Raw genomic sequence first — 1,153,433 nt, forward strand, 5'->3', positions numbered from 1 at the left:
CGTGTAGAGCCAGAATCCTACATCTTGTCTGTCGGTCAGCACCAAGAATTTTGTAATCCGAGAGGGATGGCTTTTCCTCCTCCTGCCATCCACAAGGGCCACCGAGGGTCTGCCACCAGCTCTAGGGGAAGCTCCTTGGCGAGAGGCTTCCAGATTGGCAAGTCCTGGCTGGGCCCGAAGGGCAGGACTGCCGTCTTAGCTCCCTCCCGTTGTACAAATCAGAGAAATTGCACATTAAAGTCAGGAAGAAAGGAGGAAAAGAAGCAGCCATGAAGGAAGAGAGAGAGAGGAGAGAAGAGGAGAGGAGAGGAGAGGAGAGGAGAGGAGAGGAGAGGAGAGGAGAGGGGGAGGGAGAGAGCGAGAGCGAGAGCAGGAAGACGACTAGAAGAAGGCAGGTCTCTGAGAAAACCCAAGATAGGACAGAAGTGAGGCCATGAGGTGGCTCAAGGGAGCAAGAATAGAAGATTTTTTGGCTTTATTGAGAACAGTTTATGAAAGAAGAGAAAGACTAGAAGGTAGAGAGGAGCTCCCCCTTTGATGCCAAGGTTTTTGCTGGTGGAGATGGAGTACGGCCAGAAGGGCAGAGAGTCTGAGTTGGGGGTCAGGGGTCCTCATCTCTGCCAGGCCCTCACCCAGAGGATCCCTGTTTTCAGCACAATGACGCTAGGGAGACTTGAGTTTCTTAGTCCGTGAGGAGGTTCCATTCTCTGCCTTCACCACTCCATTTTCATGGTAACCTGGGGAATGGAGAGAGGAGACACACAGGGTTGCTGCTGACACTGAGGCAGGAAAATGGAGGCATTGAGGGTCGGGGTGTCTGATGGGTGGGGTCATGGCTTCCATGAGGAAGCGGGCTTTAGCCAATGGAAGCCGGCTGTAGACAGTCTGGGGCAGGTTGCTGCCTGTCCTAGTGTCTTTGATAAGTGTCTTTTGTTTCACAGGCTTAGTCTTTGACTATCTTTTGTGGAGGGCATCTATGGTGACTCACAGAAACCAAGGAACAGGCATCAGCCTACACTGCGATCTGAGCAATGCTGGCTTTAATCTCTTAGGTCCCCTAGTGTCCTCAATCCCTCAGCACCCCCAGAGGATTGGTCTCAGCAACAGGAATGGTGGTAACAAGGAGAAGAGAGGGAGAACAAGATATTGCAGGGACAAGGCCTGACCGCTGGGCAGCGGTCAAAGCCTTGAATCCCAGCACTCAGGAGGCAGAGGCAAGCGGATCTCTGAGTTCGAGGCCAGCCTGGTCTACAGAGCAACTTCGAGGTTAGCCAGGGCTATACAGAGGAACTCTGCCTCGAACAAAACAAAACAAAATGAAACAAAACAAAAACAAAAGAGGAAAATACCTCCACAGTTGTAGCAGCACAGAAACCTCTCCTCCTAACCTCTGTCTGTCCCTCAAGTCTTCCTCACACCTGACTGCTAGCAAACAAACACACACTGGGAAAATGCAGGTGAGTCAGAAAACAGGCTGGGCTGTTTAGATTAGATTTAGATAGATTAGAGCTGCTATGTCTGAGGAACCGTGAGCAAAGGGGGATCACTTAAGGATGCTCTGGAGCTGAAGGAAGAGTGTGTGGCCCACCCCTGCTGCTGCTCCCTAACATTCCGGAAGTGAGATGGGAGGCAGGGGTGGGCCGAGACCCAGAGCACAGGAGCAGGTGAGGACAGGGTGGCCACTCTGTAGCACAAGACATGGGTGACAGCAACAGCGGCAATAGCAGCAACACTTGGCTAGATGCCAGATGCTACCCCAAGGACGCGAAGACAAACTTCCTTCTAGGAGTCCCCACCCAGTGCTGCTTTGAATCAGTGGCTCCAGGCCCTGTTACAGGCGGCCTGCTCACACTGGGTCTCTGGCTCATGACCAATTCCACACTGGTCATCGTGCCCCAGGCCTGGGAGAGAAGTGTCTACAAAGGAAGGAACCAGCAGGACTGGTTTGTGGAGCACTTAAGCGCCAGGTCCCAACTCTCCTTCCCCCCAAGGCAGACAGACCCCAGCCACTCGCTCTCGGCCACAGGGTGGCACTCACCAGGTTCTCTCTTGAGGAGCCTGGCTGGAAGCCTGGGGACCGCAGAGACTCTGCGCTTGGCACTCTGTTCTTTCCAGTACTCCCGCCAGTGTCGCAGCTGGGAGTGGATGAAACGCCACATGAGCCAGGCCTGGGCCACACACACCAGCAGCAGCATGCCGAGCCTGGGGAGCACAGAAATGGATCTAAGGATGAAGTTCAGGTCTACAGCCTGCAGGAGGAGGCCGGAGGTGGGGGTGGGGGACCAGATCTCTGCACTCCCCACAGCCACCAGCACCAGGACGGGTGTATTCTTCCATCCATCTCCGCTCCAGCATACATGAGCAATGTGAGGTGAAGGCCCTGAGGTGATGGGCGGGCGCAATCCCACTGATCCTCCAGATCCACAGCTCTTCTCTCTCCCCCACGCGCACGGCCCATAATAAAGCCAATATAATCTATACGAGCATTGGTAACATTTGAACGAGCTAGAGTATGGGAGTGCCGAAATAATTTTCTTCTCCTATATCACATGTTGCCAGTGGGGCAAGCCTAGAGAGGTCACTCGCACTAGCTTTGTGGACCACAGAGCTGAAGCTTCGGAGCCCCGGGAGGGTGTCATGATCAACCTCGCCTGGATGAGAAATGCCCTGTGCGCCATGATGCGCTGAACAGGCGTGAGAGGCCTGCACTGCATTTGGACTGGGGTCCTTACTGTGGGCTGAGCGCACGAGAGAGCTGCAGAGTGAAGAACGGTGGACGGAAGCAGGAGGCTGGAGTCAACAGACTTGCCCCTAGATGTCACTACGTGGGAGGCTCAAGGGTCGCCTGCACCCTGACCTTCTTCGAAGACACCCCATGTTCAAGAGGTACAAGAGGAACCATGTTGCAGAGAGCCCTGATTACCACCCCAGCTCACCTGCAAGGCAAGGTGTTAAAGTTCCCTTTCTCGGGGTCAAACACCTGGTTTTCCACCCGAGCCAATCCGAAGCCAATGGTCAACACAGCGAGGGTGAAGATGAAGAGACGTGTGACCCCGAACACAGCAGCCCAGGCGTTAAACCTGCTCGAAGGGGTGGAAGGAGGAGGTCAGCTTTGGGGGCACCTTAAGGAACCCTCACCCCCCCCTCCGGACGCAACCCAGCGTGGGACAGGGGATCAAACGGGACCCAGGAAGGTAAGAGTTTCAGAAGTTCTAGAGCAGACATAAGGGTAGGGGGCTGGCTGCACTCAGGGAGGCAGCTGACACCCAGAGCGGGACCCCGCAACCATTCAGGTGGCACGATAGAGCCAGGCTCCACCCCAGGAGTCTGGACAGGTCGGCGTCCAGCAACCCTACTTACAGCCTCTCGTTGTTCTCGTCGGCAAAGTAGAAGAGCCGAGCCATGTGAAAGAGGGCCTCAGTGGAGTACTGCAGCAGGAGCAAGATCAGCCCCAGGCGGCTGAGGCTGGAGGGAAAGACACGCCTTACCTTCCGACCCGACACCCCAGAGCAGAGGCCATTGGCCTGTGGTGGCTCAGGCTGCTCTCTGTACCTGGGCTCTGCTCTCCATCCCGGGGGACAATGCCTTATCCTTTGTGACCGTTTAGCTCTCTGCTTTCCAGTAGTTTTCTCGTACTGACTCCCTCGACTTTCACCCGGTCAGCTGCACTGGCTTTTCCCCACAACGGACCTGATCCATACATGGCCCCTTCTATTGTCATGCTGCTGGGATCATGCACAGAAGGGAGGGCCTAGGACGATGTTGCTGAGCTTGGCGGGGAGGGGTGTACACATGTGAAGGTTTCCTGCTATCTCTGATTTTGCACTATCTGAGGAAGCAGGAGGCTCTCCCTGTGTGTGTGTGTGTGTGTGTGTGTGTGTGTGTGTGTGTGTGTGTGTGTGTGTGTAGCTCAACACCCCACTGCTGGGGAGCATAGTCACCATAACCTCGCTGCATGTGAGCTGTGAACATTCAACATCGGAGCACAGTTGGGACAGCTGCCCTGCCCCCACCTCCAGAGACAGAAAGCCAGAGCTTGTGAGTCCGTGGGCTCCAGCACACACGCTATTCACCCACGTCACTCAGACTCACGGGAAGCCTGTTGTGAGCTCCTTGGAAACGGGACTCCCCGGGACATCTCGTACCATAGCGAAGCTCTCAAAGGCTAGCGTATGCACAGTTTGGGTCCTACTCAGTACATGAAAATCTCAGAGAGTCCAGTTACCAAGCACAGCGCATTGGTCAAAATACTGTAAAACAGCCACTTGAGGCCTCATGCAGTTACTCTCCACACTCCTAGAACAACCGTACAGCTAACTGTTCTCTATTTTATTCCGAACCAAACAAACCAACTCTGAGGCCACAGTGCTCCAGCAGCATGTGGACATCATGTGGCAAGAGCCCAGTTTCTGGCTGGAAAGCCACCGTTCAAAGGACCGCTTCACTAGAAGCCTTCCTTGGCTCTGCCTCGGGTCGAGGTGGGTAACCTTCTGGGTTCTCGTGGCTGGTGGTTCACACCGTATCAAGAGTTTAACACACCAGTCTTTCTTACAACCATCATCCCTACCATTTGGAGAATGAATCATCGAGGTAGGAGAGTCCTCCACTAGCTTCTGTAATCCCACACGAGCAAAGGTACTCCCTTTAGAGACACGATCTCTGCTAAGTGCCTGCTAACTGAGCGATCATGTGGGCAGACACAGAGGCACACAGGGGCGAGGAAATGGGGCCAGCTCGGCCCTCACTCACTTCAAGAGGTACGCCCCAGCGATGTGGAGCAGGTACAGGCAAATGTACTGTAGCTGGCGGGGGATTTCTTCCTGGAAAAGAGATGGGCAGACCGTGAGCTTGCTCAGCCTCCAAATGAATATGCACAGAACTGAGGGGACATAGAAGGTTAGCAAGGAAGCTCTCCCTACTCCCACAGCCCCATGCCACACCAGAACCACACACACAGGGCTGGTAACAAGAAGGCTGAGGTGGTAGCTTCAAGCCTGGTGCCAGAAGGCAAGTCTGGGTTGGGAATGAAGACACAGGAACTGGGAAGAGGGCTTTCATACTACTCTGAGGAAAACAGACTGGGGATGTCGAGATTGCCTTGAGTCTAATATCTGATTAGAATTTTGCCAGTGGGGACACATCTTGTGGAGGAGTCAAGAGCCTGACAACACTCTCTTAGGCATCTGTGTGGCTCTCTGTCATCAAATACATCGTGCTTACAAAGAAAGGGAAGGGAGGACTCCCTGGGGACAGCAGGAGGGTTGAAGGGAAGAGAGGCCTCCAAAGGGGGTGGGGGAAGGGAACACTCACCTTCCGTACCTTCTGGAAATAGAGTTCAGGTAGCGCGTGCAGCCAGTACGCCAGCTGACCCAAGTAGAAAAACTTCACCTGGAAGCTGGAGATGAGGGAGTTCTTAGTGTGACCAGGAACCGCCCCAAGGGACTTGCTGAGATGTAAGGGAAGGGCTAAGCCAAGGCTGTGAGTGACCAGCAGGACCAGGAGAAAGGAAGGAGGGAGAGGTGGATGCAGAGATCACCACGCCCACAGTATCATGTAGAAGACCACTTAAAGGGTCACGGCATGTCCATTTGAGGAAGCGGTAGTGACCAAACATATCGTTTCAACTCAGAGAAAGAAAAGCTGAGGAGGAAGCTGATGATGGCACACCACGTGGACCGCTGACTACAACCACAGAAAGGCTCTAAGTTGTTCGGCTTCACACAATTTGCTACTGCTGCTCTGGGAGGCCTAAGGGACACAGGGATACAGGGTGGACTCAGGAAGGAGACAGGCCCAGGTCTTGGTTCCTGTCATGACAGGAACATGACAATGGAAGGGAAGATGGGCTATGAACTTAAAGGGTCTCCAATAAGACACAAATCTAGAGTCAGTGATGGACAGTTTGCATCTGTCCGATGCAGAATAGGTACCTCTGTAGAGCTAAAACAGACAATGCCCCGAGTAGAGACTCTCAAACACAGACCTACTGCCCGCAACCCCATGCCTTACGGGTTCAAGTCATAGCTTGGTCATCACTGGCTTTAGTGAGCCCCACAAATACTCACGAGAGGTACACATGCGGGTAATCTTCCCAGAGGCTTCTTGGGTTTGATAAATAGCCTTCCTGTGGTGGGTGAGAAGAAAAGGCACTTAAGCGATGTGGCCATGTGACCTGTTAGGGCCTTGACGGACCCAGAGATCAATGATGCCTGGCCTCCGTGGACTACAAAGAAGGACAAACAGCTTTTGCAAACAAAGGACCCCAGTGTGTTGGACTTGCATTGGCACTTGTCCAACTGTGGAGTGGCATGCCATGCTCTGGGGTCTGGCCACCGGTGTCTGAAGAGGGGTCTGACAGAAACAGCTTGTCAGTCTCTCGAAGGTTCCTCAGGCTCATGTGTCAAGTGAAATTCTAACTTACCAGAGTTATTGTTGGAAATAGATGTGTTTATGTGACAGTGTCTAGTGTGGTATCTGTCATGTACACACTCAGGAGTTGCTTCCATAATAAAGGATTAAATGCACAAGAAAAGCAACACCCAGTGGAGACTTAGGCTTTTCCCATCATTGTGCTGGTTAATAATGATGGTCAACTTCGCGGGTTCTAATTCAACCTATGTATGAGACAAATCTCTGCCCACCTAAGCATGCATGCTGAGTACTGTCCACAGTCCTGAAGCTACAACCCTGGGTTTCCAGGAGCACTCGAGCTAGGCGACCAAAGGGACATGGCCAGTCAAGGTACCTGTGTCAGTGTAGACACAGCAAGCTAGACTAGAAAGAAGAGGTTTCACCCCAACCCCTACCATCTCTGCTCACCCCCGCTCCCTCCCTCTCTCTTGCCTGGGTCGCACAGAGGTACTACTGGGCTCCAGGCACAGGGGGTGGGGGTGGGTGGGGGTGGTGTGTGGTAGCAGTGACCTTTGACACACCCACACCAGTGCTCTCTGTCTCATCCCGTTTATGTCATGCACATTTGTGCCTTGGTCGGGACTCTGCCCTTAGGCACAGCAACATCTAAAGAGCCACACTCAGTCTCTATTACAGAAACCCTGAAGGGTGAGCTAGCCCCTTCCTAGAGGAAGCAGCTATGCATTTAACATGAAGAGTGGTGCTTCCTAGTCTGGTGGTGGCAGCAGTAGTGGCAGCGTGTGTGTGTGTGTGTGTGTGTGTGTGTGTGTGTGTGTGTGTGTCTGTGTGTGTATTGCGGGGGAGCAGGGATGCATTTCTGTCAAAAAGATTGTCCAGGAGTCTCGGTGTCCCAAGGGCCCAAGGCCTGGATGGCTTGTGTGTTTAGACAGGAACTTCTAGATTGGCCTCTTCACTTAGGAGACAGAGAGGTCAGAACTTGGAAGCCAACAAGCCCAAAAAAACTTCTCAGAAAAATGCTGCCTGCTCACAAATGGCCAGTCCGCCGGGACTGGAGGAGGTGGAGTTAAGAGTCAGAGGAAAAGTGACTCATGCTCTGTGAGGAGCCCTTTCTAGCCCTGTCTAGGCAGCTGTCTGAAGGAGGATAAGGGAGGGCTGGGGCTGGCTGCCTCCCAGTTCAGGCATGCCAAGGCGCCTGAGTTCCAGGGTCGCATGTGACACAGCAAACACAGTAACCCCTTCCAGCCCAAACCATGGCCTCGACAGGTGGCTGGAGGTCGGGGGAAGGGGGTCCATGTGAAACACTTTGTTCTTTTCTGATTTTTGACATCTACCCATGCAAGGCCTCAGCGGGCTGGAGTAAATTCCTATTTTCCTAGCAACATTCTCTGTTCAAACAAGAACCGCAAAACTAACCGAATTTAGACATAACAAAGCCAGCTGCTACCTAGACTCCAATAGCCTCAGTGTCATTTGCCTATCAGAAACAAACAAACAAACAAACAAACAAACAAACAAACTCAGGCATTTCACAATCACTCCAAGGCAACTGTAGACAGCAACCAGTTCTGACTCTCGGTTTTCTGTTTCACTGACTACTGGATTTGGAGTTTTAAATAGGAAGTCAGACATCTGGTGAGTCGGGGGATAGTGCATGCAGGCCCTTGGCATCCTCAGTAAGTAGGGTGTTCGGTTCCTCTTCCTTCTCTAGTCCCTCTCTACTTTCCTCCTCTTGACATGCTTAGAAAATCCAACCTGACTCTCCAGCATTCTATTTGCATATAACCCGTGGAAAATATCTGTGTCAAATATTCAAGTAAAACTGGAATTTCTGGTAGGGAATTCGATGCAATTCTGGCTGTCTTTTAAAACTCTAACAGCCGCCAAAGCCTGATCATCTGTGATGTTTCTGAAAAATCAATTTATTACTAAAGAAATTGATGAAGGGCAGTGAGAGAGACCTAGCTTGTTCTTCCAGAGGATCTCAGTTTATTCTCAGCATCCATGCTAGGTGGCTCAAAACTCCTTTAACTGACACCCTCTTCTGCCCTCCATGGGCACCCACTTACATGTGTGTCACATATGCGTGTGCACGCACACATGAATAAAATAGACACAAATAAAAACAAACCTTTTTAAAAGGAAAGGAGAGGCATTCCAAAGCTTCTTCATCAGGCTAAGAGTTGATACTGAGTGCCTAGCATGTGCTAGGGACCGCACAAAGGGTACAGCATTGAGCCTGGTACTTGTTAGCAGGTATCTTGAGTCAGACACACATGAACCAGCAAGACACCAATGAGGCTCATAGTGTGGGAAATCCACATGGGGTGTTCGGAGGGAGTGACACTTGGGTGGACAGATGGCAGGAAAGGGCTCGCCATATGAATGATACTAGTGGACGGAGCAGTCGAGAGAGTGGAGTGGCCAGCAGAGCAGGAAGAGCAGAGGTGAACACAGAGTGCTGAGTCCCTGCTGATGTCATCAGCAAGGCTCCAGGGCCCAGGTCACACAAGCAAGGAAAACAATTTCACTGCAGCTGCGAGGGGAACTTATTTGAAGTAGGAGGACACATGATTTAGCCTAGGCTTTAAAGAGATCCATCTGGCTGAGCAGATAATGGGACGGGTGGAGGGAAGGCCTGGAATGGAAGCGGACTCCGGGCAAGGGAGACATTGGTAGTGTAGCAAAAGGCAGAGGGGCCTGGGTGCTCTATCCTTTCCACTGATGCCAGCTGGAGCCACATATGGAATTCCTTGTGCAACTGTTGGAAGAAAGGAGTATCCTTCACCCCTGCCAGAGATGCCAGGGCCATATGACCAACATCTGACCTATATGGGGGCACACAGGACTTGGGGAAACAATACAGACAGAAAGCTGTGTTGAGAATTTCAGAATCCAGGAGGCAGAACAGGCAGGCTTTGCTGACTTTGGGAGGTGAAGGAAAGAGAAGAAATCAGGATGGATCCCCATTGCCACAGAAACCGACAACTTGAAAACCAGGTGGTTTTACTTCTTTAACAAAACGACTTCTCAGATTCGTTGACGCCCTTCCTCCCATGCAGATGGTCTAGATAGAGGAGGTGACCGCAATTAAACCAAGAGCCTGAATGGCTCCCTGGTCTCCATGTCTTGCTGAACATGATGAGTGGGGGATGGGCTCTCCGCAAGATAAAAGGCCTGAGACTGTCCTCTCCAAGAAGATGCTGAGTCTGGTCTCTACTTGGCACAGCTGGGGTGGAATACTGGGGTGAGGGTGCAAGGGCTGAAGGGATTCAGAGAATAGGCAATTCATCCCCCCCCCCAAAAAACAGTCCAGTATCTTTAGTATTCTGAGGCCTTTTTTTGCCTCAAGCAGCTAAGACTTCCAAGAGGTAGGCATGGACTGAATGTTGGGAAGCTAAGGGAGCCCGAGATCCTAAAGTACACTGGGACAGTGTAGCTCTGCACTACAAGGGAGTGGCCCTGCTCCTGCAATGTAACTCTGTTCCCTTCAAGTGGAATGTAGAAGTCCCCTCATAGAGGACGGAAGTCTTTGGTCTCCCATTTAAAATTCCTAGCATGTTGCTCAGAAAAAGTGTTCTGAGATAAACTGATAACAGGGATAAAAGCAACATACAAAAAAGACATGTTGCTTCCTGCTCGGAGACTATGCCATTGGCATTCAGCTCTGAAGGCATTCAGTGTTCCTTCTTACAAAGGGAGGACCCATCTCTTGTCAGTGAGAGCAGAGGGGATGCACCAGAGCAGGGAAGAATCTGAGGTCAGATAGCTAATGTGGGACTTGGTTCTAGACAAGAGGTACTCCAGACGACGCTAACTAAACAGTAACACAGGCAGGGTCTCCTTACAGTGAACCCTGAACCACAATCTAGAGTCCTTGTCTGGGAGATGGATACATATACATATACATATACATATAATATATATCTTTAATGTGTAGATGGATAACATTGGCCTTTGCTAATTGGTTAGACTTGAAATATATCCCTAAAACTTGCGTGTTTATAGCTTGGTCCCTGGTGCGATGCTTAGGGTTCCAGCTTTAAAGAAGTGACTGGATCCTGTGGCATCAATTATGGATAATTTGGTGGAACTTTTGAGTGAACCTAGCTGAAGGAAGTAAGTCACTGGGACATGCCCTTCAATGGGGTACATTGACCCTGGTTCCTTCCTCTCTGTGTCTCTGCTTCCTGTCTACTACAAGGCAAGCTGCTTTGCTCAACATGTTCTATACAATGCTTTACTTTTTCTTGAGGTCAAAGCAATGGCCTTGGATTGAAATCATTAGCCGGCATAAATCTTTCCTTTCCGGTTGTTTGTATCAGGTTATTTTGTCATAGCAACACAAATACAGCCAGACTTCTGAGCCCAAGTCATGCTTCTACACTGTGGACACATTGGGAAAAATGAACTTGGGACCCTTATGTTAACATCAGGGGTATTGGGTGGGTGGGTGTGGCTCAGGGGAAGAGCAGGTACCTAGCATGTACAAAGTTCAGTACTGGGGGCAAAAATTACCTTGTGGGACAATGGTTGAAGACAGGGCTGGTAGAACAATACATAGGTTTGTGGATACCTGGGTAGAACTGTAACAAGTCCATCCTCAAGGGAGTATGGCTCTATTAAGTAGCATCTATGCTATTTCATCTAGCTGCTCTGAGTGCCAATTCTGAGATGGCTATTCCTGGCTCTTTCTCTTCCCTTTAAGCCTTTCAAAGTCATTTCATCAGCAAAGAAGAGACTGCTCGGTGGCTTACTCTTCATCCATCATGAGGACTACTCACCGTTGCCACCACATAGAGGCACCATGCCACTGAGCTGAGATGAAAGACAACCAGCTGTCCAGATTCATTGAACTTGCTGTGTTTGACCTTGGAGAGATGAAGGCGTTTGCTGATTTTCTAAAGAAGAAAGAAAACTTCACACATTAATACATTGAGCATACAGATACCTGGTAGATTACACGCTCCAGTGTCCCCTTTCTGAGACAGAGTTAGTAGGTTCAAACTCCTTAGAACCCAAGCTATTTAGCATAAGCCTACTATGTGCCCATAAGGTGCTGACTTTCAGGCAAGCAGTAGGTGTTAAGGCTGTTCGTTTCTTTGAAAAAAAAAATCTTTCGGTCAAGCTGTGTTTGATGGACCCCTTAGTATGTGCTCATGTTGTGATTCAGACAGCTCCTACCACCCTCTTCCACCACCTCACCCACTGCACCCCTCACCAAGTGTGAACTAAAGAACTTGGACAGAGAGGACAGAGGCAACGTGTGATGAAGGAGTCTAGCCTCTGGGATCAACTAGAGGATCTAAGTTAGGGGACAGAATGAATCAGAGCTATAGTTTCCCCCAAGGAAGAGGGTCACCATCGTAATGGATCCCCTGCTTCTGACATCAGCATCAAAACTGGTCACTTACGTCTAAGATGTACTCTTGAACCACAGCATGCAAGATGATGGTGATTAAGATGTAGAACAAGATGGTGGCCAGGTCCTTTGGGCCATAGTGGTAGTTCACTGTCTCGCTGTCTGTGGGGTAAAAAAAACAATCTTATCAGCATCCCCCAAGGCATGGAGACGCTATGAGACCCCAAAGGGAGACAGATGGGGAATACAGTGTATTCTCAAGTGGTCCTCATCTGCTTCTGCCCCAGCATCCTGCCTCACCTCTAGACTTGGTCCTTGGGAAGATCCCATGGGGAGGTCCACGGAGAACCAAACCCTTATCATCAAGTCTATGTGGTTCTAGATCCCCTCGGCAAAAGAGCACAGAGGACCGTCACTGCCTGGACAGGCGTCTTTGAGTAAATGACTAATCTCTCTGGGCCTCCCCTAGGTTCCGCCCTTTACTTCCTATGGCACTGTGAGGCATTTCTCTCTGTAAGGTCTCCTTCTGAACCTTGGGTTTCCACCTCTGAAGTAAGGATAGAGCTTCTGTGTCACAGAAAATACATGATGTTAAGTACTGTGGGATGACCCTGACAATCTGACTGAGTTTAAAACCACCATGGAAACATACTTCTGAGTCCACCTATGAAGGCGTTTCCAGAAATGTTTAACCAAATAGGGAAGGCCCTGCCTGACTGCAGAGGGTACCACCTCAAGACACTGAAGAAGAGAGAAGGTTGAACACTTCCCAACTGCAGATACAATGACAGTAACTGCCTCAGGCTCCTGTACTACAATCTCCCCACTGTGTAGACTGTAAACTCAAACTGGAGCCCAAGTAGACTTTTCTTTAACTTGACTTTGTCAGGTTTTTTGTTTGTTTGTTTTTGGCACTGCAATGAGAAAGGTAGCTAATGCAGCAAGAGTGTGGCATAGCATGTGTGTGTGTGTGTGTGTGTGTGTGTGTGTGTGTGTGTGTGTGTGTGTGTGTGTGTGTTATATTTGCTATTACTTGTGCTGCGAGGCTACTGTGAAGATTAAACAGAATGAAGTCTACCACACAGCATCTAAAATCACAGTAGGCCTCTAGCACATGGTGGGTTATTATATAATGATATTAAGTCAGGCAGAAGAATTGTTTTGTTTTTACAGACAGGGTCTTGCTATGTATACCTCTAACATGTGGCAATCCTCCTGCCTCTGCCTCCAGTCCCCAGCCCTGAGTCCCACTCAGCCATACAGGCTGGGAAAGAGACAGCTTACTGCCTTGTTCCAGTGAGCAGGCAACAGGGCTGGAGGAAGCTGGCTGGCACACGCTTGCTTGCCTGGGGCTCTGGCTCTGTCACTGCCCTCCCTAGCAGACTGCCCTTCCAGCTGTGCGGCTGAGCCTGAGTCACACACATGAGTCATCTCTGCTGGGAAGTATTTACCAGAAGGTAGGCCGGGGTCAGTTTGTTTCAGGGTGGCCAGAGAAAGAAGCAATGCTGAACTGGGTCACCGTGGGAGTTCCTGCTAACTTCAGCCACCTTGGACTGGGAGAATGTGATAGAGGGCAGTGTCTAGATTAGATCAAGAAGTAGAAACTTCACACTTTCCTTTTCCATCTCCCTCTGCCTCTCTACAAATACTCTGTGAGAGGCACTGGGCTAACAAGAAGTCTCTGCCCTGAGGAGGGGGTGCAAATCCAACTGGGGGTTGAGAAATGGAACAGTTACATTACAGACAGGCTCCACTTCCAAGAGGCAGGCAGAGGCTGCAGCAGGCAAGGATGGGCTGTGGCTAGGGTGCCAGAAAGACCTGGACATTATGGAAATCTGGGTACAGGCATGCATGCATGCATGTATACATACATATATGTATTCATATGTGCATACATACATACATACATTCAGACAGACAAACAGTTGTATGGGCATTCCAGGACAGGTGATCAAGGTTGGGGTGAATGACAGGGCTATCATGGATGGTCTATGTGTCACTAAAGTGTGTGGTCTTTATCCTCAGGGATGTGTAGAACCATCCAAGATCTTGAATTAAACAGCCAAGTGATGAAACTTGTATTATGAAAAATGTACTCAGCAGCAGTGAACAGGAACAGGCCTATAGGTAAGGACACTGTCAAAAAGCCACCCCAGGATCCAGCTGAGGAAGCACAGGCCCCAAAGCCAGGCAGGAGGTGCGACAGAAAGGTCTGAGAATCACTGGCAATGATGGAGGAGAATGAGGTGTTAAACCACCCAACAGGGGTAAGGGAAAGTGTGTATGTGTGTATTTGTGTGTGTGTGTGTGTGTGTGTATGTGTGTGTGTGTGAGAGAGAGAGAGAGAGAGAGACAGACAGACAGACAGACAGACAGACACTACCACCTGCAGGACTAGGTTCTATTTTCTGCCTTCATCATCAAAATCAACCTAAGGTAAAATGGGACCCACACTCAAACAAGTGAGAGCACGTTAAAAATTAATGAAATAAGTCCAGCCTAGAGATATATGCATGCTTGCAGTCTTAGGAAATGGTGTCTGACATTATTGAGCATCAAGGAAATGCATATCACGACCACCCCCCACTAGGATAGCTACCATTAAAAAAATATATTGCTAGGGAAGTGAAGAAATTGGAACCATGTGCTTCCTTGGTAGGAATATACATACTCAGTGTAGTCAGTACAAAAAAATCATATGGTAGTTCCTCAGAAAAACTAAAAAAGTAATTAGTATAGGTTCCAGCATTACTACTGTGGATACATTCAAAAGAATTCAAAGCGGGATTTCAGGGCTAGAGAGATGGCTCCATTGGCAATGTCTTTCTGGCTTAAGGACTTGAGTTCCGCCCTCAAAACCTACATGAAAAGCTGGGTGGGCGGCATGTGCCTGTAATCCTAGCAGCGGGGAAGTAGAAAAAGCCAGCTTTGTGGGACTGCTGGTCAGCCAATAAACCCACTTGGCAAGCTCCAGGCCAATAGGAGACTCTGCCTCATGCTCCTGAGGAATGGTATCAAAAGTTGATCTCTGACCCCAAGATGCATGGATACACCCACCCACCCACAAATATACACCCATCTACACACAAAGAAAACAACACGAGAAACACTGTACAAAATCATTTTCAGTGAATGAAAGGTAAATACAAAAGAAATGGAGTCCTGTTCAGACATGGGTTCCCCTCCTCCCAAGATCTCTTAATACAGATAAGCAAATACTCCCCAATGCAAAGAAATCAGAAATATTTATACATACACATGCAAAGTAGTATTCAAGATGGCAAAAGAAAAAAAAAGGTAGAGACAAGCGGAGGTGGCTCACACCTTTAAATCCTAGCACTCAGGAGGCAGAGGCAGGCTGATTTCTGAGTTCTAGGCCCGCCTAGTCTACAGAGAGAGTTCCAGGACAGCCCGGAGTACAGAGAAACCGAATCTCAAAAACAAATGAACAATCAAAGTACAGAGAACCCAAGTGTCCACTGGTGGATGGTCCAGTGGATGAATAGACAAAAAAAATGTGGAATGTACACACAGTGAAATATTTCTCAGCCTTCAAAGAAAAGAAAAACTGAACAGATGCTTGACAAAACATAAGAAATACTTGACAGTTTTTTACCAGTTCAGGCTCCTAGGTGAGATAAGAAGTGACAGACAAATGATAGTTTCAGATTATTTGAAATGGAGACTTGATTTTACCAGTTCAGGCACTGCCTGTTTACTTAAAAATAAAGCAAGATGAAAATGTGTTGTTTTCCCTAGGAATGACTGTCAAATGACGAATAAAGAAAGCTCAGGCTAGGGTCAGGGGTCAGGGGCCGCAGGGTGGGAGGCTTTATAGATCAGTGAGCTCTGTGGACTTCCTAAGGCAGCAGGAAGTCCCAGAAGACTTGCAGTCACAAGGGTGGCCAGGGGACAGCCATCAGCCACCACTGAGTCAGTCAGTGCCTGGGGGATCTCCAGATGGTGGGACAGAGTCAGGGGCCCTGCTCTAGGATAGGGACAGAACGGCAGGACAAGGCAGGATGAGTTGGCTCTGGGAACGAGTCTCGAACCCTTTTGTGTTTGTAGCCCTTGTTTGCCACCTCAGAATTCTTCAAGGAGAATCACGCTGTGTTCCAACTAACCCTTGGAACTGACTTAGGACATGGGCAACGCAAATGGTTGCAGGGATGTGGACATTTTTCAGGTCTCTAGAGCTTAAGCCCAGTCTCCGAATGCAACATCAACTCCACCATGTGGTCCTTAGCTTCGCCAGTGGCGATGCATCACTCCTTCGAGTCTTTCTCCTATTTCGAGGAGCACCATCACATCCAGATTCTCACAAGGTACACTGAGTCACGTGTCACAACCAGTACTCTCCTCGATATCTACCTCCTGTTTGATTGGAGGGGGAAAACAATAGTGCGGTTCCAATTTCCTATTGAGTTACAGGAACTGGAACTCTGCTCAAACAAAACTGACATGGGGTGTTTCAGAAAATATTTTAAAATCAGTCTCTCACTAACACATATAACATAACACAGTTTCTGGGGCTAGGGATGGCACCAGGGTTGAGAGGGCTGCTGCTCTTTGCAGGGACCCAAGTTCAGTTCCAGGCACCCACACGGTGGCTAATAACCATCTCTAAGTCCAGTTTCAGAGAATGCTCCCACCTGACCTGTGTAGGTAATGGGACACACGCGGCACACATATCCGCAGGCAAAAACCCCAAACGATAAATTTTTAAAAATCTTTAAAAAAAAACAATTGCTAAAAAAAAAAAAAAAATCACACGGGTTGGGCGGTGGTGGCACAGACCTTTAATCCCAGCAGAGGTTAGTGGATCTCTGAGCCTATCTGGTCTACAGAGTACATACCAGGACAACTAGGGCTACACAGAGAAACCCTGTCTCAAAACTAACCAAACAACCAAATAAACAAAAAGCAAACAAAAAATCACACTGCTTTTATTATTCGAGTGGGCCTTGTGGACCACTGTTTCCAGGAAGGACACAGTGTTGGTGGTGACTTGTAGGCTTTGTAATGTATTTAGGCTATTAAATCAATGAAGTAAATGGTCAGGAGTCATGGCAAAAATGTGTCCTGGGACCAGCATGCAAAGTGGTCCTGGCGTGTTAAGTGCAAACTCCCCATACAGAGGCCTGCCACGGGAAGCAGCCAAGGTTCTGTATTCCAACTGAGGAGTACGTTCTTAACTGGTTCTCTTCCCACATCACCGTCGCAGTCCATCTCTCACACGTCTACTTTGAAAAGGAACATGTTCACAAAGTTCATCATTATAAAGAGAAGCACACAGTTAAACAGGGATAAATGGAATGAGGAATGACTGACGGGCACCCTCCGTTTTAGGGGTCCAGGAGGGAGGAGTGGAGAATGGAGATCCGAGCATGTGCTCTCGGGATGGGGGTGGGAAAGATGACTGCTTCTCTCCAGCTGTGGCCACATGACAGGCACAGCAGCAATCCTTGCCTCTTTAAAAGCAAAGTGAGATCATACGGTTTTACAGTACTGGAGACTAATTCGAGGAGTTTAAAGACACTGCATGGGCCAATCCTAAGTAAGCCAAAGAAAACATATCTACAGGAAATCTCCAACCACAAGCCATCAGATTGTAACCCGTGGCCTGGCTGATCCCTGACCCCTTCCCAATACCAATACTCTATGAGTTTCTCTGCTGACTGCCAACTGTTTCCACATCATTTCAGATCTTTGCTATTATATATAAATCTGGAATACGGACTTGAAAAATTACAGTGAACAAAATCATGAGGCAAATGGGGCTGGGGATGTGGGTCAGTGGATGATGGGGCATCGACGGGGCATCAACTCTGCTGAAAGAAAGACAGAGGTACTGGGAAGGAGGGAGAGAGAGGAAGACAGACAGATGGACAGAGGGAGGAGGGAAGGGACAGATAAATAGACACACACAGAGAAAGGGAGGGGGAGGGGAAGGACACAGATTCAGACACACAGATATATACATAGAAAAACAAACACACACATACACACAAAGAGAAAGGGGGAGGGAGGGGAAGGCAGAGGAGGGATGGACAGATAGACACAGACACAAACACAAACACACACAGAATGAAGGTGAGAGAGACAAAGAGACAGAGGGAGACAGAGAGACAGGGGAGGGAAGGGAAGGAAGGGGTGGGACAGATAGACACAGAAAAAGGGAGGAGAGGGGAAGGGAGGAACATAGATACAGACACACAGACATACAGAAAGAGAGAGAGAGAGAGAGAGAGAGAGAGAGAGGGAGGGAGAGAGAGGAGGAGGGGAGAGAGACTCAGAGACAAATACAGATACACAGATACACACACACACACACACACACACACACACACACACACACACGCGGGGTGGGGGGGGGGATGACAATGCGACTATAAAAGAAAGGGAAAGGCATCAAATGACCACCTGGGGCAAATGTTTCAGTTCTCAGACAAAGGGTTCATCCTGCCAGAATGTAAAAAGCTCCCAGAACTTACATGAAAGGTTGGAAATTGTCAGAAAAGCAGGCAAAGTACATGAACAGACAGTTCCCAGAAACACAGGGAAACACAGGCAGCTCTTAGGCACTGAAAATGATGCCCCCCTTTACCCAGAGGAGAGCTGTAAATTAAAGCTACACCAAGATACCACTTCAGACCTGATCAGATGGGCAAGAACCCAAAGCCTAACAAAGTAGCCTTGCAGAGGCTTGGAGAGGTCTCAGTCTTCCACAGTACTGGTAGAAGTGCCAGAGGGTACCCTCGCCCTAGATGGTCATTTGGTCATGCCTGTTAGGTTACAAAGGCACTGACCCTTTGAGACAGCAATCTCAGTCCTGGGGACTCACCGTTAGGTAGTACTTGTCCCGTGGCAAACATGGCATATGCTCCCAGTTATGAACTAGAGCACTGTTCAAGAGGAAAACTGAACTGTTTTCATCTGCAGGGAACTGGTACACATGGATACACAGGTTGACTATCCTTAATACAGAAATCCAAAATCTGAAAAATCTCTGAAAGATCTCAAGTATGGATGGACAAGAAGACACATTTGGACAATGCATGCCTAAGCTTCCACGACAGGCTGCGGTTAAAATTTCAAGGACATGGGAAATACTGTACGGAATCACTTTCAGAGAATGAAAAGCAAACAGGAAACATAAAATGAAGTCTACTTCAGACATGGGTCCCCTCCTGAGATCTCTCAATGCACACATGCAATAATCCTCAATCCCAGGACATCGGAACTCTGAAGCACCATGGCCCCAAGCATTCCGGGTGAGTGAGGCTCAACTTGCAATGCATCAGGGTCACTCACAGAGTGGCAAAGGCTACACTCTGAGGTGTCTCTGCAAAGCAGCAAACAAGGTCTTTGATACAGGCCATGCATGAGAAAGTGGAACGCTCACTTCTGGAGTTGCTCTTAGCCACCATTCATCCATGATTCTCTGACTGAGTTGCCCAGTGGACTCACCACCTGGGAGGTAGAGGCAGCAGAGTCGGAGGAATTCAAGGCCTGCCTGAGACATGAGACCTTGTCACCACCCCATCCAGATATAAATAAGATCAGGTCAGTGAGACGGCTCAGGAGAGAAAGGTGAGAACTGATCTCTACATACACAACAAGGTACTCACTCCAGTAATCAATCATCAATCAATCAACCAATCATCAATCAATCAACCAACCAACCAATCAATCAATCAATCAACATCAGAGCTGATGAGACAGTGCAGAGGACGAGAGCATGCATTGCTCTTGTAAACACCCATGTTTGGTTCCCACACCCACATCAGCAGGCTCACAAACCACATGGAACTCCAGCTCCAGGGGATCCGACACCCTCTTCTGGATGTCCTGGGCCTCCGCACTCACATGTACATATACCCCTCATACCCCGCATAATTAAAAAATAAATGTAAAAAAAACCCCTAAAATAAAATAAAACTACCTTTTACCACAGAGCTCTAAGAATAAAATGGACGAGTAGCTTAAAAAGCTGCAAAGTGCTGTGCAAATAGAGGGGACTATCACTACTATTTCCCACAGAAACGAGATGCACAGGACTGTCCCACTTGTTTAGAATACACACCACAGCTGTCTACTGTCTACTGAGCATGTCTGGTAAATGACATCATTTACTCCCTGTGATCCCGAGTATTATTCCTGTTTACTGACTTGGCAGCTGTGGCTCAAGGACAGCAGGAACTGTCAAATGATCTGTAGCCCGAGTGGGCCACGAGCACAGAAGCCCGTGGCCAAACCCATCCTCTCCTAACTGGGCCTCTCTGCTGCCTGACTGCCCGTCCAATCCGGTGGTAGAGTACACTCCTTAAACCTTGAAGGCTTAAACCACTCCCTGAGATGGCAGGAGAGAGAAGAATCTAGAATACGCGGGGACACACACACACACACACACACACACACACACACAGCCTTCAGCAGGGTTCTGACCTCCCAACCTGGAAGATGGAAGACGGGGTAATTGACATTTTATTATAAGCATGAAGATGTTTTTCAGAGAGAGAGAGAGAGAACGCACATACACAGATACCTATACACATGGTTGTGGGTTAAATTGTGCTTCTCACCTACAAAAATTATGTGGAGCCCATAGTACCTCCCGGTAATATTTTATTTGGATAGGTTCTTGACAGGGGATAGAAGTTGAAAGGAGGCTATTAGGGTGGGGGCTCACTTTAATACGATCTGTACTCTTAAAAACCTGGGAAATATGGACACAGTGATGGACACGCAGGAGGAAGGTGGTAGCCGTGCACAAGCCAATGAGAAGAGCTCTTTCCCTGGCAGATATGGAGAAGCCATCACCGTTGACGTCAGAGATTCAGATCTCTCAGCCCCGGAATGTTGCTTGTAGTCCTTTGCACCCTGCAGCCTTAAGAAACATACTCTCCCTCTATGCACGGGTCCCAGAATGAAAGACATGGTGACAATTACCCAGGCCATCCAGCCTCTTACTGCATGTTTTGGGATTGCTTTTCTTCTATTTGATGGCGAGTTAAGAAGACAAAGGATTTTTTTTTATACCATAAAAAAAAAGTAGGAATTGTGAGAGAACACTAAAGAGTATTCAGGAATAGAAGCTTCTGAATTGCCTCCTTGAAGAACCAGCCCTTTCTCTAAGGCTGTAAACCTCTCTTCGAGAAAAACCTATGGAAGATTCCTAGATGTCAGGCCTGATCTCTATGCATCCAGTCTGGGGCTTCTTACGACACATCCTAACACGACACGCCATGCAGTCGGCAGCCATGCCACAGAACCCTTACCGGTGAGGGTCATGTGGACTTCAGAAGAAAAGTCGCTGAGAGTCAGGAGGAAACGTCGCTTCTTTGGAGTCACAAGACACAGCCCCAACAACAACCAAGTAGAGGTTTTCTTACAATTTTAAATGTAAAAATTTAAATCAGGGCTTTAACTCATGCAAAATCAGCAATTTCAAAAACCTGATAGTCTACGGACAGTAGAATTAGTTTCGTAAATACAGCTGACAAGGGGAGAAAAAAAAAATCCCTCTAGCTAGATAGCATAAGAAAAGACAAGAGGGTTCTTCTGATCCAAAGGTGGAGAGGTAAAGATCACAGAAGCAAAGCTGATTGATCTGTCAGGGGTCTGGGTCAGAGGGGTTATGGTGAGGAAGGACCCAGGAAAGTCCTGTTCCCAAGGATCTCAAAGCATCAAGCTGAGAGACAGCCTGGCAGCTCAGGGCCTGGCTAACTTAAGCCAGCAGAAATGCCACATTGAATAGCACAGAGCGGCAATTCTCAACCTGCCACGACCCTGTCCTAGGGGTCACATCAGATATCCTGCACATCAGATATTACATTATGACTCATGACTAGCAAAATTACAATTATAAAGTAGCAACAAAAGTAACTTGATGGTTGGGGGGGTCACCACAGGATGAGAAACTGTATGAAAGTGTCACAGCGTTAGGGAGGTTGAGAACCGCTGGTATAGACTCCCTGGGCTGTAAGCGGGGAATTGGATGGAATCAAGTGTCTTCTGGAAGATGACGCACCCAGATTTACGCGGACGCATTCAGTTTCTGAAGTGATACGAAGCTGAGTGCTTCTGATTCGCTCCATCTTGTGAACAGTTGTTCTGATTGTTAAATTTTAGTTACTGAAATGAAAATCAAGTCCAGACTTGATCATAATCCCTGGGAGGAGGCTTCCCATGGCTGACACAGTGGGGGACCTGCTTTAGTTCTCTCTTCATCCAGAGGGACCCTGAACCAAAAGTTGTCTTGGCAGCCACTTAGCACAAGGACAAAGCCAGCTAGCTCCCCGTTTCCCTAGTTGGCATCTTCGTGTGACAAATCTAGCCTTTCTATAGCTTTCTGGGTCCTAGTGCTGTCTGAGGTGCAGGCAGCCTAGCCTCTCTCTGCCCTTCCCGGTCATGCTTGAGAACATCAGTCAACTCTGTGGGCCCAGTTCCCCTCCTTGTAAAAGGACCAGGCTGGTCTCGGTCTCCCACAGCTGTAAGGGTCACCGGCCAGGCTGGAGTTTGCTCACTGTAAGTAGCTTCTACCTCCAGAGCCACTGCTGCCCACCTGTCTTTCCCCTTTTTGTTCTCCCCGGGATCATCTTATAAGAGGGACTCAATTTGATACGTGACGCCAATCTTTCAAATGTATGACAGAGGCAGGAAACAGTTCCCAAGCCCACAGGGGAGACAAGAGTCACTCTGCTACTCAACACAGCCATTTAAAACCATCCGTCTTAGGCTGTTTTCATGAGCAGTGTGTCTCATCCCAGAAGATGCTAGAAAACAATGGCCAAGCTATTCTGTAGGACCCTTTCCCAGGTTTTCCCCCTCTTCCGGTTGTAAGACACAAATACTAATGATCAAACCAACAGAAATGAACAGGATGAGAGGATGGCCCTATCACTTTAACCATTGCCTCCCCTGGAAGAGATCCCTCCACCCCAGCCTCCTTGTTCTCTGTGTAGAGCAGCAGGCAGGCCCTGGACCCTCAAAGATAGCAGGACTCCCCTTACACTTTTGGGGTTAGGGTTTCTACTGCTATGATGAAACACCATGGCCAAATGCAACTTTGGGAGTAAAGGGTTTATTTTGTTTATGCTTCTACATCATTGTTCATTATCAAAGAAAATCGGGCCAGGAACTCAAACAAAACAGGGACCGGGAGGCAGGAGCTGATACATTGGCCATGGAGGAGTGCTGCTTACTGGCCTGCTTTCCCACAGCACCCAGGACCAGCAGTCCAAGGGTGGCAGCACCTTAATGACCATCCCACATTAATCACCAATTAAGGAAATACCCTAAAAGCTTGCCTACGGCCCGATCTTATTAAAGCAATTTCTCAATTGATGTTCCCTCCTCTCAGATGACTCTAGCTTGTGTCAAGCTGACATAAAAGTATGTGCACATACACTGTAGCACAGATGTGTTCATGACTTCTGGGGAGCTCCAGCTCCACTGAAACTCAGATCCACTCAGTCATACTCCCCACCTCTCCCACCCCAGCCCCCACCAAATATTTATAGCGTCATGGTTTGAATGAGAATGGCCCCCATAGGCACACATATTTGAATGCTTGGTCCCCAGTTGGTGGAACTCTTTGGGAAGGACTAGGAGGTGTGGCCTTGCTGGAGGAGGTGTGCCACTGAAGGTGCAAAAGTCCATGCCATTCCCAGTTAGCCCTCTCTCTGCTACTGCTTCAGCACCTTGGATGCTAATCCTCTGAAACTGTGAGCAAGCCGCCAATAAACTTTCTTTTAGTTCCATTGGTCATTGTGTATCTTCACAGCAAAAGGAAAAGTTTGTAAGACAGGGGAAAAAATCAAATAAGGAAAGATAGAAATGAGTCACTACACTTAGTGGCTCTCCTCATCTTACCTTGGAGGGCACAGGAGCGTTTTAAAGGCTACCTCCTGCTTTTCACCTGCATAATTTACACCTGACTTATCCAACTTTATTGGGTTCAGAGTCCTGTTTTCACTGGGGATCTTGCTACAGGTGTGTGTTGCTATAGAAAGAGGCCTAAAAGCCTACCTTTCTCCCTCTTCTTTTCTTTTTTCTTTTTCTTGAGACAGGGTTTCTCTGTGTAGCTTGGCTGTCCTAGAACCCACGCTGGAGACCAAGCTGGCCTTGAACTCAGAGATCTGCCTGCCTCTGCTGATGTGTACTACCACCGCCCAGTGAAAACCTCTACATTTCAAATGAGTTCCTAGGTCATGCTAAAGGTCTTGACTTACAGAAAAATCTATGTTGCAAACATTTAAGGGCACTTTGGGTTGAAGCAATGACCATCAGTGCCCATTTGCAAAGGATCCATGCGCCCTAGATGGAAAAGTTTGCTAAGAACAGTTAGCAGTTCAAAAGCACAACCCAAATATCCATGTTAACAAGGCTGGGCCCTCTACAACAGAAAGCGGGGACAGCAGGTCAGGAGTCACCTACAGAAGAAACAATTCTTTTTCTACTACATATAGGACTGTTATAGTCTATATATCTCTGACCACGATGCCAGGCACTTTGTGGAATTTTAAATAGAAAGTCAAATGCAAAATATCTAATGAAGTATGACCAGGAAACAAAACAAAACAAAACAAAACAACCAACTGGTTTGAATATACTTGGTCCATGGAAAATGGCACTATTGTTGGAGGAAGTGTGTCACTGTTTAGGGTGGCTTTGCGCAAGCTCTCAGTGCTCAAGCCCCACCCAGTGTGGAACAGTCTCCTCCTGGCCTCCTGAGGAAGAGCGTTCTCCTGACTGCCTTCAGATCATAACGTAGAACCCTCAGCTCCTCCTGCACCGTGTCTGCCTGGATGCTGCCATGCTTCCTGCCATGATGATAATGGACTGAACCTCTGAAACTGTAAGCCAGCCCCAGTCAAATGTTGTCCTTTATAAGAGTTGCTTTGGTCATGATGTCTGTTCACAGCAATGAAACCCTAACTAATACACCCAGGTCATGGAGTTAAGTTTGAATTCCATATAAACAATGACTGACTTTGGCTGGGTGTGATGGCACATGTCTATAATCGCAACACCTGGAAGGCTGAAGTGAGAGGAATTTGGTGAGTTTGAGGCAGTCTGGACTATAGGGTGATCAAGCACCAGGCCAGCCAACGCTACCTAACAAGACCTCATTTCCTACAAAACGAAACCACTAGTGAATAATTTCCTATAATCATATTTAATGTATTAGTGTTCCATGCATTACTTGATATATATTATTTTAAACGTGTTTTTGTGAAACTCAAATGTACCTGGTCTTTTTTGTTTGCAACGTCTGGCAACCCAGACAGGATGCCAAGCTGAGGTAGTAAGAAGAGCTGGAATAGGTCTTAAAAGTGGAGGGATTTCCTTTTTGTTATTGCGGGCAACCTTAAGGTCAGCTTTTTGGATGCTGGCATGACAGGCCTTGCAGCCTATCCCAGTCACTGTTGTGGTCACCTCCATAGGAGCCCCATTGGTTCATCACAGCACAACAAAACCATCAATCTGCAACTAATTTACCTGGCTGCTGGAATGTAGTCTGGGGTAATTCGTGTCTTTCCTAGAATTCATACTTAGATATACTACCTCCAGGACCTTAGGATGTGACCTCATTTGAAAACAGGGTCTTTACTGGTGTAGTCCGTAAAGACACTGCCACAGTGGACTAGGGAACTCAGCAGAGACTGGCATGCACACGAAGGGAACAGCATGTCAAGCTGATGTGGAAAGAAGCCAGGAATAGATCTTCCTTCCCTCATACCTGCAGAGGCAGAGAGGCCCACAGTCCCGTGGATGTCAGATGGCAGGACTGCAAACTGAGAGAAGAAATGACTGATGCTAAGGTTACTAGGTTACTCAGGAGGAGACGGGTAGTGGTCCTGACCCTGGAGACAAGCGCAGCAGAGAAGACCAGTGAAGAGTCTCTTCAACATCTCAGATGCAGAGTTCCTTAAAACTGAAAACCCCAGTCAGGAAGGCCTAAGGACTTACAACTCCTCGGTAGATGTGAGAGCAGCTCACATTGATCAGGCAGATGCATGAGAGGCTGAGGAAGGAGTTGGTTAGAAGGGATGCCATGAGATCAAGGCCACCGCTCTACCAAAATCCAACTTTAAACACCGACTGGAGTGAGGTGCGCATTATAAAGAATTTTTAGAGGGCGGAGTTTAACTTCCAGTCCCAAGGAGATTTAAGGGGAAGGATTTAGAAATCATAAACCTTAACAAACCTGTTACTGTAAAATGGTCCCGCGAGAAGTTTGATTTCCTGCAGGCCTGGTAATCTGGCATTACCACACTGGGTTGATCACAGGCGCTCAAAACAAAATTAAGCAGGCTGCTTTGAGTCCATTGTCTCTCTTGCTTTTTGCTTGTCGTATTTCAAATAGCCCCAACTGGTAAGATTCCCACGAGAGATAGGAACTGAATGATACCTTATCTTCCCTTTCTAAAGTAACTGAAACCCCTCCGTCTTGCGGGCACTCTAGTGGACCTTCACCCAGCAGGGCACACACACACACATAGAGGAACTTTCCAGAGCAGGATTCAATAGTCGCATCCTAGAAGAGGCCAACCCCAGCGGCTCTGGGCTCACCAGCCGCACTCACCCACGGCCCCACGAATGTGGTTCTCAAGTGGGGGTTTCTCCAGCTACCCTTGCTGATCCCTCAGCCAGGATTGTGCTGTCCTCTCTGTGAGCTCCAACTCTACTATAAAGGCAGGTTTTTAGAAGGATTTGTCACCAGGCACTCGTGCCTGTGCGTGTGCCTGTGTGTATGTGTCTCTGTGCCTCTGTGTATGTGTGTGCGTGTGTGTGATGTTTTGTATATGCTTGGGCCAGGGAGTGGCACTGTTAAGAGGTGTGGCTTTGTTAGAGTAGTGTGTCTCTGTGGGTGTGGGCTTTAAGACCCTCACCCTAGCTGCCTGGAAGCAGTCTTCCACTAGCAGCCTTCAGATGAAGATGTAGAACTCTCACCTCTGTCTGCACCATGCCTGCCTGGACTCTGCCAGGCTCTCGCCTTGATGATAATGACTGAACCTCTGAACCTGATAGCCAGCCTCAATTAAATGTTGTCCTTATAAGAGCTGGATTGGTCATGGTGTGTGTTCACAACAGTAAAACCCTAACTAAGACAGTGTGTGTATGTTACACCTTCTCATAGCTCTCTTTATTTTCTTTACCACCCTAGTGCAATTACTATTATCTACTTATTATTCTACATCTTCCCCTTCAATTGTTTTACAACCAGGACCAGCATGCAAGAGACTCAGAAATATTTGTCTAGAGTGAGCAATTAACTAATTAAACCAATGAATGCATAAATCAAGCGGCACACTCCCAGGATTCACTGGGAAGTTCTTTATACCCGGCAGCTCTGACAGGGATCTAACCTGGAACACAGTCTATATTTCTCATCCTGACTGTAAGATAGATGGTTAAGGCATTTTTTGCTGCCCACATTTCTCCAAGAAGGAGTTAAAAGGATGCCTGAGGCCCATGCATGCTCAGTTTTATTACTCTTGTGTCTCTGTGGCAATATCTGACAGACACAACTTCAAAAGCCAGCTGTGTTGGTGCCTGCCTGTAACTCAACACCAGAGAGCCAGAGGCAGGAGGATGACCACAAGGTCAAGGCTTACTGTGTCTAGGGAGTTCCAGATCATTCAGGGCTACACAATGAAACCCTTTCTCAATTAATCCTCAGAGCGGGAGGCAGTCTTTGCCAACTACTTGTTAGACAAAGGATTAGTAGCTAAGGCCAATGAAGAACTAAAAAAACATAAACACCCCAACATCCAACCAGAAGTGGGCTCAGGAACTAAACAGACAGTTCTCAAAGAATCACCAAAGGAAAAAATGTTCGACAGCAAAGACATTCACATGGAAACTGTTTTGAGAGCCCATCTCATTCTTGTCAGAGTGGCTACCATCAAGAAAACAAACAAAAACACTTGCTGGCAAGGAGACAGGGAATGTTTTGGAGGATGTGTAAACCCAGACAGCCATTGTGGAGGGATACACCCAAAGGACTCTCTGTCAGCATCCCACACAGACACTGGCACATCCATGTAAAACTCCTGTGCTGAGAAATAGAACCGATCTGGATGCCCATGGCCAGAGGAGCGAGTAAAGTTAATGTGGAAATTTATCTAGCCATAAAAACAAATGAAACCAGGAACGATAAAATAGACAGAGCTGGAGATTATGCTAAATAAAAAACAAGCCAGCTTTGAAAAGACAAATACTATGTGTTTTGTCTCCTGCAAGGAATCTATATTTAAATTTACATACGTGTGTGTGTGGGGGTGTGTGTGCAGGTGAGTGTATGTTTGCATGTGTGTGTGTGTGTATGTATGTGTGTATGTGTGTGTGTGTGTATGTATGTGTGTATGTGTGTGTGTGTATGTATGTATGAGTGTATGTGTGTGCACGCACATGTGCATGTATGGAGGTTGTGTGTGTGTGTGTGCGCGCGCACATGTGCATGTATGGAGGTTGTGTGTGTGTGTGTGTGCGCGCGCACATGTGCATGTATGGAGGTTACAGAAGTGGAAAGAAGATAGTAACATAACACCCATTCCAGGAAAGCAACAGGAGTCTGTGGTGAGAAGAAAAAGGACCAAGAAAAGGACGACACAGAATGAGGAAGAGAGAATGAGCAAGAACAAGGAACAATGACCCAGCTGTATGACAATGCCAATGGAGCCCATCACAAGATAATTTTAAAGAATAATAATTAGGGCTGGAGAGGTAGCTCAGGGCTTGAAAACGTAGGTGGCTATTCCTGAGGACCCAGGTTAGGTGCTCAGCACCCACACGGCGGCTCACAACTGTGTCTGAAACGCCTCTTTCAGGAGATCCGATGCTGTCTCGCTTCTGAGGACACTGCCTAGCACACAGGCACACATTCAGGCAAAACACCCATATACATAAAACAACATCTTTTAATTAAGAGATACACACACACACACACACACACACACACACACACACACACTCTGCGGCAGGCAATGAGTCCACACCTGGGTGTCAGTTGTGTGATTTTATCATAAAGCCATGTTTCCTTCATTTTAGACTTTGTCACTCTGAGAAAAGATGTTGCCTTATTATAGTTCAATAGGGTTAATGGGATGACTAAACTAGCGTGTGACTTTCAGGAAAGAAGAAAGAGGAAAAACAAAATGCTCCCAACCAAGCTAGCTTCAGTAAGAGACCTCTTCCAGTGGAAGAGAGATAAAGGAGGAGAACAGGGGAGAGGAGGAACGGAAGGGGGGAAGGAGGGAAGGGTGGGTCACTTGCTCAATTATTATCACATGGGAAAGATCCGTCACACTGTAACATCAAAAGTTCTGCAAGTTATAAATCAGTTTCTAAAAATATTTACTTTTTAAAAATGTATTTATTTATTTATTTCACGTGAGTATACTGTAACTATCTTCAGACACACCAGAAGAGGTTATCAGATCTCATTACAGATGGTTGTGAGCCACCAACAATGTGGTTGCTGGGATTTGAACTCAGGACCTCTGGAGAGCAGTCAGTTGTCTTAACCACTGAGCCATCTCTCCAGCCCTCTAAAAATATTTTAACTAAAGTTTTTGCTGAGTGGTGGGGTCATCTGTGATTGTTATCCTCTTGATTATACTGGATACACTTTCTCTAAGAGTTATGTAATGCTTGTATAAATGTATTTTGGTGGGAAACATGTATTTAAATTGTAAACCCAGACCCAAGGGTTAATTAATGTGATTCGAAAGTGAGTGTGGTGACTCACCTGTACTCACAGCACTTGGAGACCTAAGCCAGAGGACTGCCTTGAGTTCAAGACTAGCCTGGCTTAATATTGTGTGAGACCCTAAAAAATCTAAACACACACACACACACACACACACACACACACACACACACACACATTCATATGCATACACACACATGCATATACACAAACATACACATACATACACATATTTGTCTATACATACATATACATACACATACACACATACATACATGCACACATGCATGCATACACATATACATACACACATATACATACACAGAAATACACATACATACATGCATACACACATGCATACACACATGCATGCATACACACATGCATACATACACACATACACAAATTTACATATACACCCAAATACATATATACACACACATATACATATACATATACATATACATATACATACATGCATGCATACACACATATATATACTCACATGCACAACCATACATATACATCCAAATACATATACACATACACACACACATACATACACACATATACTATATACACACATACACACACGCACATACATACATACACACACGCACCCCAATGCCTCTGAGGTAGCTATTGCAACAAATTCATAGAGAAAAGAGAATGGTGGTTGCTATAGGAAGTTGTTATGTAATGACTAAACGTTCTGTTCTGCAACATAAAAAGACTTCTTGATATGGAAAGTAGCACAATGTGACTGGACTTAATACAATCCTATTATGCAATTAAAACTGGATAAGGTAATACATTTGCAAGATACAACAGAAAATGCCCAGATAGTAGGGAGATGCCACTATGCCCAACTATTTTACCACATTTTAAAATGGAAATAATTTAAATCATTCACTTGTAAGTACAACAGATTCTATGCTCTTTCAAAACTGACAGATGACAGGAGGGAAAGAAGCCTGACTTTAATCTTGGACCACATGCACTGCCCACGGGTACTACGGTGTCACTGCAATGCACGTGTGTCTGCCATAGCATTTCCTGGTTCCCCAGGCTGAGAGACGCTCTCAAGCCTCTCTTCCCACAGCCAAAAATGTTCTTCCTCTCTTACCACAATCTCTCAGTTTGACTCTCCAAAAAAAGGAACTATATTATATATCCAGAAGCAAGGATTCCCTCAGCCTGGCTATATTTGCTATAGAAATATGCTCAGGCAAAATTCATGGCTATAATTCCATGGGCCACAGTCATACACTCACTTTCCCCACCCCCAAATCCTTGAAGTAGAGCCAGATGAAAGACCCTCATGGAAAAAGTGAAGAACATAAACCTCCTTCTCCCACATAGTGAAAGGAGAGCCAGGCTTGGCAAGCAGCCACCCCCCCCCCTTCCTCCATGGGGGGAACCTGGTATTTTGCAGCTGGAACCAAGTGACGCCTCGTTCCAAGACTGAGACCTCAGAAACCTAAGGCTGCAGAAATATGGCCCCGAAACTGAACCTGGCCAGCAGATGTACTGACTTCTTTCTGTTGATTTCCCTACGTGGCATTTACCAAAGTAGCTAACGACATTTAAGAGATGGGGTGTTTATATGTAAGAAACGTCTTCCGATGCTCTTGGGATAAAAATTATCTCAAGAGGTAACGGCCTCAGCTACTGTGCTGATGTGGCTCGATTATTTACTTGAATAGATTGAGAAATGCCTGGAGATTAGGCACATCAGGGCTCTGGTGCGTCCATCCCCGAGTCAGACCACGAGGACTCTGACCTAATCAAATAAGGAGTCCCTTCAAACCGTCGTAATGTGATGGGATCGCTGGGAAATTGCGAAGATGGCGGGGACTTGCCTAGAAGTAGTAGATTCCTGGGTATGTACCCTAGTAGGTACCGTGCTCTGCCCCCCTTCCTCTATTTACCCTTTTTCTGCTTCCTCCTCTGCCGCATGCGTCTGCCACCATGATGGCTGAAGTACACAGACCCAAGCATCCAAGATAAGAGGCCCCTGAAACTGGGAGCCCAAATAAACCTTTCATCCTTGAGGCTGTTTCTCTTAGGTTTTTGGTCACAGTGAGCTCTGCACTGGTGACCTGCTGGAAGCGAACAGCAGCTATCATTTTAGAATGGGCCCACTCTCTCCCTGCTCAGCTCCTGCTGGTCCTACCACTCCATGAGCTGGAGGCCCATATGTGGCTTGGAAGCTGCCAGGGAAGACCACGTGGTACTTGGAACCAGGGCTGTGAGGTTTTCTACAGGTTCTTGGAGATACTCGATGCAGGCCAGCTCGTAATGCAACACTTCCGGCCAGTGGCCTTCATGAGCTGGCCCCGGGTGAAGACTCAGTTTACTCCTAACTTCAACGGACTCAAAGTACAGAGCTCCCTCCCTGCCATGTTCCCATGCTTCGCTGAAGTACAACATCTAACCACTGTCCTCACCGGGAACCTTTAAAAAAAAGGCAGTGCCCTTGATCAGTGGTCATGGGCTTAACTTTCATTCCCGACAGAAATCAGCACCACCTGCTTTAGAGGAAGGGGCTAGAAGCACGCCTGGCATCCCATAAAGCAATACTTTTCTTCAGGTCCTAAGGTGGGAACAGAGGGCAGGAAGTGCCCAGCCACCTGACTTGGGGAGCATGCTGGAGCCCAAGGGAGAGGTACCGGAAAGGTCACAGCATAGAGAAAAACAGGACCAGGAGAGACAAAGAGCAGTGTTTTTCTTACCTGCTGTAGGCACACTCACGTTATACTGAGGTAAAATACATAGGAAGGCAATCTTGGCCGTGACCTGGAAAACAAAGAACAAAGGTTCCTGTTTACTTTCATGGCCTCATCAAAAAGAACGAGCCAGGCTGTTCCCCACCCTGGGGCCCATCCCTTCACACCTCAGACTCCCACTCCAGGATGCAGGGTTTTACCTACCCCGCAGTCAACACCAGTTTTGGGCCACCCCTCCCAGTACCTAGGCGGCAGAGAAAAGCAGTACTGGGCCCCAAATGATGGTTACACGGAATGAAGCAAGCTTTATTGACAGGCAGAACGATTTGTTCGCTCGTTCAGGTACTGACTCAGTTCTGGGCATGGGTTCCAAAGCCAGACTTCCTGGACATTTCAGTAGCCTGCACATATTGGACAGCAGCCTGAAGTTTTTAACTCGAGCTTCGGAAACAGTGGATTCTAGCTGTTATTTTCACACCTACCCTTCTATCAAAACAGAAAATGAGACCTCGCAAACCCCACAATACTGGTTTGGTTTTTGGGGTGTGTGTGTGTGTGTGTGTGTGTGTGTGTGTGTGTGTGTGTGTGTGTGTGTGTGTGTGCTATCTTTAGATGTCTGTGGTCCCCATCTGGATACTAATAGTCAAATCAGCTCTGAGACAGTTTCAAGCAGGGACAAGATGGCAACTGCAGAAACTGTCTAGGTTCGAGCGCTGACTCTGCTGGCTTCGTAACCATGGGGAAGTCATTTCACACCCTGACCTAAATCTCTTGTCTATAGAATCGTGGATACGTGCAGTGCCTCAGCTGTGTATTACTGACTGGCGTGGCACCCATCTCTCTAGTGGTGTTGTTTCAAATTCCAGAGATGTCCAGTCAGAACCAAGAAGCGTTCCGTGAGGCACGCACAAGGTCAGGCAAAGAAAATCACTTCCCTAGAGGCTCTGAAGACGCCCCTTCAGCCAGGGGTTATGGGTAATCTTCCAGACTTAGAGATCAGAGGTTGTATGCAGAGAGTGGGGCAGAGGAGGGAAAGATACACCAGACCATGGCCAAGTCAGTGTAGAAACAAGTGAAGGATGCCTTCTCTGAATATGACTGCCCTTAGCCTGTTCTATAGACTCAGCCCTCTCCTTTAACAGAGAAAAGATCTTGCTGTTACTCTGCAGTGAGGTATCATTTACTTATAGGCATCCATGTACACAGAGTCTTGTGTATCTGTGTTGACGCCTTACGCATGCTCTGTCACGTTTGTAAGGAAAGAACAAATAATGTCAGGTACGAGAAGGTCCTCCTCTCCATTCTCCAGCCCCTGAAACTGATTCCTTTGGTCCCTAAGACCGCGTTCTACATTCCTGACCCCCCACTTCCAGCCCAAATGCTTGCATTTTCCTTATAATGATGTGCTTGGCTCCAGTCTACCCATAGATCCTTCTTCCCCTACTACTCCCTATAACTTATCAACGTGTCTCTCTTATCCGCCATGCTGACACTGAACTGTGAACATTCTGCAAGGCCTTTCACTACTTCCACTGGTCACTCCTTTATAGGCAGGAAGCGAGCCAATACTGTACCATGTTGTGCTATCATTTCCTCACAGCAGGCCCTCACCTCCTAGGTGAAGACAGGGATCCCACTACCCTCTCGAATGGCTAACCCAGAAGAGGTAAGTGCTCAGGTGATTAAGACAAAGAATGAAATGTAGCTCACTTCCTTCAACCACAAGTCCCCAGTCTCCAGTGGGAACAGCATTCTGTCACCAAAGACCTTTTCCTTGGGATCCCTCAGGTCACTGAAACTCCAATCCCACCCTCTCCTGGCTTGTGATCACCTGAGTCGGGCTGCAGCAGGTGCTGGTCAGTGCCTCCAGCACCCACAGTCTTCTGCCGTGGGTCTCTAATGGGGTGAGCCCCCGGAGGGTGAGCCCTCTCAGTTGGCCAGCATCCATTTCCCAGAAGCATTGTAATTCTGTGTGTGGAGTACCCCTGTTCAACCATGCCTTCGACAGAGTCCCTGAAAGAACTTGAAATTTTTCTATATCTAGACCATACGCCCTAGGCAACTAAACGATACCCTTACTGTTGATCTGGCTCATCGGCATTTAGCCCAACTCCCAGAGCACTCTAACGTGCAGCCAAGTCTGGGAGCCATCACACTAAAAACAAACAGACAAGACAAGACGGATAGATAAAGCCCGGGGAGCAGGCATTTAGTATGTGAGTGACATACAGTTTTGCTCTAGCCCTGAATATACAGGCAATTTTCATCCATGGCAGTTCTGTGGAACCTTGCGAACACTAGAACACTGCACCCAAGAGAAATACAGAGTTGGGGTGCTGCAAGCCAGTCACATTTCACCAAGAGATCAACACGCAACCTTGCTTTCTGTGTGCTTCTAAAAGGCACCTCTGTTAACACACACTGTTGGTCATTTATACTAAACTCATGGTCAACAGGACTACTGTGGCTCATGTCCAAACGAGGCAACTGAAGGCATGGCTTCTCCCTAAGGCACGCTGCCTCCTTCTTAAGGTTACGAATATGGGTAGCACTTCAGCAGAATACTTAGGGGCCATCGTAAAGAACGAAATCCCCACAAACACCACAAAATGCAAAACCGTGTCCCTAAATAGACTGTAAAGGACGATTTGATAACAGTATGAGAGCTGAAACAGGGAGGCGGGCATGGCCTTGTTTCGCCTGAGCACGAGTTTCTGCACCTGTGAACTGTGAGGGAGCATGAGTGACAAGTATGAAAGTGGAGGTTACAAGTAATTTCTAGAAAAGGAAGCAGACTCACAAAGATGAAATCTACAATCACAACCAGTGATGGATGATGGTATCAGGGTAAACTTGAATGTCCGTTATACTGGGGTGTGTGTGTGTGTGTGTGTGTGTGTGTGTGTGTGTGTGTGTGTGTGTGTGTGTGTGTGTGTGTGTGTGTGTGTGTGTGTGTAGGCACGCACGTGGAGGTCAAAGGACAACTTACCAGAGTTGGGTCTTACCTTCCACCTTTATTTTGACTCAGTCTCTCTTGTTCCTGCTGCTACTGCACCAGTTTGCTCCTAGCTGGTTCTCCCATCTCCCCTTCTATCTCCGATTACAGACATGAGCCACCAATTCCCTAATTTACATTATGGGATTCAGGGATCAGACGTGGGCCATCGGGCACGTGTTTATACCTGCTGATGTCTCACTGGTCCTCAAGATTGTTTTTTTTATCAGTCCTACCGAGGTAAAGGCTGACACCACGAAATATCAGTTCTAGAAGGATCAGAACCTACTCGCCTTAATGAGCTTCTCCGCACAGTCTTCAGGGCTGACTGGGTAACGAATGCTCATCATGTGGACACACCCCCACAAGAGAGTTATCTGCTTGCCACCCTGTCACCTGCTCCCAGTTCTATCTCTGTACAACTGTTTTCTCTCACTGTGTCCACCCCAGCACTGCCCATGCGGTAGGTGTCTCATAAATACCCATCTGATGACCTCATCCTGTAAGCAGCTGTAGCATTCGGTAACCACAGATGAATGTCTAACACATGTTTTCTGAACATAAGTCCATGAGAGCAGAGTTTAAGCAAAACTACTAGAGTCCGGTATTTTTCCATACCTGCCCTCTGGATTGTGGCAGTAGAAACAAATTCTTTACCATGCTTGTGCCCATGGGACGGTACCCCGGATGTCAGTTCCCTGGCTTCGTAGGAAAAGGAGTTAAGCTCCAGTCACAGAGAGGCAGAGTGGCTTTCTATTCCCAGTGAGCATGAGCAGAACAGGCAATGATCAGCACAGGATTTTATGAGTTTGTTCAGAAACGACTTCAGCAGGCACACCGCACAGCACAAAACAGAATAACAGAATGCTACCAAGAATTAGAAGACCCAAACCAAGGACATCATGTGTCAAAGGCTTAGAGAGGAAGAATAGCGAATGAGGCTGACCCACAGAAGTGCATCCAAAGAAGTCCTCTGTATCATCACAAGCTGCACAGTCTAAGCTCTTTCCCAATCATTTAAAAGAGCAAAATGAGATCAGTTCCTACCACATCCATTAAAGAAAGGGGGCACAGAGGAGAAGAAATAGAAGAAAGGGGAGCAGAGAGATAACGGATAAGGAAGCAGTAGCAGCATTCGAGGCAAAGAGTAACCCCACTTGTCCCTCATAAAAACCACTGTGTGCTTTCAAAGGCCCTTCGGCACCCCAAATCTTCATTCCATTACTCTCTCCTGACCTGAGGTCAGGGACCAAATGACTAACAAGCCCCTCTGTGCAATGCTGGGTTCGTGTAGCACAGGGGCTGAGAAACAGAGGCCTATTAAAAATGTCACTCCAGTTATTTCTCGTCCCTCTAAGGCCGTTTATAGGAAACAATATTGAGTTTAATAGCATATTAAATGCCAAGCTCGGTGGGTGAAAGGTTAAAAGTGACAATGTGTTAATATACTCATGCAAAGGGAAAGCACTAAATTACATACGGGGCTCTCTCTCTCTCTCTCTCTTTCTCTCACTCTCACACACACACACACACACACACACACACACACACACACGGGTGGGGGGGAGACAGGGAGAGGACTCATTACAATTTTAATTAGAACGTGGTGTGAAACAAAGGCAGAGATGTTGTGTGTGCTCCCACAGCCATAACAAAACCAAAATCGTTCCACATGCCATGTTGCATTAGAGGTACATGGACCTGAGCTCTTGGTTGCAATGACACTAAGAATGCCAGAGAAATCGCTGCTTCTGTGAAGCATGCCAGATGTGGAGTCCTGACCTAGCTCTGCTGTGGACCAGTGTGCCCTTGGGGAGAGCTTGTCATCTCAGTGGACTCTTTTGCCCAGTGATAATAATAGGGGACAAATGATGCTATTGAATGCTTACTTGGTGTCGGGCATGGTTCAAGGCTCTCTATAAATGATCAGGTACAGTTTCTTCAATGGGCCTGTAAGGAAAGGAATGGCACTGTTCCACACAGGCATGACAATGACTGGGCCGTTGAGGTGGCTGAAATGGATGCCCATGAAGAACTCTGTCCAGCTCTCATACTTGAGCGCATTTGATCTTCTAGGCCCAACCACAGCCTTCCGGAAGGCTCTCTACCTTCAAGTTTAAAGCATGGTGCTGCTTCTACCTGTGAAAATGGATGTCTGGGTGTCATCCCTGCCCTACAGGCAAGAAGAGTAAAGTCCTTGGCCAGCCCCAGGCACTGGCACACCAGGGCTTCCAAATGCACAGTCCCTTTTCCTGAAAGTTGATGGCAGTCATCAAAGACAGAAGGGAAGAAGATGAAAGGGACCACATTGTTCCCCAGCGGGTGCTGGATCCTTCCTTCCCTTCAGCTAGTTCTGACTTGCTCTCCACCAGCACGTCAGCACAATGGCTCTTGCCGGGGGCTGCAGGGGTACACTATTCAAGGCTTGAGCACGAGGAAGTCCCCGTTGCAAAAAGACTGTGACCCGCTAGTGTCCTGCGGGAGGAACAGAGACACCGAGTAGAACAGGTCCCCCATCTGAAAGCACAGACACTCATTAATTGATATTAAAGCTGGCTAAACCTAGGGGGCCATCCTGCTGAGGTCAGGGAATTTGCCTCCTCCCCACACTCTGGCCCTGCTCACAGGAAACCAAATATCCAGGCAAGCTGTCCTGAAATTGGGTTCACATCTTTCTGCTCAGGTGGTAAATAAGAAAACCTCAGTCAGACAGGAAAACACTGGAAAGTTATACTCAACTGCCAAGGAAAAGATTTTTTTAAAAAAAAAGTTTTTAGCTTTCTTTTCTGGAGTTGGTGCCCCCAGCTTCTTGCTTCTTCAGGAGAACCTGATGAGACTACCACAGCCCGCATGCGCAGCAGGGCTCGCTGTCTGTGGGCCTGCAATTCCCCACCACTCAGCGGAAGACTGACCGCTGAGACTAACATGCTCTCTGCACACCTCTGTTCTGGGTGACCATTATGACATGAGTGCCCGAAACACAGGGGGCACGGTTCTGACAGTACCGTTTTTTTCTACGCGGCTCCTTGGCAACATGTGAAGATGTCTGGTTCCTTGTCTGAATGGCCTCCTTGATTCAAGAACAGGGCGAGGCCAAACGGACGGAGCCTACAGATTCTGAGAGCCAGTGACCATGACGCTCAACAGGGAAACCATCACCAGAGGTGGAAAGCTTGCTGTTGTAATGGCTACGATAGCATTAGGCTGCTCTGATTATATCCATCGTGCCAAAGTCTAAGTCATACAATCATAAAAAGGAGTTTATACCAGAGCGCAAGGGGAAATGTTTGGTTTCCGTAGCTTGCTGTATAGCCCAGGCTGGCCTCAGGGCCTCCTTACCACCCTCCTGCCTTGGCCTCTAGATTTCGGACATTAGAGAGATATGCCACCACTCCTGCCTTATGAAGAGCTTTTAGAGTGTTTTAATTTTTTTTTATTTTATGTAAGCACTTTGCCCACATGTATGTATGTGTACCGTGTGCGTGCCTGCAGCCTTGCGGAGACCAGAAGAGAACACCAGATCCTCTGGAACTGCAGAGACACATGGTTGTAAGCTACCATGTGGGTGTTGGGATCCAAACCTGGGTCTTCTGCAAGAGCAGGAGAGCTTTAACCACTGAGCCACCTGTCCACCCCTTTTAATATCTTTGAGAAGGGCTTTAAAAAAATATCTAGACAGCCCAAACTTGCTGGTTTACACCTGCTATTTAGAGTGCTATACATACACAGCACATAATCTTCAGAGAACTGTGTTTTTACACCGTCTCGTAACATTTTCAAGAGGTGCAATCCTTCTCTGAAAGTACACATGCTTTTGTATGCATGGTACATGCTTCCCCATGCTTACATATGCATGTAACAACAAGCAATGGAAAAAGAGGCCATAAATTTGCACAAGAACAAGGAGTGTTCAGAAAGAGGAAAGGAAGGGAGGGGAAGTATTGTAATTATATTATAATCCCTAAAATAAAAGTTTAAAAAAAAGAAAGTTAAAAGATAGGGATCTGGGGTCTGAAGAGCTGCCTCAGAGGTTAAGAGGATTTGTTGTTCTTTCAGAGGACCTGAGTTCAGTTCCCAGTACCCATTCATAACTGTCTGCAACTTTCGCTCTAGGGGATCTGCTGCCCTCTTCTGGTCTCCCGAGGCACAGACAGCCACATGCATACACACGTAAATAGGTAGATATTTAGGGTATGCTTTTCTTTCCTATTCTCTTCTTTTCTTGTTGAGACAAGAGCTCACTCTACAGCCCCTAGCAGACTTGGAACTTGCTATGTAGACCAGGCTGGCCTTGAACTCGCAGAGATCCACCTGCCTCTGCCTCCGGAGTCCTGGGATTAATGGTGTATGCTACCACAACCAGACAAATGGTCTTCACTGTCCTTTCTACCTAAACCTACGCCCAAAGCTTTCCCCCTTGTTTTGATATTATAACATATCTACAAAGCATCCCTCGTGGGAACTAAGAATTAAAAACAACAACAAAAAAAAAACCTGCTCATGGAAAAATAATTTTTTTGAGAATATCGTTTCTCTGAAACACGCATGAACACGTCAGGGATTAGGACACTGGCTGTGTGTGGATATAAGCAAAACATACATATTTGTCGAAACAAGTAATTTACTCTTCGTCGAAGTAAGATGCAGTATCGTCTTTACAGGGAATTTAAAACACAGACAGGAACTTTGAGGTGTAGAGTTGGGGGTGGTGAGCGATTTTTTTTTTAAGAGTCGAGATTAAGTAACAGTTTTAGACTTGATAACGAAAAGGAATCACATCACCAGCACATCGGTTTTATTTTAGCCGCAGCTTTAAAAATGTTTAGCATCTTGAGGATAGAGCACGGAGGGATAGGGAGGGGGTGACGAGAGTTTCAGGTGGGTGTGCGGGAGCCTGGCAGTCAGTGACTACTAGCAAGTGTTGTGACTGGATGCCTGGCAAAAGCACCCCAAGGAATGCCTGGCATTGCCTGGCATTTGAGGAGATAAAAGGGCAATTCACTTCACGGGGTCCACGGACTCAGCACAGCAGGGGCAGACAAAGGCCAAGGTGTGTTTGCTCTCTCACTTGCTTATTTACACCTTTCTAGGAAGACACGCGTGTCCTTGCTGATCTGCGGCCGCTTTCAGGAACTGTTTACCACCTGGGAGCCCCCCACTCAGCATGCTGACCCCTGAGTCTTGTCACCCGGATTGGAGCTTGCTAGGAAAATGAGCCTTGAGTTCACATAGTCAGAGTTAAGGGAAGGAGACTTGTGGGACGGGGAGGGCAGGAGGATACGATGACCTTCCAGCAGGGCCAAGGTCATTATCACAGGAAGCCTGAGGAATCCCCTAGATCAGCTGTTCTCAACCAGTTCCTCGAGTTCTGGTGACCCCCAACCATAAAATCATTCTCGTCGCTATTTCATAACTGTAATTTCGCTACAGTTATGAGTTATAATGTAAATATTTTTTTAGAGATAGGGGTTTGCCAAAGGGCTCATGGCCCACAGGTCTACAGAGAGGGTGTTTACTTTTACTGCGTTTAAATAGGAGGGGCTCTTCAAATGCTAAGCACACAGCTCTTCCGTGGAGGGTAAGAGCCGGTGAGAGAGAATAAGCAATGGGTGCACGGAGTTGGAAGACACAGTGGTCAGACTGGGAACGCTGACTTCCTGAGCCTTCTGAATCCACTTTGCATCCCACCGTGCATCCAGCACCAACAGAAGAAGCATCAGAACATCTGGGTGGGCATGAACCCTTTTCGCCTGAGTTTGAAAAGACCCATCCAGGACTGTCTTCATGAGGTTCATGAGGGTACCTTTCAGTTTAAGGGCGATTGTTTACACACACACACACACACACACACCCTTTAAACCAAAGCCATGAAGGTTAATGAGAAACATGTAGCGCTAGGACATCTCTGTTTGCAAATGGCAGACACTCATTATCACCTTCAAGGCACGGTGACTTACTACCTGTTCTCATGCTGTGAAGAGACGCCATGACCAAGGCCATTCTTATAAAACACTTAACCGAGGGCTGCTGCTTACACTGTCAGAGGTTTAGTCCATTATCATCGTGGCGGGAAGCATGGCAGGATGGTGCCGCAGATACCAGCTGAGAGCTATATGTTGATCTTCAGGCAGAGAGAAAAGAGAGGAGAGAAAAAGAGAGAGAGAGAGAGAGAGAGAGAGAGAGAGAGAGAGAGAGAGAGAGAGACAGAGACAGGGACAGAGAGAGACAGAGAGACAGGGACTGTGCCTGGTATGAGCTTTTGAAAACCCCAAATTCTACTAGTGGCACATGTTTCCCAACAAGGCCACCCTTGCTAATCCTTCTAATCCTTTCAAACAGTTCTGTTTCCTGCCGACTAAGCACTCAAACATATAAACCTACAGGGTCCATTCTTACTCAAACCACCACATACAGAAAGGAAACGACAACATGAAAGGCAAGATGGCCAGATGATGAATGGAAACACATCTGTAACACCAGAGGTGTGGCCTCAGGAAGACATGGCCCACGCTCACCCACAAGCCAGAGTCACCCTGCAGCCCCTAAAGTCAAGGTACAAAGTCCGAGCAAATGTCAATGTTAGGTTGAACCCTGCATTTCAGCTGGAGCCTTGTGGTTCACATTTATAATCCCGGTTCTTGATAGGTAGAGGCAAGAGGGTTGCTACAAGTTCAAGGCCAGCCTGGACACAATTTCAGGCCAACCTAAACTATGAAGTGAGACCCTGTTTCAACCCCACCTCGGAATTATAACTTTTCAAAGTGCCGTGCATTGTTACGGACCTCACTATGAAATTTCACTATCCAATTTGAATGAGATCTTTTAACTGACACTGGAAAAGGGGTGGGGCTATGACTACATTCTAGTACATGCAAAGGCTCTGGGTTCCAGCCTCTGTGCCACAGAACAACAAGAATGACAAAACCAATGTCTGCACAGACTTGGTGCCCTCTGGGCTCGTTCCCATCACAGCCCTCTGTGTCCCACCTAGCATGGCCGTGACTTCAAGTAGCAAGCAGAAAAACCAAACAACCGAGGGGGAGGACAGACTGCCTCTGAACATGACAAGGGGGTATCAGGCATTCCCACCCAGTTTTCAGTATGCAAACTCCCCCAAGCAAGGTCCAAAATGCCAGGCATCCTTCCCAGGCCCTAGTCAGAGTCAGAGTCATCTAACTCTATTCTAAACTGATTTAAGAAAGCTCGGGAACATGCAATCTATCCTATTCAGGAAAGGGGCGGGGGGGGAGCACAAGTAACAGACATGGGTGACGTGAAAGACTCAACGATATGTGGAATTAAGGCAAGAGAGCGATCACAAGTGCTGCTTGGGTCTGGTACAGAAAAGACACAGACACGTCATATAAATAAAGCACAGACATGGTGACAGTCACTGAGTGTGCTGTGGACAGAAGAGACACATGTCATAGTCGGAAAGGCCACAATGGTCCTAGAAGCCGAGACAGGACAAAGTTCTTAGCATTCCAGTGGCACCAGCAGCTGCTTCAGAAAGCATGGGTTAGCCCCGGATGACAGTGGAGCAACACGAGGCCGGGGCTCTTCCCGTGTTCTCCCGGGAGCTGAGACACTGCTTCCTCTCAGGATCGCAGGCTGAAGTTGAGGAGGGCTGAGGAGCTGGCACAGTGGGGAGGGTAGATGGGAGCTGGCTGCAGAGCGCCAAGGGCAGCAAACAAGGGTATAGGGAGAGACCTAAGCGTGTGCTGGGGAGGGGAAAGGCCCCCAAGAAGAAACACGCAGGGAGACGGAAAACCTGGGGGCTGTAGGGAAAACCTGGGAGTCTGAATTGCAGCAGGCAAGAGACGATCAGGGAGAACGCCGCTCCCAGAAACTTTCTGTCTCCTCAGAAAGAGCCTTCTGCAGTCTAGTCACCTCTCTACCTACACTAGACACAGGCAATGCTCAGTAAACCTTCCTGGGTAACAAACCGAGCTAAAGGGAACTAGGAGGATGGTGAGGGAGGGAAAAAACCCCGAGGCACCCCTTCCTGCTACCCTGACAAAGAGACGAAGGACTTTGGTCCGTTTGTTTTGGTTTGTTTCATGTTTTGTTACAAGCTCACACTCCATGGTCACTGTCATCAGCCCTGGCTTCACTTCCTCATGAGGATGAGAACTCACTCGCTCTGTTGTGAGGGTGCCTGAGAGTCTCAGGGCCAGGAGACCTGGTCTCCTATCAGTCCGTCTGTCTGTATAATCTCTTGACCAGGCTGATTGGTTTGGAATGGGAGCCAGCACATACACAGATAAACTCCAACTGTAAGCCACTACAGCCTCAGCCGCCTCCTCCTCCTCCTCCTCCTCCTCCTCCTCCTTCCTCCTCCTCCTCCTCCTTCTTCTTCTTCTTCCTTCCCCTCCCCTTCTCCTTCCCCCTCCTCCCCCTCCTCCCCCTCCTCCTCCTCCTCCTCCTCCTCCTCCAGAAGCAGCACAGGAACCTGTGGGGTACCTGGACTTAATCCCCCATGCTATCTGAGGATTGTACCCAGCACCTAATGACCCGGTGAGACTGTGATACAGGAAGAGTCAGCTTTAAAACTGGTGAAGATGGGTAAGCCAGGACGGGATAGGTGAAGGGAACTCTAAGGCGGACTGTGTCCATCCATCGTCCAAGTCTCAATATCTTTGTCGTGGAGGAGGGGTAGGAAATACCTGGTAGTCCTGTGGACTTGGAGGGGCCTTAGAGATTTCCCGGAAAGACTGTGGGAGGGATGAGCTGTCAGGAGTCTCCCTACCTAGCCTTGGGTAGGGAGAGGGAAGGGGATAATTAAGACAGCGTCACTACAGGTCTGAGAAAGCACAGGACGAGGCCTGAGTTCAGTTAAAGGTAGTGGTGGTGCCTAGTGTAGGCCAGCTTCAGTCCTCAGATGCCCTGTTTGTCCTGAACGCACCGGCTTAGAGTGGGAAAAAGAAAAGCAACACAGCCTCACGGTCCTTAGGCATTTACCTAAGGCATAGGACTTCCTTCCGCTACTGGGCTGATGCTACAATAGTGGGCAGGTGGTGGAGGGCAGAGTTCAATCTTTACAGCTTGCTGAGGAAGCTTGGGGACCTGAGTTTGAGCTTCCGAGTCACACAGAAACACCCAGCATAGTAACACACAGCCACAATGCAAGAGTTAAGGAAGTAGACAGGCGGCTCCTAGGGACTCACTGGCTGGCTGTCCTCAGTCAGTCAGTCAGTCAGTCAGCCTAGCTACTCAGGGAGTTGCAGGCCAGGGAGAGCCTCTGTCTCAAAAATACAGGGTGGATGATATCTGAGGAAGAAGGATACCCGAAGTGGTCTTCTGGTCTGCATGCATGCCACATGCGTGCACATGCGTGAGTACGAATGTACGAATGTACACACATACAGATATGCACACAAGCACTGGAGGAGGGAAAAAGAAAAGGACAGGAAACTGAATAGGAAAGAAAATTAGGGCTTCCAGGCCTCCAAATGGAACCAGTTTGTCTCCTGGTTCATGCAAAGGACACCACCCACCCCGGCACCTTACATATTCCAAAGCTTTGCCGCCCAGGATAACTCAAGGAGGGAGATGACCGCTTCCCGTCAAGGTAGAAGAGGCTATCTTGTAAAAAGTTTCAAATGCTTCCCACATACTCCACCAGTTAAACTACTTGTCTAATGGGTCAGTCCTGTCAAGAAAGGCTTTCCCTGGCCATGCATGGGGGTGCATGCCTTTTACCCCAGCATCAGGGAAGTAGAGAGACACAGACCTCTGCTAGTTGGAGGCCAGCCTGGTCTACATAGTAAGTTTCGCAGTAGACTGGGCTACACAGTAGACCCTGCCTCAATAAATAAACAAACAAGCAAACAGACCTATTTGTTTATTTATTTCTCAAAAGCTACTGGTTACTGTCTCAGTGATCAGACCCTCATGCAGGCTACCCTGAAAGCTCTTGTCCGTCCCAAGGCTACGTGCACAACACAGACTCCAGAGAAGGAAAGGGCTTTAAGTGGCACTTGAGTGTTATCTGAACTCACTGCGGGAGATGGGAGTAGAGGCATTTAATGTGCTGCCACTTTAAGAAGCAAGATTGCTTCTGTCCCAGCAGAAATCAAGGCAGTCAGTAGCTTCGAACAGATGTGTGATACTCTTTGGCTTGTTACAATCAGGAAAATGCCTCTCCAAAGAGCCTGCTGTCAGAGGACAGTATAGTGTTTCCTGCACCTCGTCTCTGTTGCCTCCCTTGGAGATGATGTTAACATTCTCAGAGGAGGCAAAGACGAATCGAAGTGCTCCCCAACCTGAACCCGGAGCTGGGCTTTGACAGGATAAAGTTGGATGTGCAAATGATTAAAGGCCATGGGCAGAGTCTCTGTCTTGACTGTACTACTGTTGTGAAAAGACACTATGACCACGGCAACTCTTATAAAAGAAGGCATTTAACTGAGGGCCGGCTTACAGTTTTAGAGGTTTAGTCCATTATCATCATGTCGGGGAGCACGGAAGCACACAGGCAGACATGGTGCTGAAGAATTAGCTGAGCGTTCTACATTCTGATCCCGAGAGAGAAACTAACATGACGTGGGCTTCTGAAAGCTCAAAGCCTACGGTCAGCAACTCGCTTCTTCCAAAAAAAAAGCCACACCTCCTAATCCTTCCCAAATAGTGCCATGCCCTGATGATGAGGCATTCAATTACATGAGCCTAGGGGGGCACATTCTTATTGAAACCACCACCACGGTATCCAGTTCTTGCCTACAGTCAGTCTTCTTCTGCCATCACAGGTACCTCCGGCTCCCTTCCATCTAAGCTCTGTAACAGCTATCTGCCACGCCGCCATGTTTTTATAGGATGTCTCCGCTCTTGAAGGATCTTCCACTCCTTATCTGTTTCCAGACTCAGTCAACAGGGCTTTCAATAACAATTCCTCAGTTACCGGAGGTTTCCTGATAGGGCCCTACTGATACAGCCAGTCTTCTCAAGTGAAACACCGACCGCCACGTGAGAGTAACGTGAGAGTAACGGAAGAAGTCAGTACTACTACGGGCATGTTGACACTAACACTGGACAAATGTCTTCCTGACACACATGCCTGTACAATAAGAGTCCAACGGCCATCCAAATGCCGAATGCTGATAACCAGCATCTGTCATGGTGTCCCAGAACAGAACACCCTGGACCCGGCTGCTCAGACTGCTCATGGTGACCCGCCAACGGGGCTGGCAGCCCCTGGACGCCTCGGGGGCTTTGCTGGGGACCAATGGAGATGAAGGATGCAGAGAGCTGAACTCAGCAAATCCCAGCTCCGGCTTAACAACTCAGCCACATAGCTTTTATTGCTATTTTAGAAAGACCACACCCATCCTGAGTAGGAACTGGCTATATACGGATGAATAATGTCTTGTAAATACTATCTGATCTGCCACAGCCAGGAGGCAAAGATCTCCATGTGCTCATATGCTACATAAGGGTTGCCGAGGGCGGGGCGAGGGGTTACCCAGAATCCCAGCCATTCACCTATCACAAAAGCCTTCTCTTATTCATCATGTTAGAGCGGGCCTGAAGTGGGGGTAAACAAGAGCCCGCTTGGCTCAGGGCTGTCTTTCACTTTGGTTCTTCGGGGGTGGGGTGAGACAGGGTCTCATGCTGTAGCTCAGGCTGGCCTGGAACTCACTGTATGTATAACTCAGGCCGGCCTCCTCTCTCGGTAGCCTTGGCCTGGCCGGGAGCATAGGCGTGAGCCGCCACACCCGCCGGGGTTGTCTTTCTACCTTTTCCTCCAGCTGAGTAGCTTGGGGGCACGTTGTCTGCCAAGCTTCCCGCCCGTGTAAACACTCTGGCACCAGCTGGGGTTTGGAATCCGCCGCCTCTGCCAGCTGGCGACCTGAAGATGGGTCAGATTAAAGGAATGCATAATGAAGGAGGGGGAGACAGAGGCTGTATTTACGCAGGCAGGCAGGGTCTGTGGGGGTAGACAAGGGCTGGCCAAGGAGCTGGAGAAGTAGAGACTATGAAGAGAAGAGGAAAGGGTCTCGATGTGCCCGAGCGCCCTGCCCCGCCCAGAATCCAAGGCTGTCGCCCTCTTCTATTTTTTGCCCTTTGAAAACAGACATCTGTGTCCCCGTCTCCGTCTCCTGCAGCATCTCCCAGATGAAATACACACAGCCCTTTGAAGAGTCTGCAGCTGGCCACATGGGGAGGCTCAGCGTGACCACACAACACGGACACTTTATCCCCTGCGATCCCAATTTGGGACCTGTAACACAGAAACCCAAGCCACGTGCTGACAAGCAGGGCCCCGGGCCACCAGCAGCTCCAACTGAGGCTGGGTGAGAGGGGAGAGCACTGAGAGCCAGCAGTCCCAGGCAGGCGTGCTCACTTCCAGTCCTGGAGACTTTGGCTCTCTTGGAGAGGCCCAGAGGGTGACCATCTAGAGAGGGTAGCCCAGTGGGCAGGATCAGCCAGCCATACCACACCACCCTCACTGTCCTGCAGATGCAGAGACGGGAAAGAAAGGTCGAAACTGTATATCCTTGTGGGCACTATGTGAACATACATGCTAGGGAGAGGCCACCTGCAACCATCTTAACCTCAAAAGGGCACACACAACACACACACACACACACACACACACACACACACACACACACACACACACACACACACACACACACACACACACATATACACACACACACACACACACACACACACACACACACACACACACACACACACACATATCCATTAGCAAGAGGAAGCAGGCAGCAAGAACACCTGTTCTCTGCAGCCTCTGGCCACTGTCCCTTCCTAGGCCAGATGTCCTTGTCTCTTAAGGACACTGTCTGGCATCTCTTTGCCTCTTGGATTCTTCTAGGGGCCTCTGGGACATACATGGCCCTCGAGGCTGGGGTCTAAGCCCCTGCTTTTCTCGTTCCATTGGCTGCCTCTACTCCAGTGATCTCCTAACTGAGTTTCCTAGCCCAGACCTCTCCTGAGCAATGGCCCAGCAACTCCCATAGGGCACAAGAGTGCTGGGATCCAGGAGGCAGCAATGCTGAAGCTCTTGCCCTGGCTGCTGTCTAGTTCTCTACCTTTCCCTCGAGCCCTGTTGGGTTTCCCCCCTTACTATATTTATTTAAGATTCTATTTTTATTTTCAGTGATGGGTAGGTGCTTGGGTGTAGAGGCATGGGGGTCCACTTGAATGCCGGTGCCCACCGAGGCCAGAGGCTTTGGATCCCCCATCGTTACAGTTACAGACAGTTGTGAGCCACCCAGCAGAGGTGCTGAGGAGGGAGCTCTGAGAGTCCTCTGCAGGAGCAATACAAGCTTGTGGCCACTGAGTCGTTTCCACAGACCTTCTTATACTGTTTTATTACACTAATTTCCCCTCTCGGGGTCATGGCAACAACCAGCAAATGATGCTAGATTAACTGCTCTCTGTACCTTCCTTCTGGGTCTATCCTTGACTATAATAACCCCGTACAGACTCGGTACCACTGCCCTGGGTATAGAAAGGATATTCTGATGCAATCGTTCCATGAAATGCTTTCCAGTGTCAGTGAATATGCTTGGTATAAACACAGGATAGGCATCAGTTCTAATTGTATAGCTCCGACACATCCCGCAGTGAGGGAAAAATGTTTAGGCCAGCCTATCCGTCCACAGAAGCTTTTTGTCAGGTTAAGCATCTTAATTATTTGTCAGTGATTCTCCGAGCATCTTTTCTTGCCTGGAACACGAGCTTGCTGCTGTCCTTTCCATTGGGTGTTCTGCCTTGGCTTTCTTGTGAGGGCTAGCCTTGGCCTCACCTCTGGAAGCCTTCTCCCCCACCCTGACCTCAGCTCCCATGGCCACCTCACCTCTTAAGTACTCGGGACCTGGAGAGATGACAGAGTGCAATGGCTTCATGCTGGAATTATACATCCAAACCCAACTCTGCCCTTACCATCTCTTAACTCAAGAGTCACTCAGCTTGGTTGGTGAAGACAGAGAGAATGCACTCACGGACAGAGCTGACAGGAGGATTAGCAGGGTTAGAACATCAAGTCCAGAATGGGTATAGCATTCAACAAGGAAAACAAACAAACAAACTTACTCCTGCCTCACTTTGTTCTTCTTCTTTTTTAGTGGGATATCACTCTGCATCCCAAGCAAGCCTGGAACTCACTACAGAGTTCAGGCAGGCCTTAAACTCACAGCAATCCCCCTGCCTCCTTCTCTTGTCCAATGGGATTATAAGGTGAACTACTGTGCCTGGCTTGGTTCTGCTTCTTAGAATCGCTGTTTTGTTTGTCACCTGTGGCTTTGGTCTTCCTTCTCCTGCCCTTGTGCCATACATTGGGTTTCACAAGAGAGCGGCTACGCAAACTCCACCCCCAGCTAGAGGGACCACAGAAAACAGTTTTCACTCACAGTGAACTGGGTGACCCACCCCCTCAAACATCTATCGGCAATGAACAAACTAATTATTCAGTCACTGTCGGGCTTGTTTTACACATACATACATACATACATACATACGTACATATATGTATGTACATAGTTATGTTTTAGAGTTAGTTATAGTTATGTGTGTGAGTGAGGATCAGAGGATTTATAAGGTCAGTTCTTTTCTTCTACCATGTGGGTTCCCAGGATCAAATCGTGTCACCAGTCTTGGTGGCAAGCGCCTTTACCTACTGAGGTGGAACCATCTTGCTGGCTCACAAGAGCTAGCCGCTTCCTGCACACATTATACACTTAATATCCAGAACCCGGAGGCTTCCCTTCTGGTTGGGGATGTCCCTCCGTTGGTGCAGGGCTCACCTAGCACTTGACGCCCTTAGTCAGCACCGCAGGAAACCAGCTGTGGTGGTGAAGACCTGTAACCCAGTTTCAGCCCTGTAGACGGAAGGATCGATGGTTCAAGACCAAACCCTGCCTCAACAATAACAACACAAAAGAACACAAATAACAATAACAACACAAAAGTTTCTTTCCACTCCTAGCCAATCTTGTTTTTTCTTGATGGTTTTTGAGTCCAAACATGCCCCACTAAACAGTTACGAGTCTCCATTTCCACCCTGGAGTCACTCTCCGGAACCCGCGGCAGGCAATCAAGAGCATCTTGTCTCTAAGGGCAAAGTGTGTTCCTCTTCTCGGCTGCCCTGCTGACCCTCGTCTCTCCCAACTCCCCGTATGCCAGCCCACCCCACCCTCATCCCACATACGTGTCCCCTTCTCCAAGTAAAGAGCTCTGCCGAGAACCCAGAACTTTGTCTTCTCTCTTAGCTAACTGAACCTCTTCCCGACTGCCAGGGCTGAAGTAGGAAATGTCTCCCACGGGCTCATGTACGGAACATCCCCCTGCCCCACAGGGTGGTGGCACTGCCTTTTTAAATTCTGGACACTTCAGAGGTGAGAAACTAACTAGGTGAAGATCACCAGGTTGTGTTCTGTCCACCATGAGGCAGATGGTCTCTGCCTCAAGCCCCTGCTGCCACAATGTTCCGCCTCGCAAACCCGGCCCAGGACCAACAGAGTCAAGGACCATGGGCCAAAGCTTATGGGACCAAAATAGATATGTCCCTCCTTAAGTGGTCTGGCTACCACGTCAATCACCAGTCATAAAAACTCACTGCATCCAGTGTGTGTGTGTGTGTGTGTGTGTGTGTGTGTGTGTGTGTGTGTGTGTGTGTGTGTGTGTATGCATGCGCATGTGTGTCCATGTGGGTGTGTGTGTCCGTGTGGGTATGTGTTGGTTGTTTCTTGAGTGTCTGTAGTGCTGGGGTCAGTCTCAAGAGCTCAACAACTGCCCAGGGCTATGTTCTACTATAAATTTCCGTGATACTATTTTGTTGATTACCATGCAGATATCTTTCTGGAAGAATAATGCACTAACCACCCCCACCCCCATGGACAAAGCCTCACTCTGTAGCCCTGGCTGGCCTGGAATCCACTTTGTAGACCAGGCTGGTCCCATCTCCTGGAGATCTGCCTGTCTCTGCTTTCCGGAGCTGTAGAGAGAATCTTTTATAGGCATCACCTGTTAATTAATAAAAGCCAGAGCCCAGTGAGCTAAGGCAGGAAACAGGAGGTAAGACATGGCCGGAGACAGAAGGGATTCTGGGATAGAGCCAAGCACTGGAAGGGTCGCCTGGGAAGATGTGACAAGATGGATGCATGGGACCTGAGCACAGGTAACCAGCCACGTGGCAGATGTAGGTTCAAACACATGGGTTATACTGAATTATAATCTAGTCAGAGAAGAGCCTAGCCATATGGCCAAGGTATTTTGTAAATACACTCTGAGTCTGAGTCTAATTTCTGGGAGCAAGGAGCTGGGAGGAAAAAAAGACCAAACTTTTACACTGAGCACTGTGCTGCCACAATCCACTGAAATCCACGCTTTAACAAAGAAGAAAAGGAAGGGGAGAAGAAGATGAGGAGGGGGAGGAGGAGGAGGGGAAAGAAAAGGGGAGGAGGAGGAGAAGAGGAGAAGGACAAGATGAGGAGGACAAGAGGAGGAGGAAGAGGAGGAGGAGGAAGAGGAGGAGGAGGAAGAAGAAGATTATTCTTAACAATGTGGCAGCCTATAATCTGGTTTTAAAAGAAACACACACACACACACACACACACACACACACGCACGCACAAAACAAACAAAAAACCAAAAAGCCCATGGGCCACATGCTAAGCTTCGGTTGATGACACTAGGTCCAGATTCCTGTCACTCATTATCAGTTGGTCTAACCAGTCCTTTACTAACAAGCTCTTGGGACAACCTCACTTTTAAGAATGTTAACATCTCTAAGTATTTGAACACACTATTGAGAAGGGAGCGGGAATCAGATTCAATCTGTGCATTTTTATTACAACCATGAAAAACCATAGTGTCCGGCCAATAGAACATAGAACTTAAACCATATGTAAAACTTGAGGAAATCTGCTTATAGAAGTCATGGTTTAAAAGCAAAAACAGTCCTTCAACAATAAGAATCTTGTAAAATGCAAAAATCTCTGGTATTTAAAATAAATAAGTTATGGTGGTCAGGTCGCGCTTCAGTATGAGGTATTTCAAGGATGTGATCCCATGTAATTCAACCCCAGTTTTCTTCCCAGTGGGAAAGACAGCAGGACAAAGGCACGTGAACCCTGAGAGAGGGAAACAGTGTCTCTGTGTGTGTGTGTGTGTGTGTGTGTGGTGTGTGTGTGTGTTGGGGAGGGGTAACTCTGAGGCATAAAGCATTTTCGGGAGGCATCCATTAATGGAACTCAAGTCCAGTGACTCAGCAGGAAAGGGGCTCACAGCCCACCAAACAGAAGCCCTTTCTACAGAGATGCTGGGGGCAAAAACGTGTCTGGAAGGAGCAGATACACCGGGAGGAACAGGCTGAGTGTAAACTATCTGCAAACGAGAACGTGCCTGGTGGTTGTGGTGCTCTGAATATGCTTGGCCCATGTGAACGGCTACAACTAGGAAGACTGGCCTTTTTGAAGTGGGTGTGGCCTTGTTAGAGGAAGTGCATCACTGTGGGCGTAGGTTTTGAGGGTTCCTAGTGCTCAAGCTCTTCTCCTGACTGCCTTTGGATCAAGATATAGAAATCTTGGCTCCTTCTCCCACACCCATGTTTCCCGCCATGATGATAATGGACTGACCAACTGAAACTGTAAGCCACCTCAATTAAATGTCATCCCTTCTAGGAGTTGCCTTGGTCATGGTGTCTGCTCACAGCAGTAAAACCCTAACTAAGACAGCAGTACAGCACCAAAAGCTCAGAACCCAGAAAGCTGAGGCAGGAAGAATGCTGTGAGTTTGAGGCCAGCCTGGGCTACACAGTGCCATGCCAACCAGGGCTACATAGCAAGACCCTGTCTCAAAAGAACATAGAGATGCAGAAAAATGACAGCTTAGTTATAGGGCCAATATTTATGAAATTAGTTATAGGCACCATGAACCACTCAGGGAATGAGACCTCAGTATGTATCAGGGTCTGTTAAAAACACTACACCCGTGTTCTGAGCTTGTTCTAAGAGGCAATACAAGTACTTTCAGCCCCTTTTACTGAGAAGAAAATGGGCCCAATTAAGTACCTTAGCCAAGCTGTCCTCTTACATGAGGAAAAGCAAGGGCTTTGGATTCAGTCAGCAGTGGCATCTCATATACATGCCCCTCCGCTCACCCCAACCCCACCTACCCCTAACCCTGACACAACACGGCAACACTGACTAGAGAGTCAAAGTGCATCTCCACAGGGAAAGCAATAGGGACTTGAGTCTGTCTCTTCCAAGGACTGAGCTTGCAGGGCAGGCCTCCTCAGTGACAGTCTCTTCTGCATGGGATACATACTGCATGTGATGCCACCATTGGTGTGAGGCCACTGTAGAAGAGCAAAAGCCAGGTGCTACCTGGAGCCCATCCTCTCTAAGGACTTTGCACGTGGCCCTTGTCACGTGTAAAGACTTGGGCCACATCACCATGGACGTTTTTCCAAGACGAATTGAGAAAAGGCACTTTATAATAATTACAGTAGTCACTCCTGGAGGAAGCTCGGCCTCCAAACTGAAAGACAGTATATTTAGTTTAAGCATCAAGGCTGAATTCAGGGCCAGGAAGCTATATTTGGGCAAACCGTTGATTTGGGGTTTGGTAACGTTCTGGTTTTGGCAGAGGTGTCCTTCTCCTGCCCTGCCCCCACCATAGGCCACATGGGCACAGCTACAGAGCAAAGTTCCAGACAAGCATGCAGGCTCCATCCACAGACTTGGTAACAGCTCCTGATACTACCCAGGGTCCCACACAGCACAAACTGCAATCCTCCAGACAATCTGTGTAGGCAGACAGACAGACAGCCTGAAGAAAGGCAGCCCCAAGTTCTGGTTGACGAGAGCTTGGTTCAGGTTGAGCCTCAGAAGCCCACCAAGGATCCAGCTCTTTATCCTGTGCTTGATCTCTCTGGCCAGGCTGGATTCTAATCCTGATTCTGACCCTAAACTGGCAGGAAGTATGTTCTATGTTCTATGTACCTGGGGTTTCCTTCTTGTACGCTGTGCAAAGGTTGTGTTTGTGTATTCAAGTGTTGGTGGCTGAACAGGCAGAGAGTGGGTACTGGCCAGATTTTGGTATTTTTATTCTTAAGGCTTATCACTTGCCTCGGTATTTTGTAAGAAAGAGCTGACAGCCAATAGCTAGGCAGGAAAGGAAAGGCGGGATGGCCGGGCTAAGAGAGGGATTCTGGGAGAAGGAGAGGCAGGAAGATTGGCCAGCGGTACACAGAGGGGATCAGATATACAGGGAGGGAGAGAGAGGTGAAGAAATAGTTAATGGAGGGTCATGGGCTAGCATAATAAAGTTAAGTGGGACAAGCTAGCTTGAAGGTAGCCTAAGCACTAATGGAAATGAGTAAGTCTCCGTGTCATTATTTAAACCACTGGTTGAGTCCAGAAAGTTCCGCTATACATGGTACTCCTCCTACCCCAGTTTCCCAACTGGTGGGATTACAGGTGTGCACCATCACACCCAGCAGGAAGTCTGTCTTCACTGTCTCCTAGGAGATGCTTGGTAAATGCCTAAGAAGCAAATGAGAACAGTTCTGGAGGCTGACTGGACCCTAGGACCATGTAAATATATCTCAGAACGGCCCAGGCAGCTCACTTTTTATTATCTGTAGTTCCCTACAATCTCTTTAAGAACATAATGTACACAGTAGGATCACAATGGAGAGAGAGGAGGAAAAATGGTTGCTTGAAAGACTTCTGGTATTGTAGGCTGAAGAATTTAGGATCTGGGAGGGGGCAATCAATTAAGTAACCGGTCAACAATGAATCGTGACCTACGGAAATGAAACGCCACAGGCAGACGGGTTCTCTCCCACGGGGTCCAATAAAACATACAGAAGGCCAGACCCCATAGCTCCAATCCACCAGAGAAGTCAGGCTCCCTAACTTACCCAAACTCTGATTTCCAGGCTCAACCCAGACCAGTGTTGGCTGACACTTTTGCGCACTGGGAGTTGAACACACGTGAGCAAGTGCCATTCGCTCAGCTCATTCAGGGCTCAGCAGCTGCTACAGAGAGGCCTTCCTTCCATAGAATGTGACATGTCAGAGACAGCACTCGCCACTTGAAGAGAGATGACCACGCAGGTCTGAGAAGAACCGTTTACCAGCTTAATAAAATGCGCATGTCTATCGTATCAGCGCTAGGAGGTCGAGGCAAGAGATTAGGAGCTCAAAGCCTCAGCTATATAGTTATGTATGAAGCCAGCCTGGGCTACATGAGACCCTGTCTCGAAAACAATCCACAGATTTATACGACACATGGATCTCTAAGAGGAGTGCCACATGCCTCTCTGACCAGAACCAACCAGCTCCCTATGGGCAGTTCTGGAAACTCCCAGGGAACAGGCTTGTAACGGAAACAACAGGTTTCTGGGGAAAATCCTTAGCTCAGTATGCCCTCCAATGTACAGAGTCATTCCCAAGGCAGAGCTGTAAGATATAGCCTACATCTTACATAGATGCCTAGTGCTTCAGATGTGGTTTTATTAGCACTTCTTTGTGTCTGTGAGAGAGAAGTGGGGGATGTGAAATCAACTCAACAGTTACACACATCTATTGGGGGAGAAAATTTTTAAAAAGAGAAACACATCATCGAAAGAGAAAAAGTCTCCTGTAAATAAAACCAATGTCGACAGTCTGTTTGGACCTTTCTTGGCTTTGCCTCTGCATACATAAACATAAGTTTCGTGTTAAAATGGGCTGATGCTACATGCTAATGTACAGCCAATATTTCCCACAGGCATGGTCCACACCAATACATAAGGCACGGCCGCATCATGTTTTTGAACAGCTCCAGTGTGCCCCTGCATGGCTATAGCCATAATTTACTAAGTGGTTCGACACAGATGGATATTTAGACGGCTTGAGATGAATGATGGTACCGGGACAAGATAAAAGTGTTTGTCAGCAAAGCGCAGTGTGCCTGGAAAGCAGTACACGGTGTCTGTGAACTCAGACATCTGCCTGTGAGTTACAGACGAGTGCCCCACAGTCCATCAAACATAACTTCAATAACTGCTGGGTGAAGGCAGGATAATGGGCAATATACAGTATTGGCCGGAGATAAAAAAAAAAAAAAAAAAAACCTGAATTAAAAGGACTGACTGCTCAATGTACTTTCAACCCTGGCTCCTTGCCCACATGGAAATTATTCACTGACCCAGCAAATTCGCTCGTAGGGGATACATTCAGGAGAACCGAACACATGCACTCTACATCAGTGCTTACCTAGGAGTGTTCAGAGACACCCGACAGATGGGTAAGCCACACATGCTATCTCCATACAGTGGAACGAGTCAGGCAGAAAGCGAACGAAATACTGATGCGTGCTACGGCGTGCATAGATCTCCAAAACGTTGTGCTAAATAAAAGCCAGGCCTGAAGGCCATATGTAGTATGATTGCATTTATATAAAATGCTCACAACAGGCAAGTCCAGAGACAGATGAGTGGTTCCTGGGGTGCTGACAGGGGAGGGAGGCAGCAAATGTTCTGAACTGTGATAACGCGAGCTGAGAAAAATTGGTCCCTGCTCTGAGAAACACTGACCTGTAAATATTAAAACGGGAAACTAACGCTCAGTTGGTATCGCGATTTAAAATGTAGGCAGAAGTTTCTGCAAAGGCATTTATCAACTAAGCACCAATCCTTCTTTACCGTCTATTACTGAATATGGGAATGAGAGGAACCCGGATGTTCAGTGCTCTGCCTCCTGTTACACGGAGACCGATGCAGCCTCCAGGAACTGCCAGTCAAGAGGAGGGGGTGAAGAGATGGCACCCAGGGAGGCTGTCATCTGAAGGGAGGCACGGGGAGCCTAGGAGCTGAGGAAGGAGTTACTCCACATCCCAGAAAAGGGGCGTGGAGCCCAAGGAAGAAGAAACAGCTGCAGTGGGAAGACTTTGTCCTGAGGAAAGGCTCTGAGTGAAGGGACAGAGCAAAAGAAACGACAGGAAGGTTGTTGTTGTAAAAATATAAAAATAAAAGAAGTATTGGTGTCTTTTACCTGCTAGGTCCAGCACCTCAGTGCCCCAAGATGTCTGCTGGACATCTGTGGCGGAATCACAACCCAGCTCCTCAGCGGCCCAGTATCTCCTGCCACCACACACTTTCCTACACTCAAACCCTCACATCAAAGAACACACAACACAATAACCTTTGACCCAATTGGTAAGATATAATTGCCCACTTAAACGTACAAAGCCCGGTACCCTCCATCCCTTGAGAACATTAATAACAACCTGTAAATACACAGAGCAGAATCTTAACATCACCTGCCATGGCTTCTCTGCCTCTCTCCTCCTCTTCCTTCAAACTTCCTTCCCACCCATCCTTCCTTCTCCTCCAATGACAGGCCTCCTTCTATCCTGTACCTGCCCCTCACCAGTACTTTACAAATTCAATGGGGAGGTTCTGGTGAAGTCACCTGAGTTCTGAGTAGGTGACGAGGCAACTGTCCTTGGGGCAGTGGAATTAGCATCAAAATACAGATAACTTCAGGGCAAACCACAACAGAAAATCTGCAAGAAATGTAATAGGAGGGGGATGGGGTGAGGTGGATGGAGGTGAGGTGGAGTGGGAGTCGGGGAGGGTGGTATGGAGATAGGGTCAGAGTAGGTACCATTCTTTTTGCTGTATATGACCACTAGTAGGTTTCCAGTGCTCCAGCGGGTGGCCCCCACCATGCCCATCTGGACAGCACGAACTGAACTTAGTGGGCTGTTTTTAAAAAGAGACGTTGGGAGGGGGACATACTGAGGGGGAACCTGGAGGGAGTCAGAGAAGGGAACTAGGGGTAGGTATTACATAGATGTATGGAATTCTCAAGAATAAAGAAAAAATACATTTCCAAAGGAGATCAGTAGGAAACATCCCCTTAATGGAAAGGCACGAAACAGTACGTTTTTTAAAAATTCAAGGTTATTGTTGTTGCTTTTGTTATGTGTACAGTGCTGTGCTAAAAGGGGAGAACACGGATGTAACCGCAAATAAGTTCAGTGTGGAAACTGGCAGAGCTTTTAGTATTAACCGCATATGATAGTGTATTGTCACGTAGCTAAGCGACCCATGTGTTTGAACAGGACCCATGTGTTTACTGAAAGGACAGAGGGAAATGTCAGCACCTCTCAAAACTACAAATACACTTTATCTCAACTGCCCCATCTCTGAGAAACAGCCTGTTAGAGGTTTCCACACAGGAGCAGAGTGAGGCATGTACCCAGATATTCCCTGCAGCGTCATTTATAAGGAGAGAAAGACAAGAAACAAGTCCATCGACAGGGAACCAAGAGAATGGACAGAGAGTCGCTGTGTACTGACAGGAAGTCCTCACAGACTTCTGGTTAAAAGGAAATCACTAGGTACCAATCTATTTAGATAATTGTGTCTTACTGTGTACCATAAAGGAGACAATACACATACTTACATATATGTCATAAATAGTGATACACTGATCGGTATCATTTTAATATTATTTTTATTATTACTACTTTATATATATACTACTTTATACGCTATCATTATATTATGTGTCTATCTGTCTGTCTGTCTGTCTGAGTGGTGTATATGTAAATCCATGCACCACAGCACCCTTGCTGAAGTCAAAGAACAGCCTTAAGAAGTCAGTTTTCTCCGTTGCCTTTACGTGGGTTCCAGGGATCAAACTGGGGTCATAAGACTTGTGCGGCAAGCGTCTTTACTCAGTGAGCCATCTTGCTGGCCCTGTATAACATTTGTATGGCTGCTCACATTGGCATAAATAAGGTCAACATGAAAACACCAAGAGTAGTTAAAATGGTTTCTGAGGGTGGAGGAGGGGAGACGGATGAAAACAGCTGCTGGGGGGTAGCGGGGGGACTGTTCAGGCGCTGGGGGCCGGGGGTACAGCTCTGGTTTTGAGTCACCAGGGCACTACCAAATGGTATCTCGCACAGCTTCCTCACCAACGCACCCTTCTCTTTGAAAGCGACGACTGCCAGTTCTCTGTGTCAGTCGTGGACAAGAGCTAGCATCTCTCCTGTGCTCGCAAGCACCTCGGCCTGGTAGCTTGAGAGCATGGAGAGAGGAGCTTGAAAAGCAAGCACAGGCAACAAACATGCTTTCCGGGACCACGTCAGTAAGTCCACATCCCTAGCAAGTGCGAAGACCTATGCTGGCCGACTGTTCATAACGTAGGTCACTCAGTCCGTTCCTCAGAAGTCTTATGGCTCCCTCTTGCCTAAGCAGACAGCTAGATCCAGGCTTTGGGTCAAGGGTCCTCACTGTCTGCATCTCCATTATGGTTGGCTCATCTTTCAGTACCACATCTGTCCTTAGTCTTTCCATTCAAACACACACTGAAAGGCAGGTGTGGTGCACATACCTGCAACCCCAGCATCAGGAGGCTGAGGGAGGAGGACCACGTGTTCAAGGCCAGCGTCCACCTCAAAGCGAGACCCTTTCTAAACAGGCACAAATATCCAAGTACACGCTTTGAGACTTTGGACACCCGTCGCTCCCCACTCTCTCTGGAACAAATCTGCCTCGCTGACGTGCTTCAGATAGACGTCCAAATAAACGTCTTTGCTGGGGGTTGGGGATTTAGCTCAGTGGTAGAGCGCTTGCCTAGGAAGCGCAAGGCCCTGGGTTCGGTCCCCAGCTCCAAAAAAAAGAACCAAAAAGAAAAATAAAATAAAATAAACGTCTTTGCTATCATTTTTAATTATAAACTATTGGGATAGAGCTCCTTCCATGACTGCTGCTGTACCTTATATACACAAAGCATCGACGACCCTGTCACCTCTCTGCCTCGTCCATTCATGTCTTATCTCCAGTTGTGAGTACTCTTGGCAGACAGCAGATGCTTGGTCTACACCTGGCTGACCCGGCAAGGAACAGACAGAAAAGACGGCTCAAAGAAAGAAGGAACTCCATCAGAGGACGGCTGGGCCAGGAGAGGCCTGTGCAGGGGTGTTTGGTAAGGTCTGAGGGAGAGCATTAAAGGACAGCCAAAAGCAGGAGATGAGGAGTGTGGGGAAAGGTGATAAAGACAGGGGGTGTCCAGGAAGCACAAGCAGACTGGCGTGCCATACAGGTCCGGACAGGGCAAGGCTGCTCAGGTGCACCCTGGGAGGAGGACCTCAGCTCTGACTGAGAACCACCGAGGTAGCTCTTAAAGAGAGGCTGCGTTAAGTCAGGACCCACTACTGCAGTGGTTCTCAACCCGTGGGCCTCAACCAGCCCTCTTGGAGATTGAATAATTTTTTTTCACAGGGGTCATAGCATATATCCTGCCAACCAGGCAATTGTATTTACATTACGATTCATAACAGTAGCAAAATGACAGATATGAAGTAGCAGCAAAAATAATGCTATGGTTGGGAGGAATCACCACAACGTGAGGAACCGTAGTAAGGGGGTTACAGCATTAGGGAGCCCGAGAACCAATGCCCTTCAGCGATTCATCCAAGGGATAATAAGCATCTTAAGGGAAGGTCAAGAGAGTTACAGGCGAGAAGGACTGGGAACTGTTCGGAAGGCAATGCCGAACGTCTCTGTGGTCACTGGGGATGAGGGAAAACGAGTGATGGGTTCTTGCTGTTACTCACCCTCCTGAAGACATGCATGGGGTCGGGAACTAAAATCCTGAGTGCTCCCCAGATAGCATTTGTAAGAAGACCCCAGCCTCATCTCAAAGCAGAAAAAAAAATTATGTGTTGATCCGCCCTTGGTATTCCCCAGAGCAATGCACACGAGAAGTGCAGCACACAGCGAGCGCTTACAGTCAGCGAGCGCTTACAGTCTTTCTGAACGAGTGCTACAAAATGCGGTCTACGTGTAAACCCTGTCCTCCATCCACACCCTGTCCCACTTCATCACCACCGTCTACAAACCCTTCCATAAAGGATATTCCCATCCCCCTGCCTCCACTGTTCTGATATAAGGCCACGGTTCTCTCTTTGTGGCTTCTTAGCTAAAAAGAATATAAAAGGGTAGAGGGAAAAGATGTTCTAATGTACGAGCACCTTCCTTTAAAAATTCACAGATGCTACATGCAAATCAGTAACTTCTTTGGGGGTCTGAAGAACGCTTGGGTGTTGGTCATGGAAAAGCAATACAAGTCGGTAAAACAGGGCAAGGAGATGAGGCAAGGTTTGGGGGGCAGGGGTGTGTGGCACGAAGGTGGGAAAGACACGGGATGTTCAGGAAGCAGCATCCCTGTACAATAGCAACCTGTATGGGTACAATCTCCAGATGGTAACTGACAGTTTTAATAGCACAAGCCCACCTCACGGGTGTCTTGCTACTATCCCAGGGCATGCAAAACACGCAGGAAAGACTACTGAGACTCCACATTAGTGAATGCTCAGAGGTGTGAGTCCCCTCTGCTTCTTACAACTTACTTCCAGGCCAGAAGTTGACACACAGAAAGATTTCCCAAGTGGGAGTTCTCACATGGACCAACCCCACAGCCGTCTGCCCAGACGCTACATCCCATCTCACCCTCCCTCCCTCTCTCCACTGTCTCCAGAGCAACCGCATCAAACCACTGTCCTCCTGAAAACTCTTCAGGTTCCTGATTACCTCCAGGATAAGAGCTCCACTCTGGGCATGACCTCCAAGGCCTCTGTGATGGAGCCCCGCCTTCCCTCCTGTACCCTCTTTCCCCTTTGTCCTACCTCCACAGCCAGCGGTACCATAACCTGTGTATTGATGTCTATATGCAGGTGAGGGCAGGCACGAGATAAGGCAAGGGCTGTGATTGGGCAGTGAAAAAGTAAGGCGGGCACAGAGTTGTGGAGAGAGAAGAGAGAGGAGGAGGGAAGACGAAGAACCAAGCTGGAGTCAGAGAAGGACGACCCAGATCTGTGTGGACTTAAATGGCCACAGGTAGCTATGAATATTTCATAAGGGATGGATTATGACAGGACAATTTGTCTTATCTAGGTGGGCAGCTTATATTGTTATCAATCGGTTGTGAGTTTGTTGTGTGGACGTTTTGTGGAGTGAGAATGCAGTGACATAAATCTGATAGATTATAAGCTTATTGAGTTTTGATTTTTAACGGGTCACCGGGGGTTGTGACTGTAACCACAGCCAGCAGATGCTGGGACTGTGAACAGAGCTCACCAGCAGAGAGTCGCAAGAGGGTGGCCGCTGCTGGGACCAGAGTAGCCAGTGGCGATTGCGACAGGTCCCGGAGAGTAGCTGGAGACGGCGTGGGATGGAAATTGGAAACTCAGCAGGTTGGGTTGAGACGCCTTGCTGATTGAGATGAAAATACTCCCCAGATGCCATGCGGCCCGCCGGAGCCGGCAACAGCGTGGGTTGGTGCATTTTGTTTTAACTATTTACCGCCACAATAACCCATCAGCTGAGCACACTGGTTCCACACTAGCCCCACCTTTCCTGGGGATGCACTGCCCCTCTGCCTAGGGCCTTCCATAGCCACTGTATTCCCCAGCGTTACTTAGGTAGGAATGTTTCCCTTACATTCTAAAGCACCCTCTCTGGGAGATGATCACACACATTCACCACCACTCCATGCTATGCAGAATACCAATATGGCAGCTCAGAATGAAAGCTCAGCCTCAAGTGACTGCCTGCTTCAGGTCTGCCTCCCTTCCAGCCGGGGAAAGGTAACATCTTTGTGTCTTTATACAATGTATCCTTTCCCTCTGCACTTTCCGCATCCACGAATGCTGGCTTTCTAAAAACCGGTGCTGGCCAGTTTTATGTCACCTTAAGGCAAGCTAGAATTACCAGAGAAAAGGGAGCCTCGATTTGAGAAAATGGCCCTGTCAGATTGGCCTGCAGGCACACCTTTGGTGCTTCTTCTTGGCTGATAATGTGGAAGGGCTCAGCCCATTGTAAGTGGTATCACCCCTGGGCTATTAGTCCTGAGGGATGTTTTAAAAGCAGGCTGTTGGAGCCATAAGGATCAAGCAGTAAGCAGCACTCCTCCAAGGGTCCCTTCATCAGTTCCTGCCTCCAGGTCTCTGCCTTGAGTTCTTGCCCTGACCTCCCCAGGTGATGGAGTACCAGCTACTAAGATGAAATACACCCTTTCCTCCCCAAGTTGCTTTTGGTCATGGTGTTTTTAATCACACAGCAGCAGAAATCCTGACCAAGGCAAACACCATTCAATCAGCATTGCGGGATGAGAGACCAGAACCAGCTCATTCCAGACTCCCCTCCCTGAGGCCAGTAACACTGGACAGGTTGCACCTGGCTACCAAACTGCTGAATGTTCAAGATGGGATCCGTCACCTGTCACCATCTGGCAAGCCATAACTGTCCGGCCTGCCGCAATTGCCACTGGGGCAACTCAGGGAAACCTGGCCACAAGGTGCCACCTCCTCCTCTCCTTTCTCAAGCTAGTTTGTCAACAAATGCGTCAGCTGCCTTCCCACAGATTTCAGCGCCTTGCTTAGAGTAGCTGTATTTGATGGAAGGGAGAAGGAACGGACAGAGAAAAGGACAGAGGGAGAGAAGGAAGAGGCCAGGTAGATGAGTAGTACTGAATTAGTACATTGCCCAGGCAGCATGACAGGAACTGCTTCCTTCACACTGTTGACAAGACGTGAGCATGACACCCAGACATGCTCAACTCTTTGTTTCTATGTTATGAAACTAGCACTTCCCGGAAGCTCCAGAAATGAATCATTCTGCACAGCTAACTTCCAATCGGACCGTTTCTAGGTTCCAAACGCTAATATTAGTTACTGTGGGTGTATAAAAATCTATGCTCAGACACAGGTTGGGAAGGATTCTAGGCTCTTTCTTGCTTCAGCACATGGAATGCAATTGCATATATGTAGTGAGATACCACGGGGATGGGACCCAGCTGCAAACATGAAACAATTGGCTAGATTCCACAATAGCCTGTGTTCGACACCCCCGGCCCGCCATAGTATCAACCAACAAACATATTCAGGTTAAGTGCAAGTAAGATGTGAACTGGACCTGGAGAGCAGGCCGGGTGTGGAGTTCTACCAGGGGTTTAAGGTCATCCTCAGCTCTGGCCTGCGTCCAGCTCTCACAAGTGGATTTCAGGCTAGCATAGACCAGAGTAAGATCCTACCCCAACCAAACCAACCAACCAACCAAACAAACAAACAAAAGCTCTCCTCCTTGTTGCATGGGATCCATTCGCAATATTGTGAGGAAGAAAGAGAGCCACAGATAGTCAGAGGAGGAAAGAAGAAGAAATGAAGGGGAAGTAAGAGCAGGAGAGGTCACTAGGTTGATTTGGGGATGGGGGAGGCAGAGTCACACACAGAGAGACACCCGTCTATCACTAAACATGAAAAATCGTTTTGTTTTTAAGGCTAAGGTCCCAGACTGCCCTCAGGGAGTTGAAGTGACAACACCTGATCTGGAAGAGCAAAGTACACAGGACCATAAGGCCAGGCAGGGACTAGGCTATATACTCTGTACTCCTCACGGGTCAACCCTGGAGAGGACAGTAGGGATCTGACAATGATTCCTTTATAATACAGATTTTTCTCATTCCCTGAGTTCTGCCACACTGATAATTAGATGCTAAGCCCAAACTTCCGTTCAGAGATGATTCCGACTCAAATCAAAAAATGAAATCAAGGGGTTGGGGATTTAGCTCAGTGGTAGAGCGCTTGCCTAGGAAGCGCAAGGTCCTGGGTTCGGTCCCCAGCTCCGAAAAAAAGAACCAAAAAAAAAAAAAAAATGAAATCAAAAGAGAAGATGAGGCTCTTAACCCAATGGAGGCACAATGGTGGCCAAGTTAAATGTCCCAGTCGGTATGGGCGGAGGCAGGCAGGTTCCTCCTTCTATCCCCCTCCTCTTCCTTCCTGGCAATTTAAGCTCTGTGTTCACCCACTGTTCTTGTACAGGTCCACCGGAAGTAGACAGCTCAGCTACAGGAAAGCCATGCCCCACCCACCCATGCCCATCCACTCACCCATCCACTCACCCATCCACTCACCCACCCACTCACCCCACCCCCCACAGAGCAAGCGTTAGCCGGAAGAACTGAAGGGTCTTCGTGGGAGGAATCACATCCCACCTTTCACTCTATTACACACATCCCTCCCTGCTGCCAGACATTACAAGGCACGGGCCCCCAATCCAACCCTGAGGAATTTTGCCCAAACTAAAGACAAAAACTGCCTACGAAAAAGGAAATAGATAAACCAGCCATCAAACATTCCTCCCCGGTTCCCCACCTGGCCTTCGCACTGCAGTTACGGGATCTATACAGACAAGTTACCCCTTGTCCGCTGAGGTCAAAAGTTGATCCGGCCCCGAGTACAAATTGAAAATATACTCTAAAGTATAGAAGTGTGGGGTAGGGAAAAGTTCAGTTCTGCTCCAAGCCCTGTGGAATTCGTCTCAGCCGGAAGTCGGGCATTGTGGAGCAGACCTCCGGGTTTCCTGTCAACTCTTAAGAACTGCTGGAGGGGGAAGGCCATTTTCCCAAGGACTAGATGTCCAAGAACCCCCAGACTGCTTTTAACACTAGCTGTGGCACCTTTAAACACAAGCCATGTGTAACACCCACTTCGTGAAGATCCCAGCATTACCTCAAGCACCAAGCAGAAGCCAGCATGTGCTGACTAACTGATGCCGTCCTCCCTCAGTGGAGCAGAGGTCAGCAGGGGCTGGGGAGACAGCAGTATGAAATCTGTCTACATAACTCACTGGGTTTCTCCCTCCCCGGTAGCCACAGATGTCTACCGGTGTGAGACACTCAACAGAAGTCCCTATAAAATGAAAATTCTTTTAAAAGTTTTCTGAGGAGAAAAAGAAGAAATACTCCCCGTGAGAGAACCTAACTTTATAGGATGTGACGAACCCAGTTCTGTGAAGAAGTTCTGTGGCACTGATACAGCGTCTTATTCCTGGAACGTCAGTAATTGGGAGGCTGAGACAGGAGGATGGCCTTGAGTTTAAGGTCAGCCAGGCTACTAGTGAGCCTGTCTCAAAAGCAAGCAAACAAACAAAAACAGCAGCCCAGGCATAGCCACGTACATACCTTTCATCACGCTTAGGAGGCAGAGACAGGCAGATCTGTCTGAGCTGGAGGCCAGCCTGCTCTACATAGCAAGTTCCAGGCTAGCCAAGACTACAGAGTGATGCTGTCCCAAAAATAAAACAAAGCAAAAACAAAAAAACAAAAATAACAAACAACAAACAACAACAACCACCACAAAACCCAAGAGCAGGAGGTGTTGTGTCAGGGGAAGAACACTTGCCTAGCGTGTGCAAAGCCCGGTTTCATTTCCAATCCTCAAAACGAAATTCTGAAGACACCACGTGACAGGAGATGCGTCAGTCAGTAACCTGCAGGGCACTCATGCATGAGGGCCTAAATTTGCGTCTCCAGCACCACATGGAGGCTGCTTACGGCGGCAAGTGTCTGGACCCTCAAGAAGCCGATCCTGTTGCTCCCCCGCCAGTCGGGCCAGCCAAGTCACTAAGCTGTGGGTTCAGGGAGAGACGCCGACTCGAAAAAATAAGGTGGAGAGTAACAGGAGAAGACCCCCAAATTGACTTCCGGCCTCCACCCTCATGCATACACATGTGCTCACACGGAACACACATACACCGACACACGCAGAGTCTGTGATGGCCGGAACTTTTGATGCCTGCTACCAGAAGTTCCTCAGCTGAAAACACATCCCCAGGGCAGTGACATCAGGAGGTTCTTTGGGGACTATGATTAATTCCAATTACAAAGCCCTCCTGAATGGGCTTGGTGCCCTTAAGGAAGAGACCCCAGAGATCAAGCACCCTTTCTGTTCCTCCTTCGTAAAGATACAGAGATGCTACTACAAGCCAGGAAAAGGACCCTCCCCCAAGACAAGGTCTCCCAGGGCCTTGGTCTTCGATTTACTCAGACTTTATAAAAAAGGGTCAAGGAATTGGTGCTTTCTAAATCCTCCCCCAACCAGACCTATGGGATTTTTGGTACTAGCCGCTACGCCCTGTCACAAAGCAGTCACATCCGTATGAGTGTCGTATGTGCTTGGTAAGATCTCCAGGCACGACCGTCAATCACTCTTTTCTTCTAAACCCTGACAGCCACAGCCAGGGTGCTAGCTCTGACTCTCATCCACACCTTTCTGTCCCTCTGTGGCACATGAGTTAGAGTCTAGGGCTTTGCACATGCTGGGTGAGCATTTTACCAACGAGCTCTACCACAGCCGGTCTTTTCACTTTGTAAAGCAGTATCTTACTACTATGCTGCTCGGGCTGGCTTTAAACTCTTAACATTCCTGACTCAGCCTCCTGAGTAGCCGGACTCACGGGCCAGTGTATCGGCTTGAAGATACCACACTGTGACCTTTTTGAGGACTGGGCCCTGGCCTTCTTCATCTCTGCCTTCCCTGAGTTCACACCTGAACAGCGCAGTCACTCTGCCTTCCCACGACTGATCACAGCGTTCTTACGCATCATACAGCACGTCCGAGACTTCCGCACAGAGCGGCGTTCAGAGACACTGTCCAGAGTTCAGGGCAGAGACAGGAAGATGCACCAGAGGTAGACTGGGTGTGGCTCCAGGTTTGTCAAACATTTATTCTAATTGTCTTGGGCAAATCTCTCCCGCCGCTTTGGGGGTGGGTCTTATCTTCCTCTTCTGCAAACGCAGTAGTAGATGATTTCTTAGGCTGCCCTCTAAAGTCACGAACTCATAAAGCGGAAAATGTGCCCTGGAGCTATGACCATAATGTTAACTCGATGATAAGGTCAGCGAGCAAACTACAACCAGTAACCCCCTTATCTCACACAGAGAATGGCAGGCGGTGACTTCAGTGGAGAATGAAGCTCCTGTCCTTTCAACTGTGTTCACAATGTGACAGATGAACACGTTCGGGTCGCTCTCTATAGTCTCCTGGAGGGAGATGGGATTTTCAGTGATCGTTCTGGGCGGGCGGAAAGGCTCCAGAGTGGAATGGCCCACAGACGTTACTTCCAGGTAGTAAACAGACCCGCTCAGACAAAGGAGACCTAAAGCCGCCCGTGGCTACGTTCCACAGACGCCCCGCTTGTGGGGGCATTAGAGCCGTGTTCTAAATGTGAAGCAGACAGTGCCGGCTTCTTATTTTGGCTCTCGCTCTAACGCCGGGTGGATGGTCACTGGCCAAATCTCTCCTCTACAAGCCAGGCTTCTGGATGGGTATGACAACCCCCATAAACCATCCCGATTACAGGGTGAGGCCAGTAAAACAGTTCACAGATGCAAAACGCTGCCAACTTCTCCAGACAAATGGAGGAAGACAGCAAGGGGCCACGTAGCAGCATCCCCTCCTAACCCTGGCCTCCGACAAACTCACCGGAGGACCCCAGAGGCCTTGGCACCCCCAACTCACAGTCTGGCTCCATTTACTCTCGGTTCAAAAGCCAGAAAAGCTACTCGAACATTCGCTATCCAGAAGAATCCCTTGCAAAGCCCTTTGAACCACACAGTTTGCCCACAGCACTAAAACACTAACCAGCTGTCTACGTTGGGTTGGGTTCTCCTCCACCGCTGGGCATCTGAGAAAGCAGAGGTAAATCAGGGCAAGGTAACACGGTACCTAAAGGATTAAAGGCCTGCCCATGAAACAAGGAGGTCTGTTCAGTAGCCCTACCCGTAGTTTCGATGCCCCCCGCCCCGCCCCGCCTTCCTTTAACCATTAGGTACCAATGGATACCAGATACACGGCACCACCGCCTAAGAAGGTTAAGAGATAGCATCGGTAAAGTTTCCCACCAAAGCGGGCTAACAGCGCACAGGCTGATTAGAGAGCATTTCTGTCCTGTGGGAATTCTAATCCACTCTTATCAGACCTCTGTGCTTCGTTGCTTTATCGGGGTGGGAATGAGAGGTAAATCGGCTATGCCACGGAATGATTTCTGGGGCCCCTGCCCACATCGAAGCGGATCAAAAAGGACTGCATGCCTGCCAGAGTGAAGCGTTCACCATAGCAACTCATGTTAGTCCACAAACAGTCTGGACTGGGGCGCTCTGCTGTGACCAGCCTGGCGAGCCAGCCTGGGAAACAAGCCACGGAGGGGCTCAGACAACAGGGCGAGCGAGCAGGAGAAGTGACACCTAGTTAGCTTCCGGGGCTGTTCCCTTGCTGTCTTTGCTGCCCCAGAGCGGTCGGTGGCAGCGCCAAGACCCTCTGCTACCCATCCCCCGTGTTCTAACAACACAGACATCTGAGAGGAGTGTGGCACAGAATCCTTGTGGCAACGGGGGATGAGGGAGCTCGACAACAGTCATTTGGACAGTAGACGGCTAGCGCCGGGGAATGTAGGAGAAAGGTACTCGTCTTAATGACGTCATCGCTGAATGACATACAACCAGGGCCCTCAAAGAGTGGAAGAACGCAGATCCTCAGGCCCAGTAAAGAAGCCAGGGGCAGAGGCATAAGGTCAGGAATTACAAAAGCTGACGAAGTAACATCCTCAGAAGTACATTAGAAATTAGTGGAAAAAAAAAAAACTGGCTGGCACCCACGGGCGTTTCTCTACGCTGTGTACGTGCGTCTATGAACACAGCAGAAGAATCTTTTTCACAGTGCATAAACTTATCTTTTCACTTAGCATCAGGAGACAGGACTGGCTGCCTGGTTGCAGGCTACGACAGGTACATCCAGGAGTATGTTAGGGTGCCGCAGGACTCTCGGTCCAAACACTTAGGACAATGCAATGGGCTCCCATTGTATATGCTGCAAATATTTCTTCCTGACGAGTCCGTCATGGGGTCAGGAACAGGGAAGGAAGTAGTTCCTAAAAAGAGCTATCTTCCACAGCTGCCTCAAAAACAATGTCCACAAAGCCCAAACCAGCCACCATCCTCAAATTCCTCTGGGTCCTGGACGCTTACGTCATTAGCATCCTCATGGCCTGTAGAAAAACTGAACACCAAACCTGCAAACGACCCTCAGAATCTCAGAAACAGTTCTCTGCAGCTGCAGAAACCGAAGGAGAAACTAGTTTCTGTCTCGAGATGACATTTTAAAGGTGATACAGGAATTGCCTCCTTTCCTCCCACCGGCCACCCCTCTTTCTTAAGTCTCCGTTCTTGCTAAATGAAAGAGCTTTCCTCTTCCCCTGCCTGTTGCAGTTGTTAACGTGGCACAAGGCACTGGGAGGCAGGAGGAAGAGGGAGGAGGGGGGATGGCTACTTGCAAATCTGACTTATCCACACATCCCAACTGGCCACCCACACCCTGTAGAACCACACTCCACCTAAGAAACTGCCGAGAAGAAAACCGAGCCCCTGTACCATCTCTTCCCCGAGAAGCAGGGTTAAGAAAGAGAAAGCTGGAAAAGAAGGAGGGGGGGAAATAAAGTTCCACATTCCTGACATTTTTTCAGCCAAGTGCAGTGGCTGCACAGAACAGCTCTATTCCAAACAGACATAAGACGGGACAAAACCTGGCTTGGGGGTGGAGAAGCCGTCCCCGCTTTGGAAATAAGATAACCCAAAACTAAACTAAAAGTGTGTCTGAGCACAGCTTGGGGGAACGGAGGCCAGACAGCCTTTCATGTGTGCCCAAAAGGAAGTGATCCCAAGGGAAGGAATTTGGCGTCAACATCTCCCTAAAGACAGAGCTGAAGCCTTGGGGATCCTGCAAGGGAAATCAAACCTGTGAGTGCTGCAGAGGTGACTAGCAGGGGAGAGGGGAGTATTGGCATGGGTAGGAAGGCTGTGGCTTGCTTGCTAGGGTGTGGGGAGGGTATAGGGAACAGCAGAGGCTAGGCAGGGACAAGAGTCACATTCTATGTGACAATACAGTTTTCCTGGTTCAGCTTCCCAAATGAAGGAATTCTACCCTGGCCCAAGACGCAAACTCAGGACCCTGATGACTTTTCTCCCTGTTCCCCCTACACTTTCTCCTTCCCACAATATGCCTACCTATAAACACACATACCACCACCACTACCACCACCACCACCATCACCACCCCTGCCAGCACTACCGCTGGGAAAATCCCAGAAATAATCGGTCAGTCCCTGCTAGGTTTGAGGTGCCTCCCGAACCCTTACTTTCCAGGATGCTCTCATTTAGTAATGATAGCAGAGTTCTGAGATAGTTGATCACACACACACACACACACACACACACACACACACACACACACACAGACACACACACACAATCTCTGTACAGTCAGTAGGTAAGAACGGACACACAGATGGAGTCTTTGATCCTGGAGATTCGAGGGAAAGCCCCCCTTCTTCCCAAACCAGCTCGGGCTGGTGAGTCCTCAAGGCAACTTCAGAAACATCCGCTCCGAAAGTTCCATAGGGCTAAAAGCACCACAGAAGAAGAAGATGAGACCGTGAAGAGGGAGGAGGTCCGTTGGCATCTCAACCAAGTCTGTCCTAAAAGCCCTAAGGTTAATCCTAAAGAAAAAGGAAAATGCCTTTTTCCCCCCTTCACCTTGGTCCTTTCTCTGCCACCAGGTACTAGGAATGACAATCCCAGCAAACTGTCAGTTTCTATGGACTGCCACTGATCTGAAGCAAAGCACTCCCCTCAGGCTAGAGATAGGGAACAAAACACGTGGGAGTACAAACTCTACGTGTCTCTTTTTGCACAACACCAAGACAGGTAAAGCCAGAACTCTCAGCAAAGGCTAGAGACACCACGGAGAGCCACGGGGTAAGCAGGAGGCTCTGGCCAGCTGCGGAGCACATGGCTATGAGGTTTATGATTGACACATGTGTCGTTCTGGCCCTATCCTCCAAGAACTGGAGCATGACCCTGAGAAGCCTCTTAGAATGGAGGACTGCATGTTGACATGAGGCAAATGCTAAGCGGGGCAGGTCCCCTGCCTTCTCATTAAGCCAATATGTTAAATAATAACAAGGGTCCAGGAGCAAGAAACAGATTGGCTCTTTGGTTGGAGGAATGGCTTTTGTTGCCGATAAAACCTCGCCTTTAATCTTTATGATCACATAAGGAAGACTGGTTTTAATGGTTTCTTCAATGATGGGGAAACTGAGGCTGTTGTCAGTCTTTAAGGAGACACTCTCTCTTCTCTACAACCTCAAGGGAATCGTGAAGGGAGAAGAGGAGAGTGAACTGACAGAATTTCCAAAAGTGTGGACACCAACCCCAATCCCAGCTTCTCTCCTGCAAACCAACCAGCCTGGCTGAGAGCAAGCATCCAGTTCAGACCTGGCTACCACAAGAACAGCCCAGCTAGCGGGCAGGTTCGTCAGCCAAATTAATAGGTCCTGGGTCGGTAACAGAAGGGAGACATGGGTAGATGCAGGGATGGACAGGTAAGTTTCAAATGGTATAGCTTCTTACTACCCTGTGGAATGCAGACCAAGAACCTCACACAGAAGACACAATAGGAGTCAGTGTTCTCAGGACCAGGAGACTCTGGCCAGAGCCATGGGACTGTCACATATGGTACTCGAGACAATATATACCATAGCAAACCCATACTCCAAGTTTCCTGGAGTCCTTCCCACTTTTCAATATCACCGTTTTGTCTCACTCTGTAGTAGGGACAATCAGCCCCCTTGGATTGTCCTCTTAGTGGTTTAAGCAGACAGCTCTGAGGCCTACGCCAGTACACCTCGGAACCTATGTTCCCATTCTGTTGCCACCCAACATCCCTGCAGTGACAAGAAAATCGCCTTTCACTTAAAAGCAGAGAGTTTCCCTGCTCTTTTCCTGGTTCCTGCAGGCAAAGCAGATGAGGCTCTGGGTTCAGTTCACACACGGATCTACAGGGGCAGTCCAAAGTGCCAAAAGATACCTTAAAACTAGCCCTGTAGGTCGTATTTAAAGAGAGGTTGGTCACAGAAGGTCTGCCTGGGATGCAGCCAGGGCCACATGTGGACACCTGGAGCAAGTTCCAGAGGTTGGGATAAACTCCCAGAAAGCCATAGGAGAGGGTTAGGGTCCCTTCCACTGGAAAAGCCTAGAAGATCTGGCGGCCCCCACTCGAGAGAAGGAAGATTGTGCAATTACGCGGGTCTAGGAGTTTCCCACATTGGCACCAGGACGCCAGAAAGGAAACCCCAATCGCAGAGCCAGGAAGGCAGCTCTGCAATTGGTTCGAGGCCAGGCATGGGTTTCTGAGATTCAGAGAGTTGCAGCATATGGTGGGTGCCCAAGGGGGCGACAGAGTATGGCACGGCCCGCACAGTGAGGAGTTAGGGGTGCTGTCTGGACTGTCCTAGGTCCAGGCCAGGGTGGATACAGAGCACAAAGCCAGAGGTGCAGATAACGTGTGGGACAGCCGAGCGCGCTCCAGCCCAGATGAGGTCCGGGAATCCCTGTCCCCGCCGCAGACCGTGGAAGTTGGGACCGCCAACCCCTGCAGCACCCCCTCCCAGCTTTACTCACCTCGAACATAAGCCCGATGAGGACACAGAGCACCAAGAAGAAGACGATGTCTGCATGGTTGTGGATGACGAACTCCTGGCTGAAGAGCGGGTAACTTTTCGTCCTCCTACGGAAAGCCATGGCAGCGGGCGTGCACCGCCTGCGGGGGCCCGAACCCTCGCTCAGCAGCTGCAGCGAAAACTTCTCTGGCCCGGCCCGGTCCGCCCGCCAGCCCCGCAGCCCAGCGCGGAACAACTTCGGGCCCCGCCCCCTTCCTCCTCCCGCCCCGCCCCCGCCTGCCGCCCGGAACCGCCCCTGGCCACAGCCCTCTCCCCGCAGCGGCTGCACAGGCGCGGGCCTCTGGCCACACCCCCTTCCTCCGTCCGTCCCGCCCCCAGGCCGCAAAGGCGCGCGCCTCGGGCCGCGCCCCCTTCCTCCGTCCGCCCCGCCCCCAAGCCCTTTGGCCAGCGTCACCGACCACGCCCCCTGGGCGAGCCGGGTGCGCTTAACCCTCGCGCCGCGCCCGCTACCCGGGCTTTGGGGTTCTGCCGGGGTACATTCCTCTGTAAACCTCACCAAGACCCGGCAATGGAAGCCCTGTCCTCCGGCTCCGGGAGGAAGCGGCTCCCGAGCTGCTGGACAGGAAGTGGGCCAGGATCCCACTCCTAGCACCCAGCTTCTTCCTCCGCAGGAAGGGCCCAGGGCGGGAAGCTTCGCGCTCGCCTGCGGACTGGCCCCAGCCCTGCACCGGACCTTAAGCGAATGCACGACTCCTCCGGTGTTTGAGGGGTTGCACAATGTGGGTTCAACCTCTCAGAACCTTCAGCAGCTCCCCAAAGGCCTACTTTGTAATGGCATGCAGGTACCCCACGTTTTGTTCCCTCATTTAAAAGGCCAGGTGTTACCCTGAATTAGTTTTTCAGGGCTCCCCCAGAATCCACTACAGTCAGTATTAATTGATCAGAAGTGAAAGAATAAATACTGAAGAAATAAGAAAGAAGGTTCTCATCCAACGTTTCCATTTAATATTAAGCTTCAAAACTACTTCCAGAAGGACAAAAGGTCTTTTAAAATAAATTATACTGGCAAATATTGGACTTAACCCTGCCAGTAATGAAGGAACAAATAATCATTTCTAAATGTACAGAAATGCAAAAATGAACAAAGGGCTGTTTAACTTCTATTTTTTTAAATTTAGTTTCACGGTTAGGAGTTTGCAAAAATAAATGGCAGTCTGAGGGTAATTGAAACTGAATGAAGTTCCTTAAAGAAATTTATCTCTTGCATTCTAAACTGTGCAATATTTAACAGGCAGCCCTAGGACTTCTAACTCCAGCGGGCACGGAACAGATTGGACTATATTGGACTAACCCTTGTTTAATGCCAAGCCCACACAGTGTATGTGTGTGTGTGTGTGTGTGTGTGTGTGTGTGTGTGTGTGTGTGTACGTGCCTGTGTACAGTTGATGTATAGGAAATGCACACACACTCATGCATTTTCACTCCAGTGACCTCCAGTGTCAGACCTCACCTTCCACCTCTTTGTTCCAAGGTCTCTCTTTGTTGATGTTTCCACTGGGTAGGCCATGCTACCTGCTTCTCTAGCTCCTCCCAACTCCCAGTAGAAACACCCCTGCCCTGTGGCCAACATTTACAGGGGTTCTGGGGATTCCATGCCAGGTCCTACCTAGTGCTCACACAGCATGGGCTATCACTCACTAAGCCGTCTTCCCAATCAAGACTCTTCTGAAATTCGGCCCTAGCCTTGTAAAGAACAAAAAGGTTACGAACTCGGGAGCACCTTGCCATTCAATATAGAAATGTTCTAATGGTCAACTTGCAGCTGTGCCAGTTAGTCTGTCTGGGCCCTGGGAAAATGAGTTCTTTAAAGGGACAACTGGAATGCTAGTATTTGAAAGGTTGCAACCTAACTGTCCCCCACGTTTCATGGTGATTTGTGGGAATTTCCTTTGGCTATGTAATGGTGTCAATCTAACTTTTAATCCTTGAAGCCCAAACCCGTGGGAAACAGACAATAAAAACCACCACCAACCCCCGTTTATAAATAAGACAGTCGGAATGACAGAGATGTTTTAGACATTGCTCTTCCTGCCCGCAGCCAGCTCTTCCCTTTGCAGAATAACTGATCAATCAGATGCAAGATTTTAATGGGGCATCGCATTGACAACCATAGAGAAAGAACCAAAAGCTTCCTCTAGCCATCACAACCACTTCTAAGTCCAGGTTGCCCAAGCCATCTTTAATACAAACAATGGGTTAAACATTTCCCAGTATTTGCAATGCACACACTTAATACTAGGAATTGACAGCATCCTGCATTTGGCAGGAATTTTGCAAGCCCATTCCCAACCCTTCTTATTCACCCCTCCATGGAGTCCTATAAAGTCTCATCTCAGAATTCTCCCCACCACTCCTCATCTTCATTATTCTACGTGTGACCCCCACAAATCCTCATGTCCTTCCCAAGTCGATTGTTATCTAGTTTATCAGTCATTTCATTTGGCGTACCCACGGGGCACCTACCATGTGGGAGACATAGCTAGTTCCCGGGAAGACATAACAATCCAAGGGTAGTGATTTTACATGTTTCTGGTCTAACTAATTCCTCTTCCCTTGAATGTGGGCTTGACTTAGTGGGGTTACTGCTCACACAAAATGGTGTAAGCGATATTCTGATTTTGATTCTGGTTTTTTTTTTTTTTTTTTTTTTCCTTCTTAACCTCTAATACTAGGTTCTAAAAGGTCTTTTTTTTTTTTTTTTTTTTTTTTTGGAGCTGGGGACCCGAACCCAGGGCCCTTGCGCCGCTAGGCAAGCGCTCTACCACTGAGCTAAATCCCCAACCCCTAAAAGGTCTTTCTAATTTGTCCTTCAGCCTATATCAGCCTCTCTGGGATAAGCCAGCTGCCATATTTTGTGACTACTCAAAAGATATACAGCAGAATTCACATGGCGATGTCTGAGACCTCTTGCCAGCCCAGCAGCCAACACTGACTTCATGCCTGCTAGGGAGCTACTTTGGAAGATTCTCCAACCCTCTGAGTCCCGTAGCTAGCATCTTAACTACAGCCTGTAAACCACCCTGAGTTAGAACCAGCCAGTCTAAGCCACTCCTAAATTCCTGACCCAACACAATGATAAGATAGTAAGAACTTGATATCTTAAGCCACTCGATCTTGCCAATTGTTCTGTAGCAACAGGTAATAAATACACATTATTGGAACTTGCAGTATTTTTCAGGAGATAAAGAATTACAGTTCAGTAGGATGGTCGTGACCTGAAATGATTTGAAATAGTGTAGAGACTCATTTTGATTGTGGTCTAGGAAAAGGGGAAATTTGGGCGGGGCCTTTGTCTGACACACATTTTACCAACAGAGAATGCAGGCTGCGCCCGTGTAGGGGTGCACATGTGTTATCTCAGTCTGGCGGCTGGAGCAGGAGGACTGAAGATTCAGGACCAGCCTGGACTACTTTGGTAGACTTTCAAAACAAATCAGGAGAGGGAGAGAGAAGAAAAGAGGGGAGGAAGGCAGGAAGGAGGGAGAGAGAGATATGCAGAAATGGGAAGATAATTTGGAGAGAGGTGGAACTGGATCTTTAAGATGTTTTGAGGACTATGCTAAGGATTGTAACTTTGTTCTGCAACAATGAGAAATTTTAAAATGCCTGAATCCCAGCAATGAAGAGGCTAAAGCAGGAAGACTTCTGTGAGTTTGAGACCAGGTTGGGTCCTACGCTAGACAGGGGTTACCGAAAAGTGAATCTAGCCCAAAACAAATAAATTGGTTTAAAAAGAAGGGAAAGTCTGGTCCAGATCAGGGACCCCAAAGTGGGTAGATATTCAGTTACCTCTGGAGAAGGAGGGAATGATAACCTCCCCCTTACATTTACACTGCATTTTGCAAGTGCCCTGTGAGCAAAGACAACAGTAATTGGCAGCCTCTTCCTACAGCTGCGCCAAGACATACGGATGACCAGGGGCCACATCATTAGTGAAAGGCTGAACCTGGACTCAGACACTGAAGACGGCCTCTCCGTGCCTAGTTCCAGGTGCTGAACCATACTGTTATTTGTGAAACGTGTCAGGTAAGCTCCAGGGATCCCACTGTGCCAACCCAGTGATGGCTGCCAACAATTTGACTGCATCATTGGTGATCTAATCACTGGGAATATCACAGAAGACGGGTATGGAAAGAGGTAAGTAAGAGTTGAGGTTGGGGAGTTGTGCAGAAAAAGACATCTTCCCGGTATGACATAGAGGTTGAAATCATGAATTCACCCCAGCCGTGGTTATCTGCACAAGACCTGAACAAGATTGGACCTATTAACATCTCACTATGATGGGAGAGGAAGCTATAAGACCTCAATCCTCCCCCAAGGGACCATTGACAACTAATAGTAGGTGAATGGGGGGAGGGTATCATTTTCTTCAATGATGTAGCCTTAGGTAAGCTGCCCTCGCTCCAGAAAATAAACTCCCACTGTGCTTGCAAGCAGCTCTTATTAAACCTAGAGGGCCACATGCAAAAAGAGGAATCAAAAGCAACAGAGGGCCTTATAGGGAAGAAGGGTTCCAGCAGGAGAGGAAAAGGGATAGGAGAGGAGACTTAAAGGTAAAAATGACTAAAATTCGTAGTATAAATGCACGGAAACAGTAAGACAAAAGTTATCTACACTGGACAAATTTTGCTTTCCATTAGGGACCTGATGGTTGCCAGTCCCTCGGTGCCTGTGTCTCTCAGCCCTTTGCCTAGAAGGTAAGCGTCCTTGGAGAGAGTTGTATTGCTTCCTTTACTAAGTTTCCATGCATCCGTCTCAAGACATTGGAAGTACCTTATGCTTACCTCTCGGGTAGCACTAAGCGCCCCTGCATTAGATGTACAAGCCTCTGGATTTCACACCACACTGGATGGTGTGACATTTGTAGGCTGGTATTATGGATATAAGTATCCCCCTCCAAAAGCGAAGGCTTGGCCCCCGGCTGCTGCTGTCATGTAGAAACGATTGGACCAGGAAGATGGTAGGCTTACTAGTAGGTTAGTCCACTGAAGAGTTCAAAGAACTGAAGTGGAAATTTTAGGTCTTTTTTTTTTTTTTTTTTTTTTGAGACTCGGTTGTGCCATATGTTTTTCTTTTTTTGGAGACTGTCTTTTGAGAGGATGCTTTTACTGAAGCAGACACATGGGAGGACGTTTTGCTAAGAACAGACATGTGGTGTTTTTCTGGAAACTGTCTGGAAAAGGGGCGTGTGATATTTGGCTAAAGCAGACGCTTGAGAGAACACATGACGTTTTAAAAGGGTATAACCCAACAGACAGCGCTGTGTGGGATTGGTACACCTTACCATTCCTTGCTACTCATCTTTGGGTTTTGCTGGTGCTGGTCTTCACTGACAATGCTTTGTGGAATTGGTTCCCCTTGCCACTCATTGCTGATCACCATTTGTAGGGACTTTATAGAGAGAAATGCCACCGATGAACTTCTGGTGGTGTTCCAGCGGCTTCTTGCCACTTCCTCTGATTCAACCATTGCTGATTTATGAGTGGGGTTTGCAGTAGACTGGGCTGCTGCTGCTGGTATCCTGATTCACTCCAAAGAACTATTTCTAAACAGGTTCACATCCTCCTTTACCCTATTAACCTTTCCTTTCTACTACCTCTGATGAGTGGTGGGCCAGAGGGGAGAGTAAAGCATTTAAAAACCCTTATTAAAAGTAGGTTTTAAAAAGTCTACAGAAGATATTAAGAGGAGAAGCAGAGGCAGGTGGATCTCTGTAAGTTTGAGACCAGCCTGGATTACAGAGGTAGTTCCAGAACAGCCAGGGCTACATAGGCAAACCCTGTTACAGAAAACAAATGGGGAAAAAAAAAGAGGTGGACACTAGTTGGAGAAATTACATCATCAGGGGCATGTCTTCTCCCTAGAGAACTCCTTCCTGCTTGCTTGTTTCCTCCTTGAAACGGCCATGAGATGAGCAGCTTGTCTTCACCATAGTCATCCGCCAAGATTTTCTGCCTCATCACGGTCTCAGGACACCAGGGAGCCTGCCAACCACCGGCTGAAATCCTAAACAAATCTTTCCTCCTTTGAGTTCACTCTTGTAGCAGAGAAAAGGGTGACAGGCCAAGGATGCCATCTTAGGTGGCTTCCATGTTGACACAGAGCCAGGATGAGAGTCCTGCATCTATACATTCAAGTGTCGAACTCAGGATCGAATGAGAGATGCTTCTGAAGTGGACTGTACAAAAACTTTCCACCGCTTCTAGATGTCTAAATGGAGCATAGTGTGCTTTTAGTATGTATGTATGTATGTATGTATGTATGTATGTATGTATGTGTGTATTTTTATTTATATTTTTAGACAAGGTCTCTTTGTATAGTCCTTTCTGTCCCAGAACTCACTGGTACAGAACAGGCTGGCCTCAATCTCACAGAGATGAACCTTCCTCTGCCTCCTGAGCGCTGGGATTAAAAGTGTTCTCTTCTGATGGCCCAGAGCATGCTTTTTTGTTGATGAAGATTTTCCATCAGTTGTCAGTACCTTTTAAGTTCCCCCCAAAAGAAGAAAATGTATTTCCTCTCATAATAATCAGTTAGGACTTAAGTTCATGCCCAAGAATAACTAATGCAGTAAAGATCAGAGTCTCACTGTTTGGTTTTTCATTTTGGAACATGATATTTGCTTCTGTCTCAGCTTTGTCCGCCATAGTTATGAATTAGCTGCAACAGCTCCAGGCATTCTGTCCATTGACAAAGGGTAACTCAAACAATCAGGCTCAAAATTCAGACAAGAAGGAAGCGGGGAGGGATTTGAGGAGTGCAGGGAAGTTACCCAGTAACCTCAGACTTCTCATTACCCATTGACAAGAATTACCTTCCAAATTCACTCCTAAAGCAAGCATTGGCACACTTGATTAAATCTCCAAGCAGGCATTCTCATAGGACCTTGGATGTCCAGATGTCCAGTAGGAGAACCACTCTGCAGGTCCTCCTACTCAAAGTAATACAACTTAGGGGAACCAGTGGTATAACAAAGGTGGTGGGAGCATTCATCTCCCAGGGTAACAAGGCTGGGTAGGTAGGTATTTTAAACAGTAGTAAGCCTCCAAGTGCAATGTAGCTCTTGAACTAACTTGCAATAGAAGAGGTGTTGTATTGGAAACACCAGAGAACCCCACGTTGAGTCTGTAGTTTGGATAATCATGCCGTATTAGTATCGGTTTTGATACAATGGCTGTGTAAATCTAAAGAAAGACACGAGAGCTCTCCATCTTGTTTTCCCAACTTTCCTGTAAAGCGAAAGCTGTACACACTACAACTGCTTTACAGTGAAGTGAGCTTTGGTCTGCTTTTGTTCTTACAGGAACTGCCTCTTATAACCACGTTAGTGATAACTGCAGTTCCTTCCCATCCCTCAACTAAGACCCCATGCATTACAAGCCATCCTCTCACCTTCAGAAAAAGGAAGACCCAGAAATATAAGAATCTGGAGAAGTGGCCGAGTACAGGACCCCCGCATTCTAGCATGACAACCCCAGCACTGACTGCATCCAGTTGCTGGCTCTCTCTTTGCAGAGAGACAACTGCTCTTGACAAATGAACTTCCTTGTCTAGCACAGCCTAGTGACTCAGTACCAGACTAAGGCATGGGAAGCAGCTCTCCCGGTGCTCTAGGGCTCTAACCACTGCACCTCATTTCCCCTTTCCAGATGAATACCAGGTGACTAATGACTGCTCAACGTTCGGATGGGAGAAGGGCTGCATCCCTTTAGAAAGGGAGGCAACTCTATTTAGAGATGAGGAAACCCACCGCCACCAGGAAAATACTAACATGCATCTGTGAAACTGGGCAACCAACTCCAGACACTGAGTTAGTTCTCCAAGAAAGAGATTGGGAACTTAAACCTGCCCAATAAACTGATTATCTTCAGTCATACATGAGGATAGTAAAGGAGAAAGTAGTGAATGATCACAGTTATGATGCAGCTGGATGGGCTGCTATGCTGAGGAGAAGTTGCTCAGTAAGAGGTCTTACAGCCTGCCACATCAGGCTTCTCTAATCCTTTAGACTTTGGGGACACTTAGATGACGTCTCGATTAAAGTTGAGCAGATCTTTTGTTACCAGTCCTCCACATCTAGTCCACCAAACCCCGCTCTCACCTTGCCTCTGCCCAATGCTAGGGAAATACTTAGTTGTGAATGATAAGGTATGGGTGCTGAGTGCAGACTGCTAGGGTCTGCTTTGCACTGACATCTTTTATAGTAATTAGTTACATTCATCCTGAGAGCCACTGGGTTAGTTACTGACTCCCTGCCCCATTCGTGGAAAGATGATAGATGAGTGAATAGATGAATAAGAGGATTTTATAGATGGAAGGGAAGATAGATGAAGATAGATGAATGGATGGATAGATAGATAGATAGATAGATAGATAGATAGATAGATAGGGAAGAGTAGATGGATGGGTGGATGGATAGTTGAGTGGATGGATGGATAGATAGATAGATAGATAGATAGATAGAGAAGAGTAGATGGATGGGTGGATGGATAGTGGATGGATAGATAGATAGATAGATAGATAGATAGATAGATAGATAGATAGATAGGGAAGAGTAGATGGATGGGTGGATGGATAGTTGAGTGGATGGATGGGTAGATAGATAGATAGATAGGGAAGAGTAGATGGATGGGTGGATGGATAGTTGAGTGGATGGATGGATAGATAGATAGATAGATAGATAGATAGATAGATAGATAGATAGGGAAGAGTAGATGGATGGGTGGATGGATAGTTGAGTGGATGGATAGATGAGTGGATGGATGGATGGATGATAAATGGATAGATGGATGATGGATGGATGGATGGGTGGATGGATGGATAGATGGGTAGTTGAATGGATAGATGAGTGGATGGTTGGATGGGTGGTGGATGGATGGATGAATGGGTGGTGGATGGATGGGTGGATGGATAGATGGGTGGTTGAATGGATAGATGAGTGGATGAATGAAGGATTGCTGGTGGGTAGGCAGATATTTGGATGGATACGTTGATTCAAGTTTGAGGCTACATAGTTAATTCTAGACCAGGCTGGGCTTCTGAGTGAGACCCTGTCTCAAAACAAATGAAACAAAAGGAAACCAAATACCAAAAGGCAAAAGAACAAAAACCCAAATGAAACTGGAACAACAACAGTAAAAACAACAAATAACAATAATAATTAATTAATTAATTTAGCATCTAGGAGATCCCAGTGATGGTAGAAACCATTCCTGGGTATTTAAAATGTTCAACCGGGCTGGAGAGGTGGCTCAGTCATTAAAGGCCAGGCTCACGTCTCAAAAAATCCCAGGAGACTTTTCTATCTGTTTTGTCTTGGTGGGAATTAGCAGGGCTGCTGCCTCTTAACTCTTTGTTGAGGAGGCTGAGCGTATGCCAGGCCCAGAGATTTCTCTGACTAGGATGGTGGATTCTCGTTGAGAAATAGGCAAGGCTCTTTCACGTAGGAATCAATGTTGGGAAGAAGGCAAAGATTCCCTTCATCGTGAATTTGGGCAGCCAGTCCCTGGTCTCAAAGACTTCCCAGCAGCCCCTGCTCCTGATTCTATGGGGTTTCCTCACTCTGTCCAGTGAATTTCTGCAAACTGAGCAGGGTACTGAGACACAGGAAGAAAAGAAATGAGGAAATCGGTGTGTCGGGTCTCATGTTTGTAACCCCAGCCTTCAGGAGGCTGAAGCAGGGGGACAGCGTTGAGAGTTGGGGGTAGGGGTTGGGGATTTAGCTCAGTGGTAGAGCGCTTGCCTAGCAAGCAGAAGGCCCTGGGTTCGGTCCCCAGCTCCGAAAAAAAGAAAAAAAAAGAAAAAAAAGAGAGTTGGGGCTAACCTGGGCTACATAATGAGATCCTTTGTCAAAATCACAAAAGAAAGAAAGATATAAGGAAGGAGTACAGAGTGCAGATGAGATGGGAGGAGAGAGAGAGAGCGCGCAAAGTGAAGCAGGAGGCAGGGAGTAGTACAGAGAGAAAAGACTGGGCAAAAGGTAAAGTTGAAAAGAGCAGGGGTCAGGAGAGATTGAAGAGCAGATGGTGTCCCCAGCACAGGACCTCTAGTGATGATATCATTATCTTGCCTGAGCAGATGTGCCAGGACTCTGGGCTACTCATTATCCTCAACGAAAACAGAACACGTTTCCATCATTTCCATCCTGGCGATGGTGACAGAAAGTGCACCTTGTGTCTGAGATATGATTTTTCCCCCTTTTAAAGAGTCCTGTGTGTACATAGAACTCAGGGCCTTGCGCATGCTCAGAGAGCGTTCTACTGCTTCCTCGATGGTTGAAATAGGCTTTCTTTTTCAATAGGACGTATCGATTTTTTTCAATCGGGGTTGGGGGGGGTAATGGAGATTGTATGTGTTTTCTTTTTGTTCTGTTTTTAATCTTGAAATCCTTTACTCTAAGGGTGTCCTGCTTTGGATCATATTGAGCCCCTTCCCCTGTTGCCTCTGGCTGGAGATGGCCAGCAATCATGGCTCCACTGTACCCTGTGCTAAGGGTTTCTGTGAACAGTCCCTCACAGCTCTCTCTGTTCCCCACACTCCAGCATTATTTACAATGCCCATACGCTCAATGCTCTTTTACATATGCTCTGACCTCAGTGTCCCTTTCTCTTAAAGACATCTAAAGTGTATACAGTTCAAGGGAAGAGCATAGGTATTCCCAGCAGAACAAGGCTTGGACAGCCTGTAGCCCGGAGAAGGGGATGGGCACCTTTTGCCTCTGAACCGCACCGTTTGCCCCTGAACTACAACCACGCAGTGTGCAAGCTCCCCATAGCAGACACCACCTTTTCCTGGGAAGGCAGCCAAGGCCTAGAGCCCCGGGTAGGAAATCCCCTGTGAGAGGCCCTTCCTGAGCCCCACAGAAAATGGTTCTTTTCATACTCTCTGAGTCTCCTTCCTTTATAGCTGTAAATGTCCACATCACATCCCCCTTCCTGGCTGTCTCCACCCAATTCACATGCCAAGTACCCCCACCCAGGCGCCTCGCAGCTCATAGATCCCCTTCTCCGTCCCTCCGCACTCAACTTGCCTGTTCCGCGCTCAGAAAGCCTCCTCCCTTCAGCCTTGCGGTGGTTATCTCTTCAGCAAGGATTTAATGCCTCTCTGGGCAGCCGTCTCCCATCTGCGGGGACTCCCCTAGGGTTGAGCGGGAAAGGATTTGTTGATGTTGTAAGAGAAAGGGTAGGTGGTGGAGACGTCTCTAACCTATAAATCTCAAAGTTCAACTCTCAGACATGTGAGTAGAAAGAGATGGCAGGAAGGAATCTCAACAGTGTCAGCCATTCTGTGTGGAGCGATGGCCAGTGGGCAGCAATTGCCCAAACCCTTCACATGCAATTTTAAATGTAGTCCTCAGCACAGACTGCCGTGAATAAGTATTCCAAGCACCTTTTGGGAAACCCAGGGGTACTAAGGAACTTACCCGAGGCACTAGGTTAGTGAGAAAACAGACTGAGAATTCCCCCCCAGTAACTGTGGTCCACAGTGTCTGCAATGCCCTCAGGTGACAGGAAACTGGATTCCAAGCCAGTTCTGACATTCTTCAAGCAAGTTACTTGAGTCCCACCCTTCTTTTCCCAAGCCTCCGTTTCCTCCATCAAAAAAGTAATGGGTAGAAGATCTCTTTTTCTTTTTCCAGAAGATGGAAAGACCTCCCATGCTCGTGGATTGGCAGGATTAACATAGCAAAAATGCCCATCTTCCTGAAAGCAATCTACAGATTCAATGCAATCCCCATTAAAATTCCAACTCAACTCTTCACAGAGTTAGAAAGAGCAATTTGCAAATTCATTTGGAACAACAACAACAACAACAACAACAACAAAAACCAAGGATAGGGAAAACTATTCTTAACAATAAAAGAACTTCTGGGGGAATCACCATCCCTGACCTCAAGCTGTATTACAGAGCAATCATGGTAAAAACTGCATGGTATTGCTACAGAGACAGACAGGTAGATCAATGGAATAGAATTGAAGACCCAGAAGACTCACATACCTATGGTCACTTGATCTTTGACAAAGGAACTAAAACCATCCAGTGAGAAAAAAGACAGCATTTTCAACAAATGGTGCTGGTTCAGTTGGAGGTCAGCATGTAGAAGAATGCAAATTGATCCATTCTTATTTCCTTGTACAAAGTACAAGTCCAAATGGATCAAGAACCACATAAAACCAGATACACTGAAACTAATAGAAGAGAAAGTAGGGAAGAGCTTCAAATACTTGGGCCCTGGGGGAAATGTTCTGAACAGAACATCAATGGTCTAAAATCAAGAATCGACAAATGAGACTTCATAAAATTGCAAAGCTTCTGCAAGGCAAAGAACACTGTCAATAGGAAAAAACGGCAACCAACAGATTAGGAAAAGATCTTTACCAATCCTACATCTGATAGAGGGCTAATATCTAATATATACAAAGAACTCAAGAAGCTAGACTCCAGAGAACCAAATAATCCTATTAAAAATGGGGTCCAGAGCTAAACAAAGAATTCTCAACTGAGGAATATCTAAAGAAATGTTCAGGGGCTGGAAAGATGGCTCAGTGGTTAAGAGCACTGATTGCTCATCCAGAGGTTCTGAGTTCAATTCCCAGCAACCACATGGTGGCTCACAACCAACTGTAATGGGATCTGATGCCCTCTTCTGGTGTGTCTGAAGACAGCTACAGTGTACTTATAATAAATAAATAAATAAATAAATAAATAAATAAATAAATAAATAAATGACATGTTCAACATCCTTAGTCATCAGGGAAATGCAAATCAGAACAACCCTGAGATTCTGCCTGACACCAATCAGAATGGCTAATATCAAAACCTCAGATGACAGTAAATTCTGGCAAAGATGTGGAGAAAGAGGAACACTCCTCCATTGTTGCTGAGATTGCAAACTGGTACAACCACTCTGGAAATCAGTCTGGTGGTTCCTCAGAAAATTGGACATAGTACTACCCGAGGACCCAGATATACCACTCCTGGGCATATACCCAAAAGATGCTCCAACATATAACGAGGATACATGCTCACTATGTTCATAGCAGCCTTATTTACAATAGTCAGAAGCTGGAAAGAACCCAGATGCTCTTCAACAGAGGAATGGATACAGAAAATGTGGTACATCTACATAATGGAGTATTACTTAGCTATCAAAAACAATGACTTCATAAAATTCATAGACAAATGGATGGAACTAGAAAATATCATCCTGAGTGAGGTAACCCAGTCACAAAAGAACACACATGGTATGTGCTTACTGCTAAGTAGATATTAGTCCAAAAGCTCGGAATACCAAAGATTCAATTCACAGACCATATGAATCTCAAGAAGAAGGAAGACCAAAATGTGGATGCTTCAGTCCTTCTTAGAAGGGGGAACAAAAATCCCCAACGGAGGAAATTCAGGGATAAAGAGTGGAACAGAGACTGAAAGAAAGGTCATCCAGAGACTACCCTACCTGGAGATCCATCCCCCATGCAGCCACCAAACCCAGTCACTATTTCTGATGCCAAGAAATGCTTGCTGACAGGAACCTGATAAGGATGTCTCCTAAGAGGCTCTGCCAGAGCCCTACTGATACTGATGAGGAGGCTTGCAGTTAGCCATCGGACTGAGCATGGGGCCTCCAATGAAGGAGTTAGAGAAAGGACTGAAGGAGCTGAGGGCTTTGCAACCCCATAGGAAGAGCAACAATGTCAACCAACCAGACCCCCCCAGAGCTCCCAGGGTCTAAACCACCAACCAAAGAATACACATGGAGGGACCCATGGCTCCAGCTGCATATGTAGCAGAGGATGGCATTGTCAGGCATCAATGGGAGGAGAAGCCCCTGGTGCTGTAAAGGCTCATTTCCTCAGTGTAGGGGAATGCCAGGGTGTTGAGGTGGGAGTAGGTAAGTGAGAGGGGGAGCATCCTCATAAGAGCAGGGGCAGGGGGGAAGGGAGAGGAGGGGACCAGGAAAGGGGATAACATTTGAAATGTAAATGCATAAAATACCAATAAAATATTTTAATTTAAAAAGAAAAGTAATGGGATTTGAAATGGTCCCCTGGAGTCTTCTCCGTAGCTATCTATGATGCTTTGTCCCAGTGTTAAAAGCAGGCACTCAAAATAATCTCTGATGTTTCTAGATTCGGGTCAACCATACGCAAAGCGACAAATGAAACAAATCGCTCTTTGGTTGTCCTTGGAGCTCCCCATCTGTGCAATGTTCCCTCTGTTCACATCAAGTTGTTGAGGCAGACCTGGTTGGCTCTTTCCACCCCATCAGTCTCAAGGCAGGTGCAATGAGGGGTTGCCCCTCAGCCACAGACAAAGTACACAGTGCCCTCCCCAGGAGGATGAGCAAATATGAGCTCCCAGATAAAAGCAAGCTACCCCCACAGTCAACACCAGCAGCTGAAGTTTAGAAAGGCCAGGCAAGGTCTTAATGCAGACAGGTTCCTAGAGTCACTCTCTAAAAACCTAAGGAAAACATCTTCTTAGTCACTGCAAAAGCAGAGGCCTGCAAGAGCCCAGCTGCAATTCAGTGTTCAAGGAGAAGTTGCTGCAGACATTGGAGAAAACACACAGCCTCCATCTGTGTAGGACAGTGATGAGAACGAAGTTGATGGAACTGCTGCTGTAGAAGTTAGGGACATAGAATCAGAGCTCTTGAGAACAAAGGAAGTCTAACCCTAAGAGCAACAGTGCTACTGTAAATGCTCTTACAAAATCAGAAGGGGAATGAGGAGATGGTTCAATGGTCAAGGGCACGCACTTCTCTTGTGGAAGACTGGAGTTCAGTTCCCAGCACTGACATCAGGGTCCCTATGATCACTCTTAACCCCAACTCCAGGAGCTCTGTCTGATCTCCTCAGGTACTTGCAAACATGCACACATATCCCCCACACACACACACACACACACACACACACACACACACACACACACACACACACACATCATTAGAAATAAAAATAAATTCAAAGACTTTTCCTCCCAAAAACCAATTGGGCTTGCTTGGAAATTTGTATTGTTTTTATCATTTTCAAGCTATAGATTCTTATTGGATGGTGCTTGGGGCTCACTGTAGAGAACATGTGTAGTAACTGGGCTTGATGCTTTGAACTGGAGGAGGAGAAGGCGGGCAGGAGAAGGGGGGAAGAGGGGAGAGGGGAGGGGAGGGAGGAAGCTTCTTTTGTTGAGTGTGTCTTCATACAGGGTAAAGGTAAATGTTCTGGCCAGTGCTATCCGAGTTGAACCCCAGGCTAGACACCTTGGTGAATGCCTGTCATTGTAGGCAGAGGTAGAAGATCATGCATTCAAGGCCAGCCTGATCTACACAGCCAGATCTTGTTTCAAAACAACAACAACATAAGCTAAAGGTAACCCAGCCATTGCTTCAGTCCACCCATGTTGGCCACAGATCTTTCAGCCTCGAATTAGATACAAGTCATAAATACTGTTTCAGGTTAATTGAGGTCTGGTAATTGCCGACGTTAGCATGATACTCCCCAGTGAGAGAGTCTTCAGTAACTGCCAGGGGCCTGCTGGAGGACGCCTGTACCCTGACTGTCAGGAACTTCATGCATGTGTCCCTTCTACCTTGGCCTCTGGCTTTCTGGAAAAGTGGTGAGCAGCTGGTTTCTAGAAATCCCGGCAGCATCGTAAGTATCCCAGCACTGGTGGGAAAAAAAAATCTGTATCATAGTTGATAGAGCACAAAATGCTTATTTTCCCTCCTTTTAGCCCGCTGCTTAGCACTGATGTTAAAACCGATGGTCTGCCATTGTTCGTTCTGCGGCAGTTTTGTTTTGTTCCTACGCATTATACCGTGTGTGGATGCGTGTGCCTTTGTATGTGTGCATGTTCCGCAGTGTAGGGGTCGGAAGGAAACCCTCAGAGTTGTGCTTCTCTGTCTCTGCCTGAATTCTGGGGATCCAACCCAGGTCCGCTGAGTTTGTGTGGCCGTGTTAGCAGCTCATTTTTTTCTTTCGTAATGTAGTAATATCATCTCTTACAGCTGAGGACATCTCATATTTAGTGAAACACAACACACAGCATTCTCTAGAGTCAAGGGTTAGCTGCTCAGTTGAAGGCCAGGCACGGCTAAGACCATTTGTAGAGACTTTTCCTCCTGGCATAAAGATAGCTCTCTGGCTTATGGGGCCTGCATTGAGACTTTCCTTAGTTGTAACCATGAGGGATGTTCAGAGTTTTTACCAATAATCAGAACCCAAGATACACAAATACGTCTGGCTTGTCTGTCCTGGACCTGCTGCCCCTCAGCCTGTCACTACAGTTAATATTGGCTGTCGATTTTTAGAGTATCTGCCCTCAACTATCTGATAGATAATTGATAGAATGTACACAGAATTGAACCAGTTTGGTCTAAACTGTATGTGGTTATACCATTATTGGCCTTGTATATTGCTCATAAATTGCTGTCTCAATAACCACTACAAATACACCATACGATAGACATTATTTTGTTAATAGTTTCACATCTCTGATGTTCAGCTTGGGTCTTGTCTAAAACCATGGCCCTGTTCCTTTCTGGGGATTCAAAAGAATTCTGTGGTTTCCTTGTTCTTGGGGTATGTGGCAGATTGTGGGTTTTTTTTTGAAGCCTGTTTCTTGGCTGGCTGTGAACTTGAGACCCTTCTGGGATGGTAGCAGCCTCTCTTAAGTCCTCCTTCACAGGCACTGTATCTCAGAATCAGTAGCACATTGTTATAATGCTGCCACTGTCCTCTTCCAGATGGGCTGCATACTTAGATAAGGCATATGGTAGGACAGCCTAGCTAGGTCCAGGGTCCCTCCTTAATCCAAAGTGCCTTCTGCTGGGTAAACTGAAACCACCATGGTTTGCAGGAGGCTAGAGTATGAATGTCTTTAAAGGTATTATTCTGTCTACTAGGATGTGTGGTCCATTCTGGCTAATGGTATTTGTCTTGGTTAGGGTTCCATTGCTGTGAGAAGACACCATGACCAAGGCAACTCTTCTAAAGGAAACATTTAATTGGGGCTGGCTTAGAGTTTCAAAGGTTCAGTCTATTATCATCCTGGTGGGAAGCATCCAGGCAGACATGGTACTGGCAGAGCAACTGAGAGTTCTACATCTAGATCCCGAAGCAGCCAGGAAGAGGGTCTCCTCTGCACTGGGTGGGGCTTGAGCATAGGATCTCAAAGCCTACCCCTATAGTGATGTACTTCCTCTGACAAAGTCACACCTCCTAAGGGTGCCACTTCCCGTGGGCCAAGCATATTCAAACCACCGCAGTGTGTAAAGGCAAATCAGCTGGAGACTGGAGAGAAACATCCCTCGATTACAGAGATGTTTGAATTTGCCTCAGGCTCTGCTTCAGATAATATGAGTTGTGACAGATACTGTATGACTACAGGGAGTCAACCACAGGAATGAAAGCTGACATACAGGGAACAGCATTGACCATATGGGAACGAAGAGTTTGGCCCTCCGGTGACCTCACTAGACCAAGCGGACCATCATTTCTAGACTCCTGTGAAATACTTAAATAGCCTTTGCTTATTAGTTAAATGTTTTAGTGCTTGTAGCTGACTTTCTCCTAGCAGGGATTCAATCCCTTCATTATTGGCCTATTCCATTAATGCTTTGATTAGCCACATCATCTGTTGCCTGCTTTACCTCAGTCTACTATGGCACCAATGTCACCATTCCTAAGTTTAACTAAGACTCCTAGTTCTTACTCTGGCTCCCTCTCTAATGGCTAAGTGAAGGCTCTGTATTTTCAGTTGTAGCTGGGATCTAACTGTGGATGCGCAGATGCCCCAATACCAGTCACACTGTCTGCCCATGCTATCCCCTGATTGAATGATTATGTATGAGCCCGCTGTCTGTCAGACACAAGTAGTTGTGCTATTGAATGCCTTTGCAGCTCCTCAGTTTCCTCAGCCCTGTCTGCTCCAGTCCCAGTTTTCCCTTCCTGTTCATCCTTCTCCCCCAGGGTTACATCCTATCTACTCTGCCCACTCCATGTTCCCGATATATCTTCACATCCGCATACATTCTCCTGCTATGTCGTTTCTGGTCCCTTAATCAGAGATGCTGTTAGCCATACAGATGTGATGATTCACATCTGTAATGCTAGCCCCCCAGGAAGCTAAAGCAGGATGACTGTGGCAAGTTTGAGGTCAGGATAGACCACAGAGTGAGGCCTTGGCTTTGAAAAGGAAAAATAGCCCTTTTGCAGCCTCAGGTCTTCACATGGTATCTTCATTGAAGGCTTTACCACCATTCCCCCTCTAGATCCCCACATCTCTCAGACCAGTGTTGAACGTCCAGTGTAGCAGAGGCTGACCAGGAGCTCCTGATTCTCTTTGCCTCCACCTCTGGATTACTGGAAATGTCTTGTGAGGAGGTAAATGTCTGTGAAATCCATAAGTAAGACTGGTAATATAGGTAGTAAAAGAATTAACTGGAACACAGGAGAATTTATTGAAATACACTAGAAGGAGACAGTAAATGGGTTTCTAGAGGGGAAATGGGCTGGGAGAGAATCGAAGGATTGATGTGTTTTGTTCTCTTCTGTTCTGTTTTATAACAGTTGGGAAGAAAGTTTCTTGGTTCTATCTTGCAGGCCACCGGTGCAGTAGCATCCATGTCTGGAAAGACAAGTGGGCATCTCATTCTATTCATAAGAAGTAATTTTACGGCTTGAGCTGTTTTTCTTGAGACTGACAGCATAGGTTCCTAGGAGTTAGGCTCCAGATGACTGCATAACTGCATAACTGCATTACTGCTTAACTGCATTACTGCTTAACAACTGGGAGCTGGAGGCCAGGCAGTCAATGGCCTGGTTGCTAAGGGTGAGAACTTAGCTTTTGCTTGTGGGTATTTGTGCACAATGGGGAGACACCACTGTTCCTCATTTGCAAGTGGTTAGAAACCAAGAGTTTACCAGTTCTGGTGACAAGGCTAGCAAGTGGCAGTATGAAGATGCTCAAGCAAGTCTCCTTTACCTCTCCTCTGTCCCTCGATCCTCTTTTGTAGCATTTTTTCAGGAAACTGTGCCCACCCTGAGGCTTGAAAGACTTGCTTTCCTTCCTGCACTGTAAGTACCCAAGGCGGGATTCTTTGTTCTCTTCTCCCGACCGTACTATGCTTGCCCATGCAGGCAGAAGGAAACCCTGGTTCACACATCCAAGTCCTATAGAGTAAGTGGTCCCCTCCTTCCTGACTTCAAGCTTATCAGAAGGAGAAAGACAGTGAGCATCGAGTCAGGAAAATATGTGAAATATGTAGTATTTCTACCATACAGATCCGACGCATTGAGCACCCTCCAAAGACATGGTGGATGTGATGAGTCAGGGTATTTATTACAGCTTATGATTTTATTATTTGTGTCTACAAGTGTTAGTGTGAGTGTGGGTGGGTGTGTGGGTGGGTGTGTCCCTCCACACGCCCATGCCTATGGTCCCAGGAGTGAAGAAGAGAGAGATCTCTGGGATCAGAGTTAACATTCATTTTCAGTTTTTCTGGTCTGGCTTGTTATGTGGGTGCTGGGATCTGAACTCTGGTCCTCATGATTGACAGCTGAGCCATCTCTCCGGTCTTTCTACAGCTGTTTAAAACGATTAAACATGTAAACCCTACGTATTTGCGTGTGAGAGAGTGTGTGCATACCTTAGATGTGCACACATAAGATGGTCAGAACGACTCTTGGGAGTGGGTTCTGTCTTTTCACAACACAGGTCTAGGTCTTTACTCGCACAGACATTTCATCGGCCATTGCTGTTTTAACCCCCTTTTAGCCCATTGTAATGCTATGTAAGTCAATCTTTTAATAGTTAATGTTCAATAATCTGTTTTCAAAGTTTCTGAGAATATAACAAGATTGGTGAACTGGTTTGAGCCAGCCTCGGGATGCCACTCGTAGAATCTAATATAATGTTTTGCTTTTTAATAGACATGGCACAGTGGGGAGGTGGGTACTGTAAAGAAAGTGGTGATCTTCTCGAAGGCTCTCCCACAGCTGGCAACCCGGGCTTGAGTTGTTTCTACTGTCTGAGGGCTGCTCGGCTCGATCCTTCCTACTTTACAAAAAACCAAATGAATAAAACGCACTTGAGGGTGGAGACCAAACAAAATAGCTAATGCCCACATTTTGGGCTGTGAATCCTGACCTCTGCCTAGGGTCAGGGTGGGGCTCTTCGTCTGCTTCCAGTTCCAAACTGAGCTCAGCTGTAATTGGGCTTGAGCAAGCGTCTCCTCTCCTCCCTTCTCAGCTCCCAGCCACGCCCACAAGATAACAGATTATTATTCTATTACATTCCAGAAAGCGCAGCCTCTCAGGAATTGGGATCCTCGAAAGAAACGAATAGTAAAAATGCAGAAATCCAAAAGCGCAAAGCCCTGGTGCACTTTGGCTGTCTTAACCTTTTGCTATGGAGGCTGTGCTGACCTCAATGGAAACTGGAGTGGGCCAGCTTGGCTTCGGGAGCGAGAGGGACAGCTGGTGAATCAGCTGTGTTGCGTTATAGTCTATTCTACTGTTGGCTCAAAGACTGTACCATATATGGACCCGAGGCTCAGGACTAGCAGGCCCTCTGATTCGCCCCAGGCTTCCTCTAAAATTGCGTCTTGGGATTAGGTCATTGTTCCCAGCCAAAGGGAGACCCCAGGAAGGTTGATGAGTATGAAGAAATGGAGATGATTTACAGTCTGGCAAAGGTGAGGAGGCAGTCAAGCTGTATTTGCAGATGAAGGGCTGAGCCTTGGAAAGCCGTGGGAGTGATTCTTTGCGGGAGTTTCAAAGGGGGAGCCGCAGACCCTTCCTCAGACTCCGGCCTGAGGTAGACTCAGATCAGGGTCAGAGTCGCTGAGCCAACTCCGTTGAACAAGACAAGGCAGCCTTTCTGGCTGTGGATGAGGGTGGTTCCAATGCTACTGAGGACACAGGGACCGTACTCACGGGATGGTCCAGGCTCTGGATTATTTTGAGGGTTCATTTATGTGGAGCACAGTTCCTTTCCTATCTCTTCAGGCAGGGTCAGGCTAGTGAGCCACGACTAGGACTGTAAGAACTAAGGAAAGAGATGGGGCAGGGGAGGGAGTGACAGGGTAATTAATTTGGAAAGTGCCTCCTAACAGATGCAGTACATTACATCCCATCTAAGAATGAATTATCTCTCTGTGTTAGTAGCTTAGTTACTTCCTCCCTCTCCCTCTCCTCCCTCTCCCTCTCCTCCCTCTCCCTCTCCTCCCTCTCCACCCCCCCCCTCTCCCCCCTCTCCCCCTTCCCCCCCTCCCCCCCCCCCCCCTCCTTCTTCTCCCTCTCTCTCTCCACCTCCTCCCCCTCCCCTCCCTCCTTCTTCTCCCTCTCCCTCTCCCTCTCCCTCTTCTTCTCCCTCTCCCTCTCGTTCTCTCACTCTCACTGCTCTTTCGCTCACTCTCCAGCTCTTCTCTTTCTCCATGCACTTCTTAATTGTGTTCCACACTCTGGAAGTGTTGAACGCTCTGCTGCACTGTGGAAAATGAATGGTTTGCTCTGCAAAACACAGGCCAAGCTGGAAAACATAGGTGGAGCAAAGAATCCAGACAGGAACCAGTACTGGGCAATCCCATTTATGTCAACTCAAAACCAGCCCAAACCAATCTGCGATGTTAAAGGTCAGGATAGAGCCTCCTTGGTTGGCCAGTGGTTGAAAGAGGCTGGGAGATACCAGGGGGTGGGGGGTGGGGCTGCTGATGTCCTCATTCTTTGTCTGGGCACCGCTTGCATTGATGTGGACACGCTGAATATCCACTGATGATCTGGGTCGTTCTGCAACTGTTCACATGAAGGAAGGAAGGCAAGGAATAGGGAAGGCAGGACAGGCAGGCAACCAGAACGTGGTCTTGTGCAATCGATATTTACAGGAAAAGTGAGTGCCTGTGTGCCAACCAAAACTACAGTCTGAAACTTGGTGAGGCACAGTGATACTTGATTCCTAACACTCATTGGTCATCTAGTCTAGCCTAATTGGTAAGTGACACTGAATTCGAGTGACCCTGTCTCCAATAATAAGATAGAGCAGAATAGTGCACCCACATGCGCATGTGCATACACCACACTACTATATATATACATACATATATACATATATAAGCATATACATATAAACATATACATATATACATACATATACTTACATATACATGTACATATTAAAATAAATGCCTGCTACACCGGGCTGCCGTGATCAACTGGATGGCTTTAAAAGTCTGTGTCACAGTTAGTTATGAGGGCTACTAGTGTAAGGTCACGATGTGTCGGCAAGACTCTGCCTGCTCTGGGGAGGCTGGGAAACTTGACTGGCTCTTGGTTTGAGTAGCTGTAGACACTTGCTGGCTCTCTATGCTGTCACCCTAGCGCATGGCTCTGCCTGAGTCTCCTCAGAAACCTCACCCAGAACATAACTGTGTCCAACCTTTTCCTTCTAAAAAGGACACCAGCCGTATCTGTGAGACCTCACTCCAGTGACTCCATTTTTTAACTCCATTACATTTGCAAAGGTTCCGCTTGCAAACAAGATCACATTCTGTGGCACCGGGGATTAAAAATCCATCACACCTTTTACCATAAGACTCAGAAGCCGCTAGCTGCTTAGACAAATGCCACAGGGTCATCTAGAGCAGTCCCCCAACTCCATGCCTTGTTTGCTAAGGATCCCAGCCGAAGACCAAACACCAAGAGGCTGACTGAGTGTGTAGTCACAATCTGTGGTGTGTACACAGTGTTCCCTACTCCCGGGCACAGTTGGAATCATTGCCGTATGCAAGGCTTCATAGTATCAGGAGTCAGACGGCAGGCTGTGGGCCAGACTGCCTGGCTTGGGCTTGGAAGGCCACTTCCATCTGGGACAAGCTGCTTGGTCCTCAACTGGTGGGTCTCAGTTTCTTCATACACAAAACTAGGATGTGGGGTGTGGTAAATGCACCAGTGCCAAAAGAGCCTTACAACGGGACCTGCAGCAAGGTTAACATTTAATGAATACCAGTCGCAACAGGAACCAAAGGCAGGCAGTGCCCGGGGCATTTTGTAGATGGGGAAACTGAGGTATGCGCAATGAAGTTACATTACATCTACAACTGAAATCCAAGAGCCTGCTGGGTCATCTTTCATTTCTTGCTGCCACTGTCATGCAATAAGAAGGACTCCACCGCTGTGTGCTGAGCACAGGGAATGGGGTCGGCACTGTGTTAAGTCGGCAAACAATGTCTCACTCAATCCTCAAAATATTGCATGAAGTAGTTAAAAAAAAAGCCATAGTTATCCTTACCATTATTAGTTTTTTGTTTGTTTTTGAGCAAAAATCTGGCTAGGTGTACACACACACACACACACACACACGCAGCAGTACATATATTTTTTTTCTCCCTAGAACTAGTGATTAAGTCAGAGGTTTGTGTGTTTGTCTGGGTATACCTGTGTGCGTTTAGCTGTCCGAGGAGGCCAGAAGAGGGTGTCAGATCACCTGAGCTGGAGTTGCAGACAGCTGTGCCCCTCTCCATATACTTTGGTATCCTGGAAGAATAGTAAACACTCTTAACTGCTGAGCTATTTCTATACTCTCTGTTATCCCCATTTTAAATAATCAGAAGGCAGGGCCAGCAACCATTCATTCGATGCCCTGAGCCCTAGTAAAGGCGAAAGGAGGAAATCTACTCTACAAAGTAGCCTTCTGATCTCCACACACATGCTGTGGCATGGGTGCCCACGTCGCACATCCTGAAAGCACACATACATGCACACAAACACACACACTTATGCACACACACATGCACATACACACATGCACACACACATATGCACACACACACATACTTCAAACATATTATATAGAAGGCAAAGTGGGTCGTTCTGCTAGTAATAGGCAACCAGAAGCTGAATGAAATCTTTACAGCCCCAGGGCCTGAAGGCTTCAACCATTTATTTTCACTGACCTCTATAATTAAAAAAAAAAAAAAAAAAGGCTATCCAGATATAAACAGCAGCGAGCTGCTAGGATAAACTGGGTGACATTTGTGAGCGCCTCAAGGTCAGAAAGCAGTCTTTGTTATCCACCCTTCATCTCTCCCTCTACATCAGGCACTAGACCCCCACAGGTGACCCATATGCTCCCATGGAGGGACCTTAAGAAGCCGGGTTCAGGAGAGGTAGACGCCAGGTGAGTGCTTGGTAGCCAAAGTCAAGGCCAGGACTGGGACCAGCAGGATTGGATGGAGCTGAAGAAACAGAAGTAGTAGATGCCAGAACTCAGAGGGGCTGAGCGTCTGGTCACACAGGCTTGTGATGACTGGAGAGTTTCAGGAAGAAAACAAACTCAAGGCGAGAAGGCTGGCACCCCCCAAAGGAGACGCGAGTGCCGCTCCTGCTAGGGCCTTGAGTGGCTGTCTGCTTTAAGATCACAGCATAGATCTGAGGGACACAGCCCGTTAGCAGGCATTGTCTGGGCCGTTCTGACTCTGACAAGCTCTCATGATCACACATGGTTGTGGCTGGCAGCCCAGACAGACACGACTGTTTTGGCTTCTGTCGTTTCTATTTTTCTGCTATCACCAGGCATGCACTCAAGGTCCTGAATCTGATTGGAAGTGGTGGCCAACCCAAGTGCCTGCTGGCGCCCCCTGGTGGAAGAGCAAAGGATAAAAAACACCATCTGGCCCAGGAAGGAAAAAAAAGATAAGGCCCAGGAAAGGGGGAGCTGCGTGGATCTTCCCAGCCGAGTTTAAAGAGCTATGCTGTGATTCTTCCTACTGTCCTCCATAGGTAAATGATTTACTGTGACTTAAGGGTCAGCAAACACAACAGCGCTGATCCTCAAATGGACTTTGATGATGGAGGCAGAAAGGTTTTTTTTTTTTTCAACCTTGGCTCCCTTTGGAGGCCCCACAGCCCTCAGGAGACTTAGAAGGTCATTCGTTCAGGGCTTTCCCAGAACTCAGGGCTGTGGCTTGAGCAGGAGGCGTTTAGCGTTTACTCCCACAGAGTTGGGATTTTTATTGCTAGGTCATCATCTAGGAGGTGTGAAAGCTATGTACAAATCTTGCAGAACAGTACTGCCTTCGGGAGGGCATCAGGACAGGAAGGGGCTCCAAGCGCCTAGCTTCTTCCACACAGGAAGCTTCTCCACACAGGAAGCATCAGGGATCTTGCAAAACCTAGATTTGTCATGAGTGGGTCTGGGTGGGACCTGAGGTCTTCCCAACACTCAGAAGGACCGGGCTGGAGCATAAACCTGCTGTCGGCCTAGGTCCCTTTCCTTACAGCTTTCTGACCTACGACTCAGGAAAAAACCCAAGAGCTGGGAACCTGCATTCCCTGGAAAGGGCCTACATGATCTCGAGCAACTGGGAAGGGGTGTCCCATGAGGAATGTTTACTTTGAAGGCCGGTAAGATGACTCAATGGGGGAAAGGGGCTTTTGCTAGCCAAGTCTGACCGCCTAAATTTAATTTCTCGAACCCACATGGTGGAGGGAGAGAACTGGCTCCTGAAGGCTGTTCTCGTGGAAACCGTGGCAACGCACGCACGCACGCACGCACGCACGCACGCATGCACGCACGCATCCCCAGTAAGTAAATAAATTTTAAAACAGCAAAACCAAAGAATGCTCACTGCTATTGCCTCCCCACCCCACTTCCCCAGGCAATTTTATCAAATAAGCACAGGTGATAATAATCTCAACTACTTTTTGTTTGGCTTCAAAATACAGTCGTAAAAATAGTTTTGACATCAATTATCAATGATTTCCTACTAGTTGCTAATTTCTCCATATTGCATAATAAAATTTAATATTTTCTCTTTCAGTCACTTTTCAGAGAAAGCTCAAAATGCTATAATGAGGTATTATATATAAATATAAAGTTTATAGAACATTAAAAAAAAAATAGTTTTGACAGGCAGGTGTGCACGAGAATAGTTTAAAGCAGGGCTAAAAAGCAACCGTAATGTCCCTTTGTGTAATCTTGTTCTTTAAATTTTTTACGGAGATTAATCTATATATCGTTTTTTAATTTCTCTTAAAGTGTGTACTTGGAACATCCTGTGCGGTTGATGTTTACCGGCCTGCCTTTTCCCTGGTGCTAGCTGACCCAGATGGGGTTTATAGCACGTAAGGGTTAAAACTGTAGACATGGGGCCTGAAAGGTCTGGGAGGATCAGTCTTCTGGTGCTGAGAAGAGGAAGCTGTAGTAAGTCTATTTGGCACTAAAGGGGGATAGAGAAGGCCAGTGAAGGGTACCCACTCTCTGCCTCTGGGTCGTGCTGACTGCTTGCTGACCAAAGGCCTGGTTTATTTTGGTTTCTTTGTCTGGGAGCATAACCAATTTCCATGAGTAGTTATCTGACATCTTGATGCACGTTTACAGATTGATGAGTAGATGATCCAAGTCAATGATCCATATACTTATAGATAGGAGAGGAAGGTCGGACAAGATGATGACAGTCGTGGAAACGAGACGTTCGTAACTCGGTTTCCCATTGCATGGGACTTTCTATAAATAAGACATCATTAATCTTTGGAAGTGCCTAGGTAGCATACCTTTGGGTAAACGTACTACTCTTTTATCAGATTTTAAGATTTTGTATACGGTACGTACTTAATTTTTTTTCTAGGAGAGCTGGCGGATGACACCCTGCTGAATGGGGTAGGGGTTGCTTCTTGGAGGTCTAACAGTGACCATGGGGGGTGGGGAGGGGTGGGGAGACTACTGCAATATGTATGCAGCTCTTTCTGCCCACGATCTTTCCTAGGCAGAAGGAGCGAGTACCTGGGCTTCTAGGCCTAGCTATAATTTTTTTCTAAAACGCCATCTCATTATGTAGCCCAGGCTGGCCCCAAACTTGCAAACCTTCTGCTTCAGCCTCCTGAGTGCTGAGATTACAGACATATGTCACCACGCCTAGCTCCCATTTTTGAATTCTTTTGAATTCTTTCCCCCCCACAGTAGTCTAAGCATACAGCACAGAGCAGTATTGGGACATCAACATTCCTACCGGGAGCAGTGAGATTTTTCAGGAGGTGTGGCTAAATAGAAACTCACACTTCCTTGTTAAGTATGCTAAAAAGAATACCAGAGAGATAAGGTTCGAGGTGGTTAAAACAGCAAAAGAGAAGGACTGGGAAATGGGCAACTCTGAAGGTAGCAAGATTCTGTTTAACTGAAGCATCTGCGACAGATTCAAGGACTTGATGTCTGATATTGAGGAAACGGGACTCAAGGAGAGTGACTTCCGGGTTCGCTTCACCCATGGGGGGGCGTGGGGAGGGGAGGGTGAAACCCGCCCTTGTGTCCCAACCTTGGCCACAGTGTCTGCTGAGTTCTTTCATATCCAATCAACCCTCCCCTTCCACACTTTGGCCTACTGAGGTAAATATGAGCAGCATGTGCTCCTCGCGTCCCCTGCCTTCATTCCGCTGGGATCCCTGTTCCCTCTAGCGCTTCGCTCCAAGGGTCCAGGATTCTCAAGGTTTCCTTTTATGGAAAAAAAAAAAGGACTAAATAACCGACCGTGGCCTAGAGTGTTAGTCTGCTTCCGCCCCCGGCCTAAGTATGACAGACATTTGTCCCCTAAGGCTAGATTCGCTTCAGCGCTAAGTTGCCTATGACGCTGAAGACATCACAGATGTCCCCTTAGCTCCAGCAGGCCCCCTTCTCCGCAGCTGTACCCTGGCTCTGTACCTTGGCATCTTCTCTCACCATCTCAACCAAAGTTACCAACCTTTGTCTTTAATTTAAAAAAAAGAAAAAGAAACAAAGTTGGAGTTTGTTCAGAATAGGGTTGTTGCCTGTCTGTTTGAGTAATTGATTGACTGATTGATTGTGAGACCAAACTGGCCTTAGACTTGCTACATAGCCCGTGATGGTCTTATACTCTGCAGTACTCAGTCTCGGCTTTTGTGAATAGTGGGATTATGGGCAGGCGTTCCCATAACTGTCTAAGGATAGCTTTGAGATTCTTTGAGAAAAGACCTCATGTAGCCCAGGGTAGCCTTGACCCAAACATGTAGTTGTGGGTGACATTTTGTTCTCCTGACTTCATTTCCTAAATTCTGAGATCACATTCATATGCCACTATACCTAACCAAAAATGATTTTAATGTAGACATTTTATTTTTGATTCATTCGTGTGTGTGTGTGCGCGCGCGTCCAAGGTAGCCAGAGGACAGCTTTGAACCTCTGGCACTGGACTTATGGGTGGTCCTGAGTCATTCATCTGGTTTCTGGAAACTGAACGCCAGTCCTCCAAAGAGCCGTTAAGTGCTCTGACCTGCTGAGCAAATCCCCAGCCACAGGTTTTAAACTTTTTTTTATCAGAGTATCTTCATTGTACATAAAAATAGTTTTCACAGAGACATCTTCATACCCTACAAGTATATACTTTGAGTACATACATGTAAACGATTTTAATTATTTATAGACACGAGAGAACATGTCATTCCTTCCTTACATCCTTCCTTACCTTTTTGTTTTATTTGCTTTTTTCTGAGACAAGGTTTCATCATGTAGCTTAGGCTAGCCTCAAACTTGCCGTGTAGCCCAGGCTAGTGCTATCTCAGCCTCCAGAATGCCAGGACTAAAGGCAAGCACTGCCACTCCTGGCAAAAACGTGTCTTTGTGAATCTGACTTATTTAGCTCTTTATATGAGGATCTCCAGTTGCACTCATTTTCCTGCAAACAACATAAATTTGTTCTTCTTCATGGCCGGTTGATACTCCATCATGAATATACACCGTTTCTTTATCCGTTCGTGTGTTGACAGACACCTAGGTGGATTCCATGGATATTCCATTATTGTGAATAATGTCGTAATAAACGTGGCTGTGCAAATGTCTCTGGTGGGTTAACCCAGATTCTTCTGGAATATATCTCTCCTGGAGTGGTACAGCTGGGTTCTGTGGTGATTCCATATTTAGTTCTTCAAGAAGCCTTACCGATTTCCATAGTGGACGGACTAGAAGCATATAGATTCTTTCCAGATCTATTTGCATAGTTATTTTACATGTATGAGTGTTTTCCTTGCATGTAAATATGTACACAGGTGTATATCCCTGGTATCGTGGAGGCCAGAAGAGAACGACAGATCCCCTGGAGTTAATGGTGGTTCTGAACCACCACGTGGGTACTGGGAAATGAACCCTGCGTCTCTGCAAGAGCAACGTGTGCTCTAAGCCACTGACCCATCATCTGTCTAGCTCCTGCACGAGGAACATATGATAATTGCCTTTGCGAGATGGCTCAGTGGGTAAGAGCACTCAATGTGCAGCCATGCAGACCCAATTGGAATTGCCAGTACCCACAGAAATACAAGATGTAGCTGTGGTTGTTACCTACAGTGCTACGGAGGGCAGAGACAAGATCACTGGCTGCCAGCCTAACTCCCAGTACAGTGACAGACCCTGTCTCAGGGGAGTGAGGAGGAGAATGATGGGGTAGGACACCTGATGCTCTCCTCTGGCCTCCACATGTTCATGTATGGATGTATGTAGATACACCTACAAGTACACATACGCCTCTTGATACACACCAGTTCTCAACAAACAGCGCTTGTTGCTTATTTCCTTCTTTAAAACAGGGTGTGTGTTTGTGTGTGTGTTTGTGTTGGATGTACGCCATTCACATGTGTGTGTTGCTGCACTTGTCTGTGAGAACACAAGTAGAGGCCAGAGGTTGACATCCAGATGTCTTTCCTCAATTGCTCTCACTGAATGTGAGGCTGGCCACTTTGGCTAGACTAGCTGCTCGGTCACCTCCAGGATCCCCCTGTTTCTATCTCCTGACACTGGGATTGCAGGCGTGACCTGTCTCACTTGCCTTTTGGTTCTGAGGAATACAAATTGAGGTCCTCCGGTTTGTGTGGCCAGCACCTTACTCACTGGAACATCGCCCTAGGCCTTCTTGGTGTTTTTAATGCTAGCCATTTTGACTGGAGTAAGACAGGTCTCAGTGTCATTTGTGTTCGAATTCTCTTGATGACCAAAGGTGTTGAATGTTATTTCATACATGTATTAGCTATTCACAGTTCATAGTTTCAGAATTACCTGTTGATTTCATTAACCCATTTATTGACTGCAGCTTCTTTCCTTCCTTCCTTCCTTTTTTCCTTCCTTCCTTCCTTCCTTCCTTCCTTCCTTCCTTTTTTCCTTCCTTCCTTCCTTCTTTCCTTTCGTTGGAGAGTTCCTCCCTTTTTTCCTATATCCTTTTTAGTTCTTCATATATTGCAGATGCCAGTTCTGATCAGATATGTAATACCTAGTTTGTTTGTTTTTTAATTCCATAGGCTGTCTCTTCAGCTATTGCTCCCTTTCATAATCGCTCCCTTTGTTGTGAGGAGGGTTTAGAAGATGGTGTAATCTCACCTGTCAATTCTTGCTTTTATATCCTGATTTGCCGCAGCCCTTATCAGAAAGGCCTTGCCTGTGCCTGTGTCCTGAAGTGTTCTTTGACCCAATTTGGATTGATTTTTGCACAGCCTGAGAGATAGAGACCTAGTTTCATGCTTTCTACATGTGGACTTACATCCATTTCCCCCAGCACCATTAGTTGAAGTGGCTGTCTTTTTATTTTCCATGTATGTTTTGGGCATCTTTGTCAAAAGTCAGGTAGCCCATACGGGCATAGGTTTATTCTCAATTTTTTTTAAAGATTTATTTATTATATATAAGTACACTGCAGCTGTCTTCAGACACACCAGAAGTGGGCATCAGATCTCATTACAGATGGTTGTGAGCCACCATGTGGTTGCTGGGATTTGAACTCAGGACCTCTGGAAGAGCAGTCAGTGCTCTTAACCGCTGAACCATCTCTACAACCCCTATTCTCAAATTCTTTATTCCACCGATGAGTGTGTCTGTTTATCTACCAGCCATGTGCTCAGGTGTGAGCTCTCCTTGTTACTAAAACTCTGCAGTATAACTTGTAACAATAAATTGTTTTTTTTTTTTCTTTTGCCAGGCATTGCTTTGGATATACCTGGTGTCCTTTGTGATTTTATCTGAATTTTGAGACTTTTTCTTATTTCTACAGTGAAAAGCACTGTAAGAGTATGTGTGCCTGCGTATGCACACACACACACACACACACACACACACACACACACGCCTGTAAACACACATAGAAGACAGGAGAAGACATCAGGTCTATAGCTTGATCTTTCTCTGCCTTATTCCTTGGAGACATGGTCTTGCTGAACTTGGAGCTAGGCTCCAAGTTCCTCCCAGTAATCCTCCTGCCTCCATCCTCCACTGTGCCGGGATTCACATGCCCAGCCTTTCACACCGGTTCTGTATATTCGAACTCAACTCATGTCCTCATGCATGTGACATAGGCATTCCTACTCACTACTATTTTTAAAGATTTAGTTTTATTAATTAAAAATCTCATCCATCTGTTTTTTGTATAGGTATCTATGTGTGGGTATGAATGGATATTCTATGTGAATAGGAGTGCAGAGTCCCGTGGAAGTCTGAGGCATCTGATCCCTCTGGAAATTGGAGTTAAAGTCAGTTATGAACCACCTGACGTGGATGCCAAGAACTGTACTTGGGCCTTCTGTACGAGAAATACAGTCTTAACTTCTGAGCCATCTCTGCAGCTCCTTAATATAACATTTTTGCCAATTCATTAAGAACCTTACACACACACACACACACACACACACACACACACCACACACACACACACACACACACACACACACAATTTGACGTTATTCTGCTATGGCTCCCTAGCATCTCCAGATCCAGATATAGATCCTCCCCCATTGTCTACCCCTCTCAACTCTATTTCTTCTTTTAAAAATATATACATGCGTTGATTATTTGAGAATGCCACTCAGTGTATTTTGACCATATTCACCTTCCCCACTGGAAGAAATTATCTTCCAGATCCACCCTCAACTCCCTACTCCCAGCCTACAGCATGTCCTCTTATTTGTATTATAACCTATTGTGTCTAATTCGTGTTGCCCATATACTCCTGGGTGTAAGACCACCACTGGAGTATTGTCAACCAACCAGGAGCTTCATCCTTTGAAAATCTGACCTTCTCTCACCTGAAAGCCATCAACTGCCCACAGCTCCCCCATCAGCAGTGGGGTTTGTGAATCCCTTTTCCCTCCATGGTAGAATGTTGAATGCCTTGATCTTGTGGAGGTAACCATTTGTGCTGTGAGGGTGTGAGTATAGCCATATTGTCAGGTCCAGATGACACTCTGGTCCTCCCTGATCTCTGGCTCTTGTAATAGTTCCACCCCACTTTCCACCATGGTTCTTGAGTCTTGTAGGGTTAGATATTCCATTTGTGAATGAGCACTCCAGGGACGCTCTCCATATTTTTGACAGTTGAGAGTTTCTGTGTGAACCACCATCTACTGCCCAAAGAAACTGCTCTAACGAAGTCTGAGTGCCGTACTAACATATGGATAGAGAGATGTCATTTAAAGAGAAAAATATTGCTAGTAGGTTCACCTATGGGGCACAAATAAGTTTTGTAATTTTGGTAAACATGTGGAATACCACAAAGGGTTTAGGGAGATAGTTATGTGGATAGAATGCTTGTCATGCAAGCATGAAGACAAGCCAGGCAGGCTTGGTGACTCACCTGCAAACCCAGAGATCAGGATGTGGAGACATGGGATTCCGCAGGTCAAGCTGGCTATTGAGAGGTGCCCAATTATGAGTTCTGTGTTCAAGAAGGGACCTTGGCTTCCATGAGAAGCAAAGGAGAAAGACACAAAATGTCGGTCTCTAGAATCCATATACATGTGCACCCCCCACATGTGAACCAATGTTTACCACTGCCCACAAATGGACCTAACCACAGGTACCCTGTGCTCACACACGTACAACAGACAATCTGGATGGGAATAGATGAGATAAAGGAGCTATTTGATGGAGTCCTGAAGATCTACTTTTAAAGAAAGGTGTGCTGGCTAGTTTTATGTTAATTGGACACAAGCTAGAGTCATTTGTGAAGAGAGAACACTCATTGAGAAAACGCCTCCATAAGCTTAGGCAAGTATGCAGTGCATTTTCTTAGTTAGTTATTGATGTAGGAGGGCCTCCACTGTGGGTGGTTCAATCCCTAGGCAGGTGGTCCTGAAGGATGACTACGAGCTATAAGAGGAAGTAAATCCTTTCCTCCTCACGTTGATTTTGGCTGTGGTGTTATCACAGCAATGGAAACCCAGACAGGAGAGCAGGAAGGATATGGTGGGTTGACCTAATGCTGTTTGTGTTCTGATGTTAATTTTGGGCTCCCAAGACTGGTTGCCTCAGAGACAAGAGAGTCCACACGTTGACACTAAGTGACCCTGTCTCCAAGTTATTTCTGATTGGTAAATAAAGATGCCAAGAGACATAGGTGGCATTGAGGTTTCAAGGACTTGGGGGTCAAAGGAGAAGCAAGAGGAAGAAGAGGGTGAAAGAGAGGAGGAATGAGCATCCACCATGGGTTAGAAGTTCAGAGAATGTAGCACTGAGGTCTGGCATATTGGAGTTTAGAGCAGTGCAAATAAAACACAGTAAGTAGTAAATTGGGGTTAAAGAGGGAAGGATCTATGCAAAGGTCCTGAGACAAGGGCATGCTGTATTTGTGAGAAGAGCTGTTGGAGTTTAGGGTGAGGCAATGGGAGGAGAAATAAGTGGGATCTTACAGCTTTCATTCAGGAATCTGATTGAGAACCAGAGACCAAGGAGAGACCTTTAAGAAGAGGCACAGAACATTTCTTGGGTCACCCTTTGCCTTCTCTGAGGTTTTCTCTCTATTCTGTAGACAATTGTAGGCTGTCATCATGTGGGGACAATACTGTTTCCTCCAGTGTCTCATGGTAGCATACTGAGTCATCATGCTGGGGACAGTACTGTCTCCTTCAGGTCCTATGGCAGTGTACTGACTGACCATGTTTGGATAATGCTGTCTTCTCCAGAATCCTTTGGTAGAATACTGAGTGATTATATTGGGACGATGCTGTCACCTTCAGGGTCCTCTGGTAACAAACTGAATGTGCTTTTTGGTCCAAGGACAGTTGAAAAGACTCTTCTTTTCATTAAGGGTTCCTGTTTTTTAGGAACTAACAGAAAAAGACATGAAATCCCAATCTATAAAAGTGAGAGAGAGAGGGGTGGGAGGAGGAGAGGGAGAGGGAGAGGGAGGGGGAGAGAGAGAGGGGGAGAGGGAGGGAGAGGGAGGGAGAGGGAGAGGAGAGGAGAGGGAAAGAGAGAACTATTATAATCCAAGAGGGTCACAAAAAGAGGAAGAAGCATCAGTACTTATTTAGCACATCCTCATGGTGCTCACCAAGGTCAAATATGCCTCTGCTATGTCCACTTTTCTTCCAATTACATATTCATTCAGTAGGACCGAATGTCAGCAAATACAGTCAGTCATCACAGAATTCTGTATGGTCACAGCTTAGCAAGAAGGAACTAACAGACGAACAGAACTGCAGTGCTGGGACTCCGAAATTGAAAGATCAAAGGCCACCACTTCATCCTCTGTAGAGAGCCCTAGTGGGAAGGAAGCATAACAGGTGGAATATGAAATGGCCTTTCTCCTGTCCAGTGGTTAGTGTTGAATACTGACAGCCTGTGAGGCACAAAGTAGACATGGAGAATCTAAAGGTGATTGAGATGGTCTGTATCCAAGGGGGGAGTTTGCGTGGGAGACTAGCTCACTGCACTGCAATGTAATACGCTACTACAGAAGATTGGTCAAGTCACAGTGGATTCGACTTTGCATCTGAAGCCACCCTGTTACTCCTCCCATTTTGAATGACGGTGTCAAAATGAGATTGTGGAAAATGTTCTCGCTGTGCTCACACAATTGCCCTGAACTCCATGCAAAAGACCACAGTTGGTATGTCAGTTGGTCTTCAATGTCAACTTGACATAAGCTAGCGTCATCTGAGATGAGTTAACTTCGACTGAGGAAAAAAATATCTTCATATGATCGGGCTCTGGCATTTTCTTAATTATTCACTAAGGTAGGAGGGTCTAGTCATTGTGGGTGGTGCTACTCCTAGGTTGATGGCCATCAGTTGGGTAAGAAACTAGGCTGAGCAAGCCATAAAGAGCCAACCAGTAAGCATCATTCCTCTGCGGCCTCTCCATCAGCTCCTGCCTCCAGATTCCTGTCCTGTTTGACTCTAAAATTGAAAGGAAGATCAAAGGTTGCCACTTCATCCTCTGTAAACAGCCCTGGTGGGGAGAAAATACAATAGGTGGAATATGGAGAGAGTTCTCCCTCCTTCCTCCGTATAAATGAGGGAAGGCACAGCCAGGTACTGGATTGTGTGAGAGTATTCGTCTCCTTTGCTAACCCAGAAATGACAAGAAACTGACAACCCAATACAAACTTCCTAGTATTGTGGTTGTATGAGAATCTGGGAGAGCAATTATCTTAGGGTTACTATTAGTGTGATGAAACACCATGACCAAAAGCAATTTAGGGAGGTTTTATATGGGAGGTTATTTTCCTTACATTTCTACATTACAGTTCTACTACTCGGCTGGTTGTCCTGTGTCCTACAAGAAAGCAGGCTGAGCCAGCCATAAAGAACACTGAGATCACGTATCTAGCAAGTTCTGTTGGTCCTTTGGGTCCTCTCTGATAAGCTATGACCATACAATTCAATGTGGAGTCCTATTTGCTGACACCAACCCTGCGATGATAAACTTAACAAGCTTGAAGCTGACAAACAGTTTGCTGAGAAGTTATAGAAAGAGTGTATTAGAACCTGCTGTTGTTCAGAAAAGTAAACGTCTTCAGACCATCTGCTGGCTTACGCAGGCCAGGCTGTTGGCTGCTCAGTTGCTCAGTCTCTTGGTAAGTCAGTTGGTATCTTTTTGCTCAGCCTTGGGGGAGGATAGAACAATAATGTCCCACGTCAAGCCGGACACTGTTCTCTTCTTCTCTTGGAGCCCCATCTCTGTCCTACAGACTCAGCTCACTCTTTGGTCTTTCATCACAGACCATAAAACACCCTTAGGGTGTTTTGTAACACCGTCTGTGCTCTGATAGTCATCCATACTGTTTCCCTTTCCGGGTGATGCACTCGGCTACCGGAGTGGACTGAGCCCCTCCTGAGTCCAAGCAACGCTTCTTTCATATTTCTCTTTAGTGTTTGCTCCCACTGCCAAACTACAGTGCAGTCTCACAGGAGGTGGATAGCCTATGTACACATTGTGTGTGTGTGTGTGTGTGTGTGTGTGTGTGTGTGTGTGTGTGTGTAAGAGTGAGTGGGGCCCACCAACCTTTGTTACAGAGAGTGACTTTGTGTGTGATTTGTTGGAAGCAGGGTAAGCAGATGTCTGGGTGGGCAGTACATGGTTCCCTGCTGTGAAACCCCCACAGACCCAAGGCTAAGCATGTCTGAAAGTTGATGCCTTGCACGGGCAGAAAGCTAACTCCCGTCAAACCTATATGAAAGGTTGTTACCATTCACCCCAACTTGGACTGCAGAGACCTCAGGCTATGCTGGACACACTTCATTTGGGGGAAATTTAATCTTTTTTTTTAAACACATTGTATTACTTTACTGAAGAGAGTTGTTTGTTTTTTGTTGTTGTTGTTGTTTTGAGAACGACAAACATGAGAACATGATTTTTTTTTCTTCTCGCTACAGGCATTTATTGAGATGGAAAGTGATTCTTCAGGCAAGATGAGTGCTTGAGCTTCTGGTTAGGTATACATCCAAAGTGTCGTAATGCTCACACTCGAAGGCAGACTTTATCCGCCTTCTAGACATGCTCTTAGTTGGTAGCCACCAGAGAACTCATTAATCCATTCAAGCTGGCATCAGATGAGCCACCGCTTCTCTGAGGATTTGTTTTTTAATGCAAGTGCTGCATTTTTAATTTAATGCATTTAATGCTGCACGTTTTTAGTCTTGGTAGGTGCTGAGCACTTGAACTCAGGAGAGAGTGATTTGGTCACCCATTCAAGAATTTTTCTCTGGCCCTTAAAGAAGTATATTACATATTCCTTCTTGGGCTTAAAGGAATTATGGCAATGAATTGTCTTTAGTCTACCCCTTCAGGGAAAATTATACCAATGGAGTATGGGTTTCTAGACTTACCTTTTCTCTTTGCTGGAATCTCTATCTGGCAAAAGAAGCTTTGAGGGTAGAGAGCACAAGTCAATGTCTTGTGCACACCAGGCAAGGATTCTGTCACTGAGCCACACCCCCAGTTCCCAGGAACCAGTTTTTAGCTGATACTTTGAGGTATCAGATAACCAAATTATGAGATAACCAAGTACGTCTTATTAAACCTTCCTTTCCAAAGCTTGTGCCATCTGTCCTCTTTTCTAAGGAAAACAAAATGGCGGCCGGCCTCACTAGTGGCGATCACTCACTATCAGTGATCGTTATGAGCATCCAGGATACGAGAGTCACTGTTCTGGTTACAGTGAATGGAATGAAGAATATGCGAGCTCGAGAAATGGCACAGTGTTAAGAGCATTGGCTGTCTGTCCATAGGAACCAAGTTCAAATCTCAGGACCTACACGGTGATTCACAACCACCTCTAACCCCAGTTCCGGACTTTCTTCTGACTCCATAGGCACTGTACACTCATGATACAATGGCTAGACACACATGCAGGCAAAACACTCATACATATAAAATAAAAATAGATGCATATTTTTTTAAAGAGAGAAGAATGTGTCTTGCTTTATGCCATTAGAAGCTTCCAAAGCTGAAGGATCACGTGACCCATCTCTCCTAGGGCTTTCCTCCCACAATAGAAGAGATGAACCTCAACCTTTCCCATGTAGGTTCTTATTCATTTTGTCTGTCAGGGACACTACTGCCTCCTTAATGTTCCTAAATAAGCATTCTCTTTGTTTATTTAGCTAAGCAACAGTGTCTTGCTGTGTAGTTCAGGTGGCCTTAAACTTGCTATGCAGCCTACGATGGCCTTAACGTGTGAGCTTTGACCTCCCAAGTACTGGCAAGATAGACACAAGCCACCATGCTCCCTGCTAAATAAATATTCCATGTGTGTTATTTTATGAACTTAATACACCCCATGGATTCAAGTCCATTTCATAATTTGGATGTCAAAGAGCTTCTAAAAACCTGGAAAGAAATGATTTACTGCTCTGATTTCTCACAAGTCCCTCCCCCCATTCTAAAATTTCTGTTTGGTTAAATTGGTCAGATCACACACTACAGTAACGGTGCATCCACTGTAATCCACTCTCTCATTCATACGGCCAAGAATGCAGCGGCTGCTTCTGTGTGGCCAGGCTGTGATGGGAGGCTTTCACACACACACACACACACACACACACACACACACACACACACACACAAAAACACGTATTGTTTAGTTGAGGATATGTCAAATGGATTGACCATAGCAATGCTGGAGGAGCCTTGATGGGAGTCACAGTATACCTAATTTAGCCTTGGAGAAGTTAAGAATGCAATCCAGAGGGGGAAGGGAGAAGGAGGGAGGGGGAGAGAGGGAGGGAGAGAGAGTGCGGGCTAGAGAATCAGTCAAAACACAATGAATGGACAATGGTGGACAGAAGTTTTAGCACAAGTTGAAAGTAGCCTGCACCTGACAAGAAAACTGTCTAATGGTCCTGTGAGATGAATTGGAGTAACTGAGAAGTTACGGTCAGAATGGAATTCAGGATATAACGTAACATATGTATGTGAGTGTGAAGTGTAAGGCAAACTCGAAGAAGGGAGATTAAGAGGCAGGCAAGGTCAGATAACCGGAGGTCTCACAAGCTGGCTAGGGCACAGCCGTACAGGTCTGGAGCATTCGGGCATCATGGTTAGATTGGATTGGGTTGGGGACAGCCTTACACTGTCTGCCTGTCTCATCGTCATGGCCGTGCCTGTCAATCTGTGCTGTTCTCGGTATTAACACAAACCTTTCCCTATCACGAAGCTCAAACCCCAGAATGCCTCTCTTTTAACTACCTCAGCACCCAGGCACCCGTTTGTATCCACTCATAACATGTGTGTATTTTCCCTGGCATCATTATGTAGTAACCACACACAGGTCTGTACGAATATTCAACTTGAGGCGTATGTCTTATATTTACAACAATGTCGTTAATTACTGCTGTTGTAACTCAGGCTAGGCTCAGACTGGTTATGTAGCTTAGGCTGAAATGGTACCTAACATAGCCCGTCGTAACCTTCAGAGTGCTGGGATTACAGGTGAGTGCCATCCACCTGCTGTGCACCCCACCTAGTTCCAGCCGTAGCCCAATAGAACATAGCTAAGACATAATGGATGGGTATGTTTTGATAAAAACTTCATAAAACTAGGCAGCTGCAGGTCAGCTTTGTCTCGAAGGATGTAGTTTGATGATCCATAAGTCACAGGGTCTGCAGAAACCAACATACAAGTGTTGAATTGAGATGCGACTGCACCCGCCTCATTCAAAGACTGATTGCTTGGGAGTATTAACACGAGAAGTTTTCCTCTCCGGGATTATTAATAATCTCTTTAAAACTAGTTGACCTATTACTCTGCATTCATCCTGAAAGTCTAAGAAATTCACTCGAACCGTACCTTGAGCCTCAGGCTTAGGTTTGAGAACATCAGAGCTCTTCAGTGAATACAGAGGCAAGCGGGTGAGCCGGTCATGTTTCTTTCATACTAGGCTCTCATCACAGAGACAGTATCCGCCCCCGCTCCATGGGTGCACGCTTATAATCACGTGCTAACACGTGGAGGCGTCATTACTCTTTCTCTGGCGCTTTGCTGCGTAGATATCTCTTTTGGGGGAGCTCTTGAATCTGCCTTCCATGAAGTTCTAGGAACTGGACACAGCCCTTCTGGCTTCCTGCAAGTGAAAACAAGTCCAGCGTTTGTTGTCACCCCCAGTACCTGGCTCCTGACGTTAACCTTGGACCTCTTCAGGGCTGCCTCTTCAGCCGTGTCTCTCTCAGCCCTGGCCGTGACCACTGACTTCATCTCTGAGAAGTGGCAGGCATTTAGCACTTTTCTCTTCCTCCCGGTCCTCACCAGAGCCTTCCTTACCATCCCTCTCGTGGCAACCTAGACAGTTTTCCAGCCTGAACCTCTGAACCCTCTTAGTCTCTCCTCGCTACCCAGAACCAAGGATGTTCCCACATTTTCAGGTATGTGTTATAGCTAACAGACTGGCTTCTCAGTACCAGTTTTGTGCCGTAGATGATTTAAAAAAAAAAAAATGAGACAGAATCTTGTTATATAGCCCTGGGAGGCCTTGAACTTGTGTCCTTTTGATTTCTACAGCCCAAATGTTAGCATTACTAGCACGTATTAGCATGCTCTGCTTTTCTTAGACTATTTTAGTATTGCTATAATAGAATGCACAAATCATGATGTTTAATAATAAAAAAAAGATGTATTTACTATTCGGAAGGCTGGGAGTACAGGGGTAACCAGCAAGGGAGAGAGGGGGGTGCAGAGAGAAGAGAAGGGAGAGGGAAAGGGGGGGGAAGGAGAGGGAAGGAGGGAGGGAGGGAGGGAGGGAGGGAGGGAGAAAGAGATCTGAATTAGATTTCTTGTTCAGCATCCACCCCCGTGATAACTAACCCACTCACTGGATAATGCCGTTCATCCACTGTGAGGAGGACAGAAGCCTCCGGATACAATCGCCCCCTTAAAAGGCCATATCTGACATCACTATTGTATTGGGGATTAACATTCAGACATGTGTACCATCGCACCATCCTGTAGTTTGAAAATGGAATCTACATGTGCAGTTCACCCTGGGATTCAAACCTAGAACTGTCTGACCCCAAATGATGGTAAGTTTAAGGTTCAGTTGAACTTTATTGACCACAGATATTTTATTTTATTAAAAAAAAAATTAAAGTGGAGTCTCACTGCGCAGGCTAGGCTGGTCTGAAATGTGCTGTATAGAGCCCAGGCTGGCTTCAAACGCCTTTCGATCCTCTCCACTTTTAGGTTTGTTTGTGCTGGAATTCGAGCCTGGCTTTGAGGATGCTGTGTAATCTCTTTTCCATCGTGTTTCCCTTATGCCCTGGTCTGTAGATTACGCTATACTTTGGCTAGAGTGGTTGGGCACGCAGCAAATATGAGGCACTGGATAAAGAAATGAGTAAAGAGGGTAGAGGACCTGGGTTCGATTCCCAGTACACACTTCTGGCTCACGACTGTCTGTAAATCCAGACCTAGGGGATCAAACACTCTTTTCTGGCCTCTAAGAGCACTAGGCAGGCATGAATGTGATGCACAGACACGCGGACAAACATCCATACACTTTTTTTTTTTTTTTAAAGAAATAAGCAAAAGGAACGCTACTCCGGGCAGTGGAGGAGGGGCACTCCGGGGCGACTGTACCACTGAGACATTGGCTAGCAGAATTTCAGCTATGCAGAGTCAGTAGGTCTAGTGTTTCTCGCTAACTTCATATCATACCCAGGCTTTGTGGTAATAACTGGTGGGCTGGAGAGAAATGCCTCCTGTCCCATGGTCCATTTGAGGCGCGTAATGAATGGCCCCTTACATAAGGCTCCCTTGTACAGTTTGACCAAGCGCACATTGCTAAGCCTCCAAAAACAGGACTCAGGCCCAGGTTTTAAAAACCACCACCAACCAACCTGTACCCACAAACAGTCGTTCATTTATCTCTGTAGGAACCGAGCGACTTCACAAACGTTCCAAGCCAAACGGAGCAGGATGAACAACAAACACCAGCAGCTCGCTCGCTTGCCCGCTAGATGTTTCCAGGAATCACCCTGCCCAGTAAAGAAAACAACGCCCAAAGTCTGCAAGTTAACCAGTTCAAGGCCACCAGTAAGAAGACTCTGCCTGGCGGGGATGGGGGCGGGGGTGGGGGTGTCAAGGTTATTTTACAATTTAAAAGTACATAAATTAATGAAAACCCCAGGCAATAAAGGAAAAGAAATCAGAATGTTCTGTTCCAACAGCGGCCATCCATTCTAGAGGCAAGGGTTGAATGGCAGCTGTGATGTTGTGTATGAGTGTCAAAAACCGGAAACCTAGATGTCCTCTGATTTGGGGGTAGGGTTCTTAAACTAGTGTGGTCATGCGATGGTACCCATGAGGGTTCACTTTCCTTGTTTCTGGTGGCGTATGATAAAAAAAATCAATGGCACAAAATTATACACACACACTCTTACGCACACACGCATACGCACACGCACACACACGCATACGCACACGCACATGCACACACCCTTACACTCGCCTGTATTCATCGGGAAATGCAGAGCATCTCTGTCTTTTCCGGGAGCAAACAGCCTGGATATGTGGATAATCGGTGATTCCTTCGGAAATGACAAAGTGGGACTGAGAACAGAGCAGGGGTTTCATGGTGGCTTCTAATAATGACTCCTACAAAGAGATAAATGTATACAACTGCTCTATAACTAATAGATTAGCGATGATTATCAAATAAATTAGATAAATATAACTTTTTGAAAAGAAGATATTCTGCTTAGTAATGGGAGAACCCTTTTAGATACTCTGCCAAATTCATGTTGGAAAGAAATATGTCTGTTGGTCTGTCTGTCTGTCTGTCTGTCTGTCTCCCTCCTTTTTTGGTGACCCCCTAGCCCTATACATGCTAAACATACCAAAGGACTTATATCCTTACTCCCCCAAAAAATATGTTAAAGAAGAAAAAATTAAAAATTTTGAATTGTAAATGTCTTATGCTATTAAATTGATAATGAATGAAATTTTGAAGATCTTATGAGGGCTTAGCCTTCTTGTTTCTGGTACAGCAGGAAAAAAAAATCAATGGCATAAAACTAAGTACACTTTGTATATATGATATATATATCACATATACATACATATATACATACATAAAACACACACACACACATGATTATTTAATTGACTTATTTTTCTTGAAACAGTGTCTTATGGAGAACAGGCTGGCCCACTATGTGCTCTGTAGCTCAGGCTGCTCTTGAATGTCTGATTCTTCTCTGACTGACTCCCAAATGCTGGGATTATAGGAATGCAACACCACACCCAGCCAGAAGATGTTGTCGTGGGCAAATATTTAATAAGCATAATGGAGCAGTAAAAAAACCTCCCCCAAATGAAGTAAAATTGAGAACTATCCAGTGTTTTGTTTTATTTTCCAATCTGAGAACACTTACTGATTAAAAAAAAAAAAAAGCGGTAATGGGGATAAACGTCTGTCAGTGTAGAAGACCTATGTGGTCAAATCTCAATTAAGAGAAGCACAAGGAAATTGAATTCATCGAGACAGTACGGACTTGGTTCCTTGGCGAGAAATGATGAACAAAACTTTCTGTGCTAATTACCAAGTCAGGAAATCCCAATGGAACTTCATCTTACTAATTTTGTTTACTTAATTGGAAGACACGATTCTGAGAGTTCAAAGAACAGGCTGATGAGAAAAATCAAGACACCTCTTGACTGGCTTTATTTCAAAAAACAGCATAGAGCTTCAAATTTCACGTTCTTACTTTGGACAGAAAAGTCAGATGCATTGGTGCAACAGAATAAAATATGTCCTGCAAATAAGTTTGTTTGTCTGTCTATTTATCTACTAATGAATTAGGAATATCACATTCCAGTGGTGAAAAGAGGAATAATATTTCCATTGCTATTTAAAAAAAAATCAGGAGGCATGATGACACAAGCCTGCGACACCTCAAAGAAGAGTCTGAATTTTGAGTTCAAGGCCAGCATGGACCAGTGAGTTCCGTGCTAATCTGAGCCGTATAATGAGGTGTTGTCTCAAAACAAACAAATAAACAGCCAACTGCTTACACAAAACCAACGAGGGGTAGATGTAATAGAAAGAGAATATGAGCAAAGTAGAATCATATGTATGTGTAAAAAATGTCATGTGGAAACCCATGATTTAGTATGGTAACGAAAACAATTAATAAAGATGTCACTAAAATAAAGATTAAATTTTTAGCATAGAGAGAAGTGGAGTGGGAGTGTCCTTTTTATGAGACACGGTTTCACTAGGTAGCACTGGTTGGCTTGGAACTCACAGTGCAGATCAAGTGACCTTAAACTCACAGCAATCTTCCTGCTTCTGTCTCCCAGGATTAAGGATGCTGCTTCCCCCCCACCCCCACTCCCCATGGCTGGAATCAAGTTTTTAAGGTTTTCAGGGTTGTAAGATTGCAGGGAGCGAAAGACACTGCCTGAGATTCTTGAAGCCCACATAGCTATGTGCAGGGCTCATGTGATGTGTGTGTGTGTGTGTGTGTGTGTGTGTGTGTGTGTGTGTGTGTGTGTGTGTACACTAGGATACAAAAAGTGTTTCTTCAACTTATATAACAGAGCAAATCACACAGCTTCTAATAATGACTTGCACAAAGAGATCACCTTCCTCTACCAAAAATGACTTCTGCAGCACTTCAAGCAAAGAGCAAATCTAATGGCTCCAGTACTCCCAGGGCGCCATTCCTCCCTCCTTCCCTTCCTCCCTTTCTTTCTTTCTCTCAGGTGACTCCACTCCAGATTCACAACTTCCTTATCTTCAACCCATCCAGCAGAATCCCCCAGCAGAATCCCCCACTTGACCTTTATAGTAACCAATCCTCCTGCCTCTAGACTTTCCTTGTGATTTTCAGGCCTCTTGCTTCTCAATAGAGCGCTCTCACTCTCTGTCTCTCTCACTCTCTGTCTCTCTCTCTCTCTGTCTCTCTCTCTCTGTCTCTCTCTCTCTTTCTCTCTCTCTCTGCTGGCATTCATACATCTTTTCTTTAAAAAAAAATTAATGTACAGGACACTGGAGAGATGGCTCAGTGGTTAAGGGCACTCACTGCTTTTTCAGAGGACCCAGGTTCAGTTCCCAGAATGCACATGGCAGCTCACAGCCACGTGTAACTCCAGTTTTAAGGCATCTGATACCCTCTTATGACCTTCAGAGGCATCAGGCACACATGAGGTATATACTTACATACATACAGGCAAAATACTCATGCACATAAAATTAAAAACAAAAATAAAACTTAAAACCCACACATTCAAAATAACAGGTTTCAGTATTCATCTTTATACACTTGTTACACACACACACACACACACACACACACACACACACACACACACACAATGTTATGTACTTTGTTCATATTCTTTCATCTCAAACTGTTAGTTTGATACAACCTAGAATAACCCAGGAAGAGAATCTCAGTGATGGAGTGTCTAGATCAGGGTGGGCTGTGGGCAGTTGCCTTGACTGCGTTTGTTGAGGGGAGAATGTCCGCCCACTGCAAGCAGCCACCATTCCCGGGGTTGAATCCTGTGCTGTAGAAGTGTAGACAGGGCTGAGCCTGAGTGAACATGCACGCATTCATCTCTCTCTGCTCTTGACTATGGATGTGATGTGACAAAATACATCAAGTTCCTGATGCAGTCTCTTCCCCCAAACCGTGAGCTCTGACCTGGAATTGTGAGATGCTGTAAATCTTTCTTCTTACTCTCTTCTTGTTGGGCTGTTTTTTTTTAAATCACAGCAACAGAAATAAAACTGAAAATATAAACCTTCCCCATGTTCTATATTTTCTTTTTTCTCTATCTGTCACCTCCCTGCCCTTGGAGCACAAGCTCTTCATGGGTACAGATCATGCTTATTTTGACTGTTCCGATACTCCCCGTGTCTGCGGCAGTGTGGATTTGCTAAGTGAATAGCTGGACATGTGAACGTTTGGTTTGAAGGTGAACTGTCCCCCATAGGCTCCTGTGTTTGGACACTCGGTCTCCAGCTGGGGGTGCTGCTTGAGAAGGTTGTGGAACCTTTAGGCAGTGGAACTTCACCAAACTTGGGTCACTAGAGGCAGGACTTGAGGCTTTACAAACTGGCCCAACTTCCGGTATGCTTTCTACTTCCTGTGTGTGAATGCAGTGTGACCAGACAACTTCCTGTTCATGCCATGCCTCGTGCGGCTCCTTCCAGGACTTTCCCACAGTGACGAAATGATGCCTTCAAACCATGAGCTAGGACAAACCCTTTCCTCCTTAACTAGCTCACTGTCAGACATTTGGTCCCAGCGGTAACAAGAGTAGTTAGTATAGTATAAATTAGAACGTTTAGTACAACAGAGAGGGGGGGAGGGAGGGGGGAGGAGAGGAGAGAGAGAGAGAGAGAGAGAGAGAGAGAGAGAGAGAGAGAGAGAGAGAGATTTAAGAGTGTATCAAGGTGAGGTGGCAGCTATTTCTAACCAATGGAATCCATGCCATTCCAGGAGCAGTGTACTATGGTCAGACTGGGGAGGAGCTTAGTGTAAACTGTGAAGTGGGGTCTGCTCTATTTCACCTGTGTTAGAGGAGAGGGGAATTCCCAACAAAGAAGTGAGCAGGTTAGCTGGTAGGTATTTATTTTGTACAACTAATTCTCCTTTGAGTTACAAAACATGTTAGTGCCTGTGCTGTTTTTTTTTTTATTGTTGTTGTTTTGTTTTGACAATTTAATACAAGTCTCAGGTCATCAGGGAGGAGGGAATCCATCCGATTTGCCTGTAGACAACGCTGCGAGGCATTACTATGGAAGGGCCCAGCCCTCTGTGGGTAGTGCCAGCCCTCAGCAGATGGTCCTGGGGTGTAGAAGAAAGCAAGCTGAGCAAGCCAATAAGTCACATTCCTCCAGGTGTCTGCTTTACTTCCTGCCTCCAGGTTCCTGCTTGAGTTCCTGTCTTGATTTTTTTCTTCATAATGGACTGTTATTAGGACATGTAAGCCAAATAAACTCTTTCAGCCCCAAGTTGCTTTTGATTATGGTGTTTTATCACAGAAGTAGAAAGCAAACTGGAATAGATCCTAATTCAAAAATGTAAAAATATGAGCAAACCATTCTATTTTTCAGTAACAAGTATGGAACACAGGGTGTGTCACATGCTAGGCAGGGACTCCATCATCTATTTCCTTGTTCCTGTAAAAAATGTTTTTTGAGATAGAGCTTCACCAAATTGCCCAAGCTGGCCTTGATTTCACTAGGCTTCCCAGAGTGGTTGTACAATACACTGAAAAATATGTTTAACTTCATTTACAGTACAAAAGAATTACATAAAATGACGATGTACCATAAACAGTATGGTACACATATAGCCAGAGAGAATAGTAGAACTGAATAGGGTCCAGAGGTGAGACCTCACATATAATGAGTCAAGTGAATTTTGACAAAAGTGTGTGTTTGAATGAGAATAGTCTTCATAGGCCCACATATTTCAATCAGCACTAAGTGGAACTGTTTGGGAAGGATCAGGAATTATGGCATCAGTGGAGTAGATGTATCACTAGAGGTGAGTTTTGAGGTCTCAAAAGATTCAAACCATTCCCAGTCTTTCTATCTCTCTGTGTCTCTGTCTCTCTGTCTTTCTGTGTATGTCTATCTGTCTCTCTCGTCTCAGTCTCTATGTCTTTGTTTTTTCTGTCTCTGTCTGTTTCTGTCTCTCTCTGTCTCTCTGTCTCTCTCTCTGTCTCTGTCTCTCTGTCTCTGTCTCTGTCTCTCTGTCTCTTCTGTCTCTCTGTCTCTGTCTCTCTCTGTCTCTGTCTCTCTGTCTCTGTCTCTCTGTCTTTGTCTCTGCCTCTCTCTGTCTCTGTCTCTGACTCTCTGTCTCTGTCTCTCTGTCTTTGTCTCTGTCTCTGACTCTCTGTCTCTCTGTCTCTGTCTCTGTCTCTCTGTCTCTGTCTCTCTCTCTCTGTCTCTGTCTCTAACTCTCTGTCTCTGTCTCCGTCTCTCTGTCTCTCTCTGTCTCTCTCTGACTCTCTGTCTCTGTCTCTATCTCTCTGTCTCTCTGTCTCTCTCTCTGTCTCTCTCTGTCTCTGACTCTCTGTCTCTGTCTCTCTCTCTCTGTCTCTGTCTCTCTCTCTTCCCTGTGTTTGCTTGTGTCTCAGGATGTGAGCTTTCAGTTACTATACCAGTACCATGCCTGCCCTGCTCCCCATCACGATGGTCATGGACTCTCACCCTCCATATCTGCAAAGTTCTTTTCATTTGTAAGTTGCCTTGGTCCTGGTGTTTTATCACAGGAGTAGAAAAAGTGTCTATGACAGGTAGCCAAGACCACAGTCTTGAAAAGTGCATGTGTGCAGGCAAAAGACTAAATTTAGATCCCATCCTTATGAATTACGTAAAAATTAACTAAAATTATACCCAGGATGCTCAAACAAGAGGACTTCTGGTTTGAGGCCAGAGTAGGTTACTCTCATATAGCCAATCCAAACATAAACAAATGTTTAGATATCATTATGAGATTATAAATTCACTTTAATTAGATTAATTATTTTATCCCTTCACTTTTTTTGGTGCTGGTACTGGGATAGAACTCAGGACCTGGCATATTCTAGCCAAGTGCTCTTCCACTGATCCAAACCTTTGGTTGTAATTTTTAAAGGTTTTTAAAGATTTTCAACACTAGTATTGTCAGCTCTAAAAGAGGGTCTACTCAGAGAGTCAAAGACCAAAAGCCCAAAGGACAAAACCCCAGGTAAACCCAATGAAAACAATTACCCAAACAACAAAAAGGAAATCATGGACACTTTCTGATCTACTGAGAAATAGCCTGGACTTGGAGCCCTCAGGATCTGTGCAGGCTCCATACAGCTATGCACAAGCATGACAGAGAGCGCAAGGAGTTCAAATCCCATTAAGGAACAGGAGCAGAGTGGTGGTTTGAGGAAGGTATCTGTCAGAAGAGTGCCACTTAACATGGGAGAGATAAAGAATATTTAGTCTTGGTTCACTTTGAAACAAAATAAAAGTCTCACACCGCTGGGGTGCCATAAATCAATTCCCAGGAAAAGCTCACACATCTAGGGACCTAGTCTTGGCATTGTAGCTTTTTGTGGTATTTGATGCTGTTTAAGGGATTGTAATTTTTGCAACCCACTGCATTAAATAAACTGTCAGCCTACCTTTGACCCCCAAAGTTGTCCAGAGAGATTAATAAGTGTGTTGAGGCAAATTGTCACAGTGATTAATCTGACTGGAGAAAAATAACACTTGAAGACCAAGATCATCCACAGAAGCCATAGAATTTGCTAGTGCCATCCATGTGGACTTCAAAATCCCGCTTTCTCCAGAATTAGCTGTTCAGGAAATGTGTTCTCCCATGCCTTCTACATGGTGATATCATTTCCAATATTTTCAAAGGATGCAATGTTCTCCTTAGCTACAGTGTCAACAGAACAGGCTGCAAAGCCTTTCTCTTTTATTTACTCCCAGGTCAAAGTTCACGGTGCTATGCCATGGTAACCTTGAGCTCTGGTTATTTAACACATGGCACTCAGAAGGTCCAAAGGTGGGGTGACAAGCACTTTAAGTGAGCAAAGGCCATTCCCTTCCCTCTAAGTGAAAAGGCAGGAACCACAACTGCCGGGTGTCTTTTAATCTCACGTCATCATTTGTTTAAATTAGAACTTAATTCCCAAAGAGGAAGTTGAAGCAAGCAGTTCGTCGTTTGCCAAAGGAAAGCAGAGTCATGCTCAGAGGAGGCTTGATAAACAAATTACTAGTTTTTATGTGGGTAGCCCTAAGGGTAATAATTCTCCCACTTATGTTGAATATTAAGACTCATTTTGTAAAATGATTTTGTAAACATCTCTTGTACAGGTTACTGGGAAACACCCTGTTTCTGCCTTGGTGCCAGAGTTACATACACATCTTTGTGGGTGTGAGCAGGGAACTTTTATGTATTGAAATGATGGTATTTATGGGCCATATAAATAGTGGCTTTCAAAATTATATTTAATGTGAGATGTTCCTGAAAGGGATTGAAATTACGCAGCATAACACTACCCTTAGCTGTATAGCTTTTCATTCATTCATTCCAGAAAGTATATCAGAACTGAAGGATACCAAACATTACTAATGATTCAATCCAAGTGACATGTGCAAGCTTCTTGCTTTTAATTCATTTCTGAGAGTCTTAGGATGAGTCTTGAAACTGTAGTCCTTCTCCTACCAGAGCCTCCTCAGTGCTAGTTATAGATATGTGCTACCATACCTGGCTTAGGACTCTTAGTCTTTGTACTAACTAGCTTTTGTGACTACTGTCTTATGTCAATTATATTATTGCTTAAATTGTGATGTTAGACACAACAGATTAATAAGCAATAAGTACAATCTACTAGGGTTGAATACTGGGGTAACATCCGTTTAATCTAAAACTATCCCAATAATAAGTAGCATTGATATAAGATGCTTTCCACTGGAGACATCTTGTTTATCCTCTATAAAGCAACCTGCTTTATAAACAGTCTCAATGCCATGCACTGTCCATATTAAATGGTGGTTTGAGGACACTAGACGATAAGGAGACTGGTATTCCCTGAAGGGAAACAGACTAATAAGCCGAACACAAAACGTGACTTTACCAGTGAATTTAAACATTAAGGGGGAGATAATATCAACCTTGCATACATTTTTATTGGAAAAAGTCATGAGATAATACTTAAGAGCTCATTTTAAGAGGTCAGGATTCCAGTCATATCAAAACTGTATAAGCACATTATAAAAAGTATATTAATGCCTCACACTGTCAAAAGGAATTTAGATGCAAAAATCTGGAATTTCTTACTAAGCTGTATTCAGCACTACAGAAAAAGACCAAGCTATCATAATTAGATAGGTTTATTACAGGATGGCTACATTGGCAGTACTTTAAATATGGACTGAGGTGAATTAAGGAGAGAAACATGATCCATATGGTTGTTTTAATGGATGTAAGAGAAACATCTGTCAAAATTCAAACAGCTTACGTGAAGAAGAGGAGGAGAGGAAGAGAAGGAGAAAGAAGAGGGAGGAGGAGGAGAGGAGGAGGAAGAGGAGGAGGAGGAGGAGGAGGAGGAGGAGGAGGAGGAGGAGGAGGAGGAGGAGGAGGAAGAAGAAGAAGAAGAAGAAGAAGAAGAAGAAGAAGAAGAAGAAGAAGAAGAAGAAGAAGAAGAAGAAGAAGAAGAAGAAGAAGAAGGAGGAGGAGAAGACACCATCATCTTCTTCTCAGTTGGATATTTCCGGTTTGTTTGGAGACTCGGTTGTGTCATTTGATGTTTTTCTGGAGACTCATATGAGAGGATGGATGTTTTGCTGAAGCAGACATGTGAGAGGATATTTTGTTTAGTACAGAGACGTGGTGTTTTTTTGAAAGCTGCAAGGAATAGAGTATGTGGTATTTTGCTGAAGCAAACATTTGAGAAAACATGTGATGTTTGGAAAATGTATAAGTTTTTCCCAACAGACAGGGGACAATGCTGTGGCATTGGCCCACCTTACCATTCTTTGCTGGTCTTCGCTGGGTTCTGTTGACCTGGTCCTCGCTGATGACACTGTTGCATCGGCTCTTCCCTTCTTCATTGATCATCATTTGTCATAATTTTGTTGAGAGAAACACATCAAAGAACTCCTCACGATATTCCGGCAGTTTCTTGATGCTTCTGCTTCCATGGGCTAAGGTCAATTGGCAGAGCCTAATGGTTCCTTCTGGATCGAACTTCCATTGCTGATTTGTGAATGGCGTCTGTGAATGGATGGAGCTACTGCTGCCGAATCATGGGAAAGGAACTGTTGATATCCTGACAATGAGGAATGGAATCGCCCAAAAGAACTATTTTTAAACAAGTCCACATCTCCCTTTTCTCTTACCTCTGGGGTTGTGGGATAGAAGGGAGGTTAAAGTGTTTAAAAATCCTTATTAAAGTAGGTTTTGAAAAATCTAGCCCTACAGTTATCATCCATCTTCTTCCCCCTCTTCTTCCTCCCCCTCTTCCTCCTCCTTCTCTTTCTCTTCCTCTACCTCCTCCTCTCTTCTTCTTCTTCTTGTTGTTCTTGTTCTTGTTGTTCTTGTTCTTGTTGTTCTTGTTCTTCTTCTTGTTCTTCTTCTTCTTGTTCTTGTTCTTCTTCTTCTTGTTCTTCTTGTTCTTGTTCTTGTTCTTCTTCTTCTTCTTCTTCTTCTTCCTCCTTCTCTCTCTCTCTCTCTCTCTCTCTCTCTCTCTCTCTCTCTCTCCACAGACTTTGTCCATTTGTCATGGGACCTCTGCCAAATGTCTATAGAAAACGTACTTAATGTTGCAATGTCAAGACACTTCCCCCTAAGATTAGGATCAAGGCAGGTACGACCTCTCCCAACATTTATATCACAGGTTTAGACACTGCCCTCAGAGGTGTCAAGGTTCTGTGAGTTAGCAGGATTTTGAGTGAAGGTTTGTGTGGATGTTACTTTTATTACCTGCCCTTTTATTGCTGAGTAGTACCCATTGTACAGATAGACATTATATTTTGTACACTCACTTGATGAAGGTAATTCGGTTTGTTCCTTGTTTAAACTATTGTGATCAGAAGTACAAAAACTGCTGATGTTAAAACTTGAAGGTATGTAAGGACACTTGTTAATAAGGAAAGGTGGGGTTGGGGATTTAGCTCAGTGGTAGAGCGCTTGCCTAGCAAGCGCACGGCCCTGGGTTTGGTCTTCAGCTCCGGAAAAAAAAAATTCCTTAAATAAGGAAAGGTGGTTTTGACCAGTAGGTAAAATGAAAATAACTTACAAAATAGGTAGTGCTGTTTGAACCTCTTTTTTTTTTTTTTTTTTTTTTGAGATAGGGTTTTGCTTTGTAGCCGGGCAGGATTTGAACTCAAGATCCTCCCACCTCAGCTTACTGAGTTCAGATTCCCAGAATCCAAGCAAAAAGCTGGACGTGGTGGTTCATGCCTATGATACCAATGCTGGAACAGAGACAGAAGGATCCATGGCCGGCCAATCTACTCAGTCATTGGTCTCCAGGTTCACTGGGGGGCACCTGTTCCCAAAAGTAAGATGGAAAGCGTTTGCATGACATACTGTCTCACGTTCACATGTGTATGCATGGATGAGGGCACCCTTACACGCACATGCACGTGCATGTCACATACACACATGCACACATGCACACACATATAACATACACCAGTTGGACAAGCATTACACAAAGGAAGATATGCAGAGGAGCACATTGAAAAGGTATTTAATATCACTAGTCATTAGAGAGATGCAAACTGAAGCCCCTACCACCATGGATAGCACCAAGAGTGAGGAAGCGTACAAAGCAATGAGACATACTATGCTGGTGTGAACAGATAATTGTGCAATGGAATCTGCTCAGGTTGATTCTCAGAAATGTGCGACTACACTGTGGCCCAACAAACACACTTCTAGAGATTTGCATAGGAGAAATGAAAATATTTGGGGCTGGAAATGTAGCTCAGTCCTGCAGTTCTAGAACAGTGGTAGGGTAGCGTGCACAAGTCCCTGATTACAATTCTTAACATGACACAAGATGAAATCTAAACACAGAATAGATTTGGACATACATGTTCATAGCTGTGTTGTTCATGATGAATACATCAGGAGGGAAAGAACACTTCAAAACTTTATTTAGCTGGGAGACTAGCTCACTAGGAACTGGCATGTTTAGCAAGCATGAGGCCCAGAGTCCAATCACACACACACACACACACACACACACACACACACACACATGCACGCACATGCACACGCAGATGTTTCCTCCTTACCATCCTTGGCCTCAATAAATTGAAATAAGTTGAACGTTCATTAGAAAAGAGTTAACACACACATGAGTACGTCTGCTCACAGGGACTCCATCCAAAAATAACAGAACCAAGAGTCCTAATGCATCTAACACCTGGATAGAACTCAATGCTATCCTGAGTGAGGGAAGTCATGCACAGAGGAGTATATGGTATGCGATTCCATATTTATGAGGATCTGGGCCAGGCAAAAATATATCATGGAAAAGATATCAGGAATGGGGGATACTAGTCAGGGAAATGGTCTAGGGTGAGACACAAAGGATATTTTAGGAGTTATAGGATAGAGCTCCTGCTATTTCACCAGTTTGTAGTCACCATGCCTATCTTTCAAGATGATGATGATGATGATGATGATGATGATGATGATGATGATGATGATGATGATGATGATGTGGTGAGATGTGGCCCCAAATGTATACTTGAGCCCCAGGAGGACAGGAGGGGGCATTGATTCCTTGGAACTGGACTTGCAGGTAGTTATGAGCCATCATGTTAGTGCTCGAGTTCAGATCTGGGTCCTCTGTGAGTACAGCAATCACTCTTAACTGCTGAACGATACCTCCAGCCCCGCACTGTGAATATGCTAATGACAAGTGTGATCACAGATGTGTGCAAGTGTTGAAACCTATTCACCTTGTTATTTCACTGGGTGTAAGTGATTTTAAATAGTAATGGGGAAAGTGAGAAAGAACTGAAATAGTAGTCTTTGTATTATACAGTATGTGTAACACATACAAAAATAGGACAAATACTAGAATGGGTACTCTGTACTGGCTGGTTTTGTGTGTCAACTTGACACAAGCTGGAGTTAGCACTGAAAAAGGAGCCTCAGTTGTGGAAATGTCTCCATGAGACCCAGCTGTAAGGCATTTTCTCAACTAGCAATCAAGGAGAGAGGGTACAGCCCATTGTGGGTGGTGCCTGCTCTGGGCTGGTAGTCTTGGGTTCTATAAGAGAGTAAGCTGAGCAAGCCAGGGGAAGCAAGCCAGTAAGTAACATCCCTCCATGGCCTCTGCATCAGCTCCTGCTTCCTGACCTGCTTGAGTTCCAGTCCTGACTTCTTTTAGTGATGAACAGCAATGTGGAAGTGTAAGCTGAATAAACCCTTTCCTCCCCAACTTGCTTTCTGGTCATGATGTTTTGTGCAGGAATAGAAACCCTGACTAAGAGATACTCCATCTTATTTGAGTAATCAGTTAATATCAGTTACTGGCTATAAATTACATGAGGGGCACGTCACGACTTGTTCCCATAATGCCTTGAGCCAAGCGTAGGTGTGTGTTTATAATGAAATGCTTAGCGGTCCCTCTCAGCAGTCGTTATGGTGTGGGAAAAGGTGCTCCTTTGTCTTCTCAGGGATGTCATAGTTTGACCTATGGAGGTCTACTGAGAAATCTTGGGCGATTTCAAATATCTTCAAGGCTTTGTCTTGTAGGGTACTTTCAGTCAATGCTGTCATTTAGAAGGGAATACTTTGCATTGTGCGTTGATGTCTTTATTTTAAAGTCAGCTTGATAGTTTTGCTATCCTACCAAAGGCTACAGAGATGGGTACTCCCAGACTGGCCTCCATCCCTGGTTTGGATGAGGAATCCATGGAAAGAATGAGGCAGATTATGGAGCAACCTATGGCATCTAAGAATTTACTGTGTGATCCCAATATATTTCTTTTTTCTGACTGTCCATTTCCATAGCAGCAGGCATAAGATCTTCCACCTGAGAGAGCCTTGCCATGTGCTAGAGTCTCAGACGATGGTACCTTCCCTTCCTTAACCCTTTGTTAGAAAGCGGGAAGGAAAAAAACATTGTGGTGGCTACCTAGCTTTATGTTAATTTGACAGAGCTAGATTCATTTGTGAAGAGAAAACCCTAAATTAAAAAAAAAAAAATGCGGATTGGGATTTAGCTCAGTGGTAGGCGCTTGCCTAGGAAGCGCAAGGCCCTAGGTTCGGTCCCCAGCTCGAAAAAAAAAAAAGAACAAAAAAAAAAAAAAAAAAAAAAAAAGCCTCCTGCGGTGGTTTGAATAGGTTCAGTCCCCATAAACTCATTTGTTAATGCATGGCCTGTGGGGAGTGGCTCTATTAGGAGGTGTGGCCTTGTTGCTTTAAGTAGTAGCCTTGTTACAGTAGGTGTGGCCTTGTTACAGTGGGTGTGGCCTTATTGGGGGTGGGTGTGGCCTTATTGGGGTGGGTGTGGCCTTGTTAGAGGAAGTGTGTCACTGTTGGGGTGGGCTTTGAGGTCTCCTATGCTCATGCTGTTCCACTTAGTGCAGAGGTTAGATAGTCTCCTCCTGGTTGCCTGCAGATCAAGATGTAGAACTCTCAGCTCCTTCTCCAGCACCATATCTTCCCGCATGCTGCCATGCTTCCTGCCATGATGATAATGGACTAAACTTCTGAACCTGTAAGCCAGCCCCAATTGAATGTTTTCCTTTATAAGAGTTGCCGTGGTCATGGCATCTCTTCACGTAGTGCAAACCCTAAGACATCCTCACAGATTGATCTATGGGCAAGTCTTTTGGGGTATTTTCCCGATTAACAATTGTTGTGGGGTGGTCCGTTTTATTGTGAGTGATGCCACTCCTTTGCTAGAGGTTCTGGGTGCCTAAGAAAACGGGCCAAGCAAACCTTGGAGAGTCAGTGAGCAGCATTCCTCCATGGCCTGCATCAACTTCTGCTTCCCTGATGCTTGATTGACTCTACTGGATGAGAGACCATGACCTATAAGATGAAATAAACCATTTCCTATAGAAGTTGCATTTGGCCATGGTGTTTTATTATAGCAATAGAAACCCTAACTAAGACAAATGCTGTTTCTCTTTCTCCATACCCAGACCTAAGTTACTCAGAAATCTGGATATTCTTTTTTTTTTTTTTAAGACATCTTTTTTTTTAGATTTATTTACTTCAGGTATGCAAGTACACTGTCTTCAGATACACCAGAAGAGGGCATCAGATCTCCACTACAGATGGTTGTGAGCCACCATGTGGTTGCTGGGAATTGAACTCAGGACCTTTGGAAGAGCAGTCAGTGCTCTTAACCACTGAGCCTTCTCTCCAGCCCCTGGATATTCTTTTTGGAAGCTATACACATCTTTCTGGACTGTTTCAGAGCGAGGTGGCAATGAGCAGGTGAAGGTGAGGTTGGGAGGAGTGGGAGGTTCCCATTTTCTAATTGCATTAGAGTAGTGGTTGTCAGCCTTCCTAATGCTGCAACCTTTCAATAAAATTCCTCATGTTGTGGTGACCCCAGCCATAAAATTTTTTTTATTGCTACTTCATAGCTAATTTTACTACCATTACAAATCTTAATGTAAATATTTGTATTTTTGCATGGTGTTAGGTGACTCTCGTGGAAGGTTTGTTCAACCCTCCAAAGGGATCACCACCCACAGGTTGTGAACTGCTGTGTTAGAGCATCATAAAGGTTTTATAACAGCAATTGTTGCAAATACTCGGATTGTCCTCCCTTTTTCCTCATTGAGTGAGTTCTCGCAACAAGTACTCTTACCTTCTGAACCATATCTGCCACCCTGTTTAAATTACATTGTTTAAAGTAAGACCATTCACAGGTTTAAAGAAGCCTGTTCACTTCTGCAGAGACACTTACTGTGTGTCTTCCACACTATGACCCTTGCCAGAGTTCAAACAGGTGGGATGGCTCAGTCTTGAGCTTTCGGCTTTCAAATTACATGTATCCTTTTTTTCTTGATAACACACCCAGCCTTAGTTATTTTGTTATGACAACAAAAATAGGTGAATATAGGATACATGGAGCCAAGGCTTAATAAACTTATGTCCTTGCTTGAACTTGTATAAAGAGCAAGGACAAAACTGAAGCCTTGAACCCTGGCCTTCTCATAGCTTTCTCGATAGACTGGCCATCACGTTTGGAATGACCAGTCAATTATTTCAATGAAGTGGTCCAGGAAAACAAGCCTGGATACTCTTGCCTCAAGTACAGTCTGTGATGAAGGGAAGTGGGAGATGCAAAAGCCAGACCTGAGAAGCTACACAGGAAAGTCCCAGCAATGTTTCTCAGGACGAAGTTCAGCATGACACCTGGGGGGTGGGGGGTGCCGTCTTTGAGTTGAATCTTTTTCTACGTCTCTCCTTCCATACTTCTATCTCATCTCTAAACTGAGAAAAACCAGTGAAGAGTGGAAAGTAGAGAAAAGCAGACATTCCATTTCTCGAGCATATCAAGAAGAATTTCATAAATGCACACATCAAACATCTCTATTCACCTCTGTCTTTAGATTAAAAACTAGGGTTCCAGAGACCGAGTGAAATGGTGGCTGCCAGCGGCTGGGGCTGTGGTGGTTAGAAGTAGGGTGATTGCCAAAGACTGCAGAGTTTCAGTGACGCAGGATGAACAATCTCTTCTGATTGATCCAGAATACGGCCTGGTGGCTGTGCTCAGTGGCATGGTCCATGCACTCTATACTGTCTGAGAGCAGATTTTAAATATGGTCACTGCAAAATAAAAAGATAGTGACTCTATGAAGCGATGAATATGTTAATTAGCTTAACAGGACCAATTACTTCACACTGTAAATATAGCCAAACATTTTACACCTTAAGAATATACCAAACTTTTGTTAGTTATATCTCAATAAATCTGGGGAAACGTATTCAATCCCTGTACTAACTTGAGACATTATAGCAATGTCTAATACAAATTCAGCAAAGCTCTTAGATTTATTAGGATTTTACTGCTCATACGAGTAAAATCATTTGAAATTAAATGATTCAAAGTCAGAAAAACACAGCACCATGCTCCAATGAACGCTTTCTCCCCCTTCCCCTGCCTCTCTGTGTGTGTGTCTGTCTCTGTCTCTCTGTCTCTCTGTCTCTCTGTCTTTGTCTCTGTCTCTGTCTCTGTCTCTCTCTCTCTCTCTCTCTCTCTCTGTGTGTGTGTGTGTGTGTGTGTGTGTGTGTGTGTATTCAGTGTTGACCATCCAATGCTTTCCTGATCAGAGACATTTTTAATAAGCTTTCCACAACATTGCAAACTTCCTGTTCTGAACTGTCCTTCCTCTCCTTAGGCTTGTCAGTACAGACAACAGGAGAGCTGACAAGCAGCAGAAAATTAGCTTGGCAGGGTGTATGTTTTTAAGACAGCAGACTCTAAAGGGAAGGAAGCCTTCATATTTCATATTTTCCCCTTTCTCTACAGCGTTTTTCTGTGGTGTGCCTACTGAAGGTAAGGCTTGCTTTTAAATGACAGGAGACTGTCTGGTTTAGGTTAGTTCTGTATCAGATTTAAAAACAAAGCAAAAACAAAACAAAACAAGACAAAAAAACCAAAATGCAAAAGACTCTAGAACCCACAATCTTTTTGAGCACCAACATGCTATCACTGTAGAAAATTCCACACCTGCTGTCTTTTCACAGGAAAGCACATTAGTAACATTGTATCAAGTTACCTTCAGGCTATGTGTGTTGGTTGCCTTTCTCCTACCATGAATTTTGGATAGGACATACACATTTTGCCAGGAAACATTTTCAGTGGCTACCACTGAATCGAACATTTAATACATGCTTATTTTCAAATAAGGGACATTTTAGGAGCCCCTTTGCTTCATTTTAGGTGAGACTACAAGAATAGGAAATATTTGGAAATAGTAGAAATTAATTCTTGTGAACTATGGTTCAAGTCTAAATTCAGAGTCCTTGAACGCACTGTTAATCCAGGAGCTGTTGACTGTTAAATAATCACATAGCTAATGGAGTCTACCAAACCCTGGGTCAGGCCTTCAGACTTGCTTTTTTCATAGTAGTGGGATGCACAGTAGGATTCTTTAAAAAAACACACACACACACACAATTTTCTTTATATCAGAACTTGGACACTGGACTTCTGAGTTTTCCAAGCATCTCAGTAAGTTCGAATGGATAATGGAAGCTGGCCCTTAGTGCCTTAAAATGAATGGACCTATTTCAGCACACAGGAAGCATTGGGACCCAGGCCGGATCAACACAAAGACTAATACTTGTAGGAATTAATTAGCTTATCAGGATTAACAGTCAATGAAGCCTTAGGACCTTTTGATCTTTTACTGCTTATATTCAATGACTGAAAGGCATGCTCACGACTGCAAGAAGACCATGTATTCACCTTGGATCGTGAAGACAATGACATCTCAGCAATGTCTTCTATTGGCTTGGAAATTATAGATAGGTGTTCATAAGAATTCAACATCCAGGCTCCTTGAGTTGAATGGTAGAGCAGAAGCCAGCGGCAAATGAATACCACAAAGAAAATAGTAGCCGTGCTCCCCACTGCGTGAGATTCACCAAGGCACAAGAGGCCAGGTAATTGGGTACCACTGTTCTAGGCTGTCAGCTTGAGGCATTGGACGGGTATCAGTTCCAGGATTACAGGTATACAAACCAATGAGCAATCAAGGGAGCAACAATATGGTTAATAAAAAGTTTGACTAGGAAAATAAATCTTCAACAGAATCCAACTTTCATTGTGAAAGTCTAGTGCCACAGGCCAGGTGGATTGTGGCTGTGTGTGTGTGTGTGTGTGTGTGTGTGTGTGTGTGTGTGTGTTGTACCAGGTAACTTTTGGATTGAATGACTCCCATGTCCTGCCTACCATTTTTCCTCTAAGGGTTCATCCTCTGTCCTCACAAATGACTGGTCTGCTGGTAAACATTTTGAACAAGCAAAACCTGTGGACATTTTAGAGGCCTGTTTGGTAATGTGAGAAGTATCTTGTGAGGAAAGGAAATGGAGACAAAAGCAGATGGAGAAAGGGAAACTTGAGGACTAAAACTTGCAGACAAATGACCTGGGCATACTTACAGAAGAATATATGGAGGGAGGGGCATGGGAGAGAGAGAGAGAGGAGGGAGAGAGGGAGAGACAAAAGACAGAGGTGGGCAGAGATGCCTAGAGAGAACAGTTTTTTTTTTTAAACTTCTCTGCCTCAGAGAAGGTTTGGAGGCAGTGAGAGACAGATAAGCTGAACACAGAGGGCAGCTTCAGGGGAAAGGAACAGGGTGGTATCGCCAGGTGGGCCTATGAAAAGCTCACAGGGAGTGCAATCCCTGACGTGGTTTGTCTAGGAGGTCAACCTTTGCCAGGGCTGCTGGAGAGTGTGGGCGTCGTCTTCTAAGTAGAAGCAGGATGCCTTCTACTCGTCCCGGTGCCTGCTCAGTCTGGAGGGAGTATCGGGAACTTGGCTTCTCTCCAGCACTTAGGCTCTGGGCACCTCACAGCGTTGCCAGGAACGGAAGCTGAGGTCCTTGAGGTGAGTGTGTGGGACTTCTTGGCCAGTCCCTATCCTTTCACCTCGTTCCCAGTGACAGCCTTGTCTGTCTGGCCGTCACCACCCTTCCCCTCCTTTCAGCCCCTGTGGTTTCTATGGAGTCGATGGGTCCTTGCCTCACCTCCCATGGCATCCTGGAAACAGTGATCGCTTCAGGGATAGGTACTTAGCTGAGGAAAGAAAGGTATGTGTGAATCAGTCTCACATGTGTGGGGTTGCTGGGGCTTCAGAGTTTGTCCTCAGATCCCTGCTTAAAGCATAGAGATGTGTTTGGCTGGACAGGAGCTGTATCTTGAATCCACGAAGAAATGGTAACGAAGGTGGCTCAGAGAACATCGGATAACGAAATGAGCAACTGGGCTTTTTTTCTGAACAGCTGCTTCAAAACTATCTTTACTTTTTATTATTATTATTATTATTATTATTATTATTATTATTATTATTACAAAAAGTCAATAGGTTATTTTAAAAAAATATTAAGTCACTTCAGACTGTATTCTCTATTGCCCATGCTAAAACCTACTTGGCAGAAACTCTTGGATATCACGTAACAACCAACTAGAAACAGGGTCTCACTACACAGCTCCGTCTGGCCTGGGGCTCTCTGTATAGACCAGGCTGTCTTCAAATTCACAGAGATTTACCTGCCTCTGCTTCATACGTGTTGGAATTAAAAGCACGCAGCATCATACCCAGCAGAAACAAGTATTTATTTTATTCATAAAAAAATATATGTATGGGTGTTTTCCTTGCATGTGCGACGACTATAACTGTAGTTCGAGCAACTTAACAGTGGCTGCTGCATCACTGGAGAAAACGATTCTCCTTCGACAACCATTAAGTACAGCCAGTAACTCCTCAAGAGTGGTGAAGCCTGATGATTCCTTCCCCATCTAGGACTTAATGATCACATCTGCAGCAGGCTCATGGGAGCAAACGCCATGTCGTGTCCAGATGACGGCACTCGACAGCATTCCTTCCAATCATCTGGCTCGTCCATTACCTCTTCTTTCTCTTCTGCTGTGTCCCCTGAGTCCTGAGGGGTCAGGGGCTGTGATACAAATGTACTGTTTAGGGCTGAACACTCAGTGGTCGCTTACGCGGAGCACCCTGACAAGTCAAGGGTCCGAGCATTAACGGCTGTGTACTCCTGTTGTTGTTAAAATATAATAATAAAAAGTATTGGTGTCTTTTACCCACTAAGTCTACACCTCGGTGCCCCATTATATCTTGGCGGAAACACAGCCCAGCCGCACACTTTCCTACACTCAAACCCTCACATAAAAGAACACACAACACAGTAATCTTAGATCCAATTGATAAGGTATAATTGCCCACTTAAACGTACAAAGCCCAGTACCATCCATCCCTTGAGAACATTAATAACAACCTGTAAATACACAGAGCAGAATCTTAACGTCACCTGCCATGGCTTCTCCCCTCTCTCCTTCTCCTCTTCCTCTCCTAGTCTCCTCCTCTTCCTTCAAACTTCTCTCCCGCCCATCCTTCCTTCTCCTCCAATGACAGGCCTCCTTCTATCCTGTACCTGCCCCTCACCAGTACTTTACAAATTCAATGGAGAGGTGGTTCTGGTGAAGTCACCTGAGTTCTGAGTCCTTGACTAGGCAGCTGTCCTTGGGACAGTGGAATTAGCATCAAAATACAGTAACTTCAGGGCAAACCACAACATATTCCAAACAGAAGCTTTGCTGGGTAAAGCTTCACACCATGTCCCGTCAGCAAAACAACTATTTAGCGAAGCAGTAGTCTGACTCCAACTTCTTATTGCTGTACCCCAATACCCTCTCTATTTCCTCCCCACTTAAGGTCACTTCCTCCCTTCATGATCCTTTTTCAACCTTCATAGCATCTCCTCATCCCTTTGTGCATGGACACACACACACACACACACACACACACAAAGTTTGTTTCATATATGAGGGATACTATGATATCTGCCTTTCCAAATCAGGCTAACTTCATTTAACGTCATGGTTTTTAATTGCGTCCATTTTCCTGCAAAGGTTATGGTTTCATTATTCTTTATAGCCACATAAAATTCCTCTCTCTCTCTCTCTCTCTCTCTCTCTCTCTCTCTGTGTGTGTGTGTGTGTGTTATGAGCATGTGTGCTTGTATGCATGGTTCCCTTATATATTCATCCACTGATGGACATCTAGGATGGATTTCATTTCTCTCCCAGTTGGGAGTAGTACGGCAGCAATAAACTGATGTGCTAGCATCTCTGTGATGTGTTGACTTCCACTCCCTCGCATAAATATCCAGGAGTGATATTTCTGGGTACAGCATATATCTATTTTTAAAACATGTATATGATTTCTGTGACTAAACAGATTCACCATTCCCATCAGCAGTGAATAGAGTTCCTCTTTTCCCACATTCTTACCAATATTTGCTTTCCTTCTTCTTAAGTTCTTCTCATCCTGACCACAGTTTCCTCTCTTCCCAGACCCTTCCCCTACCTACCCTTTCCCCAAATCCACTCCTCTTTGTTTTCCCTTCAGAAAAGGGAGCTGTCTCAGGGATATCAACCGAGTGTGGCATATCAGGTTGCAACAAGACTGGGCACATCCCCTTTTATTAAGGATGAATGGAGGCAAAGGTTCAAAAGAGTCAGAGACAGCCCTCACTCCCACAAGAACACCAAGTTACATATCTATAACATACATGCAGAGGACCTAGGTCAGACCCAAATATCAATTTTGATTGTCCGTTCTGTCTGTGTGAGGACCTATGAGCCCTGGTTAGTTGATTGTGTGGGTTTTCTTGTGCTGTCCTTGAGCCTTCTGGCTCCTACAATCCTTCCTCCCTCTCTACCGTAGGATCCCCTGAACTCTGCCTAATGTTCGTCTGTGGGTTTCTGCATCTGCTCCCATGAGTTGCTTGATAAAGCCTCTCTGATGATGACTGTGGCTATGAGTATAGCAGAGGATCATTAGGAATAACTTCATTGATAATAGAGGTCTTTAAAGAGGAAATGAATAAATCCCTTGAAGAAACCTTAAGGAAATCACAAACAATGAGAGGGAATGGATAAATTCCTCTTTTAAAAGCCAGAAAAAACAGACAAACAGGTGAAGGAAATGGGTGAATACAGAGGCCATCAAGAAAACACAAACTGAGGGAATCCTGGAGATAGAATAAATCTAGGTAAGTGAACAGGAGCTAGAGACGGAGGTATCCCCAACAGGATACAAGACGTGGAAGAGAGAGACTCAGGTGCAGAAGATGTGACGGTGAGAAGCCAGATCTTTTAAGTTCAGACTTCATTTTAGAGAACCTGACCTAAATCTGAACTCAGGTAAACTAACAGGATGGAACCTAACATTAGTTTCCAAGCTGCCCCCAAACTAAACCCGAGCCTAGCTCCAGTCTCTAGGCTAACAAGACCAGCGTCTCCAAGTTACATCCCCAACAAGACCAGCATCTCCAAGTTACATCCCCAACAAGACCAGCATCTCCAAGTTATTCCCTCCAACAAACCTGCACCCCCAGGTTACAAGCCTGCTCCCTGTCTAAGGACCACCAATGCATATGGGAGCAGAAACTAAGTTTATATATGACTCCTAGCACCAGCCAATTATGTTAAAGGCCACAGTAGCTTTCCAATTAGATACTTGCACACTTAGCTCCCCCCCCACACACACACACTTGCTGCTTACCATAAAGCTTTGTTCCAATAAATATTTGGGGCTCCCCCAACACCATCCTGCATGACAACAGTGTGCTGGGGTGGGGAAGGGTGAGTTAGCTTGAATGGAATAAAAACCATACTGTGAGTTGCAACATATTGGCTCCTGTCTGGGTTTTTTTTTTTTGGGGGGGGGGGATCACTATACTTCTCTGGCACTACAATAGAAGAAATTGATACATCAGTCAAAGAAAATGTTAACTATAAAAAATTCCTGACACAAAACATCCAGGAAGTCTGGAACACTCTGAAAAGTCTAAAGCTAAGAATAATAGGAAATGAAGGAGAAGAATCCCAGTTCTAAGGCCCAGGAAATAATTTCAACAAAATCATAAAAGAAAAATTTCCTAACTTTAAAAAAAAAAAAAAAGCTTAGGGAATACCAAATAGATTGGACCAAAAAAGAACCCCTACCCACATATAATCAAAATACTAAACATAGAGAATTAAAAAAAAAGACAGAACACTTTTAATAAAAAGCTGTGAGAAAAAAAAAAAGACCAAGGCAGACCTATTAGAATTACACCCAACTTTTCAATGGAGACTTTAAAAACAGACCTGGACAGATGTTCTGCAGACTCTGAGAGACCACAGATGCCAGCCCAGACTACTATACCCTACAAAACTTTCAATCACTATAGATGAAGAAAACAAGATATTTCTTAACAATGTAAAATATGAATAGTATCTGTCCACAAATCCAACCCTACAGAAGGCCCTAGAAGTAAAACTCCAACCTAAGGAGGTTAACTACACCCATGAAAACACAGAAAATAAATAAATAGTAAAAAGGAAAACACAGACCACCACCACCAACAGCAGCACCACCACCACCACCACCAAAATAACAGGACTTAGCAATCATTAGTTATTAATATCTCTCAATATCAATGGATTCTATTCCCCAATTTAAAAAAAAAACACAGTCTAACAGCATGTGAAAGGGGATCTAGTCTCTCTTACTACATACAAGAAACACACCTCAACATCAAAGATAGACATTACCTCACAGTAAAGATTGGAAAAATATTTTCTAAGCAAATGGACCAAGAAGCAAGCTGGTGTGGTCTAATATCTAACAGAATAGACTTCGATCCAAAACTAATAAAAAGGGACTGGGAAGGACACTTCATATTCAACAAAGGACTAGTTGATGTCATTATGCAGGTGAGGGCTGGCACAAGTTAGGTCAAGGCCATGATTGGACAGTAAAAATATAAGGTGGGGGATAAAGTTTTCGTCAGGCGTGAGAGAAGGAGAAGGAAGGGGAATCAGGATGGGGAGAAGGACGACACAGATACGGGTGGTCTTGAATTGCCAAGGTAGTTGGGATGGATTTCTGTGGGCAAATTCATCTTATCTAGGTGGGCAGTTTATATCCTTATCAATTGGTTGTGAGTTTATTGTGTGGATGTATTATGGATTGAAAATTTAACATATAAATCTGATTGTTGGGTTGCAGTTTGTTGAGTCTTGATTTTAACGGGCTGTTGGGAGTTTATACCATGACTATTAGAGGGTGTGTGTTGGGGATATAAACAGAGCAGCTTCAGAGACTTAGGAGAGGGTAGCCAGCACTGGGAATGGGGGTGGATGCTGGAAATGTGAACAGAGTCTACAGTAAGAGAGCCACGAGATAGATGGTCTTTGTTAGAAACTGGCGTAGCAGCAACCCTCCTAAATCAGAGAGTACTTGGGGGCAGCGTGGAACCCTGAAATAAATTAGCACTAGTTCCACTGGCCCATTGGAGCCGCAACTAGCACGAGCGCAACCAAAAGGGAGCCTCTCACATTAATGAGCGCTATGCAGACCGGGAGAGATTGCTCTTGCTGGTGGAAGATGAAGAGCTGTCCAAAGGTTAGCCACAAATTCTCAAGGGTCTAGAGACCCAAAAACTGAGACTGGCAGAAGCTATTGAAGAAACAGCAAGGATTTGCAAGGCCTGGCTCCCCAGAGGGTTCTCTGAATTGTGTTTTAAAAGCACTTGATTTATCCTGGAATGGTGGTGCAGGCGGGTAGTTCCAGTCCTCAGGAGGTTGAGACGGAAGTTCATGAGTTTGAAGGCAGTTTAGGATGTATGCTTATCCGCCCTCCCTCCCTCCCTCCGGTCCCCCTCCCCCCTCCTTGTGCTTGAATGTCCCTTGTTTCTTTATCTGGGAGAAAACTTTCTTAAAGCAATTTAGCTAAAGGCTTTGGTGAAAACATTTCAACTGGTTGCTAGGGTAACAGCAGGATGCTGGGACTCCAGGTGGACGCCCACCATCGCAGAAAACAATGTTTTTGGATGTTTCGCTCTCTTTTTCTTTATCTCTCATCTAATTTTCCTATACAGACTCTACCTGTACAATTATTTTAAGCTGAGATTTTTATTAATTTTTTTTTTGCAAAGAAAGGTAACTCAGAGTTCTTTTAGTAAAGATAAATTTAGAACTATAATCCTCCTCCCATGTTTTTCGAGTGGAAAAAAATATAGAGGAAATTTAAATCATGCAATCCATCCAAACAAACAAGTAAAAACAATAAACAAAAAACCAAAACAAACCAAACCAAAACAAGACAAAAAAACTACAGATAGGGTCATTCTCTTCCCCACCTGCTGAATTCAGCCGCAGAGGAAAGGGCGAACATTCTTAGTGAACAACCAGAAGCAAAGAAGGGCCAGGTCTTCTGAACCATAGTGGGCTACCGCGATGCCAGGATGGATTCAATGGCTAAACTAACCCCTTTCCAGTGAAAATGCTAACCGAACAAGTTGCACATTGCTGTAAAAGACCCGGAAGTATTGAAACAAATGCTACTGTGTTAGAGGTGCCTGGCTGCTTCCCTGGAGCTCCTTGGGGGCCTAAATTCGACTCATGGAATCGAATTTTAGTTTCTCCGTGTAGCTTCCAAGAGAAGAGAGAACACTCGGTATCGACACAAGTCACCTCTGCGATAAACCCAGACAGAACACACTATTCAAGAGGCTGCATTGTCCAGGGAAGCCAAAGGAACAGTGAAAGTCAGACTCAGACACAGCGGTGTCTGATGACTAAGGGTAGGAAGCTGATTGTTTGGAATCAGACAGAGTGGGGGAAGCCTCTTTAGAAGGGGTCACATCCCGACACGTTTAGAAGAGGGAGCACCCTGCTTGGCTCCGTGCCTTGTGCATTGACAGAGCCTCGGCGCAAAGACAACTGGATGTGGTTCTCAGAAGCTCAGGTTTCCTCCGTGTCAGGGATCCTGTTTAGCTCTGGATGAGAAATTTTGTCTTTATCTGCATCATTGTTCAAGCCTCCCCCCTCCCCCCAAATCAAAAGCGTAGGATCCCTTTGGGGTGTTTTATATCAGGGCTTAGCAGGCCCTTCTCCTCTCCGGGGAATCTCATGCACAGTGTTCCCATTGGTCCCTGCGGTCCACATCAAAGCCAGACTTGAGAATGAAAAGATGAGCTGTTGTCTATTTTGCGTTGGAGTCACTGGCTAAGTTTGGATGCAGTCACACATCAGAGCAATTTAGCACTGAGGAGGCAGAAATAAAAGAGCCCGCTGTTCAAGTTCTTGGGGCCTGCGGACTGCAAGCGGATCCAGTAATTCATGTGTGGACCACTGAGGCGATGCAGGAAGCGGCTTTTTGAAACGCGGTCCATCCTGATCGGGTGATAACTGAAAGCGAAAGAAAATGTTTTTGGTCGAGAAGTTTTGTCAATTTTGTTTTGGTTCGTTTTAACCCACAAATACGAAACGGGGGGTGGGGGGGACAGAGCTTAAGAAAGTGTAATCAAACTAGGGTGACCTAAATTTTTAGAGACGTAGAAACTTTTGGGGTTTAGGGCTGGGGAAATGGCTCAGGGGTTAAGAACAGTGGCTGCTCTTCTCGACAGGTCAAGTTTGACTCCCGGCACCCATGTGATGGATGGTTCACACACATCTGAAACTCCAGTTTTAGGGCATGCGATGCCCGCTTCCGGCCTCCATGGGTACCAGGCACAGGCAAAACACTTGCACATGTAATTTTTTTTTTTAAATTAAAATAGCAGCGCCAAGAAGATCAACTGTGAGGAGTTATGTCTCTGTGGTAATACTGAGTCAGACGATGTAACCTCATTTTTCTTTCCTGGTGTTTCTTTCCTCAGAAACACCAAGAGACTTCATGAAAAGTGAACTGTGGAAGATGGGCTGGAGAAAGACCAGAACTCAGTTAGTATCCTCAGGTGGCAATTGCCCCGTTTCCCACTCCAGGATGGCCTGGTTTGACCACCATGTGGCCCTTGGACATAGAAGTGGGCACTGTCAGGTACAGAGTAGGGGTGGGGAGGACAGTAGTTCAGATACAGGAGAGAGAGAGAAAGGTATGCTTTTTAATGGACGATAAAAACCTCTGGTCTAGTTGTCCTTACAACTAGATCTCTATAACAAAGAATCTGGTTCCCCTCCTCCTCCTTCTCTTCTTCCTCCTCCTCTTTTTCCAACTCCTGCTCCTGCCCTTCTTCCTCTTCCTCTCATCTTTATCCTTCAGCTTTTCCTCCTCCTCTTCCTTCTCCTCCTCCCTCTTTTCTTCCTCTGCCTCCTTCTTCCCTAATTCCCTCCAGTGGTGGCGAATGCTTTTAATCCCAGGACTTGGGAGGCAGAGGCAGGCAATCTATGAGTTCGAGGTCAGCCTAGACTACAGAGCAAGTTCCAGGGCAGTCAATCAGACCTATACAGAGAAACTCTGTCTCAAAAAACAAAAACAAAACAAAACAAAAACAACAACAAAAAACCCCAAATCAAACCAGAAAGAAAACACAAACAAACATAAACAAACAAAATCACCAGGAAAAGACTCCTCCTCCCCATTCTATGGGATATTTCTTCACTATGCACATCGCTTCCTTTGCTGTACAGAAACTTGTAAAATTTCATGCCGTCCCATTCTCCAGTTCTCGGAGTGGATCTCTACCCCCCTGAAGACCTTTTCAGGGAGCTCTGACCATACCTCCATCTTGAGAACCATCTTTCTTACGATTTTTTATCTAGCAGTTTCAGGGTTTGCAGGTCTATATTAAATTACTTGATACACCTTTATTTGAGTGCAGTGTGAGGGATACAGGTCTAGGTTAATTATTTATATGTGGATAGCCGCACTTTCTCAGGACCACTTGTTAAAAGAGGTTATCTTTTCTGCAATGCATGCTTTTTGGCATCGTTGTCAAATGAGGCGGTTGGAGTTATGTGGGTTTATTTCTGGGTCTCCTATTCCCTCAGTCAACAAGTCTTTTTAATGCCAGGACCATGTGATTTTTGTTACTGTGTCTCTGTAGTATAATTTGAGCTGAAGTTCTGTGATGCCTTCGGTGTTGTACCTTCTATTTAAGATGACGTTGGCTACTTGAGATCTTTTCTGTTTCTATATGTTTGACTTTTAAGTAAATCTTTGAGAAGTTTGTACATACAATGCATTTCGATCATACTCATTTACCACATCTCCTCCCAACTCCTTTCAGGCGTTCTCTCACTTCCCTATTGTTCACAACTTACAGTGAATAACCGATTGACTCCAGTTTGTGCTACTCATACGCTGACAGGTGGGCAGCCATCCACTGGAGTGAGGTAGGTCAACCCAGGGCAACACCCATAAAGAAAACGGACTCTACCTTCCTGGGAAGCCATCAACTCCCTGGACCCCTAAGCTCTTTGGTTGGGGATGGAGGTTCCTAAATGCCTGCTTTCCGCCATGTTGGAATGTTGTCGAGATTGATCCTGTACAGGCAACCATGGCTGCTGTGTGTTCGTGAGTACAGTGGTCTTTTCAGTCTCGTCTTTCCCTACCTCTGACCCTTACAGTCTTTCCATACCCTCGTCTGCGATGGTCCCAGAGCCTTTCCATATGAATCTGATGATTGCATTTTCTAGCTCTGTGAATAACGTCATTGGGATTTTATTGAGTATATAGATGATTTCCCCTAGTGTAGCCCTTTTCACAGCACTAATTAAGCTAATCCGGGAGCATGGGTAATCTTTCCATCTCTTGGCGTCCTCTTCAATATCTTAAAGTATCCATTGTCTAGGTTTTTCACCATGGTGGTTTATACCTTGGTATTAACTTTTAGATAGTATTTTAAATAGAATTTTTCCCTGATAATGATCCTCTCTCTCATCAGGTTCATTATTGGGAAACAAAAGCTATGGACTTTTGCAGGTTGATTTTGTTAGAAGTGTGTATCATGTCTAAGGACTTTTTGGTTGAGTCTTAAGGATCTTTTAAGTATAGCCTCATGCCATTTGCAGAAAGAAGTACTCTGATTTTTTTTTCTTGTACTGCTTTACTCTTTTCATCTCTTTTGTAATGCTTTAGCTAAGACTTTGAACACTCTCTTGAATAGAGTGCACTGAGAGCTGACATCCTTCCCTCACTCCCGATTTTAAGGAAACTTGAATGTGTAAAGAAGTCTCTTGGTATTATTTTTTTATAGGCACATGTGAATATACAAGTGTCATAATATAGAAGGATTAATTTAGAAAGTGCCTCTCATGCCTAGGTTGCTCTTCATGCCAATTAAATGGTAAAATCTGGAACTGGGAGCCAGGCATTAATTTCCAAAGTGATTCCCTTGAGGGCTGAGAATCATTGAATAAGGAAACACAGAACCAAGATGATTTTTGAGAAGATGAGCAAAAAGAAGAAAGAAGAAGGAAGAGAAGGAGGTGGGGAAGAGAAGGAGGGGAGGAGGAGAAGGAAGAGGGGGAGGGAAGGAGAAGGAAGAAGAGGAGGAAGAGGGGAGGAGAAGGAAGAGGAGAAGGAGGAAGAGGAAGAAGAAGAGGAAGAAGAAGAAGGAGGAGGAGGAAGAGGAGGAGGAGGAAGAGGAGGAGCACTTTTGTGAAAGGGAGCTACAAAGAACCATCCAATTATGATTTGGCCACATCCCCAGTTAATATGAGGGAGAAGCCATGGACATTCCTTGTTTATCTTCAGGTTCATTTGCACATGAGTTCAGGTGCTTTCAGAGTGCATAGATACACAGAGCATTGAGTTCAGTTAATGTCAACCAATGACAAGCAAGATGCACACAGAAATTACCTCTCAGCAACATCCAGAGCCTGCACAATCCAGGTGACTTGAACAGATGACTCAGGGGCAGGAATCCATGCTAAGCCCAGGTCATTTAGGAATACATTATGGATTCAGCTTGTGGCTGAATCAATCCACTGTGCTTCCAATTCCCAGTTCTGCAGAACCACTCCCATTTTGTTTCCACCAGTCACAGAGCCCTTCCCCCACCAGCACCCTTGCTAAACTTATTTATTCCATGTACCCAGTATGGGGTTCCAATATGTGGTCCAACTGGCTCATTGCCTGTTGGCTCCCTCTCAGACTTCAAGTTTCAATTACCATGATACACCTGCCCATGTCCCTTCCTCCACAGGCTGTGAATTGGCATCTGGTCCATGTCTGAGTCCTGTTCCAGAGCTCATAGAAATAAATACTCCTGTGAAAGAAACGGACCCTCAAAATCAGCAACTAGTCCGACCAACGTGTAGACACCGTGCTATGACTTTATTTGGTGAATTTTAGTGAAGAAGATCACAAGTACATGGGGATCAAATGTGGCAATGCATTATGGTACAATAGTTTTACATTTTAAAAGACGGAGACCTTTGCTGAACTCCGCAGAGTTAATAGTGCACTTTGAGGTTACTTAAGACTTCAGGGTGCTGTCCTACTGTGTACTCAGCCTGTTTGTTTAACATAGAACAGTGTAACAGTTGACACTGCCTGCCTTAGATTCGCAGTGTAATCATTGTTTACAACCCAAGCTGCAATGTATAGCTGTAATCTTGGTTTATGTGTTGCCCCATGTCAGACCTAGAGCAATGCATGAGTATTCTGGTAATCTTTTGCAGAAAGCAGCCAAGATAGAGGTTGAAAACCATCTTATATCCACCATAAATATTACGCACAACACACAGCTACTGCTTGATGGACAATGATATTTGTTATCTGGGTCTGCCGGGATCAGTTGGAGTCCGTGACGTAATCCTGTGTAAACCCGGTTGAAGAGTTCTGTAAGGAATCCCCTCCTTCCTTCTCCATGTGATGCTTACTGTGATGTTCAATGTGTACAGAGTAAAACACTTCGTTAAGAGCAGGTGCTCTCAAACAGACACACATTCACACAGTTCCAGACAGACACATTCACACAGATGGACAGACACTGGGACAGCCTCACAAGATAGCCTCAGGCAGGCACAGATTCAAACTCACAGAAGAGAGGGCAGAAGATGCAGGGAGCCTGAAGTACAGAAATAAAATCTAGATGATATCAACCCAAAGAGCTTTGATTTTGTTCCTTAATGCCTCACCAACACATTATTGGTAACTCAGAGTTTAATATTAATGTGTTCAAGCCAGCTGGATTTGATGCCTCCTACCCCATGAGGATTATTTAATGTGTCTAATCCATGCAATCAAACATTCAGAATGGAACAATTATCTCAGCCGCTTAGGATCAGAAATTACTTTCTGTTAGTGGTATGGAGGTTTCTCATGTAAAATGTTAAGCAGTCGCTACATTGAGTCAGCTATGACCCAGGCCTGATACTCCCTCTGCAGATCTTTTCCTTCTCTGGATTGCTAATGTGCAACTATCATTTCTTGGTTTGATTGACTCATTCATTTGGTGCCTCTCTTGCGTTATTAATCTTGGCAAACTCCATCTAAGATATCAAACACCTAGGGGACATATATAGCTGTATTACCAACAATAGCAAATACTGTGTATTTCTTACTGCATATTTCCTACTGTGCACTTCCTACAGTCAGTCACTCAGTGTTTTCCTTTTTAAGAAAGTGTGGCGCTACACACAACAAACTCGGGTGGAATGACCGCAGGGCCAGCACGTGCTCATCTGAAGCCTGTATTTGATGCTTCTGTATTTGACCTAAGGCAAGCCACTTGTTCCTTCTGCTATAAGATGGGGATGATAGTGGTACCTACTAGTGGGTGGCTATGAAGGAGACAGCTGATATCTATAAAATACTTAAAGTGGTGGCCAGCACGCAAAAGATGCTCATTATCATCAGTTGTTCCTATATCATTATTGTTGCCTTATTGGAATGGGCTCCGTCCTGAGAAAACCTTTATCTCTAGTGTTAGCATCGACGGTCCCACAACCTTGGCAGAAGTCCATTTTGAGTCAAGATGGCTGGCTGAGGACAGGTCAGGAAGACCCTGTTCCGGTTATTCTCCACTCCCCTACTTAAAAGTTCCGTCTTATATCCTGTAACAACATTTCAGGAAGTTATAGTCTTTAAATAAGATGTAGTGAAGAAATCACGCACCTTTTTTGTAGACTTCCAGAAAGGCTAAGGAGAATGCTCAATGACGCGCCGGCCTCTAGCGCCCTCTGCTGCCTCTCTGCAGAAAATACAACGGAACGAGAAAAGCATTATTTACCATGTTTGACTCTGGAGGTCCTAATAAAAATTCGATGCAAATATACTAAAACTTAAATTAAATTTATATTATTTTTACCTGTTCTCTCCAGTTTAACTTTTATCTCTTTGTTTTTTCCTTTGCAAAATTTGCTTTTTTCCCCCCTTCTTTATCGGGCATTTTTCGTGTCTTTCTGTTTTCCTTGATTTTTGGATGTTTTGTTTTGATTATTTAAAATTTTGTCCTACTCTTGTCTCTTTTTCAGTTTAGCAAAACCCAACGAGGCGTATGAAGTGTCAGATGACTGAGTCCAGGGGACAAGTGGCTGTCGGGGACATCTCTCCCCCTAACCAGGCTTTGTCTTCAGGCAAATTTAGAACAGGTACTTGAGGCAGCGAATGGGAGCTTCGCTGTATGTTGTGCAGACTGATTTGACCAGAGGGCTTTGGACTACCAGGGTTCACCTCGTCTGTGTCTATTAAATTCAACACAAAATGCCCCGGAAGCCAGAACCAAGCTGTCCTTGACTGGAGATGGCACCTTAGACTGCTGGGAGGGGTGGTGGAGTGGCTTTGTGGTGGGAGAACCACCCTGGTGAGCTATAGGTCGGGAACAGATGTCAGTAAGCAGCCCCCAATACTGACCCACCAGGAATCCACATGAAAAGACTAGGCTACCCACCTTCCAGGACTAATAATATCCCACCCGGGGCCAGAGAGTGGAGGTCCAACAGGCGATCGGCAGCAGAAACTGAGAGGACCAGAGGCATCTCAGAGCTGCAGGATTACCAGATGGAATTTGACATGATTCAGGAGCCTGGCTGAAGGGGCAGATGGAGAGACCCCGAGGAGCATCACTCCAACCCTCCCTCCATTTGCTCCTCCTACCTTTCCGTTGGGTGCTTGGTCCGTCTCGATCCCCAGACTCTGAGCTCAGAGCGACAGTTCTCAGAGCTACTTCCAGGATTCCCTGGCAAAGAAAGGGACCAGGGTAAACCTGTTTCTGTAAGAGGCTTTCCAGATTAACTTCCAGTGTGTCCCGGGCCATCACTGTGGAGAGGTTCTTTCCTTGCCCTCTGGAAATGAATGGGGTGAACTGGTCCTTGTCAGAAGGAGCTGCAGAACTTTATGAATATTGTTCAGAGGTAAATTCTTTGTGAACTTGCTTGCTAGCTTGCTGTCAGCTTGCCACAAGAGGGAGTCTTAATTGAGAAAATGCTTCTAGAAGATTGGGCTGTAGGCAAGTCTGTAGGGTTTTTTTCCTAATTCGTGATTGATTTGTGAGGGCCCAGCTAACTGTAGGTGGGACTATTCCTGGGCTGGGAGTCCTGGATGCTCTAAGAAAGCATGCTGAGCAAGCCATGGAGAGCAAGCCAGTAAACATTACTCCTCCATGGCTTCTCCATTAGCTCCTGCCTTTGGGTTTCTGTCCTGACTTCCCTCAGTGATAGACTGAGCTGGAATATTGGACAGAAAAGGACAAAAAAATTTTAATCAACCAAAGCTGAAGTGATTCCTGACTAAGCTGTCAAAGAGGATTTGGTGGAATATCCCAGAAAGAGGAAAGCAGTGTGGAGAAGGACCAAGATTGGATTGTCTGAGTGACAGATGTAGTCAAGTGTCCGTTAGGTCAAGTGGAGTTCAGGGACTTGTTCCTGCAGGGTATGTGGGCTTCAGTGTCCAGGAAGAGGGCAGTTGGCACTTAGTGTCTGTCCATATGCCTGTTTGCCGTCTACACTTACTACTTCCCGTGTGAGTCTTTAAAAGGCATTGAAGTCTGAGATAGGTATGTTAGGAGTAGTTGCACAGAAAGAACCCATTGTGTGCCTTTCATGGGACATGTGAAGGAAGTTCTTCTCATCCCAGATAGGATACTGGTGACAGAACAGAGAAGGGATCCTACAGAAGTTTAACTAGGTGAGCCAGTGCGTTTCCTGGGGTCACTTACAGGAACAGGAATGTCTTAGAGGCAGTTCCATCATCCCAAGTCTCTGTTCATGAAAAGTTGACTTTTTGGAACATTTTGTGACATACAGGCAATTCGACCTACTGGAGACTCTTCTCATTACAGAGGAGAGTCTTACGGTTTATATAACCTCGAGGAGGGGAGAATCTTTATGAATGTGGGAAGTCGCAGCGATTTCCTGAGAATCGTGAGTTCCTTACCAAGTGGCCTTGAGCATCCCTTTAGAACAACTGGTGCTCAACCTTCAGAATGCTGCAGTCCTTTTATACGGTTCCTCGTGTCGTAGTGACCCCCTAACCATAAAATTATTTTCATTGCTACTTCATAACTGTAATTTTGCTTCCGAATGAATCATAATATGAATGTCTGATATGCGGGATGTTTGACCTGTGACCCCCTGTGAAAGGGTCATTTGACCTCAAGGGGGTCTCAACCCCACAGGTTGAGAACCACTGCTTTAGAATGCCCTGCGTTTTAAGGAGCCTCCTCCACCCAGGAGGAAATATTCCAATTCAGAGGATTCTGTTAAACTACATTGATGTTAGTTAAAGATGAAGGGAGGGCAGTGAACTAGACTGTTGGGAGGGCGGCAATGGGGGGAGGGTGAGGAGGGGAACACCCATAAGGAAGGGGAGGGGGAGGGGGATGTTTGCCCGGAAACCGGGAAAGGGAATAACACTCGAAATGTATATAAGAAATATTCAAGTTAATAAAAAAAATAGAAAAAAAAAAAAAGATGAAGGGAGGGATTGAAGTCATCCACGATTATTTTATCAGGACATATCTGACTTCTAGTTGCCTTTAATGTTTGCTGATGAAATTAGGGCTCCAATGTTTGGTGGAGAATATATATATATATATATTATTTCTCAATGGATTTTTGTTCCTCTTATTAATAATGTAGTATCTTCTTTATCTCTTCCGACTTTGGCTTGACGTATACTTAGTGGTCATCAGAATAGCCATGCCCCCTTGGTTTTGGTGTCCATTCACTTGGCAGATTGTCTCCCCTTCTCTGGCTCTCCACCCATAGGTGTCTTTACCTGTGAGGTGTGTTTCTTGGAGACCATAGACGTTTGGATCTAGTTTTTAAAATCCAGTCCATCAGACTGGTGAGCCAAAGTCATTACATTTAAGGTTACTATGGAATGGTGATTTTATTGGGTATATTATTGTTTCTTCTTTTCCTTTACTAACTGTGCTAGGGCTTAGCTGATTTACTGTGTAGGGTACAACAGGGATCACACGGATTCTCCTTGACCACTCACTCTTACCCTTAATTCATTCTCTCCTACGCTCATGCGATCCAAACATTCTTCCTCTTCTTTGTGTAGCATCCCTGCAATTCTTTTCTGCAGTGCCTTCGTGGTGGCTATGAACCGACTTAGTTTGCCCCTGTTTATCAGTTTGTAAAATAGGTTTGCTGGCTTTGGCGGTTGGAAGTTGAGCCCGGGGAAGGTCCTCTTCTTATATATTTGCAAGTGTGTGATCCCCACACTGTACAGAGGTTTCTTTAAATAGTTTACATAACATGAGTACAATAGAAACGGAATGTACCTGTTTCCATCTTCTAAGATTTTAGTTGCTAGGTGAAAGAGATCTTGGAGCAGCTAGCCTGAGACACGTGCTCTTAGAAGGAAGATTACTTTCCCAGAGAGAAAGCTACGTATTCGGGTCCTAATGTTGAAACAATGAGGAACAAGAGGAAGGTTCTCATTTGATTTTGAGTAGGGAAAGAGTGCTGAAGAGGAGAGAGAGAGAGAGAGAGAGAGAGAGAGAGAGAGAGAGAGAGAGAGAGAGAGAGAGAGATAGGTTCAGCAAAAGAATGTCACAAGATTTAATCTACATATTAGATTCCTTTGTGTGTTGGGGGAAATTTGTTTATTCTCCCACTCTACAGAATCCTGGATTCCCAGACTTCCTCAATACCAGGACTACTGCTGTATAACAGAGGGCAGAAGGTTCGTCCTGTTTTCAGGCAAAACGTGAGGCACAATTTCATGTCGATTTAAGGTTCTTTTCTGGGAACTAATTCCCCTGGATACGCAAGACTCAAAATGCTTTCCAACGGTGGCGTTCTGTGCCATTCCTCCCAGACATCTACTGGCTATCCTGGTCTCACAGAGTAAAGCGGATCATGATGCTATGCCCACACCTGCCAAGGTAGTGAGCTGTAAGGGCACTTGGGTGGGCTTTATCAACTTTGACTCTGACTGTGGACATACTACTTCACCTCTTAGAACGCCAGCTTTCTCCGCTAAAAATAGTAACAGTTTATAGATAGCGTGCACGTTGTTTGGCTCCAAAGAGTTTCCACCAGGGTCCCTTGAAAGAAAAACTTCCCAGCTAGAGATCTTTCTTCCTTCTGTGATCCAGCTGATAATGCAACGGATAATGTACGTGCTGCAAGTGTCAGCCAGCCCAGTAGGGGGCAGCAAAATCCATTCTGGATTTAGGAGCAGCCATTCTCAGGGTCGGACTCTCTAGGCGTCTGAGCAATACCCACACTCCTGGGAGGGGCTCGATGAGGTGACTGCGCATGCGCACTGCGGGCTTAGCCCGGGCCCCTTCCCCGGGTTTGAGGGGATGAGCTGCAGCCTGGCAGTGCGGCTGCGTTGAGATTGCTTCCGGAATGAGGTGTTGCGCTTGCAAGTCGCTCTTTCCGCCCCCACCATAGTCTCTGGCTTAGGACAGCAGATGTATATATTCGTCCCACAGTGCTGACTTCCCTGTTGTCTTGCTAAGGTGCAGAAATAAAAGGGACTTTGCTGTCCCTCCCTGACCACAGACCAGGGTGTCAAGACTGTCCCCCACCCTCATGCCACCTGCGGACAATGTTCTGACTTTCTAATTCACAGACCTAACTCTCCTAGGCCTTCCACCTTCCTAGTGTCAGAGTCTTGGGGAAGGTTGCAGAGTGAGCTCATGAATTCCGATATTCCAATCTTGTCAGAATCATGCAGGCGTCGCTGGGGAATGTCTTTTGTGTCCAGGGACGACAAGGGAACATCATGGTTAAAGCCTCAGCATGTAAAATGCGCATGCAAAGTTAGAGCCATTAAAGACCTTGCCTAGTTTTCACAGTTCATCAGTAGTTGTATCAGTTTGCAGCCAGGTGCAGTCACTTCTCCCTCCCCTGCCTTAGGCTAGGACACAGGATCGGGAGTGGCTTTTAGTGTCAGCAGATGGTGGAATAAAATAAATCATCTTAACAGGAAACCTGACATTCACGTTTTGTGGTAGTGAACATTCCCAGCTCAGAAGGGAGAGGGAGCAGACAGGTGTGACGGAGAACTCGCTTCCCTGGCTCTAGTCTCTTCTCCACTTACAACCAGAGCAGTTTTTCAAAAATCACTCTGAATGGCGTTACCTTTCTTTAGATCCTTTGCCTAGCAGATGTTTGCATTGTGGTTCATAGCAGTAGCAAAGTTATAGTTATGAAGTAGCAACGAAAATAATGTTATAGCTGGAGGTCACCGCAACAAGAGGAACAGTATTAAAGGGTCCCACGCAGCATTAGGAAGGTTGTGATCGACTGCTTTAGAGTATTGGAGACCCTTGCGGTTGGAAACTCGACTACTCTTTGGAGTTCTTCTAACTGGCAGGACTTGCAGTTTCTAGGCCATGGCGCTCATACCTCTTTTAGTCTTCCGTCCTCTTTCAGTTTCTGCATTCTGGAACTCCGTCATCCCCTGTTTCTTTCAGAGAAGGGGTCTCATGTAGTCCATGCTGGCCTTGAACTCGCTCTAGCCATGGGCAGCCTGGAACTTGTGGTCCTCCTTTTTCTACTTCTCAAGTGCTGGGATTATAGGGCTGACACCACCATGTTTAGTTTTATGTGGTATTGGAGCTTGAACGTAGGGCTATGTGCACGCGAGATAAGCCTTCTTTCTGTCAACAGAAAGCTACATTCTTAGCCCTTCAGCCTCAACTTTTTGTCCCCTCCCCCACTTTTTTTTTCTTCTCTGTATTTCTACCATCCTTCTCTTATTGTCCTGACTGTTCCCTTGAACTGCTCCCAAGAACTTGAAACTGTCTTTTATTGTCCTGACTGCTTTCTCTTACCACAGTGGGAGGCAGCCACCCTTTGTCTCTTTACTGCTGTTGCTGCTCTTGCAACAAGTTAACTTGTCCCTCTCAAGGCTGTAATTAAAACTTGGAGCATTTCAGTTAGATTTCGCTTTGTCAAGGACCTGAGTTGTGTGGTTTCTGTGAATGTAATGCAGACTACAACAGTTGCTAAACTCAGTTTTGAGCTCAGCTAGAAGGCAATGCTTGTTTAAAACAAACAAACAAACAACAACAACAACAACAACAACAACAAAACAACAACCAGTTGGCGAACTGGAGTTCTTTCTTGCTATGATTACAAACAAGATGCAGAACTCCAAGTCAAATAGGGACTTAACAGTAAGTATCAATCCGAGTACGTCAGTATGTCTCAAACTTTGCACGGACCATATTTATACCAAAGTGTTGTTTCTCTGAAATATACATGAACACGAGTGTCTAGAATTTTATCTAATTTGTGTAGCAACTGTTGGCGTGCTTCCCTTTTCAGCCTGACCCTCAGGACCTCGCCTTCACGTAAGTTGTTGACCCTGATTAATGTGTTTTACCTGCAGCTGCTGTGGTAGTTTCTCAGTTTAGACGTTCCTTGAATTACTTGGACACTACTTATTTGATATCAGCTTCTGCCTCAGATTTTGAGCTACAGGGGCTGAGCTTTCATCTTTTGTGAGTTAAATCCCCATAGTTTTGAGAGAGCTTTGGGATCCTTCCCTTTCTCTGGGGCACTGGGCAGATGTTAAGCACCTTAAAGCCCTGGTAAAAATCAGTAATGCCGGTTAACAATACAGCCTTCAGGTTCTGACTGTAAGCACACTTGCTCCTGTTCATGCTCCTGGGAATAAGCAAAGTTCTTTTTGTGCCTTTTACACAAAAGAACTGTCAGCCTTCCAGCCAGCTAAAGTCCCTTTATCTTATTACTCTCATTTTGAATTCTCTCCAAATGTCTTGAGGAAACTGCATAAACATTGTAGCAACCATTTTCACCTAGGCCAGAGGGGAAGCACCTCCCCCTTGTGATCCAGCAGAAGGACTGCTGGGAGTCGGGGGGCGGGGGAGATATGGGATGGGCCAGTGCTGTGATTGGTCCAAATACAAACCTTTATTTGCATACAAGGCTTGCTGTGTTGTACAAACACCCGTCTGAACATATAAGTGGGCTGTTCAGTTCTCTTGGTGATTTATCAGGGAGATCTTCTCATGTGCTGTGTCCCCTTTGTTTTAAAGTATTAGGCTCAGTAAAAGGCTCCTCTTGAGTGGTCCGTTCCCATCTCTGTAGCATGGCTGAACTGTTAACATAAAGAAGCAGCCTAGGTATCAGATCAGCAGTGCAGTGGACATAGCAGAGCAGCTGTAGTTTCGATGGCCAAGCGTGGCAAGTGGATTGACACTGACAGTTTTGATACAATGAAGGGCTGCTCGTATTCATCTCAGACCTCAGCGGAAGTGCCCTGTCCTGTCTCTGGCCTTCGTGAAAATGGCTGCAGCCTATTCTAGGGCATCTAGAACTCACCAAGCTCATTTTGTGTACGGTGCTGATTTTCTACCATCTGGAGTGACCATAGCTGGAACACATCCTTCTCTCCAGTTGCTGAGGGTTTTTAGAGTGATGATAAAGTTCCTGAACCATCAGGGTTTCCAACGGCCATCTAGTGATGGGACTGCTTGATGATAGTTTCCCCACTCAAGGCTGCCCAGACAGAGGAGCGGGAGCACCTGTCATACAGCTTGCTTTAACAGTGCTCCACAGTGCTGAACTCTTTCCCTGTGTCCGGAGGAGCCGGGTGTTTATGCACATACCCATCTCTCTAGAACTAGGGAGCTATGACTGGCCTTTCAAAGCAGTTAGCCATACTACATCTACCTTAGTTCATTGTAACGTCTCAATAGCCCTAAAAAGTATACTAGAGACTACTTTCACAAGAGAATATTCCCGTCAGGTATTAGACAATCTACTGAGTTTATATACCCCTAAATGGAAGAGGTTCACTTTGTCCATGGCTCCCTTCCGATTATTAAGGGATGACACTCTTGCCCCAGTGGCTTTGGGCAGCTCAGGGAGATAGTTCTCTTAATTTGCTAGACTTTGTCACTGATAATATTTCTTCCTTTTCGGTGGTGCATGGAAACTGAATCTAGGGCCTTACAAATGCTAGATATATTGTGTATGTATGTATGTGTGTATGTGTGTATGTGTGTGAAGCATTATATACATATATATATGCAGCATAGTGCTATATATATATATGTAGTGCAGAGCAGAACTCTGTGTGTGTATGTGTGTGAAGCATTATATATATAATATACATGCATTATATATATGCAACATTATATATGTGTGTACAGTACTATATATATGTATATGTATATATGTAGTGCAGAACTCTGTGTGTGTGTATATGCAGCATTATATATGTCTGTGTATAGTACTATATATATGTATATGTATATATGTAGTGCAGAACAGTGTGTGTGTGTGTGTGTGTGTGTGTGTGTGTGTGTGTGTAGCACTATATACCCTAAATGCTTCATAAAAAGAGCTTCAGAATGGGTAGCTGTATCTCCCGGTCTCAGCTCTTGGGCCCCTGCTTTCAATGAGCCTTTTACTTGTATTATCATGATGTGATTAGTCATGCCAGGCGCTTTATACACGTTACGACAGGAGCTTTAAAAAGGTTATGCCAGGAGCTCTCGGTTTTCGGGCTCTGACTCTTTGCTGTGTTCCACCTTCCCCCGAGCAGGTGAGATAGATCAAAGGTTATTCAACTGCTTAGAGTAGGCTTGATCAAGCTGTGTGTTACCGTGTAGGATGAGCGAGTGAACATGTGCGTGCGCCCACATGGCTGTGAGTGAGGCTGAAGACCCTCCATGTACTCCTTTTCTGCCCTCCACCACCCCCCCGTCCCTTTCCATGTCCTTGAGGTCTGACACAAGCACTTTGAACCCCACTGTCTGTGAAAGTGATTGATTTGAAATAGAAGTGACTCCGAATCCCTCGGACTGCACTTCATTCGGGCGAGCCTCTTTGGAAACCCAATGTCTCCATCTGTAAGATAAAAATGCTAAAAGATGTCGTCTTATGTGATGTTTTCAGAGTGAAATGAAGACAGATCTATGAATACCCATTGTTTGTTTGATCATTCATTCGTTCATTCATTCCTTCATTCATTCACTCATCCAGTGAATGTTAAGTTGTTGCTTGTGTGCCGGGTACAAGGTAAGCAGGTGCTGTCGTATGATCAGATCTTCTACTGATGATGCTGATGGTGCTATGGTGCTGATGATGTACATTATGATAATCTCTGCAGCTATTATTAAAATCAAGTCATCTACACTATGAAGTAAAAGTATCCCATGAATGTAAATACACAGCGTAAATTATAACATTCATAACATTCATTTTATGTTGGCCAAAAGGATGCTTCCATGGGTAAAAGTGTTTGCTATCAAACCTGAAGACCTGATCTACACACACACACACACACACACACACACACACACACACACACACTAAATGTAAAAAAATCGTGTCCTGTTTTGTTATTATACCAAACAATTATCATACTTCTTTTCGTATTTATTATCTTCACAATACGTTTGACAATTATCTTTGACTGGTAGTTCTGCGTGTTGTTTATTTTTCTTATTCATGAATCTTAAGTAAGTATTACTCCTCCCCAGTTGTCCTGTAATTAACACTCATCTACTAAGAAAAGTCAAGGGAAATCTCAGAGGCACAGAGGTACTCCCCGAGGATGGAGTAGACTTGGCATCCAATAGGATCATCTTCACCGAAAGTGTCCATCTCTCCATCCCACTCTCCACCACAGACTTCTGCATGCTGACTGTGCCACAGTGCAGAGGATGGAAGCCAGAGTTGCCAAGATGCTGGTTCAATTGTCTTCACCTCATGACTATGTGAGTGTGCAGCGGTGTGTTTGCGTGTGTGGATGTGCACATGTGTGTGCAGGCAGAAGTCCAGTTGTCTTTCTTAGATCACTTCCCATCTTTAGTTTTGAAACTGAACCTGAAGCTCGTCCTTCTGCCAGCCTGACCCATGGGATTCAGGAGATCCCCTGTCTCTGCTATATGTACTTCCCAAGACTGATGCTATAAGCATGTACCACCGTGTTCCACTCTTTAAAAAAGACTTATTTATTATTTTATGTCTATACATACACACACACATGTATACACACACACACACACACACACACACACACACACACACACAGAATAGGGCCTCGGATCCCAAGGGACTACAGTCATAGACAGTTGTAAGATGACATATAGGTGCTGAGAATTGAACCCAGGACCTCCAGAAGAGCAGCTAGTGTTCTTAACTATGAGCTCCATGTTCCATTTTCTCCAGTGGATTCTGGGTATCTGAAACCTGGTCTTTGTGCTGTCGTGCCTGGTGCTTTATCAATTAAGCTATCTCCTCAGTCCCTCCAGCTGACTTTAGATCCCAGAAACAAACCTAAAGGATAAGGAAAGCAGACAGGAGGAGAAATGTATCCTCGCCTACACAAAAATGGTCCACTCCTGGGTCAAGGGGCCCACCGTGAACATGGAACAACTTCATTATGGGTGAACCCCCACTCATTATGTATAAAGAGAGCTGAAACATTGCCAATTTTAGGAAGTTGGAACAGGGAGAAACTGCAACAGGAGGTGAGTCCTTGGCATGTGTAAAATTCAGGAAAGGGCAGGTGATGTGGACACCATGTGGATCTGGGAAGGAAACTGGAGAGGTCCTTTTGGCTCACGTAGAGGAGATAGCAGACTCCCTGACTCTCCCTTCTTCATGACAGGGCCCTAGAGAGAGGTCCAGAAGTCCACACTTCCTTGGCAAGGCTGTAGAAGGAGGAGAATTGGGCTGAGACGGTTGGGGAGACATTGGTGCTCCAGCCTGACTGTGTATGTTCATGAGTTGATTTCCTGTATTCTCTAGGCGTTGACTACCTGGTTGGAAAGAGGCTGAGCAGGGCTGACATCCACGTGGTTGAACTTCTCTACCACATCGAGGAGCTCAGTGACAGGATTGTGGCTAACTTCCCTGCAATAGCTCAGTCCCTCAGAGGCAGTTTTCCTCTCCTAGCACAAATCTTACTTCAAGTGCTGTGGGGGCATATGGCATCTTGCCAAATCCAATCTTCATCCCCCCTCTCCCCTCCTCCTGCCCCTTAAACCTGCCCCCCCCCCACTACCAACTAGGAAATGTTCTTCCTGTTTCTGGATTGTGAAGAGAGTTCTACAGTGTTGGGAGCGATACCCTTAAAGTCCTCCATTATTGATGTTATTATTATGATTAGTTAAGTATGACTGGGTTCATGGAAAATCCCCAGCCAGCTGCAGAGGACTAATACAAATCTGGTGGTCAGGATGAATAATGATATGACAACGCTCTGACCTTGCTGAGAAATACATCTGACGTCAAGATGCCCAATGTGATGACCTGTAACCTTTCTGAGAAACCAACATCCTGCTGACCAATAGATATGACAAACCTGTGACCTTTCTGACATCCAGTTGACATCAGCTGATCACACAAATAACTGTGTCCTTGGCCTGCATAAATGTTTCACACTTCTCCTCTCCCTCTGTTACCCCTGTTATGGTATAAATTCAGCCTTGGGAAAAAATAAAATTGTTGCCTTGATCAGACTCTTGTCTTGGCATCCTTCTTCGCATCTCTTACAGGTACCCTCAGCCCCTTGTTGACACTACAGTATCAGGAAATTCAACATAGGTACTACCTCAACAAGTATAGTCTGGCTTGTATAATGAATGCCCTTTATCACAAAGACCTACGTCATTGCGCACTGAGTCTTATTTTAGCAGCTCCCTTTCCGTCTTCAGTCTCTTGATTCTGCTCCCATTAGCAGACATTGTATTTCTCTCAGCATGAGCACTGTCTTAGTCAGGGGTTCTCTAGAGTCACAGAACTTATGGGATGTCTCTCTATATTAAGGGAATTACTGGTATGACTTACAGCCTGCAGTCCTACTAACCCAACAATGAGCAACTGTGAATGGAAGGTTCCAGAATCTAGTAGTTGCTCAGTTCCATGAGGCTGGGTGTCTCAGCTGCTCTTCTGTATAAGGTGGAATCCTCAAGGTTCCAAAAGATGTGCTGGCGAGTAAGTGAAAAGGAGAAGAAAGAGGAAGAACCTTTCCTTCTTCCGATGTCCTTATGTAGGCCTCCAGTAGAACGTATGGCCCAGATTAAAGGTGTGCACCACCATGCCTGGACCTGAGCTATTCTTTACATGGAACCTGTTCTGTCCCAGGCTGGTCTTGAACTCAGAGATCTGCTTGCCTCTTTCTCCTGGGATTAAAGGCATATGCCACCTTACCTGGGCTTAAGCTTTTCATGGCCACCATGCCTCAAGATCTGGATTAAAAGTGTGTCATCCCATGTCAAGATTCGGATCAAAATCCTGTGTCTTCCAGCCTCAGGATCTAGATAACAGGTGTGCCCCCCTTTCTGGATTGTAGTTCATCCTGGATATAGTCAAGTTGATAACTGGGAATAGCCATCATGAGCATGTTCTCTGCCAACCTAGCAGTACCTGTCTTTCATCCCTCCCTGTGATGCATTCATGAAGACCTGACTCTGGCTTTCCTGCTCTATGTGTCATCATTCCAACTTGGCGCCTTGATTTCACTGGTGTGAGGGTTTCTCCATATTGGCATCTGACAGACATTTTCCTTCCTTTTCCTTTACACAAGGGATGAAGTCTATACACAAAGGGCAGGTATGAAGGTAGGGTTGACTGAAGCTACATGAAGTCTTCAGGGTGTTCTGGGAAGGAAGGGCTAGTCAGTCTTATTCCCACCTCTTCTTCCCTCTGCCATCTGTCCCCTGGGCTCTGCCCTCTTGTTGCTGAAGGGGGTTATTTGGGTTTTGTTAAGGAGTGGTTGGATTTCCTGGGACACACCAGTTTGGGCCTCACTTTGAGGTTTTATATTGTAGGCCCTGAGAACCAGAGTTGGCGCCCTCCCCAGAGTGAGGAAGTTCCTTCAGCCTGGCAGCCACAGGAAGCCTTTTGAGTATGAGAGACCTGTACAAGAGCTGAAGAGCTTCTTTGATGAGACCAGACAAGATCGCACATGGATTCCTCGTCTTCCAAATGTTCTGGCTGTGAAGTGCTCATGGCTGGTCCCAGTTGTCATGGAGCCAACAAAGGTTTCCAACCACTGCGAGTCCATCTTGTTAGACGTGAAACCATGTGGTCCCATGCAATAGCATGTATTGGCTTTTGAACAAGTTTGAAGTCATGATCACGTCCTAAGATGTCCCTTTGAATTCAAATAAGCCAGAGAGAGAGAGAGAGAGAAAGAGAGAGAGAGAGAGAGAGACAGAGAGACAGAGAGAGAGAGAGAGAAAGAGAGAGAGATGTTTAAACTAAGATCTATTAAAAAGTCTTGTTATTTATCACCTCTTATGAACCCTGTCAAAAAATTAAGCAGAATTTTTCATCTGACACTTTGACTGATACAAAAATCTCTTTTCTGATGTGCTTTCATAATTTTCTGAGTAACAACACCTTTTCGTAAAGAATCCTGTTCCTTCAAGTAATTTTGTCTTAATCACTCTTGCATTTACATCCTTATACCCAATGTCGAGCATCCACTGCTCCCTAGAGTCTGTCAATGATGAGTACCTCAGATGCACTCTCAGCCTCCTGAAGATTTTGATGGCTGCAGCGAGAGAAACAAAACCAAACAGGGTGATTCCAATTCATCCAGGCATTCCGCAAGTATCATGCACCAAAGGCGACTCTTGGCCATACAGCACAGACCTTGCACCTTAAGATAATAGAAAGTTAATCTCTCAGAGTTCTGAACAATGTGGGTTTCAGGTCGGTCTGAAGTGCTGCAGACTTTAGCTGAAGACTGTAAGGAAGGATCCTTCTTTACTTCTTCCCATCGCCTGCCAGGGGCCAGCCACACCAGGGTGGGTGTCTTTGGGTCGATACACTAAACCACATTCATGGTCATATGGTATTTAACTTGTGTGTTTGTGTGTACACATTTCCCCTGATAAGGACACCAGTAATCACATTTGGGAACTCCCCTATCAGGTATGACCTCAGCTTGATAACATCTGCAAGGGGTGGTCTTTCCAGATGACGTCACACCGGCAGGTGTCCTGAGTTAAGAAATATAACTCTGTAGGAGGTAGAATTTACCCAACAGCCCCATTCTAGGGAGGGCTCCTGGGTAGCATCTGTGAGGGTGCTAGCTACTGACTCGGAAGATGCTGTGCTAAGCTTTAGTGACTTAAAGCAACAAGCATTTACTACCTCTCCTGGCTTAAGAGAAGAAATGTATCGACCAAGAGACAGGACCCACAGTGTGTCTAATATTTTAGGAGCCAGTAATCCACTGAGAAGGCCTCTATTAGCTAGGGAGGAGGAAGTTAAGTTGAGTAAGAGTAGCTAAGGAGCTCTTCCTCTTGGTCCCATATTGAACTCAAGTTGGAAGAGGTGAGTCCGGTCTCAAAATGAGGGTCACAATCCAAAGGAACCAGAGCAGCTGAGGAAGCTGTTTATTGGTGGTCTGAGCTTCAAAACCACAGATGATAGCTTAAGAGAACATTTTGAGAAATGGGGCACACTTACAGACTGTGTGGTAATGAGAGATCCTCAAACAGAACATTCCAGAGGCTTTGGTTTTGTGACTACTCTTGTGTCGAGGAGGTGGATGCTGCAATGTGTGCTCGGCCACTCAAGGTTGATGGACGTGTGGTGGAACCAGAGAGAGCTGTTTCTAGAGAGGAGTCTGTAAAGCCTGGTGCCCATTTAACGGTGAAGAAGATTTTTGTTGGTGGTATTAAAGAGGATACAGAAGAATATAATCTGAGAGATACTTTGAAAAGTATGGCAAGATTGAAACCATAGAAGTTATGGAAGACAGGCAGAGTGGGAAAAAGAGAGGATTTACTTTTGTAACTTCTGATGATCATGACACAGTTGATAACATTGTTGTTCAGAAATACCACACTGTTAATGGGCGTAATTGTGAAGTGAAAAAGGCCCTTTCTAAACAAGAAATGCAGTCTCCTGGATCACAGAGAGGTCATGGAGGTGCATCTGGCAACTTTATGGGGCGTGGAGGAAACTTTGATGGAAGAGGAGGCTATGGTGGTGGAGGTGGTGGCAGCAGAGGCAGTTATGGAGGTGGTGATTGTGGATATCATGGATTTGGAATGATGGTGGCAACTATGGTGGTGGTCCTGGTTACAGTTGTAGAGGAGGTTATGGAGGTGGTGGACCAGGATATGGAAACCAAGGTGGTGGATATGGTGGTGGAGGAGGAGGATATGATGGTTACACTGAAGGAGGAAATTTTGGTGGAGGTAACTATGGTGGTGGTGGGGACTATAATGACTTTGGAAATTATAGTGGACAGCAACAATCTAATTATGAACTCATGAAGGGGGGCAGTTTTGGTGGAAGAAGCTCAGGCAGTCCCTGTGGTGGTGGCTATGGATATGGAGTTGAAGTGGTGGATACGGTAACAGAAGGTTTTAAAATAAAACAGAAACAAACGGCTATGGTTCTTAGCAGGAGAGAGAAGGGTTGTCAGGAAAGCTGGAGGTCACTTTGAGACAGTCGTCCCAAATGCATTAGAGGAACTGTAAAATGTGTCACAGAAGGAACGATGATCCACGGTCAGAAGTCACTGCGGTTTAAACAGGAAGCCCTTCTTGTTCAGGACGCCCACAGCCACAGTTTGCAAAAGTGCAGCTGTTGACTAATGCAATGAGTGTCAACTAGATGTACATCCCTGAGGTCTTTTATCTGTCTTTGTCTTTTTCTTTTCATTATATCAGGTATATTGCTCTGCAAATTGTGTTAGGGGTACCAGGAATAAAAAGCTAAGGAATTTTTGACTTAAAAAAAAAAAGAGTAGCTAAGGAATCTGAGGAGGAGCAGGAAACAGTGAAGTGGTGGAGATCCAAGGAGTCATGACAGTTCAACATGGGAGCTTGAAGTGTGAGTGTTGAAATGGGAGCCTAGAAGTCAATGGCGACGCCAAGAAGTGCAGCTTCTGTGGGGAAGAAGTCTCACTAGAAGAGAAAATAGAGCATGAGGAAGCTTCTAGAAGAGGTCAGTTCTAGAAGATTTTGGAGTCTTGCTCTAGCGCTTGGTTCTAGAAGATTTTGTCTAGAACAGAGCAAGTGTGCAATTGTGGACTTTATTTGAGATATAGAAGAGGGAAGAGAGGCTAAGAAGGCCAGACTGAATTTATTTAGGGAAGTCACCTACCACCTAAGATTGACTGAGGGCCTGTGGAAAGTGCGCCCCCTGGTGTTGAAGCATGGAGCCACAGTCACACTGACTTAAAATCCGAGCTTGCATGGTTTGTTGCAAAAAGAGAAATCCCTTTTCCTTTGGTTTTAAGTTTGTCTTAGAATAAACTGCCAGAGTCTGACAGATGGGAACAGAAAGGGAGAATCGAGAAGTTCTCGCTTCCTCTTATCACCTTCTAGTCTGTTCACTTCCATTCTGAGTCACCAAGGACTCCACTCTCTGTTCATAGAAAGGTCTTATAGTTTACCAACTCCATGTTTCATTTCGCTGTCATTGAACCACGGCAGCTTTGTGAATGGTGAAGAGAAAAGGAATCAGTGGAGGTGTCAGGATCCAGCCGTTCACCCATCCACTTGACAGATAACTTCGGCTCCTAGACTTGAGGGGTATTTGTAGAAACTCAACAAGGCACGTATAAGTTAAGGAAAATGCCAAGTCACCAGATGGCTCTGGTGATGATGTCCTACAGGTGGCATCGGTAGGTGATTCAGTATCAGGTCATGCTGGTGTGTTGCTACAATGGGCGTTGAAGATGGTGGAGAGGCAGAGTATGAAAATGTAAGAGTTGATGCTCTTTGAGTAGGTCTGGCAACCCTCCAAGGGGGCTGAGAGGTGTAAGCTCATCTGAGAGTTTGATAAGGAGTCATGTCTACGGCCATACCACCCTGAACGCGCCCGATCTTGTCTGTTTGATAAGGAGTCATGCCCCGTGCCCTCGGAACAGCTTCTCCTTGTTCCCTTGTAAGATCTCAGCAGCATGGATCCCACGTTGTCCCTTAGCCAAGAACACACACGGACGTGATCAGATAAACAGGAAGGGAACTGCCAAGTATCCCCAGGGCTTTTAGTTTTGGCTTCTGATGAATTATGCTAAATTAGCAATGCTAAAATTGCTTGTAGGAATAGAGAACAGCCCCTCTGCACAGAAACTTCTCAGAGAACCTCCCTTAAATAGCATGACGCTTAGCTATGGGACTAACCACTGCAAACGTGTGATCTGTCGAATTCCCCCCCCCCCCACTTCTTAAGAAAAGAAACAAACGGGGTTGGGGATTTAGCTCAGTGGTAGAGTGCTTGCCTGGAAAGCACAAGGCCCTGGGTTCGGTCCTCAGCTCCCCGGGGGGGGGGGGAAGGAAGAAAGAAAGAAAGAAAGAAGAAAAGAAAAAAACATTTCAAAGGACCTGGATGAAAAATAGAATCATCAATGAAGTGGGTTAAACACACACATACACACACACACACACACACACACACACACACACACACGCACACAAATTGAAGATTGGCAAGAAAAAGAGGAATTAGCAGTAACAGAGAGTGGGCGCCTCTTGAGCCACCAGAAAGATTATGATGGCTCCTCCTTTTGTATCTTCAGTCATCTGAGCAACTTTTTTTCCACTCGAAGATTAAGAACGGTGGATAATTCGTTTTTCTCTTTTCTTTTGTCAGGCGGCGAGGTTTGCGTGTTCCAGCACTTGCCCCTGCTGGAAATGAACAAAACTGTGCAGAGAGAGCAGCGACATCTCCAGGAAATAGACCCGCTATGTGAGAAGACACAGAGGAGAGAGCCCCGTGTGGTTTCTGCATCAACAGAAATATGGATACCACTGAGTTGAAGCATAGGCCAATGGAAGGCTGGGCTTGTACTAAAACACTAAGCTACCGAATATCGAGGTTCATTAGAAAGAAAAAGACTTGCAGTCAAATCTATAATGAGCGACGAACAAAGGGTAATGAATGTGTCAGTGTTTCTACAACAGAAAGTCCAGGGGGAAAAGGTCCAAAAAAGCTGATTCGCGAGGCTTAAAACATTCAAAGAAGAAGAGGAGGAAGAGGAGGAGGAGGGGGGAGGAGGAAGAGGAGGAGAAGGAGGAGGAAGAGAAAGAGAAGGAGGAGGAGGAGTTGTTCAGCCAAGGGACATAAGGTGGCAGCTCCTTGTGTGGACTGCCCCACCTCATGGATTATTAGAAGTACACACCTATGGGTGGCAGCTGCCTGAAATCCCTCCAATAGTCTGACACCCAGGTCGATTCAACATAGCCAAAGTTGGGGCTATCTCCCCAGTTCTCCGGAAATGGCATGTTGGGAAATAAAATCTCTCAGGGAACCAGGCAGTTTCTCAGAAAGTGCAACCTGGGAGTTATCAATAACACAGCCATTCCATTACTAACTAGGTATGTGAGATAGATTGATGAAAATACATCAGCAGTAATATTTGCATAAGATATTCACAGAAGAATCATTCATTATACTAAAATGGAACTGCCCTGAACACCCTTTGAGGGGTGAATGGAAGAGCAAACGGTGCTGTGGTGGTTTGAATGAAAATGGTTCATAGGCTGGTCTTGATGGAGTAGAGTGGGTGTGGTCTTGATGGAGTGGGTGTGGCCTTGATGGAGTGGGTGTGGTCTTGGTGGAGTGGGTATGGCCTTGATGGAGTGGGTGTGGCCTTGATGGAGTGGGTGTGGCCTTGATGGAGTGGGTGTGGCCTTGGTGGAGTGGGTGTGGCCTTGATGGAGTGCTTTGAGGTTTCAGACGCTTGAGGTAGGCCCAGCCACTCACTGTCTCTTCCTGCTGCCTGCCGTTCCAGATGTAGAGCTGTCAGGTTTCTCTCCAGGATCATGCCTGCCTATGTGCTGCCATGCTTCCCACCAGGCTGATAACGGGTTAGACCTCTAAACCTGTGAGCCAGCCCCAGTGAAATGCTCCCCTTTATGAGAGTTTTTATGGTCATAGTGTCTCTTCACAGCAAGAGAAAACCTAACAAGACAGATGCTGTAGCCAGACGGTGGATTATTATTTGGCCTGAAGGCTGAGTGAAGTTCTGACTTATTGTACACTTTGCTGAATCTTAAGATACTCTCTTACATGAAAACAGACACAAAATGCCACATAGTTTCTGATTCTCCTCCTGTGAGCCGCCCAAAGCAATCGCATCCTCAGAGACCGGAAGCAGAGAAGTGTTCGGGGAGGTGGGGACTAGAAAACAAGCACGCAGCTTTCCTCTCAGGGTGGCGGAAATATTCCGGAAGCAGAGAACGGTGACAGTTTCATGCTTTTGTGCATTGATTATACACCACAGATTTGTGCTCTTTAAAGAGCGATATTATAGGGCCGGAGAGATGGCTCAGTGGTTCCAGCGGACCCAAGTTTGGCTTCTGAGACCCACATCAGTCAGCTCACTTATAGTTCTAGTTCCAGAGGATCCGACATCCTCTTCTGGGTTCCGTGAGCACAGATATGCATGTGGTGCACAATACATACATGTGGGTACTCGCACATACGCATAGGAAAAATAAATAAATTTATAGTGTAAGAGGTGATATGGAAGAGTCCTCAAAAGGGCGCATGTGGCTAGAGATGGGTAACATCACACAGGCATCACATAGAGGCGAATCCTCTATGGCACACGGAAAATTATTGTAAGAAAAGTCCTGTGTGGGCTTAAGATGAAGGAGGGGAGGCCTTCCTGAGGTGGTGTTGCTATGCTGGGGACTTTGTTTGAGTCAGGTCTTCACTGTGCACGAGCTGTGCCTGTTTATGTGTATGGGTGCTTTGTCTGCACATATATCTGGGCACTGTGTGCATGCAGTGGCCGCAGAGGCGAGAAGAGGGCATCGGATACCAAGGAACTGGAGTCACTATGCCGGTGCTAGGGACTGAACCGAGGTCCTCCGAAGGAGCAGACGATGCTCTTAACGACTGAGCCATCTCTCCAGTTCCAGAGTCATGACGCTCATGCAGAGAACAGAGCAAAGACAACAAGCCCTAAGTGCCTTGTCAACATTTTGCCAGTAATGACTCTACAAATGCTTACCTCAGCTGTGGCTCTGACCATCATAATAATCTCCACACCTGGGAGTTGGCTAGGGACATAAAATATGGTTTTATGTTAGTCATCCTAGTGGATTTCTAAGGATTAACTCTACACAAAAAACCTCACATATGTCAGTGTTCCGTAACCGTGAACTCTCTTCCAAGGGTGCAAAGTCTGTGGGAGAGCGGTTGTTCTTGTCTCTGGGGATTAATATAGAGGCAAAGGATACAGCACGTTTGAGAGGTTTGATTGTTTTTCTGCCAATCTGACCATCTGACCGAAGATGCCAAGCTTCCTTTGATCAAAGGAAGAGTGGTTTGACATTTTCTTCTGCTTTTGAAACTGTCTGTGATGGCGTGAGCTGTTTCCAAGAAGTCAGTTCAGAAGACAGTGGGACAATGCTTGCTTCTCCACGAGGCATTAACTGCGTCGGTGAGTGTCACTGAATACTAGTGTCAACAGCCTGACACCTCAGCTTACAGAAGAAGACCATGGAGAACACTCGTTCTGTTTATGACTTATTTTTAAAGTTTCAGCAAAATCTCCAGTCTAGATCTTTAGATTGGACGGTACTTCCTGGCTGTGATTTGATGGGGGAGAGTTGATCATAGAGAGTCATGGAGACTCAGGACCCAGTCTAACGGTGTATCGTGCCGAATCCCAGGATTCTTCAGATGTTTAAGAGCCACAACCTTGTTGGTAAAAGACCAAGCAGGGCTTACATTAGCCTGGTTAAATTCTCTTCCACATTGAAGAGTAGGACCCTAGCCTTCTGGGTGTTCCTCACCACAGCAGCAGTTCTGTTTCCAGCCCTCAGAAAAGCAGCCCCATCTCTTCCGAATCCAATGTTTGGGCCCATGTTCTGGAAAGGTTGGAATAGCCAGTCTTTCCTGAGTAATTCTCTTCCCTGGTTAAGCCTGTGAACATTCCTCGAAGTACATCACAAGTTTTGCTTTCTAGCGCCTAGCATGTGATGGGAAGATAGAGAACAGAAGTGGGGCCTAGAGAAAGGCCTTTGGATTATTTTGAGTGTGGTCTTTAAAGAGATAATGGGACCTTAGTTTGTTTCTCTTCTGTTTTGTTTCTTGCTTTTAGGTACAGTTTTGTTTCATAGCAGGCTGTTACCACGGTATACCACCTCATGCCCCAAAAAGCAGAACGAACCCCTTAGTCTAAAAACCTTCAAAACTGTGAGTCAAAATTTGATTAACTGAGAGATTTTGTTATAATAGGGTAAATCTGATCGACAGTCTCTCCCTTTCTGGGCCTTCAATATAGGCTTTTATAATCTATACCCTGATTATATTTTATGTTTATGGCTGTTTTGTCTACACGTCTGTCCATATACTGCATGCATACAGTGCCTGCGGAGGTCATAAAGGGTATTGAATCCCCAGGAACTGTAGTTATGGATGTGAACCACCACATGGGTACTGGGAATTGAAGTTTGATCCTTTGGAAGAACATCCGTCTTTAGGGACTCCCTCTCCTCTCATTTCCGGGCCCTCTGTCTGAGATCTGTGTTCATTGGCTCATTTCTATGATATATATTTCAGAGAGGCCAAGAGAAAGAAAGATAACAAATGAGGGACGTCTTCAGCCATCTGTTCTCTCTGTTCATTTAGGAGAGAAGGAAGAGCAGCCCAGACCAAAAGCAAGGCTAGAAAGACATCATGGCTGAGGACATGACAAGGGAATGGGGCAACTAAGCTTCCCCTTAGCCAGTTATATATCTCTAAACCCGAGAGCCTACTCCTTGGAAGCCGTTGCTCGAATTCAGCATTGAGCTTGCCCCGTCTTGCCTCCAGGGAGAATAAGTTTTCAGCAACCCTTTTCGGGCAGCTGCCTGCACTTGCTCAGACAGGAACCTTTCTACCCTGTCCCTCAGGGCTTTCTGACATAACAATTTACTCCAGCTTCTCCAGTGTCCATTCCTTTTATTAACATGACAAAGGGCCTGAATAAGGCTCAGGGGTCCCACACCCACACCCACACCCTGTGTACCTCATGTCCACATGTGATGCTTAAATGCTTTGTATGGACCTTGTTTGAATCCTGATATGAATGATTTGGCTTTATAATTCTTAGGGACAAGCAAAAGAATATGAGCAGTGAGTAGTGGTTAAAATGAAGGGAGAATATATTTTTTGGTGTGGCTTTGTGTGTGGGTCATTTACATTTTAGGCTCAGGTAACCTATTAGATACTTTTCTTGTTTCTTGGGCACACAAAGGAGAAACAAAATAAGGGGTGGAGTTATGTAGTCTCAACTCACGGTTCAGTGGCCTCAGTTAGTCATGGTACAGAAGATGTGACAGCCACAGTGACATAGTTTGTGGCAATGGGAGCTTGCTGTGGGGTTTGGTGACAGCTTGGTGTGTAGGAATCAGAGAGTTCAGTCTAGAAGCAGGAGCAGGCTGTAACTTTCAAGTGTCTGCCCCAAAGCCAGAGTGTCACCACCTCCCCAGGCAGCACCATCAGCTGGGGACCAAGGACTCAAATATGGGAACTGGTGGGGGACTTTTCTCAGTCAAACTCTTAACAGGTGTTAAAACAGAGTAAGGCGATGTCTACAGTTGAATCCAGGGTTGGTGGGGAGGAAGACAGGGTATGCTTTAGTTTCATTGGTGGCTAGAACTCCAAACTGCTTGGTGGTCTTGACAGTTTAATTTGTGCACTCGGGTGAGAAAGGGGAAGTAAAACCCAACAAAAGAAACTGGTGTTCAGACAGCGGATCAACTGATGAGTTCGCAAAAGTAATTCTCGGATCCTGTAGTAATATCTCAGGAGATGACCTCTACCGGCTCTCTCAGAGAAACCTCTGTTGGGTCTCAAACCTGGGACAAAAGGCTAATGAAGATGCCTATTTAACATATCAAAGCAGACCTGGCCATAGTTGTTGAGTCCCTACCCATCACAAGGTATGGCTGGCATATCCAACCCCCTACCCTAAACTCCTCCAGCTCAGGGACTGGGCTTCCCTTCCCCAGGCTGACCTTCCCTATGTAATCCAGACATGTTGCTTACCTTTTGTCTATCCTTTGCTCTTCTGCCTGTCTCTTCCTCCCTCTTCCCTATCCTCATGGTCCTGCTCAGGGTCATGTCCACTCTGGACTCTCCGGGATGTCCCGGCCTCTGGCTGTGCTCTCCCACATATGTAACAATAAACTTTCTCCTCCATCATCCCTAGAAGCAGTCATGTCCTTTTTTGTTTGTTTGTTTTTCCTTTCATTCACTCTTCACCTGGGTTCTGCTCTTTTGTCACTTGTTGCTATTCATTTTCCCGAATACAAGCAACCAGGGATAGGGACAGAACTCAGTGGCACAAAACTTGCCTCGCATGTGCAAAGGCCTGGGCTCCATGCCCATCCCTGTAAGAAAAATAAAACAAGCACCAGGAAATCGAGCACGTCTCTACATTCCTTCCCTTAGAAGATTGCCTTGGCTCCAGGAAGGTTGGCGACAATTCTTTTTTGTTTCTGTTTGTATGTTCCCTACTTTATGGGCAGAGCTAAAATGAACCAAATGATCAAAACCAGAGCCAATATAAAATTAAAAAGCCCCCTTGATGTACTCTTAGTATGTCAAGTCAAGTCAATAAACAGTTGACTATTTGAAATTTGAGCAAATAACATCTTAAGGTACCTTCATTAGCATATGTTGTCTCATTTGTCAAACTCAAGTAATACGTCTTAAATTATGGGACCTGAGACATGACTGTAAGTTTTATTGATAACAACATAAAACCCATTTCTACCCATAACTTTGGGTCTACATGCATGTGAGTTTCATAGTAGATTTATAACATAATATAATTTACTTAGATATGTAAGCACTAAAAAAATATAAATTAGCTAGGTGTGGTGGTACACACTGTTAGTTTCGACAGTGACAGAGACAGGTAGATCTCTGTGGCCTGTGCCAGGCAAACCAGGCCTACATAACATAGTGAGACATTGTCTCATTGAAATACAATAAAGTGAAATAACCCTCTTTTAGGAGTATATGTAGTAATTAATCCAAATGACTTTGGTTCGTGTGACTTAACAAACCCTTGCTGAGAGAAAAATGCTAGTCTTAAAAAGAATTGGTAAGATAGACACTTCTTCACGACTGTTAGCATCTTCGGTTTGGTTTGCTCAACACGCAGCTTGTGTGGGCTCTGACAGACATGTTAATGTAAAAATCCTGCTGTTTCTATGATACTTTTGATGGTTGCTTGATTTGTCTATGAGCTAAAGCTCAGAGAGTGGCTACCAGGCTCCCCAAAGCCTTGTGTACTTACTCTGAGTTTATGTCTTTGTGTTTTAGGCCTCTGGATTCTAAGATCTGGGAAAGGGCTTGTGGCTAAACCTGGGACCCTCATTGTATCCCTATAGCTGGCCGTGAAAGAAGTGTTGGAGCCTACAAGTGCTATCTTCATCACTGTCTGGACTCTACTTGTTTATCTTGTGTGTGAATCCCAGACCAACAGGACCTTGCTATTCATAGCTGTATATGTCCATGTAGAAATGGTAAACTAATTCACGGAGCATACTAAAAAACTAAGGGTCCACCCCCATTTAAAAATGAAGAAACTAAGGTATGCTATAAAGAGACAAAGCAGACACTAGAATCAAAGGGTCAAATGGGAAGGAGGATTGGAGGGCAGGTAAAAGGAGGGAACACGGAGAGAGTCAATTAACACTAAAGGCCCTTTGAAAAGCCATAGGGAAACTTACTAAGGTAGATGTTCCTCAAAACATACATCTATAAAAGCAATTTAAATAGAGTCACCATATAGTGGGGAAGACAATGCCCCAACTAGACATCTTATGCCACCACATCAAACCTCCATGTCTAGGGACGGGTTACATCTTGTTGAGTCACATACCAAAGGGGTGTGATAGGCACTTCCCATCAAAGGTTACAGGTTTCCCAAACTCTTGGTTTTCCCCCATAACCTGATAATGAGACCCTACCTACCACTGAAGAAACAACTTAACTGGTGTCATCAAACATGAAGAGTTCGAGCTGGTGCTCAATTAGAAGCTTCACTTCTAGCATTCACGGTGCTGGAAGGTACTTTTCATATTACAGGAGGAGAAAATAATTGCCCACGTCACCCAGAAACGAACACTGCACCTACAATAGTGACCTGCCTGCAAGATATTCTGGAGTGAAAGGGACACAAATGTTCTGGGAACAACCCACAATTTGATAGTTAAATCCTACATGAGATGGAACCCACACCTGAGAATGCTGAAGTGGCCATGATAAGTCTAATCTTGGCCTAGAGGAAAAACTACTATTATTATTCTGCTAAAGGAGCATAGGAATAAAATGACTTCTTTTTTCAAAATCTTTATTAAATTATTTTATTTTATCTATTTTACATTTCAAAAGTTGACCCCCTTCCCGGTCAACTCTCCCTGAGTTCTTTACCCCACCCTCCTCCACCTCTAAGAGGGTGCTCCTCCACCCACCCACCCCCATCTCACCCCTATCAGCATCTCTCTTCCCTGGGGCAACAAGTTTCCACAGGATTAAGTACATCCTCTCCCACTGAAGCCATATAAGTCATACAAGGGGGTGCCATCCCCTTCAACTTTTTCAGTCCTTCCAACCTCAATCCAATGGTTGGCTGTAATTACCTGCATTCGTCTCAGTCACTTACTGGTCGAGCCTCTCCAAGGACAGCCATGTTAGACTCCTGTCTGCACGCACAATATGGTCTCAGTAATAGTGTCTTTGGTGGGCACACATGGAATAGATCCCAAGTTCGGCTGGTCACTGGGTGGCCTTTCTTTTGAGAACCCTGTAGACAGGATAAGATAACTTCTAATGACATAGTAACACACCCATAGAGGAGAACACCGCTCAGTTCTTATCAGAGAAGCTTCTTCTTATAGAAGATGGTAATTAAAGAAAGAGATCCACAACTGGGCAGTGTTCAGGGAATGAAAGACTTTAGAGCACCCAGCCGTACATGAGATGTCTTCATCAAACCCTCTTTTGAAGGCTCAGAGATCTATGTGGAGGAGAGGGCAGCAAGAATGTAAAAGCCAGAGAGTGGCCAGGGACTCCAAAGAAAGAGTATCTTCCGGACCCAAAGGACTGATAGGCACATGAACTCACGGAGAGGGAGACAGCATGGGAAGCACCTGAACGGATCCAAACCAGACATAATCCCAGCACTGAGAGGGAGAAGTGGACCCAAAGTCTTATCCTCAACCCAGAAGTTATTCACAACGGACGTCTGCTGGGAACGGGGAAAGTTGGCTTTCTTCAGTGAAGTGTCATTGGGTAAATCAACCTCACTCCAGGCCAAGCTCCATGCTCTGGGGTTGGTGGCCAACACAAAACGAACTGCAAGTTCTTTCCCTGTGTTTTTCGTTTTGTTTTTGATGTTTTTTTTCCCCTCCTTCTCATTGTCACTTTTTAGCTTGTTGGTCTGTTTTGATATTCTCTTTTTGATTTTTGTTGTTTTTCTTGTCAATGTTTGAGAGGTGGGGGCATGAATTTGGTTGAGCAGGGACGTGAGAAGGATCTGAAAGGCACTGAGACAGGGAAAATATGATTAAAATACAATGTATGAAAAAATATAAATAAATAAATAGACTAGAAGAGTCCCTGATTTTTTTTTTTTAGGAAGAAACGCAAACCCAAGAGACAAGTAGATCTCTGTGATCTGGAGACTAGTCTGGTCTACATACCTGTCTTCAACAAACAAACAAAGAAATACAAACACGACTAGAATTCAATTCAACATTACAGTGGTATGGATCGATGTTCCATGGGAATTTGGGGGGGGCATTCTAATACTGGACATAAAAATGACTCAGGAACATGTAAGAAGACAAGTAGAGAGTGTATCTGAGAAGGTGGCTGGGAACTATGCCATTTAGCAATAGCAATTTCACCATGCTTGGGCACTAGACAGACAGTAGAGAGAACAAGTCTGTTTGTAGACTCTGTGTCGATGTGAAGTGATTCTGCCAGTTCTCACGTGACTACTGCTGCGGTTAGCAGTGAGCTCTCATTGTAACTGTCCTTGGGTCCAGGGTCCAGGGTTTTTAGACAGGGAGCTAGGCTTAGTCAGTAAAGTGCTTGCTGTGGAAGCACAAGAACAGAGTTTAGATCCCCGGAACCCTTGTAAAAGTTGGGTGGTAAGTGGCTGTAATTACAGCCTGGTTGAAGGAGGGCTGGATAGAGCGAGAGTCCCCGGAGCATAGGCAAATTAGTCTAGGAGAGTCAGTGAGCAGCAAGTTCATGAAACCAAACCAAACCAAGAAAATGACCAAGGGCAATACTCAACATTCATCTCTGGCCTGCTTCTACACACACAGGTCTACACACACACACACACACACACACACACACACACACACACACACACACACACACACACACACACTCCAAAACAAAACACTGGAGGTGGAAAGGGATCCTAGCCCCATGCCTCTCTGGACTCTGTCCTGATTTCTATGGAATTCTCTTATCCTTGGTGTGCTTTGTCTCTGGTCTTTCCCCATCTGATTCCATTTCATGTACTCAGGCATCTAGTGCTTGCCACAGTTTCCACTGAACAGCTCTTCCTGTTCTCCCTCCACCTCCTAATCTCCCCTCCCAGAGTTTGTCGCTCCTCCCCCTCCCCCTCCCCTTAGCCTGAGAAGGTGCTCCCTCCACCCTGGGCATCCCCCTTCCCTGGCGCATCAAGTTTCTACAGCATTAGTCTCATCCTCTCCCACTAAAGCCAGACAAGGCGGTCCTCTGCTACATACATGCTGGAGGCCTTAGGTCAGCCTGTGTATGTACAGAGCAATTCAGGGAAGCTAGGTTGCGTAGATATGGTAGGTCCTCCAGAGTTCTCCAGTTGGTAAAATGTCTTCTACATACTAAGCACTCAGTAAATAATCGCTATTCTGAGAAAAGTAGTGGGTGCTATTTCTTTCTGTCCTTGGACTCATGAGTAAAACATCTCCTTTCTAGAGGTACCTCAAACACTTTCTCTTGGACAAATATGTAAGAATTCCTTTGCTTAATGCCTTAGACTGACTGGCCATATGATGTCATTCCAACTTAGAGTCTTTACTGAGAATGTCATCATGAGGACTACTGGCTCAGTCTCTAGAATGTTTCCCAACCTCAATCAGCTGGTCTATCACAATTATGAGCATCTCTGCCAAGAGAAGTTCCATTGTTTTTTTGCTCAGTTATCTACTCCTCCAAACTTCCCTGAAAAGAAAAGTCTATCTTGCCATCTCCTTTCCTCTCTGTAACTCCCTTAGGATGTGCAAAATTCTGTCATGACCCTACCCTTCCTCTTCTTTGCACTGCATGGTCCTACAGAGTAGATTAGCTCCTTGCTTCATAGTTTGGGATTTGATCAAGAGACTTAGCCAAGTGTCTCTTGACTCGCTATAGCTCTAGTGTGAGGTGCTGAAGAGCTGTCAATGTGTGCAGAAGGAAAAGAATAGAGGAAGGCAGAAGTGAAAGACAGGGTGAGGTGTATGGAGTTTCAGCCCCTCGTCTGAGTTTTAAAGATTTAGTTATGGGACTAAACATTGAAATCTCAGTAATTTATGACATTGATGTGTCCATTCCCATTTTGCCGATGAAGAAACTGGCATGCATTTTAAGCACCTCAGGCAATACTAATTAAGAAGCAACCAGGATGAATAAATTCATTAGGTTGAAACACCTTCTTCTTCTACTTCTTCTTCTTCTTCTTCTTCTTCTTCTTCTTCTTCTTCTTCTTCTTCTTCTTCTTCTTCTCCTCCTTCTTCTCCTTCTTCTTCTTCTTCTTCTTCTTCTTCTTGTTCTTCTTCTTCTTCTTGTTCTTCTTCTCCTTCTTCTTCTCCTTCTTCTTCTTCTTCTTCTTCTTCTTCTTCCCCAACCCCTCTTCTTCTTCTTCTTTTCTCCTCCTCCTCCACCTCCTCCTCCTTCTACTCCTTCTTCTTCCTCTTTTTCCTCTTTTCTCCTCCTCCTCCTTCCCCTTCTTCCTGTTATTCTAACTCTAAATTTCAGAATAGTGACTTTTCTCAATGAGCTATCTTTTTCTCTACATTTGATTCATAGGGATTTTCACACGTAGAGATATGAAATTTGGGATTTGCAGCTGAGCCAGTTAATATATGTAAAACAACTCATTTCCACGTATACAAGGAAGGCCATCGTGCTCAGACAGGCACCATCCCCCTCCTGCAGCCCTTTAGATCTGGCACCCTTGGTCCAGATACCTCAAGGTACCAATCACGTCCCAGATCTGTCACCTGGCCAAGCCTGTCTCTCATAGCTCACAAACCTCACAGTTTATCTTGAGACATGGGCATGGGACTTGACGTCTAGATGTGTGTATTGTTTCGATTTCTTCAAAGCGAACATAGGTTATGTCTCTGAAAAAAAAATAGTTTTCCAAGGAAAAATACAGTACAAAAAAGGAACCCTTCACTTAACTGTATGTTGTTATTGTTGTTGTTGCTGTTAAAATCCCCATGAAATATTGAATCTGCTATTGGCTTCAGAGAATATCACAATTAAACTACTAAGATTAACTTGGAAAGTAAAAATTGCCAGCAATTCCACCCTCCTGTTCACACTGTTTCTCCAGTCCAGGCTTGTCTTTGTGGGAGGGAGGAGAAGAATCCATACATAAAAAGAGAAAAGCTTGATCTGAACCACCCGCTACAGGAAGAGAGGATGAACCACCTTGCTTTTGAATTCTTTCCATCTGTTAGCGTGTGCAGACCTGTCTTTCTCTTCTTTTTATCGGTTATTTAATAAATAAGTCTATAGAGATATGCTTCATTGGTAGGGAGGAACAGAGTGCAGTCTTGTGGAAGAGGAGTACCTTTGTTTAGAGATCAAATTCCAAGTAAAAGCTTTCTTAGCCTTGTGCTTATGCCCTGTAAACTCGTTCTCTGAGACTCTAGCTGTCTCTCTGTCTCTCTGTCTCTGTCTCTGTCTCTGTCTCTGTCTCTGTCTCTGTCTCTGTCTCTGTCTCTGTCTCTGTCTCTCTCTCTCTCTCTCTCTCTCTCTCTCTGCTTCTCTGAGTTCTGTGTTGTAGCTGTCCAGAGGCTCAAGGTCAAACAGGACTCACTTGAAAGGAGGGCTGGAAATGAAAAGGGCAGGGGGCCAGAGACATGGAGCCAAGACAATGTTTTGATCAAGGCTAAAAGTTTAATAGTCAGCACAGTGTATATAAAGGGAGAGACCACAAACCCATCCCCAGTACAGTAATGTGGGGATAGCAACAGCACAGCAGTAAATCAGGTAAGTTTCCACATCTTCGCAGCTGGTTCATTCCAGCAAATCTTGGCTGCAGCTTGTTAACGCCAGCACACCAAAGCTCACAGCTGCAGCCAAGGCAGATGTTTCTGCTCAGGCGGATAAAGCCTTCACTCAAAGTCAGCTTCTGCCTTCCTTGGGCGTTTTCACAGTCTTCCTAGCCTGCCAGGCTGAGCAGGTCACCATTCCCCCTTTTCTATTTTTGAAGGCTGGCAGTACTAGTTGTAGGATAGGGACACAACCTTTCCTTGTTTTCTGTAGCCCCATCTAGGGCAAATGTTGGCCAGACGACCCTGTCTGTCTTAGGTTGGCTTACCCATGTAGGCTCTTACCCGTCATTGACTAACCGGCCTTCTATTGCACAGTCTTTCCCAGTCAGACCAGAGCCACGAAGAACATATCAAAGCTACGTGTGCACTTAGTGTATTTCTTCATAGCGATTGATAACCACCATGGTAAAGAGCTGGGCTTGCTGAAATTGATCCTGTATGAAGGCAACCAATCTGTTTAAGATACAAGGTTCAAAAGTTAAAAGTAGCAAAATAATGATCAGGGGTCCAAGTAAAGTTGAAGTCAAAGTTGTCAACCATGGGGATGTACTGAACCAAGACGCAAACCGTCCTTGATTCTGTTCTCTGCCTCTCTTCCTTTTGCTAGTCCTTCTCTAACTTTGGCCATGGAGTCTTTAACTACTCCAGAATGATCAATATAAAAGCAACATTCTTCATTCAGAGCTGCAATAAAATGTAGAAGCTCTGCTTTTTCTAAATTAATAACTTCTTGGTGTAATTTTAATAAGTCCAAAGATAAATTTGCATGTTTCCACCTCACAAGTGGAAAATGCACACTCTCCCAACTATATATAGTATCATTAAAAATTTTTGGTGTTACACAGATCCATTGACAATTAGTATGACATCTAAATCTAGTTTGTATTTTTAATCCCTGTATTTCTTCCCCCCAAGAAATTAACCACCTCAAGTAAGGCATCTAATTTCTGTTGCATTTTATTATCATTTATATCCTCCTGAGTATGCAATGCCATGGAAACATTTCTGGATAAAACATATACAGAATGAACTGTTTGAACACATTGGGATAGGGCAATGGTAGCTGTAGTAGCACTAGAGACTAAAGTAATCAAAGCTATAACACCTGCGATAATTAAAACAATCATGCTTGACCAACGTCCTTGTCAACTCTTCAATTACTAGTAAACCCTTGTCATTGAACCAATCTTCAGTAATATCTGCAGGAGCCATCACAAAAGCAGGTTAAATGAAATCATTGCAGAATGCTTAGAATGGGTTTTTAAAACACAAGTTAGTCACATCTAGAGTATTATTTTAAGAATGTAGAATAATGCTAATATTTCCTACTAATAGGACATATGGCATGCAAACACGTGGTGCAATAGGTTCTTTCATATAAGCTGGACTTGATCTTTCAGGCTGAGCACTCATATCGTTTAAGACAGCACCCAACTTCCATAGTATCCTTGTTGATAACCTGTGTGAGGCCACCAGAGTCCAGCAGACAAGGCTGCTGAGGGGAGGACAGGTAGAGATGGAGAGCCAGTAGCATAATTAGTCACACGAGCCACTCCCCTATAGTCTGAGCAGCCCAAAATCTTGAGGTCATATCTGTGGGGCTGATGAAGCACAGGCTTATTCCCCCCACGTCTTTTCCAGGGAATTGTGATATTTGTGCGTTCCCTCACCCCACAATTCGGGAAACGCTGCAGTGCCTGGTATCCCTCAGCCGCTAGGCCAGTGGGTAGAGTTACTCGAATGCTATTTAAGCGGTCTTCGTGTGAGTCGAGATCTTTTCTCTGCAATGTAGTACGAGATATTCTCAGACATCCAGTAGCGTTCCGATTTGAAAAGCATGTGGAGATACCAGTTCCAATCCTTAGTAAATAATTTCTCTACTAATAGTGAAATTTCCTCCATCAGGTGTATCCATCGACTTAGTGTTGTTTACCGTTACCACAACTTCTGGGCCTTCCCATACTGTTGGATGTAAAGGGGCGGAATCAAGGACCAGTACAGCTTCTCTGTCATCATGGTCGGGGCACTCTGCAAGCTCATGATCAGCATCATTCTGTGTCCCAGCATCAGCGTGTCTCACTCTGGCAGCGAGCATGCTCCTTCAGCATCCTGCAGAAAAAACACAAACATGCCTTCTTCCCCTTATTAATACCTGAGCGGGGCCATGCCATACGCCAGTAAGCACGTCCTTCCATTTCACCCAGGCATAAGTAGCATATGCCTGTAAGGGGACGTAGACACTCAAAGAGTTCCTTGGCATCCAAATTTTTAAATTTCAAAATAAAAAGAGCATGATTTAAGTAATTTTGTGGTATACAGAGATATAATTCCCCTTTTTTATTTTATGAAGATACTGTTTTAAGTTCCATGGGACAATACTTGGTCCTTGAGGGTAATAAAGAATCCCAGCGATATGGGTAATATTAAATTGTTAACAAAAGACCTCAAATGTTTGGCTGCAATAGCCAATTCCATTACCTGTCTTAACCTGATTTGGAACACCCACTGTGGACAAACCGATGTAGGCAAGGGCTAGTTTTATTTTTAGTTGCTTCTCCTGTTAAAGCACTTGCAGGTACAAAGCCTGAGAAGGTATCAATAGGCACGTGTACATATTTTAATTTTCCAAAATCAGAAATATGAGTGACATCCATTTGCCATAATTGATTAGATACGAGTCCTCGAGGATTAACACCATTATGTGGTAGAGGAAGAAATTGAAGACATTGAGGACAAGTCTTTACAATTTGAGGTGCATTCTCCAATTGTTGGCTCAAGCTATCGTCATTTTGATGACTTTAGGAATGAGATCATTTGGCTAATTGTTTCTGTGTAAACCCTATAATCGGCCTGGTATGCAAGTCTGCTGTAACATTGACCTCATTAAGGGGTTTGGGCAATCCGGTGCGAGCTCTTAAATGTCCTGTAAAGTAAGAAACAGTACATCCTCTTAAATTAGGTTGTATTTGCATAAATAATTGCATAATTTCAGAATTAGTAGTATCTAAAAAGAGGAACAATTTCAAGCAATTGTGAGCCACGAGCTATATATTGGCTATCAAATTTAATATATTGGTGTACAAATTAAAAGCTTGATTTTTCAACATTTCAAAAACAGTGGCTACAGCACCTAATTCAATTATTTGTGCTGAAGGAGGGGGAAGAGAATAAACATGTGATCCAATTGCATATGCTGCCTTCCCATTAGATGAGCCATCTGTAAATACAGTAAGTGCATTCTCTATCGGCCGCATGTAGAAATTTACAGGAAATACAAAAGCATAGACAGAGGCAAATTCTAACAAGTTGTCTTTTAGATGATTACCAAATTTGCCTAAAAAGTTTGGACATGCAATAAGTCAAATATCAGTATTCTGCAAAAACCAATTTCATTGCTGTTTGGAATAAGGAATAAATATTCCATCAGGTTATTTCCAAAAATATTTTCGTGTTTCTATCCTACAATTCTGTATTAACACAGCAACAGCTTCCTAATAAGGAGCTCAAACTTTACTTGGAGATGAAGAAATATGAATCCACATTAATGCTACCTTTTGCCAAAGAACTGTTGAGAAACAGCCAGCAATTGGTCCTAGTCTATATAATGTCTTTTTTGTTGGCCAATAGCTTCGTTTGCTTTCTGTAAAGCTATTTGTCCCTCATCGGTTAATTGTCCAGGGGAATTAGGACTTGCCTCCCCCTTGAGAAATATCAAACAGAGCCTACATCCTCCTGGGATGAGTTTAAGGTGAGCTCTTAGCCAATCAACACCTCCTAACAGTTTTTGAAAATCATTTAAAGTAAGTAAATTATCTTTCCTTATTTGAATTTTCTCTTCCACAAGTTGTTTAAGATATAACTGATGTCCCAAATATTGAAAAGGCGTTTGAATCTTTTCTGGAACAACAGCTAATCCCCAAGATTTCAAAGCTTGCTGTAAAAGTGTAAAGGCTTGTAGTAAAACTACTTCAGAGGAATCCGATAAAATAAATAAAATAATAATAAAAATAAAATAAAATATGTAATGAATAATATACACTGAAGGAGTCAATGTCCTGACCTCTTGTATTGAAAGCAGAAACAAATTTTTGACCTAATGTAGGGCCATTGGCCATTCCTTGAGGCAAAACTTTCCAGTGATATCACTTAATAAGTTCTTTCAAATTACAAGCAGACATGCTAAATGTAAACCTTTTATAATCATGAAGATGTAAAGGAATAGCATAAAAATGATCTCTTAGGGGGCTGGAGAGATAGCTCAGTGGTTAAGAGCACTGACTGCTCTTCCAGAGGTCCTGAGTTCAAATCCCAGCAACCACATGGTGGTTCACAACCATCTGTAATGAGATCTGATACCCTCTTCTGGTGTGTCTGAAGACAGCGACAGTGTACTTATACATAATAATAAATAAAATCTTTTAAAAAACTTTAAAAAATGATCTCTTAAATCTATTATAATTTTATACTTTTTTTGGAATGGCAGCTGGAGTAGGTAAGCCAGGTGGTAATGTTCCCATAAGTCCCTAGTTTCATGAACCTTTAATAAATCTCTGCTCGCCTGATTTTTTAATTACAAATAGGAGTGAGTTAAAAATCTTGAGCTTGTGATCAAATTGTAAACTGCAGGTAATGGAACATTGGCAGTTTAACTATAATTTCTGAGTTTATTTTGCAATATCAGAGCATAACCATAATTCTGGAAAGAAAACCCAATTTTCATCAATATAAGCCATCCATTCTCACTGAAATCAATACCAAGTCCATTACCTTCATGCTACAAAGTCTGTCTGCCAGTTCTTATATCTGAATGCGTGACAGTGCAGCTTTTAATACCTCATTAAGGAGACATTGTTTTAAATCCTATGTTTTGTAAGTCTGGTTTCTAGAATAGGAATTACATAAAATATTATCTCGATTTAGAGGTATCTTTAGAGACCTGTTTCCCTGGGCGGGCTCATGCCACGTGTTGTTACCAGTTTTAAGCTAACTTTCTGTTACCAATGTTACAAGCTTTTAATCATACCCAATAACTTATAAGCCAAAACTTTATAATCAAGACATGCAGAGCATAATCATACTTTTAAGGCCAGTCAGAACCAAGCATGAAGTGGCTACACACATTTACTCCTTTAAACCAGACAAAATTTTCTAACTCTTTCTAGGTATAATTTCAGGAGAGAAGCACCTTGTCCCCCGCTGAACTCAGTAAACACAATCACAGAGATTTTTCTAAGGAAAACAACCACCAGCTTCCTTCAGCTTCCTTACCACAGAAGCCCAGAAGCTGCTGGCCCCTTTAAGAATGGTTTATGTTCATTTTCCTTCTCTTTTGTCAAAGCGTCCAGGACAGGGGGGACAACTGCTTTTCTGAAACCCATTCTCTCTCTCATGTCTGGGATCTAAGTCATCATCTCCTTCCTCTGGGAATTCTGCCAGAGAAGGGAGAGGAGACACAGTGGCAGCCACTGATAGTTGCTTCCCAGTGCCCTGTTTTTTTTAATTTTCCCAATTCCTCCTTAGCTCATCTAATTAATTCTTTTTTTTTTTTTTTATTTTTTTGGAGACTCGTGGCGAAGGTCCAAAGCATCCCAGATTAAAGCACATACACAGAAATGTATCTACCATGATCTTTTCCAATCCCTGAACAGTGTAATGATCTGTTAAGGATATTCTAATTGTTTTTTCTGAGTTAGTATACTAACCATTCCCTGCTCCGGGAACCATGGTCAGGATGAGTGCACCGGGGCTAAAAAATGTTTCTGATGTCTGTTTTTCAAACCCTGTTCCTCTCGCTTGAAACAGCTCTTAGACTGAGAACTAACCGGTTCTTTGTGCTACCCTGCCCGGTTTCGCTGTTTCTCTTCTAGGTGAGTTAGGCGCTGGGTAAGCACCGCCCCAACCTATTGCACCCCCACTGCCCCGCCCCCAGTACAGTCCTTAATAGCCCATCGATCCGCGGATATAATTACTTACCCAGTACTCAGAATTACCCTTCGCTTTCTCTTTTTTCCTGTGGAGCTGCACCCAAAGCAGCATTTCTCAGCGGTTGCTCGCTCAGGTCCTGTTCCTCAGCCACCTGTAGCTGTCCAGCAGCTCAAGGTAGAGCGGAGCTCATCTGAAAGGAGGGTTGGAAAGGAAAGGGCAGGGGGCAAGAGAAACATGGAGCCAAGACCGCGTTCTTCTGATCAGGGCTCAAAGTTTAATAGTCAGCACAGTGTATATAAAGGGAGGAACCACAAAACCCATCCTCAGAACATTAATGGGGGGGGGGTAGCAACAGCACAGCAGTAAATCCTTTAAGTTTCAGTATCTTTGCAGCTGGTTCATTCAGGCACATCTTGGCTGCAGCTTAACTCCCGCACACCAAAGCTCACAGCTGCAGCCAAGGCAGATGTTTCACTCGAGGTTGACTTCTGCCTTTCGTAGGTGTTTTCACAGTCTCCCTAGCCTGCCAGGCTGAGGAGGTCACACTGTGTCTGTTTCTCTGTCTCTCTGTCTCTGCTTCTTTCTCTTTCTCTGTCTCTCTGTCTCTCTCTCTCTCTCTCTCTCTTTCCCTCTCTTCTTTGTCAGGAATATTTCAGCATGGCTGGGAAGCCTGTGCTTCATTACTTCAATGGAAGGGGAAGAATGGAGTCGGTCCGGTGGCTCCTGGCAGCAGCTGGAGTAGAGGTAAGTTTCCTGATAGAGTTGTTAGTGTTTGTTCTCAGGTCATTCCTTGAGCTGAGCACTTACTTGGTTAAAAGTCGTAGAAAACTTTATTCTTTCCAAACAAAATGTAGCTTTTGACAAATACTCTTTAAATGTTGGGCCGCTGGTGAGTTAGTTTTTTGAAATAGATGCTCAAGTCCTGTGGAGACCAATTATGGATGTTAAGTGCATTCAAAGATAGTGTAGATAGTATGCTATAATAATTAATAAGAAAAAGAAAGGTAAGGAGGAGGGGAAAGAAAGAAGAAAGGATAAGAAGGAAGGGGAATCGTTTTGTCTCAAAGCTTCAGCTAATTCTTATCACCCTAGCAAGAACATCATCTACTTGTAAATACTTAGTTTTTTATATTATTATTCGTGTGTATGGGGTGGTGGTGGGTGACACACATATCTGGAAGTCAGATGACAACTTCTGGGAGTTCTTTCCTTCTTCTGTCATGTGGATCCTTGGAAAGTGAGCATCTTGGAAGCCAGCACCTTTCCCCACTGGGCCACCTTGTTGGCCTCCTGATAATTTATTTAAAAGTACAGAACAACTCATAGGAAGAAGGCATAGCAGTACACACCTGCAAACTCTGAAATTAGGAGGAGGGGGCAAGGGGATGAAGAGTTTAGATCATTCTCTCTTACATTGCAAGTTCAAAGCCAACCTAGCCTACATGAGGTCTAATCTTTCCTCTAGGGCTTTCAGGGTATTAGGCCTTATATTGAGGTCCAGAAGTAGAGTAGAGGCCTTTGAGGTAATGTTCTGGCAGGAAACATGGCTGTATTTGAGGCATGCCAGTGCTGGGGAAAGCAAAGTGCTTATTGGGAACATCTAGTCTCTCAACTTTTAAGTGCATAATATTAATTAATGTGGTGATGCAGGCCTTTAACTCTAGGCTGGGGCAGGTGGATCTCTGTGTTCTGGGTCAGCCAGGGGTATATATAGACTTGGCCTCAAAACAGTAAGAAAGTGTGCATAATGGACTGGCAGGGTGGCTCAGCATGGAAAGGTGATGACGTGAGTTTGATTTCCAGGATCCACTTGATAGGAGAAAAGTAATTGACAACTTGTCTTTTAGCCTCCTCCCCACTGCAGTGGCACACATGTGTGCACACATGCATACAGTAACACGTAAGAGGGGAAAATGCACACCATGGTATAAATCGAGGACTGACAGGACTTTTTAGGATTGGTTTGCTATTTCATAGGAAGTGGTCACACTGGGGAAATGGAGGTCAAACTTGGCCTTTGAGCGGATGCTGTTACCAGGTGGTGGACGTGGGCTTGAGCAAAGATTAGTGCTGAGAAAAGGGCACGGTAGCTGTTGGTTGGTTCAAGCTGTCTAGCCATTGGTTAGGTGTGCATTTCAGTTAATGTTGCCAGGCATTAAAGGATGTCTTTAGGGAGGGCTGTCTTCTGGGCGTGGCCTTGGTTAATCCTCTCACTAGCATCATCTGCACTTAGGAGATGGGCAGGGAAGAGGATGGATGAGGGAAAGGCTGTGAGTGCCTCTGCGTCCAGAAGAGAGCTGTACCCAGGGGTCCCTATGTGCAACTTGGTAAAATACTTGTGTTCGTTGCGCACAGAGTTCATTTCTCGTCATCTGAATGTTACAGCTTAAAGGAGAGCACATGGTTAAAACTACAGCTAATGTTATGGTAGAGCTGACAAAAAGGGTTCCTCTTGAACATGGAACTGTTAGGTCATGTCTGGACAGTGTGAGGAAATTCATGTTGTTCGGCCGAGTGGAGGGGCAGAGAGATTCTTGGGGCAAAGCCTGCAACTGTGTGGAGACTGACACCCTGAGAGCCCCTGCCGTGGGTGCATCTCCCAGCTGCTCTATAGGAATACAGTTTTTGAGTGGCGACACCCCTTCTTCTACGTAGTGTGTAGACCTGATGATAAGCTTAGGAATGCTATGCTTAGCGTGGTCTGTTGCTTTGTGTTTCCTTGTGAGCTGAGCTCTGAGTGAATGCAGAATTTGCCAGTGTGTCTATCAAGAGGCCGGCCGCCATTTCTGTCTTCTATGTTGCCGAGGAAGACATGGGGAGGCATGGGGTTTTTAGTTGGTGAACATTCACAAAGTGTATAATCTCTGTTGTGGTTTGCCCTGGAGTTATCTGTATTTTGATGCTAATTCCACTGCCCCAAGGACAGCTGCCTAGTCAGAACTCAGGACTCAGGTGACTTCAGCAGAACCTTCTCCCCATTGAATTTGTAAAACACAGGTGAGGGGCAGGTACAGGCTAGAAGGAGGCCTGTCATTGGATGAGGAGGAAGGGTGGGTGGGAGAGAAGTTTGAAGGAAGAGGAGGAGACTGCAACGGAAAGGAGGACAGGAGAGGAGAGAAGCTGTGGCAGGACAATAAGGTGGGTGACATTAAGATTCCACGCTGAACTTTTACAGGTTGTTGCAAATGTTCTTAAGGGATGGATGGTACCGGTCTTTGTATGTTTAGGTAGGCAATTATATCTTACCAACTGCGTCAAAGATTATTGTGTTGTGTGTTCTTTTATGTGACGGTTTGAGTGTAGGAAAGTGTGTGGCGGCAGGAGACACTGGGCCGCCACAGAGTTGGGATGTGTTTCCGCCAAGATATCTAGCAGACATCTTGGGGCACCGCAGTATCAGATCTAGGGGGATAAAAGACAATGATAAACTTTTTTTATTTTTTTATATTTTTACAACAACAAATCTCAAAGAGCTAAGTGTATGTGCGTGTGCAGGATCTAGAAGGACACATCAAACTGAGCTGTTTGTGACTGGGTGACTTTGTTCTTGCCTTCTTGCGTTTTGTTTCCTGTAAAGCACACATTAAAAAAAAAATAAACGAAAGCTTCTTTTAAGAACCTAAAACAAAATAAAAATAATGGCACAAGGAATTTCCAAACTGCGTATCAAGGTAGTGACATGCATTAGTGCATGGGTGCATTAACGCAGATCAACCATGACAACGAGCGTACAGAAGAAAAGATGGGGGATGGCAATGGAGGGAGAACACATTAAAGTTCTGAAAAGAAATGTCTGGCTTGCCAAAGAAAGGAACACAAGTCAATTTAAAGCACTAGACAAACTTTAGAAACAAAGTGGAGGCAGTCGCTAAAGAAATGGATAAAGTTAAAGAGAAATCTTTACTCTGCATGGGGAATTACAGGAGAGTAACTTTAAGAGTAAGAAATTACCTGCTAAAGGCTCTCGAGCAGAGGTTCTCAACCTTCCTCATACAGCCCGTAAGACAGCTCCTCACAGGTGGTGACCCCCCAGCCATAAACTTATTTTGGTTACTAGTTCAGAACCTGTAATCTGGCTGTTGGATTTCAGAGTTCAAGTCACACTTGTCTTTGAGAATCAGAAATAAAGGTGACCTCCTGTTAATGTCTAGTGCATTGGGGGCCCTGGGTACGGTTGCAAATGACCAGGACACAGGCGATGCAGAGCAAAGGCAGAATCAACTGCATGCAGTTGCAAGCTTTATTAATCCTTATATAGATATGAATATGCATTACCTCAATTTCCATTTTGGCCAGATGCCATAAGATCATTATTCCCAGCATACCAGGAACAACTGAGGCAAGGCTAGACAAAGAAATAAGACTAAACAAAGGCTTCTTCTCAAAATAGTCATATAACAAATCACCCCTCTTCTTATATCAAAATATACTTGCCATAACCAAGAGAGGATGAGAACCGCTTCCACAGAAACAGCACACAGGAGAACATAGTTTAAGGCCAAATGAGAAAAGCATTTTCTTCTCAAGGGCGGCATTCCAGCCCCTACTTTCACCTGTCACCAGTCCTTACCTGACCCTGCCTGGGAGCTGCATCTCTAGGTTTCCACAACCTCCCACTTTAGTTTAACAGTCCAAGTACTCAGGAAGGCGGAGCAAGGAACCATGCCCTGGTATACATTAACTCCTGGCTTAACAGGAGATTAGGCCTTTAAATCCTTTTCAGTTTTCCTGTGCCATCAAGAGCAATAGCAATGATCCTGCTGAAAGCAGCATATTCTTACGTTCTTTGTCTCCTTCTACAGTTTGAGGAGGAACTTTTTGAAACCCGTGAAGAATTTGAGAAGTTACTCCAAGGTAAGAGAAAAATCCTGTTCACTCTCGGTGTTGCCCGAGACCAACTTGAGACGGGTCGCTTTCTTCTGCTCCTCTCTGTAATACACCAAGAGAACCGTGGAAGGTAGGTGGGCAGGAACTACTAGGATCCTAGTTCTATTGCACCGGAATCTTGCCGGTAGGGGGAGCCCACTCCCAACTTTCTGAGTTGTGATAATTATGACTCTCAATTTCCCCCTGACTTGAGGTGGTACTTTCTGGAGTACATATTTGAGACAAGGTTTCAGAACCTCGGCTACCGGAACCGCATCGTGTAGCTGAGCATGACCTTGAGTCTTCGTCCTTCCTACCCTCATCAGAATGTTGGGATTACCCCTGAATGCCACCACACACCGCTAATGTCTTTATATTGAATCTGCTCTGCTAGAGCAAGTTATGTGGTTCCGACTCCCTGTTAGATACTGAATGAGAACAGGAGACTAGCCCCACCCACCCAACTTGAAAGCTTGTGATTGGAAAAGCAGCGTAGGGTAAGCCTCACTGTTGCTTTAATGAGAGTCGGGGGAGAGGGAGAGACGGAGACAGAAACAGAGACAGAGAGAGAGACAGATAGAAACAGAGACAGAGTTCCTAATGAAAGGACCATAGCCATTCTGCATTCCTTATCTCCGTGTGATTTCTTGGTTGGTTTGCTTTGCTACAGAGCATCTTGGGAAAGTTGAAGAAAAAAGCCCCAAGTAAATAACTGTCGCCCAGATGAGAGCTCGCCTGTAGAGGTGTACACAGACCAAATTGCAAGAAAGATTTTGAATTCAGAGTGAGGGTCATTAGTCATGTGTGTCCTTTGGCAAACAATGGTGAGTAATAGAAAGATGTAATCAGTGCTATAGGACTTCAGGAAGCTACCAGAGGGATGACTGGTAGGTAAGAAGCCCAACTGGGCTCAGAATTACAGTTGAGGGTAAAAGGTGTCTGAATGAATGGCATAGCCATGGGGAAAGACACTGAGGAAGTAGAAAGGAAGAGACTGGTCTAAAGAAATGCTTTGTATCCAATATGTATCCAAATGTATCCACAATGTCCCAAATATCCAAACAATTGTTTTTAAAATGTCAAATATCATATTGTATGCTGTATATATTTTGTGGATAAATGCATACATATTTCTCCTGTTCATTTCTAAAATTGATAAGTGAGCCATGTGGTCCTATTTTTCTAGAGTCTTTAGAATGAAAGGAAATATAGTTACTTCTCTGAAGACCAATATATAATCTAGCTTACTTTTGTGTATTTCAAGGTGGAACCCTGATGTATGAACAAGTGCCCATGGTGGAAATCGATGGAATGAATTTGGTGCAGACCAGAGCCATCTTAAGATACGTAGCTGCAAAGTATGACTTGTATGGAAGGAACCAGGAAGAACAAGCCTGGTACTAGGACATTTTGTTGTTTAGAGCAAGAGCCAAAGCAAAACAAAACTGCCCTGAACCAGAACCACCAACATTTAGCATCATTAGAAGTCACATTCATAGTATATAGTTCTTGATAGATTGATAGAAAGCCTACTTTTGCTCGAGTGGAAGAATCTATTATAACAAGTGTTAAAGAAGAAAGTTAGCAATACTCTCTCTCTCTCTCTCTCTCTCTCTCTCTCTCTCTGACACACACACACACACACACACACACACACACACACACACATCTCATTCCACAACACTTACCTTTAGCAATAATTCATTCAGGAAATTGCTATAGTTTTGATTTTTTTCTAGCTGTATTTTTGGCTTTCATTAGTAGAAGGAGTTAGCTGTTTTCTCATGATGCCATGTTTGCCTCTATGAGATGGGAATGGAAGACACAAGTAAATCAGAAGAACACTGACTCATACATTTATTTTGGGGGAAAGGTTCACCTTACCCTGTAAACCCAAGACTGGAAGTGGTTATAGGAAACTGTGCATCAGATCTGTTTTAGGATTTTACTGCTGTGAGCAGACAGGACCAAGGCAACTCTTGTAACGACAACATTTAATTAGGACTGGTTTACAGAATCAGAGGTTCAGTCCGTTATCATCAAGGCGGGAACATGGCAGCATTCAGGCAGGCATGGTTCAGGAGGAGCTGAGAGTTCTGCATCTTCCTCTGGAGGCTGCTAGGAGAAATATGACTTCCAGGCAGCTAGGAGAAGGGTATTAAAGGCCACGACCACACCTACTCCCTCCAAGGAGGCCACACTTCCAAATAATGCCACTCCCTGGGCCAAGTACATACAAACAATCACACGGTCTCTGCTTATACCAGCTGCGTCCCTCAGCCTCCCAGACAAAATCTAAAACCACCCCAACCAGAACACCAACACTTAGCATCATTAGAAGCATGTGCTGAGCATGTATTAGGTCTGGCATGACGGGCGACCCTACCTCTAAACTCCAAGCTTGTCTCCTGAAAACTGAAAGCTGAAAACTCCTGTGTGGAGTTTGATAACGTGGTTGGGGAACGAAGTAGTCCACGAATGGTAGCTGAGGTGTATTTTAAATAAATCTGTCATGATATCGTTTAAAAATGCATTTTAAGACAAGTGCAAGAAAATTGATACAGTGCCAATTTTTAGAGTGATCTTACCTTAGCATTCACTGCAAGCCCCACCCCCTTATTTTAGTAGTTTTTGCTAAATCTCTTCCGACTGTATCCAAGGCAGAAGCTGTTTCGATAAAAGTAAAAAAGTGGTGGAACTGGTTCCTGTGTGTACCCTGGTGGTTGCTAGTTCTGGCCCCAGGGGTCCATTGGAACTGGCACTAATTTATCTCAGATTAGCATCTCTCCTGGCAGCTCTCTGTTAGCTGTGAACTCTCTGGTTCCAGCTACCCAGAAAAATCAAGACTCAGAAGTCCAACAGCAGCTGTCTGGCCTATGCCATGGACTCTGCCCACACTCCCAGCAACTGCCCCCTGGTAGTGAAGGTATAAACTCCCAACTACCCAGTAATATCAAGACTCAACAAACTGTAACCCAGCAATCAGATTCACATGTTAAAGTCTAAATCCACAATACATCCACACAATAAGCTCATAACCAATTGATAAGGATTTAAACCACCCACCTAGATAAGATAAATTTGCCTACAGAAATCCCTCCCAACTACCACCTGGATCTGGGTCATCCTTCTCTGTCTCCATCTGTATTCTTCCTCTCTTCTTCTTTCTCCCGCTTTACAAAAGCTTTGTCCCCGCCTTAGTTTTTTACTATCCAATCATGGCCTAGACCTAGTCTGTCTGCCTTCTCCTGCATAATGACATCAACCTACAAGAAGCATAAGAATTCAAGGCCATTTTCAGACACTAGGTACTACCTCAGGGTGAAGCTTCAAGGACCTGTTACTCAAAAAGATCAGAGATCCATTTTAGATCAGGATAGAGACATATCATGTGAAACCCCACGAGTTTCTTCACTGGGTCTTCATGTCCATTTTTCCATTCATTCTGACAGTGGCAAATAGGGCCTGGTGGAACAAACTCTGGACCCTTTAAAAATGACATTCCGAGTAGTTGGGAATCTTGGATCAAGGAGGAGAGGGGTTGAGATTGACTGAGGACCCTAGATCTCTCTTCAGTCACATGCACCTGAGGTGTGCTGTATTTAAACAGACAAATACCACAAATACCACATTTACACAGTGCACTACTTCACTGTTACTTTAAGACTCTCTGTGAGCATATTGCATCTTATTAATAGTGGTGCTTCATAATTAATATGAATGTACATGTTATTGCTCATACACTAATCTGGGAGGGGCAGGGTTTTGCTACATAGCCCAGGATCTCTCCTCCCCTCTGCCCCCTGAGCCTTCTGAGGACTGGGATTCCAGGCTTATATCACCACACTGGTTTCAGATTGAGCTTTGTTAATATCCTGAAGAACTGCTTGCTGATATAAATGCTTGACTGAAGTTCACAAGACAAAATCCTGTGGGGACCCTGATAACCAGGTGCATGAGATTAAGGCACTATGTAAAATGTATCACTGGTCCATACAATGTTCTTCTCTGTCTTGGTGGTTCTTGTACATGACCACCCTTTCCCTAGGATTGATATGTACGTAGAAGGCTTGAGGGACCTGAGTGACATGATCATGTACTTCCCACTCTCTCTGCCGGAAGAGAAGGAGATGAACCTGGAGTACATCCTCCAAAGAGCCACAACAAGATTCTTCCCGGTTTACGAGAAGGTGAGCCATGACCTTCAGCTCACATCAAAGAGAGAGGACGGCTAACGAAACAGAGCAGAACTTCTTCGGTGGACGAAAGATTGCAAAACTCTGTGAAAGCTTGACCGTCATCCCTCACTTGTAGGAAACAAGCCTGCTTGTCTTCCTTTCTCTGAGGTTTCCCCTTCCCTTTCTTTCTTTAGTTCCTCTCTCTCTTCCTCTCTTTTTCTCCTTCTTTCCTTCCTTCCTTCCCTTTCTTTTCCTTCCTTCCTTTTTCTTTCCTTTCTTCCCTCATTTTCCTTCTTCCCTCCCTATCTTCCTTTCTTTTCCCTTCCTTCCTTTTCCTTCCTTCATCCCATTCTCTTTCTCTCCTTCCTATCTTTCCTTTCCTATTTTTCCTTTCCTTTCCTTCCTTCCCTCCTTCCTTCCTTCCCTCTTTCCTTTTTCTTTCTCTTCTCCCTTCCCCTTCTCGTGTGTGTGTGTGTGAGTGTGTGTGTGAGTGTGTGTGAAAGTGTGTGTGAGTGCGTGTGATTATGTGTGAGTTTGTGTAAGTGTGTGTTTGAGTGTGTGTGTGTGTGTGTGTGTGTGTGTGTGTGTGTGTGTGTGAGTGTGTATGTGTGTGAGTGTGTGTGTGTGTGTGTGTGTGTAAGTGTGTGTGTGTGTGTGTGTGTGTGTGTGTGTGTGTGTGTGTGTGTGTGTGTGTGTGTGTGTGTGTGTGTGTGTGTGTGTGTGTGTGTGTGTGTGTGTGTGAGTGTGAGTGTGTGTGTGTGTGTTACATTTTGTGGCAGTGTTGGGGATAACACCCAGGCCTTCATTTAGCAACGCTATATCCTATAACACTGCTACTTCACCCTAGAATACCATGAAGTACGGAGGCTTCTCTCATGTCTGAAAGTAGTAACAACATCAAATTTTCTAGCAACATCAATAACAATGAGAATCATCTCTGCTGAGGGCTAAGAGTGGGGCCACATGCATTTTGTAAGCACTACCTTTTAATACTCATTAATTCCAAGAAAGAGGTGCTATTATTATTCCACTTACAGACAAGAAATTATAACTTAGAAGAACTTGGCCAATGGCATATAAAAGTCAACAATTGCATTCACAGCTCTACAAATATCGATCACCCATGCAAGTCTATAACAAAGAACATACAATTTTGGGGCTAGAATATATATTATTCTAGTCTATTCCATTTTTGCATCCATCAATTTTAAACCAACCTGACACATAATTTACAACTGTATTAGAAAAAAAACTTGTCGGGAAAAAATGGATTTGTGTCCCTCTGAGAACACTGTCCTTGTACACAGAGAACCTTCTTAAGACAGCACGCCTAAGGTAAGGGTCCACACACGGGTATCACTACAAGTGATGAAGAGCCACCAGACGAGGATGGTACATGACTTACAAGGGAGGCACAAGGATGCTCACTGAATGGTTTAAACTAAGAGAAAGCCCAGGAGACACAGGATGGGACTTAAGTTCACTTAAGTGACGCTAGCTGGAAGCAGAGAACAGCTCAACTACTAAGGTCTAACCTCTTAAAGATTTTCCACCGTACAGCACTTTGTATGTTGAGACCGGCCCTCACCTTCTGCTTCCTCCATCCCAACCACCGCGCAGGCCCTAAGAGACCACGGGCAAGATTTCCTTGTGGGCAATCGACTGAGCTGGGCTGATGTACAGCTCCTTGAAGTCATCTTAATGGCTGAAGAATGCCACGCCAGTGTTCTCTCGGGCTTCCCTCTGCTACAGGTAATGCTGTCTAACAGCTCCTGGGGACTTCAGAGAGAATGAACACGTGTTATTTATTTATTCCTTCACTCAGTCGCACTTTATTATTTAAGAAGTCACTTTCATCTTTATGCCACAACCTGTGCTAGAATATATAAGGATGCCACTAACTAGACACATCTAGTCCAGAAAACAGGGACACAGCCAGGTACCTTCCACATAATGTGCTAAGTTAAAGATATGGGAAAACAGGTAAGCGCCACCCAGACCACTCTCAGGGACTGGAGAGAGGCCTCTTGCTGGAATCGAATTTCTAGCACTGGGATGTGGCAGAACCTTAATAAAGCCGCTTCTTCAACTGGTGTGGTGGCGCGCATGCGCTGTTTCCTAAGACGAAGCCGCGGTGGTGTGTAACTTCAGTTGTAGTTCTGTAGACGCTGAGGCAGGAGAATCTTGGTTCAAAGCCAGAGTAGGCTATGCAGCAGGATCCCTTTCTCAAGAATAAAGAGTCGCTTTCTTCTCTGGGGGCAGGCACTTCAGACAGCATCACGGGACATAGCCCTTACTTAAGAACAACAGTGCTCACTGATGAAGCTTATCCTATGCCTCCCATTGCACCAAGAACCAAACACACTTAGCCATTCACTAATTCACCCCCAAAGTCAACAGAGAGGACTCGGGGAGTTAGGAAACTTCTACATTGTTTGTTGGTGCAAGGATTGGGACTCGAAATTAAATCTATCTGATTTACACAGCTGAACTCTCAAACATTAATCACTGCAAAACTTAAAATATTTGAGACTTATTACAATTCTGAAGCCACAATTTTTTTTCCAGTTTATACTACGGTGTAAACGAATTTAGAATTACTATTTGATTCACTACGGGTGTTTTTTTTTTTTTTTCAATGTTGCCTTTTTTATATTTTTGGAAAAAAAAATTCCTGATCATATAACTGGCTGGTTATTGTGCTTATTTTAAGTAGTGAAAGCCGGACGCATCTGATACCTGAGGGATGGCTACACACACGAGGACGCTTCCATTATATAAGTTTATGCAGCAACCCCCCGTAAAGCTGTCGTTCACACAACAACATGAAAAACACTAAGAAAATAAGCTTAAGAAATCGGTCTAGGAAGACCAAGAAAATAAGGACTCGCCTTACTGTGGCCCTTACTGTGATGCTCTGATGTTTGCTTTTATGGCTTGTACGTCAACAGCATCATGACAGGAATAGGTGCTTACACATGGAAGACGTTAGGATATAATTCTTACAGTGAGAAAAGTTGGTTATAGCTTATGGTTCTAGTTGCTAGCATTGTCAATAACACCCAACCTATTACCACTTGGCAATAATATACAATGTTAGCGCCGTCACCCTTCTTGCTTCTCGCAGTGTAGAATTCATATTTTATTATGTGTTTCCGTTAAAGTTTGCACACTCACACACTCACATACACACTTACACATACTCTCATACACACACACACTCATCTATACCACACACCTATACTCACACACTCAAACACACATACTCACATATGCATAGAAACATGCTCACACAGTGCACACACAACGTATGCACACCCGTACACAGCTTACACTCACACTCACACAGGAGTATAGGTCCTGGAAGAGGTCAGGACAGAGGTCACCTCCCCTTGAGCAGGAGTTACAGGTGATCGGTGAGTCACCTGATGCTGGTAACTGAACCTCCAGTCCTCTGGAAAGATGAGAAGCTCTCTTAACCACCAAGCTGTCTCTCCAGGGGACACAAATTTCTAGGTTCTTTTCTCATGTGTAACAGCATGGCTACTTTGTGTTTCTTTTGCTACATTCTCTTTTAATGGATCTTGGCTTTTACATTGTAGGATTTCAAGGTGAGAACCAGCCAAATCCCTACAATTAACAGATTCCTCCAACCTGGAAGCCAGAGGAAGCCTCCATTGGATGAGCAATCCATTGGCACGGCAAAGGACATATTCAAGTTTGAACAAGGCATGTTCCTTAAAAACATGAGCACTATAATAGCTGAGTATTAACAGTTACAGAGGCTAAGTTATAGTAGTAAATGTTAGTAATGTTAGTAGGTTAGCAATGTTAGAATGTTAGTAACGAAAATATTAAATGTGTAAAGAGATAAACTACTAAAAATGTATTCATAAACTAGAACAGCCAACTCCTGTTTGAAATAAGACGTGCCACCAAGACTGGATCCAGAAAACCCAAGGAGTCCTCTGCCTTCTGTACAGTCCTAGAATAAACTTGTATGTCGTAAGTGAAAGTCAAGGAGTTTTTGTTGCATTTGTGTGTGTGTGTGTGTGTGTGTGTGTGTGTGTGTGTACACCTGTGTTTGCTGTGGCACATGTATGGAGATCAGAGAACAACTCCCTGGGAACTGAACTCAGGTTATCAGGTTTACCATCAAGCAACCTTGGCTGCTGAACCATCATACTTACCATCAAAGGTTAAAAAACAAAACTCAACAATAATACACATTCACACACTCCTACACACACACACACACACACACACACACACACACACACACACACCATGATCTCTCACTTTCACTGCCTTGATGCAGCACAACTTCAAGCAGCTTCTCCATCACGGGGGTGTCCTACAGACACAGCAAGTGTTTCTACCATCAATCCCACAACTCACCTTGGCCTCAGGGTCAATCACGGTGGGAATAGAAGCCCTTGCCAACCTTGCCTGTTGCCAAGGAAGCAAACTACCTGCCATTTCCAGCCTGGCTGCTGGAAGCCATGTGCTTGACATTGCTGGGATCAGGAGGGATCTGTCTGTCTTTTTTAAAAAGGGGGATCACTGAAAGCACACTAATGACGTTGGGAAGGGTTTGCTATGTGAGTTAACTAATAGGTTTGCATTCTCCCTCCTTCAGTTCCTTATGGCTAAAAGGGTAACATCCTGCCTGCACTTACGAGCAGAGTAAGGACTCTTGCCTACCAGGCCAGGAGTTGGAGCTCTCCACCCCTTTCCATGTCAACAAAGGCCACAGTCTGAAGAACTTGAAACTATTAGTCTGGTACCATGGAGAGCAAGCTAGCCATTAACACCCCTCCCATACAGATGAGAAACTGAGTCCTCAAGAAAGGGACAGGTTTCCCAGAGACCATAGCAGACAGTAGAATAAAAGGCAGGGATCTCCAGATGGGCCATCTGGTCCCTAAACTGCCTTGGACATTTCAAGTTTCAACTATTCTTCAAATGGAGTGGTGACTTTACAGGGGCTTGGGAGACAGGGAGATGCTCCTGAGAGGCATGGAGATCTGGTGTCAACAGCCCTTCTTTGACATCCGTTTTACTAATAACCAACCTGTTCAGACCAACATGATCGAGTGACTTGATTTTCTAGAAAAGACACAGAAGTGACTTAGAATACGATGTATTTTATTTAAACACTGAGTACATCCTGTCAGGATGTTCATGTACTGAGAACAGAATTCCTTCAATGCAAACTCACTCCATCCCCAACAATGCAAATAGAACCCCTAATGTACAAAGTCACACACAGCTCATTCACACTCCCTGTGGTCCCCTCCAGAAGTCCCATCCTCTGACAGGTTGCAATTTAACTTAAACTTATCTGAGTGATAAGTGTTTGGAATTGTCAAAAGTGAAAAATATCCAGCCCCTAATTTCCATGTAAAAGAAGAAGACAAACCAAACGAGCACATAACAATTCTGGAAAGACCAGGATTAACAAATGGAAACATCTAAAACCTGTGCTTTAAGTTTCTGTAAAAAAAAAAAAAAAAAAAAGAGCCTGCTCTGCCAGGCCCAACAGCATGGTGGGAGTTTGGCTCTCTGCTTCTCTAGATGCGAAAGCAGCAGCAGGACCAGTCTCAGGATCATCATGAGGCTGAGTAAAAAGAAGAGGAAGAAAGAGGGGCAGGCACTCTGAGGGGCAGGAGTGCCATGTACTACCCTGTCATGTCCCTGTGCTGTGGGCTCTGAGGGCTCTGTCACAGCCCTCCTTAGAGGAAGGAGGGGGAACTCATTTTCCTGTGTCCCAATTTCCCAGAAGCAGCTTAAAAATATTCCATGAACAGCTGAGAGAAACCAGACCTGTTGTTCAGAAAGGCTCAGCTGAGGGCTGAAGGGAGAAAGGTCAGGGAGAAATGTAAGGTTTTAGAAGACACTGAAGAGCAGTAACTGGGAAGAACTGTCAGGGGTGCTGGAGAGCTGGCTCGGCGGTGAGGGGCGCTTGCTGCTCTTCCAGAGGACCAGAGTTCCGTCCCTGCACCCATGGAGCTGCTCATACCAACAAATGATGTGCAACTCAAGCTCTAAAGGGTCCCATCAACTCTTCTGGCCTCTGTAGGCATCTGCACACAGACACACACACACACACACACACAAACATACACACACACACACACCACACACCACATACCACCCACACACACACCACACACCCACACACAAACCACACACCCCACACACACCCCCCCCACCACACACCCCACACACCCCACCCACACACACCACCCCACACCCCACACCACACCACACACCCCACACCCCACATACACACATACACACCACACACACACACACCCACACACACACCACACACACCACACACACACCACACACACACCACACACACATCACACACACACACACACACACACACACACACACACACACACACCTTTTTAAAAGAGAAAAGAAAGCCAAGGAGTAGTGCAGTGGGGACACTTAGGACAATATCAGGAACTGGGTCCCCTCTTCATCATTCATGACTTTTGATCCTTCCCAGCATCAAAGCTCATCTTAGGTCAGGGACATAGCTGCACAGTTGTCTTTGGCGCCTCTCCACACAAATAAAGGTCACCACACTAGGTACATGCAGAGTCACTCTAGAAAATTCTCCAGCAACAAAAAAGCACAAAACCACTCAGGAGGCTATAATTCAGGACAAAATACGACTGATACCTGACGTATTTCCATCCTATCTTGTTTTTTTGTTGTTTTTGCTTTTTGTTTTTGCAACAGATATCTTTAAACATTGAGACAAACCATATTTGGTATATTTTGGTCCTGACATACTTTATGATGACATTATTAATTTCCATGCCTTTTAAAGCATTATACACAAATGCCTGCTCAGAATTCCATTAAATAGATAAAATATTTACACCTCTTTTCTGGTGACTTTCTACGCGGCCTTAGTTTTTCAGCTCATTATATTTCCTATTATCACCTTATTATATTTTGGATTAGAAACTCAGCCACAGTGAACATTAGGCTTTGCATACTTCTCTATTGGAATAATTTCTGGAAAACGAAAATGTGTACCAAAGTGAGGCGATGTTTGTGGCTTTCAGCACATGGGGGAGGGGTGGGCAGCTTCCAGAAGGAATTAGAAACATTTTCTCTGGATTTCATTTGTTAATATGTATTTAACTTTGTAGATAGAGTCACAGGATCTGGGCTGGGGACAGAGCTCAGTGGCAGACAGAGTGGTTGTCCGGCTTGTGCAAGGCCCTGGGTTCAGTCGTCAGCACTGAACAGTAACAGGTAACTAATATCTAGCTGTGGGAAGGAGAAGTGTTTCCTGTGGATTCATGAACTTGAACGCTTGCTCCCCAGCTGGTGGCCCTGTTTGGGGAGGTTATGGCACCCGCAGGAAGAGGAGCCTAGCTAGCAGAAGTATGTCTCAGAGGGGCAGACTTAATTACTTAAAAAAAAATCTATCTAAAGGAAGAAAGATTTGCACATTTGCTTTGGTTGATTTCAGAGGTCAGCCCAAGGCTGGTAGCTCTATATCTACCAGGCTGGGCTGAAACAAAGTATCAGGAATGTGAGATCCAGGAAATGTCTCTGCCTCAAAATAAGTATAACCCAGTGAGGATGGCAGTCAAGAGGCCACCTCTGTGAGATCAAATAAAGGAAAAGTGTCAGAATTGGGGGCTGGGTAAACTGTATTCTAAAGAGAACACAGAAGGGCTTCGAAGACCCACAAAAATGCTGATGGCTTCTTTCATGGCTCCACAACTGCCATTGAATTTAAAAGGTCCCCCACTTAGGACTAAGGCAGGACTAAGTGTGGGGCACAGTGTAGCTTGAACAGAAGGTATTTATTCTTGGTTATTGGGGCAAGATCAAGGACATGTGAAAGTCATTTGTGAAACTTGACGCTAGTACCACAGAGGAAGGCAGGAAGGGCTCTACACCATGCTCTTCACAACTGCATTTCTCATGCTTAATGAGGAACGCTTTGGAAGGGCAAACATGGCTTTCCTCTTTTTAGTACCCTCCTCCACATCTCTTCCTAAACACGTCCTGCCCCGCAATCTGTGGAGAATAGTATTCTGTGAAGACTTCTTACATAGCCCTAAACATTCACGTCCAGACTGTGATCCTGTCTTATAGATTTTCATTCTTCTCCCCGTCACCAGAAAGGCTGCAGAAGCCAGGCCATGTGTGACTGGGTCATAGTCTCTGCAAAAGGTCCATGGAGGTAATCGCATGAACTGTGAAGGTGAGCCTTCAAGATGTGGGAAACGTCAGGCACAGAGTGACGTGGGCCCAAGAGAGAAGTTACATGTGCTGTGGGTTGCAAGAGCTGATAAGGCAAGGCCGCCGAAGCTTATTATAGCCCAGATGAAGCCACCACAAGCTCCACATATCAGACATGGAGATGCCAGGTTCCGTGTTTCTGCTGCTGGCTTTCAGGATGGTTTTGGTCCAGTCACTCCTTGCTGTCCACCCCTGTTCTTCTCTTTGGTGATGAGAGTCTTTAGTCTGTGTGAAGACATTCTGTAAGTCTGTACTTCATTTTCTTATATTGATGGCGCTCACAGTTTAGAGATTGCACTGGGTCTTAGAGTGCTGATGTGTGTGTTGTGTAGGATCAGGTGTAGCGCAGACTGTCAAGCTTCCTGCACTGGAGCTGCTGGGGACATGAGCACAGACCCTACCTCCAGGGTTCCAGAGTCACTGGCTTTGGAGTAGGGCCTGAGGATCTGCTCTTCTAATCTCTCTCAAGCGGTGCTCATACAGGTCTGCGCCCCACACTTGGAAGAGCACTGTGCCCAGCACAAAGAAGGCTTAGCTGGGTAGCACACAAGCAAACAAAACCTCCAAAATGTTCTCTTTCCAACTCGAAATCAAGGTCCACTCGGGAGAAATTGTCACCCCCAGAGGAGCTCAGTGAACACTGGTGGGCTTCGGAAGAGCGGCACAGTGGAGGGCATTGGAGAAGTGGAGCCTCTGTGCTAAGCTTACTGATGGAAAGGACCTGGCTGGCACAAACTTGCTCTATCGGGCAAGTATAGCATACAATGTAGGTTGCTGCATGGCGTGTGTGTGTGTGTGTGTGTGTGTGATCTAAAACCTTGCTACTCAGAGTAACAACGTGAGAATTCAAGCTCAAACGCTTCCTTAGTCAGGATAAATGGCTTGATCCCAGAGCACTGCACTGACCCAGGACCTGTGCAATATGGGCTTGAGGAGAGCAGAGCTTCAGGCAGAATGAATTCCACTCCTGACTCTATTTCCTTTTAAGACCTCCTATGTGAAAGTAAATGTCCTAAGGGCTACAGGCATTTGCTACAAGTATCACTGTTCTATATCGTGGAAATATGTCACTTTTTAATAAACTGGATATACACAAAATGATTGCTAATTAATCCTATAATATTGGTATTCTTCCCTTATAACCTGCTTTGTTGCATACATGTACATTAATAATAGTTACAGTATTAGCACAGTGGTATGTGTTGCTTTTAAAAATGAGATATTTTGGTTCGCATTTGTAACTCAGCCCTTGGAAGGCTGAGGCAGAAAGGATTCCTGTGGCTTTGGGGCCAGCCTGGGCTACATAGTGAATTCCAGGCCAGCCTGGATTTCAGAGTAAATTCTATCTCAAAAAATGAAGCAAACGTTAACATGCATGCTCCTTCAACCCATCTTTTCCTGGTGAGCAGAGAAGTAAAGTAGCCATGTGGACCAGAAAGGAAAGAGTCAAGACTCCGTTTGCCTTTGTTGTATTTTAATATCTATTAAGTCACTTATTCTTTTTTTGGTTCTTTTTTTCGGAGCTGGGGACCGAACCCAGGGCCTTGCGCTTCCTAGGTAAGCGCTCTACCACTGAGCTAAATCCCCAGCCCCAAGTCACTTATTCTTAATTTTTTATAAATAAATCTCCCCAAGGCAGGATAGACCTGGAAGACCTGAGGCACTCTGAGTTTCTCTGGTTGTTAGGAACCAGGCTTAGGACCCAGTGAGAAAAACTCAGGATGTCCTGACTGATTAGTGGGCTGGACAGACGGACTGCTGACCTGCCTCTCCCTCCCACCATTTCTTCCCGTACTCCACCTATGGAAACACCCATTACCATAGAACCTGTCAGCTTTCCTCTGGGATCTGCAGTTCCCAAATGCTGTAGGATCGGAACCAGGAGTGAGAGTCAGGCAGCATGAAGAACTTCCTGTTTTCACTAGCCTCCAACTTCGTCTCACCATTTCCATTAGGGCAGCACACATCAGACCACAGTAGCACTACTATGTGTCTCCCGTCACTATACACAGTCCCATTACAGATAGCTTAAAATAATACTCATGTGTAACAACTTTGAAATTATGCTGGTAGACGGTCCAGGCCACTTACTCTTCGGGATGTTTATTAGCTGAGCTTCATTTGAAATCCTACATATTTTATTTCTGTATTTCTGCAGAATGGCAGAAGTGCTGAGGCCACACGGAATGGGTCTTGGTTGCTGTGGATCATAGGTAGACAGTCTGACAAGATGGCAAAGGTAGAAGGCTGCACTTCACCCCATCCTGGGCTCCACCCTTGGCTTCCACGAGAGCAGGCAGTAGCTAATGGCTAGAGCTCAGGGGACAAGCTCCCTCCACCTAAGAGCAATCTTGTTCCACATCGTGGAATGCCAAGGGCATATGTGGAGATGTTCTCTGGGTTCAGTTAGAATTACTGAAGCGGGGGGCACGTTGCAGCTGCTTCTATCTTCTGACACTTCCGTAGGAGAATCTCAGAGCACCAATTCTGAGCCGTATTTTTTTTTTTTTGCACTCTATAGAATACTGGTATTTGCTTGGTTAACCATAAAACAAAATATCAAAGAGACATACAGGTGAGGCCAGTACAACACAGGACCAAACTACTGTCTTTGGATTCTATTTTCTGCAATAACAGGGCATTATTTAACACATGACATCAAAAATTTTAAACACAACCTGAAAACTTCAGTGCTAAAAGAAATGTGTTCCTAATATTCAAGAAATCACTGAAGTAGATGTTTATTTTCAAGGGGTGATGAGAAAACCGAATGGCTGCACTGACTCACTGTATTGACAAGCACTTGGTCTCTGTTGTCTTTCCTGGCACTGCTGGCTGTGGCACGGTTCTGAGCCGTATCTTAACCCTGCTTCTGGGGCTGAGGGTGTGTCTTGGTGGAGGGGTGTTTAAGTGCTACAGACGTCCCAAGAGAGACTGTGCTCCAACTCTCAGCACCAACCAAACTACAACAAAGACCACACTCTAAATCCACTGTGAGATAAAAGGAACCATCATTCACCCAATTGTGTCATGGAAATAATAAAAGCGTTCCAAGAGGGTTCTTGTTTTATTTTGAGTAGAAAAGAGTTCTCACTGTGACAGGGGAGACAGAGAAAGGGGGAGAGGGAGAGGAAGAGGGAGAGGGAGAGGGAGAGGGAGAGGGAGAGGGAGGGGAGAGAGAGAGGGAGGGGGAGGGGAGGAGGGGAAGGGAAGGGGAGGGGGGGAGGGGAGGGAGAGAGAGGGGGGGCTAGGATGAGTGTGCAGAAGCAGGATGTGGGAAGGAGAACCCAAAGGCAAACTTCAGGATGGGACTGACTCCACAGCCTTATGTCTTGACGTCAGTGCTCCTGCGACTCGTCCAGGGTTTAATTCCCTAGGAGCAGAATAGTTCTCAAAAGTAGTCATATTACTTCTTCAAATCCTTGTGTGTGTAGAAAAGGATCATCAAACAAATGCCACATGTTTAATGTATATATTAGGCCCATGTGTCTTTGAGGGAATTCTATTAGTCCTCACCTCAGAGAATCCTGGAGCTTTCTTGAATACCTTGATTGCTGTTGTATAACAGAGGGCAGACGGTTCATCCTAATTACTATTTCCATCCTAGAAAGCAAAACTGGAGTCGCATGGGAATTTACCAAGAGACACAATTTCATGCCAATTTAAGGTTCGCTTCTGTGAACTGATTCCCCTGGCTTCGCAAGGCTCAAAATGCTTTCCAACTGTGGCGTTCTGTACCACACCTCCTAGACATCTAAACCTGGATAGCCTGATCTCACAGGGTAAATCAGGATCACGAGGGTTTGACCACATTTGTCTAGGTAGTGAAGTGTACGAGCACTCATGCTCTGAAACCAGATTAACTCGCTCTGACCCTGGAATCCTTACATTTGGGAACATCCCCATCTCTTTCCTAAAAGTCTTAAGGCTTAGGGGGATCCTACCTAGCTAAACCAAGGAGTCTTACTGCAAGCATCATCCTGGCCGAGAGAGGGCAGCAGACTCCAGCCCTGCGCTCCTTGGGCCATAGCAGCCTGGTGGAGAAGCGAGTTGACAGAGTCTTGGCCTCTGCTGGCCCAGACCTGCACCCCGCTCCCAGGCTGTGAACAGCAGAAGGGCAAGGGATCGAGGACTCCACCCCTCCCGAAACAGCTCCAGAGAGCACTTAGCTCTGTGTACATTCCTTCGGGTCGCAGCTAGGGAGTGCGCCTGCGCTGCACTGCTTCCGGATTGAGGGACGGCGCTTGCGCATCACCGCTTTTCCGCCTTCTCCAGCTGCTGCAAGGGCTCAAGGGTGCAGGTGAGCTGTGCATCCATCCCATACAAGAAACCTTTCATGCAAAGACATGAGTATCCGCTCTCTACTTCAATCTCTCAATCTTCGCAGCAGAAAACAATTCAGAGGAACCGGGGAAGAAAGGGTTGCATCTCCCTTCCTCAACCCCCCAAGAAATCTTTCCTGGCTCATCCAGCCAATTTCCTGAATTTCTGCCCTCTAAGCGGCCCTAAAGCTTGCACCTATTTTACTCTTTACCTTCGCGGAGGCGGGTGGTGGTGGGTAGGTAAGGCTCAAGCAGACTTGCTTGAAAAATGACTTTCATACCCACTTAGCTCCCAGGTGGGCAATTGTTTTATTTTTATGTGAAAATACTTTGTGTATATTTATTGACAGATCTCTTAGTGGGTGGAGAAGATTCTGGAAGACCTGGCACTGGACCTGACCCGGCAGGGCAGGGCAGGGCAGGGCAGGGCAGGGTTTTGTTATTCAGTTTTCTGTGCAGAGCAGTTAATAACTTTACTGCATTGCATCCGGGACATTTTCCACGGTTGTGTTAGCACCTAGAATGCTATCTGTTACATGGACATGCAGGACTTCCCTGTTCCAGCCACAGGGTTGAGGGTTGGGGGTGGGGAGCGAAGGACAAGTGTCCTTGTTTCCCAGAAGAAGCCAAAAAGGTAATTGTGTAAGTTTTGCCAGCAAGCACTTGTTGGGAATGGATTCGTTTTATCCTTCTTTAGAATTGTGGGGATCATGACAATGTAGCCAGGCCTGGTGGGGCAGTGGAGGGGAGCCTGGATAACCTCCACACAGGCTGTGTCTTTGAGGCACCAACACATTCACTTAGGGCAGTGCGATTGGAGCTGTGTGCAGGCCAGCAATGGATGAACTAGTGTGGGTTTGCCCTACATGAGCTTGGCTGGACGAGAGAAAGAATCTGTCAGGCAACACACCTCAAGCAGCTTTACCGGAAATTAAAGGGATTTATCCCTTATTAAGACAGGGTCTCATGAACAGTTGCAGGTTCAAGTGAACTCACTTTTCATACTTTAGGATAGCTTAGAAGAAAAAAATGAAGCCCCAAACAACTATCTAATGACGAATGATCCGTCTTACCAGCTTTGAATTTGTAATGACTTTAGACACCTCAGTCTATATTTCAAATATTATATGTCTTGTGTGTGAAACACACACACACACACACACACACACACACACACACACACACACACACACACTTGCTATTGCCCCAGGGCTCTGACTGAGAGAAAAACATCAAGACTCCCCCCCCCCCCTACATCTAGTGGTCCAAGGTAGAGACCAGTAGGGAGCCTTGCTTGAAACCCCCCAGGCCTGCCCACCTCCAGCCTGGGGACTCTCAAGGCTGAATCTCAACTTCATCCCCCTGCTTGCTTCATTGTCCCTTCTCGAGGGTGGGCACCCTCATCAACCACAGCTTCACTGTGGTCAGCTCCAGATCCATGTCTCCGTCTCCCTAATGGTGTCCACTACCACAGGTAGGAAACACTGAGTCTGACTGTAAGGCTTGCTCACTGACCTCGGGGTGAGAACCTCAGACTCCCCTTACAGCCTGATGTGAATGTAGGTGGTATTTCTGAGCAGACACTCTTTGCACAGCCCACGTATGATTCCGGTTTTAATGTGTGTCATTAATCTTTAACCATGTGTGCCTCTGTGTGGGTTTGTGCACATGCGCTTGCCCTCGGAGTTCTAAGGAGGTCATCAGATGCCCTGGTGTTAGAGTCCCAGGCAGTTGTGAGCTGGAACATGGGTGCTGGAACCAGGGCTCAGAGGCTTCACCAAGCTCTCCCAGTCCCCACCCCCTTTGCATTTCATTTCAGTTTATTTACAAACATGCCTCGCTCCCTAACTCCCAGAAGGCTTTGCACAGGATCGTTCATCTGCTTACAACACTGGCTTACTCTGCTTGTTCCTGCTTTCCCCAAGATCCCGGCTGGAACCCTGCCTCCCCTGGACATCATCCTTAGACTCCAGTGCCCCACAGATGCCTGTCCTCTGGGGCTCTTCGCCACCTGCTTCTCCCTGCCCGGTTGTACTGTAGACAAGCCTGGGTCTGCAACCTTTCCAAACTGCTTCCTACTGCCTTGCACAAGGGTAGTGCTCAGTGAACACTTGTTGAGTGGAAGGGGTTTAAATGTGCTTCATTGAGGTCCAGATGACAGATTTATTCTATGTCAGTTGTTTTCTTGGTGTGTGTGCTGAAGCACCAAATAACAGGGGAAGAATATTATTACCGCACAGTTAATAGTTGTCTTAAAATGTACTTTTACATTTAGTTGACATAATAATTATCCGTATTTATGAGGTAGAGTGTGGCATTTCAGTACCTTGTATTTAATATTTAATCAGCAGATTAGGGTGATTGGCATAGCCATTGCCTCAGACATTATTTTTTCCACCAGGGCCATCCAGCATCCTATATGCTAGCTACTGAAGAATGTAGTTGCCAACCACGGCTATCCCACTATGCTCTGGGGCATTAGACGTTGTTCCTCCTTACAGCAACACTGTGCACCCCTCAACTTCTCCCTCCTCCCATCATTTCCAGGTTTGGTAAGATTGTAGCTTCCACATATAAGGGAGACCACATGGGATTTGTCTTTGTGTGCTGGAGGAACTAATGTTTCCTGAAAGCGCAGTATATGCCAGGCACTATCCTGGTCCTCTGATTCACCTTGGAAGTAACCATGTGAGCTAGACATTTCTAGCATCCTTTTCTAAAAATGGAGAAACCGAACCACAGAGCAGTTGGGGAATGCACCTGGTTTTACCCAGCGAGTAAGCCTCAGTATCAGGGAGGCCGAGGTATGTAATATGGCGTCTTTCTACATAGTAGTAGGTGGGGCTTCCTGTGAGATGCTCATAGGGCAGAAGAGAGTGAGTGACAGGTGGGTGGAGCACTCTGGTTACAAGGTGTGGAGTGACTCAGCAGAAGAACCCGCCCTAGGGATCTCGAGCACAGCACTCACACTGCCTGTCCACCTTGTTCAACCCAGCTCCACAGTTCTCAGGGGCGGGACTGCACAGTGCGACTTCCCTGACTACGAATTCTTGGCTGCGTGTGGCTTGGACATTGCTTGCTTTCTCTGCACCTTAGTTTCCTCACCTGGGAAATACTTATGCTGACAGCACTGCCCTCATAAGGTTTGACTGGGTGCGTTGTGATTGACTGGGTGATACGGAATCGCGTGCTTGTAGCTCAGAATTGTCTTTCTCTTTAAAAACAAACAAACAAAAAAAAACCCTTTTCCAATTGTTTTTTTTTTAATTTATTTTAATTAGGTACTTCCTACTTCCAAAGATAGGGGTCTCACTGTGCAGCACAGGGCGGCCTTGTACTCAAGAGTGTAGTGTGTAGTTACTATGAGTTCCCACCCAGTACTCTGTGTTTGTGTGTGTGTGTGTGTGTGTGTGTGTGTGTGTGTGTGTGTGTGTGCGCGCGCGCGCTTCAGCACTAAGCTTACACGTTTCTTAGGTTTTTGATTTTTTTTTTAATCATAGCACATTTCTTGTTTAGTTTTCTGGGGACTTTTGTTTGGTGGAGAGTTGATCTTTCTTTTAATGTTTTGGGTTATTTTACCTGTGTGTATGTCTGTACACCAAGAGAGTGAGTGCCTGGTGCTCATATAGGCCAGAAGGGCACATCAGATCCAAGGGGGCTGGTGTTACAGACAGTCATGAGCTGCCGTGTGGGTTCTGGGAAGTGTACCTTAGTCCTCTGGAAGAGTGCTCTGTATTCTTAATTGTGTCTTCTAACATCATCATCGTCGTCGTCATCATCATCATCATCACTTCATCCGGTGTTCTGTCACCGATTTAAAAAAAAAAAGAAATCAGGTCTTACCTACACCTTATTTCCCTTGGTGCCACTTCCTGGGTACAGATGGAATCTAATGGGTTAGTTCATGCAAATGTAAGGAATCTTTAACTGTTGTCCCCCCCCCCACTTGTGTAATGTTCTCTATCCCCCCAGTCCCCCGCGCCTGGTTTTGGTGTTTATCTGTTTGTCTTACTCAATATCTTGACCGGCAAGGAACTTGGTATGTAGCGAGGTTAACCTTGAACTCCTGGAAAGCCTCCCGTGTGCTCAGATTACAGGCAGGAACTACCTACCACACCTGATTTACAGTAGACTCTGAGATCAGTTTAACACCTACCTTAATCTGAGTCAGTCTTCTTCTAAAGGAGAAACAACAAGAAAATTAAAGCAATGCCCGCAAGAGCCAGGGAGATAGTTCAGAAGTAGAGCTCCTGTCTAGTCAGTTATTGTGCAGGTAGAGATAATCCCTTGTGCACTGTGTAACAGCTTTCCCCTGTTAATCAAAGCTGATTGGCCGGAGAGCTGAGGCAGGATTAGAAGGTGGGACTTCCGGGAGTGAGGAATGCTGGGAGATTCACCCGGACCAGGGGAAGAAGATTACGTGAAACTGAGGATCATTTAACCTGCCATGCACGTGGCAGGACTTAGAATAGAATAAACTGATAACTAAGTTATGAGCTAGTTAGAGAGAGAACTGGCCCAAGCTGTAGGCCTAGGCATTTTTCACAACTATACTTAAGTCTCAGAATCATTTCGGGGAAATTTATGCATGGATCGGAAAGCCCACAGTTTTACATACACACGTACACACACACACACACACACACACACACACACACACACACACACACGTGTACAGGAAACATCACACACCGTTGCCATTTTTATATGTACTAACATTATTTTTTCCTATGGAAAAGCAGATGTAAAAATGGCAAATTATAAAAATGTGAAGATCCTGTAGTTATAAAGGTTATAGGCCCTAGGGGAGAACCTACCACTGTTCTGCTAACAAGACATAGTATTAAAATGATTCCTAATAGCATAGATTAGCACATCTTTGAACCCTTATCGCAGAAACGTATTGCGGTAGTCAGTAATTAACACAGAGATTCACAGCTAGTCAACAACCAGAGAATTCGCCTGAGGTGTCCCAGGATCTAAATGGCATGTGTGTCGTAGCCTTCCCCAAAAGGCTCAGGGATCATCTAGGAAGAAGGCGTAGAAAGACGTAAAGCCAGAGGTCATAGATGACCACAAGTAGTTGTTTTCCACACACAACAGGCACACTTGAACTCCCAGCCAATTTTACAGCATGCACAAGACCAGTGCAAACTGCAAGCGTAACTTGGAGAAGGGGAGTTGGACACAAAATCCTGTCCCTACCTGAAGATCTCTAAGTATTTGATCCATGCTGGGAGAGTGAGAGTCAGTGTCCCTTAAGGATGTGTCCCCTGGTAGGTTACCCCCCACTTCCCTGCACAAGAGAATTTTAACAACACAAGTTAGACTTTATGAGAGGGAGGAAGGGAGGAAGGAAGGCAGGGAGGGAGGGAGAGAGAGAGAGAGACAGAGAGAGAGAGACAAAGACACACAGAGAGAGAGAGAGAGAGAGAGAGAGAGAGAGAGAGAGAGAGAGTCAGTCCAGGAGAGCACAGAAAGATCTAGAAGGATGTAGATGGGGAGAATGGAGTATGTTAAAAATACATTATATGGAATGCTCAAAGAATTAACATCTTTAAAATAAACAATATAGAACTTGCCAATTAACAACTTCATAGTATCTACACTTTTCACTATTGGGGAACACAGGGATAAAAGGCCTGATGCTGCGACCCTGTCATAAGTTCCTTAAGTTGTGGCGAGCCCCCGACCATAAAATTATTTTCATTGCTACTTCATAACTGTGATTTTGCTATGAGTTGTAATGTAAGGACCTGATATGCTGATGATCTTAGGTGACCCCTGCGAACCTCCTTTCTTCGGTGGCCAAAGAAATCCCATAGATTTGTGGGATAGCTGTCATTGGTGTACACATTTGGTCTTCAAAACACTAGATAATACACCCCTTGCTTTTTCTTTAGACTTGCATCCTTATCAATGGACCTGATTGGTTTTGGTTATGCAGCCCTTGTGACAATTGGAAGTGTTTTGGGATATAAGCGGAGAGGTAAGCCAAAACATTCCTTTCCCTTTGTCCATCTCTACCTCCCTTCTTCCCTCACTCCCTTCCTTCCTGACACAGTGTCTCCTGTCGCTCAGGGTAGTCTAAAGCTTTCTTCTGCTCTCCCAAGTGCTGGGACTATAGGTGGACACCACCATATCCTGTGCAAATCCGTCAAAGGAACTGAATGGAAAGTTGGTGTCTGTGCTGGCGTGTGAGGAGGATCTGTGAGCAGAACAAGAAGCTAAAGATGTCTTAGCGGTGGCTGAGAACCAGCACACCCTGGGAGAGATTCGCAGAGAGAAGTTCTGTGGGGCCAGTCATGGCAGAGCATCCCAGACTAGCCTTCTGGGCTTTCACAAAACTAATGTCACCAGCAATTATGAATTGCATAATTAATTTAATTTCTTCAAGGCAATGTACTTCCTACACCTATTTACACAGAACTAAAACATTTTATTTACGGATATTTGATTATAAAAAAAAAAGAATGGGAAGTTAGAGTCTTTTCTGCTCCTGAGAATGATCTGTGTCATAATGTAGATATTAGAAATTTTACTGTTTTATAATAATTGATTTTATATATATATATATATATATATATGCAGGAAAATAAGAGTGGATCGCTCAGCTTTTGAAGGGCAAATGATAATTTTCTAACCCCACAAAATAATAAGGATATAAAGTACTTAATTACTTAGTTTTTACAGTTATAAATATTTAGACTTTTCAGAACCTCAAAGTCATACTTCTGTCGTTTTACATGTGGATTCTTTTTTATAATTAATTTTGTTTGTTCTTAGAATATAGTGAGTCCTAGCTGTCCTGGAACTCACTATGTAGAGCAGGTTAACCTTGAACTCACAGAGATCTGCCAGCCTCTGCCTCCTGAGTGCTGGGATTAAAGTTGTGTGCCATCATACCCAGCCTAAAAATTAAGAGCATTAAAAAAAATGATTTATAGGCAAGGGTAGATTGCTTGTGGAGTATTTTAGAGACATCACTGTAGACTATAGGCACTTTTGCATATAGTATTTTGCATATGGTGGATAGGATATTCTGAATATCTCTGTAAGTCCATTTGATCTGTGGTGGAGTTTAATCGGGTCCCTCTTTATAGTTTATCCTGGATTTCACCCTCTAAATCAGGCTGGCCTCAAACTCATAGAGATCCCCCTGCCTCAGTTTTCTGAGTGCTGGGATTAAAAATGTATGACATCACACCTATCCTAATGATGAGTGGGTGGTTGTTTTCTGACTGGTTGGGTTATTGTCTGATCCTTCTGACTCCCCTGATAGTATAGAGAGGGTTTGCTGGCCTGCTATTGGACAAGTAGAATCCTTCCTTGCTCTCCTGTATTCATCACCTACTATGAAGGTCACCCTTTGCTGTGCCTTTGCGAACAAGCCACCTTCTTCCTCTTCAGTCTACAACTGACAGATTCCACCCCCTTCTCTAGACTGCCTTTGAAGATCCCACCTGGTCCCTGTCCCCCAGGTCACAGAATGACAGACTTGAATTCTTCTCTATTGCTGTCTGTCTGACCGAAGAATAAGTGTCCCACCAAAACCTACAGCTAAACTAGGTTTGAGATTTGAGGGCACTGGGCTTTTTCTGGGGCTGCCTGACTTAGGTTCTGGGTGAGACTTCTGTTTCCCTTCACCCCTCCTGGGATGATTTGTCTAGAACTGTGATGGCTTGTCAGTTCTTTTCAGTGTGTCTCCTATCTTTTCCTCTGCACTTTGTGGGCATCTTGTCACCATCTTTATAAATTTCCCACAATCTTCCTCTCTGGTTTCCTTTAAGATATTCTGAGTTGTTATTTTTCCCTATTCTAACCCTTTTCCTTCTATTGTATTCGCATTATGTGATTCAAAGGATATATACTCCTCTCCTGCTCCTCTCTCTGTCTCTGACACTCTCTCTCTCTCTCTCTCTCTCTCTCTCTCTCTCTCTTCTTCTTCTTCTTCTTCTTCTTCTTCTTCTTCTTCTTCTTCCTTCCTCTTCTTCCTCCTCCTCCTCTTTCTTTCCTTCTTCTTCTTCTTCTTCTTCTTCTTCTTCTTCTTCTTCTTCTTCTTCTTCTTCTTCTTCTTCTTCTTCTTCTTTCTCCTCCTCCTCCTCCTCCTCCTCCTCCTCCTCCTCTTCCTCTTCCTCTTCCTCCTCCTCCTCCTCTTCCTTCTTCTTCTTCTTCTTCTTCTTCCTCTTCTTCTTTTCTTCTTCTTCTTCACTACTCTAAGCTGAGAGATGTTGTGGTTTGCCCTGGAGTTATCTGTATTTTGATGCTAATTCCGCTGCCTCAAGGATAGCTACCTAGTCACATACTCAGGACTCAGGTGACTTCCCCAGAACCTTCTCCCCACTGAATTTGTAAAATACAGTGGAGGGGCAGGTACAGGATAGAAGGAGGCCTGTCATTGGAGGAGAAGGAAGGATGGGCAGGGGAGAAGTTTGAAGGAAGAGGAGGAGACTGAAAGAGAACTAGAGGAGAGACAAGAGGGAGAGGGAGAGGGAGAGAAGCCATGGCAGGTGACGTAATATTCCATGCAGTACCTTTACAGGTGGTTATCAATGTTTTTAAGGGATGGATGTTACCGGGCTTTGTATATTTAGGGGGGCAATTATATCTTAGCAGTTGGGTCAAAGATTATTGTGTTCTGTGTTCTTTCAGGTGTAGATTTAAGTGTAATGGAGTGTGGGGTGGCTAGTCTGGGCTGCCACGGAGTTGGGATGTGTGTTTCTGGCAAGACAGCCAGCAGGTATCTTGGAGCTCTGTAGTGTGGGACCAAGTGGGGATAAAAGACCACCGTACTTTTTTATTTTTATATCTTTACAACAACAGAGAGAAGCTTCCTGTCTCACATGCTCCTACCTTCCTGATACCTGTCTCAGCTCAGGCCCAAAGCAATGGAAACACCCAGCCTTGGGCTGAAATGTCTGTCACTGAGCGAAGTAACTCTTTCTTCCTTTACATGGAATTTTAAGCTTTTATTTTTCCAACGTGACAGGAGACTAACTTCACAAAAGCTAAAACATCATTAACCCTGACAGAATTACTTTTGTCAAAGATGTGTCTGAATGTCTTCTATTGCAGAACTGAAAAGAATATCTGATTATTTCTGCCTTTTAAGTGGGTATGGATAGATTCTCCTTCCTTCCCCACTCCCTCTGTGTGTGTGTGTGTGTGTGTGTGTGTGTGTGTGTATGTGTGTATGTGTGTGTGTCCATCTGTCTGTCTATCATAGTGGAATATTCATCAGAGAAGATTGCTCGGACATGTGTTAGAGCCAGAAGTGTTTACTAGCCAGCCAGTGACTACACTGAGTGTCAGGATCCCATTGTAGCCTCAAGCCTTTCTCGGGGTGAACTTATAAACACAAAGTCCTCGTCCTGGGTTGACATAGTTCAGTTGAACAGTCAGCCAGAAGCAGAACTACAGAAGCTAAAAAGCAAGGTTAGTCCTTTTTGAGACTTTCCCAGAATAATACTCAACTTTGATGGGTTAGGCCTTTGTTTTCATTTTGACAGGTGCTCAGTTTTACAGCCCAGGTGGCACTTTCAAAATGGAGTCGGTTGTGTTAAGGTCTTCATGGCCTCTATGGCCTTGGGTCCTGTTACACTATGATTGTCTGTCTATACCCACATGCATGCATGGATGGCTACCGGTTGTGAGCCCAATTGCATAGCTGAATTCCCTATGGGTGTTTAAAATGTAGAAATACATTTACCTTCCACCCAGGAATTCTAATCTAAAAGATTTTAAATTAGTTGACTTCTCTAAAGCAAGGATTAGGTGCATACTATTTGCTGTGTGTCCATCATGCCTCTCTGCCCAGAGCACAGGAAGTTATTAGCATTTATCTAGGTGTGTTGGGTTGGGAGGCTTGACTGGACACAGGCTGCCTGTATCTTCTCCTCTCTCAGTGTAGTCCCCATTTTGTTTTTAACACTGATATCTTGAGGCTAGGAAATAATAACTTAAGATAGAGCCGATGCTTAACCTACACAGCACTTCTCTCCTTACACTTGTAAGGTAAAAATACTTATGGGACTCATTTCCTGTCATCACATCCCTCTAGGAAGAAGACCTTACCGAGGAGATTGGGGCTAGGGAGTGATGGAAGGAGAGGAGCAACTGAGGAAGGCGTCCTTTCTCTTTTTTAATCAATCATTTTATTCATTTGCATTTCAAATGATATCCCCCTTTCTGGTTACCCCTCCACCAGGCCCCCCTTCCCATCCCCCCTCTTCCCCATCCCCATTGCCTCTGTGACAGTGCCCCACTCACTCACCCACTCACACCTTACCCCTCTAGCATCCCCTAAACTAGGCCACCAAGTCTCCCTCCCCCCCACTGATGTCAGACGAGTCCGTCCTCTGCTACACAGGTATCTGCAGTCCTGGCTCCCTCCGTGTGGACTCTCAGTCTACGGGAGCTCTGGGTGCTGCAGTTAGTCCATACTGTTCTTCTTATGGGGTTGCAATCTCCTTCAGCTCAAGGACGGCTTTCTTACTCTACTACATGAGGCCTATCTCTGCAGTGCTGGGTGTTCATGCTCCTTTGCCTTGCATGAAATGACCTGTTAAGGGGTCCATGTACTTTGCCTTCATCCCATTATAGTGCCCAAGCAAGAAAATGCACCCATTAGACGCAAAATGATGGAATGAATCACATTCATTTTCGATGCGCTATTCTCTCTCTCTGTCTCTCTGTCTCTCTCTCTGTCACTCTGTCTCTGTCTGTCTGTCTGTCTGCCTGTTTCTCTTTCTCTCTCTCTCTCTCCCCCTCATACTTTTTTGGGGCAGGGTTTCTCTACAAAGCCCTAGCTGTCCTGGAATTCACTCTTTAAGCCAGGCTGACCTCGAACTCACAGAGATCCACCTGCCTCTGCCTTCTAAGTGCTGGGATTAAAGACGTGCACCACCACACCTGGCTACAGCTCTCTTTTCCCCTTCTTTGTTTTAAAAAGACTGATATTCATTATTTTTAATCGTGTGTATGTGAGGGCATGGACGCATCAGTGTAAGTGCCCAAGGAGGTCATGTAAGAGCTGTGCTCATTTTTAACTGCTCAGCCATCTTTCCAGCTCATGTAAAATCTCCCTCCCCCCTCTCTCTCTCCTCCCACAGGTGGAGTTCCGTCTCTGATTGCTGGGCTCTCTGTAGGCCTTTTGGCTGGCTATGGAGCCTACCGTGTCTCCAATGACAAACGGGATGTCAAAGTATCATTGTGTAAGTGAAATGTCATCCCCTAGTTACAGAGGATCCACCTGGATGATGCCCCCTTCATGAATGCTCTATACCAGGCTTACTAGAGAATGAACTGAGAAATTCAAGTGTCTGTAAGTCCGTGTCAAGTCTGAACATAACTCTTGTTCCTCTCTAGACAGAACTGGTAAGAAATAATAGTCCTCACAGCCTTCTTCTGCCTCATGTTTTTATAACACAGGATACTGAAAACTAAGTCAGAAAAGACATTGGGATTATGACCAGATTTTCCTGGGTGGACATTTAATATGTATTTTTCAAGTTGCTGTGAAAATACCTTTATATAGCCTTACATTGTCATCATGTTCAGGGCACAGAGAGCTTCTATGTAGAGCCATGCCTTAAGACTGTCTTAGAGACCAAAGCTGGCTTATCTCTACCTTCTTTTCTCCTGCCTTTACTAAGAGCATGCCTGTTGGTTATCTCCACCCGACCCCGAAGGTACTTGACTTTTAGTCTCTTGACTAGCAAGCATTGATAATGTGAGAAATTCTAATTCATGGAATTTGGGTTTCAGTTACAGCTTTCCTCCTGGCCACCATAATGGGTGTGAGATTTAAGAGGTCCAAGAAAGTAATGCCTGCTGGTCTAGTCGCAGGCTTAAGGTAAGAGCCATTCTGATCTATGCTTTCCTTTGCCAGCATTTCCGAGTGGTGGCCATCTATGGCAGTACCACCCTGAATATGCCCAGGCTTGCCAAAGCTCTGGCAGTTTTTGTGCAGAATTAATGTCCATGGGTCTATGTAGGATTAGTTGTCATTCCCCGCCCCCTGGACCCCTCTGAGTCTGCTCTGCCACAGGGGAAGTTTGACCTTGCTTGCCCATGCTAGCCTCCTCCTGGTGGGTGTCAGGGACACAGCTCCAGGAAGTGCCGGCCTGAACTCAGACACAGCGCATGTGACTCAGGAGTCTCCAGGGGAGGCTTTCGGGTTCTCAGGCTCTTGGGCATCCAGGTACAGCTGGGACGCTGAGGAAGAGCTGAGAACAGAATGGGTCCTGAGGGGCTAGATCTAGCCTGGAGTCGAGGGGGAAAGAAGGGGCCTCCAGCTGGTCCTGCGCGGAGAATAGTCCTTGGCTGGATGACAGCTCTCAGGTTTGAGCTTGGTGCCCCTGGGAGCACAGGGAGGCTTTCTTCAGGAGATTAGACATCAGCTCTGTAGGCAGGCAAAGGCCTTCTCTGTGGCTCCCCAAGGCAGATCCTGATGAAAAGAAGCAGTCCATGGTTTCAAGGCATTTATTGTCATGGCAGAAAGTGGATGAGAAAGCCATTCCCCGCTTCTCAGCGTGGGCCTGAGATTAAATACCTTTTGCAGGGAGGGGAGTCTGGGAAGGGAAATTCTTTGCCTTAGCCTCCAGACCTTTAGGTAGCTCATTATAATGGAGATCTATCTAGAGCCTATGTGACCTGTGGTCCCATCCTCTACCTGTGGAGGGGCTTGGGGCATTGCCCTTATGTGACTGATGGTCACAAATCTTTGGAGGGCTGCGGGCTAGTGATTGGCCTGGTTTCCTGGGAGTCAGGTGAAACGCCTACTGTCCAGTCCCTCTGGGCCAGTGGGGTTTCAAACCTCCTCAACCTGGAACCAGGGTCCCTTTCACTGTCCTACAGGTCCAGAGGAAAGGTTCACTTACTACTCTTGCAGAGGACCAGGCTTGGTCCCCAGGGATCTAACACTCTCTTTTGGCCTCTGTGAGTATTAGGAACTTCCGTATAAGCACACAGGCAAAACATTATTACACAAATAAAAATAACTAAATGTTTTTAAAAAGAATTAATTTCCTTGCTAGAGAAGTGGCCCAGCAGTCACGTTCCAATAGGAACTGGGTTTGGTTTCCAGAACGCACATCAGGGGCTCACAACCTGTACCTTCAGGTCCAGGGGATCTGGCAGTGTCTTCTGAACACTGCAGGCACCCACACTTGTACATATACATGTACACATACACACACACACACACACACACACACACACACACAGACAATGGTGTAATTATCATTTGAAAAGTCAAACAGTTATTATGATAAGTATTAGCATAACAGACTTAAGCCACCATGGATTCCGTCAGTCTTTGCTGTGACAATGCTTCTCTCTGGTGCACTTTCTAGTGTTCAATCAGATGTATGTATTTATCTTTATCAGAATAGACAGTTAAGTTCTCCTTCAGTTGATTCATCCACTAGTGCAGTAAATTCATTTAGGACCCTTTTAGAGAGTTGGACAGTGACAGTCTGAGTCATTAAATTTCAAAGGGAGATAAGTTTTTAAACATAAATAGCCTTACATTTTACTTTACTAGGATATAGCATATTCATTTTATTGATTTGTTTATTTGATTGTGTGTTCAGTGTATGTCTTAGGGTTTTCCTGCTGTGAGCAGACATCATGACCAAGGCAACTCTTATAAGGACAACATTTAACTGGGGCTAACTTACTGGTTCAGAGGTTCAGTCCATTATCATCAAGGCTGGAGCATGGCAGCATCCAGGCAGACGTGGGGCTGGAGGAGCTGAGAGTTCTACATCTTCATCTGAAGTCAGCTAGGAGAAGACTGGCTTCCAGGCAGCTAGGATGAGGGTCTTAAAGCCCACACCCACAGTGACACACTTCCTCCAAAAAGGCCACGCCCACTCCAACAAGGCCACACCTCCAAACAGTGCCACTCCCTGGGCCAAGCATAGTCCAATCAACGACCATGAGTTGATTTTCAATTCCTGTGATAGAATGCTCCAACAGGAAGCACAGTGGAGGACAAGATGGTTTACTCCAAGACTGTATTCTAGAGGGGATGCATCATATCATAGAAGACAAAGAGCACTGGGTGAGACAGGCTTGGGAGTCAGGAAACGGAGTGATCACACTCTGTCCACACAGAGAGAGTAACAAGATGGCTAAGCTATAACACCTCAGAGCCTGCCCCATACTGACCTACTTCTTCCAGCCAGATTCCACTTCCTATGGGTGTCAACACCTTTCCAAACATGGCCACCAGCTGGGGACCAAGTGTTCAAGTTCATGAGTCCATGGGGGAACACTTCTCCTTCCCACAGCTAGTTATTAGTTACCTGTTACTGTTCAGTGCTGACGACTAAACCCAGGGCCTTGCACAGGCCAGACAACCACTCTGCCACTGAGCTCCGTCCCCAGCCCAGATCCTGTGACTCTCTCTACAAAGTTAAATACATATTATCTAATGAAATCCACAGGAAATGTTTCTAATTCCTCCTGGAAGCTGCCCTCCTTGTGTGCCAAAAGGCACAAACATCTCCTCGCTTTGGGACACATTTTCCTTTTCCAGAAATTATTCCAATAGAGAAGTATGCAAAGCCTAATGTTCACTGTGGCTGTGTTTCTAATAGAAAATATAATAAGGTGATAATAAGAAATATAATGAGCTGGAAAACTAAAGCTGCCTAGAAAGTCACCAGAGGAGAAATATAAATATTTTTCCATTTAATGGAATATTGACCAGGCATTTGCATATCATGTTTTAAAAACTAGTTAGTGCCATTGGAAATTAATAATATCATAATAAAATAAGAACATGACCAAAATCCCAAATATAATTTGACCCAATGTTTAGAAGTGTCTGTGGCAAAAAACAAGATGGGAATACTTCAGGTATCAGTCGATTTTGTCCTGAATTATAGCCTCCTGAGTGGTTTTGTGCTTTTTTGTTGCTGGAGAATTTTCTAGAGTGGCTCTGCATTTACCTAGTGTGGTGACCTTTACTTGTATGGAGAGGCGCCAAAGACAACTGTGCAGCTCTGTCCCTGACCTAAGATGAGCTTTGATGCTGGGAAGGATCAAAAGTCATGAATGATGAAGAGGGGACCCAGTTCCTGATACTGTCCTAAGTGTCCCCAGTGCATTACTCCTTGGCTTTCTTTTCTCTTTTAAAAAGGTGTGGGGTTGGGGATTTAGCTCAGTGGTAGAGCACTTGCCTAGCAAGCACAAGGTCGTGGGTTCGGTCCCCAGCTCCAAAAAAAAGAATTAAAAAAAAAAAAAAAAGGTGTGTGTGCAGTTGCAAGCCTATGGGTGTGCGTGTGTGTTGTGTTGTGGTGTGGTGTGTGTGTGTGTGTGTGTGCATGTGCAGTGTGTGTGTGTGTGTGTGTGTGTGTGTGTGTGTGTGTGTGTGTGTGTGTGTGTGTGTGTGTGTGTGTGTGTGTGTGTGCAGATGCCTACAGAGGCCAGAAGAGTTGGTGGGACCCTTGGAGCTTGAGTTGCACATCATTTGTTGGTATGAGCAGCTCCATGGATGCAGGGACGGAACTCTGGTCCTCTGGAAGAGCAGCAAGCGCCCCTCACCGCCGAGCCAGCTCTCCAGCACCCATGATGGTTCTTCCCAGTTACTGCTCTTCAGTATCTTTTAAAACCTTACATTTCTCCCTGACCTTTCTCCCTTCAGCCCTCTCAGCTGAGCCTTTCCGAACAACAGGTCTGGTTTCTCTCAGCTGTTCATGGAATGTTTTTAAGCTGCTTCTGGGAGATTGGGACACAGGAAAATGAGTCCCCCCTCCTTCCTCTAAGGAGGGCTGTGACAGAGCCCTCAGAGCCCACAGCACAGGGACATGACAGGGTAGTACATGGCACTTCTGTCCCTCAGAGTGACTGCCCCTCTTTCCTCCTCTTCTTTTTACTCAGCCTCATGATGATCCTGAGACTTGTCCTGCTGCTGCTTTAGAATCCAGAGAAGAGGAGAGCCAAACTCCCACCATGCTGTTGGGCCTGGCAGAGCAGGCTCTTGCTTTAGAAAGATCAACTTAAATACATGGGAAATGTCTTCTATCGAAATGAAAATAATGTTGTCACCCTAATATTTAAGAATAATTGGCAATGTTTATTCGTTCCCCCTGCAACGCCTTTTTATTTAATGCACAGATTTTAGATGTTTCCATTTGTAAATCCCGGTCTTTCATGAATTGTGACATGCTCGTTTGCTTTGTCTCACTTTGTATCTGGAAATTGGGGGCTGGATATTTTCTGCTTTTGACAATCCCAGACACTTATGACTAAAATAAGTTAACTGCAACCTGTCAGACAATGGGACTCCTGGAGTGGACCACAGGGAGTGTGAATGAGCTGTGTGTGACTTTGTACATTAGGGGTTCTATTTGTATTGTTGGGGGCGGGGTGAGTTTGCATTGAAGGGATTCTGTTCTCAGTACATCAAATCCTGACCAAATGTAATCAGTGTTTAAATAAAATGCATCGTATTCTAAGTCATTTCTGTGTCTGTGTCTTTTCTAGAAACTCAGTCACTCATTCATGTTGGCCTTATTAGTTTGGTTATTAGTAAAATGGATGTCAAGGGAGGGCTGTTGACACCAGACCTCCATGCCTCTCAGGAGCATCTCCCTGTCTCCCAAACCCCTGTAAAGTCACCACTCCATTTGAAGAACTGTTGTAACTTGAAATGTCCAAGGCAGCTTAGGGACCAGGTAGCCCATCTGGAGATCCCTGCCTCTTTTCTACTGTTTGCTATGGTCTCTGGAAAATGTGTCCCATGCCTTCTTACCAAACACTAAACTGTGGAGTTCCACATTTAAAAATGTAGATTCTTAAAACATGGTCATACCCTTTTGATTTTAGAGCATCTTTCTGGTTATGTAGAAGTATATTTTATCAAAAAGTAATAATAAAACCACGCATCTGCAAACATGATCTGAAAGCAGTTTCGGGTTCCTGCACTGGGCTGGCACAAAACTTGGTCTGTCATCAGCCAAGCATGGGTTTGGGGAGGGGCTTTTAGCAAAGGGTGGCTGCTTGGGAAAGGGGCAGTGTTTGTCTTCAGTTGTCTATGAAATCCATAAAGATGAGCATAGCAGGTTCCAATGGGCAGCTCTAACCCTATGGGCACACTGCTAGTTAAAATCAGTGGGTCACAAAAGCAAACAGCATAAGTATGGAAATGGACTTGTAGGGCAGAGGGGCTGGGGAGATGATGGTGTGAGAGGAATGAGAGCAAGCACAATGCTCGACACACATGTATCGACTCTCAGAGAATGAAGAGAATCCAAACAAAAGAAACCGGACATTTACTTAAAGAACACAGCTCTGCAAATATAACTTTGCCAGGAAGTTTCTGGATGTCTTCTAAGCACAGTTTGTGCTTTGGGGTGTTACCTAAAAGTGTGGGGAGCTGTGTAACCATTTCTAGCTGAGTCCCATTAGCCCCCTTTTGGGTCTTTTCCAGCCACAAGCATCTTGGAGCCATTGGCGTTCATTGTCAGTTTCTTTGCTGTGTCCCTCTTTCCACACTGCTGAGACAGAGCATCAATCAGATCCCCTTGACTGGAATTAAAGAACACGTTTCTGTCCTTTACGAAGTCATTTATAGCAGTCCACATGGACACACTCACATGCATGACGCATGCAAAAATATAGTTTACAAAAAAAGAAAAGAAAGAAAGAAAATCCAGCAAAAGTATGTAAGGGCTTGCAAGATGGGTCGGCAGGATCACTGGCTGCTCTTCCACAGGATCCGGTACCCCCATGTGGATACAGTGGTCTGTATATTCAGTTCTGGGGAGTCTAACATCCTCTTCAGGTCTCTCTGGGCACCAAGCTCACATTGGTATACAGACCTACGTACAGGAGACTCCTACCCATAGAATAAAAATACTTTAAAAACTCGTTTTGTAGAGCTTCCTGCCTCTCTGACTGTAGTGTATGTTAGACATCAGTCCGAGGCACAAAGATCAGGATGCTCTGGCCTCTGGCACAGTCAGCGTGTGTTGTAAACAGAGAAAGGAAGCCACACAGAGCAAGCAGAGGACAGGAGAGGACCTTCTGTCACAAGGGAGGTGTGTTTTGTTTGAAGCTGGGTGGCTGGAGGCTGCCTTCTTCAAGCATAGGTTGCAATATCCATCAAGTTAGACTTCAGCTTTCTAAGTATGGGCAGTTCTTCAATGGAAACAAGTCATTCGAACAGACACGGCACCTTACCTGTGGGGAGGAGAGTCGCTCCCGTTGATGAAGAACAGAGATGAGAAGCCGCCTTCAGTCTCTCCTCGTCTCATTTTCTGTTGATCCAGCAAGCTCTCTGTTCACCTTTTCCCTAGTCATGACCAGGGCTTTGGACCCCCATCCTCTCACAGTATCCCACTGCATATTTATTTATTCTTTTTCTATTTCTCTACAATAGCTTAGTGAGTGTAAAAGCACAGTAGGTAATAAAACCTAGACTTTTTATTTTAAAGACAGGGTCTCACTCTGTAGCTCCAGGTGGCCCTGAGCCTCAAGGCATAGATCAGGCTGAATCCTGGACTTTGAAGTTAAATATGAGTTTGAGTTGTGAGCACAGCTCACACATCGGGCCAGTCACTACTTTCGTTCTTCTACGGTAGAATGCTGGCAAATCTGTGCAATTGACCAGTGACTGATTGACATTTAGCAGATGTTATCTTCATCCCATTCATCCGCACTGCTAGTAAGTGAATGCAAGCTCATCCTCTTTCCCTGAATCACAAAGCAAAAATACAACCCCGAGGGGCAGCACACAGATTTCCTGCCTGAGTAGGGAATTAGCAACTGGCCTTAGAATTTGAATCTTTGAACTGCATGAAGCCCAGTTTGAGGTCTACTTGGATTCCAATGTGGCTTAACAGCCAAAGTGCTCAATCAAGAGTGGCTGGTTCCTTATGTCTGCCATCAGGGGTAGCCTCTGGATCTTGGTTTTGGTCTCTGCGACTCTGAAATCTGCCCTTGTTTTAAGGCTTCACACTGGCCGTGAATTTCATGTCCATAAAGTAGACAGTGTGTAACAGTAGACTTTGTTTGCCTCTCTTTATACGGTTCCATTATCTACAAGATAGGGGTAGCAGCGACTATGGGTGTGCGTCATTTCAATTGTGATGAGCCTCATGATTGACAATGGTATTGTATGATTAGAGTGGAGATGAGTACTTTCGATGACTGATACAAGGCAGCCATTGTAAATCAAAATACAGCACTTTGGGCAGAGATTTGTGGTAATCTTAGTGTAAATAGATCCACCAAGCTTTCTATAAAATTATAGTATATGATCATGTACCACCCCTAACACATTTAATTTTATAGATGTGTTTTGATCTTATGTATGCTTGAGTGTTTTGCCTCCTTGTATGTCTCCGTGCCACATCTGTGGTTGGTGCCCACAGAGGCCACAAGAGGATATCAGATCCTCTGGAACTGGAGATTCAGTCATGGTGTGCCATGTGGGTGCTAGGCTCTGGACCTGTGTCTTCTGCAAGGGCAACTAATGTTTTTAACAGCCAAGCCATCTCTCTACTCCTCCAAATGAATTCTTAAAAGATAGATTTTTAAAATTTATGTCAATATGTCCAAATTATTATTCATGCCTCTGTGTGTGGCTATGTCTATGTGAGCGCTGGAACCTGCAGTGACTTGAGCCGTCAGATGCTTCTGGAGCTGGAGTCAGAGGTGGTTACAAGCTGCTGGGATCCAAACTCAGGTCCTCTGTGGGAGCAGAACTGTGCTCTGAACTGCTGAGCTGTATCTCCAGCCCCAGTTCCTACTATTGGGTAAAACAGTAAGCAACTGGCTTTGGTATATGGATCCGCTATATAATATATTGTTTGTTATTATTTAAAGTGTAATTTTTCTTGTAAAAATAAATAAAGCTAATTGTGGTGAGTTTGCTAGCAGGTGCCTCAGACATTTCAATTAATTATATCTCCATTGCTCATATCAAAAGGCCCTGTGCAATCTTGACCTCCTCAGCTTACCTTTCAGAAGTATACTCCATGATGTTTTTACCACGAGGAAAAGGAACATTTCTTAGCAGTTGTCTTGATCTTTAGAGATGCATTGCCGACATTCACTGGACCTCTACATAGACCAGTGAGAAACACAAGAAGCCATAGATGAGCATTGAGGGGCCTCATTAAGAGTTTTAAAATAAATATTGCTTCTTCATCACACTAATCGTCATACATCCGTTATTACCACAACCTCTCACCTGAGAACCTGCCAAGCACAGCCACATCTCATCCCACAGACACATGAGGCTTGTTTGATCACGTCTCAGAGGCTACTGATAGGTTCGTACCGAGGAAGGCATTTCAGAAATCCCTGAGGATCCACCACAGGGAAGACCAAGTGCTTCAGTAGAGTCCACACTGCTTAACCACCCTTCGGGACATGCATTTATGCCTGCATGGCTTGGCTCACTGATCCATGTCCTGATGCATGTGCAAGCAAGACGAGAGACGGTGGCTGCGGACAGGGCAGAATGAAGTGCACCTGGTCGCCCTTGGCTTTAGAGATGGACTCTGACTGGGACAACTTAAGTTAATCCTAAGAGTGACCCTATCCAATGCCTTTCACAATTATTGGAAAGGAATTTCTGAACAATGCTATATAAATGAAAAGAATAACATGTATGTGATCTACACATATTTATGTGGAGACCTTCCTTTGGGTTAGTACCGTGAAGGAGAGTGGATGAGAACGCAGATCCTTTCGGGATCTCACACCTGCACCCCAGGTCTGCCTTGGTCTTGCACTCTGTATCCAGCCCCTCTCCATCTCTCAGCCCAGGCTGTTACTGTGAGATCCACTGCTTTCTCTGCACAGACCCTTTGGCAAATGCTTTCCCCTCCTCAGTCCCTCAGCTTTATCTGTGAGAATTGGCCGTGATGGCTGTGATCAGACTGTAGGCACTCCTGTCTCAGCCCCGTGTGCATGGTTCAATCTTATTTCTGTGTTTCCATCTCGTCTACTCCCTGTGAGTTAGCGTCTGACACATGGGCCTCCCTTAGATGGTATCAGACCATAAATGAAAGAGTTGAATGCACAGGACAGAAACCAGAATGACTGGGAACGAACGTCTTTAAGGTATCTGTGTGGGTACTGGAGAGATGGCTCAGTGTAAGAGCACTGGCTGCTCTTTCAGAGGACTTGGGTTTGATTCCCAGCACCTGCATGGCGGTTCACAGCCATCCAAAACGCCAGTGTAAGATCTGATGACCTCTTCTGGCTTATGTGAGCACCAAGGGTACAGGCAGTGCCCAGAAATACTGCAGACAAAAATCCGTATATGTCTAACGATTGAGGGAAGACGTCTGACGAAATGGTGCTGAGCTCCGAGTTCTTTCTTCCCCAGCTCACCTGTTCACATCTCTGCTTCTATGGAGGTGCCTGCTGCCACACTGGAAGTTTTATACAGATTATTAAAGATGGACTCCCTACCGATTAAATACATCTGTCTCTAAAAAGCCTTTTAAAATTTAATTCATATTTATAATATCCTGGGATTTGGATATGGGCCTAACTTTGGGACGCGTGAGAAACTTAACGTACTATACAATAGAGTTAACAAAAACTGACAATTTATGACTCTGAACGATGGAATATTTCGGGTTTTTAAAAACACAATTCCTCTTTTGTACTTGGTAGAAATTACTGCAAACATTCTAAATCAATTTACTGGTACTATGGTTGTATTTTGTGCCCATTTATAGGGACTTGACATACACCAAAGGCCATGAGAGAAACACTTGAAACATAGAATATAAAAATAATTCAAGACACAATAATTGAGAAAATTAAATAGCGGAGGGTGGAAGAGTCTAACTGAATACAGAGCACATCGGAAGGTCTTTTGGTGAGAAGGTAAAATCCAAGACACCCATGTCGATGTGAAGTTCAAAGAAAACATCTCCTCTTAGTATCATTCCCTTAATATTTGTGACATATTAATAATCACTCTTTATCTTGTGGGGTCCACTTAAATCCAACATAAGTCAAATACCAGGTCAATGCAGTTGACAAAAATGTCATTGCAATCAAGCAATCCCAAAGAGCTGGGATACTGGGTGGGCTATAGCATTGTCCAATCATATCTTGATCTAAGGGATTGAGCAAGGGGGTTTCCATCCGTCAGCATTGGAGTTGATTCTTGGGTCTGGGCAGATGAACTTAGTTTGACCTTGCCAGCAAGTTGAAGTTGTCCTTGAGATGTCTGGACTCAGACAACCATTTCCTTACAACAGAAGCTCTTCAGCTATTGGGAAGTCCCCAGCTCCCCTTGGGCCTGGGACCTTGAATTTCGTTTTTTTTTCCTTAGGATTAAATGGTGTCTGAAAACAAACTGGTAGTACTTAGAATGAGGTTCTTTTGCTTGTCCCCGACAAGCTGGTCTGTTCTGTACCTTACCACCGGGTGGTCCAGTCAACAGAAATAGTCCCTGGTGCCATCAGCATGCTCTTTAGAGCACCTCCCTCCCAGCTTAGAAGCAGAGATGTCCCACTCGTTTTAGCCCTTGCCTGCCACCCATGAAACCTCATGGGGAGTTTCTTGGAAAAATCCATCCTCCTTGAGACTCAAAGAGTTAAATCTGTCTGAAACAGGTTCTTCCAGCTTTCTGTTGATATGGAGGAAGAAACACATTAACCAGCTGTTAAGCAACTCAGGCATGACTTCGCATTTTTTCCTTATCCCTTATGTAAATTCCTGGCCTCTGGACACTGTAGGAGCTGCTTTTCCCTTATTGGATTGTCTCCCCTTAACTGGGAAGGGCTCATTCAAATTTAATAAATAGCTTATAGAAGAGCAGAAACTCTTTCATACGCTGGAACTAGCTTTTCAGAGGGAACAGATTTTTAGCAAGGTAAGTACTAAATCAAATCTTTATCTCACACACACACACACACACACACACACACACACACACACACACGCACCCCTTAGATTCCTAGGAAATAATTTAGTGCAAGAAAACACCTATTTTATACTGACTAGGTATGCTGCATTCAGGACGGTCTAAAAATTGACCATTCCATTTCTGATGGATACATTGTTACAGAGATGTAAAAGGAAAGGATTTAGGAAATTTGGACATGAGAATTTAATGGGAAGAGAAAATTAACCTCATAAATAAACATTAGGAGGTAATAACCCTAGACAAACTGCAATTATGTCCAGGGAAGAGAAGCGTGGGACTTACCGTGTTGTAGCTCTGACGGGAGAGGTTTCCCCTATGGAAATGTTGCAGCTCTGATGGGAGAGGTTTCCCCTGTGGAGATGTTGCAGCTCTGAAGGGAAAGGCTTCTGGGCAGTTGGGAACCAAGTACCACAGAGACACAGTGCACAACAAACCTGGCACTGGAGATTTCCTGGGAGGGATAGGAGAAGGTGGCTGCCCCTGCAGGGTGAGAACTGAAGAGGAGAAAGGCTTGGACACGGCTTGTTTTGAGGGGGGAGTTTTTTAAGGTGGAAATTTCCAGGGTGAAGATCAGTAAGATTTCAAGTTCTGAGCTTGGAGCTTGAAACAAGCTCATGGATTGGCGGGAATTTTGAGCTCGGGAAGTGGTGGATTTCCATGTTCAAGGATTGGGTAGCTTTTGTCATCCAGAAGTGGGCTTATACCTTTTACCCTACATTCCCTGGTTTTTAATAATACTAATAGTAAAATGTAGTTAATAATAATTAATAATAATGCAGCCAGGTGGTAGGGAGGGGTGGTGCAACATTTTCATTAGACTACTTTCTGCTGATTGGGGGTGCCAAAGTTCTTGGGGGCAAACTTGATCTTCACTATCAGGGTGTAGTCCATAGTCACAGCCTCCAGCTCAGTAGATAGTGGCTAGTCATTGCATAATAACAACTGAATAAAGGTCTGGTTAGATGTCCTTCAGATCTCTTGTTGGAGAAATCTAGACAAGAAGTTTATAAGGCAAGGTGTCACTAGTAGGATTAAGAAAAGGAGGAAAAAGGGGTTAAGAAAGGCAGTATCCAGTTCCTTATTAAACTGTCAACGAAGCCATTGAGCGGTTTCTTAGTGTTTTTGGAGATCTGTCTGGAGCTGCCACATCTGATCCTTTACTATAACCAATTGGTTAACTCAAAAGCACATTCCTCCTTGAACAAGAGACAAAGGCCACCTCTCTGCTCTTAGTAAAAGGAATCCTTGCTGATGTTGTAGAACCATGGCGGCTAGCCAGTCTCTTTGGCCCTGGAGGATGAGGATGGTCTGAGTCACCCCCTGGAGGTCCTGAATGAACTGAGAGGAAAACTGATAATAGATAATAAGAAAAGTCTCATGATTTCCAGTGGCAATGCCAGAAGTTTTTTTCCAGGGCCACAAGAAGGAATAAGACCTGAACCACTCCTTTCTCATGCCGTGCCAGTATAAGCCCAGGGATGGGAACCGGCCAGGGTTCCTCTCCAGGAACCACTTATAATTGTGGGAAAAGAAACACCAGGGTACAAGCCCCAGACTACCCAGCCAAGGGTAGGTGGGGGGGGGTTCAGCAGTAAATATGAGTGCTTCAGAGAATCAAGGCTTGTGACCCTCCAGACACAGGGGCTGGGTGGTTATGCTCAGGGTGAGGGTATTACATAGTCTGAGGAATCCAATGTGTCCCAATGGAGTTAAAGCAGTTAGTGATACCAGAGCGAGAGGTATGGGGAAGGCAAGTGGTGGGAGTGAGATTTGGTTTAAAGCAAGGTGCAAAGACTGATAAGCGAGGCCACAAGTGGTGGCCATGGGTTTGACCCAGAAGGGACACACAACCAACATCCTTCAAAGTGGTCAGCCACCGTGTTATTCAGTAACTGATCTGCAATCGGGACAGCCAAGATTTGTCCCAGGGTATTTGTAGGACCAGTGTGGGTAACTTCTTTAAGTTTCTGACCACTTTTTACAGTAACATTCTTTTTGATCATAGAGAAAACAGGCATGAAAGAGAGATGGATAAGGGAGTTTTAAGGAACTGAATTTTGGCTTTTGATAGCCTGAAAGAACAATTCACCAACCTTGTTAGGAAGGACTGTTGGTTAGAGGGGAGGGCCTCTTGGAAAATAAGCATCTTTATGTAAAAGCTACCCATGACAGGTGCAGACAGAAGGCAGTGAGGAGAGAGCAAGTTTAGACATAAAAGATTTTTAGATCCGTTGTTTGTAGTGACAGAAGTTGCCACCACTGAAAGTTGACCCTGGCAGTTTGGGCCATTGAATTGTACCGAGGTCAAGCTATTTGTAGTGACTGAGGGAAGCTTTAATAAAAGTCCATGAGTCCATGGAGGAAGTGAAGAAGGGTCACAAAATGGACTGTGAGAAAGGGAGTGTCTATAAGTTCCAAGTGGGAGCTGAGAGACAGGAAGGGCTTACAGGAGGCAGGGAAACAGGGAGGGTTACAATAGCGGAAGGGATACAAAGTTTCTTACTAACTTGCCCAATTAGTAGAGCTCCTGGGGGTGTAGCAGGCTCCAGGAACCAGAGAGTGGAGACTTACTGAGTAGGTGAGACCCTTTATCCCTGGTCAGATCCAAAGTTTAGTAAGATGTTGTCCGGGCTAATTTGCAGAGATGGACTACAAAGGATATGACCTAAGTGTTTTATAAGCTTGGGTTTATGAAGAGACAAAGAGAATAAGTCACCAGGCTACAGCTTGACCAAATAGATGTGGGCTGAACCCTGGGGTAGAACCGGCTCGGTCTAAGTAGAGGCAAAGATATTTTGAGACAGTGGATCTAGAGGATTGGAAAAGAAGGTATCCTTGAGGTCTAAGATAGAAAAACGAGAGGTCCCTATAGGGATGGTGGGGAGGAACACATAAGACAGTACTCTCATGTCACTCATGCCTAAAAGACACCTGAGACCCCATGAAAATGAACTGAGTAAGATGAGAGCAAACAAGGCTTAAAGATAGGAAAAAAAATTGAGCTCTGGCAATAATGGACAGTGGAGGGAGGTAAGAGCCTCACTAGCCCCCAGACAGCATCTACAGCACTTACTGTAGTTGGCCTACTCCTTTGCTTTCTCCTCCCACTTTGCAACAAACTTACAGATTCATCAACCATAACTTAAAAGACAAGACATCAAGACATTCTCTCATCCTTTCTCTCTCTCTTCTCTCTCTCTCTCTCTCTCTCTCTCTCTCTCTCTCTCTCTCTCTCTCTCGTGTGTGTTTGAGGGAAGACCACACAGAGACAAACTCCCTGGAATGGAGAAAGAAAGCCTGAATATAGAGAATGGGAAATCTCTTTCCATTTCCTGTATCACTCAACAGTATTTGTAGAGATCCCGAATAATACTGAGACTTAGGATGTCATTAGGCAACATTTTGGATTGATTATCCAAGGGGTAGATTATCTAAGGCCAGATTCAATTGCAAAAGCAAATAAATATGGAGCCCTTCAGGTCGGATGCCACGTGATGGGGCTGAAGGTTTTCTAAAAGGAATCCCAAGGGGGAAATGAAAAGGTACGGAAGACACCGGTCCCATGGATGAGAGTGGGGAAGAAAAGTGTCACTGCAGCCTGTTTGCAGGCATCCCCAGGACCCAGGGAGGAGGGGAGGAAGACAGGAGCCTTTGAGTGGATCACCACTGCTTAGGGGTTTAGCCTCACTAAGCCTAAGCAGAGACTCATGCCTGGAACTAGGCTTTTGTGGAGGCCAGATGTGAGGACAAGCCTGAGAGAAGGGTCTGGAATGGTATCTAGAGGATCTGTGGGATTATTGCCAGCTCTGAAAGGGAGGCAGAAGAAGAGGGCAGGATGGGACACAATAGTCTGGTTGGACTTAAGGATTGTAGTTCCAGAGGTAGGGGAAGAAAAGGGTCAGGTAAAGGAGACCAGCCTTAGCTTTAACAATCATGCTGGGGGTACCCCTGGGGTTACCAGCAGAGTATCAGGTGCTAAAAATTACTTCCTCAGACTCAGGAAAGCTTTTATACCCAACCAAAGGGTCTTACTGGATTGCCTTTGGTGAATGGGGTGCCAAGTGATAAGTGAGCCAGGTGAGTGTGTTGTTGCAGGTAGACTGGCTTAGACCCCAAGGAGGAGTTGCAGGCACCAGGAAAGCCTGTCCGAAGTATAGCACATGTCCGTGTTACAGCCCTTAGGGAGAAGACTTTCCCAATGGAGTTGCTACAGCTCTGAGCGGGGAGGTCCCCCATGGAAGTGATATAGTTCTGAGGCGAAAGATTCCTCCTATAGGAATGTTGCGTTTTTGAAGGGAGTGGAGTGGCATCCTAGCAGTAGGGAACTAAGAAATGGTACAAAGTCACACTGCACATAAAACCTCACCCAAGAGAGTTATTGAGAGAGATGCAGGAGGGCGACTACCCCCCAACCCAGGATAGAAGCAGCAGGGAAGTGAGTAAGAGACAGATTTCATTTAGGGTTTCTTAGGGTTGGAATATTCCAGAGTGGGGATTGGTACAGTTGTAAGTTCTGTGAATGGTGCAAGCCCAGGGATTGATGGAACTTCGCCCTCCGGGACTGGCTATTTTTGTGCTCAGGGACTGGTGCATTTGATCACCTAGAAGAGGTTGAGACTGTTTACTCTACATTTGGGCTAGGGTTGCTTTTTGTATAGAAGAAACCAATGTGCAACTGTGGCTTGTGATGCTGCGACAAGACAAAGAGAATTAGACATGGGGAGCAAAACTGAGGTCCTCACCTCTGCTGGCTGACACTTAAGATTATGAATTATGTTTAGAGTCAAAGCATGTGTCTTGATCACTGACCTCTTTAAACTGTATTCTTTCTTATCAGTCTAAAAACTAGTACAATATGCCGTATAAACTACATACCAGTGGAAGATGCCTGATAAACTATGCACAATATAGTTTATAGGTGGTGGGGATCTTTGGATAAAAGTAAGCCTGACTAAACATATTGCCTAACCTTTAAGTCCTTTGGACAATTATAACGCCACTATGTTAATAGATCTATCTATCTATCTATCTATCTATCTATCTATCTATCTATCTATCTATCTATCTACCTATCTGCCCATAATTGGATACATGCAATTATTCCTTCCTTTTTCAGAAACGTAGAGCCTACAGTAACTGTAAAAAGTAACTGAGTTCATTAAGATATTTTCAATGCAGTCTATCATTATATTGTATTTCTGCTACCCTCTTGCCCTCTCTGTTCTGCTACTGTCCTTCCTTGCCCCAAATAGCCATCCTCCTCCCTCCATTTTTCTTTCTCTCTCTCTCCCTTCCCCTCTCTCCCTCCATCCCCCTTTCCCATCCCCCATCTGTCTAGTTAAATCTATACCAAAACTATCTTTAGGCAGTGACTCTGCAGTTTATTTCCTGTGCATTCTTTCCTTATATGTGCGAGGTATCCTGGCCACGTTCACCCCTCACTCCCGTCCTCTCTCCTTCCCACTCCATCTGCATCCCCTCTCAAAAGCATCACCCTCATAAGAAACCTACCAAGGCACTTCCACTCCCCACCCTGCAAGGGAAGGTACTCCCCTGCCTCATCTGCCATGAGCTGTCAATAGCTCTTCCATTAGGGGTGGATCACTGGAATTCCCTACCCCCAACACTAGAGTTTTAACTGGCTTGATTTTGTGCAGGCAACCTTGGCTGCATGGCTGAGTTCAAGTGTGCAGTAGCTATGTCAAGTCAAGAGGACTGCACTTTACTTGCAGCCTCCCTCCTCACTTTCCAGCTTGTAGGTTCTGTCTACCTGTTCTTCCATGATGCTCCCTGAACCATGAGTGGAGGGCAGGACCTTTTCTTAAAGAACTACAACTTTGCTTTATGCTGACCTATCCTGAAATTCTTCTCCGGGGCTTAAGTCCTAAAACTGCAGCTTTCACAGAATTGAGTCTTTGAATAGAACCCCACAAGTTGCTAAGGCTAGCACTGAGGAACCACACATTCCACTGCCTGCAACAATGTCATACAACTATGTAGGCTAAGAAAGTCCAAGCAGAGATTTACTGCTCTAGAAACAATTAATTCTAGATAGTAGGAGTGGTGGGTTTTCATCTCGTCTTTGTCACTGATCCAGTAGATCGTCAGCGACGTCGTCTCTGTAGGGTGCAAGATCTCCTAATAGAGCAGAAGAAAGACAGGGACAGAGTGGCCCAACCTCAGCCTCACTGTCTGTCAGTTGTTGTGACCTTTCCTGGGGAGACATGAACAAGTATCTACTCACCCCCAAAGAGGGCGTCATCGACAAATGAAAGAAAAAATGCCATCCACCTCTGGCTTGGTGAACCATGGACTTGATGGGGTTACTTATAGCAACCGGATCAAAGGCATTGGAAATGACTCAAAATCTGCCTCCTACAGACCCCTGACTGTAGAAAACTACACTGAAGAAAATCCCTTCTCAGAAAATGTTCCTATGGGGATGGAGGGGCCATTAGGTTTCCTTAGGTTTCATAGACTTACCTACTTAGTTTATTCCCTTTATGGGACTGTGTTTTAATTCAGAGGAAATAGCTACTCAACACTGCCCCCTTTTGACTTACCCTTTCTATGAAGGGCTACACGCTCCATTATAGGGTGTTGAGAGGGATTCCTGACCTTTACCATCCAAGAGTGTAAAGTTACCTCAGACTGGGGCAGCCCGATAGGTCTCCTCAAACTCAGCAGTGGGTAAGCAGCAGAAGCTCTGGCTCGGGAGCACTGAAGGACCCGAGTTCTCAGAACTATGGATAGGAGGGACAAACGGGGGAGCATTTGGCAGGTAGCTAGAACGCAGAGGTCATTAGATTGTGGAAGTCAACAGTGACACAGAACAAATGTTAGCACTGGGGGAATGGACCTATTATAAAAGAAAGACTGTGAAGTTTTCTGAAAGTCCAGATGTCAGAGTAACCAGGTCTAACAATTCATAGGAAGTGAGTTGGTGGAGAAGGATATTGAATAGACATTTTAGAGGAGCAGGCTGGCAAGATGCTACCCAAGTAATGTTTGGGTGAGATGTGGTCCTGATGTGACGGGAGGGAGGGAGACATCTCAGACTTCCAAAGTCTTCTGTACCTGGCAAGTAGCTGCCCATCCCAGTGCAAAACAGAGAGGTCCCCAATCTCTTAGCTCACCTGCCTTCTCTTATGATTCTTTTTGCTTGGTCATCTGAATCAGGATTCATGGATTGAGATTTCCAAAACACATATGTGAGGTTCCCGTTGAACACATTGTGCTCTGCCAGGTTTCCACAAGGCACATGGATGTCTTTAAACTCTAGAGAGAAAGAACCATGTTGGAAAATCATCCTTCCCTGGTACATCACGGTTTCTTCAGATATGATGGATGGCTGATGTGTTCATACACACACTAGTCTCCCAGGAACGGAGGCAATGGTGAACATGCTTGTGCGATGTCTCTGTTATGAGCGTTATGCCTATTGATTTATTGTGTTGTTCATTAGCTTCTGCAGGGAGGGTGCAACTTTCTACAGTGAGAAGGGAAAGGGAGACTCAGCTTTAGAAATCTATTGAGTTCATAGGTCTGTAAAAGTGGAAGGATTTAATCTGTGAGACTTCCTTCTACCTCTAAGGTGTCACCCTTAATCAGATGTTAAGATTCACCAGAAATAGAACTCCTTTAATTTACTACTTCAAGTCTTTATGGATTTGTTCATTTCAAAAGAAATCCATTTTTTCTAAACATGTTTTCTTCGTGTTCTTTTTGTGTGCTTGTATTCTGTTTTGTTATTATTTTGAAACATCTGGCTAATATTTAGCTCAAACTCTTATCCTCCTGCCTCCCCTCTCAGGTACTGGGATGGAAGTTGTGTCCCAACTCACTCAGCACAAGTGTTCTTAGTGGGACAAAGACAGCAACATTAATCTTCTCACACTGAGTTCCTAAAGCCTCACAGTAAAGCACTGAAAACCTTTGTCTTTTCTTTCCCTGAAGCCTCCCCAAACCTGCTAACAGAAAGGCATTCGTGCGTTAGATGCTCCCTCTAGTCCCTCTTCCAACACTGACTTGGCTGAAGGACTCTGGGAAATGGGCAGTAGGTGCTCAGGAGAGCAGCATGGCGCTCAGGAGAGCTCCAGGGCACTCAGGAGAGCTCCAGGGTGGAGTGGAGAAGCCCTGACCTGTGACTAGGACAAGGGCAATACTCTGAGAGCGGGAGTGTGTTGCTTCTCCCCGAACTCCCTGAAGACCTCTGTGAAGGAGCACCAACAGCTGGTGGTGACAGGACAGCTCCTCCTCAGACCTGGTTGTGGCTGAGGAACACGTGAGGTCTCATGAAATCATTCAGTTTCTTCTGGTTCTCATCCTCTGTTGACTCTGTGAGGCTGTGTGATTCCCTTTGTCCTGGTGGAGAATTAACCATTGGAAAGCTCTTGTATAGAGACTGGCGAATGTCCAAGTGAAGGGCATTATGATGAAATGCCATGTAACATGATCCTCTATAGATGCTAATCGGATTAGTGAGCAGATTTGAACCGCTTGACCCAGTGTTCCCAACAAGTATTCACCTGCTGCCACGTAAACTTTACTCTCGCTTCCTTCTTCTGAATCATCCCAGCTGATAAGAACATGCAATACTCACCCTCTACAGCTGTAAAATTAATGGGGTGATTATTTTTACAACAAATTTTATTACATAAAGTTTGGGGCTTAGGAGCTCTGCTTTTAAGGCAAACTATTTAGTTTGTTCTCTTAAATCCAAGTGTATGTACCTAAAAATATGCATCTATTGGTAAAGACAAGGATAGTGTTTCCAAGTGTACACCATCAAACACTCTTCAAGGGGATCTATTCTGTTCTATAACAGCTTTTTAGTGCTGTAGGGAGAAAAATGTGATTCCCCCAAGTCTAGCACTGGAGCAATCCCTGGGTGTTTAGTTTCTACCCACGACCTCACTGGTCCCATCTATCCCAGAAGCCATTGCTTTTTATTCTCTGTTTGTTTGCTGTGTCCTACCTCCAAGCAGCCTGAGATGGGATGCTGTCAAATTTCCTTACTGGACTCAGTCAAGACTTCCTATTTATTCACAATGACCAAACGAGCATACAGACTCGCTTATAACGGTACTTATAGCATACACACACTGAAACTAAACACTCACCAATCTGTTTAACTTTTTGTACTCTGGTACATCCTATCCTTTTTCTACTTCGTTAAAAAGTTGGATTTCATAGCCTACCTAGAGATTTCCATTCATATTTAAAAAAAAAAAATCTAATACCATATATCTTGATTAGGGTTTTACTGCTATGAGCAGATACCATGACCAAGGCAACTCTTATGAGGACATTATTTATTTAGAGCTGGCTTACAGGATCAGAGGCTCAGTTCATTATCAAGGTGGCGAGCATGGCCATGTCCAGGAAGGCGTGGTGTAGGAGGAGCTGAGAGTTCTACATCTTGTTCCACAGACAAACAGGGGAATACTGGTTTCTCATCTAGGAAAAGTGTCTTAAAGCCCATGGCTGAGCTGGAGAGATGGTTCAGTGTTTAAGAGCACTGGCTACTCTTCCAGAGGTCCTGAGTTCAAATCCCAGCAACCACACAGTGGCTCACAACCATCTGTAATGAGATCTGATGCCCTCTTCTGGTGTGTCTGAAGACAGCTACAGTGTACCTATGTATAATAAATAAATCTTAAAAAAAAAATAGCCCATGCCCACTTGACACACTTCCTTCAACAAGGCCACACCTACTCCAGCAAGGCCACACTTCCTAATAGTGCCATTCCCTGGGCCAACCATATTCAAGTCATCATACAGTAGTTAATAAAGCCCAGACTTGGTTTCAAATAGAAGAGTGAATGGTAGATCAGCAGTTTATTTTTGCATAGATTTCTCCAAAACCCATCTCCACAGCTGTACACTGAATTCAATTTTTAAGGGTTCCATCAAATGACTTTTTTTTTTTTTTTTTTTTTAGTTCTTTTTTTCGGAGCTGGGGACCGAACCCAGGGCCTTGCGCTTCCTAGGCAAGCGCTCTACCACTGAGCTAAATCCCCAACCCCAAATGACTTTTTTATTAGGAGAAAATGACGATAAACTGACGAGGATTCCCAGTGTGGTGGATGTGGAAAAACTTTAGCTTGGTGTCTGGTCCAAATTACATGTTTCCAAATCACAGAGGAGAGGCATCCCTTCCCATGTGATGGGATCCCAGTCAGACAAGAGAAGCTGCTTGTCCCAATTGTGCCTTTTGTAGAAACAGAGTAAGCTGCAGGAGGGGGCTGAGGAAGGAGTCAGAAGCAGTAGGCTCCTACTAGAGTCTTCAGGGACTGTCAGAGTCAGAGCAGGCAACTCCACGGTGACATTTACCAGAAGAGAGAAGGTGGAGGAAGGAAGAAGCTGAGAGGTCAGATCTAATCTGGAGTTGACTATGATGGGTGGCATAAGCCAGGAGAAACAGATAATCCACTCCTTAGGAGAGTTCTTTCTAAGCAGTATCCTGGTTCAGTTAGGAGTGGCCCAACCTGTTGGAATTGGGTCCATTTGTCCCCCTTTTTGTTTTTTCCATCACCAGATAAATTGAGGATTTGACTGCTCCAGGTGTGGTTAAGGGGGTGAATTTTATTTATTTATTTATTTTTTTTTCTTTTCTTTTTTTCGGAGCTGGGAACCGAACCCAGGGCCTTGTGCTTGCTAGGCAAGCGCTCTACCACTGAGCTAAATCCCCAACCCCAGTGAATTTTAGTTTTGACATAAGAGAGGATACTGGACAGAGTCCATAGCAAAGAGAGAACATAGTAGTCTGACAGAATGCAGTAGCCTGAACATGGCCACCAGACTGGATATGGCCATAAAAGAAGTAAGAATAGAGGAGGGTGAGGGTTGGAGGAGGGGAAGGGGGAGGGGGGATGAGGAGAGGAAAGAGGGGAGGGAGAGGGGAAGGGAGGGGGAGAAGGGGAAAGGAGGGGAGAGAGGGAGAGGGAGGTCGAGAGGGAGAGGAGCTTTGGAGAGCATATGGGGCTAGAAAAGGCAGACACAGAGAAGAAGATAACGAGAGCGTGGGCGAAAGAGGGAATATAACCAAAATAGCAGGGTTATAATGAAGACAAGTGGCTTGGGGTTGGGAGGTCCACGTGCTGGGAAAGTTTAGGGTTAAAGGCCAGAAGGGCTAGGCTGCTAACATGCACGTTGAAATGTGTAGTGGGTACTTGTGATACTGAGGGGAGGCCAGCATGGTTTTGGGTATGATATTAGGAACCACAGATAACTTTCTGTCTGTGGTAAGGGAAATGGCTCCTTTTGGTAGAGGGGAACCTGCTTCAGGCTTCCCAAGTTCCTGGGAAAGGCAGGCATTTGCCTAGCCACAGGAATTTGGGGAAATGGGTCCTCTTGGCGTTGCTCCTGTGTTCTGTAAAATGGATTCAGCAGCACTTCTTTTCCTTGATTCCACACTGAACTGTAGAAGCACGAAGTCTGTAAGTGTCTGCTCTCTGCTTTCGGTCAAATGCAGCTTAACAGCCAAAGGGCCGAACAGTGCCTGCTGCCGTGGCCATGGCTCTGTCAGCCGTGTCCTCTGGGTTTGATGTGCTCGCTTATGAGGGAACAGAGCCTTCTTGTCTTTGTTCCTCCCTCTGACTCTTCCTGTCCATCCCTGACTGCAGGGCAATTGTGCACACTGCATTAAACTTACTGATGTCCAGGTTCCTTAACTGAGCCATGGAGAAATAGGCAGTTCATGTGGCCAGGTGCATGTTAAAGGCAGTGTGTTAGAGGAGATCTGGGCCGGGGACGAGGCTCAGGAGTACAGGGCTCGCCTAGCCTGTGAAAAGCCCTGGGTTAGACCTTCACCAGGAGGGGGAGAGGGAGGGACCCGAGAGGAGGGGAAGGAAGAGAGAGACTGTAGTTTGCTGGCACTTTGTTTTCCTATAATGTCCCACACGTTACCATCCTCCACTGTGAACTCTGATCCTATGTTTTTTTAAGTCACATATTAACCGATGGAGACACTAACTGGTTTGGTGCAACCTGAGGGTGGCTCCTGATAGGTACCAATTTGGACCATGGAACAGAGTCCTGGGATGTCTCCGACCCTGCCCTAAAGAAGGCAGACACTTCCTTAGCAGCCGTTGTCCAGACCCTCGCAGGACAGACTGCTAGAACAGGCTGTGCTTCATCTCTGTTTAGAGAACTCAAGCAATTGCTGCCATGCCGGGGAAGCCAGTCCTTCACTACTTCGATGGCAGGGGGAGAATGGAGCCCATCCGGTGGCTCCTGGCTGCAGCTGGAGTAGAGGTAAGTTCTGCGTGAGTCATTTGAGTGGGACCTCGTTGTCAAACACTTTCCTCACACGAACTGACAAAGCGTCTTACTGAATGACCTAAGATAAAAAAGTGCCAACTCTTGATTCATAGATTTATCCTAATAGATTATGAATTGTTTTTGTCATCGATCATTAACATTAAAATATGGGCCGGGGAGATGGCTCAGCAGTTAAGAGCACTAGCTGCAATTCCAGAGGAACTGATTTCAATTCACACTACACACACACACACACACACACACACACACACACACACACACACACACAAACACACACACACACACACGCACATGCACACACATGCACACACACACAAATGCATGTGCAGAGAATAAATCTTCAAAACAACAAAATATGTGTAATTTATCAAAATGTATACACTCTATTTTAATGAAAATAATCTGTAAAAGACCAAAAAACAAAAATATTTGCCAATTGAGAAAAAGAATAGAAAATGAACACTGTCTATTTGACCTTAAGTTACCTTAGTTTTTATATGATCATATATTGTAGCTGTTTTTGCATATCTATATTTTATTTGCAGTTATTCATGTATGTTTATCCGTGTGTGCAGATGCATATATGTTTATGTTTACATGGGAAGGCACATGTGTAGAGGTGAGAGGGCAAACGGCAGTGTGACTTCTCAAGTACCAGCCAGACCAACCAGCTTTCATTTTAATGTGTATAAAGACAGGTTCTCTCACCAGCCTGGAGCTCACCGCACGAACAGCACGCACGCAGACATACACACAAACAGTGCACACCAAGCATGGCCAGGGAGCCTCAGCTTTGCACAGATCTCTGTGTCTCCTGCTCTGTGATTCCAAGCAGGTATGATCATATCCAGCTATTTCACATGGGATCTAGGGGTCAAACTTAGGTTACCCTGCATGTGAGGCAAGCATTTTTCCAAATGAGCTCTTTTTCCAGCCGAGTGTCCTATTGTTTCTCAGGAGAAACAATCTGAATTATTTAAGGATGAGCTAGTGAGTGGCAGAAGAGGTGAGGCCAAGGCAGTGGGGAATGGAGATGAATGAGAACAAAGGACAATCAGACACAAATGCACACACGCACATAGACACACACACAGACACACACACATAGACACACACAGACACACGTGAGTGCACACACACACACAAACAGCATGCACACACACACAGACACACACAGAGACACGCATACAAACAGTACACACACAGAGACATGCACACAAACAGTGCACACACAGAGACACGCACACAAACAGTGCACATACAGAGACACGCACACAAACAGTGCACACACACAGAGACACACACAAACAGCGCACACACAGGCACACACACAAACACACGCACGTGCGCGCGTGCACACATATACACACACACTCATATACACATGTCTGTGTGTCAATGTGTAATAAAACAAACCTCTTTATATATTGACTTAAAAAATTAAAAGATTAATAATAGACACAATAAATAACCCCCCCATAAAAAGGAAATGAAAGAGTTGAATACTTGAATACTTTTTTTTTAACTTTAAGATTTATTTTTGTAACTTTTGAAACAGAGAAAACAACACTCTCTTGGGGGAAAGATGAGGGTAGAGGAACAGGCCCTGGGTAGTGATCACAGCCCCTGGAGTTTGAGAGGCCGGCCTAGGAGAGCCACACGCACTGCCGCACAGCACAGGGGACAGCTACTGTCTGAGGCTCCGCAGACCCGTTCCTGCACCACACAAAGCTGCTATAGCTCCAAGTCCTAAAAACCCTCCAGCTCATCGTGAAACAAGTCCCACTCGTCCTCAAAGTCTGTCAGCTCGTCGTTCCCACCTGCAGCCAAAAGCATAAGCAACATCTCGCTCAGCTCAAAGGTGACAACCTCCTCTGGGTCGTGGTCAGAGGGGTTGTTCTCTCTCTCCTCAGTGAGCTCCCAGAAGTGGCTCCTTCGTTGGGCCTGGTATCTGCTTGATGTTCCCACTTTCTGTCTCTGTGGCTCCTCTCTACGGCCATCAGGGTACGCATGCTTGTAAAAACAGTTCCCTCCAAATGGGCAGCTCCCGCGCCCTTCGTCAAAATACCTGCACGCCGTGTTGCTCATGGCCTCCTTGTGTTTCTGAATGAGTTTCTGCTTCTCTTCTTTCTCTGCCACCCAATACTCACTTGGAATGACAAAGTTAGAAGTGATCCGGCATTCGGGGCAGGACTTTATGATCTTGCTGTCAAATTGTTTAGCACTTCTCCACGTGCGAATACACTTGAGACAGTAGGTGTGGTTGCAGTTGGAGAGGATCCCAAAGCAACGCTCGCTGGGGTTGGCTTTCTCATAGACCACATCCATGCAGATCCCACACACCATGTCCTTGCTGCGTTGAACAGCAAAAGAGAGCTCCATGTCCTTCTCATGGGCCTCAATGCACGATTTTATGTGCTGTGACCTCTGGGCAGCAACCATTGGGTGTAGGGCCAGCAGGCCACGCATGTCATAGGAGTCTCCGTGGAGATACACACAGTTTTCCCCATAGTGACACTCTCCCACTGCAGCATAGGGGCAAAGCTGCTTCTCTGTCTCCACGGTAGTTGGCTCCTTCTCTGACTCCTCCTTGGTCACTGAGCCCTGCAGGGTACTTCAGTGCAGGATGGGGCAGTACGGCCACAGTAGGGGTGTCCAGGGACGAACTCAATGGCATTCACCCAGTCCTCTGAACCCGCTGCTACAGTTGGAATGTTTGGGTTTCCTGACTCAGCTTCGCCTGGATTCATTTCAGCAAGTGATCCAACACCAGAAGGGAGACTTGAGGAAGCAGCAATGGAGGATGGCTTTGCACTCGGATCTGTGGCAGTCACTTCTTCCTGTTTCAGTGGCTTGCTGTGTTCGTATCTGCAGAGGTCTCCATAAACACAGTACCCTCTTTGAAAATACTTGCACACTACGCCATATGGACTGTCAGAGAGGTCATGAGAGCATCGACAGTTATCTCCTTCCTTACTCAAATACTTCTTAGCAATGAGGTTACATTAAATTTCACAGCACCCCTAGGGGGGGCTGGAGATCAATTTTAGGCCCAGCCTGTGCTGAAAACTGGAGGACTTAGAACACAGCATCGTACCTGGTACCTGGGGCGTGTGTGGCTCCTAAACAAAGGTCCTGTTTGCTCCAGGATGGGCTTGCCCTGGCGCATCCCAGCTTGGCAAGGAATCCTGGGGGTTTTAGACCCAGCAGAAGAACCTGGTTCGTCTTAGGCTGCTGGGAAAAGATTACTCACCCAGTCAAAAGTTGATCACATCAGGCAGAGAGAAAGATAGGGGGGAAAGGAGAGGTCCTCAGTCCCCACGTGGACTAGGGGCTTAACGTCTCCCTGGTCTTCCGCACCAAGATAATAGGTTTTCTCTGCCCACGAAATAAGCCAATTCAAGCCAAATTAAAAGTAAAAAAAAAAAAAAAAAAAAAAGCAGGTTATTTGCAGGGCAGCTCTCAGGTGGGTTCACCAATCCTGAGGAACAAGGCCCAGAAAATCACCATGCAGACAGGGAGATTGAGATGGGGGAGAGGAGAAAGCATGTGCCCAGGGAGGGAGGGAGGGACAGGGAAGGGGAGGGAAGGGTGAGGGAGGAAGAAGGAGGGGAGCAGGAGGGGAGGGGAAGGTCGAGGGAGGCCTCTGGGGAAGGGGAAGCCCCGCCCCTGGGCTGGAAAGTTCTGGGCAGAGGGTGGGATAACAGCTAAGCACAGGGATGCTGGGGGAACCTGGAGGCCAGGTCCACTTTGATATGTTAAATAGGAACCTCAGTCACCTTTCCAGGGTCTGAAACCCAACAGTTGTAACCACAGCTCCTTTCTTAAAGACGTCTGCTGTACACTTCCATCCATCAAGCTTAGTTCACCTGTGTACCAAACTTTAAAAAAACAAAAATCTTCTTTCATTCATATTATCTAGAGATAGGAGCCATTAGAGTGAAACACCCGGAGCATAATGAAATGAATTAATAAAGACTTCATTGTTCTTTCTGTTTTCTAGTTTGAAGAAAAGTTTCTGAAAACTCGGGATGACCTGGCCAGGTTAAGAAGTGGTAATACATAGATCTAAGTGTTCCTGGGGGTGTGGGGTGGGGTTCTGGTGGGAGGTATAAGCGTATAATTAGCTGTAATCATAAGACAGTACCTATGTCATGTTGTGGTTATTATTATTCTGTGGGGGGAGAACCACACCACCTCATTGCCTTTCAATATCTATTGGGGAGTTTCTCCCCCACTTCACGCCGTATTGTTCCCAGATAAAAGCTTTTATTATTATAAAAAGCCTTAAAGCACTAGAGCGGGGCAGATATCAACTCTCTATGCTATTGTGTCTACTCCCTCTGGTGATCCCTAAGATATCACTTTCCTTGTTCTGCCTGGGACCTACTTACCCCATCCATGGTACACATGTCCATGCATTTACCATCTACCTACCCCATGGCAGCTCCTTCCCTTTCCTCTCCCTTCCTTGTGGTCCCTCCCTCAGACCCCAAATCCTGGAACCTTTTGTTCCTCCCCTCTCTTCTGCCCAGTCCTGGCAGTAAGCATCTTTATTAACCAATCAGGGACAGCTTTCGAGGCAAGGTTTACATAGCATCATTTATACTTGAAGAGCTCTTGGGGAGGGGGTGTAACCAGATCTTGGGGGCCAGTACTTAGCATTTGAATACATAGCTGTACCAGACCAACTCCCTACACATAATTGTAGTGTTCCCTGATGAAAGGGCCGTAAATTGTAAGTCATGGGTCTTCTCTATGAGCAGATCTGAAAATCTCCCAGTTAAAGGAGCTGAAAAGCTCTTTGTAGTCTCTGAGAAACCATCCCCAGAGCCCCACGGGGGTCCCATCTCTGCTGTCACATGCTCAGTGGAGTCACCTCAGGTTCCCACAGTGCCCTCCACCCACATACAACTCACCTGATGCCAGGAGCAAATAGAAGTCAGTCACCTACCTTGAGTTCTAGCAGGTTTAACAAACTGATTTGCTAGTCGTACTGTGTTCGAGGATTAACAGAAAGATTGTGCTGGTTATGTGGAATACTACGAGAGGATAATGGGAGAAAGGGAGAAGGCCAATACCTATGGTGACAATCACTGGGCCTGTCCAGTACATACTGTCCCTTTGTGTTAGTGAAAAGCACACAGGAACCTACATAGAAGCAGATCCATGATCTTCTCATGATATTGTCTTTGGGGCTTTTTTATTTGTGATGGTACCAGATGACCATTGTCTTGTACCTCCCTCATCTTGTTCCTAAAATATATGTGAACATGAATTAAATACTCCATCCCACGCAACAGATACAGAATTAATATTCTGGATATGAAATAAAATAGGCTAAAACTTAGAAGATACAGCAGTTGCAGAAAATGCTATTTCATTAAAGATTTAGCAAGCTGTAAGTTGTTTTTAAAATGTCAGTGCATTCATGAAATAGTCTTTGTTTCAAGTGTTCTCTCTCTTTCTCCATAACACACACACACACACACACACACACACACACACACACACAGAGAGAGAGAGAGAGAGAGACAGACAGACAGACAGACAGACAGACAGACATTTTACTCTCCTTTTTCTTTCTTCATCCAATAGATGGGAGTTTGATGTTTGAACAAGTGCCCATGGTGGAGATTGACGGGATGAAGCTGGTGCAGACCAAAGCCATTCTCAACTACATTGCCACCAAATACAACCTCTATGGGAAGGACATGAAGGAGAGAGCCCTGTATGGTAGACTTTCTCTGGAAAAGATTTTATCCTCTCATAAGTGAACATAACCATGGCTAGGGATTCATGAACACAATGGTGTGTGTGCTTGGATGTGCACACACTGACATCTGTTAGGAGGAGTACCATAGAGTATCCATAGAGGAGTATGGGGTGGGGCTAGAGAAGTCTTGCTGTAGAATAGAAGATGTTGGAGTTCTCTTTCCAAAGGATTTGTTTAGTCTTTAGAAGAGATATTCTAGCCAATAACTTTGGATGAAGGCCAAGTCTTTGACTGACAATAAAGAGAGGGATCCAAAGAGCTGACCTTCTAGTTCTAGCCATTCCAAGACATATAATGCTAACCATGACCCCAGGTTTCCATTTAAATCTACATACAGTCAGCCTGCCTGGGGCTCATAGAGCCCCGTGCAGAGTTGCATGGCACTTTTCGAAGGGACTGAATGAAGGCCTTTGAAGTTGCCAAGACTAATCGTCAGGATCTCTCTATGATACAAGCACTCCATTCAAACTAAAGTCTTCTCTGATACTGTGCGTTATTTCTCAAAGGTTAAATACCGAGTCGGTCACCAATAACCTAGCAGTTTCTTTACTAGATAAATATATAAGTGAAATGAAAATACGTGCTCAGGAATGATTGCATGGGAATGTGCATAGATGCGTTCACTATGATGTTCAAAAATAATTAAGCCAAGGGTTAACCGAAGACTGGATGCAGAGGAGAACACTGCTTGCTATTCAGGTCATTCAAAGGGGAATGTTATTGGATGCAGTGGTGTTGCCTTTAATCCCTGAGCTCAGTGACCAAGGCAGGCAAACTGCTGTGAGTTTAAGGCCAGTCGGTCAACACAATGAATTATAGCCCAGCCAGAGCTTCATAGAGAGACTGCATATATTTTTAAAAATCCAAAAGGATTGCTAACCTGCATGTCTAAAGTCAGATTGCTACTGCAGGCTCCACAGATCAGAGGTAAACAATTTTACCGCTGCCCTTTGTCTCTTTTAAGTGTAAAAACCTCAGGTGGAAGAGCTTCAGCAGAACGCTTGTCTGTTTTTCAGCATCGACATGTATGCAGAAGGTGTGGCCGATCTGGAGTTGATGGTTCTCTATTACCCCCACATGCCCCCTGGGGAGAAAGAGGCGAGTCTTGCCAAGATCAAGGACAAAGCAAGGAACCGTTACTTCCCTGCCTATGAGAAGGTGAGTGAAAGCTCACTGACTGACCTTCTGCCCATTCAGAGAGTCTAGGGGTCCTCAGGGGACATCGGAGCAACTGAAGTTGCTATAACAGAAGTGCTAAGCCTGTTCAAACCTGTTATGAAGTATAACATGAAGACCCTCCGGGTTGGTGCCTGGCCAGACTTGTGCCTTGGTTCCTGGATGCTGGCCTTCTGTCTGTGTCTTCAATTGCAGATGGGGTGTGGGGGTCACGAGAGTCCCCTGTGTAGGGAGCAGGGATGCCATTCTCGAGCACTTCACCTATAGTTAATCTATTCCTCTCTCAAGGGTCCTACTCGCTAATGATGCTGTGGGCTGGGGTTCTTTGAATCTTGATTTGGGGGGCAGACAGAGATCCTCAGTCACAACACAGGAAGAAGGGAACAGCCTGGCTGTTCTTGGGCTGTTGGTCTTCACTTTCAGAACAGACTTCATTCCTGTTAACGAAACACCTAAACTTTGGAGGTGTTGTGTAAATGTAGAATGAGAAGAAACTTTGGGATACTTAGAGCAGAGAGAAATCGTTTCTTGTTTTTGCTTTTTTTTTTTTTTTCAAAAATTTTTGTTGGGCTGTGACCTACCCTAGAGTTTTTCTAAAAGATTTCACAGTCGCAATTAGAACTCGGACTCGTGAACATCCGAGCCACACTAGGGGCTGCACTTGATTAAACAGAATATCACCATCTTTTGACTCAAGAGCGTCACGGAGAAAGTAACGCGTCAGAAAATATTCTGCCCCTCATACATGGAGGCCCGTAACAGGGGGCCATCAGAAGACGATTGTTCCGTGTCAGGATGGATTTGAAGTATCTACAATAATGGCAGAGTCGTGGAAGGGAAGAGACAGGGAGGAGATGTAAAGGGGGAAAATTGCCAGGATTAGCAATGTTCCTCTCAGAATTAGAACAAAATAAAGTTACACAAAATAAAAGAATAAAGCTCTGTCTTTACGCATGTAGGTGTGTTTGTTGTATGTATACGTCTTCCTGAGAATTCCACTTGCAAACAAAGAGGCCATGTTTCAGAATCGAACTACCTAAGGCCAAAATGAACGTGAGGGAAATAATTCTAAGCATGCAATGGTGGCAGGAGCCTTTCGTGTAAAGGAAGAAGCTCTGACTTCACCTGCTTTCACCTCACTGCGTGCTTTCCCCTTTGACATCAGGATTTCAATAATGCTGGGTATTTTAGCCCATAGCACATTTTAATCTCCCACTTGCTTTGGATAAACACTTACTGTGTATTAGATCATTCCTTCCTTCATTAATTCAACAAATACTAATTCATTGCTCGTGTGTCAGGTCTAGGGTGTAGAGAAGAACATAAGTCATCATTTCCTCAGATTCTCACTCCTGGCCCTTGTGATTAGGCTGACAGATTAGGACGTCTCCCATGAAAAGACGCTCCCCATTCGTTACAGCTTGCCTTTATGACAAGCAGTGATTTACATCTATATACATATACTTAATCTAATACGTATTTTACAACATATTATCTTTAATTGGTAGTGCTACTGGAGTTTTTTCTTCATTCTTAAGACTTTAACATGGACGAACTATTTAGGCAAATATTACTTATTACCATGATTTTTTTTTTCTAAAAACTTTCATCCATCTAGAAAAGTTGAGCTAGGCATGGTGACACATGCCCGTGTCTGGCACTCAAGATATAGAAGGAGAAGGATCCGGACAAGGTTAAGTACATAGTGTGTTTGAGGCCAGTCTGTACTACATGAAAATCTGACTCGATAAATACATGCACGCACACATGCATGCATGCATGCATACATACATACATACAGAAAGTAAGTTAAAGAACACATGTACAGTGTTGACTTAACAACAAAATTGACATCCTGTGTGTCTAGTGGGTCCATTCCTCCCCTTTCTCTGCCCTTGTTCTGATAGTTATAGTACTTTTTTCTAGTATTTGAAAATTGATTGTAGACATGTATGCAGTTAACCCCCGATGCTTCAGCAGTGCTGAGGCTCCCATGATATAAAGAGTCTGAGTCAACGTTGCAGAGATGACAGCTCAGGCCTACTGTAGATGCCACAGACACGAGAGCACTGGGAAGCAGAACGAGGAGGAAGGTAGTCACTGAAACAGTCTATGTATGGGTGAAGGGTGCAAACCCACTTCCCACAAAGAGACTACAGAGTAGGGTGAGAGGCCACCCCCACAGGTCAGGGCTTCACCCTTTTAGGGTGCGTAGGAAGAAATAGTGCAACTGGAGCTAGGAGCCAGGCATGTCTCTAAGGTGTAGGGAAGGACAGGTGACACAGTGATGGACAGAGAGATCTGCTTCTTGATTTTATCATGAGCCAGAGCCTAGAGACAAGCATGGGGCCCCATGTGCACCTGACGAGGAAGCAAAGGGACGTTTGATATGAGAGGCTCAGGAAAACTCAAGGGGTCCCCATCTGATGTCCGTTGTCTTCAAGATCTAACTAACATCTTGAATTCCTCAGGTGTTGAAGAGCCATGGACAAGATTATCTCGTTGGCAACAAGCTGAGCAGGGCTGATGTTTCCCTGGTTGAACTTCTCTACCATGTGGAAGAGATGGACCCAGGTGTTGTGGACAACTTCCCTCTGCTAAAGGTACTCTGTTTCAAGCCCTTTGAAGACAGCCCATATCTTACCTCATGGAAAGCAATATTTTGACCATCAGGCTGATAGTGGTGCAACTTCAGTTACTTCCTGAGTTCCTAGCTCTGTCCTCCAGCCATACCTATAAAATTAAACTTTAGATGCTAGTTCATGTGATAGCTTGTCACATGAAGCAATCTGAGGTGGATGCTGTCTCAGAACACATACTCTGTCTTGTATAATGGAAGACCCAAGGGCCCCACTCTTTCTCTCCACACCCTATCCCACCTTGGATTTGATCCTGATTTCAATGGGATTCTCGTCCTTCCACACTGAACGTATCTGGGGAGGGCTTTTTCAAGCTTCTACATCAACAAACATTGTATTTGTGTAGTGGTGAGTATCTGCACTGAGCTCCTGGTGGGTGACCATGCTTCTAGCCACCCATCAGAATTCTCTGGATTCACGTATGAAAGATGCACGCACACATGCACACACACTCGCACACACGCACACACGTGTGCACATCACCTTAATTTTGATATGCCTTGACTAGCTCAATGGTTGGGCACTTCCAAACCTCCCTGTGGGTAGCACACACACCCGTCCAGTACTCCTTAGTTAACACTTTCTAAATTCAGCCATGAGAGGTGTATAGGATGGACCAGGCCATGACAGGGAAGCAGAGAGATCAGACTTAAAGACGTGCTGATATATAAATCAAGGAAGCAGCCCCAGGGGCCACTCCTCAGCTTGGGTCTAGGGCTGCAAAGATAAAGTATATATTTAGAAAGTGTTAACTAATTTTTTACTTTTGTTGACAACTTTTCATATTTCTCAATGAGAAAATCCATTTTCATCAAGTCCAAAGTCTTGATAGAAAATTTGCAAGAGCCCCAGACTATTTGATCTCCCTACATGGAGTTGTGTGGAGACCTTGAAGGGATGTTGGTTTGTATTATGACATAAAATGTGATGAGCCTGGTTGGGGACCCTGAGTACCACTGATTCTGAGATGTAGTAACCTTTGTCAGAATAGTACAGGAAAGAACAATTCAGAGACAGCAAGCAATACAAATAAACAATAAATCTGAGGCAATAAAAATACTTAAATCAAAAAAAAAAAGAGTTAACTAAGGAATACTAGAGGGGAATGTGTGCTAGTGGGGAATTTTGAAAGTGCCAAGCCTTTGAGCTTGTCAACACTATATATCAACACTAAGCCGACATGCGGGTCTTTCTTTCGAGAATCCAGAGAACTCTGGCTGGTGGCTAGAAGCATGATCACCCTCCAGGAGTTCAGATCTTAGTGCATATTAACTATTCACTGCTACATAGTTCTCTCTACAGAGGCCTCCTTTACAAACATATTTTCACAATCCAACAACTCCGTGTGTGTGTGTGTGTGTGTGTGTGTGTGTGTGTGTGTGAAAGAGAGATGAATGTGTTCATATGGGGGTGCATGCATGCACTTATGCATATGAGTGCCAGATATAGACATAGGATGTCTTCCTGGATCATTCTCTATCTCATTCATTCATTCACTCATTTGAGATATAGTATGTCACTGAGCCTGGAGCTCATCAATTCAGCTTGTCTGGCTGATCAATGGATTTCAGAGCTGTCTCTCTCCACCCTCTGCACCATAACATTGAAGCAGAAACACATACTACTCTCCTAGGTTATATGGGTTGGGGATCCAAACTCACACTATCATACTTGCAGAGCAAGCACTTTGTCCACTGAGCCATTCCTAGGCCCTCACGCTCTTTATGTGCCTTTGTTTTCTGTGGTCACGTGAATAAAACTTTTGTCTACCGGGCAAGTGCTGTACCACTGGGCTATACTACCAGTCCCTGGTACTCTCATTTTTCTTTCCCCGTGAAGGTTGATAGTGACTGGGATCCAGGTTTTCCTGTTCTATTTTCTACCACCATTTTTTTCTATTCGGGTCTATGTATCTGAGAAATAAGCTGTCCTTCCCCACAGTCTACAGAAGTGGTGAGTCTGCAGGATTAACGTCCAAAGAAGAAGATGGGAACAACTCTAAGTTACATTGGGACAAAGTCCATTTCCTTCCTCTCATCTTCATTGTCTCTGGGTGTCTGTCTCCAACCTCCACCCTGGTGCTGCTGATGGAGGGGCTCGGTTGGTCATTTGCCCAGCAGGGGCACAGGGCTGGGCAAACCATAACTCTTTCTTCAGCTGCTCTCTGAGGCTCGAATTTGTCTGTTGCAGGCCCTGAGAACCAGAATCAGCAACCTCCCCACAGTGAAGAAGTTTCTTCAGCCTGGCAGCCAGAGGAAACCTTTTGATGATGAGAAATGTGTAGAATCAGCGAAGAAGATCTTCAGTTAATTCAGTCAGCTATGGATACACTGTACCCACAAAGCCAGCCTAAGAAAGCTCTGCAACAATGAAATGTTTTGACTAAATGTTGACCCTACTTATTGGGAGGCTAACATGTTTTCTAAGGCTTCTGTGTTAATTCATATAGACATGACTCATGAGGAATTGCTGGGATGCCATCTAGTTGTAGTTAAAACCACAATCACGATCACTTCCTCGGATATTTTCTTAATGTTCAATAAAACAAAACAAGCTTCTTAGACTCTGGAGTATCCAAACATTGTCATGAAATAGCTGTCATATCCTTGTCAAACAGCGTCACGTAGAAACCCTCATGTCAAATTCTCTTATGCAAAAGTAATCTTTCCTTATGAAGAGTGTCCTTTCTAGTGAAATATACGCAGACGTGTGTGCACTCAAACTGTGAAGAACTGTTTTCCTTCAACTTATGAATGGTTTTCTTATTCAATTACTCCGTCAGTACATTTATGTCCAATATAGAGCAGTCATTCTTCCTGGGAGCTGCATGAATGATGAATGTGGCAGGGATAATCATTTACCCAGCCCCAGAGTCTGTGAATTTCTATAATAAAAGTAATAATAAAAACTTAGGTATTCGTAATACAAAACCAGACATTCTGTGTGTCCTGTCCCACAATGTATCATAAATGAATCTTAAAATAATATAAACTTATTCTCCCTCAGTTCTGGGGGAGCTGCGTGTCTGACATCTAAGTCTGAGATCTGCCAGGTTCCCTCTGGAGGCTTTGAGAAAGAATCCTTCTTAGCCTGGCGGCCAGTGATGCTGAAATACCTTGGTTTGTTGGTATAGCACCCAAAGCTTTACATCTGTGGATTGTCGAGATTACAGAGATTGTAGAGAAGACATTATCAGGAGTTACAGGTAAGGATGGAAGATTGTCTAAGACAGGATTCATCCTAAAATATTACGGAACAGTTAATTCCGGGAGCACACCTAGAGATACCTTTGCTAGACTCTGAATGTGAGAAATGGTGGTTACTTTTCTTTTTTCTGCTATGACAAAAAGCACATGAGAAAAGCTTCTTGCCATAGATAATATTAATCTCAATGGGGGGTTTCTAACCTGCCTTTGATCATTCAGTTCTCAGATAAAAGATACACAACTTTTACAAGTCTTAAGCAGCACTAGACCTGGGTGGAGAGCTACCCTCTAAAAATTTTAGTTTTTACCTCCCTATCAATAACCCTGAGTTATGACTTGCCATTTTCTGCATGGGCCTCTCTTACTCTGATTGGCCAGCCCACATAGCCAGTTTTTAAGATCCTTTACCTCATGGTGCACTCTCTCTCTCTCTCTCTCTCTCTCTCTCTCTCTCTCTCTCTCTCTCTCTCTCTCTCTTCTCCCCTTTTCCTCATGGTCTCCTGACTCTGAACCAAGATCAGGAACCAAAAGCCCACCTATCTCTCTTCTGCCCAGCTGTAGGCAATTTTATTCAACAGTCAGGGGTAACTCAGGGGCCAGGGTTCCATAGAGTCCCTTGGGTCTATGTGAGAATTCTCTCATCCTTGGGGGCAACCAGGCTTTGGGGATCAGTATTTAGTTAGCATTACAATACATAGTAAAAGACCAAACCTTAACAGTTTCTTACAGAATGAAGGGTTTATTTTGGCTTACACTTTAAGGGTACTAGGGTACAGTCCATAGCAATTCCCCAGGGTCCAACACATTCAGTTGTAACTAGTAGTAAATCACTATGCCTTATAATGGAGCCTTGGGCCAAAATTAAGTGTTTGTCAGTGTCATTTTGGTGTGACTCATGCAACAGTTAAATCGACTCCAGGGGCAAGAAAGGTTCCACTGAGTCCCTGCCCTCAATTACCCAAGAAGCAAGAGAAAAAGATATATATCCAAGGGGATAAGGACTCAGTCTCTAGAAGCTGGATTCATAGGCCACACCCTTCTTTCCCCATGCTCCCCAAAGTGAGACAACTTGCTAAATCCTACATTGATAGGTGATTTTTAAAATATTGTTCTTATTAATTCTTTGAGATTTCCATGTATTTTTTTTAACATACTCTTCCCCCAACTCATTCCAGATCATCTCCTACCAAACTACCTACTTCCCTACCAAGCCAATTTGTTGTTCTCTCTCCCCTCCCCTCCTCTCCTCTCTCTTCCCTCTCTTTCCCCCCCCCCCCGAAAGAGTACAATTTGTGTTACTAAAATACTGTTGAGTATAGGGTGTAGAGAGTGGCTGACCTGCCAGGGATCATATCTTTTCAACCCCACGTGGGTGGATAATGTGAGCTTGAGGCCACAGTGGTCTGCAAAATGAGTTCTAGTCCACCCAGCACTGCACAGTGAGACCCCCGGTGTGGGGGGTGGGAAGTACCTAACTAACTAAAATAAAATTTTAGAAACTAAACAAACCAATGGAAAAGGTTTATTTTGTTTTAAGAAACAGCAATAGGGTAATGATAAAGACAATTCTGAGCTATAAGCACGAGATTCTGTATCACCCAGTCAATCACCACGGAAACCTTGAGGGCAGTGCTGTCAGCATAAGTATTTCCCAGGTGAGGAAACTAAGGTGCAGAGAAAGCAAGCAATGTCCGAGTCACACACAGCCAAGAATTCGTAATCAGGGAAGTCGCACTGTGCAGTCCCGCCCCTGAGAACTGTGGAGCTGGGCTGAACAAGGTGGACAGGCAGTGTGAGTGCTGTGCTCCAGATCCCTAGGGCGGGTTCTTCTGCTGAGTCGCTCCACACCTTGTGACCAGAGTGCACCACCCACCTGTCACTCATTCTCTTCTGCCCTATGAGCATCTCACAGGAAGCCCCACCTACTACTATGTAGAAAGACGCCATATTACATACCTCGGCCTCCCTGATACCGAGGTTTAATCGCTGGGTCAAACCAGGTGCATTCCCCAACTGCTCTGTGGTTCGGTTTCTCCATTTTTAGAAAAGGACACTAGAAATGTCTAGCTCACATGGTTACTTCCAAGATGAATCAGAGGACCAGGATAGTGCCCGGCACGTACTGCGCCTTCAGGAAACATTAGTTCCTCCAGCACAGAAAGACAAATCCCGTGTGGTCTCGCTTATATGTGGAAGCTACAATCTTACCAAAGCGTGAAAATGATGGGAGGAGGGAGAAGTTGAGGGGTGCACAGTGTTGCTGTAAGGAGGAACAACGTCTAATGCCCCAGAGCATAGTGGGATAGCCGTGGTTGGCAACTACATTCTTCAGTAGCTAGCATATAGGATGCTGGATGGCCCCGGTGGAAAAAATAATGTCTGAGGCAATGGCTATGCCAATCACCCTAATCTACTGATTAAATATTAAATACAAGATACTGAAATGCCACACTCTACCTCATAAATACGGATAATTACTGTGTCAACTAAATGTAAAAGTGCATTTTAAGACAACTATTAACTGTGCGGTAATAATATTCTTCCCCTGTTATTTGGTGCTTCAGCACACACACCAAGAAAACAACTGACATAGAATAAATCTGTCATATGGACACTCAATGAAGCACATTTAAACCCCTTCCACTCCACAAGTATTCACTGAGCACTGTCTTTGTGCAAGGCAGTAGGAAGCAGTTTGGAAAGGTTGCAGACCAGGCTTGTCTACAGTAAAACAGGGCAGGGAGAAGCAGATGGTGAAGAGCCCCAGAGGACAGGCATCTGTGGGGCACTGGAGTCTAAGGATGATGTCCAGGGGAGGCAGGGTCCCAGCTGGGATCTTGGGGAAAGCAGGAACAAGCAGAGTAAGCCAGTGTTGTAAGCAGATGAACGATCCTGTGCAAAGCCTTCTGGGAGTTAGCGAGGGAGGCATGTTTGTAAATAAACTGAAATGAAATGCAAAGGGGGCGGGGACTGGGAGAGCTTGGTGAAGCCTCTGAGCCCTGGTTCCAGCACCCATGTTCCAGCTCACAACTGCCTGGGACTCTAACGCCAGGGCTTCTGATGACCTCCTTAGAACTCTGAGGGCAAGCGCATGTGCACAAACCCACACAGAGGCACACATGGTTAAAGATTAACGACACACATTAAAACCGGAATCATACGTGGGCTGTGCAAAGAGTGTCTGCTCAGAAATACCACCTGCACTCACATCAGGCTGTAAGGGGAGTCTGAGGTTCTCACCCCGAGGTCAGTGAAGGGGTCAGTGAGCAAGCCTTTCAGTCAGACTCAATGTTTCCTACCTGTGGTAGTGGACACCATTAGAGAGACAGAGACATGGATCTGGAGCTGACCACAGTGAAGCTGTGGTTGATGAGGGTGCCCACCCTCGAGAAAGGACAATGAAGCAAGCAGGGGGGATGAAGTTGAGATTCAGCCTTGAGAGTCCCCAGGCTGGAGGTGGGCAGGCCTGGGAGGTTTCAAGCAAGGCTCCCTACTGGTCTCTACCTTGGACCACTAGATGTAGGGGTGGGCAGTCTTGATGTTTTTCTCTCAGTCAGAGCCCTGGGGCAATAGCAAGTGTGTGTGTGTGTGTGTGTGTGTGTGTGTGTGTGTGTTTCTCACACACAAGACATATAATATTTGGAATATAGACTGAGGTGTCTAACAGTCATTACAAATTCAAAGCTGGTAAGACAGATCATTCGTCATTAGATAGTTGTTTGGGGCTTTGGTTTTTCTTCTAAGCTATCCTAAAGTATGAAAAGTGAGTTCACTTGAATCCCGCAACTGTTCATGAGACCCTGTCTTAATAAGGGATAAATCCCTTTAATTTCCGGTAAAGCTGCTTGAGGTGTGTTGCCTGACAGATTCTTTCTCTCGTCCAGCCAAGCTCATGTAGGGCAAACCCACACTAGTTCATCCATTGCTGGCCTGCACACAGCTCCAATCGCACTGCCCTAAGTGAATGTGTTGGTGCCTCAAAGACACAGCCTGTGTGGAGGTTATCCAGGCTCCCCTCCACTGCCCCACCAGGCCTGGCTACATTGTCAGGAACCCCACAATTCTAAAGAAGGATAAAACGAATCCATTTCCAATGAGTGCTCACTGAGAACATTTACACAAGTCAATTACCTTTCTGGCCTCTTCTAGAAGGCAAAGGACACTTGTCCTTCGTTCCTCAGCCCCAACCCTCAACCCTGAGGGTGTAAGACCTTGAAAGGAGTAGGCTGTGTCTGGAAGAGGGAAGCATCACTTGTTCCAGTGACAGACAGAGGCTAAGTGCTGATAACAGTGTTGGAAAATGTCCTGGGCGCAATGCAGCAAAATGATTTACTGCTTGGCATACAAAAGTGAATGAAAAATTCCTGTGCTGCCCTGTCCCAGGTCTTCCAGAATCTTCTCCGCCCAAGAAGAGATCTGTCGATAAATATACACAAAGTATTTTCACATAAAAATCATACGATTGCCTCCCTAGGAGCTAAGTGGGTATGAAAGCCATTTTTTGAAACAAGTCTGATTGAATCTTACCCACCACCATACCCCACCTCCTGGAAGGTAAGGGGTAAAATAGATGTGAGATTTAGAGTCCCCAAGAAGGCAGAAATTCAGGAACTAGGATGAATTGTTTTCTGCTGTGAAGATTGAGAGATTGAAGGAGAGGGTGGCTGCTCCTGTCTCTGCATGAAAGGTTTCTTGTATGGGATGGATGCACAGCTCACCTGCACCCTTGAGCCCTTGCAGCAGCTGGAGAAGGCGGGAAAAAGCAGCGATGCGCAAGCACAGTCCCTCACTCCACATGCTGTACTGCACAGGCGCACTTTCTAGCTGCGAACAGCCTTATGTGTATTCAGCCTAGTCTTCTCAGGAGGTGGTTCCTGAGACGTGGAGTCCTTGATCCCATGCCCTTCTGCTTTCCTCGGCCTAGGGTGCAGCTCTGGAAAGATGGAGCCAAGACCCTGTGAACTGGCTTCTCCACCAGGCTGTGTTGGCCCAGGGACCGCAAGGCTGGAGTCTGCTGCCCCCTTCCGGCCTGCATGATGCTTGCAGCGAGACTCCTTGGTTTAGCTAGACTCCCAATAAGCTGTAAGGATTTTAGGAAAGTAAACAACATACACACAGTTTACAAATTGTTTCCATTCTCAGTGGACATGGGGACATTCCAAAAGGTGAAGTAGTGTGACCACCGTCAGAATCCTAGTTGATCTGGTTTTAAAGCTGTGTGCCCTCACCATCTAGGTACACATGGGCATAGCATAGAGATCTTGCTCTTACCGTGTGCGATCAGGATACCCAAGTTTAGATGTCCAGGAGCTGTGGCACAGAACTCCAGAGTTGGGAAGCGTGTTTGAATCATGCCGTTCCAGAGAACCAGTTCCCAGAAATGAAACCTGAGTCAACAAACAAACAAACAAAAACCTGTGCCTCTTGGTAAATTCTCACACCCCTCCGTTTTTACCTTCTATGATGAAAATAGTAACTCAATAACTCGGACGAACTCTCTACAGAATAACAGCATCCCCCAACCCCCAAACACACACCCGGTAATTTGGGGAAGTAATTTGATTATATATTGAGAATTAGGAAATCTAAATTGGTCCCAGGGAATTAATGGGAGAGTTGCAGGAACACTGGCATCAAGACACAGGGTTGCAGAGTCATTTCTAGCCTGAAATTTGCCTATGAATCCTCCTGGCTCTCCGTCCCATATACATATAGCACACCCATCCCTGCCTTCTCTCTCCTCAGACTCATAGAACACGTTCCCTACTCAAAACAACCCCTTTGGAGCGGTTTATTGTTTCCACCACATGATTGGGTGGATCAGACCTCTGGTCATGATGATGTGGCGTCTTTGCTGTTGTTTGGTTGGCTGAGAATTTAAGCACAGCTTCTCTTGTGCACGCTGTAGGACTTAAACACTCCTCCTCTGAGACAGAGCCATCAGCCTCGGCCACTTGGTAAAGAACGGCTCAGAGTATATGCTCTGACGTTCTGCTACTAAAGTATCAGAAGATAGGTACGACCTTAACCTTAACACGTTCCCACTCAATGATTCTAACTGAACCCCGGAGAACGTCTCCCGGTAGGGCATTTGGGATTCCACACTGTCAGACATGTGGAACAGAATTGCTCCTAGACTTATCACCTGAGCTCAAGTCATCAGCTGCCACAGGTAGATGACAAGGGTGGGTCCCAGGATGAGGTTGCAGTGAAAGCTTCTACCTTTGCCAGCTTGTAGGGCTGTGGGATAGTTTGAATGAAAATGGCCCCTATATGCTCATAGAAGTGGCACTATTAGGAGGTGTCGCTTGGAGTGGGCTTTTGAGCTTGAGACACTCAAGCCATGCCCAACGTCACTCTTTCTGATGCCTGTACTTCCTAATGTATAATTCTCAGCTCACTTCCCAGGTGTCTGCCTTGGTGCCACCATATTCCCTGACATGATGGCAATAGGCTAAATCACTGAACCATAAGCCAACCCCGGTTAAATGTTTTTCTTTATAAGACCTGCTGTGGTCATGGTGTCTCTTCACAGAGATAGAAACCCTAACTAAGACAGGCTTTCTGTTCATACTCCATAGTAACAGAGACGCCCACTTCAATATGACCTCAGAGCATTGGCATGCCGGAGAAATACGTAAGATTTTAAAGGAAGCTCAGCTTATGAATATCCTATAGTGTAAGAGATCTGGGGTATGTATTCTAGTATAGTTTCAAAGCAATGTAGGTGTATTTTAAGCTATCTGTGATGGGACTGTGCATGGTGACGGGAGACACATAGTAGTGCTACTGTGGTCTGATGTGTGCTTCCCTAATGGAAATGGTGAGACGAAGCTGGAGGCTAGTGAAAACAGGAAGTTCTTCATGCTGCCTGACTCTCACTCCTGGTTCTGATCCTACAGCGTTTGGGAACTGCAGATCCCAGAGGAAAGCTGACAGGTTCTACGGTAATGGGTGTTTCCATAGGTGGAGTACGGGAAGAAATGGTGGGAGGGAGAGGCAGGTCAGCAGTCCGTCTGTCCAGCCCACTAATCAGTCAGGACAGCCTGAGTTATTCTCACTGGGTCCTAAGCCTCATTCTCAACCACCACTGAGAAACTCAGAGTGCCTCAGGTCTCCCAGGTCTACCCTGCTTTGGGAAGATTTATTTCTAAAGCGTCAAATCTCAGGGACTTATTGGCATTAAAGGACAACAAAAGCAAACAGTCTTGACTCTTTCCTTTCTCGTCCATATGGCAACTTCTGCTCACCAGGAAGAGAGGTGTTGAATAAGCATGTGTGTGTTACAGTGTACAGAATATCAATATTTACTTAATTTTTGAGACAGAATTTCACTCTGTAACCCACACTGACCTGGAATTCACTATGTAGCCCAGGCTGGCCCCAAACCCACAGGAATCCTTTCTGCCTCAGCCTTCCAAGGGCTGAGTGATAAATGTGAACCACCAAGTCTGAGTTATGACCTATTTTAAAATTACCATCTACTGCTCACTTCATGTTGTACATATTAATGCATATGTGTACAATTAAATGGGATATAAAGGGAAATGCCAATAGTTTAGGATTAATTAATAACCCTTTTCTGTATTCAGTTTTAAAACTGTGAAGTATTTCCAGGACACAGTATTTCATTTGGTGATGGTGGCACACACCTTTAGCCTCAGCACTTGGGAGGCGAAGGAGCTGGATCTGTGAGTTTGAGGCCACCCTTGTCTCTAGAGTGACTTCTAGGACAGCAAGGACTACACAGAAAAACCCTGTCTAAAAACCCGAAGGGGAAAAAAAGAACAATATTTTCATGGTTATTTTCAATGATATTTCTAACAACTGCCTGTAGCCCTTAGGACATTTACTTTCACATAGGAGGTCTTAAAGGGAATAGAGTCAGGAGTGGAATTCATTCTGCCTAAAGCTCTGCTCTCCTCAAGCCGGTGTTGCACAGGTCCTGGGTCAGTGCAGTGCTCAGGGATCAAGCCATTTACCCTGACTAAGGAAGTGTTTGAGCTCAAATACTCACTACTCTACCTCTGAGTAACAGCGAGGTTTTAGATCACACACACACACACACACACACACACACACACACACACACACACACACACACACACACACACCATGCAGCAACCTAAATTGTATCCCAGGCTTGCCCGATAGAGCAAGTTTGTGCCAGCCAGGTCCTTTCCATCAGTAAGCTTAGCACAGAGGCTCCACTTCTCCAATGCCCTTCACTGTGACGCTCTTCCAAAGCCCATTGGTGTTACCTCTCACCATTGTTCAGCGAGTTCCTCTAGGGGGTGACGATTTCTCCTGAGTGAACCTTGATTTCGAGTTTTAAGGAGAACATTTTGGAGGTTTTGTTTGCTTGTGTGCTACCCAGCTAAGCCTTCTTCACGTTGGGCTTAAATATACACAGTGATCTTCCAAGTGTGGGGCGCAGACCTGTATGAGAACCACTTGAGAGAGATTAGAAGAGCAGATCCTCAGGCCCTACTCCAAAGCCAGTGACTCTGGAACCCTGGAGGTAGGGTCAGTGCTCATGTCCCCAGCAGTTCTAGTGCAGGAAGCTTGACAGTCTGCGCTACACCTGATCCTACATAACACACACATCAGGACTCTAAGACCCAGTGCAATCTCTTAGCTGTGAACACCATCGATATAAGAAAATGAAGTACAGACTTACAGAATGTCTCGGCACAGGCTAAAGACTCTCATTACCAAAGAGAGGAACAGGGTGGACAGCAAGGAGTGACTGGACCAAAACCATCCTGAAAGCCAGCAGCAGAAACACGGAACCTGGCATCTCCATGTCTGGTATGTGGAGCTTGTGATGGCTTCATCTGGGCTATAATAAGCTTCGGTGGCCTTGCCTTATCAGCTCTTGTAACCCACAGCACATGTAACCTCTCTCTTGGGCCTGCGTCACTCTGTGCCTGACATTTCCCACGTCTTGAGGGCTCACCTTCACAGTTCATGCAGTTACCTCCATGGACTTTTTGCAGAGACTATGACCCAGTCACACATGGCCTGGCTTCTGCAGCCTTTCTGGTGACAGGGAGAGGGAATGAAAATCTATAAGACAGGATCACAGTCTGGACGTGAGTGTTTAGGGTTATGTAAGAAGTCTTCACAGAATACTATTCTCCACAGATTGTGGGGCAGGACGTGTTCAGGAACTAAATGAAGAGATGTGGAGGAGGGTCCTAAAAAGAGGAAAGCCGCGTTTGCTCTTCCAAAGCGTTCCTCATTAAGCATAAACCCAGGAGAAATGCAGTTGTGAACTGCATCGTGTAGAGCCCTTCCTGCCTTCCTCTGTGGTACTAGCGTCAAGTTTCACAAATGACTTTCACATGTCCTTGATCTTACCCTAATAACCAAAGAAATAAGTACCTTTTGCTCAAGCTGCATGTTTTTCATCCCTAGTCCCGGATCAGCCCTCAGTGGGGAACCTTTCAAATGGAGTGGCAGTTGTATAGCCTTGAAAGAGAAGCCAAGACACAGACAATAATCTGCTTCCCTCATCAAAATCCATCTGAAGTCCAGAGCTGTTGTGTCTGCTGCCCTTTAAGTCACAGTAAATCATTACCTATGAGAGACAGCAGGGAGACATACAGCACAGCTCTTTGAAGTCAGCTGGGAAGATGCCTACAGCCACAGATGCCTGTGTTTTCCTTACCTGGCCAGATGGTGTTTTTATCCTTTGCTCTTCCAACAGGGGGCGCCAACAGGCACTGGCAGGGATTATGAGTTGGCCACCATCTCCAATTACAGCTGAGATTCAGGGCCCTGAGTCTATGCCTGAGGATAGAGGAAAAAATAGAAACAACAGAAGCCTGAACAGTCCTGTCTGTCTGGTCTACCAGCCATAACCATGTGTGATCAGTCAGAACGGCCTAGGCAATGCCTGGTAAAGGGCCGTGTCCCTCAGACCTCCTCTGTATTCTTACAGCAGGCAGTGACCTGCAGCCCTCTCTGGAGCAGCACCCTTCTAGGACTTGCCAGCCATCACTCACTGGGTTTGCTTTGTTTCTGCAAATTGATGGCCATCACAAGGCTGTGTGACTAGACCTGCAGTAGATTCCTCTGGTATCTACAACCTCTGTCTTTCAGCACTATCAAAGCATTTGCTTTCTGGCATCAACTGCTTCAGTCTTTCAGCATTATCAAACAATTCTGGTGTCTGAAGCCCTGGCTTTGGTTAGCAAGGGCTCACATGGCCCCTATGTCTCCTAAGCCTGACTCCTTAAGTTCCGTCCACAGGAGCGAATGGATCACCTGTGGGTATAGTGACTGATGCAGAGGGAGAGATGAGGGATGGGTAACAAGGACAGCTTCCTTGTAGCAGTGAATAGTTAATCTGTTTTGAGCTCCCTCCTTGTGGGTGATCGAGCCTCTAGCCACCCGCCACAGCTCTCTGGATTCTTGAATGAAAGACACACATACACACACACCACACACACACACACACACACACACACACACACACACACACACACACACACACACACACACACACACACACACACACACACACACACACACACACACACACACACACACACACACACACACACACACACACACACACACACACACACACACACACCACACACACACACACACACACACACACACCACACACACACACACACACACACACACACACACACACACACCACACACACACACACACACACACACACACACACACACACACACACACACACACACACACACACACACACACACACACACACACACACACACACACACACACAGAGCTAATTTTGATATGCCTTACTTGCTCAATGGTTGGACACTTGTAAACATCCCCGGGGCTAGAACAGACTCTCCTCCGGTATTCCCCAGTTAACAACTTTTAAAAAACTCTATTTCCTTTTTGCTACCCCAGACCCAATCAGGAGAGTGGATACTACGGCTGCTTTCTCGGTTTCTTACATGTGGCTGGGCCTTTAAGTCTGTCCTCTTTGTTTCCCTGTTATAGTGAAGGAGTTAAAATAAAAACTTCATAAAAACTACAAAAGAACAGCAGATAAGGGGACAGGACAGAACGGGCCTGAGACATGCCCGGGCAAGCCTAAAAACAAGGTCAAGAGATTGTTCCAGGAACTAGCTAGCCACTACCAAACTCCCTGCTCTACAAATAAAGATACGCTCTCCTACATTGTGAACACTCCAGCCCGCACCTACTGCTTGCTGATGAGACCTTGTACCCATTTCCCTTGCTGATATATAAATCAACCAATCAAGTATAACCACGCTGAATCCCCTTGCCTTCCCCTATAAAAAGCCTTAAATTTCGAGTCTTGGGGTCGACTCCTCTGTCTCCTGTGTGAGATACGAGCCGTCCCAGAGCTCTGATAATAAACGGCCTCGTGTGCTTTACATCAAGAGCCGGTCTCTCGCGTTTCTTGGGGGAGTACAATCCCGCGACTGGAGTGGGGTCTCCCGAGAGGGGGTCCTACAATAGGAATTCTGTCCTTCTTCCCCCTCAGTCCCTTGCCTGTGCAATCTAAAAGTCATGCCTCTGTTTCCTTGCCCAGCCTCTGACTGTATGGAAATGCCATATTGCCAAGTAAAGCCAACCAGAGAAGGGACCTGGCCTTTAGAACCAACTCCCAACACTTCCTGACCTCGAGGGGCTCCCAAATGTCACCCAGTTTGTCCTGGTAGCTCGTCCACTGCTGTTTATAAAGTTGGGAAGCAGGTTTTTTTGCATTGCAGAGGTCACGGAGCATACATAGTCGATGCCTCAGGCTCTGGGAATGCAGAGACCTGTGTCCTGGTCCTCAGTGTCTGTCACAGAGCATCAAGTCTTTGCCTTCTGAATATTTTGTCCCCAAGTTTGTCTAAAATGGCAGTAAAGACAACTGCTAAGTGGAAAAGTACAGGTTTATCTGTTAACTTGAAAGCAGAGAACTAGTTTAAGGGCCTTACTTTGTCGGTTATGAGGAACAAATAAAGCACGGTGTGTTAAGGCCTTAGCACAGGGAGCATTTAGCCAGTGTCTCATAAGCAGTCGTGCTGTTTTTCTTATCACTTCATAACAACAGGCAGCGAGTCTTCCCAGGAAACCTGGCCTTCAGGTCTACATCTGACAGGAACTCTTCTTGCCAGCCTGGGTTTCCTCACTGTCAAATGCAGACAGCACTGTCGGGCCTATGGTGACATATTGAGGAACACTCATCCAATGGTAACTCTGTGGCAGGTGTTGTGAAATACAATGTATCAGCTGGCGGTACCTAGCAGGCCGAGCCTAAGGTGTCCCCCGAGAAATCACACAGTGCAAAAGACCTGGCATAAAGCGGGGAGGGAGGGAGGGCCTGGAGAAGGGGTAGAGACAGACACACTGGAGCAGAGCCATGAGTGCAAAGAAGTGGGGGACAGTGAAGGACAGAAAACAGGGCAGGAGGCAGGAGAGAGAGGTTGGCTAGGAACATGTGGGAGCAGAGAGAAAGAGAAAAAGGATGAAGGACAGAGTGCCTGCATTGGGGTTGCAAGCAGTCCTTTCTGTGTTTTATTTACTTACTTTTTTATCAGCTCACTGCCCCTCAGAGTCTAAACCACCAACCAAAGAGCACACATGGGCTGAACCTGGACCTCCCTACATATATGTAGCAGATGTGCAGCTTGGTTTTCAGGTGGGTCCCGAACAACTGTTGCTAGCAGTCTTCTTAAACACTACCCGGCCACACCTGGCAGGAATGGTGGCAGGTGATGACATAAGCTGTTGCTAGGTCCCTGAGAGGCGTCTGTTGGAATCACCTGTAAGCTAACATTAGGCGCTGTTGTAAGGTTTTTTTTTTTTTTTAAATACTAACTTATTTAACCCTTGCTTCATCCCAGCTTTGTGCAGGAGAGAACTGAGGCACAGGGATCAGGGGTTCAAAGGTTTCAGAGAAGTGATTTGAGAAAGTCATCTGGATGGATCATTGAGGAGTTAGGAGTTTACTCTAAAAAATACTATGGTCAGACAAACGGATAACAGTGAGGGGGGGGCTCTAAGGAGAGGAGAGAGTGGGAGGTCTGCCCGATACCCTTCTGACTATGTGTGCACATGCCCTTCTGACGATGTGTGTACATACCCTTCAGATGATGTGTGCACATACCCTTCTGACGATGTGTGCACATACCTTTCATATGTTGTGTGCCTGTACCTGCACTAAAAAGGAGGTGGTGGGAAACAGGATGTGTAGCCACCACTACCGTTGTCCATGAAAAGTCCCTTTGGCACCTAGAATTTCTTTAGCTAGGGGACTTACAGACAATTTCTCAGTGGAGAGTCTGTCTGTGTCCATAAAAGGGATCCTGCTGCAAGCGTTGCAGTCAGAATAGTAACTGGATCTAACATGACATCCCTACAAGGGTCAAGCCGCTACTAACACATAGAGCTGGAATTCTGAACCAGACAGATGCCTGGTATGCGGCTGGGGTTGCATGTGTTTAATCACAGAGCTAGGGTGGACAGAGGCAGGCAGATCTCTTTGAATCCAAGGTCGGCTTTGGCTCTGTACCAACTACCAATACAGTCCATATTGAGATCATGACATAAACAAACAAACAACAAGCAAGCAAGCAAACAAAATATCCACCCACCACCACCACAATCCCCGAACCAATTCATGTAGCCAGCCCTAGAGCTTGTGTTCTTGTCCTTTTTACTGGGAAGCCCCAAATAACTAAAAGATTCTGGCTGTGCCTGGAGACTGGGGGCACTGAATGACATCGGGAATCACTCCATGACAGATTGAGACTTCTTTCTTAGCCTCTTGCCATTGGTTCTCCAGCAGCTGTGGGACTGACTGGAGTAGCACGTCAGTCCTTCCTCAGTGACGGGATCCTGAGGTGGAGATGCCAGGGGATGAGAAATGTGCTCACGTCGGGGCAGCATGTATATTAAAATTGGAATACAAGACAGAGAAGATTATCATGGCCCCTGTGCAAGGATGACACGAAAATTTGTGAAGCGTTAAAAAAAAAAAAAAAAAAGCTGGGAGGAAGGGTGGAAGGCCTTGAAGAAGCTTTGTCTTATGCCCAGAAAACTTATTAATAAGTACAGCACTGCATCACTATTTCCAGGGGAGAAATGGGGCAGAGTCGGCAGGCTCCATTGTACAATGGGACGAAGTCCGGAAGTGGGAGGCCAAGCAAACAATGTTGCACAAAAGGAACCTGAGGAATCTCAAGGCCCATCCCAGCACACAGCAGCCTTGGGCTTGATAACTTCAGTCTCTTCAGGGACAAGCTAAGTTGATTCCATCAAGGCTGTCGGCTCAGCCCCAGATGACTCTTGCCAAGCTTGCTCCTGAGCAAGGACACAGAGCTAGGCTTCTTTGTCCTTTCCTCAAGGCCTCTGAGAAAGTCTTGGATGGGGTGGGCTAAGTGGATTTTGTTATTTATCCCATTTGATTGCTTTCCCCTCTTTCTGAACTTTCCCAAGCCACCCACAGTTCCTTGGGTTTCAGAAGCCACGACCTAACTGACGATCATCTTAAACAAAGGACTGAAACCAATGCCTGAGCACGGGAGAGCTGGTTGGCATCAAAAAAGCTCTCAGTGGCTAGGGTAATGATCAGCTAGACCAACACCACCAGAACCCTGTCTTGTAGAGCTCCAATCCTTGTCCCTGCAATGCTGAGACAGTTTGTAGATGGCTTTTAGGTCACCGGACCTCTGTGCTTTCTGATGTCACATCATGAATAAAGGTCCTTTCCCAGTCTCATGGCCCTTGTCCCAGTTCCTCAGGACAGGTGGCAGAGCCTAGAGCATTAGACTCCCTGATTTGGGAGTTTTTACCCTAACTTGATCTCAGAGGGAGAGCTGATAGCCTAGCTAGGGAAGTCACTCTGAGGGCACCAGAGACAGGGGTGGGTGTGTGGATAGGGACACAGACACATGAGAGGTGACTCTGAGTGATGAAGCACACAGAGTGTCACCTGGTGTGTGAGTCTGTAGCTGAATGCAGCGGGTCTGCATCATCATGGAGACTGAAGATGCCCAAGAGAAGCAAACAGACAAGAGAAAGATTCCTTCTCTGCTGGCGAGTGAGTAGCAGAATTATTTCCAAATTACCATCTTCCTCAGACCAAGGAAGTGTGGAGCTCTGATCCAAGCAGGCTTGTGCATCATCTCGTAAGAGAGCACATGAGGCATGGGCCATGCTCAACTCTTCAGCCCACTTAGAAGCACCGCCCTGAGCTGTCTGTTCCAGGCCTGCCAGTATGAAGTCAAACAGTCCTCTGAGGGGGCAGTGAGGATGATTTCAGGAAGAACTGGAAGAGGACTCAGAGACCTAAGGGGATGGTGCTGTCCTCTATGGAAGGCTTGCACACGGCGTGGCAGTAGTTCTGAGGCAAATGGTGCCCACTCGTCTGGGTCGCAGGCTGCCCGGGCCTTGCTCAGCTGGAAATAACTAGGCTCTTTCTTTGAGCCGCACATTTCATGTGCCTTGGAGAGAAATGGATGCCGAGGTCAGGGCAGCTGGAGAAGAGGAGGCCTGGAAATTGCGAACCATGATGTTGGAGTGTGGGGAGCTGAGAGCAGTGAGAAGTTGTTCAGAGGAACGAGCCCTCAGCACAGTACAGTGGAGCAATGGTTGCCAGCCAGCTCCAGGACAAGGTCAGGAGGACACGGTGCCTTATGGTTCAGTGTGATGTCAGGTGAAACTACAAGAGCACTGTGCTAATGTTCCAGACTAGCAAAAGGAAACAACCCTCTTCCTTACACAGACACACACACACACACATCACATCAGTGTAAAATCACACCTCAGGAACAGTATCTGCAACAATTTCTGATGAGACTGATAGAAACCTGTTTCATTTTTCTATGAGATACTGAGCAGATGTCAGTTCTCGCACATCTGCTCAGACCAGATACTGATAATGTTACCAGGGATGCTAAGCTGTAGATAGCATCTGTGCTTTATCTCTGCCAAGCCCCCATCTTGTCCAGACCTATCCCCCTTCTCTCTCTTCAATATGCCTTTTCCCCTTGTATTTTATTTCTTTCTCTCACCTTCACAAATACCTTTTTTCCCCCACACACCTAAGCCCTGTTTCTTTTACAGGAACCACATTGAAAAGGTGAGAGGTTGCTACAGAATTTCCAGGGGCAGCGTCCATCTTGTGAAGTCACTGTGAGCAGGAATCATGAGAAGGAAATATTTTTATCTGTCTCCACAATCCTAACGCATCCCATGCAAAAACTCTTCTCCTGCCCGTTAGCAGGAATCCACCATACGGGGGGAGTTCTGAATTCCTAATGGATGTATAAAGTTAATGAAATTTAATGTTGTCTCCTAAGCACAATGAATCCAAATGTGAGGTTGTATTTCACAGTCCCGAGGACACGCCTGTGGGTTTCTTAACCTCTCTCGATAGTTTTGTTTACCGTGTTTGTTTTGCTGTGCTGTACATTAGGGAATAGCTGGTGACTAAGGCACATGGATAGAAAGCTGTAGTCCTGCCTTTCAGGGTCTCAAACCCATGGCAAAACACCCTTGGACGAAAGCTTAACCGTTAAACGTTGCTCCTAGGCGAAACAACAACCTTCGGGCTCTTTCACCTTTTAAAGGATGTGTGGATTTTTTTCTTCTTGTGTTTTCTTCCTGATTCTCATCTTTCCAAATATCTTTCATGGGGAAAGATTTTCACCACATGTGGTTTTGAGACTGAAGCATATTTTGGAGATTGGAGCGACAGAGAAGGAAAGGGAGAGAGGGGGAGGGAGAGGGAGAGGGAGAGGGAGACGACTAGCAAAGCAGGCAAAGGGTTGGAGAAATGGCACGGTTGTTAAGAGTTGTTAAAAGTTATTGAGTGATCTCGAGGAGGACATGGTTTCAATTCCAGGCACCCACACAAGAGCTCACAATGATCTGTAACTCCAGACCAAGCTCCAAGGGGATCTGGCACCCCTCTCTGGCTTCTGTGAACACTGTGCCCATACATTGTACACACACACACACACACACACACACACACACACACACACACACACACACACAGGCCTTAAAGCCAAAAGAAAAAAAATGCATTTGATTATTGACAAGAGGTAGGGAGAGGCCTGTAAATTGGTGCACAGTCTGAGTAAGAAGAAACACCTTGAAATGGAACAGGGGCCTGAGAGCAGACATATGTGCAGTTAGCTCGGAGATGGAAGGAGTGTTAACTCCTTTATATTCGCACTGCACTTTGCAGGTCCCCTGTTGTGGTAAAAAAGAAAAAGCCGTGCAACCAGTTCCAGTGCATATCTGGATGGTGCTCTCTTGCTAGTTTCAGGTTCCTCTGTCCATAGGAAGTAGCACTTATTTATCTCAGTGGCTCCGTGCTGGCCCTCATGGTACTCTCTAACCCGGGCGGTCGGTGAGCCATTCCTGCATGGCACCTTGCCACACTGCTTTGCTTTCACTCCCAGTTCCCTTGGCCGGTTGTTACCATGCCAGGCATACACATCCCAATTCCATGGCAGGCTTGGTGCTGCTCTTGAATTCAATTACGTCGCCACATGAACGAACACACCACACAATAATCTCTGACCCAATCGATAAGATATAATTTTCCCATCTAGACAGCCCAAAATCCCGTACACACCCATCCCTTAAAAATATTCATTCAACCCGTGTCTATGCGCAGAGAAGAATCTTAACACCTGCCGCCATGCTCTCCCAGCTCCTCCTCTCGTTCCCCTCTCTCCTTCTAAAACCTCTGTTCCTGCCTCCATTCCTTCTCATCTAATGACAGGCCTTGCTTTATCTTGTCTGCCTTCCCCTGCATAATGACATCAACTTACGCCCTGTGAAGAAGGGAGGCAGCGATTGCCAGCTTCTTCCTGAAACTGTTCGGAGACACATGGATGACCAGGGGCCACATTATGAGTGGGTGGCTCAACCTGGACTCTGGAATGAGATGGCCACACTGCCAGCATTCATCTCTCTGTCTGCCTCCCAACGGCGTCTGGAATGTGAGTAACTGTTCGTATCCTTGACAGATCAGCTAAAGCTACTCTCACGACCATACCTTCCCTGCAGAGTGGACTGTACCCTCAAAGTGTAAGCCGAAAAAGAAACCTATTGTTCTCCAAGTCACTTTCCACAGGTGTTTTTGCCAGAGCAGAAGGAACATGGCTGTGTGAGCTCTCATTCAGTGTCCAGCAGCAGTATCTCTATTAGGGATAGAACCAGAAATAACTGCTCCCACCATTTCGTCCTAGAGAGGGTTTCAATCTTAGCCAGAATTCCTGTCAATGTTACCTCATCTTGAAAAATTGTCTCTATGGATGTACATACTGAATTGGGGTCATACTAAGGTGCCCATAATCTGATTACTATTCTATGGCAAGACACACACACACACACACACACACACACACACACACACACACACACAGCCATGCTACCATGGAGGTAGAGAGATTTGATCAACAGAGCAAGGGATTTCAGCATGACTGACTACCAAAAGGTACTAGAAGGGGCTAAGAGGAATCCTTTCTCGAAGCCTTCAGAAAGAACCTGGTGCTTCTAGGACTTTGATTTCAGACATATACCTCACCCAGAACTATGTGGACAATAAGCGTACATTATTTTAAGGCATAAGGTTTGGGGTACACTGTTCTAGAAGCCTTAGTAGTGGGACACACAGAATGTCCAAGTTTTTATTAGGAATACCCCGAGTTTTTCTTACTTTTGTGACAATAAATTCAGAGCTTCAGGGGCGGGGTAAATGACTATATCTGACATATACATCATTCATGCGGTCCCAAGAGAAATGATTGCTCTATATGGAACACAAATATATTGTTTGAGTGATTAATTTTACAGAAAGGTTAATTAGTTGAAGGAAAAAACTTCTTTACAGTGTAAGAGTACACATGTCTGTGTGTAGTCAGGAAGGGCACTCTCCCCACAGAAAGGTTATTTTTACCTAATAAAGAGTTTGACATGAAGATTTCTCCTCTGACAAGGACATTACAACTATTTCATGACGATGTTCGAATACTCCAGACTCTAAGAAGCTTGCGAAGTTTTTATTGAGATTCAAAGTAATATCCGAGGAAGTGATCATGATTTCAAATTTTAACTACAACCAAATAGCATCCCAGCAATTCCTCATGAGTCATGTCTATATGAATTAACACAGAAGCATTAGAAAACGTGTTGGCCTCCCAATAAGTAGGGTCAACATTTAGTCAAAATGCGCAATTGTTGCAAAGCTTTCGAAGGCTGGCTTTGTGAGTACAATGTATCCATAGCTGACTGAATTAACTGAAGATCTTAACTGCAGATTCTACACATTTCTCATCCTCTAACGGCTTCCTCTGGCTGCCAGGCTGAAGAAACTTCTTCACTGTGGGAAGGTTGCTGACTCTGGTTCTCAGGGCCTGCAACAGACAAATCCGAGCCTCAGAGAGCAGCTGAAGAAAGAGTTATGGTTTGCCCAGCCCTGTGCCCCTGCCGGGCAAATGACCAACTGAGCCCCTCCATCAGCAGCACCGGGGTGGAGGTTGGAGACAGACACCCAGAGACAATGAAGATGAGAGGAAGGAAATGGACTTTGCCCCAATGTAACTTAAAGATTCATTCTGTCTGAGTTGTTCCCGTCTTGTTTGGACGCTAATCCTGCAGACTCACCACTTCTCTCAGCACATAGATACATAGAAACACCCAAATAGGTAAAAATGATGATTTGGGATAATATCGTCAGAAATGGTAGTAGAAAGGAAACGGGAACACCTGGATCCAGTCACCACCGACCTTCACTGGGAAAGAAAAATGGGAGTAGCAGGGACTGGCAGTATAGCCCAGTGGTACAGCATTTTCTTGGTAGAAGCAAGGTTTACTCACGAGCACCACAGAAAAAAACAAAGGCACATAAAAAGAGCGTCCTCACGCCTAGGAATGGCTCAGTGGGCAAAGTGCCTGCTCTGCAAGCATGAGGGTGTGAGTTTGGATCCCCAACCCACATATAACCTAGGAGAGTAGTATATGTTTCTGCTTCAATGCTATGGTGCAGAGGGTGGAGAGAGACAGCTCTGAAATTCATCGATTAGTCAGCCTACCAGATCTGATGAGGACCAGGCTCAGTGACAGACTATATCTTAAATAATAAATAAATAAATAAATAAATAAATAAATAAATAAATAAATAAATAAATAAGAAAGAAAGAGAGAGAGAGAGAAAGGAAGGAAGGAAGAAAGAGGGATTGTGATCCAGGAAAGGAGGCTACTGTAGAAAAAAATACAATGTTCATTAATGCAGAAGCTTGAAAAAGATCTCTCCAGATATGTTCATTGTAGAAGCACAATGCTGTATCTTTAATAGAGAGAATCCCATTGAAATCAGGATCAAGTCCAAGGTGGGATAGGGTGTGGGGAGAGAGAGTGGAGACCTGGGGTCTTTCCATTATACAAGAGAGAATATGTGTCCTGAGAGAGTGTCCACCTCAGATTTCCTCATGTAACATGATTCTTTTCATGTCTTGGAACTAGAGTCTAAAATCTCATTTTGTAGGTGTGGCTGGAGGAGAGGGGTAGCAGGAAGAAACTGGGATGTTGTAGGTTGTCCTGATGCTGCTTGTATTCTGATGTTAATTCTGTTTCCTCAAGAGGTGTTACCTCGGTGAGCCATCCATCTCATACTCAGGTGATCTCATGTGAACCTTCTCCCCATTTTAACTGATCAGTAGGAGTCTATGATTGGGCAGTGGAAGGGAAAGGTGGGATTGGAGGTTTGGAGCGGGCAGGTAGTGAGGAAAAGAGGACAAGAGGGGAAGGAGAGAGGACTGAAGAGGAGGAGGAGGAAGCCATGATGGATCAGAACCATGTGGGCAGAAGAAACTTCCAGGAGCAAGGGTTATTACAGCTGGGGAATAAATTAGCATAGTGTTAGATCTGCCCACTCTAACTATGTAGTTTATAACTATGTAGTTTATAATTCTACACTATGTAGTGTAGAATTGTGTGTTTTTATATGGGTTTATTGGGGTTGGAAATAAGCAACACTGGGGCTTGCATCACTGCTAACCTTATGGTTAAAATATTGGATTCAATGACATAAGTAAGATATGGACTGTCCCATATGAAACAGAGTACCTTCAGCAGAGGGAAGTTGGCCAAAGCGCTGGGGTCCAGCTCTTCCACATGGTAGAGAACTTGAACTAGGTAAACATCAGCCCTGCTCAGCCTGTTGCCAACGAGATAATCTTGTCCATGGCTCTTCAACACCTGAGGAATTCAAGATGCTAGTTAGATCTTGGAGATAACTGGCATCAGACCTGGGGCCTCTTGAGTTTTCCTGAGCCTCATATCAAACGTCCCTTCGCTCCCTTGTCAGGTGCATATGAGGCATCGTGCTTGTCCCTAGGCCCTGGCTCATGATAAAATCACGAAACAGATCTCTGACAATCATTCTGTCACCTGTCCTTCCCTACATGTTGGAGACGTGCCAAACTCCTAGCTCCCACTGCACTACTTCGTCCTGACGACCCTAAAGGGGTGAAGCCCTGACATTTGGGGGTAATCCCTCACCGTACTCTGTAGTCTCTTTGCGGGAAGTGGCTTTGCTGCGTGACTGCACCTTTCACACATGCATAGACTGTTTCAGTGACTACCTTCCTCCTCGTTCTGCTTCCCAGTGCTCTCGTGTCTGTGGCATCTACAATAGGCCTGAGCTGTCATCTCTGCAACGTCAGACTCTATATTATGGGATCCTCAGCACTGCTGAAGCATCAGAGGGTTAACTGCATACATGTCTATAATTAATTTTCAAATGCTAGAAATTAAATACCATGGTTAGCTGGTGGGAAGAAGGGTGCATGGGCAGAGACGGGAGGAATGGATACGTACAACAAAGCCAGTACCACAGAATGCTGATTGTGGCATCAAATAGATGATACACAATGTGTTCTTTAAACTAACTTTGTTTCTTTCTGTCTGCCTTCCTCCCTCCCTCCCTCCCTCCTCCCTCCCTCCTCCCTCCCCTCTCGCCCTTTCTTCCTTCTTCTCCCTTCCTTCCTTCCTTCCTTCCTTCCTCCTTCTTCCTTCCTTCCTTCTTCCTTCCTTCCTTCCTTCCTTCCTTTCCTTCCTTCCTTCCTCCTTTCCTATTTTTGAATACAAGGTTTCATATAGCCCAGGTTGGCCTCAAGATCACTACATTTTAGCCTTGTTTTTGTGTAACAGAATCTTAGCAGAGCCATAGTATCTGGCATGAATTCTGAAGTGAAGGCACCTAGACTTTGAAGTGGCCTTTTGTAAATAGTCAGTGATTGTTATTTGAAATTTTACGAGGTTGCTCTTCTGAGGGATTCTTAGAGCCTTTGCATAAGTTAGTCCCTAGGACATAGATGGTAAACCAGGAACTCTCTCCCTCCCTATGTCTGAGAATGGCTTAGGTAATGGTTCCTTCAGACAACCCCTGGATCAGATAAGATGTTTTGGTATGTGGAACCTAAAAAGCCTCTTGTGTAACAAAAAGAGGCTCGGAGAAACAGGGTTCTGGTGTCAATTTATCTGAGAAACCTAGGTTCAATCCTGTAGTATCTCTCCCTCTCCTTCTCCACTTCCCCCTCCCCTTCCCTTCCCCCCTCTGCATTAATTGTCCTGTGTAACCCAAAATGCAGACAGTTTTAAGTAAGTAAGTCTCAAGTAAGTCGGACCCTTGAGATCCTACAGGTTAAGTGCTCATGAATGGCATCCGTGCTCCCAACAAGGGGACGTCAGAGACTTCCTGTACCACATCTTCAATTGAAGACAGATGACGGGCATCCATGAACTAAGGAACAAGTCTGGAACAAGTCTATGGTTTAACTCACACAGTGTTTGGCATTTTGTTGTAGCAACTTTGGCTGCTCAGGACTGTCCCCTGAGGACTCCTAGACCCTCTGAGCATGGGCAAGGTCAGTGAACTTCCTCTCACCTTTTCAAAGGCAGGAAAGTAACGGTTCCTTGCTTTGTCCTTGATTTTGGCAAGACTCGCCTCTTTCTCCCCAGGGGGAATGTAAGGGTAATGGAGAACTATTTCATCCAGATCCGCCACTCCTTCTGCATACATGTCGATGCTGAAAAACAGACAAGCATCTTGCTAAAGCTGTCCTGCCTCAGATTTTACTGCTAAAGGATGTAAAAGGTTGTGGTATATTCGTTCACCTCTGATAGTACCATGGAGCCAGTAATCGCAATCTGATTTTTATTTTCAGATTAGCAGTACTTTGAGATTTTTCAAAAAACAAACATATCTCTCTAGATAGCTCTGGCTGGCCTGTCATTTACTATGGTGACAGGTCTTTGTCACCAAGTTCAGGGATTAAAGGCAAATGCCACCACCTTAGTAATATTCCACTTTGAAAGACTTGACTGTCTAGGAAGCAATGTTCTCTGCATCCTCTCTTTAACATTTGGCTTTTTTTTTTACTTTTTTTTTTTTTACATTATAAATAGCTCATCTGTGTACATACCTGTACGATTATTCCTGAGCATGTATTTTCATTCCCCTTGTGCATTTCTCTATTAATGGAACTGCTAGTGACTTTGATGCTTAGCTTTTTGAGAAACAACTCATAGTTCCATGGAAAAATTTAGTTTGAATAGAGAGGTCCTATCACAGGAGAAAGGAGACCTCAGCATCTGTCTTGGCAGTTTCCACAAAAACCTTCATGCAACCCTAGCGTCTCTGCACTGGACTCTATGAGTCACAAGCAGCCTGGCTGTATATAGATTTAGATGGTGACCTGGAATCATGGCTGTGCCTTGTAATGGTCAGAACTAGAAGATAGACTCTTGGGTCCTCCTTCTCCTTACCCTCAGTCAAGGACTTGGCCTCTGTCCAAAGCTATTGGCTAAAATATCTCTTCTAAAGACTAAACAAATGGAAACAGGATTCCAACATCTCCTATTCAATAGCAACACTTCTCTAACCCTCATGTTCTTCATCTCCATGGTACTCCTCCTAACGGATGTCAGTGTGTGCACATCCAAGCACACAACCCCATTGTGTCCATGAATCCCTTGCCATGGTTATGTTCACTCAAGAGAGGATGAAATCTTTTCCAGAGAAAGTCACCGTACAGGGCTCTCTCCTTCATGTCCTTCCCATAGAGGTTGTATTTGGTGGCAATGTAGTTGAGAATGGCTCTGGTCTGCACCAGCTTCATCCCATCAATCTCCACCATGGGCACTTGCTGGAACATCAAACTCCCATCTATTGGATGAAGCAAAGAGAAAGGGAAAGGAAAATAATTTGTAAAATCTATGGTCAGATACATTTAAAACAAAACAGATTTGATGACTTGATAACTTTCAGCTAAATAGCATTTACATTTTTGTTTTCTGCATCTTCTGTGTCTTTTAAGATTCAGCCTATTACTTTACTGGTATTTTTATTTCATACCACGAACACTAATGCTGTTATCTGTTGACAGGATGTGATGGTGTGTTTATTTCATCTTCACGTATATTTTAGAAAGAAGTTGAAAGAGATATAGTTGTTCTGTCAACAGGTTCCTTTGTAATAAAAAAGAGAGTCCTCAAGTCTCTTGCTGTTCATAATATCAAGACAAGATCATGAATCTGCTTCTATGTGGGTTCCTGTGTGCTTTTCACTAACACAAAGGGACAGTATGTACTGGACAGGCCCAATGATCCTCACCATAGGTGTTGGCCTTCTCCCTTTCTCCCCTTATCCTCTCAGAGGATTCCACATAACCAGCATAATCTTTTTGTTAATCCTCGAACACAGTATGACTAGCAAATCAGTTTGTTAAACCTGCCAGAACTCAAGGTAGGTGACTGACTTCTATTTGCTCCTGGCATCCGGTGAGTTGTATGTGGGTGGAGGGCACTGTGGGAACTGAGCTGACTGCACTGAGCATGTGACAGCAGAGATGGGACCCCCGTGGGGCTCTGGGGATGGTTTCTCAGCGACTACAAAGAGCTTTTCAGCTCCTTTAACTGAGATTTTCAGATCTGCTCACAGAGACTTGTGGTTTACAATCTATCACCTTATCCATCAATGAACACAAGAATTAGGCAGGTTCTTTAATGTTTAAAGTTTCTACCAGAGACTACCCTCAGGAATGTTTAGATCTGTTTCTTACCATTCCTTAGCCTGGCCAGGTCATCTCGTGTTTTCAGAAATTGTTCTTCAAACTAGGAAACAGAAAGAGCAACCAAGTCTTTATTGGTTAATTTCACTTTTTCATTTTGAAGGCTCCTGTCCATAGGATATATGAAATAAGAAAGCTAATTTTAAACTTGTCAAGAACACAGGTAAGCTAGTCATAGCTAATGGGAACTTATAGTGGGTGTCTTATGGCCAGGAGCTGTCGTCACAACACATCGCTTCACCTTACTGTAGTTGACGTCATCTTTCCCAGGACTCTGCCTGTGCTGCCGAGTAAGTCATGACTTACAGGAATGCCAGTAGCAGGGAAATGCCGGTGTGTTCTTCTGGCTATGCATCTGTAATATTTCATCCGATCCCAAGGGGGATCATAAGGAACATTGTGTGTCTCCAGAATGGAATTTGGCATGAGCCTGTGTCTAATATCCTGCCACTAGGCTTCTGCTGTATTTAACAACACTTATCTCTTCAGGAGCCTTGCTTCAGTGAGCGAAGCACTTCCTGTTTGCTAAACTCTTTTTCTCTTGCAAGTAAAGTTGCCTTTCCTGGAAAATGGGGACACAATAATATAGAGTTCCTGATGTAAGAAAGCATTAATATCTCCGTACTATTTTTTTTGCCACTAATCTTTTGTCCTTCTGAATGTATTAGGTCCTTTACACCAACCATGCTACTGAGTCTCCTTGTGTCTCAGTACCCTAATCCATAGAATGCATTTATTTACAATGCCTGTTTTTGGTTGATTTCAAGACTAAATTGCTAAGGCGTGCAAGCCACCTTTAAAACCACCGGTTGTATAGTAAGTGCTCAGTAAGCGTGAGACACCATTAGGGTTTGTAAAAACTTTTTATTGATTCTTCCTGAACATCATATCAACTTCAATCCCATTCATCTCCCTATCCCTCCACATCCTCCATCCACCTTGGCAGTCTTCCCCACACAAAACAAACAAAAGAAAACAAATCCTTCCTGTGGAAGCTGTGTTGGGTCACAGTGGGTCTCACAGCTAATCCAAAAAGCTTTACTTGGAAATGTTGGTTGCAATGGGTCATTGGTCTAGTTCGAGGCCTCCGGCTTTTGCCACACTGTCACTACTGGATCCTCACGAGGATTCCCCTCAGAGATTCTGTTGTTGCTCTGTGTCATGGAGATCCTGATGCTTTGGTTCTGCAGAACTGGCCCCTTCTGAAGCTCCAGCAGTTCATAGGTGGGATAGATGTAACCTACTCTAAGTCCTGGATCTGGGCCTGAGTGGTGGTTGAGTTGTTCAGCCTGCCTACTTTCCCATACCCATGTCACCAGGGCTAGATCTCTTGATTTACACATGCAAGCGATAGAGCTAGCTATCGAGAAGAGGGACTGGCTCTCCAGTGCTCAGACCATTGGGGCCAACTCTCCTACACTCCTACGTCTCCTGTTCCCATGCCACCAAATGATCAACAAGGCACTGGGCCAGCACTCTGACCCTCATATCCTCGGGCTGGTTCATCTTAACCCATGCCACCAGGGCCAGGTCTACTATGCTGTCCTGGCTAGCTGTGGCCTGCTTTCCCAAGTGCAGTAGCCAGCAAGAGGTGGGGACATCATTAGGATTTCAAAAGATGGATGTAAACACAAAAAACACATCTCTCAACTCAAAGGAGATAAGAGAGAGTTTATTTTGGATCTACGTTGGATTGGCCACGGCCTGAGAACATGGGTTTTGATGACCCCAAGTTTTTTTTTGACCCCAAGTTTAATTGTTCCAATAGGGGATCAATTTTATGACAGAACAAAGAAGGCACATGTTAAAGGTATTTTTTAAAATATAGGCGTTGGAAACAATATAGAGGTGGGTTATAGCCATGTGGTAGAATGCTAACCATAGACCTCTGTGCTATCTGATAACATTTCAACTCTTAGGCTGGTGGTGAATCAGCATCAGCTTTTGTTAAGTAAATACATTCCACATTTTTCATCTGTTTATGAGACGTTAGATCTGACACAGAGGTGTACAAAGAATGAACCCAAAGGGGGCTCAAGGTTGTCCAAGATTAGCCTCTGGGTCTGTGGCAAGCCAAACTCTCCATAGTCTTAGTCAGTCTCTGCAGACTTAGCTTCTTTTCAGGAATTCTTGTCCCCAGGTACCTTTTGGCATCATCCCTTTTGTTTTTAAATATAGCTTAAACTATTCTCACATTGCTGAAAAAATGTACTTTGTCCTAGAACCATATCCGATCATTTACATGTTTTCCTGAAATGAGTCATTGTGCGTGTGATGTCTGCTGGGAGCAGGGCCTTGCATCTGCTACAACTCCAGTAGCCATGCATATCTCATAGAGAGAGAGGACAGGTGGATTGTATATAATAATACAAGTTGTTTTGTAGGCAGAACCCAAGGAAAGCCCATGGAACGAGTCATCAAGGCATGTGACTCCTGTGGTTGACATGTTTGCTTGCCCTCGTGGCTTTGTCTCATGTTAGCTGGGAGATGGTATAATCAGTCAGTTAACATGGGAAAGACTTCACTCCCTCATTTGTAAAGTTAGAGGAAGTGTACTCTTCTTTAAAGAATACTGGAAAGTTTTCAAAACACTCAGTACCTCACTTGCCCCACAGAGAGCAAATACCATTACATAATACCTTAGGGTTACTCTCCGTGACTATTTGACTTTTACAGAGCCATTGGTAGTGAAAATTCAGGACTTTGGGCTTATCGAGCATGCTCTGTGGATCAGTTTCTTGTGGTACTGTATGATTCCACTAGTGTATCACGCTCTAGAAGCAATAAGAGGTCGTATGATAACCCTTTGCCAAACACCTAGCCCAGGAAAATCATAAGGGGTAGAAAGTCGTTATCCCAGGAGGGTGGGCAAGGTCAGATGGGGCTGGGAGTGTGATGCTGATGGTGAGGAGGAGGATGGATGGGGAGAGAGTGGTCATCCTTTGGATACAGAAGTTCTGAGGCAGAGGTTCCAGGCCACTTGTTCCCAGCAGGCCCTTCAGTCATGCTGAGAGGCAGGAGAGGAAGCTGGCAACATGGCTTCTTGCTCTGTCTGTACTGACCTTCCTCTACCCAGAGGCATGGGAGTCTTGAAACACAAGGCTGTCATCTGGTTACCCGGGAAACCACACATTCATTTGTGTGAAGAAAACAATCTGGGATGCCTCGACACATTTTTTTTTTCTTTTTTCTTCATTGAATTTGGAACAGGATCGGGCCCCACAACAGATACATTCGCAGAGTAGATGTGAATGGGTGGTAACCTGAGGCTTTGGGAAACAGCTCGCCATGAAGCAAAGGCAGTAGAAACTCATGTGAGAGATAAGACCTCATATAGGGACAAGATCTCTCTGCAGTTTTCATGAGTTCTTTTCTCAGAAAAGTGGCCACCCATTTGTGGGATGCCTCTGCCTGGATTGAAATGTATTCCCTTGTAGAAAGCAGTACCCAGCTGGATCACAAAGATCCCACCAGATTACTGTGCAAAAAAGTATGAAAAAAATGCCTTTTAACCCCGTTTAAAAGAAAAAAAAACTTGATTCATTTTCATTCATACTGTGAATGAAAAATTCCTATAGAGAAGCTATAACTCACTGTGAACCAAAATCCTGTGGGAAAAGTCTGTCTGTCCAATAGACGTTATTGGGATGTCAATGCTCTGGAGAGTTGGAATTTATAGGTTCAGAGTCTAATTTCTTTATCTTGGGCTAGCTTTAGCCTTGTGGAAAAGCCATTCCTTGGTCCACTTTGTATCTGAACTAACATCTTACGATAATAAATAAAAACCTTTTAGAAGCTCTTGACACAGAACACCTTTGACAACAAATGCCCACCAATATATGTTAAACTTAGCTTGACATATTACCTTCTTTGTTCCGTAAAACTATAAAAACCTTTTATGTTGGAACATGGGTGTTGGGCGCAACATATGTCTGTGTTCCCTGGACCATGTTAACTCACAGTGCTTAGTTAGATAGAACAAGCTATCTCTTACTCCTTTTAAGAGGAGAGCTATGGTTATCACAGATACAATATGATGTCCAAAGGCAAGCATTCCATCAGTCTTTTATGGCCCTATACCTCCATGACCCAGAAAAAAAAATCCTGACTTCTCTAGCTAATATGAACGAACATGTTTCATGCTTAACAGGATTGGCATTGTCTCCTGTCCATCTCATCTGGTGTATGTATTTTCAGTGTGATTACATTCATTTCCTAAGAGTGTATGCTTCAGTCCTTTTATTGTTGACGTGTCTGGGGGTGGGTGAAAGTAATCAGAAACCTGTGAGGTTCCTCTTTGTCCCCCTCACTCTCAACAGTTGTCAAGACGTGGCAGCGGGGCTCTTTCTTGTAAGCCCATCCACATCTCTTTTCTCATCCCTTGAAGGAACTCTCAGATCCCATGCACGCATCCACCATCTATACCAACATTGGGTCAACCACACACCGTGCAAAGGTGCTGTCATAGCTTATAGCAGACTTGCAGAGCTATCCCTGCAAGGAGAACGTATAGGTTAAAAACGAGGCGGGAGGAGAGGAGCCACAGTGGAACATTGAGGAGCAGTGTCAGGAACATTCCTTTAAAGCTGACAACGTGGCTCTCAACGTGGAAGCATCATTCATTTGTAGAGAGAAATATCCATTTTCTGCTTTTAGGAATGTCAAACAGCTGGGTGTGGTGAGCATGGCTGTGATCCCACAGCTGGAGAAGCGGAGATATTTTCTGGCTAACTAACCTAGCATGCTTGGTAAGTTCCAGGCCAGTGAAAGAACTGGTCTTTAAGCAAAGCAAAACAAACAGAACAACAAAACAAAACAATCAGTGACTGGTACCTGAGAAATCAGATGAAATGTTATCCTCCGGCCTCCACAAATGTGCCTAACTACATACACTTACGCATCCTTACACCCGGATATATACGCAAATCATGAAACATAGAATCTGTGTAAAGGAAAACAACAACAATACACGAAAACACTAAACATTAAAGGCCCTTTAACATCCCCAAGAAGGTGATGTTCGTGTTTCTATTTTTTCTTTTAATGGCATAACTTTTAGGTTTAGCTTTTTAATTAAAGTTTAAATTTAAAGAAAGTATATAGTTTAGATAAATTACACTTCTTTTAGTTTGAGTTTTATTTTTTATTCTCTCTCCTTTTGTGTGTGTGTGTCTGTGTGTGTGTGTGTGTGTGTGTGTGTGTGTGTGTGTGTGTGTGTGTGTGTGTGTGTGTGTGTGTGTGTGTGTGTGTGTGAAATCAGTTCCTCTGGAATTGCAGCTAGTGTTCTTAACTGCTGAGCCATCTCCCGGCCCATATTTTAATGTTAATGATCGATGACAAAAACAATTCATAATCTATTAGGATAAATCTGTGAATCAAGAGTTGGCACTTTTTTATCTTAGGTCATTCAGTAAGACGCTTTGTCAGTTCGTGTGAGGAAAGTGTTTGACAACGAGGTCCCACTCAAATGACTCACGCAGAACTTACCTCTACTCCAGCTGCAGCCAGGAGCCACCGGATGGGCTCCATTCTCCCCCTGCCATCGAAGTAGTGAAGGACTGGCTTCCCCGGCATGGCAGCAATTGCTTGAGTTCTCTAAACAGAGATGAAGCACAGCCTGTTCTAGCAGTCTGTCCTGCGAGGGGGTCTGGACAACGGCTGCTAAAGAAGTGTCTGCCTTCTTTAGGGCAGGGTCGGAGACATCCCAGGACTCTGTTCCATGGTCCAAATTGGTACCTATCAGGAGCCACCCTCAGGTTGCACCAAACCAGTTTAGTGTCCCCATCGGTTAATATGTGACTTAAAAAAACATAGGATCAGAGTTCACAGTGGAGGATGGTAACATGTGGGACATTATAGGAAAACAAAGTGCCAGCAAACTACAGTCTCTCTCTTCCTTCCCCTCCTCTCATGTCCCTCCCTCTCCCCCTCCTGGTGAAGGTCTAACCCAGGGCTTTTCACAGGCTAGGCGAGCCCTGTACTCCTGAGCCTCATCCCCAGCCCAGATCTCCTCTAACACACTGCCTTTAGCACGCACATGGCCACATGAACTGCCTATTTCTCCATGGCTCAGTTAAGGAACCTGGACATCAGTAAGTTTAATGCAGTGTGCACAATTGCCCTGAAGTCAGGGATGGACAGGAAGAGTCAGAGGGAGGAACAAAGACAAGAAGGCTCTGTTCCCTCATAAGCGAGCACATCAAACCCAGAGGACACGGCTGACAGAGCGATGGCCACGGCAGCAGGCACTGTTCGGCCCTTTGGCTGTTAAGCTGCATTTGAGTAAGAACAGAGCGGACTTCAGAAGCTGTGCTTGACCACATGGAGAGAATATGCTAAGAATTACTCAGGTGTCCCTCAAAATAACCAAATTCTCCCCACAGACACAGAATCCTAACTTCTTGATTCTATGTCTGCTTCTGCATTTCAATGGTGCTCAGTTCATTTTACAGAATATAGATAGGACCAGGTTAAGGGTGTCCAGCTACGCCATGCTGAGTATTCTTGTTAGCTCATCTTCTCCTTATCCTAATTTTAAAACATCATCTGCTGGGACTATTAAATATTTTTTTAAGTGCACTGCTGGAAAGACAGAGGTTTCTGGAATAGCTTGCCCAAATGAAGCACTGTTCTGGTTTTAACTCATCCGTTTAAAATTTGAGTCTAGGATTTACTTCCTATGGTATTGGTTTTCAAAATGTGTGTGGAAATCTCTAGGAGGGCTATGAAGATCACCATTTTTTTTAATGGACTAGGAAAAAGATAAGAAGTACCAGAGTACAGAAAGGGTTAAATAGGTGACCGTGCTTTCAGTTCAGTGTGTACGCCATACAGATGAATAGATGTGTGTCCATATGCTCAATTAGTCATTGCTAAGAATTAGGAGATCCTGCATGAGTCCAGTGAGGAAATATGACAGCTCCCCATCTCAGGATGCTTGGAGGTAGCATACACACACACACACACACACACACACGCACACACACACAAACAAACAAAACTTAAATAAATTTTAAGAAGCAATGGCCCCCGGGACAGATGGGACCAATGAAGTCATGGATATAAAACTAAACTCAGGGGCATCACACTTTCCTTCTACAGATCCTAATAGCTGTTACAAATAGCTGTTGTCGTTGGAGAGCTTTTGATACTGTACAGTTGGAAACACTATCCTTGTCTTTACTAACATGTATTTTTTTAAGTATATGCACTTGGATTTAAAATAGCAAATTACTTTAAATACCTTCACTTAGAACATAGAGTTCCTGAGCCCCAAACTTTATGTTGTAAAATCTACAGTAATTATAATCGCTTCATTATTTTTATATCTTTTATTTATATTTCTATATTTTATATATATTATTTCATGTTCCTATTAGGTAGAACGATTGAGCAGGAGGAAGCGATAGTAAAGTTCGAGTGGCTGCAGGGAATCCTTGGGAACCCTGAGCCAAGCGGTTCAATTCTGCTCACTAAACCGATTAGCATCTATAGAGGATCACATTACATGACATTTCATCATAACGCCCTGCCCCTCACGCTATCACTCTGCAGTCTCCACACAAGAGCTTTCTAATGGTCAGTTCTCTGCCATGGCAAAGGGTATCACACAGCCGCACAGAGTCAACAGAGAATGAGAACCAGAGAGACTGAATGATTTCATGGGGTCTCACATGTTCCTCAGCCACATCCAGGTCCTGTCAGTAACCACCCTGGGGGGCAGCTGTTGGTGCTCCTTCACAGAGGGTTTCAGGGAGTTCGGGGAGAAGCAACACACTCCCGCTCTCAGAGTATTGCCCTTGTCCTAGTTACAGGTCAGGGCTTCTCCACTCCACCCTGGAGCCCTCCTGAGCTCCATGCTGCTCTCCTGAGCACCTACTGCCCATTTTCCCAGAGTCCTTCAGCCAAGTCAGTGTTGGAAGAGGGACTAGAGGGAGCATCTAACGCACGAATGCCTTTCTGTTAGCAGGTCTGGGGAGACTTCAGGGAAAGAAAAGACAGATAAAGGTTTTCAGTGCTTTACTGTGAAGCTTTAGGAGCTCAGTGTGAGAAGATTAATGTTGCTGTCTTTGTCCCACTAAGAAAACTTGTGCTGAGTGAGTTGGGACACGACTTCCATCCCAGTACCTGAGACGTCGAGGCAGGAGGATAAGAGTTTGAGCTAAATATTAACCAAATGTTTCAAAATAACAACAAAACACTACAAGCATACAAAAAGAACATGAAGAAAACATGTTTAGAAAAAATGGATTTCTTTTGAAATGAACAAATCCATAAAGGTTTGAAGTAGTAAATTAAAGGAGTTCTATTTCTGGTTAATCCTAACATCTGATTAAGGGTGACACCTTAGAGGTAGAAGGAAGTCTCACAGATTAAATCCTTCCACTTTTACAGACCTATGAACTCAATAGATTTCTAAATCTGAGTCTCCCTTTCCCTTCTCACTGTAGAAAGTTGCACCCTCCCTCCAGAAGCTAATGAACAACACAATAAATCAATAGGCATAACACTCATAACAGACATCGCACAAGCATGTTCACCATTGCCTCCGTTCCTGGGAGACTAGTGTGTGTATGAACACATCAGCCATCCATCATATCTGAAGAAACCGTGATGTACCAGCGAAGGATGATTTTCCAACATGGTCCTTTCTCTCTAGAGTTTAAAGACATCCATGTGCCTTGTGGAAACCTGGCAGAGCACAATGTGTTCAACGGTAACCTCACATATGTGTTTTGGAAACCTCAATCCATGAATCCTGATTCAGATGACCAAGCAAAAAGAACCATAAGAGAAGGCAGGTGAGCTAAGAGATTGGGGACCTCTCTGTTTTTCATTGGGATGGGGAGCTATTTGCCAAATACAGAAGACTTTGGAAGTCTGAGATGTCTCCCTCCCTCCCGTCACATCAGGACCACATCTCACCCAAACATTACTTGGGTAGCATCTTGCCAGCCTGCTCCTCTAAAATGTCTATTCAATATCCTTCTCCACCAACTCACTTCCTATGAATTGTTAGACCTGGTTACTCTGACATCTGGACTTTCAGAAAACTTCACAGTCTTTCTTTTATAATAGGTCCCTTTCCCCCAGTGCTAACATTTGTTCTGTGTCATTGTTGACTTCCACATTCTAATGACCTCTGCATTCTGGCTACCTGTCAAATGCTCCCATGTTTGCCCTCTCTGTTAATAATTCTGAAGTGTTAATCCTTGAGACGGCAGGTCCTCATTGATCGTCAGGACTTATTGCTTGCCGTCTACTGAGGTTGGGGAGACATATTGGGCTCCCACAGCCTGAAGGTAATGCACATGTGAAACACCACACTCTTTGGTGGTAGAGGTCAGGGGTCTGTCTCAACATTCTAAAACAGAGAGGGAGGAAGCCCTTCATAGATTGGGTAGCCAGGTAACAGGGGAAGTGTCCTGTAGTGATTTCCTCTGAACTAAAACAATCTTGGGAAAGGAAGGACTAGCCTTATAATTCTGAGAAAGCTAAGGTAACCTAAGAGACTTAGGAAGATCATAAAAGCTGTAAGATTTACAAGGCCCCTCCCCATGTTTACAAAAGCAGTGAACAAAAGCAGGAAATTTTCAATGAAGCTTCCTAGAAGCTAGACAGGACGGTCTAGGAGGCAGCTTTTGAGTCATTACCAATGCCTTTGATTCAGACGCACGCCTGTTAGTAACCTCAATCAAGGATTTAAATGTTAGGCAACGGGTTTAGGCCTGCTTACTTTTAATCCAAGAAGTTTCCCCATAACACTATATTGTATGTGGTTTATGAGGTCCATTGCACTGGTCTATGGTCTGATAGGACAGAATGCAGTCCAAAAAGCTTAATGATCAAAGCATGTGGTTAGACTATAAACATAACTCATTATGTTAGTCAAAATTTCAAGCAGCTAAGGAGAGGACCTTGATTTCTTTCCTCATCTTTTCATTTCTTTGTCCTTGTGGCTTGCCTCAGCCTCCCAATTCCCAATTGCACCCTGGTTTCTTCTGTAGAAAAAGCGACTCTAGCTTGAATCCCATGCTTCTTTTTCCTGGACATAATTCCAGGTTGTCTAGGCTGTTTCCTACTCTATTCTCACCTTATTAAGTCAGTTCGCTTCTGAGCATTAAATCCTTATACCATAATCTTCTAAATCCTTCCTTTTCAAATCTCTGCAACAATGTATCCAGCAAAAATGGAGTCAACAACTCTTAAACTGTCCCTGAGGGAGGTACACCAAGTCTGCATAACCCAAGTGTAAAAGAAATGTTTGCTTGTGCTAAAGTATTTTCTATGTACCTAAGGGGTGTGTGTGTATGTGTGTGTGTGTGTGTGTGTGTGTGTGTGTGTGTGTGTGTGTTAGGTAGAAAAATTGATTCGATCAGTACTTACCTTGTTAGAAAGCTGCTCCCTCTAAGTTTCACAACACATCAAGAGTCCCGGATGTTTTATAGCTCTTTACTGCATTTGACTAAGCCCTTCCCACTTAAGGGGAGACAGTCCAATAAGGGAAAAGCTGCTCCCACAGTGTCCAGTGGCCAGAAATTTCTATGAGAGATTAGAAGAAAAATGCAAAGTCATGCCTGAGTTGCTAAACAGTTGGTTAATGTGTTTCCCCTCCAATGCTGCCAGCAGAAAGCTGGCAGGAAGTCTTTCAACAAGTTTAACTCTTTGGAAGTCAGTGTAGATCCATTTTCCAGGAAAGTTCCCGTGAGGTTTCATAGGTGGCAGGCAAGGGCTAAAGAAAACGGGACATCTCTGTTTCTAAGCTGGGAGGTGCTATGAAGAGCATGCCACTAGGGAGTATTTCTGTTGCCTGGCCATGGTGGGGAACGTGCTTAGACTAAAAGGAGATGTTTTTCTTGAGCTTCACATCGACATGGGTGTCCTGGATTTTACCTTCTCACCAAAAGGCCTTCAGATGTGCTCTGTGTTCAGTTAGACAGTTACTATTAATTTTCTCAATTATTGTGTCTTGAATTATTTTCACATTTATGTTTCATTTTTAACGTAATATAACATGAGCATAATGTGTTCAATATGATTAATGAATTTCATACATGTCATGTCCCTGTAAAGGGGCCCAAAATATGTCCTTAGTGCCTACTCAGTAAATTAATGTACAACATTTTTTGACAGAAAGTGAAATAGTATTGAAAAATCCAACTTATCCATCATTTTCACCCATCAACTGCTGCTGCTTTTTGTCAACTATGCTGTATACTGTAGAGTAAGTTATCATGTGTCCCTTTTTTTTTTTCCCCGATGGCAGCACCGAGGTTTATTGGAGCATCCTAATACAGACGCTGAGGCTTGCCCATGGTGCTCTTGGTGTACAGAGCTCGGACGTTCTGCCAGATTTTCTTGAGTAAGGACACCAAGAAATTGACAGCCAGGTGGATGTTGTAGACCAGCTCGTCATCGGTCATCTTCACGTGGCCGACGGCAACAGCCAGACACAGCACCTTCTTCATCTGGAACTTGATTGTGGATTTCACCTCATCCACTTTGGCCACCTTGTTTTCATTGTGTGTCAGCAGGGAGGGGAACTTGCCCGCCTTGTTTAGGCCTGGGCCCAGGATACGTGGGATTTGCTTGATGAGAGACTCGGAGGCCAAAAAGGCATCGTACTTCTTGGCCAGCTTTTTGAGCAACTTCTTGTTCTTGTTAAGCTTCTTGAGTGCCTCGATCTCCATGTGGGGGATATCCACGGCCTTGGCTTCACCACAGTGCTGCTGGTCCCCCAGGACGCACATGGAGAACTTGGGGCGAGGGGTGGACTTAAGCCTGATGGTGCCTGAGAAGCGTTTGTCCTTCTGAGGGTCGTGGTTCTTCAGGCTGATCTGCGGCTCCACCGTCTCCAGACATTTGCGGTGCTTACGCTGGTTCCCGTGCAGGACTTCCCGCACCGCCTCGTAGAGGGTGTCGCGTGAAACTTTGCTGCTCATGGGTGTGGCTGTGGGAACCGGAAAAAAAGCCATGTGTCCCTTTCAAAATATACACCCATGTCCAAACCCCAGGATATTTTAAATATGAATTGAATTAGAAAAGGCTTTTTAGAGATATGTATTTAATTGGTAGGGAGTCCATCTTTAATAATCTGTATAAAACTTCCAGTGTGGCAGCAGGCACCTCCATAGAAGCAGAGATGTGAACAGGTGAGCTGGGGAAGAAAGAACTCGGAGCTCAGCACCATTTGGTCAGACGTCTTCCCTCAATCATTAGACATATACGGGTTTTTGTCTGCAGTATTTCTGGACACTGCCTGTACCCTTGGTGCTCACATAAGCCAGAAGAGGTCATCAGATCTTACACTGGCGTTTTGGATGGCTGTGAACTGCCATGCAGGTGCTGGGAATCAAACCCAAGTCCTCTGAAAGAGCAGCCAGTGCTCTTACACTAAACCATCTCTCCAGTACCCGCACAGATACCTTAGACATTCTTTCCCAGTCATTCTGGTTTCTGTCCTGTGCATTCAACTCTTTCATTTATGGTCTGATACCATCTAAGGGATGCCCATGTGTCAGACGCTAACTCACAGGGAGTAGACGAGATGGAAACACAGAAATAAGATTGAACCATGCACACGGGGCTGAGACAGGAGTGCCTACAGTCTGATCACAGCCATCACGGCCAATTCTCACAGATAAAGCTGAGGGACTGAGGAGGGGAAAGCATTTGCCAAAGGGTCTGTGCAGAGAAAGCAGTGGATCTCACAGTAACAGCCTGGGCTGAGAGATGGAGAGGGGCTGGATACAGAGTGCAAGACCAAGGCAGACCTCGGGTGCAGGTGTGAGATCCCGAAAGGATCTGCGTTCTCATCCACTCTCCTTCACGGTACTAACTCAAAGGAAGGTCTCCACATAAATATGTGTAGATCACATACTTGTTATTCTTTTCATTTATATAGCATTGTTCAGAATTTCCATTCTAATAATTGTGAAAGGCATTGGATAGGGTCACTCTTTGGACTAACTTAAGCTGTTCCAGTCAGAGCCCATCTCTAAAGCCAAGGGCGACCAGGTACACTCCATTCTGCCCTGTCCGCAGCCACTGTCTCTCGTCTTGCTTGCACAAGCATCAGGACATGGATCAGTGAGCCAAGCCATGCAGGTATAAATGCATGTCCTGAAGGGTGGTTAAGCAGTGTGGACTCTACTGAAGCACTTGGTCTTCCCTATGGTGGATCCTCAGGGATTTCTGAAATGCCTTCCTCAGTACAAACCTATTAGTAGCCTCTGAGACATGATCAAACAAGCCTCGTGTGTCTGTGGGATGAGTTGAGGCTGTGCTTGGCAGGTTCTTGGGTGAGAGGTTGCGGTAATAACTATCTATCTATCTATCTATCTATCTATCTATCTATCTATCATCTATGTATAGTATAAAATATCAGTCTTTTGGAATTCATTTGGAGGACTGGAGAGATGGCTCAGCTATTAAGACCATTAGTCGCTCTTGCAGAAGATACAGGTCCAGTGCCCTACCCCCACATGGCACCTCATGGCTTTCTGTATTATCAATCTCCCAGGCTTTGACATTCTTTTCTGTCTTCTGTGAGCACCAGAAACAGATGTGGCATCCAAACATAGCAGCAGGCAAAACATTCAAACACACATAAACTCAAAGCAAATCTTTAAAAATAAGTGTTAAGGGTCGTATATAATTGTATGCTCTATATTTTTATAGAAGGCTTGTTGCAACTGTTTACCCTAAACTTGTCACAAATCTGTGCCCAACGTGTTGTCGTTTGATTTACGATGGCTGCGTTGTATTAGGTCATCGAAAGCATTCAGCTCCGCTCTAATCATACAGTACCACTGTCAATCACAAGGCTCATCATGGGTTGAAATATTATCGGGTGCCCAGCTATACTTACTGCTACTTCTATTCTATAGCAAAAAACAAAGCCTGTCCTTACAGATTGGCCACTTATGGACCTGAAAATTCACGTCCATTGTGCAGGAGCAAAACAAAGGCAGATTTGGGAGTCACCAAGTCCCGGGGAATCAGAGGCTACCACTGACGTCAGGTTGAGGAGACAGCGTCCTTTCTTCAGCTCCTTGGCTGCTCAGCCACAGAGACATCAAAGTAAAACTTAGACTGAGTTCAATGTAGCTTGTAGTTCAGAGTTTCACATTCCAAGCCTAGTTGTTAATTCCCTGCTCAAGCTGGAAATCCGTGTGCTGCCCCCTGGAGGTTGTATTTGGCTTTGTGGTTTGGGAAAAGGGGGCGGGGGGGGGGCAGTGTTCTTGCAATCACTTACGAGTGTGGATGAATGGGAAGAAAACAACATTTGGTAGGTACCAGTCATACATTGGTCACACTCAGTAATTTGCCTTCATTTTACCCTAGAGGAATTGGTGAAGGTAGTGAATTGCCTAACTCTTGGACTGTGCTAGCTCTAACTATAATTGGAGAATGGTATTAATTGTTCAACTTCCATGTATATGTAGGCGTTCTTCCCTTATTGTTATTGAAGACCAGCTTTAGCCCGTGGTGGTCTGATAGGACGCATGGGATTATTTCTATCTTTCTGTATCTGTTGAGGCCTGTTTTATGACTGATTATATGGACAATTTTGGAGAAAGTACCATGAGGTGGTGAGAAGAATGTATATCCTTTTGTTTTAGGATAGAATGTTCTATAAATATCTGTTAAGTCCATTTGGTTCATGACTACTCTTTGTCTACGTCTCTGTTTAATTTCTGTTTCCATGATCTGTCCATTGATGAGAGTGGGGTATTGAAATCTCCTACTATTATTGTGTGAGGTGCAATGTGCGCTTTGAGCTTTAGTTAGGTTTCTTTTATGTAGGTAGGTGCCCTTGTATTTGGAGCATAGATATTTAGGATTGAGAGTTCATCTTGGTGGATTTTTCCTTTGATGAATATGAAGTGTCCTTCCTTATCTTTTTTGATGACTTTTGATTGAAAATTAATTTTATTCAATATTAGAATGGCTACTCCAACTTGCTTCTTCAGACCATTTGCTTGGAAAGTTGTTTTCCAGCCTTTTACTATGAGGTAGTATCTGTCTTTGTCTCTGAGGTGTGTTTCCTGTAGGCAGCAGAATGCTGGGTCCTCATTGCGTATCCAGTTTGTTAATCTGTGTCTTTTTATTGGGGAATTGAGTCCATTGATGTTGAGAGATATTAAGGAACAGTGATTGTTGCTTCCTGTTATATTCATATTTGGATGTGAGCATTTGGATATTATGTTTGTGTGCTTGTCTTCTCTTTGTTTTGTTGCAAGATGATTAATTTCTTGCTTTTTCTACGTTGTAGCTTGCCTCTTTATGTTGGACTTTACCATTTATTATCCTTTGTAGGGCTGGATTTATAGAAAGATATTATGTAAATTTGTTTTTTTCATGGAATATCTTGGTTTCTCCATCTATGTTAATTGAGAGTTTTGCTGGATACAGTAACCTGGGCTGGCATTTGTGTTCTCTTAGGGTCTGTATGACATCTGTCCAGGATCTTCTGGCTTTCATAGTCTCTGGTGCGAACTCTGGTGTAATTCTCATAGGTCTGCCTTTATATGTTACTTGACCTTTTTCCCTTACTGCTTTTAATATTCTTTCTTTGTTTTGTGCATTTGGTGTTTTGACTATTATGTGACGGCAGGAGTTTCTTTTCTTGTCCAATCAATTTGGAGTTCTGTAGGCTTCTTATATGTGTATGAGCATATATGTTCTTACTTATGTTCTTATATGTTCTTATATATATTCTTATATGTATCTTTCTTTAGGTTAGGGAAGTTTTCTTCTATGATTTTGTTAAAGTTATTTACTGGTCCTTTGAGCTGGGAATCTTCACTCTCTACTATACATACTATCCTTAGGTTTGATCTTCTCATTGTGTCCTGGATTTCCTGTATGTTTTGGGCCAGTAGCTTTTTCCCTTTTACATTATCTTTAACAGTTGTGTTGATAATTTCTATGGAATCTTCTGCTCCTGAGATTCTCTCTTCTATCTTTTGTATTCTGATGGTGATGCTTGAATCTACCGCTCCTTGTCTCTTCCTTTGGTTTTCTATATCCAGGGTTGTTTCCATGTGTTCTTTCTTGATTGCTTCTATTTCCATTTTTAATTCCTTCACCTGTTTGTTTGTGTTTTCCTGGAATTCTTTCAGGGATTTTTGTGATTCCTCTCTATAGGTTTCTACTTGTTTATTTATGTTTTCCTGCGTTTCTCTAAGGGAGTTCTTTATGTCCTTCTTGAAGTCCTCCATCATCATGATCAAATGTGATTTAAAATCTAGATCTTGCTTTTCGGGTGTGTTTGGATATTCAGTGTTTGCTTTGGTGGGAGAATTGTGCTCCGATGATGCCATGTAGTCTTGGTTTCTGTTGCTTGGGTTAATATGCTTGCCTCTCGCCATGAGGTTGTCTCTGGTGTTAACTTGTTCTGCTATTTCTGACAGTGGTTAGAGCGTCCTATAGGCCTGTGTGTCAGGAGTGCTGTAGACCTGTTTTCCTGCTTTTTTTTTTTCCAGCCAGTTATGGGAACAGAGTATTCTGCTTTCCGACGTATAGTCTTTCCTGTCTACTGGTCTTCAGCTGTTCCTGTGGGCATGTGTCCTGAGTACACCAGGCAGGTCACTTGGAGCAGAAAAGTTGGTCTTACCTCTGGTCCTGGGCCTGAAGTTGCTCCTAGGGTGCTGTTTTTCACCTCTCCGTGAGGGCAGCAACCAGAAGAGCCTGGTCCACCTTTCCTTGGGTCCCTGTGCACACGGGTCCCAGATGGCGCTAAGCGTTTTCCTCTAGAGTCAGAAATGTGGGCAGAGTGTAGTCTCTTCTGGCTTCCAAGGCATGGCTGCCCCTCTGAAGCTTTAGCTGTCCCTCCCATGAGATTTGGGTGCAGGGAGCTATTTGACTGGGTTCCTTCAGATCCAGGTGCAGTCTGGACCTCAGGGCACCTGCAGCTTGAGTGACCCTATCTTCCTTTTCCCAGAGGCCCTATGCAGTTTCCTCTTGAGCCAGGGATGTGGGCAAGGGTGGGCAGTACTGGCAGTCTCTCCTGTCCTGCAGTCTCAGGAGTGCCCACCTGTGTGGGCGATGAGCTCTCTCTCCCACAGGGTTTGGGATCAGGGAGCTCTATTTTCATTTTCATGTCCCTGTGCTGTGGGCTCTGAAGGCTCTGTCACAGCCCTCCTTAGAGGAAGGAGGGGGTACTCATTTTCCTGTGTCTCAATTTCCCAGAAGCAGCTTAAAAATATTCCATGAACAGCTGAGAGAAACCAGACCTGCTGTTTGGAAAGGCTCAGCTGAGGGCTGAAGGGAGAAAGGTCAGGGAGAAATGTAAGGTTTTAAAAGATACTGAAGAGGAGCAACTGGGAAGAACTGTCAGGGGTGCTGGAGAGCTGGCTCGGTGGTGAGGGGCACTTGCTGCTCTTCCAGAGGACCAGAGTTCCATTCCTACATCCATGGAGCTGCTCATACCAACAAATGATGTGCAACTCAAGCTCCAAGGGGTCTGTCCTCTGTAGGCACCTGCACACACACACATACACACACAACACACAACACAAACCACAGACATGTACACACCACACACACACACACACACACACACACACACACATCTTTTTAAAGAGAAAAGAAAGCCAAGGAGTAGTGCAGTGGGGACATTTAGGACAATATCAGGAATTGGGTCCCGTATTCATCATTCATGACTTTTGATCCTTCCCAGCATCAAAGCTCATCTTAGGTCAGGGACATAGCTGTACAGTTTTGGCACCTCTCCACACAAATAAAGGTCACCACACTAGGTAAATACAGAGTCACTCTAGGAAATTCTATGGCAATGAAAAAGCATAAAACCACTCAGGAGGCTGTATCCAGGGCAAAATACAACTGATACTTGAAGTATTACCATTTTTTTTTTTTTTTGCCACAGACACTTCTGAACATTGGGTCAAATTATATGTGGGGTTTTGGTCCTGTTCTTATTTTATTATGATATTATTCATTTCCAATGGCAGTAACTAGTTTTTAAAACATGATATGCAAATGCCTGGTCAATATTCCATTAAATGGAAAAAACATTTATATTTCTCCTCTGGTGACTTTCTAGGCAGCTTTAGTTTTCCAGCTCATTATATTTCCTATTATCACTGGAAAATGTGTCCCAAAGCGAGGCGATGTTTGTGGCTTTTGGCACACGGGGTCGGGGGAGGAGGGGCAGCTTCCAGGAGGTATTAGAAACATTTCCTCTGGATTTCATTTGTTAATATGTATTTAACTTCCTAGATAGAGTCACAGGATCTGGGCTGGGGACGGAGCTCGTGGCAGACAGAGTGGTTGTCCGGCTTGTGCAAGGCCCTGGGTTCAGTCGTCAGCACTGAACAGTAACAGGTAACTAATAACGAGCTGTGGGAAGGAGAAGTGTTCCCTCATGGACTCATGAACTTGAACGCTTGGTCCCCAGCTGGTGGCCATGTTTGGAAAGGTGTTGACACCCATAGGAATGAAATCTGGCTGAAGCAAGTAGGTCAGTATGGGGCAGGCTTTGAGGTGTTATAGCTTAGCCATCTTGTTACTCTCTCTGTGTGGACAGAATGTGATCACCCCATTTCCTGACTCCCAAGCCTGTCTCACCCAGTGCTGCTTTGTCTTCTGTGATATGATGCGTCCCCTCTAGAATACAGTCTTGGAGTACACCATCTTGTCCTCCACTGTGCTTCCTGTTGGAGCATTCTATCACAGGAATTGAAAATCAACTCATGGTGGTTGATTGGACTATGCTTGGCCCAGGGAGTGGCACTATTTGGAGGTGTGGCCTTGTTGGAGTGGGCGTGGCCTTTTTGGAGGAAATGTGTCACTGTGGGTGTGGGCTTTAAGACCCTCATCCTAGCTGCCTGGAAGCCAGTCTTCTCCTAGCTGACTTCAGATGAAGATGTAGACCTCTCAGCTCCTCCAGCCCCACGTCTGCCTGGATGCTGCCATGCTCCTGTCTTGATGATAATGGACTGAATTTCTGAACCAGTAAGATAGCCCCAGTTAAATGTTGTCCTTATAAGAGTTGCCTTGGTCATGATGTCTGCTCACAGCAGGAAAACCCTAAGACATACACTGTACACACAATCAAATAAATAAACAAATCAATAAAATGAATATGTTATATCCTAGTAAAGTAAAATGTAAGGTTATTTACTTTTAAAACCTTATCTCACTTTGAAATTCAATGACTCAGATTGTCACTGTACAACTCTCTAAAAGGGTCCTAAATGAATTTGCTATACCAGTGGACAAATCAACTGGAGGAGAACTTAATTTTCTATTCTGATAAAGATAAATACATACATCTGATTGAATACTGGAAAGTCCATCAGAGAGAAGCATTGTCACACCAAAGACTAACAGAATCCATGGTGGCTTAAGCCTGTTATGCTAATACTTATCATAATAACTGTTTGACTTTTCAAATGATAATTACACCATTGTCTGTGTGTGTGTGTGTGTGTGTGTGTGTGTGTGTGTGTACATGAATATGTACAAGTGTGGGTGCCTGCAGTGTTCAGAAGACACTGCCAGATCCCCTGGACCAGAAGGTACAGGTTGTGAGCCCCTGATGTGCGTTCTGGAAACCAAGCCCAGTTCCTATTGGAACATGACTGCTGGGCCACTTCTCCAGCAAGGAAATTAATTCCTTTTAAAAAACATTTAGTTATTTTTATTTGTGTACTAATATTTTGCCTGTGTGCTTATACAGAAGTTCCTAATACTCACAGAGGCCAAAAGAGAGCGTTAGACCCCTGGGGACCAAGCCTAGTCCTCTGCAAGAGTAGTAAGTGAACCTTTCCTCTGGACCTGTGGGACAGTGAAAGGGACCCTGGTTCCAGTTGAGGAGGTTTGAAACCCCAGTGGCCCAGAGGGACTGGACAGTAGGCGTTTCACCTGACTCCCAGGAAACCAGGCCAGTCACTAGCCCACGGCCCTCCATAGATTTGTGACCACCAGTTCATAAGGGCAATACCCCAAGCACTTTCACAGGTAGAGGATGGGACCACAGGTCACACAGGCTCAAGATAGATCTCCATTGTAATGAGATACCTAAAGGCCTGGAGGCTAAGGCAAAGAATTTCCCTTCCCAGACACTCCTCCCTGCAAAAGGTATTTAATCTCAGGCCCACACTGAGAAGTGGGGAATGGCTTTCTCATCCACTTTCTGCCATGAAAATAAATGCCTTGAAACCATGGACTGCTTCTTTTCATCAGGATCTGCCTTGGGGAGCCACAGAGAAGGCCTTTGCCTGCCTACAGAGCTGATGTCTAATCTCCTGAAGAAAGCCTCCCTGTGCTCCCAGGGGCACCAAGCCCAAGCCTAAGGGCTGCCCAGCCAAGGACTATCCTCCGCGCAGGACCAGCTGGAGGCCCCTTCTTTCCCCCTTCACTCCAGGCTAGATCTAGCCCCTCAGGACCCATTCTGTTCTCAGCTCTTCCGCAGCGTCCCAGCTGTACCTGGATGCCCAAGAGCCTGAGAACCCGAAAGCCTCCCCTGGAGACTCCTGAGTCACCTGCACTGTGTCTGAGTTCAGACCGGCACTTCCTGAAGCTGTGTCCCTGATGCCCACCAGGAGGAGGCTAGCATGGGCAAGCAAGGTCAAACTTCCCCTGTGGCCGAGCAGACTCAGAGGGGTCCAGGGGGCGGGGAATGACAACTAATCCTACATAGACCCATGAACATTAATTCTGCACAAAAACTGCCAGAGCTTTGGCAAGCCTGGGCATATTCAGGGTGGTACTGCCATAGATGGCCACCACTCGGAAATGCTGGCAAAGGAAAGCATAGATCAGAATGGCTCTTACCTTAAGCCTGCGACTAGACCAGCAGGCATTACTTTCTTGGACCTCTTAAATCTCACACCCATTATGGTGGCCAGGAAGACAGCTGTAACTGAAACCCAAATTCCATGAATTAGAATTTCTCACATTATCGATGCTTGCTAGTCAAGAGACTAAAACCAAGTACCTTGGGGGTCGGGTGGAGATAACCAACAGGCATGCTCTTAGTAAAGGCAGGAGAAAAGAAGGTAGAGGTAAGCCAGCTTTGGTCTCTAAGACAGTCTTAAGGCATGGCTCTACATAGAAGCTCTCTGTGCCCTGAACATGATGACGATGTAAGGCTATATAAAGGTATTTTCACAGCAACTTGAAAAATACATATTAAATGTCCACCCAGGAAAATCTGATCATAATCCCAATGCCTTTTATGACTTAGTTTTCAGTATCCTGTGTTATAAAAACATGAGGCAGAAGAAGACTGTGAGTACTATTATTTCTTACCAGTTCTGTCTAGAGAGGAACAAGAGTTATGTTCAGACTTGACACGGACTCACAGACACTTGACTTTGACAGTTCATTCTCTAGTAAGCCTGGTATAGAGCATTCATGAAGGGGGCGTCTTCCATGTGGATCCTCTGTAACTAGGGGATGACATTTCACTTACACAATGACACTTTGACATCCCGTTTGTCATTGGAGACACGGTAGGCTCCATAGCCAGCCAAAAGGCCTACAGAGAGCCCAGCAATCAGAGACGGAACTCCACCTGTGGGAGGAGAGAGAGAGGGGGGAGGGAGATTTTACATGAGCTGGAAAGATGGCTGAGCAGTTAAAAATGAGTACCGCTCTTGCATGGCCTCCTTGGGCACTTACACTGATGCATCCATGCCCACACATATACACAATTGAAAATAATGAATATCAGTCTTTTTAAAATAAAGAAGGGGAAAAGAGAGCTGTAGCCAGGTGTGGTGGCACAAGTATTTTACCAAGTTGCACATAGGGACTCCTGGGTACAGCTCTCTTCTGGACGCAGAGGCACTCACAGCCTTTCCCTCATCCATCCTCTTCCCTGCCCATCTCCTAAGTGCAGATGATGCTAGTGAGAGGATTAACCACGCTCACACCCAGAAGACAGCCCTCCCTAAAGACATCCTTTAAGCACTGGGACTTACCTCTAATGCCTGGCAACATTAACTGAAATGCACACCTAACCAATGGCTAGACAGCTTGAACCAACCAACAGCTACTGTGCCCTTTTCTCAGCACTAATCTTTGCCCAAGCCCACGTCCACCACCTGGTAACAGCATCTGCTCAAAGGCCAAGTTTGGCCTCCATTTCCCCAGTGTGACCACTTCCTATGAAATAGCAAACCAATCCTAAAAAGTCCTGTCAGTCCTCGATTTATACCATGGTGTGCATTTTCCCCTCTTACGTGTTACTGTATGCATGGGTGCACACATGTGTGCCACTGCAGCGGGGAGGAGGCTAAAAGACAAGTTGTGAGTTATTTTTCTCCTATCAAGCGGATCCTGGAAATCAAACTCACGTCACCACCTTTCCATGCTGAGCCACCCTGCCAGTCCATTATGCACACTTTCCTACTGTTTTGAGGCCAAGTCTATATATACCCCTGGCTGACCCAGAACACACAGATCCACCTGCCCCAGCCTAGAGTTAAAGGTCTGCATTACCACATTAATTAATATCATGCACTTAAAAGTCGAGAGACTAGATGTTCCCAATAAGCACTTTGCTTTCCCCAGCATGGGCATGTCTCAAATACAGCCGTGTTTCCTGCCAGAACATTACCTCAAAGGCCTCTACTCTACTTCTGGACCTCAATATAAGGCCTAATATGCTGAAAGCCCTAGAGGAAAGAATAGACCTCATGTACGCTAGGTTGGCTTTGAACTTGCAGTGTAAGAGAGAATGACCTAAACTCTTCATCCCCTTGCCCCCTCTTCCTTATTGCAGAGTTTGCAGGTGTGTACTGCTATGCCTTCTTCCTATGAGTTGTTCTGTACTTTTAAATAAATTATCAGGAGGCCAACAAGGTGGCCCAGTGGGGAAAGGTGCTGGCTTTCCAAGGATCCATATGACAAAAGAAGGAAAGAAGTCCCAGAAGTTGTCATCTGACCTCCAGATATGTGTGTCACATATCACCCCCCCCCACAAATAATAATATAAAAAACTAAGTGTTTACAAGTAGATGATGTTCTCGCTAGGGTGATAAGAATTAACTGAAGCTATGAGACCAAACGATTTCCCCTTCCTTCTTATCCTTTCTTCTTTCTTTCCCCTCCTCCTTACCTTTCCTTTTCTTATTAATTATTATAGCATACTATCTACACTATCTTTGAATGTACTTAATGTCCATAATTGATCTCCACAGGACTTGAGCATCTATTTCAAAAAACTAACTCACCATTTATTTAGCCCTACATTTAAAGAGTATTGTCAAAAGCTACATTTTGTTTGGAAAGAATACAAAGTTTTCTACGACTTTTAACCAAGTAAGTGCTCAGCTCAAGGAATGACCTGGGAACAAACACTAACAACTCCATCAGGCAACTTACCTCTACTCCAGCTGCTGCCAGGAGCCACCAGACTGACTCTATTCTTCCCCTTCCATTGAAGTAATGAAGCACAGGCTTCCCAGCCATGCTGAAATATTCCTGACAAAGAAGAGAGGGAAAGAGAGAGAGAGAGAGAGAGAGAGAGAGAGAGAGAGAGAGAGAGAGAATGAGAGAGAATGAAAGAGTGAGAGGGGGAGAGAGAGAGAGGAACAGAGACACAGACAGAGATAGAGATACAGACACAGACAGACAAAGAGAAAGAAGCAGAGACAGAGAGACAGAGAGACAGAGAGACAGACACAGTGTGACCTCCTCAACCTGGCAGGCTGAGGAGACTCTGAAAACACCCACGAAAGGCAGAAGCCAACCTCGAGTGAAACATCTGCCTTGCCTGCAGCTGTGAGCTTTGGTGTGCTGGAGTTTACAAGCTGCAGCCAAGATGTGCCTGAATGAACCAGCTGCAAAGATACTGAAACTTACAGGATTTACTGCTGTGCTGTTGCTACCCCCCCCCCCCAATTAATGTTCTGAGGATGGGTTTTGTGGTTCCTCCCTTTATATACGCTGTGCTGACTATTAAACTTTGAGCCCTGATCAGAAGAACTCGGTCTTGGCTCCATGTTTCTCTTGCCCCCTGCCCTTTCCTTTCCAGCCCTCCTTCCAGGTGAGCTCCGCTCTACCTTGAGCCGCTGGACAGCTACAGGTGGCAGCCAGACCTGAAAACGGAGGACCCGATGAGTAATTATATCAGCGGGTCATGGGCTAAGGACTGTACTGGGGGCGGGGTAGCAGGGGAGCAATAGGTTGGGGCGGTGCTTACCCAGTGCCTAACTCACCTAGAAGAGAAACAGCGAAATGGGGCAGGGTAGTACAAAGAACCGGTTAGTTCGCAGTCTAAGAGCTGCTTCAAGCAAGAAGAACAGGGTTTAAAAAACAGACATCGGAAACATTTTTAGCCCCAGTGCGCTATCCTGACCACGATTCCTGGAGCAGGGAATGGTTAGTATACTAACTCAGAAAAAACAATTAGAATATAGAACAGATCATTACACTGTTCATGGATCAGAAAAGGTCATGGTAAATACATTTCTGTGTGTGTGCTTTAATCCGGGATGCTTTGGACCTTCACCATGAGTCTCAAAAAAATGAAAGTATTAATTAGACGAGCTAAGGAGGAATTGGGGAAATTTAAAAAACAGGGCACTGGGAAGCAACTATCAGTAGCTGTCACTGTGCCTCCTCCCCCTTCTCTGGCAGAATCCCCAGAGGAAGGAGATGATGACTTAGATCCCAGACATGAGAGAGAGAGAGAATGGGTTTCAGAAAAGCAGTTGTCCCCCTGTCCTGGACGCTTTGACAGAAGAGAAGGAAAATGAACACAACTACTCTTAAACTGGGGGGCCAGCAGCTTCCCCTTCCACTGGTTCTATGAGGTGGGCTTCTATGGTAAGGAAGCTGGTTGCTTGGTGGTTGTTTTCTTCCAGAAAAATCTCTGTGATTGTGTTTACTGAGTTCAGTGGGGGACAAGGTGCTTCTCCCTTGAAATTACACCTCGAACTGACCTCTTACATACACTACAATCAGAGGCACGAAGTTTTTAAAGTATTTTTATTCTATGGGTAGGAGTCTCCTGTACGTAGGTCTGTATACCAATGGGAGCCTGGTGCCCAGAGAGACCTGAAGAGGATGTTAGACTCCCCAGAACCGAATATACAGACCACTGCATCCACATGGGGGTACCGCCTGTGTTAGAGCAGCCAGTGATCCTGCCACCCCATCTCCCAAGTCCTTACACAATACTTTTGCTGGGTTTTTTTTTTTTTGTAATCTGTACTTTATTTTTGTATGTGCCACGAATGTGAGTGTGTGCACGTGGACTGCTGTGAGGAGCTTCACACAGTTCTTTAATTCCAGTCAAGGGGATCTGATCGATGTTCTGTCTTAGTGTGGAAAGAGGAACAGAGGAAAGAAACTGACAATGAAACCAATGGCTCCAGGACACTTGTGGCTTGAACAGAAACACAAGGGGCTAATTGGACACAGCTAGAGTCCAATGGTTACATAATTTCCCACATTGTTACATAATGCCCCAAGGTACAAAGCGTGCTTAGAAAACATCCAGAAATTTCCTTCAAAAGGGACACTGTGCAGAGCTCCAGTTTTTTTCATGAATGCACAATTTCTTTTTTTTTTTTTTTAAATCAAATTCTTTCCTGTGGAGGCTCGATAAGGGTGCTCTCCCATCCACCCACCCACTCCCACCTTATTGCCCTGGCAATTCCCCTACACTGGGGCATCTTAACCACTGAGCCACCACCTCTCCAGCCCAACAGACCCAGTTTTGAGCCAGATTTGTGCAGGCAACTGCAACTGCCGTGAGATCGTGTTTGCAAGTGCAGTTTTTGATGAGCTGTATTTCTGTATAACCAAAGCAATTTCTAAAACCAAAAACGGGTCACTGTGTCGTAAGTATCTGCATTTCTAGATCATGGACTCACAGTTTAATTTTTTTTTTAAAGTCATAGAGCAGCATGTTTTACTTGTTTGTCTTGTAACTGGATATTCTGGGCACTGAACTGGAGGCTCTGTCCAGTGTTCTTTCTGGCCAAGGGGGTGGAAGAAAGTCCAGCAGAAGGCAGGGCAGAGTGAAGCTGATGCTAACAGGGAGGTGTGTGACTGTTAGGGACTGAAGCTCTGATACCAGCAGATTTCTGTTGTCAGTGACGAGGGGCCCCGTTCCAAAGGAAATGAAATAACACTCACTCTCATGATATTTTATCACAAAGTTCTTCATTAGACAGCACTTCCTCCTTCTTACTTTAAGAGGATTCCAAACCTGGGTCGTGATTTGGGGGGAAGTAAGTATGGCTTCCAGAAGCAATAGAAAACGAGACCAAGGGAGATTAACCCATAGGTCTCACCCATGTTCCTCCTTCAAACTCAGTACACAGGAGTGGCTGTCCTCTGCCTAGTCCCCGTAAGAACCGGTCCTTATATTCTGTTTATGGGGGAGTGTTCAAGGCTCAGAGCGACCTACTGACCTACACTCACACACTGAGTGTCAGGTATATGATTGTCCCTGGTTTCAGGTCAGCTCTCCACTCCTCCATGGAGCCCGCCTAGTCTTCTGGAAACCAACTCCTGATTTTTCCAGTCCGAATGCCTGAGCCAAGAACAGGTTGACATAGAAGGGACCCGAGCCAAGTACAGGCTGGTGTAGAAGGGGATGGGCGGACGTCCCATTCATCTTTATTCATTTGTCCCTGTTTATTATTGTTATTTTAAACTTAATCTTGAGACAGGATCTCACTACATAGCCCTGGTGGGCTAGGAATTCGCTACATAGGCCAAGCTATCCTTGAACTTAGAGAGATCCACTTACCTCTGCTTCTCCAATGCTGAGATTAAAGGGATATACTACTACTTCCTATACATTATGGGCCTATATGATGGGAGCAATAGTTAAGGGATTATTTTTCTAATTGGTTATTTTATTTATTTACCTTTTAAATGTTAATCCCCCTCCCAGTTTCCCCTCCAAAACTCCCTATCCCATCCCTTTTCCCCTGCTTCTACGAGGGTGCTCCCTCACCCACCCACCCACTCCTGCCTCAGCTCAAGCATTCCCTTACACTGGGGCACTAAGCCTCCACAGTACCAAGGGGTTCCCTTCCCATTGATGCCAGATAAGACCATCCTCTGCTACATATCCAACTGGAGCCATGGGTACCCCCATGCTACTCTTTGGTTGGTAGTTTAGTCCCTGGGAGCTTTGGGGGGTCTGGTTAGCTGTTACTGTTGTTCTTCCTATAGGGTTGCAAACTCCTTTAACTCTTTCAGTCATTGCCCTAACTTCTCCATTGGGCTTCCCGTGCTCAGTCTGATGGTTGGCAGCGTGCAGCCGCGACTCTTAGGGGACAGCTATACCAGGCTCCTGTCCTGAGTGAGGTAACCCAGTCATAAAAAAACACACATGGTATGGACTCACTGATAAGTGGATATTAGTCAAAAAAAAAAAAACCAAATAAAGAAACAGAAAACATAATACAACTCACAGACCATATGAAACCCAAGAAGAAGTAAAACCAAAGTGTTGATGCTTTGGTTCTACTCAGAAGAAGGAAGAAAATAATCTGGGAAGGAGAGAGAGAGAGAGAGAGAGAGAGAGAGAGAGAGAGAGAGAGAGAGAGAGAGATCTGGAGATCTGGGAGGGAGAAAGGAGGGGGAGGGAAAGGGGGCAGTTCAGATATGTGGAAGAGATGGGGAAGGAGAATAGGGGGTCAGGAATTTGAAAGGAGGTGTGTAGTAGTTGGGGAGGGAGAACTGGGGGTACCCACTAGAAAGTCTCAGATGCCAGGGACCCAAGAGGTTCCTAGAACCCAACAGGGAAGGTCATTGGCTGAAACACTTAACAAAGGGGAGATAAAACCTGTAGAGACCATATCCAGTGGATAGGTACAGTCCTCGGTTGGGGGATGGGGCCACTCAACCATCTCAAAAATATTAATCCAGTTCAGGGATTTTTATGGGAATAGAAAACTAGTACATTTCAGCTGGGGCTTTCTTTGTTGACCAAGAAAGTTGATTGAACTGAGGGCATGCGTCTTTCTGGATAAGATAATAGGCTTGTTTAGAAACCAGTGTGAGCTCTGCCAATTCTAGCTGGGAGTTTGAAGAATTCCATTTCCGAAGATGCGTTCAAAATTCCCAACTCTTAGCACAGAGATCTGTGTGAAGTTGGAGAAGTTAAGGAGGTTCAGATCTCTACATTATTTCTTGAAAACAAAGAGAAATAATTTTTCACTGAAGGACTCATGTTAGTGACAAGAGACCTAACAAGGGTCTCTGCTGCCCAGGACCCGAGCTCGGTAGTAAATGTACTTTTTTTTTTTTTTTTTCCGGAGCTGGGGACCAAACCCAGGGCCTTGTGCTTGCTAGGCAAGCGCTCTACCACTGAGCTAAATCCCCAACCCTCGTAAATCTACTTTTTACTCTTTTATGTCCCCTGTGAGTTGTGAGGGTTCAGAGGGCAAATATTCCAGGGTAAGTACACTGTGTTGCACACAGCATCATTGCTATTTTAAAACTTAGAATAGCAGTGCAAAATATATGAGGCCACACAAGCATATGGTTTTCTTCTTGAGAATGAATACAAAGAAACATTACATAATAGGTGATATTAGATCTATAAATCCTATTTATCAGAGACCCTTTTCAGTTTACATAGAATCAATATTAAAAAAAAAACAACCAATATAAAAAAGAAAACTTGGCCTACCCCAGTAAGCAGACATTAAAACACTAGGTATATAAATTTGGAGTTGGGGGTTGCAGGGAAGAGTCTTTGCAACAACTGATGTGTGTTGCAAAATGAAGCTTCATGGACCAAATTTCAGAGCAATACTGATCTGAGGCACAAGCATATTTAGAAGGTGTAATGGTTGTATATACTTTGCCCAGTGAGTAGCACTATTATAAGGTGTAACCTTATTGGAGTAGTTGTGTCACTATGGGGGTGGGCTTTAAGACTCTCATCCTAGCTGCCTGGAAGCCAGTCTTCTCCTATCAGCCTTCAGATGAAGATGTAGACCTCTCAGCTCCTCCTGCACCATGCCTGCCTGGATGCTGCCATGCTCCTGCCTTGATGATGAACTGAACCTCTGAACCTGTCAGTCCTAATTAAGTGATGTCCGTATAAGAGTTGCCTTAGTCATGGTGTCTGCTCACAGCAGTAAAACCTTAACTAGGACAGAAGGTGCTTCATGACAATAGTTCCCATCACTATACCTATGACCTCCACAATCATGACAACCTTTTATTTTTTCCTTGCCGTGGCCAGCCATGAATTCTCTTCAATAGAGTGGGCCTCAAATGCAGTTGGTTATGCCTATGACATACCATTACTGATGAGTGAGTATACCTTGCCTGGCACATCATATCGGTTGTGTAGCTTGCAGGGTCCACAGCTGGATCAAGCTTGGTGATGCCTTTTGTCCTGCTGGTCTACCTAGCACTTGCCAGCACCATGAAAGCTAGCCAGAAAGGAAAAAGCATCTATCTAGCTTCCACTTTGATTTCTCTATGTTCTACAGTCAAAGCTTGAGGTGTCTTCAGAACTGGTGTCTCGGCATCTAGTTCTAGCGGGCAACAAAGAGCTGTGGCAATAGGATTTATTGCCTTGGGGCCTCAGAATAAAGAAGGAGGTATCCTACTTTTGGCATTGGGAAATTATAATAACATATGGTTTCTGGGGCCAATATAGTTCACCTGCTCAGGGTACCTCCACTTAAACTCCAGCTCTTTAAAATTTTTAGACCATGTATTTTTAATCATTTTACAAAGCAGTCAGTTTCCATATAACTCTGGAATGTTGTGAACTGCTATAGAGAATACGACAGTCTGTACTGAACTTGTGAAAGGGCGTCTCTCTCTTGGACCTGCAGTTCAATAGGCTATTCTGATTGTGTTATAAAAACATTGGCTCATTTAAATATCCACCTCCCAATGAAGGAGGCAGAGCCCAATCAAGGACATGCCATTCCCACAGACTTCAGGGGATGGAAAATGCTCATGCTACATTAGGAGAGAGGTAGCCGGTATTTCCATAAAGCACTGGGCAGAAACATTCCTTCTCAAAATTTCTGGTCGGACTGAACTGAGAACGGGACCCCCGTTGAAGGACTCAGAGAAAGGTCTGGAAGAGCTTGAAGGGGCTCGAAGCCCCATATGAACAACAATGCCAACCAACCAGAGCTTCGAGGGACTAAGCCACTACCCAAAGAATATACATGGACTGACCCTGGGCTCCAACCTCATAGGTAGAAATGAATAGCCTAGTAAGAGCACCAGTGGAAGGGAAAACCCTTGGTCCTGCTAAGACTGAACCCCCAGTGAACGTGATTGTTGTGTGAGGGTGGTAATGGGGGAGGATGGAGAGGGGAACACCCATACAGAGGGGAGGGCGAGGGGTTGGGGGATGTTGGCCTGGAAACAGGGAAAGGGAATAACAATCGAAATGTAAATAAGAAATACTCAAGTTAATAAAAAAATTTTTTTTCTGGTCGGATGTCTTTGAAAATGATAGGAGAATGAATTTTTGAAGAAATTTCCCATGATGCTTTTTATGAGTGGGAAACCAGCAAGAGGAGACTAACAGTATATGGGAAGCTGATGCTCTGTGGTAACATTGTTCCTGTAAGATTGTATCTAAGTTCTACTGACTATGGCTATGATAAAATACCCTGAGGAAAGCAACCTTTAAGAGAGGTGTTTGTTCAGCTCCCAATTCTAGGCTACAGTCCATCACTGTGAGGAAGTCAAACAGGAGCTTGAAGCAGCTGGTCATTCACAGTCAGGAACAGAGACAGGAGGATTGCTCCTATGTTCACTACATTTTCTTAGCTCTTAAACACAGTCCTGAATCCAAACCTAGGGAATAACACACCCACAGTGGTCTGGATCTTCCTGCAACATCGACACAGGCAAGACATGTCTATACATGTCCACTGGCCCTGGCCAGCCTGATTTAGACAATCTCTAAAGGGACTGAGATTCCGTTCTCTGGTGAATCTAGATTGTGTTGAGTTGATGTTAAAACTAACCATTGTGGTTGGAGAAATGGCTCCGTATTTAAGAGCATTTGTTCTTGGAGAGGATCTGGGTTCAGTTCCCAGTATCCACATGGTAGCTCACAGGCATCTATAGCTCTAAATCTAGGTGATCTGATACCCTCTTCTGGCCTCTGAGTACTAGGAGCACACACAGTACATAAACATACATGTAGGTTTAACACCCACACACATAAGGTCAAAGTAAATAAATTATAAACAAACATACAAATAAAACCAAACTCTAACCATCTTAGATCACTAAATAAAACTGAAGGACTTCTGGGAAGACGCTAATAAAAACTAGACTTTTTATTATTAAAAATAAAGTAGTGTAGTGGTGCACAAGTTTAATCCCATCACTTGAGAAGCAGGGGTAGGTAGATCTCTGTGAGTTCCAGGTCAGCCTGGTCTATATGACATCCAGGGCTACACAGAAAGAAAGACCCCATCTCAAAAAAACATAACAACAAAATAAAGTTTTCTTGGCCAGGTAATATGTTGCACACCTTTAATGCTAGCACTCTAGAGGCAGAGATATGTTGAGGTACATTGTGTGAAGGGGTCTATATATATTCAACTGTTTCTTCTGTACTTCCAGAGAGCTAAATGCTGGCAGGATCTTGTTATTGTTATTTCTGTGGCCCATCACTAGTCTCATATTTTGTAAGTATTCATCTTTCCTACCTAGCCTAGAAGCAATATAGAATTGTATGCGACAGCCAATAGCTGAGCAGGAAGTGGAGGACAGAATGTGTATGTGTGAGAGAAGGGGGGGGCTGGGAGAAATGAGACCTGGAAGACGATACAGCAGATGCTGGGTGAACAGAGACCAAAGCGGAGCTGAGAGGTAGAGTTGGCCACGTACAGGCGTAGTGCCAGATTTAGTCAGGTTAAGCTAGATAGCTGGCTAGGAGACTGCCATAGCTAAAAGGCCTAAGCTTTAAAATATTAAAAAGCTCTGTGGCATTATTTATACCGCTGGCAGGTTGAAGAAGGTCTCACTGTAGAATTAGGCAGCTCTCTGTGAGTTTAAGGTCATTCTAGTCTAGACAGAAAGTTCCAGAACTGGAAAGATTACAGAATGAGATCCTGTCTCAAAAGAAATGAACAAATAAACAAACAAAACCCAAACTAAAAATGTTTATAAGAAGGAAAATTGTTATTTGGGGCACTAGTACATAAGTACAGCCATAATTCTGTATGCTTAAGAACATTAGGCGAAATTTCTAAACTTGCTTTTTCAATAGTTGAGATAACAGATGTTATAGGACTATAAAAACATATACTCCATATTTTTTACTAAATTTTTTTATTACAGGAAAGCATTACATCAGGCAATTAGAAAACCAACTCCACAGCATATCCATGATAACATAGTTTTCATTAAACCATATCATAGAAGCCCCTTATTTCATTAATATGCTCAAGTGAGAAAGCTCATTCTTGTCTCACAATGCTCAGGGTCAGCAGGTAGGTGTAATACTTGTTCCATGTCACATCATTAAAACTTGAAAATCTTCCTTGTTTTTTGTATACTTTTCTCATCAACAGGAGGCTGCCTTTGGCTGCCAGGCTGCAGAAACTTCTTTATGGTGGGCATGTCACTGATTCGGGTTTCAGAGCCTGCAGTTAAAAAAAAAAAAAAAAAAAAAAAAAAAGAACCCACAGCCTTGTGGAGGAACCCAAGGACAAAGGCAGCGTTCATCACAGCCTAGGATACCTGAGTTTCTCCACCATCTGGAGTGTGACAGTTACAGATAGGCATCTAGTGACAAAGAAAATAAGATGAAGAGGTAGAAAACAGCTCACTAGCACTTTATCTGAAGTTTATTTTTTAAGGCTTTACTAAGTTATAATCATCCTTATCCTCTCCCTTACATCTTAACCTAGTAGGTTCATGACTCTAGTAGAATGCAAGGAAGTAGAAAGTCTGTCATCAACTCAGAGGAGTACAAGGAAATGGAGCTGGAACTAAGTATAGGAAATATTGAATGGATAGTACCAATAAAATACAAAATATACTGTGTCATACGATAGGATAATTTCACAGGAGAAATTAAAGAAAGCAAACTAATACTTGGGGACTGAAGAATTCTGACTTGAATGAAGAATGTCATAAAAGATATCAGGAAGGAAATTGGTACATTTCTAGAATCAAAGGAAAATGAAAGCACAACTTAAGAGAACATTTGTGATATCGCCAAGCTTGTTTTAAGAGGAAAGATATTGAAACTAGTGCTTACATTAAAAAGTCACATAAATAACCTAATGATGCACCCCCAATGTCTTAAAAAAACAAAACAACAAGAGCAAGTCAATGTCAAAAGCAGTAGGAGACAAAAATATCAGAGAGAAGTGAATGAAATACAACTAAGAGAACGATAAATACATAGGCTTGGGATTGAGGTCAGTAGGTAGTGCTTATATAGCATGTACAAAGCTCCGGGTTCAATCCCCAACACTGAATACATGGACTACATGAGGACATAGCTGTAATTCAAGTACTTTGGAGGTAGGGGTAAGAGGATTGAAGGTTGAAAGTCATCTCTAGCTATACAGCGAGTTTGAGGCCAGTTGGAAATATTTAAAATCCTGTCCGCAAACAATAAAACCAACAAACAATCCGTAGACTCAACAAGTAAAGAGATGGTTTAGAAAAATGAATGCAATTGAAAAATTCTAACAAATCTAACCAAAAGAAAAGAAGACCCAGCCCTGGGATGGCCCCCAAACTCTCAGACTCTGTGGAAGAGCTCCCGTGCTGCCGGCACCCAGAGTTTCCACAAGGGCCAGTACGCTGAGACAGTACTCCCGCTACTGAATTCTACCAAGCCTTTAGAGATGACTGAACACTAATGCTTTCCAAACTGAATCAAGAAATAGAAATAAGAAACCTTACCACACTGATCCTATAAATTTAGTTAGTATCACACTTCTGTAATAGTTACTCTTCTTTGATGGATGTGATAACACACCACCATCAAGGACAACTTATAGAGGAAATGGTTTATTTTGGCTTATAGTTCCAAGAGGACAATAGTCTATCATGGTGTGAAGCATGAGCCACATGGCAGGCATGGTGGCAGAAACAGGAGTCTGAGAGCTTACATCTTGAACCTCAAGCATGAAGCAGAGGGAGCAAACCAGATGTGAGGGAGATTGTAAACGCCCCCAAGACCATTCCCCAATGATACACTTTCAACAGGAAGGCCACACCTCTTTAGCCTCCCCAAAGAGTGTCACCAACTGGGAACCAATTGTTCAGATATCTGAGCCTATGGGAGACATTCTCACTTAACCATTATGCCTGTAGTGAAACCAGATAAGGACAACACCAAAAACCAAATAAGCAAATGAATAAAGAAACAAATCATAATTCCTAAAGTGCAATTTCTTAATAAACACAGACACAGAAATTGTCAGTAAAAGTTGTACAACAAAGAATTTGGTGCAATGCCTCATGGCATTTTTGCTGAAACAGCCTACCAAGATGCCAGACAGCAAGTCTTAGGCTGACTAAGAGTCTGGAATGGGTTCACAGAAGGTGTTTGTAAAGTGTATGAAGAATCTCTGAAGGGAATGAATCCCAACTGCCCCTCCACACACAGTATATCAATCAGTTGTTTGATTTTATTGGTAACCTGGCAGATCTTAGCTGTCTTCTTTACTAAGTTGACATGGAGACATACCAGTCTCATAGCAGAGACCAGAGCAAAGACAGTATCTATGGGTCCTCCATTGGCAGGCCCAACAGACTGGGAAGTCGCTGAGCTGGAGGCATTAGGGGGCTGATGGAGAGGTGTGGATAGAATAGGTGCTAATGTGCTGTGTGATAATAATCCTGTTTCTACCTTGTTAACCTACCTAAAATCAAATATATGACATAAAATGTGAACTTTTTTGAATCTGAAGCTCCCATTGTCCTTTTGCTTCTCTTTCTTCCTTCCTTCCTTCCTTCCTTCCTTCCTTCCTTTCTTCCTTCCTTCCTTCCTTCCTTTTTTATTTAAGCATTTTTTGTGATAATTTAAAATAGAAAATGTTCTTTGGCACTTAAAGGCTCCAATCCTTGAAATGATTCACATTTTATAGAATTCCAGTGTGCTAAGCCTTTGGATGGGGTGGGCGTGGGGGATGACAAGGTTAGTGATGTCCTGCAGGAAAGTTTCAGTGGAAGAAAAAAAAAAGTTCTGCAATTGTGTTTTTCAAATATGTCAATTACAAATCTCATTTGCAAACACATTAGGATCATATACTATGTTTCATTCTGGAGATGCAAAGTCGGTTCAACACATACAAATCAAATAGTACAAAACATAATACAACAGTGTGGTATAGACACACATTGGAATTTTATTCATATATAAAGGATGAAATGATGACAATTGTGGGAGAATGAATGAAACTGGAGATCACTGTGTTAAGCAAACTAACTAGACTGAGGAAGACAAAGGTACGTTTCACTCACACATTAAAGCTTCCATGTGTCATATATAATCAACTTTTACACTGAGATAAAAACATTTCAAGACGTGTGTGTGTGTGTGTGTGTGTGTGTGTGTGTGTGTGTGTGTGTGTGTGTGTAGCTATACAGAGAGAAGCCAATGTTTGACAGCCAAAGGTAGGAGATCAGATGAAAAGAGACCAGCTCTCATGGACTCAGTGCAAGGACAAAGTTACACCTAGGAAGTTGAGCATCCCAAGGAGCAACAGAAATGTCAATGGAATAAGAGGATTGGGGCTGAAACGGGAAGGGAGAGGCTGGGTCCTTCTAGAGTAGCATCCACCTTAAGTTTCGCTACAGAACAAGATTATTGGAAAGCCCTAGGACAAGTACCTAGAACTTCATGTTTGAGGCCTAGGGATGAGTATGCAGACCTGAAGAAGACTGGAGATCAAACGCTACCAGCCCAAGCCCAATATGAAATTCCTAATGGGAAATGTGAGCCAGCTCACCTGCAGTAGAGGAAAGTTGGCTAAAATGTTGGTATCCAGTTCTTCCATGTTGTAGATCATTTCAACCAGGTGAATGTCAGCCTTGCTTAGCTTGTTCCCAACGAGGTAGTCCTGTCCATGACTCTCAAACACCTGGAGAATTCAAGGGAACACATACTAAACACACAGAGCTGTAGAGGGATTTTAATCCAGCAATATGGCTACTCAGGCAAGGGATCATATCCAAAGACCTCCCAGGACTATATCATCAGCCAGAATGCAGACATGCCCTGGATTACAGAATGATCTGACTGTAATACAGACATGCTCTTAGCACACACCTTTAATCCCAAACAATGTAGGTAAGGGTAGTTCGTAAAAGGAAGCAGCAATGTTTGAAAGTGACATCTAATTGAGGGCCAGACAAAATGATGAATCAGAGAAAGGTTTGACAGAATGAGTCAAAGATAGGATACACCCAACTCTCACTAGGACAGGAAAAAGAAGTGACTTAAGAGAGCAGTGCAAAAAAAAATCACACATGATATGCACTCACTGATAAGTGGATATTAGCCCTAAAGCTGGGAATACCCAAGATACAATTCACAAACCACATGAAGCTCAAGAAGGAAGACTAAAGTATGTATGCTCCTTAGAAGGGGGAACAAAAATACTCACAGGAATATGGAAATAAAGTATGGAGCAAAAAACTGAAGGAAAAGGGGTGGGGATTTAGCTCAGTGGTAGAGCGCTTGCCTAGCATGCGCAAGGCCCTGGGTTCGGTCCCCAGCTCAGAAAAAAAAAAAAAAAAAAAAAAACTGAAGGAAAGGCCATCCAGAGATTGTCCCACCTAGGGAATCCATCCCATATACAGACACCAAACCCAGACAATATTGCAGATGCCAAGAAATGCATGCTGACAGAAGCCTGATATAGCTGTCTCCTGAGAGGCTCTTCCAGAGCCTGACAAAAGAGAGGTGGATGCTTGCAGCTAACCATTGAAGTGAGAACAGGGTTCCCAGTTGAGGAGTTAGAAGTAGCTAAGGGGGTTTGCAACCCCATAAGAACAATATCAACCAACCAGACCACCCCTCAGAGCTCTCAGGGAATAAACTATCATCCCAAGATTACAGAAGGATGGACCTGTGGCTCCAGCTTCCTATGTAGCAGAGGATGGCCTTGTTGGGCATCAGTGGGAAGAGAGACCCTTGGTCCTGTGGGAAGGCTCGAGGGCCCAGTGTAGGGAAATGTTAGGGTGGGTGGGAGGGGTGGATGGATGGTAAACATATTGAGAGAGAGTAGAACAGAGAGAGAGAGAGAGAGAGAGAGAGAGAGAGAGAGAGAGAGGAGGCAGTTTTACCAGGACAGGTTGCAAGGTTGCAAGTAAAGACAGAGCAAGCCAGAGAATGAGAAGGAGCCAGAAGATTACAACAGATTTACAGAGGACAAAGAGGACAAGCAGAGCAATTCAGTCAGAAGCACAGAGAATCCAGTTTGAATCAGTCACCTTGGTGGGGAGGTTTGAGCCAGTCAGCCAGAGTTAAGAATAGAAAGGGTGAGCTTATTCAGCAGTAATCCTCCAAGGTAACAATTACGTCTGGTGAATAAAAGTTACTTTTACACAGAGCCAGGCTGAGGCCCCCGCTTCTTTCTGTTGAGATTTTAAGTCTCAGCACTGTCTTATGCATAGATTGGGGTTTGGGGGAAATTAGTAAATTAACAGGAGACTCGGAAGAATGTCGCCAATGCTCTTATGAGAGGATCTCGAGGGATCTTTAACTGGTTAGACACTGCTAGAAGGTGGCAAGTCATGAAAAGGAATCAGGCCTTCGACCATTAACTACATCTGCTACCACTTTGATCTCCTTTCCAGTCTCCAGAATTGTTAAAAATTAACATCTGTTGCACAACTCTCAAAGTCCGTGACATTTCACAAATAGTTAAGCACACTCTAGTACTAAGATATGCCTGATAGGGGTTCTCAACCTGTTGGTCACAACCCCTTTGGGGTGTCTGCATATCAGATATTCCCAATTATGATTTATAACAGTAGAAAAGTTGTAGTTATAAAGTAGCAACGAAATAAATGTATGGTTGGTCACCACAACATGAGGAGCTGTATTAAAGGGTTGCAGCATTAGGAAGGTTGAGAGCCACTGCTCTACACTCTTTTTCCAAGAGCGCCTGATAGGCCATCCCCTTTAAAGCCTGCTGTTTAGTATCCCAGGCTGTCTTCCTGTCTTAGCCTCCTGAGTCCTGGGATTACAGGTATATGTCACCACACCCACACTAATATCAACACTCTTAAAGTCCAAACAGCTTCCACCAACCTTTTCAAAGGCAGGAAAGTAACGGTTTGTCGCTTTCTCTTTCATCAGGGCGATATTTGCTTCTTTGACCCCAGGTGGGTCATACGGGTAGAGAATAAACATCTCATTCAAATCTGCCAACCCTTCCGAATACATATCGATACTGAAAGACAGTAACAACATAACTGTCAGATGCAGTGTGTCTGACAGTTCTTAATTTGAAAACCTTCGAGAATATTAGTAGACACCAGCCCTACCTCTTCCTGCTCCTTCCTCCAGTGAGGGCCTGGTATGTAATATGATTTCTATACTTACATACATACTTACATATTAACATTGGTTTCTTTGAGAAATCTACAAGGAACACATATATCTAACACTTTTGTTGTCCATGTGGCCAAATACAGATAGGAGTATTTTGGGGAGCGGTCCAGAGTCATTGTCAGGACAGAACTTTGTAGAACTAACATGTGTGCCACTGATACCACAGATAGGATTACCTCTTCTACTTTGGCTTGTGCTAAGAACAAACGGGGGGTGGGTATCAGCATTAAAAGCTGTTGAACGCTCACGAATTCCTGGAACAACTTAGATGCTTCTCTGTCCTGCTGCACAGCATAAACACATTTCTCTTAATGTCACAAATTTCAGTGATTTTACAGTTTCAAGATTTGCATGTGTCTTTTATTCATTTTATTGTCTGTAAAGGGTAACATGGGTCCAGGATAATATATCCAGGACTAGTTTCATCCCTAAGTATGGGGATACCCTGTGACTCTAGTGTAGGGTCTTGTGTGTCTGTTGGAAAGCAGTTGCTACGCATGCATTCCCTTGTGGGCTCTCAACTCCACTGCATTGCATGCTGTGTCTGGTTTTATACCAGCCTCAGACTAGTTTGGGTGCCATCGCTGTGTGGGACATTTCTAAGTCAGGTGTACTATAATACCTCCAACTTTGTTCTTTGTCGGGGGGCATTGATTCACATAATGCATCTTTTAATTGGCAAATTTAACCCATTCACATTCCAGGTTGTGAATGGTCATGAAACAGACATGCCCAATGTCTATTCATCTTTTCCTACTCGTGCTGCGTGTTCTTTTATCTCCTTCCACTTTTGTTTGCCCGTGTTTTAATGGCTTTCTAAGGAGACTCAGGTTGATTCCCTCCTCTTCCTCCTTTTTGGCTTTGGTCCATGTTTGCCCTGTACACTCACCTCTGCTTTCCAGGTGGAAGGTATCAATACCATGGCTTCCAATTTAAGACCTCCTAAACATGTGCACTGGGACCAAACCACTGGGGACCAACTCCTTTAGTTGTGTTTCATTCAGTTAGTCTAGAGTGTTCTGCGGCAGGTGACTTGACATGGCTTTCTTGTTTCCATGCTCTTTCATGCCGGACACGTTGTAATATGTGTAATACTGTCATATGATGCAATACTGTCATATTAGGTAATACAGTCATATTAGGTAATACTGTCAGTCTATATATGATATAATGCTGTTATATGACATAATACCAGCCATATGACATAATACTGTCAATGTGCCTCAGAGGTTAGTTCTGTTGAATTTATCCAGATCTTTTGAGCTTCACAGGATGAGAATTTTTCCTTCACCTTTGTTAAGCTGTGGAAAGGCATCGACAAATTGTCGCACTCACAGGTTTCTTTACTCCTTCCTGCCTCAACCCAGAACACTGATAGTGTGAAGGTTTACTCACTTAATCGTGTCCCATATGTATGGTGTTCAGTTTCAAAATCTGACTGGGAACTGGAAAGACAGTTCAGCAGTTAACAGCACTGGCTGCTCTTCCAGAGGACCTGGGTTTGATTCAAGTACCCACTTGGAAGCTCACAACTATATAATCTCAAGGGATCTGACATCTTTTTTAGCCTCTTGGGCCATGTGCACATCTGGTACACAGATAGACATGCAGGGAAAACACCCATACACATAAAAATAAATAATATTCTAAACTTCCTATTGTGATGCACTGAGGTCCTTGCCTATGCCTCTACGATTCTGTCAGGGCTCTCAACTATAGTTTTCAGTTACTACAATTTCTTAGTGCCAAGATTTCTGATCAGTTGTGTTTACAAGTCTCTCTTTATTTCTAAATGTCATCTAAATTATAAATTCTTTCTAAATCTGAGGCTTGGATTTTCTCTTTGTTTTGTGGATTTTTTTTGTTGCTGCTGCTGCTGCTGTTGTTGTTTTGAGACAGGATTTCTCTGCATAGCCTTGGTTATCCTGGAACTCGATTTGTAGACCAAACTGGCCTTGAACTCAGAGATCTGCCTGCCCCTGCCTCCTAAGTGCTGGAATTAAAGCCTTGTGCCACCAGGCATTGTGGATTGCATTTTCCTTTTGATAAATCTCATTAAAATTATTCTTTGAAATTCTTAGTCTTGTTGGTTCCCTTTTATTGGGAGTTTCTCTGGTGGCATTTTGTTTTTAATCTTGTTTCTACATGCTTCTAGTATCCCCATGTGGATATTGGTACACTCCTTCCACTTTTATGTAAGAGTGGCTTCCATAAACAAAGACTTTCTGCTGGTATCTTAAGTGATGGCTGGATCGACGGCATTGGTTTTTAAATGTTTAGTGGGTACTTCAGAGGTCAGGTATGCTGCCTAAATATTTCCGGCGATACAGGTGCTGCTTCTTAAATTTTATTCTGGCTTATATAGAGAGAAGTATGCAAGATGCTTCTAGTCAGCATTTTGCTGATTTCTCTAGCAGTTTGAATATTATAAGAGCTGCTATGTGCATTTCTGTACAAGAACAGAGGAGGGCATAATTTTGTTTCTCTAGGATAGACACCAGATTGTATCAATGATGAGTCATTGATATTTGATACTGGATTTGACTGTTTGGGGAATTGCTAATATGTCATACTTTAATTTTTGGAGTGTTATGTATGTGCATACAGGTGTATATTGGGTATATGTGCATGTGGATGCCAGAAGTCAATGCCACCTTAAAGAGACAGACTCTAATAAACTTGGAGCTCAAATGTTTCTGCTAGACTGTCTTCAAGTACCTAGAATCCCTGGATCTCTACCTCTGAGAGCTGGGGTTACTACTGCACCCAGCTTTCACATGGATGGTGGATGTCACACTCTAATCTGTATGATTGGAAAGAAAGTACTTTACTACTGAACTATCTCCCCTCCCAGAGTTTACGAAGTTTCAAAGTTTCAATGAAGCAGCTCTACCAAAATTGGGAGGCAACAGGCCAACCCTGGTAGCCCTGACTCAATCTGGCTGCTTTGTTTCTACATGACATAAACCAGGTGACCCTAGAATCTTAGGCACCTAGGTTCTACTAACCATTGCATTGGGCTAATGTACATAAATAGTAGTTTAATTTCCTCATCCTGAGCGTGGTCATTTATGGAAATTAAAAGTTGGCAGATGAAATCCTTCTACCACCACTCCTCCATTCCTAGACATTTCATCTTTGAGCATCCAGTATCTGAGAGCCTGAACATCTGGAAAAAAGTTCCACTTTTCTCCCCAGTTCAAAGCTGATAAGGATTATTAAACCTCTGTCCATGTGTTGTGTGTAAGAACATCAATATCTCTGGCTATCATCCCAGTCACCAGGATTCCCCCAAAGTCACTCATGGCTCATTTCTATAGCATTGAATCCAGTGTGAAGACCAAGGCAGGCCTGGTGGTCATGGCTGTTGTGGACTGCTGTTTGTATTTTGATGCTAATTCTGCTCCCTCAAGAGGGGTGCCCCCACAAGAAGTATAAGATCACTACTCAGGTGATTTCCGGTGAAATCTTAATTGGTCACATAATGGCGAGAGCCTGTGACTGGGTAGTAGAAGGTCAAGGCAGGGCTGGAAGTTTTAGAGACAGAGAGATGGAGGAAAAGGAAGACAAGATGGAGGGTGGAGGGAGAGGTGGATGGAGGAAGAAGAGGCAGAAGATGGAGCAGACCCACACAGCCTGAACGAGCCATAAATATCTAGGTATTTCATAGCTGGGCAGTAGAGTAGTGTGAAGCATATTTGTGTAATCTAGTCGTGCAGCTTGTAAATACATTAACTGAGTTGTGTGTTCTTTGCACAGGTATATTGGGGTTGGAGATTTACCAACATAAATCTGGCTGGTATAAAAATAAGTCTCTAGTGTTTTTCTTCAATGGGGCTGGAGGGAGCTGAGTGAGACCAGAGTGGTTGTTGGTGTTCTGTAGATCAAGAACCAGGGCAGAGAGCCACTTGGAGCTAGCTGTGGGGGGCTGGACGAGGCTGCCATTGCCAGTACCTAGCCAGAGAAAATGTGGGCTACTTTTAAAATTACACGATACAAATGACCCCTCCCATAGATGTGATTATTCACTGAAGGACTTAAATCCTTCCCATGATAACCACTGATAGAGAAACAGAAGTATACTGTACAGGGCTCTCTCCTTCATGTCCTTTCCATAGAGATTGTATTTGCTGGAAAAATAGTTCATAATGGCTCTGGTCTGCACCAGCTTCATCCCATCAACCTCCACCATGGGCACTTGCTGGAACATCAGAACTCCATCTTTTGAAAGAAGAGAAAAAAATTATAGGTCATATGTATAGGACGAAAAGTGCTCAGATGACTACAGATCCAATAGGATATAAGATTATTGCCTGGTAACTTTTGTAATTAAATACAGTTGTTTTATTTTAAACGCTTCCCATAGTTCTCCTCACCCCCTAGTCCTCAGTCATTAGCTTGCTAACACATTTCTGTCTTTATTCCCCATCCAGATTCATGTAAGGGAATTTCTTCATGTTGTCTTCTGTTCATAGCCATATTTAGGAAATTGGAAGAAAACAGAACAAGGTGACCAACTGATATCATGGTTGGTCTAGAGAAGAATTTCTATCTAGGGCTGTGTCTTCTTCTAATTAGAGTACCAGAGAGTAGGTGCAAGGAAGGCTTGAGTCCCTAGCCCTATAGCTGGTATTGTTCCTTTCTTTACTTCTCCACACTCTAGTGAGCTTTCAATACTTTAGGACCATTGCGCAATAGATCCTTAAGTGCTGCCAGGAATCACCTGGCCAAGCCACCAGACTGAAGAACTTCACAGGAGTGCTGGGTTTGTTTTTCCTCTTTCACCTTATGCAGTGGGCGAGTGGTGTGGGATCCTAAGCTGTCTCTAGCTCAAGAAAACTGTAGAAAGTACATGAAAACTAGGGGAAGACAAGAGATGTTTTATTAGCAAATACTCAGCAGCCTGGCCCTTTTGACCTTAAGAGAGTCTCAAGTTTGCTTAAAGAACCCTTCTTCTTTATAGGTTAACTACTCTATGCCTCTCTGGCATCCCCATGAACCACAATACGCACACACGCATGCACCTGACCCAGGGTTTAGCTCTTCTGGAAGATAACCCCACCAGGGATCTTCAGATAATTGGGCTTACCACTTCTTAACTTCTCCAAGTCTTCATTAGTGTGTATAAACTTCTCTTCATACTAGAAAGTAGAAACAGCAAAGGAGCTGTTAATTTTTCTTTAGCATGGTAGGTTTCTTAATTTGAATATATTCTCTTTGATACATGGTGTGAAGTAATACTTTGAAGTTTGGTAATATTTGCAACAACCTGCTTACTGCTGTTGGAAATTTTTATCTGACCTGTCAAGAAGAGAGCACAACTTACAGCATAGAGCTGCTCATCCTAAAGGTATTCTCCTTCCTACCTTCTTCCCCACCAAGAACTTGGGCAAATACACAATTAGGGAAGGATTTCACATAAAAGGAAAACTTGCAGTGTTCTGATTGTGAAGCTCTAAGATCTCAGGAGAGTCCTCACCTTCCAGAGAGATCATTGGGTCTGCAGTACAAGATATTACATGGAACAAAATGTCTCTGTTCTAGCTAGCTTTAGTTGTTACCTTGACACACCCCGTAGTTACCTCAACTAGGAGATCTCCTTGGTCAGATTGACCCAAGGACATGTTTGTGAGGAACCTTCTTCATTGTTAATTGATGTAGGAGGGTCCAGCCCACCCTGGGTGGTGTTATCCTTACACACCTGGGCCTAGACTACAAAAGGAAGTGAGCTAAGGAAGCCAGGAAAGCAAGCCAGTAAGCAGCATTGCTCCATGGTCTCTGCCAGAGTTCCCATCTCAGCTTCCTTCAATGATTAGCTTTAACATACAAGCTAAATAAACTCTTTACTTCCAAAACAAGTTTGGGGCAGAGTTTTACTTTTAAATATAAGTTTCAAATGATGTAGATAACATGAGTCCTGGTGTCATATAGCAGGGACAAACTCTTCTTAGCTAGAATTTCCTCTTCTGGAATATATGGAAATTCATGGTAGAATTCTCAGATGAAAGAAAGGTTATAGTTATATGTACACACAGTTCATATATGTATAAATTATGTGTGAGAGTGTTTTACCAGAATGTATGTCTGTGTGCTCTTGCATATCTGGTGTTTTCAGAGGCCAAAGGGGGACATTAGATTCTCTAGAATTTAAGATATTTAGAAAATTGTGAAATAGCTATAAACCACCATGTGGATGTTAGAAATCAGACATGGATCCTCTGGAAGAGCAGTTCTTCACAACTGGATAATCTCTCCAGCCCCTATTCAGTGTTTTAGCATAGAAACAGGAAGCAAACCATACTTTTACTATGTGGCTTCTGCTTAGTTTATAATTTACATCACTGCTGCGGTTGACATGAGTCATGGATGTCATATAGCAGAATATCAACTCTTCTTAGCTAGAATTTCCTCCCCTGAAATATATGGAACTTTATGGTAGAACTCTGTTTAAAGAAAGTTTCATAGTTCTAACAGAAAAGTAAGAACAAACTTTTATGATCTTGTGTGGTTGGTTCCATGTTTCCACAAAATATTTAACCAAGGTTGACAAGATGACTTACCTGTTAAAGGCATTTGCTGACATTTTGGACAACCTGAGTTTGATCCTCATAGCACATAAAGTAGCAGATACAACAAACTCCCATAAGTTATCCTCCTGCTTTTACCTGTGCATTTACAGCACATGTATATTCATACACATAAAAACACATTCACAAAATATAATTGTAAAAAAGGTATTAGACAAAAATTTAGGGTTCTGATGATTGTGAATGTTCACTGGAATGCTTTAATATTTACCTGACCTTTGAAATCCTTGCTAACTCTCTCTCAATATTTGAATCTATGTGTACAATTATATTGATCTATGTTTTGCTTTACTATGAGAAATAATTCATGAATCAATTCAAAACACAGAAATATTCAGAGGTGTGTGTGTGTGTGTGTGTGTGTGTGTGTGTGTGTGTGTGTGTGTGTGTGAAAACAGGTGAATACTGGTGACCATCTACTCTGCCCTTTATCTGCCTCTAGAGATTAAAGCTTATCCTGAGAGAAATCACTTTGGTAAGGTAGGCAGCCCCAAACAGGGCTGTCAGAAAATGGTCTGATGCTCCAAGCAGTTGACAGTATTTGCTACAGAGGAGACAATAAGTTTAGCCAGACATGGTAGCACTTGCCTATGCAGTGGCAGCATTCTGGAACTGAGGCAGGAAGATGACAAGTTCATGGCCAGCCTGGGATACATAGCAACACTAGTATAAAAACCCTCTCTTCATGAGCTAGAGAAATGACTCAGTGGTTAAGAGGATTGGCTGGATGTTCCTGGTCTAATTTATAGCACAGACTTGATGGTTCACAACTATCTTTAACACTGGTTCCAGTGGATCTGATGCTGTCTTCTGCCCTTCATAGGCACAAGGCATGCTTGTGGTTCAGACATACATGCAAGCAAAACATCCATGCAAATAAAGGCATTTGCTGGCATTTTGGACAACCTGAGTTTGATCCTCATAGCACATAAAGTAGTAGAATACAACAAACTCCCATACTAACTCAAATTAGTTTTTATGACATTTATCAAGCACACACCACAATACCCAAGTGAGCACTTCCTCAAATAAATCATGTATTTTTCAAAATGTAGAGTACAGGATGTGGCACACATAAAATTGGACAATAAGTAAATAATTCTAGTTGCAAAGGCTGTGCTGAGTTATTTGAACTCTAAGTAATTATAGAAATATTTTCATTCCTGGCATGCTTTGTAGAATGCTTGGTTGTAGATACACTGTCACATTGCATTAGACCATAGAGACAGTGAGGTGATGATTGTCACCAATTAGCTAAGTATCCATTCAGAAAACACATAGGGAATGAGGAGTTATTGGAAGAGGGTCACCAAGGCTGGATGGGGTTGGTGAGTCTGATGGCTATGGTAGGGATGATGGGATGCATGGGCATGTCATGATCAGTCTTGGGGTACAAAGACCAAGAAGGTCTGAGCAAGGGTCTGAGGGCTCAGTTCCCTCTCGAGTCTCCCTCAAAGGTGGTCAAGAGGAAGCTTTGATTCTGTCCATTGCTTCTACACTACACTTCTGTTTAGAACTCATTCCTTCAGGGGTTAAATCATAAGGCATCTGCATGATGGGAAAACATACTCTTCATAGAAAAGACACGAAGTGGATTGTGCTCATTTGTATCTGGGTACTGCTTTCTTTGAACCTGCAAAGGGTCAAGCTCAAGTTCCATGCATGCCAAGAGCAAGTGTGAAGTACAATCCTCAGGGACCGGTAAACAGCATCATAAGGCTGAGAGAACCCTTCCAGTCTCCCTCATAGGATACTGCCTTGCCCCTTAACCATTTTTCCCCAGCTTCTATCTAAGGGCAAAAATCTCTCAAGTCTGTCTAATTATCAAATATTGAGTATTTTGTCTCTAAATATTTCACTGTGTTCTCCATATCATAAGAACATTTTTAGAGGAGAAACTTCCAACTAATACCTTATCACATTTAAAACAATAAGAATTCATTAGTGCTATGAAATACTCAATACTTATATTTCTACTTCTAATATAAATGCAATGAATTATTTTTTCTTTTAAATTTTGTTTTAAATTTTAATGTAGAAAACATAAATATAAGAAAGCCATACACAAAAATTAATCAGACACAAAGACTATACATCCCAGTGAACTTAATAGTTGGAGTTATTTTTCATACTGTAAATCTCCATCCAAATATGGTGCACATATTGTGACTAGTGTCTCAAAGCTGTGTTGTCTGTGATGTATGAAGAAGATATTTTCAACCACTTATTATGATATCTATTCACGTGCATCTTTAAAAATGGTCATTTTAATTTAATGCATGAAATGACAAGGGTCACACTGTATGAGATTTGCAATCTTCCTGCCTAAATTCCTGGGATAATGAGTGTTATAGTTAGGGATTTACTGCTGTGAACAGACACCATGACCAAGACAACTCTCATAAAGGACCACATTTAATTGAAGCTGGCTTACAGGTTCATAGGTTCAGTCCATTATCAAGGCAGGAGCATGGCAGCATCGAGGCAGGCATGATACAGGAAGAGCTGAGAGTTTTATATCTTGTTAAAAAAAATAGGAGAAGACTGGCTCCCATGTGGTTAGGAGGAGGGTCTTATTGCTCAACCCCACAATAACACACTTCCTCCAACAAGGCCACACCTACTCCAATGAAGCCACACCTACTCCAATGAATGAGGCCACACTTACTCCAACAAGGCTACACCCCCAATAGTGCCACTTCCTTGGTCAAGCATATTCAAACCACCATGATAAGCTGCCTTAAGAAGCCCAAAACAGAATGCAATTGTTTAGAAGACTCTAAATAGGAAACAGCTCCTGGTGGATGTGAAGAAAGCATTTGACACTGTCAGTTTTAGATGAATCACCTCAAAACTTACCTCTACTCCAGCTGCAGCCAATAGCCACCGCACAGACTCCATTCTACCCCGGGCCTCATCATAATGAAATAAAGGCTTCTCTGCCATGGATGTTGCTCCTTAGATTCACTAAGTATAAATGAATGAATGAATGACAGTATGAATGAATGAACAGAAACTAAATGTACTTTAGGATTATAGATTATGGTTAATAATATAATACCCCAGAAGAACTATCTACATCTGTCCTTGGCAAGGCTGCTTGGAATCCCAGTCGGATCTTCTTGATCCAGATTCTCACCCTCTAAGGACCCCCATCCTGAAATTGTACCAAACCACTCCCACAACCCTAATGGCCCTGTCTTTGAGGACATAAACTGAACAGCCTAGCTCCTACAGTGGCAGATGACTAAGTACCTGCTAAACCTTGAAAACTTGAGACACTACTGACAGGAGGAAGGCACCAGAGCCTTCCTTGTCTCTCCTTGAAGCGCTCTGGCTCCTGTTTTTGCTTTGTTCAAGAGGCTCTAACTCAGCTTCAAGTTGCCTATAGTGTGAGAGCCTGCTGGCAGAAGTAGAACAGTACCTGGTGGTGGTGGGGGACATTGAAGAAGACACAGAGACAGAGATAATTTGGGGATGACTGTCAGTAAATACTGCAGCTCCAAATTTAATGAGTACAACCTTTTTATACTCCACAGTGATGTGGCAATCGAAACCACCAGCTATCAGAAACAATTGCTGAAATTTACACAGGATATTCATTCTTATCCAGAGCCCTCCTTGTTCCTTCATCCAAGGTCAAAAGAACATTCGGCTCCTTGTTTTGAGCTTCAAGTGTACTTCCTCCTAATGCTCCATGCATCAGCAGTCCAGAAAATCTGGCTGTCTGCAAAACAACCTGCTAGGCCAGCAGATCCTGACTTGCCCTGTCCCTGCCTAGCAGGCAAACTTCTACTCTGCTTCAGAAGCAGTCAAATGGCTCCTGACATCTCCCTCCTTTTTATTCTATACAAGCCAAAGCTGTCTCAGCTTTGGCGCAGAAAGACTGTGCCTTTCTTAGGTGTGTCTACAAGACATGTGGACCTTACCCGTCATCAGTACTTGAAGTGTAGCATTTATGCCCTGTCTTAGGCTGATTCACCTATGAGAGAATCTTTGACTACAAGCCTCCTCAGTGGGGGAATGTAACCCATTAGGTTACAGTCTTGAGCCACATACAATGGAAATCTCCACGGATGTTCAAAAAGGAACAGAAAGCACACGTAACCACATGTGATAACAGGAATAATTCTATAACCATTAGAGCAACCAAGGCAAGTACCGAAAAGGCCAAATGAATAAACAAAGACCAGGACGGCATGGTCTTTCTTAATTGCTCTAACCATTCAGAGCTAGCCTTTGTAGCATTGAATTGTAGGGGCTTGGTATCCTTTAGATGCAAAATTTCTAGATGCGATTGAATTAAGTCCAAGGAAACATCAGCATCATGCCAGATTCCTTTAAGATGCAAATGTACCTGGTCCCAATTTTGTAGACTTTCTTCATAGATTTTCAGGGTAATATAAATCCACTGATATTCTACATGACATTCTAAAGGTGATCTCACCTTCAGTCATTGAACTCCTAAATACTTTACTACTTCATATAATGCATTTAACTTTTGTTCTAGCTTACTATCTATATCGTCCTGTGTTCCCAAGGCGAAGGTAACATTCTTAGGCAAATCACTAACAAAATTAGCAGTTTGAACAGATTGAGACAAGGGTATGGCTGTTGTTGTAGACGTGGCTATAATAAATATTATATCAAAAAACCCCAGCAATAATTAATCCCATCATTCTCTTAGGCCTACTCAAAGCTATTTTCAAATCTCTTCCAACACTTGCAAGGCTCTTTTTGCATATCAAGGTCCTGAAACATTAACTGAAAGCATAACGAATGAAGGTTGATGAAAGGCTGTAACAGAAGTTTCTTGCACAATGTCAGATATGCAATTGGTCAAATTTTAGTCATAGTAAGTAACATCAAATCTGGACCCATTCATAGTGATGTTAATTTTCCCTACCAACAGAGCATATGGTGGGGCAACTCAGGCAAGTAATCTGAACCTAGGGCTCCATCTCTGTCGAGTAGCTGTGTTGGTTGGCTTAATCTCTCCCAGGACCATGGCAAGCTTCTAGAGAAGAGTCTGTTGGATGAAATACAGTGTCTGACTATCAATCCTGCTGATAGACCTCTTTCCCACACATTGGTGTCTCCTTGTATTCCATCCTGATCCCAGATCTGTCAACAATATATCTGCCTGAGCTGAACACATTCTACCAGTACAGCTTGTTAGTATAGCATATTCTCCACAGAATGGACTTATTGTTATCTCGGGTCTCCTTTTCACACGACAAAAATGACTGGGGTTTGGAGGAAAGTTGTGCGACACTAGAGAATGTGTCTCTATTTGGCAGCCTAATGCATACCATTTGTTCTCCCCCTGACAGGGTACATTTGACTACCTTGAGACATCCTGGTGAGATCCCATTCTTAACAAAGCAAACTGGCAACCCTATGCCATGACCAGTATACTCGAATCTTCCTTTTTCTTTTGCTATTTGTCCCATAGATGGCATTCCCAGCACACATGTATCGTTCAATTTCACCATGATCTCAGGACTTCCCAGATGGAACTTATTTAAGATCAGGGGGCCATGAACATAGGTTCAATATAGGTCTTCTTGAGCTGACATCAGGAAATGGCTCATCAACATCGGGGTGCTAGTCACTTGATTTTTCTACATGGCGAACCAAATGCTCCAGAAGTCACCTGGCACCTTTAGCATTCTGTGGGAGAACAAAATCATGCTCTCATCCACATATTAATAATGGATCAGGACTATGCTACCTGCCAGTAAGCAGGTCCTTCCATTTTACTTGGCATAAGTATGCTGAGTAGTAGGGTGCCATAGACTCTCAGCATCAGAGATGCCCTTTTCATCTGAGGTCAATAAAAAGTGCATGATCTAAACTATTTTGTGGTGAAGGAGTACACAACATCCCCCTATTTTTTGTAACTGTTTTTTAGAGCTTCATGGTCTCATTGCACAATTCCTTCTAATTGAGCTTTATATGGTCTGTGGGTTGTATCTTGGGTAATTCAAACTTTTGGGCTAATATCCACGTATCAGTGAGTGCATACCATGTGTGTTTTTCTGTGATTGGGTTACCTCACTCAGGATGATCTTTTTTAGTTCAATCCATTTGCCTATGAATTTCATGAAGTCATTGTTTTTGATAGCTGAATAGTATTCCATTGTGCAGATGTACCACATTTTGTGTATCCATTGCTCTGTTAAAGGGCATCTGGGTTCTTTCCAGCTTCTGGCTATTATAAATAAGGCTCTTCTGAACATAGTGGATCAATCTGTCTTTGTCGTATGTTGGAGCTTCTTTTGGGTATATGCCCAGGAGAGGTATAGCTGGGTCCTCAGGTAGTGCAATGTTCAACTTTCTGAGGACCCTCCAGACTGATTTCCAGAATGCTTGTACCACTTTGCAATCCCATCAACAATGGAGAAATATTCCTTTCTCCACATCCTCACCAGCATCTGCTGTCACCTGAGTTTTTGATCTTAGTGATTCTGACTGAAGTGAGGTGGAATCTCAGGGTTGTTTTGATTTGCATTTCTCTGATGACAAAGGATGTTGAACATTTCTTTAGGTACTTCTCAGCCTTTCTATATTCCTCAGATGAGAATTCTTTGTTTGGTTCTGTACTCCATTTTTAATAGGCTTATTTGGCTCTCTAGAACCTAACTTCTTGAGTTCTTTGTATATATTGAATATTAGCCCTCTATCAGATGTAGGATTGGTTAAAAAAAAACTTTTCTCAATCTGTTGGTTGCTGTTTTGTCCTAATGACAGTGTCCTTTGCCTTACAGAAGCTTTGCAGTTTTATGAGGCCCCATTTTCAATTCTTGATCTTAGAGTATAAGCCATTAATATTTTGTTCAGGTAATTTTTCCCAGTGCCCATGTGACCAAGGCTCTTCCTCAATTTTTCTTCTATTGGTTTGAGTGTATTTGGCTTCATGTGGAGGTCCTAGATCCACTTGGACTTAAGCTTTGTACAGAGTGATAAACATGGATAAATTTGCTTTCTTTCACATGCTGACCTCCAGTTGAATCAGCACCATTTGGTGAAAATGCTCTTTTTTCCATTGGATGATTTTAGTTCCATTGTCAAAGATCAAGTGAGTGGGTTCAATTTTGGATCTTCAATTCTATTCCACTGATCTACCTTCCTGTCTCTGTACCAATACCATACAGTTTTTATCACTATTACTCTGTAATACTGCTTGAGGTCAGAGATGGTGATTCCCCCAGAAGTTTTTTTTTAGTTTATCCTGTTTTGAATGGTTTTTGTTTTGTTTTGTTTTTTTTTTTGGTTATTCCAAATGAATTTGCAAATTGTTCTTTCTAACTCTATAAAGAACTGAGTTGGAATTTTGATGGGGATTGCATTAAATCTGTAGATAGTTTTTGGCAAAATTGTCATTTTTACTATATTAATCCTGCCACTCCATAAGCATAGGAGGTCTTTCCATATTCTGAGATCTTCTTCAATTTTTTCTTCAGAGACTTGGAAGTTCTTGTCATAAAGTTCTTTCACTTGCATGTTTAGAGTCACACTGAGGTATTTTATGTTATTTGGGACTATTGTGAAGGCTGTCACTTCCTTAATTTCTTTCTCAGCCTGTTTATCCTTTGAGTAAATGATGGCACCTAATTTGTTTGAGTAAATTTTATACCCAGCTACTTTGCTGAAGTTGTTTATCAGGCTTCGTATTTCTCTGTTGGAACTTTTGGAGACACTTAAGTATACTATCATATCATCTGTAAACAGTGATATTTTGACTTCTTCCTTTTCAGTTTGTATCCCTTTGACCTCCTTTCATTGTCTAATTGCTCTGGCTAGGACTTTGAGTACTATATTGAATAAGTAGGGAAAGAGTGGGCAGCCTTGTCCAGTCCCTGATTTTAGTGGGCTTACTTCAAGTCTCTCTCCCTTTCGTTTAATGTTAACTACTAGTTTGCTGTATATTGCTTTTATTATGCTTAGGTATGGGCCTTGGATTCCTGATCTTCCCAGGTCTTTTATAATAAAGGGGTAATGAATTGTGTTGTTAAATGCTTCCTCAGTATCTATTGAGATTGTCATGTAGTTTTTTCTTTGAGTCTGTTTATATAGCGGATTCCATTGATAGATTTTCACATATTAAAGCATCCCTGCATACCTGGGATGAAGCCTACTTGATCATGCTGTATTATCGTTTTGATGTGTTCTTGGATTCACCATGCGAGAATTTTATTGAGTATTTTTTCATTGATATTCATAAGGGAAATTGGTCTGAAATTCTCTTTCTTTGTTGGGTCTTTGTGTGGTTTAGGTATAAGTAAAATTGTGGCTTCCATCCTTGTGTTGGAGTTTTCCATCTATTATCTTTTATAGGGCTGGATTTGTAGAAAGATACTGTGCAAATGTGGTTTAATCATAAAAAATCTTGGTTTTTCCATCTATGTTAATTAAGAGTTTTGCTGGATATAGTAGCCTGGGCTGGCATTTGTGTTCTCTTAGGGTTTGTATGACATCTGTCCAGGATCTTCTGGCTTTCATAGTCTTTGATGAGAAGTCTGGTGCAATTCTGATAAGTCTGCCTTTATGTTTCGTGATCTTTTTCCCTTACTGCTTTTAATATTCCTTGTTTTGTGCATTTGATGTTTTGAGTACTATGGGACAGGAGGAATTTCTTTTCTGGTCCAATCTATTTGGAGTTCTGCAGGCTTCTTGTATGTTTATGGGCATCTCTTTCTTTAGGTTAGGGAAGTTTTCTTCTATAATTTTGTTGAAGATATTTACTGGCCCTTTAAGTTGGGAGTCTTTATGCTCTTCTATATCTATTACCTTTAGGTGATCTTCTCATTGTGTCCTGGACTTCCTGGATGTTTTGGGTTAGGATCTTTTTGTGTTTTGCAGTTTCTTTGACGGTTGTGTCAGTGTTTTCTATGGTATCTTTTGCCCCTGAGATTCTCTCTTCTATGTCTTGTATTTTGTTGGTGATACTTGCATCTATGACTCCTGATCTCTTCCCTAGGTTTTCTATCTCCAGGGTTGTCTCCCTTTGTACTTTCTTTATTGTTTTTATTTACATTTTAAAATCCTGGACAGTTTTGTTCAATTCCTTCACCTGTTTGGTTGTGTTTTTCCTGTAATTCTTCAAGGGATTTTTCTGTTTCCTCCTTAAGGACTTCAACTTGTTTACTTGTGTTGTCTTATATTTCTTTTTTTTTTTTAAAAAGATTTTATTTATCTTATATAAGTGAGTACCCTGTCACTCTCTTCAGACACACCAGAAGAGGGAATCAGATTGTGTTGCAGATGGTTTTGAGCCACCATGTGGTTGCTGGGAATTGAACTCAGGACCTCTGGAAGAGCAGTCAGTGCTCTTAACTGCTGAGCCATCTCTCCAGCCCCGTCTTATATTTCTTTAGGGGAGTTATTTATATCCTTCTTAAAGTCCTCCATCATCATCATAAAATGTGATTTTTAAATCCAAATCTTGCTTTTCTGGTGCGTTTGGATATCCAGTATTTGCTTTTGGTGGGACAACTGGGCTCTCATGATGCCAAGTAGTCTTGTTTTCTTTGCTTAGGTTCCTGTACTTGCCTCTTGCCATCAGGTTGTCTCTGGTGTTAGCTTGTCTTGCTGTCTCTGACAGTGGCTTGACAGTCCTGTAGGCCTGTGTTTCAGCACTCCTGTAGACCTGTTTTCTTTCAGCCAGATCTGGGAACAGAGAGCTCTGTTCTCAGGTATGTAGGTGCTCCTGGTGACTGGCTTTCAGCTCTCAGCACAGGCAGAAACCTGAAGGGTCCTGTTCCTGACTGCGCCTAGGTCTCCGTGCCCAGAGGGCACAGATGGCACTAGATGGTTTCATCTTGCATCAGGAATGTGGGCAGAAAGTAGTTGTCACCTCTGAGTTCTCAGGATTGTCTGCACTTCTGAGGGTCCAGCTCTCTCCCCTACGGGATTTGGGTGCTGGGAGCTGTCAGCTTGTTCCACCTTGTGCAGAGCCTGTCTAAAAGAAGCCATTAATTCTCTTTCAGAAGTAGGATCAGGATTACCTCACAAAGTACCAAAGAGAGGTTTTTAGCTCCCCTGTAGAAAGGTTCAAGTAAGATCTAAGCCAATTTATGTCTCCCATTAATTTTTGACATTTTCAATCCATCTTTCCTGATTCAGACTTTTTGAAGTACGATAACCTTGGGATACAATTTATGTATCAAATAAGAGTAAGGTGGTTCAGTCTGTACTTTTAGAGTGCTATTACTGAGCCCTATTCCTTCACGGCCTTCTGTCAATAAGCATAAGCTGCTAATAGCAGTCGTTCTTGTTTATTGGCTAAAAAATATGATCCATATAATGAATTATACAGACTTCAGGATGTGCTTGCCTAGCTTTAGTAACAGCTTCATGAAGTGGAAACTTAAGGGTTCTTTGGAAAGTCAGTTGTGTTGGATGGTATTTTGCTGGGGCAAACACGTGAAGGAACATTTTGCTGAAGTAGACACAGGTGAAAGATGTTCTGATAAAGCAAGCATGTGAAAGGACATGTGACGAAGGATTCTTTGATAATGACACACATGTAATGGTCCACCTTACAATGCATAGTTGAGTTCTATTTGTTGGGACTCTAAAGAATAGAGAAATACACCAAAAACCTTCTGGTGGTATGCTGAGGCTTCTTGCCACTTTTGTGGAATTGAGCTGATTGGCAGAGTAATGTCAACTGAGATAGACCCATGGGGGGAAATGTGAAGTTTGGAAGGAGGATAAATAGGAATCAACAGACTGTGAGAAGAGGCTTGGGGCTTGCTGGTACAGCTATCTGTGCAACGCTTGTTAATATCACATTTTTGCTGATTTTCACTTTGCTTAGAGGGGCACAGCTGAGAACTTCTCCTGGTGTCCCTGCTGTTCTGAATCCTTCCTGCTGACTTCTGCTGATTCAGAAGTCTCTGCTAGGTCATGTGACTGCTGCTGATCTGCATTGCTATCCTCACTCTACCAAAATGTACTGCTGGTATATTTATGAAGTGTTTGCAAGTCAATCAAGTCGCCTCTGACCTGTGAACTGAATTGCTGATATCCTGACAATACAGATTTGATTTGCTCTAAAGAATTGTTCTAAAAAGGTCCATATCCTGTCCCTGCCCCCATATCCTTTCTTTACCATTATCTCTGGTGGGTAGTGGGCTAAAAGTGAGGTTAAAACCTTTAAGAACCATCATTAAAAGTAGGCTTTGAAAAAACTTAAAGCTGTAACTTGGGCCACAAACTTTTGACATAGAGTAGGATTGTTTGCCATGTCTTGGGGTAAAACCTTACAGTGAAATCTTTTCATGGGTTCTTAAAATTTTATGGGGGGTGGGGCGCGTGCTAAAAGCAAATCTCTTCCAATGCTTTGGGGCAAGAGGTATAGTACAAAAACAGACCTTAAAATCCAATGCTAAAGGTATCTTTGGGTATGGCAGAAGGGGTAGGCAACCCTGCCTGCAGTGCTCCCATTAATCCATAATTTCATTAACTCTCTGGAGATCTTGCAACAGTCTTCATTTTTCTGGTTTCTTTTTAATCACACACACACACACACACAAAAGGAAGAATTCTAAGGTGGATTAGAGGACTCTATGTGTCTGCTACCAAGCTGTTCCAGTGCTAACTACTCTGTGGCTTTTCTTTTTCATTTATATGAGGCCAGTGATCCATCCATACAGGTTTCTCACTCTTCCAACTAATAGGATTGGCATGGAGCACAGGGTGGCCAGTAGCCTCTACCAAAACACCCTAACCCAGCTCTATGAGGTTTTTGAGTATGCATTACTGGCTCCTGGACTCCTTTCCCCTTAATTCCCGTCTTGGTTTGGCAAGAATCCTTGATCAAGCATCTATCTTGTAACTTCTTTGTTAGAACCCCTATTTTGCTCATTACATCCCACTTCCATAAATTAACTGGTAGGTCTGGTACAATGTATGATTGGAATTAACTTTCATGGTCCCTCCTCAGCCCTCCAGAATAAAATATCACTATTCTGTTCTGGACATTGACTGTAACCAATTTCTTGTTTTGGCTAAGCCTGAAGCCATTGATCTGCCATGAGCACTGAAACATCAGTCCCTGTGTCCAGTAGTCCCTGAAACTCTTTTCTATTAATTCTTCGCATGAGCTCTGGTCTCTGAGTCCCTATGGTTTGTACACAATAGGCATCTGAGGATCCCAAACCTGCATTTCCTCTTCTATCCATTTTTCTTTTTGCTGTATTCTTAGTTTGACCTTGAGGGAGTAATAATAACTGTGCCAAACATTGCCATGACTGAATAACTGAAATCCCAATAGGGGATTTTGATTTCTCCAATGTAATCATTATCAATAACACCTGGCCCCACCCTAATACCTCCTTCATGGTAATGCTACTTCTCCTAAGAAGCAGACCTATGGTACCTACCTGGTGGTAATGTACCATACACTCGTAGGGCTTGTATACCCATTTTAGGTGTTGATACTATGTAAGTGGAAGAAATGAGGTCCAGTCCTGTGCTGCCTGGGGTTGCTTGGAAGAGGTCCTGAATGGAATTCCTTGCTGGGAAATGAAGTTCTGTAGTACCCCATAACATTGCCTGGGGCTGCCCCCCCCGCCCCCCGAGGGAGAGCATTTCCTATAACATCTCTCTTGGACTTGCATTCTTTAACACAATGTTTTCCTCTCTTACATTTAGGACATAATTCTGGCTATTGGCTGTCCTGGGAAGAACATTAAGGCCCACTTCTGTTTTTATTGGGATACTGTTTGGCTTGATGTCCTATTTGCCCACTCCTGTAACAAATTCCAGAAGGACTGGCTACTCTACTTTTATTTGGTTTTCTTTGCTGAAACAATCCTCCTTTACTGTCTTGCCTTTTAGAGCAGTTGGCATAGCAACACCCAGGGTGTATGTAGGGCCTATGTCAGAATATAATCTGATATAATTTCCCTTTTTCCTAAAGGGCTGCAATGCTGCCTGACATACAGTATTACCATTCTCATAGGCAAGCTGCTTCACCAGTAATAGATCTTCCTTGGGATCTCCCATAAGTCTGAGTGCTATGTGCAACAACCTGGCCACAAACTTTTGGAACAACTCATCTGGACCCTACCTAATTTTAGATAAATTCTCAGTCTGTCTTCCTGTAGAAGGTAGCTTATATTGCCTTCTTGGCTTCAGTATTAACCTGGGTATAAACAGCTGGATTAAAATTTAACTGTTGAGCAGTCTCATGATATTGCCCCTCCCTGCTAGCATCTCAAATGTAATAGGTATCTGCTGTGCTCGATCGATCTCAACAGTATTTTGACATTGCTCAGCAAGTTCTGATCTCCATAATAAAAAAAATCTCCTCCTGACAAGCATGTCCTTGTCAATTGCTTCTAATTCCCAGGAGGGAGGGCCTCTGTGGTCAATGATTCTAGCATAGCCTGAGTAAATGGGGCTGTCAGCCCATACTGTGTGCAAACAGTTTTCAATTCCCTTAACTCTCTAAATGGGAGAGACTGATAAGCTCTGACTCTATCACCGTGAGGATCGATCTGCTCTACAACTGGAAATAGAAGATGAAATCTCAGAATCGTCTCCTCTCTTGGTAGCCTTTTTCAAGGTCACCTGTAAGAGGGATAAAAGCTTCCTCAGTCCAGAGGCTGTCTCCCAGATGGTGTCTGCACTACTGCTATGACCGGTGGCTCCACTCCTGGAGGGAGGTCCCAGTTCGGCTATGAGGGTTTGGGTTTTACTAGCTCTCAGCCTTGGAATCCAGTCTGAGGGTTCCAAGAACTCCTCTTGTGGTTGTTGAGCCTTTAACTGCTGCATTTGAATAGACAATGAAGGGAAAACCTTTTGCACTTGCTGCACTTCCTCTGTAACTAACCTATCCTTGGAAGAAATTTCCAGTTCCACCAAGGCAATAAGTGTTGAAGAACTCTCCTCCCTATGATATTTAGCGGTTTCTTCTTTTAGCTGCTCCCACATCTAGAGTTTCTTTCTCTTTCTTATAAGAAGGGAGGCAGCTCGAAAACTGGCTCAGTATATACAAGATTGATTGTAGGAGCAGATGGCTTAGTTTCACTTTCTCACTCCTTGGTCAATGTAACCCCAGATGGGGTTGATTCTCCAAAACCCACTTCTTCTCCTGTCAAGGATCTGAACCTCCCCTAGTCAAGGTTCAAAGACTAAAGGCACTATAGGCACTTTACCTGGTCCATGCACAATATAGTAGTCTTGAAGTCTTTTCCCAACCTTCTTCCAGGTCATTAAATTTACTGTACCTTCTTCACAAAATCTAAAAAATTCTGTAATTGCGGCTGCCTTACTTTAGCCCCAAGAGCATGAAACATATCCTCAAGCATTTTGCTGCATATAGGAAACACACCTCAGTGATAAAGAGAAACACTTCTTTAGAGTGAAAGTCTGGGAAAAGTAATTTCCAATCAAATATTTTCAAGAAAGAAGCAGGAGTGGCCATTGTAATATCAGATAAAATCGACTTTCAACCAAAAGTTATCAAAAAAGATAAGGCAGGATACTTCATACTCAACAAAGGAAAAATCAACCAAGATGAACTCTCAATATTGAATATCTATGCTACAAATGCAAGGGCACCTGCATTCATAAAAGAAACTTTATTTAAGCTCAAAGTACACATTGCACCAAACATAACAATAGGTGGAGATTTCAACACCCCACTCTCATCAATGGACAAATCATAGAAACATAAACTAAAAATAGATACAGTGAAATTAACAGAAGTTATGAACCAAATGGACTTAACAGATATCTATAGACCATTACATCCTAAAACAAAAGAATATACCTTCTTCTCAGCACCTCATGGTACCTTCTCCAAAACTGACCATATAATTGGTCAGAAAACAGGCCTCAGCACATACAAGAAGATAGAAATAATCCTATGCATCCTATCAGATCACCACAGACTAAGGCTGGTCTTCAGTAACAATAAAAACAGAAAGCCCACATACACATGGAAGCTGAACAATGCTCTATTCAATGATAACTTGGTCAAGGAAGAAAGAAAGAAGGAAATGAAAGACTTTTTAAATTTTAATGAAAATGAAGGCACAACATACCCAAACTTATGGGACACAAGGAAGCAGTGCTAAGAGGAAAATTCATAGTTCGGAGTCCCTCCAAAAAGAAACTAGAAAGAGCATACACTAGCAGCTTGACAGCACACATGAAAGCTCTAGAAGAAAATGAAGCAAATGCACCCAAGGAGTAGACAGCAGGAAATAATCAAACTTGGGGCTAAAATCAACCAAGTAGAAACTAAAGGAACTATACAAAGAATCAACAAAAAGCTGGTTCTTTGAGAAAAACAACAAGATAGATAAACCCTTAGCCAGACTAACCAGAGGACACAGAGACAGTATCCAAATTAACAATATCAGAAATGAAAATCGAGACATAACAACAGAATCTGAGGAATTCAAAATATCATCAGATCTTACTGCAAAAGCCTATATTAAACAAACCTGAAACATCTGGATGAAATGGACATTTTTTTTAAGACAGATATCAGCTACCAAAGTTAAACCAGGATCAGATAAGCCATCTAAACAGTCCCATAACTCCTAAAGAAATAGAAGCAGTCATTAAAAATCTCCCAACCAAAAAAAGCCCAGATGGGCTTAGTTCAGAATTCTATCAGACCTTCATAGAAGACCTAATACCAATACTCTCCAAACTATTCATCAAAATAGAAACAGACGGAACACTACCCAATTCCTTCTATGAAGCCACAATTACGCTCATATCTAAACCACACAAAGAGCCAACAAAGAAAGAGAACTTCAGACCAATTTCCCTTATGAATACTAATGCCAAAATACTCAATAATATTCTCCCAAACTGAATCCAAGAATACATCAAAAGAACAATCCATCAAGTAGGCTTCATCCTAGAGATACAGGGATGGTTCAATATATGGAAATCCATCAATTGAATCCACTATATAAACAAACTCAATGAAAAAAACACATGACCGGGGTTGGGGATTTAGCTCAGCGGTAGAGCGCTTGCCTAGCAAGCAAAAGGCCCTGGGTTCATTCCCCAGCTAAACACACACACACACACACACACACACACACACACACACACACACACACACACACGATCATCTCATTAGAAGCTGAGAAAGCATTTGACACAAGTAATTCATCACACTTCATGATAAAAGTCTTAGAGAGATCAGGATCGCAAAGCCCATACCTAAACACAGTAAAGGCAATATACAGCATACCAGTAGCCAACATTAAGCTAAATGGAGAGAAACTTGAAGCAATCCCACTAAAATCAGGAACTAGACAAGGATGCCCACTCTCTTCCTACCTATTCAGTATAGTACTTGGAAGTCCTAGCAAGAGCAATTAAACAACAAAAAGAGGTCAAAGGGATACAAATTGGAAAAGAAGTCAAAATATCACTATTTGCAGATGATATGATAGTATACTTAAGTGACTCCAAATATTCCACCAGAGATCTCCTACAGCTGATAAACAACTTCAGCAAAGTGGCTGGATATAAAATTAACTCAAACAAATCAGTAGCCTTCCTCTACACAAAAGAGAAACTAGCCAAGAAAGAAACACCCTTCATAATAGTCCCAAATAATATAAAATACCTCAGTGTGACTTTAACCAAGCAAGTGAAAGATCTGTATGATAAGAACTTCAAGTCTCTGAAGAAAGAAATTGAAGAAGATCTCAGAAGATGGAAAGATCTCCCATGCTCATGGATCGGAGGATTAATATGGTAAAAATTGCCATCTTGTTGAAAGCAGTCTACAGATTCAATGCAATCCCCATCAAAATCCCAAGTCAATTCTTCTCAGAGTTAAAAACAGCAATTTTCAAGTTCATTTGGAATAACAAAAAACCCAAGATAGCAAAAACTCTTCTCAACAATAAAAGAACTTCTGGGGGAATGACCATCCCTATCCTCAAGTTGTATTACAGAGCAATAGTGATAAAAACTGTATGGTTTTGTAGACAGGCAGGTAGATCGATGGAATAGAGTTGAAGACCCTGAAATGAAACCACACATCTATGGTCACTTGATCTTTGACAAAGGAGCTAAAACCATCCAGTGGAAGAAGACAGGATTTTCAACAAATGGTGCTGGTTCAACTGGTGGTCAGCATGTAGAATGCAAATCTATCCATTCTTATCGCCTTGTACAAAGCTCAAGTCCAAATGAATCAAGGACCTCCACATAAAAACAGATACACTGAAATAGAAGAAAAAGTGGGGAAGAGCCTTGAACACATGGGCACAGGTGAAAATTTCCTGAACAGAACACCAATGGCTTATGCTCTAAGATCAAGAATTGACCTCATAAAATTGCAAAGTTTCCGTAAGGGAAAGTATACTGTCATTAGGACAAAATGGCAACCAACAGGTTGGGCAAGATCTTTACCAACCCTACAACTGATAGAGGGCTAATATATACAAAGAACTCAAGAAATAAGACTCCAGAGAGTCAAATAACCCTATTAAAAATGGGGTATAGAGCTAAACAAAGAATTCTCAACTGAAGAATATTGAATGTCTGAGAAGCACCTAAAGAAATGTTCAATATCCTTAGTCATCAGGGGAATACAAATCAAAGCAACTCTGAGATTCCACATCACACCACCCAGAATGGATGAGATCAAAAACTCAGGTGACAGCAGGTGCTGGCGAGGATGTGGAGAAAGAGGAACACTCAACCATTGCTGGAGGGACTGCAAGCTGGTAAAACCACTTTGGAAATCAGTCTGGCAGTTCCTCAGAAAATTGGAAATAGTTCTACCTGAGGACCCAGCTATATAACTCCTGGGCATATACCCAAAAAGATTTTCCAACATAGAACAAAGACACATCCTTCAATATGTTCATAGTAGCCTTATTTATAATAGCCAGAAGCTGGAAAGAACCCAGATGCCCTTCAAAAGAGGAATGGATACAGAAAATGTGGTACATTTACACAATGGAATACTACTCAGCTATTAAAAACAATGACTACATGAAATTCATAGGCAAATGGAATGAACTAGAAAATATCATCCTTAGTGAGGTAACCCAATCAACAAAAATCACACACGGTATGCAGTCACTGATAAGTAGATATTAGCCTGAAAACTCAGAATGCCCAAGATACAATTCACAGACCACATGAAGCTCAAGAAGAAAGAAGACCAAAGTGTGGATACTTAAGTCCTTCTTAGAAGGGGGAACAAAAATACTCAGAAGAGGAAACATGGAGACAAAGTGTGGGACAGAGACTGAAGGAAAGGCCATCCAGAGACTGCCCCACCTAGGGATTCATCCCATATACAGATACCAAATTCAGACAATACTGCGGATGCCAAGAATTACATGCTGACAAGAGCCTGATATAGCTGTCTCCTGAGAGGCTCCACCAGAACCTGATAAATACAGAGGCAGATGCTCACAGTCAACCACTGAACCAAGAATGGGGTCCCCAAAGGAGGAATTAGAGAAAGGACTGCAGGGGTTTGCAACCCCATAAGAACAACAACAATATAAACCAACCTGACCCCACAGAGTTCCCAGGGACTAAACCACCATTCCAAGAGTACACAGGGATGGACCCATGGCTCCAGTCGCATATGTAACAGAGGATGACCTTGTTGGGCATCAATGAGAGGAGAGGTCCTTGGTCCTGTCAAAGCTCGATGCCCCAGTGTAGGGGAATGTCAGAGCAGGGAGGTGGGAGGGAGTGGGTGGGTCAGGGTGGGAGCACCCTCATAGAAGCAAGGGGGAATAGGGGATTTCTGGAGGGGATACAGGGAAAGGGAATAACATTTGAAATGTAAATAAGAAAATATCCATTAAAAGAAAAAAGTCACAAAAACAAAAACAAACAAAAAATCCTGCCCTATATACCCACAAAAGAAAAAAGTCTAAAGGAAGCAGGGCATAGTGCTGCGTTCATTTAATCCCAGCACTCATGATGCAGAGGCATGTGGATCTCTGTGAGTTTGAGGCCATCCTGGTCTGTAGAGTGAGTACCAGTATAGTCAGAGCTACATAGTGAGAGTCTCAAAAGCAAAAAAACAAACTGAAACATTTTTTTAACCTATCACCCAATGCTGACAGCTGGTAGAGAAGGACACACCAACCTAGTCTGTTTTCTGCACTGGACAGTTTTACATCTCGTCCTGACCATGGGCCTGTGCGAGGACACACGAGAAAGCACAATGTGTCCTAAGTGGTGGTAGTTCATGGGTCAGGAGTTCTTGTCCCTTCAGTCAATCACATCAGACCTGGAAGACATCTGTCAGCCTGAACACAAAGTGCTTGCCTTTTCTTTGAAGTGGGATCCTACCTACGGGGTTAGAGTCATGCAGCTGTTTTCTTACACCCCAGAACTCAGGCTTCTTATCCGTAGTTTATTACTACTCCCTCCATAGCTAGTACAATAGCTTGCAAAGCTTGAGAGATGGCTCTGCTATTAAGAACCCCTGAGTCGGATTCCTAGCACCCTTTATCAGATGGCTCACAACTGCTCGCAATTACAGGTCCCAAAAGCAACCTCTTCTGGACTCTCTGGGCACCCGTACACATACATGAATGTTTCTACACACAGACACTGACACAGACATGTAGTTATACGCATCATGCTCTCCATTCATTTCAATGTTCCCCCAACAGACACCATGGGTTCTTTGAATTCTGGTTTGCCCTCTACAACTCTAAATAACAGTGTGATTTTTTTTAAAGACAAGGTCTCTCTGAGAGTCTGAGATTTTCCTACGCAAATCATTGTTACATTCTTCCTTCTATTGGCAGTGACTCCAAGCCAACACTGCCTCCACGTGGTGGGTTCTGTGCCTACTGAGATCTGCTCCATTTAGTGAATTTCCCTCAAGACTCCCTAGGTACTGAACCGCGGGGGATCTGAGGAACTCTGGATTTGAAGCTAGTCCTGGCATTCGAACTAGTTTCTCCCTGCTCATCCTATTCCGTGTTTACAGCCTGCAAAGGCAACTTGCTTCCCAGCCCCCACACAAACGGATCCTCCAGGAATTCAACATAGCCTTTTAGTGTGTCAGGTTCTGCATTATTTATCCCACAGCCCAGGATAGCACATGGCTCTGTAGCAAGAGGCAGCCATTTCTTACAACATTCCCTCGACAGGAAGAACGGACTTAATCCAATAGTAAGCTAGGGCCACGCTAGTACAGTGATGGTCTTCTTTAATACTTGGCTGTTTAAACACAATCACTTCAAATGACTGCAGTCTCCAGGGGCTGGACAGGTGGCTCCACAGTTCAGAGTGCATGCTGTTCCTACAGAGGACCAAAGTTTACTAACTCCAGAGCCAGAGAATCCAGCACCCAGCACCCTCTTCTGTCTTCTGGTCTCTATCAAAACACACACACACACACACACACACACACACACACACACACACACACACACACACACACGGGAGAGGGGTGTGGGGTGGAAACAAATCTATTTTTTGCTGGGAACGCTGAGGGGAATATTAACTCAGGAATTTGCAAGTTGTCTGCTGGAGTGGGAATGTGGCATCTCAAGAGAAGAGCATTAATTGCTCTTATGGTTGCCAAAGTAGAAAATCTAGGTCTTTACTATCCTAAATTCAAATATATATTTATATTTTATTGCCCTTTTGAGAATTTAAAATTAAACCCTGCTCATCTTTGGCCTTCTCAGTATTGAAGTAGCAGGAAGAGGAAGGAGGAGGAAGACACAGTAAGAGAAAGAGAACCCAGGGAAGTGAACAAGTCCATCTGGAAGAGAGGAGAAGGAGGAGGAGGAGGAGGAGGAGATAAAGTAGAGGCAGATGAGAAATGGTTTAGCTGGTAAAAGTACTTGTCCTGGAAGCCCAAAGACCAGCATTTCACCCTTAGATCCTGTGTTGGTGTTAGACCTGAGGGAATGTCTGATTAAAGCAAGATGTATTTAGGAGTGCACAAGGGACTGGCCACAAACTGCCTCCCCCTAAGCTGAGGTTTCAGAGACAAATCCATCACAGGCTTTTGAGTTCCCTTTTATGGGGAAGGGTTAGGGTTAATAGAAAACAGCCTTGGAATTAATTAGCCATGAGCACCTGGATAGAAGAGTTGGGGGACTCAGGGTTCAAGGCTGCCTGTGACCTAGATAAGTGCACGAATACATCACTTGGAAGGAGTGTCATCACCAACCACCCAAAGTAGTCCTCTGACCACATATGTGAGATGGCTCATGGGAGCTCGCACTTACACACATCGTAATAAACACACAAAAATAATATAATATAAAAGTACAAAGTCTGACAAGTCCAACAATGTGATCTAGTAATAAAGAAACAGAAGCGCAGCATATGTAGTAAGCATATGTAGTAAGCAACTGAACGGACTACAGCCTAGTCAACAGACTAGCCAATTGATTACAGCCTGGCTAGTTAATTGTTTATAAATAATCGTTGTTTTTTTTTTTTTTTAATTTAATTTAACCTTTTACTTATTCACTTCAAATCGTGCTCACTGCTACCCTCCCAGTCACCCTCTCCCACAATTCTTCCCCCATTCTCCTTCCCTCCCCTTCTCTGAGCAGGATGAGGCCTCTCAGGGTGTGAGATATATATTCCACACCAAGTCTCTGCTAGACTGGGTGCTTCCCCTCCCACAGAGGCCACGTTGTTGTTTGATCAGTAGCTAACTTGACCATTGAACAAACACTTCATGTGAACTCAACACGAAGTCCAGATTTAGATTCTGCCTGGCAGGCATACACTTCACTTTGAGAATGCACAGGATAAGCTTGCACTTTCAGATAGCTAGTGACCCCTGTTTCATCAACTGTGATGATTTGTATAAGCTCAGCCCAGAGTGGCACTGTTAGAAGGTGTGGCCCTGTTGGAATAGGTGTGCCACTGTGGGTGTGGGCTATAAGACCCTCATCCTACATGTCTCGAAGCCTGTATTCTGCTAGCAGCCTTCAAATAAAGATGTAGATCTGTCAGTCCTCCTGCACCATGCCTGCCTGGATGCTGCCACGCTCCTGCCTTGATGATAATGAACTGAACTGCTGAACCTGTAAGCCAAATGTTGTCCTTAGAAGAGTTGCCTTGGTCATGGTATCTAGTCACAACAGTAAAACCCTAACCAAGACATCAACCAATCAAATTCTCTGCCCTTGACTCAAATTCTCTGCCCCAGATCCTTAATTCCTGGCTATTATTTTTCTTTCAAAAACCAACAAAGGAAGTCTAGAGAGATGGCTACACAGAGTACTTGCAGCTCTTGCAGAGGACCTGAGTTTGAATCTTAGCACCTACATAGTGAGGCATGTATCCCACAAAACACCTCAAACTCCAGCTTGGAGGTACCTGACTTCTTCTGGGCCCCCACCCAAAGCCACACGCACCCCTCAGATGGAAACAAATACAATAAATCGTTTAAAAAAAGCAATGAAAATGCACATGGGGAGGGTAGTGATTTGTGTGAAATGCTATGCTCTTTTCACGTGATGAGACCAGAAGTAGGTTAAGATATATATAGGTTAGGGTTTGAAGACATCGGTTACCCAGCTCCCCAACTTCTTAAGCCATGAAGCAAGGGTTAATCCATTTTTACTGAAAGTCTCCGAAATCCTAGGAACTGTGGACTTTTCTAAACCTGGCTAGCTTATGAGGAGAAACCCCACCCCCAAATGAAACTGAAAGCAAGTTTCACAGAAAAGCAAACCCCAAGCTTAGGTGGAAATTTTTGATGGTTAGAAGCCTCCAGGGCTTTATCTTCCTCATCCATCTCCTAGGCCTGCTTCTTGGGGCTTCTTTTTGCCACCTTCTCAGCAGGACATGGTGCCCACAGCCCTTCATCAAACAAAAGGAGGAACAGAAGAAACTCCAGGAGCTAAAAGCCAAGGCGGAGGAGAAGGGCCCCTGGCCACAGGTGGAATGAAGAAATCTGGCAAAAAGTAAGCTGTTCCTCACAGCTGAGGTGATGGGGACCCTCCTCTTCCATTTAACATCTGGATTCCCTGCCATGACATCGTTGCCACCGAATAGCTAGAATGAAGTGTTATCCTGGAGCCTGTTGTACATTGTAATAAACTTTGGTAAAAAAGAGTAAAGTGAATAATAATGCAGCGGCTCGTTGTCTCTAGTGTTCAGCAATTCCTACCTCAGCTGTGAACTGAAAGTGAACCCAGTCTGGAATCCTGCCAGAACCTACTGTCCCGTCTTCTGTACAGCTTTGAATTAAACCAACTCATTTAAAAGCCAAAAAAAAAAGAAAAGAAAAGAAAGAAGGAAAAAAGAAGGAAGGAAGGAGAGAAAGAAAAAGAAAGAAAGAAAGAAAGAAAGAAAGAAAGAAAGAAAGGAAGAAAGAAGGAAAGAAAGAAAAAAGAAGCCTTCTGGGCATGCATTGCCAAGCACAACACTGGCTCTGGTGCTAGTGAATTCACAGCAGGGGCACAGCCAGCACAGAGTCTGCCTCCCCCGCCCCCACCACTGAGTTTGTCTACCTTGTCATAGGAGGAGCCATGCACCCACGCAGGGCACTGGATCACCAAACCAAACCAAAAACAAACAAACAAACCCGGAAAGTGGGGTGGAAACAGTGGGAAGAAATGACGGAGCCGGATTATATACACGTATGAATTACCAAAGAATAAATTAACTAAACATTTTCTAATTTTAAAGGGGGAGGGGGATGCCCCCTCCCCCGCTTCCTCACCTCTCCCCTCTATGAGAAGGAAAAGAAAGGATTGCGGCTCTGATGTCTGAGAGGTAAGAAGCAGGAGGAGGATGAGGTCGGATGTCTGCGGGGAGGCAGCTGGAGGGTCTCTAACTTTGCAACCAGTGTTCGGAAAGGCTGTTAAGTGTTCCGGATTCCGTTCGCAGCTTCCAGCGAGCCTGGTTGTCAGAAAGACTAAGGCTTCACTCCAGCGTGCCTGTAGCCAATTCTTGTAAGGAGCTCCCAGTAATCTAAGGGCCGCTAATAACAAGACAATTTCTCAAACTGTTAAACTCTCATTTCCTCATTTTCTACATTCTTCCTTTTAATGGGTCTGAAAAACCGTTTATCAAACAAACAGGGTAAAGGGCTTCTGCTATGTTCTCTAGGTACACGCACAAGAAAATACAGCGTGAGTATAAACACTCCTGCTGAGGACCTGGAGATGAACAGTACTTTTCTAAGCTTCTAAAAGGTAGCATATATAGTGTCTCTGCCAGTACTCACCTCTCTTTGCTCCCAAGGCAGGATAGAGCCACAAGTGTATTTGTTTATTCCTTAGAGTGGGCTCCTTCCAGGGGAAGAGGGAGGAGTCGCGAAAGGGACAAGCCACACCCACAGTGTTCAGGGACGGGGAGGTCTCAGCTCTGAATTAAAAGGAAAGGTGTTTAGCCATTCTAATTAATATTAGAATATTAATATTTTGCCTTTCAAGACTGATCATAAAATGTTACAGATAGTATTTGAAAGTACCACAGACAACATTTTGTTCTCAGTTTAACTCTGCCTGCGGGTGGCCACTGGGCTCCGGACCAAAGAGTTTTTCCAGCATGGTGAATGGCCTTCAGGGACAAAGGAAGATACAAAATTTCCACTCCGAAATTAGCACTGTAAGCCAAGAAGCCACGATACAAGGGCAGTTTTATTCCACGACGGGATGGATTTGCAAGTAACACTGGCTTGGTTTGGAAAGCCACTTAAGCCAACAACATTAATGAGAACTGAGGGGTTTGTAAGAAAGGATGTTAGCACAACTGCTTCTCATTCTTTGGGGTAATGGTAGCCAGGAATTGGACAAATCAGGGTGGTCATGTACTTACTGAATCCATGCTAGAATCCAGGTTAAAAGACAAAATGAGCTATCTGTCCATTTCCGAACCTGGGCATTTTTGCCAGCTTGTGCAAACACGGATAATTCACTGGCAGTGTGATGTTTGTGCAAGAATTTATTGCCTGTATAAAACTCTTTAGAGGGAAAGGGGGTAAAAAAAATAAAAAACTAATAAAACTCTTTAGAAAAAAAAACTTTCCCACCATTTTGCATCTATTTTGCATCTATTTACATTTTACGTTATCAATTCAGTATTTGGAATTTCCGGATGCTCTAAGTAAATCACAGTACCCCGGAAAGATTCATTCCCCAAGATTCATGTCCCACAGAGGAGGGGGAGATAGGAGGGTTCCAGAAGGCTGCAGAACATAAGGATTTAGGACAGACAGATGATAGATGAATGGTAAAAGGAGAGATAGAGAGATAGAGAGATAGAGAGATAGACAGCTGAACTAGAGTAGGGGGCAGCTGGAAGAGGGGTGTCTGTTGGATAAATCAGTCCCTCAGAGGGATGCCTCATCTTTTCTATGGTTCAAATACTGTTTTTCCCCCTACCAGGTTGGAGTGAGTTCTCAATGAGATACTCTCAATGAGATACCATTTCAGTATCTCATGAAATCTGCAGATATTAAACTATGGGTATATTGGGATTTGCTATTGTTGCTGGGTATTTTTTTCCAGGAATACACTGTGAAACACTGTCTTACTAAAGGCTTATTTTATTTTTTATTGCTGATGATTTAACCCAGCTACTTGAGCACTTTAAGTGCATACTCTGCTCATTTCCAGATCAAGAGCTCCCTCCCCCTCCTTCCCCTCCCTCCTTCTCCATCCCACCCCTACACACACACACACACACACACACACACACACACACAGAGGAAATCAATAACCTAAAGAGGATTTAGCAGTTAGAGGCACTCGCTAGTAAACCCAATGACCTAAGTTCAAGTTCCAAGACCTACAAGGTGGAGAGAAAACTACCCTTTGTCCTCTGACTTCTTGTACATGCCACAGTATGTCAGTGTGTTCTCCCCACCAACACCCCACCCACCCAAGAACTGTAGCTTTAAGGAAAGAGAAGACGGGATGGAGAGCTGGCACACTGATTAAGAACACTGGCTGTTCTTCCAGGGTTCAATTCCCAGCAGCGGTATGGACGCTCACAACTGTCTATGAATCCAGGTCCAGAGGATCTGACACCCTCATGTCAACTGTACGTGTAGGCCAAATACCAATGTACATAAAATGAAGTAAAAAAGTTACAAAAGAAAGAAAAGAAGGAAAGAAAAGAAAAGGGGAAGGGGGTCATTTTCCCCTGAATTATACCTGAAAAGATAGAAAGGTTTAGCAGGGAGGACACAGGAACACCTGCATCAGGAGAGGGTATTCTAGAGTCTGTAAGTACACATCTCAGTAGGACAGAGCTATTGGTCCCTTAGCGTTGTCTTCTGGTATATCAAGTTTCTTGATATTTTTCCGCTCAGGTGATGTGATCCATTTGGCTAAGTCTGTTTTGTTTTGTTTGGAGACAGGGTTTCTCTGGGTAGCCCTGGCTATCCTGGAACACACTCTGTAGACTAGGCTGGCCTCCAACTGGGAGACCCACCTGCTCCTGCATCCCCAAGAGCCTGCAGATCCCTGGTGCATTTGACATGTGCTACATCCAGCCACAGACGTCTAATAGTAGCTGTCTCGTACCGAGCGAGGCAGAACACCTGGGGGATTCAGCCCTCTGGGGGACTGAATCTAGGGGCTTACTTATACTAGTCAAGAGCTACACTCTAGCCCTTACATATATATCGTAATCGGGTTCTTTGTTGTTTAATATTTTGTTTCTGAGCGAGTGTTTAGAAATTAAAGTAATACAAACTTTTTTCTTTGATTTTATACAATAAAATAAAATATTGGTCACCCATAGCTTTTTTTTTTTTTTAAGAAAGTTGGGGGCTGGAGAGATGTCTCAGCAGTTAAGGCCACTGGCTGCTCTCCTCAAGGACCTTGGTTTGATTCCCAGCACCCACATGGCAGCTCACAAATACCTGTAATTCCAATACCAGGACATCCAATGCCCTCTTCTGGCTTCCTGGAGCACTGTAGCATGGGGTACACAGACACACTCAGGCAAAACACCCATGTGCATACTGTAGTGTTAGTATCTTAATAGACCCCTGCATGGAGTTGCTGCCCACCTCAATGGCTTATGTTCCTGGAAGACACACACACACACACACACACACACACACACACACACACACACGGCCTTTATATTTCAATATGACTTAAGCAGCGCACTCTCTGGGCAGCTGCCTAACCTCCATGCTGCTAGAATCCCCTTCCTTACTGATAACTCGGTAATTCTCAATTACTACTTACTAATTTCTATGTTCCATGTTGGCTGCTCATGACCCAATTGAGCAGCTCTCTGGGTCACACTTTCTTGATCCATAGCCCAGGGTGCTCTCCTTGCTTTTCTATCCCATGGTGGCTCTTGTCTCTGAGCTGCACAATCCTAAGTCATGTCCTCTCTCTCCTTCCCTCCTGCTTCCCAGCAGTCCCGAGGCCCCAAGGCCCCAAGCCTGGGAACCCTAAATCCTGCCCCAGATATTGGCTGCTGGTCTCTCTCTTTCTCTCCAGTTAGAACTAACTGGCGGGGGGGCGGGTTCTCAGAAGCTTTTTCACAGACCCTCTCATGCTAACCATTTTGGGAAACCCAAATTAGCATTAGGAGACAAGCAGCTACAGCATACAATGCAAATAAATCTTACGAAAAGCAACGTTTGATAAAACTAGCTATCAAAATAAGATGTATGTAAAAGAAGACAAAAACTAAGTGTGCTTTAAACTTCAAGTACCAGGAAACTCGGTCAAACTGGTCGTACAAGAGGTCCAAGCACAATTCGTCAAGGGCTCAAGTTCTATCTCTTCCTGTCTTCTCCCTCTTCAGTCTGGTAACATGATACTCCGAGCTGCTGCCCAAATCATATTCAAACATTGGCTTTTTCTGGTGCTGGGGCAGGACTCAGAACAGCCACAAGTCTAGCGCCTTAATACCAGACCTTGGTCTTTTGGAACAGTCTTACTATATGTCCTAAATTCCCTCCATAGCTGACCCCGCTGCAGGGATCTCTCTGGAGTAAGCCCCTCCGATACCAGCAAGAGGGGAAGAGTAGATATGTCACCTGCGTCCAAAGCCAGGAGAGTTCATGAAAGGCCTTAATACTGGCTCTAGGGACTCAAGCGTCTAATTGTATTTTCTCTTTATTTTTAAAACCGAACCGCGACGCCGGTGGGACAAGAAAGCAGGATTTTGCAGAGCCTGTGTTTGGCAAGTTGTTAACAGAAAGGACTCATTGTTTTTTTGTTCCTGGTTGTTCTGTGCCGGGTAGCAAGTGAAGTCATTGTTGGCGAATAAGCTGCAGTGCTGAAATGGAGTGCAGGCTGTGAAAATTGGTGTTGCTAGCTTTTCCGCAGCCGGGAATCTGGACTGTGAGTCTCTTGGAAGAGACTAAGTCCGAGGCAAAACAAGCTTCCTTCTTTAGGGAAGGGGTTGTTTGGAACCAGCATTTAAGGTTTATATCTGAATATAATGATATTTAGAACCCAACATTTTCAGATAACGAAGCTAATGACCTCGAGCAGATACCTCAATCAAGAGACCAAGCAAGCAAGATGTTTTTAAAACCTCTTTAAAACAGCATCGCACTTCTTAGCGTGCTTTGCTGCCCTCTAGAGGCCAACCAAAGTTTCAAGATGGGTTCAGAAATCTTCACCTTCCCACACACAGCACTGCTCTGGCTTCCTAAGAAATGCAAAACGCCACGTGGTTTTTATTAGCGTCCAGCTACTGTTTTGCTTCATTTTATCTTGTTCTGACACAGGGTCTTGCTCGTATTGTTCAGGATGACACCTATATCATAATTTAGCTTAGGCTAGCAGTATTAAATGAACCTGGGATGGATCTGTAACGCCCAAAATTAACCTATAAGACTCACCCGCCCAAGGACCAGGTAACAATCTGGAATGCTGGGAGTTGTAGTTCAGTTTTTGGAAACTAGCAAAGGCTCAAGGGAAAATACTGTAGCCGGTAGGGTTGTAGGATAAACTCCTTATAAACATATGACTGGGGCCATTCCAGCCCCAGGGAAATTCCTTGACCAAAGTCCATTTCTTGGTCAGTATTTAATATTTAATAAAGCTTGCTTTAAAATTGACCCAAAAATGGTAGAACTGGTTTTTCTCTGGTGAATCTCAAGATTAACAGATCCTCTTGCCTCTGCCTCTGGAACACTGGGTGTTAGCATTCTGCCTAAGGTCATTTAGGAAAAACAGGAAAACCCATCCCAATTTTTAGAATGACTTACAAAGGCTTTATTGCAATTCAGTAATATGGACCCTGAAAACCTGGAAGGTAAGCAACTTCTGATGACCTATTTCTTTTCCCAGAGCACCCCAACATAAAAGACAAACTTAAAAAGCTAAAGAGAGGGCCTCTCACTCTATAGGCGGAAGTTTTGGTACTGGTCTTTAAAGTGTACCATAGAAGGGATGAGAAGGCTTGAAGACTGAAGTACCATCTGCTGGCAAAGGCTGTCCGACCAGCCTCAGCCACTGCCCTGGACTCCTGGTCTTCTAAGGATAAGGGACCGACCACCAGGCTCCTGCTACAAATGTGGTCAACAAGGTCATTGGGCGATGGCTTGCCCTAACTTCCGCAAGCCAAGGGGCCATGTCCTAGGTGCCATCAAGGGGGAACATTGAGCTGTTGATTGTCCTCGTGTTGTATAGGACAGGGGGACATCATGTCCAGATAACCCTCCAGTGGATCTCCTAGGTTTGGCTATGGATGAGTGAAGGGGCCTGAGTTCCCTGGACCTGACCACTGCCATCACCAGCAGGGAGCCCCAGGTAACCATCATGGTATGTGGGCAGCCCATCTCCTTCTTCCTGGACACTGGGAACACTTACTTGGTCCTAACAGAGTTTTGGGGACCCACTTCTCTCTCTCTTGTTACCCTATTGTTGGAGTAGGGCAGCAACCTTACCTTCCTCACCAAACTCCACTGCTGAGCTGTATTTTTAGGGGTGTACCTCTCACCCATTACTTTTTGGTTGTGCCAACATGCCTGATCCCCTTATTGGGAAGGGATCTTCTAGCTAAGTGGGGAGTCTCTATTTCTAGCAAATTGTCTTCTAGGAATTCTTGCTGAGACTTATAGTTTCCTGAAGATTAATCTGTTACTATTTTTTCTAATAAAGATGCAGTCGGGGACATAATTCTGAGTCTTGGTTTGGCAGTTTAGGCTCTGATCTCTTAGATTATTAATGGTATTAGTAGGTTATTAAGAGTAAATGTTTATGGTGGGGCCCTGGTGCTCTATGACTCTCATTCTAGGACTGAGGAGGCACAGGGAGGGGGAATCTTTGTGAGTTTGAGACAATTTTGGCTTACATAATGAGATCCAAGGGATCATATGACACCCAAGCAGAAGGAAAATAGGTTTTCAAATAATGAGCTGCATCACATTCAAGCCCTGTCTCGTACTGTGGGCAGTCACGGTCTCTTTAGATGCTTCATTATCTCTTTTTGAGTAAGAAGGCCTCTTGGACCCTGACTCTGTGCTGCAGTGGCTATCAATCGACAAGAAACTTTGGTCATTTGATTCTGATGGTGAAAGAATAAAGATTTTTAAACTATCCCCCACTGTCCCTGCTGTGAGGGCCAGTACACGTCACAAAAGAATAACATCACAGGTTATGGGGAAGTAGTCCAGCCATAGACCATCCGGCCTCGATAAGGCCTGGCTGAATATAAGCCATATGGCCTCATTACCAGTCCTGAGGAAAAAGAGTTGGGGTCAGCTCGCCCCAGAGGCAGGGTGGCCTGGAGTTGGACTGAGACTAAGCTAGATCATGTGGCCAATGTAAACAAACTAGTAAAATTGCTTTGCTTTGTGTAACTGTTGCCAACTACCTATGTAGTTTTCCTTATAAATACCTTCCCCTAATTGGGCTCGGGGTGGACTCCTCTGTCTCCTGTGTGAGATAAGTGTTGTCCCCAGAGCTCTGGTTTCTCAAATACACCTTTTGTTCATTACATCAAGACCAATTTCTCGTAAGTTCTTGGGGGTTGCGTCGTCTCAAGATTTGAGTGGGGGTCTTCCCCACCCCGCTGGTCTTTCAATAGCAGTGTGTGTTATGAACAGTCAGGACCCTTTTCAGGCTCCCCAGAAAGATGAGCTGAGGTGGATCTCAGGTGATCAGGTTCTGTCAGGATACCAGCCTCTTGCAGCTGTGATGTGGTGAACCTCACAGAATTCCTTACATGCACAGAGGGTAGCAGTCTCTGAGTTTAGAGAAAAAGAGTCTGAGTTTGGCAGATTAATAAGGGAACTGGAGAGGAGTTGGGTATGAATTTGTTTTTGTTTTCAGACAGGGCACCCCTATGCAATTTTGGTTGTCCTGAGGCTATGAGGACCAGGCTGGACTTGAACTCACAGAGGTCTGTCACCCTCTGCCCCCTGGGTGCTGGGATTAAAGTTGTGAGCCACCATACTTGGCCACTAAAGCAAGAATTTAAAAGTTTTGTTATCATTGCAACTTTACCTAGACACTGTTTCACACTGCTGGGAACTCCTGTGATCTTACAGAGTAGATCAAAACCACGTGGTCAAAAAGCCCGAGAACGATCCTGGCTGTAGTAGCAACTACAATTAGGGGACACCTGGCATCCAGACCGCAACCTACTTCCCAGCAGGGTGTCGCACTCCCCTGAAGACTGGGTAACTGTCATGGAGGACTCCCAGTCAGATATCAGCATCGAGCTCCCTCTGAGTCAGGAGACATTTTCAGGCTTATGGAAACTACTTCCTCCAGAAGATATTCTGTCCACCGCCTGTAGTGTCACCTAATTCCATGGAAGATCTGTTCCTGTCCCAGGATGTTGCAGAGTTGTTAGAAGACCCAGAGGAAGCCCAAGTGTCAGCTCCTGCAGCACAGGACCCTGGAACTGAGGCCACTGCACCAGTCACTCCGTGGCCCCTGTCATCTTGCGCCCGTACCAAGGCAACTATGGCTTCCGCCTGGGCTTCCTGCAGTCAGAGACAGCCAAGTCTGCTATGTGCACTCCCCTTCCCTCGATAAGCTATTCTGCCAGCTGGCGAAGACATGCCCTGTGCAGTTCTGGGTCAGCTTCACACCTCCAGCTGGTACCCGTGTCCATGGCATGGCCGTCTACAAGAAGTCACAATATACTACTAAGGTCGTGAGACGCTGCCCCCACCATGAGCGTTGCTCTGATGGTGATGGCCTGGCTCTTCCCCAGCATCTTATCCGGGTGGAAGGAAACCTGTATGCTGAGTATCTGGACGACAGGCACAGTGTGGGGGTACCGTATGAGCCACCTGAGGTCAGCCCCGACTATACCACCATCCACGACAAGTACATGTGTAATAGCTCCTGCATGGGCGGCATGAACCGCCGGCCCAACTTTACCATCATCACATTGGAAGACTCCAGTGGGAGGCTTCTGGGACCGGAAGTTTGAGGTTCATGTTTGTCCCGGTCCAGGGAGAGACCATCCGATGGAGGAAGAAAATTTCCGCAAAAAGGATGAACATTGCCCTGAGCTGCCCTCGGGGAGTGCTAAGAGAGCACTGCCCACCAGCACAAGCTCCCTTCCCCAACAAAGAAAAAACCACTTGATGGAGAACATTCCACCCTTAAGATCAGAGAAAGAACTGGAAGAGCTTGAAGGAGCTCGAGACCCCATATGTACAGCAATGCCAACCAACCAGAGTTTCCAGGGACTAAGCCACTACCCAAAGACTATACATGGACTGACCCTGGACTCTGACCTCGTAGGTTGCAATGAATATCCTAGTAAGAGCACCAGTGGAAGGGGGAAGCCCTGGTCCTGCTAAGACTGAACCCCAGTGAACTAGACTGTTGGGGAGAGGGCAGCAATGGGGGGGGGTGGGAGGAACACCCATAAGGAAGGGGGGAAGGGGGGATGTTTGCCCGGAAACCGGGAAAGGGAATAACACTCGAAATGTATATAAGAAATACTCAAGTTAATAAAAAAAAAAATTAAAAAAATTAAAAAAAAAAAAAAAAAAAAAGATCCACGGGCGTGAGCGCTTCCGAGACCTGAGTGAGGCCTTGGAATTAAAGGATGCCCTAGCAGCAGAGGAGTCAGGAGACAGCAGGGCTCACTCCCGCCTCCAACCTAGAACCTTCCAAACCTTGATCAAGAAGGAAAGCCCAACTGCTAGCTCCCATCACTTCATCCCTCTCCTTTTCTGTCCTCCGATAGCTACCTGAAGACAAAGAGGGGAGGCAGTCTACTTACCGCCATTAAAAAAAAAAAAAAAAAATCAAGGAAGTGGGGCATGACTCAGACTGATAGCCTTGCATCCTGTCCCCATCATCAACCTCTCCCTCTCCTTTCTTGCCATTTTATGACTTTATGGCTTGTTATGACGTGGGACAAAACAATGCTGGTCCCTTCCACTGCTTTTTTTTTTACCTTGTAGATAGGGCTCAGCCCCCTCTATGAGTGCTGGTTCCAGGCCCAGATTGGGGAATGGGTGGGTAAGTTGCCAGGTCTCTGCTGGCCCAGCTGAATTCTATCCAGCCACTTGTTGGACCCTGGCACGTAAAATGAAATTTCACCCTCCCCCACATACCCTCTAAGATTCTATCTTGGGCCCTCATAGGATCTGTATCCTCCAGGACCCATTTTTCCTTCCACTCTGCAAGGCTGGTCTGCATTTATCCATCCCCCACCCTGTCTCCCTCTTTTTTTAAAACCCTTTTTAATATATCAATTTCTTATTTTACAATAAAATTTTGTTATCAAAAAAAAAAAATCCTGAGAGCTCACTATGGATGCCTTGGATCAAAAAGGGAACTTTGACAGAAAAAGGAGAGCAAGAGAGAAAGAGAGAAAGAAAGGAAGGAAGGAAGGAAGGAAGGAAGAGAAAAAAGCTAAAGAAAGGCTAAAGAAATAAAACCATAAGAACTAACAGCTGTAGGCTGATAAGAAAACGTGGATCTTTTCCTCTTAAATGTAAATAACTCTTCAAAGACCGGTGTGGTGGTTCACACCTTTAATCCCAGCACAAGGGAGGCAGAAGCAGGTGGATCTCTGAGTTTGAAGCCTGCCTTGTCTACACAGTGAGGTCCAGGACAGCCAGGGCTATACGGGGAAATCCTGCCCCAATAAACAAACAAACAAAAAAAAAAACCAAACAAAACAAAATTTCCTGGAGAGCAGAATGGAGAGGCACACATCTAGAATCCTAGTTCTGAGGAGATTGAGACAGAAATGTGAAGAATTAAGTTCTAGTCTGTGCTATCTAAAGAGATCCAGACCAGCCTGAGCCACTGAGAACCCCACCTCCAGCTGATGAAACAAAGGAGCAAAGAAAAACCACAAGCCCCCCCCCGTGACATATTTATAGTGAGTCAAGATCATAAGAACTGTTCAAAATTAAATAGGGAGGACAACCTGAAACATCACGATCACAAGGGGGTCTGGGAAAGACTTTAGAACTAAGGGGTCTGGGTTCCAGACTGGCACCAAACCAAAAAAAACCCCACAAAAACAAACAAACAAAAAAAAAAAAAAAAGAAAAGAAACAAAACAAAACAAAAGCAAAAACCAACCAAACAAAAAAACATAGTTTCTTATTGCTAGGCGCCTCAGTAAGTTGACAATTACCTGTAGTCAGGAAGGAAGCAGGCAAACCTGAGTATAATCTGGTTACTTAGTGAAACCTTAATTAAAGCAAAAGGAACAAACAAGCCAGCAATCAAACAAAAACCCCAAATCACATGAATTTCCGAAATTGCCAAGTGGCACCTGAGGCAACTGTATCCTGCCTCCCTGAGGCACTGAAATGACACAATGAAGCCAGTTTTCCTTTGGGTGCACTCCTGTGGTCCCTAGCTCCCTGTCAGTTCCTGTCAAGGAGGAGGAGCGTGTTGGGTGTGGTGGCACACACGTTTAATCTCAGCACCTGGAGGGATCAAGGCATCCTGGGCTACTTAGAGAGTTTCTGGTCAGCCTGGGTTACAAGGAGATCCTGTCTTAAGGGAGAGAAAAAGGTGAGAGACTAATCCTGGGCCTTCCTATTCCAACTCACCCATCCCTCACCATATATATATATATATATATGACTGGAACTGCCTTTGCACCAAGCCACCAGCTGCCTGGAATTGCTCTGTTGTAAAGTCAGGAGGAGCCTACATGAGACAGGAATGAGCGACCCACACGGGAAGGCATGGTGGAATATACCCTACTACTTTTACAGCCCACTAATGTTTTACATGGAAGAGGACCTGGAGGAATACATATTTGGTAAGTGGCTATCACCTTCATCTTACTATCCTTCCATCACCTGTCTACCTTAGGCTCCAACCTTCAAGGCCACCTGTGCTGGTGTTTCACATGTGCTATTACCTCTTCTGTGAATAGGCCCCGAGGATGAATACCTTCGCCGCATGGAGGTCCACAGCAACACCCTCATTCAGCTGGAAAGGGGATTCACAGCCTCAGGCCAAACGCGGGTCTCCGTAGTGGGACCGTTTCAGGCAAGGCTGTGGGTGATGAACATGATCAGAAAAGTGGGGAGTCAGAACACTTTCGATCAGACCACAGGTAGGCATCCTTGACAGGATTGTGGTGGAGGCCTTGGTGCCTCTTTGTTTTAAGATTTATTTATGTGGGAGTCCTCTAGCTGCATGTACTGCTGCCCACCAGAAGAGGGCGTCTGATCTCATGAGCCAAGAGGTTGCTGGGAATTGAAGTTCAGACTTCGGGAAGAGGTCCAGGGCTTTGATGCCTCTTTAGGAATAGCCTGTATAGCACGGTACATCCTGAAGGGCCTCTCAGTTATCTGGTAAACCAGATTTTACCCGGAGAGCAGGAAAGACAGAGAGAGCAAAAACTCATACAGGTTTATGGGATGAAGTCAGTGAGGTAGTGGGAAGGTATGAATGGATGGATTACTCGGAGTGGGGTATATGGGGGAGGGACCTGAGGTGGGTGACTTCTTCCCCTTCAATATCCTCCAGAAAGTCTTGTTCCCTTTACAATCCCTTTTCAGGCAAGATAATGCTACTACGGATCCGGAGTCAGCCTCTGTCGGAGCAAGACCTGAAATTTGATCCAGAATCAGGGAGCAGTCTTTGGTTTCCAGATTGAGGGGTGGGACTTCTATGGAAGCTACTCATCACTTGAGGTTTCCTGTGGTAGTAGTTTGGTGGTTTAGGGGTTCTGTTAGAATTCTTTGTGTTCACAATTTCACAGATCTCCTTCGGTAACTGTTTTGGGGGAAGCAGCAGGTTGGGGAGGGGGAGAGGTTCTTCATCAGCCTTTGAAAAGCACAGAAAAAAATGGTTAAGGAAGTTTGAATTGAAGAACCATACCAGCACTCTCAAGCAGTGTGAGGTGTAAAATTACACACTTCTAGGTGTAAGATTCTGGCAAAGATCTCTAATAAAACATGTTGCAAATGCCTTTGACCTGGGTCTCTTTTGTCTTCACTAATCCAACCTAGTAATGGAATTTCCATGCAAGGCAGTCAGTCTCCAAGGTCTGGGCAGGTTACATAGTCTCTTAAGAGCTACAATCTGGGAGGTGGGAGTGGAAACAAGATATGAACTGCTTCTCTCACATCAAAAGCTGCTTAGGCTGGGTTACACCGGTACTGTCTGGTGAAGCAAGTTGTATTTAAAAACACAGGCAGTACTGGCTAGAGTGCTGCCCCTCCCCCAGTCCTTCCAGCCACTTAAGGGTTTAAGAGAACAGCTCCTCATTCCTTTCGAGGTTTCTTATTGGGAAGGGTTAGGGTTGAATAGAATATAGCCATAGAGATACAGAATTGGCTGTTAGCACCTGGGCAGAAGAGTGGAGGACTCAGGGCTCAAGGCTGCCTGTGGACATGGAGTCATCACCTGTGTTTGGGAGGTTAGCAAGGCAAAGGGGTGGTGGGTGTACATCATGGGCCTACAAGTTTAGCATAAGCTGAAAAATCATGGTTTATAGGATGCAGTAGGCTCAGGAAACAAACTTATTCTTGTAAGGTATGGAGACCTAAGGACAATGAATGACATGCGGGTCCTGTTTTGGTCTCTTGGCTGCTCTCTGAGTGAAAACATTGTTTCTGCCAAGAATGTCTCAGGAGACTTAAGGTTATCCACCTGCCAATGAGAGGAGAGAGAAGTGGATGCAGACATGTTTGAAGTGGGCAGGGAGGCCACCTGGCTGAGCCTGACCTTGAGTCTCTGGCACTGTCCCCTGAAACCTGACGTCGGGGGAGGGCTTAACTGTTTTCTGGGATCCACGAGTAAGTTGACTGTCAAGAGTACTGGAATTACGGGGGTTGGGGATTTAGCTCAGTGGTAGAGGGCTTGCCTAGCAAGCGCAAGGCCCTGGGTTCGGTCCCCAGCTCCAAAAAAAGAACCAAAAAAAAAAAAAAAAATACTGGAACTTCTTAAACATATTCTCTTCAGAGGGTTCTTCAGTCACTTGTCTTATCAGGACACCATTTCTCTAGTCTAGGAGAGGGGACACTGTCCTGAGCAGAGTATGACCACAGGGGAGTATCCTGATGATACTTAGTGATGATTGACTTAGACTGGTCTGAAGCTACCAACATAGGAACTTGGTCAGTAATTAAAGAATTTGACTAGTTTCAGAATAGAAACTGAACATGACCCATTCCATTTTTTTGTTTTCTGGTTTCTTTCTGTCTTTGAAATGTTAAGACAATGATCTATTTATTTTTATTTTACTTCTGTTGGTGGCTTGCCTGCATATATACCTATGTGGGGATGTCAGATTCCCCGGAACTGGACTTAGACAGTTGTGAGCTACTATATGGGTGTTAGCAATTAAACCTGGATCCTCTGGAAGAGAAGCCAGTGGTCCTAATGGCTGAGCCATCTCTACAGTTCCCCAACTCTTTTTTTTTTTTTTTTTTGAGACAGGGTCTCACTATGAAGCAGGGCCTATCCATGAACTCAGTATGTAGTCTAGATATCAGCCTGCCTCTGTCTCTCAAGTGCTGGAATTAAAGGCATGTATCACCACACATAAATGAGCCTAGTAAGAACAGTGTTTGTAGGGTGGGTCTGGTCTACTCTTCTAGACTCAGTTGGGAATGAGCATGGTTTTGACCAATCTGATGGCATACCATGATATCAATACTTCAGGAATCATGCATTTGACCTGCATCAGTTTAATGAGGTGTTGGAAAAAATACATGTTTTCTGTATTTGGGAGACGGGCTTCCTGTCTCCTTCCTGTGTCCCCTTGTAATTAGTGAAACGAGTTGATCCTCTGACCACCATCTTGTGGACACTAAGGAGATCCTGTGCACACTGAGCAGTGTGCCCATGAAAGGGTCTGCTGGACCGAGGGTGACAGAGCCTGACAGCTTGATGACAAAGTCAAGGAGTTGGTCCTTTCTCCAAGTCAAGATAGGACAGGCCATCGTGTTGCCCTGCCCATGGCTGTTGCAGTCTGTATTTCTTTCTTTTCAGCCGGTTTCTTCCACCAGATACCAATGGATCTGCACGGGGCCCTTATCATAAGTGCTTTGAGGAAGTGCTAATAGGTTGCATATGCTGCATGGAACTGTGCTGTCAATAACCACAAAGTCTTTCTTCTGCTCCTTCTGCTTCTCATCTTCACCCTTTCTTGGACTGGGTAGGATCTCACTGCATTATCTAGGCTGGACTTGGGCTTAAACTCATGAGTTTCCTGCCTCAGTTTCCCAAGTGCTTGTTTTACTCGTAGAAGGCACATCTCCTGGTCAGACTATATTCTTATCCCAGTGACGAGGATGACGACACCCTACCTGAGAACAGGATGTGTGGTGTCATGTGATAAGCAGAAGAAAGGATGGATGCCTTTTTATACATGAACCCTAAAATGAAGCTTGAGAAACTTAACTTTTCCAACTGTAGCATCTGTTGAAGTTATTCTGAGCTGAGGGCAGGATGCTGAGGCCTGCTGTGGTCGTGGGGCTGCTTACGGAGTAGAACCTCCTAGGGTTGCAGATACATCTCCTCATGTGCTTCATTCCCTACTTGGAACAATGCAAGGACTCCGAGGACAAATTCAGTTCTGTGAGTGACTTAGCTTTCAGAATCAGTCTCCCCTGGTCCGAAAGGCTTCTGAACTTAGGGGTGGGAAGGAGATAGAAACTCAAGAAAGGGTGCAGGGGAAACGTCTTCCTCTGCTCAGTGAGAGCTACAGTTCTGATGGTTCCAAGGAACAGGGCATGATGGTGGGGGAATCTGCCTGCAATCCCAGCACTCTTAAAGCTGAGGCAGGAGGATCTCTTTCTGTCTGTCTCTGTCTCTGTCCGTCTCTGCCTCTCTCTCTCTCTCTCTCTCTCTCTCTCTCTCTCTCTCTCTCTCTCTCTCTTTCTCTCTCTCTCTCCTCACCTCCTTTTGATATAGAGTTTCTATGTGTAGCCCTGGCTGTACTTTAACTCTCTATGTAGACCAGGCTATCCCCGAACTTGAGATCTTCCTACCTCTGCCGTCTAAATGCCAGGATTAAAGGCATGAGCCCAAACAGGGTCTTGATTTCTTTTTTGCTGTTGGTTTGTTTGTTTCTGGAGACAGGATTTCTTCCTTTAGTAACCTGGTTGTCCTGGAGCTTGCTCTGTGGACCAGACTGGTTTCAAACTCAGAGATCCACCTGCCTCTGCCTCCTAAGAGATGGGATTAAAAGTGAGCAAGATCCACCTAGGCCTGGATCTTGATTTCTTGACCAGCCTCCCAACCATAGCCAAACTTTGTCTCAACAAACCCCAAATAGCTTGTGTTGTTCTGCGTGCTTGGAACAGCAGAATAAGGGAAGTTGAGCCCAAAGGATCAACTAAAACCTGAGATCAACATAGGTACAGACCCTGTGTCAAAGCAGCCCCCTAGTACTGAAGCAAGCTTTCCAAATCAACACTAATAATAATACATCTAGGGAAGGCAACCTAGAGTTTGTCTCTTTGGAGATCCTATAAACCTAAGGGAATGCTCCATGGTGGGTATAGAAAACTGCTTGACCTCTGTTATGTCAAGATCTTTATTTTATTACTTAAGGCTCCATCTACGACATTATTGGACAGTCAGGACAGTTTTTGGGAGTGGGCTAAAAGGAAAGCCAACAAACTTACAGAATAGATTTGGGGACATGATTTTTGAAATGATTTTGTTTTTGAAATGTCTGCTCTTGTCCTTGAGTTTTGTTCAAAGAACCATTTGTTTCTCTAGTAATGAGCAGAATGGTATTTGACCACGGCATGGTGTTCAGTGAGCAACGCATCCCCTGGCAGATGATTTGATAGCTCGGTATGCATCGAAACGCTTGAAAGCCACCAACAGTAGGTGGCAGCAGGAGGTGTTCTGGTGACTAACCACAGTAGCATGCACTGAATACTGCAAAAATAAAATAAAATTAAACTAAATTAAAGGAGAGGAGATCCACTCGCCTCTGCTCCTAATACTTGAGTCAAAGACATGCTCCATCTACCTGGCCTGTCGAAGATGATTTTTTTACAAATGATTTTCAAGACAGGGCTTATCTATGTAGCCCTGGCTGTCCTAGAACTCAGTCTGTAGACTTTAAGCCTGGCCTTGAGATCCACCTTCCTCTGCCTCTAGAGTGCTGGGATTGCAGGCATATGCTACCACTGCCCAGGGAAGATGAGCATTTAAAAAATGATTCATATTTCTTATGTGTGGGCTAAAGAACAATTCTCTAGAGTTGTATTCAATGTTAAAGAGTCAAGTCTTTTGACGGTGAGGGTCACTCTCAGCATGAGAGATCCAACTGAAACCCATGAAAGGAAGGGCATTATTGACATTTCTAGCTTTTTTTTTTTCTTTTTTTTTAAGGAGCTGGGGACTGAACCCACTGAGCTAAATCCCCAACCCCATTTCTAGCTTCTTAGAGAGTTCCCAACTCTGAGATTAGAGGGCCTCTGCAGGTAGAGCGGAAGGGCCTCAGAGTTCAGTGCAGGCACTAGATCAGCTATCAGTGAATAATTTAAGAAATTAATTCTATCGCGCCCCACCCTATCTTGGGACTGTTGCATGCTAACGGTGTAGGAGTTTTTTGGATAGGACATAAGGTGTGACTGCTCCCTCCTCAGGGACGGCCTCTGTGTTCCTATACCGAGTGCTGAACTTGTATGTCTCTGGTCCAAAAAAGACTTATTAGTGGGGGGTGGGGGTAGGGAGGTGGGGTGTGGAAGTGGGAGTGTGTAGGGGGGTTGGGGAGTGGGTTGGGGGTGGTAGGGTGGGTTGGGGGGGTGGTGATGGTGTGGGGGAGTAGAGGCAGTGTGTGTCGGTGGCGGGGAAGGGGTTGGAATGAAGTATGAACAATGGTAACAAAATTCCCAAAGAGTTTGTAGTGCTTAAGCAAAACCTTGGAGGACAGGTGGCTTACTTTTTTATACTGAACACAAAAATGTTGCTTGAAAGGCTGAAGGAAGCACACCTTTAATCCTAGCCCTCAGGAGGGCAGGAAGATCTCTGTGAGTCCTAGGACAGGCATAGCTACCTAAAGATAATCTGTCTCCAAATAAGATAAAGCAAACGGAAAAAGAAAATACAAACAAACCAAAGGGATTAAAGCTAAGGAGCAAAGAAACGATCCTGGTTAAGGTGGTTACCTAAATTGTATCTGGTAAATCTACACACTAAAAAAAATAAGTAACTTGGGGCTGGAGAGTGGATCAGTGTTTAAGAGCACTGGCTACTCTTCCAAAGGACCCGGGTTCAATTCCCAGCACATACATGGCTGCTCACAACTGCCTGTAGCTCCAGTTCCAGGGGATCTGACACCTTCATACAGACAGAATGCATGAGAAACACCAATATACATAAAATTAAAGTTAAAAAAGAGAAGAGAAGAAGAAAGAGAACAGTAATTGCCAGAGGTGACCAAGTATCAGAAATGGTACACCATAAGCAGTCATCTTCAAAACGTTATTTCAAATATCCCTGTACCCAGGCACTGAAATTACTTAGACCATTCAGATTCTGAGACCTGCATTGCAGCCTGGACAAGAATGTTGATTTCCTAATGGTTGGTGTGAAACTTCATTGAAGGAGAAAAATACCTTTTTGGGGAACTCTCCAGGATGGCCTTGGATTCAGAGAGGCCTGCCTGCCTCTTTCTCCAGAAGGCTAGGATTAAAGGTGTAACATCACTGACTTTATTTCCTTCATTTTTCAGATTAGGACATGATGACATTTAACCCTTTCCCTTCTCTCCAAAACCTCTTATAACCCGTCCCTTATCTTTTTTGAATTCATGGCCTTTTGTCCTTAACTGTCCTTAAATAAAGAAATTATATTACATATATACATATAGTATATATATAGTAGATATAAGTATTACACACATATATATGTATACACACACACACACACACATGTATATTCCCAAAATAGGAATGTCTGTTTTTCCACTCTAACACGAAAAGCCCTAAAATGTGAAATTATCAAATAAAAAACAAATGCCACCCCCCTGTTGGAGCTAGGGATGCAGACTAGACATACAATCACTGATCTCATACAAAGGCAGTAAGGGTGCTGGCTTGGTGGCACAGGCCTTTAATCCCAGCACTAGGGAGGCAGATGAGGGTAGATTTCTTGCCTGTTTTACATAGGAAGTTCTAGGACAGCCAGAGCTATGTAGAGAGGCTCTAATCTAAAACAAACCCAAAACAACAATAAACAAGCAAACAGAGGTAGGACCAACCCAGGACCCTGCTGCTCCTGTCAATTTATTATCCCTGGTCTACTCTTTTAGACCATGCTCAGTAGAGTTCCTCAAGGATCTTTGATGATTACGTAGGAGAAAGCTTGAATTTCTGGACACTAAAGATTATCTTGCATGACTAAGCCACGAGCTGATTGGTTGGATTAACTGGAGAAACTTCAGGCGTGGGTCCTTGGCTCTAGGGTGGATCAAGGACTGGGTTTTGGGAGTGGGTATATATAATCCAGGGCCTGAGCCCTCCTTCATATCATTCTGCAGTCAGTTGCCTGGACTTGCCTTGTGTTGAAGTCGGGGAATATCTGAGCTGGAAATGGATGCTGCCAACGAGAATAGCTGGTGGATGATCCCTGAAAACTTTGAGTCTCCATTCGTGTTCTTCATAGATGAGGACCAGGAGCAGCACATATTTGGTAGGTGACTTTTGCCTACACCTTGTTTCTCTCATGATTTCCATCCTTTCCCTTTTCCCCAAATGTCTGTCCTAGGTTCTCAGCTGTTGTGTGACATTATTTCCGGGGAGGTGTGAGCAAATGGATACTCACCCCAAATGGAGACTCAGCCCCCCAACCCCTAAAATCTACCAACCAAAAAAAAAGGTGGGGGGAACAAACAAAGACAGAGCAGTAAGGAAATTATAAACCCTCAGTAGGAATGTGTGGACCAATGAGGTCTTTTGGGTGTACCCATAGCAACAGAAGAGACAGCTGCATCCTTAGTCCACTGCAGGTCTCTAAAGCTGGAGACTTGGAGCTTACTGTCCAAGCCTGCACACAGCTCAGCGGGTTGGAGGGTGTTCTTGCCCAGTGGCTTGGTTGGTCTGAACCTCTTCAGGCAACTCAGTTCATCGTTGCTTTTCTGGGACCCCGGGGACTGGGTTTCTTAGCAGCTCAGTCTGAGCGTGATTTCTGACAGTCTTTACTGCTCACATATGTTTCTGTTTTGTCTTGCTTTTTTGAGACACTGTGGACTCTTTCTCTGGATAGCCCTGGCTGTCCTGGCACTGGCTCTGTAAACTCAGATCTTCCTGTCTCTGCCTCCTGTGTGCTGGCATTAAAGGCCCACGCCACCATTACCCAGTTTGCTTGCATAATCTTGGGGGAGGTGAGAGTAGTGAATGCAGTCAGTTTTGAGGGATTTCCAGAAGTCCGTTTGCTTCTGTCCTAAGGGGATTTCATGCAGGATGGAATGTTTAACTGCCCCTGTTCTAGAACATTTATTTTTGTTTTTTGCTTTTGTTTGTTTGGTTTGATTGAGGAGTTGTCTCTCTGTGTAGCCCTGGCTGGTCTGGTACTATCTACGTAGAGCAGGCTGACCTTGAAGTTAAAAGGATCTGCCTGCCTCTGCCCTTTGAGTGCTAGGATTAAAAGAGGGCACCACAGTGAGTGGTCCAGCCTATATTATGTCTTAATATCCTGTGTCTTGAAGGCTTCACTCCAAACAGAAGCTTTTAGTCTTAGAGGTAACTGCTACACAGTACCACCCTCATCGCCGATCCCTGTCCATACAGCAAATACTGGTGGCTTATATATCCTGCTGTCATTTGTTCTGTGCACAGGCCATGGTGACGAATACCTCAGATGCATTGAGGAACACAGCAACACCTTCATTCAACTGGAGAGATGGTTCACACCTTCAGGCCAGACTCGAGTCACAATGGTGGGACCATTCAGAGCAAAGCATTGGTTGGTGGATATGATTTGGAACCTGTGTAACCAGGAAGCTTGCCACAGGGCCCGAGGTAGGTGCTCTTGGCTGAAATGGGGTGGAAGGGGGATAATTAGCTGTCCTGTCATAGTTTTCTGCCATCGTAAATGGTCACTGAGCCTCCCAAGAGTGTCATTGTCCAAATTTTTCCTCCTCGAAATCCATTCAAAGGGAAACAGGTTTAAGCCTTTTTTTATTGCGCGAAGCACTTAAGCACTTGGGCAGTATGAGCAAGTAACCTAGCAAAACATGGGCTTGGCTGATGTCTCCCACTACCCTCTTTCCAAGGGAGTCTTGGTCCCATGTCTTGAGACTCCATTTACCACTGGTTTGTTTCTTCCCCAGGCCAAGAGATGTTGGATCTTGTCCGGGAGCAGCCTCTGACCAGAGCTCACTTGGATGCCTCCCTCACACTGCAGGCACGTGACTGGTGACTGGGGCCTGTTCTTCATATCAAGGATTTAGTCACCACCTGGGACTGATCTACCCTGGGAAACAAGGATGTGACAGTTTTGACCAGCCTTTAAGATAAACTAAAGGGACCTGGCATGGTGCACTATCCTGAGGGAAGACTCAGGTGCAAGTATCTGAGGGACATCTCCCAAGCATAAGGCTTTTCTGTAATGGCAAATGTGCAATAAAACAATGCCTTGCATGTGTTAATCTCTCCTTGTCTCTCCTGTCCAATCCAGTATCTCTTTGCAAGTTGTGTCCCTAGGTCTGGGCAGACTACACTGTCTCCCAGGAACCTAGCCCAATGGGAAAGGGCCAGAAACAAGATACAAACGGCTTGCCTTATTTTCATATGCTGAAAACACAGGTTCTGCAGACCAACCTTCTCAGAAGGCTTGAGAGTCTCTTATCTTGAAAAGAAGAGTAGGAAAGAGTTGAGCGTGGAGTCTAGATGGAGATGTATGCTTGCTTGGAAGTAGGCAGGGGTGGTCAGCACACTGAGCTGGGCTTAAAAAAAGAAAAGAAGAAAAGAAAAAGAAAAATGGAGCAGCCTCTGTTATTCCTGACTTCAACCATTTTGGGGGTGGACCCGGAAAGTGGTTTTGGGGATCCAGGAATAAATTAGTGATGAGGGTTTCCTAATTCCGTTCAGAATAGCACTATGCCTACAGTGATCTCTACCCAACATTCTAGCACTTTCTTCTATCAGTCTTACGCCTATTGTCCCCAGCAGTTTACGACTCCACTTCGTCAAGCTGGGAGAGAGGCTTCATGTGTGGGACCAGAATGAAATGGGAGAAATTTCAGAAAATGATTGAACTTGGTGCATCCTTTCGAGCTAGTCACGTTGGTTTTTAAAACACTGCCAACTGCTGACCAGAGACTAGATCAGTTTCACAGTAGAAAGACACTTGGCAGTCTGACTGCAAGAAGAGAGCAACCTGTCTACTCTCAAAGAGGAATATCATTTATTTTTTATTTTGGTAATTCTTCCTTTTAGCGGATTCATGATTAAATTAGTGACACAATTTTCCTAATTCTGTTCAGAATAAGAAGAGGGACAACAGCTGGCTATTTAGGAGTGCGTGCGTGCGTGCGTGCGTGCGTGCGTGCGTGCGTGTGCGTGCGTGCGTGCGCGCGCTCGCGCACGTGCGCAAGCATGTGTAAGAACAGTTAATGAAAAAAGAGGCCATATATTTGAAAGAGATCATGGACGGCTTTATGAGAGGGTTTGGGGAGATGGAAGGGATAAAACAATATGTATATATTATCATCTTAAAAAGTAAAAGAAATGGAACCCGGCATAGTAGTGTACCTTTAACCCTAACACTGGGGAGGCAGAGGCAGGCTGATCTCTAAGTTTGAAGCCGGCCTGGAAAGTTCCCAACAAGCCAGGGCTACACACAAGGCAAGTTAAAGGGATCCGCCTGCCTCTGCCCCGTGAATGCTACGATTAAAGGAGGGGTCTGCAATGACTAATACAACCTATTTTATCTATTTCTTAGCATTCTATGTCTTTAGAGCTTGACTCAAAACAGAAGCTCCCTCCCCACCTCCCAGCCCTCCCTCCTCCCACAAAAAAAAAAAAATAAATAAAAAATAAAAGAAGCATTAAAGTTGTTTCCCCCCCCCCCTGGTGAAGTTTCACACCAACCATTGGCAAATCAACTTTCCTTGGGGCTGCAAGGCAGGTCTCTAATTTCTAGTCTGAATTGTTTGTGCCATGTCAGTGTGTTATGTTTGTTAGTCCCTGAGGGCAGGGCAGAGATGGCCTGGTAATACTGCATCTTTTTCTGATGCTTGGACATCTCTGGCAAGATACCGAATTCTCGGTGAATAGGTTTTATGATCTCCAAAAGAGCAACGAGTATAGAAACTACCTCGGGCAGTTTTATTTTTTTCTTCCTCTTATACTTTTCTTGTAATGAGACAGGAACTGTATGTAGCCCTGGCCGACCTGGAAATCTCAGGGGTCTGCCTGCCTCTCCCTTCTGAGTGCTGGAATTAAAGGCAGGCAGCCCTGCCCCAGCGGCCCTCTTACTGCCTTTCTCAAGATCAGTGTTTGTGGCTGGGTCTTCCCTACATCCCTAAGTCTGTTGATTGAGGCCTCAGCCCATCAGACGGCGTACTGCGCTGAGAATTTACTGCTGGTTTCATTAGGTACCAGGAAGCGTTTTTATTCATTTGGGAAGAGAGGGTCGTATCTCCTCCCTGTGTTAGAATTAAAGATGTTATGCCAGTTCACCGGCAGTTGTCACGTGGACCGTAAGAGGAGGCTCCGACCGTATCCACGTGGCAGGGGACAGGAGAGGCCGGAAGAACTCGGGAGCGTGGTGATGGAGTGGCTCGGAGGACACCTTGCCTTTATCTCTAGCTTTGTGAGACAGGCTTAGAAGTTCCTAAGTTTGATTGCTGCTTTTCATTTTCTGAGACAGGGATTTGTTTGCGTGGCTCTGGCTGTCCTGGAACTCACTCAGTTGACCAGGCTGGCCTCTAACTCAGAGACCCTCCTTCCTCTGCCTCCTAAGGGCCAGGATTAAGAAGTGTGCATCGTCTCCCTTGGCTTCACTAGTATTTTCTTAAACACGGTATCCCTGTTCTTTCAGCGAAGGTGTTAGTATATTTTATGTCAAATGGTCCGTTACTTTGGTAATATATGAACAGGGGATGTATTGGGATAATATTGGGCAGTTTTTTTGGGTTTTTTGTTTGTTTTTCGAAATAGTATATACATTTTTACTAGGAGCTTATGATAGGGTTCCAGTTTGCTTTAATAAAGACCATGACCAAAAGCAAAACACATATATCAAAAGAGTAAGTTAAAAAAAACCTCAATAATTTAGAATTAGATGAGTTGTAAGGAGTCTAATGGTATCAGACTTGAAGCACTTGAAACCAGGGATAGAGTACTGCCACTACAAGTCAGCAAACCTCATCCCTCCGTTTTGTTTTTTTATAACTAGTGGTTAAGACAGAATTTTCATTTTAAGTGGTAGGTTGGAGGTACTGCTAAAGTAGTTCCAGAGATGTTTAGAAGCAGTTTTTAAATTTCTTTAGTTTTTTTAAAAAAAAAATGTGTATAGGTGTTTTGCCATCATGCCCAGTGTGGGCCCAGTCCTCACAGGGGCCAGAAAGTGATGTTTGATCTTAGAGTTGGAATTTCAGATGACTGTGAATTGCCCTGTGCATGGTAGGAATTGAATCTGGATCCTCTGCAAGGGCAGCCAGTGCTATGTATGTGTATTTGTTTTGAGCTGGGGTCTCATTGTGTGGCCTTGGCTGGCCTATAACTTGCTATGTAGACCTGGGTGGCCTCAAGCTGACAGACATCTGCCTCCCTGGTGCAGGGATTAAAGGTGTGTCACCACACCCAGCCTAGCCAGTGCTTCTAACTCCTGGAGCCATCTCTCCAAGCCACTAGAAGCAGTCTTATCTCAAATGACGACAGAGCAACCTTGGCCCTCATGGTTAGTGTGACGGTTAGTGTCTTCACTTTGACAGGAATCACCAATGAAGTCAAGCCTCTAGGTACGTCGGTGAGAGACCCGTCTTTGAGGAATTATGCTGATTATCTTAAATGAGGCAAAAATATCTATAAAGAAATGGGTTGCACTGCTCTCTAGACTCAGGTTCAGGGCTGAATAAGAAGGGTAAAGCTAGCTAAGTTGAAGATTTGCTGCTTTCAACCTTCATGATTTTGGATGTGACTTGACCAGCCACTTCGGGCGTCCGCCATCTTGAGTTCTCTGCCATGGTGAACTGTCACTGAAGGCAAACCCTTAAGTTGCTTTTGGCAGGCTGTTTGTATGACAGCAATAGTAGACCCTACACAGTTTTGCTTTCAGAACAGAAGTTTTGAAAGTCTGTAGTTGAGAAACACTCTTCTCTACCAACATTAAAGCCATGGGCTTTAAAGGAAGGAGCTTCCTTCAAGTAGCACCTCATTCTGCTTCCCCTTGTCTAAAGTGTTAGGACCTAGGTAAAAATATTTTTTTATATTTTTTTAGACCTAGATGGAATGTTAAGGTCTAGGTAAATGTGAAGGCCTAGGTTACTGTTACCTGGCTGGCCTGCTATTATAAGGAAACTTTCTCATATGTTTCTGCTGTTACTAGGAAGCTTTCTAATGCCAAGATTGATTACATATTCTGTTAGGTTCTGTGCCCTTGGGAACCAATCTTGATAGAAGTCAATAGAACTGTTTTGTATAGTTACCCACAATAAGCTTGGATTCAAACCAACCACCCCACAGCACTTCCTATACCTGTGTATAAACTTTTATGGTATTTGCCTTTATAAGTTGCCCCTGGGATGGACCCCCAACTTCATCAATATAAGAAACTCTTTGGAATATGACTTCCACTGTGAGAAGTGGTCTAGCAAGGTTTAAGTCCCCAAGACCTCCCTGTGAACTCCTACTTGGTGGAGACATGTATGTGGGTAACCGGTATCCTAGTTGACGAGTTAAGACATGAATGTTAGACAAGTCCCATCCTGGTAGACAAGTTAGGGCATGAATATTAGACAAGGCAAGTTCCCTGACACAGCTGAACACCCCAACCAATAGGAGCAGGAAAAGTTTACAACAAAGACATGTTCCTAAGGGAATCCCCCTATCCCTGAATCCTGATTGGTGAAATAACTTGGCACAGATGTTTGTGGATTTTGGGCTTCAAAACCCTGTAGGATCTTAACTCAGGGTTCAGTTCCTGAATCTGGACCATGGCCCTGGTTTACCAGTCTTGGGGTATATGTTTAATAAACTGTCCCTGTCTGACTGAGGTGTTCTTGTGGCTTGTGAGTCGAATATCGAATCCCAACAAAAAGATGTCTCCCTAAGGATTTTATGCCTCTGTATTCAGAAATTGCAAGATTCTGAATTTCCTTGAAAACAGTTGAACTAATGATACTAGCCTCTTGGCACAGAGTTGCCAATAGTTAAAGGTAATGGGAGTCTTTACGCTTACTAGTATTTTTGTTGTAGTTGTTGGGTTTTTGTTTGTTTGTGTGTGGACCGAGACCACTATTTAGCTAGAATTAGCTAGAACTGCAGGCATGAGCCACCATGGCTGATTTTAGTAGAGGCTCTTATTCTTATGTTTTTGTTTTTGTTTTTTTTTTTAAGATTTATTTGTTCTTAAATTTTATGTGTATATTCCTCCTTGAGTTTATGTTTGACAAATATGTGTAGTGCCCTTGGAGGCCAAAAGAATGTGTCAGATTCTCTGGAACGAGAGATACAGCAGGTTGCGAGTTGCTCAGTGGTGGGCACTCGGGGGTGATGCTGGGTTCCCCGTAGGAGCAGTTAGTACTCCAGTAGCTTCGGCCTCTGTAATGGAGTCTCTCATGGAGCAAAGGACACTGTCCCTTTGAGGTTGAAACATTTTCCTGGTAAGGCAGAGCTGGGTGTGTGCACCCATGTAGTTCTGGGTATCTATATGACACTCCTTTAGCAAACCCATTTGTTATACTGGCTGGGTATCTCTAAGGCTGAAGCCCCAAAGCTAATCAAATCCAGAAGCTTCGTAATGCTGACATGAACACCATACATAGGAAATTTCATGGCACAAATTATTAAAAAGAGTATATAAATGTCACAGTAGAGTAACGCCTAGCATTTGTATGGATTTACATTTTGAGTGTATGTGACATAACGAATTTCGTCTTTAGACCTGGATCCCATCTCTAAAGTATATTATGCATTTTTTCAAACATCCCACCATCCACATTGGTCTGTAATCTAAAGGACTTCTGTTTCAGGAAACGTAGGTAAGGGCTATACAAAACTGCACTTCCGCGGAAGAACCAACCACAGGGACTGGTGTCTGAGTTGTGATGATTCGTAACAAATGAGGTTTTGCTTGTTCTGGGGTTCACATGGTCAGGCCCCTGAGTTAAATCCTCAGCAATGGGAAAGAAATTATAGTTTTCCCAATTTTATCCTGGAGAACACATGCAGCTCTCCTATGTTCCCCAAATGCAACGGCTTCTTTACCACCACCATAGACACAGTTGGCTACAGAATTGCAGTTGGTGTACAGTCGAGTTACTTGGGTCAGTCAGCCAGTTCCAGAGGACTCTACCAATGGAGCTCATTGCGGACATTTCAAACAGATCCAACCGGTTCATTCCAGATAAAAGCAGCCACACTAGCTGTTTGTAGACACTTTTTTTTTTAATTGTTTTAGTTTAAAACAAATCATCTCGGTAAAAGGGCAAAGGAAATTACATTTTGACGATAGCTTGAAATAGGTACGGCGTTCCTGATTTAGTCGTTTTTTTCAGGAAACAGACGACTGCATTGTTTTCGTACATGACTTTTGGAACTGCTCGGTTAAATGCACATAATTATATTAAATTAAATTTTTCCTTACAAAAACACAACCATGTCATTTAAGGCAAAAAAAAAAAATCGGGTTCTGGGGAATTAGCATTTATGATATTTCCTTGATCTGACTGGATGCTCTGCTTGCCTGGGTTTTGTCACTCTTTATAGTTTTGCTCTGGAAATGGGTAGGATATTTAGTTTGTGCCTCAAGTCCTCTGTTAGGCTTGTTTGATTTTCATATTAGGAACCTTCCAGGAGACAAAGCAAAACAGAACAAAGCCAAAAGGCTGGGCCAATGGCACGTCAGAAAGGCACCTGAGAACCCGTTAAGTTCCTAGAAAACCCAATAAAGCTCTTAAATTAAATGAACTTGCCATCTACAGATATCGATTTGGTTCAACAAAATGCAAACATTTAGATTAGACACGGCAAGAAATGTTGCGGATAACCTTCCGCATGGGACGATTGCTGTTATCAATGAGTCCCACCAACCCTGTGCAGTGGCCGGAGGCAGACGGACTTGAGCCGAGAAAGCACAGGGATACTCAGTGAGCTCAGCTAAACCGTGCTCCCCCTAACCCCCTACTCTTTGGGGTGGAGCAATGGGCCTCTGCTAAGTGCAAATAGGAGACTCCCCCTCTATTCCCCCAGAGCATAGACAGACCCCTAAAATGAACATACCCAAAACCTACCAACATCCAGGAGTTTTTGTGCTAGAATAAAACAGACACAAAGTGGTCATGGCTTCAATATCCAGACATTAGTCTCAATGTCGTTTTTCACATTTCTCTATGCTTAAGACCGTAGGGGACACGTTTAGGCTTTCTCTCTGAGTCTTCAGACTTTAGCTATGTTAGATGAACTGTACTGTGCTTGAGGCCCGAGGATGCCTAAGAAGGGATTCCCTGATACATTCACAATCCTTGCTGCCAGTGGGGTTCTACCTGAGACGGTGCTGTCTGGAAGCTGTCAGCTCCCTCCTCTTCCTCGGCCAGTATTTGGAGTGAGCCTTGTTCAGTGCCGGGCAGGTATCTCTGGCTTTTGTTCAGCGGGGAGGGGTGTGCTGCGTGTATACACACAAGTGCGTGCAGTGTCCTTTGGAGGGTGCATCATTCGGGTTGGTTGGAGACATAGGTAAATAAGAAATCGTACTAATAATTGAGTAGCATTGTTTGTAAAATGAAAATAATAGCTTGAGGAACATTTCAATGGAGTGTAAAATTCAGACTTTATAGGTGTTCTCATAGGTCAGAAGATACTGAACGTCACACTCTAAGAGACTGTATTAGAGTCCAAGAAGGTCTTTGTTTGTCTGTTTTTAGATTTTGTTTTTTGTTTGTTTTGTTGAGACAGAGTCTCTCTGTCACCCTGGGTGGCCTGGAACACACCTTATAGTCCAGGTTGGCCTTGAACTCACAAAGATCCACCGGACTTTGCCTCTCAAAGGATTAGAAGTGTGCATGCATCCTTGAGGGGTGAGAGAGAGGAAGACTTTTTCTTTTTCTTGTTTCTTTTTTAAACATTTTGGCCGTTTGCCAAAAATGACAATGTTACTTAAAGGATGGGAAACACATCTGAGGAAGAGAGAATTGGTTTGCTTGAGGCTGGAGGCTGGTTAAAGCCTGGTGAAGTTCTAAAGCAAAACTGTGGTGTTGGGGGAAAGAAAAGTAAGGGCAGATTTTTCAGGGACAACATTCTCTTGAGGAAGAGGCATGGGAAGGGCTGGTGGGTTTGGAGGTTCCCTTCCTTTGATCAGCCAACCACCTGATATCCCTAGATTCTGCTCATTTGGCCTGGACGCTAAAGAGGTTGAAAAGGTTCTTCCCCAGACCCCCAGTATTACAAAAAAAAAAAAAAAAAACAAAAACAAAAACAAAAACAAAAAAACCCAAAAACCCTTCTTTCAGGAATCCTTTAGTTAAAGCTTAGACAATTTAAATGGCAGTTATAAGTCTTTCCTTAGCGGACCCACCCCCTTTTCCTCGACACAGTCTTGCTGTATGATCCAGGCTAGCCTTGAACTCATGATCCTCTGTCTCGGGCTCACCATCTCTGTGACTACAGGTGTGGGGCTGAATTCTAACAAGCAGCCAGTACTGCTTGCCTTTTGGGAAATATGTTTGTAATAAATAACTTTTCATTCGTTTCTTTTTCCACCATAGTACCTAACTAAGGAGTTTTGATCTGCAGACCCCATCCAGTGCTCTCTGGTTTGTAGTTATAAATGTTCATAACCTGGAAACTGAGCCCATACTTTCACATTTGGGATAAGATTGTTGGGAAGAATAGAAAAATGTTCGCTATAGTATAAAAGTAAGGGAGTTTGATTTTAGCCTTTCATATGCAAAATGTGCTACATAATACCAAAAGACACTCAGGGCATATTAAAATAAATAGCTTGCAAAATCCTCTGTTATACAAGAATAAGGGATGTTAAGGTAGTTGGGTTCCCTAGCAATATTTATTTTTCTAAGGAAACCTAGTTATTTCATTTTGGCTCCTCTCCTCCTTGCCCATCGGGGTGGGGAGGCAACTTCCTTTAACGTCACCCACTTGTGGCAACTGTGGATTCTTTCCAAGTTGTTTTTCCCCACCCTCAAGTGGGTAACCACTTCCCCAGGACCCTACTTGTGTGTCCACTGAATGGGAATTGCTAGTCACCCTGGCCATTTGAGAAGACAGGATGGGCAAACCTGTGGTTGTATCCTGACAGGGAGACCAGCCCAGTTGCACACAGGCTGTTAAATCCACCAGCATTTCACACGCTTGTAAAGAGGTTGACCATTTACAGAGCTGACTCCTCCAGTAGAGGCTATGTTGTCATGAAGTGGTTAGATGCCAAAGGAAGAGGGACACTCCTCCCCCACTGGCCCCCAATAATATTATTTGGCCATACTCTAACCGGAAAACATTCTCAGCATAAAGGACAACATGAAAACAATGTGCAAATTTGCTTGCCACAGCGCTAAGTCACCAGAAGCACACAGATTGACATTCAAATTACATTGATGAAATGACTTAGGAGGAATGGGTTGGCAAAGGTCTCTTGAAATAAGCAGCCATTTCGGTTGTATTCCAAATTCTGCTTTACTTGTGTTATTAGCAGCTGTTGATAGCCATTGTGTCTAAAACATACATTATGGCCTAATTTTGAAAATGTACTTTGTATCTAGTCATAAAGCAGAAATGCCTGAAATTTGAAGGTGTTTACTCTCACAATTTCAAAATACAGCGTCAACTCTTGCAATTGAACTAATATCCCGACATCTTCACACACCCCATAGCATCAGCAGCGACTGTTGGCTTGGGATTTTAGACTCAAGGTACGTTATTAAATGCATGGGTTAATGTCGATGTACCTTGGAATTTCTGCCACCCCTAAACATGCATTTTCATGCAATTAAAAGATAACGGGCGTATACATGGCCTTTCATGTTCTTCCTGACTCTTGCGCGATTTTTTAACTTTTTAGAAGGGCTTTCAGAGTAGTTCATGCAGTGATATGTATGGCTAAAAGAACAGCTACGCTTAGAAAGGAAACAAAGAACTTAGTTCAGTTTGACGTGAGGCAAACTGAGGGCATCCGTACTGTCTCCCGTCTTACAAATGTTCTGAGATGACCGTGACCTTCCAGTCCTTAGAGAATCTGATGAGAAAGCAGTTTCCCCGGCAGGCGGTGGGGTGCCGTCAAAAGTATCCGTTTCTGTCTCCTCGGCACCGACCTCCTCATCAGTTATAAACAATTTGGATTCTCTCCACTTGGGATAAAAATCTTGGCTGCCTCGAGAGCCGCTTGACTCGCTGCCCGAAAACTGTAAGTTCAGTTCCTCTGTCGATCTGATCAGGTTTTGTACAGACAGAGATTTGCCCAAGTCCTTGGGCACCATGGGGCGGACGGACAACAGAGTTTCCCCTCCCATGTCAAAACTTTTCCTCAGGGCACGGTCCTTGGTCAGGTTTGACTGGGCGAACTGAACGTTTTCCTTGGAGGCAACAAGGCAGGTGGTGACGTCAGAAATACTCTCGTGTACGCCAGGGGTGTTGGACAGCAGGGGTTCCGGCCTGGATAGATGCTTGATGGCTGAGAGAGGAGGTGGGATCTGTAAAGTTGTTGGGGCTGCTGGCTTGGGCGCGGCGCTTATTTGGTTTGCAAGGTTATTGGTGGCCACCACGGAGGAGCCGTCGTTTTGACTCATTGGCACCTGTGTAGCTTGGCTGTGCATAGTAGGGCTAAGCGCGTAGAAAGTCTGGGCACTGAACTCATTTGGCGTTAGGATGAACTGCAGGCCTCTTGAGATGTTGGCACTGGCTGACCTGCTTAAGCAGCCACTGTTTTGCGCGGAGCTCGACAGGTCTTTGCTCTCCACGGGACTTTGATAGTCAGAGGTCTGTTCACATTCAAAGGGCGGGATTTGGAAGGACGTCAGAGTGAGGGCCGAGGCAGAGCCTTTCCGGAGGACCTGCTGGTAGATATCCAGCAAGCAGTCCAGCTTGGATTCAATGGATTGTACCTGGAAGTGGAGAGAATGGTTATACACCAGCCCACGCTAGTATGAAGAACTGACTTGACTACTGGTGCTGAAAAAGGTGAAATAAGATTGCATTGATACAGGCTGGGAAGATGGCTCAGTGGTTAAGAGCACTGTGCTCTTCCAGAGGTCCTGAGTTCAAATCCCAGCAACCACATGGTGGCTCACAACCATCTGTAATGGGATCTGATGCCCTCTTCTGGTGTGTCTGAAGACAGCTACAGTGTACTCATATAAAATAAATAAATCTTAAAAAAAAAAAAGATTGCATTGATAGGCTGAAGAGATGGCTCACTGGTTAAGGGCACTGACTGCTCTTCCAGAGGTCCTGAGTTCAATTCCCAGCAACCACATTGTGGCTTACAACCATCTGTAACGGAATCTGATGCCCTCTTCTGGTGTGTCTGTGGATGGCTATAGTGTACTCATATTAAGAGTAAGTATATAATAAATCTTTTTAAAAATTGTATTGACAAAGTAATATAAATACTATGAAGGCCACTCCAGTTCTAAATCTATGAAGAGTCACACTCACTCGCTAGTTGTGACAGGGCACTTGAGAGGCAGAAACAGGAAAGTCTCTAAGTGTTCAAAACCTGCCTGGTCTATGTAGTGACTCCCAGCCAGGGCTACATAGTGAGACCTTGTCCCCTAAGCCCCGAAATAAATATGATAAATGCTTTCAAACGGATTCCATTGAGAAGACTCTTGGAGAAGATGTGGCCTCAGGGTTAACGGATAACCAATGTTTGCCACAATTATGGTGAGACTGTTAAATCTTGTCTCAAATTAAGGTAACTAGAGGAGATACCATGAAACATAAAACACAGCTGACAGATTTTTGCTGTCTTACCGCTGACATTCTACAGTTGCTTCCCGATAAATATTAATCGACAAGATGAAAGTTTCTTTTCCTTCAGTGGAGACACGAAGGTGTTTTAAAGAACACCGTCTTTGCATAACGCAATTAAATATTCTCCATTTCATTCTTACAACTTATACTGACCATTAGGATTGACTCTAGGAGGCCAGGCATGGTGCATACACCTTTAATCCCAGCACTGGGGAGGCAGAGGCAGGTGAATCTCTGTGAGTTCAAGGCCAGCCTGGTCTACAAATGACAGCCAGAGCTCTGTAGAATGACTGTCTCAAAAACAAACAAACAAACAAACAAACAAACAAACAAATAAAGAAACAGAACCAGACAAGATTAACTTTAGGAGCTGGAGAGATAGCTCAGGCTAAGGGCACTTATAGGGACCAGGGTGTGATTCCCAGCACCCACAGCACCACACTCCATCCCCAACTCCAGTTCTAGGAGATCCAGCAGCCTCTTCTGACCTCCTTGGGCACTAAAGTTCGGGCACAGACATACATGCAGGCAAAACACTCACGCACCTAAAATAAACGTTAAAATGATCAGCATGAATCTTAACAGTTAAGTTCCATATGCTCGGCTCTGATTAATGAGCCCCAGCTGAGAGTGAGCGAGTGGGGTTGAGCCCTACCTGTTTTTCAACCTTCACAACGCGGCCCAGCATGCTGAGGTCATCCGTCGTCGTCTCGTGTTCTGCCGTTATTTTCTCTCGGCTCTTTTTATCTGATGTGATTTGTCCTTTTCCAAGAATTTGATCAACGCTGCCAGGCAAAGAAGATATCTGTTTATAGGCGCTGAATAATGTGTGTGTGTGTGTGTGTGTGTGTGTGTGTCTGTGTGTCTGTGTGTCTGTGTGTGTCTGTGTCTGTGTGTGTGTGTCTGTCTGCCGGTACCTTTGGAAGTGTCAGATTCTCTGGGAGCTGGAGTTACAGGCAGTTGTGAACCACCTGACATGGGTGCTCTCTGGACGAGCAGCAAGTGTTCTTAGTTAAGACACCTCTCCAGCCCCTGATGATTTTTCTTAACACAGCGTCACATATGATTACTTGATGAAGGGAGTCACTTAGGAAGGAAGGTCTAGAGGAAAACTGTCCGGGCAAAATAACTCATCTCCACCTTGGAGCAGTCAGTTTTGAGTTCTACCGTAAAAGCCATGTGACCATAATTCTGATAATTATACACTGATAGAACAGATTCAATGAGGACTTGTTTGATACCTGATATGTGGGTGATAAGCAGGTTAAGTGTTCTACTGCACTGCCATGTTAGCGTATCATTAATATTGACTGGTTAGTCAGTGCCAAGGTCACTACGTTACAAACTACACTGACTAGTCAATGGCCAGGTTAACCCTGTGAGGCACCACTGACATTGTCTCCATTTCCCAGAAGATATGTGGAGGCCGTCAGAGTGTGACATACCTACATGAAAAGAAGAATTCAATCATGTTAAAAGGCAACCACCCTGTTGCCTACCAAAAATGAATCAGAAATACAGAATTAAGAGGTTTTGCGTATCGTAGGAAACACCAAATAGTTTCCATACCCATTGCTTACCGTGTTTGAAGGCTTTTAATTCTACATAGCATGTCCAGATGACCAGCAGAGTATTGCTCAATGACATCCTTTACATCATATGGGCGTAATGTTTCCTTAAACTTCCGCTTTGCAACATGAAACTTCATGATTCTGTATCAATACATATTGGATATTATTTTCCCCAACTTTGTCAAAATAAGTTACTATATGTTTTTTAGAAAATATAAAAAAAAAATCTCATAGTGGTAAAGATCTATAACCCCATTTACTCTGGAGCCAAGGCAGAAAGATTGCAAGTTCAAAACTTGCCTGGGCTACATGGCCAGCTTGGAAAACTTAGCGACATCCTGTCTCAGGACAAAAATGGGTCAAAGATACAACTCAGTAGTAGGAGACTTGCTTAGCATATGTAACACCCTAGGTTTTTGTAAAATATATATATATATATATATATATGAAACTCTGGAAGCAAAAATCACATATCAAATTATTTAATGGTCCTATAGCAATGCAATATAAAAGGGTTAAAGAGAGCATTGTTAAGAATATTTCATCTGAGACATACCTTTGGCATAGCAAGACACACTAAAAAAAGAAACTAAACATCAAGTGTTATATCTGTTTAATACCCATTGGAATCTCCAGTTAAAACTATAGTTGAATGCAATTCTTCGTGACCACAGACATTCAAGATACCGTAAGATCGAGCGACAATATCTCTCGAAAATTTGAGGGAAGCATTTGATCTGAACTTCACATGCACTCACATGCACGCGTGTACACACACACTGAGACAAACAAACATACACACATACCCTTCTCACTCAAGTAAGCCTTCCTCCACAGAGTATTTGTCCAAGTAGTCTTTTATGAAATTTCATCTTCCCCCTCCCTCCCCTTCTCCCTCCCTCCCTCCTTCCTTCCCTTTCTCCCCCTCCCTCTCTTTCTTTTTATTTTTCTTTCTTGAGGTATATATACCTCAAGATATATATATATATATATATGCCACAGAACACACGTGGAGTTGGACAACAACCTGGAGAAGTCCATCCTCTCTTCCAATCCTGTGGAAGCCCAGGGATCAAATTTAGGTTGTCAGGCGAAGTTGCAAGCATTTTTTTCCTGTTCCTTGTATGTATCTTTGAGATGCAAGTGTGTTGCAAATCTCAAAGTAATGCTTTGAAATTTGTAAAAAAAAAAAAAAAAAAAAAAAACTCCCGTAAACTGTTTCTGCCTATAGTTTTGAATTAGCTAGCCATTTTGTTTCTTTTCAAGCACAGTTATCAACGGAACTTGGATATAAGCATGCTGTAAAGGGTAAGAGTTCATTCATTACAAGGCTTCCGTTAACTTGAGCCCCAGATTGGAAAGCTGTATTTCACCAGTCACTTTGGTGATGCTACCAAGTAGCTCCTTTGGTTTGGTAATTAGTTACTGCAACAGTGTCATAAAGTGGGTTTAAAGGCAAAGGAGCGTGGCATTTTAATTAATCTGTGCAGCCTCATTGCTGGTAAATGTTAAACCTGATGGTGTTTTTTCAACCATTAAATAGTTCACTGATTCCTATTATAGCAGTCATGGATTCCAAACAGCGAGCTGGTCTCTGTTCTAAAGACTAACATTTATCATCCTTCGGTTAAAAGTGGAAAGATTAGACTTTAAAGAGAAAATATCCATTATCTATCTGAAGTGATAGGTTATTTGACTAAATCCAAGTTGTTTAGTAGTTTAAAAACACCAAACTCTATCTTCTAATTGTATCTTTAACCTCCCACTAATTATATCCTAATTACTGTTGAATCACTCATCCACAACATCCTAACTCTTAACCATATTTTTCAACGCCAATCTCCTTATTTAGGAAAGGGATTTTGTGTTTGTTTCTTCTTTTCCTCCTCCTTTTCTTCCTCCTTTTCTTCCTCTTCCTCCTTTTATCTTTTTCTATTTTTTAAATTTTTGTCCTTCTTGTTCTTTTTTATTTCATGACACAGTTTCTCTGTAAAAGCCTTGGCTGTCCTAGAACTCGTTTTGTAGACCAGGCTGGCCTTGAACTCACAAAGATCAATATGCCCTCTGCCTCCAGAGTGCTGTTATTAAAGGCGTGCTCCACCATACTCAGCAATGTGTTTATCTGTTTGTTTTCTTAAAGCCATTTAGGAAAAAATTTTCAGCAGAAAGTAGAGGAAGTCTGGGTGGGGCTGGGAAAACTTGGTTTTGAAAGGCCTGAGTCTAGATCCCTACTATTCACGTATGATCTCAGACACAGCTGGGGCTCCAGGTTCAATCAATGGAGAGATATCAAATGTCAATCTCTGGCCTCTACCTGCACATGCACCTCTATGTACCCACCCACATAAACATGTATGCACACACTTGTATGCATAGTGCATTATGCCTTAGCTTCAACAGGACTGGGAGAGATATTCCTTTCTGCTTTATACATCTTAGAGTGACTTCCTCACCTCCCCCAAATAAGTAGCCAGTCCATAGCAAAGCACGATCCCACCCAGTTCTTCCTGGCTCCCATCTTAAACCCTCATCTCCCATGTTGACAATGAGAAGATGCTGGGGTCCCGGGTGGGGCTGGGTTCAGCAGCATGTTTCCGCTGCCTGCAGCCTGCCCACAGTGGCCTCTTGTGTCTGCCTAGAAGTAGATACCTTTTAAACTGAATTACTTTTTTTTTTTTGTCTTAATGAGGACCTCCCTTTATTTAATCAATAAAGCAATGCACTAGTTACAGATGCCATTTATTTCATGTTGCATGTTGCCGTTTCTACTTTTTAACTACATACCACAGCACGCACAGTACATCATTTTAGGATCATCAAAACCATAGGAAAGAAAATATGACTAGCATCTAAATCAAACTTGTGGCTAAGCACTGAGGTGCCTCTCTATTCATTGCAACCAAGTCAGGAGTTGAAGGCCAGGGTGGGCAACATAGCAAGATCCTGCTAGAAACAGCAAGGCAACAACAATAACCTTAGGTTTTATTTCTGGGACACTACTATACACATTTTGGAAGCAACCTATACCAAGTTTGCTCTAAGGAAGACGAGGTATGAGTGATGCCCCTTTTCTATATCAGAATTGTCTTCTCAGTTCTTTAGGGACAGACATTTTCATAGTCAAAGTCAGAGGTAGAGAGAGGAAAGCGAATGAGGAGTAGGAGAGCCTGAGAAAGCATCTCTGAGGATGTCTTGCTATCCTTGTTCCTGTGGCATTTCATCCTTTCTCTGGTGATGACTGGGAAATTCCAAACCTGGATGTGAGCATTCCGTATGATCCCCAGGATGCTCAGCTGGGCGGTACGGGTACAAAGTTGGACACGACATAGATAGCTCTTGCCCTCTTCGATGGCTCTCTAATGGTCATGGCTTTCTGGATGCCTTGCACCGTGCTAAGCAGTTTATCTGCATCACACCCATTCGAAAGTAACAATTTTCCACTTTCCTCTTGGAGTCAGGGGAAAGGAAGAGTTTAAGTAACCCACTCCAAGGCCATTCACCTCTTAAGTGGTAAGTTATTGCTGGTGCCAGGGATCACAGTCTACCAATCCAGAGAGCTCCCTCACAGGGAGGATTGGAGCCAAGAGGCTTCAAAGCTGCGAGGCAGATGGTCGAGGCTAGTCACGTGACCTCTGGCATGCGTACCAGTGAGTCTAAAGCAACACTCACCATGTTGTCCATATTCATCTCTGTCTTTCTTCCCCAAGGGACCCGTACTGGCAATTTACTCTGCTCTCAAAAAGTTTTCCTCTTTCCCTGCCGATTGTAATATTTTCTTTTTGAATGAATGTCGGGGTTCTCTGCTTATTTATATCCTGGTTCAGTATACATACATTACTCTTGACGTAGTCTCTCGTTTTACTTTGTACTTTGGAGTGTATTATCTCCCAGAGGGCAGAGAGTGGACCCGTTACCAAGGGGGAAGAAATGAAGCTCCTGGCTTAATAATTCTAAACCTCAGGAAGAAATGAGATTGTTGAAAATTAAGGAAATATTTATTTTTGGCCTTTCAAGAAAGGTTTTCTCGGCAACCCTGCCTGTCCTGAAACTCACTCTGTAGAGCAAGCTGACCTTGAACTCACAGAGATCTACTTACCTTTGCCTCCTGAGTGCTGGGATTAAAGGCATGTGCCACCATGTCTGCCTTGAGAGAAGTGTCTTAAGAGAAGCCATTCAACTATGAATTTGAAATGTTTTTTAATTATTCCTTTACTCGCCTCTCTAAGACCATTGTATTTAAGATACAGAGATGACTTCTAGCTATAAAAATAAGCAAAGTAAGAGAGATCTGGGGTCTGGGAAGTCCCGGGTTAGCAGGTAGAGGGTAAAAGTTCATTTTGTGTCTTGGGCCAGCCTGGGAATTCTGTCTTCGCTCTCCCGACATAGGTAGGCATAAATATGGAGAAACTGAAGAACCCAGATGAAGGGCAAGAAGGAATTCTAGGTGAAAGGGCATAGGCTGAAAGTTGTGTATCCTAAAGGTCCAATGGTTTCTGCCTGAAAGACAAACTCCTGGAGAAGACAGACAACCCGGTGACACTGAATTTGCACCCAACAAACTTTGGGTTAGAGTTTTGACCTAGCTGTCATTCCTGACCCCTGCTTTAGATAGGAACTAGGAGGAAAGGGCCAAGAAACCAGGAACAAACGAAAGGCTATAAACCGGCTGGTCAAGGAGGTCAAAGACTTTGGGGGCCTCTGCCATGTTTACAAAAGAAGTGGTGATAGCTTGTGCAATGCCTGGGGAAAAAAGGAATTATTTTGGACATTGCACCAGGGTAAAAATTAAGGCCTTTAAAATATATTTAATAATTAGGGTGATGATAGTATTAGACTGTACTTCTTAATATACTTGGAGAGAGGTGTATAATTATTTTGCAGATAAGGACCCATACAGAGAGAGGCCAAGTCACTTGGCTCATGTTTAAGGAACTATCTATCAACCATGGGATAGGAAATGAGTCAGTTTGACTCCAGAGTTAAGCCCTTAATTATTACAGTCTCCTATTGCCTTAATATCTTGGTACTTTGATGTACTAGAGCCCTTTCCACTCACACGTGCCTGACACATAACACGCTCAATAAACCTTTGCCAAGTGAATGGCCCGGTCTTATGGCACTTCCTGGCTGGCCTTTGGGGTCCCCTAAATGAAAGGCTGAGAAGTCAGTTACACTCAGAGAATTCTCTTCTTCACGTGAGTGAGTCGCATGTATTACAGGGTTAATGCAACAGGCGAGAGCTAAGGATTCCTCGGTCAATCTCTTTGGATGCTCTTGGTAATCAAGAGGAGTGGAGAAATCTGATCCTGTTGAACAAAGCTGAGGTGCTGCAGTCACACCACTAGAGGGCGCAAAAGATTCACCGCAGACTGAATAGGCACCTCTTCCAGAAACTGGAGAAGCCTGCTCCCACATTTTCTGAGAAGTAAGGAACTACAGCTAAGTTAAACCTCGGGCAGAATATATCTATAAATACAAACACATGTGTGCTTCTGAGGCTCTAAGGAAACGTAGGTGCATTTGTTGTGTTGCCACGAGTTATAAAATCTCACAAGAGTCTCCTTCCAGTATCTCTAAATCGGGGTGAAGACATGAATATGTAGACAGAATAATGGGAAAACAGAAGCAGCAGTGACTACAACAGATGGATGGCCCGGCCAGCAGCCAAACCAAGTGCAGGGCAGAGAGGGCCCAGCTGACTGTGAACTGAAGAGGCGTTTGATTGACTGTGAAGACAGCACTATTTCCCAAGCTTGGCTGCTCTTTGGAATCACCCGGGGAGCTTGGGGCCCTGACTCTAATTCTGATTTAATTGGTCTGGGATATGACCCAGAGAGTTTTGATTTTCTTTCTCCTCTTATTTTGAGACAGAGTTTCACCATGAATTGCCCATGCTGGATTTAGATTCTGAGATTCAAGTGGTCTGAGTACCTGGGAAAACAGGCTGTAGCTACCAGACTAAGACACATCGATACACACATATGTACAAACACACATATACACGCACAAACACACACATTTCCTTTGTAGTGCTATAGACTGAACCCAGGGCTTTATGAATGCTAGAAAAGTGTGTTTTGTGGTTTTGTTTTTTCTTAGCCACAGAGATTTAATGGTGGCACTCTTGGTCTTGTTTGCCTGCTTTTGTGATAGGAAACAGTTCATTTCATCTGATAGTCCACCACTGAAGGAAGCCTGTGTAAGACACAAGCCCCTTCAGCCAAAGCACTTTCAGACTAGTAAGACAGCTGACAAATGGACAGAAGGCAGCACAGGTCAAGATGAGAGCATAGGAAAGGAGTGTTCAGCTGGACTGGAAAAAATGCTAGTCCACAATTTCTGGATGTGACAGCCTGTCACAGGCCCTGCATACCCATCTCTAAGGCATCTGATAGTATATTCCCCTGTCTCTAAAGTGCATGTGTGGTCCCTCTCTGGACAGTCTTTCTTCCTACTTTGTCTTGGTTTCTTGGCATCCTATGCTCAGCTGTTCTGGATTTCACAGCCTTTCTTCTCAGTTTGGAAAACTCTATTTTCTGATGTTTGAGTTGCCATCAAATGCAGCCTCTGTATACCTTTAAAATCAAAGGGTCCAGGGTGTGGTGGTATATGCCTGTAGGCAGATGGATCTCCGTGAGTTCAAGGTCAGCCTGGTCTACAAAGTGAGTTCCAGGATAGTCAGGGCTACAGAGTGAAACCCTGTATAAATAAATAAATAAATAAATAAATAAATAAATAAATAAATATCAAGGGCCCTTCCTGGGGTGGTGATGCTTATTATTGAGTGACATGGAGATGCTGGATTGACAAATAACCCAAGCCTACCCCAAACTCTCAATTTTCAGACCTTAACTCAAGTGTGGTAGCATTCATGGAGCATACTGAATAGGCAACCAGATCTACATGATTTGGAAATTTGTGTCCCTCTTGTAAGTATGTGCTGTTACTCATTATGGTATTTAGTGATATTGTTTTCCTGTTAATATACGGACATAATTCAGCAATGTATGCTTTTATTTGTAGGCTAAGTATTTTTTGAAGCCTTGGAGAGTTTAGATGCCCCGACTCTTTCTGTCTGTCTTTCTGTCTGTCTTTCTTTCTCTTTCTTTTTAGCTTTTTTAAAAATGCATTTTATGTATGTAAATAATTTGGCAGAATGTATGCATGTGTACTTGGTGTATGCCTGGTGTCTGTGGGAGGTTAGGAGAGGGCACCAGATCCCCTGGAAGTGGAGTTACGGAGAGTTATGAGCTACCACGTAGCTGCTGGGGACTGAACATGGGTCTTCTGTAAGAGCAACAGATGCTCTTCACCACTGAGTCATCTCCAAGCCCAATTTCTTTCTTTTTTTTTTTTTTTAAGATTTATTCATTTTATTATATATAAGTACACTGTAGCTGTCTTCAGATACACCAGAAGAGGGCATCGGATCTCTTTACAGATGGTTGTGAACCACCATGTGGTTGCTGGGAATTGAACTCAGGACCTCTGGAAGAGCAGTCAGTGCTCTTAACCATTGAGCCATCTCTCCAGCCCCCCAAGCCCCATTTCTTAGTAGAGATATTTAAATTGGCTTCACTTGTATACAGCGTGTCTAGTTTTCTCACTAGAGGTTGTGGCGATTTAAGTATGCTTGGTCCATGGGATGTGGCACTATTAGGCCTTGTTAGAGGACATATGTCACTATAGGATTGGGATTTGGAGGTCTCATCTATGTGTGCAAGTCTGGCCAGTGGATCCAGAGTTTCTCCCTGGCTGCCTGTGGACCAGGATGTAGAACTCTCTTCTCCTTCAGCACCATGTCTGTCTGCCTGGATGCTGCCATGCTTTCTGCCATGGTGATAATGGACTAAACCTCTGAAACTGTAAGCCAGCCCCAGTTCATATTTTCCTTTCAGTGGGAGAGGATACACTTAGTCCTGCAGAGACTTGATGTGTTAGGGTAGGGGGGATACACAGGGCTCTTCTCAGAGAAGGATTGGGGGATGGGGGAGGGATTGTATGAGGGAGGTAATGGGAGGGGGCTGATAATGATCAGGATGTAAATTAAGAGTTGCCTTGGTCATGGTGTCTCTTCACAGTAATGAAACCTTAACTACTGCACAGGTATACCAGTTGGCTGGCTTAGAACATGTTTCTGTGTCTGTCAAAAGAGCCTCCCCCCCTTTATTTTGAGAGAGCTCTGTGTATTTCTTGATATCCTGAAACTCACTAGGTACACCAGAGATCTGCCTACCTCTGCCTCCTGAGCACTGGGATTAAAGGCAAGTGCCATCATGCCTGGCCTAAATTATTATTGTTCTCTAGCTGAATGACTACAGAGGACGTTCTGAAAGCTTGGTGAATTTTCTTACTAAGAAAGGTAGTAAAACTGAAGTAGAATCTTGCAGTTTCAAGTAAGTCTATAAATAGTTAACTTGCCTCATAGGGTCTGCTTAACCTTGGTATGGTATCTAAATACAGGGATTTTGTTTTTCTAGGAGAACAAAATTCTGCGTAAACTTTAAAAGCATGGAAGGACTATGCAAAAAGTGCTCATACACTCTGTTGTTCTTAAATCATTTTGTTCCAGCAACACAAACAGACTCGGTTTAAATTATAAATAAATAAAAGGTTAAAAAAACCCAAACATCTCTGCATGCCATCACCCTGTGCCTCCTATAGGAACAGTAGTTTAATTCGGCCTCAATGAAAATCTGGCCACAAGTCATTATCTTCCAAGCAAAACCAAAGAATATCCTAGGGAATACATTAGCTGATTTTAAAAAACATGTGCTAAGTGATCCTTACAACATTCTTCTGGCGGCTCCCTGCCCTTAACTGTAGCACGGCTGTCAAGAATGTCTTAATAGTGACTGGGAAACAAAGAACCATTACCTCTGTTAAAACAAGGAGGAAAATAAGACATCAGCAAGATAAACAGCTCGTGATGACTGAACAGCTTTGTAGACTTAAAAACAACAGCAACAAGCACAACCAGCAAGCACAGCCTCCTCCCTGTGGAGTATTTGTGTCTGAAGTACAAAGCGAGGCTTCAGAAGGACCCAGGGTTTAGACTGCATTAGAGGAAGGGGCAGAGAGAATGGTCCCACGTGTGCATCTCCGCACAGGTTGTACAGAAAGAAGACTGGAAGGCTCTGTCCTGTAATCTAGGGTGACAGTGGGGTCTGATTTGCATATCCACCTCAGAGGGTTTGACAGGCCGTTGTGGGCTCTTCTGTGGCTGATCTGATGCGAGCTATTTTAGAGCAGCTGAGTCTTTGCTAGTCACAAAGAATTTCTTGACACCCGTGTTCATCCTAGACTCAGAGATCCCAATATTTAAAAAGAGTTTGAAAAAGTGCTCTGCTGGCTCTCTGACTTCAAACCCTTTCCTCTAACCTGATTTCCCTCTCCCCTCTGGGGGCTTAACCCTGGTGGACTTTCCAAGGACCTTTTAACTCAATCTCTCTGAGCTCTGCATTTAGCACATTTGACCTCTGACTCCTGCTCAAGCCGGTTCCTCCACGTTCCTTCTACTACAACCTCCATCTGTCTGTCCACTTGGAGTTACTCCCTTTTTTGCTTTGTGGCTCCCTGAATGCTTTCAAGCATTGGAATCTGTGTAGACCATTTTATACTTCCTGGGATGAGACATCAGTAAGACAATTATTGCTTTGCTAATGGTTACCATGTTGGTCTCCATTCCATTTTTTTATTTTTCTTTTACTGAGCCACAGACCCAGAAAGAAAGATTCAGTCTGCTGCTGAACACTGCTGGCACTCTAATTCAATAGTTGCTTCTCTTAAGCCAAGTACACTGTGATGGCTTATGTATGCTTAAGGGAGTGGCACTATTAGAAGGTGTGGCCTTGTTGGATTGGTGTGTCACTGTGGATGTGGGCTTTAAGACCCTCATCCCAGCTCCCTGGAAGCCAGTCTTCTGCTAGATACCTTCAGATGAAGATGTAGAACTCTAAGTTCCTCCTGTACCATGCTGCCAGGTTCCTGCCTTGATGATACTGGACTGAACCTTTGAACCTGTAAGCCAGCCCCAATTAAATGTTGTCTTTTATGAGCTATGTCTTGGCCATGGTGTCTGTTCACAGCAGTAAGACCCTAACTAAGACACACCATTCTCAGTTCCTCCTACTTTCTCCCATCATGCTTCCCTATGTTCTGTAACTTGTTTTCTTTTGTTTTAAGACACTGTCTAACCATATAGCCCTGATTGGCTCTGAAGTGGCTTTTTTAAGTGCTAGAATTCCTCAGTTTGTATACTAAATTTGACAAGTACTAAGATTCACATGCGTGATATGGGGCATGTGTGTAAGGAAGCCAGAGGTTGGAGTTGGGTATGCTCCTTGATCTTGCTACATTATTTACTGAGGCAAGGTCCCTGCTTGAGCTCCAGGTTCAGTGATCCAGCTGGTGTAATTAGCAGGTGTGTCCTGAGTTGTGTCGCTTGTGTTTGCCCCTTGAGCCCAAGGACTATAGGTGGATTGTCACTCCTGCCTGGCTTTTAATATGGGTGCCTGTTTTTTAATGTGCTGTGATGCTAATTTATATATATAATATATATAATATAACATATAATATTATATATTATATTATATATAAATCATTATATACTATATATTATACACATATATATTATATATTACACACACATATATATGTATGTATACACACACACACACATATATATATATATTATATATATATATATATATATGCATCATAGGATCTTTTCAAACTTTGGAATAAAGCACCCATCAGATTAACTTGCTCCTGTATTTAAGGACTCCTCACATTTCCTATTCTTTCAGATAGCTCAGGCTCCATCCTCAGTTTTAATGTACTTTCCTGGTTTGCTCCCCTCTACTGACACATACCCTTTCTAATGCCACTTCTGCTTCTGCATTTTCCCACAGTTGCAGCTCATCCATCCCCTTAAATAACCTCACTGGTACCTACAGATCAATTGGCTTTCTTTGTTCCACCCTTCTCTGAATGCCATGTCCTGCAGACCTGTTGATTTGTGCAAGCTCCAACTATCTTGCCTGGCATCATGATTGCCTGCATTTTTCTCACTGGCCCTCATGACTGTAAGCAGGGATCTGTCCCCCTTGTTAATGTTTATCTCTGTGTCTGGGGCATGGTAGTAACTCAGCTCATTTTTAGAGTGTAAATACAAACTCCCTGGGAAGAAGTGCAGAGTCTGTAGTTAGACTTCCTCAAAAGAGAAGAGAAAGAAGCTACTGGTGACCCTAAGCTCTGCTTCTTCTTTCTCTTCTCCCTCTCCTTCTTCTTCTGCTCTTCTCCCAGTCCTCCTTCCCCTTGTTTCCCTCCACCAGGTAACCCGGATTGGTACCGAATTTGCTACTTTCCTTCTTTAGCCTCTGTGGTGGAGTTTCAGGCAACCACACCTAACTTTATACTTCTTTAGAAGTACCTGAGTGTGTGTGTGTGTGTGTGTGTGTGTGTGTGTGTGTGTGTGTGTGTGTGTGTGTGTGTATTACCCTGAGCAGGAAGGGAGGGGACTTCTGATTAGGTTTAAAAAAAAAAACCTTTCAATTTGAGTAATTTAGCAATGTAGATAATTGATCAAGAACTTCAGAGGAGTCGTAGTCCACCTTTGGGAAGGGATTCAAAGCTGCAAGTATTTTGGGAACTACAAGCATGCCTTAGCAAAGGGAAAGAAACGTTTCTCTCATGTGACGTGTCATGGAAGCAGGTGGAGAGGGAAGGGTCTGCAGTTTGCTCTCAGGGTGGAGGAGGGGCAGTGGAAAAGGCACGTTGCAAGGCACTCAGGAGCCCAATCAACTCAAGGCCTACTCATTAGCACTGGGCCAGGGCTTACTGAAAGCAGGCACAGGTCTCGGCGGTTGCAAATATTACTGCATTTAGTCTTCTCCACAGCTCTGCTAGGACAAGACTCACTAACCCCATGAGAGGCACGGGACTGGATATAGGATTTCCTGTTCCTTTAAATTTCCCGAGCAGCCAGCCTGGTAGGGTAATGATACTGGAGAGATGGTCAAGTATGGATGTTCAGCTAAGGAATTCTCTGAGGGGCTAAGGATGTAGTTCAGTGGTAGAGTGCTTGTCTGGTTAGGCACATGGTCTTGGGCTGCAGTCTCACTACTGCAAACCAATATACAAAAAAGAGTTTTTTTTTTTTTCCGGTCTCCTGTCTTGATTTTTATTATTTCACTTGATTCTTTAAACAGCTGGCCTGGCTCGGGATATAAAAGGTCACCTGTGGGGAAATGTAACAGGCAAGGCGATTCTCGCATATCAATATTAGGAGAAATTAGGAACATAATGAAATTGGTAGCTTCTCCTGTAGTCTTTTCACAAGGGCGAGCATTTGGATTGGCTTTAATTATCTTCCGTAGAAAGATATGCTGCGCAGTCGTCTCGTTCAGATTTTTGCTTTTGTGGTCCTGGGGATCAATTCCAGGGAATTCGCATGTGCTAGGCGGGCGCTCTGCCACCGGGATAATTATGTGGAAAAGACACACACTTTTTGCATATATAAAACAAGCTTACGCACAAACGGTGGTCACTGAGGATCTCATTAAGAGTCACTCTCATCCTAGATGTAGTAATTCTATGACAACCGCAACAGTAGTGAGGGAGAGCATGTTCCCCAAATGCATGATTCCTTAAACAATACTCTCACATTGCCTGGGTGTGCATCTCTGAGCAGTAGCCTAGCCCAGTGCAAGTGCAAGCAAACGAGATATGCAATTTCTTTTGCATTTTAACAGGATATCACTCCAAGATTTTAAAATAAGCATCCAGTCCCACTGATAAGACTGTCAAACATTTGTTAAAACAAATATAAACCATATATTCATTTTGTGTGTGTGTGTGTGTGTGTGTGTGTGTGTGTGTGTGTGTTTGTTTAAAAAGTGAGTATGATCGTTCTCAGTGTGGGTATGAATACACGTGCAGGGGCCCATGGAGGCCATAAGAGTGCATTAGATCTCTGGGAACTGGCCTTAGAACCAGTCGTGCGCCATTTAATTCGGGTGTTCTTAACCACAGAGCCATGTCACCAGGCCCCAATTCGTACTTCTATAGTGATCGCAATCCCAACGCAAGCACGGAATATAACTGTCCCTCGACTTCAGAGGTTCCCGAATGGTCAGATTCTCTGCATTTTGGAAGACAATGTCAAGGTAATCTATTTATAGTTTTTTCCTTTTTGTTTCTCTTTCTTTGACATTTAATAAATCAATCATATAAAATAACTGGTTCCATTATGATATTTCCAAACACGTATACAATTGACTCTGATAATATTCACTGTTCATAAAGATCTCATGGACCCTTCCTCCTCTTCTCGAAATGGTCTCCTATAAACTTCACGTATCTCTGGAGAATGTAGTTTCTGCACAGGAGAGGAAGCATAGCACAGCGGTCCTTCGTAGGGTCTGTCTGGTGTCTTCACCTGAGATGCCATCCAGGTCATGTCCATGGTGTTTCATTTCTCCTTTACGACTGAAACGAATTCTGCACTATATACATCCCACAGTTTCCTGACCCATCAAGGTGTTTCATGGCCATCCGGACTGATTCACAACTTGGCTGTTGTGGGTTGTGTGTGGGCGAGGTTTTTCAAACAGTGATCGGAAAACAGGTATCTTACCATGATATGGTCAAAGGCACGAGGGCTGAATGCTGTGTAGCTTGTCAATAAGCTTACTGCTCCATTAACCTTATCTATTTAGAAATGAGTTTTCATAGATATGTGAAAGCGGCAGTTTGAACTGAGTAATTAATAAGGTATAGATTGCGTCCTCAAAGTAAGTAAAAATCTCCACTCTTAGAAGTAAAAAAGCACTTGTGTGGGAGTGTGAACCTTTCCATGAAATATTTAGGGAAAAGTCTGTGCTAACCTGACTGTAAAAAGGGACATTGAATGGCTGGGGATGTGTCGCTCGATGGTAGGACATTTACCTAGTGATTCTAGTGCTGCAGTATAACAGCAGCAACAACAACCTTGACATCCAAGTTTATATGCAGTGATTAAGAGGTAAGATCCTCTAGTAAAATATAAGAGAAGTGTATTGTTTCCTGAGACATTGGGAGACATTTAATAAAATACTAATAACCAAACCTAAGAACTGGTTCTTGCTATTTGTAAATGTAATATTATTTTCATCTTTCACCTCTGTGGTGGGATGCAGATTTTTAATTCCTTGGTTTAATTTGAACTTGTCTTTTTATTTTTATTTTTTGCTTTATTTATTTATTTATTTATTTATTTATTTACTTACTTACTTATTTTTGAGACAGGATTTCTCTGTGTAACAGCCCTGCCTGCCCTGGAACTCTCTGTGTAAACCAGGCTGGCCTCAAACTCAGAGTTCTGCCCAGCTCTGCCTCCTGAGTGCTGGGATTAAAGATGTGTGCCACCACCTCCCACTCTGAACTTGTCTTTTAGGAAAAACTAAGAGTTTCTGGGGTACAAAAGAGGGTTTATATTAAATATTCTAACAACCATAACACCAAGGACAATGTCAAAGCAAAGTTGTTTAGAGACGGATAATGGTTAATGCAAAGCTCAGAGTTAGCAATAAATACATAAAACACTATTTCAGGTGAGTTGTAAGATGTGAATATGTTTGACAGACTTCTTACCTGATTTTTAACTTATTAATGCAATTAATACTTCACCAAAAAAAGCACCTTCATGTAAGATTTAGGGACACACATGTGCAGGTTTCTTTGCAGAACAAGTAGTATTGAATGGTCTTTGAATTATGTCTTACAAAATGGTTTTATTTTAAATGGTGTATGTGTGTGTGTGTGTGTGTATGTGTGTATGCGTGTGTGTATATATGTGTGTGTGTATGTGTGTGTGTATGTGTGTGTGTGTGTGTGTGTGTGTATGCGTGTGTGAGAGCCGTGCTATGGAGTCCAGAGGAGAGTGTCAGATCCACTGGAGCTGGAGTTACAGGCCGTTGTAGTCACCTGATGCGCTATGAAGTGAGCCTGGGTTCTGTGTGAGTGGTGTATGCCCTTGACCGCTAAGCATTTCCTCGGCTTCTGAACTGTGCATGCTTAAGCTACATGCTTCATGGATGAATAATTTCATGCTTATGTTAAACTCTAATGTAGTGCCTTTTAACGTCTTGCAGTAACTATTACTTTAAACGGAACTTAGGAATGATTTCAACGACTCCAGGCAGAATCGGAATACAAGGGAGAAAGATATTCCCCAGTTATCCTCACTAAGAGCCTCAAAATACACACAGTACACACACACACAGACACACACACACAGAGACACACACACACACAGACACACACACAGACACACACACACACACAGACACACAGACACACACACACAGACAGACACACACAGACACACACACACACAGAGACACACACACACAGACACACACACACACACACACACACACACACACACACACACACACACACACACACACACACACACACACAGAGTAGATACCTAAATCATGACTTAGCACCAAGGAGACAGCTTAGTACGTAAGAACGTTTGCTACCCACGCAGAGTTCAGGTTCCAGCACCTAAGCCAGGTGTTTCTGTACCTGTCAATGGCCGCAGAAGCAGGAGATAGGTTGAAGACAAAGACAGAACTGCTGGGGTCTGCTGACCAAACATTCTAATGAAAACAGGATGAGCTCCAGGTTTAATAAGAGACCCTGTCTCACAGTAGTGACAGAGCAGGACATATGACATCTTCCTCTGGCTTTTGTACATGGACAGCGGTGTGCACAGATCCCCTCTACGTCATACAGTTACATACAAACCACCCCCACGTACAAAGAAGAACCAAGCTAGGTGTGAAGGCAAACACTTGAAATGCCAGAGTTAGGGAGGTAGAGGCAGGAGGATCAGGTGTTTAAGAGTAGCCTCAGCTACATAGTATGTTTGCATTTGTGACCAGCCTGAGCTACATGAGACCTTGTCCTAAAAACAAAAATCAAAACCAACCAACCAAACAAACAAAAAACCCAAACAAACCAAATCCAAACAAAAATACAAAACCCCAGGTTGGAGAGATGGCTCAGCGGATAAGAACATTGGCTGCTCTTCCACAGGTCTTGAGTTCAATTCTCAGCAACCACACAGCGGCTGGCTCCATAATGGGAGCCGATGCCCTCTTCCGGCAAGCAAGCAAGCAAGCATACATGCTCATATACATAAAAAATACAGAAGTGAGTTTTAAAAAATACAAAATCCTGACCAAACAGTCCACAGAGGAAGGATGGGGGTGGGGGTGGGGTGGGGAGGGATTGAGAAAGAGTTCCGAAAAACAAGGGAATTCTGCAAAAGACTTTACAAGCGTCAGCCGATTTCAGGAAGGGCCAAGTAAATCTGAAACCATTGCTAAAGTGCTTAAGGCAGCAGAATAGAGTCCCATTCTCCTTCTTGCAGCCCACGATCCTTTTATTACAAGGTGTGAAGCAGAAGGGAGAGCTTCGGAAGGTCTGTGGAAATGCCGCAAACTGTATTAAGGATGACGTTGGCCGAGCCTGATCTGCTTCTACTAGATAAGACTTAATGCACTCGTTGCAAGTCAGATGGCTTTGTGGACTGAACTCTCTTACTATTATGTTAGGACTGTGATAGAAACAGTCAATGCATGTAAAGAATCTGAAGGTGGCTTACCATGCAGTACTATTGAGTTCCGCTTCCTGTGATGACAGAATGTTGCTTTTTCTTGGGGGTGGGGGGACCCAATATGGTTGTCACTAGCTATGCGTGCCCATGGCCACTAAACATTTGAAGTGCGTATTGTGTAACTAGAGCCAACTGGGCAACCTGAACTTTAAATTGTCGTCTATTTTAAATAATTCAAATTTAAATAGCATTTTAAAAAAGTAGTTACAGCATTGGACAGTGCATTTCTAGATCCTTATTATCCCCCTTTGAAATTAAAAAAAAAAAATCGCATGTGTTGTTTTAGTCAGGGTTTCTATTCTTGTACAAAACATCTCGGCCAAGAGGCAAGTTGGGGAGGAAAGGGTTTATTCAGCTTACACTTCCACATTGCTGTTCATCACCGAAGGAAGTCAGGACTGGAACTCAAGCAGGTCAGGAAGCAGGAGCTGATGCAGAGGCCATGGAGGAGTGTTGCTTACTAGCTTGCTTCCCCTGGCTTGCTCACCTTGCTGTCTTATAGAACCAAAGACTACCAGCCCAGGGACGGCACCACCCACAATGGGCCCTCCCACCCTTGATCACTAATTGAGAAAATGCCTTACAGCTGGGTCTCATGGAGGCATTTCCTAAGGGAGGCTCCTTTCTCTGTGATAACTCCAGCTTGTGTCAAGTTGACACAAAACCAGCCAGTACACGTGCATAGGTGCCTTCGTGTTTTTCTGTGCCATACATAGTGCCTTGTGCCTGAGGAGGCTAGAAGAGAGCATTGGATTCACTGGAATTGACATGCAGTGAGCAGCTATGTGGGTACTGGGGATGAAACAGGTCCTCTGGAAGAGCAGCTAGTGCGCCCCCCCTTTTTGTGGCGTTTACCCTCAGACTCACAATCTCCCTTTCTGAAGCCTGGGATTACAGGCGTGTCTTATTTTGCCTCTTTGAAATGTCACTTAGGACTTCTAGGTTGTCCATGGATATATGGTGACTATATAACTGGTTGCTCAAATTGGTACCCAATGAGAAAGTCTGGTGGTGCTTTCTACAGTTACAATGTGATGTGGGGCATAACCTATAACCATCCGGGCCCAATAGGAAACCTCCATTTGTGTAGGGCAATTGACCTTTACTGCATTTAGTTTTGACTGGGGATACAGATCATTTAAGCATCTTTGGAAAGCACATGCATTTCCATAACATTACGGTTTCCTTTACCACCCATTCACTGGTAACTGGTAACAACATTTACTGGCATTTACTGGTAACTAATTTCTGCTCGCCCAGTATTTCCCAATGAATCACAAAGGCACATCTAACATCATGCTAAATGACCAATTCAGACAATAAGCAAACAATTAATTGTCCTGATATGAGCAGGCATTCTTAGCTCTTTGCCATTGTAGAGGACCAGATTAAGAGTCCCTGTGTATGAACAATTACTGTTTAGAATGGAAAAAGTCACACTGCACAGTACCTCAGGCTTCCCATGGTCAGAGCTCAGCCTTAATTCAAGTAGCCTAGAGGGTTTTCCCTTTTGCTACAAAATATGGAACATATATTATTGAATAAAAGGCATAAAATAATTTAAAAAAACCCAGTTGCATCAATAAACCAAATGTCCCTAAAGCAAATATAACACAGTATCCTAGCTCTTATGGGAATTTCTCTGGTGTTGCTTAGCTTTCCAAATCCCACCAACCTTTTCTAACATATCTCATGTTGCATGTGGTACAGTTCCTTATGAAGAAAACAAAACATACCAGTGAGTTAAAAAGCATTCCAGTGAACAGACCAAGGGGAAATAGTTATTCCAGGAAACTTAACCTGGTGGGGGCAAATTACCCCAAATAGCCCCACTGGTAAATCAAAGAATCGGAGACAAGTCAGACGCACATGGTTTTGTTCACAGGTTCTACCCACCTGATGGCTCGGATGACAGTTTTGAGTGGTGGGGTGAGGTCCTCCACGGACACGTCACACTGGCATCCTTTCTCATCGTATACGTCATCAATTCCAAGGGCTGTGTCAGCTGCAAGAGAAAGACACAACTTAACACCACCGGTTTCTGGTTAGGACATTGTGTGTCTCACCTAGGATAGGTGGGGCCACCTGCAGACTGAGCATGTAACCAACTGGTGAGCTATAAGCCGTTTGTGTTGCCAAATCTTAGCCTTGTCCTATAAACTCATCCACATCTTCGGTGGTGACAAACATGTGTCCTTCGCTCATGATTTTCGCCCTGGTCCTTGGAAGCTAATAGCTCTTATTTAAATTGCAGCTGTTTGGAGCCAAGGAAACTGTCTTTGGACTCTTAAATTCACTAGTCTGCCCATACAGAGCTCAAATCCCTCGACGCTGACCTCATTAGCCCTGTTGCTGAACCGGTTACTGAAGCAGCAAACCGGGGAAGGCTGACTACTTATTGCTTGCTCGCCTGGCGGTGGTGGGGTCGTTGAGAGTGCTTCCTTAAGCAGATACAGTCCACGCTGAGAGGGGCTGGTTTGCGTATGAAAATCAGTTCTGTGTAAACCAATCAGGTTAACTTTCTGTCTAATTGTAGCATTTAGGAATGTGTACAGATCCCTGGCTTTTCACGGTGTTGGGGTAAGGCACAGAAAACTCTGAAACTTCTCCAAGGACGCATGAAAACTAAAGGGATAGAATCAGAGCTGTTCATCTACAAACCAACCTCTTCTGGCCTCTTCTCATGTGGCCCTTTTGCCTGCCCTCTTGGTCTCTGGCTTCCCTTCTGTATTACTATTCCTTTCATGTGGTTATGTGCATGTCCTGCACTGACAGAAGATCCAGCTTGGGGCTGTCTAGTTATCTTGGCTGTGTGCCGAGGTACTTTATATCCTAAAGGAGCTCTGGATGTGTATGAGGGAGCTTCTAGGAAGAGGACACAAGGGGAAGGGGACATAGTTAGACAGGTAATACATGTAGACTAGCTGACAGGCAGAGCTAAGACCAACATCTTGTGAGATGCACAGATACTCTCCTCAGAGACACTCTCAGTTAACACTCTTCGGGGCTTCCAGTATAGAATTTTTGGGTGCATCTGATAGCCTTCTTCGAAATTGAGGCACGTGACTGCCTCTAATCTGAACTCTAGTGAGAGGTATTATGCTTCAGAAAACCGGGTGTTGCTGTAAAATTATAAAAAAGGCACTGTCTTTTACCCCCTCTAGATCTGGCACCGCAGTGCCCCAAGATACCTGGTAGACATCTTGCCAGAAACACACATCCCACCTCCGTGGCGGCCCAGTGTCTCTGCTGCCACACTCCCTTAAACTTAAATCACTACATGAAAGAACACACAGTACAATAACCTCTGATCCAATTGATAGACATCTTGCCCACCTAAACACAAAAGCCCCATACACATCCACATCTATAACAACCTGTAAACACCAGGTTTCCTTTATGTGAGTACACTGTCGCTGTCCTCAACAACACCAGAAGAGGACTTTGGATCCCATTACAGATGGTTGTGAGCCACCATGTGGTTGCTGGGAATTGAACTCAGGACCTCTGGAAGAGCAGTCAGTGCTCTTAACCGCTGAGCCATCTTTCCAGCCCCGGACAGAGTGGAATCTTAACATCAACCTCCATGTTCTCTCTGCCCCTTCTCTCCAGTCTCCTTCCCTTCCCTCAAACTTTTCTCCCATCCATCCTTCTTTCTTGTCCAATGACAGGCCTCGTTCTACTCTGTACCCACCCTCACCTGTAGGACATCCTACAACCGGGGACACTGGAGAGGGCACAGGGAGGGCAGTATTATGTATAACAATATAGCAATATTGATGACCTCTTGAAAAGGTAGCCCAATTTTTACATTCAGCAGCATGAGACGCAGGATCATTTGTTTGTAAATAAAAATGTTATTGTTTGAGAAAATTTTTTTGGTCAAGTGTGGTCTCCTATTCCTTCTCTCCCAGTTTTTCCTTGAGCCACTATTCTGCCCCTCCCCCAACTTCATGTTGTGTTTCCCCATTGAGTCCTCTCCCAGTGAGGCCAGAACGCATGTGAGTATAATAGGCCGGCTCCCAAACGATCACATGACAGTCATCTCCTAGGTAACCGCTGTACTTCCTCGACCCCAGCCTAGATGTCAAGAAGCCATGTGGTCCAACTACCTTGGTAGGAGGAAGTCTAGACTGCAAATGGAGCTGTATTTATATTCAGATGTGTCTTACTATTTTATAACTTTAATATTCAGGCGCAAATTGAACAATCATTTATGTTTGTAGATTACATTTATTTAGTGTGTATGCGTGTGTGCACGTACATGTATGTACGTGTGACAACATGTATGTGAAGTCTAGAGGACAACCTGTGGAAGTTGCTTCTTTCCTTCTCCTACGAGGGTATGGGGGATCACACTCAGGAGCTGAGTTTAGCCGTAAGCAATCTTTATTGGCTTAGCTACCTCACCAGCCCTGAGTTCTGCTCTTTTGGTAGGTATCGTTAGAACAAAGAAATACCATACATATCTCTGTTGGTGCATGCGGAACTAGGGAGCTGAATTAGAGTTTATTCTCATCCTTATTCCAAAGGCCCCCCAAAATGGGAAAGACAACATCATTTCACTGCATCCGTGTAGGATGATGTCATTATGCAGCAAGGCGGGTCCAGGATAAGGCGAAGCCTATCATTGGATGAGAAGGAGGGGTAGGTGGGGAAAAGTCTAGAAAGGAGGGGGGAGGACAAGGAGCCAAGAAAACGAAGATGGAGACGGCAAGGGCAAGGGCGGGTAAGTGGGAGGCGGCAAGGGCGGGTGGAGGAGGGGAGGAGGAGGAGGAGGAGGAGGAGGAGGGAGGAGGAGGAGGAGGAGGAGGAGGAGGGGGGGGAGGAGGGAGGAGGAGGAGGGGTGGAGGAGGAGGAGGGGGGAGGAGGAGGAGGAGGAGGCAAGAAAGGAAGATGGAGACGGAGGAGGAGGAGGAGGAAGAGGAAGAGAAGGAGGAAGAGGAGGAGGAAGAGGAGGAGGAGGAGGAGGAAGAGGAGGAGGAGGAGGAGGAGGAGGGAGGAGGGGAGGAGGGAGGAGGAGGAGGAGGGGAGGAGGAGGAGGAGGAGCCAAGAAAAGGAAGATGGAGACGGAGGAGGAGGAGGAGAGGAAGAGAAGGAGGAAGAGGAGGAGGAAGAGGAGGAGGAGGAAGAGGAGGAGGAGGATTATTCCGATCCAGGTGGTCTAGGTTGGTTTTATCTTGTCTAGGTGGGCCATTTTATCTTTATTAATTGGCAGTGAATTTATTCTGTGGATGTATTATAGATTGAGGATTTAATTATGAATCTGATTGTTGGGTTACAGTTGGTTGGGTCACGATTTCACTGGGTAGTTGGGAGTTTATATCGGGGGGGGGGTGGGAGTATGGGCAGAGTCCGTGGCAGGGAGGCAATAGGCCAGCCACTACTGGATTTCTGGAACCATGATGTTTCCAGGTAGCTGGAATCACAGAGTTTGAGGCTAGCAGAGAGCTGCTGGGAGAGATACTAATCTCAGATAAATTAGCGTTAGTTCAAATGGCCGGCAGGAGCCAGGACTAGTGAGCCAGGGTACTCTCGGGAACCGGTTCCGCCGCTTTTAAAATTTTTACCCTCAGCACATTTGTATCTTGGGACATCAAGTTTCTTTCTAGTAAAGTTAATAATTCGTTAAAACTCTGTTCCCTAACAGCTTAGAACACTCTACGACTACTGAGCAGCTGGGAATGGGTAATCGTCAATGGAGGCTGGATCTGTGCTCTCCCCTCACAGGCCAGGTTGTGAAATTTCAGTAGATTTTTTTTTTAGGAACATGCAGTATCAGTCACCTAAGGTTCTCCAAAGGCCTTCTGGCTTTGGACAATCTTCCCACCGTGTGCTGCTCATCCTTGGCACAGAAAAAGAAGTATAAAATACAGCTCTTTGTGTGTGTGTGTGTGTGTGTGTGTGTGTGTGTGTGTGATGCTTTTCTGCTTTTACTTTTCTCCTTAACTTTCCTTCCCTTCTCTTCCCTCCTTCCCTCCCTCCCTCCCTCCCTCCCTCCCTCCGTCCCTCCCTCCCTCCTTCTCCCTCCCTTCCTTCCTTCTCACTTTCTTTTGGTATTCTTTTTGCTTTTTGTTTTGGTGGACCAGGACCTTGATCACGCCAGGCACTCTCTGCCTCTGAACTGCATCCTTAGTCCTGTCTCTTATCAATAATCAATATTCTGCAGTTGTTATTCTCCATTTAGAGTTAGAAAAAAATCAAAAACAAACATTTGAAAAAAAAAAAAAAAGCTCACGGGGCAGTGGTACTGCACACCTTTAGTTCTAGCATTTGGTAGGCAGAGGCAGGCCTCTGTGAGTTCGAGGCCAGCCTAGATGCAGAGTGAATTCCAGAACAGCCAGAAAAATGCTGTCTGCAAAAACCAAAAATAAAACCAAACCGAAACCACTCATTAAAATTGTTACCTTTTGTAGTGTTTGGTGAGGATCAGTTTGTCTTTAGGGAATAAAGGAAGAAGATGCCAAAGAAGGAATTCTGGAAACGTATCAAAAATCACCATTTTTTTTTTTCTCTCATGAAAATCTAATAAGAAGACGTAGGTAGGTGTTTATGGAAGGGCAGGTAGCTTCTAGTCCTTTCTCTTAGTAAGCTGCCTTTTGAGATTCAGTCCCTCTTAGCAATTTTGAGGTTGTCTAGTTGGTTTCAGTCTTGGCTGCATTTTAGAACATGTTAGATTCACCCGAGGAGCAGGGAACAAAATAGCTAACTCCCAGGGTACCCTAGGATCAACACGGGAGCTGAAAGAAGAAGCCAGGCAGCAGAAATGGTACACGGGCTGGCCATAGAGCAGTTGCCTTCATGCTGGAGGCCTTGATTTTAATTCAGTATACCCATACCACCACCGGAAATAGGCATCAGAGAAGGCACAACTGTTTTTCAGATTGTAGAGAAATCCGAGTGTAGCCAGCAGCAAGAGGAACTGTCGTGGTTGGGCTATTGACAGGGACTCTCTGAGCCACAGCTGCTGGAGAGGGTGTTTTTAATGATTCTCTGTTCACTGTGTGTGTGTGTGTGTGTGTGTGTGTGTGTGTGTGTGTGTGTGTGTGTGCACGTCTTTTGCTCTGGATATGTTTTTCAGAGTTGCAATATGAGACAAGTGCTTCACAAGACAACAGAAAAGGTCCACACCTACAAAGCAAAGCCTCAGATGAATTGGTGCTAAGAAGGCTTTGAGCTAACGAAACACTAATTGTTGTGCGATTCAGCTTGAAGGTGGCAGCCTCCAGTGCAATTCCAGCTACCATCTCATGTTCCTGCCTAACCTGACTCCTAAAGGGTTCATATTCTCTCTTATAAAGTAGCAACTGCTGTTCCACCCACAGGAAGTGTAGATCTTCACAGAACCGCATCAGATACATTGTCAGGAACCTAGCAGAACACATTCTTTTCTTTCTGTGGCAGAAGAAGATAGGTTTGGGGAAGTGGAGGAATTATACCGGAGGGAGTCATAGCTTTGATCATGAAGACAGAAAGTGAGTGCCCATAGTAGGTAAATCATAATAATACCAGAAATATTTCAACGGGAAAGTCTGACAATTCAAGCAATATTCATGTGACTTCTAGGCTTAGGACATTTAATTGTGATATCTATATAAATGGGCAGATAAATTATTCAACAGGTGACTTGGACTGGGGATGCATATTCTACAGTGGCTAGCAAGCACACGGTTCTGAGTTTGATTCTCCAGATATATATATCAAAGGAGATATATATATATCCAAAAGCAACTAGTAATAATACTAACCTTAAAAAAGTGCTAACCATTTATTACAAATACAAATCCACAAATTAAAGCTGTAGACGTTTACCTATGTCATTTGTACCAGTAACTAGTAATGACAAAACTCAGATGGATTTAGTACCAAACACAAGTTGGAACACATTTTTTATGGCTACTAAGACTTAAAATTAGGTCGGGGAAGATGGCAACACAGTTGTGAGGGGCTGAGTGCGAATCTCAGGAACTCATACAGAAGCCCAGAGCTCCTACTGAGAGGTGGGAGGTAGAGACAGGAGAATTCCTAGAAGCCACCGTGTCGGATGGCTTGGCACACGCAGTAGAAGAGTACCCTACCCAAACAGTTTGATTTGGGAAACCTGCAAAATACAAACATTTATCTGACTATCACACTCAGGAGAGTTAACTGTGGTATTCATATAAATGGGCAGAGAAAGCACTTTATAGAGATGACTTGGGCTAGGGATATATAGTTCAATGGAACAGAGTGGCAAGGTCCAAGAACAAGAGACTGTCTTCAACAAAGTGCAGGGCAAAGGATGACCCCTGTGGCTGTGCTCTGACTTCTACAAACACAGGTGCCACTTTGGAGTGTGTGGATTCACATTCATGAACACACACAAACACACACCACACACCACACACCACACACACACACACACCACACACACACACACACACCACACACATACACATACCACACACACATACACACACACACACACACACACCACATACACACACACACACACACACACACACACACACACACACACACACACACACACACAACACACACACACACAAACAAACACACACACACACAACCACACACACACACAACACACACACACACACCACACACACACACACACACACCCCACACACCACACACACATACACACACACATACCACACACACACACACACACACACATACACACACACACACACACACACACACACACACACACAAACACACACACACACACACACACACACACACACACACATACCACACACACACCACACACACACACACACACACCACAACACCACACACACACACACACACCACACACACCACACACCACACACACCACACACACACACCCCACACACACCACACACACACACACCACAGACACCACAAACACCACACACAAACACACACACACACACACACACACACACACACACACACACACACACACACACACACACACACACACACACACACACACACACACACACACACACACACCACACATTAAAACAAAATCAGCAATATTATAGATCTTAGTGCAGGGAAGCTTTCGTTGTGTTATAAAAGGAAGAAACTTAATGTAGTAAGGTTTATGATATTGCAGCCTATTGTAAATAGTTACAAAAGTGCAGTGTTCCAAAGTCAGACGCTGACCATTGTCCTAAATTATAGCAGTGTACTAGGAAGCTGTGTTAGTAGCCAGGACACAGATGAGCAGTAAGGCCAGCTGTTTACGATGACGTGGAAACATTTTAAGAGGTGTGACCAGGTCGTAACAGAGAGCTAAGCACCCATGTGGATTACGGACAACGAGATGTGAACAGGAGAAAAGGAGGAGAGAATATGGAAATGAAGTTAATTATACTAGGGTAGGGTATTCTAAATTGTATGTATATTCTTATCAGTCCCTCAAGGATGTTTTTTCCTAACCCTTAGAATTGACTTTTTGGGGGAAAGGAAAGTTAGAGAATGAACTACGACTTCTTTAATAACATATAGGTTCTGACATACAGACTATTCAAAAAAAAAAAAAAAAAAGAAAAGAAGAATTGGCATGAAGGAAAGAATTTTTTCCCCCAAGATTCAAAACTTCAAAGTAACCAGGATTGTGGTACATTTCTTACAGTGTGAGTGTGAGAGATCCCAGTGCACGTATAGAGATGAGACATACAAAAGCCATCTGTCATTGGGCCACAGGGAACACACGTTGGAATAGCCATCATAAGTGGCAGTGACAACCAATTTGTTACATTCTGTCATGAGTCACGACGCATTCTCCAAAGGTTCCTTCCTTTGCTGCTTATTGGATTAAAGTTGTTCTGTTACCCACTAGCACCTCACAGCACCTTAAATATCTTCCTATATTTAGAAGGTTCGTCTTAGACACAGGCTAAGCCAAGGACGATTTCTTTGATCCGAGTAGAGTTTAGAGTAACATATTGGGCCCTGGAGCAGTAACACAATCCCATTTCTCTATGTCCTTGGCTTGGCCCGTTTTCAGTCCTGTGCTTGCTGCTGCTAAGTTACCAACAGATTGACTGAGTCCCTCAGGCACAAACAAAATAACCAACCCAGGAAACAGGTAATGTAATTTTTGGCCCAGACTTACCTCTTTTCAAATACTTATTTTTAACTCTACCTTTCTTCCATAATAACACTAACCCAAGCTTGTTAAAGTTTATCCTTTATCGATTTTGCTCTTTGACTGACCACATAATATTGCTATGCTTCAGCGAGGTACAACAGGATGCTTTTTGGTCTCCGTTATTGAGCCAGTGTCTTGTTATGTTTTTTTTTTTAAAGATTTATTTATTTATTTAGCATATGAGTACACTGTAGCTGTCTTCGGACACACCAGAAGAGGGCATCGGATCCCATTACAGATGGTTGTGAGCCACCATGTGGTTGCTGGGATTTGAACTCAGGACCTCTGGAAGAGCAGTCAGTGCTCTTAACCACTGAGCCATCTCTCCAGCCCGTCTTGTTATGTTTCGTGCATATATCTGAATTTTTGATCTTCTTGCCCCAACCTCCATGATGCTGGCATGTAGCTATATATACCACAGCTAGCATAATATGATTTTGTAATCACGAACATGCTGGAACACAATCAAACCGGAGTATTCAGCATCAAGACCTGAAGCTTTGCACTTCTCTTCCTTCCTTTTTCTTCTTTCTTTCTTCCTTTCACTTTGTTCTTTCTCTTCTTTTCTTCCTTACTTCCTTTCTCTTCTTTCTCTCTTTCTTTTTCTTTTCTTCCTTCCTTCCTTTCTGTTCTTCCTTCCTTCCTTCTTTCCTTTCTTTCTTTTTCTTCCTTCCTTCCTTTCTCTTTCTTTCTTCATTCCTTCGTTCCTTCATTCCTTCGTTCCTTTTTTTCTTTCTTTTGTGGCAGGCTTCTCTGGGTAGCTCTTACTGTCTTTGAACTGAGATCCACCTACATCTGCCTTCTGAGTGCTGGTATTAAAGGCGTATGACACCACTGTCCAGCTTACATTTCTTTTCTTCCTAGAACTGTTTTTTTTTTTTAATTAACTACTGATTACCATCAGTATACCAAAGAATAAAAGTATACCTAATTTAATTAATCGGTGCTTGGTAAAATGATAATATGCACTACATCACAATGCTAAGCCTAACTGTCAAGGTGGCGGCACTTTGATGCTTCACAGAGAAGTTAGGGCATGATGAAAATTAGAGCTCAGTTTGGGTTCATCTATTTGGATGGTAAAAGATGATTTTGTAGGTATATCGGCAGGGTATGATGTTGAAAAATTCATCTATTTGCTTAGAAATAATATTATAGTAAATATATATAACCAGAAGGGAAAGAATGGGTGGATTTGATTAAAAATTTATATACATGTACAGAATTCTTAAATGAAAAAGAAAAAAGAAAAGAAAGGAGGGGAGTGCATTTGAATTAATGACCGAAAGGAAATGATGTCATGAGTTGGTGAGATAGGCCAGTGGGTTCAAGTGCTTGGTGCCAAGCTCAATGACCTGGGTTCAATTCCTGGAACGCACATGGTAGAAAGTGAGAATGACTCTTACAAGTTGCCCTCTGATCTTTACACACACGCCACGGCATCTGTGTAATGCCCTCCATACAAACACAGGAATAGATGTGATGGAAATGTAAATAAATGCCTGAAAGTAAATGATACCCACCAAATTCCACATCAGAGCTCTCTCTCTCTCTCTCTGACTCTTTCTCTCTCTGACTCTCTCTCTTTCTCTCTCTCTCTCTCTTTCTTTCTTTCTTTCTTTTGTTTTGCTTTGAGACAGAGTACCTCTGTATATCAGTCCCCGCTGTTCTGGAACTTGCTTTGCAGACTGGGTTGGCCTTTAAAGAGATTCACCCACCTGTGTTTCCCAGGCATGTGCCACTGTGCCAAGTCTCACAACAGATTTCTCTGAGGACTAATTTTTTAAAACACTGGTTTGTGAAAACATTTCAAAACATTAAATTAAATGTTCATTGTGCTGAGTAATTTGGAGACAGTCTAAGTTCTGTGCTCTGTACAAATTAAAGGTTTTATGCTTTCCCAGAGGTGAAGTTCAATATTCGAGTTTTCTTAGCAGAAAGTATACATTCATAATATAAACAGAACTTACAGTATTACTGCTTGCAGAACACCTATCTTTCCATCTTCCTCCCTCCCTCTGTCCCTCTCTTTTTTCTTTCCTTTCTTAGAGTATGTCTCATATATTCTCCTATGTCCTTGAACTTGCTATTGTGGCTGAGTATGACCTTAACTGTCTCATCTCTTGCTTTTATCTCTCCAATGAGTACTAGGATTAAAGGCATGAGTTACAGTGTCTGGGTTATTGATGCTAGGGATGGAACAGGGCTTCCTGTGTGCTAAGAAGTACTGAGCTACATCCCCAGCCTCCACAAACTTTTCTAGCAAAAAAAAAAAAAAAAAAGGCAGACTTGGATGTCCAAATGTAAAATTTTTTTTTATGTGTCAAGTTGTAGCAATTGTTCTTGCTACCTGATAAAGAAAAAAGAAAAAGAAAGAAAGGAAATAAACGACAGCAGTAATTCAGCAAAACTACCCGGAAAGTAACTATTCTAGATTTCAAACAACAGAGAGTACACTGTTGGGAAACACTGAAGACCAACCCAAAACACAGCACCGTGAGCAGCAGGAGTGACAGCTGACTCAGCAGTCAGGGCAGCCGTGGAAAGTCGGTGTCGGATATGCCGGTCTATCTCAGCCATAGCTGTCCATCACAGGCTGTAAGAGCTGCCTCACGTCCACGTCAATATGTTTATTCTTGAATTTTCAGGTCACAGAGAATTATTTAAGAGCATTTCCCCCCTCCACTTCAGGAGTAATCTTTAAAACCTGGAAGCCTAGACACTCCAGATTTGGCTATAGCTCCCATTTAAATAGAACTTGAAGTTCACGTTTAAGCAGTAAGTCAGATATAATTTTGCATGTCAACAGGTAGATTTTATGTAAGACTTGCACTTAACACTTATGTCCCATCCAGAAGAATATAATTCTTATTTAATTTATAATTTCTTGGTTATCCAGGAAATGGGAAGTAGCATCAACATCTCATTAGTAAGCAGTTCCAGCTCTGGTTTCTGTAGATGTGTCAAAAATATCCATCTTGTTAGGGACCAACACAGTACACCCACTGATCATATTACAATATGAGCATACCTGGGTGAAGGGGAAGTCCATCTGGCCTTATCTTGTCTTCCAGTAGTTACACCACATTCTCTACCCTTTGTTTGTAATGATCCTCCATTGTCACTTACTGTAGGCGTGAATAAATAGCAACTCTAATACTTCACAATTCCATACACTTCTCCAGCATTTTTACAGAAGTATATCAAATCCTATACAGACACTTCCAGCAATACAGTTAGAAGAAGGTGCAACATGGTTAAGTTCCCAAATCACTGATGCTGCCCTGTACTTTGTACCAAGAGTTCCTCTCATAGTCCATGTGGAATTTCATGTAGGGATCAGCTCTGGCTCATCATTGGTTCTAACCATTTCGCTGTAATCCTTGGGTTATAGTTCCTTAATAGTAACCATATCCACCAGATCATGCACTAAATCACCAGAACTCATTCTGTCCCATCTAGCGTTAGCTCACTACCTGTTAGAGACTAACATCTCTCCATCTTTCCTTCTTGCATTTTCAATTAAATCATGAAGTATACAAAAAAAATTTTGGTCCAAAACCTTTGAGGCAAATCTTATTAAAATTTGGCATATTCCCTCTAATCACATTTCTTCTGCATCAACTGATGCTTTCTGTCAAAGTCAATTTCTTAGCAGATTGAAATTAAACATCTCTGGTTGCTATGTAAGAGAAATTTATTCTGAGAGCTTTTGCTTTGTCTTATTGTTTTATGGTCTTTCCATCCCATGCTCTAGGTATACCAGATGACTCATTTCCACCAGGTGCTATGTAGGCATCCTATGGATATATTCTTCAAAGTGTGCTGTCCACACACCCGAATCATCATTTTTTTCTTTCTTTCTTTCTTACTTGGCTGGTAATTTCTGCATACTTAATTTCCAGTGGGAGGATTGTAAAGTGCATAGATTTCCAACAAGGGCAGGGAACACTCAAATGGGGGTGAACCTCAGAATAAGCAGAAGAAACTGTTTAAGGTTCAGCATGCACGCAACTTGTGCCACTTGGAGAACTGTAGTTGTGTCTGGCATTCTAGCAGTTATTTTTATTGTCAATGATCCTAAGCAGACAGCATGAGGGATGGAGAGAATCTGCTGCAAGTTCCGAGCCTCAGATACAGATCTGCAGTGGCAAGCCTTGCAGGTGCATGCTGCCCCTCAGAAATACACTGGGGAATCCAAGGAATGGATTAACCTCTTCTTCCTTTACTGGGTACACATATTTCTTGCTGGGTGTTGTTTCTCTTTGTATTGTGTAGTTTTTGGGTGAACCAAGGACCTAGTCTTTATCAGGTAAGTGCTCCATCACTGAACTACACCCTTAGTGTAATGATTTCTACATCGCATTGTTTTTGATTGCTTAGAAGCCCTTTTAATTAATATATAGCGAACTCTATCACAGCAGGACTTTGTCTTCTTATCCATGTAGCTGATTTCTCAACATTATTCTTATGGTTTCATCATCTATTGTGCCTATCTATCTATCTATCTATCTATCTATCTATCTATCTACCTACCTACCTACCTACCTATTCATCTATTCATGTATGTATGTATGTATGTATGCATGCATGCATTCATGCATCTATCTGTCTGTCTATCATCTTCCTAACTACCTAACTACTTATCTACCATCTACTTATTTACATTCATGATTAAGTAAAACCCAAAACTCTGCTATGAGAGTAAATAGTTTATATGCTGAGTTAGGAAACTATATTATTGAGTTTCTATAGAGTAAGAAAGTGACAAGGAAGCATTTGCTGCAACTGTGAATATATATCCCTAAAATGTAAAGATGATAGGACAAAAAACAAACAAACCACACTATTGAAAAAGAAGAGAAATTATTTTATTTGAAAATAAGTCCAATCATTCTTATATACAGAATATATTACTTTCAAAATCAATAACTATTTGAGTTTTTAAAGAATAACTTTAATTAAAGTTCTGCCTTCAACATTTTGAACAGGTATTTGCCTTTTCGTATATGCATATACTTGTCCAAAGCAGATACACTGTACTTGGCAAATGTAAGCACAATGGCAAACTACAGATGCGTGCAGTTCGTATGACTTAACGTATGTGTTGCCTATTTTATATTTCAGTGTTATAAACCTTAGTGCTATTAATTTTAGTGCTATATTCTTAATAAGAAAGAAATCTTAGAACTCAGGATAAATAGCCCAGTACCCAAGACAATACAACGAAGCAACACATTTAAATATAAGAGAAAGTGAAGTTTACATTTCTTTCCCCAAAAAGAAATCTAGACTTTTACGTGAATGCCCCTCTCCAATCTGCAAAGGGGTTTTTATATGAAGGAAAAATATGATTAGCAGCTGGCTAGACTAATTATTTGTTAACTTGTTCTATAGTACTTTTCAGATATTTTGACTTCTATCCATAAAAAGAAATGCATTTAATATTGTGTTCTCACACACACACAGACACACACATACCCACATATACACATACACATGCACACACACACACACACACACACACACACACAGAGAGAGAGAGAGAGAGAGAGAGAGAGAGAGAGATGCATATACACATCAGTAAGATAAGATGACAGAATGATTATACATATCTAGTCTTGTTCTTTCTGAAAACTCACAAAGACACAGTGATGAGATAATTTAAAAAGATAAACTATAAAAAGAGAGAATATGAGAAAAGGCAGCAGAAACCCAACTTTGGAGGTGGGAAGCAGATGGACAAGTTAGGTAACTAAGTAGCTGACACCAGAAAGAAAACTCTGTATCAGCCAGCAACAGGATAAATGGAGGGGCCAAGATTTACACTTCAGAGAACTCAAGACTGTCAGGACTTGGCAGCACTGGGCTCTTCTAGATGCAAGAACAAATGGGAACTTGTTAAGATGAGAAATACCGAATATAATCTGCACCGCACTTGGCCTCACAGTCCTCTCTGCATTCTCTTACTCTGCCCTCACCCCTGGATATGATCAGCTGTTTTACGTTTCTATTTCTTTGACTTCACAGCAATGATGGGTGGACTTTAATCTGGAGCTCTGAGCTGAAAAAAAAAACCCTGTCTACCCTAAGTTTCATGTGTCAGAATATTTTAAACATAGCAGCTGCAGATGAAACTAAAACACTGTTGTAGCAAGGACAGCAAACTCTATACCCATTGTGTAGGGGCTTGGATAAGTAAGTGCACTCTGGCAAAAATACGCTAAAGATACTAATTTAAAGAACAGGCTACATTTTGATACATTAAAATGCTTGTAATCTGTATTAGAAGCATGGGAGGGTCTTGCTAAGGAAACAAAGAGTAAACCCTGCTAAACTGTCATTGGCAAGAAGAAAACATAATGCTCATCCTGACTGGGGAAATAGAGACACATAAATGTCATCAGAATCCTGTGGGTAGGCTAGGAGAGGTAAGAAAGAACTCCATCATACTTCCTTATAAAGAGCTCACATTATTTGACCTTTTCTTTACCTTACTGTTTTCTTTTACTTATTTCTAAGAATTTGAGAGCCCCGTCAATTCATTGCTCACAACATAGTATTTTGGGGATATGTCACACTATTGGGTGGTTAAGTTTGGCTAATTTAACAAATTGTTAGACCACTGGGGATAACCCTGCAGACAGGAGTGGCCACACCTTTCATCCTATCTGTTCTTTTTTTTTTTTTTTATCTTTATTAACTTGAGTATTTCTTATTTACATTTCGATTATTATTGCCCTTCATGGTTTCCAGGCCAACATCCCCCTAACCTCTCCCTTCCCCTTCTATGTAGGTATTCCCCTCCCCATCCTCCCCCTGTTACCGCCCTCAGCCCAACATTCCCGTTCACTGGGGGTCCAGTCTTGGCAGGACCAAGGGCTTCCCCTTCCACTGGTGCTCTTACTAGGCTATTCATTGCTACCTATGTGGTTGGAGCCCAGGGTCAGTCCATGTACAGTCTTTGGGTAGTGGCTTAGTCCCTTAGTCTGGTTGCTTGGCATTGTTGTTCATATGGGGTCTCGAGCCCCTTCAAGCTCTTCCAGTCCTTTCTCTGATTCCTTCAACAGGGGTCCCGTTCTCAGTTCAGTGGTTTGTTGCTGGCATTCGCCTCTGTATTTGCTGTATTCTGGCTGTGTCTCTCAGGAGAGATCTACATCCAGTTCCTGTCGGCCTGCTTCTTTGCTTCATCCATCTTATCTAGTTTGGTGGCTGTATATGTATGGGCCACATGTGGGGCAGGCTCTGAATGGGCGTTCCTTCAGCCTCTGTTCTAAACTTTGCCTCTCTATTCCCTGCCAAGGGTATTCTTGTTCCCCTTTTAAAGAAGGAGTGAAGCATTCACATTTTGATCATCCGTCTTGAGTTTCATGTGTTCTGTGCATCTAGGGCAATTCAAGCATTTGGGCTGATAGCCACTTATCAATGAGTGCATACCATGTGTGTTTTTCTGTGATTGGGTTACCTCACTCGGGATGATATTTTCCAGATCCTATCTGTTCTTAAACTGCTAATCTCCTACCTAGGATACCTAGGTGCTAACCTAGGATAGTACAATAAGATGGCCTCCCAGAATTAACTGCCTGCATCCCATCCAGTACCTTCATTAAGCTCCTAAGCATGGAGACCCCGCCCCTCTGAGTTCAGAGGTCGCTTCCCTCTAGTTCTGCAGGTTGCTGCTGGCTCTCTGATTCCATCTTCTCCTGCGTGTCAGATGACCTAAAACTCATCTCAGCCACGTCTCGCCAGCTACAAAACCTGGAACGAAATTTGAATGGAGGTGTGTGGCAGTGGGGGATGTGGAACTGGCGGTAGCCACTAGGAAGTCCCAGATGCCAGGGACCCCAAGGGTACTTGAAATACCCGATAAAGCGGAGATAGACCCTGCAGAGACCATATCCAGTGGGTGGGCATGGCCCCGTTTGAGGGATGGGGGCCACGTACCCATCTCAAAAATATTAATCCAGAATTGCTCCTGTCAGAAGGAAATTCAGGGGAAAAGAGTGGAGCAGAGACTGAAGGAAAGGCCACCCAGAGACTGCCCCACTTGGGGATCCATCCTATATGCAGACACCAAACCCAGACACTATAACTGATGTCAAGAAGTGCTTGCAGACAGGAGCCTAGTTTAGCTGTCCCCTGAGAGGCTCTGCTAGAGTCTAACCAATACAGATTCAGATGCTCACAGCCAAACATCCGACTGAGCATGGGGACCTGAATAGAGGAGTTGGGGAAGGACTGAAGGAGCTGAAGAGGTTTGAAACCCCAAAGGAAGAACAACACTATCAACCTACCAGACCTGCCAGAGCTCCCAGGGACTAAACCACCAACCAAAGAGTACACAGAGGGCCCCATCGCGCCAGCTGCATAAGTAGCAAAGGATGGCCTTGTCTGGCATCAATGGGAGGGGAGAAATTGGTTCCTGTGAAGGCTCCATGCCCCAGAGTAGGGGAATGCCAGGGTGGTGAGGTGGGAGTGGGTGGATGAATGGGGGAGCACCCTCACAGAAGCAGAGGGATGGGGGAGGGCATTAGGGGGTTTGTGAAGGGGAAACTGGGAAAAGGGGGATAACATTTGAAATGAAAATAGATAAAATAACCAAAAACACCAAAAACCAAAACCGAAAAACAAAACCACCGAAAACCAAAAACCAAACCAACCAAATAAACTAAACCAAAACCTGGAAAGACTCTGTCATTTAAAACACCAGCATAGTATCATTCTGTGGCGAGAGCACATAATGTCCAATTTTCCTATGGCTGGATACTCAGGCTGTTTTGATCATTGGCTATTGTGACTAATGCTGTAACAGACAGAGGAGTCAGGTAACTTCCCGCATACTGACTGCATTTCCCAGCCTTCTATTCTTAATTAGAAATATTTATTTATTTACTTATTTAGTTATTGTGTTAGAATGCTTGCCCACTTGTGTGCACCGCCTGTCTGTCTGGAACCTGTGCAGGAGGGCAGGAGCTGCTCTAGATCTAGACTAACAGATGGCCCAGAGCTGCCACGTGGATGCTGCAAACTGGACCTGGGTCCTCTGCAAGAACAGTGAGTGCTCCTATGGCTGTGGTAATTTATATCGCCACCACAGCGTTGTATGTTTTTCTTTACTTTCTGGACAATACCTGCCATCTTTTGTCCTCTTGGTAACAGCCATGCTGACTGGAGAGAGGGTGCTACCTGACAGTGGTTCTGATTTGCATTTCATTGATTAGTAGTGATGCTATTTCTTATCGTGTTTGTTCTCAGGCTGGCTAATTAGCAACATTCAGAATTACTAATTTACACTAATGAGTGTAAGTACTAATTTACACGAACCTATTATGTAAGATGCTGCTGCACTTGGGTGCTTTCTTTTAAAGATCAAAGATGCCATTTGTGAATAATTCATGCATCCTCAGCACCTTAAATTATGTTAATTATGATATGAGTCTTCTCTAGGATTCTCTATTAAAGATTGTCAATTAACTTCACTGGCTAGCAGAAATGCTGGCATGATTTCATGGAATAGTTCTTGACACTTAATTAAGGGAGTCTCTTTGCTTTGAGTGATGATATGAAGCACTAGAGAGTTTTCAAAAACAATTAATGTAGTGTGTATTGCTGATCACAGCATGACAATAGCTTAGCCACCGCCAATAAGGGAAAAGGGGAAAAGTGAGAAAAAGTATTTTTCTTTAAAACTGTACTTTATTTTTTAAATATACTTTTGACACATCTTTAAAAATTATTTCAGGGACTTTAGAGATGGTCAGACAGTTAAGAGCTCTTGTTGCTCTTCCAGAGGACCACAGTTTGGGTTCCTTCACCCACGATGGGTGGCTTAACCTACCTCAACTCTAGTGCCAGGGCATGCAATGACCTTTGTAGTATCTTCAGGCACTAACTGCACATGCATACAAACACAAACAAACAAGTATAAATCTTTAAAACAATTATTGAAACTTAACCAAGTCAGGAGTTCCATTAAGAAGTTAAAAACACATGAAGCTCAAGAAGAAGGAAGACCAAAGTGCGGATGCTTCAGAGCTTCTTAGAAGGGGAAACAAAAATACTCAAAGGAGGAAATATGGAGACAAAGTATAGAGCAGAGACTGAAGGAAAGGCCATCCAGAAACTGCCCCACTTGGGAAATCCATCCCATATACAGACACCAAACCCAGACAATATTGTGGGTGCCAAGAAGTGCATGCTGACAGGAAGGAGCCTGATAGAGCTGTCTCCTGAGAGGCTCTGCCAGAGCTTGACAAATACAGAGGCAGATGCTTGGAGCCAACCATTGAACAGAGAATGGGGTCCCCAATGGAGGAGTTTGAGAAAGGACTAAAGGAACTGAAAGGGTTTTCAACCCCATAAGAACAACAACAATATCAACCAACCAGATCCCCCAGAGCTCCCAGGAACTAAACCACCATCTCAAGAGAACACAGTGATGGACCTGTGGCTCCACACACATACGTAGCAGAGGATGGCCTTGTTGGGCATCTATGGGAGGAGAGGCCCTTGGTCCTGTCAAGGCTTGATGCCCCAGTGTAGGGGAATGTCAGGGTAGGGAGGTGGGAGGGAGTGGAAGGGTGGGTAAGGGAGCACCCTCATGGGTGGGAGGGATATTGGGGTTTCTAGAGGGGAAACTGGGAAAGAGAATAACATTTCAAATGTAAATTTAAAAAATCTAATAAAAGAAAAATAAAAGAAGTTAAAACCCCCTCCGATTCCTATCTCCTGTACTCATTGGCACTCAGTGACCTAGTAGAGATAGTTTTGATAATACAGCCTTTGTCTCAGAGGTATATTGCATTTGTCTGTGGTCCCCAAAGACAGTTTTTAATCGATAGATTTAGTTAATTGGATCCTAAGTAATACTTAATCAGTTACTTGTTCATGACCTGCTGATTATTCACTCATTTAGACTAAATATTTTCTTTCTGGCAATATTTACTTAGTTATTATTTTGTGAGACAAGGTCTCATGTAGCTCAGGCTCGCCTTGAACTCCATCAAGGGAGATGACCTTGAACTTTTGATTCTCTTGCCTCCCCCTCCTGAGTGCAAGATTACAAGCATGCAACACCACACCTGTGCAATGCTGGGGGATCGAACCTATGGCTCATGCCTGCTAGGCAAGCGTTCTGCCAACTGAGCTGCATCCTCAGCCTCCAAATATATATATATATATATATATATATATATATATATATATGTGTGTGTGTGTGTATACATATATGTATATATATGTATATATATATATAAATTAGATATATATATTTATCTATATATAATTATATATAATTTTTAACTATGTATAATTAGAAATAGATATTTCTAAGTAGCTGTTATGTGCTATACATTATGCTGTCATATTGTGAGGCAAGGCCTCTCTCCCAGAGCAATTATCTATGCCGTCTTTGATAAACCCAATGACTCCTGAGATGTAGTCATGGCACACGATGCAATCAGGACAGCGCCATTCTTTCTGTCTTTCTATGAATTATTCAGTGTGAGGACCTTAAACCTTCATTTTCCCATGACAGGAACTTCATCAAGTACTGGAGGAAGGAAAAAGGAAGATGTTCAAATTAATAATACTAAAACTTCAATTCTTCAACATCAATGCAGAAATTGGTACTAGGCGATTATTAAATAATGACTATTCAACTTTTGAGGACCTATACTGTGCTTGGCATTGATCAGTAATTTTTCATATATTCTAATTTATTAATATTCAATAACCTGTTAAACTTGTATGATCCTATACCTGGATCCTTGGAGCAAGAAAGAAAGATGGGGAGGAGAGAGGCAGGAGTGAGAGAGGAAGTTAGGGAGGGAGAGAGCTAGAGATGGAGAGACTCTGAACACAGAATGAGTTTGTCAGTTGTCTCATCTTATTTAATCTAGTTCGGGTACTAGGGTTAAAGAGAGTTTTATTTGGCTCCAAAATCGTGATCCTAGTCACTGTATGTAATTAATAAATTTTCATAAAAAGTTCGCAGAACCCACCTTCACCATCTTCTTCTCCATAAGTCTTTCCAATGAAAAGCAAAAGCATAAATCTTACAGCTTCTGAAACATTTTTGTTTATACATACAAAAATCATTTTTTTATATATAGTCTACTAGCAGATAAGCAAGGGATTTGTAACGAAAACATGGTGCAAGATTGCATCCAATAGAACAAATACTGAGGCAATTCTGGCCAAGTCAAGTGACAAACTAGATTCAGATCTCAGGGACAGTCACTGCTCCACACTGGATAGCATGGCCTCACGGGGCCTCATAACCGAAGTGAGATTAGGAGAGGCATTATCCTTTTATATGTAAACCTTCTGGAATGCATCCGAATTAAGCTGAGATGACTTAGAAGACCTTATTTTATCCCATCTCTAAGGGATAGGATTTGTTTCCTTTGAACCATGTTTAGGGATCCCCAACTTTACTACAAGACACTAGGTTTTATAATAGTGGCCCAAACTACAGGTTGTAAATCTACACCTACTTCCTCATATCAAATACGGCAGCAAACTCTCAACATGGACAACACAGTGACCACTTGAACAGAATCTCCTTCCTAAGAACCTCTTGCTATCATGTGACCCCAGCCCGCCCAGCAGAAGGCGAGAGAGCTTGCAGGTCAGAGGTGAGTAATCTCACTGGCGGCTTCTTCTCGGCCTTCAGTCAACCTAGCAGGACCACCACAGACAATGAAGGTGTCCAGCCAAGATCCAAAGAACTGCCTAACAGAATCGGAGGCTAAATAAATGGCTGCTGTTTTCAATCACGAACCTGAGAGAGGTTACTTATGGCAGATAGACAGCGGGTGCAGAAGCATGTAGATACCTACTCAGGACATTTTTCAACCCAAATGCAAAAGAGGGCAATACAAGTTTGAAATAACCTGGGCCATGGCAAGTCACCAAGTCCAGCAGAAGGGTGTGGCATACTTCCTTATTAATGGGGTTTTAAAGGTTTTTGGGTGCAAATGGTGACTTGTAACTGGGAGACAATGATCTTCTGAGGCCTCATAATCTTTGCTGCCTGTGAACAGTGGTTAGGCACAGTGCATGCGATGAAGGAGAGCTCTGGCGGGAAGAAGGACTTGGGAAGGCTGGGTGTTAACTACAAACTAAAGGGAATGTGGGGCAATGTAAGACAGTAGCAGGCTGCCACAGACCCATAAAGCAGGGACCAAGTAGCTTGTCTTCTTTCTCTGCCAGCCGCCTTTTGCAGATAAAGGACCCTGGACTCTATCTGACCCTTTCTTTCTTTCTTTCTTTCCTTACCAAGTAGAACACACCACGAGCACTATTAAATATAATTTCAAAATTGTGTCATATTGGTTTCTTTTTGTGCAGCAGGCGACTAAGTGTGCCTTTGAAGAAAATAATTGAGATATACAGATGAAAAAAGAAGGAAAAAAAATCTCCATGAGCCGAAATGTATTTCTCCTAAATATGGGCTAAATTCTGTGATTTGGGTGATGGTTAAGTTTGCGATTATTTTGTGCAAATCTCAGGGGTGACACGGGTTATTTTTATCAAGTAAGGTATCAGTGAAGAAGATACCTTTGTTCATCCCTGTGCAAATCAGGTCTATAATAACTGGGGTGGGGGGCAGTAGTAAAACTTACACAGAGTCACGTGTTTTCACAGCCTCTTACTCTGAACTCCAGGAAAAAGCCAGCCTTGAGCATTTTTAATACCTTTCTTGGATTCGAATCTACCAAGTGAGGGTTTATTTCAATTTTATGATGACCCACTGTGTGCACCCATATATGCTTCACAATGATACCACGGGACACTTCAGATAATTTTCAGAACATGAAGAACCATCTCCAGCCCTGGAGAAAAGTTAGAAACAGTGTGATTAGTGAGAGGAAAGAAAGAAATGAGACAAAAAAAAAAGGAAAAAGAAAAGAAAAAAAAGGTGTCAAAGGAACATGAAGCCCAGGTGATGATAATTTATCTTTAGCATCCTTTAGCCAATCCTTCCTTCCCTCCTCTGTTCCTCAGTATGCCTAATGGATAAGGATGTTACTTCCCATCAGGATAGCCGAGCAGGTTTTAGAAACTCAGGCTTAGAACGTTCCTTAAAGGATGTCTGATTGATCTCCTTTAGGGTCTAGAAGCCCCCTGCTGCAGATCTTCCAGGTTTGGCTTGAATGTGTCCACTTGTGGAAACCACTCTATTAACACGGGGTGTTTAAACGGCTGGGGTTAGGCTTTTATTATATTGGACTAAAAACTGCATTTCTTATCTCTTGGTTCTGATTCTGCTCTTTGAAGTGACCAAGAATATGTCCGACACCCCGTGATAGGGTTGAAAAGAGGCTAGGCATTGCACAAGAAAGTGTCCGAGCCTGCATGTCAGAAACATGGGTAGGCAAAGGATGGGCTGATTTCCTTTCCACATTTTATTTTATTTATTTTTGTTCCACTAATAGTATGATACAGTTTTTGATAATATTACTTTTGAAAAGTTGTGTTGAATAGAATATAATTATGTAGCTATATAATCAAGGTGTGATTTAACACACACTATCTATCTATCTATCTATCTATCTATCTATCTATCTATCTATCTATCTATCTGAAATAGGAAGGGATTGGTGAGACCCTGATTATGCTAACTGTCACAAACTCAAACACTCTCAAAGACAAGTAGGTAATGGAAATACTGTAATGTCAAAGAGAACTAGATATTAAAGGTTCACGTCAAAGACAAGGCAATGGTAGAACTATGTAGCTCCAAGCAAAACAGATTGCAAGAAATGCGTGGCATCTGCCTCTTACATAGTTACCAATAACCTTCAACTCTTGGTGTTTCTCTCTTGCATGGCCTGTGTGATCATTAGCATATGGTAGAAAAGATACCTGTCACCTGAGATGAGCCGTGAAACACTGTAGATTCTGACTGGCATATTCTGTCTTGTGGACGGACACTCAACCTATGGAGTAGACAATGGGGCACATACCTGAGTGAACTCTCGGGATGTCTTTTATTTATTTATTTATTTATTTATTTATTTATTTATTTATTTATTTATTTATTTATTTATTTTTGCCTTGAAATGACAGCATCTCTTGCCAGGTTCTAGACTGTAGCCTCGTTAGAGCAGGAGCAACAGTAACCAGCTGAGTTGCTCCCAGGTTACCAACCGTAGAAAATCTGAACATTATGAGTGTGCGGGTCTTAAAGTACTATGTCAGGAATTCGCTGCAACGGGTGAATGACAGCGTTCTGACTCATTTTGACATCCTACGGCACAGTGCGCAGGCACATTGTACAGTGTCTCAAAATAGATGGCTCTTGTTTACGAATTCCGATTTCTTGATAAAATCTGAGTCTACAAAAGTCACAAGTTAGGTTTAAGTTATACCCAGAAGTCATGTGGCAGCATGGAGTCTTCTGGAAGCAAGGCTGTAGAACCCATATGTAGTGCAGGTAGGGAAGTGTATTTCCCGCTGATAAGAGCAATTTCCCTTATCATGGTAGGGAGATGACAAACACGGAGGCGGAACCTCCCGCTGTTGGACAGAAATCATGTTTGATAATACACAGAGAGCTTGGGCTAGGTTAGAAATCCAGGTAGAACTTCCGTCCAGTTAAAGTAGAGAAACATTTCTGCTGTAGAAATGGGTGCTTCGTGAAAACTAACAAAAAATGGTGGGCTTTGACTTATGAATATTTGTGTCCCCAAGACAATGGTGTCAAAAGGCTAAATCTAATGGGGTCTCAACACTAGACAAAGAGGTGCAGGCAGCCAAGAAGTGCTGAGAGCAAGAGAAGGAATGGTCTCCATGGAAGAGCCCACAGATTGTTTGTCTAATACCAAGAGATCAGCTCTGAAATCATATATGTACAAGTAAAACTTTACATGGATTGAGCACACTGTGTTCATATGTACATTCATATGTATATGTATGTGACATATATGTGTGTATGTGTACATATATTCCTAAGCATATAAATATATGTGATATATAAACAATTAAATAAATGGAGGCTAAGAATTTGAGAGAGCAAAGAAGTACATGGAAAGGGTTAGAAGAGGAAAGGGACACAATGATGTAATCATATTTTAATTCAAAAGAGGTGAAGTCTTTGAGAGGTGAATAGACCTTCAGGGCACAGTCTCCATGAGTGGAATTGAGGTTCTTATCAAGCAGACCTAGGAGGTTGCTTGCCTTTCTGTCATGGGGAAGTGGGATCTTATCACCATGGCAACATGATGAATTTAGTCTTTTAGCCTCCAGAACAGTGAGAAATAAATATTTACTATCTATAAGCTATCTAGTTCCAGGTATAATGGTTATAGCACTCAAACTGTTTAAGATATAACCCTTCTCAGGAATACGATGCTATTACTTGGAGTCTGTAGCCAGACACACTGGACCAGATCATGGGAGGCAAAAGCAGTGTAGAAGACACAGAAGAAGAACAGGGAATGTATGTGATTAAGAATGCAGGCAAGAGAAGAGAAAAAAAAAAAAAAAAGAAACAGACACCTAAGGGACAAAACTGAAACAATGTCAAGTCATTTTGACTAATAATGGTGGAGGACTGAAAGTGTCTCTTAGAAGCCTGAATGTCCTTTGTAGACTTCTCCATAGTCACAATAACAGTTAAGCTGAGTAGGAAATAGGTATATGAAGTATAATTTTCCAGATTTTAGATTTGGACGCCCTAACCAAATCCTTTGTTTTTGGTTGTTGTTGTTAATGCAGACCCTCAGCTTTCATTATAGACATGGGTAAAATCCTCAGTCAGAATCACAAGCTAGACACCCATGACAATCAGCTACATAGAAGTTCTATTGGGGGATCTCCATAGGAAATAATTATTTCAGAGATGGGTATGGTGGTCTCTGCCATTAATCAGAGAGGCAGGCAGATCTCTGTGAGTTCAGAGCCAGCCTAGAGTACACAATGAGTTCCTGGGCAGCCAGAGTTACATATTTACAGATGTTTTAAAACATCATGAAATAATTGTACCAAAATGCAGAGCTGTAATCGGTTAATTTCACAGAATGACAAGCAGTACCATCTGCACTAGAATATTATAATCAAGATCAGCACAAAGTTGGGTCATCATTATAGAAAGTCACGGAAAATGTAACCTGCAGCTCAGTTGTTGACATTTTGTGGAAACACCAGAATGTCAGTGCGGGGAGTCTGAGAAAAACACAAACAAAAGAAAGTGCTACTGGAAAACTAGTGTAGAAAGCAGAGTGACCTTGAAGTCCATGTGCATGCAAGTAGTCACAGGTAAAATGATGAGATTGTGTGATTTCTACTGCTTGGAGGAAAAATTCCCCCCAGCTAGTACAGGTTGAGCATGTAGAATAGACTCCTTTCAGAGGGATTTGAGGGTTTTGGCACTTTGCATAGGAGATTTGTACTGCTGTGTTTGGGTTTTTCATTGCGAGGTCCTGTGCATGCTAGGTAAGTGCTCACAACCGAGATATACCTCTGACATTTCCACGATTCTTTTAGGTATGACCCAGCTAATCATAATTGGCAATGTCGAAAGGACAAAATATCCCCAGGGTTGCTAGTGGGGTGGAGAGGAAGTCAGCTGAGTCAGCTTCTCAGTGGTGGTGGAGAGAGTAAACACAGTGAGGGGGTGCACAGTTGATATTCTTATTATTCATTCAACTCACTTTTGCTGTTTAGAGACAGGACCTTATCTCATGCTGGTCTCTGATTGGCAATCTTCCTGTGTCTCTCTCTCCAGTACACAGATTACAAATGCCCTCATGTCTCTCCACTAACTTATGTTTTTTTCTAGTCTCTCCTTTGCCCACTTGCCCCTTTCAAATTCAAGGAGTTAGGATAGTTTGTGCTTTCTGTCTCACAAAAAGCCCCTAACAGAAGATAACAGAAGGGCACCCCTCTGTTCTATATCTGGCTCTTGTGTTAAACCAAAGCCAAAGTCAAGAGAGTCACCATTCTGTGACAGAGAATAGCTGCATGCCCATCTTCGCTGCTGCTCTATTTATGAGAGTTAGGCAATGGAATTAGCCCATATGTTCATCAACTGCTGAATGGATGGTGGAAATTCAGTAATACACACAGTGGTAGTTTATGCATGTGTAAAAAGAGTGAAATTGTAAAATTTGAAATGGTGGTTAGAATATGCTTAGCCTAGGGAGTGGCATTATTTGGAGGTGTGGTCTTGTTGGAGTAGGTGTGGCCTTGGTGGAGGAAGGGCGTCACTGTGGGTGGGGGCTTTGAGAGCTTCCTCCTAGCTGCCTGAGGATGCGAGTCTTCTAGGGGCCTTCAGATGAAGATGTAGAACTCTCAGCTCCTCTAGCACCATGCCTGGCTGGATGCTGCCATGCTCCCATCTTGATGAAAATTGAACCTCTGAACCTGTAAGCCAGCCCCAATAAATGTTGTCCTTAGAAGATTGCCTTGGTTGTGGTGTCTGTTCACAGCAGCAAAACCCCAAGACAAATTGATAGAATTGGAAAAGATACTGAATGAGGTAATTCTGGCCCAGAGAGACCAGCACTGTATTCTCTCTCACATGTGGGTCCTAGCTTCGGAGGTTTAGATTTCTGGGTTTAAGGTAAGGGACTGTTTGTGGAGGTGGGAAAGCAAGAAAGGAGTCAAGGGATGGGGGAGGCCTTCGGAGGGGAAGAGCATAAAAGACAAGGTCTATGACAGTGGAGGGGAGGGAATGATAGGTGTGAAAAACTGTAAATAAAGATGGATCCGGAGAATGAGGAAAGGGTGGGAGTGGAACAGAGGGATAACAAGAACAAAGAATGTACGAAAGAGCCATATGGAAGCCTCCTACTTTATATGCTAACTAAAAAAGTAGTATGAAAAAAAAAAGAGCTTTGAACAAAAGTACGCTACAGGGGTGGAAAACATTGCTTCTGAAATTCATGAGTTTTTAAACTAAAAGCTCAATGTCAAGTTAAGGACACCTCTTTTATGAGTTGTTGGCTAGACATGTCCCAGAACCTCTCAAAACAGCCCAGGCTATTGCGATGAGTTCTCTTAACTGCCTTCCAGAATTAGATGGTAAGATCCTACTGCTGAAGACACCACACGCGTTGGTTAGAGGACGGAGAAATCAAGCTGGAAGCTCCCTGCCTGTTGGCTAGTATTCCCAGTGCTGGAAGCTGGTATCTAGGCTGCTGGATGAGAAAATGCATCCTCAGTTTCCGGGCACGGATGCTTACAGGGGCCATTACTAGTGTTTTATTTATTTATGCTCTTGGTGATGGTGGTGGCAAAAGAAAGCAGCAGGAGTTATTGTTGGTAATTAATTGCTTTCTGATCGAAAGAAATTGTGGTGGAACCTACTGCTGTTGTTTTGACTAATGACATTCTATAAAAATTTCTTCTAAATCAAAAAACCCTCACCCATAATTGTTCCTGTCTGAAAGAACTGCACGGACAAAAATGGAGAAGAGCCTGAGGAAAAGAAGGTCCAGTGACAAGCCCAAAGTGTGAGCAAGCTCAAGGGGAGGTCCTAAGGCCTGACACTGTTACTGAGGCTATGGAGTGCTCACAAAAAGGGACCTATCATGACTGCCCTCCGAAAGACCCAAGCAGCTGAAAGAGTCAGATGCAGATATTTGCACCCAACCAATGGACAGAAGCTGCTGACCTCTGTGGTTGAATTAGGGAAAAGTCTGAAGCTGAGGAGGAGGGTGACCCTGTAGGAGGACCAGCAGTCTCAGTTAACCTAGATCCCTGAGATCTCTCAGACACTGGATCACCATCCAGGCAGCTTATACCAGCTGATATGAGATACTGGACACATATACAGCAGAGGACTGACTGGTCTGGGTTCAGTCAGAGAAGATGCATATAACCCTCAAGAGACTGGAGGCCCCATGGAGGTCTGGTGGGGTGGGGGTAGAGCAGTGGGTGGACATCTTCATGGAGACAAGGGGGGTGGGGAGGTATAAGATGTGGAACAGTCAGAGGGTGGACTGGGAGGGGAATAAAATCTGAAGTAAAAAAATAAGATTAAATAGAATTTAAAAAAAAATAACCTTAGACCAGAGGGCAGAGATATTCTCTGTCTCTGTCTCTGTCTTTCTCTCTGTCTTTCTCTCTCTCTCTGAAGGGTAACCCAGAGACTTACAGCTGGTCAATGTGCTGAGAATAAGGGGCTGATGTGTGTTCATATGTAAATATCATCTTCTCCAAGACCTAGGGGATATTGAAGAGGAAGGACTGGAAAGAACCCAAGAGACAGATGATGGGATGGGAGCAATGCCAGGGAAACCACCATCTAGACATGACATAGCCACTGAAATCACAAACACAGAGCACCCATGCTTATTCACATAGGTTCTGTACTTGACTGGGCTCTTCAACACTCTACCATGGACAGGGCCACCATCAAAGAGTCCCCATCCCTTCCTGAGGAATTACTGGCAATTAGTGATTGCCATGGGGAGAAAGTGGATTCTCTTCAGTTTTGTCCACCACTGAGTTGCCTAATCTTAAGAAAATTAACCCCTAGATATGCTATGTAAGCAGTTTTAAATAGATTTTATTGGCTTATATTTTTATACATTTATGGCTCAAAATATATTTATGTGGCTCAAAAAATCATGAAAGTGACAAAGGAGCTAATGGGGCAGAAGAAAGTGTTCAGAGATAGAAAGAAGGGGCCTTAATTGCATAATGGAAGGTATATGTAATCATAACATTATATATATATATATATAAAATATATGTAAAACTTATATATATATAAAACTTAATTAAGAGGACTAGTCATTGAGATGAACAAAATATACATGAGCAGAATACATAGGATAAAATCATTTTTCTCACCTGAAGTTAAAGACATTTTCTGGACTAAGTTAGAAGTTACTTTATGCTGCTTTTCCAATATCCAATCCTTCGACCCTGAGCTTCAGCTATAATGTGTATGATCTCAGGTAGCTCCCCTCCCACTGGATCATACACAGTAGGAAAGTCTGATCTCAAATCGAGCTACTAACTCATGGCTGCCAATACTGGCCCTACTCTCTTGAATTGTAAAACTTTTACAAAGTAAGTTGTGAATGGATAAGCTATAGCACTTTTTAGAAGGAATGCAGATATAAGGTGGCTTTTAAAAAGAAAACTGTCTTTAGAAATCTTGCAAATTGCTTGGAACTCTTTTGTCCATTTTGCTCCTACCCTGAAGAAGTGAAGATATCTATGGGCAAAATCAAATGAGAGGTCATGACCCAGCCACAGGGTGGGAGAGAGTCACCAGAGGCAGTTCTAGGGATGGTAAGGGCTGGACATTGGTATTACAACATATTCAGATGAAAGGATTGAAAACTAAGGCTTTGAAGTGTACAGTGGTTTGTAACCCCACCCTCAGTGACAAAGAGCTGTATCCATCCCTGAAGAAAACTGTGAAATCTGAAATCTTGGATCAATAAAAACCTAATCTATGGCTCACCGACTGCCATGGATTTACTTGCCACTGGGACTGAGAATTCTGAAGCTCCATTTAAATACTTGGCACCCACAGACTCATCCTTCAAGCAAGGAGTTCTGGAGACAGATCCACCTATGCAGTTCTCACTGCTGTTGTTTGGTTTGTGTTTATAGGAAAAATCACCAACCACTCAGGGTGTATGAACTCGGTAGTCTTGGGAGCATCAAAGAGAGCATAAATAATTAGCTGAAAAAAAGTAAGGAAGAAGGTACAGGATGTAAAAGAGAGATTGAATAAAGATATAGAATCACTGGAAAATTAAGCAAGAACTTTTGGAGCAAATATCTCAACACGTTGAACAACTCAGTAGGAAGCCTCATCAACAGCATATAGAAGAGCCCACAGGCTGCAAAGGTAAGTGTGGCCAGCAGAGGCTCCTGTTATACAAGAAGGGAAGCTTCCAAGGGAAAGAGTTCTGGCAGACATATGACACTTGACTGTTGATTCAGCAGCAGCTTAAATAGACCGCCTTCACGGAGCCTCTGGGGACTTGCTTTTGGAAGTCAGCCCTGGATGTCAGCTTCATAGATCATTAAAATACATTATATTAACAAAACAAATCCAAACAAGGACTTAGTCCTAACAGGAACTCAAGAACTATGAAAAAAATCAAGGCAATACAATTTACTCAAAACCTCACAGTACTACTATAACAGATTCCAATGGAAGTGAGGTAGATAAAATCCCAAAGATTAAGAAAGTACAATTATAATGGTGCTCAACCTAATCAAAAAGCATTTGAATAAATGCTTAAATTAATTCAAAGATTGCATAAATGAACAGCCGAATGAAGTAGAAGATACTTTCTTTCACAAGAAGGATTGAACAAGGAGGTAGAAACACTGAAAAAAATTAAACGAAAAACTTTTGGAGCAAATATCTCAAGAAGCTGAACAACTCAGGAGAAAGCCTCACCAACAGACTAGATGAAACCGATAGAATACCACGGTGTGAAGATAAGGTAGACGAACTAGAAAATTCATGCAACACTAAAGAAAGAAACAAAATATGGGTAGAACATGCAAGATTCTGGGACAGCATTAAAAGTCAAGGCTTACCAAGAATAGAGCACGAAGAAGTGTAAACTAAAGGCATGTAAAATATATTCAACAATATTGATAAAATTTTCTTAAACTTTGTCCCTAGAAGGCATTTAGAACACCAAACAGATGAAAGAAAGGACACTTCTCACACCATATTATATTTAAAACACTTTATATATATTATATTTATAATATATAAAACTTTATATATTAAATTTATATATTTTATATATTAACATATTATATTTGAAACACTAAGCACACAGAGCGAAGACTACTGAAGCTATAAGAGAAGTGTCTACTCTTATGATATAAAGTCATTACATTAATAGCAGGTGTCTCAGCAGGAAGTCTAAAATCTGTGAGGGTGTAGAATGGTGTATCGAGCACTGAAAGAAAGCAACTGCCAACCCAGATTATCATACCCAGCAAAACTGTCCTTGAAGGAAAAATACTTTTCCATGATGAACACAAACTATGGGAATTCATGATCCACTGATGGCAGCATCACATCTATGAAGAGGATATAACAAGTAAAACCATATATGTCCTGAACATTAGCACAACCAATTTTGTAAAGCAAACACTACAGGGCATAAAGGCATGAATCGACTTCTGCAAATTCAAAATGGATGACCGTAGTCTGATTCATAGGCATTGAGATTTAAAATATTAACAAAGAGAGAGAATCTTCTCCACAAAAGAGGCCCCTAAGAGGTTATCTAATCCCAAATGGTCAGCACTAAGTCCATACACATATGAACAACACTAAATAGACTCAGCAGGTTGTATTTACATACACACACACACACACACACACACACACACAAATATAACAATAATAAAGATGAAGGTCATGAATTTTAGAGGGGATGGGGAGTTGGAGATGAAGAGGAAACCTGGGAAATCATCATGTAACTACAGCACTTACGCATTAAATTATCAACAATAACAAGGACAAATGAATATCAGCTAAATGACCCTATGGATCACAGGCATCTACAGAACATCTGCATCTATAGAATAGACTATGTAAAAGAAAACACATTTTCTTAGCAGCTTCTAGAACCTTCGCCACTATAGACTACCGTTCTTTGATTTAATGACATAAAGCAAGTCTTTTTTAAAAAAATTAAAAAGATTTACTTATTTCATTTATATGAGTACACTGTCGCTGTCTTCAGACACACCAGAAGAGGACATCAGATCTTATTTCATATGGTTGTGAGCTACCATGTGGTTGCTGGGAATTGAACTCAGGACCTCTGGAAGAGCAGTTAGTGTTCTTAACCCCTGAGCCATCTCTCCAGCCCCCATAAAGCAAGCCTTATAAACAATAAAATGAGAAACAAAAAGTTGTATATTCTATTTTATCACAAGAGGAGATCTAGCAATTAACTGCAAGGGAATGAGCAGAAAATAGATGTTAAAGATATTGAACAGTACATTGATACTTAGTGGGCCATGTAAAATCCTGGAGTCAGACGAAGATGAAAACACAGTATTTCAGAACCCATATCATGAAAGTAGCCCTGAGAGGGGAAATTATTGTTATTTTTTCTTTTTTTTTTCTCCTGGAGCTGAGGATTGAACCCAGGGCCTTTCGCTGCTAGGCAAGTGCTCTACCACTGAGCTAAATCCCCAACCGAGAGGGGGAATTATAACTTTAAGCATATTTTAAAAATCAGAGAGCTCCTAAACAGATAACCTAACACGTATCTCTAGGACTTTCAGAAACAACACCAAACCGAATTCCAGATTAGCAGAAAAAGAAGTAATGAAGGTCGGGTCAGGCTGCACCCTCCCACCCCATTCTAACCCCAGCAAACAGCAAGCAGAGAGCACTAAGGCTATTGAAAACATTGCATCCTTGAGAAATGGCTGGAAGGTGAAGCGTTTTCCAGAAAAGGTTACTGCTGTCCATCCCACGGGATAGAAACGTCTGTGGTGAAAAACAGAAGCTGAGAGCTCATCTGTGAAGAGAAAGTTCAGCCTCTCTGTCTGCCTCAGCTTCCCTGTTTGCTTTCTGCTGGATTTTGTAAGCTGCTCTTGTTCTCTCGGGTTACCCAGTCATCTCTGCTCAATGCTATAAACTGACCTGAAAACATTTCATTATCTGTTGTTCCTGTTTATCCACTACTTGCTGCTTGTTTCTCTCCCCACCCCACCTCTTTTGTTTGCTGTGTAATAAACCCATCCATTTGAAACTACAAGCACGGGTATTGTAGATTTGTCTCTGTCCAGAATGCACATTTTCTCTCATAGGCACAGTCTAGATTTAATGATACAGATATATGACCCAGAAGGAGAACTATCTGGGAAAATGAAGGCGATTAGTGGCAGTTGAAGGTGGCAGGGAATGTATAGAAGTTATGCAGAGTACATGCTATACTTGCACGGAGATGTCTTTCTCTGCTTTAAAGAATTATCTATTTAGCTGGGTGTTGTAGCACATACCTTTAATCCCAGTGCAAAGGAAACAGGCAGGTGGATCTCTATGAGTTCAAGGGAAGCCTGGTGTGCACGTAATGAGTTCCAGGTAAGCTAGACCACAAGATGGTGAGACTCTATCTCAAAATGTTAATTAATTAATTAACAAATCAATTCATATTAAGTGTGTATGTGTCTAGGTGTATGCATATATACAATATACACACAGTGCATGAAGCTTAAAGAGGGTCTCAGATCCTCTGGAACTAGAGTTAGGGATGGTTGTGAGTCACCATGTGGATACTGAGAACAGAACCTGGGTCTTCTGCAAAAGCTCTTAAGCAATGAGTCTTTTCTCCAGGGTACCCCTCCTTCCCTTCCTCCCTCTTTTGAGATAGGGTCTCGAGATCTCATGTAGTCCAGCCTGGTCTCTAACACATTGCATAGCTGAGGCTAGCTTTGAAAATCTGATTTCCCTGCTGGGATCACACAAGAATACCACCATATCAGTTAATGAGAATTTCTTGCACAACACATCACTCTGTACAACAAAAGAACGCAAAAGAAACATTTTTAAAAAAGGAATAATAACAATTTTCTCATTCCAAACTCCTTTACAATGGTATAATATAAATCACCTTATCTTTTAAGGTATTCTGATATGCTTGATTTGTATACAACCAAATGTACACATGATGATATGTTACCCAAGGAGTGATAGGAACATGAAGAGAAGAGAGGAGAGATATCAGTCATGGCAGGAACAAATAGACAATACTCAAGGGAACCCAACATTTAGAAGGTATTCAATCTTTGATTCCTTTCTTCTTGCGTCTAGACAGTATCAGTCTTTCACAAACATCTGGTGATGGTCAAATACCTTCCCTGGCAGTCAGCAGTATCCTGAGTATTGCACAACAGGATAGCATTTTGTATTTTCCCCTTAAGCAGAAGCCATGCTTAGGCATGTTAAAACATGCATGCTGGCTTGTGTCTGAGGTGGCTGGAACTTCGAGAAAGAGACGATGGGATGGTGACAAAGAAACGTGACTTAGTGGCATGGGTAATCTGGACAGAAGGGACATAGAAGAATGAAAGCAAGGACCAGCTAAGAGTGGAAACAGAAAAGGGTTGCACAAAGGAAAGGACAGTTAGCACACCTACCTGGAGCCCACGTTAGCTATGTGTGTACGTGAAAACTGTGACATAGGATTGGCTGGTCACATGCTACAGTGCTGTGCCTTATACATGCTAGGTCTCAGGTTAGCTATTTGTTTTTAAGCCTTCATTTTCTACTCAGCTATCAAAAACAATGATTTTATGAAATTCATAGACAAATGGATGGAACTGGAAAATAACATCTTGAGTGAGGTAACCCAATCACAGAAAAACACACATGGTATGCACTCATTGATAAGTGGATATTAGCCCAAATGCTTGAATTACTCTAGATGCACAGAACCCATGAAACTCAAGAAGGATGACCAAAATGTGAATGCTTCACTCCTTCTTTAAAAGGGGAACAAGAATACCCTTGGCAGGGAACAGGGAGGCAAAGTTTAGAATAGAGGCTGAAGGAACACCCATTCAGAGCCTGCCCCACAGGTGGCCCATACATATACAGCCACCAAACTAGATAAGATGGATAAAGCAAAGAAGTGCAGGCTGACAGGAACCGGATGTAGATCTCTCCTGAGAGACACAGTCAGAATACAGCAAATACAGAGGCGAATGCCAGCAGCAAACCACTGAACTGAGAATGGGACCCCTGTTGAAGGAATCAGAGAAAGGACTGGAAGAGCTTAAAGGGGCTCGAGACCCCATATGAACATCAATGCCAAGCAACCAGAGCTTCCAGGGACTAAGCCACTACCCAAAGACTATACATGGACTGACCCTGGGCTCCAACCACATAGGTAGCAATGAATATCCTAGTAAGAGCACCAGTGGAAGGGGAAGCCCTTGGTCCTGCCAAGACTGAACCCCCAGTGAACGTGGTTGTTGGGGGGAGAGTGGTAATGGAGGAGGATGGGGAGGGGAACACCCATAAAGAAGGGGAGGGGGAGGGGTTAGGGGGATGTTGGCCTGGAAACCCGGAAAGGGAATAACAATTGAAATGTAAATAAGAAATACCCAAGTTAATAAAGATGGAGAAAAAAAGAAAGAAAGAAAGAAAAAAAGAAGAAATGTTTACTATGTCATGACACAGGGATGCTACTGCATCCTGTTAGAACAATATGTCACAGAAGATTTGACAGATGTTACCTCTCTCATTGTAATCTTATAGTCTCGTGATAAAGCCATTTTTATGGCTACCTGAGCTCTACAATTATATGGAGGCACGAATGCTATTATAACTATTAAAGTGGGGGCATTTCTGTCAGTTATCATAGGCTTGCATAGATTAAGAGGTACCATCCAAGTAATCGTGATTAAAATATATTTACTACAATAATATATAGTAAATATTCTTAGAATTGATTTTCCTCTGCCATTTGTACATTTCTAGCTTCAATATTTGCCAGCTACTCGCCACTTCTTTTCCTTTCCTTTCTTTTTTCTTTTTCTTTTGAGATAGGGTTTCTTGTGTAGCTCCGGTTATCCTGGAACTTCCTCTGTAGACCTGGCTGTCCTCGAACTCGGAGATCTGCCTGGCTCTGTCTCTCCAGTGCTGAAATTAAAGGTGTGCACCACCACAACCCCCTGGAGTGGCTTTCTTAAGTATTATGTGTTAGTCTTATGACGACCATAACAAAGAAAACCAAGTGGATATTTCATTAGCTCGCACAGGAGTCATTGCATTACACCCGAGTCAGCAGGAAATGTTCACACTCAGAGATTAGCCGTGAACTCTTTGTTTTTGGTTTATAGCCGATATTCAGAGAAGGCTGATTTTTTTTACATGTAGGTTTTAGTTATTAAGTCACAGGCATATCTGGATTCCCATTATTCTTCCTTCTGTTCACGCCAGCTCCTTGAGGATGCTAATGGGTAATGAAACGTGAAGAAGCGGCGGAAAAAGGCTCCAGAAGCGAACACATGACTGGACCTGGGAAAAGTCAGCTCTAGCATTATTACGTATTATATTCCATGGGCAATAAGTGGATTTTAGACAGACTCCTAACCTGGAGAGACTGAAGATAATGTATACATGTAATTGAAGGCCACATTTACTTGATAGCTACTTTATTAATTTTTTTTTCTGTAAAAAAATGTACTTGAAAATTTCCAAGACCCAATTTCAAGCTAAATCATAAGTAAAGACTCTTGGCTATCGGATTAAATGAGGAGTCAGGAGCTACCATCTCCTGCCGGTGAGGAGCGCTCAGAGCTACTTCAACAGGGCAGCAATCAGTCCTGCCTTCACTTGGGGAGTTCAGAATCAATTGAGAAGGGGCTCGGGCAGGGCAAAGCAATTCTTTTCTGAGCAAACAGAATTGCACTTGTATGAAATGATCTAGCAAGTGTATGGCATGAGACCTTTCCAATCTGTGATTTGGTAAAGAGTAGGTCTTTTAAAAAAATTTTTTTTAAAAAAAATATCTGACTTCTGAGAGAGATACCTTTGGGGAAACAGAAAATGCTAGGATAGGTAGTGCCGATTCTAATAAGTCTTAGAAATTCCCTTTCCTTCAGGATAAGCAGCACAACATAGAATTCATTTTCTATGTTCTTCAAAACCTGGTTTCTATTAACATATAGTTAAATGTGCTCAGCCAACCATAACGACCTCACAGCAAGGAGACAAAGAAAAGTTTAAAACTTCATGTTCTCAGAATAAGGGCCCATAGCAATGTGTAATAATTATGTGCTTGGTATAGCGTCTGCCCGGGGTCAGAGTGGAAGGCAGGTAAATCCCTCAGCCAGACAGGGAACCTGTTATACAAGCAGGAGATCTGACACGGGCTGAACTGTGTCTGCCCTTCCCAATTCGTGTGTGGAAATCCTTACATTCAGCCACTCCTCTAGATGCTACTGTATTTGGAGACAGGGTATTTAAAGAAGTGATTAATTTAATAATGAAGTTATTAAGGTAGGTCTAAATCGAATATGATTCATGTTCCATATCAAAAAAAAAAGTACACATACAGCTAGAGAAAAACAGATTATGTGAAGACAGAAGGACCATAAAGAAAGATGCTCTTAGTAGAAATCACCTTTCCTGACACTTTTGGCTGAGACTTATAGCCCCGGATATCGAGACAGTTAATTTCTGTTGTTTAAATTCTCCAGTGGGAGGTGCTTCGTTATAACAACCCAATCCAAGCTGTATATTCTGCTGTTAAGTATCCTTGGGAGATCCATGTATGCAGTGAGTGAAGGGTCGCCCACTGCAGATACCAGATACTCCTCTCACTTCTCTGAAAGGATCATCTTTAAGTGAGATATTTGGTACCCAAAAGTTCAAGGGCTGTTAGAGTAGGAGGAAGAGAGAGAGAGAGATGGTGTATGGAAGGGATCATTTTTTTTTTTTTTAATCTACCAAAAGTCCTGCTTGGGTTTCTTATTACAACAGGGTTGCATGTTCATCGTAACAGGTACTGAGAAATACAGGTGAAGAAGATGTGGAAGTGATGAATTTATGATCTCATTTGTTTCCCAGAGTTTTCCACATGAACACACAAATCTGTGTACACAGCACCTGTAATATACATGTAAGGGTACATATCTGCCGGAGTTATGATAGGGTCTTGCCGTGTAGGTTAGACTGTCCTTGAATCCATGACTTCCTACCTCAGCTTCCTAAGTATTCAGATTACAGGCATACATCATGCTGTCTGGCCTGTGATCAGTCCCCTTTCATATCAGTAAGAATCATTTTCAACGTGTGATACTGGTTCATGCATCTGGAGAGGGAGCTGGTAGGTGGATGCGACTAATGTTTGGCATCTGCTATGGTTTTGCTATCTCTTTGCCAAACCATCTTGCAGAAAGGGTGCATCCATTTTTACTAGTGAGTCTTTTTCAAGACGCAACAGAAAGCCTGTTACCAGGGTCTCTGGATGCAACTACCCCAAAGGTATCTGGGAATTTCCTCCTAGGATGCAAAGTATGGATACAAGAGGACACTGAGAATCTGTGCTAGCAGTGACTCGGGATGCTTCAAGTGGATAGATGAGGCGTACAGGACAGCGGAGGACAAGGCACGGAGGACAAGGCGCTTCCCAGCTTAGCAGAGCAACAGGTGAAGGCATAGCAGGATCGGCATAGCTGGATCGGCATGTCCTTGCCTCTGAGCTGGGAGCCATCATGTCTGCCAGGTGGGGCCGTGTCAGGTCAGCATCTAAGAGTCTATTTGGGGAACGTGACACCAGGAGGGGCACGGAGAGCGAAGAAGTGTGAAGGAAGGACGCGTGCTGCTCACTTGAGAGTGGATGGGAGGTCCCTGAGGACCTCTGAGGAAGCTGGGAGGGGCTGTCAGTCCGAGGTTCCAGAGGTTCACCACAGGGACCTATAATCACGGCAGCCATGACCTCTGCTTGTTCCTCCTGTCCCTGGAGCTTTAAGGGCCTGGGAAAACACAGGTTATGCTAGGAAACGAGCGTATAAGGCTTGGTGACCTTTGCAGTTCGTACGCGTTAATGGAAGAGGCTAGTCGATTCTGGCGCTTTGCCCAGTGTGAGGGATCCCAAGGCAGGGCACACTCAAAAGAAAAACTGAGATAATTTTTAAATAAAAAAAGAGAGAGTATTTCATAAACATGAAAATTATGCGTCAGTCAATAAAAGGTTGGCAAGAGACCTTGTGCCACGTGGGGCGGTAGAGGAAATAGGTTAATTTCTCTTGGGAGAGAGTTTCATTCATCTTTAGAAGGCTGCAGAGCTTTGCACAGGAGAGCTTTAAGACAAAGAGCAGTCTCTGAGTGTATGGTAGATGGATTGTGGGACAAGGGGGAAGAGCATTTTCCTTGGGCCCAGAAGGGTACCAATCTCACATTTCAGGATATTCACAAGGTGCGCGCTAGTCTTTCTACTTTGGGGCTTGGCTGGCCACACACAGCAGGAGGTCATGGTGAACTTGAAATAAATGTAGTATAGGTAAGAGGGAAGACTTGACAAAAGGGTTCCCTCCTCCTCCTCCTCCCCCCCTCCTCCCTCCCTCCCCCTCCCTCCCTCCCTCCCTGTGTCTCTTTATCCTTTTTTTTAAATAAAAAAAAGTGTCACCAGTCATGAATACCAGGGTTTTGCCCATGATAAACCCTAACCTTGTTCTCTATTTCCAGACACTTGCCTTCTCAGAGCTATACATTCAGCTGCCCAAGTTGTTTCTCAAAACTAACGCGTGTTTTGTACATCCGACCAGAGTATCAAATAAATTTCCAGGAAGAATAAACAATTTCTTTCCCTGGGGATGCTTCCACCTGGCAGCTTCAGTGGTACCACAGAGAACCAATCATTTCATAATCGCGCAGCATATCCGGCTAAAAACAGTGGCGAACACCGGGCTTACCGTCTATCACCGTCTTCGGCTGGGAACTCTTGAGGCGCAGTGAGGGCCTGAAGCGGGTTCGGTCGTTGAAGCTCCAGCTCTTTTGCACTTTGGTGGGGCTGCCCTCAGCAGTGATGTCAGTGCTTGGGGATCTCCGGTCACCTACCGATGCTTGTCTGCTCTTAATGCTCTGGCCTCTCGGGCTAGCCATGCGCACTCGCTCCTTAAAGCTCAGCTTCTGACTGTGGGAAACAGAGCCACGGTTATTCCATCGCAACAAGCTGCTTTCATTCCGCAGGGGTGAATACTTGGATGAAATTGCATGAGGCCATTTACATTCAATAGGCAAGGGCGTGTTCAGCAAGTAGGAGCATAGACATAGATTTTTTTTTTCTATCAAAAAAAAAAAAAAAAAAAGAAAGAAACTTTATTTAACCATGGTGTTTTTTGAGATCATTCTCACTCTTACAAGTATATGCATGCTCCTTGGATTTATGCGGGAAGGGAAAAGACCAGGTAGAGCACTTTTTTACCCGACTTCATTAAAGGTAACCCAAAAGGAGTTTGGCATTCACTTTAAAAACTGTTGGGTGGTTGCGGCTTTCCCCTCCATTGTTGAGTTCCTTTTGCTTGTGTGTTTGGGAGATCTTTGGAATCCCTAAGTATTTCTATAGGTAGACAGGGATGATGTACCTACATCCAGCATGCACTGTGTATCCCAGGCAAGATGATGATACCCACAAATTCATGCAATCTCAAAGCAACTGACAGCACGGCACACATGTATTAAACACATGACACTTGACATGATGTTCTTTATTCTTGGGAAAAAGAAACTACACGGGGGTTGGGATGGGGGCAGCCTCGACATGTAATGAATGAGGTGACTGACAGAAAGAGAGGCAGTGTTCGCTAATGCAATTTCCTGCTAGGAAACAAGCTATTGATTTGCCGTGGCAGCTACTAGTAAAATCACATTTGTTTAAACATTCTGTTCCCTGATACTAGGGTAGGATCAAGCTGCCGTGGGATGATTAAGGTTGTATTAACAACAAACTCCAAATGCGTCTTTACCCTTTCGTGGTTAAGATGTGTGTCTTTTGTGATGTGGTAGGGGAGCAGGTAGGGATTATGGAGACAATGGAGACATGGGATGCAGAGGTCTCTGACTCATGTGAAGACAGGACTAACACAGATATATCTATATCTAATCTATATCTATATCTATATCTATATCTATCTTATATAGGAATCAAATGAACTGTGGAGAGTGTTGCCTGCCCCAACATTTGTTTCTTGTTTCACTTACAAAGCACCGTGCTATTCATTAGAAAGCAACACACAGTTATCAATGTGAAGGGCCCAGTGCTCTTCAGGGACTGAAGAAAAAGGGGGCAATGGATCTGAGGGTGAGTCGCTTAGCACAGCTCGTGTGAGTCATGCTTCAGCCTTCGTGGGGGGTGGAGGCAGCGTGCTCAGAGGACTGTCTGAGACCGAGTGAAGGTCTCGTCTTTTCCACTTACCGCAGTGTCCACGGTCCCCAGCTGCAGATGCCAACAGCAAATGCGTTTAGTGGGTGCGTGTTTGGTAGCTAACAAGAGGTAGTGACATTTGTCTTTCCACGCCTAGTTACTCAACATTCTGCCGCTCTAAAGAGGTACCGTGTCTGAGGCGAAGTTGTGTACATGGAAACAAATCGAATCGTGAACAATGGTGGCCTGAGAGTCTGGTTAGCACTAAAGGAGTTGACCATGCAGCTGACACCTCCTGTCCCCAAATGCAGACACAGCCACTTCCAGCACAACCAGCTGAAGGCACATGCAGGCTGGGCAGTTTTGTGGTGAGGTCACGTGAGTTCAAGAGTTCTGTCCAACCGTCCCATCAGTCACAGGGTTTATCTCGACAAATGTATGATTAAATGATAGATTACATTAAACAACAGCAAGAGAAAACAGTTCAAGAGCACACAGTATTATATTCAGACTAGGTCCTCCACACCACCCCAAACCCTTAAATTACTAAGAGAAACCTGTCAAAGAGATAGGTGAAGAATGTCTACTTTCGCTTAAAGAGATATTGATCATAAAAGTTTCCAATCTTTAAAACGTTTCAGTGTGTCTTCACCATTTAAATTTAAATTTTTGATGATCCAGTTCGGCAAACATGTGTCTGCTTCTGAACCTTTATTTTGATACATGGCTGGCTCGAGTAGACACAGCCATCGCCCCAAGTATTCTCACTATGTTTGACCTCGTCTCTTACCGTACTGGAATTAATGCTAGTTACATAAAAGGCTGATGATTAAGTGCTAGAAAACTGTATCTCTTTCCTATCCCAACTGAATGAATAGGAAACGGGTAAAAAACAAAAATAAAAACAAAACAAAACAAAAAAACCCATCACAATGAAATTAATATAGATTCTATTTTATTCTCTTTTTAAAGAATTACATTTTTTAAAAAAGCTTAAAAATTTCTAAAGTAAAACTTCAGATTTCCCCTGATTTATTTATGTTGAGAAGGTATTTAAGAATCACCCCCTGTGACATTTCATTACCTCATTATCTCTATGAATCGGTGAAACATTCTTTAAATCTACACACACTAAAAATTGATACGTTAATTCTAGGCTAATTCTATGTTAATTTCCTTCTTGGTTTTCTTTTAAATTTATTTTCTTTTGCGTATATGGACGCTTTGTCTGTCTGTATACCCTGTGCATGGCTGGGGCTCAGAGGCCAGTAAAGGACACAAGATACCCTGGTAATGGAATTATAAATAGTTGTGAGCCACCAGATGGATACTAGGAATCTAACCTGGGTACTGAGGAAGAATAGCCAATGGCCTTAACTGGCAGGCCATCTCCCTCCCCAACCCTTCCTCTTTAGCATCTTTAAACTATAAAGAGATTTGCTAATGTCCTTTTTTCCTTTTTAAATCCAAGCAATGTATGGTAGATTATGACTCATGCCTTTAATCCCGGCACTCGGGAGGCAGAGGCAGGCAGATCTCTGAGATCAAGGCCAGCTCATTTACACAGCAAGTTCCAGGCCAACTGGAGTTGTAAAGGGCAATGCTGTCTCAAAGGCCCAAGCCAAACTAGACCAAACCAAGCCAAAACCTAAAGTAAATTCAATAGATGACATGTTAAAACAGAGAAAATGTGATGTTTTCTTTTCGCTTTTGACATGAGAGTATGGAAGTTTAGAGCAACATCTTAACACGCAATGAGTTTTTCTCAAGGAAAAGTTCTGTTTGCGTGCCCTCTAATGGAAAGTTTTCTTTTATTGGTTTTCCTGCTTCGTCTCCCCTTTGGAAATCAACAGAGCATCTTGATTAGATGTCTAGTAAACTGATTAGGTGGCTGTTATCGAAACCACCCATCAATTAAAATTATAGACACTTCACCAGGACATAAACGTTTCCATTACTTTCTTGTTTTTTTTTTTTTTTTTTTGCTTTTTGTTTTTGACATTTAAAACATGACTTTTGAGGAGGATTTTTCTGTCACAGCACTTTTTTAAGAAAGCTCGCCAAGGATGATCCCCAGGAGAACAAGTAAGTCTCTCTCTGGAGAAAGTAACCAAAAGGTCACAGTGGTCATTGATTGGAGCCTCTTAGTACGCAATTCCATGTTCCCAGCTGAGCACCATGCCCAGGGGAGCCTGCAGAACTGCTCTGCAAGGGAATTCATCCTTCTCTGGAAGCAGCTGTCCAAATCACTCTCGTGGCCCGGCATGCACTCAACTGTTAGATGCGCCCTGCCAGGGAATCTTGCGGCATCCTAACTCCGCAGTAATCCACCAGGGCTTACTCTGCCGCTGCTATTGTTATACACAATTAGTGTTTTAGCCCTTCATAGGATAAGCACCCTACAAACTGTCGCCTCAGGCACAATATGGCAACCCAGCCATTAACAAACCAGCGCGTGCAACAGCTTAGCAGTTGAGCAGCCACCAGGAGGCGCCAACAGGCTGACCGCCAGTACTATGCCTGCTTTTGATTTTATGTATTGATTTCGTCCCAGTGATGGAGTTCCGGAAGCAGGCAACAAGCAACAAGGAAAGTTACAAGCGCGCTGAGGACGTCATTCAAGATGTCCCTAGGAGAGTGAGTCTATGAACGGGGCCCAGGTGTCGTGGCGGCGTAACCTGGTCATGCACCTGAGGTTAGTTGGCATTCTCAAATCTCATGTCAACAGCTGGGATGCTGGGTACCTCTGCTTCCGTGAGGTGTACATTCTGAAGAACTTCTGCTTATTACTACAGAACTTACTAGGAGTGAGGGAGATAGAGCAGTGTATTATTAAGCATTTCTCCACCAGCGTGGTGCTGAGGGCTTTCTTTTTCTAAAGACAAGCCATTTGACTTGACGTTGTATGAGTAGATAGAATACATAAGCAGCAGGCTCTCTGCCGTTCAATTGTGCTGCCCGAGATTGCTCTTACGGTTAGGCTGTAACAGTTAGATTACAAGTAAGCATTACAAATGATGGGAATACGTGCCAGGGTCTGTTTCATACGAAACAGGAATAATAATGTTGCAGAGTAGGGCAACTTCTGTCATGAATATCCATGAATATAGGATAAGTAATGGGGAGCCAAAATTTCAGGAAATTTAAGAATGAATATTTCCACAAATCAATTAACCAGATAACAGTAGCTTTGAAGATAAGCACACACACACACACACACACACACACACACAAAACACACACGCACACACACACGATTTGCGTGGAGCTGAAGTTATAGTTAGTGTGTAGGTAAACAGGTGTCAGGTTGAATACCTGTTCAAAAGTAAACAGGAGAAAGGACTCTAGATCCGTAGTTTATAAAGATGAAAACAATTGCGTAATTACTAAGTCCTTGGCTGTGTATAAAAGAGCAAACCCTTTCCTTCTATAAATAACACAAATGGATGGAAAGATTCTTTTTAATATGAATATGTGAGGAGGAAAATCAAGTCTAGTCTCACTGAGTTTAGCCTAACAATACATGCAGATCATTCACTATCCATGGAAGAAAAAAAAAAGTAGTAAAAAACAAAACAAACTAAAAGCAGAAGAAACATTAAGAACACACAGTCTCTTCCACAAGCGTTCTCGACTTCTTTCCCAAGAGCCACACAATTGGATGAGAACACACTGGAGTGGTTTGGACAAAGCACTTAACAGACCACAGTATAATGCCCTAAGAAACCTGTGCCTTAACACATGTGACGTGCATCTTAAATCAGCCTCACTGGTGCCTGCCTATCTTAGATAGTTGGCTGTCTAGAGGCAGTGTTAGGGGTGCTTTGTAGATAAAAAATATGGCTGTGTAACTGAAGCAGGCACACAGTATGCCATTGCTCACAGGAAGACAGAAAGGAGGCAGTGAGATTCACAATTAATTCCCCAGTCTCGGTGGGTACCATCTGCTCTTGTCTGAATAAAAACTTAGGCAGGAAGAAACGAAACCTTCTTATATCAATGCAATGGCTTGCTGGGCACTCTCTGATGACCTAGTCCAGGGGGAAGGGAGGAAAGATAGGACTTCTAGGTCAAAATACTGAGGTAGGGTAACCAGACGGGTTCCCATGTAAACTCTTCTCTGAGAATGACAATGTACTCCCTTGAGAGGAGGACTGTCCCACTTAAAAATGAGCTGGAAGTGTTACTTAAGGGAGACTTAATTAGAAGAGCATCAATAAACACATCAACACATGTTTTCGATTCGAACTATCCCAATGGGAAGATAGGGCAAGGAAGAGCATCATAATAATGCTTAGCAAGATGGAATTATGGTCTAAGTGGAGGGGGTTCCTGACCCTGTATTCAAAGTAGCCAAAGAAACATTATTTTCATCATTATCCAGTTGAGCAATAGCTATATATAAACAAACAAACAAACAAACAAACAAAATTCTCTTCAATCTTTGTGTTTGCAGTTTTGAATTAAAACGTAAGTATCCATCACAGTGTTTCTTAGCCTGGGGTGTAATAAATGTTGTTTAAAGTGTATCTCAACTTCACAGAAAGTCAAACTTTTCTTTGTAACAAGAACACCCCAAAGCAGAGAGCGTAATTAATCAAGGGTGGCGTGTGTTTGACCTCTGTTCATTTACATCCTGTGGTGTCATCTGTGGACAGGGCTTTCCTCAGCGGTGGGGCTGGCTGCCTGTTAGAAAGGTGCTGCCTGAAGTGTTGAGCTCATCTGGGGTTTTTAACAGAAGGAAAGACCCAGAGGGAGGACTTAGGAGATTCCAGACTCAATCAGCCCCTACTGGGGCTGACACTTGTCTGCTCTGTTTATCTAAACCACATCAATAACCAAATGACTGACCACAAAGTCAGCGAAAAGGCTCTGCAGTTGGGTATTACCCATTAATCCATTCATTTGAAATGAGGTCAAGCATTAATTAACATTATTCCGAACTCACAACTGCTCTTCTCCAAGAGAGAGCTTCATTATAAACACATTTTCTGTGGTGGATATTTTGCTTCAGTAAGGACAGATTGATTACTTCTTATGAGGGTGGTGTTGTCATTGCCATAACGATAGTCTTTCTGCATTCATTATTGCAATATTATAAATTCTCTTGTCTGTGGAGCACATGGGAGAAGGCAAGGCAATAAATACAAAGGGAGTTTCAATGCATATCATTTTTTTATAGCATGTGTCAATTTAAAAAGGAAAAAAAAAGCTTCAAGCTTATTTCCTATAGTTCTTGTGGTATCTTGTCTTTAATGATTTATTTTTGACTATATGTATATGTGTGTGTAGTTGCGGGCATGTGAGCTACTTTAGTGCAGTGACTAAAGAGGCCAGAAAAGAATGTGGAGGATCCCTTGGAGCTGCAGTTACAGATGTGAGCCCCCTGACATGGATGCTTGCATATGAATGTGCGTCCTCTTTGGAGTGGTATGTGCTTGTAAGTGCTGAGCTAATCTGGTCTTCTTGTTGGTTGTGTTTTCCAAAAACATACTTGGAGTTGGGGAAATGTTATTCTTCCAATCAAGAATAATTTATTAAGCACATTTTTTGTTATTACTTTACATGAGAGATGCAATAAATAATCGGGGAGTGGGTCCCCTAACAATAGGAGCAGGGGACGGTCTCTGACTCTGATACCTGCCATTGGATCCCCTTCATCTAGCTGGACTGACTGGTCTGGTCAGGCCTCAGTGGGAGAGGATGTGCTTAGTCCTGCTTATACTTGATGTCCCAGAGCAGGTAGGTACCAAAGTGGGGCTTCCCCTTCTCTGAGAAGGAGAGGGAGTAACAGGGGGGGACTTGTGAGTGTGAGACTGGGAGGAGAGGGGGAGAGGGGCTGCTACCAGGATGTAAAGTGAATAAGTAAATAAATTAACTAGGGGTGCGGGGATAGGAAGCTTGAGAAATTGAGTGGTGCTATATACGACTGGTTTCAAGGTTGTTTTTGCCAAATGTTCAATGCATGCAGAGAAGCAAAGAATTTCACCATGTCGTTCTTCGAGTCATGGGCCTGGTTGGGTGGCTCTGCACATATCAAATCTACAAGTGAATCTTTACCAACCTTACTCACAGGTCTGTTGAATAGATTTTAACATTTTAGAGAGACGTGATAGCTTTTCTGATATACTAACCTTGGGAAATGTGTCTTCTGCTTTTGTTATTACTGACCCAAGGTGACCATGGTCTTGGGAGTGCCAAAGAGGCCATATTTATTCAAGCATCTGTACATGACCTATAATTTCCTCTTTGGCTATCAGTTTCATTTTGGAGGATGAAACTAAGAAAAGTAACCCTCTCCACAAGTTATTCTGCAACCCGTGCTATTAGACTCTGAAGAAAATTACCCTCTGGGTAAACTGTAGATAGATCTTTACGAGACAACGCCTTTTAAATATCACTAAGAGTAAATTTGACTCTTAGATGTCTATGCAAAGATGGGGCTTGGTCCAAAGACTAAATTTCTTCTTGGTTAGAAATCTCCCTTGAAAGAACAACTCATTGGGTCGCTAATACTTTCTGTAATCATCACTCATGAAAATCCAGCATCTTTTGCTTTAAGTCTTTTCCTTCTGACTTAAGAGAGGGTCCTGAACACACTGCTCATCTGTACAGAGAACTTGAGGCAGTGTCTCATACTGTGCCAAGCACCTGCCAACATGGTCATCTTGGCCTGGAAATTCTTTTTAAAGTATAAATGGCTAACATAGTCTTGTTACTCCAGAGGAAGTTTCAGAACCAGTCAAGCACAGTATAGATATTTTACAGTTGGTGTCATCCTAGACCCTCGCTAGAAGCTGGCTCAGGGCATGAGAACACCTTGTTTTCTCTTTACTGAAGCAAATGGTAGTGACAGGGAAAAATATTAACATTTCCCCTTTCTTGTTGCTTCTGTCTGTTACCATTTATATTTCACTGTAGGGATCTACAGACTTTCTTTTCAGTCTTTGCTCCCCAGTCAAGACCCTTCCTGGTACTTTTTAGTTATTACTCTTGGCTTCTATTCCCTTTGGATCTTTCTAGGCAGAGCAGCCATGAGGCATCTGGGGAAATCTGAGGTGGTCTTCTTCCTGAAGATGAGCTCTCCTCTGTGGAACTGATAACCCAAGTAAACTATATTGTTCCCTGGGCTGGAGATATCCCACACAGGTGGTTTTTGCCTCTTGTCTTTAGTGTACTTCTTGCCAAATTAAAAAAAAATAAGAGAAAAATTTCTCATCTCAAGAAAAGCACCTAAATAGATGAAAGTCTATCCTAGACTACTGCCCATTCTTTCTCCTATTAGGCTTTTAGATAATTCCATTTGCATATTTGGGAAGGACTTCTGTTTGGGACAGTGGCAGACAAGAATAATCAAAGGCCTTGTTTATTTTGCCCCTGAATGTTCCAGGCCTTACAGATTGTTAAAAGGCACTGAGTGGGTTACGATAAAAAAAAATGCTTCTATTCCCAAGGAGGGAAAAAAGAATCGATAAAACCCAGTAAACTGTGCAGGCAATCTTGTGAAAGGTCACTTTTAATCATCTTGCATTTGTTGATCGATTTTACTCATGAGGCACATTTAAAACACCAGTTAGGCATCTGATTTACAAACAAACATGTAGCAGAAGAGAGATCACAAACCTGCTTGCTGCCTCCCCTTGATCTTTCCTGGAGGTGCGTGTAGACAGAAGAGAAATGATGATAAGCCAGTGAGTACATTTATAGCATTGGATAATGGCCCAGATGGGAGACAGGGTAATCAGGTCCCTTTAAGTAACCCCCTTTAAAGTACAGTCCATAGAAGCAATGCTATTTATAATAACTGCGTACACCTTTCAAACATATGTTCTTTGTAGCAGATCTGAGACAGCACAACATTACTTGGCAAGTCCAGAACTGCTCCCACACAGCAGAATACCACACACTGTTTGGTTAAGAAACTATGGTTCTGGTTGAAGAAGCTTTTGGCAAAAGGCTCCTGGAGTGTTGCTGATTCCAATATGGCTGCAGTCCCCATATCTTCGGCAGACTTTGGGGAACAAGCCCCAGAGGCACGAATCGAATCTGTGACTGTCGTTCAGTCACTTACTGAGGTAGAATTTTTTCCTCTTATATGAAGAATGAATTTCCTTGCAGTGAATAAGGTGCACAGAAAAATCTATCTGAGCTCTTACAGCCCACTGTTGGGTGACAATTGTAATCATTCATTAGGGCGTGGTGTAAGGGAGTTCCTCTGCAAATGAATTGTGGGCTTGGACAAGGTGTTTTCTTGCGTGTCTCAGTGTTAGAGCGAAACGCGAAGGCGTTAAATCAGATAGCGTCTACATTGTGACTTCTCACAGTACCCCTTAACATCTCTGCAGCTTGATAATTCCCCACAACTTTTTAAAATATCCAAATTGTTCTTTGAAATGCCATATTTCCCTGGGTCTCACCCTTTGTCTAGCATAGCCTTCCCTCATTTTGAGAAGAAAAAAAAAAACAGGGAAATACTTTCCTCTATAAATCCCCCTCTCATTAAAACAAAGCTATGAGATAGAGGTGGCTGAAATGACTCATGTACAGTGTCCTTAAGAGAAAAACCATGACCTGGAAAGGGAAAGAAACTTCTCCTTTATAACCTTGGAAAGTGTGAAGAGGGTTCAGGGTGCCAGCTCTCTCTGCATCTCCCAGACTCAAAGAGTTGTTTCTTACAGCTGTCTTTCAGCCTACTCTTTGATATGAGCTTGTGGAGTGAGATCAACTAAACACATCCCCAGAACTGTGGGGGAACCAGAGCACTGGTCTAGTGTTATTTAGCGACAATAATGTCATTGTTAGCAGTGGTGATGGTCAAGTTGACACCATAGCCCCCGCGATGAGTCCTAAGTTGCTTTCCTGTCTACTTTTCTCTTTAAAGCTGAGGTAGGTTTCACAATATTTGTTTTGACTGTCTAGTTCCTGAGCCATGAGACTAGCTTATTCTGGATTTCCCTGACTGCTTGTTGCTTAGTCTTAGAAACACAACCTTGTGCCCAGTAAGTGTTCAGTGAGCACTTGCAGAATGGCTACACGTTCTGAGTGGATTCTCTCTCTCTCTCTCTCTCTCTCTCTCTCTCTCTCTCTCTCTCTCTCTCAGAGTCACTGCAATCTGAATGCTGAGGAGAAACCTACCATGCAGATGTAAAGCAGTTTCAGTCTTTTGCATCGCACCAAGTTCCATTCAGAAAGCTAGTTAATTTCAAGTAAAACCGTCCTATAACTTATTGTAAATTATTCTTCTCATAAAAACAAACTTGACTGAAGTAGGTTTTCTTTTTAAAGCAAAGGTTCTGAACGTGGCTTCAGGGAGTCTGAGAGTATATTAAAATTCTGATTGTGTGTGCCTGTGTGTCTATATGTGCATGCAGTGGATATCATTCTCGGGAAAAGGGTGGGCACAATTTCTGTCACATTTCACTGGTTTATTAAAAAATGACAATAATAACTGCAATGATTATCAACCACAAGAACAAGGCAGCATCTCAGGGGTGATTTGTGTCAGGACAACCAGGTTCCATGCATGGTACCAGGGACTGCTGTGTCCTTTGGGATGAGTCACTGCTTTTCAGTTAGTGAGACTGAAACAGAAGGTTGTGGGGAGAAGTGAGGGAAGGCATGTCTGATGGGCTCAAGGGAACAGGGTGGAGGCAGCTGTTTGAATCAATCCTCTTCGCCTGTACCCCCACTTAACACAGGGAAGAGGAGAGGAGTAGAATATGAGCAACATTCTTCATGAGGCACTTAGAGAAACTGACTCATTATGACATTTTTTCAGACCTCAGAATGACTTTTAATCCACAACCGTAGTTAAGTGGGAAGGCAGATAGTCACATGTAATAGACCACTGCTATGTCACTTGAGACCCTCTATTAGTTTTACAAATAGTCTTCCTTCTTTATATATATCCAGAAAGTTTCTCAGAGAACTATGATGTGTACTCACGTGTGTGTGTGTGTGTGTGTGTGTGTGTGTGTGAGAGAGAGAGAGAGAGAGAGAGAGAGAGAGAGAGAGAGAGAGAGAGATTCCAAGCAATCTCCCTGTAAAATTAGGCGATGTGTCAAGTGATCCTTGTTTCTCAAGACCTGTTGCTTCATAAGAAGAGACATTAGGAAACTACCACATCTCTGTATAACTCATATTCGTTAAGAGTTTGGTCATGGCCTTTGGTGTTAAGGAACGCTGCCAAGGCCACGTGGTTTTATGGTTGAGTTGCTATTAAATAGTTGAAATACCTTTTAAAAGCAGCAGAGAGAATAAAACAAGTTCCAGAGTGAGATTTTCTACACACGGATGGCTTGTTTAACAAACTAGAAGAGACTCAAGTCCAGCCCCAGCTGTCCCACTGATACCTACTTGGTAGGGCTGCAGGTGTGCAAGGCCTTCAGATGTGGCTTCCAGGTTGCGATGGAGACCGACTTCTCATCAGCTGCATAGCTACGCCAGACACACTGCACGCAGCACACAGGAGCACAAGAAAGAGCAGGAAACAGAGTGGACAGAAAAGGACAATTATTTAGTTACTATACGTTAAGGATCTTTTCCTCCTTAAGTGTAGCCCTGATACATGTCCAGAGGAAGAAGCAGACACACAGGCTACTTTGGCATTTTTGATGAGTCGTTACACACAGTCTGTCACATCAGAACAGCTTTTCAAAACAAAAGTGTTCGACAATAAGACAAGACAAATTTGGAAATGGCAAAGGGAAAATGATGTATTATCTGATACAAAATCAGGGATGATTAACGGGTAACATGCATACTAATGTTCTAGATACTGGTTCAACTGTCTGATCATAAGTGTGCATTTCAGAGGGTGCTGTATAGTTGCCTTATCTGACAGGACAGAGGCAAAGAAATCTCTATAAAACCAGTGAAGTAATAAACCAACAACCTTTAGAATGTGGTGGTGATTTAATTAATGGACTCCGTGAGTTGAATTACACAACACTTCTAAGGTTAAACCTGCTCAGAGGAGAAGGGGATGGGAGATGGGGGAAGGATTGTGGGAGGGGGTGACTGGGAAGAGGGTAGTGCCTGGGATGTAAAGTGAATAAGTAATAAAATAAAATTAAATTAAAAAAATGGTAGCAATCACAAAAACTTGTCTGAAACAAGATACAGGGAAAATATTCTCTCAGATGATAATTGAAAAGGTATGCAAGGAGTTAATATTATCATCCAAGAAGATGTTCATACGCCTTTGATGTAAGACATTGGCTTGTCTACATTACATAATCATTCCTGGCATATAAAATGGTGTGATCCTTACAACTGTGGTATGAATTAAGAGCCATGTTTTGTAGATGAGACAAGGAATGTCAGGTAAAGAGCTTCCATCAAGGTTGGGAAGGTTGAGACAGTGTCTTTAGTTGATGGGTTCTTGGTCCGAACCCACAACCTCCACTGGAGAGGTTTCCCGATTGCCCAATGACTGTGCTTGGAAGAACTTCTGATCTGTGCATTGAGAAATCACTTGCACTTACTTTCCTATGCTGAGTATGGTAAATTCATTTATTTTGAGCCTGCAAATAACTCAAAATAAAAGTCTGAGCATTTGCTCCCATTTCTTCAGAGAACCCCTGTGCTGTGGTCTTCGTTTCTTAGAGCAAACTCATCTAAATGGGTCACATCCCTACTGTATGACCAAAAGTCACTATTTTGAAACACAGTGAAAGAAAAAGCGTTCTAAGTACAGTCTATTTTCGAAGACTATCATTGAGTTGAACAACAATTAAAAAATTGCAATAATGATTTTGAGAAACTGCCAGGCAATATTAATAAATTTAAATGTATGAATACGTGATGATGCAGATACCTGTCCTCAGGTAGCCACAATAGGTGTGCTTAAATATATTCACCAAAAGGGATGCAATACATTTTGGCTATTTAACTACAGCTGGAAATTCCCACACACCTATCAATTGTAGTGTAAATAGAAGTCTTGTAGTACGGTCACATGGTGCAATGTGTCTACATAGTAGCAGCTCATTGTAACTGTGCTTGACAGTGCGGATGGGCTTTCTATGAGTAATGCCATGTGTTATAAACAGGACACAGAAGAGCATTTTCTATCAAGTTGGGAAAATTGGAAAATACTCTGTCCTGCCAACAGGTAGCAAAGCAGTTTCCCCTGGTGGGATAGTGAGGAAGAGAAGATACTCAAGAAGCCATATTTTGTTTATCTGAGTGCCAGTTAATCGAGGCTGTTCAGTTCTTTTAGGAAATGGACTCATCGTTACCTGCACTTTATACTTCAGTGAGATATTCAGGAAGTGAGATGAAAAATTAGAAAGAGATACAGTAGAACCCAAGGGATTACATTTTCTTTTCTTTTCTTTCTTAATTCTTTTTTTTCAAGCAGGATTCTTTGCCTGAATGTTTACCTACATGGCTTGTGTTGATTTAATGAATACATCTGTGGAAATTTGCGCTAAGCATCTCAACATCTTACAGACAATTGCCATCTCACTGTCTTGAAATTTTAGTGTTTGGGGTTGTTGACATAAAGTTTTTGGGGGTGACTAAAATAACCAACGAAACACAGACATCTTGCTATTATTAGCAAGTTTGCTTGTTGGAGACAGAGTCTCACCATTGCACCACAAGCTGTCCTTGAATGTGTGGCGATTGCCAGAGTCAGTCTCCTAAGTGCTGAGGTTACAGGGTAGACTTACTAACGTTGTTTCTGTGGTAGTGAGGCCCAACGATCCTCAGCTGATGGGAAAATTTAGTTGCCTATTTTAATTAAATGGTTTCCATAGAGGTGTGGTGCATATATGAGATCAGGATTCTGAAAGACTTTTGTACAACTAGATATAACGGATAATGTGAGTCCATTTAGATTTAGTGGGTAAAAATACCCCCACTACAATACACCAAAAAAGGGACAGGGTGGGGTCAGATATAACCTGTTAAATGTCATAAACCACTGGGGGAATAGAAAAATTAAAGGCTTACTTTTACAATATGACCTAGTTTCTTGATCTTTGTCTATCAAATTGAGCTTAATGGCAAGTTCTTGGTTCCATGTTCTCTTGTAAAAGAAGTCTTGTAAGTGAGACACAGAGAAGGGCCAGGGGACATCTATTCCAGAGCTGAGATTAGTTAACGATCAACATGGAGATAGAGTGTCAGTTGTACTACTGCTGTGTTTGTTTTATTATGTCTTTTTTTTTTAGGGATTACAATTATGGCATTTCCCCTTTCCTTTCCTTCCTTCCCTTCCTTCCCTTCCTTCCTTCCTTCCCTTCCCTTCCTTCCTTCCCCTTCCCTTCCCCTTCCTTCCCCTTCCTTCCCTTCCCCTTCCCCTTCCTTCCCTTCCCTTCCCTTTCCCTTTTCCTCTGTCCATATCTTTCACACACCCTTCCTTGGTCTCTTTGAAATCCATGGCCTCTTCTTTCATTAATTGTTGTTACACAAATAAATGAATATGTATGCATATACATATGCATCTATGTATGTATAATACATGTGTATATATACACATATTCATATGTATATGTGCATGTATATATGTATACACATAAAGGTGTGTATGTGTATTATGTAGACATGTATATGATGTGTATGTATATACATATATTTCCTCTTTTTATTAATCATTTTATTTGTTTAAATTTCAAATGATATCCCCCTTCCTGGTTTTCCCTCCACAAACCTCCATCTCATTCCCCCTCCCCATGCATCTGTAGACACCAAACCCTAACACTCTTGCTGATGCCAAGAAGTGCTTGCTGACAGAAGCCTGGCATGGCTGTTCCCTGAGAGGTTCTACCAGCACCTGACTAAGACAGATGCAGATACTCATAGCCAACCATCAGATGAGCCTGGGGACTCCAATGGAAGAGCTAGGGGGAAGGACTGAAGGAGCTGAAGGGGATTGCAACCCCATAGGAAGAACGTATTTCCTAAATAGAGCCTGCTCAGTCTGTATATGCTACTCGTATGTGTGCTTTCCACATAATCCTGTATTCTCAGTAACTTCCTCTTGCCCTTGAGTTCCACTAATTGCTTCTAGCCATTGAAATTCAAGTCCCCATTCATATGCCCCAGTACCCGATGTTCCTGTATTTAAAGTCCAAATCACAGAGTATAAAATAAAATAGTCCCCTTCAGGGTTCCCTGTGGATCCAAATGAACCAATTCCATAGCATGTGTAGCTGTGAAGGACAAGTTAATAGAACACAAATGAAAACCAAACTTATGTTTACTGGGCGATTGTGGTAGCGTAGGCAGGCAAACAAATCCGAACTTTGGTCTAGGGTTGAAAGTACAAAGCCTACACAGCTCTCTACGTGGGAGTATTCAGTTTGTATTGTTTAGACCAGGACAAGTATCAGTCCTTTGACTCTTTCTAAAAACAGTCCGGAAAATTTCAGCTGACCAAAGGTAGACTAGCACTGAACTTACATTTTCAAAGTGCTGTTTTAAAATATCAGTCAGTCCTGAAAGAGTGAGCGTGTCACCCAGCAATCACTTCTCTGTTCATGCTTTTCAGTTCATGTATAATTTCTATTTTAGTAATGGATGCACTAAATAACACTTTGCGTTATGACATCTTCATGCATGCATATTAAGTGTTTGGCTCATGCTCGGCTTTCCAGGATGCTCTTTTGTTCCCTCTCGCCCATCCCACAACTCCTGTTTTCTCCTTAATGGTCCTTTTAATTTCTTTATATTCATGATATACATATATTTATCGATTCATTTATTTAAATATAGGCTCTGCTTGCAGTATGGCTTATTGTGCTTAGCTGGAGGATTTCTAGTCACATCTATTTTTCTACAAATGATATAATTTTGATTTTCATGGCTGAACAAACCACTGTGTGCATACATATGTGTGTATGTACATATATGTACATATATCATAGATCACATTTTCCCTATTCATTCATCTGTTGATGGGTACTAGAATGACTCTTTATCTTGGCTATTTTAAATAGTGCTGCAACAAACACAGATGTGTGCAAACATCTCTGTGGTGCATTGATTTAGATTCCTTCTGATATATATTCATGGGTGGATCAATGGATCATTTGCTAGTTCTCCTTTCTCCTTTTGAGAATCCTTCCTTTTAAGATCTATGCTTCAAAACCACTGAACTGAGAATGGGACCCCTGTTGAAGGAATCAGAGAAAGGACTGAAAGAGCTTGAAGGGGCTTGAGACCCCATATGAACAACAATGCCAACCAACCAGAGCTTCCAGGGACTAAGCCACTACCCAAAGACTATACATGGACTGACCCTGGGCTCCAACCTCATAGGTATCAATGAATAGCCTAGTAAGAGCACCAGTGGAAGGGGAAGCCCTTGGTCCTGCCAAGACTGAACCCCCAGTGAACGTGATTGTTGGGGGGAGGGTGGTAATGGGGGGAGGATGGGGAGGGAAGGGGTCAGGGGGATGTTGGCCCAGAAACCGGGAAAGGGAATAACAATCGAAATATAAATAAGAAGTACTCAAGTTAATAAAGAAAAAAAAAGATCTATGCTCCAATTTCAATGTTAGGTGGTATTAACCAATTTTCAATTAAGGAAGGCAAATAAAATAGCCTACTCAAGTCTCATCTTCACTTTCTTTCATCCTGCCAACTTTTTTATATCTCAGCTTTTAGTTATTAGTGCTTACATTCTTATAACCATGCCGTCACTGTTTCTAGTTTGCCAATGTAAAAAAATGTCAGTGTACTTCAGTTTTGTGTATGTGTATGTTGAGCCAGGGAGTATCTAGTATGACAAACTATTAAATGCTATAACTACTTTTTCTTTCCTATTTATGTATGCATGCATTATATATATATATATATGTTGATTTATTTGCAGTTATCGTCTTTCTTTTCCTTTTTTGATTTTCTCTTATTAATTATTATAAAGTTATGGCATTCCCGATCTTTCCCAAAGAAACAGAACATCCCTGGGATCATGGAATCTCTCAGTCCCACACTTCCATTTGCTCTACCCTTTCAGTACTGCCCATTAGCCCACTCAGCCCCTGGTCACTCTGCTGGTACCTCTCCACCTCATTTGTGAAGATGCTCCATTAGATCACATGTAGGCAAGTGTACAGGGCATTTTCTTGATTAATGATTGCTATGGAAGTGTCCAGCCCACTGTAGGCAATGCCGTCTCTGAGCTGGTCCTGGGAGGCCTAAGAAAGCAGGCTGGGTGAGCCTAAGAAAGCAGGCTGGGTGAGCTAAGGGGAACAGTCCAGTAGTTGGCATCCATCCTGCCTCTGCTTCAGTACTCGACCCCAGGTTCCTGTCCTGCCTTGCCTAGATGGTAGACTCTGACAGGGACATGACAGTCAAATAAAACCTTTCTTCCCCAAGTTACTTTTGGTCATGGTGCTCTATCACAGCAAAAGAAAGCAAACTAGGGCAGTAGGTAAATTTTGGAGTTCTTGAATGCTTCTTAACATCTTTGTACTGTCCTCATACTCCATGAATGGTTTGGCTTGGTATAGAATGGAAAGTTGCAAGTACCTTTTCTTCCTAATCAGTTTGTTTTCATGAGTTCTAAGTGTTGAGTTTCTAGTGAAATATCCAGTGTCCGTTGATTTTTTTTTTAAGATTTATTTATTTATTTCATTTATGTGGGTACACTGTCACTGTCTTCAGACACATCAGAACAGGACATCGAATGCCCATTACAGATGGTTGTGAGCCACCCTGTGGTTACTGGGAATTGAGCTCAGGACCTCTGGAAGAGCAATCAGTGCTCTTCACCACTGAGTCATCTCTTCAGCCTGTCTATTGCTTCTTTAGCCTTTGGCTATGCTCAGCTCAGAAAACATACAAGAGGCATGATTTGTGCAAGCATTCTGATGTCTCTCTGTGGTAATCTTAGTAGGAGGGCTTTGGTTCATAATGCAGGCATTTTTGGGTCATTTATGGCGGCTACTCCTGCCCTCCAGTTCTAGAGAGTCATAGTACACTATTTCCATGGTAAAAGCCCTCTCGTTAATTTCTCTGGACTCTGGTTGAGATATCTGTGATAGTTAGGTCTTGCACTTCAAAACAAACAAACAAACAAACAAACAAGTCCTTCTTCTGAATTATTTTCTCTTTCTTTCTTTCTTTCTTTCTTTCTTTCTTTCTTTCTTTCTTTCTTTCTTTCCTTTCTATTTTACTTCCCAAGATGCTGTTACAACCTGGTATTTCCTTCTATTTTCTTTTCTGCTTTCTTACTTTTCCATCTATCCCATCTCTGAATCTGCTCTCTGTGACTGAAGCATGAGGGACGGTGCATCAACTTGTATGACCCAGGCTGTGCATACTGATTAGCTGCTTTTCTTTATGGTGGCTGAGGGACCAATCAAGTTATTTCACCAGATAAAATTAAAGCATAAATATGTAGCTTGCTTTCTTTGGGATTTGATTGCTTCTTAAGGGAGACAGGATAATCTTCCAGTCCACCTTCTCACTGGTCTGTCAGGGCTGGTTTTACAGAAGTTCAGTGAATTGTTGATTTTGCTGTTAGCATTACTCTACACTGAACTGGTACAATGTCTCCAGAATCAGTTTTTATTATGAATCGCTCATACATTTGTTGATGTCTACCCAAAAGTTCAGTAACGCCTGTGGAGGGCACCATGTTGAATTTTGAGTCCTAACCCTGATTGGTTCCAAGACGCAGCAATTTTGAAGAAGTGGGGGCAGAAAGAGTGAGATACCAACTAACACAGGTAGGTATCTCAACCAGAGGATTGGGAAGACACTGTGAAATGTCCTCAGGACATGACATGACCACTACACTTATGACCTCACAGCAGCAACATATGATTATATGGAGAAGACCAAACCACTTAAAAATTCCAGCAGGCAATCCTATCCATTTTCTTTGGGTGGATGGTGCCATGATCCCACTGGATGACCCAATGCTCGGGTAGATATGGGTATCACTTACTGGACTTAGAGGGTTGTAGAAAACCCAGATGAGAGGGAGATGTATTGGAGGGGGGAAGCAGGAGCAGAAAGAAGGAAGTTGGGGTAGATCCAATCAAGGTACTTTGTATACATGTATGAAAATTTCCAAAATTGGATTTGGACTCAAAAAGCCAGGATTTAGGTTTTGGCCAGAGTCCCGGACCAGCGGAGGATCCCTGCCTTCAGCAGTTCTCTGCTCTCAGGCCCCCTGGAGGGGAGTTCTCGCCGCCTGGTCGGGCGGACACTCCTGAGGCAGCAGAGCGGAGGAGACCACCAACGCTGCCCACCCCTGCCCACATCCCTGGCCCAGGAGGAAACTGTATACGGCCTCTGGGTACACGTAGAGGAGGGCCCAGGAGCAGCAGGTCCACTGCGTCTGAGACACCGCACCTGAAGGGACCAACCGGATAAACAGTTCTCTGCACCCAAATCCCGTGGGAGGGAGAGCTAAACCTTCAGAGAGGCAGACACGCCTGGGAAACCAGAAGAGACTGCACGCTGCACACAGTTCTGATCCCAGAGGAAAACAAAAGCTATCTGGAACCTGGTGCACGGAACCTCCCGGAAAAGCGGCACATCTTCCTGGTTGCTGAGGCGAAAGGAGAGCTCATAGGCAACACCCCGAGAGCAAACTTGAGCCTGGGGACCACAGGTAAGACAAACTTTTCTGCTACAAACAACTTGCCTGGTGAACTCAAGACACAGGCTCACAGGAACAGCTGAAGACCTGTAGAGAGGAAAAACTACACTCCCGAAAGCAGAACACTCTGTCCCCATAACTGGCTGAAAGAAAACAGGAAAACAGGTCTACAGCACTCCTGAAACACAGGCTTATAAGACAGTCTAGCCACTGTCAGAAATAGCAGAACAAAGTAACACTAGAGATAATCTGATGGCGAGAGGCAAGCACAGGAACCCAAGCAACAGAAACCAAGACTACATGGCATCATCGGAGCCCAATTCTCCCACCAAAGCAAACACGGAATATCCAAACACACCAGAAAAGCAAGATCTAGTTTCAAAATCTTATTTGATCATGATGTTGGAGGACTTCAAGAAAGACATGAAGAACTCCCTTAGAGAAACACAGGAAAACATAAATAAACAAGTAGAAGCCTACAAGAGAGAGGAATCATAAAAAACTCCTAAAAAGAATTCCAGGAAAATATAAATAAACAAGTAGAAGCCCATAGAGAGGAGTCACAAAAATCCTAAAAGAATTCAGGAAAACATAAATAAACAAGTAGAAGTCCATAGAGAGGAGTCACAAAAAATCCTGAAAGAATTCCAGGAAAACACAATCAAACAGTTGAAGGAATTAAAATGGAAATAGAAGCAATCAAGAAAGAACACATGGAAACAACCTGGATATAGAAAACCAAAAGAAGAGACAAGGAGCTGTAGATACAAACTTCACCAACAGAATACAAAGAGATGGAGAGAGAATCTCAGGAGCAGAAGATTCCATAGAAATCATTGACTCAACTGTCAAAGATAATGTAAAGCGGAAAAAGCTACTGGTCCAAAACATACAGGAAATCCAGGACTCAATGAGAAGATCAAACCTAAGGATAATAGGTATAGAAGAGAGTGAAGACTCCCAGCTCAAAGGACCAGTAAATATCTTCAACAAAATCATAGAAGAAAACTTCCTAACCTAAAAAAGAGATACCCATAGGCATACAAGAAGCCTACAGAACTCCAAATAGATTGGACCAGAAAAGAAACACCTCCGTCACATAATAGTCAAAACACCAAACGCACAAAATAAAGAAAAGAATATTAAAAGCAGTAAGGGAAAAAGGTCAAGTAACATATAAAGGTAGACCTATCAGAATCACACCAGACTTTCGCCAAAAACTATGAAGGCCAGAAGATCCTGGACTGATGTTATACAGACCATAAGAGAACACAAATGCCAGCCCAGGTTACTGTATCCTGCAAAACTCTCAATTAACATAGATGGAGAAACCAAGATATTCCATGACAAAACCAAATTTACACAATATCTTTCTACAAATCCAGCACTACAAAGGATAATAAATGGTAAAGCCCAACATAAGGAGGCAAGCTATACCCTAGAAGAAGCAAGAAACTAATTGTCTTGGCAACAAAACAAAGAGAAGAAAAGCACACAAACATAACCTCACATCCAAATATGAATACAACAGGAAGCAACAATCACTATTCCTTAATATCTCTCAAAATCAATGGCCTCAACTCCCCAATAAAAAGACATAGATTAACAAACTGGATATGCAACGAGGACCCTGCATTCTGCTGCCTACAGGAAACACACCTCAGAGACAAAGACAGACACTACCTCAGAGTGAAAGGCTGGAAAACAACTTTCCAAGCAAATGGTCAGAAGAAGCAAGCTGGAGTTGCCATTCTAATATCAGATAAAATCAATTTTCAACTAAAAGTCATCAAAAAAGATAAGGAAGGACACTTCATATTCATTAAAGGAAAAATACACCAAGATGAACTCTCAATCCTAAATATCTATGCCCCAAATACAAGGGCACCTACATACGTAAAAGAAACCTTACTAAAGCTCAAAACACACATTACACCTCACACAATAATAGTAGGAGATTTCAACACCCCACTCTCATCAATGGACAGATCATGGAAACAGAAATTAAACAGAGACGTAGAAAGACTAAGAGAAGTCATGAGCCAAATGGACTTAACAGATATTTATAGAACATTCTATCCTAAAGCAAAAGGATATACCTTCTTCTCAGCTCCTCATGGTACTTTCTCCAAAATTGACCATATAATTGGTCAAAAAACGGGCCTCAACAGGTACAGAAAGATAGAAATAATCCCATGCGTGCTATCAGACTACCACGGCCTAAAACTGGTCTTCAATAACAATAAGGGAAGAATGCCCACATATACGTGGAAATTGAACAATGCTCTACTCAATGATAACCTTGTCAAGGAAGAAATAAAGAAAGAAATTAAAAACTTCTTAGAATTTAATGAAAATGAAGGTACAACAAACCCAAACTTATGGGACACGATGAAAGCTTTGCTAAGAGGAAAACTCATAGCGCTGAGTGCCTGTAGAAAGAAACAGGAGAGAGCATATATCAGCAGCTTGACAGCACACCTAAAAGCTCTAGAACAAAAAGAAGCAAATACACCCAGGAGGAGTAGAAGGCAGGAAATAATCAAACTCAGAGCCGAAATCAACCAAGTAGAAACAAAAAGGACCATAGAAAGAATCAACAGAACCAAAAGTTGGTTCTTTGAGAAAATCAACAAGATAGATAAACCCTTAGCCAGACTAACGAGAGGACACAGAGAGTGTGTCCAAATTAACAAAATCAGAAATGAAAAGGGAGACATAACTACAGATTCAGAGGAAATTCAAAAAATCATCAGATCTTACTATAAAAGCCTATATTCAACAAAACTTGAAAATCTGCAGGAAATGGACAATTTCCTAGACAGATACCAGGTAACGAAGTTAAATCAGGAACAGATAAACCAGTTAAACAACCCCATAACTCCTAAGGAAATAGAAGAAGTCATTAAAGGTCTCCCAACCAAAAAGAGCCCAGGTCCAGACGGGTTTAGTGCAGAATTCTATCAGACCTTCATAGAAGACCTCATACCAATATTATCCAAACTATTCCACAAAATTGAAACAGATGGAGCACTACCAATTCCTTCTATGAAGCCACAATTACTCTTATACCTAAACCACACAAAGACCCAACAAAGAAAGAGAACTTCAGACCAATTTCCCTTATGAATATCGATGCAAAAATACTCAATAAAATTCTGGCAAACCTAATCCAAGAGCACATCAAAACAATCATCCACCATGATCAAGTAGGTTCATCCCAGGCATGCAGGGATGGTTTAATATCTGGAAAACCATCAACGTGATCCATTATATAAACAAACTGAAAGAACAAAACCACATGATCATTTCATTAGATGCTGAGAAAGCATTTGACAAAAAAATTCAACACCCCTTCATGATAAAAGTCCTGGAAAGAATAGGAATTCAAGGCCCATACCTAAACATAGTAAAAGCCATATACAACAAACCAGTTGCTAACATTAAACTAAAGTGAGAGAAACTTGAAGCAATCCCACTTAAATCAGGGACTAGACAAGGCTGCCCACTCTCTCCCTACTTATTCAATATAGTTCTTGAAGTTCTAGCCAGAGCAATCAGACAACAAAAGGAGATCAAAGGGATACAGATCGGAAAAGAAGAAGTCAAAATATCACTATTTGCAGATGATATGATAGTATATTTAAGTGATGCCAAAAGTTCCACCAGAGAACTACTAAAGCTGATAAACAACTTCAGCAAAGTGGCTGGGTATAAAATTAACTCAAATAAATCAGTAGCCTTCCTCTACACAAAAGAGAAACAAGCCGAGAAAGAAATTAGGGAAATGACACCCTTCATAATAGATCCAAATAATATAAAGTACCTCGGTGTGACTTTAACCAAGCAAGGGAAAGATCTGTACAATAAGAACTTCAAGACTCTGAAGAAAGAAATTGAAGAAGATCTCAGAAGATGGAAAGATCTCCCATGCTCATGGATTGGCAGGATTAATATAGTAAAATGGCCATTCACCAAAAAGCGATCTACAGATTCAATGCAATCCCATCAAAATACCAATCCAATTCTTCAAAGAGTTAGACAGAACAATTTGCAAATTCATCTGGAATAACAAAAAACCCAGGATAGCTAAAACTATCCTCAACAATAAAAGGACTTCAGGGGGAATCACTATCCCAGAACTCAAGCAGTATTACAGAGCAATAGTGATAAAAAACTGCATGGTATTGGTACAGAGACAGACAGATAGACCAATGGAACAGAATTGAAGACCCAGAAATGAACCACACACCTATGGGCACTTGATTTTTTGACAAAGGAGCCAAAACCATCAATGGAAAAAAGATAGCATTTTCAGCAAATGGTGCTGGTTCAACTGGAGGTCAGCATATGTAGAAGAATGCAGATCGATCCATGCTTATCACCCTGTACAAAGCTTAAGTCCAAGTGGATCAAGGACCTCCACATCAAACCAGACACACTCAAACTAATAGAAGAAAAACTAGGGAAGCATTTGGAACACATGGGCACTGGAAAAAATTTCCTGAACAAAACACCAATGGCTTATGCTCTAAGATCAAGAATCGACAAATGGGATCTCATAAAACTGCAAAGCTTCTGTAAGGCAAAGGACACTGTGGTTAGGACAAAACGGCAACCAACAGATTGGGAAAAGATCTTTACCAATCCTACAACAGATAGAGGGCTTATATCCAAAATATACAAAGAACTCAAGAAGTTAGACAGCAGGCAGACAAATAACCCTATTAAAAAATGGGGTTCAGAGCTTAACAAAGAATTCACAGCTGAGGAATGCCGAATGGCTGAGAAACACCTAAAGAAATGTTCAACATCGTTAGTCATAAGGGAAATGCAAATCAAAAAACCCTGAGTTTCTACCACACACCAGTCCAAATGGCTAAAATCAAAAACTCTGGTGATAGCAGATGGTGGTGAGGATGTGGAGGAAGAGGAAAACTCCTCCATTGTTGGTGGGATTGCAGACTGGTACAACCATTCTGGAATTCAGTCTGGAGGTTCCTCAGAAAATTGGACATTGAACTACCTGAAGTCCCAGCTATACCTCTCTTGGACATATATCCAAAAGATGCCCCAACATATAAAAAAAGACACGTGCTCCACTATGTTCATCGTGAGCCTTATTTATAATAGCCAGAAGCTGGAAAGAACCCAGATGCCCTTCAACAGAGGAATGGATACAGAAAATGTGGTACATCTACACAATGGAATATTACTCAGCTATCAAAAACAATGACTTTATGAAATTAGAGGCAAATGGTTGGAACTGGAAACTATCATCCTGAGTGAGCTAACCCAATCACAGAAAGACATACATGGTATGTACTCATTGATAAGTGGCTATTAGCCCAAATGCTTGAATTACCCTAGATGCCTAGAACAAATGAAACTCAAGACGGATGATCAAAATGTGAATGCAGATCGCTCCTGAGAGACACAGCCAGAATACAGCAAATACAGAGGCGTATGCCAGCAGGAAACCACTGAACTGAGAACAGGACCCTGTTGAAGGAATCAGAGAAAGAACTGGAAGAGCTTGAAGGAGCCTAAAGGACCCCATATGTACAGCAATGCCAACCAACCAGAGCTTCCAGGGACTAAGCCACTACCCAAAGACTATACATGGACTGACCCTGGACTCTGACCTCGAGGTAGCAATGAATATCCTAGTAAGAGCACCAATGGAAGGGGAAGCCCTGGGTCCTGCTAAGACTGAACCCCAGTGAACTAGACTGTTGGGGGAGAGGGCAGCAATGGGGGAGGGTTGGGAGGGGAACACCCATAAGGAAGGGGAGGGGAGGGGATGTTTGCCGGAAACCGGGAAAGGGAATAACACTCGAAATGTATATAAGAAATACTCAAGTTAATAATAATAAAAAAAAAAAAAAAAAAAGCCAGGATTTAGACCTAGCTCTGAGTAGGTTGTCTTGATGATCAAATGGAATAATGTGCTGGAAGCACTCTGCAAACTAAAAAAGACTTGGCAAGTCTTAGGCATTATTAATAAAACTTGTGACATTTGGGCAGGTATTTGGAATGTTACTGAGAGCTGATGTCTTTTCCCAGACTGCTCCACTTGAAAAGTTAATTTAAATGAATCCGGCAAAGATATTGACACAGCTAAATTTGCTTTGAGCTTCTAGGATTTTAAACAGGTTTCTTTTTCCTTCCCCCTCTAAATCCTCGAGATGCTGGTTAATTTAGTTCTTTCACAACCAAATGACAAGGCAATTTTAACATCTCACTTGCCGCCATGGTGGCAAGAGTGTGGTTCAGACTTAAGACAATGATATTGCCTTTGGCCTTTATGCTTTCTATATTCAGCCAGGTTTACGGGGTAAGAAATGAAAGGATCAGCAGACGAAGCTTGCTTTTCAACCTGCTCTCGTCTTCAAATATTCACATCTCAATTAAAAAATAGATTTCTACAATATCTAACTAAAACCCCCGGATTCTGTTCAAAGACCACATAAGGGAGATGCAATGATCAAATAAATATCATGTTATTCTTAAGCAGCTTAATTGAATAATTTCATCAGAATGAGTGGGCAGCCACTTCCTAAATTAGCAAATTCAATTTGTGGTTCCTGAAACTAAAGCATAGATTTTTTTTTAAGGAATTCTTAAACATTTGAAGTCTTACGGTTTATGCTCAAACAATGCGGGGTTTTAAGTAAAATTAATGATTTCGATTCATCATTACTTTCATTTTTACAAATTCCCTTCCTAGTCACAAAATATGTTGTATAATCAAGTTGTGTAAAATGGAGCTCAAGGGCCCTGAGCTAAACCGTTCTGTTGACACGCACACCTACTGTGGGTTATCTTGCCTTGGCGACAGGCCTATATGTTCCACTTCTCTAAGGGTTTGCTTCAGGGAAACCAGTTTGTTTTGAAGTTCAGTTGGAAACTATTCCTCATGAGTCAGTAATTGATAAGGACAAAACCAATGAGCCATTGTCCCTGCTTTGAATCTTGGAGATACGGCCTAGGCACCATAGCAGCTGACAGCCACTTAAAGGTGCTGAACACTTGACATGTGTTAGTCTCACCATAGGATTCAGTTTTCTAATCTTTCATTCGCTTAGCTTTAAATGGTGATGTGGAGCTCGTGGTTACTGTGTTGACAGCATGGCTCTGGATTGTCACCGTTGATGTGCACACGAGACTTTTTGCAAGGCTTTGCTTTCCAATAGAACCGCTCAAAACCTAGGAGATTTAATATCTGGGAGATGGTTTATTGGTTCAATGCATTAATAGGGCTTGTTGCTCAGGGGAATTCTGGGATCCCCTTGAAAAAATTGCATGCTCACAGATTGGAGAAGTATTCTAGGGCAAAGGAAAATTGAGGAAGAAGAGAAAAATAAAAACAAAAACCAAAAAGCTGTAGGTATCTGAAAAGCACATGCACTTCAGTATAGAGTGCTCACAGATGCAAAGTGGTGAGTACCCTATCTACTACAGTGTATGCTCTGACACTATGCTGACTGTGGTTTGGTTTCAGACTTTTAAATCCTGGAGATTTGACCCAGGGCCTTATATAGGCTACAGAAGCTCTTGACATTGAACTACCTTCCCAGCTCCTGTCGAAAAAGGGTAAGCCTCTATTATCTTGGGGACTTTTTCTTCAAGAAAGCATTTTTTACTCATTCATTAGTGATCTTTTAAGAACAGTTTGGTTTATTGATTTTCATGTGTATGTGTGTTTTGTTTGCAGGTATATCTGTGTACCATGTGTGTGCCTGGTACCTGCAGAGGCCAGAGGAAGCTAGAACTACAGGTAGACATGAACTATCATGGGGCTGCTAGGAATCAAACCAGGGTCCTCTGGAATAACAGCCAGCATTCTTTACTGCTCAGCCATATTTCCTACCGTGATTTATTTATCTTTTGACTTGCTTTTGTTCTATTTTGAGACAGGTTTTCTCTGTGAAGTCCTGGCTGTCCTGGAACTCATTATATAGACAGAGCTGGCCTTGAACTCACAAAGATCTGCCTGCTTCTGGGTCCTGGGATTAAAAGCATGTTGGCCTTTATTTATTTTTTTAAATGCTTGCAAATATAGTGACAGTCAATGGTTTGCCTTGGAATTCATGTCCAATGGTTCATCTCTTGCAAACAGATGTAAAATAACACTATGTTTGAAACTAGTGTCCTTATTTAGTCTCTAGATATAAATTTCCTTCAGGATATAAAGAAGCTACAGTTTCCTTTTTAGCATCATTTCTGTGGGATGTACTGCATGCCAGAGACACAGGCAAAAGGTATGGAACAGGTCATAGTGGATGCAACTGAGTTTAGCCAATCAAACCTGAGATCTAAATTAAAGCAATGTGCTTGCTGTATTGGCTTAGGGTTTTATTGCTGCGAACAGATACCATGACCAAGGCGACTCTTAAAAGGACAATATTTAATTGGAGTTGGCTTACAGGCTTAGAGATTCACTTTATTATTATCAAGGTGGGAGCACGGCAGCATCCAGGTAGGCATGGTGCAAGAGAAGCTGAGGGTTTTACATCTTCATCAGAAGGCTGCTAAGAGAATATGGCTTCCAGGCGCCTAGGATGAGGGCCTTAAAGCCCATATCCATAGCGACACACCTACTCGAACAGGGTCACACCTTCTAATAGTGCCACTCCCTGGGCTGAGCGTATACAAACCATCACACATATCTCCATGGAAACAGTTCCCCTAGTGTTTCATATATACATCCCAGCATCCCCAGGTTCAAGCCTTAGAGGTTCAGCTACTTGTCGGGCAGGGAGATAACTTTAGGTTGTAGGACTGTTACGTTCTTTGCACAACAATAACAGAAGAAACAAAAGTGAACGGCAAAAAAAAGAGACATATTTTAGAAAAATGTTAACACAAGTCCCGAGCTGTTGAAAAAAAATGAAATACTAACACAAAACCTATGTATTAAACACTAGCTTCAAACAATATACTTATTATGTAATATTCTCAAACACTGATGCACTTCAGGCCTTCTCCCTGCATAGCATTAAAAGCAAGTCTACAGACACCAAGCTTCAACATTCTAAACACGTGTGTTCTTCACAACAGTAATACATAACGGGCTAGAGACAGTCACAGGATGCCAGGGATGATACTGTACCCTGCACCATCAGTTAATGACCAATTATGCCTCGTACAGTGATTCATAAAATGCATGAGGTCCTTCCAGGAGTGACAGGACTGATGACCTCTACACAGCGTTGGCAGTGCTGGTTAATGACTCAATCACGCATAGGCCATTATCCGGAAAACATGCTTTGTTGTTGTTGTTTGGGAAAGGGACAACACCTGCCCAAATTCAAGACGGTTCATTAAAGTTGGACTTTTTTTTTTTTCTTTTAGGACGAAATAGTAAATAGCCCTCGGATGCGATGAAGCACAGTGATTGGAAAACGACACGAGAAGCAGTTCTGGAGGCAGATGTTGCCGTCTGCCCACTATGCTGACAGGTACCTGGATGAGGTTGGCAGCTGGGTTCCTTCTTTTCTCAAAATGCTTCTGGCGGTGCTGTTCCTGTACTTTTAAGGCAAAACCTGAGCCCAGAATGCCCTGGAACAATACAAAATAGCAGTGTTTTAAAGGACAAATGTGTCAAACACCTCTACAATGAATTGAAAAGAAAAAGAGACAAACAACGGAGTGTAATCTGTTGATAATCAATGTATCGCTTATAAAAACAAAACCCACTATTTATCTCTGTTACAATATTGCCAGGTACCATCATAGTTAGAGAAAGAAATGATCATTAAATTCAAGCAAGTGGTCTTAAATGATAGGACTTAGGGACATGAACTCTGCTTTGGACTGGGCTGGGTTTTGAATTTGGGAGACTTGAAGTCTTGCTCTTGTAGGCATCGGGTTACTTTTAACACCGATGAGACTCTGTGGTTGTACATTATCCTTTGCGAACAGAATCTGGAAAGACATTGGGTGGAGTGGCTGGGTTTAGATCTAATCCAGTTGTAACCATTAGAGAGAGGCTCTCGGGTTTGAAGTTGGAGATTGGGCCTGTCTATATGAAAATAAAATACAAACAACTCCACCCCAACCCCCACCCCCAAACAATAACAACAAAACCAAGAGCATGACTCACTGACAAACCCATCCCTGTTCCCTCAGTCTTAACCTGGCCCTTGCAGCATGCCTTACCTGTTCTGGTTTTGGCTTGTCTATTTGGAATGCAGTGTTAATAAAGATTAATATTCCCTCCTTCATTGTTTGGTTTGTCCTTTGGAAGGTTTTAGTTTAAATTGTGTGTGTATGTTTATGCATGTATGTGACCAGGGATTCCTGTCAGATCTCTGGGGACTGGAGGCAAGGGTGGTCGAATGCTGCTCAATGTGGGTGCCGGGAACTGAACCCAGGGTTTCTTCTGTAGGAGTGATGTGCACGTGCCTACTGAGGAGCTCTAGTCCTGGATGCTTTGTTGCAGCTGCTAGTTTGATTTCCTTTTGCTTATCATCTTCAGCTGCAAAAATTCTGGTTCTCTGAGGCTTACTTTTCTTGAAATCAAGATGCCTTTTGTCTCAACCTTGGGTTCACATTCAGAGCTTGCTAAATTCAGTCTCTGGGCTTTGCCTACGTTCTTGACTTCATTAGTATGATGCTGGGAGCTCCAGTGCTTTCAAGTCTGTGGATTTCACTTGCTACCTATAAATTATTTGCCTTTTATTAAACTTCAAGGAGTCTAACCCTTAGGTTAGAGTTGGGTATCTTCTTAGCACTAAGTCAGTATCTTCTGCAGGCAAGAAATGTCCAACCCTCGTTAAGATAGCTCTTGGAGAAGTGGTGGGTTTTAAAAAGGTATTTTATTTTATTTTATCTAAGTCTCAGCCATGTGACAACTTGACTAAGATATTTTTGGGCTCTAGATAGCCCCTGACCCTCCATCTTATCTTGAGATTTCACAATTCTGAGCACATTGGTGACAGACAATAGGTAGTGCAGCCATGTTTAAAATACAGAATTATAAGATAATACCATTTGCTACTAGTGTGTACCGTCCTTCTTGAGTATTAATTAGGACGAATGGCTGTGTCCTGAAATGAGCAGTTAAACCATGAGTTCTGTTTTCCCTCTCTTTCAGTGCAGGTCTTGTACTGTCCACTATGTCTACCTCACACAGGCTATGATTACATAAGCTAAGCTTTGTAAAACCTGCCTTGTCTGATCTGGTTTGTAGATTTAAATAATATTTCCCCACTTGGAGTCACAAATACTCTCCACTTCCAAATCCAGATCAACTCTAGTCATTTGAAACTGTTGTTTGTTTGTTTGTTGAATGAGACTATTTGGGAAAGGTCAGCTGATTTTTCTTCTAACTTTATTTCCCATTAAGTATAAACATGTAGGAGAGAACACACAATAGCTTTATAATATATGTCTTTATTTGTGATTTTTTTTAAGTATTACTATATTTGACCACAAATCAGACTTATAAAATAAACATTGGGTTAAAAGCAAGAGCTATCATTTGAGCACTAAATATATAAATGCGTTTTTTAAATCTATTATTATTATTATATTTGCTAATATTTTTAATTATTTCAGATAATAGCTAACATGTATTTGTGCAATGGTTAATATTTCAAATCAAACAGAACTACTTGTTGCATTGAACTTAAGCCAGTTGGATATCTAAAAGGGATTCAATGTCTAAAAATCCCAATTACTTCATAATAATAGCAATTTATAGCTAGGGGATCCAGCAGGAGGAATAAGCAAGAATGGCTTGTGAGGCTGCTATAGGCAAGGTCTGTTTAGCCTGCAGGAGCTCAGTAGCCTAGGACTGGCGGGAGCCGGAGGAGGTAATCTACACTGGCTTTTGGAACAAGTGGCCTGTTGACCGTGTGAGGTTCAACAGAGTTCTTCTGTTATCAAGGTAAGATAGGACACCATGGCCACTGAGTTTTCTGGGTTGTGGGAACCCCAAAGAGGAAAGGCTCACAATCCTCTTCTACCTTTCTGTGTGAGTTTGAGTAAGAATGGCCCACATGTGCTTATATATTTGAATGCTTTAGTCATTAGGGATTGACACTATTTTAGAAGGATTAGGAGGTGTAGCCTTGCTGGAGGACGTGTGTCACTGGGGTGGGCTTTGAGCATTAAACAGCCCATGGCAAGCCCAGATTCTCTTTCTGCTTGTGGATCAAGATGTAGCTCTCAGCTACCGATCCAGTGACACACTTGCCCCTATGCCCCCTGCCATGATGATCATAGTGGACTGAGCCCCTGAAACTGTAAGCCAATGTCTCATTAAATGTTTTCTTTTATAAGAGTTGCCATGGTCATAGGGTCTCTTCATAGTAATAGAACAGTGACTAAGACAGAATTTGGTACCTAGGTAGTGAGATATTGTTCTGGGACTGTGCAAGGACTCTGGAACTCTGGGCTAGAAAAGCCAGTGAGTGTTCATGAAAAGCTCAGTGGTCTGTTTTGTAGGAGCTTAGAAAACAAGAATGTTGAGAGCAATGCAGAAGATGATGGGGGCCTGGCTCGTGAAGTTTCAGAGGGAAGCAAAGACTCTCCAAGGCCTTTTGTGGAAGATCTGTGGTTTCTAGTCAGCTGGGGCTGTGGAATCAACTGTGATTAGGAAGAGACCAGTGTTACTGAGGTGAAGTCTTCTGGGAAGTGTTTCCCAGAGTCAGCAAGCACACAGAAAGCTGTGTTCCAGAGGCAGCCAAGGGTGTACCTCCTACTGGCAACTCAGGTAGTACTGGTTTTGAAGGCATGAAGGGATCAAGGAGAGCAGCTGAAGCTTGGTACTGTGTGGCAAGGACCGGGAACTTAAAGAGAGCCCAAGAAAGGCTACTGTTTGGTCAAAGTGCAGTCCGGTTGTGGCAAAGACCTCAGCACTATGGGGATGGCCAATAGTATGGGATGACTATGAGGAACGTCAGCAGCTGTGGGGTGCAGCCTGTGGGAGGGGGCCTAGAAGACAAGCTGTATGTGCTTCAGGGGGCAGAGCTGGAGAAGTGACCTAAGTCCCCTGGAGAAGCTCAGGAGCTCATGGATCCCAGACATTGGTTATTGAGCTATTTACATAGTTGGAGTTTGGTTTAACCTTGTTCAGATTTTGACTAGGACCCTCTTGAAGTAAAGTATAAGAAAGTATTTCATTTATTTTTCGATTTTTATAGGAGCTTTCAGTTGAAGGACTTTGGGTTTTAGCCAAGACTTTAGGCCTTTGTTTTCTTTAAGAGACTGAAGTTTTAAGGCGTTGAATTTGCAAAACTGAGGGGCTTTTGAGTTTGAAAGTATTTTATATCGTGATATCAATATTAATGTGTAATCTTTGAGAACAACAAGAAAGGCAACATGGCTTATCAGTGATTTGTTTGTGTGGCAGCAAGAGGTCAACTGTGCTGAATAGTTGTTTTTGTGGACTTGACACAAGCTAAATTCATTTGAGAGGAGGGAACTTCAGTTAATTATGCTTCCACAATATGGGGTTGTAGGGAAGCCTGTAGGGCATTTTCTTAATTAGTGATTGATGGGGAGGTCCCAGTGCATTACAGGTGGTGCCATCCCTTGGCTAATAGTCCCAGGCTCTACATAAGGAAGAAGAGTGAGCAAGCCAGGGGGAGCAAGCAGGTAAGCAGCATCCCTCCACAGCCCCTGCATCAGCTCTGGCCTATAGGTTCCTGCCTTGCTTGAGTTCCTGCCCCCACTGCTTTTGAGGATGAACTGTTATATAGAATTATATGTGTGAAATAAATAAACCCTTTGCTCCCCAAGTTGCTTTTGGCCATGGTGTTCCACCACAGCAAGAGTAACTGACGAAGATACTCTCTCAGCAAAATGCTGACTCATTCTCCATAATTTCAATCAGGCAGCCCTGCTGCTGGCTGGCAGGGGCAGAGGACAAAATGACAGGTCAGCACCTAGAGTGAGATCACAGTGAAAGGATGCACAGGAGAGGCCTCCTCCCTTGACACTGTCAGGAACGGGTGTGATTAGTGCAAGCACATTCTATGAATTTCTAACATAGGTTAATTTAATTTGTATATAAAATGGCAATCGCTTTATTGCAAACACTCACACGGACGACTACTTAGTCTCTGGCCTGTAACCTAACACAACAACGTAGCTTAACCTCCCGGTAAATGACTCAGAGTTTCATTATAGGATCCTTGCTTTGCACTGTGGGAGATCCTGACCCTGACTCTGACCGACCCAGAGTCTTCATATACTTTGAACAATTATCTCTGCTCACTTACTGCAGAGTTTCATTTCCTGCCCTTGCTGCTAGTTTTCCAACATCTCTTCCTGGGCAGTGTCTTTTCTGCTGGCCTCTACTGTCTATTTTAACAGTTCATTTATTGCTGTGTCCTCAGGGTAAATATAAACATAAAACAGCAGGTATTTTGTGGCAGTACTCTTGGAGGCGGGGGGCAAGACTGAATTTTATTATTTCCAAAGATGTATTTTTCTGTAGGGAATCTAATGATCGAGTCTTTCTCTGTTCTTTTCTGGGTTGCTGGGACAGCCATCAAAGATGATTTTGGGCTGGATGTGGTGGCTCTGTAGCCTGGTCAAGATAGCCCAGGCTACACAGAGAATGTCCATCTTAACAACAGAAAGAATTTACTTTGAATGTGGGAGATTCTACACCCCTGTCGGTCTTAAATTATTTGGAAACATATATTTTTATAATCTTATAAATTAAGGAGCGTTTTCCTTTCTTTTTCTTTCTTTCTTTCTTATTTATTTATTTTTTTTTAAGATTTCATAGTAACCATGTGCATAGTCTGTGCAGTCTCCTGCCATGGTTTTGAGTGGTATGAACCTGAACCAGCTGGCCCGTGGAAAGTTGGGACCTGAGTGTGGGAAAGGCAGGAGTGTCCTCTGAGGTCATTTACTGTCAAAGGACAAGCACTGTGATCTAATGTCTGTGGCACTGAAAATCCCCATGTGACCTCGGTGTGCTCCGCTTTCTCTGGCGTTTGCTCTCAGGTTTCAGTTTGACAGAGGTTTGCACATGGCATTGCCTGCTGCCTGGAACAAGGAGGACACTGTTTTTCTTAGGCACACCTGTTGTGGCTGACCCTCAGTCCTTACTGTTGGCTCCCTGATGCCCAGCTCCACCTCAGCTGGAGAGGCCAAAAAATGATGTCCGGAGGGAAGAGGCAAATGGTAATGTTATGCCCAACTGCCTTTAAAGAAACAAGAGGCTAAAATTACCAGAAAGTCAAGCCTCGTCCTTTGAAGAGAAACTAATCAGGAGCCCAGAGGGAGATGAATGTGTTCTCCATTCTGACAAAATGCAGAAACTGCTCATTAAGGAAAAAAAAATCAATGGCTGTGACACTTGTATAAATCATCTGACACATTTACAACACTTAAGGTCAGATGCTTCTCACTCAAGTGTTTGGGAAGAGGAAGGAACTCCTGTGTTCATCTATCTTTCTGTTTGTGTACGTTATAAGCCAAATTGCAGTAATTAGCTTAAATGAAGCTATCTTTAAATCTTTATAAACACTTAGGATGGATTAGTGGCATGTTGACGAAAACAATCTGAATTATTTGTTTATACTTCTAGCCAGTATTGGAGACTCAGGATCCTATTTTACACATGATGTACCTGGATAGACTTAGAGAAAGTCAATGTTTATTAGAATAATAGTATTGGTCAATGAAATAGATTCATTCCTCAGAACACCAACGTGCGAGGAGGGCTCCCTCCTATAAATGTTGGGGACCCCATTGAAGTGGCTTTATCGTTGAGAAGATACTCACAGCAGGAAGTGCAAAGAAAGAAATACCAAGAAGGGCGAAGCCTGCAGAGAGCAATCTTCCCAGCCAAGTTAGGGGTGTTTTGTCTCCATAGCCAATGGTTGTCAGTGTAATCTAGAAACAAAGTCAACAGAACATCCAGCTTAAGTACTTGAGAAGGAAGTTAGGACCCAGGAGCGGGAGACAAAACAGTATCTCCCCTAAATCATGATGCAAGAAGTCTTGTTGGCACATTCTCTTCCTGTGCTTTAACTTTCCGTGACGCAGAACAGAACTTCTCTTTGTTTAAGGGAAGGAATAACCTGCATATTTTGTCCTCCCTTGCAATACAGTCTCCAGCTTGTCCATGTGTACTCAAAGGCAAGTTATTTGGAGAAGAAGATCATCATCCCTGATATGGAAGAGATAGCACCATGGATTTATAAGCCGGTACCCCAAACGATGATTTATTCAACAAGACTGTGTATACGTTTTATGATTTACAGTGGAACAGAAAGGAAAGGGATATAGTTCTTGTCCTGAGATAATTATGACAGGAAGGGAGGCATGACATGGGCAACCAATTAAAACAAGGGAGAGAGCCATACAGGAATTCTAATGTGTGCGAGTGCAAGTCCAAGTCGAGTGTATGCGAGAGAGAGAGAGAGAGAGAGAGAGAGAGAGGGGGGGAGGGGAGGGGAGGAGAGGGAGAGAGAGAGGGGGAGAGGAGGGGGAGAGAGAGAGAGAATGAAGGAACAGTTTGACAGTTACCAGCATGGGAGAGATGGGGGCGTTTACCTGGGGATTGCTACCCTATCGAAAGCTTTCAAAGGTGTGCCATCCTTCCTGTTAACAGGCAGAAATGATAAAGGGGATCTCCAGGGAGTGGACTCATGAAGTGAAAAGGAATAGGGCAGGCTTTGGGAAGTATAAGCTCTTCAGCTATAAGCAAAGTAGATTTGAGAAAGAGCAGTGGCTTCTCGCATTCATTTTATTAATGCTTTAAAATTCTTTCAGTATAATTCCTTAAGCTGTTGGTTAATTTATCTTTAACTTTTATTTTATCTTTGGCAACTATTGCAAATGCCATTGGCTTGGCTTCTCTCTCTCTCTCTCTCTCTCTCTCTCTCTCATTCCTTCCTCCCTCCCTCCCTCCCTCCCTCCCTTCCTCCCTCCCATTTTCTCTCTCTTTCCTCCCTCCCTCCTTCTCTTTCCTTTCTGTTTGCTTGTCTGTCTGTCTCTTTTTCCATCTTTCTTTTTCTTTCCCTCTTCCCCTCTTTTCTCTCTCTTCCCTCCCTCTCTTCCGACCTCTCTCCCCTCTTCCTTCCTGCCTTTCTTCCTCGCCCCCATGCCCCTCTCTCCAGTCTTCCCATGTAGCCCTGGCTGTCCTAGAACTCACTGTTCCCACCAGGACGGTCTTCGATTTATAGAGAGAAGCTTGCTTTTGCCTCCTGAATGCTGGGTTTAAAAGGGTGTGCCACAATCTCCAGCCTGAATTAGTTTATTTGTTCAAACAAGTGTGTGTGTGTGTGTGTGAGTGTGTGTGTGTGTGTGTGTGTGTGTGTGTTTAAATATATGCGATTGAATGCAGTCTCAACAGAGGTCAGAGGCTATGGTTCCCTTCCAGGCTAGCATCATGGGTAGTCACCTGTTGTGGATGCTCTTACTCTGGAAGAGCAATAAACTCTCTTAGCCATTGACCACCACTCCAACAATTTTCTGAATATAATGAAGTTATCTGAAATAAACTGAGCATGGAAAGACGAATATCATGGGCGTTTTCCTTTTCAAAATTCTTTCTTTTAGTTTTGAGATTATAATATGATGATGTCATTTCCCCTTCCTTTTTCTCCCTCCAAACTCTCCTACGAACACCTCTTTGCTCTTTTGGAAATGTATAGCTATCTTTATATTAATTGTTGATACATACATATGTTTATGTCCTCATGCATACACACACACACACACACACACACACACACACACACACACACACACATACACATACACACACTCCTAAGTACCTGCTCAATCTGTATAAAGTTACTTGTATTTATGATTCCAGGGCTGACCATTTGGTACTGGATAACCAATTGTGTGCTCTTCCCTGTGGAAGACTATTTCTCCTGTCTCAGCATTCCTTTGTTGCCCTCAGTTCTTTCTGTAGGATTGACACTTCCTGGGCTTTCTCCTACCAATTTGTCATATCTATTTTTGTCCTCGTTCAGTGGTCATGTTGGTGAGACTGAATGGGCGTAGCTCCCGACATTCTTAGGTTACACAATCTCACAGCAAACTCTTTGTTGCTTTGGCTCTTACAACCTTTATACACCTCTTCTGCAATATTCCCCGTGAAACCCCTGGTATATTCCCTCCCATTATAGTTAAGAACTCCATTATCCATCCAGTTGCTCATATCAGAAGCCGTAGGCTCATCCTAATTATTCTTCGTTATCTCTCCCTTCATTGGCCCTGTCTGAAAATCCCATGGATTCTGTGGAAGATGCTACAAATCCCACCTTCTGTCACCATGGCCACCTGTTAGGCCAAGTCGCTACACTAGTTCCTACTTGCTCTGTGCTTGCCTTTTCCTCGGGCCCTTCCCCTGAAGACCTGAGGAATGGCATTTTCTCACTCCCCTCTAATAAAAAAAATCAATGGTTATCTGTTTGTTTTTCTGAACCACAGTTCACTCAATCTGTTCTCTTCGGAGAGGATCATGATCTCACATTTGCTTGGAGTACTTTAGCCATCCTGCCACTCCAGTCCCCCAGACAAGTTAGAATCTTGTTGACATAGGCAAGCCCAGGTAGCCTTTTGATCATGTTGTCCCATCGGCAAAATTCTTCTTTACCAAATCTTCTTAGGGATCAGTACTGACTTTTATCTCTCAAATATTCTTTCATGGAGGAAGACTTGTCCATCTCATCCACAATAGAGTTTCTTGTTACTGTATATATAAGTTCCTTCCTTCCTTCCTTCCTTCCTTCCTTCCTTCCTTCCTTTTTTCCTTCTTTAATTTTTTATTTCCTTCTTACTTTATTTTCTATTTTCCTCCATTCTGTGATAGGGTTTTGTTCCACAGCTATCTGGTTATCTTCAAATTTGCAATCTTTCTGTCTTTATGTCCCAAGTGATGGGATTACAGATACACCCAGAAGTCTGTGCCCCTTGTTTTATGATCCACTTGTAACAAGTGTGAGTAATCTGACAACATTTATAGCAAGTACTAGATTCATACCAAAAGGAGTACAGATGACCTGTATTTCCCAACATCTAGCATGGTGCTGGCTGCTGATAATGGAGAACTAAGTATTTAGAAAATAATTAAAAGAACCTTTAAAGTTTATTGGTGAGAAATTGTTTGAGAAACACAGGACAGAAAACTCTGTGAACCTCTAGCTTGAGGGGAGGCTTCCGAGGATGGGCTTGTTCAGGGTTGAGGAAGGGTAAAACTGAAGAGGGGAAGGACAATGGCTTTATGATGGGTTAGGCCATCCGAGGAGGCAGAGGAAAAGGAATCATGAAGATTCTTGCAGGTGTTAGCTTTGGCAGGATGAACAGACAAACTCTCCTGCAGGAGATAATGTGGGCACAGTATGAGTGGGGATGGGAACTGGGAGGCCGCTGACAATGTCTCTAATCACCCTGAAGAACTTGGAGACTTTTGAGGAGAACCAGAGGCCCAGGGGAGGGGGAAATGCTCAGGGCAGTGGGAGTGTGGGAGAATGTCAGGTGCAAGTCAGCAAGAGGCCTGTGGGTGGGAGAGCACATCCAGGGCTGCAGAGGAAAGCATGCTGACACCCAGTAGCCCAGGGAGTCTAACCCCAGACACATCAGTATGAGACTCTCAAATATATTTCTCAATACTACCAAACCCAAAGTTTTGTTTTAATTTTGTTGTGTTTTAAGCAACCATTGTTTTTCTGCCAAACTGCTTAATCTTTTTGCAATAATTTATTAATAATAACCCACTCAGGGAACATTTCCTGGCTTTGTCATGAAGGAAAATGTGACATTTCATGGTTGTTTTGTAAAACAAAAAGTTATAGCTCGGATTCTCAGGGAATACAGTTCAATGTACTGTGTCTAAATCTGTAGAATGGAACACAGCACAGTGACTGTATTGTGTTTTATACTGGTAATTTTTTTCTCCCATGAATGGTAATGACATGGAGATAGAATATCCTAATTTCAAAGAAATTGGCTCAACTTCCCTTGGATTTTGGTGAAGAGTTGGGCCACTTGTGAGCCTGTGATTCAGACTTTTAAAAGGACCACATCTAGAGAACCTCCACTGGTGGAACTAGTTACCTGGGTCAGTCCATATAGTCTTTTGGTAGTGGATCCCCTTTCTTGTCATTGTTGACAAATTACTTCCTTTCTCTGAATTCAAAGAATCTCTGCTGAATTTCTTGTATTTGGATGCTTAGCGACCTACTTTTTGCTTCATCCATCTTTCTAAGGTATATATGAGTAGGCTCTGAAGATGGATCTTGCAAGGGTATTCTTGTTCCTTTTAAAGGGAGGCCAGTTCTTTCCCTTTGCATCAGGAAAGGATTTGGTTACAATTTCTATCAATGAGTGCATACCATTATGTCTTTTCTGTGATTTCACCAGGATGTTTTGTTCCCAAGGGTAATATTCCATTGTAGATATCACCTTTCCATTCCTCTGTAGATTTAAATGAAATGATGGGTCTCATACTGTGAACAGGAAGACAGTGCTATGTGAAATAGTGAAGTCTTATGAAAGCAGAAGGGGAGATTCCGGGGAAGAAGAAAGAGTATAGAGGTAGCACAGGGATAAATGGAGGGGGGATGTGATCACATAACATTATACATATTTATGAAAATATCCTAATGAAACACACCTTTTCACACAACATATTCCAGTAAAGAAAGGAAATAAAACTATGAAGTTTCTAAGGTGCACTTGACCAGATTAGTTTTCTCTAGGATTTCATATTTCTGATTGATGCAGCTACCACAATTCTGACAAGGGTCGGTCGATACATTCTCTAAAGCTAACATTACATAGACCTGCATTGGTATTCCCTGAATTCTTAGACTTTCAAGTGAAACTGTCGTCTAAGTACCAACAGGTTTATCTGGAACAGCACAACTGTACATTGTGGACAGTTAATCTCTGTTGTCAACTCAACTAGACCTAGAATCACCTAGGAGATTGTGTGACACACGGCTGGGTTATATCTTTGATATCATTTTGTAAAGGTCACCTGACGGGGGAGAGCCATCCTGAATGTGAATGGCATCACTCTCTTGGACCAAGAAAGATGAGGGGGGAAAGTTGATAACGGAGAATTTTTCTTTTTCTGCTTTGGCTTTGTGACGGAGTGAATTGCCCTGCTTCCATGTTGGCCATGAAATAAGCAGGTCTTCTCTGCCACATACTCCCTTTGCCATGATGTTCTCTTCAAGACCTTTGGGTCATGTGACCATGGGACGAGTGTCCTATGACTCAAATCCTTCCTCCCCTTAGGCTGTTCAGTTACAGACAAGTGAACTGTAACTAGCATATTTCGTGGCTGCTGAAAGGCCACACTGGTGGTAGTTAGCTCACTCTTTGCCAACAGAAGCTGTCTTGATACTTCGCATCCTAGACTTATGCTAAACCATTAAACATATTTGCCCTCTAGAAACCTCTCATTTTTGTCTGAGTATAGAAATGATTACTTTCATGTAGGTTCAGTGTCATAGAAATGAAAGTTCCCACAGACATCAGCTTTCGGTGCATTTAGGGAGAATTCTAGAGTCTATTTTGGAGATCCTAGACCGGCTGCATAGGGGATTGTCAGAGGCTTTGAGGAAGTTGCAGTTGGACTTCAGAGTTGAACTGGGTGATGGGGACAATTGACGTCTTTTTTGGAAAATATTTCTTATGTCTCTAAGATCCCAGCAGTATTCTGATGGTCCAGTGAGGTAAGATGACTTATTTATTGTGCTGCATATTTTCCATATTTCCAACCACTGTCACACACACAGAGCATCTGAGCAACTCTCAGTCATAAGGGCAGATGGTGACTATTAATTACAGCGTTCCATTAATGTAGTGATTTGAGAAACTTGGACTTCTAAAGAGCATTGATTCTTTTTGGAAAAACTAAATCTAATGGTAGAGTGATGCTATGACAGAAACAATAAATAAGGCACCTCTTTTCAATGCCAGTCTCTTTAGAACAGGAATCAACAACAGATAAATAATGTAGTTCCTCCCTTGCAGATACCCCCAGTGACCCCCTGAGTTGTGTAATTCGTTGTCAGATCTTTATGTGCACAGGACATTAGGGCACAAGGGTTGAGCACAGTGATGATGGAGCTGGAATCAGATCCAACGTCTCTGTTCATCTTGGCTGAGTCATGAGGGTGCTTCATAGCTGCACACAGGCTGGGTGGGTGTGGATGACAGGGATTACTGGGTGGGTCCAGGATGATACAGAGCATTAAAGTGTGGTTACTTAATGGGTTCTGCTTGTACTAAGACATTTTGGATAATTCCTGAGTCAAGGCATTTCATTCTTTTCTATTACATCCAATGTTAGAAGTGAATCATAATATATTCGAGTTTTGCTTTGCACATACCAAATATAAAGGAATGAGTTGAACTTTAGTGCAGCATAATCAATGGAAAATAAGTCTTATGAAAGATTCCTGTTACTCTTTGTGTATGATACTGAATTAATGAATGATAATACACACAACCTGATGGCCTTCTCCTTTTTCCCCTTAATTGGGGAAAAATACAGGGATTTTCTCATATGGGAAATACTCTTTCTCTGAGTTATCTTCTCAGTTTCAGAGAAGGCTTCTTAACTGAAAGTTCTATGACAGCTAGTTTCCTACTTAGAAGTTTCATAAACAGCACAACATCTCAAAACTAAATTATATTATATAATTTGCAAAATACATATAATATTTCATTGCTCTCCAAATCACAGAGATACACTCAGTTTCTAACATTCTTTGTGAAGAATTGGGATTTTACTTCATATTTTTATTTGCATATTTTATTTGCATAAACCTCACCCATAATGCATCAAATTTTGATGTTTTATAAGTTATGTTTAAGAAATATTTATTTTATGCATGTAATTTTTGTCTGTCTGTCTATCTGTCTGTCTATGCACTATATGTGTGCCTGGTATCTACAGATGACAGAAGAAGATATCAGATCCCCTGGATTTACAGAAGGTTAGGAGTTATATTGTAGATCCTAGGAATTAAACCCAGGTCCTCTGCAAGAACAAGTGCTCTAAACCAGTTATTCCTCCCAAGTTGTGTGTGTGTGTGTGTGTGTGTGTGTGTGTGTGTGTGTGTGTATCATGAACTCAAGTCTCATGGAATGATTTAAATACAGAGAGTTCCTAGATTTGTAGGATTTTTCCTTCAACAGAGTTGGGTGTTAACACTTGCTTTCATAGTACTAATATTTTAGTAGTTTGCATTTTTGCTTCTAGAAAACATTATATTCCATTCTCATAAACCATCCATCTGTCTGTACCATGTACAATTAGTGTGCTGGCTAGCAAACTAGAGTTATCAGAATGTAGGGACCCTCAGTTGGGATAATACATGTATAAGATTGGGCTGCAGGGCAACCTGTAGAGCATTTTCTTAAGCGGGAGAGTCTGGTCTATTACAGGTGGTGCTACTTCTGGACTTGTGGTCCTGGGTTCTATAAGAATGAAGGCTGAATTCAGGCCTGATCTCGCTAAGACTTTTAACAGGAAGGGATATTGGATTTTGTCAAAGGCTTTTTCAGCATCTAATGAGATGATCATGTGATCTTTTTCCCTTTCAGTTCGTTTATATAGTAGATTACATTGATGGGCTTTTCATGTATTGAACCATCCCTGTATCCCTGGGATGAAGCCTACTTGATTGTGGTGAATGACAGCTTTAACATGTTCTTGGATTTGGTTTGCAAGCATTTTATTGAGTATTTGCATTGATATTCATTGGTCTGATGTCCCTTCCCTATTGGGTCTTTGTGTGGTTTAGATATCAGAATAACTGTGTCTTCATAGAATGAATTAGGCAGTGTTCCTTCTGTTTCTATTTTGGAGAGTAGTTTGAGGAATATTGATATTACCTCTTCCTGTAGGGTCTGGTAGAATTCTGCACTAAAACCATCTGGCCCTGGGCTTTTATTTGGTTGGGAAGTTTTTAATGACTGCTTCTACTTCCTTAGGGGTTATAGGACTATTTAGAAAGTTTATTTGACCATGACTTAACTTTGGTATATGGTATCTGTCTAGAAAATTATTCATTTCATCTAGATTTTCCAGTTTTGTTGAGTATAGGCTTTTGTAGCAAGATCTGATGATTTTTAAAATTTCCTCAGGTTTTGTTGTTATGTCTCCCTTTTCATTTCTGATTTTGTTAATTTGGATATTGTTTCTATGCCCTTTAGTTTGCCTAAGGGTTTGTTTATCTTGTTGATTTTCTCAAAGAACCAGCTCTTGGTTTTGTTGATTCTTTGTATCATTTTATTTGTTTGTAATTGGTTGATTTCAGCCCTGATTTTGATTATTTCCTGCCTTCTACTCCTCTTTGGTATACTTGCTTCTCCATTTCCTAGAACTTTCATATATACTTTTAAATTGCTGAAATGAGAACTTTCTAATTTCTTTATGGAGGCACTTAGTGCTCTGACCTAGGTTAGAGGGGAGGTGTGTATGTGTGGGGGGTATGGAAGTAGTAGAGGGAGGGGAAGCTGTGGTTGGGGTGCATTGAATGAGAGAAGACAGAGTGCATGGCTTGGGAGGGATCAGCTTGGTGGCACTCGTCCATAATCCTGGTACCTAGGAGGTTGAGGGAGGAAGATTGTGAACTCTAGGCTGGTCTGGGTTACTTAGTAAAAACCTGTCTCAGAATACCAACGGACTAGTGACATAGTTCTGTGTAAACTTGATGACTTGAGTCTGATGTGAAGATGCTACATTCAAAAGGCAGATGCATTAATTCATGTCTGTTATCCCAGCATCCTTCCTATGGAATGATGGAGCTGGAGATGGGAGAATCACCTGGAAGCTCATAGCCTGCTAGCCTAGGGTACACAGTGGTAGGAACAAAATTGACCCTATCTCAACAAAGTGGATGAAGAGAACCAACTTCTGACAATTGTCTTCTAATCACACATGTGTGGCATGTGCATGTTTGCATCTAAAGACATGTACCATACACAGACCTGATAATAAGTTAGATGACAACTACAAAAGCAACAAATAACAATAAAACAAAACAAAGGAAAGTAACAACAACATAAACAAGGATGGAAGATGCTATGGTCACATTTCCACACTGATTAAGCTAGAGATTTTTTTCTTTCAAGTTGATTAATTCCATTATAAAAATTGGAGGGTTTTTTTTTCTCTCTTTCCTTCAGGGAAGAAATCAACAAATGTTCTAAGATTACGAAGATACAACTAGCAATACTAGATTTTGACTAATGCATTCATGTGAGCAAGTTAAAAATAGGCTGTTTGTATTCAACAGCATGGCATAATTTCACCAAAAATGAGGGTCTTTGAAGACGGACAATTCTACTTCACTATCAGTAAAACACTTATTCCCCCTTCCCTTCCTTTCCTCCCCTCCCCTCCCTTTTCCTCCCTTTCCCTTCTCTTTTGCATAAACAGCTGATTTCAGAGAGTGTGTGGTCCTTGAATCTATAGTCAGCTTTGATACGTGAACTGTTGACTCAGAATAGTTTTCTCTGGTTCAAAGATCAGAATGTGCTGCAGTGGGTGGCATTATATAATTTGGATTCTTCTATGGCAGTTTCCTTGGGATATTATCATTCATAGTGTTTTTTTTTAGGCTTGAGGTCAAATACATAATAATAGTAATGGTTGATAATTTCTTAGTGTTTGACAGACCAGCTCCATGCCCCAATCTCATTCCATGCTCATAGCATAGCTGTATTTTGTCAATATGACTATCTTTATTGTAATACAGGGAATGGTTGCTTAACACCAATCTCCATGGACTAGAGAGATGGGTTCAGTGGGTAAGAGAGACCAATGCAGAAGCATGAAAACCTGAGCTCACCCCACCCCCACCCCGGAACCTATGTAAACGGCTGACTGCAGATATGCACACCTGTACCCCCATCACGACTTCCTGACTACTAGCCTATCTGTAGCTTCAGTGAGTGATCCTATCTGTGTCAAAAAGATGAAATGGTGGGTGGAAGGGCGGAACCCCTGGTGCCCTCCTCTAGCTTCCTCATGGATATATGTTCCCATTCCAGTACACATGTCCACTCACATACACTTCAGGTAAAAAACCAGTATTAATGCTTCAGCAAATCACAATGTTGGGCCTAGAACTCGTGTCTCTCGAGTGTATTTCTTCTCTTTTTAAAACAGCTTATGTCAATGCCTACTGAATAATGCTATCAAAAACAAATGTCCAGACACAGGTACGGGGTGACATTATTAAAAGACCAGGCTTCTTAATGAAGAATTTCCTAAAGAGCCTGGAGAGCTGTGCACTTCACAAACACATGCTGCTAAGGTAACAGACTCGGAGGTGCTTATAATGGGGTTTGGGGTGGGTGGCTGGGTTGTGTGGGTGTTCAGTAGCTGAGAATGCTCTTGAATCATTAGGAGATGCTACGTTGATTCTCTTGGGCTAAATAAAGCTTTAGGTAAAGCACTGACAGTAAAAAACAATCATTTACTTTAACCACATGTACTGGTACTAATTTAGAAAATGATGCTTTGTACAACAATGCAGAAAACACTGTTACTGGTGAATCCAGAGTTAAGAGGCCCGATTCTCTGAAGGGCAACTGGTTGCTATCAAGGACAATGGTATCCTTGTTCATTTCTCAAGTATCTTACTTACACATAGATTTAGGATGTGAAACACATTGCACACATAATATACTAGATCGCACATAGAAGCCATCTAAGCAACTTGCTTTGTGAATGTTCCTGGCTGATATAAATTTTTCTGTGTGTCTGAAGTAATCCCTTCAAGGACATGGTCTCGAATGGAATCTGTATTCAGATGTCATCCTATCTGTCATTAGAGGGAGTCCTTTTCTCTGCTATTATATATATTTAAAAAAGTTGCACTAGCTTTATTACAAGGAGAACGGTAAATAGAAAAATGGTGGTTTTCAAGCAGGTCATTATTAAAAAAAAACTATGTCAGGAAAACGAGATCTTAAAGTATTTCAGAATAAATCTAAAGTGATTCAGAAGGCAAAAAAAAATAATAGGAAAGGGGGAAATAACAGAAAATAACTTCAGAAAATCCTTTTCTCAAATTATTTCTGAATAATTCGAGGTGGCTGGACAAGAAGGAAATAGTGCTAGGATAATTGAAGAAATAGTAGCACATGGACTTCTGGGTAACACCCAGACCTTGAACTCCAGAAGCAAGGAGCACATGCACTTCGCTTGTTCTTTCCCTCCACTGCCTGCCAGGACACCCATATCCTGCCCTAGTTAACAATGTACAACCCAGACATCTTCTCCTGGTAACTCCCAATGCCCAAGCCCCCTTCTCTGTCTACACTGTGTGTCTGCAATAAAAGAATATGGTTCTCTTTTGTTCTGTTGTTCTGTCACACACTTCTATTTAACACCCTTCACATCAATGTCCACACTCCAAACAGCTTCCATCCATGTCTGTGAACTTGCTGTGGTCTTGGTACCAGATCTTGAGTATCTGTTATCACACACAGTGAGGTGGGCACATAGCTTTGTTCCTCAGCATAGAATCCTGTTCAGGTGTCAAAATTGTACATTGGCATTGACCACTGTTGACTACACTCCTGTGTCCCCCTAAATATTGATGTCTGGGACAGCTCTCCCTATCTTAAAGCAAGGACCTTTATTTTTGATTCCTGGAATTTACTGGGGAACTGTATTTGTAGATGAGACACAAATTGAATTTTGGTATTAAATGCTGATACTTTGGACTCTTACGAAAGAGATAAAGCCTACTACTAAGAACACTCCAGTTTAGGGTGGTCTTGTTTTCCCCACTGAATTTAGATACTTCAGAGTTATTGAGGACCCCATCATATGCAACACAGACAATTTCATTTAAACGTGATGTAAACAAACTTTCCGCAAAGGTCTTTAGTGACATATTATAAAGTGGTACACCAATCTAAATTTACTTAACGCTCAGATCTAGTGTATGCTGCTTTTGTAATGAATAGAAATAATAATCCCTCTTATCTGCTTTTCATGTTTTTTTTTAAAGCTTCAGATAATTCCATTAATGAGTCAGCCAATATAAACAAAACTGCTTTAAGAGTCACAAGCCCTTATTTTCATTCCTAGAAGCTTGGCGTGCTGAAAGCTCCTTTTATTTATTTATTTCTACTTTGATGTTGAGCCTAGTGTTTTCTTTTTTTTTTTTCCTTTTTTTTTTTTAAAATGGAAACATAATTAGGGCCATTCAGAAACCTGTAAAGTACAGGTTAAACAGCAGTCAAAACAGCCTTCTTGAAGTGGAAATCATTGAAAATACGTTGCTTCTCCCTGCAAATTGCAGAGATGACCTTTGAAAGCCTGCTTTGCGTGTCGCTCTGGAGAGAAGCTAGCTGGTGACTAAGCAAGAGTATATTAAGAGTTTCCCACACACAGTTTAACACACAACACAGCAATTTGTATTGGTTACAAGAAGAAAAAGAAAAAGGATGGAAAGAGAGATAAAAAAAAATTGCTTAATTCTCCAGCAACTGCATCTCAAAGGGGGAAAGGTGGCCCTGACTAGCTCCATCAGTTGAAATGTATTTGAACTATGCAAGAGAAGCAAACACTATGCTTGGATTCAGACTGCTGCAAACAGGCTGGGGTGTGCGTTGCCTTCCCTCGATTGCACGAAAACCCACCCACTTCCTCAGGTCACACCATTTCTATATATTAGAGATATTTCAAGAATGTCGGGTCTCTTTCCAATCTCCATCTTTCTCCTTTCAAAATGCCCAGGGTTTCTTGTGTGTAGGGAGGAAGAGTTGGAAATGAAACCTTTTTTTTTAATTGCTAAATTGACAGTGTGAGTTAACATATAAAGCAATGAGTTTTATTTTGACCCTTTCTCTTGTTATATAGCACTTCTCATACATGTATGTCTTGATATTTTGTTCTCATGCATGCATGTCATTGTATTATTTTGTTCTGATTCATCCCTCTCCCATATTCCTTTGGCACCCCAACCGTGTTGCTTTTTTCTCCTGATTATATTTCTCCCTACAAAAAGCCTCCCTTTCTGCCCCTGTGTCGCATGGGTTTCATTACCCTCTCTTTTTTCCGTACCACATGCGTCAATCTCTTTCTCCTCTCCCATGATACCCTATCTGTTTCATGGGGCTAAGGGTGCACGAACATCTGGCTTATTTCACTGTGACTATGACGATCTCCATTTGCAACCACTTTCCTATGAATGTCACCTACATTTTCCTTTGTGACAGAAAAAAAAGCTTTCCAGAATTCTTTGCTTTTATGGGACTATGGGTGCATGTGAATGTGTGCACATACAACCACACACACTCGTTTATATCTAGACTCCTCATCTTAGAGGAAACATGCACATCCAGTTCTATATGGTTCTATTGCCTAGGCACTATGAACAGTGTAACAGTAAACATGTGAGAGCTTGTGTCCCATGGCGTGCTGACTTAGAGTCCCTCGTGAATATACCCGGTGGTGATAGAGCCCTTTTAAGTTTGTTTGAAGAAATTCCACAATGATTCATTCCCACAGTGACTATCCACTATGCCTTCCCACCAACAGTGTGTATGTTTTCTTCTTTCTCCCTATCTGCACTAGCATTTACTGTCACGTATTTCCTTGACAGAAGCCATTCTGACTGAGGTGGAAAAAAATCCCCAGTTTCCTCTATGGCTAAGTTTTGAGTATTTTTTTTTCAAGTATCTGTTGGCTATTTGCCTTATTTCTTTTTGCCTGTCAAGTTCATTAGCCCATTTACTGACTGGATGGAATTTTGGTGTTGAAGTTTTACAGTTTATATGTTTTAGATACTTATTTTTTGACTGATGTGCACTCAGCAAAGATGTTTTTCCTCCCATTGTGTAGCTTGTTTTTTTTTAATATAATAGACTACACTCTCACTAACAGCACAATCTTGAAGACATGCATTCAATGTGTTTAAAAGCTCTAATTTTTATTTATTTAATGACTACCATACAATCAGAAATATATTAAGTTCTGCCTGGTTTAGTCCTGACAAATTTTCATTCTCTCTTACAGGAGTTCTGGCCACATAAACAGGTTTTAGATGAGCAGTGGATTATTAGACAACACTAACTCAAGTCTGTGCTCCTCAAAAGGCAAACACAAACCCAGCAGCATCTGAGACGGTCATGGGTTAAAATGGTGGCACGTTCATAGTTGGGCAAAAAAGCTGGCTAGTGCTCTAGAGTGATTTTATAAGTGAATTTTCCTCTGCAGACTAAAAAGAGTGGAAACATTTTACACAAATGGGAAAAGGGCTCTTGAGGGAGAATGGAGAGAGGAGAATAGGGAAGAAAATGGAGGGAGGGTAAGGGAGAATAGCAGAATACAAGTGATCTGAGAGAGGAAATAATAAAACGGGAGATTTTTAGGGAAGCGAGAGGAAAAAGAAGGAGAAGGAGATGTGTAAAATACCAATAAGGACTCTGAAAAAGCTTCAGTGAATCATACTATTTACCTATGAAAACCCCCGTAACACATCTAATTCCATGTATAAATATAAACACGTAGTTATAGCGAACCTTCGTCATCTGGGATCAGCATCTTCCCTCCAAGTGCCAAAGATCACATGACAAAAACCTCAATATGGACATGAGAAAGCTGTCCTTTTAGTTGTTTTGTCCTAGAGATACAACCTATCACTGGTGCCCTTGATTAACTCCCCAAAGGTAGAAGTTAAGTCCCTATTGCTGAAGACACCATGACCTTCAGAATCACGACACTGAAACTCCTGAGCTGGAACTGACTTGAACGCCTCCTCCCTGATGTCTAGATTTCTTGGTATCAGAAGGCACCATACGAGCTTCCACAAGAAGGAAGCAACCAATCGTCCTATCCAACTATGATGCCCGAGAACCACATCTACAGGACAATGAGTCACAGTAACTCTGTGGCCACAGGAGCAGTATGCGTATCTTGGTAGTAAATAACAGCAATTCTCTAATTGGACCTGCGTTCTGCTAATCAAGAGGATTAATCACTTCTGGTATTGGAAACCTAGCTAACTATTCAGTGTTAGTGGAGCCATTGTAGGAGAATCTATAGCTAATAATTAAGTAAGTCAAACTAGCCCCTAGCAACAATGTAAATTTAATTACTTATACCCGCAGATAAGTATAACCTTGACTTCTCATCAAGGAAATTTCTCTTCACCGCAGTGTCTACTACAGAAAACTACAGCCAATCAGAATGAAATGTTGTAGAGCCTGGTCCCAGAGGATACATCTACAAAACACTCTTGTGTCCACGATTGCAGAAGAGGTGGTAATAAGATGGTCAGAACTGGAGGATCAGGAGTTGGCTGTGAGAGTGTGTCTCCTAGTAATATCAGAAGCTACACCCATAAACTGTCATTAACACAACTGTCCAAACGTGAGCTGAGCAAGGACAATACCAGAGGACAAAGGGGATGGGGAAAAGTCCATGAGACCTCAACCCTATGCAAAGAACTGAAGGCAACTAAAGAAATCTGGGAATGGAAGCGGTGGTCTTCCCTACAGAAGAGCAGACCAAATGGTTGTCTAGTGCCAAACGGTCAGCCCTGAAGACCTACATACAATAACATTATATGCATGGTGCAAGTAATATTTAGGAATATATGTGTAAATATGTGCAATAACAACTATTAAATAAAAGAAGCCGTGAATTCGAAGGAGAACGGAGAGGGCTATAGGAGAGGGTTTGGAGGGAGAAAATGGAAGAGAGTAATGTTGGAATTATATTCTCAAGAATAAAATGAAAATATCTTACACAATTACAAATTTTGTGTGTTTCCATATAACTCCCCATTAAAACACTGTAAACATATAAAATAAAAAGAACTATAATTCTTATATTGTATAAGTTATTCCCATATCCTGTAAATTCTTTTTAGGGAGCAAGTTCCAAATGGCCATTTTATAAATTCTTCACCATGCATTGAGAACTTTTGCCTGAAAGGAAAAATGCATTATTCACAGTACACCCTTTCCAGACTATTGCATTCTGTGTCTTTGTGACTTTCTGAGCTATTTTACAACTGGGTAAATTGAAGATAACACATAGCAATGCAAAAAAAATAATTTTTGCCGTATATGTGCAAATAAATTTTGTATAGTGGATGTTCACTGATCTGTTTCCTATATCACGAAAGCAGACAGATTTCCCTCTATTTGTCCTTACGTTTTAATATCCTGACATTTAGGAATTCCTTCTGGGCTCTGTTCATTATTTTGAACTGTCTGTCACACATGACTGATGAATTATTTAAATGAATTAAATATAATAGGCAGCATGCATTTAATTTTTAATTTTCTCTCCTGGCTGTCCTGGAACTTGCTCTGTAGACCAGGCTGGCTTCAAACTCAGAGCTCTTCCTGCTTCTGCCTCCCTAGTGCTGGGATTAAAGGTGTGCAGCACCACTGCCCAGTTGTTTTCTATTTGTACAACAACTGTTACTTTTTGCTTTTACCTTGCTTGAAAAATATTTGTAACAGTGTAAAGTGGCATTGTGAATGGGAAATATTGTATGATCGCTGCTCTGCTAGCTCAGATGTTCCTCCCAGCATTCTCGTCTTCATTGATCGATCCATTTAATTATTCTCTCTTTGTCTCAGCTGCCTTTCCAACTTTTTTGTTTCTGTTATTTTTTTTAAAGTGTGGTGCTATTTAGCCCCCTAACTGACTTTAGACTCGTGATCCTTCTACCTCAGTGTTAAGACTTCTGGCCTGTACCTCCACACACTCCTTCCTTTCACTCTTTCGACAATTAAAACCCCTCTTTTCTTTCTTTCTTTTTTTTTCTGGAGAGACAAATCATGTCATGAATTGTCTGTTTTGGTTTATAAAGTTAAAACAAATAATCCTGCTAACATTTTGTATTTTCAAAATGGTAATTTTTACTTAGGAAACAGCCAAGCCCTCAAAAAATATAAATGATAATTTAGGTGTTAAGTTTAACTTTGTTTGCCCCAAAAGGCAGGGAAACTCCTCAGACCTCTTACAAATACCATATATTTCCATATTCACCCCTTTAGGAAGTTAATTTTTCATTGAGACCATTTGCTATGTTATATTCAGGGAGACATTCCGTAATAGCTAGTAGATAAAAACAAATTTTTATACTTACTGTGCCCCACCAGAGAGCATCCGCATATGTTGAAAACTCTTTATTGGCATCTTTTTCCACAAGATAGACAAGGAAAGATGAAAAAATAAGAACCAGAAATCCAATGTACCAGGCTGTGATTAATTCCTAGGTATAAAAGGGATTAAAAGATTTTAGAGGCGACGGTATTCTTTGACAGAGGAAACATGAACTCTAGGTATGATTCAATCATGTTACTACTTCTAGGAAATATACGAAGGTTTTAAAATAACGCATTACGTATCAGGGCTTCAAATGGCTTAAGCTACAATCTGTAGCAATAATGTTTATTAAACCTGATCGCAATCAACAGAACATTTCAAACTTTTTCCTATACAATGCAGAAAGAGCAGTTTTACCTTGCTGTGAGCGTAAACCACGGAGCCCAGCAACTTCCAGGTCCCTCCCCTTCTGTCCATGCGCACCATACGCAGGATCTGTAGGAACCGGAGACTTCTGAGCGCTGACGTGGCGAAAATATTACCCTGAGTTTTTGCAGAAACAACTGCTATTGAAGCGATAAGAACAATGGTATCTGAAAGAAACAGGTTGAGACATCCTTAAGTCACACGAGTAATATATTTTATATCCCAAAACAATATTTCTGAAATGTTCATGTGGGTCAGTTTGAGTAAACTTACACTCCGTTTCGCCTACCAGGACGTACGTAGTAGCAGGGAGTCTATTGACTGCAGAGCTAAAAGGCCCAGAACATGACCTACCTGTCACTTTAGCTCTGGTCCCTTGACCACTGTGCACTTTTACCTGTACAATTTTAAATCACATAAGCTTCAATAGATTGACAGCAGCCTCCAGGGAATTCAGTGTCTTGGGAAGCTGCAAGGCTATGAAGTTTTCTTTCAAGCAATTCTTCTTTCATTAACTGCCTCGACTGCGGCAGGAGGCTCCCAACTAGCCCCCAACACTCTGGCTCCCTGGTTAATGGGACAGAGAAGTCAGATTCTATGCCCTGATAAAATGTCCTTGCTTGGTACCATAATGACTCTTGCTAGTTTTGCCAAACAATATCGTATCCTCTTTTACCCAACTATTCTCTTGTGTTGTGGAGTCCACAGTTGTGCTTACTGCTTAACGAAAGTCTCCAGTAATCTGAAAGCTCTAGATGTTCTGAAAGATCAGTATGTTCTTTGAACTCGGCTGCCAGTTCGGTGAAAGTTTCGTACACAAATCAAATATGTCTATAACAATACAGTATGCAATCATGCACCATGTACTTTGTGTGGAAATGGATACTTAATGTTTGATGTTTCTGGCATTTGACTTTAAAAAAAAATCAGTTCTTTTTGTAAAAGAGAAAAGACAAAAAACCAGAAAAGAGAAATTGTAAAATAGGAACACCGCCTTGGAGGTCCCGTGGATCTGTGTCTTGCTTCAACAGTGTTTGAATGGAACAGACGAGGGGACTCCCATTTTATTAGCTTGCAGCCGCCTTACAAGTCTCTCCAGTCGCAGCCTCTGGGACCATCTTCTCATCGACTTCGGCTCCTAGGACCAGCCAGCACCGTCTGGAGGTTAGTCCCATACTCCGGATCAGCCATGACCTCTCAGATTCATCAGAATTATTTCACCGAAGTGGAAACTGCCACGAACCGTTTGGTCAATTTAAACTTGCAGGCTTCCTACACCTACCTCTCTCTGGGCTTCTTTTTTGATCAGGATGACGTGGCTTTGGAGGGCCTAGGCCACTTCTTTCGCAAATTGGCTAAGGAGAAGTGCGAGGGCACCGAGCCTCTCCTCAAGTTGCAGAACGATCGCGGGGGCCATGCACTCTTCCGGGATATGCAGAAGCCATCTCAAGATGAGTGGGGTAAAACCCTGGAGGCCATGGAAGCTGCCTTGGCCCTGAAGAAGAACGTGAACCAGGTCCTCTTGCATCCCCTGGGTTCTGCCAGCACAGATCCTCATCTCTGTGTCTTCTTGGGGAAGCCACTTCCTGGATAAAGAGGTGAAGTTCATCAAGAAGATGGGCAACCACCTGACCAACCTCCGTAGGGTGGCAGGGCCACAACCAGCATAGTCAGGTGTGCACCATGCACCTCTGGGCGAGTATCTCTTTGAGCGCCTCACTTTCAAGCAGGACTAGGAGGCCTTCTGAGCGAAGCCGCCTTAGGACCTCTACCTGGATGAACCTCTAAAACCACTGGGCAGCTTTGTAACCACTCTGGAGCCTCTCCCAAGTCTTGGACCAAGTACAATAAAGCTTTTTGAAACAGGAAAAAAAAAAAAAGAAATTGTAAAATAGAAAAGACAAAAGAGGACATAATCACTCAAAATTAAATCCATACATGGTAGGAAGAGGGTTTTGAGGTCTTAAGAACAAAGAGAAAAAGAATGGCATCCTTTGGCAATGTTAGGGTTCACTTCTCTTCAAGTCAAATTTCCTTCCTGCTTCAAGTAGGCTGTGCACGAGTGGGCTTCCACACGCCAAGGCTGAGTTCTGTTCCGAGGGTCTAAGGTATAGCACTTGACATGTGTCTTTGATTCTCAGGAATGACAGATGTATAAATGTACCTTCTTCATTCAGATTTTCCTTCCCAATGGTGAGACCTCCTTGGGTAAACTGCCAGAGTATGTCTGAGTCACTCTGCTGGTGGCCCTCTTAGATCCTGGGTCCGAGAGAAAGGATCAGTGATTGACAGCACAAGGATGAGGCAGGGGACATTTGTGGTCAGACCTAGACTCTACCTTGTGATGAGGTACCAGAAGGCCTCAAATGTATCCTTTCCTGCTGCTGAGAAGGTACCAAATGTTGCTGCAGACACCGAAGACATTTTAGGTGAGTATAATCCATCTGGAAATGTGTGATCTAATCTCATTTGAGCTGGCATATGCATCAATTAGTGTAGGCTAGAGAAGCATATGAAAATTTGCCTAGGTTATCACCATTAATTAGCTGTAGGGAGGTAGGCAATCAGGTGATATTAAATACAGGGAATTTTTATTTTCCAAATTCTAAATTTTCATAATGTTGGGGTTTTCTTATACACAAATATATAAACTAAAATAAACAATTAAAAAATGTGATATGCACACAAAAATCATGGTTTTCACCATTTGGAGATAACTTACTGTGATAACTATGACTTCGAAGAGACACCGATTTTATGAGCCCGGTAGATATTTTTTGCTTTTATTTTATTGTATTCCTGCATATTACCAACTTCATACTTCTTTATGTTCTGAAGCAGTCAAAACACTGGAAAGAATATCTAACTAACTAAAATAACTACCATGCATGGTATTTCTATAATTTTTACACTGTATCATTTAAGTGTGTGTGTATCTTTGTAAGTGTGTGTGTGTGTGTGTGTGTGTGTGTGCACGTGAGTACAGATACCACAGAGATTAGCAGGTATTTGAGACCCAGGAGTTAGATTTACACGAAGTTGTAAACCATCACCTACCTTGGCTGAGGGGAACTATATCCTGGCTCTCTGTGAAGTAATATGCTACCTTAACTTCTGCACTCTCTCTAGACCCCAGTCTTATTTCTGACATGTGTGCTTGTCCACAAAGGCCACAAGAGGACAAGAGAAACCTTGGAACTAGAGTAATAAATGTTTGCGAGCTACCACGTGGGTGCTGGGAACTGAGCCCGGGTTCTCTGCAAGAGCAGCCAGTGCTCTTAGCCACCAAGCCCTTTCTCCAGCCCCACAAACTTGTCTTGAGTGTTAGGAAACTTATTAATTAGAAATTCTATGGATTTCATTTCCGGGATGAAGACAGGTGTGGAATAAATGCATTGTATGGTTTGTTTGTTTTTTTTTTTTTAAATCGATTTGTCAATCTTTTAGACAAATACCTCCAAAAGTATGCTATGAATTTAGCACATTACAGAAAAGCTAGAGAAAGTAAAAGGAACACTGCTAGTTTGAAGAAAATTTAAAATTAGTCACACGGTGATTCATAATCTAAATGTCTAAAGTCAGGAAATATGCAAAGGTAACTGCAGATTGGATTTAATATCCTCATTGTAATTCTGATCAGAAGAGGAAACTAGAAGTCAGGAAAATGAGCAGTCAAATGACACAGAACTAACTTTCTCTCTCTCTCTCTCTCTCTCTCTCTCTCTCTCTCTCTCCTTTCTTTCTTTCTCTCTTTCTTTCTTTCTTTCTTTCTTTCTTTCTTTCTTTCTTTCTTTCTTTCTTTCTTTCTTAGAACACACTCTTTTTTTTTCTCCTTTAATCAGCACCACCTACAGTATTTGCTAGGGTCCTGTGGAATTTAGGAGTAATTTTTCTTCATATGTTTATTATGTTTCTTGTTAGTTAATTTAGCTTATAGAATGGAGGTTCCATAGACTTGAATCACTGGGTTTTGTTTTTTGTTTTTTTTTTTATTTTCCTTCTTTTATGTAGCCGAAGGACTTTTTGAAAATAAAAATCTCCTAAGTACCTCTGACAGTAAATGCAGTGTAAAACTTACAGAAAAAAACCTCAGATTAAAAACAAAAATGCCTAAAAGTAGCTTCTATACTGTATCTCGTTAAGAACTACAGTGCAGGGCTGGCGAATCAGCTCAGCAAGTAAATGTACTTGCTCCCAAGCCTGATGACGTGAATTTGATCTCCATAACCGGCATAGTGGCAGGACTGACTACCACAGTCGTTTTCTGACATTAATACAGTGCTGAAGTGAGTCCTCCTAATAAATAATAAATAAAGCAATAAAAAAAAACCCCAAGTGAACTTCACTACTGTGTAGGCTAATCAAAATATATAATTTAAAAAACAATAGTTGAACACAGATGGACAATGGACAATGGTTCTGCAGAATTGGGCATATATCCTTAACCAGGAAGTTATTGGTTAGGGAACACCCAAAGGTCTTTGAAACAGCACAAGATATTGCCGTTGCCCTTGGCTGCTCATCGTAGCTGGATGTTAGGACACTATTGCAGAAGACATGATATACTTTGGTGTCAGGACATGGAGAAAGCAAATAGGAACTAATCTGAAAACCTCTTTACTTATGACTGACTCTCACAGGGCTGGAACATGTTATGTAGGTCACTGGGGGAGAACCCTTTAGAGTAAGATACTAACTTTCCAGGCATGTGCCACTGGTGCAATAGTAGACCAAAGGGTGTGTAGTAACCAACTTTTTGTAGATTGGATTTGAGGCCTGCTCTACAGGAAGGAATTTGTGTCTGGTACCATAAACTTAGCCAAAGGCTTAGGAGGTCATAGACCTTAAAGAGGAACCCACCATTGCTATTTTAGCAAATGACATGTTGTTATACAATTGTCTAAACATTTAAGTTTACGTTCACGCACTAGTGGATTCCCCATTCTTTTCTAGGGAATATTCTCTTTTCTAGTCCTTTTTAATTCAGACATTCATAATTGGTCAGAGCGTCAGAATATGTGACTCTTAGTACTCAGCCCCCAAGTGGGACACCTAGAACAGCAACAAGGGTCAGAGAACAGCACAAAAGAAGCGATAGAAAAAAAAATAAATAAATGAGCCGGAAGCTAGGAGGAGTGCTGTGAAGCCCTGTGTTTTAGACAAGACATGGCCGCTGGATTCACAAGCGCTCTGGGGCTGTAGCTACCAGTCCATGATCAGTTAACAAGAAGAACTAACCGGAGTCCATTATTTAGTGACTACAAGAAAGGAGAGGACAAAAGGGACAGGGGGATACACGGAGGTGCCTGGGGAGAGTGGGATTGAAGAATTGGGAGATCTGGGTAGAGTGAACCTGATTTGAGGGTACCTATGATCAAGATTCAATGTCTCAATGTATGAAGAGATGAAACATGAATATAAGATACTCTGTTATGAATACAAGGACATATTTTGAAACATTGGAGCTTTGCATTTCCTGAAGACACTCCATTTCAGTATAGGTAAGAGCAATAGGGAGCCCCTGCGGCTGAGTGATTCATTGGGCATAGTTATTAGGAAGTATTCAGATTTATTTGTTTATTGGTTTATGCATTTAGCAGTAACCCAGGGTCAAAATTAAATCGGTCGTCCCCCAGGGTCACTTGTAGGTTTGCAGAGACATATTTGATTGTCACAGATGAGAGGAAGTTGCTATTGATATCTAGTGGTCAGAAGCAGTATTTCTTTTTGATTTTTCAAAAATTTTATTTATTTTTTTACTTACTCACTTTACATCCCGCTCACTGCGTCCTCCCAGTGACCCCCTCCCATAATCCTTCCCCTATCTTCTCTCCCCTTCTCCTCTGAGCAGGTGGGGGCCCCCTGGTTATCCCCCCACCCTCACACTTCAAGTCTTTGTGAATCTAGGTACTTCTTTTTTTTTTTTTTTTCTTATTAACCTGAATATTTCTTTATACATTTCGAAAGTGTTATTCCTTTCCCTGTTTCCGGGCAACATCCCTCCCTCCTCCCTTCCTTATGGGTGTTCCTCCTCACCCTCCCCCATTGCCGCCCTCCCCCAACAGTCTAGTTCACTGGGGGTTCAGTCTTAGCAGGACCCAGGGCTTCTTCCACTGGTGCTCTTACTAGGACATTCATTGCTACCTATGAGGTCAGAGTCCAGGGTCAGTTCATGTATAGTCTTTAGGTAGTGGCTTAGTCCCTGGAAGCTCTGGTTGCTTGGCATTGTTGTATATATGGGGTCTCGAGCCCCTTCAAGCTCTTCCAGTTCTTTCTCTGATTCCTTCAACGGGGGTCCTATTCTCAGTTCAGTAGTTTGCTGCTGGCATTCGGGCCTATGTATTTGTTGTATTCTGGCTGTGTCTCCCCAGGAGAGATCTACACATTCTGCACTTCTTTTGCTTCATCCATCTTGTCTAATTGGGTGGCTGTATATATATGGGCCACATGTGGGCAGGCTCTGAATGGGTGTCTTCAGTCTCTGTTTTAATCTTTTGCCTCTCTTCCCTGCTAAGGGTATTCTTGTTCCCCTTTTAAAGAAGGAGTGAAGCATTCACATTTTGATCATCCGTCTGGAGTTTCATTTGTTCTAGGCATCTAGGGTAATTCAAGCATTTGGGCCAATAGCCACGTATCAATGAGTGCATACCATGTATGTCTTTCTGTGATTGGGTTAGCTCACTCAGGATGATATTTTCCAGTTCCAACCATTTGCCTACGAATTTCATAAAGTTGTTGTTTTTGATAGCTGAGTAATATTCCATTGTGTAGATGTACCACATTTTCTGTATCCATTCCTCGGTTGAAGGGCATCTGGGTTCTTTCCAGCTTCTGGCTATTATAAATAAGGCTGCGATGAACATAGTGGAGCACGTGTCTTTTTTATATGTTGGGCATCTTTTGGGTATATGCCCAAGAGAGGTATAGCTGGATCCTCAGGCAGTTAATGTCCAATTTTCTGAGGAACCTCCAGACTGATTTCCAGAATGGTTGTACCAGTCTGCAACCCCACCAACAATGGAGGAGTGTTCCTCTTTCTCCGCAGCCTCGCCCAGCATTTGCTGTCACCTGAGTTTTTGATCTTACCATTCTCACTGGTGTGAGGTGAAATCTCAGGGTTGTTTTTGATTTGCATTTCCTGATGACTAAAGATGTTGAACATTTCTTTAGGTGTTTCTCAGCTATTCGGCATTCCTCAGCTGTGAATTCTTTGTTTAGCTCTGAACCCCATTTTTTAATAGGGTTGTTGTCTCCCTGCGGTCTAACTTTTGAGTTCTTTGTATATTTTGGATATAAGGCCTCATATCTGTTGTAGGATTGGTAAAGATCTTTTTCCCAATCTGTTGGTTGCCGCTTGTCCTAACCCCAGTGTAGGTACTTCTTTTCTTTTAAAATTGTTTTATTATTTATTGGGAGGCCGCACCACAGCACATGTGTGAATATCAGAGGACAACTTGTGGTAGTCATTTCTTCTGCGATGTTACCTGTTGCACATGAGGACGCCAGAGGAAAACCTGTACCAGTCGTTCTGTACTACTATGAGGGTTCTGGAGAATCAGTCAAGCTGCCAGGAATGGCAATAAGCACTTTACCCACTGAGATATCTCTTTTAGCTATGAACATATAAATATATTTTAAGTGCCATTTTGGGCATAGTTGAGAGTGACATTTTTGGGCATAAGAAGCAATTTTTTTTTTTTTTTTTTTTTTTTGCTAAATGTCCTTTAATATCTAATGTGGTCCAATGAACAAAGAATGACTTAGCCCCAAATGTCAATAGTCCTGAGGTTAAGGAATCCTGATTGTGTGTGTGTGTGTGTGTGTGTGTGTGTGTGTGTTTTACTATATCTAATCATTTGAGCCACTCTGTGAACAAATTGAGAAACTGAAGATCGTAGCAGTCAATAACCGAGGCTCAACCTCTGTAAGCAGCGTAGCCAGTGCTGAGGCTGCGTAAGGACTGTGCTATATCAGTCTTTGGCTGAGAAAGTCTGGCTAGGATGGTGATGGGGGAGAGAAAAGCGAAAAGTTATGAAAATAAGGTGTATAATGAAACAAGAATAAGTTGTTATGACTCAAAGCCTTGAGGGAAGGCAGAGTGCAGGAAGGGGAACAGACAGACATAAAATGATGCTAAGAACAGAAGCTCTTTTTATGAGTGTATCAAGGGGAAAACGGGGCTAAAGAAAGACATAGAAAAGCTAAGAAATAAAGAGCTTAAAGACCGTACGAAAAAAGAAAACCTGTGGGTCTAATGCTTACTTCTTCCCAAGGAAATATATCTGAATACCTTGGGAAATGTTGAAAGATCACGGAGTGATTCTAAGCAGCCGGGAGAAATAGAAAACAAAGACCAATACTGTATTGTGGAGGACGTTCACAGTGTGCTGAATAGAGGAGGCTCATGATGTACTGAGTCATTTAGATTTATCAGTGATTTTTCTTTTTTGAGGTTTGTGGAAACTGGAAATGATCTGAACACATTAAAATCCATAATGATATTTAAGACACGCTGGAGTTTATCAGATTCTTCTAACTTAGCTCCAGTATTGTATAGTCAGCAAAATCAATATGAATGGATCGTTACAGGTGGAGTTTAAAGGAGATTAGTCGTTGCGAGCTCTTATTAGAAGGCAGATTCACATGCAAAGGCACCGGGTCGTAGACCCCACGGCTGGGTTAAAGCAAGGACAGTTATACGTCTGTACTGGACACGCTTTGCTTTCTGCCACGATTGCCCTACATACATGATGCATCTGATTGGACTCAGCTCAGTGGGAAGAACTGAATTATAAGGACCGAGAAGAGCATGTCCAGACACTTCAACACTAGTGATCGTAAGGAGAGAAACATTTTAGAAGCAACACACAGGACAGCCATGGCTGGAGCCCTGCACATGCTGAACATGCGAGGCAAAATTCTTTCTAGATTCTTAGACGATCTTCAGAAATTCTCAGAAAGCGTCTCCTAACACCATGCCTGTCTTCCTTGTACTTAAAATTCTTTGCATTTCATTGTTTTTGAAAAGGCCAATAACCCCAAATTGGAGTGATTTTAGTGAAATAGATGTTTTAAAGTTTTACACACACACACACACACACACACACACACACACACACACACAATCAAAATACCATAAGTATGTGGAAGAAAACAATGAATTTATTTATCTATCAATTAATAAGGTTTTGACTCACTTACAGTCGTGTTAGTAAAATGATGAAATCAGTGTATATCTATGGATCTATTTTTATTTTAAAAAATATTTCTTTTATTTTTTGAGATCATTATATAGTTATATAATTTTCCCACTCATTTCTTGTCTCCAAACCTGCCCATGGATCTCTCTTTCATCTCTTCAAATTCATGGAATCTTTTTCCATTAACTGTTATTCATAGCTACTTATATGAATATATGGATATATGGATATGAAATATATATATGTGTATATATATATTTCCTGAATATATAAATATCACCTGCTCAGCCTACTTATATTATGTTTTTAGGGATGTTCATTTGCAGGTTTCTTTTAAAGAATTTTTTCTAGATAGAGAATTGCAACTACACGTTCTGGATTTTGACTGATGTCAGGGTACACACAAAATGATGCCACTGACTCTCATGAACGGCATTGGAAAGCAATCATTTCTTTCTCTTCGCTAGTAAAGCACAGCATTATTCCTAACAATAATAGTAGTGGATTAGATGCTGTGGTGAGTATGTTATAAACATGACTAAACTGCTCTAAGATTTCCGCACGTAGCCCTGTATAGTATAAATCATTACCAATTGTATGTGTGTGCGTGTGTGTTCCACAGATTCCTTGGGTTCACATTATTTGGAGTTATCTAGAATGACTCTGTCCATTTTCCCTTATTTTGTTTTGGCTACTCTGTGTGCTTAGTCAGAGATCACTGTTGATCAGGATTGTCTGTGTAACGGCCCAGCACAGGTAATAGCTTCAACATAGAAAGCTATCCTTGCCAAGACGGTGCCCACTCTGGGGTTCCCTTTACCTTCAGCCCTTCTGAATGAGATGATGTGACCACTCTTAGGTGACAGGAAGTGAGTGGACATATTTATCATGTTTAGGCTGCACACACACACACACACACACACACACACACACACACACACAGCTTCCTCTTTCCCTGTGCATCAGCTTCATGTCGTGATGGCTTCATGTTCTGAGAAGCCATGTGTAGCAGCTTTTGTCAGCCTCAATAACCGTGTAGAGTAGAAAAATCCCTGATCGCATTTGCTCTCAATGGGAAGCACCTTCATTAAACAAGGAGAACATTAACTTCTACTTTAAGTTACTGTAACAAGGGGATTTGGATGTTGTAATAATAAGCATTATTCAACTACTTTTGTGAAACCAAAATTAGAAAATGCAGTTCTTTATTAAGAATGGATTAATGGAAAATAATATGGTACTTCCTTTTTAGGAAGTGCAGGGTAAGGAAGTAGGATCAAGGATATGGTGCCTGTCTGGGTTCTAACCCTGGATGTGCCTCTTGTTACCTGGAATTCCTGGGTGAAGTTGCTGAATCTCTCTGTGGCTCATTTTGTTCATAAAATAAAGATCCAAAAGTCTCTATGTCATGGGGACCTTACATTACACATGGGAATGTGTAATAAATAGCTAATTTATTATTGCTGTCAGTATTGCCTAGATATCAATCAACAACAAGATCCATGATCATGTTTTAAAAGACGAGATAAACTTATTCCAATTATCCTTATGTTGGAGAATTAATTTCACAGCAGAATATGTAGGATGATTCCGACTTGCTTCACAAAGGGATCTTGTGATCTTATAGTATAAATGCAAACAAATGTTCTTATGTATTTGTGTGTGTGTGTGTGTGTGTGTGTGTGTGTGTGTGTGTGTGTGCTTTTATCTATGTTTGTTTCCATCTCAGTGGTTATTGTCTTTGGGCAGAAGCGTGTGTAAAACTGAGGGTGTGTATGTATCCAGTAGTTTCTAGAGCAAGCACGTATGGACAGCTCTTGTATTGAAAAAAACAAGTTATGGTTCAGGTAGGTTAGTACATTAACCAAGGTAATTTGTTTAGTCAGAGGTAAGGAAAGTGAAGGAAATGGGCAACATTTATTGAGTACCTCTGATATATGAGCCTGTGAGGTGAGCTTAGTTTAAAGATTCTACTTCATTACTTCTCTATAATTGTTCTCCAAGGAGGCCCAGAGGCCTACCAATGTGGAGTTACCAGTTCTGCCCCTTGCTAGCTGTGTGGCCTCAGGTCTATTAATCTTGTGGAGTCGTAGAGTCCTGGAACTCAGGAATAGACTCACTTTTCTCCAAGGCTTGTGGCAGGATTAAGTGAGATAAGACACATTAAGCCCTTCGCCTGCCTTCGTGTGCTTGGAGACATGATGACTTCTTAATCTCAAAGAATAAAAATGTCAAACATATGTCTGCATCCTTAACACTTTTATAGATCAAGGATTGATATTAAACAAGTTTAGGGATCACATCCAAGTCATTTAGTTAGTTAGTGGAGGCAGGAATCAAACTCATGGCTCTCTGATCCCAGCTTGCATCCTACTCCAGGCTTCCCTTTGGCAACAGAGAGAAGAATGTCTGGAAACAGCCATGCAGGCAGTCACTAAGTCTTACATGACTTCTAAAACGTATTAAGGAAGATGTCAACTTAAAATGGTTTCCATAAGGATAAAATTTTGTCAAAACCCTTATATTTAATGCATATATATTTTAGGTAGGACAATAAAATATGACCCAGTTGTTAGCATGCCTTATCTGCAAGTGTCCATTTCTGAATGAGTTTGCCATTTATTACTGACATACAGATAGTATGTAGCACAAATATTATTGCCAACATAGCAAGGAAAGGAGAGACTGAAATTTCGTGGTTCCATTGGATTTGCCCGTGTTTGCTAATTCTAACCTGTACGAAGAAACAGCGAGGTAAGATACAGGGACATAATCAACCCAACTATGCCCGGTGTAAGGTTCAGTTCTGCACTGGACTTAGGGCCCTTCTAATATCTCAGGTCTGGTTCCCTATCATCAAGAAGAGATGAGTTAAACCAGAAACAAAGATCCCAATTCTGAATTTCTAGAATTCTACAGGATGGTAGACACGGTTGAGTTATGAGACACCAGCAAAAAAGTTTGGGAAATGATCTTTTCCTAATTTTTCTCACCCATTTGGTTTTTTGGGGATCGATGGAAACACAAACAGCTGATGTACTTAAGATGCGCTCCTGTGTACAATTTACACATTCCTTTGACAAGATCTTTTGTAGTAATAATGGAAGTACCCGGAAGAGAACATCCCCTCTAGCCCTTCTAGAGCTTATGTTGAGCAGGGCGGGCCTGACAGCAAGCCAATCACGGGGCATCATGTAAGTAGCAAAGATCTGGAGAAATACAATGCAGACAGCGAATGGGACCATAAAGGAACACGTGGCTATGGCTGAAGTGTCACGGTCTGGGAAATTGTCTTCCAGGAGGTGCCTTGAAGTAGGAGGTGGGATGGGGTAGCTGTGACCTTGTTTCAAGAGAAAATGCTGTGGGTCTAAGACTGAGGCGGAAATAGCCAGCACCTGTGTCTAACGTTGGAGATAAAGAGATACGGTTGTAAATTGAATTCAGTGAGCGCTGGGTTTGGATAGCAGCCTCGGAAGGCTTTTGAATATCAGATCTGTATTTTATAACCTTTTTGTTATACTAATTACTTTGTTGTTGTTGTTGTTGTTGTTGTTAATGTTAACATTGAACCCAGCTTGGGCATAAACTAGGTGGCTAGTTAAGGAGTCCTGCATGTTCTAGGAAGAGAGTGAGGTCAGCTTTATACAAGTGAGGGCGAAGTGGAGAAGCAAGCAGGGGGAGCTGAGCTGGGAATGAGGCTGGAGAAGCCCAGACTTGCTCAAGTTCCCACTGTGAAATAAATGAGGCCCAGGCTGCAGTCCGGGTTCTGAGTTGGACAGTAGGGTGAGTGAGGTGTCATTTATTGAGAAATGCTGGGACTGGAGAGGAAGACAGGAGTGCTGTTTAAGGGACCAAATTAGGACTTTCATTTGAACCTTGTTAAATTTGGCATGCCTACTAGACAACTGGTATACCCCATATGAGGGCAGAGGGCAAGAGAGAAGTCAGGGCTGCAGATACAAGCAACCTCTTGTTTGTTTATGCTATAGGAGTAATTTCCCTTACTGTCAGCAATCTATCAGAACTATTGTTTCAGGTTGGAGAGATGGCTCAGTGGGTAAGAGCATTGTCTGCTCTTCCAGAGGTCCGTGGTTCAATTCCCAGTACCCACATCTGTCTTCAAATCCAATCTCTGGGGATCCAGCACTCATCCAGATATACATGGAGGCAAAACACCAGTGCACACAAAATAAAAATATGATTTGTGGAAAACTCTTACTTCAAAGTATGATCATAAATGATTAATTTCAGATGTAGGTCATAGATTGGAAGATGTAAGCAAGCTCTGTTTCTTTGTTAACACAGCAGAGAAGTGTTTGTTCCCCCTGAGAGTCACCATGATGTAAGAATGGAGGTGAACAAAATCTATTTAAGGCCTAGGAAGCATCTTGAGTAAATTACCTGAGTATATTTCCATCAGTATTCAATATCAATATGGTTAAAAAAAAATCACAAGTATCTTGGGTGATTAAGAATGTGGGTTAGAGTTTTCTGTTAGCAGAAAAATTTTTTTACAGTTTTTCCAGTTTTCTTCTAGCACGTATTTTCATAAACATCAAACGTCAAAACTGGAGCCAGTTTCAGTTCCCAAACAGAGCCCCAAATAGTATTTGACTACAGACTGGAACCTGAGAGTTGGTTCCCAACCAAGGAGAGGATTAATATTGAAACTTCTACTGGAAATCCCCTGACCTCTGAAGATGAAATTCAGCGCTCTGTGTCTCACGCTGGGTCAGAACTCGAGCGAACGCTTATTCGCCGACAGGTAACGATATCTTTACAGTTTCAAATTCACAGTCTGCAAACACCAGAGCCGCCCTTCTTTCTCATACCTACATCCAGCACACAGACGTTCTGACCTGGCTCATGGTCAGGTTTATTGCTGTTGGGATGTATTGTTCTTTTTTTTTTTTCTTTCTTTGAGAAACTTGATCCTTGCTTTCAGATGACTTGCGGTTATGATTAATCAACACCTACTACTAAAAGGTTTCGAAAGCTCTTTGACCAGACTGGGCTATTTGGCTTTTGCAGGGATGCTGCAATTTGAGCTTAAATATCACCAAGCAAAGGAAACCTATTGGTGGCAATTTATTCTACGTTTCATCTTTGGGAAATTGAGAATTACCCGGATCACCTGCCTCTCAATCTTTTCCAATGCACCATTTCTTATTTTAGAAATATGAAACGGATACAGTCTAGGCACTTGGCTAATCCTTGGGGATAAACACTGGGGTGTGGAAATGGAGTTTTCTTCCTGCTGCGGAGAATGAAGGGAAAGGGCTTTAAGGAAATAAATTAGAGTAAATACAAGCCACAGATAAATGCCTGGCACTCATTGTTACCTTGAAAGCCCATTCCCTCCCACTTGGAGATAAACACAGGCTATATCGGTCCACGCGTGGTTTTAGTGATATCATTAACCAGACATATTGTGCTTTATTATCTGTTATAGCCCCATCTTTATAAAATTTCTCCCAAACATTGCCCTCTTTTTAAAAAGTTTTAGAACTTCTCAATCTTGTATTTGTTTCTCTGTACCGCTGCTTACGATCCATATAAATCTGCGTATGTTTTTAATCTGCGCTTAAAAAAGAACCTCTGTGCCCCAGAGAGAGGCTTGTATAAGCTGATGCAGTAAGTTCTTTCTGAGAGAGACTTAGAATTCATAGGGCCTGGCGATTGAAGTTGCACCTAGACTGTAACAATCACAAAAAATGCCAAAGCTATACGCAGAACCCTGTTTGGGACACACTTTCTCCTCAGTATCAATTCCTTTCAGGTCAGGAACTCTCTGTAAAGCCATACTTCTGTTAAAGTGTGTGAGTGTGTGTCTGCGGTGGTGGTGGGTGCGCGCGGGGGGGGGGAGCCCTAAAGCTTATTAGAAACAGGTGCCCCTATAATCTAGGATTCCCCTCTAAAGAGGCTGAAGATGGCCTCAGAGAGTTCCAACCACACAGGAGCTGCAGGCTCCTTGTAACTAGATATGGAAAAGCACTGAGGAGAAATATTTAGAAAATAGTTTCAGATGTGCGCATTCTAACAGAAAATACTCAGGGAAACCGCAGAAACTCGATAGGAGAAGGATTCTGAAGGCACAGGATGGCAGAATGTCCTAAGGATTAGCTACAGCACTTTGATGTCCAAATTCCTAGCACAGATTTGGAGTCTGTGGTGGGAGCTAACAGCAAATATTTGAAATGTTTTGTAAAAGGCAGGAGTAAAAAAGAAAAATAAAAAAGAGATTAAAAGAAAAATAGCAAAACAAAACCAACCCCCCCCCCAAAAAAAAACCCAAAACCTGGACAGTATAGGATTGAAACTGCTAGGAGAAAAATGCAAATGCTTTTCATTCTTTTAAAAGGGGGAACAAGAATACCCTTGGCAGGGGAATAGGAGGCAAAGTTTAGAACAGAGGCAGAAGGAACACCCATTCAGAGCCTGCCCCACATGTGGCCCATACATATACAGCCACCAAACTAGATAAGATGGATGAAGCAAAAGAAGTGCAGGCCGACAGGAACGGATGTAGATCTCTCTGAGAGAGACACTCCCAGAATACAGCAAATACATAGGCGAATGCCAGCAGCAAACCACTGAACTGAGAATGGGACCCCCATTGAAGGAATCAGAGAAAGGACTGAAAGAGCTTGAAGGGGCTTGAGACCCCATATGAACAACAATGCCAACCAACCAGAGCTTCCAGGGACTAAGCCACTACCCAAAGACTATACATGGACTGTCCCTGGGCTCCAACCTCATAGGTAGCAATGAATAGCCTAGTAAGAGCACCAGTGGAATGGGAAGCCCTTGGTCCTGCCAAGACTGAACCCCCAGTGACCGTGATTGTTGGGGGGAGGGTGGTAATGGGGGGAGGATGGGGAGTGGAACAACCATAGAGAAGGAGAGGGGGAGGGGTTAGGGGGATGTTGGCCTGGAAACCAGGAAAGGGAATAACAATCGAAATGTAAATATGAAATACCCAAGTTAATAAAGATGGAGAAAAAAAAAAAACTGCTAGGAGAAGAATCCAAAATTATAGAATCTTTAAAAACAAGTGCTTCAGTAAACGGAATAATCACATTCGCATGGCCAAACTAGAGAAAGTTCCAGGAGGTGAAGGTGCCATTTTTTCTCTCTTGCATTGCACAGTCACATGGAATATGTCGGTAGCAACAGGCATGCGTGAAGCATCATGCATGTATGACTGTGTCACCATGGTGGGCAGGGCCGATGTCCTCCAGTGGATGCCCAGTAGCTGACAGCTGGCATTTCAATTCAGTAAGTACATATTGAATTTGACTTGAAGCCTCTAGGATGTGGTTTAGGGCTAGGTATGTACATACGTTAGGGCCAGTTTACACAGAGACATGCTGCCTACACTCACAAGGACAAAGTGAGAGTTGGTTGAAGAGACTACGGAGTGTAATGATATTTATCGATGAACAAGAGATTCCTGGAAAACTTTTCAGGGCCAGTTAACCTGGTTAAGACTCCATGGATCCCTCCCAGGTTCCATCAGGGTAAACTATAATCCACCAATTAGTTTGAAAGACATTCCACTAAAGACACTTCTTTAGCTACTGCACCCGCCATCCCTGAAGCAACTGTATCTAATGGTCTCCAGGTTCCAAAAAAATGACGAGATTGTTTCCTACCCCCTCCCTTTCATAAAGCAAAGTTTATTCTTATTTTGCATCCATGAACTCTCAAATCTAGGGATACAGTATCGGTGAGAGTTTGCAGAGAAATAATAAAACATACTCAAGGAGGTCTTACTGTATAAGCATTGAAAACTTTGTTCTATTTATGTTGACAGACCTGGGGCTGACGGGAGGGTGCTCTGAACCCGCCATGCTCATAATTTATCAAGTCAGCTACTGCTTAGACGCCAGGCAGCCAACAATGCTCTTCATACCTGTCGTCTGATTTTTTTCCTTCAACTTCTCCTGGAAGTTCTTTGAGAAGTCTGAAATTCCAAGTTTAAAATTCGTTTCACATCATGAAGGCCAGACTAAAGCACACCACAAAACACCTTTTAGAATATGGTTTAAGAGACGTAGAGGTGCTATTATATGTGTCTTTAGCTTCAAAATGAGAGCATTTGCATAAGGATCCTATGGTAAGTTATCCTTTGCCTTGCCCACGGTCATGGCAAAGTGCCCACAGTGTAAGTTCTGTGCCGCCATGCTTTCTGTGGACCAGTCTGCCACTGCTGGGCTGCAGGACATAGAAAATAACAGTTGGCATTTAGAGTGTTCTTGCTGTGATCCAAAGAGCTGTGCTTGTTATTCTGCCTGTGGATGGTTATATATCTATATCTATATCTATCTATATCTATATCTATAATCTCAATGTCTTTATGATGTAAAGAGGTACGCGATGAGAAATTTTGCCTCTCCCAGTCAATCTTTCCTTGTGCAATGTCTTCAGATGAACTTTTTTACTCTCCTTCACTTCAAAATCTCTTCTCACTTCTCAAAATTCAGACACAAAGCAACATAAATGCTTATTTTTTACCCTTTCTTACACAAATACCAGCCCATTACACATTGTGCCATGTCCTTTACGTTTCGTTTAATACAGACTTGGCAGTACAGACAGACATCAACTGTGTTTTACCATGCGGACATCCCCTAGTTGATTTAGCTAAAGCTTAGTGGTGAAAATATTATTCAGAAGCTCGGTTCGTGGGTGAAGAATAGATGCTTATGCTATTTAAACGATTATGGATTTCTTTTCCTAAGCCATACTAGTTAGCAATCCCATGGTGTGTGTAGACTTGATTCAGCCACGTGGAATAAACAGAGATCCACTGAAACAGTGTCTGGTGGAACTGAAGGTTCCTGTCATTCTGGTAGCTAAGAGACTAGGACCGTGTGCAGTGTCAGAATACAGCTTCAAATACAGAAGCGAATGTTTTCTTGAAGAATCAGAGTGAACTGGAAGGCTTGAAGTGTGTTTAAGGGACTAAGCCACTACCTAAGACTATACATGGACTGACCCTGGACTCTGACCTCATTTCAGAATATCCTGGAAGAGCACCAGTGGAGGGCCCCTGGGTTCATCTCTTCCAATTGGGGAGGGAACACCCATATAAGGGGAGGGGGGGGAGGGATGTTCATCCTTTATTTTGTACTGAGATGTACTGAGATGCTAGATTTCCTTTGACTTCTGTGTTCCTTCTGACTTAAGGGCATCAGATTTTGTTTTAGATCGGAGGTGTACGTATTTTTCTAGGTGTTTCCTACAGTTGCTTTTATTTTCGCTTCACGTGTCATGTAACAATCTTGGTTACTTTTGTCTGTATTTGTAATCATGGTTAGGAAGTGAATAAAAAGTAAATTATTAAAAAAAAGACAGGCTTCTGAACTTTCAAGGTCATAGAGATTCTTATATCTGCTTCTCACTTTTTATTCTCCCTGTCTGTTTTACATCTTGACTTACTTGGAATTTATCTTAAGTAAGACAGACATGGATCTAACATGACCTTTTCCTACATGAGCAGCTGGTTGCTCCATCATGGAAAAAATATCTCAGTAAATCAAAAAATCCATGAATCTGATCACCCACTGATGTTTTACTGAGGGGGGAAAAACCTTTCTGGTTGGTTGTGATAAAAAAGCCACTGGGAAAAGTAAGGGAGATTTTGAAGAAGTGGCAGTCTTCAGTGTAAGACAGGGTTATCTGTTGCAGTAAAAATAAAAGAGCAGTGAAACTGGTAATAGCTAAGTAATAAACCAAATGAGTTTCTAAAATGAATAAAAAATGTGGTATATCCATACCACAGGATATATTATTCAGAGGTAAAACAGATGAATTATTGAGGGCAGGTGCCCTCATTTTGAGTGAAGAAAAATGAGTTTCTAGAGCTTGCTATTGTATGAGTACAGTGCTAATTTCTCAGGGAGTAAGAAATCGAAAGTGAGCGAGCACTGACTTGTGGATCACAGAGGTTATGATCTGCGGGAAGGAGTGACTCTAAAAGCTCAACACTCGGGGCTGCAGGCCATGTTTCTGTTGACTGGTGGAAAGATTCTGAGTCTTGATCGTAATGGTACACAACTCTGTCCGTATGATAAAAAAGTATAGCGACATACATATACAAAGCAGTGTGTGTAAAAACTAGTGAACTCTGAATAGGGTCAGATAACAGTAGGCACTCATGTTGTTTTTTTGTTGGGGGAAGCCAGAGAGAGGGTACATTCTAACATGGAGATTTGTAAGAAGGATTCAAAAATTTATTTCTGTGTAGGTTTTGGGGGAAAAAGCCAGATTGTAGACTAAGTGTTTAGAGAAAGAATTACCTTTATTTTGATACTTATAAGCATTCACTTTTTGACTTTACTTAATGTCTTCAAGGAGAAAGAGGAGGGAGATTTAGGGATAAGACTAAAGCCTCATTATATATTTTATTAATTTGACCCCACGCTGCACATACATGGCACAAGGGATAATGAAGTGTCAAGTCAGGACTTGAGCATATGCCTTGTCCCCAGCTCTTTGATATATGGTGTATTAAAGCTCCTAATCGGAGTCCCAGTTTCTTATGCCATAAAGTGTGGATCAAGTCCCTATTCACTTTAGTACACTTTTTTTTTTTTTTTTTTTTTTTTTAGGAATTACACAGAACAACTTTCATCCATGATTTATGAGTTAAAACCATGAAGTTTTATCCTTGTTGATGTAATACCAGGCAGCTCAGTCACTAATCTTTTATTATGTTCAGTTTCAAGGGAATATTTTCTATATAAGTTCAACTCCTATGGTACTCTCCCTTCTCTAATGTAGATGCAGCAAAAACGAAACCAATAGACTAGTGTATGTAATGTGTTTATATTTAGAGGAAAAAGATCATCAGAAACAAAAATGAGGAAGCTCACTCGTTTGAAAGTTGAGCAGTTGAGCATACATGCACTTTTCCTCTTGTGATGTGAACATTTCTGTAACTTTTTATTATTTTATTTTTACTTATTTATATTTATATATTATTTTCATTATGAACTTTATGTGTATGGTTGTTTTGCCTTCGTGTATGTCTATATACCACATGCATACCTGATACCTGCTCTAACCAGAAGAGGGAGAGTGTCAGATTCCCAGGAACTACATTTACAGAGGCTGTGGGCTGCCATGTAGGTGCTGGAATAGAATTTGGGTCCTTTAGAAGAGCAGCCAGTACTCTTAACTCCTGAGCCGTCTTTTCAGCCCATTTTCCTTTAAAGTCTCTCTCTCTCTCTCTCTGTGTGTGTGTGTGTGTGTGTGTGTGTGTGTGTGTGTGTGTGTGTGTGTGTGTGTGTGTGTGTGTGTGTGTGTGTATTTGTGTCTGATTCCTTGGAGCTGGCATTATAGACAGTTGTATTACAGACAGTTGTGAGACCCCAAGACCCCACATGAGTGCTATAAATGGGACTTAGGTTTCCTGCAGGAGCAGAAAGTGCTCTTAACCACTGAGACATTTTTCTAGCTCCCATGCTTGTCTTTCCTTGATTTACATCTAAATTATTTGAAATGAAAAATATGATTATGCCATTTCCCCTTTCCCTTTCTTCCCTCCAACTTCTCCTTAGAGTATACCGCTCCCCTACTCTCTCTCTTTCAAATCCCAAGATCTCTGGCATCTGTTTCTTTAACTGTCAATATGTGTATTTTTGTGTGATACACACACACACACTTTTGTAGGTGTGAGTGTTTTGCCTGTATGCATGTCTATATACAACATGCTGTGTGTGTGTGTGTGTGTGTGTGTGTGTGTGTGTGTGTGTGTGTGTGTGTGTAGTCCATATAAAGGTACTTGCATTCAGGGCTGGCCACTTTGTATTGGATGGCTAATTGGAGGGATCTTGTCTGAAGATGTCTCTCACTCCCAGAATTCTGTGGTTGCCTATAGTTCTTGTCTGTGGTTGGAACTCCACGAGATTTCCCTCTTTGCATTCAGCGTGTCTATTGGTATTGCCCTTGCTCAGTGCTTATTTAGGCAGCCATGTTCATGTGGCTTCATGGGTATAGCTTCCCTGCTTTTTCTTGGAGAAAGTGTCATAAAGGACACTTTATTTTGATCCTGCCCAGCCCCGACTAATCCATTTATAGCACAACTGCATGTTTACGTTTTTAATCATATTCACAAGGAGGAGCATTCTGGGACATTTTCAAGCACAAACTTTACTTATGTTTCAGGGTGAGAAAAATTAAGAAGTTCTTCCCAGTGCTAACCAGTGGGGATAAAATTGCTAGTGTTGAAACCTTCTAGGACAGGCTGAAAACCTGGACCCCCAAAGAAAGCCACTAATCTATGTAACATAATCTCCCACTAATCCATTAATGAATTCTTTGCCCTGCTCCTTCCTTATTCTTCCATGTGTAGATTAAACGGATTACACTGTAATTAAATTCTACTCTCACAAAAGGCAGTGTTGCAGAGCTCGAGCTTTTGGGAAACCAGTTTTCTCTTCCTAGTTTCAGTGATGACTTACAGTTGAGGACAAAGCACCCCTGCTCCAGGGCGTCTCATTTTTTCCACCTATAGAGTGAGATAAACAATGTCTCAGAGGGATATAGTTCTGCTTTTTCAGCTCCGTATTCTAATAGGGCTCCAGATTTCTTTATAGAAGGGTTCTCTTTGCAGAAGTAGAGGTATATTTATATTGTTGTGATTCTTAATAGACACAAAAGCTTAAAATCGAATTGTAAATGCCTCCTACTAGATAGTGCATTATCCACGTTCCTAAATACTGCAATCAGCTGTGCCCCAAGTCTCTCTGTGATATTTATTAAAAATTTAAGGAAACACACTGCAAAGACATACCACAGAACATTTTCAAAGCCACGTGTAGCGGTCTAACTGCAGGGCTTCCACTGAAGTTAATGGGACTCATACTGGTAAATTCGAAGCACCACTTTGAAAATTTACCCCATAGTGACAGTTTAATGTTTATTATTGATCGTAAGTTCCAGATAACATCTTGGAGCAAAAGGGACTACTTCTCAAAGGAAATAAATATTCTTTAATGAAAGAGATCTGCATTTGCAGTCGCCATAATGAATGAGTCTAGGGCACCGTCATCTGGAATGAAAGCTCCCAGGAATTTCTTGTTAGTTGCAGTTGCCAAGGAGGCTGTAAAAAGTTTCCATCACATCACAATTTCAGTTGCACATAGAAAACAATACATTTCCTTTTTAAAGTAGAAATTGCACGTTTGCAAGGGCAAGGCCATACATACGTGGAAAAGTTGTGGGTTGCTACTTTATAAATTATTCCCCTATATATATGTTACGGATAAAACGTTCTAGTACGCATAGATGACTAAAAGACCCCAGTCAAACTTCTAGACATCTTTCACCCAGACATTTATATTAGTTCTGAAAGTTTTCAGGTTCTTTGAAACTGTCCATATTTCAACCTTCCTAATGCTTCAACCCTTAAATATAGTTGTTCCTCATGTCATGGTGACCAGCAACCATAAAATTATTTCCTTCTACTTCAGGACTGTAATATTGTCACTGTTATGAATCAGAATATAAGTCTATAATGTGCAGGATATCTGATACGTGACCCCCGTGTGGGTTGAGACCCAGAGGTTGAGAACTGCTGCTCTAAAGGTTGTGACTTCTGCCCCATTCCTACCATCTTTTCTTCCTACTGTCCTTACTGTCCTTGACTTACAGCCACAACACACAGTGCCTCTTGCCCAAGTCAAGCTCATAAGATCTGAGGAAACTTTTCAAATATTCTTCCTTGGATTGGAAAGGTATGTGCCCAAATACTTTCAAGACTGACTCCTTCTAAAAAATATTATGATAGGCTCAGTATTCTACTACTTGGATTTTCTTGGGCTGCACAATCGAAAATATCTCTCCTCCATTCTCTATGTTTCTATTCTCATCATTCAGAGCTCTGCTTGGTGTGTGTGTGTGTGTGTGTGTGTGTGTGTGTGTGTGTGTGTGTATCCCCCCCCCAGATGACTACGTTTCAAACCTGAGATGATCTTGGCACCTTTGTCTTAGAGAGTGAATCATGACAGTTTATATCCTTCTTCCCAGAACTCTTCAATGTCCTTTTGGCTTTCCCCATTCTAAGGACATATGGGACTGCTCTCTTACAAGTAGGGACTACTTTTATGAGTATTTGCGTCTTTTGCATTCAGAGTGTGCCTGGCACATAAGAATTCTGTCTTTGAATTATTTTTTTTCTTATCTAGCAGGAGCTAGGAAGAATAATATAAAAAGATATCACTGGGGACTACTAAATTTTGTTGAAGAAATGAGGACAGTCTCAGTTTTTCATTTCCTTCTAAGAATACTTTTAGTATCGTGAAATAATAGCCTTTTATCCTTCCTTTTCAGTCAAGTGCATATCACATTAGCACCTAAGTGACTACCATACTGTTAGTGAACAGCTGGAAGCATTTCTGGGAGGGAGACGACTTTTACAGTTTGCAAAAATATTTTTTACAAAAAAAAAAAAAAAAAAAAAAAAAAAACCCTACTAACTTCCAATTTGAAAATCCCAGGAACCCTTAGAACGACATTCTATAAGAGATTAAGAAGTAGCTACTAGGCATAGCAGTCTGTTTATTCCTTAGTTTCTCCTTCAAGTTAGAATGCAGCAATAGATATAATTGTTAAAAATAAAGCAAATGTTGCTATTAATGTTCTCGAATAAACTCTGGCGTTTTGAATTTCCTATGCCAGAAGACATCAGTTGGTGCCAACGGTCAAAGTTCAATCAAGTTTAATCTTAAATTGTCAGGAAACAATGAGCAAGGGGTTATATTTTTTCTACAGTAAAATCATTGGAAAGGAATCTTATTTTTTATTTTTGTTTTCTTACCTTCTTTCTAACTTGTTATCAGTTTGTTAAGTACTATCTTACTTCTTCATGTTTAGAATGGCGTGTTAGTGGCTGGAAAGAAGGCTCAGTATTTAAGAGCATCCAGGTTTGGTTTCCAGACTCACACGGTAGTGTCTCACAACTATCGATAACTCCAGTTCCAGGGGATTCAGTGCCCTTTTCTAGTTTCCACAGGCATCAGACATACATGTGGTACACAGACATATAGGCAGGCAAAAATACACATACACATAAAGTAAGATAGCAGTAAAAAATTAAAAAGCATATTATAATACTCGAGTAGAATTAGTAATATAATACTTATAAGGTTCTTGAGGCAATTGGTAGCATGTAGCAGTCCTCAGTAAATAATGCTACGAGAAAGATAATGGAACACTTTTAATAGTATTTGATTAAATAGGTTTGAACTGTCCCCAGTTGACCACAGGAAGAATCTGTGTTACGGAAGGACATGAACATGTCGTTGAGAAAAGAGGCAGAAGAATGCGGGACTGTTAGGCAAGAGCCTGTGAGAAAAGTTTCCACTAAAGGGGATTAAAAAGCTTTGAAGGTACTGAAAATGACACGGGTCAAGAACAGGTCTATTCCAGTAAAAGGTGGGGATGGCAGAGAAGCAGAAGAGAAAAAAAAAATCTTCAGTTTGCAAGCCAGTGGCAGTTCAGAGTCTCTGTTCTAACTTGTGAATGCATCGACAACTTGACTTGCCTTATAACATGGTGAAATCACAGATGTATTTTAATAGCCTTTGCCATGTGGTTGATCTAATAAAGTCTTCTATTTTTCTTTTAGCCAAGTAAGAAGCTGGCCGTGTTTTCTATAAAACAACCAAACCAAACCACCACCACCAACAATAACAACAGTAGTAGTAGTAGCAGCAGCAGCAGCAGCAGCAGCAACAACAACAACATCAACAACAACAACAACAACAACAAAATACTTGCTGGCACTCTCTCAAGAAGCAGTTACTACAGATGAAAGACAGACATGCTTGGTTTGCAGGAAACATCTGAGCTGTGGTTAACCCTCTTCGTTCTCTGCTGGAAGTAGCACAGGAAACTGTTAAAACAGTGATAGGAAATCAACCTACATTTAACATCAACTATAGATACAAGATTATTAGCAGGCTGGCATTTTCTGCTGCACTGAGACATGCTTGAAGACTGAAGAAAAAAAATATAGCCCTGTTATGACTGGTTTTAAAAAGTAGTCACCCAGGAATCCAAAAATAGCCACCATTTGAAGTTGAGACTGCCTGACACATCAGGTTCATTACTGTGATCTAAGTACCAGCCTTTGATGCTATTTGCAATTCTCCAGTAGGCCATTAAGAAAAGCTGGATAAAAAAGAATGGCTGTGATACAAGTCTGGGCGGTGCTTCAAGCATCTCCCTACTCATGTTATGGAAGGAGGCACTCATTTTGGGATATAGAAAATTCATAAGGAAGCCAACCCAGGTAGTTACTACAAATTTGCTTCATCGGAGGCAGGACTGTAGGGATTGGCCAAAGCTGTAGGAAGGTTTTCAGAGCCGAGTGTTAGAAGTGGATCTAGTTGAACATGTAGGGATAAGGAAGGGTTTTACAGTTCTAGATATAATCTTACCAATTTTCAAATGAAGCCATCAAAACTGAGCAAAATATTTAAAACAGTGATAAAAGGAAAGATCTGATTTTCTAAAAATGCAGTTGTTTTTCCTAGAATGTTAAATATTTACAATATGTTTTCCAAACACAAGTGTACAATGTACGCTTTCTTTAATTAATTGAGGGTTGGTGGTTCAGAAAGAGGAATGAATGCCAGTCTCTAGAATCAGCTTATGGGACCTCTCCCAAATAATATCCCAATGGTAAATAAGGATTAGTACTATGTAAGGTCTGAGCGTGGTCATAGCTTCTGTTTGCTTCCAATGGGAAGTGTCCTCACTGTGGTGTGTTTTAGTTGGCTTTGAATTGCTCTGAAAAACACTGACCACAAACAACTTGGAGAATAAAGGGTTTGCTTTGTATTATAACTCCCAGCTCACAATCCATCACTGAGGGACTCAAAGCAGGCACAGAGGTAAGAATCAGGGAAGAACTATGCTTTCTAGCTTGCTTTCTTACTCAGTCTTAGCTTGCTTTCCTATATAGGCCAGGTCCACCCGCTCAGGGGTAGCATCTTCTACAGTGGGCTGGGCCTCGTGTATCAAACATTGGTTAAGATAATGCCCTACAGACTGCCATAGGTCAACCTGATTGAGGTGATCCCCAATAGACACTGTCAGCTAACATGGCTGTGTCACGGTGTTAGCTAAAGCTATGTGTGCCTAGAGGAAACATTTCCCACTTACAAGGCATAACAGGAGAGCTGCCATCCTTTGCACATTCTATTCTTAAATGTTCAAGATTTCAAAGCAAATATTTGGCATATTCGGAGTTCCCAATCTTTCAAACATATGAAGTATTAATAAGTCTTGGTGTATGTCAGAGTCTTTCATGCTCAAAACACACATCACAGAGAGATGAGAAAGGCGCGATATCTCCTTTTGCATTTAGTAGTGTAGATTTGGTTGAACAAGGGGACCATTGGCCTGACATCATCATTCTTAGCAGTTTACACAGCATTTTCATGGACCCCCAAAGAGATCTAGGAAGGGTCTCAACGATAATGGGGTATAGCTTTTGCCATCAGTAGGTGACATTTGATTTCTCTGTGTGGATAAATTCAGGGATCTAATACCCATAAGCCACATTTCACTATTACGTCAACTAGGTTGAAACACAGCTGTCACATAGACATTAAACAAAATACTGAAAGCCATGCAAAATTACCTTTACTGCAAGTAGATATTTGATCTATGCTGTAATGGATAGTTACATTATGTATTTATCCGTGCCAACTTACAAAGCTGTTAGTTTTCTAGCTGTAAAATGCCCACTTAAACAAAAGTCCCCCAAAAGTTAACAAAAACTGAATTATGCAGACATTAAGTGTACAAGGTCACTATTGATAGGCAAGTAAGATGATGGAGAACAGAAGATTACTTTCTGAGAAAGACCTCCAAAGGTCTGAAGCAGACACAGAAAGATTAAAAGGCTACTGTGTGTTGATGCATCCATGGCTGGAAAGAGTTACCAAGACGCAGTAAGCATTTGGGAAAGAAATTTCTTTCTAACTTGAAGAGCAGAAATACATGGGCATTGCCTTTGGAACTGGAACACAACAACTTTTAATTGATTTTAAGATCTGGATTGGAACATTCTTGCAGTCATCCATGAACTGACCTTAAACTGTAAAAGTTGAGTGAATCTTGGCCAACCACCTGCCTTGTGAGTTGTTCTCTTTGGGTTTTTCATGGCACAGAGAGCCCTCTTTGGCAAGTAGTTTCCCATCAAGTGATCATCTGTCCTAACTTTGTTTGAGTAAAGAATTCAGAGTGAGAAAGATGCCCTCTTGAGGGGCAGGCATCAAATGTTTAATGCCTTGCTTTCCTCCATGCCTCAGCATGATGGTTTTGTAGATGAGAGAAGTTGGTATTTGTAGTGCCTGTAGAGAGGGGAACTCTACTCCTGAAAAGCACTCTGCTTTTCTCTCACCATAGGGAGCAAGATGAAGGGGTGAGATCAAGGAGATTACTCAACAATTCCTCACTCCCCAAACAAGAGGGTAAACTATCCTGTAAATTAAACCCGACTCTCAGCTTGGAAATAATTGGCGTGAACCTCACTAAGAACTTCCAGCATTTTGGATCTGAATGGTTGCCTAGCAAGTGAGAAGGGCAAAAGGGCAGGAAAAGCAAATTTAGCTGTCTAATAATAGCTTTGATATGCAGAGTTTTCAGTTTTATGATATGATGTTAAATAGTGTTACTGAGAGATGCCAAGTCTCAACTCCACAGGACTCTATAACACTTTCATCAGGAGACATCATTTCAAATGTTCTCTCAATAGAATCGAGTCCCTCCTAGAAGTACAGAAGCCAGGGGCAACACAGAAACACACTATTGGTTTTGGAGCTATAGGGTAGGGACAGGAGAAATCCTAAATGGAGTGTAGAGCTCATAGTTAGATTTAAAGTTTCCAGAGCATAAGGCACACTTGTGCTATCATTGTATGCTAAAGGGTAGAAATAATGCATTGATGACCATTTGAATCATTTGAAGATAACCTGGTGGCATATTGCCAAGCTAATCAGCAGAGGCACACATGCACATACATGCACATACATGCACACACACACACACACACACACACACACACACACACACACACACACACACACACACACACAGAGGGCAGGGGAGAGAGAGAGAACACAGTCCATAGTAAGTAGTTCCTTGATATTCCCTTCTAATATCTGCTGAATGTTGTAAAGCAAGAGAGAGAGAGAAAAATGCAGTACCATCAATCCCGGACTTTGATACTCACCTATAACACAGAAAGGCTTTCGAGCAAACCTCAGTCTCCCTTGCCATCCTCTATAACGACAACAGCAACCTGCAGACCAGATTCGAATGATGAACTCCAAGCCAAAGACAACGATCATCACGAACTCCTAAGATATCAGAACAGACGTGTCAGAGAGAAGCATTGTAGAGTAACAACTAAGACGCTGTGTGAATATTTCTTCGCCTTTAGGGCCTGTGCTTGGCACATCTGGTTGATGTGTAAAGAACATCTCTTCTCCACAAAACCAGTGTGAAGATCACTGAAGCCTCCTTTTTTTCTGAGTCTTGTCTTCTATTGTGGGATGTGTGCTTCCTCAAGTCTCTATCAGCATGAAAGTGTCAGCTTTAATAGGAAACATGCAGGTCGAGTAGGAATGTTTTCTCACTAGGGATATGTAGTGTAGCTAGCTTTAACTGCTTGGTAACATGAAATAAAAATCAAGCCAAGAAATACAATGGCAAGCCCTGTAGACATAGAGCTTCATGGTGTTGTGAGGAATGGCATAATCCCTAAACCTTTAAGAGTTGTCTCTGCCGGAGCATGACAAATACAGAGGCAGATGCTTGCAGCCAACTATTGAACAAAAACGGGTCCCCATTGGAGGTGTTAGAGAAATGATTGAAGGAGCCGAAAGAGTTTGCAACCCCAGAAGAACAACAATACCAACCAACCAGAGCTTCCAGGGACTAAACCATCATCCTAAGAGCACACATGGACAGACCCATGGCTCCAGCTGCATATGTAGCAGAGGATGGCCTTGTTGGGCACCAATGGGAGGAGAAACCCTTGGTTCTGCCAAGGCTGGATCCCCCCTGTGTAGAGAATGTCAGGACTGGGAGGTGGGAAGGGGTGGGGGGGTGGGTGGGTGGGTGGAGAACAACCTTATAGAAGCAGGGGTAGGGGGGATGGGATAGGGGTATTATGGATGGGAAATGGGGAAAGAGGATAACATTTGAAATGTAAGTAAAAAAAATAATCCAATTAAAAAAATAAAGAGTTGGTCTCAGAGGATACAAAGTAAGTTTCAGGAGTATTCAGCCTTTTGTTACAGTGTCAGACTCCCCTTAAGTCACAGGCAGTTTCAGAAGAATAACTATGCGCGTGACACATGCATCTGATGTCTGTCAGAAGGGAGACCTAGAATCCTCCAGATCCGAAGCTTGTTAATTATCATGCTGCCCTTTGGCAATGGCTGCCTGGAGAACAACACCCGTGCCAGCAAAATGACTTGGAGATTATTTAGGAAGACTTGTGAGTTAACCCCGGGGAAAGACCAATGATAGCAGCTTTTAAACAGTCAGTCACTGAATGAAGAAGGCAAAGGGAATTCACAAAAGAAAATAATTCTGGAATAACACTTGCAAAGTCATTTGTCCTTATAGGAACAGCCCCCCCCCTTATTAAAATTGGCTTGTTTTGAAAAAAGGCAACTACCTTTCTTGTTTGAAGCCAAGGATTGTTCTTATTTATAGAACAGATGAGGCATAGTACTCAACTTTACTATAAGGGATGGATTACAAAATTAACTCATGGTTTTTATATAAGCTGCCTAATATCACAGATGCATAGACTGTAGAAATATCAAAGTCCCAACCCACTTTTCATTAAGGTCAAGTTGTTACCAAACTCATGAAAACTAGACTTTTGTATATGCTTTATGAAAACATGTCTTTAGAGCATGTATGATATACTCTGCATTTGACATGCCTCACAGAGGCATAGCATTCCATTCTCCTATTATTCTGCATTAAGGAATCCACAAGGATGTCTCACAATGATGGATGAGTCTCCCATAGCGTTATTACTCAGTATTATTAAAACACAAAAATGAAACCAACCAACCAACCAAACAAACAAACAAAGAAAAAAGCCCAGACAACAACAAAAACCCTAAAATAAGTAAACCCTGCAGATCATCACTGTCGATCATGTATGACCATAGACTTGGTCATCTGTGCATAGTCATTTTTTTCCTCTGTGTAGCACTGACTGTCCTGGAACTGGTTCTGTAAACCAGTCTGGTCTCGAACTCACAGAAATTCACCAGTCTCTGCTTCTGGTCAATCTCCTTTAATCTCCCCAAAGGATTAAAGATGTGCACCACTGCAGCCCAGCACATCATGTTCTCAGTAGCACATTGTTGAACACACACAAACCATGCTCTAGAATAAAAAGCCCATTGAGCTAAATCTGTGCACAACAAAGTTCATTAGCAGACCCCACCATTACTCTTTCACTGGACTTTTATTTCTGTCAGGAAGTTTGGTACTCCAGTTGTCAGAGATTATATTGTGGAGGATACTTTCCCCACAAATCTTGATGTGTGGACTCATCCCACAAACACAGCCATATAATGATGCTTATGTCTCAGACAAACAGATAACACCAACAGATATAAGAACATTGTTCTTAAGAAGAGAAATGCTCAAGTCACTACCCCATTTCTATGCTGTAGTGAAGCAGGATAACATAACGTATTTCTACAAGGCCTTTATTTAATTCCCATTGCTCAGGAATATGGCCGTATGCTTTATGGTTTTGTTTTATTTTTAAACGATATTATGGGGAAATGCCAGCATGCCTACTTTGTGAAGCAGAAGCAAAAACTGGTAGAACTGAAATGAGAACAAAGAAATCCGTAATTATATTTGGGGACATCACCAGCCTCTTTTCTCAGAAGCAGTAGAACAGAACCAGTGGGCAGAAAGTCAGCAAGTCTAATGAATATGTGAATAAGGGAATGAAATGGAATCTAGATAGAGATTTGCATCTCCCATGACCACAACAGAATATGCATTTTTTATGTTAAAAAACATCTTGATGTCATTCTCTTGTTCATTTAAAACAGTTGAAGACAGAGCACTTCGTTCTAAGCTATCAGCAAACTTCAGCTTTGAAAAGATTAAAATTGCTTGGATTGTGTTGTCAAGTTATAAGGGAATTTTTTATAAATCAATAGTAAAAGGATAAGCAAAGTCTTAAAAACATGGAAGAGAATTAAAATATACTTTTACATATTTTATTAAAGTAAAATCTCAATGAAAATTATCAAGTATAAATAACTTAAAGAGAATGAAAACACAACCTATCAAAACGTACATGTAAACCACAGCAGTGAATAGAACAGAAGAATAAAATTGTCCCAAAGAATGCAAATACATATATACATATATATATATTACAAGAAAGTAATAAAATAATAATAATAAACTAAACAAAATTAATGAAACAAAAAACAAAAAGCTGATTCTATGAAAAAAATCAAATAAAACTAAGGTCTTTTGTAGGCTGATAGAAAGCACCCATCTCAAGAATGTTATAGAGGATGTCACATAGACATGGTGGCTGTGAGATATCAATAAGGAGTCTCTGTGGATGTAGCTTCTGACAGTAATGGGACACAATCTCACAGCAAACACCCTTATCCTCTGGCTTTCCACCCCTTCTTATACAGAGATGTTACCCAGTGTTAGGAGTGGAAGTGTTCTGCAGATGTATATGTAAAACATGAGACCCATGACTCTACATTTTGATTGGCTGTGGTGTTCTGTAGTGGTCTCCATCTATTATAAAGAAAAGTTTTCTTGATGAGCAGAAAGGTTACACTTCTTCGTGGGTATAAAGACAAATATTTAGAATCTAGTTAGAAATCATTCTGGTTTAGTAAAGTAGTGGTTGTACATTCTTCTCCCAGATCTCTGACTTCGTTAGCAAAAGGGATGACTCCATGACAGGCTTCAAATTGGCAATCCAGGAGACTAGGCCTAAGAACTGGGCAAGTTCAGGCAAGCCCAGCCAAGTCAGTTACTAGAAAAAAAACCCAGGCTCCAGCCCCCATGCCCTGGTAATGATTCTGGAGTGCCTAGAGATGAAGCTCACCTATCCTGGAGTTCCTCAGCAAGTTCCAGTCCCCAAGCCCCAATAATGGAATGTCCCTAGAGATGGACCAAGGTATAGGTCACCCTCAGAATCCCCTAATGTTCTTTAACTCAGGCCTGGGAGCTCTTTTGGTTTTCTCTCTATTCTGGTAATGGGAGAGCCCAGGATGCTGGACTTCTGCAGAGTAAAATACTCTTTGAACTTACATACTATATGAGTCTGTGGTATCGTTCTTGGCAAATCATAGACCCTTACACTAGCACTGAGTAATTACCTAGCTTTCCAGTACTGGACATGATTTCCTTCTTGCTGAGAGAGTCTTTAGTTCAGTAGAGAGCCGTTGGTTATTGCCAAGGTATGTGTGCCATTACTGGACCCTTAGGATGATAATGCTATGGTAGTCATTGTGTAGTTTATAGACACCGAACGTCTAACCAACCCTATTGGCTAAACAGGAACTGAAAAACGATGAGGAAAAGCACAAAAGGCCTCAATGCTACATAAAGAACTACAGGTAACAAAGGGATGCTAAGAGTAGGAAGAATACTTTCTCAGGGAGAGCATACCAATTTGTTTTCTAGGACCAAATGATCAACCCTGAAAACATGCATAGTAAGTCTCAGTAAGTCTGAGCATATTTAAACACACACACACACACACATACACACACATGTACAAGTATGCATGTAACAACAATTAATGAGAAATGAAGGCATGAATTTGAAAAAGGAGCAAATAAGGAACGATGGGAGAGTTTGGAGAGGGAAATAGGTGGAGACAATGATGTAGTTATAATTTGAAAAAGTAAGAGAAGCAATTAGAATGATAAAAAAGAAGAAGAGCTAGAGGAAGGACTGAAGGAGCTGAAGGGGATTGCAACCCCATAGGAAGAACAACAACCAGAGCTGCCAGGGACTAAACCACCAACCACAGAATACTCATGGAGGGATTCATAGCTTTAGATACACGTGTAGCAGAGGATGGCCTCATCTGGCATCAATGGGAGGGGAGGCCCTTGGTCCTGTGGAGGGTTGATGCCCTAGCATAGATGAACGCTAGAGCAGTGAGGCAGGAGTGGATGAGTGGGTGGAGGAGCACCCTCCAAGAGACAAAGGGAAGGGGGGGATGGGATGGGGGGCTTGTGGAAGGGAAACTGGGAAGGGGGATGTCATTTGAAATGTAAAAGAATAAAATGACTAATAAAAAATAAAAACCATAAAGAGATGCTAGGAATAACGGCAAGCATGATAAATTTGACAGCTCAGAAAATTAAAAAGAAGCCATGACAACACACCAAAGAATAATCTGAAGAGTTCTATAATCTATAAAAGATTGAATCCACAATTTAAAAACATTTTGAAAAAGCCATGTGTAGGCCAAGCAATTTTGATAATGAAACCAACCAAATAGATGGAGAAGAGTCATGTCTGTTCCATACAATGTTTTTACAGACTACAGAAAACAACAAAAGTTCCATTTCCCCCCTCCAACTTCACAGAATTTCTTCCAGAAAATACAGAGCATTCCTAATTCTTTTTTCCCTATTGAGACGAGTTCTTTGTGGATAAGCCATGTTGGCTTGCAGCATATTGTGGATCCCAGGCTGCCTTTAAATTTGTGATGCCTGCTATTCTATCTCCTGAGTGCTGGGGCCAGAGGCATGTGTCACCAGATGCCCTACACCTAATTCACATTTTAAGGAAATGATTTTTGTCTTGCTATGGGGTTCAGACTGACCTTGAATTCCTGTGCTAAAGCCATTTTCCGGCCATCTCTTTTGGGAAAGCTTAGGCTACAGGCATTCAAACTATGCATGGCTAAAGTTAATTGAAAAAATAAACTAAAATTATGATCGAATATCTCATATCATTTTATATTATTTTATAATATTTTATATCATTTAGATATAAAAATACAATAAAATATCAGCAAACTAAACCTGTTAGTATATCAAAAAATATGCCAAGCAGGATTTATTTAAGGTATGTAAATTTAGTTCAGCATTTGAATCCAAGTCACAGAATGCATTACTGTATCAGTAAACCAAAGAAGATAAAAGGTCACATAAATATATCAATCAGTTCAGGAAAAGCCTTTGGCATCTATCTATTCCTTATAAAATTTTCAGCAATTTAGAGAGGGTGATTAATATTATCAAGTCAATAAATATTATCTACAAACCCCCTACAGTTAACATATTTAATAGTGAAAAACTGAATGCTATTTTCTAAAATCAGAGTGAAGCAAGATGTCTACATTTATCCTTCTAATTAAACATTTTACTATACATTGTAATGATTGGAATGAAGCAAGTGAAGTCAATAAAAAGATCCAGCTTAGAAAGCCAACTAGAAATGGTTTGTACTATCACAGTACATGACGGTCTGCAACATGTCAAGGAGTCTCTAGATACAGTCTATGTTTTGTTTTGTTTTTTGTTTGTTTAGAAAATCCACTACACAAAAAAGTCAATTACATTGCACGAAATCCTGACATGTACAATGAGCATGTTGCAATCCAAATTCACAGTATAATATCATTTACAGCCATTTCAAATAAAAATAACATTTAGACACCTACTTAGTAGAACACATATAGCTTATATATCATGAAGAATATAAAACTACTAATGAAAGAAATAAGAGAAGGGTCAGTTAAGTAGATAAAGACCACATTTGTTAAGCAGAGTAGCTACTATAAAGGAGTCCTGTGCAAATCTCAGAAAACCTTTCTGGGGATGCACAGTTTTTTCAGTGGTATGCAGAGTCACTTGCCTTTGAAATTTTAATGCAGTTTGGCAAAGATAAACAAAATTGCTCTCCAGAACTTTAAAGTCTATTCTATGGTTCCAGTGACCATGACTGTGTGGTATTTGCAGAAGGACTGACATACAGAGCAGTGGGTAAGTTAGAAGATCTTGGCTATAGAACCATGTAGAGATGCTCTACTGATCTTTAGTAACGGTATAAAAGCGAATCAGTGTAGGAAGAACAATGTCTCAACAGTCATAGTAATAGACAGGAAGGAAAGACAGAAGGAAAAAAGAAGGACAGAAAGAGAGAAGTGTAAGCAGGGAGAGGGGTAGAGTAAGTAGGTAAGGTGAGGAGGGGAAAAGGAAAGGAAAGGAAGGAAGCAGGAATCCCAAGTGTATATATAACCTCACAGGTTACACTGAAATCAGTGATAAGGAATCCGTGCATAAGCCAGGAGCAGTTGCATACAACTTCAATCCCAGCACTTGGGAGACAGAGGCAGGCAGATCTCTGTGAGTTCAAGGCCAGCTTAGTCTACAAAGGTAGTTTCAAACTAGCCAGAGCTACATAGTGAGACCCTGTCTCAAAAGGTCAGGGGACATAAATATTCAAACCATAAAACTTACAGGGAAAAACATACCCATGCAGAAGCTCAAGCCAAACAAATCCCCAGCACTAAAGAAGGAAGGTAAGGAACGTGGACATAAATTCCTACCAAGCAACAAGCTTTTTGCAATTGATAGCTGATGAGGGAGGCAAATCAGGTATCTTCAGGGGAGTGATACTGGGTATCTTAACCCCTCTCTAGGATAAGGCCCCATGCACCCGAGTAGCTGGTCAACACAAGCCTGACTCCGTGTTTTGTTTTGTTTCTGTCTGTCTTTAAGAAAGAACATGAAGCTGGGTGATTAAGGAGGTGGGGGAGGACCTGGGAGGACTTTGGGAAGGGGACAGATTATCATCAAAATACATTTCATGATGTTCTTAAATAATAAATAAACCAGAAATATAATAGACATTTTTTATATGTTTGGACCAAGAGAAATGTTATTAGTCTTGAAATTAAGAACATAAATACTAGAAGCAAACTTATATTCTGTCAAAACTGAAACTTTGGTTGGATACAGCTTAGGCCAGAAAACAAAAAGATAAGTTACAGACTAGAAGAGAATATTTGTAAACCATAAATCTGGTAAGGAAGCAGTATTTAGAAGACATAAAAAATAAAAATATGAAAAATTAATAATATTAAGTAAAAAATTTAATTACAATATTGGCAAAAGATATTATTGAATCATTAAGATATTAAAATATATGTTGATGTATATGCATAGAGTATATATATGTATATACATACAGCACACACACACATATATACATATATATATATACATATATATACATATGAGAAGAAACAAATGACAAGGACACACTTGAAATAATATTCACATTATTACCCCACCAGGGAAAGTAAAACCTCAATAAGAACCACATTGCACAGCATTCAGTATTGTTAAAGTAAAAAGAAATAGTTAGCCATAGCAGAAAACACTGAGGAATCTGGGTCAGGGGAGTCACACAGTATGGGTGAAGGTACTAAATAGGGCCTCCAGAATGCATATTGGAAAGTTCTTACTGAAGTAACATAGGATTGATATACAGCAACTATTGTGTTCTTGGGCTAAAGAAATACAAAAGCTCAGTCATGAGTGATGGCAGCAGGTTTACTTGTGACTGAAGACAGACAGTAAGGACATTAAAGTAATGTCACCGTAAGGACATTAAAGAAGCTATCTTGGTGTAGCCTCACCAATGAATACTAGTCAACAACGAGCCAACTGATACACACAATTGGAAAAAAAATCACTAGAGAATTCTAGCAGGTTACATACCATTATCCCATCTTATATTCATTTCATTTTTTTTTTCTTTTCGTTTTTTCGGAGCTGGGGACCGAAGCCAGGGCCTTGGGCATGCTAGGCAAGCTCTCTACCACTGAGCTAAATCCCCAACCCCCTCATTTTTAAAATAAAAGGAGTGTAGAAATGGAGATTGGTGTTGCTCAGTTGGGTTGCTGGGAAGGGGTGGGTGAAGCAAAGGAGGGGAAGTTCTGTTATAAAAGGGCCTGAGTTCAGTCATCAGAACATGGAGAGAGAGAGAGAGAGAGAGAGAGAGAGAGAGAGAGAGAGAGAGAGAGAGAGAGAGAGAGAGCTAAAAGGGGGAGGGGACAAATGAGCTGTGTTTGCTGTTACATGATTCTAAGCCCAACGCTGGGAACACAGAGACAGGGGCTTGCTGGTCTACCGTCCTAATCTAGTGCATCCTAGGCCAGTAAGAGACTACATCTCAAAACAAAACAAAACAAAGCAAAACAAATCAACACACAAACAGAGGAATGACAACCAGGGTAACCTCCTGTCCTCCAGATATGTGTATATACAGTGGCACTTACGAAACTGCACACACACACACACACACACACACACACACACACACACACACACACACACATGGGCAGTCTCAGAGAGCCTCAAGTTGATGGAAATGATTGGAACCTAGGTCGTTGCCATAAATACACAAGCCCACAAGCCTCCACTTGTGTACATACAAACAATGTCAAACTAGAGAAACCTGAATAAGACCCAAGAATTCTATCAACCCTTTTGTCTTAGTTGTGATATTATATGGCAGTTTTTTCCTTTGGGGAAATGGGGCAAAGTGGACGTCTACGGTTCCTTACAGCTACACGGAGCCTATGATATCTAGATGAAATGATCAGTGAAAATAAGTCACTGCCAGTGATCAAACTCTGGGGTAGTCTTGGAAGAAGGAATGTGTTTCTCATGCCCAGTTGGCTAGGACTTAGCATCACCATGTCCTGGCAATGCACTCTCTAGGTCAACCTCTATGTAGGGTCTTCACGTGTTATTTTCAAAGGAGTTGAAGCTCTGTTTGGTTGAAATGATCCAAATGACTTCAAATGGTCACCCAGAATAATTGAAGTTCGAGACAATTCTTTAACAGCTGTGAGACAGACCCTCCCACCTTCCTGTCTGATCTTAGGTTAAATCAGTTTTCACTTGTCTGAACTATATTGTCCACCACTTATTTAAATAATATTTAAACGACTGTGTGTAGGTTTGCCGATAATATTCAAAGTACTTGATCTCCTTGGAGAAAAGGTTGAGGTAAAAATTGATGTGACTAATCCTGGAACTATCCTTCTCTACTGAAGCAACTAGCAGGTTGACTTTTGACAGTCTTCTACAGAGCCACAGACAACGCTAAATATTTTTATTATCCGTCTCGAAGGAGTTTTCCTGTTTCACCATTGTTCAGCATATTCTTTTGAGGGTAGCACTCTTAGTTTCCTTAAATAAGAAGGGGCCAGTTAGAAGCTTCAGTAGATAAAGGCATTTGCTACCAAGCTAGACAACATGAGTTCAATCCATAGGACCTACATGGTGAAGGGAGAGAAATGACTATTGCTAATTCTCAAATGATTTCTACTTATGTGCCCTAGGCACAGATACGATCAACTCTCCCCACCTATCTCCATACAAATAACCAACCAGCTAACTTCATTTTAAAACGAGCAAAGAAATGTGTATAAAAATCTAGAAACCTAAGAGGCATGAAGCAGCGAGTCTTAAATTCTGTCTAATGGTCTTTGAGACTGTATCATTAAGCCTCCTTCCCAGATAACGAGGAAGCCTAGCCGGGTGGTATCTTTTCATTGAATAAGATGACTTTTTTTCTGTATATTGCTTGATATCTACTGTCTATTCATGAAGTTAGTCTGTTTACAAGTTATTCTTAAAATAGTTTTAGGTGCAGATTTATTTATTTATTTATTTTTGGTATAAATTCAGGATTCCGAAAGGCACATGCTGTAGTTTTCTCACTAACTAACAGCATTGCTAATTAAAACAGTGACCTATATCTAATTTACAAGCTGTCTGCTGCGACTATTAGTTACTTTTGTCTTGTTTTTCTGCTGTCAAATAGCTCTGTGTGTGTGTGTGTGTGTGTGTGTGTGTGTGTGTGTGTGTGTGTAGATGAACTGTCAATGTTACAAACCTCCTGACATTTACACTAGTTCTTAAAGAGCTGTGGCTAATTAAACACACAAAATGTAACTATTGCTTCTATTCAGAATATTACCCTCATCAATTCTCAGCCACTTCCATTCAGTTTTTGTGTGTGCATATATTTAAAGCAGTACAAAGCTAGTGAGCCAGCATGCCTTGTCACATAATCCCTGAAGGAAAATAATTTGTGACATAAATGGTAAAGAATAGCATTAGTTGGAAGGATTACTGGTTATAGTCATTGTAACATGGAAAATTCCACCAGAATAATACACAGTGAAAGGGTGACATAAAGAAATGGAAATGGCCCTTTGCTTACACTGGAATATGAAAATAATGAACAAAAAAAATTTCTTGAATTCATGCCTCTTTGGAGTGTAGGAAAAATATTTTTAAAAGCATGTCTTCTAGGGCTGGAGAGATGGCTCAGTAGTTAGGAACACAAGCTACTCTTCTAGAGAACCTGGGCACAATTTCTAGCACATCTGTAACTTAATTAAAGGGGATCTGACACCCTCTTCTGGCTTCTACAGGCACTGCACACACATTATCCATTGCCCTCCAAGCCAGCAGAACACCTCTACACATAAAATAATTTAAAAATAATTAAAAAGTAAATATGCCTATGGAATGATCCTCAGAGCTCATCGCATACCGTTAAAACTTAGTTTTCAAATGTCTCCTTATTTGGAGACACAAATTATTATATCAACAATTAGTGTATCCGAGGAGAATTAGAGAAGCAAGGTTTTACAGAATAGAACAATTCTTTCTAGATAGAAGACAAATGGAAGCTTTCAAATCAGGCCCATGTGGTGGAGGTGGTGGTGAGCAGACAACGGAACTTTCCAAAAGTGCTTAGCCTGTGGGAGGTGGTGTGTGGATGAGGACACAGCAGTCGAGTGGGGGTACAGATGGAGAAGGTAGAAAGAGGTGCGAAGGGGGCATCTATGCTTCCAGCCTTGGAACACGAATGCTTCAGAGAGTTTTAAAATGTTCAACTGAGCTGCCTCATTGGTCGAAAGGTGTGGAAAACCACAGGTAAACTTTCAAGTAGAGTGAGAAAAATATAGCGTTTGTCAATCATCTCTCTTTGGGGGTAATTAAATCTTAACATTTCTCTAAACATATTTTAGCCTTTCAATCTTTTCCCTTTCTGAAATCTGTCTCCTCTGGAAAGGAAAGTATGGAACCATGTCTATAAGACAGATTTTATGTCAGTTCTCTAGAGGGGAAAGTGAGAGAATTTTTTCTTGTCATGTTCAGCATGTTTAAGACATAGTTCCAAAATGTCTTGAGCTTTGGAGCAAACACAAATTCAAGATGGCACTAGGATAGTTCTTGAAGGCCAAACAGAAGGAGCCTCTATTTATTTTAGTCTCACTGAAGGCCCAGGCTGTCTTACTGGACTGGGAACTTGGAGTTGATGGCATTGTTGGTAGAACAAGGAAACAGTAGGCATAGGCCTTAGAGAACATGGCTTTCAGAGAGGAAAAAGACAATGTAGTGTTAGAGACAGACAGAAATAACATACTGTATGACTGTCTTAGTTAAGGTTCCTTGCTCTGAAGAGATACCATGACCACAGCAACTCTTATAAAAGACAACATTTAATTGGAATTGGCTTACAGTTTGAATGTTTAGTCCATTATAGTCATGGTGGGAAACATGGAGGCATGCAGGCAGATATGGCACTAGAGAAGGAGCTGAGAGTTCTACATCATGAACTATAGGCAACATAAGGAGACTGTGTCTCACACTGGGCATAGCTTGAGCATATAAGATCTCAAAGACCACCTCCACAGTGACATACTTCTTCTAATAAGGCCACACATACTCTAACAAGACCTTTCCTCCTAATTGTGCCACTATCTATATGTCAAGTATTCAATCAAATGAGTCTATAAGGGCTATACTTAATTCAAACCACTGCAATGATCTTTATAAATCCCATGCCCTAAGATTCATTGTAGAACTTCATTACATCAGCAGGAGAAGAAACCTTCATGAATTCTCCAATAACCTGACCTTCCTACTAAATTTTCTATAAATTAGCAGCCATTTTGATTCAAAGTCTGTTTGCTTAGCTCATCTTTTATTCATGGTTATTTTTCCCTTATCAACACCAAAAATTACACATGTTCACCGATCCCTATAGAATGTGCTGCTGTTGTTAAGAAACTTCAGGCAAATGCTATATTCCTTGGTAAATTTTAGAGATAAGAAAACACATTCTTCTCTCTGTTCAGGCTACATGCACACCTATGAGCACAAAAGCTTTCAGAACTTCTGTGATAGGAAACAGCCAGTTAGACTCATGCAGACAAACAGAACAGGCAAAAATCGAAGAAAGCATCTCTATAGGGAGAAAGGGGGCTGGAGAAACAGCTCAACGTGTGAAGTGCTTGATGGACCAGAGTGAAGACTTGAGAATAGAGCCTGAGCAACCACATACAAAGCGGGGACATCAGTGTTCATTTGCAAACCCATTGCTTAGGGGAGGGTAGAGGCAGGCAGATCATGGAGACTCACTGGCCAGCTAGTCTAGTGAAAGTGGGGAGTTCTGGGTTCAGAGAGAGATGCTTTCAAAACTTAAGGTGGATTTAATGAAGACATCCCGTTTAGCACTGAGTGTTCCAACATCTTTCCCTCTCAGCACAGTGTGCCATTGTGGGTCTCTGTGTTCGTTCACATATAATGTAAGAGAAATCATCTCTAATGGTGGTTGAGGGACACATGTCACTATGTGCATAGCAGAATATCATTAGGAGTCATTTTATTGCTATATTCTTTAGCAGATCAATAGTATTTAGTTTTTCCCTATACCCATGACCCCTCAAGTCTCAGGTTCTTAAACAGTGTGAGACTTGGGTTATGTCTCATGGAGTGGGCCTTAAGTTCAAGTCGGCCGGTGGTCGGTTAGATATTTTCATGTTTGTTCTACTATTGAATCCATAGATCATGCTAACGGGCCACCATTGTAGATTGATTATAGGGTTTGTAGCTGGTTGGTGGTTACCCTTCTTTGGTAGCAATGTAGTACCATGAGCACTAATCAATAGGGTTGGAGGTTCTAGTTAGGCATCAACTCTGTTTTCCTGTGTTCAATGAAATACATGAAAACCCCTCCTCCGAGGGCTCAGGGAGCTATGATGAAGAAGAGATAGAAAGAGTGTAAGAGGCAGGGAAGATGCACGACTCCAAGGAAAAAAGCATCTTCCAAACATAACAAGACTGAAAAACACGAACGCATAAAACTGTGGTAGCATGCAGAAGGCCTGCCCAGGCTCAAGCCAGGGAGGGCCCCAGCACTGAGATGGGAAAGCAGACATGGGCTCCCACTCCTAACCAAGAAGATAGCTCGAAATGTTATTGTTTGCAAGGAAACAAATAGTTTTCTCTAATGATGCCTCACTGGGTATGTTAACGAGTATGCAAATGAACTCAATGGCATCTTTGCAGACATTTTGCCTGATATTACTTTGTTTGGCCATTTTTTTCTTGCCGATCTTTTGCTTATGTATTAGCTCGCTCATGTATTAGGGTTTCTGATTTTGTGTTATCAGTTTTTCTTGTGTGTGCGTTTCTTGTGCTTTTTCTTTGAGTTTATGTGTGTGTGTGTGTGTGTGTGTGTGTGTGTGTGTGTGTTTGCTTGCTTGCCTGCTTGTTTTTTAAAGAGAGAGAGAAAGGGCATCAAGTAGGGTGAATAAGGAGGTGTAGAGGATCGGAAAGGAGTTGAAGGAGGAGAAACTACGATCAGAATATAGTGTATACTTTTTTTTTCACACAAAACCAATGGTGACGAGAGGCTAAAGAGGACTTCTGAGGTAAAGCTCTGGCTTCCACACATGTATGCATGCATGAACGAGTGCAAACACACACAGACGAACACACATATATAACACAAACACTCTCTCTACCTCTCATTCTCTCACATGATTTAAAAATATTTTAAAAAGAAAAACCTACATCTACAGGCGTTCTACAAATCAACCAGACCCACAAATACAAAGTACAATTGGCTTTCAGTGCAATCTTTAGTAAATTTAAAAAAAAGTTAACTATTCTCAAAGTACATACATCAATGTCATGGTAACAATATTCCATTAATAACATTTCCTAAGTGAGGGAACATTTGAAGTTTTCTATCACTCTGAACATCTAGATGACAAAGAAGTTTTCAATATATGTGCATTTATTTTTCTAGCTTAAATTCTATTATCTATGTAACTATTCATAGTCTATCCTTTATGAAATCTGTCACCGTTCTGAGATATTTACTTATATTTCTAATTGTTTCAAGTCATCCATCAAAATCATTCAAGACCAGTCATGCTATAAATCAAGTCGACTCTTCAGCTGAGCATGAGAAACGCCTTGGTTGCAGCTACTCCTGAGCTAATTTAATGTTTTCTTCTGCCTGTCGTTTGTCTGAACCACTATACAACAGATGGAGGGTAAATGTCACTGTACCTACTGGCTCAAGAAAAATGGAGCTGAGGACTACAAGCAAGAAGCTCTCTGGGAATTTTTCAAGTGGTTTGGAATGCCAACTTTTAGTGTCCCTAAATATCCCATCCTGAATGACAAACCTATATCCGTACAGCAAAGCCTTCTTGCATCCACTATTGATTTTTTTTCCATTCTTTTTTCTGAGCTTCACTTTCTGTCCACCATTTGTCTTTCTACAGTTTCCTCCTAGAAGAGAAAGTGCCTTATCTTGTCAGGTCTACTCTTCACGTAGAGATGGCTTCTTCTATAGAGATGTCATAACTTTTCTTTGTCCGTAAGAGTATTTGGAACCATATTACTATCAAATCTCACATCACCAACATCTCTTTTATAAGCAAGCCACTGCTGTTCAAGCCACTCCGATGGGCTACAGCCTCCAACCATAGGATGGATTGCTATCATTTGGATGGATTTCAAAAACTCACTCATGGGAGGAAGAAACTCAGATGTCAAAGAAACTTGAAACCCTTCCCTCCTCCTCCTTCTTTTTGTTGTAGGTTTATTCCTACCAAGCAACGCGACTCTGGATTTATAATTATACACAATAAGACTGATATACAATGCTAACCCATAAATCATTCTGAACACAATTAATGATCCCAGCTATGGAAACAGAGGCTTCTCCACTTGTGGGCTTTATGGGCCCTTTAACAGGAAGTAGGTTCTGGACAAAAATAACTGTCTGCCCAAAAGTAAGGGTCTGCCCTAGAAAAGAATGCACTAGAGGGAGAAAGCACACTTCCTCTCATTCCCTGGGCAGCACAGAATGCCTGAATAGATGTAAAGTAATACAGCAGTGTCAGGTTGACCTTTTGTAAAATCTAGACAAAAGGAATCCTGGAGCAAAGTGTATTGGAAATAAATTTACAATCTGGTTAAAATGAGTGGGGCAGGGCCTGACGGAAGGGGGAGGCCAGGAGTGTTGTTCTGGTAGAAAAGGGAGAAGGGATCTATAAGGCTGCCTTCTCCTCTTGAAGCAAGGACGGACAATTCCTGTGGTTAAGAAGGAAACAATTATCTCTCTTGCTTGTACCCCCTTGTTTACCTCAGGCTTGTTTTTGAAGCATCTATGGAGGAAACTATCTAGACCTCCTATGGGTAATCTGCAGATGCAGCTGGGTCCCACCTAATGTCTGTTCATAACAGAAGCTTAAGACTCCCTGTGTTGTTGTGAGAAAGAGTGTGAGCTTCTGTATTGTTTGAATCTCCCCTTTTTTATTTTTAAGCTAATTTATGGATTTACCTTACATCCTGATCACACTCCCCTCCCAGTCCTCTCTTACAAGCCCCTCTCCCCTACCTGCCCCTCCTCTTTTCCTCTGAGAAGGGGGGAAAGCTCCCCTGGAAGTCACCTGACCTTGGCACATTAGGTCACTGCAGGACTAGGCATCTCCTTTCCCACTGAGTCAGACAAAGAGGCCCAGTTAAGGGAAGGGGATCTATAGGCAAGTAACAAATTCAGGGATAGCCCTCACTCCAGTTGTTGGGGGAGCCCCAGGAAGACCAAGCTACATATCTGCTACATATGCATAGAGGCCTAGGCCCAGCCTATGCTTCCTCTTTGGTTGGTAGTTTAGTCTCTTGGAGATCCCAAAGGTCCAGGTAGTTGACTCTGTTGGTCTTTTTGTAGAGTCCCTATCCTCCTCAGGTCCCTCAGTCTTTACCCTAATTCTTCCTTAAGACTCCCTGAGTTCCATCTAAAGTTTGGCTCTGAGTCTCTACATCTGTTTCCGTCAGCTGCTGGGTGGAGCTCCTCAGGACAGTTATGCTAGGCTCCTCTCTGCAAGCATAGTAGAGTATCCTTAATAGTGTCAGGGATTAGTTCTTGACGATGATATGGGTCTCAAGTTGGGCCAGCCATTGGTTGGCCATTCCTACCGTCTCTGCTCCATCTTTGTTCCTGCACATCTTGTAGGCAGGAAACATTTTGGGTTGAAGGTTTTGTGGGTGTGTCGCTGTCCTTATCCCTCCACTGGAAGTCCTGCCTAGCTACAGGAGATGACCACTTCAGGCTCCATATTCCCTAGTGCTAGAAGTCTCAGCTAGAGTCACTTCCCTCCCCCATCCCATGTCTCCAGTGCATATCCTAGAGATCCTTCCTCCTGCCTGCCTATTTCCAACTTTTTCCCCTCTGCTCTCCCTAAACCTGAACACCCCCCCACCTGTCTTACTCCTTATCCCCTCTCCTACCAGGTTCCCTCCCTCCATCCACCTCTGATGTCTATTTTATTTCCCCCTCTGAGAAAGATTTAAGCATCCTTTCTTGGGCCCTCCTTGTTATTTGGCTTCTTTGGGTCTATGGACTGTATCACGGTTAGCTCATCTCTTGAAAGACAGGGAACAGCGTTTTAAGCAAGCTACAACCAAAGGAGAAATGATACTTACGAGTACCTAAAGACTAGCTTCATATATCCAAGACTGATCTCATCATACAAACGGCTTTTGCTCTGGAAAGCTCCCTTTTGGATTTGTTTCATTACATCACCCTGCTTTTATTTTTTGCATGGCAAACATGGGTTCAATGGAAACTTATCTTTTTCAGGCACACAGATTCAACTCATTACTTTCATTCAGACTCCACTACTTCAGAATTGAACTCCACCAGCATTTGAACAAGACTTATTTTTGAATCACGAATAAAAAGAGGATTTGCCAGACAAATTTAGAACAGTTATGAGAGGAAGGGGTGGGGGGAGGGCTTAGCATATTTAAGAGGAACCGCTTTTCAAGATGCTAAATAGCCCTTACTTGCATTTAAACAATTAATGGAATAATTGTAACCAAGCCGGCTTGTTAATTAAAGAAAACCCAGCAGGACATTTATTTGGCAACAGTTTGTTAGCAGAGATTTCCTAAGTATCAGTGCAATGGTACTGGTAAGAGGTAGGCATCCTCCCCCATTCAGATCACTCCCTCCAAGCATCTTAAATGTTTCCCAAGCACCGAGGTTATTATTCTAGTAAGATACAGCTATGTGGAAGAAAGTGAATGGTAAATATCTATTGGTCTGTCCCATAGATGGCTCTAAGAATCCTATGATCTGTAGCAGTGACTCCCAACCTAGCATAGCCATGACTACCCAGAGAAGAAGGGAGGGGGATCTGTCTCTAGGTAAGCCAAAGGGGCTTGAGATTTCCCATTCTCATGGATCTGCAGAATTAACATAGTAAAAATGGTCATCTTACCACAAGCAATCTACAGATTCAATGCAATCCCTATAAGAATTCCAACTCAATTCTTCACAGAGATGGAAAGAGCAATTCTCAAATTCATCTGGAATAACAAAAATTCCATGATAGCAAAAACTATTCTCAACAATAAGAGAACTTCTGGGGGGGGGATGACCATCCCTGACCTCAAGCTATACTACAGAGCAATAGTGATAAAAACCACATGGTATTGGTACAGAGACAGGCAGGTAGATCAATGGAATAGAATTTGAAGACCCAGAATTAAACCCACACAACTATGGTCTCCTCATCTTTGACAAAGAAGCCAAAACCATCCAGTGGGGAAAAGACAGCATTTTCAACAAATGGTGCTGGTTCAACTGGAGGTCAGCATGTAGAAGAATGCAAATTGATCCATTCTTATCACCTCGTACAAAGCTTAAGTCCAAGTGGATCAAGGACCTCCACATAAAACCAGATACACTCAAACTAATAGAAGAGAAAGTGGGAAAGAGCTGGAACACATTGACAAATGGAACACATTGACAACATTTCCTGAACAGAATATCAATGGCTTAGGCACTAAGATCACTATAGACAAATGGGATCTCATAAAATTGAAAAGGTTCTGTAAGGCAAAGGACACTGTCAACAGGACAAAATGGTGTCCTCATTCTTAAAATACAGTTTAACTGAAGCCTCCTTTTCACACACAAAGTACATAAAATTTAATTTTAATAAATTTAATAAAAATTAAATAGCATTGTTACCAGAGATTAAATAAGGTCGTTGCCTGTTTAACTAGTTTAACATTTGTATGAAGCTCAAAGCAATGTCTAACATGTAGAAATCACATTATATAGACTTAATAAGATATATTTAAAATTCATCCATTAAATATTTCTTGAATACTTTCTGTGTGCCAGATACTTTTCTAGACTTTGGATATAGATACAGAACTAGAAGAATCCCTGATCAAGATGTGTCCAGTCAGGAAAGCAGGAAATGGATACTGGGAGTCAGGGGCTACAGAGAACTATGAAATAGGGGAGAAGACTGTGAGGAGATGGTGGATTTTCAACTTCTTACTGGAACTTCACAGTGAGTGTTTCCAAGCAGATACAAAGGTGCCAGGGCAGTTCACTGACTGAAGAGGATGCTTAGCTCTGAATGAGCAAGGAACAGGGGACTGATCTGGAAGAAAGAGTCTAAATGGAGGGATGGGGTAGTTGGGGATGAGAAACAGCTGCTGTGGGCTCTTAGGTATCCGAACAGACTCTGACTCTTACTGAGGGGTCTGAAGAGTGGGTTTCCTGGTGTTGGCCGTCAGCATTTTTGATGAAGTTAGGAAGTCCCTTCAAGAAGAAACAGGTGCCCACAGATGATCCAGTGAGCATCCAGTGGAAGCTGGGAGAGGATTCATCTGTATATTTCTTTGGAGCAGGAGAATAAAAATGAGAATCTAAGCTGAGAATAAGGCATTCCCTATGCATTCTAAAACAAGAATCTTGAAAATACAATATCATATTGTCATTAAATGCTTTCCTATGATTATCAGAACCTTTGGAATAGAACCCTGCTCCCTACCAAGAGCCAACCGGCAGTCTCATTCTTCAACATAATCCTCAACAAATGATTTCCCCAGAGTGACTTTGATGAGATGAGAGAGGATGTTAGACTTGATAGTGTTCTAATTAGCTTCACTCTTGCTATGACAGAACATTGGCCACAAGCAACTTAGGTCAGAAAAGAGTTTACTTGGTTTATAGGTTACAGTCCATCACTGAGGGAAGCCAAGGCAGGAACTCTGTGCAGCAACTTGGAGGCAGGAACGGAGGCAAAGGCCATGAGGACCACTGCTTACTGGCTGGCTTTTAAAAACCATCCTGGATCGCTTTCCCTGGAGCGGTACCACCTCTACTCCCCCACTTCAATAATTAATCAAGAAAATTCCCCCCATGGGCACACGCATGGGCCAATCTGATGGAGGCCATTCTTCAAATGCAGCTCCGTCTTCCCAGGTGACTCTGGTTTGTGTCAAGTTGACAGATAGTGTTTATTGGAAGCAAAGAAATGAGAAATGGCTCACATTGATCTTTATGTATGTCTGAGATGAACTTAAATCAAAATTGAGAAAATGTGAAGAATTAAAAAAAAAAAAAAAACACGGTTGATTTGAAGCTTTACAACCTGTGTGCATCCTACTCTGCCACCTTGATTCTTGAAGGAAGCCTACAGCATCAACCATGTGGCAACAGTTTTAGTAACTCTGCTCTTTTTTTTTTCCTCTTCCAAATATGGTTCAGAAGGTTTGAGAGCCAACCCTTGGCGAGTGAGGGTTTAACCGTTTTTCATTTTGACTAGCAGCTGAACCAGATTTTAGGAGGAGAACGTTGAGTTTTATCTTACTGTCTGATTTTGAGCAGCATATAAAGAAGCAGTTGTAAAATGAGACTATCAATGAGATCGAGTAGGAAATAATTGCATCTCGGTGAAACATTCAAGCATTTTCAAGATACAAAAATGGTGCCACATAATTAATAAGTTACTGAACTCGTTATTTGTTGAGGAGGGTTTCAAGAAAACTATGCTGTGGGCAGTGATGCTGCCTAGAGTGTGCTCACCACCCACCAGCAAGGCCCTGATTCACTTAGGCTGTTTGCTTTGTTGGAAAGTAAATCCATGTGGATAAAGTCCTAGCTCATCTCAATGGGGAGTGGCTTATCACTGCGGTGGTTAAAAAATGTGATCATATAAGGTTTGGAAAGTTGGGCAGTTGACAGAGCTAAAATGAACTCTGGTTCTGACTACAGTTAAATTACACAAAAACGTTATTTACCCCTCTAGTACTCGTTGTTACTGAGTCAAGAGGGGATAACTCCCCCATCTCAGGAATTTATTTCTTCTTGGAGACGTTATATCACCACTCTCTTTTGCTTTCCTGCCCTAAAATGAAATCCCAAACCCTGAATATATTTTTAACTCTAGCAATCACTCAATGACTTAGCAAGGTGGTTCACAAGCATGGGGTCAAGCAAGACCTTCCATTTATTTCTCTGGTAACTTTGTCATCTGCTCATTCTGTCTTCAAGGAGGCACTGTCTTGGGTCAGTGACTGCATTACTACAGTAGTACCAGCTGCTCAGATAGACGGACTTATTTTTGCTAGTTCACAACAGCTTAGGTGAGTGGTTCTGAAGAGGGCAGGATGTTGCACACTGTGGATTAGAGTCTTGTGGGAAGGAAAAATGACTCTTCCAGAGGAAGATGCTAGATTGCTGAAAAGCCACTGATCCCACATGAGTTGGGTATTTATGTAGATAAAAGTGACTCAGTCTTTTGGATTCCATTTCCTGAATCATTCCGTCTCTTGGTTCTGCAAGAAAATGGATAGGCAGAGGTAAAGTTTCATGGCTTTGGATCTTGACTTAGGCAAAACGAGAGGTTTCACTGAGCTATTGTACAAATTTGGCTTTTAAAATACTATTTTCAGTGAGTCTTCAGGACAGGAATAAACCATAGCTCCTTCAAAGGAAAAAGGGCCCGTTCCCAATGTTGCTTCTGTCATGCAGGGCCATGAGTTTTAAATGAGGGCTGTGTAGAAGCTGATATTCTAGAACATCCAGTGTCAGGGCTGAATAAAGGGAATGTAGGTTTTAAATTATATTCTAGGTTTGAGATCAAATGTGTGAAGACTAAAGGTAATAGGAGAGATGTTGGAAAATGAGTTTCTGAACATGCCCAAGACCCCATGTTCTCAGTCTTAGCAGGTTGGAAGGTCTGAGATGCTCACCTCTGGTCTCTCATCTCAAAAGACCCTACTACTGGCTTGACCTCAGAGCAGTCTGCTGATTTTGTCCTTTCCCCACCATCTTCTTTGCCTTATTCAAGATGCTCTGACATAAGCCCGGGCATTGCAGCAGCCTTCTTATATCTGCCTTCCAGTGGTCCTTCACTATTTCACTTCTCCTCCGGAAAGGAGTCAGAATTATCACACTCAAAATAAAATTTGACCAGCTTATGATACTACTTAAAGAGCTCCTATTGATGCCTGTCGTTGCCAGTTCAACTCCGAAGACTTCTCCAAGGGGAATATGTTCTAAGTCTCCTGGGTGATGCCTAAGACTTCAGATAGCATGAAATCTTCTGCACACCGTGTTTTCCTAGCCACAGCTGTAAGATAAAGATACGTTTATAAATGAAACACAATAAAAATTAAAAGCTAATAAATTAGGACAGCATTCTGTGATAAAACTTATAGAAATCCTCTAGTCTCAACTTCCTTTTAAAAAACGTCTTGTTCTATACTTACTTTTCTTTCTATTTCAGTGTGCATTTAATTCTATTTTCAGAAAGGATGAATTACAATGAGTGGGATAGTGAGCTCGACATATAACCTTTCTTTTCTTATTAAATTGGGAATATTCACCTTTCTAGTTATGGGAAGTATTTTTACAGTTTCTTTTTGACATATACACATTTCCCGCAACATTATTCTTTTGTTTTAGGGACACAATTAAACAAAATAGGGGTTAACTGACTAAACGTCCTATAATACCAAGGTAGTAGATCTTCGCTCAGGAGGGAGGCAAGATTACTTATGGGAGGGTAGCACATACAGAGCGGATACCTGTGAACAAATGACACATGACTCATGACACAGGGGTCAGTGGGACAGGAGGAGGTTTTATCATAGACTCAGAATGGTACACACTATAAAATTCAGAAGGCATACGTCATAGTTTCAGATGCAGTTGAGCACAAATAACAAAAGCCACAGAAACAGAGGAACTACTCTACTTAAACAACTCAATTCAAAGCACGGTTACAACATTCCTCTGAGTTTTTTTTTTTTTTCAACTACTACTTCCCTAAGCTTTAGCCAGCCTAACCTTAACCTTTGTCTTGCAGAGCTAGTTTAAATGTCACTACCACCTGTGGAAGTTTTTTTCCAATCCCCTCGTAGAGACTGAATCATTTCCTCTGTTTTAATCAAGTGCCCTTTTTATCCCATCATCTTCATGAATCATGGAACTTCTAATTCCCCTTACTTTTGGCTCTCTCATTTAATGAAATCAGTCATGAATAAAATCAAGGGTGAAATGGAACACCGAGTCTAGAATGGAGTTGAGACTCAAGAAAGCTCAAATGCACGCCTAAAAATGTGTACGTGTTAAACCCAATGAAGTTGCCATGAGATCGGAGATCTTAGTTTCTTTAGGTTCTGCTGATCTCAAATGGTATTATAGGAAGTTATTTGGATCTCTCTCTCTCTCTCTCTCCCTCTCTCTCTCCCTCTCTCTCTCTCTCTTTCTCTCTCTCGATATCATTACTGAATGATTCTGTCATTGCTACAAGATTTTAAATTATATTAGGATTTAATGAGTGCAGTAAATATTGTTTTCTGACCCTATCCATTTTTGCTCGTGACTGCAGAGTCAAAATATACTATTATTCTTCAAGGTTAATGAAGCTTTGATATTTGATGATACTACTAGTGATAATAATGTAAACACATAATTAGCTCAGGTTCAGACATGAAATGAAACTCAAAAGAAAACGAGAAAGAGTTACAAAGGGGCAAAAATTAACAAAGAATCATTTTATTTTACATTTCGGAAGCTAGGTTCTATAATACTTAATTATACCAGCCTTTATATATGCCTTCCAAAATTAGCGAGAATTTGTGTTGGAATTCAATGGTGTTTCAATTACAAGATTAATTGGAACCAGAGTATTTTATTGTATTCAGGAAGGCCTGGGCCTGTACACTAATTATTTAAAAGCTTGACACTAGTACAGGGAAGCAAACCTGGATCTAGTCATCCATTTCATGTAGTTGAGAGTTTTATCTCAGATTTCTTTTGTTCCAGCCACTGAGTCCTTACTTTGTTCTGGGCATAGAGAAAATAAAGCTATAAATAAAACAAAGATAAACTCTTGGGAAGCTTAGACTCCAGATGTCAGAAGCCAATATTGAGAAAGCAGTGACAAAAGAGCAAGCACAAAAAAGCAAACGGTGACAGATGCCATACAGACAAAGTAGAGGTACATACTGATTTGTTTTCAGGTGGAATGGTCAGATCACTTCGCTCTCACACATTTACCCACATACTCTCCACAAGCAAGTCACTGTGGTATTCGCGAGGGCATACGTAGACTGCTTACATACAGTTCCTGTTCTTACAGAGCTCGAAGGCTGAGTAGGAGCAAAACATGCCTGGGAACCACCACCTACTATTGTAAACCATCTATGGCTACAGATCATGCTGAGCTATGCTGAAAAGCACAGCGACTCTTACGGAGTTAGTTGGAGAAATGTTTTGAGAAGAGAAGCTAGGAGCTAAGAATTTGGAAATGAACAGGTAGCAAAGCATTGCGGTGGAACAGAGCTTTGTGTTGGCATTTGATATCATCTAAAGGCACATAGGCACGCAGCACACAAGGAAATGAATGGCTGGCTATTGCTGGAGTTGCATGGGACTGAGGATGTGTGTGTGTTTGTGTACATCTGTGCAAAGTATACACCAGTACTATTTGGGCTTCTGGAGCAAAGTGGTACAGAATTAGCCTAGAGATGTAGGAAAGGTATGGCCATTGGAAGACTGGATTTGGCAAGTGAAAGATTGATGTCTTCTAATTCTGGAAGCTATATGGAATTATACTTCAGGTTAAAAACAGGAAAAGATAAACTACCCCTAAAAACATGTTAAAATACTTGGAGATGAATTGTAAAAACAAATTAAATCATTATATCAGTTTTATAATTTTTTTGAGAATTTACTGATTTTTATTATATATATGTATGTATGTATATGTATATGTATATATGTATTGCCTGAGTGTGTGTCTGTGTGCTATGTATATGTAGTACCTGAAGAAGCCGGAAAGAGGTATCACATTCCCCTAAGACTGGCATTTCTCATGGTTGTGAACTGTCATGTGGGTCCTGGGAAATGAACTCAGGTCCACTGGAAGAGAAATGAATGTTCTTAACTTTTGAACCATGTCTCTAGCCCCATATTACATTTCAAATTAAAATATAATCTATTTGGTTTATAATAAAACTTTACATTTCTTTACTGACTTTGGTAATACATAATATATATTTATATATTTATATATATATTTAAAGATTTATTTATTTTATTTATAGATGGTTGCAAGCCACCATGTGGTTGCTGGGATTTGAACTCAGGACCTCTGGAAGAGAAGTCAGTGCTCTTAACCACTGAGCCATCTCTCCAGCCCCATAATATATTTTTTTAAAGATTGGGACTGATACCTTCTGTTTCTCAGACTGAGCTCTAGAGTCTGGAATAAATGATGCTTTCGCTCTGCCTTAAAGTTGTTTCGATTACAGGTGTGGGCCACGATGATGCTAACATAACCTTTTTTTAATATTACCAGCCAGGCAGTGGTGGTACACACTTTCAATCCCAGCACTCAGAGGGCAGAGGCCAGTAGACCTCTGAGTTCAAGTACAGTCTGGTCTACATAGTGAGTTCCAGGATAGCCAGGGCTATGCAGAGAAGCACTGTCTCAAAACAAAACAAACAAAAATGCAAAGATCATAGGATTCATTATGCCATTTCACATGCATATCCTATGCACTGTGCTCACATCCATACCCAGTATTTATTTTGGTTTCCCTCAATGGTCATCTTTCTATTCTTCAGGTCTTTTGTAATACTGAATGATAGAGTTATTGCTAGAGTTCATTTCAGGCTAGCTTCTGGCAAGACAGCACTTAAACTGTCAGGGCAGATCTTTTAGGTATGAAGAATGAGAGACAAAGTATGATCAAAGCAAACGCTATAAGAATAAAAGTATGGCAACATTTACATAAGAACAAGAGTCTTACTTGTACATACCCAGGATAAGCGTCTCGAGTCTTGACGTGAAAGGAAAAATTGTGCAGAACTGTAAAGTTGGTTTAATTTATTGTTATTTTGAAAATACCTTCTTGTCATATGAAAAGATAATGTTTGATAATGTACACATTATTTGAAATGATGCAGAAAGATAAACTCTCCTGTCATATACATATATATATATGTATATATGAAACCTAAATATTATGTATCTAGATTCTGCTTATAAGAGAAAGCATGTAGCATACTATGTCTTAGTTTCTTATTTTGTTTGACATGATGGTTTCCAGTTCTATTCATTTTCTTCAAGTGACATGATTATGTTCTTTATGGATGAATAAAATTATAACACATGGGCATTCATAATTTTATTCAATGGATAATGTATTTTTAATCTAAGTATGTAAATTTCCCCTTCATTAAAATTTAGACTTATTTAAAATACTAATTTTATTTTTATACATTTTTAATGACAATAAAATTACATCACTTTTTCTTTTCTCCCTCTAACCCCTCCCTGAATTCCCGCTCAAATTGATGGCCTCTTTTCCTTGACTATTACCATTACATATACATATATGTATATTGAAATTTGAATTTTGACAACCTGGTTCATGTGAAAACTTTAGCACAGCTTGATGAAGGGAAACTTATAAATTTAATGATGATTAATAGTATTTCAAACTGTGATCTCATCTGATAGAGACTTCTCCTTTATATGTGACATCACAACTTGGCATTGCTTTTTATTTGTTTTCACTCTGAAAGAACGAAGTGAAGCAGGACTAGCGTATGTGTGTAAACTAAGAAGACTAACACACAGCTATACGCATCGTTAAAAAGCCTGGATAGGTAAGATTTCGCCATCAAAAGAACAGGATAGTGATAAAAACAGAACTAGAGTAAAGGATTCCAAATGGACTGAACTCTGAAGCCAGAACTCCAATAAAAGACACATGAACTTTTTAAAAGCTATGTTCAGTTTTGAACTCTGTAGCCATCACACAGTACATAAAATACGTAATGACATATTTTATCCCTGGTAATAAAAGCACCAGGACATTTTTTTAAAGAAGATATGACCAAACTCTTACAATGTAATGTTGCAGAAATGCTGGCCATCACTTCTGACAAGGTGAAGAGAGTTTAATGGGGTTGTTTATCAGGAAGTGGGCAGGCCAAGTGAAGGAGCTATGGAGCACTGCATCTTAAGTCACAAGAAGAAAGAGGGGTATTTGTTTGGCACAAAGGATGAATATTTCCAATTTGTCTTCCAGTGTTCATGACTTCTGTACAGTGGCTATAGAGGATTGAATCATAAGTAACTTCCAGGATTAAGCAAATATCCAAAAACAAAGTAGTGGACAAGCACAGTATTGCATTTGGGTGGGGCAGGTACTTTATGATCAATTTATAAATTGTGAAAAAAGTCACCCCTAGTTTCTGTGCTACATTGACACCATTTTCCTATTTACAACTTCTGTAAGATGGTGTGGTGGTTTGAATACAATTGGCCCTCACGGGCTCATAGAGAGTAGCAGTATTTGAAAGGATTAGCATTTGTGGCCTTGTCGGAGTAGGTATGGCTTTGTTGGAGGAATGTGTTACTGCTGATGGCTTTGACATCAGGAGCTCAAGCCAGGCCCAGTGGCTCACTTGCTGTTCTTGCTGTAGAACTCTCAACTACCTGTCCAGAACCATATCTGCCTGCTTGCTGCCATGCTTCTGAGCGTGATAATAATGGACTAAATCTCGGAACTGTAAGCCAGCCCCAATGAAATGTTTTCTTTTATAAGGGTTGCTGTGATCATGATGTCTCTTCACAGCAATAGATCATTGACTAAGACAGCGGTAGATATACTCTTTGCTAATATTGCAGACTTTCTACCTGGTTTAACTAGAAAATGCTTTTAAGAACACCAAAGGTGGGGCAGGTTGATAGATACTTTGTGTGGAAAAGTGCTTTGCTACACAGCATGAAGATGTGAGTTTGAGCCCCAGAACCCATGGTAAAAGAGTAAAAAGCTAGGCATGGTGGTTCACATGTATAATCCCAGTACTGGAACATGAAGGGTGCAGACTCTCCAGTGTTTGCTTGCTAGTTAACGAACAAATTTGATGAGCTAATGGTTAGGTGGGAGACCCTGCCTCAAAAAAACCAAACCCAGTCTGGTATTGGTACAACAGTGGAGCAGAATAGAAGATCCAGATCTATGTCTGTGCAGCTATGGTCATTTGAGTTTTACAAGGATGCCAACACATACTTATTGGAGAAAAAGAGACCATTTTGAACAAATTTGGGATATTTATGTGTAGAAGAAAAGAACGAGATCCTTGTATCTCACTCTACACAAAAAAACCAATACCAAAAGGATCGAGTACCTTGCGTGGAAGTTTGAACCTGATGAAGGAAAAGTTGGAAGAACACTTTAAGATATGGGCGCACATAATGGATTATTGAATATGACTCCAGTCTTTCAGGAGATCATTCCCAAACTGATAGACAAATTTTACTTCGTGAAATTAAAAATATCTGTACAACAAAGGAAACGTTAGATTAAGTGACAACAGACTACAGATTGGATTCTTTTCCAGTTATTTTTTTTTTCATCTGAGAGAACATTAATGTATACGAACACCCAAAGAGTTAAAAAGAAACTAAACAGAGAGAAGGCAACCCAGTAAAAGTGGGCTGCAGAATGGTTCAGAGTTCTCAAGAGAAGAAATACGAGTGGCTAGTAAACAGTTTTAGAAGTGTTCAATCTCTTCAGCCATCATGGAGAAAAAAAATTAAAACCACGATGAGATCCCATCTCAACCCAGTCAAAATGGATGTCATCAAGAAAATGTAGGATGACCAATACTGGCAGGAATGTGGGGAAAGAGGAACCCTCATTGACTGTTGGTGGTAGTGTAAACTGGTGAACCCACCATGAAAATCAATATGGAGGATTATCAAAAAGCCCTAAAAACTGGACTACTCCACGACCACTGCTGGGGGATACCCTGGAGACTGTATACCTACGACAGTAATCCTTGGACATCTATGTGTGCATTGCTGCTCACTGCACCATGGCTAGGGAATAGAGTCAGCCTAGATGTCCAATTTATGTTTGGATAATGAAAATGGGGTGCATGTGTATACAAACATATACATATACATATACAAACACACAAATGAATTTTTCCTGCCATAAATACAATGAAATTATGAAATCTACAGGTAAAGAAATAGAACAAAATATTATTTAAAATGAGATAATCTAATCCATCTCAGAAAAGCATTTCATACTCTTTCTCTCATACTTGGATCCTAGCTTCTAATTTTTTCTGTAAGTGTGTAGAGACCAAGGTGCTGTAAGGTGGCCACGAGAGGGGAGCAAAGAGACTTTAGAGGGGAGAAAACAGTAGAAAGCACATTCTATTAAAGCTCATATAAGAAGGGGACTATTGGAAGTAGAACTTTTAAGTGAGGATGGGGGCCATGAGATGAGGGAGAGGAAGAGGTGAGGACTAATCTAACTAGGATATATAAAAGAGTCATAAGGAAACCTACTACTTTATAATTCAAAAAATTAACAGTAGTAGACAGACTGTTGGCTAATATTGCATATTCCTCACATGGTTTAACTAGAAAAAATATTAATTAAACTAATCAATAAATTAGCTAATTAAAAATAAAACAATTAGAGAAAGGACTGAAAGAGCTGAAGGAGGTTGCAACCCCATATGAACAACAATGCCAACCAACCAGAGCTCCCAGGGACTAAACCACTATCCAAAGACTATACATGGACTGACCCATGGCTCTAACTGCATAGGTAGCAGAGGATGGCCTTATTGGGCACCAATGGAAGGAGAAGCCCTTGGTCCTGCCAAGGCTGGAGCCCCCAGTGTAGGGGAATGTTGGTGGGGGGAAGAAGGGGAGTGGATGCGGAGGAAAAACACCCTTATAGAAGAAGGGGGGGTGATTGGATAGGGAGCTTATCTCTGGGAAACTGGGAACGGGAATAACATTTGAAATGTAAATAAAAATATCTAATAAAAGAAAAATAAAACAATAAAATAGTTTTGAGCAGATTTATACTGCATGTGTAGATAAAGAAGGTCTCTGAAGCCACAGTCATTATGTCAGAACTGCGGTTCTGGGCATGGGCTATCCTATTATGAGCTATTGGTCAGGGAGTAGTATTCCAAGATCTACCAATCAGAGCATGCAACTGCTCTTAGGGGACCACTGGAACTATATGGTATGGATTTTATTATTGAAGACATAACACACTTTGGTTACAGTATAGCAACTTAAGCTGAAATTGATCTTCCTTAGTGAAGCCAGTTTTCCTAGTGCTGGAACATCCTGTGCTGGGGAGAAAGTCATCAATCCTCTTATTCAGCTCTGGACTCTACATGCTACCCTGTAGTTGTAAGTATTAAAAATATTTACACAAACCCTCACTAGCTGGCATCATCAAGCCATATGGCACTAGCAGGGTATAGTCATCTTATCAGCAGCCAGTTCTAGGGCACCACACCACGCTATCCCTGGCTATCCTCGGGTCCCAGCCCTCCTGGCTCTTTGCCAGGAACTCTGCTCACAGTCCCAACAACTGCCCCCTGTGGTTATTGTCACAATTTCCACTAGCCTGACAAAATCAAAGCTCATTAGCTTGTAATTTATCAACAGATTTATATCTTAAATTCTCATTTCACAAAATATCCACACAATAAAGCCACAACCAATTGATAATGATATAAACTGCCCACCTAGAAAAGATAAATTGACCTATAAAGATCCATATCTTAAGAAATATTCATATCTACCTGTGGCCATTTAAGGTCACACAGACATGGTTGTCCTTCTCTGTCTCCTTCTTGGTTCTTCTCCTCTTCTCCTCTCCTTCTCTTCCCTTCAAAACTCTGTGCCGGCCTTACTTTTCCACTGCCCAATCATAGGCATTGCCTTAACTTGTGCCAACCCTCACCTCCATATAGAGAACAATCTACACTACCCTACCATTCCATCAGGCAAGATGTATCTACTGGTACAACAGTGACACGGTTATTATGGTGGCAACCAACTATTTTATTTGAGATACATTCTGTGTGAGAAAATTCATGTCTGGTACTATAAACTCAGTCAAAAGTCTGTCACCTTGAAGGTCATAGACCATAGTAGGAATGCTACTATAATTTTTCTAAATAAACATGGTTTGTATACCAAGTTGGATACTATATATGTTTATACCCGTAGATTAGTAGTGCCATCAACTTTTGCCAGAAGCTCATTTTTTGCAGAATGTGACAGTTACAGCAAAGATTTGTGAGTACTCAAAGTGCTGAGATCAAGGGACTATTGAATGCTTGGCCCCAGTAAGATTCTATATAATCCGCTCCAAGGCACAGGGAACATTGGGGAAGAGGGGACAGAAGGAATAAAAGATTTGGAGGATGGGGAAAAGTGTTGTAGAGCTCTGCTTTCTTGACTCGGCATGTGTTATGCTCATGAACTCATTATGTCTGTGTTTATTTTCACAAGACTTGCACAAGGTTGGGTGCATTAACTGTCCATCATGGATGGGGAAAAGATGCTTTTCTTACCTCTTTCTGAACTCACTATTCCAGCTAGCAGTTGTTAGGGGTGTGGTTAATGATGAGAAACATTACACAGCTAACGGTTGCTGATGAAGTGGGGGATATTTATTTAAGTGATATAGCTACTAATAATTTGCTCATGCTATAATAAATATTCATGATTAGCAGCAGCTGTAATTAAACACATTGGGTCCCACAATTATGCAATCAACCAATCAATCAACCAACCAAACAACTAATCACTCAAACAAACAGACAGACAGATATACTAAAAGTAGAAGGAAGACTGGATGAGGAAGGGGAGTGGGGAACAAAAAGGGGTAATTGGGTGAATATGATAAAATACTTTATATACATATACAAAACTGCCTTAATAAAATTCATTGTTATATATAATTAAGATATGTTAATAAAAGAAAAAAAGAAAAGGGGTAAAAGCAACATAAATAAGATGGTGGAACAGAAGAATGAAGTCCAAAATTTATCTTTGACCTTCACATAAAATCAAAGGAACATACTTTTACACACACACACACACACACACACACACACACACACACACACACACACACACACTTTCAGCCTGGAACTCTTCAAGGTTCTTATCTAGATTCTAACCCTGACTCCTTACCTTGTCACACAACCTATTCTCCTCAATCAATATACATCTGTCATTCATTCATTGCCTAGCTATAACGTCTGGGCTTCCAAGTCACCCCTGTTGTGAGACCCAGGCCAAGACAAAATAGTAGGTCAGCTTGATGAAAGAAACATATGAGTTGACCAGCCAGAAAACCTTTTGGAGTTATGAATGTGCAGTTAATTCATAGGTTCTCCAATCATTATAACACTTAAGAATGGGAATGCTCAATAGGTATTAGACCCTGAATTAGTTAAGATTTTATTGCTGTGAAGAGATACCATGACCATGACAACTCTTATAAAGAGAAACATTTAACTGGGGCTACCTTATAGTTTCAAAGGTTTAGTCATGGTGGGGAACTTGGCTGCATGAAGGCAATCATTGTACTAGAGAAGAAATTGAGTGTTCTACAGCTTGATGGCAGGCAGCAGAAGGCAACTGTGTGTCATACTGAGCATAGCTTGACCTCAAAAACCTCAAAGCCTGCTTCTAAAGTGACATACTGTCTTAGGGTCTTATTGCTGTGAACAGGCACCATGACCATTGTCAGTTGTATAAGGGATAACATTTAATTGGGGCTGGCTTACAGGTTCAGAGGTTCAGTCCATTATCATCAAGGTGGGAGCACGGCAGCATTGCAGCATCGAGGCAGGCATGGTGCAGGAGGAGCTGAGTTCTACATCTTCACCCGAAGGAAGCCAGGAACAGACTGAGCATCCTCAGGCAGCTAGGAGGAGGGTCTCCAAGCCCACCCCCACAGTGACACACTTCCTCCAACAAGGCTACACCTTCTAATAGTGCCTCTCCTTGGGTTAAACATATGCAAAACATCACACATACTATCTTCAACTAGGCCACACAGCCTGAAACAAGGCCATATTTCCTAATAGTGACACTCCATATGACCCAAATCTTCAAACACATGAGGCTATGAGGGTCATACCTATTCAAACCACTACAGTCCCCACTAATTTATGCTAGAGTGCCTCTTTCGCTTGAAGTTAGATTGGATGTTGACTTGTACTTGATTCTAGCTTATTTTCAAAATTATGTCTGGGAGAGCAGGTTACGGGAATATAAATCAGAGTCTTCCCTCCTACTTTGCAGCATTCGGGGTAGTGCTCACACTTTCCACCCCACAGTCTCCCTCAAAGGAAATTTCTAGAATTTCCACTTCGTTGTGAAGGCTCTTTTTCCAGGAGGGATTTGCAGGTTTTCCTAGGTCTTTGAGATGTTACCATCCTGAATTGTCACAGGAAAGTCAAGGCTGGAGGCCTGGGCCACTTGCAGGGTGTCGTTTCCGGTCTCCATTTTACCAGGAAGGCTTTCTGGATTCACTGAGAGTTACAGACCCAGAGGAAACCAGGTCTGCATTGTTTCCATTGAACCGAGACTGATGTTGGTTGTCATGGTGCCATTTATAGCTTGGGTATTTTTTTCTCTAGTTTACTTTGCGGCTGCTTGTTGCAGCTCCTCTCCTTAACTGAGATTCTAATAGATTTCTACACGGGGAAAGGTGAGATTTTGTTCCTTTGTTTGTTTACATATTGATTTTACATAGCATGAAAACAAAATGTGATATCCTAACATGGTGACTAGTATCAGATTAGAAATGGTTTTCCATGGTTTCAATGTGATCTTTTGAAGAAAAATGATGAAGCAGAAATATTTCCTCATGTAGATTTGCGTATGGGGGGGTTTAAAAGATGATCTCATTGCCTACATTTTATCAGTCAGTCTATCAATTCACAATGTTGAGCTTCTTTAGGATTTGACAGAGCCAAGTGTTACTGTGCATAGTAACGAGCTACGGATAGTAATTCTTCCACGCTAGTTCAATGTCTTAATTATATTTGGGGTTTCTCATCCCAGCATAGAAGTTGGCATATAGGAGATACTTAACATGTTAGAATCACAACAGCAGTCAGTTAAGTAACAAGACCTGGAGAAGCTAGTGGGAGATTAATAGGTAGGAACTAGGAAAATACCTAACTATCCGTAGCAATCTACAGGATCAAAGATCACCTAGGAAATCTAATGTTAGTTCCATAGTGAGAGGGTAGGTCTAAACCAGAAAGCTAATGAGGAAAGAGACACAGATAAAATAAATGTTGGGCAGGAGACAAGTATCTGAAAGCTGGGTAGTAACCAAAGGGGTAAGGTACCCTAGGTCTGAAGAGAAAATCCCTTAGAGAGAGAGAGAGAGAGAGAGAGAGAGAGAGAGAGAGAGAGAGAGAGAGAGAGAGAGAATTTTATACAAGACTTAGTGTTTTATTGTGACTTCTAAACTGCATAACTTCTTCAGCGCACTTGTTCCCTTGGGTACACACTCTCTCTAACTGAGTTTAGGTCGACATTATTTTCCAGTGAATGACTTCAAAGGTGTTCTAAATAGTTTACATTCCATGATGTGCAGGCCCAGTCCATTCTTAGGCAAAACCTACATCTTGAGCCATATCCATGGCACTATGATTATTTCAGCATGCATTTAAAATTTGGCCATCTTTGTTTGTAATTTGCTTGCAAGTATCACTGTATTAAATGTCCCCAACTCAGCTCTGTATTCAACTCTCAAGAAATGTACCATTTCAGAAGGGACCAGGTGCATCCTTTTCTCCACGTCTCTGTCCCCACCTTGTTTTATTTCCCTGCTGTCTTTTCTCTTTTTTTATCCTATCTCAGCGAGTATATTCCTGCCTGGGTCTTTTATGCTCCAAACTCCATCTGCCTACAATGGTTTTTCTTCCAATATTGCTGTGGCGTTTGCCACTTGCTCCATTTTAACTCCCTGATAAAAATGTTAGATTCTCAGTAGAGCTCTCTAAACATTAAATAAGTAAACTATTGAATCATGTCTTTGTTTTCTTTGTCAATTTATTTGCACACATATCATCTATCTATTGTCTGTCTATCTGTCTGTTTATCTATCTATCTATCTATCTATCTATCTATCTATCTATCTATCTCTATATTTATCTGTCTATATGTCTATCTATCTATCTACCTGTCTGTCTATCTATCTATCTATCTATCTATCTATCTATCTATCTATCTATCTATCTATCTATCTATCTATCTCTATATTTATCTGTCTATATGTCTGTCTATCTATCTACCTGTCTGTCTATATATCTCTATCATCTATCTATCTATCTATCTATCTATCTATCTATCTATCTATCTATCTATCTATCTATCAATGGCCTTACTATGCTGGCCTGAATTTAGTATGTAGATGAGACTTTCTCAAACTCAGAGTTCAGCCAGCCTACCTCTGCCTCCTTAATTCTGGGATTAAAAGTGTATGCTACCACATATGGCTTCTAATTCTTAAATATTTTAAAGAAATTTTTACGTGTATGAGTGTATTTCCTGCATGCATGCATGTTCACTATGTGTGTGCCTATTGTCTACTGAGGCTAGAAGAGGGCATCTGATTTCTTGGAACTAGAGTTATAGATGGCTTTGAGATGTCGTGTGGATGATGGGAAACAAACCTGGAGTTCTCTGCAAGAACAGCAAGTGCTTTTAATTATCAAGCCATCTTTTCAACCTAGACTATTCTGAAACTACCAATTTATGTTTTTTTTCTCACTGTACATTTTCCCAACAAAAACTGGGCACTCCATGAAGGATATTGTGACTTGTTTTGTTCATTGTAACCCCTCCCCCAACTTCTTAAAAGAGGAACTTGAGGTAGAAAGATGGCTCAGGGGTTGGGGATTTAGCTCAGTGGTAGAGCGCTTGCCTAGCAAGCACAAGACCCTGGGTTCGGTCCCCAGCTCCAAAAAAAAAAAAAAAAAAAAAAAAAAAAAAAAAGAAAGATGGCTCAGTGGTTAAGAGCACTGGTTGCTCTTCTAGTCTTTAGGTTTGATTTCCAGCATCCACATGTCAGTTTACAATCTTCTACAATTCCAGATAAGGGAGATATGACCTCCGCTGAAGGAACTTTCCTGCATGTGATCCCGTACAAACAAAATACCCACACAAGTAAAATGAAAGGAAGAGAGAAAGCCTTGTCCATTTATCTTAAAGTTTATAGACTTGTTGGATAAGTGGATAAATGAATAATGAAGGTGTCTCTGAGAAGATGGTGGTAAGGAAAGCCAGAGAAAAGGATGGATGTTATTGGTGTTGGATTTTGGTGTTTTCTAAGACCCTGTAGAATTACCCAATTAAGTGTTTCTGTCAGCCAAAGCTTCAACAGACAGTGCTTGTCTACCACAAAATCTACCTTTGTGGAACTAAGCATTTGCATGGATTAGTAGTTCTCACCTTTTCAACCTTCCTAATGCTGTGACCCTTTAATACAGTTCCTCATGTTGTGGTGCTTCCCCAGCCATAAAATTATTTTGTTGCTACTTCATAATTATTAATTTTGCCATTGTTATAAATCACAATATAAATATCTGATATGTTACCCCAAAGGGATCACAGGTTGAAAAATGCTGGCATAGACTATCGACTGTCAGAGCTCATTGAAAATGCTAATAGTGTTTGCTGGGCCATATTCCATATAAGTTTAGTGAAATGTCTGGTCGTTTAGTTAGATATTAATACTTATATCAGCAATGTAGAAAGTTCTTTCTTAACAGTCTTCCAGGCATGGCCTCATTTGCTTGAACTCAACAACTTTTCCTTCTAGTATCTGAAATGCCTTTCACAGGGAAGCTTACTTACTCTATTATTATCTCTCAGTGATGGTCCCGTGTAGGTGTTTAAACACTCCTGCCTTTTCAGTCATCAGCAGATTGATGAGAGCCATTAGTCTCCATGAATCATTCTCAGGCTTACTTTCAGTTTCCTCGATGAAAGGAGAGCTCAGGAAAATAATTGCAGTTTTCAGTGTTCATTGGGATATTCTGGGAGCTTTCTTCAGTAAATTACAGGGACGCAAGGAAACTCAGAAAGCATCAGTCATTTTTCCATGTGTAGTTGCTTAGCATCTCACAGTCTGTCACTCTGTTACAATGACATGATTTATACCCTTGAATGGATTCCTATCCTTACACTCTGTTATCTTCTCTCACAATGATTAGTACCAGAAGGTTTAATGCAAAGAATAAGGGAATCTCACTGAGGTCCATACACTTTCACGTGCAAACCCTTTCGTATTGCAAGGCCTGGCCAATGTATTTGTGGCTATTCTGTCGGGTGGCAAATAGCCAAAGTCATCTCCAATTCTTCACTACTATGGTGCACAGTAGATAGTTACAACACAAGTAAAGAACACGTGCTTCCACAATTACAAAGGAAACAGATAACACGGATTAATTATATTGTTATCAGCTTTTCAAAGGGCCTCTTCTTTTTATAAAGAGATTCGCTACAGATTTTTTTAAATAGCAAGTGTTACTAGTATGTTAAATTAGATCTGCCTAATTTGGATTTTACGCATTTCAGGAATTAAAGTTCTATGCAAAAAAAAAAAAAAAAAGGACAAAAACAATCAAAACCAAACCCATGTCAGCTTTTGCTACGTAAACTGTAAGCAGCAAATACGCACAGTTTCTATCTTCGTGAGGTTCATTATGATGCTTGGGACAATCTGGACATTTCACCTTTTGTGTAGTGTACATCTGGATGGTTCTCATAGTCTGTATAAATCAGCATGACTGTAACTGAGAAAACACACCAGGCTGGTCTCTGATATCTTACTGAGACTGATACTGGCCTCCCTCATTTTAGAATTGACCATTACCAATTTAAAAAAATGTGGCAATACCATGTCACTTTCACTTTCATTCAGTTGAAGAGGTTGTCTTCCTCTTCAACTGAAAGAGGTTGTGATCAAAAATGTTTATTTACAAGTCTCATAGTTTAAAATGAATCTAGAAGTCAGGACATTGCCCAAAAGGTTAGAAATATTTCAAATATTATTGTTCTCAAGAAGAGAGGAAATGAATGCGTACAACCTAGGTTAGCCAAATAAACAACAGAAGACGGTGCTTTACAGCATAGTGTGACCTGGAAATAGTTTTACTTCTATGGCCTAATACCAAGTGAGTTGTGGCTAGATGCTGAAACTGTATCCCTTATGACTTCGATGGATCAGGTGATCAATGGCAAAATAGTTTGTTAGGATTCTTGCTATGAAGTAATGCAAACTGACTTAACCATTTGTGATAATTTTGTACGTGGCCATATTTACGAGAAAGTAAACTCACTGAGAAAAGGGAAACATTTGAAGAGTAACACTTGACTTATGGCACCACAAAGAGACCTTGGATATTAAGCTCCACTAGGCTGTGGCAAACACACTGGTTAGTCTGGAAGAAGGAAGAAGAGGAGAGTCAGGTGGGTACTTGAAGACAGCAGGCATCTACTTGGTGGCTTTTAGTTGGCAAAATCTGGGTTGAAGTCATGGCTCTGTTTTGCACTTGGCATTTATTTAGCACCATTTATTAGTCACATGACTAATTTACCAAATGCTAAAACTGAGAAGAGACTTCCACTGCAAAATATTTTTCTTTTTCGTTTAAATAAGGAATCAAGAACCAAGTGAACAGTATTGAAATGCTGGTTTTGATTTCAGGTCTCTTGAAATAAACATAAATTTTAATTAACCTTGAAATTCAGGCTAGGCACACACACACACACACACACTGATATATACATATACATATATATACATACACACACATACACACACACACACATATATATACACACACACACAGACACACACACAGACATACACACACGAATACTCATTTAATTATTTTTGTATAATATACTTCTCCTCCCCCAATTCCTCACAGATTCTACTCACTCCTTACTCATCCAGCTTCATGTTCTTTTTCTCAGCCTCTAAATAGTAATAGTAACCACAACAATAAAAAGAAACAAATGACAACAATAATAAATAAACCCCCAAACCAAGGAAAACAAAACAAACAAAATAAAATCAAACTAAGCAAGTCCTATCCCCAGCCCTGTAGCAGATCACCTAAAGGGGCATATCATTCCTCTCTGACTTCATTCCCTTGAGTTCCTCCAAACTTCATGGCAGATCTAGATTTCCTCTTGCCTGTAAATCATTTAAGCCCCCACCTCTTGCCCATCCCTATTCATTTGCTCCAGATACCAATACCTACAAAAATCAATCTACCCAGGATCTCAATAGTCATACATGGCAGGGACTCAGAGGCACTCACTACCATAGCCAACACATGTTCCTAAGATCCAGGGAGGGTAACAGAAGATAGAGAATGGAGCATCACTCAACAAAGACCAGATGGAAACACCCAGAATTACAATTATTCCAAACATAAATGTCTAGACATCAGCATAAAACACAATCAATACAAACTAGGAAATTATATCTCCACCAGAATTCATTGGTCCACTACAGAAAAATCACGACCACCACCACCACCACCACCACCACCACCACCACCACCACCACAACCAACATAACAACAAAAATACCAGGAATAAACAAATCCTACTTATTGAAAATTCTCAATATTAAGGGCCTCAATTCTGCAATAAAACACACATCCTAACAGATTGGATTTGAAAGCAGGATCCATCCTTTCCTTATATCCAAGAAACACACCTTAACACCAAGGATAAACATGACCTTTGAGAAAAAGGATAGAAACAGCTATTCCCTGGAAATGGACCCAAGGAAAAAAGGTATGGTAGTCATTTTAATATATGATGAAAATAGACTTCAAACCAAAACTCTTCAAATCACAAGAGATAGGGAACAACTGCATAGTCATCAAAGGAAAACTCCACCAAGAGGGCAAAAGAATTGTAAACATTTATGCACCAAACATAAGGGCACCCAAATTCATAAAAGAAAACCAACTACAGCTAAAATTATATATTGACTCCCACACAGCAGTAGTGAGAAACTTCCATACCCCTCTCTCTTCAATAGACAGGCCTTCTAGGCAAAATATAATGGAAAAATGCTGGTACTAAATTATGTCACAAATAAAATAGACCTAGCAGGTATTTACAGAACATTTCACCCAAACACAAAAGAATATACCTTCTCAGCACCTCATAGGATTTTTTTTGAAAACTGAACATGTATTTAGACCCAAAGCAAGTCTCAACAGATACAAGAAAATTGAAATAACATTTTGCATCCCAAATAATGATCATGGAATAAAGTTGGACATCAACAATAAGAGAAACAACAGAATGTTTACAAACTCTTGAAATGGAACAACTACTGAATGAAAGATGAGACAAGACAGAAATTAAGAAAGAAAAACATTTTAGAGTTGAATGAAAATGAAAGCACAACATATCTAAACCTACGGGCTATAATGAAGGTAGTTCTAAGCAGCAAAGTCATAGCATGAAGAGCTTACATTAAAAAAAAAAGAACAGATATCATATTAGTAATTTACCAGCATACCTGAAAGCTCTACCACAAGAAAAGAAATCAAACCCGAAAGTAATAGTCATCAAGAAATAATTAAACTCAGGGCCGAAATCAATAAACTAGAAACAAACAACAACAAAATAATACAAAGAATCCATGAGATAAAGAGTTGATTTTTTGGGAAAATCAATAAAACTGATAAGCCCTTGTTGGAAGACCCTGCTATTAAGGTCACAGTCCCCCATACTCAGATAAGCTCTCTGAGCTAAGAGCAAAATGGAGGATTCCCTTTCTCAAAGAGGCTTCCTCTTTGCCTGTTCTTATATGGAGAGTGTCTCTAAGTACAGGTGTCTGACTTATCTTGCACAAAGTTTCCTGTTAGCTCTTCCTGATATAGATGTATGATAATTAGGCACTGTGTTATGACCAATCAGCCCTTTCTGCCTGTAACTCCACAAAAACCTCTGAGAAAAAATCATGTAGCCTATAGCCACATTACAGGTTCAACTTCCTCTGTCTAGACAAGAACCTACAGTGCAGGTTCCTGGAATTCCTCTTCATGTAAATGAAGCATTCCTAGGCCTCCATCCTAGACCATAAATTTACCCATCTTAGAAATCCCTATAATCTCCCCAAGATCTAAATAGCCCTTGCTTATCCCAAATAAAGTTGGGTTTCACTGAAGGTGATCCTAGAAGCTAATTCATTGGTACTCATGGTTGTCCAAATCTGCCCCACTCACTTCTGCTCCCTTTGTCCTTTTAGGTTGGTGAGCAACAATTCCATAGAAGGGAGGACCTCAAGCTCTTAGACAAGTTAAAAAGAAGACAGAATATTCAAATTAATAATATAGAGATCAAAAGGGGCTGGTGTACCAAAAGACACTGAGGAAATAGAGAGGATCAAAATGACATTCGTTAGCATCCCATAATCCACCCAATCAGAAAACCTAAAAGAAATAGATACATTTCTTAATATATACCACCAACTAAAGTGCAATCAAGATGAGGTAAGCAATTTAAACAAACCTATAACATCTAGTGAAATAGTAGCAGTAATTAAAAGTTTCCCCACCATATAAAGCTCTAGGCCAGATGGATTCGGTGCAGAATTCTATCAGGTTTTCAAAGAAGAATTAACACCAATATTCCACAAATTATTCTACAAAATAGAAACAGAAAGAACATTGCAGAATTCTTTTTCCAAGGCCATAATTACCCTAATACCTAAATCACACAAAGACACAACAAGGAAAGCAAATTATAGAGCAATTTCCCTTATGAATATGGATGCAGAAACTCAATAAATAACTTGCAAACTGAAATGAAGAACACATCAAAAAGATCATCCACCACGATTAAGTAGGCTTCATCCCAGAGACACAGGGATGCTTCAATACATATAAACTGATACATGCAATCCATCATAGAAACAGACGAAAGAAGAAGGAGGGGGAAGAGGAGGAGGGAGAAGAGGAGGAGGGGGAGGAGGTGGAGGAGGAGGAGGATGACAACAACACATGATCATTTCATTAAATACATAAAAGGCCTGTGACGAAATCCAACATCTCTTTATAGTAAAAAGTCCTAGAAAGACTAGGGATACAAGGGACATTCCTTGATATAATAAAGGTTATATGTAGCAAGCCTACTACCAACATCAACCTAACTGGAGAGAAACTTGAAGCATTTCCAACCCAGGAATTCCCAAAGTTGTCCACTCTGTCCACTTGTACTTGAAGGCTTTATTAGAGTGGTTAGATTATTGAAGAAGACAATTGATGGAGACTAAATAAGAAGGAAGCCAATGTATATTTATTTGTAGACAGTTTGTTTATATGTATAAATGACCCTACAAACTCTATAAAACATTCTATAGCTGATAAACATTTTTAGGAAAGTGTCGGAATACAAACCTAACACAAGAAATCCTATGCATAAATGAGAAACGTAGTGAGAAATCAGAGAAAATTACCTTCCACAATAGCCTCAAAATTATTTTGGGGTAACTCTAACTAAGCAAGTGAAATACTTGTATAGTAAAAACATTAGGACGTTGAAGAATAAAATTGAAGAAGATATTAGAAGACTCTTAGTGATCAGAGAAAGACAAATCAAAACTACCCTACACCGATCAGAATGGCTAAGATCAAAACTTCAGATGACAGCACGTGTTGTTGAGGATGTGGAGAAAGAGGAACAATGGAAGCATTGATAGTTGGATTGCAAACTGGTACAGCCACTCTGGAAATCAATCTGGAGGTTCATCAGAAAATTGGAAATAGATCTTTCTGAAGATCCAGCTATATTACTCTTGGGCATAAACCCAAAAGATGCCCCACCAGGTCACAGGGCTACCTGTTTCAGCCAGAAGCTGGAAGCAACCAGATGTCCCACAACAGAAGAATGGATACAAAAAATGTGGTTCATTTAAACAATGGAATACTACTCAGCTATTAAAAACACAGACATCCTGAGTCTTTTTTCAGGCAAATGGATAGAACTAGAAAATATCATCCTGAGTGAGGTAACTCAGACCCAAAAGGGCAGACATGGTATGTTCTCACTAATAAATGGATATTAGACCAAAAAAGTACAGAATACTAAAGATACAATCCACAGAACTCAAAAGGATCAATAAGCTGAAGGGCCCAAGTGAGGGCACCTTAATCCCACTTGGGAGGGAGAAGAAAGCAATCATAGGGGTGAGGGGGACCTGGGTGGGAAAGGAGACAGGGAAGGCCTGAGGGGAACATTATCAGGTATTGGGTGGGAGAAAAGGACTGAAGCCCTGCGGGCCAGAAGAAAGAATGGAAAGAGGTAACCTTGGGAGGTAGGAGGTGCAGGGAACCCTCTAGAATGTACCAGAGACCTGGGTGAGAGATTATCAGGACTCAAAGGGAACATTTCACCTTAGATGAAATGCCCTACAGTGGGGAGAGGGAACTTCTAGAGTCCACCTCCAGTAGAAAGACAGGGCATCAAGTGAGGGATGGGGTTGCTATCCCACAGTCCAAACTCTGACCCATAATTGTCCCTGTCTGAAAGAACTGCAGGAACAAAAATGGAGAAAAGCCTGAGGAAAAGGAGGTCCAGCGACAGGCCCAAAGTGGGATCCAGCTCAAGGGGAGGCCCGAAGGCCTGAAATTATTATTGAGGCTATGGAGTGCTCACAAAAAGGGACCTATTATGACTGCCCCCTGAAAGACCGTACAAATAGCTGAGACACATACAGATATTTACACCCAACCAATGGACAGAAGCTGGTGACCCCTGTGGTTGAGTTAGAGAAAAGCTGGAAGAAGCTGAGGAGGAGGGTAACCCTACAGCAGGACCAGCAGTCTCAATTAAGGTGGACCCTTGCGATCTCTTAGACACTGAACCACCAACCAGGCAGAATACCCAGGCTGAGATGAGGCCCCCAACACATACACAGCAAAGGACTGCAGGATCTGGGTTCAGTCAGAGAAGATGCTCCTAACCTTCAAGAGCCTGGAGGCCCCATGGAGTGGGGAGGTCTGGTGGGGTGGGGGTTTGGGAGTGGGGGGTGGAGACATCCTTGTGGAGACAGGGGATGGGGAGGAGGTATGGGATGGGAGGTAGAGGTCGGAGGAGGTGGATGAAATCTGTAGTATAAAAGAAAAATGATAAAATAAAATAAAAATAAAAAAGAGAAGAAAACCAACTACCCCCAGCTAAAAACAGCTACAGATCTAAACAGAGAGTGCTCAGAAGATGGAACACAAGTGGCTGCAAACCAAAGAAATCTTCAATATCAGGGAAATACAAATAAAAACTACGCTGAAATCTACATTTTATACCTTTCAGAATGGCCGAGATGAATAAAACTAGCAACAGCTCACACTATGGAGAATGTGGGGTAAGGCAGACACGCATCTATTGTTTGAGGGAGTGTGATGTTGTACAGCCGTTATGGAAATCAGTCTGGTGGGTCCTTGGAAGGTATGATTAGGGCTGGAGAGATGGTTCAGTGGTTAAGAGCACTGGATGCTCTTCCAAAGGACCATGAGTTCAATTCCTAGCAACCATATGGTGGCTCACAACCATCTGTAATTGGATCTGATGCTCTTTCTGGTGTGTTAAGGACAGTGTGGTCATATGCATAAACCATAAAAAAAAGGTATGACTAGATCTACCTCAAGATCCACTAATACTAGTCTTGGGAATATATCCAATGGTTTCTATATCCTAGTTCACAGACACTTGTTCAATCATGTCCATTGCTGCTAGAACAGCTAGAGATTAGAAACTGCCTAGATGTCTGTCAAAAGACAAAAGTATAAAGTAGTATAGTACATTTTGTAGTGAAGCATTATGCAGGTGTTAAAAGGTGAAAGAAATCATGAAATTTGCAGGTAAATAGATGGAGCTTGAAAAAATTCACCTGAATGAGGTAACTCAGACTGCAGAAGACAATATAGTATGTATTCATATACATGTGGATGCTACCTATCAAGTATTTGATAGGCAGGAAAAAATTCACATAACTCTGTTAGCATAAGGGACTGGGGTGAGGGGAGGATTTCTTTAGGAAAGGCAAATAGAGTTGATGGTCACGGATAGTGGGGAGGGAATCGGTGGTTGTTTTAGTTAGGGTCTTATTGCTGTGAACAGACACCATGACCAGCATGAGTTTTATAAAGGACAATATTTAATTGGGGCTGGCTTACAGATTCAGAGGTTCAGTCCATTATCATCACGGCGGGAGCATGGCAGCATCCAGGCAGGCATGGTGCAGGAGGAGCTGAGTTCTACATCTTCACTCAAAGAAAGCCAGTAACTAACTCAGCATCCTCAGGGGGCTAGGGGGAGGGTCTCCAAGCCCACCCTTACAGTGACACACTTCCTCCAACAAGGTCACACGGTCTAATAGTGCCACTCCCTGGGCTAAGCATATGCAAACCATCACAGTGGTGGAGGATTGAATGAGGAGGAAGAGAGAAGGTGTAAGTTGGGAATATAGGGAGAAAGGTTAAAAGCAAGGACCATTTGAGGAATTGTATGGAACCCTATTGCAGTAGAAGCCTCTTAAAACACATGTAAGAAAACATATATGAAAGAAAGATAAATGGAATCACTAAATAATGGGGTGACAAAGCCCCAAGGAGACATCTCTGACTATCAAATAAAACTCTCAGTGGCAGGATTTGGTTACATGCGATTGATTTGTTGGTGAAAAAGGCCCATGGAAATTCCCAAAGAACTCAGGTTATTAGCAAGGGTATAAGTTGCTCTCCAAAAAATCTTGGTAAGTTCCCATTGCTGTAGATGACATTTACACAACTAAAGAACATAAAGAAATTGAGCTGGTGTGTATCTAGAGTCTTCATAACTACTGACTAGTGTTTATGATATTGCACAATAGCAGAGGAGAAAGGTAAATGCTGACCCAGCTGCAAAACCTTTGATATTCAGTGGTGACCTGCCTGCAAATGCTCTAGTGTAATAGTGGCACTAAAGGTGTGGGAGTAACCATCCACTCTCTGATGAGATTCAAGGCTTACTCCATGAGATTGAACCCATGCCCAGTACTGCTTGGATAATCGAAAACTCGAGACTGAACCTAGAGGACAACCAAATATCATTGTTAGGTCAAAGGGATGTAGTAATAAAATGACTCCAAGTGTCTTGCTTAGTTATCACCAGAGATGCTTCCTCTTGCATTATATAGGACCAAATGCAGAGACCCACAGCTGGACCTCAGAACACTCATTTCTTTTTTTCCCCTCCATCTTATTAACTTGGTTATTTCTTATTTACATTTCAATTGTTAGTCCCTTTCCCGGTTTCCAGGCCAACATCCCCCTAATCCCTCCCTTTCCCCTTCTCTCCCCTCCCCATCCTCCCCCCATTACCGCCCTCCCCGCAACAATCCCATTCACTGGGGGTTCAGTCTTAGCAGGACCCAGGGCTTCCCCTTCCACTGGTGTTCTTACTAGGATATTCATTGCTACCTACGAGGTCGGAGCCCAGGGTCAGTCCATGTATAGTCTTTGGGTAGTGGCTTAGTCCCTGGAAGCTCTGGTTGCTTGGCATTGTTGTTCATATGGGGTCTCGAGCCCCTTCAGCTCTTCCAGTTCTTTCTCTGATTCCTTCAACGGGGGTCCCGTTCTCAGTTCAGTGGTTTGCTGCTGGCATTCGCCTATGTATTTGCTGTATTCTGGCTGTGTCTCTCAGGAGAGATCTACATCCACTTCCTGTCGGCCTGCACTTCTTTGCTTCATCCATCTTATGTAGTTTGGTGGGAACACTCATTTCTAAAGGGGATGTCTCCATCAAATCCCTCCTCTTAGGGCACAGGGAACCTCATGAAAGAGGACGTGGAGAGACTACGTGAGTGAGAGGGAATGGAGAACCCTAAGGAAACACGGCTTTCTAACCACAGCAGGACCCATGCACACACACAGAGACTATCGTAGCATGCACAGGGCCTTCACTCATCTATGCCATATGAAGTCCCATATGACTTCTGAAAGGCTAAGTGGAAACGATTCCCCATCCCTGGCCCAGAAGTTATTTCCAATTTATAACTGCTTGCAAAAGAAAACCGTCTTCTCTCAGTGGGTTAACAAACCACCCTTAAGGGCAGGTTCCATGCCTAGCGCGGTCGACACAAAACGAACTCAGTGCTGTGTTATTTCTTGGTGCTTTTTTGACCTCATAATGCTTTGCCTGGGATTTATTTACTTACTTACTTATTGACCTTACAGATCTTTTGCTGACATATTATGGCTTTGTGTTTTTATGGTATTTATGTCTCTGTGTCTATTTGTTTTCCTTTGGTTCTTTTTTTTCCTGTTTATTTGTTCATTTTGTCCTATCAAAGTTTGTTTTTATTTCTTTATAATATTTATTCATCTTTAATAATTAAGGTGCCTGTTTGTTTTCTAATGAGAGAGAACAGAAATCTGCATGTGGATTTTGGTGGGTGGGTTAGGGAGGAAGTGACAAATTCTGGGTGAATAGAAATCTTGAGGGGAAAAAAAATCCCTATTTTCACCAAACAAACAAACAAACAAACAAACTCAACAACCAATCAATCAACAACCAAACCAACAAACAAATAAGAAGCCAAAACATCCCAAAACAAAACAAAACAGAACACAGACGAAATATAAAGAACAACAAGATAAAAATGCTAATATAAAATGAAAAGCTTAATGGGAGAGCATGGAGTCCATCTGTGTTCAATAACTATTCCTGGACATGGCACCTGGCCTGGGATAGAGTTGACACTAGTGACTGATTGGCTCTTTCACAAGTATCAGTTACAAGTATCTTCTTGGTTAGGGTTGGGCCTTTGCCCTTCTCGGTGCAGGGTGTGTGTGTGCGTGTGTGTGTTGTGATGTGAAGCTGTGTAGGTCTTGTGCATGCTGTCATAATCTCTGTGTATTCATACACGAGTCAGTCCAGCTGTGAACAGACAGATGTTGAGCGGAGAGTTTTCAGAGTCGTGAGCATGTCATGGCATCTGACACAGCAATAAAAGCTACAATAGCGCGGGCCACATGCTTAGCATGTACCAGGAAGCTGCTTCCAGTTACACGAATCTATTTGTGTACAAATCTACAATAACTCACCGGGAGATGCGCCAAAAATACTTGTTTTCTATTTTAAAATTTTAATATTTTTAAAAATGCAGTGTACGGCTCTCCTATACTCATCTCCCTGTTAAGTCTTCCTTATGGATGAAAGAAACAACGATTATGATAGTTGCTGACTTTCCAAGAATTTTCTCTGCTGGGTCCAGCTCTAAGCATTTCAATTTATCTAATGTCCATAGCAGGGACATAAGATTAGAGTGTATACATAATATATATCTGCTGTTTCTCAATTTTGTTAAGATCCCTCCCTCCTCTTTTGATATTGGCAAAGCATATAATAATGGCAGGTACAGTGTCTGAAGTTTGAGAAAAGGATTGGAAATTTATAAAAGTCTGGTTTACACATTACACACAAGGCTAGCTTTGGCTAAATTGTAAGACCCTGTTAAACAGGGCTTATTAAATTTGTTGATGTTTTCAAATAACAGACGTTTATTTTTTCCCCCTCTCCATTTCAGTTATCTGTTCTTATCTTTCTCACAGTTTAGGTTTGGTTTGTTCTTTTTTTCTTCTTTGATAAACTGTGAAATTGGATTGCTGATGTAAGGTCTCTGTTGTTTCTAAATGTGTTTACAGATATATGCATTGTTTTAAATTAATTACCCTACAACTACTAATTTACCTAACCCGCATAATCACGAACAACAATCTGTAAACATAAGCCTTTAGGTTCACAGATAAGTGTAGTCTTCATAGTCCCCCAAGGAAACTTCTCTTCGCAACAGATGGAGAGCACTACGGAAAACCACAACCAATCAAAATGCTGAGCTTTGCAGCCCAGTTCCAATGGGGACAGCGCCAAATCGCGCTCACACTCAATGCTCCAGGAACACTGAGAAAGAGGTAGGGGTAAGACTGTCAAAGGATCAGGGAGTTTGCTCTGAGATTGTGTCTCTGAGTAATATCAGAAGCTACACCCATAAAGTCTCACCAACGTGACCATGCAAATGGGAGCTTAGAAAGGATGACACCAAAGAGCATGGCAAACTGGACGATGAAAAACCCACGGAGCCACAACCCTCCTATAGGCAACCGAGGATAGCTGGGAGCAGGAGAGAGGTGGTCTTCTCCAGGGAAGAGCACAGCAACTGGGTGTCCAGTGCTGAATGGTTAGCCTTGAGAAAACATATACAAATTGAATTATATGAACCGAACAGGTTATATCTATTAATACGTATATATTATTAATACATATATTATTAATACACATTATATACGTATATACATATGCACACATGCACACAGTAGCAAATTGAAGGGGAGTGGGGGCCAGTATATGGGAGGGTTTGGAGTGAGAAAAGGGAATGAAGAAATGTAATTAAATTATAAAGAAGAAAAGGAAAAGAAGGGAATTCTAGGTTAAATAAATGTAGTCTATGTTTGTATTTCAGATTATTTCCTTAAAATAAATTCCCTAGAATTGAAAAAATATCATAATTCTTTGAGAGTTTCATACCGATCTTCTCCCCCCCCCCATTTTAATCCACCAAGACCAATTTTTGCTGTCCAAATATTCTTGGATGCATTGTCTTCTGATGGACCATGGTCAATTTACCAACTCTTAGAGAAAACCATCTCCCCCTTTCCCAGTAGCTGACATTGTCCAAAGCTTTGCAGCTATGGGTGGATGCCCACCTCCCATCTCCATGCTGCTTGTACCATTTCCTATGCACTGTCATAACCACTGTGAATTGGTATGCGCGGTAATCCTGCTGTGTCCAAGAGAGATGGCCTCCTTGTAGTCATCCACCCCTCAGGCTCTTTACCTTTTCTGCCCTTTATAATACAATGATTCCTGAGCCTTGGGGAGGAGGGAGTGTGGTACATATATGCTCCTGCTTCTTAACCTTGCTTTCTCTATGCCTTATGAATATTAATAAGTTTTGTTTTATTTCATTCATGTCTATAATCTCTTCCTTACCCTACTAGTTACTTATGAGTGCATTTTTTATTTTCCACCAATGGGCAAACATTTGTGTTGCTTCGTAAATTTGTTTTAAAATTCATCCCATCATGGAATGATATGTTTTTTTCCCCTCTAATATCTGTCTTTTAAAAACGTACTGAAATTTAATATATTGATCATGAAGAATGTCCTGTATCTTGAGAAAAACGTGTATGCTTGCTCTTGAGTAGAGCATTCTGTCTACACCTGTTGGATGTAGTTGGTTTATTGCTGCACCTCATGTTTCTTTATTCCTCGTCTTCCTAGTTACAAAAAGTGGGGTGTTCACATCTTCCAATTCCCAGCTAATTTGTTTCTCCAATGTTACACATTTTTTTGCTTTATGTATTTGGTAGTCAGTTATTAGCTACATGGTTTTTAATTTTACACTTATTTCTTTGTTATATGAACCCTTTATATGATGAAAATTTCTATTTTTATGATGGAACTTTGAACCTTTCTATAATGTCCTTCTCTCTTAAAAGACTTTTCTATCTTGCTTTGAAGTATATTTTGCCTATTATATTTAGTACATCTATGTCTGTTCTCTTTCAGTTACCATTTCCACGTTATATTTTTGATCCTTTTATTATTGAAATTTTTGTGTCTTTGATCTAAAGTGAGTCTCTTGTAGATAGTACTTGTTGAAAGAAAATCTCTACTTCAAACCACTGTATTTTGCCTAGAAACTTTGTTCCATTTATATTTAAACAGGTTAGTGTTTAGTGGACGTCTACCTTTTCCACATCATTCTTTATTTTTTACGGGTCCCTCATTTTCTACATCATTTTCTCCTTTAGTATTTCAATACTTTTTATTTGGTGGTGAAATGTTTAAACCCTTTTTCTATTTCCTCTTGTGTACATTTTATAGCTTTTTTTGTGGTTGTCTCAGGAACACGCTCACATTGTTTGGCTAATCTGATTTTATAGCAACATAGCTTCAATGATATACAAAGCTCTGACCCTTCAGAGCTCTGTTTCTGCACCTTCTAGTTGCTGATATCACAAGGTCACAATTACATTCATAAAGAAAGTACCTCAAATCCAGAAAAAATAAAGCCTAACAGATCTTTAAATTCCACCAGAAGTCACCTCAGCTGGGCACATCACCCTAAGGGAACGAGATATAACAGGCACAGCTGATACCTTTTCCCTCCTGATCTCTGACCAGAAGCAGCAATTGGAAATCAGAACAAGATCCTTGACATTTGGATAAAATCATATTTACCCAACCTGTCTCCTGTAAACAGGGTGTATTGTACTTCTAGAACACAGGGATAGCTATCTGCAATGGACTGGGCTTAGTGGGTATACAGTGCTCACTGCGCTAAATGCTGAAAATAAAATTAATTACAACTAACTGTCTAAAACTTTTCCTAGAATTTGTAAGCATCCAACAGATTCCAGATTTCAAAAAAGAAGTCAATAAGATAGTGCTTTTGTAGCCATTGGCAAAGGATGGTGGCCCAGTACTGGTGATTCTTATTAATTTTTCCCCAAATCTTATTTACTGAGCAGATGTTGGTATAGAATTAATTTCCCAAACTACACAAAAAAAGAAAGAAAAACAACAACAACTGTTGTTGTAAAAATATAAAAATAAAAAGAGTAATGGTGTCTTTTACCCCACTGGGTCTATACCTCGGTGCCCAAGATATCTGCTAGATATCTTGGCGGAAACACATCCCAGCTGCACACTTTCTTACACTCAAACCCTCACATAAAAGAACACACAACACAGTGATCTTTGACCCAATTGGTAAGATATAATTGCCCACTTAAACATACAAAGCCCGGTACCATCCATCCCTTGAGAACATTAATAACAACCTGTAAATATACAGAGCCGAATCTTAACATCATCTGCCATCTTGTCCTGCCACGGCTTCTCCCCTCTCTCTGTCTCCTCTTCTCCCTCCCCTAGTCTCCTCCTCTTCCTTTAAACTTCTCTCCCGCCCATCCTTCCTTCTCCTCCAATGACAGGCTTCCTTCTATCCTGTACCTGCCCCTCACCAGTACTTTACAAATTCAATGGAGATGGTTCTAGTGAAGTCACCTGAGTTCTGAGTCCTGGACTAGGCAGCTGTCCTTGGGGCAGTGGAATTAGCATCAAAATACAGATAACTTCAGGGCAAACCACAACAAACAACAACAACAACAACAACAAAACCAACAAAGACTGAAGTAAAATTTACCAAGTGGTGCCTGTTTGCAGACATCTACATAAAACATATTGAAGGAACCAGGTAAATATCATTTTACCCAATAGAAAGAGGAGTAAAATCAACAAAGCATTAGCTCAGTTTGGAATGTAGGCAAGCTTATGGATCTTAGTTTTATACTAACACTCGAAGTGCAATTATGGATGACAGTGCTGGAACGCCCTCTTTGGGCTATAGGATGAAGAACTAGAGTCATCTTCACGGGGCCCTACTCCATAGGCAAGAGAATATCCACATAATGACTGGAATGCACTACACTCACTGGTGATCTCAAAGAACAATGAGACAGAAAGGAGAACACTCAGACAACTCTCAGAGGTTTGTTTCCGGGTAGATTTGTCAGCATTGTGTATGCTTTTTCCCTCATATATGGGAGTCGGTTATTTACATGGGGGTTACAGAAAATACCTTACCATAATGAACATTCTTTCAAGGCAACTGTAAAGTTATAACAAATCATACAGAATGATACATTATTTATACATCATTATGAATATTCCTCTAGTCTTGTGCTTGTACACCAAATGTGTGCAGCAAAAATTAAAGTCTTACATCATTTGGGCATGGCGGCCTGGACCTACAATCTGAGCTACTCGCTGTCTGAAGCAGCAGAATTGTTTGAGCCAGTACAAAGTTAGACCCTGTCAGATAAAATGGGTAATTTACTGAAAACATTTGTTTATATTTTGATAGCCCTTCTTATGACTATTTGGATAATAACATTTTAGATATTCTTTATGTTGGCAGCGAAAACCAAGCAACCAAGCGATAAAACCGGTCAGCTAGAATTGATTTCTTTGAATTCAGTTTGATTATGTGGTCACAGGGCAGTCTTTGAAATCTGATTAATCAGTACAAACATACATGAAAAAGGATAGCAAGAGATTTTGTAAATCATTCAGTGTTCTCATATTTCCTAATAGCCTATAATTGGATGCCTATGATATCTATCAATCTTCTATCTATCTATCTATCTATCTATCTATCTATCTATCTATCTATCATTTATCATCATTATCTACCATTTATCATCTATGTTTCTACCTACCATCTATCTATCACTATAATTGAATGTCTATGATATATAATAAATATAATGTATATGCTGTTAACTCATTGTGAAAACATTAAAATATGCATGTCTTTTCAACTTGTCAGTTCCCAATCAAGAAAGAAAAAGAAACACAATTGTTTAATTTTACTTGCGCTTTAAAGATAAAATAAAGGATGCTGGAGACTGCACTGAATGTTAGGTTTACACATAGCCTCCCTACAGGCCTCTAGAACACTCTTTAGCTTTAAAATGGACATCCTGAAATGTACCTCTATAGCCCCCAAATAGGAAAATTAACAAACTGAACACCATATAACAGTACCCTTCTGAAATGTCTGTCTGCAGCATGAGATCACTGCTCAAAATGAAGGCTCACATGCAGAAACACTTTGTTTTGCTCAGCTAAGTCTGAAGATGTTCAAGACTGACAAGGTCAGGGCTGGGAGCATAGCTAGCAGTAGAGCACCTGCCTAGCATGTACGATGCCTCAAGTCCATCAAAATGATTAACAATGTCAACTTCCCTATTTGCAAAACCATATCCTACTTGCTAAACATCAGTTACTCATGAGACAACATGCTTGAAAAGTCAGGATCTGAATTACTCTGGGGTTTGCAAAGGCTGAGCTTCTGTACCTTTCATGGGTTTCTTTATGCTTCAGATTATTTTTTCTAAACATGTACACACTCATTCAGTTGATCAAGTTTTTTCCTATAATCTATTCCAAGGTCTGAAGGCCATATTTACATTTTTTAACTACAATTCAGCTTCTGTGTGGACCTGATGCCAGCCGAGCCTTAGATCTCAGGCTTCAAACATCATTTGTAAGAAGCCGAGGGGTGGACCAAGCTAAAAGCCCACTTGCTCCCGACATGGAAAGTGTGCAAATGGAACAACCCCCCAGTGTGCTCTTCCTTGCTCTGCTCTCTCCCTTGGTTTGGAAAGTGAGGTCATAACATTAGCAGTATACCGCTGAGCACAATGTGTGTGGAGGCAAATTGGAGTAGATTCATCCCTGATTCAAAAAGGAATCCTCTGTAACGTTAAGACTGAGAGACCTGGTGCTGCCTTAGCATCATCAAGCAAAAATTAGCCATGTGGAAGCACAGGCCAGGAGATCATCTGCCTCCTCTCCTCTTACAGGAGTTGGGGTTTTTCCTTTCCCATCTCGATGACACAGCACCTTTGCAAATTAAATGATTGTTGGATACAATCAGTCTCTGTGACTTCACAGAAACTGCCTCACTCTACCTCCCTTCCTCCAGGCTTCACAGAGTTGGGCTCCTCCACATCATTCGCACAGCCCCGAGACGGTCAAGTCTACTAATTTTGGACTAAGCAAGCCAGGTTAAAATGGACATAAATGAACCAAACTTTCAATCAGATGTGATTGGAGTGTTCGGCGCTCTGGATTCATTGTCATCGAAACGACGAGAGCTTAAAAGGTTCAGAATAACCCAGACTAACATTTTTCTTGGGGTCTTTTTCCATTTTAAAGAGAACTGGGTAATTCTGTGTGTCTGAAGACTGACAGCTTAATGGAAACAGAGAAATCTGCACTTTCTCACCAGGTAACTGCATTACCAACAAACAGTTGAACGGAGCATAAAGACCCTTCTGTTTTCGTACGAGTTACCACATTCATACAGGTTTTTAGCCAATTATATTAGCTACTGCTAAATTCAGTTATTGGAAAGCGCTTTCTACCCTGTAGCTTTTTTTTTTAACAACAATGAGAAATCATGTGCATACTGACTTTTGATATAGTCATTTATTAGCAGAAAGCAAAAAAAAAAAAAAAGCCGCCATTATGACCTTCTTCTCATGATATACCTGTAGGACATGATATTGCTGTCTAATAGCATCCTTAATTTTTCTGTATGGCTCTCTCATGTTTTTCTATCAGTTACACTGGCAGCAAAATACTTCAGCAATCTTTGACGATTTTCTGTTTTGTAGTAACAATCCTTCTGGATCAATGACAGTATAAATGCATAGCATCAATATTATACGCATTTGGTATCTTACATGAACTTTATGCACATCCGAATACTTATAAGATATATAACTATATATACTTCACTTACCAGAATTAAGAGGCAACTTGAAGCCAACTTTGTGTGCTCAGGGATGGTAGAAAACACTGACAAAATCAAGCAACCAAACACAAGGAGAAAACTGCAAAATAACAGAAGAAGAGAAGTTTGATGAGAACCGTGCAGAATCATCCCAAAACAAATAAAGCACCAGATGCACTTGAACACGTTTGAGTTAAATGATTACTGAGTGCTTTAAATATCAGAGTGCAGTATGATGTTTCGTACAAATGGGGATCTTCTTGCAACTTAACTCATGAAGGCATGGTTGTAGGTGTTGATTCCTGTGGGTGTGTGTGTGTGTGTGTGTGTGTGTGTGTGTGTGTGTGTGTGTGTGTGTGTGTGTTGTGTGGTACTGCATTTAAATGTTAACACTTAGGAACCTGTGAATACATATCTCCCAAAAGGAACCCTAAGCAAGACTGAATTGTGGTTTTGCTCTCCTATCTGAGAATGCAGACTCTCTTTTCAAGAAGCCGAAAATCCCATTTGTCAAGTCTGTAAAGTATCAGGCATTGAATGTTATGATTGCTAAGCGCCCATTGTTGGAGTATGATAGTGCTTACAGATTCTAATTTATATTTTTATATTAATAGGAAGACCAGGGAAATATGAATTTTCTCTGCCACCTGTGCACTTTTCAGCTCTACAGTCAAAGTGATAGAGGAAAGTGATAGAGGAAAGGGCTTGAAGTTCTCTCCACTCATATTTTAATGACGGAGATTAGAAGTAATGAACAAGGATTTTCTATTAATCACTCTAATGAGGTTTCTGAAAATACGAGATTTCTAAGATTGAGGAAGGGGTAGGAATGAGTGATGAGCTCCCAAGGAAAATCTCAAATAAAAGGCAAGTCTGTCCAAACCTAAAGCTGAATTTCAAGCTATCAAAACAAATTGCGCAAAGTGCCATCGACTAGATCTCTCCATTACTGACATCCAGCAAGTTCATTATATAAAGCCTTCCCTATTACAGAGGAATTAAACTCCGCTTCCTTGTGGCTTGCACCAAGACTCAAATCCATTTACCATGCAAGACTCACAGTGCCCTGACATTCTAGCCAAGGACTGGCTAACTGTGGCCTGAGCGACAAGTCTGCCTCCTTATGCTTCTTTAAAGATTGTTGAGATGTTTATGTATAAGTATTTTATTGAAAATAAACTGTTCTCTCATACAGCACAACCCAACAACTGTTTTCCTTCCCTCCTCCTCCCAGCTTCCTCACACCTCCCTTTAACCCAGACCCACTCTCCCTTCATTTCTAAAAGAGCAGGACTCCAGGAGTCAACAACCAAACGTGACTAAGCAAAAGCCAAAGACTTCATACAAAGGTTAGACAAGGCAACCCAAAGGAGGGAAAAAGTCCTAAGAGTAGACAAAATGGTCAGAGATACACCCACCCCCACAGTTAGGAGCCCCACAATAGCTCCAAGGTAACAGTTGTAACACACACAGAAGACCTGGTGTAGAGCCCTCTGGCCAGGTGCATGCCACTTCAGTCTCTGTGAGCCCATATGAGCCCTGCTTAGTTGATTCCGTGGGCCATGTTCTCCCGGTATCCTCCATCCCCTTGGAACTGTACAAGTTTTTCACTCCCTTGTCCCTGGGTTTTATTATTTCAAATTCTTACTCTTCCCCTTTAACACCTCCTGTGTTGGTCCCTATCCTTCTCAAATCTATGACCTTTCCCTACATTAATATATAGGATCTATATTATATGTATATAGGATATATAATATGTATATGTATAAATATGTAAAACCCACTGCATCCATTTGAGTGTTGCTCATATGTATATGTGTTTAGGACAGACAACTTGGGATTGAATATCCTATCAGAGTGTTAACCCCTAGAGAAAGTGGATTTCCCCTGTCTCAGCAGCCACGGGTTGCCTATAGTTTTTCATAGAGGGGCAGGACTTGTTAAACACTGACGTGTTGACTGGTGTTTCAAAGTTTTCATTCTACCACAGTGAGGCAAACCATATCAATCACAGGTCAGAAAACATTCTCTAAGGGACCAAGTAGCAAATATTTCAATCAGTCATGTTATTCTGACTATCATAACTGTGTGGCTTTACACTTGTAATGTGAAAGCTGCTATGGACAACAGACCGGTAACAATAAAACTTTATTTACAAAAATAACTGTTAGTGCCATATTTGCCATAGAACCTTTGTACTCAAGACTCTGAGGACACTGTGGAGGAGGACAGAAAGATTGTGAAAGCCAGAGTACCAGAATACCTGGTGACTGGATAATGTCTTCTAGACCTGACAGGCGTGCTGTATTCATGGAATCTTAACAACACAGTTCCCTAAACAATACCCGAAAAACGTGTCAGTCAACATACCAGTGTTTCTGAAGGCCCACCTCTACACGAAAGCAATAGGCAGTCAGTGGTTGCTAATGGAGGGGAAACCCAGTCTCTCTAGGAGTTAATTCTCCAACAGGGATAGATTATCCAATGCAAAATGAAAATGAGGGGCCAGCTGTTTAAAAGTATTTAAATTTAATGAGGAAGACAACATGAAAGTATGAAACATAGTAGGACACTCTTAAGTGTGGGTCTCCATGAGAACACAGGGATTGCATGTCCATGGGGCTGAGCCTGGGGTTAAAGGAGCCTTCCTGGTGAAAAAAACAACCGTCAGTCCTGAAGGTATAAATGAAGCTTGGGAGAAGAATGGCTGGGGTAAAGGAATACTCTAGTGCGAGGACGGTATGAATAGGGATGAGACGCAATGATGAATAGGGATGTGTGTTCAGATTCCACTAATTCATCGGTAAGATGGGGTTGGTCAACACCTGCAAGCTCATGTGAGATGGGGAAGAGTCGAGGGGGCAGGTCCTGTAATTCCATGTCTCTGTACAGCAGTTATCTCAGTTCAGCAGAAAGTTTATATTGAGTCTCTCAGTATTGAAGACCATATCAAGACTTCAAAGTTCATTGATCAACTAAGGGGTCTCTCCATAGAGGAATTGTATACGCAGGGAAATGGACAAGGGCAACACACAGGGTGGTAATGAAAGGCAGAGGAAGACGAGCACTTCCTGTTTGAGATGATCTGCAAGAGGGATGTTCCAGCATGAAACATTTACTAGGGAAATATATCCCAGAAGGAAGTACAACATAAGAAGGGTGCAAAGAAGGGAGAGGAGAGGTTTCTAAGGCGGATTCCGTATTTAGTTCAGTAGCTGTGAAAGATCTTGTAAGAGTATTGATGTCCTTAGGATTTTGAATAGCATCCACCTCACCGCAGCACAGCTTCAGACTCCTGACCCCGTGCTTAGCCATAGTCTGTGCTACAACTCCATCAATTTCAGTCCCATGAAGCAGGGGGAAAACAGTTTGCCCCATAGTATCTTTTTGGAAATTAAAAACAAGTAGGGGCAGTAGTGGAACGCTCTCTGTCTGGGTGTCTTGATCCAGGTCCATAGGCTTCTGAGGGGACTATGCACAGGACTTACGGCAGTTTGAACATGGGTAGGGAAAAGACTGATTTTTTGTTTTTACTAATATGGAATTAACAGCACCTTTCCAATTGGCTTTTTAGAAATTACAGATATTTTCATTTTGTAGCATAACTAGAAAAATCATAATTGTTTCATCTTGAATAACGATTTTTGTAATCATTATTTCCAGGTTATGGCAATTGTTAGACTTTGGCTAGGGGCTATTTTTAATACATTAATAATAGCTATACAATACATTAATAATATAAATAACACAATAAAATAATAATTAATATAGTGTGATAATATCAATAATTATTAATAATAAATTTATAATAAAACAATATCTTGCCATATGACAAGCATGTTTGAAACTCTAATCCTTGCATTTTGACCCAATTTTATCTTTTGTAATTATATGTATTTCATGTATTTAAAAACATTCTGACAAATGACTTATAGGCTTTGTTTGCCTACTGATGTAACCGTGATGTAGCCATACACAAAATTAAAATGCTAACGGGGGGTGACGGGTTATGAAGGTAGGGCTGTGAACTGGAAGCCATCCATGACTTACCAAAGAAACCTTATCAAGATCAACTTAAAACTATCATGGGATAAACATATCCCTTCAAAATAATTCCATAACAGCTTTTGGCCCATATTTTATCTGAAACATTTCTATTTTGTTATCCAATTTTTTTTTTATCCCAAGCTTCTCATTTGGAAGGCACTGATTATTTTAAGATGAGAAGAGTATTTATGAGGAAGTAAATATTACCAGTCTCAAGGCTGCTCTGTTTAGCCAAGAAAAGTACCATCAACTTTTTATGTTCGTTAATTAAGAATCAATTTCTGGGATGTAATTTAGCAAGAAGGCTGAGCTGAGAAACACAAGTTCTTGTTTGAACAAATGATGCCCTGATTCCAAAGCATGTTCTCTCAGAGCAGGTGCACTTAGCTGGAATTAAAATGACGTGCAAATATAGCACCCAGAAAAGCTCAGCTGACGCTATGCCAAAGGAACCTGAGCAAATTACATTATTATTCTTCTCACACGCACACATGCATGTGCACACATGTGAATACACACACACTCACACATTCATGTATCAACAGGCATACGCACACATGCACATACACACATATGTACACATGCACACATGCACAAAGAGGCACATATGCACGTACCTAAGCATACACACACACACACACACACACACACACACACACACACACACACACACACACACACGTACACCTACCCATTCACAAACAGCTGTGTACGTTGTGGTGAAGAAACAAGACCCAGAATGGATATCTGATGGGGAAATTTCACAGAGCTTCTGCAAGGAAGTTTTGCTGGTGTTGACACAAATACACGCCTCTCCCCAGAATGCAATCTGTTGCAAGTATTTTGGTGGACTGGCAGTTTTATTGAGAAGCATTCGGATGAGAGATCATTGAATCTTACACGGTATGAGATAATGGGATTAAAAGAAAGCACTCTAATGAGAGTCACGGAAACACTTAAATACAGACCTTAGGAACCATTACATAAAAAACAATTAACCACAGTGATGCTGCTTCATAAAATTTTAAGTATTGCCGTGATGAGGAGGGCATTTTAGTATATTGTATGGAAGACGTTTTGTGATGTCTAAAGCATGCATGCTGGCATTGATGACTTTACATGATCCCCTTTGCACATGCACTAATTAGCACGAGAAGTTGAAGTAGTCTAATGAATCGAAGCCTTATGACCAGATCGACAGGACGAAGGCTCATGTTTGTCTGTCTTTATATAAACTTAGTGCTCTGTGAAGGGTCCTTGGTACATCGTTTTCCCATATGATCAGAAGGTTCTTTGAGCGAGTCTCTCTTTTCCCAAAGTGGTTATCTTTATGCATCCCTGAAAGATATTTGTTCAGTCTCTCCTCGAATCCTTCCAGGGTCCTGAACCTTTATGCTCATCAGCCCTGTTACAAACAGCTCTACTCTTGGGAAACTGCTTCCTCGGTGGACTCAACTCCATAGAACCATAGAAACTTTGCCATTGGTTCCTTCAGGCTCACAACTAGAGAAGGCATGCACTCCCACCTCTCCGGTTCACCAAACACTAAAGAACAGCTTTACTCTGGTTTCCCCAGAGGTCTTCGGACTGAATGTGGGGCTCCTTGTTGTGCACTGTTCATAGGAAACAATGTTCCGATCTCGCACTCCTCCTCAGTGTGCCTTAAATATACCCACTGTGTATCCCTCCATGTGAGACTGACATTGTGTGACCCTCCAATGTAAGCTACAGATCTGGCATTCAGTTACCAACATGAAATAGCTCCAGTTCTTGCCAGGAAACTCAACTTCAGATTTTCCATTCCCCAGATAAGAGCAAAACTACTGGTTTCAAAATGCCCGTATTAAGGACACTCCAGTTCCTGCCCCTTTGCTACCAAGTCACAGAACCTGGAGTGAACACTATTTATTGCCCTCTACCCTGAGTGTACACTCGCACTGGTCCCTAATGTAATTACATTTCACTAAACTATGTTTGATTTTCTGCTCTTTCCTTGAAAAAAAAATAATGAGCATTCACCCAACATGCTATGTTCTGAGAATTTCTCAGCATTTTACATTGTGTTGGTTCCTTGAGGCGTCCCATAAGACGTTCTTGCCAGTATTTTATTGCAAAAGACATCTATATTGCTGCTAGAGAAAACAATGGTGAAGTTTTGGTATGAGACAGAGATCTATGAATATGTTTGTATCATCGCCTCGACTGCTAGGATGTTCAGATATGAAACTGAATTTTATGCTAATAATGGCCTATGCAATTATTAACGAGGATGCACACGCTCACAGACGCTCTTCCTTTCCGATTTCTGTCTACTCTCCTCCTATCAATACCCGATCTTCCTGCCTGCAGTGTACCTGTCTCAAATGTTTAGAGACTCTGTACCAGACTCTGCAAACTCAGACACGGTTTGTGCTCATAGTTTCTGTTTCAAGAGGAAGACAAACCTTTCTTTGTTTTTAACTCATCACCCATCTACATCTGTGTGTGTGTGTGTGTGTGTGTGTGTGTGTGTGTGTGCGCGCGCGTGTGTGCTTCATCAATATCCTTAACTGTTTTCTGTATGAATCAGGCTAAGCTCAGCCGAATGACTAAGGGTGTGAGTAATGAAGATGTAATTTCATCTGTCTTCACTCTTTTGAAATAAGACTTTAGCAGCTTATAGTTTCCTTCTGTTAGAGCCAAGTACAGCCCCCTGGGTCTCAAACCTGAATTAAATTAGATGAAGAGACTTTGCTCATTCAGATTCGAAAGTTCTCCCATTTGTTATTTTATATATCATTATGTTATTCTCAATCCATTTATCCATTGGATGAACTGCCAACTCCCTTTTCTTTGCATCTCTCTATGCCTGACACTGTCTTCTGGAATTTTCTCTCAATGCTGTGTTTGTCTCTGGGGACCCTTCGGTCCTGTCATCCTGTCTAACTTTCTCTTTCTATTCCTTAAGCACATTATAGAGCACATTTGACGACTTTGCTGAAATCGAGACATTTTCTCTCCTCCACGGCTCTGCGGCAGCAAGCTGCTAACCCTATCCAACTGAAAAATAAGCGTAATTTAATGTTCTTGCTCTTGGCAAATTTGTGTTACTTTCTAGCAATCACAGTTACTCTTCTGAATTTATTATAAGTCAGTGCTTAATACTCTATCTGAAGCATTTCTAGGAATTGCTGCTGAACTGATCAGCATGCAGAGTAAAACCCCACTTGGTTTTTCTTATTTGTTTTCTGATGATCAGAATTTTTTCCTCTCTCTGACCACTTGGAGCCCATTACATTTTTATGGATTAATAATTAAAGTCACTCATTATCATCTACAAATCTTCAACACCTTAGAGCAAAAACAAAACCAAAAACAACAACAACAACAACAACAACAACAAAAAACCCTTGGGCCAGAAATATGAATGCACATACAGTCAACATTTATTTATTTATTTTTAGATGTATTTTTATTTTTTTATTGGGTAGTTTTTTATTTACATTTCCCAGTTTCCTACCGATAAACCCCCTACCCCATCACCCCTCCTCTTTCTTGTATGAGGGTATTCCCCCTCCCCAACCACTCACCCCTTCCAGCCTTCCCATCCTGACATTCCCCTACACCGGGGGCGGGGGGAGGATTTTATATTTTTGTTGTATTTTAATCACGTTTTTTTCAAACTGCTCATGTTTGAAAACATCATGATGTTATAGATGGAACAAAGGGCCAGGTTAGAATTTGGAGAGCTTAATTTTTCTGTGTGATCATAAAAATGATGACAGGCAGTACTAGGGATATTTTCCTCCATTTTTATTATTTTCTTCCTCAGAAAAGACCACATATGCTAATCTAAAGAGTTGTTTAAAATATCATTAAAAGAAAAGCTTCCCCCACCTCATTACTTTGAATCTATTCTCTCTCTCTCTCTCTCTCTCTCTCTCTCTCTCTGTGTCCATTTGAGTAGAGATGTCCTTGGAGGCTAGAGGCATCAGATCCTACAATTTTAATCACCGATTTAATGCTTCAGTCCCTCAAAGCTTTATTTTTGAGGGAGGTAGATGTTGTCTTGTTTCTCTAGCTCATAGTTTATATGAGGTTACGTGGTTAAGATCACCTCCTGTTCTTCTAGAGGACCTGAGTTCAGTTCCCAGCACATACCTTGGATAACTTACAAGAACCTGTAACTAGCACCATATCTGATACTTTCTCCTGGGTTTCTTGGCCACCTTACCCCCAACATACACACAAATAAAAATAAATCTTAAAAATCGAAATTATAATTGTGTGTGTGTGTGTGTTTAAGCAAAAGAACTTTTGTTCTTTCCATATTTTAAAAAAGCAAGCTGGAATCAGGCTGCATGGTACACATCTTTAGTCCTAGCATTCAGGAGGCAGAGGCAGGTGGATTTCTGAGTTTGAGGGCAGGGTAGTCTGCAGAACAAGTTCCATTATAGCCAGGGGTAGCCCTATCTTCAAAAAAGGAAAAACAATCCAACATCTACTAATACCAGCAGTGACTGTGGCAGGGCATAATGGCTCAGCCTGGCCATCTCAGCTACTGAGAGAGCCAAAGAAGGTGGATCAGGCTTTAAGGAGTGTATATCCAGCCTTAGAAGGCTATCTCAAAATAATAATGATAATATTGAGATAAAGACCTGAAGATACAGCTTTGCTGGGGGCACGTGGTAGCAGGAATATGGCCCCGGGTTTAATTCCCAGTACTGTAAAAAGCCATAGCAAACAAAGCAGCCTTGAGAGAGATGACTCACGCTCACAATCTCAACCCTCAAATGCAGAAGGGGAGAGGCTGACATCCTGGATTACACAGTAAATGTTTTCCTTAAAAAAAAAAGGAAGGAAGGAAAGAAAAGCAAAGGAAAACTGAGTGTGTTAGCTGAGTGTGTTATATTGGTTTCTTTCTGTATTCTTTCTTCTTACGCTGCCCTACAGGTCTCTGTTCAGCCTTTCACACCACTTTTATTAGGATTTCAAAATGGCTTCCCTCTGTTCCTCTTCTGTGTTCCAGTTCTGTTCTCCTCTGGTCTCCTTATTAAAAGGAACGTGACCTTCGCAAGAGCAAGACCTCGACTGGGAAAATGGACACTGGCCTCAAGGTTTGTCTTGTTTCTTGGTGTCACATATCTGAACTTGAAGATACTTGGATTGCACAGACGGAACAGATTTTGAGTCATCAAAACGAAATTGATTAGGACTGTCAGGATGGCACAGCAGAAAAAGGTGCTTGCTACCCAACACCCCAAGCCTGATGACCCAAGTTCAATCTCGGCAACCTACATAAAGATAACAGGAGAGAGAAGACTCTGCCAGGTTGCCCACTGCCCTTCAGGTGCACACACAATATGATCACATACTATGTACATCTGTAACATGTATGATTTGCTTCTGTGTAGTTGTCTTTTGGGCTTAGATTAATGAAAAATATATGTATGTAAATTTGTTTTATATAAAAGCAATATAAAATTATGTTGAAGATCTCATCTTTTTGCCTCCTTTTAATTTTTAAAATTTAGCATGCGAAGTAATGCATTTCATGATGGCATTTTCACACATACGTGTCATACTTTATTCATGTCCCTGTCACTCCCTTCTGCTGTTCAACTTTGTCTCAGCTAACAGTCCTGAAAGCTTTCATGGTACATGCATTATTTCTTTCTCTCTCACTCTCTTGCTGTCTGCCCTCCTTTAAGTTCTCATTCTTCTCTCATGGTATCCTTTCTACTTTTGTGTTCACAATGGCAAACACACACGCACGCGTACACACACACACACACACACACACACACACACACACACCTATATTCCTTAATCAAGATGAAATGTGGCATTTGTCTTTCTGTCTTATTTCATTTAGCATCATGCCTTCTAGCTGCATTCATTTCCCTGCAGGTGTGATGACGTCAATTATGTTTTGGGATGGACAAAATTGCACTGTGCTCATGTTCTACACTTTCTTTCCTTCCTCCTAGATGGACACCTAGACTGATTCCATTTATCGTGAACAGTGCAGCAGTAAACACAATAAGCGATTCTCTCTGGGGTATACTGTTAAGTCCTTTAGGTATCCTTCCCAAATAGCTGGGGTATATGGTAGCTCTGTGTTTTGCTTTTGAAAAGCCAGCATGCTGATTTCCTCATTGGCTGTACTCATCTTCATCCCAAACAGCTGTGTACAAAGACTTTTCCCCCACCATACAATTATGACAACAAACATTGATTACCAATGTTTGTTGTCATAAGCTTACTCGTGAACACACATTCTACTCTGGGTGAGATAGAATATTAAAGATGTTTTAACTTGTGTTTTTCAATAGCTGAAGGTCTACTTATTGGACATAATGGCTTGTGTTTCTTCATTTTAAAGCTGTTCAGCCCATTTGCTTACCTATTAATTGGATTTTTTTTTCTGAAGGATTTTCATATGGTCCAGCCATCAAACACATGTCTTGTATATAATCGCCGAGGACATCTTCCCACTCTGTTTCTTACCTGTGCCCATCATTTTGTTTGCTGTGAAAAAACTTTTAATCCCACTTGTAAATTCTGTAGATCACACCCTGCACTTTTGGTCTTTTCCAGAAAATCCCTGCCCGTGTCCATCTCTGTGAGCATTCTACTTAAGATTTCCCTTGACAATTTCAAAGCACCAGGTCTCATATTTAGTTCTCTGATGCCTTTTTAATTGATTCTGTGCACGGTGAGAGATATGGATCTAGTTTCACTTTTCAACATGTGGATATACAGTTTTCCCAGCACCATTAGTTAAAGAGGCCGTCTTTTCTCCATTTTATGTTTCTCATTCTTTTGGTTAAAAAAAAAGGTGACTCTAGGTGTGTATGTATTCCTGGGTCCTTTGTTCTAGATCACTTTTCTGTTTGTCTGACTATGTTAAGTCACGTAATGTTTGTGTGACCATGGCTACTCAGTATCATTTGAAAGCATGAATTGTGTGATTCCCTCCAAAATTGCTTTTTGTTCTAAGGCACAGGTTCTCAACCCATTGGTCACTATAATATACATGTTAGATACCCTGCATATCAGACATTTACTTTATGTTTCATAACAGTAGCAAAATTATACTTGTGAAGTATTAACAACAATCATTTTATGGTCAGGGTCACCGCAATATGGGGAACTCTATTAAAGGGTTACTGCCTCAGGACGGTTTAGAACTACTGTAAGGATTGCTGGGGTCTTTTTGTTTCCATATGGATTTATGTATTGCTTTTCCTAGTTAATGTGATGAAAAATATTGGTTTTTGGATGGAGATTGCATTAAGTCTATAGATGACATTCAGTAAGTTAGTTATATTTTTACAATATTAATCCTATACATTCATCAGCATTGGGGAGAGAGCTTTCCCTCTTCTATTGTCTTCTTTAACTACTTCTGTCTCTTAAAAATTCCTTCTACATCCTTGGTAAGCCCGATCTGCGGGTGTTTTTACAGCTATTATGAGAAGGATGGGATATCATGCTTTGATCATTGTTTTTTAAAATTAATTATTAGTTAATTTTTTTGTGTATAGCTATTTTGTCTGCCTGCATGCTTGTGCACCAAATATATGTCTAATGTCTGTAGACACCAGAAGATGGCATTTGATTCCTTGGAGCTAGAGTTACAGACAGATGTGAACTACTGTGGGTCCTGGGAATCAACCCAGGTCCTGTAGGTGAACAGCCAGTGCTGTTACATACTGCTCTGTCTCTGTCCAGCCCCAACAGCTGTTTCTTTAAAAAGACCCATCCTCCTGGGTAGAACAGGAATGTTAATGGCTTCATTGTAATGTCTGAGTATAATTTCTAGGCATAGTCTTTCTTAATAGGACAAGGCAACAATACTCTCTTAAAGGGCCTGAGGACTGCAATTTAGAAATAAATCAACTAGGGCATTGTCTTTGCAAGCCGTTTCTGTGTCTTTTCTAGGAAAATTAATAGAACTCAAAATTCAGAGTTTGTTGTTCTGAGAACATTCCTTGCTACTGTCATGCATTCAAGGCATGAAAGACAGCCCCTAACCTGTTTGTGTTTCTTTGTGAGCCTGTTGTATTTTCCTCTTCTCCATCTGGAAGCACCTGTTTGCTTGTTTTGGTTTCTCTGCTAGCCTCGGCAAGAATAGGAATCTTGTGTCTGTTGTTTATCTCTCCATTTTTGTTATGCAGAACAGGTTGTGGTACAGGTATTAATCAACTGATTTACTCATGTAAGTTGTATCTATTCATCAGAGGCTTGTATGTACTCTGGATGTTCTCCATCTTAAAGCTATAGCGACAATAGTGAATCAAGCCATCAAATTCTCTACCTTTATAGGACGTATATTGTATTCGGAAAGGTGGGCAATAAGTGATGTAAACACATAAACCGTGTTCTGTGTCAGAGAGTGACAGCTGACAAACATGACACACAAACACAATATAGAAGGCAGATGGATAAGGAAGCAGGGAGAGAACATTTGAACAGAATGGACTAGTGCCATCTCACTGACAAGGCGCCATTTGATAAATCTTGAAACATGAATTCCATTATCCATGAAGACAAAGAATTGACCACTTTGGAGCACAGCCCCTGCAGGTCTTCTAGAGCTTGCTCCCAAACAGACTCTGTTTTATTTCTTCTTCTTTTTTATGATAATACTTTGCTTTACGATTTATGTTGGATTGATAAAGATGGCTTAGTGAGTGAGAACACTTGCAGTACAGGACATGAGGACCATGCTTGTGTCCTTAGCACACACAAAGCTGAGTGTGGCTGCACAAGTCTATAGCTCTAGTGACTGATGGTGGATCATCTACTTTTCTGACCAGAAAGACTAGTTAGAAACAACAACAACAACAACAACAACAACAACAACAGCAACAGCAACAACATCAACAATCAAAGCCCAAACTGGGAGATCCAATTTCATTGCTAGATCCTGACTCAGTAATAAGACAGACACATTAGATGAGGGTTATTTTGACCTCCTCTGGTCTCATGTGCGCACACATAGATGCATACATAACACACACACACACACACACACACACACACACACACACACACACAATATGAAATAATGAAACCAAAACCAAAAGGCTTATGGCTCTCTTGTTATATCCCTTCTTGTCTTTCCTTTGCTTCTAAGATCAGCATGAGAACAATTAGCTCTTCAGATTTCCCACTTTAGACTTTCTAGAAGACCCCTCTCCTTTTTCTTCTCTGTAAGATGGCATCTGTAACATAATAGAGTTGACATAAGGAGTCTTCATGCTTCTGAATGCCGCTTCACCCACCCACGTGTCAGCAAATCTCATGTCAACTTATCCTCAACCCCCTCCACACATCCGCACTTCCTCTTCCAGGGAACTGATTGAGAACAGGAAGTGAAGGAGCCAGAGGTCAAAGGGCACAGGGAATCATTAAAAACAAAGTATAATGGCACAGATGCGTGAAAACGACATGACTTGGTGTGCTGATCTGAAAATTAATAACAAAATGATGAATGTAAATGTATCCAGAAACACCAAGCTGATAATCTTTGTTCTGACATAGCTGCTAAACTGAATTAAAAACTCCCCTTGCCACATAATCTCTCCATGGGTCCACTAGCACGGATGAGAATTATGACAATGAATTAAATGATTCTTTTGCCATCTGAAATCTCTCTTTATAAAGTGATATATTTAAGAGTGCAAAAATATGAAACAGTACAGAATAGCATGCAGCAAGATCTCAAGTTTTCAAGCTATTTCACTCAGAGAACCTACTTGCAGACTGGTAATGTGAGAGCTGGGCTAGAATCATATGAAGAACTGTTTGCGGTTGATTCATTACAATGGTATCTCCATAGATGTTGGGTTTGGTGAACTAGAACTCAGTGATCAGCCCTGATGATGCCAGTTCCTCTGAGACTGGGTTCCCTTAAAAAAATTCCTGAAGCACTAAGAAATACATTAGCTTCAGTTGATATTGTGTAAATTATCATACAATACACAATGAGAAAGGGGCCATCTCAGAACAATGTACCAATCATTGTCACGGATGAAATTTGCAAGGTGATAAAGACTTTGGCAAAGTCCATGGGAACAATGCCCATTAAAGTTAGAGACTACTCCAACTAGGGATCCAACCCATTTGGAGACACCAAACCCAGACACCATCATTGATACCAAGAAGTGCTTGCTGGGAGGAACCTGGTATAGCTGTCTGAGAGGCTCTGCCAGCACCTAATACAAAAATACAGATGTTCACAGCCATCCACTGGACTGAGCCCAGGGATCCCAATAGAAGAGTTAGGAGAAGGACTGAAGGAACTGAAGGGGGCTGCAACCCCATAGAAAGAACAACGATATTAAGTGGACCCTCTCATCCCCCACGGCCCCAGGGACTGAACCACCAACTGAAGAGTATATATGGGTGGGCCCAGGGCTCCAGCAACATATGTAGCAGAGGATGGCCTTAGCTGGCATCAGTGAGAGGGGAGGCCCTTGGTCCTGGGAGGCTTGATTTCCCAGCATAGGGGGTACTAGAGGGGTGAGGTGGGGAGTGAGCGGGTGGGTAGGGGAGCACCCTCTTAGAGGCAAAGGGGAGGGGGGATTGGATGGGAGTTTGTAGAGGGAAGACAAGGGAGGAGGACAACATTTGAAATGTAAATAAATAAAATGACCAATAAAAAAGTTATATTCTTAAGACGTTAATGTCAATGGGAAAGCAATGTTGTGGAATGTAATCTAGTGTAGTTAGTTCTAATATAAATTTATATAGATTCAGATTTCCATGCTTTGTTTTGAAGGGTCTATTCATGACTAAATTGAGGGATAGTACACATTTAGACAGTCCTTCAAAGATGTTTGTTTGACCATGGCTGTCTGGATGGAATAATTTTTCCATAAAATTAAGTGTCAGGCAATCAAAATCACTGCAATTTCCAATTATATCTTATTACTTGAAAACAAAAAATAGAATTTCTGAAGCATATTTATTCACTTATTGTGGAAGATAAAAGTAAGAGGTAATAAAGACACATTTAAATTTTTTTGTCTGTAAACCAAAAGCTATTTTAAAGTACTATTCTTAATAATAAGAAATACGAATTTGATTGCTTTCAATGGGGGAGAGCCATATATAGCACTTACTTTAAAACATTTTTTTCCCCTTGAAAGGTTTTCTGAGAACATTTACACTCTGTGGGGAAAATCTCAGTGGGCTCTGTGTCACACATATATACAAGAGGCTCTATCTTGCAAGATGAACATCTTTTAAAACTGTCAAAGAGTCAGGATTGGAAGACAAATCTAACCAACTGAAACTGTGGCCTGAGGCGTGGAGACTTCCTACTGCTTTCCTCTTAACTTCTTCAGTCTATATAAATAAAGTAATAAAGTGCCTAAAACAGAAGAAAATAGAAGCTCGTTGAGTAAAGTAGTCTTGGCAGTAGACTTTATGATGTGGTATAGCATTAGGAAAAAATAAACCCAGCAGACAATTGTCTCCAGAGAGTAATGACCATAAACTCTGGATCTGCTACGCATGTAAGTATCTGCCCACGGAACACAGAAGATAAACAATGCTCTTGGGGCTGACACACACTGACCCTTCTTACTCTTGGTGACCAGAGTTGAAAGGAAACTGAAAGGTAATCTCAGCGTGTACAGAGTCATTGAGGTAGTTTAGAGATCAGACAAGTTGGCAAGCAGTGACAGACACCAGACAGCACTCACTTCCTCCCTCCAACAATATATTTATAGTTTTAAAAACTGTACACACTCTTCCAGGGACTGGTAACTAAGCAAAATGGTGTGTTTTCTTTCTGAGGCTGCTGTGTGGATAGATAGACATTAAGAATACCTTTTCCTCACACAGTTTTGTATCACCCAAATATTAGAGGTGCTGTCATTATGTAGGTAGACATGCATTGCACGGTCAAAGGGGAGACAAACACAAGGCCATCTCTCGTGTTTAACCTACCAGTGAGAGCTTGAGAGAGATTTTTACTTAAGGGTTGTTTGTGTTTCCTATGGTGGATGTAGATGATGTAAGACACAAAGTTCAGTGTGGATGGGTATTTGGTCTAAAACTCTGTTTTCTCGGTCACTCATTTATCTCTATTTTCTAAGATTTATTTTTATTATTTCGAACTCTGTGTGTGTGTGTGTGTGTGTGTGTGTGTGTGTGTGTGTGCATGTGTGTACAGTTGTCAGTTGAGTTGAGAAGAGGATGTTGAGGTTGTCTGGTGCTAGAATTATGGTAGTTGTATGCAGCCTAACATGGGAGCTGAGAGCCTCTCTTTATTTTTATTTTTATTCCATGAGCATATGAGGGAGTGCCTGTATGGGTGTATGTGTATCTTGTGCTTGCCTGGTGCCCTCGAGGGTCTGAAGAGGGTGCTGGATCCCTTGGAACGGAGGCTACAGATGCTATGAACTAAACCTTAGTCCTCTGCAAAAGCAGCAAGTCCTCTTTACCACTGAAATACCTCCCTATTTGCCTCCTTTCCCCACCATCGGAAAATAAACCTCAGAAATAAACTTCTCTACTTAGAAATTCAGTTGTTTGGGATGCTCTGCTGCTTTGCTTGAATTTTGACAGCAGTAGCAAGAAGGCCCTGCTGCTGAAAGTCAGATAGTTTCCAACCCTGGGATCTTCCCAATGCACAGAGCTGTCAGGAGCCCAGAAGCATCACCTGCACACTCCAGGGGGGAAGGCGTCGTTTTCTGCCTCGTATCAGAGAATCTAGGCTATGCTTTTCTACTTATTATCGTTTGCAAGAAAGGAAGGGAAGGTAGTTTTACAGCAAAGGTGACAAGCATCTTTTTTTCTCTCTCTAAAGGACCAGAGAGTAAATACTTTAGGCACTGGAGCCATGTGGCCTCTCCTCTAGATAACTGGTGCTACAGTTCGAGTGCCAAAGCAGCCATGGGCTGTAAATGAATGGATATGTGTTTCAATAAAACTTTATTTGAAAAAAAAAAAAAAAAAAAAAAAAAAAAAAAAAGCTGATGGTGAAGATCTGGTCCACAAGCTATAGATTGTTGACTTTGGCTTTAGTCTGAATGCTGTGAAGTTCTACCCTTACCAGAGGAGCAATCGGTATGTTCTGGGACAGGGGAGTTTATTTTCTTTAAGGATGTGGCCCTTGGTACATCCACTGTAGTGCAATGGAAGGCCTTACGAGGAATAGGCACAAATAGACTTCCTGGGTTTAAAATCAAAGCAGAAGGCCTACAGTTGGGCAGATAGAGACGTGATGAGTTGCCTCGGGAGTGAACATAATTCAAACACATTGTATACAGTTCTCAATTTGTTAAAAGGTCAACATTGTGATTGTACTCTGCTCTGACCATACGATGGCAATTCTGCTCCATAATTCATTCATTTCCCTTTCCCCTAAGCCCTTCTGAGGAAAAAAATCCTTCATCTGGACACTTTCATAATGAAATGTACGGTAGATGTAAAGAAGAATAGGATGAAAATATAAGAAAATTTCTGCGTTCTCCACCCTTTAAATGTAAATTTGACAGAAAAGAAACAGATGTAAACAAATGGAACTGAATCCTCTGAAATTTTTTTAATTGGAATTATTTTTGAATATTTTATTAGCACTTCGTGAATTTTATGCAGTGTATTTTGATAACATTCACCCCTTCTCTCCAACTCTTCCCAAAGCCACCTTCGTGTCCTGGCCCACGCAACTTTCTGATCTTTGTTTTTTAATCCTTCAAGACAACGTGTTCTGCCCAAATCTTCCTATATTTGTATCTTCCGCCGGAGAATGTCAGCATCAGCAGAGAGACTGTATTCTTAGAGAAAACTTCCCCCTCCTCACCCAGCAGCTGACATTTCCTACAGCTACACTGTTTGGGATGGGGTTACATGCTAAGCTCTTAATAGGTCGCAACTGTAAGAACTGGGAAGAAGGTGGTTCACTCTCTCTATTGCTCCTGCTTTGTCATGTGCAGAAAATGAGCGTCAGCTGATCCGAAGGGCGTTTGATCTTTGTCTCCTCTGTTTAATGTTGCCTGGTGGAAACCGTAATTGGAACAAGAAGCCATAGGAGATTAAGCAGGCACTATTATCTGTAATGGATGTCAGGCAATGTGGGTCTGACTGCAAAAGTCTAAGCTTAAGGAGTTCTCCAGAGTTCTCCAGAGCGTGTCACCATGAAGTTTTGGGAAATAAAATCAACTTTTTCTCCAGTTTCAGAACAACTTCCCCTAAGAGTTTGAGTCTTTTAAAAAGCTTTTTCACAAAACTCTTAACCATGGTGAGAAAAATAAAAAAGGAACAATCCATACACAAATGTTTGTATGTATGTAGATACGTGAAGTTTTTTAAGCATCTCCGAGAACAACTCTCAGAAACATTGTCTTTGAGAATGATTCACAGCATCTCTAAAAATGTAGCCTTGGTGCAAAGGAATTTTTTTTTTAACAAATCTTATTTTCTTTAAAGGGGGTTGGTTTCTACCCTCCCAAAAATTGAGAGGAAGGTGCAGAGATTTCTCATGACCTTGAAGTTCAAATTTTCATTTTATTGAGTATTATAAAAACTTATGCTATAAATTTTCTTTTTACTAGTTAGAGATGTATGCCCTCCAATATGATGTGAATGTACTATGGGCAACAGTAATGTATGCCTGGAAAAATATAAACTAAAAAATCTACATTATGTGTGGTGTCCTATTTGGGGCATCAGTGGATGAATGGAAAAATAGATAAGTGGAAGGTTTGACTTTTCAGAGTACTACTTCTTCAGATTTATTTTGCAAGCTAAGTTTATTTGGTAGAACTAGCATTAGGTCGGGCATTAGAAGGCGTAGAATCTGGTTCAGCTGCTTCCTAGCTTAAAATTCTTGGACCAGTGTTTTAATCCCTTTCAAGTTCAATTTCTTCCTCAGTACCTATGAAGTCTAGTTCTTGTAATGTGTATAGGATTTGATTATGTTTGAGAAGGAATGAGAGTACCATGTAAATATGTCATATTTCGGCCAGAGAATTACAAAGTTCTTGAGAGCAGGCTTGTATCTTACGCCTCCAAATTTAAGAAAATTCCATTGATTAGGTACCAGATATGTATATTCTTCACCACGGTTGTTCTGAGAGACATTTCTCAAAGATTGTTTGTTGAATTATACCAGCTAAATTTTAAATGGCAAACACTTATTCACCTGTTTTCCAGAAAACAGAAAATGCAAGTCATTGCAAGATTGTGCCTATTTCTAAATTGTATTTTTTGAAAGGAAGACTATAAACTGACTTCTGTGCGTGGTAGATTTCTTCAGACTGATGACGATCCACAAAGAAAAAGGGAGTAATAATGTTAGGGTTAGAGACTTCGTTACCAGTAGCCAGAAAGGCAGCAAAGCCATTGACACTAACAGAAAGTCAACAAGACCCTTATTTATACTAAGCCTATGTCCTCAAAACTCATTAGAAATACTTAGTGCCTGCTCTAATAGGTAATTCTCCTATTTTGAGCAATTGGACTTAGCATTACTTGAAAACGTACATGGAAAACTACTTTGCAATTTTCTTTATCAGTGTGTATGTGCTGTCATATGTGCATATGTAATATACATGAGACAATACAATATTAAACAGTTACATGTGATATTTTAGATTCTTCACTCATGAACTTGATAGTTATTTAATCCCGCCTTCACCATGAGTGTGTGTGTGTGTGTGTGTGTGTGTGTGTGTGTACATCTTATGATAAGGAAAGAAACAAAAATTTGTAATTATACAGGCTTGAATCATAGAAGAGAATTCAAACCAATAATTCATGCAAGCTTGAAACTTCTCTCACATATTGATAATCAGAGACTGTCATTGGAACCTATTTACTATAGAAACCTTAATTTCTTGAATCATATAGATACTTTAAATAACGTTAAAAAAAGAGGTATTTTATCAGGATAGGTAGTAGGAAAAGGGCAAGAGCACGTGACATATTCTTCATGTGTGGAACTGAACTCAACACAGCAACTTCCCTTGCCCTTTAAGTTCTAGCATATGAGAATTTGTCACCAGGGAATGGACAACTAAACATGTGAATGGCCTGCCTACTAATACCTAGAATGGTAGACCAGAAGGATATTCAAGCAGAGGAGTCACAAGGGGAAGTCTGACTTAAGTTTCAATTGTGACAGGACTCTCCAAAGACAGAAGACTCTTCACACAAGGGAGGAGGGTAGGTTACCTATCTAAGGCGTGAGCTAAATAAACCATGAGGTTCAGCTATACAAAGCTACCACTCTCAACAGCCTGAACCAATTGCATTTCAGCAGTTACTTACCATCCAACTTTACATGCTACTTAGGTGTTAGGGTGACTCCTTGCTATACATAAATGACCAGTGTTTATATCCAGCATAAGGTTTGTGCAGAACTTCCCAGGCTCAAAGAATAGCTTCTCCAAGGGGTGAGGAAAAAAAGCATTCTTTTTAAGCTGTTGTTTTAACAAAATATATCTCTATGGACTAGAGGGCAATCATCTTGGTCACTTTCAACCAGGTTAATTTCAGTGCTGGAGAGATGGCTCAGTAATAAAGAGCATTTGCTACGCTTGCAAAGGATCCAGGTTTAGTTCCTAGCAACTCCATGGTGGTCGCCAACTATTTAAGTCTAGTCACAAAAGTTTTGACACATGTGGCTTCTTCTACTGACATTGCATACACACACACACACACACACACACACACACACCCCACCACCACCACCACCACCACCACCACCACCCAGAATTAAAACCAGTAAACCTTTTTAAAATGTATATTTTTCATTTTGGCACAAAAAGCTTAGCAACTATCCAGGATAGTTAAAATATGGTTAAAAATAAGTATTTCAAAACTAAGGTGAGAAGAGTAAACATAAATAACGATCCTTCTTACTGAAAGCAAAGAGCAGTTCGGAAACCCCAGTTGGCTATTTTTAGGTTCCACTTCAAAGCCTCCTGTCAGGTATGTGATCATCACATGCCAATTGGGTGAGTGGCCAAAGGGACACATCTCAGCGAGGCCACGTTGTTTATTCTCATCCCAGCGGCCCTGCTGTACTTGAGACAGGAGTAAACAACAGGTGCTGCTCAGATTTATAGCGTGGGTTGATCTTCGTCCTTCAATTTATTTTTGGCTACGTTAGCACCTCTCGTCATTTTTGCAAATATTGCACCCATCTTTATGTGTGATTATAGAAGCCAAAATTTTTTTTCTACAGATACCATGACTCAACCTCGAAGGTAAATGCTAATGAGTTTCAGGAAAAATTTACCAATTATCAGAAGCGGCTCTGATGGTCCTCAAACAAGCATTGAACATTAATAGTACAGAGATGTACGACTTTGTCCAGGTCCCTAGAATTCAGTGCCTGTGATTTTCCCTTGCCCATCTAACTAGCCAAGATCAGCAATTTAGGAGCTGTAATCCCAGCCTCTTCCTCTATGTCCAGTGTTCTGCTTACAGTTGGCTGTACTTCCAATTTAAATGCGTGACCTCCTTGGAATTTGTTTTCTTCTCATCAGCTCAGATCATAAACCTCGCTCTGCTCTACAAGTTTGCAGATAGAACTCGTTCTCAAATATTGATAAACTGTCACACATGACTCCTGATTCTGCATTTCCTAAACCCACCTCCTATCCCATGGAGATGTTTAGTGTCCAATTGCCATTATTGCTCACTACTGGAGGTAATTGCCCAGGAAGGATTATGAAATCTCTGAAAAAAGTTGAAGGCTGGGGCCGGCACTTCTGCTGAGCCTGATGACCCCAGTTTCATTCCTGGGATCCTCAAGGTGGAAATTGTTGACTCTGACCTCCATGGCAGGCATACACACACACACACACACACACACACACACACACACACATACATGCATACACACACATGCACACACACACACACACCATGCACAGTAAATAAATGTTAAAAACTAAAAAAAAATATGTTGAAGTCATTGTTCACTAAAATCTTTATGGGGTAACGAATGTATTAGTCCTAGAGAAGGTTATGAAATTGAGGGGTGGTGCATAAAATTCTAAGAGCAATGCCATTACATCTCTAGCAGTTCGTTTCCTTTGTATGAAGGGAGTCTAATGGAAAGCTTTATAACTGTAGGCATTTTATTCTGTCATAGCTGACAGGAGTAACATTAAAATTTTGCTCCATTTAATAAAACGTACAGTAGGAGAAATGGCTTATCCTAGGCATATCTTTGCCTTATGCATCTTCCCCTGAGTTCTGTAAGACAAAAAAAAAAAAATAAAGAAAGGAATCAGATCTCATTCACTCATTAATTTCTCCAGTTTCCTTTCAAAATAGCAAGGTTCCAAGGCATAATGTAGGCTTTTTGTTGAAATCAACCGTCAATGCCCATACCAGTTACTGAGTTTCAGGGGATGTGCAGGGCTTCTGTGCACAGCGTGGAGAAGACTTCTCTCAATGTATTTCTCAATGTTCATGTCTTATAGTGCCTTCATCCCTGTCTCAAAATCCAGTTATGGGTTTCAAATTGGACTCCAGTCAATTTTCTGTTTTTTTAAATGGAAGTTTAGCTTGGTTGTAAATATTTGACAGTTGTCCAACATGTAAAGAAGTGGCATCCTTCGAAAATATTCCTCTTGGTTGCATGATTATTAGGCAAAATAAAGTTCCTCACTTTAGGCTAATGTGGACTATCTGACTTCTGTTTATCAAGCATGTCTGGTGTAACAAAGAAGGAAATAAATATATTTATGAGACTACAGGAGACTTCAGTTGGGTTTGCATTGGGCAATCATAGCAGGACAAAACATGGCGCCTCCAGTTGGCTGGGTGAAACGGTGATGCATTGCTAAACAGTGGCCTTCCTTCTCCGCTGAGCATGTGGCCCTGGGCAGACTCCTAACATCCTTTCATCTGGCACAATTTTGTGTAGAAGTAAGAGGTTGACCTGTAGAAGATCCAACCCACTTCTAGAAAAATTTGAATATGTTTATTATTCCACATGGTGTTATTTTTTTCCAGATACACAAAAACTACTCATTACTCTGTTTTACCAAACAGCAAGAACAGACATTAACCTGTTTGATCTCAGGCGTTGTGCTTCAGTTTTGCTGAGCATAAAACTATGGCTATGAATCTTTTCTAAGCAATACTTAAACAGATATTACTAAACATACTAAATTAAACCTTAACAGTAGCCTGATTGTAGAAGTTGAAAACCAAAGCATCTGACCCTATGCAGACTGTGGGGTCACTTTTCTCTTGTAAATGGGTGGATCAGTAGGGTTGGTGGACAATGCCACAATAAAATCATCTGCTGTCATATTCCCAACCAGCCACAAAGGTTCATGATGAAATACTGGGAGACTAGCTTCTATGAAATTATCAAGCAGAACATTAATTTGCTTATCATTATGGGCAGTAGTGACCTTTTGCATTTCTGTAAAGTAGTGAGTTACCAAATATAATCTATGTTCAAAGCGCAAAATCCCCCAAGATTTGGTTAGTTTGATCAACTGATCGAGGCATGGCCTTCTTTTAACTGTTCTCCTGTGTGGTGAAATCTTGTTTAATGCATCTATTGTGTCATTAATGCTGACATCACAGCCAACAGCAAGTACCAATAACTCACACCTGAAAGCACTTTGCCCATACACATATGCTTTCTTCCTGAAGCTCATTACAATGAAATGATCAACAGATGCTCAAGAATGAGAAAAGCCAGAGAAGAGTCTGGAAAGGAATCCTCTCTCTCTCTCTCTCTCTCTCTCTCTCTCTCTCTCTCCCTCCCTCCCCCTCTCTCTCCCCCCTCCTTCCTTCCTTCTCTCTCTCTCCCTTCTCTCCCTCCCTCCCTCCTTCTCTCTCTCTCTCTCCCTTCTCTCCCTCCCCCCTTGCCCCCCTCTCTCTCTGTCATATCTCACAAATTAATTGTCTCACGAGTCAATTTTCCTGAGTTAACCCATTTGTCTGCATGGAACCCAGAAATAACGAGGTGCTATTGTAGAAACCAGGAGTTTAAAATAATACCTCACTATAAACACAGAGTAATAAAAATCAATACTTATAATTCATGTTTAAATAACATCTTTCCATGCCTTAGAGCATATTATTGTTAGATAAAGGTTTGCTTTAACACCAATAAATAAACAGGAGGGACAACCCGGGGAACTTTAAAAGCTGCAGGAACCTGAGAGTAATGAAGCTTGTTCCAAATATTGACCGACACCGGTCTTTCAACCACATCCTTATTATACGCCACAGATAATTGCAAAGGTCACCAAGAGGAATAAAATGAGCAAATAATGATGCCATCATTCTTAATGATTCATAGTTTACCGTTGAAAGCCTGTCAGTATGTAATATCAATCCCAGAGTCCACAGCACTCCCAGGCTTGAGATGTATTGTAAAAGTAGCCAGTGTAACATCATTGTGACAAATTAAAATGATCATTCATAAATGATGCAAAATTGTGGGAATTCAAGTGGATCGCTGAAACTTACCACGATGGGCTTGACAATACATACACTCTCCTTCCCATGTGACAAACGAAGGTTCTTGCTGACAGCTACACTAGTCTACACAAAGCTTTCCAATTCAGTCTTTAAAATGCATGTGTCCCATTAACTAAGAGCTATTTGGTAAGACAATATTTCTTCCAGATTTAGGCATTTTGTATTAGAAATACAGGTTTCTTATGCAGTTAAGAAGACAGGTTACAAAATAACATAACAATAAATTTAATTTCAATAAGTCTAAATTTTGTGGTGTGGAAATATAGAGAAGAAATTAAACTATTTAAATCATATTTTTACCCAGGCTTTAAAACAGAATTTCCTGAAATCTAAGATCCCTATGTGATGCCCAAGTATTTCATTGGTCATCTTCTTCCTTCATGCCACTGAGTAACTTCAGGAAGATTAGCAATTGGAAGCAAAGGACATCTCTAAACAATTTTCCTTTGATTTGAAGCAGGTTTAATGTTATGTCCTTTCTACCAAGGGAAATTAACTCCAAAATATTTGCAAATAATTTCAGTCAAACTCAATCAGCTCCAGAATGTGTTTTTCTTTTATGAATATCTGAATTAACCTAGATGCTTAGATATGTCTCTTTTATAGTGTTGTCTGCTCCCCACCCTTTGGTGATAAAATACACCTACAAAGGAGAAAGGAACTATTTTGAATTGCAGTTCATGGCAAAGTCAAGGTGATGAGTCTTAAAGTCATATTGCTTCCACAGTCTGAAAATGATGCACATTGTCGTTTGTTTCCTTTTTTTTCTTTTTCTTTTTTTCCCATTTATACAATCTAGGATCCCATTTAGGGAATGACACCACCCAAGGTGAGCAGGTCTTCCCGTTTCACTTAACATAGTCAAGATACACTCCCACAGATATAACCAGAAGTCCTTTTTTCAGATGATTCCAGATTTTATCGATTTGCTTTGAGTTTACGAGTCACAGTATCTTAGTTACTTTTCTGTTGCTATGATAAAATACTCTGACTTGTGCACCCTAAGGGAGGAAAGGTTTGGGTTACAGTTCCTCGGAGAAATGGTCCATCATGGAAGGGGAGCCAGCCATGGCAACAGGAGGAAAAGGCAGCATCAGGAAGCTAGCTGGTCACACTGTACCCACACCGGAAACAGCATGAATAGGAGGTTAGAACTAGCTATAAAAATCTTACTCAACTTATTCCACTGATTCCATGATCCCACCTGTTAAGTGGGATCATGTTCAAACACTTGAGCTTATGGGAGTCATTTCACATTCAACCTCTACCAAAGAGCATGCAGAATAATTTGTAAAAGTTGTAACTTGTTGGAAACACACACACACACACACACACACACACACACACACACACACACACACACACATTAGAAAGAGGTAAAAGAACCTTATCACTTTTGAGGAAAAGAGAACCAATAACATCTTCAAAATATGTCTACATGAGGAACTTCTGGCAACAAAGATTTTCGAATATGGAACATTGGATGAGTGCTTTGCAAGAGGGACACTGAATGGGCCAAAGAGGCAGTCAGATTGGCTCCATTCTAGAGCTATTTCCAAAGTCATATCATCAGATGCTGCAGCTGAATCTTGGTTGGTTCACTCAGCTCTCCCTTTTCTCTCCCATCTCATAGTCTACGCACTGCTCCCAAGTCCCTCCTTTTCAGTTCACCTTTCCCAACTAGCAAACCTCACTCACCACGGACTCAGAACCTGATGATTTCATTGTCTTTTAGGCTTATGACACATAATCTAGACATAGAATTTCCATTTTCCTCTGTCAACAGCTGCTGTCTGCTCTCAGAGTTCTATAAGTTGGTCTCATCGAACCCAGAGGGTAATTTCTAGTCAAGACCTGGAACACTATTCTTTCATGTAGGCCATCTGAAAGCCGATTAACTATGCTGGCTAGTCCTCTGTTCTGTTTTACTTGGAAGCCATTCGCGTGGCACACCTGTCACCTTGCACAGACTCATGTGTAGTTGGAAGTGGGAGTCTGCACTGTTACCTAACTTCATTGGTATTGTTGCTGCTTGAGGCTAGATGGCATCATGTTTTCTAGCCTAGGCTAAGACTGTCTTCTGGTGTTTTGCTTTCCGGACTGCAAAATTCCATCAGCTTCATAGGCTAATTATTCATTCAATGCAGTAATTCTTAAACTGCCTTAGAATGACATTTTGAAAATAAAGCAATGCACATGGTAGAACAGAAATGGAATATGGAGGAAAACACCTGATAGCTATCTATTAAAAAAGTCAAGAAAATGAGTGATGGGAGAAATTATATATAAGAAAAATATAGTAATATAGGCACACATGTATTACTTTAGCACTCAGTCCAACAACAATTGGGACAATTTATTAACTAAGTTTCTTTTTGACATTTTCATAGAAGTATGAACTATATTTTAGCTATTCTTATTTTTGTCTCATCAGCCTCTCCTTATTCCTGCAAACACCTCTCCTACATTCAGAGTTTCAGTTTTCTTTTGTAACCAACATAGTTTAATTAAGGCTTTCTATGTGAATTAACAACTGGAGCATGGCTTTCTTCCTTTCTTTCTTTCTCTTTTTCTTTCTTTCTCTCCTTTTTTTCCTTGATTTGACTTAAGGCCCACTCCATGAGATAGAACCCTGACATTGCTTGGGTGACCAAGAACAAGAGACTTGATATCCTAGAGGTCTAGGGTAAAATCAAATACTACTTGTCTAAAAGAAAAATGCAACAATAAAAACAACTCTTTATACTCCTGAATCAATACCTTATTCAGCTATCATCAGAAAGGCTTCCTCTTTTAGCAGATGTAAATAAATACAGTCACAGTTGGACATTATGCAGAGAGAGAGAGAGAGAGAGAGAGAGAGAGAGAGAGAGAGAGAGAGAGAGAGATGGGGGAGCTCTAAATGACATTTCTCTATCATATCTCTCCCCTCAGAGCTCAGAGAAGCTTGTGGCAAAAGAGGCAGAAAAAATGCGGGAGCCAAAGAAGATATAGGACCAAGTCCTTTAAATCTACTGAGCAATGATTATGTGAACTGACAGAGAGTAAAGCAGTAAGTACAGGGCTTGCATGGGTCTGCCCCCAGGTCCTCTGCATACCTTCTGTAGCTCTCAGTTCGGTGCTTTTATGAGACTCCTGAATGTGTGAGCGAGTGGCTCTGTGATTCTTGTGTCTTTCCTTGGCACTTCTTCCCTTCTCTTGGATTGCCTTATTAAACTTCGATGTGAGGATTTTTTATTTTGCTATATTTTATTTTGTTATGTTTTGTTGTTATCTCTTAAAGGGTTTTTTTTTCTTTTTGAGAGACAGAGTGAATTTGGATAGAAGTTGAGGTGCGGAGGAATTAGAGTGATAAAGTAGAGAGAGGGGAAATGGTGCATAAGAAGAGAATCTTTTTTTAGTAAAAGGGAAAAAGAAAATATAATTATCGTTTTTATAAATGACATCAGGAATAATATAAAGGACTTTTAACTGCTGCTAGAACTTGATCCTTGTGCTACTGATAATTGAGTTGAATGTCTGTGTGGTCCCTTGGACTCTTTCACCCATGCTCAGTCTCATGTTTCCCATTACCAAACAGACACAGATGTGGTGCCCGTGCCAACAGAAGCAACATGTGACCAACTTTTACAGTGGTAACCCCAACCAGTCTCAGATGGATCTCAGTGCACACAAGGTAGTCAAAGTAGTAGGAGTGAAACATTCTTCCCCACACAGATCCCTGCTCACATGTTTTCAAAGACCCTTCCTAGCACAAAAATCATTCTATATATCTGTTTTGGAGTGTTAGATGAAAAGCCTTCTTGCTGCAGGTTTAGTTAAAAATTAAACACACTCAGGATACTTTCAGTAGTTCTGTGCTCTGGGATGCCATTTCTGTAATTAGATTTGAATTGTACTATGAATCCCTAGACCCTCAAGCTTATAAATAAACTTTTATTCTCCAAAACAACTTCAGTTTGAGTTTGCCCTGAAGCAAATTTAAAAAAATACTACAGAATTCATCATTTTGTATCATGAACTCTAAAATGAAAAGCTATGATTTATTCATATTTTCATTTACAGGGGAGAAGTTGTGTTTTCTTTAACATGTCTGGATCTCAGGGATACCAGCACATTGTATAACTAAAGGAATATTGTTCATTACTTATTAGATTCAGGTATGCTATACTAAGCCATGAGTCGAAGACTATGTTCACAGAATCCATAATTGTGAGAGCATGATCTAGGCAGGGAGATGTGGATTGAATGTCTCTCCAGAAAACTCATGTATTATAAACAAAATTCCCTAAAAGTCTGGAAACCCAAGACTTCAAACAGAAGCTACATTCCTTCAAGAGTTCCCTGGAGCTCTCTCACTCCAGTAGCTGAAGTGAATTTCCCTTTTCTTGCACAAATGTGAAGGTGCTAATTTGATGCATATAAATGGACTAGTGACTATGAAACAGCAAGAGGGGGGCAGGGCAGGAAAGCCACCGGCAAATTCCCCAAGCAGAGCATCTCATAGTCCCCGTTCTCACTTGCAGAATTATTGTTGTCCAGGTCCAGCCTGAGAGCTCAGTACATTTAATTTTGCCGACAGATACATGTTCTGCCTCGTAGCAAGAATAGAGTTTGCTAAATTCATTTTGTCTTGTGGAGAGACATATGACTTAAAGTTTACATTTTCAAAAAGATGAGTGAAGAATACTGGCCGGTGGGTACCACCTTTGGGTTATCTTTAAATGTAACTCGGAATTGCATAGGAGAAAAGACCGGATAAACACTTTCTAAAACCTCCTCTTAGCTATAAATGAATAACTCATATGTGGAATTTCATGAAGATTTTCTTCTGTTTTTGTTAATAATGTGGGTCCTAGATGAGGAATGGGAGTGTAAACATTTCTGTGAAATGTAACACTAATGGTTGATTACCACATGTTTTCCTGTTTTCAGATAATGGGTTGCACTTTGGGAAAGTAAGAGAGCTTGTTCTTGTGGTGCCAATTAGGGCAATTCTCCCATAATGACACTGGAATTGTTACCTGATTCTTGACCCGAGTGTAGGGCCTGTGTAACATCAGTCAAACACATACTTACTAAGCTAGTCATGTATATGAGCACATATGGGCTTCGCATTTTGTTGGACTTTAATATACCTCCTTAAAACAATCTCAGTTCCTGACCATATTGTTCAATTAGATAGGCAGTTTGGGGCTTTAATTGATTACAGTCAGAAAATTTAAAATGAGAACCTAGATAGTGAGTGTGTTTTTCATAAAGGAAATTTGTTGTTGTTTTTCTTGTTGCTGTTGTTGTTTTTGTTTATAGATATGATACCAGAAAGTATACAGTGGTTTTCTGGAGCCAGACTGGCAGTATTAAACTTCACATAAAACTTGTTAAAGGGCATTTATATATCATACACAATAATTGGTTTATATGTCTAACTCAATGCTATAAATCAGATATTTAGGTATGCCCTTGGTACCATTATTCCATCAAGTCAAACACTCAGCTGGCCAACTTGTACATTTAGGGCATGGGGCGGCTATAGATTTGACTACTTCTGGCAACTGTTTTCTATTATAGCCAGCTGTTCTCTTGTAATGGGTAATTTGAAACCACACGAAGGGAATTTCACCACGTATCAGCGTTTGGCTGTCAGGATCGCATTGGCTAACATTCGGATGCTTGTTAACTTTTCACAAAAGTAAAACCTAAAAACCAAAACTATAACAGAAGTTGAGTATCTATCGCGTGTCAGGTCCTCACTGTAGTCAGATCCAAGGAGTCATGAGTTCACGAGACAGAACTCATCATGAGAAGTCTGCTGTTATAAGGTAGCCATGTCTTAGGAAAGGACTGTGTAATTTCATTTTTTTCATAATTTGTGTGACAGCATATTTAAGAGTGATAGCTGGAAAATAGAAATGAAAAGGGAGGTGAAATTGAGAATGAAAATCTTTTCCTGGGAAGTCCCTTACGTAGTCATCCTTTCCCTCAAGTTTTCTGGGACTAAGGCCAGGTTTGTGATTAAATCCAGTCCATGAATAAGTGGTCACCAAGGAAAGAGACACTTAAAGAATGACCTTTAAGGCTGAGGAGATGACTCAATGCTTAAGAGTACACTCTACTCTTGTAGGTGACCCCAGTTAAGTTCACGGCACCTACAATGAATAGCTCACAACTGACTACAACTCCAGCTTCAGGGGGATCCAACACCTCTGCCCTCCACATATGCATATACCCATAGATATGCATTGACCCACACATATAATTAAAATATAAATACAAATTTAAAAATTTGAAAAAAAATGACCTTCTCTAGCCCCTAGCACTATGGATCAGGATGGACAGAGCCTTTAAGAATATCTTTATTAACATTCCAATGGCCACAATCAGCAGTTTGGGATAGAAGGGCAGGAAAAGCCTGGCGACTAGCTGTTCTTCACTGGGGCTGTGTATTTTTAGAATCATTGTGGATCAAAGGATGCTAATTAGTGCTCAAGCTCAAGCCCAGGCTTTAGCCAGAGAGGAAAGAAAGCTGCTCTCACTTTTAGGAGGGTCCAGCTATGGATATTGCGTAAGAGCTTCAGATATGTACACAGCAAAGATGAGAACTTATCAGCAGATCTCCCTTCACGTATCTACACCTTAGAGAATGGAGATTCACAATGCTCCCCGACACGCTTACACATCAGAACTGAGCATTTAGTGAGAGTCTGGTTCAAAAATGCAATGGACCTTAATATCCAATTTTCTGAACAGCTACTTGTATGCTGACTTTTGAGGAACCTCTGCGAAGTCTACAGGAGACTCTTTTGCATATTGAGAATGGCTGACATAAGTCAGCTGCTTTCTGAAAAACTTCTGACAAAGTTCATCTTGGTGGGAAGGGACAAGGTGACAATCTCAGGAGGGCTGTCTGAAGTCATCTTTCCTGCCTTCGACCATGAGATCTTGTGATATGTTGAAAACATTGGGTTTATACAAAACACACCAGGCCAAGGAAAAAGCCAACTGGACAAAGGAGCTTAAAAAAACTGCGACTGAAAATTTGACCTCAAATCTTGAATACAACGGCTTTAGTTTTTGTTTTTATGTTTTTAAAGTTATACTTACTATTTCATGGCAAGAGGGAGGGGTGGCCATTTCATCTAGAATATCGAGCATGCTCATCCAGCACACTGCCACCATGTCACTTCCTATCGCTAAACTTCCAATCTTTGGAAGGTTATTTACCTATAAAGGAGAATTAGGTGTCAAAGGTAATACAATATGAAGTTGCAGAAGGATTTTTTGGCCCTGGTCTGACCATTTTCTAATAACTGACACATTGTGCGGCTTTGAGAAGACTTTATTTCAATGTAAGATGAAGATGTTACCCACCAGGCTCTTGCCAGGAGTATAAGAAACAATAAATCTAATAAAGATCAATGTAAAGGACTGGACGCATCTAGCCTGAAGCATGTGCTGACGATTCCTTAGTTTTTACCTTCCTTGTAGTTGAAAGCAACAGAAGAGTTTTTGTTCAACATTGACACAGGATTACAGGCTAAGGAATTCATGTTTTAAAAAATTGGGCTTGCTCAATTTTGAGAATTACTTTTGTATAGTCATTCATTAATTCATTTGGAAAATCATAACCTCATAAGACCTAATTCCATTGTTCCTGTGGAACATCACAATGCTTCTACAGCACAAAGTGCAGCCTAATTCAGCTTCAAGACTGTTAATCTATAAAACAGAATTCAAGGGCAGGGTCTGAAGACTTTTTAGACCACTCGACAGTTCTTAAGTAACACAACTAATTTAAGGTGGATTAAATCAACCAAAGCACACGTTCTACTTTGTAATACTAGAGACGTGAAGCTAGGCCCCACATTTAGTTAAAATAGATTCGAACGAACTTGCACCTTGACAGTACTCAAAGCAATTAAGAATGATTTAAAAGGCAAAGGAACAAAATTAACAGAGATGAAGTACAACAAAGTAATCCGGTTGTTTGATTTTTATTTTTAATATAATCAAAGGTCTGTATTTGAGTTTTTTGTATTAGCCTTAAGAGGAATAAACTGAGCGATTCAAAAGAAGGCTTTTGGATGATTTATTCATGTTTCGCCGTGTTTATGTCTCCTATTTAAATTCAAATTTCATCGATTTGACTGCACAACGATAAGAATGGCCTAGCAGGTTCACTTGAGGAAGGACAGATGTGAGTGACTGTGCTAACTGCTAAAATAAAGGGATGAAAAATCGTGGAACAACTGCCTTCGAGAACAGTCTAAACTAACGCTTAATCTGCCTTTACTCTCTGCCAAATTTCCATGATGCTACCGACTTAACTGCCTTTGAAGAACTCTGCCAGGAGACATCTCCTATCTAGAGGAGCAAAACAAAGGGAGAGCTTTTCCATGAGCTAATAACAAATCTGAAGCTAACAGAATCCAGATGAAAGGGGCAGTCGCGGCTAACAAGCCAGGTGAGCGGTGCAGGGAGCTGGCGCACAGGCACAACGGGCTTTCCTCTCCCGATTCCGCCTCACTCAGTATTAAGCCTTGTCCTTTTTTTCCTCAAGTATCTTGTGCTCATTTTAAACAGATGTCAGACACAATTTTATCACACAGATAGAACAAGCCATTTAATCCACTCGCTGAGCCAAGTGTGTCTGGGGGAGTGCTGAACACTCAGAAGAGAACAATCTGGGGCTCTATCCCTCTCTGAACTCAAATTCCTCCCATCCTCAAGGATAGGTTGATGCTTTTATAATCAATGAGAGAGGTTACCAAGAGGGATTTTTTTTTCAACACATTCATGGGTTCACACACTCACAGACGTCTTGAGATATCTGAGAGTAAAAATATACACTGAGTTAATTCCTTAGACACAAATGTAGCTGCGTTAATGAACCTTCCTTAAGTGGGTACACGCGAATGCTCTCTCCGCTTTCTCCAACTGTTGTTCTGCTACATTATTTTGGAGCAAGTTCTCTCATTATTTTGCATTGATGTCCATCTCAATAAGCCTTTGGCACTTTCTTCTCCTTCTTCCTCTACCTCAGTCTTCCCCCAAACCCCACTATGTCTCACTTCTTCTCTAATGAAAACTAAAGTCATATAGGTTTGCATGTGACATATTCAAGTTCATACACTCATGGGACAGTAGCATTGGGGTGTAGGTAGAGCTGGACCTTGGCTTGTCTGGGTGAATCTTATACTGTGACACTAAAGAACCTAGATGAAATACCTGAAGAAGAATTTCCACGTGTCTGGTTTTACTTGGTTGCATTGTGATGTACGACAGAAAACCCATGGAAAGATTGCCAAGGAGATGGAACTGAGCTGACGAAGGCCTTTCGATGAATCAGTTTTGCTACTGATCTTTGATGGTGGATGATTAATAATTATAAAGCAACTTAAGCAGCTTAGACAGGAAGACAGAAGAACGAGTCTTGATTTTGTTAGGTGTGGACAACACATCTTCAAACTTTAAAAGTCACCATGTTAAACATGTTAAAACATGTATATATTGAGGTCTCATTCCACCCAAATAATCTACACTACTACTGTCTCTTTAGGTAACTGAAAAGGTGAGAGTTTCCTATACATTTATTAACCAGATTCCAACAGTGAGTATGTTTTAGTTACAAGAGAGAAAAGCACGGAAGAAATTTAAGGAGTTGATCAGAATTGGAGGGTTGTGTCCTAAGAGAAACCGTCTCAGTCATTAAAAATACAGGAAGATAGGTAGCTTAGTTCAACAGATTTAAGAAAAATTGCATTTCTGTTGCATTGAAACACTTTCTAATTTGTTGATGTCATTTACTACAATGTGTGAAAAGTGGCTACAAAAATGTACATCACTTCGATCTGAATTATTTTGGATACATATTGTTAATACCTCCACCCCACCCCCACCCAGAACGTAGAATGAATTTCTAGCTCTTCTTTTCAGGGCTGGAATGGTCTTATGATTCACAGATTGCCAACTGAAATTGTTATTCATAAGAAAAAAATCCTGGTTTACTATTATTTGGCTGTAAGCCAGGCTTGAAGTCCACTTGGGAAAATATCAGTTTCTTATATTCTCATTAACTATGCCTCATGAACCATCCATTCTTCAGTCACTTGTATATCTGGAGCTTAACACTGTATGAAATGTCCACTGACAACCTGAGTACTGAGTAGATAGATGCTGGAATCCAACAGTTGGCTACTGAGGTGTCTCCAAGAGTCTTTACTGCATTCTATAACACACCAGTGGGTCTTTAAAACATACAATTCAGCAAGAAAACAGATTCCTGTTTTCTGGAATTTAAAATCTAGATATGGCATACAGATTTATGACTTCTGACTTAAACCAACAAAGCTGAACTATTTAAATATAAATAAACTAAGTTTAAATCAAACTTTCCTCCTCAGAATACTTTTGGTAATGTGCTAAAAGAAGGAATAGATGGAAGGAAAGGTCCTGGAAAAATCATTGAGAACTTGGCTAATCAGAGAAGATACAGGAAGAAGCAGAGATTATAGCTTAAATATAGATTATATATATATACATATATATACACATACACACACACACATATATATATATATTACATCAGATATATATTATATCAGATTATAGCTGAGAAGGAAGTAGTTTTAATGAAAGGGACAGATTTCAAGAAGGTACTACCTTATGACTTGATATTGACTCTCCCATTATCTAAACTGATTTAAGGAGGAGATAATTTACAAAGTAGGTGTAGGTTTAAAATACAGCACTGATTTAGTAGAAATGTTTCCTGATATATCCCGACTTATGAAAGTTACCACACTAACCTAAAAACTTTTTAATTTAGAAAACATGTTTTCAGAGACTTTCACAATCTGCCTCTTTGTTGCTGTGGTCTAACAGGAGGCATTCTGAGTTATGTATAGTAAGGCAGTAAATAACACAAGATCATGAACTGTGTCTGGCATGTCTAATAAAATTTATTTTCAGTGGTGTAAAAAGTGAAGCACACCCAAAAGGAAAACAGAAACACATGTTCATAGAATGAAAAGTCGTTGACCCAAGAGCAGAGGGGAAGTGCTGGGTGCCTATGCTTACTTTGTGTGTATGGGCAGATGTAAGTCATTGAGCTTTGAACTTGACTTACTTGTCTGCGACATCAATTATCTTTTATTAATTCAAAGACATCTTACTAATTTCTCTGAATGTTTCTGTTCAGATTTCAGCCCACACTTCAGCTTACAAACTTTGCATGACCAATTCCCACATGTGCAGAAATCACCTTTAAGTAATGATTTCCCCGTGACAGGCACAGATTTAGACCTTTCATATATAACTAGAATTCATAGAAAGCTAAATGACTCATTCTATTTGTTGCGGCGCGGACTGCATTTCCACACAGCTCCTTCTATCTGCACTTAACAAACTTGGGAAGAAGTTGAAGTTTGAAAATGACAATCGCTATTACCGTTTCCAGGTGAAGATTGGCATTGGAATTTTTTAAGGCTTAGACTTTGCTCTTTATTTTACATACACAATATTAATTTCTAAATATGTACGTTTTATTGAAATTTTCTATGTGAAGTGGCTGTGGATTACAATAAAGTATAAAATACCCACAATATTTACTAAAAAAATAGAATGCATTCAAAACTGACAGGCTACATGTATTAACTGAGGGTTCATTAGTTGATTAACATGCTAAAATCAGAAGCCTGTGTTCAGGGGAAAGATGGTCTGGAAAGAATAAGAAACTTACAAATTCTTATGAATATGGGAATATTTACCATGTTCAGGTAGTGACACTAATGGTCTGTTTGTTTGTTTGTTTGTTTTGGTGGGAAGCTATCAGAAACAAGGCTAAAAGCTTTCAGGCAACCAGTGAAAATTCTCAGATCTCAGGAGTAATGATACAGAAAGCTAGCAGAGGAGGTTCTGATGTCTTAGGACCAGAGAGGTAATCTAAGCATTAATAGAAACTTGATTCACAGATAGAGTTCAGAAAGATACCTTTGCACGGTTAGTCCTATGGCATCACAATAGGAAAGAAACAGTTGCTATTTGAGATGTCCTCACTTTGTGGCAATAGCCCTCCTCCGGGTTCTGAAGTCCTACCTTTAGAGATCAAGATTGTCCAACGTAGACCACTTGTAGTCGACTACCCCGTCTTTGGTATTCACACCTACAGAACTGTGGCTTCACTATTCTCATGACAGATGCCACCAATGTCCCAGGACAGGGCATTTTAGTCATCTCTATCACCAGGTGAACAACAGGAAGCAAGGGTCTAAGAGCAGCTGGCTCATGCCTCTCCAGGTGAGGAGACAGCTGAAGGGCTCAGCTGAACACTGGTTCCTGTGACTCATGAGTGGAGACCATACACTTGGATCCTCACAACCAGTAGAGTGGCCTTTCACCGGGTGACAATCATCAGTGAAGACTTCCTGCCTGAGTTTCAGACAGTTTAACCTTTCTACTCCTTTAAGCACTAGCCATAACAATCCCTTTCGGTGACTGCAAACAGGGCCCGAACTCTGAGCAAGTGACTTAGGTTAGACCACTGGTAACAGACTATCTCAATCAATCAATGAATTAAGATTTTCTGGGACCATCATGCCATAAGAAAGGATACCAAATTAAAAAAACACAAGAATAAAAGTTCTTGAGAGCATTGTTCTTGATTTTTTTCTTAGCTATTTCTAACTTTTGGTGGTGTGGCTTAACAGGATCTTTGCTGAAAAAGTATTCAAGAGGTTGTTTTGTGATAATTCATAACCAATTATGCTCCTGAAAGAAACAAATGCAAATTTCTTGCATCTGTCTTGGGATTTTGAAAAAGGTAGAGAGATTTAATTAAGAAAAAAAAAAACAAAGACAAAAGGTTGCTCAAGAGAGTTTTCAATAAAAAAAAAATGAAAGGGTCTGTTAGGTTAAAAAAAGAACCTCTGATCTTTCTTCATGATTAAATATTGCAGTCAAATGGTAACCGATAAAAATGTAAGAATTGAAAAGGCAGAATTAGAAGAGAAACATTTCTATTGCAAAGATGATGGAAATAATATTTCCTTTTTGTCGAGATGTTTGCATTTCATGGCATAAAAATGCCAAAAATCGAACGGGATAACTTACTAATTTGTGACATATGTGAAAATGAGGGCAATAAAAGTACATTTGAGGCACCATCAATATTGTTAACGTGCTCCAAAAAGTTTATAGTAAAACACCTTAGTGTATACATATGAAACATTGATTCAGAAAACTATCACAGTGATTGACAAGGATATGTTATACCTTATTTCATGGAAATGGGAGAGACAAGAAAATACACAGATGTGCACAGCAGTTCTTGCCCATCACTATATCTGGGAGCCTGGTTTCCACATGGTAGATCTATATGTCGTGTTCACTTTACACAGCAGTTGGAAATTCTATTGTCATACGTAATTCTGTTTCACAGTCTTTGGTTCTAGAGCAGGAGAACAAAGTTCTGTAGTGATTCCAAGACAGGAAGTCATTTTCCTTCATTCATATTTCTTATGTGATGGCCCAGGAGGGGACATATTCAGTGACAGAGAGAAGTAATGCTAACTTTAAGCCAGAGCTTACCTTCCAGCCTTGAATGCCATCAAAAGGGTCACTCATCTTGCAGCTAAGTTTCTATCAGTTGTAATGGGTTAAAAAAATAAACATTTCCCCCTGCCTCCCCCTCCCTGAATGAATGTTAGTGAACATGAACATTGCCAATCAAAAAAAAATGCTACATTGAGTTTTGAGTTAATAACAGTACTCATCAGAAGACATCAGGAAGGAGTTTGTAAAAGTAAATTGTTGAGGAAATAGAGGCTTTGTGATCGTATGTGTGCTTTTGTTGGTTATTTGAAGTCATATGTGTATAACAGACCTCTTACTCCTTTAGAATTTCCAGTAGAAACTGTTGCTAACACTATTAATCATATAAAAATATTTATTTCCACAATCAAGCTCTTTCAGACTTTCCTTCATTTTATTTAAAGTAAAACAAATGGTTTTATTATTACTATCAACAAGGAACCTTCTTCTCGGATAAGTCATCTAAATGCTGAATTAAAAACACAAGGATAAAGTTAATAAGTCAGAAGAAAAGATAGGAAAATTTACGACGTCCATTGGACTCAAGCAAAGGCAGATAATATAAAATCAGGTTCTATTTGCTTTTCTAATGTTTCTTTTTTAATATACACCTCGAGAGGGAAAATTCATGTCCTTTAACACGAAAAGCAGAAGAACTGTTCGTTCCTTAAGATGAAGATGCCAAACTGCAATCAAATCACTTATGTGCTAATCAGGAAAGATACTCAGTGCTCACTTTTCTGGGGAGTCAGCCAGCAGGCTCAGAACAAGTTGTTCTCATGACGCTTAGCTGTGCAAGTAGGGAATGACAGACGACTGGAGTCTGAAAGCCAGTGGGGCTCAAAAAAGCTCATCTGAAGCCAGCGCATTCTTTATTGTTGTTGCTCTTTCGATGCCAGGACAACAAGGAACACTCATTTGTTTGTTTGTTTGGTTTGGTTTTGGTTCCTGGGAGAGAGTGTCACTCTTTCTTTCAGGTAGGCTAATGGCAGTCCTCTTAAACCCCATGGATCTTTATGTCTGGCAAATTCAAGGAACTTTTAAGCAGTCTTGTCATATATTTGAGATATTGCTCAAGTGCAGTTCAGCAACTGTTTTAAAATGAAGTATTCGAATACCATGAAATTTGACCCTAGGTTGGTTGGGGAAATTGATAATTGCCTTTCAAAAACGGATGTGGCACTGTGATAATTAAATTCTTTTCGTGTTCTGGGAAAACCCCTATATAGTCATACAGTGGGAAAACCCCATTGGGTGAGTGGACTTCTAAGACTTTCATGAAATTATTTTCAATGATGTCCATATTTTCACTCTATTTAAGTTATATAAAATTCAAAGTTCTGGTTACAGATTTCTATTATATAGCAAAGGGAACTACAACCTTTGTTTATGTCTTTGCATAATTTGAAAATAGATGGTATATACTCTTGGGCTTCAATCATTCCATTATATACTAGTCAGAACAACTGTGGTTGTTGTTTACGATGCTGTATACACTAAGGGATATAGGTATAGGCTAGGAGGACTAATATAAATCACCTTTTGTTGTTGTTGAAGCAATACTGTCTCCAGATCTGGAATGATTACTTACATATATTAGAACCTTCTAGTAACAGAGAGAAACTCCTAACATTCCAGTTGCTCTTTATTAATAATTCACCAGTGACCTTTAGGTATTCCAAATTGGGAAATTAGAGCCTGTTCCATGCCTCTCCACTAGTTAAAGTGACTACCGAGCAATCCTGGAATCATGCTTACACTTCAAGTCTACCCATTAAAGCTTTCTCTTCTAGTAAGCATAAGTTGTAGTAAATATTTTTTTTTTGCTGATATATCCAAACCTTCCCTCATAAGGATTGCCTGGTCAGAAGTTAATCATGTGGAACAGAGTTCTTTCCATGTGTGACATTTTAGGGTGACTACATGCCAAATGAAATGTGTGTATTCCAACAAGGAAAGTTGGAAAGTTTTCTCCTACAGAAATTGTCATTTAAGTTTTATCAACGAAAACATACAGATGGTCCTGTCACCTCACTAACAAGAGTTGTGATTTCTATATCAGGTCAATGGATACTATGATGCTAGTCAGCCAGGAACATAAGTAAAGTGGTCCACCTTTAGATAGTGACAGATCAAAGTCAAATCAGAGCTTGGAAACTCGCCCTTTGAGAAGACTGTTGGGCTTGAAGTTGGGAGGGTCACAGAAACTACCATGGAACTTGCCCACATCTTCAGTTACAAGAGGAGGTCGGGAGCAGGGCATTCTCTACGTTCATGTCTTAGTGAAAAGCATCTTTGAAATATTAATATTCCTATTAATATTAATATTTCTATGAATGATTTTAACATTTCTGTGAACATTCTTTTTTTTATAGTCAGATATAATTAACAGTAAGATCAAACATGACCAATCAACAAGTCCTTTACAACTTTCTCAATGAGACATAACAGATGATATGTAAAGAAGAAATAATGTACATCTGATTTCTTAGAAGAAATAGCTAAATTCATAGTTGTACCGATTTGCACATACAGATAGGCACAGTTGTACATATCTGCAGGCTCTGGCACTTTCTCTGCTCTCCTGCATATTAAATGCAAAGACTTTCCCTCTCGCTACAGAAAACACAGTACTTGAATAATAGTTAATGGCTCATGACTTATTAAATGAACAGTATGTCTTGCAACACAGCTATATTTTCCAGTCCAAATCGTGATGTGTTAGAAATTGTATTGTGCAATAAACGTTATGTTTATGATGATGATAACTTTAAATGGCGTATGTGAATAAAGTGAATGGGGAGAAGCACGATTCTCATCTATACCAATTATTTTATTCTACTTAATAGGATCATTATGTATTTTGTACAAAATGTAGCACTTTATCTGACAGGTGTAATTGATATTCATGTTGTTTCAAGAGGCTCTAAATTCAGTGTACTTTTTGTATTTCATGAATATATAGAGATGCTTCCCCGGCTAATATTAAGGTGATGTGTAGCAATAGGGCACATAAAAGGCCATTCAGAATCCTTTCTTCTTGGGCAGCTACAGTCTCATTACCAACTGTATAACCTTTGCTGGTGTAGAATACTGTGGCTTCTCGATTAGGTCATAGCCTTTGGCTCTGTTGTCTCAGTGAACTTGGGCCAGTTTTGGTGCTTTCCTGAATCGCTATTTTCATGTAGCTGAATTGAGGTTGATATGAGAATTATGTGAGATTGGACATATTCCATTCTCATATTTACAGATTAAAATAGGGTAAGTTTGTTTATGATCAGTGCATGTAAGTGCCCTTACTTCTCTTATCTCAGAAAGGCAGCAGAATAAAGAAGGCTTAGTATTCTTCATTCTGTGCTTAGATCAGTATAGTCATGCAAAATCTAAAAATTCATATAAATCGCATTTCTCCTTATAAGTATCTATAGAAGTTTCACCAGTCCATTAAAAAAATCAAAAGAAACAAAGACTTACATTTCCAAATTTTAGGGTACAATGTATTTTTGTAAAACCATTTCCCTTGAGATACTAAGAGACAGTTGATGAAGGAATCTTAAGTACTGTTGTAATAAACTGGTTTCCCTTGTAATCAGAGGACATGATCTGATCTGAATAACCTCTGTGAAGAGTCTTCCGTATGATATTGGTAATAACAGCACCTGGAGCTGGTTTTGGAAAGAATGAATGTAAGAAAACAATATGAAGAGTTGAGTTATGTTCTCACAAGTGAGAAGTCTCCATTTGTATTTTGTATCTTTGATGGTTTTGTTCCAAGCAATAATGAGGAAGATTGGCTTGTGAAACACTCTCCTGGGTACCCATGGAGGACAACATACTGATAAAACACATCCTTTCTGTATGGGCTTTACTCATAGATGCAGATCTGAAAGGTCTTAGACTACCCTTGCTTTGTCTCTTAACTGCTGGCCTGAGGGAACCATAGCAGCAGTAGGAAGGTTCTTCGGAGACCGGTAGTTCTCTTAAGTATATGAAAAATAGCCAGTAACAGAGAAGACTGACTCTATGGCAATATACCAAGTTTTGTTAATGGAATAGTTTGGTTCTTAAATATATTTTATTATTAAGAAATAATGTAATAATAAGCATTTTCAATAATAAATAATGTAATTATTGATAAACAACAAAACAACTATAAATAACCATTAATAAATGATAATTAACATTTTAAAACAATAAAATATCAAAAATAAAAAATACATATTAATGAATAACAGTTATTAAATTATTACTAAATAATAATGTACTGATAACAATTTAAAAACAATTTAAAAAGAAAGAATGTATTTTATCAGTTCATTCATCTATCCATTAATTAATTAATTAATTAATTAATTAATTAATGTATTAATGTTCGTCTGTGCAGACACTCATCCAGTGGTGTGAGTGTGACAGTAGAGGACAGCTAGTAAAAGTTCCTTCTTTCAGAATGTGGGTCTCCAGGATGAAACCTGCTGAGCCATCTCACTAATCAAATATTCCCATTTTCATTTTGATTCCATTTCCCCAGCCTTAAGGTTAAGATATAAATGAAGTTAATGACAAAATGACTCACTGTGCATTTATGCTGTGATGGGCAGAACCTTGCCTATCTTCTCTGTTGAAGGTCCTAGAGAAAGTCTTGAAATAATACCAGGCACGTAGAAAGTTCTTAGAAAGAAAATTATATTGGAAAATTCCCCAAGACAATAAAATAGAGTAAAATATTTAATATGGTTTTATAAACCACAAGGTAGTAAATGTTTATTGAATATTTAATGGACCCACACAGTGGTTTAACAAGTAAGTCCAATGTTTTGCAATATGATGATTTCAACTACAAAGCTCATGCTTAACAACCACACAGTCGATTCTTTTTTTAATTGCAGAGACCTTATAATTTTTAAGGAAGTTTGTGATTTTACGCTTGGCCACATTCATATCCGTTCTGGACACAGGCGGCCTATAGGCCACAGGTTTGAGATACTTGAGAGAAGACTCTAGAGAAAATCCCATGAAATGTCAGTTTTATACTGATGTGCACATTAGGTACCACAGTATAGAGGTTGAAGACACGGAGGCTCTGATGGTGAGATGCTTGGAAAAGTTGTTTAAATTCTTGTTTCTGTCATCTCCATATCTGCAAAAGGACTGATGACATGGGCTACCTAAACGGTTGTGGAGATTAATCATGTGGTGCGATCGTTCCTAGTGATTATCAATCCGCTGCATTGTGAAATCACCCAGGACACTGCGCATGTCTGTGAGGAATAATCCTGTTCAGCCTAATTAAAGTGGGAATCTCTACCTTCCCAGGGGATAGTGCCACTCCCTGTACTTGGGTCCTAGACGGAAAAAAAAAGGGGGTGGGGGAAAGCGAGCTGAGCCTAAGTGATCATCTTTCTCCGCTTCCAAACTGTGAAGAAACCATGTTCACAGCTGCCAGAGCCATGATGGAGTGTATGCTCACCTTGGAGCCATAAAACACATCCTTTCTCCCTTACATTGTTCCTATCAGAGTGTTTTATCACAGCAACAGGAAGAGCAAGATGCAACGTGGGGTCCTAGAACAGTACCAAGAATATCTATCAACTCCCTTTCTTCCTCTCTCTCCCCCTCTCCCTTCCCCTCCCTTTTCCTTTCCCTCTCTCCCTTTCCCTCTTTAAAAGAAATGTTCTCAAGAGCTTAGCTTTCACAGAACAGGCATAGAGCATATATGTGTGTGTGTGTGTGTGTGTGTGTGTGTGTGTGTATTACGTATGTATGATCTATGTACCTATGTATTATCTATCATCTATCTTCTTCCTCTTTCTCCCCTCTTCCCTCTTCTTCTTCATCATTAGCACCCTGATAGCACCATCATACTTATTCTACATGTGAGAAACTTGTTATGCAGAGAAGTGGCTTTTTTTTTAGAGCACATGGCCTCTTATTATTGAAATTGAGGTTGGAATCTAGGTTGTCTAAATTTGAAAATTGTATTCTTAACCTTTAGGGTGTTTAACTCTGAAATGTATGTGCTGGATTGTTTTCAATTTACTCTCACTAATAAAGTGTTCGTACAATTTATTTTTATCAAAATAATTTGATACTCCTCTACTAGAATATCATGGGAAAGATTTCTAGTGAATAAGTACAGGTGTTTCTGTGGTTTATTAATAAAAATATGCTATTATTAACCCAGATGCCTGATTAATTTTAAGAGCCAATGTGATAGAAAATGATTGCTATTTTCTGTAATTTAGTCTTCAAAAAGTGTTAGTAACTAAAAATAGACCTCATTTCAGTGAGACCAAGTTTACAATTATCTGACACGAATCCATTCTTTATTCTCAACTCTCCAGCTGAGCTGATGGAGCATCAGTGAGCGCTACAATCTAGAATGCATTCATTCAGAGTCTACAGTATACTGGCAAGGTCAATGACACCCTGTATCATCGACGTGCTTTCAAAAGCAACAGGTCAGTGCTTTTGAAAGATGGTTGAACCACATGTTTAATTTTAAAAAGCACCATGAGAAAAATGACAGACACTATCAGAGTAGACTGTATTTCAATATTATGGTGAAATTATGTTTATTTTAATGTAAATTTTCCTCATTTATTCACTGGTATGGTTTTGTAAAAATAAAATGTTCCTCTGAACTAAGTGTCTGCCCTCTGAGCAGTTCTGTCTACGTGACCTGGGCTCGTTTTGAAGTCACTGAGCTGAGGCTAACTCAAACTTGTGATCCTACTGCCGCAGCTTTTTAAAAGTTATGAATATCGCCATATGCCATCGCGTCTCATGCTTCCGAGTTTTAAATTTGTAAATTGAAGTACTCTCTAATATTTACCTAATCAATACACGAGGTAGGAAGTGACAGGCTGGAAGTTCAAAAAGCTTATTTCCAATTATTCAACAATGCTTTTTCTTTTATGATCGGCCAAATAGGTCAGCACATACTTGTAGACAGCAGCCATTCCTTGACAACTAAGACTACCAGCAGCAGGGCATTCACACGGCTTAAAAGACCTGAATTTCTGTTTTAAAGCTCACTTATACTTTGGAGGCTCAAGTTCTGTACTCGAATTTCTCCCAAATAATTTGAAAAGTTAGAAAGCAATTATCAGTCTGAAAGAATTTCTCCGCAACTGAAATTATGGGTTCTTTAACTGTTTTACCTGTCAATCTCTTAAAAATATTTTTTATCTGGGAAATATATTTTTAAGCTTATTTCAGGCATCGCCCTGACATCTACAGAGCTGAGGTGTCACAGATGATTTGCCTTTGAGTTTTAAGACTAATCCTACAATGCTTGAGGAATGTCTCATTACCTATGGAGGTAGTCAATGATAATTACATTAATGCAATTTATAAAGAGTAACACCAATGGTTTTAATTTTAATAATTTATGTCAAGTAAAGAATAACCTTTATACAATTTTAAACTACATAATACATTTAAGTGCTAGAAAATACACCTGGATTTTGAACAAGGTAAGTGTCCTAAGATACTGGTTGGAATCGGCTCTCTCTGTGGCTAAGGAAGTCTTTATTACATATCAGTGAATTTTCTCCAATTTGCCAATTAAGAGGCTCACCATTTTTATTTACCTCCCTGACTGCTAATCACATCCTTATAAGGTAGCTCTGCGGCCAGGTCCTGTGTGTCAGCTGTTGTTTTTGAGGTGAAGAAAAGTTCTCGTGAGCCCAGCAAGACTTTGCCAACCCTCACCATTTGAAGAGCCAGGTGTTCCAGACACAGTGCCTTTCAAAATAAGGCTCTGTTGACTCAGGCTGTTTACCTAGGTCTGTGGTCATTAGTGAGACCATCTGATAAAGACCGTTCTTGTCCCTTATTAGATTAGAGGAGAGTTGGAGTCCTAGTTGCTTGTTTTCTGGTTTTATTCCTAAAGTTCAGAATACTTAACCCGGGCAAAGAAATTGCTATCCATTAATTGAAACAGGAAAGAGGTAGCTGAGATTATAGTTCAATGACAGAGAATGCTTAGCATACACAAGGCTCGGGTGTGACACATATACACATATGTGTGTGCACATTAAAAATTGGGTAGCATGACACTACCTTAGCCTAGGTGCTTTAAGAGCATCTCATTTTGGACTCATAGCAATCTTCTGAAACAAGGATTTTTAAATTACTAACGATTAAGACTGGGGCCCAAAGCCAATGCTCGTTAGAGTATATTACATCTTCTTGATTGATATAGACATTATTTTTCATGGTGGTCACCACGAGGAGGTTCAATGTACAGACAGCTCACAAGTGACCAAACGGTACCCTTTCTTTTTCTTTGCCAAAGTAAGTCATGGCGATAGTACACGTGAAAGTCACGATGCAAACCCCGGTCCATGCTGATCCATTACTTTATATTTTTTCTTCTTACGGCAGACAGATTACTGAGCAATGAAGTTAAGTGATTTGTGCAAATCTTCTTTCCTATTCTGACCCACACAGTTTTCTTGGCACGTGCACTAATGCCTTCTCTATTACTTATGGGAATATTGACTGACAGTTTCCCGGTCACATCTACCCCTCCCCCCCATCCCAGTGGTCCAAGAACCATTCCAGTAGTAGCTGGATATGACTTATGTAGCTTCCACTGAGGTGTGAGCTAGGGAGAAACGCTGCAGTCCAATGAAATTCAGGCCAGCTTGGGTGACATTATCCTGTATATGAAAATGAATATCAGAGCTAGGCAAAAGTTGCTGGTTAAAAACCTTAATGATTTGACTAAAATGGTAATAACCATTTCAAAACTGCATAACTAATTCATATAGTTAAAAAAGGCTTCCTCTGCTTCAGAGAGTCAAATTATTAAGTGGGGGAGAGGAGGAAGGAAGTGGTCAGATTTGTTTCTACTGTTTTTTGTTTTTTTTTTTTTGTTTTGTTTTGTTTTTGTTTTTCTTATTCTGTGAAGCACAGGGCTGAATTATGGGTGAGATTCAGAGTATCCAAGAATGGTCAAGCTTATGGAGGCTTTGAAGGCAGTGAATTCAACACTCTTGTGCTATAAAAGACAAAATTAGAGACCTGGGAGGCAGTTTTAAAAACATGAGTATTTCTTTCTAACCTTAAAGTGACTCAGAATGATACCCTGGAGGATAACATTCCTTCATGTCCCGTTTTCCCATTTAGTCACAAAGTTCAGAGAACTAGCCAAAAATGACTGTTCCTGTTTATCTCCCTGCTCATCTTCTATGGGAGTAAACATAAGAAAAAATGTCAGCCTCTCTCCTGGCGTGGCCTCCTGGATGCCGTAGATACAGAGAGGCTCAGCAGAATAGGCAAGCATTCGGTCCATGCAGTTTACATGTGATTACGTATGGCAGTCTGTGTATATGTATACATGATCTATGCAGATCTCATTGCATAGGTTTAGATAAGCTTCAAATAAACCAAGTCTGGTGACTATGTGTTGGGTGAGTGAGAGGATGTCTAATGAAACCACTGTGTAGGTTGTATGGATCTCTGCATTTGAGAAGTAAGGATCAAGTTGAAAATTTATAATATTTAAAACAGGATTTTTTCCCTTCATCTTTATTAACTTGGGTATTTCTTATTTACATTTCAATTGTTATTCCCTTTCTCGGTTTCCAGGCCAACATCCCCCTAATCCCTCCTCCTCCCCTTCTATATGGGTGCTCCCCTCCCCATCCTCCCCCCATTACTGCCCTCCCCACAACAATCACATTCACTTGGGGTTCATCCTTGGCAGGACCAAGGTCTTCCCCTTCCACTGGTGCTCTTACTAGGCTATTCAATGCTACCTATGAGGTTGGAGCCCAGGGTCAGTCCATGTATAGTCTTTGGGTAGTGGCTTAGTCCCTGGAAGCTCTGGTTGCTTGGCATTGTTGTTCATATGGGGTCTTGAGCCCCTTCAAGTTCTTCCAGTCCTTTCTCTGATTCCTTCAATGGGGGTCCCATTCTCAGTTCATTAAAACATGTTCTGACATGTGGGTACTTAGCGGGGAGAAGTCTCTCCAAGGCGGGCCCCATCTGCAGCTTGATAAGATAGTTTAGGTGATTGAGTTAGGTAGGATTTAGAGTAGGATTAGTATTAAAATTTTAAGAAAGTTTGGAAGCGCTGCACTCCTCCTTTGAACTCAGAGTCAAGGCATCATTTATATCACCCCAGAGCAACGGTGAAATGTCTACCCCAGGGAGAAAGCTGAACTAGATTCACAGATGAGAAACACGGCTGATGGCTATGTGGACTCCTTTTGTCTTGTTTGCTGTGATCTTCTGGGAGCCTAGCCAGTTTGTGTCTCTGAGGGTCTGGGTTCTAAAGGACTAAGGAGCCGTAGCTCCACTCTTCTTTCTCGGTCCAGATTCTGCCTGCTCTCCAAACAGCACTGGGAACTCTGCGATGCTCAGTAAACATCAAACTGACAATAATGGAAATATTTTCTAGACATGTCAAGACCTCTACCTTAAAATACAGACACAAATGCCAAGGTTTTTTGTGGATGTTAATGAGATTTTGGAGATTTTAAATATTGTGTGTATCTAGAGAGCACGGAATGTGCTCTAGGTTCTAGAAACAGTATTGCTAGCGCTAGCATGGTTTCAACACTTACTTTGAAAATAATCATTCAACTTTTTGAACTGCTAGCCAGAACCATTTATGTTTCTTCAGAATATTTAAGCAAGTTTTGGTTTATATGTTGACTTTCATTCATTCACTACAAGTTTCTTAAGGGCAAGGATGATGCCTTATTTTTTTTTTTTTATGTTTTATGGAAGCACAGTTATTGTTGTGTAGCGATTTCCCTTGAGACGAAACTGTCTATATTGGGGGAAGTGTTCATAGTCAGCATGTTAAAACGGAGGGAAATGACAGAATGTGAAATATTCTAACCTTCTGAGAAGCTCTTGAAGTTCAAAAGGATTCAACAGCCTTAGGAATTCCTTGTAATGGACAAGATTCACCAGGCTCTTCCTTCCATATACAAACTGTCCCCAGCTTTTAGGAGTGGTCACCCATGCTGGGGTGGTGCATTTGAGAGATGAAGCTCCCCTTGAGTCATTTCTGATCCTATAATCTCTCATGTATAATAACTCCTCCCCGGGAGTTAGCTCAGTATAATTCATCAGTTCATAAGTTGGATTTTGGTGATATTATTTGGTTTGTCATTGGTTCCCTGTCTCGAGTGAGTTTGTTTACATCTCTCAGGCATACTGTCACATGGGTACTAATTTGATAAAATTTGTCTTTCTTAAATGTATGATCCTATGTTAGCTAATTTATGTTACTATGCAACAATTGTTATGATCTCAGTTTATGTAATTTCTATCAGGCCAATCAGAAATCATATCACTTGGCTTCATGTAAATATTTGTTTCAGCCCCATTTGATTTCAGAAAATCCTCAGAAATGGGTGGGTACTCAAAATCTTACACAACCAATGTCATAAAAAATATAATAATTGGATATTAGAAATGCAGCATTTTCTACTCCTGAAATTTAATTGTTTACATATCTTGCATGTTCTCACCCAGCATCATTTAGTTTCACTAGAAAACCTGTGGAGGTCAGGTTAGCATATGCTTTCTGAAAGTATAAAGTAGACCAGGACGGGGGAAAATGCATGCACACATTTCCTGCTGACTTGTGAATGGGAAATTTGTTCTGTTTAACTGCAAAGTCAGTTTGACTCAATTATAGTCAAATTAAGGTGATAAAATATAAAGAAAATGTGAGATCTACATAAACACATGTGAAGTAAGAACACAGAATCAGATAAAAACATATTCGACTGGGTATTTACGTGTGGTGTAGATATGTGGGTAGGTTATGCAAATACTTTGGAGGTCAGAGGTTGACCTTGGATGCCTTCTCAATGGGTTTCACCTTCTTTTGTGAGACAAGGTCTCTGTGTTTACTTAGCTCTCACTTATTAGATGAGGCTCACTGGTCAGTGAACTCTAGGAGTCCAACTGTGCTCATTTTCCCCAGAGCTGAAGTTAAAGATGGGCTTGAAATTATCTTTTGTAATGGGCGTTGGAGATTTGAACTTGGGTCTTCACGCTTACATCACAGGTGCATTACTATCCGAGCCAGCTTGCCAGCCAGTCCTTAATGAAATTTTTATTTCTATTCTATAGGAAAATAAAATATTCTTATTTTAAAATGAATTTCACAGTAGTGCTAGAGAGATGGCTCAGCAATTAGGAGCGCTGGCTACACTTGTAGAGGACCTGGGTTAAGTTTGCAGCACACAAAATAGTAGCTCACAGCCATCCATAACTCTAGCGCCAGGGGTCTGATGTCCTGTTCTCTCCTCTGTGGTTACCAGGGATGCACATACTGTGCAGTATAGATCCCTATACAGATACAGTTTCATAAATGAGGTGTACACGCAAATGAATAATTTAGTAACAAAAAATCCAGAGTTTTCTAAATGAGAGTTTTTCTGAGTTGTTTGAGAAATTTGAGAGCATTTAGCTTCCTGAGTATCCCACTGTGTTTCTGTCTGTCTGTCTGTCTGTCTGTCTGTCTGTCTGTCTCTTTGTTTAATCATCCTTCATTTGGAGCAAGGATGAAGTGTATACTATTAGGCATAACAAAGTGATAGGAATCAACGATTACTAAATGAGGCACAAGAGAAAAAGCTTACGTTTTACCGAAACATTCTCTAACTTGTTTGTTATTTCTATTTTGATAATGTGTGATACGTTATATGGGCCTTTGATTTGGGGGTAGAAATAGTCGTAGTTTCCCTTTTAAAAAGTTATTCTTGTTTGCTCAGTCATATAACAGTTTTTTACCTTGTCTCTGGGTGGATTCTAACTGGCGTGAGCAAAGGTTTTCAGTTTCTTTTGTGGAACAAGCTTCTATTGCAGCTAAATTTGTACTGTATTTACAGAACATCACCTAGTACCTTCAAGTCCTGTTCCCTGTGTAGGTCCCAAACTTGAGGGGAGAGTGACTGGTGAAGAATCTCAGAGTCTCTGTGTACCACAAGAGATAGTTCTTCTTTATGGAGTATTACTTATAAATTACTGCAATAAAGCTTTACCCTATTTCTTTATAATCCTAGTATGCATGCACAACTCATCAATGAATTTTTTTTTTTTTTTATGAGCACGCTGTTAGTTTTGTGTCCTCAGCTCCCTTGGGACTCTTACAAACCTAGTTGCAGTTTCAGCTGCTGTTCTAACACAATTATGCAAAATACACGACAAAACTACTTGGAAATTACAGACGCCAGCATCACATGAACAAGCGCACATTCATCTGATGCTAATGATGAGACTCAGACAGAAGATTTGGAAATTGGAAGCCATCAAGTTCAAAGATGAGGAAGCCACGGATGAAACAGAAGGACACATGGGTACCAAGGTGGAAAAAAAAAGAGGGGCAGAAACTGTTGACAAGAGACAAGAATTTTGGTATATAACTCATATTTTTATGAATTAAATAGGTTTATCAATTAAAAATCAGATAGAAGATAGGCTTGTACCCCGGTAATACAATACATGCTTAGTATGCATTCTAGTTTCTCTGAAAAGATACTTTGATCAAAAGCAGCTTGAAGAGGACAGTGTTTCTTACATCTCACACTTCCAGTTTACCGTCCATTATGAAGGATGTCAGGGCAGGAACGTAAACAGGAACTTGAACGGAACGAAGGGAGAAATCTGTTTGCTGGCTCACTCTCTGCTCCACTCAAATGCTTGTGCTTAACTAGATTTTTTACACAGTTCAGGACCATCTGTCTGGGGTCCTGCTGCAAACAGTCGTCTAGGCCCTCTTACATGGATTAGCAATCAAGATAATGCCTAAAAGACATGCCCACTTATCTAGACAATTCTTCTGTTAAGGTCTCTCTTCCTTGCTGACTCTATGTTGTATCAAGTTGAACAGTATTTGTACATACATGAATTCAATTCCTATTACCCTAAAACCCAGGGCATGTTAATATATATATTAAGAATTGAAAAAAATGTTGTAAGAGGTTAAAAAATGATCAACTTCTAAGTTCAAAACTTTACATGTAGTTTATTTTTCACACAACATCTAATCTTGAATTTTGTTTCTTACTTTATTTTGGGAAACAACTCATGTAAATTTGCATAAATTTTGGTCAAGCTTTCATTAAATTTCTCAGTAAGTTTCCAATGAAAACCCAGGATAAATCAGATGAGCTTTTTGGCCCCATGGGACCTATTGTTAATGACATGTTCGGCGACACAAATGAGACTGAGGGACGGGAAAAATAGTTGCCAAGGGGACCCTTAGGCAAGACAATCCAGGAAAGCTTCTCATGGTGGAGAATCTCCATAGAGACCTGACCTGAGAAGATGGAGAAAAGCAGAGTATGAAGGGCCTTCCGTGTGATTAGTATGCACAGAAGCTCAATCAAGTTCAGCGTACATGAGGAGGAGAGAAATAAAGGAGGCTGGGGATTAGTGAGGGAGAGAGGCAAGTAACGGAAAGCAAGGGAACAATCTGGGACAAGATCATCTCCCCAGGACCTGATAAGGAGCTGAGACCTTACCTTCTAAAGAAAGTCAAGCTAGATTAAGACAAGATGGAGCCACAGTTTGATTCATGTTTCTAGAGTGACTTTGGATGTTGTTTGGAGGAAGAACACTAAGGAGTGTTATGGTTTGGGTATAAAGAGTTCAAGGTTTATGCGTTTGAACAGTTTGTCCTTAGTCTGGAGTGTGTTGCTTGGGAGGAGGTTGTGACACCTTTGAGTAGCTGCAGGAAGAAACCTTGATCTATATAGCTTACCATACTGTGAACACTGTGTCTTCTTCCTGGTCTCCCGAGGTGTGAGGAAGTCACCACATATGTTCCTGCCACCATTCCTTCCACGCTATGGACAAAACTCTCAAAACATGAGCAGGAATGGACTGGTCCTCCCTTAACCTGGCTTCTGGCTGGATATTTGATCCCAATGATAAGAAAAGCCACTAATATACAGGGCAAGCTCCAAAAGTAGCTACTTGCTCAATCCAAGTAGGAAAAGAATGTGTGTGATAATTAGGGAAAGTGGTCAGATATATAGCAGGGGGTGGCATTGACCAGCATCAATGGGAGGAGAAGCCCTTGGTCCCATGAAGGCTCGATTCCCCCAGTGTAGGGGATGCCAGGGTGTTGAGGTGGGAATGGGTGGGTGGGAGTGAACGGGAGCATCCTCATAGAAGCAGGGGAAGGGTGATGGGAGAGGGGGGAAAGAATTTGAATTTACATTTGAAACATAAAGACATACAATATTCCAAAACAGGGAAAACATTTATAAAATTAAATTTAAAAAAAGACAGTGGCATTAGAGAAACAAGCTGACTGAAACTATTTCAGAAGGAGATGACATTATTTGCTGATGGAGTGGGAAGGCCCGGAAATGAAGAGTCCGGAGGTTGCAATGAGTGTATTCTCTATGAGCAACTGAGTGGAAAGAACCAGTTGCTGACTTGGGGATTGTGGAAGACGTGCATTTGAACTACACTAAGAGACATTTGGGCCACGCTGTTTCAGGAGTTCTTAGACAAGTAACTGGAAATCACAAAGCCTCCATTACCCAGAGGGATCAAGACCATGAGTATGCACAGGGGTATTGTCAGTATAAACATGAGACGTAAAAGACAGAGTCAAAACATCAAGTGAGACTATTTAGGAACAATATGAGAATAAACTTGGTGCTCCATCTTGGCTCAACCTGAAGTGTAAAGTAGGTTAGACAGAAGAAGTGTGCATGGAGTCTGAGAAGCCTCCTACCACCAGAGGGGAAAAGAACATGCAGCCTTTGAATACAAGAGGGAAGCCTTAAGGAGATTGAAGGTGGGCATGGTGAGGCAAATGTATAATCCTGGCACTCAAGAGACGGATGCAGAATCACAACTTTAAGGAAGGGCTGGGCTACAGAACTTTGAGCGTCTGAACAGGGTAGAAGAGCTGCCACTGTATAGATTTTGAATTTGATAAAAGCAGAGCCAAGTTCAGTGAATAGTAGTTAAGAAAAGAAAGAGTAACACTATGAGACATTTTGCTTATGAAAATGACAAGAGGACTAGGCATCAGCAGAATGGAGGTGGGGATAGAACAAAGTATGTGCCTTTATTTTTTTTTTTTTTTCTGGAGCTGGGGACCGAACCCAGGGCCTTGCTCTTGCTAGGCAAGCGTTCTACCACTGAGCTAAATCTCCAACCCCAAGTATGTGCCTTTAATAAGAACTACCGGACCATGTTTGCCAAGGCTGAGGAGAATGTTGCAGTTACAAGCAAACAGCTACTTACGCAAAAGAGACTCAGTGCCTGGCCCTATGTATCCGGAATTCTGCTTGCAGGGGAGCCCTGAGACTGATGGGCACAAATTTAAAGAAAGACCAGCTAGCATGGTTGTGAGAGGTCCTCAGAGATGACTTTAGTTTCTCAAGCAGAAGATGGCCAATATATGGGTTTACTCAGGGCTGGTGTTTTGATGAAGCCAGCAGTGACAGGGTGAAAGTCCATGAAATTAACACTAGATACAAGGAGAAAATGAACATAAGAGGGAGGTGATGGGGAAAGTGTCAGAATCACTGGGTTGGAGGTTCTACTGAGCTCAAGACTTCCTGGGACTGAGAGAGTGCCAAAGTACACGTGGCAAGAGAATAAAAGTGATTCTTAAAAATCAAGTGTGTTAGAACTGTGGTTGGTTCGTAGAGTGAAGAGAAAGAGTTGAGTCATGGAGATCATGAAAAGCCAGACAAAAGAATAGTTTGTGATCAGGTGGAGTGCTAGGGTCCTTCCGCAGAGCATCAGCTCCTGTAAACATGAGCTGTAAACATGAAACATGTAAGGGGGAAATTTTGACATTACATGGTTTCTGAAAATGTATATTAGTTCTCTAAATGATATATCTCTGAAGAAAACTGTCTCTTCCTCCCCAGCAGCCATCCTCCCCCAAGAGTTCAGTCCCTATTAGGAAGAAGTGTATAAATGTCACTGCTTTAAAGAAAATAACAGGTTGAAATTAAGGGAAACCAACTCATTTGTACATCGTATTTTTGAAGTGCAGTGGTTATTTTTATAATCTCAAGACATAGGAAGACATAATGATCCCCGTATTAGAGCTAATTTGAAATAATCTAGCAGAATTACATCTCCCTGATGAATGCCAGGAAATCATTAATTGGCACTCACAATATAGACTGATCTAACTCAAGTTGATCAGAAACAATGAAGCAATCTCCAGGAAGAGAAGGGTTTCCTTTGCCATCACCCCTCCCAGCCTCCCTCTGCTACCTTCAGCAAAGCTGTCAGGGACACTCTGTAAGAATTACGGACAGAATCCTGCCAGAAACAAAGGTGTAAACCTTCAAGAGCTGACCGAGTCTAGGCTGATGAAGAGAGAAGACCCTGGGGAGTAACAGCATATCATGGCTTCCTTGGATGCTTGTCTTAGCCACTGTTCTATTGATAATGAGACACAATGATCAATCAAGTCTTATAAAAGAAAACCTTTAATTGGCACCTAGTTACACTCTCAGAGTTTTAATCTGTTATTATCATGGTGCTATGCATGGGAGCATTCACAGCTCTGACACAGTAGCGGAGAGCTACACACTTATCTGCAGGTGTGTGAATGAGTGAGTGGGCGAGCAAGGGAGAGCATCTAGTATGAGGATTTCGAAAACTCAAAGCCCATCCCAGGGACACATTCCTCCATCAAGGCCACACCTACTCTAAAAAGGCCATGCTTCTCAATTGCTCTTTCTCAAATAGTGTGATTCCCTTATGCCTAAGGATTCAAATATTTGAGTCTATGGTGGCTATCCTTATTCAAACCATCACAATGCTCAACTAAGTTTTCCTAAACCTCCAGGTAAAATACTAATGCCATGAAAACCTTTAAGTTAAAATGCCTAAGGTAATGATGAGTGTCCAGAATGCTTTCATATATGAGCATCTGAAAAGGATGTTTATTACAAAAAATTATATTGCGTCATTAAAATTGTAAAGATTTTCTGCCTGCTCCTTTGTTCCTATAAACAATTGTGATACCAAATTTCTTCATACTCAGACATATTTAAAGCAATATGACTATTTTATGTTTTATCTAAGTCATAGCCATATGAGAGACTTATCATTCTTTGTTGAGGGGACAAGGTTATCCATTAATTGTTTATGTGAACTTTCAAAAGGCACTTCCAGGCATTTTCATGACAGTTTTAGAGTAAAAGGAGAAGCAGAGAAGTTGCTAATAATACAAGCAGAACACAGAGATGAAGAGTTCTTTGAAGCAATAAGAACATAAAATGATTTATAAGAAACCCTCCAACTTTATAAGATATGTAATTCATACTAACACAGTATAGATATTCTTTAACATGGCTGAATACAATGTGGGAGAGGGCATACAAGTATCATAGCTGCCAGGGTTCTGAAAATTTAAAGTGCCATTATCTTAGAGACATATTCAAGTGTTGTAAAAGACCAACTCTAAGATGTGATAAAAAACAGGGTTTTCTTACTGTATTTATTATTTCTTTTTATTTTTGAGATTATAATAGCATTGTTCTTTCTTCACTCTCCTCACTCCTAACCCTCCTACATAGCTTCTTCTTCTCTTTCAAGTTCATTTTTTCATCAATTGCTCTTTCATAGATATATACATATATAACTAAATTAAATTGGCTTAGTGTGTACAATGTTTTTTGTAAAGTGAAAATTTGGTAAGCATTAATATATAACTTTATTCTCATTGTATGATACATGTGTATGACTTTTTCTTTCCTTCTCTTTCTTTCTTTCCTTTTTTCTTTTTGCTCCTAAGCGAAATGTTTCATTTAATGTAAATACCATTCTAATTTAAATACCATGTCTTTTCTACCTTTAACAGAGGAGCTCTCTCACTCTCTCTCTGTCTCAGTAGATAATAGCCTTTGGAGAGAACCGCGTTCAGTGTTTTCATTACTAAGGCCATATAATCTCTCCCCACAGCTCAGCCAAGTGCTGAGGATTGCAGAAGCTTGCTGAGAGATCTGTGCCCAGCTTTGGGGGAAGGAAATCTGCACAGTTCTTTGTACATTTTTACGATCTGCCTGTCTCCTATCAGCCTTATATCTATAAAATCCGGCCTTGGACTCGGATGTACAGATTGCCTAGAGAAGTCCCAAGGGTCCGGAGGGTATAATCCTCTTTGTAAGGGTTTTGGGAGCCAAGTTCCAGAGAGTTTAGCCAAGATGTGTTTTCTTTCTCCTCCTCTTCCTGCTTTCAGTCTGGCATACTTCACATCCCATCACAGGGGACCACAGCCTGGAAACTGTCATGATGGCTCTCCAGAGAGGGCACCTTCCATTTTATTAGCTTTGGGGAGGTCTAGGTACTTGGTTATGGAAAGTTAGGAATGGAAAATGAAGGAGTCTAACTATCCCTTTAACAAATCTACATGAAACTTTCTGTTAGAACCTCCGTTTACTTTTGCATCTGTGGCCACCAATTCTAAGTCCCTTGATGTGTAACATAAATCTATTTGTCCCTGGCTTTCCCAGCTGCTGACTTAGGATTTAACTTTCGAGGTTCTGCTAAGTCAGTCGCCATTTGTCCACTCACTTTCCAGTGATGTTTTGTGTTCCCTTTTATTTTCTTGTGTCCTGGAGATTTAAGATCTTGAAAATGCTACCGTCATTTTATTTGGTCTTAGATGGGGATCAGAGACTTAAGCAAGTGTTCCTACTGCCATATTTAACAAGACATCATGAGGTTTTATTATTAACAAAAGTGACTCAAAGAGTATTTAAGAAAATATGTGTTTTCAGATATGGTGAGTATGAAAATTCAACTAATAGTAATTTACTATCGCACTAAACTATGCTATAGACCAATGGATTGCAGACTAATATACTGTAGATGAATATACTCCAGATTCAGGGTGACAAACTGGTGTGATAAAAGAAAATCTAGTAATCTTTACGTTAGTGTAGGGAGGAGGTGACACCCTGGGTGTGTGTTGTTACCATGGACAGAGTCTTGTCAAGGATCCCAAAGTCTCAGCCCCATGGGAGTGGCAAAACCCAGGTCAAGCTCAGATGTCTCGCAAAGCCTTCTTCATGCACAAGTGAGAACATTAATAGCATATGTTACACTTGACCACTGTAGCTTTCTCCCACTGAATGCTGATGGCCTGAAGACGATTCCTCTACAGAGATAGATCCGACTGAGACTAGCTAAACCTATCCCCTTGGTCCAGGTGTATATAAAACCCTGCCTCCTTATACATCTGTATGTAATAACCTCATCTCCTTCTTCAGCTATATGCAATAACCCTGGCTCTCGCTTCAACTGTATGTAATAAACACACCAAGCTTCTGGGCTGTGGGCTGGGACCTCTCCATTCTAACTTTTCTGCACATGCATCTGTTTGTCTGTCTGGTCTTTTTTCATTCCCTTGCTGCCCCAGCTAGGCCAATCACAGAAACCATGCAGGATACACAAGTTAGCCTACAGTGTCATGGTTTCCATCAAGGCATTTATATACATACATGTCAGATTCTGTTTGAGTTTGTCTCTTCTCCTCTTCTTTCTCCATAGCTGTCCTTTCTCTGGCTTGTACCCTCTATTACCCTAAATGGTCCCCATTTCTGTTTCATAGGGCATCTATTCTATTCATCCCTCATAAAAGAATTCGAAATGTAAACTTTAGTTTTAATAGAAGATAGGTTCTATTATTTTAAAAATGTCATGTGTCTATATAAATTATCTCCTCATATACAAACTTTAGAAGCTAACCAGCATGGACCATAAAAGACATTAAGACTGACAGTCGTTTTATTTCTATCTGATGATATGACAGCACAGGTCAACTGAGCTACAAGATACTACGGTCAACAACAACCTAGCTGCCTACCGAGGGCACGGGCTAGCAAGCCGATACGAGCTTAATTGTCTCTGTTACACACATCAGAATGACTAAATTATAGGAAGGGCACACTCAATGAATCCCAGGTGTCTTCTCTGATGGACTAAAATGTGGGGCAACACGATACAAAAGTTTAACTTCAACCCATCATCCAAGGGTTGATTCATTCATTCATTTATTGCCTTCAATCACTTCCACAGCTGGTGTGGATATTTAATAGGTTTCAAATGAACAGAGGCCAAAATACCCTGAATTAATTAACTTAGGAAAGAAATTAATGTAACCCACATATGCAAGGATGTACAAGACTGTTATCGTGTAATAGCGCATATGGTTAATTAACATTCACCATAAATTAGATCTGTTTAACCTTATTTCAAGGTGCTTTGGCACAGGTCTTTTTTCTGGAACTGTCCATATGTCTAAACGGAGGTGATTAGCTGCATTATATTAATGTTCTCCAAATCATCAAAAGCCTTCTCATTTATAACTTGGTTAACAGCAAGCATGCTTTACATGTTCCGTGTGTATTCAAGATGATTTACAAGTCAAGATTGCCTACCATGCTGGGAAGCCAAAGAGAGGTTCGTAATGTATTTTATATTTGACCCAAAATGTTTCCTTCTAAGTTTTCACTTAACTCCCTCCCTGCCAGTTCTTCCTCCTAGATGGTTTTGTTTTATGAACATATTTCAGTAATTTTGTTGAGGCCATCATCTTGTCAGCCACTATGTTATGAAAGACCTCACCAGTTAATATCAAATGTAGCAACTATGTATTAATCTTCTTTTTTACACAAGGAATGCTGAGCAACTCTATACACTGCTTTTGAACATTACTCCTTTGACATGGTTTAAGAATATTTTTACAATGATTATTCATAGAATGAGATAAATATAAATGGGGCCAGGCATAGTGGCACATGCCTTTAATTCCAGCACTTAAGATGCAGAGGTAGTGACAGAGGGGCAGAGGGGCAGAGGGGCAGAGGGCAGAGGGGCAGAGGGGCAGAGGGGCAGAGGGGCAGAGGGGCAGAGGGGCAGAGGGGCAGAGGGGCAGAGGGACAGAGGGGCAGAGGGGCAGAGGGGCAGAGGGGCAGAGGGGCAGAGGGGCAGAGGGGCAGAGGGTAGAGAAAGAGTCAGGGGTACGTTGATCTCTGTGAGTCCAGGCCAACAGAGCCACATAGTATTAACCCATCTCAACAAACAAACAAACAAACAAGTAATAAAGAAAAATAATACACCATCAAAGGAAGAGAACACAAATAGTTACTGGTTACTGTGACTCAATGTCAAATTTCACACAAAAATACCTTATAGTTATAACCAAAAAAAAAAAAGTTAGCGACATTATATGAGTTTCAGGTTAACAGAAGGATGTCCTTATCCTTGCTGCTTCCTGTCACAAGACTGTTTCTATAACACCATCTGCCAATGTTTCCATCATACATGCTGCTTATTGTCAATGGTCATACTTAAAATTTATATTCCTCTTAAGTGCTCTTGCGTACACGAACATTGGGTGTGTATGCCTTTAAATTCTGTGTGTGTGTGTGTGTGTGTGTGTGTGTGTGTGCGTGAGAGAGATCAAGCAGAGAGAGAGAGAGAGAGAGAGAGAGAGATGAGAGAGAGAATGATGGAGATGTGTGTGTGTGTGTGTGTGTGTGTGTGTTGTGTGTAAAATAACAACCTCTGATTCTCCAATATTACTCCTCCCTTCTACTTTGTTTGAGACAGGATCTTTGTTGTTTTCTACTGCATACAGCAGGTCACATGGCCCACAGTTTCCAAAGGTTCTCCTGTCACTGCTTCTCATCTGACTGTGAGAGCATTGACATTGCAGATGTCCCGCCATACCTGGTTTTATGTAGGGTTTTGGGATTCAGACTTAGGTTCCCACCCTTGTACAACAGGCCCTTTCCCCATTGAATTAACTCCCCAGCCAAAACATCTTGAAATTTTTAGGTATTTCATGTTCTTGTCTTTGGCCCATTTCCTCTATAATTTTCAATTTCCGGCATAACCTAATCTATTCTATGATTCCAATTGACACAATTCCAGCATTATAAATCCACAACTTTACAGTTTAAAAAAAAACCACATGAAACACACGGAATTTGTCTGTAATTCCAAAATACATGGTTCTTAACTGATGTATTCAGGATCTTAGGGACCACAAGATTACGTGTTTCATGCCTAGAGGATAAGAACATAGTTGTCAGTGTCATATATATGTCTTGATGGGAATGGCCAGAACATGACCATTTGATCTTAGTCCACTGCCCTTTTATTTTATTGTTCTTTGGCCAACTGTTGCAGGATTTCAAATACATTCCTCAACAACACCAACTGTGATGCCCAACGCTGCTCACCTCATTCAACTGCCCACATACAGAAGAGGCCTCAATTCCAACATTCCTCCTTTTCACATCAGCCTCCTCAATGCTGTGAGAGTGTGGGTGTTGCAGCCTCTAGTTGGGGTCTAGGGTAAGGTGAGGGAGGCTTCGCTGTCCTAACAGTACAAGTGCCCGTGTTTGCTGGAATATTACATGACACCAAATAGAGGATCGGAACAAAGTAGTGAACCTCAGAATGGGAGTGGAATGGGGTGGTAGCTGCTTCCCTTGCCTTTATGGGAGTCCCATCAGGTGCTGGGAGACTGGCACCTGCCCATAATCCCAGTAGGAGAGTTGGCTCTTCCAGCGCTCCTGTCAATTTCCTATTGTTTCAAAGACTGTATAAAAGTGCTTGGTGCTGCAGAATACAGTAGATCTGCACCCTGGTGCTGGGCTCCAAAGTCCAAGAGATTCATTACTTCACTTTCCTCAACCCCTTCTGGGTCCTGATTCCCATACGAGAGGTTAGGAGACTTATATATAGTTTCATGACTAGGGATAAAGCTTCCATTCTAAATAAACATTAAGTGATTACAAGTTTACATTTTAGTTATGGACCTGATTAAGCACAACTTCTTTGTCATAACAGCCTACATTCCAGGCTGTGACTCCAGAATGAGGGCCTAACTCTAGGATGTTTTGTCTTTGTCAGTCTTTAAATACAAGTACCAAGATTCACTTATCGTCACTACTCCAGTACATTGCAAAATGTCAAACACAGAACATTTAATTTGTGTTGGATGACTGGGTAAAATATTAGTGAATGAAAAATTAAAAGCGTAATGACATCCACAGATTAGGGAACAATGTTGTATATATAAGCAATTTATTCTAATATCTACTGACCACAGCATTTAGACTATGTGTTCTTCACATACAACACATAGGTACAGATACAACAACATAAAGCTTTCGCCATCGTAATGTCTTTGTATATCTTTCTTTTTGCTTAAATTGGGGTAGATGAAAGTAAAACGAACAGTGTCCATGCCCTCATAGATATGAAGGTTCTGGGACCGTCTGTTTACATTTTCTCACATAATAATTAAAGGCAATTTTCTTCTGAATTTTTATGAGAGATGAGAGTGTTTAAAAGGTTAATTGAAAATTGTTTAGCTCTAAGATCCTCCTTATGATGAAATGATTTAAGTACAAATGTAGCCCCAGGGTAATGAAGATGCATATAATGAGGAATTTTCAAGCTGTGCCTTCATCTCCAGGATTCCTCAGGGATTTTTGTAGTGGGTTACTTCTATTGCCTACAGTCTATGTGTTTGAATGCTGGGGCATATTTTAAGAATATCTTTTTTTTCTTTTCTTAATTGAATGAGCACCCAAAATATTTCTCTAATACAACTGGCTAAATTACAGAAAATTAAACTAAAGAGAAGCATTAAAAACTTCAGTTGGATAGAAGAGGATAAGATTAATGAGATGAACATTCAGATGCCTACTCTACTCACCCATTTGCTGATAAGCAAGACAACATTTTGTTCTTTGAGCACTCCTCAAGCAGTAGAGTCTTTTAAAAACACAATTTTCCTACTTTTTCTTCTTTAACAAAGCCAGTTTTACTTCTTGGACTAGCTTTTTCAAAGTCAAGTTATTTTCCTTCCTCTACTGCTTCTATGCCTCAGGGACAGCTATGGTATCAATGAATTCCGTGTAATGGTGAGCAACACCTGGAGGTCTGGGACTAGAAGAGTCAGTTGTGGCAATAACCACTTGTATTGGTCATATAAAACAGCTGAAAAGTAATATTAATATGCCTCGATAAAAAACCGAGCAGTTCAATGCAGTCTCAGGGAAATTGGCTAATGAAAACAGTGACATAGACAGCATTAAAGGAAAATATAAACTAGCTGAACAGGTATCCATGTACATCGGCCAGACCTTTCTACCCGTTATATATCCAGTTTTCATGTCTGCAGATTAGAATCATCTCTCTGAGACACTAAACTTATTGAAGCCATGCTAGGCTCGCACTAGTATTAACTTTAATATTTTTTGCTCATACAGATCTCTGAGATCGCCAAGACAGAAGGACATGTGACAAAAATGAATCACCATAAAAGTGATGACTTGCATCTCTGATCTGTAGTATAAACACATCAGTTTCCCAAAATGAGATCTGAACAAGTCATATTTTTGAGAAAAAAAAAGAAACTTTTAAGTGTGTCATAGTTGAAATATTTGAGAAGCTCAGTGGGAATTAGTCCAGGGATATTTGCCACATATTAAAACTACAGAATTCTGGTTGTAAAAGTTTTAGCATTTCCAAATGGCTAAAAAAGAACTACCAAGTACCACTAAAATGACCATAAATCTTCCTCCTAGGGGACCTAAGTTAGCCAACTTTATAAAATATAATTCCTTATGTCAATGTTTTGGGAGACTTTCATTTTCTACCTTTTAAACAAAGCCTATGAGCCTCCACTCTCCCCAAAAGAGTATCAAGTATCAAGAATGATCTACTCAACCTAAAAGACAGGACATCACCATGGTACCAAGAAACCTGGACTACTTCATGTCTCCCTATATGTCTCTAATGGAAACAGAAAAGTCATTACATTAACATATTATATGGAGGAGACTTTGACCATTCAACATTATAGGCCTTTATTCCCCACAAGGAATCAGATGGGAAGTTCTAAAGAACAATGAAATTGTTCGCGCTTCTTAGTTACTGCTCAGAGTTTTCTCATGTAAGTTGAGTCCTTGGGAGCCATTAGCTATTATTGCTTAAATTACCACCGATGCGATTAGAAATAAGGATTACACAGCATATCACTTACTAGAAATAAGAGTCAAATACTAGAGAGAAAGAGAGGCAAGTGGGAAGAAATGATGTCTCAGCAAAGACTGGGCAGATGTTTCCCATAAACAATGTATGCATGTTCTTTTTAATATACTGTAGCTTTTCATGATCTGATAATTTCTTGCAGCTGTAATATTAATTAATCTTTTCCAGTAGGTTCTATATCCCAAACCAATCAAATTCTGTGGGGCAGAGAAATTTATCATCTTCTCTGACAGTATGTGAGATGAAGGGGGTTGGATCTTTTAAGGCAAAGTAGCCTACTAGGAGACAGTCTTTGGTCTCAACATCTACTTCCTCGCACCCAGAGAATAACTCCTGTACCTACCACTTGCTTGGATGCAGCCTGTTCCAGCTATTTTGCTATTCAACACACATTCTAAGGTCTGCGACTGAGGCAGTGAATATTCTTTACACAACGTCAATGGACTACGATGCTAACCGTACTGTAACGCTGGCCTCTTGTAACATTTGATAGAAGAAGCAAAGTATTTGCTTACCGAGTCCCACCTACCATTTTCTAAAGAACCTTGCCTGTATTTCTTTCAGATTCCCGGGAGGTCTAAGCAAACGTCTCCCTTCTGTTCTACAGATCAAGACTCATCCACCATGTCTGGCTTCATATTTAAAGAAGGTCATGCTCTTTTCTCTCCCACCCCTTGACTCATGAGTTTTAATTGTATCCATGGAATTATTTGTGTCTATTGCTTTAGACCTCTTAGTATATTGTGAGACAGGCACTGATACCAGATTGTTTAGAAGATTCTTGGAAGGGCAACTGGCCCAGAGTGGATGCTCAGTGAGTTGGTGAACACATCCATGCTATTTTATAGCTAATTTGATAATATTGGCCTCTTTGAGATACAGTTTCAAGGTACAGAGTTGAGGTGATATACACAGTGTTTAATTAAGCAATTTGAATTCTAGAAAGCTGTTTTGACTTTTAAAAAAAAATATAAATATCTTTACTGCCCTGACAGATTTGAAGTGAAGTGCTTATTTGGAAGCTGCTCTCTATTTGCAAAACACTGACACAGCACACTGTCCCCTTCTCACCCACTCATAGGATGTGACACATGACCAATCTCTTCTGGAATGTCTGTCATACTTATTAGTGCATGTTTCTAAGACTTAAGGGCTTAAGTTTTATTGAAATATAATATTAACAGTGTGTCTATCCTTTTTATTTTTATGTTGTAGAATAACAAAATTTTCATAGTTTTTAAATCCTAGTAAGGGTTTTTAGGAAATAGCTAATATGTTGATTCAGAGAATAATATTCTTAAGATGACACAAAGAGAAGATCCTTGAAGAATAAGAATCTTCATGTCTTTTATCCTGCGAATACATATTTCTGAGATATTATTCTCACGTCTTGCCTAGTCTGGTCTTGAACTTCGGGTTCAAAGAAGTCACCCTCCTCATCTTCCCAACTGCTGGGATTATAGACATGTGCCCCCATGCTCAGCCTACACATGAATAATTTTTCAGGGAATAAAAATAATTTGAAACAATAAATGAGATATATAGAGAGATAGAGAGATAGATGGATGGATAGATAGATAGATAGATAGATGCTGTCAGGGACCTTGTGCTACATTTCTCCTTATTACACTTAGTTATATGGGCAATCATCCTGGGTTTAGCATTGAGTTCCATATTTAAGAAACCCAATGAGTTGTGCAGAAGTCAGAATGACAGTTGCTCACCCTTCACAGAGAGGTCACGAGTCTAAAGACTTGTTTAATGGGTGTCAGGAGAACAAGTGAAGAGATAGATACTATATGTCTTTGAGATGGGAAGATGAGGCTCTGTCACTTGAAGCCTTTAAGACTGACATATGGATGGAGATATAGCATGGAAGACAATTTGGCTGTAAAACTGACCGGGTATGAGAAGATTCATAAGTCAAACTACGGATGGTTTCATTGAGGAAGGCATATTTAACTCAATACTTTAAAGTGAAGACACCCAAATGGAGTTTTGATGACTGCAAATTTGAGGTTATTTAAAAAAATACTGACTTGATAGTTATGATATTAATTTCCATTCAGAAACAAATCTATTTCAGTTTCATAATTCCTTTATTAACTCAATATTTTATTTCAAAATCTGTGCTTTAAGCTCAAAAAGTTAAAAGTACTGTCATGACTTCACTTCTCAGCAACATTGTATGTTATGAAAATGATTTGTGGAACTCAGATGAGCAAGTTATGAGGTATAATTATTAGCAGAGGATGAGCTATAATAAGACTTTATATTAATGATTCTTTCAGATGAAGAAATTAGAGTGGAAAGCAGTGTAAAAATCTCCCAAGTTGATTGTTAATCATACTACTCATAAAGTATCAGCAAAATGTTCTCATTTAGTAAATTCTGACTGATTTTTTTTTCAACGTTTCTCAGGTGCATCTTGACCTGAGAAGTAAAACATGGTATTCAAAATTTAAAAGTCTGTATTTATAGTTCACTTTCATCAAAAAGTATATAGCTAAAACACTTCGATGTCAAGAAAACAAATAACTGAATATAAAATCAAAAGGTGATTCAAACAGACAGACATTTCTCAGAAGATAACAAACTCTTGGAGAGGAAATGTAAATTGAAACCACAGTGACATAGCTAGAATAGCTATTATCAAGAGATACTACATACTGATAAGAAAGTGAGGACAAGTCAACTGTCATTTCCTGTTGATGAAATATAAGCAAGGGCATTTGGCTGGCATGGGAAATAGAAGGATAACTTGTCATACAAGAAGACAGAACCATCATGTCCAACAGTTGTAACTCTTAATTTACAACCAAACTTTCAGAAGTCCATACGTCAAAGAAATAATTTCATTCCAATGATCACTGTAGCAGTATTCACAAGAGTCAAGATATGGCATCAATTGGAGTGCCCATCAACAAGCCATCAGATGCAGGTATAGGAAAATATATAGGAAAATATTCAGGCTAGGCAGCAAGTTCAATCAGTAAAGCGCTTGCTCCAGGTGTACAACCCTGCGTTTAGTTCTTAACATTCATATAAAATGCCAGACACTGAAGAGTTAGGGACAGCAGATCTCTGGGGCTAGCAGGGGAAAAATGTCGGTCTTTCCCACCTATGAACCATGCAGTCATGACTGGCCTGGCAAGTTGTTTCCAATGATGCGATAGTGGCTGAACGCTATAAAGCCTGATCCATAAGATACACTCCATGCATAGTACCTTTAATTGTGCTAAAAACCCATGGTTGGCTAGATCCCAGAAGAAATACTAGTACTAGCATTTTGCTAAAGGTACACAGTAATGAATTTTCCTAAGGTCTTATCTTTATGCCAATAAATTAATCATCTGTCAACTTTCACAAGAGGAGCCTCTTTTGCAGTAGATTAACACAGACCAAGAACTGATGAATATGCAGAATAAAATACTGAAGAATGTTCAGTTCTAAGTGGGACTTTCTTTGTTACACCCCTTTCTCCCAAAGCTCAGGGATTGGTGCAGAAGAGAGGGCAGAAAGTTTGTGAGGTCAGGAGGGAATAGATCCTGGTAGTCAAGCAGTATTTGGTTAACAGGACAGCATAGTTGCAGACATGAACTTACAATGGCTGGGACTGCATGCAAAATTTTTTGCACAAGATAAAGCCAATGAAATTCCCAACATGGGAAGGGGATGGAGATAATGAAACCCAGCTTCTAGATGAGGAACTATTAGCAGTTGATACCTACTGGGAAGAGACCACTTTTCTTCAGGGAGGCGGGCTCTGAGAGGGTACCAAAGCTTCATTAGATAATTCTATTCTCAGGTACATATCACCAGCACTAAGTGAACTCAGTGTGCATTAAATTTAAAGAAATATATAGATATATAGATGACTGATAGATGATAGATGATAGGTATATACAAGATATTTGATAGAATAATATATATATTATATTATATTATATTATATTATATTATATTAGATATGACACACACATGAAAATGGAATGAAAGGGTGGGTGGGATAGGGAATGGAGTGAATTGGATCTAAACCTTATATACGTGTTTGGATATTACATAAAATAGTTTTCAGAAGCATTTCAAGTTGAAGGAGTTGTAGGTCTTAAACTTTATTTTGCATTTTAAATCGATTTAACTCTGTGACATTAGACTCACAAAGCCAACCTAGACCTTGGTGAAGTAATTCAATTCAGTTTTGATTTGACTCATTGGAAAAATTTTCTATCAAATTGCCTTAACTCAGAAGTCTCTAGGACAGAAGATGAGGGAAGGAATTCTGAGTCCTTATAAATCTTAAATAGTTTATCTCATTGAATTCTTACAACCCAGTGAAGTCAAGCTCTTTTAAAATATAAATTTAATACATTTTGGATAATTTCATGCATGAGTATTTTCCCCATTTTACATAGGAGGACCTAGAAGTTCAGAGATCATTTTTCACAGGCAAGATTATATATAAATTAGTAACAAAACAAGGAACATGACTTTTCAGAAATACTCTGTTAGCATTTTCATTCTCCCTATGCATAGCTCCCTGGTGAACTTAGTCATTCTAACTTGTGCATTTATATTTTTGCCATTTATGTATATTGTCCGACAACGAAGAGTTTCTGGTCCTTTTCTAATTAAATACTACTACTAATTAAATACTACTATTGAGTTGATAGGAATACTATTTATTCCTATCAACTCAAATGACATTGTTACAGTGATACACACACACACACACACACACATGCACATGCACACATACATGCACACACACATACACACATACATAATGCATATTATGTATCCATATTCACAAATTTACATATTTCTCTGTATGAACATGCATATCTCCCCTGATGCTACACATCCTCTGTCTGTAACCTGGCTCTATTTACTTGGACTTGTACCTTTTCTTTTGTTGCCTTCCATCTTCAAACCAAAGTTAATCATTTGGTTAGGCTTGGGATCACCACAATTCTCTAAAGTGGCATCACTGTGGTTTTCCAGGTTTCACATGTTCCGATAAATATTTTTCAACTGACTTTAGATATAGTCTTTAGGAAAATTATGTAAGGTGAAGCTCAATTTAAAATAGAGCTGGAGCCTACTCCTACTAAAGCCAGATAAGAGTAAGTAGAAGCAAGCATCTTGATTCACTAGTCAAATGAAATGGCAGATTAATCTATATTTTAGTGCTTAGCAACATCCTTCATTCTTATGAATCACAGGAAATATACACAGAAAAAAATTGCTGAGACTTTTTGAAGGTAAAAAACTAATGAAACTGATTGCATGCGAAAGCAGAACCATTAGCCTTCTTCTAGGCACAATTATAGAACACAGAGAAAGAAAAGTGTGTCAAACATTTTCTTCCCAGAAATAAATGTCAGAAAAATGTGAAAGGTTAGCATTTCCCAGTCCTGGAATAACACCTGAATAGTGGAAGAATTCTGGAGTAGCATTATTGATCTCCCTATTTAAAATAAAGCACCTATGGGAGAAAACAAGGGACCTGGATAATGCCTCTGATTGTAAAGTTCAGGATTCTTTTCAGTGAATGATGCCTCTTTATCTGAATGCAATTTTTCCTTTGCCATTCATTTTGCAGTATCATTAAATGACATAGAGTGCAAGGATCCTTAAGCAGTACATAGGACCCCAGAGTTGTAGGGCTTCCCCCAAACCCTGACCTGCACTGAAGACTACATTCAGTGCTCAGTACACTACGTTGCACCCTCAGCCATGAATCTCACAGCTTAATTTAGCAGCTCTTGAGGGAGAGCTGCTCCTTCTCATCCTATTGATTTCTGTGACTCCATGGGATTGTTTATGCTAGAGAAAGGAATGTGGGGTGGTCACCGCTGCTCAAGCCTTTGAAGTTATGATTAGAGACTTTCCCATACATTCCATTTTCTTCTCTTCTCTAGAGCTGGGTTTCCTTCAAATCTATTAAACTCTGGGAAGAATGAAATTTGACTCGTAGAAAGACTTTTCTTTCATGATCTTGAGACATGATCACAAAACAGTGTCCTTCCTGTTCAGCAATTTTGAACACATGGCCAAATAAAATAGCAGTAAAATAAAATCTCTCTGTTCTGGGCTCTATGCTACCCAAAGTCCAGCCAGAGAATATTAAAGCACAAAACGCTGCAACAAACACAGATGTTCTTGGAAACAAGATCTAAATTTGAATACATCCACACTAGCAGAAATAAAGGATTCTGGTAGCTCTTCATGTGCGCATGTTCAGTGTAGATCTTTAAGAAGAGAAAATACTGTGACCATGTTCTCAAGATATGCTACCTCCTCGTGGAGCACTGTGACACAGGACACATGGTTTGGAAGTTTTAATCTGTTTCAGTGGTTCTAATTTGGGTACAAGTTGGTCTTCAATGGACACCTGGACCTTCTCTAAGAACATCTAACAATGACTGGAGACATTGTTGATTGTCGGAATTCACAAATCAGTGTGTAGAGGATGCTACTGGGACTCCAAATGCTCAGGACAGTCCCCACCATAAGGACAAGTGTCAACAGTGTCAGTAAGGAGAGATTGTCTTCCAGCTTATAGTTACTTGACAGATGAGGTAAGAAGATGGCAGTGTAGGGGTTGGGGATTTAGCTCAGTGGTAGAGCGCTTTGCCTAGGGCGGCAAGGCCCTGGGTTCAGTCCCCAGCTCCGAAAAAAAAAAAAAAAAAAAAAAAAAAGAAGATGGCAATGGCTTCCTAGTAAGCATCCTTTCCCAGGTAAAACACGTTTTGAAAACAGATTTTCCAGTCTCCCAGGATCTATACTAGATTAAGCTTTCTCAAAGTCCTTGCTGTCCCAGTTTAACAAAACAAAACAAAACAAAACAAAACAACAAAAAGCTTTATAAAAACTTCATTTACTCTCATTCTGGTCACTCCTTGAAGCATATTTCAAATTTTCAACATATAGCAAAAGGGTAAAAGACGTATTGGCATTTCCTCTAGCCTCATGCTTTCTCAAGATGTATTGAGTCTAAGTCAATTTCAAGGATTTGGTAAGAGACAGCAGTAGCAGGGGTACCCTGCTTCATAGGGAGATCCAACTGTAGGGCTATCCCCTTCATCCCTCTCACCTGCACCAGCTCTTCAGTGTTCTGCACTCCCTTACGGCTTCCTTGCTTCTCTTCTGAGAATGGAAGCTAATTTTCTCTTTTTTATATTCCCTCCCACTCCTTCCTTCCTTCCTCTCTCCCTCCTTTCCTCCCTCCCTCCCTCCTTCCCTCCCTCCCTCTCTCCCTTTCTCCCTCCCTGCTTGCCTACCTTTCTCCTTTCTCTCCTCTCTGCTCATCTTCCTTTCTCACTTCCCTCTCCCCTCTCCCCCACTCTTCTTTATCTTTCTTTCCCACTATTTTCCTTCTTATATTGCCTCAAGCTATGAAACTGAGGCTGGCCTCAAACTTCCAACCCTCTTGTGTCACCGTGCTGAGTGCTTTGATTACAGACGCACGCCATTGTATCTAGATTAGAAGAATTCTTTCTATGAATATCACAATGTTAATGCCTGGTCAGGAAACATGCTTATGTTGCAGGAGGAGAACAAGGAAATGAAGACCCAAATGGAAGTATTAAGCACCTAAGGGATATTTCAGAACAACATAATCTCCCTAGGGTATCTTGTAAGTGACTGTAGAGCTGAGATTTTCAATACTTGAGGAAGACTGATAGGTGTTTTCATCAGTGAGAAGCATCATAACTACTGGGAGAAATGGTCCAGAAAGTCTAGGGCTTTTACTCACTGAACAACACTGGAACATTTTTTTCCTGCCTCTTATTGGTTGCTAGTTTTCCTTACCCAAGACTTCTCTCAGTTCATCTTGAAATAGTAATTCCCACTGACAATTTACCTGGGAAAGGCATCCCACAAAGGTGCAGTGGAAGGTCCTTGCACAAAATAACTCTGCTTTCCAGCTCCCCTGACTTACACTGGAACATTCAATGCCAAAGAGAAAATCCCATCATCAGGATATGGTGTGGCTACATACTTTTTTCATGCCCCAGAATCCCACTGTGATTCTATGTTTTTGTTTTGTTTCTCTGGCAATAGAAAGGAATGCATGGCAGTCAACACTCAATACTTTGAGGTTATAATCAGGAACTTTCCCTAATCCCTGCTCTGTAATAGTCATTGTTAATAATTAGTAAGGTCAACAAGTTTGGTAAGTAAAAGAAAACTCTCTAAGTTAAATAGCTGAAGAAGGCTACAGTTATTTTAAATCTGCAAATCACCCACAGGTGAGATGTGAAAATAAACTCATTTCCACTTCAGTGGAAGTGAGAACAGGAAAGATGTCTCCCCTCTTTAGATTAGGGAAGAACTATTGTTAAGATTGATGGGCAGAATAATCACACTGCAGGCACGCATGCCCTTGCTGTCTGGTGCTATTTGGGAAACAGGGCATCGACAAAAGTATTAGTGAGAAGGAGTCACCTCATTGGAATTCTCCTCTTCATCATCTGTGCAAACCCAGCTCCTCCCAGCACACTTCAGTTTTCTTCCAATCTATTCCCCCCACCCCCTGAGATGCCTAAGAGTGTACGTGTTGATATCAGAGGCATTCCAAGTATTTTAAGACAGTGATGCTATCTTGTAGTTACTACAGTATAGCTATGTAATATTCAGGGTGAAACCTGAATCCTTTTTGCTTCAGTTGAGGAATTAATACTTGTTATTAACGCTGTGCAAACAATAACGTGGCTGGGAAAAAGACATAAAACGAGGAATTGCTACCACAGAAACCACCATGGATTCTGCTCTGCCAGTGCTGTTCTCGGAGTTGTGTAAAAGAGCTCAGCTTTAATAATTTAACATTAAAGAATGAATTTTTCTCCAAAAGACCAATTCTATAGTGATGACTCAATTCCCCGAGATTGTCTACCTGGGATTAAAGCCAAAACCACCTCATATCCTCCTCCTAGGGAGGATTCAATTAGCAGATCCAAGTGGGGGCTCTGTTTGCGCTACACCCTCCCTGTGAATTTGGAGACAGTGCGAGCGCAGTGGTACAGAATATGCTCTTTTGCGGGGCTGATGCATCGCATGGATCTTACATTTCAAGACAGATTTATTTTTATGTGTGAATATTCAAAGGCAGGATCTTATATAAATGGTTACGTAAGGTTAGACATGAAAACACATGTACAGTAATGAACTTGTCATTTTTTTTTGGTAATAGATGCAGATTTTTAAAACAATTATAGAAAAGACTTTTATTTTTAATACTGGTCTCTTTAAATTTTTAAATATTTGATCTACTTTTCAGAATTTCATATATACTTACATTATTTACTCACTCTTCCTAACTCCTCCTTGTGTTCTTCTACCCCGGGTCTTCCTAAACTAATAGCCTGTAATTATTAATTATTATTGTTACATATAAATGTTTATAGACATACCCTGTTGATGTGTGTATGTGTGGAGAGAGGAATGCTTGGTGTCAGATAAACTATCAGGGATTTGTCCCTAGGAAGATCAAGTTTCCCATTCTCAACAGTTACTAGTTCATTAAGGGTGCAGATTCTAGAGAACATTAATACCTGGGCATTATACCCATGTGTGTGTGTGTGTGTGTGTGTGTGTGTGTGTGTGTGTGTGTGTGTGTGTGAGAGAGAGAGAGAGAGAGAGAGAGAGAGAGAGACAGACAGACAGATAGACAGACAGAGACAGAAAGCATGCATGTGAGAGAATGCATGCATGTTCATGTCTGAGAAGGAGAACGTGTGTGAGACAATGCATGTATGTGTGTCTGAGAAAGAGAGATCACTGACAAAGGTCTGTTGTACTTTAAGTCTTCAGATTTGTAGCATAAACTTTTCTTATCAAAAAAGATTGTTTTTCTAAAATGTAATTTCTCAGGACAAAACTCCATTATTTTTGGAAGTTGTGCATGATGTGCATATGGATGGTGATTCAAATCAAACTATTTGATTAATTTTGCTGATTTTTTAAAAGAAGTGAAAACAGTTGGCCTTTTTAAAATTCAGAGACGAGATTCAATACTTATTCAAACTTTTCTAAAATAGGAGGCAAAACACCCTGAAAACCAGGACATATCTTAAGCACCAAATTATATACTCCTTATATTTAGAATAGACACCTTTGTATCTAATAAGTTTGACTAACCTAAATATATCTTGTTGCCAAATGTGGCCAATTTTCCTTGGTTTTCTTCTGTGAAGGAGAACAACCATCACAACATATTTTCTTTCTCTTTTGCTAAAAACAAATTATTAAGTTGTTCCTTTCAACATCTCCTCTTTTGGTTACGTAATCTGAAGCCTTTTACCTTTGTAAATTAATAGGTTCTGTTATTTGATTCTTGTTTCGTTCTTGTGTCTTTCTGCTATATCTGATTTCAAAATGTAGAACAATGAAAAAGGAAGAATTTTCTAGTGCCAGGAGAGGCAAGAGAGCCAGAAACGGAGTTGATTTGAGTTTTGTGTGCTTTCTTAGACTAGGAGACGTTCTGAGCATCATTCTCCCAAAGGCTCTGTCCTCCTCAGACTCTGTATTAGACAGAGTTAGTACTGCTGTGGTGAAACTCCATGACCAAAAGCAAATTGGAGATCAAAAGCTTATTACTTAATGCTTCCACATAATAGCCCACCACTGAAGCCAGGATCAGATCTCAAACAGGGCAGGAACCTAAAGTTAGGAGCTGATGCATAGACCATGAAGGGGTGCTGCTTACTGGCTTGCTCCTTGTGGCTTGCTAAGCCTGCTTTCTTCTAGAATCTATGGCTACCAACCCAGGAGTTGCCCTGCCCACCTGGAGCTTCCCACGTCAATCACTAATTTAAAAAATGTCCTGCCTACAGCCTAATGTCTTGCCTAGAGCCTAATCTTATGGAGGCATTTTCCAACTCTCAGATGACTCTAGCCTGTATCAAGCTGCCATGAAGTTGGCCAACATGAAAACACATGCCCTCCAAGGTACTTAGCTTGAGCCTAGACTGGGAGTCGTCAACATGGTGGTTTGTCCAGGGCTACTCACTCTTAGCTGCAGAGCATTACCACTCCTAATTAGTTTAGTACCACCAATTCCCAAGTTTCTTCTTGGGAAAGAAATTCAAGTTTGTTCTTTGTATCTGTAAGGCTTGATGCTTGTTTAGCATAGTTCGAAAATTGGTCTTAAATAGGGACGAGGGAGCCCAACGGGAGGAAGATGTGTCAGGAAGTACATGGTCCTTCAGTGCATGAAAGTGTCACGGAAGAGACTGTGGTCATCCTCAAGGTCTGGAGTGGATGCCCTCTCTTGGACCTAAAAATGTACCCCTGACACATCCCTTCCAGGAACAAAAAAATGATGTGTTCACAGGCTGGAAGTCACCTTGCTTCCTTTTCCATCCCTGGTGACACAGACAGTGGATCTACTTCAGCCTTTCCGTAGTGCCTCAGTTATTCTATTTTAGCAAATTCCTTGTGATTCTCTTGACTGGCTTGAATAAAGACAGCAACTTTTGTCAAATGTCCTCTGGATATGTCAGGGTTTCCACTCCAAATTGCTGAGCCTAAATGGGTATACCTTCTAGTCACTGGCCTTCAAGTACATGGATTCAAAATACAACACATAGACATCTACAAAACTAAAATGGCAGAAGACATCCTCAGCTTGTTTTCTGTAGTACAACACACACCAGGCAGGTCCTAGGATGTCACACTCTATTAGCATCCCTTCACAAGACCTTTGTTTCCAGAACTGCTTTCTTCATACCAATGGGAAGAAGCATTCGTAGCTCACAGACATGAGGAGAAAATCAAACAAGTGAGTTTGTTAAGGTCTCCTGGTGACTACTTTGGATCACCCCCTTCTTCATCTGATCACCTCTTTCCACGACTGTTGCTTGTCTGTCAGGCAAAACCCGTAAAACCATTCACTGTTTTCTTGAAATGGGTTTTCAAACCATGGAAATTTAGATAAATTTGTCTGCTCATCTCTTGTTATGAGCAACACCAGCTATGAACCTCAGATAGGAAGGAAAGAAATCTGCTTTTTCTTACATCGCTTAAGATGTGGATGTGTTCTATGTGACAACCTATAGACATTATTTAACTTTTGGTGAAGAAATCATGTAAGAAAAAAAAAAACTACCAAAAATCAAGGAGAGACTTAGGAGTGGGTTATTGCTTTTTATAAGAATAGCATTTGCAAGTGCTGGGAAAACAACTCTTTCCACGTATAAGACATCAAAATCCATTATCTTATCTAATCATATACTGTGTGATTTTTCTGTGGGTGCAAATATCACATGCTATAGCTCAGAGTCTTCCGGAGATTCTCAGGACACAGTACAAATCCCCGAGGAAGATCTGCGATCTCGTGGTATTAATGTCACTTTTAAAGCCCTATAATGAGCTGCTTGCCCCGGATTTTTACTTTTTGTCTTAATTCGTGCAATTTCTGTAGTCTTACAAGGAACGGATTATGAGTTTCCTAGGATTGCTGACCGTCAGCAATGCCACTGAGTAATAACTTACCAAATCCTATGTGTGATGAGAAAACAGAAACTATCATATCTTAATAGATCTCTTGCCAGCCTGCATGACTCCACCAAGTAATACAGTGAGGATTTGCAATCCTGCCAACATGTGGGATGCTAATGCTATTGACTATGGAGTAGCATGCTGGATAGTTTTAGGTCAATTTGACACAAGTGAAGTCATCTGAGAAGGGGGAACCTCGACTGAAAAAAGTACTTTCATAAGATTGGGTTGAGGGCATTCTTTTTTTTTTAGTCACAAATACATAAGTCATTTAATGTATTAAAATCATCATAAAATAATTGCTCATAAAATTATCCCATGAAGAGTTTAATATAAAGAGATGCTGAAATGAACCTCACTTAGTCAACCATATATGATTTTTTGAGTAGCCAGAACCCTGGCATCATTACCAGAAAGATTTTCCTATGGATATATAAAATCTGGTTAATTTTACAAATTGCATGCATTCTACATGACATTGTTATCTCATCTCATAACAATAGTTTAGAAAATATATTATCTATTATCAATGAGCTAATATTGAATGACACGTTTATTGTCGTAATAGAAAAATTAGCCCACCTCAAAATACTGACAAAGTATACAGATATCATAGGAAGCAACACCCAGCAGCCATGCAAAATAAAGCACATATAAGCTAGTCCTAAATCAATTTCTAAACAATTTCCTCTTCAAATTTGCAGAAAAAGAAACAGTTTGGAAGTTTTTTGAGTATTTTACAAAGAGCATATTTCGACAATTCAGTTACTGTTTAAATGTAAGGTATTATTTTTTGGTTAGACATGCTAACATATGCATTTCTCTCTTATTACCATTTCACACATACTTATCTTGCCCAGATTCTGAATGTAGCTATGGTTGTGTCCCCTATAAGTATCATTATGTGAAGAAAATTTAGCACAAGGGTATTTGATGAACATGTGTATTCATTATTTCCTATGTATCATAGCTTCAGCAAAATATCACATCTATTACATACCAACATCATTCATATATATATATATATATATATATATATATATATAGGCAATAATCCAACTTGTAGAAAGAAAACTTAATGTGCATTATTTAGTTTTATTTTGATAAACATAAAGCTTTTATATGTTTTCATTTTCAGCTATCCCCATTAAAATTGAATAAAATTTAATTTCTTCAATCTATTTCTGGTGAAAATTCTTAGCAACAGTATCAGCCAACCAGACCCTGCAGAGCTCCCAGGAACCAAACCACCAACCAAAGAGTATACATGGAGCAACCCATGGCTAGAGAAGCAGAGAACGGCCCTATGGGGCATCAGCAGGACAAAAGACAGCTCCTTGCCCCAGTGCAGGGGAACACCAGGGCAGTGAGGTGGGAGCAGCAGGGCAGGGGAGCACCCTCACAGAAGCAGGGGGAGGGGAAGGGAATAGGTGGCCTGAGGGAAGCCAGGAAAGGGGGCAACATCAGAAATGCAAATAAACAAAACATCCAATAGAAACAGTTTTTCGCCAACACAATTTTTTTTAGCCTAAGAGAACTTTTATATTGCATCTCTAAATAACATTGTTTTAAGTAAATAAACTGTACTTTTATGCATTTATTATCCCTCTGATTTTTTTTAAACAATAAAGTCAGATGCTCACAGCTCCTGTAACTAGATTTGAGACACTCTTATCGTTAATTATTGATGGACAAAAAGGGTCCAGCTCACTATGAACGGTACCACTTCCGGGCTGTTAGTCCTAGGTTCTATAAGAAAGCAGGCTGAGCAAGTCATGATGAGTAAGTCAGTCGAGCACTCCCCCATCCTCTGCATCCACTCCTGGGTCCAGGCTCGAGGTCCTGTCCTGCCTTCCTTCAATGATGAGCAGGGATATAAATGGGTAGGACAAACAATTACTTTCATCCTCCACTTGCCTTTTGGACACGGTGTTTCATAGCAGCAATAGAGACCCTAACTAAGGCAGGCATACGCCGCAGCCGCTCACCTATTCTGGAGCTCCAACTTCTTCCGCTCTTGGTTGTTACTAATTAGAATGTTCACATATTTGAAGCTTACAGGGAAGACTGAGGGCAAACATGCTCACCGAGAACTGGGAGAATTGAAAAAGCCTCCCAAGGAACGTGCCAGCCTCCCAGACATGAAAACCACCAGCAAAACTGCCAGCTTAGAAGTCAGGGAATGATTGTTTTGAAACTGCACAATATCTTTAAGGAAAGTGAGAAAAATGAACCATCCACTTGACAAGCAACACTAGAACTATTTCTTTGCTCTGGATGAGCATACTGCATAAATACACTTAGTGTCTGAGAACTACACTGGACTCTTAATCCTAATTCATTCCATCCGAGGCAGACATCATACAGGCTCTACAATCCCTCTCCCTGAATTTCTTAAGTATCAAAATGGATCACAGTTATCACACAACATCAATTTCTCTATCGCTTCTTATTTGTCAGGCACTTGGAAGCGTTGGTCTTACTGACAATTTGGCCCATCGCCATTTGTGTAAGTTAGTTCGTGTTACTGTGATAAAGTGCTAATGGCCGAGCAGTTTACAAAAACAAATGTTTTTGTAATATTCTCAGTTCCGAAGGCTTCGTGTCTGACACGTGACTTCTGTCTTGTGGATGCAGACTTCTGACGATAGTTTAATCATGGCAAAATAGCTATATTTAAATCTCTCACTTCTGCTGAAGACCCAAACCCATTAATGAAGCCTCCATTAAAGTGGCCCAATCATATCCTAGAAGCCACTGCTCAGAACACTATGATGCTGTGAGGTAGAAGAGTGAAATTTGCATGGTCACAATCATTCCGCCTGTTGCATAGCTATCTCTCCATCCTTCACTTTATGACTTGGGGGCGGGGGTTGTCTAAAAATGTAAGTTTCATCTTATCATTCTCCCCCTTTACAGGACGTAAATGAAAACCCACATCCCACAGACAGAGATCCGGTTTTTGACAGAGGTCAACAAAACACATTGGACAAAACGGTACCATCTTCAACAAATCCTGCTGGTTAAATCAGATCAGATAACAAAAATTCAACTTCAAATGTATCAAGCACCCAAGCCCAAGACTGGATACACCGAGGCAAAAGTAGGAAATAGCTTTGTGCTTAGAGACACAAGACAGGACTTTCTCAACAGTACTGTGGTAGAGCAGACCATAATTAAAAAAAAATGATTAAGACTTCATGAAACCAAAATGCTGTGCACTGTAAAAAATACATCATTCCAATGAAAGGGAGCACACAGAATGGAAGTGGGGGCGGGCAGAGACAACTTCACCAGCTAGAGATTCATCTTATGCCAGGTCTCATACTAGTCAAAGGCCTAAATTAAAAAAAAAAGGATGACAGATGTCAATGGCGTGAACGTAGGGAAGAGAAACACTCACGGGTGGTGGGAGTCTGAACTGGTAGAGTCACGTTGGAAACCAATGTGGATGCTACTGATAATTCTAGCAATAGATGGTCTAGCTATACTACTCTGGGGGCATGTCCCCTATAGACTACATTCTACTACAGAGATAGTTGGTCACCCATGTTCACTGCTGATCTGCTCATGATGGCCAGGGAATGGGAATCCCCCAGACGTCCATCAATGGGCGGATGCATATCAAAGTGTGCTACATTCATACAATGGGATAATAGAGCTGAAGAGAAATGGGGAGTTCCTGGGTTGTTGTTTTAAACGTTTGTTGCTAGTGGTCGAGCCAGCATACTTTAGTGAATATCCACGCCCCACCCTCAAGAGTAGATAGGCATACCGAGTGGACTCCATAGGCTTATAGAACTGGAACACAAATTAATGGCTGTTGGTAGAGTTGAAGGCAGAGATGACTATATTCAAAAATAATGAATGACATTCTGAAAGATGGAGAAATATTTCTAAAATCACACACAGTCACAGGTTTACTTTCTTTTTAAGTTGATATACGTGTATTCATTTAGAAATCTTCCAAGCATTCTCTCAGGTTATCTCTGTTTCAAAGTTAATTTTGTAAAGCAAGGAAGACAAGGGACAGTCATGACGGGCATGGAGATCCTCCTGGCTTATGTGTGGATATTGGTTCTCTCGGTCTTTGGGTTTGCATTAGAGTGGTTGAAGCATACCCTGGAGACCCAGGCTGAGATGTCACACTGTCACTCTCCAGAAGCCCCACCCACAAATGCAGACGCTATTTTATTTCATAATTCTTTTCCATTGAGAAAAGGCTTTGAGCGCAACTCTCTAATCATTGCCTTCTTCCTCTGCCGAAACTGTCTCTGTTATTATTTTTATTTCCAAATCCCACTACCTTTCTCTTCTCTGCCCCAGAGCTGTTTTCTGTACAGGATGCTGTTTTTGTCTATTTCCTACAACTATGAAATGCTCTTACCTGTAACTTTCTCCTCACGCCTACATTTGCTTCTTTCAAGTGATTTAAAATTCAAATAAGTTTCTATAGCTTGCTTCTTAAACTTCGTTTTTTAAAAAGAAATATTTTTTGAGAATTTTGTATATGAGTACTAGATTTACATAATTTCAACCTTTCCTTCTTCCCTCTCTGACTCCTCCCACGTTATCTATTCCCTCATGAATTTGTAAATTATCATTTTATAGCTGTTATTTACATAAATGTTGTATATGTATATGTATTATATGAGTATATATAATATACTGAGTCTTCCAGTCAGTGCTGCTTGTGTTTAGAGACGACACTTGGTATTTGATAACTTGCCAGCGTGGTTGAGAAAACCCCTTCTCTCAGTCACCATCGACTGCCTTAGCTCTTCATCTAGCTTTATTTTCTGTTTGAAAACTTCTCTATTGAAATATTATTTCCATGTGAAAATATAATATCTAGGTGAAAATTTAAACTAATACACAGATGTTCACACAGTGAGATCAGTTATAGAGTTTTTCTGTTTTACATACCAATTTTTAAAAGATGATCAACTTACATGCATGCATTTCTAATTTTAGAGAAGGGAGCAGGTTTGGGAATATAGATGCATTTCCCCCCCCACACCCGACTTCTAAAAAGAGATTGCTGAATATTGGTGTAGAACCCAGGTGGTATATTTAAATCAGTAGACATCTTTAATTTTTAAAAGGAAGGCATAAATACTTGTAAGAATTTCTTCAAATCATTTGATTTGCTTTCTGGCCACCAAATGAAATAATCCTGAATGTTTTCCCATATCATTTTATAGAACTCTGCCTGTATAATATAAAATCATTTTCTCTATTCTATGGCTCTGTTCCTCTTGAATTATTCACTGTGGCTTGCTGTCTCTTTAAGTTCCAAACAGGTTTCTTTAATTTTAGAAAGTCCATATGTTTAGCTTATGTGGGTAACTTTCTGGAGAGATAGTTTAAATGGATATGAAAAATCTGCCTGCAGATAAAATATACTTTCTGATGCTTTTTAATGTTTTGGGGGATCATAGACATACAAACTGCAAATTCTTGATGGTGGAAATGTTGAACTAATGCTCGCACTTCACGAAGGCTCTGTGGAACAAACTGTCTTTGCCTGTTAACACATTTCTATTAATACTGCTTGTTCAGATTTTGCTGTGCAGTGCTTGGGAATACATTGCTTGAATGGCAATGTACTCAGCCAGAGAATTAAACATTAGCTTAGGGAAATTAGAAAGTTGGGATGGTCAGGTTGACACCGTGCTGAGATGAGTTCAGGAGTTTGTCCTCGTGTCTTGGCTTAGATTCTAACCTGTCTCTGTGCAGTGCTATTTGCCTGTGCATCTGAGGCCAGAACAGAAGACCTCCTTTCCCACGATAAGATTCAAACTACACTCAGGACAATTGCTAACTAACTCCATGGCAAAGAGTTTTCAAGGCATATGTCCCTGGAAAAGCAAAGTCGAAAACAATTTAAGAAATGTCCTTAAAAATGTATACTTTAGCAATGTTAATACATTTTATTTTTTATTGGTTATTTTATTTATTTATAGTTCAAATATTGTCCCCATTTCCTTCCAGGTCTCCTCTCTGCAAACTCCCCATCCCACCCTCCATCCCTCTTTGCCTTTACCCACCTACTGACGCTCTAGCATCCCCTGCCCCATGCTGGGGCATCAAGCCCTTACAGGACTATGGACCTTCCCTCCCATTGATGCCAGATAAGGCCATCCTCTGCTACATATGTAGCTGGAGCGATGGACCCATCCATGAATACTCAAAATTCTGCCAGGGTTCTGATGATTACTTGTCATAGTGCCTTGCATGTTCCAATCACTGAGGACAGAAAAGCCTACACCTCCACTGGTGTCACAGCATAAGACTGGTTAGTTATGATTCACACAGAAAGGCCCCAATAAGCCTGTTTTCTCTTAATGTCATTTTGGAACATTGCATGCTTTAAATGATGTCATTCTCTTAAAAAAACAAAAGCACATACAACTTGTTTTTTATGAACGTTTATGATATGATTGCTAAGAACTCTCAACCAGCCTACTTGAAGATGAAATTTGGTCAGTAGTAAAACACCTTCATGTATTCTAAACTGTTTTGAAAATTTATTTCAATCAAGTTATAAAATAATGATGTATAATTTCATGAGAAAGATAAAATGGAGGGTCAGATGACAACAGAGGTGATCTAGAAGGAAGGCCATGCAGATCATTATACTTACAGTTGAGAAATCCCATCATTAGTTGAAAATCAAAGAGTTAATAAATTGCAGTGGCTTAAGGACCTAGATAGGTATAACAAAAAGTACCCTGAATCCTTTATCTTACAGTATTCTCAGGAATACAATGTGTGTTGTCTCTAGGTGTAAATAAAAATCATCTCAAAAATTCTAAAACACGTGGGAAATCAATCTGAGGATCGACATGTACAAGCATACAAAAATAATAGAGTAAAAGTAATAAGACTCAAAGTTTCTATGTGACCCAAAGGAATACAGTAAAATCTAAAAGGTGCAGCAGTCCTTTGGAATGAATATTACAAACTCAATAACATGAGGAAAACCATAGCCTACGTGACTTCAAATACCTGAGAACTGACAATAATACAATTGTAGATGCTACAAAGATGGGGAGATGATGTCTAAATATGTTTGACCTGCCTAATAATCAGAAGAAAATAAATTAAGGAAAATACAGTGTTTTCTTATTAAGACAACAGAGCTTTGGAAAAATAAAAATATTGCAGGACACAGGAAGTATTACAAGCAGAAAAGATGCATCATTCCATGCATATAATTATGCATCATAATTACAATATTAATCAGTGTTCATACTATTATTAATCTAGTGTGAGGAGATGATCCAAGGAAAGGAAACCCTGGGCCTTGGCTAACAATCATTGCAAGAGGAATCGTGGAAAATGGAGGAAGCCTGAGTACATGTGTGCTGTTGATATGAGCCCGACCATGTCAAATCTCCGGTGCTTCTGACCTATGATAATTAGGAAGGTCTTCCATGGGTTAGGCTCGTGTGCGTGTGCGTGTGTGTGTATGTGTGTGTGTGTGTGTGTGTGTGTGTGTGTGTGTGTGTGTGTGTGTGTGTGTGTAGGGCAAAGGCTCCCTCTTGTATGAGTGTGAATTCTGATCCTGCATACAGAAGCCATCAACCACGTCTTCCTCCTCCAGGACAACTACAATCTGAGACTGCCCCCCTACAGAGACCACCTATAGATCTTAGCCAGGTCTGTCTCTATGCTCAGCTCTATGCCATAAACCCATCTATTTATTCTCTCTCTATAGTAATTCCAGCTTCCTGGTCCAGATGTACAAATTAAATACGCAGTTGGTACTATCCATTAGAGATCATGCAACCCACCCGATCCCAGCTTTTCTTGGTGTGTCCATTTCTCCACCACTCAGTTAGGTCAATTCTCTAAAGCAATTCGCAGCATGGCAAAAAATATAATAATCTGAGATGTACCAAGTAATGATAAGGGTAGCTGGGAAACTGTGGTTCGTATACAAATGGGAAGGTTATGAGATCATTAAAATAATTTTGGGAATATAGAATATAAGCACAAAGTGCTATGGCAAAAGGGGAAATACAAATCAGAACAATAGATTATCTACACATTAATGTTTCAAAGATATTTATACATTTCCTTCATGGAAGTGTGCAGACATTTCCTTAATGTGCCTTTACTCATAAAATACTAAATATCCGGGGAGAATGTTCAACCCCTGTGCTCTGCAGCCAGGGTAGGGCTCACAGCTTAGGTAGTGTTGATGGGGTAAGCATAGTTTTATTTGAGAATGAAAGGCATTATCCATTGCATGATGAAAATATGTCAAAGAAAGTTCAATTGCTCCTTCCCCAAGAGTCTAGGCTCAGGTAGGCGTATCTTGCTCTCACCTGTCATACTTCCCCTTCTATTAGCCTTTTGTTTTTCTGTTTCTGTTCTTTGTTCTGTCCCCACTGAGTGTTCAGTGACCTTGGTTCCTAAGTCTTAATTGTTTATCAATCTACCATGTGTTCTCGTAGTTGAGAGGAAAAGAAATTAGCGGATCCGAGAGTCATTTCCTGTGTTTCACAGTGGCCCACACACATCTCACCCTGTACATCTCTCTCACTGTCATCATCCTAATATGTTCTGATTTCTAGCAGGAGCCTTCTTCTTTCTCTGCTTTGGTTGAGATGATAACCTGATAGGACTAGACGATGGTCCTTAAGAAGTTAATGAAAAAACTAGACGATGGTCCTTAAGAAGTTAATGAAAAAACAATAGTAGTACTCAGGATTCCCTGTTAAAAGCATGTCAGAAGGGACTACTTTCTCAATGATCCTGCAATGATCAAACTTTATTTCAATGTAAAAGATTTGAAATGAGACTCAGGTGTGAGCGTTTGATAGACAGTTGTGTAAGACACCATATGGTAATAATGGTATGCATGGTGCAGGATGTTCCTGAGCATCACATTTTACAATGTAGAGACATTAAGGAGCTCTGGGTTCACTAAATTTAAGTCATAATTTGCTATCCAAACTAAAACGCCAAGGGCATTATTAAAAAATTATATGGTGTTTTTAATAATAGGGTTACTGAAAATTAGAACAAGGCAATTTGGAAAGCCTTTCCCTCCATATAGTATGTATTTGTTAAGAATGTAGATGCTGGATTCTCTGCCCTGTTTCTCTGCCCTTACAGCCTGGAATCTGCCTGCTGGACAGCTCCTTCACTCTTTATCACTTGGGGTTTGAGAACCACCATTGTAACAGGATTTTAAAGAAAAATCTAAGTAATCAGTTGTAATGCGGTTTAGTAATCTTTCTTTGTGAAAGTTACTCTTCTCGATTCTGGGGGCAAAATGCTTGACAACAACAATTTCAGGGAAGAGAGGTTTATTTGAACTCATAGTTTCAAGAGGGAGACAGGGAAACTGGGCCTTTCCTGTGGGGTGGAAGCATGTGGAGTGAACTGTTATAGCACAGAGTGTCAGGTAACAGGCAGGGCACTGGCTCTGCAGACAATGGAAACCTTGTCTAGCTGCATGCCCATGGTCCTACCTCTGCCAGCAAGGCTCCATGTTCCAAAAGGTTCCACAACCTCCCAAATCATCATCAACAACTGACATCCAAGTGATCAATCACATAATCCTGTGAGGGAAAGATTTCACACTGAAAACCTATCATATCCTCCAAATATTTAATAGTGACCACCATCAAATTGGCTGGCTGGCTAAGCAGTCACTATGATATGATTAAGGTACAGTTTACAAATTTGAAAACCTCTCTTCTTTCCCTTACCCCCTCTGAGATTTCGAGTAATGCTCCATACTCAACAATTGATAGCTAACTTATAAACTCGCTTCAAATACTGTTAAATAAATATGAAGTCATTGTTCTGAGGTGTTTGCCAGGGCAGGCACAGGACATTTCGGTTACCTCGTTACCTCTTTCACAAACTCTCATTGGTTATATTATCGTAATTATAGATAATCTCATTGTAATTTAACAGTCTTGTTTATAAGCTATTAAATTTGAATTAGGGAACATTATTTTAAAACTCGAATTTGTTTTTATGCAATATCCTCCAGTTTTGAATTTGTTCAAAATACCCAGGAATTATCTCATTGTATTTTCTAGTATGAGCTTGCTTTGTTTCTTCCTTCCTTCCTTCCTTCCTTCCTTCCTTCCTTCCTTCCTTCCTTCCCTCCCTCCCTCCCTCCCTCCCTCCCTCCCTCCTTCCTTCCTTCCTTCTTTTCTCCCTGTCCTTCCTTCTCCTCTCTGTCTCTGTCACTCTCTCTTTCTCTTTTCTCTTTATTTTTTGTTTTGGAAGCAGTGTCTCATTATGTAGCGCTGGCTGGCCTTGATCTCACAGAGAGTCTCCTGCTCTGGTCTCTCGAGTGCTGGCATTAAAAGCATGTGCCTTTATTGCTAGCTCTCATTAGATTTTTTTTCAGAGTGGATGTGAGCAGTTTTGAAATGTAGCACCTTATAGACTTTTTGAGAATTAACATAATTTATTTGAGGTATATGATAAAAGCCTCTAAAACTCCTCTAATCTTTAAAAAGACTAACAGTTCCACCATACATAACGAATCATTAAGAAACTACATTAAATGTTTTGTGGATAGGTTATTAAAAAAATCCTCAGTGGTTGAATAATATGTAAATTGGGTTCATTATACAGTGCATGGTAATGAATAATTCAAAGCCTTAGTAATATTTCTCCCAACCCTGGTGCTTCTTGGTTGTGGATCTTCTTAAAGAACCCACGCAAGGTTGAGGCCATAGTTCAGAGGTAGAGTGTTTGTCTAGCAAGTATAATGCTCTGCGTTCATTCCCAGTGCAAAACATCATCAATAATAAAAACAACCACACAGTTGCCCCCTGCATCTTTCCTCTTGAAATGTTATATTGAATTTTGTCCTCCTTGCTGGTACTTTAAACTGGTGATCCAATTCACTGTGCAGTTTTGTTCAAAGCGCGAGTCCGTGGGATGGAGTTCAAGTCCAATGAACATTTAAACCAGCTGTGGAGTTTTGTGTAAATGAGCTGCTATTGGATCAAAATTTAGGACAGTGGGACACCTCTAAGTATGCTTGCATGTGCTTGCCTTCCTGTGTGTGCATTCATGTGCATATGTGTGCACTCATGCACGTATGTGTGTGTGCTTGTATCTGTGCTTGCATTTGCATGTATATGTGTGCATATGTGTGCATGTATGTATGCATACATGCATGTATGTGTGTATGTGTGTGCATGTGTGTTCTCTTCAGCATCTCCAGGTAACAACTAATGTTTACTATTCCCTTTCATTCAAAAGAAATCATGGGACTACAAGATGGCTCAGTGGGTAAAGGCATTTTCCATCAAAGGTCACAATCTGAATGCTAAACCCTGAACCCAAAATTTAGACTGACTCCTATTACATGGCTTTTGATCAAGTGTATACTGTGGCACAGGTATGGGTACATACAGAAAAATATATTTTTAAATGAAATTTCTATTTGAAAAAAAAAGCCTACAACTAGGTTAGTAACCTATCATTTTAGAGTATTGATTTTACTTTCTGGGGAAGATTTAAGATAAATCCATGTCTGACCACATCATAAATATATGACAATGTAGTTTATTCTCTCTGATAGCAATTGATTCTCATAGGGTTAAAAATATTTAGATAATCAAATTGAGGTAACCAAGGAAAATATCCTCATTTCCCCTTTTTATTATATAAAAGAGAATCTATTCAAGCAATATCCTTTCTACCATTTTGTTATGCTAGTTTTTCCACTCAAACAATCCTAACAGTCACTACGGGGAATTACAAACATATTCAACCTTATCCCAGAAGAATTGTCAAGGAAAACAAAAGCTGGAGGGCAATTCATTTTCATCACCTTTTAATATCTGATTTACGAAGTAATTTGTCCTGCAGCTTTTCTCGCTTTTAGAATTAAAACAAAACATGAGCTACAGCTACAACCTTTTAGAAAAATACACACATCATTTCTAACAAAGATGTTATGACCTTCTGTCGAAGCTCAATGCCACTCACGCTGCTGTACAAGGGCCAAATTCATGCAGAGGTAAAGGTGACAGCCATTGGTTGAACTCAAGCTGAGAAATGGAGGAACTTTCAGGCACTAGAGAGTTTTGTTTTTTGTCTTCATGGTTGTTTCCCAGATATCGTTTTTCTTTTTGAAACAGGGTCTCACTAAGATATAGCCTTGGCTGGTTGCCTAGCCTGGAACATGCTATGTAGACCAGGATGGCCTTCAAGTCAAAGAGATTAGTTTGCCTTTGCTTCAAAGTACTGGAATTAAAAGTGTGTGTCACCATGCCTGCCCCGGGTTACTTCCTTAAAAGGCCCCATGTGACAGGTACAGTGAATATATTCTGCTTCCTGGCAAGCATTGAAGGTAAAAAATGTAAGTGTCAGAATAATTGCTCTGACTCATGTGAGTCAAGTAGAGGTGCAGGTGTTAAGGGGGCCATGGTAGACACTGTTTGTAGAAGGACTGTTACAGAATGTTTTCAGCTATATTGAGAATATGAAACTCTGAACAAAATTATTTTCAACCTACAGGTCAAACAGACTCTTAAAATGTTTTTCTTCCCAAGTGAGAGTCGTTCACAAAAATACTCAATAATCATATGATTGGATCAACAGAAAACGTGAGGGTGTTTGCTTTAAGAGCTGGAGTCCAGGATCAGATCTGCATGGGCCAAATCTGAATGCGGCCAATTTAGAGTTGAGGAAGCTACATGGTTAGGGTTCCGGGGTGACACATGAAGGTGAACTCTCTCTAGTGGTGTTTCATTAGGCACGGGCTCGGTGCAGCAATGATATTTTTATTTGACTTTCCTAATCACTCTGCCTGGAGAATAGTCAATGCTTCATTAAAAATGCATTAAATAAGTAAACAACTGTGGAGTGTCCATTCACCTCACTGAGCCACCATGAAATGTTTGCCTGGGTCCTGAGGCAGGCAGAATAGGGAAGACCTTGACAACCTAGATATCCACTTGGTTTGGTCTATGCACACATCTCCCTTCTAACAGTGTCCTTGGCAACCTAGGAACCTCAACTACATTTTGAATGAATTATGTACACATACACCTCTCTTCTAAGGATCTAGAAGGACCACCCACTGCACAGCATACTACACCCCAAAGGATGAAGTAACTTTCTCATCTCCCACTAAACACCCACGAGAGTTTCTATTCAAATACATTCACGGATCAATCTGCATATGGAAATGAGGGGACTGGACTGGTCTAGATTGGTTTGGGGTGTACAGGTAACAAGACAAATGTTGTCCTCTGAGTGAACTTTTAAGGAGAATCGCTCATTGATTATTTTATACCTGTGTATAATTGGGTGTATGTACGATCAGATACACTGTAGGAAAGGCTACACAATGCAAATCCATGAATCACAATAAAAGTGTGACACCAACTGTACTCTCCTTCCCCTAAATCTCATAAATTGACACCCTGAAACAGTCCCCAGGGCCCCAGGGGACTCTCAGCCAGCGATTCCACTGTCTCTCTTGTCAACAAATCCCATCTGTGCAGTCTTGCTTTGCTTGTGTTGTAAAGTTTCCGTGGCATTGTGTAATCTTTGTGTACCTCTCTAGCCCCAGTTCTTTGAATGAGACACCAGAACCTGGAAAGACCTAGTCCAAACACTGGCTGCTGGTAACAGAAGCAAGAGCAGTGCAGAGAAAAATGTGAAATCTATCATTATCATAGGAAGAAAAATGACCTCCAAAAATACACTTTACCTAGAGTGGACCAGAAAAAAAATTACACAGGGGAAAGCACTGTTTTATAAGGCAGAGTCAAAGTTTACCTAGGAAAGAAACAACTGCAGCATTTAATTTAATTTAAATTTGGGCTTCTAGCACGGGGAGGGTAAATGCCAAGATTTTCTGTCAGGTTCTTTTACAAAATAGGTTTTCTAAATTCTTGATGATTCTTACTCTCTTTCTACTGCAGACAGCCAGGTTACCTAGCCAGTTACAGAGTCCCACTAACTTGATGTGCTAGCCCTCCATTCTTCATCCTGACAGACTTACTTTCCAAAGGAAAAGAGTCTAGATTTGTCACATTTTTAGGCACAGAGTGCTGACCCATCCACCTCGAATACAGCGGAGAGCACAGAAGTGTGCAGGAGTTTTACGTCCCCTCTCCCAGCTTGTGCCCTAGTTGCGTTGCTTTCCCAGTCTTCCTAACATTAAAAAGACTAATTATACCAGAGCCTCTTGGCCTGTTCTGCTTGCCCTGTGCTGAGAGAACTCTTTTACATACTTCATTGTTCAGTTGTGGACATGAGCAAGAATGGCTAATTGTATTCAGTATGGGAAGTATTGCGGTAGGTAAATGGGAAATGTGTAGGTCAATGCCTGCCCTTTCCCCTGGGAGAGCCAGACGTGACTGTATTTCCCGTTATAACTTTGCAGGACTGCATTCATATGGCTCCATTTCATAATGCAATCATGACTGTCGATCAATTGAAGTTTTTCCTGGGCACCAGGCTTTCTTTTTTCTTAAACAGAAAGAGAATCCAAACTGAGTTATAATTCAGAGTAGATAAAGGTTCAAAATCTAGATAAGATACAATATAGGGTTCGCTACAGGGTTTTTTCCCCCTAAAAGTGGATACTATACAACGTAGAGTTTATTACAAAAATTGCTGTGATCCAAGTAGAGTGGCAGTCTGCAAATTGGTTTTGATTTGAAAAAAAGTCCTGGATTCATGTTGAATTATAGTTCCTCATGATCTAGACTATGATGGGGAGAGGAAACCTTCCTCTCACAGAAGATTAGAGTTTCACTCTTTCATATCTAGCTTAAATTTTCCACATTTAAATTTATAAGAGAGTCACATCTGTCGTTAGGCCAATGGTCTAGTCTCGGCTACAGGTGATTTGCCTGTGTGAATGTTTATCACCACCGTGAGTATACAGTGCTTCTCTTCACAACTAGAGAAGTCCTGTTCTTTTTTTTTTTTTTTTTTATTTATTTTTTTATTATTAACTTGAGTATTTCTTATATACATTTCGAGTGTTATTCCCTTTCCCGGTTTCCGGGCAAACATCCCCTCCCCCCCCCCCTTCCTTATGGGTGTTCCCCTCCCCCCCCTCCCCCCATTGCTGCCCTCTCCCCAACAGTCTAGTTCACTAGGGGTTCAGTCTTAGCAGGACCCAGGGCTTCCCCTTCCACTGGTGCTCTTACTAGGATATTCATTGCAACCTACGAGGTCAGAGTCCAGGGTCAGTCCATGTATAGTCTTTGGGTAGTGGCTTAGTCCCTGGAAGCTCTGGTTGGTTGGCATTGTTGTACATATGGGGTCTCGAGCTCCTTCAAGCTCGAGAAGTCCTGTTCTTATGTTGGAGAGCTTTAATCTAAAGACAGAGCAGCCAACTTGAGCCAACTACCCGGCTGAGCTTAATTTACACTAGAGCTAGTGGACAGCAGAAGCATCTGTGTTCTAGGTTCTCCAACAGGTAACTTAGAGCTTAAATAGGAAGGGGTGGGATTAATCTTACCAAGCACAGGTTCTGGACTGGTGGTTTACAACCTTCCTAATTCTGTAATCCATGAACATCGTCCCTCTCGTTGTGGTGAACCCCAGCTATGAAGTTATTTTTACTGCTATTGTTATAAGTCTTAATATAAATATCTGTGTTTTCCTGATGGTCTTAGGTGACCTCTCTTTTGACCCTCAGGCTGAAAATCACCGTTCTAGATTTTGTCCCTATCATGGGAACAAAACAAAACAAAACAAAACAAAACAGGAATGACTTTCAAGTGTACATAAGGGGATCATACTGATGGAGACGAGATTCAACCTTTTAGAAGGAAGTTCCTTCAGGTTATGGATGTTAGAGACCTCAAGACTGTGTTCTTCATATTGTTTTGCTTTCTGTGATGGATGCAAATGTCATTTTTTATCACTCCTCGATAGGGCACATTAAATATACTTGGAAGAAATATTAGGGTAGACCCTTACGTGAAGATTAGGCTCATTGTGTAATACGAAAAGTGAACTATACACAATAAAAATAATGGTTACTTTAAATTAATGATAAGCTATAGTACACATAGTGTTGTGAGAAAAACAATAATTACTACTGATCTGAGATTTTTAAAATATCCGAGAGTCTTAATGCAAATGTGTGTGAGAGTCATTTGCAAATGTGCGAACATCCAATTATTTTTGAGTTTAAAGATGAATGGGCACTAACAGGCAGAAAATTCTAGAATGATTTTGCGTGATAGTAGAAGTGGCACTCTTCTGTTTTAAAATTAAGCCTCTAGAACATTAGTTTTTAAATATATTTCCTTATCACGGTAAGGATTATAAAAAGGTGGTGGGGCTACATCTTCTGTGGGTTGAGGGTACTAAATTCAAGGTGTAAGTCACGTCATTTTTGAAGTAGTCACTGCATAACTGCGGATTATATAGGTTTTAGGATTTATGAAAATGATAATTTTAGTCACATGTGTTTTTGTCAATTATCTTAACTTGCCACCATTTAAAGCCATTTTATCCTGCAGTATGGGAATGTCAGTAATCAGGAACCCGGAATCTTGGGAAACAGGTTTTTCAGGCATGAAGTTTCCGTTATATAAATAACCTCACTCAAATTTCTACAGTTTTCTACAATAACCGATTTTATACTTTTGAATGTGTTCATCCAAGTGTTTAGACGACTCGTGAAGTATATCACTAAATAATCTTACATGTTCTGATAATTTTCAACATTGCTTCGCCAACTGCATTACTGAAATCAATTTAACTCGAACACGACCTGGGTTACAGCTCTCATAAACCTATTAAACAAGAGAATAAGTTATGTCTGGTATGATTTATTATTGGGGAGTCCATGTAGGATCTGACGGGCTCTGGCTTCACATGTTCATTTATTAAATGGTTCTCTTATAACCTCTGATTTTCATGAAATGAATCTTGCTCTATCTTTAAATTCCCTAAAATAAAATCAGCCCTCACATCTTTTACATTGTCTAAAATTCTTCTCATAGGCTAGAAAATAGTTTATTAAGGCCATTAAGAGCTTTGCAGCTATAAGGATTGAATTCATTCTATTCTCACTCCTGGTATTCCCTTTGGAGATCCACGGATTCTCTCTCAAGGGCCAGATGTCTTGTCAATCTTAATGTTTATCATTCTTTCTAGAGTGTTTTCATATGATCTGTTTTTTTAAGCTTACCCTGTAATGCCCAGTTTACTTTTACATAAGCTAGGATGTCTGCTTATCAGATAATTTCTGAAATACAAAGCTGCTTACATCAAGAAGGAGAACCGAGGCAAAAACGTTCTCATGCTGCTGTGTGCCAGTATTCCATCCACTTGGATGGTACAAGTGATGTCATATTCCTGAACCCTGGGCATAGCTACTCATGGGGGAAACAGCCACAATTCTCTGGGTTATAGGGGTTTTTGTAATAACTCTTTCCAATGTAACTAATAACCCCCAACATCCCCAATACCCACCAAAACAGTTTTGCGAGACGGAATTGACATAAATGTGAACAATTCTGTGTACACTCTCAGTTACCTAAAACAAGATTTAGAGATCAATGTATAGTACTAAGGGCCAGCCATATAATTATTACACAGCTAAAAATAAGGGAAGAACTCCCATCTAATGCTGAGTATTTTCACAACAAAATAGTCTCAAGCCAACAAAAAGGAACACAAGAAAAAAATCTGAAAGGCAAAGCATATATATATATAATAATCATTGAGTAGACACAGGCTCGAATTCCCTAAAATGTATACATGTACCCATTAACAAGACATAGTTGGTGTTCTAAGGCAGAGAATGCCCTGATTGTTGACTGTTGGGAAGTGGGTTGTCTCTTGGGAAGGTGGGTACATCCCCTGCACCATACTAGGTAAATGCTACCTTCTGGACCCTCCCTGTTCATTAATGTTTGCTTCTGTTAAGGATTTGTCCTGAGCACATCAACAAGAAGTCTTGGAGATCTTTGGAAATCATAAAACTGGAGGTCATGTATAGTACTTGGCATGTGTTAGATGTTTAATGAACATCGGTTTCTCTTTCCTACTATGACCTGGGTCTTTTCTTGGTGAAACTCCTTTATTTTATACTTTCAGTAGCTAGAGATGGAACATGGAGGAGGGGTTCAATGCATATCTCAGGTGTTTTCTACAAAAAAAAATCTTCTACAGATATTATACGTGTTTAAGTTAGATCCTGGCAATTCTCTGCTTAGAGCCTTCCAGTAGTTTCCAAAGCCCCAAAATCTTCTCTAATATACTGTTCTCTATGAATAGCTCTGACAGCTGTTTCTGTCCTTATTTTCTTCCTGCCACTGTGACATTACTGGCATTTCTTGAGACTCTAGGCCCTGTCACCATCACCGTCCAGAAACTTGGTCCTCTTTGCTGCTTCTCCCTAGGTACCTATTCCTTCAATTCTTACCTATTCCATTTCACCACTACTTTAAGTTCAAGTTCAAACATTTCTTTGGAAGTTCTCCCTATCACCTATTTAACATACAATGGGAATTCTGCAATTCACTTACCATATTTTATTTTTATCTAATTACCATTGATCATCCTATATGATTTACTTATATGCTGTCTTTATTGTAAACATTTTCTTTACATATACAAACATACAGGTAGACTAAAGCTGTCTTTCTTACACATACACACATATACACAGATATAGAGATAGAGAGTGAGAGAGAAAATAGAGATTCTGTGAAGACAAAGGCCTTTTTACTTGCGCCTACTGCTTTAGCACCAAAGTCGACAAAAGAATACTTACAAGTTGCATTTTTCTCAATGCACATTAAATAAACACACAGAGGAAAAGGATATTAGGATACCCAGAAAGAAACTATGTCAGGAAAGTAAAACACTCCTATACCTGGCTAAATGACTGATATTAACCAAAACAAAGAGAGGTAAAGATTTGTTTCTGGACCCTCCTGAGAGCATTAAAACCTACATCATGGGGACTGAGATGACTAGCTTCACTAGTTTCCTGTTACCATATCCAAACTCTGAGACCAGAAACATGAATGGTTCATCATAGACCGCACCTGTACTGCTAAGCTCCTGTCTCAGCAGGAATAGAGTGCAAGCTCAACACTGACTGTGCCCAGCATCACAGGACATACCCATTGGTATTCACAAGTTCCATATTTAATTTCCTTTAAATAAAAAAGTAAAAACTTAGTGAAAACATTTTCAGTGAATTGTTACTTCCTTAATAAAGTCTACCAAAACGTCTACTTTACTTTAATATTATGTACTAATTTTTTAGCCAACAGATACCATTCAAGCAGGGTGTGGTCTCAGATATTGCTAATCCTAGGATGTGGATCTCTGTGAGTTCAAAGGCAGCCCAGGCTACAGAATGTGCTTCAAGCAATCTAAGGTTATATGGTGAGTATTGTAATATTATCACACACACACACACACACACACACACACGTTTGCAATACTATTTATACTTCTCTCTTGTATAAATTAGTGATTCATGTAAACATGGTCTAAATTGAAGTAGTCTGCACATTTAAGGAACTGAAAATTTTAACTATTAAAATCCTATGATTTCTTATCACTCTGAGTTGTACTGATGGCATAACTGTTTTCACAAATACTTTATTTTCTTCACATGTTAATCTTCAAATCTACTTTGTGTTTAATGCTGGTGTAACCTGTTAAACATGATGAAACATAGGCTGAGACAAGTGACTTATATGGGGGAAGAGAAGTCTAATAGTGACAATGAAGAGATGGATAGGGCTTAATGTTTTAATATATAAATTATCTCTTTAGAATGAATTGCGTAATGGGATCTTATCCTTCCAGACTTAACATATTGACAACCTGAGAGATTTCTTTGGATACATCAAAAGAAAAGTAAGGAGACATCCATGAAGAAAGACCCAATCATGAGGTCGAGGTTATACCTTGGATTGAAAGGTGACAGGTTTCAATCACAAGCTTTTGGTGAAAGAAGCTAGACGTCAACTCTATTAGATGCATTGTAGTTTGTGTGTGTGTGTGTGTGTGTGTGTGTGTGTGTGTGTGTGTGTGTGTGTTCATGCGCATACATGTGGTATAAAGGCCAGGGGAGAATATTATTTGAACATATCCCTTATCACCATATTCCCTTGAGGGAGAACCAGACCCTCACTGAACCTGTACTTACGGTGGCAGGCTTCATGCTCCTGTGAGCTTGTCTCCAGCTCTCAGATCTCTAGAGTTACATGTTTTTACTTGAAGGCTGGGGATTTGATTTCAGGCCCTTATGCTTGATAGATTACACCAGATGGGCCTCCGTTCCAGCCCATGTATGCATGTTTTATTTGAGTTACGTCTTCAAATTTAACTCAAACATTTAGTAGAAGTGGAGGTTAATACATATTGGTAAACTCGCCATTTAAATTCTTACAACAAAGACATTGTGCATGTCCTGAGGATATTGATCTGTTAACACACTGTGACATATAAGAATAGTAACTATACTTATGCACTCATTGATAAGTGGCTATTAGCCCAAATGCTTGAATTACCCTAGATGCCTAGAACAAATGAAACTCAAGACGGATGATCAAAATGTGAATGCTTCACTCCTTCTTTAAAGGGGAACAAGAATACCCTTGGCAGGGGAATAGAGAGGCAAAGATTAAAACAGAGACAGAAGGAACACCCATTCAGAGCCTGCCCCACATGTGGCCCATACATATACAGCCATCCAATTAGACAAGATGGATGAAGCAAAGAAGTGCAGGCCGATAGGAGCCGGATGTAGATCCTCCTGAGAGACACAGCCAGAATACAGCAAACACAGAGGCGTATGCCAGCAGCAAACCACTGAACTGAGAATAGGACCCCCGTTGAAGGAATCAGAGAAAAGAACTGGAAGAGCTTGAAGGGGCTCGAGACCCCATATGTACAACAATGCCAAGCAACCAGAGCTTCCAGGGACTAAGCCACTACCTAAAGACTATACATGGACTGACCCTGGACTCTGACCTCATAGGTAGCAATGAATATCCTAGTAAGAGCACCAGTGGAAGGGGAAGCCCTGGGTCCTGCCAAGACTGAACCCCCAGTGGACTAGATTGTTGGGGGGAGGGTGGCAAGGGGGGGAGGATGGGGAGGGGAACACCCATAAAGAAGGGGAGGGGGAGGGGGATGTTTGCCCGGAAACCGGGAAAGGAAATAACACTCGAAATGTATATAAGAAATACTCAAGTTAATAAAAAAAAAAAAAAGAATAGTAACTATAGAATGTGTAGCTACGCTTGGTTTTGCTGAACAGTGCTACGTGTACTTTATTCACCCCAACGTGCTTCTGTGACATTTAAAGCCATCTTTCATTTTCCTTCATCTTCCTTATTTTGGACCCAGGCATTTGCCTTTTGGTTCCCTCTACCTCCTCTTTTCCAGAAGTCAGGCAGCCTCCTCTCTTCTTCCTCTTCTGCACTATCTGCTGCATGATGAACTGGAGCAAGGGCCTCTCTCTGCAGGCAGCAATGGGCACTTTCCTGAACCCTGCAGCATCTGTGCACGCACAGAGCTCTCAATGACATTATCTTTTCCTTACTGCCAGTGTTATATTCTGAGAGTTCTTGCTAGCAGAATCAGCTCCCTTCTAAGTGTTAATTATTTCAAGCGTGTTCCCTCTTTCTCCCCACTTCTCCTATAGCTTCTGTCTCCCCTCCTCTCTCTACACCTCTTCTTTCTTTTCTTAAAAGCTATAAAAGTTGGGCTTTGAATTTGCAGGAGGAGGCTATAGAACCCAACAATGGATGCTTCAGGGACTTCTTAATAGAGCCTGAGCCCAACAAAAAGTTCTCTTATCGGGATTCTTCACCTTATAACTAACACTTTGTGTTACAAAGACAATATGCTCAGGAAAAACACTCCGTTCGTTTGAGAACAGGAAGCATCATCAGCCCTTGACAGAAATGGTACCATAAGTAAATGGACAAAAACCATCAAACGAGAAATTGTCTTGCCCAAGATTTTGAGACGTACAGAGCTGAGGAGCTGTTCCTACAATCAACAGCTCTCATCAGGGCTATGAAAACTTGACACACCTGAAGGGTAGAGAAAGAAGGTGGCTGAGGATAAGGCCTGCAACTGTGGTGAATCTTCCAAAAGAAAGGTTTATTGATGGATCTTAGGCCTATGATTAATTACAGAGCAACAGTCACATGAGTCATAGCTCATTAGTCACATGGAAACTCCACCTAAACCCAGTGGAAAATACAATGAGATATATAGGTAGGTCTGTTTCCCACATAAAATAATATAGTTTGCTTCTCATGCTAAAGAAAAATGAGCTTCTGTAGAGATATATGTACTGGTGTCAAGCCTTCCTTGACTCAGTGGAAAGGTATCTCTCACAAGCAACCTCTGCCAAGTGAAATGCAGAGAGAGAAAGAGAGAGAGAGAGACTGGCCATCCCCAGAGCAGATGGTGCCCTAAGAAAACAGCAATATTTAGAAACCAGCACAATGACCCTACAATCCTTAAACATGAATTAACATACTGATGGTTAGAAGAGCTAATGCCTATTAAAGACAAGTAAAACAAATGGATCATAAATTCTAAACATTTATTCTAACTTTCTTGCTGTGCTCAATGTTGGTGTCTTGAGTTTTTCTTGAGTACGTTACCTACTAAGGGGGTCCTTGGATCTTATTCCATTTCATTTGGGACATTTTTTGTGCATTTAAATAACAATGATGCAATTTAGAATACATTTTGAAATTAAGGGACGATAAAATTGGTATTCCCAGGAATATACGAAATTTTTAAATTTTAAATTATTATTTTAAACATATTTTTAACAATATCCACACTCCATTATTGGGATACCAAGCACTCATGTTTAAAGATTAAAATAAACTCTTTTGTGGTGCATACAAAGAGCTACCTCCTACAGAAATGTTCAAACAATGAGAAACATGGTTTAAAATTCAGGTCTCTAAAAAAGGTGACAACAGGCATTTATAAAATTGCATAGGGACACCGCCCAGTTAAAGAGGTGCTTTGCATTGGGAAATATATATTAAGAGACCATTCAAAGGATTTACACAGTGTACTATATATGTGAAGTCATTGTTACGAATTATTTATTTTTTGTTATGAATTATTTAACTGACTTTTTTGTTACTAAATGTTATACTATGTGCATATATACATTTGCTTACATATCTATGTATAAGAGAGGATTCAATGCCCTTTTCTGCATTTTTGGAACTTCACCTAGGACTAGTTTGTCTGTGTTCTTAACTTTTTTATTACTGCATTTTTAAATCATGTTTTTTTTCTCCTAGAGACAGAATCCAGGGCTTTGTGAATGCACAATACAAACTCTGGGCCATGGCCTCAGCTCTCTAGGCCTTTGAAAGAGAGCATTCATTGGACTAGAGAAATGGATCATAATTAAAAGACTTGTATATGAGTCTGGTTCAGTTCCCAGCACCCACTTGGCAGGTCCAGTTCCCCAGGATCTGATGTCCTCTTCTGGCTTCTGGGGCCTCTGGTTATTATGCCTGTGGTCAGGATGCACATATGGAAACAAACACTTATGTGTGTATGTGCATAGAATGTATACATTTTCTTAATTCATGTCCACACTCTACTGTGCATTACTACATTTATGTAAAGAACTCTTAGAAGGACTCACACTCACTTTACCCATGATGCTTTTGGATATTGAGGTTAAAATTGTGAGTTTAAATAGATCTGTCATAATAGTGGCATTTTAAAGTTTAACTTAGGCTATTTTGTCTTTTGAGGTGGAAATTATGATTTATAATATTATAAAATATTATTTAATGGTATATATTTTTTCTGTTTAATTTTTTAAAAGTCAAGTACATGGAAAGCTGCCAGAGAAACATGTTCCCATCTATCTTTTTAAGTCAAACTGTGCTTGCCCTGAGATATAAGACATTGTAGAAAATGATGTTATTAGGGCTGTGTATTGGCCCAAGAGTTTCCATTTTATACACAGCCTTTGACTCCATTTTGAGAAAAAGTGTAGAAGAATTACTCTGTACTTTGATGGGCATATCAAGAACACTCCAAAGCCACAGATCGATAAAGGAGCTATTAGTGTAAGTAAAAAGGGTGTTACCACATAAATTTATCAATGTAATCTATGATCTTATGAGCACACGAGTGTGTTAAAAATCACATCAGGGAAACAAGGCCTGAGAAAGTTTCCTAATACACCAGACAGAGGAACAAATGTAACTCCCTTATCTGGACCCAATACAGAGAACATCTAACACAACATGGTGACTTCCGCTGACCAGTCATATGACAGTACCACATGTGTATAAAGTGACTAACAAGCGGTCAACTCCTGAATGTCCTATGAACTTCAGCTCCACTTAACTCTCACCATAGACACAGCAGACTTGGTTCCCACTGTTGAAATAGGCTACTCAAATTGTCATATCCTCAAGTGCATGTAGGCCTGTAGGAACCTGGTCCTACCATTTGCCTAAACAGCCTCTGTGGTCCGGTGAGTTGCTTCTGCAGTTTAACTCAGTGCTGAAGCAGGGCTCAACTCTAACCCAGCAGAGGTTACCTCTGCAGCAGGAGCAGCCTCCTGGGTACAAAGCCAGCAGGGTTATTTATCTTACTCTTGTAGAGACTCTGTTTGCATCCATATTAGCTTTTAGGCTTCTGGAGTTGAGGCCTCTTTTAAACTGTGTAAACTTTGCTAAGACATCTTTAATTCTTTTTAGCAAATGGAAGGCACTGAGCACATTCGGTGTAATGTATGCGTGTAATATGTGATCTGAGACTTAATATTAATAGTTAGGATTGGAGAAAAGGAACCCTCATTTGCCTCTGTTGGGTATCAAGGAAATTGAGACTACTCGGCAAATTGCTGCCAAGGAAACTAATCTAACAGCTGATTATATTATTATTCAACAAATTTTGGCATTGTGGAAGGACACAAATCTATTTATGTCTAACAGCATTCTCATAACACCATTATTTACTTCTTCTGACAGAGACTACACAAAAAATATGAAAGTTTACTTGACTTACAGAATGGCCAACTAGAAGGAATATCAGTAGGGAGCCTACTTATATACTGTTAAACCATTTTAAATATAGTTTTACCTACATGACTTGCAACTGAAATTATAGTTGATCACACCCTTGTTTGTCTGCTTTAGAACATGGAAACATCTTTGAAGATAGGTTGTTTCAGGTTTCTTAGACTGTCCCCCACCCCCATTTAGTATACCAATGATACTTATGACATGAATAAATCCAAAGAATCATGGATTTCTATTCCATAATCAGAAAACTATTTAAGCAAGAAGTAAAATGTACTTAAAATTATTTATATTTCAGTCGAAGTCCATTATTTGCATGTTGTTATTTTCTTAAGTTGGGCATTGCTATCTGGTCCTGGTTGGCCCTCAGTTCTGGAGCACAGTGGTCCTACCTCCGCATCCCAAAACAAAAGTTACAGGGAAACACCACCAAATCCCGTTCATTATCTCTATTTTGGTCCGAGAACAGAAAAAGTGGCAGATGGTTTACTGATGAGGATTCAAAGGAGCACTTCTCTGTTGGTTCCCATATCTATCCGCTACCCACTCTATGACCATGAGTAGGTTATAAGAAATCTACAAGGTTCACTTTTTTCATCCCTAAAATGGTGGTAAACCCCCTTATATGATTTCCCCAGGCGCAGTTCCCAAGTGCAGCAAAACTCAAGGAATATTGGCTGTTACCATTATGACTACCACCAGTAGCAGCTACAACAGCAGTCGCATCTGGTTAGATAGTCAATCACTCTGTTCAATTATAATCATATCAATGCATTAATTGTCATCTGTTCAACGAACTCGGATCAACCCAACAACTCATTTTCCCCCCTGTTCTTGCCATTTTTCCCTCTGGAGATGTTGAATTCTACCATTTACCACTGCTCTGGAGACTCTAATCCCAGAAGTAAGAAAAGAAATACCATTTTAGAAAGGAGAAGGAATGGGCTGACATAGTAGATTAACTTGTTATGCTATAGTCAATAACCAGCATAATGCAAGCATCAGGAAAATTCATAATGCAATTCAGGAAGGCTGTGGGATTTTGGGCAAAAAAAATATAAAAATTAGCATAGTGTGTGTATGGTAGCAACAGCCAAATATAAAATAATATAAAGAGACATAGCTCAGAGCCTCAGCAAATCCCTTAAGTTTCCTAGACATAAGTAAAATACAGACATGCAAGTATTTATGATCTTAGCTGCTGTTCACAGGTAGCCAAATTGAGTGGAAAAATAGGACACATAAGATAGCTGGAGAGTACATAATAATGACCCCAACCCTCAAGTCAAGAGCTTGCTCTTGAGGCCAAGCTAAGCTACATAGTAAGTTTCAGGGGTACTTGGGAGGGTTTGAGTGAAGGAGAAAGGGAAATGATGTAATTGCATTGCAATCTCGAAAATAAAAAAGAAAACTCAAAAGAAAGCAAAAAAGAAAGAAACTGAACAAGACAAAATGGCAGATGGTGAATACTTTCTGCTATAGTTGGGGTGCTTGTGTCCTTCCTTTCAGGCCTCCTCTCTTTGAACTCCTAAGCCCCAAGAAGTTGCTCTTTGGAAAATGATTAGTTAACTGGAGTGAAGTTGCATAATGGGATTGGTGACTTTATAAAAGAATCCTGAGATAGAAATCTTACTTTTTCCAATAATTAAGAGGAAGGTGAGAAGTAAGAGGAGGAGGAGGAGGAGGAGGAGGAGGAGGAGGAGAAAGTAAGAGAACATTTATTATGATCAGACTTGACAAAACACAAAACATTGTACAATATCAAGTGTTGTTATGCATATGTAGCAGAGAATAGCCTTGTCGGGGCATCAGTGGAAGAGGAAGCCCTTGGTCTTGCCAAGGTTGGACCCCCAGGCCAGTGGAATATGGGGGGGCAGTAAGGGGAATGGTTGGGGGGAATACCTGTATGGGGGAGGGGGAAAGGGAGGGGATGAGGGGATTATGGACAGGAAACTGGGAAAGGGAATAACACTTGAAATGTAAGTAAAGAAATATATCTAATTAAAAAATTCTTTGAAAAAGTGAGAAGAAATGTTAGAGCTCATATGCTTCTTGTGGGAATGCAAGCTTTCAACCCATTTGGAAACACGCTTTGTCAATGTCCAGCATAGAACTTATTATAACACAATAACCATTCTTCCAGATTTAGACTACAGAGAAATTCTAGCACTCAACAACAGCACTGTCTCCAAAAGTCAAGGCATTAAAAAAAAAGGGAAAATCTTGAAAGCGTATTGTTCACTAAAACGATGGCAAAATTATAATAAATATGAAGAAAGAGGAGGTTCACTTGCAGCTGAGGCACTTGCAGAGTCTAAGTGGAACGTAGCTTATTTTGCAAAAGTTAGATAATCTTATAACTTTATCACATCATTCAATATGACAGCTTAAAATGCCATATTCAGACTGGCAAAAGAATGTGAGAAGGGAGAAGAGATGAGGAAAGACATTTTATATTATATTAGAAGTCTGACATACTTTTAATAGAAGTGAAGTTACAGGTAAAATTGTAAGAAACTTATCTGGGACTTTCCAGTGTGTTCCCCCTCCCAACCCCTGTGCCCGAGCCCCCACTACATATTTCTATTCATTCTCCTGGCCCTGTGGACTTCTCTCCTTCATCACCCCATCCCTGATTCTGCCCCCCTTTCCTTCTCCTATCTCCCACCCAAGTCCCTCCTTCCCTCTGCCTCCCATGATTTTGTTTTCCCTTCTAAGTGGGATTCAAGCACCACACCTTGGCCTTCCTTCCTGTTAATCTTTGTATGGCCTGTGAGTTGTAGCGTGGGTATTCTAAGCTTTTGTGCTAGTATCCACTTATCAGTGAGTACATACAATGTATGTTCTTTTGGGTCTGGGTTACCTCACTCAGGATTTCGCCCATTTATTTGCCTGCAAAATTCATGAAATCCTTGTTTTGAATAACTGAGTAGTATTCCACTGTGCAAATGTACCCCACTTTCTGTATCCATTTTTCTGTTGAGGGACATGTGGGTTGTTTCCAGATTCTGGCTGCTATGAACCTAAAAGTCCCTGATGCCAGAGATATGAGTCCAATGGGGATGACATTAGCCAAAATGCCCAATACCAAGGAGATAGGACCTGTAGAGACCACCTTTAGTAGATAGACATGGCTAGCAGTTGAGGATGGGGCCACCCACCCATCTCAAAAATTTTAACCCAGAACTGTTCCTGTCTAAAGGAAATGCAGGGACAAAAAATGGAACAAAGACTGAAGGAAAGGCCATCCAGAGAGTGCCCCACCTTGGGATCTATCTTATCAGCAGACACAAAACCTTGTCACTATTGCTGATATCAAGATGTGCTTGCACACAGGTGCCAGGTATGGCTGTCCTTTGAGGAGCTCTGCCAGTATCTGAATAAGACAGATGCACATACTCAAAGACAACCACTAGACTGAACCTGGGAACCCCAGTGGAAGAGTTAGGGGAAGGATTGAGTGAGCTGAAGGGGATTGAAACCCCATAGGACGAATAAGAATATCAACTAACCGGATCCCCAGAGCTCCCAGAGACTTAGCCACCTACCAAATAGCATACATGGACTGGTCTGTGACCCCTGCTACATATGTAGTAGATGACTGCCTTATGTGGCATCAATGGGAAAGGATGCGCTTGGTCCTCTGGAGGTCTGATGCACCGGAGAAGGGGGATGTTAGAGGGATGAGCAGGGTGTGCATGGGTGGGTGCAGAGTATCCCCTTAGAGGGAAAGGGGAGGGCAGGTTTGGAGGGGAGTGTGTGGAAAGTAGACCAGGAAGGGGAACAATACTCGAAATGTAAATAAATCAACAGAAGAATGGAAACAGAAAATGTGGTACATTTACACAATGGAGTACTGCTCAGCTACTAAAAAACAATGACTACATGAAATTCATAGGCAAATGGATGGAACTAGAATATTATCCTGAGTGAGGTAACTCAGTCACAAAAGAACACATATGATATGCACTCACACTGATAAGTGGATATTAGCCCAAAAGCTCAGAATACCCAAGAAACAATTCACAGATCATATGAAGCTCAAGAAGAAGGAAGATCAAAATGTGGATGCTTCATCCTTTCTTAGACATGGGAGGAAATACAGACAAAGAGTAGAGCAGGGACTGAAGGAAAGGCCACCAAGAGACTGCCCCACCAGGTGATCCAGTCCATATGCAGCCACCAAACCCAGTCACTATTGCTGATGCCAACAAGTGCTTGCTGATAGGAGCCTGATATGGATGTCTCCTGAGAGGCTCTGCCAGAGTCTTACTGATACAGATGAGGGTGCTTGTAGCTAACCATTGGACTGAGCACAGAGACCCCAATGAAGGAGTTAGAGACAGGACTAAAGGAGCTGAAGGGCTTTGCAACCCCATAGGAAGAGCAACAATATCAACCAACCAGACCCCCAGAGCTCCCAGGGACTAAACCACCAACCAAAGAGTACACATGGAGGGACCCATGACTCCAGCCGCATATGTAGCAGAGGGTGACATTGTCTGACATCCATAGGAGGAGAAACCTTTGGTCCTGTGAAAGCAATGTCAGGGTGTTGAGGTGGGAGTGGGTGGTGGGAGCAGGAACACCTTCATGGAAGCAGGGGTAGGGGGAAGGGAGAGGGAGGAAAGTGGATAACATTTGAAATTTAAATACATAAAATATGCAACAAATTTAAAAAATAATTAATGAAAAATGAAATGTATTATATGGATTTCAAAATGTGTCTCTCCCAGCTATATTGAGTTATACAGAGAAACAGGACCCTACCTATAGTTCTCTCAATTAACAATCAGATGTGTACCCTTTCTGTTTAGTTTTTTAACTCTGTATTCTAAGGATCCAGCACTCTTGGGGAGAAATAAATCCTCTACCATGATGCTAGAAAATAGGGCTGTATTTGAAGGAATAGTTACCAGCAAGAAGAATGATGTCTTAGGACTGTGCTAGAACAGGGACCGCCTGAGGCAACATAAGCTTTCTGAGCTGATAACATAGCACCCCAAAAGAAAATAATGATCCAGTCAAAAGCATGAGTCTAAAAATGTTACTCAAAATAGATGCTCACAGCTACAATGGCATTTATGGAGTTTACTGGTGACTTCAGAAAAATATATTATGAACTTAAAACTAAATATATTGTGTTTTAATTACATTTGTTGCATTAAGAAAAAATAAGGTGATTAAAAAAAATCTAAGGAGGAAGCCAAGGTCATTATTGTGTAGGCAATGTCAAGAAGAAAATGGCAAATCATGACAAATAAGACATATTCATAGGGGGCTGGAGGGATGACTCAGAGGTTAAAAGCCCTTGTTACTCTTGTAGAAGACATGGGTTCGGTTCCCAGCTCCGATGTGACTCATGAGTGTCTGTAACTACAATGGCGTAGATCTGAATTCCTCCACGCTCTCCCAACTGCCACAAGCACCAGGTACACATGTGTTATGATGCATACATGCAGGCAAAGCATACACGTTAAGGAAACCATTTATACAGAGCAAAAATATACATATACATACATGCATGCCTATGTATATATATATATATATATTCATACGTACATTGGGAGAAGCCACAGGATAGGCCATGAAAACCCTCCCCAAAGGCCAGCTGATTTTCTCATGCACACTCCCATCCCTATGATCTAAGTCAGCCATGTCCCTTATTTCAGTCAAATCTCTGGATAACACTCTAATTCTATAAACACACAGATATCGTAATTCTGTAAAGTGTAAGGTTTATTTTGAAGCAGCTTGTGTGGTGGTCGTTTGCTTCCCTGGGAAGCATTGTGGCACTCGGTGGCAGAAAAATGAGAGCGATGACAGAGCCAAGGCAGGGATGCTCGCTGTTAAAGAGCCTGCATTCAGTGAAAGCTTAGGGATGATCTGTAGTCATGTCATTAATTTCTGTTCATTCTGTTTTGAAAGAGAGACATTTAAAGGACTCTGACATAAGATATTGTCCCCCAATACAAAGGAACATTTAACTCTGTTTAGAGACTCTTGTAGATGACGACTGTATTTACATCGTTACCACCCTCCGTTTCCCCCCTTCCCCGCCCCGACTCCTCTTCTGTCTCTCCCACTCCTTCTCCAACTCATGCCCTCTTCTTTAATTATGGTCACATAGATATATGTGTCTGTATGTTTATATAAGTACCGCCTTCTGAGTCAGTTTGGTGTTGCTCAAACGTCTTTGTGTTCAGAGCTGACCACTTGGCCCTGGATAACTTATCAGGGCCCATTCCCGGGGAGTAATGACTCTTCTCGGCAGCATTAACTGCCTGCAGCTCTTCATTACACAATGCAACTTTTAAATCAATGTTAAAATGCTCCAGGCAATACAATTCATTAGCGCTATTCATTTAGATTGGCTGTGCAGAAGACACTGTTTGAGAGCTGGGAAGATTTTGTTGTCCTTGTGTGAATTAAAAAGGCCGCCCCTTAGGTATTTGAGTCGTTAGAGCCAGCTATATAAAATTTTTGATTTTAAGAGAGATTGCTAATTTTTTAAGTATTTTAAATCATGGGTGACATTGATATACTAAATAATTCAAACATTACTCAAGAAACATTAAAATTTGCTTAATTTATAAATTTTCTAGTTTTGAACAACAATATATTTGATCTATTTTTAAATAGTTTGGAACGCAGAATTTAAAATATAAACCTAATTGAATAGGATTCATATTTAAAGACCAACTACTACTATTTTCTATACAGAACAATCATGAACCTCCCCAAGGCATGAGAAGGACGAAACCCATAGGTCACATGACAGAGCAAGTAACAGAAACTAATTTATGCTGTTTAGAGAAGAAGCACATCAGCACAGATGATTCATAAATATGTGTGTAATAATAGACATAGTAGTGAAGTTCAAAAGAAGTAAACAGGAGAGAAGTAAACATAAGACTTAACATTTCACCTGAAATATTTCCCTTGTCAAAAAGTTCTCAATTGCACCAAAAAGTTTGTGGGTGATAAGCACATAGATGACTATAGTATTATTCATTATATTTTTATCATAATCAATTGATATCTCTCTCATGAAACTGCTTAAATAAATATCCTTGCAGAACCCAAGAGACCAATAGAAACAGTGAATTGGACCTAACTCAGATATTCTCAACTTAGCTTAGCTGTGAATTTGATTGCTGAGCAATTAAAATCATATGACCATAATTTTCCTTTAGCAGAAAAACAACCTAAGGATGGAGATGCTATGATGCCTCATATATGATGTCTGATGATCAGACAGGGTGACAACTTGACATTCATGGCATTTCTTCCAGTGAAAGGGACAAAGTGAAGTGATTTGGGGGAAGACAGTGGCTGGACCATGGTGCTCTAAGAAAACTTGAAAGTAATCTGTCAAATTCAGAAGTGAAAACTCCAATATGGACAAAAATCTTCACCTTGCAAACCTAAGGGAAATGAAATTAATGATTTTATTCATGGAGAGAACAGGAACGACACTGAAGTACTACAGCCAAAAGCAATATGGTCAGGGTGTATTGCGTGCAGGCGTGGAAATATCCACCTGTGCACAATTAATATCTGCCTGCAAAACATAGAGGAAAAGACATCGTGAGGGGGAGGGTGTCCTTTTCTTGTCATATAAACCAGCACACTGTTTGACAGCTGCTGTAAGTGCACACGTAGCTATGATCACAAAAAATGGTTGAGGAAAGGCAAGATAAACTTCTAAAATATATCATGTTACTGAATAAAATACTAGGCTAAATTAATAGTGGTGGCAGAATAATAATATATAAATGATATATACACACACACACACACACACACACACACACACACACACACACACACACACACACACACACACACACACACACACACACACATATATATATATATATATATATATATATATATATATATATATATATAAAAACCAAGGCTTTGTGGCCATTGCTGACTTTACTCTGCTTCATCAGAAATGGGCTCTCTTCCATGGAGTTTAGACCTATATCACATTAACCAATTCACCCATAAAACATGGTCCTCAATGTCTTTGGGAGTACTTATAAAGGCAAAATTCAACTCTATCCAAGACTTTCTATCAGTGCCGACAATACCCCATGAGATTCCCAGGGAATTCCAAAACCTGATCCCCCCAATAGTTTTATTTTTAAAATGGAACCAAAATGAACGGGCATGGCAGCATTTACAGGAGGTTGCATAGGGCGTGCATACCCCCTGTTTTGTAGGAACTCGATTTTCCATTTTGTGTATATGTAGTCAATTCACCTTTTCTGGTAATGTTTTAAATCCAGATACTTCAGAGGAATGCGATGCTGTAAAGCATGTGGGAGGGTTTGCATCCTGCTCACTGGTGGGCTAGACTTGGGTTCCTCTGCACAGCGATAAAAAGGAGGCTCACACACTGGAGCTCTGTGAGACAAAGGTGGTGTGGCCACTCAGTAATGCTATTACTCATCTAACCCAAGGCTGACTGCTTGGCTTCCTTCCCACGGAATTACTCCCTATTAGACTTGAGAATGCACAGAAGTTTTTGGTTTGATTCTGGTAATTCCATCATTTGAGAAGAAAATCAGTTTCCTAAGAAAGTGATCATCTGTGCAATTATTAAAGCACTCAGAATTCATACTTGGTAGTCTGACAAGCTCACTAAAGTATTTCTCACTATATCTACAAGTTTCTGCCCTACTGACTCTAAGGTATTCAGTATACTTTTATTCTTCTGCAGAGATAAGTGAAGTCACTTCATCTAGTTTTCCTCAATATCTAAGTAACACAATGTCTCTCGACCTTTACCAGTTTGGTATTAGGATTCATAATTTTTCCCTAGGAAAGAGAAAAACATAATATTCTTTTATTTTCTGTGAAGAATACCGTGAGATGAATTTTTGGTATTATTAGGATATTTGTCCTTATGTATTGGGGAAACATTCTCATTTTAAATTATAAATCATGATTATAATGTGGATAGGATTATATTAATCAGAATTAATATAAAAATACAAGATCATTTGAATCCAGGTTTATTTTCATGCAATAAATAACTTTCATCCCAAAACTGACTTTAAGTTTTATATATTTTTAAGCTCTATTCATTATTGGTTATACTCTCTTTTAATAACTCTTAGTATCAACAAAATTATAAATTATGTGTATATACATGTAAATACAGATATATAAAAACACATCTATACATAGACACATATTTACATATATACATATACAGACATATATACATATATAAGCACAATTGCACACACATTCACACAAAGCTGCTTATATATGAGGAGGTAAGGAAAGAGTGGAAAAATTTGTATGTGTGCCTCTTTGATTGTTATTTTAGCATGCGTGTTATCTGAGGGACCTGAGCCCATCCTATTACTTAGAAAGCAGAGAGAGAGAGAGAGAGAGAGAGAGAGAGAGAGAGAGAGAGAGAGAGAGAGAGGGAGAGAGAATTTCTTGAATATTTTTAATGTAGTAAAATATTATTCCTTTTGAGAGTTGCTGTAAATGTAACTGAATGCTAAGAAAGCTACTAATACGATTAAGGAGAAAGGATGGGTAGGCTCTCCTAAGCCAGTTAAAACCAGGGTGCTGGCCACTCCACTCAGTAATAAATCATGTCTGCAATCTGGAAGCAGAAAGACCATGTAAGCATTTCTATCATTTCCTGCTCATAAAAGCTTGGATTTTTGAAGAGAACAAATGCAATCTCACGCAGACTGAACAGTTAACTTCAGAACTGGTTTGCCTAGCAGAAAACTGAGGCTTTGGCTTGCTTTGTTGTGAAATCTAGGGCACGATTACAGCAGGTGCAACATAATTAGTTCTAAATGATATTATTTTTTAATCTGAATAAAGGAAAAACATACCTTGCAAGCTCTGATAAGAGAGTATGACTAAAACTTTAAACTTGGATATCACTGGAAATTAGCTTTCATAATATAAGAACAGAAGAGAAAAGAGTGAATAGGAACATTATATGAGTATAATCTGGTTATTGAGAATGAAAATTAGATCTACTCTACTGGAAAGAATGTGAGTGTACGTTGATTCTACAAAAGTAAGTATATAGATACTTGAGTGAGTTCATGAGAATTTTCTGTGTGTTAGCCCCGGCTTGTCTTCAGTAACTCGGCCCCAGCTGCTATGTTATTACCAGTTGTCAAATGTGAATCATCTAGGCATTAAAAGGTCCCTGCCATCATAGACTGCTCTCTTGCTCCCTTATGCTATCTCTCTGTCTCTCTCTGTCTCTGTCTCTGTCTCTCTGTCTCTCTCTCTGTCTCTCTCTCTGTCTCTCTCTGCCTTTCTCTGTCTCTCTCTCTGTCTCTCTCTCTCTCTCTCTCTGTCTCTCTCTGTCTCTCTCTGTCTCTCTCTGTCTCTCTCTCTCTCTCTCTCTCTCTCTCTCTCTCTCTCTCTCTCTCTCTCTCTCTCTCTCTCTCTCTCTCTCATATCCTTGCACCAAGATGGCTTTCCCTCGATAAATCCCTTGCATAAGGTGTGTTGCGTAGTATAATCTCTGTGGTTTACCTTGCCTGCACCCTGTCATGGTGCTCTGCCACATTAATCTTAGCTGTGAATTTCTGTTTCTGGAAGCTTTAAACACAAACTCATCTACATCTAAATCTGTTCCAGGAGAAGGGATCTCTTGTCAGGCTAGGGATTATACGTAAACACTGTCATAACTCACTTTTACATGAAAATGATTCAACATAAAACCAATGGATCAATGTCAAGGTCGTGTGTCTTCAATTTCATCACAGACTGTACAATCTGAATATGGATGGAGACAGTAATAATGAGGAAAAATTTAGTTAGGGTTACTGGAATGTAGATCCCCTCACATTTACTCACAAATTAGAGGGGGGATATCGTAAAGGAGCTGCATTGGCCTAGGTGAAAGTCTTGGATTTATTCATTGCCAGTTGTCACTTACACATGTAACTATGCAGAAAGGCAAAACATATGAGTGTAGTGGAATTTTTGAGGCGATGGAATAACATACTGCCTAAGAAGATCCCTCTGGCGTGCATCAATGTTTCAAGCATCATCCATGATTACAACTTGAGGGCAGACATTACCCACAGATTTCTGTGAGATAAGACAGAAAATGTCCATATATGCAGTGTATTCAATTCACCCATTTTAAACTGATAATTCGCCTTCTGTGCTCTCTCTCGACAAATGTCAGTTTGAAATGCAAATAACTGTGAGTGACATTAATATAGAAATTACCCATGAATCTGTTTCAACTTCAAGCAAGAAGTAAATTTTAAAACGTGAACACTTAACTTAGAGGTAGGCTAATTACATATCCCAGCAGGGCATGACTCAGACATGTTCAGAAGACTTCTTTTAGGAGGAAGAGGAGATGGTACAAAGTATGTGGTTGATCAAGTAAGTGTGACACTCAAATTCTTTCTAATGTTATTCATTTATCATCTGTCTATCTAGTCATCTAACCACCCTTCTAGTCCGATAGATTTCGACTCATCAAACTTCCCTTGTGCACTGTGAAGACTGAGGACACTGCACGCCATTCTCCTTTTTCCCTGGATGATGAGGCTTGTGGGTATTTTGTTGTCCTTTGAGTCTGTTTGATGGGTAAGAGTTTCTCACCCTGCAGTGGGAAGCCATCTAGTTCCTAGAGATTATGCATGTATCTCTTCAAAGCTCTAGTTATATTACATATAGATTAATGTCTGGCCAATCCTAGATTTTTCCAGGTAAGGAATATTATTGGGCTCCTACTCAGAGGATTGGGACAGGAAGTGGAGAGAAGTCACATAGAGAATTAAAAGAAACATGACAGTTTCTTTGGCTTCACTCTAGATTTCAATGTCCAAATTGAGAGAACTAACAAGGCACTTTTGAGTTTTCATTTGGGTTAAATATTGTTCTTTTTGGATGAACACGGCAAACAGAATTTAGAATATCTTTGCACCATTTCCCTACTTCCTACCATAAGAGCTCTGTACTGAAGTAAAATAAACCTTTAATTTGAGTGAGTTGCTATTTCTTTACTAATTGATTCTAAACACTTTTATTTATCAAATTCTAATCATGAGGAAATTGGCAGCCATATCATAATAGCATTTATTATATAAATATGTACATACATTCCAAAGGGTGGAGCATTGTAGGAAGCACGGTTTAGATTAAGCATGGGAGAAACAAGGACTGTCAACCTCAGGGGTCGATTTTCTTCAGAGGCAGTTGATGAATGATTTTCACTTCGAATGCTGGAGTGAAATGGACATTCTGGTGAGCCTTCATGATCTATTAGAGGCCAGCCTCTACCTGAATACCCCATAACATCCTGAGAATTGTTCAGGGCAGTATTCTGAACTTTGACTCTCAGTGATTAGAACACATCTCTATAAAAGGCCCCATAGACGTTGCATCCTCCATCAATAGAGACTATGCTCATCACAGATCCCTACACTAGGGCCTTGCTCTGAGCCCTGTTTCTCAGCCAATAGAATCCATTATTAGTGTAAAGATCACAGGTGTTTTGCTACGTCACAAGGGAATTTCCGTGCCGCCAGCCCTGAAGCTTTGTAGTGAGAATTGATACATGGAGACTTCCCTCCCAAAACTCTACTATGTTTAAATGTGTGAGTAAACCTGGAGGTCAATCCCTGAAGGCTATGACCCAGTGCCTGCAAAGATGGTACTGTCTTGAGTGTCATTATTTACCTTTCTTAGATTGTGTCTTCCCACATCCTCCCTGCCACTGGTCATGATGCTTGTAGAGGTCTCTGACAGAAAATGACAGAAAAAATGGCCAGGAGGTGGTGGTGCATGCCATAAGTCACAGCACTCAGGAGGCAGAGGCAGGTGGGTCTCTGTGATTTCAAGGGCAGCCTGATCCACAGATTGAGTTCTAGGACAGCCAAAACTACAGGGAAGAATCCTGTCTCAACCCCCATCCCTCCCATGCACACAAAGAAATAACAGGGTAAGGGGGGAGACAACAATATTGCATTTGTTTCTCAGAATCCACTACTGAGTTTTCAGAATCAGAATGTTGTACGATGAACTATAAAAAAAGGTGGATTGTAAGTGAAAGATCTAACACAAATTTAAATGATTCCTTCTTCGAAACCAAATTGAAAGTTAAGAAGCTAGTCCTGTCTTGTTTCTATAGATTCCTTTCTACATAATGTAGATAGTCATTTTTTGTGCTGGTTGTGTGACTGGGACTGGTTTCACAATATTATTCATGCTAAACATGCACTCTTACATCACAGAGCAATGTCACTGTTGTTGTAGGCCAGCTGTGACCAGGCCGTGAAGCCTTGTGATCTTTCTGTCTTTGTCTCTTGTGCCCTATAGATGCTTGTTAATTTGACACAGGCATCATTTCGAAAGAGGGAAACTCAACTGAAAAAAAAAAAAAAGCCTCCACCAGATTGCCCTGGGGGCAAATCTGTGGTGCTTTTTTTTTTTTTTTTTTAAATTAGCAATTGATATGGAAGGTCCAGCCCAGTGTGTGTAGTTCCAATCCCAAAAGGGTGGTCCTGAGTCCTATAATAAAGGGGCTGAACAAGTCATGAAGAACAAACTAGTAAGCAGCACTCCTCCATGGCCTCTGCTTCAGTTCCTGCCTCCCCTTTCCTGCCTCGACTTCTCTCAGTGATTGTGTGTGCTTTTGGAGTTGTGAGATGAAGTAAACCCTTTCTTCCCCAAGTTGCTTTGGATGAGGAGCTTTTAGTACAGCAATGGGAGCCTAGCGTAGGTAGCTCCAAAGTAGCTCTGATTATAGGTGTGAGTAATCAATCTAGGGAAAGGATGTTAGTTGTTTTGGAAAAATCCGGCTAATGTTCAGGAGGCAGGCCAAAATGCCCGGGTTGGGAGAGAAACGATGCCCCTGAGAGGGAGAGGAACTGCATAAAAATCACACCGGATAATCCAAATTTGGGTCGCTGTGCAGGTTACCAGTATAAAACATGATCTATTTATTATATGTATGTGTCTGCTTGAGTGTATATTAATTCTCCCTCCCCCCTCTCTCTCCCTCTCCCCCTCTCTCTGTATGTATATATGATGTATGTATGTATGTATGTATGTATGTATGTATGTATGTATGTATGTGTGAATAGGTGTCTGAGGAGGTCAGAAAGACTTTGGATCCCCCAGAATTAGAACTAAGAGTAGTTGTCAGCCTCCAGATATGGTGGCAGGAAACTGCACTCAGGTTTTCTGGAAGAACATTAAGTGTCTTAATTATTAATCTACCTCTCCAGATCACCAACCCAGCCACAAAACATTTGACCAATCATCTGTCCTGCTTGCAAAATGAACAGAAGCAATGATGTCACAGCACTTGTGGGCGTGGCCATCAATGTATGGTTTGAATTGAGGACCACTTTGTAAAAGGGAGCTCATGCCTGATACTACCTAGATAATATTCAAAAAGCAGAGACTGGGTAGCCCAGAGAACTAGAGTAGAAACAAATAGAACTGATAAAAAAAAATCAAGGAATTGATTCCTCATGATATTCTGTTATATTCATAGATTGGTGCCTTGTCCAGTTTTCATCAGAAAGGCTTCCTCTGGATGCAGATGGAAATGGATACGGCGACCCACAGCCAGACATTATGCAAAGAGAGAGTCTAAATTGGAGATCTCCATTGGGTTTTGTCCCTCAGAGGTCAAGAATTTCCATGGGAGAAAGGGAGGAATGATTGTAGGAGTCAGAGAAGATTGGGGAGATTCCTGAATCAGCCCACTGAGCCAACTAAGCAGGGAGAATATGGTCTCACAGAGACTGAGTGGGCAAACACCGGGCCTGTATGTGTCTGCACCACATCCTCTGCATACATATTGTGGCTGTTAGCTCGGTGTTTTTATAGGACACTCTACTGTGAAAACAGATTTGTCTCTGATCCTTTTGCCCACTCTTATGACTCTTACTTCTGGGTTGTCTTATGCAGGTTCTGTGTGAGGGCTTTTGCCTTGCTTTATTGTGTTTTGTTTTGTCATGTTTGGTTGTTGTGTCTTGGTGCGAGGAGAAGAGACAAGGGTGGGGGAGATCTGGGGAGAGGGAAGATTGGGAGGAACTGAGAGGAATGAAGGGAGGGGAACCTGTGGTTAGGATGTATTGTAGAAGAGAAGAATCTATTTTCAATAAAAAAAAGAGTTTGAAAAAGAAAGAGGAAACATGACTGTGGCAAAGACAGTGCTCTCAAATGGCTATTGTTTCCTTAAAAGGAAACAATAACACAAAAACTGAAACATCAAGGAGCCATTTTTGTGGCAAATCATATTTACCTAAAACTTGATTTTGAAAAGTCTACATAAAATGCATGTGTCTAGTAGTCATGATGAAGACATCAACAAGAAATTGTTCATTTTACAACATTTGCTATGAGCAAAAGATAAATCTACCTAGCTATATATTATATTAAAAGGGCATTCAATGAAATATTTTTTTACAGCAATAGGATTATGATAAATTAGTTTTGAAAAAGAGTCATCGCCTTAACAATTTGGGTGAACTCTTTTCAGGGTAATGAATTTACTGAGGGCTTTTTTCCCCCCTTAGATAATAAAAACTCCAGCTCATAATTATTAAGACACAAAACAGTCACCCAAACTTTTGGATTACTTTTCCTGATGACATTCAAGCTACAAGAAATCTCCAAGTATCAAAGAACATCATGTAATGATTTTACCATGACTTCAAAGTTCACCATATTAGAATCATCAAAATGAATTTTAATGTCAAAGCCGGGACTTTGGAAATAGTGTTATCCTGTATAGGAGGAACCTTGATAGGCACATTTTGATGGCGTGGACTTTCCAATGCCACAATTTTGTCTAGAGGACAGTTTGATAAACCCTGAGCATAAACCATTAGATCGGAGACTTCTGAAATACTAAGTACTTTAAACAAACGCCACCTGTATTTTCTGCCTGGCCTTTGTCATCAGATCTCTGGCTTGTGCACTGATGGGAAGTTTCACTGCAGATTTGCCCTGACAAAGAACCTTACTCACTGAGGAACAATACAAGAGAACAGCTTTTTTCCTGGCACTCCTCACTCAAAAGTACCACCCTCTAAAATAGTTTTCTAAAAATTTTTACCTCTTGAAGTGACTGAATGTCAAAAAGACTGTGTCAAAATGTTCCATCTTTATAAATGTTATGCTTGGGAAAGACGAGCCATGGAGCCTACCGAAGAAAAGCACTCCTGTACTTATCTGAAGGAAATAGAAAGAGGGGGTTGTGTGATAAGGGGATGACTTGGAACATCTATGTAAGAGTACACAGTCAGGCTGTCTGTGGGCTGGAAAATATCTAAAGGGGCATTTATTCAAAACGTCACCCTTTAATTTGAGAAATCCACATGCCACCTGGGTCCCTGTTGTCACAAAGCTGTTGTTTCTTCATGGGAGTCATAGATTCTTCACCTGTGGCATCATTTTGGCCCAAGCTCAAGTGCCAAGGCTGAAGATAACAGAAATTATGGTTTTACCTTGATCTAATCCTTGCCTGCCTGTTGCTGCTGCTGCTTCTGCTTCTGCTGCTGCTTCTTCTTCCTCCTCCTCCTCTTCTTCTTCTCCTTCTTCTTCTCCTTCTTCTTCCTTCTTTCCTCCTCCTCCTCCTCCTCCTCCTCCCTCTCCTTCTTCCTCTCCTCCTTCTCCTTCTTCCTCTCCTCCTCCTCCCTCTTCCTCCCCCTCTTCTCCTTCTTCCTCCTCTCCTCCTTCTTCTTCCTCTCCTCCTCCTTCCTCTTCCTCTTCTTCTTCTTATTCCTCTTCCTCCTCCTTCTTCCTCTTCTTCTCCTTCTTCTTCCTTCTTTCCTCCTCCTCCTCCTCCTCCACCTCCTCCCCCTCCTCTTTCTTCTTCTATTAGAGACTTAAGTTCTGACCAGACATTGACTGTTCCATGTCCCATCATGTTCTATCCTCACAGCTCTTTCTGAAGCCTATTTAGGAAGTAGGTCTCTCTCTCCTTCCCATCCTCAGGGCTTCATTTTCTTAGGTAACCTTCCTGCCTCCTGGAATTCTCTCTGCTACAGGTGAACATTCATTTGGCTGAATGTAAGCTCTGTCTGTTTCTGCATTTCCCAAGACTGTGTGGCTTTACCTTGGCTTGATTCTTCCTGATGTCAGCTTCAATGTTGGGATTACCTGCTCCCTCTCAAAATATTCACTAAATGCACCCCTTCACACTCCCAAGTCTACCTCTCAAGCAAGGCCCACTGTCAGCTTCAAGTGTTAGAATCCTAGTTCAGCCTCACCTACTGTAATAAAGTCTGGATGAGAATGAAATTCCCCTTAAAAGATAATTTACTACTGGAGAATCTGAGGTGCGGCAGTCCGATATGCTTTGAAGAAGTAATCTTATCACAGAAAAATGGATAACAAATACTTTCTTATTATGTAAACTTGAAGTCAAGCAGTATGCCATACACATGATGCTTTTTACAAATGAGGAAAAGGAAACCCCCTGAAAATAGAGCATTTTCTAAACATAGCCCAACCCCGACTAAAGAGTGGAACATAGAAGCATTATAAACATTCAGCCCTTTTATCTCCTTGGCTAGATGTCCTTGAGCAAGACATTTCTGTTTAACTTGACTTCAGCCACAGACTACTTCTTTCCTGGTTCTTCTTAGAATATTAAAGAAGAGTTCTATACAAGATTTCCTTAATTATTTGGTAACAATCACACTACAGTAACTTTTCTTTGGGCTGAATATCAAGTGCCGCTTTAAATTCTCTTTACAAGTTATTTCTAAATCTCTCACCTTCCAATTGATTGGAAAATGCATTTATCTGTTTTTGTGTCTGTCATCTATTAATCTCTATCATCTATTCATATACCAACTATCATATATAAAGCACTATAATATATCTCTCATCTATCATCCACCCATCATCTATTGCCTATTAGTTATCTATCCATCCATCATCTATCTATCTATTATTTATCTATCTATCATCTATCATCTTCAGGCAATCCATTTTCTTCTTCTTCATCATCTTCAATCTCTTCAAATGTGGAAAGGGAAGAAGACATTTGTCTCATTTGGATAGTTTGTTCTACAGCATTCTGAGTTCTCTACAAAGTACCATTTATCTGCAGAAAACTGTCACAGACTGCCAAGAGACATTATGAAATATAACTATCAAGTGCTCTAGACCAAATTTCCATCACACAAAACAAATCCAAGTTGTGATTTCTTCTTATGCTTTATTTTTCAGGATGAATATAAAGAAAGTTGTGAGTGATTTTAGGAAGGTAAAAGCTAAGCTTTTTATGTCAGATTTATTTAATTAACGTTCAACAACTTATATCCTTCTGTTAGCCAAATGTTTATACATATAATTTCAAACTAAATTCCTTCAAATCTATGTGCACATCTGCATTTTTCATTCAGTTCTTGAAGTTATGCACAATCCCTCTCTGTATTGCTGTCATGGTATCAGAGTTTAATGAATTAGAATAATTTCATAAAAGCTAGACTGAAAAAATTTCCATATATTTTAGAAGCAAATAATTTGAGCCCATGTAGACATAGAGGTGGTAACAAAATCAAGAAGCTTATGTAGTTTTCTTATTACGGAATTAAGGTTTTCTAATTATGTCTGGAGAAGTTGTGAGGATATTGACAATAGAAGATATGGAATTCGGCATCCTTAGGTAGTGTTGTTAGAGCATGGTGAAGCCTGGTGTTTGAACTGCTTCTTGCTTTGAATTATAAACTGTTGACAACGGGGGTACATGGCAAGAATGATCCAAGCTAAAAGACCTGACAAATCTGATTTGGAGAAGACATACATAAACGCATACAAAACACATCTGTGTCTTCTCTTTGGGTGCTTTTCTTCCTTATTTCTTCCTTCATTTTATTTTAAATAATACTAAGATCCCACGGAGCAGGAATAAGAAAAAGCCTGAAGCCAAGAGGGTAGAAAAACTAGAGTGAGCATGGTGGAGAAAAAATTTTAGAGAAGCATAAAGAACTTGGAAATATCAAAATTTCAGAATCAGTCTCTTGACTGTCATATGATGTGACCTCTGGCCAAGTTCTAGAATTTATCCCATTTTTAGTAGTAACATTTATAAAATGATCTTAATAATAGCCTTTTGAAGTATTATTAAAACAACTGGGTTATTTTACATAAAGCTTTCAATATATATATACAGGTTTTGTGGTCTTAGAAGCTCAACCCAGACCTAGTGACTCAGTTTGTCTTCCTGCCTATGGATCCTGCTGTAGAACTCTCAGCTACCTTTCAGCACCATGGCTGCCTACATGCCACCATGTATTAATAGTGGCTGAAATCTCTGAACTGTAAGTCAGCCCAATTAATGTCTTCCTTTACAAGAATTGCTGTGGTCTGCTGTCTCTCCATAGCAATAAAACCCTAAGTAGGACACTTGGGTTGGCTTTGTTATTGTTTATTGTTTCAATTTAAATTGATATGCGTTGACACAGAGTAATGAATACAGCAGCCCTTTATTGAAAAAATAATATTACTATTAACCTTCCTTCCTTCAGAATTCTAGGGACGAAAACATGCTCCACTCACTGGTGGAGTCTTCTAGGACATTCAGTACACATGCTCAAAAACATTATTAGTAATCTCCAGTTGTTAGCTGAAAACTATGTAACCAGAAACCATGTAAATGATCCACCCTGATTTCAACACATGGTTGGCCTTGGGCTTGGGCTTTTATTACATATCTCCAGCTGGTGTCTGAGGAGTGCTGGGTTTTGGGAAAGGAAAACATCCTGTTCAAGATCATTTATGATCAAAGGACTCATCATAGGGATTACTAGCCTGTTAAAGAGATAATACACTCAATTTTACAGAGCCTAGTGGCAACAAGACCATTATGTAGTCCCGAGATAAACCCAATATTATGTAGAGGATTCCTAGTTGTATTTAGTAGCTTTCTTATGGTGGATGAAGATTGTATCACTGAGGTACTTTGCATATTAGCACTAAGTATTTTGTCCAAGCCTGCTTTCCAACATGCTATGATGAATTTTAGATCTGTCTATACATGAATGACAGTGGAACAATAAAATTCAGCAAAGATACAGGACATAATGGTGTGTAGAGAATTTGATATTCAGATCTGGGGTATTTAGAATGTAGGCACTGATTCCTACAGATTTTGAGCACCGTGGAAAATTACATTAGCTTTTAGTTTCACATCTGCATATTCAAGGCCGGGGTTAGAGTTATGCATTATTACAGCTCCAAAGATATAGTAAGGATCAATGGAGGGACAGGGCTCTTCTAATACAGGCTACCAAAGTCAAAAGGTTTGTAACAAGTTTATAATGGTCAAAGGCCACAAATTATGTCCCATAGTTCTTAAAATAGCAGAAATATTATTTATCGATGAATAATAATGTTCCAATATTGACCCAGAATTGAAGAGCCCTGCATCACTATTTGGATTCTATTTTTTCCTTTTCTTTTCTTGTAACACATAGTAAATGTCTGAAACAATATTCCTCAAAGGTTACAAGAGTAAATGAGTAAGTGCAAATAATTAAGAACTCAGCTGAGATTTGATACTTGTTCTTGACCTGAAATTAAATCATGTATTGTTGTTACTATTGATAGAAACTAGCTATCCAAATAACCCTGCAGGACTCCATGACATCAAATCCAGCCAAGTTTTCACTACTGTTAAGACGTAACTATTTACTAAATGTTATTCTGTGAGACTATCAGGTTATTTTGCAAGTGACCAAACCAATATAATAGAGAAAGACAGAAGGTAGGTAGTAAGGATGGAAGGAATGAAAAAGAATAGAAACTCAGAACGAAGGACAAAAACTTTAAGTGAGGTCATACTGGCCCAGATTTTTGTAGTGAGTTTATGGTGTTCATCAGTAAAGAGTTTGAGACTTTGGAGTTGATGTTAAATTAGTAAGATCACTGGTTAGCACTTAATGATTTGTTATATGTATGTCTTTAGGTAGTTCTGTGTCTGAGTAATACCGATATACCATTATTACTTTGCTGATTATAATTGGAAAACTAACAGCTTAGAAGATGAGAAATTTTTGGTTGTGAGCCTAGCCTTCAATGGCTGAGCCATCTCTCCAACCTGGTTAAGAGCACTGACTGCTCTTCCAGTGGTCCTGAGTTCAAATTCCAGCAACCACATGGTGGCTCACAACCATGTGTAATGAGATTTGATACCCTCTTCTAGCTGTCTGAAGACAACTACAGCGATGATAATATATATATATATATATATATATATATATATATATATATATATATATATATATATATTAACACGGGGAAGATGAGAAATGAGAAATGGCTGGAAGTAGTGTTTCCAGGACACACAGTCAAGGCACTCATGAGTAGAAATAGGAGTATAAAAGAATGGGCAAGGAAAAAAAAATAAGTCTATAGATAAGATGGAATCAGGAAAAAGCGAGGTTGAGGTATGAGAATTTCTACAGAGGCAGAAGATGGGGACACAGCTTTGCTATGTGGACACTGAGTACCAGCAGAGAAGAGGTGAAGGTTCTCTGCCAACGCTGCATGAAGAATAACATCTTTCCAGGAAGCAGCCATTATTCCCTTAGTAGGATCTGTAGATGTTTAAACACTAGTTTAGCACCGTAATGTCCATTTTCTACACACTCTACCTATTTGTGTAATACCAATTTAAATATTCAGCATTTTCGGTTGTATCATCTTTCTGTTAGCACTGTCAACCGTAAAGGTATTTTTGAATGGATAAAGTACTGCAACAAGAATCATTTTTAAAATAAATGTTTGCTATGGAAATACATACATCAGGAGAGCAATGGTGCTCTGCTTTATTTGAGGGCAGGAAATTACCCTTTCTTATTTGGATCCACTTATTCGCCCTTACCTACCATGAGCTATTTTAAAAAATGGTTTTCATTATTTTTGAGAATGGCCGTGGAGATGGTTTTCATAGCAGCTACATTTCCTTTCTCTGAGCCCTCTGGAATATTTTCAGTAAAATACATTATGTTTAATGAAAAAAAGAAGTATTATAAAATCATATGCAAAAACAGAAATCTAAAAACATTAATTTTGAGAGCATATTATTACAAAAAAAAAGAAAGAAAAGAAAAGCAACTGGGTTAAAGAAATATTTCCAAACTTGACGTCATTTTTTTTTTTGTCATCAGGAATTTTTTACTTTCTGAAAAACCAGATTTCTTTGATTCACTTTGTATTCTGCTACATGCTCATAAGGACTAACATTATAGGGGTCTTGAAAGACTATCAACTCTCACTTTCCCATGGCTATAAGTTTAGACATATAAACAAGGAAATAACTGATTTTTCTTAGATGCTTAGTCTCATACATTTCCTATCTTGCCACTGAGCACACGCAAGCACTGTGACTTGCTAAGCTATATATCATCTGTCCCTTGTAGAACCGTCTATACAAGCAACATCAACAGAGCCAATTAGTCTGTTGTAGCCAGCTTCCATTTGTGAGTCTATATTCTCCAGAAAAACAATGCCATTTTTTCCTGTACTGTTGATGTTCCTATAAATATCTTTGCAAAGGTGTTTGGCTTAGAGAAAAAACAGAGAGAAATAGTGTGGTTAAATCTATAAAACACATTGTTCTATTTTTCTTTTAGGCCTGAGCCCAATGAGATACCAGCAAGAACCTCTTGATTATCAAACATCATAATGATTTTTTAAGACCTAATCTCAGTAATGTTTTCAAAGTCTTTGAAAGCCACTTTCTGAGAAATTTGGAAAGTAAGGGAAAGAGCAAAGGGGAGGGTAGGGGAGGGAAGATAGGGAAGGAAAACCATGATGATGTAGTTTGGAAAGGAATGGCCCCATAAGCTCATATATTTGAATGCTCAGGGAGTGGCATTAGGAAGTTTGGCCTTGTGGAATAGGTACAGTCTTGTTAGATTAGGCATGGCCTTGTTGGAGGAAGTGTGTCACTAGGGGTGGGCTTTAAGGTTTTAAACGCTCAAGGCAGGCCCATGATCTCACTCTCTCTCTTTGTCGTCTGCAGGTCCAGATGTAGAACTCTCATCTCCTTCTGCAGCACCAAGTCTACCTGTGTGTAACCATGCTCCCTGCCCTGATGACAATGAACTAAATCTCTCAACTATAAGAGAAACCTATAATTGAAATGTTTTCCTTTTTAAGAGTTGCTGAGAACTGGAGAGATGGCTCAGTGGTTAAGAGCACTGGCTGCTCTTCCAGAGGTCCTGAGTTCAATTCCTAGCAACCACATGGTGGCTCACGACCATCTGTAATGGGACCTGATGCCCCCTTTTGGTGTGTCTGAAAAATGTCTACCATGTACTCGTATAAATAAAATAAATAAATCTTAAAAAAAAAGAGTTGCTGAGGTCATGGTGATTCTTCACAGTAATAGATCATGAGAATGGCAATGAGAATCCTAAGAAGACAGAAGATCTTGCTGTGGTCTCTCTCCATTCATTATTATTCCTTAAGTAAACTGAAAAAGTTGACTCAACTTTTTTCTTAAATGCAGCAGTTGGGAGTCTACGGCCTTCCTTCTGCCTCCTTCCTACTCCTCAACAGAGCAGTCCTAGCTGGTGACTGGGCCTCTGATCAGCCCACTTACAGCTGATTGGACAAGATGACAATGGATTCTCTTTCCAAGGGATTCAGGATTGAGGAATAGGATAAGGGTCCATTATATGCCTTGGGAAGGAAAAGGTTTGACGGTAGACATAGAGTGTGATACAGACATAGCATCCATTCCAGACAGAATTACATGCCAGCCAGAGACATATCAGGGCTATGAATCTAAGAGTGGACTAACAAACTATGTTTCTGCAGAAGGAAGGAAACTGACAGTAAACAGACTGGAAACAAAATGCAGGAGACCCCACGAAAGAAGAAAAGTTTCTTCAGTTGAGGTGAGGGAATTGCTCCACCTGGAAGTTTGGCATGGACCGTGGATTACTAGGTGTGGATGTGGAATCAAGTTGAAAGCCTCACAGCATAGGTGAGGACTCTTATGCTCTCCTAGTTCATTTTCACACCCTTTTCACAATCAAATGGCTTCCTACAGACATCTCTAAGATAGCAGGAGGAATCTTAAATTGATTTGTAAGGAAGGCTTTTTACAAAAACACCTTTTAATTAGGGACATTATGGACCATGGAAGAATTTCATAAAAGGAAATTAATTGAAAGCCTGTCTGCTCATGGGACTTGGATCGCGACACAAGACCAATTGGCTAAATCCACACACATCTCACTGGTTCCCTTATTTCAGTTTGTTCTCAGCCAACTGGGAGTTTATCTGTGTTTGAGAGTCTCCTCTAAGCGGTCCGTGAAGTTTATTTTTTGGGTTTGGAATTCAATGCTTGGTCTGCACAGCTACAGGCTCCTGTGTTTGCCTTGAGTCATTATGAATAAAGAGGAAAATTCTGCGGGACTCATGCTGTTCCTTCCTTTGGCTGGATTTCTCCATTCTGGTCAAGTCTTTGAAGGGTATCAAACAGCCTGGCAGGAAGGATTTAATCCTATCATCCTGGGAATGTAGGAGACTGAATTGCAAACCTCTAGCTTCCCTCTAGAGATGTGAGCTCTTCAACCCAATATCCACAGGGCTCTTCAGATAAAGCTTCTAAGTGTGTATCAATACTAATCTGTAGGACATGAACCAAAAATACAGCCAAAATGTGATCAAAAGGAAAACTATTCAAGGCACTTCCCTCCCCCAACACACACACACACACACACACACACACACACAAACACACACACACAGAGAGAGAGAGAGAGAGAGAGACAGAGACAGAGAGAGAGAGACAGAGAGAGAGACAGAGAGAGAGACAGAGAGAGAGACAGAGAGAGACAGACAGACAGAGACAGACAGACAAACAGACAGACAGACAGACAGACAGACAGACAAAAATCAGGACAATGATGGGCCAGAAAAATGATACAAAACAAAATAGAACTGCGCATCTCCAGAATTAAATTCAATCATTAAATGTATGAAATATAACATTTCTGAAAGATTCACTGTTCCAAGACCAACTATGTTATTACATCAAAAATATTGCTTAGTTAGAGTTCTAACAGTAGGAAGTACATAAATTGACTATCTTAAAGTCATTTGACCTTGGTCAGTTTAAGAGATCAAGTTTTGGGCGCTATGCTAAGTGCTTTCTGTGAACTCTTGTATCTCTCCAAAGGGCTCCTCTGCTCTTCTCTTTATTTAAGTCTTTCATTCATTATTATTGTACTGGTGATTGTGCAGATGAGTAATCTTAAGCTTAGAAAAGGTTAAGCAAGAGAGACAAACTTGCGCTGTACAGTGAAGCCAGACCTCAGACTCTCAGACCCAAAGCTTTAAGGGGATTTTCTCTGAGAGAGCCCAAGTATTTAGCAAAAGTCTTACCAAAATGATGGCTTAGAGCCTCAGCAGGACTGAAGAATTGACTCCCTTGTAGGTAAGATGTCAGGAAAGGACAAAATTAGTCAGAATAAAAATGGGAGCATGGCTGATGTCACTGGGATTGTGACAAGGAGAATACGGAGTCTCACAGCATTTGTATTTGTATCTCTATGCCTGAAGAGATCTCTTTACCGCGCCTTCCTCCTTTTGAAGAGATCATTCGCTCATCACCTTTGAGGTCCAGATACTTCTCTACAACTCTCCCTCTTTTCTTTTAGAACCTCAAACAAACCCTACACTACAGCAGCGTGAACCTGAGTTTTAGCTGTCAATCAGTGATGATTACGTTCTAAGTGAGAGACACAGTGTCCCTTCTAGGTAATCACCTCTCTGAAATCGTGGAAACTTCAATCTTAAGAGTGAGAAACGTTATCTCCCAGTAGCCACTGTCACCCTAAGAACTGGAAAAAGACAAAGGCAGTATGTGGTGCTTTGATTTTCCTACACAGGTGCACATAAAGTTCTGTTTACTAATGATTATGTTGAAGGCCTGCGGGTTTTGTGTAATATTTAAAAACTGTTTAATATTAGATTAGAAGCTACTGCTACATTGCCATAGAAGTGTAGGTTTATCCATAAACCCCACAAATGCTAGTTTTATTTAAGCAAAGCCTCTACTTATTTTAAGGCCTCTTACACGGGGAAAATACCAATAATTTCATACTGATGTCAGAGACACCAACACTGGCAAGATTTGATCAACAGTATTGAACAATTCTGTGGAAATAAGAAGAAGAGGAAAGTGGGTCACTGGTGTGGGCAAGGGTCTGTTTTGATAAGAACTCTAGAGCTCAAAAAATAAAATACCAGATAAACTCGATGTCAAACTATCTAGGATTTCACAGTAAATCCTTAGAGCGGCGGGCTAAAGATAACTTCATCAGACAAAAGCTTGTTATCTAAAATAATAAGGAATCCATAACTTCGCTAGCAGAAATGCAAGTATCATGAGTAAAGAAATGGGTAATAGATCTTTCTGGGTATTTTTCAGAGAAAACATACACAGGATCAAAATGTATACATATGTATTATTCAGCAACACCACAAACCAAAGCTACAACAAGATAGCAGACTGGCATTTATGAAAGTAACGCTAGCCATATGAAGAGCGAGATCCTGTTATTTGTGGGAATGGGGATGGAATGGGAGTTAATTATTTTTAAATGAGAAAAACCAATGGGTAGGTAATGAAGTTCCACATTATCTCATTCATGCAGGCAATCTACAAACACTGATCTCATGGAAGCAGGGAGTAGAATAGTGTTTAGCACAAGCCTGAGAGGTTTGCTTGGATTGCGATATTGGAAAGTCAGGCAATTGGTAAGAGGTTCTGGTGTGCTGTCTTTCAATAGAAAGATATATACAGCAATCGTGTGCTTTATAATTCAGAAAGCTTGAAGACCTTTGAGAGTCTCCAACATCAAATGTTGATAAGTCAGAAGAGGGATATGTTAACCAGCTTGAAACATTACACAGTGTTTTTAATATATATGTAGGTTAAAATAAATTTAATCAACAGCAAACAATTATCGGTAGTTAGAAAGAAAACCACTTAAGCTGAGAAATACTAGAGAAATTATCTCTCATTACAAAGACATAAAGATAAGACTTTTAGATCAGAAATTGACAAATGGTCAAATGAAAAGCTAAAAAATATGGAGGAAATAATTAAACATTATTTTCAATCACTTCTATGTATTAATGCAAAATTAATTAAACCATTTTTGCTGTTCATATTTGAAAAACAGAATTCTTTCAATTAATAGAAGATTTTCATTTCTTGACAAGATTTTTTCCTCATATTTCTCACTATAAAATATGAAGGCATCATATTTTAAATAAGTTTATCCTTCATCACCATAGGAATATTTTAATACAATTTCATTACAATATAGGAATTAGGCGCTTTTAATGAGAGAACATATATGTTTGAGTACCACTCTACACAATTATAGGCATTGTTTATGCTTAACATATCATAAACAGGCCTAATCACAGCAAAGTTGGGGGATGAGAAAATTACTTTTATTTTGAGAGTTAGACACAGAAAACTAGTATTGGGACATCTGTCTGCCTCAAACCCAGCCTTTCCCAGTGAAAACACTGCAAACAAACAAACAAAATAAAACAAAACAAAACAAAAACCAAAATACTTTCTAGAACTAAGAAGTCTAGAAACTTGGCACAATTCTAGTAACCATAGATCTTCCTCATATTTTATCATATTAACACTCTTTCAGTGTTTGAACATGGTTCTCAAATTTTTGTTACCTGTGTAGTCTCATGTAACCACCATCAAATTCAGGATACAGAACTAGAGGGCAACTCAAAGAGGAAGAAGTATTTGGGCAGTTGAGATGATCTATGAAAGAAGGCTTTTCTAAGAGAGGCAAGCAATCGGAGCATAGAGTCCATACATGTTAAAAGATAACAGTGGGGAAAATGTGAGGGAATGAAAGGCAATGTAATAAAAGTACAAAAATAAATACTGAACAAAATGAAAAATTATTTTTGAAGTTAACGGTTTTTATCATGCTAGGAGTAAATATATAAATACATGAAAGTGGCACGTTCTATACTAAGGGAAGGGTCAAACTCTGGCTCCCAAATTTACCTGTCATAGAATCTGTCTTTCTTCTTGAAAGAAAATGAGACAGATCAGAGAGGCAGGAGCTCCAGATTTCCTCTTGCAGCTACACAAGGCTTCTGAGAGGACACTTAGAGAAATGGCTGGGCTTGGTTGGGGTTTAGAGAAACTAATGATGGGAATGACCATGCTCAACATGCTTGATGAAACCCATCATGGTGTACAGAAATTTAGATAAAGTCATATGAACATAGATGTGCATATGAAAAAGGATGCAAGTAGCATAAACAACCCCTACTCAGATAGAAGCCATAGATGATAAGTCTTTACAGGGATGTAAAACATCATACATTTTTTTCTTGATGCTAAAAATATTCATGTCTGTGTTGGAGGCAGTTTTCACTTCCAATCTGCTTGCTCTTCCCCCACAGAGCCCACCTCTTGCTGCCGAGGTTGAACTTGCTTTGTTACTGTGTTTTATGGTAGAGGAACATGTATGTGCAATCCTTGTCACCCTGATGGACCCTGAAGGGAATCATGCCAGAAACTCTTCCAAGATAGAAGGCTGTATGACCCATTCTCCCTGCTACAGATGCTTTGTGAGGACAAGGGCCTTGAATCTGCTGTTACCATTTTGTAACTATGAAGGGAAGCCAAGAGAAAACACAGTCGCAGAACCATAGTTTTATCATTGAACTTACCGTTTATCCTGTTTCTGGGTTTCCAGTTATGATAAAAATAAATGCCATTTTAAATTCAATTTGTCTTATATTTTGTGACTGGAAACAAATGTCCTGACTGATCTAGATAATGGGGACACAGGAATGTAGTAGCTATGTACTTGATGTATTCCCAGCACTATAAATAATAATAAAAGAACCAAGAATCTTCTATACATGAAAGAGAAGTGATCATAAGCAGAGAATGACCATGATGTGTCAATTTTACTGCAGAGACAAAAAAAAATCTAAGGAAAAGATCTCAGTATTGTTTAGAGCATTAAGAGTCCCAGACTGGTCTTGAATGTCCTACATGTATGAGAATGACTTTGAAATCCTAATCCTTTCCACCCCAGTCCCCCAAATGCTGGGATCACAGTCTTATGTCTCTGTGCCCAGTGCACTCAATGCTGGAAACTGAACTCAGAACATTGCACATGCTAGGCAGGAACTCTACAAACTGAGCTATTTAAAAATCCTTAGACTTCAAAGCTGTATTTTTAAATTGGTTATTTTATTTATTTACATTTCAAATGTTATCCCTCTTCCCAGTTTCCCCTTCACAAGGTCCCTGTCCTCTCCTCCCTCTCCGCTACCTCTATGAGGTTGCGCGCCCACCCTCCCACACATTCCTGCTTCAGTGGTCTAGCTTTCCCCTATCCTGGGTCATCACTCCTCCACAGGACCAAGGGGCTCCCTTTGAATAACAAAGAATCTGTGGTTGGAGAGCTATTGGTCTTGGGGATAGATATGGGTATACCAGGGAATAATAAAAAAGAAAAGTGCACACATTTATTCATATGTAGGTATCTCCTCTAAATTGAAACACTCCATCCCCAAGTTCAGATCTTAAGACTCAGGACGTTCATGAAGTTATAAAAGGCCCTCACTGAGGCTGTGTAAGCAGGACGCAACTATTGAGAAGCCTCTTCTGTTGGACCTGTCTGTCAGTTACACAGGGACCTCTAGGAAGGGAGGTCATGTACATAGCTAGGATGGTCTTCACATTGATACAAACTGTATCAACATACCTATGAGGCACGTATGCTCTTGTAGTTAACACCCACTCATGCTCCTGTCAATAACACCAATCCAAACTTAGGCTATATTTAGTTTTATGATTATGAATGATGCTGTAGGTTTATATAACATATACATATATATAAAACATTTTTATAAACACATATATCATATATGTGTATATGTATATAGAATAAAGCACGAGATTTTGTAAATATAAACAAAAGTGCTAAGTTTGGATGAACTATAGTAATTTTTCCAGTAATTCATTCTAAAGGTTTGTTTGTGCTTCATTGAAGACAGAGACTGTTCAAATCCAGAAAGGATGATTTAAGACCATTAACCTCAGAAAGATCTTTTAATGGGGAAACAAACCATGGTTAATGGACATGATGTACTCAATGGCTACCGTTTATTTAATAAGCATGGAGATCTCCGTGATCTACACATATTTTAAAAGAAGTCTTTGAAATTTTAAGTGGCCCAAGTTTTTCAAGTGTTTTCTCTATATTTACTAATAATTTTTCAGTGAAAATTAAAACTCTGTAGCATGAGAGATTTAGAATTCTTTTATTTTAGTTTATTTTCTATATATCATTCGTCTGTCTATAACTGTCCAAATGCTGCTTTCGTCAATGACTTCCCTCGATCCATTTAAACTCTTACTCTTTGTTTCTCTAATCCACATCTTGTTTCACAATTAACTGTCTTTCTGACTGCTGAGAATGTACTTCTGTGACGTAGCATTCTGGGAGCATTTATTTTCTCATGTAGAGGTTGCTGTGGGTTGCTGTCTATAGACAGGTGAGGGCAGGCACAAGACAAGGCAGGAGCTTGGGATTGGGCAGTGAAAAAGGAAGGTGGGCTGAGCATTTTAGAGACTGGACACAGAGAGGGAGGAAGAAAGATGGACGGAGAGAAAGATGATCCAGATTCTGCATGGCTTCAAACAGCCACAGGCAACAATGACTATCTTGTAAGGGATGGATAATTACAGGACAATTTGTCTTCTCTAGGTGGGCAATTGGTATCAATATCGAACTCTGAGGTCATTGTGTGGACGTTCTGTGGGGCGAGATTTACTGATATAAATCTGATTTATAAATCAAGCCTCTAGAGTTTTGATTTTGCAGGTTTACAGGGATTAGTGACTGCTAACCAGAGGGGCCAGATGGCTGGTAATGTGAGCAGAGTCCTCGGCAACAGAGCAGCTAGATGAGTGGTTGATACATGGGGCTGGCCATGGGAGCCGCGAGACCGCTGGGGCCAGAGAGTAGCCAGAGCTAGCGTGTTATGGTGCTATTATTATTATCATTATCATTATCATTATTATTATTATTTCACACTAGAGCTTGCTGTCTAGGAATTCAGTAAATCCTTGTTGAATAAATCAGTAGTCATATGTGCATCCTCCAGTTGTAATGAATACCCTGTGAGAGTACACTCAATGCAATTTACCTTTGTTCCTTGTCCTGCAGGCGTGGGGTACTACAAGGAAGTAGTAACAACCAGACCTAATGGTGTACCACACACTGAGCCAATCCCCTTCGCTTCTGTTCACAAGTCAGTGTTCAGGCTCAAGAAACCATTGTGTTCACTAACCCTGACTTGTGAATAAGCAACAAACATAAACAATTTTGCTGGCACAAGGATTGTATACAGCTGAAGGCCCTTTAGATTTATTCTTAATCCGAAAGCCAGGTCTGTGGTGAAATATAGGAAAGGCTTCATGCTGTAAACTGGCAGTGCTTGTCTGTAGAAGATGATTAGATAGAAGGACACTGGTACTCTTTGCTTTGGTTAAGGACTGCCAGTGCAACTAAGTCGTAAACCATAGAAACCATGGGACGTGATCAATGATCAGTGGGAAAAGTTAAAAATTTGTAAAGATCTTAGGATAAAACATATAAGATAATCTCATTATTTATAAAAATGGAATAAAAATCTGAATGTAATATTGCAATTTAAAACATTAAAAACTTTAGGAATAAAAGTATGCTTTTTTTGAACCTCATATGGTCTGTGAATTGTATCTTCGGTATTCTGAGCTTTTGGGCTAAGGAAGGCTAAAATGTAGATGCTTCAGTCCTTCTTCGAAGGGGGAACAAAATACGCATGGGAGGAATTACAGGGGCAAAGAGTGGAGCAGGGACTGAAGGAAAGGTCACCCAGAGACTGTCCCACCTGGGGATCCATTCCATATGCAGTCACCAAACCCAGGCACTATTGCTGATGCCAAGAAGTGCTTGCTGACAGAAGCCTGATATGGATGTCTCCTGAGAGGCTTTGCCAGAGCCCTACTGATACAGATAATGATGCTGGCGGCTAACCTTTGGAATGAGCACAGGGACCCCAATGGAGGTGTTAGAGACAGGACTGAAGGTGAAGGGATTTGCAAGCCCATAGAAAGAACAACAATATCAACCCACGAGACCCCTCAGACCTCCCAGGACTAAACCATCAATCAAAGAGCACACATGCAGTGACCCATGGCTCCATCCCCATATGTAGCAGAGGATGGCATTGTCTGGCATCAAAGAGAGGAGAAGTGCTTGGTCCTATGAAGGCTCAAGGCCCTAGTGTAGGGGAATGTCAGGGTGTTGATGTGTGAGAGGGAGGGTAGGAGGGGGGGCATGCTCACAGAAGCATGGAGAGGGTGGATGGGAGATGGGGGATCTGGGAAAGGGGTTAACATTTAAAATGTAAATACATAAACTATCCAATAAAAACGGTATAAAAGAAGTGTGCTTTTCTTCTGACTGCACATATGAATATAAGCCTTTGGGGGGGGAGGCTGGGGGCTTGGCTTATTTCACTTAACACAATGTCCTGATTCGATTCTAGAACAGTTGTATATGTTAATCTATAAATCACACTGAACCCCCTAAAGTATGCATAGTTATTTGTTGTTGCAAAATAACAAAATAGAAAAGAAAAAAAAAACAGAGAGAAGAGTTTTACGAAAACTTGGCTCCTTCTGATCATAAAATTTACTGTTGGAAGGAATATCTGTGCACATCTTGTCCTGCACACTAAGAGTGGCTTTGGACCCAGAGCATTTCCTTACTGAGCCATGAAGAGCCCTCATAGCCAGTACTGGTGCTGCCGCCTTATGAGGGAGTGTCTTTCCTTGTCCCAAACTTGATGCATATTCCTTTGATCTACATAAGCGTGTGTGCCTATGCCTGTCAGGCATGCCATGAGTTTTCTGCACTTCACATTCTTAAAGGAGGTGTTCAGGTAAGGTTCACAGTCTGTTTACTGTAGCATGTGCTACTAAACTGGCATGGTGGACAAAGAAATGCTCGAGTCTCCTGGCTAAGCAACCCTCATAAGTTTAGAGTCTGTGCGTTCTCTCTTCTCTATTGCTGTAAGTTCTCCAATGGTTGGGCCTGCTGCTATTTGTCTTCATGAACCACTCACTGATCTCTGGAAGCAGGTTCTGCTTTCTGAACTTGACCATAATGTCTGGCCACCTAGTGAAAAAGGAAACACGGTATGGAGGCTTTGCAATGGCTGGGGAGTCTTTGTAAGTTTGGAATAGCTTCCACATTTCCCTGTGCCCTTTATGGCTTGAATTACCTCCAAGTGTTCTTTGAATGTGAATGGCTCTGTGTGTGTGTGTGTGTGTGTGTGTGTGTGTGTGTGTGTGTGTGTGTGTGAGAGAGAGAGAGAGAGAGAGAGAGAGAGAGAGAGAGAGAGAGAGAGAGAGAGAGAGAGAATCATCTTCTTCAACACGGCTCTTCAACATGGCTCTTTCTCATATGTCAATGTGTCAATACGCTAATGGGTTCTCTCACCAATTTCATTGTTCCTCATTCCTCACATCTCATAAATAGCCACATATTCACTCCTGCTGCTATCTACTTTTACCCTTAAATCCACTTATGTTTCATTCAAACTTCATCTCCAATAGTATTAATTTTTTTTGGTTCTTTGCATCATTTATGTTTTGGTTGAATCAGCCACCTTTTATTTCTTCTGACATCGGTTTTATATTTTAAAACTTTATAAAAGAATGACCAACCACAATAAGCTCTGTTGTGATTTTTATTCTTCTGATAATACCCGGAATGACTGCATGAAGTTGGAACTAATTTCCACAGAAGCATGAATGGGGGCACAGAGAGATCTGTTGCTTCACTGCAAAGGTCTCTGCAGTCACTGGGCAGCAGGGTAGCGCCTGCGGTTGGAGGTGTGAAACTTAACTTCTTTCCTCATACTGCTATGAAAGCCCTCCTTAGAGCAGTCAGCTTTATCGTGTTCTAAGGTTTACCACAGGGAGACAAGGAGATATCAGAACAATGTTTCCTTGCTGTCTGCATGGGAACTGAATAACAGATTAGCATCTCTGTTAACCATATAAGAAGGTAACTATCGAAAGAATGTTGGTAATGGAACAGATGATGCTAATTTATTGTCTACACTGTAATCAGAACTAGCTAGCAAAGGCCTTGAGACAATCCATGATTTATAGAATTAATGAAAGCTAATACATGGTAGGAACAGGAATTTGAACCCATATTTTGGGGCCTCTTTTAATTTAACTGATTGGAAATTAAGATTATGAATAAGTATATATAAATCATACAATATATTCATATGAACATATAGTAATATAATCATATGAATGTATGCTATTAATATAATATATGAAATATATAACATCATGTTATATATATATATATATATATATTATAACTGTATAAAGTAAGGCTTATCTATAGCATAGCACATTTATTTTAAAACTTGTATGAGGGACTGGAGAGACAGCCCATCCATTAAGAGCACTAATTGTTATTCTAGAGGACCTGGGTTAAGTTTTCAGCACCCAAACACTGGTTCCTAACCCTGTATAATTCCAGTTCCATGGAATCCAACACACTCTTCTGACCACCATGGGAAACAGGCATGCAAGTGGTGCACAGGCATACATGTAGGCAAAACTCTCATACATAGAAAATGAATAAATCTCCAGGAAAGAACTTCTCTGACAAATCTTTGCAATGTCAGTCAATCTAAAGTGAGAGATTGGTTAGGAAGGAAAGAACAGTACCCAATCGGTCTTATTAATTATTTCTCTGTCAGTTGTTGAGTATAAACAGGTTATTTATTGATCATATGCATGCTTTTTTTTTTTGCTTGGTATCAGTGGGTGATGGTTCCAGGGTCCCCCTTCCCAATGAATACCCAAGCCTGCAGATACTCAAGTGTCTTATAGAAAATGACATATTGGCATACAAGCTCCATCTTTAACACTAGGTTTACTATATAATTCTTTAATACTTTAAGCCATCTCTCAATTTAGTAGAATACTGAACACAATGTGAAGGCCGTATAAATAGAGCAGTGCGGTACTATTTAGAGAGTAATGAGAGGAAGCCTCTCATCATAAGCCCAGACACATTGTTTTAGCTCCGATCTGCAGTTGGTTGAATTCAAGGATGCAGAATTTATGGATATAGAGAGTAACTGCCTGTACTGACAAATCTGAAGCAACATTTTTATTTAAGATTTTTTTTTTTTAGAAAATGGGCCGTTAGCTAAAATCTAATTTGAAATCTCATCTGTACCAGAGGGTAAAATCGGCATGGTGGATTTTATGTCTCAGCTGGTAGCACTCATTATTTCTATCACTTAATATGTTTCTGACTCATAAACTGCTCACTTCCAAGCCCTTGGTTTCCATTATAATTCTTTCTCCCCCAAGTCCAACATTAGCAAAAATTTCATCAAGTGCCTTTCCAAATGACATCGAGCCATGTGAACACCATTTTCGTGGTATCTTGTCAGAATACCAGAAAATAATCTACCAAGTGAAATAAAATGTTTGTATTTTAGACTGTCAGTCACCAAACATAATGGACTAAGTTGTAGACAATTAAGACTTAAAGGTTCGTTTATATATACACATGCATACACAGTAACAGACAGAAACATCAACTACCTTTCTGCATTTCCATTACTATTTTAACTCGCTTTTAGTAAACAGGAGTAATTAGCTCATTGGACAATTTAAAGGTGAGGATTAAATTAAATCAGTTTTCTTCATCTACAAAAATAAAGGTTAAAATTTGAAATAGTTTTAATTAATCCTACTTAAAATGTTAGAATTGGTTACAAAGAATACTGTGGTTTTCAGTGGCATTGTTTTTTATCTTGTTTTAAATGTATGAACTTAAATTGATAATCTGGGAATGCTTAGTGAGAACATAATAACTCTGTACTGGGTAAGGTTTGATGCTCTTTCTCTTCCAATGTGGGATAATTGATATGGAACAATATCTATTGATGAGTGAGTACTTTATAGCACTTCTTGTTCCTCGGAATGAGAGAAGAATATGATTATCTATGGCACAAAATGTCAATATCAAGAGCCATTTGCTCAGTGAGGCCAGGGACACTGAAAATGATAATTATCTTTTTCTACACAAGGCCATATAATTATAATAGGAAAACTGAGAGTCCATAAATGAAATTTCTCAAGTGGCATGATGGAATTAATCCTTCTGCTCTAAGCAGTCATATGCCATGGTGTGATGTGTGTGAGTGTGTGAGTGTGTGTGTGTGTGTGTGTGTGTGTGAGTGTGTGTGTGTAAGTGTGTGTGAGTGTGTGTGAGTGTGTATGAGTGTGTGAGTGTGTGTCTGTGTGCGTCTCTGTGTGTGTGAGTGTGTGTGTGTGCGTGAGTGTGTGAGTGAGTGTATGAGTGTGTGTGTCTGAGTGTGTGTGTGTGTGCATGCACATGCATATGAGCATGTGTATATGGAGGGAGAGAAGGATAGAGAGAGAGAGGAAGAGAGGAATAGAAGGAGAGAAGAAGAGACTATTGCCACTTCTTAGCAAACATTTTGGATGACCTTTTTCAGGTTTTAACATAAAAAAAATCAAACGAAAAATATAGCCTCAAATGTAAATATGTAAATCTTTTAATCCATGTTCATTCATAGTCTTATTAAATAATGAATGACATATTTCTTTTAGATGTTTCAATTGTGGAGAACAACTGTGGCAGAATTAAACAGTAATAAAGATATTTTTTATACAAGTCAATACATATTAAAAGGTATCTTTCCATCAAGTAAAGTTACCCTAGATAATTTTATGGCTAGTTCATTCTAGAGCTGTTTGGGAAAAGAATGCATTAAAGAATTTCACATATAATGCTAATTTGAAAATCCAATGAAAGAGGATATTAGAGAAATAAATTTCTTTACATTCCAACACTCCCCACTTCATTTACTCTGTTACATTACTGAGGAAGCATGCTTGATGACAAAAGTAAAGACTGATTTCAGAGGTGCTAAAAGGCTACAAATTTTAAGAAAGTATAGGAGAGGGAAATTACAAGGACTCTGGTTTGTTTAGAAAACACTCTGTGCTTAAATACTATTCTCACCTTGTGGATGCCTACAATCATTACATGAAAATCCCCATAGATTACCACAACACAAACACACTCACACACACACACACACACACACACACACACACACACACACGATGGTAACAACTTGTGATTACAAAATCTTGTAGCTTTTTATAGACTGTAGACTTGCAGAGCTGATTAGATTATAAAATATTTTTTCTGTTCTTATTTTGGCCCAACTTTATCAGAAGGAGAATGGTCAATTGATATAAACATTAAACAGAATTAAATATTCATACAATAGTTCAGTTAGAGCAAAAAAGTGTGTACTGGTAAATGTTTACTCATTGACTCTTGAGAAGTCAATCTTTTATGGAAGCTGTTGAAATCTTTGGTGCAAATCCATCCTCCATACCTGATATTGAACTCACAGTGGGATGCTCCTGCATGTGAAATGCAGAAGAAAGTTCACTGATTTTCAATATCCCTACAATGTGATGTAATACATAATTTTGAAAATGTGAACAACGAACATTAGAAACTGCTGTGTTTTATTTCTTGTTATTTATTTAACTGATTTCGCGTAGTGCATATTTTAAATGTATACAATTAACAACTGATCCGCAAACCTGAAAATTCAACATTTCTGATAGGCTGGTTGAAGCTACATCTAGTCCACCATTCAAATATGTCAACTTTTATGTTTTACAAATATACAGAATAGATCCTCCTTATACATTCTTTAATTTTTGTTTGCATTCTCTTAATTTTAATATCTACACTTAATTTTAAATTTGTAAGAAGGTAATTGATTTGTTAGAAGAAAAATAAGACACAGAAAAAGTAGTTTATTATCTATTAATTTGTATATACATGTAGTAAAATAATTCCATCTCTGTGTACCTATTTTTGATCCATCTACCTAATATGGTGAAATACATCCACATTCATCAACATACCAGTAAAAGGATATTCTAGAAAATTTCTCTCAATATGTTTTAGACAAATAATCCTATAAAACTTAAGCTTATAGAGATAATTATGGTCTTGTTAATAAGAACAGTCACTTGAAGTACTATGGTCCTAAAGTCTTGGAAGCATGACCCTAATTTTATGCAAAGGATCAAAGATACGCTTGTAGAAATGAAATCAACTCAATCTGTATTTAATACACATAAAATAGATGTATTTGTATGTATATAAATTATGTATAAGATGAAATAACTTGGAATCCACTTTAGATATATTTTGCATGTGATATTCAGATTTTTCCTTCAGGAGGTAATCTTCACAGTAAGTTTTAGGATTATAGAAATGTAGTCCTTAATATTGGGCATAGTTCTTTGCCCAGAGAACATGAAGTATTTTGAATGGGTTGACCAGTAGGCAGCGTCTTGCTCCCTGGCAGCTTTGTTAACTTGTTTCCAGATTAATGGTGGGGACAGGATGACTGCCAGATGCCAATTAATACTGCTAACTGTCATCACACATTACAAAAGCCACAAAATTGTACTTTACAGAAAGTGCCACTGAACTAACAATTTCAGATATATGTTGACAAGTTTAATGGTAGAAGTTTTCATCAGGATGTGCTATGTGTACACTAAAACTTCCCAGTGATTTGCTGTCTAATGAACTACATTTTGAAAAGCCTTTAACAATGGTGCCCTTAAACTGATAATACATTGTCTTAATGTGTTGGCTTGCTAAATTGTTTTGGGATTCAATAGGACTTTAGAAATTATCCCCTTAAATTATTTATGAGATAGCTTCTAAGCAGTCAATCACTTTGAGGTTTTGAATATCTTTTGCATGATTTTTTTTCCTGAGTACAAAGAGTATCTGTTAGGCAAAAAGCAGGATTCTTTATTATTTTTTCTTTAATGTATAATGTATCACAAAGATTTGAGGTCTTCCATTCAAAAGGATTGAAAAGGGATTAGGAGACCTTAGTCCATGCTTTAGCAAAATATAATTTGATTTTCATATCCTTATCTTCCATGGGCTGTGAGTCAGTGTATATATATTAATAAAAGAAGTAGCAACTGTCACTGAATAACACAGCCTCTGGCCAATAGCACCCAACCAGGAAAACACAGATTGTTAGCAAAGCACGACTCTGCCTGCTGCCTGGAGTGGTTGCATTCTTCTATGTTTATATAATACCTCCATCTGAGAATTCCCCATACTTCACAAACACTTGCTTGTCAACTTTCACAGAATCTCCAGGAACTAGATAAGTGTGAAAAATTATTATTCCCACAGGAGAATTGAGGGCAAGAGTCGTGCAGAGATGTCTTTGGTGGGACTCAAAATGAACTTGACAGAGTGGTTCTGCTGCACATCTAGTAGGCTCTCAATAAATAGCATTTAATGGACTGGACTCAGAGTCTGGACTATCACCTCTCAGTTCTGTCTCTCTCATGCATAGAAAGCACCTGGAGCGACTCTGAACACATGTTATTATAGGGTCGTTCCAACTGAGCAAGTCATGCTGGAAATGTAAACTACTCGAGTTCCAAGCAAAAGCCAGACATTGACTCATTTCATTCGGGGTGGACAGGAGCTCGGCTAGCCTGGGTTTGGCTGTTCCGACAGTACCTCAGACTCATATCCCTCACCCGATGACAAACCTCCTAACAAACCACATAGATTTCTAAATAAATATTTTCTTTCTTGGATTAGAAACAGAGACTGTCCAATCTCCTCCATTGAAATCATAAACTGATGACATGTGCAAGATGGCAGGATCATAAATGAACTCATAGGAACTACAGTTAATCTGTGGAACCATCTTTGCATAATGAGTGTTCAGCCTTGAGTAGAAAATCATGATTGCACTCCTTCCTTTAGGACTCGAGCATCTATGTAAATAGGGGGCAGAAAGATTGTAAGAGCCGGAGATGGTGGACAACTCCAAGGAGATAGCATCTTCCGGGTACAAGAAAATCTTAGGCACATATGAACTCATAGACACTCTGACAGAATCTATAGGACCTGCACAGGTTCAAACCAGACAAAATCCCAGCACTGATAAGGGGAAGTGGACATAAATCCCATCCCCAAACAAGCAGCTATTTCAATTGATAACTGCTAAAAAAGAAAAGGGAAAAATCAGTTTTCTCCATATGAATGCCACTGGGTATATCAACCACATTCTAGGGCAGGCCTCAGGTCCTGGAGTAGGTGAAGAACACAATTCAGACTCTGTATTTTGGGGATTTGTGGTGTGTGTGTGTGTGTTTGTGTGTGCATATGTATGCATGCACATGCATGTACAGGAATGTGCATGTGTGTAGTAGTAAAGGAGGAGCTGGAGAGGGAAACTAATATGACGAAAGTATATTATATGAAATTCTCAAAGAATAAGTAAAAATATTAAAAATGAATAGGGTTGATCTAAAACATGCTTTTGAATGTTAGGGTGCTTAAGATTTGTTTCTTAATGTTTGATCTAAATTCTGAGAGGTTGAAGGTGCACCGGGTGTTTGTAGTTTGCTGGAAGGAAATTCTCCCTGGAATAGAAAGAAGGGGTGGGTTCCTGAGTAGGGACTGAAAGTATGATCAGAACACACATTGAAAGATGTGAAAAGCATTCCTTTCCCTCCATATGTGGATGAATGCAGGAGAAAAAGCACAAAAGCAAAACTGTACCAAGTTCTGACTCACTAGGGCTTCCTAGTCCTCATGCCTTGTCCACACCCTTCACAGTTTGTATAGTGGGTGTGCGGGGTCTTGCCACAAAGTCAGTTTTTCGCATGCTAACATGAATCCTCAAGACACAAGTGTATGACTCACTTGCATATTCCGATCTGCTTAAGAATAATGCCATTACAAGATTTGAAATACCTGTCTTTATTCACCCATGACCTTTAATAACACTGATCAATGTTTTGGTCATTCTTCATTTACTTAAATTACTCATGATCACTTTGGAAACTCATGTATCAGCTTAAATTTCGAATTCCTCTCTATATTGGGTTAGTCAAACTGATCTAAACCTGAATCTTGTCTTTCTTAATCTCTCTCTCTCTCTCTCTCTCTCTCTCTCTCTCTCTCCTTCTCTCTCTCTCCCTCCCTCCCTCCCTCCCTCTCTCCCTCTCTTACCATTTTACAGGTAAACCTAATTAGACATTGTTTAACTTGTATTAAATTCCTAAAGGCTAAAATGATATTTACTAGTAATTATTCATTTGGGTTAAATATAATTTAAGGTTAAAGAATATTTGACATTCAAAGCCATGCCGGAATATCCAGTCTTTATTCCAAAATATACAAAAAAATCTTTAATTTTAATCTTGTTAATTAAATACATTTGTTAACAATGAATCAAACACAGTCGATGTCAGTATCTACAGACATTTATTCTTATCAATGGCAGGAGACCATATCAATATAAAATGGCTGAACTGAGAGTTTAATAGGAAGATTCTGTATTAGTAAGCTACAGCTGGTCTTTCATGAGCTCAGCAAATATCACAGCTCTGGTATCCTTGCCTCCTCTGGGATATGGATTTCACTACTTCAATATATTTCCTGTGGAAATGGATGGTTTTCCATCGTAACTTGTTTGTCCTGGCTTTTCTGGATGGAGTTATAATTTCAAAATTCAAGGTTCTACTAAGCTATTCCCAGCCTGGGGGATAGCAGGTATAATTTGAAGCTCTATACAGGTTCCACCTCTAAGGAAATTCCTGATACCCTTTGCAAGTTGTAGGCCTGGCTTAGAGTGCACGTCACCTTCTATTGGGTCCACTGCAAGGGTTTCTTTCTCCTGTCTGGTGGAAGGAAGGTCACAGAGAGAAAGCAAGCTTTCCTGGGCATCAGAACTCTTCACCAAAATTTTCATTGTAAGTTGCATATATTAATGATTAGTCATGAGCATAACGACCTTGTTCTTCTAGCTGGCAATTCCCAGAATGCAAGCATAGAACAAGAAGTTAGTTCCTCAGGAAGTGGCGAGTTTGGGTCATCAGCTTTTTAGAAGAAGAAACAGTTGGAGGATAAACACCAAAGTTTTGGCTTTTAAGTTATGCCGAAGGACAATATGCAAGGAAACTCTTTCCTCTTCCTCTCTAGGGCACCACTGTTGGTCATCTTTTTCTCATCACCACAGCCACTAAAGATCATGGGAAAACAAGGAATGATTTCCAAAGGGTTTCATCTTACTCCATTTAGGATAACTTCAGTGGTCATACTCCTTACCATCTCCCTTTCTCCACTATTCCAATCATCCATCACCTCTATTTCCCAGCACAGACTACAGAGCACAGCAAACAGTTACAAAAATCAACCGTAAAAGAGAAGAGTAAGCCCCAGTTAAGGTTGTCCTAAACAGCCCATTTATCTGATTAGTGAACTATGAATATAAACATTAATGCCTCCACTACTCAATGTCGTTTTGAGACTATTCAAACTGAATGACAACTGCATCTTTTGAATTCAAACAGCTGACTCACTTCTGGTCTTTGGGGGTTGATTTTGAATATGTTAGTTGCTGAATGTAGTGTAGAGACAAACCAGAGGAAGAAGGGAGATAATCAAATGTGGAGAACTTCTTCTATGTTGCTGTTTTCAAGACTGTAGTAGGACTTTGAAGGCAGGAGCCTAGGTTTTATTTTATGACTGTGGTTCATCAAATTGTTCTAAAATTAGTTCCCAAGAGTAGCCCCAGAACTGTTGTAAAAATAGCAGTGACATGTAGACTCATTAAGAACCAGAACGTCCCAAGGTGGCCTAATCTGAAACCTGAAGGAAAGAAAGTTGTCTATGAATCTCCACGTGAGAAGTGAGTACACACACAATCATAAATGAGTAAGTGAATGAAAAATAAATGTCAAAAAATTAAAAAGAGCCCAGCATAGAGGCTCGTCCCTGTAATCCAAACAGTTGGGAGGTAGAAGATCGTCATAAATTGGAAGCTAGGGCTGGCTCAGCCGTTAAAGGTTAGACTCGCAAACAAAATAAATCTAAGGCTATCCAGGACTACTACACAATTACAAGACAATTCTGGTCTACAGAAAGAGGGCCTGTCTCAGAAACCATAACAAAAACAAACACACAGACAAGTCCAGTTACCAAACTATTTAATACAGTGTTGATGTTATCTGAAGGCCTCCAGTCACAATGGCTGGGTAGAAAGTAGTTTATTTTATTTTGTATTGTCTACAGGTCACACCAGTCTCCTCACCTAAACAGAGTTGGTTCAGTATTAGTGATGGGCACTTGGTGGGTAAATTCATTCATTAATGCTACCCAGAGTAAGCAATCCAAAATTTCTGGCCATCAACAGAGTTTTCCTTATAGCATATTCTGACACTCATTCAGACACCCAAATTTCTGGGATGAGATTAAATGCAATAAGAAGACAGCAGATGACGTTAGTGATAACAAAAGAATACCATTTTAATCTGAGGATGATAAACTGCATGAATATAAAATACTCTTTATATATTCAGAGCTTTCTCTTAGTAATTACATCAATGATCACAACATGACTTGTTATGGCAACTCAATGATTATTCATTTAAATACGTTTATGATGCTTGCACTGAACGTCTTCATTAGGTTAACTGATACTTTGAAAAGGAAGTTGTTTACCTTTTAACTATGAAAAGCAGATTTTCTTTCTAGAACAGTAACTAGACACCGGGCTGAATAGGAACCCTTAGTATAATATTTCCTAATCGTTGTATTACAAATGTTGACCCATGACATTGAGCAGCTTTGAAATCAAGTTAGAGATGAGGTGGTTTTCAAATAAAATTGAGACCTCTACTAGAATTTCTAATAGGTGAATTCCATGGTGGGAATGCACATTTGACCCAAGGATATGGAACATTCTTGGAGTCCCCTAGCGTAAGACTCTGGAGGCTTCCTAACTCTGGGCAGAGTTTGCAACCAATCATTTCACTTCCACATGATACATATTCTCTGAATTTACTCTTTGCATATGAAATGCACACCTGAATTTCTCATCATGTGGACACTATGAGAGGTAGGCTTCTCCCTGTGGAGATGCTGATACATAGGAAAGCCTTCCTCTGGGGCTTTCCAAGCAAGAGTTTCCATTAAAGATTGATCCCACCAAAGGTCTGATTTCCCAGTTACTGTGGCATTTACAATTATAGTTTCTTGGTCTTAAATCCTTAATTAGGAGCTTTTGGAAAGTTTTGTGTCAGGCTAAAAATATTTCTAATGTACACTTTTGCTTACTCAAAGCTGCATGGAGCTGTAATTTACAAAAGAAACTTGTTTCTTTAATTGTTGTGTCAGTCAGCAAAAGCACAAGGAGCGGGCACAGAATAATCCTCTTATATTTAGCTGCACCAGTGGCCATGAAATGTCACAACCTTCATGGAATTTCAGAGAAAGTTAGGGATGCCGTGTCAATGAACATGATTAGTATATGATTTGATCTATTTTTAAAATTACATTATTATGCATGGTTTTCCCTGTCCATTAGGATAATTTTGCTTACATGAAAATTTAAAAGATAAGCTCATTAGTTGATTCCTTCATTTTTTTTATTGTAGTCATTCCGTAAACTACATTAATAGAAAATGTAGATTAGCACATAGCCTAAGTTGTAGAGGATTATTTTCCCACAATGTTACTATTTTTATGCTGCCTTCAGTCATGGAAGAGTGTTTCTTTATAGAACAGATCACAGAGAGAATAATCTAAAGCGAAGTGCACATTTTCCGATGACTCATGTATTTACCAAGTGTGATGAGAGGAAAGATGGGGAACAAAGAACAACGAGCAAATTAGAGGGAACAATGTCTCTTCAGCATTCTCTTGCTCTTCCACATCTATAATGTGGAAGTTTCGTTCCTGCTAGATGAGCTCATCCCTCGCAATATTGTGTCGCCATGAGAAGGTACAGATGCAGGGTGGAGAGATAAATATTTGTGCGATATAACCCAGTCTCATGACATCTGTCAGGATGGTGGATACACTACTTAACATCTCTGAGCATCACATTTCTCCTCTGGAAAATGAGAACCATGATAATTGTGTCATAGGCTCTGTGGTTGCACAAATGAGCCCAGTGCATGAGCATCAATGTTCCTGCTGTCACTGTTGCTGCCTAGATTGATAGAGAGAGGGGATGCTCTCAAACTATTAAATAAAGACAAGGCAACCAAGGATGAACAGGGGGCACCTGACAATGAAAGAAAAGTGTTTCTCTCCCTTCCTGGGAGTACATTGGAATTAAAAAACCAAGTCCACATGTTATATCAACTTTCAGATGGTTTTACTCAGAGCAAAAACTTCCCCACCAGAAAAATTTATATTCTTGTCTCAGGAATCATTGTCCTGGAGTGATATTTAACAGTCATTCTATTCCTGAGTTAACTTAACTCCATTTTTTTTTACAATGTATGTATAGTAATTAAGAGGCAATATGATACCAATCAGGGCCACCACAACAACCAAGATCCACCATCACCAATGATTGAAAAGTAATTTTACATTATCGTGCTTTTGCTATATCTTTTTATGCTGAATTAGATTGGAATAATAACACCTCTTCAATGTCCCAGCGTAACTTCAGTGATGTACAGAACTAATCTGTCACAGGCAACTAATAAACATGTGAATTCAACATCTGTTAAGAAACAAGTACTGGGAGGCGGTGGTGGTGCACATCTTTAATCCCAGCCCTCAGGAGGCAGAGACCATCTGGACCTCTGAGTTTGAGGCCAGCCTGGTCTACATAGTAAGTTAGTACAGGACAGCAAGGATACACAGAGAAACACTGTCTCAAAAAACAGACAAACCAACCCACAAACAATAACAACAAAAGAAAAAGCTCAGTATTAGAATGTAGTGTTCAGATTGAGCTATATTTAAATGACAAAAGGTTTACTTTAGTATACATATTAATATTAAAGAATAAGCAAGTAAAAATATAAAACTACAACTATTACAAAGTAAGTTTTAGTTTTATAACTTTCTACACTTAATAGAAACTAATGGCTATTTTTTCATCAAAATTATATGTGATGTGAAGAAACATTGCATGATAATTATTGAAATCAAATTTATTTTAACTGATACATAAAACTAAACTTACATCTGTCTGTATACAGACAAATACATATATACATACACATACACACACATATATATCATTTTATATATATAAAATGATAAATGATATCTCAATGTTCTCAATGCATATGTCCAGGATATAATGTTTAAATCATATTGAAACATTTCTCTCTCCAAATAGCCATCATTGTAAGATAAACTCTTTCAAAGCAAGAATGTATTACATATGTGAAAAATAGAGTAAGCCATTGCTATTTATATTTACTGTATTGTAGACTAGTAAATATGAATTTCCTATTCTTCCTATGGAACTGTAACTAAGTAACCACTTGTTACATACAGCACCCACCATCGCTCATTTACCCAGGCTTTGGTAATGACATTTTTGCATTCCACATGAGTAGTATCGTGCAGAACTTTCATGAGCCTGGCTTACCTCACATAGCACAGGGAATCCTAGATGCAATCATGGTGTAGCCAATGATAGAATTTCATTCTTTTCTTATGGGTATTTCACTGTGCATATACACACTATTCTTTCTTCATTTGTAAGCAAAGGGTCAGTTAGACTTTTCCTACCGTGACTTGAACTTCTCCAAACTCAAAAATTGTAGATGAGGAAGAGTGAACACAAAGAATGAATATATAAATCTAAAAGCATGGCTTCCAATATTCTAAACAAAGCAAAGGCCCCTATAGACAGCTAAACTGTATCATTTACATGTCATGGAATAGAGAAGATAGAGCACCCATGAAACCATCACGAGGAAGCTGATAGTGTGGGATACAACCAGATTCTGAAGTCTCTTTCAGACTAGGTGGAAACTGTAACTCAGCAGGGGAGGTTATAATAGTAATAGTGTTGGTTTTTGTTGAATGTTACAAGGAAGGAGTTTGAGGTCAAATATATAGATTATGGTGACACACATATACATGTGTGTATGTATATATGTACATACATATATATGTGTGTATGCATGTGTGTACATGAATATATGTGTATGAGTATATTATATATGCACATATGATATATAGGTATACATGTATGTATATGCATACATGTATATATACATATATATGTGTACATGCATCTCTCTCTATATATATATGTATATACATATGTATGTGTTTGTATATTCACATAAATAAGGCAGGGAATTTCAAATGTTCTACAAAAATAAGCATGCAAGGAATCAAATATGTTACTGTTGATTTTAAAGTCTTTTTCTAGGGTAGACATATATCAAAATTCCATATTGTACTCTGTAAATCAGGGCACTTACAGTTTGTTAATAGAAATAAACAAAAAAACATGGGCAAGAAAATAAGAGCAAACTAAATGGTGATTTCAGTTGCCAAGAAGTATAGAAGAGATTAATGCAGCTTAGTGAAACCAAAGTTAATTACCCATTACTGTCAAACAGAACATCATTTTAAACAATGTAATAGAAACCAGTCTCCCAACACTCAGGAGATAATTCAAATTTTTTGACAGGAGCCCAGGAAAACATGACCTATTTTTCGAGGAAAATAGTAGCTGCCAGCATTAAAATGACCCAAATATTGGAAGTATAAGATAAAAATTTTTAATCAATTTGGAATACACTCAGAATGATCGGTACATATATACATATCTTTATAGCTGTCAGGTTTTTTGTCTCAAATCCAGGATCCATGTTTAAACAGGAAGCCCACTGTGGGCCTAAGATGACTTCAGTCCTTTAAGCTAGAGTTGGCTACATGCTCTCCTTGCCTGCACACTATGCATAGTTCCCGGGGCAAATGGAGGAGAGGTGGTACAGCTTGCCCTGCTGAGCATCCGCAGCAAGAATTATAATAATGCACTTTTCGCACTAACGGCTTCTCGTTGGTTCTCCTGTTAAGTCTAGAACCTGCCCTAGAAGACTAAAATCTCAAAGTCTATTTGAGTCCCAAAGCCACTCTGCAAATCCTTAGCTGTGAATATGGCTGCAAAGTGGATTCTCCTCTCTACTATGTGTGGCAAGAATCCAAGTGCCTTTACCTAGTCTCAAACTTACAAGCACATGTTCTGTCTTTATGTCAGGGACACTTGGGTTCTCAGAGAGAGAGAGAGAGAGAGAGAGAGAGAGAGAGAGAGAGAGAGAGAGAGAGAGACAGAGAGAGAGACAGAGAGAGAGACAGAGAGACAGAGAGACAGAGAGACAGAGAGACAGAGACAGACAGAGACAGACAGAGAGACAGACAGAGACAGAGACAGAGAGACAGAGACAGAGACAGACAGAGAGAGAAACAGAGAGAGAGAGAGAGAATCGATAACACAGGGCTTTTAAGTCCACCCTTTCTGCTAAGAACTTTGCATGTGGATGGGGAACTGCTGGTATTACTAAAGGACTGGTGGACCCAATCCAGATGACATGTATGACAGCATTTATAAAGAGAATATCAGCCATATAGAGCGATGCAGACTTAAATTTTCTCACAGGTTTCTCATCTGTTTTTAAATGCTCGGATTTCTTCTAGGTTTCTAATGCAAGGCATGTAGAAAGATTGAAAAGATGAAAATGAAAGCAATATAATTTATAAGCACTCGTGTTAAGTTATTGTTATTTAATTATGCTGTTCGTGTACTGGATATGAAGAAATTGGGTAAATGAGACTCCGTAATTCTACCAAATATCCCTTATTATCTTTTCTGTGACTAACACGTAAACAACACAGTTCAGTAACAATACCTTCACAGCTTCACTTGATAATATTTTCATGGAATACAGAGGACAATTTTGTAAATTACTTTGATGAGGCTGTTTTAGCATACTCCAGAAAATACAGGGGGATTAATCTGAAATGGGTTAGCAAGAGAAGGGACAATATTAGATGATGATGCTCTAGTCAGAGAGTAGGTGATCAGGAGTATTGTCTGCAGAAAATGATAAAAGAGCAAGTGAATGACTTGGCAAATAACTTATCAATTAACTTGAATACATACACATACACACACATAATCAGTTTTGTATTTAGTAATATTAATTAAATCAATTCAAACTGTGTTGTGCACTACACACACACACACACACACACACACATATATGAAGAACAGATACAATGACTTCTTGTGTTTATCTTTCTGTCTTTTTGTGTATTTCCTGTGTATCCTGTGTGCAAAATCATGAGTATTTTCATATGAATGAGGACATATCTATTTTTTCAGTGGATGAACACCAGAAGCCATGTCTATTGAGCTCAAGGTTGGCGCTGGGAATCTTTTCCAATCATCCTTCCAATATTTTTCCTGAACCATACTCTCTCAACCAAATCCAGAGCTTGCCAAATAGTGTGACTAGCCAGCTTGCTCCTGAGGGTCACCTATTTCTACCTTCTGAGGCTAGGTTACATATGGGTTGCCAAACATATGTGTCATTTCTGTGAGTTGTAAGAATTCAAGCTCCATTCTTCATGCTTACCAGGCAAGAACTTTAACATCTACGCATTTTTCCAGCTTTCCTAGTGATGCTTATTATTAAGATTGAAAAGATCAGGTATTTCAGTTATGAAAAGAAATGATCTACCAAAGGAAATTCATAAGAAAAAATTATTATTCATTTCCATATTCTACATGACTTGCAGAAAATATAACATATAATATTTATAAAAAGAATGACAAAATCAAACCTTATTTCCAAATGAGTTTGTTATTTATTGTTAGCTACACATTGCCAAGATTCATCCAAACAGGCAAAATACAGTGTGATTGTTGGGAGGAGGGTGGTAATAGGGGGAGGATGGGGAGGGGAAGCCCATCTAGAAGGGGAGGAGGAGGGGCTAGGGGGATGTTGGCTGGGAAAAACTGGGAAGGGGAATAACAATCGAAATGTAAATAGGAAATACTCAAGTTAATAAGGATAAAAAAAATTAAAAAAAGCTACAGTGTGGAAACAGCAAAAGACAAAGCCAGTGGTTAAGAGTAAACACTTGCCACTTCTATAGGACCTGAGCTTGATTCCCAGAACTCATGTGCGGTGGCTCACAACCTGTCTGTATTTAAATTCCAAGGGTTCCAAATCTTTATTCTGGCCTCTAGGGGAACCCACATAGCTATATGGAATACACTCATACAGGCAGACACATATACAAATAATTGAAAGTAAATCTTAAAGAACCATCCACTGTATCTTCAAAGTCTCAGTATTCCCCTTAGAAACTAAACAGGTTATCAGGTATAGACCATTATGTCAGATAATGCGAGCAGCCGGATACTATAAGATATCTAATCATTTTCATCAACACCAATATTTATGATGCCAGACTTGTAAGCTTCCTCTAGTTTTGGCTAGTGTATACCAGTGTGCTCTGCTGGAAAATCTTTGACAATCAGATCCAAGAAGAATAAATATGCTGATTCACAATATTTACCAATTTCTGGGCATAAATTGTTCTATCTACAGATGATTTCAAATTACCATTGCAGTAGGGTCACTGACCCTGGAATTGGGAAGACACTGTATCACAGACAAGGCACATGTAAATAACCTGGATAACTAAAGTCAAGAAGGAGAGCCAAGGATCAAGACATGATGGGATTTAAATATTTATCACCCTTGTATATAATTTTAATTCTAAATTCAGTAATTTCTAATGATAGACAAGGAATTAGCTCACTCATATCTCCAATACTCAACATTAGAGTATTCAACTCTTGTGAAGTGATTATCAGCATAACCCCTCTGACTCTCAACACAGTATTACCTAGAAAGGTTTGGCCTATGAATTTGAGAATGGACAATGACACTCTCAGGTAATGACTGGTCAAATTATTTAACTGCACTGGGACCCAGTGTTATAATCAATATAATTATGTCTAACTACTATAACTCTTTCAAATATTAAGTATAAACTATATTTAATGTGCTACATGTTTGGAATACAACCTAATTCTCAATGAAAAACATACACCACCAGTTTGTGTTAGTCATTCACTCTGTTCCATTACAAATTGTCACTGCTACAACACAAAGTCAGTGTCAATAGTATTGCTCCTATTTTGGGGCCTAATAATTATAAACTTTTGGTCAAATTTGTTTCCTGGATTTTTTGAGGTAATCTGTCACTAAAACTGAAAAGAACAAATGGTTTCAAGTCTCAACCAGTATAATTGATAAAACATTTAATTACCTGGATAATAAGGTAGAAGTGATTGCCCATATTCTGGACAATATCTATAGCAAGAATAAGTAAGGATTTCCAGGCTGTGTTCAGGCTACAAAGGGAAGAGAGTGTATCTGTTTGTATGTATGTATGTATGTATGTATGTATGTATGTATGTATGTATGTGTGTGTGTATGTATGCATGCATGCATATATGTATGTGTGTATGTATGTATATGTTTATGTGTGTATGAATATATATTGTCCCATCAATCAAATATTTATCATCATCATTTATCATTTGTTCATTTCTATTATCTATTCTACTTACCTATCATCTACTCTCTCTTTCCCTCTCCCTCTCTCTCCGTCTGCCATCTGTTGACATAGCCACTATGATTAGAGTTGATAAATGATTACATACAACGCACACAATTAATTAGAGTTTGTTTACCTTGTACGAAGAAAATACTGTATATACAATAAGTGGATAGCCAACACTGCACCATATGGAAACAAACAGAATTGCGACTAAAATCGGGATTAGATGAGGATGCCAGTTCTTACTTCTCTTACTCAAAGCAGTGTGAAAAGTCTTAGATGTAGCAAGCGGACAACAGAAAGGCATAAAAAGAATAAAAATAGGAAAGGAAGATAAGCTATTTCTGTTTATAGATGACATTCTTTTACACTTAAAAGACCCTATATATTTTACTAGAAATTGTTTTATTTAATAAACTCCGTAAAATGTCAGGACAGAAAATCATTTTTGGAAAAAAAAACTTGCAGTCTCTAAAATACAACAATGCTGAACTTGCACAAAATTAATTAGCAAAAATATTTCGTTTGTAGTGACCCCAGAAATGAAAGTAAAGGATATAGGATTAAACATCACGAAAGAAATGAGGAAGTTCTACAGTGATAACTCAGGAGGTTGTATCGGGAGATCAAAGACACCAGAGGATGGAAAGGAATCCAGTGCTCCTGGACTGACAGAGCTCTAGCATGGAAATGGCTATACGAAATTGATGGTAAAGAAAGGAAGTAAATGTCACCACTGGGACGTAGTCTTCAGTTTGAGAATGTCATACATTTGGGATAGATGTTGACTAAATGTGGTGACTACTTGAAAACATACAAGATGTGCTGCAGAAACCAGGCTAGACAATTAAGCTTATGCAGACGGGGCGTGTTGGGGGGACAGGGTGGATGGAAAATCATATAAAGTAACAAGAACTTGGAATCGAGGGGAAATCCTTCTTGGCTAGTTCCTTGGATTCCATTTTAGAGCAACACAAAAGCAATCTTAGAATACCGTTATTGACATGTGTTAATCGAGATCATTTGTGGATATTAAGGACAGACTGGATTTTTGCATTCTTTTCTTCCAAGTGGCCTAAAAGTTCTTTTTCCACACATAAAGAACAAGAGCAGAAGGATCCCACAATAAATGGCTAATTATAGAGTTTCCTTGAGTGACTTGGGCAGGATTGTTTTGTGCCTACATCTGACTAGTAGGCATCTCCGTAGTGTGAAATCTATTTGATGGAAAGCACATGACTACAGCTGGACTTTCTCCATTCAGGGGGCTCAAATCACAGATGTTTCTCAAGTATGTAAGCATTTTCCAAGAGTACCAGCGAGGTGCTCTGTTGAAAGTTTTAAGGCAAACAAAAAGATTTCTTCCAGGTAGGCACAAACTCCAGAGTCAAACGAATGTCCACATCATTCAATACTGAGGTTCTTTCAGGAATTAGAATAAGAATTCCTTTTGAGCACTACAGGCCCTGGCAAATCGCCCTAATTTTAGAGTGCTCTGCAGTCTGTTAAATTCTTTTCTGCTCTGAGCCCCATTTAACAAAATGCTTTCCGTTTCCAAAAGCTTAATAAATACAAAGTGTAATATAACACACACTCCAACCCCCCAAATCCAATGTTCCTGTCCTGTCAGTTTGCTTCTTAGGCTGTCATTTTGTTTTCTAAAAGAACGACAAGACTTTTGATAAATTTGAGGGTTTTTTTTCCTTCTGCCCTAGACTATTCCTATAAATTCCTCATTGGATGCAGCTGCAATTCACAATCCATTTCTAGTGTTGCATAATGCTATTTTATCATACTTATATAAACAGGATAATTTTACATATTTAATTTGTGCTTTGCTTTTGATTTCTGTTTTGCTTTGATGTTTGTTGATGTTGACGAACATAGATAAACCCTTATTTAAAATTGCAACGGATAGTTATTCTGTTGTATAAATAGAGCACAATATATTTTATGCTTTTCTGTGGATATTTACATTTTTCCTATATGAATGCCAAAATAGGTGGTGATTTTTAAAATGGTTGTTAATACCTAATAAAAATTAATCCCAATAAAATTAAGAGACAACCAAGCAAAAACCCCCAAGAATATAATTTTATTACATAGCAACTTAAGTGTATATTTAAATTCTATCAATAATTTCAATATAGGGACACACACACTGCACACCTATATATGGTAAAAAGTAATGAAATTGATTTTTTTTTTAAAATACAAGTGACTTCTAAGCTCTGAAAAATAAAAAGATAATGCCACATTTGTTGTTTTTATTGAGTATTTACTAAGTTCCAGATCCCAGCTATAATTTTTACAACTAGTCTGTTAATCATAGTTTGTACCATAAATATAGAAGGCAAAGATAATCACTGTGTTGTTTCTTACACCATGTGTTTAGTCCATAAAGGCCTCATGGAAATTTTAATATGGGCCCATTGCCACACTCACTTTGTAGATTAAGAAGTTGAAAAAGTGATGCTATGACCAATGCCAAGTCTATCTGACATGGTAATCTGGGCAGAATGGTCCAGACTCTCCTCTTTGAGCTCTGGACAGAACTGCTGCTGTCAGTTAGATAAGTGCAGGGGCTTGTGGGAAGGTTCGTCAATATTTTGACTCCTTACTCTTACTTACAGTTCCAATTTTATCATAATTGATGAAGCATCTCTTCCAAAAGGTCATAGAATATAACCTAATTTTCAAGCGAGAAAGTCTAGGAATTTCCACAATGGAGTATAGTCAGATCCATGCCCAGGTGACTCAAAGCTACAGTTGCTGAAAAAGCCCACAGGCAGGGAATATATACTCACTACCTATCATATACATCTGGTCTGTGGATACCTTTATAGACACACAACCAAGTATAAGCTTGCTCGTACTTGAATCCCAATGGCTTTCACTCTATATAATATGTGTCCCACTTATTTGAAAAAGAAGATGAGGGCTTGCTTGGTCCATAAAGATGTTTTAATGCACCATTCTTCTTAAGATCAATAGGTTTTCATTGATAGGAATATGTGAGAGAAGTTTTGTGTGTGTGTGTGTGTGTGTGTGTGTGTGTGTGTGTGTGTGTGTGTGTAAAATGGTTAAGAGAGAGTTATAAAGTGTATTAGGAAAGCTTGCTGGGTTTTGATAGGACTTCTTTTTAGTTCTTATAGAGCACAGGCACACTTGGGAGACGATGTGTGTCAGATCACACATAATATTGAAGGGATTTCATCAGGCACTGTACACGTTAGAGCACATCATTCCTGGTCATGGAAGGCTGCTTGTGAACAACAAGGGGTTTAGAGGTGTTCCTGGCATCACTCCACAGAATACCAGGGCACCACGCCCCTCTCTCATATTTGTGATAGAATACTCTTTGTTGGCAGCTTTTCATGTAGAGGGTCATTCAAAACTATGACACCTAAAAATTAAGATTCTGTTCTCTTCTTATGCATGCCTACACCAATCTCCAGCTATAGCTCACTGATTATTATTTCACTACACAGCTCTTTTATTTTCCCTTTGTGCCAGAATCTGTTCCAAGCCCCGATCTGGTCATTTCTGATATGTCTCAGATATATATTTATAGTCAACTTATTACCTGTAGGGTAGAGATTTCTCTCATTTTCTACTGCCACGAAAGTACACATTGTCCTATTTGATTTTGGAATTGACCCCTGTGCTTGGCTATATTTGACACCTCCTGCCCTGTTTGACCCTCCCAGCATCATCCTGTAGGTTCTGTTAGTATTTTCTCAGCCTTACATCTTCCATGACAGGCCTCCGTCGTCATCTCATTAAACCTCACGTGGATCCTCATAATACAGGAACTCTGATATCAAGCTCCTGCAGAGACATCATTAACAGCCTCTTTACCTAGATAGGGACAAGGTACACACAGAGCTAAGGTCCCTCTGACTATACTTGCTAATATCTACGATCTATTCAAACACATTCCTTCCTTCTTTGCCACTGTTGTCTTAGAGAAACTGTCCTTCATATGGACTTCAAATTTTCTCTATTTTCCAACATCTGCTCACTTCATCACAAAAATATTTTTTAAAAACAAAGCAAACCATTTTTCCTGTTGTCTTTTCCTTTATGTACTGAGGCTGTACTTCCACTGACTAATCTCATTAACAACTCAGGTGGTACTTTCCTTCGTACACGCAACTATCGGTGGTGTTTTAATCCAAGAGCTTTCTTTCTCTGCAAACACCTATGGGACACAGAGAATTGAAAAATCAGTACAGCAGAGTCCTAGCTATGTGTAAGCCGAGTCTAAATTAACTTCCATGGTTCATGTTATTTAGCACACATAGAATGCATTCAGGAAATATGTATATTGAATTAATGAAGAACAAAACAGAGAAAAACGTTTACTTTTGCTAAGCCAATATTGGTTCTTTCACACAGAGTAAGGTCCAAAAATGCCTATGCCAAAATTATCTCCTCAGTGTATGTATTTCTATATGTGACTACATTTTAGAAAACAAACGTCAGGACTAGACAGAGTCTAGCAGCACTGGTTGCTCTTGAAGAGGACCTGTGTTTGTTTTCTAGCACTCACAAAGAGGCTCACAGCTGGGAATGAAATTCATGAATCCAATGGCATCTTCTGGTCTCTATGGGCTCCTACATGCATGTGGGATACATGAACTCACACAAACATATGCATACACTTAAAAATAAAGCAAATGTCAGCAAATTTAAAATAGGGAGTTGATAAGAGCCCCTCCCCCGCCTCTCTGTGTGTTTGTGTTTCTGTGTGTGTATGTATGTGCATGCACATATATACATATATTCATCATATATACATATATGTATTCATCATGTCTACTAGTATGTCTACTAGTGTTGAAGCTCTCCATGTCTTATATAAGAAGCCATATTGTTGAGACATCATGACTAAAGAGTACTAAAGAGTCATTTCTCAGAGACATCTACACCTCAGAGACAAACTTCTCAGAAAACAACCATAAGGTTGAGCAAAACATAGCTGTATGTATCTATATTATTACACGTGTGTGCGTGAGCACACACACACACACACACACACGATTTTTTATACTAACAAGAATATGTCCAGATAACATGTAGTATATCATACACACATACATATATCATATATATGTATATATAGAATGTGTGTGTTACTATGTTACTCAGTGTATCCAGAATTGTGTGTGCTACATAAATGCATTCATTGTTATGGACTTAATGAAAAGCAGGAGCATTTTTTGAAAAAAAAATGCTACCAAGAACACTAAGAAAATAGTACCAAATATAAACATGCTTTCCTTTAAGCAGAAATAGAAAGAAAATAAATGGAATTCTTCAGTGAGAAGTATAGCTTCTTGCATTCAATTCGTCATTTCTTACAGTTTTTTTTTTCTTTTTTAGGATTTCTTCTGTGAAAAGACTGATAGAGAGGCTCTGGCTTTCACTATTTCTAATCTACAAAAATGTCTGTCATTTCTAAATTTAGCTCATTATAATTATCTGGTTTTCCCCAAGGCATTAGCAAGGCTAATAGGGGGGTCTGATGACTAATCTCACAGGAAGAATAACTGATGACTAAAGTATTCCTAATGGTACATATGTGTGCACGTGCCTTTTAATGGGCAGGAAAGACTAAGCTAGCCTCTTTCTCTTGCAAGCTTACAGTTTTGCTTTATTCTGTAAGTTGGTGTGCGAGAAAATTCTCCCGCGCTGAAGCATTTGTCACGGATTCCTGAGAGAAAGTGAAGGAAGGAAAGGGCCTCAGATTCCGAGTGGCCTTTGGGGAGTGCAAACCCTTTCTGGCAGAACACCTAAGGTTGACCTCAACAAGATAGCTGTGATAAGGCAACTCAGCTGCTCTTCTAGACTCCAAATAACTCTGGCTTGCTGACTTGCCTGGTCTAAGCCTTCATTGGAAACTAAAGCTTGAATGCTACCCAATGTACGATGACTGATTTCATTCCTTCAATATTTATTCCTTTAAAAAAAAGTGTCTCATGTATTAGAATGAATAGATAGCAGGATTGACCCTAACGTGTGTTCCAGGTTTAATAACAGTGGACAAATGACATTATCCCCCAAGTGCCAAGCAATCAAGTAACCCACTCCTAAATTCAGCTTATTCAAGACCCTCCAGATTAGCCATGTTATAAGGTATTAATAGCTATTACCCAAGGTCAGACTTCAACTGAGTAGAGCTGTCAAGATTTTCCATGCAAGAATCTTCCCCCTCACCAATAATAGGGAGAGCTCTCTCCGATAGCAACCAGCTGACTCATCTTGCATTAGTAGTCTGTAGTCTGGGCTTCATCTTCCTGCATTCTGCCAAGGTCACGCTTGCAGCTGCTGGGGGGACTTGCAACAAATAAAGGACAATCCTTATTCTCAAAGATCTTTTCAATTTAGTTTACAGAGCTGGACAACCACTATATATGATATAGATAGTATATCTGAGAGTAGTAAGAGCTGTGGGGAATTAAAAAAATAACCAAACGAGAGCTGAGAATTCTGCACATGGTGGATTAGCATCATTATCTTTGGCAGATTAGAGTTTGAAAAGTGGGAAGCAGACTAAAAGGGTGGGATGTTTGAAGGAGGAATGTAAGAAGAGGTGGATTTATTTTCTGGCTAGCAGAGTGAACATATAGAAGGGTTCCGTCATATGTAGGCTACACTAGGCAAGCATGCATTGTTGATTTTAGTTTTTTCCCTAGCTCATGTCTATGACAAAGTTTGTCTGGCAGCTACAGGCTTAGAGGGAACAGGCTTAAGGCTTTTGACACTGTGTCGACAGAGGAAGATTGTGGTCTCTCTAGACTACTTATTGTGAAGATCAAGGGAAAAGTGGCTATGAAGTTGCTTTGAAAACTATAAAAAGGTCTACATGCTGGGAAGGTGTTATTACTGCACAACTATGGTAGAAAGAAGTGAGGGGCTTTTTCCTGTTTCCAAACATTACCAAATATGTTATAAAGATAAGACAGTAGGGGAAGGGAAAAAGGGAGGACCTACAATCACATATCATATTTATCAAGCTATTAGCTAATAACAACCAGATAAAGGGAAACCCTTTGATCCCTCTCTAGTTTGCTTGAAAGGGCATCCGTCTTCTGAGCGTATATTGCTCCATAGTCTGAGATGGCAATGTACAGGATCAATTCCTGATGGGTGGTAAAAATATTGATTTTATCCAAATAAGTAAATGTGTACGTTGAAAACTAGGTTAGCAACCAGAGCTTCCAAGGACTAAACCACTACTCAAAGACTAGACATGGACTGACCCAGGGCTCCAACTGCATATGTAGCAGAGAATAGCCTTGTTGGGGCACCAATGGAAGGGGAATCCATTGGTCCTGCCAAGGTTGGACCCCCAGTGCAGTGGAATGTGGGGGGGGTAAGGGGAGTGAATGGGGGAACACCCTTATGGGTGAGGGGGAGGTGATGGGAGGGCTTATGGACAAGAAACTGGAAAAGGAAATAACATTTGAAATGTAAACAAAGAAATATATCCAATAAAAAAAGAAAACTAGGTTAGTATATTCAGACTTGTAAATGACTTGAGCAAAATATTGGAAACTGCCAAGCAAAGGGATAGGGAGGGAGAGAGACAGAGAGACAGAGGAGACAGAGAGACTGATAAAAAGTATTTTTAGTTTTTGAAAATTTTGTTTTATTTTGACAATCATATTCAGATGCTGAGAAGACAAACTATTGCAAGGTTTCCATTTTGGCCTTTGCTATTGATCTGTAGTTGAAAAAAATTCTTAAGAATAAGTATTACACATGAAATTTACTTAAAAGTCAATTTATAATGGATCTCATTATATTACCTAGCAAGTCTCAAACTTATAAACTCAAATGAGCATTTTGGAACCATAGGTGTATGCCAAAAATTGAGTGTTTGGCTATAAAAACTGACAATTTTATAATTAATTTAATTATTTTAAAAGGCAAGGTAATTGTCTAAAAACAATATGGAAGTCTAGGTATAGTTTCCATCTCAGTAGAATACAGTACAGGTATCCTAGATAAAAACAAAAATTTCATAAGAGAACAATAAAGACAGTAACTATTAATAAACATAATTTGGAGACATTAAAACAGAATTAACACAGATTCATTAAAATGATTTCTATGTTTGGTTATTACATTATGCGGCATTACATCAGTGCACTGGTTAAAATATATCAAAATGGTTGTTTCGAAGCTTGTCAATTGTGTGTAAAATGCATGCTCATGTGCTGTCCTCATAACCTACACATTCTACCCACTTGTGTTTGGTTTATGCAGTTAGTAAAGCACTTTTCCTATTCAAGCATTTGTTATTTTGAGTCCCTAAGCTGGCACGTAGTCTGGAATATAAAGTATAACCTTCAGTGTACCGTCGATGCCAGACTTAGAGAAGTGTTATCCATCTGGTCTATGAGAAATGAACTGGGTCAAGGACTCCAGGAAATCTAGCACCTGCTGACAACAGGTAGGGTTTCCTTTGGACAGCTGTTACTGGCTCCTGCATAACATGACCAAGTGTTTCTGTCCAAATATCAATGTGAAAGCAAGACAGGAAGGAAGGAAGGAAGGAAGGAAGAAAGGAAGGAAGGAAGAAACAAAGAAACAAAGAAACAAAGATTGATTTAGAAGGGAAATTGTCACTGGGTATAAGTTTTTAGAAATGTGACAATTCTGTATTTGACAATTCTGTATGTGACAATTCTATATATGAGGATTCTGGATTTTTTTCCTTTCTTTTATTGGATATTTTCTTTTATTACATTTTAAATGTTATCCCCTTTCCTAGTTTTTCCTCCAGAAACTCCCCTCCCCCTCCCCCTGCTTCTATGAGGATACTCCCCCACCTACTCCCTCCTGCCTCTCTGCCCTGGCATTCCCCTATACTAGGGCATCAAGCATTCATAGGACAAACGGCTTCTCCTCCCATAAAATATACATTAGCAGCCTGACAGCACACCTGTAAGCTCTGGAACAAAAAGAAGCAAATACACTCAAGAGGAGTAGAAGGCAGGAAATAATCACACTCAGGGCTGAAATCAACCAAGTAGAAATAAAAAGAACTATACAAAGAATCAACAAAACCAAGATCTGGTTCTTTGAGAAAATCAACAAGATAGATAAACCCTTAACCAGACTAATCAATGGGCATGAAGACAGTATCCAAATTAACAAAATCAGAAATGAAAAGGGAAACATAACAGAATATGAGGAAATTCAAAAAATCATTAGGTCTTAGTATAACAGCTTATACTCAACAAAACTGGAAAATCTGGATGAAATGGATAATTATCTAAACAGGTACCAGGTACCAAAGTTAAATCAGGAGCAGATAAACTGTCACAAAACCCCTATAGAAATAGAAGCAGTCATTAAAAGTTCCAAAAAAAAAAAAAAAAAAAAGCCTAGGACGAGATGAGTTGAGTGCAGAATTCTATCAGACATTCAAAGAAGACCTAATACCAATACTATCCAAACTATTCCACAAAATAGAAACAGATGGAGCACTACCCAATTCCTTCTATGAAGCCACAATTATGCTTATACTGAAACCACACAAAGACCCAACAAAGAAAGAGAACTTCAGACCAATTTCCCTTAGGAATATCAACGCAAAAATACTCAATGAAATTCTCGCAAACAGAATCCAAGAACACATCAAAACGATCATCCATCAGGAATTTAAATATAACACTATTGGCCATAATATAAGCTTTATTTGAGCTTAAAATTGAGTCTGTGTCCAGGTTTTATGTAGCACACCTGTTGCTAATGCATCCAGGAGGCTGGAATAAGATAATCCTGAGTTCACTGGATAAAGTGAGTTCAGGGCTAGCCTGAGCTACAGAGCCTCATAACAGCAAAAACACCAACTAAAGTTTTTTTTTTTTAATCTTCATTCGAGTATGACCATGCCAATTCTTAATTCAGTATATGACAATGTATACATGCTCAGATTAATAATTATGTTTGGTGACATGGTTAGAATAGCTATCCCCATCCATGATGTTGTTTTACATTGCAATGACCTTCAGAGAAATGGTTAAGTCAGTTATCATGAGATGATGATATTATTCTGAATACTCATGGTAGACCCAATGTTATCATAGCGATCCAATAAAAAGGAAGCAGGGGGTCAGAGAAGATTTAATAGGCAGCACGAAGGTTGGTGATACTGGGTTACAAGTCAAAGAATGAAGTACCAAAGGAGTTAGAATGAAGGAGAGGAGATGGGTAACCTCCAAGAGCTCTCAGGGGAGTTAAACTTTGCCTAGGTCTTGGTTTTACCTTTGTGTGACCTAGTTTGGATTTCTGCCCTCAGAAACTACTCTCAGCATTTGAGTTTGAGGCAATTTGTTTCCAGAGAAATTGGAAACTAAACCATAGGGTCTATATATTGATATGTTGTCCCAGGCTTCCCTAGTACTATATGCTAAGTAATAACAGAAAACATTAACAAGTCTGTTGAAGCAAAGAAAACAAAGTAAACTACCATAATAAGAAGGCATGATTTAGAGAAGGATCCTGGAAACATCTCTCCCATTGCCATGTTATTCTTTTCAAACCTGGTTGCCAAGGTGTGGACCACTCATGTGAATGTGTAAAGCAGGCACTCAAGGGAAGGCGACTGGCAATGATGGCCATGAAACATATATATCACTCACCGACTTTTATTAGGAAATACATCCGAGCTGTTAATTACAAAGACCATTTGTTTCTAGCGGTGAGCTTGTAGAAATGCGATCATCGAAATGGCCAAGCATTTGAGCAGGATTCAACCAGGGCAATGACAACATTCCACAGGTTTAGTGAAATGGGGTTCCAGATAGTGAGGCCTGGCTGTTGTATCCAGAGCCAGTCATTTCAGAGATTTAAGATTCCCTAGCCAAGGAAGGGTATCTCCAAGAGAGAGATTTTTGAAACCTTCTTTAAGAGAAACAAGGAGGGTGGCATTTGACAGGAAATGTCAAAGGGGAGAAGAGAAGAACTTAGTAACTACTCTTCTAAGATCTGCAATTCGGAAGCCTAAAGGATGTGGGCTCCATTCAGGGAATGTGCACAGGGGTGAAACCAGACAGGGCTTCTTATTCCTGGCTTATTAAACAAAGAGGAACATAACAAGGATGCTGAAGAGAGAAAACAAACCATAAGAATGACTCAGTTAAAAGCCCCCGGTAGAGTGATATGACAAGAACAAACGCTGGGCATAAAACACGAAGGCAACAAGGATTGAGATCTCAAAAAAATGAAAGAGAAGAAAAATATGAGATAGTAAGAAATTGGTATTGTCAATGTTTGAAGGATAGTCATGCTGTGGAGACTATGGTTACACGGCATGGGACTCATGACTCCCCTGCCTCAGTGTCTCAAGAGCTGAAATACCAGGTTTGTGCTACTCTGCCGGGCTTTTAGGTACTGCTTTAATAACAGCTGGAAAGGAGGAGTGGGTTGCGAGATGTGTGGGGATTTATCAGATGCAGAGAAACCTCTAATATGTTTTCCAAACTCCTTTGAAACCTTCTGAGGGTCCACCCTGCAATAAACACTATTCGAAAGGAGAGATGAATGACAGTGGCATTTCAGTCAAGATAGAATATTGAGCTCACAATGTCTTCCACAGTGACAGAATGGAGCATGTGAAACTCAATGAAAGGCAATTCGGGAGGCAGACAAGTAAATTTGCCTCTCATTTATATGCATGCTCAGTTGAGCACAGGGAGGAGGAGAATGCCTCTCGGTGTTGAAACGAGAGAGAGAGAGAGAGAGAGAGAGAGAGAGAGAGAGTGTTGAAACAGAGAGAGAGAGAGAGAGAGAGAGAGAGAGAGAGAGAGAGAGAGAGAGAGAGAGAGAGAGAGAGAGAGAGAGAAGAAAAGAGAGATATCTGAAAGAGAGAGGGGGAGACACATCTATGTAAGGGGGAGGGCGGGGGAGAGGGTGGGGTGGATAGAGATATATCTAGAGAGAGAGAGAGATAGAGAGAGAGAGAGAGAGAGAGAGAGAGAGAGAGAGAGAGAGAGAGAGAGAGGAATCAACCAGGGGCGGCCTTCTCTAGACCTTGCTCAGAATGGATTCAGCAGAGAGATTCCAGTGGATAGATTTTGAAACTCGGTAAGAAGTAGCTTTGTTGACCACATTTCCAGTTGCTTAGAAAACCACTAAAATTGGATTACAATGGGGAATATCAATACCTTTTATAAACTACTGCTACCATGTTTGGCATTGCTTCTGGGTTCAGTCTCTTCGTCCCAAGATTCTCACATCTTCACTCTTCCCGGAGCCTCTGAGGCACTTGGTCTGTGAAGGTCTTGGATAGTTTCCTATCTCTCTCTTTCCAATCTTATCATAACACATGGCCATTATATGTTCTTAGCATTTCTTTCCCTTCAAGTCCAGCTGAAAGCGCAATGTGAAGAATTATAAATGACTCATGAAACAAGCCAGTAAACGCAAGATGAACATATAAAACCCAATTTGGAAAACAACGATTCCAATAATGTTTCCATAAAACTTCAAATTCATAAACATTACGTCTAGTGTGGCCTGAAGGCTCAATTGGGGCCAAATGGGGCCTCTCCAGAGAGAGAAGATACTTTTTGTTGATATCTCAGGGGCGGCCTAACTATTTTTCTGTAAGTCTCTTCTAGATTTGATACCAGAAAGAGACAGAAAAAAATTTAGCTTGCCATTTTGCCTGGCTTCCTATAGGACTCCCACTTCCCTGTTGTAAATGTATTTTACTCTCGAGATTATAGAAAAATGAAATATTTAGCTCCATGCCTTATAAAAAAACGTTCTAAATTCTTATATGAAAACTCAACCTATTTTATGCAGGTAAACTCGAACTTACAAAATTGCTAAGAGAATTGGTTGGAGTGTGTAGAGATGAGTAGGTTTCTCAGATTACTTAATGGTGCAGTCGATAAACTTCTCCAGCTTGGCACGGTAACTAACTTGTGTTTTGGGTTCACATCATAGATCAACTCTCAGACTAAATGCCCGGTTTTGGGGTGATATAACCACTTTGTTCTTATATTTGAACCAATATCTGGTTAATTATAATAGTGTATGGTACTCAAATGGGACAAATACTTCCTGCCTGGTCAACCTAGACTTCTATATACCACCTTATCAAAAGTTGGCAGGTATCCACAAAGGAAAATGCATATCCAGGGATGGTTATCATATCAGAAAGTGAAAGCACATGCCCCCAACTGGCAGTTACTAGCACACAGTGACCCAAAGTCCCAGGTATAAAGAGCAACTCAGGAAAACGGGGAAACAGAAGAAGCCTTAACAATGGGATCTGCGATTGGCAGAGGAAGAAAAGATAATTACATCAGAGACTGTACAGAAGGGCTTGGGGACAGGAACCAAGCATAAGCCATGCTTGCAAACTCAGAAATGGGGAGAATGCCAGAGGTGGCAGGACTATGATGCAGCGTTGTTAGGTCAGCCTGACATTCGAAGGATGTTACCTTACATCAAAGTCAGCATTACCTTGGTGATATCAGAGAAATGGATCAAGGTCTCATTAAGACGTACTCCTCATTCTCTCAGTGCATAAAACGAGGAGTGAGAAGGAATTCTCCTGACACCTCCCCATCACATTAAGACCAGGAATCAGGTACGAAGATCTCACTGGCCTCAGAAATGCAGAAAAATATTTCTGATATTATCTAGGCCCTATGTATTTAATCTCCAATTTATCAGTTGGAGATTATTATAAAAGTTTATTATTATATCAGTTTATTATAAAACCTAATAAAAGTTTCTGTATCTTCATGCGCAAAAAGGACATACGTGGGACTTCACCTTGGTAATAAACCATATTCAAGTGCTATAAAATAACATTATAACTATTATTATCAGAACTAGTAGATATGACGGAAAGGTATCTTCTAACTTTTCATCCAATTGAAAAGTGGTTTGGCATGCGTAAGCAGAAGGAAGATGGCAGGTCCTTCTACAACAAGCAAACAGGAAGCTTAAGTTATTGCTTCAGAGGAGCCGAAGGGCCACTGGAGCAAAAGACCAGAAGGCAAAAGATGAGAGGTAAGAAGATATATATATCTTCTATATATATATATATATCTTCTATATATATATATATATAGAAAGCTTTATGTTACAATAAAATGTATGTGAGTCATGCAGAACAGCATGGTTTCCCTTCAACTATTGATATTTTCATGCACATTATGCTGATTATAAGAAGGGTTATCGCTGGGTGGATATTAGCTCCCCGCAAATCCTTCACTTTACTTACTCTGCAGCTTTGTGACTTAAGAAATAATGAGGTTCAGGAGGACGAAGAACCTTCCCCTAGTAAAGACTATTTGCACAGGCGCTAGCTCTTTTTAGAGCTCGTATCATCTCTAAATTAGCTCCAGCTGGAGAAATGCTACAGAAAACTACAAATGGAAACCCATTTAAACAACCATTACGTATTTATTTATTAATTAAATATTTAAATATATTTAAAATATAAAGTGCTTACAATATGAAATACAAAATAGAAAATGTTTCTAAATGAAATTTGAGTGAAACGTGTACTTTCTTTTTTTTTTTTTTTTTTTTTTTTTTTTTTATTAACTTGAATATTTCTTATATACATTTCGAGTGTTATTCCCTTTCCGGTTTCCGGGCAAACATCCCCTCCCCCCCCCCTTCCTTATGGGTGTTCCGCCTCCCCACCTCCCCCCATTGCCGCCTCCCCCCAACAGTCTAGTTCACTGGGGGTTCAGTCTTAGCAGGACCCAGGGCTTCCCCTTCCACTGGTGCTCTTACTAGGATATTCATTGCTACCTATGAGGTCAGAGTCCAGGGTCAGTCCATGTATAGTCTTTAGGTAATGGCTTAGTCCCTGGAAGCTCTGGTTGCTTGGCATTGTTGTACATATGGGGTCTCGAGCCCCTTAAGAAACGTGTACTTTCAAAGGCAGGGTCTTACTATGACTTTGACCTGGAAATCGTGATTTTCCCTATGTCAGCCATTCTACTTTGCCTTGGAGATTTTGAAGATTCAACTAAGATAAGTCTTTATTAATTACTAACTAGTCCTATTACAAACAAAATCCTTGCAGGTATCTTTATACTCAAGATTTTATATATAAAATATCTGCTCATGAATAAGGCTTGTGGTTATCTACATGCAATTTTATCTTTCCATAAAATATCAAATGTGAAACATGCCTGTGAACATGAGTCGTGGTTCATTACTAATAGCAGTGCTTATGTAACTTTCAAAAATTGTGTAGTAATTTCTCACAAGATCAGGGGTTTCATCTTGCAGTCATGAGAGCAAAACCACTACAGAACGATTTTCAAAAAATATCCTTTCCCAACACTTTCTACATGTAACATGTTCATTTTGTGTGACAAACATGGCTTCTTAAAATTGTGAGAATGTCCTAAAGGCTCTTGCAACAATTTAATCATAAATGTTAATAAAAAGTTAAATGTTAATAATAAAATTAATTAAATGAAAAATGTATGATTTTATAGAAAACATAAGTTAATTTTTTAAAAACTATGCTAAAATTGACATGTGATTTTGTCACGAAATTTTCTTTTTATCAATCAAACATCTTGTCACATTTAATACAAGCTTAAACAAATGATGCGTACTCAAAAATATTTTTGAATTCTGGAGTGGAAAATGGTTGTATGTAAGCTTCCTTCAAGCTGTTTAGAGGTTTTTCCTTTATTATTAAATGAATATAAAGCTGTGAAATCGATGGCAGCTTAGTGAGTGTGCCTTCTGTGCCATGACTACCTACCTGCTTCATTTGTAAGTATTCAGTAAACTGGGTTCCTTGATGCCACGGGCCTCTGTTTCCTCATGCATAAAACCTGGAGTCTGCCAGAGCACATCTTCAATTCCTGTTCTGTGATGTATTTCCTGAACCCTTTCTTATATTTTGGGTTTTGAGCCTAGCCTTTAACTGCTGAGCCATCTCTCTAGCCCTTCCTTAAAGTTCTTAATTTTGACATATTTTCTGAAGCACAGCTCCTACTTTAAAAGTGCATCTTCGATTGTCTGTGTGTTAGTTCTGTAATGTTAGGTTTCCGTAATACCTTGAGAATTAAATTATGACTAGTAGATCTTAAAATAGATATTTCATTTAGATACTCAAGGAACAAATAAAATCTTAAAACTTTTATTTATTTACTTTAGTGCATGTGTGTGCACATGTGTGTGCCCACCCACGTGAGTGGGCATGTATGTGTGCGTGTGTGTGTGTGTGTGTGTGTGTGTGTGTGTGTGTGTGTGTGTGTGAGTGCTTGTATATCTGCATGTGAGTGAGGGAGTAAGACACAGAGGGATATGCCTACATCCATGTAGAAGCAAAAGGACAACTTTATGGAGTTGATTCTTTCTTTCCACCATGTTAGTTTCTAGAAAACTCAGGCTGATGGGCTTTGTTGCAAATGCTTTGAACCACTGAACCATTTCTCTGGTCCCGTGATGAATTTTTAAAAAACAATTGTGCTATTTTTCAGTTTGATAAAGTAAGTAGCAAGATACCTTTTCATCATTTATTAGTTGTGATAATAGTACAATCAAAACATTGTATAACATTTAAATACATATATATATGTATTTAATATAATAATATATATATTCCTGTATATGGAAACACAGATACTTTTCTTCTGTAGCTCTGAGGCCCATGAGATGTTTGTAACTAATTCCCATTGGTATTGGTATTGTGTAAGGGAGGTGTTGGGAAAATTCTTTTTCACTCCTCTCTGAATGCACTATGAGAGTAGAATTTTAGGGGTAAATCTTACAGAGACCATACTTGGTTCTTTTCTTTGATATTATCCAGACAATGATGACAGAGGTATAAGGTAATTTATCCTTGGAAAGTCAGGCCAACTTCACAAAGCTACATCATAAAAGGACTTATGACCCTTGGGCTTCTCTGGAAAACTGTCTCTGGGCTGTTTGGAGACCATGCAGACAGCTACAGCAGGCTGGAGTGTAATAGGTTTTACAAAGCTGGGACAATGCAGTTTTGTCCTTGCTACCATGTTTGCTTGTTTGCTTAGGTTGCTCCCATGTCTTGTTCCTGTGTTTCAGCTTATTCCCTTGGCATGCACTGGAACCTCTCTTGCCATTTACAGGTCTCTTGAAAGACCCCGGTTCTTATCATGGAACCTAAAACTCATTGTTTCCTTAAACTGCAAAGTGAAGTTGTTCACTTTCAAGGGAACTTTACAATTAAGATAATTCTTTCTCATTCCTTTTGCTACCCAACACGATGATTAAAATGTCTCCTAGCCTTCACCTCTCTTTGCTCACACCGTGTTCCCTCTGTAATCTATTACAGCATGTCTTTGATTCTTGATCCTGTTCTGGTCTCAGCAAAGGTCACACATTTCATTTTACTCTCCAAATTTGGCATCTCTCCTCAGGTTCCAAGTGTATTTGTGACAGTGAAGGTCTTGCATTCTATCCTTTTTAACGGTCTCTCCCCTCTCCCCCAATGCCACACAACAGCACATTGGTCTCCTCATCTCTGCATGTTCATTGTGTGCTCTTGGTTTGTAAGTGAGATATTCAAGGAAATGACCTTAACCCTCAGTCATCAAAGACTTCCCCTTGCAGTGATTCTAAGGCTTTAGTCATCTCCTGTGTGTGAGCGCTCTCTCCACCGAAAGGCTCCCAGGAATTCTGATACTGCAGATCCTGCCAACACTTTCAACTTAATACGTCCCTAGTTAAACTCCACATCTTCCGGTCAATCCAACCCTTCTCTCTTGGCCATGTGGCTGTGTTAATGACACCAGAATGAGGCATATCAATTTTGTCTCTTGGACTAGATTTCCAATTTCTCAGCTCATTGCCAAATGGTTCAACATTCCCATTAATAGCATCCATCATTAAACTCGCCGATCCATTTTAATTATTGTGTCCTCACGAAGCTTGACTCAAATAGCTGATCAGCTTTTCAATGTCTTCTCACCACTGCCCTTTTATCAAACTAAACTGTGTGCTACGTTTCCTAAACTTCTTGAATAGTCCTACACCACATCCCTTGCTTGATTCTTCTCTGCCCACGAAGCCGAAGAAGTCTGAGACTGTCTGTCCCTTCATGTCTTTTCCCTACTTTATTGCCACATCAAATTGTACATCTCTCCTGTGGTGTTTAATAAAAATGTGCTTTTAATCTTTATACTATTTGCTCACTTTGATCTGTTCCAGGGAGAATAAAACATGCACATGCCAGGTGTATGTTGGGCTGTCTTAGGTTATATAGTCCCACAATCATGCCCTTTGTCATCTGACAGGCTCTGTAGGCTCCTTGAGAAACAAAAGCATGTCAAGGGCAGGTGAGATGGCTCAGTGGGCAAATGTGCTAGGCACGGAATCCAGAGCACATGAGTTTGAATCCTGGACCCCATATAAAAAAGCCAGATGCAGCACTGTGTGTGTGTGTGTGTGTGTGTGTGTGTGTGTGTGTGTGTGTGTGTGTGTGTGTGTGTAATCCAAGGACCCTAGCATATGTTAAGAGGCAGAGAAAGGAGAATCACCCGAGTCTTGGGGGAAGCTGGGTGTCAGATACAGACCCTCAAGAGAGACTCTGCCTCAAAACAAAATGGAAGGAGAGAACTGATCCACAAAAATTATCCTCTGACCTTCACAGCCTACTTTGGCATGTGTATGAATTTATACACACACACACACACACACACACACACACACACACTGTCACTGATGATGATAATGATTTGTATATTTGTTTAATTTTTTTTGTATTGAAACTCCAGACATTGCATGAGTTTTAAAATGCAAGACACAAAACTGAATCCATTACTTCCTGCCAATGGTCCACTTCTCTCCCTTTCCCCAACACTTCCCTGACAGATATTTGATTTTGTTTCCTGAATTCATTTGAAAAGTCCCTGTGTGCAAATTGATGTGAAATTATGAACATTACACTAAATTGATTCCTACTTTAAAAACTCCAATTAAGGGTTCTATTCTGTCAAATCTCCTTCCACCTAAAACTCAAAAGTAAGAACATTCTTCTTGAAAAAGGACATACAGAAAAACAACTGAGAAAATGTTCCTCTCCTTAAAGTCACCATGAGATGCACTGCTGAGGGTCCTATCTGCTCTGAGAAGACAAAAGGTGGAAGTGACACCCAGGTGCTCACATGCACCACACAACTGAAGCATTAGGTTTAAACTAAAATTGATAAAAAAAAAAAGAATGAATAAGGTAATGAAGATGAGGCAGACACTAATGGTGAGTGTAAGGAAGCAAGTGATAAAAAAAATTAGAATTTAATGTCATGCCCCTGGTTCCAAAAGTGAACATAACACAAAAATACAATGGCTGCCCGTATCAGGAATTGCTCCTTCCAGATGTGGGCTAGGGTACTTCAAGAGGCAGTAATGTTCGGAGGTACTTGTGAAGTGGATAATAGCTTGTAACCCTTCATTTACAGATGAAGACATGGGAGCAGAGAGCTCGAGTGAGCTCCCTAAGTGAGCGACTTAATTAGCAGGTGATGCAGTAAACACCTGCATGTGGCAAATGCACCTTCACTCTTCACTCAAGATTTGCAGCGAGCTGCAGCCGATGCAATCCCTCGCGGCTCAGAAGAAACATGCTCCTCACCGGTGCTCTCTTCCTGTGGAGGGCAGCATTACCCACCTCCAGGGGTGATGCCTCTGTGTTTCGCACCTGGAAGCTTGGTCCCTTTTCAGCAGGTCTAGCTGGTCTGTAATTGCAGACCATTTTCTGTCCTGTGAGCCCAATGTTTTGTTTCCTGTCTGTGGATGCACATCAGCATGCTGGAGTGGGCCTCCGTGCTGGCCCTGTCCTTCTTCTGACAGAACCTGGTCTGCTTACATTCCTGCTCTGACTAACTTCCTAGTTCTCCAGGTAGCGTTGGCCCAGAGCAGCACAGTGCAGAGAACAAACTCCAATAGCCCTCACTAGCCCACTGATTGCTCTGAAATGCCTGTGCCAAGAACTACAGCAATTTAAATATAGACCTTTATTTTAAAATGTAGTACACGGGACATATCTGTCCTGAGATGAGAGAAAGTAAGATGTATTCATGAGCAGAAGCTAAAAAGGAGATTTACTTGGAAAACTATAGTTATTTTTTCTATCCCCAGCATGCTAATAAACTGGAATGAAACCCAGTGTGCTTGAATGGCTGTTACCAAATCTAATTATATCCAAGTGGGCGTCAAAACACTTGTTTTTCTTAGTTGGCCTCACATATTTTCACGGTGTGACCTCCGCAACTGGTAGAATCCTGGATGCAAGACTCTGGAAAGAGGCTATTTTGAAAGAAAGTCCATTTTGTTTAAGATACCCACTTCTCAGGATGTTCCTTCTCACCATATGCATCCAGTAAAAACACATACAGTGGGCTGCAAAATAATGTGACTGAAACTCTATGTGGCACCGTACCTGGGTAGATCTCTTGGGAAGAGGTTAAAAATGCAAATATAAAAATCATCTTTCACCATGAATCCTAGGAATCACCTTAGGAATAGTCTCAAAATAGCACGTGGTATATTGTAACATAACATTAAATATATTCTAAGTAGATTAGAAACCACCCATGCAAATGTACATTTATTCCATTTAAATAAAAAGTGATTCCCATTTCGGAGTTTCTTCTTTGTCCTGGTAATTCTCCTAACAGTAGGTACTGGGCAATCTCAGCTTCCTGGTTACCATGTAATTTGTTCTATTTTGTTCCATAAGCCCTTAACATCTACCTTACCCTTAGGAACAAATCTTGGCTCATTCATTGTGCTGCTTCCTTTGGATTTGAAGTAGAACACGCCTTTGAAGCTGGTTCGATCAAACTGGATCTGTGTTAACATTTCTGAGCAGTGAGGGTTCTCAGACAAAAGGCCCTCCTTCTCAGCCATATTTTATGAGAACCAAAGCAAGCAGACCCTTGTCCACGGTTTGTTTGCTAAGCTCATGGGAAGACATAGCAGTTCACCATTAAATTAATTCAACAATAAATCCTTTTTGGTATGATATATATTATTTTCCCCATAGACTCCTTGTTCAATACAACTTCATTTGAGGGTCAAGATTTTAGTATTTACAATGGGTGCAGCACTGGCTTAGGCATTCCTGATGTTTTAGAATGAGCGATGCATAGAGCCGAGCATGCACAGGCTCTAAATCTCCTGTGGCAGACAGGATCATCCTTAAACAACTCTTACACACGCTGGCCCCACCATGGGTCATGCAATGAGGCATGCAGAGCTAAATCTTAGCACAAGTCTTAAAAAAAAACTACTGGAAGAAAATAGAACTATTTTTTTTCAGTAGGAAAGACATGCTTGCTTATGTGATTTATAAATCATTTATCTATAGCGAGAAAAATCAGTTATGATCCATCCCAATGACAAGATGCAAAGAGCAGGAGCAGCAGATGACATCAAATGAACCTTCATGATGATCTGCACCTTCATCTCCAGAAGTCAGACTTCATAAGACGGGCTCTGATACAGAAAGCACAGAGAATGTTCTCCTGGGAGAGGCGGAAGGCATAATTCCTTCTGTCATGATTCTCTGTATCTGATGTATCTGTTTCAGAAATGACTATCAACTGGCTTTTCCCAGTCTAGGGAATAACAGATGCCACTGTGACCTCAGGCAGCGTATTTGGCACCCAGGCTGACTCCCGTGGCCCCAGCTTCCCTGGCAGTTTGGAGCCCTCTGAAGTGTCTTTGCTTGGGTAATGATGTCACAAGCCATGCTATCATGCATGGAATGTGAGGAGAGATTCGCGATCTTATTTTTATATCACTAGATCATTTTCACTGAAAACTTGGAACAGCCAAGAGAACCAGACACAGTATTCTTATCGTCTCAGCCGACACGAAATGGTAGCATGCTGTTTCAGAAAAATAACTGATTAAAAGCTATCAGCTCCTCATACTTGGAGTTGTGGAAGGCACTTTGACCACTATATGTCAACATGGAAAACATGTTTACGCTCCTGATAGCTTTGTTGTTCTCTCTTCCATTTTAACCTCAAAGTTATGACTAAGCATGTCCAAAGAGGCAGTTTATTTTTATAGTCATGCTTAGAGGGAGCCAAAATGGCACCCAAAAGATTTTCCCCTCTAATTGCTTGCAGTCATAATTCGTGATGATGACATCATAGTTGCATGGGGGTGTTTTCAAAAACAAGCACTTCCTTTTTCATAGCCACACACCACAGAAGAGACAGAAGACTGCTCTCTATAGACATGTGTTTTGAAACTCTCAGTATAACACTGTAAGAAACAGACTATTTTTTTTTTGTCAGAGACTCAAATTTTCAATTTCTGGTTCTTTAATCTCTAAAGGAAAACAATCCTGCCTGTGAGAGCAAAATACAGTAGAATATGCATTCTTTATTTTTAAACATGTACTTGCTTTAATTAGGTGCATACACAAGTGTCTGTGTGTTGGTGTGGCCATGTTAGTGTAGGTGCTTATGGAGATCGGAAGGTTCTGGATCCCTGAAGCTGAAATTATAGTCTATTGTGAGTGGCTATGCATGGGTGCCATGAACTGAGCTTAGGTCCCCTGTAAAAGTAACATATGCTATTTCCTCCCGAGCCATTTCAAAGACCCCCATATAGCTATGCACTCTACGTAACAGGATGACTTTGCTTCTCCCCACTTCCTCCTGAAAGGATTTCTTTTCTCCATCGGTTAGAGAATATGAATGGGAACATGGGCAATGTCCTACAGTGAATTGCAAGCTTTACCCAATGATTCAGAAAGCTCCTTGATGTTAAACATAATGTTAAACGTGCTTAATCATCAGGGACATGCAAATGGTAACTACTTTGAAATTTCATCTTGTACCCATCAGAATGACTAAGATCAATAAAACAAGTGACAGTTCACACTGGTGAAGATGTCGAACGCAGGGAACAGTCATCCCTTGCTCCTGGGAGTGCAAACTTGTAGAGCCATTTTGGAAGTCAATGTGGCTGTTCCTCAGGAATACAGGAATCCATTTACTTAAATATCCAAAAATACCTTTGATGATATATACTCAAAAAACACTTAATCCTACACCAGAGACACTAGCTCAACTATGTTCACTGTGGCTTTATTAATAAAAGAATAGAATTAGAAGCAACAATTAGAAACAACTTAGGTATCCCCCACTAGAAGCATAGCAAAAGAAACTGTGGTATTGTTTTACTTTGGTTTACTATTGCTATGATGTAACAACATGACCAAGAGCAAGGTATGGAGGAAAGCATGGTTTTGGCTTACACTTTCACATCCTAGTCCGTCATTTGAATGAAGCCAGGACAGGAACTCAAGTAGAGCAGTATCCTTGAGTCAGTAGCTGATGGAGAGGCATGGAGGGGGTGACGCTTACTGGCTCGCTCATCAAGGCTTGCTCAGTCTGCTTTCTCATAAAACCCAGGTTCACCACCCCAACCAATGGATCAAAGGTGGATCTTCCCATCCCAAAAGATATGAATTAAACCTTATTTTCTCACCTCAAATCTGGTTGAGAAGTGAGTCCTCCCACTTCAAATGATTTAATTAGGAAAAAAATAATCCCTCACAGGTGGGCTCAGGCATTTAGGTTTTAGTAATTCCAGAGGCAGTGAAGTTGACAACCAAGAATAGCCACCACAGGTACATTTTCACAGTAGGATATTACTCAGTCATTAAAAAAACGAAATCATGAAATTCCCTGGTAAATGAATAGAATTAGAAAAAAATCATCTTGAGGGAGATAACTCAGACCCCAAAAGAGATGTATGATACATTTTTTACTTATAGATGGATATTAGCTATGAAGTCAATGATAAACAAGTTTGGTAGAGAATATGGGACTGGAGGCACCATGAGGGGAAACATAGATTTCCCTAATGAAGGGAAATAGAATAGATGGTTAGAGATAGATGGGGGACTGGTATAAGGGTTCAAATGGAAAAGGGCGGGGAGGAGGGGATTTAAGGGAGGGAATACAAGGACCAAGGAGAGAATACAGGGAAGAATGGCTAAAATTAAGGGCCATTTGAGAGATAGTATGGAAACCTAATACAGTAGAAGCTTCCTAAAATATATACATACATGAAAATGATCTAAATGAAATCAATAATGTGGCAGACAGAGCTGCAACTGAACATCTCTTATCACCAAATGGATCTTCCAGTACCGGGAATGGTTACACATAACTGAGTTGTTGGCCAAAGCTGCCCACTGAACATCCCTCCCCCCTTCTCCCCAAAAAAACCCCAGGCTGTTGCCATGACTATTGTTTGCTGTCCACAAACTGCAAGGTCTCACTGCCGAAAACAACACCCACGCAACTCATTGAACATGGAGAAGTTGAGCTGGTAAATACAAAAGGCCTTTACCGGGACAATCTCAGCATCTTTGGAAGAGGAAGGTGCTTTGCATGCTACCAAAGGGAAAAAAAATGGAAATGCCAACCCAACCATAAATGCCTTGATCTTAAATGCTATCCTGCCTGCAGCATATGTTAATGCAATGGCACGAAGGTAGCGGGAGTAACCAACTATCATCGGATTTCACTTAAGGCCCACTTTATGTGATGGAATCCATACCTGACACTGTGTGGGTGACCAACAACCTGAGACTATATAGCCCAGGGACCTAGAGTAAAACCAAGTATTACTGTTCTGAAAACAAACAAACAACCCCCAAAATAAGGTAGGGATAACATGACTTCTAGTGACGTTCTGCTATACTCAGAGATCAGTGCCTTGCTCAGCCATCATCAGAGATGCTTCCTCCTGCAGCAGATGGGAACAAACACAGACATTATGAAGAGAATGCGAGACCTTGGCATGCTCAGCCCTCAATGAGATGCCTTTATGAAATCTCTCTTCTCAGGCTCAGGGAGAATTCTGTAGAAGAGGCCAAAAGAGTATAAATGGCAGATGCGATGGGAGACAGCAAGAAAACAAGATCCTCTAAATCAACATATTCAACACACATATAAACTCAGAGACTTAGGCAAAATACACAGAGACTTAGACAAAATTCTAAGCCCTGCATCGGGCTTCACCAGTTCCCCAACTGGTCCTAGAGCTGAAAATAAAGTGGGTACATGCTACATTCCTAGGCCGAAAGCCATATCAAACTGATATCCACTTGGAAATGAAACTTTAGTTTCCTCCCAGGGAATCTCTTTGAGGAAAGAAATTACTCTTAAGGTTAGGCTGCAAGTCATGTTCAGCAGTAAATGGTCAACAAAAAATGAACTCAATGGCATCTTTGGAAAACAACCAAAATAACAAGAAGAAAATAAAGAATTCATTGTTAAGGGGTATTTTATTTCTAGGAGTCTGGAAAGGAACAATCTGCTCTTTCAGTCATAGAGAAATGACAAACATTCGATGGAGTGGCAGCTTTGGTCTGGGAGCTAATTTAACTGGAACAAAGTTTAATGACATGTTAGCTTGATCGCTATATGTAGTAAACATTTACTGCCCATGGCATATAATGAAACCATTGGGTCAGACCTTTTATCGGAGGCTGTTTCCTAATCATTCAGAGTCGTTAACAGTCACAACAGAGGCAAACAGGAATGGTGACATGGGCCTCTAAAAATACTGCTTATTGGCAACTGCTTTCTGGAAGAAGTATTTTGTGTTCATTGGAACCATTAGCATGTGAGTGAAATTTTCCAGCAGTTCACAAAAATACTGGGACTACATCAAGAGCACATCTGAGAAGTTTAGAAAAGCTAGAAGTAGGAGACATTAGCCGGCAGCATATCTCGGCTATCTGGTCAGAGTGGCTGTCGCTAAATGCTTGTTGTCCTGGCGTAATTAGAATAAACTGCAGAGAAGACTGTGTGTGACATTTCCATCAAATACAGTTGCTACTCAGCCCCTTCCGATTATTGTTTTTACACATGTTCTTCTGTGTACAAGGTTTCGCCATGTCAACATGGATATGACTCAGAAAATGTGGTGGCACGTTGACAGTCATTTTTCACACACCACCTGGTTTGGGAAAGGTTGCTTGCAAGTGCCAGGGCACCAGGCATAAAAATAATAAAATAAAATAATCAAAAGGGCCTTTCATTTTCTCCAACTTGAAATCAATTTATTTTAAATAGGTACAGCGAGGAAGACAGGATGGAAAACATAAGGAATGAGGGTAAATTTATGGATAATTAAAAGGTAATAGGCTTTGGTAATGGCATCGCTTCATGTGGGGACATGGACTCTTAAAGGTATGCTTTGATTTGCTTGGTGCAATGCATTGACACATATTACTGAAGGAAGACATCAATTTTATGAGGATCCTCTCTAATTTTTTCCCAAAGGAGAACTACGTTTGGGGCATGTACTTGGTCACCTGAGGTGAAAATTGAGCTCTAACACTTCTTCCTTATGTATTGCTACACACTTTTGAATTTGCTCCATCTATCACTTCCTCTGCTATTGGCTTCACTGACAAGATCTTTCAAATTGTACCCTGTCCCTGCCAACCCCCCACACTGCTGCCAGTAAACACATGTATTGTTCCCTGTGTCTCCAGCCACATCTTCTGTGGTAATGACAACATCCTCCGCATAAAGTCTGAGTTCTTTAATAGTACGAGTTTCCTTGTTCTATATTTCTACACATTCTTCATACTACATTTTCACCACTGGCCTCCTAGACTTTGTTCGCTCAGTCTATGGACTTTCCAACTTGAACTCGCCTTTGCTTAGAACATTTTGCAATCCTATGGCCTACTCTCTAGAACAGGTCTTCCCTACTCATTTATTCTCGTATTAAGTATCACTCCTATAGGGGTGATGTTGATGAGAACCCCCGAGAACAAACAGCGTTAGTTTGTCTCACCAAGACATGTGAAAATGCTAGGTAACAATGACTCAGAGATTTCTAAGTTGTGAAGCCTCATCATTACATCGGCTCACTATTTCTGAGTTGGGCTGTGCTCTGAATATCTACTCGATAGGAACCACCAGGCCGGTTGTGATGTTTCCCACGCATCAGACCCCCCCCCCCAGAATGGTGATTCAAGGAAGACAGAGAAGAAAGCCCATGAAAAGCTCAAGTCTTGTGAAGTCAACAACTCCTTAGGGAGAGGAGACTCTTCAAGAGAGCTGCCTGCAATTTGTACACGGAGCTTCAAGGACGTAGCTTTAATGAGTTCCCATGGGTGCTGTGATGGGTGCAGTGATGTAGATGCTCAAGTTACTGATGTTCTTGTAAGTAATACAGATATATTTATTTATTCACTGAGGTAGACTTGAGGGCAATCATAGTTTTATCTCTTTGATTACACAGTCCTGTTTGAATACTGTTTGTTGACATCTCCCCAGTAAGAGTTGTGCGAAATGATAAAGGAAGGTTTGTTTATTTTTAACTCTGTAAGTTCAAGACTCCAAGCTATGTTGCTACTGTACTTGTAGCGAAATAATCATAGATGTGCTCTGCATCTCCCACGATTTGAACTTGGCCTGTACCTTTAGTTCTGATTTAGTATTCCTCTTTGCCCAAATCAGTCTCTTTCTTTGCACGATGAACCCTCCCTGGAAGTCCATCTGGAACATTTAGGAGGTAAGAGCAGCACGTGCAGATGATTAATATGCATGAATGAAGACTACAGAAGAAAAGGGACACTGTTTGTCTTGCTCTGTAAGGCTCTTAGAAACGCCACTGATCATTAATATGAAGCAAAGGAACTAAGAACCAAAATGACAAGCAATAACAGTGCTATTTGTCATCATGCCAGATTAAGTTCGTCTAGATTCTGAGTGCCTATATCCATCAATATAATCATGCAATTTGCGAATGCTAATCATTGGTATTTAGCCATTAATTGATGCTTCTTTTAATATTAATGCTCCCACACTGAATCACAGCTAAATTTTACATTACAAAGGAATGCTTATCTGAAATCTTTCACGTATAAAGTCTTCAGTTATATTATTACTTGAAAACTTACCTCCTCTATATTGCACAGATCTCAAAGTTAAGTCATTAATAAAAGTGGTGACAGTATAAATTTGATGTAAGTTGCAGCAAAACTTTGAATATTAAATTTTACAATATGCAGGGAATTTGGTTTATGAGTCAGTAATTCCTCTTTGAAGTCTGTCCTAAGGAAATAACCTAAGGTATAAAAATACACATATGGTCACAGAGATGTAAAGTGATTTCAGCACAGAGACACACGCCATTTAAATAACTATAATTGTGAGAAACTAGAATAAATCAAACTGTGAGGTATTAGTGAATTTCCACATGATGGATCATTACCAGTAATTAAGAATAAGACTTGCCAATTATATGAAATACTGAAGATAAATGATAATGTTTCAAAGTCAAGTGAGAATCAAGAAACCACACATCATGACTAAAAATGGGAAAACCTATCCATTGAAAATATCAGCAAGAAATAAATTTACACATTAGAAGTCACAGTGTTTATGGAGGCTACTGGAAACTCCCTATCTCATACTTGCCTTATCTTCTGAATTTTGCTTAATAGCCCCATGGCTTTTGTAGTCAATAAGACATACAAGGAAATAAACATGTCTCTGAGGGCATTGCTTAGAGTCTAAGCCTTAGATTATATCTGGACTTTTCCTCATGGAATACACATCTGGCAATTTTATGCACCTTACTTCCTGAGACAACTAGCTTTATGAATATCGTCTGGAATGTGGCTCTATTTCCTTTTTAAGAAATTAAGAGGCTTGCCTGTGTTATCCCCATAGATTTATGGCATTATCCTTTGTCCATTTTAATCTCCCTCATCCTACCACTCTCTCCCAACACTTCCTCACTCTCGATTCCTTCCATCTTCTCTACAATCCTTACCTTCTGTTTTAATGCCATGCAGACTATGTCTTCTCCGTTCAAATGTCTTTCTCCTCTCTCACAGTCCTCTTTCTCCTGTTCTTCCTATACCCGCCCCACCCCACTCCCTCAAATGCAAGTCGAGTGTCTACATATGAGAAAAAATGTGTGTGTGTTTCTGAGTCTGGATTATTGCCCTTAACATAATAACATCCAGTTGTATTCATTTTCCTTCATATATCACAATGAAATTGTTATGTGTATTAATGGAACCTCATTGTGCTTATGTACTACATTTTCTTTACGTACTTATTGGTTGGTTAACATTTATGATGATTCCATTTTGTAGCTATTGTGCAAGGTGCAGGAGTAAAAATCGCTGGTGTTATGTCTGTGATCATATTTGGATTCCTGTATGTATGTAGTCAGGAATGGTAAAGCTACATCATTCAGTACATCCAATTTGGGTAATTCTATTTTCAGTGTTTTTGAGGAATCTGCACATTGATGTGCATAATAGCTATCCCACATTCCCTTCACCAGCTTTAAATATGGATGTGGCTATCCCACATCGTCAACAGCATTTGTCTCACTAGTTTTCTTGTTGATATCCATTCTGATTGGAATGAGAATATATGCTGTTCTAGTTTCCATATGCCTGATGACCAAACATGTTGGACTCACTTTCAAATGTTTATTGGCCACTTGTATTTCTTATTTAGTGAAACACTAAAAACATCAGTCAGAACATTCCATTTCATGTTAATAAATACAATTAGTAATTAATGTCATATGATGGGGACTCCTGTTGATACCAAGTAAGCAAGAATATACTCATACAGACTAAATAAAGAGTGGACTTATTTGCTGGTATGGACATTAATGAGTGATGACAGAACTACACCAGCAAAGAAATAGATAAAGTCAAAACCCAAGATGTGCCGATGGGCTAGACTCTACTTCCATTCTGTTTTTCCTGTATGTTTCTGTCTCTGGGAAGAAATAAAAGATATTTCTTCAAAAACAAGAAGAATAAGGTCATGGACATATGACTTAAAACAAGTTAGCTTATGCTTAGGAGACTAACTTTTCTAATGCTTCTTTTTCTTCTTCTAAAACAAAATTCAAATTGTTCACTAAAGGTTGCTGTATTTCTATCTTTCACAAACAAAAACAAATGTAAGAATAAAGAATCTTTTCTCCAAAGAGCTCTGAAGAGCCACTTCTGGAAAATAAAAAATTCACATACTCACTGCACTAAATACTTAGTTGAAAAATTAGCAAAGTGACAAGTTGAAAGATCAACAAGGTGAAGAGTCCCTGATGGGCAGCACTCCACAGTGATGATACTCTTTGAACACACTCTAAGAATAATGCTATCTTTCCTTAAAAGTTTCCACCAAATTAAAGCATTCCCTCTACGTTGTGGTTCAGAATTTAAAGGAGAAAATTTTATGAGACTAATACATAGTACAAATCCAATGTCTGCAAGGAATAAAGTGGTACTGGCACCTAGGAGAAGGCTCTCTTGTATCAACCCTCTGTTTATGACTTAGAGCATTAATTATAAAGGTCTTACAAAAGGATCCCAGAAGTTAAGGCCTTAGAAAATACACTCATCAGTGAATCCTCTACGGTGTACATTCATCTCCCTTAGTCCTTGGGAAGTACATATAACTTTTAGGACTTTGCAAGGAGGAAATATGGAAGCTTTCCCCAAGTATCTGTGATTAGTTTAAATCTTTCCTGAATCTAGTACATAGATTTTTATTAGCACAAGTTAAAACCATAAACTTGGTTGCTGAAATAAAAGAAGAACAAAGAGGCAAGATTTCTTGAAAGCGAAAACAGTGTTAGGAGACTGGGTTTCTCTTTCGTACACGAGGGACAGAACTGAGTCAAATCGCTAATTTTATCACATTAAGTTCAGGTTTGTTTATTTCTTGGTAGAAAACTGTGTGGGTGAGATAAAAGTGCTGCCAGTATTTTGCTGCATGGAGGAAGACAGGTCAAATAATACTTCATTAGGAAGTGTATCTTTACTCCTAGAAGCTCAAACTGTAACTCAGAGAGCACAACATGGGTGGGCGATAGGGTAGTTTCTCTCTAATAATTATTTATTAGTCTGGTCATTAAGAGAACAGGAAAAAATGTGCAAAGGCAAACTATTAATAACCAGCATTTGTATACTGTGCTCTGCTTTAATCAGAATTTCAAAGCCCCACAGAAATCCAGTAATTAGAACACTAAATGACATGAAGTAAAATTTTAAAGAATACCTGTGTCTTAGGAATCATTTACATGGTTACAGCTCTACGTCTTTGTTCCACCATCTGGAAAGACGTTATGAGGTTGCTGAGACGAGAAAATACATTCAGGAGTCTTAGGTTGATTCATGGAACATGCTCTGTGACATTTGGTTATCTATTTCTTTCAATATCAGGACTCTGGGGCAGTTTCCAAGTTAAGGAGGACTGTGCCAATAGCCACTTGATGTTCCACCCTCATGGAAGCTTCGAGCTGTAGTTCCTATTCACCGGCCAAATAATCAATAGATTGCTGTGTAGATGTGGTTAACATAGGTCACCACAGCATGTTGAGTGAAGGAGGTTACCTTGATCAAGAAGGTAGGCCTCGCCCAACCAGCTGACAACCCTAAAGACCAAATCTGAGGGTTACCTCATGAATTCTGAACCACCATTTTCTGTTTGAAAGTCTGCAGCCTGCTACATTTTTCTGGGGATTTCAGAGTCATTTGCCTCCACGAATCTGCATGCTGAGACCCTGAGACTAATCTCACTCTCTCTTCCTTGATTTGACTGTGGCTTTCTGTTTGTTTATTCCTATCTCTCCTCTTTCTACATATGATAAATACCATATCAATCCCACAACTCTGGAGACTACTAAATTACAGAACTTCCTTTCCAACTTATTATATGATTCTATGTCAATTTTAAGACATATCCCATAATTATATGTTATTTATATGGTTCTGAAAATATGTTTACATGCATGAAAATTTAAAAATACAATATAAAGAACCTACATTAAATATGCACCAAAGATATGTGTGTGTAAAGATGGTATTGAAAACAGGTTATAATAGATATAAATTGTTTTTAAAATTAAAAATGAAAAGAAATTTTTGTGGAATAGCCACCTGAATTGAGGGATTGAATAGTCTCTCATGTGTAGGTATTTGTTTTCATAAACTGTGTAAAATATTTTAGTGGGTCTAGGTGAAAGCTCTCACTTGAAACTAAAACACCAGCTTAGAGGACATTTCAAAGATGAAGTATAAGACGGTTGGGGACAATGTTAGGACAATCAGCAGGGGTACATACAGGTGGATTCTCATACACATTTTTCTTTGTGAAGCACAGTCCTTTCTAAAACCTTATCTCAATTTCCGTGATGATTCCTTTTTGCAGAATAAGTAGAGCATTTCATTTTCAAACCATTTACCAGCTATCATGAAATACTTTATAACGGTCCTTATAATTTTAAGTATTTCATAATGTATCTCTGCTGCTCTGTACTATTCATTTATAAAGGTCTCTCTCTCTCTCTCTCTCTCTCTCTCTCTCTGTGTGTGTGTGTGTGTGTGTGTGTGAGAGAGAGAGAGAGAGAGAGAGAGAGAGAGAGAGAGAGAAAGAGAGAGAGAGAGCTATGAGGGTTATAATGGTTGGTCAGTGAACCCCAGTGATCTTCCTGTCTCCCCCCACCAACTCAGTGCTTATACATAGGTGTATTTGTCTATCCCAGTTTTGTCCACATATGTATTGGGGATCCAAGCTCAATCATGTTCTCACACTTGCATGACAAGGAAATAGTTGACTGAGCTACCTTCCCAACTTCAATCTATAATAATTTCTAAACTATCATTTTTGAGTTCATTATTTTTTACCCGAGGATAGATGTCTTTTTATTTCTTAAATACCTACCTCTTACACAATATTTATTAAATGTCATGGAGTGGCACCTATAGTCTGTATCAGCAGAGAGTTAGACGGTCCTTCCTAGCATCATCGATTGATTCCCAATCGCTTAACTGACAATGGCAGCATTCACATATGCACGGGAAAGCATTAAGTCTCAGATAGGGTCTCTCTAGAAATGGCTCTAATTCCTGTAGCTTCTATGAAAGTTACACTGTTCTTGAGTATACACCATACCAAGTTTGTATAGAACAGGCTATACATGGACCCAGCCCTTTTAGGAATGACAAGTTCTGTTACAGTTGTTGCTTATCATTTTAGAAATGAAGCCTTAAGGCCAAGATGCTCAGTGGTGGGTCCATTCATTTGTTTCACTCAGTGACTGGCTTTGTTGCCTACATGTGACAGCACTAAACTCTCAGGCACTCAACTTTTGATTAGTGGTAACTAATACTAAAAATAGATGTTCTAATGTTAATAATAAAGAATTAGTGGGTTTTAAACTTGTAAGGAGTATTTTGACTGAATATTTTATATCATATATTGAATTTTTCTTGCCCCCAATCTAACTGCCAAATCATTCCTCTGTAACTATAACAAGCATCTGACAGATAAGTTTTATTCTGACCCAGTGTTTTAAATGTTCTAGTCAAAGACTGGGTAAACCCTCAGCTTTTGCCTCTGGTAAAGGAGGAATATGTATTCCTTGTTGCCTTATAGGCAAGAAACTTAACAGAAAGAGAAAGGCAATCTACTATTGTCTTTGAACACATACTTCCCCAGGAGGACCTAACACAAGACCTTAATGCTTAAAGACCTACTATCTGTCTCCCACTTCTGCTGTCCTGGAGACCAAACTTGTAATATATTGGCCTTGACAGCAGTCCATATCCACACTATAGCATGAAACAGAATTTGAGCCTCATTTTCTTGTTATTCATTTATATCATCAGCGCCCATTGCGGATAATGCAAAAAGTCACCATGCTAGAAAAATCAAATCTTGCTTCCTAACATGAAAGCCATCACAATTCACAGTGTTAAAACCATCATTGTACTAGATAATATCAATATGAAAACACAAATTTATTTGGCCGCACTCTGATAGTTCGTTAGAAGGGAACTATTTGGAATGAGACAACGTGGAATGCACAACTGCCTTGACCTTGGCATCCGCTGTACCACAGTCTGAACCAAATGCACTCAGGAAGGAAAAGAAGGTCCTGTAGACATCGATTGTTAAGGGGACTATAATAGATAGCATTTTTAGATTTTAAGATGTTGATGCGCCAGGCATGGTGGCTCAGACTTAGAGTAACAGCATTGAGAGGGTTGAGACAGACGTACTTAGGAGAGTTTGAGGCTACCTACTGAGTCCACAGATTAGTTTAGGTTACAGTGTAAGACCTGACTTTTAAAAACACACACACACACACACACACACACACACACACACACACACACACACACACACACGCATGTATGTATACCCATAAATATGCACACTTTTAAAATGGTATACTTTGTAGTGAGTATAGGTTCTGACGTAATATTCTGTACTGAGTACCGTAATTAAAAAACAAATACATTAGAGATAAACTTCAGATTCATAAGAATCCATTTCCATGAACGTTTCTGAGGCTATCATAATTATCTGATTCCTTAAGGAAATCAGCATTAACAACTCTAGCAAACCAAAGAGGCCATGAGTTCACAGAAATTGCAAAGTAACATCTGCTTTCTGCGGTGCGTGTTCTTCCTTAAGTTAAGCCTCGTCTGCCTGGGAATAATCTCATTAGATTCAATGAACAGATTCACCATTCTCTCTATTTGCCCTTTAATCCTATTACAGTATCTATCTGTATTTCAATTGTTGACCTTTGGAAGTTTAAAAATCAGTATTTCTTATAAAATTTAATAATCTGGTCTTAAATATGGCTAAGACCTCTAGTTACCTTGCTTCCTTAAATAAGCTTTTGTGGGTCAGTGAAATCAGCATCATCCTGTAATTCCTAGTCATCAGGCAAATGAAGAGTCTGGTGGCCAGCCCAGGGCAGCGTACTGTACAGTGTACTCATGGGGTTGAGGAGCAGCCTCCTGTATTTACATAGAGCCTGTCAGTCTTACAAGTCTCCCTTGTCTCCATGACAGCTATACTGCCAAGGTCTCAGACTCAGATTCAGGCTGCCCTAGGGCACGCCCAGAGATCGAGTGCTACTTTTGGCTGTAGTGTCACCAGCCTCATGAGCTGAAACAACACACACACACACACACACACACACACACACACACACACACACACACACACACAGGTCTCTCCAGGCCTGAGATCTTATCTGACTTCCAGGATTACAGTCACATAATCTTCAAACGTGTGTCAAAACTGGCGATAAGAAAGCTTCTTATATAAATACCTATCTTGCAAGACACCAGTAGTTACTTCAGAACACATTTAATAGTTGAAAACACCTTTCATAGATTATATTGAAAAAGAAATAGATTACGGTAAGTACCTGCAATTGTTTATGTGCTCCTATGGTTAAGAAACGGCTCTTTTCTGGAAACAGAGGTTATATTTATCAGCAGTAATTAGGAAAAATCTTGGCATTAGGAATCAACATATAGGATTGAAAGAGAGAAAGCAGAATTAATTTTTAACATATACTTTATGATAGCCAGACACTGAGAAGCAGAAATTTAATAAATGATAACGTAAAAATAAATGATAGGATTTTTCCTATTTTATATGAATTTTGGTAATAATGTCTCTCATCCAAGCTAAGGTGCGATTTCTAAAATACTTTGCAGATACATCCTGAATGATTTTTAATAAAATTTGGATTCATATTTCACACTACTCTCCTCACATGGTTGTTGTAACCCAAGCAGCTCTTGCTATCAGCAAGTCTTAATTGAGAAGTGAGCTGACTCTCCCGAAACACTGAAAGTGATATTCAACGACATCATTTACAGAGTCTCTTTTGCCCCTAAAGAACTGCCATGCCCAAATTATGGAGCCTTAAACAGGAGTAGGATTATTATGTTGGTGCCTAGTCAACCATCAGGGAGGTTTCACTCTCTGTGATGTGAGCACAGGGAAGATATGAGGCAGAGCTTGGGAACCCTGCAGAAATGGGGGAGGAAAGATTTTAGGAGCCAAAGGGTCAAGGACACCAGGAGGAGAATCAACTAAGCAGGGCTCATAAAATCTGAAATGAAAAGCAAAAAGCATGAACCCTGGCTGGGTCTGACCTAAGTCCTATGAATAAGTTATCGTTGTGTAGCTTGGTCATCCACTTTTGGAACTCCACAGTAGGAGTCAGGGCTGTCCCTGACTCTTTTGCCTGTATTTTGGATCTTTTTCATCTTACTGGATTGTCTTGTCCAGCCTTCGCATGAGGGTTTGTGCCTAGACTTATTGTAACTTGCTATGCCATGTTTAATTAATATCCGTGGGAGTTCTGCTCTTTTCTGAAGGGAAATTGAAGAGGAATGATCTGGGGGAGAGGGGGCAGGTAAGGGATAAAGGAGTGGGGAGATGGGAAACAGCAGTCAGGAGTTCATGTATGAGAGAATAATAATCATTAAAAACTGAAGTGGAATTAGTTTGAAGTGACTGTGATATAGTAAAACTTTCCCAATATCTGGGTGAGGCCATCAGCCATCGGTGCCTACAGAATCTGATCTTGAGTGCTTTTGGTTCAGGCTGTGGTGCTGCTGATACTGAAGTCCTACATCTTCCCTATCACCTTAAAGCCCATGGTCTCAGTCATACCAAAGAACACCATCTATTCCTGCAAAACAGGGCGCTCTCTACCACCACCACTAAGGGATTGTGACCCGGATCCATTCAAGAAACAGCAAAATAAAATTAAATAAATAAAAATAAAACAGAAAACATCTCTGTGCTTTTCTTAGATTCACTATAATGAAATAAGGACGTTTAGCCGTGGCACTTTGTGAACAGCACACGGAGATTACTCTACAACGTAGAATGAATACAGAGAAAGCAGAGAGAAGGCTATGAGGTTAAGATGACAAAACAAAAGTTTCAGCTTCCAAAAATCTAGTTATGCCTGCAGCAAGCAAAATGTACAGAGTTTCCAATTAGATCAATGAACATGGTCTCTTTTGATAAGATATTTGTAATCAGCATGTGAGGGTGCATGCATGTGTGTATTTGTACATCTGTGGGGGCAGTGTATGGTTGGAGGTGTAGGGTCAGAAGGCAACTTTTCATTTTTTTTATTTTTTTTAAATTTTTCATTAGATATATTTCTTTACTTACATTTCAAACGTTATTCCCCTTCCTGGTTTCCTGTCCATAAACCCGCATTCCCTCCCTTCCCCTTCCCCCACATGGGTATTACCCCATACATCCCACTTACCGCACCCCCCCCACATTCCCCTGCACTGGGGGTCCAACCTTGGCAGGACCAAGGGCTTCCCCTTCCACTGATGCCCCAACAAGGCTATTCTCTGCTACATATGCAGTTGGAGCCCTGGGTCAGTCCATGTATAGTCTTTCAGTAGTGGTTCAGTCCCTGGAAGCTCTGGTTGGTTGGCATTGTTGTTTCTATGGAGTTGCAAGCTCCTTCAACTCTTTCAGTACTTCCTCTAATTTCACCCAAGGGGGTCCTGTTCTCAGTTCGGTGGTTTGCTGCTAGCATTGACCTCTGTATTGGACATGCTCTGGATGTGTCTCTCAGGAGAGATCTATATCCGTCCCTTTCCGCATGCATGTTTTAGCTTCATCAATCTTATCTATATGGGCCACATGTGGGGCAGGCTCTGAATGACCATTACTTGAGTTGCTGCTCTTTCTCCTCCTATCATACAGGTCCTGGGGATTGAACTCGTGTCTTCAGGCTTGCCAGTGGGCAGTTTTTTCCATCTGAGCCACCTCTCTGCCAACTTATTCCATTCCTTGATTAAAGCTGTCTTTTTATGTTTTGAAACTTACTACCAATTTTTGCTATCAAGGGGCTTTATGATCTCAGTAATCTTCGAATTTATTGCGATGACTGCAAAAATGCTATCATTTCAATGTGTGCATCTTCCCTTTCGAACTTAGTCTCTCCTCCTTGTTCAGGTCTTTCCTACCCTATTAATACTCTGCCAACTAAGAGATAAAATGCCAAGTCACACATTCCTCATTAAATACGAATCTCTAGCTGTACCTGGCCATTCTCAGAGGAAGGCAATCTGCCACTTACCAAACTTACAATGGTTTGAGATTGCCATGACTGAAATGTAATCGGGAAAATTATCTTTAGTGCTCAATATTCCCAAGGCAATGCTGATCTATGAAAGGGCCTCTTTTGCCAGGTTTTAAAACCTGAACCCCTTAATAATGTACTAGTTAGGAATAGTGGTATATTTTATTTCATATAGACATCCTTTAAGAGACATTTTTGTAAATGTGTTATTGTATTGCCAGTTTTAGCTTTGACTTCTTCTTGCCTCTAGTTTATCTGAGAAATTTTAATTTTGTGTCCTTTTCAAATGCCTGAGACTTGGCTCAGTGAAGATACCATGTTTTGAAACAACTCCATATCTAAAAGTGGGGGTAAACATATGCACAGCATTTCAACGTTCATTTATCACTTGCAAATGTGTCCCAAAAAGCTATGAATAGGAAGCACGTGCACGCCAATGTGCACTGAGATTCATATGCATATAAATTCCTATATGCATCTACTATGATTTTTTTCAGATTTCATTATGATACATTTTTTTTGTGAAATTTTCATTAGCTACCCTAATTTGGGCATCCCAGCAATGCCAAGAGATTCATCTGCTCATCTCCTCTTTTTGTCTCTACTCACCAAGTGTCAAGCACCAACTTGGAATGTGGCACTACAGGGTCGCAATATTCAAATCATTTCCTAGCGACATGCACACAAATGAGGACAGGCATCTGAAATGCTGGGCACAGGGCCTGACACACAACTTCCCGGAATGAAGCCGATTTCCTTATCCCTTTTCCCTTCCCTTCCTCTTTGGAGAGATGATAGATTTTAGAACTATTCCCTGTCTCACAAAATTCTTCCTTAAAAATTCTTGTTTTGTAATTTCCTTATGGTAGAGTAAAAATAAACCAAGACACACGATATGGCAGTTCATGTTCTTTTGTCTCAAACCATAATTTACCCCCGCCCCGGTACATAAAAGAAAAAAGTATGAGGAAAAATATTAGGAAAGTAATTCATTGTAATAATGTATTCCAGACAGTAAATGTTTGGACAGGGTACTCCTGTTGAGAAGATGTAATTGAATTGTTGGGTGGTAGAGCATAGATACAGAATCCTCTCAACTGCAGCTGCTGCAAATGTTTAATAATGTGGGCATGTTTTATTGGCAACTCAAATACCACAAGCTGTGCTGCCATCGATAGATGGCATTTTTTTTTAAACGTCAAAAATCTCTCAGTAAAGTTTTGAGCAGGAGTAACCACCATACTCGTTGAAATCTTGCAAAATTCATATTTGAACTGTACTTATTTGCAAAATGAAAATGAGTTTGGGCTCTGAGCTCTGTACATTTATCTTTTAACTACATAAAAACCCAGTGAAGAATTCCACATGTATTGCAGATAGCTGACCTCTACCTGGGAACTATGGCTACCTAGAGAGCCCTAGCCCACTTACAAACATTCTCTGAAGCAAAGAAGATGCCCATATTCATTGAGCCTATCTTTAATAAATGGCATAGCTTATTTTGGCTTACATATCATGGATCTAGTCCATCCTGGAATGGAAGCCAGGGTCACACTAGATGGAAACAGCTGGTCACATTGTGTTCGGAGTCAAGGAGCAAAAGGACAAATGTTTGCATTCAACTCATTCTGGCTTTTTCATTCAGTCTAGCACATCAGCCCATGCAATGAAACCACTTGTATTGAGGATGAGTCTTTCCATCTCAATACATTACTCATTCAATTCCAAGCCACATAATTAGGCATGATAAAGTCATTACAGGATCTTGTTAGAAACATATTTCTGGCTTGCCTCTCTTCTACAGTGTGCGTGTTATAGTAAAGTCTTCATAAGCTTCCCTATATTTATATGTATAGGATCTCAGTTATCAATTCTGAAATGGTCTTGATATAGAGACATTAATTAATCACATGTTTATTTGGGGACAATGTAAAAAGGTTTCTTTATTGATATCATTGGAACCCTGCAGCTATGGTCTCCTGGTTATTATACAATAGCAGCAAGTTTTAAGGCATATAAAACATCAGAGGCATATCGGATGGATATACAGTCTCAAATTCCATCAAATAACTCCAAAATAACATGATAAATGAATGCCCCATCACTGACATGCTCATGGTTTTTGACTATGCTATAAATCCATTTTAGGGATTACATGTCTTTGAAGGTTCTGTTTTCATTCTAGAACTGCTTTAATTATGAGACATTTAGAAAATTATTGACTCCAAAATATTTGCACAAGAGGAGATCTCTAGATGTGTGTACTGTCCTTTAAGATGCAGAAAAATGACATGGTAAGATTTTTTTCTCCTAGCAAGACAGAAAGAACATAGGAGGCACCTTGAGCTTGTAAATTGGTATTTTAGAAGTTACATGAAATGTGGTGAACAGATCCAAAGGGATGTAGTAAAGGAATTACTATCGAAAGATACCAGGGTGGAGGTATTTAAAAAAGGAGCAAAAATATTTTAAATTTTTGCAATTTAAAAGAAAGAAGTTTTCTATATACTTGAAGAGTCACTAATGGGTCATAGATATACTGAACAGTTTGATTTGCCACCATGACCAAAAAGAATGCTTAAAATATTTAATCTTCATGATGCCTAAATTTATGAGCCTCCATGTAGATAGTTATGTGTATTATCTTGCCATGAAAAAATGATCCCTTATCTTTATATAGTTCCAGTGGGAGTTACTGATCTCAAAATAGATCATTTGTAAACAGCAAAACCCACTAACCAATCATAAGCCGGTTCATTTGAAAGAGCATTTTAGACCAAAAATCACATGATTTCTTTCCATATATCATTATTTTTCATCTTTCCCAAAGTGAGACGTGAATGGTTAGGATGAAGGTACTGAATGGATGAGAGAGTTAGAGAAGAGCATCCTTCAAACATTAAGAATATATAGCCATCTTTCATTTAGATAGTAGTCTAGCTCTGTGTATGTGTGTCTGGAAGAGAGAGGGAGGGAAGAGACAGAGAGAGACAGTGAGAAAGACACACAGACACAGACACACACAGAGAAATACAGTCACAGACACAGACACACACTGAGAAAAACAGTCACAGACACATAGAGAAGCACACATACATACACACACACACATACACATGAGAGAGAGAAAGAGAGAGAGAGAGAAAGAGAGAGAGAGGGAGAGAGAGAGAGAGAGAGAGAGAGAGAGAGAGAGAGAGAGAGAGAGATTCCATTCATGCACTAAACTGCTGCCTTGAGCATTTATATAAGCCACTCCCTGCCCCTTATTCCTCTATGACCTTGTCCTGGGACAGCCTATTTTAACTTCAGAACTCACTTCAAATATCTTTTTTTTTCTACAAATCCTTCCTCACGTGTCTTAGTTAGGATTTTACTTCTGTGAACAGATGTCATGACCAATGCAATTCTTATAAAGGACAACATTTAACTGGGGGCTGGCTTACATGTCAGAGGTTCAGTCCAGTATCAAGGCGAGAACATGGCAGCATCCAGGAAGGCATGGTGCAGGAGGAGCTAAGAGTTCTACATCTTCATCTGAAGGCTGCTAGTAGAACACTGACATCCAGGCAGCTAGGCTGAGGGTCTTAAAAGTCCACAGCCACAGTGATACACCTACTCTAACAGGGCCACATCTCCTAATAGTACTTTCCCCTGGCTGAGCATAGGCAAACCATCACACTCAAGTATCCATGGGGAGAGCCAGTGTCACCCATTAGTGACTGTGTTGCACGCTCAGTTACTTTATGAGATGAAACACTGTTCATTTTCTTCTGAGAATGACATGAGTTCTTATTTACCAAGTTGTTGACTGTTTTCTGACAGAATCCCTTTTACAATGGTAATGGCTGGAATGTATTAGGTTTGTGCCTATCTTGCCAATCATTCTTACACTGGATTTGTAATAGCCTATTTCTGTCACAGAAGATGCTCAAGATTACAACTCACTAAACAGGAGGAAAATCATGCCTGGCATTAGAAATCCACCCAACCACGTAAAGTTCGTGAGGTCATGGATCTCAGAGGATCCAATTAACTAAATCACCAATTTACTAAACCAAACTAATTACTAAATGTATTCTATATGTCTGTCTTTATACTCATTGATAAGTGTAGCTCTTGTACATCATCAAATAAACTTTTCTTTTAGGAGCTGGAGAGATGGCTCATTTTACAAAAACTGGCTATTATTCCAAAGGGCCTGAGTTGGAACCCCAGTGCCCACACGGCAGTGTCCAGTTGTTTGTAATGAGAGTTTCAGTCCCTGTTCTGGCCTTCACAGGTAAACATGCACACAAAATGCCCATATACATACAATCAAGAAATTAAAAAATAACTTCTCTTTCCCCCCAAGAAAAGCACCATTACAGAAGATCACAACTTGGCAAAATCTAGAAAATCACTTTCCATAGAGTGCACAACCCAAATTCATAATCTATACCACAGATCCTACATCCTGGGCTCATGGACTATTGTGAAAGGGGGGAAGAAAGATTGTCCAAACAGAAGACAAGGATATCTGCTGTGAGACTTTGTCTTCTAGAAAGAGCAGGAAATCTTCATCCCTGACATCTTCAACAAAATGGCTGCCTAGGTAAGATGTGAAGAAGTACAATACCAGTAGACATGCTAACATGAAAGGGAAGCCTCTCATGGAGCCCTGAACTCATATATCACAACAGAGTGAGCAGTTGTATTTCTCTTTATCCATGTACGTGTGTGTGTGTGTGTGTGTGTGTGTGTGTGTGTGTGTGTAAATAATGAAGAAAAAGAGGCCATGAATTACAAAGTATGGATGGAGGAGGAGGCATAAATGTTGACGGAGGCACAAAAAGGAAAAAGAGAAATGACATGATTATATTTTACTAAAATATTGTTGGTTTCTTTTTTTTTTTTGGTTCTTTTTTTTTTTTTTTTTCGGAGCTGGGGACCGAACCCAGGGCCTTGGCGCTTCCTAGGCAAGCACTCTACCACTGAGCTAAATCCCCAACCCCTAAAATATTGTTTTTAAAAAACACAAATTATTAACTAAGTATGGTGGCATATGCCAATACCCCTATATGCTTAGGAAACTGAGCAGGGTTCATTTGATCTTCTCAAATAGACAGAGAAACATAGGAAAATGCCATGTCAAGAAACAAACCAAAACCCCAAACAACAACTAGTAGTCATGTATTTACTGTGCACAAAGCTTTTAAAGCAAAAAAAAAAAAAAGAGAGAGAGAAAATATGATTCTTATTTTTAAGAGAAGAAAAGTAGGAGTTGTCTTCATGTGATATGTGATTTCAGAGGAATAGAGACTTGCAAACCTTTTCTTTCTCATAAAATAAAAAATAATTTACAGGTAGAGTCTTAGGGAACAAGTCATTAATTACTACAATATTAAGTTCTAATGTAAGATAAGAAGAAAGACATTAAAACTAGTCATTTAGCTTGGTCATTTATAGTTCCAGAGTAAAGATAAAATTAAATTTAACTTCCTGAAATGTATTTGTATATTTAAAAATCCATCATTGACTTGAAAGAAAAAGATTTAGTGGATGAAATACCTTCAATTTAATTCCTTTGATGCAAAATTTTTATTCGTTATTTTTATGTTTAGTGCTTTGTGCTAAATGATTGAAGCTTTTCTGAGTAGAAAAATATTATGAAACTTATTTTCTATATTTATTCTATGGTTCTACTTGATGTTTAGCTGATTTAGTTATTAACTTCATATGCATTGCATTCTGGACCCTGTAGTACCAAAGAATGTATCTCGTTCTTGCTTGCTCTCCCTCCCTCTCTCCTTCCTTTTTTCCATCTCTCCCTGGTCTCCCTTTCTCCTGCTCTCCAACCCTCTCCCCTTCTCTCTTATTCTTCTTCCCTCCTCCTCTTCCTTCCTTCCCCCTTGGGGTTAAATTTAGTACCACATTCTTAGAACTATACTCACACTGAGCTCTAATCCCAAGCTTCGTATCTCTTATTTACTCAGAAAAGCTTTCTTCTCTATAGAAGGTTATACTGTAGCCACTGCCATTCCACAGACTCCAGAAGACAAATGTTAAGAAATAACATAAAATTTCTGAGCACATTTTTAAGGCACCAACAGTAACTTTTTAAAATGTTATTGCTTAAATCAACATTTTAATGGAGTTGGGACTTGTATGCAAGCTATGGCAAACATTTATCTTGACAAGCTGAGTCTTGTGCTAATTCGATCTGGCCACCCCAGGATACTCTCACCTCAGTACTATTCTATTTTCTTGCTTTGGGTCCCATCCAAACCCTTATAAAACGGTCCTTTGTGAGATGTAAGTTCATTCAGATCATCACTGCTATCCAAGGGATCATTACCATTCAGCTTCCAAATAGCTTAACAAAATAAAACAGCCCCTCCCTGGGCCTACCACTCTATGACTGTGTCTCAAAATAGGCCTGTAGCCTGGATGTTTCACTACCAGGTTCAGCCTGTGATCATTGTAATTTACCTTCAGTTTCCTATATAAACAAACAGTGTTAACTAAATTACTAAACAAAATAAATTGAGGTGTCTATTCCTTCAAGAAAAAATCACAAAAAGGTAATAGATTTTGAATAAATACGAGAGTGTAATTTCAGTGTAGAAAATGATACGGTTTTTGGATCATTTTCTGAGTGACTCTCACCAACTATGTGAGATAATACAAGTTTATGTCTTTATATATACTCTCCCCTACTAACCAAAAGGAAAATCGGGATATAACTGTTAAAAGAAAGAGTAAGCAGTGGGGTCATTAATGCAAGAAATGAGCACTGATAATTTTTAATAATTGGAAAATATTCAACGATATACAGCTGTATATGAAGCTAAATTAAAGTGATCCATTACTATAGAAAAATAGAAATAGTAATATCTACTTAACCTACCTAATACATAAATATGCTCAATGAATTCAATTAAAATTAAACATGTATTTATGTCCTCAATCACTGATATTTTATTATGCTCATATATTTACTTAATGTAAGCAACATTCATTTACAGAAGTTTTATATGCATCGAGACTATAGTGCCTTAAATTTCTGGTCAGTTTTAGCCTGGAACACTGGTCCAGGCATAGCAACCTTGGTTCTGGTTCCAGTTCCTCTTAGGAGAATAGGACTAATTCTGTCACTACCAGGTTCACTTCGTGCTGATGCTGAACACAAAAGGAAAGATAGACAAGTACTCCCAGACTCGGCCACACATCTGTGCACTCCAATAGACCAAAGCATGTCATGCTTTGGGTCTGTGTTCAGAGATGATGGCCTCAAGAAAAACTTAGCATCAACTGCTCAGAATGCTAGATAATTCTAACGTGAAGATAAGGTCCAAAAGTTCTGATAGCAATGACTATCCTGGAATCAACAAATAATTGAATACAACATTTTTTTTTTAAAGATGGCTCATGATTTTTATAAGCACGTAGATTCTGAAAACTCCATTAACATGATGCAATTTCCTATGACAAAACTTGAAAAAAAATGAATTTCAGTTGTCTACTGAAACAAATATGACCCACCAAATCAATGGGTTTATGTGGCTCTTCTAATTATAAAGAAAAATCAGTTGTAAAATTTTGTTCTAGGATTCTTTTAAACATATGTACCATATGTATACAAATAATTTACCAATTAATGTTCATTCATATATTTTTAGCTCTGTTATTTAATGACCAGTTAGGGTTGTCAAACACTTCCCTAGACAGAAGAACAGCTTTTCCTAGCTGTTAGCCCACTTTTATTTTAATTTCCAGTCAACCCATCCAACAGACACACAAAGTGGCTGAAGGCATGGAAGGCTGGAGAATCAGTGATAACTAAGGAAAGTAAAGATTAGATTTTCTAAAGCGGAGGCACTGCAGTAACCCAGACATATTTGGAGCAACCGGAAAACAAAGAAGAAAGAAAGGAAAATCAGATTAGTCTTAAGAAAGTTTAAAAACATCATTGACTCAGAAAAAAAATCATGTTGGAGCCATAGAGAATGGCCCCCAGGCTGATAAGCTAGGATTAACTCCAGAGGAGTGTGTCAATTCATAGAGGAGCTGGCTACCTTTGGAAGCATGGGAAGACCAAGGTCGCAGAGATAAACAAAACCGGGACTGAGCTGACTCAGAAGAACATGTCTTGGCAAGTGGGCTTGTGGCCTCTGTGCTGACAGGTTCAGGTTGAGGATGGAGACTCTGGTTACTTTCTTCTCTCCATCATGCCCTAGAACATGCATTCCATATGAGCTCTGTTGACTTTGGTGCCCTGTATAGATTAGCTACAGTATTAGAATCTTCTTGTTATTAATACTCATGTTTAAATCTCAGCAAAGACGTATAGTTACTTCTGTGCAGGTGTGGACATTGTAATGCTCTAAATCTCAAGAGACTTACAGAACATGAGGTTGGCAAACAATTCAGAAGTTGGCAAGATAAGCCAACACCGTGGGTTTAGAGGGACATAATTGTGTGGGTTACAACAACTCCACTTCTCTATTGTCATACAAAAGCATCTTTAGAGCATATTTAAATGAATATGATAAGGCTTTATGGACAATGACATTCTAATATAGTTCATTTTTTCTCTATTACAAACTTTTTTCTTTTTATTTCATCTATTTAAAATGTTAAGAATTAATTTCAGCTTTCATTTCTACAAAACAAAAACAAACAAACAAGGAAAGGATGGGGATGGTCAGGGTTTATTATACAGTAGAAAAAAAATTAAACCTCTATCTATAGAAATGCATCCAATACACAACCCTCGAGGCATGAGTCAACACAGATGGAATGGAAATTTCACCTTTACACACATAATTCCACCAGCAGGAGCTAGGATCGTGTAGTATAGCAACTGTATGACTAATTTTTGAGATTTATTTTTATGTTATGTGTATGAGGATTTTGCTTATGAGCGTGTCTTTATACCATGGTTGCACCTGGTGCTCATGGAAGTCAGAAGACAGTGCTAGATTCCCTGGAATTGGAGTTACACAGGATTCTAAACTGCTATGTTGGTTCTGACAACTGTTCTCAAGTCCTCTGCAAGAGTATCCAGTATAGTATAATAACTAGCCATCTCTTCAGCCCATCCTTTAAGACATTGAGTGAATCAAATTCTCTATACCCAGATGGCTGAGTTCTAGAGTCTGAAAAAAAAATGGAATCACTAAGACTAAAGTTTCCCATCTACTACAGATTTGTCTAGGAAACAACTGTCTCTCCTCAGATAAAACAGCATCTGTCAGGACCTCATTAAACTCTCTTTATTTTACATGCATTAGACATGATCAACATGTCTGTAAGCCTTCTAAGATGGTAGGCATTCATCACATTTAACTAATGAGTACTCAAGATGTATTGATCCAAACTGAATGTATAAATTTCACAGAGAAGGATAAAGACTCAGTTATGAAGAAAATGTAAGAAATATAACTAATAATAGCAAATGCAAAATAATGCTGTCAAAAGAATAATAATTTAGGTACAGTGGATGAAAAAACATACTATTAAAGGTGATTTTAGAAATTTACCCATTTCTGTCTTTTTAAACTTTATTTTGATTTTCGATATCCATTTTTTTTTTACCATGAACTATGTTTAGGCTTGTTTTGAAGTAGCAGTTCTCTTAGCTCAGCCTTCCTAGTACTGAGACCACAAGGATGAAACACTATGCCTGCCCTCTTTTTGCCACTGGTATATGTGAGTTGGGGTGGAGGGGTTGTGTGTTTGTGTATGTGTTGGCGGGGGGGGGAGTGAAAGTACACATGCATGAATCCAGATGTGGGAATCAGACATTTGTGTTAGGTTGTTTCTGCAATGACTTTTTGGCCTACATTTTGAGACAGAGTCTGTCACTGAACCTGGAGCTCATTAATTTGATAGAGTGTTGGCCAGTGAACCTCAGGAATCCTCATGTCTCGGCCTCCCCAGTGTTAGGGATAGAGATATCCCTCTATGCCTTGCCTTTTCTATCTTTGCCTGGATGCTAAAGATCTGAACTCTGATCCTCATTCTTGCATTGAAAACATTTTGGCAACTGAGCCAGTCTCCAGCCATTCTTTTTCGCCACTTTCAAAAATAGAAAACTAAAAATTGCCCACAGGACTTGCATTCTATTTGTCTTGGCAACATGGCTACAGAAGGCAGAGGTTGAAAGGCTCTAAATGAAGGTTTACAGCAGGACTTAGGTTCTTGGTAAGCACTGAAGCGGGGACTACTTTGGTGAAGGCACACAGTTGTGTACAAGAAGGCATACAAGAGGGGCAGCATTCTTAACACACATAGGGACATGACTTGTGCTTATGCTTGAATTGAAAGATGCTGAAGAGCAGCAGACAAAGAAAACAGTTTCTGCAGTGTTCTTCCTCTTTGCCAGCGGTCCAGAAGTGTTTTCAGACATGACCTCAGCTCCACATTATAAGTCTTTGTCATGGAGCCTTCTCAGCAGAGCAGGGACACTCAGGTATAGTTCTCCTTTTTCATTGTCCTGCCGAGCCAATATTTCCTATATTAAATAAAATAGTCTTAGGCTATATGTTCTTTGCTACTATAAGAGTGTAACAGTTTTACAACCCAGAGAATGAAGTAAGATAACCTAAGGTCTTTTGGTATTAGTCAATGCCTTGATAGTCATTATCTTTTTATTGTTCTTTTTTACTTTGTATGCCTTTATGGGATTATTATGGCAATTGAATACAAGTACATACTTTGTGTATTGGAAATGCACCCATAATTAATATAATCATTCTTGTAGTCCATCTTGAGCTGAATTAGAGAGAAGAAAGCCAGAAGCAATTCCTACCCTCTGTCCTTTTGGTGCCCATTACTGAGTGCTTTTCTGGACTATCCCAACTTGCTTTTCCTGTTGTCAGTGGCTACTAGTCTACTCTGTCTTATAAAGCTGACCTTGTTCTTTCCACAAATGATTTTCTTTATCACCATTGGCTGATGTTGCTAGCTACTTATATAGCTCTTGATCATTTCGTTACTCAGCTTTGCATTGGTGTTCCAATTTATGGTCTGCCTTTGATTGTTCAATAAAATGAATCCACTGTGGTTTCCTCAAACAGCTCTGAGTACCACTTTTTTCTCTTTTGAATCAGCCTCTATCCAGAAGAGGGAAAAACAGAAAAGAGTTCCAGGATGGCTCATGTTGGGACATGTACAGGAGCTCCTGGAAGAAAATATTTTGCTATAAAAGGACGAGGCTTTGCCATGAGCCACTAGGTCCCATTGCCACGTGAGTGGGATAGAGTTTGAGGTGGAAGACGAGATGCTATATTGAATCCATGAGGAAAAACAAAAGAAAACAAAGCATGAGGACAATAGGCTATGGATGACGGGCCAGGAAGAGCTTCAGTCCTGGGTGTTACTTGGGGCTGCTTTTCTACTATCTGCAGTGAATACAACCCTAAGCAAAACAGTAATTGTTTTTATGATAAAATATTTCTTCCTGCAAGTATTTCATAACTGGGCCTCCCTTGCATCTTTCCCTCAAACGTCTTTATTCCTGTTACCTTTTCTTTTGCAAGACATTGCTCGTCAGATTCAAACTTATCAGGCAAGATAGCACTCCTCTCTCTTTCCTCTGACATTTCAACTGTGTTCTTCTTTAAAGGAGGAACATCCATCAGAAAACACTATTAAGGGTGGGCCCACACCCTTTACCGAACTCAGGTAGGATGAGACTGAGAAGGAACTCACCAGAGGAGCTATGGCATCAGGAGAGGGATGCAGCAGCTATGTATGCATTTGCTCCTCTCTGAGGTGATCTAGGACATGCTTCAGCTCTTTGTGTGCTACGCAGTCTATTTTGTTCTGTGTAAACCCACACAAGCTTTGTAATCATGTGACATCACAAGCAAAACTTTCTCCCTAAAGGTTAGAGGAAGAAACCTGCAGTCCACAAGCAGCCAAGTCAACAGAGGGATGCTGAGGATGGCCAGAAAAAGCACGGAGTCATAGGAATTCAGGAAAGAAAGATGCCTTTATTCCCCAGAGCTGGTTATGCAGAATGTTTTAATGTAACCAGGTGATACTGAGACGTGTTGATCTGGCCAATTCTCCACACTTCTTTCAACACCTTGATAACCTCTGCTTCCTTTCAAGTTCTTCATGTGGAAATAAACACATACTGAGGATATTTGGGGGCAGTGTAGACCTCTTTTGCCTTCTATAAGAAGCCACATAGGATCACATGTGGAAAGAACAGGCCAGGACACATCTCATTGCCATGGGACCGGGTATTTGTGTCTTGCATACTTCAGTTTTGTAAAGTGGGTTTTTCCTAGTGTGACATTGCACTACAGCATTGCTACACTATATTGTGATATTCACGGTATTCACAGAGGCATAAATACAGGAGTCTAGACATGTATACCCTGTTTCAAATGGTCTGCTTCAAGTGGTGCTTGAAAATTCAGAACATTTTTTCTGAAACTATTATTCACTTATAATGTTTTACTTTTGTTTTTAATGAGGTGCATAATATGCCTGTCCTTTCCCTCTGACTTGTGTGTGTGTGTGTCTCTCTGTGTGTGTGTGTGTGTGTGTGTGTGTTCATGTATAAATTGTATATAGGTATGTGTACCCATGAACACACATGTGAAAGCCAGAGGAGGATATCTGGTGTCTTCCTCGACTCTGTTCCCCAATATTTATATTTCAGGTGTCTACTGTCATGATCCGCGTTTACACTGAGTGCAGAGGACTTGAACTTAGTTCTTTATCCTTACACAGAAAATGCTATTCCCCACTGACCTATCCCACCACCTCCATTTGTCTGTCAATATTTAAAAAATAAAATATAATTGCATTTCCTCTGCTTCCCGTTCTTCCCTCCAAGCTCCTATTCATATCCCTCCCCACCTTGCTCTCCTTCAAATTTCTCTCCCTCCCTCCCTCCCTCTCTCTCTCTCCCTCTCTCTCTCTCTCTCTCTCTCTCTCTCTCTCTCTTTCTCATACACACACACACACATACACATACATACATGCATAGACACAGATACATACACACACACACGTACATACATGCACAGATACAGATACATACACACACACACGTACATACATGCACAGATACAGATACACACACACACACACACACACACACACCACACTTAAATTTGTAAATATAACTAGTCGTTGTAAAGATACGCTCTAGAAATGCTCAGTTTATAGACACCTCTCTCTCCATTGTCTGTACAATACCTGGAGGGAATACATACCATTGAGATTTCACATTTCATCTCCCATTGGTAACTACACACTGCCTGAAGTACCTTTAACATTGTACCCTTTGATTGCAAACACACTTTAAAAGTATTTCTTTATTTTGATATTATAACATGATTACATAATTCTCCCCCCCCCACACACACACATACCCTTTCTCAGCTATAACCTACTCCGTCTATACAATGTTTTTTTTTTTTGTCTCCTAGGAAATGTCAGACACTGCACCATAAAATCTCTCAAACATGACTAAACATGAGCTAAACACGACGAACATGCCAAAGTGGACTGGAGGACGATCCCGAGGCCTCAACCGTACACACGAAACTACAGGCAGCTAGGAGTGCTGAGCATAGGAGTAATGCTCTTCCCTAGGGACGTGCACACCGATAGATTATGCAATACCAAATGGTCAGCCCTGGAAACATGCGTACAAAGACTGACTACTTCGAAGGCAATTCTTCTTCAACAGTAGCCTGAATGCTGCCCCTAGGTCCTCCCTGGTCTCTGCTGCTGCTTCTTTAACAAGGAACCACTAAGTTCAACTACCTATGTGTTTTATCCATTGTTCCTTCATTTCAACATTCATTCCTTTTGGTTTCTGGTTACATAGACTGCACTAACTGATTCATTCATTGATCGATCCTTAGATTAACAATAGCAATCCTACTTGGCTTTGTAGTTACTGGAATAATCTAAGCACATGAGTATCTATTATCAAAGACAGATAATGGGCCAGTAAATACATTAAAGGTATATCAAATTCCAAGGATTGCACTAACCTTAAGTGGTTGAAAGAGGGACAGAAAAGTTTCTGGAGAGGAGTCAATTCAGTAGAAATGTGATTTCAAAACTCCTCACTGGTAAGCCTAAAATTCACAACTGTGTCATACACCATTAATTCATTAAGCAAAGGCAAGGTTCTCACAGGAGTGAATTTTCAAAGGGAAGGGGATCGGGCTTTGGGATCATGTAGTTTGGTTGAGTAGAACAGGATGATGCTTCGTTTATTTGCACTCTCAAAATGCACAGAATGCAGGACATTTTAAGGTACTGCTGGAGCAGGTATAGGGGAGCAGCTCTTGGTAGAAGTTCTTAGTTCACAAGGCTGTTGCTTTACTCTCTGGATGTACCCGGAAGGCCCTGTGGCATGTGTGTACACATGCACACCTGTGTAGAGTAGTCTCTATGTATGATGAATCTGAATGGGCAGTTTCTAGAAAATGTCAAATAACCTTTATGATACTCATCAGTGACAAACAATAAAGAGAACGATTTCAGGGGAACTTGAGAAGATGTGACATATGTGCTTTGTCGTCAATAAGAGGTTGAAAAGCAGAAAGACAAAAGGGTTAGAGTTTACCCCAGTCACCATGTTTTTCTTGAAATTTAAAGGATCTTAGCTTTTGTTTTCTTTTCCTGTATAAATTGCACTTGGCTAGCTCTGAAATTCTACAATTCTATATTTGTGAAGATGCAAGGTTTCAAAGAAGATGTGCAGACTCATTGTGCTGGATGGCTTGCACAGCTTACTAATATACTTTGCAAGCAACTTCTGGTATTTCCCTTCTTGAGAGACTCTGCCAGTTCTGGGCTGGTGCTAAAGGCAAGCCTGAAGCAGGCTTGGGCACTCTTCTCATACTTTCTGCAAGTAGGAAAGTTATCTGTTTGTGAAGCAAGTCTTAGATTCACATTTCTTCCAGAGTGGTATTTAAAGGTTATAATGCAAAAAACAAGTTACTCGAAAGATTCAAAGTGTAGACAATAATATCAATATGTAGTTGAAAGCAAGATATTCCCTGGGGAAATCCAAATGAGATTTGCATACCAGGCAAAGAAGAGAAGAAGGGAATAAGTATAGAAACATGGGCTTGTCAAATCATCAACAATAAATCATCTCAAATATACATGCTTCTTTATATGTAATTATAAAGATATATGAATGTATTTTAACTGGAAAATGGCTTGAATTTATATTTTCTAAGTTGTTGTAACAAATCTCTACAAAGTTAGAATCCCCCCCCCCAAAAAAAATGGGTCCAGTGAAACTACTCAGTTGGCAAAATACTTGTGCAAACATGGGGAGCTGAATTTGAATCCCCAGAAATTACAGGCACAAATGCATGTGAGTGTTATTCTTAACACTCCTATGGCAAGATGTGAGGGGGAGTTAAAAATGTAGTATGAACAATTTAAGCTTAGCCCCGACTAGCTTACAAAACAAATGAGACTCAAACTACGGGTATTTTATTTGGCTTTGACAATTACAGGGGGTCGTCCCCAATCTGCTCCTTTAACTGCATGCCCAACTGCCTCTACAGCTTTGTACCTCAAACACTTGCTGTTACTCCTGGCCATATGTTCATGGTTTCTCTCCCCTCCTGGCGGCTTCCTCCTATTTCCTTCTGTCTCTCCTCTAACCAGGTCACTCCTAACCCACCTACTTCTAATCCCTCTAGTAATTGGCCCATTTCATTTAACCAATAGTTTTAAATCTAGAAACGAGGTTTGCACAACAAACCTTGAGAAATCACTCAGAGGCCTAGACCTTCAGGTACAGAATTTAGCATTACAATACACAGCAGCACACCAAACCTCAACAATGTGGGCCAGCTCACTTGGCTTAAACAGTGGCAAACAAGCAAACAAGCAAACAAACAAACAAACAAAAAGACATCTTCTCTCATACAAGGTGGAAGGAAAGGTTGTTTATCAAAATTATACTTCCTTCATAACATTTATGTGATTAAATTGCTGAATCTATGAACATTACTTGTGTGTTGCCCGTCTAAGAGTGACAAATTATAATTATTAGGTTCCTCGTTCCGAAATCCATCCTGCTAATTACTGACAGGGCCATATTTCAAAAACTCAATTCTGATGTCATTCTGTCCTTTGAGAACTTACACTCCTCTGGTTGATTATTAGATAAAGTAATTTCTCAGTAGATAGAATGCCTCTTAATTTTCCGATTCCACAGCCTGCCAGCTCATTCCACTCTCACTGTGCCTCAGATGCCATTGATCCAAGAAGCGCTGCCTCTCATGCTTTGTGGTCCTTCCATATATAGCACATACAATGCTGACATGGTCTGACTCCTGCTCATCCCATGGATATCAACTCAGTGGTAATCAGTGCTCAGCTGTCAACTCAATGAGAGGGAGTCCCGAAGCCTTAGCAACAGTGAGGAACTCCCCACTGTTCTGATTTTTGAACATTCCAATCCCGTGCTGCCATATATGCCTCAAGTGCCTTAGAAGTTCCACAATGATAGGGAAACCATCTTAGCAATGCCTAAAGTTCCTATTCCTTGAGGGAAAAACCCTATTTAGGGTTTCATTGCTCTAAAGAGATACCACGACCACAGCAACTCTTATAAAGGACAACATTTAATTGGGGCTAGCTTACAGGTTCACAGGTCTAGTCCATTATAATCATGGCAGGAAGCATGGCTACATCCAGACATAGTGCTGGGGAAGGAGTCAAAAGTTCTACAACTTGATCCACAGGCAGCAGAAGTAGACAGCCACACCGGACATAGCTTGAGCATAAGAGACCTCAAAACCTGCCTCCCGTGACACACTTCCTCCTTCAAGGCCACACCTACTCCAACAAGGTCCCACCTCCTGATGATGCCACTCCCCATGGGCCAACCATTCACACACATGAGTCTGTGGGGGCCATTCCCATTCAAATGACCACAGTATTTAACAGTGTGTGTTTTGAAGTTATGTTTCAGACCTGTGCTCTGCCTTTTAACCTGTAGTACAACCTTGGAGAAGCTACTTAACCCATACATTGAAGTCACACGATGATTGTCAACCTATTAGGACTGATGTGCTGTTTGTAGTTTATACTGAATATCCATTTTTAAAGATTTAAGTATCAAGTCACAACTAGAAACAAAATCACCAAAGCCTGAGATTATTGCTGCCTCAAATTAAGAGTCATTCGGTCTGTTTGTTGTTTGCCTTCCTAACGCCTGTGTCTGGCTTCCTTAGTCCTCATCCAGATATTGCTTGACTAGGAGTGTAATTCATCTCGTTCACAGATTACCTTCCTTCCTAGTAGAGTAAAATATGAAGAGCTGAACTACTATCAACACCTAGATACTCTACTCATCTGTATAAAATGCACGCTCCCTTTCTGTCTGTCTGTCTGTCTGTCTGTCTGTCTGCTGTCTGTCTCCACATTCAAATAAACTGCCAGCAAAACTTGCTTTCATACCCATCTATGTGGGCTGCAACTCTTTTTGGTTTTGAAGCAAGTAATCTCCTCCACCTGTTGGATGGCACCCCGGCTTGCACAGGCATCTGCCCTCAATCATCTTTCCCCAGGACTCTGCACCATTCCGCTCGCTCATCAACATCTGCTTCCCACCCAGCATCTTTCCCTGTGGCCTACAAAGGGGCTAAACAACTCATTTGTGTCAGATAGCAAATTAGTCTCTTTTTGCTCTGCCTCTAGACAATTTTCTTTCTTTGCTCCTTCAAGTTTCTGCCAACCCTTCGAAGGAAAGTCTAGAAAAGCAGAGTCTACTTATCACTAAGGTATATCAGTCAACCCACCTTGGTGCAATTGAGGGCAATGACTGCTAAATTAAGCCCCAGTAAGGTCACCTATGGCTTCCCCAGTATTCAATTTAATAGATATTTTAATGTTCCCTCCTCCTCTATATGTTCTTTATTGATCACATAAATCTTGTGACCTAAAAGCTTTCTAAATGTCTGTTTTGTGGTAAGACTCCTCTCTTCCAGCTTTTCTAGTAGATTTTCAAATATTGTGTTGACCTTTGTTTCTATTTTCTTTTGTAGAGATCCAATTAATGAATGTAAATTATATGTATCTGTAATGTGTGGTGTGATGCTTGGTCTATGAGTATACTGTACACATGATAACCAGTGAGTGCTTATTTATATGTCAAACGAACTTGAGGATTGACTTTCATAGAAATTCATAGGCACGCTGTCAACTCTAATCATCAATATCCCCTCTTTCACAGGCATCAAAATCTTTCAGTTGTTGGAACCTAATACAGGTGTTGGGGTAGAGGTCTGAGCCTTAGAGGGTGTATTTAAATTTTAGGGAGGAGTTTCTGGAGTCTTGAAGCAGTGCAAAGTGCACTGGACGTAGTTTGTCTCAGGTCAACCATGGGAATGATCTTTCTGGGTAATATGTGTATAGGGCCAGACGTTATTTTGGTCATAGGATAAGATAGGATAACCATGAGGATTTTGTTGGTGGTTGCTTTCTCTGGTCTTTTGTGGAACACTGTTTCACTTGCTGGCAGACAGAGCCATAGGCTGGGGTGGACCAGGGCTAATGTACACTCCTAGATATCTGAAATTCCATGGAACTGTCAGACTCTACCCAGTGCATTTGCCCACCTGCCCCACTCAACGGTCATCCAATTAGTGATCATTTTTCTTACATACATCTTGGATTAACTTCCTCTACTCCATGTTTACCGCCAATCATCTTATCTACCTCCTTAACTGTACTCTTGTAGGGATTTCTCTGACACTTCCAAAATTAAAGCATGGAAATTCGGGATGCTAAGTGGTATACAGTCAAGCCTCTGTAGAAACACACCATTTTCAGGTTAATATATCCGCTCTCCCAATATCACAGCATTCTGCAGCAATACCAACGAGCAGCGGGATGCCTAGAGAATACATTAGCAATTTACCTTTTCTACCTTTGACCTGTATGATCAACTCTGCTGGGAATAGCCATCTACCCCTTGTTTATTCAAATGTTTTAAGTTCTTGCCCCTTTCCACGGGATCTTGTGATGCCTACAATGGATCACGTGACCTATCGGTATCTTAATGTCTATGGTGTCCTGTACTCAGTTTTCTGGCTTGCTTTTCCTCTTCATCCATCCGTGTCCTCTTCCTGTTCCAATCTCCCATTGAAGAAGGATAAAGTTTTGCTCACTGTCACGTGTTTAGGACCCATCCCAGTTCTTGAAGTATCATAAATGCTTGTTCAACCAAATCCCACAAATTTATTATGACCTTGGGCAAGTCCCAAACTTCCTGGCACTCAGACATCTCATAGAAAGTTAAGGAGCTGAACTAATCCCTTAAATGTCCCTTTCGGTTCCAACATTCCATGAGGTTTCTATTATGTTTGTTGAAAGCGTGTAATGGAGTGTAAATTAATTTTTAATAGACCGTAATTACTAACAAAACATTCTTCATTTCATCACTCAGCCCTTTGCATGAAGTGTTACATACAAAAAGTTGAATTGAAAATATCTGTGAGTAACGAATAACTCACACAGCTGCCATCTTACCGTGCCGGAGTAAACACAGGTAATTCACTTTTATACTTTAATCACCAAAGATCTTTTCAAAGTCGCTGAGAAGGCAAATAATAAATCCAGCATTCCAAGGGCACGTTGGGTTGTGAAAGCTAGCCATTGCACCCGATCTTTATATTAAAGTCGCAGGCCAAACTTCTCAGTTAAGCATAACTCAACACTTAGTGTAAATGCTATTTTTAATTGGGACTCTTAGAGTAATCTTGCATTATACAAAGAGGTTGCAAAGTTGTCACAAAGAATTTAGTATTAACCTTGTCACAAACTTCTACCGTTTTTAGTATTTTACATGGTGCATTTGCCTTAACTAATGAGCCAGTATTTAGACAGTATGACTGACATCTAAACTTTATCCAGATGTTTTATTTTAGCCTCCTGTTCCAGGATGCCAAATGAACCACACCACATTTAAGTGACGGACAGTCTCTCGAGAGTTTCTCAGTTCTCAGGTCCTCTTTGTTTTGGTTGCCTTAGCAGTTTTCAATGGTGCTGAGTAAACAATCTTGTAGAATGTCATTTCATTTGAATGTGTGTGTCTGTGCATGTGCGCGTATGTGTGTGCATCTGTGTGCATGGACATGTGCGTGTGTGTGTCTATGTGTGTGTGTGTCTATGTGATGTAATCTTGTGACTAGTCTGGGGCTTTGGATTTGGGAGCAAAAAAAAAAAATAAACAGATGTAAATAGTCCCATCAAGGTTGCTCATAAGCAACAGATCATTTATGTAATTTATAATCGTGGATTATTTTTGGAGCAGCAAATTTACATCAAAGCATACGAAAGTAACACAGAACAAGGATGGTAAGAGGAAGCCAAGGGTACATAACACTATTGTCCAGTTGTTAAGTTAATTATCTTCAATTAAGCCTCTGCATAGCAAATAATAAGTGCAGTAAAATACTCATAGAAACAGTGTTATATGTTCCATTCAGTAATTCCCACAAGCTAAACAAGCATTAATCCAGTGTCAAGTTCAATGTATAGAATATACTGAGCACCTAGGATAGGCTTTACAGATGAAGCGCCAGAATATGGCGACTATGCCTTTCCAATTACATTTCCATATACACATCCAAAAATTGATATTTGTCATGTCTTGCTAGACAAGTAGAAAAAATGGCTTGCCATTTTTGCATACTTTCAGGGGCTGAAGAGATGGTTTGGTGGTTTGAGATCTTCAGATGCTTGTCTAGAGGACATGGCCTTTAATTCTTAGCATCCACATAGAGCCTTACAACTGTCTGTAACTCCAGTCTCGAATGATCTAATCTCCTTTTCTGGCCTTCTCTGGCCCCAGGCACATACATGATACATACACACATATGCCAAAACAGACTAAAACAAAAACCATACATATTTAAAACCAAATAAAAATTTAAAAATTAAAAAAATTTCTACTTTCTGATATAAGGAAGTGCTTCAAACTAATCGAGATTAAAATTCAATATTCTTTAAACTAGTGAATACTTTGTAAAGAATTTATTTCTATGTTCACATGTTAATATGTTGGCACCGGTAATATGTTGAATATTGTGCTTTGTTAAGTGAAACATTAACAAGAATAGAAAAATTAACATGGGTGATCTATGATACTAACATGGCAGACATTTTTGGCAATTTACTTCAATCTTAAAATTTTTCTGGTTGTAAATTCCTGATAACCATTTTGATGCAGCTCTAGCAGGTGCTGGGACATTATGCATTCAATAAAAGACAAGTCACTTGGGACATTGCATGGTTTTAGGAAAAATCTCTCTTTGCACATTTCTCAATGGTTTCCACTCAGACTAAACTGTTAGGGGCCTCCTGGAAGCTAGATTTCAGTGAAGTCTTGCTAAAAGTGATATGCCGCTGACCAAACGAGTAACACTCTGTAGGTGGAACAGAGTAGTGACACTGTAAACACCACTCCCAGAAGCCCACCGATGTGTAGTAGAATTTGGGATTCATGCTAAACGATTTGCTTGGGGCACAGCACTTTCTCTGCATCACCACATGTGAGTCTAGCAACTCGCGGTGGGGCGGGGGGAGGCCAGTGGGAACGCCATTCTGTTTAAGTAAACCCGTGTTAAATGATCAAAGGACTCAGGCAAGTCTTCAAGATGCAATTTCCGGTTCTGGGAAGCCATTTATGTTTTATCAGCATAAAAAAAAAAGCTTTAGCTGTTTAATTTATAAAAGCAAGTGACAATTTACAACTAAGTATACAGAAATGTTATAAGGTGGCATACTCTTTTGAAGTTTTACTCATTACTGCATTTAGCAATAAGTCCTTCCTCGTTACCATTAAAAACAAATGCTGTTGTAGTCAATTTCATTTGGCTGATTTAAGTTCAGGCCTTTGCTGCAATTACTGTATAATCTCCTGCATGAATTTGTTAGGAACAGTGAATATGTTTTACCTAAAACATATAAAACATTTTTTTAAAAAATCACAATACACATGACTCACCAATTTATGGCCAAATTAGGTAGTAAAACCTATCTTACAGAATCACGAATAAAGATATTGACTGAGCTAATGAAAATTTGCATAATGAGTTCTTCATAATAATCTGCAAAATAAGTTCTTATTTTAAGGCATAAGATTTTAACTTCAGTAGTATTATGAACCACTTTAGAATTCATGGAAAATTGTAGGATATCTTCCTAGAAAAATGAATAAACACATATTTCTTTTGTGTGAAGTAGTTCAGGGATCCTCAGAATACATAGACACTCCTTCCATAGAATCCATCATATGCACAGAGGACCCTTGGTGTACTCCTACTGTGCTGAACTCACAGGAATTATTAAATCCGTTCACTATCAGAATTACAAATCTAGTTGTAAGGATTCCTGAAAACAAGATCCTGTACAGGAACTGCTTTGCCATCTGAAACAAATTTTTATTCTATGCATTTACAACACTCAACATGGCTATAGTTAGGCAATATAACATACCTTTCATCTCACGTTCTCTCTCTCTCTCTCTCTGTCTCTGTCTCTCTCTGTCTCTCTGTCTCTCTCTGTCTCTGTCTCTGTCTCTCTCTCTCTCTCTCTCTCTCTCTCTCCCCTCTGTGTGTGTGTGTGTGTGTGCGCATCTAAATACAAAACATCTGCATCGTCTTTAAGCATCAGAGGAATAAAAGTTAGAACAACAGTATGGTAGCAATTCTTACCTAAGGAATGACAAGACTGTAAAAGATAAGAAATTACAACTGTGAATAAGAGTGAGAGGAGTCTCTGCTAGCTCTGAGCCTCCTAGCACCAGGGTAATATGGAGACTGAAGTGGTCACATCCTGTAGCCAGGCAGGAATTCTAGTGGGGGAAGGGGAACATCAACCTACTCACAAAATCTTTGACCTAACACTTACTCCTGCCTATAAGACACACAGGGCTAAAGATGGAGCAGAGTTTGAAGGAACAGCCAACCAATGACTGGCCCAACTTGAGACCCTTCCCATGGGAGAGAGGCATCCCCTGACACTATTAATGCTCTGCTCTGCTTTTACTCCGGAGCCTAGCATAACTTTCAGAGAGGCTTCACCCTGCGGCTGATGTAAACAGGTGCAGACACACACAGCCAAACACCAGGCAGAGTTTGAGGCATATTGTGAGAGAGTGGGGGACAGCATTGAGTGGGTCAGAGGGTCAAGAACATCACAAGAAGTCCTACAGAATCAACTGACCTGGGTCCATGGGTGCTCACAGGGACTGAGCCACCAACCACAGAGCATGTGAGGGCTGGACCTAGGCGTCCTACCCATTCGTAATCGATGTACAGCTTGCTCATCATGTGGGTCTCCTAAATATTGGAATGGGAGGTGTCTCTGACTCCATTGCCTGCCATTGGATATCCTTCTGCTAGCTAGACTGCCTGGTTGGCCCTCAGTGGGTGCATGTAGCCCTGCTGAGACTTGATATCCCAGGGCAGAATGGTACCCAAGGAGGTGCTTCCCCTGCTCTGAGGGGAAAGGGAGGAGGGAGAGATTTGTGGGGTTGGGACTGGCAGGAGAGGAGTTAGAGGGGCTGCAACCAAGATGTAAAGTGAATAAATATGTAAAATTTTTGAAAAAAAAAACTCTAAAAAAAAAAGAATAAGGTAATTGTGTTGATGATAATGTAGAAACCATGTTGAATTAGTAAAAGATCAAGGTTAAATATCCTCCGTTTTCTAAGTCCCACATCTATTTATTTATTGACTTGTTTTAGTTATCTCTTAAACATTTCAAACTTACACATTATGTATCTCGGTCATATTATCCCTTACTCCTTCCAGTTCTCTCCCAGATCATTGATCACATCTCCCTCCAAATTTCATGACTTCTGTGTTCATTTGTTTGTTTGAACAAGTTAAATTAGTGCTACCTATGTGAGGATGGGCTCTTGGTCACACAGAAAAAGAAAGATATTTGATACCATTATTCATTAAAGAAGAACAAGCACTATATCTCCCTTGGAGAAAGTTCTGAATCTATTCCTTTACTTTTTATATTGTTTTTTGTTTCCTTCATTGTTTAAAAGTAAGAATTCTTTATATAAATAAATGTGTGTGTGTGTGTGTGTGTGTGTGTGTGTGTGTGTGTGTGTATGAACAAATATCAGATACATAATTTGCAAGTATTTTTCCATTCATGGAATATCTTTTAAATTTTATCTTGAAATACATTTTAAAAATTTTAATTAGAATTCATTTTATCTTTTTTCTCCTTTTACTCATGCTTATTGTATCATACCTAAAACTTTTTTTTAACATCTAGAGTCATTTTTTTTACCTATAATTTTTTTCTGAGAACATTCTAACACATAGCTTATGATTCACTTTTTTTTTTTTAAAGAATTCACCTTTAGGTATTTTCATGTGGCGTGATATAAGGGTTGAACTGCCTTCTTTTGCTTGTCTATTGCTATCCAGTGTCCTAATACCACTACCCCATGTCTTCCCCTATTGACTCTACGTAACCGTTACTGCAGACCCAATGTCCCTACCCAAGCCTAAACAGAACCTTCCCAGTCATCTCATCACCAGCTCCTCACCCTTCTTTCCCACTCAGTGACTGACACAAATTGTCCACTCAGTGGTGAACGCATATATTTATCTTTGACTTTCTTTGCTGGTCCATCAGCAGGTTCTTATTTTGTTTTCTGTGCCTTCAGATTCAATCATTCTCTTCCTCTCCTAGTCTCTACCCACTTCATTTTCAGGGGGATTGCAGACAGTTGTATACCTTGATTCCTATCTGTGTGTTCAATAATCCAAACTGAAAACTGTGTTTTCTTCTGTCTCTACAACCTCTAATAGATACTGCAGCTTGCATCTCCAAAAGGTGATATTTGAGTCTCAATTCTTCCTTGCTGCAGACTATACTCATCCCTCTTTCGACGGCTCTTTGGATCATGTAGTTTCTCAGGATAAAATCCTGGGAAATATTTTATCTCCCTAGTGTCACTCTAATATCCAATGTCTTAGCAAGCACCACAGGCTTTGCCTCCATATCAAATTCAATTCTTAGCACCTTCATGGCTAAGGTAGCCCAGCCCTTACTGTCTCCTGCTTGCCTTACTCAGAGGGTCTTCCAGCGATTCTCTTTTATTATATCATATGTCTACTTCACACGTACTGTCTTTCTTTACACACTATTGTTAAGACACATCAGATGCAACTCACTTTCTTAACTAAAATTCTTAATGCAGTTTCATAACATTTACAACCTAATTCAAATTCCTTAACACGACCTTCTTAAGCCACAGTCTAGCCCCATCTGGCCTTTAGAGTTTGATCTTTGCCTCCTACTAAACTTGTTATTTCTTTCCTGAGGCCTTGTGGATATCCCTGTACCCAAGCTCTTACCCAAAGCACTATTATGCTGATTCCTCATTGATACTTAAATCAGGGATGATCCCTGACCAGCCTACCTAAACCTAGTTCCAGCTTATCTAAATGTAGTTCCAGCACTCTTTGTTCCTCTCAATCAACTCTGACAACCACTGAATAAAATCTACAGAGGGACCTTTGATTCTTGGTTCTTGATGAATGTTGAATACCAGTTTGGGTACATAGTAATTCATTAGCAAATACATATGAAATGAAGGCACGAAGGGCTGAATGCCTATATTTCTACCAACCTATTTCAAGCCACTGTGGTATCTCACCTAAACGAGTCAATTACCCACTAAGCCAGTCTGGTTCGCATTCTTGACCCCTACAGTCAGACTAATTTCATGGAGTAGAATCCATGTTTTATATACACCAATAGAAGTCATTTTCCTTTGTAACATTTCACAGGGGCAACTGGTTACGCTTGTCAGATAAATCTAGAGCTTAATGTGGTGTGGCAAAATAGGAACTACCTCTTACGCTTCTGGCAATATCTTAGCTTATCCTTCCCTTTTAACCACTATATTTGAACTTCTGCTGAACCTTCAGAATGCCCTGTTCTCTCTTGTGCTCGGGTCTGATTTTGCGGTAGCACATGTATGTGTCTGGTCCCTCTGCATGGAATAGTCTTATTGCAATGTTGAAAGAATAGCTTGTTTCTGCTGACTGACACTCAAGCTTAAGTACAAAGAGACTTTAAAGACCACCCAGTGCCAAGTACACAGTGCCCTTTCTGGCAAATGACTATTTTGTGTCCCTGCATTGCATACGTCTTGATCTAACATGTTTAATTATTCATGACTTTATGCATCCTCCCACATGTCACATGCTCTCCAGTTATACTTTATTTTAAATAAGTACATATTTCATATAAGTTCACAGCTTCCATGTCAGTTGGCACTACAGGAAACTGTGTGTGTGTTGCATCCAATGGTTATTATTTTTTTCTCCTTATGATTCCAGACATTAATTTATAACCAATAGGTTAAAGAAATATATGCTGATTAAAAACCCCAGAGTTTTTCTTTATTTTCTTGTTTATTTTCCCTTTTCTTACTCCAAAATGAGTACATTTTATGTTGGGACTAATTTTTCAAATAAACCAGTAGACTGCTTCTCTGTAATTAAAAATCACATGTTGACAACATTTCTTAGAGTTCTGAGTATGACCTTGGAAAATAAAGTCATTCAGAGGACTTGCTTAGGTTTCTTTCCTCTCTCTCTCTCAGGCAGTTATTACCAAAATAAAAAAAAATAGAAGATTTTCCACCCCTACAATTAGAGTTTACAGTTGTTTTATAAGAGAGCTCTGGGTTTGCTCAAAAATACTTGTTTTCATTAATATGTTTATTAGGAGAGAAACAAAAGTGAAAAGAGATTAAGTAATGTTCCCAGGGGATAAAGCATAAGGAAATTCTGGAGTCAGAACCAGGGTTGTTTTTTTTTTTTTTTTTTTTTTTTCTTTTTTGTTTTCTCTTATTTGTCATATTCTGGTCATAACAGCACGTGATCCTGAAGGCAAGACTTGGGAAACATGGAACCTCAAAATCATCTATCCATTCACTTTCCTCTTCCTAGGCTTCCCTTTTTGTACTTGCCACACCTAAAGGAGAACAGAGGAGAGATACAAGGAGGAGGAATAGAGAAAAGACATTAGCTGGAGCTCTTCTCTCTGACAGAGCCACTGACCGGAAGCCAGCATCTATCTACTCAGAGAAGGCTTTGTTTCGGGTCTAAAGCATCTACAGGGGGTTGCACTCCAAACATTCAAAGAATATGCAAGGCAGTACAAGGCACCAAACACTGCCAGCCACTCACACTTTGAACCCTTATTTAAAAGAAAAAAATGTATTGTGAACGTCGAGATGGGTCACATTTGGGAAAGGAGAGGAGATGAGTATATGTGTGGGAGAAAGAAGAAAAAAATAGGTTCTTGAACCTACAATTTTACCTCCCACTCTGGTTCTTTCAAATGTCTACACAGATAGCATTTATAATAACTCATCCCCTGGGGCCAACACTGCCTGTGAGGCTATCAAACCTCTTCAACAAATAATTAATATAAGGTCTGCTAGTCCTGCCCTATGGGCTACGGAAGACACACACTCAGGGTCTAGGGCACTATTATGCTTCAGAGAAATATATGAGATGCGTGTTTATGTGACCACAGACTGTTCTGGTTGTAGTAGAAAAGGAAAATATTACATTGTTCATAGTTCATAATTAAAGTCTACCTCTTACTTTGCTTCTTCTTTTGTTATTTTAATAGATTTCCCCTATAGCCTACTTAGCCTTAAGCTCGTAATGCAACAAAGTAATATTGGCCTTGGGCTCCTGATCCTCTGGCTCGTCCTCCCAAGTGCTGTGAGCACAGCTATACCCTGACAGACATGGTGGAAATCCTTCCATTTCAGGAACGGATTTTTATGATGTTTTAAAGAAACAGACCTCTTTCTGGATAATAAAGTAACAATTCAATTGTGTAGGCTTCTGTGTGTGTTTTCACTGTGTTACTAAAGTGGCTCGGTGTGGCTCAATTTCCTAGCTATTCTTGGGAACATGAAACTAAACATTTAGAAGAGATTCAAATAACGATGATAAGCCAATTTTGTACAAAATATAAGAGGAAAATTTAACTAAGACGCACAAATGTAATTTAGTTAAATAATCTGTAAGACACCGCAATATATTTAAACAGTATCAAACGGCATATAACATTATTCAATTATTCATGAGACGGGATCGTGCACTTCTTGCTTAGATAATCGCTGAAATTCTTCTAATACAGAGGAAACACTGCCCGGAAACGTCAGTTCCGCCTCCATGGTACAATCTTTTGGTCCTGATATTTATTTTTCTGGTTTTTAGATATTTATTTGTGCATTTATGATTTATGTATTTGTGTGCTTATTTATTTGTTTGCTCGTGGATTTATATGTGTATATCTGTTTTAGCTGCATGCATGGATAGGGTACACATTCACGCCTTGTGCTCCTAGTGACATAAGAAGGCGTCAAATCCCCTGAAAGTGGGGTTAGAGACAGACATGAGGCAACATGGAGGTTCTGGGAACCAAACGTAGGTCCTCTGACAAGCTGCAAATGCTCTTAATTTTGTGCCATCTCTCCAGCCACTGCTGCTGATATTTTTCAAGATGCTTCGTTGCCAAGCTCTTTTGGACCCCGTGAACCCCGAGGCATCAGTGTGAGACGACAATTTGACATCGTATTTAGACTTGCACTGTTTTCAGTCAAAAGTCTGATGGAACAATTCTCCAGTCCAAGCTCTCCAAAGCCGGAGCGAGAAGAACGGCAAGAACCTTAGCCACCTAGGAAGACCTTGTCTGAAAAACAAACAGGAACAGAGCCAGCCGAGGAAACAACTTAAAAGATTGTTTAGGTGTGCGCATGCGTGCTCGTCCGTACACGGAGGTGGGGTGATAATCCCGGTGTCATCCCGGAGCTGCTTTTCACCTTGTTTGACAAATAAGTTCTCTCACTGGAACAAAGCTCACCAAGTAGTTTAGTTCATCCCTCTAGTGAGTGTTCAGGATCCACCCGTCTCTGCCTCCCTAGTGCTGGGATTACAATCAGGCACCATCCCCACTACAAGTGTACTTTGTTCAAGGGTCCCAGAGATCAAACTCGGGGACTCATCCTCATAACAAGCACGTTACCAGCAGACCTCTTTCCCCAGCTGTAAAAATATTCCTTCAAAGAAAAGTCTAGGTCATCTGAACAGTCTGTGAACAAAGTGGGTTTCAAACTTGGGTCTGCCAACATCTAAAACCTGATGTTTTAAAGCCCATCAGTGTGTGTGTGTAGCACATACATGCACGCGCATGCACGCGCACAAACTCCTTCCCTCCCTCTCTCCTTCCCTCCCTCCCTCCCTCCCCCTCCCTCTCCCTCCCTCCCCCCCTCTCTCTCTGTGTATATTTTTGAGTGGGTACTACGTGCAAGTCAGAGGAAAATCTTGCCTTCTACCCCGTTATTTTCTGATCTTCACAGCTACATGAACCAGACTAGCTGACTTGTGAGCCTCCAGAGATTTGTCCTCTCTTTGCCTCCTGTCTTGCTGTATATAAACACCGAAATCACAAACATGAACACTCGTGCTGGCTTTTATGTGAACTGGGGATTCGAACTTGGGTCGTCATGTTTTCACACAATTATTTTACCCACTAAAGTATCTATTAGATCTATTTTTAGATTTATAAGAATTAACAAGTAGACGGAGAACTAGATTCCCCTAACACAGCTGTAGCATCAAGTCATATATGGGATCCCATAATCTATCCTCCATGGTCCTTATTGAGAAAACAAAGAAACAAACAGAATTTTTGAAAAGAAATTTTAAAATACAACTTGGAAACATGGGGTTTTCTTTCTACAAGTTTGTTTCTGGCCATTGGTACAGATGATTTGGAATAAGGAAGTAGCACAGTGGCATATTATTATTATTATTATTATTATTATTATTATTATTTGAGCTGTCATGTATTAGAGTTTTGTAACTCAATTTTTTTTAAAGATGTAGATGCTATAAAACGAAAAAAAACATGTTGTGGTTGCTGTCGCAAAATTAGTTTTTGGAATTATGAGTAAAATAACACTAACTGTGCGAGGAAATGAAATTTAAAAAATGAAGAATATTCATTATCCTTTAATTATAGAATTACAAAATTATGACTACAACCTTCCAAGCTGACTATGAACAGGATGATTAGATCTGACCCATATGGAAGACTTTGCAGGTTATTCAAAAGCACATTGATGTGGTAATCATTATTTATAATGTATCTTAGAAAACACATTTCTAGTAAGAATACGCATGGGCAAGAAATGAGAGAATGAATACTTTATTTTTTAAATTATCGTCCTTAAATCAGCTTAATTACGTACTAAAACTATTTGCAAAGTGAATAGCAACTTTAATCTATTCTTCACTGAACTGAGAACAGGACCCCGTTGAAGGAATCAGAGAAAGAACTGGAAGAGCTTGAAGGAGCTCGAGACCCCATATGTACAGCAATGCCAACCAACCAGAGCTTCCAGGGACTAAGCCACTACCCAAAGACTATACATGGACTGACCCTGGACTCTGACCTCATAGGTAGCAATGAATAGCCTAGTAAGAGCACCAGTGGAAGGGGGAAGCCCTGGGTCCCTAAGACTGAACCCCAGTGAACTAGACTGTTGGGGAGAGGGCAGCAACGGGGGGAGGGCTGGGAGGGGAACACCCATAAGGAGGGGAGGGGGGAGGGGGATGTTTGCCCGGAAACCAGGAAAGGGAATAACACTCGAAATGTATATAAGAAATACTCAAGTTAATAATAATAATAAAAAAAAAGTTAAAAATTCTTATCCCTGTATTTGTGAAATCACAATTAGAATATTCTCAAAGATCCAAAAGTCTTCACATACAGCAGGGATTACTTTAGTTCTTAATGAAGTTTTTTGAAACTTTCACCTGTAATTTAAAGTAATGAAAATTAGATTCAAAAGCAAACGTCACACAGCTAATTCCAGGCAGACCTTATACCTTTTAATTCTCTTAGCTCCCAAGGACTTACTAAATGCGTCCACAAGAGACACTACCCTCAAAAGGAAAAATGCGAAGACAAGTGACACGCATGGCAGACAAAGATGCAGGACTGATCGTATGAAAAGCAAAAATTTAGCTGCGGACCAAAGTCAACCAACGGCGCAAACATGCGGCATGAAGCAAGGCACCGTGGGCTCCTCTTCCACAGCTCCCCCGGAAGAGCTTTTGAAGTACACACAGATGGCTGATAAGCACAGTGCCTTTGTGGTTTGCTCTATACATTTCTATATTAGAAAAATTGGGCAGGAAGCATTTGACCAATAGGGCTTGGGAAAAATTTAACACCTGCCCCTTGTAGTCCTTAGGGTTTCCATGGGAATTCTGTCTATATTACCTTTGGCAGGGGATGGTGGCTATTTTTAGAGCTTCTGAAAGTAACTAAAAATGCCTTTCACTTTTATCCCAAAGCTGAACTGAATCCGTGTATCACCCCCATACCCTCATCGACATACTGAGAGACCAACTGTATTTGGCTTTGCATGGGTTCGGTTCAAAAGGACAAGCTGAGTCAACAACTCCTTTCCCACATTGTTCGGGTGCTGATAGGACTGTCCTTTTAATTAGCTGTAATTGTTCTTAAAACTTTACCCAGGAGGCCTTGCGACACTGTCTCCTAGACATAATTGTGGAATGCTAATGGATCCCTTCCCCTAGAGCCATTCCCGGTACTTCCTGAATTGGTGGACTTGGTTTATTAATGAAAGTTAGAGACTTTCAGGCAAAGCCCAGCAGTCGCACAGCGCCGTCATTGAGAGAAATCATGTCACTGGAAAAGCAGCTGCTTTCTCCATTTTATGAACTCATTCACTCAAGAGTTCCGTGCTATACTGGGGGCAGAAGTGCTGAGTGGTTCTGTATGTTCTGCTCAGTAATACCTGTACTTTTTGTCCAATTTCTTCTTGTTTCCTCTCATTATATGCCGTAGATTCTTCACTTTAGAACAAGGAATAGGGAGGCTAGAGAAGTCCTGTATATGTGAAGTATTATTCTTCTGTCTTTGTACGAGTAGACAATTATTCTACTACTTTTAAGTAATTAGCTATTTTAGTTTGACTGAAATGTTTAAGGTTTAAATATCATTGATTTTAAATATGATCTCCGGTTACGTCCAGTTATCCGGTTTCTCTTCTGGAGGACATCCATCTCTTAAGCAGTAGATGAGTAACACAGTAACAACTATATTTTCATTGAAACCATGGTATTTTACAAACGCAGGAGCGATGGGCTGGGATTATACCGTGTAAACCAGAAAGCAAGGGTATGTATACATCGATGCATACATTCATGTGGTCTGGGAAGCTGATGCCTCTCCTAGACACCGATGTTCTGGAGTATTCTACATGATCCATATTGGAACCTGAATTTAAAAACCATTTAAAGAGGCAGATGTAGTATGAAGCTGAGTTAATAATATGCAATCCTCCTTAGCCATAGCCAACCCCAACTTGAATTGAACATTCCCTTTCCCACCAAAATAATCGTTTAATGTTAATGTGGATGACAGAGAGACAGAGAGCATTGGAAATAAAAAACAAAACAAAACAAAACAAAACAAAAAAAAACCCAACTGATTTCCTAAAATATATAGGGCCATAGTCTCTGCAGTTAGACCTTGTCCCTTTAGTTTTGTGGAAGAATGTCTGCACGGAGGTCATTTCTCTCCTAAGGTGAGAGCACACAGCTAGAGGCGTTTCTCATTAACGAGTGTCTGGTTGCACAAACAAGGTTCTAATTTGAAATAGGAAAAAAAAATGTGGTGTCTATATTCTATTGTGGTTTTAGGGTGTCTTGTTTAATATAACATTCTCAAAAGCCAAAGGTCTCTTCTCTGTCCTTTCCAGTTTAAATGAACTTGCTCATAATTATTCATTGATATTTCTGTCTTTTTGCTTGATTTTAATTTTCATATCTTACTGATAGTAGCTTCAGATCAAGCAAATTAGAAGAAATGCTAGATCAGAGATGACCCCGACATAACCCAACATGCCTTCTTACTATAGACATAAGGTTATTATATTTTCATGAAAACAATGCATGTATAAGTAAATAAATAACACAATATGGAACATAAATAACTGGGCAGTCAAAGGTTAGTCCAGGTACTGACTATAAAAAAATAAAGGAACTGTAAACCATCATCGGTAATAAAATTAGTTTTAAAAGTAACAAATTGCATTAAACAAAACATAAGATTGCATAGTATCAAGTTAGCTTTTTACTCATAATGTAAAGAGTTTAAAAAGTGAAAAGATAGAAGTGCAATACAGTACATGGAATAAAATAAAGTCAAAACCCATGTGATTATCTTATTAAATACAGAGAAAGAACTCAGTAAAGTTAAACACTGCTTTATGGTAGAAGTCTTGAAAATTGAAATACAGACAGATCATACAAGAGCATGATAAAACCTTTGCATGACAAACCGACAGCCAATAAAATACGGAGGGAGAAAACCCTTAATGTTTACAAATAGGAGAGAAGAACATCTACTCCCCCCAACCCCTACTCAACATAATAGGAACTTTAGCTAGATCAACTAAAGAGAATGAAATAAATGCAGAAAGAGAGAAAAGAAGCAATCTAATTTATTCCCATTTACAGATTATATGATTCTCTACTTAGAAAAACTAAAAGACTATTTAAACTGGTAGATGAATTCATCAAGGTAGCAAGAAACAAAGTCAACATCATAATCACATAAACTTTTTCAAGGTTGTCTACTCTGCATTGACAACCCAGACGATCACTCATCCTTGGGAGAGTCTAATTCTCCTCTCAGAAGCCAGAATATTTTGGCTAGAGGTGGCATCCTGTAATTCTATCTTCCTTATGTTCACTGTGCTGGCATACATGCTCTCTCTCTCTCTCTCTCTCTCTCTCTCTCTCTCTCTCTCTCTCTCTCTCTCTCTCTCTCTCTCTCTCTCTCTCTCTCTCCCTCCCACACACGTACACACTCACAGAGTCACACACTATGGTTAGTAAGGTATAAGAAGCTTCTGTTTGTTCTTAGAAATATTAAAGTGTTAGACCCCTTTGTGCAGCCTCTATCATCCCATCCCATACACGAACTTGCCCTCTCCTCTTCCAGGGTCTAACCCGCTTTATTGATGTGCCATATGACTTTAATCTCAGGATGGAGGAGGCACAGGCAAATGGATCTTTATGAGTTCCAGGTCAAACAGAGTAAAGGATGTAGTGCACCCTTTCTAAACAAATGAAGACATCATTTAAAAAAATAAAGCAAGTATTGTTTTTCTAAGTACTCAATTTCCTCATAAAAACATATTCTACAAGTAAAATAATAAATGGATATACACAAAATGTGCATATATTTTTCTAAGATGCCTTCAGTACACACTGACTGATGGTGATATGTTTGTGTTTTCCTAGGGCGCTTCTCTTGGAAAACTATATAGTATTCTTCCCAGTTGTTACAATATGATGCAATTAATTTTTTTTACAAGGGCTGACTTGCAATCTTGTCACATAAAAAACTCCATTTCAGTTCTTTCTTTTATCCCATCCCATTTCTTTTCATGTAACTAGGGGGAGTGTAATGTCCAGAAATATGTTTAGAATATAAGTTGATCAATTAGTTGAAATTATTTGAAAAGGTCAAGTTTTGAAAAGTAAACAGAAGACAAATGCCATTAGTTTTGTGGAACATCACTCAAAAAAGGATCTTGTAACCTTAAATAATTCGCTTAATAGAAATTTTATTAGAATATAAGTAAGATCAAATCACTGGGTATCCTGGTTAGCTTTGTTACCAATTTTACACATCTGGAATCTGAATCCAGATTGGCCCATGGGGCATTGTCTTGAGTGCTAATGACTTAGAAAGGTCCAGCCTACTATGCTAATGAGATCCCTGATAGGTGGTCCTAGGCCATATAAGAAGGGTAGTTGACCTGACCCTGGAAACAGTAACCAGTAACTGGTAAGTGATATTCCCCCAAGGTCCTGCCTTGGGTTCCTTGGCTTTGCTCCATGACCCTTTTGCTGCATGACCCTTTTCCTGCATGACCCTTTTGCTGCATGGCCCCTTTGCCCCCAAGTTGCTTTTGGTCAGTGTTTTATCATAGCAACAGAAAAGCATTGGATTAGTACAAAATCGCTGACTTAACTCTATTATTTTTGACCACCTACTACGTTCTACTGCAATACGTCGCCACTACCTCCACTCAGTTTTACCCCTTGAATCACTTCAGATATGAATTTCTAGTGTGATGTGAGCTTTGCAACACAACATCTATTCTTTCTACATCGTACACCATACCTTTCGAGCCTTCTCAAAAACAACTCCAGTTTATGGTTTGATTTATTTCCTTAAATATTAGTTTTCTTGTTGTAAACCTAAATCATACCCGATGGTCCACTACCTAACTTAACTTGCACATTTTTAAAATACAGGCCTCAGATTGTTTGATATTTTCTCCCTGAAGTTGCCTTCTATGAAAACCATTACCTTTTCCTAAAAATCTGAATCAGAATCAAAGGCTATTTTTAGTGCTCTCTCCCTATTTCACTCTCCCCCTTCCCCTCCCCTCTCCTCCTCCTCCCCCTTTTCTCCTCCCCCTTACCCCCTCCCATACCACCTTTTGAATAACCTTTGTCAAATTAAAGCTTTTTTTTTTTCCGGAGCTGGGGACCGAACCCAGGGCCTTGTGCTTGCTAGGCAAGCACTCTACCACTGAGCTAAATCCCCAACCCCTAAAGCTAATTTTTGACATGCAAATACAAGCATCTTAGCCAGGAACCATCTCTTTGCCATATTTTATACCCTATTACTACTGCAACTTACACGAAAATCTCAAATAGTATTTGGGGTCAACTGGCAGAAGTACAAGATAATTTCTTTTTACGTTATATAAAAGGATGAAATATACTATATACATGTTGAAGGGATGGCATTAGAAGTCTTGGATGGGGTTGGAGGAGTGGCTCAGCAGTTAAAGACATGTTCTTGTGTTCTTGTTTTTAACTTTTAACTTGCTTTTAAGGACACATGTTCTATACCTAGCCCTTATATCGTGGCTTGTCTGTAACTCTAGTTCCAGGATACTGACACCCTCTTCTGACCTCCACAAGACATGCGTATTACATACATACACACACACACACACACACACACACACACACACACACACACAAACTCACACACATATGCAAATATTCATGTGCATATTTTTAAAGTCTTAAATAGTTAAAGCCCTTTGAGCACATGGGGTGACATCCTTAAATGCCTATGGTGTTATATGCTATAAGCCCATTAAAGAAATGGACTTTAAAAGCACCATATTTTGGCGATTATTACAAAATTAACTTACTTTTCAAAAGAGCTCAATATTAGAATGATCATCATTTTTATACCACAGTCTTTTTTTCCTCAATATACTCCCATTTGGCTTTGTGACTTACTAAATTAATTCATTCCTGAGGGCATTGATAAGTCACTAAATGTTTTCTTGGCTAAGTAAACTTTTAAATAGCCCTGTGGCTCAGAAATCTATTATTTCGAATTTTAATTGTTTTAATCCTAACAGTACATCTCTAAATGATGTTGATATTGCCTTCTAGAAACCTTTTATTGTGATCTGATCCCACAGGTCATTTCTTCACGCTGGATAGACATGTTAAACTCATTTTGACTTACGAATACTCTTAGGAAATGAACCAAGTTTCCCATAGACCATACTGTGCCAGGCTCTTGGTGTCTGTCACTTAAGTCTGTGAATTTACAAAAGGTGCCTGAAATTTGCTCTGTGTCATTTTGGAAGCCATTTGGAACAGAAAAATACAAAAGCTAAAACTTTGTAAAATGTAAGGCTCATGTCTTTTGCATTCGAAAACTATAAGCAATGAATGGACACTGAGGTTTGGTTTCTGCTTGTCAGTGGTTCCCCCCCACTCCCAAGGTGAGGTCATTTAATTGTAATATGGCCCATGGATGTTATGTAATTCCATGACAAGTTACATTGTTTGTATCGTACTTTTCACTATGATAAGGCTATGAAAAGGAAAGACAGATACTGAAACCTCATCTTAAAAAGCCACCCCAAGGTGATGGCATAAATAGAAATAAAGATTTTTTTTTTAGAACATTGTCAGTGAGTCCTTAAGGCATGATTATTTCCCACGTGGGCTATTTGTGTCTTTTTCCATTCACCTACCTGTGGTTGGTTGGATCATTTCCCTGCATGTTCTCTGTGAGTAAGAGAGCAGGGCATGTCAGGAAAAATAAAGTGTTATGAAGTTCAAATCCTTCCTTTTGACTACTCCTAAGTAACTGCAGGATGCAGTTCAGGATGGGATTTAACTGCAGGTGTTACCTAAGTTGAACTGTAACAAATATTATATTAGTTTGTCTAAATTATTCCATGACTGGGGCAGCTGAGGAGTAAGAAACTAGTCAAAGGCTTCTAAAGCCCATTTCTTAGAGGGACTAATTCCTCCCCTCAACCAAAAACACAAACAGTTAAAAGAATTTTATAAACAGGTGACTTTAAATAAGTAATAAACATCCCTTTCTAACTGGTTGGATGAATTAACGTTCTGTCTGCAGAACCTCAGTATGAATACCAGAGGGGACGGCACTGTTAAAGGACAATTCCTATGTCGGTGAGAATTCCTTGGGTAGTTTATTGAAATATCTCTCAATCATAAGATCCTATAATGGTTAGGAAGAGTGAAGAGAAATATGGGAAGGAAAAAAGTAAATATGTAATTTAGAGTTTGGTCAGGATCCAAGAGTTAACTCCCTTTATTGAGGAAAGTTGAGTCATGGGCAAACCACAGGTGGTCAGGGAGTGGGTGAACCGAGACACATCTGTTTCCCATTAAGGCAGCCTGAGCCATTCTAAGCCTTCACTTTTTCTGAATGAAATACATTCATGTGTGAGCATGTCAGAGCCATTGCGGGAAAAACACTCTCAATTTCCCTGGCACGACATCCAGTTATGATGGGTCTAAATGCAGGACAGGGCCTTTTTGCCCCGTATGAGGAAGAGTTCTCCTGGTAAACACATGGGGCTAACAAAGACTGGGTTTTGTTATACTTGGTACCCTCAGTATCAAAACAAAAACAAAAACAAAAACAAAAAGCAGAAAAGTAATTTTTTTTTACAAGGTTTAGGAACAACAGCCTGATTTAATGAGATTTTCCACCCAAAGTCACGATTACATTTTATATACGTTTTACATGTTATGTATGTACGTATTACATACATTGTAGTATGAATGACAGAAAGCAGCGAGAAAGTCCTTAACCAGCAGGAAAGAAGGTATCAGCACTTAGATTCACCTCCCAGTAGGACTGCTGTTCTTCATGTCCCAGGTGCTTCCCAAATTCCAATACTGGAACCGTAGGTGAGAACTTATGCCCTGATCCACGGGTGGGAGGCACAGAGAGCTTTGGCCCGGGCCTGGCATGGACTTTTGAAACCTCAAAACCCACGTCCAGTGACACACCTTCACATCCAACAATACCCTAACTCCTAATCCTTCCCCAGATAGTCCACCAACTGGGAACCAAACAGTTAATATACAAGCCTGTGGGGGCAGGTCTCACTCAATCCACTACAGGCTATATGCTAAAAAAGATAGGATTTTCTAATGTATGGTACATTATTCCAAATAAACCTTGGTGTGCAAATTCTTGAGGTGTAAAGTCTCACTGAACTCCAGCTTGCAAGAACTGGTCCTTTCTCTTAATCTGTCCTTTGCATAAAGGATTTAAGGATCTGTGAAAATCATCCTTCACCTATTGAAATACTCTGTAGATGATGCCCCAAAGAGTTCTCATGTAAGACAGCTTTCCTAGAACATTTTAAAGGCAGTTCGCAGGTATAGGAATTATTTTAAGAAGGATATGAATAGTGAGAGGTCGTGTTCCGTGGGGCTAATTAGGCTGTAACACCATTGCAAACCACAGTAAGGTGAGAGGATGTTGCTGAGTCTTGACTCATCATCTGCTGCTTTCGGTGCATTATCCTTAATGTCATTTTTCTAATGTTTCCCTGTTTCCCGTAGCCAAAATTATATTAGGATTATCTTAAAGAAAAAGATGGTACCCTGAAATCTGCCTCAGGTTCGAAAACAACAACCCTTTATCTGTATGTAACCGGTGGGGCTGTTAAAAGGAAAAAAATGAAAACAAAAACAACAACAACAACAAAACCCCAATATCTCAGTTGTCTTGGCTAAACGTGCTCCAGCCCTTGTTTGTTTGTTTGTTTGGTTGGTTTGGTATTTTTGTTTGTTTCGTTTTACCATGGCTTTAGGTTTAGTTCAGTGACAACAGCCATTAGTATCTGTCAGCAGATCCCTGACGCGGGAGGGAGATAATGACTCACCCTTGGTCACCAGCATGTCTGTTCTGGCACATTTGAAAGGCCTCCAAAGCCCTGAGAACAAAGGTAATGCCTGACAAGTTTTGTTAAGAAAGTCGTGAGAGAGGGAAAGGCTGACGCAGGAACCAGGTTTCAGGGCAAACAATCAGCACTTCGAACTTGCATATTGAGTGGCAATTAGAAGTCTAGAGGAGAGTACAGAGAGATTATCTTTTATACTTGGGGGTTTACGGAGTGTCTCTGAGAGTGTTTTCATAGAGTCCCACCTATGGATGATAGAGAATGACAGAAATTTAAATATGCCATTGCTAAGTATGGAACTATATCCCCTAAGAAGATAGATGCTTAATTCCTAACTCCATGTATCTGTGAATATGAACATGCTTTGAAAATTGACAAGAGACTATTCTGGGCCTCAGTGGTCCCTAAATTCAGTAACTACTGTCCTTATAAGGAGAGAGGGATTTATAGTCAGGAATGTAGGCTCAGTTGCAAAACAGCCTGATAAGAGGCAGAAGAGAGAGTAACAAGGTTAAAAAATAAATAGAAGTCACAAATTTCTAGGTGCCATCAGAAGCTTGTACGTGTGCATGTGTATGTGCCTTTGTGTGTGTGTGTGTGTGTGTGTGTGTGTGTGTGTGTGTGTGTGTGAGAGAGAGAGAGAGAGAGAGAGAGAGAGAGAGAGAGAGAGAGAGAGAGAGAGCTCATTCCTGTGGACTCCAAAGGAAATAGGACTTTGTTATTCGTTATTCATCTTGATTTCAAATCTCTGTCCTCTAGGGCTAAGAAGAACATTTGGCAATTGCTGGCTTCCCAAGGAAAGTTACTTTTCTCTGGGGATGTGGTCTCTGGTAGGTTGTTGTCGGCCCAGCGGGTGATTGACAACTGATTTCCCTATAGTCAACATTAACTGGACTCGGAAGCAATTAAAAGACATTGTATATGTGCATGGAACTTTCAAAGGCTAAAGAAAAGTATAGAAAGAACGCACATCACTGTAAAACTCCTATAGATACAGGCTAAGAATAGGGGAAGCTGGGCAGAGTTACGAGAACTCGAGTAGAGATCTTAGACCCGACCGCTACCATTTATAAATGAAATCGTGCATAACCCCAGGTGCTTTCTAGAAATACTAAGTACTGTGAAAGGTACACACTCACTCGATTTAAATAGTTAGCATGCAGTCAGTCTGACAGTATAGCAATAGATAATGCTAGAGAGCCCAATTCAAGCAATTTATTCATTGGGGGCAACGCAAGAAGTACAAAGGAGACAACAATTTCTTAATTGATATTTTTAATTTTAAAGTGAAGTTGCACACATAAAAACAGAATATTGTTTCCAAAATTTCCTTTGCGGCTGGACTCCTAAATGGCAAAGCACTAAGAAAGACAGAAAAGAACAGAAAAGCTGTGTCATTAGATTAAAAGGTCCTAACATTTTAGAAAAGCCTAGATCAAAATTTCTATGCTGAATTCTACTTTTCTATATAGTAGTCATTTCTTCTAGATAAATCTATATTCCTTTCCTTCTTTAATGTCGTACTTTGTTTTTTGTTTGGCTTTTAAAGATTGATTTGCCCTTTGATATATTTTGGGACAAGGCATCGAGTGTAGTTCAGTGTGGCCGCAAATGCATTAAGTACCAAAAGATACCTCTGAGACCTTGATCCTTTTTCCTCTACCTCCCCAGTGCTGAAACTGCACACATGTATTTCCACTGCTGGCTTCCAATGTGGTCATTCACACACATGTTCCACACTTTTTCCAGCACTGGGATTCTGCGGTAAGTTTACTGTCTGTGTCTTCCTTTTCCTACTCCCCCTCCCCCTCCCCTTCTCTTCCTCCCCTTCCTCCTCCACCTCCTCTTCCCTCCTCATCTCTCCTTCCTCCTTCCCCTCTCTCTTCCTCTTCTTCCAGACTTTCTATGTCATTTCTCTACAGTGCTATCTCTAGCTTTTACTCTCCCTTCCGTCTTGTGTTTTGTGTTAAGAACATAATGGAGCATACAAAGTGTGAACTTGGTTCTGGTACCATCTTTTTTAAATGGGAAACATCTCATCTTCTCAAAGTACGGCTTTAAACATCTTCCATTTACAGTAGACAGTTGTTAATGCTTCTTTCTACCAATGCAAGGGAAAGGTCATTTCCTCACTAAGTTAATCTCCGGATGAGTGTATTAGCTTTCCGTTTAAATACTCCTGAGCTTAAGACACAGGTCACTTCTCCTTCCCTCCCAGCCTCTTGGCTGAAGGGCACTTCCCCACGGGATTTGAACACGGCTGTGGTATTGACTTTGGGTCATGAATTGTGAGTTCAGTTACAGGCATCATTTTGGCGCCACTTGATTTGGATACCTGCGTGTGATCTGTCAGCATCTCTCCTCAGCTTGGACAAAACAGAAGTACTGGCTAACGTGAGGTTTCCATTTGATGGAGTGCAGGGATCACCAAGAGCATAGCTCCTGTAAACAAGGAGACAAGTTTCCTCATGCAGGGGACATCTGCAGCCACTAAGACTTGGGCTTTTGCTCCCATGACTGCAGAGAAACTGAGCCTACTGTGAAAGTTTTAGTAATAAATATTTATATCACGTCCAATATTTGATTTTTATGTCATTTAATATGTTCGGTATGCTAGGGAGAGCTCACATTGAGGTCATCAGCTCACCAAAAAGAGGGGAAAGTCAGTGGGAAAAGACCCCCTTCCTTGGGAAGCTGGCATATCAAAAGCTGAGTCTGGGTCCAACACTTTACTAGATTTCATGTAACAGAAACAAAGTAAATTTGGGCACAGTCCTGGTTGGGAGCACAGGATGAAAAGGACTTCTGTTTATTAGTCCACAAGCTCGTTTGGTTATCACTAACGATATTAATAAAATGAGGTTGACAAATTGCCCTTACATTGGGGTTCAATTAATTGTATTACAAAATGAAAATAACTTCGTATTTGTCATAATCTCATTTTAAAAATAAAATTATGAAGCCGCACAGTAGTGTTGCTTTAAATCAACCAAAATTCTATTAAAATAATTAAATTAAAGTTTTATGATTAAAGTATAAAAATATTTAATCAACCTCATTATTTAAGCCATAAAATATTTTATTATTTGGGTCCAATAATATTTACACTCATTAAAAGTATTGAATAATAGTGTAGTTATTTGTAAGAATTTTATTTATAAGATTAAACTTTTATTCGTAACCCAAACTTTGGTCTTTCTATTGTCTAAGTATTTAATGACTATAGTCACATTACCTGAGGGGCACATGGTATGTTAAAGCTTCTTTTTAAGTGGTTAAAATGAATAAAGGATTATGAAGAATGTTGGGCAAAATCTAAGCCATGAAGATATATCCTTTTGCTTGGGTCCCCTCTTAAAGGGGGCATTTTACATACTTCATTTTTTTTAATTTGATGTTTTCCAGATTTTTATGAGTTACAATATAGTGTGGATGAAAATAGGCAGATGTTCACACTCCTATGCCTGAAAATATCAGAGTGGACATGGGGCAAACTTGACTGCTGTATCTCACTGAGTTCCTTAAGCTCCTGTCTGCATTCGTCTGTCACTCTGAGGGAAAATTCCAATTCAAGGGCACAGCCTCAAAGACCACCGCCAGTGTTCCTTTCTAAATGTTTCCACAGGAGTTCAACCCGACTCAGCTCATTAGAAACGCTGGCGTTTGAATGAAAATATCACTGAGGTCAGGCGAATCTTTTATTGTACTCTCCCTGAAACATATTCATGTATTAGTATTGAAGATATGTATGGGTATCACGTTTAGATACCAACTACCCGTATCCCTTCAGCACAGCGTAGTTTGAGCTCCATGGTTATTTACATCAGACACTAAGATGAGAGCTTATCTCCTGTAGATTAGCTGCTATGAATAGCGACAGAAAGAGCAACAGAGGAAGAGACGTCGGTAGGCGTGAGCAGATTAGCCAGCACTCTTAGGACCCTTAGGAACTTTTCAACAGTGATTCATGACCAAAAAAAATAAAATGACTCTGGCAATTTTAGAATTCCACAGCTTCAAAATGCAAATTACAATAAGGGAGCCTGAAAGCTACGTCTCACAAGGTCTCTACCACAGCTCCATCCCTTGGAAGGTTCTCTGTCCTTTTGCCCTAAAACAACCATTCGAGAAGACGTGAGATACAGGCACAAAGCTCATCCCTATGTCGACCTGCAACTGCTTCCCTACTGTACAAAAGGAGAGAACCAGTGGAGGGTCAATATGGGGCGGGGAGATGGTGAGTAAGGAAGGGAAACAGGGGTTGCTGGTGTTAGATCTAACTCAGTGAAAGATCACTTGCCTAGTGTGGGAGTGACCCTGGCTGCAGTCACCTGCACCTCAAAACCAAACTGATTGCTAAATCTCCTAACAGGAGATCATATATTCTAGGGTTTGGGGCTTAATGAAATTGTTTTCTCTGTTCTACCCACTATATAGTTTCTGCTTTTCCATAATACTTTCTTTAAGAGGACAGAGACTAATTTTAGCAAGGAAAGATTTACATTAATCTTAGGATATGTCTCTGTGGCAGGTAAGGTACAGAAGAGTTGGGGTCTAGTGGAGACCAGGGGCATCCAATTCACCAGATTGTTGCTGTGGGTGCTGGGAATCAAAGTTGGAGCCTCTGGGGAAGTAGTGAGCTTTTACCCCTCGAACTATTTCTCCAGTCCCATTTTTTTTCTCCATAGAGATCTAAAGGTATTCCTGAAGAGTTCTACAATTTCTACTTTAGATGAAAGGCATGAATTCAAATTCTTATATTGGGGGCTTACTTATTCATCTAAGACAGTGGTTCTCCGCCTTCCTAATGCTGTGACCCTTTAAATACAGTTCCTTATGCTGTGGTGACCCCCAACCATAAAATTATTTCATTGCTACTTCATAACTGTATAATAATTTTGCTACTGTTGTGAGTAGTAATGTAAATATTTGATATGCAGCCCCTGTGTGTGTGGGGGTGGGTCATGACCCACAGGTTGAGAACCACTTATGTACAGTACATTTTTCCTGTTCTAATGCACCAAATCTGAATTACTTGGGGATTTAGAAAAAACAGACTCCCATCTCTTCTAATGTAGCATAGGAATAAAAACACTTCTGTGTATACCTAAGTCATGTTAGCATTGAGAATCGTTGTTAGAACACATCTTTGTATCTATTTCATTTCAGACGGAAGAGTGCCATTGACTTCCTGATTTCTTAGAGGCTGTCTACCGAAGGCAGTAGAATATGAAGGGACACCAGCCATTGAACTAGAGCACAATATTTCACCAGTTGTGCTTTATTTTTAGTAAGGGCAGAGGAAAGGAAACACTATGTGATCAGATGTGACACTTTTAGACTTAACCGTGGAACTCTTTCTAAGAGCACTTTTTTTAGCCAATGTAGGATGCAAACTGAATCCTGCTGAGTTTCTGTTCATTGCCTAGACAGATTTGTACTGGAGTATCAAACTGATTATATCGTAAATACTGTTTGGGAGTTTCTCGGTTTTCTATTGTTGTTTGGTTGATGTTGTTTTTTTTTTTTTTTTTCTTTTCTTTTTGAGACAGAGTTTCTCTGTGTAACAGCTCTGGGTGTCCTAAAATTCACTCTGTAGAGGAGGCTGGCTTGAAACTCACAAAGATCTGCTTGCCTCTACCTTCACAGTGCTGGAATTAAAGGCATGTGCCACCACTGCTGGATGGAATTGGAAATTTTGTCATAGCCCAAATTCTTAAAACAATGCACACATCTGTCACAGAAGTCCAGGTGCACAACAATTACGCCACCATCAGAAACACAGTGAAAATAGTGTTAAGTGTTAGCAGGGAGCCAGGGCCAAGAGCACCCAGCTGCCTAAGGCTTGGGCATGAAATGAAAATCAAGCTTGACATATCCTATTTATTTTCCTGATAATTCTGGAAAAGGTCTTCATCCACCTTCTGATCCTCTTCTCAGAATTCTCCTCACTACGCGCTGGGTAATACGTCTTCTGGGTGAGTCTGTGTCTCTTAAGCATTTTCCTCATCTGACATCTCCCAGAGTAGTCTATAAATGTCACCAGATGGCCGTGTGGTCTTGATCGTTCCTTTAGAGTCTCACTGCAGCTTTACTGTTCTGTAGCCGCCATTGTCAACTTGAGAGCCTCTGAAGACTGTGTTGTAAATCTTCCAACACCATGGCTTCCCATGGTCGACTGAGAATTTCCAGTTACGAATGCGGACGGCTCTCCCAACACACATTGATCCAGAAGCCACGTTGAGTTGCTTTCTTCTCAGAAGGATTTAGGCATGGCGTGGGATCCCAACACTTTCTTCCTGAAACTGCTTCAGGACTCCATCATCTGTTCCCTGAGAGCATGTCCTTATACTAACCTCCGATGTCCTACACTTGAAGTGGAAAATAGGAGATGTCCACGCAACATTTTTGAACCTAGAGTTGTTGGAAAATTAGAGCAACTATGGGTAAACATCCCTAGTCAGAGAAGGTATTAAAAACCTACTGAGATGGTAATGGTATTGATTTCAATTAACTGAGACCCTGAGGAAAAATCCATATGTCTCATATAGATGCAAGTTATACACACACTACGAGCTAACACACTTACATTGCTTGTTGCCACTAAATGATTTATTACTTAGCCATAGATAACTAATAGAATAGCCTATGCTTAGAGCAGGGTAAGTATCCTTAAATTATATATGTTAATTTTATTTTCTCACTTTATGGATGTGTGCTATTTAAAGCAGACTCTGAATGATAACAGTTCTTGGGACCATAAAATAGCAAAAATCTGCTGTGAGAATTAATAGCTCTGTGCCCTGGTTCCTCGGCTCACCGAGCACACCATCTGCAGCTCTCCTGACTTCTCTGATAGAGAAACAAATTACTCAGGGTAGCCACGGTCTCCTTTAAATGGTGCGTGTACAGGTGGCATCTGTGTTATCACCTTTAAGAAAGATTAGGTTTAAAATAAAACGCAGAGAAGCAGCAAACATCCAGAGTTCCCTTTGTGAAATGAAAGGCTTTGAGAAGGCATATAAACAAAGCAAAATGAGAGGACGTTAGTACAAAAGCCCCTGATAGAATGGCATGGGGCAAACATTAAGTCACCCCTCCCCCTATCTTACTGACTCAACCCTCACAAAATGTGACAACCTTTTCAGACATAAGATGATGTATCAAAACTGTTAGTTTTCCATAAAGAAATGTATTTCTATATACACAACAATTATACTCTGTCCGTAATTCTCATAAAACCTCAGTTGCTTTAAAATTATTTAAGGATAGCTGGGGAGATAGACCAATCAGTGAAGTGTTTGCTTTGCAAGTCTGAGGGCCAGCCTTTGATACCTAACCCATGTAAAGTGGGGTGGGGGTGGGGGTGTCACTCGTAATCCCTAGCAGAGCTAGGTTCCTGGGCCAAGAGTTTAGTCTGTTTATAAAGATTTAGGCCAGTGTAAGAACCAGTCTCTAAAACGAAGGTAGATAGCATCTAAATTTGACCTCTGGCTTTCACTCGAATATATACCCACACGTGCTTCCACTCGCAAAAGTACAGAAATAAACATATAAAGTATTATTTAAAGAGCAATGTACATTAATTGGGATAATAAAGTTGACAAGAAAGTCTAGAGTTTCTATGCACCCTCTACTGCATCTTCCCCTAAAAAGACTGCTCACCGAAAGGGAACATTCAATGTAATTGATGAACCTGCATTATTCTCCGACATCCACAGTTTACATTATAGTTAGCTCTCCACGTGAAGGTCTATTGTCTTCCTAAATGGACAGTACCATGTCTTCAGCATTGGAGCATGAAACCCAGTGGCTTCATTGGCAGAATCCTTTGCACTGTGCTAAGCATGCTTCTTGCTCCCCAGTTGCTGGGACCACAGCACTTTCTGTCTCTACAGTTTTGCCATTTCTAAAATGCCACATAGTTTGCATCCTAAAATGCATAGCTTTACAGATCACTGCCCCTCATTTATCAAGGTGCACTCAGGATCCCTCTGTGTCTTCTCTGAAATTAATAGCTAATATGGTGGGGGTTAAATTTTTATCTGGCTATAGTATAGTCTAATAATTCATCGTTTCCCATCAGTCTATGGCATTAATTCTTTGTAAAAATATTATACTACCATTTAGGTTCCTATTACTAAGGAAAGTAACATAGTAAATCAATACATGATAGAAAATGAAAATTAAGAAAAATAAGGTGGTCCAAGGACTGTGAGAATGCAAAGGTTTACAAAGTTATCACACATTTCAGGGTTATGTTGAAAACCATTAATAATGAATATCTAATTGAAAATCCAAAGGAGAATGTTTTAATGTTTATAGTCCCATGAAGAATAAAGTTATTTTACAACTGCAATGGCAATGGTCTGGATTTGATAGGGAACTCTCTGAGAATACCTTCTTGAGAGTAGCCCAGCCACAGAGACCCCTGGGACTGTTTTGAAACTGTAGGGCTGGTCATCAATTTCTCAAGTGTGTTCTTGGTAACAAACTGTTTTCTCCTCAATGGTCGCCTTCTCCAACATGTTTCATCCAGACCACAGATCTTACATTCTATATTCTGTCTTTCATTTCTGCCTGTCGGACAGTCTATCTGTCCCTTTTCTTGGCTTACCTCCTCTAAATAAAACTGAGAAATGTTTTCCTGAAACAATACTGAGCTATACTTACTGTAAAACTTTCAACTGTGATAAAAAGTGCTGGTAGGTTTTAACTGGCAACTTGATACACCCAAGAATCACTTGGTAAGAAAATATCTTCTTTCTTTTATTTATTTTTAAATTTAAATATAATTACATAATTTTCCTTTTCCCTTTCTTCTAACTCTTCTCATGGGCCCCTAACCCTTGCTCCCTCTCAAAATCATGGTCTTTTCTTATTTTGCTTTTTCACTCACACACACACACACACACACACACACACACACACACACACACACATGCACAGATGTGTACGTATATGTACATGTATGTTCAGGGATGCCGACTTGCAATTGGACAAACAATTACGTAGCATATCACTGGCGAGGAGTCTTTCTCCTGCTCTCAGCATTCTCGAGTTGATTCTTCTTTGTCTATGAATATGGCCTTTTGAGATTTCCCCTTTCCATGTTAGCATGTCTGTTGATTTCCCAGAAGATTTCCTGGTCTTTGATACAATCTTTCTGCCTTGTCTAACATGACTTTCCCTGAGTCTTAGGTTCAGGAGTTGTTCTCTGATCACCCATTCTCTGTATTTTGAGCAGCTGTGGTTTCCTTTAGTGGATCCCTTTCTGTTGCAAAGTAAAGTTTCTTTGATGAAGCCTGAGGGGCTCCACTTATCTGGTTGATTCCTGGCACAAGATGTGCTAGACTTGGCTGGCCTGAGAGGCCCTGCTTCAAGAACCTTAATGAGAAATTATGCACACCAGATTGGACTTTGGGCTTGTCTATTGAGGACTGTCTACTTAAGGGCTATCAGACTACATCGCCCATTGTGGGCAATACTATTCCCCAAGCAGGAATTCCCTAAAAGTATAGAAGAAATGAAGGCAGATAAGAGTAAGGAGGCAGGCTAGGAATAATGTGTTTATTCCCTCTTTTCTTTTGGCTATGGATGTGACCCGAGTTCCCGTCTTGAGTTCCCGGAAATGATGAACTATGACCTTGAATTATAGACCAAATAAAACTTTTTCCACAAAGTTGCCTTTTGTTGTATTATTTTATAAGAGCAGTAGAAATGAAATTAGAGCTCAGGGTCACTATGAAGGTGCTTTCCTGAGCATTTAAATATGTCCTAAAAGGAAACATTCTGAAAAAACTAAACTAGTTAAAAACAAACCAGCAAAAAGAAACAAATGTCTATCTGCCAGTGCTCTATACAGAGGCTAATCCTCCAAAATGAAGGGAAACTCCCAACATAGAAAACATCCCAAAGTTCACCCAGGGCTCTGTCTGCGTATTGCAGGTTGTGGTTCTTCTCAAGGAGAAAAAAGCCCCCTGTATCTTCTAGAAAGAAGTCACAGATCTGGCTTTGTGTCCCTTTGCTGTCAAAGATAGTGCTGTCCCTGACTGCAGACCACACCCACCATACTGTCCGAGTGATCTCCTTATTTTATATTACAGATTTCAATAGTACTAAGTAAGAAACTTAAAAAGTATGACTAACGGAACCTTTACTAATGAGATATTATTTTCTTTAACACCCAGCATACCACTTTAAAAACTCTCTACTGTACACATATTTCTCATCACATCAACTGAAAATGATTTTTAAAGGGCTTAAGCCATTAATCCTGGTTATAAGAAGATCACACGTTCAAGGCTTGCTTAAACTAGAATAAGTTCATGGTTAGCCTATGTAATTTAATAAGACAGGGTATCAAGATGAAAAAACTACATTTAGAAAGAATAATGAATACAGCTTACTGGTAAAGGATCTTGTCAGCAAACACCAAAGTGTGTGTTCTGTATGAAGTACAGAGAAAAATCCAAACAGGAAACAGAAACAGTAACAATCCTCTCACATTTACATGTTGACTATTTAGACAGTTCCTTAAATCTTTATCTACACAGGAAATATAACTTATATTATCATAATTCTACAGTTTTTCTTAAATTCTACTCATAAGCAGAATCTCAGAACCATTCTGAGTAACCAGATTAATCATGCATTTGATAATGTAATACCCATTGCTACGATTCCTTAGTGAATTAAGTCCTTGGTATTGACATTTAGATTGCTTCTGTATTCAGTGCTATAACTTCGTTAGCATTCTCTTTATAAGAAGTGTCTTTTTTTTTTCTGTTTTTGAATTCTTTTCTTGGCATACATCCCTGGGAATAAAAGATAAGCATCAAAAATGACTAGATATTTTCAGGATTTTGTAGGCATGGGCAAAAAATATAAAATAAAATAAACCCTTAATGTCACAAATCTTACATTAAAATTCTCAACTGGTAAATGAATCTTTTTACTGAATATGTATAAGTAAGCTTCAAACTATAACTTTCATGCTTTTAAAAAAATTGCTGAGGAAGAAAAAGAAAAAATATCAGAAGTTTTTGATGTTGCCACATGAGGTATATGCACGTTGACATTCAAGGTCCATGTTATTTTTAAATTACTTAGCTCAAATAGAAAACATTCTTCAGTATAAGCAATGTTTCCAGGTGTTATTTAGATGGCTGTGAATAATGCAAGATTTCTACGTCCTTATTTTTCAAAGCATCTGAAACACTAGATTGATAAAGAAGAAATATGATTTAATTTGCTTTATAAACATATAACTAAATAGCCACCAGCAATAAGTTGAATTCTAAATCTAAAGGACAGACCAACTCTGGCATGCTTAAAATTCACTAATTATAATTTTGGGGGTGAATATATATAACTTTACCTTTTAAATCACATGTGCATGAGTGTGTGTCTGTGTGTGAGTGTGCAAATGCACATGCATGATCATGTCCATGGAAGTGCATGTGCCACAGAGCTCCTGTGGAGACAAGTGGACAGCTTGGGGTGGTTTTTCCTTTCTAAATTGTGGGTCTCAGGGATCAAGCTCAGGTTGTCAGGCTTGGCTGCAGCTTGCTCAGCCCTTTCTCTAAATAGTTTAATTTTGGAGATATATATAATATATATATATATATTTAAAATGTCCAACATATGAGTAGAACCTTATTCTCCAACAATAGTTTTTTAAGAGAAACACAGGAAAACCTTTTATTGTTATACAATATCTTAAATGAAATTTTAGAAATATTTATTTCTAAACATTCACAGTGAACATGATAATTTCAGTGCATTTCTTAAAACAAATGGTGATTGTTACCCTGAATTCTGCCAAAATAAAGTACTCATCTCTATGGTCCTTGTCTCCATCATGCCCTGCTCAGTAAAACTGCTAGAACCATGATACAGACAGGCTTCATTTCCACAGCAACTACAGACCATAATATGGTGTTTGTTCTCTTCGACAATGGATGGTCAGGCTCTTCAAGAATGAGTCTTAGAGCTTGGATTTTGTCCCCTGATTCCTCTTGGACATTTAGTTGTTCAACAGTCCACGTGAAGCCACCTGACTCCCCTCTGATCTGTATGACCTTTGTTTTGTGTTGGTAAAGAAAGCGCATACACTAGGCTGTAGAATATTTATATAGAATAGCTGTGTTAACATTTTCATGATATTAAAATAACCGTGAACATAAAAGACTGGAATACAGAATCATAGAATCAGAGTTCAGTTAGATTCCAAAATGTCTTGGATTTTTACATCTGAGGAACTCAAATCAAAAAAACTATCTGTTGAAACCGGGCAATCTTAAGTTTTAAATTAAATCGTGAAATAATCTGACTCTGCCCAAAGTTATTAATAGTCCATAATGTTAAAGCTGCAGTGATATCCATTTATTTTGCTAGGCTCTATTTGAAGTAACAGAGCGTATGCCTTTTAGGCAGAATGTTAGCCCATAAATCAATGCAACTAATGCTAATACCACTAGGTAGCAAAACAGAGGTCCCAAAGTCATCACATACCTAAAAGGTCGAATATCTAAGTCAAAAAAGATTATCTAGAATTTTAATGCTTGATAAAAAATTTGCATATTAAACTAGGTTGGAGTTCATTGTTATATTACCAATAGATGGAAGGATGCCAGGGAGCTTGTGCGTTTCAAGCTGGTCTACACTGTACAAAATTCTGTGTCCACACCACACAATATGAATTAACGAAGGTAAGAGTAGAACGGTGTACGGAGCAAGACGGGAGATGGGACAGGAGAAGAAGATAACGGTTATGGGAAGAAATATATTTGCATGGATATTTCCTTTGTTCCCCATGTTCTAAAAATATAAAGTCTATGTTAAGCAAATAAGAAAATATTTTAGATACGAGTAAGTTATGCTAATCTTTCATTACACTCCTGTGAAGTGAGCCTACGGCAGAGCCGTCTGCAACAGCCTGGGAATGACCGAAAGGCCATTTCTCTGACTCTAACTGGAGAGAAATCACTGCCATGTGAAAATCTGATGCCATCAGCCCTGCCCTCCAGCTCGCTGTCCTCATTGTGACTACCAGTCACCTTTAATTAGAAAGTCTAATTTCCTTCCTGTTTCTCGGGATAAATGTTTGCATGTTAAATTTGCTTTGCTTTATCATTGACTGTGTGCACCACTGTATTTTCAAAACCAACCATGTCCTGCTGTCTTCCCTTTATACCCACTTGGGGAAGGGAAAACTAATCCTGAGAGAAATCTATCAGTTCTCTCCTCCTCCCTCTACCTGTCCTGCAGAGCATTACTAGAGAAAATGACACAATCACATGAAAAACTAACACTCTATGGTTTCTAGTCTCATAGGCTACAGAACTGCCCCCTCATTTGTCCCTGCCAATTCTCTCCTGGGACTGACGGTCACTAACTTTCTAGCTTTCTATGTGATTACTACACATAGCTCCCCCTCTTGGTTCCTCCCTTATATAAAAAGATCTGTTTCCCATGGTTCAAGACAAATCTTTCCCATGTGCATGGGGCTGCGGGGTGGTCCCTATTGCTGATGACACTATGTACTTTGGACAGAAGATCCAGAGGACCAAGGCTGGATCGGACCTAAAATGTTTCCTCCCTGATGACTAGATTTCATGGTACCAGACAGCACTATAAAGGCTTCTAAAGAAGGGAAGCAACCAGTCAATATTCCTGCCCTGCCATGATATTAACAACTAGCAGGCATGGTAGCTCTCAGGGTACAATACTGTCACATACATTTTGGCTGGAACCAAGAGCTGTCGAGGGAATTAATGCCCACTCGAAAGGGGGGAAATAACCGTTGGTTTCAAGAAACCTAGTGAGCTACCCAGAGCTTAGGAAAGTCATGGAGTTTTGGAGGAGAACTTATAATTCTCTTATGTTGAAGTGTCAGAAGTTTCTTCAATATCCTCTTTCTCCTCCATTTTTCCCATCTGTGGCTCTTTCTTGTCAAATTTAAACTTACCCAATCTGCTTACATTTTAAAAGGATGTATATGAAATCTCACTTTTCTCTAATCCAAGAAATGCCACTGCTTTAAAGCATTTTATAGAGATTCATATTTTGACTCAGTGTAAGTTCTTGCCACCAAAGCTAACCTGCATTAGTTCCAATAGTTTTCCAGTGGCAGAATTCCACAGGTGTATTGATTTTCCCTCATTTGGTATTTATAGTATTTAAAAGACCACTAAAGTCTCACGTCACTTTTCTGCACACATTCCTGATTTCATCACACTCATTGAAAGCAGCATAGTTTATTCATATTTAATTCATTTCACAGTCCTGGTCTGCTTTTTTTTTTTTTCCCCTAGGATTCCAATCCTTCTCTAGACCCATGTGAATGTCTAACTAGCACCCAAAACTAGTCTCCTATGATACCCAATTGTCCCTAAAAAAAAATCCTCTTGGTAAGCAATCCATTCCATTCAGTTGTCCAGGACACACGTTGGGGGTGTCTTGCTGCTTCGTTTGCCCAGCTCCCTCACTTCTAGATTCAATGCACCATAAGCCCTGAAGATTCTTCTTCTTAAGGACCTGTCATTCCCAACTGAGTGCACTGTTTAACACATCGTCATTTTTTATCTAGACTAGGTAAACTACCTTGGCACTCCCTTTGTTTGGATCCTGTTTGTCCCTACTTATTTTGATTTCCCTGTGGGAGGATCCTCTGACATGTGAAGCTGAGCACATCACTTTCTGTTTCTACTTCTATAATCAGGGACAATATAAATTTTAATTAGTTTGGCACTGAGGTCCCCATGGTCTAGCTTCATGCCATTCTCGTTTCTTCAGTCATCCCTAGCTGACAAAGGACAGAAAGCTAGTGACGCTATACAATGAACGTTTGCTCTTTCCTTTCTCAGATTTCAGATGTGCTCAGGCTGGGCTGAGTATTTACTTCCTATTAGCTCTCCCTTCTAGTCAACCATATAAACAACCATATTTGTGGTTTGTGTGTGTGTGTGTGTGTGTGTGTGTGTGTGTGTATGTGTGTGTGTGTGTGTGTAAGTACATATGAATTGTGTGTGGTTTATGCATGCATGTGTGTTGAGATTTGTATGCCCATGTATACTGAGCACAGAGGAAGATGCCTAATGCCCTGTGGTATCAGTCTCCATCTTCTTCCCATGAGAGAGGGTCTTTGTATTTCAGGAAAGCCAGAAAGACTTACTGGCCTCCCTTTCCCTGACCCCACTACTGCTGTGATTACAACAGAGCACACAACTTTGCTAAGCTTCTACATGGATGATGGGAATTGTGCAGCACTCTTATCCACTGAGCAATCTTTCCAGCTCCCAAAGCACTCCAATCTTACCCTGTAGCCGGAACTTGATGGCTCCGCTCAGTTCTCACCTTGTATTTCCAATCCTCCACCTAGGCCTCCTCAAGTGCCTCTTGTATGTGTCCCATCTCACCTTCTGCATAGCCCTGGGAAAACACCTCTCACCCTAGGCTACAAGCACTTCTTATCAGTCAGGCTCCCACATTAGACTGCACACTACTCAAGGCAAGGATTAGGTCTTAATCCTCTTTGTGAGGTCTGTAAAATTGTACACTTTGGGGATTATGTTTTGAATACTGGCTGAGTTTCCTGGATCCTGAAGAAGAAAAGAGAGCATGTGATTTAATTAACCTAGTTCAGTTCACACACATTGAATTAATGGATGAATGAATGAATGAATGAATGAATGAATGAGTGAATGAATGAGTGAGTGAATGAATGCATGGACAGAAGGAAGTTGAAATGAATAAAGAAAAGTAAGTCACTCTCAGAAGCAGAGAGCATAGCTCATTACCAGAAGATGAGAATCAGGTGGAGATGGAGAGGACGTTAATCAAAGATTGCAGAGTAATGGTTACATTGAAGAATGACTGTTAATGATCTATTGCTGGACATGGTCACCATAGTTTAAAAACACTGTATATTTCAAAGCTGCTAAATAATATTTCTTAAAGTTTCTATCATAGGAGATAAATGAATGAGGTGAGTTACATTTGTTGGATCTTTCTGAAATACATATTGAGATCGAAGTAACACATCAAACCTCATACACATGCATAATTACTGTTTGTCAATTAGAAATGCATTGATTTTTAGTTGCCCAGGGGAGCTGTAATACAGTAACTTTCGCCATGAAGCCACTAGGTTTCATGGGGCCCATAATCAGAGGGACAGATGGAAAGACGGTGCAACTGTCTTGGCTGCATCTGTCACAGACGAATCTTCAACTTTGCAATTTACAGCTGCACCAGCAAATGTGGTGTACACTAGCCACACCCCAACCAACTCATAAAGAGACAGATAATTCCAGGATGTCCACTAGGTTATCTACTCCACAATCATATTGTGGAGACAGTGAACTAATATAACAATCAAGGGACACGAAGAAGTACTGAAGAATAAGTCTCCTGTAAGGAATCCCAACTTTTTTCAGAAGAAGATGTTGGAATTCACACACACACACACACACACACACACACACACACACACACACACACAGAGAGAGAGAGAGAGAGAGAGAGAGAGAGAGAGAGAGAGAGAGAGGTTTAAAGAAATCTAGAAAAAAATATGAAAGCAGAAACCAAGTGAGCACTCAGAAAACAATGGGGAAGTGTATCTTCTCAAAGGAAGGGGCACTGGGTACTTTACTACCACCATTGAACTTGACTGTGCAAAAAAGTTTGAATCCTAAGAACGATAGATCAATAACACAAAGTAAATCTCATGTACAAGCTAAAAATCGTTACCCTCACAGATGGGCTTGACATTTTCTGCTCGTTTTATTTTCCCACAGATTGTGTTCAAGAGGAAGAATAGAAATCTATAGCCCACAAGATTAAAAAAATATTCTCTGCAAAGTTTCTGTATAGGCATAGCATACCATTCATCATTCCTGTGCCCACAGGATCACAAAAAGACTTTCCTTGCTGTGTTGTTCAGGGCACATGCTGCATCAATAGAAAGTTAAAGTTAGATATGTGTTCTATGTTGAGAAAATAGCACTACAACCAAGGAGTCATTATTTTTGCTACAGTAGTTAAACAACTGTCATATATATGTGTGTGTTAGTCAGGTTTCTATTCCTGCACAAGCATCATGACTAAGAAGCAAGTTGGGGAGGAAAGGGTTTATTCAGCTTACACTTCCATACTGTTGTTCATCACAAAGGAAGTCAGGACTAGAACTCAAGCAGGTCAGGAGGCAAGAGCTGATGCAGAGGCCATGGAGGGATGTTACTTACTGGCTTGCTTCCCCTGGCTTGCTCAGCTTGCTTTCTTATAGAACCCAAGACTACCAGCCCAGGGATGACACCACCCACAAGGGGCTCTTCCCAATTGATCACTAATCGAGAAAATGCTTACAGCTGGGTCTCATGGAGGCATTTCCTCAAGGGAGGCTCCTTTCTCTGTGGTAACTCCAGCTTGTGTCAAGTTGACACACAAAACCAGCCAATGTGTGCCTTTGTGTATAGATACTTATATGCAATGGCACAAGGTGGAGGTCAACAGACACCTTCTGGTGTCAGCCCAGGCTTCCCACCATTTTTTTGTCAGTATCGTTTGTTCAGGGCTAGTTAGTTGATGAGTTTCCTGGGCTTCTCCTTTCTCTTCCCCTCATTTTTCCTCAGGCACTAATATGTCTAACTTCATGTAGATTTGGGGACTTCAAAGACAGGACCTGATGGTTGTACGGCAAGTACCTTACCCACTGAGACCTGTTCTCAGCTCGAAAGTATCTTATTGTTCAAAGAACATAACTCTCCAGCATCATTTAATCATTTAAATGAATAACGTAATTTTCACAAACACAGCTTACAGGTTAAGATCTTATTTTTCTCTCCTCCTTTATTTTGCATCTTCTCTATCATGTTTCTTAACTACAGATTAGCACTGAAGGGAGTTTGAACTTTTCTTGTACCTAGTCAATAACATTCTATAATCTATATTTCATCTAACATAATTTTCTAATAACATCTTATTTCTCCTTTAGTCACCCTTGAATTAATAGTCACCTTTGATGTGAATTTTAAATGATGTCCTGGTTGTTTAGAATGTTAAAATGACAGAAAAAACTTTTTGCATGTGGCAATATTGATAAATACACTTTATTTATGTGATGTAATCCTTCTGTAACCTTAAAGGATCATTTTTTTTTACTATTAAGTAGACTACTTTCACCATATTTCAGCTTTTACTTAGGTCCTCCCACATGAACCTTTTTATGTGCAATGAATCCATTCATGATGAATATAAATGACTTCAGAAGTAAAGCAATTTAGGACACCATGCTGACAGCATTATGGCTGAAATATATTTGTTTTAGCCATATAATGAACTGTCTAAGAGATATATCATTGACTTTCTAGGCTATTATCCTGTAAAATTCAAATATCTTAATCCTAAAAGAAAGCCATATGAAGATTTTAAATAATAGGTTAGAAATAGTTGGCAAATATAATGGCTTCTTTATACTTTTATTTGACTAATAATTGAATATATTTATGCACATAAGTATTTAATGCACTCAAATTTCATAATGACTAAATCAAGATAATTAACATATCACCTTACATAAACATTTCTGGCTACATTTAAATTCTATTCTTTGAACACTTTCAAAACATAATGTGTTACTTTTATTATAGCAACTGTTCAATGAGGCAATGATTAAATAAAATCATTTAATTGGGCTTACAGTTTCAGAGGATTAACGTCCATGTTGGCAGGGTGAATGCATGGTGGATTGGCTGAGATCTCAAGATTTCACATCTCAAACCCCAAACAGGAGACAGAGAGTACAGTGGCAATGGACCAAGTGTTTTGAGATTTTAATCCTTGCTCCCACTAACACATTTCCTTTAAGGCCAAACATTGTATGTTTCCCAAACTTTTCTATCCACTGAGGACCTTGTACTCTAACATGTGAGCTTGGGTCCATCCTCGTTTAGACTAGCACAAAGACAGTAATCTTTTTTTTTTTTTTTGCTTAAAAACAAACGAATGAATGAATGAATGAATGAATGAATGAATGAATGAATGAATACCAACAGTGTCAATTAATCTGGACTGCTGGGAGCTCCCAGAGACCAAGCCATCAACCAAAGAGCATACATGGGCTGGTACAAGTTGCCCAACGCATGTAACAGAAGGTTGCCGCATCTGGCCTCAGAGGGAGAGGATGACCCTTACCCTACAGAGACTTGATGCACTAGGATGGGGAGATACTGGGATGTGGGAACTTCCCTCTCAGAGACCAAGGGAAGCAAGGGGAGACCAGGGGAGGCAACATTAGGGACATAAACAAAGAGATGTACCAAGGGCTGGATTCTTAGGCATCATTATATTATTTCTATGTCTTATAAATGCTAGCTTGATTTTCCCTCCCATATTTCTAATGGCAAAATGTAGTCCTTACCATTAATTTTCCTAATATTCTTGAATTGTATTACACTGTTCATTTTACATGCTTTAAGTAGAAGTGACTAATTCCACATACATCTAAGATAGATGTAAAACAACAGAGGAAACATGCAAACATCTATAGAGATGAAAGGCTTGCTCATAAGTCTGAGTTTCTAAGTAAGAAGGCATGTCAGACGAAATTCGATTACATAAAAATTACATTACCATGCTACTAGACAAAGGAAGTGCAGGGATGTAGCAGCCCTTAATTTTAGCATACAAGCTCATGAACTCTCATTTGAAAAATGAATTCAAATTAGCTGTGATAGGAATGCTCTCATCTGGACTAAAATAGCATGAAGGGTTGTAAGGAAAGGTAATGATTAATATACAAGTATTGAATCACAGATTTTTTTCTTTGAGAAAAAAAAGTTCCAATATATTTAAAACACCTAAAATACCAAACTAGTCATACAGCTGTCTGACGTGAAATAGAAGAGAGAAGAGAAGAGAAGGAAAGGGAAAGGAAGGGAAAGGAAGGGAAGGGAAGAGGAAGAGGAAGAATTTAGATATAGTCTGGGCTTCGTAAAGGTTTTGTGTAGTATGAACAATGCTCTAATAGCATACACTGAAAGCCTACAGGACTAATATTCTATAGCACTCGATAACAAAGATTGGCATTAAATAAAATGTTCATAACTTATTTGTTTCTATTTCTTATATCATTGCCCTATATAAAGTAATAGGTTTATTACTTATATATTTCATATGTAGGAATAATAACTAGAAAAGCAAATGCCTCAAAATATGTGTGCTGAATTTATACTATATTGTACTGTTGATAAGACTTCTTTAAAAGTTAAATATCATCTTAATTCTATAATCTCCCAACTCACCCATACGTCTGCATATCATTTATCTATGACTTGTCGGTCTATGTACCTATCTGTCTATACTGCAGACAAACCTAACCTTCAAAAATGCTAGGAAAGTGAGTTACCAATGAGCTATGCTCCTAGTCTAATCAGTACCACTTTAAAAATGAAGGAAGAAACATGTTTTCTTCTCTTTTCAAGTGGCCAGTAAATTGGGAAGCCAGAATTGAGGGTCTGCTTAAGAATTAGTATCTGTTCACTACTGCACTTTGCTGTTACAATTTTATCATTATTTCTGCTGTTAAAATAATGACTACACTTGCTTTCATGAACTAAATAGGGAATAGGAAACAAATATATTTTGAATATAAACATCAGCTTTTGAGTGGCTGCCTAGAAGAATATTCACTTACGCTAATATAAATCATTCATTAGAGTAGGGTCTTGACTATGTTTTGGTGGTCACCATGGTTATTTATTTATTTATTTATTTATTTATTTATTTATTTATTTATGCAAAGCCTGTGTAAATTTCACAGCCCAAAAAGGTTGGCCCAGGGAAGGACAATGTGTCAAATCTGAGGAAATTTAAGAAGCTTCTCTCAAGCTCTAATGCACAATTTAAACCCAGGAGTTCTGATTTCTGAGAGGTTTTTCCACTTCCCTGCTCATGGGGTAGAGCTTTACATTCTTGAATTCCAAACCTGTGTTACAGCTCCTGATTGCCTCTGTACTTCAGAGAAAGGGAAATCACTGTTGTGCGCTAGCCAGGGAAGGTTTTCGACAAAAAGAGGACTTATTGGAAAGTGTGCTAATGAGTACACAGGAGAACTAAAGGCGAGAAGATGTAGTAGATGGAAAAAACCACAGGAGCTCAGAGATGAGGAAGTGTTAAGACTGGCTCCGGAAAATGCCGGAACCAGCAGGGCAGTATGGAATGGTGAAGAGCATTGGCTTCCTGCAGTAAGAAGTCATTGTGTAGTAGTTGGCTTGGAACAATACGTAACTCTTACATCATACTTCGGAAGCACAGAGGTCCCAATCAGTCTCACTGTGCAAGTTAAACGTGCTAGAAGAGCCAGGTCTTCTGGAAGCCTTAATGGTTTCAAAGGGAGCGTCCTTCCCTGCTTCTGCATCTGGATGGCAGGTGCTTGCCTTCCTTCAGAACTCCTTCTCTGCATCCCTTCGGTCTCTTTTGCACCAGTTCTCATCCTGTCTCTCTCAAATATGGGTGCTTGTGAATGTGCTGGGTCCACTGAGATAATCTGGGATGAAATGCAAGTGTCACTGCAATGTCCTTTTGTAATGAGATACAGCATATTCCCTGATATTGAGGTCCAGGATTTGCAAATGGAATGAGACAGTCTCTGTCTATCACCAACAAGGACCTGTAAATTCACACTACTCATTGGAGATTAGAGAAAGCTAGTAGAGGTTATTCATGTAGGGAAACACCATAATTCACGTAATATATTAGGTACACTAACCTAGTGTTTGATAAATGATTCCTCTCTAGCAATAGTTCTCAAAATTAGCACTTGTAAAGGTTAGATTTGGGGTATTATAAAATGAGCTCCCAAGATCATTTATTGCTGGAGATTTTCATTAGTGATTCCTTTACAGAGCCCAGAAATCATCATTTTAACATAATTCCTACAGAAGAGCTCCAAGATCATCATTTGAGAAAGACTAGGATATGTGTTTTTATGGACTAATGTATCTATAAATTCTATCACAAAGCCATGATAATTACAATAGGAGCTAATATTCTAATCATAAAGATAAGTTATTATTTTGATGAAGGAGAAAGAGAGATGTGACAGCTGGGCATCCCATTTACTAGTGCTGTCCTAAGCACTACATAGCAGTAGTAATTCATTTAGATTCATGGTCATAATAACCTTACATGTGTAGCTTGATAAACCAATGTTAGGGGTCAAAAGTTCAGAGGACTTCACAGATTTACCCATATCATAAAACTAGAAAAAGTCAAAACTCATGCTTGGTTATTGTCCTTCTGGTTTATAAGTCCATACATTGTCTACTCTGGTTTTTCAGCAAGATGGAAATCCATGTGAGATTAGCTATTCTATTTATAAAATTTCATTGTAAAATTAACAATTATTCATTAGCTATACCTGCTCATAGTTTCCAATGGCATTCAATTACTTTTACTTGTCATTATTTTACCTACATGCATGTATACCAAATATGCACGTGGTGCCCACAGAGGCTAGGCAAGAGCATCAGATTCACTAGGACTAGAGTTTCAGTCATTTCTGAGCCACCATATGGATGCTGGGATTTGGACCCAGAAGAGCTGCTAATGATAGTAACCTCTGAGCCAGCTCTCCATTAGGTACCCCTGATATTTTTAATAAGAATTAAGTGAAAGCAATACCCAAGATCCAGGAAATGGGGTTGCCATCTCTCTGGATTGTCTCTGGACCCTGAGCAGATCTCTTAATCTCTGTGTTCAGTTTGCTGTCTGCCTATAAGACCAAATAAACAAATCCCCAAACTCCTACACATGTAGAAAATTTTAAGGACCTATTTGTTTTTATGTTGTATGTGTGGTCGTTTTGCCTGTATGCATCTCTGCCCTGTGTGCATGCAGTAGGGGTGGAAGTTAGAAGAAGATATCAAAATCCTCTGGGACCAGAGTTGCAGATGTTTGTGAGCTGCCATGGGAGTGCTGGCAACTGGTCCTTTGCAAAAGTACTTTTAACAACTGTGTCATCCCTCCAGCCTGCCGGGCGAGACGTTTTATGAATACAGTAATTATGAATCACATGGAATATGCTCACCTTACACTAATAGAATCAAAGCGTCACCACGGAAGGAATTCTACACAGTGGCAGAAACTCTTAGGGTTGAAGAATAGCTAGAGTTAGTAAAGGAAGTCCAGAAAGTCAAGAATCTATGGGAGTAGGACACAAAGAACACACCCTTATCCATGATCCATTCCATGGAGTCAATGAGATAAATAGCACCGTGTAGCTGAGAGACAAAATAAGCACAATGTTTTTTTTTAAGAATGAAAAGAATATAATAGATTTAGAAATGTAGGGGAAGAGAAGTCGTTGCCTGTGAGTCTAACTTTTATTTTTGAGACGATCTGATCAGTGAAATATGGTCATCCATTGTGAAGCAGCAAACACAGCAGAAGGTAAAGCAAGCTGTGAGCTCACAGAAATGCAAAGCACTGGTAAAGATAGTAACGTTAAAGAAAGAAAAGAAGGAAGGAACAGAGGGAGGAGGAATGGATGGAGGAAGGGAGGGGGGAGAGAAGGAAGGAAGGAAGAAGAAGGAAGAAAGGGAAGAAGGAAGGAAGGAAGGAAGGAAGGAAGATGGATGGACAGAAGGGCTTACTTATAGGCACAGTGTCTGAAGCTCTCCATTAACTGTCAATGCATCAAAATAGCAAGGGTCACTCCTACTTCGAGCACTGATAGATGGGCTTTGGACCATGACTCTAGCAATGACTCTGCCTTAAAGGATTTACATATCAGGTACCAGAAGGTACATGATTCTTGCCAAGTCCTTCATTGGTCTAGACATGTTGATAGTCTCTGGTTTTATGGTGTCAGTCCAGGAGACTCGGTTTAGAGTGAGTACTCAAGGGGAGATCAGGATATTGCCATTGACACTTGAGTGTCCTGAGGAAGCTGAGAGTAGCACTGTCCTATCCAACCCGTGAAGAGCTCTTTGGGGATAGGACGGAGTTACTAGGGAGGCACAGGAGGATTGAGTGAGGACTGTGCAAGGGACCATTGCACCATCACTGCCAAGAATAGATGTGGTGTGCATAGAGAAGAATCTTTGAGCGTGAAGCCAATGAATTATTATTTTCAGAAGAATGCAAGAGCAGACCATGGCTCTGTGAACATGGTTTTGCCCTATCCGAGCTAGGGCCTTGTAGATCCTCATAAAACACACTTCCGTTTACCTCTAGTGCCAGTTCTTTTAATACTTACACTTTGAAGCAGGGTATCATTAAGTGTTGCCTGGGCTGTCCTTGAAACTTACTCTGCCTCTCAGCATAGCCCAGAACTCATGAGCCTCCCAGATCTCCATCCACACAGTTGGGATTACAGGCTTCAGCCATCAGAAACAGATAATACAAGTGGTGGGGCATGTCTAGTATTTAAATACAGCGCCACCTCTATCTTTTTCTACACTGGACAGGGATATTTTTTCAAAATACTTTCCATGGTGAAGACAGAAAAACTCTTCTACAAGAAAGGCTGTAGGGGGTCTAAAGATCTGGGTGGCAATTTCCTTGTGCTATGTCAGGGCAAGCTTAGAATCCTGTTCCATCTAGACAGCCCGCTCTACGAAAGAACAATTGTGTCCTTGCTGTTGTTACTGTCGTTGTTGCTTTACCTATCCTAGCAAGTATTAGATTGTCGTTCAGTGAGCAAATGCGACTCACTGATCCCAACAGCACCTTCACTTCCCCCATCTTCAACACTTTACATTCACGAGTGAACCATTTATTGAACTATTTTCAGGGGAACAGGAAAGAGCTAGCACACGTCCATATTCCAATTCCAAAGGAGCAGCTGATACAACCTGAGCGTATCCAAAACAAAGCCCAAAAGGAAACTGAGATGGGGGATTCAGAAACGACTGATATTTTTAGTCTTTCCCCATTCTAGGTACCACAAACAAGTGAAAGGATGCCTGGTAAGCCCGTAAGAGGCAACAGAAGGAAAGAGTCCTCAGGACCTGGCTTACCTCCCGAATCCGCAAGTGAAGGCAAGATATAAGGGAAGCCAGATGCTTCTTAATGCCACCAACTGCTGACGCAAACTGGCAAGCGGAGCATGGAGGCCAGCAAAGGACGGGGCACATGCTTCTGAGAGGATTAACTACTGTCGTCCTCTCAGAGATCTGCTCCAAGTACACTCTTACCCGGTCAGGGGATCTCAGAGCATTTGGCTGAAGCAAGCATCGGCTGAAGTCAAGGCAACCTCAGTTTCTCTGAAGAGCCATTCAAGACCATCATTTTTTTTTAAAAAAAAAAAAAAAACAGTGTAAGGTAAAGAAGAGAAGGTTCTTTATGCCTTTTCCTCAAAGTCACTTTGAAAAAATAAGGGGACTCGATGTATGCTACCCTATGCATGCTTCTAGGTCATAGCATGGCATATATACATATGTTGAGTATATTTGTATTACACACACACACACACACACACACACACACACACACACACACACACACACACACACACACACAGAGCAACAGTTTGCAAAATGACACTGGGTTAGGAGCAGCCATGTGAGGAGAAGACTCTGAGGTAGGTTTGGAAATACTGTTGATACCAAGAATACTGAAAACCCAAAAGATGCAACATATAAAAAAGACACGTGTCTCCACTATGTTCATCGCATTTTATTTATAATAGCCAGAAGCTGGAAAGAACCCAGATGCCCTTCAACCGAGGAATGGATACAGAAAATGTGTACATCTACACAATGGAATATTACTCAGCTATCAAAAAACAACGACTTTATGAAATTAAGAGGCAAATGGTTGAATGGAAAATATCATTCTAGGAGCTAACCTAATCACAGAAAGACATACATGGTATGCACTCACTGATAAGTGGCTATTAGCCCAAATGCTTGAATTACCCTAGTGGCCTAGAACAAATGAAACTCAAGACGGATGATCAAAATGTGAAGGCTTCACTCCTTCTTTAAAAGGGGAACAAGAATACCCTTGGCAGGGAAGAGAGAGGCAAAGATTAAAACAGAGACTGAGGGAACACCCATTCAGAGCTGGCCCCACATGTGGCCCATACATATAGAGCCACCCAATTAGACAAGATGGATGAAGCAAAGAAGTGCAGACACAGGAGCCGGATGTAGATCGAACCTGAGAGACACAGCCAGAATACAGCAAATACAGAGGCGAATGCCAGCAGCAAACCACTGAACTGAGAACGGGACCCCGTTGAAGGAATCAGAGAATGAACTGGAAGAGCAGAAGGGCTTGAGACTCCATATGTACAACAATGCCAAGCAACCAGAGCTTCCAGGGACTAAGCCACTACCTAAAGACTATACATGGACTGACCCTGGACTCTGACCTCATAGGTAGCAATGAATATCCTAGTAAGAGCACCAGTGGCAGGAGAAGCACTGCGTCCTGCTAAGACTGAACCCCCCAGTGAACTAGACTGTCGGGGGGTGGGCGGCAATGGGGGGAGGGTGGGAGGGAACACCCATAAGGAAGGGGGGGAGGGAAGGGATGTTTGCCAAATGTACATAAGAAATACTCAAGTTAATAAAAAAAAAAAAAAAAGAATACTGAAAAACTTGAGTAAATATTATGTAAAACCTTGACCTTTTTCTTTCCTTTCCTTTTCTTTTCTTTTCTTTTCTTTTCTTTTCTTTTCTTTTCCGGAGCTGGGGACCGAACCCAGGGCCTTGTGCTTGCTAGGCCAGCACTCTACCACTGAGCTAAATCCCCAACCCAACCTTGACCTTTTATAAAGGAAATAAGGCACTGGAGAAATGGTTCCGTGATTAAGAGCACCGTCTTTCTTGCTGAGAACCAAAATTTCATTCCCAGCACCCACAGAAGGGGACTCACAGCCATCTGTAACACTAGTCCCAGAGAATCCAAAGCCCTCATCTGATCTCTGCAAGAACTCACTGCATAGGCACTATGAACAGACATACACACACGGACACGGGTAAAAATACATTAAAAATACATATAAAATAAATGAAAAATATATTTAAAAGAGAAACTTTGAAAGGATTTCAAGCACCTTCTTAGTATTATAATCTTTTTCATCCATTTATGGTCATCGATTCATGAGTACACAAGCCCAATTTCATTCAATAATTTTTTTTATTACTGTGATCTGGTTGGTTGAGAAACAAGTCTGTAGGTAGATTCCTAGGAAGGAGTTCTTAGCTAGTGGCTTCAACAATGTCTACTACATTTTAAATTATGCTTAAGGCTAGAACAAGAGCCAAGGTCCCCCAAATGTGGCCTGTATTAAAGGTTATTTTCCCACTAAAAATTTCTCCACCAATACTTGCATAAACTAGTTCCTAATAGTGTTCAACATCTGAAGACATTCCCTGTTATGTACTCTTTGGTGATCTCTGTGGTCAGGGATTGCTTTTATGTTGGTTGTTTATGTGTTTAGTAAAAGGACTGTAGCATAACTGTCCTTTCCCAATGTTCTACCCAGTATTCGATGGAAACAGGTAACAGAGACCCACAGCCAAACATTAGATGGAGTTCGGCCAGTCTTGTGGAAGAGTTGTCGGGAGGACTGAGGTACCTAAAGAGTAAAGAGACTCCACAAGAGGACCAACAGAGTCAACTAATCTGGACTCTTGCGGGCTCCCAGAGACTAGACCACCAGTCAGAGAGTGGGCATGGGCTGGACTGAGGCCTCCCACACATATGTAGCATGTGAGCGGCTTGGTTCCAGGTGGGTCCCCCAACAACTGGAACCTCTATTGTCCCTGACTCTTTGCCTGGCTTGTGGATCCCATTTTCCTAGCTGGGCCACCTGGTCTGGCCTCAGTGAAAATGGATGTTCCTAGTCCTGCAATGACTTGGTATTCAAGTGTGTGGGGGACCCCGGACACCAAGGGAGGGTCCCACTTCTCAGAGAAGAAAGAGACGGGAAATGGGGAAAGGCTCTGCGTGAGGGGATCCAGGGAGCAGAGAGGGGGGCTAATATTGTGATATAAACTGAATGAATAAATAATAAATCTTTAAAAGTTAAAAAAATAAAGAGCATTAGGTGTTCGGCTTTCCGTCTTCCTGGATGTGGTCAGCCTGGATAACCAATGCTCCTGTTCTGTGTGTATCATCTTCTGAAGTTCAACATACGTCACCGGGGCTTCACTACACAGGGATCATTACTTATGTATCGGCGCCATAGTGAAAAACGGCACTCGCACCTCTAGTATCTGTGAAAACCACTGTCATGCCGCCCTCCAAGGAGAATAAGAATTCTGTGAGATGAATGTTGTGTTTTTAGCTCCCCGGCACCAACTCCCTAGAGTGTTCCTTGGTGAGTAGTAACTGCTTAATAAATATCAGGAGCGATCAACTGTGCAAATGAATTTATATTTCTGCTTTAACATGGCAAAGGGGCGAGAATGGCTGAAGCAGATCCAGAGGTTCAGCTGTCAGTCTGTGAAGAAGCCCTGCGGTAGACCGGGGGCTGATTTTTCCCAAAATGCATTCTCTTCCCTTGTCTCATCACAGTTGAGTACTGCTCTCCCGTGTCAGGGAATTGAAACCCGTGGCTTTCTAGCATCTATGATCCTCTCCACAGACAACAATTAAAACACCTAGAGATTACACCAGGGAGGAAGATACACCTGGTGCTACCGGTGACATGGCACCGTGAGAATAAATGGAACCTGTGGCTACAGACAATGAGACTGTGGATGCCAGAATTGATTTAAAAAAAAAGTTTTAGCAATTAAACAGAAAAAAGAAAGCCCTAAAACACTGCTTTTATGAGACAACAAAACCCAGTTGACTATTTCACTGAATACGCTTCTTAAAACTCAAAAGTAAAAGTAAATGTCCCCTCGAGGCTGAAAGAGCTTTGTGTGCTGTTTCTGGAGAACATTCAAAACTATACGAATCACACGACCATACCTGTGACACTCTACACATCCAGATAATTGGTTTCTTTGTTAAATAGTGTTTTCCTTAAACCTATCTGAGGTTATGCATTTTCTCGTAAGTTGCTAATTAAGTACATAATAATCGTATTTTAATTTCCTTCACTGTTATGCTGCTCCATTGCTTTTCCATAAACTCAAAAGACGAGTATTATTAGGAAACCTGCAAGGAAATAGAGCCTTTTAACACTATAAATCACCAAGGTAAGCAATAACTTGTGGGCTAAAATGGCATGAAATATCCTGGGAATTCTCATGTGGTTCATAATTTGTTTGAACTCCAGACTGTGTGTATGAACACGCATATATATATATACAAATATATATATATATATATATACAAACATATAAGTATTTGTCTTGATAATATAGATACATAAATATATGCAGTGTGTCTGGGGCTGAGGATTGAACCTATGACCTCGTGGGTACCAGACAAGCATCCCAACTTAGCTATATTCCAAGCCCAGGATACTTTTGATTAATAGCAGTGTCATTGAAAAACCTGGAAAATGTATTAGCATTGCCAAGGTCAAGCTAAATGTATCCTGTCTAATTTAAGTGTGCATGTTCTTGGATCTCAGTGTCATACTTGCTCTCTAGGAAAACGTCCTAAAAGGAGAACACTATTTCGTGAACTTGTCCTAGTGTAAGAATCGTGAGATATCCCAAGAGAATCTTATGCACTCCTGGTTGCAAGTTCTTAAATGTGTGTGTGATATTCTAAAGCTAAAAACAAGCCATCCAGAATAATAATGTACTTAATAGGAAAATACAGTGGGAAAAACTCCCTTGTAATGGCCTATAGAAAAGGAAATTCTAACCTTTTTGATCTCTTTTTTTCCTTATTCCATTTGGTTACTTTCCACACACACAGTTTTTTTTTCCCTATCATTTCCTTTAAACATAAGGTCTCTCTTCCAAAGAGATAAATGTAGACTGCTATTTAATTTATTTGTTGTCAAGTCCCATTTAGTATGATATTGATGTTTCAACATCAACCTCGTGTCCCTTCAAAGGATATTTCCTTTATTAGCTGGTGCTGATAGAATTATTGTTAAGTTATTGGAAACATGGTTCACATGGGCTTCAAGCAGGTGCTCTTCGGTACGTGTATAAGGTCAAAGATCAGAAAAGGTATGTAAAGTCTTTGCACTGCTAGTCTTAAAGGGAAGAACACGGGTTCCTTGTTTTCTCTAACCTGTTACGAATCTTCTCCCATTGCAGAACTACAACTTCTCTGTATGAAAGCTGTTTTCCTCCAAACATAAAAACAAAACAGAACACCCACAAACTTTACCACGGAACTTAATCTGTGCTATATATAAATATCATGTTTATGGATACAAACTCTTATAGGAAAAAGTAAAACCACCATCTCATCATATCTACCGTCTTTTGAACACAACTACAGATCTTGCTGTGTAGAAATAAGTGACACTCATATGTAACCACAGAAAATTATACTATAAGTGTTCATCACAATCTTTCAGATTTCATAAGAAAAATGACAAATGGCAAGTAAAAATTATGATTATGTTAGGATATTCCTATTTTGTGAAGTAAATATCTTGTAAGAACCTACCTAGTTACAATTCTTGTTAAGTGTTTCAATGTATTCAATTACTGGTTAATATCTTTAAAATATCATAGAGCAAAACCAAATATTACATTAAAGGGGTTTTATAAGTTAACCATCAGCATTTTTATTTATAGGCATGTATACTTCAGAGTAAATTTTAAGTTCAACCTTTAAGTCTTAGTGGGGGGTCAAGAATTCTCAGTGTGATGCAGAGGCTGGACCTGATGGTAACAAAGTTTAGAAATGGTTCTTTCCTCTAATTCCTCTCTTTTCATCTCGGGCTTCAGCATATTGTCTAAATCTCTCCTACAAGGGGCATTGTTGTCATCATCAAGAAGCAAATAGTTTACTAAGATTCACATGAGACACCATAACTGCTCGGCAGGCACCATTTATTAGGCCCAAGGGATTCCTTGGGGAATTCGGGACAAGTCAAATCCTTTTTGAACTGTGAACACACCCAAGCACATGGCCATTAAGATTGTGACAAACAGCGCTTGGATATCTGCATGCACCTTCAGAGTTCATCCTTCTGGCCCTTTGATGACCTGCCTGGAATGACTACTGTAGAGATAAATCAAATTTGTACTTACGTCAAGAAATGATCATGGTAAAAAAATACTATAAGTACTTCATTGTAGGAGAAAACACATTTAACTATTGAATTTACCTCCCCACCCCCCAGAAAAAGACAACTATTTAAAAAAAAATAAGGCACAGATATTGTTGGGTAATTTTAGAACTCATCAAAAATGTCATCCTGATTTTTTAAAAAAAAAATCACTGCTGACAGAGACTATCTTTTCCCTCTTTGAAACATTTTATTTTTGCTTCCCTACTTCCTTATTATCTCCTGTTGGAAAACTGTTTCTAGCATTAATTTGTTTATTCTAAATTTGATGGCAAAAATCCATCAGAATTATTGCCCAGACTCCCTGGTGCCCAAGAATATGATTCTCGGGATATTAAGGAGGGAAATCGAGTTTTTACTATTTTTGAACTGCCTTGACATTAGCACTTATCATTTAGAAACTGCTGGGAATTGGCCAGCCTAGGAAGTTCTGATATGCGGCAGCTGACAGTTAAACTCCGAGTGGTGTGGTCATTACTGGCAGCACAGTAGCTCTCAAACAATGCCCAAGGCAACCACGATCCGTGCTTCTGATGGGAAGATATTTCCGCATCCTTTTGAAAGCCACATGGTACTAAGCACAAAGAACACCAGCAATTGCTCCTGAGCTAAAAGCAGTGAAGAAGGGGAACACAGAGTGTTTAATGACATTACAGGAGAGAAGCTCAGAGGACATTTGTCTCAGTTTGGTGAAGGGCTCACGTCCATTCTGGGTCCTAATGCAGTTTTATTGAGGTAAATGTATCCACTGGCTCTGCTTTTCTGAAAGGAAAGACACCCTCTGTAGGATCAAGGTATTCATTTCCTAGGCCTGAAATAGACACAGGAAGGAACTTGCTTGTGATCAATGAAGACATCAATTAATTATTATCCCATTGGGACAAGCCAAGGCTGACAATATGATATATTGTCTAGAGAAAAGAATACCAGAAGACACATGAAGGGGAAAGTACTTGCAGCCAAGCCTGATGACCTAAGTTGGATCCTTGGGGCTCACATAATAGGACAAAACTAGCTCTGTAAGTTTTCCATTGACTTCCATGTATATGGCCTGCTCTTCTCCCCCACATATGCACCAAAAAAAAAAAAAATAGAAAAACACAATTAAAAAAATTAGATCAGGGAAGAGGGTATCGTGGAGGAAAGATAAAAAATACACCTGGAAGAGGAGAATTAATAGCATTTGGTAGATATGAGAATAACATGTTTTGTACCTCTTTTTTAAAAAAGGATTTATTTTATGATGCATATTCTATCTGCATGTACACCTGCATGCCAGAAGATGGCATCAGGATACAATATAGATGGTTGTGAGCTACCGTGTGGTTGCTGGGAATTGAAATCAGGACTTCAGGAAGAACAGCCAGAACCCCTAACTTCTTTACCATCTTTACCTTGAGAAAACCATTTCACTTTCACATGGAACCTCCAGTGTGGGTCTGAGACTCATGAGAAGTCAGAAGTACAACCGTGCAAGACACTGGCTTGGATTTCAGATGTGTGTTCTTAGGAACTGCATCACCAACTAAATTGTAAACCCGACCAACATTCTGTATTCATTTCCTGCCATCAGACTTCAAATATCAATCCATTTAGCTCATTCTATAAATACTGCCAAACATTTACATGATGCCAAACATGATTTGGGACCTACTGACACAGTAAACAGGAGTGACAGTATTCTAGTTCCCAAGAAGACGCTCTCTCAAAGGCAAATCGAGCAAAGCCAAATAAGTCATAAACATATAATAAGATAACAAGTACGTTAAGCATGTGCTGAAGCAAAATAAGGCAATGGGAAAGAGGAAAAACTATTCCTTACACCAAATATTTATGGTACGGTTGGAAATTAAACCAAGGACTAATTAATGACTTTTCTCCAAGTCTATCCACTGAAGATAATAATAGCTAAAAGCCTAGTGGGTTATCTGTCACAAGGAAGAGTTCATTCAAATCAGATGGACTGGCAGTACTTTGGGGTAAACATCTTCAGTCTCTAGGTTGAGAGCTCTAACCCCAATATAGTTGTAAGAGAGCCATTGTTTATGTCTTCAGAACAGTCCCCCAGTGGACTCACATGGGGATCTGCTATAAGGCAGAGAATCTGTATGAGAATAGCTAGGTTATTTATTACCCATGATATTTGAAACTATTTAAGATCTTTACCTTAACTTGGTATTTTAAATGAGGTTAGCTTTTTAAAGAAAAGTATGCAAGTGGTAACATAAAAATAATTTTTACTATTGAGCAATATCTTATAATTCATCATGAGCTTCTGTGGGAAAGTTAATAAAGCCTTTGAGAAAATAAAGAGAAACACATAGTAATATAGTCTAACAAAGTTCTTACAAAAGAATTTGTTTTTTTAATTATTTATTCAACTATATTTCAAATGATATCCCCTTTCCCACTTACCCCTCCACAAATCTCCCATCCTATCCCCCTTCTCCCCCTTCCCCCACAAAAGAGTTCTTATAAAAACAAAATGGTAGTAATTTCACTCCAAAGGGACATGTTACATATTTATCTTTAATTCGTATGAATCTTTGTTTGCATTTATGTGCATGATATCTGTGCTGGTGACAGCAAAGGGGGTCACGTTGCCTGAAACTAAAGATTTAGCCAGTTGTGAGTTGCCATTGGATGCTAAAAAAAAAGGAACCCAGGTCCCCTACAAGAGTAGCAACTACTCTTAACTGCTGAGCTTTCTACTTCTCCAGTATCCCAGAAAGGATATTTTAAGTGAAATTGTCAGAAAAAAATATTGGTTGTCTAAATGTATTCATTATGGATACATTTTTCAACTGTCACTGAAGTCATAATAATACAAAGAATAATTGCATAATTATATATGTGCTTATGCTGGTAATGTGTCAGAAGTATGCTTTCAAATGTAGCTTCAACAGATTGTTATCTAACGTAAGTCTCAGACAGAAAACAATTATAACTAATTTAACTGAAAGTCTGACACAGAGATGAACAGATCCAAGTAATTTTTCCCCACGTGGAGAGATTTAATGAGAGAAGAAGAGAAGAGAGGAAAGGCCGGCCATGAGCACTTGTAGGGAAGGGGGTGGGGGTAGAGAGAAGGGACAGGGAAGAGAGGAAGAACAGGGAAGAGAAGAGAACAGAGGGGTAGATCCAAGTATTTTAATGCCCATCTTGTGGTAGAGATTCAGAACTATTCATTCATGTTGTTGTCTGGATATATTACTTACACCAAACACCAATTCTCCTTTCTTGAACTTCTCTTTCCGTGGGCTTCCAAATCTGAGACTGTTCTGTCTTATTCCTTTTTTCTGACATTCTTTTTGCTGTTCCTCTGTGAGCTTATTTCCTTCCACAAAACTAATAAATATTGCCATTCCTCCAGAGTTCATTTTATACCAGTTTCTCTTTTCATGCTAAACTTTAATTTTTATTGGTGGTCCTCTTGTTCATTCATTCGCTCATTCATTCATTCATTCATTCATTCATTCATTCATTCATTCAGAATTATACTGGGGGCCTTCTCCATGTCAGCAATATGCTGTGGATTTGGAATACATCCTTGAATCAGTAATAAAACTCCTGCACACAGAGAACTTGCTCTATAGCAGACTGTGCTTGCCATCTACTTCTGAATTCCAAGTTCTTATAGCCTACTCCATTTGTCCTCTGATTCACCCATATATTGTCTACTTCAAAGTTTCAGAAGTATCTTAAATTTCACTTGTCTCAAAACAAAAAAGGTCATGTTGGAGGTAACATTATAAATGCAGTGTCCTCCATTTTAAGAATGGCATCAGATTTTCTCTGATAAAACCACAAATGTGAAAACTGTCCTCACTGTGTCAACTTCAACTATAAATACCAATCTACTTTGCTCCATTCCATCATCCTGTCTACACTGCCTTTAACAGAGTTCACCTCTGTTAGAACTCTAGAGGAGTTCATTTTGTTCCTAGGCTTTCCCTACTCCAATAGACCATAACCAGATGTTATGTAAATCTGATCTTTACAACAATGACAGTAGCATTTGGTGGATTGGTAATATTCTTGCAACTTATAGTTGTTTGGTAGTAGTTATAGAACAAATAACAAATGAATCTTTAGCAGAGCCCTCCTGACATGGCACAATTTGACCTTTGGCCACCTCTTTCATCTCTCCAAAACCCAGTCAAGTTTGTGCTTCCATCAACGGACCTTCTTTCAGAGTCTCACACACACTAAGAGTTCCAAACACGCCAATCACCCATTCTAGAGATTTGCAAACAGTTCTGGGCTGCTACTCTTATGGTAGCTAACTCACATATAAACTTCAAAGATCACCTCCTCGGAAAGCCCATTTTTGGTCTGCTATTGATGTGCTAACTGAAAAGCAAAGTTTGTGTGGCTGTAACTACAGACATTTGTGTTCTCCCGTGTTGGTGGCCTGCAATTCCAGACCAAGATGTTAGCTTGAACTGGTCTCTTATGGAACCTCTTTCTTTTGCAGGTAGCTACCTCCTCACTGTGTGAATCTCTTTGAGTCTCTTCTTCTTTGACCCCAACCAACTTTTTCTCTGTAAAAAGCCTTATCTCCAAATACAGTTATACTAGAAAGTAAATTAATTTTGCACTTCGGAGTATACAATTCTGTCTGTAAAACAATCTTCCCATTTGGGTTGGACTCCCTGTCACATACTTTTTTTTGAATACCTTACTTGCTACAACACATTTTGTAATTTGTGGTAAGGAATAAAGCCTGGCTTCATCCCTCCTTCTGTTCTCAAGCATTCCTTTCCTCTGGCTAAAACCCTAATGCGTCCAAAGTTTTCAACTCTAGATTTCTCTCACATGACAAGACATGACCCATCTCTACTCAATATTCTGTTTAAATACCAACTTATACAGTACTTCTTCATTACTGGCTCTAAACACATCACCCTAAATCAAAAAAAACTTTAGATGTCCCTTAGTAGTTGTAGATTTTCTTAGCACCAATTGCCTTATTTAATCATGCTTCTTTGCTTATACTCTTATCCAACCATAGAATGTGTCATGGTCTCAGGCATTGCATGTCTAGTATATACTCAGAATACAAAGCACTCAGTAGATATATTTGAATAAATTAGCAAGTGTATTTTTTTGTGTTTTGTAATACTACTCTTAGGGAGACATGAACAAATGTTTATTCACAGCAGATAGGAAAAGAAGAAAAGATATATGGATACCACCAAAGTCCAGAACTAGTAAATGTTGCTTGAATTAGTCATAGGAATATGTGTAAGTAGTTACTACAGGAACAGAAGCTACTCAAAGACAGCTGCATCTTGAAAAGATCACTCCACTCTTAGTGAGAGCTCATGAAATCAGATATTTGAATTAACTCTGTTACCTGAATATAGCTGAACAGGTTGGAGACTGTTCTTTCCAGATAACTAATTTGTTTGAGCCTGATCCAGGCAGCTTAATGGGTCCCTACAGCTTCCAATCAATTTAGTTAGTAAACTCTGCTTCTTCCAGACAGTTTAGCATCTCTGGATGTATGCCTCTCAGCATTTCTTAGTGCTTACACATGCTTGAGCAGGGAGGTGGGCCTACTAAATCTGGTCAGTTTCAGTGACTTTCTGAACCTCTTGAGTTGTTTACTTTTTGGACTAAAGAGACTTTTCTAGAGGGTGAAATGTTTTATCTCTCTTTTGAACATCTTTATCCCAAAGAGCTTCCTCCAAAATGGAGACTTTAAACCTTTAAATTAAGTAATATACAATAATTTGCATAGCTATTTGATTATTAGCTATTTGTATCAGCAGAGTGTAACATCCCAGGTACAGATGAACATCTTTTATGGTCACCAATAACCAATTCAGAGACCTAGTTGTCAGTATGTCAACTATTTTATTCTTATAAAATAAAAGCAGAATGATTTTATTAAGGCAAAAATATTTTGAAGTGATTTTTCTAATCATGAACAGGAGCTGTGCCTTTTTTCCTCTGGCTTTTTCATAATTGATATCAGTTAGCACATGGCTACACCCTTCAGATTAATCCCGTCTTTTCTGGGCCAAATCTCTGTTAGAGACCATAAAACTGCCATTGGAATGAAAATGAAAATTATAGGAGAAAAAAATAATACAGCACATTCATTCTAGAGTTACCTCCTCAAGTGTAATCTCAGATTATTATTCATTAGAATGCTACTTCAGTATGAATGAATAGGGTAACTTGACCAAATTATTTTAATGTTTTATACAGATAAAGTAGCTGTGTTAAAAGCAAGACAAAGATTACAGAGAACCCAGCATTATCAGGAAAATGAGTATGTTTTCCCTGTGTATTTTATTTTAGATTCACTAAAAAGAAAGACGATATATTTTCATGATTTATTGTTTGGAAGCATAAAAGGGTTGATGTAATTTTATTGAAATTTTATGTGTAATGTTTTAAAACTTTACAGAATTGAGTTGGTTCTCTTCTAAAATATCATGATAAAAATCTGAATACTTGTTGTGAAGTGTGTGAGCCAAGGATTGTCTACTCTTTTATTTCCTCATCTAGAGAAACTTTGAAAGCAAAGTATTTGGTTATCAACAACAAATGTATTGTTTTCCCTTACTGTGAAGGAAAAATGTGAATTATTTAAGATCTTTAAGAATTTTTCAAAATCTCCCTAATACAGTAGAAGCTTCCTGAAATATATGTATATATGAAGGTGCTTTAAATGAAATTTACAAACAACAAGGAAGATGGAGCCTCAAGTGGCCATCTATTGCCACCAAATGAAGCTTTCGGTAGTGGGAATACAGTACATCTAATCGAACCATTGCCCACTGGTGACCCATGGAAACCCCCAAACAATCCCAGATATTGCCAAGGCTATTAGTCGCTCTCACAAACTGAGAAGAAGGCCCTACTACTGAAGAAAACACCCACACAACTCATTGAACAAGGAGACGTTGAATTGGTGCCTACCTAGAGACTCTACTTCTAGAAACTAGCATTCATGGTACTGAAAGATACTATGCTGTGTGCTACTGAACAAGAAAAGTAAACACCAGAAATAGATAGATAGAGAGATAGATAGATAGATAGATAGATAGATAGATAGATAGATAGATAGAAAGAAAGAAGTCTCCTTTTTGTCCTAGAGTTATTTTTTTAATTCTTCTCTGTCCTGCCTCTTTCCATTTTTATATTTTAATATAAATAAATTGTGTCTTCATATAAGCAGCTACTTCATGAAAATTCTGCCATTTAGCTGTAATTAAAATGTAAGCATTGACAAGCATTAAGAAACACTTCAGTAAACAAACAAAGACAGCAAAGCACTGAGGCGGGAGCTTGCGTGCGTAAGAGACACCAAGCACAGCCTGACTGAAGACAGACAGTAAGCTGGAGATAAGCCTCAGTGGTTAGTTTCAAAGTGAAGACTTGTCAGTGGGGAAGAGAAACAAAAGCCAGGGCTCTGTTGGAGGTGATGCTGAGGTGGTTTCAGTTTTCCTCACAGACACTTCCTGAGCTCCTAGATGAGCAGGGGGTAGGAATGTCTGAAGATCTCTAGGTCTGAAGAGAAAGAGACTGAGGGGAGTCTCTTGGGACCTAAAAGGGCCAGGTCAGGGTCAGAATACTGAACATGAAGAAGGATTTTATGAATACCTAGATGTCAGCGGTAGGCCATGAATTCTTACTCCCTTCATCCAAACACATCATGGAATCAAGATGGTTGGGTTTTATTTATTGTAATTATTTTAGATTGCTTTTTTATTTCTTTTTTTTTCTTATTTTTATACACTCCAGATTTTATTCCCCTCCCGGTCCACCCTCAGACTGTTCCACACCCCATACCTCCTCCCCATCCCTCCTTTCTCCAGTGTCTGAGAGATCTCAGGTGTCCAGGTTAATTGAGACTGCTCGTCCGATGTTTTCGATTCAATGTTTATTAAGACCTGTCTCTGTTAAACAATTAAGCCAGAGAACATAAAAGCTGAAATTGAGCTTGTCCTCTTTCTTAAATTTACTACTACCAAGTTAATGTATAATTTAAATTCCAAGATAATCAAAAATCACGAAAGAGACGTTTTTATGCATTTTTATCTCAGCTTTATTTTTCACAAAAGGTATTCATTGGTGGTTTTTAGTATTTTCATTTTCATTCCAGTTAAGAGTTGAATCTTCATTTTGCTTCCTACTTAATCTAAACATAAATTATCATACCACTTAAAATTCTGCCATAAATAAACACACACACACACACACACACACACACACACACACACACACTCACTAAAAATCTGCAAGTCGTTGCCTCAAAGTAAGGAAGCAGTCGTCATAAATAGGACACTTCTATTACCAAGATGCACTGAAATCGAATTATAATCATTTACTAAGGATTACCTATCCATTCATTCATCCATTCATACAGAGACATGTCTTGCTATACTGTCCAGGCCAGCCTTGAACTTGCTGAGTAGCAAGACAAGTATGGAACTAATTATCTTCCTGCCTCTGCCTCCCCACATGCTAGGATTCGAGAAGCGCATCACCATGCCTGGGTATTTATTAGAGAATTTATCATAATACTTCTGTAATGGGATTGAAAAATCTTGCGAGATTCAAAATTTTTACACGTAGTCATGGAAAGTTAGCAGATGGATCTATGAATATGGATGCAAATGTAAAGCTCCTTTAATGATGTAGCTAATTGCCATTCTCCGTGGGAAAACCAGATGTGTGCATATCTCAATGGGAGTGCGCATGTGCATTCTTTGCTAGTCAGTGAGAGCTTACACAACACAACACACACACACACACGCACCCACGCACGCACGCACGCGCGCGCCTTTGTATGTCTACATCAACTAATGTGCTTGATATAAAAGACAAGAAGCTGTGCTAGGGTAATGGCGGCTCGGAGTGTGTGACCATCTAATGACTGGTCTAATAGGAGACCCATACCACGAGAGGGAGCTCCTGCCTGACACTGCCTTGATGGTCAAGAATCGGAAGTTCGATGACCCAGAGACCTAGGGTAGAACCAAAGACAACCGGCAAAACAAAACAAAACAAAAAAACAAATGAAACTATTTCTAATGATAGTCTTCTGCGATACTTGTAGCTCAGAGCCTACCCCAGTTGTCATCAGTCAGGCTTGTTCCAGCAATTGATGGCAGCAGATATAGAGTCCTAGAACCAAACATCAGGCAGAGCTCTGGGAACCCCACAGAAGAAGGGGAGGAAGGATTGGAGGATCCGGGGGTAGAAGACAACAGAAGAACATGGTCCCCAGAATCAAGGAACCAGGGCTCAAAGAGACTCACAGAGACTGAAGCAATCATGGAGCCTGCGTGGGTTTGTGATAGGTCCTCTGTGTGTACTTCGTGTTTGCTTAGCTTGGGGTTTCTATAGGATTACTAAAAGGGGGAATTTATCTCTGACTCTTTGGCCTGCTTTTGGGACCCTTTTCCTCCTATTTCTTGCCTCATCCTGACTTGGTATGAAGGTTTGTTTGTACCTGACACCTTGTGCTGTGTTCTGTTGATATTCGTGGGAGGTTTGCTCTTTTCTGAAGGGAAATGGACAAGGAGCAGTGGATCTGAGGAAGAAGAGGAGGAGTGGGCGGGCTGGGAGGAAAAGAGGGAGAGGAGGATGTGATCAGGATGTATTGTATGAAAGAAGAAAATAAACAAATTCCCTGAGACTACGCTCTCTCATTTACTTAAATTTTAGAAAAGGAATCTGAGCAGGAAAAGAATAATGTTGAAATGGTTACAGACTTCAAACCATAAATTGATTTTGGAAGGGTGAGTTACTTGTGGTTGCATGTGTGCTTACATTTTTTAAGTTGTAAATAGAGGCATCCAGAAGCCTATATTGGAACATATTTAATGAATCCTCTAGAAGCCCCAACAAGGCTAATAAGGTAACTATCCCAATAAGTCTACTATTCCCTCACACAAATTTATTTCCATTGCATTTATTCAGTGGCCGGTCTTTTTTCCTCTCAGACACTGCAGATAACAGTTAGTTAATTATTATTCAACTCTCCAGTCTGGGTCTTGCACCTCAGCATGTAAGCAAGGGAAAGCACAAGGAAATTTCAAATAGGCTCTGCTATTAATATGGATAGCTCTTTTAAATTTCAGTTGCAGGGTGTGGGGAGGGATGGCTCAGTGGTTAAGAGGTACTGACTCAGCAGAGGACTGGGGTTCAATTTAGTTACCCAAATCAGGTGGCTTACAGCTGCCAGTAACTCCAGTTCCAGGCAATCAGATGCTCTCTGGACTCTGAAGCCACCTGCACACAATTTAAAGTGCACGTTAATTTAAAGTAATAAAGTATTTTTGATTTTATTTCCATCATTAAAATAGTTTTAATAAGTTTGTTCAAACCATTTCAACTGATAAAAAAAGTTTCACTTCAACTTCATAATTTTTATTCTAGGTATATCGATGCATCTGTTTTTATAAAAAATAATAACGTCTACACTGGCAATGGTCAATGTGTTTCAGATTTGAAATATTCAATAATGGTTTTGGTGGTGTTGGACTTGAAAACACTGCCTTATGCGTACAAAAGAAAGCACTCTCCCAACTGAGAAATATTCCTAGCCAAATAATTATTTGGAAAGCAGAAAATATAACTACACTATGAATGACATTTTTAATTAAATTAAATTTTATAATGTTTGATATTTCCGATTTCTGCTGCCTCATTAAAACAAAATTGCAAAGTTTAATTGTCCAAGTTTTTCATAGACCAAACATTTCCAAAATACTAACTTCCAAAAATTATGTAAGCATAATTTCTTATTTTAATAGTTTTATATTTTATTTAGTTTTCACATATAATTTAATCTTTTTAGTAAGACAGAAACACCAGAAAGAATTTTTTTAAAAAGAGCTTACATTATAAAAGACTTATTTTATTTCAGTGAAATTGGGCCTGTCAACATTGTAACAATATAACAAATTACTTCCCAGATTGAAGTAATTAAAGTACAAAATATGAAAGATCTTTTGTGTTAAAATTTAGATCTAATAATTGCTTTGAATTTGTTCCAGCCTTATATTTTAAAGAGACTACAAAAATCTTATAAGAAATCGCACTTTACAAATTTTACTTCATACTGCCTGTGTTTTATTTAAAAACATACTTTGACAGCAAAGCCTTCACGTGTATTTTAAGAACAGTTACATGAAAAACTTCGGTTCCTTAATTTCATCTATTTAAACTTTCTAACTGCACAGAGAGAACAATGTCCTGCTGGGGGAGCAGCGAGGGTTTCTTTTTCTCTGTGCAGGCAATTCTACCCTCTGTCCTGGCAAAAGCCACATTTCCTGTTCATACTGAATGAACACCGAGAAAGGTAGCACACGGCTTCAGTATGAAATGGATTGTTGACAGACCCACGGTGCATTCTCCCATCAGGGTATGCGTCAGCAACAGTTAGCTTCTAGACAGTCATAAATAAGTGGTTATCAGAGACACCCCCCACTCCAGGATACACCGAGATCATCGCTCTACCACCCTATGTGTTTGACGAGCTCTATGAATGTGAACTGGACAACATACCAACCAACCAACCAACCAACCACCACCACCACCAACAACAACAATAACAACAACAAACTCACCCCACATAGCTATCCATTAGGTAACAAAGACAGAAGGTCGGTAAAGGCAGAAATCACTGGGAAAACAATGAATAGTTGAGTTCATATTCAGAGAGACACCAAGAGAAACTCAAGCATCAAAAAATCTAAAGGTAGACAAAGGTACTGTGGAAGCAGTGGATCCCCTCCATAGTTACACACTGAACTCATAATAAAACTTGAAACTGTAATATCTTTCCTAGAAATCACTTGAGCTGTAATGCAACAGCATGGTAATCTTTTAAATGTAGTTACTGATGGGGAATTGGGAGACAAAGAGAGACAGCAGGTTTTCTGTTTACCACCAAATCAAAGAAAGGATCTAAGCAAAGAGGGAACATTATATTTAGTGTAATAGAAATAACACCATTTTTTTTTGCTGACAATTATTTTTCAAAGAAACTAAAATTGCATTTTCAAAAGGAGTAACAAGAGGAACAGAAAATTTAAGCTCTTAAGATTTTCTACTTTTATTAGGAAGGAGTCAATAATAAGGTTATTATTTGTGTATTACAATGTATATGTGATTTTGTTTTAGAAAAGCTGTTAATGCATCTATACTAATGCAAGAAATCTATTAATATAAAGTCCAAAGCTTGTTATTGAGCACTTCTTGGATCCATTCCTCCCACCTTCTCAAGAGAAAGTTAGAAAAGCAGTTCAGCTCATGAAGAACATGTATACTCTGAACGTAGGCCTTAAAGACTTAAGCAATGAACTTTCAAATACTGTGATATTTATACATAGTTTAGAAAATATTTAATTTAATAGTCTAATATAACTCAATGAACATAGAAATATATACTTGAACATCTATTATTACCCCTATGAAAACAAAATATAGAACGACTGTCTTAGTTACTTTTCTATTGCTGAGATAAGACAGTATGGCCCCGGGGAAGTGTATAGAAGGAAGGATTTGCTTTGGGCTCATGGCTCCTGAGCTCAGTTCATCACCATCACGGGGGTACAGCGTGGAAAAATATAGAAGTGGCAGATGAAGCTGGAAGCTGAGAGCTGAGGGTTACACCTAGAATTCCAAACAGGAAGCAGAGAGGGCTAACTGGGAATGACACGTGGCTTCTGAAATCTCAAAGTCCACCTCCAGTGACACGTCTCCATAAGGCCACACCTTCCCCAAACAGGACCACCAGCCGAGGGCCAAGCATTTAAATGCCACAGGCTATAACAGACATTCATCATTCAGACTACCACCATAACCTTCTGAACCACCGAATTAGGAATAATACTTAAACTATGTCTGAGGCTGTCCAGATCAGCTGTGGAATAGAAACATTTCAACTGCATTCCATGCACGCAAGTGTGCACGTATGTGCTGGCACGTGTGTGACAGTGAGGGACACTTGCAAGAATCAGCACTTTCTTTCCAGCAAATGGATCCCAGAGATTGAACTCAGATTTTCAGGGTTTGGGGCACATACCATCAAGTGCTAAGAAATCTCAGGAAATTCATCCTCATCGTTGGTAACTGCTTCTTTGAAGGGTCAGTTACACGCTCTCTCTTTAGTTGAAAATTAAAACACACACAGAATTGGATAAATGGAAACACGTTCTAAAACAGCTACACAAATCAATGAGAGTCTGAAACTGTTGGCACAGGCGGGCACCATCTAAATCACCCTTGTGGCGAGATGAATTGTTTGCAAAGCCTCCTTCGTAACAATTTAAGTCTACCTGAGGCACATTGTTCTGGCCAAATAAAATATTTTTCAAGAAATGGCTTAACAAGCTAATTTCAGCCTGGATGGTTTTGTTGGATGGGTAAGACCCTGCTCTCAGTTCTAAAAGGAACCATAGCAATCAACTGAGAGAGACAGATATTTAACAGACAACTCCAGAATAATAAAAAAAAAAGTACCATGATCAAGGGAATCCATGAACATAAAACAGGGCCATCCAACAAACATCAAAGGGGGTTACATGGATGCTGAGTTTACAAGAAGAAATTAGGACGAAAGGGGACAAGAGTGGGAAAAGAAGACGGGGGAAGGGCAAGAGAATGGAACAGTCGGAGAGTGACACCCACTGCTGCCCTTGATCTCTGCCCCAGTTAGAGGCTGTCCTCTGGGCTGGTTGTAGGGAACCAGTTCAGGACTCTAGCAGGAAGGACATACCAGATCTGAATCCTAAGACCCTTTCTGTAGCTGAGAGAAGGGTCAGATGAGCTGGAGCAATCCAGGGAGGAGGTGGTTTGAATGGAAGAAAAGTTGAAAATGGCTTGAGGCTGGTCAGTAAAAAGGAAAGGAGGAAGATGGATAAAATGCATTAAAATTGAGTCCAAGCTGCTGCGAGAGCACTGAGCTTAGGACTATAATGGACATCAAGGATCTCTCATCCCCCAGATCCAAGAGGCGAAACTAGGCCACAAATGTGGAGGCCATGGGAGAAAAACACCAGGGCTTATCTGATGCTGGGCAGTCCTTAGGCTGCCTCCAAGAATTTCCACAGAGTGGCTCCAAACAAGAGAAGTTTTGTTCCTTGAAATGTGAAGACATATCTCTCTGTACCTCAGCCAAGGCTATAGATTGCATCATCTCAAGGTTTAATGTTTTTATCAGTTTTTTTTTAATGCTCTTCCTTAAACCTTTCATATGCTCCTCAAGAAAAAGGGGGAGAAAAACACAAAAGAAAAAAAAAGAGAACAGAAAAAAGCAGAAGGCACTCTGTTTCTTTAACCTTGGGCAGCAACTCAAGAATGTCTACTTTTATTTCCCTTGAGCCCCATGAATCCGCAATCATACTTGGCTCCTACCTCTTATCTAGGCAACCCTTCATTGCTAAATAGATTTTAGAACTTTATCTTTTTCAGCTTCACTTTCATGATGCATTTCTGTTGAAGCCATTTGTCTGTGAATGGTAACTTTCCTCTGAAGAAATAATGCAGGGCAATATGTACAAAGATCTTTAGCGCGCACGCGCACACCCCCCCCACACACACACACACACGCACGCACGCACACACATTTGCCTCAGATTTCTTTCTTCTATAATCCTAATTTGCTAGCAGATTAAAAAAGATTTAGGTGAATAGTCTAAGAAATAATGATGTAATGATACGGAGTTTATCTGCTGTGTCAAAAGCCACGCCGTAATGTGTTGAGTTGCTTTTCTCTGTTTGCCCAAGCCTAGGATAATTTCAAGCTGTAGCATTTGCAGTTCTGTTTGCAAAACTATCAGTTTTACCAGGAATTTGCTACCAGTATTTTATTTGCAAAGGTGGTAATATATTTGGTTCTTGAAACAAAGAGGCTTCGTCTTAAGGTATATTCCAGAGATGAAGCTAAGTGGGTTGATTTCTGAAGGCCTGAAGTTAGGGTAAAAGGTGCAGATGTGTTCTACAAACATCGGTTACATTTTGGAAAGCAGTTGGTCAGAAACCTTAATACTCAAGCACAATTCACAAACCACATGAAGCTCAAGAAGAAGGAAGACAGAAATGTGGATGCTTCAGACTTTCTTAGAATGGGCAACAAAATACTCACAGGAGGAAATATGGAGACAAAGTGTGGAGCAGAGACTCAAGGAAAGGCCATCCAGGGACCTACGTGGGGGTCTACCCCATATACAACCACCAAACCCAGACACTATTGCTGATACCAAGAAGTGCATGCTGACAGGAGCCTGATATGGATGTCTCCTGAGAGGCTCTACCAGAGCCTTTCTGAGGATGGTTGCAGCTAACCACTGAACTGAGAATGGGGTCCTCAGTTGAGGAGTTAGAGAAAGGACTGAAAGAGCTGAAGGTTTGCAACCCCATAGGAAGAACAACAATATCAACCAAACAGACCCCCTAGAGCTAGGGATGGACTCCAACCGCATATGTAGCAGAGGATGGCCTTGTCTGGCATCAATGGGAGGAGAGGCCCTTGGTCCTATCAAGGCTTGATGCCCCAGTGTAGGGGAATGTTAGGGCGGGGAGGTGAGAGGGAGCTAGTGGGAGGGAGTGGGTGGGTATGTGAGGGAGCACCCTCCTAGAAGCAGGGGAAGGGGGGATTGGATAGTGGGTTTCTGGAGGGGAAACCTGGAAAGGGGATAACATTTAAAATGTAAATTAAAAAAATATCCAATAAAATAAAAAATATTATTTAAGCTGGGTGGTTGTAGCAGGCAGTTCTCTGTGAATTCAAGGCCTACCTGGTCTTTAGAGTGGGTTCCAGTACAGTTAGAGCTACACAGAGAAACCCGATCTCAAAAAGCCAATAGGCAATAGAAACTATTTTAAGGTTTCTCTCCCACTGAAGTGACCTAGTGAGGATAGCCACTGCTCTTGCGTTTCTCCATAAATCTGAGTGTTCCCCATGTCACTGACTGGAAATACTACCGATATGTTTAAAAGATTGCCTATACTGTGTAAGCAATTACCTCCTCGCTGATCCAGTAGAACTCACTATAAACAGACACGTCCGTCTAGTTACAGGACTGCAGACTTACCTCCATTGCTTGAAAACTTCATTGTACACCCAGGCACAGATGAAGTAAAGTTTCAAAATGTTACTGATGGGTCAGCATCTGATTGGTCATTGTCTTGGTATTTTATTCAGTTGCATATGTCTGACAATATTTTTTAAAGCTGAGGGAACTGGTTGGATGTTTATTCTCTGAAGGTATTTTTAAGATAGAGGCTTCACCATAGCCTGTAAACTTGGCACATGATGTAGTTTGTTTTTTTCTCCATCTTTATTAACTTGGGTATTTCTTATTTACATTTCGATTTTTATTCCCCTTCCCAGTTTCCAGGCCAACATCCCCCTAACCCCTCCACCTCCCCTTCTATATGGGTGTTCCGCTCCCCATCCTCCTCCCGTTACCGCCCTCCCCCCAACAATCACATTCACTGGGGATTCAGTCTTAGCAGGACCAAGGGCTTCCCCTTCCACGGGTGCTCTTACTAGGCTATTCATTGCTACCTATGAGGTTGGAGCCCAGGGTCAGTCCATGTATAGTCTTTAGGTAGTGGCTTAGTCCCTGGGAGCTCTGGTTGGTTGGCATTGTTGTACATATGGGGTCTCGAGCCCCTTCAAGCTATTCCAGTCCTTTCTAAGATTCCTTCAACTGGGGTGGGGGGGCATTCTCAGTTCAGTGGTTTGCTGCTGGCATTTGCCTCTGTATTTGCTGTATTCTGGCTGTGTCTCTCAGGAGCGATCTACATCCGGCTCCTGTCGGTCTGCACTTCTTTGCTTCATCCATCTTGTCTAATTGGGTGGCTGTATATGTATGGGCCACATGTGGGGCAGGCTCTGAATGGGTGTCCCTTCAGTCTCTGTTTTAATCTTTGCCTCTCTATTCCCTGCCAAGGGTATTCTTGTTCCCCTTTTAAAGAAGGAGTGAAGCATTCGGATTTTGGTCATCCTTCTTGAGTTTCACGTGTTCTGTGCATCTAGGGTAATTCGAGCATTTGGGCTAATATCCACTTATCAATTGATGTAGTTTTTAATACTTTTTGTTGCGTTTGAAAAATCTTCTGTATTGCAAAATGGTCTCATACAAAATACTAAGTAGTAGAACTTGTATAACTTACAGTCGTATAATTAAAAATATCAAACAGTAAAAAAAAAACATTGGAATTTATGTGATTTTTAGTTCATCTACATTAAAAATTGGGCTCCCAGGTTTGTTAAGTGTTGTTGGACACGGGAGCTTTAATTAAAGCTTCCTTTTTAGCTTAAGAGCTTATTTCACAAATAGTGTTTTCTACAAAGTGTGTGAAATTGTAATTTATTCCTCCCTTAGCAAGTCATTCTTATAACTAAAGCTGGGAGAAATTCTCCTTCCTAATGTCTTCATTAAAGTCCTACCTGGAAATATTGCTGCTATCACTGCTTATTAGAAATTAAATTAGCAAACAGTCATGTGACCAAATCGTGTGAGCTGAAAGAAAGAGCAGTCTGTCTCTGGACTTGTAGAATACCTAACAGTTCTAGACTAAGCTTTGCTTTTTACCCATCTATTGAAATGGGAGGGGTAGGAACTCTGCCGAGGGTTAGCTGAGGTGTGGCTTGGGAACACTTTGATGCCTCCCAACCTGGCATCTGTGATGGGCAGCATGGATTCCCTCTCCTGGGCATGGACCTCGTTTATTTACCCATATATTTTCTTTGTTTTTTTTTTTGTTGTTGTTGTTGCTTTTTTTTTAGTTCTTGAGAATTATTTTGCAGAGTGTAGGAGAAAATAGAAATTCAGTAAGTTCAATAATTTAAATATTGTATTGATGATGCCCTCTAAGGTGTTTTTGTATATACATGTATATATGTATTTTTATATATTTTTTTGTATATATATTTTATATATTTTTATATATTTTATATTGTATATATATTTTATATATTTTTTGTATATATATTTTGTATATATATTTTTGTATTTTATATTTAAATTTTTCAATATATATTTATATTTATATTTAAATATATATTTAAAATTTTCATGTTAGTTCTGTATTTGTACCCTTTATACCCCTCTGGTCTCTGTTTTGTATGATCTTCCCAGAGAAGTTGCTGCCACTCTCTCCTCCTCCCTTTCCTTCTCAGAGAAGCATACAGGTTTGCAGGGACCTGAGGGAATGTCCTTTCTTAAAGCATCTGCCTGGTTTCAATTTACACATAAGTCCTTTTTTTCAAGTATCTAGGAGTCTCTTTATTTTTGCATTTTGTCATTTAGTTATCAGTTCCGATAGTGTGTGAGCTTCAAAATAATTTTTTTTTTTTGGTCCTAGAAAGAAAGGCTGCATATGAATTCCAGGAGGCTTGCATCACTGCTCTCACGAGGACTCTGCTAGTGGCTGTCCTCTGATGTGCAGCTCTTAGCATCACCTAACTTAGCAGGTTGAGTTACACCCACAACAGAAAGACTGTTATGCAGGGTGCACCCTCCGGTCTCTACCAGAGGACACGCCCTGGGGCCTCAAGTCTCCGAGGATTTTGTGTGTCAAGATGAGTTCTACGCTTTAATATTGAACTGTGATGCATACGACCAGTGGCGACAACCCAGAAACTGGCACTGTTGCCCAACTGCAAAGTACCTGACCTCACATACTGCCCTTAAAGTAAACACTGATGCTTTAAAGCTGCTAAGGAAGGGGGGCGGCTCAGATTTGAATGAATGAGACAGAGTCAAATCGTTGAATACACTTGAGCTAGAACAATGACTTAATGAATGTCTGTCTCATAGTGTACTATGCAAAAAAAATACTCAATATTAAAACAACAACAACAACAACAACAAAATCAGGCTTAGTGGATTAAAGCATGGACTTGATACCTGAGTTCATTTCCTGAGACACAGAGAGAGGGAGGAAAGAACCAACTCTCACCAGATCCTCTGATCTCCATAGGTATGTAATTGCACACGCAAACACATGCAAACACACACACACACACTCATACACACATACACACTCACATATGTACTCATTCACATACACACAACCTGATGCACACACAAAGTCACATACACAATCTTTCACACACATATACACGCTCACATACCCACACACACTCAAACACACACACACACTCATTGCCCCGCAAACACACATATATCATCTTAACATTCCAGATTTTTTTAAATATTCATTTACTATGTATGTATGCGTGCACATGCTCGCAACCACACTTGTGCGTGTTATAACAACGTAGATCTAAGAGTGAGATCTAAGAGACTTCATTTGGAAATGATTTTATTTGTTAAGTGAAAACCTAACAACTTTTATATATTTGGTTGTGAGCCTAGCCTTTAACGGCTGAGCCATCTCTCCAGCCCTAACAACTTTTAAGATTTCGGGTAATCATCGTTTCTGGAACCGTCACAATCCGAACTAGACTACCGTATCACTGAGATAGCAGATTTGCTTTAGAAACTGTGCATCACATTTTCTGCATTTCGTGTGCCTGTGTTCGTGTTTGTATGCACCTGCACATGCCACAGTGCACTGGTAGGTGCCGGGTAAAGGTTGAGGTGGTTCATTTTCTTCTTCCACTGCATGAGTTTCTGGGATCAAATTCGGGCCCCGAGGCTGGGTGGAAGGAAACCGTTGTGGTTGAGACATTTTAAATGCTTCAAACAGCTGGGTTTCCCACTGTCCATTTACTTAGAACCCACCAAAGGCTGCCTCAACTGCTGTAGAGCTCATTGGATCCCACTTGCTTCTCAAACAAGCCCCTGAGACACATGAAAAAGGAGTAAAGCACGATCATAGCCAAGCCATAAGCTGCGATGCTTGGAAGGAAGAAGTCCTACAGTGCAGACTCGATACACAATACCATTTTATACACAGAAGCTTAATTCAGCAATGTAAGTGATGGATGGTGTTTCAAAGTAAGAGTACTTTAAGCCTGATCCAGCAAATTTGATTAATTTTTCAAATGAATCAAAGTTCAGATTAGTCATTTCATTTCGACATTCAAACAAATTAAGTGACCAGGAATAAGAACTGCCTCGTTAAAAGATTCTCAGATGAACTAAAAACTCGTACAGCTATAAATTCTTCTGATCAGCAGGGCTGGTGTCCTTGGTCCTCCAGTTGTGCCGTTTACACACTCCACGGTGAAGGGAGGGACTTGGCAGTCTTCCAATTGCTGCGTTAGCGATAGCTAAGTGGAGTGACGTAACATTCACAGTAAGGCAGTTGTTTGGATTTAATCAGTAATCTCTGGAAGTCAAGACAAGAGGAACGAGAGATCTCTGGTCACCTTGAAGGCAGGGATTGCTTTAGTCCTCAGTGGTCACAGAAGCAAGCTTTATATCTCTACTGGTTTACCTTCAACCACCACTGACATCATGGTCAGTCATTACGTATTTGGACCTGATCTAAGGTTCAAATCACTGGATAAATAGGATTCCTTTGCTTCTTCTTCTACAAAACCTCCTTCTGTGCATGAGTGCACTCATACACCTCTGGGTTGGGTTTGTGTGTGTGTGTGTGTGTGTGTGTGTGTGTGTGTGTGTGTGTTCATGTCTGTGTATCTGTCTTTGTTTGCATGTTTCAGACATATATGAGCAGATACATCTACACATGTGTATCAACACTGGAATAACATACAGTGTCATTCCCTGTGTACCATAAACCTTTTTCTGGGACTAGCCTGATGCTTTTGAAGTAGGCTAGACTTGCTGGTCCACAGATGCGAGGGATTCACTTCTTTCTTTTTCCTAAGCACTGAGATTTCAAGTGTGCGCCAACATACTTAGATGTCTGCCTTTTCAAAAACTGGGCTTTGGGAATTAAACTCAGGTCCTCTACCAACTGCACCTCAGCCTTAAAAATTATTTGAAGCCAGCATTAGATCCTCTCTTATTTGTGACCTTAGTGGTGGATCTAGATTTCCAAGCATTCACCTATCACCCATGTTATCTCTAGTTTTTCTAAGACATCATCCTTAACAAGTTTTAACCAAATATTGATTACAGGGATACTTCTGGAATGTTCGCTAAAATGTCAATCAGCTCTCTGTTTTATTCATCCTGTTATTGTTTACTTTACTTGGCCCTTTTAATCATAAAAATTTCAAAAAGACAAGTGTATTTTAGAATTACCATTGAATACATATTCCCTCTTTCCTATATACAGACTCATCTACATGTTCAGTTGGTACCTGAAGAATAGTCTAACTGTGACCTATTGAAATATTGGCCTTAGAAAAACGAAAGATTGAATTTTCCTTTGAAGACTAACAATAACTTTTAAGTGCAAAATAATTTACAAAGATCAAGGCACCAACCTTCCATACGTGTTTTGTTTTTAATCAAGATCCTTTTTGTTATATATAATATCTATTTATGGGGTACAACATGTTGTCTTGATATAATGTTGAGTAATATAATAGCTAAGCTAATTAACATCTCTACTTATAAATTATCTTTCAGTAAAGCTCAAGGGAAACTTCTTGTAAGACAACACAACAGATAAAAAGTCATGGGCTAATAAAATGTTCAGACTTGAACATCAGGGTAAGACTTCTTTAACTGTAGTCATGTTTTACACTTTTTAAATGGTTTGTCTTTCTTCCCCATTTCCTTCCACATGTGTTTTACAGCCAAACCTGTGGAATTCTATACCATACCTCCCTTCTTCAAAAATTTGAAACCAAAATTCATATTGTATTATTTTGACCACTTTCTATTGTTTTCTTTGTAAATTGTTCATAAAAGTGACTCTCTTGAAATAAATTAAGAATTCTTTGCTATTTTCACAGAAACCACTTGACTAAAGACATGATGCATCCTGGGTTACCAACTTCTGTAACTATTTACACATTGCTTACCCACTCCTGTTTTCCACTTGCCTCTTTCTCAGTTCGTTTGGTAGCCAGAACTACTGTAAATGAGAAACTGGTAAGATCTGTGGTAGAGAAGGCAGTATGAAAGACCAGTTAGGGCAACACCCTATAAAGAACTGTAGAATCACTACTCTTAGAGATGCCACTTCACAAGGAAAAGATTGAGTAATGGTTCTTAGCAGAATTAAGTGATATAACAAAGTCCTAGTCAAACATGGCAGTGTATAATCAGGATCACAGCTGCTGGAAGACTGGACAAGAGCTCCTAAGCTCCTGAATTTGAGACTAGCCACAGTTACATAGCAAAATTCTGATAGAAACAAACACTGCCCATGAAAGTACAAACTGTTTCTTGGCATTGATAATCTCTTTATTAGTCGATCATCAGACGTCATAATGGTAAATAGTAACTTGGTATTCTCACCATTAACAAAGCTTATCCCCACTACTGTAGTGTGATATTGGGGCATCGGTCATTGCTGAATGTGAACCTTCCATTGTGTGGGCCTATCTTTGTCCTGTAAACCTGCTCTTGAAAGATTAAAACAATACTTTTACATTTGGAGTTATAATTGAGATCCCGTGGGTATCCCTGGAGAAATCTACTTCTAGGTATAAATCTAATATTTTCCAATTTTAGAAAAATCCCCGGTCTATCCTGTTTCTAAGTCGCTGTTTTAATATGCCAGCTTTTCCTGAAGTAGAGACCCTTTAGATAACATTGAAGTCAGGAAAGGGCTTCTTTAATTGTGATCCTCTAAAAATAGCACAACTAGTTGTCACCCATTGTCAAAGAAAATGGAAAAACTACTGTGAAATGATCTTGCCAATTTATCAGCTGTGCTCCTGCTGGAGAAATCTTCTATTACTTTTGCAATTTGCTCATGTACTTAAAACAGAAATCAATTATATGAAATGTATGGTTTCTAAGGCATAAGAAGACATACTTCTGTTTATAAATTACCCAACATTCAATTTTTTCTGCACTTAGATTTTTTACCAAGGATAGTTTGTGGTATTTTCACGTTTCTTTCCTAATACTTACGTCACTTACATTTCTACCGTACTTCTTTGGTTCAAGTGCTATTTCATCTGTTGTTAGGACTATACCATTTATTTCACTGATGATGGGCCATAGATTTTTTTTTCATGTTTTTCCATTTAAAAAAATCGTATTCTACAACCCTGTATGCATCCTTTTGTCCAGGTCAAACCTTTTAAAAATTAAACAGGGAGATATGACTGTTGTCTCATAAATTCCCATCTCTTCAAGTTTACCTAAGCAGAATGCTGACTAAATAGTTGTATCCGTTTAACCCTTACCAGCAATTTGAAAGACCATGTATTCCTGTCAAAGGAAAGGAAACTAAAACTGTTTGTATCAGTAGGTAAATATCCCCATACTCTTTTTAAATAAAATTGGTGTGTATATAAATACAGATTGCATTCTACATATCAGAATGAAAATTCACATGTAGTTGAAATTCAAAATGTATAGTGAGGAGACATCAATTTCAACATTGTGACATTCAGAGAAGGAAGAAGGAGGAACAGAATAGGGATGTGGGGCGGTAGAAATACCTGTAAATAATTTTTTTTTGCAAAGAAAATCTGAAGGAAACATGACATTACCATTTCATTTTATGTAAGGAAAAAGATACAAGTATATTGTTTACTGTAATTCAGTTTCGAAAAGTACTACACGAAATACCTTCGAGTTTCTATGCAAATTAGTTTTGACATATTGTGAAAGCCATAAGGTAGATAAGTGCAGTTCCCAGTGACTGCAGATGTGTTCAGCCCGCACTCTCATTTGCTCTCTGTCACAGGATGATGAGTTCTGGTAACACACATCCTCCCCCGGGGAGCCCAGGTTGCTCTGTGAATACTCACAACCGTTTTTGAGGTAGCTCAGTCACACAGCTCTCTGTTTTAGAGAGGTGGAATTAGACTCAGCAAGAGTCATCAACTGGCCAACCAGCAGTTACAGAGTAGATAATAAGAGCCCAGTCAGTACTAGAATCCAAAACTTCTTCCTCAGCCAGTGTTTTTGGAACCTTTGCCCACAAACCTGTCTCCTCTCAGCCCCTGAGAGAAAAGATAGACACATAAAGAGGATGTGTGTTACTTTGTCAAGCCTTTACATCAAAACAACAGACTGTGACAGCCATTTAGCCACTGAATCTCCAAAAGTTCTGCCAGGTTGTGAAGTATGGCCCTAGCAGACTGGATACTGTCTCACTGAGTGCCACACATCACAAGCACAGATGTTACACTATGTCTGGTGTACCACTTCTCAGAGATGATGGGATACAAAGTATCTCCAGGAAAAGCACCTGTGCCTTACACAATCAAATACTCACGGAATTACTCACTTATCTTCAGCAGCTTGGCTAATTCAACAATGGACTGTGAGCTAGCGTTGTCACTGTTTTGGCATGGTAGAAGGAAACTATACAGTGGTATAATGGCCCTAAAAAATAAACTAAGCCGAACTTTAATTTAATCAAAGTTCTCCCAAAATCATTGAGAAGATGAGAGAGACAGGGGTGGGGGGAGAGACAAAGAGAGAGGGGAACAGAGAGATAGAGAGAGAAGAAAGAGAGTTTCTGACATCATCAGGACCTGCAGAATCTGAAGTTAAGTTCTTCCTTTATTTCAACAATTCTTTTAAAACAGAAAACCAAGGCTGAAAGCACTTGTTATCTAAGCCCAGAGACCAGAGTTTGGATTCTTAGTACCCATGTAAATGCCAGGTGCGTGTAGTAGACTAACTCAGTGCTCAGTGCTGAGACAAGGAATACTTAGTATAATATGTCCACACACACTAGCTCAAAAAGTAAGTTCTAGATTCAGTGAAAAGGCCTGCCTTAGTATATAAGATAGACAGTAAGAAAGGAAGACACTCCACTCCAACCCAGAACTTTTCATATGTATGAATTTACACAGCTCCATGTACACCTTTTCCCCAAAACAAAAGAACATGAATACATGCACACATATCATACATGCATGCAAAAAACTGAAAATGCTGAGAACCAATTATGAGATTAAATATTGAGTTGAGAAGGACAGAAAGAAACCTCTTGGAAACAGTGAATAGAAGTGACTTTTTCCAAGTTAAGTCAGTGAGATGCTAATTTGACTACATCTTCTTATTGCCTGATAATTAGAATTCGGAATAAGCAATTAAAACGTCGAGCACTGCAGAATAATTTAGGCAACCACTTGTTCTATGGTGACACAACTTACATGTCAGTTAACAGTTCTGTAATTCTATGACAAGGACTTCTTTTGCCAAGGCGTGGATAGTTGAGGTATTTTGCTGGTGTTGTGTTGTGTTTTTGGAATATTTCCCTCTTTTTCTCTCCAGAAAGAAAAATGTTGTTTTGTTGTTCCATTAGTTCCCCTCTCTTGTCTGCAAAGGAATCACTTGCCCTAAAATTACCAGGGTTATTTTCCCCATCAAACATCTAAGACATTTCAAGGGAGTCCAAACAGTGCAGACATGGGGCCAATGTGCGTCTCCAGTTCCCATCTGACTTCACCCACAGGCAACAGTCGTCTGCACTCCACACTTAGGCACACTAGCCTGCTGTCTTCTAACTCTCCAAAGTCATGGTCAGGCACATCCCTGCTTCCTCATCTCACTCACAAGTCTCTGAGGACTCGGCCACCCTTTTCCTTATTTTACATTAGATTCCATTGGATTCATGTCATTCATTCCTGTGCTCTAATTATCATTTTAAGTTATTAGTCCATGTATTTATATATCTAAGATAAATATCCTTCTTTCAACTTTTCTTTAAGTTAAAATAGATTTCGCAAATCATATATCGTGTTTACAGTTTCCCCTCCAACAACTCCTTCCAGATCCTCTCCACCTTTTCTTCCATCCAAATCCACATCTCCTCCCCCTCCATTTTTTCATTATTTCTATCCCAATCAGTATCTTTCTTTTCTAAAAAATGATCTAGACTGTTCTTTGATTGGGAAGGTAGCAGTGGTTTTTGAGACTTAAGATATAATATTCAGCTCTCGTAGTGTTCCATACAAATAATTACACACAGATTCTTTATATACTTTTCTAATCTCATAAAATTCCACACTGCATCACAATAACACCTCGCTAGCTCTCTTCAATTCTTTCTATCTGGAAGATTTGCCAAATTGCTAGAATCAAGTACGTCAAGACAATGTTTGATAAGCGCCTTTCACACTGTTGAGGGTAAAAGTTTTCATTTACAGCTAAGAAACCCCTGGAAAGTCTGGAATACAGAACTGATACTTCTTGTAGAAGTCAATTGTGCCAATAGTCATGGAGGTCTTTCTATTTTCATACAGGTGGTCACGTTCTACAATCTCTCAGGCAGGAAAACGAGTCTTTCCCAGATGAACTATTTACCTCAAGACATTTTCACTGATAGGGACTTTGGTAACGGAGGAAGTGACATGACTTTACACATGAACACATTACATCTTTTCTGTTCTCACAACATCCTTATAGACAGGAAGAACGCTTGTCAATAGAGGAACTGACAATAAAGGGATCAAGACTGCACCCTACAGTAGCATCAATGCCCCCAGACAAAATGAAAATAAAGGCTTATTTGCTTTGAAATCCTGTAGTCATAGAAATGGCGAGAGTAAGATACTACAATTAGGCCAAAGAAATTATGAATTTAACACAATTCATGAGACCAATACACTCGAGCACAAACTGAAATGTGCTCAGAGAGGGCTGAGACTATCAAGTGGCATATAAAGCAATTGTAACAGCGTAGAGTATTTCTACTTGCAAATCCAAGCTCCGAAATTTCTCCCTATGCAATTGTCTCAGAATTTCACTTCCATTACTTTTTCAAAATCCTTTAAGAACTAAAGACATAATAAATTCATGCTATCAGGGACAGGCTTGCACAGTAAACAGTGTTGGTCTTCTGGGTATCACACATGGAAGTATAGTGTGCCCAGGAGACTAGAAAACTCGTGCAAACCAGGTAGTTACCAAAAATGTACAGCGAGTAATTTATTTTCTTATATCCACATCTCTGATATTCCTGCTTCTGTCCCTTCTCAGATATTTCCCATTTATATGCTTTACTTCTCTACAATTTAGCTCTTTATTTAGCTCACAAAGTAGGTATTATACTAAGGAGGCAGAGTATTCATCTTTTGGCATCAGTGTAGTTGCCCATAGCAACTACCACTTGAAGGAAAAATCTTATTTTCCTCTGGGAACTCAAAGTAGGGCTAAGGGGTCAACTGCAGGGCAATTGTGTGAGGTAGGTCTTAAACTGGAAAATTGCTCAATGTAAGACCTCCTTTTATTTGGATCATTCCAGCGACACTGGGTGTTTTGTTCGCAAATATTTCATAAATCACAGGGTTTATAAATTGGTTTCTAAATGATACTCATAAAAATAGAACTGTGCATCCCGACTTTGAATCTCATTGTTAAGGCTGTGAGGATGAGCTACAATTGACACACTCTGCAGTAAACAGAGAGACAGTTACAGAGAATAATACTCCTTTGAAGTATATTATGCCAAGTACTCTGAAATTGGAGCTCCACTTGAAGTTGCTGTTTTCCAAGGGTATTTCTGTTTATTCCTGAGATTTCATACTTCTACGCAATGAAATGATCCTATCTCCTTCCCCATTTCTTTCCTCCGTCTCTCACCGTATAAGCCACCACATGTTGCTCTATGATCTTCGTGTCCTCTTCTACTTTTGATGAGCTACTAAATATAAGCCATGCTGTTCATGTGTGCACTGCTGTGGAGCCACCCATGAGACCATAGAAACCCACCAATGGCCACACCCTCAAAAACCTAATAATTCTCTCCCCACAGAAGCCATAACTGCCATTAGCTCCTCATTAAGGGGTGAGGCCCGGAGAGCTCCTCCCCTATTTACACTGGAATATTGGCAGGTTTCATCTGGGACAGGTCTCATGAAGGTAACCTTCCTAGTTGTGAATTTATGAGTACCAGGCACAGCGTGTTCAAATGATAGCCTTTCTCTGCATTCTGCACCATCCTGTGGGTTTTAAATTGCTTTTGCTTTCTCCTCTGTCATCTTCACTGGGCCTTGGCAGGGTAAAGAGAGGGTTAAAGATGTCTCACTTGGGGCTGATCAATACTCCTTCCTGCTGGTTAGCTTTCATAGTGCCAGAAGGTGCATGCGGATTTCTGGGGGAGACAAAACAGCAATGGGCATACCCATGCTTGACTCTATATGCTACAATACTCATATGCCAGGCAAAACGTGCCTACTCATGCAATAATGGCAAGACTGTTATGGAGGTACCAACTGCTTTCTGATCAGATTTGAAGCCTGCTTTGCAAGAAAGTTCCATGCCAGGAACGATAATCCCAGCTCATGACAGGGAGTGTCAGTACACCTAGGGTAGACCCACTATTGCTATTTCACTAAATGGCTACTCTGTTAAATTGTCTCTGAAATGTTTAGGATTTTACTCACAGGCCTGGTGTGTTCTCAACCTTAATTAGGAAGCTTCCTTTTCAAGTGGGTAGCAGTCAAAGCAGAGATCTGTAGCTAGCCAAAGTGCCAAGAGTAAGAATTTTCCTTTGAGTCCAAGCTTCTTAAGAACAGAAGCTATGCAGCAAGGGAAGGGTTCTATTCTCTAAGAAGAACTTAATCAAATGACTAAGGATCTAATAAGGAATTTATTTCTGGAAAATCTGATAAATAACAATTATTAATGAAAATTAGATCAAATAAATGACACATGTCATTTTTATTATAAGCTATTTAAAGGCAACTTATATCCACTTTGCACAGTGTTCTGATTAATGTTTAATATGTACCATATACATTACTGTGAATTCTGAGAAGAATGGAAGATCCTGATAATAATCACCTATGAATGATGTGTCTTAAGTTTTCCAAAACATTATGCTACAAGCATTCCTCAGTAACAGATCCCAGGAGCTCAGAAACTCTGTGTGTGCTTGGGAAAATAGATATGAACATCAAAGGAATCGTTTATGTTGACATTCACAGGCATCGTTTATGTTGATACTCACAGCTTTGCTTCTTTCACTCCAAAAAAAATTTTTTTTATAGGAAGATGCTGCTAAGGTTGGAGTCTGGAATCTGGTTCATGTCTTGGACACCTGTACTCCATCTGGAGGGCCTATTTTTGGAGACTGTGAAATCTTTAGAATGCAGTGCCTAACTGGTGGAAGCAGGCCTCAGGGGAGATGGGTCTTTGAAGGCATTATTTGTCTCCAGACTTAGCATCTCCACTTCCTGGCCAACAGTGATGTGAGAATCCTTGCTAGACATTCTTCCCACCATGCTCTCCCCTCCATAGTAGAGTAAGATCCTCCTGAAAACTTGAGCCAATGATTATTTCTCTTCTTAGGCTACTTCTTTTGGGTACTATGAATGCAGGAATGTCAAAGCAACTCATACGGATGCCAACCATTTGGTGACGCCAACACTTTCCATGCTTGAAGCCAATACAATGATGCGTGGCAAGAAATTTTATCAAAACGTTATTTATCATCAAATAGGGCTTCCTTTCAAAACCATGAAACATAGTAAGGAAGAAAAGGCAAATAGAAGAATGGGAACCCAATCTCAGAAAATCAGGGGCCACTTCAAAATTCAAATGAGATTGATAGAAGTTGACTCACGGTTAGCTGAGCATTTATGGTCACCCATTCTCAGAAGTTTGACCGGGTATGAGTCTCTATATTGACTCTAGCCCTCTATAGAAAAGCTTCTGTGACAAAATGACGGCAGCCTTAGCATATGTGGGTTCAAACATAAACATTTAGGATGCAGTTTGACAACAGGAGTAGTTAGCAAAATGCCAGTAGGTATTCCCTCATAAAGCTAGATCTACCCGCTCTGCTTATGGTCTTTTGACTAGTATTATAGTACTGGACATAGAATGCCAACTGTGGAACAGACCTTGAGTCCAAGGCTCAGGGAACATCACGGAAGAAAGGTTAGAAAAAACGGAAGAGCTGCAGGGTAGATAAGAACTGTGAATGGCTTTCTTTTGGATACAGCATGGCTGCTGTACACATCAACTTGCAGCGGCTAGAGCTGACCGCACAAGACCCATGTAAGATCAGGGCAGTCCAAAGATCCACATCCTAGGCTGAGGAATTATTGGATGGCTGCCAATAAGGCAAGTCACTTTTCCTTGGGAATATAGCTGCTTGTACCTTCCCCGTGTCCCAGTGGATGCTGTCTTCAATTTTTATTTAAATCCCAATTCTTAGATACCATAAAGTATCTTGCTTCTGAAACTTGTTTCCCAGAACGTGTTAAAAGCTGGCATGGGTTCATGATGGGGGTAGTTTATCCTTGGCTAGCATGCTGCTATGAACCCCTCCCTCATCTTTCTGCAGCCAGGTGACCTTCTGAGTTAATGATCTCTCACCCAGTTGCCTCTTGGGCATGTTTATGGGAGATGGAATGGCTTGTAGTAATTGCCTGTCTGTGACTATGGAAGTCTTTTTGTTTTGTTTTTGAGACTTTGCATTGTTCTTCCTGTGCAAAGGCAAGCTCTCTCCAAAGGGGATTGGATTCGTGACTGAAGGTCTGCTATGCACTGATTCCAGTCACCTTTCTCACTCACTGTTCTGACTGCTAACACATTTGGAAATGCAGAAGGAGCTCACAGCTTTACTCAAGCTGGTGGCTCCGGAGGGCAATCACTAAATGTTCTAAATAAATAAATGTATACTCAGACAAACAATAAGTAAATTAAGCTCAAAACTGAGAGAACTTTTAATGCGAAAGATTGGGTAGTGATGTAAGGCAGCACTTTTATTGCTCAAAACCCTTTTTAAAAGACTCTTTTCCCACTAAACCTATTTACTTTTGTATGTATTTTATTTCAGAATGAAATATTTCTTTGGGAAATGGTTTTATTGATTTTGTAATTTAGAGCAACTTGATTACAATGTGAAAATAGACTACTACAACCCCATACTGATTCAAACTAATGTTTTAGGATTATCAGCATTTTTACAGCACTATAAAATTAAGAGAAGTTCATTAGATAAATATAATAAATATTAGCTATAGATAACCACAATATAATTTTTATGCAATAAAACATTAAATGCTCCCCTGGAACCCTATTATACTTTGTTTTACTTCACCATGTTCTGTCTATCCCTGAGATAAGTTATCCATAAATTTCAATTGGGTGTGGTGGCACATGCCTATGACCAGGTTCTTAGGGAGGCTGAGGTTAGAAGACTGCAAAATCAAGGATAGTTTACGCTGCATGATATGGAGACCTCAACCTCAAATGTTCAGCCACATTGCTGGAAAATAATCAGTCTTTGCAAACTTGATGACAGACACAGTTGGCTATGGTGAGCCACAGTTTGTGTGCTCGTCCCCCAAAACTCATGGTTACTTGTCACATAGAATTTCATGCTAGCTCAGACATTATATACACGATTCTTTGACCAGCATCTGCATGCCCCACATCCCCCAAACATTGTAAGAATCAGCAAGTAAGAGAAGAAGACAGAAGTCAGTGTCTAGATCTAGTATAGCCTAGCAAAGGGAAGAGAAAAAGAACTCCCAAGAGCTGATTTGAGACAGGGTGTCTCTATGTAGTCCTGGCTGTCCTAGAATTTGGTATGTCAGACATATTGGCCTTGAGCTCACAGATATCCACCTGCCTTTTCTTCCCATGTGCTAGCATTAAAAGCATGTGCTACTATGCCTAGCCTCAAGAGACTGATTTGATTTTAAAAAATACCAGGCTTGCCTCGGCCCAGCTTTGCTCTGAGGGGATGTGCTGGATCTTACTGCATAATGTTGTACCATGTTTGGTTGACCAATGTTGGAGAGACCTTCTCTTCTTTGAAAGGATATGGAGAAACAGTGGATCTGGGGGAGGGGGGAGGTATGGAGTAGGGCCTGGGAAGAGGTGGGATGTAGTAAAAGAAAAATAAAGAAAAAGAAAACCAAAACAAAACCATGTCACCAAGGGAGTACTGAAGGACTATGATGTGCAAAAGAAGATGCCCTGCAGAGTATTGCAGATAGCTTAAATAAAGTCTAAACTCCTTTGAAAATAAACAGATGAAGAAAGCGAGGTAGCATGCGTTTGCACCCTTTAAAAAATGATCAAGTAAAAAGTTACGGTTTTGCAAATTCAAGTTTATATGGGCTCTCAGGGAGAGAATGTTTCTTTTCTCCTTCCAGGAAAAACACAAATAAAGTGTGCACTTCTCCAACATCCGTAAGACATGGTACTTACGAGATAAACAGAAATAAGATTCTGGTAAGGATTACATCCATAATTTGCCTAGCACTCAGTCTAAATGGATGATGTCCTTACATTTTATCTCCTCGAGACAGCCTTCCTTGCCAGTCCAAATTGGATGGCCTTCCTTTGAACTTCTGGAGATTCTAGGAATGGGGCTGCCACGTGTAATATCACTGTTAATGTTTCTGTGTCGCCACTACACTCTATGCTCCTTGAAGACAAGACTTATCTTTCCACGGTTTGCTTCTCTTAATGCCAGGACTGTGCTTGGATATGGCAGATACTCAGAAAGTGTTTCCTGAGTGGACCAAATGGAAATATAAGGCTTCCATTCAAGGCTTCCCATCCAGGCAACAGACGTCAACATAGTCTGAACAGAGAGCAGTGTTAGCGAAGCTACATAGGCACTCAGTGTTACAATAGAAGCTTAATGTCCCTACGTCTCCTGACTGCTTGAGATAACTCGTTTTGACTATTTAAATGAATCTGTAGATCAAGCAAATTAAATAAAAGGGCCAAATGATTAACAGGACTAGAATATACCTTATTCTGGTAATTACAACATACACATGTATGCATATACATGTATGTACGCACAAACTGATATTAATTACTCAAATGCAATAAATAATTCAGCACGCTATCATATAGAATCATGTTGTTTTAGCCTTTTCTTGATCTTAAGAGACTTGCTTTCTTTTATTTGATAGATCTGCCTTTTTTTCCTAAAGGTATCAACACAGGCTAACTGTGTAATAAATATTAAAAGGATAGAAAAAGCAATAAAATAAAAACAAAATAGTGGGTCCTATCACATAATGCATTTGATAAAAATTGAAACGTGCCAATGACTTTAAGACAAGGAAAAAGCCAAGAATGTTCTAAAAAGAAGATGAGAAAAATATTTTATAACCTTAGCCTGTAGATAGCACAGAAAAAATATTTTTAGCGCAACATAAAAGTAATTATTTTAAATAATCGAAACATAGATTATGAGCTTGGAAAACTACTTAAAGTCTATGCAAAGGACTAGCTTTCTTTTTTCTTTTTTTTTTTTTCTGAGGACCGAACCCAGGGCCTTGCGCTTGCTAGGCAAGCGCTCTACCACTGAGCTAAATCCCCAACCCCAGGTCTAGCTTTTTATACATAAGCACCCCCAACAAAATATGAGAAAAAAATCACCAGTCCAGAAGACAGTGAGCAAAGACAATCATGACCACCTACCTATTTCCTGAGAAATAAATTGTTGACATTTACTAATCTCGTGAGTTAGTTTTAAATCTCACATATTAATAATGAGACACTAACTTCAGGGACTGGACAGATGTCTCAGTAGTTAAGAGAACTGACTGCTGTCCTGGGATACCCTGCTTCAATTCCCAGCATTCATATGGTCGCTCTCAACTCCCTCTAACACCAGTCCCAGGGGATCTGCCATGCCCTTCTGGACTCCACTCTCTGTTAGGTATTGCACAGCCATACATAGAAGTGAAAGTCCCGTACACATGGAACTAAATGGTTTTGAAAAGGTAATATCATGATGAAGGGACATCCCAAAACTTAATAACTCACTTTGCTGGCAAGGTTCAAAGCTTTATCCTTACATAGGAAGTATTTATGACAAACCGTAGGATAATACTCTGCTGACACAGTGGACAGAGTAAAAGTTTGGTGTCCACTTTATGTTCCTGTATTGAAGCCTTTGATATTACAATATTAAGGAGTAAGGGCCTTGAGAAGCAGTTGGGTTTATTTATTACTTGTGGGTGTGTCTTTGCTATGTAAGTGCTTGCATGTGTCTCTGAAATGCACATGCTCATGAATGGAGGACCGAAGTTTATTTTGGGTGTCTTCCTTAAATCCCTTTCTACTTAATTCACTGAGCAAGGTCTCTCACTGCACTGGCAGTTCACCAGCCCATCTAATCTAGGTAGCTGCAGGCCCTTCTTTGGGACTTCATATTGCTGGAAATACAAGCAGTACCTCAGCGTCCCAGCTCTGATGGAGGTTTGGAGAATTTGAATTCCCTTCCTTACGTGGGATGGGCTTCAACTACTGAGTCATCTCGCCAGTCTTTGATTAGGTTCAGATGTAGTCATGAAGGCAGAGACCCTGTAGTAAGACTTAGTGGTCTTGGAAGAAGAAATACCAGGGCTCAGTCTCTGAGGATGCATGGAGAAGAGACTGTGTGAATGTAACTGAGCTCGTAGTCCTGAGCTATGACAGGAGTATCAACTAGATTTTGGACTGCTTTGTTTCTGGAACTCTGAGAAGTAAGATACAGGCAGTTACCCTCTGCATCTATGTGGATACAAGGACAATGCCTACTATCTAAGCATTTGTATTAAAACATGACAGGCAATAAGCAAACAATAGAAGTCTAGTTAAGTAAATCAATACACATCAGTTTACTTGAAGGCAATTCTGTAGGGAATTTCCTCGATTACTGATTGATGTGGGAGGGCCCAGCCCCTGTGGTGTTGTTATCTCTGGACAGGTAGTCCCCAGGGTTCCATAAGAAAGCAGCTTGGTATTTTGTGGGACTCATAACAGCAGGGACTATTTCTGGTGCTTTTGTCTGCTTTGGGGAACCTTGTCCTTTTACTAGGTTGCTTCGTCCAGCCTTAATATGAGGGGAGGTACCTAATCTTGCTGCAATTTGATATACTTTGTTTGGTTGATATCCTTTGGAGGCCTGCCCTTTTCTGAAAGAAACTGAGGAGGAATAGATGGAAAGGGGAGGAGATATGGAAGAGGAGCTGAGAGAAAAAGAAACTGCAGTTGGGGTATAGTATATGATGAATAAATTAACAAAAAGAGAAAGGAAAAGACATAGCAAAAAAGAAGGACGGAAGGAAGGAAGGAAGGAGGGAAGGAAAGAAGGGCAGAAGCAGGGTGAACATACTATAAGGAGAAAGCCATCAATCATCATTCCTCCCTGATTGCTGCTTCATTCAGTTCCTGCGTCCAGGATCCTGACCTAACTCCCTTCACGTTGGATTATAGACTGCAAACTGAAACAAAACCTTTCTGTCCTAGGTTGCTCTTGGTCTTGGTTCTCACCACTGCCAAGAGAAAGAAAAGTAATAGTTATGTTGCTCCCTTTGTAAATTTGCATAAATCCCTATGATAACTGAGTTCTAATGATAAGGAACCCCATGCCTGGAGGCACCTGTCCGAGGCTAGACCATCAGTAACAATGAGACAGGACACACTATCACCTAATACACAAACCTGGGGCTGTGTCTGTTGAGGAGGTTGTGGATGGAGTTCAAGTGAGAAGCCTCATCTTAAAGGTGGGCAGTGATTCTATGGGACAGTGTCTGGGACTAATAATAATTATTTAAAAAAAAAGCAGAAGTGCATGGAATACCAGTATTTATGACTTTCTACCTTCTGATTTTGGATATATTATGATCAGCTGTCTCAAGCTTTGGCTGTCATGCTCTGCCCTTTTGCTTACCATGAGACTGTGAGCCAAAAGTCCCCCTCCAGTCCTTCGGTGGCTTTTCTCAGGCATTTACGTTTTCTGCCACAACAATGAGAAAAGCAACTAATGTGCTAGTATACTTGGCACACATATCATTTTCCCAACTAAAATCGGATCTTCAACTGAACAATGCATGATTCAGTTGAAACTACTTATGCTAAGGAGGAACAACAAACTGAGACTCAGGAAGAAAACATTACATGGGAACCCCATACTTGGGATCTGTATGTTATTTTTTATTGGATACTTTTTTATTTATATTTCAAATGTTATCCCCTTTCCTGGTTTCCGGTCCATAAACCCCCTATCCCATTCCCTCCCCCTTCTTTTATGAGGGTGTTCCCCAACCCAACCACTCACCCCTTTCTGCATCCCCCGCCCTTATACTCCCCTACACTGGGTGGGGGAGATCCAGCCTTGGAGGATCAAGGCCTTCTCCGCACGTTGATGCCCAACAAGGCCATCCTCCGCTACATATGCATCTGGAGCCATGGGTCTGTCCATGTGTACTCTTTGGATGGTGGTGTAGACCCTGGGAGCTTTGGTTGGCTGGTATTGCTGTTCTTATGGGGTTACAAGCCCCTTCGGCTCCTTCAAACCTTTCTCTCACTCCTCCAATGGGGACCCCATTCTCAGTTCAATGGTTGGCAGCAAGCATTCGCCTTGGTATTTGGGTATTTGTCATGGTCTGGCAGAGCCTCTCAGGAGACAGCTATATCAGGCTCCTATCAGCACGCACTTCTTGGCATCAGCAATATTGTTTGGGTTCGGTGACTGTATATATATGGGTTGGATCCGCAGGTGGGGCAGGCTCTAGATGACAATTCCTTCAGTCTCTGCTCCAAGCTTTGTCTCAGTATTTCCTCCTTTGAATATTTTTGCTCCCCCTTCTAAGAAGGACTGAAGCATCTGCACTTTGGTCTTCCTTCTTCTTGAGCTTCATGTGGTCTGTGGATTGTATCTTGGTTAATTTGAGCTTTGGGGCTAATATCCACTTATTAGTGAGTCCATACCATATGTGGATTTTTGTAATTGGGTTACCTCATTCAAGATAATATATTCTAGTTCCATTCCTTTGCCTATGGATTTCAGGAAGTCATTAGTTTTAATAGCTGAGTAGTACTCCATGGTGTAAATGTACCACTTTCTCTACATCCATTCCTCTGTTGAGGAACATCTGGGTTCTTTCCAGCTTCTGGCTATTATAAATAAGGCTGCTATGAACATAGTGGAACGTGTGTCCTTGATATATATTGGAGCATCTTTTGGGTATATTCCCAGGAGCTGGGTCCAATTTTCTGAGGAATGTACAAATCTATTTCCAGAGTGGTTGTTCCAGCTTGCAATCCCACCAATAATGGAGAAGTATTTCTCTTTCTTCACATTCTTGCCAGCATCTGTTGTCACCTAGGTTTTTTATCTTAGCTATTCTGACTGGTGTGAAGTGGAATCTCAGGGTTGTTTTGATTTGCATTTCCCTGATGACTAGGGATGTTTTACATTTCTTTAGGTGCTTCTCAGCCATTCGATATTCCCCAGTTGAGAATTCTTTGTTTAGCTCTGTACCCCATTTTTAATAGGGTTATTTGGTTCTCTATTGTCCAACTTCTTGAGTTATTTGTATATAATGGATATTAGCCCTCTATCAGATGTAGGATTGGCAAAGGTATTTTCCCAACCTGTTGGTTGCCGTTTTGTCCTAACAACAGTGTCCTTTGCCTTACAGAAGCTTTTCAATTTTATGAAGTCCCATTTGTCAATTCTTGATCTTAGAGTATAAGCCATTGGTGTTCTGCTCAGGAAATTTTTCACAGTGCCCATGTGTTTGAAGCTCTTCCCTACTTTTTCTTTTATTAGTTTGAGTGTATCTGGTTTTATGTGGAAGTTCTTAACCCACTTGGAATTGAGCTTTGTACGAGGTGGGGGTGGTAAGAATGAATCTATTTGTATTATTCTACATGCTGACCTCCAGTTGAACCAGCACCACTTGTTGAAAATGCTATCTTTTTTTCACTGGATGATTTTAGCTCCTTTGTCAAAGATCAAGTGACCATAGGTGTGTGGATTCATTACTGGGTCTTCCATTCTATTCCATAGATCTACATGCCTGTCTCTGTACCTATACCATGCAGTTTTTATCACTATTGCTCTGTAATACAGCTTGAGGTCAGGGATGGTGATTCTCCCAGAAGTTCTTTTATTGTTGAGGATAGTTTTTGCTATCCTGGTTTTTTTTATTTTTCACTCCAAATGAATTTGCAAGTTGAGTTAGAATTTTGATGGGGATTGCACTGAATCTGTAGATTGCTTTTGGCATGATGGCCATTTTTACAATATTAATCCTGTCCATCTATGAGCATGGGAGATCTTTCTATCTTCTCAGATCTTCTTCAATTTCTTTCTTCAGAGACCTGAAGTTCTTGTCATACAGTGGGCCTGTACTTTAAATAAACTTATTTAAATACAGACTAAAGACTTTGCCCGAATGTTCCAGAACTGAACACAATGTACAAAAGGCAAGACACTCATTTCCATATCTACTCTGCTCAACTCAAATTTATTGCCTATTTCTCTTTATTTTTTCTGTGTTTATTGAATGTGCTTGCTTATTTGGTGCCCAGTGTATTAACAAATAATACAGAAAGAAGGCCCATGTTGCTGTCAGGAAATGCAGACCAGTCTAGAGAAGGAACAGAACAAATGCTTAGAAGGTTTCTGTTAAAGCTTGAGTGTGAGATGTTAAGACTGTTTAAAAAGAGGATAATTCATTTTTGTGAGTATATACAATGCCTCTCATGGTAGACGGAGTTTTCCAGGAAAATGTTAAGTAACACACTGGAAAGAAATAAGCTTTTCCAGTGAAGCCCCTTTCTCTCCTAGCTAGACACACCTTGATAAGTGAGTAAGTAGTTAGGGTCTTGTCCATCACTAATCACTGATGGTGGTGAAGTATTGGATGAGGTTGCCTATAAAGCAAACTCAAGCTCCAGTGCCTAGGAGAGTATGGTGGATTGAAATGGACCAATAGACCCATAAGGAATGGCACAATTAGGAAGTGTGGCCTTGTTGGAGTTGGTGTGGCTCTTCTGAAGAAAGTGTGTCACTGGAGATGGGCTTTGAGGTGGCAAATGCTCAACCCAAGCCCAACATCTCATGGTATTCCTTCTGCCTGCTGATTCAGATGTAGAACTCTCAGCTCCCTCTCTCCAGCACTGTGTCTGCCTACATGTCACCATGCTCCTCATCATGTTAATACTGGACTAAAATCTGAACTGTAAGCCAACTTCAATTAATTTTTTTCCTATAAAACTCACCATGGTCATGGTATCTCTTCACAGCAATAGAAACCCTAACTCTGAGAGAAGGAGGATCATCAACAACTAAGGGCCATGGTGGCTGTGGCCAGTAACAGCACAATCACAAGATGGAAATTCATAGTGTGCTTCTTATGAATTTAGTGGTCATACCATGTGTTAGCAGGCACGGAGGCACACATACGGACAGACTATGGAAAGACCTACACTCTGACACTGACTATGCAGGTAACTATATCCTAAATATTGGTTTCAATACTAGAAAAAAATAATGCCAAAACCACCTGTCTAATATGCAGAACTCTTCTTGAGGAGATAAAAGGCGATTGATATGGAGATGTAAAAGAAGGACTTGTGAACTGTGAAACAGTGACATTCCAAACACTGCAGCACAAGCACGGCAGCTGGTGAGCAGCTTCACAAATGGCATCCTAGAGAACAGCCCAACACACGCACTGATCACGTGCATCCAGAGTGCGTTGCCTGTTCCACTACAGGGACCAGCAATGGCTGGGACTGAGTATAGATTTCCCACTTCCCTGACAAGAAGTGTCTGAAAATGGCAGATTCTAGGTGCCTCAGAAAGTCTGGAGGCCAAAGAGTTTGGCCTCAGCCTTTGATAACACTTAAAAGACCAGTTTTCACACTTCTTTTCATTTTTATTTAATGGATGTGAATAATTACTCTTGATTTCTCTAGTTACAAAACTGGTTTAAAGATGAGTGGTGGGACATATTATAGAATTAAAATGCAGAGAGAGAGAGAGAGAGAGAGAGAGAGAGAGAGAGAGAGAGAGAGAAGCAATTCCAGTATAGTATCCTGCATCTGTTTTGCCTCTTAGTCAAGCCAAGTAATTGGTAACTGAGAGTGGTCGTGATAGGGCAGTGTGAACTACAGAGCAGGCAGTAGTTCAGACATCATCTGCTTTCTGTGAAGAAAGATGAAAGCATCCTGGGCCTGAGAGTTAGTGTTAAAAGCATAAACAGAACAGGTCACCTTCCACAATGCCTTCACCATCACCACCCTTGGGCTTAGACTGACTAATGATACATTGGACATTGGACATCATAAGCATCTCTTCTATCCAATATTCTGTGCTAATGGCGAAACATGAGCTAGGAGAACTCACCTATGTATGGTGTGTACTTTAAGAATACTTTAAGAGCCAGGGTAATGGGGGTGGCCAGACATATGAGGAGCTATGACAGTGTAGCAAAAGGTATCTAGAGGCAAGAGCACCCTAATGAGTGCCTGTCTGCACATGGCAGACAAAGGAAAAAGAGTGTGACTCTGGGAAAAGAGACAAGGAATAGTAGAAATTAGGGAAACCACAAATATCTAGCATTGATTCAAAGTGGGATGGGGAGCGGGGTGGAGTATGAGTCTTATTATATGAAAGAAGAGAAGAGAAGGAAGAAATTTAGAAAATTATCATGAGCAGAAAGTTCTAGAATAACATGGCTTCAGGTACAGGCAATAGTAATCAGGGAATTAGACTAGATATCATAAAATAGGTTATATCTTAAGAATATGTACTGAAGATTAGTCCTAAAAAGCACTACCATTAAAATATAACTATTATGCTGGCTCAAGTAACTATGAGAGGAATTTCTGATGCTTTTAAGGTTGCAGATGAGCGATATGGTTTTATAGTGCGTTTTTGATATAAGTAATGATGCACTTGAAGTTCTTTTCCTTAAAGACTTAAAAACCAAGGGAATATAAATGGTCTAGCTAAAGGTATCTTATAGGCTCAAATCTTTTTAAAATTGTTTTATTTATTTGCATTCCAAATGTTGCCCCTCTTCCGTGTCCACCCTCCAAGAGTTCTTCATGCCTGCCCTTTGCCCAACCAACACTTCCCACCTTACCTCCCCCAAGCATACCCCTTCCCTAGCACATCATGTCTCTACAGGATTAGGTGCATCCTCTCCTACTGAGGCCAGACAAGGTAGTCCTCTGCAATGTATGTGCCAGGGGCCACAGATCAGCCCATGTATGCTCTTTGGTTTGTGGCCGAGTCTCTGGGAGCTCTCAGAGGTCCTGGTTAGTTGATACTGTTGGTCTTCCTATAGGGTTGCCATCCCCTTCAGCTCCTTCAATTGTTCCCCTACTCTTCCATAGATGTCTCCGATCTCAGTCCAATGGTTGGTTGTAAGTATCTGTCTCAGTCTGCTGCTGGTAGAGCCTCTCAGAGGACAGCCATGCTAGACTCCTGTTTGCAAGCACAATATGGCATCAGTAATAGTGTAAGGGTTTGGTGCCCGCCCATGTCATGGATCTCAAGTTGGGCCTGTCACTGGACTATCCTTCAATCTCTGTGTGCTCAAATATTAATGAACCCCAGGACTTTTTCCATTCTCCTTAGAAATGAATACTCTTTAAGGCTCAAAACAACCAAGAATCAAGATCAGGGACTATCTCAAAACTCCTCAAAGAAAAAATAAAATGTAGAATGATCCTAGATTCTCTTAAATGAGCATTTAAAGAATAGAAAGTGATGCTTATTAAGTCATTCCCATTAAAAATGCTATTAGTTGGGGCTGGAGAGATGGATCAGTGGTTAAGAGTAATAGTTATTCTTTCAAAGGACCTGAATTTAACTCCCAAAACTCATATATATGATAGCTCAAAACCATCTGTAAAGCCCCAGAGAATCTGATATCCTCTTCTATTCTCTGCAGACATTACACACATATGGTGCAGAGACTCACATATGAGCAAAACACCCATGACATTTAAATGAAATTGATATTATGTGTAAGGAATATCCTATGATCATAGCATGGTGAAAATAAGCCCCAATGATAAGCTTGAAAAGGACAAACTTACATAGCAAAAGCAGTGTTCATGTTGTGGGTGGAGGTTGGGTATCTATCATCTAGGCTGCTGGAACTAGTATCTACAGTTTCGAGATCAACTATCTGCTACCCTCTGTGCCTGGTTCAAAGAGGGAGACAATGTTTAGGTGTTTAAATTCCAATTATCTTTCTCACAAAGAGAAACACGTCTCACTTCATTGACGGTTCCTTTCTGTTAAGTAATGCTAATAAAACATACGTTGGAGAATTATAAAGTTAAATGTAGACACAGTGTCTAGAAAACAGTATGTACTAGCTGGTTTTGTCTGTCAACTTGACACAAGTTGGACTCATTAGAGAGGAAGGAGCCTCAGCTGAGGAAATGCCTCCATGAGATACAGTTATAAGGCATTTTCTTAACTGGTGAGCAATGAGGGATAGCCCATCTCATGGTGGGTAATGCCAACTCTGAGCTGGTGGTCTTGGGTTCTATGAGAAGGCAGGCTGAGCAAGCCATGGGATCAAGTCAATATGAAGCACCCCTCCATGATTTCTGCATCAGCTCCTGCCTTCAGGTTCCAGTCCTGCTTGAGTGCCTGTCCTGAGTTCCACTAGTGATGGATATGGAAGCTGAATAAACCCTTTCCTCCCCAATTAGCTCTTTGGTCAGGGTGCTTTGTTGAAGCATAGAAACCCTAAGACAGGGCAATTGCTCAATGGACAGCAGCTCCAGTTAGCACGTCAACTAAACCTTCTTCACACATTAAACACTCAGGTCACTGAACATGCGATGTGGGTCACAGAAGTGTGCTAACAGGACAGAGGAGGTTTTCACACCAGTTCACCCTTTTTCATGTTCAAGTTCTGGAGTCAGTACGGAAGTAGTGAGAGTTACGTTGGACTTGCAGCAACTGTTCTCCATTCTGTTTGTCGCTACTTGTTAAATAGCTACTTAGATCACAAAAGTCACTGCAAACTAAAATGCATGCTTCTCTGTCTTAAAGCAGGGGCGATTCCACCAAAGACAATGAAAACCTCTCGGGTAACGTATACTTTTGGTTTCATAAAACTCCATTGATTGTTTCCAGATTTAATGTGGCACATAGTAGTGGAAAGAGGCACTTCCTTTTATAGCTTTAGGAATGTAGATTGTTTTCCTGTGAGTGGCTGTTCTACACAAGAGATTTTTATTGTCAAATGTTGGACAAACTTGCTCAGCCATTTCATTGAGGAAAGACAGCTTGTAGAATTCTGTTGCCTGAACTACCGAGGTCAGGTTCTCTCCTGTCTGAAAGTATGGTCCTCTCGTCAGATACGATTTTGTGTACTATGAAAAGGAAATAAGGAGTCTTCACTATTGCCACTCTACCTCCCCTGGAAGCTAGCATGAATTACATTCTACATTCACAATTTTATTATGAATCAAACAGACTGGTTCAAATATCCAGTCTGGATACATAAACTTAATGGATACATAAGCTACAGCACATCAGCATAATGAAATAGCACTTAGCAGGAGAGCAGAATTGGGCAGATACATTCTGTGGCATAGATAACATGTAATATGAGAATAATAAACAACATGAAAAACAAAAATTATACAGCAATTCTATTTCTGCTAACAGAAAGAATAGAAAAATATGCCTAGGGGGAAGGTAGATTGGAAGTGATACCGAGGGTGGTATTTGGGGATGGGGGAGGAGGTGAGCAATGGGCACAGGCTTTTGATGAGGGGTGTTTAAAAACACTTTAGAATTACATAATGGTAAGGACTGCACTTCCAAGTAAAAACAAAAACCCACTGAATTTGATATTTTTATGTTTGTGTATACACATTCCTGTGGGTAGGTAGGCTTCTCCATCTTCCTCTATCATTCATTAACGTAATTTTCGAGACAGATCCTTTCTCACTGAACCCTGAACTCACTGATTGCCTAGATTTGCTAGCCAGCAAACCTCAGAAGTATCTGCCTCCCCATACGAGAATTAGAGGCTGATGGGACAGACAGGACCTAAGGTGTCCCGTTTTTTTCACATGGGTGCTGGGGCCTCAGCTCCACACCTGTGTGCAGCGTTCCTTTCCCATGGGTTCTATCAGTTCTACAGCTAAAAAAAGATTAGGGGTGTGTGTGTGTGTGTGTGTGTGTGTGTGTGTGTGTGTGTGTGTGTGTCAGAAAGAGAGAGAGAGAGAGACAGAGAGAGAGAGAGACAGAGACAGAGACAGAGACAGAGACAGAAAGACAGAGACAGAGAGAGACAGAGAGAGAATTATATCTCAGGCTTCTAACCTGGAAAGTCCTTGCCTGTCACCACCAACATTTTCCCAAACAAATATTCCCCTGGGGCTTACATTCTGTGTGAGGTTCAGTGACTTTCTAACTGACACCACATTAGCAAAACAAAGTTGAAAATCCTTATATGCAAATCTGTTTGGTTTTCAAAGTCTTATAAACAAAATTCCCTGCCAATTTTTAATTCTGAAAAAAAAGAAAAGGAAAAAGAAATGCCTTGGATGAGTTTCGCTGTATTAGCTCTTCCAAAGGGATCAAAGACATGCTTCATGGTTTCTGTTTTTCTCTTTGTTTTTTAGAATAAAATGGGATTCACTAAGAATGATATTGTGTGACTTCTGGAAACAGCAGCAGTTCAAATGTGGAACACATCCAAAGTGGGAAATAAAGTACTTAATTAAGCACATTAATTTAAAAAAATCTTGCAAATTAAATGTTGTCGTGATAACGTCTTAACTACTTATTAGAACATTTTACACATTTGGTGAGAAGAGACCAATTTTATACTTCTGTCCTCTTGCAACTTTGATTAATGAAATTTTTCAGAAAGAAAAAAGAATTGTGTAATTAATAAAATACACATATGGCCACCATTCATTTGGTTTTTTTACCATCGTGTATTAATCAGGATGTAATTAATGACAGGGTATACCTAGTAATCCTGAATAATATGTGTATCAATGTGGCAACTCAAAGACCAAGCCTTGATTCAAACTTTCTGAGTCCTGATTTTCCCATTTATGCCCTTGAAAAATATTCTTGATCTTTGTAGCCTTCATCGCCTGCATCTTTAAAATGAAGATAACAATATGTGACATTTAAAATGTCAACACTGGCCACTTTGTTGACCTGGACCATTGATATCATCATCATCACCACCACCTCCTCCACCACCATAAGGCCACCTTTGACTTGCCTAATCCCATGTCATTGCATCATTTGTTACCCCAGTGACTTTCTTTACAGAGTCTACAGATTTGAGATGGAAGCAAGGTCACAAAGCTGCTCAATGCCAGGGTTGGGGATTTAGCTCAGTGGTAGAGCGTTTGACTAGCAAGCAAGGCCCTGGGTTCGGTCCCCATCTCCGAAAAAAAAAAAAAAAAAAAAAAAAAAAAAAAAAAAAAAAACAAAACAAAAAAAAAAAGCTGCTCAGTGCCACAGTGAGATACTGTTTTTTTAACCCCTTTGCTATGAAAATTCAGATTTCAGGAAACCATTCATCCTTTTTACTAACATTTTTACTGACAAGCCTATAACCTCAAACTTAGGTCTTTTTTTCCATAAACAAAGCCAAATATAATATCTCATTCATCTGATTATAAGCAAAGTAGCTATAATCTGAGCTGTGCTGTGTCACAAACAATAACAACTATAATTACTAGCCACTCAGAAAAAAAAAGTCACCCTCGGGATCCACGTGGTCTCTCTCAGTATAATGAGACATGAAAGGAAGCAAACGAGCCTCCCTTCCACCTTCCATGTCACTCTCTAGATCACAGTTCAGTAGCATTAGCTCAGTTCTAAAGGTGATTCCTACTTACAAAAGGTATTTGTCTCGTAGAACAAATTTATCCCTCGACTCCCTCGTAGCTGTCACAGATACAAACGAAAGCCACAGCTTACCTTATCTAGATCTCCCCTTCTGAGATATACTGTGTGCAGAATTAAAATCAATGCGACAAGTCTTAACATAAGCGTGATGTCAGAGCCAGAGTGATTATCCTCTGAGACAGGAGGCACGGACCTCATCCAGATGTTTAAGCAAAGATGGTGTTCATAGCCATGGTACTTTCTCCTTACGAAAAAAAAAATTCTAATGCAAGCATTCCCACTGCTAAGGAGCAACAGTTTTCTGGCCTCTACCTACCTCCATCACCATTCCTCAAGACAATATATTGGGAAAGGAGCTTTTGGGTCACAGCTCTGCAAGGCCTAGACTGTACTGCCTCCCTTGTATATGTCTGGCTTGAATGACAGAGTACTGACTTGCCTGGCCACAATTTACATAGGATTCAGGCTATTGCTATCCTCACAATCTAGCGGGTTGTACATTTGATCATGCCAACCAGCTGGGATAGACCTATTGTTAAGAGAGGCAAAGTTAATTCGAATCCCATTTTATGATGTAGTTTGATTTGGTGGACCAAGGAAGTACCAAATTTGCTATAGAAATTCAAACACAGAAAAACAGACACACACAGAAACACACACACACACACACACACACACACACACACACACACACTGTATCCCTACTGATACAAAAAACCAAAACCCTGAATATACAAATATCATGCACAAAAGCAACTGAGCCCTAAAGAGGTATATATTTTCTGTCCTGTAAAAACACTTCTTTGTATATGGGACTACTCAGATCTCTTAACACTTGGCCCTACATTATTCTACAGCAGGCTTTTGAGAGAAAAACCCAATGAAAAAACCCAGATGTTTTAATTCCATTTCTATATAGAGTTTAAAAATATGAATATTTTTATAAAGAATCAGAAGAAATTAGCCTGAAGATAGGCCCAGATTCTAAAGATAATGTCCAAATGCTAGAAAGAAGCAAAACTAAGATACAATAACAAATACATAACAATATACATTTAAGTTAGATGCCCTGAGGGATGTAGATGATTTGCCTAGCATTTGTGAGGCCATGAGTTCAATCCCCAGCACTGCTGAAAATAAAGAAAGAGAGAGAGACAGAGAGAGAGAGAGAGAGAGAGAGAGAGAGAGAGTAAAAGAAACTTTATGCATATTACTTAATACCAAAAACACTATATCTAAATGGAAAAGAACTACACTATAAATCAATAAATTTGATAACTACTAGAGCATTCTTTTCCACCAGTCCTGTACAGAAATGACTACTATCTCTTAACTCATTGAGAGTTTCAAGTGGTTCACTCCAAGATTCACTTAGAAACCAATTAGAGATAGAAAAACTAGGTGTGACCATGCATATCTACAGGTCCATCACTACGGAGGCTGGGGCAGGAGGAGCTGGGCTTCAAGACCCACCTGGGCGATCTGTCTCAAAACTGCCACCATAACCCCAAGAGCCCCAGAGACGCGGACATAAACCAGCTTCTTGGTAGACTCTATAACATGAATTCATCACCTTGCCCCTGTTAGGCATAGGAACATCCTGACTGCATTTATGTTACGGTGAGGTGCTTTAAGATGGGACGGCTCTTGGACTGTTTTATGGCCGTGAAAGGCAGTATTTCAAAGATACTGCGGGATAGGAGAGAGAAAACTTTCTGCTCTTCTGCATGTTGATCTCCACACACTTCTATGCCGTCTCACATTCCAAGAGCTGTCCTGGTTTCAAGATAAGACGAGAGACTAACCAGCTGCCTCTGTGGAATGGATATGACATGCTCAACAGATCATGTGAGATTCATCGCCCGATCCTTCAAAAGTCAAAAGGCCTGCGTTCACGTTAAAAAAAAAAAAGTAGATCCCATGACAGCCCTGCTGAAGACACGCTTCTCTGGATTTACTCAAACAGGTAGAAGTACTGTAGCTTCAATCAGTTAAGAGGCTACGACATGATATGCAGTAGAAACAACTAAAAGCCCATCCAGGGATACTAGGTAATATCCGGTGATTTACTCCCTTAACTCTAGAAAGGATCAATATTTCTAAGCCACTGCTCCTATCTGATGAAAGCCCCTAAAATTTCTTCAAAAGATTAATAGTGCAAAGCTCTAGGAGTATAAATCCCAAAGACTTGGCTCTAAAGAACTCGGAGTGAACAAGGAAGGCAAATACCACCGAGCCCTGGGTTCACAGGGGGTCATTCTGAAAAATGATGACACATCCTTCAGAGAGTCGGTATGAGAAGCATGTCAGGAGAGCTGAGTTATTATCACTGCCCGTTCTCTCTCCCCTCCCGTCACTTGGCCTCAGCCTCCGATGGCGAGATGGCTAAGCTCAAAAAGCTGCTGTTTGTCAGAGTAATAAGCGAGACTCCAGACCTCAGGGCCAAAAGTGAAAACTGGAAATCTATAACCCATTGACAAATAGCAGGTCCCACAATAGAATTCAAAAAGCACAGGGACTGAATGTAAAGATCATTGCAGTTCCAGAATAAATTAACAGAGACTGTGTGTTTTTCCCCCTGAGGATTAAGCTTCTTCCGTCAACAGGTAACAATTTCGTATTTAAAACAAAAACATCCCATGGATGAGAAATAGAATTACCCTGATAGTTTAATGTTAGACCACGAGTAAGCCTTATATGGTCTAAGACTGTTTTAGACACTCAGTTCTGAAAATCAAGTAGCCCCTGAGTGCCAATATATAATGTATCTAGGAAAACATGAACAGGGATTTTAAAAGACTTGTTCATTTCGTTGTCTCATAAAAACATAAGCGAAGTCTATCCTGCCACTGTCACATGCTCACACACATTTACTCACTGAGTAACAGAGCATGAAGAGCTATTCTATGAAGCTAGCTAGCACAGAAGTAGCTGAGAGCAGAACCTTCCTGTGAATAGTAAAAGACGCATCTCAATTCCTAAGGCCAAACTTCCTCAGAACCCCCACTAAACATCCTTTGAATCAGGCCTCTAATCCAATTACCTAAAGCGTTCAATCATACGCAAAATTTGGGGAACTTGAAAAATAATTTGTTCTCCAAAACTAAAACCTTGGAAGATACAGAGAGGAATCCCAATGGATGGATAGAAAAATTGATAAATAGATAGACATGAGGGTAAACAGGCAAGTCGGGCGAAATATTTTTCTTACTTTGCTTAAAATTTTGTTGTGTTGTATCATTTAGAATGTCTCTTTCATCTTTAAGTCTTTAAGGTAGAAGTGTAGCTGATAAAAATCATACTGCCATAAAATAAAACAGTGAGGCTTCCATGATTTAGTGCAGTAAACCATACTACAACTGTCTGCAACTCTAAGAGTAATAACCTCACGCAGAAGTTATTGCTGGAGAATGTTTACTCCAATTTAACCCCAATAAAGCAGAATTGTTAGTATCACCATAGTCTAGAAAATAATATTTCCAGGGTCTACTCTGGGACCCCACTCAACGTATTGAACTAAAGGGAAGGCATTTTAAGATAGTAGATCTGAGCCTAGAGAATGACCAATTGACTAAGCTTCTGATTTAAGAAATACTTTCTCTTAGCCATTCTTCCTGGGCTCAGATGAAATCTCAAAAAAAATAGTTTCAATTTGCATGTCCTAAAGCATGAAGTCTCAGACCCAGCTGAGAAGCCCTTGGCAACTGACAGCCACTAGATCAGTTTTCTTTAGGGATGTGGCCTCTGAGAGCAGCCCATGCTCCAGCTGATAGTCCTGTACCAATGCACGCAGGCTGCCCTAAGTGAACTCAGCGAACTTAGCTTTGTTTTATTTTTATTTTTTAGAGTATAAGAAAGTGGGAGGAGAAACAGAGAAGGTACTAAAAGGGACAGACTAGGAAGTGGATTTAATTAAAACACATTGTAAGCATGTATGGCATTCTCAATAAGTTTTTTTTTTTTTTAAAAAAAAAATAGAGATAAAGGATAATGTTGTCCAGCTTCCAAAATCTAAAGAATTGGCCCTGTGTGCCCTTTACTAAAACAGAAATTACCCATAACAACAATACCAACCAACCAGAGCTCCCAGGGACTAAACCACTACCCAAAGAGTACACATGGACAGACCCATGGCTCCAGCTGCATAGGTAGCAGAGGATGGCCTTGTTGGGCACCAATGGCAGAGAAGCCCTTGGTCCTGACAAGGCTGGACCCCCACCCCCGCAGTGTAGGGGAATGTCAGGGCAGGGAGGCAGGAAGGGGGGTGGTTGGGGAAGGGGAACACCCTTATAGAAGAAGGAGGGGAGTGGGATAGGGGGCTTATGGATGGGAAACCGGGAAAGGGAATAACATTTGAAATGTAAATAAAAAAGTTTTCTGGAAAAAAAGAAAAAAGAAATTCCCTACAGCTTGGTCTCCTCTCTCCTCTGACCACTCTATCTTCTGCTGCATAGGCATCCGCATCCTAGCCTGCATCCTTGGTCTGTGTCCATCTAAATCATTCTAAATGACCCTGAAAAGACTATTCTATTTACTCTCCTCATCAAGTAATAGTGCTTTCAATATTTCAAAGTGATAACTAGAGACTGGCAAGATGGCTGGTTAGAAAAAGGCACTTGCCACAACCCCTGGTGACTGGAGTTCAATCCTCAGGACCCACATAGTGGAAGGAGAGACCTGTCTCTCACAAGTTGTCCCTTAACATAAGCATGCTGTGGCATATACATACACACTCATGTAAAATAAATAAATATATACATACATACATGCATACATACATAAATAAATGTAATTTTGAAACTCAAAATAATAGATTGATTTTCAAGGAAGGAAGCAGACACACAATCACTCGTATTCAAGATATGGCTTTTCCACTGATTGTTTTCTTTTCCACAGGTCAACAATAACAATCGGAAAAATGGGTTTCCTTCCGCCCACTGTGGTACCCTACATCCACATATCTTCCTGTATCCATAGTATGCAAAGCTAAGAGAGAGCTTTGCTTCTGTTCAGTGAGAGGCCCGAATCCAGCAAGAGTAGCTTAATTGCTCCCAGACACAAGGATATCTGCCACAGTCGGCTATTCTACAACCTCCCCAGAAGCACATTCTACTTTGAAGTGCCTTCCATCCACTATTGGAAAGTTTTTTTGTTTAATTAGCTTAGATCGGATATGCTGACCTTTCCCTCTCTATTCATGTTTTTAACTCTCTCCAGTGCTAGTAGACAATTATCAGATTACCCATTGGCCATCTCTTCCTCATACATAATCACTACAGATCATTTAACCTTTCATGAAGGCTTTTGGTCATGCCTATAAATTTTTATGTGCCACTGACCTCTCCATACTTATTAGCCTTAATCATGAAAGTCGAAAGTAACAAATATTAGAAAGTAATCATACCGTGGTGATGGCATGGTTAGCAAAATAATTGTGATATTTTTAAAAATCGTCTTGGAGGGGCATTGTTTCTGATTCTGATGAACCTCTAAGGTAAGTTTGAAAAGGACAAACCTCTTGGTTATCTGAAATGAGTAAAAATAAGGCCCCAAGGGTTTATTTTTCAAAGAACTACAGCTAGAGAGTGCTAAAGACTAAACTTCAACTTCTTTCATAAGAACTCATATTTTAGGTTTATTTTAGTTTATGTGTATGAGTGTTTTGCCTGCAGGTGTGTCTGTGTATCGTGAGCATCCTGAAACTGGAGCAGAACACAGTTGTCAGTCACCATGGGGCACTCGGAAACGAACCTGAAGTCCTGAGTCCTTTGTAAGAACAACAAGTGCCAACTACTGAGCCATCTTACCAGCCTCGGAACTTTGATACTTTTATTTCTAAACCTATTAGGCTGCCTAAGTGTGTCTGGGAGACAATCTCAGTAGCCCTCTTTGGCTCTTTCTCTCTTCAGTTTTAAAAAGATTTGATAATGTATGTACATGAAATATAAACTTCCTGGCCGGGTATGTATGTCTCATCATAGACAAGTAATCCCTGCCAAAGATCTGCATGTTCATGTACTCTGCCATCAAGAACTAGGTTATAATCATAGTTGTTGTCATGGTTACTCTTTTTATAGTTCTCATATACTTTATGTATAAAGGTGAAATTATCACCTGTTTTACAATATCAATACCGCGTCGAGTATTAGTACAAAACTTAAACCCAAGAGCCATCATGATTTTAAAGTGGCAAATAAAAATTACAGTTACTGTCAACTCTTCGGAAAGCAAGACTCAAAGGCGAACACACAGAAGGATGAGGTTTTAGGTGGAAGCTGATGAAGCTGTCGGAAACTGAGTATTCCTAATTACTGAGACATGATCTGAATGATGCCGACACGCACGCATATGAGAAACCCTTTTGGAGATTCTGCCAAGGTGCACATCGGAACTCAAGAAGCACCCACTGTGGACTTCCTAGGAAACGGTGAAGGTCCCTATTTCCTTACCCCCTCATGAACGAGTCATGTAATGGTGCCGTATGGACTTCATGTTTGCATCCTTCTCAAATTTGTTGATGGACTCCCCAAACCCGTGACTGTATCTAGAGATAAATGTGGGGACCTAAAGACACAGAAATGAGTCCTTTATCCAAAGGAGAAGTGAGATTGCATATGCTGCTTCCCTGGCATTTGAATACACAAAGTGAAGTTGGGTGTCTGCACGCCAGGAAGACTGCCAGGAACTATACTGGCTGGCTAGAGTGTAAATGAAGTTCGAATTATACCAAGATGGTGAAGCCCTGGTAAAATAAGATTGGTGTCTTCAGGAGAAGAGATGATAGAAAGCTTATGTGCACTTTCCTGACTATTCATAAAAAGCTTCCGATCAGAAGCTAGCCATCTATATGCATCTTCAAGAGGCCAGTTTGGCCAACACCTTAACCTGGGTGCTTCAGGACGGTAAGAAACGAGAAACTAAATTGTTATATTTAACTCATTCTACCTATTGTGATATGTATAGCACCCTTAGCCAATTAAGATAGCCATTGATAAATAACATGGTATAATTAAGATACCTTTCCTTTTCAAGTATTCTAAAGACTATGATTTTCCTTATGTCAATATTTCTGATTGGAATGCCTCTTCTCTGTAGAAGTTCTATCTACTGGGGCTGGAAAGAGAGCTCAGTGGGTAAGACAGATGCTACTCTTGCAGAGGACCTGGATCTGGCTGTTGGTAGCTACATCCGATGTCGCACAACTACGTTTAAGTTCAGCTCCAGGTGAATCTGACATCTTTGGCCTCCACCAGCGCTCACCTGCACGTGCCCACACACAGAGACACATAATTAAAAATAATAATAAACACCTGATAAAAGTTCTACCTACTCTTCATATTCCCACATTATGCTTTTGCTTTGGAGATAAGGTCTCTCTGTGTATCCTTAGCATCCTAATTTCCACTATGTAAAAGTGTCTAACCTCAGACCCATGAGCATCTGTTTGCCTCTGCCTCCTAAGGGCTGGGATTAAAGGCGTGGGCCACCACGCCCAGTTGACAGAAAGCTTTCCTAAATCTACTATCCTGTCCAGTTAAGAAACACCTGGAAACACTTGTATTTATACACATATGTACACACACACACACACATACATACACGGGTTTCGGGTGAGGAAAGAGAATCCATGTCTGCTTTTGATCTGAATCTTCTATCTAATTTATCTTACTTTCTCAGACAAAACCATAAGTGGTTTGGGCACAGAAGGTGTGTTCACTCATCACTAGTATCCTCTGCATTACTCACAAATATTTCATGCTCTGTCATTGCGCTTAGTTAATGCAACGGAACACTATTGACATGAACATCCACTTCCCTTCATAAATGAACGTGGTTTTAAAAGTATTTCCCTTTGGCTTCTTATCTTCTGTATTTGTAATAATTCTCTGACAACTTTGTGGAACATATTTTGAACATATTTACCCTCAACCCATAACTTCTTTAACTTCATGGTTTTAATTCAATCAAGAATTACAGAAAATTATTTAAGAAATTATAGGATAGGCTGCTGTGCATAAGATTATAGATTATTTCTTCATGGCTTTCATCTTAAGGTCGATCTCTAGTAGGCCATATAGTATCCACCAAGTCAGTGAAACAACTAGCCCTGAGGTGGACTTTCATTTGAACTTCGCAGATATTTTATTAAGGCCTCGCACTTCTCCAGAATACGCTTCCACATTGTGTTCCTCCCCGCAGTGGATGACAGCTTCTCAGGCGTCCATGTCCCAAATCTCCACCCAGCAGTGCTTCGTGCCACTGTAGATGGGCATACGTTTCATGCCATGTACATATGCATGCTTCATGCATTAATATAAAGTCTAGCCACCACAAATGAAAATATGCAACATTAGTCTTCCTGGTGCTTAACTTAATAAGGTAATCCCTGGTTGCATACAGTTCTCTGCAAAGACATAAAGTTCGGCCACTATAACCATCAGTATGAAGGTTTCTCAGAAAATGAAAAGTGAATTGACCAACCTATACCACTGCCGTATATTCACCTATGTGGTACTTATACATAATATTTTAATGCATAAAGAAGAACAAATATAATCTTGCTTATATGTAAAGACATTTTATGTTTCAAAGTATAAAGGAGCCTCATCAGACATCTTAAGATTAAGGACTTCTGCACGCACAAAAAGTGCAAACATATCTGTGTACCTGCTCCCATTATACGTCCAAAGCTGATCCCATTTATAGAAGCTCTGGCTTAGAATTGTTTGTGTCTGGTTATAGAATCTCAGAGAAAAGCATTAAATACCAAGGAAATTCATACAGCCAATCACAGATTAGAATTTATTCCAGTCATGTCTAGTTGGCCGATGATTGAAAAGCTAACATGTTCATAAAGTGACTCTGAGTAAAATTCGAATGTTAATGAGGAAGTCTCTCTGTGATATAAACAGTGATCTGGCCACCTGAGAATAGCGCGGGCAGGACAACCAGTGTATGTTACATCTTTTCATGTACGCTGTAATAGTATCACGCAGGAAGCACTTGATTTATGCCTTATGATTATAAACAAATAACAATTTGAAAACATGAACTATCCATGAAAAAAAAAGCTTCTAATTGTATAGAAAGGAACAATACAGCTTGACAGTGTCAGTGGAAATTCATTTGCTTTTGATGACTTCGTATGCATCCCATTGGGGAAAGTGCTTTCTTATGGACCTGTTAATCTGCTACTGGAGAATTCACAAAGAGCTACTCAGGAGTTTAAAGAGATAGTGTTGATTCTCCTTCTTCAAATCCTTGAGAAGCCTTGGGCGGCTATAAATGTAGACAGTGAGAAATTTAGAGCTCAGTCGTTTTGAGACTTGCTTCTATGTAAATGCATTTTCATCCCAAATCATAGCCTTAAAACAGCAACTTTTAATCATTATAGCAATCGATACATACAAACACCACGTTGTAGAAAGAGGAATCATTTTTATTTATGAGTGAGATAAGGTTGAATCCTAGCCAAGGATGTATTGTGTTCTACAAATAATAATAGTGACTTTACTCTAAAGTATGTTTGCTTGGCAGAGACTTGATGTATGTGTGTGTGTGTGTGTGTGTGTGTGTGTGTGTGTGTGTGTGTGTGTGTGTTTTGACACGGGGGGTCCCACCCTCTCAGAAGAGAAGGGGAGATGAGATGGGGGAGGGGGTGTTGAGAGTGGGAAGTGTTTAGGATATAAATAAATGTAATTTTTAAAAGGATATTTGCTTATAGTAAATAATTTGGCACCTATCTAAGGAGATACCTTGCTGCAAAGGACTTCTCATTTTCAGCTGTCTGGCATAGAACATTTGTAAGATTACTGACCTGCAGTGGTCCTTCAAATAATGGGTGTTGTACAACTGAAAGCCACGGAACTTAAGATTCATTCACTTTATGATAAATTTGCTCTTATATATGCTCTCAAACAAACCTGCGCATCATGCTATTTTCCTCCCACAGAGGCTGTCTTCTGCGAATCCCAAAGTGTCGTAAACAAGGCCAACATGTTGGCTTCTCTTCTGCCAGATACCTGGAGTGCTCTATGGAGACAAATCTGAAATCACATGCCGTGTGTTATAAGGCTTCTTCTCGCAGGCCTCGCACTATGCACCCGATCATGACTGCTACGTGAAATGTCCCTGTCACTGCTCTCTGCAATGCACGGCAATATGCTCCATGCTCCTTCAGTCATTCTATCAGTGCTCCCTTGGGCCTTGCAGCGATGGCGATTAATTAATTCTTTTTTGTATTCCATTGCTGTGTTATTCTGAAATTCTGTAAAGCAGAACCCACGAGGTTGCTTAGTTCTTGGGACCTCTAGGAGGTATCCCAAGAACGGATTTTAGACATGAGAATCCTCACTGAACTATGACATTAAAAAAAATTGATGAGCTGTTTCATTATGCTGATTCTAAGTATATTTAGGAGAGTCTAGAAAAACCCTAATATCAGGCAATTTGGACGGAGTGGAATTAGTCATTCAGCAATGCTATCTGAAGGCACCATGGACTTGCTAAGAATGTTCCTAGTCTTCTGTACTGTACTTTCTGTGTGGAAATCAGTGGCACCTCCATGTCTGGAGCAACCACTACGGGGGTTTCCATCGCAGGAAGGAAGAGTAGAGAGTCTGAGGTGGGAAATGGAGATCTCGACAGATCAATGTGGTCTTAGCACACAGTATCCTCATTTATACTCAGAATATAAAATATTTCCCAGCTACTGACCCAAGAGGACGTCTTTTAAGAAGAGAATTATGCTAAATATCAAGTGTGATTACATTTACAATTTATCGTGCCTCACATCCTCGATAAAGTTTAATGAATGGAACTTTAAGCTCCCTTGGAAACTCGACCACTTTAATGAGCAGGCGCCTGCTAGCCACACTCGGAGCTTCCTGGGGACCTTTAAAATAGCTCATCTTTGAAGCTTTTTAAAGAGCAACCCAAGACTCAGTGGTATTACTCCCCATGCCTTTATAACATTCAGAAATAGTTAAGACAACTGAAGGAGATCATAACACTTCCAGGTTTCGGCTGTCAAAACCAACTCTCGCCATTCCTCTGTTACTAATAGCTAGGGTGCTTTATGTAAACACGAAGAATGGCAGGGACAAGCACAAAGCAATCTTTGAAAGATGACGGGGCAGCCAGAAAGTCAATTGTCCTCACGCTGCCTTTACTGAATGACAGACATCAGGACCTCACTTTAAAGATGATAGAATAATTTACTTTTAGGTGTATAAGACATGGTCTAAGTATTTAATCACTTAGATGCTTCTCTTGGATTTTTTGAAAATGTTAATTAACAGTTAATTTCCATCTTCTCCTCACGAGCACAGAATAACGTCTGCCTATTACCTGCTCCGTATTTGCTTTCCAGTCAATGGAAACATTCCACGGGTGCACATCACAGCTACACCACTGAGAAAGTAAATAAAAACAAGTGTGATAAAAACAGCTTATAAGGGCTGGAAAGAGGGCTTGGCAGTTAAGAGAACCAGTTCTTTCAGAGGACTCAAGGTCGTTTTCCAGCACCTATCTAGGTTATACCCATCTGTAACCTCAGTTCGTGGGGACCGAGGGGGGAGATCCAAGATCCTCATCTGGCTCCACGGGTGCTATAGACATATGTGTATGCAGACATGCATGCAACACCCGTAACAGGTTAAATAATGAACTATATTTTTAAATTTTATTTAATCCTTTTTCTTTACACTCCAGCTTTTATCCCCTTCCTGGTCTACCCTCTGACTGTTCTCCATCCCATAACTCCTACCCACCCTCCTGTCTCCATAAGAATGTTCCCACCCCACCCACCCCACCAGACTTCTAAACTCCCTGGGGCCTCCAGTCGCTTGAGGATTAGGTGCATCTTCTATGACTGAATCCAGAAGTGGTAGTCCTCTGTTGTATATGTGTTGGGTACGTCGTATCAACTGGCGTATGCTGCCTGACTGGTGGCCTAGTGTCTGAGAGATCTCAGGGTCCAGGTTAGTTGAGACTGCTGGTCCTCCTACAGGGTTGCTCTCCTCCTCAGCTTCTTCCAGCTTTTCCCTAATTCAACCACAGGGGTCAGCAGCTTCTGTCCATTGGTTGGGTGAACACATCTGCATCTGACTCTTTGAGCTGCTTATTGGGTCTTTCAGAGCGCAGTCGTGATAGGATTTGTAAATATCACACTGCACATAGTGTGTTCAGATTCTATTACTTTTGTTTTATTGAGTGAATAACTACTTTTATGCCTCATGCATTAACCACTAAAATACTAACCACTGTACTCTCCTGATCAGAAAATTGATGATTCTCAGGTGAGCTAAAAGGCAGCCTATAAACATACTGAAAAGAAGTGCGTGTGGGGGCGGGGGACTGATTCCTAGAAGAGCAGACGACAGTGCATGAGGAGAAAATTAAAAATGATTGTATAGAGACTTCCAAGGCAGAACAAAAGATAAAACACTGAATGAGGAAAGATGAGAACCCAGGAGCCCGGTGGCTCCTTTACCACAGATACTTTGAATACTGCATCCCCTTATGTATTCAGTTCTGTCATGCCTAGAAATCAAAAACAACTTGAAGGCAGTTCAGTTCTCTATCTCAAAGAGATTCTGGCCCAGAATACTTTGAATACTGCAAATCCCTAAATATGTATTACAGGAAGACATGGTTCTGTCCTTTTTAATATAAATAAACTGTCCGTTTGAAATCTTTAGCAGCAGGTTAAATCTCTCTATGTATAATGATAACCTTCATGTTTAGACATGACGATCAAGAATACTTGGAAAAGAAGAGATGTATTAGACCTAGTTAGTGAATGAAATTTATATTCATTTAAATTCATGAAAAATTAAGATGTACTTTGAATATTTTACGACTCATGAAAACCATTCTATATATTTTCATTAGCACGTTTTATTATATGCTGATATTTAGGTGATGATAACTTTGCTTACAGACTTTAATTAGATAATATGTCATAACTGCTCTCATCTGAGTAAAATCTTTACCGACAATTACATTCATTTTAGCTCTTGCTAATTTTCATGAAGAGTAGAATTTATGAGTGTAATTTTCTGGAATCCACATTTGTTACTAAGATGTATTTCTCAATTGAATGAACAATAATTTCACACACAATTATGATTTAAGAGTCAAAATAAAGCATTGATAGTGTAATTTTATTCAGAACTCATGTATAAGATGAACAGTAAATCTTAAGCACTGGCATCTCCTGGAGTCTAAGGTACATCTTGGGTCAACAATGTCAATTGAGTCACCTGACTGTGAGTGAGGTGCTAAGTACTTTCGTGACAGGATACTAAGAAATTTCATCTCAGAGTAACACTCAAAATGTAGTACATGCCATAAAAAACAACACATGAATCAATAAATCAATGTGTCTACAGCCAGTGATCTCCAGTGAAGAAATACATAGATTAGAGCCAGGACAATCTCTTCAGTGAACAGAGCCTGGAAAGTTGAATATACACATGCAGAAGGAGTAAACTGGGCCCTTACTTTAACATATTAACAAGTCGACTCAAAATGTGACAAAGACCTAAGGGTAAAACCTAAAACAATGACCCTAGTGGAAGAAAACACTTCATGACATTGGTATAGACAGAAAACTTTTTGACTAGATCTCTCTCTCCCTGAATATAAAGAATAGAGAAATAAAAGTTTATAAAGTTTACAAATGGGAGCCACGCTAGCAAGCGCTGCATAGTAAGTGAAACATTCAACAGAAAAGAATGGCCTCTAGAGTAGGAAAAATATTTTACAAACTACTTTCTTTTAACAAAAGATGAACATATATAATGTGGACATATATAATACATAAGAAACAGTAAGACTTAAAGAGCAAAACCAAACAAAAAGCCTACACGATATGTCTTAGTTACTTCTCTATTGTTGTAGGGAAAACACCACATAGTTTATAAAAGAAAGTGTTTAATTGGGCTTACAGTTTCAAGGGGTTAGCATCCATGATGTCAGAGCAAAGTCACTGGAGTAGGAAGAGCTAAGAGCTTATATCTTGACCCATAAGCAAAAGGCAGGTTTTAAAACAGGCCAATTAGCTGCATAGATGTGGTATTGACTGGATACAGAGAGCATTTGTCAGAAAGGAACTTGCTAATTCAAGTTCAAACTTTCTCATGGGGGATGCTTGGATTTTAGCTCCAAAATTCTTATGTTGACAATTACCCATATGAGGATACTAAGAGAAGTGGTGTTTTAGGAGGTCATTATTCCTTAGTGAACATCCCTTAGGAATGGGATAGTGCTGGAGATTCAGACAAGCAGTAAAACATTTGATCAGTATGCTCGAGGGTCTTGTGCAATTGTCAGCACCAAGAAGGAAATGATATCAATCCTTGGAGAAGAGGCTAGTTGTTGTGTGACTCCTCCTTAATCTCAGTGTGAGGATATAGCATCTGTCCCCTCAAGAACACCACTTTAACTGGAAGAGCTTGAAGGGGCTCAAGACCCCATATGAACAACAATGCTAACCAACCAGAGCCTCCAGGGACTAAACCACTATCCAAAGACTATACATGGACTGACCCTGGGCTCCAACCTCATAGGTAGCAATGAATAGCCTAGTAAGAGCACCAGTGGAAGGGGAAGCCCTTGGTCCTGCCAAGACTGAACACCTAGTGAACGTGATTGTTGAGGGGAGGGTGGTAATGGGGGGAGGATGGGGAGGGGAAGCCCATATAGAAGGGGAGGGGGAGGAGCTAGGGGGATGTTGGCCCGGAAACCGGGAAGGGGAATAACAATCGAAATGTAAATAAGAAATACTCAAGTTAATAAAGATTAAAAAATAAAAAATAAAAAAAGAACACCACCTTAACACAGACAGAAGTTAATACAGAAACCCAGAGCTATTAGATCTTAGATTTAATTAGATCTGGATCTTAGATTTCCTAACTTTCAGCATGTGAAGGAAATATTTCCATATTTATACATTATCCATCCTATTATCGTGTTATGGTGGTAGGGATACTCTAAGACTGGAGCATCTCTTTGCCTGTTTTCCCCTTGCTATTTTTATGTTTGTGAGTGTCAGGGAGGATGAAGTTTATATGTGGTAAGGAACTTAGTAGGGGGACCATTATATACAAGTATACATTTGGAATACAGAAAGCAGGAATTTAGGTTCATACACGTTCAAAAAGAGAATAATCAAGAATCCTTGGAGATTGGATATAGGGTACATAACTTAATGCCAGCACTGGGTAAAGGCAGGCAGACATTAATGAGTTCAAGTCTAGCTTGATCTAAAATAGTGAGTTCCAGAAATGTCAGAACTACAAAGAGAGACCATTTTATCAAAACAACAAGAGAATTCTTGGGGATTTTAACTAAGTTCTTGGATAAACAAGAGGCAAACAGTCATTAAGAATTTAAAGAAAATTGCCATTGATTAAGTTATAGTATATGGATATGCATATTTTAAAGGAAGCTACTTAAATGCACAGGTAGCCCTTAAGATTAACTATCCCCCAAATGGGGTTTCTCAAAATCTTAAACTATCTGTATAAATGCCTAGCATATAGCACTTAGAAGTGTATATATTTCAGTCAGTAAAACCACAGACTACTATGAATACTCACGCTGTGAGAGAGTCTTCTATTAAATGTGATGCATATCTGTAATACAGGAAGTGGCCGACCCTCCAGAAGGAGAGCAGTTTAGTTCACAGATCTCAACTGTTGGTCCAGGACATACTAATCATTGCTTCGTTGCCTGAGTCAAGGATAGAAATAGCTCTCTTAATCTCTCAAATCAGCATGCAGCTAGATATACTACAGCCTTTATTCATTCATCCAGTGAGCCAGCCACTTGACACTGGGAATATGAATGAAAGAACAGGGCCTGAGGAGATGGGCCAAAGGTTAAGAGCAATGCTGCTCTTTCAGAGGACCCAGGGAGTTCAATTCACAGCACCCAGGCAGCAATGCATAACTGTCTGTAACTCCTGCCCCAGGCGATAAGATTCCTTCTCTGGACCTATGCAGGTACTACATGTGTGTAATACACAGACTCCTGCAGGCATAACAGCCATGCATATAGAAAAAAAATCAATGAATAAAAAAATCTGAGCCCAGAGAAATAGGCAGAAAATGACAAAAACTGTAAAGGGGGAATTAAGTACTTGTTCTACTATAAATCTCCCTAGTCACCGAGGAAGTAAGAAATCCAGCAAATGCTGGGTGTGTGGATTGCCTGGAAGAAAGGACCCATTGGAAGGAATCTAAGAAAGACATCACTTGACTGGGACTGAGGAATATATACTGTGTGCTATGAGAGAAAGAATACAGCAACATCCAGTCATGAATGGACTTTTCTCTGCATCTTCAGCCCTCAAGCCTGCTCGACCTATTCTTATTTTTAAAACAAAACTGTCTTCAACTGCAGAATTTTCCATTTAAATGGACAAAAATACATGTTTCTCCGCTTTAGATCCAACTTTATCTTCAAAGGTCAATCCTCAGACACCTGCTCTTTCCACACGGACTTCAGGAAATGTCGCTTGCAACACCCTCACTTCTGAGCGAAGAGGAAAGGATTTGAAGACTTCTAAGAAAGTGTCCTGAAACCCGACTTTCAGGTTTGGGGAAGCCCAGAGTACAGCTGTGATTCATTTGCATCTTAGTTATTAATTAAAATGGAAGCACCGGGAGAAGTTTGGCGACCACCTGCACGTTGATGTGACGGACCTGTGTTAAACTGGGAGCACATTCCCAAATAAGAGGCTGAAAGTGTAATAATAACTGGAAGGGAGTAGATACGGACACATTCACAAATGTGCACCACTTTGTAGGCCACCTTAAAATGGTAATATTGCATGAAGTATACAGACTGAAGGAAAAAATGGAATGTTTAAGAAGCATCATCCATACATCGGCTATGAATTGCAGTGTGCAGGCTTCAATATGAAGAGTTTTTATAGTCCTGGAACATCCCGGACTTCTAGTTAGCGTCCTGGGTGTCTCCCAGGAATCGCCGAAGCCAACCAGAATTGTTTCTTCCCTTAGGCCTGAACCGTCCATGGGGAAAATACTAAAATCCTCAGAAGTAATACAACTAACACATTTAGAGAGAAAATGTTGTCATGCTCAAGTCTATTTCACTGATTAAAAAAGAAAAGACCTTATTTATTAACCAGGTGAATTAATCAGGAAGATGATTTTTAAAGAAATTAAGCAAAAACTGTATAACCTATAATTCTCTTAAACATTAACCATCATAAGCCCTAGCATATCCTCAATGCATTGGTGGGGGAATGGTGAGGTTCAGACCAAACTGTGTGAGACCAGAAATATGAGACCTGCAGTGCATGCGCATTTGTGTGCTGGAGAAAGTTTCCTGAAATATAACCTAGAGAAGTTGGCTTTGTGGCTATTTACTAGATCCACACACGTAGGATTCTAAATCTAGTTTTAATTAGGCCAAAGGAAGGAAAAACCAAGGCTAGAAATGGTCAGTCAACAATTCTTATTTCATGATTATTGAGTTTATTATAACTAAGGGCATTTGATATTAAAATACTATCATGGGTTAATAGGGCGCCAACAGTAGTTGCAATGTTTTGAGTTCAGAGAGCCTTTCTGTTTAAAGAGTATGAGAGTCATCCTCACGGAGAACTCTCAGACATACCTGTTGCTCCTGAAAGAACGCCGAGAAATGATGCATTTGAGGCCCCGAACCCAGAGGGTAACAATGCAATGTACAAGGTGCAATGACTGAGGACAGAGTTGTCTTCCTATTTAAGATACCTCTTAAATAGCTTGATAACCAGTTGATAACACATGCTGCCATCCATGCGCGATTCTCTTTCTCCACTGTCCCCAAGATAGGAATCATAGCCGTAGCCATTCTGGTGGCCTGACAAATCTGAGCAGACGCTATGAATACACAAGAGTAGAGCTCTACAGCTGAGCTGGCCAGCGCCAAATCACACTGCAGCTCAATCTGCCAATTACCAACGGGCGAAATATGGAAATGTGATACACAGACGTGAGCCCTAGGTCTATGGAACATTCCCGGACATTTGCATTTTTGGAAGACGGGGTAGATAGATTCTTTCCCTGTCATTCCATCTTGATTCATACTTTGTTAAACTACCGACTAGAACGGTAGGTTCCCAGCCAGTTTCCACAAGTCCAATTTATCTTCTTTCTAGAATACACCCCACACGGGCGCAGTCTCGCGATTCTAAATTACTGTCCCCCTACCGAAACCTCGTCATCATTCTTCATTTCCCTCTAAAGCAATCGGAATTTTCTCAGCATAGCACACACAGGGCAGACATCCACACTTCACTCCATGCCCTACTCTCCTAACATTCCCTCCAGTTGGGAGGCTAACTACTTCCTAACAGCATTAACTAAGCTTCTATCTGTCTGCACACCAAGATGACCTCATTCTCCCATTCTCCCTCCCACTCCTCATTCCCCTGATCCTACTTTCTCCACAAGCCTTTCCTTGCCCTATCAATCACATGCACACCTTTCCCTCTCCCTCTCTCTCTCTCTCTCTCTCTCTCTCTCTCTCTCTCTCTCTTTCTTCACACACCTTCGACCTTTGAAATTGTCTCATAGCGATAACATGCCATTTTGCTGTTTACGTAATTGTGCCCATGCATCCAAGCATTTGGAGATTGTAAACACGTGATTTTCAGAACCCAACATGTGACAAAGTAAAAAAAAAAGAAGAGAGACCAAAAATGACAGCCAAGATATAACTGTATATTTGAACCAAACCTAGCGGTATATGAGGTGACAGTGGGAGGCTGGATTTTGAGTGGTAGTGTTTGAAAGCCCGTTGCAGCTTATGTGTAGGCATTCCTTCCATATTTTCCCTTTTGTTCACAGAGAGCCAACAAAGAAGGAACCCAGTTTTTCTTTTCCTTAAAATTAAAACAGATTCTGTCTACTAAATATAACGAGAACAAAAAGAAACTCAGCATTGCTTCTCAAACATGCTAGAAATTATGACAAAGAAAACCTACAGACCTGTGCATTTTTAATACCCCCTCATGACCAATTAATATCTAGAGAAAATGATTATTTACATTATTCATTGAATCATCACTTCTATACCTTTCGTAAAAAAAATAACATACTAGGAAAGTAGGTGCACGCAATGATTTTGATGCAGAGCTCTAATAAATAAATATAGGTAGCCAATAATCTGCTTTTACCTTTGCTCTCTGGAGGATTCTAATCTCTAAACCACACATTCAGTTCCTATTTTTTTCTCAACTGCTGCAATTGTTTGACATGCTCCTTAGGCCTGATGTACCATGCTCTTGACATTCCTTAAGCCTTCTGTGTCGGTGTCTTGCTTTCTTTTCTGCAATTCTTGATGCTTCATACAAGAGATAGGCTGGATGACTTACTTACCTCCCTCCTCTGTTGCTTACCTGAATCTGGAACATAGTTGGCCCACAATGAAAATAAACATAGACATTCGATTTCAATCCACAAAACAACCTCGGCACATCTCCACTACAGTGACTCTGTCACTGCAAGTTCAAGGTAACCCAAACACTTCCAAACTTTCCCACCAACCTGAACCCCTACTTTTACCTCTATTCTTATATCACATGATCTCAAATACCGTTCAGTTATTCCCAGGTATTTTCTTTCTGTTCACACCTGTCTAAATATTAATTGTCCTCGGGGCTGAAGAAATAACTACAGAGTTAAGAAGATTTGCTGGTCCTACAGAGCACCCAAGTTCTAGTCTCATTTCCCACACTCACATCGCTTAACGTGCATGTGGTACACGTAAATTCAGACAGGCACAGACATGTGTTTAATTACTTAAATATCGATTAGTATTATTTGGTCATGAGAGCCTCATTCTAAGCTATGTTTATATCATGAACTCAGATACAATAAGTAGTGGTCACTGGATGCTTGTCACGTGCCAGAGACTGCACTAAATTCTATATGAATTATTTGTATCGAGTTTCAAAGTGTTTCAGTGTGAAGACGACTGAATTACTTTTTACTTTATAAAGCAACAGGAGTCTTCCAAATATTTATCGACTCCATGGATAAAGAATTGTATATGAAATAACCTGATGTTCAAATTTACGTTTTTAGCCATACAATCAAGTATATAATATCTATACATTGACTTTATTCTATAATAATTTCTGTATGGAAATATGTAGAAATAGATGCTTTGGAGAACAACTAAAATATAAATACTTTGGGAATCAGAATGTCTAGCAAGAGAACACACTGTTTTATACGCACATTAAGCGATGTGGTTTTTTTTTTTTTTATATTTTCACTTTCAAAATAAAATGCTATATTGCTAGGCATAGTATTCAGGGAACTGACCCCAATGAAATAATTTGAAATACTTATTTTTACTAACTAATTGTCAAACTGTAAAATAATGTAGTTGCTAAAAGGTCACCAAAATATGTTTTAAAAAATTAGAAAGGGTTTCTTCTTTTGGATGTCATCCTCTATCCCCTCCTCCCTGACTAGTAATGAGAGAAAATTCACCTTTAAGATATAAATTTCACGTTTAGAATTAAAGATAAAATTCCAAGTGGTGAAAATTATAGGTAGTGAGGAAAAAAATCTATTTGCCAAAGATGGATCCTTACAAGAAAAAAAAGGCAATACTAAAGTAGAATGGGGTGAGGGAACCATCCAGCGTTTCTAAGACAAGCAGAAAATGCCTTGCTTCACTGATTCTGACAGCCCGCAGGCTGGTTATGAAACATCACACCCAGGCTAAGACATGGGAGATTCAGAAAATGTGGCAGCTGAAACACAGAAATGAAAACCCAAGGGACACATCTCTCTTTTTACAGAAAGATAGAGCCACTGTAGTGGAATAGACAAACTACAGTAAGCAACAGCTACTGTGGTGCCCATTTCCATGGATACCTGTGCTTCACTGTAAATAAAAACAACAGCTGATACTGACAACATATCTGACATTTTGTGGACCACATAGGGGGATGAGAGCACAGGAGGAGCCACAGAATCCTCAGTCCACTCAAATAAGGAAACTAAGACATGATTTCTCTCCTTCCTGAGAATTTTTTAATTGTGGGTGCTAGAGCTTGAGTCAGCCACCTGGGACACAAGCACCATTGGCAAATGGGGCTTCTCACCAGTCCCCTGGTTCAGAATTACACTCTGGTAAATCATGAGGCTAAACTGAATCCTTTTTTCAAGTAGACCTTTCTCCTCCAGAGCGGCACCAGCTCTGTCTTCAGGGCTAACCTCACATAGGAACACAGCCCATTGGATGTTAGCAAATGTAGCTGCCACCTGCAAACTCCCAGGACAAAAGGAGCCATGGACAGCAACATTGTATCAGCAAATCTGAAAGATCCAGGAGAACTCCAGTTGGATAGGATAAGGACCGTACAAAGGGGACTTGTGTCTAATCAGAGATTTCTCTACTTTAGGTGATTACCATGAAACAATACTGACTTTTTGGGAAAGGTGAGGCAGTGAGGGGGAGGAGCAGAGGAGACGTGAGGAAGGCGAGGCAGAGCTAGGGAAAGAAAGATAAGAGTGGGACTGGAAGTTGGAGCGAATGAGTCAGAGGAATTAATCTCCCACTTGTCTAAAGAAGCACATAATCAAAACTTCACCTTCAGAAACACATAACTAAAAAAACGACACAAAGCTACAGAGCTCCCCCACACCGCTACTGTGTCAAGGGCTTTCAAAGTTACCTACGCATTCCAGAAAGTTGGGTTTTCTTCTAATGTTGCAGAAATTGTTTGACGTGCGTCTTAATGCACATACCATATGGTTGTGTTTGCACATGGGACCTCATGAAAAATAAAAAAGATTTGACTGTGAGCATATACATTGAGACAAAGGGGGAGGTGCTTAGGGAGATGGAAGGAACTTAGAAAATGTTGCTTACCCCACGCACCCCATAAGAAAAGAAATGGTGTATTTCATGTAATTCATGAATAAAATATAATTGGGCTTTTACATCAGCACTATAAATGTTCTTATTGAGTGTAAGTTTTTAAAATGTTATTGCATTATAAAATTTAATGGAAAAATTTTTTCATTCCCTTAAAAGTAAACTCAAATGCCACAGACATTTCCCCAAAATTCCAGCTGTCTGCGTGGCCGGCTTGCGCCTCCAGAACGGTTTTATTTTTCCTCCATTGGTAGTTCGAAGGTGTACTCTGATATGCAACACCACTTCAAAGGGGTTAACAGAACCTAGACTTTTTCCAGTGGATTAAACAGTTTATTTCCACATAATCAAAGTACACACTGCAAAATTAGTGTTTTAACTGGAAGATTTTTATTACTAGTTACTTACCAACTGTCATCTTAATGAAAGAATAGACTTCTGAACCAAACAAGACTTAGTACAACAATTTAATAAGTAAATTAATGAGTGCATGGATGTGAAGTTTTAGAAAGTCCACACGTAGATGGAAATCTAAATTCCAATTTATAATAAAGTCCAAGTGTATTTCTAGTAAAAATATTTTTACATTCTACCACACCCTGTATATTACATTTTTCTTAGTATGTTGTTTTTTCCACTGAAGCAGTCATAGATCAAGTTTATGACTTTCTAAACACAGATCTATCCATCACTCTGGGCTATCTGTTCAAGAATGTCTTCATCTCTCTTTGCATCCATTCGTCCAGCCATTCTTCCATTCATTCCCTTCAACTAGACAAGCATAAATTTTGTACTTGCCAACTGTTTGGGCTTGTGTTTTTACATGCTAGAGAATAGAGAGGAATGGAGTATTTCCTTGTTTGGAGATTCTATAGGACAGATTAAAAGTTAATGGAGTAATTACAGTGCATTAAGGAACAGCTACATCAAACAGATGAACAGGTATGATAATGAGACTGAGAGAGCAGAAATCTACCAACTTCCTTCAACTCCATACAGAAAGTAAAAGTTACAACTCACGAGTGCATTTGATCAGCTCACGTGCTCTCAAACTAGCTGTCTGCTGTCTTCCCTCGTGTCCCATAGGACTAGTTTCCACACATCTCATTTTCATGGCATCGCTAAGGCCATGATGCACTGTATACATGCCAAGGTTTCTCCCTTGTGACCAAAGCTACTTGAGGACAAGAACTAGTAGTTTCTTATCACTGACTGTCACCAAGTGCCTGTATGTTTATATAATATATGTTTATATATATGTACATATATATATATATATATATATATATAATCTTGTCCTTCATTTAGGTTTCCACGTGGGCAATGAACTCGATGTATTGAAATGTTTGAAAATAAATAGTAACCGTACTAGATAAATAGTCTCTTAATGGTCCTTAGTCTTTACATACTACAGCAGAGCAACTATTTATACAATAGTAGCATTCTATTGATATTATAAGTAATTGAATGGTGGCTTATACTGAAGGATGTATGTAGGTTAAATACAAATACCATGAAATGTAACAACCAAGGCAGAAACTAACTTCCAGTAGACACAGAGAGACAACAAGACTTATAAATGAACACTTTGCACTGATCCATTTGGCTATGGTCTCTGGGATGCAGAGACCCGCTGTCCTCCAACTTCTAAGATGCTGCTCTTTTTTCTTCCTTCCTACAAAGGGAAGAATTTAAAGTATGTTTTCTTCAAAGTGGCTTTTCCCCCAGAGGTGACTGCATTCATTTAACCTCCTGGCAGAGAAAAACTATAGTGTCAAGATGCTTAGGCCAGTTTGAAAGTATCCTGGAATTTCTGGTTTTCTTTCCGTAGGTCTTACACAGCTATACAAACAAGGGCCTGATCTGAAAGTCACCTTGAAAACATATTTTTAAGGGACTGACAGCACTTTTTGTTTTTGTTTTGTTTTCGCATTTCACTTGCCCAAGCAAGTGTTTCCAAACTGTGTCACAATTATACTTCTTCATATTAACTGTTTGAAAATAGGTATCCATGAGTTGTCATTTTTATACGTGCAATCTAGTCGGCCAGAGAAGAAATGGTTAAGATAAAATTATTAGATTGTGAATTACACATTGAATGATAAAATGCAGAATACATGATGAGAAAGAAGTAAAGAAAAAAACCTTAGTTTTTATTTTATGTAGTATATTTTATTGCCTGATTAGACCAAAAATCTGCATCTGTACATTTATGTGTGATACATAATGAAAAATTAATTTTAATATTTTGATTTTACTATCTTAATATATATAATTAAGATATATATGTATATATACACATATAAAAAGCACAACATTTGCAATGGGTCTGTATTAGCTGTACCTGGTTGCCAGTCAATGCAGTATTTATTCATCCAGCGAAGCAACCTCCTGGAATCTCATGCCTACTTGCCACTTTTTAAATGACAAGTGTGAAGTTCACGGTGTATGTGACCTTACACTAAGCCTTCATTCCTTACTCACAGTCCACACCGGTCAGGGCTCAATGCCAAGAATTTACTTGTCATCTGACTGAGTTTCTTTTTCTCACACAAACTGCCTCCGGTAAGTCACATCGACCTAAATAGTTTTGCACACAGGTAACAGAACTGGTTGATGGATTTTTCTATGGTCATTTTTATTCCTTAAATATGAAGGAAGCATTGGGGCAGGGAAGGGGGGGATATAAGCCAAGCAACGGCTGACTGTATAGTTTGCTCATATGTGCTCCAAGATTAATGTTTTTTAACAGTGTCTAAATCAATAAGAGTATAAAGACTCCTTGAGGCACACCAATACTTCACTGGGTCTGCAGGACCCATGACTGAGTATATCCACAGGCATTACCCAAGTAACTGCCTGTATTGGGGATTCAACCAACTTCCTGTAAGGCGATGTGGTTTATTCATGTGGTCCTCAACTAGGGTTTCTTGGATTTCATGTTATCTGAACTCTTAGAAATGTATACAACCATGCATGTGTGCACATGTGAGCATGTTTGTTTAAGGGCACAGTTCATAGTTTTATTTTGCATTTGCATTCTGTGAAGGGCTATGAATGAAATCCTTTGCAGATCTAGCCCTTAATGCACTCTTAAGTATTCATGACCAGCATGCCACTCATTTTCAGCATTGCCCATCTGCTGCTCATCTGTAAGCAGAACAAGATCAGTGGTCAATCACAGACAACTCCAAATATCATTCATTTGTCTGGTCAAAAGAAGCCATGCTTTGATTATACCGAAAACTCATTTTGCTCAGAGAAAGTCCTGCCTTGAATCTATTTAAAAAAACTCATTTTTCTCAGGTGACTAATATAATTCAGCACACATGAAAAACATGGGAATTTCAGAAATAGAACAGAGTATTACTATCTTCAGTCTCTATACATGCATATTCCGTCCTTTCCTTTTTCCCTCTTCAGAAATGTTTCGAACTGAAGAAGGGCTTGAGAATAATAAAATGAATAGCCACATATGCGGCCCCCCATACACAAACACTCATTTTGTTGTTATTTTCTCAGTCTTGGGTTAATTTTATTTCTAAAAAATGATTACATTTAGGTTCAGTTGAACTACCACCTATGTGTTCCCAATTCCATGCCCCAAAGATATCCTTGTAGATACCGATTATCAGTCTAAATATTGAAAATTTTGCAAATAGACAAGACTACATCCGCTTTCACAGTTCCTGCCTCCAATGCTATCCTTGTGGATACCAATGATGAATTCTACATACTAAAAGATATTTTACAAACATGTACATATCTGTGAGTATCATTTGCATACTTTCGAATACTAGTCTTTTCCACACTGTAAAATAGCATTCCCCCATTTTTGTTGTTAAAGGTAAGAGTGTTGTTTAGTCCAGACTGGGACTAAACCCTAGATTTTCTTGCCTTGGCTTCGTTAGAGCTGAGATTATGACCATGTGTTAGACATGCATATCTGCCTGCGCTCATTTAGTTTTGGTTCAGTGTCAAGTTTCAGAGGTATTACTATTGGTTAAGTAGTTCTAGTTAACCCCTTTCTACCACTACCTGGCATCTATGGTAGGAGACTGTCTATGTTTACCTGTTATTCTCTCTGTGAGCTCTGTTCTAAGAACAATGGTGTTGCCGTGAACAATCTTAAGTAGGAAGGTCTCATGGGTCACCTACTGAAGCCCCATGAACACACGCTCCTACCAACAGTGATGAGCTGTAACCTTCTGTTCTCCTCATAAATAGTCCTATAGCTTTTTCCAGAAGCCTCAGCCACTACAGCATGATGTCCATGGTGGCTGCTATGCTTACATCACACCTCTTGATTGTCATGGGTTTTCCTAGGTGGTAGTTGTTGTGCCTGTCTCAACTTCCTTACGATGCCATTTATGTTCCCTGAATGGAGATGTTTGTCACATACACATTCACAGGTTTTATATATTAAGTAGTCTTTAGTATTTAACAAGTAAACAAAGAAAGCAAGGTTTCAGTGGCAATTAATTACATCAAGTGTGACATAACTGCAGTCAATACTCCATTGAAGGTTTCTGTCAGCACTACTCTTTTCCAGGACACTGAATGGTATATTTTTTTAAATCCATAATGGTATGTTAGTGTTTACTAACGACACTGAGATCAAGTGCCAGAGAGTTACTCCCACAGGAACTTAAAAATAAAGCAAATTAATTGGCCACCTTACGGACACATAAGTATCTCTGTGTCTGTAGGTGGACTATGCTAATATGTATCAATTTGTATTTCTTTCTTTTGATCACAAAGAAGAGCTTCTTGGTTCCTACAGATGGAGAGGGGTGCTTGTAAGCACACATGGGATATACAGCAGTCAGTAAACCAGAAAGATTAGTAAGGACGCCATTTGGTCTCTGAGCCCCAGACTCTGCCCCAGCTCTCTCTCTCTTACTCATCTTAAGCCATGGTTCTCTTTTTACTCTAGGTCGGTTCTATTTCCCTACTGTCTCTTACTTTCCTTTTCTTCTTCATTTATACTTCCTCGTTCCTTACAACTCTCCCCACATTCACATTCCCTTTAAACAGCAATATCTTCCCTATTCCGTCCATAGTGGCATTCACCGGACATGTCTCCATTGTCACTTGCCCACAGGACAAGGACACTGAATAGAAGGCACTAGGCCATGTAGCAAACATTTTCAGCGTTTTGGACTTGAGATCACTGTTGGAATTATTCAACTATGTGCTTATAGTATGAGAACATCATGGACAATACAAAAATAGATGTGAATTACTGGTGTTCCAGTAAAATTTATTTGCAGTGGCCTCCAGAGCTACAAGACTTCATTTCAGCACTGTTGTTCTGTGTGAATCTTTACTAAGACACCCTCTGCTGATGGTTTTATTTTGCTTACAGTTCTTCCTACAGGATAAAAACAAGGCCGTTAGGGCTTTGATGATTCTGACGAATTTGAGGGGTTTATGTGGCCAGTAACTAAGATGAACCCCTACCAATGTGACAAAGGCATGAGTACCTTCTACTTTAGTACTCACAGATATGTCTGAAAAATGGTGTATAATTGGGACAACATGCCTAGGTTGAGCACTTGTTTTGGAACAATAATGCTACCTTATAAAGAAGCAACTAACATTAAACTAATTTTGAGAACTCTGTCCTAGTTCAAAAACATCCCAAATTCCAGCACCCCTAGACTGGTAGAGCATATGCCATCTATACACAGCTTCTCATCAGAAAAGGTCCCTTTCATGTTCCTGGATAATCTGCACATAAAATCAGCAGTTGATATATATATATATATATATATATATATATATATATATATATATATGTGTGTGTGTGTGTGTGTGTGTATGTGTATATATGTGTGTGTATGTATAAATGTATATATATATATATGTATATATTTTCTCACACACACACACACACACACACACACACACACACACACACACACACACACACACACCAAGGGATATGCACATGCCTTTCCCAAAAAAAAAATCCCTATGGTTCTTCAGACATGAGATCACCAGTAACTACAAGCTGTTCCACTTGAACACAACTGTCATGTTCAGTGAGGGAAATAAACATTTTAGAACTTTTACTATTTTTATTTTTAGAGGTACATATATTTATGAAACTTATCCTTAAAATAAACTCACCATTTGTTGCTGAAGTTATTCATACGAACCTTGTTTGTGTTTTGAAATGAAGGGGTGTTTTTCACACATTTCGATTGTATATGTGTACATGCATACAAACATATGTAGAAGACAGTGTTCGCTATATTTAAGAGGAGCTAGAAGGATGTATTACTGTTAGAAATCCAAGTACACAGCATACTGAACTATCAGACAGTCTACAGGAGACACTAACACTAATTTTTCTAATCTGTAATTAAATATTGACCTATCTTATCTGCAGTTTTTAATCCACCATCAACTTACTCTTAACTTTCGTTTAACCAAGAGCACAGCATATCACAGAAGTTAACGGGAGGAAAGTGAAAATAACTACATTAATTGGGGCAGGGTATGTGTGAGTATTTTAGGGAAGCCAGAAATACTTTCTCTTCAGACTTTCTTTCAATAAAAGAAAATAGCAGTGCAGTATATGCAGGAAGGAAATACGATACAAAAGTGAAATGTGTCCTCTGTTTGCTGAAATAACATGTTAAAAATGGCAAGATTTCAAAAATATTCCAAGAAAACAATCATGCTAAGCCAGAAATGGATGTGTTTCATTATGAATATCCTGGGGAAGATGGTATCCAACAGCTCTTGGTGGCACCGATAGTGAAGTCAGCGGAAACTAGTCTAAAAAACTAACCATTCCTCTGCTGCTATGGGGTGAAAGCAGCAAGCCCAGACACTGGAGGTCTAACTGAAGAGAACCTCCACACCACCGTCCATGCTTCCCTTTGTAGTTATAGAGTCAGTGGTACTGCTTGTTTCCTAGTTATGATTTTTAATTCTGACAGCCGGGTAGAAGAGTTTAAACGAGGGTATTGCAAAGCTGAAGTCCCCTCAGTTCATGGACGCTTGAGTTCTAGAAGACAAGAGAACTTCCATAGGAATTACTTCTATAAGAACTCATGCTCTCAGAGTCATGTCGCTGATCATTCTAGCATGGCCTTCATCGGTAAAATTATACCAATGTCTTTCCAAGAATTCCAATGGGGAAATCACTGTGGTAAGTTTGGTTCAGTTACAACTCTGTCCCTAGCACAGAAAATGCACAGGGCTTCCTCTAAGAATGGGTAAGGGAGCTGGTGAGAATCAGAAAGACAGGAGAGTGAATAAGAAGGTATTTGTGATGCACACATTCTTCTGAAGTACAGAATAGAAGCACATGCAGTATATGCATGCACTGCTAATCCTCGATATTCACAGATTCAGTATTTAAACACTCATTTGCAAACCAGAAAACCAATAAGACAGAATATATATATATGAGAGAAAGACACACACACACAGAGAAACAGTGAGACAGAGAGAGACAGAGAGACACAGAGAGAGAGACAGAGGCAAACAGAGAGACAGACAGATAGACAGAAAGAAACAGACAGAGAGACAGAGACAGAGAGAGACAGACAGACAGAGGAGAGACAGAGAGGAGAGAGAGAAAATCATTAATTATTAATTATCTAGTGATTTCTTGTAATATCTTCCAACACTGCTACCTCATTTTTTCTTTTCTATTTAAATTTGTTTTAATCTTTTACTTACTTCAAACATGTATTTATCATAATTTCTATTCTCTGTCTCTTTTTTTGCCATCTTGTTCATTTCAATTACTCCGATTTCCCTTTTTAGGGCAGACTTTGCATACACTATTTTTATGCATTTGGGAAGCCTTAGCACTGCTTGGAGAAATTCAAGGTTTAGCTTTACCCGGCTGCTTCCTAATCTGCGATACTCCTTCCTCTCTTCGCCCATATAGTTGTCGGTTTCGCGGCCTAATCGGTCTCTTCTTTCTCGTTCCCAAGGCAGCGTCTGGTGCCTTATCTCAAGCTCCTCAGTACTGCTTGGCACTTATCAGCTCCCTCTCCTCTCTGATTGCGAATTTCTGTTTCCACCAGGTTTTCCTACTGGCAAAGTTTCTGCATTGCCCCCTTCCCTGACGTCTGCACTCCAGTTACACACTGTACTGCAGGAGGCAGCGTACTCCTGGGTGTCTTAGGAAGTGCTGGTTTCTGTGCTTATGCATAACCTCCTTGCTCTGTTTTCATCTCCTTTGTCCAGGACATTGAGTGCATTCCCTGTGAGACTGGTTGTCCCCCCAACACAAAGGGCTGAAGATGCTACTGGCTCCTGGATGTCTGACTTTTCTACTGGTCTCTGGCCACCCCTCATTTATCCTGGCTTTCCACGTCACTGCCTCTTTTCACATGTTTACGCGTACAACAGTTCTTCTTTGTAATACTTTACCTGTCTTGAAGTTATGTGAGATTTGTCCTCCTATGGATACTGTATGACTATAGTTTTGTGGTTTTGTTTTGTTTCATTTTGTTTCCCCCTATCTTATCATCTCCCAAAATGCCAGCTTTCTCTCCCTCTACCCAGCACCATTACTATCTCTTCCTTTGACATACATGTCTACACTGCAGAGCTTAAAGGAGCCCCCTGTACACCCCGCCTCCGTGTAACAATGAACAACCTGATTGGACCTTGGGATGGTCACAGGTGGTGGGAATCCTGAGCACTTGGATGATGTCAATCATTTTCCTTGCAAACAAGTTCTCGTTTATCCTCTGAGACCTCCATTCTCCCCTTCTTCACATCCACAGATGTAGCACTCCTGTTGACCCCTGATTGTACTGTGTGGCCTCACCACAGGTCAGATGCTACTCTGTCGAAACTAACTTCATGGCTTTGCATGTGGCCTCTGAAGCAAACGTAACAAGACACAACAGATGACTATGAAGAGGTCTTGCAAATATTCAATGCCGTGGTTTGGAAATCTAGATTAAGACTGCAGCATTGAAAGAGAATTAGAACCAACAAGAAACAAGAAGAGGAAAAGAAAAAAAAAGAGATGAGTATTTGCTTCACTCCTTTATGGACAGAAAAAGAAAGTCTATGATGTCCTTGATGACATGGTAAACTGTGTTACCTATCCTTTCATTAAAAGGACATTGTCTGTTCTTCAGCATACTGCGATAGTTTCTTGACTCCTCTTGTCTATAGGTGTCTAGGTTACCTCACCCAATGTCAACTATAAATGTGTTTTTATTATCTGCTTTCAGCTCCGAAGCCATAACTCCATACCCAGGAGCTCTGGGAATCAGCTCCAGCAGCGTGACCCAACTTGTTTAAAAACAGGAATTTGTGAAGTAACTCATCAAGACCAACGCTGGCTGCAAAAAAACAGGGAAGCCTGTAAGGAAAGTTTTCTTGATAGAGACGCTGGGAAAGCTGCACTTCCATTCTCAGTGGAGTGACTTACAACGTTCTTCAAACAGGAGAGAAGGCAAAGCTATTCTTGGTCATAGTCATACCAAACTGGTGGCCTGAATCCCTTCAGAAGTCAACAGGATCAACATAACCACAACAACTGAATGCTTTTCTCCTACTGTCGATGTTACTTTACCTTTAGGTCTACAGGGTCACCTGAGCATAAGAACGAAACGCCTCCGTGTTACCTACAGTGGCTGAGTTCAGTGGGAGGACTGTAAGACTTCTCATTGTTCTGACCCGGTGCTGGGTCCGAACCTAATGATGCAGCCTAGCTGTAAGATGATGTCATTATGTAGCAAGGCAGGTCCAGGATAAGGCATAGCCTATCATTGGATGAGAAGGAAGGGTAGGCGGGGAAAAATCTAGACAGGAGGGAGGAGTAAGAGGAGCCAGGAGAAACAAGACAGAGAAAACAGAGCAGGATGATCCAGATCCAGGTGGACTGGATTGATTTTGTCTTGTCTGGGTGAGCAGAATTTAACATGTAAATCTAATTGTTAAATTAAAATGTTCTGGAACTTTGATTTACCAAGCTAAAGAGGACAGTGTGTGAAGCAAATGGCGGAGAGGCAGTTGGAGCGTGTGGATCTGGTTCTGTTGACCGCGAGGAGTAAGAACACGCAAGGGCTGGCAGAACAAGGTGTGTGTGTGCTTGTGCGTATGTGTGCGTGTGCGGTGTGCGCCAGGCTTAATAACTACCCCCTAGGGCACCTGGGGGACCACACGGAGAGGGTGGCTAAAAGGGAGCCAGTTGGGAGAGGGCGGCTTGCATACCGTATGGTAGAGTAGCAGCTGGAGCGAGTGGATCTGGCACGCGGGAACTGATAGAAAACGCCCCTTTTTAAGATTTATTTATTTACTTCTTATATATAAGTACCCTGTAGTTGTCTTCAGATGCACCAGAACTCATTACAGATGGTTGCGAGCCACCATGTGGTTGCTGGGAATTGAACTCAGGACCTTTGGAAGAGCAGTCAGTGCTCCTAACCACTGAGCCATCTCTCCAGCCAAACGCTCCTTTTTAATTTTTACCACAACACCTAGCTTTCTTCTGAAGACTTCCATTTGATGTCCCTTACCGGTCAAACCACAGCCTCTAAACCAAGTTACATTTCGTCTCTCAACTTGTCAGCACGTGCACGAATAAGAAGAGTAACTTCTGAGCTGAGAAGCACATCCTGAAGGAGCTAAATGGGCTCTTTCCACGAGGGTCATTATTATTACTCTTCTATTTCTGTGCCCTATGTATTTGGTGAACCGAAATAGAATCACATAAAGTTATCATTCTACCTCAGAGGCTCTCCTATCATAAACAAGCTTTTCTGAGGTGCATGCTAGCCTCCCAGTTATAAGAAAAGTGCAGATTTCTGGAGCCAGATTATAGACGTTCTTCTTGAAAACAGACACTCCTGGTAACTAGGATGATGTATGCAGTCGATATCTTTAAGTTAAACACTACTTACCAATGTGCAGTCTGTTTCCCTTCATCATGCTCTTGGTCTATTCCACTCCCCATTTCTTCTTCTACCCTTAATTACTGGAATTCTCCAGGTATCCACCAAGGCTTCAAAACCTTCTCTTCACTGCCTTCCTTGTGATTTTTATCCCCAGTACTTTAAAGCAGCATCCACACACGAATGTAAACACACTCTCAGAAAACCCACCAGCACTAAAAGCTCAGTATCTCTAAAGTTAAACTCGTGTTTGTCATCCCCACCCCCACAACCTGTTGCGGCGTCACCTGAAGTCCTGATGGCCCCACTATCTATCTAATGGCCTAACTCGATGACCAGAAATAAGTCCATCTCTATCTTTCCCATTTGATAATTCATAAATACAATTCCACTCCAGTGCTGTATTTTTCTCTTTTCTTACATTATCCCACCAATCTGCATCCTAATTCAATACCAGTCTCCAAGCTGGTCATCTCTGCCCTTGCTCTCCCTCTGGTCATCTGCTATAGAGGGGAACACCTTAGATGAGAGCTAACTTCATGTGGAGGTGCAGACTTGTAACCGAGGACTTGGGAAGCAGAAGCAATTGGATTACAACTTGTGAGCCAGCCTGGTCTTCATAGAGAGGTAGAGGCCAATCTGAACTATATCAGAAAATGCCATTACAAAAGACAGACAGATGGACGGATGGATGGATGGATGGATGGATGGATGGATGGATGGAAAGAATGAAGGAAGGAAGACAGGCAGGCTGGGAGGGAAAGATGGGAAAGAAAGGAAGGAAGGAAGGAAGGAATGAAAGAAAGAGAAAATGGGAGATCATTATTGACTGCCTTAGTTCTATCTGTTTCAAAGACTGCCCAGTAAGTATAGATAAAATCCTAGAATTTTATAATGGAAAGACAGCCTTCTACCACACTATTCCTAATTTTATTTACCGTTTTAAAAGCAGTCACCACACTAACTGGAAGCATACATATTTTAAATATACACATGCACACGGCTCTCGCCTAATCCTGCATTCTTGATGTATCCTGTTTCTATTTCACAGATTAAGAAAGCTGGCACTGAAGGCAACTTACTCACAGCCATCAAATCGCCAGGAGTAAAGCTAAGGTTGGATTTGAACCTAATCATTTCCTCCTATGAGACATCTTTAAGATCGTATTATCCGCTTTGTGAAGTGACTAGCCGTGAGCACATCACCTTCTGTATACAGTGGCTTTTAGTTAGATGAGAAAACTAGATCCAGGGCTCCAGACAAGGAACTGTGAACTCTAACAGTACAGTCATCAAAGATCGACCTGCCACGGGGTAAAGAGGAAGCAGTCTAGAATGGCCTCCCAAGTATCATAAAGAGAATAATGCCCGGTATGGCTGTGTTTGCAAGAGGCGTATCTTTTCGTGTACAGTGAAAATCAATTAGCTATAAAATTATCAGCCAATCTTGACATAACTGAATGAATTTAAGGGTTTTTTTATCTGGATCATGGACAGGCACATCTTCCAACTTAACGCGGCTGCGGCTAGTCAATGTTTGGGCTTCCAGTCGTCCCGCACCACTGGGCTGGGGGTAAAACATGCTCTGCTGGCGTTTTCTTCTGCCAAAATAGCCATTTGCAATTAAAAATTAATATTGGCATTACTTCTCTGCAAGCAATTATCAAAAGGCTTCTGGCCATCTTCCTTGTTTACAGTGAGTCTTGCACCCTGGCTTTATTTTGTTTTGAAATCCTGTTCTCAATTTCCTTGTTTCTTTTATGCCACACTAGTCTTGACGTTGATATGTCAACAGTTTTAACATTTTAAATTGGATTATGGACCTCAAGTAAAAAAAATATTTACTTATATTTTAAAAAAATAGACTAATTTGCCACATTATATTTTGCATTGCTATATTAGCTGAATATAAAGCAGATTAAGTCGAGCCTCGCTGCACATAAGGGAAAATAAGTAATTTTTGATGAACGCATTTTAAATAAATTGCAGGCATGGGTTTCTATAGATACAGACTTTTAATTTGGAGCAGAATTCTCATGCAAATAGTGAACAATTAATTCAGTCTAACGGCATCAGATACAGAACTTCACCGGAAACTAGAATAGTCTGGACATATGGAATGTTGGTAAATGAACTAAGATGCACACAGACCACAGCTGTGCGACACAGAGAATCCTGGGTGTTGAGGACTCGGGACGAAGGTTGTAATTTTAAGGGTAGTGTGCACAAGGAGCGGAGAGAGGCCATGAAACGGGTTCCTTCTCCAATCAGAGGAGCGAAGTGTTAAATTTTGGAAAAGTGACTTTAGCTATGCTGTGTTACTTAAGGAGTAGGGTGTAGCCATGAATTAGGAGGTAATCATCCAGCTCAGACATGAGGAGGAGGGGCGATTAAGATGCCGGAAGGCTTTGTATTCCAGAGACTTTGTTCCTTCTGGGATGGTATTTTAGACTCGTTCTGTTCCATCACCTCATTGAGTCACAGACACTGGTAAAAATGCTGGAAATCAAGCAATCACCTTCTGGGATACTTCAAGCATCTGCAAGAGAATTGCAAGGATGTGTCATCTCTTTCCTCTTTGTCTTACCTGAGGCATCTGCACGGGGGACTTCCAAATAACACTACGTCCTCCTCACTCATTGAGGTGGCATTTAACAAGGCTCTATTAGATACACAAACTAAATTAAGATTCAGAATTATGTAGACTTTCTGTATGGGAAGTTTTCCCTCATACTGAAGGGCTGGGGCAAGGTGGCAACACAGCCAAGATGGATGAAGGACTGTTGTAATAGCAATCCCAGAACTCAATGAAAGTTAAGACAAGTGGTACCTACATCATCCTTGTCAACTGCCTGGAGCGTGCCTAAGAAGTCACTTTTGTACTGTAGTTTGAAGAAACAATGAAAGTCGGAAGTATGTGTTAAAAGTCATGGTACCCTAAGAGGGAAAAAATTCAATGGCATAGCAGGAGGAAAGGTATATCCACAAAACATAGGACAGAGCAACCCAGCAAGGGATGGAGTCTTGGGGAGGTGGCTGTAATTAAGCCAGAAGGATGACAGGAGAGTCTTGTGAACTCTCCCAGGGGACCTGGAGCCTAAATTTGTATTGCTTTTAGCCACACGTCCATACACTAAGATCCTACAAACCTGTGTCATTCCACATAGGCTTCAGCAACAGAGGTCTTATTCTTCAGGAACATCGTTCAAAAAAAAAAAAATCTAATGGAGTCTCATCCAGTTCTCTAGCCTTTGGATTGCTCTATTATTCTGGGTCTTTCTGCAAATTTCCACTCATCTACTCTCTTTGCTTCCTTTTGGGGTTCCCAGCCCATTTCACCATTTTTTAAAGCATTGATTGAATTACTACAAACTGATAAAGGATTCAAATCTAGGGGTAGGATCGAGACATTTATATCAGACTCAGGATTTCTAAATGAATTTATTCTTTCAATGTATTTCCTTGAGTGACTTCTGTGTTCTTGAAAGCATTGTCGTTGCTAACCTGAAGCCCATGAAACCACGAGGGCTGACTCCATGTTCCTAATTCTTACAATCATTACCTGGCTGACTAAGAACATCCGAGACCCGGCTTGAGCAAATCTGAACTCTTTACGTTTCTGTGAGCTTGAGTCCTATGCTGCCATCATCTATGGATCAGATATTTAATTACATTATTTATTACTAAACAACAGTTCTACCTCCAAAACCACAGGTCAGATTTATCCTCACACACCCACCAGATGGATGAAAAAAACAACTAATTCCTTACCTTTACTGTTTTTATTTGAAAAAAGGAGTGTGGAGTACTCATTCCTGAATGGGTCCTGTATATCGTACCTCTCTCCTTACCCGCCAAAGCTCTGGAACAGGTGTACAAGCCACAGATCAGGAAGAACTACTATAAATTAGCATCTTCTAAACAGGACATGGACTTATATCAGGTGTGATTGCCTGTGCAGGATCAAACCAGTTTACAGTCCCATGGATGGGCTAATAATGCCCCTCCCCCAACTACAAAGTTATTTTCAGCTGATGACTGGTAGGGGAGGAAAAGTCTTCTTTAAGCGCGTGACCCCTCTTTGGGTTGTGAATGCCCTGTGGATAGCCCTACACCCAGGACACAGGCAATGTAAAGAAACAAGATATGAAGGTAGGGTAGGGTAGTGGAGGGCGTTAGGGAAGAGTTGGAGGGGGAAATGATCTAAATACACTGTACCAAAGTCTCTAAGAATGAATCCTAGAAGAAAGAGAAACATTTCTGATCAAACCTCTCTTTTTATCCCCACAGTGACTACCTTGGCTCCTTGGGCAATCGTCTCCCACTTTCTCCAGAGCAACCCAAGGCAGGTAGAGAGCCAAGAGGCATTTGCTGTGTGAACTTAAAAGATTTAAAAAAGAAAATGCTCAGAATGAATCGAAATGCTGAAACACTCTCCCCACCTAATTACACACCGTGCCAACTCCGTTTAAAGTCCCTTCCCCATTTCACTTTCCAAGTTAAGATGTGCTCTCTTCGCCTGTTCTCTCTTCGACATTCATTCAGCCTACATCCTACAGGGTAAAGACAGACTCGGCCTACACGGTTCCATATCCATTTCCTTCGTCAAAGCTACGAAAAATCAGGTGCAAGCCCCCCACCCCTTTTCCTGAAGTTAGCTTTATCCTGCAATGAGTTTAAAGTACTCACACTTACTACACAGTTGTGACCTCACACTTTCGCTAAAGCTATTTTCTCTGTCACGATTGCTCATTTCCCCCTCCCCCCTGAAAATGGACTACTTGATCGGCTAAACTCAGCCCAGGTCTCGCTTCCCCTTTAAAGGCTGCTTGCTGTCTTCTCTGCCCTGGGCGGCAGCATCATGATCATCATCATCATCATCGTCGTCGTCGTCATCATCATCATCATCACCACTTTTGCATTAATTTATTTTGCAACTTATTTCCTCTGTCACAGGCCTGAGAGCATCACCCCACCCTTGCTGAAAATGCTTAAAAGTCACCTAAATGCTCGCCCCTCCTTGAAATCAGAGGCCTTTGCCTCATCAATTTGAAAATCAGCGTAGACCTCAGACACCCAGATAGGTGTGAATGGATAAATCTATACGTGATGTAATCGTGCCTGGCTTTTATTAATAAAACTCGTGTCAGAGTGGCAGCTACAGGGTTGTAAACAGGAGAAAGATGACCAGGCAGCAGAGAAGAGGTTCTGAGAAACAGAGAGGCACCAAGGAAGCAGCAAAGGACAGCGAAAGATATATTTGTAAGAAGATTTCAAAGCAAGTGAACAAAATCCAATGGTCATTTGTATGGTCAGTAGTAGCTAGTTTAATAATAATGATAATGATGCTGGTGGTGATGATGGTGATGATGATGATGGTGATGGTGGTGATGATGATGGTGATGTGAGGGCGGTGATGATGATGGTGGTGATGGTGGTGATGATGATGATGATGATGACGACTCCCAGCCTCCCAGCTCCCTAGTTCGGGTGGTTAGAATACTCTAGTTTAAAGTATTTATGAATTCTCATTCACAGGACTAAAAGAGACCGAGATACACTTAGGGCAACGTGATGGGGTTACATGGATATATCTTCATTGATACATCTCACGGGCGAGTCCTCAGGACTGACAGAATTTGCTACACCAATGCGCATTTACATTAGGAATCCTATCATGAGCTCCTCTACAACTCCCATAATTCTTCCAAATTTTCCCCAAAGAAGGGCAATTTTAAAGGAGCAAACAACTCAGAGAAATCATGTCTTATTTTAAGAGCTCATCTGGCTAATCGTATCACAGCTGAAGACAGCACACGCTGCCTCCCCGGGGACTCTAAAGAAGTAGGAAGCGCCTGGATCTCCCGAGGCCCACAAAACTCTGAGGAAGAAATCACTTGAAGCAGGTCACCTCTGTTCTCGCCAGCATTCCTACCAGTAGGCTGGGGTTACACACTCACCAGATCACATTTTAGACCATTAAAATATCACTATCATAATTATCTTTACACATTTTAACAGAATATTCTCTTGACCTGGAGCATACTGTTAAGCATACTTCTCTCGTTTCTTGGCCGTGGAAATACAGGGCTAACCAAGTAAATTCATCCCTGAACGGCCGCATTAATCACAGTGTACTTGTTCTTGGCAAGGAGCTTAATACCCTACAAAAACTGTTATTAAAGTAAGATTCGAGGATTCCCAGGCTGGCAGGGCATTAGTTAGTTACACCTCTCTAGAAATTATTTCCTTATAGTTTCCTGTAATGGTCTTATTAGACTTGCAGCTCAAAGCAACCTTGCTTTATTAATTTAATGTGTAAGTTCCGGCTATTCAAATCCTCATTTAAGATCGTAAGTAGTGATTACCCCAGTCCTCCCCCCTCCCCCGCCCTCAGGGCTCTGCCATGGTTAAGTCCCATCCTTCCAGAACCTGACTCTGTCCATTCTGACTTTGTGCTAATATGGATCCACCATCACTATGTAGTTTCAACTGCTCCTACCCTGTGGCCCTCAAGGTTCTTCACAACATTTACGAACTTTACATCAGCAACACTGGGTTGACAAGCGCACAATTTGTGTTCTATCCCCCACTGAACTCACTACTGATAAAACTGGTTAGCAGGAAAATAGGTAAACTAGAAACCAATAAATAAATAAATAAATAAATAAATAAATAAATAAATAAAATTTAAAAATTGCCCAAATGTTACACCAGAAACCCATAACAACCGGCTTAACAATCAGGCATCAAAAAGAGAATGCTGCATTCTGAGAAATTTTCACTCCTGCTTGTAAACAATGCTTAGGAGACATCCGTCTGTGCAACGGTGGAGGTTATGTCAAACTCCCTCCGAACCCATAACATGTACTTTCTATTACATCATATTGAAAGCTCACAGCCGTGAATATTTTGAGCATGCTCTAAAAATACCATCATCCATACTGTGTATGTTTACAGCAAATTATGCCTCAGCACTTCTTTTTAAAAGTGTATGGCATATTCTAACAGGTCAAAATCATTTAAGTCATTAAGTGCTAAATTAATCGGCTATCAACCCAAGGAGATGAGCTTAACAAGTGTCAGGGGTGTTTATCCTTAATTTCATCCAAATACTTGTGCCTCTTCCATCAGCAAATGATAGACCTTATATTTTTGACTGTAATGACGCTAGACAGAACACAACATTCCCTGTGTGTGCCTTGCAAACCTATGAAGCTGGCCCGAATAGTTCACCTAATCCTTCGTGTTCACAGCAATCTGGAACTGTAAAAATTTCCAGACACTGGGGCCCCAGAGTGCAGACTCCACCAGTTTCCTGAGTTCTACCTGGTGACATTTCAGGTTCACCTATTTATAAAGGCAGCTCCTTCTCTCCTGATATTATGATTTCTTTTTTTTTTTTTTTTAAGTTTCCTGGGTTGGTGCCAATTCTTCATTCCACATGAGGGAGAAGTATAGGACGGCATGCCTCATTTCTGAAAGATTTTGTTTTTGTCTCTTCCAAACATACCTTAACTAGGAAACAAGGAATCAATCAGTTATGTGCCTGCAACTTTCTCTGAAGGTCTTCTAAGGCTAATATGTTTGTATTTCATCTTAACATAAAGAAGGAGGGGGTGGAGGGGGGCAAGAAGAAGAGGGTTCCTTTAAAAAGATTAAATAACTCGGGGTGTTAAGGCATAAAAATGACCGTAAGTCGTCGTCGTCCAGATACACCTAACTCTAACAGGAGATTGAATGAATGGACGTCGGGAAAAACAGTAGTAAACTTTAAAGCCACCGAAAGCTTTTTAATGCCTAAGGGAAAAATAAACATTTGCTTCCAATCATTTTCTCATTAAGCATTCTCGCATTCTCTGCTCGAAGGTGAGAGCTTACTACACACACACACACACACACACACACACACACACACACACACACAGACACTTTGTCTCAGCGCCATAAGTGCCAACTAAACCCACTGCTTAATCCAGGTCACTCACAGCTGGCCCCTGTGCACTTCTGTTATAGCACCTCTGGCCATGTTCCTGACCCCCCCTCCCCCCAGGTTCTCCACTTGTAGCTGGAGCTGCCTGCAGTCGAGCTTGAATAGCCTGCCAGACTCTGACCACCTCTATGTGGCAATGACTACTACGTGCACTGACAGATTTTCCGTTGGTGACAGCTGTGATGGTGGCCAGGCGTGTTTCCGGGCGCGCTTACAACCTAGTCTCTCCACCACGTAGCAGCTTCCTCTGCTTGACCCCAGAGCTGACTGTGGACCCACTCTTAACCTTCTCCTCTCCACTCCATGCCACCCCGCCATGCCCTCCCAATCTTTCCAATATACTCTCCAGCCTCAGGTTGGTGGACAACCTCCCGGAGCGTTTCCCAGCTCCTGGGCGCCCCACTCAGTTAAGTTTCCGTATATCAGGACCTAATCTCTCCCGATTATCTGAGTCCCCTAAGTCTAGCTTCTGCCTTCAATCACCCAGGTACCTGGAACTGACCCGCAGTCCCCTGGGTGCTCTGGGGCAAAACGGTTCAATCTGAACCAGAACGAGAGGTGGCACGAGAGAGCTGGAGGGCTCCAGAGGGCGGATGGCAAACACGTGCAAAGAAATTAAAATTAAAAAAAAAACCCACCACGTGTGTGTAGCTCTGTGTGTGTGCGCGCGCGCGTTTCCAAGCCTAGGGTCAGGGCGCGGGCGCCAAGTGCGCCCCGGGGCTCCAGGGACAGGGGGCTCCCCATCAGAGGGCATGGCTAGGGCCGCACGGGGGTCGGGGGTGGGGGCGCGGGTACTCACACGAACGCGTGGTAGACGAACGCCCAGCCGCGGGGTCTCTCCAGCACGTTGTACAGATAGTTCTGCACCCTCCGGTACTTGACGTTGCGCCGACAGCTCTGGCTGCTGGTGTAGGAGAGCGGCTTCCCCAGCAGGCTCATCCGGGCCCCCTGCTTGCCCCGGCGGCTCTCTCTCAAGCCGCCGCCGCCTCCGCCGAGCGCCGCCGCGCGGGTGCCGAGCAGCAGCAGGCCGTCGCCCCTGGCGGCCGCCGAGTTCAGCAGCACCCTGCCGCGGCCGGACTCCACATCCTTCATGCCGCTGCCCGGGCGCCCCCCACCCGCCGCCGCCGCCGCGCCGCTCCTCACCCAGAGCCCGGCGGCACCGCCCTCCTCTCCTCCCGCGTGGTGGCGGGGCATGGCATCACCACGGGCACCGCGAGGGGGGCGCCGGCGCCTGCGGCGGGGGCAGCGGCTTCATGTGCGCGGGCAGGTCTGCAGGAGGAAGCCCGCAGCCGACGGGGCGCCCTGGGGGGCGGGCAAGCCGAGGGTCTGGGCTCCGGGCGGGGGCGGCGGGGTGTGCGGAGCAGGCCCCGGGAAGGTCCGGATTTCTGCCGCTTCCAATTCCAAATCCGGACCTGTTGGGGGCGTCACTTTGTGAGGTGTCCCTCGCTTTCCTTTAGTCCGGTGGCTGCCACTCCCTCCTCCCCGCGGAGTGTCGCCACACCGGACCGAGGGTGTGCGGGATGCCCCGAGGCACGCTCGCACGCGTGCACACCCAGCTGGCTTCGAGTCTGTCTGTCCCCTGCACCCCCGCAGAGCACCAGCCTGATCCCAAGTCGGTCTCCCAGGCTGAGTTTGGCTCGGTTCTTCCTGGAGCTCGGAGGGTTAAGTCCTCCTGGTGCCTCGAGAACAAACTGGACGAGCGGGTCTCTGGGCTTCTCCCGCGGCTACGCCGCGCCAGGTCTTGCCATCCTTGGGCGATGGGTGCGGGCAAGAGAGGTTCTGTCCTGCCCTCCAGGTGCTGGCTAGCCTAGGAGCGAGCCAACCGGGCTACGCTTGGGGCAGTGGCGCTTGGGTTCCCGCGCTGGGGACCAGTCCACCGCAGTTCAATGGACACACCCGGAGAGCGCCAGGCAGGGACCCAGCAGCTTCCCGAGACTCAATCCAGCCTGCAGGCTGTGACTTTCCATCCAAGCCTCAGACAGCAAGCCCGCGAGTCGCAGAACATCCTTCCCATCCCCAAGGGTGGGGTGTGGGGAGGGCGTAAAACTCCAAAGTAGCTCCTTTGCGGTGAGGGAGCTCCTCCTGACAGAGAAGCCTGGGAAAATGAACCCACTTCCCTCCTTCAAGAAATTTCCATTTAAGTGGGAGAAAGTCATAAAACTGCTTTAAGTCTACGCCGCGACGGTGGCGTCCCCAGTGAGTTAGAGAAGGATCGTAGAGGGTGGCGAGCCCAGGACCTGCCTCTCAGACAGGATGCTGTAACTTACAATGTTTAGAGACGGCGGTGAGGGGAACCACTGACTGGATCTCCTACCACCTCTGGCAGATGGGCTCCCCAAAGCCAGCGCTCTTGGCTAAGAGTGAGATTATGGTGCTGCTGGCTCAGAACTCTGCCTTTCAAAAACATTGTTAGCAATTAAACAACAGATTCAGCGTTGGGGAAACTGAGAGGACGCCAGGATTGGGAACTACTTCCAAGAGAGCTGCCTTCCTCCCAAACATTTAAAAAAAAAAATCACCAAGTTCAACTGAACTGTGCTTTCAATACAAAGCCAAGGTAGACAGTAGCAAAGTGGCATCCGTGTGCCTTTTCCCCCCATTTCCATGAATATCAACCAACACTAAGGCAAAAATCTTGGTTGCCTCACCCCTAGCAGATAATACTCTACCAACACCCCCGCCCACCCCGTGCATACACCCACGCCCACAGACAGCTGCTCTCTACAGTCAGAGTGTCAGCTAAAAGTTTTACTTTTATTTTTATCGTTATTGTTTTGTGAAGACCTCTCCCTGGTCCTTACTCAGCATGACCTTGCTTTCTTTAAAGCCTCTGGGCAGAAGGCACTACTAACCCCTAGCGCTGTGCAGCTGGCAGCGGTACCACGTGACTGAGAGCCAAGCACCAACACCCAGAGTCACTCCTGCCTTCCCCTAATACACTTCACACCCACACACCGTGGAGGTGCTAGAGAGATTGCTCCGTGCCCTGCTATTCAAGGCAGATGCAGAGAGAAAAAGAGAGAGCGCGTCCTGGAATAAGCTCTCCAATCCAAGAGCGTGGAGACCCCTGGCTGAAGGCGGGGCGAATTTGGCGCAGCTATATTTAGATTCCCCGTGGAGTTTCTGTGCAGGGACTTTCAGGGTGAAAGATGTAGAGACTTAAAATGACTCGTGCGCACGCTGTCGACGTGAGAAAAAAAAATCCCAGCTTTTCTGAAAATAAGAAAACGAAAAGGCCACTTCCCCTTTAAACGAAGCTGTTTTCTTGGCTGCAAACTTCTACTGTGATTAGATCACCTTTGCCTCACTCAGGGGCTGGGCCACACACACGGGCAGGAAATCTCTTTAAGGCACGACACAAGGCCATGTTTCCCCTCCAGAAAGGCCCAGGAAGTCAGCTGCTTAATGTCCAAAGGATGGTTTCCTAGGGTGCAGGAATAGTACCAGGGAAGCTGTGATGTCTATTTCGAAAATGTCAATAAACCCAGGCAGGAGGATGGCAAGGACAGTTGTAACTAGTAAGGGTTATAGAGGTCGAAGACGTTTGTAACTCTCTTTTCTGAGTGTCATCCACTTAATCACAAAGCCAGAGAAGGGGGCTTGTCTGTGTATCCACAGACAAGATAGGCCACTAGGAACCCAGCATCCTGGCTTCCAGCTGGAGTACCCATTCTGCAGCTTCAAGTAAATGGACCGAACAGCACCGGGCAGAACTGTATCTACAGCACCCAGCACCGCCGACTGTTCTAGGTGTGAACCCTAGTGGATCATCCTGCTCATCCATCCCCCGGAAAGAAAGACTAAGACTGAGTTCCGACCTGTTCCTGCGCCTCGATCTGTGCCAAGCTTTCATTGCTACCCAGTAACTTCCCTAGATAGACAAAAGTCAACTTTGAGGGAAAGAAAGTGTTTATAATTAAGTTTTTATTGTTGTTGCCGTTCCTTTGAATACAGGTGTTGCTAGGAAACTGCCTTTTATTTCTTTTGCTGAAATATCAGTAGGCATAGTGAGCCATGCATGAAATAATGTAACGTTATTTCATGAATATATAATTACACTAAAATATTATGAAAGGGTAATAGTAAAGGTACACGACAATTCCATTTATTTATTTATTTATTTATTTATTCACTTATTTATTTATTTATTTTGCTTTTGTGCGACAGGATCTCACCCTGTAGCCCAGTTACATATTTAGCTGAGGCTAGCCTCTAGCTTGTAATTATTTCCCTGCTTGTGTCCTGAGTAAAAAGGCCTATTCAAAGGATCCCCTTAACTAATCTAGAACACATGAGTTGATTGGCCGGCCCTCATCCCTTAAGATGCTCTTGCTTTAGCCTGGCAACGGTGGCACACGCCTTTAGTCCTACCACTCAGGAAGCAGAGGCGGACTGATCTACAAAGCAAGTTCCAGGTCAGCTAGGGCTACACAGAGAAACCCTGTCTCAAAAAAAAGGGAAGTAACTGTCCTTTCAACTATTCCATTGTGATGCCTGCTTGAAACATATGGCCTTGGAAACTAAATTCCCTCAAGTCTATATAGATATGATTTTAGTTGAATATGGTTACTAGAAAATAATTTATTTCAAGGTATTTTCTGTCCTGCTATATGTTCTTGCTGAACTGTACTCTGGAATCACACCGTTAGAAATGCCACCTATAGGCTAAAGACGCACACATGTTGTAGCACCTACAAAGGGACACTAAATAAAGTCAAAGGTTAGCATCACCATAGCACTCTTCCTTTCCTTGTTCAGGGCCATGTATTTTACTGTTCGTTTTAGCCCTCCCAACACAGTGTAGACTCACAGTCAAGCTCATGTGTACTGTTCTGATGAGCTCGTATGATGTCAGAGGTACTGTACAGGGATACAGATACACTTTGCTCCTGTATGAGCCACCTGGGCTAATCGGAGCAGCAATGATAATACAAGTTGCAAAACTTGGAATGGTAAGAATATTTGCTAACATAGAATAATGGAACTCCTTGCTTGCTCAGTGACTTGCACCAAGTCTTGGCGTGAGGGCAGAAGCCTCTGCCCTCCTGAATAGGAATGCCCTTTAAACTATACAATCCAAGTCTTTACCTTTTATTCTCTTCGTAGTAATCCACTGTCGAGTCAGTAAGCATAGCAGTTGTACTGTATTTAATATGTATCTATCATTATAACCATTGGCTCAAAACTTATTTTCTCATATTAAAAATAGCAGTATGGTGGGCCAAAGTATTCCTTTTTTTAATGCAGAATAAATAATTTCTAAGAGATACGACACAAACCTCTTAAGGTGTTTCTCCAACGAGCTAAGGCAAGGGAACCTAGCACAATATCCAAGACCATCTGAGGGTGGCCAGACTGCTAGGGGTTCTGGTCATTGGAATCTGAGACCTAAAATGCATTGTTGATGAGAAATGGTCCACAGGAAAGCAGCCTGACCTGAGGGCACAGGCACAGAAAGAATGTAGGAGGTATGAACTGAAGTTCCGAGAAAGAGGCCACACCTGTGCTAAACATTCTACAAGGCCAATGGACTGATTGGAAGGCCTCTGATGGTGGAGCTTCGATGCTGTGGATCTACTGGGCTGCCTTCAGCCTCTTGGTTGTCATTTCTCGCTCACCTCTGCGTTTGACCTAACTCCCGTTGGTCTATCAGATAAAATCTTTTTTAGCTTTCACCAACCCAAAGGCAAAAAATGTCGTCAGATGATACATGAGTCCTGTAGCCAACATGGTCGTGCTTTGCTTATAGTACCATAGATGTAGTTTTTAAATGCTTTAATTTATAGTTTTTCCTGTCCCGTACCTATAAAACGCTATTCCTAAAGCTGTTACTACACTGGAGCATGGCGTTTAGGGGTCACCTGAGTCTGTGTTCTCAGGCCATGGTCTCTCATATTTGGCTCCAGAATATAGTAGGCCTCTTTCCCTTTGCGGTGAGCACTGTTATACTTCAACAGCATGTATGTGGCTGTCAGAAGGGGGTTGGTAAGGAGCTGGGGCACAGGGCTTCAATAGATCTCCCTGTTCCCAGGCCAACAGCTACCTTTTTTTTTTCCTAAGAAAAATATTGTCCTGATCAGAATTTCCAAAGTAAAATAATTGTATTTACTATGTGTTCAGTGTGCTAACACTGGTTTAAATAATTATTTCATTTGCTTTTAACAGTAACCTCATAAGTATGTGTTTTTTAAAACAGAATTCAGGCTATATTTAAAAAGAAGAAATAGCTTCAGTAGGCATATTTTTCTGTGAAAATAAAGAGTCTCCTTATGTAGATATTTTTATTAAAAAGTTTAAAGCAGCCCCAAGTCTCATGGTATTAATGTTTTGACATTGTATTTATAGTTTGATCCTTTCCTTAACGCTAGCTTCAGTTTCATTCATGAAGCTCTACTGATTTAGCCTACTCTAGCAGGTTACTATGCCAGTCTTATCTCTTAGATAGTGTTTAAAAGCTTCTTCTGAAAGGTAACTTTAGTGGAATCATTACATTCTCCCAAGATCCATATAGCTACAAATAGTGAAATTGATACAGAAGTGAAAAATCTCCTGAGAGCTAGTGTACCGGAAAATTCTGTTATAATTCTATGCCCCCTAGTGGTACTGCCATTTTACCATTAGTCTTCAACGGGGATTTATAAGGATGCATTGCTTATGAAGCTCCTACCATGCATTTATTCCTTCTGTAGGCAGTCTCTAATCAGAATGTGCCTTCGCAGCTGGAAGAGCACACAGGTAAGAATAGAAATAGTCCTGTTTCTTAGCATGTTCAAATCAGACAGGAAGGATGGATAAATTAAGTCACTACAAGGTAGTGAGGAGTTGAGAAAAGGTTGTGCAGAATGCAATCCAAGATGCTGAGGATTTCCTGAACAATGCAATAGATGGGAAGGCGTTGAAGAAGAAGCAGACTGTGCTGAACATGAGAGCAGCATCTTCAAAGAGAAAACGCTGGACGAAACAGCCCTCACCATGCTTTCAGCATGACAAGTAGTTGGATGGCACTGCAGCTGGGCTGCTTTGGAGACAAAGCTGTGTGAAGGAGGCAGAAGAACTACCTACCCCAGGAACTCCACAGCCTAGGGACCAAACAAAGACTGGCACTGTATCCTGAAGGACGGAGAGCCACCAGAGACTATTGAGCAAGAAACCTTTGCCTAATTCCACTTCCAGAACAGCACTCAGTACAAACTGAGAACCTACCAGAGATGCTCCTTGTTCCAAGGCAGAGGAATCGAAGATGATTACCTAGAAAAACACATACAAATTCTACTGTCCTCACAGATTAGTGCTTTATGCAGTCATTCCCAAAGAGGCTTCCTCCTGCAGCGGATGGAGACAGATGTGGAGATCCACAGCCAGACATTACACACAGGGAGACTCCTTGACATCTCACCACTATTCTTCAGGGAGGAATTAAATACTCATGTTTTCGTGACGCTCCTCCATGCATCTATTCCTTCTGCATGCAATCACCCGTCAACGGGTGTCTTACTAGTTGGAGTAATATAAAAATGAAAATAGAAATAGTCCTGCTTCCTAGTGTGTCCAAATCAAATAGGGAAGATGAATAAATGAGTTCTAATGGGTGGATAAAAAAGTTCTAAGAGGGATGTGTCCATCAAATACCTCCCCCTTGGAACTCAAGGAAACCCGTGGAGGAGGAGAGAGGAAGCATATAGGACTATAAGAGCCAAGGGAGTGGAGAGCAAGGCTCCTATAAACTCAGAGAGGTTAAATCAGAGAAAGCACAGGGGTGACACAGGCCTGCACCAGGTCCTTCACATACATATTATATCTTTCAGCTTAGTGGGTTTTTTAAAAGTTTTTTATTGGATATTTTTTATTTACATTTCAAATGTTATCCCCTTTCCCAGTTTCCTGCCCATAAACTCCCTAATCCATCCCCTCTCCCCCTTCTTCTGTGAGGGTGTTCCCCCACTTAACCACTCACCCCTTTCTGCCTCCCCGCCCTGACATTTCCCTACACTGGGGGGTCAAGCTTTGGCAGGACCTAGGGCTTCTCCTCTCATGGGTGCCCAACAAAGCCATTCTCTGCTACACATGCAGCTGGAGCCATGGATCTTCTATCCATGTGTACTCTTTGGATGGTGGTTTAGTCCCTGGGAGCTCTAGTTGGTTGGCATTGTTGTTCTTATGGGGCTGCAAGCCCCTTCAGCTCTTTCAATTCTTTCTCTAACTCCTCCAATGGGGACCCCATTCTCAGTTCAATGGTTGGCTGCTAGCATCTGCTTCTGTATTTGTCATGATCTGGCAGAGCCTCTCAGGAGACAGTTATACCAGGCTCCTGTCAGCATGCACTTCTTGGCATCAGCAATAGTGTCTGGGTTTCGTGGCTGTATGTATATGGGCTGGGTCCTCAGGTGGGGCAGGCTCTGTAGCTAGTGGAGGAGCAGCTGCATTGCAGCTTAGTGTTTTAGGGATCCCCGAATGTGTGACTGAGCAGGTCTCTGGTTCTTGTCCTTCCTCTTGGGGTTCTCTTTCTTCTGGAGGCTTGGCTTGCTCAGCCTTGAAGTGTTAGTCTTTATTCTATTTTATTAGATTTTTATTTTGGCATTTGTTATCTCTCAGACGCCTGCTATTTTTTAATGAGGGACAGAAAAGGATTCGATGGAGAGGGGAGGTGGGGAGGAACTAGGAGGCACAGAGGGTGGGGACACTGTAATCAGCATATATTATATAAGAAAAAAATCTATTTTAACTAAAAGGAGAAAAGTCAAAAAATAAAGAGAGAGAGAGTGAGCGAGATAGTGTGATGGTTTGTATATATTTGGGCTAGGGAGTGGCACTATTAGGAAGTGTAGCCTTGTTGAAATAAGTGTGTCACTGTGGGCGTGGGCTTTAATACCCTAGTCCTAGCTGCTTGGAAGTGAGTCTTCTCTTAGAGGCAGATGAAGAGCTAGCACTCTCAGCTCCTCCTGTACCATGTCTGCCTGGATGCTGCCATGATCCTGTCTTGATGATAATGGACTGAACCTCTGAATCTGTAAGCCAGCCCCAGTTAAGTGTTGTCCTTTATAAAACTGACTTTGGTCATGGTGTCTGTTCACAGCAATAAAACCCTAACTAAGACAGAGGAGGGAGGGAGGAACACGCACACATGCATGCACGCACACACCAGAAAAGAAAAAGCCTGAAAAACAAGAGCACTTAGGATGAACAGAAGGAACAGAAGATCTCAGAAGATGGAAAGATCTCCCATGCTCATGGATTGGCAGGATTAATATAGTAAAAATGGCCATTCTACCAAAAGCGATGTACAGATTCAATGCAATCCCCATCAAAATACCAATCCAATTCTTCAAAGAGTTAGACAGAACAATTTGCAAATTCATCTGGAATAACAAAAAAAACCCAGGATAGCTAAAACTATCCTCAACAATAAAAGGTCTTCAGGGGGAATCACTATCCCTGAACTCAAGCAGTATTACAGAGCAATAGTGATAAAAACTGCATGGTATTGGTACAGAGACAGACAGATAGACCAATGGAACAGAACTGAACACCCAGAAATGAACCACACACCTATGGGCACTTGATTTTTGACAAAGGAGCCAAAAAACCATCCAATGGAAAAAAAGATAGCATTTTCAGCAAATGGTGCTGGTTCAACTGGAGGTCAACATGTAGAAGAATGCAGATCGATCCATGCTTATCACCCTGTACAAAGCTTAAGTCCAAGTGGATAAAGGACCTTCACATCAAACCAGATACACTCAAACTAATAGAAGAAAAACTAGGGAAGCATTTGGAACACATGGGCACTGGAAAAAATTTCCTGAACAAAACACCAATGGCTTATGCTTTAAGATCAAGAATCGACAAATGGGATCTCATAAAACTGCAAAGCTTCTGTAAGGCAAAGGACACTGTGGTTAGGGACAAAACGACAACCAACAGATTGGGAAAAGATCTTTACCAATCCTACAACAGATAGAGGGCTTATATCCAAAATATACAAAGAACTCAAGAAGTTAGACGCAGGGAGACAAATAACCCTATTAAAAAATGGGGTTCAGAGCTAAACAAAGAATTCACAGCTGAGGAATACCGAATGGCGAGAAACACCTAAAGAAATGTTCAACATCGTTAGTCATAAGGAAATGCAAATCAAAACAACCCTGAGATTTCACCTCACACCAGTGAGAATGACTAAGATCAAAAACTCAGGTGACAGCAAATGCTGGCGAGGATGTGGAGAAAGGGGAACACTCCTCCATTGTTGGTGGGATTGCAGACTGGTACAACCATTCTGGAAATCAGTCTGGAGGTTCCTCAGAAAATTGGACATTGAACTGCCTGAGGATCCAGCTATACCTCTCCTGGGCATATACCCAAAAGATGCCCCAACATATAAAAAAGACACGTGCTCCACTATGTTCATCGCAGCCTTATTTATAATAGCCAGAAGCTGGAAAGAACCCAGATGCCCTTCAACAGAGGAATGGATACAGAAAATGTGGTACATCTACACAATGGAATATTACTCAGCTATCAAAAAACAATGACTTTATGAAATTAAGTAGGCAAATGGTTGGAACTGGAAAATATCATCTTGAGTGAGCTAACCCAATCACAGAAAGACATACATGGTATGTACTCATTGATAAGTGGCTATTAGCCCAAATGCTCGAATTACCCTAGATGCCTAGAACAAATGAAACTCAAGACGGATGATCAAAAAGTGAATGCATATCGCTCCTGAGAGACACAGCCAGAATACAGCAAATACAGAGGCGTATGCCAGCAGGAAACCACTGAACTGAGAACAGGACCCCCGTTGAAGGAATCAGAGAAAGAACTGGAAGAGCTTGAAGGAGCTCGAGACCCCATATGTACAGCAATGCCAACCAAACAGAGCTTCCAGGGACTAAGCCACTACCCAAAGACTATACATGGACTGACCCTGGACTCTGACCTCATAGGTAGCAATGAATATCCTAGTAAGAGCACCAGTGGAAGGGGAAGCCCTGGGTCCTGCTAAGACTGAACCCCCAGTGAACTAGACTTTGGGGGAGGGCGGCAATGGGGGAGGTGGGGAGGGGAACACCCATAAGGAAGGGAGGGGAGGGATGTTTGCCCGAAACCGGGAAAGGAATAACACTCGAAATGTATATAAGAAATACTCAAGTTAATAATAAAAAAAAATATATAAAAAAAATGCAAAAAAAAAAAAAACTAAGCAACTACCGAGGAGAGGAGCACTCTACTGTGAGTACCAGAAAAGGAATCTCAAGGGGAAAAGATCAGAAAAAGATCAGACAAGGTAGGTATTTTCAGCTTATCAATAAAGGCATCATTTCATTTTCTTATAGAATTATACTAAAAGAGAAGTGCCTAATGAATAAAGTAAGATATTTTATTTGGATTTGTTGGTAATGAAAGCTGAGCCAATATTCAAATCTTTCAGGAGAAAATAAACATATAAGAAGAAAGGAATAGCACAGATCTGATCCTTATGAATTCCACACTGGTGCTATTAAAACCTAGAGAAGAAAGTGAAACAGGCTTGAAGTTGAAGTTTCTGGAGGGTCAATCAAAAGCATATTCTATCATTTATATATGAGTTGACATATAAAACAGTAGTAACAGAAAGTCTGTTTAATTACGTTTGAACATTACCAAAGTCAAAAAACAAAACAAAACAAACAAAAACCCCAAAAACCTCTCTTTGCTGAGGTTCTGAATAAATTTCCTACCTTTTATACTCATGAATCAGCTACAAAATAACCAGAATAGCCCATTAGTGTCAAAAGGAAGATACCAATGAGGGACAGAGGAGACAACCTTGATAATATGGCCACCCTGAGATTCTTAGTACTTTGGCTTAGATATCCCAGATTGTGGCAAGGGTTAGGATGAAGATCCTGGGGAGGAGCCCCTGAACTTTGTTGGAATCTTGTTATTCAAAATAGTTCATTGGAATAAGAAGCAACTGTCCTCAGGAAGACCAGGAAAATGAGATAACAAGCTGTATTTCTCACCCTGGAGGAAAAGTTCGATGAATCACAGTGTGAGGACCATAAACTAGAGTATCATTGCACGTATTTGAAAGATTTCTATTTTGCTTTTGTGGGCTGTTTTGTGTGTGAGTCTGAGGACTAATGATGAAAGAGAGGGGGAAGATTGTAATTGTTCAAGGGGAGAGGATATTTCTGTTGTTATTCTGTCTGGAGGATAGTCTACAACAGTCATGGTTTGGCCATGGAATAATTGAGTTTATTAAGTACATAATGTCTTAGTTTTATGTTGCTTGTATAATATTATGACAAAAAGCAACTTGAGGAAGAAGGGTTTACTTTAGCCTGTTATAGCCTTTCATGGAGGAAAATGACGGTGGAGATACAAGAAAGAAACCCAGAGGCAGAAACTAAAGCAGAGACCACACAGGAATATTGTTTACTGCCTTGCCTTACTGGCATGCTCGGCTAGGTTTTTCATATACTCAGGACCACTTGCCACAACACAGCATGATCCACAGTGGGCTGTGACCTCTTATATCCATTAGTAGATATGAAAATGCCCACAGACAAGGCTATAGGCCAATCTGATCCAGGTAGTTCTTCAATTGAAGCTACCTTCTACCAAGTGACACTAGGTTAGGATGGCAGTTGAAACTATGACATACAGCAAGCCAAAGTTAAAGAATAAATAGCAGGAAGCAGGCAGGTAGATAGGTAGATAGATAGGTGGAAGGATGGCTAGATAGACAGACAGACAGATAGATAGATAGATAGATAGATAGATAGATAGATAGGTGATAGATATAAATGGATATTAGATAGATAAATAGATACATAGATATGCATACATAGGTAAATATGAATATATTAGATAGGAAGATGTATATGGCAAACATAAATGATTATAGGTAAGTAGATGGCTAGATAGATAGATAGATAGATAGATAGATAGATAGATAGATAGATAGATAGCATCTAATTGAGTGTCCAAAACATGCATCAGACATCAACTGGGAACTTCTTGCTATTAAGGTAGTTAGTTTCTTCTTGATACAGAGACTCCAGAGCAGAGCAGACACTCTATCAGGTGAGGCTTCCACACAAGAGAACAAAGAGCGACTGGCAGAGATAGCATCAAACCCAGTTGACACATAGCAGCAAATAACTAGGATAGGGGCAGGCAGCTGGAGTTGCCAGTTGAGCTTTCTCTCCAGAGATGAGCTTCCCATGACTGAACTTCAGCTTTTTCTCCTCACTGTAGGCACTTTGGAGTCATGGGATTAAAAACAAGACACCTCTATTGGAGATGGTTCACCTTCTAGCTGTTCTCAGTGGTGCGGTTGGGTTTTGTTTGTTTCTTTTCTTTTCTTTCGTTCACTCCGGAGGAGATTTGGCCTCTTCCCGCTTCTACAGCAGGCCTTTCAGTGATCTCAAATGGCTCATGGCACTTTACCTGAGAATGAACACCAAATGTGTTACAGAAGGATAACTAACTAACTAACTAACTAACTAACTAACTAACTAACTAACTAAGCGAAGAGGAAGCTGGGAGATGCAACACCCAATATTATTTCAATATTATTTGACACAATGAGAACTGAAGGGAAGTGGATGACAAAATTACATCAATATACTCAGAAACTGAAGATGGCAAAAATTGCATATAGCAACAAATTATGTATATATATATATATATTTACACACACACGCACACACGCACACACACACACATATATATATTTACACACATACATATATATTTACACACACACATATATATATATTTACACACACATATATATATATATTTACACACACACACACATATATATATATATATATATATCATCCTGGTCCTTGAATATCAGTCCTTCCGTTCTTCCATGTATAAATGGGAGTATACATATCACAGAGTCTGTGTGTCAGATGAGTCCATTTTCATTGAACCAGCAGCAAAATTCTGACTTGCAGCTAATGTTCAATAAATGTTAACTACAACTCCCAATACTCATGAGTGTCTAAGACCTTAAGTTCAATCTGTAATCTGGGTAGTTGCTGCCTCTTTTTCCAAAAAAAAAATGCCTTCTATAATTGTTACTATTTGTCTTGAATTGAGCAGTCACTGAAGGTGAGAAACATAAGCCTTTCAATTCGAGTGTTATGGTCAAACTGAAGATAAATTAGAGGTGAAACTTTAAAAGCAGATGGTTGTGAAGTTTCAAAGCACAGATGACAACAGCTACAACTGAATTTACCATGCTGTAAATTCACAGAAGGATAATTTACTGAAGGTCACCTGGATAGGACAGAACAAACCTTGACTGTATATATACTTCTGATGACAATGTTCAAATAACAACCCGTTTACTAAAATGTATGTAAAATTGTCGATGTGTTAGCGGTAGGTGTTGACTTTACTACTCTGGGCTGCCTCAGTTTATTTTTCTAAAACTTTCTGAGGTTTGAGAATACACAGATCTGAGTTTCCTGAAATCCTCAGGGAAGAGGTTTTTAGGTATATTAATAAATTTGCATATAATTTCTTAGATTCAGATGCTTGAGAACAATTAATGAAGTCTGGGTTTAAGGGTTGTAGATGGAGCTTAGTTCCACAGTAGTGGTCTGCATACCTCACATGCACGGGCATACACACACACACACACACACACACACACACACACACACACATACACACACACATACATACACTCACATACACACACACATACACACACACACATACACATAAACACATACACATAAACACATACACACACACACATACACGATGGACACACGGACACAGGGATGTGCACACATGCATCTTATTTTCACTGATACATAAAAACACAAAATTGTATAACTTAATTGGGGAACCATATGATAGTTACATTCATACATACATGCATACATTGTTCAATCAAGTTTAACAAATCTGTCCCTAAAGCTATCTACTTTTTTTGTTTACTTATTTTTATTGTTTGAGGACTGCATACATGTGTACACTGTGTATTGATCAAATCCACCCCTCAATCTTGCCCCAACAATCTCTTCTCTATTTTTCTCCCACATTTACCTTGTGTTTTGTTTTTAAACCCATGGAGTCCACTTAGGGATGCTTGCACGGTCATAGTTGTAGAAACATCGTCTGGAGCATCATCATGATCCATTCTGTCTACCAGGCTGGGGTCTTAGCTGGTTTTATCATGTATAGGTAGGTCTTGGGCATGTAGCACAGTTCAGCCCCACCATGATTAGCAAATAATTCCACTGCAGGTGGCTAGTACCTCTGGCCCCCACAAACTTTTAATCTCCTCACTTGCAATGATTTTCTTTTAGAACAGAGTCAAAGTTCTTCTATTGCTTTTTGAAATATGACAAAATCCCTACCTATATTCAAACATACATATGTCTGTGTATGATCATCTATACTGGAAGGTACCATCATTCTGTAGTCCAGCTTCAAGTTAGTATCCATTTATTAACATTTTCCCATTCTCCTATCTCCCTCTCTGCCCACAATCAGGCAATACGCATTCTTCTCTCACCTGCTATGTACTTATAAACTACATAAGAATGAAACTGTGTAATAATGGTCATATCTTCAGCAAGCAGTGGTGATGTGATGTCTTTTCCAAGTGGATTTGGTTTCTCTTGCCTCGTATAATTTAATGTTATGCGATACCTAATACTGCTTTATTTTTACCAAGTAGAATTATCTCCAGTTTCTTTCATGTTGTCATAAATAACATGATCTCATGCTTCATCAGGCATATATGTACCACAGGTCTGTTTTAGTTTAAATCCACTCACAAGTTAAAGGGCACGCAGGCTGTTTTCATGTATTGACTAAAGCCAGTGATAATCAAATGAGCACAATGCAGCTATCTCTTCAAAGTATGTCCATTCCATAACTGGTAGCAGTATGGGATGAAAAAAGAGTTTGTACCTGCAGTTCTAGGTTGGTCTAGAGGCTCCAGTTTGAAAGGTAGTTCTGGGGTAGTTGGGCAATTTAGGGCTGGTGGGTGGTACACACCTTTAATCCCAGGATTTGGGAGGCAGAAGCAAGTTCATTTCTGTGAGCAGGGCTATACAGTGAGACCTTGTCTGAGTGAAAGAAGAGAGGAGAGAGGGGAGGGAGGGAGGGTGAGAGAGAGAGAGAGAGAGAGAGAGAGAGAGAGAGAGTAGCTAACCCCAAAATTATGTGAGGCTAGACGCCAATCAGTGAATTGAAAAAAGGCACAATTCTTACCTGTGTCAGAATAAAAATCAAGTGTGTTTGCTTTTCCATTTTAGTGGGCATCATAACCTCATGATCAAGAATCAAGAGTCATTTTTTTTTTTTTGCCTTGATGAGACTCTTTGATTAGAGTAGTACTCTCTTTCTTTGTAAACTGACTTTTTTTTTAACACAGTGAAGCTGGAGGTTTCTTTCTCTTGGAGGTCTCACAGATGTAAAAGACATCCTTAAAAAGTCTCTCTCTCTCTCTCTCTCTCTCTCTCTCTCTCTCTCTCTCTCTCTCTCTGCTTAATGGATGTTGCCTGCCTGCATGTGTGTGTATGGTATGCATGACTGTCACCCCGTGAAAGGCATAGAAGGGCATTAAATTCCCTGGAAGTGGAGTTACAGATGGTTGTGTTCTGCCATTGCTTGAAATTGTACCAAGGATCTCTAGAAGAGCAGCCAGTGTTCTTAACCTATGACCCAAATCTCCATCCCCATAGTTGGAATACTCAGATAGTGTGACGGGTACGTCTAGGTTAGCCTGGGGTACACAGTAAGTTCTAGTACTTAATGCTAGGCTAGCCTGACTTATAGAGTGAGACTCGGCCCTTAAAAATCAAACCAGAAGATTAATATACACATTATTCCTATTTTAACATATTATTGCTTCCTTAGGAATTTCATACAGTAAGTCCTGATCACACTCACTTCCCATTTCTCCCAGGCTCACCCTGTCACTCCTGTGCCCTGCGCAAAGAAAGGGGGAAAAAAGAAAAAGTAATCACACAAGTCCAATTTGTGTTGCCCATATACTCATGGGAGCATGGCCAGACTCCCAGGGGCCAGTCCCTTAAAGATAATTGAGTCCTTCCTCACCACCCCACCCCTGAGAGAAGCCATCAATTGTGAAGAGTTATACTTCAGCATCAATTTCACAATTTATAAGGGCTCTCTTTAATAGCTTCCTGTCTAGACAGTTTCTTTGTGTGTGGGGGGGGTGGGGGGTAGGTGTAGGGCTGCCTTCACTGAAGCCTCCAATGGCTCTCATTCTCAATTATGAGCTTGTGGTCATTGATGGCACTGAAAAAAAAAAAGCATCCTTACCCATAACAGCACTGACCATGGGCTTCCACATGGCCTCTGGTAAGAACATAGGCCTTGGACATGCACATGCCCTCCAGTGGTACTACGGAACATGAACATCAGCATGGCCTGCAGTGGTAGCACAGACCATGCCTTATCCACATTGAATGTCGCCTTTAGTTTATTATAATGTTGAAAGGCTTTAAAATATTTTAGATAAGATTTCGATGTGTAACACGGAACAATAAAAAGGATTGTTTAAAATGGGACAACCAATCAGTATGTTTTATAAACATCATTCATCCTCAGCTAGTGCCCATGCTAGCACTGACCTGGGACCCTAGAAGATATTGTAATGTCAAAGAGTGGCCTCTTCACTTCTTCAACAGGGATATTTTGTGAGCCTTAAGAACAAATACTGATCAGACTCTTACTTTGATGCCAATTTGAGATACACCATCTCTTATAGATACTGTCTTAAAAAAAAACCTCCATTCCTATGTTATGTGTGACTTAAGAGTTTTATTAAACTGACAGTAATGGCGGTTTATTTAAGTCATCAGCACATTACAGTATATAACAATGTTCTTCATGCCAGTGGTCCTCCTTTGCCTTGGAAGATGAAATCAAGTTGGAAAACAGCAAAAGGACAGGGACCACTTAGTAACTTTTAACTGAATAATATTTACTAAATAAATATTCCTACTGCTATCACACAGCTTGCTTTTAGGCTGTCTTTGCTTGATCATAGATATGTTTTGCATAGGTGACTCTGTTAATGCTTATTCAATGTTTGACTTACAGATATCTGTCTTCACCTAAAGCCTCTAAGTACATTTTATATTACTTTCCTTTTTCTTTACTCTGGATGTTTCTCCTATTATGAAAGGATTCCTAGCCCCTTAACACAATGGGCACTCAATATTTTGCTTTGGAAAAAAATTAAGACATGCGCTGTTTTGTCTTCTGCTAACAATTCTACTGGAAAATCTAGAGGCTTTTCCATGGCAAGACTTAAAATTCCAACTCTACTCAAAATGAGAGCATAACTGAACACATTGTTTAGTTTTTATTTTTAATTTAATTTTTAATTTTGGAGACAACCAACAGTGTCTAGTAGGTGAACTAAATTATATAGCACATACAAGGTGTTTTGGACCATGGAGGCATTCTAAAAATGTTAAGAAACACTTAAAGGTGCCTTTCTAGTTTTGTTTGGGGTAATAATATAGCAATAAAATTAGGAAACACAAGTATCTGAAATGATTATCTATATGTTCATTTTTCTCATAAGTGATAGTGATTAATGAAAAAATTCAGTACTATGAAGTCATGCCATTTATCATGTTCATTGTAGTCCTAAAACTAAAGTAAGTATTAAAGTGGATTTGCACAAATATTTATAAATGTGACCGTAAATAAACTCAGTCTTTTTATCATACGTTATAATTTTTTTAAGTTTCTGCCCTGAGTTCTCCCTCCACAGTCCTTCCCTGCTGCTAATACACAACTTCCATCTCTTTAGCCCATTTATTCAATGTCAAGGTTGGGATGAAGGTTAGATCACTCTCATCTGAAGGAGGAATTCTAAAATGTATCTTCATTTAAAGGTTAACTCTTCTTGGAAAAACTGAGTCATAGTATCCTATACACTTTCTTCAGTTTTCTTCTCAGTGCATGAGGTAGACATGTGTATACCTCCCACTTTTAAGACATGAAAATACAGCTAGAACTGTAAAGTGATTGTTCTGTCTTAAGCAATCAATAATGGGAAAACAGAGGCAAGAACCATAGCTTACTTAAAGAATGCTGTTCTTCACCATGAATGCATAACGACCTCTCAAATTGGGAAAGTGCTTAGGAGCAGTGGGTTATCTGCTTAGGATATTTTACTAAAAGCCACATGGAGGAGGGCAAGGAAAAGAACATTATGGAAAAGTCTCATGAATACTGATCGCTCGCTTTGGCTATGAAACAGGAGGATGAATAAATACACTCAAATTTCAACATGAACATGTTATATAATCTCAGGATGGGAGCTGCAGTTTTGTCTAATTAATGTATTCTAATAATTTTTTTTTCTTTTTCTTTTTCTTTTTTTCGGAGCTGGGGACTGAACCCAGGGCCTTGTGCTTGCTAGGCAAGTGCTCTACCGCTGAGCTAAATCCCCAACCCCTAATAAGTTTTTTAAAAAGAGGAGAGGAAGAAAATATCAGCTCTTCTTAAAGCATGGGGCTGAAGCTGACATCCCTGGATCTCTGGGTCCGATAAGGTGCAGATGCCTTCACCCTGGAGATTATGAGAATGAGTAGATTGTTAAGAATGCATTGGGGTTGGAGAGAAGACCCAGAAGTTTAGAGCGTTTGCTGTTCTTGCAGAGAACAAAAGTTACACAGAGTCTCTGCACCTGCAAACTAACTCATAACTGTCTTAAGTACAGGTCCAGTGGCTCTGCACTTTCTTCTGGCCCCAATTAGAACCAGGGCATACATGGTGTGCAAACATACGTGCAGGCAAAATTCTCATACATATAAATAAAACAGAATTAAAAACAAAACCATAATGTGTTCATTTACCAAGAGCCCTCAGAAGACTTTTTTGAGTGAGCTCCATTTGTTATAAGCAAAGAGGTCAGGTCAGGCAAGCAAGCTTGAAGATCTGAGAAGCTGTGAAGACCTCCCATTTCCTGTTTACAGCTCTGCATTCTTCAACAGTGATCATCAATGCACATGGTCATAACTTGGCTGTTGTAACTCCAGACACTATGTTTAGTGTCTAGGCAGTATCACCATCATGGCAGGGATAAAGGAGATACTCTAGAGACACTTGTTTCCTTTCCTCTGGTTATTAGAATATTGAGACAATGGACTCCAAGAAGTTGGGGTTCCTTCAGAAGTCGCATGCTGTGAGAAGGAAATGGTTGAGTGTCTAATTCTATCCAGAGGGGAAGTTTAGGTCTTGAAATAGATTTCACAGACTTCTGACGATTTGTCAGACTCCTTTAGAGACAATGCCGGTGTTCAAACAATGATGGTAGGCACCTTAACTAGGACCTTTTAGCTAGGTATATCTGATGTCTACTATTATCTAGATCTAAACATCATGTCAAGACCCAGAAATAGGCAGGGGTGTTTCACTGAACTTTGTTCCTCTTTCCAGTGTAACCACATTGGATAAATATCTTGTTTTCCCTTTTCCCTGTCACTTGTATATTTAAATGGCTTGTTGAAGGCAGGAAGCCAAGACTAGCCTGTTAGAGCTGCCAGGGTTAAGACTCTGACCCTAAGAATTCTGGTAACAGTGGAAATAATAGAAAAATGTACTTCATCCTTTATTTAGAAAAAGTGTTTTCCCTTTGACTGAACTGTCACATGGTCGCCATAAATGTTTATACGGTAAGGAGAGCAAATCATTTTAGTACAACACACCGGGAAATAATTGAAATCTATTTTATTAAAGGAAATAGGGAAAAATTAACAATGTCTACCATAGTTCATTCATTTAACAACTCAACATCTGTAAAAGTCTCTAAATACACAGATGGGACAGAACCCTCTGTTAATGCTATGAATATACTTAAGTAACACTCAAGTGGGGAAATTTCTGGATAAGGGTCATTGTTCCTTGTTGGCTCTAAATGTGAATCATGAACAGGCCAGTAACCTTAAAATAAATGTGCTGGGCTTCAGAGATAACTTAGTGTCTAAGAGCCCATGCTATACTTGCTCAGGACCCAAGTTCAGCTCCCAGAAGCTATATTAAGCTGCTCACAACTACCTGTACCTCCAATTCAATGGGGATTCAGTGTTTCTGGCCTCTGAGGACACACTTCCATTCACATACCTCAAAACCAGACATAACACACATCCAGAGATGTTATACACATAAGACAATAGACGGCTACAGGGGGACTTCACATTTGTAGCCAGTTTCTCTTGATGCAAACTTGGAAGCTCAAAAGTCTGTTGTCAGCCGTAATTACTGTGGATAGTCTATTAGTTTCTAATGAATTCTGTGTGCTACACACCGCAGGAAGAAGCTCTGTTTATAGCATTACTCCTTAGGACAAAAGGAATGCCACTTTTCTATCAACTCTCCAGCCCTCTGGCTATACTTTGGTCAATATTTTGAAGCAGGATCCAATAATGAATATCTTTACTGTGATCTTTGACAGCAAGCAACCTGCGCTATTGACTAAGAATTCCTGCTAGAATTGCTTCAGAAAAACACAGTGAGTTTGATCTATATTCCTAGAAATATTAAGTGATAGCTGGTTATTACCAGGTTCTATTTGAGCCTCTAATGATGGAGGCTTGCTTAATATTCAAGTCCATCATTATAGACCTCCCCACCACAGCTATGTACATAGCTCCCTTCAAGAAGCTGTAAGAGGAGGGGCAGTCTCTGGATGGCCTTTCCTTCAGTTCCTGCTCCACTCTCTGTCCCTGCATTTCCTCCCTTGAGTATTTTGTTCTCCCTTCTAAGAAGGACTGAAGCATCTACATTTTGGTCTTCCTTCTTCTTGGCTTCATATGGTCTGTGAATTGTTTCTTGGGTATTCTGAGCATTTGGGTTAATACCCACTTGTCATTGAGTGCATGCCATGTGTGTTATTTTGTGACTGGGCTATATCACTCAGGATGATGCTTTCTAGTTCCATCCATTTGCCTAAGAATTTCAGGTAGTCATTGTTTTTAATAGCTGAGTGGTACTTTATTGTGTAAATGTACCACATTTTCTGTATCCATTCTTCTGTTGAAGGGCATCTGGGTTCTTTCCAGCTTGTGGCTATTATAAATAAGGCTGCTATGAACATAGTGGAGCATGTGTCCTTATTACATGTTGGAGCATCTTTTCGGTGTATGCCCAGAAGTGGTATAACTGGGTCCATTCTTGATCTTAAAGCATATGCCATTGGTGTTCTGTTCAGGAAAATTTCCCCTGTGCCCATGTGTTTGAGGTTCTTTCCACTTTCTCTTCTATTAGTTTCAGTGTTTCTGGTTTTATGTGGAAGTCTTTGATCCACTTGGACTTGAGCTTTGTACAAGGAGATAAGAATTGGTTGATTTTTATTATTCTACATGCTGACCTCCAGTTGAACCAGCACCATTTGTTGAAAATGCTGTCTTTTTTCCATTGGATATTTTTAGTTCATTTGTCAAAGATCAAGTGACCATAGCTGTGTGGGTTCATTTCTGGGTCTTCATTCTATTGCATTGATCTACCTTGCTATCTCTGTACCAATACCATTCAGTTTTTACCATGATTGCTCTGTAATACAGCTTGAGGTCAGGGATGGTGATTCCCCCAGAAGTTCTTTTATTGTTGAGAATAGCTTTTCCTATTTTTTTATTCCAAATGAATTTGCAAATTGCTCTTTCTAACTCTAAGAAGAATTGAATTGAAATTTTGATGGAGATTGCATTGAATCAGTAGATTGCTTATGGCAAGATGGCCATTTTTACTATATCCATCTCATATGCAGCCACCAAACCCAGCCACTATTGCTGATGCCAAGAAGTGTGTGCTGACAGGAGCCTGATATGGATGTCTTGTGAGAGACTAGGCCAATGTCTTACTGATACAGATGAGGATGCTTGCAGCTGACCATTTGACTGAGCACTGGGACCCCAATTGAGGAGTTGTAGAAAGGACTGAAGGAGCTGAAGGAGTTTGCCACCTCATAGGAAGAACAGCAATATCAACCAACCAGACACCCCAGAGCTCCCAGGGACTACACCACCAACCAATAAGTACACATGAAGGGACCCATGGCTCCAGGCGCATATGTAGCAGAGGATAACATTGTCTGGCATCAGTAGGAGGAGAAGCCCTTTGTCCTTGAAGGCTTGTTTCTTCAGTGTAGGGGAATGCCAGGGCATTGAGGTAGGAGTGGGAGTGGGAGCATCTTCATAGAAGCAAGAGGGAAGGTAAAGGTAAAGGCAAGAGGGGGGAAAGGGGATAACATTTGAAATGTAAATATATATAATATCCAATAAAATAAATACAATGAACAAAAAGGAGCAGTAAGAGGAACAGGGCATTTGCTGTGAGATTGTGTGTCCTAAAAATGTCAGAGAAGTTATAGTCATGAAATCTCATCAACATGACTGCCTATCCAAGACCTGAGCAATGATGACACCAATGGTTATGCTAACAACAGACAATAAATGAAGAAGTGAATAAGGAGCGCTGAATGCAGGAGGTAAGTGTGACAATTGGATATCCAATACCAAGTGGCCATGCTTCAGATCATATACGTACTGGTAACCTTATATTCACAAGTACACATAGTTATAATTGTGTGTGAGAATTAAAGGGAAGGGCCATGAATTTGAGAGAGAGCAGGGTCAGGGTGTATGGGAGAGACTGGAGGAGGAAATGCTGTAATTGCATTCTAATTTTTAATAAGTATTAACTTTTTTAAAAAAAAAGCACTACTCTCTCATTCTGATGCAGACTAGTAATCCTGGTTTAACCTGAGATTTCGTTGTTTTATGAATTTTGTAAGTAATAAAAGGTTTTCTATCCCCATCCAGCTTCAAGGAAATGAGGCTGAGACTGTGATTGATTTATTAAACTTTGTGCAACAGTCATATAATTTTCTAGTGTCTAGAATGGCTACTTCTCCAACTGTGCTTCCCAAATACTTGTTGTTTGAGTCTTCTCAGGTTATTTAGCCTCCAACAATCTGTCCTGGGTGCCATTTTACTCAGGCATATGCTTTTGCTCTATCATGGTTAATGGAGATTTCTTTCTTTCTCCCTCTCCTTCCTCCTCTGTGTGCCTTTCCTATTTCCCTCTGCTCCCCTTCTCCCTCATGGTCCCTACTTGCAACCCAGCCAGGTCACCTAAGAAGCCCTGCTTCTGGCTGTCACCAGATTTATATAACCAATGTTTTCAAACTGGGGAGTAGAAGTAAGGGAGGGGGATTCCAGAGGGGAAATTAGGAAATGTAAATAAGGAAAATAGCCAATAAAACATATAAAAAGTGTTTATTTAGGAAATATTGGATTGCACACATTACTGGCAAGGCGGTTGGGCAGCCTAGTCAAATACTAAGTATTTAAGACCAACACACTGAACCTTGCAAAATAGATCTGATAATATTGATGCCACAGTTAAGATCAGTATTTGCTGCAACTGTTCTTTACTGTACTGCAATTGTTTTCAACATCATGGTGCTTTAGCTAGCAAATAGCCTTAAAACTAATGCAACTTCACAAAGCCAATTACCTCAGCAGAAAAATGGAGAGTGAGTTTGGCCTTCTTCCTTACATTTCTCCTTTCCAAACCTAATTCTTAAAGAGAAAATTTCTTGTGTTTTTTTTTTCCCATGCCTTTACCTGTATGATCCCACAGTGTTAAAGGAGAAAATTCTTCAAACTCTCAAATGATGAGTCAGGCTACAACATCCACGTCCTTTTTAGATTGAAGCAAATTGTAAGGTTTCTAGCTTCACACATTGTGGATTCTGAGGTTTCAAGGAAGAATCAGCTGGAGAGATGACTCAGCAATTCAGAGCGCTTGCTGCTGCTAGTCCAAAGGAGTTTGGTACCCAGGACTCCTATTTGTTCACTAGAATTACCTACAATAGGGCCTCTTCAGGTCTCTGTGGGCATCTGCACACAAACAGTGTGTGTGTTCACACTCACATGCACACCATACTCTCACACATGTGCATATCACACACACACACACACACACACACACACACACACACACACACACCTCAAAAATCTCAAAGCAGAATCACACCCACTATCAGTAGTCTCTTGGAATCACAATCAAATGACTAAAGGAAAAAATGACAGGTACATGAATAAATTACATTTACTAATGGAGTTATACCTGGATAATGCCAGATTAGTATCGTTGGTGTTCCGTACACTGAATACGGTGGTATCCATCCATGAGGTACTGCAGAGCCATTAAATGTTCTCCAGTTTTCTTAGTCATTCTGCTGCCTGTCTACTTCAGGCTGAGCCAAAACTCAATTCTTTTTATTATATTTTAAAATATATCATAGTGACAATAAAATCTCAGATTTTTGAAAGTCGGGTACTTACTTAAAATTCCATATACATTTTAGCCTTTAACAAATGGATCATTGCCATTATTTAAATATGGATAATCTACTTCCAGATGACTGTCTGTGGTGAAATATTTCCAACAAACAAATGCTCTCTAATCCAAAGTTGACAACACACTCAAAATAGCAAATACATGGACTGAGTGGTGGATGCACAGGTATTTCTTTTTAACTGCTCCTCCTTGTAGATTCATGGTGACAGCCAAACATAAATTTATTCCTCACATAGTACATTGAGATGGTGTTGTGTATTATCACTGAATAGAAACATAGAATACAAGTGAATGTAACTTCAAAAATAAGCAGGCAAATAAAAACCACCCCAAAATTAAGCAAAAAAAAAGTTTCTTTTTTTTTAAAAAAAAATTATTATATATTTCTTTACTTACATTTCAAACGTTATTCCCCTTCCCGGTTTCCTGTCCATAAACCCCATTCCCTCCCCTCCCCCTTCCCCATTCGGGTATTCCCCCATATATCCCCCTTATTGCTCTCCCCAATATTCCCCTGCACTGGGGGTCCAATCATGGCAATACCAAGGGCTTTCCTTTCCACTGGTGCCCCAACAAGGCTATTCTCTGCTATATATGCAGTTGGAGCCCTGGGTCAGTCCATGCATAGTCTTTCGGTAATGGTTTAGTCCCTGGAAGCTCTGGTTGGTTGGTATTGTTGTTTTTATGGGCTTGCAAGCTCCTTCAACTCTTTCAATACTTCCTCTAATTCACCCAAGGGGGTCCTATTCTCAGTTCGGTGGTTTGCTGCTAGCATTGACTTCTGTATTGGACATGCTCTGGATGTGTCTCTCATGAGAGATCTATATCCAGTCCCTTTCTGCATGTATTTTTTAGCTTCATCAATCTTATCTAGTTTTGGTGGCTTTATATATATGGGTCACATGTGTGTCCAGCTCTGAATGGCCATTCCTTGAGTTGCTGCTCTAAACTTTGCTTCCATATTCCCTCCTATGAATATTTCCCCCCTTTTAAGAAGAAGTGGGAGTATCTCCATTTTGGTCATCCTTTTTGAGCTTCCTGTGGTCTGTAGATTGCATCTTGGATAATTTGAGATTTTTGGCTAATATCCACTTATCAATGAGTGCATACCAAGTGTATTTTTCTGTGATTGAGTAACCTCACTCAGGATGATATTTTCTCGTTCATTCCATTTGCCTATGAATTTCATGAAGACATTGTTTTTGATAGCTGAGTAGTACTCCATTGCGTAGATGTACCACATTTTTTGAATCCATTCCTCTGTTGAAGGGCATCTGGGTTCTTTCCAGCTTCTGGCTATTATAAATAAGGCTGCTATGAACATAGTGGAACATGTGTCTTTGTTGTATGTTGGAGCATCTTTTGGGTATATGCCCAAGAGAGGTATAGCTGGGTCCTCAGGTATTACTATGTCCAATTTTATGAACCTCCAGACTGATTTCCAGAGTGGTTGTGCCAGTTTGCACTCCCACCAATAATGGAGGAGTGTTCCTCTTTCTCCACATCCTCCCCAGCATCTGCTGTCACCTGAGTTTTTGACCTTAGCCATTCTGACTGGTGTGAGGTGGAATCTCAGGGTTGTTTTGATTTGGATTTCCCTGATGATTAAAGATGTTGAACATTTCTTTAGGTGCTTTTTGGCCATTTGATAATCCTCAGCTGAGAATGTTTTGTTTAGCTCTGTACCCCATTTTTTAATAGGGTGATTTGGCTCTCTGGAGTCTAACTTTTGAGTTCTTTGTATATTTTGGATATTAACCTCTATCAGATGTAGGATTGGTAAAGATCTTTCCCAATCTGTAGGTTGCCATTTGTCCTAATGACAGTGTTTTGCTTTGTAAAAGCTTTGCAGTTTTATGAGGTCCCATTTGTCTATTCTTGATCTTAGAGCATAAGCCATTGGTGTTTTGTTCAGGAAAATTTCCCCAGTGCCCATGTGTTCGAGACTCTTCCCCACTTTTTCTTCTATTAGTTTGAGTGTATCTGGTTTGATGTGGAGGTCCTTGATCCACTTGGACTTAATTAAGCTTTGTACATGGTGATAAGAATGGATCAATTTGCATTCTTTTACATGCTAACCAGAGGTCATAGAAAGTGTATCCAAATTAAGAAAATCAAAAATGAAAATGGAGACATAAAACAGAATCTGAAGAAATTTAAAAAAATCATCAGATCCTACTACAAAAGCCTATATTCAACAAAACTGGAAAGTCTGGAGGAAATGGACAATTTTCTAGACAGATATCAGGTACCGAATTTAAATCAGGAACAAATAAATCATCTAAACAACCCCATAACTCTTAAAGAAATAGAAGCAGTTATTAAAAGTCTCCCAACCAAAAAGAGCCCAGGTCCAAATGGGTTCAGTGCAGAATTCTATCAGACCTTCATAGAAGACCTCATACCAATACTGTCCAAACTATTCCATAAAATTGAAACAGATGGAGCACTACCAAATTCCTCCTATGAAGCCACAATTACTCTTATACCTAAACTACACAAAGACCCAACAAAGAAAGAGAACTTCAGATCAATCTCCCTTATGAATATCGATGCAAAAATACTCAATAAAATTCTTGCAAACTGAATCCAAGAACACATCAAAACGATCATCCATCATGATCAAGAAAGTTTCAAGAACTGAAGGCTTTATATAGTCTCTGCATTCCAAGTTTCCCTTTATGTCTTATTTGGAAACAGTGAAAAATTATATGGAGCTGTTAGAGGGTCACAGAGTTCACGCAGATTGTTTTCTTGAAGGGCTTCTATAGAGTCAGAAACAGCAACACAAACAGAAAAGATAAGAGACTCCCAAAATGCTGTTAAATGTACATGATTCATGTTATCCTCAGGCACAGTTACCATGTTAAATTTAGAGAATTATTTATTTTTAATGACAAAGGGTACCCGGTCTGCCTATTGGGCACTGTACATAGTCTGTGTGGCTCTGGCCCAGCCAAAGTGGCAAAAGAGCTCTCTCAGGGGAACAAGGCTGGCTGCTGGCTCTCTTCTATGGTAAGTGCTGGCTTTGCATTCATGGTAGGTGGCAGGGAGGCTTCAGGAGAAAAATACTCTTCCATAGAGTGTTACAGCTCAGAAAGACAGGCACTATCAGACAGTCTTTGGTGAAAGAACTCATGTACTTTCTTCTTTGTGGATAGAACTTTATAAACATTTGGGTGTGAGTTGGGATCTAGAGGCAGATGCTTTGTATAGGCTTGGTCTGAGATGTTACGGATAGGATGCTTCATCAGGATGTGGAACACTTCAGGTGTTGTCCCTACATGACTGATTGTCACAGTCCTCTCAATGGGTGTGCTGTGGTCACGTGTTCCAGGACAGGAACCTGGTTGGGAGTATATTTAAAAGCCTACCCATTCTCAATTATGAGGACTGCTGGGGTTCCTGAATCTGCTCAACCTTACCATGTTTTCTGTCTGGTGGCATGATCCATTGCCCCACAGAAGAGATCATATATGTTTTTATTCACAGATGCCCATGTGACTATAGACACACATACCAACTAGCTTAACAATGAAACACTAATGCGTAATCAGCACTCTCATTCAGGGACTCTGAAAAACAATATAGTCTGATCCAGCTAACCTAGAAGGAAAGATATGAGGAGATTGATGAGTAAACTGGGTAAGTGGAACTATCACTCAAATTATATTTGCTAATGTTGAGATGAATGTAAAGTTCAATTTGTACAGTGGGTTAAGTCTGAGGACAGATAAAAGGAGGAAACAACATTAGTCAAGGTGGGGTCTAATTACTGATTGTCCCTACCTAACACCTCAAGTGGATGAAATCTCAATTAAAGGACTAATGAGAAAAAGATTGGAAAAATAATTGTCTGCCTTATAATGTGGTTGCTAGATTTATGGGAGAGGGTGTATGTACCAATAATTGTTAACAGGTCTGAAAATAAGAATTTGCAGACTGAATTCATATCAAGTGGGTAATTTAAAAAGTACTATTAGTAGTATTTTAGCCTAGAGGTGTCCCATGTTGGTTGTGTTCTTAAGAACTCAGAAGAAGCACATGTAACCAGGCTATCCAAAATCCACTCATGCCTCAAGGAACACTTGCAGGGGAAGCTCTAATGAACGGAATCTCATTGTCAAAATTGCAAACACCCGAGGCAGGAGGGCAAAACTGATCAAAGCACATACATGATCTACTCCAATAAAACTGTCAGCATCAGTTCAAACAACAAATATATGATAACAAAAATTTTCAAAGGGAAAATGTTGTACATGAGATTGGTTAGACTATAAAATGACTACACTTAGTCTTCCAAAATATTTGCTTTTAGAAAGAAAGGAAGGATTATAAATATAGCGATGGTCCTAAGACTACCAAATAAACTAGAAGGTCAATAAAATAGAAAGGTCAGGAGTAAAAACAGAGAAATAAAATTAATGGTTATATCAAGTATCAAGGCACTGGTCACTCAGTAGGGTGAGGCAGCCGGGACATAAGGACTGACGGGGCTACAGAGTGACTTAAAGGTCTGTATAAGCAACTTAGTGAAACTGTGTCTCAGAATGCATAAAACAAGGGCTTGGGGTACATAGTTCAGTGGTAGAGTGTATGTCTGCATAGCAAGTAGAAGACCCTAGACTCAGGTGTTAGTAACACAGCATAGGACACACACACACACACACACACACACACACACACGCAAAAACAGAAACAAAAACAAAAAAGAGAAAAAGTGTGTAAATTTAGAATTAGCAGGAAGTTTGGTAAGCTAAAGAATATGTAAAGTGTTCCAAGAATATATCACAATATGGAAAAGAGAAAATATGACAAGAAAGAGCTAAGCCGAAAAGGGTCCAATTGAAACAGAGTTCTAGAAATGAAAACAAGCTAAAGGCATATAAGAGTTACTTCTTTATTGCTGTGACTCATGGTTTCAAGGAGTTCTTCTTCCCTGGGAATCATGCAAGAGTTTATGGTTTCAGAAGCATGTCACTGGGACTCTCACAGGATGAGAAAGCAAATGACAGAAGACTATTGGGACCGGACTCCAGTCCACTAGAGATGTAATTCCTAAGGCATTCACAAGATCTGCATATGCTCTAGTCAGATAAAATCCCAGCATGGAGAAGGGAAGCGGGCATGAAGTCCAACCCCTAGCTAAAGAGCTATTAGTAATTGATAGCTGTCAGAAGGATAATCAGTTTTCCTTAAAGGTGTCACTTCTGGTACATTGACTATGCTGCAGAGAAGACGGCACATCCAAAAGTACATGGGCAACACCAAATATATCTGGTGGATTTAAATAAATAAAGACACAGTAAACTTGAGTGAGTGGAAGGGGGCAGGATTTGGGGCAGAAGGAGTTGGGGATGAATCTTATCAAAATACATTATGTGTAACTCTCGAAGAACCATTGAAGAGTGAGGAAACAAAACCAAACAGAAAAACTACCTGAGAGTATTTAGAATGTATTTAGAACTGTATTTACAATGACTGTTGATTTCTCAACCACATCTGTTAAAATCAGAAAAAAAAAAAAAAAGATGGGTTGCTCTTGTTGTGATGAGAGGAAACACCTGTCAATCTAGAATTACATACATAGCCGAGAGTAACCTTGACAAATAAAAAACATGTGTTTTGATGAGAAAAAAAAATAGAGTTGCAGTCAGTTCCAACCAAATGATACTCTGAAAAAAAATTTAAAAAGAAGTACTTCATCTAACATAGAACCTATTACACATGAAGGATGAAGCAAAGAGAAAAGTGGTAAATATATCAATAAATCATTCCATTTTAGAAGAGCCAATATGTTGATTAGGGATCAAAACACTGTAAGTAGGTTGGGCAAGCAGTGCAACCTATTATTTTTATAAGCATCATACACATTTAAACCTATACAAGGAAATCCAGTTGTTTTTAACCTACCCACGGAATAATGCTTATACCGTAAGTCATAGGTTTTAAAAGAAAGCTGAGTGCCAAGTATAGGATACCTGTCCTCAAGTTGTTGGTCAAGGGTGAGCTGGAGACACATAAAATAATACAGGCTGTTTGCACTGCCCTTTGCTGTCTACCAGGACCTGTTGCTAAAATCCTACCCTCTTTCCTCACAAGACATGGAGAAATGCAGATGAGAACATTTCTTTCTGGAAGCTAAATTTCTCAGGACCAGAAGGTGCTCTATGTAAGTTTCTGAGGAGAGAAGAGCTATTATTAATTGTCTTACTCAGTTGTAAAACCTGCTTGCTACAGTTACAAGATAGACCCATGGGTGCAACAGTGGCATGGACATTATGGGTGAATCCAATCACTTTCTAATTAGATTTAGGCCCAGTCTACAACAGGAAATGCATTCATGGTACTATAAATCTATGTACATGGCTGAGGACCCTACAGGGCACAGAAGTGTAGGTATTCCTGTTATTTCACTAAATGGACTTAGGACTAAACTGCTCTCAAAAACTCTTTCCTTCTTCCTATAGATTAATGCAGTATTCTACCCCCATCAGATGGGTTTCTGCAGTTGATAGTGGTTAACAAAGAAATTCAGAAGTATGAGAAGTACAGAAAACTTCATGTCTGGATTGTTTCAGCCATACATGAGATAAGTATACCATACTTCCTACCATGAACAGCCAGAAGGGATATAAAGACTCTAACAGCCAGAAGTCTGAAGAATAGTGGAAGGAAACACAATCTCCTGGATGTGGCAGGCCACCGAACACATGATGTCACACAAGCATTGCCTACCTGCGCAAGGCCTGAGCACGATCAAGCCATCACATCACAGCATGCAGTGCCAATAGCTGAGGAGTCATCGACAACTGATAACTACTGAGGAGGAAAAAGCTATTTTGTTTAGAGTTGTAATCCCTAACAGGTCAATGAATGGCTCACACAGTGAATGGATAGATAAGCAGCACAAATTAGATTCAATGAATTATTAACAAAAAAAGGAAGTTAGGATGTAGGTGGAAGGTGGGGACATGTCTAGAAGAAGTTGGGGGAGGAATGTGTTGAGAATATGATGAAAATACATTGAAGTATGTATGAAATTCTTAAAGAATTAACAGTTATACTGGAACAGTATAGGACAATAATACTCGATAATTACATTAAATCAGCAATTACAATTTAAATGTGTTTAGTAGGACAATTTGTTATTGCAAGAACAGCATGGAAAATTATGGGAATAATGAAAGTTTGGGGGAATGTTTTTGTATCCTGTGTATTCAGATGCTGATTTCTGTGCCTAGAGATCTGGTTATAGCCCTAATGTTGGCAATGTCAGATACTTGTCTCAATGAAGTCTAAAAATTTTTCTCTATCGCCTCTGATTGATTAGTAAAGAGCTGATTCAGCCTATGGCTGGGCAGAAGAGAATAGGGCAGGACTTCCCATGCCCGTGACAGGGTCCCAGATGTAGAAAGAATAAAAAGAGACAGAAGAGGAGATGGACCAGAGATATGTAGCAGGAGGATTCACCATGAAATTGTGAGAGCCGCCACGGGGACAAACATGGACTCAGTGAGCCAAGACTCAGATGCAGGCAAATGGCCATGTAACTGGGAAATAGGCAGACATAATAAAGTGTTAGAATATATGAGTATAGCATAGTGCCTGCAGCTCATATACATATATATATGTGCGTGTATGTGTATTATAATACAAATATATACACATAAACACATACATGCACGTCATATACATGTATACACATATATACCCAAATACACATACACAAACACATCATATATGTATATACATATATGCACATATACACATATACAACATATACATACATACATATATAAATATACACACATTAAGTCTCTGTCATTTTTTTCAGGAGGTAAAAATGGGCTAGCACATGCAGAAATGCCTGTCATTATTTGGGAACTGGGGAAGGCAGAGAGGAAAGCCCCAAGAATTATATCTACAGGGAAGAGAGAGGAACCCTCACCACAAAATTCTAGTTGAAGTCTCTCACTAGCCAGAAAAGAATCAGATTCCAACAGAGTTAACATTTGCTTATGACCTTTCTCTCTTTCCAGTTGTAAGGATCTTTGAAAGCATATTTTTCACAACATACTTTAATAAGACTTCAACCTCTCCTCTAGTCTACCACCCATGAAGGGTAGTAGAAAATAAAGATTATTAAGATATGGGGTAAGTGGACCTACTTAGAAATAGTTCCTTAGGGTGATTCCAATCTTTGTTGTTCTTAGTCCAATTCACTAGCAAACACAAAACACAAACCAGCAACTGCAGTCCAGTCTACTCAGCAGACACCACACACGAATCAGCAAGGGCAGTTCAATCCAGAAGAAACTTCAAGTCTCACCAATTGCCCTGAGTCCACTAAGAAGCTGTAGCAGCCAGAAGCTGTAGGAATTTTAGAAGAAGTTCTTTGGTGAGTTTCTCTCTGTGCACACACACACAGAGACAGAGACATATCGTGAGTGTGTGTGTGTGTGTGTGTGTGTGTGTGTGTGTGTGTGTGGCAGTTTTACCAGAACAGTTTTATAAAGACAGATTGTAGAGAGAACAAGCTAGATACAGGTGAAGGCAGAATGAGCAAGAGAATGAGAAGGAGTCAGAAGATTAGAACAGATTGTCAGTTACTCTAGGCCATGTAGAGCAATTTAGTCAAAAGCTAAGAGAAGCTGGATTGAATCTGACAGCTTGGAAGATTAGATTGTGCAAAGGCTAGAAGCTGCCTGACCTAGACCTAGGGATATAAGAACAGAGAAATAAGTGCCCTGGGCTTAGCCCAAGCTTTGTATTTTCACAGCTTGGATACAGCTCTTACCTCTTCATCTGAGAAAAAAATGAAAGCAAAATTTACACTTAACATGCTACAGTGTTAATGAGTGCTTCAGGCACCAAACTAGAAATCCCCTTAAATATATCCATAATTGAGGGAGGATATCACTACAAAGGCTGATGTACCAAGATCTTTAGGTATTCTAACAGAGTAGCTCAAGCAATGACACTCTTGCCAGGGGTGAGAATATACGCATCGGCTCTCATAGTAGCTCACTCTGGACTTAAAAGCACATTAGGATTGCTTGTTTCTGTACTTTCTCAATATCCAGAAATCTTAAAGGCATTCCACTGTTTTCCAACATGCCCTAGAGGTGTGTGCTGCTGCTCCTACCATAACTGTTTTCTGTGAAGCTATAGCCTTGGACAACTGGTAAACCCTACTGGCCTTCCCTTCCAAAGGCTCCTTTACAGAGCAGGTTTTGCAGCATGGTGAGACAGGCTAAATGATGACTAACAAGGCAGCTTTTCTACCTTAAAAATGTTTTAGTATTATTTCTTTTGATTTTATGTATATGTGTGTTTTCTCTGATTGTTATGCTGTGCACTCCATCTGTACCCCATGTCCTCAAAGCCAGAAGAGGATGATGGGTTCACCAGAAGTTATGTATGGTCATGAAGCACCTTGAGGGTCCTAAGAATTGAACGCAGGTCCTCTGAAAGAACAGTAAATTCTCTGAACTCCCGAGCCATCTCTCTAGCCTAATTTCCCATTTTTAGTTCTGACTATGTAATGCTTTGAGGACAGGGCATCCACAACTATCCAAGACCCAGCATCCTGAATTTAGACTACATGTGTATTGGCTTCACAAGAATTGAAGCCCAGTTGTTCTTTGTATGTTTGGTGGTGGTGTTTTTTGTTTTATTGTTTTGTTTTGTTTTTTGTTGGTTTGCTACAGTCAAGAGATGCAAGGAGGTTTATTCGGGTCTCTAAGAATGTCTCAGGGTAGAAAACAGCCTTCAGGACTGTGGGGATACCCAATGTCTGATTGATGGCTCTACTTGGTAGATGATGTTGTCTGACTCAGGTGGGGAACTCAGTATCAATCGCCCTGTTATACTGGTTGTACTTATAGTGTCTCTTATACAAGAGTCAGCAGTGTAGTGAATATCAGACGGTCTATTCTATGATTCTTGATTTAAAAACATTCATCTCTTGGTGAATAAATATGTTTCCTTTCCTTCTTATTTTAGTTACAAAAGCAAGCACATAAAATATAGCCAAGACTCACTATAAATTACAAAGTAAAAAATTCTTTGGCCTAAAATGATAATGAGAGGGATATTTTCATCTATGAGCACATCTCTTTCTCTGCTATGTTATCTTATAAAATATGAAAGTTTTACCCAGGTCTTCAAAACTAGCTCCACATTTGGATCTTTTTAAATTTTATCTGGTGTGTACTTGATCCTTATTAGTGATTAGGTTAGGTACAATGTCTTTGAGATGTTAGATGCACTGTCTTGTTTCTAAGAAAGAAAACTTTATTTTTAGAAGAACAAATTTAGAATTAATGATTTTTAGTGTTATGGAAAATAATCAGATGAACAATCTAGCTTAAATTTACAGGGGACATAATTAAATTACTTTAAAAAATGTATGTGTCTGTATGCATTACATACATGCATTCTTTTTTATTGCTTGCAATAAATACTAAATTGGCTTATAAGTGATTTTCATACAGAGTAAATCCATTAAATTTTCACAGATTCCCTTTAGTTCACAGGATAACTAGAGTTTTAAGGAAAGCCTCAGACTCAGACTAACTCCACTCCATCAGTCTAGCTCGGTTACCTATTGCCAAATGGCAGTGAAATGGACACAAGTGATGACAAGGGTCAAAGAGAGGGATTTAATCACTCTAGTCATTTTGGAGGATCAAAGAAAGTGGCCTGGCAGTCCCAGATCAATCATCATCAATCATCAGTAATAGTAATGACATGACCCTAAATATAAATAAAGATGCATTAAAATAGAGGACAATAAGCATACATAAGTGGACAGTGTTAGTCAGCTGTTATTGATTAAATCATTGCCTCGATTCCTGTTTTACAAAGGAGGCCCTGATGCCTTGTGAGATGAACTGGTTCTATTAAGAATGCTCATGCTATACAGTGAAAGTCTCACACTCGTGGATGCTAATTGGCTTCTTCCTGGTATGGTCCTGCCAAGCTCTGCTGGACCATAAATCTAAAGATGACCAAAATGCGAATGCTTCACTCCTTCTTTAAAAGGAGAACAAGAATACCCTTGGGAGGGAATAGGGAGGCAAAGTTTAGAACAGAGGCAGAAGGAACACCCATTCAGAGCCTGCCCCACATGTGGCCCATACATATACAGCCACCCAATTAGATAAGATGGATGAAGCAAAGAAGTGCAGGCCGACAGGAACCGGATGTTGATCTCTCCTGAGAGACACAGCCAGAGTACAGCAAATACATAGGCGAATGCCAGCAGCAAACCACTGAGTACCAGACCCCCGTTGAAGGAATGAGAGAAAGGACTGGAAAAGCTTGAAGGGGCTCGAGACCCCATATGAACAACAATGCCAACCAACCAGAGCTTCCAGGGACTAAGCCACTACCCAAAGACTGTACATGGACTGACCCTGGGCTCCAACCTCATAGGTAGCAATGAATAGCCTAGTAAGAGCACCAGTGGAAAGGGAAGCCCTTGGTCCTGACAAGACTGAACCCCCAGTGAACGTGATTGTTGAGGGGGGAGGGCAGTAATGGGGGGAGGGTGGGGAGCGGAACACCCATAGAGAAGGGGAGATGGAGGGGTTAGGAGGATGTTGGCCCAGAAACTGAGAAGGGGAATAACAATTGAAATGTAAATAAGAAATACACAAGTTAATAAAGTTCGAAAAAAATAGATATATGAAAAAAAAAGACTGGAAGGAAGACTTATTTCGGTACTTCCTTGAGTAGTTAATGTGCTTATCTTAAAAAGTTTTTGGGGAACTTGGGAGGAAGGAGACAGCCACCAAATAAAGACAGAAATGCCAGGCTTTTACCTTGCCATTTGGTGAGCTTGAATAAGAAATATATATATATTTTTAAAAAGAATAATTAGTTTCCGAGTGCTTGTTATAATAGAACATAAATCTCTAACAAATTGGTTAATTGGGATTCCTTGGTAAGGAAAGAAAATGTCTCAAAGTCTGGTAACATGCTTGGCCCATATTTCAAACTCATCTTCTTGAGTTTCATTGAAATATCAAGTGGATTTATGCTTTAGAAACACATTTTTTAGCACAGAGCAATAAGACAGAGAGTAATCATCAAGTTAAACAACACATAGAAATGTATAGATAAGGGATAGATTTTTGGTAAAGGATATGAAACAAGAGAAGGTATTTCTAGATGATAAATGATGGTAATGTTGTCCGAAAATTTCTGTCCAAGACAGTTGAAACATTGAAAATAGAAGCAAAGATAGAATTTTTTTAAAAACAGAGTAAGCAAGTCTCAGGACATATAAGTCAATACACATTTTGAAAATGGCTATAACAGGTAATAACTTAAGAAAGATGGTATGCATATGCTGAAGCTTACTGTAACTGATGAGCATTAAAAAGTATCCTCAGGTCAGCCACTGCTAAGTTCTTATCACCTCAAGCTGCAAAAAGAGACATTAGGACCCCAGACACTATTCATTACCTTCAATTTTCCTTGTAGGGATCTCAATAACAAAGACTAAAGTGAAGCAGTAAAAGCAATTGTTGACACAAGAACACACTCAATTGGTAGCTTCAGTCTTCCATAGACATATAATCACCTACTACCTCAGAGACCATCCAGATTGGGGGAAAGAAGATTCTAAGTGGCAGGTTTGCCACAATTGTGTGGCCAGGACAGTAAAAATAACTGCATGGGACAGGGTTCTAGGAAACAGAGCTTCACCTCTTCTACAAGGAAAGACACAAGGAAAAATGATGTCCTGACCTTGGAAAGAAGAGTAAACTCATGGCTACCAATAAAGATGTGTTAGTGTCCCTGGTAGAAGCCCTACTTGAATGGCTTCAAAGAACTACCAGGTGTGATATAGCAGGTAAAAATAGCAATTTTCTTTTCAATATGTTTTGCTTCTAATTAATAACCCAGAACCCCCTCTTAGAACAGCAGTTCTAAGAGTTGTAGTTATCAGCATTTATTTGAGTGCTTAAAAGTCAAAGGAGTTGTTACTGGTAAACCTAGACTTGTAAATTCCTGATTTAGGAAAAAAATTTTGCTTTGCGTGCAACAAAGAGTGAAGGCACAACATCTGGAGTCCTAGCTAGACACTCGAACCCAGAAAGTTAGGATGCACAGGCTGTTAGAGCTTCAGCAGTGCTTGGGGCCACAGATATCATTCTATAGTCTCTTTCCTAATTAATCAGTCAGTCAATAAGTAAATCAATAAATAGATAAATAGATAAATACACGAGTCAAGCTCATTTTATACTGACAGTATGACTGATTCAATAAGATTTTGTTTGTTTAAATAGATAAAAGAACTATTGAAGAACTTAATGATATATCACATTGAAGAGAAATATTAACAATTTCGGTCACTGTACCTTTTGGAATATAAATGACTCTGAAATCTGCAATGCAAATGTGACTATGACTTAGCTTATTTATCTCTGTAATAATATGACATAAGAAGTAGACTAAACCACCACCTTTTCTTAAACCAGTACAAAGAACAGACGCTTTCTTTAAGAGAAAGATTGGCAGGTTTTACTCAAATGCTCCCCAATCGAGTACATAAATATTATCTTATGTCTACTAAAATGCCCTCAGACTAGACAGAAGTCTGTCATATGCAGTCATAAAAACTCAACAAGTTATTTTTATAATCTATGCCTTCAGAGTCTTTGCTGCCTCCAAGCACCCCAAGGATAAGGTTGCCTAAACATGGGATGTATTTTTTATTGGTTATTTTATTTATTTACATATCAAATGTCCCCATTCCCAGCCTCCCATCCATAACCCCCTATTCTAAACCCCCTCCGTTTTGCCTCTATGCAGGTACTCCCCCATCTATCCACCTACTCCTGCCTCACTCTTCTAGCATCCCCCTACACTGGGACATTAAGCCTCCACAGGACCAAGGGCTTCCCCTTCCACTGATGTCAGATAAGACCATCCTCTGTTACATGTGTAGTTGGAGTCATGGACCCATCCATGTGTACTCTTTGGTTGGTGATTTAGTCCTTGATAGTTCTGGGGTGTCCTTTAGTTGAAATTGTTGTTCTTCCTATGGAGTTGCAACACCCTTCAGCTCCTTCAGTCCTTCCCCTAACTGTTCTGTTAGGTTCCCAGTCTCAGTCTTAAGGTTGGCTGTGAATATTTGCCTCTGTATTAGTCGGGTGCTGGCAGAGCCTTTCAGAAGACAACTATACCAGCTCCTGTCAGCAAACACTTCTTGGTATCAGCAATAGTGTCAGGGTTTGGTGTCTGTAGATTGGATGGATCCCTAAGTGGGGTGGTCTCTGGATGGCCTTTCCTTCAGTCTTTACTCCATTTTTTTTGTCTGTGTGTTTCCTTTAGACTGGAACAATTCTGGATTAAAAAAAAATTGAGATGGGTAGGTAACTCCATCCCTCAACTGGGGGCCATGCCTATCTGCTGGAGGTGGTCTCTACATGTTCTCTCTCCCCTTTGTTTGGCATTTCAGCAATGCACATACACATATATACTGTCAGGAGACATCTAGGGAAGGTTAAAGGCATGCAAGTAAATTTTCTGGAGATGGTTCACTGTTGTGCATGCTCTGAGTTGCAGGGCCTTCAGAGACTTTTATCCCAAGACTGTTTCTCACTGCTCAGATGCCTTTCCTGTCTACATATTCTAACAATTCCTGGGCACTAGCCTAACATATTGGACAGATTTTCTACAGATCAATAAAGATGTACTCTAACGTAGTAATGCTATGTAGAAAACTGATGGTTTCATAATTCCTGATAATTATTTTGTAAAATTCTTAAATTTTTACAAGTAATTTCCAGCTCTCTGAAAAGGTACAAATAGGGCTCTATAAACCTTCATGTGTCACAGACTAATTGCACTAGGATAGGAAAGCAGGCTTGGAACAAATTTATGATCTGGGAAAATATCTCTTTTAGGATAGCTATGAGACCACTATCTAGTAACCAATGGTCATAAACTGGGAATGGAAAATTTATTGTAGCTGTAAGGAGAAAATATATGACTGGCTTTTTTTGACTGGTTTATCTATATAAAACTTCAAAACTAATGAGACTCAAGACAGATGATTTGTTTTCTTGTAAAACCATGTTAACTTGTGACATAATAATTATTGTTTTAAACTTTTAATGAACTTATGGAGATAGTAACAGAAAATGAATATTTAGTCAGGTACTAGTCTTAATGGAAACACATGTAAACATTTCTGCTGCAAATCCTTATTAATTTATGACTTTAATTAGCATCTTAAACTTGCTATGAATTTACGGAATGTGAAGGTGCCTGGAAAACCATGTGATAACTTCTCCTAAGGAAGTAAAAGACCTAAGAATGACAATAAGGGAGGGGCTTTTTCTCACTTTCAGTAGTAAAAATGTAGAAGCTTTTTTCCCTTCTGAACAATAAAGGTTGGAACTTCTTTTTCATCCAAAATAAGTGAATGTTTTCTCTGTGTTGGTGCTCACTCTTGTTTGTTGGAACTTCTCAAGGGAGCTTTTGCTCCATTCAACAAATGTATATATCCATATGTAAGTATAAGTGTGTGTATGTAACTATGCATGAACACTTGTGAAATTGATGAGACAAGTGGTCAGGGCTGACCAGCGTGTGTGTGTGTGTGTGTGTGTGTGTGTGTGTGTGTGTGTGTGTGTGTGTACTTTGCCTGTGTAAAAGATTCTCTTTCTGTGTTCATGACTTCCTTTTCCTTTCTGTTTGGTTCACAAAGAGTTAATGAAATCCAAGTTTTTCACTGATCAGTAAGGGGCTTTCCAATAAAAGAACAAAGATTCAGAGTAATCAACTTCTTTACTTAGTTCCCCACTGCTAAACAGCAGGTAATAATCACTGGTATAAGGCCAGCAGAATCTGGCCTTAGAATAGCAAAGAGTTAAGAAAGGTAAACATTACTGAAAGTAAGCAACTTATGTCCTCACAAAACCAAGTTTTGCCCCTGAAAACTGCTGACACTACCCATTGCCTTTTTCTTCAGTATGTGGTCCTGTGCTGGTTTCTGGCATTTGTGATAGCATTTTGTGCATACCTGACAACAGTGTATTTTCGATACTAAGAATTTTACATGCTAAATTCTCTGTCAGACTCTTCCTTAACTAGACTAACTTCATGGTTATCAGGTACCTCATGACAAAGTAACTTTTCTACTTGAGGGGGAGAGTTGTAAGCCTCATCATAATTATCTACTACAGCTTTAATATTTATTGGTTTGAATTTCTGCTTCCACATTCCCATCAAATCATGAATCTCTAATTTTGGGCTGTCCAATGTCCATCTTGATCATACAGGTCAAGACATTTGGTCCTTTGACTGAAGAAGGAACAGAAGACAGACTTCTCCAGCCTTTAGTGCTCAAAGTTTGATTCTGAGGAGAAAACTAAGGCCACATAGAAATTATGAGGACATGGCTACAAAGACAAACCACTTACTTCAGAGTCTGATTGTCCATAACTCTACCGTATTTAACATTCATTATGTTTTGCAGCTACACAAATGCAGGTAATTTGGTATTAATATCAATTCAGGGCAAGTTGCATTTAATACTCACAGAATACACCCTAGATCCAACATTCCCAATATTGAGTTCATTAAATAAAGGATTAAGAACTTGTTAATTTGGCTTTTCACTAGTTTATGTAATGTTGAAATCTTGGATGGCTTGTAATGTGAGTTGCAGATTGTTTTAGTGATATTTGAGGAAATTGATCTGAGATTTGTTAGGATTTTTTTTTACTGAATTTTCTAATTTCATTTGCAACAACATAAACTGTAACTAATGATCTGTTCATAAGATGAGGCTTTTATGCTTCAACTAAAAATGAAAAAAAAATCTGTCAATCTTAGTGGCAGATTTATAATCCCAGTTATTCAGGAAGCTAGCAAGTGTGAGACTCTATCCAGTGTCACAAAGAAAAAGGAAAACTTCTTCAAACTTTAGCATAGAGTGTGGGAATAAAAAGTAGAACATAAATATAATGGGCAAACTATTTTAAAAATAATAGTGCAATTACATAGGCACATACATTACCTTAGATCAAAATATCTTACTGAAAAAGGATGAGCACAAAGTGGAAAAAGGTTTTGTTTACTACGAAGATTATCTTGCATAAATATGCATTTAAAATATATGTATGCATATACATTATAGGTGCATGTATAGATTTGTAAGTATGTATGTATAAATGAAATAAAGACAGAGGCAGCAGACGTTACCAGAGTGGAACATTTTAACACGTTAAACTCTCTCTCTCTCTCTCTCTCTCTCTCTCTCTCTCTCTCTCTCTCTCTCTCACCCACCCTTACTGAGGAGGAGGCCTGCAGGATCTGAGAAACATTCAATTCCACCTGGGGAACAGCCAGTAGAGGTGAGCAGTGTGCTGTTCCCTGAGCTCCATTGTCAAGCCCAAGGCTCTGCCTTCCTCCAAAATGAGTCCAGCCAGCATCATGAACATCCAGCCAACATCAGGGACAAGAAGATGGCTAAGGCCAGCATAAGAACACAATCAATGAGTGCCAGGGCAACATGGCACCACTAGGGCCCAGCTGTCCTACTACAGCAAGGCCTCTATATCCTAACACAACTGAAGCAAAAGAAGATGACCTTAAATCCAATCTTTTAAAGGTGTTAGAGGCCTTTCAAGAGGAAATGAATAAAGTCTTTAAAGAAATACAGGAAAATACTATCAAACAGGTGCAATAAATGAAAAAAAACTGTTTAAGGCATGAAAAAAAAGTAGAAGTAATAAAGAAAACACAAACTGAGGGGTCTCTGGATAGAGAAAATCTAGAGAAGAGGACAGAACTACAGATGTAAGCATCACAACAGAATACAAAAAATGGAAGAGAGAATCTCAGGTGGAGAAGTCATGCTAGAAAAAAATCAATATATCATTCAAAGAAAATGCAAGATCAAAAATGCTCATGACACAAACTATCTGGGAAATCTGGGACATTATGAAAAGATCAAAAAAAATCAAACCTAACAATAATTGGAAGGAAAAGAAGAAGAATCTCAGCTCCAAAGCTCAGAAAATGTTTTCAATAAAATCATAGAAGAAAACTTCTCCAACCTAAAGACTGCAACTATGTACAGTAGAGGCAATACACAACGAGCTGATAGCCAATATCAAATTAAAATGGAAAGAAACTTAAAGCAATTCCACTAAAATCAGGAATGGGGCAAGACTGTCTACCCTCTCTATATCCATTCATTACAGTAGTTGAAGTTCTAGCTAAGAAAATGAAAGGAGATCAAGTAAATAGGAAAGGAAGAATTCAAAATATTACCATTCTTAGATGATATGGTAGGATATATTAACAACTCCCCAAATTCCACCAGAAACGTCCATCAGCTGATAAGTGCTTCAACAAAGTGGCTGGATATAAAACTAACTCAAAACAGAACAAAACAAAACCCTCAGTAGCCCTCCTTTAAACAAATGAGAAACAGACTGAGAATGATAGCAGGGAAACAATACCCTTCACAATAGCCACAAATAATACAAAATATATTGGTGTAACACTAACAAAGCAAGTGTAAGACCTGTAGGACAAGAACCTCAAATCTCAGAAGAGGAAATTAAAGATCTCAGAAGATAAAAAGATCTTCCATACTCATGGATTAATAGGGTTAGCATATGAACATCTTATCAAAAGCAGGCTACACTTTCAATGCAATCCCCATTACAATCCCAGCACAATTCTTTTCAGATCTTAAAAGAACAATAACAAATGTCATATCAAGAGACAAAATCATAGTATAGTGAAAACTATCCTATACAATAAAAAAAAACTTCTACAGGTATCAACACCCTTGATTTCAAGCTATACTACAGAGTTATAGTAATAAAAACTGCATAGTAGTGGCATAAAAAGACAGGTTGATCAATGTAATAGAATCAAAGACCCAGGAATAGACACAACTATGGACACTTGATTTTTGACAAAGAAGTCAGAACCATACAGTAGAAAACTATCTTCAACAAATGGTGCTGGTCTAATTGGCTGTCTTCATGTTTATTTGGATGAATGCAAATGAATCCATATGTATCATCCTGCCCAAAATTCAAGTTCAAGTGGATCAAACACCTCAACATAAAACTAGATACATTAAATATAATCAAAAAGAAAGCAGGAACTAGCCTTGAATGCATTGGTACAGGAGACAACTCCCTGAACAGAACACCAACAGCTCAGGCACTAAGATCAACAATTAATTATTGGAACCTTGGGAAACTAAGTTTCTCTAAGGCAAAGGACACTGTCAATAGGACAAAATGGCAGCCTACTGAATGGGAAAAGATCTTCACTAATCCTACATCTAACAGAGGGCTAATATTCAAAATATGTAAAGCACACAAGAAATGAGACATCAACAAATCAAATAACCCAATTTAAAAATGTGGTACAGAGTTAAAAAAGAGAATTCTCAATAGGAAAAAATCTCTAAATGTTGAGAAGAGCTTTAAAAATGTTCAACATCCATAATCCTCAGGGAATAGAAAATCAAAAAGACTCTGAGATCCCATCGTACACCTATCAGAATGGCTAAGATCAAAATCTCAAGTGACAGCACAGGCTGTTGAGGATGTGGAACAAGGGGAACACTCTTCCACTTCTGGTGGGAGTGAAATTTGTACATTTTGAAAACCAACCTAGCTGTTCTCAGAAAACTGGGAATAGTTTTACTTAAAAACCTGGCTATATTACTCCTGAGCATATACCCAAAAGACACTCCACCACACCACAAGGACACTTGCTCAACTATATTCATAGCAAATTTATTCATAATAGCCAGAAACTGAAAATAACCCAGATGTCCTTTAACTGAAGAACAGACAAAGAAAATGTGGTTGATTTACACAATGGAATATTAATCAGTCACTAAAAACAATGAAATCATAAAATTTGCAAGCAAATTTATGGGACTACAAAATAACATACTGAGTAAGGTTACCCAGACACAGAAAGACAAACATGGTGTATACTCACTTATAAGTGCATTAACCATACAGTACAGGATAACCATGCTACAACCCATAGACTCAAAGCTAAAGAACCAGGAGGGCTCAAGAGAAAGCATTTGAATCTCACACAAAAGGGGAAAAATTGACTTTGGACATGGATGGAGAAAGGGAACTGGTTGAGAGAGGGGCTGGGGAGGGAAACTGGGGTTTGGATCAGGTATGGAAAGAATGGGGGTAGGAAGGGGAAGGGAAGAGGCCTGAGAGAAAGAAGGGAAATCAGTGTGCCAGCATCTCTTGCATAAGCAGAAGTCCTGGGACAGGAGAAATTCTTGGGAGGATAGAGGGTGACCCTAGCTGAGACTCCTCGCAGCAGGGAATATGGAGCTTGAAGTTGCCACCTCCTGTATCCAGGGAGGACTTCCAGTGGAGGAAGAGGGACACCACCCTACCCGCAAAACGTTTGATCCAAAATTTGTCCTGCTACAAATTGTGCAGGGATAAAGAAGGAACAGAGCTAGAGGGAAAGGCAACCAGTGACAGGCTCAAGCTGAGACTCACCCTATCAGAAAGAGTCAACCCCCAACACTATTCATAACACTCTGTTATGGTTACAGACAGGATCCTAGCATAACTATCATCTGAGAGGCTTCACCCAGCAGCTGATGAAAACCAATGCAGAGACACAACCAAACATGAGACAAAGTTCAGGGAAGATCTTAGGAAGAGTGGGTGGGAGGAGGATTGAGGGAGTTGGAGGGGTCAAAGAGACCACACAGAGATGTACAGGGCCAACTCACATGGGCCCATGACTCACAGTGTCTGAACCATCAACCAAAGAGCATGCATGGTTTGGACCTACACCCCCCACATACATGTAGCACACGTGTAGCTTGCTTTGTCTTCATTTGGGCCTCCTAACAATTGGAGTGGGCTGAAGCATCTCTAACTTGAACTCTGTTGCCTGTCTATGGATCCCTTTCCCTTAGCTGGCCTGGCCTCAGTGGGAAAGAGTGACCTTGGTCATGATGTTACTTGATACCTCAACCTAGGATGGGTTGGTATTCAGGGGGAGTCTCCTTCTCTGAGGAGAAGGGGAGGGGAAATGGGAAAAGTGAGGTGATAGGGTGGGACTGGGAGGAGAAGAAAATGGGGCTGTAATTGGGAGGTAAAGTGAATAAATAAAGAAGTAATGAAAAAAGAAAAAATGAAAAAAGTAAATTGCTTATCTAATCTTGATTTAACTTTGGTAGGCAATGCCTGTTGAGAAAATTATGCACTTCCTTTCCATTTTGCAATTTGGTGAAGTACAGGATTTTTGTTGTTGTTATTGTTGTTGTTGTTGTTTTGTTTTGTTTTTTGTTTTTTGGGGGGTTTTGTTTTCTTGATGTTTCAAATGTGGAATTTATTATAAAAGCAAGAGACAAACACTGTGGTTTTGCAGGCAAGAGAAGACGCTTAGCCGAAGCTGACAATGGAGACCATTCTTGGTTTCTTCCCAATTGGTACAGCAGACAAGACATCCATTTTAGTAGTACTACTCTGGGATTCAATTCAGGCAAGCCCAGGACTTAGTTCTATTATTCTCCATGAAGGGGTGATGCAGAGTCCATTGTGGAAAAGCTGTTGAACTTGCTCTTATTCTGACACTACCAAGGACAAATTACTGGTAAGCAGTGTTACAACTTGCACTGTGTACATTCAGGTATTTCTTTAAAGTAGAAGTCAGAGGGAAACTTCCCTGGTGACAGAAAGAACCAGTGAAGTTATCCGTGTCCAGGGGCCAGACCATGGCGCCTCCTAATTTGTTGTCCTTGAAACACTGAACCTTTAACCTGAAGCTCTTGACATTATCATAGCCAACCCATTCATTGCCCTGATAGGCATAGGGCACTTCCTGTGGGGGCATCCCAGCTATCAGTGGCTCCATCATTCAGAAATGTGCTAATCTCTAAACTCCTTGGGGCCTCCAGTCTCTTGAGGGTTAGGGGTATCTTCTCTGACTGAATCCAGACCCAGTCATCCTCTGCTGTATATGTGTTGGAGGTCTCATCTCTGCTGGTGTATGCTGCCTGGTTGGTGATCCAGTGTCTGAGAGATCTCATGGGTCCAGGTTAATTCAGACTGCTCGCCCTCCTCCTCAGCTTCTTAGCTTCTCCCTAATTCAACAGATGGGCCAGCAACTTCTGTTCATTGGTTGGGTGCACATATCTGCATCTGATTCTTTGGGCTGCTTGTTGGGTCTTTCGGAGGGCAGTCAAGATAGGTCCATTCTGTGAGTGCTCCATAGCCTCAGTAATGGTCTTAGGTCTTGGATCCTCCCCATGAGCTGGATCTCCCTTTGGGCCTGTTGCTGGACCTTCTTTTCCTCAGGCTCTTCTCCATTTCTATTCCTGCAGTTTTGTTCAGACAGGAACAAATATGGGTCAGAGTTTTGACTGTGGGATAGCAACTCCGTCCTTCACTTGATGCCCTGTCTTTATGCTGGAGGTGGGCTCTACAAGTTCCCTCTCCCCACTGTAGGGCATTTCATCTAGGTGTCCCCCACTTTGAGTCCAGAGAGTCTCTCACCTCCCAGGTCTCTGGTACATTCTGAAGGGTCCTCCCAACCTCCTTCCTCCCAAAGTCTTCTGTTCCCACTCTTTCTGCTGACCCTCAGGGCTTCAGTCCTTTGAGGGGAACATGATCCAGTATTCAGTGGAAAAATAAGTTTTTAAAGTATACCCTTCCTTAGGATTCTCTGGACTACACAGTGTCTTTTATGTTCCTCTTTTTGTCATTTCTGCTATTCTTAATTTAAATACTCTTTCTCTACCTTTTAGTTAATTTGGGTAAAGCTTTGTAAATCTTACTCATTTTCACAATAAACTCATGCTTTCTTTGTCTTAGGAATTCTCTGTATTGTTATTTATTTATTTTTTTTGTTATTGGTTTGCATTTTGTCGATTTCTGTCCTGAGTGTTGATTATTTCTTACTGACTATTGCTTTAGGACTTTATTTATTCATTTCATTCTAGAACTTTCAACTTAAGTTATTAGTATATGATTTCTCTCAAATGTTTTCTGTAGGCACTTAGTTACCCCCAATAGCTTTGTGTATGTTGTGTTTTCAGTTTTATTCAATTCTAAAAAGTTTTTATCTTTCTTCTTAATTTTTGTCCTTAGTCATTTGTCATCCAGCAGTAAGGTCTTCAGTGTCCTTAGGTTCGTGAGCTTCCTTTTGTTTCTGCTCTTGCTGATATTAAGCTTCGACACATGGTGGTTAGATAGGATGCAGAGTGCAATTTTGGTTTTATTTCTCACTAAGACTTGCTTTCTGTGACCAGTGTGAATCTGATCGGATTCGGAGACAGGTCCCTGAAGACCGAGAAGAAGAATGTGTATTCTTTTGTGTTTGGTAATCTGCAAATTTCCATTTTATTTATAAGGTAAATGATTTTTTTCCCTTAATGACCTTCCCATTGGTGAAAGTGTGGCAGTAAAGGCTCTCACCGTCCGTGGGCATGTCAATATGTGACTCAAGCTGTAGTAGTGTTTCTCTTATGGTCTTTGGATGTCCTTGAGTTTGGAGTGTAGATGTTAAAGTTTTCAGTATCCTGTAGGAGAATGTTTTCTTTTTGATGAGTTATGTAATGTACTTCTCCATCTCTTAGGATAAGTTTTGATTTGAAAGTTATTTTGTTAGATATTAAAATGTCTATACCAGCTGTGGGTCTCTGCATCTGCTCCCATCAGCTGATAGAGAAAGCCGCTCTGAAAACATTTGAGATAGGCACCAATCTATGAGAATCATTTAACTGACTTATTTTCCAAGTAGCATTTGGTTCCATGCTAGGTCTCAGAGCTATCCAGCGTCTGGTTTCTGGCTATCCAGGTAGTGTCAGACGTGAGCTCCCTCTAGTGGCTTGGGCATCAAGTTTGATTAGTCCTCAGTTGGCCACTCCCACAAGTTCTGAGTCACCATTTCCCCAACATTCACCATTTCCTGTCTTTCGGGAAGGACAGGTCAAAGGTTTTGTGGCTGAGTTGGTGTCCCAGTCCCACCACTAGAATCCCAGCCTGGTTACAGAAGATGGCCAGTTCAGACTCTGTATTCTCCATTATGAGTAATCTTCACTAGGGTCACTCATTGATTATAGGAATTTCCACTGCATTAGGATTCCAAATTCCTCTCTCCCCTTAAAAGCTCCCCAATTCTAGTCATCTCTTCCCTTACTCTCTCACTCTATCCCTCTCTTTCTCACCTGATCCTCCCTCTTCCCATCCCTACTTGTCTCCAGTCCACCAACAAAACCTATTGTATTTCTCCTTCCAAGGGAAATCCATGTATTCTCCCTAGAACCTTTCTTAATACTTAGCTACTCTGGATCTGTGGAATGTAATATGATTATCCTTTACTATACAGATAATGCCTACTTAGAAGTGAATACATACCAATTTCTGGGCCTGGGTTACCTCACTCAGGATGATTTCTCTTTCTAGTTCCGTCCATGTGCCTGCAAATTTTATGGTCTCCTTTTTCTGTTAACAGCTGAACTGTATAGATGTACCACATCTTCTTCATCCATTTTTCAGTTGAGGAACATCTGGGTTGTTTCCAGTTTCTGGCTATTATGAATAAAGCTGCTATGAATATAGTCGAGCAAGTGTCCTTGTGGTAGGATGGGGAATCTTTAGACTACATTCCCAAGTGGGGTACAGCTGGGTCTTGAGGTAAATCTATTCCCAATTTTCTGAGAAACATGGTGATTTCCAAAGTGATTCTATAAGTTTTCACTCACACCAGAAAAGGAGGAGTGACCTTAGCCATTCTGACAAGTGCAAGATGGAATCTCAAATTCATGTTGATATGCACTTCTCCGATAGCTAAGGATGGTGAACACTTCTTTAGCTGTATCTCAGACATTTAGATTCCTCATTTGAAAATTCTCTATTTCAATTGGTACCTCGTTTGTAAATTGAATTATTTTGTTTGTTGATGTCTAGTTTATTGAATTTTTAAATATACTGGGTATTAGCCTTTTATTAGATGTGGAATGGTGAAAATCTTTTCCCATTTTGTAGGCTATGTATAGGACTTACATAGAACACTGTAAGTCCTAGCAGTGTTCTATGACTTACAGGAGCTTTTCAGTTTCATGGTGTCCCATTTATTAATTGTCGATCTTAATACCTGTGATATTAGTGTTCTGTTTAAGAAGATCTCTTCTGTGCCATTGCATTCAAGGATATTCCCCACTTTCTCTTCTATCAGGTTCAGTGTACCTGGTTTCATATTGAAGACTTTGATCTATCTGGAGTTAAGTTGTCTGCAGGGTGATAAATACTCGCATTCTTCTGCATGCAGCAATCCAGTTTGAGCAGCACCATTTGTTGAAGATGCTGTCATTTTTCCAGTGTGTGTTTCTGACTTCTTTATAAAACATCAGGTGTCCATAAGTGTGTATATTTATGTCTGGATCTTTGATTTGACTCTATTGATCATTTTGTCTCATTTTATATTAATACCATGATGGCTTAGGGTGTTGAACACTTTTTTTTCTTTTTTTCGGAGCTGGGGACTGAACCCAGGGCCTTGTGCTCGCTAGGCAAGCGCTCTACCGCTAAGCTAAATCCCCAACCCCTTGAACACTTTTTTAAGTGTTGGAATTTTGATGGCAATTGTAATGATTCTGTAGATTACTTATGGTAGGATGGCCATTTTCATTATGTTGATGTTACTGACATAGGATCAGGGAGATCTTTTCATCTTCTGATATCTTCAACTTCTCTTTTCAAAGACTAGAAGATTTTGTCATATTAGTCATTCACTTACTTAGAATTAACTCCAAGATATTTCATATTGTTTGTGGCTATTGTGAAGGGATGTGTTTCCCTGATTTCATTGCCAGTCCAATTGTCATTTGCGTTTTATTAACTATTGAGTAATAGTAGTTGTTGTTGTTTTTGTTGATATTTTGTTAGTTTATATCTGGGCACATTGCTGAAAGTGTTTATCAGCTGTAGAAGTTCCATGGTAGAATTTTTTGGATCATTTATGTATACTATCATATCATTTGCCAATGGTGATATTTTGATGTCTTCCTTTCAAATTCGTATCTCCTTGATCTCCTTGAATTGTCTTATTGCCCTAGTTAGAACTTCAAGAACTGTACTGGGTAGATAGGGAGAGAATGAACAATTGTGCCTTGTTACTGATTTTAGTGGACTTGCTTTGAGTTTTTCTCCATTTAATTTTATGGTGGCTGTAAGTTGCTATAAGTTGCCTTTATTATATTTAGGTATGTCCCCTGTATAACTAATATCTCCAAAGCTTTTATCGTTAGGAAGTGTTGCATTTTATCAAAGGGTATTTTGCATCTAATAAGATGATCATATGGCTTTTTTCTTTCAGTTTGTTTATATGGTGGATTATATTGGCTGGTTTTCAATGCTGAATCATCTCTGCATCTCTGGAATGGAGCCTACTAGATCACAATGGATGATCTTTGAGATATATTCTTTGATTTGGTTTGCAAATATTTTGTTGAGTATTTTTTTGGATCTATGTTCACATGGGTAACTGGTCTGCAATTTTCATTCTTTGTTGAATCTTCATGTAGTTTTGGAATTAGAGTGACTGTGGTCTCATAAAATATATTGGGCAATGTTCCTTCTACTTCTATTTTGTGGAATAATTTGAGAACTATTGGTATTAGCTCTTCTTTGAAAGTCTGGGAGAATTCTGCTCTAAAACCTCTGGCCTTGCACTTTTTATTTGATTGGGAGACTTTTAATGACTACTTCTATTTTTTTAGGTATTGTAGATGTATATTAAGTTGAACTTGATTCAACTTTTGTAAGTAGTATCTTTTGAGAAAATGATCTATTTCTTTTAGAGTTTCAAATTTTGTGGAGTACAGGTTTTTAAAGTGTGCTGTAATAATACTTTGGATTTCCTCAGTGTCTGCTGTATACCCCTTTTTCTTCTTATTTTGTGAATTTGAATATGTTCTCTTCCTCTTTTAGTGAGTTTAGATACGAGTTTGTCTATTTTGTTGATTTTCCCAAGGAACCAACTCTTTGTGTTATTGATTCTTTGTTTTGTTCTTTGCTTCTATCTTATGGATTTCGGCCCTTAGTTTGATTATTTACTATTGTCTGCTCGTGTTTTAAAGCTTTCAGTTATGCTCCTAAGTTACTAATTTGAGAGCTCTCCAATTTTATTTTTTAATGCAGGCTCTTTGTGTTATGACTATTCCTCCTAGTTCCTCCTAGAGGGAGAGGCAACATTCATTGTGCCTCATAATTTTGGGTATGTTCTGCATTTGTTTTCATTGAATTCTAGGAAGCCTTTAATTTCTTTATTTCTGTCTTGACCTAGCAGTCTTTTAGCAGAAAGTTGTTCAGTTTTCTTAAGATTGTATGTTTTCTGTTGTTTCTAAATTCCAAATTTAATTCATGATGGTCTGGTAAGATATAGGGGTTATTCCAATTTTCTGTATCTGCTGAGACTTGTTTTGTGACCAAATATATCGTCAGTTTTGGAGAATGTTCCATGAAATGCTGAGAAAAGGCATGTTGTTTTGTTTGGTGGAATGTTCTGTAGATATCTGTCTGTATGGTTCATTTGGTTTATAATGTCTGTTCCAATAGATCTCTGTTTCAGTCTAGATGATATGTCCACTGGAGAGAACAGTTTATTGAAGTGGGTTATCAATGTGGGAGGGTCAATGTGTGATTTACACTTTATTAATGTTGATTTTATAAACTTGGGTGTCCTTGTATTTGGGGTATAGCTGTTAAGAACTGACATACCATCTTGGTAGTTTTTCCTTTGATGAGTATTAAGTGCTCTTCCCTGACTCCTGGTTAATTTTTGTTTGAAGGCTATTTTGTTATATATTAGAATGGCTATACCAGCTTGCTTCTTAGGTTCATTAGCTTGAAAAGTCTTTTCCAGGTCTCTTTTTTTAAAAATTAGTTATTTTATTTATTTAGATCCCAAATGTTGCACCTATCATGGTCCCCCCTCCCAGAGTTCTTCAACCCATTCCCTGTCCCCTTCAACTCTGAGAGGGTACTGTTCCCAACCCAGGCATCCCCCTTTCCTGGGTATCAAGTCTCTACAGAATTAGACACATTCTTCGCACTCAGGCCAGACAAGGCAGTTCTCTGCTACATATGAGCTGGAGGGCCTCAGACCAAAGCTGGCAGACCTCTTTCATTGGTGGCTTAGTCTCTCAGAACTTCCAGGGGTCCAGGTTAGTTGACACTGTGGTCTTCCTATGGGGTTACCATCCCATTCAGCCCCTTCAATTCTTCCCTTAACTCTTCCATAAGGGTCCCCAAATCCAGTCCAATGGTTGGCTCTAAGTTTCTGTCTCAGTCAGCTACTCATAGAGCCTCTCAGAGGACAGCCATGATAAGCTCCTGTCTGCAAGCACAACATGACATCAGTAATAATATCAGGGTTTAGTGCCCACCCATGGGATGGATCGTAAGTTGGGCCAGTCATTGGTCAGCCTTTCTTTCAAACTCAAATTTGGCCCTGCATTTCTTTTATACAGGAACAATTCTGGGTTAAAAAATTTGAAGGTGGGTTAGTGTCTCCATCCCTCCACTGGGGTCCCTGTCTAACTGCTGGAGGTGGTTTCTTCAGCTGCCATCTCCCCGGTGTTGGGCATTTCAGCTAAGGTCACCCTCACTGAGTCATGGGAGCCTCTCACACCCTAGGTCTCTGGGACTTTCTGGGGTTTTATTTCTTAGCCCCCTCCCCTAGCAGCCACAAATTTCCATTCACTCTCCTGGCCATTCTCTCCCCATACTTGATCCTGCCTTCCTTTGAGGTAATATCTATCTTTGATGTTAAGGTGTTTTTCTTGTGTACCTCAGAAGGATGGATCCCATTTTTACATCCATTTGTTAGTCTGTGTTTCTTTATTGAGTTAACTGATATTGAGAGATATCAATGACAGATGATTGTTGATTCGTGTTATTTTATTGTTGTTCGTGGTAGTTGTAGTGGTTGTGGTGGTGGACAGTGGTGGTTGTTGTGGTGGTGTGGGTATGTGTGTACACTTCCCTTCTTTTGGTTTTGCTGGTATGAGATTATTTATTTCCTGTATATTCATGAATGTACTTGATCTCCTTGGGCTGGAGATTACACTTGTAGGCTGGGATTTACATATAGATTCTGTTTAAGTTTAACTTTATCATGGAATGTCTTGTTTTCTCCATCTATGATAATTGAAAGTTTTGCTGGCTATTGTTATCTGGGCTGGCATCTGTGGTCTCTCAGAGTCTGCAGGGCATCTGTCTAAACCATTCTGGCATTGAAAGTTCAAGTTTATTTCTAATATGTCTGTTTTTATATGTTACTTGCTCTTTTCCACTTGAAGCTTTTAATATTATTTCTTTGTTCTGTATGTTTAGTGTTTTGATTATTATGTGGCTTTCTTTTCTGGGACAATCTAATATGTGTTCTGTAAGCTTCTTATACCTTTATAGGTATCTCCTTCTTGAGGTTAGAAAATTTTTCTGGTACTATTTTGTTGAAAATATTTTCTGGACTTTTGAGGTGGATTCTTTCCCTCTTCTACTCTTATTATTCTTAGGTTTGGGCTTTTCATAGTGTGCCAGATTTTTTGAAAGATTTTTGTCAGAATTTTTTTGGATTTAATACTTTCATTGACTAATATATCTCTTAGGACTTCAATCATATTCAAAGAAGGAAGGTTATTTTAAGTTTCTTTTCCTTGTGTTTCAACTATAATAGGGTTGCTAGGCTCTAGTGGAAGCATATTGTCCTGGGTGTTATTGGCTATGTTTTTACACTAGTGTCTAGGCTTCTGGGTTTGGAAAGACAGTAATTTTAGAATCTTATACCTCATCTTTCTTTGTTGGATGAATGTTTTGTTTCTTGGTTTCTGATGCCTTTTCTGCTTCTTACAAGATTGTGGTGACCATGTATTGCCTAGCAAGTACTTTATCTTGGATTCTGATAGATATGGCCACTGGGGATTCTGGGTCTAATTGGTTTTAGATTAGGAGCTGACATGTAGGACTGGGAATGAGTTAAGAGGGAGTTGCTAAGGGAGTTCACAGGAGGGAAAATAGCAGGGTGTTCTACCCTGAGATTTCTTAGTTCCCTAAGAATGGGGGAGTTCAAGGTGGGGCTACAGTCAAAGGTCTTGTAAGGAGCTGGGGATAAGAATGGGCTATAAGACTTGAGGGTATATACAGAGAGGTAACAATCTGCAGTTTAGCCTACCTGCTTCCATGAATGGAGTGGCCTATGGGTTCCCAGGGAATGCTTGCTGAAGGTTAGGATAAAACAATGAGTTGAAGAAGGAATGTTAGCTGGGAATATCTGTGGGGTCCACAGAATATGGCCATGGGGAGAGAGGACTGAAAATAATATCAGAGCTGGAGATTCGACATGATTTGGAGGAGCTGGGGGAGAGGTGAAGATCTGTCATTAGCCTACCTGCTTCCTTGGCTAGAGCCCAAAACTAACATTTCTCACAGATGGTATGATTTCTTAAATGGTAAACACTGCTAAAGAGTGATTGACTGATTTATCAAAACTGCTAGACATACGGATCAACTCAAAACTTCAATTAGATTTTTGGAATTGGTTTCAGAGAATTCTCAAATGGAATCAAACAAATAGGCGTTTTACCATGACATTAAACTTCACAAGGAATGAATTTGACAGTCTCAAAGATATGAATGGGAGATGGTAGGTTGCTGTTTATATGCAGGTGAGGGCAGGCACAAGATAAGGCAAAAGCCTGGGATTGGGCAGTGAAAAAGAAAGGTGGGCAGAGAATTTTAGAGACAGAACAGAGAGTGCATAGGAAGGAGAAGAAAGGAAGATAGAGGAAGAGAAAGATGACCCAGATCTGTCTGGCGTTAACTAGCCACAGATCTATGAATATTTTATAAGGAATATCTTATCTAGGTGGGCAGTTTATATCAATATCAATTGTCTCTGAGTTTATTGTGTGGGTGTTTTGTGCGGTGAGAATTTATTGATATAAATCTGATTGGTAAATTACAAGCCTCTAGAGTTTTGATTTTACTGCGTTACTGGGAATTGTGACTATAACCACAGGGGACAGATGGCTGGGAATATGAGCATAAAGAGAGGCCCTATAGGTGCTCTCTACATGGCGCTAGCCATGGAGGAAGGGAGACTGCTGGGACCAGAGAGTAGCTGGCGCTAGTGTGGGTTGGTGCAGTCGTTTTCCTTTTTTTAAAAATTATTATTTACCACAATAGGAGATGGTGTGAACATCACCAATAATTAAGACTTAACCAATTGAGCTGATACCCAGTAGTGTTTGTTGATTAGAAGATTGAGTGCTATTTTAAAATTAATTGGTAATTTCAACACCATTCTAGTGAAAGGCAATTCTGACCAAGTTTGTTTGTCTTGAATTCAGTTATAGCATATGATGAGCTATCATTTAAGCAGAACTGTATCAAAGATCAAAACATCCGCAAATAGCAGCAGCATTTTTTAAAAGAATAGACATCTCTTGATCAATCATAAGAATTAATCAGAAAAATTCAATGATTACATCATTCAACAAACCAACAAACACTCTGGAATACAAAAAAAGTAAACACTTGGCTGAAAAGGAGTTGGTTGAGATTTCCTATTAGTGCTGATTTAAAAAAAAAAAGGTTGTAAGAAAAGATACTTAGATGACAATGGCATAATGATACACAAAGTGGCTTCTCATTAGTGTGATGGGGGAACTATCTCTCTGTGCATGGCATAAAGAATTCTTGCTAAAACAAGCACTCCAAAGATGTACTGAGTCTATTAAAATAAAGAACTTTGCTAAAAATATTGACAAAGTATATAAAAAACTTTAGGAGAGGTATTTACCCTACCAATTAATGTTTATATATTTATGATTTATGTTTATATATTTTTATACACCTGATGAATATTTGTAATATAGAATATAAGAAATATTTATAATGTCTACAAGAGAAAGACAAATGACCCAATACAAGAAAAAAGGAGGGCAGGGTCACTCGTCTGGAGTCATTTCTCTTGAGAGGAAAGGAAAGTCGTATACGTACAATTTGTTAAGTCTCATTCGGAACCAAAAAAATGAAAATTAAAACAATGATGAAAAGCTCATCTATACCCACCAGAAATTCCCCTCTTAAATTCTCTGAGAGCTGCTAGATGGTGTTGCTCCATGCCTTTAATTCCAGCACTTAGAGGGCAGGGGCAGGCAGATCTTTGTGAGTTCTAGACCATCCTAGCCTACAGAGTGAGTTCCAGGGCAGCCAGAGCTACACAGAGAAACTTTGTCTCAAACAAACAAACAACACAAACAAAAAAAGCAAAACAAAAAAATTAACAGCAGCAACAACAACAAAAAGAAACCTGAGAGTTTCATAATCTGCTACATCTATGAAGCCACAAACAAAAAAAAAGCAAAACAAAAAATCAACAGTAGCAATAACAACAACAACAAGAAACCTGAGAGTTTCATAATCTGCTACATCTATGAAGCCATCAGTAGGCCATGTCCAGAGGTGGGGCGGGGTCATATAATCTGGAATTCTCATTTTAAAAGCATTTGGTTTTTCCAATTGAACCAAAGATACAGAAGCCCTATGACCTAAAAATTCTATTTTTTTTTGCCTGTGTTTCTGAGAACTCCATGCGTGTGTATACCTAGAAATATGAACAGAAAAATGTTTTTAAGAGCACTGTTTACTACCAGGGGTTGGAGGGGGGAACTGGAAACGACCCAATGGTAGCTTAAGTAAACACACTGGAAAACTCCTAGGGAACAGTAAATCCAGTGAAATAAATAAATCACAGACCCACGCAACATCAATGAATCTCAGAAGCAAAAAATGAAGATTTTGGTTATGTTTGAGATTTCCATTGGTATACAGTGCTAGACGGTGCAAAAGTAAGTAGTATAGTTTGTATAAAAAGTTTTGCTAGCTATATTTGAAGGCATTCAGTGACAAAAGTGACATGTAAGTTATGATTATGTTTATTTGGGATTCTCAGAATGGACAGGGAATGGGATGGGGTTGGAAGTTGTTGTTATGAGACTAAAATGAAGATGATACAGTGTCCCTTAATCTGCATTGAGGGTACACATGTTTGGTAGAGTGTTGTCTTGATGTTTCTGTGCTTTATATATTTTCATATGAATTTTAATGTAGGGTTTTGTGTTTAATGAATATAACTGAGAAACAATCTTCGATGAGCACTAAAGGGAAAATTCAAATTCATAATGTAGTATCCCAAAAAACTAGATAATTCCAAATCTACACAAACATCTTTGGACAATCAGTATAGATCTGAGTTTGAATAAGTCAACCCTATTGTTTCTTAATTCTTTAAAGTTTAGAGACCTTCGTCCTCATTGTATCTTTCTCTGTAGAGGCAAAGAAATGAAGAATGCACTAATGCTGCTCATATGTATGTACGAATCCTTCCTCTCCTGGATCTTCTTCATCCTAAATGGCTGTAATTGGTTTAGTGTCTTAAAGTAGATTTGTGAGTGATTTTCTTGTCTGAGGAAACACTAAATTCAATTTCCTTCAATTTATTTATGGACATCTCCCATGACCCTTTGTCTTAATGCATATCATATTTTTTTTGACAAAACACCTTACCAGTTTTCGGTGGGCATTATAACCACCTAACATGAATGGGACACTTTACAGAGTCTACACTGGATATTGTCAAATACAAACCTTTGAGCTTCTCTCTTTTATTTTGTTGTGAGTCCTAATGCCTTTCCTTACTAATGTCATCTTACTAGTTCCTCTTTAAAAAGGGGCTTAGAATTTCTAATTCCTTGCTTAATCAAGGAGTCATAGTTGACGTCCACTTATTTGATATATCTGGAAGTTACTGCTGCCTTGTGGTTCGCTGTCTTAAAATAACTACAGAGCCAGGCACGGGCTTACCTTGGCAGAGCTGCCCTCTTGCTGACTTGTCTTCCCAAGCTCCATTTCATAAATTTTCCAAAATATAGCAGGCTTCTAAAGATGCAGTAAATGGAATAGCCACAGATATTACCTCCCTTGTAGGTAATTCAAAGGCTTAGATTTTTAAAGTAAAGGAAAAAGACAAACAAACAAACAAAAGAAACCCAGCTGTTAAATTATTCTAAATTCTATTGCCTTAGACTTTCAGTAGTAAATGAACTTATGGGCTTAATATGGAAAATAAATCTGTTTTCACTCACCCCCATGTTCCATTCTGTGTTTTACTTGTACTCATGCCAAGAAGTTTTGGCAATCTGTTCATCTTTCTTTCTTTTTCTTTAACCTCAAAAGTAAATAACTAAACACAGCTTCTGTAGTTGTGTGGTTGATCTTACAGACTATTATGGCCTAATTTGATCTGATAATTTCCTCTCAAATTTTCCTACTTATTTACAAGTGATTCTTTAGAAACATCCCACGTGGTAGAGGGTGTGTGTGTGTGTGTGTGTGTGTGTGCGTGTGTGTGTGTGTGTGGTGTGTGTGTGTGTGTATGTGTGCATGTGCATGGGTGTGCATGCACTATTTACTAGTATCATACTCTCAAAGATTACAAGTTCTACTGAGTAGGTCTTCAACACCTTAAAAAGGTAATGAAAATATAAAGCAAAATGTTTACAATTTTTCTGAAAGGCAGAAGGGAACTAAACAGATAGTGAACTTTTGCCTGATCAAAACATAAGATAAACTGAACATTCAGAAGATTGAGTCCAATTTACCTAGAGGATATTTATCTCCCCAAAAAAACATCTGAAGGGGCTGAAGTTTTTGGTGTGGTTGTGGCAGTCTCCTGGGTCAAGGAGACAGATTTTGAAAATCATTTTTTGAAGTTAACAATGTGAATTAGTGAAAGAACTAACACGTCGTTTACACAAGGCTATGAGCTAGATCTTCAGCCTTCAAAAATAACAAAAGCAATGATTTTTATTTAATGGCAGAGTTAAAAATCTCACATTAGAAACAAAAGGGCCAATGCTGAAAGATAACTGGTAGATGAAATCCATAAAGATTTCAAAAATGAAATTCGTAGAATATTTCAATGTAGAAGCTAAACATATTTTAAAGCAAGTTTAAGATTCAGAAATGTATAAAAACGTAATTGTTTTAAAAATAGAAACTATCTTTTAATCATAAAACTGTAATATTACGAGCTCACTGGCAAGACTTAAGAGCAGCAAGGAAATCACTAAGAAGAAAATGTATGAGCTGTAAGATATCGGATTAAAATAAAAGTTTCTGAACAGCATAACATGGCAAAAAATGGAGAAGGCTTAGAGAGGGAGACACCACCTCAACTAATGTTGGAAAGAATTAGTTTTATATCTGTCCTGGTAAATCAAGGAGATTGCAGAAGAGTTGGGAGCACACATAGAGGGCAAGTTGGCAGCACTAGTCTTCTTGATTGAACTATATTCCTTGTTACAATTAAATGCGAATCAATTTATCACAAAAGGAGAGCTAAAAATGATTCAGACACACAACTGTGAAAATGTTGACTATCTAAAATGAAGAAAAGTTTAAATACAATAGATAAATAATTGTGTTTTGCCTGCAAAAAAGTTTACTTGACAGCCAATTTTATAACAGCTATCAGGAATGCCAGAAATTGACGGAACATTGATATTTTCAATTTCAAACCAAAACCTGCTGATGGTATCTTCTGAAATATTTACTCTCATGAAAACTACGCTAAAGATAAATGCTAAAGGATTTATTTAAGAATCAAAATAATAGGTGACTAATCAGCAGAAAAGTTGTACCTGATGCTAGTTTGTGAAATATTGAAAGGTAAGTTAGATTTGTACTGGCCAATAATTTGTCAAACTGTAGAGTAATTAGGACAGCTCAAAGAAACAGATAGGAATCTTAGATAGGCAAGGACATTGAACCGAGAAGTCAGTAGAGAAAGTACATGGAAAAGAACACTTAAAAATGCAATAGGTGTTGTAGGATGGCTCAGTAAGCAAAGGTGCCTGCCACCAAGCATGGAAATGTGGTTTAAATCTCTAGAACCCTCATGGTTGAAGGAGAGAACTGGATCCTGTATATTGTTCTCTGACACACACACACACACACACACACACACACACACACACACACACACACACTACATGAATAAATAGAAACAGTACAATAATAACTATTTAAAAAAATAAATCCTCACACCATGTCTATTAGACCCAGCAGGAAGCACAAAAGTGACAAAGGCAAATGATAAAGGTATTGGGGTAAAGTTGTGGTAATTTATCCATGAGATTGGGAAATAAGTATTTTTCAAAAAGTACCAACCACAGACAGGAAGAAAAAAAGGAAAAAAAAAAGAGAGAATACATTCAACTATAGAATAGGAGCATTATTAAATAAAAGATACTTAAAAATAATTTAAAATCAAGCCCCAGGTGGAAGATGTTGTTTTTAACTGAGGAAAAACTCATGCCTTTGATATAGAAATAACCATAAAGTAATAAAAGAGATACCAACCAAGAGGAAAAATATAGGAAAATATATAAGTACATGTTGTAAGACAGAATGCATCTTTGAAGGTGAGTTTAAACTCCTTCATCATCAGAGAAATGGTATCTAAAGGTTGGTGATTTTTCGTTTGTTTGTTTTGGTAACTGAAGTATTAATGTTAGAATTTATTCAATCACTGCCTGCCAGATAGACAAAAGTATGAATTTACAAAACTCAATGATAAGAAAAATGTACTTTAATTTTCAAGTGAACAGAATAGTTAATAGATAATTTAAAAAATATTTTTACACATCAAATAAAGATAGGGAAAAGGTACAAAATAACACTAGAATTAAGGTATCATAAAGTAAATCCATAAAAATTGTAGCTATACATATATTTTTATTTTATTTTTCATGACAAGATTTCATTGTGTATCTTTGTCTAGTCTAGAACTGACTGTGTAAACCAGGCTGGCATCAAATTCATAGACATCCTTCTGTGTCTGGCTTCCAAGTACTGGTATTAAAGACACATTTCAATGACTAAGATTTAAAAGGTCTAGCAGAGATGAGTCACACTGATCTCCTGGGCACCATTGTCTAGTTCTAGGCATGCTCATCAGTCCAGAGTAGCTTTTCAGGATACAAAGAATGTCCTGCCTCCCCATGGGAAACCTTCAGGGCTCCAAAATTAACCAGCTTGGATCTGTCCTCATTTGGTTCTCTCAGGACAGCCTGCAAAGGTGAAGTGTGTGTGATCACCTGAGCTCCACTGTTTAACTTTGGGCATGCCTTTTTGGTAAGGAGGACCCTTGAGGTGCCCCAAGAATATCCTGCTTCCCTGTGGAAACCATTGGGGGCTCCAAGACTAACCAGCTCAGAACCCTGCTTCCACGAATTCTATCCCAGTTGGTTGCACCAACCTTCACAGTTGAATCTAACTGGGAGACAGACTGAAGAGTAGGGACCACCAGGAACACAGCCTGCAGAGTGCAGTCTGCCGGAGGCAAAGTCTCATATCTTGACCTCCACTGTCTGGTTCATGGTTCACCCCACATTCCTGAGAAGTCCTGCTGCCATCCAACCAATAACAGGGAAAACCAGATGCCTAAAGGACAGCTTTAGAACACAATCAACAAGATCAAGAACAGCATAGCATCACCAGAGCCCAGCTATCCTGAACAAACCTGCATCCTAATGAACTGAAGCACAAACAGCAGATCATAAATCCAATCTTATAAAGATGATAGAGGCTTTTAAAGAAGACATGGAAATCCCATAAGGAAATACAGAAAAGTACATTCAAACAGGTAGAGGCATTAACAGAGGAAGCAAATAAATATAAAGAAATACAGGAAAATATAGTCAAACAGGTAACAGATATGAATAAAATTGTACAAGACCTGAAAGCAATAAAGAAAACATAAACTGGGGCAATCCTGGAGATGTAAAATGTAGGAAAGAGAACAGGAAATACAGATATAAACACCACCAACAGAACATAAGAGACGGAAGAAGGAATCTCAGGTATAGAACATATGATAGAAGAAATCAATATATCAGTCAGATAGTATAAAATACCTTGGTGCAACTCTAACCAAGCAAGTCAAAGACTTGTATGACAAGAACTTCAAGTCTCTGAAGGAAGAAATTGAGAAAGATACCACAAGATGGAAAGACCTCCCATGCTTTGGGTTGATGAGTAGGATTAACATAGTGGAAATGGCCATCTTCACAAAAAATAATCTACACATTAAACTCAGTTCCCATCAGAATCCTAACACAATTATTACAGGTCATAAAAGACCAGCTCCCAACTTCATATGGAAAAAACAAAAAATCCAGAATAGCTAAAAAAATTCCTGAACAATAAAAGAGCTTCAGAAGGTATTAGTATCGTTAAGTTCAAACTGTACTACAGAGCAATAGTAATAAAAATTTCATGATATTGGCAGAGAAACAGAGAGGTTGATAAATAGATTCAAATGGAATCAAATTGAAGACCCAGAAGTAGACCACTCACCCATGCACAGCTTAAAATTTGACAAAGAAGCCAAAACCACACAATGGAAAGAGAAAGAGAATCTTCAACTAATGGTCTTGTCTAATTGGATGTCTGCATGTAAAAGAATGCAAATAAATCCATATTTATCACCCTGCACAAATTCAAGTCCAAATGGATCAAAGATCTCAATGTGAAACTAGATACAGTAAATGTAATCCAACAGAAAGTAGGAAATAGCCTTGAACTCTTCAGTACAAGAGACAACTTCCTGAACAGAACATCAATGGCCCACTCATTGACGTCAAGAATTAATAAATGTGACCTCGTGAAACTTAAAAGCTTCTGAAAGTCAAAGTGTACTGTCACTGGGACAAAACAGCAGCCTACAGATTGGGTAAAGATCTTCACTAACCCTACATCTTACAGAAGGCCAATATCCAAATATATAAAGAACTCAAGAAGTTGGATATCAACTATCCAAGTAACACAAAGAAAACTTGGGTAAAGAGCTAAGCAGAGAATTCTCAACAGAGGAATCTCAAATGGCCGAGAAGCACCTAAAGAAATATTCCAAGACCATAGTCATGAGAGAAATGCAAATCAAAACAACTTTCAGATTCCATTGTATATCCACAAGAATGGTTAAGATCAAAACCTCAAAGGAAAGCACATGCTGGTGAGGTTGTAGAGCAAGGAGAACATGCCTCCATTACTGGTAGGAATACAAACCTGTACAACCACTATGGAAATAAATTAGGTTGTTTCACAGAAGATTGGGGATAGTTCTACATCAAGATAGAGCTATAGCAGTACTGGAGATACACCCAAAAGTTGCTCCACCATCCCATAAGGACACTTGCTCAACTATGTTCATAGAAATCTTATTTATTCATAATAGCCAGAAACTAGAAACATCTTATATGTCCCTTACCTGAAGAATGGATAAAGAAAATCTCGTTCATTTACACAATGGAATATTAATCTGGCATTAAAAGTAAAGACATCATGGGTTTTGCAGGCACATTTACATAACTAGAAAATATCCTCAGTGAGGTAATCTAGTTCCAAAGGAAATGCATAGTATATATTCACTTATAAGTGGATATTAGCCATAAAGTACAGGATAACCATGCTACAATCAGCAGATCCAAAAAAAGCCAAATAACAAGGAGGCTTATAACCAAAGGAAGATGGTTGAATATTTCTCAGAAGGAAAAACAAAATAAATATTAGAAGTCAATGGAAGGAGGAAACTTGGTGGAAGGGGGGAGGTGGAAAGGAGCAGAGCAAGGTAGGAGGAAATGATATGTAGGGAGAGCAGAGGATAGAAAAGGGAAGAGCAATCTCTAGGATATGCCAGAGACCTGAAATGGGGGGAAGTCCCAGAGGGTCTGTGGGGGTGACTCTAGCTGAGACTTCTAGCATTTGAAGATATGGAAGCCAGGTAAGGACTCCCAATGGAGGGTTAAGGACAGGAACCTATCACCAAACCTTCCATCCAAAATGTGTCCTCCCTACAAGATGTGCAGGGATAAAGATAGAGCGAGCCAACCCATGATCTCCCAAACTGAGACCCATTCCATGGGTAAAAACCAACACCTGACACTGTTGGTAATCTGTTATATTTGCAAACAGGAACCTAGCCTAACTGAAAGGCTCCATGCAACAGCCAATAAAAGGGATGGAGAGACTTGTATACAAACGTTAGTTGGAGCTGAAGGGGCTTGCAACCCCATAAGAACAATACCAACCATCCTGAGCTCGCAGGACTAAACCACCACTTAAAGAGTACACATGGACAGACTCATGGCTCCAGCTGCATATGTAGCAGAGGATGGCCTTGTTGGGCATCAATGGGAGGAGAAGCACTTGGTCCTGCCAAGGCTAGACCTCCCAGTGTAGGGGAATGTCATAGTGGTGGGTGCTTGGGAAGGGGAAATACCCTTAAAGAAGAAGCCGAGGGGGATGTGATGGGGGCTTATTGCTGGGAAACTGGGAAAGGGAGTAACATTTGAAGTGTAAAAAATATCCAATAAAAAAATCACTGTAAATAAATAAAAATAAAAAAAGTTGATAATGGGTGAATTTTTAATACTTAAAACTCTTAGGTAAGATATTAATTAGGTAGATATCAACAAACATTGCAATCAGATTAATGAATCATAAAGGAAATCAATGATATAGCTAATAATATTCTGCATATTAATTAGACCAAGAAATAGGCAAATGTGTCTAGAAAGATGGATCAGTTGTTAAAAGAACTGGCTGCTCTTTCAGATAGCCTGGGTTTAATTCCTGGCACCTACCTGTAGGCTCACAAATATCTGCAACTCTTTCAGGGGATACAGAGCCTTCTGTCTTTCACAGCCACCAAGCCTGCCAATGGTGTGTATACATATACACAGACAAAACATTAATCTTCATCAAACACAAATAAATAAACGTTTTTAATTAGTGATGCCAATAACACACCTCACTGTTGATGTGTCCAGTGTCGGTCATCCTTGAGTTAGGTCAGAGACAATGTTTATTTTGCCACAGGTTCACGTCTTTGAGAAACCCACCTTCTATCTGAGGATTGGAGAGTCAGACCAGCAAATGCTTGGGGGTAAAACCAAGCGTCTGCTTTTGTAAGATCAAACTCTAGTTTAAATTGGAAGGGTTGGACAAAGGATGAATCTAATACTAACACTCTCTTGACTGCCTTTTTACCTTGCTGATGATAGACTCTTTCTTTTTTCTGCTAACACTTATATTTCATGATTGATAAAACACTAAAAAGACTCACAGAACCAGTTTGTTCCTGTGATCATTGTGGTTTTTACCAAGGTCCTTTGGTTTTGTTGGACCACTATAGGCTGGAAAGTAGTCAATCCATTCTTTAATCACAGCAAAATCCCAAACTTATTTCTGCTTGATACTAACTTATTCCTTGAAAATTTTTCTGCATTCACCACACTGGATGAATTTGTCTCTTTCTTTTTTTTCTTTCTCTTCCATTTGGAAGGCTTTTAGAACACCATGCCCCAGCTTCTGAAATAAGGAAGAGGATTTTGAGAAGGGCATTGACAGAGGCTGTGGAGGTGGAGGGTGTCTGAAAGGGGAGGGAGATGGAGGGGAAGGGAGGAAAATGGAAGAAGAGTGGTCAGGGAGGAAAGGCTGAAGGAAGTTGGGGAGAGCTTAGAAATAAACTATGAAAAATGTCTGTGGGTATGGTAATAAGGATTTAAGCAAGATATCAAGTATGTCATGATAAAGGCAGTTGAGGAGGATAGTTAAAAGAATTAGGGCAAAGCTCAGGTAGCAAACTAATCCTAAACAGCTGGGGACATTTTACTTATGACCATGACTTCAAACATAGGAGACGTTCACCTCAGGAGCTTCTGCAGTGTTCTGGTCTGATACTCATTTGTAAATTAATCATCGCACACTTGGGGGTGAAGTTCTGTGAAAGGCATGTGTTACAGAGTCTGGAGGATTGAATCTTTCATCAGTTTCACCATCACTTTCTTATGGACAGTGGTAGGTTGAATCATGCCCAGTGAACAACATGAATGAGAAATATGTACAAGATAGTAAGCAAGAATAAGACGACGGGCCTGTTGCACCGCTGTGGTTAAGTTTGCCCTCTGAATATGGATGAAGACATTGCTAATATGGATATGGCTAAGTCTTACAGTTTTATGCTAGAGGAAATATTCACTTATCAGATGATTTGTGTACAGAAGAGTGGCTAGAAGAGCATAAATCCTTGGACACAGGAAGAAAACCTGGAAAGAAAAGAGATTCAGGACAAGAGTATAGTAATTTCCTGTTTCTTTTAAGCATTTGTATTTGTTTTAATTTTACACATGTGACTGTGAACATGTGTCTCTGCATGAATGTCGTGTGTGTGTGTGTGTGTGTGTGTGTGTGTGTGTGTGTGTGTGTGTGTGTGTTTCAATGGGGGGAGGAGAAGAGGGTATCAGACCCCCTGGAACTGAGGTGGCAAGTTGCATGATTGCGTGATGTAGTTGTTCCAGACAATCATGAATCCTATACAAGCACACCTACTCTTAACTGCAGAGCTACTTATGCATAATAGTTTTATTTTAGTATTCCTAAATACAGAGTCTTAGAAGGAAAAAAAGGAGGTTTCAGAACATTCTAGAAGAAATGCTCTTTTCCTAATAGTCTTAGGGTAGGTGACAAATACTCTTAGGAAGGAGTGTACTTAAACACTTGAATTACACCCTGTGGATTCCTATGTTGCACATACATGAATATATGTTCTTAGTGTATATAAAGAAAAGCCAAAGGCTAGTAAGATGGTTGCCTATTGCCAAGCTCAATGACCTGAATTCAATTCCTGGGTTCTATACGGTGGAAGGAGAGAATTAACTTCTATAACTTCTCTCTCTCTCTCTCTCTCTCTCTCTCTCTCTCTCTCTCTCTCTCTCTCTCACACACACACACACACACACACACACACACACACACACACACACAAATAGATAAAGATAAACCTAAGCATTATTTTCACAGAAATTCTTTTAGGTTTCTGATTTTCCCTGCTTGGAATATTCATTGAAAGTAGATTCCTCTCTCATAGAAATCATTCCAACTCCAGTTTCCCCTCTCATTCCTCCTCCCAGCTCCCCACAACCTTCCTTCTCCCTCAGCTTCACACCCCTCTGTTTCCTCTTCTGTAAAGAACAGGCCTCCAAGAGAAAACACTCAGTCAAGACCAAACAAGATTCTTGAAGACAAGGCAAAAGCCCTCAGCTCAAGGCCGGATGAAGCAGAAGCCCTTAACTCAAGGCTGGAGAAGGCACCCCACTGACTGGTTTTTAAGGGTCATTTTGATTTAAGTGTCTTTTACAGAGTGCTTGCTGCCTGTGAGTACATTGACCCTCACTGTCTCTCACCACTTCCGTGCTTCTAGTTTCTTCTGATTTTGCAACTATGATTTGTTTTATACATAATTAAACACCTTCTGTATTATTTCACGGTCTGCTTCATTTCCAATATCGAGCAAATGGCTTATATACTTTTTAGAGAGCCAAGGTTTTAAGACACTCTAGGGAACGGAATTGTTCAATATTCCATTTATCTGGTAGATGAGAGTAGTCTCTAGTGAAGGCAAAGGAAAGGCAATGATCTCGAAGATCATGGAGAAGAGCCAGCTAAGACCCATGGTGTGTGTCCATTTAAGAGATTTGGATAGGGGCAATCCTCTTCAGTTACCTGGTGCAAGATGATTTCATTTTAATTTTTAAATATATATCCTATCCATTGTGTATGCGCATGTGTACATATGTATGTATGTGTGTGGTTGCTGTGGCTAGTATGGGGGAGGGGTCAAAGGACAACAACTTGAAGAACTTGGTTCTCTTCTCTCACCACGGTGGTCTTGGGGATCCAACTCAGATGGCTGGGCTTGGTGGTAGAAGTTTTTACCCACTGAGCCATTTCTCATCCATCCAATACTCACACACCCTAGACAAGAAACCAGACTGTTAAGGATCAAAGTGAAACCACCTAAACACATCGAGTCCTGTTTGCCACAGGAAGGTGACATCTCATTGAGATTACCAAGCCCTTTGCATACAATCCGAGGGACTGTGAAGGTGAGGCTATACCAACACCAGAGCCGAATCTGCTGAACAAGGAAGCTGCTTGATGGCTACTTTCCTAGATCTTAAGAAAAAGTAGCTGGGGATTTAGCTCAGTGGTAGAGCGCTTACCTAGGAAGCCAAGGCCCTAGGTTCGGTCCCCAGCTCAAAAAAAAAAAAAAAAAAAAAAAAAAAAAAAAGTAATGACCCTCAGAGGATAGCAAGGAACAGATTAAACCAGAATAGACACAAGAGCTTCATCATAATGGGCAGCCAACTTAGTACACACCAGATCTCCCAGCAGTAGATATTAAATAATCAAGGTAAAGAAGTGGTCTATGGGGTATAGATATGTAAGGGTTAAAGACCTTGTCTCCAAATTGTATGGTTGACTGGGGTGTCAGTGCCATACTTCAGTCCAAGTTTCCCTGTTCTTCAGTGTAACCCACTTATAAGCAGCATTTTCTCTCCATCGACTGTAGCTGCCTACCAATGTGTATCTTGGGAAATTCTTTTCTGAGTAATGGGTTCATCTGCATTGTAATGTTTTTCTATATCTGTACCATGCCTTTTTTTTTAAAGAGAGAAGAGGTTCTTTAATTAATTAAGCTATGTGATTATCCCTCAATAAAATCCATTACAAGTTCCACTGAGTTATTTTTGCTGCAGCCTGAACCAAGAGGTTAATTACTTATTTAAACAAGCTGAAAAACAACACCTTCACTGTAGAAGAGATGAAGGTAATGTAGAACCACCCACTAGATGAGTGTTTACCCACAGACACATTCTAAATGCAGAATAAATGGAGCTCATTACAAATACACTTTAGTGTTAAAAACCATCACTGAGCTAACCCTAATTGTTAACCATTCCTATACTACCGTCAAAGACTTTTCCTTGTCAGAATCTAGAGTGATTCTTTTCTACATATAGATTGTAAATTAATAGCTAAAAGGTCATCTCTGAGTTTCATAAACACTTGGAGATCTGGAACGCTTTCCTGGCAGTAGTCAGAAGCACGGAACAGATGGCATTAAGAACAACGAAGTTCTTTCTAGAAGGCTCCACAGAGTCAGGCAACCTGAACAAACAATGCACTGTCTGAACTGAGCCTATCCCAAGACAAGTGGCGTGATGCAAATTGCACGTTTCACGTGGTATACTTTCCACTTGGAAGAATTTCCAAGCTTTAAAGGGAGCATGTGGTTCACACCGAGTAGAGTAAACCAGTGGAGAGCTGCACGTGGTGCCTTTTCCAGGAGTGGCAGAGGCAGGAAAGTCTCTGAAACTTGAGCTGTTCTATCTACACTTTTGTCTTTCTTCCAGTAGATTGGTTCAGTTGTCTTAAGTTTTCAGCATATGACACAGTATGTGTTGTTTTACTTTAAGGAAAAAGAAGCAAGCTCATGCCTGCTCTTTTCCCATTCTCCGTAACTGCCTTCAGACAGCCATGCTCTTTGTGCGGACATGGGGATTAATTTCCTTTAGCGATGTGCTGGTTGCTGCAGCTCTGGATTAGTTAAACGAGGATATCTTTAAGTAACCATAATGTAACACTAAACCACAGAAAAATGCAAAACAAGTCTAACATTTGGGGTAGAAAATAAAAATCAACCATATTTCTAAGTTACTACTCCTCTATGTCCTCACAGTGTAATTTTACATTGAATTTGTTGTTGTTGTTCATGACTAGGTTTATATACTTGCATATCAATAATCAATTATACGAAAATCATACACTCTAGTAAGTATTGACATGTATGTCAAGATTGGAGAAGTTTTTAATGCTCTTCTTGTTTTAATGATTGAAACTTTATAATAATGAAGAAGGCTATATGTTGGAGCATTTGGATGAGCAGAGCATGGAGGGCTTTGATAGCTGTACCCAGTAGATGCAAACATTGACCATTTGCTCCTCTCGTATCCTCTGATGATTTTACAGTAGTGTTCATTAGGTGTGGGTGGCCTGTGGGAACACTCCTGTTTTCTATTCCACTTGTCCCAGGTTCTTGTCCATACATTCTAATGAGTATATTAATATCGTACTTTTTTCTGCTGGTTTGAATATTTTAATTTATTTTTAATTCTCTGTGTGGATATCACCTGTGTATGTTCTTGTATGCACTGACTGCTGGTGCTCATGGAAGCCAAAGATATCAGATCCTCTGAACTCACAGGTGTTTGTGAGCCGTGGGTGCTGGAAGCCAAATGTGGGACCTCTGGAAGGGCAGTTTGTACTCCTAACTACTGAGCCATTTCTCCAGCCCCATCATTTTAATATTTTGATCAAATTAACTTCTTGTATAATCCAGATAAAAATAAATCTGTGTGATGATATAAGGTAAAGATGGGCTGAAATCTTGCTTATCTTTTTATGTAAAATAACTCTCTCTAGGATAATTTTATAGAGGGAGGAGGAAAGTCATTCTGGGTGTTCAATGCACCCAACTGAAGTACCAATGGAGTGAGTTATGTCATTTCTTAAAAATCCTCCATGCTAAGAAAAGATCAAATAATTTATTCCAATTTTAACATACTTACTATACCTGCATGCACAAATGAGACAATCAGCTTTTGAACCAATGTATGCATTACTTAACTAAACCACGGACCACATGAAGCTCAAGAAGAACAACCAAAGTGTGGATGCTTTAGTTCTTCTTAAAAGGGGGATCAAAAATATTCGTAGGAGGAGATATGGAGACAAATTTTGGAGCAGAGATTGAAGGAACGGCCATTCAGAGCCTGCCCCACCTAGGGATCCAGCATATATATAGTCACCAAAACTAGACAATATTGATGAAACCAAGAAGTGTGTGCTGACAGGAGCCTGATATAGCCACCTTTTGAGAGGCTCAGCCAGAATGTGACAATTATAGAGGCGAATGCTAGCAGCAAACCATTGAACTGAGAATGGGGTCCACGTTGGAGGAATTAGAGAAAGGATTGAAGGAGCTGATGGGGCTTCCAAGCCCATAAGAACAACAATACCAAACAACCAGACCTTTCAGGGACTAAACCACCACCCAAAGACCATACATGGACAGACCCATGGCTCCAGCTGCATATGTAGGATGGCCTTGTTGGACAACAATGGAAGAAGCCTTTGGTCCTGCCAAGACTGGATGCCCCCACTGTAGGGGAATGTTCCGGGGGCGGGAAGGGTGGGTGGTTGGAGAGGGGAGCACCCTTATAGAAGAAGGGGGGATAGGATAGGGGTCTTATGTCTGGGAAACTGGGAAAGGGAATAACATTTGAAATGTAAATAAAAAATATCCAAAGAAAACAACAACACCCAAAAAACTAATACACAGGCAAAAAAAAATCCAAAAATTCCTTCAACGTGTACACGTGTGTGTCTGTGTGAGGGCATGCCGTGTATGTGCGGATGCCCACGGTGGCTGGAAGAAAGCCTCAGATTCTGTGGAGCTGGAATTCTTGGTGATTGTGACCCACCCAACAGGGCTGCTGGGAACCGCACATGACTCTTACAAGAGCCATGTGCGTTCTTTTAATGACTGAGCCATCTCTTCTGCCCCCGTAGTTTGTATTATTTCAAGCAAAATCTTAGGAGAAAAAAAAAGTGACACCGTGACTTAGAAATGTCACTGTTGACATTTTTGTCACTGTCTGCCATTTTAAAACAAGATACCTCTGTTTTACTTAGGTGTCTGTTGATAGAACATCCTTTTATTCTGAAGGATTTTTATTCTAATGTGCAGCCTCCCAAATCTTTTCCTATATAGTTCTATAGATGCATGTTCTACAGATTATATATGTTCTAAAGAATGTTTATATGTAACATATATGCATATATGCATACAAATACGTACACTCATATATATGTTTATGAAATATATAACTTTAAGAAAAGTTCCTGGAACTCTGGAGCTCAGGAATTAACAGCACTTTCTACTCTTGCAAAGAACCTACCTGTGTTCAATAAGGAACACTCAACAAGCAAACATTGGTAAATTAATGAATTCCTGTTGGAGCTCTGTTTACTTATCTAGAGTACTTAGAATTTTTCTTTGGTGTCAATTACATTCATCTCATATAATTTCAGACATAAATTTTGCAGCTGAGAATGGCCCATGCACAGTCCACCAACCATTTTAAAGAATAAGAACGTGATTATTCATTTATTTTTATATCTTACCTTGTAAGTAGAACAGGTATATACATATAGTAAACCCATTCTCTTCATTTTTTGCATTTAGTTTACAAGTCTACAGAACATACGAAGCATTAATTAATGAGCTTCATTTTCTGTTCCTTAGAGGACACTGAAGTCCACAAGCCCATAAGAGAAGTTACTGAGAATTGTGTAGACGCTGTCTCCAGACATGAGCTGTCTCCTCCACAATGGACCCGCATCACAACCTTTAGTGACCCTATATACCCGCAAAGCCTGCCATATATGCTGAAGTTTGCTGTTAGTATTCTACATGCTTTGTGTTTGGAAAAGCATCTGTAATGATATATCCACTACATTAATATCACACAAAACAGTTGTAAAGTCCTAGTATCTATCTAGGATCCATCTACTCACACGTTCCTCTAAGTAATCTGTAGCAATCATTAATTTTTTCACTAGTATTTTGCCCTTTTGAATAATGTATGCATGGGTCACACAGTATGCACCCCTTTAAGTGGATTGTTTTCCTTTAATAGTATGCATTTAAATATCACACAGCATTTCCTTTCTTGTTTATCGCTCTTGTATGATATTGCTTTGTCGGGAGGTAGCATGGTCGACTTATCAGTTACCTATTGATGGGCGTATCAGGCATTTTCACGCTTGAGAAACATGAATAAACTCACCACAAACACCATGCATAGGTGATGTAGAAATATGCTTCCGACTTACTGGGTTGGAACTAAGGGGTGAGATTTTGCTTTGGCCGTTTAACGCAGTAGTTTAGAGAAACCTTACTGACTAATGTTAAAAACACCTTGCTTACTTGAGATAAATGCCACTTGGTTATGCTGTGTAATTATTTTAATAGATCTGGGGTCTGTTTTGCTAATTCGTGAGGACTTTTGCATAGACTATCATAGAGGTATAAGACTAGTTTTCTTGTAAAGTTTTGGTTTTTTGGTTTCGATTGTTTGTTTGTTTGTCTTTGAATTTGTTTTAGGGTTGGCCTAGTAAAGGGAGCTGCGAAGGTCGCTCTCCACCTCTTCTCTTCTAGAAGAGACTGTGGTAAATTGATACATAATTTCTTCTTTAGATTTTTATGAGAATCCATGCCATGTGAACACAATGAGTTATGTTTTCTACAGCTACTGGTCATTCATCTCATCTACTCACTAGGTGCAGATCTATTTATGTCGCGTCATTTTTCTTGTGTGAGTTGGACAAGAAGATGCTTGGCTTAATCTAGGTTATAAAATCGCGAGCTCAGAGTCAGTCAGAGTCGGTCGCAGATTTCTTTTATGAGCACCTTGTTTTTCATTTCCCTCACTTTCATTTCGACTGATTGATCGCTGTCTTGTGTTCTCTGTCTTGCTAGAGGCTTACCTGTTTTATGGAACCTCGAAAAATAACTGGCTTTTGGTTTAGTTCACTTCCTCTCTCTTTGTTTCTTCTCTTCTACCTATATGGACATAGATTTACTATTTCTTCTCTAGTTTCCTTAAGGGGAGGAATAGATTATTGGTTTAGTCCTTTTTGTCATTTCTAGAATACATGTTCAATGATCAAAACTTCTGCCTAAGTTTTACGTTCATCGCATCCCACACAACTTAATGTATCATGCTTACATTTTCATACACTTAAAAATAATTTGAAGCTTCTTCTGAGATTTTCCCTGTGATCCATATGTTATTTGGAAGTAAGCTTTGAGGGACATTTTTCTATTATTGACTTATTGTTAAATTAGAGGCACTAAGACAAGTGTCTTACTTAACGTATTTTAGTGCTCTGTTTTTAGGTGCACAGACATTAGAAAATGTTGTATAGTTTTTGAAGTATTGACTTTATCATTGCATAATGTTCCTTGTTCCTAGTAACTTTACATGCTCTGGAATCCGTTCTCTCTGGAGTTAATATAGTTGTTTTTGTGTTGTTGTTGTTGTTGTGTGATTAGTATTAGCCTTACGTAAGTATGTTTGCCTTTCTTTTAAGTTTATTTGTGCTTTCATATGTAAAGCGGGTTTCTTGGTTTCAATATTTAGTTGGATCTTCCTTTTAGGGTACACTGGCAAATTCTGTCCTGTAGTTGGTATATTTAGATCATTGCCATTTAAAATATTGATAATATTATAGTTTTATATTGACCATATTTGAGGATTGTATTTTTGTTTCCTTTATTCTTTGTTCTTAAAATTAAAAAAAAATCAAATATCCCTTTTCCTATGCTGTCACGCTTTTTGAATATTGTCAGAAAGCAATAGTCAGGAGGGGTTATTTTGTGATAATAATTTTTAGATGTCATGGAAGAAATTGGACTTAGATTTTTTAAACTTTCCCAGGCCAATATTTGTTTTTAGAAAACTCATAAATGTATATTCACCATAATAATGAAAAAAATAATTAGAAATACAGGAATTGAAGGTAAGAGCAATTATCTAGAATGAAAATCAGTATTCTGTCTAGATATTTTAATCAGTAAAATGTCTGGAATTCTTTAGAAAGAAAAATAGCTACCTTATAAATTCTATATTTTAACAGCTACCCTTAAGGGTCAGAAGTAAAACATAATGATGTCCTTTGAATATGGGGCATGGTAAGGTATTTCTAAGCACAGTGTAATTTATGGTAATTTAATTCCAGAAGTTTTATTCCCATTAAAATTGACCAGAAACCTTCATCTTTTTTAAGTTATTAATCTTCAGAATGATGTGTGGTTCATTTTGTTTCATCCCTGCTACAGACTTGGATTTAGGGTTTTTTTTTTTTAAATTAAAAGGCAATTTTATTTATAGTAGGCTTTGCATGTTCGTTTAACCTGTGGTATGAATATTGCTTTTAGAGGAACTAGAGAATTAGTCACTTCCCTACTTCCTAGTCAGCCATTACTCTGTTTTAGAAGGATGACTGCACTAATATGGAGCTGCATTTAAAAATCATGTGTTCTGATTTTTTTCAGTATCTGAAGGGATAGTTTCTTGGAATGGTTGTTTGACTTCCTCAAAATGATATTTTTCCCAGAATATCTTCCCCAAAAGATCACACTCTGCATCAGCAACATGCATACCTAATCGGCGATATCACAAGTTTTATTCTCAAACTACGTTTCTCAAAGCAAAGTGTGTATGTTCTCATATCAGCAATTATGAACTAATATTCAAGTGTGTGTCACAGTGACATTAACCATACTGGGATGATGACTGTTTTTATGATCACTGCAGTTTATTTATCTTTCTTATATTTTAGAAATAAAAGTTTCATTTTTGGAGATCTTCTTTTGGATTTTGATAATTCAAAAGTGGGATCCAAATACAGTATTTATCATGAGAGTCTTGTTTAGGGAATTGTCTTTAGTGACCATAAGAATCTTTCTCTTATTTGCGGAGTCAAAAAAAAAGATAAGAATGAAGAAGACCATTTACTGATATTTCATAATTTGATATGGATAAACTTGGAAAAAATATCTGAATGAAATATGTGTTCAAGAACGGCCATCAGTAGCTGCAGCAGCAGCTGGAAAGAATGCTGCTCGGAGGGGCTTTCTCATGCTGCTTTGCTTTACTGCTGAAATCCACAGAAGAATCAAACAGCATGCTGGCCCATTCGTATTCCTTCCTTTCCTCAATGTCTCCCCCAATAACAACTGACATCATTGGCCATAAAGATGCTCAGTATTTGCTCTCCCAAAGCCTGTGTTTTAAAGCTTCCTCTCTCCTTGTTGTGGCTAATAAGAACAAGTAAGCTATCCCTCAGGGAGCTCACAAGCTATCAAATGAGAGAGAGAGAGAGAGAGAGAGAGAGAGAGAGAGAGAGAGAGAGAGAGAGAGAGAGAGATTCACATACACATAGCAAGATATCATAAATTGCACACTGTGTTGTTTGCAAAAGTGCTGGGGAGGAACTAATGATTCTGAGAAGGGGGTGGAACTCTACAGAGGAAGTGCAGTTAAAGGTCTCCTTTGACCATTGAATATATTCCAGGAGAGAAATGCCAGAGGGAGATGAACCGAAATCAAAGAGGCAACTTCATGAAACCTTTGAACTTACAAAATCATGTACTTGAAACAGGAGAAACACTTTAATAAGGTTATTAGAAGTGAAGAATATAGTACTGGCAGAAAGGAAGCTATAATTTACAATATTAAGATAAAGTGGCTCATTCTCTGCTCTCCTAACAATATTACGTTCTAAAGAAAATAAAATCATTACATAATATAAAAATGTTTGCCATTTTACTACTATGCGAATATTTACTGCACCTAAGACATAGAGCTAATTTCTTTGCGTATGACAGTTCAATAAATTCTGTCAACATTTGCAGTTTGACAACACTATTTTCACTTCATAAATGAAAAGAAAAACAGCTAAGAATATTAAAGGTGACATTAATTCCTGAGGCATCTTGGCAGATAGGAGATAGTTTTAAAAATCTATGTTGTCCAATGCTCTTAGCCACTTAATCACATGATATCCATTGTTCAGGAAATGTGCTGTGAAGAACATCAAGAAACAGAGAGGTGTTTGTTCTCTAATTTCTAAATAGATGTGTCTAGGATGCAGGCTTAGTATATTAACTTAGTATATTTTCAGTTAAGAGCCATTGAATTGAGAACAGGGTCCCCATTGGAGGAGTTAGAGAAAGGATTGAAGGAGCTGACAGGGCTTGCAACCCCATAAGAACAACAATACCAACCAACCAGAGCTCCCAGGGACTAAACCACTACCCAAAGACTACACATGGACAAACCCATGGCTCCAGCTGCATATATAGCAGAGGATGGACTTGTTGGGCACCAATGAGTAGAGAAGCCCTTGGTCGTGCCAAGGCTGGACTCCCTCAGTGTAAGGGATGGTCAGGGGTGGGAAAGGTGGGTGGTTTGGAAGGGGGAACATACATAGAAGAAGGGGGAGGGGCTAGGGGGCTTATGGACAGGAAACTGGGAAAGGGAATTACATTTGAAATGTAAAAAAAAATCTAATAAAAATATGATAGAAAAAAAGAGTGGTATCTAAATATGCCTTTTCTCTCAGAGAATACCATGGCTTTACTCATGCCAACATTTAGTTTCCTAAAGTAGGAGTATAGAACTTCTCAGGGATTTTTTGTTGTTGTTTTGTTGTTTGTTTGTTTCTTTGCTGGGGCCATTGAATGAGCTGATGTTTGATTTCCTTAGCACACAATTATGAAATGCTTGCCTATAAATACATGGGACTCCTGTTCATGGTCTGTACTCTTAAGGACACTAACTTGAATTTATTCTGTTGCTAGTGTTTGGTCTCATATAAAACCACAATTTTTCAACATTGATAACTGTAGATATTACAGATGAAGAAATATAAAAAAGGGATGAACACAGGAGACATTCATTTCATTAGCATCACATTCCTAGATAACCAAAGTAAAATTTTGTAACGGTGGTTTCAGTCCCTTTTATCTCTGTTTGCATTTCTACTGCCAATTGGCTAGCGGGAGATAAAAGTATCATAATAATTAGAATAAAGTCAGAATGTAATAGAAGTCTTGGAAGAAACTAGCCTAATGCCCAACTTGTGATGTTAACCAGAGCTAGTCTGTGATACATAATATTGGTTCTTTCTTACAACTGTTACAAATGCAACAGAAGGATATCGGTAACTGGCATTTCTCCTGCATCTCTTCAGTTTATAGATCCGACTGTAATGCCTCCTTAAGGTCATGCACAGTCCACGCTTAATTCGCCAGTTGCATATCTAGTTCAATATATCAGCAATATCCCTAGAGGCAAATTGTCCTTGAAAAGTGCTTATTCTTGGTAATTACCAGTAAGCAAGATGAGTATTGAGATAGATAACGAATTTCAATTCTTGACTCGAGTTTTTCAATCATAAATTGGATCACAAATCATCGTCCTTTATGCGTTCAGTTTAGAGCTTAGATTGAGGTTAAAGGGGGAAAGAAGAGAGAAAAAAAAACAAGGTATTGCACAATTCTAGTGTTCGTGGGCAAGTTTCTGCAAGCCTTACAAGGCACACAGAGAAAATGATATTTTGAATTAAATTTGTGAAGCAAACAGAGCGGAGTCTATTAAACATTGTATCCACAATACCCAGATTGCACAGTGTGAATATTAATTTGTAAACAAAGACATAAATGACACAAATTGACTTTAAAATCCAACACTGGGGAGATGATTTTTAATATGGCAAAGTTAATATATTCAGTAATGGAATGATTACTTCCTAATTGGATTTTTTCAACTGAAAATAAATTGTAAAGAATTTGCTCTTTATTATAAATGAAATGGTGCATCCATTCACATATTTATTTTTACTTAATATTGAGGGAAAACCTTCTGGGCTTTAGTAACAAAGTCATCTTCTATACCTTATAGGTCTTCTTATTACTTATGCATGACCAGTGAAAACAAAGAAGGGGATGCTACAGTGTTTTTTTGTTCTGACATAGTGGAGCATGGTGGTTTAGAATGGTCCCCTCGGTCTCATATAAGTGAATACTTGCTCCCTAGTGGGTTGGAGCTACTTGGGAAGAATTAAGAGATGTGTCTTTGTTGAAGGACCAGTCACTGGGGGCAGGCTTTGGGGTTGCAAAAACCCATAGCATTCCCGGTTAAAACCTTGTTTTGTGCTTGTGGATCTGATACAAACTATCAGCTATCTCATCGCTGTCATGCCAGCCTGCCTGCTGCTATGAGCCCCACCATGGGCCCCGTGCAATCTAACCCTCTGGAACTAGAAGACCCTAAGAAATTCTCTCTTCTATAAGTTGCCGTGGTGATGGTTTCTGTGATGGTTTAATGGAAATGCTCTCTATGCGTTCAAAAGGAGTGGCACTCTTAGGAGATGTGGCTTCACTGGAGTGGGTGTGGCCTTGTTGGAGGAAACACATCAATGGGGAATGAGGGTAGGCTTTGTGGTTTCAGATGGTCTCTCTGCTGCATGCTAATCCAAATACAGAATTCTTAGCTCCTTCTCCATTACCATGTCTGTCTGCATGCCTCCATGCTTCCTGCCCTGACGATAAATGACTAGACCTCTGAGCTGTCAGGAAGTCCCAATGGAATGTTTTCCTTTATAAGAATTGCCATGTGTAGGCGTAATTTTTTTTTGCAACCTACTATTAATAAGGGTTCAATCTCCTCTAACCCACCACCCAGCAGAAGTAGTGGAAGAGAAAAGGTATTGGGATATGGGGCAAGTGGACCTACATGTTTAGCAATAGCTCTATGGGAGCGAGCTCGATCTTCTTTCTCCGAAATTCAGTCCCATTCAGCAAACACCAACTATGATTCAGCAGCTGCAGTCCAGTCCTCTAGGCCATTAGACACCAGGCGCAAACCAGCAGCTGTAGTTCAATTCTGAAGAAGTGGCCAGGTTCGCCAACCAGCCTGAGGCCCAGGAGCCTCATGAGCAGGCCTTGAGGAGTTTTTCTCAGTGGTGGAGTTACTACAAGTTGAGCTCAACAATGCTTTGTTGGGCGAAGCAATGCACGCATGTCGTTAGCGAGGAATATCGAGGTGGCAAAGTCCAAACCGGTGCTCAGTGCTTGTCTTCCACTGTCTCTGGGGTCGTATTTACACCCCTTTATCACAGATCCCTTCACGCGTTTGCTCTATCAAAGCATCCTCTCACCTGTGTCTGCTTCAGGAAAACATTCTTTCACCTGTCTGCTTTAGCAAGAGATCCTTTCATCCGTGTGCCCCAGCAGAACACCATTTGACATTACTGACTTCCTAAGAAACGAGCAGTTTCCACTTCAGCCATGGTTATGGTGTCTCTTCACAGCAATAGAACTTTGACTAAGACAGAAGTTGCTACCGGGGACTGAGGTACTGATGCGATAGGCCTGGCCGTGCTTTTGTTTGTAGGAATGTGGACTTTGGGACTTTGGATTAGGAAAGCAGTTGGACACCTCAAGTAGAAGCATGAGAGACAGTGGTGCTGAGGAGGAACTGAACTTGCGAGCCTGGCTCAAGAGAATAGTGTAGTGGGCACCGTAGCGCACACGTGGAAGTCAGAGGATACCTTACAAACGCCAGTTCTTTCCTCCCACCATGAGGACTCCTGGGAGGGAGCTCAAGTGTCAACCTTGGCAACAAGCACCTGTACTTTCTGAGCCATCTTACCAGTCTTGCATAAATATTTAAAATAGGAAGAAAAGTTTTCAGTCTAATATTTAGTACCAGTACAAAAGATGGAGTCGGCAGTCAATAAGACATGGGTATAACAATTGCACCGTTAGTTTGTCTTTTACAAAGGAATAGTATACAGAGAAACTAGAAGCAGGCGAACTACTTCAAGAACATAGCTCCTATGTTTTTTATTTACCTAAAATCCCATGAAAAGAGCATCCTAAGAAATCATTTGATTTCATGCTCTAGGGCTTAGGAATTAAGCTTCGAAGGCATGGTAAGCTCTTGTCACCCTCAGGAGTTAAGGAGGTCATCATTCTTAGTTCTGCCTCCTGCATATTGAACAGAGCAAGTCCTAGATTGAACGTAACACTTGCTCCTGGGCAACAACACCTCTAAGGTCCAGGCACCCTCGATTTGCCATAAAACAGACGATTATATTCCAAATGGGGCACCTCCATGAAGTGAAAATGTCTAATTTCTTTGGAAAGTTACTTGTGTCAAATGATGTTTTGCTGGGGGGCATGTTTCCCAGTACTCTTAAAAACCCCTGTTCATTCGACTGGAGCAGCATTGCCCTTGATGTAAGGAAATAAGAACAATTGAGCAATTCCATCCCCTGCTTCATTTTCACCTACATGTTGGAATTGAGGTCACAGAGAGCAGTTGTGCTGGTGGCATGAGGGAGGGAGATGATAATGTAAAAGACTATTGAGATAAACACAGGACTGCAAAGAACTCTGTGAGAAGAGGGGAGGGTAGAGATGGAACTCTGAGAGGAAGGCCGGAGTAACAAAAGTGAATCAAGGAGGAAAGTCAGATGCAAAATGCAGTGAAATTCAATAGATGACCTATCCTATAAAAAGGTCGGGTGTGGATTCTAGAATGAAATTCTTCTGCCAATGATGGAGAAAAGTAGAGTTTTATAGAACTGGATCAATCAGATAGGAGCAGATGGATAGGTTTACTCTGTAGCAATTTCAATGGATGGCAGATTCTGAAGTCAGATTGCTATTTTTCTGAGGTGAATTAGAGGTTAGGAAGTGGCGAAGAGCCAGCTTTGTCTCCTCCTATCGATTTATGCTATTATGGAAGCCATAGAGAGGTAGGGAGAGAAACGGAATATCTTCCTGCAACAGTTCACAAGACTGACTCCACATAACCATCATGTTGAGTAGGTTTAATTTGATCTTATTTTTTTTTTTTTACTTTTTAAAAATACGAATTCACAAGCCTTACTCAGAAACTGATGTTTTAAAATAGCTCTCCAAGCAGTTCTAGTGCCGAGCTTGAACTGAAGACCACCGAGGTTAATCAGACAAGCATATGGCCTTTCAAAACAGCTTTAGTTTAAATGTCAGCTGTACCTTCTGCTGGCTGTGTGGTCTCTTTGGAAGCTACATTTCCTTATCAGACAAGTAGAGTTAATAATATGTCCAGTTTTAGAAGCTCTTATGCTGAAGGACATGTGAGACACTTGAGCATGCTATGTCCACCCCCACTCTTTTTCTACTCCCCACCCCCACTCCATGGTAACAGCATTCTCATCAAGAGGTAAGCATAGCAAAGATCTGTGACGCTTTCCGTCACTTATGGTCACCTTTTTGACATCTCAGTTCTATTCCTATGCTGTTATTTTTGCTGTCATGCTCTGAAAACTGGCTCTTGCCACCATGTCAACTCTTTCAAAAGCATTTTGTCTTACTCTTAGAGCTACTGGAGTTTTATGTATGCTTCTTGGACCATTGATTTGTATACCCAAGAAACTCACACTTTTTTTTTTCATCAAACTCTGAGTCCGTTCAAGTCCCTTCTAGTTTTCAACTGCGCTAAAATCATTTGTGGCGATGCCTTATGCCACCAGGAGACTGCAAATGTTGTGCCACTTGCTAACACGCACTTAGAAATGTTGGTTTGATGACATTATTGACACACACCTTATTTTCTTATGGAGTTTCCAGCTCTTTGCCATTATGTAGGCATCCTTGTCCAAGTAAAAATTGCACTCCAGAAAAACAGAAAAACAAGTAAGAAAGGTTTCATCCCAGGCTATTGCAATATCAAGGATAGTCTTGGTTTGAATTAAATTCTGCTAACAACAAAAGATAAGGAGAATTTAGGATTGAAGCAAGCTGGAGGAAAAGTGCTGGAGGATATAAATGAGCAGGCAGCTCAGTGAGATGTGCTGAGCACATGAGCTATTTACGCCTCACTTTGAAAATGTCCTGTGATGGTTAGGCTGTCTGGGTTTGCTATCAGTGCCCCTAAGTATGTTAGGCTTCTTTCTCTCTCCAAGATTTCCTTGTTTGATGGTTACTTTTTAAAGGATCCTTTCCAAATCATTTGGAAAGGCCTCAGAGACCAAGGGGCTGTGAGAACCTATCTACTGCCTTTTTAAAAGGGGCAATGGGAGAATTTACAAATGAAAATTTCCTTGAGAAGAGGCCATCATCAAAAGAGAGAAGAGGAAACTTGTTTCAAATGCTTTCAATTTGAGGAGCCTTTGAGGATCATCTTAATCAACAGCATGGTCTGATCTTTGGCTAAGGGTCATTTCCTATAAATTCTCTCTCTCTCTCTCTCTTTTTTTTTTTTTTTTTTTTAGGAGTGAGACATGAAGTAACCTGCAGCTGTATTTTATTTTGATAGCTATGGTCTGAATGCCCTTTGTGGCCATATTTTCTCAAAGCTGTAATTTGGTTGTTTAGAAAGTAAGGCATATTCCCCAACCCAGGCACTAGCAAGATGTTTGCAACCTCCAGAGAACTGTTCTGGGTGAGGGTATCTCTACGTAACTTGGGCTGCCCTGAAACTCACTATGTAGCCCAGGATAGTCTCAAAATCATAGCGATCCACTCACCTCTGTCTCCAAAGTTGTGAGATTCAAGGTGTGCCCTATCACACTGTTTCCAAGCACAATAGCTTTAAAAGAATTTTTAATAACATTTCAATAATTGTACATATTTGTTAGTGCAGTGAGATAGGATATTTCAAAACACACACACACACACACACACACACACACACACACACACCACATTGTGGATCGAATCAAGGTAATCATCATTACCACATTATTCTTGATGTTTGGTTACTTTAAGCTCATTTCTTTTTTTGTTTTTTCCTCCATCTTTACTAACTTGGGTATTTCTTATTTACATTTCAATTGTTATTCCCTTTCCCGGTTTCCAGGCCAACATCCCCCTGACCCCTCCCCTTCCCCTTCTATATGGGTGTTCCCCTCCCCATCCTCTCCCCATTGCTGCCCTCCCCCCCCAACAATCACGTTCCACTGGGGAGTCAGTCTTGGCAGAACCAAGGGCTTCCCCTTCCACTGGTGCTCTTACTAAGCTATTCATTGCTACCTATGAGGTTGGAGCCCAGGGTCAGTCCATGTATAGTCTTTGGGTAGTGGCTTAGTCCCTGGAAGCTCTGGTTCGTTGGCATTGTTGTTCATATGGGGTCTCAAGCCCCTTCAAGCTCTTCCAGTCCTTTCTCTCATTCCTTCAACGGGGGGGGGGTCCCCTCTCAGTTCACTGGTTTGCTGCTGGCATTCGCCTCTGTATTTGCTGTATTCTGGCTGTGTCTCTCAGGAGAGATCTGCATCCGGTTCTTGTCAGCCTGCACTTCTTTGCTTCATCCATCTTATCTAGTTTGGTGGCTGTATATGTATGGGCCACATGTGGGGCAGGCTCAAATGGGTGTTCCTTCTGCCTCTGTTTTAATCTTTGCCTCCCTATTCCCTCACAAGGGTATTCTTGTTCCCCTTTTAAAGAAGGAGTGAAACATTCGCATTTTGGTCATCCTTCTTGAGTTTCATGTGTTCTGTGCATCTAAGGTAATTCGAGCATTTGGGCTAATATCCACTTATCAATGAGTGCATACCATGAAGCTCATTTCTTTTAGAGCTTCATAAACTATCAGTCCAAAAAGTCTTTTAACTATTATCATAATTATAATCCAAAAACAACTTAAAGACTTCAAAATTGCAGTTAGTTTTTTTAAAATTTGTATCTTCTATCTATGATAGAATTTTATAAGCTGAAATTGGGATGTTACATTATATAAGAAAAATTAAAATGTATCCTGGCCAATAAGTAAGATCTATAGTTTTTCAGAAGAAAATTAGCTATGCATTTTTCTTTAGAAAAGTAAACTTTTCATTCATTCATTCATTCATTCATTCATTCATTCATTCATTCATTCACTCAGAATTACCAGAACACAGAAATGCTTGGTGTCCTTTGTCTGATTTCCTTAGCAAACTAATTTTTTTTAAAAAATCAACTGAAACATTTCAAGGCACATACTTTCTTTGCTCCCTTTCCCCACATAGCCTCTGTTAAAATGTGAAGTTTTGTTTTTCTTGGATGATTTCTCGATTTGCATTCTATTTGGCTTGGCAGAAAAATAAAATTTTGGATGATGTCAAAGTTTTATATTTAAGTGGTATACACATAAACCATGAAAGATACGTGCTGTATGACTACTCCTGGGGAGATATGAACAGACATCTGTTTCTCAGGTGGCAGAATGAAGAAGTGGTTGCACCGGCGGCATGCAGCTTAGTGGACCACTGAGTGCACACAGGCAACCAAAGAAGCATGTACAAGGAGATTTTTACAGGAACATGGACAGTTCAAAGGTAGTATCGTGAAAAGCGTACCCAGCATGGATGGTGACTTTTGAACTCTGCACATCTGGAGCTCCCTGCTTAACCTGCAGACAACTGCATTAAATGGGTTCCTTGCTCTTCTGTGAAGAATGTATACTATTTATATAACATCAAGGAGGGATTGAACTCATGAATCATATAACTTTCTGGTCTTCCTGAGTCTTATGAGTGTTTGGAGGTTTCTGCAGCATGTAAGTTTCATTAGTTTCCTGACTCTAATGAGCCTCTTGCCTCTTCTGTCTAGGAGGAAGTGCTTCAATTCACAGGAAATAGCTACATCACCATATAAGTGATGATTAATAATAAAATACACATCCATCACCCAGTTTCAGAGCTGGAACATAACAAGTACTCTTCTGTTTTCCTCAGTGCATTCCACTCCTTTTATTTTGAAAAGTAATATTACCCTGACTTTTATGTCAATTATCTCTTTAAAAACATATGTCAGTATCCCTAACAGTACAATAGTTGTGTTTACTTGGAAAACTCAGTTTTTAAAATGTAATTTAGACACCAGGCATGTTTAGATAATAATAGAGGGCCAGTAAAGTGGCTGATCTCATAAAGATATCTGCTGTCAGTCCTGATGTCCTGAGCTTAATCTCCAAGACCTATGCTATGTACTTAGAGGGGAGAAATGGTTTCTACCTGTTGTCCCTTGACCTCTACATGCATGCTATGGCATGAACACATGTGTGCATACACATGCAAACAAATAAATACATGAACGTACACAAAAGAATAAGTGGAATAATTTTTGTAATGACAATACATAACCATGAGAGTAAAAATGAAGATTTGTGTGGTAAACTTTGCCACATAATTTTACCCCAGCCACCTTCAAACTTGACAATCAGCTTCTGTTTGGATCAACCATCATACTCAAAAACCTTGAAAAATACATTAATGAACATTTATCCTGTACCACTCACTCATCAAACTATTTAGTTTTGCTTTTTGAAAAGTTATACAGAGCTTATTGCTATGTATACATTGCCAATGCTAACAATATTAAAAATAATTTTAGATCAAATGATGTAGTGTTGACATGAGTAGAGCTTTGACCACTTTGCCTAACTTTGTAAAAGTGCATCGTACTTGAAGAATAATCATGCTGTTATTAGTGATTAATTTGACAGTAAAGTATTGGTATGAGATTTCAGATATTCAGACCATAATTAATGGAATCTATTTCTTCTGTAGATTGTGCAAAGTCCTGTAGATTTTTGGATGGGATATTTATTCTCTGTGATAAGTTAGCTTTCTGCTGAAATTTATTAATTATGTCCTTGCCTACATTTTGTTTCCTCTTTAAATCTGTTATTCTTAAGGCCACCTGATCTTCTGTTATCTCTGTCAATAAAACTGCTCTCGTTCCTTCTGTATCAAGGATATAAATTGAACTTAAGTACTGGTTAGGAGCTGTCCAGACTGAAGCTTTCTGCAATAACTCTGGCCAGATCTAAAATAAGCTGTGTGATCAGAAGGGGAAGGATATAAAATTCCAAGGAGAAAGTGACAGATACAGAGCTAGAGAAGGAGGAAGAGAGAGATTCAGGCAGGAGAGGCAAATCTTCAGTGCACTATGAGTTTGTAGGAAGAAAATCAATTTCAAAATAACAATAAATCAATACTACTTTTGAGAAATGGAGGTTAACTGTTTTATTTGCTTATGATCTCTGACAGTCCCTGACTTTGAATGACTGGAACTAAAGTTTAGTTTGTTAACATTAATCCTGGATTATTTACCAAGGCTTTCTCTTGACTTGGTCCCAAGCTTCCATTTGGGCAGAGCTTACACATGTCGTCTTAGGAAGAAAAAAATTGGTGATATTGTATGTTTATATTTATATAAGTTGTATAGCTTATACTCTCATGACATCATATCAAGTGGTCTAAATCTCAAGTTACACACACGTGTGCGTGCGTTCACACACACACACACACACACACACTGTGTAGAATTTTAGGTAAATATATAATTATATGATTCTTTGAGAGGATTTGTCAGATAACCTTGTGAGTTTTGTTGACCCTCCCTTTATTTCCTTCACTATTGACCTCCCTCACCTCTTCCCAATGAGAACCCACTTATTTTTCCATTTCCCCCTTATTGTCATCAGCATTCCATAGCCACTCCTCAAGCTACTATCCCAGTGCTTTTATACCTTCTGACTTTATAATTTTATTGTTTTAAATTCCATACTGTTTTTTAGTCAATTTTTCATTTATTGAAGGACTTTGGGTTGTTTTCCCTTTTCAACTGTTGTGGATAAAACAGCAATATGGCTGAACAGGTATCTGTGGAGTAGAATGTCAACTCTTTTCAGCATATGTCAAGGGGTGGTATACCTTGGTCATACAGTAGCTTTACTTTTAACTTTTTAAAAATATGTATGTATGTATGTATGTATGTATGTATGTATTTATTTATTTTTATGCTCCAGATTTTATTCCACTCCCGGTCTACCCTCTGACCTCCTCCCTGTACCCCCATCCCCCAGTCTCCACAAGGTTGTCCCCACCCACCCCACCCCACCAGAGCTCTAAACTTCCTGGGGCATCCAGTCTCTTGAGGGTTAGGGGCATCTTCTCTGACTGAACCCAGACTCTGAACCCAGATTCAAGAGTCCTCTGCTGTATATGTGTTGGAGGCCTCATCTCAGTTGGTGTATGCTGCCAGGTTGGTGATCCAATGTTTGAGAGATCTCAGGGGGCCAGGTTAATTGAGACTGCTGGTCCTCTTACAGGGTCACCTTCCTCCTCAGATTCTTCCAGCTTTTCCCTAATTCAACCAGAGGGCTCACCAGCTTCTGCTCATTGGTTGGGTGTACATATCTGCAATTGACTCTTTCAACTGCTTGTTGAGTGGGTCTTTTGGAGGGCAGTCATGATAGGTTCCTTTTTGTGATGCCCCATAGCTTCAGTAATGGTGTTAGGTCTTAGGCCCTCTTCTTGAGCTGGATCCCACTTTGGGTCTGTCACTGAACCTTCTTTTCTTCAGGCTCTTCTCCATTTCCATCCCTTCATTTCTTTCAACAGGAAGAATTAAACAGCTCAGAGCTTTGACTGTGGGATAGTGACCCCGTCTCTCACTTGATTCTCTGTTTTTCTGCTGGTGATGGATTCAACAAAGTCCCTCTCCCCCACTATAGGACATTTCATCTAACCCCTCCCCTTTGTGTCCTGAGAGTCTCTCACCTCCCAGGTCTCTGGTACATTCTAGAGCATTCTCCCAACCTCCTTCCTCTGGAGGTCACCTGTTTCCATTCTTTCTGCTAGTTCTCAGGGCTTCAGTTCTTTTCCTGCACCCAATTCCAGATCATGTTTCCCTCTCCCCCCACCCTCTACCAAAGAGAAGACAAGATAATAAGCATTTTACAACAAAGTCAAAAGGAGAAAACCACAAGCACATAAAGCTACCTACAAAAACAAATACAATAGGAATCAACAGTCATGTATCTTTAATATCTCTCAATATTAATGGGCTAAACTCACATATAAAAAGATATGAGTTAACAGATTGGATATGGAAACAAGATCCAGCATTTTGTTGCATACAAGAAACACACCTCAATAACAAAGACAAACACTATCTCAAAGTAAAAGGACAGAAAATGTCGTCCAAGCAAATGGTCCCAAGAAACAAGGTGGAGTTGCTATCCTAATATCCAATAAAGTAGGCTTTCAACCAAAAGTTATCAAGCGTGCTGAGGAAGGACATTTCATTTTCATCAAAGGGAAAATCCACCAAGAGAAAGTTTCAATTCTGAACATCTATGCCCCAAATGCAAGGGCACCCACATTCCTAAAAGAAACTTTACTAAACTCAAAACACACATTGAACCCCCACATAATAATAGTGGAAGACTTCATCACTCCACTCTCACCAATGAACCAGTCATTGAAACAGAAACTAAACAGGGATAAAATGGAACTAACAGAAATTATTAACCAAAGAGATTTAAGAGATATCTACAGAACATTTTACCCTAAAGAAAAGAATGCACCTTCTTTTCAGGTCTTTGTGGTACCTTCTCCAAAATCAAGCATATAATTGATCACAAAACAACCCTCAACCAATACAAGAAGATTGAAATAATCTCATGCATGCTATCAGACCACCATAGACTAAAACTGGTCTTCAACAACAACCAAAGCAACAGAAAACCCACATACATGTGAAAACTGAACAACTCTCTACTCAATGATAACTTGGTCAGGGATGAAATAAAGAAATAAATTAAAGGTTTCCTAGAATTTAATGAAAATATTGACACATCATACCCAAACTTATGGGACACAGTGAAAGCAGTGCTAAGAGGAAAATTCACAGCACTAAGTGAGAGCTCTAGAACAAAAAGTAGCAAACTCACCCAAGAAGAGTAGAAGGCAGGAAATAGTCAAACTCAGGGCTGAAATCAACTGAATAGAAACAAAGAAAACAATACAAAGAGTGAGCAAAACCAAAAGCTGGTTCTTTGAGAGAATCAACAAGATAGATAAATCCCTAGCCAAACCAACTAAAGGGCCCAGAGACAGTATCCAAATTAACAAAATCAGAAATGAAAAGGGAGAAATGACAACAGAAATCGAGGAAATTCAATAAAATCATCAGATCCTACTACAAAAGCCTATACTCAACAAAACTGGAAAATCTAGGTAAAATGATGTTTTTCTAGACAGATACCACATATCAATGTTAAATCAAGAGCAGGTAAACTTTCTAAACAGACCCATATCCTATAGGAAATAGAAGTCATTAAAAACCTCCTAAGCAAAAAATAGTCCAGGGCCAGATGGATTTAGTTCAGAATTCTACCAGACCTTCAAAGAAGACCTGATACCAATATTCCTCAAACTACTCCATAAAAAAGAAACAGAAGGAACACTACCTAATTCTTCCTATGAAGCTACAATTACTCTGATACCTAAACCACACAAGGACCCTACCCAAAACGAAAATGTCAGACCAATCTCGCTTATGAATAGCGATGCAAAAATACTCAATAAAAGTCTTGCAGACCAAATCCAAGAACACATCACAACCATCATTCACCATGATCAAGTAAATAGACTTCATCCCAGGCATGCAAGGTTGGTTCAATATAAGAAAATCTGTTAATGTAATTCACCATATAAACAAACTCAAAGAAAAAAAATCACATGATTATCTCCTTAGATACAGAGTAACCATTTGACAAAATACTACACCCCTTCATGTTAAAAATATTGGAGAGATCGGGAATTTAAGGCCTATACCTAAACATAATAAAAGCAATTTACTGCAAACCAACAGCCAACACCAAATTAAATGGCCAGATACTTGAAGCAATCCCACTAAAACTGGGGGACAAGACAAGGGTGCTCACTCTCCCTATATCTATTCAATATAGTACGCAAAGTGCTAACTAGAACAATAAGACTCCTTTTAACCTTTTGAAGATTCACCACATTGATGTCCACAGTGCTGCATCAGTTTGCGCTCAACAACAGTGAAGGAGAGTTACCATTCTTCACATCTTCCCTAGGGTTTCTTGTCAGTTTTGTTGATCTTTACCATTCTTACTGTGGTGAGATCAAACCTCAAAATTGTTTTAATTTACATTCCCGTAATTGCTAAGGATAATGATCATTTTTTAAAACACTTCTTAACTGTTTTTTCCTCTATTGAGAACGCTCTGTTCTGGTTCCTATCTTGCTGCTAATTGGGTCATTTGTCTTCTAGACTGGTTTTTAAGTACTTTGTATATTCTGGATATTAATCCTTTGTCAGATATATAACTGAAAAAGATTTCTTCCCACTCTGTATGTTTCTTCTTCACTTTCTTGATTATTTACTTAGCTCTACAGAGACTTTCTCTAGTTTTATGAGGTTCTACTTGTTGTCCTTAGTTCCTGGGCAAATTTATCCTATTCAGAAAGTCCTTTTCCATACCCATATCCTTTAGGGTTTGTCTAACAGTTTTAGCATTTTAGGATTCACGAGATCGTTGATCCACTTGAAGTTCATTTTTCTAGAGGGTGATAGATACAGATTCCAGTTTCATTGTTCTGCACCTGTGTATGCAGCTGCCCAGTACCATGAATTGAAGGTGCTATCTTTTCTCCAGTATATGTTTTTGTCCTCTTTGCTAAATATCTGCTTTCTGTAGTAATGTGTGTGCACTGCCACTGGTACAAACACTCCCAGCAAAAGCTATAACCTACCTAATGCAAACCCCAGAACCAGGCATAATAATCCCGAGTTGTTGGTCAGAGACTCTCAGAACAGGAGGATATTACCATTGCCCTTGGTTACCTTTCTGAAGTTGAAGGTAAATCCCTATTGCTGAAGGCAACACATTCTTAGTATGAATGCCTCAGAAGATTCAAGCCACATTATATTCGAAAGCTTCTTTCCTGTGTTCTAGCTTTCATAATACCAGAAAGTACTGTGCAAGCTATGAAGGGATACTAGCATCAATAATCCTATCCAGCTAGGATGCCTATAACACAACAATGACCAGCATGACCCAATGTCCCTAAAATTATACCAGTGGCACTCATATGTTGCCAGTAACCACCAACAATCTAATTGTGTATAAGGTCTACTCGACTGGGGAAACCATGCCTGAAATCCTACCATCTGGGGCTAATGTGGTTCTCTTAGAAGAGAACTCCATACCATTACTTTACTAACCAACAAAATTCCTAACTGCATTCTGTAATGGATCCTTCTGCCCATGGAGAACTTTAAATCTCAGCCCTCATAAACAAGAAAACATGTCTTTGCAGCAATTGGGGACCATCACAAAAGACCACAACTAGTCCCAATGCAAAAACCCAATGGATCAGATACGCTAGTCCCCAGCTGTACTGGCTGGTTGTGTGTACCCAGTTGACACAAGCTAGAGTCAACAGAGATGAAGAAGCCTCCATTAAGGAAATGCTGCCTTGGGTTTCAGCTGTAAGGCATTTTCTTAATTAGTGATCAATGAGGGAGGGCCCAACCCATGGTGGGCGGTGTAATTCCTTAGGTGGTAGCCCTGAGTTATATAAGAAATCAGACTGAGAAAGCCAAGTGATACAAGCCAGTATGTAGCACCTTTCTGTGGCTTCTTCATTAACTACTGCTTCAAGGTTTTTGCCCCTTTGACTTCCTGTCCTAACTTCTTTCAATGATATGCAGCAGGTGTAAGTGTAAACTGAATAAACACTTTTTCCCCCCATTTTGCTTTTTGTTCATGATGTTTCATCACAGCAACAGACACCAAGTGGAACCATCTACAAGACAACTCCTGTACCTAGGACTTGGAGAACAGAGGGCAGAATGATTGTAAGAGTGAGCAGACCAAGGGAACTGACGTGAGACTCTCTTCTACAGTGACTGCTTAAAATAAGACCTGATCAATAACAGTAGGAATAGATATGATAACATAGACAAGGAAATGACTGACTTCTACCCTTAAACAAAGAACTTTTGCCAAAGACAATAGAGAGAAAAAGAGAATTAGCTTCTCCCAAGAATGAGACCCCTACAGATTATCCAATATGGAGTGGGTTGTCCCTAATACCATATATTCAAACAAAACTGGACTCAGCAGCTTATATTTATATACACACAGAGATAGGTACACACACACACACACACACACACACACACACACACGGCAACAATAAAAAGAGAGAAGCTCTCTATTTCAGAAGGGTTGAGAGAAAAGTCATGCAGAAGGTTAGAAAGAGGAATGCAAAGAGAAAGAAATGATATAATATGGTATAGTTATATGTTTTAGTTTAAAAAAATATTTGTCAGGTTAGGATTCTGTCACAAATCAGTAATTAAACTTAATCCCTTGGATCATCAGTAAGCTTTCAGGGAAGGTGACTTTTTGAGACAGCTCAGAAGTAGGTGAAAGGGTAGGTCTATCAGACTTGTCACTTTCTGCTTCCGTGGTCCTCCGAATCTTCCACTGAGCTGAGCTCCAGGTTGGATTTTTGATTTGTTCTTCATCCCAGCTGTGAGTTTTGCCATGCGCTAAAGCATGCTGCCCCAACGTGTCTGCTTCCAGGTGAGATTTTTCCATGCCACTGACTTCTTCAGGGATGTGAGAAGAACTGAGGCTCCCAGGGAATTCATAATTCCACAAAGAGGAAATGTTTTCAAAATGTGGTTACAGCTAGCATGTGCTTTACTGTCAGTGACTGCTTAGATTGGGCTCCCTAGTGAAATGCTTGTAGGCCTTGGGGGACTGCTCAGGGGCAGACCTGAGACTCTTCCAATGCAAGGAATATTGATCGTCTTACTTACTGTTTCTTACACCTTTGTAGGTTTGATTTCATCCTGGAGTCTTGGTAAGAGGTAGATTCTAGGGCCTCCAAAGACACTGAGACAGGTAGGGGCCTGTCTAGCTCCCAAGCCTGCAGATATGACAGCCCAATAATTTTGAGGACTATAACTAAGGAAGAGCTTCCAGAGGTCTTCTTGTGAGAGGGCTAAGAAGAGGGAGGGAGGATACACTTGCCACACAGCATAGGACAGTTCATCTCCAGGATTCAGATGTAAACATGAGTTAAAGATGTTCACCTTATTGTCCTGTGCAGTTAATGACCAATTTTTAAGATACAACATTTTTTAGCATATATGTATATATGTATTTGTACATGTATATACGTCCGTGTGTGTGTGTATGTGTGTGTGTGTGTGTGTGTGTGTGTGTGTGTATGTGTGTGTGTTATCATTACTTATTTTTTCTTGGTCCTGTGTTCTTCCATATAAAATCAAAGATGTGAATAGCAGTGCTTTTCCCCACACTGTTGTAAAACTTAACTTATATGAATACACTCACCCTTAAGAAGTGCTCAGCAAAGTTTAGGGATTTTGTCTCCAAAGATAATTTTTGTTCCTTTGAGGATGTGCAGTTACTTCATTTGAATAGAGACTTTTTAATACATCTCAGTGTGACAAATGCCAAAATAAATTACACAGGAGCCGGAGATGTTTTTAAGTTATTTTGATCACAGTGTATGAATTCTTCTGGGAGAGAGTTCAGTTACCATTTTCATGATGATAACCAGACAGTAGCTAAACATATCTTGGAGTATTGCTCCTGTCTTAATTGCTTTTCTATTGCTGTGGGAGAGAGAGAGGAGAGAGAGAGAGAGAGAGAGAGAGAGAGAGAGAGAGAGAGAGAGAGAGAGAGAGAACATAAACAAAGATAGAGACAGAAACAAAGACGGGAAGAGACAGGGAGAGGCAAACAGAGAAAGAGACACAAAGACAGAGAGATACAAAGAGAAACAGAGAGACAGGGACAGAGGGAATAAAAGAGACAGAGACACAAATGAAAAAGAAATAAAGAGAGAGGCGCAGAGAACTGGAGACAGACAGAGAGAAACAAAGATAAGGATAGGGAGAGACAGAATGGGACAGAAATAGAGAGAGGCAGACAGACAAAGACAGTGAGAGAAACACGAAGAAAGATACACAGAGAAAGAGACACAGAGACAGAGAAAGAAAGACAGAGACAGAGAAAGAGAAAGAGACAGAGAGGAGAGAGAGAGAGAGAGAGAGAGAGAGAGAGAGAGAGAGAGAGAGAGAGAGAGAGAGCACGCTAACTAGGAAGGGCATGGGCTTTAGAAACCTCAAAGCTCACCTTCAGTGGCACATTTCTTCCTACAAGGATTCACTCCTTAATCCTGCCCAAATAGTCCCACCAAATGAGTGCCAAGGGTTCAAGCCTATGAGCCTATGGGAGTGTTCCCAATCGAACAACCACAGCTTTTAAGTTCATATTCTAACTTGGGGAGAACTTTAACTCACCCATGCTGCAGGTCTACCTACATGGGACTATTAGTCATTTCCGAAGTCTGAGTCTTAAGTTTCCAGCTGATCCTCCCTGAGCTCTCGGAACAGATTTTGCTTTAATTCAGCGTTGGCTCTTTCTTTCCAGTCCTTAGCGTATGTAGTCTATTCCTATTGCCATGGGGATGTCTAATGACAGTAACTGCCTTACTTCATTTCAGACGTTTCTACAGATACTATTGTATCAGGCTTATTCTGGCTTTAAAGCAGATGAAAAGGGAAGAAAGAGACGTATTTAATAAAGTAATTTTTCCACTCAATTTGCTTTTGCCTCTCTCTTTATCTGTCTCAAACTTAGCCTTTGTTTCAACGACGGAAAACATCATTGGCTGTCACATGCATGGTTGATTTTAAATGTATGTCTGCATCCTTCCTAGGAAACTAAACCCGGGGGTGGGGGTGGGGGGCAGCAAACCACACTTACAGTAAAAATGCCTTCTCTGTCATCATCAGGTACACCCATGGTCTTGGCCTTAACCCTCTTATTGTAAACGAGTAGCTGCTGGCGGGTGATCATAAACAAAACTAATCTCGCTGCTTCTATTTTCCACCCATCCTGCCAAAGATCTAGACACCACTCCATTTATTTCCTTCTTCGTCCTTGGCTCTATTTGCCCCTCTTCTTGTGTGCCATATCTACTTTCCCTGCATCCGTTTTGAAATGGCTCTGATCCCCTTCTGCCCCTGCGCAGTGAGTCATGAAAATGACTTGCCTTCTCACTATTTGTCCTCCCAGCAGTATCCTGTTATCCAGCTGCCTTTCAGCTGCCCCTGTGTAACAACATGCCCTCTCCCTCGTCTCCTCCCATCTTGTGTCTCCTGCTTAAATTTTCCACCTTTGGATTGCCAGCCCCCTATTTCCAGCTTTACTTCTAAATACCTCCGTTGTTTCTTCAAAGTTATGATTTGACTAAACGGCAGCATGTCTCTGTAGGATGAACTATGTGATAGTGCCGTATGTTGAATTTAATTAGTTCAAACAGTTTCACGCACACAGTGATCGTATGTAAATTCCATATCCCCTCGATAGGGATATTGAACGTTCGAAAGTTTGATTTCCATTCCCTAAAACAGTGGTTCTAAACTTTCCTAATGCTGTGACCCTTTTATACAGTTCATTATGTTGTGGTGACCCCAAACATAAAATTATTGGTTGCTACTTCGTAACTGTAATTTTCCTAGTTATGAATCGTTACGAAAATATCTGATATGCAGAATATCTGATATATGACCCCTGTAAAAAAGGTTGTTTGACCCCCGAGGGGACATGACCTACAGGCTGAGAACCACTGCCCTGCAACAATCTTGTTATTTTCATAGATTATGGGAATTTAGGTGTTTCCTATGGGTTAGATTTGATTTTCGATCAAAGTAAAATTAATGTTCTTTGACCATGATTTAGATCCGATTCGACCATAATACTGGTCAGAGACAGTAACCTGAAGACCAAATCTAGCTGAACACTTGTTTTTGTAAATGATGCTTGATTGGAACATAGCCGTACCCATTTCTTGCTACAAAGAAAGAAAAGAAGCTGTTAGGAGCTGTATGGGTTACAAGCTATAAAGTGTTTGGTAGCAGACATCTTTAAAATGTTTGCTTTATTGGCTGCCTACCCAATACACTAAATGTGGCAAATTTCCATTTCAGTTCCCGAGGCAATGTTTACAAGGTGTTCAGTGACTGGACTCTTTTCTTCGACTGTATGAAAATTTTATATTAACAAATAGGAAAGACCAGACTATTTTCTGAGAGGGCTTATAAGGCATTTATGTATAAGTAGTCTGGCCTATAAAAAGGTGTGATGCCTGCCTAAATTTTAGGAAAAAAAATGTTTAGCCTAAGCGTGTTTGGAACGTGGGACACCCCATACTTCTGTTTGCCACAGCTGGAGCCCTAAGCTTGAAAACAAGAAAGGGAAGAAAGACTGAAGAGAAGCCCAAGCGACATCTGTAAAGCAGTTAGCGGGACCGGAGCTAATTAGCATCTCGGAGTGCATCGGGTGAGATGATATTCCACAGGCTTCCCATTTACCGTCAGGGTTTGAATCGAAAGAATAAGGCCCCACTCTTCACTCTCAGGTGTTTGTTGCACAGATGGCCTGCTTTCTAGCCTAGGAATCCATGCTGTTTATTAGCAGTTTGGATTTTTAATTGCGTGTTGGGCTGCAGGAGGAAGAGCGCTTTCCAATGCAAGACGGAAGAGAATCACACAGCAGGACGTGGCAGGTTTGATTTAGTCACAGGAGGAGGGCAGAGAAGAGAAAGTTTACAAATGAGTGATGGGGGAATTGGCAAAAGCCATTTGTGGTAATATTGCCCTATCTATAAGGAGCAGCATTAAGAATTTAATTGTAATTAGAAAGCACCGAGTGATGCTGGTGGTTAAGAGAAAGCAAGATTTTTTCAGGCAGAGAAACAAACTACCGCACTTCTGTATTACACAAAGACTCTTGCTTAGGTATGCCTTAAATATTTCATGAACCCTTGGATGGCTACTTCTCCGATGGGCATTTTACTTTTCTATTTTGATTGCCTATAAGGAAGCGTGTGCGTGTTCATTAGCACCCTTGTTCCGCTTGAGATCATTACTAAATTTCTGAATGGCTTTAAGTCAATAGATCCATGCTGCGATTGTTAGAACCGCATCTAAAGAAAACACAATTAGGATATTCAAAATATCCTTTGTGCTGCTGGAAATGCATGCCTATGACATTCCTATGTCTTGGAAATTGGCTTGTGAGGACTTGGACCCATGGCATTTAAATGCATCTTGCTGAAGAATATAGTGAGAAAATTATATTAATAAAATATCCTGTCCTTATTCTTTTTTTCCCACATTCTACAGTAGCAATACTGAAATTATCAGATACATAAATATACATGATTTGGTAACTAGAGTAGACAACATCATAAGTTGAAGCCGGGTCCTGTCAAGTTTTCACAGATCCAATTAAATTAAACAGAACGCCGGTTTACTGGTCTAGATTTTAACTTCCATCATGCTTGTGAAATATTTGTTTGTCTGACGCTATATTTGTTTCTTCAGAAAGATTCTAGTTTTCTGATGGCTTATGAATCTTTCAGAGGAAAATTTAGTTGATAGCGATTGCCTGGTTTGGTAGTAGATGTCATAGAAGGAAATTCTGTTTCTGTGGCCTTTGTAAAGTGGCAATATAGAAAATAAAATTATTCATGAAGTTGGGATGTTGAAGCTCTCATTTTTCCTCATTAATCACAAAATGTACCTGGCTACATTGTAAGATGATACCAGAAGCTTTAGAAGATGATTTTATCATACTCCTTGTCTTAAACACAGTTGAAAATACTTGAGAAATACAAAGGGACATGTAACACTCGTTTTAAGTGGATAATTTGATGGTTTATCTAGGACAAACCTCAAATTAAGATTAGCTTCTATTATCAACAGCATCACTGTCTCTCTGTGTCCCAAAGGCACTGCTCCTTGTAACCCATCACTCAGGGGGTTCTGTTTTTAAGTCTTTATAGTCTGTGATTCTGACTTTTACATGAAGGTGAGCTTTAATCAGTGACATTAGACATCTGCTGTTGCTGAAATGTTCTTGGTGCCTCTAAGTCTCCCTCCTCAGCCAGATTCGCTGATACTTTTCACATCAGAGGACGCCAGGTGAAGACAAGGAATCAGCCAGAGCTGGATTGACAGAGTAGAATACAGAGCCATTTTCTCTGATTTCATGTTGTTTCTCATTGTGCGTAGTATAGATAGAAAGGAAACATAAGTAAACTTTATGCAAAATATACATTAATAATCTCTGGGCTCAGCGGAAATTATATTTTTAGGTTATGTCTTCCATAATTATTTACAATTTTGGCCAATGGATTTCCAGTTGAGTAGAGGTTCTCAAAATAAAGCTCAACAATGGTCCACCATAAAAATAGCATCCGTATGTACCCACTATCTGTTGTCTCTAGCTAAATTCCTCCTGTTTCTAATTTTTCATGTGTGGGCACGAAACTTGGCTCAGTTTCTTCCCCTTTCTACCAGTATCGCCATTGTCACCTGCAATTTCCAGCTAAAATTGCCAAGAGATGATTTGAAAGCAGACATGTGAGGGAAAGATCTGCCTTCAGAGACACAGCGTCCTTAGTAATCACCAGGAACATCTCTAGAGGAGACAGGCTTGAAGACATTGAATACAATGTTTCAAACCAACAGGAGTTTAGCACTTCCGTCTTGGATTTAATTTGACATTGAATGGCATTCTTGTGATTTGCTAAAGGACAACTTTAATGTGTTATCCTCAGAAGTTGTTAAAACACATTGCCTTATACTAAGGTGATTCTGAGGCTTACTGTAAAATATTTTGTTTTTTATTAAATCACAGTTCTTTCAAGATTAAGGACGACAGTACACAGCTTATTAGTTTACAACTTTTTATGAACCAGTGGTACCCTAGAGCTTTGTGACAATATACACCTCAGTTATTTGTATGATAATTACTTTCAGGCTTTAGTTGGGTGAGTTCAACCATTTTCCGGAGCACTATTCAGTGCTGGTCTTAGTTCTGCAGGGTGGTGAGAAATCATGTTTGTCTGTAATTTCTATGCTCGGGGTGAAAAATTCTATGATTTAGAAGCGTGTTGAGAATTGCTGCTACAATGGCTTTTCTAGTACAGTTCTCTGTTCGTGTGTTTTCATGTTATTTTGTTCTCAATAAATGAAGCTGCATATTCCCTGAAGCACATGCCATTAGTAACAAATAGAGAATAATTCTTTTTTTTGTAACTTAGTGATTTCATTCATTGACGGTTTTGTGCGTGTATAAAGTGCATTCTGATTCCTGTAACCCTCCGCCCTCTCTAATCTCCCTTCTGCATCTATTTCTATCCACTCCATACTACTACTTCTTTGTCTACCATTATGTCTTTTTTTCCCTAAAACCCATTGATTTTAGCCAAGATTATCTGTGTGACCTGGGGTTTGGAACTGTTCATTGGAATCCCAGAAACAGGATGTTAAAAGGGAGGTATCCTGTATGTCTGGATGCCACTGTTCCTGACAACAGGGTTACTAAAAGAAAAACTCCAGGGCTAGAAGTCAGATATCTCCTTATGAATAATCCCCAGGGAGGTTCCAAACATACACACAAGCTTTTTTGTTTTTCAGAATTTAGCGCATCAGTGTACTCTCATGGAGCCGTTTCTATGATAGTCTTCAAGAAGCAGAGTCATTATTTTGCTTTACAATTCTCTCCATCTAGTGTACTGGCTGGTTTTCTCTATAATTGTGACACAAGATAAAATCTTCAGAGAGGAGAGGGCCTCAGTTGAGGAAACGCCTCTGTGAGATCCAGCTGGAAGGCATTTTCTCAACTGTGATCAATGAGGAGAGCTCAGTCGTTGTAGGTGGTGGTATCCCTGGACTAGTGGTCCTGAGTTCTAAAATAAAGCAGGTTAAGCAACCCATGGCATGTAAGCCAGTAAACAGCAGCATTCCAACAGGGCTTCTGTGTTGTTAGCTCCAGTCCCAGGATCCTGTGCTGATTGAGTTCCAGACCTGAATTCCTTCAATCATATACAGCAATACGGAAATATAAGTTTTTAGTCATGGTGTTTCATTGCAACAATAGAAACTCTAAGACATCTAGGTTAAGTCTACCTTATAGATTTGGAATATATCTTCTTTGAAGCTGTATAATTTAAGGACTACACTTTTGTCAATAATTGGGTGATATTTTCAGGACAGAATCATATGTAAAGTATAATAATGTGTTGTACAAATAATATTATGAATCTCAGCATCACCCACAAAAATTGAATTTGAGACACAGCGGATGGGAAAGTGAACTTACTGATATTTTCCACATACTATTAATAGATCTTGTTGCCAAATAAGAAGTGGTAATATTTTTGCTCTGCTTTTAAGCAGAAGATGCTCAAAATAATGTACATGTTTCTGTATGTAACAGAAACTCAATTCTCTCTTTTTGGAAAATTCAACAGCAATACCTTAATTTGGGAGTCTGAAGACATTTTCTATAAAGCTGAAGATAATAAATATTTTCAAATTGCTCAATTCCATCATGGAACTTCAAAGGCAAACACTGACTATACTTGAACGGTGTAAGTGTGTAGGTGTGTTCCAACAAATGTTTGTTAGCAAAGCAGACATTGATTTTCAGGTCCTTGTTAACTAACCTAGGCCCTAGACCCTTGGTATTTGATGTATTTTCAAAAGCACTATACACTGAGGCCAAGTTTGAGTTACTATCTTATTCATGACTTTTATTCATCTTTAGAGAAGTTTCCATAGTATGGTAAGTACACATTAAAATATAATAATGTTCTCTCTCTCAATTTTAAAGACACAGTCTCTATATAATACTGGCTGTCTTGGAATTCACTATGTAATCAAGACCAATAGCAAATTCACAGAGGTTCACCTCCCCCCTGCCTCATGAGTGCATGGATTAAAGCACCCAGCAATGTTTTCTACTGTTAATCATATGAATTTCATGTACAAGGAAAAGTCAGGCATGTACCTACTCCCAAAATGATAGAAGAAGAAATATCAAAAGGACTCCATGTAATAGAAATGCTGGAGAACATGGAAAAATTATGCAAACTAATGTTATTGGAATGTTGATTTCAATTTGAACTAAGAAAAAGAAAATTGGTAGCCAGATTCCACTGGGAGAAAGCTGATTTCTCAGAAGTGCTGACACTCCTCAGAGGACAGGGGAGACCACCACTTCTGCTCACATTCCTGGCCCAAGAAGAACCCACCTGGAGCCCTCAGGACACAGGAAGTGAGGAGGAGCAGTCTGGGACACAATCCTTGCAGTTTCTCTCTGTGCCCTGAGCTGACCCTGTTCCACACATCTCTCCACAGCGAGAGAGCTGGTCTTCCAGGATTGCTGACACACAGACTTACAGGAGGGCCACGCCGCCATTGTCAGAGACAGCAAGACCAGCTAACACCAGAGATAAGTAGCTGATGAGAGGCAAAGAAAAAAAAATCTATGCAACAGAAACCAAGGCTATTAAACATCATCAGAACCCAGGTCTCCCACCACAGCAAGTCCTGGAGACCACAACACACTGGAAAAGCAAGAGTTTGATTTAAAACTACAACTCTTGATAATGTCAGAGGACTTTAAGAAAGACATATGTAGCTCCCTTAAAAAAATACAGGACAACATAGGTAAACAGGTAGAAGTTCTTAAAAAGGAAACACAAAAATCGACCAACAGGGGAAGGAATTGAACAAAACCATCCAGGATCTAAAAAATGGAAATAGAAACAATAAAGAAATCACAGGGGGAGACAACTCTGGAGATAGAATACCTAGGAAAGAAATCAGAAGTCATAGGCGCAAGCATTATCAACAGAATACAAGAAATAGAAGAGAGAATCTTAGGGGTAGAAGGTACCATAAACATTAACACAACCATCAAAGAAAATGCAAAACACAAATAGCTCCTAACCCATCCAGGAAATCCAGGACGAAAAGAGCAGACCAAACCTAAGGATAATAGGTATAATTACCAACTTAAAGGTCCAGTAATATCTTCAACAAAATTGTAGAAGAAAACGTTCCTAACCTAAAGAAAGAGATGCTCATAAACATACAAGAAGGCTACACAACTCCAAATAGATTGGAACAGAAGAGTCAAAAGGACAAGGACCAGATGTGTTTTTACTCTTCAAACTATTCCACGAAATAGAAGCAGAAGGAACACTACCCAATTCCTTCTATCAAGCCACAATTATGATTATACCTAAACCACACAAAGACCCAACAAAGAAAGAGAACTTCAAGCCAATTTCCCTCATGAATATCAACGCCAAAATACTCAATAAAATTCTCGCAAACTGAATCCAAGAACTCGTCAAAACAATCATTCATCATGATCAAGTAGGCTTCATCCCAGGGATGCATGGATGGTTCAATATATGGAAAACCATCAATGTAATCCACTATATAAGTGAACTCAAAAAAAAAAAAAAGAAAAAAGAAAAGAAAAGAAAAGAAACCACATGATCATCTCAATAGATGCTGAGAAAGCATTTGACAAAATTTAACATCCTTTCATTTTAAAAGTTTTGGAACGATCAAGAATTCAAGGCCTATGCCTAAACATAGTAAAAACAATATACAACAAACTGTTATTGAACATGAAACTAAATGGAGAGAAACTTGAAGCCATCTGTCTAAAATCAGGGACTAGACAAGGCTGTCCACTCTCTCCCTACTCATTCAATATAGTAATTGAAGTCATAACCAGAGCAATCAGACAACAAAAGGAGGTCAAAGGAGTACAAATTGGAAAGGAAGAAGTCAAAATATCACAATTTGCAGATAACATGATAGTATACTTAAGTGTGACCCCAAAAGTCCCACCAGCAAACTACTGAGCCTAATAAACAACTTCAGCAAAGTGGCAGGATATAAAATTAACTCAAACAAATCATTAGCCTTCCTCAAAAGAAATGAGGGAAATGATACCCTTCACAATAGTCACAAATAACATAAGATAGTCAGTGTGACTCTAACCAAGCAAGTAAAAGATCTGCATGACAAGAACTTCAAGTCTCTGAAGAAAGAAATTAAAGAAGATCTCAGAAGATGGAAAGATGTCCTACGCTCATGGATAGACAGGGTTAATACTGTGCAAATGGTCATCTTGCCAAAAGCAATCTACAGATTCAGTGCAATTCCCATCAAAATCCCAACTCAATTCTTCATAAAGTTAGAAAGAGCAATTTGTAAATTCATTTGGAATAACAAAATACCCAGGATAGCTAAAACTATCCTCACAATTAAGAGAACTTCTGGGAGAATCACTGTCCCTGACCTCAATCTGTATTACAGAGCAATAGTAATAAAAATTGTATGACATTGGTACAGAGAAAGGCAGGTAGATCAATGGAATAGAATTAAAGACCCAGAAATGAACCCACACATCTATGGTCACTTGGCCTTTGACAAAGGAGCTAAGACTATCTAGTAGAAAAAGGTAGCATTTTCAACAAATGATGCTGGTTCAACTGGAGGACAGCATGTAGAAGAATCTAAATTGATCCATTCTTATCACCCTGTACAAAGCTCAAGTCTGAGTGGATCAAGGACCTCCACGTAAAACCAGACACACTCAAACTAATAGAAGAAAAAGTCAGGAAGAGCTTCAAACACATGGGCACTGGGGAAATTTTCCTGAACAGAACACAAATGGCTTATGCTCTAAGATCAAGAATAGACAAATGGGACCTCATAAGACTACGAAGGCAAAGGACACGGTCAATAGGACAAAATGGCAACCAACAGATTCAGAAAAGATCTTTACCAACCCACATCCAATAGAGGGCCAATATCCAATATATACAAAGAACTCAAGAAGTTAGAATCCAGAGAATCAAATAACCCTATTAGAAATGGACTACAGAGCTAAACAAGAATTCTCAACTGAGGAATATAAAATGGCTGAGAAGTAGCTAAAGAAATGTAAAACATCCTTAGTCATCAGGGAAATGCAAATCAAAACAACCCTGAGATACCACCTCACACCAGTCAGAATGGCTAAGATCAAAAACTCAGGTGACAACAGATGCTGGTGAGAATGTGGAGAAGAGGAACACTCCTCCATTGTTGGTGGGATTGCAAGCTGGTAAAACTACTCTGGAAATCAGCCTGGAGGCACCTCTGAAAATTGGACATAGTACTCCCTGATACCCAGCTATACCTCTCTTGGGCATATACCCAAAAGATGCTCCAACATATAACAAGGACACATGTTCCACTATGTTCATAGCAGCCTTATTTATAATAGCCAGAAGCTGGAAAGAACCCAGATGTCCTTCAACAGAGGAATGGATACAGAAAATGTAGGACATTTACACAATGGAGTACTACTCAGCTATTAAAAACAGTGACTTCATGAAATTCATAGGCAAATGGATTGAACAAGAAATGATCATCCTGAGTGAAGTAACCCAATCACAGAAAAACACACATGGTATGTACTCACTGATAAGTGGATATTAGCCCAAAAGCTTGATTTCCCAAGATGCAATCCACAGACCACATGAAGCTCAAGAATGATGACCAAAGTGCAGATGCTTCAGTCCTTCTTAGAACGGGGAACAAAATATTCACAAGAGGAAATACAAAGACAAAGTTTGGAGCAGAGAGTGAAAGAAAGGCCATCCTGAGACTGCCCCACCTGGGGATCCTGCCTATATCCATACAGCCACCAAACCTAGACAATATTTCTGATGCTAAGAAGTGTAAGCTGACAGGAGCCTGTTATAGCTGTCTCCTGAGAGGCTTTGCCAGAGCATGACAAATACAGAGTGGATGCTTGCAGCCAACCATTGAAATGAGAATGGAGTCCCCAATGAAGGAGTTAGAGAATGGGCTGAAGGAGCTGATGGGGTTTGTATCCCCATAAGGACAACAATACCAACCCATCAGAGCTCCCAGCAACTAAACCACCATCCAAAGAGTGCACGTGGGCAGACCCATGGCTCCAGCATATATAGCAGAGGATGGCCTTGTTGGGCATCAATGGGAGGATAAGCTCTTGGTTCTGCCATGACTGGATGCCTCCCCGTGTAGGGGAATGTCAGGGTGGGGGGGCAGGAAGGGATGGGGGGATGGGTGGAGGAACATACTCATAGAAGAAGGGGGAGGGGAGTGGATAAGGGGGCTATGGATGGGAAACTGAGAAAGGGAATAACATTTGAAATGTAAATATTTTAAAAATCCATTTTAAAAGAAGAAACCGTAAACTGAAGTCTTTTTTGGTGTTTTCCATCTCCACCGACTTACCCTTCCTCTGGTTCAGTAGTCTTGAAGATGCCCACTCACAAGCCATGTGTGAGTTTGTCCTTTGGGAAGAGAAGACAAGATAATTGTGGGTATCTGTCATCTCCCTGAATCCCAGTAGAAAGGACTCATCATTATTTATTTAATACAGAATCATTTCAGGGTAGAAAAGCAATGGTGTGACTGTACATAGAGCAGTGGCTAAAATATTCAAAGGAAATAACCTCCACGATGCCCTTAACCCAGGTCCTGTTAACAGAGGCAAAAGCCTGGAAGGAAAGGCAGACAAATGAATCTGAATCTGCAAACTCCATAGAGAGAAACAAAAAGATAAATCTTCACAATGACCTTGAATTTGGATTTGCTTATTGTAATGCAAAGGTTCGAGGAGACAAAAGATAAATTAGACTGTATTACAATTTAACTATCTTGTGCACCACAGGAGACTACCAAAAGCCGTGTTGTAGCTAGGTAGAAAATTTGGGAAATCATGTATCCTTTAAAAGCCTCCTGTCCACATAAAAACTTACAGATATCAACCCATTATAAAAATCACCAACAAAAGAAACAAACAAATTCTACCTCACTACAACGTTAAATCCCCAAGGAAGATACACAGGTAACCAATATGTACAAGATGTTCAGGGAGTGACATTTGTCATTAAAGGAAAACAAGCACAAGCCACAGTGATGTATCACCTTACAGCCAAGATGATCATGTTTTGTAAAGGAAAATAACTATTGATGTGTATATAAAGGTGTTGGATATTTTGTGGATATACTGTGTGCCACTGACCTTCTAAATAGTGTAACTGTTGTAAAAGAGAGTGGTAAGTCCTCAAAAAGTTATGTTAAATGACAATTTCCATATGACTCCTAATTTTATCCCTAGATTACATCCAGAAAAAAATCAAAAACATGTGGCCATAAAGGCAAGCAAAATATTTTAAAGTAATGTTTATGCTCAAAAAATGAACATAGTCCAAATTTCCATTAGCTAATAAATTGGTAAAATCCCTAAGATGGAATATTAATAAGTGACAAATGAAATAAAGTACATAATATATATATACTATGATATATATATATATATATATATATATCATAGTATATATATATCATGGATAAGCCTTGAAGGTAAAAAACAAAATATATCAGAGACAAAATACCCAATGTTTTATGTCTGTATTGCTATGAAATATTCACAAAAAGTATAGAAAGATCAAACAAATAAATGATAGCCACAAAATGGAGATAAGAGAGGAGAAACGCTGCTTAACCATTTGAGCTTTCAGCATGATAGGACACATTCTGTAGTGCTGCACAGATGGCACAATAGGTTAAGCCACATCTGCACATGCATGAGGACTTGAGTTCAAATCCCAGCACCTACATAACAACCTGTTTTGGCTACACATATCTGCAAGCCCAGAATTGTTATGGCCACAGACAGCAAAGTTACTGGGGTTGTTGGCCACTGGCCTAGCTCCAGATTTATTGAGAGATCCTGTCTCAAGTAAATAAAACAGAGAATGATAGAGAAGATTCCCAGGGCCTACTTCTGGCTTCTGCTCAGACACATGGATGGACACGTCTATACATAGTCTTGTACATACATGGTACTCACACCATGCACAGAGAGACAAAAATCAATAAAATTCATTGTAGAACGGTTTAACGCTGATGATTACACAACTTTGTAAATGCCAGTGCATTGTATTTTTGGAATGGCTAAAATGATGAGATACAAGTTTGACATACTCTATACTACAAAAAAGGAAGATGACATGATTTAGAAAAATTACACAGATGCACACCTATTAACTCTTAGGTTCTACAACCTAACCTCTGATTCTATTTCCCCTTCATTATTGCTCTTGACTCTGAGACTGTAATAGAGGCCTTTTAGTTGGTCATCAACACTTTAGTTGGTTGTACAAACACTTAGGTGTTTTTACGCCTATAAAGGAGTCAAGGAAAAGCGGCTACCACAACAATAGTGTATAAGCTATCATACCACTGAACTTCAAATTGACAATTATAAATGTTTCTTTAGACTGAATGGAGTTAGCAAATCTCATCATGAAACTTCTTTCATGATACTTTCATACACTAGAGAGTTTTCAGAGAAAAACCATTGATACTGAAGGATAAGAATATTGGCCTTGAAGGGCTATTGGCTATTGATGACTTCTGAGAGAAGAAGAGTCAGTTTTTCTCATGAATGCTGCCCCTTGAGAAAATACCCATGATTCAGTAGATAGCACTACACCATGCACACACTGGCAGCAATCACATGGCATTGGAGGACATAGTCGTGTGGGTGACAGGTGAAGAATTGGAGGAGAGGGAATGTGGGTAGACTTGGGGACAACACGTTATATGCATGTATGAAAGTATCGATCAATAAAAAATTAGGATTCCACAAAAAACTTGTGAAAGAAGATGAAAATAATAAGGATAAGTTGCCTCTTAGAGAATAAACTACAGATTCAACACATGGCATCAAGTATTGTCTTGAATACCATAACCCAAGGAAGTAAAAAAAAGCTGCGATGTTTAAGAACTTAGAGAAAATGCTGCATTCTTATAATATCTTAACCTTTTTTCCTTAGTCACAGTTTAGAAAACTGCTTTGAAGGGGGAGTTCAGGTAGGGTAGCATGATGGTTTGCCATAGTAATTGCAACAAAAGGCAAAAGAACTATGCCATCTTATCTCTTAGCGTAGCTATACACTTTTATATATAGCTATGGCTAGAATTATGTCACTGTCGAAAGTATGCTTACAGGCTCTCTGTGATGTGTCTCTTTAGGTGGTGAAGATAATAGCAGAGGAGACTATGAAACCATAAATAAGGCTGTGTCAGGTGGACTCAAGGTAGCTCAGAAAATCACTAGAGGTGACAGATTTTACAGCCATATATTTTTCAGTATGGTTCTCTTTGGACACTTTTGTATTGATCACATTCTCCTATATAGAAGTGATCTGGGGGGGTTATTTCATTTGAGAGAAGTGATTAGATTTGATGGGTACTTGAGTCCTTTTCCATTTTTGTGAAGTGCTTGAATCATTTTCTTCTGGTTTAACTCCCCAAATCCACAAATTCCCAGAAATAGAAGTGTTCCTGAAATAGATATAATTTTATTCTTTAACAGCCTTACTTAATTTTAGCTATTTTTATACACTGGTGGAACCTTCTTATCATTCCAAGGAAATTGATAATACTATCACAGATGGTCAACACACTTGATCACTTCAGACAAGAATGTGAAATCCAGTCTCTGTCTGGGAAAAAATAAGAATACATTCCCAATTCTATAGAATGTTTGTCATATAAAATATAGATGCCACTGGACATGTAAAAAACCCAAAGATCCTTTTGGCCTAGTAAAACAAATTGCTCTGTCCTGTTATTCAACTAACACTTAGATGTAAATATAAATAAGTTCCAAAAACTAAAAGAAATACCCGTTTTAATATTATATATTAGTAGCTCAGGGGAATTTTCATATCAAATACTTAAAGCTCTGGCTGAAAACATAGTTCCTTAAGCAATCAACTGCATGAGCTGTGATGTAAGGGAAATTTTTTAAAAGGTTATAAAGCAGCAATGCAGTTGTGCTGACTGGTTTTATGCCAACTCCACAGAAGCTAGAGTTATCAGAGAGGAGGGAACTCCAAGTGAGGAAATACTGCTATCCGATCAGGCTGTAGGCAAAAAAGCCTGTCGGGCATTTTCATAATTAGTGATTGATATGGGAGATCCCAACGCATTGGAGGAGGGGATACCCATGAGCTGGTGGTTGTGTATGCTATAAGAAAGCAGGATAAGAAAGAGCTGAAGAACAAGCCAGTAACCAGCAACCCTCCATGGCCTCTGCATTCCCTCCTGCCTTTCGGTACCTGTCTAGATTGAGATCCCGCCTAGGCTTCCCTCAATGGACAATGTCAAGTAAGCTGTTTTGTCAACAAGTTACTTTTCGTCATGGTGTTCCATCACAGCAGTGGTCACACTTCGTAACCTTAAAGTAGTGGTGAAGTAAATAATTACTGAAGTTGGAATTTCTATGAAAATCTTTCAATATTTAATTTTTGAGGAATGAATTCATCCATAGTGCTAGACATGGGGAAAGAATATTGCAGGACATAAATATATAGCATCCTTATTTAAAAGGAATGTAGTCCAGACTCCCTGTTATAAAAGCAGGACCACTGAGGCAACACACATTCAGGAGAAATACTGTACCTTTTCCTTACACTGATTTTTTTGTTCTACATGGAAGGAAAAACCTACCCAGTTGAATTACAGGTCAGTATTCTTGCTACATAGTTCTTCCAGAAAGAACGAGGGCCTAATTTAAAGCAAACATAGGTGGGAAAGCTTATATGCTTATCAAAAACATCTTCAAAGTTGAAAAATGCAAAAATGCATAAAAGTGGTAAAGTATTAAAGAATTCTATTGTCACACAAAATAGTGGTAAAATGGCCAAGAACCTAAGACCAGATAGGTCATGTTCCTCTGGTAACTTACTACCATTAGTCTGCTAATGTGACATAGCTATGAAATGACACTGGTGACTTATTTGTTATATTCATAGAGCAGAACATCATTCAACCCTCATCACAGATAGTTGTTCTTGCAGTAGATGGGTACTAACAGAGACCCACGACTAGACAATGTACAAAGAATGGGAGAAAGAAAGGAATGGGAGACTTTAGATCACTCATCTCTCAATGGGACATCTTTACTAAACTCCTTTCCTTGAGACTCTAGGACCTATGAGGAAGAGGAGGCTGGGAGATTGTAAGAACTAGAGATGATGGATGACGCCAAAAAAGACACTGCAAGTGTCTGCCAGGTAACAAGATCAATGCAAATGTGAACTCACAGAGACTGTGGCCGCATACACAAACCTGCACAGGTTCAAACCAGACAAAATCCCAGCACTGAGAAGGGGAGAGAACACAAAGTCACTCTTAACCAATAAGCTACTTCCAATTGATTCCTGCTTGGAAAGAGAAAGTCAGTCATCTCCAAAGCAGTGTCACTGGGGAATATCTTCAACACTCAGAGACAGGACCAATACTCAGGAATGACTGGCCAACAGAAGCTGGACTCCAAACTCTCTGTGTTCTTCCCCTCCCTCCCTCCCTCCTCCTCCCTCCCTCCCTCCCTCCCTCCCTTCCCTTTCTTTCTTCCTTCCTTTCTTTCTTTCTTGCTTTCTTTCTTTCTTTCTTTCTTTCTTTTTGACTTCTTTCTTTCTCTTTCTTTCTGTGCCTTGGTATTTTTTTTGTCTTTTTTTTTTTTTTTTTTTTTTTTTTTTTTAGTTTACATTTGCTTATTTTTTTTGTTTTGTTTTGGTCCTGTCTCATATTTTCAGATGGAGAGAGAAAGAGGGAGAGAACAAAGTTGAATGTGTAGGGAGGTGAGGTGTTTCTCAGAATGGTGATGGTAAAATATGAACAAAATATATCATATAAAAATTAAATTAAATATCTAGATAGAATATTTATCCCAATTAAGAAATTTCCCAAATAAGAAGGAGAATAATCAACTGTCCAGACGAAATGCGGAGTATGTTTGTTGACTTCACTTAAAAAATAAAGGGCAAAAGTCACAATCAGTGAGGACAGATACACTATCAGCAATAGTAGATTGACTGGATTTGGGTTGCTTAAGCTAAAAATTTGAGCCTTGAAGGAACAGGGAAGTAATACAGAGAAAGTTACTGAAAAAGAAAATAATTGAACTATCCAACTTTATGAAAATATAAATTAGCATATTTTAAAAGTTCAGTGAACATGAAGAGTTATAAATACCAAAAATGGCTCTTACACAATGGCAGAAAATCAACATTAAAGACATAAAAGTGTCCACAATTAGTAGTATCTAGCACACAATGGAGCAGAGATTAAATAATAAGAAAATATTCAGAAACAATTTCATACTAAAGAAAAAGCAGACACATCCTTAAAAATATGTCAAAATATATTTCTGCACTCAGCAAAAATGTCCCTAGTAATGAGACAATCTAAATATATTTTTAGATAAATGACCTTTTATTAATAGGCTTCCTTCTTTGCAAAGGAAAGAATTTCCAACATTAACAATTCTGAACATCCTTGGTATTCTTTGCTCATAAAATTTGTAAATATTTTGTGGATAATGGGAACCTTACTTAGCAGTACTAAACAATATTTTATAAATATAGAAAACAAAAGCACTAGGAGGTATCAGTTTATTGGATTAAAGTGTCAGTGATCCCCATGGACTCACAGCACACATAGATACACACATGCACATGTACACACACATGCATGCATGCATACATGTACACACACACATACCACAAATATAGACAGACATACACACATGTGTGCATGTACATGCACCTACACACACCACAGACATAGACACAGTGCACACACACACACACACACACACCAAGTTCTAAGAATTAAGCTCAGGTCTTCTGCAAGAACAGCACATTCTCAGACCAAACTGGCTTTCATACATTCAAATAATCTTCAGGTAATCCTGACTGCTCATACATTTACACCCTATTTCTTTTATTGATGTTTTACATAAGAGTCAGCATTTATTATAATTGGGTAATGCAGATTCATTATCATTACTTGAAATTCATACTTGATTTGGTTTTCTTACTTGATACCTAATGTTATTGTAACATAATATATTCATTTCATCATCAAATATCCCATAACATCTTGTAAGGGAGGAAGCTCAATAAGACAGGGTATTCTAAAGCAGTGGTTCTCAAACTGAAGGTTGTGACCTTTGGGGTGGTCATATGACCCTTTCACAGGGTCACCTAATACCATTGAAAAACAGTTATTTACATAATAATTCATAATGGTAGAAAATTATGGTTACAAAATATCAGTGAAAATAATTTTATGTTTGGAAATTACCACAACATGAGGGACTGTATCAAAGGGTCACAGCATTAGGAAGGATGAGAACTACTTATCTAAAGGAATGTGAAACATTCCAACATGTAGGGAAACCACTTAAAATCAGGAAGTAAATGGCTTAATCACTTCAGGAAGTTCCTGAAACTCACTAGAATCACTAACAGTAATCAGTAGCTCAGAGATGTTTTCAGATCAGCCAAGCCACCTGAAAGACCAAAAGACTAACCAAACTGCCTAGATGACTCTTGGACAATGGAGATGTTTTAAGGACTCCAAGCAGGCAAGCTGCCTGGAAGAAGCAGATGCCAGACAAGATGCATGGAAGGGGCTCAGATCGACTGAGTACCTCGTCAGGACATGATCCAATCTGTTGAAGTTGTGTAGTACCTTCCAGGTTTCTAGCTTTCATGACTGGTCACTTGCTCTGGGGTTGACTTTGGTGATGTAGCTCTCTTTGATACATTTCTGTTTCTAAAAGTTACCCAAATCTTCAAAACAAGGAAACGTTGAGATATTGGGATGTTAGTTAGATGTTGAGTCAATGGAAGTCACTGTTAAATATATCACATTCCCATCATTGCTGAATTGGGGAGGGTCAAATATGCTTCCTTTTAAAGATTGTTTCAGTCCAAGCCTAGGTTGGTTATGAACTCATAATTGTCTACTTGGCTTTCAAATCTTAAGGTTACAAGTGTTTACCAACACACCTAAAACTTTGGGAGCATTTTCCCAATACTCTAGTATCAACTTTCATCTTTTCTGTGCTAGACCTAGAGTTCACCCCTGGGGTCTATTTTATCAGCAGCTTGTAACTGAATCCAAGAACACCAGTCCCCAATCAAGGTTACTGGAGTAGTATTTTTCTAAACTCTTAAATTCTGACTTCATATATATTTATATTCATAGAAGCATTTTATATTTTTGCATAAATTTATATATTTTAGTGTATAACCATATTACAGAGTGCTTTACTGCAACTTAGCACAAATTAGAAGCCCCTGAGTAAGGAGTTTCACCTGACGTACTGTTCTAATCATCTTGACTAATGTGGGAAGGTCCATTCCAGTTGTGGCTGGTTACCTTCTGGTAGGAGGCCAGATACAAAAGAGTATTTCAAAAAGGAGTTTGTCTTGCCTTTTGCTTGCTTGGCCTTCCCCTCTCCACTGAGTTGATTTGTTTCTTTGTTGTGACTGCTACTGATTCTTTCACTGACAGTAGAACCAGAATTTTCAAGCTTTCATCCTGGAAAAGGAGTCAGTGCATCTCCCGGGTACCAGACTGGAACTACTAAGATGCCTGCTTTGTGAATGGAGTGACTGCTGTTCCTCGCCATCCCCATTTCTCCAGTGAGGGACAGCTATTTTGGAACTCCTCTGATTCATGAGGCAACGACCAGCCTCTAGGGGCCAGTGTTTCAGTATTCAGTGCTTAGTGTTCGGGGTGTAATTTGTTCGTTGTTACTATTTTAAAACTCATTACTATGTCTCCTTGGTTCTTTTCCTCTAGAAAACCATTTTATGTATATTGTAGAAATCAATTCTTATTCATAAACCTGTAACTCTAATCTACTGCATCAGACCATTTCACCCCTCTCCTCTTGCTTAAGTGTAACCCACACATACGCTCAAACAATGAGAAACCTGTTTCCTGTGACATACCACCTAATTCTTAACTGTTTAACAGTATTTGTATAGGGATCACAGATTTATTAACTTGTACTTTCATAAAAAACAAGTTTTTCAATTCAACTATTGTATCTGTGTGCGGATTCATTTATCTTACTTGTGTAGACACCACTTACAAAATTACTAAATGTTGCAAAGCTATTACTTTCTAATTGAAACATTCCTTTCTAGAGGGGAGAAGAAGGCTCACAGAACTCACAGAATCCAGGAAGCTCAGGAAAATTATGAGGCTTAGGAACCTCATGAAATTTACAGGGCATATGACGCTCAGAGATACAATTTTCCCTCATGCTGCTGACTAAAGTTGTGTGGATAGTAAGCAGAACAGTGCCTGGGCACTGAAGAAATAGCTCAGTAAGAGTTCTTATACAATGATCATGGCAATCTAAGTGCAAATCCCTACTACCTATAGGAAATGCTTGCCATGATCTTGTGCATGCCTGTAACACAACAACTGTAGAAGGCAGAGATGAGACAAAAAGCTCACAGAGACAACAGCTTACTCCAGGTTCAGAGAGAGACCCTATCTCAAGTGTACAAGGAAATACATTAGTTATGTTTTTGTGCTTTGCCAAAATATTGCGACCAGAAGCAACTTAAAAAAGAAAAGTTTTATTTTAGCTTTGGACTAGACGGGGATGGAATCCATAATGGTGGGGAAGGTGTGGCAGGAGGAATAGGAAACAAAGATCACATTTTCATGCATGCAGGAAGCAGAATGACCAAACAGGAAGTAGGGAGAGACTATAGAAACTTAAAATCTACCCCAGTGTCATACTTTCTCTAGGAAGATTTCACATCTTACAGGCTCCAAAACATCCCCAGATGACACTACCAACTGGGAACTAAATGTTTAAATTCATGAGCTATTGGGACATTTCTCCTTAGACCATGGCATTGTCTCAAACCTTGCTATTGCTTTCATTTGGAAATTACATGACATAAGATATGGTTGGATATTAAGTTGACAAAGGGTGGACTTGTTATGGTAAATCTTGGTTGTCAGTTTGCCCGTATCTGCAATAAATTAAAACCATTGCACACTCCATGAGGAATTTTCTCAGTCCAATTATTTGAAGTGGCTATACTCATTCTAAATGATGGTGGCCCAGATAAAAAGGTAATTTTGATTGTTGCATTTACTCTTTATGGAAAATTCATCTATTCTGATCCAGAGGCATTTCTTTGATTATGTTCAAACCAGATTTGTTGAGTTCCCAATTTCGACTGAAGACCAGCAGCTCTCCAGGAATGTTTCGTGTGTGTTGATTCTTATCGAGAGATCTGTGACATCCAGCACTGTGAACTGAGTACTTACCAGATTCTCTGTTTATCCATTGCTGGACTACCCAGGGCATATTGTATAAACCAATCTAATAAACCCCCTCTTAATATATATATTAATAATAACAGCTCTTTCCTTTAGAGAACCCTAACTAATACAGGTAAAGAGTGTGGTAGAGCAGGACATCCAAATTCCTTCTCTGGACTCTATGCACTCATGGGCATACATGTTCACACACAATGTACATCTTTCCCTCTCCCTTTCCTTCTCCCTCTCCTTCTCCCCCCCCCCACAACATACACACACATACACACAGAGGAAGAGAGACACAGAGAGAGAGGTGAGAGGGACAGAAAGAGAGGAGGGAGAAAGGGACAGAGCGAGACACACAGAGAGGAATAGCATTTGAATAGGGTTGCTATTTCGCTCCTTCCTTTCTGCTCTAACAAACTAGCAGAAATCTGGGAAAGTGAAAACTTTTAATGTGCATTTGGCCTTTGGTCCTGAAAACTGGGACCTCAAAGAACACAGTACCACAACTGATGTGGGCCATCATGACGCATCACCGCATGGTAGAAAAGCAAGCCTTATGTACAAGGTGGAGAAAAAACAACAAAGTCTCATATGTCATCCTGGTGGATAACAGTATCATCACACTCACGGGAGCAGAGCCTAATCACTTCCTGAGTGCCCCTTCTTCTAATACTCTCAAACTGACAATGAAGCTCCAGTATAGCTTTTTAGGCAACATCAAAGTCAGAAATTCCAATGACCAAGTTATATCACATAGTAATCACTTATTCAAAGATATCTTGGGTGTCTCCAGTGTTAGAGGATTGTGCATAAATCTTTAATAAAGTCTTCACACCACATGTTTTTAAGACAATAGGTGAACACTAAAGAGCGTGGTTGCTGTATTACTTTGGGAAACTGTGGCTTTGTGAGGAAGCTCTAAACGTTCTCTCCAGCCTGGGTCTGTATTTCTTTTTAATCCCACTGTCAATGCAGGAGAGTTTTGTCATTCTGTTTGCTCACTAGCAAATGTTGATGTCAGGCTTTTGGGTTTCAGCTATGCGGGTAAGAATGAAGCAGTGCCTTCGTGCTTTAATTAACACTTCTCTAGTAACGAATGAAATTTTTTAAAAGGACTAGTAGAACAAAAGAGACATGAGACACAGAAAAGAAGCATATCAAATGTAAAATCTCTGGTGAAAGGGAAGAGACTGGCCAAATGGTTTTATAAAAATTCAGAGTTGAGGTGTAACTAAATAGAAAAATATATGCTTTCATAAAACTTGAGGTTCACTCATTAGGTCCTCTTCCCCCCAAAATGTGATTTAACTATATGCTATAAATATATTAAGATACAAATGAATTGAGAGTTGAAGAACTAAAAAGCATGCAAACAGTAAGTTTGTTTCTCCAATTACCCTTGGTTACAAATGTGAAAAAACAGGCTTTTATCATCTAGAATTATGTGGAAGTTCAGCAAGTTAATAAATGGTACACCCCCAAAATATCCTGGTATGTGTTGTATATTAGTGTGGCCTTTGTGGTTCTTGAGAATGGCCTTTAGGAATATTGGTCTTCACTGGAACCTGTGACTTTTAAAACTTTGATCTGAGGTAAATATGTCACAGAGAAACCACGAATATAAGTTTATCAAGATTGGTAATTAGGATGAGAAATTTGTATAAAAATGATAGGTTTAAACTCCAAAGTGAGCATGACGTCTCAGCTCCCCTGTATCAAGGCCTGAACTGGGTTGCAGTCAGCATGCATTTTAGATATTTTCACCTGAGCAAAAGACGCCTTACTCACAGAAAGGAACATAATTCTTAAAATGTAAATTATTGAAATCGATGTCCTATTTACAAACAGGCTGGTAGTGATAGAATGTCATTGTCAAGGACGGTCTTTATGCAGCCTCCAGAAAACCTGATAGCATCCCCAGAAGCAGAGAAGTTCTCAAAAAGCATCAGCATGCACTTTGATTGGACATTAGAAAAGAGGACGATGCATCAAATCTGCCACCCGGAAGCACAGTGCTTTGTCCTAGTTACTGATGGTCAAATGGTAGGCCTTAAAGGCGAAATGATCAGTTCAAAAGTATTCCTTGAGGCAAATGTTTTCAAGTCCCGAGATGATTACACTGACATAGATACACATTAAGGGGGGGGGGTATATGATTGTATTTATATTCAAATTCGAGTCAAGACAGGAGGAAGAAGAAAAAAACAAGATCACATACCAGATTACATTCTAACTGAATTCTCCTCACCCCCGCCCACAACCAGGAAGAATCCAATGCTACAGGAAGGCCACATGCTGAGATCAAAAGCCCAATTAAAGGTGTCTATTTAAGTAGTCCCAGTGGGAGAAATAGCAGCACGCTGTGGACGGTATGCAAGATCACCCACAGGTGAGAAGAATTACAGTGTGTTCTGGTCGAATTTGAGAAGACTAACAGAGTCAACTAACCTGGATCCTTAATATCTCTGAAACTGAGCCACCAACCAACGAGCATATGCGAGCTAGACTGAGGCCCACAGCACAGGTGTAGCAGATGTGGGGCTCGGTCTTGATGCGGGTCTCCCGACAACAGGAGCGCCATCTGTGCCTAAAGCTATTGCTTGTCGATGGAATCCGATCTCCAAATGCATTGCCTTATCTAGCCTCAATGGGAGAGAACGTGCCTAACACCGCAGACTTGATTCACTTGGGTGCAGGGATAATCAGGAGGGGCCTCCATCCTCTCAGAGGGGAACAGGAGGGGGGATGGAGAGAGGGTAGCTGGGAAGGGAGGATGGGGATGGGGGAGGAGGCAGGGACGGGTGCGTGAAATGAAAAATAAATAGATTAATGGGGAAAAATGGAATTTAGGTAAAAAGCCAAGAGTAAAGGACCAGGAAGCTTCGCTTACACTTCTAGATGTGCACTGGGGATGTGTGGCTATTGGAGGGATCAGTTTGCCTTTCTTCTACATTTTCCCACTCTGCACCAACTAATCCTGAAGATACCAAGGACAGGCATATTGATTGTTATTGAGATAAAAATTCTCAACCCAGCTTAGTTTTAATAGTTTTCCCTACAAATGTGGGTTTGTATTTTAGTCAAGACCTAAAGAGATACCTTACTAGATTTCTGAAACAACGAGATTAGGGAAAGTGAGGTAGAATTGAGGGAAAAGAAGAGAAGAACATTGCGAAGGGTAAGGGTCAGGGTAAGGCTGGGAGATAGAGTATAACCGAAGATGCAGGGGAATCGCAGAGAGACAGTAAAGCAACAGAGCCAGGGGCGAGGGGACAGGGTAAGAGATGAGTGTGTGATCTCCATCTTCCTGGCTGTAGGAAAGGAGCTGGGGAGAAGCCTCAGCAGTTAGACACGCTTGCCGACCTTGTGGAGGACTGGGGTTTGGCTTTAGCACCAAGGAGGCTTCTATTCACCTGTAACTATATGATACTCTCTTGTGGCCTCACATGTCACACACACACACACACACACACACACGCGCGCGCGCGCGCACGCACACGCACAGACGTGTGTCCACAAATAAAAACAAGTAAAGAGACCTTGGGTAAAAATTAATGCAATCTTCACTCTCCATTTTGAGAATTCTTTGATGTCAGTCAGACCTGGATTTGAATTTGGTTCATGATCCACTGAACACTCACTCTAACTTAGTCTCACAATCAGTCTCACACACCTCAGTATTAATTTTCTTTATTTTGAATGTCCAGAGCCTCTTCTTCTTCTTCTTCTTTTTTAACTTACATCCCTTTCTCTAGGATTTATTTAGAATGCTGAAAAGAAAACTTTCCCGTCCATTTACATTTTGTTCATTTATCCTTTGTCAATCTGTCCTTGGCTTTACACCTTAATGTCCAGGCCTTTATACTTGACACAGCAGTGCTCCTGCAGGTGAGCTGCGAGCAGTTTTAGCTGATCCCCTGCACTCCTTTTATTATTATTAATTATTATTATTTTATTTACTTACATTTCAAATGTTGCCCTTCCTTCCAGTCTCTCTTCCTAGTGTTCTTCACCACACTCCTTCCCCTGAGACTGTGCTCCTACTCAAAGTCCTCTGATATCTACCCTTTCCCTGGGGCATAAAGTCTCTACCAAATGAGTGGCGTCCTCTCCCACTGATTTCAGAGTAGGCAGTCCACTGCTACATACGTGCCGGGGCCTCAGACCAGGCTGTGTATGCTCTTTGGTAAGTATCTTAGTCTCTGTGAGATCCCAGGGATACGGGTTAGTTGACGTATCAATTCCTTCCATTCGTCTCCTCACTCTTACATAGGAGCCCCTAACCTCACTCCAATGCTTGGTGATAAACACACACACACACACACACACACACACACACACACACACACACACACACACACACACACACCTGCCTCAGTTGTCTGCTGTTACAGCCTCTCAGAGGACAGCCACACTAGGCTTCTGACATCAAGCACAACATAGCATCACTAAAAGTGTCAGGGTTCGGTGCCCACCCATGGGACAGTTCTCCAGTTTGGCTGGTCACAGCTCAGCCTTTCCTTCAGTCTCGGCTCCCCGTTTTGTACCTACATTTCTTTTGAAAGGAACAATTTTGGGTCAGAAATTTTGAAGGTGGGTTGGTGATCCCGTCCCTCCACCGGGGGACTGTACCTACCTACTGGAGGTGAGCTCTCCAGGTTCATTCTCCCTACTGTTGAGCATTTCTGCAGCACTCATCCCTATTGAGTCCTGGGAATGTGTCATACCCCATGCATATGGGACTTTCTGGAGGTTTTCCCCCATGAAGCCTAGATGGTGGTGGGAAATAGGCAACTGCATATTTCCATTCATTCTCCTGGCTCCTGACTTCTCTTCTATCCTCACCCATTCCCTATCTTGCATCCCTTTTCCCCATACACAACCTGTTTCCACTCAAGTGCCCCCCACCCCTGCTTCTTGTAGAGCTTAAAGACATGTTCAATAGCTCTATTTATCAGGGAAATGCAAGTCAAAATGACCCTGAGATTCCACCTTATACCAGTCAGAATGTTTAAGATCAAAACCTCAAGTAACAACAGCACATGCTGGCAAGGATGTGGAGAAAAAGGAACACTCATCCCTTGTTAGTGGAATTGCAAACTGGCACAATCACTCTGGAAATCAAGCTGGAGGTTTCTCAGAAAATTGCAAGACCCAGCTATATTGCTCCTGGGTACATACCCAAAAGATGCTCTAGAAAACCATAAGGACGTGTGCTGCATTAAGTTCATAGCAGCCATATTTATAATAACCAGAGAGTAGAAGCAAACCAGGTGCCCCTCAACTGAAGAGTGGATACAGAAATTATGGTTTATTTACACAATGGAATACCATTCAGCTACTAAAAATGAGGACATCATGAATTTTTCAGGCAAATGGATGGAACTAGAAAATATCATCCTGAGTGAGAAAACCCAGACACAAAAGGACAGGCAGGGCATGTACTCACTGGTAAATGGATATTGGTCAAAAAGTACATATTGGCCATTATGCAACCCACAGACTTTAGGAAGTTTAACAAGAAGGAAGGCCCAAGTGAGGATGCTTCCATGCCACTTGGAAGGGGGAACCAAATCCCCTGCACTCTCTATGCTGCCACAGAAGCTCTCTTCAGAGAAACTGAATGTAGAGCTCAAGCTGGAGCTCTGTTCTCGCCACACACAAACACACCCATTAAGCTTTATGTCTCGGGGTTCCAGAGTTTATAATGACACTTTCAAACTACATGAAGGTGTGGTTTGACACCTTCAAAATACCTGAAAGACAGCCATGTATCCTCGAGCATTTTGGATGGGAAGTAGTTATTACAAATCTCCCTCACTGTAAAATATATAAAGCAAGACATAAAAAAAAAAGAAGACACTAAAAGGCTTTGTCACTCACTCCTTCGTCTCTTGACAGATATTGAGAGAATACAAAGTGTGAGACAGTAGGTCATATTTTATGCATGCTACCAATACAGCTATGACTACGATATAGTCCATGTCTTCAAAGAATACACAGGTAGTGACAAGGTCTGATCTGATACATAGATAAGATGCTGCATTGTGCACAATATAACCATAGCCATAAGAATAGAGCACTGAGAGGAAGGACTAAGCACCAATAATACAATTGAAGCCATGATAGTATGCTTAATAGGTCTGAACCTCAGAAATGAGGAGAGGTAGTGGGATGCATTGGCACCCAAATTAGCATGATGATCAGGTATAACCTACGCACATGACTTTGTAGTCATATCTCGGCAGACTTTATTATTGGTGTCAATTTTACATTGTATTTTATAGACACACATAACTCCCCCCTTGTAGATAATGGTTTTCTTTCATTTGATATTTATTGTTGCTATCCTAACACACAAGTAATTCTGTCAAGAAAGAAATCGTGTTTTTCAAAGGGCACATACAGTCTTCAGGGAGGGGTCTGAAACCTGTCAGTAAATGAAGTGTGAAAAGTGTGGTACAATAGGAAATGCTTAAGGGTCATTAAGCCCAGGATGATTTTGTCTATCTAATGGTCTCCAGCCTTGAAGTTTTAAGCACAGTAAAGGCGTATTTTTGAACCATAAATAAATCTCCGATGCTCTGTGGAGTCTTTTGCACTATGAAAATAGATAATTGCATCCCACTTTAAGGTGCAAAAGGGAACGTGCTGCAGACACTGCTTTAGGGAGACTTTGAGAACGAGACGAGACGTGAGGTCTGAAGCACAGACAGACGTGCAATGGTACAGTTTATTTGGCAATGGATCTTCAGAGTTAACTCTAAGGAAGCCATCATCATTGCACTGTCTCTTACCTGCTTCTCTCTGTCCTGCTCACATGTTAATGTTATGTCCCCGGAGAGCTGAATCGGCTTCAATTTCCTTTATGCTCCTTGTGGGGGCTATCAGGAATGAATCCTTCAAAGGACACAAGGAACAGTTAGAACCACGATGCTGATTAGATGCAGGGGATCACGACGTATTGGAAAGTAATCAAAGAGAGGGAAGTAAAGGAAAATCATGCACGTCGGGCTCTGGGGTGAGTTTTGAGGAGACTTCTCCATCACCAGCTCTCCTTGATAGGGGAGATTCACAATTCGTAGAATGTGAGTGGAAGACTGTAAATTCTGAAGCATGCAGTTCTACTTGGAGCGAAGCAAAGAAGCACCTCCTTCAGGATGGAGCTCTCAGGACAGGGCTCAGATCTTACTTCAGTCTAGTGGTCTTGAGGGTGAGCATAGAATGAGCTGACTTTTGCCCCATGAAGGGTGCCATTCATGGAGCCAGAGGCCAGCATGGGCCTTGTGGAAATGGGAGAGGGAGAGCCACAGAAGACTGACAGTCTGGGGACACACGGACGGATTCCTCATACCTTGGCAAGTGTGACAGGCAGGGATGGTGCTGGAAGACAGAAAGGAAGCTACAAAGTAAAGAGCAGAAGGGTGGAGCTTTCCTAGCTTGTGGTTGTGGAAGTAGAAGTCAACAGGATCACCCAGAAGATGGGAGTTCCATGGAACTCCATGTCCAACCAACACACGCTCTTCCCCCGTGGGAGAGATGTCACGCTGGTGTGGGCTAGTGGTGCGATTATACTGTCAACCCTTGTTTTATGGCCACAACCTGGGAAACACTGTTTATCCATCGCCAAATGTCAAGTAACAACTGGAGAATTAAAACTGTCTTCACTAAATCTTTCGGAAACTTCCTAGATTTTGTTGTTGTTGTTTTCATTTTTCCTGTGTGTGTGTGTGTTCACATTGATAAGTGTGTGAAAATATGTTCATATGGATGTACATGCATGTGGATGCCCACAGTTGTCATGCCCAGAATTTTCTTTCATGGGTTTTCCATGTCATTCATGAGGCAGGGTCTCTCAAACGTAAAGCAAATCAATTTGGCTAGTCTCCTAGCCTTGTTAGCAAGCTTGTACTAAGATAACCTGTCTTCATTTTCTGAGGCTGGAATTTATATCCCAGCTGCCACACCCACCCCGCATTTGAGTTTCCTGTGCTTGTGTGGCAAAGGTTTAACCATCGTCACCTACCACCTAGGTCCATCTTCTTGAATCTTTCATCCATTGATGTTACGGTGGCATTCATAAACCTGGACATATGCCCTCCTCTTCTCCATCTGGTAATGACAGATTTCTAGCTGTCTCTAACTTGTGAAAAGGAAAGATTCGAAAAGGTTTTAAAATGATTAATTGGTTTAATGCAGCAGCTTGAAAAGTAGCCATATAGCCTATCAAAATAATTACAATATATTTGTTAAAGGGTAACATTCTTGGAAAATGCATAGAGCTTAAAAATCAAGCAAGAGTCATCCCATATGGTGCTGCCAAGGAATGAAGATTTTCTAAAAATACCTGGACATAAAGCAACTTTTCATATTTTGGAGATGAATGTGCTGATGGTGTGTATTTATGCTCAGATTTTAAAACTAAACTCGTAGGCAACTTGTAGAATGAAGACATTTAAGAGAGGCACATTCCCCATGACAGCCATGTTCATGTTCTGTGAAGTAACGGTAGACACATGCCCACTTCCCTTGTTCCAACACAAGGCCCAAGTGGCTCACAAACATTTGCTTTTGTGTCTTGTTCTTCTATGACAGACACAGCGTCACTTGTGCTATTTTGCAAAATTGCTTACAGTGTAGATAGGATAGGGGAACGAGCATCGGGACTTAACAGGAGGGTTTCATCTGAGGCTGGATAGAATCATTTATCCCTCCTTCCATTCTTAGTGGTAAGAAAATATTGGCAGTTTTCTCCTATGATTGAACAAGACCATCTTTATAGATTTTTAATAGTCTGTTATTGAACATTAACTCTGCTTCACTAGCTCCTCTCTGAGCAGATTCTTCAGATTTAACACTTACAAATTGAATAATTAACACACACATATACATACATACATGTGCAAACACAAACGCACACTTATACATATACACATACACACATACCATACACACACACATCCACACAGACACATACATGCAAATGCATATTACACATGTATACACACATTCACACAAACACACCCATATGTACACCCATGCACACCTCACCTACACACACATGCAGCAGACACACACATACACACAAACACACATGTGTACACACACATGTCTTAAGTGACAGACAACGTTGCTACATGTGCTCCCCACACCACAGATGCTTTCCCCCTCACCCTGCTCTTGGAAGTGCATCAAGTATTAATAAATACACTTGTGAATGCTCTCACACATCTCTAAGACAATCTGACTTCACACCAAACCCATCCTTACGTGGTTTATGGAGGCGTTATATAGACAGCTAGTAGGCAGTTAAATTTTCTGATGGTGGCAAAACACTATAAGCACAGACTGCTGAAGGTACCAGAGCAAAGAAAAAAAATTAAATGATTGTCTTGGTTTGCACTCAAACAAGCAAATCGAAAGGCATAGAGCCAAATCATGGTTATTTAGGAAATTCACAGTCTCTGCCAAGATACTGTAGTATTATAGGATGCTGACCAAAGCAAGGTTGTGGCTGGATAATTGGTGAATTGTCAGCCTCATCCAAATGATCAGCAATAAGGGAGATTTTTATTAGAAGCAATTTAAGACCTGCTAAAAGCTATGGCTAGCATAAAAAAAATCAAACCTTTTTCTTCTTTTAGGGTGGTGAAATGATTCCCAAGTATCAGACATTTTCAATGAAAATCAATTTTAAAATCCAAATTTATGGCTTGGGGAAATGGTTCGGTTGGCAAGGTGTTTGCTGTGTAAGTACTGAGGACCTAAGCTCTGACTCACAGCACTCATGAAAATAACAAAACAACAAAATAAAACCAAACAAACAGCCAGCCATGGTAGGTGTAGCTGAAGTCAGACTGCTGTGAAGGCGTAGACAGTGAGGATCTCCTGCCTCACTGGATACCTCAGCTTATCAGATTGGTGAGCTCCAGGTTCAGTACAGAACTTGTCCCAACAGATGATACTGAGAACAGTAGAAAACATGACCTCTAGTGGTGTGTTAATAATCTGTGTATCCACAAACTTATTTGCATACACATGGACACATGCACGCCCAGAACACACACACACACACATGCATGCACAAAAATAATTTTAAAGTAAATTGGGAATATTCTTTGAAAACTAAAATTCTTTCCTACATGTATACCTGATCCCTTGGAGAAATGTAATAAACCCATTTCACTGAGCAAAGTCAACCACTGCAGAACACCGTAGAAACAAAGGTTTGTCTCTGAGAAAATCATTTGTAGTGAGAAGTGAAGTTGCTTTGAAGCTGGAAACAGAATTTGCAGACCCCAGCAGGAGATCAGAGATTCTTGTTTCTTTGCTCAGTGATCTAAGGGCAATCCACTTTTTCACCCCCATGGTCAGGGATCATGTGTCCAGGTTTATCTGTGTGTAGTATGTGTATTGTTCTTCATGGTAGTGAAGAACAGTCAAGGAAGACATTTTAGAACATTATAGCTTGTCTCCCATGTGGTCGATGAACTGGCAGCATGGCCCTTGAACCAGTTAACCAGGTCATGTCGGAGCTTGATCGATGATACTGATTTACTTGTTAGCTTAAGGGTTCTTCGGTGATGCTTAACTTATTTTATCTTTCATCCTTCTTCATTTCTATGTTGTGTGCCATGGAAACATCATATTATATAGAAAGGCATGAAGCCGGCTTACTTGCTTAGGACAAGGAAAAACAAACAAACAAAAAAAACCCTCCACATTATTGAACTAATGATGAATAGTACTAGTGAGGATGAATAATAAACTCTCCATGGTGCTTATATAACGTCAGGATTGTTTAACGCTCATTCCTCATACTACGATGAAACATACAATATTCGTCATATCTGCCTAATAATTCCCTCCATTTAGATAATAAGGAGACAGAAATCTGAAAGTTGAAATGTTAAACTATTATAAACCACTGATGATTTAGTTTGAATTCATACCACGTGCTCCAGAGGTTTTCTTCTGACCACCCCCCCCCATGCAAGCTGTGGCAGCAAGGTGTCCTCTGACCTATGCTTACATGGTACAGCTTGCAAACTCCCCCCGAATGAGCAAATACGTGTTTTTTTTTCTTTTAAAGTTGTGAAAATCCAGTTTTCCTATTTCTCTCGGGGATCTCGACCGAATGTGAGTTTAAGAAAATGATTGGTCTAATGACCTAAGGTCCTCCAAGCACCTCATTATGCATGTTAAAATTCTTTCTATGGGTTCCAGGATCACCAAATACAAATTTAAGTGAGTAAGAGCTACAGTTTCTGCTCATTCAAAAAGAGGTTAACTTATTTTTATTATTGATTATGTGTTTGTGTGTCTATGTTTGTATGTTTATGTCTATGTTTGTATGTACATGCATGGAGTTTCTCACAGAAGCCAGAAGAGGGGCTTCAGTTCCTCTGGACTAGAGTTCCATGTGTCTGTGAGCTGCTTAGTATGGGAATTTGGGACCAAACTTAGGTCCTCTGGAAGGACTTCAGGTGCTTTTAACCATTGAGCCATCTCTTCTCTGCCACCAATTTTTTTTTTAAAAAAGCTAGAATATTGGTACATCTGGAAACTCTTGTTTGTGAAAACTTTTCTCTAAGTCTCTGTAACAAGAATGGCTCTCTCTCTCCTTCGATTTGCTACTCTCTTCAGTGGGTGTTTTGAGTTGAGTCTAGGATGACTTTTCAAAATCGTTACTAAATCCTTACCATGTTGTAACACTATACATCTGAACGGTCATGTTTTTAACAAATGGTTTGATGCAAACCCTTGAATCTTTTCTTGTTAAATTTGCTCTAATTGTCCTAAGGTTTTATAATTAAATAAGATTAGAATAAGCTTCTCATTAAAGTTTTTGTAAGCAACTGCATATATAGATAGATACAGATACAGATTAGATATAGATATAAACTTGATGAAGATATGGTCTGGTTTAGTTTCAGTTACACTGGGTGGAAAGTACCATAAACACTCCGGCTCTGACACATTATTACTTTGGAACAGATGTTGCCATGACAATTTTTAAAAACTTGATTACATTTTAATTTGGTGACAAGATGCAGACAGTAGCAATGAGCTATAATGAAAGCTGACATTCATGGCTTGTTGCTACAATGCCTTGGTAATGTTGCTGATGTTATTATTGTTCCTGTAGATAATTGTATCTAGAGCTTGCATTTTGTTTTCAATTAAAATGTTTTAAATAAATGAAAGCCGAGTTTTGTGTGTTCTTTACTAAAACGGTCAGATTTAAAACTAAAGTTAACTTTTAAAATTATTATTAAAAAGGACTAAAGACATTTATTGTTAGTACATTGAATTAAGTATAGGCAACAGTTAATTTCCCCCTGACAATTTCCTTTCACAGGCCAAGTATCCAGTCTCATTGAGGTGGCTCTGATTTCTGTGTTGGTTGTGCATGTCAGTACAAGTATTTGGCTATTTCCTTGATAAGATGTAAAGGATACTAAAATAGTGGACATCAGTGTTTATTCCTTTGGTTTAAGAAGTGAACAGCCTTTGTTAACATGAAGTTTTAATTAATATGTCAGCATTTAATTAGTAACACTAGTATCTTAAGTTAGATGACTATATACAATTAATAATTGTAAATAGTAAAATAGTTAAATAGTTGAGCATGTTCTAGAAAAGTACAAGGCTTTTCTATTACCTCCCTTGTACCCAAATACCGACACAGAGACCTGTTATATTTATTAATAAACTTCAACCACTATAGCTAGACAGAGATCCATCTATTCTTAGCCAACTATGCTGCCTACTACCCAGCCTTGTGCCCTGTTACCTGATATCTTAGTTTCATCCAGGCCTCCTACTTCATCTGTCCTCCTGGGGACTCCATCATGGCCGTGCCCCATGGCCACTCCCTCATGGTCTCTGGACTCCCTCTACCCAAGACCCACTCACTGGAACTGGAAGTCTCAGTTTCACTCTCCTCCTCAGTTATGGGCTATACAGCTTTTTAGTAATCAATCAAAAGTGATGGAGAACAGTGTTCACAAAATACTGAGTCAAGAAATGTTTCATAATAATGAAGATGCCAAAATTTGGACTGCATTCAGATCTCTGGGTATGGAAACCAGCATTCAAATACACAGTATACAAAAATATCGCCAGCATCAGAGTTTGTTGTTGTTGTTATTGTTGTTGTTGCTGCTGCTGCTGCTGCTGCTGCTGCTGCTGCTGCTGCTGCTGCTGCTGCTGCTGCTGCTGCTACTGCTGCTACTACTACTACTGCTGTTAGAGAAGATCTCACTTTGTAACCCAGACATGTTTTCAGCTCTTGTGTAACCTAGGCTGACTTCCAAATCAGGTCGATTCTCCTGCCCAATCTCCCCAGTGAACTTCTCCATGGAGCCACTATGGTCTGCTAAAATTCTCATCATTTAAGATTATCAAACCTGGTGACAAAGTGTATTGGCTTCTGTTGTTTATGATCTTGTGCCTGTCGCTCACCGTCTGGTTATCTCTGGGGTTAGCTGTCCTGGGTGTCTCTGTCTGGAGGCTGCCTCCTGTGTCCCTGGTTGCAGCAGATCTCTAATATACTTTGACATCACCAGAACCCAGCTCTCCCATCACAGGAAGCCCTGGATACCCCAACATACATGAAAAACATCACGCGGGCCTAAAATACTATCTCATGAAGATAACAGAGACCTTTAAGGGGGATATAAATAACTCAAAAGAAATACAGGAAAACACAGTTGAACAGGTAGAAGCCCTTAAAGAGGAAACAAAAAAATCCCTCAAAAAATACAGAAAAACCAATGACTACAGTTCATTTCCTTTTCTGAAATAGCTTGGTGACATCTTTTTTTAATTGTGTCTTGCTCTATAACCCAGACTGACCTCGAACTCATGATGCTGCTTCAGCTTCCTGCTCTAGTACTGGTGTTACAAGCATGCAAAACCATGCTTATTCTGACACATGGCCTTTAAGCATAAATACCACACGCTAGGGGCTGGAGAGATTAAGAGCACTGATTGCTCTTTCAGAGATCTGAGTTTAATTTCTAGGAACCACATGGTGGCTCACAGCCATCTGTAATGGAATCCCATGTCCTCTTCTGGTGTGTCCGGAGATAGCATCGGTTGACTCATATACATAAAATAAAGAAATAAATCCTAAACAAAACCAAAACCAAAACCAAAAAATACCACACACTAACAGTTTGAATCACTATAACATCAGCAATATATTTATTTCTTTATTCATTCACTCATTTTGGTGCTGATGAAGATGAAATCTAGTGATTTAGCATGTATTCTACCATAAGGCTACATCTCCAACCTCCTAGTGTGTTCAAAATGTATTATAAATCTTGACTTCATGCATAAGATTTACCCTCATAAGATCTGGAATTGTCCTTCACAGTGAGCCAGCATTTTCCCCCTTAAAACTTGAACTTATTGATTCTGACATTACTCCTTTATGTCACAGACATATGACAGAATTTGTCTCCTGGTCAAACACCATTATTTTCCTCCTTATAAAAATAGAGAGTAGGCAGGAAGGTCTATGTACAAAATATGCTGTGGAAAAACTGTATTGAAACAGGACTCAAGTGAAATCATGCTGCCATACATAAAATAATATTAATTTGTTTTCGCAAAGCATTGATGTGCGTGTGTGTGTGTGTGTGTGTGTGTTTGTGTGTGTGTGTGTGTGTGTGTGTGTGTGTGTGTAAGGATAGAAGACATGCAAATGCCCTTGCTTTTGTGTGGAGGTCAGAGGATGTGTTTGTGGAGTCAGCTCTCTCTTTTAACCTTCATTTGGATTCCAGGAATTAAACTCAGGTTGCCAGGTTTGCTGGGCACTGAACCTTTATCCACTAAGCCAACTTGCTGGTACAAAACCACTACTGTGTTAATCTGCACGGCTTTGATTATTTGGGGGAAATGGTGATGTGTCTGTTAAAAAAAAGCATAATAAAACATTGATAGAGTTTTCTATTTCTTCCCATGTTAAAGGAAACCATTGAAAGCACTGGTTGCTTATGAAGTTAGGCTGTAGCAGTTAGACTGCCCTGGTAGTACTCAGAGGGGAAAAGGAAAGACTGGTGGATTGAGGTCAGGATGAGTGGATTTGTAGAGAACCATGCCTAAGAACTGCCCTACTCATCAGCAAACAGGAAAGCATCAGTGGCTGATCAATCAGACAGTGATTTATTTTTACATTAATAGTTGATTTCTATGTTGGGTAACAGAGAAGAACTCATACCTGGGTGCTATGCTACAAAACTCTACTCTCAGATAAACTAAAGGCTCGTGGCAAAAGCGTAAATCTAGTGTTCAAGATCAGCCTGGAAACCTAATAAGACATTGATCCAGAACAAAACAAAGCAGAAAGAAACCAGAATGCTAGGATAAAGGTATGTGGAAATGTAAGAGATCTGAATTCAAAATTGTATGTTTGAGTTCCAGAGTTAAATTGGACAACTCTTGCATACAGTTATTTAGTTAATTCGTCATGAGTTCCATAGGTAAGGAGCAGATACATTCACCAAGAGAACTCCTGTAGCTTAAGCTGGGTTTATAGAGAGAGTCCAAGTGGTTGAATGGAATTTTCTATTGATTAGAGTCCACCAGGAGTCTTTTGTTTTATGGTATTTAAAGGGAATCGGGAAAGACTTTTGAAAGGCGATTGACATAACTAGTGATCTAGAATACATACCGTACGCTGTGTGGGGAAGAGGAGATGGAGTGTTTAAATACAGAGTGAAGACTGAGGGAGTCAGAGGGAGTGGCATGTCCGTGCCGATTTCATACAGAAGGTGGATTAGTCCTCCTCTGCCAAGTTTAAGTAGGAAAAGCCTCTGAAGTGCTCCATTTCAGAGGTAGCATCCTGACTCACTGTGAGGAATGGTTACTGGAAGTGTACAGACATCCTCAATGAGGGCCACAGTTGTTTTCATAGTTATAATTAAAGGGAAGGCAGAAATCCAAGGAAGAGGGTAATCTGGGGGAATGTTATCTAAACATTACTTGACTTTGAGTAACCGAGTTTAATTAGGAGTAGGGTTTTTGAAAAGTGCATTATAAGAATAAACTTAACTTTGTAGGGTGGGGAGATGGCTTGTAAGGGTCAGAATCAGTTTTAGATCCTCAAGAGTCGCACAAGAAATGGGTAGATATGGCTGCCCACCTGAATTTCCAGCCTTGGAAGCTGGAGGCAGGATCCCCAGAGGAAGGTGTTTCTCTAGACCTGTCATGTTGATGATCTCTGCATTTGATTAAGAGACATGCCTCAGTAAATAGGGAAGAAGAAAGAACAAGAAAGATTCCCCCAAATCAAACTAGGGCTTCCATGTACAAGTGCACCTATGTGCAAGTATGTACTAGCACCCACCCACCTATCCCCCACCCACCCACACACACACAGGGGTTGGTGGGGAAGGGATCAATGCACACATACATGAGTGCATGCTACATTCACAGAAATGGAACAAGAATGAAGTTAACATTTACGCTATGAAAAGCTCCATAGGATTATAGGCTATATCTTTTAACAGTGGCTTGGTTTCTTTTTCTTTTTCTTTTTTAAATAAATCTCTCCTGTAGACAGGCTAGACTTGAACATGCTATGCTACATAGCTCAAGGTGACATCAAACTCCTGATCCTCATCCCGCTTCCTCCACCTCCCAGGTGACAGGATTAGAAGTGTGCATTGCCACATCCGGTTTACGAAGTGACAGGGATGAAATCCAGGGCCTTGTGAACAGTAGGCAAGTGCTCCACCATTTGAGGTATGCCTCCAACCTTAATGGCTTAACTCTTATGAACAGCAGTTCACTATGGTTTAAGACGACCTTACAACCCTGGTACGATGAAGTGACTTTAGAGTTCTCTATCCCTGCAGGAAAGAAAGCAGCAAGTGTGTAAATGATACTTCTGCCTGACAAGGGCTGACGAACTAGGAACAGAAGAAAAAAAACATAAAACACCCCTTGGGAATTAAGAGAAAGTGATAAGTGACGGATACTTGGTGAAGAACAAAATGGAATAATGAGAAATTGTTCCAAACTTTGAAAAACACTTAGACTGGGAGACAGAGCTTTCTCCTAACCTTTCATGTTCCCATTGCAAGAGGAAAACACTTTGAGTCCTAAGCCTGTCTGATTCTTTTGAAGTAGCATTGCTTACATGAACAAAGTGATCGTAAGATCTCTTCTATGTAAAGTGGAAGAGAAACTTCCCTTTTAGAAGTAACATCTGAAATGCACCGAATGTCACTCTAACTTCAAGGCGATTAGTAATCAATTCTCCTAAGAAGCCATATTTCAGTCTGTTCCCTTTAAATATCCTGCTTGCTAATAGCTTCCTCTTCATAATCACCATTATATCCTTTTCAAGAGGCTTAGGGGAATTCAAGAAGAAAGTTATATGGGAACTCAACGTTCTTCTTCATAAATATTTCCTAGCTACTATCAGTCACTGTCACATCTACTGAAACAAACTCTAGTCTGTTCCTTGCCAAACAACGCCCACAATGAAGTTTTGGTGCCTGACTCTTAGGGACATAAACTCCTATTTTTGAGGCAACATGTTCACATTCATCATTTTGCCTTAATACATAGTCAGTGACTCAATCCATCAATGGAAATAAGGGTAGCGCTATGTGCAGACAAAATAAAAACAATTTCTAGGAGCTCTAATTTTGTTTTCTGTTGTCTTAGCCTGGCTTCCCGTGCTGAACTTGAACTGGCAACATATGGAGGAGTTTCTTTTCTTAACCCAGGTAGACTGACTATGTCTCCTTGGATACAGGCAAATTCAACCGAGGGAAAGAAAGTAGTGGGAGAGCAGAAGAATTCTTTTGGTTTTGTAGGCTTGTTACCATATAGGGCACCAGGCACAGATGGGGGAGAGACAGCTGAGCTCATTGGAAAAACTTCCTTTAGGGTCTCAGGCTTAGTTCATAGAGTAGAAGCCAAATGCTTAAGCTGCGGAGACACTGACCTACTTTCAGAGGGCAATGACTGATCTGTTGTATGTTTACTTTAGAGCTAGTAAAACCATGTGAGAAGACCAGCACACCAAACACTTTAGATCTTCTTAACTCTGGGTGGATTTCTTGTGTGCAATGAAAATCAGTCTTCGAAAAAATATATTGACTGATGAGAACAGATTCCTTTCTTTACCAGACAGCACCTGTGGTGAAGGAAAAATTACTATATCTTTTCTTAAAGGCTTGAGATTATAAACTTAATCACTTCTCTATTTTTTACCTCATGCTTTCTCAAGGATACCTGCCAAGGTTCTTGGGTTTTTTGAGATTCACTAGGCTATATTCCTCTGGTCCTTCTATATTTCTTTATGCTTGTCCAAGATAGGACAGTCCTAGCCAGTATAGAATGCCTCATCTCCATATTCTGGGTAGTTTTAGATTTTTATTACAAGCTAAAGTCATTTTGGGAGAATGATGCTCAATTGTGGAAATCCCCTCTGAGACTGGGTAAATCTTTAGGTGTAGTTTCTTGATTGATGATTAATGTTCAAGGACCCTACTCAACGTAAACAGTGCCAATCATGGGCTAGTGTCTCTGGATGCTATAAAAATGGGCTGAGCTGGGCTGGAGAGATGGCTCAGTGGTAAAGAGCACTGACTGCTCTTCCAGAGGTTCTGAGTTCAAATCCCAATAACCACATGGTGGCTCACAACCATCTGTAATGAGATCTGATGCCCTATTTTGGTGTGTCTGAAGACAGCTACAGTGTACTTACATATAATAAATAAATTTCTTTTTAAAAGGGTGAGGGCTGAGCACACCAGGGGTAACAAGCCAGTAAGCCACACTCTTCTCTGACTGCTGCATCAGTTCTTGCCTCTAGATTCCTGTCTTGCTTGAGCTCCTACCATGACGTCTTTCAATGATGAACTTCGATGTGGAAGTTTAAATGAAAGAAACCCTCATGGTGTCTTATCACACCCTAATTTTGGCAGTAGACAAAGGTTCTATAATTGGGCTTCGACCAGTTCAATAAATGGAAAATCTTGCCTACTACTGGAAACCTAGCAAACTGCCCAATATGGGGCAGTGAACTGTACCAGGAAACTTGGTAAGATTGAGTAGGATCAGAGGTCCTAGCACCCAGGCAACCATCTGAGGACTGTAGGTGTTTTCCTGCTCCCTCCAAGGTTCCTGGCCTGGAACATGTGACCACACTCCCCACACAGGAATGTGACCAATGGTGGCAGCTCAAATACCAGAGCATGGAGGGGCCATCTGTGTAGATTTAGACTGTGTGAATCTCTAGACAAAGACTTCCTCCATGCTTCGCATGGCAGTTTTTGGTGAAAGAAACAGTCCTTGCTTGTCTATAACATTTATTAACTGCTCATAGTGGTTCAGCATGCATACTACTTCCTCAGAGATTAAATACCTTTTACAGGAAGGGATATCTGGGAATGGAAATTTATTGGCTAAACCCTCAGGAGTGTGGTAACATGTTCCAAGCCAGGAACCTGGCAGGAAGCAGGGAAATACCATTATCCTCAGATGGGTGAGTGGGTACTGGGATCTCTGAACCCACTCTACCTTACCAAGTTTCCTAGCAAAATCTACTGACCCATGTGACCTGCATATGCATGAACTGAACAAGGACAACACAATAGACACACTAATGTAACTGGGGAAGCCCAGGAGGCCTACACCCTGCAGAGTACTACAGTGAACTAAAGGATGCTGAGAGTGGGAGAAATAGTCTTCCCCAAGGTGTACCAAGGGTCAGCCCTGAAAATGTACATACAAGTTACATTATACAGACCTAGCAGGTTATTCTTCATGGGGGTCACCCAATAACTTGAATGGATGTGGGGGGCGGGGCTGTACCCCTATGACTGCCTATGAATCCTGATCTCCAAATTGGGCTGCCTTGTCTGGCCTCAGTGGGAAAGGATGTGCCTAGTCCTGCAATAACTTGATATGCCCAGTGAGTTGGTACCTGATGGTGGGGAAGGGGAGGTGCTCTCCCTTCTCAGAGGGGACAAGGAGGGATGAATGGGGAGGGGCTTATGGGGGTCTGGCTAGGAGGAAGGGTGGCTATAATCAAACAGGTATAAAGCAAATAAATAAATAGAAATTTTTAAAAAGCAATATATGTAACAACTATTAAAGAAAAAAGAGGCCATGAATTTATAAAAGAGAAAGGAGAAGCACATGCGGAAGTGTTTGGAGGGAGGAATGGAAGGGAGAGATGTTGTGATTATGTTTTAATATCAAGAAATAAGAAGAGAAGACTTTTAGAGCTTTAAAATATTTAGACTATGAAATATATCACCATATACTTACTTTCCAGAGGGTAGGGAAAGTACAGCATTAAAAGTGAATTCTTATTCGAGCCATGAAAATTGTCCATAATGATGTGTCATTATCAGCTCACAAGGCTGAGGATTATACACAGTGTATGATTGTCATATCACATGTTACTGGTGGGCTGGAGGTTTGGGGGAAGGCGGTAGGAAAGAGAACATAGGGGGAAAATAAATACCCAGGCATAATTATTAATTTCATTTGATCCATATTAATTAAGTTAGACTCAGATTCGCCTCAGCAATTCTCGGTCCACATAGACTCATTACCTGGACCCACACACACACTGATATCCTCGAGGGCAGGATGTAGAGAGAGAGCGTGCTACTGGTGACTGCATTCTATTCCAGCACGCCTATCTATTGTATTTTGGTGCTCTCATTAACCTTCAGTTGGATCATGATGACTAACGGTACTCTTCATTCCTTTTATTGATACATTTTACATGAAATAAAAAAAAAAGGAGAGGTGGCCTTGATCTGAGCTTCCCAGGTGACCTAAATGCAGTTAGATCCTCACAAGCATTGGAATAAGCTGCGGTTTTTACAAATGAAGGCATGGAGAAATTTTAGGGAACATTCAAATTTGAAACTTAGAACTGAGTTGATGTGCAAAAATATCCCTGGGAATGGAAATATGGGGATAAAAGTCCAGGACTCTGCAAGGTAGTGTAAGTTAGATTAGTCTCCACTTTGAGGTATATGTGTGAATGTATACATTAGTGGATAAGAGAAGGAACAGGCAGCTTCCTTTGAAGTTCCAAAGACCGTGGAGATGCCAGTAGTAAGAAAAAGTGGTCATTTGGAAGGTCTCTGTGTAACTAGAACTATAAGACAGCAACCTTTGCAATATGCATGTGATAACTAGAATAGTTAGATGTGTGATTTTCCCTCCAGTGTAGTCTAGCCCATGCTAAGAATCAGCCTATCTCCTGACTGATGGGTAGTCTTTTCAGGCACCCTCCAAAGCCCTGGAAAAGAAGCAAGGGAAGAGAACTTTACATTCTCTTCTATCTGCTGTCTGACTCCAGAGTCTCACCATTTGCTTTCTCTTGAAAAAGAAAACATTGCAATTAATTCAGTTTTATTTTCTACTTATAGATTATGAGATATTTGAAAGGTCACATTTACCTTACTTTGACAGGATCTGACAAAACTGGACTGGAAAGGGGGCTTTTGATCTGGGTACAGACCAGAACCAACATCTGCCTGCTCTTTTGCCCAGAGAGACAGTTCTCTTTAAACTGGAGAATAATGAGAACCACTTGATTTTTCCCCTGTGAGCCTAAAATGTGTTTAAAATGTAAGTTAACATTACCTGTTTCTTTCAACTATTAAAGATAGCTACCGCAAGTTTCATCATTCTATAACCAAAGACATCCAAAGTGATCCACCTACTTATGAGTAGGAATTCAGTATCATTTACTCATTAACTTATTCACTCATGATTTCAGAGGCTAAAAAGAGCCTTATCCAACTCCATAGTTGAATGATTTCCCATAGTCTATCCTAAACTACACAGTGAATGGTCAGGTATAGTCCCAACCTGTGAAACACATTAAATAATTAAATATTTATATGTTCAATTGTTTCAGGAACATGTTTAATGGAACCACAGAGAAAGCTTAATACATCTTACAAATTCTAGTCTCTGGTTTACTCCTTAGTTTTGTCAATTTGACCCTCCTTTTTTAGCCAGGAAGGACCCCTGAGGGAAGGATAGGAACATCAACCCATCCACTAAACTTTTGTCCCAAAATTTGTTTTGTCTAAAAGAAATGAGGGGATGGAACTACCACTGAAGGAAAGGCCAACCAATAACTGGCGCAACTTGTAACCCATCCCATGAGCGAACACCAATCCCTGACATTATAAATGATGCTCTGATGATCAAGTAGGCTTCATCCCAGGCATGCAGGGATGGTTTAATATACGGAAAACCATCAACGTGATCCATTATATAAACAAACTGAAAGAACAAAACCACATGATCATTTCATTAGATGCTGAAAGCATTTGACAAAATTCAACACCCCTTCATGATAAAAGTCCTGGAAAGAATAGAATTCAAGGCCCATACCTAAACATAGTAAAAAGCCATATACAGCAAACCAGTTGCTAACATTAAACTAAATGGAAAACTTGAAGCAATCCCACTAAAATCAGGGACTAGACAAGGCTGCCCACTCTCTCCCTACTTATTCAATATAGTTCTTGAAGTTCTAGCCAGAGCAATCAGACAACAAAAAGGAGGTCAAGGGGATACAGATCGGAAAGAAGAAGTCAAAAAATATCACTATTTGCAGATGATATGATAGTATATTTAAGTGATCCCAAAAAGTTCCACCAGAGAACTACTAAAAGCTGATAAACAACTTCAGCAAAGTGGCTGGGTATAAAATTAACTCAAATAAATCAGTAGCCTTCCTCTACACAAAAAAGAAACAAGCGAGAAAGAAATTAGGGAAGCGACACCCCTTCATAATAGATCCAAATAATATAAAAAGTACCTCAATTGTGACTTTAACCAAGCAAGGGAAAGATCTGTACAATAAGAACTTCAAGACTCTGAAGAAAGAAATTGAAGAAGATCTCAGAAGATGGAAAGATCTCCCATGCTCATGGATTGGCAGGATTAATATAGTAAAAATGGCCATTCTACCAAAAGCGATCTACAGATTCAATGCAATCCCCATCAAAATACCAATCCAATTCTTCAAAGAGTTAGACAGAACAATTTGCAAATTCATCTGGAATAACAAAAACCCAGGATAGCTAAAACTATCCTCAACAATAAAAAAAGGACTTCAGGGGAATCACTATCCCAGAACTCAAGCAGTATTACAGAGCAATAGTGATAAAAACTGCATGGTATTGGTACAGAGACAGACAGATAGACCAAAGGAACAGAATTGAAGACCCAGAAATGAACCCACACACCTATGGGCACTTGATTTTTGACAAAGGAGCCAAATCCATCCAATGGAAAAAAGATAGCATCTTCAGCAAATGGTGCTGGTTCAACTGGAGGTCAACATGTAGAAGAATGCAGATCGATCCATACTTATCACCCTGTACAAAGCTTAAGTCCAAGTGGATCAAGGACCTCCACATCAAACCAGATACACTCAAACTAATAGAAGAAAAACTAGGGAAGCATTTGGAACACATGGGCACTGGAAAAAATTTCCTGAACAAAACACCCATGGCTTATGCTCTAAGATCAAGAATCGACAAATGGGATCTCATAAAACTGCAAAGCTTCTGTAAGGCAAAGGACACTGTGGTTAGGACAAAACGGCAACCAACAGATTGGGAAAAGATCTTTACCAATCCTACAACAGATGGAGGCCTTATATCAAAAATATACAAAGAACTCAAGAAGTTAGACCGCAGGGAGACAAATAACCCTATTAAAAAATGGGGTTCAGAGCTAAACAAAGAATTCACAGCTGAGGAATACCGAATGGCGAGAAACACCTAAAGAAATGTTCAACATCGTTAGTCATAAGGGAAATGCAAATCAAAACAACCCTGAGATTTCACCTCACACCAGTGAGAATGGCTAAGATCAAAAACTCAGGTGACAGCAAATGCTGGCGAGGATGTGGAGAAAGGAACACTCCTCCATTGTTGGTGGGATTGCAGACTGGTACAACCATTCTGGAAATCAGTCTGGAGGTTCCTCAGAAAATTGGACATTGAACTGCCTGAGGATCCAGCTATACCTCTTCTGGGCATATACCCAAAAGATGCTAACATATAAAAAGACACGTGCTCCACTATGTTCATCGCAGCCTTATTTATAATAGCCAGAAGCTGGAAAGAACCCAGATGCCCTTCAACAGAGGAATGGATACAGAAAATGTGGTACATCTACACAATGGAATATTACTCAGCTATCAAAAACAATGACTTTATGAAATTCGTAGGCAAATGGTTGGAACTGGAAAATATCATCCTGAGTGAGCTAACCCAATCACAGAAAGACATACATGGTATGTACTCATTGATAAGTGGCTATTAGCCCAAATGCTTGAATTACCCTAGATGCCTAGAACAAATGAAACTCAAGACGGATGATCAAAATGTGAATGCAGATCGCTCCTGAGAGACACAGCCAGAATACAGCAAATACAGAGGCGTATGCCAGCAGGAAACCACTGAACTGAGAACAGGACCCCTGTTGAAGGAATCAGAGAAAGAACTGGAAGAGCTTGAAGGAGCTCGAGACCCCATATGTACAGCAATGCCAAACAACCAGAGCTTCCAGGGACTAAGCCACTACCCAAAGACTATACATGGACTGACCCTGGACTCTGACCTCGTGGGTAGCAATGAATATCCTAGTAAGAGCACCAGGGGAGGGGGAAGCCCTGGGTCCTGCTAAGACGGAACCCCCAGGGAACTAGACTGGGGGGGGGGGGGGGGAAAGGGGGGGGGGGTGGGGAGGGGAACACCCATAAGGAGGGGGGGGGGGGAGGGGGATGTTTGCCCGGAAACCGGGAAAGGGAATAACACTCGAAATGTATATAAGAAATACTCAAGTTAATAAAAAAAAAATAAAATAAATGATGCTCTGTTATCCTTGTAGTTGGAGCCTAGTATAACTATCACCTGAGTAATTATAACCAGCAGTGGATGGAAACCGAAGCAGATAACCACAGCCAAACATTAGACAAAGGGCGGGCACACTTTTGGAAGAATTTGAGAATGGATTGAAAGCCCAAAAGGAGATGGGAACAACACAGGTAAAACAGCAGAGGCAACAAACCTGGTTCCCTGGGACTTTTCAGAATCTGAGCCACCAATCGAAGAACAAACACAGGCTGGAACAAGGCCCCCAGACACATATGTAGCAGACAGGTAGCTCAATTTCCATGGCTGCCCTGTCTGGCTTCAATAGGAGAGGATGGCAGAGACTTGATGTGCCAGGATGGTGGTGGGGGATACCCAGAGGGATCCTACACTCTCAGAGGAGAAGGGGAGAGGGAATAGGGGGAAGGGGCTCTGTGAAGGAGAGTCTGGGATGTGGAGCAGAGTTTGTGGGGGAAAAAAGAAAGAAAGGGCCTCTATGAGGAAAGCCTATAGAAAGTCTGTGAGGCAATTTTTAAAAATATCCATTAACAATTGATATGGAAGGGGCCAGGCAACTCAAGGTGATGCTAAACATTGGCAGGTGTTCCTAGGAGGTAAAAGAAAGCTCACTGTGTGGGCCATGTGGAGCAAGTCAGTAAACAGAATTCCTCCACAGCCCCTGTTTCAGTTCCTGCCTCCAGGTTCCTGCCTTGAGTCCCTGTACTGACTTGCCTCCGTGTTGGACTGAGATGAATAGGTTCCTATAAGACAAATAAACCCTTTTCTTCCCCCAAGATGCTTGTGTTCTTAGTGTTCAATCAAGGCAACAGACAAGGAAACGATTCTACTGGTACAATACTAGGCTGTTGGTGATGGCTTTGCAAATTGTTAAAGGATCACAAAGAAGCAACTGTAAGACATCACACCCTTCTCAGGATTTTCTTACCCTTTAGTGGGAGCATTCACTAAATTTCTGAGAATTTTTTTCCACCCCAATTCAAAGAGCTGTGCCTCAAGTGTCTCATATAGCTGCTCAAATATCCACCTTGTCGGAGAGCTCTGCTCAAAGAGCAGAGACCTGTCCCCCAGAGAACCCTGATCCATAAAATGGCAGTGGTCCCTGCCTTCTAGGAATTCTGCCTCATGAGATTCATTTCACACAGTGGTGTCATTCCTAAATGGGAACCAGTCATTAGCTTTTTGATTCCTTATGAGACAGCTTAAAGAAGAGAATTTTTAGAGTTAAATTTAATGAAAAATAGGTTGGACATGTATTAAGAAAAGTACAATAGATTGTTCAAGATAAGGAAAAGAGTTGAATCAGTTGAGTAACCTACCTAGTTCTGGCAAGATGTATAAAATATCTTCAAAGAAAAAATTCACTGAATTAATTTTTATCTTAAAATTCTAACTAGTTAGTGATCCCGCTAACTAATTAAATGTTAATTCTCTGAAAAAAACATAGTAATTTATAGGAAATATAAAAATTTTTAAAAATAAATTACAAGTGCATTAATAGTGTTACAATATAACAGTAAACCTTTGCACGAAAATATAAAATCATTTTCATAACTTTTAGAATGTTAAAATGAAAAAAGTTTGTTTCTTAAGTAGTTCATGAGCAATTGCTTATTAAGAATACTTGTCTATATCATCTCATATCACATCATATTAAATCTAGACAAACTGAAAATCTAGACAAATCTAGAAAACTACCAAGTTTTCCCTCCATACTTAACCATAAGAACTAAAAGAGACAAATATTTTAGATTTATTTCTTATGAAACATATAAAGAGAAAAGCATCAACAGTTTAAAGAATAAAATAAGAATAGAAAAGATCAAAACATTATTATATATTGTGAAACACACCTTTATGCAGTTTTAAAGTCACCTTCCATCTAAGTGATGAGAGCAATAAAGGCATATAGAAGAAGACCTTAGATTTGAGTCTCCATTCACTTCTGCAGAATTCCACACTACAGGACACAAGAACACCTGTATGTGTGAGACTGATTAAAGCTTTAATATGAAATTGGGGTAATCATTGTTTTCCTTTCAATAAGTATTTATCATTTGTTTGTGTTGGGGAACTTCAGTTTTAGTTTGATTGTTATTATTTTTCAATTATATGTGTGTCTGACGTTAGGCAATGTGCATGTGAGATCTGGTATCTACAGAGGCCGGAGGTACTGGGTTCCCAGAAGATGGAGGAGCAAATGATTATGAGTTGCTAACTGCGAGCAGAGGGAACAACTCTGAAGCCCCATGGAAGAGTACCAGGAACTCTGAACCACTGAGCCTTCTCTTCAGCCACCCGTTTTTAAATATTGTTAAGAAAACCACATACTGTTTTCTCTAATGGCAATCCTAATTCATATTTCCACCCATTGTGCACAAACATTCTCTTTTTCCATTCCTTCACCAAGAGTTGCTATACTCAGTGTTTTCATAATCATTTTTAATGGTGTGTGGTACTATTTCATTGTGATTTTTGGCTAATATTTCCTTGGCTAATGTTGAACATTGCTGATGTGCTAGATGATCATTTGTGTGCCTTCTTTTAAGAAATCTTGTTTTATGGCAACCAACAGATTGGGAAAAGATCTTTACCAATCCTACATCTGATAGAGGGTAATATCCAAAATATACAAAGAACTCAAGAAATTAGACTCCAGAGAGTCAAATAACTCTATTAAATAATGGGGTACAGAACTAAACAAAGAATTCTCAACTGAAGAATATCGAATGGCTGGAAAGCACCTAAAGAAATGCTTGACATCCTTGGTCATCAGGAAAATGCAAATCAAAACAACCCCGACATTCCACCTCACAGCAGTCAGAATAGCAAAGATCAAAAACTCAGGATACAGCAGATGCTGGCCAGGATGTGGAGAAAGAGGAACACTCCTCCATTGTTGGTGGGATTGCAAGCTGATACAACCACTCTGGAAATCAGTCTGGAGGTTCCTCAGAAAATTGGACATTGAACTACATGAGGACCCAGCTATACCACTCCTGGGCATATACCCAAAAGATGCTACAACATACAACAAAGACTCATGCTCCACTATGTTCATAGCAGCCTTATTTATAATAGCCAGAAGCTGGAAAGAACCCAGATGCCCTTCAACAGAGGAATGGATACAGAAAATATGGTACGTTTACCCAATGGAGTACTACTCAGCTATCAAAAACAATGACTTCATGAACTTCATAGGCAAATGGACTGAAGTAGAAAATATCATCCTGAGTGAGGTAACCCAACCACAGAAAAACACACACGGTATGCACTCACTGATAAGTGGATATTAACCCAAAAGCTCGAATTACCCAATATACAATCCACAGACCAGAGGAAGCACAAAAGGAAGGACGACCAAAGTGTGGATGCTTCACTCCTTCTTAAAAGGGGGAACAAATATATTCATAGGAGGGTATGTGATGGCAAAGTTTGGAGCAGAGAATGAAGGAACAGTCATTCAGAGTCTGCCCCACATGGATATATATATATATATATATATATATATATATATATATATATATATATATATGCTGAGAGGAGCCTGATATAGTTGTTTCCTGAGAGGCTCAGCCAGAGTATGTCAAATACAGAGGTGAATGCTAGCAGCAAACCATTGAACTGAGAATGGGATCCCCATTGGAGGAGTTAGAGAAAGGATTGAAGGAGCTGGAGGGGTTTGCAACCCCATAAGAACAACAGTGCCAACCCACCAGAGCTCCCAGAGACTAAACCACCACCCAAAGAGTACACATGGACTGACCCATGGCTCCAGCTGCCTATGTAGCAGAAGAAGGCCTTATTGGGCACCATTGGAAGGAGAAGCCCTTGGTCCTGCCAAGGCTGGACCCCCAGTGCAGGGGAATGTCTCAGGGGGAAGGGGGTCGGATAGGGAGCGGAACACCCTTATAGAAGAGGGGAGGGAGATGGGATAGGTGGCTTATCTCAGGGAAATCTGGAAAGGGAATAACAATTGAAATGTAAATAAAAAGTATCCAATAAAAGAAAAAAAAAAGAAATCTTGTTTTAGAGTCATTCCTTGACATTTTTTTTTCTGTTTTGCTAGTCAGTTTTTAAATTTTCTTGTATATCCTAAAATATCACATATGATTTGAAGACCAGAAAACAGAAGCTAGGAGGCATTGCTGATTTGAGAGATTAAATGGGCTTGCAGGGAGATTCTGCCGCAGGTGTTGGCTGATGAGACAAAAGTATGGAGTGAGGAGGGAAAACTGTATTGAAATGAAGGCAAGTCTCAGCAGACACAAGAAAACTGAAAGGGCACCCTGCATCCTATCTGAACACCAAGAATTGAAGCTGAATATCAAAAACAGAGACAACTTTAAGTTTATAACTCTTAGAAATTGAATAACATTACTTAATGAAGAAATGGTAAAGACAGAAATTAAGCAAGAAATTTTAACTTTCAGAATTGAATGAAAGTGAAAAACCATGGGACACAATAAAGGCAGCTCTAAAAGGAAAGTTCATAACACTATGTATCTACATTAAAAATGGAGAGCTTCTATATGAGTTACTTAACAGCAAACATGAAAGCTCTAGAACAAAAAGAAGAAATAACACTGACAAGAAATAGATGGTGGAAATAATAAAACTCAAGGCTCTTAAAACCAATGAAATAAAAACAAAGAACAAACAATACAAAGAATCAATGAAGCAAAGAGTTGGGTCTTTGAGAAAATAATTAAGACTGACAAACCCCTTTCAGGTGAATTAAAGGCAGAAGGACAACATCCAAATTAATCCAATTAGAGACAGAGGATATAACAACAGACACTGAGAAAATCCAGAGAATCATACAGACATACTTTAAAACCAACAATCTACCAAATTATAAAAATATAATAGAAATGGATATATTATATATAAACATATATAATAGATATATGTATATACATACATATATACATATATATGTATACACACAGATATATATATATTTAAATCAAGTCTAACCAAAACCAGCCCAGGACTAGATGGTTTTAGCAAAGAATTCTACCAGACTTTCAAAGAATTAATGACAATACTCCTCAAATTAGTCCACAAAATAGAAACAGAGGGAACACTGCCAAATTCTTTCTACAAGACAACAATTTTCCTGATATTTATACCACATAAAAAGAGCCAAGAAAAAATTACAGACAAATTACTCTAAGAACATAGATGCAAAATTTCTCAATAAAATACGTGCATACCGAAACTAAGAACACATCAAAAAGACCATTTGCCGTGATCAAGTAGGCTTCATCCCAGAGAATCAGGGATGATTCAACATACAAAAATTAATAAACATAATCTACATTATAAAGAAGCTATAAGACAAAATCCAGATGATCACCTTCTTAGATGCAAAAGGGTCTTTGACAAACTGCAACATTCCTTCATAATAAAAGCCCTATATACAAGGGGCATGCTTCAACATAAAAAAGGCAATTAACATCAAGCCCACAGCACTATCAACCTAAATGCAAAGAGACACAAAGTATTCTTGCTAAAATCAGGAACATGACATGGTTTGTCTGTTTTTTCCATACCAATTCAATATGGTACTTGAAGTCAGAGAGAGCAATAAAAAAACTGAGGGAGATATAAATAGGATGGGAAAAAGTCAGAGTATCTTTATTTGCATATGATATGATTGTATGCTTAGGTGACCTTAAAACTTCCACCAGGTAACTCCTATAGCAGTCGAATACTTTCAGCAAAGTAGCAATACATAACATTAACCCACAAAAATTATTAGACTTCCCCTATACAAATGATAAATGGACTGAGAAAGAAATCAGGGAAACAATTTTTTCACACTGTCCTAGAAAAAATATCAAAATATCATGGGGTAACTCTAACCAAGCAAGTAAAAGATTTGTGTAATAAAAACCTTAAGCACTGAAGAAAGAAATTGAAGAAGACGTAGGAAAATGGAAAGATCTCTCACATTCATGGATTAGTAGCATTAATACAGGAAAAATAGTCTTGAACAAATTGGCCCAGAAAAAGACTTCTTTCTAAACAGAACAACAATAGCAAGGGCAGTAAGATCAGTCATTAATGGAACCTCACAGACCTGAAAAACTTCTGTGAGGCAAAGGACACATCATTCAGACAAAGTGGCACCCTATCAAATGAGAAAAGATTTTTACCAACTAGACATCCCATAGAGGGCTAAACGTCAAGAAAACAAATAGCCCAGTGGGGCATAGATCTGAGCAGAGTATTCTCAATAGGGAACACGCAAATGACTGAGAAACACTTAAAGAAATATTCAACATCTTTAGCCATCAGGGAAATGCAAATCAAAAGCACTTTGAGATTTCGTCTTATACCAGTCAGAATGGCCAAAATCAATAAAATGAACAGCGGCTCATGCTGGAGATTCTTTAGGGTAAGAGGAACACTCATCCATTGCGGATGGAAGGACAAATTTGCAGACCACAGTAAAAATCCATTTCGTGGTTCTTTAGGAACTCAGGAATAGATCTACCTCAGGATTTAGCTAACCACTCTTAGGCATATACTCAAAGAACACTACATTCTACTACAGAGACACTTATTCAACCATATTCATAGATGCTCTATTCATAATACCCCGAAATTAAAAACAAACTATATGTCTGTCCGTGGATAAGCAGATAAAAAATAAATGTGGTACATTTACATAATGGAATATTATTCAACCATTATGAAAAATGAAATCATAAATTTCACATATGCTAGGAAAAAGTCATTCAGGGCGACAGAGCCCAGACTTAAAAATCCAAATGTGGTATGTGTTCATTTATATGTGTGTCTTGAACGCTAAGTCTTCCATAAGCAGGCTACAGTCTACATAACTACAGAGGTTAAGTATAGAATAAAGGACTGGGAAGAAGATTAGATACCACTAGGAAGGGGAAATCGAATTTGAAATATTGGCCAAATGGGAATCCCTAAACCACCCACAATATTGACTAGGGTATTGACTGATTTCCACAGACTGTAAGGTCCTTTTGCTGAAGACAACACCCACACAGCTCATTGAACATGGAGAAAGGTCACTTTGGTGCATAAGTAGATCCTTCACCTCTACTGATAAGTGTTCAGGGTACTGGTAGATTCACTGCATGCTATCAAAGGTAAGCACCAACCCAATTACAAGCAGTTCAATCTACTATGGTGGCCTGCATGCAAGATGTGTTGGTGCAATAATGATATAAAATACGTGAAATAACCAGGCAATATCTAATTGGATCCAAAGCTCAATCCAGGAGATGGAACCCAGCCCCAACATAGTTCAAGGGCCAATATCTCAAGACTTTATAGGCCAGAGACCTAGAGAAACACTAAATACTACTGAGAAAATATTTCTTCTCCAAAGGTAAGGATCAACAAAATGAATTCAACGACATTCTGCTACACTCACACATCAATATCTTACCCATCCACTTTCAGTAAATGGGAATAAATACAGAGACCCACAGCTGAGCGTTATGCAGTTGAGAGACCTTGAAATACCCTGTCCTAAATGTGATGTCTCCATCAATTTCCTCCCCTTGCAGCTCAGAGAAGCCTGTGAAATAGGAGGCAGAAAGATTGTAATAGCCAGAAGGAATAGGGAAAACCTAGGAAGTCAGACTTCTAATGGCAGCAAGACTGATGAACATATGAACTCATAGAGACTGTGGCAGCAAGGGGCCTGCACAAATCTGGGTCAGATGGGGTCCCAGTGCTGAGAGAAGTGGACACAAGCCCCATTCCTTAATCCAGAACTATCTTCCCACTTGCGAAAACAAACAATCCAAAACAAAACAAAAAGGAAAAAAAACACACTTTCCTCCACTTCGATACATAAACCTCTCTTAAGGCCAACCCCCATGTCCAGAAGTAGATTGGCTAAACAAAACTAACTCAGTAGTATTTTTGGAGATTTTTTTCTCAGAATGCTGTAATTGGGCATGTATTTTCTTACCTTTCATGTCTTTTGCTTATATACTATGGTTTCTGATTTTGCGCTTTTCATGGGACTTCGTGTTTGCCAGTGTGTGTGTCTATGTGTCTGTATGTGTTTCTTGTTTTGTTTTGTTTTGTTTCCCACATTAGTTATTTTGTTGTTCTTGTTTCGCCTTTTTGCCGTTGTTGTTTTCTCTGTTTGTTTTATCCTATTCAGGTATGGATTTTTGTTTTTGATTTTCCAACTTTATTATTTTTAGATGCCTGTTTGTCCACTCAGAGAGAGAGAGAGGACGGTTGTGGGTTGTGGGTTTGGGGGAGGGGTAGTAGGGTAGGGAGGATTCAGGAGGAGTGTGGGAGGAAAGCCATAACACGAATTTTTTTATGAAAAATAATCTATTTTCAATTTAAAAAGAAAAGATGGTATACATAACTTTGCATTCGAAGTTTTGTAATATTATTTCCTGCTAAGAATTAATGATTTCATGGTTTTCATTTTATTCAGTTTTAGTGTTTAAGTGGCACCCAAAGTAACAGGTTACCTTATGACAGTTTCATATGTACTTGGCTTTGCTTGACCCTGCCCTGACACTTGCTCCTCTCCATCACCTTGCTTCTCCTCTCCGCTGGTACCTTCCCTCCTCCAGTATCCCATCTCCACCCTCATGTCACAGCCTTTCCATTACTCTTCTGACACCCAACCCCGTAAGGCCTCTTTCACCTCTCATGGACCCCTTTTTAATTTCCTGTGCTTTATCACACTCAGTTCCACATAATAACGACCATATTAAAATTACAAACTAGGATCTGCATATGAGAGAGAAAGTGTGCTGTTTGTCTTTCCAAGCCTGGTTGACCTCATTTAATAAAATATTTTCGAGTTTCATCTATTTTCCTGCATGTTTCATGATTTCATTTTCCTTTATGGCTGAATAAAGTTTTATTGTATATAGCCATGTGTTTATTATTAATTCATCTGTTGAAAGTTGATCAGGCTGATTCTATTTCTTTTAGTGTGAAGCATAGAAATAAACATACATGTACAAATGTCTCTGAGGTATGATACGGAGTCTTCTGGGTGTATGTGCAAGAGTGGTAGAGCTAGGTCGTATGGTAATTCAGTTTTAGTTTTTGAGAAAATTTCCCACTCCTTTCTGAAGTAAGTGCACCAGTTTACAGTCTACCAACAGTGAGTAAGACTTCCCCCTTTACCTCCTTATAAGCATTTATTGTCATTTCCTTTCTTGCTGTTAGCCATTGTGACTGAGTTCACATTGAATCCTAAAGTAGTTTTTGTTTGCATTTCCCTCATGGCTACAAGTGTTAGATGCTTTAGATAATATTTATTAGCCATTTATATTTATTATTTTAAGAATTTTGCAGTTTACTGTTCCATATATTGATTGGGAAGTAGGTTTTTGTGTTTAATTTTCCGTTTATCTGAAGTATAGCTGCTAAAAATTTCTCCATATCTGTTGGTTCTTCTGATATATCCTCACAAAATAATAAAAAGTAGTAGTAGTAGTAGTAGTAGTAGTAGTAGTAGTAGTAGTAGTAGTAGTAGTTATAATAAGTGAAATTTTAAAGGAATTAAGCAAAATTAGAGTATGGAGACTTGCTTTCTATTTTAAGCTATATGGGAGACACCATCTGTTGGGAACCAGTGACATCAATATGTACCAACAATCATGCAAAAGTATATGTCAGACACTCTACTCTGCAATTGAGAATTCTTTATATAATTTTGAAATTAACAAGGTAGGTAGATGTTTTCTTTCATTTTGGGATAGAAAAGTAGGTGTTATATTAGACACATTTCCCATGGTTCCCTGAGTAAGGCAATACCATGGCCCACACAAAAACAAAAGGTCTGGGGTGCTTCACGGGGTATCAGGAAACTTGTCTGGCCCTGTAAATGCATCGTTAGCTTATCATTGTTGCTTACACTTTTGAAGGCGACAGCAATATAGACCTTCAATTTCTGACTACAAATGTATATGATCACATGACTCAAGGAGACAGACACCACACAGAGGGGAGATTGAGAAGAGAAAACATGCTGTCACTGGAGACACACATATTAAGTCCATTCTATAATTTTGCTCAATAATGTTCTCATCTACTATAAAGATTAAGAGTTTCTTGAATACAAATCTTTCATATTGAAAAGTGTTCTCCCGTAACTGGCCTTTATCTTGATGCTTAAAGTTGAAGTGAAGGAAATTTGATCAAAATCAGTCAACCCATTTGAAACTTAGTAGGAAACAAACAGATGTAAAACATTAAAAGGTCCAATCGATTTTGCTACATCCAATCAATACTTTTTTCATTCCCAATTCAGCAGGTAGCCTTCTTTTAAACAACGATGTCAGCCAAGAATGACTAAAAACTGCATTTGATTTTTACCACATACTGTTAGGTGAAAATTAACTACAGGGAAGCAGAAGTCAGAAGATCCAATAGCAAATTCATTTCTCTCTCCCATATGAAAGCTTCTCTATATAGAATGTGTTAATGCAAAGCATCCTGTAATACAGAAGTGGAGAACACATATATATACCATGTCATTCGATTCTTAAAATCTCATATATTCCAGACAATCATTGTCTTCTAAGATTAGTGATCTTATGATAGAATTTTAATAATCAGTATTTCTATAATTAATAAGTAATCAATTAAACAAAATATAGCATTTTACTTTCTAGTATTAAAATGCTAATTTTTAAAAATCCTATACTGACGTTTTTAAACTATGAAATTTGACTTTTTAAACTATTAAACTTGGCAATTAATTTCAAATTCAGATATCAAGAAAAAGTCTTCATTTCTGATACAAAAATTTTTTCCATTCTCTTAACTGCATCATTACACAGCTAATTATTATTTTAAGTGCCAAACTACATATCAGGTTGTATTATATTGTTATCACATGGCTGCAGCATTTCTTTTTACCCTAAATCAACATGTTTGTTCCATCAAATGAAAAGGATAAGTGTAGGTCCTTCTGTGAAGCTGCCACAGCATGGTAAAAGAAACTTACCAATAAACAAAATTATAAATTTGATAGCATAAGCTACTATGGTTAGAATCTGATCTATCCCACCAGGTGTGTGTATTTGAATACTTGGTTCCCAAGCAGTGAAGTTGTTTTTCAGAATTTGTGAAACCTTGGTAGAAACATATGCGTTAGAAAGGGTAGCCTTTGGTGGCTGTGATGCAGTAGTGTCTTGTCTCTGCTTCCAGATGGAGTGCTCTTGTTTTCAGCTCGCTGCAGTCTTTCACTGAAGTGTTGGACCACTCCTACTGCTGAGTTTTTCCCACCATGATGGACTGAAATACTTTGAAAGTCTGAGCTCCAATAAGCTCATACTCCCTTAAATTGCTTTGTCTGCTGTTGCCAGAGCAATGAGAAAGTATGGGAGCCTGCTTTGAAGTGAGTAAGCTGGCATCAGATAAATGTGTAAGAGGAGCTAAGTGGGAGTGGAAGGTACATGAGGCACTTTGGAAAGCTGGTCTACTCTAGAATTTATAGATCATTTAATTAATATAGGCTCTAGAAGTCAGTGGGGAAAATGTCACATCTTTACTGAATAGAAGGATAAAAGCACAGAGTATTTAATGAGATTTTTACTAAGGGATATCATGAAGTATGATTATTTGGACTCCAGTACTAGAACACTTGTGTCCCAGTTGATGGCATTGATTGAGGAGGTTTAGATGATACAGCCATACTGGAGGGAGTATGTGACTGGGGACAGGCTGCAACTTACTTCCAGGTTACATTCTCTGCTTTTTACTTGCAGTTAAAGATGTGAATTCTTAGCTTCCTGCTCTGGCCACCATAGTTGCTCCTTACTGTCATGCTTCCAGCCTTGATGGAAGCATGACTCCTATTTCTCCAGAACATTATCACATAATCCACTCATTGTTCTCTAAGTTGCTTTTGGTTACAATATTTTATCATACCAACAGAAAAGTAAGCAAAAAAGGCATGTCAAATATGTATGAAAAGTAGATATACATTTTAGGAAAGTCACTATAGCACTCTTGAGTATCATTATATCATAGTAAGGACATGAGGTGATAAGTCAGTTAAAAGTCATTCTACCTGCAATTACAATCTGCACACCACTTCCCACCCTACAGCTCCAAATGCCTCCCCTGCTCTAACTCAGAACACACAGGTAAGACATCCATGCCACAATGCCCTAGCCTGCTAGAACTCCAGTAAGTACAATGGGTGTGAGCTCTGATCCACCCTATCAGAGCTCCATCTTCCTAACAGGCCACACCTCCATGTGCAATGTGTGAAATGCACGTTACATCCTAGCCCACAGCTCTTCCTTGTGGGAGGCCTGCAGCTATCTAGGAGAAAGCAGCCCCAGAGACTTATAGCTCCCAGGGACTACCAGGCCAGGCAACACCAGAAACAATGAGATGGTGAAAGGCAAGCACAAACACTAAATCAATAGAAGCCAAAGCAATAAGGCACCATCAGAACCCAGCTCTTGTAATACAGCAAACGCTGGATAACCTAACACACCTGAAGAGCAAGACTGCCACTTTAAATCACATCTCCTGAAGATGATCAAGAGAATATAAACATATCACTTAAAGAAAAACAGGAAAACACAATCAAACAGGTAAGGGAAATAAATCAAACATTCCAAGACCTAAAATTGGAAATAAAAGCAGTGCAGAAAACACAAATAGAGCCAACCTTGGATAAGGAAAACTTAGGAAGGAGTACAGGAATGAGAGAAAAAAAGAGACACCAAAAGAATATAAGAGAAGAGAGAATTTTAAGCTTAGAAGTTTCTATAGAAGAAAATGATACATCGGTCAAAGAAAATGCCAAGTGTAAAAAGTTTCTAACTTAAAACATCCACGAAATTTGGGGCACTTTGCAAAGACCAAATCTAAAAATAATAGGAATAGAAAAAGTTAAAGATTGCTAGTTCAAAAGACTAGAAAATATCTTCAACAAAATCATAGAAGTAAACTTCCAAAGCTTAAAGAGATGGTTATAAACATCCAAGAAGGGCTGGAGAAATGGCTCAGCAGTTAAGAGCACTGACTGCTCTTCCAGAGGTCCTGATTTCAATTCCCAGCAACCACATGGTGGTTCACAACCATCTCTAATGAGGTCTGATGCCCACTTCTGGCACGCAGTTGTACATACAGATAAAGCACTCATACAAAAAAAAATCATAAAAAAAAATCTAAGAAGCTTACAGAACACCAGATTGGACCAGAAAAGAAAATTTCCTGCCATATAATAGTCCAAACACTAAATGTACAGAACAAAGAATTATAAAAGCTGCAAGGTAAAAGGCCTAAGTAACATATAAGGCAGAGTTGCACCTAACTTCTCAATTGATACTCTATAAGCCAGAAGATCCTACATGGTTGTCTTGAAGACCCCCAAAAAACCACAGATATCAGGTCAAACTACTACACCAAACAAAACTTTCAGTCATCAACATGGAGAAACCAAGATACTGCATGAAAAAAAAAATTAAAAAATTCTTTCTACTAAATCAACTCTATAGAGGATAGGAGAAAGAAAACTTCAACACATGGAGGGTAACTATATCCAAGAAAGCACACAAAATTAATAATCGCACAGCAAATCCAAAAGAAACAACATCAACACCGAAATAACAGGAACTAACAATCATTGGTCATTAATGTCTCTCAACATCAATGGACTCAATTCAATAATAAAAAATACAGGCTAAACAGTGGGTACATAGATAGGATTCATCATTGAATTGCACACAAGAAACACACCTCAGAAACAAAGATAGACACTACCGCAGACCAAAGTGATGGAAAAAGATTTTCCAAGCAAATGAACCCAAGAAACAAGTTGAAGTAGCCACTCTAATAACTAATAAAATAGACGGTCTGCCAATAACAATCAAAAGAGATGGGGAAAGAAACTTCACACTCATCAAAGGAAAAATCCACTAAGAGGACATCTCAATTCTGAACATCTATGCCCCAAGTGCTAGGGCACACACATTCAGTAAAGAAACATTACTAAAGCTTAAATCACACATCAATTTTCACAGATTCACAGTGAGAAACTTCAGCACCCCACTCTCACCAATGGATAGGTCATTGAGACAGAAACTAAACAGAGAAATAACAAAACTAACAAAGATTATGATTCAAATTGACCTAACAGCTATCTATAGAATATTTCAGTCAAAAATAAAAGAATATACCATCTTCTCAGCACCCCACAAAAACTTCTCCAAAATTGACAGTATATTTAGTCACAAAGCAAGCCTCAGCAGATATAAGACGATTGAAGTAACCCCATGTATCTTATCAGATCACCATGGACTAAAGCTTCAATTAAACAACAGATACAACAGAAAACCCAAGTATTCATGGAAAATTCAGAACCCTCTACTCAGTGATCACTGGATAAGGAAAGAAGCAAAGAAAGAAACTAAAAACTTTCTAGAATTCAATGAAAATGAGGGCTCAACATACCCAAACTTATAGGACACAATGAAAGCAGTGCCAAGAGAAAAGTTCATAGCACTAAATGCCCTTATAAAGAAATTGGAGAGTTCTCATGATAAGCAATTAAATTTAAATCTAAAGGCAGTAGAAGTAAAGGAAGCAAACACACCCAGGAAGAATAGATAGCAGGAAAGAGTCAAACTGAGAGCAGAAGTCAACCAATTAGAAACAAAGAAAACAATACAATGGATTAAATACCCAAGAGACACTTCTTTGAGAAAATAAACATGATTAAAAAAAACCCCTTAGCCAAACTAACTAAAAGGCAAAGAGACAGTCCCAAATCAACAAAATCAGAAAAGAAAAGGTCTGCACATCAACAGAAACCAAGGAAATCCAAAAATTATCAGGTCTTCAAAACCATGTGCTCCACAAAACTGGAAAATCTAAATGAAATGAATGCTTTATTAAACAGACATTACCAAAGTTAAATCAATATTAGGAAACCCTTAAGAAAATAGAATCACACATTAAAAGTCTCCCAACCAAGTAAAGCCCAGGACCAGGTGGTTTTAGTGCAGAATTCTACCAAACTTTCAAAAAAGCGCTAACACCAATACTCCTCAAATTGTTCCAGTAACTAGGAATAGGAGGAACACTGTCTAATTTATTCTACGGGACCACAGTCACCTTGATACATAAATCAAACAAAGATTCAACAAGAAAGAGAATATCAGACCAATTTCATTATGAACAACAATGCAAAAATACTCAGTAAAATACTCACAAACTAAATCCAAGAATTCATCAAAAACATCATTTATTATGATCAAATAGCCTTCATCCTAGGAGTGCAAGAATGGTTCAATATATAAAAATTTACCAAAGTAATTGACTATATAAACAAACTGAAAGAAAAAACCACAGGATCATCTCATTAGATGCTGAAAAACCCTTTTACAAAATCCAACATCCCTTCATGTTAAAAATATTAAAGAGATCAGGGATTCAAGAACATATAAAAACATAATAATAGCAGTACACAGCAAGCCAATAACCAACATCTAACTATATGGAAAGAAACTTAAAGCAATCTCACTAAAATCAGGGACAAGAAAAGGTTTCCCAATCTCTCTCTATCTAGTTAATATAGTACTTGAAGTTCTAACTGGAGCACTAAGACAAGAAAGGGAGATCAAGGAGATATAAATTGGAAAGGAAGATGTAAAGGTACCACTATTTGTGGATGACATGATAGTATACATAAGCAATGCCCAAATTCCTACCAGAGAACTTCTACAGCTGACAAACAACTTTGGGAAAGTGGCTGGATATAAAAATTAATTCAAAGAAATCAGTAGGCCTCCTTTATACAAATAAAAAATGGTCAGAGGAAAAAAATCAGAGAAACAACATACTTCATGATAGCCACAAATAATATAAAATGTCTTTGTGTATCTCTAACCAAGCAGGTGAAAAAAAGATCTGTATAACAACTTCAAGTCCATGAAGAAAGAATTTGAAGAAAATATGAGAAAATGGAAAGATCTCTCATGCTCATAGATTGGTAGGATTAACATAGTGTAAATGGCCATCTTACCACAAACAATCTACAGATTGAATGCAATTCCCATCAAAATTCCATCAGAATTGTTTACAGACCTTAAAAGAGCAATTCTCAACATCATATGGAAAAATAGAAAACCCAGGTTAGTCAAAACATTGATGAACAATAAAAGAAATTCTGGTGGTGTCAACATCCCTAATCTCGAGCTGTACTACAAAGCAACAGTGATTTTAAAAATAACTGCATGGTATTAGTATAAAATACAGGTTGATCAATGGAATCAAATCCAAGATCCAGAAATAGACCCTCACTCCTATGGACATTTGATTTTTGACAAAGAAGCAAAAGTCATACAAAGGAGAAAGAAAGCATCTTCAACAAATGGTAGTGGCCCAACTGGGTGTCTGCATGTAGAAGAATGTGAATAGATCCATATTTATCACCCTCCACAAAATTCAAGTGGAAGTGGATCAAAGACCTCAATATAAAACCAGATACACTGAATCTAATTAAACAGAAAATGGGAAATAGCCTTGAACTCATTAGTAAAGGAGACAATTTCCTGAACAAAATGCCAGTAGCTCAGGCTCTAAGATCAACAATTGATAAATGTGACCTCTTGAAACAGAAAAGCTTCTGTAAGGCAAAGGACTCTGTCAATAGGACAAAGCCACACCCTACAGAATGGGAAAAGATCTTCACTAACCCTACAAATGAGAGAGGGCTGATATCCAAAATATATAAACAACTCAAGAAGTTGGACTCCAATAAAACCAAATAACCCAATTTAAAAATTGGGTGCAGACCTAAATAAACAGAGAATTCTCAACAGAAGAATCTTTAATGTCCAAGAAACACTTTAAAAATGTTCAAATTCTTTAGTCATCAGGGGAATGCAAATCAAAAGGACCCTGAGAATCTACCTTTTGCCAATCAGAATGGCTAAGATCAGAACTCAAATGACAGCATATGTTGGGTTGATTGTGGAGAAAGAGGAATATTCCTCCATTGTTGGCGGGATTGCAAACTTGTACAACCACTCTGGAAATCAGTCTGACAGTTTCTCAGAAAATTGGAAATATTTCTACCTGAAGACCCGGCTATACTGCTCCTGGGCATATATCCAAAAGATGCACACCATGCCACAAGGATATGTGCTCCACTATGTTCATAGCAGCTTTATTCATAATAGCCAGAAACTTGAAACAACCCAGATGTCCCTCAACCAAAGAATGGATACACAAAATACGGTTCATTTACACAATGGAATACTATGCAACTATTAAAAACAAGGACCTCATGAATTTTGTAGGCAAATGGATGAAACTAGAAAATACCATCCTAAGTGAGGCAACCCAAACACAAAATGATAAATGGATATTAGCCATAAGGTACGGGATACCCATGGTGCACCCCACACACCCAAAGAAGCTAAACAAGAAGGACAGCCCATGTGAGGATGCTTGCATCTCACTTAAGAGGGGAAACAAAAATAGAAATAGGAAGCAGATGGAGGAAGGGAACTGGGTAGGAAAGGAGATGGGTAAGGGAATGGGGCGTAAGTATCAGGTATAGTTAGGGATAGGAGAGTGGGCCAGACGGACAGGAAGATAAATGGAAATCTACAGCCGTTGGGGGTTGGGAGAGTGGTGGAAATCTTGAGGAAGCTTCAGAGATGTGGAATGGGTGGAGGGTCCCATGAGTCAATGTGTGTAACCTTAGCTGAGATTCCTAACAATGAGAACAACAACAACAAAAACAACAAAAACAAAAACAAAAACAAAAACAAAACAGAAGAAACTACTGGCTGTATGCTGTAGCCAGGCATGTCCCCCAGTGGCAGGACAAGGACACCAACCCACTCATAAAACTTTTGTCTCAAAGCAATGGAGGAACAAAGATGGAAAAGTGACTAAAGGAATGGCCAGTCAATGACCAGCCCAAATTGAGACCCATCCCATGTGCAAGCACCAGTTCCTGACACTAATAATCATAATGTTATGCTTGCAGACAGGAGCCTTACATAACTGTCGCTGACAGGCTCCACCAAGCAGCTGTCTGAAACAGATGCCGGGACTCAGGCAAACATTGAACAGAGCTCGGGAACTCTTATGGAAGAGTTAGAAGAAGGATTGAAGACCCTGAAGGAGATAGGAACTCTACAAGAAGATCAACGGAGTCAACTAACTTGCACCCTTGGCAGCTCTCAGATACTGAGCCACTAAACAGGCTGGACCAAGGCCCCTAGCTCAGAGGGCTGCCTTGTCTGGCCACATTGGGAGAGGATGCAGCTACCCCTGCAGAGACTTGATCAGACAGGGTGTGGGTTTATGATGTGTGTGGGGGGGGAAGGGGGTTCACTCTCTCAGAGAAGAAGGGAAGAAGGGATAGAAGGAGGGACTGGAAGGTGGGACAGTGTTTGGGGTGTAAAAAAAATAAATAAAAGTTGTATAATTATGAGCAGCAAAAAAGATTAGTACAAAACAGTGGTGATAGAAATGCTGAAATGGGGCCGATGTAAGCGAAGTAAGAATGATGTTGTTATACCATTCCCTTATATAATAAACCAGAGGGGGAAATCCACAAAAGTGAAAAAAAATAAAACTTCTAAGGAGTTAATGTTTGAGTGGAGGCTAGGATGAGGACAGTCAAACTGGTTCCATCAAGTGAACTTGTGGCAATTGGGAAGTGGCATCGAGATTGCGAGACGAGAAGAGAAAGCTGCGCAAAAGTATAACTGTCACATTCAATGCCATATATAGATGACCATTCAGTTCATAGGAATGTATGGCATCTTCCAGAAAAAGAGTGTTGAGAGTAACCGGAAAAGTTAACTTCAACGCTAGCACCACAGGGAAAAGAGGAAAGCCCAGCTACAGAAAGGTTGAAAGCAAGCAAGGAGAAAGAGCGTCACACAAGTCAAGGGAGAAAGAATTTAAAGACTAAGAGAATGTTTAAGAACATTAAATAGCATGAGGAGAATGAATAATAATGAGGCATCTGCTGACTTTGGCTACCAAAGAGACATCTGGTGAATGGTAAATTTTATGAAGAGCTCCAGATAGAAACAATACACAAAGAAAAGACATGAGAAGACCTAAAACATATAGGTAACCCATGAGGGCTCCTGCGGACCAAACCAAACAACCACAGACTAATAATCTGTAGCTTGAGCATAAATTAATAGACGCTCACTGGGAAATGAGTAAAAGCATAGAAAACATCAGTTATCTCAGTGGAAAAATATTTTCAGTGTTTAGTTCCATACATGTGATCAAACTTGGGGCTTCACGTATACTAGCCAAGGGTTCTATCCCCGAGCTATAGCACTGGGTCTGAGGGGAAAAAAATCATTGGTGTGTAAATTTTAGAGTTTAATCTTTCAGAATGTTGTGCACTCAAATGCAGAAATACATAGGCGGAAATCATTGTTTTTAGCAAGTCCTATCGTGATCCTGGTTTTGTTTTAGATTTTTATCTAAGGTAACTGCGACTGTCACAAATGAGCATGTGCTACAGTTATCAGTCTCTATTCTTAATCCATGGTTTACTGTACCAACTTTTAGGGTTGGATGTACCCTCTGTCTGTCTTTCCGCTCCTAGTAGGCTGTTCTTCTCTGGATCTGGCATGTATCCAGAGTATTTAGAAACTTTTCACCTGTTGGTTGTTGGCTTCAGATCATTTCTCCTTGCTCCTATGAGTCAACATATTTTATTGACTCATGTTATAGGAATTCTGCATAAAGATAACTATAATTGCAATAATACTCCTCATAGCTGCCATGACAGCATGCTTCCAACTTCCAGTATCCTTTCTTGCCAATAAAAATAAAATTTCAAAAGTACTCACACTTAGTATATCACTTTGTATATGTCATGATCGTTCCTCTCTGGGTTTCTTTTATTATTTTATGTATTGACATGCGAGTTGTTACCCCCCCACACACTTTTTAGTCTGCCCTCCCACAGTTCCTCTCCCATTCCTCCTCCCCCTTGCCTCCCAGAGGGTGCACCCCTTATCATCACCCCCTCCCCTGAGACCTCAATTCTCTCGTGGATTAAGTGCATCTTCTTCCGCCAAGGCCTGATCAGGCAGACCTCTGCTCTATTTGTGCCAGGGGCATTGGGCTGGCCCGTGTATGCTCCTGGTTGATAGTTCAGTCTCCAGCAACTCCCCAGGGTCTGGGTTAGTTGAGACTGCTGACCTTCCTATGGAGTCACTCTTCCCTTCAGCTTCTTCAATCTTTCCCCTAATTCAACAGTAGGGGTCCCCCAACTTCAGTTCAGTGATTAGGTGTAAGGATCTGCTTCTGTCTCAAGTCAGCTGCTGGTAGGGACTCTCTAAGGACTACCACGTCAGGCTCCCATCTGTAAGCTCATAATAGCATCAGTAATAGTGTGAGGACTTGTTGCTCTCCCATAAGATGGATGCCAAGATGGACCAGTCATTGAACCGCCCTTCCTTCAGTCTCTTCTCCATTTCTGTCCCTGCAGATCTTTTAGACAAGAACACTTCTCTGGGTTAGTAATCCTGTGCCTCCATTTGAGGCCCTGTCTATCTCCTGGAGGTGGACTCTTTGAGTTCCCTCTCCCCAATGTTGAGAATTTTGGCTAAGGTCACCCCCATTGAGTCCTTTAGAGTCTCCCACTTCCTCGGTCTCTGGTACTTTCTAGAGGGTCCTCCCTCCCACCACACCCCTATGCTGCTTAACTCCATTCACTCTCTTGGTCCTGTGGGCTTCTCTCCTGCCCCCCATCACAGATCTGTTCCTATTCACCCTTTCTCCATCCCTCACCTCTTCCACCCAGGTCCCTCCCTCTGCCTCCCATGATTATTTCCTTCCACCTTCTAAGTGGAATTAAAACCTACTCATTTCAGCCTATCTATCTATTACATTATGGTGTGTGGGGTTTTTTTTAGGTATTCTGTATGTTTTTGCAAATATCCACTAATCAATTAGTACAGACAAGGTATGTCCTTTCGAGTCTGGGTTACCTCACTCAGGATGATATTTTCTAGTTCCATCCACTTGCCTGAAAAATTCACAATGTCCTCATTTTTAATAGCTGAGTAATATTCCATTGTGTAAATGAACCTTACTTTCTATATCCATTCTTCGGTTGAGGGACATCTGAGTTGTTTCAGACTTCTGGCTATTACCAAAAAAAAAAAAAAATCCATTCTTATCACCCTGTACAAAGCTTAAGTACAAGTGGATCAAGGATCTCCACATCAAACCAGATACACTCAAACTAATAAAAGAAAAAGTGGGGAAGAATCAAGGGGATACAGATTGGAAAAGAAGAAGTCAAAATATCACTATTTGCAGATGATATGATAGTATATTTAAGTGATCCCAAAAGTTCCACTAGAGAACTACTAAAGCTGATAAACAACTTCAGCAAAGTGGCTGGGTATAAAATTAACTCAAATAAATCAGTAGCCTTCCTCTACACAAAAAGAGAAACAAGCCCGAAAGAAATTAGGGAAATGACACCCTTCATAATAGACCCAAATAATATAAAGTACCTCGGTGTGACTTTAACCAAGCAAGTAAAAGATTTGTACAACAAGAACTTCAAGACTCTGAAGAAAGAAATTGAAAAAGACCTCAGAAGATGGAAAGATCTCCCATGCTCATGGATTGGCAGGATTAATATACTAAAAATGGCCATTTTGCCAAAAGCGATCCACAGATTCAATGCAATCCCCATCAAAATACCAATCCAATTCTTCAAAGAGTTAGACAGAACAATTTACAAATTCATCTGGAATAACAAAAAACCCAGGATAGCTAAAACTATCCTCAACAATAAAAGGACTTCAGGGGGAATCACTATCCCTGAACTCAAGCAGTATTACAGAGCAATAGTGATAAAAACTGCATGGTATTGGTACAGAGACAGACAGACAGACCAAAGGAACAGAATTGAAGACCCAGAAATGAACCCACACACATATGGGCACTTGATTTTTTTGACAAAGGAGCCAAAACCATCCAATGGAAAAAAGATAGCATTTTCAGCAAATGGTGCTGGTTCAACTGGAGGTCAACATGTAGAAGAATGCAGATCGATCCATGCTTATCACCCTGTACAAAGCTTAAGTCCAACTGGACCAAGGACCTTCACATCAAACTAGATACATTCAAACTAATAGAAGAAAAACTAGGGCAGGATCTCGAACACATGGGCACTCGAGAAAATTTCCTGAACAAAACACCAATGGCTTATGCTCTAAGATCAAGAATCGACAAATGGGATCTCATAAAACTGCAAAGCTTCTGTCAAGCAAAGGACACGGTGGTTAGGACAAAACGGCAACCAACAGATTGGGAAAAGATCTTTACCAATCCTACAACAGATAGAGGCCTTATATCCAAAATATACAAAGAACTCAAAAAGTTAGACCAGGGAGACAAATAACCCTATTAAAAATGGGGTTCAGAGCTAAACAAAGAATTCACAGCTGAGGAATGCCGAATGGCTGAGAAACACCTAAAGAAATGTTCAACATCTTTAGTCATAAAGGAAATGGAAATCAAAACAACCCTGAGATTTCACCTTACACCAGTGAGAATGGCTAAGATCAAAAACTCAGGTGACAGCAAGTGCTGGCGAGGATGTGGAGAAAGAGGAACACTCCTCCATTGTTGGTGGGATTGCAGACTGGTACAACCATTCTGGAAATCAGTCTGGAGGTTCCTCAGAAAATTGGACATTGAACTACCTGAGGATCCAGCTATACCTCTCTTGGGCATATACCCAAAATATGCCCCAACATATAAAAAAGACATGTGCTCCACTATGTTCATAGCAGCCTTATTTATAATAGCCAGAAGCTGGAAAGAACCCAGATGCCCTTCAACAGAGGAATGGATACAGAAAATGTGGTACATCTACACAATGGAATATTACTCAGCTATCAAAAACAATGACTTTATGAAATTCATAGGCAAATGGTTGGAACTGGAAAACATCATCCTGAGTGAGGTAACCCAATCACAGAAAAACACACATGGTATGCACTCATTGATAAGTGGCTACTAGCCCAAATGCTTGAATTACCCTAGATGCATAGAACACATGAAACTCAAGACGGATGATCAAAATGTGAATGCTTCACTCCTTTAAAAGGGGAACAAGAATACCCTTGGCAGGGAAGAGAGAGGCAAAGATTAAAACAGAGACAGAAGGAACACCCATTCAGAGCCTGCCCCACATGGGCCCATATATATACAGCCACCCAATTAGACAAGATGGATGAAGCAAAGAAGTGCAGGCCGACAGGAGCCAGATGTAGATCTCTCCTGAGAGACACAACCCGAATACAGCAAATACAGAGGCGAATGCCAGCAGCAAACCACTGAACTAAGAACAGGACTCCCGTTGAAGGAATCAGAGAAAGAACTGGAAGAGCGTGAAGGGGCTCGAGACCCCATATGAACAACAATGCCAAGCAACCAGAGCTTCCAGGGACTAGACCCTACCTAAAGACTATACATGGACTGACCCTGGACTCTGACCTCATAGGTAGCAATGAATATCCTAGTAAGATCACCATTAGAAGGGGAAGCCCTTGGTCCTGCTAAAACTGAACCCCCAGTGAACGTGATTGTTGGGGAGAGGGCGGCAATGGGGGAAGGATGGGGAGGGGAACACCCATGAAGAAGGGGAGGGGGAGGGGTTAGGGGGATGTTGGCCTGGAAACCGGGAAAGGGAATAACACTCGAAATGTAAATAAGAAATACTCAAGTTAATAAAAAAACCAAAAACTTTTAAAATGGATGGGTGTTATATTTTGTCAAAGGCTTTTTCAACATCTAATGAGATGATCATCTGACTTTTGCTTTCCTTGAGTTTGTTTATATACTGTATTCCATTGATAGATTTTTGTATATTGAACCATCCCTGCATCCCTGGGATGAAGTCTAAGATTCTCGTTCTTTGTTGAGTCTTTGTGTGGTTTAGGTGTCAGAGTAACTATGGCTTCATAGAATGATTTAGGCAGTGTTCCTCCTTTTTCTATTTTGTGGAATAGTTTGAGGAATATTGGTATTAATACTTCTTTGAAGGGTAAAATTCTGCACTAAAACCAACTGACCCTGGGTTCTTTTTGGTTGGGAGATTTTTGATGACTATTTCTGTTTCCTTAGAGGTTATAGACTATTTAGTTTACCTGATCTTGGTTTAACTTTGTACATAGAATCTGTCAACACAATCATTCATTTCATTTAGATATTCCAGTTTTGAAGAGCACAGGCTTTTGCTGTAGGTTATGATGAGTTTTTGAATTTCCTCAGTTTCTGTTATTATGTCTCCCTTTTCATTTCTGATTCTGTTAATTTAGTTACTGTCTCTGTGCCCTTTAGTTAGTTAGGCTAAAGGTTTATCTATCTTGTTGATTTTCTCAAAAAACCAACTCTTGGCTTTATTAATTGTTTGTATAGTTCTCTTTGCTTCTATCTGGTTGATTTCAGCTCTGAGTTTGACTATTTCCTGCTGTCTACACCTCTTGGGTATGTTTGTTTCTTTCTGTTCCAGAGCTTTTAGGTGTTCTGCTAACTTGCTTGTATGGAATTTCTCCAAATTCTTTATGAAGGTACTTAGTGCTGTGGATTTTTCTCTTAACACTGCTTTCATTGTGTCCTCTAAGTTTGGGTATGGTGTCTTCATTTTCATTGAATTGTATAACGTCTTTGATTCCTTTGTATATTTCTTCCCTGACCAAGTTATTATTGGGCAGAGTTGGTTAGTTTTAAAGAGTATGTGGGCTTTCTGTTGGTTTTGTTGTTATTGAAATCTAGGCTTAGTCCTTGGGTATCTGATAGGATATGTGGGATAATTTCAATATTCTTGTATCTGTTGGGGCTTGTTTTGTGTCCAATTATATGGTCAGTTTAGGAGAAGGTACACTGATTTGCTGAGAAGAATGTATATTCTTTTGTTTTAGGGTGAAATGTTCTGTAGATATCTGTTAAATCCATTTGGTTCATAACTTCTGTTAGTTTCACTGTGTTTCTGTTGTGTTTCTATTTCAATCTTCTCTCCATTGATGAGAGTGTGTTGTTGAAGTCTCCCTCTATAATTGTATAAGTTTCAATGTTTGTTTTGAGCTTTACTAATGTTTCTTATGTGAATGTGGGTGGCCTTGCATTTGGGGCATAGATGTTCAGAATTGAGAGTTAATCTTGAAAGATTTTTCCTTGATGAATATGAATATGAACTGTCCTTCCCCATCTACTTTGATTACTTTTGGTTGAAACTCTATTTAATTGGATATAGAGTAGTAACTCCCACTTGTTTCTTGGGACCATTTGCTTGAAAATTTTTCCAACCTTTTACTCTGAGGTAGTTTCTGTCTTTGTCACTGAGGTGTGTTTTTTATATGTAGCAAAATGCTGGATTCTGTTTATGTATCCAGTCTGTTAACCTGTATCTTATTGGGGAGTTGAGTCCATTGATGTTTAGAGATATTAAAGACAGATGATTGTTAGTTCCTGAAGATTTTTTGTCACTGAAGGAGGTATTATGTGTGTATGAGTCTCTCTTCTTTTCGGTTTGTTGTGAAATGTTTATTTCCTTGTGTTTCTTTGGGTATAGTTACCCTCCTTGTATTGGACATTTTGTTCTAGTATCCTCTGTAGGGCTGGATTATTAGAAAGATATTGCTAAAAATTTGGTTTTGTCATGGAATATCTAGGTTTCTCCATTTTTGGTAATTGATAGTTTTGCTGGGAATAGTATCCTGGGATGACATTTGTGTTCTCTTAGGGTCTGGATGCCATCCTCCAGGATTTTCTGGCTTTTAGGGTCTCTGGTGAGAAGTCTGGTCCAATTCTGATATTTCTGCTTTTATATAATACTTGAACTTTGTCTACTATAGCTTTTAATATCTTTGTTCTGTGCATTTGGTGTTTTGATTATTTTTTGACAAAAAGGATTTTCTTTTCTGGTCAAATCTATTTGATGTTTTGTAGATTTCTTTGTACATTTCTAGCCACCCTTTTCTTTAGGTTAGGGAAATTTTCTTCTATAAATTTGTGGAAGATGTTTTCTGGCCCTTTGAGCTGGGATTCTTCACCCTCTTCTATTCCTATTATTTTTAGGTTTGACCTTTTAATTGTGTCTTGAATTTCCTGGATATATTGGGTTAGGAGCTTTTTACCCTTTGTATTCCTTTGAATCAATATTTTCTCTGATAACTTCTATGCTTGAGAGTCTCTCTTCTATTTCTTGTATTCTGTCGGTAATTCTTGCATTTGTAGCTCATGATCTCCTCCCTAACCCTTGTCCATCTCCAGGGTTGCTTCCCTTTGTGTTTTCTTTATTGTTTCTATTTATGTCTTTAGTTCTTGGACCATTTTGTTCAATTCTTTGTGTGCTTGATTATATTTTCCTGTATAACTTTAAGTGATGTATTTGTTTCCTCTTTAAGGGCTTCTATCTTTTTTACCTGTGTTTTCCTGCATTTCTTTTAGGAAGTACTTTATGCCCTCTTTAAAGGCTTCTATCATCTTCATGAGATGAGATTTTTAGATCATTATCTTGCTTTTCAGGCCTGTTGAGGTATCCAGAGCTTGCTGTGGTGGGAGAACTGGGTTCTGTGGGTACTGAGTTGCATTGGGTTCTGTAGTGTATGATCTTGTCCTTGCCTTTGGCCATCTGGTTATTTCTGGTGTTAACTGGCCTGGGTGTTTCTGACTAGAGTCAGCCTCCTTGCAGGCAGGTAGAGCCAGTCTCCTTGAAGGCAGGTAGTGCTGTCTCTGGTTAGGGTGGCCCTGTTGTATCTCTAGTTAGAGCAAGCCTCCTGTGTCCCTGGTTACTGCAGACAGGGTGTGAGGTGTGGGAGGGTATCTGACTTGAAGGCCAGAAAAAAGGTGGAGCTTGAAGGTGGGGGAGGTTAATGGGGGTTGAGGAGGTGGGTCCAGAATAAGCTGGGCCCTATGGTTGGCATGGGAAATTTGGGCGATATTCTCACCTGCATCTTGATTAGTGAGGACCTCCTCAGAAGCACACAGGCTGTAGGTGTGAGCAGGTATCTCCTCTCTCTGGTTTTCTATGTATTTAAATCAACAAATTTTCAGAATTAAGGAAAGCATATAAAATCTATCATTATTAAGTGTTCTGTATAATCAATAACTTCTTTTAACTTGGAGATTTTGTTCTTTCTAGTTTTAAGTATGCTTACCTTTGCAAATATTCTTGTAGACACTGAGAATTATTTCTATATATGTTGGCAATGCTGATGGCAAGCACTTACTTTGAGTAACTAATAGCAGAGAGACAGAGAGCATTATACTTTCAAGAATCTTGCCCTGGAGAAACTTTAAATAAGTTATTTACTCTGGGAATTTTCAAGCTCCTTTACGACATTTCATCATTTCTCATACACAGAACTTTTTCTGTTTAAGAATATTTCTCTTGGAAGGAAGAAAATATACATACATAGGGTCAATCAGCTTTTCCAAATACAGGCTTTCTATTTTTTCTCCCTTTCTTAGTACTATGTCTAACTTTCCTGGAGTACTAGTTTCACAACACAGAGTAGATATATGACTTTGTGCATATTGTAGGTTGTAGATTCCCTCTAAAGTAATTCACGAGATCCCATTTCTTCATCTCTTTAGTGAGTCTCTTAAGCTCACCACCATTAATGTTCATCACCATTTCTATTTCTTATTTTGTTTGGTTGTTGTTGTTTAGTTGGTTGGATATTTTTTGGAGGGGGTGTTGTTACTTGAGGAGTTTTTTGTTGTTATTCTCTCTCTCTCTCTCTCTCTCTCTCTCTCTCTCTCTCTTTCAATGTAGAGTTTCTCTGTGTAAAAGCACTTGTCCTGGAACTTACTTCATATACCAGACTGGCCTTGACCACTGAGTTCTGCCTGCCTTCACCTTGTGAGTGCTGAAATTTAGGGCATACACAACCATGCCCTGCTGACTTTCTCTTTTTCTAAATATCAAACTTATAAAAATTTAATGGAACTTTTTGATTAAGGAGGAGTTTAATGCACCACTGACCAAATGCTTCTTTAAGTATAAGATAATTTCATCTCTTGTGTTTATTATTTCTATGAACATATGAATTGTGATTACTTCCACCTATAGTATATTTCTGTAATACATTGTGGTGTAGGAGAAATAAGGCCTTTTGAAAAACATCACAAGGGGATATTAAAATACAAATATAAACCAAAAATTTTATTCCGTTTAGATCAAACTTCAAAATATTAAAAAGAGATATAGCCTGCCTTATAGAACTTAACATAATTGATATGTGTGACTTGAGACTTCATCTTAGCTAATTGTTCTTCAACAACCATAAGGATGATGTTGAAGTCATGGAAGATAACAACAAATAGTACTATACATTAAGGAATTATCTATTACCATTGTAATTTCATAAGAAATATATTTTGCATTAATTTTCACCTACCTACTAGGCTTGGAACTTACTACTTGTGACTTTTACCAACCAGAATTCATAAGTGGATTGATGCTTAAAACTGGGAAGTAGTCATCTGAGCATTTCCCAGATTTCATTTGTGCTCTCTGTCTGACCCCCAAATACTTATGAATAGAAAGTATATTAGCAATTCAAGTAATTAAACCCTGGCTTTGGGGAGCTGGATACCTGGTTCCTACAGCACATTCTCATTTGCTTATTCATGTATTTATTAAATATCTATAAAACAGTTAATGTCTTATAGATATACAAAGCAAATAATGTAGGACTTGGTCCTAATTAACCAAGTAATCTGTTGTATAAAAACCACATAAGCAAACCAGCATGCAATTTCATAATGCATAGTACTATATGCACAAGCATTCTAGTGCTAGATAACAATTGGGACATGAAGAGAAGTGTGATGTCTTCAGGCTACATGATCTTAGTTAGACCTCTGTCCTGGGCGTATAGATTGGATAAGACTCACAATTCAACTCCCAAGAATAAATACTCTTCTCTGAGGAAGAGCAGACCACTTGCTTATCCAATGCCAAATGCTCAGTCCTGAAAACATACATGGAAGTCACACTATACAGACTAAGAAGGAGATGAATTTAAAAGAGAACAAGGAGCAATATATCAGTGGATTAGGAAAAGGAAAACAAAAACAAAGTAGAAATTATACAATAGTACTATAGTTGCAAAGCTAAACTAAAATAAAAATAAAAATACAGAACTGAGTAGGTCTCCAAAGAAGAGTCAATTATAGTTAACACCACAGGACAACAATGAACTTCTTAACTGAGAAAGAATTTTATTTGGAATGGACTAAAAAAATCTTGAGCAATAAAAGAGCCATGGAAGGTCTCACTCTTCTTGATCTCTAAAGTTGAATTATTAAAGCAATGGTAATAAAAGCAACATGGTATTAGCACAAAAATGGACATATTGATCAATGGAATCATATTAAAGATCTAGACATAAATCTACAAACCCATGGATACATGACCTTTTATTTAAAAAAGAAAATCATAAATACACACTGTGTGGGGGAGACAGCATCTTCAACAAATTGTGCTGGTTAAAGTGGATGACTGCATATAAAAGAAAGCAAATAGATTCATATCTTCCACTCTACACAAAACTCAACTTCAGATGGATAAAAGTCATTGAGCACAGGAGAAAGCTTTATGAAAGGAACACTGCTAGCACAGGTACTAAGATCGACAATTAATAAATGGACCTTATAAAACTAAAAGGCTTCTGCATGGCCAAGGACACTGGCATTTGAACACAGCAAAAGCCTACAGGATGGGAGAACTCAGTATCTGCTAGAAGGCTAATATCTCTAATATATTTAAAAATCTTCAAGAATCTTGATATCAAAAAACAAACAATCCAGTTAAAAATGGGGTACAGATCTAAACAGAATTTTCAATAGTGCAAACTCAATGGCAAAGCAATTTTAAAAAATTGTTCAATGTCTTTAGTCATCAGGAAAATGCAAATCAACCTACTTTAAGGTTCCATGCTATACCTGTCAGAGTGGCTAAGATCAATAACACAAGTGACACCTTACTCTGATGAGGATATGGAGGAAGGCAAACAGATCTTAATTGCTGACCAGAGTGCAAACTTATACAGCAACTATGGAAATCAGAATAGCAGTTCTTCAGAAAGATGGAAATTGACTGACCTCAAGATGCAGCTACACCATTCTCGGGCATATACCTAAAGGACACTTCATTCTACTACAAAGACACTTGCTCAATTATGTTAATTGACATTGTATTCACAATAGCCAGAAATTAAAAACAAACTAGATGTCCCTCAACAGAAGAATAGATAGAGAGAATGTGGTATATTCACACAATAGAGCGTTACTGAAATATAAAAAACGTATCAAAAAATTTTCAGGAACATGGATGGAACTAAATTAACTTATTCTGAGTGAGGCAGACACAGAGGTATAAATATGCTATATATTAGGTTATAGGTAGATATTAGCTATTAAATAAATGAAAACTAAGCTACAATTTGTAGAACCAGAGAGGATAGTCATAGATCAAGAGACTGGGGGGGGGGGCACATGGATCTACTAGGAAGGGAAAATAGAATAAATTTTATGGGTTAGATGGAATGGTGGTGGAAAACGAGAATGGGGGATGTGGGTGCAAATGGGGAGGGAGGATAGGATTGAGGGAGGGAATGAGGGGAGAGACAGCTAGGGCATTTGAGGTGCAATAAGGAAACCTTGAAGAGTGGAAAGCAATGATAAAATGACTCTAATGAACTTCTACCATACTAAAAAACCAGTGTCTTATTCAGCCATCATTTGAGAGGCTTCCTCCTAAGGCAGATGGGAACAAATACAGAGACCCACTGCCTGACATTATTCAAGGAGAGTGACTTTGGAACACACAGTACTGAAGAATGTCTTCATCAAGTCCCTCCCCTCAGAGCTCAGGAAATCCAGAGGAGAGGAGGCAAAATTAATAGGGATGATGGAGGGTATAGAGGGCACCAGAAGAAGAAGGTCCTCTTCAACAAGTAAACAAAGCTCATGAAGTCACGGAGTCTGAAGCAGCAAGAACAGGGTCTACACAGGTCTAGCACCAGGTCCTCTGAATACATGCTACAGCTTTCATGGGACTCCTGAGTGTATGAACAAGTGTCTCTGATTTTTGAGCCTGTTCTTGGGACTTTTTTATTTTTTTGTTGGCTTAGCTTGTCCACCTTTGATGTAATGGTTTTTGTTTTATCTAATTTTACCTTTAAAAATGTTTTTCTGTTATCTCTCAGAGGTCTGTTCTTTTCTAATGAGAGACAGGGAGTGGATCCATATGGGAGAAGAGATAGGGAGGGACTTGGAGGAGTAGAGGGAGAGAAAACTGTATTTCGATTATATTGTATGAGAAATAATCTATGTTTAATACAAGGAGGGGGAAGAATGTGACTACACCTAGTTCCCTTAAGTACGTTTGTGCTCAACTCAGCAGAAAAATGCTCTCAGATTACAGTAACCTTAAGTATTGCTTATGTTTGCTAGAACTGTTCACTTGCGTTCCGGTGACCAGTGAGGAATGGCTTTCTCTCTGATAGAAGAAATCCTCTGTAAGTTCTATAGAAGGCGACATGTACTATTTTAAAGGTAAGTGGGAAAAAAATGGGGCACAAATCTTAAATGCATTTATTCCCAATGTTTTAAAATGCCTCGGTGCCATTTTGAGACTCCAAGATTGAGTACCTTACTAACAGTTTTATCTTTGGCTTCCCACTTCCCGTATCCTAGCTCTCGGTACATTAAAATACCTTTGAGGTTACCACTTGCTCCAGGCTTCATTCTCTCACCATATCAACTTACACACCAAGATAAGCAGTGTAGGAACTGCCAGAAACACGCATGCCTGTGCACCAGATCTTTGCTCTGAATCAAAAGATACTTGTCTTTACATGTTTCCCTTGATGATTTCAACTTCCTTTTTGTCCTTTGAATTCAGTAGAAAAACAGCACATTCCTGTTAGCCATTTCTGGTGGCTTATCTGAGGATAGAGAACATACTCAAGCAAGATGCACATGACACGAAGTTGGCATGGATAGAGAATAGACTACATGCCAGCACCAAGATTTTAAGAGATGTTGACAGGCTGAAATGATGGGCCAAATATAATAAGCTGAAACATAACAGTGATAAATCTTGGTACTTTGGACAAAATTCCAATGAAATAAATCAGACTTGGGGATGCGGTTGAAAGAGAATTTTTGGGAGCGGCTTAAATGTTTCCTTCAAAATGGCTTCAATGAGTTAACTGTGCAGATATTTCACATAGCTAAATACAATTTGGGGCTTTGTTGACAGAAATCAATCCTGTAAAATGAGGAACATGACAGCAGTCTTCTGCACAAACAGGATTGCTCCCCAGCAAAAGAAGTGGATAACTATTTTTCTTCTTTTGAGAAAAATCTATTAGGGTTTTCCTTATGAGTAGATGTGTGCACTTATGCGGGAAGATTTTGGTATAAGATAATCCACATTTGCTGATTCAGAAGATCTGTGTCAAGTGGAAGATTATGGAGAGAAATGGCTACAATAGGATATTATTTGCTAGAGAAAAATCTGCGAGGCTTCTTAAATCAGGGTTTTCTTAAATTTATCTATTTACTTTACAACTGGATCCTGCTTTCCTTCCCAACTCTTCTCCAAATTCCACCCACTCTTGGTCCCCTTTCTCCCCCACACACCTATTTCTCCTCAGAGAAGGAATGGCCTCCCATGGCTATCAACCAACCCTGGCATATCAAGTTTCAGTAGGACTAAGCATATATTCTCCTTTTGAGACGAGGCAGCCCAGTTAGGGGAAATGGATCCAAAGGCTAGCAACAGAGTCAGCTGTAGTCCCTGTTCCTGCTGTTAGGGGTCTCACATAAAGACTAAGGTACACATCTGTTACATATGTGTAGTGGGGCTTGGTCTGTCCCATGCATGCTCTTCGGTTGGTGATTCAGTGTCTGTGAAACCCTATAGACCCAGGTTAGTTGAATCTGTAGGTTTTCTTATGGTGTTCTTGACCCCTCTGGCTCCTTTGATCCTTTCCTCCCCTCTTCCACAAAGTTTCCCAAATCCCACCCGTTTGGCTGTGGGTCTCTGCATCTGTTTCCACCAGCCGGGTGGAACACGGGGTGAAGACTCTCAGGTGACAGATGTGCTAGATTCCTGTCTGCAGGTAAAGGACAGTATCATTAATAGTGTGAGAGATGGGCTCTCTTATGGAATGCGTCCCAAGTTGAGCCAGTGATTGGTTGGGCGTTCCCATAAATTCCGCCCCGTCTTTATTCCCGCACATCTTGTAGGCTGGACAAATTGTGGGTTGAAGGTTTTGTGGCTGGATTGGTGTCCCCATCCTTCCATTAGAAGTTATGTCTGGTGATGAGAGGTGACAGTTTCAGGTTCCATATCTACTATTGCTAGGGGTCTTAGCTAGGTTCACTCTCAGGTTTCTGGGAGTTTCCCTTGTAGGATTCTAGTTGATCGCAGATATTCCCCACACCACCACCAATCTCAGTTCTCTCTTCCTGTTCTTTCTCCCACTGTCCTCTCTACACTTGGTCCCTCTTGTTCCTCACCTGCCCCCTCTTCCAACGAGCTCCTTCACTTCATCTACCCCTAACGTCTATTTTAGTTATCCTTCTCAGTGAGAGTCAACCATCCTCCCTTAGGTTCTCCTTGTTACTCAACTTCTTCACGTTTGTGGATTGTAGCATTGTTATTCTGTACTTTATGGCTAATATAAACTGATAAGCGAATACATACTTTGTCTTTCTGGGTCTGGATTACCTCATTCAGAATATTTTCTAGTTTCATCCATTTCCTGAAAATTTTATGATACCCTTATTTTTAATGGCTGAATAATATTCCTTTGTGCAGATTACCCACATTTTCTTTATCTATTCTTCAGATGAGAACAATTTAGGCTGTTTCCAGTTTCTGGCATTATTATAAATAAAGCTGCTATGAACATAGTTGAATGAGTGTCCTTTTGGTATGGAGGAGCATCTTCTGGGTTTATTCCTAGGACTGGTATAGCTGGCTCTCGAAGTAGAACTATTCTCAATTTTCTGAAAAACCACCATATTGATTTCTAAAGTGGTTGCATAAGTTTGTACTCAGAGTAACATTGATTTCTATTTCCCTGATGACTAAGTATGTTGAACATTTCTTCTTTAAATGCTTTTTGGCCATTAGAGATTCCTCTGTCATGAATCCTCTCTTTAGCTTTGTATCCCATTTTTAATTGGGTTATTTGATTTACAGGTATCTAATTTCTTGAGGTTTTTATATATTTTGGACATTAGCCCTCTGTCAGATATAGGGTTGGTGAAGATATTTTCTCATTCTATAGCTTATTGTTTTGTCCTTTGTTTTGATGGCACCCTCTGCTTTAAAGAAGCGTTTCAGTTTTGTGAGGTTCTATTTATTAATTGTTAATCTTGATGCTTAAGTTGTTGGTATTCTGTTCAGGAAGTTGTCTCCTCTTTCTATACATTCAAGTATAGTCCCGCTTTCTTTCTATCAGATTTAGTGTATCCAGTTTTATATTGAGGTCTTTCACCTACTTGGACTTGAGTTTTGTGCAAAGTGATAAATATGGATTTATTTTTATTGTTCTATATGCAGACATCCAATGAAACCAACACCACTTGTTGAAGATGCTTTCTTTTTCCATTGTGTTGTTCTTGACTTCTTTGTCATAAATCAATTTGTCTATAGATACATGGACTTATTTTGGAATTTTTCATTTATCAACCTGTCTGTTTTAGTGCCAGTACCATGCAGATTTTATTACTATTGCTCTGTAGTACAGTTTGAAATCAAGGATGGTGATACACCCAGAAGTTCTTTTATTGTAGAGGATTTCTTTAGCTATCCTGGGATTTTTTTGATTTCTATATGCAGATGAGTATTCTTTCAAGATCTGGAAAGAATTGTTTTGGAATTTTGATGGGCAATCCCTTGAATCTGTATATTCTTGTGATAAGATGGCATCTTCACTATGTAAATCCTACCAATCGATGAGCATGGGAGTTCTTTTTATCTTATGATGACTTCTTCAATTTCTTTCATCAAAGACATGGCAGTCTTATCATTCAAGTCTTTTACTTTCTTGGTTAGAGTTACTCCAAAATATTTTATATTAATTGTGGCTACTCTAAAGGATGTTGTTTACCTAATTTCTTTCTCAACCCATTTATCATTTTATAAAGGAGGCCTACTAATTTTTTGTAAGTTAATTTTGTATTCAAACACTTTGAAAGGAGTGATGGGAGATGGGTGTGACCACAGGTGTAGCTAGCCACATGAATAGATAGGATTAGGGGATTGGGTTAACTTAGATGAGCTAGTTGAGTCTGGTCAGCTAGGTCTAACTTTTCAAATATTATCAGATCTTTGTGTGTTTCATTGGAGAACTAACTGGTTGTCATATCCATGATTAATGGAATTGCTTTAAGTTTCTCTCCATTTAATTTGATGTTGGCTATCAGCTTGCTATATGTTATTTTTATTGTATTTGGTATCTTGTATTCCTGATCTCTCCAATACTTTTATTATGAAGGAGTGTTAGATTTCGTCAAAGGCTTTTTCAGGATCAAATAAGATGATCATGTGATTTTCTTCTTTCAGTTTGTTTATATTGTGGATTCTTTATTTCTTCCTGAACAGAAAACCAATGGCTTATGCTCTAAGATCCAGAATCAACAAATGGGACATTATAAAATTGCAAAGCTTCTGTAAGGTAAAGAACACTGTCAATAGGAACAAAACAGCAACCAAAGAATTGGGAAAAGGTTTTTACCAATCCTACATCTGATAGAGGGCTAATATCTAACATATACAAAGAACTCAAGAAATTAGTCTTCAGAAATTCAAATAATCCTATTAAAAAATGGAGTACAGAGCTAAACAAAGAACTCTCCACTGAGGAATACTGAATGGCTGAGAAGTGCCTAAAGAAGTAACATCCTTAGTCATCAGGGAAATGCAAATCAAAACAACCCTGAGTTACCACCTCACACCAGTCAGAGCAGCTAAGATAAAATCTCAGTAGATGCTGGCAAGGATGTAGGGAAATAGAAACACTCCTCCATTGTTTGTAGGATTGCAAGCTGGTACAAGCACTCTGGAAATCAGTCTGGCAGTTCCTCAGAAAATTGGAAATAGTTCTACCTGAGGAGCCAGCTATACCACTCCTGGGCATACAGTGGAAAGATGTTTGAAGATATAACAAAGACACATGCTCCACTATGTTCATAGCAGCCTTATTTATAATAGCCAGAAGCTGGAAAGAACCCAGATGCCCTTCAACAGAAGAATGGATACAGAAAATGTGGTTCCTTACACAATGGAATATTACTCAGCTATTTAAAAACAATGACTACCTGAAATTCTTAGGCAAATGGATGGAACTAGAAAACATCATCCTGAGTGACATAACCCATTCACAAAGGAACACACATGATATGCACTCACTGATAAGTGGATATTAGCCCAAAAGCTTGGAATACCTACAAAAATTCACAGATCATATGAACCCCAAGAAAAAGGAAGACCAAAATATGGATGTTTCATTCCTTCTTAAAAGAGAGAACAAAATACTCATGGGATGAAATACAGGGACAAAGAATAGAACAGGGACTGAAGAAAAGGTAATCCAGAGACTGCCCCACCTAGGAATCTATCCCATATGCAGCCACCAAACCCAGTCACTATTGCTGATGCCAAGAAGTGCTTGTTGACAGGAGCCAGAAATGGGTGTCTCCTAGGAGGCTCTTCCAGAGCCCTACTGATACAGAATAGAATGCTTGCAGCTAACCACTGGACTGAACAAGGGAACCCGAATGGAGGAGTTAGAGAAAAGACTGAAGGAGTGGACAGGGTTGCAACACAATAGGAAGAACAACAATATCAACCAACCAGAGCGCCGTGGGACTAGGCCACCAACCAATGAGTACACATGGAGGGACCCATGACTTCAGCCACATATGTGGCAGAAGATGGCATTGTCCAGCATTATTGGGAGGAAAAGCCCTTGGTCCTGTGAAGTCTCTATTTCCCTAATGTAGGGTAATGCTAGAGCATTGAGGTTGGAGTGTGTGGGTGGGAATGGGAACATCTTTAGAGAAGCAGGGGGAGGGGGTATGGGAGAGGAGAAAAAGGGGATAACATTTGAAATGTAAGTACATAAAATATCCAAGAAAAATAAATTTATTTTTTAAAAAATTAAAAGAAATAGATTTTTTAAAATTTCTTTATGGTCACTGAGTAAAGAACTGTTCAGGTACCATGAGTTTGCACTTTCTGTTGTTTCTATTTTTGCTGAAGTCCAGCTACAATCCATGATAGTATGCTAAGATACAAGGAGTTATTTCATTTTCTTGTATTTCTTGAGGCTTGCTTTGTGACCAATTAGATGATCACTTTTGGAGAAGGTTCTGTGAGGTGCTGAGAAGAAGTCGTATTTGCTTGTGTTTAGTTGAAATGCTCTGTGGGTATTTGTTAAGTGTAAATGTAACTTTTATTCCCCTATTGTAAATGTCATCTTTGAGGTTTATTGCCTCTGCTAACCTAGAGTTATTCCTAGAAACTTCAAGCCTCTGTACAATTTAGAATCTTTTCAGCCTCTGAGACTTACTGCTGAATAAGCTCACCCTTGCTTGTTCTTACTGATCTCTGGCTGGCTGATTCAACTCAGCTGTTCTAGCTCAAACTCCCCTCTAAGATGATTTATTCAGTCTGACTTCTCTCTCAGCCTCTGACGTGTTGCTCTGCTTGGCATCGCACTAACTTTGGCAATGTATTCAAATCTTCTGGCTCCTTCTCATTCTCTGGATCATTCTGTCATCACCTGTATTTAGCTTGTTCTCTCTTCAACATGTCTCTGTAAAACTCTCCTAGTAAAACTGAATATTCTCATTCTCTCTCTCTCTCTCTCTCTCTCTCTCTCTCTCTCTCTCTCTCTCTCTCTCTTTCCTCTCTGTTCTTCTGAGAGTTTGGCATATCCTATTCTGTCAAATCTTTCTCTGGTTTGTCACCTTTTCTGTCACTCCATTAGACATCACTTTCAAACAGGGGTCTTTGTTTTACAAACTAGATTTACTGTCATTGTTTGACATTGAAAGTATTTACTAAGGTTTCTGTTCTAGCCCAAAGGATCAAAGGTGTGAGCTAAGTGTTGAGCCACACAATAAGAAACATTTTTTTTCAATAAATAATAAAATCTCAGAGTTTGCAGTTTGATCAATGGTCATGCAATAGTTAGGCCCATTTAATTCATAACCTGTTATTTTCACTGTTTCTTTGTTTAGTATCTGTCTTGATGACCAGTTTATTTCTGAGAATGGGGTGTTGAAGTCTTTCACTATTGATGTGTAGGGTTTGATGTGTGATTAAGCTTTAGTAACGAATCGTTTACAAATGTGAGTACCGTTGAATTCGGGACATAGATGTTTAGAATTGGGACACCATCTTGATTGTATTTTCCTTTGATTAGTATGAATATGAGTATGAGTACAATGTCTTTCTCCATCTCTTTTGAATAATTTTGTCTGAAAGTCTATTTTATTAGATATTAGAATTGCTATTCTGGCTTGCTACATGGGTATATTTGCTTGGAAAACCTTTTTCCAGCCCTTTAATCTGAAGTAATGTCTATCTTTGTTGCTTTGGTGTGTTGTAGTAAATATTTAACCTCAACCTGGGATTTCTACCCCACCTTTGAAAATTCAGTTCCCACATATAAGACACAAAAGTCTTATATTTAAAAAGCCTTCAAAGCACTAGAGCTGGGTAGATATCTACCCTCTATGCTATTATGTCTACTTCCCTGCCAATAACCCTGAGATATGGTTTCCATATTCCACCTGGACTGCTCTTTACTTCTATCAACCAGCTCTCATGGTCATGTTTTCATAATTCACTTACCACATGACATCTCATCCTTCCATGTCTCTCCTTGTGGTCTCTCTATCAGACCCCAAGCCCCAGGAACCAAACTCTGCCTACCTCTTTTCTGCCCATCTATAGGCTGTAGGCATCTTTATTAAACCAATAGTTTTAAATTTAAAAGGAAGGTCACATAACATCACTTGGTGTACAACATGATCTCCTCATTCCTGGGGGCAACTAGACTTTAGAGGTCAGCATTTAGCACTACCATACATAGGAACAGACGAAGCCGCAACAGAGGTGTGTTTCTTGTGTGCAGCAAAGATGGATCTTGTTCTCACATCCATTGTGTTAGACTGTGTTCAGAGATATTAATGACCAGTGAATGTTAATTCCTGTTATTTTGATGGTGTGTGTGTGTGTGTGTGTGTGTGTGTGTGTGTGTGTGTGTGTGTGTGTAAGCACATACATGTGCTTCCCTGCTTTTGGTTTTGCTGGCGTTATTTCCTGGGTTTTAGGGGTTCTAATTAACCTCTTTAGGTTGGAGTTTTCCTTTAATACCTTGTGTAGTGCTGGATTTGTGGGTAGATGTGGTTTAACTTTGGTTTGTCAAGGAATATCTTGTTTTCTCTATTTACGGTGATTGAAAGTTTTGCTGGATATAGTAGTCTGGTCTGACTTCTGTGGTCTCTTAGATATTGCCAGAGATCTGCCCAGGCTCTCTGGTTTTCTGAATCTCTGTTGCGAAGTTGGATTTAATTCTGATAGGTCTGTCTTTATATGTTACTTGGGCTTCTCCCCTTGCAGTTTTTAATATTTTTTCTTGGTTCTCCAATTTAGGATTTCAATTTTTTTTATGTCGAAGGAGGATTTTATTTTCTGGACCAATCTATTTGATGTTCTATAAGCTTCTTGTATGTTTACCAGCATCTCTTTGGAATAATTTTCTTCTATGAATTTGTTGAAAATATTTTCTGGGCCTGGTCTTCTATTTCTATCATTTGTAGGTTTGGTTTTTTGAGGTGTCAGAGATTTCTTGGATGTATTATATCAGGAACATTTTTTTTTAGATTTAACATTTTCTTTGACTTATGTACCAATTTTTTCAATCATGTCTTCTCTGCCTGAGATTCTGTCTTTTATCTCTTATATTCCATTTGTGGTGCTTGTGTCTATAGTTAGTTTTCTTCCCTAGGTTTTCAATCTCCAGGATTTCCCCAGTTTGTATTTTCTTTATTGCTTCTATTTCCATTTTTGAGTCTTCAACAATTTTATTTATTTCCTTCACCTGTCTGACTGTATTTTCCTATATTTCTTTAAGGGATTTATTCATTTGCTCTTTAAAGGCCCCTTTACAAGATTGGATTTAAGGTCATTTTCTTGTCCTTTGGCTGTATTAGAATATCGAGAGCTTGTTGTAGTAGGATAGTTGGGGTCTGGTGGTACCTATTTCTCTGACTCTTGTTGATTGTATTCTTAAGCTGGCCTTTAGCCATCTGGTTGTCTATGGTGCTGACAGACACCAGAGATGTGGGCTGTAAGATGGAGTTTAGAAGAAATAATGCACGTTACTCTGTTGGGTGTGTTTTAGGGGAAGTTTGCAGACAGAAGATTGGGGAAAGGGTTTTTACCTGGAAGACCTCAGTGTCAGCAAGCCTGTGGAAATGCAGGCAGAGTTATTGGCTGAAAATAGAGTACAGAGGACAGGGCATAGGTAGCTACTGCAGGGTATGCTTAAGGGGACCTAGCCAGCAAGAGGCCTGGGCCTGAGTCCTACCTGTTTTCCCAGATGTTATCAGGCTTCCAGGAATTCAGGTAGAGCCAGGAAATGGGGCTCAGGGGACAGGGCATAGTTCATTGCTGGGAATGCTCCAGGGGGACCCAGCAGTCACAGGATCTGGGGGAGAAGGCAAGATGAGAGATTTGGAGTAGGTTAATATAATCTAGAGTTTTTTGAGTCAGTGTTAGAAAATAAATCTTATTGTGAGAGTTGGGCAAAAGGGTTGAAAAGTTTTAAGTTTAATTATAATCATGACAATGAAGGTATAAAGCAAAACAGTATAAAACTCACTCTGATGGAAAGGATAAGTACCCCTAAAATTCTGAAAGGACAACATTAAGTGAGGAACGAGGAAATAAATAGGACTAGACATACCTTCCAGTCTTTACAAAGCATGGCATTGGCAGAGAACTTCAAGGCATTTGATCCTAAGGGTAAACAAGATGGGATAAAATGTAGCAGGAAGTGGTGGTAGGATAATTATTTTCTTGATGTATTATATTACAGTGATAAGACACCATGACCAAAGTCAACTTAGGTAGCAAAGGGTTTATTTCATTAAACAACTTCTGGGTCAGACTTCATCACTGAGGGAAGTCAGGGCAAGAGCTTATGCTAAGAGCTTAGAGTCAGGAATTGAAGAAGAGGCCATGAATCAGGAATGAATACTACTTACTGACTTGCTCCTCATGAATTGCTCAGCCTGCTTTCTAGTATAACTCAGGCCCACTTGGCAAGGGTGGCACCACCCACAGTAGACTGGGATCTTCCATATCAGTTATTAATTTTAAAAGGCCCCCAAGGGCTTGCCTACAAGTGGAGCTTAAGGAAGTAGTTCCTTTTTTAAAAAAAAAAAAGATTTATTACTATATATTATATGAGTACACTATATCTATTTACAGACACACCAGAAGAGGGCATCTGATCCCATTGTAGATGGTTGTGAGTCACCATGTGGTTGCTGGGAATTGAACTCAGGACTTCTCAAAGAGCAGTCAATGCTCTTAACCACTGAGCTATCTCTCTAGCCTAAGGAAGTACTTCCTTAATTGAGATTCCTTCTTCCAAATGCCTCTACCCTGTATTGATGACAAAAAACTAACCAAGACAATTTACTACTTGTTAATTGACACACAAACACATCACTATTAAACCCAAATCTTTGATGTCTTGCTTGTCCCCAAGATTTTATATTAAGATCCCTATCTCAAGATAAAGCACATTGTGACTTTTAAGGGCCTCAAACATTTATGAAATTTAATCCCTTTAAAGCTTCCAAAGTCTCTTTCAATATTCAAAGTCTCTCTAAATATTGAAAGTCTCCCTAAAATGTCAAAGTCTCTTTAACCATGGGCTCTTGTAAAATTAAAGGTAAGTCCTTCTCACTTCCAAGAGTAAGAGTCTGGGCATGGTTATAATTAGATTAATGCAAAACAAAAGTGAGAAAATGTAAAAATCTTTGTCAGAGCTACCAACCAGGCAGCACATACCAGCTGATATGAGGCCCCAAACACATATACAACAGAGGACTGCCTGGTTTGGCCTTAGTGAGAGAAGATGCACTTAACGCTCAAGAGACTTGAGGTCCCATGGAGTGGGGAGGTTTGCTGGGCTGGGCGTGAGGGGTGTGGACATTCTCTTGGAGATAGGGGAGGAGGTATGGGATAAGGAATAGTCAGAGGGCAGACTGGGAGAAGGATAATGGCTGGACTGTAAAAAAAAAATTAAATCATCATCATCATCTCATTGTCAGATATCTGCATTTATTTATAATCTGGACTCCAAAGGGTCTACATAGCTCTATCTTTCTGATTTGCCATCTATAGAAAAGCACATGTAGCTTGTGCCATAGGCTCATTCCAGGCCCACTTCATGCTTATTACTTTTCTTGATGTTTTTGCCATGGTACTGGGATCTTCAAAGTACTGGGGTCTCCACTACAATTTCTCACCCCTTGGGCTCTCATCTGAGACTCGGACTCTGACACATGGAGGCAAGTCTTAAGTTCTCACTATGACTCCCCTCATCCTGAGCCTTCACCAGTGGCCTGATCCGGTCTCTCACAGTGCTATGCCTCAGCTGCTCCTGGTGACCTCATTCATGCCTTTCAAGACTAGTACCATGTGGGACACTTGCATATTACTAAATTTGGGTACTATGACAAGGTACAGCAAAGGCACGCTTTGGACCACAGCTTCTGTGTTCTGACCCTGCATAAACACTTTTCTGAAGATTTGGCCTCAATGATGCTGATCTCTTCTTAATCATACCTAGTTCTTTATCCCCAACTGTCCAGTATCAAAACAAAGATGTCGCTTTAGTGATTTGGTTCTCTTGTTAATCACAATTGATTCTTCAGCTTCAGCTAACCATAACCACAGATTCTTAATATGAAATATTGAATGGACCCAAGAAAATTTTAAGAGGCTCTCAAACCTCCACAGTGAAATGTTATAAGCCAGGTCTCTATCATCACCATTGCTGTTGGCATTATCCTCCAAGTTCCCACAACAGCCCATTAATCTCTTAATACTCAATGGATTTTCTAGCCCCAAGTTTCAAATTCCTCTTATTACCCTCCAAAAACATGGTCAGGTCTGTCAAAACAATACCACATGCACTTGGTAACAACTTCTGTCTTAGGTTTTCTATTTTTGTGAGAAAACACCATGATCAATTGCAACTTGTGGAGGAAAGGATATCTTTCATCTTACAACTCTCATGCCCCGCTAACTATACCACTGAAGGAAGTCAGGGCAGGAAATTGAGGGAAGAATCAAAGGAGAGGACCTCTGCTTACTAGTTTATGCAGCCTGCTTTCTTATCCAAATCAGAACCATCTGCTCAGGTATGATACTGCCCCCTCATCACGGGCCTACAAGCATCAATCTTTAATCAAAAAAATACCCCTACATATAGACTATAGGCAATCTGACAGGGGCCTTTTCTCAACTGGGGTTCCTCTTCTCAAATAACTCTGGATTGTGCCAAGTTGACAAAACAAGCAAACAAAGATCTAGCAACCAGGACAGTTGCACATCATGTGTTTCTGTTTTGTGTTTCCTAGATACTAGATGCTTTAAGTGTAGTATCTCTTGCTTTAAGTACACGAGAAAGGCAACTATCTACAATACAGAAGCAAAGCCATCCATTCATGGTTGATGATCAAGACATCAAAGAGATGATGTGAGAAAAGTGTATACTGGGGACCTGATTAGACTTGAAATTGAAGCCCAGAATATATCTGTATTTTAGGGACGATCAGCACAGAAAGAGTCAAAAAAAAGTCTCTTAACAAGAGAGTCCTGGATTAGTAGAAGGAGTGTGAGGGAATCTTGGTATGGAGTCAAGAAAAAATGAGTTTCCAGGCAGCAGTGCCCAGGAGTATATAAGTTTCAGAGATAATAACTAAGGACTGAGTGTACTTTACGTTAATGGCTATAAAATAGATAGGTGAGAGCAATCGCTAAGGCAGGTTTATGGATGCTGGATGCTGGAGAGCAAGCATGTTTACCATATAGGGACAGTCCCTAAAAACCAGAGACGCGCCCAACGATGAAATATGGGACTGCTCTCCCTGTGACCACAGGTATTAAAGTCCCACTACTTGGTTAGTTTTTCCTCGGTAATAAAGATTTTAAAACTTCACACACAATACTTTTTAAGACCATAGGTCTTAAAAATCAAGGTCATAGTAAAAACTCGCATTTCACACTTGTGTGAATAGACATTAGACTGATCTTTCTAACTGCCAGAGCATTAAAAAAATTAAGTATATGTAAGTAATTTTGAATATAGAGAAAAGCTGTAAAAAAACGGAACGAGGGCCTTTTTTTCCTGTGTATGAGAATAAAATGATCATTCCATGTATACAACTTAATGGTAATTAGAGACCAAAAGTCATGAATGAGAGGAAATGAACAAATTTATTATTTTCATTTAATTTGTACAGATTGTGTGTATCAATTATTCAAATAAACTTTATAGCAGAAGGATCCAGTTCCAAAACAAATGTTGCACTAAGTTGCTACATCGGTTTATTCTCCTCTTCTGTGCAGTAGTGTGTCTTTAGTCCCCGTTGAAATCGTTGTCCTGATACTGTTGAAGATGAGTGTCCCTTGAAATGAGTACAGCTTGTCTATACTCATGGTGCATTTGTTTTTCTGTTGGAGCACTAGAGAAGTGACACTGTGTTTGTCATGTTACATTCTAATAGGCCAGTGACAATTCCACTTGTCTTATTATTACTGGGACTGCTTATGACTTTCTTACAACAGCGTCTGCCAGAACTTTCCATTAGAAATTATAGCTTTTCCTTCTGTAATTGCTGCATGCTCGTGAGAACATACTGTCAATGAATTCATTAACTTTCATGAATATAGACTCAATCATAAGTTCTTATCTTATTTTGCCTTATAATTTGTTACTATTGCTATTTGTAGTAGATTTGGTTAATGGGAGCCTCTTTGATCTTGTTTAGTGTCTTTTTGACATCATTCTAACTTTATCTACCTTATGTCACAAAAAAACTGTTTTCAAGGCTCATCAAACACTATCTCAGACTATGATAAATTAGGCAATTCTCCAATGATATCTAGGGTATTTTTAACTTTCTTTTTTTTTATTATTATTAACTTGAGTATTTCTTATATACATTTCGAGTGTTATTCCCTTTCCCGGTTTCCGGGCAAACATCCCCCCCCCCCCTCCCCCTCCTTATGGGTGTTCCCCCCCCCCCCCCCATTGCTTCCCTCTCCCCAACAGTCTAGTTCACTGGGGGTTCAGTCTTAGCGGGACCCAGGGCTTCCCCTTCCACTGGTGCTCTTACTAGGATATTCATTGCTACCTATGAGGTCAGAGTCCAGGGTCAGTCCATGTATAGTCTTTGGGTAGTGGCTTAGTCCCTGGAAGCTCTGTTTGGTTGGCATTGCTGTACATATGGGGTCTCGAGCTCCTTCAAGCTCTTCCAGTTCTTTCTCTGATTCCTTCAACGGGGGTCCTGTTCTCAGTTCAGTGGTTTCCTGCTGGCATACGCCTCTGTATTTGCTGTATTCTGGCTGTGTCTCTCAGGAGCGATATGCATTCACTTTTTGATCATCCGTCTTGAGTTTCATTTGTTCTAGGCATCTAGGGTAATTCAGGAGCATTTGGGCTAATAGCCACTTATCAATGAGTACATACCATGTATGTCTTTCTGTGATTAGGTTAGCTCACTCAGGATGATATTTTCCAGTTCCAACCATTTGCCTCACGAATTTCATAAAGTCATTGTTTTTGATAGCTGAGTAATATTCCATTGTGTAGATGTACCATATTTTCTGTATCCATTCCTCTGTTGAAGGGCATCTGGGTTCTTTCCAGCTTCTGGCTATTATAAATAAGGCTTCGATGAACATAGTGGAGCACGTGTCTTTTTTTATATGTTGGGGCATCTTTTGGGTATATGCCAAAAGAGAGGTATAGCTGGATCCTCAGGCAGTTCAATGTCCAATTTTCTGAGGAACCTCCAGACTGATTTCCAGAATGGTTGTAGCAGTCTGAAACCCCACCAACAATGGAGGAGTGTTCCCCTTTCTCCACATCCTCGCCAGCATTTGCTGTCACCTGAGTTTTTGATCTTAGCCATTCTCACTGGTGTGAGGTGAAATCTCAGGGTTGTTTTGATTTGCATTTCCCTTATGACTAACGATGTTGAACATTTCTTTAGGTGTTTCTCGCCATTGGTATTCCTCAGCTGTGAATTCTTTGTTTAGCTCTGAACCCCATTTTTAATAGGGTTATTTGTCTCCCCTACGGTCTAACTTCTTGAGTTCTTTTGTATATTTTGGATATAAGCCCTCTATCTGTTGTAGGATTGGTAAAGATCTTTTCCCAATCTGTTGGTTGTCGTTTTGTCCTAACCACAGTGTCCTTTGCCTTACAGAAGCTTTGCAGTTTTATGAGATCCCATTTGTGATTCTTGATCTTAAAGCATAAGCCATTGGTGTTTTGTTCAGGAAATTTTTTCCAGTGCCCATGTGTTCCAAATGCTTCCCTAGTTTTTCTTCTATTAGTTTGAGTGTATCTGGTTTGATGTGGAGGTCCTTTATCCACTTGGACTTAAGCTTTGTACAGGGTGATAAGCATGGATCGATCTGCATTCTTCTACATGTTGACCTCCAGTTGAACCAGCACCATTTGCTGAAAATGCTATCTTTTTTTCCATTGGATGGTTTTGGCTCCTTTGTCAAAAATCAAGTGCCCATATGTGTGGGTTCATTTCTGGGTCTTCAATTCTGTTCCATTGGTCTATCTGTCTGTCTCTGTACCAATACCATGCAGTTTTTATCACTATTGCTCTGTAATACTGCTTGAGTTCTGGGATAGTGATTCCCCCTGAAGTCCTTTTATTGTTGAGGATAGTTTTAGCTATCCTGGGTTTTTTGTTATTCCAGATGAATTTGCAAATTGTTCTGTCTAACTCTTTGAAGAATTGGATTGGTATTTTGATGGGGATTGCATTGAATCTGTAGATCGCTTTTGGTAGAATGGCCATTTTTACTATATTAATCCTGCCAATCCATGAGCATGGGAGATCTTTCCATTTTCTGAGATCTTCTTCAATTTCTTTCTTCAGAGTCTTGAAGTTCTTATTGTACAGATCTTTCCCTTGCTTGGTTAAAGTCACACCGAGGTACTTTATATTATTTGGGTCTATTATGAAGGGTGTCATTTCCCTAATTTCTTTCTCGGCCTGTTTCTCTTTTGTGTAGAGGAAGGCTACTGATTTATTTGAGTTAATTTTATACCCAGCCACTTTGCTGAAGTTGTCTATCAGCTTTAGTAGTTCTCTGGTGGAACTTTTGGGATCACTTAAATATACTATCATATCATCTGCAAAAAGTGATATTTTGATTTCTTCTTTTCCGATCTGTATCCCCTTGAACTCCTTTTGTTTTCTGATTGCTCTGGCTAGAACTTCAAGAACTATATTGAATAAGTAGGGAGAGAGTGGGCAGCCTTGTCTAGTCCCCTGATTTTAGTGGGATTGCTTCAAGTTTCTCTTCATTTAGTTTAATGTTAGCAACTGGTTTGCTGTATATAGCTTTTATTATGTTTAGGTATGGGCCTTGAATTCCTATTCTTTCCAGGACTTTTATCGTGAAGGGGTGTTGAATTTTGTCAAATGCTTTCTCAGCATCTAATGAAATGATCATGTGGTTTTGCTCTTTCAGTTTGTTTATATAATGGATCACGTTGATGGTTTTCCGTATATTAAACCATCCCTGCATGCCTGGGATGAAGCCTACTTGATCATGGTGGATGTTTGTTTTGATGTGCTCTTGGATTCGGTTTGCCAGAATTTTATTGAGTACTTTTGCTTCGATATTCATAAGGGAAATTGGTCTGAAGTTCTCTTTCTTTGTTGGGTCTTTGTGTGGTTTAGGTATAAGAGTAATTGTGGCTTCATAGAAGGAATTCGGTAGTGCTCCATCTGTTTCAATTTTGTGGAATAGTTTGGATAATATTGGTACGAGGTCTTCTATGAAGGTCTGATAGAATTCTGCACTAAACCCGTCTGGACCTGGGCTCTTTTTGGTTGGGAGACCTTTAATGACTTCTTCTATTTCCTTAGGAGTTATTGGGTTGTTTAACTGGTTTATCTGTTCCTGATTTAACTTGGTGCCTGGTATCTGTCTAGAAATTGTCCATTTCCTGCAGATTTTCAAGTTTTGTTGAATATAGGCTTTTATAGTAAGATCTGATGATTTTTTGAATTTCCTCTGAATCTGTAGTTATGTCTCCCTTTTCATTTCTGATTTTGTTAATTTGGACACACTCTCTGTGTCCTCTCGTTAGTCTGGCTAAGGGTTTATCTATCTTGTTGATTTTCTCAAAGAACCAACTTTTGGTTCTGTTGATTCTTTCTATGGTCCTTTTTGTTTCTACTTGGTTGATTTCAGCTCTGAGTTTGATTATTTCCTGCCTTCTACTCCTCCTGGGTGTATTTGCTTCTTTTTGTTCTAGAGCTTTTAGGTGTGCTGTCAAGCTGCTGACATATGCTCTTTCCTGTTTCTTTCTGCAGGCACTCAGCGCTATGAGTTTTCCTCTTAGCACAGCTTTCATTGTGTCCCATAAGTTTGGGTATGTTGTACCTTCATTTTCATTAAATTCTAAAAAGTTTTTAATTTCTTTCTTTATTTCTTCCTTGACCAGGTTATCATTGAGTAGAGCATTGTTCAATTTCCACGTATATGTGGGCATTCTTCCCTTATTGTTATTGAAGACCAGCTTTGGGCCGTGGTGGTCTGATAGCACGCATGGGATTATTTCTTTCTTTCTGTACCTGTTGAGGCCTGTTTTTTGACCAATTATATGGTCAATTTTGGAGAAAGTGCCATGAGGAGCTGAGAAGAAGGTATATCCTTTTACTTTAGGATAGAATGTTCTATAAATATCCGTTAAGTCCATTTGGCTCATGACTTCTCTTAGTCTGTCTACATCTCTGTTTAATTTCTGTTTCCATGATCTGTCCATTGATGAGAGTGGGGTGTTGAAATCTCCCACTATTATTGTGTGAGGTGCAATGTGTGTTTTGAGCTTTAGTAAGGTTTCTTTTACGTATGTAGGTGCCCTTGTATTTGGGGCATAGATATTTAGGATTGAGAGTTCATCTTGGTGGATTTTTCCTTTGATGAATATGAAGTGTCCTTCCTTATCTTTTTTGATGACTTTTAGTTGAAAATTGATTTTATCTGATATATTTTTAACTTTCTATTCATTCTTTGTGAATTTCACATCATGCACCCCAATCTCACCCATCTCTCTATCCTTCCATTTGTGCCCTCTGCCCCTGCAACCTCCCACCCCAAAGAAAGCAAAAACAAACAAAATTCACGCTGTCAAAGTTACCCTGTGTCACACAGGATACCACTTTATCTAAACAGATTAACTTGCAAATATTCATTGCAATAAGTCACTGGTCTGGTTCAATGCCCTTGAATTCTGCTACACTACCAATACTGGATTCTCACTGGGACTCATCTAGCATAGTCTGTTGTCCTATGTCATGGAGATCCTGTGACTTTGATTTTGCAGAACTGATCCCTTCATGGATACCAATAGTTCATAGATGGGATAAATATTGCCAATTCAAAGCACTGGATGCGGGCCTGAGTGGTGGCTGTGTTGCTCAGCCTGCCAGCTCTCCTATGCCCACACCACCAGGGACAGTTCTCCTGTTTTGCCCAGACAAGGGGTAGGACCATCTCTCCTGTGATGACACCATCTGGGCCAGATTTCTTATATCCTGGCTACCAGGAGCAGCTCTACTGTGATGCCCTGGCAAGGCAGTGCCCTGATCACGGCAGTACTGCAGCCAGCAAAGTGTGAGGCTAGCTCACCTACTCTTATGTCCTAGGGGCCAGCACTCCCACAGTGACCATGGGAGGGCCAAGGCTGGCCTTTCCCCGAGTATCACAGGAGTTGAGGGATGAGGCCAGTTCTGTGGAGCCCTCCAACATCAATATGGCTCCAGGCATCAGCCCAGAACAGGGGCATCTGCATGGCCTTTGGTGGTAACATGGCCCACAGACATCAACACAGAACCCTGCTGCTGCGGGGCCACAGACCCATACATGACCCTCCATGGCAGCATGAGCTGAGATATCACCATGGCCTCAGGTGGTCGCTCAGGCTACCACCTCACATGAGGTTGTGCCTCACCACCCTTGGGTCTTCATTCACCTCTCCTCACGGAGCACAGACCGCTCTGCTTCTCTTTCCCATCTCTCCACAACATTCTTCCTCACTGTGGTTGCACTCACCCAGCTCTGTCATGGCAGCAGAAGTGCCTCTGGGTGTCCTCTCAGGACCCCTAATCTTAAAGTACAATAATATATAGTGATCAAGATCTGGGTCTTAGGTGTTTTAGATGTGTATACTCAAATGGTCACATTGTGGTCTTTAATTTCATATCCATGAAATGAGGGAAGGAGTTCTCTGGTATTTGCTTGAGTATTACTTTAAGAGGGCCCACGAGGGTGTCTCCTGATGAGGATAGCATTGACAATGAGACCAAAGAAAGCATAATGTCTTACTTGGTGTAGGTGGGCTTCAGCCAATTAGCTGAAGGCTTCAATAGAACAAAAATATTAGCCCTACTGTACGTACGGGGAAGGGATCTCTTTTTGTTTGTCTTTAAGTTATAGATCTAAGCTGTTTCTGTTTTCACATTTTTCAGCCTTCAACCTGTAACAAAGCTGTTGGCTTTTCTTGTGTTGGAAGTTTCTGGCCTTCATACTGAAACTAGACCATTGATCTTCCCATGAGCTCTTCAGCTAACGAGATTGTCTGGTTATACTCTTACTGGTTTTGTTTCTGTGGAGAATTCTTTGATATGCACACATCTCTGCATTCATAGTTCAGATTCATATCTGAATAATCAGAAGATTTATTGTAAATTTTTGTTCTTTCCTGACCAATCCCCCTTCTCTGATGATAAAAAAATCCTGACTCCCATTACTAATAATTCACCTTTTTTTATGTTTTCAGGTCCCATCTACCTAATCTGTCATGTCTCTGCCACATTTTATTGATACTCTTCTTATTATATTCACACTCTGACATAGATTGTGAGGCCATTCTCACTCCGACTCCCAGCACAGCTTCTGACATTCCCACGGAAGCTACCATCTACCGTGCCACCCTTGCTTCAGGCACCCACACCCAGATTGGGCAGCAATAAATCCATGCTCTCACTAGAACACTCCATGAACCCTTCATGTTGCTGTCAGTCGTGTAGGATGGTCTTTTTATGCAAAAACATCTCCATATCCATCAAGCAATAGGAAAAATTTTTACAGACTTTACAGCATCTTCTACACCTCATTCTTAACTTTTCAGTTTTAGTAAAAATTGCTAAATGTAGGAAGGGAATTTAGGGCCTTAAAATGTGTCAAGAGACCCCCATATTCTACTTATGGAGTGGCATTCTATGTCCCACTTATAAAAGTTGAATGTTCAAATTTAGGCTTCATGGCAGCTGTGCCACTAAACTTAGCAGGAGGATAGAGATAGAAATTTAATTTAGACAAATATCTCAACGCAGCTAAATCTTATTTTGAAAAATGAATAATTTAAGTGCAAAACACTTATTTACATAAGTGCACTTTTAAAAACTCATGATTTAAGGTATTGGCAGCCTTAGTTGTGAAGGCATATATTGTGATAAATTTGTCCGTTTTGATGTAGTTCCTGTAAGATGCTTTTATAGAAAGAATTAGTTTTTAGGGCAGAACACTGACAAATCTCTTCATGTTTCTGGATACTTTGATAATTTAAATCATTTTCCAGTTAGAAAAACAATGGACAACCTTCATTTATGGGTCACTGTTATATTGAAATATGAATTATATTTTTTTTCATGAAAGAACACTGAAGTTGACAGATACTTGCTCAAACTTTTGGCCATCCTTCCTAGAGATCATGGCTGTTGGACAGATATTTGCAATTTAGTCACAGTAATTGAATTTTCTAGAAGTAGGGAGAAAGGATTAATGTCCTGGAATGATTCCTGTGTGCATTATAAATTGATTTCTATTACTAGTATTATTTTAAGAAAATTATCCTCAGAGCCAGTGAGAAAGCTCAGAAGGTAAAGGTGTTTGCTGACAAGCTCTATGGATTGAGTTTATACCCCAAGATCTGCATGGTGTGTATAGAGAGGATCAAATTCGGAAACTTGTGCTCCGATCTCTACATTCCTCTATAGCATGTATGTGCATGTGTACATTCACACACATACACACACATACACCCAAACTGGCCTACAGGGCAGATAAACAAATGTAAAAGCAAATTATTTGGGAAAAAGTTACCCTTTTAATTAAATTTTGTATTGTTATTGTAAATAAAGAGACTGCATCTGATAGATATAAAACATCACCATATAACTGGCTCGTTTATACCAGGCCATATGACTTGGGTTCAGCATTTGGAGGACATGGAGGACTACAGGGAGAATTACCCATTTAGGAACTGTAATTTCTGCTTGAGGTTGCTCAGCAGCTTTCAAAGAATCCATTGTGCATGGATCATAATAAACTACTTACTACTGATAAAATAGTGATGTTGTTGGCCATGAGGGTCGCGTATTTAGGCAATTGACATGTTTCTGATGATGCAAAATGCTTATTCATTTTAAGGTATACTTAATTATTAATCAAACATGGTTGATTGCAAACAAATATAAAACGAGATGGTAAAAATACCAAAGCAAGTGTGGCCCAAATGAATTAGAGTCAGTCAATTATTTTCAGCAATGGCCTAGTTAGATGTTTCCGTTGCGTGATAAAACATTGACGAAAACAAATGTAGGGTAGAAAGGGATTATTTAACTTAAACATCCAGAACACAATCTATCTTTGAGGGAAGTCAGGGCAGGAATGGCTCTAGCAGGAGCAGAGACAGAGACCATGGAGAAATTTGCTCATTAGGTGTGCTCCATATGGGTTGTTCAGACTACTCTGCTACGTATTACAGGACCACTTGTTCAATGGTGACACATTCCACAGTGGACAGGGACTGACTGCCACATAAATCATTAAACTACAGATATGCCCACAGGTCAACGTGATGGGTATCACTCCTCACTTGGGGTGATACCCATCTTTCTTTCCAGGTAACTGTAGTTTGTGTCAAGGAGACAAAAACTGACTAGCACAAGCCAATGCTTCAGAAATAAAAGTGTTGTAGAAAAAAATCAAAAGACATCATGCATAATAAAGAGTTAAATATTCACCTGTGAAATATTATTTCCATTCCATATGATTTGCTTGTGTGTGGGTTGTTTTATTTGGTATCGTTTTAGTTTTTGGTCAAATAAAACAAGTAATACTTGAAAGCTAATTTGTTTGCAGGGTCTCTGCTGAGTTGTTCAATTTAACCTTTCTTTTTTCCTTGATATATTTTACAGTCTATCATTTATCATCTATCATCTGTCATCTATCATCTGTCTATCAGTCATCTATATGTCTATGAATCTATCGAATATCTATCATCTATCGATCATCTATCTATCGGTCTATCTATCTATCATCTATCTCTCTATCATCTATCCATCAATCATCTATCATCTATCTATCATCTATCTATAATTTATTATACCTCTTTTTTTACTTAATTTTTTACTTCCATTCAAATACTTCACCCTTTTATTGAAAGTCTCTTTAAGAGAACCTCCCACCATATCACCAACTATCTGGTGCCCTCTCCATTAGCCTAATCATTCTCACATCTTTAACTCAAGCCTCTATGTTCACTTAACGTACATCTTAGCATGCCACCTTGTCCAACCTTTGCTGAAGCTTATTCGTGTGTGTGTGTGTGTGTGTGTGTGTGTGTGTGTGTGTGTGTGTGTATGTGTATGTATTAAAATGTCAGTCAATGTACCCAAGGATAATGAATTGACTCACACCCAAGATTCAGTTCTTTTTTTAAACTAATTATTTTATTTTATTTATTTACATCCCAAATATTTTCCCATTCCTTGTACCCCCTCACAGAGTTTGGCCCCCACCCCATCCCTCTCCCCTTCACTCTGAGAGGTTGCCCATTCTGCCCCCTTGGGGCATCGTCTGTACAGGATTAGGCAAATCCATTCCCACTGAGGGCAGACAAGGCAATCCTCTGTAGGTATGTGCCAGGAGCCTTGGACCAGTCAGTGGATGGATAACTCTGGGAGCTCCCAGAGATCGAGATTAGTTGATACTCTAGGTCTTCCCATGAGGTTGCCATTCCCTTCGGCATCTGCAATCCTTCCCCTAACTCTTCCATATGGTTCCCTGACCTCAGTCCAATGCTTGGCTGTAAGTATCTGCATCTGTTTCAGTCGGCTGCCTGTAGAGCCTCTCACAGGAGAGCAATGCTAGGCTCCTGTCTATAAGCACAACATAGCATCACTAACAGTGGGTTTGGTGCCCACCCATGCAATGGATCCCATGTTGAGTCAGTCACTGACTCACCATCCATTCAGTCTCTGCTCCATTTTTGTCCCTTTAGACAGGAACAAATTCATACCCTAAGAAGTTAAACAAGAAGGAAGGCCCAAGTGAGGATACTTCAGTACCACTTAGAAGGAGGAACAAAATAATCATGGAAGGCAGAGGTAGGCAGCGACCTGGGTGGGAGCAGGGAGGAGAGGAGAAAAGGAGGACAGGATCAGGTATGAAGAAAAGCTCAGATGGCCAGGAGAATGAATGGAAATATGCAGCTGCCAGGGTGGGGAAGTGGGGGGGAACCTCTAGAAAGTCCAAGAGGCCTGGGATAGAGGAGGCTCCCAGGGGCCAATGTGAGTGACCTTAGTCAAAATGCCCAACAGTGGGGATACGGAACCTAAAGAGATCACCTCCAGTAGTTAGGCAGGACCCCCAGTGGATGGATGGGGGTGCCAACCCACCTTCAAAGCCTAAAGCCTATTCTAGGATAAACTCTAGAATGAGCTTCAGTATAGAGACTGACTGCCTTACTATGATTCCTTGCATTCACAGTAGCCCCTTTATTGGGTTCTTTCTGCTCCAGATGAGGGATTATCTGTTTCTGAAGCAAAGGATACCAGCCCACCCTTCCACTCCTTTACACGCAGCTCAAAGACAACTTCCCAAAATTTCCAGAGCAAGTAAAGCAAGGCTCTCAGACAGCCTAACAGGAACCTTGGAAATTTCCTCTTAAAAACATTTAATTCTGGCCTGTACTGAAGTAATACTTCAGTACAATAAGTATAATTGTGCAATAACAAGGTCAATGCCCATGCTCCTGCTCGGACGGAAAGCACTGTGAAATTACAGTAACTTACATCTTGCTCATTATTGCAACCTTGCACCCTAGCACTTAGTGCTGGTAACACAGAGAAGTTCAATGGTCCTTAGGATAAAGATACCTGAGATGAGATGCAGTGGTAAGTGTTTATGTGAGCAGAGTCCTTAAATCTATGTCTTTCATAAAGATGTGCTAATGTGAATATGTCTTTCTGATAGCCTTATTTGATGGAGAAAATGTTGACAGGATATTGATAATTTCACAATTAAATGATCTCTGTGATAATTTCACAATTAAATGACCTTTAAAGCCATGAAAATTAAGCTTTTATCTTGCATGATATTTTATGTACTATTTGAAATGCTTATATCGAACAATATGCTTCTTTCTGTTCCAGCATCTTATATTTTTAAGTTGGTATTCTAGTAATTTTTTTCTTCAAATAAAATCAAAAGTAACATTATATAATGTTTTTACTGAAGGGGAAAGAGTGTCATGACTTTGCTTATACAAATGCAATTATAAGCTAGCTTTATACAAGGAGCTGCATAAATTGAATAAAATAAAATTGAATTCTGAATTTAAGTTACAAGATTTATATTCTTCTATATGGATGAAAGTGCTTAAGAAATGCTAGAAAATACAGTGAAATCAACACTCTTATTAATGTTTATTCTGTTTGAGAGTGTGGTTGATCACATTTATAAACTTGTACCTACATATATGACCTTTAATTATCTTTGGCATGTAAGAAATTACACAGGATGAGGTTGTATATGCATTGCTGGTGGTAAGATTTCCAAAAAGGTAGAATGGTTTCTGCTCCCAGACACTGAAAAATGACTTCTGTCTGAGCCCCCAATTTCACTTTTATCCATTTCTTCAGTCTGGGCGAGGTTGCATTTCCAAGGTTTCGGGGTGGGACATATTGGTAAGATCTAAACCTAAGAGGGTATTGTATTCTTGCATTCATCTAATTGTGATTGAGCGAAGGTTGGACAAATGACTCCATTCCAACTGTTCCGACATAATGAAGTTTTCAGATGATAATGTTCATTCTGGAAGGATAAGAAGATGTGAGTAACATAGGCGACTTGCTTCATCACAGAGCCCACCCACATAGAGAATGAAGCCAGAGGCAGGGGCTTAGTGATGATCCTTAGTGTGCTCTGTACCAAGCCACTCTTGAAACTATTTCTTCTACTTTGCAATCATGTGAGCTGCTGTACTGGTTTCTCTTGTGGATTTGATTTAATGTTGCATTATGTTAATTGGGTTCCCAAAAAAAAATTACACAAGAATCCCACATGTAAAATGCTGCAGATCTCTGTTTCCAGTTGGTTCTAATTGGTAAATAAAGTTGTGGAAGCCAATGGCTGGGCAAGGAGACAGAGGCGGAACTTTAGATTCCCTGGCAAGGGAACCGAGGAAAGAAGAAAGATTTAGCATCACCATGCCCAGGAAGTAGAAGGATCAGGCTTGAGACCTGAAGAAGAGAGAGCGTACAATCACATAGGAGTCAAGGAAAGCAGCCCCATGGTGCCCCAATTGGGCCTAGTATAGCAAAGATGAAGTACAGATTTTAATAAGTAATAACTCAAGAGTATCAGAGGGGAAGTGTTAGCAACAGGCTTCACTTATTTATTTTTGAGAAGTGTTACCTAAGTTGGTCCTTTGTCACCATGAGTTCAGAATGCCAATATGGATGTTTCCGTAAGTCTCCAGAGGAGTGAAATCTCTATATGAAATTATTCGCTTCAAGGAGACTTGGTATTTGAGATTCTGTCTTTCACACTCTCCTTGGAATCTCTCTTTGATAATTATCTTTCCAGGAAGTGAACTTTTAATCACTCCATCAGAATTACTGGGTTATACAACAAAGAGTCAGTTTTCATTAGAAGAAATCTCTGTCTAGGTGCATTCAACTGGACAAAATAAGTTGTTCCCTGAAAATGAGAATATTCAGCACGATTCAGTTCTGTTAGAATGCCATGAATATGCAATCAAAATATTGGTTCTCTCATGCTTCAGAGAATTAGAAATAGTTTGATTCTTACTTGTTTATACTCTCAGAAAGACATGTAAACAGGACTGGTCTTGGGGTACAGTACATGTCGTCGAATCCATGAGTAAACTGATGATATATGTTTCAAGTATAAGCATAATTTGGGGATGCAATGAGCCATATCTTCCTGCTTGATCTAGAAGACAAAGTGATGAAATTAGATTATCTCTGTAGGTGTTGGCAGCTAATGGCAGCTGGTTGAAATGTTGAAGCAGCATGAAAGCGTTACGAGGAAAAGATGGCTTTCCGTTGTCCTTTCAAAAGGAGAAATAATGACTAATGCTTTGGAAATGGCTTACTCCGAAGAAAATTATGTCTTTCTAAGTAGACGAACTCCTCTGAAGTAATTATAAGTAAGATTTAAGTCTTGTCTCCTCCAGGGAGTCTAACCTTGTAGATGTCCACTGTTTATTAGCTATAGAGCTTGCCAACAACTCCAAACACATCGACAGAGGCCATGCTTATTCTCAAAACACCCAAGAGGCAAACACTAATTCTATCAGCCTTTCCTCGCCTTGCAATATTTTGTTTCCATACGGTAAAAATTTCCACTGAAGGGCAAAAGCGAGGGATAATTCTAGGAGTTTAAAATGTTTACTGTTTTCCAAGAGGCGTTCTTTTGTGTGTTTATGGCAACATCAATATTTTCACATTTGTGAGCCCGGCACAGCCTACTATAAGGACAAACTGTCCTGGACAGAATCATTTGTGCATCAACTCACACAACGCTCAGCTTCAGTTGAATGCAGCTGCCAAGACCTATTCCAGGAGTTCGTTTTCGTCTTACCTTTTCCTGGTGCCAACACACTATTTACACAAGTTCTCTCAAGTACATTATTTATTGACTGACCCATGGGTGGGTGCAAGTAGAGACCTCATGAATCATCTAATTAAAGTCTTATTGAATTGATCACTTTCCTTGGTAGATTTGTTTCACTTTGTTATTTATTTTTTTTTTGTCAATTTAACTTTCTTCTTAAATGTCAGTGGGGAAAAACGATGAAACGCTACAAAGGACATTAAATGCTGATTGATTCGTAAATTTTCCAAATCTATCTTGGTGGTTAGCGTATGTTTTATATTTTGTCCCTTCCTAATTCAGTCAAACTTTCATTTCATCTTTCTCCAGAGTATAAATATTTAGACTCCAATATTTTGAATATTATCAGTAATGAAAATACTGTCATTTATATTTTTGTTTTGAATATGAAAATACTGTCAGGATCCCATTTAGCTCTTTTCCACAGCAGCTCTCTGAGGGGTGAGTGAGAAACCCTTCTGATGAGTCTTAGCTATTTGAGTCAATGGCTCTTTTGGTTTTTATTTCAATTTGAAAAATTCACTTATAAAATTGAGTTGTGTATATATATTTTTAAAAGTCTCTTCTAATCAAGGAAATTTTCTTCAGATGAAGAGAACATAAGTGCACTCCTATGTATATTCAGAGAAGCTGGTAATTACTTTTTAAACAGAATTGCATATTTTGAGTTATGAAACTTAATTATTAAGTATTTGGAGAGGAATCTTAATTGTTTGAGAACAGAAAATAGTCGAGTAGAGATACTTATCATTATTAAACTCATGCTCCATCTAATTTTCTTATTCATATTTAATCAACTAAGCTTTTTGATCCACTTTCTATTATATACTTAATGTTTTATAAATAATGCTAACAAAGGTGCAGCAGAGAAGGAACCTTAGATTCTGTCTGCAATTTGAGAAGTTCTGTGGAATAATGGCAGTGTCTAATTTACTTGTTTGCAGATAAAATATTCAAATATGAATGAGAACTGTTCTGTTTAATAATTCAAAAAGACTGTCCCTGAAAGAATCAGAAGGCACACTTCTAGAAAAAATGTCAGTATCTACTTACCCATCTTATGGTAGAAAGAAAGTATATCTAGAAATGTATATGTATTCATATATAACTATTCATATATATATATATCATATCATCATATATATCACGAGATATATATATATATATATATATCAACACATGCCAGTGTAACAGACACCAGCCCCTCTACCTCATACACTTGCATATCTATATGTAATGTTAAAAGTGGCAGGTGTATGTTTCTAATATGGTCCCCTTATTCTTAGAGCCCAAATCATTTTTAATATCAAGCATTTTCTCTCTCATCCCTTCTCTGGTATAATTGATGTCTACATATTCATTGATTATAATAACAAAGATGCCACTCATGATTAATCTATGGCATTAAAAAACATTTTCATATCGCTCATCATAGCATTTTCAGCACATGTGTGAAAGCCAATGCCTGTGGGCCGTGAAAGAAGCAATATGAAGATATTATTTGTTTGCAAATAAAAATCACACTCGAAACCCGCTAAGAACAATCAGCTACAGGCAAGGGATACTTACTGAAATGGAACATTTATACAATCCTCTTGCATATAATTTAGAATGAATCTAAATTAAGATATTCAAAGGAGGGACAGTATAAATTCATAAAAACAAAGTGTATCTCTATGTTATCTTTTATATTTCTAAGAATGTTTTCCTTAGATTGTCAGATTCCCAGAAAATCTACATATCGTTTCCCTTTATATTGTGAATCTCATGGAATTTTATCATGAGAATTATTCTTTGAACCGCTAATGACTGACTTGAGAGGAACAGCTAGGAATAGAGAGGAAGGTAGAAATGAGGAAAGACGAATCACAGGGGAGAAGGGACAGTGAGACAATATTCATACAAAATTTTCCTTCAGTGTTCCTGATTTGTCATTTTACAGTCATTAATTTGGACCTCACAAAAGGATAGGCATCTCTCAATGGCTTACCTAGCATGAGGGCTTAGTTATTAGGAGAAAGGAAATGAGGTATGCCCAATTATATGCTCAGCTTTTGTTACTATAACAAAAACATCCAATCGAGGCTTCTTATGAAAAAAAGAGGTTTATTTAGTGCATGTTTTTGGAGACTGAATGTCAAAATGGTATAGTGTAGGCTCCATGCATATTGCCTTTTAGCTCCAACACTTCCTAGTGTAGATAACAGCAATAGGATATTCACAGGAACTGTAAGGTGATTGTCTCTTGAACCAGGATCAAAGTGAGGGCACAATGTACCAGACACATTTCTTTTCTGATACCCTTCTTGCCCTTCACAAAGAGAACTGCCTCATAGTACAACCAGAGACCTCCCTTCACCCTCTTTTGACTTCTTGAAAATTCAGTAATAATTTGTAATACCATCACCCCTGTGCCAACCCTCCAATGAACTGGGTGTTCTGGAAAACACAGCAAAATCACATCTAACTAAGATAGCACCCAGATCATAGCCTCCTAACATACCTTTCTCATTCTCCATCCATTGTCACCTTACCATGACAAATTTTCTTTAAAGAATTCAATATATTAAAAGTACTTGTTGACAGAGATTGTGCTAAATATAGAACTGCTCTTTGATCTATCACTCCTGTTCACCTACACAAAGGAAGCAAAGTCAGTGTACATGAGAGATACCTAGTATCTGTGTTTACCAGGACATGCTTCACAATAGCCACATTATGGAAACAACCTGTGCAGCCATCAGCAGATGAATGGATAAAGAAAATACAGTATTTATACATAATGGAGTGGTAAGCCACAAGAAAAAGAAAAGTATGATGTAATGGATTAAGCTAAAGACACCACGTTAAATGAAAGGTCCCAGACTCAAACAGACAAGCATTACACATTTTCCTCCATACACAGAATCTAAATAAATATATAAAAAGGTAAATTTCAAAAATTAGAAGAGAAGCAAGAGTAATGGGTGTTAATAGTAGGGTGAAATATATGATCAAAGTATATTTGTACAGATTGTGAAAATGCCATAATCATGTATAATTACAATATGCAAATAATAAAATCCAGAGAATTACAAATCAGTATTTTAATTACACACAACCAAATTTATTTTGATAAAATATCTTGCTAAAGAATCATGAAATGACATCATTCCCAAAGTTGTATAAATATTAGAAATCATTTGAGAAACATATTAGTTCTTAAAGTAAAGAAAATTAGGCTCATGAACTGAATAACTTGTGAGAGTAACTCTACAAATTATAAGAAAAATACAAGCTTTGCCTGGGTATGATATCTACCTGTGTATCTTCCAGAAGCTTCCAAGGTCTGTGGCAAGAGTTACCCTATCGAAGACGTTCACAGAGACTGCTGTTTATAGCAGAATATTTTAACATCTCTTCAAGTTAGAAGCTTTTCAGCAGATATATAAGAATAGACAAGATTCTAGTCAGTAGTAGATGACAACTATTGAAATGGACTTAAACTTATTTTGTTTCTCATGTAATCTCTACAAACTTGAACAGTAGTGAATTTTCTAGGAGAGCTGCCCCTTTTAGCCACATTCTGAGAAGTGGGTACAAATATTCTTGTTTAAGAATATGGGAAAGGGAAGGAAATGAATCAACTATAGTGTGTGTTGGGACTTTGCACTTTATAAAATTTATATATTTATGTGTATATGAATATATATTAATATATATTAGGGAAGATGCATGTAAGTAGCATGCAGAGGCTGTAAACACCTACTATATTAACATCTATTGTTAGCTAAACACTATGATAAATTCCTATAATAGAAAAATGAGAAAGCTATCTATTTAACTAAAAGGAATCGGTGCCTTGTATGATTGTAACATTCTTTCAGGGCTCTTTCTCTCTATCCCCTATTTCATCCTCTTTTGGTAAACTTGTCTCATTATCTTAAACCTTAATAAACAGGGAACATTAAGTCATATTCTCAGAGCATCTGACCCAAGATGAAAGAAAGGGTTCCTTTAAAAAGATAAAACAGAAATAAAATAAGTGTTTAAGAAGCCTAATGGTAGAACTGATCAAAAAACCTCAAAGCTCTCACTTGAAAGGGTGATTTACATGGCCAGCTCTCTAACTTAGCACATGAAGGAAGAAAGGAAGAAATCAGTTGAACATTAAGAATGCAAAATATTAAACAACTAACCAGATCAAATGCAGATAGAAACTTTAGGAGCACTGAATATGCAAATTCTGGCTAGTAAAAATAAAGACATCAATAACGTAGAAAATGTTCCTAGGAAAAATTGCTTTCCCAGGAGAATCAGCATGGCCTAGGCTAGAAACAACAAAGAAATAGGAAACTTGTGATTTTTCTTCCTCAATTAGGTTTCAACAAAAACTTTATAGTTGGTTTTGAGCCAAAATCAAAATAATTTCTATAGAATTTGATGAGTTCCTAAAAAGAAGTAGAAGTGATGTTTACTATCCTTTCACTAAAGTAATAAACACTTCATGTTAAAATGTGATCACAGAAAGTTAATTTAAACATCTATTTTAATTTGTAAACACACAGAGATCCACTGTTTAAAAAGTAGATTATATTAGGATTTACATAGTACATTTCCAATATACATAGGAAGTGCAGTGCCGAGCATAAAACAGGCTTTGAGGAGCCCCTGAAATATTTTTCTTTTATAAATCAGAAGAGGAGTGGAGAGTATGAGTTAATCAGTAAAGTCCTTTCCCTGAATTTAGCCCCAGCACCACACAAGGCTTGGTGATATGCATTGCGCTAAAACAGGAGACATGCAAAGGATCATGAGTCCATCTGCTTGGCCAAATTGATGACTTTCTAAGTTCAGTGAGAGAGTTTTTCTAATAAATAAAATAAAACAAGAGAAATACTAAGGTGGTGAGCCATCGAAATAAATTCATAATGTTAGAGTTTGATGCATCTGTACACACTCATGGGTACACATAAATATACACGAACAAAAATATCAGAATAGAATAGACGTTTTGTGCAAATAAAGGCTTACAATGCATAATTTCAAGATGTTCATTTTTGTACCAACTAAGTCTATATAGATATCTAGACAAAGATACACACACACACACACACACACACACACACACACACACTTATACACACACACACTACACATACATTTGTCATGAACTGAAAAGTGCCTAAAGTGTTTAAATGTCATTGTTCCTTTGGTCCTGCTTTTTTTTTTAAATGCTAAATGCTGGTCCTTTTTTATTGGATTTTTTTAATTTACATTTCAAATGTTATTCTTTTTCCTGGTTTCCTGGTCATAAGCACCTATCCCATCCCCCTTCTCCTTCTTCTATAAGGGTGCTCCCCTCCCCATCCACCACCCCTTCCCATCCCCCAGACATTCCCTTACACTGGGGGTCCACCCTTGTCAGGCAGTTCCTGTTTCTTACGTGGTGCTTTGCAACAGTTGCAGCAATACGTAGTCTGAACAGAACCATGCCTGAGCAATTTCTCCATGATTCATCTTTGTGAGGACAAGAACACCTGTCTGGGGAACTCCTATTTTTTTTCCCACTCACAAATTTTATGTTTTCCTTACACATTTCATCACATCTCTTCCAAGACTGCATTTCTAGTTTGCAAAAGTCCCAGGGTGTCAACCTAAGGTACAGCTTAGCTTCATGAGAACATCCACAGACTTGGTGAGAACCCTGGAGCTCACATCACATCGGCCAAGCAAGGTGAGAGACCGCCCTTCTGTGCCTCTCCCCACTTGCTCTCTGAGGCACTGTGCCCCATCCCTTCCTTAACCAGTCACATTCTTTAAAGAGTCATTGCATCCATTCTGAAAAACACCCAGTGAAAGACATCCCTCGTTCTAAAACAAATCCTGACTGTTTTCAACATAGTTGTCAACTTCCGTGTCAGATGATTCAAGAAGAGGTCCTAACTCCAGAATGAAATAACCAATAAGAAGGGAGGGGCATGGAAAATCTAGATGAGAAGTAGGGGAAGAAGAAGAAAGAGGGAGGGGAAAGGCAATATGCTGGTCCTCCTCACTGTTTAGGTCTCCTTAAAAAGATGACCTGAAGTATCATCTCAAGTGGCCTCTTCTAGATGCTAATGTCAACTAGACTGGAAAGGGAAGGGCTGTCTTCTACGTGCTCATGGCCACTAACTAAATAAAACCAAGGCTCAGTTACCAACAGCTAGGACAGCAGATAATGAAACGCAGCCAGCTGTGTCTGGTACTCTCCCTGGGGAAAGCAATCAACTGCTCCTGGAGCAGTTAGGAAGCCCGGTGCCTGGGCTCAGCAGGAGCTGAGATTGTTTTCAGGACCCAGGCCAGGTCCTTGTCCCTAAGAGGCTTGCTAAGTAAGCTCTGAGATTCCACATTCTGTTTTCCAGACTCTTCTCCTCAAAACCCCATTTTAAACAAGTAAACAAAGAAAAAACAAACAAAAAACAACCAACAAACAAACTAAATCCATATAAGGTAAAAAAAAATTCTTCTTCCTTCTACTTTCCACTACAAGTCCAGCAAGACATTACTCTTTTTACCTGTGTCAGAACCCAGAAAGACCCCATTGTAGACTTTGAAATGGTACGCAAATCGGGGTGGGGTTTGGTTTGTCTGTTTGTTCTGCTTTGTTGTTGTTCTTGTTGATGATGATAATGAAGAGGAGGAGGAGGAGGAGGAGGAGGAGGAGGAGGAGGAGGAGAACTACAATGACAGTGATGACGTTTTCCAATATCCTACAACCTAATATGTTATTCAAATTTGTAAGCTCAAATTGTCTTTCTATGACAACCCCTAAGTAGCTGAAACTGCAGGTCATTGCTACCAAGCCAGATTCCCAGACAGTTTTTGAGAGATAATTAACATACAGCTTAATGTTTACTTTGATATCTACAAGACAACAGATGGAGGTGTGGCATATATGTATTAGGCAGAAAGCAAGAGACTAGCGTAGTGCCCTGTAGACAGAGAAGTCGTAACAATGCGAACCTTTCAGGGTAATCACATAAATTTGGGAGAATGTCCAAGGATCCTTAAGCAGAGGCTGTGGTGTGCAGCAGATACTCAGGGCTATGAATACCATGTATGATGTTTTCATAAAAAAAAAGTCACATTCTGCAGGCATCTCATTTATATATGGTTCTCGTTTTGAAGCCTTACATAGAATTTCCTCAACCTTCTTCAAGGTCAATTTTTATATGTGTGCTTTGAAGATTAAAGAGGAAGGAAGATTATGGAAATGTAAGTGATTTGTCCAAAGCCATACGGCCCCTATCGTTCTGTGCTCACTAGTTTTATGTCACCTTGACCAGCTAGTGTCATCAAAGAGGAGGGAGCCTCAGTTGAGAAGATGCTTCCATAGACAGAGCATGAAGGAGTCTCCTGTTCTGATGCGGGAGAGCCTAAGTTATTGTGGGTTGTACCATCCCTTGACAGGTTGTCCTGGTTTCTATAAGAATGCAGCTGAGTGACCCATAGGAAGCAAGCCAGTTAGCAGCACTTCTCCACGGCCTTTCCATTAGCCCCTGCCTCTAGATTCCTGACCTGTTTGACTTCCTGTCCTGCCTACCCCTGGTGTAGAAGTCCAAGAAAAATTAACCCCTTCCTCCCCCAAATGACTTTGATTATCATAGTGTTTCATCACAGCAATCATAACCCTAAGACATATTCCTTATTCTGTTTTTGCTTTCAAGATGTCTATGGCAGGTTTGAAGTGGCTGCTGTCTGTCTTAGTTAGGGTCTTATTGCTGTGAACAGACACCATAACTCATGGAAGTTTTATAAAGAATAACATTTAGTTGGGGCTGGCTTACAGGCTCAGAGGTTCAGTCCACTATCGAGGCGGGAGCATGGCAGCATAACAAAATCCAGGCAGGCACGGTGCAGGAGGAGCTGAGCGTTCTACATCTTCACCCAAAGGAAACCAGGGACAGACTGAGCTTGGAGGAGGGTCTCCAAGCCCACCCCCACAGTGACACACTTCCTCCAACAAGGCCGCACCTTCTAATACTGCCACTCCCTGGGTCAAGCATATGCAAACCATCACAGCTGCTTACTGGTCTCCTCTTTATATTGTCTAATAGCTACCAGTTAACCAATCATATCATCTGTCACATACCAGTTAACCAATCATATCATCCGTCACATACCAGTTAACCAATCATGTCATCTGTCACATACCAGTTAACCAATCATGTCATCTGTTACATACCAGTTAACCAATCATATCATCTGTCACATTTTAGTAGACTACCTAACAATATTTTCTTATGACTTTCTTTTGGTAGCTTGCCTTTTGTCTTTCCACAGGCATCATTCAGTTTTGTTTTGTTTTTTTAACCAATCAAAACAGTGCAGCTCACTAAAATAGCAGATTCTAGGTAAATGGCTGAGAGTTTGCTGTGTGCGAGGACGAAGGTTAACGTTTAGTCTCTGCATACTGGTTTTACAACTGACCATTGTTGGGCACAAATGGATCACACAGGGAGCTTTGAGAGACGGTTCTAACGGCACAGGAGTGGGAAATGGAGCTTTTGAAGGGTTGCACTTGAGGAAATGTTAACCAGCAGCTCTAAAGCCAATTGCTGAATTACAGTGTACTGGTGGTTCAGTTAGCAGAAACTACTGTGTAAACCAGAACAAGCCTTAGGAATGATGTCTGACTCGGCTCAGGGTAGAAATAGATGTGGACCTTGGGCTATCGGCATGAACCAATGTGCACAGTGAAGTACAATGAATGTATTTATCGAAACGATTTTTTCTTTTTTTCAAAAATTCAATAAATAATAATCAATATGTTATGGGTGGGAGATACTAAAATAAGACGAAGTGCATCCTGGTGATGTCGATCACATGCAATCAGCTGAAGCACTGCAGTAGGACAATCATAGGCAAACCAAGAGTAGCCATAAAACTGTGACAGTTAATTGGCCATGTCTAGGTTAGGAAAGCAGCTTTCTTTCTAAGCAGCATGTTCTGCCGAAGTCATTGTTTAGACATCTAAACAATGTCCTTTGACTTAAAGAGGAAACAATAAATCCTAGAGGTATATTTTAAAATATGCTAACATTGGCACATCCACGGGGTTACAGAGACCTCCATGTTCCCTACGTTCCCTGCTGGAGAATGGTGAATGAATGTCTCCCTCTGAGCTTGGCGACTCTTCGCACAGAAGCAGTGGTTTTATTTCCTCATTTGATTTGCACACTGACATCAATAAAGACTGCAAGCTTCCACGGAGGCCTACAGACATTTAGACTGGCTCTGCTATTTGGATGGGTAGAGAACAACACCTTAGAATTTGTTTCTTTCTCCTCCTCTGTCCATAAAGAGGACTAGCCTTGTTACTTGGTCATCGGATGCAAATATCTGAGGTCAGAAAAATGCCTCAAAAAGCAAACTGAAAAACAAGTCATATGTGTCAAAATAAACTCAAGGTCCTTCTTGTTTAATATAAGATACATTTATTCATCCTTTAATTCCATACATGTATGTACACAGTATATATTGATCATATTCACCACCCCAGCTATTCCCCCCTCCCACTCCTCATGGATCCCCTTCAACTCTGAGGTGCTGGGAATGACAATGGCTCCCAGAGACTCATTGGATATTTGCTACCCAGATGGTAGTAGTGTTTGGGAAGAACCAGAGGTGTGGCCTTTTAGGAGGAAGTATGTCACTGGGGACAGGTTTTTGAGGTTTCCAAAATCTCTCACTATTTCCTGTGTGCTCTCTGCCTCCTGTTTGTGGTTTGACAAGTGAGCTTTCTGATGGTCCTGCTCCCAAGCCTTTGTTTGGTGCATCAGGGACTCTAACCCTCTGAAACCATAAGCTCAATTAAATGCTTTCTTTTATAACTTGCCTTGGCCATGGGTTGTTTTGGATTGTTTGTTTGTTTGTTTGTTTGTTTGTTTTTAATCACAGCAATAGAAAAGAAACAAATATAATCCCCTCTCACAGTTTCATGCCATTTTATTTTTAAAGTTGTCAGCCACTGGGTCCAAGTGATGCTGCCCATAAACTCTTGGGCGTGAGTAGTTCTTCAGGAGTGAAACAGTGAACATATTTAGGGGCTGAGCTCTGAAAAGAACATGAAGGTCCCAGGAACGGCTTAAATCAAAACTTTTGCAATTCAGGGCAATATCATGCCTTCCCACACTTTTAAATATGTTTCATGTTCTTCTTGCTAGATTATTCTCTATTCTGGTTCATTTAAGCTAGCCTTTTGTGACCCTGACCCCTACCAAGAATGGTTCCCAATATTCTCAAATGTAGTTCTTCGACTAACAAGTATTTGCCCATTGCCTGCCTCACTATAAATAGTTCAGTTTTATGTGCCTGCCAGGAAAAAATGCAAACAGGCATGCACTCTGTAGCTCGGTATTTCCTCAAGCCTGGCAGAGATTTCAGAGCCACACTGGGTCCTTTCTTCTATTATTTTGCTTACCCATATTTTCGGCATAATTCAAAAATCACATACTTTTGAGTACCAATGTGAGAGTTTTGGCATTTCTGTTGTACCACCCAAAATCTTGCTAAAGGAAACATGGTTTTTTGCTCCCATTAAATTAAACAAGTATAAGTTCTAAAATCTTTTGGCTTAAAAATATTGACTCTTGATTTCCGGTTTCAAGCAGAAATTATAAATCAGTGCTTAGCAATTAAAAAAAAACAGAGTATATACTGTCTCTATAGGTCATTGTTCCAGTCATTCCTCTCTACTGTTATAGCTCAGGGAAAAAAGTCACATGTATGAATGGGATTGGTTACTTTTTCATAATAGCTTAATATAGACTCTAGCATATGACTTTTAAATTATTTTCACTTGTCATGAAATATTATTCTTCTTTTGATAGTTTTCCTACCATTGAAAATGTCTGAAAAACTATTTTTGCTTTCCCTTTCCCCTTCATGAATATGTGACAAACCAGATATGGTTCATAGGCTTGGCGTTTCCTGGCCATTAGTATGAGGTTAAGTACCACCACCTAGACAAAGCCGGTGCTATGCAAGTCACTAGCAATACAAGACTGTTACTGTGTGGAGAATGTGCTAAACACTGAGAGCCACAATATTGCCAGTGATTTCCGAAGGACTAGAAGCAGGATATAAGAAACTGCTTTGGATATTTTCAACTGCTCGAGCTATTTGAAAACTGAGTGGGCCTTACTTGCAGTAGCCATGAGGTGGCCTCAAAGAGTTTGGTGTTATAACCGCTGACTTTGTAATTATGAGGAGGTTGGCGATCTGGAATTAAGATATTAGAAGTTGCACGCTGCCTTGTCAAGTGCATAAGGATAGAAACATTTCTATGAATATATCTGCTACTCCCACCCGTATAAATCCCCATTCACATTTGTTTTGGCATTCGGGACAGGGAGCCTTTTAATAGCTTACTATTGATGTGTGCATGTGCTAATCATGTGCTCCAGTGCATGTTTGTATCCTGTGAATAAATGTGTGTGGTATAAGTGTGTGTAAGTATGTATACACATATGCGCTATATATAGTACAATGTATAAATAGCATGTGCTATTTATACATATATTTGTATATGTATATCATGTACTTTATATACATATATGATATATATACATATATCATGTGTATTATCTATATACAAGTGCATTATCCATATATCACATGATATATATACATGTGTGTGTATATATGTATATGTATATATATATATATATATAATTTTGTACCTACATGTATATGTGTTCATGGTGCATGCGTATGCACATGTGGAGTTCAGAGGTCAGCATGAGTATATCTTCCTCTGTTACTCTCCACCTTAATATTTGAAGACCATTTTTCATTGATTAGCTAGGCTGTTTTGCCAGTAACTGTTCAAGCATTAGGTAACAAATGGACGCTATTACTGCACCTGTCTTTCTAGAAGGGTTCTGGGGATCTAAACTGAAGTCTTCGTGATCCCACATCAATCATTGCATCCCCTGAGCCATTGCCCCAGTCCTAGGGGCAAGGATGGCAATTTTGTTTTGGCTTAGCCTTGGAATAATGTCATCGGAGCAGCATGGAGCTTGGTATGAGGCCAGCACTTGATAACAGCCTGCTTACCATGGTATTCTTCTGAATAATATGCAGTTTACTTGTGATTTTTCAGCTGGTCTCATAGCTCATAGGCAAGTGGCAAATTCATAAATTTCAAGAGAAAACGTCTTTGAAAATATTCCTAGACTGCTGCAATATGGTAAAAAAAAATAATATGTCTCAAAACATGTTCACCCTGAATCATGCAAGCAAGCCCATGACTGTTATTATAGTAACAATGTGACCATTTGAAGAAAACAGACTCCATTTAAATACGACAGTCTGTTTCTAAATGGGCTGTATTTAACCTTAGGTAATTCACACAGCACAATATTCATCTTTGCTCTATTCTCAGGAAACAAAGACATTGACATTTGAATTTGAGCTAAGCAAGACTGTGTACACATTTTCTGGTAAGTGCCTTTAATATTGGCTACATTTGGCAAACCCAGATGGGATATGTGACTGGACTATGTGTCACTTGCTTTTAGCACAGAATAAACTATCAAACATTTCTCCCTTCTCTTTCTCTAGTTTAAATGTACCTATTATTTTGAGGCTTGTAGGTTTTATGCTTTTCTTCTAACCTAAGCTTGATCATCTGCCCTGAAAATTCAATATTCAATCACTTAAATGAAGACAAAGTTTCAACATGGTATTGACTTGCTTGGTCTCTCAGCAACTTAATTTCACAATAAATCACCTTGTATTTTCGTAATATTCCTTCCTCCTCATATTATTTCAATCATTCATTCACTATGCAGCCCATTGTCTCCATGCATTGAGGGATGCCTGCTAGACCCTCCCTTTATCATTCATGACTCAAAAAAATACAACTCATCCAAGAATTCGCCTTAAGAATGCCATCATTTCTTTCCCTTCAGATAACCATGATTACAGAGTACTTTGAGGATGAATTATTTATATGTGAATCTCTATTTTCTATGCCATGGCTCTTGCACCATAGATGTCTCCATATTACGATGTTACACAAACATTCATCTAAAGAATTTTGATTTCCAAAGTGTATGAAGATCCATCATTTCAGAATCCCTGCTACCAATGAAAGATTGTATACCCTCTCTCTTTTCAGAGTCTACAGAGAAGAGAAGTGAATGGTGCCTATGTATCCTTTTAATTAGGTCAACAAACTGTGAGATTCCTGATAGAAACTGGGAGACAATGTAATTCCAAATCTCCTAGCTATTTTCTTTCTTTCTCTCTCTCATTTTTTTTTTACTTATACAACTGTATTTAGCTTTCATGATTTTTCTTTGGCAGTCTCATACATGTATATAATGCATTCTGGTCATATTTGTTCCCACATCCCTTTCCCATCCTTATCAACCCCCTCCTCCCTACAAGTTCCCCTACCCATTTTTGTCTTCTTATTTTGTGACCCATAGAATTTAACCAGGGTTGTCTGTGTAAACCCAGGTATAGATCTATCTACTTAGGAACATAGGGATTCACCTGTGGCTACATCAATAATGTCTATGAGCCCCCAGTATTCATTGATACTTAATATTTCCTGTAGGCACTGGTAAGCCCCTTTCTTATTTTTGAGCGAATGCTGATAGATTCAGTCTTTTAAAACTTTTTTTTAAATTTTCATGTGTGTATACAATGTATCTTAACCATATTCCCTCACTTCCCACTGTCATCTTTTTTGTGCCCTGAGACACATCTCCCTCCCAAAATCATTCCCTCTATTGCTTTTTAAAATAACATAGTTCTGCACATACTAACATGGGTGGGGAGGCCATCCCTGGATCATGAATAACCTTCCAGTGTGGATACCCCAAAGAAGTGACTCTCCCTCCAATTGCAGTCATCAACTGTCAACCCACTCCTCTGGCTGTGTTGCCTCAGTAGCCTATCTGTGCTGGAATTTTAACTTGCTTGTTCTTAAGCAGGTAATCACCACTGTTGGGAATTCATGCTATGCCATGTCTTGGGGACATTTCACTTTAAATAAAAGGATGGGAATTTGTTGTGGTTTTGTGCAGTGGGTGAGGGATAGAATTGTTTTGTCTGGGTTAGGAAAGTTCACAACCAAAAAAGAAGGTGGTAATGTCTTTCTGACTTTGAGGAAAAGGAACGACAAAAGCTGGTTTTTATTGCAGGGGAAATAGTTCAACTGGGAAGAAACTGTTTTCAAGGGAACTAAGTTGGAGCTGATGGGAAAGTTAGACTAGCCAATGGGGACAAGAATTTCATTATCCACAGCATTTCAGAGAAGTCAAATTCTCGTGACTTCCCAAATACTGGCAGCTTTGGAAACTGTAAGAGATGCCGTCTTATTGTTAACCATGCTGCCATCACATTGGTCAGTCAAGAGTGTCTACGAATCAGGATGGAGATCGACAGCCAAAGAGGACAGGAAGAAGTCGTATCTGAAGAAGATGCAAATCTTGAGTAAGGATGTCATTGAAGGCATCTGGCTTCCATGCACAAGTCTTAGCCATTAAATCCTGGGCACTCTGAAGAGGCTTGTGCTACCATGAAAGAAGACACTAGGGTTTTTAAAGCTGATCTGAAGTTACCTTGTAGATACAGGATGAAAAGCGTATTGTTTGTCAATATTTATTTGTCTTAATATTGTCAGATTTAACATTAATTATGGGTGACCAGACTTCTTATTTAAGTGGACCTTCCTCACTGGAGTTCTGTCTATCACACTAAGACAGACCATGGAGACATCCATTAGTTTCTAGTCTTGCTTTCTGTCTTTCCTTTTTCTTTAAAGATTAGAAACAGAAGCACAGAAACCTATCCAAGATTACCAACTCGGACAAGTTTGACATTTGAAAAGTAAATATATCCTTCTTAATTGTAAAGTTTGTCCAAAGTGTTCTCAGTGCTAGGAAGAGAAGTGCTGTAATGACGATTTGAGAAGTATGAATTTGTACTCTGTCACACAGCACTTATACAAATAAAGGCCGTGTGTGTGCTTGAGTCCGAGAGTGGGTGTGTGTTTAGCCAACAGTAAAGCAGACCCTCATCCACTACCTCAAGGCCAGGTCTACAGTTCTGAAGAACAAAGCAGCCATTTAACAGACAGCATTACCTAGACTGGGTGGGCTGCACAGTGGATCTCTTAACCACAGGAACACTGCCCAGTTGTCTAGAGGTTGCCAGCAGCTCAATTCCAAGTTTGTTTTCGGAAGCTCTGGTCCTATCAGACGCATTAGAATTGCATTTCGATTTTGAATATTTTAAAGCTCTCCCCCCACACCTCCCACTGAGTGAACCTGTTGACAATGTAGCCTATTGTTTAAAATGAGGAGAGACATCTGAGAGGCTGCTAATCCTCAAGGCTCCTAATTGCCTTTTCAAATTTCTACTTCCTTGCCACTACACATCAAATGATCTGCTAAAAAAAAAACAAAAAAAAAAAAAAACAAAAAAACTATCAGCCAGATCTATTAGCATTTTCCAGGATGCTTTGATTTGAGTTTTAATTAGAGTAAGTGTGTGCTGTGATGTGCATTTCTTTCTGATTTGCTTCCCCATTTTTATCTTAACCAGGCTTAGGCAAATCATTTTCTTTTTGACCGAATATTCTCACATTAGTTCTGTCACTTCGAAGGGTAATTTTTTAAATCCAATTATATCGGTGTCTTTCATTGGACATTAAAGAAGAATAATTACCAGGGAGAGGTCGAAAATACTCAACAATAGCAACGCTGACTTTTACGATTTTTTTCAGATTTTGTTTTATAGTTTTAAAGTAGAAGTTGGGCTTAAAAGATATAAGGGAACTCTTCCTCGATTGGCTGTTCAATAACTGTTCTTTTCCAGCAAAAAGAATCGGCTTCATGATGGCGGTAGTGCCTAAGGACATCTGAATTCCCTTCTACAGCAAAGATGCTGCTGAGTGCCTGGCTGCTGGGCTTTTACCACACTGTCCCTGGCATATTGCTAGGATCAGGCAGCTACAGGGCTCCCCCCCGCCGGTCCCATCCTTGGCCACACATTACTGGATGATATCACTCAGTAAACAGGATTAGGGAACACCAACCGGGTCCATCCACTTCCCAAATGCTAATCTGGATGACAGACTGTGATGAGCACAGTGACATTTCCAGTGGGGCTTACCTTACCTTTACCTAAATCACCAGCTGCCTTTGGAAACACTGCTGCAAGGCATGGTGACACCTAAGAGACTGGCAGAAATGCCAACAAAACCTTTCCCTCTCGGGGGTTTGCACTGTGGTGGTTTGAGGGAGGACCCTGCTTTCCCGCTGTCTTCTTCTGGAACTCCAGTGGTGAATCTGGTCTTGACCAGACCCAAGACCCAGGTCTAGTGAGCTTCTCGACTACTATTAGCTCAGCTCCCCACAAGTCAGTTGGAAGGCATTCTTAGGACTCTCATACTGGATCTCCCAAAAGACAATAGAGAAGGTACACAGTATTCCCCCAGTAATTATTTAATAAGCGTCAGTACACATACAGGTCACTGGAGACATAGGTGTAGGCAGATACATTCGCAGATGATTTGACTTAGCATTAACATTTGGGATAAAATCTAACAACGAAGGAAGAAAAATAACTTTTTATGGAGGAAGTCCATACTGATCTCAATGCCAGAAATTGCAAAGTGCCAGGTTGAATTGTGGGAGTGTACAGAAACCACTGTGTTGAAAGTGGTGAGGTAAAGGAAATGGCTTGAATTGTAGGACAGAGCAAAGCTATATGGTGAGCCAGGAAATGTGATTTATGTCCCCAGCATCGTAAGTGACATAGAAAGAGAACTCACATTATTTCATCAAGTATTTGACTCAGAGACTGAAAAAAATTATTACTGATGTCAACCACTACTTGATCAACTTCTACTGAACGTAGTCTTAGAAAGTTCTACCAGATGCTCTGAAGATTGGAGTCTTACATTCATCTATGAATCCACCAGGCTCATGCTTAGTTGCAAATGTCCTGGATGGTAACCATGATTTTCCCAAGTATATTTCATGCTCCTGATGAAATCAGCCTTTTCGATGCACCCTGTTACTACCGATCATGTTTGGTAGAAAGACGTTATCGACTAGCTTATTGAAAACACATTGTCAAAACAGGGTTATTGTTTCCATGGGAAAACTTCTGAGGCATGAGGGATTATTGTAGGATAAAAGAGAGAGGAAAATAGCATGTATCATTTAGAAAAGTCAATTTCAAATGGAAATGTGATCCTTTTGTCTTATTGGGGAAGAGGAAGCATGGGCTAGGAATGTGTTTTATGTTGTTTGGTGGGGTTCAGAACAGTAAAATAAAAGTGTCTGTATTCTGTAATTATGTTAGTACTGATAATGATATTTATGTAAAAGATGGAAATACAGTTTCAGACACGAACATATGAAAGCCATAATTCACAAATATTAGTTATTTTAAAAGTATTTCATTACATTTATTTATTGGTATGTGCATGCCCACACTTGTGTGTGTGTGTGTGTGTGTGTGTGTGTGTGTGTGTAAGTACATATGCAAGCCACTGCTGTGTGCATGTAGACAAATTGTGGAAGGAACTTTTCTCCTTCCACCAAATGGGTACAGTCTATAAAACTCTGGTCATCAGACTCAATGGCAAGAGCTCTAGCCTGTTGAGCCATCTCATTGGCCTAAGACTATTAGTTCTTTAAGAGAATGTGCCGACAGTCTCACTGTACTTAAAGCATGAGGACATTGTCTGACATTTGGGTTGAAAAAGCTAGTAGAGAAACAGTGCAGATTCCCTGCAGGCTACAGTTAGACCCATTCATCAAATTAGAAGTACAGAGATTATGGATTAGAATGTCCTTTCTTCCTCTTCAATGACTGCATCAAGCTTAAAAGAAGTAACTAGGAAGGCTTAAGATTAGATGGGCAATATAAAGAGCTATGCATTTTGCTAGACTTCCTTGATGATTTGTTGCATGGTTTGGAATGAAGAGAGCTAGAACGTGGTGTCTAAACTTAAAAGTTTATCCTTTAATCAATCTGAATAGTTAAGTGGTTGGTTATGTAACTAGGAGTATTAGGTTACTTTTTTTTTTTTTTTTAAAGTCAGTTCTTAAAATTCTCATCTAACTTATCTTACAGCATTACCTTGTCTGGGTTAGAGCTATATTTCCACCTCCCCTACTTGTAGCCTCAGCTTTCTCTATCTTATTGCCCTGAGTGGTCCATTGTAGCTGGAGGATGAAAAGGATTCAATGTAGTTTCTTAGGTTAGGTCACACAGGACAATTTTTATTATACTTCTATTTTGAGATTAATTGCCTGGGGCGGGGGAGACGGCATACTGGGGTAAGCCCAAGGCATCTCGGAGAAGTCACATATAGGTATCCCATCTGGCATCCTTAGCTGAGGCTCTACTGCAGAGCCATGTGCTTGAGCAAAGCTGGAAGATGATTCAGCAGTCACCTTCGTCCCTGGAAGCTGCATGGAAACCCAGAACAAGACTTCCACAGTGAGCACACCTTCTCTGCCAAATGAGATGAAAGCAAGCGTTCAGAGTTATTTTTAAATTAGCTAGGCTGTGAGGTAGGTTTCATGAAGCAATGAGCAGCTAGGACATTCTTCCTGGAGACAACAAAAAGTTATAGTCTCCGTTAAAAGCAAACATGATGGTTTTAGAATTTCACCATACCCATACGAGCTGACTTTAAAGAAAATGTGGCCTATTGACAGAGCTCATAGTTTTGAGCAAAACCCATGAACAGGAGTATAAAGTGAGATTCAACAATATTTTCTATGATTAAAATGGGAGATTATGTTATTTAGATATTGTTTCATACACATCTTCGTATTTGCTTTAAAAATAGGCAAGGTGACCTTGTGTTTCATTTCCACCTTTAGCTTCTGTCATCCTGTCTTCTTTGTGTGGGTGTTCAGTTTGAGGAAAAAGCCAGATTTTAGAACAGCTTTCTCTCCGAAACGATGTTTTTAAAGTTAAGAAGAAGAAGAAGAAGAAAAAAATCTTGCACACTGCAGAAGTGGCAGCTATAAAAATAGATGTAAAAATAAATTGAAAATTCATAGCAATTGTGCTGTAGAAGAACTGCTGAAACCGAATTACAAAGTAAAATGAACAAAGTGGGCTTTTGATTAAATGAGTAAGCCAGAGTATTTACAGTACAAAAAAAAATATGTTGGAAATGACTAGGATAGCGTAAACCAAATGAAGAAATTATTGTGTGTGGAAGTTTAGGCTGGAGCTAGCTTAAAAGAAGACTTTCAGAAAGTATATACATTTTTTTATATGTCAGAGATCAGACAACTGTCTTAGTTTCTGATTCCTAACATAAAGAAGAGTAAATCCTGTGCTTAGAAATGCAGAAAATTGAGAAGGAAAAAAAGTTTTCAATCAGTGGAAAGATACTAAGGTAGAAAACCAAGGGATTTGGACAGAGTTTCTGTAAGCTGAAAGTACGTTGTTCCCTCTTGCTGCCTCCCACCCCCGCTGTCCTCAGACCAGAAACATCAACACCATCCGCTTTGAGAGAGTAGAAGTGACTCCATGTCCCCATGTGCATCTGCACAGTTGGCAGCAATAAGTCACCATCAATCACTATCTGAGTAGAAGCTGAAGTCTTCAGCTGGATTGGACCAGATTCGGGAACTGGAAGCACTTGTTGGAGTGCTATGCTTCTTTGTCATTGACGCTATTCACTTACAATCCACTCCTAATAAAGATCTAAAGCCTGTATATGGTTACTACCCAACTTAGGAGACAGATGATATTTTTAAAACCTTGAGAAAGAGGCAAAAATTAAGCAAATTATTGAACACTGGAAAAGTCCATGCGGAGGCCATAGAAATAGTACAATGAGTGCTGGGTTTGAAATTCTGGTAAGAATGGAACGAAGAGGAAGGCACACTTGACCAGCTTCTTCCTCTGCTACTTGTATACAGTGAACACTCAAGAAACATTAAAGCAAGCAAGGTAAACTATTAGAAAAAAGGAGCTAAACCGTGATAGAGAAGAGTGAGACCACCTGGAAATTGGAGGGTCACAGTGGATGTCAGGGTAACCAGATCAAGAAGACCTGGACAGGAAGTGATGTATTCATCTTCTGTGGTAGAAAAAAATAGAAATCAATAAACCTGGCTGGTGCTCGACCAAGCAATGTGAGGTGGAACAAACAGGAAGTCAGTGGATGCAGCATCAATCTCAATTCCTCTCAGCCCGAGTAGGATTCTGTTTGAATGTTTGTATTTTGCATGCAGCTCAGCAAACCGACCTCAAGTGAGAAGCGTGCTGTGAGAGTGGAAAATGGCTAAGAGCATCGGGAGCCACAGCTGGAATTAGTATGACGGAGAGTCTATGCAGGTGAAGAATGCTAGGATATGGGCCATTCTTTTTGAATCGAAACGTTGGGAGGTGAAAGTTCACAAGATAGAATAGAAAACACAGCCTTAGACTCAAAGGATGGAGCACACAGAAGGTATTACTGTCTCCTTAAGTCATGATAACACCAAAGAATCGTGTTTTCTTGTCAAGAGATAACGGCAACGCTGTCTAACATATTTCCTCTGAGTTGAGGAGGGAGCAAGGGAGGCTCATGGGACCCCTGAGGTTTCTCAAATTAAGAGATCCACAAGGCCCCTCCCAAAGGTTATGAAAACTGTAAACAACTGCAGGGAAAAAGCCTCTCCATCACACAAGCTTCCTGCGGCTTCTTTGCAGAGCTCTGCTTGGGTGGGATTCTCAGGTCGTCATCCCTGCCGGTGGTGGTGATCTGATCCATGACACAACTGCCTCTAAGACATCCCTGATCCTCTAAAGTAGACTAAGGATCAGGCATCCATAACCCTGAAGTTACCTAGTAAACTCTGTTTCACCAATCTGGAATGAGGAAGAGTTTGTCACTTCGGTCTGTAATTAAGTCTTCTATGTGGTGTGGATAGACGTTTATGTCACAAGCCCAGAGAGAGTGTCTTACAACATTTAGCCACATGTCCATCTTTGCCAAAGACAAGAAAGAGAGAAGCAGGCAAAATTCCTAGTAGATCTCACTGAAAGATATCCAGCTCGGCTGACCCACTAAAAGGAGCTGAGAATGAGAACTTTCACCTGCCAAGTTACTGGGAGAGACCAAGGTTGAGCTTTGATTGTGAGCACAGACTATTTGAATTTGAACTGAACTCTCTTCTTGGTGACCTTAGATATGCTATTCAAAGGCCCTATGCCTCCATTTCCTCTCTGAAAACAGATAATTCTGAAAGATTTCATATAGGATTGTTAGAGGACTGAACATTCTTAACTACGCGTGAGGTGACAGAGTGATACCTGTTCTATAAATATCAGCCACTGTTATTCTTATATTGGCTTTGTCTTTCCTTGCCCACTTGACTGAAGGCAGCTTGCTTATTACTATTGTGTTTTCTGTGTTAGAAAGTTAGAGAGAGATCAGTGGCTTGTCTTCAGAGACACAGTGAATTCTTTGTTGTCACTTAGAAATATTCTCTTCTCAGGTCCTCCTGGGAAAGGAGACCATGGTATTATTTTTCCAGTAGAAAGCTAAAGCATCCGCTTACTGAATTGGGCAGAACAGAATCATAAATAAATTAGTGGCATTCTGCTGCTCCTATCCGAGAAACCTGAAATATAATTTTCCTTCCAGTCTGAAAGGACATCTAAAAAGTTCCAGACCACACAATGACAGCATTATGTCTGTATCAGAGTAGAATAAATCGCAGGGAGAAAAGGGACAACGCCTGACAGGAAGCTGGGAGTATTGTTTTGAATTTCCAGTCATTCTCCGTGTAAAAGCCACTAGTGTCTTGAAGTGGACCTTGTCATTTGAAAAACCTCTCCATCTTGTGTTTCACTTTTGGGAAATAATCATAAAGAGAGTTGGTTGTGCTTAAAAGCTCTGATCCATTGTTTCCCAGAGCTTGTTAAGTAGCCCCCCAATGGTAATCATTCCCCCAGAATTCAGGATAAACATAATAGTATTTAAAATCACCAAATCTCCAATTGTTATGTGCATATAACAAAGCAAGTATATTAAACATTTACTTATTATTCATACATTTAAATGTTTATTATTTATATTATATATATTATATATAATATGTATATATACTACTATGGATGTTATACAAACAATTATATTATTATGCATACATAGTATAAATACAAATATGTTAAATATTTACCTGTCTGTAACATAGCAAACATGCAAAGTATATGTGACAGGGGTCCCTAATTCTACAGACTTTTTGAAAACTGGAGCTCACAAGGTTTCAATGCCTAATTCTAAGTCTCACAGACACTAAACAAAGAAACAGAAATATACATCCTTCAAGACCTTTCCTTCAAAATAGTAGAAAATGTGATAAAAATGTAATCAAAGCCTTAAGGGATCCCTACCTGTATGTGAGCTATGCAAACAAGATCAAAGGTGGTTCATACCCTTACCATGCATTGAGCTGCCTGGATACCTATCACTGTCTTGCATTCTATGCACATCTAGTTCCATAATATCATTGGGAACTCAGTGTTTTGTGTGAGATGTTCCAATTTCTCAGTTTTCCTTTGATGTGGTGTTCCCTCCGTTTTGACATCACTGTGTTCTTGGTACATTATTAATATAAAATGAAATGTCTTGCCTGTGAAAGATTCTGAAAACATTATATGGCAAGAAAAACCAGTGCTGTTTGTGTTAAAGGGAAAGTAAGTGTCCAGGGGGCAGAAAACCGAAAGCAATCCTGGCTTTCTGAGAAATGTCGGCAAATTTATAGGAATTCAGTATAGCTAAATGTGTGTGTGATGCTGACAAGAAATTCCTTTCCTAGATGCATTGTTTACTTACAGATGTTTGGAGTTATAAAAAGATACTCGGCTGAGCCATGGGACAATGTTTTGAAATGGACATTAGCTACATGGTTTTGAACCTCCCTGCAGGGCACAGTTGGGAAAAACTGATACAAGACACAATTGGTTCTTGTCTCTCTTCTCATCAGCCAAAGCTTTCCATGACAGAATAAGAACGATGAGAGACTTCCAATAATTGAGGAACTCATTGTTTTCAGCTTCCAACCTGTTACGTGACCTAAGTATATATTTGACTTTCTTATGTTTTTTGTTTATGTGTTAGCATATAGCAATTGGATAAATAATGGGTTTCACTGTGGCATTTTCCTTTGTATATTGTCACATGCTCTGATCATATTCAGCATAATTTTTCCTTCTTCCTTCCTAAGCTCCATTTATTCTTGCCAAATAGTCCCTCTTCTCTTCTCTTCTCTTCTCTTCTCCTCTCCTCTCCTCTCCTCTTCTCTATCTCCTTTCCACTTCTCTTTCTTCTTTCTTTTCTTTTCTCTGAAAACTAGATTTAACAAATAAAAGAATCTGTGACATTCTTCTTCCAGAGTCTGATGGAAAATGCTAATCTCCGTTAGCGCTCATTCTCCTGAAAATTACAGGGCTTCATTATTAGCAGCTCAATTCACTCGTGTGTATACCACCCTTTCTTTAACCATTCACTTGTTGGTAGACACCTGATCTGTTCCTCCTGCTTGACTACTGAGAACCGTGCAGCCATGAATATGGCTGAAGCAGTATTCCTGTGGTGTATTGATTTAGATCTCCACATACCCCACTCCAGTGTGTGTGTGTGTGTGTGTGTGTGTGTGTGTGTGTGTGTGTGAGAGAGAGAGAGAGAGAGAGAGTTAATGTATATGAACAATGAGCATATATTCATTTCTAGAAATATAGAAGTGCATCATGTAGTAGGTCTCTGTTTAACGTTTGGTGGGCGGGGAACCTTCATCCTCCTGCAGTGGCCGCACCAGTTTGCATGTCTCAGAGTCCCTCTTTATCAATATTCTCACCAGACTGTGTTGTCATTTGTTTTCCTGGTAACAGGCAGTCTTTGAAATGGAATTTCAAGTCAATTTTTTTTTATTTTCTTTCATATGAACTCTTATTATTTTCCATGTTTAATTGAATAAGTTCTATTTTTGATGTTTGGTTTTGAAAATTCTTCATAGATTCTAAATAATAATCCCCATCAGATGCATAGCTGTCAAGCATCGTGTGCCGTTCCACAGGTTATTGTTTCTCTCTGGTGATATTTCACCTTGCTGCAGTACCAGGTGTTGACACTGGTCACAATTTCCTTAACTCTGGGAGTCCTATTCAGCAATTCTTTCCTATGCCTGAACTCCAAGTGCCTTTACCTTAGCTTTCCTCTAACAGTTTCAGATTTTGCAGTAAAGTCTTTCATTTAGTTAAATTAAACTTTGTACAAGGTGGGAGTTTTGTACTTCTACTTGTAGATAACTGGTTTCCCCAGCACCTCTTGTTATAGGGGCTAGTATTCTTGGGGTACTTTTGTCAAGAAGCTATGTAAGTTTCCTTCTCGCTCTCTGTTCTATTACACTCTATACATGTCTACCTCTGTGCCAGTCATGTGCCAAGTTCTTAATTCAGCTCTGAAGTATAATTTGAAATCATAATTTATATTAACTCTAGCAGTAATCTCTTATTTAGCATTCTTTTAGCTATTTTGTGTCTTCGTGTTCCCATATGAGTTCCTGAAAGATTTTTTTATAGTTAAATAAAGAATATCACTAATATTTTGAAGGAGATTGCATAGCATCTGTTCACTGTTGACAGAATGGCCATTTTTATTATACCAGATCTTTTTTATTAGTAAACACTGTCTTTGTCAGTTTTAAAATATATTTCAATTATTTTTTTCCTTTAATGAGAGCATGAATGCAGTTCCCCACTACGACAAATTATTCAGTTAAATTTCTTGCATTTGGGGAAATGTCAGCTGTCAGTACATATTAAACAGAGTGGATGAACTCTACCATGAGAAAACCAACTTCTTGATTAGAGTATATCTCATGCCAAATCAGGATCACCAATTTCTTGACAGTGTCTTAGGATATGTTATTTAGTCAAGTAATTTTTTATTCAATAAAACAGCTGCAAGATTCAGTCTTATCATGCATGTATGTAGTGATATTTCAAATAAAATTTCCATATCCATTATAAAGCATGGCTTCAGACATCTGAATAATTAAAATATTACAGGTCATGATTTTCTGATCACAAAGCAAGTTTGTTAGAAATCGAAAGAAATCCAGAAAATTAAGGAATATGATATGTTTGAAAATTAATAATCATCATCTAAATATATGGTTCAAAGAAAAAATGATAATAGATTATACAATGTTTTAAATTGATTATGAGAAAATATACATGCAATTTGATAGTAGATCAATGTGATGCTAGAGGAGTTTAAAATATATTTAGTATTATGTATACTATGAGCTCTTTAAATGTGCACTCATAGTGCAATAGTTAAGTAAATTTAATTAGTATGTGTGCTAATTGACATATTGGTTGTGTGTGTGTATGTGTGTGTGTGTATGTGTGTGTGTGTTGAAGACACTTAAAACAATACTCTTGGTGATTTTTAATAGTAAAATAGACTATTTAAGCAATAACCCCCTCCACCCCTCCATCATTCTACTGGTATTTTTGAGTTGAAGATTTTAGCACACATATCTATCTCTATCTGATCATATATATGATTATATATATATATATATGATACACACACACATATATATATATATGATACATATATTATATTACTCAATCAAGTAAGATTTATCTTTCAGCTCCTTTAAGTTCCCCTGTGAGTGTTGTCATAAAGCAAGGGATTCCCTTCATTTTCAAACCCAAACCATATTTCCATGTATTCTTCTAGCAGTCTGTATAAGATATGTCTTGGTTATTGTTTTGCTGCATCTAATGTGGGAGTACATGTATCTCTCTTCAACATGTCAATGTTATTGTCCTTTGTTATATACCCAGTGATGGAATTTCTGGATCATTTGATAGTTTTGTCTTTGAAAGAATGACATAAACCCCATTTATCTCCATTAAGGACCAGACCTGATTTCAAAACGGAGGCCATAAGGCATAAGCTCCAGGTACAGAACATAAAATCCAGAAACAAAGTCATCAACCAATCCTCCATCCCAAGATCAGCCTGGAGATAACCACCAAGATAGAGAAATATCTTATTTAGACTGGGCCATCTGTGCTGGGCAGCCCTACCTCGTCCTGTGGTTAAACATTCATGACTTAGGAATGAAGACCACTGAGCGCCTATTACCCCCCAGCATCCACCAATGATTACCCAATCCTTCTAGAGAACTCTCCTGATTCCCTATAAGAAAGCCTGTATACCTTTGTCTCGATTCTCCATTTCAAAAAATGGTTGACCCCCACATGCTGGTTGTTTCTGCTGAATAAATGTTTTTTGTTTCTGTATATTATCTGAGTCCGGGGTCATCCTTCAGTGATTTTTTTCAGTCCCTTAAACTCTTGAGCCTTTTAGGACATCTCTGTGTGCTTTCCTGTAATGAATACTTCACATTTTCATCACTGTATAAGGATTTCCTTTGCACAACATCCTCATGGGCATGTTTTCTCTTACGTTATCCATTCCATCAGCTATGAGTTGTGTGATAGCTAATATTCAAGATCTAGAACCACTTATGGTGCAAGCCCCTGGGCAAGAATGTGAGGCGTTCTCTAGATTAGGTGGTAGGAAAACCCATCTTAATGGTCGAGGACACATGCCATGGGCTGGAGTCTTGGACTGTATGAATTGTGGGGTGCTAGCTCCTCCCCATCACTCATTCCTTTCTGTTACCTGCAGATGCAACATGACCAGCCGCCTCCTACTCCTAACGCCATGCCTTCACTGCCCTGATGGGATATATCCTTGCAGATTATAAACCATAATAAACCATTCCTTCCTCAAATTGCTCCATGTCAGGTATTTTGCTACAGAGTGAGGAAAAAAAAAGCACTACAAAGTGAAATGGAATCGTGGTGTTAATTTCCCCCAATCTCATGTGGACCAAAGAGCCTATAACTTGCCAAAAGTGGCACAAGAAATTATAATGTAAATAATTCTTCACAGATATTTTTAAATCACCAAGAAAAGAAACTCCCATTAACCCAAGCTCCAAAACAATGAGTTTAACAGTAGTTTTCC

The 1,153,433-nt window shown here is 41.4% G+C and overlaps 11 protein-coding genes, 1 non-coding gene and 3 pseudogenes across 14 annotated transcripts; 9 read left to right on the top strand and 6 right to left on the bottom strand.

Moving 5' to 3' along the window:
• Positions 1-418: 418 nt before the first annotated feature.
• On the bottom strand, positions 419-73,685 carry Tram2 (translocation associated membrane protein 2). Its single transcript, XM_032899491.1, has 11 exons — positions 73,508-73,685; positions 32,189-32,252; positions 11,784-11,893; positions 11,154-11,270; positions 6,066-6,124; positions 5,311-5,395; positions 4,750-4,820; positions 3,361-3,465; positions 2,937-3,080; positions 2,039-2,202; positions 419-737 (listed from the first exon to the last, which is right to left on the bottom strand). The coding sequence occupies exons 1-11, from the start codon at positions 73,625-73,627 to the stop codon at positions 664-666; spliced, it is 1,113 nt and encodes a 370-aa protein (XP_032755382.1). The 5' UTR covers positions 73,628-73,685; the 3' UTR covers positions 419-663.
• Positions 73,626-163,065, top strand: LOC116898453 (annotated as a pseudogene).
• A 21,493-nt stretch (positions 163,066-184,558) lies between these two features.
• On the top strand, positions 184,559-196,967 carry LOC116898107 (glutathione S-transferase-like). Its single transcript, XM_032899492.1, has 6 exons — positions 184,559-184,652; positions 188,711-188,762; positions 190,039-190,171; positions 192,823-192,964; positions 194,573-194,704; positions 196,555-196,967. The coding sequence occupies exons 1-6, from the start codon at positions 184,566-184,568 to the stop codon at positions 196,723-196,725; spliced, it is 717 nt and encodes a 238-aa protein (XP_032755383.1). The 5' UTR covers positions 184,559-184,565; the 3' UTR covers positions 196,726-196,967.
• Positions 196,968-211,464: 14,497 nt separating this feature from the next.
• Positions 211,465-222,033, top strand: Tmem14a (transmembrane protein 14A). Its single transcript, XM_032900854.1, has 4 exons — positions 211,465-211,549; positions 216,672-216,773; positions 217,327-217,414; positions 221,452-222,033. Exons 1-4 carry the CDS (start codon positions 211,480-211,482, stop codon positions 221,489-221,491), a joined length of 300 nt encoding a protein of 99 aa, XP_032756745.1. The 5' UTR covers positions 211,465-211,479; the 3' UTR covers positions 221,492-222,033.
• Positions 222,034-228,248: 6,215 nt separating this feature from the next.
• LOC116899245 (glutathione S-transferase alpha-5) lies at positions 228,249-252,930 on the top strand. 3 transcript variants are annotated; one of them, XM_032900851.1, is made up of 8 exons: positions 235,814-235,897; positions 236,820-236,822; positions 240,626-240,733; positions 244,764-244,815; positions 246,359-246,491; positions 247,553-247,694; positions 250,184-250,315; positions 252,542-252,914. In XM_032900851.1, the coding sequence occupies exons 3-8, from the start codon at positions 240,647-240,649 to the stop codon at positions 252,659-252,661; spliced, it is 666 nt and encodes a 221-aa protein (XP_032756742.1). In that variant the 5' UTR covers positions 235,814-235,897; positions 236,820-236,822; positions 240,626-240,646; the 3' UTR covers positions 252,662-252,914. The 3 variants fall into 3 exon arrangements, with proteins under 3 accessions (XP_032756741.1, XP_032756743.1, XP_032756742.1); XM_032900850.1 differs by lacking the exons at positions 235,814-235,897; positions 236,820-236,822 and adding an exon at positions 228,249-228,421 and having other exon boundaries at positions 252,542-252,930; XM_032900852.1 differs by lacking the exons at positions 235,814-235,897; positions 236,820-236,822; positions 240,626-240,733 and adding an exon at positions 228,249-228,421.
• On the bottom strand, positions 242,495-243,929 carry LOC116897733 (E3 ubiquitin-protein ligase makorin-1-like). The gene is given in 3 exon segments (XM_032899179.1): positions 242,495-243,369; positions 243,372-243,744; positions 243,858-243,929. Coding segments are annotated over 3 exon segments (1,320 nt in total).
• A 14,515-nt stretch (positions 252,931-267,445) lies between the features above and the next one.
• LOC116899768 lies at positions 267,446-267,556 on the top strand. The gene has a single exon (XR_004387782.1). It is a non-coding gene; the product is annotated as a U6 spliceosomal RNA (small nuclear RNA).
• Positions 267,557-272,577: 5,021 nt separating this feature from the next.
• LOC116899244 (glutathione S-transferase alpha-3) lies at positions 272,578-289,274 on the bottom strand. Its single transcript, XM_032900849.1, has 7 exons — positions 289,057-289,274; positions 284,158-284,265; positions 278,662-278,713; positions 277,634-277,766; positions 276,486-276,627; positions 274,664-274,795; positions 272,578-272,952 (listed from the first exon to the last, which is right to left on the bottom strand). The coding sequence occupies exons 2-7, from the start codon at positions 284,242-284,244 to the stop codon at positions 272,833-272,835; spliced, it is 666 nt and encodes a 221-aa protein (XP_032756740.1). The 5' UTR covers positions 284,245-284,265; positions 289,057-289,274; the 3' UTR covers positions 272,578-272,832.
• A 654-nt stretch (positions 289,275-289,928) lies between these two features.
• Positions 289,929-290,612, bottom strand: LOC116899246 (60S ribosomal protein L10a-like). Its single transcript, XM_032900853.1, has one exon. The coding sequence runs from the start codon at positions 290,610-290,612 to the stop codon at positions 289,959-289,961; it is 654 nt and encodes a 217-aa protein (XP_032756744.1). The 3' UTR covers positions 289,929-289,958.
• A 20,310-nt stretch (positions 290,613-310,922) lies between these two features.
• LOC116898454 (glutathione S-transferase A6) lies at positions 310,923-326,762 on the bottom strand. The gene is made up of 6 exons (XM_032899714.1): positions 326,653-326,762; positions 322,296-322,347; positions 321,295-321,427; positions 316,904-317,045; positions 314,595-314,726; positions 310,923-311,310 (listed from the first exon to the last, which is right to left on the bottom strand). Exons 1-6 carry the CDS (start codon positions 326,737-326,739, stop codon positions 311,143-311,145), a joined length of 714 nt encoding a protein of 237 aa, XP_032755605.1. The 5' UTR covers positions 326,740-326,762; the 3' UTR covers positions 310,923-311,142.
• A 28,619-nt stretch (positions 326,763-355,381) lies between these two features.
• LOC116898108 lies at positions 355,382-356,160 on the top strand (annotated as a pseudogene).
• A 2,693-nt stretch (positions 356,161-358,853) lies between these two features.
• LOC116898109 (KH homology domain-containing protein 1B-like) lies at positions 358,854-360,108 on the top strand. Its single transcript, XM_032899494.1, has 3 exons — positions 358,854-358,953; positions 359,071-359,253; positions 359,702-360,108. Exons 1-3 carry the CDS (start codon positions 358,854-358,856, stop codon positions 359,797-359,799), a joined length of 381 nt encoding a protein of 126 aa, XP_032755385.1. The 3' UTR covers positions 359,800-360,108.
• Positions 360,109-364,976: 4,868 nt separating this feature from the next.
• LOC116898455 (putative KHDC1-like protein) lies at positions 364,977-368,582 on the top strand. The gene is given in 4 exon segments (XM_032899715.1): positions 364,977-364,993; positions 366,685-366,806; positions 367,952-368,134; positions 368,446-368,582. Coding segments are annotated over 4 exon segments (459 nt in total).
• Positions 368,583-377,952: 9,370 nt separating this feature from the next.
• Kcnq5 (potassium voltage-gated channel subfamily Q member 5) lies at positions 377,953-928,088 on the bottom strand. The gene is made up of 14 exons (XM_032900855.1): positions 926,925-928,088; positions 577,808-577,898; positions 521,992-522,118; positions 493,528-493,703; positions 493,151-493,276; positions 475,824-475,934; positions 469,539-469,634; positions 451,859-451,953; positions 449,126-449,152; positions 440,052-440,272; positions 400,403-400,511; positions 381,844-381,975; positions 380,919-381,048; positions 377,953-379,392 (listed from the first exon to the last, which is right to left on the bottom strand). Exons 1-14 carry the CDS (start codon positions 927,317-927,319, stop codon positions 378,430-378,432), a joined length of 2,799 nt encoding a protein of 932 aa, XP_032756746.1. The 5' UTR covers positions 927,320-928,088; the 3' UTR covers positions 377,953-378,429.
• LOC116899248 lies at positions 494,726-495,272 on the top strand (annotated as a pseudogene).
• Positions 928,089-1,153,433: the final 225,345 nt, after the last annotated feature.

The sequence above is a fragment of the Rattus rattus genome, chromosome 4 (assembly GCF_011064425.1).
Source record: "Rattus rattus isolate New Zealand chromosome 4, Rrattus_CSIRO_v1, whole genome shotgun sequence".
NCBI classification, from domain to species: domain Eukaryota; kingdom Metazoa; phylum Chordata; class Mammalia; order Rodentia; family Muridae; genus Rattus; species Rattus rattus.

Excerpts from the sequence above, each read along its gene's own strand:
- Tram2 (XM_032899491.1), bottom strand. The coding sequence starts at position 73,627 with ATGGCTTTCCGTAGGAGGACGAAAAGTTACCCGCTCTTCAGCCAGGAG. Across the intron at positions 6,125-11,153 it reads GCCTCTATGTGGTGGCAACG|GAAGGCTATTTATCAAACCC; the intron begins GTGAGTAGTCCT and ends CACCCACCACAG. Across the intron at positions 3,466-4,749 it reads GCTGGGGCGTACCTCTTGAA|CCTCAGCCGCCTGGGGCTGA; the intron begins GTGAGTGAGGGC and ends CTTTCCCTCCAG.
- LOC116898109 (XM_032899494.1), top strand. The coding sequence starts at position 358,854 with ATGAGCGACCCACACGGGAAGGCATGGTGGAATATACCCTACTACTTT. Across the intron at positions 358,954-359,070 it reads CCTGGAGGAATACATATTTG|GCCCCGAGGATGAATACCTT; the intron begins GTAAGTGGCTAT and ends TTCTGTGAATAG. Across the intron at positions 359,254-359,701 it reads CACTTTCGATCAGACCACAG|GCAAGATAATGCTACTACGG; the intron begins GTAGGCATCCTT and ends ATCCCTTTTCAG.
- LOC116899244 (XM_032900849.1), bottom strand. The coding sequence starts at position 284,244 with ATGCCGGGGAAGCCAGTCCTTCACTACTTCGATGGCAGGGGGAGAATG. Across the intron at positions 276,628-277,633 it reads GACATGAAGGAGAGAGCCCT|CATCGACATGTATGCAGAAG; the intron begins GTACGGTGACTT and ends TCTGTTTTTCAG. Across the intron at positions 272,953-274,663 it reads CCAACTTCCCTCTGCTGAAG|GCCCTGAGAACCAGAGTCAG; the intron begins GTACTCTGTTTC and ends TGTCTGTTGCAG.
- LOC116898107 (XM_032899492.1), top strand. The coding sequence starts at position 184,566 with ATGGCTGGGAAGCCTGTGCTTCATTACTTCAATGGAAGGGGAAGAATG. Across the intron at positions 184,653-188,710 it reads TGGCAGCAGCTGGAGTAGAG|TTTGAGGAGGAACTTTTTGA; the intron begins GTAAGTTTCCTG and ends CTCCTTCTACAG. Across the intron at positions 194,705-196,554 it reads CGGGCTTCCCTCTGCTACAG|GATTTCAAGGTGAGAACCAG; the intron begins GTAATGCTGTCT and ends TTTACATTGTAG.
- Tmem14a (XM_032900854.1), top strand. The coding sequence starts at position 211,480 with ATGGACCTGATTGGTTTTGGTTATGCAGCCCTTGTGACAATTGGAAGT. Across the intron at positions 211,550-216,671 it reads TTTGGGATATAAGCGGAGAG|GTGGAGTTCCGTCTCTGATT; the intron begins GTAAGCCAAAAC and ends CTCCTCCCACAG. Across the intron at positions 217,415-221,451 it reads GGTCTAGTCGCAGGCTTAAG|CCTCATGATGATCCTGAGAC; the intron begins GTAAGAGCCATT and ends CTTTTTACTCAG.
- Kcnq5 (XM_032900855.1), bottom strand. The coding sequence starts at position 927,319 with ATGCCCCGCCACCACGCGGGAGGAGAGGAGGGCGGTGCCGCCGGGCTC. Across the intron at positions 475,935-493,150 it reads ATGCTCTCTGGTGGGGCACA|ATTACACTGACAACCATTGG; the intron begins GTAAGTATAAAA and ends CTTTGTTTCTAG. Across the intron at positions 381,049-381,843 it reads ATTAAAAGCCTTCAAACACG|CGTTGATCAAATTCTTGGAA; the intron begins GTAAGCAATGGG and ends TTTGCCTGGCAG.
- LOC116899246 (XM_032900853.1), bottom strand. The coding sequence starts at position 290,612 with ATGAGCAGCAAAGTTTCACGCGACACCCTCTACGAGGCGGTGCGGGAA.
- LOC116898454 (XM_032899714.1), bottom strand. The coding sequence starts at position 326,739 with ATGGCAGAGAAGCCTTTATTTCATTATGATGAGGCCCGGGGTAGAATG. Across the intron at positions 322,348-326,652 it reads TGGCTGCAGCTGGAGTAGAG|TATGAAGAGAAGTTTATACA; the intron begins GTAAGTTTTGAG and ends TCTACTTTCTAG. Across the intron at positions 317,046-321,294 it reads GACATGAAGGAGAGAGCCCT|TATCGATATGTATTCGGAAG; the intron begins GTACAGTATACT and ends ACTGTCTTTCAG.
- LOC116899245 (XM_032900850.1), top strand. The coding sequence starts at position 240,647 with ATGCCGGGGAAGCCAGTCCTTCACTACTTCGATGGCAGGGGGAGAATG. Across the intron at positions 240,734-244,763 it reads TGGCTGCAGCTGGAGTAGAG|TTTGAAGAAAAGTTTCTGAA; the intron begins GTAAGTTCTGCG and ends TCTGTTTTCTAG. Across the intron at positions 247,695-250,183 it reads ACTTCCCTGCCTATGAGAAG|GTGTTGAAGAGCCATGGACA; the intron begins GTGAGTGAAAGC and ends TGAATTCCTCAG.